The sequence below is a fragment of the Zootoca vivipara genome, chromosome 2, assembly GCF_963506605.1.
Source record: "Zootoca vivipara chromosome 2, rZooViv1.1, whole genome shotgun sequence".
Classification (NCBI taxonomy): Eukaryota; Metazoa; Chordata; class Lepidosauria; order Squamata; family Lacertidae; genus Zootoca; species Zootoca vivipara.
The window spans coordinates 32353744-33507176 of record NC_083277.1 but is presented as its reverse complement, the minus strand read 5'-3'; the positions used below and the strand labels follow the sequence as shown (position 1 = coordinate 33507176).

Sequence of the window (1153433 nt, the reverse complement as noted above, 5' to 3'; positions counted from 1 at the left end):
TTGTGGGTGGGTAAGATTGGTCAGCCACAACACCTGATTGATAGGTTCCTCGATGTTGGGTTCAATCTGGCCAAATTTGAGTCATGTGTGAATTTATTTAGGGGGGGGGTCTCTGGGTCTGAACACGCAAAGGGTAAAACATTGATCAATAGTAGTGTGTCCTCCTCTGAACCCCACTTGTTTATAGCAATGTCTAGAGCTTTCTAACTATGAAGGTGAGTGAAAAGAAAAAGGCCCAGGCAAGTCCTGATCTGTTTTTGTTGTTTTGTTGTTGTTGTTCCTTGCTGCAATTGCGCATTATCACCTCTGGACCTCCAAGTAGCAACAGGAAAAAGGAGGAAAGGTGAATCCAGGGAATTCGGGGGTGCATGGCGCCTTTGGCAGCATGTGCCCAACCTTGCCAGTCCCTGATGGCAGCCCTAATTCAGACTCAATGATTGCTTAGCATTGATAAAATTATTCATCCTTCACATCTTGTTTTACAACCGAAAGCTGTGTTAGCAACCCCCAGCTGAGTGACTTGTCTAGAATATTCTAGCATTGGGCCCATTTCCCCTAAAGGACACCAACTGCTGTTATCAGAGATGAGGTTACTGAGACTGCCTATGTGCAGGGCAGTCACAAAGTCATGTCTTCCGGAGGGGTAAGTTAAGTGCCAGGCCTACAATGGGGGCTTGCTGGTTGAGACAAGGGTTGGCCAAAGAGGCAAAACAATATATTCACAAAGGATAAAAGGAGTTTACAGAATAATTCTTCTACTCTCTAGAAAAGTCAGAGGTTTGCTGGCTGCCAATGATAAACCATCAGGCATAAAACACGACACAGCCTCTCTGTGCAGCAATATGGATTTCTGTTCTTTAGTAAATGGTAAGCTTTATGTTTGTCCATTAAATCACAGATACATCTAGAGACACCAGATCAACTGAAGGACAGGTTAAATATTACCCTTCTTGGAAAGAAAAGCATATAATTTCTGTTAATACTAATATTAAGCTTTTATAAGGTTAACTGAGCTGGGATCACTGTAATTAATTGCCTGCAAAGTTCTTTGAGGTCACTGATTTATAAGTGCTGTGTAACTTGTACAGTGGTACCTCTGATTACGTATTTAATTCGTTCCGGAGGTCTGTTCTTAACCCAAAACTGTTCTTAACCTGAGGACTTTAGCTAATGGGGCCTCCCGCTGCCACCACGCAGCCGCGGCGCAATTTCTGTTCTCATCCTGAGGTAAATTTCTGTTCTCACCCAAGGTACTGCTTCCAGGTTAGCGGAGTCTGTAACCCAAAGTGTTTGTAACCCGAGGTGTTTGTAACCCAAGAACATTGTACCACTGTATCCCAAGAACAATGTGATGATGATGGTGATTGAATTTATATACCGCCCTATACCCAGAGGACTTTACTAACCATATGCCTTTCTCAGGTTTTTGAATTCACTAAAATGTGGGATATTATCGTTTCACCACAATGACTTGCAAGTGGCACAGGTCTCCAGGAAACCCCAGGTAGACTCCCAGAAAGCAAAGTCTATAGTTGTCATTGCCATATTTTAGCTGAAAGGTATAAGAAAGAGGGACATGGGTGGTGCTGTGGTCTAAACCACAGAGCCTAGGGCTTGCCGATCAGAAGGTCGGCGGTTCGAATACCTGCAACAGGGTGAGCTCCCATTGTTCGGTCCCGGCTCCTGCCAACTGAGCAGTTCGGAAGCACGTCAAGTGCAAGTAGATAAATAGGTACCGCTCCGGCGGAAAGGTAAACGGTGTTTCTGTGCGCTGCTCTGGTTCGCCAGAAATGGCTTAGTCATGCTGGCCACATGACCTGGGAGCTGTCTGCGGACAAACGCCGGCTCCCTCGGACTATAGCGCAAGATGAGTGCTGCAACCCCAGAGTCGTCCGCAACTGGATCAAATGGTCAGGGGTACCTTTACCTTTTATCCAAGAAAGAAATAAAGAAGAACATAGGAAGCTGCCTTGTACTGAGTCAGACCATTGGGTCCAATAATGTCTACACTGACTGGTAGTGGCTCTCCACGATTTCAGACAGGAAGTTTCTCCCAGCCTTACCCAGATATATTGGGGACTGAACCTGGGACCTCTTGCATGCAAGGCTGTTTTACCACTGAGTTGTGTCCTTTCCCCTGAAAGCAAAAGGAATGGGTAATCTTGGACAGCTGCTGCTTAAGTGGACATTATATGTAACCAGACCCCCCAAGTGTCCCTATTTTCCAGGGACATCCCTGATTTAGAGAAGCCGTCCTGGTTTCTGATTTGATCCCGGAATGTCCCATTTTTCTTTAGCATGTCCTTATTTTCACCGGAGAAATGTTGGAGGGTATGTAGTTATCTGACCCCCGAGCCATCTGAAGGCAATCCTGTATAGGGAAGTTTTTTTCCTAATGTTTAATGTTGTATTATGTTTTTATATATTCTGGAAGCTGCCCAGATGAGCTGAGGCAACCCAGTAAGATGTGTGGGGTATAAATAGTAAAATTATCATTATGGAATGGGACGTCCCTATTTTCATGGGAGAAATGTTGGCAGTTATCATAGCTAGATGGATGACAAATCATCTGAACCAGTATAAACTTCCTATGAGGTTTTGTGCCATTAACAGCTGCATAAGAGGCATTCCTGTGATGAATCTACCACACCTCTTTGCATGACCTGCAGCTGTTAAATACATAGTGCCTGTGTTGTAAAAAAAAGGGAAAAGAAATCAGGTTCATATGCCCTTCCTTGACAGTAAATAATGTTATGACTTTGGCTGTCTAGTAGTTTTGCACATAGCTGCCAAGTTTTCCCTTTTCTTGCGAGGAAGCCTATTCAGCATAATGGAATTTCCCTTAAAAAAATGGTTTTGCATAATATGGAGTCTGGATAAAAGGAGGTTGGTAGACTTGAATGGCTTGACATCTTTCAACAGCCTTGCGAATGCCACAGCCTCCAATGAGTGGGAGGGACAGAGAACCCCCCCCCCAAAAAAAATTCAGTTTGGGCTAAGATTGGTGTGATTTTGTAAGCAGTTGGCCAAAGTTGAAGCACCCTTGAGATGCAGAGATGCAGATACGTGATGCATAGAACCTGCTTTATAAATCTGGTTTCATCCAATATAATTTGTTGCGAATTAAACAGATACCATGTTTCTCCAAAAATAAGACACTGTCTTATATTTATTTTTCCTCAAAAAACACACCATGGCTTATTTTCAGGGGATGTATTATTTTTTTCCTCCTCCTCCTGCCGCGGCCATTGCTGCTGCGCCTATCACTATGTCATATTTTGGGGGGTATGGCTTATATTCCTTGAATGCTTAAAAATCTTGCTATGGCTTATTTTATGGCTACGTCTTAAAATGGGGGAAACAGAGTATTTCAGAAATACTGTCACCTTCCTCCTCGCTCCTGAGCGACACCTGTGTCCCTACAGCAAGGACTAGATGTAATGTAACTCCCCCTAGCTAACAGGGGCCTGGACCGTGAACTGGACAAGCACACTGTGGCCCTACTGGGGTTCAGTGTTCACCCCAGTGCCCATGCCTAGCCCATGGGTGACCCAAATCACTTGCCCAGCATTGCATTGAAAAGTGAAGGAATGCCCAAAATGAGCCAGGAATTTAAGCCAAATGTTTCAAGTTTTACCTTCTTACTCTGACTAGAGGCCAAAAGAAATGCCACTCTAAACAAGTACTCCAAACAGTGTGATGTAGGTGAAAAAGAGGCATTCTGGACCAATTAGGGTCACCCCCCCAAAAAAAATTCCTTCCTGAACCCTTCAACAGGCATCTAGCTGTTTTAAGGGAGGGGGAGGGCTCTGCAAAGAAGAGGAAGAGTTTGGGTAGGTAGTGAGCCTCTCCTAGCTCCTTTGTTGGTCATTGGTCACAAACTGACCATCTCTAGCCTCTCTCTCTCTCCCCCCCCCCAGGACAAACCAACTTGAATCCTTCTTTAGGGGAGACTCTTTCCCCTGGGAAATAATTTGTCTGTCATTATGTTGAAACAGAGGAGTGTCACTTCCTACCACTTCCTACCACAAAATAGGATAAGCCTCCTTTTGTACTAAGACACTGGGGGCTGCCCAATAAGCTCGCTCTTGACCACGCTGATCAACCCACCAGGCTATGCTGAACCACTATATTCAGACATGTTCAAGTCCCTTAGAAATAAAGAGAAATAAAGCACCCAATTAAGCTATTAAATCCCGTTGAATTTAACGAAACAGGCACACATTTCTTTTCTGTGACATTGACAGCATTCGTGGATGTGGTAAACACACCAGTCTGGACAATCTTCCCTTCCTTTCTTCAATGCTGTCAAGTTCCCTGAGCAGAACAGGGACATGAAACCACAGTGAGCCAGTTCACATGGCTATTGGAACATGGCTGCTACTGGAAATCCACATGGAATGACTGCATCTGAAGCACAAAAGCACGCGGTCCATCAGCTGGTGTGAAGTGTGGGAAGGGAAGTGTGTATGGGTCGTATTATGATCTTGCTTTTAGCATTAGAAGAGCCTGCTGAATCAGGCCCATCTAGTCCAACATCCTGTTCTCACAGTGGCCGACCAGATGTCTGTGGGAAACCAGCAAGCAGGATTCCAGCACAGGAGTACTTTCCCCTCCCTTTGTTTCCAGCAACCAGTATTCAGAAGCACTGATGCCTCCAACTGTGAGGGCACAGTATACGTATCATGGCTAGAAGCTATTGATAGCCCTCTTCTCCATGAGGGGACAATCACTAATTCCTTCATCAACATGTTTACTTGGAAATGAATCTTGCTGTGTGGAACAGGAGTTGCTCCAAAATAAATGCACATAGGTTTGCCCGTTAAATTTGCTACTTGTGACAATAGATAAAGGACGGCGTCATTCATTTCAGAATAATTTTCAGAATACTTTCCTGGGAACTTCAGGTGTAATCCTTAATCCACAGCACCAAGTGCATTTTTCTCTGCACTTCTGGACCTTTACAATGTAGTGTAGGTTTCTCTCGGCATATGAGAGCTATACCTATTCCTAATTATCTTCGTAAAGTCTACTAAAACACTGCCTTAAGCACTTTTAAAAGCATACAGTGAAACAATATTATTTCTCCTTGAGCGGTAGTGGTTATTGATCATTTGTCTCCAAGTAAAATTTCAGCCAAGACAAAGGCCCTCTGTTAAAGTGAAAGCTCATTTTTTCTCATTTTATTTTGTTGCAATTAACACTTTGCTGTTTTTCAGATAATTAACACCTGCCCTACCTAAATACTCGTAGCGCCAGAACAGACATATTTAGGAAGGCGTGGGTGGGGAAACTGTGTCTTCTGTTGCTGGGCTACAATTCCCATAATTGGTTGCCATTGGCAATGTTGACCAAAGCTGATGGGAGTTGGAGCCTAACAACTTCTGAAGTGCCATGTTTCCTACCCCTGCTTTAGGTGTTATGACAATGCCTAATCCAAACATCCAAAGTTGCTAGCTGGGGCAAAGGTCAGCCAGGAGACAAGACCATTCCAGAGCAGATTGGTCAGTGCATGGATGCAAGAGGGGAAAGTGCCAGACACACTAAAAAACCATCGGTCAAGAAATCAAATCCCTTATGTTGAATCTCATTGAAGATACAGTACATCTCTGGTTTGGGTATTTTCTTTTCGAAGCAGAGAATACTACATCTATTCCTCTTACATTCAGATTAAATCATTCATGCCTTAAGGCTTTACTACTGTAGTTTCTTCAAAGATGGTGTAGAAGCTAGAGCTGACATTTTGTTTATTTCTAAGCTACTATTTGTATTCTGGAATCTTACTGTAATAGCATTTCAAAGCTTGATCCAAAGTAAACAGGCACAGATTTGTAGCCTTAGTTTATTATGCTGAGAGATTTGTTTTTGTCTTACAGACAATTCTATTAGAATCATCTCAAGGACCCCCCCTCCCCATATATACCAATCTGGACCCTGCAACCATCATCTGAGGCCCTTCTTTGTGTGCCTCCTACATAAAAGATTCAGAGGGTGGTTCCCTCCCCCAGGAGACTTGCCTGGCACCTTCGTTATATATCATTGGGTGCCAGGCAAAAATGTTTCTTCATAACCAGGCCTGATGAACATTCTTTTAAAAATGTGTTTGTGGAAAGGGGGGGGTTGTATTGGCTTGTTTTGTGTTTGTTCTTGTTTTCATTATATATAGTTGGGTTCTCATTTGTATTTTTATGTTTTGAACTGCCCTATATTTTTAGGATGAAAGGTAGCGCACAAATTTAATAAATAATAACAATAATAATCCCCAGTCCTTTAAGACTGGCACTGAAGTCAGCTAGAAATTTTACATGTGTCAAATTCAGGAGTCCTTCCAAAGTGCTTTTGAAAAATTCAGCGTGCTGTCATCTTTGTCCCCATGTTAAGTTGCAGTTTCTTGCTGTCTGGCATGAACATCAGAACATTTCCCTCCACTTCACAGTTCCCTGGATCTAGTTTCTGTACTACCCTTGGCTAGAAAAAGAAGTGTGATGATGCACTTGAGCTGTACTGAAAGTGTGTCTTTTGAAATCAATGTAACTGCTAGTTAAGCTCACCAAAGTCAATAGGAAGTAAAGGTTGGTTAATGGATCATGTCAGAAGACTTTGGCATCGACTCTGAAACCCAGAAATCTCTTATACCAGTGTTGTCTCTCATTAAGGGTGAAATCACCCAATCATTTTTTGACAGGGAAACGCCACCATTTCGTGCACTGGTCTTTAACTGGTGCATTGGGAGCCAGTAGAGCAGAGCTTTCCAAACCTTTCATGTTGGCAACGCACACTTCAGACATGAATCATTTAGCGACATAGCAATTCAGTTGCACTAGCAAACCGGAGGTTAAACTAGCCCCTTTCCAGCCACGGGAAGAGCACAGAGAGTGTTTGCACGACACACCTATGCACTGCAGCTGAAACACTAATGAGTTGTGACAGACAGTTTGGAAAGCTCTGCACTAGAGGGCCATGACCTGACTCAAGGTGGATTATAACAGGAGCACTACCCCCATGCAAAAATATGGTAAAAATAAATAAAGAAATGGGTCTCCATAGGTATATTTGGCTTAAAGGATGAGGCTGTGTATTCCAATCTCCGTTCTAGGACAACTCATGTACTTACATAGGAAACTGCCTTATACTGGGTGAAACCTTTTGTTCATCTGGCTGCTGACCAACACAGTTTCTTCAGGGTTTCAGGCAAGGAATCTTTCCTAGCTATATCTGGGGATGCTGGAGACTGAACTGGGACCTTCTACATGCAGAGCAGCTGATCTACCACTGAGCTCTAGCCCTTTCCCAAATAAGTGAAAGCTACGACTCTTCCACTTATTATCACCTCAGTCTTTTCCAAAAAATAAAACAATGCCCGACCTGAAGAATATGGAGCAGATGATTCAGCAGGGGAAACACAGCCCTGAACAAGTAAGGAGGTAGTACAAGAATACTTGGCTAGTTTAGATGTATTCAAGTCTCCAGGGCCAGATGAACTACATCTAATAGTATTAAAAGAACTGGCAGAGGTGATTTCCGAACCACTGGCAGTAATCTTTGATAATTCCTGGAGAACAGGCAAAGTCCCAGCAGACTGGAGGAGGGCAAATGTTGTCCCTATTTTCAAAAAGGGGGAAAGAGAGGACCCAAACAATTACTGCCCAGTCAGCCTGACATCAATACCAGGAAAGATTCTAGAGCAGATTATTAAGCAAACGGTCTGTGAGCACCTAGAAAGGAACGCTGTGATCACTAAAAGTCAGCATGGGTTTCTGAAAAATAGGTCATGTCAGACTGATCTCATTTTTTGACAGAATTACAAGCCTGGTAGATGAAGGGAATGCTGGATATAGCCTATCTTGATTTCAGCAAGGCCTTTGACAAGATGCCCCATGATATTCTTGTAAAGAAGCTGGTAAAATGCAGGCCAGTCAATGCTACCATTCAGTGGATTTGTAACTGGCTGACTGACTGAACCCAAAGGGTGCTCACCAATGGCTCCTTCTCATCCTGGAGAGTAGTGACTAGTGGGGTTCCACAGGTCTTGGGCCCAGTCTTATTCAACATCTTTATCAATGACTTGGATGATGGGCTTGAGGGCATCCTGAGCAAGTTTGCAGATGACACCAAAATGACCTTAACAGATTAGACAACTGGGCCAAAGCAAACAAGATGAATTTTAACAAGGAGAAATGTAAAGAACTACACTTGGGCAAAAAAAAATGAAAGGCACAAATACAGGATGGGTGGCACCTGGCTTGAGAGCAGTACATGTGAAAAGGATCTAGGAGTCTTGGTAGACCACAAAGTCATGAGACCACTGTAGACATGAGTCAACAGTGTGATGCAGCAGCTAAAAAAGCCAATGCAATTCTGGGCTGCATCAATAGGAGTACACAAAACAGTTCAATCTCTGGCCTCTCCAGGTAGGGCTGGGAGAGACTCCTATCTGGAACCTCAGAGAGCTGCTGCCAGTCAGTGTAGACAATATGGAGCTAGATGGACCAATGGCCTCATTCAGAATAAGGTAGCTTCTTGCATTCCTATGAGCTGGGACATCCCAAGGACAGCTTATCATTTCTCATCTGTCTCTAGACTTAAACTCACTTGGGTTCTGTGATGCAGGAGGAAGAACTGAAGGAGGAATTGTATAACACTCTTTTGCACATATACTGTACTGTAGTTCCTCATCCAGTTAGCTACATTGAATCAGGACGTGTGTTGCCACCCATTTCTCTGGGAAACAATTGTAGCATGACCTACTTCACTAATTTTGTCATGAAAATGAATGTGAGGTCTAGTAAAGGCTTTCTCTTTTTTATAAGGTGCTATAAAATTATGAACAACACACAAGTACGAAGTGCTGTTAAATTGCCACTCAACGCTACTGGTAACACAGTGTAGGTTGAATTTCATGCTACTTTGGCAAATGTGTGCTCCAAAAGCCGAGATGGCGTTCTGATGGAAGAAAACCTTCAGGGAATTTGCTGGAAGACAGGAGTGAGGTGTGTCTAACCCACCCTTTGGTTGCCAGTGATTTTTCTCTCCAGCTTAACTAACTAACTAACTAACTAACTAACTAACTAACAACAGCATCTTCCAGTTTTGCAGCCTGGCTGAGCAAAACAAAAACCCTAAGACATTTTCAGGAGAGAGCTGGTGAACATGGGACTGCTCGTGTCCTCCAGTTCTCCCCTGAACATTCCCATCCCAATCCATTTGGCTTACAGAGAGGGCTGGCTTGGCAGCAGCAGAGGAAGTGAATCAGGCCCCCTGCCCGCTTGGAGAAGCAGCTGCCTCTAAGGGAGGTTGTTCTTGGAGCTACATACCATCAGGATTAGGCTCCACTGAGGCTGAAGACCACCTACAGCGTCTTAGGACACCTCCCAAACCAGCTTACCTGTATTGGTGCTGGCAAAGGAGAATATAAGGCCAGCCTGTGGGGAACAGCAGAGGGGGCAGCAATGGGGCTTTCCTTTTTGGTGTGTGATAAGGGCCAAGATATCTTGGGCTAATCTTGGTTAGGAATTCCATGCTACCCTTGCAGAATCTACCTCCATTTGGTATTGCATCATGTTGCACTGTTTGTAACAGCAGCAAAGGAAGTCCAAGTGATGGTGATTTTGAGCCAAATGCCAGTGGTCTGCAAAGGGGACTTGCTAATTTGACTGAGCTAAAATCAAGAGCAACCCCAAGAAGTTTTAAGGTTGACATTGATTTCAAGTGGAGATTGCATTTATTTATGCTGTTATGTTTGTGTATTTTATCCTACATGCAATTGCTTATTCCTACAAGCAATAAATATTTATGCTATCATGAGCAACTACAGTGTTAAAGAAGCAAATTAGAGGAGGGAAATGGGTCATTTTTGGCCGTACTATGCTAGAGATAGTTATCCCTTAAAAATTACAACCTTTAAAATGGGCATTGGTTCATGGGTTTTTCCTCACAGCGTAAATCCCTGGCATGTTGACCTTTAAAGCCATAACATCTGAATGAATGTAAAGAAGGGAAGGGAGGGGTGCCATATTTGTAGCTCGGTCACCCAAAGGTCAGTGCATTGGAGCTAAAAATCACACTGCTTTGTATACCTTCATATGCTCCGCTTTGCAAGTGATATTTATGTAGAAATAATGGTTTGGAGCAGCTGTCATATGGAATCCTTTCCGGAAAAATAAAACTGGCAGCTAAAAAGGTATGATAGTTTTAAGACAGTGTATAAAGTCTCGAGGAAATAAGAACGTGTGACTAATATCAGTCACTTTCTAAATGCCACTTCGAATGCACTTTCCTCCTTGGATGGCTTCAAGGCATTCTGACAACCAAATCAATGAAACCAATATAGCTGTAGTAGGACAGGAAGGTGAAATATATTTCTGAAACAGAGGGTCATATCCAAGACATCAGTTCATTGTAAAGTTGTTTTTAAACAGATAAACAAACATCAGCCAAGCAAACAAACCTGGATACTATTTATTGGGATTTCTACCTTGCTTACAGTGTGACGCTGTGGTCTAAACCACAGAGCCTAGGGCTTGCCGATCAGAAGGTTGGCGGTTCGAATCCCTGCAATGCGGTGAGCTCCCGTTGCTCGGTCCCAGCTCCTGCCAACCCAGCAGTTCGAAAGCACGTCAAAGTGCAAGTAGATAAATAGGGACCGCTCTGGCGGGAAGGTAAACGTGTGCTGCTCTGATTCGCCAGAAACAGCTTAGTCATGCTGGCCACATGACCTGGAAGCTGTACGCTGGCTCCCTTGGCCAGTAAAGTGAGATGAGTGCCGCAACCCCAGAGTCGTCCGCAACTGGACCTAACGGTCAGGGGTCCCTTTACTGTTACCTTTTACCTTGCTTATACATTTTCCTTATGCAGCTGCTGAATGGAGACATGGTTGATTGGGGCTGCAATCCTCTACACACTTACTTTGGGGTAAATGTATGGAGCTTAGTGAGTCTTACTTCTGCGCAGCTACGTATCGTATTGCACCAGTGTCGTTTTCTTACATGAACACATCATGCACCTATGGACACGGACAATGAAGCTTTCAGACCCTGCATAGAAATAGGGGTGGCATCCAATGTCCCAAATGGGACTTCCCCTTCCACTGCTTCTCCCTGCAGCCCCCCTGCCCCCAAAACAGGGCAGCAGGAGGAGGAGAGGAAGGGGAAGTTGTATAAATGGAAATCATTTGCACCATTGGGTGTGCATCCTAGTTAATGACAACTAGCACAGGAAAGGGTAACAGATACTCAAAATTCTGGACTCTATCCAGTATTTTTATTGGGAAAGTTTGAAGTGAAATTTGAGGGACTGCAGTCTGCAGAACCTATTGGATATATGGCTATTCCAGGTGACCTATTTACTGAGCATTCATCCTGATTTGCTTGTGCAAAGTGTATGTGGATGTTAAACTTTATTGAACATTCATTTTGATTTGTTTGTGTGGCGTTTATATGTCTTCCAGTTAATAGCTTGTTGATCCCAACACCTTTCAATGCATTTCACTGCCACTTTCCTAACTTTCTTCATCTTCTTTTTTTTAGTGGACCTGTTGAAGAGCACTTCAATCCTCTTTAATTGCACAAAGTTAAGTTTTCTGGTGCTCGAATCCCTGCCATAAAATACTGGCAGGATCTGGAGGAAAACCTAGGCTGAAGCAAATGATTCAATATTAAGTATCAATGCTTCATTGTTGGATTGCACTAGGTTGGAGACTACAGGCCTGATATTAGTAGATAGCCACTACTGGAGACCTTGTTCAAGGACAAGACCCATCAGTGGCTGCTTGCAACTCATTTTTTGCCTCCTGCTCAGAAGCAGAAGCTTAGTAGGGTTACACTGAGGTGAATATGATGCCACAACATGGTCTAATGTGGAATGGTGTTCCTCATTTTTGGAATGTGGAATGGTTTTCCTCATTTTGGGGGATTGTAGCACAGTTCCTCTGGGTTGTTAGTAGCTCCCAGAGAGAGTTGAAAGGATTTCGGAGGAGACTGTGAAAGAAATCTGAGGAGTTCTGAGGAGAGTCGCTTGTGCATTGCCAAAACACAGGACACTCATCCACTCAGAAGAGGGCAGATATATGCATAGTATTTGCATATGCAAATGTAGAAATAAGAACTATGATAGAAATTCAGTGCATCTCACCATAGTGGAGATGACAATGACAAAGTCATCCGTGTGCTGACTCACTCTTCTGTCCAGCTGTTAACTACTGAGAGGCAACTTCAAGGCCCTGGGTGTCCTTTCTGATAGTCCTTCATAAGAATTGGGACACTGATGGCCCTCCAAATAGAGGACTCTTTCAGGCAAAGGACTTTAAAGTAGGGCATGTGACCGCCCTATTTGGCTGAGGCGATTTGGAGAGGGAGAACAGTAGATTTGAGAGTGAAGAGAGACTGGGGAGTCAGCAAAGGATGTGAATGAAAATAAACTTAACAGAGGTTAACAGAGAAAAAGCAGGTTAACAGAGAAAAAGCAACCTTCTGCCTGTGCATAGCAACCATTTCTTTGCTCATCCGCTGATTGGCCGTGCTGGTGGGTTTAGTTTTGTGCCTACTCCATACTAATGTGGTGGTGGGTGTACTTAGTGGGGGTAGTCATTAAACATGTTAAATTAGTCACATAGGCATGTAGGTGCTGGAAGTAATGAGGCAGAATGGGTTTGGTGAGCACTCTTAGGAACCTTTAAAGTTGAAGGTTGTGATTCTGAGATCAGGACGGTGGGGCCCACTTCCATGGTCAGGAAGCACCTTTGGGGTCAACTAGTAAAAGTACCCTGGACCTGTGGTGCAGCAGGAAGGTCTCCCTATTCATTTGGAGGGTGGGGCTTCTGAATTACCCTGTGTAGTTGCAATGTGTATCCAGCAGCAGGTCCAAAGCAACAGCATGAAAGAGACTGAGCCCAGGACTATGTATAGCGAGAGTCAGTTCTGAGAGACACCAATCACCCAACTATGTATAGCTAAATTATTGCGCTCCATCCATCCTTCTTTCCCTTCCTCTCTTTTCCTTTTTGTAGATTAAAGACTTACCTTATCTGGCAGATTCATCTTAGTTGCTCCTCTTACACTTCATCCTTTCTTCTCCTCTTGTCAAATAAATTGTTGTTGTAGTCCATTCAGTTCAGTTGCCGAGTGGTTTTTCTTTACAATCTGCATAGACTAGGAGCACCAAACACTATTTGGGGGCACTGGAATTCACCCTCCTACATCTCTCCGCAGCTTGAATACTGGTCCCATAGTTCCCCTACAAAGGTATCTTATTGTAGGAAGTGGGGTTACAGTTCTATTCAATTGGTCTATCTCCCTCTCTTAAAATTGTATTTTGAGAAAACTACACAGATGTCAGGCAATTCAACAGATTTCATCAGTTATAGCAGAATGCCATTTTTCTTCCTTTGAATGTCTGACAGACTTGGAAAAGGGACTTCCAAGATTTATCTTCCGAGTTAATTGTTAACGGCTTATTCAGTCTCAAACTTCTGGCAATCATTGCTTTTTCTCACAGAAGAGAAGTTATGAACAATTGGAAAGGTGGCCCAAAATATTTGAAAAAGAGAGAGAGATTATGATTAATGATTTCTTTTGATCTATTTTCTTCCCACTATGATATTAAAGGAAAAGAAAATGAGGGAAATCATTTCTTGTGAAGTGATGAGACTTAGAAATCTTGTCTTTTGCTCTTTCTTTTGCTCTTTGAAAAACTAATTCTTGCAGGGCTTTGAGACTTGAGCATATTTGCTCCTACAAAACAAAAGTAGGCAATGGTTTTAAGTGGTTCAGTTTGAGAGAAAAATCCCATCTATGCATCTCTGGGGCCATGGACAATTAAGCTCAAGGGAGAAAGAAGATATCATCAGATTTAAAATGTGATCTGGAATTTAGCAAATTCCCCAGACAGAGGGGTGTCCATAAAAAGGCCTCATCCTTAGAACAGGTATGGGGAACCTGTGGCCTTTCAGATGTTGCTGGACTACAACAACATATCTTACAACATATGGAGGCTAAGTTTCCCATGCCTGTTCTAAGGATATGGTCTGCCCATGGTAAAAAAAATCCATTTTTGGGGGGGGGGGTTGTTTTTAAAAACAAAATATCAATGCATCCACACCTGGATATTGCAGATTTCAGCCCGTTCCATCAGTTAGATCCACTCAGAGGTTAAGCTTGCAGGGTTTGTTCAGTAAATGGTTTGGGCCAATTTATCAACACATCCTGCTTCAGAAGCCGAGCCAGGCCAGGCCATTTCAGGGCAAAAGGCTACAACATATGACAAAACAGGCCCAGCAAAATGTGCTAGTTGGGACATGGATTAAAGCAATTATCGATGTAAGAATAGGGGTTTCTAAAAACACACCCAATGTTTCTATTGTTATCTGTGAAATGATGGAGGATACGGATCTGGTGCTGATAAAATTTACATTTCCTGACAGCAGGTTTAATTCTCTTTTGCTTCTACATCATGTTTCCGTTTTCCATACACATTGATCATTCTCTAGGCATATGGTACATGAACCTGTGTGGGTAATATCCTTTATCTCCATTCCGAGAATGTATAGCTGAGGGCAGTACTGACCGAAGTCTGCTTTATCTTCCCTGAGTTGTTAGCGGAAATTAAACGTTGCTTTCCAATAAAGTTATGGCTTCCCTTGAGGAGTGCCTCAAATTGCAATGGAAGCTACTGAAATTATGGCCAGTGCTGCGCTGCAGAGTAAACTGCAGCTTGGGGTGTAAAATGAAGGGCTATCGAAGTGCAGACTTTTAATGTTCTTAAGTTATAGGCTGGAGCATTACGCTATAAAGATGGGAAGGCATTTGAGCTCTTGAGAAATAGTCATTTAAATGGGGGAAGTTGGTCGGCAACCTGAACACAAGTAAAGAAGTTTTCAATTTTTTAACACTCACATTATTACCACTGGTATTGGCAATATTATTTATTGAGCAGAATTAGCATTATTCACTGTGCTCTAATTTTATTAACAGCTGCCTCGAGTGCCCTTTAGGTTCCATCTCCCGCATCTCTCAGAATCTAACACCAGCTCTTTCGGCAGCTCAATAGTGGTTAAATGATTTATTCTTTATAGGTGGATTAATCTAAGTACTGTTGTCGATATTGACTGCACGGTACACAAGAAACTTGGTAGATGGAACGGCACCATTTCAAGTTAAAATAAATAGGAAAAGCAAGAAAGAGGAAAGATTCGTCTATAAATATATGCACCCTTGGATCAGGGCCAGGTCACGTGATCAGATGTGTAGCCAGCATAGCTGCCAAGTTATCCCTTTTTAAAAGGGATTTTCCCTTATGCTGAATAGGCTTCCTCGCGAGAAAAGGGAAAACTTGACAGCTATGGTAGCCAGATGCTTCCCATTCTCTCTACTTGTCCAGATCGCACACTTATAATGCATCGTGGGAATAATTGGCAAGGAGTGCAAATCAGTTTGTCATGTCACCACTCATTTGGAATGATGGGCTGCAAAATTGAAAAATAATAATACACTCATGACAGAATAGGCAATCCACTTGCCAGAGGAACTGAGCAGCATGATGGACGGTGAAAGCACGCAATCTATGCACAAAATTAGTTACGTGAACTGTCCTGTTAGGAAAAGAAAAAGAAAGCTAGGCAGACAATAGTGTTGCAAAGCCATTGTGGAAAGGAAAAATTGGAGTAGTTAACACTGGAGGGCTGAGGAGGGACATATAGGAACATTGTGGATAATACGGGCTCTTTCTGTGACTGTTATCACCGGATAGCCACATTTATTTATTGTTTACCAAGAATCTAACTTAGTGCAGGAAGCTGCCACAAATCAACAGAAGTCTAGGACAGGACAGCTAAACTTGTACGAAACGTCAACTTCAAATGGAGTTAGATGATGGACCATGTTACACCACCACATGTAGAAGTCAGCTTTTTCTTGCTCTATGTGGAAGCTGTCATCACATGGCAAACTGTTCACACACTGTGGGTTAAAAGGCACCTAATTACATGGATGTTGCTGAACTACAACTCTCACCAACCCCAGCAAGTATGGCCAATGGTGAACTATAGTTCAGAAACATCTGGTGGGCCAAAGGTTCTGCACACCTGCCTTAGCCTGCACTCCTCAGTGGCTCTACTCCACACTGTCACCGAGTGCTTTTGCCTGGTCGGAATGCATCCTTGAACTGTGAAAATGCTTCTTGTTTGCCTGGATGGAGATCTGATGTTTGCACAGCTTGCCACTTGCCTACCCACCGGTCCTCTGCCTGAAAACATCCTCCCATCTCTGCTCTAGCACTTTCATATAGATGAAGGGCTGAATCAGGCTTGTGCCCATGTATATGTTCAGAGGAAAGTGTAGCCCACAGGGATACAAGCTCTGTTACTTTTTTCAGCACAGTGGTACCTCGACATCCGAACAACTCGACTTCCGAAGGTTACGACTTCTGAAGTCGACAAACCTGGAAGTCTTTTCGCCGCACGCGCATTCTGCGCCTGCGCAGGAGCGCAAAATCGTGCTTCGCACATGCGCAAAACGGGTGCTTCGACAACCGGAGACTTCGATTTACAAAGAGCGCCGTGGAACGGATCACCTTCGTAAGTCGAGGTACCACTGTACTGTAAAAGGCCAGACACTACTGTCACTCTATGTAGACTGAACACATGGAGGTTTACCATGTGGTCAGTAAACATAATCCTGTTCTCTCTTCACCTGATTAGCAATGAGACTAGGTAATCTGAAAATGATTTTGATTGTACATCAGGTGAGCATGAAATGCCTCGCAAACATACAATTAATGGTATTTTTGCAATGAGACTATAGCTTTGCTTACTGGGTAGTGAACGAGAAGGTGACAGAATTATTTAGGCAGTAACAGAAAGTGGTTTATTGCATTATCTCTTGTACACACACAGTTGCACACCCCTCCATATGGTGGCTGTACTATATGAAGCAGCCGCAATCTTCAAAAGTTACTTCTACAGCTGCTTTTCTGCTCAGCATTCAACCGCCAGTTTCGATAGCCGTGTGTTGAAGTTCATTACTTTTACAGATAGGAAGGAAAGCCAGGCTGTTAATTGGGCATCACAATAAATGAACAAAATTGCATTGGGCCTCATCTTATTCAGTGCGTCAAATTACATTGCACAGGAAAAACTAGAGTGGCGTTAAGGGAGATAGCTTTCATTTACTCATGGCAGAAAAAGAAGTCAGCAAGATAGATTATAGTGAAGGTTAAAATTAAAATTCCACTTGCTGAGTTGCTTGTGCTTGATTTGAATCATACTGACATAATCATCAGTGACCCTGGTCTCCAAGGGAGAGCTCTTGTAAAAAAAGGAAGGAAGTTGTTGAAGGATTAGAAGGGAAACAATCCAAAACAAAATATAAATAAGTCATTAACAAGAATATTTTTGTGCCTTGTGCTGTCCTGCTGAGCTGCCAAACTAGGAGTTTCAGAACTGTGCTTGGTTTTTTTGGTGTGTGTTTTTAATCACAGCCTTTCGAAGCAAGGCAAATGATTCTACATATGCTTAAAGCAGGGTTGACATATTTCACAAAGTAAAAACCAGGACACCCCAAAGTTGTTGAGCCAAAAAAAATGCATTTTTTTGATTTACTTGCCTAAGAGCACCGCCTTTCGGATATTCCCCCCCCCCCCCCGGACGTCAATTCCACCTTTGAAATCCTGGTAATGTCCGGAAAAATCTGGACGTATGGCAACCCTAGCTTAAGGGCACTCTCTTGCAATTATTAATCCACATGGTTTAGACATGAGAACAGGCTTCCTCAACCTCAGCCCTCCAGATATTTTTAGCCTACAACACCAATGATCCCTAGCTAGCAGGACCAGTGGTCAGGGATGGTGGGAATTGTAGTCTCAAAACATCTGGAGGGCCGAGGTTGAGTAAGCCTGCATGAGAACATAAGAGCTAACTGGCACAAACCAATGGTCCATCTAATTCAGCATGATATTCTCACACTAACCACTCAGATGCCTATGGGAAACCCCAACGCAGGACCTGACTACAACAGCACTACCCCACTCCTGCATTTTCCAGCCATTGGTATTCAGGAGCACACTGCCTCCAACAGTGAAGGTAGAACATAATCAATAGGGTTTGTAGCCACCTGAATTTATCTAATCCTCTTCTAAAGCCATCCAAGTTGATCACCACCACTACTGCATGTGGGAGTGAATTTCATAGATTAACTATGTGAAGACGTACACTTTCTTTTGTCTGCCTCAAATCTTCCAACATTCAGTTTCATTGGATGGCCACACAGTTTGGTATTGCTATGAATTTGTGGTGTTAAAACTGGGACCAGATCTGTGTGTATTAAGTTGTGTGTTAAGACACTTCTAAATCCATAGAACTAGTAAGTGTTAGAATTGAAGGCTTCCAATTCTGGGAAATGGCCAGACCACTATAATCCCTGGTTCCGGCAAAGTGTTAGAATCCAATCAAGCCTTGGGCTGTTAAATGGAGTGGCAGACTACTTTAATCCCTCAATTTAGCAAGTGTTAACAGCTAATTAAACCAAGGGACGCAGGTGGCGCTGTGGTCTAAACCACAGAGCCTAGGGCTTGCTGATCAGACGGTCGACAGTTCGAATCCTCGTGACGGGGTGAACTCCCTTTGTTCAGTCCCAGCTCCTGCCCACCTAGCAGTTCGAAAGCACGTCAAAGTGCAAGTAGATAAATAGGTACCGCTCCTGCAGGAAGGTAAATGGCGTTTCTGTGCACTGCTCTGGTTTGCCAGGAGTGGCTTAGTCATGCTGGCCACATGACCCGGAAGCTGTCTGTGGACAAACGCTGGCTCTGTTGGCCTATAGAGCAAGATGAGCGCCGCAACCCCAGAATCATCCGCGACTGGACCTAACAGTCAGGGGTACCTTTACCTTTACCTTTAAACCAAGCTAGCCTCCTGGTTGATGAGCTATTAAAAAGACAAAGCATCAAAGAGCTCATGAGAGATGGCAAATGGGTGGATAAAACCAGAGCTTAGAGTAGAGAATCGGAAGCAATCCGAGTTGGAATCTTAGGTTAGGAAGGAGTTATGTGACTGGGAAAAGCAGCAGGCACAGCACGATGTCTCATGTCTGTTTGGATCTACGCCTACACCCATGGCCGAAGCAAGACTTTATTGGAGTGTTAATGCCATGAACCCCTCCATTGTAGGCTTAGGTTGTACAGGGTGAGTCCTTTAAAAGAGGCCCCGTGGATACAGAGTACACATGTTCCACGGGGCCTCTGTATATATGGGTGAATAAATTCAGGTAGGTAGCTGTGTTGATCTGATGCAGTCGAAATATATATATATAGAAATTGTCCAGTAGCACCTTAGAGACCAACTAAGTTTGTTCTTGGTATAAGCTTTCGTTTATCTGAGGAACTGTGCATGCACATGAAAGCTTATACCAAGAACAAACTTAGTTGGTCTCTAAGGTGCTAATGGACAATTTATTATTATTTTATATATTTCATGTGTGAATAGGGGGTATGAGGGTATGGTAGTGGTGGTCTTGCACAGAAGTTTTATGCATGGTACTGACAACAGTACAAAGGGGGTAGGCAAAAATTAAGGGTTTTTTTGTGTTTATAATCACACCTACTGTTTCACTCTCAATATATGAAAGTACGCTATCTCTATCTATTGAACTAACTTCATATAGAGGAGGGAGAAAGGTTGTTTTCTGCTGCTCCAGAAAAGCGGACACGGAGCAATGGATTCAAGCTACAAGAAAGAAGATTCCACCTAAACTTTAGGAAGAACTTCCTGACAGTAAGAGCTGTTCGGCAGTGGAATTTGCTACCAAGGGGTGTGGTGGAGTCTCCTTCTTTGGAGGTCTTTAAGCAGAGGCTTGACAGGCATATGTCAAGAATGCTTTCATGGTGTTTCCTGCTTGGCAGGGGGTTGGACTGGATGGCCCTTGTGGTCTCTTCCAACTCTATGATTCTATGATTCTAACTTCCTTTTGTTGTAAAGGGAGTTGCACCTGCACACTTAATCTCTCTTTTTGACAAGCTGACTAACATGTTCAAAGCCCAAATTTCTTGGGAATTTGTGCCTTCAAATCATGTTTTCATGTAACTGGAATAGGAGAGACAGAAAAAGGGGGGAAGCTTTCAGCATCATCTGCTGAATATCCTGATATATCACATCAATGTTGCACATAACGTCTGGTTTCTTGCTCACATCAGAAATGACTTTTTATGTAAGAGCAAAATACAAGCTTCTAACTAAAGCTTCCCTTTAGTGCAGAGTTATTGGTATATAAAGTATTTTAGGAGAAGAGTAACTTGTGTCACCGCAGGGAAGCAATGGAGGAAAATTTGGATCACATCTAAATGTATACATGTTGTATTGTCCTACAGAGCAATTCTAAGCCCATTTACTCACTAGTCTGTCCCATTGAGCTTCATAGGCATCAAGAGACTTCCTTCTCTTAATGAAAGATACAATTTGTTTCAGTTGGAATGTAGTTCATACACTATAGAAAGAAAAACACTAAACATGCTTTTGATGTAACTGTAACATAACAAGACGTTGTGCATATGACAAAGTTTTTTTTCTTCAGCAAACATGCTTCCAATGAAATACCCATCCATAGATTGTTGGTTTGGTTGTTTTTTGTTTGTTTAATATATAAACCAACTGTGACTAAAACTCACATTTGATAAAATAGATTTTTTTAGGAAAAAATGAAATCTAATTTGACCCAAAGACCCACAATTTTATATAAGATTGGATATATTTTATGTCAAAACATAATCACCCATTAAAGCTGGTGATGCAACTAAAAAGATACATTATTGCAATTGTTCTAAAAAAAAATAAACAGAACAAAAACTATAATTTATTATACTTCTGTCTTCATTCTATGCCAGGTGTTGGTGGATTACACAGAAAAAAATTAAGTTTTCTTTAAAAGTTTCTACTAAATATAATAAAAGAGCAATTAACATTTAGTTTGTTACATTGAAAAAGTGTACACACTTAATTGCTTTGTTAGCTTTACCTAAGTCTCTTCAGCTATAAAAAAGAAAAAAACCTGTTGTTCATAGTCAAAAAACATTCAAATCAGTTGATACAACATTACAGTACAGCCAACTAACATTGTTCAAAATCTTGTCATTTTATCTCAAGTAAAAGAGTCCTTAGACCAGATTATGACAAAGCTGGTTTAATGTATTTTCAAGTTGGTTGAGTTAAGATTTTGCAGGACACTGTACTTTCTGTTGATGGCTTCAGAAGAAAGGGGTCATGCGACTTGTAAATCAAAGGGCAACCCCAGCCTTCCATTCCCCTCCCCACCCAAATCGTTAGAACAGCATTGTTAAATTAAGCAGAACTAAAAAAAATTCGGAAGCTAAGTGAAGCTGCCATTTGTGTGTGTCAAAACAATTGCGATACGCTATACTAAAAACATTTTGAAATATCCACCTGTCCTCACCACTCTGCCACAAAACCAGCAAAGTCAAAAAAATACAAAAGTCTTCAAACTTTGTCACTTTTGCAGAATAAAGCAAAAAAGTCTTTGTGCTCCTTACTACCAGAAGCAAAATACCATCTGAGTTACCACATATAATAGCTTCTGGACGTGTCCACTTGAGTTGGCTTGGTTTCTGCAGTGCCCTCCTTGTCTTTTTCACTGTCACCTTCCCAGAGGTTAATAAGTGGAGGATAGAGTTCATTCAGAGGGATGGAGGAGGTCTTTTGCATATACTTTTTCAGTGAATGGTGGTAGTTTTTCCTCTTAAACCTCTTAGCAACATAGACAGAAACAGAGGCAAGACTAATAAGAGCAAACATGGATCCCATGACTGCAGCCAGAGCTGTGCTTGTTTCTTGGTCAGTAATCTCAAGGGAAAATGCTGCATTTTTTGTAGTAACGTTAACACAGGACTTTTGAGTTTGCTGATGGATGTTAGATACAGTGAGGCAGACTTCGTAATCTGTGGAAGGTTGCAAGTGTGTGAGGTTGTATTCATGCACATCCACTGGGACCCTAGCGGTATAGGTAATGTGAGGATTATCAATCTTCATTGTAGCGGATGACCATTTCAAGTTGGACGTCATTACGTTAGAGTTAACCTTCCAAGACACCAAGATTGAGTGAGATTCTGCTTGTTTGACATATATTTTCAGAACTTGAGTACCGTCCAGCAGCGTTCCATTCACTCTAATTGTAGCTACTCTTGTATCTGCTCCTTCTATGTTTTGAGCCACACATGTGTACCTTCCTGAATCCTCGGTCTGAATATTTGATATTTCCAGAGTCCCTTCACTGCTAAGCTTGTATTTGTCCGAAAGGGTTTCAGCAGTTATTTTATTCCCAAGTGGAGTTACCCAATAGATTTCAGGTTCTGGCTCTGCCATAGCCCGACAATCCAAGAAGACAGTCATGCCAATGTCCAAATTCAAATGATTTGGAAATGTGTCGTGAGAAATCATGGGAAGACATTGCTCGCTGGAATCCTGTATTAACACCTCCTTGACTTGCTGCCCTCTGTATTCTGGTGGCATAGCACAGAACATTGATAAGGGCTCCATGAAACGGATATTAGTCTTGTTTGAGTTTATCCAATGGATGACACAGTCACACCTGAGGGGATTACTGTGAATGCTGATCTCACGCAAGTTTGGCAGGGAATCCACTGTTTTTTGGTAGACTGCATTCAAGGCATTATTGTTAAGCATCAGGCTTTCCAGAGCAGGAACATCCCGAAATGCTAAACGATGTATATAAGATAACTTTGGGTTGTTCGTTGCTTCAAGCTTGGTAAGTTCAGGAAGATTGTCTAGTGCATACCTGTCAACAGAGACCAGCTCTCCCATATTGTTGATTCCAAGTTCTTTCAACCGAAGCATGTTTTTGAAGTCTCCTTCTTGGATTTTGTGGATTGGGTTTTTGTTAAGATCCAAAAATTTTAAATTTGGAACTTTCTCAAGTGCAAGCTGAGGGACTTTAACTAATCTGTTGTCATAAAATGAGAGACTTTCAAGACTATCCAAGCCTATTAGAGCATTTCCAGGGATATCAGTCAGGTACATACCAGCCAGAACCAGACTTCTTAAATTTGAGAGTGGCTTGAAATTCATATCTAATATCCCAATCACAGGATTTTCCCCAATCATCAGAATTTCCAAGTTGGGTGTAGAATCAAACCAGCGACTGTCAATAACTTTTAATTTGTTGGAATTTAGATGAAGTCTTAAAAGGTTCTTCAAGCCTGAGAATGCATTTGCAGAAATGGTACTGATTTGGTTATGGTTTATATAAAGTTCCTGAAGATTGCACAGATCCTGTAAGCAGTAATCTGTCATCTCTGTGATCTGATTCTCCTCCAGATGTAAAGTAGTGAGCTGAGTAAGATTTGACAGCCCCACATCTTTTATACTAGTAAAATTATTCTGTGAAAAATCCAATTCTGTTAAATTGAAAAGCTGTTGGAGCTCATCGGTGGTCTTGGCAATGTTGTTGCTTTGCAAGAGAAGAACCTGGGTATCACTGGAAAGGTTACTGGGGATTTTTGTTAAACGAAGATCGTTGCAGTCAACTGTTGTAGCTTCTCTATAGGTCGACTGGGGTGTAAACCACGGCCTTATCTCACAGACGCACAACTGTGGACATTCATTATTCGGTATGGAAGATGCACTAAATTGATTTATGAGTAATCCCAGAACCAAATGGCAAACCCTTAATGTAAAATTAATCCCAGCCATAGCGGTTTCCTAGTAGGTTCTTCTGGTTTACTACTTGCAAGTACTAGTAGAGCAAATGCTTAGGCATTCAAAAGATGGAAGATGTTATTGTTATTTTCTTGTGAAGAGTTAGCGATGTGATGTCTCTTCACCAAGCTTAGTTCTTTCACTCTACGGAAGCTAAGTTCCTCAATATATTGGGATAATCTGAAAAGAAACAAACAGATATGAAATGCATGCCATGTATTTCCTAAATTAAAGCCTTCTGTCTTCTGGAGGCTTTATTTTCAGTACACTATTATTAGAGCTTTTCTATATGCAGCCAATATTGATTTAATGAACTTCTAAAAATGCCTGACTATTACAAATGTTCAAAATTGCCTATCAAATATTCAGTGGTTTGCTCTTAATCTTAAATAGAACAGACAACATTTGGATTGGAGTTCAATGTCGTAAAATATTTCCCCAACAATGGTACTTCACTGGTGTCTCTCCCCACACCGATTCTACTCCCTCTTGGCTTTGTTTACTCATGTGAACTGAACTGCTTCCATAGGATGACAATCTTCAGTAGTCTCCAGTGACATGATTGGGGAAAGGGGTTGTAATTCAGTAACAACAGAGCATCTGCCCTGCATGTTCCCAGGTTCAACCCCCAGCATCTTCAGGTAGGGCTGGGAGAGACCCCTGCCTGAAACCCTGAAGGGCCACTGCCAGTCAGTGTAGACAGTGCTGAACCATATGGACCAATGGCCTGACTTACTATGAGCAGCTTCCTGTGCTAATGTTGTGCTTGCTTGAGTGGCCAGATGTTAACTTATGGAGATGCATCAGATATATAACAACATGGAAGTTTCTATGGAGCTACTGGACCATGTATAAAGGAAGCTCTGGTCCTCCAGCTGTTGCAGGACTTTAACTCTTTGCCATCCCAGCCAGCAAAGCCAGTAGTCAGGGATGATGTGAGTTGCAGTCTGACAACATCTGGAAGGCCGCAGTTTGCCCATCCCTCTACTAGTCCATAGTTATATATTTCCAATCCACGGACACACACACAGTTAATAAATACTGTACAAATGAGGGATGCCCACTGACAAGATTTCCTTCCGACCCAATTCAGAGCATTAGAAAACGGTCTGTCTTGGTCCTAGTGCTTCAAAGGTTGCCCAATTCAGCTTAGGGTCCATATCTCCATTTCCCTGCCTATTCATTCCTGGGAAATCAAAAGACGGCAATAACTTCGTCAGGAGTAGAAAACATTTACAGGAGTATTATCCCTCCACAGTGGATAAAGCCAGCCCAATTACAGGCAAATAGGTCCAGGACCCTTTTTATGCCAAGGACCTTTAAATGTGAATGAAATTACCTATAACTTCTTTATTTTTAGGTAGAAACAGATAGATTTTGCAGCCACTCACATCTTCTGGGGAATGAATCCTGCAAAATTTCAGCTGGGGTGGTTTTCCGATTGCAGTTTTGTGTGGGGTAAAAAAAAAAAAAGGAATCACTTGACCTCCCCATACATTTTGTGGGCAATTGGGTCTGAAAACTTCACACATGAGAAATGTGCCCCCTGGATAAGGAACCTACCAAACTACAGGCAAATAAGTCTAGTAGGGTTTGTGCTAGGCACCTTCAAAGCTGATTTTGGGGAGAATTCATTTTCTGATCACTCACAACTGATTCTCCCTCTGCTTTCTCCCCACTTTGCTGCTTGCTGTGACTTCCCAGCATCATTTGCTGCTTGCTGTGACTTCCCAGCATCATTGGGTGTGGTTCTCTGTACAGTAAACTGCAAGAAATTACTTTTGCTTTGGGCAAACAACTGTCTGCAGCATTTTGATGTCTGGATCATCAAACTTGTGTAACTTTTTACAGATCCCTCTTCATTTCTAGCAAGACCAAAGTCCCTCCAAGGCCCTGTCTCAGGATTTAATATTTGTCCAGATGTGATGCACACTCTATGCACGTTGCATGTATTTGTGGTAGACTTAAACTGGCTATTTTGTTTCCACCCAAAAAGGAAATCAGCATCATTTTGTGAATTCAGTGCTCTCTTGCTCTCTTTCTCTCATCTAAGCCAATTCTCAAGGGTTCCATATTCAGCCACTCCCCACTGTACATGCAGAGAAATTCATCTCATAAATATGAATGGGAAGCTTCTATAGATGTTGGGCGCTAGATGACTCCTAATAACTCTGTTAATCCACAAAGTATTTTTCTCCCTTTCAAATATCATTCATTAGTTTGCAGTAATTGATTCCATGAATATAACTTCTATTCAGCAAGGAGAATGATTGTTCTCAATTATGTGCTTAAAACTGCTCTGGCTATATGTGTTTATGGAGACTTATATAATACAAAGCCTATAGTAAAACATACAAAACACAGCAAGGTTCAGGATAAGCTGCAAATTCAAATCAATTCTGGTGTTAATATTTATATCCTATTGTTATACTGTGTTTCAGGACTCCAGACATAGACCAGTTGACCACAAAAGTCCAGGCAGCAGTTTCAAAGTTCTAAGAACTATTTCATTGGTTCTGTCAGACAGGATCAATATGATGATGCAGGAGAATAATGCTTCTCTATCTGCATAAAAAACCTTGGAGTTTGACCAAACGACTGCTCAAGCCTAACACTTGGTCAGTGTGGCTCGATGCCACACTATCAACTGCATATTACATATTGTGCAACTGTACATTTCTGGTTTCAGCAAACAGAATAGCAATCATTAAGCAGTTCATTGTTTTTATGTCAATAATCTGAATACCACTTAATCACAGTCTTCTCTAAGCAGTGTACAGAAGATCCAAATTAGTTTAAACCAAGCCTGCTTGAATAATAATAATAATAATAATAAGTATTCAGTAAGTACCAGAATTTCAGCAGGGAGGGAGCCTATTTGCCCTGAACTTAAAGGGAGTTCCACAAAAATTGGCCCACTATGCTGAATGCATGGCTCCTTTTGTTTCTTAAAATAAGTGCTCTCTAATAATAATAATAATAATAATAATAATAATAATAATAATAATAATAATTATTATTTATACCCTGCCCATCTGGCTGGGTTCCCCCAGCTACTCTGGGCGGCTTCCAACAAAACATTAAAATACAGCAGAAGGGAAATATATTTTTCTTTTAACTGGGAAAATGTTCTTTATGAATAATGTACATACTAGTTTTTTTCTCTCTCAACAATGGCTAAAAGTGATTGATTGTACATATCTATTAATGAAAGTCTGTTTCAGTTTTAACACAGTAAATTGCAATTGCTTTCACATGCCGTGCTCCATTTTAATTTTTGCACTTAGGTGAACTGCAGTTCAGACTGGACTGTCTGCAAAGGCAGTTTAGAAGAAGGAGAGTAAGTCAGAAATCGTGAGAGAGAGGAAAAGAAAGAAAAAAAGAACTGAACTCTACCCTGGACTTTTGAGTACTTTTATAAGTGCACTTTGGGCCTTTTAATGTATTAAGTTTCTGAAATAAAAATCTAGATGCCAGTTTACCTAGCCAACTCTCATTTGGCAATGTGTCTACAGGAAGGAGGCCAGGTTTCACAAATACACTGCACCGTGACAGCACCAATGGAAAACTTCTGCTCAGGATGCTGATGATCTGTGAGAGACTGCATTATGTTGTTTTTGTTGCTGTTGTTGTTGCTATTTGTATACCACCCTTCATTTGAAGATCACATGGTGGTTCATAACATAAAAATACAAAACGAGAACACAAAATACATAATAAAACAGAAACAAAACATCTCCCACAAACACATTTTAAGGGACATAGAATGTTTAATCAGCTAAAGGCCTGAAATGTTCTTGCCTATCGCCTAAAGATATGTAATGAAGGCACCAGGCGAGCCTCTAGGGGGAGAGCATTCCGCAAACAGGGATCCAATGCAGAAAAGGCCTGTTATTGTGTTGCCACCCTCCAGCCCTCTTATGTTCTCAACAGTGTGCTCTTTGAATTCTTTTAAAAGTATCCCTTATTGTTTCTTGAACAGTCTTTTCCAATAAAATAAAAAAAATTCCTTCAGTAGCACCTTAAAGACCAACTAAGTTTTTATTTTGGTATGAGCTTTCGTGTGCATGCACACTTCTTCAGATACAGTGAAATGGAAGTTTCCAGGCACTTATGTAGAGAAGGGGTGGGGAGGGGTGGGGATATCACTCAGAAGGGTGGTGGAAATGGGTGATTGACTGACTGATAGCTGTTGATGACCGCAAACGAAGATCGCTTATCATGTATAATGAGATAAGAATCCGATATCTCTGTTCAAACCAGGTCCCTCCATGTATGTGGCAGCAAAGTTGGCATCTGGGTTTATTGCAGGCTCTGGTACCAGTGTCCATGTTAAGTCTGGTGGTTGTATTATTGTGGGTGAGGAGTTGTTTAAGATTGGGTGGCCAACTTTGCTGCCACATACACCCAGACAACACCATTACTGGCCCCAACAACATCCAACATACCATCTCAGGACTATTTAATTGCTCATCTTCTAACATTGTGTATGCCATCAAATGCCAACAGTGCCCTTCAGCTCTCTATATTGGACAAACAGGCCAAACCCTACGCCAAAGGATAAATGGACATAAATCTGACATCAGGAACCAGAAGACAGAAAAACCAGTAGGAGAACACTTCAATCTCCCAGGACATTCTATACAAGATCTCAAAGTAGCTGTCTTACTACAAAAGAATTTCAGAAATAGACTGGAAAGAGAAGTTGCTGAATTGCAACTTATCACCAAGCTCAAAACCATGGAGGGACCTGGTTTGAACAGATATATCGGATTCTTATCTCATTATACATGATAAGCGATCTTCAGCCATCTCAACCCTTGCTTTTTCATGCAAAACCATTTGCAGTCGTTTGCGGTCATCAACAGCTATCAGTCAGTCAATCACCCATTTCCACCACCCTTCTGAGTGATCCCCCCTCCCCCTCCCCACCCCTCCCCACCCCTTCTCTACATAAGTGCCTGGAAACTTCCATTTCACTGTATCTGAAGAAGTGTGCATGCACACGAAAGCTCATACCAAAATAAAAACTTAGTTGGTCTTTAAGGTGCTACTGAAGGAATTTTTTTTATTTTACTTCGATCCAGACCAACACGGCTACCTACCTGTAACCAGTCTTTTCCAATGTCTATGTTCTTTAATTACAGCAGGAACAGGTTTCTAACTGAACAAATGCAAAGTTGAAGACTTCTCTGCTACTAAAACTTTGTCTTACCCCCTCTCAGGATTGATTCCATCCTGGTTGCTCTCAGGATGGTAGCTTTCAGGGAGTAATTTATGTTTACATATACCATATTTTTCGCGCCATAAGGTGCATCGGACCATAAGACGCACCTAGGTTTTTATAGAGGAGGAAAACAAATATTCTTTTCTAGTGAGCCTTCAACGGCTCAGAAGGAAGGAAGGAAGGAAGGAAGGAAGGAAGGAAGGAAGGAAGGAAGGAAGGAAGGAAGGAAGGAAGGAAGGGGTGAGAGAGGGGGGGGAAGGAAGTAAGCAGGCTACCAAGCCTGTTCTTGCGAGTGGGAGGGACGAGCGGCGAGAAAGGGCTCCTTTCTTGCCGCTCGTCCCACAGCTGCCTCTCGCACAGGCAGGCAGAAGAGCCGCCGTTGGGGGCTGGGGGCTGTGCTGTGCCTCTGCCAACAGCGGCTCTTCTGCCTGCTGTTGCAAGCAGGAGGGACAAGCGGTGAGAAAGGGCTCCTTTCTTGCCGCTCGTCCCGTGGCGGCGACAGAGGGGGGAGCAGTCTGATTTCGGGCTGCTCCTCCCTCCACCGCCACCGGGAGACATGGCTCCAGCGGCAGAGGCATCCTTCTGCTCAAGGGATCCCGCTGCCTTCCAGTGCCTTCACTACATAAGACACACAGACACTTTCCCTTCCTTTGTAGGAGGGGGAAAGTGCGTCTTACAGAGCAAAAAATACGGTAAATGGCTGTGTCTTTCATTTGGTGGCACTGTTGAGTCTCCTCACCTGCTCTGCATTATTGGAAATTAATGGAGAACCCAAGGAAGGAGTGGTCACGATTAGTGAGCTGGCAAGGGATAATAATAATAATAATAATAATAATAATAATAATAATAATAATTTATACCCCGCCCATCCGGCTGGGTTTCTCCAGCCACTCTGGGCGGCTCCCAAACGAATATTAAAAACACAATACAGCATTAAACATAAAAAACTTCCCTACTTCTCTATATTTTCCCCCATATAGACACTAAATGATAATATTAATGAATACTATATGGCAAGTTTCAAACAACTGAACACTGCATACCATGTGCTAGGTCAGGCATCCCCAAACTGCGGCCCTCCAGATGTTTTGGCCTACAACTCCCATGATCCCTAGCTAACAGGACCAGTGGTCAGGGATGATGGGAATTGTAGTCCAAAACATCTGGAGGGCCGAAGTTTGGGGAAGTGTGTGGGCCTTCATACAGTTAGATTTTGGCCACAAATTTATTTCCAAAGCAATTGTTTTGCTAGTTACCCATCTTTGGGAGAAATTTTAAGAAACAAGATAATCAACTGCTACTAACCTCTCTCTCTCTTCCCCTGTACACACCACCAACCCCTAACCTGAATCAGAGCTTTGTAATTTGTTTTTACAGAACACACAGTCATAATAGTCAAAACCATCCACACAATACATTATCGGCACACAAGTCCTGAGGGTCGCTGAGATCTTCAGTACAAGTACACACACAGGACCTGCCTTAAGGGAAAACAGAAGGAACAACATAATCACAGCTCCATGCAACATTCTACACAAATGCAGTCACTGAAACCACTCTTCGGTTGCCGCTCTTTTTGCAATCAAAAAAGGGAAGTAAGGCAGCATCAAAAATTATGTCAGGATATTGAAAATCTATAACTGTCTGGTCAGAGCCCAGGCTGAGGAAGTCTATATTTTCAAATATTGTTGCATATTGTTTTATAACACATAATCTTCATTAAGGGCTAGGGAGAAAACAATTACACAAAAAAGGAACATAGTTTGCATTGGCTGCATTTGAAATCCGGTCTCGGTTTGCAAAGGCTAATGGAGTTTTCTTCAGGGGGATCATCTGTGAAATTATTAGACAATTTATTTGAATAATGGTGTATTATGCTAAAGAGCGGGAGTTCTGATGTTTGAACACTCTGGCCAACATGATTGTTAATGTAATTATTTGTACTGTTGTTGATGCTATTGAAATGGCCTCTGGCTTACACAATTAAAGAAACTGTATAATTTCACATGGCAGTTGTTTGCATCAAGTTGGTTTATGCAAGCCAATTCAGAGAAGCAATTACTCACAAAACAATGTATGGAACTGCTTTACAGGCCCGGCTCTAGGTGTACTCCCGGTGGCGCGGGGTGCCAGGGCGCCGGGCCGGCAAGGGGGGGCGCTGCGTGGCAAAGCTGCGTGGAAGCAGTGGGCGGGGGCGCCGGAGCGATCTCCGCGCCTCAGCGCCAGGGCGCCCGACCTGCTGTAGACGGCCCTGCTGCTTTAACAGATTTCAGGAAATAAATAAGAGAAAACTCTTTTGTCTAAAAGACTCCGGAAAGATGGATTTAGACCAAACACCACAAAATTGATCCCTGGGAAATGAAATAGGGAACTGCCTTTGCTTATCTATCTTTCTCTTCATCCTTGTTTTCGAGGAAAGAAAGGAACGGATCCAATAATGAACTCAAAATAAACTAGACATTAGTATTTCCCCATTTATCCAAGAGAAAATTGAAGGGTAGAATGGAAAACCGTTACAAAACTGTATTTCTGCTTCTCTGTAATATCTGAATCAGGAGCTGCTGAGCAGGCCCTGGGCTGGTGTCCAGATACAGTGATTGGTTGGATGGGAGCTAATAAACTGAGTTTGAATCCAGACATGTCAGAGGCTCTGTGGATTAGTGGTTTGGGGGTCCAGGAAACTAGTATGTTGCCTGCTCTGGATGGGGCACACTTTCACTGAAAGAACAGGTCCATAAGCTGGGGGTGCTCTTAGATCCAGCTCTGCTGCTAGAGACACAGAAGTCTCCGGTGTCTGGAAGCACCTTCTGCCAGTTTTGGCTGGTAAAACAGGCATGGTTGTTTCTGGATTGGGACGGCATGACCACTAATCATCCATGCATTGATCACCTCAAAGTTGGATTACTGCAATGTGCTCTATGTGGGGCTACCATTGAGGTTGGGCCTCGACCAGGCATCCCCAAACTGCGGCCCTCCAGATGTTTTGGCCTACAACTCCCATGATCCCTAGCTAACAGGACCAGTGGTCGGGGAAGATGGGAATTGTAGTCCAAAACATCTGGAGGGCCGAAGTTTGGGGATGCCTGGCCTAGAGGCTGCAGATAGTGCAGAACTCAGTAGCTAGAGTGCTTGTGGGGGCAAACTACCACCGACATATAACAGCTTCTTTGTGTGCGCGCAAGATTTGCATGGGCTGCTTATCTGCTACTGGACCAAGTTTAATATAAGGCTTTATAAGGCCCTATAAAGCTCAGGATCAGGTTACGTGGAATACCACCTTATCCCTTATATACCCAGTACATCATTGTATTCTGCGAGAAAGCTTTCTCCTTGGAAGTCCCAAATCAGAGGATTTTAGCGACCGCTGTGAGAGAGCAGATGCTAGACAAGATTAATCTTTGGTCTGATTGCTGGGGCTCCTCTTATGTTAAAGCCTCTTTTATTACTTTTATTGGACCCTGTAAGATTAATGTATTGTCAGCACAGCAACTTTTGTGTTTCTCTGCGGCAAGTACTTATAGCTGGAAATCTTAAAATGCAGCTCCTGCATACTGGCAGTCTGCAAAAGTCAACCCGGGAATTGCAACATTGCCCCTTTCTGTCATTCTCTAGCTATGTATATGTCATTAGCAAAGCATTACCAAATCATCTTAGGAACTTTAAAAATAATAAGTGCTTGCAAATAGTGGGCTGTCAAATTATCGACTATACCAGATTGCTTTTTGGTTTTGCTTTCAGTGGAAGTAAAATATGCCCTTCTACACATTTAAAGACCACGGGGTAAAATGGCAAGACAAATGTAATTGTGTAATTGTTGAATTTACAATGAAGAACCACCTTCAACTACAGTGGTACCTCGGGTTACGTACCTGATTCGTTCTGGGGTGCGGTACATAACCCGAGAAGTACGTAACCCAAACGAGCGCAAAAGTGTACTTCTGAGCATGCCCAAACTGTGTAGAAGGCTTCTGTGCATGCGCGCACAGCAAACCAGGAAGTAAATGCTTCCAGGTCCACCGAGTACATAACCCGAAAAGTACGTAACCCGAAGTGTACATAACCCGAGGTACAACTGTATTGTGCTCTCTTACATTACGGGCTTTCAAAGCAGCATCTAAACAGCCCAAGAATTTCATAAGATGTTCTATGCAGCAGTGAGCTGAAGCCAATTGATTAGGTGATAAATGCTGCTACAGGCTTCTTGAATTCTTCCGCACCTGCTCCCAACTCAAGATAGGATGTGGACTGTCATGCACTAAGAACCATCTTGAGAGAGGTACACAAAATGAAGCCTCAGCTACCCCTTCAGCAGGTACCCATTAAAAAGGAAACATATCCAAATTATAAAAGCTGTACCAAACCTTGAATGACCTGAAGATGGGTGATGTGCTAGCTCAGGCATCCCCAAACTTCGGCCCTCTTCCCCGACCACTGGTCCTGTTAGCTAGGGATCATGGGAGTTGTAGGCCAAAACATCTGGAGGGCTGCAGTTTGGGGATGCCTGTGCTAGCTTCATGTTTCTTATATTGCTAGGTTCCAAGGGGTAGCACAGTTCACAATTTCAGCTATCAGATGCAATCAGGAACTCATTCTTCCCAATTGCACACAACCAAGAACGTGCTCACTTTTGCGCCTCTCTCTTTCCCACTTTAACTAACCAACATGATTCACAGCGCAGCCAGTAGATGATCATACAGACCGTTTGTCCACTCACAAGCAAGGAGACTCTGAAGTATGAGTTGCATTTACATGAAATACTGTAGTTTAAGTTGTGTAATGACTGGCTTGGATCTTAAGTTGCTTCTCTGTTCACGTAACAGGATTAGCAACCTTTTCCAACTGCAACAGCTCCCCCCTCCAATATCTGAAATAATTTTTGAGTGTCCCCCAATGGCAGCAGATTTGGGGAGAGCAGAGGGGGCTGCAGAGAAAAGGGAAAGTCAGGAAAGCTTCATTTCATGGGTGTGTCCTCTGCACCATTCAGGGACGAAAGTATGAATCAAAGCCATTATGAAAAGGCAGATCCAATGTTTTCCTTCCTGTGACTCCCGTTGCAGTCACAGAAATGCCTTTTGTTCAATGTGTAAAAACTCCAGGCTGGGTTTTGTTTTCAAATTCTTAGGGTACAAGAGATTTTTTTCTAAATGGATATTTGGAACACCATAGACAATGCTGTCTCCCTGATCTCAGAATCTGTTCCAGACACAGGATACCTGATGCTTACATACTACTATTCTTCTTGTACTCTCTCTCTGGGGGCTTCCCCAGTGCCTAGGAAACCCTTTGCTAGGATGCTGGACTGTAAAATCAAATTTAACAACAGTTTCTAAGTGTGCGTTTATTAAATTAACATATTAATGACTAAGGCTATCGGAAAAAACATAAAGCTTGTGATAAATACACGTATAAACAGTTCATCCATTTTTATAGCCTTGACTCTTCAACAATACGGTAGCAAAAATGAAAGCGCACAAGGATTTATATTGGCAGGGGGCAGCTGAAAATGAGGGAGCGGGGACCTAAATGGCCCCTCCTCGTATTTACAGCTCTTCTGCAATAATTTGTTCAGTATTGCAATGAAACATAAAATAAAATGGCAAATCGCAATTGCTGGAATTCGCTATATCACTGGTGCAGTCATCAGGAGAGGAACTTCCTCTTGTGCCCCATAACACTGGGCTCTGCTCCATGATGACACAGAGCAGGGCAATAGTGTAGTGTTCTGGAAACTCCTTCTGGTGCATATCAGATAGGTGCCAACCATTTGGGCACCTGTTGAATATCTTTTTATTCCATCAGGCCTTCCTAGAAGGCTAATCCAGGCCTGGATCGGTTATTGTTTATATACTGTTAATTTTGAAACAGTATCATGCTATTTCAATAAGCTTTCATGCAATTCTTAATCTATATTGTATTGATCTGGTTCCTGTTTGGTATATTTGCCTTGAGGTTCTTTTGAATATAAATAGATTTTTTAAAAAATTTGTTAATAAATAAAGATCTCTTGATTTACTATACCTACTACATTATGGAAATTATTAATTATTATCACGCCCACAACACCACCTCCATGAGATGCGGAAGTGGCTTTATTATTATTAATTAATTATTAATTAATTCAAGGTTATTTTGCTGGTTATTAAAAATCAGGTGAGTCAAATGCCTACACATTTTCCCATTATCTGTTACTGAAAATAGTGGCAAGGTAGCCTGCACCTCATCCCATAAGTCGATGTGCAGTGTCATAAGTGCCACACTTCCAAGGCTTCCTTACATGACATTTTTATATCTTTAATTCTTTTTAAAAAAAACATGAATTCAGCTTCCCACAATCTACATGCTTTTGTCTGGAAAAGGCCTGAGCTAGCCCTCATCTATTGTATAGCTCTGTATTTTTAATTAATTCCTCATCAATTGATTGATTGATTGATTTTGGGGGGGGGATAATTTGTATATAACCACCAATTAACCCCATCTATCAACAAAGCTACACCCATTTTTTCATAGACTTCATCTGCACATTGTCCACCCACTCAACAAAGACTAATTTCTTTCTTGAGAGGAATACATGGTTGTTTCTGACTATGCACATCCTCTGCTACTTTACAAAAGCATGGAAATCTCCTTTCTCTCTCTCCCGCCCCCTTTCCTGCTCATCTCTTGGATTAAGATAAAATGTGCACAGGTGAAACTGTAAATATTTAGCATACTTTGTGAAACAGGAGACATTCATCACAGTCTTCCATGAAGGAAACAGGCACATTGTGATAAAGGTTTTACGATTTAATACCAGCCCAGATTAAGGGATAAACTGAAAAATAAATACATTACGAAGCACTGGTGGATACATATCCTCCGGCACACCTAACTCTATGAAAGTACCCCAATGAAAGTAGCACAAGCCCACTGATTTAGTTCACTATTGTCCAAAGGCACGGTAAACATCAGCCGGGCATCCTGAGTATAATTAGGAAGTGTTACCAGCTCACAACTGAAACTGCACATTTGTTTTGCAGAACACCTGCATAGGTGTAAGTAGCAGCTGTGTGCCCCTGTCTGCTTCACTCATCAACCCCACCTTGCCTAAGACACTTACCTCCTTCCTTTCACACCTCACCAAACCTCCGCAGTCCACCTGGGCCTCCCGCCTGCCCGCTCTGCCTTCTTTGTCAGAACTTTGTAACTCTGCCTCCAAATCTTGTCTGAGCAAAGCAGGCATCTTGAACAGAAATTGGTACAAATGCTACAACCGAGGGGAAATGTCGTGCCTGCTGTACGTAATCAACACAGGCCAAATAATGCTGTGGCTTAAACTGATGTCCTGGAGGAAGTTATTTGAAGACGTCTTCTACCAGTGTGAAAATATTTACTGCTGCATTTTGCCACATGCCAACATGGACGTACACATCATTTGTAGGTTTGCAACAGTGATAAAAAAGGGTATTCTGTGAAGGTAACAAACCTCTGTGCATTCCTTTGGGAACAGCACATTCTTAACTGACAGTACTCAAGTTTGGTGTATGTTTCTTGTTTGCTTGGCTTAAAATCACTGCAATCTCCATATATGCTAGAAATACCCGACACAGTGGCTTACAAACCATCTTAGCTTCATTAAGGTTTAAAGGATCCAGTCTGAACCTAGATGGGAGACCAGCTGGGAATTCCTGTATGTCACCACCTTCAGTTTCCCGATGGAAGTAAGGCAGCCAGGATATAATTGTACTACAATAAAATAAAGTAAATAGACCTACTTTTTAAAGAGGCTATTTTCTGTAGAAGAGATCTACCTTCAATCTTTTATACCAAGACAAATAGGTTTGCATTGTTGCATCAGGTGTTAAGCATCAGCAAACAACAAGTCCTATTAAAGGGCAGCCTTCCCCTTCAATATCTTTTGGACTACAACTCCAATCAGCCCCAACCAACATAGCTAATGTTTAGGGATGTTGGGAACTCTAGTCCAAAACACCTGGAGGCACTGCTGAGGAAGGCTGCCATAGAGTAAAATACTTATGCTTATGATTATTATTATTAAAGATCGCTAACTAATGGTTCCTTCCATGGTTCTAGATTCAGGTAGGTAGCTGTGTTGGTCTGACACAGTCAAAATATATAAAAGCTTTTGTGTGCATGCACTTATATCTGAAGAAGTGTGCAGTCACACAAAAGCTTATACCAAGAACAAACTTAGTTGGTCTCGAAGGTGCTACTGGACAATTTTAAGAAAATATTTTAATGGTTCATTGTCATTCTGGGGTGCCAAAGGCTTCCTTCCTGGGCCCCTTTGTTGTTCAACATCTTTATAAACAACTTGGACAAAGGAACTGAAGGGATGCTCATCAAATTTGAGGAGGACACCAAACTAGGAGATGTAGCTAATGTCACTGAAGACAGAATCAAGATTCAATATGACTTTAACAGATTGGAGACCTGGGCCAATACTAAACAAATGAATTTCAATAAGGACAAACGTCAGGTTCTGAACTTAGGCAGGAATAACCAGCTGCACAAATATAAGATGGGGGACACCTGGCTTGCCAGTAGTACATGTGAAACGGATCTAGGGGACTTAGTGGCCCACTTGCTTAACATGAGTCAATAGTGTGATGCAGCAGCCAAAAAGCAAGCAAACAAGCAAAAACTAATGCTATTCTAGGCTGCATCAACAGAAGTACAGTGGAATCTCGGTTTACAAACATGACCCGTTCCACGGAGGCGTTCATAAACGGAGGCATTTGCTCCCCGAAGGCACACTTCTTCGCGTGCGCAAAGCGCCGATAGTACCACTGTATAGTGTATAGGTCAGGGGAAGTTATAGCACCACTCTATTCTGCCTTGGTCAGACCCCACCTGGAGTACTGTGCCCAGTTCTGGGCACCACAATTTAAGGCGGATATTAATAAGCTGGAATGTGTGCAGAGGAGGGTGACAAAGATGATCAACGGTTTGGAAACCAAGCCGTATGAGGAACTGTTGAGGGGACTGGGTATATTTAGCCTGGATAAGAGGACAGTGAAAGGAGATACAATAGTCATCTTCAAATATCTAAAGGGCTGTCACATGGAAGATGGCACAAGCTGGTTTTCTCCTGCTCCGGAGGGTAGGACCTGAACCAATGACTTCAAGTTACAGGAAATAAGATTCCAACTCTGTCAATATAGGTTTTTAAACAGAGGGTGGATGGTCATCTGTCATGGCTGCTTTAGTTAAGCATCCTGCATTGCAGGGGATTGGATTAGATGGTCCTTGAGATTCCTTCTAACCCCCAGTTCTATGATTCTATGGTACTTGCATAGCCAGAGTCCTGATCTGACAATGCATGGCAGCACCTTACTCAATGCATGTCTCAAGGTCTGTCCCTGATTTTGCTGTTCTATCATTTCTCAGCAGTTGAGAAGCACTCCGGTAGATTCACAGCCTTCACTTACAAAACTGGTAGCCTTTCATTAACCTTCTATTTAAACATGACCGTTACCTGCAGCAGTCTACTTATAAAAGCATGTCATTACAGTTACCTAACTTTCGAAATTATTTTGGAAGTTATTTGGAGACCAGAAATAGTTCTATTTTCACCATGACATAGAACTGTTTAGCTGTACACCTGCAGCAAGGGGCAATGTGTTGCCATGAAGTCCTGTTAGCAGATTAGCAAAGGTGTGCAATGAAAGAATACACCAAAGTTTGCATAAAAGACTGGATCCCTGGGAGCACCTGCACCACTTCTCCTGACCTCTGAAGTACTCTAATCAAAGCACACTTCTGCAAGTGCTGTTGACAAATGTCTGGTGCACAGTGCAATGCCACTTAAGGTGAAAAATGGAGGGCATTAATGACAAAACTGCCATTGATTCCATCCCTTTCAGTATTTCATTTTTTATACCCTTTAAAGGATCTCTCTCGCGAACAATCTAAAATATGATATAGTGATATAAATCATTTTATTGCAGGACAAATTGTATGACAGAAGTCACGAAGTTATACAACAAGTACAAGAGGCTGAAACAGTGATTTACTGTGTTTAACACATTTGTATGCCACTCCTCAGTTAGCAAGAATGTCCAAGGCTGCTCACAACAAAACAGTATAAAACATGTGACAGATGACCCCTCCCTGCCTGTGCCCTCCAAATGTGATTGGACTCCAATTCCCACCATTCCCAACAAGAGGCCATACCTGACTGAGGCTGATGGGAATTGGAGGACACCGGACCGGGGAAAACACCATGTGCTAAATGATAAGTAGTGATGCATTAGAGAAACATGTAGCTAAACCTGAACTGGAAATTTGTCTTTCTAATGTGAAGGTGCTGCAAAACAAATTGTGGGCTAATCTAGTACCTCGGTTTGCGACCGCCTCAGTTTGCGACAGCTTCGGTTTCCAACCACCGTGGACCTGGAAGTGTTTTCATCCAGGTTCCGAGGTGCTTGGATGCACAGAAGCGATCTGCACAGCGCGTGCATGCACAGAAGCACTCTATCGGCGCTTCATGCACACGCAGAAGCATGCAACGGGGAGCGACCGATTCGGGGAGCGACCGACTCCATGGAACAGATTGCGGTCGCAAACCAAGGTATGACTGTATCTTTCTGAAGGACAACTTTTTTTTAAAGGCCTCGAGCTTGTTACAGAAGCTGTGTTTCTTTCTTGCCGTTGTCAGTAATTTAGTAGCTGCCAAATGAATGAATGAATAATAGACGCATGATTGGCTTGTATGAGCATAAGCTCGACATCGTCAGCATCACTACTGAATTTGCATCCTAGGCTTCCTTCTGAAGGAGCCCGTGGCAGCAAGTAATGTAAGGATGTTACATGTAACCAAGACATGAACCAATACTACAAATCTTTCCTTGCATTTTAGCTGCAGTTCTCCAAAGGCAGCTTGTTTTCTTTTGACACCACAAATAACTGTTAAAGAAGTGAACTTGGAAACTGCATGTGGACAGCAGTAAAGCAGCTGCGAAGGCATTTTTTTTCCTTAAAAAAAGTTACTGTTCTTATAAAGATAGAAGTCCATCACTGGCAAGGGAGGTGCACATTGTATGTGCCTTTTCTCTTTATTTCTGAGGCGCAGGGTTTGTAAGTAGGCCTCTTCTGCCTGCTTAAATCTGTATGAAGTGGGTGTGGGTGACCTGGAGTGGGTTGGTCCTTCATCTCTGTTGCTTGCACATTTTTCTTTTCTGGAAGCCACCTGGCAAGTCTTTACACTCCCCCCAAACAACAACAACAACAACAACAACAACAACAACACACCAGTGCGCTAGGTAACAGAATGCTGATTGGGGACCATAATTTAACATTCCTTTGCTAGAGCTTCTTTGTATGGTGCTGCTGTTGGGTAAATTACTCTCAGTATTTATATATAAAATTGTCTGGTACCCTTTCAAAGGGGTAACTATCCAACTAGTTGCCATCTACAGCAGAGTTGAAAAACAGCAAATGTCTTGTTGTAGGATTGGGTTTTTGTTTGTTTGTTTACTGGCTCTCCTCCAAGCTTGTGGATTTGTTAAGGGGGAAGCACTGCTCTTTTCGTTTTGCTAAAAATTGCATGGAGGCCAACTTTGCATGGTTGTTGTGAGGACAATATGTATATATATATATATATATATATATATATATATATATATATAAACACTTTGGCAAAATTAAAATGCTGTTAGAAAAAGCAGAAAGCTGCAGATGAGAACACTGTGTTCAGAGCCTAAACACAGTATAGGCACATAGATTACACGTGGCTTGCACAACTCGCCCAGTCAAGCCTGTCCCAGCAGACATCCATTCACACATTGGAATTGCTATGGACTTGCATGTGATATCTAACATGACTAGGTCATAATATCCTGGTTGTGCCCCACATGATTATTATTTTTGATTTTTTAGTATTTGTTTTAGTATTTTTCAAAACCTGCCCTCTCCTGTTGCCTTTTTTCATTATTATTTTTTAAAAAAGACCTCACATCAACAGAAATCACGAAGACTTGATAGAAATATTAAAAACCAGCAATAAAACTGTATATAATTATAAAATGCAGAAGGACTAGAGGCTAAAAAAGTTAAGTCAAACAAAACACAGGGCCTCCAAAGGCTCCAAAATCATGTAAGTCTTCACAAGACAGCAGGATCCCATCCAATTAATGGCCATCTGTGATACCGTGAAGTTCCAAAATTGGGCACCACCATGGAAAAGGCCCTACTTTGGGTTCCCACACAATGGGCCACACACATTAGCAACCCCCTCCCACTACTGATCTCAGGACTTGGCCTGGTTGATATGGGGAATAGCATCCCTAGTACTTAAAGAGGATGGAAGGGAAGGTGACCAATACCATTAGCATTCCTGAGCCCACTACCCTGAAATATATCTGTTGGAGGATGTTGCGGGCTTGGAAGAACATATCCAACCTGATTAGTCTCACCGCTGCCCCCCCTCAAAAGCCCTGAAACTGACATATCGATTTTCCCTTCCACTGATGTCAATGAGAGGCTTCAGAAAAACCCCTCACCACCCTTCCACCACCTGGAGCAAGCCAGCAGGCTTAGGAAGTGGCAGTTCTCCCACAGAATCCTTTCCCCCAAACCTTAAGATTGTAAACCTCTTGGCACAGAGGCCCTGATGAACTTTATTGCCAACCCCACTGTGTTCAGTACTTTTAATATTTTTACCGAACAGGGAATGGAGATGGGTTGTGGGAAGGTGACTCTGTCACTTGAGGAAGACAGGAGCCAAGGAGAGTTTTTAAACCCCAAACAAAGTTCACCATTCCTTTTGCTGGACTATACGACCTCTTGGGAGTCAAGTTGAACATTTCCTATATAAATATCCTGTAAATCTTGAATGCCAGGTAAAGCTTACTTTGTGACACAACAGTCCCAGATTCCTGAGCCCACAGGACACCTGCAAACCCACATTAGTGTGGCAGCTTGCTGGATGAAGTGCTTAATTGGCTGGAGGCCTGCAATTAGCTTTTGTTAAACTGAAAAGGAGAAGTGCAATAAATTAACATTGTAGAAAGTGAATTAAAAGGGAAGAAATTGCTATGGGGTGCTTTTAAAAAAATGTTTAAAGTCACCCTTCCCATAGGTTTGTCCCCCTTGCCTGGCAGACATTTTCTAGGCACAGAACTGAGAAACCCTTTTAGCTTGGAAGGATGAAGTATCACACGTGTATTGTTCATGTAACTATGGTAACCTACAAATGACACCAGTGTTTCTATTTCATACACAAATGAGAGGACAGCTGTGGGGACCACATGCCTGCCAAAGAGTATTATTGGTGAACTGGGATAGCTCGAGTCTGAAAATTACAGTTTGTTTTCATTAAGAAAAGCTCCAAAATTAAAGAAATAATAAAGGAGCTTAAAGTAGCACTAGAGAAGACAGATTTCGTTACTACAAGTATCTTCATTATTTGTTTTTTTTTCCTTTTCCTTTTTCTGAATGAATGTGTATATTAAACTAATATTCTAATGTCCTTTGTTAAAGGTTATTCACCTGTTCCATTTCCTGTTCCCTTTCTTTAAAGCTATTCTCATGCCCTGACCCTACCTTAATCCTTCCTGGTTTTTTTAACCTATTCAGATTGCAAATACCTAGGAAAACTAAATGATCTAAGCCAACTTCCTTAGAAGAAACACTCTCAGGCCATCATCCAAAGGCTACTTGATCTACAAAGGGTTGCAGTGACATCTGAGAATCAGGTTCCTAAGGCTAACCAAAAGAACAAAACTAAAAAATAAAGGTGCAAACCTATACATATTTATCAGTGTAAATCCCATTGACTGCAACACCTCAAGCACCACCTGTCTCCATATGAACTGACCTGGACACTGTGAACATCATCTGAGGCCCTTATTTGCATGCCTCCTCCATCATGAAGAAGAAGAAGAAGAGATTGGACTTGATATCCCACCTTTCACTCCCCTTAAGGAGTCTCAAAGCAGCCAACAATCTCCTTTCCCTTCCTCCCCCACAACAAACACTCTGTGAGGTGAGTGAGGCTGAGAGACTTCAGAGAAGTGTGACTAGCCCAAGGTCACCCAGCAGCTGCATGTGGAGGAGCAGGGAAGCAAACCCGGTTTGTGGAAGAAGGAGATTATGGATTTGTTTACTGAATGTTTTTATTATGTTTTATTATGCTTCAAAGCAGATATGCACTGTAAAACTGGAACTCCCTCTTTGTTAAAAATTTCAGGCATACTTAGAGGGTTTTGGTTTTTAAAAAGTTCTTAGTATGTGCAATAGATTTCAGTTCAGCTCTAAGATGAGTACAAAAAATTAAATCCAGATTTTCAATAGTTTGGGTGCACAGTGCTTTTAACTGCCGTATATTCCGGCATATAAGACGACTGGGCATATAAGACGACCCCCAACTTTTCTAGTTAAAATATAGAGTTTGGGATATACTCACCATATAAGAAATACCACCCGGCGTATAAGATGACCCCCGACTTTTGAGAAGATTTTCCTGGGTTAAAAAGTAGTCTTATACACAGGAATATACAGTGCATATTTAGAAAATAATGGGGCCTGAAAGAATCAGGGACCTTTTCCTCTTTTTGCTTGCTTCAGAAGTGAACGGAACAAAACTGCATCAAGGAAAATAGTTTCTCCTGACCAAATATGTATCTGATTATGTTAAAACGAATGCCTGATTTGACTTGTAAAGTTTGCTACTTGTCTTAAAAGGTTCAGAAAACTTAAATGATTTCCCACACTAAGCTGCAGTTATGCAAGTTGATTTACATTTAATCTTGAGCTTGTAATTGTTTATTTTGAATACTTCCCTTAATGTTTGAACAGCTCTACTTAAGACTTTTCTTGTATTACATTACACTTTACAACACAATGTATTAAGAGAAACAAACTGCAGAAGAGCAAGTTGTGGACTCTTAAATTGTCTCAATATATTGTACTAAATTACAATGCTATTCTAGCAGCTCTGCTCCACTCCACTCAAGCCTAGCAGGACAAGGGAAATCAGAACCCTGGGCAGCTCCCACGGACTCTGCTGGCTGGGTTTTGCAAATGTTTGGAGTCAGCTGGAGCCTTAAAAGATTGGCAGGGTTTGACATTGCAATGGCTTTGCCACACCTGTCCCCTTTTGCAATATTTAAAGGGGAAATGGCTCATCTAGGGCAGTTTATTCAGTTTCCCCATAGTTTCCCTAGCTGATCTTATCCACATTACACTTCAACTTTCTCAGGATGTAAAAGCCACTTCTGGAAATATAGTGGAAAACAGCACAGGTTTAGCACTCTTTCCATGTTATTTGGGCCCAGGAAAAAAAACTGTTTCCAAATAACATGGAAATGAGCACTAAATGTTTCAGTTAGGCATGTGAATACAGCCCAGATCAGTCAGAAAGTAAAGGAGAGGGGCTTGTGTGCCCTGTGAAGAATCCACGATCCAGAACTCAAGCATAACACTGCAAGCATAACTTTTCAGGCATATTGTCTGCAACATACTAAAAGTAGTAGAAAACATCACAAACCAGTCAGACTTCTGAACAGCTAGTCATCCATGGGGAGGGAGGCAAGGCATCTTTATACAAGTTGTCACTTTTATGCCACAAACGTTGGATGCAGCTACATAAGGAAAGGTAGGCTAGTAACCTTTCTGGATTTATTTGCAAGGCTGAAACAAGAGATATGTAGAAACCCTACATGGGATGGCTCTCTTCTGACAAGCTCGTGTACACCCTCACCTTAAAACAAAGCAAAACAGGCCAATAACTTCAAATTCACAATTCACTGGAAGTATAAAGGCAAGATCTGATTGCATGAAATAATAGCCCGCTTTAGATAGGATTCCTGCAAACAGGACAAGTGTGGCAAAAGTGCTTGCTTCAACCTACCATGGCTCTGCTTGCCATTGCTGTTTGGGACTATAACTTTGAAAACAGGGATCCTGCTTTACACATGGGGACTCCACAGTTTGGAAAACTGATCATGAAGGGTTCTAAATTGCACAAGACGTCCTCAAATGTAGAGCAGGTGTTGCTGCATTGGATTATGACTTCTGAACCATGGCAACAGGAGTTGCACAGGTTTGGGGGTGGGGTTGGCTAAAAGCAGCCACATTCACACCACTAATCATATTCTTGAAGGCAACCCCTGAAGGGCGTATTTAAAAGCACTTCCTTTCCACTTTTTAATAAGTTAATGGACGCATTGAGCAGTGAAGTAATTTCACATGGGATCTCACAAAGAAGAAAATAACATACAACCTAAGAGTTTCCCGATGTATTCCTTGGCAACTCCCAAACAGTTCAAAGAGAAGCGGGGGAGCTGATCATTCAGTGGTGATGCTTCTTTCTCCCACCTGCAAACTGTACTGCAAACTCTTCCTTTGATTCTGCCTCTTTTTCTAGCTGGTTGCTCGCTGGGAAGCACGCAATGAACCGGCACTAAATAACTTAGCGAAACATGTAAAATAGCAGGCGAACATCTGTTGTCCACCCCGAAACAATGCCAATACAACCAATACAATGCCTTCTTTCCCGCTAGCTCACTGAAACGCCTTCTTCAATGAAACCGTGGAACCCAAGGGTTAACTGCTTTCTTAGTGAATGGGGTCTTTTGCTTTTGGCTATGCAGCTAAACAAAAGAGGAGGCAACTGGTGCCTGGCACACAAGGAGGTATATTCATCCATGCTCACGTGTACTCCACACCATTAGTCTGTGATGAGGGCTCCACAAAGCCAGAAGGTGAAATGCGCCAGCTGCTGTCTACCAAACTAATGCCTGAAAGGGCAGAGGAAAGGGCATGCTTTGAAGACCTATAAATTGCCATGGTATTTTCTAGCATTTCACACTGAACCACACTGAATGCTTTGTGCATGTGTTTTTTCCCCTTAAGCACTTCAAAGTCTTTAGAGGTGCGCACAACAATTTAAAAAGATTAGGTCACCATTAAAACCCACTGACTCAGGATCTTGTCTTATCTGGCCTGAAGGCAAGGAAGCTTACTGCATCCTTTATTTGATGTCAATGTCATGAACAACACAGAGAAAGGGAGGGAACTGCAGTTTGTCTTTAAGGGCAAAGCTACATTCTGTTCAAACTTAACAGAAAACAAAGTATGGTAATACTCTGGAAAACAAAGTAATACTCTCCCCTCCGGAATGTAGTTGGAGAGAAAAAGTTCTGAACATCTGGAAAGATATGAAAGAAGCAACTCTAGCCTTTTACTTGAAGCTCTCAGATACTGATAGCACAGTTTTATATAGAAGAGTAATATAAGGAGATAGATTGAACTCCTACTCATTTGAAGGTTTCCAAAACAGGCTGCTTATTGCTGGAATGAGGCTAGGCAGAAGCTGAAAGACCTGGAAATAATGTCTAAGGGTGGTGCCCTGCCTCAGTGCATGACAAGAACATAGGAAGCTCCCTTATAACAAGTCAAATCACTGGTCCATCTAACTCAGTATTGTTCCCATTGCCTGGCAGTAGCTCTCCAGAATTTCCAGTGGGAGTATTTCCCAGTCTTACCTGGAAGGTCAGAGACTGAACCAGGGACCTTCTACAACTTTGTTAGGGCCCATCCCAAAAAGGATTACTACATTCCTCCCCTCTGGGTGTGATTCGGAGATCTCCTTTCCCTCACTGGAGAATGGCTTCCTTCAGAAACTGGATTCTCTTGAGAACAGCTCTGTACCTCTAGCCTCCTGGCTAGGTGACCTTGCCTAAAGTCCTCACTGTCTAAAACCTCAGTCTAAAACCTCAGTCTAAAACCTCCAGGACTTTGTACTTTTGGATGCTCATTCTTCTCACACGATGGCTCAGACACAGGCACACCAGTTTGTACGTGGATGTTGGTCTTCAAGTTGCCAGGCCGCCTGGCCATCAGTTTCAACAAATATGGGGGAAGAAAAGCCCCTGTTTGATCTTGTTTCCTACCTGGAATCTCAAGGTTGCAACAAACTTCTCCAGAGGGAGCATATTTTACCCTATCATGGTCAGATTACTAGAGACAGCTTGCCATATAAATGTCCAAACAGCAAGGGGAGCTGGTGCAGAAGAGTGGGGTGGGGGAGCAACCCTCACACTAAGCCTTTATACCATTTTCTTAAGGTCTATTGTTAAACTGAAGACTCCTTGTCTTTTCAAATCCCTTCATGTGAATGGATGAGGCAAGACATCTGCCAGGGTGCATTCCCATTTGCATGCAAATCAGAGATTTAGGGGGACACAGCACCAGCCTCCTCCTCTCCATGAGAAATGGGAAGCACAGAAACTTCAGCCTGGTACTTTCCCCCTTGCCTGCGCTTTAGCAGCTCAATGCAGCAAGTCCATTAAAAATCAGAAGGAAGTAAAAAAAGAAAAGAAAGAGGACAAACTTAAGTAGTGAAGTGTTTCTTAAGAGCAAGACAGAGGAAAGTAACAGAAGCCATCCAGGCATCAGAGGATATTCCAGAAAACAACTTCTTGACTTTGACTAATTTTACACACATGCTTTTTTATAAAGAAGAAGCCTCTCCTGGAGGGTACACTAACACAGTCCCAAAGTCTGACACTCATGAAATAATCACTGGTCATAACTTTCCTGGCGGCAACCAGCTCTCCAATGCAGAACATGACAATTGCAGATAAAGCACATGCACCCCACTGAAGTGCTTCAAGCCTCTGCAGAAAAAGACAAGGCAGGGAAAGAGTTTCATGATTCGGCTGAAAACACAAACTAGCAAACTGTGTGCTCAGGGAAGATTTGGGGGGGGCGCATCTTCACCATAACTGCTACCAGCCAGCATCCTCTTCACCCTCCTGCCTTGGGAGAGGACAAAGGACACTAGCTGGCAAACTTTCCATACTTGGTCTGTCTGGGCTAGATGAGAGACGGCAACAGCAGCAGCAGCAGCACACCCCCCCCATCTTCCAGCCAGCTGGATGGAGGCAGCGAGCTTTTGGAATCAGCACACCTATTGCAAAAAAAGAACAACAGCTAACACCCAACTGCTCGCCACCCCCAAACCAGGTTAGATTGACCTTTGTTTCTTCTTTCTAGGGTCTCCAACCACACGTCAGCACTTAAGAAAAAAATTTGGGGGCAAAGGAGAGGGGAGGGAAGACAATCGCCCCCTTGTTTACCTCCTTTCCCCTTCTAACCATGGCCAGAAATTCAGGGCCAGAGGGCAGGGTGCTGTTTGCTCCATCTGTTTTTCCCTTTGCTTATCAGCCTTCTGGACGCTCCCCGCTAGGCAACGCTCTCTAAGCGTCCCAATTCCCTGCGCAGCCTTTCCAAACAAAAGCAATCCCTGCTAGGTGACATCTCAGCCTCTGCTCCCTGGAGGGCTCGCTTATCGTTCTGCCGAGTGAAATGCCATCACCTCCCATTCCACACTCCCATTCCCGACACTGGTGGTTTGGTGGAATGCTAGGTATATAGCATATATACTATATAGCATTTCCCTCCCTGCTTACTACTCCATAGCAACTTGGCTTCCGCTTTAACCCCTTCCCTGCCCAGGTAAGCCATCTCCCTTCCTCCCCGCTGCCCAGACGTAGGAGGACACACTTACCCGAAGAGAGGGAACAGCGGCCGCTAGGAACGAGCCTCGCTTGCCTTCCCCCCCATGCAGGACGCAAGAGAGGCTCCTTAAACCGCGCCCGGAAAGGCACAACAATTCCCGGTGGCGAGGGGAGCCGAGGAATCTCGCTTAGCCAGGCTCCGGCAGCTCGAGTTTCAAGTCTGCGGCCAGAAGGACGGAGGGGCGCGCCCCCCTCTCCTGCCGCCGCCTCTTCTTTCTCCGAGGCGACCGCGACTGTAATTTCCACTTGGGGCCCCCGCGGGCAAGATGCGCGCTCTTCTTCTTCTTCTTCCTCCTCCTCCCGCTGGCCGGGGGTCTCTTGGTGCTCGCTAGCGCCTTCCCTCCTCCCGCCGCGCGCACTTGCTGCTGCTGCTTGCCTCTGCCTCCTCCTCCTGTCTCCTCAGCTCGGCTTTGCACAGCCCGCAGCCGGCGTGCACCTGGTGTAAGCAAAGCAGGTCAGCTGACGGGCTGCCTCGCCATTGGCCGCTCGCCGCGCGCCCTCCCCCCCCCGCGCGCCCGCTTCGCAATACACCCGAGACCCGAGCAGGGCACCATCTGTAGGGGCTGGTAACAAAGGGGGAAGGCGAGGGAGCCTGCTCGAGGGGGCCGCGAGGGGCTTCTGCCCTGCTGCCACGACTGCTGTGGGAACGGCGGCGAAGGGTGGGGTGGGCGACAGGCAGCGACAAGAGCCCCCACCCCCACCGCGTCTCGCAGACCCCTTTTCACTGGGGCCTGAGCAAGGGGACGGAGCGGGGAGGGAGGCTGCTTCTTTTGGATGTTGGAAGCAAGCAGACAATGAGCGCACAAAGGAAACCGCTTCTGCTCGGCGGATCCCCCCCCCCCCATGGAAGAATGTGCAACACGTTAGCTCGGTCTCTGTCTGTATTTGCCTTCTTCTGAGCAGGTGGAATTGTAGGGCATTTGGCACTTCCCCTTTCAGCGTTTGCACCAAAGAGATAATGTTTCCTATACATGGGTAGCAAGTCCCATTGACATAGCTGCCAAGTTTTCCCTTTTCTCACGAGGAAGCCTATTCAGCATATGGGAAAATCCCTTAAAAAGGGGGATAACTTGGCAGCTATGCCCATTGAACTCAGTGGGGCTTGTTGCCAAGTAGAATCCTCCTCTAGGGTTGCGCTGTTGCCTTTGTATGCGTTTCTGGCCCTCCTTTTAGGTCAAGGCTTAAGGGTAGGCAATATTTTAAAAATGTTGAAAGCAAAGCAATTTGACAAAACCAAATAGAAACAACATCAGAATGCGGGTGCCTGCAATAAAAAGCATGATGGAATCTACCATATCTATCTATCTATCTATCATCTATCTATATCTACTTAAAGGCTACAAGTGAAAAATGCTTAATGGCTACAAGAGAAGAGGGGTGTAACTAAAGTTCTCAGGGGAGAATCGTGGGGCCACTTCTAAAAAGACCCTGTCGTTGGTTTCTGCCAACCTTAAAAGGTTGGTAAAGGTAAAGGACCCCTGACAGTTAAGTCCAGTCGCAGATGACTCTGGGGTTGTGGTGCTCATCTCGCTTTACTGGCCGAGGGAGCTGATGTTTGTCTGCAGACAGTTTTTCTGGGTCATGTGGCCAGCATGACTAAGCCGCTTCTGGTGAAACCAGAGCAGCACACGGAAACTCCGTTTACCTTCCCGCCGGAGCGGTACCTATTTATGTACCGTACTTGCACTTTGATGTGCTTTCGAACTGCTAGGTTGGCAGGAGCTGGGACTGAGCAACCTTAGGACCATAACAGAACAGCCCTGCTGGCTCAGGCGGATGGGCCACATACGGTAGTCCAGCATCCTGTTTGCACAGTGGCCAACCAGATGCAAATGGGAAACTCATAAGCAGGACTCACCCAATTGCAAAAGCATCTGTGAGTCTCAGAAACCAATTTCTTACCTCATCCATCTTTGTGGTACTGCCTAACTCTCTTCAGCCACACTCTCCCCACTTGCGATGCCCAGAAACTTGTGTTCAAAGGAGAGGAATAGTGATATTGCTCTTACCCTCTGCTCCTACCCTGCGCTCTTCCCCTCCTTGTTTAGGGTGGGGTGTCTGCATAAATATAGGGCGTGCACTGAAGTAATGTGCAATGCAGTAATGATTGCTGTGCATTCAGCCTATTAATAAATTATTCCACAGTTGCCAGTCTATAAATGTTTTTGCTTGCTCGCTTGCTTGCTTGACTACACATATCAATATTAGTCATTTGTGAAAAGGTATGGGGGGGGGAACAACTTTTGTAAAGTTTCGCTGCCTGCATACCTGGAAGCAGTTCTTAACTTACTATACCTGGCCAGGGATGCAGCTATTCCCAAGTCTAATTTGGCACTAGCAATGTGCTTTAGGGGGAAGTGCCATAGCTCAGTGGCAGAGCATGTGCTGTGCATGCAGAAAGTCCCAGATTCAACCCCCAGCATCTCTATTTAGGACTGGGAATGTCTTGTCTGAAACCTCAGGGAGCCACTCCCAATCACTGTTAAGGTAAGGTAAAGGACCCCTGGATGGTTAAGTCCTGTCAAAGGTGACTATGGGGTTGTGGCGCTCATCTCGCTTTCAGGCTGAGGAAGCCGGCGATTGTCCGCAGACAGCTTTCCAGGTCATGTGGCCAGCATGACTTAACTGCTTCTGGTGCAACGGAACACCGTGACAGAAACAAGAGTGCACGAAAACGCTGTTTACCTTCCGACCGCAGTGGTAGCTATTTATCTACTTTCACTGGTGTGCTTTCAAACTGCTAAGTTGACAGGAGCTGGGACAGCGACGGGAGCACACCCTGTCGTGGGGATTTGAACCACCAACCTTCTGATCAGCGAGCCCAAGAGGCCCAGTGATTTAGACCACAGTGCCACCTGCGTCCCAATCACTGTAAACAGAACTGGATGGACAAAGGCAGTTTTCTATGTTCTCTCATTGATTTATTTAAAATATTACTAGTTCACCTCACCACTTGCTTGTAGTGGTTTACAACAAGAGAAGGAATCTCAACAACAAATGACTAAAACCTTATCAACTATAAAAACAAATATATAATTACAGGTTTGTGGGTGCCCTGACACCCTCTAGGTTCCTGGGTGCTGAGGTAATCAAGCACTGCTGGGAAGGAGGAGGAGGAGGAAAGGAGCAGAACTCCATGCATGGACTGAAGGGCAGAAGCCATTGCGGCCTCACTGGAACATGCTGTTACAAAGAGGCTCTGAACGATGCTGCTTGGAATCCGTGGTTCAGGACAATGCTGCCTGCCTGTTTGGATAGGTTGCTGCTGCAGAAGCTGGCTCCTTTTGGACTGTGAATGCTGTACACCCTTCCATCCTACAGGCAGCAATCATTTTGTGCACATTTGATTGCTGCACAATGGCTGATGTGTGCACTGTTTTTGGCCCCAAAAGGGGGCAGAACAGGCTTATGCGCACCCCACTGATGCACATGATGATCCAGAACGCAACCCTCACACAAACCGGGAATTGCCTGTATATGTGTGTATAAAGACACCATCGTCTCCAAGGGAAACACAAACCCTGATTAAATGCCAAGACCCCTGGAATCTCACACTGCTCAGGGATTGGGGTGGCTTCTAACAATATTGTATAGAAGCACTAAAATTAGCTAAAGAGGTTAGCTAAAGGGCCATTCTATTTGCTATGATAAACACACATCGTAAAAACCTGCTTAAAACACGTTTTCATGCCAGATCAGGGGCCCTCGCCAATTTCCTGCTGAAAATTCTTCCCCTCTGTTTTTGCCCTCTGGCTGCTGTTTGCTCCCAATGGATGAGTAAATACTACTTTGGGGGGCAAATAGCAGCCTGGGGATGATTTTTAGCAGGACCCTACAGTTTTTTTCTTCCATATAAAAGTGGCTAGTTTCACTGTGCTTTTAAAATGTGTGCTTATTATAAAGTGTAGCGTGGCTCTCAGTGTCACCAGGCCAATACTTAAAAGGCAAAATGCTCCTACTAGTCCAAAATTACCATTCATTACTTGCTTCTTTAGAGGTTCGCAAAAGTTCACAAGCACAGAAGAGTGAGGGTACAGCACAGGGCTGGAAGGTGGTTGCCCAAATGATGGGGATGGGGGAGCCGCTTCCTTATCTTTCAGTCCTGTGCTGCAAGGCTGTAGCGCAGCAAGGGAAGTGAGAGACCCATCTCAGCAATACAGAGATTCTTTCCCTGCCCCCTGTCCACTCCCTAGTATATGAGGAAAGGAGCAGGGCTACTCTGTAGCCTACAAAAGAGACTGCAAAGTTACAAGCATAGCCTTACTGAAAGTAGCAGCATCAACCAGGAAATCATAAACCAGTGTCAGCAATAATTCAGCAGTGGAAGGCTGAAAAAACTGTGTAAACCAAGTGGACCTTGTATTGTTTAAAGGCTAAAGTGAATATTAATATGTAAACCTGTAACAAGAGATTATTCAATAATTTAGGGCTGCAGCTGACAAGGCCCCACTCCTGGTTGTGTGTGTTGTGACTTTCCTAAAAGAGGAAATGTTCAATAATGCTCTATACAATTACCTTAAGTGGAGAAGGAAGGTTCATAATATTACTGGGCATATACAAAACACAGGAGTTATTTGGTCCATGCCTGGAAGATGTCCAAACCAGTGCTATTTTTCTAGAAAAAGAGGTGTGGGATTTCACCCTTGTTTTCTTTGAATGACAATCGTGCCCATCTGAGAGGTGCAGGTGATGCAAAATGGTTTTGCAGAAACCTGAGGAATTCAATGTTTTAATATTTATAAATGTCACACACTTTTATCTTGCAAAAGCATGATTATGGTCTACCAAAGGATTTGAATGGTGTATTGATTTGATCAATTCAGCACAGTTCACAGTCCCCTAATTCACTAACCCCTGAATCTACAATTTAAAAATTAATCAAACTAATTTTTTTTGAAGAGGTTATGATGTAGTTCTCAGAAATATCATGATGTTTATAGGTAGCTGTTGCTTTTGCCATTGGAAAGATAATGAAATCGCCAGCAAGGTGCTTTCTAGGAACCAATTAGAGAAGAAAATCAGTTCACCATTGATATTAAGGAAAGTTCTTCCTTTTAATCAGATGAAGATAAATTAAATCCACAGCCAATATGGTCTTGGCTTAATTATGCTTCAAGCTTTGAGGCAGTATTGCATGCAGAGCACCAAATTTATTTTTTGAGGTTTGAAAGGTTATTTGGGCTATGCTAGAATGCACTGAATTTTAACACGTGAGCATATTGAACAGAAGTCATCACTGCCTTTCAGAATGCTGCTTTCTCTTCCATCGCCACTTGAATTCTCATCAGTCAGTCTCTGTGTTACTTTGCTACTATCCATCATGTGTAATTGGTATAAACGGATATCATATTTGAAGCTTCCTTTTGCAAAACCTTCTCCGTTGTGAATAGATTTTCATCCCAGGCGCTATCTTTTTTTGGATTTATTATACCATTTTTAATGGAATAAATTTCCCATTTCTGTCACAAAGCATTAGATGCATAGCATAACAGTGCACTATTTTTTAGACCAAGAAAAAGAATTGTGTCGAATAGAAAGCAAAAGATACGCAATGCCAGCAAAAAGAAAGATGTTGCTGCTTCCTTGTAGACCTTTTACAGGCATTGCGATGAAACCTTTTTGTATTACTTTCAAATCCGCAATCTAAACATCTGGAAAAGGCAGCCCCTATTTTGTGTGTGTTTAGCAATCGGAAACAGCTGTCAAGCATATTGCTATAGGGGAAACGTTGCACACATATTTGTTTTTAATGAAGAACTAAGTACTCATCTATGAAATCATTTGGGAATATGCATCTACTGAATTATTTTTTCTTAACTTTTAAATTTGCTGTGCAGCCTGGCATAATCTGAAGCAGCTCAGATAAAGCTCATATTAAATGGTCAAAACTGTTTTGGTAGGCACAAAAGGAAGCTGCCATACACCATCTTAGTTCATTGGTCCATACCTGTATAGCTCAGTGTTGGCTACACCAGGAGAAGTCAACATGATGCCCTCTGGGGGCTTTGGACTACATTTCTGTCAGTCCCAATCAACATGGCCAATGTTCAGGGGTGGTGGGAGCTGTAGTCCACAATATCCTGAATGCACCATATTGGTCTTTGCTAACTGGCATCTGCCCTCCAGGAGTTTCCCCCCAGCCCTCCTACCTGGAGGTACAGTGGTACCTCGCAAGACGAATGCCTGCAAGACGAATTTTTCACAAGACAAATGCGTCTTGTGATCTGTTTTTGTTTGTTTTTTTAAATAATTTTTATTGATTTTTTGACATATAACAACAAAACACATATCACCCACACACCAACCCCGGCATTACCTAAAATAGAAAACAAAAAACACAAATAAAAACATTAACATATCTAAACATAACAATAAAAAAACCAAAAACATACATATATACGTTCAAAAACCATTCATCTTTTCTGACATTGTAGGTTGACATCCTCAGCCCCCCTTACTGTGGTTCATCTTATACTCCCTTTGGCAATTTCATAATCATCATCTTAACATTGTTTCTTTCTGTCTTAAACATGTTTATACCTTTTAAATTTTACACCAAAATTCTATAATTATCTTTTTCATTATGGATTACATATTTATCATCTATGACAACATTATACTCCTCTTCAATTAATTCATATTATAAAATTCTTAATGTGCTTTTACACTATACTAAACTAAAAATTCTCTTCCTTATACCCACACCTCTCTTCTAAGAACTCCCCATCTCAGTCAAAACCATATTTCTATTGTTAACCCTTCTAATCACAAGTCCTCTTTTACGGTCGGCAAGTCTATATAAACAGTCCTATTTCGATCCGGGTTACCCTATTACATAGCCAATTATAAACTATTTATCCCACCCCCTTCCTCACCTTTCTTTCTACCCTCATTCCTTTAACCTTCCCCTGCTGCCCTATGTCTTTCTTCAAGCCTGTAATTCTAAGCACCCCTTTTCTGTTTTCTGGGGTCATCTTGACTCCTTGGTCCGATGTCTTCATCTGTCGAGAGATATTTTTCAATTCATACTGGTTTTTCTCAACTAGTTTTTCGTGCACAGATGGACTCTCACTCATTCTGTACCACTCAATTTCTTCTATATGGACTGGGGTGCGTCTTGCGATCTGATGGTGACTCGCAAGACGAATTCATTTTGCGAAAAATTCGTCTTGCGAATCATGGTTTCCCATAGGAATGCATTGAAATTTAATTAATGTGTTCCTATGGGCAAATTTCCCCCCCGATGCATTCCTATGGGAAACCGCGATTCGCAAGACGAATTTTTCGCAAAACGAATTGACTCGCGGAATGAATTAAATTCGTCTTGCGAGGCATCACTGTACCAGGGATGAGAATCTGGGACCATTTGCATACAAAACATAAGCTCAAATACTGAGCTAATGAGAAGGCCAATGAGAAGGCACACTGCTGGCTACTACATTGAATTCATATTATTGCTCTCATAAATGTTTCTGCTCTTAATCCCTGGAGAGAAGCCCATTTACTACCATTCATTGGCTCCTTAGGAGCCAATAAAAGACTCTTTACAATGGGCATTAATATAGCCAGCCTAGCTAGTAGTCCTGCAAGATAGTTTGGATCTTTGCATGGGTTTGTAGTCAAAGGAATTTGCACACGAGACTTAGAAAGCGGCTCTTGCTTTTAATAGATTTCTGAGGCAAATGCAATACCTACTAGTGGCTGGAGTGCTCATTCGCGCCACAAATAAACTGTGTCTCCTCCATTTCCTCTCCTTCATTAACAGTGGTACACAAGAGATACTTAAAAGTCCCATGTGAGAGTGCTTGATGATTTCTCACCTTAAAGACTAATCTATTTCTTCTCCAACTTTCATACACACATTGAACTGGGCCAGGTCAGAAAAACTTTTGGTTGGTCTGTTAACCGCAGTTATGAAATTACAGTAAAAGTCAGCCTTTACACAGGGCCATACACAATTCTCTCTTTCAGCCTACATATGGATCTGGGCAAGAGTCTTATAACTATCTTTGTAAAATCAACTTGGTACACTAGTGGCTAGATTCAATGGTCTCATTAGACTAAGGGCCACCTGGTAGTTATCTCTGGAATAGCTCATTCCCTGGGTCCCTTCCAGCTCCATCATTTTATGACTTTTTGTGATTGGAGGTATAATAGTCGCTGTTGCATGCAGCTGTAACTGTCTGACACTTCAAAATGAAGAGGGTGTATTCGTAAGTATGTATGCTGAAGGCTCTTTCACATATTGTACACTAACAAGCCCAAGTTTGCCATTGACAGTATGTGTAGTCAGCTAGGAGCTGGATCCAGCTGTCAGATGTGTGCCTCTGCAAAATACATGGACTTCCCATATCCACACTTAATATTTTTGGATGTTTTAAAAATCCATTTGGCATATGCCTAAACAAATGTAATTTGTGAAGAGGCTCCATGTGTTTGATGAATGAGCTGGCCTTTATGACCCCCAGATGTCTAAAACAAAACATGGCTCTAGTCATATGGGTAATTTTTTTCTCTTTTGTGTGTGTGCTGGTGTTCCACAAGTATTGTTTGTGCAGAGTTCTATGCAACAAAGAAATGCTACCTCAACAAAATGCCTCAGACTCTCTAATGAAGGTGAGAGGTGGTTCTGATGTGTGTTTGGTATAGGATGGCTACTTGCTTCTTGCCAAAACAGTGGACACTAATCTGCATAAAATTTACATGTGCTAATTTATATGTATAGATTAAATACACATTTAGAATTTTTAATTTAGAGTTTGCTGATCAGAAATTCTGAAGCAGTTATATTTCCCCCTCTCCAAGGCACCCCCTTCCCTCTCTTTTTGCATTCACCTCATCTTCCCTTTCTACTGCTAGTTTGTTTGGATTATTACTCTTGCTATTATCATTGTTGTTATCACCACCATCATTTAACATTTTACCTCACTTGCTAATTTCCTTCAATGCCTCCCCCTGGCCCTTTCCGCTCAGAAGAGAGAGATCTTGCCTTCCTCCTCCCCAACTCCCCAAAACTTCCCTGTCTCCTGGCCACCTTTACCCAGAATGTAAAGTTGCTGCTCTTGGCCCCGATCCAACCGAAAGGCCTATGGCACAGATAGGCAGGGCAGGAAAGTGAGGCATTGGGTGGCTGTGGCACTGAGGCTAGCCCACAATTTGACAAACACTGGTCTAAAGATAACTACAGTGCAGCCATACTAAAAAAAACCCACTAACACAGGCTTTTCTTCTGCTTCAGTCCTTCTCGTTTCACTTTCTATACCATACCATAAGGCCTTATCTGTATTAAGGCCCTCCTGTCTATTTAGGATCACATTTCACGACACCAAGTAGGACACACAGCAATCCTGTGGAAACTCGGAAATTGGTACGGTGCATCCTAGCTCCTGGTTGTGAGTCCCTAGCCAAGGCCTAGAAGTCACTTTAAGAGGAGTTTTCAAAGCAGTTCAGACAATTCAGGAAAGCATCATTATCTCTGTTCTATCAACATGCCTGAAGCTTTTCCTTCACCTGATGTCCCTATTCCCCAAACGAATATGGCCCTAACGTTTCAGGAACAAACCCCATTCGACTTTGTTAGTAGCTCTCCAGATAGGCACTTAAGAACACCTAGCAACTTTAATTACACCCCTATCTTTTAAATCTAAGAACAAAAGCCATGATAAACAGAGCATAAATGCTGCTTCTCCCTTGTGGCCTCCCTGCATGCTTTCAGCTAGCTGAACAGCATGCATGAGATAATTTCAGCAATATATGGAAGTGGCAGTGATTCATTATATTTTGCCAAAAAAAGTCCATTTCTTAAATTTCTTCTTATCATGAGGCAGTGCTTAAAGAAAGTAAGGCAAGTGACTAGCAAGTCATAATTTAAAGTCATGTGGAAATGAGGATTTGTTGGCTGGATAAATAGAGTGATTCGCTACATTAACCAAAGGCTAGCTTTAAAACTGCACAATCGAAACAGTACGGACAGTGCAGGGATTGAGTACTTTTTTTTCAATCCAAGAACCACTCTGAAAACCAATTCCTTTCTGGGGACCACATGCCACTGGTGGGTGGGGCCAAAGCAAAGGCAGAGCAATGAATGCAAATATAACCTTTGTATAGATTCTACACTAGTCACCACACACACACACATACATCTCTTTAGTCTCCTTGCAGGCAAGCAATGGGCATTATCAGAATTCAAGGACATATTACAGCATGCAAATAGCGTCAAGGACAGTGAAGCAGGATAGTTGTGGGTAGGTGGGTGGGTGGCCTGTGGGGGGAGGAATCCTGAGGGATGGCTGGAGAGGGCCTTATTCAGTTTGCAGACCTGAGATTGGTGAAGCCATACTGGTTAAGTTTTACCTGCTACTCTTTCCTTCCTTCCTTCCTTCCTTCCTTCCTTCCTTCCTTCCTTCCTTCCTTCCTTCCTTCCTTCCTTCCTTCCTTCCTTCCTTCCTTCTATTTTGTATACTGCCCTATACTTTCAGGTCTCAGGGCAGTTCACAGGATAAAATCACAATATAAAAACACAAAATACATAATCAGAATAAAAACAAGAACAACCCAATAACACACACACACACACACACACACACACACACACACACACACAACTTACAGTGGTGTTGCTGCCAGGGAACTTTTTTGTGTAACAAACAGAAAACCTTGCCTTGTGTTGGTTAAAAATAATAATACTCAGCATTTGAATTCCAGCAACATCTGTAGGGCTGTAGGTTCCCCTGATTATTTGTATTTCAAAGGAGTGTGTTGGCTAGGTGCATCCCTGGTTCAACTTCATCCTAGCCACAAACTCATTAGCTGCTCTTGAGTAAGCCACTATTCTCCCTGCCCCTTCCTGACTCCAAAATGGATTGCAATGCTGCCCTACTTTACAGAGCTTTTGTAAAAGTTAATGGCATAATATATTTTTTGCACACTCAAAATGCCCTGCAGGAATTCTAAATATCACTTCTGCTTGGGTGCATCCATGACTGAGTGCCATCAGGTAATGTGACTTTTCAAATGGGGGTGTGGTGGGGGGGTAGGCAGAAGGAGAATGAAGGTTCAGCCAAGGTAACTGTGCCCATTCGTTGTGTGTCCATCACAGATATTGGCCTAGCCAGAGCTATCTTGGCTTATCTTGTGATGCACTTTGCTGGCTTTGTCTTAGAACCTGGACCTGCAAACACTGTCTGATTTCAAGCAGTCTAGAGCAGAATCAGAGACCTTTTGATATGACCTTTAATAACCCTGTCCATCTGTTCCCTTCCAGTTTGCCATATTTTGGGAGAGCGGATGACAAAATTATGCTACCTTATTTTATAGAAGTTTTATATGAAGTCAAGATATTACTCTAATTAGAGAAGAGGAAATGACATCTTGGTTTTTGGAGCTTTACCAAAATTGCAACACTGAACAGGCTCTGACTCCAGCGTAACTGCACTAAATACATAATATGATGCTGCGTTTTCATAAACAAACACCAAAACAAGCATATTTATAGTTTAAACACTGTTTTGCATTTAATCCATCAGTCTGTCTAGGCTGGTATTTTACTTGTAGAGATAAAGCCAGCAAGCTGAGATCATAGCAGTTGTGTCCTTTAAAGCTTTATAGAAGACTATTGCTTTTTTAAAAATCCTCCTTTCCCTGTTATTTTCCTACCAGTGGGTAAATCCGGTGGCAGAGAAAGCTGGCACTGTGTAGGACAGCTGCGTAATGCTAAGTAGTCGGCAATCCTTCTGTTTGTACAATACTCAGCACACATTTTAAATGTCAATATCAGCTGAGCGTGTGCCCTGCATCATTCAAAATAACTCATTAATACTCAACAGAGAATTACACGTGTGTGTGCTCACCTCTTCAGACCTCAATATTAAATCAGAATGTATAATCATACTTATCAAATGTAGGTTAGGTAGGATGCTAAGGCAACCCCCCAAAATGATGTTCGGAGACGCCTTGTGCTGTATCACATACAATGGTTTATTTGTGGTGGTTCTCAAACTTTGGGTCACACTTTCAGAATAAAAATTTGCTCATGCTACACCATTTTTTTTATTGATAAGAAATACAATGGAAAACAAAAAGGAGCAATGGTGCTTGAATTATAACATAGAACACAACTGCTTTATAACACGATCATGGGACACCCAGAAAGTATTAAAAAACAAGGCAGTTACATAAGAACACGAATCAATCCCAAAATATAATTAAAAATGAGCCTCTTGAACAGGCATCCCCAAACTTCGGCCCTCCAGATGTTTTGGACTACAATTCCCATCTTCCCCGACCACTGGTCCTGTTAGCTAGGGATCATGGGAGTTGTAGGCCAAAACATCTGGAGGGCTGCAGTTTGGGGATGCCTGTTCTTGAACATGTACCTTAAGTACCGGTATATATACAAACTCAATGAGAGACGTGAGCTTGGTTTTGCTGGGTAATCTTATTTACTGTATATGAGGTCTAATTTGAGACAAGCAAAAACTCTCACCTCCTCATCAATTTGTCAGAGTTGAAATCCCTGTTTACAATAATATGTTGTGGAGAACTGTGGAAGAATAGCCAATGCTCTTGAAGAGAGGTGTAGATAGTGTTCCTGGTTGTATATCCACACTACACTGTAAATGTTTATTTGTCCTTGAATCTTCCCACCTTGCTTGCTATCCTCTCCTGCTGCACCAGTGTGGCACGCCACACCCTTTGAGAACCACTGGTCTATGGACTTGTTATATGGATGATACCCTGCTTTTTCATCAAGAGCTGATTAACAGTTAGCATATGGTTTCAAGATGGTTGTTACATCCAGCTTATTGGGAATGGCCTGCTTTGCTTCAGCAGTAGTACTATGTTCAGATCCCCACAAGACCGTGAAATGCGTCGGGTAACCTTGGACCAGTTCCTCTCTCTCAGACTGTCCTGTACCTCACAAGGCTAATGACACGTAACTCTGAGCTCATTGGACGAATGCTGAGGTATTAAATATAATACATATCCACCTAATCTATCCTGATGTTTGTTACATGGTAAATTAGCTAAAGAAATACAGAAGCCGAACTTGCCACAATAGATTCAGTGCAAATATGCTATTTTTAAAAGTGGAATAGTTAAATAAGAAATGAACTTCTTCTATAAATACTTGATTTAAAGCCAGTTTTATCTTGCCCTAATTTAAATATTAGGAATTCAACATGCTAAATGAATCCTCTCTAGGCTATGTGCTTTGAAAATAGTGAGTCAGAAACTCAGAGAAACTGCTGTCAATTTTGGATTATAAGTGTGTGTTCCTATGAAATGCAAGTGATGCCTTTCCGAGTGTTACAGCTGGCATTGGAAAATACTGCAGCTGCTGGTAAGTCTCTAAAGTCATTCCTTGAAAATTCCACTATCTGAAACAACAAAATGGGTTTTGAAATGATTGGAGAAGAGTTCCCCATATTGTTAAATGCATTTCGTCCCCATGACATTTAAGCATTTTCGGTTGCTCACTGGATTCCATTCTTAGGTTCCAGTCATATCTTGAGGTCACTTGTGAAACTGCTTTAAGGTCACTAGTGACAAAAAGTGGTATATAAGCATATTAAATAATAATAATAATAATAATAATAATAGCAGTGGCGGAATTTGGGCAAGCTTTGTGACACCAAATTTTGGTGCCCTCCTGCCTTCCGTTCTAAGACATTGTTGCAGCACCCCCTGTGGCGCCCTCTTGGCTCAGCAATTAGTGTGGGCGAACTAGTTATGCTCCCTTAAATTCACCTCTGACAACAGTAATAGTAATAACAATAGGTATCAAATTCTCTTTAAGTTCAATGGACATGCATTAGGGTTGGAGATCCTTCAAGGGGATTAATGCATCATACATGATATTCTAGGTATGGGTAACAGTGTACAGCTTCCATCATCCATTGGCCATGCTAGCTGGGGTTGATGGGAACTAGGGACCAGCAGTATCTGGATTGCCATAGGTTGTCCACTCCTAAATTACCCCTTATGATCTTTGCAATGCCCCTGAGAATGAGTAGTTTGGATTCAGGCCTCTTGAGTTAGTCTATTACGCTATCAACTTTCTGTATTTAATTCCATAAGGTGCAAAGTCAGAGCAGTTTGAGATCATGCCTTTGGATTATGCTATTTTTAATAGAGGTTATCAGTAAGGAACAATAACTGTTTTGAATGGGTTAATAAAAATAAGTTTTAATAGACCCAGGTTGAGAGTGACATATTTGTTTCAAAGTATTCCCTGGAGGGACATAACTTCCTGAGTGAATAAGAACAGAGCATGGTCTTTTAACCTAGAGCTGAAGGGAGCATCAAAGCACTATCCATTTAAGAATGTGACAACAAAAATATGTATTCTTTCAGCCATAATAATTTAAAACAACATTTTGTTTTCCTGCTTTTCCTGACTATACTTTTCTTGCAGATTGCCTGAGGGTGGCAGGTCCCCAGCTTTTCTCAATCACTTATTTATTTATTTTTTATCCCCCAGGGAAATGACTTTAAGCCTGGTGTTAGAACCTTCAAAGTCAGCATTTTACTATCAATCAATCCAAAGTTTATCATATTAACCAAAGGCCATAACAATTTCAACCATTACAATTTGCCACACTGCAAATCATAACACACAATATACAGCAATTACATGAAACAAGGCACCCATAGCTTGAAGAAAGAGAGTCAGAATTCATAAGTATCATCTGCTAGCCCATACCAAACTTAACTTCCATTAGACCTCAAAATCTTCTGCGCAACTTATTGCAATGCTGTCTAGCTCTCTCTTTCTAATCTGTCTTGCAGACAGAGCTTCAAGTGCCACTATATGTGTCAAATCTGTTAGTATCACACACACAAAATGAACTGTTTCTGCCATAGTAAGCCTTCTTCTCAGAGTTAGCAATGGTTTCTCTTAGATCCTTATATAAAAGTCAGATCAACAAGTAGCGTGTGATGTCTTCCACCTGAGGTTGGCCACATAATCAGAGTCTGTCATCATATGGAGCCCTATTCCAGCATCCATCTAAAACTGCTGTGGGCAACAATTGGAATTGGAGCTCCATAAAAGCATGACTTTGGTGAAATAACATGATCTGAAATGCTCCATTTTCAGAAGTGGGAACCATGGTGAGAATCTAGAATTCCTAATTAATTGCAAATCGCTTTTGGATTCTGTCCAGAAGATCCAATCCTAATGTTTGTTATTCATGTTCACAGCAGAATTCAATTCTGAGATGAAGTAACTACAGTGGTACCTCGAGTTACAAATGCCTCAGGTTACAAACGCTTTAGCTTACAAATTCTGCTAACCTGGAAGAGTTACCTCGAGTTGAGGACTTTGCCCCAGGATGAGAAAGGAAATATTGTGCCGCCGCCGGCGCAGCAGCAAGAGCCCCATTAGCAAAAGCACGCCCCTAGTTAAGAACAGTTTCAGAGTAAGAACGGACCTCTGGAACGAATTAAGTTCGTAACTAGAGGTATCACTGTATAAGGTTTTGACATAAGGACTTCTAATGTTGATTATTACCCCATTCCATATAACACAGAGCAGGAAAATGTTCAGTTGGCAGAGTTGCATTTTGTTTGATGCAATTTAGCTTGGCACAGTCAGCTCTTGCCTTAAGTTTTGGCCACCCCAGTTCTGAACATAAGAGAAGCTCCTATCTCAGTGAGGTCTACCCTGGCTTGGTCATGTCCACAGAATGGAAGATGGCAGGATCCCAAGGACATGCTCTACGTGGAGCTGGCTTCAGGCACCAGGCCAATTGACAGACCAACTCTGCATTCCAAAGATGTCTACAAACGTGACATGAAGCTGGCAACATTAACCCTTGCAGTTGACCGCAGTGCCTGGAGACAAGCAGTCAAGTCGTGTATCCACAGCAGTGACCAGAGGAGGAATGACTGCTGGGAGGAGTGCAAAAAGAAGAAACACCACAGTTTTTCTGCAGCAGCACAACTGGATACTTTCATCTGCCCCAACTGTAATAAAACACATTTTCACCCCTGAAGGCACACTCTTCTACTGCTTCCCGAGGCAGATGGATGCCAGCCAGGAGCCAGGAGCTGACTGCCTACAACTGCGGAAGCAAAACATAGCCGCTGATAGACCTCTGTTTCCTTTCCAAAGTCTAACACCATTTAAAACTAAGGGAAGTTTAATGCTCTGTATGCTCAGCTGCCTGTGGTCTAGGGTTGCTCTAGGTTGGAACCTTGGCAAGGTCTCATCTTAAGTGGTGTCTTCAAGTCTCAACAGCAAAGTGTATATCTCCTCCCCTTTCCAAATGTTTAGATTTTAAAAATACAGTTGGGCTTTTTACAATGGCAGCCGGCTTTTTAAAACAAAGCTACTCCTTGTGCCGGCATTATTTGCTTGGAGGCTCTTTCAGCATTCCTTGGCCTGGGTTGTGAACATAGCTGCCAAGTTATCCCTTTTTTTTAAGGGAAATTCCCTTATGCTGAATAGGCTTCCTCGCGAGAAAAGGGAAAACTTGGCAGCTATGGTTGTGAAAAAGAAAGAAGCAAGCTGGCAAAGAACCTACCTATTGACGCCACCTATTGCTGGAGGTAGCACTGATTCTCAAAAGTGCTGGGTTTATGGTCAACTTTTTCCTCATATTGGCCGAGGGCCAAGTTTGGCCACGCATGGCTTATGGCAAGGGCATCATGTGATTGATGCATACCACCTCAGCCCAGGTTGCAAAGACAGAAGCTTTTGGTAAAGGTAAAGGGACCCCTGACCATTAGGTCCAGTCGCGGACAACTCTGGGGTTGTGGTGCTCAGGAAGCCAGCGTACAGCTTCCAGGTCATGTGGCCAGCATGACTAAGCTGCTTCTGCCAGAGCGGTACCTATTTATCTACTTGCACTTTGACGTGCTTTTGAACTGCTAGGTTTGCAGGAGCAGGGACCGAGCAATGGGAGCTCACTCCGTCGCGGGGATTGGAACCTCTGACCTTCTGATCTGCAAGCCCTAGGCTCTGTGGTTTAACCCACAGCACCACCCACGTCCCTTACCTATGGTAAAAGCGTCATATGACTTGTATCTGCCTGTGTTCAACTATCCCTGTTTTTTACAAAAATATTCATCTGTCATTAAGGCTGAAGTCCTATATAAATGCCTGTCGTGAAGTAACAGGGTTTGATTCTGAGTAGGTAAGCACAGGATTGTGTGATTAGGATTCTTTAATAAAATCTGCACTTCTGTCCCACTCCAACTTTTAAGACGTGAACTTTTAAAGTTTCCATTCTATAATCAAATGCCATTAGCTGTGATATTTCAAGTACAGTGTACGCTTCAGCATAGACCGAACTTCCAGCAGAGACATTCATCCATAATGGTCTCATATGACCTTTTTTATGATGAAAGAAAATGCCTAAGTATATCAAGAGGAATAGGAATTCAACACTTTGGGCAAAGCTCCATGCTCTCCTACTCACTCATACAGCCGCAGCTGCCTTTCGGCACATATCTCAACAAGTGGTATGCTTAATGGCAGTAGCCTGGTAAAAGGGCATTTGTGTTGTTTACCTGTGAGAAAATGATGGATTTTTGGCTTTGCCAAAAATATCGGCCGGTTTTACATTAGGAAATGAAATGGAAAAGGAACTCCAGGGCGACACATGAACTGAGTTCAGCGGGGTGGGGATTGTTTAAGGGTCCACTTATCTTTAGTTGTGTCTGTCAGTTCCTACCCCCCCCCCCAAGTCCCTGTGCATTGTGTTTATGCTGGTACGATTTTCAGAGCTTCTGACATGAATGCTTCCTGAAAGAAATATGTTTCCCTGGGGGCTTCAACTGCTTTCAGTCCTGCCTTTGTGAAGGTGAAGATCTCTGCTTTCATTTAGTATTTATGAGACGGGGCATTCATATTACCCAGTGACTGGGAGATTGTGTGCACTTAAGAACCTGCAAATGAGAAGCAGCTCATTATTTTTTAATGTAAAGAGGATGGTTGCATATTCTTCAGCAAAGTTTACAATCAAAGATATTGAACTTACTGCAAAATATAACCAACAACCTCCCTTGGTCCCCAATAATTCAAGTAGCCAGCATGCGAGGCACAGTCTTTAGTCTTCAGTTTGCTTGGCGTTAAAAAAAAAAAGAACTCTATTGCGATGAATGTTGAACAGTTTTGTTCTGTTCTTGTTTTATTGCCAAACATGCAAGGGCTGTCTTTCGGTGATACAGCATCTGCTTTGCATGCAGAAGGTCCTTGGTTCAATCCTCCAGTGTCTGAAATCCTGGACAGCCGCTGTTACCAGTGTAGATAATCTGAGCAAGTGGCCCAATGGTGTGGCCTATGTCCCTTTTGTCTCTAACTAGTTTAGCCAGTATGGGGCACTAGACGTATCCAGATGGCAGTTACATGAATGAGTGGAGGACTGATTTTGTAACCATTCCAGGGCTGCTCTGCAGCACAAAGCACAGCAAGGAAGCTAAATGGCTACTCTTGACTGGGGTGGGGGGGGAGGGTGGGGAGGGGGAGTTGGTTCAGTTCACATTCAAAGGCGAATCTATCAAAGCTGCACCAACACAAACGTTCTTCAAAATCCACATTTATGCACACTTTGTGATGTGGTTCTCCAAGCAACAGATGTTTACAAAAATGCAAATGTCAAGGGCAAGTGTGCATAAAAATGTGTATATAAGTGAAAACAACTTCTTAAAATGCAGTAACTTAGGGGAATTGGGTACCTTCATAAAAACTGCATTAAAAAATGTATTTATTAGGAGAAAATTACACTAAAATGCTGATGAATTTCCAATGAGGATTTTTTTTTAAAAAAAAAATTGCAAATTGCACTAAGCCAACCCCAACATCTCTCACCATCCAAGAAACACAAGCGAACAGCAGAGAACCTGCACAAGCGACGCTGACAAAATACCCCCACATATATTAAGTAAAATAGAAACATTGTCACCCCACCCCACCCCCACCCATCTCTCCCCCATCTACCTCTTTCCCCCTTTTCTTCCCAATGTCTCAACAAATGAAACTGATTTGTAAAAATGTTACGAGAGACATTGCATATATCTTTGTAAATCAAGAAAATCTTTAATTAAAAAATTGCAAATTGCTACAGATACCTATGTGGAGAACTGAATTTAAGATTTCACTATACTGAAACAAATGGGTCTCTGTTGCAGAATGGACGACATCGTACCAAAGACAACGGAAGCCTTCTCCACCACACACATTGCCACTATACAGTAGTATATTGTATATCGAAACCTACTGTGTGTGTATCTATCATCTATCCATTTGTATGTGTATATGCATGTAGAGATGGTACAACAGAAAAAGGAAAAGTCCACCAGGCTTTTATTAAGATATATATACAGGCTCTGTAGACTGCACATATCTCTATTACACAGACGTTGACATCTCATGTCTTGATAGATTAGGCAGGCACCGCCCGCTATATATCTTGCCTACTTTTCATTCTGCAGACAGTGCTAACACTGTGCCTTCTTTTCTTCTGCTGTACAGACAATCTTTTCTTTGGCAGAAGTGTCAACAGGTGTGATCATGTAAAGAGGGGGTGAAAAATGTTTCATACTGCAGAGGGAATAGTCTGACCAAACTGCGGGAGGCAGTGGAAGACAGGAGTGCCTGGCATGCTCTGGTCCATGAGGTCACGAAGAGTTGGACACGACTAAATGACTAAGCAACAACAACAAAGAAACTATCGAAACATTGCACATGATGCAACGACTAGAAAAAGTGCCCTGTTTTTTGCTGAGTGCTCTTAAAATATATCTTTATATCGTGGCTTATGCGAAGTTATTTTGTGTGCTTGATGTGACACGGACCTGTAGAAATGATCGCACAACATCCCTCACTGGAAAGGATATGCACACTTCTTCAGATACCACATGCCTGCACACAAAAATTTATACCCAAAACAAACTAAGTTGGTCTCCAGTTGGTCTCTAAAGTGCTACTGGAACAATATTTTTTTTTGACTGTATCAGACCAACACGGCTACCTACCTGAATGGAGAGGATATGGCGGGGGTGATGTGGAGGTGCCCAGCGCTTTAAAAGAAGCAGTGGTGCCATCGACTCCTAAAAAAGTCCAGCCTGGACCTAGTCTGTGATAGTTATTGACCAGTTGATGAAGTGCTGGTTATGACCTACACAGCTTCGGTCCAAGCTCTCTGAAAGACCTTCTTCCCTCATATGAACTTGCCTGGGTTTTGAGATCTCCAAGGGAGGCCCTTCTTTTTGTCCTACCAACATAGCTGCCAAGTTATCCCTTTTTTAAAGGGATTTTCCCTTATGCTGAATAGGCTTCCTCGCGAGAAAAGAGAAAACTTGGCAGCTATGCCTACCACCCTCACAATCACGTTTGGTGGGGACATGGGAAAAGGTCTTTTGGGTGGCTGCTTTCAGTCTTTGGAACTCCCTTCCTAGGGAAGCGAGAGCGGTTCTCTCCTTGTTGTCCTTCCACCAGCAGGTGAAGACTATTTTGTTCTTACAGGCTTTTGGGAACTGACTGCTTTTAATGAAAGGGCTGGTCCCATGCTGGTTTTGTTGTAATTATTTGTATGGTTTTAATAGATTTTATACACGTATATACTTTTAACTTCTAACAATGTATAATTGTTTTTTAAATTATTGTTTATTCTGTGTTTTTAGCAGTTCTCATTTTTATATGTAAGCCACCTTGCGTACTGTCAGGGAAAAAGGCAGGATGTAAATAATAAATTTGTTTGTTCGTTTAGTCGTTGTCCGACTCTTCGTGACCCCATGGACCAGAAATAATAAATAGTAATAATAATTGTGACTACACTTTTTCTCAGGGAGATGATTGAGAGGGTTGTGGCAGGGCAGCTACAGGCATTTGTATAATGATGAGGGTGTAAGTGCTCATATCCTGCTGCAAGTAAACAGGGTTTTTGCCTCACTGTGTTATTTCTACACTAGGATTTTACTTCCCAGAGGTATCTTGAGAGATGAAAAGAGCTCATGGGGGCAATGGATTTCAGAAAAGAGCAAAACAAACAATTTTTATAGCACTTTTACTGCACGGAGTGACTTATTCCCATTTTATAGATATGGAAATTTAAAAAGAGACATTAAGATTTTCTCAAGTTGTTCTGGAGAACTCATTGCCAAGAGAAAACCAAGACAGTAAGCCTATGGGGGATGCCAAGCAGCTGGCTTCTAAGGAAGATTCTAAGGCATACAGATATGTAAGAGGTTGCTCTTAGAAATGGCAGATTAATTGCACCTAAATTAATTGCACCATTAATTGCAGTCCTGAGGTTATTCAGGGAGGGTTTTTTCACCTCCTTGGTCTCTCCCCCCCCCCCGCAAGAACCAGCACTGTCACTCTCTCTAGGTTGCCTTTATAACAGCGGTGGATAACCTTTGGCAACCTTAGGTATTTTTGGATCACACCTCCCATCATCCATGACCTTTGGCCATTGTGGTAGAGCCTTGGCTAGTACTGCTGCCATTACTAAAACAATCAGATATACTCTTGTTGCTACTGCTAGTAGTGATAATCATGACACTTGAATGTTCATGAAGCAGAAGCTTCTAAGAGAAATGGTTCTTCTGACTTTGACCAATAAAGGTATTCCACTTGGCTGATAAATGCAAGGATATTATTGTTGTGGGAAATTGGGAAAGAGACATTTGTAGTCATTTAGTCATTTGGGAAGGGTGGAACTGATATCAAAGCAATCTGAACATTCCTTTGCCACTTCCAGAGTACCATAACATCATTATATTTGACCTTGTGTCACTTTCTGCATTTTTTAAGTCCCTCGGTTGACTTGGATAAAGCTTTGTCTGCAATGAGCCTTAGGAGGAAAGGCAGCAGATTGAAAATTAGAACAGGTTGTTAACTGCTCAGAGAAAACAGACTACCAAACTGTAGTCTTCAGGTCAATGCTGCACTTATTAAACTACTTGTTCTGAAGACATTTAAACTGTTAACTCACACAATGTAGTTTGAGGGCTGAGGTTTAAGTAAAGGATGATGCACTGACAACTAATGCTTTCTTCTTTTTTGATAACTAAAAATAAACACAGAATATTGCACCAGGCTGGTGCGATCCTCATTCTATGGCAAGAATTTCCAGAAGGGTAGCTGGCATAGCTGCCAAGTTATCCCTTATTTTAAGGGATTTTCCCTTATGCTGAATAGGCTTCCTCGCGAGAAAAGGGAAAACTTGGCAGCTATGGTAGCTGGGTCAGTCTGTTGCAGCAAAAACAAGAAAGACCTACCGTGACAATCAAGGAGTACCTCAAGATACATACACATCTGTTATTATGAGAACAGGGTCTCTTATTCCAACAGATTGCCCTCAGTCTGTGGGAACTAACCCTTTTAATAGGTTATCTGACCCTACAGGGGGATATTGCCATTGCCAGTCAAATCTGTGGTCTCCATGATCATGAATTCAGCCCTGCTTTGTTTTTTATACCTCGACATGTTGCATGTGGCCAAATTAACTTGCGGAAAACAAATATGCAATAAACAAAAATCTCATTCATATGCACAGGCAATTCTATTTGTGTGATTGTTGAGCTGATGTGTCCCACCATGTCCAGATATTTTAAGCAGAGGATTGATTCAAGTGATTCTCCTGTGTCAAAAAGTAGAAGAATCCTGTGAATTTGGCTTATGCACAAATAGACTGTTTATCTGAAAGCTGGCTTTGTATTTTAATCAACCAAGTCTTGTGGCATCTTAAAGATTAACAAACGTATTGTGGCAAAAGCTTTTGTGTCCATCAGATTTATTTGTTGGAAACTATTGGGCACACCCAAAAACCTTTATGTACTACAGGCCAATTCATCAGATGCCCAGAGTTTTATCTTAAATTTCAGGATCTAGATACTTGGTGTGTGTGTGTTCCTGCAACTCATTAGTCACTTGGTTGGACGTTTGCCTGTCGTGAGTTGATCTTCCGTTTTCAAAGATGTTTTATTATTTACTTATTTCAGAATTTACAAACTGCTCTGTATTCAGAGAATCCCTTCTAAATGTAGACTGGGATGGCTATTCTATCTGTCACAGAGCCTTTGTTAGAGGTGTGGCCTTTAGTCCACAATAGGTTGTGCCCTTTGTCTTTAAAGTACTACAAGCCTCTTTGTTGTTAACTGGGAAGGATGGGGAAGGAGGCGGGAAGGGCAGGCAGCCGCAAAGGAATGAGTTGAGACCAAAGATCGCAAATCAAGAAGCTTTACTTTCTTTTCATTTTTGGAAGGCACACATGGTAATCCAATTCTTCAAGAATATGTGTGTTCCCCTTTTCTCAACAGCAACAGGATGTTAAGTATTTAACTATATAGCTTTGGGCTGAGGAGAGGTCACGGGGTGAGCTGTCCCACTAAGGCCCTTAAACCTCCATGCTGAGACATAGGAAGTGTACTGATAAGTGGCAACAACTGCAGCTTTGGAGATATGACTATCCCATTATATTTTTATTTCATTTCCCACTCATAATTCCCTCTTCCACCCTGACTGATGATAGGCAACCCCTCTGAGTTTCCCAAACAAAAAAGCACAATTACAGTCTCTGATTTAAAACAAAAAAACCCTCCACAGCATGATGCTTGCAAATCAAGATTTATCTGCTGCTCTTTTGTTTGTGCCCTGGGGAGGTGGGGGGGGAGGCATAGGATCAATCTTGGTTCAGATTGTGGGAATATTTGCTTGGGTCAAGCTTTAAGGTCCAGAAGGAGAAAGGCTGAGGCTAGTCCTGGATCTGCGAGTGAAGATAAGGGCTGGATTTTCTGTGAAGGCTGAATTCAGACCTTGCCAATTACCAGCTGCAGATAATAATACATTTCTACAGTGTCTAATTTAGTAACTGGTGGAATAACCAGGATTGATTTTAGGTGTGTGGTGAGTTGTATTGTTCTAATACATGTATGTAGATTATTGGCCTTCTAGAGCTTTCTGTTGGGCCAGATATTAATTTCTAAATACACAAATTGATATATATATATATATATTAAAGATATCTGGTTCACATTTTACACAGGAGATGTATTTGTGTTCCACGTTGATGGATCCTTGTGGCACTTTCAAAAGTAGCCCATCTGTTTCATTGGTCACAATTAACAGGGGAATCTATCACTGTTTTTCTATTTGTTCGGACAAGTACAAGTTGTCTACTTCCAGTGAAACTGTTTATGCAAAAAATATTTTACAGGGGGAAACCTATTGTTGCTAGTGTGGAAGTAAGATTCAGTGCTAGTCCACTGGAATTGGGAAGGGAACATCTTCCCCAAATACCTTGTACCAGCTCTGATCCCACTAACTTCCATTTATTTTAAAATTCAATAAATGCCTGAGGAAGCAATGGGATTTTTGCTGTCAATGCAAGAACATTTCTTTCTAATCAGATGGTTTTGGGGGAATTTTTTTTGCTTGCCTAGCTTTCTAGAAACAATAGAGCAGGTGATTTTTTTAAAAAAATAGGGTAGAGTCTTTTGCATCTATATCATTTGCTGAAATGCAGACAAGGCAGAAAAAGTGAGAATCATCTTTACATTGCATTACTGTAGTTTGATTTCAAAACAAAGCAACAAGATTGTCAAATCCAATGTACGAAACACATTGCAGAAACAATTCTGCTAAGTTATTCACACTTTCTGACATCCATGGCTGCGTTTAACAATCGCTCTCTCTCAAAATGAAACTAAGGCCAACTAAAACAGACTGAGGTTAATGGAACTACTGTATGTGGGAATAACAGATTTCCAGCCTTTTGTCTACTGTATTAGTGGCTACACTTAAGGTTTGATTTTGTACCCCAAGTGGCACATGCTAATTGGTATACACCTGGGGGGACTAAGCTTTGGTTCCATACAAGTCTAAGGTTGCAATCCTATAATACTTACCTAGGAGTAAGCCTCATTGAACTCAGTACAGGATTGTGTTATAAATTAATTGATGTTGATCTCTCTGTTAATGAAACAGAGCACACTGGCGAAAATAATCCAAATGACATTTTCCTTTTTTTAAGAAAAAAGAAGGGAGGAGGAAAAGGCTGATTTTTGACATTTTCAAAATGCTATTCATCTTTACATTTTAAATCATTGGGAAAACTTTAGAAATGTCAGAACTATTTAACATTGACACTGTTAATTGGAAATTTTTCTTGCTGCCGTTTGTGGTGCCTCCAGACTATTTTGTGGGAGAGATGTACAGTTATACAGTGGTGGGTTAAAGTACTCTGTTTGCCTAGTGAATGCAGGGCTCAGTCCCAAGCCTTCGGTTTAAGATTCTTTATGCTAACACATCTTCAGGATATTTGACCCTCTTTCAGAAAGATATTTATGTTAGCTTCCAAAGCTTTCAGTAATAAAAAAGCTCATTAACCCCTTAGGGAATAGTGAGTGTTGTGGAAGGGCCCAGCAGAAAAAGCCTGTGTGTGTGTTAAAGGGTGGGTCTAAAAGTAAGGGAGATAAGGTAATTCGAGGGCTGAGTGTTGCTGGGGTAAAATGCATGTATCAGTTCTATGATTGACAGGGTGAGTGCTTAAGACTCAGAGTTTTAGCTTCCACTTTCACTCTTGCTAGCTGATTGAATCTCCCTCCCGCCCACCTCATTTCCTTGGCAGGTTTAGAGTGACCTTGCTTTGCCCTGTGGGGCCACCTGTATTCAGGGGCCAGTAGGAATTTTGCCATTTGGCTGATTGGCTGTGGCCATTTGGTTTTTGCCTACTGCTCAGCAAATAGTCACAACTTGTTAGGTTGGTGGTTAGGCTTTGGTTGATAAATTTGGGAGGGGTATCACATGGAGGTGCATGCCCCTCAGTGATGCTCTTATAGAAGTATTCCGTTAAAGGAATCCTGGGGCTCCAGGGCTCTCGTCCTTACACCCCCGCAATGGTGCGAGGCTGGGGCCAATACAGAGCACGAGCCTTGGGGAACATTTCTGGTGGAGGGGAGATCGCCTGGACTCAGCTGTCTCCTCCCCCATGGGGTGTTTACGTGACTTTCCTATCGTAGGAAAGCCAGAGCTGGTCCTGTTCCACCGTGGGCCAGAAGATTAACCAAAGCCTAAGGCCAACACTCAGTGCAAGACAGGAGTGCCTGGCGTGCTCTGGTCCATGGGGTCACGAAGAGTCGGACACGACTAAACGACTAAACAACAACAAAGGCCAACACTCAATTTAAAATTTGTAATTTAAATAAAGTTGTGGCCAAAATTATGCCAAAAACAAAACCTAAAATGATGTTTCTGTCTGAGTTATTGGGGGGAATTCTCTGGGGGGCCTCGGCACGCAAACACCTGTTAGTCCTTCCTATAAATTTTCTTCATACTCAGGGCCATTGCCAGGCAAAAGTTATTCTTAACCTTCACATTAAGTATACCAATACACAGTATTCCATGTCAGCTGCTAGTAAAATCTGCTTTCTAATTCATCTTGCTTTGTCTTTTGACTTTTCTAAGGGTCATGTCAATTATTTGGATAATCTGACTCTCCCGAATATTGGCTGGTCTTTTCTAGGGCTAAATGTAATTGTATCTCTTCCCCCGTAATGGATGGATGGTTTTAGGGTACTCCACATAATGAATGACTTTGCTCCTGTAAGGAACAGAAACGTTAATTCATATTATTTTGGTATGCAACTTTAATAGAGATGAGCAAAATAGATTTTTTATTCCGAGCTAGAGGTTGCATCAATAAAATTAGTACAGTATCTTTGCTACATAGTTATCCCAGTTCACATCACATCAGGCTTCAGAAGTTTCTCAAAGTCCAGCTTTGAGAGTTAATAGTGAAATAAAAGAATTGCCAAATATAAAGCTAAAGGAAAATATCAGGGGTGCTGTGCATAGCTATTTCTAAACTCTGTATCTTTTCGACATCCAGATCCGTAGATTTTTGTTCTTTGAAATATAATGTCATGAATATACTATTTCCAAGAATATTCATTCAATGAATGGCCTAGAATCTCTTAGTGGACTTAGGAGAAACAATCAAATCTGGGTCAAAGCTAATAATTAGGGATGAGGCAAGTAAATAAAAAGCTGTGCTGCCTAAAGAGTCAATAATACAATCAATAAGTGGTCATTTGAGAGTCCTATACAATTATTAGAAGTTCCTGTGATTGAATCCAAGAGCACTCACAGATGCAAGATATAGTAATCCATATTGATACTTACTGTATTTCAAAATCACATTTGTCTATTGGCTAATAACTATAATTGTACACTTACATTATGAAGGACTTATATACATGCCTGTCAACCTTTTGTTCACTAATTTCAATAGAAGCCAACATCTTAAGTGGAAAAAATAGATGGGCCCATTCTCTATTATGGATTGCTTCCTTTCTTGATATGGACAGCTTTAAAGGACGCCACAAAAAGCCTCTGCCTAGTGGCAGGAGTTTGCTCCTTTAAATGCCTGAGAGGTTGATATTGGATTAGATTTAAATTTATTAAATGTATGAATTGCTTTATCTGGCAAATCTCCAAGTGGTGAATCGTATTAACCTTTAATGGATACCAAAATCACATAACATACCAAATTAAAATGCAATAAAACAATCCAATCTTTTGAACACATAAGAAAAACATACCTCACTCTGCAAAGATCTTCCACAGCTATGGCAAGACAGGAAAGGAATTGAAAATAAAACTGCTGATATCATAATGCTGTTGTACAAATCTACAGTATAGCTGCATTTGGAAAACTGTGTACAGTTCTAGCTGTTGTTGTTTAGTCGTGTCCGACTCTTCGTGACCCCATGGACCAGAGCACGCCAGGCATTCCTGTCTTCCACTGCCTCCTGCAGTTTGGTCAAACTCATGTTCGTAGCTTCGAGAACACTGTCCAACCATCTCATCCTCTGTCGTCCCCTTCTCCTTGGACCCTCAATCTTTCCCAACATCAGGGTCTTTTCCAGGGATTCTCCTCTTCTCATGAGAAGGTATAGCAGTTCTAGCTGCTATACCTCAAAAAAGGATATTGTAGAACTGATCAAGCTCATGGAGTGAGTCCCCTATGATGAGAGGTTACAGCATTTGGGACTTGTTAGTTCAGAGAAAAGGCAAATAAGAAGTGGCATGCTAGAATTTTATAGAATTATGCATGGTATGGAAAAAGTGGAGAAAAGGTTTGTTTGTTTTTCCCCTCCCTCTCCTAACACTAGAACATCTGGACATTCAATGAAGCTAAATGTTGGAAGATCCAGGACTGATAGAACTTTTTCACACAGTGCATAGTTCGACTATGGAACTTGCTACCCTAAAAGGCTGTGATGGCCACCAACTTGGATAGCTTTAAAGGAAGATTAGACACCTGGCTACTAGCCATGATGGCTGTTTTCCATCCCCATGGTCAGAATCAGTAATGCTTCTGAATACCAGTTGCTGGAAATTGGAGGAGCAGACAAGTCCTGCTTGGGGGTTTCCCACAGGCATCTGGTTGGCCACTGTGAGAACGGGATGCTGGACTAGATGGGCCCTGATCCAGTAGGCTCTTTTATGTTCTTAGTATCAGGAAACATATCAGAAACAGGCTAAACAAAACTAAATCAGTTTGGGAAGGGTACAAGGAGATACTCTGACTCAAAAGTTTAGGATTTGGTGTTTATGCTTATCCACCTTCCCTCTTTTCCCACTGCTTTCGCCCAGGGGAAAGAACTCCTTTGCACTCAGTTAAAGCAAATGGCAATTTGGGTTTTCTCCAGATTTGCTCTGATTTAGAGCTAATGGATGGGTTTTCCCTGGGAAAGGAGTGGGGCAAGGAGAAAACTGCCTGGATCGATGCTTTCTAAGCATGAGACAAGTGGAAGAGTGGAAGAGCTCTTTGTCTAAATGCATCCCACTTTTTCTGGAGTATTCAAATCACCAGATGATCTCCATCATGGTTAGCTTTTATATGTCATAGACAAGCTGGCTTATCAGACAGTGAAGTGTTTAAGCGTTAGCTGTTGCAGAAATGACTGTTTTCTTTCAGAGGGCAAAATAATTGGCAACCTTTGGCTCTTCTTTGAGTATCTCAGTAGGTTCAGTAAGCATAAACAAGCTTGAGAGATGAGAGATTCCCCACTGTGGCTTCTTTCTTAAAAAAAACAACAGCAACTAATAATGCAAAGAATGAAGGGAAGCATCCAGCTGTCTGCTACTCTAATGGGGAGTGGGTGAATTATATTTAATTAAAACACACACTTATTTGTTTGTGTTCCAACAAAGAATAATTCATGAAGGGAGACCCAAGTAACTACCGACCGGTGAGCTTGACATCGATGCCAGGGAAGGTCCTAGAACAGATACGGTAAGAAGGATGTTGACAAGCTGGAATATGTGCAGAGGAGGGCGACCAAGATAATCAAGGGGCTAGAAACCAACGTTATGAGGAATGGTTGAAGGAGCTGGGTACGTTTAGCCTGGAAAAGAGGAGACTTGAGAGGAGATATGATAGCCCTCTTCAAATATCTTAAGGACTGTCTTATGGAGGAGGGAGCATGCTTGTTTTCTCCTGCTCTGGAGGGTAGGACTTGAACCAATGGCTTCAAGCTGTAATAAAGGAGATTCCGACTAAACATTCAGAAAAAAATTCTGACAGTAAGAGCTGTTCAGCAGTGGAACAGACTCCCACGAGAGGAGTCTGTTCCACTCTCCTTCCTTGGAGGTTTTTAAGCAGAGGTAAATGGCCATCTGTCATGGATGCTTTAGCTGAGATTCCTGCATTGCAGGGGGTTGGACTAGATGACCATTGGGTCCCTTCTACCTCTATGATTTTATGCTTCTATGTATTGAATCCTGCTTCAAAAGAAATTGCCATGGGAAATTATTTGCTCTCTGTTGTTTATTTAACAACCTGGGCCAGTAATTACCTGCCTTTTAAACTTTTTATCATTTGATGATTACCAGTACATGGGCAGAGTTAATAATAAATAAGACTGGTAGGCGGTATATTTGCACAATATTGGAGTCTTGCCTGGATATGAACAGAACAGTAGCTCCAAGTTGCCATTATCCCAAATGAAAAGTTGCGGCATGATCTGCTTATAAGTGGTAGTGACAGAGAACCATTTACCAAGAGAATCATAGGTTTGGAAAGGACCTTGGAGGTCATCTCATGCAACTCCCTGCCCAATGCATGATCAGTTTATTTAGGTATTTAAGCAGAGGTTGGGTCTATCAGGCATGCTGCCGTTGCATCAGAGATCTTGCTTTGGGTAGGGAATTGAACCTCCAAGCTCCCTTCCAACTCCAAAAGCCTATGATCTGCTTGGAAAATGGCTGTCTGTAGCCACATTATGTAGTCAATGCACAATTTACATCTGACTGCATGTTTACTACACACAAATAGCTGGTGTTAATATGGGCAGTGTCTGAAATGGAATATTAATGGAAAATCCCTCAGCAGAGTATTGTAAGGTCTGCTGAATCCCATGAGTACAACACAGCTTTCTAAGTGAAGGGAGAGAGTGTTGAAATCCTTATTGGCTCCTCTTGCTGATTTAATGAGAATTACCATAAATTGATTTTCAGAAGCCACCAGGTTGCTTACAGCTCTTGGCTATTTGTAAAATATGCCAAGTCCTCACAATTGTTCTTTGGTGAGCTTCTATTAGCAAGGCAGTTATTATTATTTTTTTGTAATTCTTCAAGTCTAATTTATTTAATTTGTTCATAGCCTTGGATTAAAAGAAAAAAGACAATTAAAACAACAACCTCAACCCCCCCCCCAAATCCAGGCATTCAAAATATGTAATGGTTTATCACAATCAATGATAGGATCTGTGGATTGACAGATGTTTCTCACGATGCACTTTGATGTTATGTTGATGTATGCAATGATCTGCCTGTACCAAAATAACTCCTGTTCCAACATTTACTCGTAAAATGTCACAGTGGGATCCTTTGTTTACTATTTCTCATTTGTTTGCATATAAGCTCATGCTCAGGAAATGAAATAAAATGGAAGAATGTGGGTACTTTTTAATTCGGCCTACCTCTGAAGACTCCTTTGGCTTGTTTTCATGGCTGTCTTTCATTAATTCTGATTTGATGGGGATTTAATGCACATCTTACCAGCGCCTTTTCATGCACTGAGACATGGGCAAGTGAATGTGCATAGTCAGCGACTCTTAGTGAACATGCCTCATCTTTCCTTTTGCCCTGTGATGGAGGAGTAAGTCCTTTCTGTGACAGACTGGCCCTGGGTCTGCCTCCTGGTGACCCAGCAACCAGTGAGAGCTGGTGAAACCATCAGCTAGCCAAGAGAGAGAACGTGGAGTTTGAAGTGAGATCCTGATAATTTAATGGTTAGATAGCCTGGTTGTCAGGAGTGCATGCAGGAGCCAGGCCCTGTGACTGGTAGGGCCTCACAGGGCTGGGGCCTTCCTGAGTTTGGCCTGGAAAGGGAAGGCATGGCCGCACAGGTGAGGCTTGACAGAAGACTCGTAGCACCTGGTGGCAAGGGCCGGGAGGGGTATATAAGACCAGTATTTCCCTCTGGCTCTTTGCCACAGCAACATGCTACCCACCTAGCTGTGCTTTGGCTTCCTGACTCCTGGTTTCCTGATTGGCTTCCTGACCCCTGAACGTCAAAGCCCCAGAGCTGTGCAAAGCGTTTGGCTGGCTTTCCCTCCACTCGCCCCACAGCCAGCCTGCTAGAAGGAACGTCTCCCTTCTCCCCGGCTGGCTGTGGGGTGCGTAAAAGAAAAGGAGGGGCAGCGGGGCAGGCTGGCCAGCGGCCCTGCTTCTGGGGGGGCAACTGCCCCCCCAGCCCCCCTGCCTACGCCCATGCTGGGGGGGGTTGGGTTGCTCTGATACCGGTAGTACATTACGTGTGAGGCCTTCCACTGTGCCCTAGAACGTTTGATCAAGGAACTAACCATTGAGGAATCAAAATGGTGGCAGCAGTGCTATCAAATTCCATGTCTATTCAAGGCACTACCGCACAGTAATATTTGACTTTGAAAAAAGAGAAAGTTCAAAAATAAATAAATATGGGAATTAGTCAAAAGAAAGCTGGAAGGAAAAGTCACAAGGCTGAGAAGTCTGCAGAACGCTTGGGGATTCTTCAAAACCACAATAACAGAAGTTCAACTGGAATATCAGGAAAGGCACCACTAAATACAGGAGGATGCAAAGATGATTAAAACGTAGGGAGTGATTAGAGGCAAGAAAAAAAATGAAGTCTTGCTCAAATATGGATGGGGAGGGGCACAAACCTGTACCCCTTCACACAATTAATGTATGAAGAAGCTTATATTTAATGCACTGCATTGACTGTCCTTTGCATTCATGTCAAATCCTGCTTTCCTCTGAGCATTCCTTTTATCCACGAGATGGCTACTTACAGTATGTTTGCTGTACTGGCAGATACCGGTAGTATTTATGTCTCAGTGCAACAAAGTCGTCTTTACAAAGTCTGTGAGCACCTAGAAAGAAACTCTGTGATCACTAAAAGTCAGCATGGGTTCCTGAAAAATAAGTCATGTCAGACTAATCTGATCTCATTTTTTGACAGAATTACAAGCCTGGTAGATGAAGGGAACGCTGTGGATGTAGCCTATCTTGATTTCAGCAAGGCCTTTGACAAGGTGCCCCATGATATTCTTGTAAAGAAGCTGGTAAAATGTGGGCTAGACAATGCTACCATTCAGTGGATTTGTAGCTGGCTTACTGACCGAACCCAAAGGGTGCTCATCAATGGCTCCTCCTCATCCTGGAGAGTAGTGACTAGTGGGGTGCCACAGGGTTCTGTCTTGGGCCCAGTCTTGTTCAACATCTTTATCAATGACTTGGATGATGGGCTTGAGGGAATCCTGAGCAAGTTTGCAGATGACACCAAATTGGGAGGGGTGGCTAACACCCCAGAGGACAGGATCACACTTCAGAATGACCTTAACAGATTAGACAACTGGGCCAAAGCAAACAAGATGAATTTTAACAAGGAGAAATGTAAAGTACTACACTTGGGCAAAAAAAATGAAAGGCACAAATACAGGATGGGAGACACCTGGCTTGAGAGCAGTACATGTGAAAAGGATCTAGGAGTTTTGGTTGACCACAAACTTGACATGAGTCAGCAGTGTGATGCAGCAGCTAAAAAAGCCAATGCAATTCTGGGCTGCATCAATAGGAGTATAGCATCTAGATCAAGGGAAGTAATAGTACCACTGTATTCTGCTCTGGTCAGACCTCACCTGGAGTATTGTGTCCAGTTCTGGGCACCACAGTTCAAGAAGGATACTGATAAGCTGGAACGTGTCCAGAAGAGGGCAACCAAAATGGTCAAAGGCCTGGAAACGATGCCTTATGAGGAACGGCTTAGGGAGCTGGGTATGTTTAGCCTGGAGAAGAGAAGGTTAAGGGGTGATATGATAACCATGTTCAAATATATAAAAGGATGTCATATAGAGGAGGGAGAAAGGTTGTTTTCTGCTGCTCCAGAGAAGCGGACACGGAGCAACGGATTCAAACTACAAGAAAGAAAATTCCACCTAAACATTAGGAAGAACTTCCTGACAGTAAGAGCTGTTCGGCAGTGGAATTTGCTGCCAAGGAGTGTGGTGGAGTCTCCTTCTTTGGAGGTCTTTAAGCAGAGGCTTGACAGCCATCTGTCAGGAATGCTTTGATGGTGTTTCCTGCTTGGCAGGGGGTTGGACTGGATGGCCCTTGTGGTCTCTTCCAACTCTATGATTCTATGATTCTATGATTCTTTACTTTCTTGAGCAAAAGGAGCTGTGCTTCTTTTACACAGGATCTCACACGAGTGAAAGGAACAAGTCAACCAACAATACTTTTATACAGTACTGTTCACTAGTGATGTTTTGAATGAAAACAATACTAAAACCACCGTATTATGTGTGTGGACCAACTTGCCTCTAGGAATGTACACTTCGTAGCTGCAGTTTGTTGCATTTGCAGCTTTGATATATGTAGATGTCAAAGCACACCTTGGAAAACAGACTCAGATATAACTCAGTGCACCTGTGCTTTCATGTAAGGGTCTATGTAAGGCAATAGCCTATCTGGCAATTTTAATATGGTAGTATTTGACATAGCTGCAACACTATATTATTAATAGCACCCTCAAGAGCAATCCTTTTAATTTAAGGGCTTTCTGCATTGCAAATTCATCATGCTGGCAGCAGGCACAATGTAGGGCACTATGATTCACTTTTCTTTTGGTGAACAACAGCTACCGATACTCTGCTTAGATGAAAAGATCAACCACCACTCACCACTGCTTTACATGCATGTTATATGCAGATGTGTTCTTCACAAGGTATGTTCTGCTCAGTGAGGAGGCCAGTTTAAAATCCACACCAGTGACTGCTTCTTATATACCAGTGAGAAAGAATGATGGTTTTCAATACTACCACTAATTATATTTAGAATTATCCTGTATATACTTTTTATGTAACATAGGCTGCAATTAGACACAACATGAAACGAACTCAGGAGTCAGAAATGAGTGAACCAGCTGCTTAAGGCTATTCCAGAATTCCTATATCCAGCTGTACCAAAATGTTTGTATAAGAACAGTGGCTTTCCACAGCTCTTGAACTGCTTCCTTTTGCCACCATCAAAGTATTCTGGATAAACTTAAAGTAACAATGAATAACTGTTCCTTTCTGACCTTCATTAAGAGGAGGGAGCAAAAATTTCCCATGTTAGTTTTCTATATTCTTTAGATTGGCACCCCCAAATAATCTAACACCAGTGTACAAAAGCTTTTAAGGGAGAGGAGAACTCCTGGTGGTTTGAGCAGCTCCGTACAATTTGCTGTTCAAATCCTCAACTCCTTGAGCATCCTTGTTGAGGCTGTGTCAACAGTTATTAGTTCTATAAAAGGCATCATTTCACCTATTTGTCCCTAACTTAAAGTGTGTGAAACTGTCCTTCTTTTGTCAAGACAAAGCAGCTGCTGACTTGCTGAAAGTCTCCCACTCATAACTGCCAAGTGTTTTACTAAAAATATTGTTCCCATTTTCTTTTTCACCTGATGACTCAGGCTAGCCTCTACACTTTGGCTCGCTTCCGTATGCCTTTGTCATCAATGGATGGAGGACTTTTTCCCCTTTCCCATCACTGCTGTCCTGTCAGGAGAGTTTTTCAGTCCTTTACAAGCAGGTCATTGATTTTGATGGTCTAACTTGCAGCAAGAAAAGCCCTTGCTTATCAAAGTGACCTCTTTGTTTTGTTTGGGTCAGGAGGGCAAACTTTCCCATGGGAAGCTTCCTCATTAGCTTTTTATAAAGAAGGTAACATCAGCACTAATGACAGACACAGAGGTAGCTGGCAGAATATGTTGTTTACAGAGGGTTTAAGGCTGAGTGTGCTGTCTTAGCACAGCTTCCCATTCAAGAAGATAAAGGTTAACCATGCTCTTCAGTGGAAACACTTCAGAACTTTGTCATATCATGCGGTTAGATCCTGAATTTCTGGAGAATGGGTTTTTTAAAAAATTATCTGCGACTGCACTCCTAAGAACATATACTACAGAAGCCTCAATGAGTTCACCAGCATTTAGGGGGATGTAATTAAGGGGACCCAGGTGGCGCTGTGGGTTAAACCACTGAGCCTAGGGCTTGCCGATCAGAAGGTCGGCGGTTCGAATCCCTGTGACGGGGTGAGCTCCCGTTGCTTGGTCCCAGCTCCTGCCAACCTAGCAGTTCGAAAGCACGTCAAAAATGCAAGTAGATAAATAGGAACCGCTACAGCGGGAAGGTAAACGGCGTTTCCATGTGCTGCTCTGGTTTGCCAGAAGCGGCTTGGTCATGCTGGCCACATGACCTGGAAGCTGTACGCCGGCTCCCTCGACCAATAATGCGAGATGAGCGCGCAACCCCAAAGTCGGTCACGACTGGACCTAATGGTCAGGGGTCCCTGTACCTTTACCTAATTAATGTATACAATGGCACCTAGGAGGAAGGGCACACTCTCATTAGCTGATCTTAATATCTCCAATGAATCAGAATCTGATATTACTAGCACATGTCCATATATCTGTCAGAGACCAGGCTGACGAGTACTGCTTTGATGAGCAATGGTGGGAGCCTCCCCCTCCCCCAGCTCCTGACCAGGATCCTGAAACTGTCCAGGAGCAGTGGAGTTGTATAGATTTGGAACAGTGGTTTGCAGGTGGGCATAGTTCTGAAGACAAAAGTTAGGAAGAGCTGGGGGGTGAACAGGAAGAGAGAGAGAGCTAACAAACTCTCTCTCACTAGAATATGTTCAGCATATCAGTCCAAGATCACATAGAGCAGATAAGGTGGCTGCACAAAAAGCTCGGTAGTTGTGAGATCAGGTTGCATGCAGTAGAAGTGACTCGGGGGTGGGGGTGGAAACCTTAATAGGGAGCACCTTTACTCTTTGTTCTTGAGCTGTGAACATTAAAATCTCTTTAAATGGCAAGAGACTTTGTTTTGTTTTGTCCTGCTTATCTATGGCCAAAGGGCAGGGCATAGGAAAGGGGGGTGGCGACCACGTACCATCATGTGAGACAAATCGTGTGTGACAAATTATCAAGGAACAATTACTGCCCTACTAGGGTGGTTCATAAAAAACTTTTTTTGAAAATGCCTGCTCCAAAGGTTTTATCTTACCACACTAGGGATTATATAGCTATATATGAAATTTCATGCATATGTTGATATCTTGACCCTCCTCCACGAAAATAGCTGTTTACTTGGCCGTTTTCCTATGTCGTGAAGGCTGAAATTTCAATTCAGTGGAGCAGGGTCAAGATATTAACTGATATGCATGAAATTTCAGATGTATCTATTTAATCCCTAGTTTAGTAAGGTAAGACCTGCATTTTTTAAAAAAATGTTTGTTTGTTTTTATTTTTATGAACCACCCTACTGTCCTACCCTCCACTTGAAGAAGCAAAAGCTATCTGAGCTTTGTGAAAAGTGTTGTAAGGCCAAAGTAGACAACACACTGGGATATGCACAATACTACTCCAAAACCCGAAATGCACCTATAGGGATCTGTGAATGTGCTCAGGGCACGGGATAGTTTAGTTTTGTGATGTGTGAAAATACAATAATGTCCCTAAGATCATCGTTCCTCTTTACATTAATAAATCACAAAACACTGCAGCTTGTTCTGGTATGATTACAACAAGCCTTTTCAACAAATCTCTGAATTGTCTACTTCAGAAGAAAAGTGCAACCACAGAAATTCTCAGTCGACTGCAAAATTCATATTTGGCTAAATTTCTGCTTTAGAATCAATTCGTTTCTGGAAAATAATTTCAGACAGTGTGGTAAATAAAAATTGTTTCAGATTGTAAAAAGTTTAATGGGACTTTCAGATTTAGGATGTAAATAACCTACAATATAGTTTGATTTTTCTCCTACCTTTGAAGGCAAAATTTCTATTTTCTAGATGTAATCTCCTGTAAATAACAGCCACAGTATGGAAGAGTTTGTGCATAGAGTCCAAGAGCGTGATGTGCATATTCAACCCTAATGCAAACAACTCCTGCTTGGTGCCAGTGTAAGCAGATTAGATTGAATTTGACATTAATGTTCCAAAAATCTTACTTCAAACATTAGATGCTAGGAAAAGACAAATCCAAAATATTAGCAGACCAAAAAGCCATTTTATTCTCCCACAAAATTTTGAAAAAGTAAAACAAAACAAAAAATCACATTATGGTGGAACACAGATTAGCCAAACTCCAGTCTATGAGTTTCCTCAGTGTCACCCATAATATGAGAGTGGAGCTTCGGGTGAGGTTCCCAAATTACAATGGATTGAAAATATATATAGACCTTTTTTCTTTTTGCAAAAGAAAATGTGACAAAATAATAAAATATGGTAGGATGCCTACTTTATTGGCATTCCTACTATATATACTTCCCCCCTCCTCTCCCTCTGTCTTTCCTCCGTGATAATATATCGCGTGACCTGAATAATTGCATTTCTAGAGTAAACATCTTGATAATCACGCTCCAAGAATGGCAGCAGAATGCTGTGGATAGTTCAATCCATCCTCGTTTCCCTGCAATATCTCCCTTGTGTAGCACATTCTGTCCATTCCTTAAGGAAAGTACAGATTTATACCAGCATATGGTCAGCTTGAAATCAGCTTTAGGACTGTAAGAGTCTTAAATGGGAGCCTGGTGTAAGGCTTTCTGCAGGAAACACGTACACAAGAGCGAGCCTCAAATCTCAGGACAAAAGGCTGGCAAATTGAAAATGCTGCAGAAAAGTGCCCTTGGTACTCACACAGTGCCAGTACGAGCTAATGGTTACAGTGTTGGACCAAGTTTCCAGGAGATATAGGTTCAATTCTCCCCTCAGCCCTGAAGCCCACTGTGTAATATCCAGCCAGTCATTTTCTTTTAATGTAGCCTACCCCACTGGGTTCTTGTGAGGATAAAATGGGAGGGGGGGCATCATAATATACACCACTGTGTGCACCTGCTGGAAGGCTGGAAGGGAAATTAATGAATAGTTTTGCAGAACCAGTACATTCTCTCAAACAGTATGTGTTTTCAGGCATGGTCCATCACTACTGTCAGCCGTTGACCACATGCCATTTTAAAATCCCCACAATGTCTCACAGCACCCAACACTGTGTCATTCTGGAACACACGGGGCCAACATGGAGTTCTCCAGATATGGTGGGACTAAAAACCCCATCAACCCTAGCTAGCATGGTCAATGAACAAGGGTGATGGGAGCTATAGTTTTACAATGTGGGGGAGCTCCACATTGGCTATCCCTGTTCTGGAGCACTGTGATAAATTTCAGGCAGAGAGCCTTGTTAAGTATAATTGTACTTGTTTAATTGTCATAGCTGCCAAGTTTTCCCTTTTCTCGCGAGGAAGCCTATTCAGCATAATGGAATTTCCCTTTAAAAAAGGGATAACTTGGCAGCTATGTTAATTGTACATTGATATGGAAAATAACTCTGAATGTGTATTGCTAAAAGGAACATTGGGGGGAATTCCATTGAAGCTAATAGGACCAGCAGAGTGCCTTAACAGCTGATAATCAACTAGTAATGTATCTTTGCTGGCTCCGACATGTGCCTAACTTAGATCACATGGTATTCAGTTGCAAATCTTCATTGAGGAAGGAGTTGTTTTTTTTGTTCTCAAGCCACCATAGAAGAAATGTGTCTCTCCTGGAGAAAAAAACCTCAGGCTGGAATGCGGGCTAATGGAATCCGTATGTGGAGAGAAAGACCTTTGATTTCAGGTCTGTTTGACGTAATTTCCTATTTGTAAGACACTAAACAAGCACATGATTTTATGCAACTATTTTGATGAATCATTATTTGTTTTTGTGTCTGTTTGAAGAAAGTTCTGTTAGTAAAGCTTTGAAACCATATTTCGGGTCGGGACAATTTTTATTCCAAGAAGAGTATTTTTTTTATTCCTCCTATTGCTTCAAGCTGTGCAATATTAATATCTGCAATGTCTTTCCCAACCCCACTTGAAAATGCTAGGGGTTGAACCTGGGACATTCTGAATGCAAAGCTGATGTCTTACTACTGAGTTATGACAGATCAGTGTGACTTACTGCAGGATCTGGTTCCCCTTTTTTATGATCGCTACATCATTGGCTTTCTCAGACAATATTAAAGATGAAAGTATTGGAACCATGGTCAATTGGATCCTGGCTGTGGGGGGAAAACATCCTTCTGGTCAGAGACCAGCTAATTACACAGACTAAAAGTACTGAAGTCCTTATTACCACATCTGTAATTTATCAGCAGGGAGTGGAAAGACATTTGAGGACTGCATTGTTTTCCTAAAGGGCTGCCTGTTAGCCAGTACTTTACAGTACTTAATATGTGGGAGTGAACTATTAATTTCAAGTAACCAGTTTAGCCAGCTGGCTAATAATCATGGGGAATCTGAATTTCTACAGCCCTTGCTGCACTACGTGGAGGAAAGTAGATAAAAGGAACAAGAAGAGTATTTTAAAAAAAGAAAGAAAAACACCCAGGATGGCTTTTCTGTAGCTAATAGGGTGAGGGGAAAGAGTTCATAGCGTTATGAACATCACACATATAAGGGGCACTTTTCCTGGTAAGACACCTATGTCTTAAATGACCTCTTAATGCAGAAAATTTACCAGGGAAGCAATTTACAGTACAATCCTGTGCATGTCTATCCGGAGTTCAGTGGGGCATACTTGCAGGAAAGGGTGTACAGCAAGGGTAGCCAACATGTTTCCATCCAGATGCTTTGGACTACATCTCCCATCATCCTCACCATTGGTCATCATAAAGTTGATAAAGGCACAAAACAGTTGCAGAGAATGATGTCTATGCACAGTTAGGAATAAGGATTAAGGAGAAGAGCCAAAGACAGTAGCAGATAGCTTTGAGGGCTGTACCGCTTACCTGACCTTCCTCTGGCTAAGTCGCTGTTGTATACTGGGAGTGGGAGGGACAAAGCAGCAGTGAGGTTGGTGTGGTGTAAGCACACCAGAAAGAAGCACTGGATTGGTTCTGCTGACATGTTTGCACTGCACCAACCTTACCATTGCTTTACCCTTCCTTCTCTCCTGGTATGCAGCAGTGACTCAGACAGAGGGAGGCCAGGTAAGAGGTGCAGTCCCACTGTGCTATTCAATATGGCTTTGGCTCATCTTCTTATTCACAACGTAACAAAGCTTCAAGTACATGGCCCACATTCTTCCCTCCTCTCCGCTATCTGTGGCAACCTGCCTCTGCTGTTTTCCCCACTCTTTCCAATGTGCCGTCCACTACTGGGAGAAGGTCAGATGTAAAGGGCAAGTTTTGAGGACAGACTTAAGGAGCAGAGAGAGATAAGGCAATGAACTGGCTGTGCACTTCGTAACAAACACCATAAGGGAGCGGGACTGTTCCTTTAAGAGAGACAAATGATTCTATTCAAATGCTACAATGGACTCTCTTCTGCATTACTAAGGCTGCCGTATACACTGAGCTGGGAGTAAGAACCTGTGAGTAAGTATACTCATTGAAGGAGAACATTTCAAGCTCTTTCCTTTCAGTCTGGTAAAAAGTGAATTGTTCAAAGCTTTAATAAAAACATAGCTATTTTTAAAAATGAAATATTTGTCCCAATCCTTCATTCTAGAGGGTTAACTGGGGCAATGAGCTCAGAATGTTGCTCTGTTCCTGTTTTTGCCATAATCCAAAATATATGGTGTCATTAATGAATAATTATTTTTAATCTTCATCACAGCAAGGTGGTAAAAACCTCATCACACTGCTGCTTCCATCTGCACTTAATACTCTGCAAGTTATCAAGGGGTGAACGGAAAGTATGAAAAAGCTTAGCAGCAGAGCATTTAATATGCTAAATAAGTGTTTCTTACCTTCATGACAAACCTCTGAGACAAGCTCCCATTATTCACATTTTACATTACAGTCTTAGTTCTAATATCACAGCAAAGAAATAGATTTCCCCACATCAATCCTTTGTCCACAATTCAGAATATAGTTGTGTTTGAGTCTGTTGAAATAAAGGAACTTTTGTCAACTTGGATAATGTTGCATGCTGGAATTCCATGTTCTACATAACTATCAATGGTTTACGAATTTTATCCTCCTCTGTATCTGGTTGCCCACTACAAAAGCAATTCCCCATCTGCACCATATATTTTAAAGAAATACCACTTTAGATAGTTGTGTCTTCCCCCAAAGAATCCTCAGAAGTGTAGTTTGCTAAGGGTGCTGAAAATTCTTAAGAAATCCCTATTCCCCTCACAGAGCTACAATTCTCAGAGTAGTTTGACCATCAGTTCCTCTTACCCAGGGAACTCTGACATTATAGCTCTGTATAGGGAATAGGGAGGTATCCTAACAACGCTTAGCACCCGTAACAAATGATTGTACCACAACAAAGTGGTATTATATCATACCACTTTATATTTTTAAGGAAAAAATCTCAAAGCAGTTTTTAACCTACATTTAAAACATCAGGGAAAGAAACCACTCCAGAACAAAACATTACTGAGGAAAGTCAAATATACATTCAAAGCAACATAATTAACAGAAGATTAAAATATTATCTTAAATATTTCAAAATAAAATATTACTAAAGGATGTCAAATATAAAATGCACATTTAAAACATCATAATTAGAAAGAGAATAAACTATTATCATAAACAAACTGCACTCCCTAGGATTTTTTGGAGAGGAACCGTGACTGTTTAAAGTGGTAGGATAGTGCAGATGTGGCCTATACTTTTAAAACCACGCAAAAATCACTCACATCTTTATTGAGAGAGGTTGCCATACGTTTGCTAAAACACAAACACACACATGGCAAACAACACTACACAGAATTTGGGAGAATGTAACTCTTACTTTGGCCCCAATACTTTGGCCACCACATGAGGTCAAGAGACCTCATTATGGTGGTTTCAAACTCTTACTTTGGCTCCAATACTTTGGCCACCTCATGAGAAGAGAAGACTCCCTGAAAAGACCCTGATGTTGGGAAAGATTGAGGGCACTAGGAGAAGGGGATGACAGAGGATGAGATGGTTGGACAGTGTTCTCAAAGCTACAAACATGAGTTTGACCAAACTGCAGGAGGCAGTGGAAGACAGGAGTGCCTGGTGTGCTCTGGTCCATGGGGTCACGAAGTGTCGGACACGACTAAACGACTAAACAACAACAAACTCGTACATTGTTCTGACATGCAATGAATTTGTGTTGTTAACACTGATTGAATAAACCATTGCTTGAGTTGCATTGACATTCAGAGGCATTTACTTCCAAGTCTAACATGTTTCATATCTGAGGGCAAAAGAACTTTTAAGTGCCTAAATGGGAGCTTGACTTCATAGGTTCTGGTCATGAGTTGTTAAACCCCAGTGGTTCTGCAACACGTCATTTCTGGAATGCTAGCTCCCCTAAATGTGTTGGCTCTCCATGTTTAAGCACATTTCTCATTTCCTCTTGAAATTGTCAAATGCACATAATAATCTGGATGCCACAAGAGGTCCTGATGAAACATTAAACCCCTTTCATCTCCCACCTATGCAAAGATACTGAACCCTTCAAAAGATGGACATAGGGTTAACTAGACAGATCACAAAGTCTGTGCATACATATATATCTCATAAGATGCTTTAAAAAAACACCCATCCTGCAATATGTATTAAAAATTCATCCTCCCTTGTCACATCAACAAAATAATAATACATTACAAAAGTCCTTCCTAGGAAGAATAAACCATAAACTTCTCTCTATTATTAATTAAAGTAGTTGGGAAAGATGATACAGAACATTCAAATGAACTCACCTGTTGTCCACGTCACATAATGCTGCCAATTTGTTCTTTGTTAGCTGTGTAATGAGGTATTGTTTATTTAGGTATATACACCTAGTTCTGCATAGCTAAACCACAGAAGACATAGAAGATCAGTGCAATTTAATAGCCCTCCTCCCCCAGCCGTTCTGTTACCACACTATGTGGAGCTAAACTATGGTTTGGCCTGCCATTAACCGAGCTGTAACTGAGATTTGTTCTAAGTTAACTGCTTGTGGTGGTTTGACATGGGGAAATGAACCATGAGCCCAGATTCAGACATAACACAAAGTATGGATTTATCCTAGATGGTGCAGCAACAGCTGTGGTTACAATCTTAAGTCTGAGGGAGCTGTGGAGCGAAGGAGGAGGCAGAATAGCCTGTTTCATTCGGTCAAGTCTGTCAGGATCTGAGCTATGATGTTGAAAAGTCTCATGGAACTTCCTTTCTCCTTAGGTTGAAAGATGAGGAGCTAGTGCTAAATTTCCTGTGCCACCAACGGGAGACTTCACAAAGGAGAAAACTAAATAATGTGGGGGAAAACCTTGAACACTTGGCCAACTCTTTGGATGAGCAAGAGTTTACTGGTGGTGACATTTCCCCCCCTTTAAGTAACAATGGGATGCAACCCTTTCTTGAAGGAACATTTGGAAGCTTTGGTTTATCGGGGATAAGGCAAGATGCTTCCTTGCCCTTATGATTTGAGTAATTTGTTATGGCCTGTAGAATGGTGCTGTAGGATTATAAGATGAGAATGTTCTTCCTTGAACGCTGGATAATGTGCAACTGCAGAACATATAATTTCACTTTAAAGGGAGCTGTTAAAAGATAAGGGCAATCAATTACCAAACACAGATGGTACACTTGTACTAAAAAACAAACTAGAACCAAGGAAAGAAAGACAACAAGCATGATTTACCATCATGTGAGAAAAACAGATACCTTGGACAGATATATGAACAATTAGGTGCCTTGTATGCATTCACAGATGGTTGGACCATTAAACCCAGTTTAGTCTTGTCTTTTCTTCTACCTTTAAACAGAAGGTGGCCTCTCATTTATTATTTATTATTTTATTTATTTTAATGTCAATATCTATTTCATGAATTAAAGGTGCAGCCAGACATCATCTGGAAATCCATGACTTGGTTCTCTTGTGCTTTTGCTAAAAGCTGAACCTGTAATATTCCATTGTATCTAACCCCTTATCTGTGAGAAATAGATTTTACTGATTCGTAAGGAAATCTTGATTCATAACACCCAGTCACATCCTTAGCCTGTGTTCTCTGACTATTTTGCTCTGACCATCCCATCTCCTCCCTCAGCTACTGGATCCTGCGAAGGACAAACTTCTTAAAACAAAAATTTATAGTTAATTAGCAAAATGCAATGATCCATTAAGTGTGAGGTATTGGAGCGGATTAATTGTGCCTCTTGGTTTCAATTCTGTTTTGTTAAGCTATCAGCTGATATAGTACTATCTTAATGTGTAATTCAAACTCCAAGTATGCTAGAATTCTTGTGCAATCATTTCCACGGGATGTCATGTGTAGCTATGGACAGAGTTCCAGCAATGGCCTGAACAGTGTAGGGTTTTTGCATTTATTTTATTGGAACGGTGTAAGTAGCAATGCATAATGCATGGCAGTTCATTCATCTCATGTTGAATGCTAAAGAACAAAAACCTTGTCACTTGACAAGTACATATTGACTTGCAATGAAAAGTAGTTTCAGAGTTCAGGTATTCATATTCATAAAATTCACTTTCAAAATTAAAAGTTAATTACTGTGGTTTTCTGGGCAGACTTTTAAAGTAAAACAATAAATATCAACGTTTCGGTAAATATGATGGTCAATGTTAAGAATGCTCTTAATTAGGAATAGGTGGCACATTTTTGGTCTAATTCAGAACAGCACACATTTGAGGGGTGTGCTCTGTTATTTAATTAAAAAACATCTGCCCACCCCTTAATCTGAAGATCTCAGAGCACTCTATGTGGGGCTGCCCTTGGGCCTGGTCTGGAAGCTCCATCTAGTGCAAAACGCTGCAGCTAGACTGTTTATGGAGACAGATAATCACCACCACAAAATTGCAGAGCTCAAAAGTCTGCTCTGGCTGCTCATGTGCTACCAGTCCAGGTCCTTAATTATTTGGGTCCAAGATAGCTTAAGGACCACCTAATCCCTGACATCCCTGCCTCATCACCAAGGTCTTCATGAGAGTCACAGTTTGTGGTCCCCCATGCATCCGATGTACAGGTCATATCCGCCAGAAGACATGCATTTAGCTTTGTGAGCCCAGTTTTATGGAACTCCTTTCCAGTTGAGGCCAATCAAGTCCCCACTGTCACGGTCCGGTCGGTGGGCGTCAGGACCAGAGGCAAGATGGTGGTATAGAAGCAGGAACAGATGCAGGGCTGAGGGTCAAGGAGCAGGGCTGAGGGTCAAGGAGCAAGGCAGAGGCAAAGGTCTGGGAGTCAAGGAGCAAAGCGTCGGCAAGGCAAAGGTCCAAGGGTCGAGGATCAAGGTGTCGGCAAGGCGAGGGTCCAAGGAACAAGGTGTCGGCAAGGCAAGGGTCCAAGGGTCGAGGATCAAGGCATCGGCAAGGCAAGGGTCCAAGGAACAAGGCGTCGGCAAGGCAAGGGTGCAAGGAGCAAGAGGCCAGAGGCAACCAGGCAGCGATAGCGTTGCTGTGGCAAAGAGCTGAAGGGAAATGCTGAGCTTTTATCCCTCCCAGCTCCTGCCACCAGGTGCAGTGAGGTATCAAGTGGCCTCACCTGAGTGACCACTCCTTGCCTCTCCAGCACAAGCTGAGGTCTTCACCTGTGTGGCCACTCCTTGCTTCTCCAGCACAAGCTGAGGCAGGCCCCAGTCCTGCAAAGCACTACAGGCCCCAGAGCCTGACTCCTGCCCATACTCCTGACACCCGTCCACTTGCACATTTATTCCAGCAGGCGTTTTAACTGATGTTTGATTTTCTAGTTTTAATTCATTTTTATTTTTTGTATCGTCTCTTTGGAAGCTGCTTAGAGACTACTGTATGCATTTACATTTTATGGCTGTCCGATGTGGTCTCTTGCTCTCAAAATGAAAGTTCTTCCCATTTGCTTCCTTCTTTGCTTTGACTGAGGCAGTACTCTGTGGACAGCTGGGCAGTTCTCTCCCTGGAAGCCTGGATGGATTAATTGCCCACATTAGCAAATGGAGCTCTGCAACTGTGCTAATGAAACCTAACAGCTTAGACCACAAGCTGATTGCCTAGGGAGGTCAGCAAAAAATACTCTCACCCACATATTGCTTACATGATTGCTTTACTTGTGTATTGTCAAGGAACACAGATGTATTTATATCATTAAGTGTGGAGACTGCAGCACAACAATAATGCATTAGTCTTTGCTAGCAAATTTTTATTTTTTTAAAAAAATATATTAGCCTCCTACAGCTCTTCAGCGTTGCTTGTTTTACCATTTTATTACCTTTTGTTTTCACTTTGCTTGCAAAAGAAAACTTTCATTGTTCTACTTCTTGGTTCCTCAATACACAGAGCTCCCAAAATAGCCAATGTCTGTCACCAGGAAATAGCATTGATTTACATACTGGTGTTTTATTAGCAGCATCGACTGTAATGTTCTTACTAGAGAGGGATGAGTTTGGACTGCTGGATAAATTGCATAATGATCTGCCTGCCATTTTCAGGCTCCTTCCGCCACCCCAGCTTTGAGGGATGAAGGTCCAGTGACATTGTTTCCAGTCAAAATGGGGTGACACACACAGGTGTTGGTTTGCCAGCATATGCCACTCTTGCACAATGGCTGGCATGGAAGTGGGGAAGCTGGGGCCTAGTCTCACTAGCCCAGTTTTCTGCTTGTTTTGGTCTCCACCCTCCCACCCATTCACTACAGTGGAGGATTAGCTGGCTAGGTAAAGGTGAAATATGATTTATGTACTTGTTGCCTGCCAACCAAATGGCATAGAGATATTTTGTTGTTGTTGCCTGTTCTGCATGCCTTGGGGAGATTGGCTATTAGTGCTGAGGGTCTGCTAGTAAATATGAGAAGGAATCCAATCACAACAGGCAAGTCCGTACATGGAAGTAAGTACTAAGTATTGTCATTAGTGACCACACCAAGGGATCAGGATAGTGACTGGGGATTCTCTAGCAATTTAGGACTCCACTGGGCTTTGCCTGTTTCATATACCCACAGTATTGGGGCTTTGGTGCTGAGGCAAATTTAGGACAGTGTGACCAGTTCTGCTACACTGTGCACCGCGCAGGGCATTTCAACTATTACGCAGTCATGGTGAATTGAACAAAATGGGAGGTGAGGTGGGGGCACCAAATTTTGGCCTCGCACAGGGTTCTGCTGAAATTTGAAAGACCAAAGTCCACTCTTGTTTGGAGCTGTGAACTGGGTGGGACCCTCTTCAACACAGGTGTGGTCAGAGGGTGCGGAAGCAGTCAGTACATTGCTTCAAGCTTTTGGGCTGGGTCACACTCACTCTCACCTTGGGCAGGAAGGTCCACAAGGCCATTCTCCACTACTACCACTACTAATAATAATAATATTTTTTATTTGTACCCTGCCCCTCCCGGCCGGAGCTGGGCTCAGAGGGGCTAACATCAAACAAATAATACAATATGCATAAAAACAAGCAGTCAATCGATTAAATGCATCCCAAAATTAATTAAAATAAATTAAAATTAAAATTGGACAAATGATAATCCTCAGGTTAAAATTGAAAGCGGCTAATACTCGCCAGAACCAACCGTTTCCACTGATATTATAAGGCAGGCTTCTTCAACCTCAGCCCTCCAGCTGTTTTTGGCCTACAATTCCCATGATCCCTAGCTAGCAGACAAGTGGTCAGGGATGATGGAAATTGTAGTCTCAAAACATCTGGAGGGCCGAGGTTGAGGAAGCCTGTTATAAGGACCCGTGAGTGGGCTGGGAAACCTCCTTCATGCTTGTTCTTATATGAAGAGAAAATGAGTCTGAACCCTGATCAAAGGCCTGGAAGAACAGCTCCATATTGCAGGCCCTGTGGAAGGATGTCAAAACTCGCAGGGCCCTGGTCTCTTGTGAGAGAGTGTTCCACCAGGCCGGGGCCATAGCTGAAAAGGCCCTGGCTCTGGTCGAGGCCAGTCTAATCTCCCTGGGGCCCGGAATCTTCAGGGTGTTGTTATTTCCAGACTGTAAGGTCCTTTGTGGGCCATATGAGGAGAGGTGGTCCCGTAGGTATGAGGGTCCCATAGGGCTTTGAAGGTTAAAACCAGCACTGGGTGAATGTGATCCCGTGGCAAAGATCCCGTAAGGAGTCTCACTGCGGCATTCTGTACCCACTGCAGTTTCTGGGTTAGTTTCAAGGGCAGCCCCATGTAGAGTGAGTTACAATAATGAAGTCTGGAGGTGATTGTCACATGGATCACAGTGGCGAGGTCAGGGCGAGAGAGGTAAGGGACGAACTGCTTAGCTTGTCGGAGTTGAAAAAATGCCACCTTTGTTATAGCTGTAACCTGCACCTCCATAGAAAGGGAGGCATCGAAGATTACACCCAAACACCCATACTCTAAACTATGTTCCCCTCAGTTTGCGTAATGGTTGCATATCTCCTTGCTATGTTATGCTTCAATGAAACTGTGAACTTAGTCAACCCTATAACAAGTATCTCACCTCTTTAATCCATGTTTGGGTGCAACAGAGTCCTCATTGTTCCACTGCCAGAAGTGGATGAAATTTCATGAGTGTTCTTTTTGCCATCCTGGCTATTGTAGTTTACTTGTCTCAGACTGGATGTGTTGTGTTTACCCGTGCGAAAGAGGTTCTTATAGCCCTATTTTTAGTATCTTTCAGCTTCTGAATGTGACTGCACAGGAGTAAATCACTTGGAGCAATTCAATAATATTAGATCAAAATGCAGGTTTCAATTTCAGAAACAGCCAACTACCAAGAATTACTGATTAATCAACATTTTTAAACAATGTACAGCCTAGTACTGTATAAAAATAGCCACGAAACTAAATAAGCAGGAGAATTAAAACTCAACATTCTAAAAGTTCAGCAATCCAAATAAAACCATCTTAATTAAAAGCCAGCTGAAACAGATGGCTCTTCAAGATTTTTTTTTTTTTACAGGCTCGTACTGATGAGGACAGCCACACATCCTAAATGTCCGGATAACTTCCCCCACCAGTTTAAGATGTTAAACAGTAGACGGAAGAGAGCTCTGGGACACCCCATATACCAAAGACCATAAAGCACAAATACCCCCAGAACCACCTTCTGGGGCTGTTTCTCCAGGATGAACGAAACAGCCACTACAAGACTCTGCCTTCTAAGCACAAGTCAGCCTGGTAGCCCAGAAGGAAACTATAGCTGAAATAGTATTGAGTTTCCTGGGGCTGGACTAGACAAACCTTTGGGTCCCTTCCAACTCTACAATTCTATGATTTTATTAATATTGCCAAGAAGTTCTGAAGCACCTACAGGGCCCCCATCCATTCCCCTTTATAATTCACCCAGCAGGACAAACAAAGCAACATTTTTACCACCAAGGCAGACCAGAAAGCTGAACGAAATGGATCCAAATGCTCAGTATCTTCTAGGACCATTTGGAGTAGATAGGGCAGATATTTATCCATAACTATCATTCATCAACTGGAAGGCTTGATGAAGAACCCAAAATGAGAAGAACTGCTATAAAGCTTGGTTCTTCTTTGCTTGCTCCAGCCAAAGTTTTAGTTTCCCCTAGCTAATCTAATGAAGTCCTTTTAAAGACATTAAGTAATCTAGGCATAGGTGCAATTTTTTTGTCACAGTTGGCACAACATGTTCTCCGTGCTCCAAGTGAGGCTTCCCAGCTCAACACCATCTCCAGTGAGTGTGTTTTCTTCCATTCTAAGCAATTAGCTTCATCCTTTGCGTCTGAGAAAATGCTGTCTGAAATATACACCTTGTTGTGATTCTTAGAACAACTAGACATTTGCAGCATGCAGAAAGGCATGATTGATTTTGCTATTCTTTTCCCCTCTCTCTGGTGGCAGGATGAGGTGCAAACAAAGCACTGATGGATACTGCGTTCAGCCACGAGTTAAGATGCGCTCCCACTACTGATGCTCTGCATGGCTGGAGTCATCTGCCCGTCTGCAGTTTTTGAACTGGTTCCAAAACTCTTTCCTGTGCCTGAGATTATACAGCATTCTAGGTTGCCTTCCAGCTGACGCTATCAATAAACAGAATGTAACCTGAATGCAGCCAAGACACAGGCTTGAGTTTAGGAAAAACATATGCTGAGCTATGGGAGAGGGGAGGAGGACAACTCTATTCCAGCTAACTGATGTTTTACTGCACATTTTAAGAACTATCCAACTGATTCTGGGCAGAGATATAACCACAGCTCCATGCCTATGGTAAAGAAGTACTTATAAATAAATGCAAATCGAAAATCAAAGGAAGATGCTATATCTAAGAACCAGGAATCATGTTTTTACAAGTAAAATTAAAATGTTAGTAAGATATAGCAATATCAGAATTACTACTGGGTGGAGTGTGTGTTTTGGGATGCAGCTGAGTTTTTTCTCCATTCAGCTGAGCTTCACCAATGTGTGGGAGAAGCTCCACAGCAAAAAGCAAAAAAGAAAACAACTGGCCACCACATTTGCACTGGTTGGCATGACCAGCAATGGCTCCACTAGTCATTCAGCTCTGCTACTCCCCTAGTCAGGAGTTACGTGAAACACCTTCCCTGGTTTTGTGTTCTTTTTCCTGAGGGTCAAAATGTATCTTCAGCATCATTTGTATTTAGTAATAATAATAATGATAATAATAATACCATTCACTGCCATGAGTGTGATTTTTCTTGATGATGTCATCTTCCTCTTTGCTGATGTCATGGATGCTTATAAACAAAGTCATACGGGTTGACGCAGCCAAGTGGGCTATAGAAAATCATGTGCTTCACAACACCCAATTCAGTTAAAAGGTAACCTGGGTAAATGAGATGCAAGAGCAAAGAAAGAAAAGGGGAAAGAGGACCAAATTACTCATGATGCCATTTTTAAACAAATTGTAGGTGCAGTGAACCTGAGCTGGATCAAGGCCCTGATGTGTGTGGGGGAGCAGGCAGGGGGGTAAGGGGGCTTTAACCCCCCCCTGGCTGTGGCCCAGATCCAGATTGGGTGGGTGGTGCTCACAGCTACTATTTGTATGATTCAGCCCACTGGTGAATTTCTCCTGTGGAAATATCTGGCAATGAGGAGAGGAAATGACATGCTTTTACTAATGGATTAAACTATTTAAAATCCCTGTTGGGGCAGCCCAACTTGTTTTAAATTGTCAAAGGACTGCTCACAAACTTTTACCAGAAAAAACATCTTAAAAACAACAACGGTCTGCTGGGGGATTGAATTTGTTTTATTTATGTATGTTTAGAGTGCCTACTTTACGGCAGCCCATTTGTTTGTTTACTCCCAGGCTTCCATGTGGCTGCTTTCAAAAATAAATCTTTTCCACATTTCTAATTTTGAATATTGCACATAAAGGCTGTGAACATCTATAAAAACTTCACTCGTGCATCTAAGCACTCAGAGCCCCAGCTATATTCCCATCACTATAGATAATCTCTCCCAGTTATTTTTGACTCACAAATCCCCAATTCAAAATAAATTATTCAAGTAACAATACCCAAGTAACTGATTTCCAGTTTAGATTGTGAGATTTGTTAAAATCATTACATTTCAATGGAAACAAGGCATCGTACAAGATGCCCTCTCCCCAGAACAAAAGTATAGTTAATTTTAAACAGATAACAGGGAACTATGATTAAAGCGCCCAAATCATAGCTGCCAAGTTATCCCTTTTTTACAGGGATTTTCCCTTATGCTGAATAGGCTTCCTCGCAAGAAAAGTGAAAACTTGGCAGCTATGGCCCAAATCACTGGATAAAGCAGGGGTGGAGACCTTCCAGATGTTGTTAGGCTCCAACTCCCATCAGCCCAAACCAACATGGCCTATGGACAAGGAGGATGGGAGTTGCAGTTCACCAACATCTGGGAGACCACAGGTTCCCAACCCCTGGCGTAAAGTAAGCCTTCCTGTTCATTAGGACGAATATCTCTGACTTTATTTTTTTAAAAAAATAAATAAATAAACCCAGCTGCATCCTGTCCTTTCCCCCAAGGAAGTCACAATGGTGTAGAAGGAAGTGTAGAAGGAAGTTATGCCATTTTATCCACGGAACAACTGCATCAGGAAAACTAGGCTGAGAAAGTGCAGCTGGTCCAAGGCCACTCAGTGAGTTTCAAGGCTTGGCGAGGCTCTGAATCCATGTTGTGGTTGTTGTTTTTGTTGTTATAATTTAAGAAAGTTTAAAATTAAAAAAAATCAAAGTATTTCATGCCTGAAGGAGCGTCTCCACCTCCATCGCTCTGACCGGACACTGAGGTCCAGTGCTGAGGGCCTTCTGGCAGTTCCCTCGCTGCGAGAAGCCAAGTTACAGCGAACCAGGCAGAGGGCCTTCTCGGTAGTGGCACCTCCCCTGTGGAACGCCCTCTCACCAGATGTCAAAGAGAAAAACAACTACCAGGCTTTTAGAGGACATCTGAAGGCAGGCCTGTTTAGGGAAGCTTTTAATGTTTAATAAATTATTGTATTTTAATATTTCTGTTGGAAGCCGCCCAGAGTGGCTGGGGGGGCCCGGCCAGATGGGCGGGCTATAAATAATAAAGTATTATTATTATTATTTAAAATTCAAAAATTCAAAGTATTTTTGATGAGTAACCTTAGGCCTGGGGGCCAAACCCCATCCATCTGACTGGGTTACCCCAGCCTCTCTGGATGGGGGGGATCAAACTGAGAGGAGTGTGGGGCATGCCCCCACCCATCCCCATATGATTGCTAATTGCATGAGTGTTGATGACAGAACCAGGTGGAAAACTATTCTGTCAAAAAGAAGTTCACTGCATTTCTGAGCACCATAGCTGCCAAGTTATCCCTTTTTTAAAGGGATTTCCCCTTATGCTGAATAGGCTTCCTCGCGAGAAAAGGGAAAACTTGGCAGCTATGCTGAGCACCTCTACAAAGTCAATTCCTGCATTTTTTGTCCTTTTGCTTTCCCCTTTTGTGTTCCTGATTTTTGCTTCTTATTCAGCTTGTTAGCATTCTAGTCCCACTTTTACTCTTATCTGACTTGAAACATTTTTATCCCACATTTTGGAATGTCCAGAACTAAAAGGAAGGCAATGGATCATATTTTGGTTTTTGTCCCATTCTATCCCCCCCTCCCTTGTTTCTCTCTTTTCCTTTTCACATTCTGAACATGTTATGTAAAATGAAGCTGTATTCATTTTGATAGTGATCCCATTCAAACAATCAGAGTGCACTTCAAAGAAGCCTGTGCCCCAAAATTACGACAATGTGTGCTGTCTGCCAGCTAATTAAAAGACTGAAATTTGCTGTTTACTGTTCCCTCATTTGCAGGAGCTGTAAGTCACAAAGTAATTAGAGAGCTAAAACAATATCATGAGAAATTGATGCTTTCGTTCCTGTTCTGTGAAAACCTCATGAAATGGATCAATGTGTTTAAAGCATAATAATACAGTATGAATAATACAGTATGGCCGTTGTGCTAGAGAAAGTTGTCTCTGATGGAGGAGAAAACAACTTTAAGCAGAGATAGATATTGGGTGTTCTCCCCCCACCCCCCACCTTGTAAGTAACACTATAGTTCAACAGGGACGGATCTTCTGTTTGAGGCTATTCCAGCTAGAAATGAATACAGTGCTTAGCCAAACTAGAAGGGAGTGAAAAATAGGATTGTGCTGGAAAATAGAGAGCTACTTTATCTTTGCCAGGATTTGTCTCTTCAAGTCACAGTTAGGTCACACAAGAACACAGGTGCAAGCACCAATTAAAAGTTATATGGGGAGCAAGGAATAGCTTGGCGGCTCCCAGCTTTCGGCATCAAGTTAAGGAGTCACCATAGAGGAATTTTAAAAAATGGTCTGTAGTCTGAAATCTTCCCAGAAATGCTAACGTTTTATAAAGGCCCCCATCCAAACCACAGACACCCTAAGCTCATTGATGTTTGCTACTGTTTTGCTCTTTTCCCCCTGGCAGTACAAAATTCTAGACAGCTCTTTCCTGAGTAAGTTTCCTTTGCAAGAGACTTTGGGTGCTTTGAGGGGGGGGGCTGTTCTATTCTTTTGTATAGGCCAGGCATAGGCAAACTCCAGATGTTTTGGGGCTACAACTCCCATGATCCCTAGCTAACAGGACCAGTGGTCAGAGATGATGGGAATTGTAGTCCCAAAACATCTGGAGGGCCGAGTTTGCCTATGCCTGGTATAGGCTGAGCAAGTATTTTAGGGAGGCCTGCACAAATTGTGACCTGCCAAGTTGAAAACAGCAGCCCACTGACCATGTATAAACCTCCTGATATTGCTGCCTGCTTGGAATACTCTATCTATCTATCTATCTATCTATCTATCTATCTATCTATCTATCTATCTATCTATCTATCTATCATCTAGTATCTCCCCACCTGCTCAAGCACCTCGTCCCCAAAGGGGAAATTTGCCACTGGACGATAATTATTTAGCACTTCTGTGTCCAAGGAGCTCTTCTTTTGGGGGGGGGGCATACACCACCAGCTCCTTCAAGGCAGATGGTACATTCCCCTCCTGCAGTGAAGCATTGATCACTGCCTGGACCCACCCAATCAACAACTAGTAGGTGCTCATTATAGGATTACACTGCACATGGCTGACATCTTACCTTTGTCTAATGGTGCCTCAGATTTGCTGCCTAATAGAACGCACAGCCCTGATTTTAAGAGCTTCTTGCTATACTACTGCGGTTTGTAGCTGATTAGTAGCTAATATAATCAGATTCCAGTGTGATTGATTGATTACATTCTGCATTTCTTTAACTAAAACAACCCAAAGTGGCTTACAAGCTAAATCTCATAAAACATTGTTATCAAGCTAATTTGTACACAGTACTAACAAGAATTAAAAGTACAAAACAACATATTTTCATTGAAATTAGCAATGGAAATATGTCACAGTTTCATAAAGCAGCTTTAGGCTGCCATCTCATACATATTTCCTTGGAAGCAGGCTCCCTTGAACTGATGTTGGGGTTTCCTTTTGAGTAGCTATGCAATGGATTGCAGGGTTCAGATCATTAAGAGAACCATTGGAGGTCCTGAAGAGGAAATGTTCTAACGGCACTTAGAGGTTTTGATGATTAAGCCGTATATAAATCCTGTTAAATAAAAATACATAATTTTGTGGGGGGTTTTGTTCCTGATGTCCAATAAAACCTTTTGAGAAAATAAAATAAAATAAACAATTTGCCGCTGGAAATTGCTGGAGACTGGAATTCAGAGCCAAACTTGATGTTTATTCAATGTGGGTTGGGGAATGGCTGGCCTGTAGCTCCTCCCCATTTGGCCTACAAGTTTACTTTGGCCGAGCCCCACCCACATGCTCTTCACAATACATGCCAGGAGAGGCCAGGTATAGATAAAGATGGGCCAAAAGGAAATTAGCAACCACTGCTGCCCAGCTTATTGACAGCACCCACAAAGCCCCATGCCCAGTGCTTTGCAAGCGTTGACTAGCAGATGATCATTGAGGATTGTAGGGTTGCCATACATCGGGAATTTCCTGGACCTATCTGGAATACCGCAGTCCACAGCAGTGCCCGGGTGGCAGCCCATGTCGGCAGTGTCGTTTTTGCCAATTTTCCGTAAAAATTGCTCAAAACTGGCATTTTTTGCCATTTTGCCAATAAGTTCAACAACTTTGCCAAAAATTTAAATTTTATTTTAGGGGGGAAATTAAGACAGTGCCATGCTCAAAATTACCTTCACTCTTTTATAGATCATTTTCCTTTCCTTTCTTTCTTTCTCAATTTTTTTTTTTTGGGGGGGGGGGTTATCAAAAACAATACAACATGTAACAGGCAACACAGGATCCATGACTGAAAACAAAGTGATAACTGTAAAGAAAAACAATACCAGCCAAAATACAGTAAAAATTAGACTGTTTCAAGGAAACGTGAAAAAGCTCAACAACTGTCCGGATTTTGATTGTTTGAAATATGGGAATCCTAAGGATTGCAAAGCACTGTGCCCAGATGATCAGATGATTTCTGGGGCTTGCAAAGAGCCATACCTTTGCTTGCACAGTTTGATTCATTATGGCATCCAATGATTGACAGATTGGTGGCCCCATCAACTGGTCCCATGGGAGTGAATGGGAGAGATCAGGATCCACTTACAGTCCAGTTCCACTTCCCCACTCCTGGCTTAATATGTAACATGGAGAGCTATGTATCTTATTTTTCTTTAAATTACTACAGGCACTGGATGGGGAATTCTTACTGAGAACGGAGAGGCTACTGATCTACTAGAGCTGGAAAAGAGATCACACACACACACACACACACACACCAACCTCCATGCAGCTTAGCAGGGCAGGGAATTTAAAACAGGGCATTCCACAGAATAGTGCTGCTGTGGGAAGGCCCCACTTATTTCTCAGGTAAGGTGACTTTTCATCAAAGCCTCAGTTTATGATTCTGAAAGATAGGATAGCTCAGTATGGGGAGAAGTGTTCTCATTAAACTAGTAGCTTCCACCACAGTTGATCTCATACTGTAAAGGAAAAAACCTGGCTCTGGGCTGTAGTTATGACCAGGTCGGTCAGGAAGATAATGAAGCATCACCGCTGAATGTGCAAAACAAAGACAAATTGTGTTGCTATGGGTTCCTTGGCAACACAATGCCAGCAGCCCGCAATCATGTGTAACACAGATTGCAGTGAAGCAGAGAGTATACATTTTGATTGTTGTCTGCAATGTTTTGTTGCAGTTATGCCGTGCCATTCAAAGCAAAAAAAAAAAAAACCCTCGGGGAAAGAAAACGAATTTCTCAGTTTTTTAAAAAATTAATGAATCCTGGAATGAGGAACATTTTAGCAGATTCCTGCCTGGCTGCTGGCAAAGGCAGCCCTGTCATTAGGCAGAAGAAGGCGGCTGCCTAAGGCAGTGGATGTGCTGGTGGAGCTGGGAAGTGGCAGCGAGGTGTTGGAGTGGACAGGATCATATGTGCCCCACAACTTGCTCTGCATCCCCTAAGATAATCTGCTATGCTCAGATGTGATAGAGAATTTGCCCTACCTCCAGTGCTGAAGTAAGTTTTGGTCAGCTTCTGTATGTGGATTGCCCTTTGCTTCAGGCAACAAAATCTCTTTGGCCAACCCTGATTGACCATTTATTATTATTATTCTTCATATACTTCCCTATACCAGTAGGTCTCGGGTCAATTCAAAACACAAAATTACAGTTTACAGTAACAGTATAGAGTATTCCACAGCTGTGGAATTTTATGGCTAAACCTTGCTTTAGTTGGGAGTATATAAATTGGAGTTGAAGACCAGGTGACTGAGTATGGGTAATTAAATTTTATGAAGTCATCATGTTTTTTTATTAGGGTGAACACACCTGTGCCTGTCCCCACTACATTAAAATCTTGGATTTCTCCATTCATTACAGTGGGCAGTTCTCACTTCTGTCTCTGGGGGCATTTAAAAATAGCTTCTCATCCATATATGTACCATAACTTGACTTATGAGACAAAAGGGAGCATTGTCTTTTCCCAAAATAAGGATTATGAATCAGCACTGATTTGAGCGAAATAGAATTCTCCCTGCTGTCTCAAAAGCCGGTCAGTGGTAGATATATGTTCCAACCTGATGGACAGCTCACAGCTTTGCTTCAGAGTCGGTCTTGATATATCAATACTGTATGCACTTGGGGCAACTTTGGGGCCTGGTAAGGATTATTACAATTAGCTTAATTGGTTGTTGTTACTTCTGATTTATTTTGGTGAAAATCTCTTCTTACTCACCCAGCATGGAAATGCAGCATTCTGCCAGGGGAAGGACAGATTGTTCTTTCCTTCCTTCCTTCCTTCCTTCCTTCCTTCCTTCCTTCCTTCCTTCCTTCCTTCCTTCCTTCCTTCCTTCCTTCCTTCCTTCCTTCCGTGGTTTACTTAGTATCCATGCTTAGCAGGGAGAAACATGCTTCTCGATTTCCCCATAGAAACATGGTGGGTTGCTAAAGGAGGAGCAGAATGTTCCTTTCCTCCTGGAATATGTAATGTAGAGCGTGACCTTATATCAAGTCAGACCATTGGCCCACCTGGTTCATTCCTGTTGGCAATGACTGGCTTCAGCTCTCGGGGGTTTGAACAAGGAGCCTTTTCTGACCCTCCTTGGAGATGCTGGGGGTTATACGCGATACCTTCTGCATGCAAAGCATGTGATCCACCACTGAGCCATGGCCCTTCCCCATTCCTTCTCCAGCAGCTCGCTGTGCTGTTATGCTGGGCATGGAAGAAAGCGAGTCTCTTTCTCCCTTCCTAGCATGGAAATGCATCAAGCAGGGAGGCTCTCCTGGGTGATGTGGATGAGGAAGGGGGAATGGACCCCAGAAGATGCAACAGCTCTGGCCTGAGGTACAGCGGTTCCCCACACCTGTCTGAGTTCTCCGCTCATCAAAAAAGTATATTACAGACCTGGAAAAGGAGTTTTCCAGCCCCTGATGGAAGAATACTAGGGATTTTAGTTTGGTGAAGGTGCTGAATGGTTCTGTTAGATATCCGTGTGTAGGCCACCTTCCCCAGCAGAAATCACATTTCCTTTGGTCCCCGGAATAATGGGATGGCAATTCAACTGATTTAAGCTTGTTGTAGATATATACACCCTTTGTTTAGGAGAGATGTCAGAGGCAGCTTCCGCGCTCCTTCCCTTGCCCTCAGATATAAATGTTGTAAATAAAGCAGCTCTGCACTAGCTTGGGAAACTCATCACAGTGCGCTAGGAGTGCCATAATTCTTGAATGGCTCAGCAGCTGCCAAAGGACCCCCATTGTCCACACAAAGGGACAAGCTTAAAGTTGACCTCATGAGCTGCTCCCTTAACAGGGCACCATAATGCATTGGGACACCATTTTCTAAGCTGTAAGTCAAACACACACACACACACACACACACACACACACACTTGTGCTATCTCCTTTCCCCAACATTTTTCTTTGCATTTTGGTTTCTTTTTACTGTGGATATTATTTTAGAACCTTTCTGTGCAGTAATAATAGTAACCCTGTGTCTTATTGCATACATCTCTTTTGAAGGGGGAAAATATATTTTTTCCAAGAAATAATAATAATAATAATGAAGTGTGATGATTGATTTCTTTTATGTTTATTGAGTTCAATCTTGCAGACTTGAAAAGAATAGAAATGGGATCTCATTTTTCATCAGACTTGGCCTCCTTTTTAAATAACAGCCCAATTTTAATGAGTAAGAAATGCTCATACCATAATTTATGAGAGCAGAAATCTGGCAGATTGAGCTAATTTTTCCCTGCTCTGAGCCTCCTCTATGATTTAATATATGATCGCAGGGTCATAAAATTGGAAGAGAGCAAGGGGCCAAAATCGAGCACACTACAGAATGGTGTTTGCGAAGCGATAGCTCCAGAGGGTTCGTGTAAGTAAGCCAAGCTATACACTGTAGAAAAAGGGTTTTCAAAAACAAAGCCTTGTGTCTGGTCTGCAATGGCCTAGATCAGGCATCCCCAAACTGCGGCCTTCCAGATGTTTTGGCCTACAACTCCCATGATCCCTAGCTAACAGGACCAATGGTCGGGGAAGATGGGAATTGTAGTCCAAAACATCTGGAGGGCCGAAGTTTGGGGATGCCTGGCCTAGATAATATCATTCAAACATACAGAGTACTAAGAACGTGTCTCTGTGTGCCCTCCTCTCATTCCCTTGTCTTTTTTCTCTTGCACTTTTAATTGAATATTTCTGGTGTTTGTTAACCACAGTTTCCTGTTACACCTGGATCAAGAAACTGAGGCTTAAGCTTTTGTTACATTCTTGGCTTGCAGATGGGGATTACTGATTATTGGACTGAGATAAATGTGAACCAGGCCAGTGATGCACTCCAACTGCTCAAGCCACAAGAGATGGCAGTTTTACCAGGGATCCAAACACTAAGACACTAAGGTGCCTGCTGTCATGCACCTGCCACAAAGGCTGTGACTGGGAAGAGTATTTTCTACAGCTCTTGGTCCAGAGCTGCAGGGCCTGGCCAAAATGTTTGCAAATGCCCAGAGAAGTCACAATAGTCCCCCTCACTCCACCTCAAATAACAGAGAACTACTGGCCAGGTATTATTGATATTGCCCCTCCAAGCCATGACAGCATCCTAGTATGGCTAGGGTTTGCCCATAGCTAGTAGCCAATTTGACCAGAGCTGGATCAGACCAAAAGGACTTATGTCCTTCTGAGATATTCCTCCTTCCCTCCCTTTTGAAATCTGCTTGAATTAACAAGTGTCTGCCTTTAGTGACTAGAATGGTATTTTAGCTCATTATTCATTTTGAAGAGGGCCCTAGAGATTAATGAACAACATGATTCTGGTGGTGCTGAGTGTCTAGACTTGCTCTCTGAATGTTATATGGACAAATGGAAATGAAAAATACTTTTTACATGTTTATTTTGGGACTGTTTTGTTGTTTACTGAATATACAGTGTGTGTGTGTGTGTGTGTGTGTGTGTGTGTGTGTGTGTGTGTGTGTAAGAGGCTTTTTCACATTAATCATTTTGGCTACCTGTGATTGTTTTTGGAATTTCTACCCTATCTCAGTGGCTGATGTCAGGAATGAACTGTTGAAAATTTATAACCACTGGCATTTTAAAGAAATAGATCCCATGAACCTTATCAGTCACTGTTCATACATGGACTTCCCAGTTGGAAATATCTCAATTTCTAAAGAATGCAGAATATATACCACTTGCTATATTTTGATTGGCACCGGCTTGGCATATGGAAATTACAGATCTGCTCTCAGATTTGATAACAAGAAGAAGGATGGCTTAACAATGTGTTGGGCCCAAACTGTTTTTAGAAAGTTATAGGTTTAGATTTGTTAGATTTGTATATCTCTTCCCACTAAGAAAGTCCTGGAGCCATTTACAATCAAAACCGATAGGAAACAAGTGTAGCCTAAATATGGGAATACAGTGGTACCTTGCAAGACGAATTTAATTCGTTCCACGGGTCAATTTGTTTTACGAAAAATTCGTTTTGCGAATCACGGTTTCCCATAGGAATGCATTGAAACTTAATTAATGCGTCCCTGTGGGCTTTCACCCGCTGGCCTCGGTGGTGGTGGTGGTGAGACGGCCAATCCCAGGCCGGCCCGAGGGCGAGCACAGTGCGCGGGGCGAGCAGGAGAAAGCGCGCGGCGCTCGCCCTCTGGCCGGCCCGAATCAGCCCCCTCAGTGCCGCAGCTGCCACGCGCTTTCTCCTGCTCACCCCCGCATGCTGCGCTCGCCCTTGGGTCGGCCTGGGATCGGCTGCTTTAGCACCGCCGCCGCCGAGGCGAGCAGGAGAAAGCGGGGCTGTTGCCTCCTGCCTTGCCCGAGCCAAGGGGAAGGCAGGCGGCGACAGCCCCTGCACCGCCGCGCTTCGGCTCTGTCCCCCGGTGCGAAAGCACGGCGGGCGCTGCTTGCCGGGGCTTGTCGCCACCTGCTTGGCAAGCCCCGGGGAACCAGCTATAGCGCGGGAAGAAGGCAAAGGAAGATCAGCTGTCAGCTTCCCGCACTGACAGCTGATCTTCCTTTGCCACCTTCCCGTGCTACATTCTATGGCCGTGCTTTGCAAGATGAAGCAGCGGTCATAGAAAACCTCGTTGTCTTGCGATTCCCTCACGCAACGCAAAACGCTTTCGTCTTGCGAGTTTTTCGTTGCGCGAGGCATTTGTCTTGCGAGGTACTACTGTATAATAATAATAATAATAATAATAATAATAATAATAATAATAATAATTTATTATTTATACCCCACCCATCTGTCCGGGTTCCCCCAGCCACTCTGGGCGGCTTCCAACAAAACACTAAAATACAGTCACAGAAATCCATCAAACATTAAAAGCTTCCCTAAACAGGGCTGCCTTGAGATGCCTTCTAAAGGTCTGGTAATTGTTGTTCTCTTTGACCTCTAGTGGGAGGGCATTCCACAGGGTGGGTGCCACTACTGAGAAGGCCCTCTGCCTGGTTCCCTGTAACTTGGCTTCTCGTAGCGAGGGAACCGCCAGAAGGCCCTCGGAGCTGGACCTCAGTGTCCGGGCAGAACGATGGGGGTGGAGACGCTCCTTCAGGTATACTGGACCGAGGCCATTAAGGGCTTTAAAGGTCAACACCAACACTTTGAATTGTGCTCGGAAACGTACTGGGAGCCAATGTAGGTCTTTCAGGACCGGTACAGGACTGTACTGGAAGATGGGCGCCTGACTTTCTCGTTCATACATCCCACTGACTGTCACTCTGCAACAGGATGTGGAGAAAAAGCAGAAACTCCACTCATTCCTTCATTACACACCTGAGCTGAGCTCTCTACTTGAATGGCCGATTATGCGCCTGTCTTTATGCAGAGTACAGAGTTCACATTGAAGTGTGTCTGTGTGGTAGAGACAAAGATGTTGCCATTGCTTGGAATGAAATAGTTCAGTTGAATAAAGTTTACTGAACTAGTTCAAAAATCTCTGAAGTATACCTGAAAATAGTTCCTATGTATAATTACCAAGTGAACTAAAAGTGCATTATGTTAACTTTGAGGTAGAGCTTTGAATGATTTCTAGTTCATCTTCACATTACTTCTGCCCCCACCTCTAAGCAGGAGGCCCAGACTCTTAACTTTCATTAAAAATAAATAAATCAGTCAATCCAATACATAAGAAAGTTAGAAAGCAAACTGTGGAGGCAACATTCTAAAACTTATTAGGCAGATATGGAAGTGCTCCTGTTGCTAAGGATGCTTAGTCACTGTTGCTAAGCAACCAGTAGGAAGGAATGTGAGGCATTTCCTGTATCTTTCTTGCTGAAGAAATTTGCTCTCTTCCAACAGGAAGAGGTTGCGTTGAGAAGTACAGTTACAGGAACAAAGCAAATAATGTCTTGTGTTTTTAACAGCTGTGTGGCTGGCACAAATCAAACGCAGCAAGCCTTTTCTAGTATGCAAATACAACTGTGAGGAAATCTTCATCTGTTGCAATTCTGTCTGTCAGACATCTTATTACTTGCATGTTGCCCCGATATAGATTTGGACCCTATGCTTCAGCACAGTATTCTGAATGGTGTGTGTGTGTGTGTGTGTGTGTGTGTGTAGTCAAATATGAACTTTGTGTGAATTAAAGATTTCATTTGGACAAACATGAAATAAAACTAGTTCTTTTTTGGATATGAACTTGAACTAGTTTTTTTAAATGAACTTTTCAAGCACTGGATTTTATACACTTCACCACATTATTGTAGCCTGTATACATGCCTAACTACATCTTAAGTTCTCTACATTTCCAAATCAGTTTGCAAGGTTTTTGGGTTTTGTTTTGTTTTAAATCCCATGCAAATCCATTAGCATTTTATCCTAATACACACATTTTTGTATGCAGTTTTCCTTAATGTATACTTATTTATTTACAAATAAAATTTCCCAATATTATGCTTTTTGTATATTATTTTCAACAACCTGTGCATTTTAATGTATACTTTACCATTACTGTATATGTGCATTTTTGAACACATTGCTTGGTTGGAGAACTGTACTGTAAAATTTGGAGAAGTGTGATTTTTGACGGATGGCTGTGTTTTGGTCCATGTATGGTTTCAGAAAGTGTGCATGAGATAGATCCATCTTTAAATGTGAACTGAATGAATTTCTCTTCCATCCCTGGCAGGCACACTGATCTTCTGGTAACAATATTTTTATTTAAATTATAGTAATTTTCTCTAGCAGTGTATCTCTATAAATTAGCATATGTTAATTCATGTTCTCTTTCCCCCCTGTTTTTTTGTTGTTGCATTTTCTCATTTAAGATGATGTGTAAGTAGCCACACACATCTTGAATTTCAACTCCACCAAAACACATATTGTATATATAAATTCTTTTGAGGTTTTTAGAATTCAGGATATAGATATATATATGAATGAATTATAGGGGGAAATTAAGACAGTGCCATGCTCAAAATTACCTTCACTCTTTTATAGCTCATTTTTCTTTTTCTTTTCTTTCTTTCTTTCTCAAAAAATGGTTGTTTTTTTTGTTAATCAAAAACAATACAACATGCAACAGGCAACACAGAATCCATGACTGAAAACAAAGTGATGACTGTAAAGAAAAACAATACCAGCCAAAATACAGTAAAAATTAGACTGTTTCAAGGAGACATGAAATAGCTACTCCATTGGGAGGTGTGAGTTGCCAGGAAGGCCATAGTTTGCATTCAACCTATTTATAAAGCTTAAAAAGGGAAGGCAAATTTTGCAGAATCAATTTTACAGAATCCCTCCCCCTGTAGGTTGTTTTTTGTTTTGAATGGTTAGAAAAAAAAATACCCACCCGAACTCCACATAAATGTCTTTATGACCTTATGTCCTAGTCAGAATTCATATCCACCGGCTTCTCCTTTACAGGCGTATTTCCCCTTCTTGCACTGTTCTGCGCATTTGAACAAACCTTGATAACCTTTCATTGAATTGTTTCATTTCTTTCCCTTTGTCGTTAATGTGTGTTCCTTGACAGTTTGCAGGGCTTGTATAAATACTTGGACTCACAGCTGAATAAAGGAGTGCTCTGAAATGTCATCACTAGGAAGGAAAAATCCTTCACCTAAATGAATTTTTAAAAAGCGACAGACTTCACATTCACCATTGATTACCGTCAACAAGTGAGGAGGGAATTGTTTTCTCTCTCCCCCTCCCTTCCTCTTCTTTTTATTATTTCTTTCATTCCGCTATTCACTCCACTATTCCATTGATTTCCTCTTCCCTCTGTGCCTCTAAGCAGCTTCTTCTCTCAGGCCTGAAGGGCAAGTGAATTGCTTTTCCATCCTAGTTTTTTGCTTGTCTAAGAAGCAAATACCTCTGCCTAGGGTGACAGATTCCATTATCCTCCACAGCCGCTGAGTACATCACCTCAGTGACCTGCTCAGCTTCCTCTGCTCAGTGACTAAGCAATCCACAGGCCCCCTTTTTCCACATGTGGCTTGGCTGCACAAATCTTACTATGATTCGCTTTTTATAAAACTTTCACCTGGTGATTTGAGCTTACGTGCGATATGATTCTGCGCCAATAATGTATTCCGAGGCTGTGCCAAGCAACAGCGGTGTTTGCACCTTCTGCATCAAGTACTAATAGTTCGGCACAGTTGTCTTTAAGCAGTTAGTGAAATTAGTCAGCTCTCCCTCAAAAGATCTGAAGAATAATTAACTAGCAATTCCAAGTGTGTGTTAATTGAACGGAGCTGTCATATTGTGACATGACGTTTTATGGGAACTGCATGCCTATGAAGGAGCAGGGAACCTCATGCTCACAAGAGAAAAGCCAGAAAGAGAAGATGCTGAGCAGGACCAGCCCTGCTATGCACAAAGGTGAAGCGACCTGCTTCAGGTAGCACCAGTGGAAGCTGGTCATTAGATAGGGCTGCCAGACTCAATAGAGGACAGAACCTCTGTGCCTTTAATTGCCCTGCTCTCTTTTGAGTCTGGAAACCTTAAAGAGAAACCAGCAGACCCTTTGCTTGGAAATTAAACAAAGGGTCTGCTGGTTTCTCTTTAAGGTTTCCAGACTCAAAAGAGAGCAGGGCAATTAAAGGCACAGAAGTCCTGTCCTCTATTGAGTCTGGCAACCCTACCATTAGAGGAAGTGGGGCACTGCCCCAGCAAGCTCAGCCAGCCCCCCAACTGCAACTGCCTAGCTTCTTACTTACAACCAGTCCAAGAGGTGTCACAGGCTTTCAGCCTCCTCCTTAGTCTTTATGTTTCCTTTGTAGGACTCAGCAGAAAGGAAGATCTTGCCTTCTGACTTCCCGGTTCCTTTGCAGAGCTACAATGTTAAAGCACCCTGTCATGGTCCGGTCGGCGGGCGTCAGGACCAGAGGCAAGATGGTGGTGAAGAAGCAGGGTCAAAGGCAGAGGCGAAGGTCCACGGGGCACGAAGCAAGGCGAAGGCAAAGCGAGGGTCCAGGAACAAGAAGCAAGGTGAAGGTCCACGGGCAATGGTCCAAGGAGCAAGGAGCAAGGCGAAGGATCCAGGAACAAGAAGCAAGGCAAAGGTCCACGGGGCAGGAGCAAGGCGAAGGCGAGGCAGGGGTCCAAGAAGCACGGCAGCAACAAGGCAAGGGTCCAAGGAACAGGAGGCCAGATGCAACCAGGCAGGGATAGCGTTGCTGTGGCAAAGAGCTGAAGGGAAATGCTGGGCTTTTATCCCTCCCAGCTCCTGCCACCAGGTGCAGTGAGATCTCAAGTGGCCTCACCTGGGTGATTACTCCTTGCCTCTCCAGCACAAGCTGAGGACTTCACCTGTGTGGCCACGCCTTGCTTCTCCAGCACAAGTTGAGGCATGCCCCAGTCCTGCAAAGCACTACAGGCCCCAGAGCCTGACTCCTGCCCATACTCCTGACACACCCGGAGAATTGTAGCTCTTTGCAGGGTATAGGGCAGGGGTCAGCAAACTTTTTCAGGAGGGGGCCAGTCCACTGTTCCTCAGACCTTGGGGGGGGGCAGACTATACATATTTTTGGAGGGGGGTGAATGAATTCCTATGCCCCACAAATAACCCAGAGATGCATCTATATATATAAAAATGTAAAAATCTTGAAAGTGTGTGAAGAACTTTTCTCCGTAACCGCTTGACTGATCGTCCTGAAATTTTGACACAATGATCCAGGCCACTCCCCGAGCGTTGTTGGAAAAGAAAATCCCTCAAATCTCACACCTGGGCAGATATAAACCTGGTTTTCCACCAAGTCAAACAGCGCCCTCAAGTGGCGTTATTCCCTCAGCTCCTCCTCCTAGACCCCCTCCCTCCCCATGGAGTCTACGCCACACCCACAAAATAATGATGTCATCAACCAAGCAACTGAAACCACCAAGGCGGCCATTACCAGACAACGCACAGAGTTGGGCCAGGGCCAAGGAATGGAGAGACAGGGCGGAGGCACATTTAAATACTAGCCGAAGCCAAGGCCTCACCTCTACTTTACAGCCTAAAGACTAGGCCTCGGCTCCATTTTACAGACTAGGCCTCAGCTCTACAGCCCTTTAAATACTATCCCGAATGGAGCCCTGGGTGGGAGGAGGAGCCCAAATAGGTCATGGGCTGATGTAGGGTAGGGGGAGCAACTGTCCAACAACCACCAAAACAGCCATTCCACCCCCAAAGCCCAAGCCCAAAGCCTCTCCTCGCGGCTGCATTAATAAACGCCTAGACAGCATTAGGCAGTCGTTCATCATTTCTCCTAACACACACGTGGGGGCACAGCAAAGGGTTTTCCCTTCATAATTTAGTGGGCATTGTGTCACATGCGAGGCTCCGATGGCCATTTTAAGTAAGGGCAGTCGTGCCCCTTTTAACCTAGACTTTATATACTACGACTGAATGCAAGCATCTGCGTCTTTTTTTTATTTAAAAAAAACATGCACTTTCTCTCCCCGGTTTAAGTCCTCAGATATTTGCAACCCCCTACCTTCCCCTTGCCACTTCCTGGGTTTTTTATGGAATGGAACAACTTGGGTGCTTCAGAACACGCCTTCTGTTGGCCCAGGCCCTTGCAGGGCCAGACAGAGCCCCGGCCAGGTAGATAATGTGGCCCTGTTTTTAACCCTTTTGCTACTTTTTCCATTTTACTGATTGTGAATATGCTGACCGAGGCCCCCTTTGGATTCAGAAGCCCGCACCAAGTGGCCCATATGACCACCCCTTCTTCTGTCTGGGCCTGTCTATTGCTACGGGGCTGTGGGGTTTCGCTATTTGACCCCCTCCCCGGTTGGGTCCCAGGGCACATCATCACCCCCGATCCTTAATCTAAATATATAGAAATGTTCGCGATGCGTGCACAGGGGCCAATGTATGGAGATACGGGGGGGAGGGGACAACAGAGGGCTCAGACAAAAGTAAATACTGGGAAATGCAACCCAGAAACTGACAGTTCCTTCTCCAAGGGTGGGGGCCAATGTAGGAAGATACCGGGGGTAGGGGCCAACACTCCCCAGGGACAACAGAGGGCTCAGGCAAAAGTGCATGCCGGGAAATAGAACCCAGAACCTAACAGTTCCTTCTCCAAGGGTGGGGGCCAAGGTATGGAGATACATGGGGGAGGGGGCAACACTCCCCAGGGACAACAGAAGGCTCAGACAAAAGTGCATGCTGGGAAATAGAACCTAGAAGCTGACAGTTCCTTTTCGAAGGGTGAGGGCCAAGGGGTGAGATACAGGGGGGAGGGGCCAACACTCCCCAGGGACAACAGAGGGAAGGGTATCCTACCGAAACACAGGGATGAGCCAGGGTGGAGGGAGGAGGGGCAGGATACGTCATGGATCGGGACGGGGGGGGGATCACAGGAAAGAACCACAGCAACGTGTGGCCGGGTCAGCTAGTTTTAAATAAAAGGACACATTCTACTCGTGTAAAAACACGCTGACTCCCAGACTGTCCGTGGGCCGGATTTAGAAGGCGATTGGGCCGGATCTGGCCCCCGGGCCTTAGTTTGCTTACCCATGGTATAGGGTCTCCCTATGACTCTCAGCATTCTTAACAATCTACCATTCCCAGGATTCTTTGGGAGAAGTCGTATAATTCTGATTTAAATTGTATAATGCAGGCCGGGCTGTTGTGTCCTTCGTTATGTATCTTTATGAAATTCATGAATTTATCCATTAAGGGAAACACCATCTTTTTCTGACTACTCCCTTACAGATGGTATTGTTTGTAATATCTACCTACCGTATTTGCATATAAAACCCTCACAGTAGTGGCCATATAGGACGCTGCTTCTTCATGCTCTATTTTTAATAAAGCCATTCATGTAATTTAACAAGAAGAAAACAGAAGCTTGTGCGACTGGGTATCCTAATAGTTTTTTCATTAGGTAGTTAAATTTCAGTGTTTCGCTCTTGCTGTTTTTAAGACCCCTAAGTACATAGTGACTGCTTTAAATTTTACCAGTTCCCACATTTGTAGCCAGCAGACTTCACAATGCTACGCAGCCCATTTGAGTTGGTACTGAGAAGAAGCAACGAATCGGTGATCATATACTGAGCAGGATGACATTACAAAGACTAATCCTGGAAGAGGCAAAAAAACGATGCAAGCAGAATGACGCAGAAGGAGCAATAAGACGCAATGTCGGGGAACAAGATTTCCCAGCAAACGGGATCATGCCATAAAAATATGTAGCTAATTATATTTAGTGAGGTGATTTCTGTTACAAAGGACAAATCAGTCCTATTGAGATGAACAGCATGATAACTAAAGAAGAGAAGACAGATGAGTAGGTGGTTTTTTCCATAGGCATTCCATTAAAAATTGGCAAAAGAGGCCCTTCTCAACCCTGCCAAAAATGTCCAAACGTGCTAATAATTTTGGCTCTGCCCTGAAACGACTCCTTTAGGTGGAAATCCTAAAGGTGTGGGGAGATAGAGGAGAAAATTGAAAGCAATCAAACTGCCTCATTCAGCTCACTCCAGTGGGGTGGAAATGAATGGAGTGGAAATCTTGCACTCCTTTTACTTCTGTGTTGTTGTTTTTAACCAAAGCAATATCCCTCCCATCATTCCCAATAGGATGGAAATCCATACACAAACTCCCTGGTTGTTGTGTGTGTGTGTGTGTGTCCCCATTTGTAGGGCCCAATGGGGACTTCCCCCAGCAACCCACTGATACGTTCCCTAGCATGCCTCCTTGAAGCCTTTTCCTGCTTCAGAGCTTGAACAATGGAGAGGCTAGTCCTGGGGAGGTTTCTGCAGTGGTGTGGAAGGGCCTTTCAAAGTCAGGTCTGCTTTTACAAGGGGGGACTGCTCTTTCTGCCCTTGAGAGGGAGACCCAAAAGCCCCATGGTCCCTGCTTTTTCCTCCCAGGGACTATAGGATTGCAGGGACCATGGAAAAATAGGTGCTTTTTTCTAATTATAAGCATAGTAAGTCTTCTGTGGGACACGGGTGGTCTAAACCACTGAGCCTAGGGCTTGCTGATCAGAAGGTCGGTAGTTCAAAACCCCGTGATAGGGTGAGCTCCCATTGCTCGGTCCCTGCTCCTGTCAACCTAGCAGTTCAAAAGCATGTCAAAGTGCAAGTAGATAAATAGCTACCACTCTGCGGGAAGGTAAAGGGCGTTTCCGTGCACTGCTCTGGTTTGCCAGAAGCGGCTTAGTCATGCTGGCCACATGACCCGGAAGCTGTATGCCAGCTCCCTCAGCCAATAAAGCGAGATGAGCGCCGCAACCCCAGAGTCATCCAAGACTCGACCTAGTGGTCAGGAGTCCTTTTACCTTTAAGTCTTCTGTACTGCGTGATAAAACATTAGAGACTGCATAGAAGAGATTCCAACAGTTCTGAGGTTTGTTTGGCTGGGTTTTTTTTTGTAAAAATTAGGATGTAAACAGGAATGTAATAAAGCATCTATACTCATCATACCCAGCTCGGTTTCAGTTCTACCGCGGCTCAGCTTTGGGGAGGAAATATCTCACTGTCCACTATGACAAAATTTTACATAATTAATTATGCAATTATTTATGTTAGCATGGCATTATTCCACACCATCTATTTCAATGCAAAGGGAACACAATGCAAATTAGAGAAAAAGTCACGTATCATTAAGTATCATTTCAGAACCGAAAACAGCAACAACATTGAATACTGATCTTATTCACTGGATTGATTTCCCTTCGGGACATGGGCAATTTCTGTTCCCATTTCCATGCTGTTGAAATTCTCTGAAATCCCTAGATGTGATTATAGAACAAACAATGGGATCTTTTTCTATATAGTTCTTCACCCTCCCCCATCCAAAATCTCCAGGACCTCAGGATAAAATTAATCACAAAGGTATTTGAGGCATATTGTAATGGAACTTTCTTGGGATCCCTTGATATGTAGTGCTAAAGGTCTGTACCCATTTACTTACTTTGCAATGCAATCTTATGCATGTCTACTCAGAAGTCAGCCCCATGGAGTTCAGTGAGAAATACTCACAGGTCTGTGGGTATAAGATTTGCAACCTGGCTTACAAGCTTCATAACCCACATTTCCACCACTGAAAGAAGCTTTCAGTAAACAATAAAAAACCATTATCCTTTGCAATAAAACCCACAAAACAGATACAAGACCTCTTGAAACAGTTAGTAAATGATATATCATTTGTAAGAAAAATATCAAATGCTTTAAAAAAAGGCTTGGACAAAGGAAGAACATTCTTTGAAAAACAATTAGCCTGGAGAAGATGTTCCATAATCCAAACCCAAGAACTACACTGGGATATCCAGATCAGGTGAGGCTCCAATACTTTGGCCACCTCATGAGAAGAGAAGAATCCTTGGAAAAGACCCTGATGTTGGGAAAGATTGAGGGCACTAGGAGAAGGGGACTCCGAGTACATTTCAGGACGGCAGAGGACGAGATGGTTGGACAGTGTTATCGAAGCTATGAACACGAGTTTGACCAAAATGTGGGAGGCAGTGCAAGACAGGAGTGCCTGGCGTGCTATGGTCCATGGGGTCACGAAGAGTCGGACACGACTAAACGACTAAACAACAACAACAATCCAGGCAGCTGCTTCTTGACACAGCAGAGCTATGCCACTGTCCACTCCACAGCCTGGCTCATCTGGAGATATCCCTCATTCTGACTCAGCCAGCAAGCTGAGACCAATGAAGGTTATGATGGCATTAGCCCTGAAAAAATGGGCTTTCTGGAGGATTGGCAGGGGTGTAACTGGCCTGGGGGGGGGGGCGGCTTACACCACCAAATCCTAACTCCATACAAGTCAGTAACATGACCCAGCAGAATTTACACCAGCAGAAAAGGGTGTTATAAGTCAAACTCTGTTTTAAAGGCATCATTTCCCTCTGCTAGGCTTTGACCAACTCAGATGGTGGTACCTCCAGTCCTGAACAGAGTTTGGAATAGGGGCAGTTTATGACAGCTTAATTGAAACAAGTAGAACTACCGGAGTTAGGATATAGTGAGAGGATGTCATTCTCAGATTATGTTTGTGTCAACCCTCTTGTCATGATTAAACCCTCCAGGCCTCCCCATTTGGCCCATGAGATTTTATGGAAGGAAGGCTGCGCCACTTGCACATTACCCGATGTCATATGACACCAAGGCGCTGGACTAGTGAACCTGTGGCACCAATTTCTAAAGGAAGAATCCTTCCTGTCCAGCTGCCACTTCAGTCTGAGCACTTCTTAAATTTGACATGTCTTTCTGTCACCCTGCCCAGCAAGAGAAAAATGCGATGAATTCAAGCCCGAAAGGAAGAACCGGCAGCATCCTTAGAGTGATGATCACTCAGGTGATTGATAGTTGGGAGGTCTAGCTCACCTGTCAAACTAGGTCATGGAGGATATAGGTCAATTTTGGATATGGCCCAGTGGCCGGATCCAGTTCCCTATCCCTGCTATTGGGACTCTGATGCCAATGGAAAACTTCAAAGAAGCAAAGATTTACATGGAAGATATAGTGGCATGCAAGAAAAGGAAAATCTCTTGTCAATTTTGCACAGCACCTGTTGGCCCCAGCAGCTGATGGGGCTGGCAGCCTATTTTAGTACAGTGAGGAATGTGCAGCATATTTGATGAAATGGTTATTCTAGGAAACAAGGGCCAAGCGAAAGAGGTAACTGAGAGCAAACCCCTGATGCCTATTCACTGAACACTTAAAATAAAATTGCCATTGGCAGGGGTCAGGGGAAGGGGCAGGGATGCAGGCTTAATATTGATAAAGCCTAAGAAAACCTGTAATGCAGTATGTAATTAAAACTCCATTTATCATAGCTGGCATCATTTAAATGAATTCTTTGTCCCAGAAATTATGAAGTTCTTGGCAAAGTGATCAATAATCAATTATAATGGGGGGGGAGGCACACTCTAAACCTAATTATCAACAACAAAACAGAGGAATCTGCCTAATGAGTTGTATATATTATTTCTTATGGGTGAACATAGTTGAAGTCATTTTTAATAACTATATTGCCTGAAAAGGGGGAGCTTGGAAAAATGTTAAGCCTCTTGTCTTAAAAAATAATTATTATCTGCAGGCCATCTTTTTCTCTTTATTTTTCCCCTAAGGATCTTATTTGCAGTAAGAACGTATGATTGCTTGTTGGATCAAACTAAAATCTAGCATACTGTTTCCCGTGAGGTGCCTCTAGTTGGCTCAATGCCATGACGATACCCTTAGTCTCTTGTCTTTCTCATGCTCAGAGATATACTACTTCTCAAAGCAGAAGGTCTCTTTAGCCATTATATTCTCATACGTAGGACTACTATTGCAGTTCAATACAACCTAATGCTTTTTAAAGCCTTCTAAGCTAGGGGCCACCGCCCCTCTCTCTTAGACTTCTCTCCTTCGATGGGAACACATCTCCACAGAATCTCCAGTTAGGATGGTTCTCCCTCTTGGCCTGCAGCCAAGAGAGAGACCAGATGGAGCCTTACTTTACTTAGTAGCCTCCACATGTATATATCTGTAACTTTTCCTCGTAAGCCTGCCTTTCTGAGATTATGCTGTTAACTCAGGATGAAACTGTAAGTGAACTCTATCTTATTTTATAAACACTGTGTTGTGTATTTCTTTTAAGAGGGACAAAGGGGACTTTGCCAGGAAGTATAATATTGTACAGTGAATTTTGTAAATGAATTATGTGCCATCCATATAAATCATGACTTCTTGGAAGTGGCAAGGTCCTTTCTGTTTAAATGCACAACTTTGGGCAGTTGGCATTATCTTTCCACACATTCCCTGTTCCTGTCTACACTGGGTGCCTGAATTTTTAAAACAAGAGCAATAGGTGCCTACCTACGTGGGAAACAAACAAATCTCTAAAGGACACGTTTTCTCTGTCCTCAAAAAACTCAGCAAATGTATGTCCAAGCAACTCTCACCCCACTTTAGGCTGTATGTTGATGTTCAGCCTACTTTTGTCTCACAGAGTTGGTATTTTCCAGGGATATGGAATGAACTGGTTTGATCACTTTAAAGAAATGGATGGGCTGCAGCTGTTTCCTGAGAGCTAAAAGCATTATTTTGCGAGATTAGAAGACTGCAACTTTACCCTCATGCACCAACACATGGAGTGATCTTTCTGCCTTCTGCTTCATTGAAGAAAACAACAGCTCCAAATAGAAATCCTGGAAAAGATATGGGGATGTCTCATCAAAATATGAAACTGTTACACTCCAATTTAACATACCTTTGTCACTGGTACTCTTAAACATTGCTGTGGCTTACTTGTCTATTGATCATGTTAGCAATGAATCACCACAGAACATCAAGCTTCTTACTTTTTCATTTTTATTCTTCTTTTCATGTCCCTTTCACTTTCCTTACAGTCTGCTTTTTCACTCTGCAGGAGGAAGAAGTGATCTTATAATGAGTCAAGACCACTGGCTCATCCAGCTCCATATTCTTGCACACATATGCAGACACATGCAGCACAGGCCTGGCTCTGGCTACAAAAGGCGGCATTTCAGGAGAATGCTTGCAGAGGAGATTACCTTTGAGTAATATATGGACCTACTGTAGTCAATATATTTAACATAGGAACACACTTATTTAACACTATGTAAAGGTAAAGGTCAGTCAGCCCTGAGTGCTCACTGGAAGGACAGATCCTGAAGCTGAGGCTCCAATACTTTGGCCACCTCATGAGAAGAGAAGACTCCCTGGAAAAGACCCTGGTGTTGGGAAAGATGGAGGGCACAAGGAGAAGGGGACGACAGAGGAATGGTCCATGGGGTCACGTAGGCCCGGCTCTAGGTAAGGTCCCGGTGGCATGGGGCGCCAGGGCGCCGGGCCGGCAGGGGGGGTGCTCGCGGCGAAGCCGTGCTGCGCGCGGCGGGGGCGCCGGAGCGATCTCTGTGCCTCAGCGCCAGGGCACCCGACTTGCTTGAGACAGCCCTGGGGTCACGAAGAGTCGGACATGACTAAACGACTAAACAACAACAAAAGGTAACGATAAAGGGACCCCTGACCATTAGGTCCAGTCGTGACCGAGTCTGGGGTTGCGGCACTCATCTTGCGTTATTGGCCGAGGGAGCCGGCGTACAGCTTCCAGATCATGGGGCCGGCATGACAAAGCCGCTTCTGGCGAACCAGAGCAGCGCACGGAAATGCTGTTTACCTTCCCGCTTGGAGCGGTACCTATTTATCTACTTGCACTTTGACGTGCTTTCGACCTGCTAGGTTGACAGGAGCAGGGACTGAGCAACGGGAGCTCACCCCATCACAGGGATTTGAACCATCAACCTTCTAATCAGCAAGCCCTAGGTTCTGTGGTTTAACCCACAGCGCCACCTGCATACCCAACACTATGTACATGTTTGTAAACTAAGGTCAAAAAGCCTTTCCCTCCATTCAGAACTGTAAAATCTAGAGACCAAAGGAAAGGATCTGGCACAGGGCCAGATTTGGGATTTGGCTGTTTTGAAGAACGCCAGGGGTTTGTGTGCTGATTTTATGCTGCTTTCCCCTCCAAGACGAAGTATGCATAGGTTAAAGTGGCCCTTCTGCTAGTGTAGCAGTGATGTATATCTGCCCCTAGTATAACGAGGATATAGGATTGCTCTGCCCAATAACAATTCAATTTTATGAACTAAAAAAAAAAGTTAAAAGTATTTTCTTGTCTCCTCTGCTAATAAAAAGCTAATGACCATTTAACATATCTCCTCTGACACGTATAGTGGATGCCTATTATTGTATGTTTCCTGGTGATTTATCTAATTTACTCTTTACAAGGCCATTCGTAGTCTAGTAAATTCATCCCAGAAGAAATATAGTCCTTTCTCCTAGCCTGCCTCTTCCGATGCTCAGTTTTTCATCAAGGGGCTTTTAATTATTGGGTTGTACAGACCTTTAAAGGTTGCTTCTCTCTCCCACCAAAGTAATTCTTCTCCAAGTAATTGCATAGATTTTGCCTGAGCAAAGATAACCAGCAAGAATGCACACACAGGCTTGGAAAGAAATCTTTGCTTGTGGATGTGTTAAATAGATGTAACATTTCTATGAAGGTAATGGGTGCTGCAGTAGATAAAACTTTTTAAAGACGTTAATTAGTGATCTTATTGGATTGTTGTGTGGTGTTCTTTCTTGTTGCTTGCAATTTTAACTACATTTCAAAATAAAACTCACACGGTTTTAGTTTTCCATTTCCGCAAAAATGCGCCTAGAGCACACACTATGAATTCTGCAAGCTGCATTTTTTCTTCATTTTACGACGAATGCTAAGAGAGAAACACATTTTAGAGCAATTAGAAATACATTCCAAAATAGATTTTAACAAGACTGCATGCTTTGTAGCAGTAATTTAGGGGGGGGGGAGAGAGAGAGCTCTCTGGAAAGTGTCGCTCACCAAAGCCAGGAGGAGGTGGAGCGACAGGAAAGAGGGAGAGACAGACAGAAAGAGAATGCTCCTGTCTAGCGATGGGAGCATGTACAGGCTCCGGAACCTTCCCAAGAAGAACTTGTATACGCGCGCTCACAAGGGCCCTCCCAGCTCCTCTAGAAATAAGGTTGCTCCCACAATGAAAGGCTGCCCGAGATGGCTCTCCCACACATGTGCACAGTGCCTGCCTGTCTCATCTTTCAGACAGCTCCCTACGACCGTAAGTGCACGCATGCAGTATTTACACCAACTCCCAATGTGTTCTTTGTCTTCTTTAGAAAAGCTGGTTTTAAACAAAACACACACAAAAAAACTTCCTTTTGGAGCCGCACAGGCGTGAGCACTATTTATCAAATGATATTAGTGACATAAGCATAATAAAAGTTAATTTGGGGGCTAAATTAAATTTGGGGGCGCTAGGCGGATCTTTGCACCCCGGCGGTGCATATGCTAAAGACGGCCCTGTGGAGGAGCATTGCAAGACAGACATGTGTCACAATATGAATGAGACCACATGTAGATCACATCCTCAGCAGCAGCACATCCTCAGTGCTTCCATAGATGGGTCTTCCTTGCTTACTCACATTCTTCTGCCCCCCCCCCAATTGTCATCCCTAATTACTATCACCTGTGAACCAACCTTTTGTATTTAAGTGTGCTCCAAACACAGGATTTTTGCTTAGTCAATACATGCTCAAACTAAGAAAACTCTGAATATAAGAAATGTAAGTATTTCTTTATATGTACATGTATTTTAGAAATTGTACTACTGTATTAGTCTAAATAATAATTAGAATTTGATTTGTATCACCAGTGAATATGTAAATGTATCAAGTTGTAGGCCAAAACATCTGGAGGGCCGCAGTTTGGGGATGCCTGTCTTAAGTTGATGGAATGCACTGCAGGAATCGCCCATCTTTATACTGACACCTGATTCTGATATGTGGATCTTGCCTCTCCCTGCTTGCTATCGTGCCCACTCACGGCTGCTGAGTGTTTCTCTTTCCCCAGCTGGTTAATAGATATATATATATATGAGAGTACATTTCACCACTACTGTGCCAGATACCTGGCAGTTGGTTGCTGTCTTCCAGCCAAAGGAAGAGGAGAAGGCAGAAAGCAGACGAGGAAGTTGGGAAGAGTAACAGCGACATATAGGCAGTTGATTCTCTGGTATGCTAGAGATGGATGTTAATATAAAAAGAGAGCGGGTGGCATATTCACAGCCCCATGAGCTCCTTCTACTATATTATGTCTTCCTTCAGTCTTAATTATTCAGTAGCAGATGGATTCTTCTGGGTCAGTTCCCACAGGATTAAAGAGTTTGCTGCTGACATATGGTTTTTATAAAGTAGATAACCATTGATGCTTTCCTAATTCTAAAAGTGTGTGGTGTGTGTGTGTGTGTGTGTGTGTGTGTGTGTGTGTGTGTGTGTGTGTGACTGCATACAATCCCAGCTCTTTGAAAAGGTTTGAAGAATTATTCCGTCAAAGCTGGCGTTTTATTTTCCTTTATGATATAACTACGTTCCACAATGAGATTTCCTTTGCATTAACCTCCTCCAAAGTTCTGCCATCTGAAACCTCTGGAGAAAATCTATATTGTTGGGGAGCCTGTCCTGCAGCATTGCTCCATGGCATTGCAACCTTCTCCTCCTCTGCTGAACTACCTCAGGGTTGCTGGATATGGAAGGTCGCAACCAGGCAGGCCCCGACACAATCCTGACAGGTCTACCCCAGTCGACTCTTGACTGTACGTCTGCTTTTCTTAGTCTAAATCCAAGGCACCGAGGGGAGCAACAAAAATGTAGGTGCTTGTAGGGGAATTATGTGGGCCTTCCTTGGAATTAATGGCCCCACATTTCTTTCTCCAGATGACCTTTATAGGAGGAAACATTACACAGAATATAGTCAAGAGAAATTGAAGTAGTTGGAAGAAAGCTACAGCCATGACCGAAGACTGACTGGACACATTTACCTGTGTTGATCCCAACTCTACAATACAATGTGCAGCCCAATCTCGGAGCGGTTAAAAAGAAATCCCAGGATTCTCCACACATCCCTTAGCTTTGGCTTCCTTGAAATGATGGCCACTGGAGGCTTCTGATATTTTCTGTGATTTAGGGTTTTTATTCACACACACACACACACACACACACACACACACACAGAGGCTGAGCCTAAGTGAATGTCGCCCTCTTCATGGCATCGTTGGTGACTTCTTTCGCTTGCAGGAGGAAGTTGAAACGGGCGGCGTACCCTTCCCAGTCTCCTGATGCTGGTTTGAATGGCGAGAAGCTGCTGTCGGTTGCCATTCTGGGTTCCTTGGGTCCTGGAGCTGAAGCCTGGATGCACGGTGCGATGCAGCGGTGCAGCAGGTGGCGGTGCTGCGGTGCAGTGCGTGGTGGCGGTCAGCTCAGCAGGATCCCACCTTCGTCGCCAGTGAAATATACTCAGAGTCAAGAGTGAATTTCATGCTCTTTATTCAGCTCATAGTCATCAAGGAGGAGAAGAGAAGACGAATGGCTCTTTTCCCCAAACCATCTGCTTATATACATTATTTACACAATGGGCCTTGCGTGATTGGCTACTTCAGGGCTACACCTGTGGGCCAATTATATTATGGATTGACTTCTGCCTGCAGCCTGATTGGCTGCTCCTACAGGCCAATCAGGTAGCAGATTCACTTCTGCCAGCCGCCTGATTGGCTGCTCCAGCAGGCCAATCAGGTTGCGGATTCACTTCCACCTGGAGTTGGATTGGGTAGCTCCCGCTGATTCTGAATCCTATTGTTCTAGGATTCAGCTCAGTACATAACACTAAGATAGAAGGTTTGCAGCATTAACGCTTCCACATATTCTGCTCCCCGATTTGGTTTCTAAACGGGCTTCCCAGTGTGCCAGCACTGGCTCCAGCAGAGAGAGCAAGCTAGCCTCTCCATTGCTTTTCAGCTCCAGTCCCAGTATAGACTGTCCAAAGAGCAGCCTGTGTGTTTGGGCAATGCTGCAGAGCCACCTTTCTGACACAGGATTGCTGCTGCTTATTTTGACAAGGCCACAAGGAGCGCTGGGCTGGGAAGAGGCACCTGTGGCGTCAGTGCTGCCCTTCCCACAGAGTGCTCATTCATTCACAACTCCACCACTACTCTGGGCTTAACCCTACACTGCCCAGGTATGAAGCAGTGGGCTGCTGTCAGGAGAGCAGCAGCACCCGGCCACAACAGCCATTCCTCTTTGTTCTCTGTCAGGCACATTTCGATGACACCAAAAAGCTTGCCCCCATTCTGCTCATCATAGAATCAATAGAGTTGGAAGAGACCACGAGGGCCATCCAGTCCAACCCCCTGCCAAGCAGGAAACACCATCAGAGCATTCCTGACAGATGGCTGTCAAGCCTCCGCTTAAAGACCTCCAAAGGAGGAGACTCCACCACACTCCTTGGCAGCAAATTCCACTGTTGAACAGCTCTTACTGTCAGGAAGTTCTTCCTAGTGTTTAGGTGGAATCTTCTTTCTTGTAGTTTGAATCCATTGCTCTGTGTCCGCTTCCCTGGAGCAGCAGAAAACAACCTTTTCCCTCCTCTATATGGCATTCTTTAATATATTTGAACATGGCTATCATATCACCCCTTAATCTTCTCTTCTCCAGGCTAAACATGCCCAGCTCCCTAAGCCGTTCCTCATAAGGCATCGTTTCCAGGCCTTTGAACATTTTGGTTGCCCTCTTCTGGACACGTTCCAGCTTGTCAGTATCCTTCTTGAACTGTGGTGCCTAGAACTGGACACAGTACTCCAGGTGAGGTCTGACCATTGCAGAATACAGTGGTACTATTACTTCCCTTGATCTAGATGCTATACTCCTATTGATGCAGCCCAGAATTGCATTGGCTTTTTAGCTGCTACATCACACTGTTGACTCATGTCAAGTTTGTGGTCTACAAAGACTCCTACCTCCTTCACATGTACTGCTCTCAAGCCAGGTGTCACCCAGCCTGTATTTGTGCCTTTCATTTTTTTTTTTTTTGCCCAAGTGTAGTACTTTACATTTCTCCCTATTAAAATTCATCTTGTTTAACAGATCCCTAATCTGTTAAGGTCATTTTGAAGTGTTCAAAAGGGTTCCCAGCAATTTGCTATATTGCCTTAGCTGACATTACAGAACTTATTTAACAGGCCTGACTAGGCTATTTACTTAACAAAGAAACTGGGATGACCATTTTAACGGTCTACCTCTGCACCCCCTTCCTCTCAGAACCCAATCTTTCAGCTTTAAAATCACAAGATTGGCAGGGTCCTCGAAATCCATTTAGTCTAACTAAACTAATTATACTATGCACCTGCTACTTCCTGCACGTGGGTCCTGAAAGCTTGTGCGCTTAGTATCCTATAGGTTAGAACCATTCAATAAAAGAGTTTATATACCTCATAATGAATCATCAGAATATCCCAACTAATCCCCACTTGATTTTAAAACAACAGACCAATGATCAATGATCAATGATGCTGCTTAAAATTTCAGTTTGGGGAAAAGAGTTTTATTGGAATATGCACATGTGGAATTTTAAAATTCATATCTAAGATGAATTCATCTAAGATGAATCATTTGCTATTGAATATTGAGGTTATGTGGTAGATATAGGCTTGTAATTAAATGAGTGGTGTGTCAGAGTGCATAAAGGCATGGTCAAATCAGCCTTAAACCTGTGGAATCAGTAATGACTGGATTGCCATGAATCTGAAATTTAAAGTTTAAAATATCACAAGGACGTCAAGTTTACAAAAGTCCAACTACAGGGCTAGATCATGCTACTTAAAGTTTTTGGTCTTGTTTTGTTTTGTTTTAGCCTTGAGATCTTCTTTGAAGTTGAAAACTAGAGGACAAATGGTTGATTTGTAGCATGAGCCGGACTGCAAAAAGCTTTCTATGCTCAAATAAAAATCACTGCTTCACTTCCTCCGTGACTGAAGTTGCCAGGAACACTTTGTTTTATATTCCCTCTCTCTGCACCCACCCAGATTTCCAAAACATGCCAGAAACATTTCTCCTACCTCCCCAATCCCTTTGTGCTAACAGTGTTATTCATACGTTTTTCAGCTTTCTCATTGTCTACCACTCGTATGAAGTTTCAGACCCGGTCTCTGGCAATATAATCACCATAGCTATGTTTGGTCACCTGCCGTTGCAGTATTTTCCGATATATTTGGTCTCTGCCTTGCCTGCTGATCTCTTGATTAACACTTTGCGGCCAGAAAATAATAATCAAGAACTAAGTTTTTAATATATGGAAATAAAGACACAACTTTTCTGTGCAAATATAAGTTGCTTTAAGAAAATATGTTAGTGAACAGATGGCCGCCAACTCCCATCCATATTCATGAGTGCATTTATTTCATTATGCCTTCCCCTGGGAAAATGCCATGCTTCAGCTTTTATAAGTTTGTATGGCCATCAAATTGAGCAGTCAAAAGCCCTCTGTCAAAAGCTGTGCTGCCGTAGAAACTGGAGGAAAGTATGTGAAAAGCCTTTTCCACTTTTTGTCTTGACTTTTATCGCCTCAACACCTGTTATTTTCAGATCTCAGAGATTTTTATCAGGCGTAATAAATGCTGCATTTTGATAGATAAGCAGACATTTTCATTTAAATGGTGCTGCTCTACCTCACGTTCATGTGATTTTCCTAATTGAGCGTTAACAATTTCGGGACCCACATAGTTTGTCTGCATTATATGATTCCCAAACCATCTGATGCTGCTATCCAAAACTGCCAAATACGTATTTTGCAGAGGGAGGACATTTCTGGGCACAGCTCCACAAACACAAGTATGATACTCACCATAGATTCAAAGTTATTCTTTGCTTTCTGAGAGAAAGTGAGAAAACTTTTTTTGAGGTGCAAAATGTAAACCGTAAATAAAACAGACCAAGCTAAGTATAAAGATTCAAAGCAAATAACTACAAACCAAATTGATTGCAACTTTCCTTGACAGAAAAAGAAAAGGCACACCTAGATGAGCAAAGTTAATGAAATTTTTAATATCCAGCAAATAGGTCTGTGAACATGATTTATAAAATGCAGTGGAGTGAATTACATGCTCGATCCGGACGTGACTTTGATTGACTCCTCCCGCTTATTCTTCTTTCTTGCACCCACCTAATATTCAGAATATTTGCTTTCTTCCTTATTGTGCCCCCCTGGATTATTGGGAATATTTGCTTCCTCTAGCGAACAAAAAGTGGTGTCCCATTTGTAGAAGGGACATGCTGAATCTAACCCACTATGTTTTTGGATATATGAAGATGGTCCTCAATGCAGAAGAAACACTATTTTCCTTTGATTGCTTGGGTCAGTGCTATGCAGACAAACACATACACATTCCTGCCTCGGCCATCCACGCTATCTCACTCCAGTTTACCATTTCCATAAACAGGAGGGGCTTTCAGTGAAACATATATATATATATTATGGTTTCCAGATGTCTCTTCTCTAAAAGACTGCCCTTATTCTAAAGGATGTCAGTCCCATAGGCTATAATTGAATATAATGGGTGCCCCTTATTTCAGAGCAGCCAATGCATCACAGAACAAAAGACTGCAGCTCCACGGTGCCTTTTAATTATGAACTCTCAATCTGGTAAACCTTAAATTTACACACACATCTGTGTGCTAGAATATAGCCATATCATATGCACCACCGCATCCCACTGAAACACAAAATATCTAGCAGAGGCAAGCGAGATTTATTTTTCACCTTCTTTTTCTAAAGGTTTGCAGTTTAATACTGCAAATTTGGATCCTGCAGTCATTTCTCAGTGTATCTGTGGCAGTAGTAACTGCTTCTTGCACGAGTAGCAGTGACAAAGTTGAGCTTGCTGTTGAGACTTGAGAGGTACTGGGGGGAAATTATACAGGGGCTAGAAGGATAATGGATTTCTACTGATTACAGTCACCCATCTGATTTCAATAGGATCTTTTACACATTATGGCTGTCATCCAGGAGCTCATGCATGCACTGAGGAATTTGCCATTTTCTTCTATAGGTGTGCATGTGGGTCTGCAGTCATTGTAACTACCCTGTTTAGTTTGCATCCCTGTATTAGAGCCACCAGGACAGATCGTGAAGCTGAGGCTCCAATACTTTGGCCACCTCATGAGAAGAGAAGACTCCCTGGAAAAGACCCTGAAGTTGGGAAAGATTGAGGGCACTAGGAGAAGGGGACGACAGAGGACGAGATGGTTGGAAAGTGTTCTCGAAGCTACGAACATGAGTTTGACCAAACTGCGGGAGGCACTGCAAGACAGGAGTGCCTGGCGTGCTCTGGTCCGTGGGGTCACGAAGAGTCGGACACGACTAAACGACTAAACAACAACAACATTGGAGCCACCACCAAAAAGGCTCTGTCATAGGTCAATGACACAGGTCCTCCCCTGCTGGCCAGAGGGCCAGAGATTGTTGATTTTGGGAGACCCACTCTTTAGCTACTTGGGTTCTGTTTCATTTAGGGCTTTGTATGCATCTATTGATATAATATCTTGTGATCAGCCCAGCAACACACCAGCAGACAACTCAGTGCTTTCAGTACCAGTGACACAGAATCCCTTTGGGCTGCCTCAGTTTTTACAGCACAGGGTCAGATTTCATGGTACTAAGTATTTTTCAGTCCTCACAGGCAAGCATGTATTCTGTCTTGGCCAAACTCCCCTAAAGAGGTAGGAAACCAATGAAATTAAACATCCTCTTTTAAATTAAACCAGCTTCCAAAGCTTAGAGAGATATGGGCAGGAAAGCAGGATGACATTAAGAAGTTTTCTGCTGAAAGGCTAATCTGACATGAACTGGATAAAACACTGAAATGTTCTTTTGGAGAGCTTTACTTAAACAGAATCTAATCACAGCCAACATAATGTTACAATTAAAGCTGTCAGCTGTCTGAACAGAGACTAAATTTTGCCCTTGGCAGTGAGCACTTGAGGTGAAAAGGTGTTTTATTATTCTATCCTGTTTTCTTCTTTAAATAAAATATAACAAAATACGGTTAATGTCCCACCATTTGGCTCAATTGACAAAAGAGTGTTTTTTAATTAAATAAAATGTTCACAGCTCTAGTGCTTTAAAAAAAGAACTGTTAGATGAATGAGCTATTCCCAAAGGGTGCTCAAAGGTTCATTTAATTTTAAAATGATTGTAGACTGAAATAACTTAAAAGGGAGAGTGGTACATTTAATCAAAGAAGGTAGCTGCTAATATAAAAACAAATTGTTTGACCATGGAGAATGTAAAAGTTGGAGAATCTTGCAAAACCAGCAGGGAAAATACCTTGAATATAGGTCTGCCCTCCTCACTGTGGGTTGAGTATTAATATTATTGAGGATACAGCAGAGGGAGTTGCCTACTGACACAGTGGAGTGAATTCAAAGAGCTCTGGGAACAGATAGGAAACACATCCCAATGGGCATTGAGCAGATGTTGGCTCCCCCTCTCCCCAAGCTGCATCTTCTGTAGAGATGCTAGTGATGCTTTCTGGGTTCAGCCCTTGATATACTGGGGTGTGGGCAAAAATGCTTACCTCTAAGAAGTGGCCATTGTAGGAATCCTGAATTCTTCATCAGCTCATATTAAAATCTGAGCCAAGAAAGAATTCCCCATTTACTAATCCAGGGCAGGTGTGGAGGACTCCCTGGCCCTGAATGGGGTAACTGAATAGGCTGAGACCCTACCTGCCTGCAGACTGTCTCGCTAGAGTGGTGCATGCTCTAGTTATCTCCCGCTTGGACTACTGCAATGCGCTCTACGTGGGGCTACCTTTGAAGGTGACCCAGAAACTACAACTAATCCAGAATGCAGCAGCTAGACTGGTGACTGGGAGCGGCCGCCGAGACCACATAACACCGGTCTTGAAAGATCTACATTGGCTCCCAGTACGTTTCCGAGCACAATTCAAAGTGTTGGTGCTGGCCTTTAAAGCCCTAAATGGCCTTGGTCCAGTATACCTGAAGGAGCGTCTCCACCCCCATCGTTCTGCCCGGACACTGAGGTCCAGTGCCGAGGGCCTTCCGGCGGTTCCCTCATTGCGAGAAGCCAAGTTGCAGGGAACCAGGCTGAGGGCCTTCTCAGTAGTGGCGCTTGCCCTGTGGAATGCCCTCCCATCAGATGTCAAAGAGAAAAACAGCTACCAGATTTTTAGAAGACATCTGAAGGCAGCCCTGTTTAGGGAGGCTTTTTAATGTTTAATCGATTATTTTATTATATTTTTCTGTTGGAAGCCGGCCAGAGTGGCTGGGGAAACCCAGCCAGATGGGGGGTATAAATAATAATAATAATAATAATAATAATAATAATAATAATAATAATAATAATATATTATTATTATTATTATTATTATTATTATTATTATTATTATTTCTCCCCCCCAAATAATCTTTATCTATATATATAAAAATGTAAAAATCTTGAAATTGTCGGCCGCTATCTTCTCCGTAACCGCTTGACCGATCGTCCTGAAATTTTGACACAACGATTCAGGCTACTCCCCGAGGGTTGCTGGGGACAAAAAAAACCTCAAATCACACACCTGTGCAGGTGTAGACCTGGTTTTCCACCAAGTCAAACAGTGCCCTCAAGTGGAATTCCTCCCACAGTACACCCCCTCCCTTCCTGTGAAATCTAAGCCACACCCAATCAAATGACATCAACCAAGCAACTGAAACCACCAAGTCGGCCATTATCAGACCCCTAGACCCTGCCAGGCTGCTAGGCCTCCACTAGGCCCGGGGGGGGGGGTAGATAACCCACAGCAACACACTTGGGGGCAGGGCAAGGGGTTTTTACTTTACAATTTAGCACCACTACCTCCCCCAAAGTCCCCCACCAAATAACCACAAGACAAAAATAAATACCATCCTTCAAAACGTCATGAGATATGCCAGTCATGGAGGGGGGGGGACAAACAGAATAGATCATGGATCGGGACACGGGGGGCAGTCACAGGGATTAGCCACAATGAGCCACACCCACAAACCCTGCCTCCGCCACGAGATCCTGTAAAACAGGAGGCCTTGGCTCCATTTTACAGACTAGGCCTCAGCTCTACAGCCCTTTAAATACTATCCCGAATGGAGCCCTGGGTGGGAGGTGGGGGTAGGAGAAGCCCCAATAGGTCATGGGTTGACGTAGGGTGGGGGGGGGACAACTGTCCAACAGCCACCAAAACAGCCATTCCCCCCAAACCCAAAGCCTCTCCCGGCGGCTGCATTAATAAATGCCTGGCATCATTAGGCAGTCGTTCATCATTTCTCCTAACACACACTTGGGGGCACAGCAAGGGGTTTTTGCTTTATAATTTAGTGGGCGTTGTGTCACATGCGAGGCTGCGGCGGCCATTTTAAGTAAGGGCAGTAGTGCCCCTTTTAACCTAGGCTTTACCATGTTTCTCTGAAAATAAGACACTGTCTTATATTTATTTGTCGTAAAAAAAAACCCACATTGGCTTATTTTCAGGGGATGTCTTATTTTTTATTACACGTCCAACCTTGCCTCTTCCTTGGGGCCCTCCAGAACTGCGCCTATCACTATGTCTTATTTTCGGGGTATGGCTTATATTGCGCAAATGCTTAGAAATCCTGCTATGGCTTATTTTATGGGTATGTCTTATTTTAGGAGAAACAACTGATTGTAAGCCTCTGTGTGTGTGTTTTTATATAAAAATCACAACCATGCACTTTCTCTCCCCAGTTTAAGTCCTCAGATATTTGCAGTGGCCACCCCCCACCCCATTTACTATCCCCTACCTTCCCCATGCCACTTCCTGGGTTTTTATGGAACTGAACAACTCGGGTGCTTCAGAATGCGCCTTCTGTTGCCAGGCCCTTGCAGGGCCACAAAGAGGCCCAGGCCACGTAGATAAGATAATGTAGCCCTGTTTTTAAGCCTTTTGTTACTTTTTTCATTTTACTGATTGTTAATATGCAGACCAAGGCCCCCTTTAGATTCGGAGGCCCACGCCAAGTGGCCCATATGACCCCCCTCCTTCTGTCTGGGCCTGTCTGTTGCTACGGGGCTGTGGGGCTTCGCTATTTGACTCCCCCCCTCGGGATTTTTAAGTAGTTCTCTGCGTCCCAGGGCACATCATCACCCCCCCCATCCTTAATCTAAATATATAGAAATGCTCACGATGCGTGCGCAGGGGCCAATGCATGGAGATACAGGGGGGAGGGGACAACAGAGGGCTCAGACAAAAGTAAATACTGGGAAATGGAACCCAGAAACTGACATTTCCTTCTCCAAGGTTGGGGGCCAATGTAGGAAGATACTGGGGGTAGGGGCCAACACTCCCCAGGGACAACAGAGGGCTCAGACAGAAGTGCATGCTGGGAAATAAAACCCAGAACCTAACAGTTCCTTCTCCAAGGGTGGGGGCCAAGGTATGGAGATACATGGGGGAGGGGCCAACACTCCCCAGGGACAACAGAGGAATACAGGGATGAGCCGGGGTGGAGGGAGGAGGGGCAGATTACGTCATGGATCGGGACAAGGTGGGGGGGAACACAGGAAAGAACCAAAGCAACGCGTGGCCGGGTCAGCTAGTTCAATTTATAAGGATGAAAAAATACAAAAGACAAAAAAAGCAAAAGCAAAAACAAAAAGACAAAAAACAACAACAAAACAACAACAACAATATTTCTTATTACTTAACATTGTTATATAGACTTCCTCGATTCCCCCCTCACTGGGTCCATTTTTAATACATAGCAATTTTCATATTATATCTTAAGCCATTTTCCTGCACTTATACATTTTCATCTTCCTCTATTTCCTCTTCATTATCCCTCAAATATTCCTAGCCTATAATCATCAATTATTCTTCACCTATAATCATCAAATATTCATAAACTTTAATTAATTTCTCAACATCTACCTTCTATTTCACCCCTTAGCCTAGAACTAACTCCCAAAAATATCCATAATTTTAAACATTACTTCTTCTATCCAAATAACATTTTAACACTTACATCTAATTCTGCCCCCTCTCCCCTGGACTCGGAATCTCCCAGACGGTTCAGCAAGTTCCATAAAGCAATCCACTTTCGGTCCATCTTAGCCAGTCTAAAGGTCCCTGTGAAGTTTTCGCAAGGTCAATTTCAGGAATGATGGTGAGTAACTCTCAAAGTTTGATTGGCTTCAAAATATTTCTGATTGAGAGCAGAGGAATAGCTTGGAAATGTTTTGGGAGACTATTTCTTCCTAGTCTATATAGGGTGGTTTTTTCTTGTTTGTAACGTCGATGATAGGATTTCCACATTAAATTATACAAAGGCCATGATCCAACTAAAATTAAGCCCTTTAAAGTCATTTGGGGAGTTAAATTTGGGCTGATTTTAATGGGAGGGATCTAAGTGCTTAACACTTGCAATTGGGCTGAAAAGAGCTTACTTTTTGGTAGATTTGTGTCCCCAGTGTCCAACTGTGTGCATCTTTTACTTTTCATTCACTTGCCCTTTGATCTTTGCAGAAGCGGGCTTATTTTCATGTCAGTATCAAACAGAAGCTTAACATATGAGTTTCTTCCTCATTCACCAGAGATGTACAGTAGCTTAGGACCTCATCAAACCTAAATCTGGCCGTGCCCTGACACCAATATCATTGCTCTTTCCTGGATGACGAAGAGGGACAGTGAGTGTATGACGGCACAGGCAATGTCCTGCCCCACTCCAGCTGTGTTCAGGTAAGCTGCCGTAATGCCTGGAGTCAGTGGGTGGCTCTGCCCTGCTTTTTAGCCAAAAAGGCTCCCAGAGCAGGCTTACAGATTAAACCCACACACCAATACAGTCACTGTTCTCAGGTTTACAATCTGAAAGTAAAAGAGATGGAGAGGTAGAAAAACAGAACTCACATTCGCTATAAAAATGCACCTCAACATTTTAAAGAAATATACACCATCATATACCATGAATCACAAACTATCTGGATATTATTCTAATATTATTATAATGATATCAGCCAACTCCTGCTCTTTCTGCACTCTGCATGGACCATATAAATCCACATTCAGAGTTGAAATCTACCTTAGGTTACCCCCCCCCCCCATGGCTGTCTATGTATTGTGACCTCTTTAATGAGACTTTGATTTTCCAGACATTTTGGAATGATTGATTAATACTGAATTCACAAAATATTTAATTACTAAAGCTCAAATCCACTTAAACCTTCCTGGCACACACACACCTCTTTAGAAAGATAATAAATGAGCTGGGAGTGAAGATTTTGCCCTCATAAATCAAAATATAGCAGTACAGTTGTTACTCTGCACAGATCAATAAACTGCCTTTTGGAAGCTAAAAGCACTGGAAGAGTCATAAAATGGAGCTGCCAGACCACAAAAAAACCTGATGGTATTTATGTATTTCTCACCAGGAAAACTCTTAACACAAATGAGTCGTAGTATTTATAATTGCAAATTTAAGATGCTATTTGTATGCCTTGCATCCAGAGGTTCTGTTAAATTATACTAATATCTCCAAACAACATGGTAACGGATATCTGGACAAGTGAATTTCATTCTCGATACATCACATTTTTGAAGTTTCATGAACAGCCGAAAGCTGTGTAGTATCTTAAAGACTAACAAATTTATTGTGGCATAAACTTTTGTGGGCAGGAACCAGTTTCATCAGATGTTATTGGTGCGATAAGCTTTCTTTGCCTGAAGCCTGTCTCATCATGAAATTCTTAGTCTTCGACAGGTTTCTTGTTTTTATTCACAGCGGACTGTTAGATATGTCTACTCAGAAGTAAGTCCTATGAAGCTCAACAGGACTTGCTCCCATGTAAATGTGTGTATTGGATTGCAGCCTTATACTGCAATCCTACCCCATGAAGTAAGGGTGCTGAAGTTCATTAAAAGTGAGCAAAAGGGCAACTTCTGCCAGAGCTTGCACGCTCTGCCAGAAAACCTGTCTCCTGCCTTATATGTGAGAGCTCACAATACCAATATGTTGGTAAACTTTTCACCCTGAACTTCCCATCACTGTTCATGATTTCTGAGATTAAGCTCGTAATTCTGCTGTTCAGCCTGCTTTTTATATTGTATATTTGACCTGCCTGTGCACTCTTCTTACATTTAGGTGATGATTTCTTACCCTGCATCCAGCACTACACAACAAACTTACAGAAGATAGATAGATAGATAGATAGATAGATAGATAGATAGATAGATAGATAGATATTCTATCCACTTCTGTCAGCAATCAGCAACATGCATTACCAAAAGCAGAAAATAAAGGAAGTAAACAAGCTTTGATTGCTAAAAATGTCATGATGGCATGCATCTATTTCTTTTATAACAATGCACACCATTTGCTCCTATTATCCCTCGTTAGCCTTTTGGTGATTTAATCTTATGCTGAATTAGAAAAGTTTTGTATTAGTTTGACTATCTGAAACTTTCTTCAGAAAATATACTTTGTTTTTAGGAAGTGAATGTTTTTCCAAGAAAAGTCAAGGACGGTTAAATGCTTACTTTTACCAAGAGTATATATTTTGCATATTTTGTATTTGTACGTAAAACTTTAAATTGGTCAGATGATTCTAATTGTGCCATTATTCTATTTTCCAGTGCAGCAAGATAAGCTAACAATTATGTTAGATTCACATTAAATATGATGTAAAAGTTCCATAGTGCGTCGACTGAATTCAGCTCAAGGTAGACCTATTTAAATCAGTTAGTCGTGCACATTAATTTCAAAAGTTCTGCCCCGAGTATGAAAAAAATGGATACAACCCAATGAAATTAAAAGACGCCTGCTTCTTGGGAGAAAAGCAATGACAAACCTAGACAGCATCTTAAAAAGCAGAGATATCACCTTGCCAACAAAGGGACGTATAGTTAAAGCTATGGTTTTCCCAGTAGTGATGTATGGAAGTAAGAGCTGGATCATGAAAGAATTGATGCTTTTGAATTATTATGCTGGAGGAGACTCTTGAGAGTCCCATGGACTGCAAGAAGGTCAAACCTATCCATTCTGAAGGAAATCAGCCCTGAGTGCTCACTGGAAGGACAAATCCTGAAGCTGAGGCTCCAATACTTTGGCCACCTCCAAGAGAAGACTCCTTGGGAAAGACCCTGATTTGGGGAAAGATGGAGGGCACAAGGAGAAGGGGACAACAGAGGACGAGAAGGTTGGACAGTGTCTTGAAGCTACGAACATGAGTCTGACCAAACTGCAGGAGGCAGTGGAAGACAGGAGTGCCTGGTGTGCTCTGGTCAATGGGGTCACAAAGAGTCTGACACAACTAAACGACTAAACAACAATAACAATAACAGTGGTGACTGGTGTCCCTCGGGTTTGGTGTGGTGGAAAGCAGGGAGCCCCACAGTTGATGGAGCCAGAACCCAGAACAGACAGAGCTACCTAATTCTAGTTATTGTACCAATCCTCTTCCATGCTAAGTTCTACAAGGGCAACATTGAGACTAAGGAGGTGGAATCTGATGGGCGGTGTCATCCCCTGGACAGGTTGTAAGTAAGAAGGCAGGCAGGAGGGAACTGGCGGAGGGCAGATTGAGGTTGGTGGAGCAGTGCCCCATTTGCCCTCATGCCACCACTGTACAATAATATCCCTTCATAAGGTGAGAAGTAGTTTTGGAAAGTATTAATCATATTTCTTTCTTTCTTTATGACAGAAGGATTTCATGAATTAAAAGTGTTTAGAACACTAGTCAGATACCAACAATTGGAGTGGACAAATGCAGCATATAGAATTGAGGAGACTGCTGTGATTTCCTCTCAAAGACAGATAGAGCATTCAAAAATACAGTTAAGAGAGTATACTATACACATGCAGCATAATGAGGCCATTGTAATAATCTGGCTCTGATTTTTATTTCCTTGGCTGTCATGTATTGTTTATTATTAAACGGGGTCTTGGTTTTGCTAATTGGTTTAACGCAAAGACAGGCCATCCTTGTCATCGTTTCCTTACAAACTGTCCATGTTATGACATCAAGCTTGTTTTTGAATGAAATTATTATGTCAATTCAAAAGCTCTCAGAATGATTTAATTAAAAATGATTTGTTTACTTTTTAGCAGGGAATGTATGGGTCATAAATATGAGATAACCTGCCATCTGCTCATTATACATTCTTCAGTGATAAATTTGTGTGCCAAAAAACAAGCGCTAATAGAAGCACTATGCATTCCCTAAGCATGCTTACTCAGAAGGAAGGCCCTTTACTACTCCCAGGTAAGCATCAAGAGGATTTAATTATTATTTTTTTGCTTTAGTAGGTTTTGTCACCTTTCTATATAAAACTTTTTTAAAAAAGTAATTCAAATCAGCAATAACTAAAAACAAGATTGAAACACATGTCAGCATTTACCCGTTTGAATAAGCTTGACCAAGCAAAAATGTTTTTAGCAGATGCCAAAAAGAATACAGTAAAGTTGCTTGCCTGATGTCAATAGGTAAGGAGCTCCCAAGTACTGATGCTGATTTGATTTATTAACAAATGTGGAATGAGCATTATGTGCATGTGTAACAGGGCCAATTCTACAGATCGAAGCAGTTGAGCAGGTATATATGCAGTAAGGCATTCTCACAAGTAAACTGGTCCCAAACTGTTAAGAGCTTTATGTACTAATAGTTACACCTTGAATTTGTCCCAGTAGCAAATCAATAACTGGTGCAGGTTTCCGAGCAGGTCTCACTCCTGTCAGCAATCGTACTGCAGCATTCAGCATTAACTACAGCTTCTGGTAGGTCCCGCATAGAGCACATTGCACCAATCCATTCTTGAAGTAACCAGTTGCATGGACTACTGTGACCAAGCTTTCCAAGTCCAAGAACAGTCACAGCTGTCCATGCTCTGGCATTTTCATGTTAGACTGCTGCAAAGCACTAAAAGCTGGCAAGATTCCTCCTCTGATTGGAAGGACACCACCCCCGTCATGAATATAGAGAAACAATTTCTGCCGCTTTCAGAATGGTGTGGTGATGCTTTGTAATGTCTTCTTGTTGTTGTTTAGTCGTTTAGTCGTGTCCGACTCTTCGTGACCCCATGGACCAGAGCACACCAGGCACTCCTGTCTTCTACTGCCTCTTGCAGCTTGGTCAAACTCACGTTCGTAGCTTCGAGAAAATAATATTGCATAATTTCTTGCTGTTAGTACGCCCTGTTCAGCCCACGTCTTAAGTGCGTGCATGGGCTAGGCGACTGGAGCACTTTCACCGACCTTCCGATCACAGGAACATAGACACTGCATTCCCGGAGAACAGGTCCTGGTGCAGTGGGCTCGCATCTGCTCATTGTGAGCACCAAAACTTAGCAGAGTAAAAGGGAAGCAGAGCTGCGGAGGTTTTGAAGCAGACCTAATTTATTTCTAACAGTCACTACAAATCACTACAGACATGCATGAGAGGAGCAGCTCTCATACAGCCATCTTATCTCTACACAGATAAGAACGAAAACCTTTTGTACCAGAGACGGAAGAACCAAAGAGCAGCTTCCGCCCCCTCCTTCCTCATAACATGAAAGCAAAACAAAAGATCAGGCAATTCTTGCAATGGGAGGGGTGAAAATGCCAACACTTGCCCAGTTGCTGCAAGTATCTCAGCCTCCTGCTGAGTTAGAACATAAGAAGAGGGCTGCTGGATCAGGCAAGTGGCCCATCTAGTACAGCACCATCTTCTCACAGCAACCAACCAGATGTCTATGGGAAGCCTGCAAGCAGGACATGAGCAGTCTTCCCTCCTGTGGTTTCCAGCAACTGATATTCAGAAGCATTACTGCCTCCAAGAGTGGAGTATATGAAATCAAGTTGCACCTTCCAGGTGGCTTTTCTTTCCTGGAGCCAGAAATGCAGCTTGGAGCCTGTAGAGAGGGTGGCTATGTGACATTTAAAGTGCAGAAGATTTTTATTTATTTATTTGTGGGAGGAAATCAAGGCTTTTTACATTTTGAACTTTCTCTGCAGTGCTTATCCATCCAGGGCAAGGAGGCTGACCATGTCAGGGTTTGATTTTTCCTCTTCTCCTTTTGCCCTTTAAATCTCATGCACTTCCCCCAAAGAAAGAGGCACAGCTGGAGAACTGCAGCGAGAGCTAAGGAGTGACTAGGATGAGTGTTTGTTTTCTTTTAAAAGCGAAGCTCAGCTGAGAGACTTACAGAAGCTATGTAAGGATTTTGTTTTGTTTTGTTGAACAAATTAAACCATCCTCCTTGTAAACCTTGTAAACTGCCCTAAGAATGATTGATAAGATATATAAAGTTGTTGTTGTTGTTTCGTCATTTAGTCATGTCCAACTCTTCGTGACCCCATGGACCAGAGCACGCCAGGCATTCCTGTCTTCCACTGCCTCCCACAGTTTGGTCAGACTCATGTTTGTAGCTTCAAGAACACTGTCCAGCCATCTCGTCCTCTGTCGTCCCCTTCTCCTAGTGCCCTCAATCTTTCCCAGCATCAGGGTCTTTTCCAAAGTGCAAGAAGATAAATAGGTACCGCTCCAAGCGGGAAGTTAAACGGCATTTCCGTGCGCTGCTCTGGTTCGCCAGAAGCGGCTTTGTCATGCTGGCCACATGACCTGGAAGCTGTACGCCGGCTCCCTTGGCCAATAACACGAGATGAGCGCCGCAACCCCAGAGTCAGTCACGACTGGACCTAATGGTCAGGGTTCCCTTTACCTTTACCTTTTGTTGTTGTTTAGTTGTTTAGTTGTGTCCAACTCTTCATGACCCCATGGACCAGAGCACGCCAGGCATTCCTGTCTTCCACTGCCTCCCGCAGTTTGGTCAGACTCATGTTGGTAGCTTCGAGAACACTGTCCAACCATCTCGTCCTCTGTCGTCCCCTTCTCCTAGTGTCCTCAATCTTTTCCAACATCAGGGTCTTTTCCAGGGAGTCTTCTCTTCTCATGAGGTGGCCAAAGTATTGGAGCCTCAGCTTCAGGATCTGTCCTTCCAGTGAGCACTCAGGGCTGATTTCCTTCAGAATGGATAGGTTTGATCTTCTTGCAGTCCATGGGACTCTCAAGAGTCTCCTCCAGCACCATAATTCAAAAGCTTGCGTGTGAAGAATGAGCTCTACCATCGAGCCAACACAGTTTTTCTTAAAGACTGAGTAATCCTGGGTCTGGAATTCTCATGGCTCAAGGAAGTGTGTTGAAGTGCAGATAAAAATATGACTCTAATGTTTGCTTATGAGAAGAAATGGTCAACTACATACTTATTTTGAGGTTTTTATTACCCTCTATGCTTGTTTCTACATGTGCCATATTAGCAACTAGATATGCAATCTACAATTTTGACCATGAGATAGAGAAGCTGTGTGTGTGTGTGCGCGCGCGCGTGTGCACACACACACACACACACACACACAAAAAATGGACCCATTTTATTCATCATGCCAGCTGTCATTTAGATTAATTTTTTTCAAAAAGGAAAGATTAAAAAATGTTTTAATTAAAGGATCAAAACAGAATAAAGCAAAACCCAGTCTGCCATATCTATACATTACTTACTTTGATTTTATTGTGGATAAGAGGGTTTTGCTAAGACTTTGGAAAAGCTCTTCATTTCTGAACCAACACTGACTTAATGAGAGAAAAGCCTGCTATTCAATGAGGAAAGCAACAGGGAAGTGCATAATAAAATCTGGAGTTTTTACAAGAAGCTCGGTGAAACAGCTACGTGAATGCTTACATTTCAAAATGGTCCTTTTCTCTGATACTAGAGCATTAAATTCTGAAGTTTACATTTGTGTGGGCGAGTGTTTTCCCAGCAGTGAAGAAGTATTAGAAGTAATCTCAAAAGACAGAGGGGAGGGCACTGAGGGACTGTGGTGGAGAGACCCGACATAGGATTAGAAAACATTAAGGGTGGGGAATATTTTTGGGTCTGCAGGTTAAATTTGATAGGTGGGTGGATTGCCTGTCAGGCATCTGGTTTCACAGTCAGATCAAGTGATTGGGCACTTTGAAGTCCCTCCATGGGGCTTCAAGTCACCAAGGGTGGGGTTGATCCACAGTGTTTTGGCTCAGCTGATAAACAGTAGAGCCCAAGCCCGCTTTCTGCAGGCAGCATATGCCTGAGGCAGTTCCCTATAAGCTCTCTTCGCTTCCTTTTCATGAAATCCAAAATCAGCTGCTTCAGGCAATTGCCTCACCTTGCCAAACAGTACGGTCATTTTCTGCTGCTCCAGAAGCGGACACGGAGCAATGGATTCAAACTACAAGAAAGAAGATTCCACCTAAACATTAGGAAGAACTTCCTGACAGTAAGAGCTGTTCGACAGTGGAATTTTCTGCCAAGGAGTGTGGTGGAGTCTCCTTCTTTGGAGGTCTTTAAGCAGAGGCTTGACAGCCATCTGTCAGGAATGCTTTGATGGTGTTTCCTGCTTGGCAGGGGGTTGGACTGGATGGCCCTTGTGGTCTCTTCCAACTCTATGATTCTATGCTTCGATGACACTAGCATTAACCCCTCTCACCTTCTGTCATGGCAAAATAAATCATTCCCAAGCATTTCTAAGAGTTTTGCAGATTTTCTCACACCCTCTTCTGAGTTTTGTTTTCCTCTAAGCCACCCACTTCCATATATTTGAGACTAGGAGCAGAAACGCACACCTCAGGAAGCCTGTCTTCCCAGGCTAATTGACTTTGTAAAAGGACTTCCAGAGCAATCCTTTACATCAGTGATGGCCAAGCTTGGCCCTCCAGCTGTTTTGGGACTACAACTCCCACCATCCCTAGCTAACAGGACCAGTGGTCAGGGATGATGGGAACTGTAGTCCCAAAACAGCTGGAGGGCCGTCTGGCCATCACTGCTTTACATGGTTGCTCCTAAGAGTACCATTGTGGGCATATGATTGCTGCTTCAGTCACTGAGTCCAGCACACATTGATTTCCCACCACTGATATGAATGGGAACTGCTTCAGAGTAAAGAAATGGGTTATGAGTCTTTTCCCTTCCTGTCATCTTTCAGTTTATTGTGTTTTAAGGATTTTGTGTCAGATGTGCCTTCAAAACATTTCCTAATTGGGATTTATTGTAAGCTGTTGAGTTTTGTGACTTCAGCCTTTATCTGACGATCTACACGCAATCTTTTTGTCTGTTCCTCCTTGTTTTCTTTGTTTGGAAAAAAGGGAGCACAACAGATAGATTGAAATAGCTTGATTTTGCTTGATTGTGTTTTTAGCTCAGCGCTGCGGCAGATGCCTTCATGCTGCAAGACAACTTCACTCCCTAGGGTGGCCTTTCAGTATATTTAGCAATTCCCTTTAGTTGACTCTCAAATAATGGAAGCAAGTTAGTGGAGGATGGCTGATTCCATCAATTCACAGAAGAATATCTTAAGACTGTCATTGTGAATGAGGCCTCAGGGCACCCCTCTGGGCTTCTCCAAAGTGGCACATAAGAGACTAGTTAGGAAATAGCAAGGATAAACAATGGAAAAGAAATCAAGAGATGGAACTAAAGCTCTGCTCAAGTATAGACCTCACTCCATGGCTCTGTTATGTGGCTGGTATTTGTCTATATTAGGGTGAGTTTACAGCTGAGATTTCTTCTGTATATTATGCCTCAAGCACATATAGAGCCTCATGTGAAAAGTCCTGAGACCTTTGGGTGTAGGGCGGTATATAAATTCAATAAATAATAATGATAATAAGTGGAAGCTTTTAAAAACTGGTTGAGAAACTGGTTTAGTGTTAGGCGAATTTCCCCCTGCTCAACTGAGAATGTGCGTGAGAGAATAAAAAGCTGTCGTTGTCCCCCCTTCCAAATGATCAAAACCCATAAAAATCTAGCTGCTCAGAAGGGCTCTCCCATTGTGTTCCCAATGACACCATTTGAACATAGAGCAAAGGTCCAAATGCCTTCCAGCCCTCAACCCCCTTCCATTTCCTTAAGCAACCTGGTGTTGGTTCCGGCGGCAGCAAGAAGGTCCTCTCAAAATATTACACTCTGAAATGCTGCCTAGTGAAATCCCAGGAATTGGAAAGAAACTATGGGTATTCCTGCATAGCTCCTGAAGTCCTTACTAGGTTCTAAGCTAGGGAATCCATTTCTAAAATCCATCATTCTGAATCTCGCTAAACAAATTAGTGCTAATTCTCTCTTTGTATGGGAAAAGATGTAGGCGGTTATTAGATGCAAACCACTGCTAAATTAACCTACTTATTTTGAATTCTCAGCAAGCAGTCAATGCATATTTAATGGATTTTTATTGTTCAGTACTACTTTATTTTGCCTCATGATTACCCTTTCTGAAAGTAGCATGTGTGATATAAGGTATAATTTTAGAGGAATGGAGTGTTCATTCAAGCATGCAACCGTGCGCATGATAGTCCTCCTCTATGTAACTCTGTAACCCCAGAATGCCTGTACAAAGTCACTTTAGTACCTTCTATTGGAATATAATATATATAATAAGAATAATATTGGAGAAAACTGGATATTGAAACCTGCTTAACCTAAATCATATATCCCAGTTTTACAGCGGCCCTTTAAAGTACGCTTCACACAGAGTATACGCAGTCAGAAGTTGACCTGGCTAAGAAAACACCACCAAGAGCATAGGGAATTATCTCCCTTATATGAAACCCCTTACTAGCTGCACACTTGTAAAAGTATGCAGATGAAAATACAAACAGTTGGGTTTCTTTAACTGAAAAACAAACTGACTCTAAAGAGACTTTAAACTAAAGATAAATGCTTTCTCTCTTAGCAATGTTATCTACCCACATTCAAAACCTCCCACAAACCTCCCATTAAACTACCCGAGAATTAACAGCAAACTAGCAATATAACTAAGCAATCATACTAAGATTCAACTAAGGAATCTCTTAAACTGAGAACAACTGAGAGAGTGATCTACTACAAGATGAATCAAACTGAAAGATCTAACTAAGAGATACAGAAGGCTTTCTGGCAGAGCCTTATATACAAGGAGCAGAGCCCACGCCTATGGGCAATTAACAGAAACACCGGCACCTGTTTCTCTTAAACAGACAGTATTTGCATTAGACCGGCTCTAAAGTAACTTGACTATTCAAAAAAGCCAACACCTTCATGTGAAAAAAGGGGGGGGTCTTCACAGACACATAAAGAGCACAAATCAGGAAGAAGACTGATCCATGACCAAAATGCATATATCTCGGTCTCATAGCTGCCAAGTTTTCCCTTTTCTCACGAGGAAGCCTATTCAGCATAAGGGAAAATCCCTGTAAAAAGGGATAACTTGGCAGCTATGCTCGGTCTTGTAGGAACATCTGAGACTCAGTTTAAATGTTGAGGCCAGTATGTGGTGCAGTCCTCCACACAGTTATATAAAGAGGTTAAAAACCCCTAAAAGGAACCATGTCAACTTTCAAACAAGCAATGTGTTACAGTTGCATGTTGGGTTGTTCTTGCTGAACATTTGAGGTATGAGTCACATAAACAACTTCATCATTTCTTGTCCCTTGATGACCTATTGCCCAACAATTTTCAGCTGAATGTGTCTCGACTGCCTCCACTGAAAAGCCTTTTGTTTCAGGCGATGAGACTTGATATGAAAGTTCTTGTTGTGACCTTCCAACCATGATGGCTGCTTCACTAAGTTATGAACATGTATGTGCAAAACCAGCTCTGCAGGTACACACCTGCAAGGACTAGATAACAGCAGATGGTTCCAAAATGGAGCTGCCACTTTTTAAAAGGCAAACAGTTGTCGACACCACTAAGGGCAATTTCATACAGTTTGTGTGCAGACAGATTGAAAAATGAGTGTACACAGGCAGGAATCTGTAATTTGTCCTGACTAACTGATGACTTTCCATTGTAGGATACACGGATTTGCAAACACATTATGTTTCTTTCAAGTTTTACAAGAGATTACGTAATGAAATATCTTATACGTCACTTTAAAAAAAGGCAAGAGGTCCAATTCCATCTGTCCACTACCAATAAGCCTGCTATATTTGTTTAGGTGTTGTTGTTTTATTATTAAACTTAATGGTTTTTAATAGAATATGCAAGTGCCTAAAGACATTTTGTATTCAGTGACAAATAAAACAAATAAATGAATAAGGCCTGTGTTGACTATTGGGAACAATTGAAGGCTATGGTTGTTCACTCTAACTTATCCCAGAACTTAGTCAACTCTTCAGCTCTTGGTATAAAATCCAGAAGCAACCAGAACAGCAAAGAAACCAGAGAGCTAGAGGTCTATGGAGCTTGGACAATCCCGAGAGGAGTCCACCTAACCAGTCAAACTACAGTACTTTTCTAATTCCTTTTGTCTCTCCTCAGATAAATATTTCTTTCTTTTTCATCTGAGATAGTTGATGGTTTTAGAAGTGAGAAGGAAGTGCTATCCAGGTCGATGGGAAATACATTTCATTCACTTCACACCTACCCGATCCTTCAAAATTAGCACTTCCCTGAATTTTACAGAGCAGTTCTCCAGCCAACTAATGGGTACAAAAAAAAATGTATATGCTGGGGTAAAGTGTGGATAAAAATGCATATATTAGTGAAGATGGCATACAAAATGCATTACTTTAGGGAGAAATGTGTACCTGGGCAAAATTGCATACAAGGTGTGTGCATTAAAAGAAATTCACATCAGAAAGCTGATAAATGAAAACTGATGAGGAATTGTGCAGAACTAAAGTTTGGGGGAGGTGGGGAGAGAAACAGAAAGAAATCAGAATTTACAGTTTCACCCATTTCGATATGCAGGTTGATTTGGATTCAAGAGTTTCCAGATTTGCAGCTTATTTGGGTTAGAAGGACTTGCTCAGGCTACTGCTGGGGGAAGAAGCGTTGTATACAATGTGCAGATGACTCCATATCTCTCTCTGTGTGTGTGTGTATGTGTAGCTGGAGTTGAAATTTATTTTCAGGTCCTTCCTGTCTCATTTGATGTTCCTTCAGATACAATATGGTTTCCCTGTGTCAGGCATCCTTATCATCCTCTTGAGTTGCAGGGCTGCCAGCAGAGCTATGGATGTGCCAAGCCATCATTTTTACCAAGCCAGGTGTTGACTGCTGCTCCTGCAAAAGCCAGTTCTCAGCCACTCAGCAAGAGCATCTGCTTCTGCATTTAACTCCCTGCAGCGTATGAAGTTAATGTTCTTCATAAAAGCGCAAGAATTATTTCCCCCCCTCCCCTGCCTCATCTGGGCCTTATGATATCTGACTGCATATTGTAAATTGCTGCTCATTCCCCAGAATCGTAAAACTGGATGATAATTTCCTGGCTCGAAGGATCTGTGGTTGTTATTCCCCGCCTCTTACTTCATTTAGGGAGGTGATGTCAACCGTTCACAAAAAAAAAAAACAACTCGGCAAATGGTGTGGTGAAATAAATTTACCTGGAAGGAAAAGTACAGCTTTTGGCTGAAAGCCAGGAGGGGAATGAGCAAGCTATAATGCCCTCTGACAGAACTGAATTTAAGTGTAAGCAAACCATGTCAAGGTGGTGTTTGCTTGTGAGTAGTGTAACCTATATAAAATGTACTTTAAAAGGTGAATTCCTGCTGTTCATGATATTCTCCTGTTTCTGCTATTTCTGTTCATACTGAGTATTAGGGGGCAAAGACAATTCAATGTGACCTGCAGTATATCTCTGGGAAGGAGAAAGGCCAAAGCAAGGTCCTCTTCTCTGGTCCATATTTATTGCCAGTGTGGCCCTTGTTCTTTACACTGGGAGAGGTAAAGGGGGGTGGAGACATATAAACTCGCTGCTCCCTTTTAAATGATAAAAACCAGTGTTATTTTGAGCCTCAAACCAGTTCCAAAAACTGAACTAGATAGGTGCTTCCATCCTTTGGTCATTGTCTGCCTCTGATACAAAATAGGTGCACATCAAAATATGTCCAAGAGATCAGTAAATTCTTCATTCGCTGCTACTGTGACATGTGTATTTCTTCTTTGCTCTGTGCATAGCAGTGGTAGCTTGAGATGCAGAATTATTATTATTTTTTACAAATCATGGGTGTACAAGGGGAAGGGCCACAGTTTAGTGCAGGCATCCTTCCCCAAACTTCGGCCCTCCAGATGTTTTGGACTACATTTCCCATCTTCCCCAACTACTGGTCCTGTTAGCTAGAGATCATGGGAGTTGTAGGCCAAAACATCTGGAGGGCCGCAATTTGGGGACGCCTGGGATAGAAGATCTCGGTGAGGTGTATGTTTGGTACACACCGGGGCAAAATAAAGATGGGGAATAAAAATTTTATTGAAATTGGGAAAAATTTGGGGAATATCTTAAAAAGCAGTGCCCCATGATAAAAACTTGGATTTACTTTTAATATTCCATACAGATCAAAGTTTGGAGATTAAGTGAAGCAGTGTAAAAAGGTATGAGTGTATTAGCCTGGGAGGAAGACAAGTAGAAGTCGGTTTCCAGAAGAAGGGTGTACATATTGGATTTAATCGAGTCATTTGATTTAGTTGACTTATTTGATATATTTGATGTTGAAGTTTTTGGTTATGTATAATTTGTGTTTTAGGTATGGTTTATTCGTTTATATTATTTGTATTGTTTATATTATTTGTATTGTCTATATTATTGGTATCGTTTTTATTGTTATATTTTGCCATTTTTTATTTTAATCTCAATAAAGATTTTTTTAAAAAAACACCTGGAGGGCCGCAGTTTGGGGGTGCCTGGTTTAGTGGGAGGTGACAGGCTCCGAATGCAGGGGGACCTGTCCCATCTTGTTGCCTTAGGCCGAATGGGAATTTTCACCACTGTTATGCCCTGACTCTCGCTGAACTCAGCAGGATCCAAGGCGGTCCTCAGAATGTTGCCGATATGCTTCCCTCTGCCCTGAGGGAAGCTGAACAACAATAAACATGCAGGAATACCCGGGCTCTTGCTGAACTTGGTGGGAGCCAGGGCACTCCTCAGAGTGTTGCTGCTCACTCAACTTCTCTGCCCAGGCACAGGGAAGATGAGTGACAACGCTGTGCACTGAAACACCTTCCTTTCTTTTTTTTTTTAAACATACTTTTTATTAATTTTACAAAATACAAAAAAACAAAAAAACGGTACATACTTAAACCCCTTTTCCACCTCCTTCCTACCCACCCACATGGGTCCTCCCCTGCCACAGAAGTATCCCATGTTTGTGAACAGTCAGAAATGGTCCATTTTATGCTTGGATTTCTGTCCTCCTCCCCCTCCCCTGACCCCAAAGCCCCCCCCTGCCACCAGGGAGCTCCAGCAAACCAGGGCAGTACGCAGGAGGACATCCATCCAACCATCTATTGTTATACCAAAAAAAGAGAAAAATAGAAATAGGAAAAAAAGGGGAAAAAGAAAGGGCGAAGAAAAAAAAGAAAAAGAAAAAAAACAATACAAAACAGAAAAATTTTTCTTGCATTCATAGTTGAAAAACCATATTTTATGGGCTTCCCCTCCCCCCCTTCCCCGGTTTTCATCCCTTTTTTATCATCTGCAACAGTTTCTTACTTTATAAAAATACACCTTTGTATCTTATACAACTTATAAATCAATTGTTAACATTTTCATCTAATATTCAAATCACTGAAAATTCAAACTCCCATTTTCTCTTCCCGTGCCTAATTTTTTTTTCTCCCTCTATAAGCCTCCATATTTTCACATTTTCCAAAATCCATTCACTTTTAAAACTATAACTATTCTCAATTTAACCTTACATCCCCGATTACCGGCTCCACCCCCCCCAATCCAGCAAATTCCAAAATCAGCAGACCAGTTATAAACCTGTTAATCCATCCTTATAATCACAACATCACTTTCCCTTCACCCCACCCCCTGTTTACAGTCTCTTGCCATCCAGGTCACCATACAGGACCCCTGAATTTCTTCTCTTCTCTGCATATTTTTTCCTTCTTCCCTGTGGGCGTTCTGGAGTTCCAATAATACCAATCGTGCCCCCCTCAAAGACAGGGCACTCCATCCAACTTTTTGTAGAGTAGAGTCATCATTTTTTTCATGGTGTGTTTCATTTTGTGTTGAATCATCACAGTCCTCATCTTCATCTTTTCCTTCCCCATCATTGTCATTCTCACATTGCTCTTTTTCAGTGTCAAAAGCTTCATCTCCTAGAAAATCATATTCCGCCATCACCTCCTGAAATTTCTGCTGTAACTCCTGTCGTCGTGTCTCCTCTTGACATAACTCTATTCTTGTTTCCCACATTAAGGTCAAAACAGACCGCTGGAACTCAGGGGAACACTTTTTTGTTGACATATTTCAGTCCTGCCAAGGTCAAAACTTATCACGTGGGGTGGAATATGATCACAGTTTATTTTCTCGACTCCATTTTAACAAGCTGGCTGCATTCTTCAAGTCTTGTTAACAATAAAGTTCGAACTCACATTTCACAAGCACTTAAGCCAAAAAAGAAATTCCACAAAGTCCAGAAATACAAAGTGAAGTAAAAATTGACTTATAAATCCTGATCAACTCACTGAATTGCCTAGGCTGCCGGCTCCCGAGGGAAAGAAAGGTTTTTCTTAGGCTTTACCTCATTGCTGCAGGGCAGTCATAAACCACAGTCTCTCTCCCCTTTTCACCCTGCATCAAAGGGGATATTCTCTTTGATGCCTTTGAGGGATCCTTTTGAATTACAAATCTTCTGTTTATGGCTTCGGGTTTCTATTTACTGTCTCTTTGTTGCCGTGGGGGGGGGGTGGCTTCCTCTTTTCTCCCCTCTCTCCCAGACCAAATTGTTTTATAATCCAAATCGTGAGGTTACTTACAGTCTTTTCCAATCGTTTTATTTTCGGAAGAATCCAGCGCTCTCCGCCTTCGGCTTGAAGCTTCTCCCTGCTAGAATAACGTTGCCGCTCAAAATGGCCCCCGCGACTTCTACCCTCCTCGCTCCGGAGCTCTTATTAGAGCTAACCGAAGAGTTGGGGAGTCCGGATTGGGTCTGTGCCGAGCAAATTGCCCTCGGGACGCCCTTCCCGAGGTTCTAAGGGGCGCAGCGTTGCTCTCGCTGCCCTCCCCACTCCTAGCAGAGACGGGCCGTCTCGGAGACGAGACGAAACCCCGCCGATCGACGCTGGCGCTGAATCCGGAAGCCTGAAACACCTTCCTTTCGGCAGTGGAAGGATTGGGGTGGTTGGAGGGCTGCCACTTGCACTTCCGACACCCAGTTTCAGATCCTGGTTTCTTCAGGACTCCTGGCTGAAATGCTGGAGAGCTCCTTTCAGTTGGTGTTGAATATACTGAGAAAGCAGCTTCCTATGTTCCTGTAGTTCTACAAGTGGACTTCTAAATTTCTTAATGAATTCCAAACAGAAGAACAGAACGTCTATTCTGGACCAGGTCAAAGGCCTATCCAGTCCACCATGCTGTACTTAACAATGATCAACCAGCTGCCTATGGCACTTCTGCAAATACAACCGAAGTGCAATAGCATTCTTTGGACTTGCAATTGGTATTTTAGAGGCTTACTGACTCCAATGGCAAAGGTAAAACACAGTCCTCATTATAACCATTGAAAGCCTTCCCATGAATTTGTCTCTTCTCCTCTCCCACAAATGCATTGGTGTTTTGGAAGATTCATTGCAGGGACCAACCTATGCTAATAAGTTGTAGGACTACTTGCAGCCTAGTGAACATATCTCTCCTGAACTAGGCTATTGGCAGAAATCTGTATTCAGGTGAGAAGACTACATTTGCTTGTAGGCTGCCTGCCATTGTTTTTGAATGCCTGTCTTAGAGAATTCAAATAGGTCATAGAAAGTCAAAGAATCATAGAGTTGGAAAGGACCATGAAGGTCATCTAGTCTAATCCCTCTTGCAATGCAGGAATCTTTTCCCCCCAACGTGGAGCTCAAACCCACAACTCTGGGACTCTGAGATTCAGAGTCTCATACTCTACCCACTGAGCTATCCCAGCTTCTTATGTTCTCAGCTGACTTGCATTAGACCATGAGTTCCAAAAGTCTAGAAGATCCACTGAATCACGGGTCTCACAGCAAGTAAAAATGGAGGTACTGTATGCGTCTGAATGCCAGTTTCTGGAGAAAAAACAGTGGGAGACACCTATTGACTTCCAAGAAGCAAACGGCTATACATTTTTGGAAACAGAATGCTGGAATCATTGATTCTTTGGTCTGATTTTGCAAGGTTCTTAAAAATCACAGCAGCATTGTAGATGTCTGTTTGTGTATAAAGTGGTACCTCTGGTTGCGGACTCGATCCACTCTGGGGTGCCGTTCGCACCCCAAAAAGTCCCCAACCAGAGTGACGCTTCTGCGCATATGCGAACCACGCAGAATGCTTCTGTGCATGTGCACGTGGCGAAACCCAGAAGTAAACACTTCCGGGTTTGCTGCATTCTTAACCTGAAAAGACGCAACCTGAAGCAGACGCAACATGAGGTATGACTGTATGTTCATTTGGGAAGAACTTATCAGGAGAGGCCATTGGCTCCTCTTTCTTATAACTCTGATCATTATATACGCTGCTGTTACAGTAAGCCATCCTACAAGGTACATAAGGTAACAAATGTAATCCTAAAATGGTCATCAGCTCTAGGGCTGTGTGACTTTTTTGCCTGCTGCCACCCTGCACTGACCACAGCACAAGAGAATATATTATCTTGCATATTGGTATTTAATAACTTCATAAAGCTAAAACAAGAATAACATAATGAATTAAAACGTACTTAGCTTAAATTACTAGAAGTTCCCAGTTAATTACTTAGAAAGGAAACTACAATCCAGTTTTTATAGGGACTCCAGGATGTCACACTAAAAAAAAAAGCTCTTTCAATAATATCCCCATTAAATTGGCCAAAGACCTCAAACCTAGCATTGGAAAATATGCTTTTCTTTGCCTGCTATTCCAGATGATATCGATTATATGATTTGCTACCCATGAAAAACCTGGAGACAATAATACTTGTCAAGTAAACTCCCAGTGAAATAGCAAACAAATCCCCCAAAATGTAGCTACACAAGTCATTGAAAGTACTCCAAATACAGTAGGTCTTTTTTAAAAGTATTTTTATTAAAGGCTTCTTGATTTACAAAAGTATGTGCAATGTCTCTCTCTGCCCCCGTACTTCTCTTCTCTTTCTATCCTTTAGGCATTTTGAGGTGGCTCAGTTTTTATGTAACCCCCCCCCAATAAAAACCCTATTGATTTGCCAACAGTAGGGAACACAGAGCAGTTTAAGCATGCAGGTAGGCTTAGCCCAGGTGTGGGGAACCTGTGACCCATCAGTTGTTGTTGGACTCCAATTCCCATCAGCCACAGCCAGCATGGCCAATGGTCAGCAGCAGCTGGAAGGCCAAAGATTAACTTCCTGGCTTGCAGGGTTGAGACGCATCAGCATAAGAAAGTAGACAAACTGGTTTATTGTTTGGAAATAATTATACCATGCTATTCAGTAAGACCCAGGTGGCGCTGTGGTTAAACCACTGAGCCTAGGGCTTGCTGATCAGAAGGACGGCGGTTCGAATCCCTGTGATGGGGTGAGCTCCCGTTGCTTGGTCCCAGCTCCTGCCAACCTAGCAGTTCGAAAGCATGTCAAAATGCAAGTAGATAAATAGGAACCGCTACAGCGGGAAGGTAAACGGCGTTTCCATGTGCTGCTCTGGTTTGCCAGAAGCGGCTTTGTCATGCTGGCCACATGACCTGGAAGCTGTACGCCGGCTCCCTCAGCCAATAATGCGAGATGAGCGCGCAACCCCAGAGTCGGTCACAACTGGACCTAATGGTCAGGAGTTCCTTTACCTTTTTATTCAGTAAGAAAGAAGGCATCTCAAACTCTGGTTGAAAACCTAATTTTCTTTAGCCCAGGATAATATATGAAAAAAACCTTGGCTCATTCTTGCAGGATTGCAAGAATGTAGGATTTAAAAATCCACTTCCCAATTCCATGGCAAGTACATAGAACAGCTTCCATTATACCCAAGTAAATTTATCACCAGTCAAAACTGTTTCCCAGGGTGTGGCCATTGTCACATGCTGACAACTTCAGCGAGACACAACTGAGAGTTGAGTGCAGAGTGTGGACTAAAGGTGGAAAAACTACCCCAGAAGGAGCACATTCCCCGCCAGAGATACTACCCCCTCCCCCTAACACTCCATGCACCCCAAAGTCTAGTCTTAGAAAATCCAGGTAGATATTTTTGTCCTCAATCACATTGCATTCCTATGATTCAAAGGGAAGAAACACAAGGATGGTGGTTAGTTGTCTCATTGGCTTCTAGCACCATAATAGGATGATGGGAACCTCTAGTGCCATAGAAAAGAGGATGATAGACAGCTCACCATACCTCACTGTCCTAGATCCCAAAACTCAGTTGGTGGAGAAAACAAGCACTTTCCCAACACCTGCTTGCTTTTCTGCCTTAGGAAGTCCCAACTATACTGACAACCATGAAATGAGTCTAATCAGGCTTAACAGAGCCGCATCTTCTGTAGCTAGCAAAACAGCAACAACAATACTTCTGTGCAAATAACAGGGTGCAATGTTCCATAGACAGTAGTAAGTAGCCTTAAAATAGGAAATTGCATAAAGGGGTGTGTGTGTGTGTGTTCTAAAGTTAGTTAAAATGATTGCATTTCAAATTGCAGTACAGAAAGCGAAACGAAATCATGTGGAATGTGGAGTTTTAAAAAACTTAGACTGCCATCGTCCCCCCCCCCCAAAAAAAGAACCCCAGTGTATATTAAAGGGAAGAAAAGGTCCACAGATTCCCACCTGAAGCTGAGGATAATGATAGAAGCATCAGTATAATTGTGAATTATCTGACATCCCACAGTTTGGGGAGACTGCTATGAGTTATCATTTATTCTGAAGGAAATGCTGCTTAATATTTTGGTGTTGCTAAAAAAAAGAAAAAGAAAGAAATCCATTGTTGGCTCACAAAAATAACAGAAGATCCTGGTGATACGTCTTTTGTTCAGAGCAGCCGAGGATTTTCTGAAAGGACCAAAAATCAATGAAATCCTTTTGCTTTCTTTTGTAGCTTTTGTAAAGTTGGTAGCCATGCTCTCTGACATCTGTAGCACGCTTGAAACTTACACACACACACACACACACACACAGAGAGAGAGAGTGAAGATTATGACCTGGTTCACACACACACACACACACGACAAAACCAAGTTACAATCAATTCAAAACAATCTTCACAATCTCGGTTCTTTTGCTCAGATGTCTTTAAAAAAAGCAAATAAAAATAAACTGCATATCAACATCAGGCTACTCACTATAGTAATTTCTGCAGAAGGAAATGTGGCTTAGTTTTTAAAGCGTTCACCTAATTAACTGTCACAAATTTAATCTGTCATAGATTTAAGACTGCACAGTTAGAGTTAGGGTTATGCTCAATGGGACTTGCTTTTGAGAGTATATGCTTAGAATTGTGCTGTAGGCAATATATTATCCAGTTATTATGACCAAACAAAATGATTCATTCATTCATTCAATAGTGCTACTGTTTTCTCTGTGAGTTTTTTCCTGGTGCTGTTTAAATTTGATTTTGTTACCATTTATATTTTTTATTTGGATTTTCTTTTCTTTTTTAAAAAGTCAACTGCCCAGATAACTTTTTTGTTAATGGGCAATATAAAAATGTTGCAAGAAATAAATAAATAAAGTCCGTATCTCTGAACAGCTCATTGAACATGGATGTTCTTGTTGCCTCTCTTGGGGGAGGAGTGTGCCTTTTGGGGGGGTGAAGTTAAACTGCTGGAGAGTTACAGCACCTGCTGTGGCTGTAGAGACCAATGCAACAAAGACATGTTTTGTTGCAGCTGGGGCAGATGAAGGTGTCTGGTTGTGCCGATGCAGGTATAGCATGGTGTTTCTTCTCTCTGCAGTCCTCCCAGCGGTCAGAATGGAAGAGCATCGGTGCCCAGTGTGGTAGAACTGGTTGCACTGCCCAAAATCTGCCTCTGTTAGTAGGAATCCTGGATGTTTAAGGGGAGAATTTGATAAATTGGAGCCTACACAACACAAAACACTGTTGCTGTATATAGGTTTTATTTTATTCGTTTTTTTAAACTTATATTTTGGAAATGTACATCCAGGTTATTTTTTTCTTTAATTTTTTTAGGGATCCCCAAGAGATTGGGGCCCTAAGCTATAGCTTGTTTAGCTTATAAATAAATCTGGCACTGTCTACACCATACATTTAAAGCACACCGAACAAACAGTGAATGCCATGAGCTTGAGTGAAGCAGCTGCCTCAGGCGGCAAGAGCCTGTGAAGCAGCGCCCACACCCCACTACCTCAGCATCGGTGAAGCAGCATCGCTGCCCATTTCTGGCAAGGCACCACTGGAACCTGCCACCGCGCAACCTAGGTAAGGGATGCTTTGGCAGGGGTGGCACAGCACGGCGGTGGCAGGGCAGGTTGGGAGGCACTTCCCTTGCCCTAAATGCACACGACTTCCCCCAAAGAATCCTGGGAACTGCAGTTTTCCCTCCACAAAGTGATGGTTGCATACACTCTTAACAATGCAGAGTTCCCAACGGGGCTTTTCTTGTTCCAGTATTACTTTCAGTCAGGGCCGGATTTAGGTTTGATAATGCCCTTGGAGCCCTTTATATGTCCAGCTGTCCTTTGTCAACAACAAATTGTCGCTGTTCTTTGTCTTGAATATATGCTATATGGTCATTTATGGACCTAATAGTTATCTAAAGCTGTTTGCGCATAACAAAATATGATTTTTATCAAAGTAATTGTTGAACTGAAATACAAATAAGAAGAAGCATATTAATAATGAAATAATTATTAAGTAATAATAATAATAATAATAATAATAATTTATTTATACCCCGCCCATCTGGTTGGGTTTCCCCAGCCATTCTGGGTGGCTTCCAACAAAATATTTAAATACAATAGTCCGTCAAACATGAAAAGCTTCCCTAAACAGGGCTGCCTTCAGATGTCTTCTAAAAGTCTGGTAGTTGTTTTTCTCTTTGACATCTGGTAGGGGGGCGTTCCACAGGGTGGGTGCCACTACCGAGAAGGCCCTCTGCCTGGTTCCCTGTAACTTGGCTTCTCGCAGCGAGGGAACCACCAGAAGGCCCTCGGCACTGGACCTCAGTGTCCGGGCTGAACGATGCGGGCACAGACGCTCCTTCGGGTATAATGATTTAAATGATTGGGGGCCCATTACTTACATCATAGGAGCCTACACAACACAAAACACTGTTGCTGTATGTAGGTTTTATTTTATATGTTTTTTATCTTATATTTTGGAAATGTACATCCAGTTTTTTTTCCATTTTTTGGGGGCCCCCAAGAGAGTGGGGCCCTAAGCTATAGCTTGTTTAGCTTATACGTAAATCTGGCACTGCTTTCAGTAAGATTTTTAGCCCACATTGTGCCCTGTTTGAAAGATACATAAGATATTGTTTTTAAAAAATGTTTAAAAAGTGCTAGGAATGTACAAAGCTGCCTTATAGTGTGTGAGACACTTTCCTTCAGTTAATGTGGTGGTGCCTATGATATTACTCACATGCAGACCTCTCTTGAATCCCTCACCTAACACTCAAGGCAATATTGAGTGTTCCAGCAGGCGTGCCAATCCTGCTGATTTCAGTTAAATTTACAATCCTGCCAGTGGATTAAGGATTGCAGTCATAATACATATGGTGGCTGGGTATATTTAGAAAGGTCAGGAGCTCAGCATTCACCCAGCCAGCTGCAGCTCCTTTATCACAGGATTAAGGCAGATGAGACGGGATGCATGAGGAACGTTGTATTGCCCTTCTGATTCTTTGAGCAAATGGAGAAATTTAAATTGCAGCAGCATATATCCAAGCCGTGTCTCAAACTGTTAAAATGAAGGACTAAAACAAGAACAGATGGGAAGGAGATGTTAACACTGAGAAAGAGGTTATCAACAGAACTTGCACCGGTGATCAGAGAAAACTCTTGGCTTGGCAAATGCAAGGGCGCTTGAGAGATATTTGAAAGTACATAACAGCAATAGGAACCGTATGAGGTTGCAGAACACATTTACTTTGTTTTGGGCTGTTTCCTTCTAGTTGTAGTTGATATTTCTAGCAACAGAAATGGTATTAAAATACAATACAGAAATATCAAAATACAATAGTCCGTCAAACATGAAAAGCTTCCCTAAACAGGGCTGCCTTCAGATGTCTTCTAAAAGTCTGGCAGTTGTTTTTCTCTTTGACATCTGGTGGGAGGGCGTTCCACAGGGTGACGTATGGTTCATTCGTTAGCATCCTGCTCAAGCGTGGCCCAGACTAAGTGCTCCATGACCTTCTTGGCTGTTTCTTTTCTGGCTTTTGAGGTTTTGTGAAACTAACCACACATTGTTAGTGTTGTTGCTCCTGTGGCACATTATACGCACTGCTTACCTTGAATGCTAAATAAGTTGAAGGTCACATACAGCAAGATATGATCAGAAAATGGATGCTGAAGCTATGGTTGAATATCCATTTTGTTAGCTGCCTGGCTTTTTCTGTTTAAACATAAAATAGAATAGTGTGATGCTAAAAGACATTTAAGGGACCGGAGGCTTTATCCACACCCTGCTGTGCTATAAGTCTGCTCTCTTTTTCTACTAGCCTGGTATTTCATGCAGGCAAGTGGGTGGACTTCCATGTGGTTAAGTGTGCTGGTGGCAGAGGAACAGATCACTCAATTCCTCCTCATCAAGCCTGTGTAAATTCTGTGTTAGCTGGAGTAGAAGAGAAGTTTAGCCTTTCACAACCAGCATGAAAATGGTGTGGACTGGCAGGAGATTTTATGCTTATTATTGATTGGATAATTTCAATTATTTCCCTATATTTCTTTATTTTACTCTCTAGCTGTCTTGAGTACCATTTGGTAGAAAGGATAAGAATTCAATGAGCTAACAAATAAGTAAATGCAGGCAAAGTTAAGTACTTAAAAATTTCACAGACTTCAAAGGCAGGCACCCTCCCACTGAACTCAATGAGACTTAAAAGCAGGGGCGGGGCAAGGGGGTGGGCCTCCAGGGGTTCCATCTTTTTTGGGGGGTGAAAAGATGGCATCCCGGTGTGGCAGCGCAAGCCGCCACCACCACGCCACCGCAACTGCGAAGGGAGCATCCTTCGCATGCAGCTGCACCCTCCGTGGCCGCCCGTACGGTGGCAAACTGCCTGCCGGTACATGCGTGGATGCCACTCAAGTGGCAGCCTGTATGGCCGCCATGCAAGCGGCAGCCTGTATGGTCTGTGCATGTGCAGCATTCCGTACAGAGTGCGCATGCGTGGGATGCCGCACATGTGCAGTCTGTACTGGCTGCGCTGCCCCAGGTGCCAGAGAGGGTTCCTCCGCCACTGCTTAAAAGTGTTTAACTCTGGTGGGATCCCAACCTGTCTCTCTTATTTGGGTCTGCAAAGCTGCTTATGCAGTCAATCGTGCATCTTAATGTACTCCACCTTGTTTATATATCAAAGAAGCAATAGGAGTAAATGAAAACAAGGCATTTGGTATTATAACTATATATTTAAGACAGGGACCCATCTTCAGTTCTCAGAAGTAGGCACGGAGGATGTCCCCTCTCCAGCAGTGACAAATTACTCCAGGAAACCTTCGATGAGCATGAAGGCCATAAACTCAGTAGGCACCTCTCCAGGCATGTTGTCAACATCTGCTGATGAAACCAGCTGAAACTGATTTAAGCAAGAATGACCAAATGAGACAAAGGACACCTTCAACTCTCATTGCGGCATCTAAGTTGCGCTGAATGTGTGCAATTTTATGCAAAAAGTTTCTTCTAAAAGTGCAACAGCCAGTCACTGCTAGTGAAGTGGAAGGAAGGAAGGAAGGAAGGAAGGAAGGAAGGAGAGAGAGAGAGAGAGAGAGAGAGAGAGAGAGAGAGAGAGAGAGAGAGAGAGAGAGATGGTCACTGCTGGTGAAGAGAAAGTACAGTAAGGAGAGGGAGACTCTTTACCAGCATCAAACAGGCTCTGTCATGCTCAAGGACGCTTGCTTCTGTAATCCAGCTATTTGGGACTGCAGTTCCCATCAGCCCCGCAGCAGTGTTGGCTGGGGCTAATAGGAGTCCCAGCGCAAAACATCTGGAGCTCACCAAGTTGTGTAAGAGTAGTTTAGCTCTTGTATTGAACCATGATATTTTATTCTGTGATCTAACAGTTGCACAGCATAGCCTGATAATTTTAGGTGAAGTCCGATCTGATGAATTTATAAATGCCTTTGAATATGGTGCAGCAAAATACCTGTAATGAATTATAGCTAATTAGAAAAAGGGTAGGAAAGAGAAAGAGGAAGTTGCACCTGGCAAATGACACCATGAAAACAAGCAAGCATCCAATTGGTTAAAGAACAGAAAGGAAGGGGAAGTGGGATCTTTGGAGCTTGGATGCTGAATGTGGACGGAGCAAAATTTCACATCAGAGGTAGCCTTGGATCTGAAGGGTATTTGTCAGCCTTCATTACTTTGACTGTGGGAATTCAGCTGCACTGCTTAACATGGTGCTCAGGTCTAGGTCAACCTGAGAAATATATTGACAATTATAAATCCTTTTATATTTAAATTTGCCTTCTTCAGTGAATGGAAACTACACTGTGGGAAGAACTGAGGCCCTTTCGGGTGCAAATTATTGAACCAGCTTCAGATGTGATGCAATTCAGCAATAAGTCTTTTGATTGCTCCCAGGTTCAGAGAAATGTAACTTTGAAAAACTACTGAAACAATAACTTCTCCTCTGACGAGAATCAATTCTAGGCTTTCCTCCTTCCCAGCCACAACTATTAAAATTAGGGCTACTGTTACTAAATGGAACATGGCCTGCCCTGAAAGAGTAAACAAGACTTCTTCGTTGGTATACTTGTATGCTCTTATTGAGGTCATGTTTGCAGTGCAAAATGTTAGCAAGCTGTGAAATTGGAATTTAATTGTGATAAGATTCTCTCTCTCATTTCAGTGTGAAACAGAACCTGAACATTGTTCTACTGGCAACTGGTTTTATTTTAATTAAATCCAATTACACACACAGTTGAAGTGAAGCACAGGACTTGTAACGGTGGACTTGGCCTCCATCATATGTAGGGTTGCCAGACTCAATAGAGGACAGGACTTCTGTGCCTTTAATTGCCCTGCTCTCTTTTGAGTCTGGAAACCTTAAAGAGAAACCAGCAGACCCTTTGTTTAATTTCCAAGCAAAGGGTCTGCTGGTTTCTCTTTAAGGTTTCCAGACTTAAAAGAGAGCAGGTCAATTAAAGGCACAGAAGTCCTGTCCTCTATTGAGTCTGGCAACCCTAATCATATGCAGACTTACTTCATATATTCTGTCAAAACCAATAACATTAACTTGCACATATACTTAGAAGTGAATTGTTTTCTGCTGCTCATTTGGTTTTTAAACCCCTCCCATTTTACTGTACATCACCTTGATAATAAAATGAAATTACCAGCTTTGGGACTGTTTGATGAAGCCAGCTAGGGAACCAACGGAACCAAATAATGACAGGCTTGCAAGGGTGACATGATAAATTTGATTTTCATGCTTTCTGAAATCTACTAATAACATGGATCAATTGGCTCTGAAAGTTATAATTAGCTCAGCCAAACCAATAAATATATCATGTTCATAATCTTTCTGTCTCTAAACGGGGCCAGATTTTGCTTGGTGTAAAATCCTTGTCTCTCTCCTTCACATAATTTGGCAAAACAGCTGCCTGACACCAGCTGAGAAGTTGGCTCTGTGCAATTTCTGTGCTTTAAAGCCTTTCTTTAAAATAAATAAATAAAAATAGGCTTGCACGGCATGATTATGCAAATCAAGGAATCCAAGGACATTACTAAAAACGTTTCACACTTGAAGTTCTTGGTGATTATAATCTGAATTCAGAAAACCAGCTTGAAACAAGGCCTTCTATTTCAGTAATCATTACATCACTGATCAAGTTGTGAAGGCTTATGCCACTGCTTAACAAGACTTACTTCATCAGTTATAGTGAAATCTAACCTCTGTGTGCCTTCCCTTCTTCTCATTCTTCTTGAAGATGACTTTCAAAATGTGAATTGCAGTGTCTTCTGCTGCAGATGACACTGAAAAGATTTTTGTGAAATTTGGTGTGAATTCACTGGGGCATGGTAACATAGAGTACACTATATGTTATGTGGCTAATAAGAAGTTCGACCCTAAGAGGAGAAAGTTCTTTGAATTACAGTATATGAACAAAACCAAAGGAGATACAAATAAATCAGACTAATACACTAGCATAAGCATAGCTGCCTTTTCCCTTTTCTCGCGAGGAAGCCTATTCAGCATAAGGGAATTTCCCTTAAAAAAAGGGAGAGCTTGGCAGCTATGGCATAAGGTTACCAGACGTCTGTTTCCCGGGGACAGTCCCTGGATTTACAAATAATTACCCATACAAAATCCATTGACGTTGAAAAGTGTCCCTGGATTCATTGAAAAAAATCTGGTAACCAAGCACTAGCATGTACCATGTCTTCCTCATACTGTGTAAGCCTTAGGGGGGAATTTAAAACTGAGAATGTGAAAGAAATCAGGGATACTTTTCAAAATGATTGATGGACTGGAAGATGTATAGATTTTCTGAGTCAGCAAATGCATCAGTGTCATAAGAGGTTTTTTTGGGGGGGGGGGTGAGAAGACCTCTGAGTTCTTTGGAGGAAGGATAATATAATATAAAAATCAGCCCCGAGTGCTCACTGGAGGGACAGGTCCTGAAGCTGAGGCTCCAGTACTTTGGCCACCTCATGAGAAGAGAAGACTCCCTGGAAAAGACCCTGATGTTGGGAAAGATTGAGGGCACAAGGAGAAGGGAACGACAGAGGACGAGATGGTTGGACAGTGTTCTCGAAGCTACAAACATGAGTCTGACCAAACTGCGGGAGGCAGTGGAAGACAGGAGTGCCTGGCGTGCTCTGGTCCATGGGGTCATGAAGAGTCGGACATGACTAAACGACTAAACAACAACAAATATAATGTAGAAGAGATGTGTCAGCAAAACGGCAGCTATTGTTGAAAATGGCTTCTGCATCTCTTGACCCTTCCACCATCCTTCTTTCTTCACAATATTACATGTTTTCTTGCCGCTGCCGCCTCCCAGCTGCAGACAGGCAATGACACTGAGGAGGGGTGGAAAAATGGAAAAAACATGGGAAAGACTATGCCATTTAGTACCATCACATTACAGAGAGGGCTATTGCAATTGGGAAACACTGATGGGGAGAGCAATTTTGGGTTCAGGTCCTGCTTTTGGCCTCCCAAAGGCATCCAGCTGGCCACAATGGGAACAGAATGCTGACTAGATGGGCCTTTGGTCTGATCAGCAGAGGTCTTCACACGTTCTTCTGGAAAGCCAAAGTTTCATCCTGAAATGTAGATTATCTGGTTATCAGCTGGAAGCAAAAACTCAATTTTGTTTCAAGGAAAAATCTTGAAGGTTCCCCACTCCTAGAGCCTTAGACACTCATAGCTGCCAAGTTCTCCCTTTTTTTAAGGGAAATTCCATTATGCTGAATAGGCTTCCTCGCAAGAAAAGGGAAAACTTGGCAGCTACCGGTATGTAGACACTCCCAAGTTCTAGCGTATGCAAATACACCGATTAAACTATCAGGGCGTGGATTTACTTTTAATTAAAGCATTTCTGTGTCTCACTGTTTTCTATAGAGGCTATGGACCTCTTACAGACTGATGTTACTATGTTTGCTCTGAATAATGGCACAGCTTTAATCAAAAAGTATATATTTGAAGTGACTGAGCTTCAGGAAATAATAGTTTTATTCTACACACCTGAGATCACAGGAGAAAACACTATTTAATTATGCCCAGCATTTAATGATATTTAAATGACTGAAATAGTTTCTGTAAATGAATACATTATAAGGTTCATGTTCAAATACCACAATAAACTGTAATGGGCTTCACAGCTTATTAGTTCCATAAATGTCACCTTGTTATTAACAATAAAGGTAAAGCAATTTTACATGAGGTTCCATTATCATCTGGACAATGAAATATTGTACTTGACATGTGGAATATTTAGAAATATCCATTTACTATTAATGCATTTCTAAGTACAGCGCCAATAATTGTACATCGTAACAAACAGTAAGTTACAGTTCCCAGACTGAGTCCTGTGATAAATTTGCTAGCATTGTACCTAGAGAGTCAACGGATCCTTTATTCATCCAATGGACTTGCTGTGATTTGTTAAATTACATATATAGTGGAGGTTTTTTCAAAAAAGAAATCATTGCTATAGTTAAATTTTGAGTACAGTGGTATCTCAGGTTAAGTACTTAATTGGTTCTGGAAGTCCGTACTTAACCTGAAGCGAACTTAACCTGAAGCGAACTTTCCCATTGAAAGTAATGGAAAGTGGATTAATCCGTTCCAGACAGGTCGGCGGAGTACTTAAATTGAAAGTATTCAACCTGAAGCGTACTTAACCCGTGGTATGACTTTATTCTGTCATTATACACTGGAGGGTAAGAACACACTAGAAATTCTGAGAGCCTCTTGACATGGATTCTGTGCATACACATTGGAATACTACTCCCAATTGCCTTTTTTTTAAAAAAAACACCACTGATAGGTACTGTAAAATGCTTTCTGTTAGATACTCCTGCTACAAGAATGTAAAGCCCAAGGGGCTTTGTGGAGTTCAAAATTTCATACCTCAGCCTTTTAGCTTTTTCACGCACCCCACTTGTATCTAGAAAGCTGCCTTTTCTTGCTGGCTCTTTCCTGCCTAACCTAGCATTGCTCCTTGCCAGAAAGTGACAGCATCAGCAAAATCCCAAACAGGATGTTCTGAATAAAACAACTCAAGTTATATTTTAAATCTCACCTGGTGGCCTCAGGTGACCAGGAATAGCATGCAGGCAAGTGCAGGTTGACAGAGGCAGGATGTGTTTCCTTGTCCCTACTACTCTGCCAGCCTGCGGGTTGTTGTCCTAGCTGCAGAAGAAGGAAAGCGGAGACCTGGGCTAGTGACCTATTAGCACTCTAGGGTGTTTTATTGTTTGATGATTGTGATGGTTATCAGTAGCTGTGGGTGGAGATGTGCAGCTCTTCTGTCTTCTGAATGCAGCGCATCATTGTTTCTTACCAAGAGGAAGAGGGGCAGTGGCAAGGCAGTGGCTCATTCACAGGTGAGCTGGACAACAGGTAAGAACAGTGAGCAAACCTGAAAGGTACACCATATCTGGAAGGGACAATGTCTCACTACCATACAAGAGGGAGTAAGATTCTCTTTCTTTCCTCTTGCATGCTACCATAAGGTTAAGACTTTATGAAAACACAGATAAATGTGCTCAAGTGTGTCATATCGTCAGTTAATTAATATTCTGCAAAGTGCTCTGAAGGGGGGGAGCACTAAATATCTAGTTTTATGAATATATAACCATGATCGATAAAAAAGAAATCTGACACAGTTCACTGTGTTTCCTTGGGGATTATTCCCCAAGCAAATTAAGCAATGATATCAGATTTGATTCTCAAGTTAATCTTATGGTATCATGGGTAGTTTTGGATCTACGCTTCTCAGAAATATTAAGCTTAAGAAGTCTAAATCAAACATTTAAAACCGTTTTTTCTCAGGATGACGACGAAGGTCATTGTGACAAGTATCCTATTTTTCTAAGCCTCATCTCAGATATGAATATATGTGTGTAATAGGGGTGAAAATACATTCAAGAAAAGCTATTTATTTTCTTGAAATTCTATCAGATTCCCTGTGAATAAGCTAGAAAGATTGATTTGGGGGGAGGGGGATGTGAATCGCACAGATAAGCCTTTGAAACTTAAGACTGCAAACCTAAACACAGTTACTAGGGAACCCATTGAACACACTTCTATGTGTTACTTCTATGAAAAGATGCATAGGCTTGTGGTATTAGGCTGTGAATCTAAAGAAAAATTTCTGGGCATTTACCGTATACATCAGTGTGGCTTACTTCTGAGTAATATGTTTTGGAATGGGATGTTAGGATGCTGTAAAACCATAGCAGGTTCATATATGTTAGCATTTTTAAAAGATGAAAATGCATCCAGCCATTAGAGATAATATGTGAACAGGAGTTTATACTGTATATCTTGGACAGAAACATCAGCACCAGTTTCCACGCATACCCTGCCCATTTTTTGGATGTGATCTGCGTCACAAGTGAATGCTGATGAAAATGGCAGTCTGGATACTTCACTGGGCATAGGGATCATTACGGGCTGATGTGGTGGGGAAAACCAACCTTTTAACCATTTGTTCAGCTTCCACACAAAAAACAAGCCAACTCATAGCTCAGCTTACAATGGGGGCATGAATCAGCTTGGGATGAAAAAAATAAAACTCTCCTCTGCCTTAGGTACATATTAAATATGGACAGCAGCTCTTTTGTGCATTAAAAGCATGACAGTCCTATGTGATTAAAGGGGCAGCAGTTTTGGACCACTGACACTACAACTCCCCAGCCCTCAATATCAAAGAATTGAGAATGGGAATCAGGATCATAGCTGCCTTGGAAGTTTATTCATGTAGAGGTTTCTGTTTGTAGGTTTCTGTTTTTTAAACATCAATGCACATGGATAGTGGGATGGAGAGCTATGGAATCTCAGGGGTGGTGTGTTTCCACTACCCCTTTAAACCCCATGAATGGGGCTATGAAAGGGGCTATATTTAGGCTTGCTTGTTCTTGACTCTCTTCCTAGGCATATATGGGGAATATTTCAGTGAGAGACAATTGCAGTAAGCATTCTTTTTTAAAAGCATGATTAGTACTAGTCTCTTTCTTGTTCCAGGAAAATCAGCCATTCATGGCCCCGATCTTAAGCACTCTGGATTCCATCACGGTGTTCTGTTGCGCCAGAAGCGGTTTAGTCATGCTGGCCACATGACCCGGAAAGCTGTCTGTGGACAAACGCCGGCTCCCTAGGCCTGAAAACAAGATGAGCTCCACAACCCCATAGTCGCCTTTGACTGGACTTAACCGTCCAGGGGTCCTTTACCTTTTTTTCTTTTTTCTTTACCTTAAGCAGGATTGTGGAATTTGAGAAAAGTGCCTATTCTTTCTTTGCTGTACCATTTGCCATAAAAAAAATTCCCTACCACTGCTGTTGTTTTCCCCTCAAGATTTTGTTTACTGTAGTTAGCACCTTCAGGTGCAAAGAGCAACAGTTCTCTCTCTGACAAATTGGAGGGTTGAATTTCAGTTTGCAGCATTACCATACATGTCTCAAAGTAACGACACCTTAACATTGTGCATTTCCAATCCAATTGCAAGCACCGCAAATGTGAAGAGCTAAATTTGTAATACACAGGTGCTAGTCACATAGCCACTGAAATCCAAGTTCTCTTAAAATATTTTGCATTTAAGAATTATTCTCACCAATATTTAAGTGGTATAAAAGCACTTATGCCTACAAAGGTCCCACCCCCACCCCCAATCTAAGAAACATAAATTAAATTAAGGTGTATATTCAAGGGACATGATTTTAGCATTATATATTCTGAAGTACCGGGAAAATCAGTGGATTGCAATGAAGTTCTAAGCGTGGCTTAATTGAGTTCAATGTGATTTACACATAGGGAAGGGTGTATAGGATTGCTGCCTCCTTTTTATTTTATTTTTAAATTTAAAACATTTATACCCTGTCCTTCACCCAAGGGTCCCAGGGAAGGTTACCTCAAATATTTTAAAATCTCATTAAACAATACATAAAACCAAACCAAAATAATCATAAGTCAACACCAGCAGTCACATAAAATGGCAAAAGGGACACATAAAAATACAGTTCTCGCACTCCCAAAACGTGCAATTGTTTAGGGTCAAATAGCTAATTAAATGCAAGCATTTCATTTCATCACAGAAATCATTATTCATTATTCTCTTCTAAATGAAAAAGTTTTGTAGTAGATCTAGAGGATATTTTAGGTGTGATCAATACATGTGTGATTGTGTACACGCACATGGCGTCAAACCTGGAAGTGACCCGGAAACATAATAAAATATGTCACTAAAAGGGCAGAATAGGGGCAGCGCGGGAGCGGAGTGGGCAGGGTGTTTCAATTGCATGTGATTTTGCACAAGCTTGCAGTAACCAGGAATGCAACCTCCACACTGATTGGGAGTTGCCTAGATTTTTGTTGCATGCACTACATTGCTTTCCCTTCAATTACTAGAGTTGTGAGCTCATCCACATTTACCTTTTGCCCTGCATTTCCTAGGCACAGGCCTGTGCTTTAAAGCTCTGCATGTCAGCACTATTTGTTTTTTTGCCACGCCGCTTTCGCCAGGAAAACCTGCTCTTCAAGTCTGAATTGGAACAAATGGCAATTCAGGTTTCCACAGGTGCCCTTTGCTCCAATTCATCTGTAAAGAGTGTGTAAAGAGTGGGATTTTGTGGTGGAAGTGCAGCTAGGTCATGGAGCTTTAAAGCGTGGACGTGTGCCTAGAAATGTGTTGCAAAAGTCAGCCTGGATGAGGCCTCTGTGTACATCCTCTTTGGCATGAAATAAATGATAGCTCTTCTTTAGGCATTGCCCTCACCAGTCCTGAGCACAGTTGCTTGAGGTGGCAGCAACTGATTTTAGTAACACTTACTTCTGAATAATAATGTGCTTAGGACAGCCCCATGTAAAAAACACATTTGAGGAAAGAAATCACATTTGCACAACAAGTACAGTGGATGCTCAGGTTGCGAACGTGATCTGTGTGTGAGGCACGTTCGCAACCCGCAGCATTCGCAACCTGCACCTGTGCACGCACGGGTTGCAATTCGGCACTTCTGCGCATTCGTAAAGTGTGATTTAGTGTTTCTGCGCATGCGTGTGTGCCCAAACATGGAAGTAACCCGTTCTGGGACTTCCGGGTTTGGTGCGGAGTGAACCCGAAAAGACGCAACCTGAAGTGGCTGTAACCTGAGGTACGACTGTAGCTGTGAACTACCGTATTTTTCGCTCCATAAGACACACTTTTTCCTCCTAAAAAGTAAGGGGAAGTGTCTGTGCATTTTATGGAGCGAATGTGTTGTCGATCACTGGCTCCCTTTCCGGCCCTGTCCCCTTGCCCAGGCCTCCATTGTTGAATGTTCTGCAGATGGAGGCTGTTTGTTTCACCAGCAACATGTGACTGGCTGACAAGATTATCAGTCTGGAAACTGTAGAAATATGTCCCTTTCTTTTCCTAAAGAAGCTGCAGAACTGTGAGTTGAATCCCATAAAAATAGGATTTTTCCCCTTTACAAAGTAAGGTCAACAACTTTGAGCTGATCCTCAAAAAGGGGGCTTTCCCCCTTTGCAAAAGAAGCTGCACAACTGTGAGTTGATACCCCCCAAAATGGGGTTTCCCCCCTTTCCTCCTCTAAAAACTAGGTGTGTCTTATGGTCAGGTGCGTCTTATGGAGCGAAAAATACGGTAAGCAGCCAGAAACTCATTAATAAGGGTTGTGCAATGTGCACTCCTTTCATTTTTTGTTTTCAAACTCATGGAGTCAGTGTGCCATTGGATATTTTTATCCTTGAAATGGAAATTTAAAATGACACCCTTGCTGTTGCCTGGAGCTCTCTCTTTCCCCCCTCTAATACACAGAGATGGGTATTGGATGCAAGAAATTGTGTCCACTCTGGAACCTGCACCCTGAAGCTACTGTTTCACACGTTGCTCCATGGCAACTCTGACTCACCATGGCCATTTGGACAAATGCTGACTATCAAATGCAATCCTGTTGCTAATTTTTTTAAAGGAGTTATTCAAAGTGATACACTTGAAATGGATTTTTTCCCCACTTAGCAACCTGGAACTCAACAGGAAACGACATAATTGGGTATCATCTGTCTGCTTATTAAATGAAAACCATTTATCTGTTCGGAACAAAAGCTTGCAAGCTTTTCGCTTATGTTATCTTCACCTGTCAGAACATCTGTCTAACCAATACTCTCACAAACTGTGGAAAACTATTCCCACCCATCTCCATTCATACAGAGAATTTAAGGTTTCCGTTACTGCTTTCACCTGTTAATTTGCATGGAAAATGTATTTCATATCCCTGTGTCTTGTCAATTATTCATAACCGATATTTTAAAATCAGGTTGTTTTTGAAAAAACAAAACAGTTTCTGCATCTTAATTACCTTCACTTCTGTTAAAATAGCTATTTTATATACTTAGCAACTTGATAAGAGGAGAACATGGCATTCTAATATTATATTTAACTCACAAAGGCACTTTGGTGCTGGGATTTATAATGCTAAATTAAGCACCTTTATTGTCTCTGAATTTAAATTCTTTAGATGGATTATAATTTGTTGGGTATCCATGCAATGGGACTCTCGGGGTGGGGGGAACACTTTTTATTTATTTTTATTACATTTATATACCACTCTTCCTCCAAAGGGAGCCAAGGGTGACAAGCAGCAAGTGATAAAACAATAAAAATATATTTAAAACAATTCCAATACAAGTGCAGACTGGGAAGCATCTCAGCTTAAAAGGTTTGTTGAAAGAGGAAGATGTTCAGCAGGTGATGAAAGATGACAGAGATGGTGTTTAAAGAGACCTCAAGGTTTGTGTTTTTAAATCTACAACAACCACTTAAAAAAGGTAAAGGTAAAGGACCCCTGATAGTCAAGTCCAGTCGCAGACGACTCTGGGGTTGCGGTGCTCATCTCACTTTACAGGCCAAGGGAGCCGGCATTTGTCTGCAGACAATTTTTATGGGTCATGTGGCCAGCATGACTAAGCCACTTCTGGCGCAGCGGAACACTGAAACCAGAGCAGCGCACGGAAACGCTGTTTACCTTACTGCTGGAGTGGTACCTATTTATCTACTTGCACTTTTTGGCGTGCTTTCAAACTGCTAGGTTGGCAGGAGCTGAGACCGAGCAATGGGAGCTCACCCTGTCGCGGGGATTCGAACTGCCGACCTTCAGATCAGCAAGCCCAAGTGGCTCAGTACTTTAGACCACAGCGCCACCCACGTTCCAACAACCACTAGAAAGCTTTAATTGTCTCTTTGTGTTAGGCATACAGCCAGGGCTGCCATTTGTCTCTCTTTTTTAACCTGGACAGAACAGGAATGGAAAATCCAGGTTTGGTATCCAGATCCAGCTACTCAAAATCCAGGGAAGGCTGAGAAGAAACAGTCCTGTCTACAGTCCAAAACGCGCAGACATAGGCTCTTGTAAGTAGGTCACAGATCTTTATCCAGGCAAGTAACGGACAGGCTCTGCAGCAGACACTGTGCTCAAGTGTCACATTCAGAAGTTCAGGAGCAGAGCAAGAGGTTCAGAACCAGGCAGAAGTTTCCCTGCTTGTCCTGCCAGGCTTTTAAGGACAAAGTATGGTGTGCTCACTCGCAAGACTATCTTGCCTTGCAGGTGTGGTGGACAATTAAAATGGGAACTTCGCCTTCCCCCTCCATCAGTCTACACATACAACCAAATTAGGGTGGTAAGTCAGAATCCTGGTATTAGAACAGAAAATATAATTTCAGATTGCAGATGGGAATTACATTGCCGAGTGCTCCTCTATGTAAAAACACCCTGCAATTGGGTTGTTGTTGTTTTTTAGCTTGCAATGACCTTTGTTTGAAGGAAAAAAAGTTGGACTGGCTGAAGGATTGCAAGTGGTTGTAATAAAGCGGTTTTAGAAACAATGGTGCCAGGCAAAACATTCCTTTTGAATTGCCCTGCCAGTCTTAGCAGCAGCAGCAGCAGCTCTGCACGGTACCAACCGAGCTCAAATATTGCTGAACAGTATGTCCTCCGTAAGTAAGTTACTGCTGCTTCGTGATTCATTTGGCATCCTCTGTGAACACTGTGGTAACCTTGCACACTTCACCAGAGAGCTACAGTTAAACTGGAGGTCATTATTTCTGAAAGTGGTGCCCTTTAATTACCAGCCATTATAGACAGCTAGAAAAATCAAACCAAGCAGCTTGTGCTACTTCCACGCGAGCCCTAAAATTTACCATTGTTTCGGATAATGTTGCATCATGGTACATAAACTCTGTAAGGTGACCCATGAGTGTTTGCTGGAATTTACTTTAGGTTCACTTATTGTCGCTTAGCAGACTAAACAAGAATAGATGGCTCTTCAAGCAGTTATAGTAAATTATACTTATGGCAAACCCTAATGCCTCATTAACTCGAGTCAAGGTCTATTTCCTTTTTACAGCGTTAACCATTGGAAAGCATTGTTTTAATTTATGAATAAGGGTGTAGAGGAACCTTAGCTCTCATATTTACATAAACACGATGTACAATTAATCTTCTGTAAAATAACCAGAGCACCATTTGGAGAATAATAGTCGCCTTTGGAAACCCATCTAAAAAGATGCTGGTAGGGAACTCATATTAGTGTGTGCTTACGCATCGGCAGTAATTCGTTGGATGCATTAATATAAGAAGAATGGCACTCACACTTTACATTGTGGGTGCCCTGTGCGGGATTGTGTGCAGTGCTAGAGTTCCCAGGGAACTTACTGGCAAACAGGGACTGGCCTGTCTCTCAGTGTTAATTTTTGGAGGTTCACGCCCAGCCTCAGTAGTCAAGTTTCATTGCTGGGAGGTGGGGCCAGTCCCATAAGGGGGTGAAACCGACAGTATCCAGGCAGTCGGCTTAGGAGATTCACCCTCCCAACCCTCCCTTTGTTTAATGTTTTCTTGTTTGCAGGTTAACTTTTTCTTCCTGTTTAGCGGGTGCTGCTACGGTCTTTGACTGGCTGCTGTTGAAGGACCGGGAAGAAATTTTCCTGCATTGGCAGGTTTTGTCTTCCCCATAGCAGTTCGTCACAACTTTGGCGGTTATGGCCTTGGGGTGAATCCTTTAGTCTTTTCTTCCCTATAATGGGGGGTGTCAGAGAAGCCGGGGTGGCTACTTTAGAGTAACGACTCCTCACCGCTCTGCATTTTATCCTTTTATTGGTGCAATCTATTTACAGTGCTGAAACAGTGCTATATACAGTTTGTCAGTACATGTTCTCAGTCTGGCGCAGAACCTCCGAATGGGGATTCCCGCGTTTTCCTCCAGCAAAGTAGCCTGGGAATACTGAATCTCCTCCCCCGGCGCTTCTTACGCAATTCCGGGGTCGCTGGGATCGGTCTTTTTACCACGGTCTCCCTGCTTCCCCTTTCCGTTCCCAGGCGGTGCCTGGGCTCAGCTATCCTACCTGAGCCCGGGCTTCTGCTTCCTGAATCCCCGCTCGAACTATCCCCCTCTCCGCTCCCACTTCCGCTGGGCGAGGAGCTCGTGTTCAAGATGGGAGGGGGCTGTCTGTAGCTCCTGTCCCTCACAGGGGGGGATTGGGGCGTGAAGTGATGATCTGCCCCCCTGTGGCAGCTATTCCAGGTTCCCCCTCTTAAAGGGGTTAAATATATGGGTGTCACTGGCCATACACTGAAAGGTCATCAGTGAACTACCCTGCATGCGGGGATATGGGCTTGGCTGCCTGCTACACTTACATCTCACAGAGCACCCCCATATCCCATTTACCCTGATGAGACCCAGTTCCCCCAAGGTCTTCCTACATTCGGAAGTTTAATAAAGTTGTGGCCTAATTTTAATTCCATATAACGTTGTCAGAGTCTTTATTCCTTCCTTATGATCCCTAGGGGCTGGGGCTGTTGCTGCCTGGTCACGCAATGAAAATCACCCCATATTTTCTGGTAAAAAGTGAATTGAAGAGCTGGTGGGCTTTGAATGAGTTCTCCAGTTAGGTCCAGTTTTATAACCCCAGGTAGATGTTTTTAGGTAACGAGTTGCCCTTGCCCTTAATGACTGCGTCATGCAATTTCGATTGCACAGGCCCTTAAAGACATCCTATTATTGCCATAGCGGATTGTTGTGGATCACACTCGCTTCTAGGGTGGTCACATGTCCTACTCTACAGATGTCAGCCTTCTATTTAAAGGAGCCCTCTGTTTGAAGGGCTGCCGCATCTGATTTAAATACGAAGTACCATGCCCTGAGGTTGTCACACAAACAACCGGCACCTGGACAACAGAGTGAGCAGGCACACAATCAAACTGGGTGGCTACCAGATGAAAGGGGCCTTCTGCTTTTCTCACTAATAGCCATTTTCCAGATCTGTTTTCCTACTTGGATACAGCATAGGAGGCAAAGTAAAGGGAGAAATAGCATCCACTTTTTTTGATGCATGGCTACATTTTTTTAAGCTCTCATGAGAGAGGAGGGGGAGGGAATCTACACTGGCATAACTGCTCTGTGGAGAAATCAAAGATGGTCAGTCCCAGTGCTACAGATCTAGCCATGTGCTGCTCTTTTCAGACCCTTTTGACCAAACTTTCTTGCCTTGTACAAACAACTAGCATGATTACAAGACACCACAGTATTCCAAATGAAACACAAGCCCAATGCAGAAGTGTATTGAAAACCATGTTATCTGGCCAAGCTCTACATCAGCAAATAAAACCATTGAAAAGATCAAGTCAGATCCCTTCCAAAGAAGAGCACCGATGGCATGAAATGTGGTGGGTCACAATATGTTGCTCTCAATGCTCTTTTAAGACCTTTATTTTTCACATCAAAACACATGACATGAAAATATTTTTTTGCCTGTCTTCCGCAGAAAAGCTTTCAGATAGGGCTGTGTGCTTATGTTGTGCTTTTTTGAATGCTGCTTTTAATTACCGCCACTGGTCGCGTAATCATTTTTCTTTTATAATCTGAAATAATTCCAGTTCATTCATTCTGCTTCATGCAGCCCTCATCCCCATTTTAGAGAATACATCACATGCCAGAGCTCTCAGCCTTGTATTGATTGATTCCTTGCAATGGACCTTAAAACTCCATTAAGGAAGGAGTTCGAAATGTGAATTAATTTTGCATTCTTTTATTTCCTTACTTTCTTTTCTTGTATGGCAAGGCTAAGAGAAGTTTGAAACAATTAATCTTACCTCAAAATACTTCTCTAACTTTAAAAGCAACTTGAAAGCAAAGCAGAGGGTAGAAGTGAGGCAAAATAGATCGTTTTCCCCTGCGTGCATGAAACTTTAATGCAGTGACAGAACAGGATTACCTTTTTTTCTCCCTCCCTGGTGCATTATGCTGATAGATAGCACCTTGCCACATTGCCTTCTATAGCAAAATGAAAGACTTAAGACTGTACTTTAATAGATGAAGTATGTCACCAGGTTAAAACAAAGAACAAAAAAACCCCAAAACAGTAAGGCAATAAAATTTGTGCTGTGACAGCACTGATCACATGAAACCTAATTTAGACCACCCAAAGCCTCTCCAATGTTAATTATTAACATTAATTTTTCATTAAGTGGCCTATTCACTCTCTGCTCCCCATAACCTTTCAGTCATAAAACAATGAAGTTACAGAAACTTTAAACACAATGTGAGGTGCAATAGAAATTATATATGGTAGTGCATGGCAAAAAGGGTAAAATTTCGACAGAAGGAAGTTTTGCAGATTTTAATATACCCACTTCCATTCATGCCCCAGTAAAAGATTAGAGTGTTTGGTTGCAGGTATATCTACAGTTAATGATATATTTGCACATGCGTTCCTCCACAAGATTTTTGGAAGATGATGTCCTTTAAGAGGGAAGTAAAGAAGTCACAATGAGGGTGTTTGATTGGATGCTGCAGACATTTTGAATCACTATGGGAGGGGGGCAGAATAAACAGAAAGTATATGATCATAAAAGGCCTGAGTATCTAGAGGATGGGGTTTTTGGGGTGTGTGTGGAAACATTATCATTCTAGTTCAAGGATTGCTTTTAACAGCAAATATTACATTTTCCCACCACACTTCCAAACATTGAGAACCAGTGTAGTGTAGTGGTTAGAGTGTCAGACCAAGAACTGGGCGGCCAGGTTTCAAATCCCCACTTGGTCAGGAAGTTCACAGGGTGACCTTAACCAGTCACTGCCTCTCAGCATAAACAACCTCACAGGGTTGTTGTGGGGATTAAATGAGGAGGGGGAGAACCACCTTGAGGTCCTTGGAGAAAAGGTAGAATATAAATGCTATGAATAAAAAAATAACTTCCCTACCCATTTTCTTCTCATGATGTTGTTGTTGTTGTTTAGTCGTTTAGTCGTGTCAGACTCTTTGTGACCCCATGGACCATAGCACGCCAGGCACTCCTGTCTTGCACTGCCTCCCGCAGTTTGGTCAAACTCATGTTCGTAGCTTCGAGAACACTGTCCAACCATCTTGTCCTCTGTCGTCCCCTTCTCCTAGTGCCCTCAATCTTTCCCAACATCAGGGTCTTTTCCAAGGATTCTTCTCTTCTCATGAGGTGGCCAAAGTATTGGAGCCTCAGCTTAACGATCTGTCCTTCCAGAAGACTATCATCTTCTCATGATAGTCCTGTGAAATAGCTTGCTGAGAGAGTGTGACTGGCCTAATATTGGACTTCCTGCCAGGCTGGAGATGTGAGATAGACACACACACACACACACACACACACACACACACACACACTGAACTCTTGCATCTACAACTTTTTAATTGACTGGGAGACATCTAACTTAAAATACCGGTAGTAATACATACAGTAAGAAATCCCACATCTCATTTTGCCTTGTAGGCTTCTATTACCGTTCCACAGTGGTGTGTCTGGGTTGTGCTACAATTTCTCTGAGTTTCCATCTTCACTTGTAGACATCTATCTTAATTTTCCCCCTTTGTGAAGGATGTGCATCCAGATTGGGTAGCACCCACTCTGAGTGACTCGATGAAGCTAGGAAGACTATAGATGATGGAGCTGATGGTTGGAATCGGATGAGGTTTGTGTACAAATAAAAGGGAATCTTATGTTTGCCTTCTTTCCCGTTTATGCATTTAAAGCACAAGTAAAAGGAAAGCAAGGAAGTGGATACACTGGGCTTCAATTCAAAATAAAATATCAAATTAAGCCAACAGGAATAAATCAAGTATAGATTTAACAAACTGTTCCAACGTAACAAATTTTAATTTCATGAGCTCTTTAGTATTATTACATTATCCACATTCATCAAATGATCTGAGCTGGGTGAAATGAATTAAAAGCCAATACAATTTGCTCATCAGGCAGCTGCTGATTTGGATACCATTAAAAACAAAAAAAAAAACAAAATAAATATGTGAATTGGAAATTGCAACTTTTGCCGTCTGAATCTAGGCTGTAAGGAAGCTCCAGGGACGCGTGAGATTCAGTTGCCAGGATGCATGCTTAGGATTGCAACCTTGGAAACCTGTTATGTATGGCAAGCCACACTTTATGTTTTTAATCCATTGCAGCTGAGCAAACTCCAACAGGGAAAAAACCCTTAAATCGGTCTTTATTTGCAATAACGACAAGCTTGGGGGTGACATCATCTCCTTTGAAATAATCTAAAATGCTTAGAGCTCTGTATTATGGGGTTCTGAATGGAGTACAGTTACCTTTAGGATCTGATATAAATTCCTTCAGAAATGTTTCCTTTTGTTTATTATTACTAAGCAAGGGTGGACTATTGATTATAACAATGCCTCATAGGTAGTGAAGCAAACCCTTAGCAAAAGAAGATGTAAATCAAGCTATTGATATTTCTTTGTGCCTAGCCTCTTAGCACCAGTATGCCTTAAGTATATGTGGATAGTATTTGAAATTGTGTCCCCTCCCCAATCTGCAATGAGTTTCTTGCTCTTCAAACACAGAAGTGAGGGTGGTTATACAAGAGCTGCATTGCAGCATTCTACAGCAGCAGCTGCCAGCACGACCCTTCGTTGCATCATATATCGGCATTCTAGTAATTTGACCCTGAAGCTTTTCAGTGAATCAGACTCCCATTCAGAAATTGATATAGTTCAGATTAGAAGGCATCTTCTCCCTGGCCTGAATTTTGTGTGTGTCTGTGTGTCTCTTTTAATAAGATCTGCTTTTGGATCTAAATGAATAAGCCTGACATAAAACAGTATTAAACCTGTTAGACTGCCGAAGTTTTCTTTTATGTGCCATATCATATTTGGTTCCATATTGTTAACCTTTGGCGATTTTTATGAAAGGATACTGCTTCCTTCCAGTTCTTATTTCATCAGTTACCATTTCACTGTGATTCCAGCGCAAAAGCCAGAGAGGTTTCAGGTGTTTATAATGAGGGAATAGATTAAATGGATTTGAAAGGCTTCAACCATTATCTCACTTACAAGTATGATCTAGCTCAGGCATCCCCAAACTCCGGCCCTCCAGATGTTTTGGCCTACAACTCCCATGATCCCTAGCTAACAGGACCAGTGGTCAGGGATGATGGGAATTGTAGTCCAAAACATCTGGAAGGCCAAAATTTGGGGGTGCCTGATCTAGCTGCACCCTGCAGTTGACAGCATATCTTTATTTCACATACTTGTTCTTATTTCTGTAAATCAGGTTGCTATTATTTAGAAGTTGTGGTTTGAGACTGGAAGTTCAAGGCGATAAGAGGATCAAAGTAATCTCGGTATCTCATGAACAGCATTTGAATCCAGATCTTCAACTCCAGGACACTCAGCAGGGCATCACTATGACCAAGTTGGCAGAATTTTTACTATAGAATTGTATAAAACTGACTTGTGACTAAAGTGGAATTTGGAGCAGTTCTAGAGATTATTCTCCCAAACGTGCCTTTTTGCTGGGTGCTAGTAATATTACCACCATTGGCTATGCTAGGTCTATTCCAGAGTTGCCAACAATTTGGTGACCTGTGGACACAGCTGGTATTTTGAAAGAGTGCTCAGAAACCATAGATCTACAAATCTTTCTACGAAACAGCCAAGGTGCACAGAGTGAGTTACCATGAATAATCCTGAACAAGTGGAAAAGGTTAGAAAGCTACCCAACTCTCTGTACTTTCCAGGTAGGTAACCACCTAATGCCCCTTTATAGATCACTGCCTTGTCCTGGCGAAGGGGCTTAAATAACTTAGAGAAGATATGTTTTGACCAAACATAAAAACCTCAGATATGCAGATGACACAACCTTGATGGCAGAAAGTGAGGAGGAATTAAAGAACCTTTTAATGAGGGTGAAAGAGGAGAGCACAAAATATGGTCTGATGCTCAACATCTAAAAAACCAAGATCATGGCCACTGGTCCCATCACCTCCTGGCAAATAGAAGGGGAAGAAATGGAGGCAATGAGAGATTTTACTTTCTTGGGCTCCTTGATCACTGCAGATGGTGACAGCAGTCACGAAATTAAAAGACACCTGCTTCTTGGGAGAAAAGCAATGACAAACCTAGACAGCATCTTAAAAAGCAGAGACATCACCTTGCTGACAAAGGTCCGTATAGTTAAAGCTATGGTTTTCCCAGTAGTGATGTATGGAAGTGAGAGCTGGACCATGAAGAAGGCTGATCGCCGAAGAATTGATGCTTTTGAATTCTGGTGCTGGAGGAGACTCTTGAGAGTCCCATGGACTGCAAGAAGATCAAACCTATCCATTCTGAAGGAAATCAGCCCTGAGAGGTCACTAGAAGGACTGATCCTGAAGCTGAGGCTCCAATACTTTGGCCACCTCATGAGAAGAGAAGACTCTTTGGAAAAGACCCTGATTTTGGGAAAGATGGAGGGCACAAGGAGAAGGGGACGACAGAGGACGAGATGGCTGGACAGTGTTCTCGAAGCTACCAACATGAGTTTGACGAAACTGCGGGAGGCAATGGAAGACAGGAGTGCCTGGCGTGCTATGGTCCATGGGGTCACGAAGAGTTGGACACGACTAAGTGACTAAACAGCAACAAACCACCTAATGAGAAAGATGGCAGTGAGTGGTGGGATGGTGGAGCTCAGAGTCTTCACAAATGCTGCCAGACCTATGCAGTCACTTCTAGTCTGAGCAGCCAATGTCATCCTTTTATGCCTCTTCATTGACACCACATCAAAAGGTGCAGCATGTTGACTGGATGCGGATGCAGCATTAAAAGTGGACTCTCAGCATATTCTTTGGCCATACTGTGAGACCATCTTCACAAGAGGAGTCAAAGTAAAATAAATAAATAACCCAAGCACCACCAGGCCAGCAGAAGTGTGCACCTGCCCACCAGGCCCACACAACTGTCCACCACTGCTACTAAAGGTCTTAGCCATTCACTGTTGCCTTCAGTGTTGCTTGGGAAGACTGGAGTTGGCAATTGGTATTTTCCACTACCGTCTCTCCTATTCCGAAGTTGCGATCGATTTAACAAGCCAGCTGAGTCAGAGGAGAAGTGATGGCAAGTACTAAATGGCGAGACACCAGTGGTTCCTTGATGTTGCCTCTCAGTGAAGAAAGGAGTCCACAGCTCATGAGTTCGTAATGCACTTTTTGCATTAAAGCTCTTCCTCCGCCACCTCATCTCCTTTAGGAAGGTCTGTCATTTCACACACTGTAGACTTGAAAATACATTAGTGTTTGCAATGTGTTTAGCTGGGAAATGCTCACACCTCATAAGTCTGTAATAGGTTCCTACATTACAGCACTTTGCTTCTGCAGTTCAGCTGTTTTAGCCCCAATATCATTTCACACGCTGTCATCTTGGAAAACGCAATCGCATTTCCAGCAGCTGCTGCTGTTAGGACTTGTTCGTGTATTATGCTCCATCTAGTAGGACACCAGCTGAGATTACTGTTGAGCACATGCTTCTCATTGAGCACATGACTTGTAAGGGGATTTTCAGAGATGCCTCAGAGACAAACACTCAGCAGGACTGTGTTAGGGGTGTTGTCTCTTCCATATGCTTTTTAAATTGGGTCAGGTGAATCAAATCAAACCCAAAAGGCAGCTGTTAAGATAGATGTATTGCCCTCCAGGAACTGGGGACTAAGATATGTTTAGTTGTCATGCTGGGTGTAGAATATATTGATCGGAAAGAAAGGAACCAAAAGAGCCATGCTTGGTTGGGACTGGAATGTATCTTTGCTAACTGAGGGAAACTAATTGAGCATTCAAGATCAGCAAAGCTTGCACTGTCAGATTGTCTTACCCAGAAGCCTTCATGGTGTTTGGAACATGGGAGGAAATGCTGGTGTGAACTCAGTAGTACTACATGCAGAAGCTGGCCACTTTTTCTGCTTTATTGCGGCTCTACATTCTCTTTCCACTCTCTTTTTTATGAGGGGAGGGGGTTTAGGCTGTATACCCGAATCTCTTCTAATTCCTGGATCGAGCAAAGGTTAAAATCTAATGGAGGATTCAATGGTTGGAATAGCCAGGCCAGCTTCTTGGCCCTAAGTATGTGTCATTAGTATAAGAAAGGAAGCTGCTCTGTGCCAGAGAGCAAATGTGTGGACCCCCTCCATCACCTGGCTGGTAGTGAGAAGGACAAAGGCCACAGTTGTGTGTGAGAGAGAGCTGACCTAGATGCAGGGAGAGTTGGCCTAGATCAGGGGTGTCCAAACTTTTTTCAAAGAGGGCCAGATTTGATGAAGTAAATGTGTGTGAGGGCCGGCCAAAGTTGTTGAGCCTTTTAAATGATTTTACCCCAGGAAATAAACTGCAACAGGGACCGGATTAAACCAACGGGTGGGCCAGGGTAGGCCCATAGCTGTCAACTTTCCCCCTTTTTAAAGGGAAATTCCCTTATTCCGAATAGGATTCCTTGCGAGAAAAGGGAAAAGTTGACAGCTATGGTTAGGCCCCCAAAACAGACATTGGACATGTCTGGCCTAGATGAAGGCAGAACCGTCAACTGCCAATGGCCACCTCCTTTCCCCATTCATTATTATTATTATTATACATCTCCAATGCAAATACAATACAAATACGAACACCTACCATCTTTTAAGAAACCTGACTTGGGCAGTTCCAACACTATTGCATGTGTGGATCAGCAAAGCACCGTTGACCTACCTGACATGATGACATTGTGTGGGTAGTGATATCATTGGCCAAGGTCCATAGTTCTGCATTGTTTGCTCTAGTTTCCTTAGTGCACTTACCAGTTTGTGCATGCACAGTTCACTTAAAACTTCCTTTCCTTCAGACCCTGTCTTCTTGCTGACATTTTGGGGAGACCAAGAAGTAGAGACACTTGTGCTCAAAGTTTTCCCCAGACACTTCTAAAGAAAAAAAACACATCAGATGACCATTCTGACTCTGGAGGCCAAATAAACAACTGTATCTGTTGTTGTTGTTGTTTAGTTGTTTAGTCGTGTCCGACTCTTCGTGACCCCATGGACCATAGCACGCCAGGCACTATAGAAATAGATACAACTGTATCTATTTCTGTACAAATAATCAATTAGAGATCTGAAGTCTTTATAAAATATCCAATGTCCAGTTTGGAGCAGTGCTCCTAACACATTACACCCAGTAGAGAATTGTTTCTCTCTCTCCCCCCCCCCTCTATATATTCTTTAAAAAGGAAAGCTTTGTAACACTGATGGGAAGGTCAAGCCTATATAACACTGCCAGAACCCTTGTGTTCTTGGAACAGCTAGCTATTCCAAATCTGGTGAAAAATGATTTTTGTGAACATGCATCTTCAAAACCAAACAGTCTCCTACTAACAGCAACTGAAGAATTACATTTTCTTGGAGTGGGGGTTTGGAATGAAGCCATGCAGCTCTGTCAATCCGCTGAGATGAGTTATAGTGCTTTCCTCTTTCAGCTTAACAAGAAACATGTCACATGAAGAACAAGGACATTAGGCACCTTGGATAGCCGCTAGATGAGCGAAGGAGAGGGTAGGAAATTGCTCACGATAATTGTCATAAGGAGAAACGAATTCACCCAAGGACAGCAGCCAGAATGCAATTCGCACACTGATAAACCCTGAGTGACAAAGCTCAAAATGGAAAAAAATAAACTTTTCCTAGACATTTTTGTAGCAAATACTTTATACTGTCATTGATGTCATGGAAGGCTTAGAGAAAGCTAGACATAAACTTCCTTGTGGCTCTTGAACCAGAACAGCAACAAGAAAGTCCTGCCCCCACATATTCCCAGGGTTGGGGCAAGCTGTGAGGGAATAGGTGAGAGATGGACAAGGTGTAAAGGAAGGAAGAGGGGACCAGGTGTGTGGGTGGGGGCAGAGTTAGCAGGTAAGTGGGTTTAGCAAGTGGAGCAAGCAGGATAGGCAGCCCCTGTATATACATAAATGCCTACATACATACACACACACACACACATTTTAAACCCTAAAAATATCGGCAGCAGCATGGGGGAGGAAATTGTATGGTAATCAAAGGATGGGGGCAATGATTAAAATGCAAAAAATAAAATGGTTATGAAGGTGCGGAAAGTTTCATTAAAAGTTACACTTTCTGAGTTCCATCAAAATTTAATAAGCGATAATGTCTCCAGCTTCATAGAATTTAATTTTGTAGCTTATGAAAGGAATAATTAAAACATACCAAGCTATCAGTCATTTTGTATTTTATCTGCCTTCCAAGGTATCACTCATAAAGCAGTAAGATTTTTTTTTAAGGCAGTGGAGGGGGTCCCTAAGAGTTCCTTTAGTCAGCATATCAGCATTTATTAATCTAGAATCCATGGGGATGGAGGCTGAGGAGAAAAAAAGAAAGAAAATGTGGTTGGCCTTTGGATTAACTTCATCAGATCTATCGGTCTGGAAACCATTCAAAACAGGCAAATAATCTGTAGCTGTAGCTGATCAACTGGCTCAACAGGGAAGCTACTTCTCCATTTAAAGACAGCTTGCCTGTTCAGCAAGGTGATTGCCTCCGGTTAAACATTTAAAAATATCTGGTTATCTGCACACTTCTTTCCTTCCTGCAAATATGGCTGCCCAGGGGCAGTGTGTCTTGCTTTGCAGCTTGAGCACGGCCATCTTAAGCCCAAAATTTAGAACTTGGGAGCTGCCGGGTCGGTCAGGTAAAGACGCCTCTGCTTGGGTCGCCCTCGGCTCCTCTTTCTCCTGGGAGACTTGGCGAAGGCAGGCCGGAGGAGTCCTGTAGGTAACCGAGGCGGGGAAGGGGCGCCCCTTTGTCGCCCTGCGAAAACAGGATAGGCGAGGAGGGGGTGCTCCCCTCTAGCTGAAAACAGGGTGTGTCTCTTTCTGCTTGTCTCCAGTGAGACTTCCTTGCCATGTCACCCCCAACCCCCAGCTCTCTAGCACTCCAATCCCAACCGTGTTTACACAGGAGCAAGTCCCGTTTCATTCCCAAGGAAATGCCTCCCCCAGGGAAGCTCGAGGTGACGCGCTGCCAGGGAAAACAACTTCAAGCAGAAAGACGCCGAGGAGCCCCAACACGTTTATTTGGGAGTAAATTCCAGTGGCAGGGATCAAGGGGGGAGGGGCTTCCTTCCAGGTGGGCAGAGAGAGCAGGATGTTCCTTCTCTACCCCGCCCCACCGCTTCTGATCTTCTTGACTACAGCAAAGTCACTCACTGAGCCAAGTTGGACTATTTCAGCTCGTAGTTTTACTTCCAGGTAGCGGTGGGAAAGGAGGAGGGGAGCTTGGCGAGGGAGACCCAAGGCTATTTCCCACGCACTTAGCCTGGTGTTGTTCTCTTCGGGCCCATAACTCAGGCGACAGCGGTTTGGCGGGCAGCGGCTGAAGGTATTCCTGCGGCCGAGGTGGCGACGGCGGTGGAAGAGCCAAAGGGCTTAGTGGCTCGTTGAACCCCGCCAATGCTGGGGCACCCCTGAGAGGGGCCTATGGGAAAGACGCCTCAGAGCTTGAGGCAAAACAGGACTTTCTGCCCTGCTGTTACCACCACTGCCACGACCACCACCACTGCCATGTCTGTTCCAGCCACCTGCACCACTCACCCTGCCACTGCCACCACCACTGGTGGATAAGCAGCACTGGCATGGGCACCAATTTTGGGTGAGATATTGCCAATTTTAGGTGAGATTTCAGCGATATCAGGTGAGATCTCTGCAAAATCTCACAGGATTTTAGCAAGATCTCAGCTGAAACCACCACCAAGATCTTGCTTGAAACCAGCACTGATGCCAGTGTTGCTTCTCCACCACTGGCAGAGGCAGCGGGGCAGGCAAAGTGCCTGCATGGGGGGTGTTGCTCCAGGGGCTTCCACCACCTGAGGCAGTGGTCTCACCCCGCCTAATGGTGTAGTGTGTGGTGAGCCAGTGTGGTGTAGTGGTTAGGAGCGGTAGAGTGGTGTAGTGGTTAAGAGCCGGGTTCGCGTCTCCGCTCCTTCACATGCAGCTGCTGGGTGACCTTGAGCTAGTCACACTTCTTTGAAGTCTCTTAGCCCCACTCACCTCACAGAGTGTTTGTTGTGGGGGAGGAAGGGAAAGGAGAATGTTAGCCGCTTTGAGACTCCTTCGGGTAGTGATAAAGCGGGATATCAAATCCAAACTCTTCTTCTTCTAATGGCTTCGCCGGCCCTGTGACTGTCTAAGGACCAAGCCCCATGTTATCTCTGTAGCTGTGCCTTTACATGCAGGGTGGTTACTTGTGGGTGGGAAAGGGCAAGGCTTGATCCAGATTGTAACCCAAGCATGGGGGGAGGGGGGTGTTGCCCTACACCTGCAAAGCAGTATCTAGGAACCAACCCAATGAGTTTTAAAGCAATAAATAGCTCTTTCACCTGGACAATAAGGACAATGAAAGGGGCCATCCCACAGGGAAAACAATTTAAATAACTGAATTGCTCTTACAGTATATTAAGAATCTTTGAAAAGCTTCATTGCTTCACTGTACTTACGACCATAGCTGCCAAGTCTCCCGTTTCCCCCGGGAAAACCCCTTTTTTACTTACCTTTTCCCGGTGGTCCCCCGTATCACTTCGTCTCCCGTTTTTCTCCGTTATTTTCTCCTGCCGGCGGCCATTTTTTTCTTTCCGATTTGCCCTTCTATGGGCACAAAAAATAGCCGCCGCCAGCTTCAAAAGCCGCATGTACGCATGTCCGGAAGTGCATAGACGTCACTTCCGGTGTTGGCGGCGGCCATTTTGGTGCCCATAGATGGGCGGAGCGACACCGGAAGTTGCGTCGGAGCACTTCCTGACATGCTGCGCACAAGCGATTTTCGAAGCCGCCGGCGGCCATTTTGGGTGCCCATAGAAGGGCAAATCGACACCGGAAGTTACATCGACGCAACTTCCGGTGTCAAATGGCTGCCGGTCCCGGATTCTGCAGTCCGGAACTTGGAAGGTAAGCTTACGACAACCCCATGGTAGACAGATGTAAAAACAATGCAGTTTCGAATCTCAGTGTACAGAGAATCCCTCGTTATAATCAGTGCCCCTGATGAATAGCGGTAAGTAACTCAAAGCGCATTTGATTTCCAGAAACTATTTTTTTGTAATAAGTTTACTGCACTCAGTTGTGAGTTATATCTTTTTACTATTTAGCAGTGTCTGTTTTGGTGTATCCACAGAATATATCTTTTCGCACAGGCAATACTGAGGAGGATGTAAACAGTTCAGATAAAGTTACGAATCCTTTGCTTTTCCAGTGCATTTATCTTTAGCTAATTCTCCAATAACCTGGTGAGGTGGAGGAAGCTAGTATCACAATACATTTAGCAACAGAGAACCCTGAGATCGACGTAAGTTGCTTTTTTAGCAGAAGAAAGCACTGGAATTTATCACAGAAGAAAAAAATGGTCCTGACTCTGGGTTCAATAAAGTCACCATCTCTTTAGATGGAAATTTCTCAGCACAGTCATGAATTCAATGAGCACAGTTGGGCAACCTGCTTTCTGCTTGAGCTCTACCTCTGCAGGCTGTCAGTTTCTATTTCATGCTTCCTGTGGAATATTTGTATCGCATTGGTGTAGCATGAATCCTGAAGGTTTTCTATTTCCTTCTGTAATGTTAATTGGAACACTTGCTGGAAACACCCGACTCACTTGCTGTGTGGGAATCTTTTGCATGGTGCTCTTGACGTATTTTCATACTCTGTTTATTGAGAATTGGTTTGTCCTGTGTCACAGTTTTGGGGAAACATTTTCAGCTTGAGGGACACGTTCTCTTCTGGGCAACCTTCTGGAGGCCATATGGTAAGAATGGGTAGGACCAGAGATGAAAGTTGGTGGAGCACTTAATAAGCTTCAACACTAGTTTCTACACACACACACACACACACACTTGCACTCAGGCAAGCAAGAAACATTATCAGAGTTCAAGAACACATTCAAGCCAAGCAAAAACACTCAAGGAGAGTTTGAAACAGACAGGTGAAGGATGTGACTTGGTAGGGAGTGTGGCCTGGGGAGAGTTACTCAAATCAAGGTTTAGGTAGAGAGGTCCTTGAGGTCCACATTGAACCCCTGGCCTCAATTCCCTACCCCTGTTGTATAGGATTTAAAATTTGAATGAGAGTATCGAGACCTAGGGCAGGTTATGTCTGGTTGTTTGTTTCAAATATTCCGATTCCAGGTCTCTCCACACCATACATTTAAAGCACACTCAACAGACATTTAAGGCAAATATTGGGAATTGTGGTTTTCCCCATATAGGTACAATTCACAGCACCCTTAACAAACTCTTTGGGAGACATCATGTGCTCAAAGTGTATGCTGCAGATCTGCCCTCTATGGCACATGAGATTGAGAAAGAGAGAGACAAATGGGAATCACTTCACAAAAGCCACCTCACCTCTTAAATAATGTGTGTGACAGGAAATTGTTTACAGATTCAGAAGGATTCTTTTCAGAACTGATCCCACAGCTAACACAGCGGGTTCAGCATTGAGCATCTTGCTATTCAGATGTTAACTGTCAAGAACTTCAAGCTGTCACATTACACTTGCAGCAAAGAAATTTCCTCCTACACATTATCAAAGCATTTTTTCCTTCTTATTTACCTTTCCAGTAAGTGACAGGTGAAGGGAATTTTGTTTTGGGATGGACAGAGGCTGTTCTTCACCTGATATCTTATTGAGAACATGGTTATAATAAAAGCAACACATCGGCACCAGCTTGTTTGTTTGTTTGTTTAAATCAAGGCAGCAGGAAATAAAAACACAATTTGATAGACTTTGGAGGAGCTGCTCCAGAAAGACAAAGTTGCTTTACTGAGTTCCTGAAATTACGTTATTATTTTCAGTCTACCAAGTGAGTAAGGAGTTAGCTAGGAAGTGTGGACGTTACAGCCCACCGATTCCCCAAGGTCACCCAATAATTGGCAGATGGGAGAGGTTCCATCCTGTCAACTTTCAGAATTGCACCCAGCTGCCTGCCTACTTGACAGAGCAATGCAGTAGATGAATTCAGCTCACGCTGACAATAGGCTGCATAGCAATCAGCCAAATCCATCAAATGAAGGAATTATTTTTTTATACATATATCGGAGGGAGGAAAGAAAAACCACCTATACAATGTGCTTTTTCCTTTTCCCGTGAAGGAATTAACGCCTTTGTTTTCTTGTGGAAACCAAATCACCCACCTCTCTTTGCTTTTCCAGATGACTGACCCCTTAATGAACGTGATTGCAACCTTTAGAAGTAACTTGCCTTTTCGCCACTAAAAAACTGTACAGCCCACATACAAGGATGGGGAGTCTGTTGCCAACTTCCCATTCTTTCATGGTAGGAGTAGAACTATGTGCCCCACACATTTAATTAAGTATGGGGAGTTTGGGGAGGGCTGTAGGTCAGTGTGGTAGAGAACGTGCTTTGCCAGTTTCCATCCACAGCACCTCCAAGTCTGTCTGTGAGAGTCTCACCTGGAACTGTGGAGAGCTGCTGCCACTCAGTGTAGACAATACTGAGCTAGAGGTGACCTTTCTTAGTGGCTAAGGAAGCTTTCCATGTATACTGTATACTGGATTTCTATATAGCAGAGTGTCAAAACACATGGTGCTGCAACAATATCCACAGTCTCTGTCATTATCAGGAAGCCCATTCCATTTTAAAAGCTGAGCCCTGCCCCTAACACTGCTCTCACCATCATGGCTGCCCCCCCCTGGCCTGGGCGTGCCCCACCCCAGGACATGCGCCAACCCCACCCCTGCCTGCTCTCCGCCACCGGCTCCACCACCACCAAGTCCCACATTTCGAGCCTGTGGCAGGGGGTCCTATGCAGGGAGACCAGAATTGGGCTCTGATTAGTCTCGGATTCTTCCTTACACAGAGAAGGTCTTTGAATGTACATTGGTACGTGCTGAATGTGAAGCTGGTACGGGTGAGGATAGCCCCTGCAGCCCTGCTTTTAGTGCATGAGGGGTTCATAGGGACCCTCCCTTTTGAATCGGGGTATTCGTATATCCTTATACGTGTACACCCATAATGCCTGACGTTTTTAATCTGCAGACAGATTGCTGGATAATTTTCATTGCGGTGCTAACACTAATTTACATTATAATGCAAGTTTGCAGCAGTTACAGCCGCCTCCATCTACAAAGTGACCTCCCCTGAAATATGTCATGTCCTACTTCAAAACCCCTGATCCAACTTGTATCTGACACTGCGTTTACATTAATGAAGCTCATTTGCTTACTTAACAAGAAACAAAGCCGAACCCACTGAAACTACAGCTTCTTACTAGCCTGGCAGATGGGAGTGGGGGCTGTATTACTTCACGCTGCAGTATAGAGCTCATCTGTTCTCTTCTACGCGAAATCCCCTTCCTACAGAAAACTAGACATCAGACACAGAGAGCTAGGCCCCATCTGCACATACATTTAAAGCAGTATCATACCACTTTAAACAGTTAGTACTTCTCCCCAAGAATCCTGGGAACTGTAGTTTGTTACGAGTGTTGAGAGGAGATCCCTGCTCACAGAGGTGCAGTTTCCAGAAAGGTTTAACACTCAACCGCTCTTTGCAGATAACGCTTCCAAACAGCATATGGGATTGCAAAACACTGTGCGTTTGTGCATATGAACGTCAAAATGACTGGGAAAATCTGAAATGGTTAAGACCACAATTTGCAAAATGTATGTTACTAGCCAAAATCGTTTAGGTTAATGTGAAAACTGCTTTGAGGTTTTACAAGTATGTGTAAGAAATCAATAGAAATGTCAGGACTTGATTAAAATGCTAAAAGCATTTTAATACGCTTCACAGACATTATAGTACCTCCTGCTGGATGATAGTATGAAGTCAAATGCAATTTAAACAATAAAGGGTCACACACACACCAGGTCAATGACTACGTGATGTGGTATTTTACAGCTCCAGCGTGGGGTCCATGCCATTCTCTGTGGCTGTTAATTATTATCCAACAGGCGAACTCATAAGTGCTAAGTAACGGCAGCAGGAAATCCCTGCAGAGCATCTGGCTCTATGTATTTTATTACACACACAAAAATAGCTGTTATTATAAATCAAGAAATTAATCTGAGGAAAGAAATATGAGGCCAGGTGGGAGGATGATGATTGCATAAAGCAGATTATAGTTTTATAAGTCTCGAGGTTCTTTAAAATATGCATTCATATATATATTGAGAGAGAGTTGCCATATTTGCTTGAAGTTTTTAATTGTATCAGTGAGATGATTTCTCTTCCGCAGTGAAATGCAAAACTCTCGAGAAACCTGTGGCAGTTAACCTACTCTGAAATTTAAGCCCACCAGCACTCCAATTTATGCTGTCTCGTATGCCTGCGATACTGACATAATGAACTTGAAGCGCATTTGTGTTTTCAGTTGTTGGACCACAAATTACGTATACTTCAGGATCCCTCAAAGGAGGGGTAATAGGCAAATATAAAGACGCCTGCCTCATTGACAGCCTAGGAAAATAAACGGTGTGTAACAAGACGAAAATAAACTGTGTGGAACAAGACGAAATCTGACCCCTAGTGCTATAAGCCACTGGTGGCAAGTAGCTGTAAAGGACATGGTCCAAGGTCATCCTAGTTACACTGACTGAAGAACATGCAATTTTATAATCTACAATTTTGCCTTGTAGATTTACATGATATGGGTGTTCCAAGGGTGGAGAGGTGGGGAGGCTGAGCCAGCCTGCCATCCGATAAAGCATCAGGCCTGATCCAGACTTGAGCACTGTGACAGACCCGGAGCTAGGATCATATCTGATTCTCCTCCTCCTCACCACCACCTTTTGCCACAGTAGTGTCTCCACTGTTGTGCAAAGTCCCACTGGTGAGGAGTGGGAGGTTTAGATTACAGCCTAAGTGTACAAACAGGATAGAGACTTATCCTCATCTTGACAAATTCTAATATGTATAAGACTCACAGCAAGCAATGGAAAATTGCTGGTTGGTCGATGGGTGTGCCGGGTGGGTGCTGACCCATGACAGGGCCGCCTTGGTGGTGGTTTTCTGGTGGTGGAATGCTTTCCCTGGTGAGAAGCAACTAATGCTCTTGTTTCTAAGTTTTTAAATGTTTTAAATATGCTTTCATTTTATTTGTAACTGCATTGTTTTGCTGCTTGGTTGTTTGCCACCCTGGGCTCCTTTGGGAGGCAAATGGGATAGAAAAGTATTATCATCATCATTATAGGAGGTTTTTCTCCTCCTCTAAGAAATACTGGAGCAATCTTATGCTTAAACTCGGAAGCCATAATCTGATTCCCTCTGACTGTTAAAATGTATTTTCCCCCAATAAAAACAACAACAACCCCACCTTTTTTTGTAAGCCTGCCTCTTCACCGCAGTCCAGTATTTCACACACTATTTTCCCATACAAATCAAAGTGAGAGGTAGAAAAGGGGTATAAATTACTAAATGAGTTTACTGAAGACTTCATTGTGAAGTCCTCTCAAAACATCAGATAGGATTATCCCACAGGCTTTGAAAATGACAATAACACACGCCCTGTCTTCTGCTCAGTATAACTTTAAACATTTATGAATGCACATGGATTAAGTTTGAAAGAAAGCAGTAGGACCCACATCAAATGTTTCTGCGGCGAGATAATGCTTTTTGTTACGACTGTTGTCTTCTTGGAAAAAACTTGAGGGCATTGCTTTGAGAAACCCCCAATTTCTGCGGGCATAAAGCCTTATAAATCATTTGTAATCCTCATTAAATGAAATCAAATGTGCACCTATTCTTAAGTACTAAGGCAGTCTGTGACAGAAATGTGCTCTGCAAAGACAGGAAGCAATTAATTCAGGGATATATATATATATATATATATAAAATCTCCCCACTTCATGTTTATATATATAATCACACAAAGTGGGGGTTTTCATGAACCTTATTATTTCCAGTTGTCACAATCTTCAAGGTAATTTACCAAAGATAATATCTTATAAATATACAAAGCGGTATCATTACGATAAAAAAGCAATCTAAAATTAACCATCAGAACAAAAGCTCTCACCCAGCTCAACAAAAAAGGTTTACTTTTTCTAAAGGTTGGCAGTGATGGCATTAATGAGCTCCATTGTGGAAGTAGTTCAACAGCAATGGGATTTCAATGGGGCTGGGGGAGCCCCATTCATGCGTGAGAGGGAAGTATGACTGAGAACCAGCCAGCCCCTAGACTTCCTTCTTCACATAAGAACATGCCTGTTTATCAGCTCCATCTGGTACGCAGGCTGAGTCCCTACCTGCCCGCGGACTGTCTCACCAGAGTGGTGCATGCTCTAGTTATCTCTTGCTTGGACTACTGCAATGCGCTCTACGTGGGGCTACCTTTGAAGGTGACCCAGAAGCTACAATTAATCCAAAATGCAGCAGCTAGACTGGTGACTGGGAGCAGCTGCCGAGACCACATAACACCGATCTTGAAAGACCTACATTGGCTCCCAGTACGTTTCCAAGCACAATTCAGTGTTGGTGCTGACCTTTAAACCCCTAAATGGCCTCGGTCCAGTATATCTGAAGGAGTGTCTCCACCTCCATCATTCTGCCCGGATACTGAGGTCTAGTGCCGAGGGCCTTCTGGCAGTTCCCTCGCTGCGAGAAGCCAAGTTACAGGGAACCAGGCAGAGGGCCTTCTCGGTAGTGGCACTTCCCCTGTGGAACGCCCTCTCACCAGATGTCAAAGAGAAAAACAACTACCAGACTTTTAGAGGACATCTGAAGGCAGCCCTGTTTAGGGAAGCTTTTAATGTTTAATAAATTATTGTATTTTAATACAGTATTACTGTTGGAAGCCACCCAGAGTGGCTGGGGAAACCCTGCCAGATGGGTGGGATATAAATAATAAATTATTATTATTATTATTATTATTATTATTATTATTATTATTATTATATAACATTCAGTGTTTCTGTAGCCCAGCACAGTGGTCTAGATAAGGTAACGCCATAAAGATAGCAGAACTATTTGTTTTCCTTGGAGTGGCAAGCATCATTTGTAAAAGTGCTGAAATTAATGGAGGGAAGTGTAGGAGGCCCTTTATTAAGGCCTCCAGCCCTCACTCCCTGACAATTACAGTCAAATTATATCACCAACATGGCACCAAAGGAGCCATCGTAAAAGGTAAGGAGCCCAAACATCTCTATCACATCCAACACAAACTTCTTATCCTTGCATTTGACTTTCTTTTCCCTTTCTGACCGCGACCTGTTGCTATGACATTTCTGCCCAAGAGTTTCATCTTGACTGACCCTGAAAGTCCCCCCTTCTTTTTCTAAAATGATTTTTGTACATTGTAAAACCTTGAAGTACTGCCAAGCCTATGGACAGCTCCAATGGCATGTAGAAGTTGCTGTTTGGGCTGTATGTGGACTACAACAGCACTGTAGTAACAGGGAAGTGCAAGACACACAGAAATAAATAAGAAAATTCTAATTTCCCAACAATATGCGCCTCAATATTTACTGCAAGTAGACCACTCCTTACTGTAGCCTATTATTATATAGCTGGGAAGCTTACAGATCGTGTCTCCCAGAACCTAAATGCTGAAGTAGACAGGTGAGACTACCTACTGCTGAGAACTTCCAATGATATCCATAATAACATTCTGTTCTGCTTTCTCAGCTCTGAGCTGGCTGAATGTTAATGACATCAGAAAATGTTTGACTTTCCACTGCTATATCTTCTTGTCGTCTTTGAGCTCGTAAGCGCTACCGGATATCTCCTGGATACAAAGTTTTGTGATGATTTTTTTTTATAAGTCTTTGTAAACTGGGGAGGGATTGGAGTGGGAAGCTCATCTAAAACTGCAGTGCTGTATCCTCAACTTTCAGTTTAATCTCTCTATTTTTCCTCACACACACACAAGCAATAAGAAGGAGAGATCAGTTCTTATGAGATAATCTGATCTCTCTTGGAGGATTGCTGACAGGATTTGAGTCTTGTGTTTAGCCATGTGCCCAGAAATTGGGGGGGGGGAAGCATCTGATTCCCTTGTGAAGCAGGTAATTTTTTGTGTGGTAGTGGTGGTTTTTTTAAAAAAATACATTGTTCCACCACAAATAGTTTTATTTAAAAAAGATATTTGCATGCACCGATTCATCCTTTCCCAAACAGAAAGAACCGAATACTTTTATACATTGACTTTGATGTATATTGTTGCTATGTGTCAAATTATAAACTGGTGAAAAAAGGAATGAAATGTAAAAGTTGCTTACTAATACTTAGGTGTAGATATCAAGCTACAGGGCAGATGTGCTAACACATGTATGTGTTTCTCACTGGACTCCGCTTTAACATACAGTGGTGCCTCGCTAGACGAATTTAATTCGTTCCACGGGTCAATTCGTATAATGAAAAATTCGTCTAGCGAATCCCATAGGAATGCATTGAAAAAAAATTATTTATTTTTTGCCCATAGGAACGCATTAATTGAATTTCAATGCATTCCTATGGGAAACCGCGATTCACTAGACGAATTTTTCGCAAAACGAATTCGTCTTGCGAGGCAACCTTCACTAGAAAAATCTATTCATTAAGTGAAAAATTTGTCTTACAGGGCATTCATCTAGCGAGGCACCACTGTACATAGGAATAGTAACTGGGTGTATTGGGGTAAGAAACTACAGTGGCCCTGTTCCTTGCCTCCCTTGAGTGAAAAAGCAACTTACCAGTAGTTGGCAGGTGAAACCTGATTTCTTCATTGATCAGTTCCTCCCTGTTGGTGAGGACCAGGTCCCAGAGACATGGCACCATTGTTGCTTCTTCCACCTTCTAAGAAATGAAATTGTCTTGAATTGTTGTGGCATCTTTACTATATTTCCCCCCGGGCTAATTAAATTTCTGTAGCATAAATGTCATGATTAATTCCATCAAATTTAGTGGACCAACTATTTCTTTTTCCTTTCCCCTCAACTAACAGACCATCTTGGCAGTCTCTTAGCGCAGATACAGGTCACTGAGCCTAAGCTTTTATAGCCGCCACCCACCATGAACGTCATTAGCAGGATTAGTAGCAACAGCCACAGATATGTTCTATGCTTATGATAACATTTTATCCTCATGTTAATTACGCTGTTTTAAATGTGCATTGTATATATGACTTCCTTTAGTAATGTTTTCTTTTGAAATGTTTAAGATTGTTTTTCTTTTGTTAACTTTGCTGTGTTAAATGTGCATTCTGTCGTTGACCACATTTGCCATGTTTATTTTGAAATTTTTAATATAGTATTTTAGTTTCCTGTTAATTATGTTGCTTTGAGATTTTTTTATTTAAAATATAAAGTGGTATAAAATGAAAATGATGGTGTTGGTGGTGATGATAATAATACTAACCAGCTTCTTGATAACTCGGTATATAGCCAACAAAACACCTGTTCTGCCTTTTGGTACACTTTTGGTAGGAGCAAATATAGCTCAGCAAAAAACATAATTACTCCAACCTTTCATAATTACCAACCTTTCATTTAGGCATGGACAATCCTACAGACAATCCTACAGATCAATGGATTTATTTATTTTTAAGTTGATGTTTTGTCCAAGGTAACATAATCATAACTGGGATTGTTTCAGCAAATGTGGCATTCCCGGGTGACTCCTTTACAACAAAGGATGTTGCTTCAGGAAGGACTCTTATTCCTCGAAAACTGCTATTTCCCAGCAATCAGGCTGGTAAGTTTAGATGTTGGGAAACATTACTTTTGTGAGCAATCTGGAGTGGGTGGGAAGGAAGGCGATTGCAACTTTTGACATCACTATATGAGATTAGTACCTCCTTCCCTACATTCTGAAATGTTTGCATTTAAGTCATATTTGTCTTTCCACCTTCCTTCCCCCAGAGGTATGGGGGGATAATCTTTATATTAATCTAATTCAACAACTCACCCAAGCCCCCTCCTTTTGCAGCTCACCCAAAACAACCCTCCCTATTTCTTCACAGTGCAACCCAAGCCCACTTCTTCATACCCTCACAACCCAACCCAAACTTCATGTCGGGGATCGGAAGAGGGAGACAGCCTTGATTTACAGCAGGGCTTTGAGGAGTTTGAGGAAGGACACAGCGCAGAGATACAAAGGAATTGGGATGTGTTAGAAGATGGGTGGGGATTGCAACAGGGCAGCCAGCTGACACTTTTTCATTGGAGAGTATTTCTGATCCACCTACTCCCAGAACTCAGCATTCATTAAGGGTGCAGGAATAATGGAATCAGAGACTTTTGGCTACAAGCAGCCACCGTAAAGGGAGATGCTGTTGCTAGGGAGGAGGGAGGAGGAGCCCAGTCACTCCTGTCTTCCACTGCCTCTCGCAGTTTGGTCAAACTTATGTTCGTAGCTTTGAGAACACTGTCCAACCATCTCGTCCTCTGTCGTCCCCTTCTCTTTTTGCCCTCCATCTTTCCCAACATCAGGGTCTTTTCCAGGGAGTCTTCTCTTCTCATGAGGTGGCCAAAGTATTGGAGCCTCAGCTTCAGGATCTGTCCTTCCAGTGAGCACTCGGGGCTGATTTCCTTCAGAATGGATAGGTTTGATCTTCTTACAGTCCATGGGACTCTCAAGAGTCTCCTCCAGCACCATAATTCAAAAGCATCAATTCTTCGGCAATCAGCCTTCTTTATAGTTCAGCTCTCTGCCTCCCTTTTTTTGCTGACTTGGCAGAAGGGGAGACATTCTACAGAGCTTTATTGAAAAATCAGGTGGCTTTATAATGAATGTAATTTTTACCTTTGTACAGTAGGTTAGTTTCTACAAAAATTCATACTATACTCCACCCAGAGGCATTATCAGAGCTCAAGGGCACTTTCCAGCAAGGCAAGAAGCACTCTGGGTCAATGAGGGGTGTGGCCTAGGGAGAGGGGTGGTGGCCTTATGAGAGTTCCAAGGGAAAGATAGAGATGCCTGGAGGCTGCTTTTAACCCCCAGGTTTGAGGTCCCGTCCCCCTACGGATATATAGCATACCTACTACTGCCAATTTCAACCCAATTGCTTCATACTGCTCAAAATAAAAAAACAGCTGTGCATGTTTTATCAGCAAACCATTTCTGTGAAAGGATTTTTAACTATGGCAATTCCTCTTTCTGGGAATCTGTGTATTGTATTGCATTTGTAGAATCAACCAAACAGTGCAGAGAGAAACCTGCATGCCTAACTAGCATGCCACATAGAGCTCTGCTCCTGCCCAGATGGCTGCCTTGCACCTTCTTCCAGTTTTCGTGACAATTCAAGCAATGCCGAATTAACGGGAGCTAAATCCCTTTGACAGTTTTTGCAGACATTCAGAGGACTGAGCCGTCTGAAGATTTGACCCCCAACTAAAACATTCCGAGTCTGTCAAAATCCAGAAGGGAAATGGAGTTTGAAATTGTGGCTGCAGGGTGAAGGGACTATTTTCGTGCTCACCAGGAGCTCAACAATTAACAGCTAAAGCTTCCCTACTCGTGGCTGCAGAGTTAGGTTGTTCATCCTACCTAAATGAATGCCTATTAATAAAAACAGCTTCAGAAAGTGTCTTTGTAATAATATACTTGTCTAATGGAAAGCGTCAACAGATTATTCTGTCTGTGCTGGGAAGATAAGGCACTGATGAGGAATACTGTATACCAAGGATTTTTTGCACTGGAATTCTTGCCGTATCTTTAGCAGATAAAACCATCCTGTTCCTTAATTGAGTGAAATGAAACCCACGAGTGTTAGTCCTGCCATCTGCTCTTCCAGGTGCTCTCCTGCTTTATAGGAGATGAAGAAGGGATGTGACCTCAAATCCCCATTGCTTAACTTGGCACACCCCCAGGAGCCTTGAGTTTTATTCTCTTGCACAACACAGGATAATGGCGCTAGAACATATGTTTGTTATATATGCCACTGAAAAATCCATATTTTAAAGTGTGTATTATTTACACCTACATCAGTGCACAGAAACCCCGAATAAATAGGCGGCACTGAACAAGCAACCAGCATAAACCGTTACAATGAATACCCAGTTTCCAGAAAATATAGGTAACATTCATTTTTTTTGGAACTGAAGTTCTAAATAGAGTGATCACATACATGATTTACATACACCCCCTAAATTTGTTAACTCAGAACCTAATTTGGGTTTTAGCTGCTCCTGTTTGTTAAATGGACTGGTAATAACAATGGATAGCTAAAGCCAAGATGGCATTATAAGTACCTTCCATTTGTAGCTGATACAAACTAGAAAACAGGGAATCTGTGGCTCTTCAGGTTCTGTTGGACTGCAACGCGTGCCCTCTTTAAGGGAGGACACGATTTCACACAGCAACATACAAAATGGAGAACACACACTGATCAGAACATGGAGGCCATGTGCTCCTCCATATTAGTACAACAGACCATACCCTCTTCAAGCCACATGTAGTGGAAGTCTGTCCCAGCTCAGGAGGAAACAGGAAGTCTTCTCCTGAGTGGTACAAAACATCCCCTAACATGTCCACTGTATGGATGTTGTACTTGACTGCAGTTTTACATCCTACATAGTTAATGTCCTGTTAATAGGACGAATCTGTGGACCTGAAAAAAAAGAAAAAGAAAAACAGTGTGGAGGAATAGGGCTTTCAGCCATTTTGTGTTTGGTTTTCGGTTGTAAAATGTAGGTAGAAAAAGTGGTTTCTTTAGAGGCTCTTTGGTATAAAAGGGTTAAAAGTTCAAGTGAAAGATTTGCTCAGGAAGCTCTAAGCTGGAGTGGCATACGAAAGATGAACAAACAAAGAATGTTATGATATTGTGGGCAAAGGATGTGGGACATAATATTCTGATGGAAGATTGGGAAAAATTATGGAAACAGAATTTAAAATTTACTGTGTGTAGTCTTTTAAGGGAAAATATAATGAAAATTATGTACAGATGGTACCTTACACCAGTAAAACTAGCTAAGATTTACCATAACAAGGATAACAAATGTTGGAAATGTAAGAAAGAGGAAGGTTCTTTTTATCATATGTGGTGGACTTGCCCATTAGTAAGGGATTTCTGGGAAAAGATTTATAATGAACTAAAGAGAGTGTTGAAAAACACATTCACTAAGAAACCAGAATCCTTTCTATTGGGTATAGTCGGGAAAGAGATTCCTAAGAAAAATGTTAATTTCTTTATGTATGCCACAACGGCGGCAAAAGTATTACTGGCTTAACTGACTTAACTTGGTGTCTACTCTCCTTCTGACTGAAAAGTTGAAAGAGATTAAAATATTGCATATGCCAAGCCAGATAATTGAGTAAATCAGCTGGCTAAAACAGAAGCTAAATAGGCAAATCAAGAGGGTCAATCGCTGTAGAATTCTTTGGGGTTATTTAAACCCACAAAAAACAAATTCAGCAAGAATGTATACTGCAGATCAGGAAAGGTACCACCAAGGTCAACTGGATGCCAGCATGGTTAACAAGCAGAGCCAAATAAGCTGTTTAGGGGCAAGGCGGCTTCCTTCAGCAAATGATCTATTTTAGCGGAGGCAACCAGGGGAGGAAAACGTATTTTCAAAGTGGCAGGTGAAGTAAATTAATAAGAAGGATTGGTTTGCCTGGATTACTTGCCTCTTTTCCTTCCTGTGTAGGTAGCTGTCAACCTATGTAGAAACTGATCACTGATGGAGCTTGAATTCTAAAGTTGAACAGGTGTGTCTACTCTGACTCTAGATGGTGCCCTCCTTGGTAAGGTCTAGTATCATGGAGCCAGAGCTCCAAAATCTATTTTTCTGCCCTCTGGCACAGCACTGAGCAAGGCTGGAAATGGGCCAGAAGCAGCATAGACACATTAATTTGATTTTGGTACCTTGGCTCAAAAGGTGCCACCAGCTATCAGTTTATTTTTAATCATGATACCTACAATCCAGTAGTCAGTAGGTTCCATATCCCGCTGCTCTTGCCTGCTGTGGTTTTAATTGATTTTATGCTCTTGGATCTGTTTTTGATTATTCTGTTCTACTGGTTGTATTGTTCCCTTAATTGTATCATTTTGTTTTTTTAGCTTGGGGGGTGTCTTTCAGGCAGTGGATGAGAGGCCAAAGGGAGAGTGGAAACTTATATAATAGAATATAATGTGTATTTATTTAAAGCATTTTCATACTGCTTTATATTTAAAAATGAAATAACATTTCAAAGCACTTTGCAACCTCAAATAGAACATTACAAAACGTCAAAATAAAGCAAATTGCAAATGAAGGTCGAACACATAACACACATTCAAGGGAGTGTGATGAAAAGGAAAACAAAATGTTCTCTTAAATGTTTTTTTTTTAAAAGCAGATAACAGTCAAATAGAAAAAAATATAACAGAAGTCCACAAAAACAGCATAACTGGCAACTCAACAAAACAATTCAATTGAACTGTCCCCCTCAGATACAGTGACATCTCCCAGGTACATTCTTAGCAATCTTCCACGTGTAAACCAACTGATAGCTGAGTTATAATGCAGAGCTCATGACTCTTATAGCACTTTCCCCACAAAACTAGAGAAGTATTCTAAGTTTTTATTTGAATCTGTAGTATTTTGATCAAACATAATTAAAAACTGATGGCCCCTCAATAGGTGTTTCAAATATTTTTGTGGGGGTGACTTTGGGTTACAGGCAACTAAATTCTACTCAGAGTAAACCAATTGAAATTAATGAACCTAAGCAGACCTACATTTTTGGGGCCCTGAAACTTGAATTGTTATGGGGGCCCCCTCTGTAACCAGGATTGGGGTCTGGGTAACCACTGTTGTCTTATTCAGTGGTGTTGTTCCAAGGCAGAGCACTTAAAAAATAATAATAACTACTACACCTCAGATTTTGATTAAAATTGCTGCACTGGATTATCTCACTTGCCAAAGTCACTGGTGTGAATAATAATAATAATAATAATAATAATAATAATAATAATAATAAACCTTATTCAAATCTGTGCTACTGACAAACTTTGGGATTGTTGAGCTATATACAACAAAAAGATTCATCAATTTGAGGTGTGCAGCTCAAATTGGGTCTACTATACCTAAAACTGTTAAGCCATGCTAAAATCACATTTGGGACCATTCTGGGATAAGCGGCCCTGAAGCTTAAGTTTTGTTAGTTTCATAGTAAAGCCTCCCCATAACATAAGTTAGTCATGCCCTTTAACTTCAGTGAACATTGTGCTGCTCATTGGTCCTACCGTAGATACAGTACCATGCTTTAATACCACCCTTCCTTCCAGTGCTCTCCATAAAAGACTTTCCCCAGTTGTTTCCAATTAAATTAGGATCCAGATTTCCTCCAAGGCCCCAGGTCACGGGGTTAAAATGGCACAGATAGCAACAGCAACTAGGCAGGTGCACACACAAGCAGACCTGAAAAAGGCAAATGAAATGTTTTGCATTGGACTGGCCCAGCACACAGGAGACGGAAGCACGGAGCACTTCCCACAAGGAGGATTATAATTACAATGGCTCACCAGGCAAATATAAAGCTCCATATTTGAAATTCAAGTCACACCAGGAAGGATCACAAGTGCAGAGTGCACACAAACAAGCAGGATTAGAGAGGCTGTTGGTTCTGGTGGGCGGAGGGCAGGGTTGTCTGAAAAGATGTTAAACAGAAGTTAATCTACTTTTATATAATTTGTTTTCCTATTCTTCCCGAACTGGCTCACTTTGGAGACAGCTGCTTTTGAGGCTTACAGCATGCATATGGTTAGAAGGCATATCCTTGGCAGCCAACCCAAATGACAGAATAATGATGACTAACTGGGGAAAGGGTGGGGGAGAAGAGACGAGTGTATCATTTAGAGGAGATACGGCTGTATCGAAGTCAGTGAAACAGGAACGAATAATTTCTATAGTCAGATTGCTATCTGCCATCAACCCTCCCTTTTACTACATGCTGCCTCTGATATTGCTACCAAGCAGCTGTGTGGAGCCACTGCCAAGTCAATGAACAGCAAGAGCCTGAAATGTCCTCCTGGTGAATCCAAGCAGTTTCACCCAGCCTATGTTCTAAGGAAGGAGATTCTAATAATGTTATAACACCACACAGGATGCTGGACTATGCATTGGGAACTAATAAGGTGTCAATGGGCCTTGCCAGAAAACGCCATGGGAGCCAGTGTGGTGTAGTGGTTAAGAGCGGTGAACTTGTAATCTGGTGAACGGGGTTTGCTTCCCAACTCCTCCACATGCAGCTGCTGGGTGACCTTGGGCTAGTCACACTTCTCTGAAGTCTCTCAGGCCCACTCACCTCACAGAGTGTTTGTTGTGGGGGAGGAAGGGAAAGGAGATTGTTAGCCATTTTGAGACTCCTTAAGGGGAGTGAAAGGTGGGAGATCAAGTCTAAACTCCTCCTCCTCCTCTTCTTCCTTCTAAATGGAATTGTAATTCTTCAGCGGTTATTGGTGATCTCATCATAGGGCAAGGAACTGATGGCTGAGTTTAGTCCAACATCGCATCTATTTAGACCGCAGTGTTTCCTCCTTGGTCCCACCCAGCTGCTACTCCCCTGTCCCTTCATTGGCTTGCCAGACATTGCACTAATTCGAGGCAGCAAACGCATGCACACACACCTTTGTCCTCAGTGCATGCATACACACACACACACATCATTTTATTTGTATGCCGCATGTGCAAGGTGGCTTGCAACCTGAAAAAGCTACATATTCACAAATGTAATGAAAGTAGTCATAAACAGTAAATAAAACATATTTTTATATTTTTAAAAAATCTTTATTATTAAACATATTTCACAAAATTATACAACAATATACTGTATTACAATTTATATCCCAGCCCATAAAACAAAATTTTTAAAAAAGGAATACAAGAAATTTACAAAGACCTAAAGTAGACTTCTGAATGTTCTCAAAAGAAACTGAATTACACTTGTTATTTTTTACAGTGTGATACTATTATATTATTATCATAAAGCTTTTTGATAAAGAAATAACAACAACAACAACAACAACAATTAAAGAAAAATTAAATAGAAACAATAAATTTACATATATTATCTGTACATTGGAAGACTCATTCAAGATTTGCCAGGAGGTTTTTGCTCCAGTAATTTTTCAGACATTCTTTGAATATAATTCAGGCATCCCCAAACTTAGGCCCTCCAGATGTTTTGGACTACAATTCCCATCTTCCCTGACCACTGGTCCTGTTTGCTAGGGATCATGGGAGTTGTAGGCCAAAACATCTGGAGGGCCGCAGTTTGGGATGCCTGATAGAATCCATTCTTGATTTACTTTGAATACCCTCTTACCCTTCCTGTCATTTTTGCCATTCACAGATATTCTAATAGTTTAATTTGCCATTCTGATTTTGTAGGTATAATTTCATTTTTCCAATGCGTTACAATTAAAATTCTGGCTGCGGATGTTGCATCCATAAAGAGAGGTCTTACTTCTTTTTTATTTCAGTTGACATTATCCCTAATAAGAAGGCTACTGGTCGTTTTGTGAATGGGATTTTAACATCTTTTTTAGTTCGTTATATATAACATCCCAAAACTTCCTAATTTTTCCACATTCCCACCACATATGCATAAATGACCCTCTCCCCTCTTTACATTTTTGAACAATTTTCTGATCTACTTTTATACATTTTGGCCAGAGTGAGGTGCCACCGATATACCGTTTTCATAATATTTTCTCTTAAATTATAGCACGCTGTGAACCTGATATCTTCTTTCCATAGTCTCTCCATAAATAAAACATATAAAGTACACAAGCAAATGGAACAATTTCAACATAAAGCATAAGAAGATTTAAAGTAAAGATACAAAAAATTAATAGCAATAACAGCAACCTCCCTCCCAACAACCCCCCCCCCCAGGCAATACCCCAGTTTGTTCAGCATCAGCTTTTGTAGCTAGAGTCCATCAGTGCCCACCCTCCTAGGCCAGGTGGGGAAAGGACTGCAAGGTCTTCCAGGACTCACTGTGCAAACCAACTCACTTCTATTTTTGTTATAGCTGTCTAACTTTATGCCTAAAGTTTATCTCTTTTTCCTAGCTTGCTCTGTGATTTGCAGCTGTCCTGGGGACAGAAGAATTCTACACCATGTATGTAGGCAGTGTGACTGTAGCAAATACTGCCTTCTGTTTGTTCAGACAGCTTCAGAGACTGGCCCAAGTTGGACGGGAATTATACTGGGGGTGGAATGCAGAAGGCTTATGGATATTTCCTTTTCCAAAATATCTCCCAAGGAGCTTGGACATATTTGAAATGAGATGAGTGCTACCAGCAGAGCTCCTTTTCTGCTGTTGTTTTTTCTTTTGAAAGGTGTAAGGAACCTCTTTAGAACTGAGTTTGAGAAGTCAATCTCTGTTCAGGGGGTTAGTGTATGCTACCTGCCTTCTCTGGGCTGAATTTTTCATTACTCAGAATTCTCCAGAGTTCATGTGCGGATGTTGATGCGCTTCACAGTTCATGATCCACTGGTCATCTTGGATACCTTCATGTTGCAAGTCCCAGGTGCTCTGCCAGATCCGTGTAATACATTTTGTTAGCAATGCATCTGTGCATGCTTTCAGAAATCTCAAACGAGATGGATGCTGGTGAAATGCAAGCGTCCCAGAGCACTGGGCTGAGTGCTGCTGATATTGATTACAGCCAGAACATTGTGCACAGAACAAAGTACAGCTTTCCACAGAGGGATGTGGGACTCCAGCCAAGCGTGGGAGTTGGTGAGGATGACAAACTGCAAGATAATTTAAGATGCAAAGCTAGAGTATTTTTATGTAGTTCAGCTTCTTCTAAATTCTGCCACTAAAAACCTTCACTCGCAAATGTCTGGTGTCTCCCTCTCTCCCTCACACAAACACAGACACACACAGACACACACACACTACATGTAGGGCAGATCCACACCAAACATTCAAAGTGCATCGAAAGTACATTTAAAGCACATGATTTCCCCCAAAGAATCCAAGGAATTGCACAGAGCACACTTAACAAACTACTGCCCTGGGATTCATTGGTGGAAGCCACATGTTTTAAATGTGCATTTTAAACAGTTCCTTAGTGTGCCCTGTGTCTTCTAGTAAGAAATGCCCGTGGGACAAAAGAGACCTGGGTGGAATCTGCACACATATAAAAAAACCCCTCTTAAAATCCTTTTTTAAAAAACATTTTGAAAAATATATTGAATTTGCCATAGGTCACATCTAGCATCACATATGTATATTGCACTTAAAACGTTTTATTTGCAGCTGTATAGCTGAGTCCCTGCTCTATAAAATAGTCATACAGTGTTGTTGCCTGTGAAGAGCTGAGTGAAGTCTGGAGAGAGAACTTATGAAATTCATAGTTTATTTGTATTGGTAGAAATGGATCAATTGATTTTTAAAAAAAGGTTTGGAGCAGTTTATCCTGAGTATTGTTCATTCACACTTCATTTCCCTGCCCTTCAGCATTGTCCTTACAAATCCAAACTTTCTGTACCAATAAATGGCTTTGGATAATATGAGCTTTCAATAAGCCATTCATTCCAGCCAAATGACACATCCATACATACAACAAAAGAGAAATAGAAAGGAGCAGAAAAGCAGGATGGAAGGGAAATGAAGAGTGGGGAAAGACCAGATGGTTCTCGATATTGCTTCCTTTTTATGATGTGCATTCCATCCCTTTCTAAGTTGATGAAGTTTAAAGCAGAGGTGAACAGAAGGTAGATCGGGATCTACTAGTACATCTATGGGTGGTTTTGAAGTAGATTGGCAAGGATTTCTGACTGGTGGTTTGGCAGCAGTTTATTTATTTATCAGCAGTCCTTGTTTATCAATTTGATACTTTTACATGGTTTTGTATGTTTTGTGGTATCTTATTATTCATTGCGATTTGCTGTTATTAGTATTTTAATTACAGCTTAGCAATTCTTTATTGTAACTGGTAAGTGCAAAATGTTTAATTATTATTTGCTGATATTTAATTTTATTGCTTACTTTTATATTCAAATGGCTTATTGAATATTGTTTTTGTTTATTGAATGAGTTGTTTATTTAAAAGCTATTTTGACTTTTTCATATTGGATCATGTTGTTATTGTTGTTGTTGTTTAGTCGTTTAGTCGTGTCCGACTCTTCGTGACCCCATGGACCATAGCACGCCAGGCACTCCTGTCTTCCACTGCCTCCCGCAGTTTGGTCAAACTCATGTTCGTAGCTTCGAGAACACTGTCCAACCATCTCGTCCTCTGTCGTCCCCTTCTCCTAGTGCCCTCAATCTTTCCCAACATCAGGGTCTTTTCCAAGGATTCTTCTCTTCTCATGAGGTGGCCAAAGTACTGGAGCCTCAGCTTCACGATCTGTCCTTCCAGGGAGCACTCAGGGCTGATTTCCTTAAGAATGGATAGGTTTGATCTTCTAGCAGTCCATGGGACTCTCAAGAGTCTCCTCCAGCACCATAATTCAAAAGCATCAATTCTTCGGCAATCAGCCTTCTTTATGGTCCAGCTCTCACTTCCATACATCACTACTGGGAAAACCATAGCTTTAACTATACGGACCTTTGTCGGCAAGGTGATGTCTCTGCTTTTTAAGATGCTGTCTAGGTTTGTCATTGCTTTTCTCCCAAGAAGCAGGCGTCTTTTAATTTCGGGACTGCTGTCACCATCTGCAGTGATCAAGGAGCCCAAGAAAGTAAAATCTCTCACTGCCTCCATTTCTTCCCCTTCTATTTGCCAGGAGGTGATGGGACCAGTGGCCATGATCTTGGTTTTTTTGATGTTGAGCTTCAGACCATATTTTGCGCTCTCCTCTTTCACCCTCATTAAATGTTCTTTAATTCCTCCTCGCTTTCTGCCATCAAGGTTGTGTCATCTGCATATCTGAGGTTGTTGATATTTCTTCCAGCAATCTTAATTCCGGCTTGAACAAATGGAACAAAAGTGAACAAATGGAAAAGTACAAATATTCCAACAAAAGGGGAGTGGATCGATAAATTATGTGAATATTTAAAATTAGCAAAATTGACAGATATAATTCACCATGAATCTAAAGCTAAAATAAAAAACAATGGGAGTGTCTAAATGAATATCTAGGGAAACAAGATCTGGGAGCAAAAATCTGGTTGAGTTTAGAATAACCTTTCAGGAATTGGAAAATGGGAGAATCAAAATATTTGTGATGGAAAATGAATTAAAATGAGAAAAATAACAAAAAGACAGATAACATCTATGCATGCTGAGTTAATCACTGTATGGAGAGGCGGTGGAAGTCGTAAATGTTGTACAATGCTATTTTGCAGTGTATTTCTTTCTTTTCTTTTTCTTTTCGCTTTTTGCTTCTTCTTTTCATTACTTTCTCTCAGCTTTATCTTTATATTCTTTGTGTGGAGCAATTTCTTTCTTTTCTTTCTTTTCTTTTTCCTTTCCTTTTCCTTTTTCCTTCTCTACAAAAATTGATGTGTGATTATTTCGAATAAGTGTTTAGGATATAATTTACTGGTATGTATTTTCTTTTCTTTATTTGACTATGTATGTTTCAACTGATCATATGTATATTTTTTATTTGAATTTATAAATAAAGGATTTTTAAACTTTAAAAAAAGTCTTTAAAAACAATCAAAACCTGTTATGGAAATGTGGATAACTGAAGAGTGGAGAAATAATTAGAAACTGGGAGAAACTGAAATTGATAAATTTTAAGACTGATTTTTTGCATAGAAGGACTCTGAGCTCAGCTTAGTTTTCAAATTCAATTGAAAAAACACGTAAACGTAATAGGCTGTATTATAACAATTGTAAAGTTATTGCTCTGGTTTGCCAGAAGCGGCTTTGTCATGCTGGCCACATGACCTGGAAGCTATACGCCGGCTCCCTCGGCCAATAATGCGAGATGAGTGCGCAACCCCAGAGTCGGTCACGACTGGACCTAATGGTCAGGGGTCCCTTTACCTTTACCTTACGAAGAATTTATGCTTTTGAATTGTGGTGCTGGAGGAGACTCTTGAGAGTCCCATGGACTGCAAAAAGATCAAACCTATCCATTCTGAAGGAAATCAGCCCTGAGTGCTCACTGGAAGGACAGATCCTGAAGCTGAGGCTCCAATACTTTGGCCACCTCATGAGAAGAGAAGACTCCCTGGAAAAGACCCTGATGTTGGGAAAGATGGAGGGCACAAAGAGAAGGGGACGACAGAGGATGAGATGGTTGGTCAGTGTTCTCAAAGCTACGAGCATGAGTTTGACCAAACTGCGGGAGGCAGTGGAAGACAGGAGTGCCTGGCGTGCTCTGGTCCATGGGGTCACGAAGAGTCGGACATGACTAAACGACTAAACAACAACAATAACAACAACAACTTCTCAAAATTAGATACAGCTTCTCATAATGTCAAAATCAACATAGCTTATTCAGTTTGCTGTAGATCTCTTAGGTGAGAGTCTCTGTCTGTAGAGTTGTCTATAGACTCTCACCTAAGAGATCTACAGCAAACCTTTTTAGAACTAAAATATCTGCCTGATGAAGTTAAACAACAGATCAACAGAGCCAGACTGATACCCAGAGAGAATTTGCTGCAAGACAGACCCCAAAAAAGAAAATAACAGAACACCACTAGTAATCACATACAGCTCCCAAGTTAAAACAGTTCAACGCATCATCAGAGATCTACAACCTCTCCTAACTTAGTTGGTCTCTAAGGTGCTACTGGAAGGAATTTGTTTGTTTGTTTGTTTCAACTACAGCAGACCAACACAGCTACCTACCTATAACTAGAACTATGGATAAAATTGTTCTGTTAACAGATTACCGTTTGCATCTATTTAAAAAAATGTAAATTTTACTCAGGGAGGACACTTCAGGGCAGCAGCAAATTTGTCATTAAAATTCATCTTGACACATTAATTTTTCAAGGCTGTTGCAGCCTTGCATGCACTCAGACATTCATAAATATTCCAATTTAGAATGCCTTTTTCTCTTTTATTTTAAAAAGCATTGGTAAATTAGCACAAACTAAGAGGTAGTTTGTGGTCATTTCCCCTTCACTTGGATGACCTTCCAAATCTCAGACTTTTAGATGGAGAAGCTGAAGAATGCTATAGCGAGGTTGCCGTTCAGAAACAGGTGAAAGCCAAAAGAATGAAGTACCCTGGGATTCCTTGCTGAACGTTTTTGGGTAGTGTAATGGAGGTGAAAACATTTCGTTCTTCTGTCTCTACTACTCAGGATGCAATTCTATTGTCCTTAAGAGGTTTGTAGGTGGAGAAAGGGGTCTACCCCAGCAGGGGTGGCCATTAGGCAGAATGAGGTGGCCACCAGGCAGCAGATGATGGGGAGGTGGAGAGCAACCATGAGATGTTGAAGGGAGTGCTATCATCTTTGAACCTCTGTTTTCTTTTAAAACAGGAAACCAGGGGATAAAAATTTAGGAAATGGTCAGGTCATAAGCACATCAGAAAAGAATAGCTTAGCTTGTCGTCTGAACATAAGACATGGTTTGCAACCAGATCTCCTCCATCAGGCAGTTCCATGGTTCCACATTGTCAAATAGCCTCAGGCATGGGTACCTGACCATTGAGGGCACTTGAATTTTTTTATCTTTCCTGACTATTCCAAAAATTCCTTCAGTAGCACCTTAAAGACCAACTAAGTTTTTATTTTGGTATGAGCTTTCGTGTGCATGCACACGAAAGCTCATACCAAAATAAAAACTTAGTTGGTCTTTAAGGTGCTACTGAAGGAATTTTTTTATTTTACTTCGACCCAGACCAACACGGCTACCTACCTGTAACCTGACTATTCCAGTAACAGATATTCTCATGTTAAGTCTGCATTCCCATTCCCATTTTCCCACTGTTCCGCTGGTCTACATTTCTAAGAAGTTGGGCAGTTTCTGCAATAATTACCTAAATGCTTTTCATTTTCACATGGAAAGTGCATATTTTGTCACACTCTAAGCAAGGGACGCTATTCAGAGTGGCATTGTTTTGGCCTTCACAGCATTATTTTCTGAGCCATCCTGGTGCACCCATTCAGTTCTTTTGTCTTGCTTATTTGGAAAGGCAATACACTTTTCTGCTTTGAGAACAAAAGGGGGGAGCTATTATGCATTGGTTTCTTAGCATCAGCCTTTTTCCTTTGACAGCCACCTGCCGTCTCTTTCTTTTCCAGGCCTTCAAGGGGAGGAAGAAAAAATCTCTGCCAATCACCTCACTTCGCACACAATCAGAACCAGAATTAGTAGCTTCCTTGGAAGCAAGTGTGCTTTGAGCTGCTCTGCATTACACCTTAGCATAATCACTCTCCAGATGAATGATCCACAAATATTGTGAGCGTTGTGGATTTCCAAGCTGGCTTCTAGCTCTCTTGATGAATTTAAGACCCCCGTAGGGCATGTGACTCAAGGTTCTGTGAAACTTTGGCATGTGACTCAAGGTTCTGTGAAACTTTGAAACAAAGACATCTAAAAATCTCTAAATTATACAGCAGTCGGACGTCACACAACGGCAAATTTTGGCTTAGCTCAAGATGGCAGTAAAAAGGACTGAGGAGGACCAAAGGGGCTGCAAGCTGCTCTCTGGGAGGCTGAACCTTTGCTCTGTCTCGCTAAGCCAGTGTTTCTCAACCAGTGTGCCTCCAGATGTTTTGGGACTACAACTCCCATCATTCCTGACCACTGGTCTTGCTAGCTAAGGATGATGGGAGTTGTAGTCCCAAAACATCTGGAGGCACACTGGTTGAGAAACACTGCGCTAAGCCATTGTTTGGCTCACTATGTCATGCGAATCCAAGCACTGTATTAGCAGACAGTTTGTCAGCACAAGGACATCAGGATGAAAGAACTTCCAAGGGGTGGGGGCAGGGGAGAAAGGAACAACCATTTATCTTTTCCCCTCTCCATGTGTGTGCCATGGCTGTTCCTGCATCCATTACCTGGTCAGGTAAGCTTCAAAGGGAGAGGAAAGAGGGTATTAAGGGAGAGGCAATCTATCAGGGAGAATGCTTTGAGGATCATAGGGAAAGGGATTCCAGGAATTATTCTTAGGCTTGGGTTTTAATTGCAGCCGGAGAAGAATTCTGGGTTTTTAAGGACCCATAAAGGTCATATCTGAGTCTGGTTCAAGAGAACCTCACCACCATCTTGATTTGTGGGTGTGGAAGTCATTACACAATAAAAAGTTGTTTTGAAACTGTTTTTATGCAGTGAAAAGGATAAAAAATCCAGCGTACACTATTGAATGTTTAGAATTTATGTTTATAGTTGCAGGAATGTATTTCCCATCATTAATTTTCATTACTGATTTATTTTAACAAACCTGTGTTTCTAAGTATGCTGTATTAAATAGAATTATTGTCCTTGTTTCAAAACCGGAAGGGTAAAGGATGCATATTTTAGATACCTAAAACAGCACAGGTACTTATTTGATTAACTATTATGTCAATATTAGTGCAGCCATTTGCTTTTATTTCCATTCCAGCTTGTTGGACTGAGAAAGGGAGGGGAAGCTGTGGCAGAAGACAATGACACATTGCACAGTTTGTAGGCTGCCCTCATTATCACGAGAGGACATAAAATGCTTTTGATATTAGAGTTTCTATAGCAACTCTTTGCAACAAAAAATATGTCCTAACCATAAGTAAGGAACACTGAGGGTTCAGTTTTTTTCAAGCTGAACCAAATCATCTATTTAATCTTTCATTTAGTGTCAACCTTTTCTTCCGAATTGTCATGTTTGTTGCCTGAACAACATGGGCTAAAACTGAGGATATGGGGCAGGGGTAAAAATTCATGTCCTCAATGTCTCAGAACTCAGTTCCTGACCTTCTCTGTTTTGAGCAGGGAAGGTCTACGGAGGGCTTTTACTCATGCATGCTTAAACACAAGTAAAACAGCTTGTGTAATCCAAGACCCTGCTTCATCACACAGATTATTCTACTCCTGTTCAAGCGGATATGAGTAAAAATCCTGTGCAGATAAGAGAAAGGTTGGCTACTGAAAGGGCAAGGTAATATGCACTTGGACATTGGAATTGAGGCTCACTGATGGTCACTAATTAAATCAACAAATGGATGATATTGTATGACATAGAACCAGAAGAGGAGGAAATTGAAATTGGCAGGTGGATCAGGAAATTAACTGAAAACAGATTTCTTCCAGCAGAACTCTCACACCCTCACTTAGCCAATACATGCAATGGTCCTCAGTCAGAAACAAACTATACTTTTTAAAGAGAAGTGCATTATTTTCAGTTTTGAGCCTGCTCTCCAGAGATCTTGGATTGGCAACATACAGGGCTGAGAAAAAATGGCCCTGTCAGGTTCACCACAGGTAGCAAACAGGGGTTGGGGGCATTTTTCCAAGTTTTTTTCCCCAAGAGGCACAAAAGTTCCCAAAAGTTTTCCAGTGATGATGGCAGCAGTTTAGTAGCTTTTGCTACTGCAAAGCAGTGATGAAGCTCCTTGTGATGTACCCTTATTTAAAGGGGAATTTCGGAGCACAAAGAATGGCCATTGTGATCTAGCACCATTGTGGGCAGGATGCAGGTGGTGCTGTGGGTTAAACCACAGAGCCTAGGGCTTGCTGATCAGAAGATTGGCGGTTGGAATCCCCGCAATGGGGTGAGCTCCTGTTGCTCGGTCCCTGCTCCTGTCAGCCTAGCAATTCAAAAGCACGAAGTGCTGGCAGGAAGGTAAACAGCGTTTCTGTGCACTGCTCTGGTTCGCAGAAGCGGCTTAGTCATGCTGGCAGTGGCCACATGACCCAGAAGCTGTACACTGGCTCCCTCAGCTAGTAAAGTGAGATGAGTGCCACAACCCCAGAGTCATCCGCGACTGGACCTAATGGTCAGGGGTCCCTTTACCTTTACCTTTACCACTGTGCAACATGGAGCAGAGAGGCAGGTGAATGGCAGCTTCCCAAAGACTCTAAACTGGCTCCTGGTAGAAGCACTCCTCAGGTCCCACAGAGGATTTGAGATCTAGTTCTGCCCCTCAAACCACAGTTTCAGAATATAGCACTCCACTATGGCACAAAACCTATGCCACTCATTGTCTTATAAGCTCCTAATGAAGTCACAGCGGGTCCACCTGCAAGCCCCCAGCGATACCAGAATTTGCATCCTCGTTCTGCTGCCCAATCTCTTTGTTCTTACTGACTTTGGGCTAAGGAGAGGGGCTTGGCTTTTATGCAGGTCTGCTTTGCTCAGATGATTTCTGAACTCTTTCAAAGCAACATATTTTTTTTGTCCAAAACAAGTGTTTTGGAGAACTTTCCTTCTCCTACCCATTTAGATCATGGATGAGGAACCATGGATGAGGGGCCATGTCCCCTTTCAGGAGCCACGTTCCAATGGTGGGCAGGGCTAGAAGCCAAGAATTTGACAGAGCAATAAATGCAAATTTTGTCTTTGTACAGTAGGCTTGTTTCTGCACACTCACTCATCCCTCTCCATCCAAACAAGCAAGAGTTCAAGGATATATTCCAGGGAGGAAGAAACATTCAGGGAGGCTGTAAAGCATGGGAAGTGAGAGGTGTCGCTTGGAAAGGTGTGTGGCTTCTGGAGAGCTCCAAGAGCTGGCCAGGGAGGCCTGAAGTGTTGGCCACTACTGGTTTAGATCTTGTTCCCTGGCTATAGCCTGCTACCTCTTGACTGGTGCCAGATTACCGCTGCTATTAAAGCCATGCTCAGTATCCCCCAAACTCTGGACCTGCCCAGTATAAGCCACCAATAAATCAGGCATGATAGATTCCTTTTTATTATTATTAAATTTTTATTCCCTTTCTTTTCTACCATTACATATAGCTCATTTCAGTAACCTACATATTACATCACTTTGTGCTTTCCCTCCCAGGCTTCCCTCAGCTTCCATTTCTGGTTTGTTTCCCCCTTATTACATACTGCTGTTTCTTAAAAATCCACTATATCATTTGTTCATTATTTTAAGTGTTCTTTGTTAATAAAGATGTGAGTGTTTATTTAAATCCTGCCATCAAGTCAATGTTCTTTCTTTGTTCCTGCAAATATATTATAAAAGGTTCCCACTCTTTTTCAAAGTCACTGTTGTCCTTTTCTCGAAGTCTATCCGTCAGTTTTGCCAATTCTGCATAATCCATCAATTTCTCTTGCCATTGTCCTTTAGTTGGAATTTCTCCAGTCTTCCATTTTTGTGCTATCAAAATTCTTGCCGCCGTAGTAGCATTCATAAATAATGTCCTCTTCTCTTTCGGCAGATCTTGACCTAAAATACCTAATGAAGGTTTCTGGTTGTTTAACAAATGTTATTTTCAACATTTTCTTCAATTCATTGTATATCATTTCCCAATATATTTTTACAATCCCACCACATTTGATAAAAAGTACCTTCAGCTTCACACCTCCAACACTCCTTCTTTTCATTTTTATACATTTTTGCTAATTTGATCGGTGATATATACCATCTATACATCATCTTCTTGTAGTTCTCTATCAGCAGTATACAATCCGTAAATTCGAAATTTACTTTCCACAGTTTTATCCAGTCTTCAGATTGTATATTGTGGCCTATATCCTGTGCCCATTTTATCGTTACCGACTTTACTTCTTCATCTTTAGTTTCCCATTCCAAAAGGATATCATAGGCATGATAGATTCCTAATTTGTTGTTGTTGTTTAGTCGTTTAGTCGTGTCCGACTCTTCGTGACCCCATGGACCATAGCACGCCAGGCACTCCTGTCTTGCACTGCCTCCCGCAGTTTGGTCAAACTCATGTTCGTAGCTTCGAGAACACTGTCCAACCATCTTGTCCTCTGTCGTCCCCTTCTCCTAGTGCCCTCAATCTTTCCCAACATCAGGGTCTTTTCCAAGGATTCTTCTCTTCTCATGAGGTGGCCAAAGTACTGGAGCCTCAGCTTCACGATCTGTCCTTCCAGGGAGCACTCAGGGCTGATTTCCTTAAGAATGGATAGGTTTGATCTTCTAGCAGTCCATGGGACTCTCAAGAGTCTCCTCCAGCACCATAATTCAAAAGCATCAATTCTTCGGCGATCAGCCTTCTTTATGGTCCAGCTCTCACTTCCATACATCACTACTGGGAAAACCATAGCTTTAACTATACGGACCTTTGTCGGCAAGGTGATGTCTCTGCTTTTTAAGATGCTGTCTAGGTTTGTCATTGCTTTTCTCCCAAGAAGCAGGCGTCTTTTAATTTCGTGACTGCTGTCACCATCTGCAGTGATCAAGGAGCCCAAGAAAGTAAAATCTCTCACTGCCTCCATTTCTTCCCCTTCTATTTGCCAGGAGGTGATGGGACCGGTGGCCATGATCTTGGTTTTTTTGATGTTGAGCTGCAGACCATATTTTGCGCTCTCCTCTTTCACCCTCATTAAAAGGTTCTTTAATTCCTCCTCGCTTTCTGCCATCAAGGTTGTGTCATCTGCATATCTGAGGTTGTTGATATTTCTTCCGGCAATCTTAATTCCGGCTTGGGATTCATCTAGTCCAGCCTTTCGCATGATGAATTCTGCATATAAGTTAAATAAGCAGGGAGACAATATACAACCTTGTCGTACTCCTTTCCCAATTTTGAACCAATCAGTTGTTCCATATCCAGTTCTAACTGTAGCTTCTTGTCCCACATAGAGATTTCTCAGGAGACAGATGAGGTGATCAGGCACTCCCATTTCTTTAAGAACTTGCCATAGTTTGCTGTGGTCGACACAGTCAAAGGCTTTTGCATAGTCAATGAAGCAGAAGTAGACGTTTTTCTGGAACTCTCTAGCTTTCTCCATAATCCAGCGCATGTTTGCTATTTGGTCTCTGGTTCCTCTGCCCTTTCAAAATCCAGCTTGCACTTCTGGGAGTTCTCGGTCCACATACTGCCTAAGCCTGCCTTGTAGAATTTTGAGCATAACCTTGCTAGCGTGTGAAATGAGCGCAATTGTGCGGTAGTTGGAGCATTCTTTGGCACTGCCCTTCTTTGGAATTGGGATGTAGACTGATCTTCTCCAATCCTCTGGCCATTGCTGAGTTTTCCAAACTTGCTGGCATATTGGGTGTAGCACCTTAACAGCATCATCTTTTAAAATTTTAAATAGTTCAGCTGGAATATCATCACTTCCACTGGCCTTGTTATTAGCAGTGCTTTCTAAGGCCCATTTGACTTCACTCTCCAAGATGTCTGGCTCAAGGTCAGCAACCACACTACCTGGGGTGTACGAGACCTCCATATCTTTCTGGTATAATTCCTCTGTGTATTCTTGCCACCTCTTCTTGATGTCTTCTGCTTCTGTTAGGTCCTTACCACTTTTGTCCTTGATTATGGTAATCTTTGTACGAAATGTTCCTTTCATATCTCCAATTTTCTTGAACAGATCTCTGGTTTTCCCCATTCTATTGTTTTCCTCTATTTCTTTGCATTGCTCATTTAAGAAGACCCTCTTGTCTCTCCTTGCTGCTTTTTGGAAATCTGCATTCAGTTTCCTGTATCTTTCCCTATCTCCCTTGCATTTTGCTTGCCTCCTCTCCTCCGCTATTTGTAAGGCCTCGTTGGACAGCCATTTTGCTTTCTTGCATTTCCTTTTCCTTGGGATGGTTTTCGTTGCTGCCTCCTGTATAATGTTACGAACCTCCATCCATAGTTCTTCAGGCACTCTGTCCACCAAATCTAAATCCTTAAACCTGTTCCTCACTTCCACTGTGTATTCATAAGGGATTTGATTCAGATTGTATCTTACTGGCCCAGCGGTTTTTCCTACTTTCTTCAGTTTAAGCTGGAATTTTGCTATAAGAAGCTGATGATCTGAGTTACAGTCAGCTCCAGGTCTTGTTTTTGCTGACTGTATAGAACTTCTCCATCTTTGGCTGCAGAGAATATAATCAATCTGATTTCGATGCTGCCCATTTGGTGATATCCATGTGTAGAGTCGTCTCTTGTGTTGTTGGAAGAGAGTGTTTGTGATGACCAGCTTGTTCTCTTGACAGAACTCTATTAGCCTTTGCCCTGCTTCATTTTGAACTCCAAGGCCAAACTTGCCAGTTATTCCTTTTATCTCTTGATTCCCTACTTTAGCATTCCAATCCCCTGTAATGAGAAGAACATCCTTCTTTGGTGTCATTTCTAGAAGGTGTTGTAGGTCTTCATAGAATTGGTCAATTTCACTTTCTTCAGCACCGGTAGTTGGTGCATAAACTTGGATTACTGTGATGTTAAAAGGTCTGCCTTGGATTCGTATCGAGATCATTCTGTCATTTTTGAGATTGCATCCCATTACAGCTTTTGCCACTCTTTTGTTGACTATGAGGACCACTCCATTTCTTCTACAGGATTCTTGCCCACAGTAGTAGATATGATAGTCACCCGAACTGAATTCGCCCATTCCCTTCCATTTTAGTTCACTGATGCCCAGGATGTCGATATTTATTCTTGTCATCTCATTTTTGACCACATCCAGCTTACCTCCATCCATGGTTCTTACATTCCAGGTTCCTATGCAATATTTTTCTTTACAGCATCGGACTTTCCTTTCGCTTCCAGGCATATCCGCAACTGAGCGTCCTTTCGGCTTTGGCCCAGTCGCTTCATCAGCTCTGAATCTACTTGTACTTGTCCTCCGCTCTTCCTCAGTAGCATGTTGGACGCCTTCCGACCTGAGGGGCTCATCTTCCAGCGTCATAACTTTTATATGCCTGTTGTCTTTGTCCATGGAGTTTTCTTGGCAGGGATACTGGAGTGGCTTGCCAGTTCCTTCTCCAGGTGGATCACGTTTAGTCAAAACTCTCCACTATGACCTGTCCATCTTGGGTGGCCCTGCATGGCATAGCTCATAGCTTCTCCGAGTTATTCAAGCCCCTTCGCCACGACAAGGCATTGATCCATGAAGGGGAGATTCCTAATTAAGTGTCTAGAATACCAGTGCATGGTACAATGAATTAAAATTACCCTATGCCTTTGTAACCCTTGCAATTAAAAGATACCCCAACAAAAACTTTTATACAGTTTCTAGAAACTAATCCACTGGTCATAAATCACAGAGCTCCCATCATTCGAGCAAGCAGAATATTTCATAGATCTTGAAATATCTGGAGGGCTTGTAAGTCACTGTAGGCACTTTTCTAATCTATTGGCTCTCATCTGGTTATTAGGCCAAATTTTAGTAACGGAAAAGCACATTGTGCAAATTAAGATGAAGGAAGCAACATATGTAGGTAGCTTTATTTCCTATCTGTTCCGGAACTATTTTCAAACATGTTTGGTCTCTCATCTCAGCCCCATAATGACTTTTTCAGTTTTATACAACAGTAATCACCTTCTGTTCCTTTGCCTGAAATGTTATAATGGCCGCAAACCCCTCTTTAAAACAACTGTTTGGAATTAGATTTGGTGGCGAAACGAACAAACGAAGCTTAATTGAAAAACTTGTTTCATGTAGGGTGTTAAGTAACATAATGCAACCATAGTGCCGTACTTTTTGTTCCCATATAGCTAATATGAGCAGTGAAAAATTGTTGTTTAGTCGTTTAGTCGTGTCTGACTCTTCATGACCCCATGGACCATAGCACACCAGGCACTCCTGTCTTCTACTGCCTCCCGCAGTTTGGTAAGACTCATGTTGGTGGCTTCGAGAACACTGTCCAACCATCTTGTCCTCTGTCGTCCCCTTCTCCTAGTGCCCTCAATCTTTCCCAACATCAGGGTCTTTCCCAGGGAGTCTTCTCTTCTCATGAGGTGGCCAAAGTATTGGAGCCTCAGCTTCACGATCTGTCCTTCCAGTGAGCGCTCGGGGCTGATTTCCTTCATTGAAAAATACACAACCAAATATAACAATTTCCATGTAATACTTTGAATTATTATTAAATATGTGGCAGAAGCAGTGGGCGATGAATTCCTTGGAGGCTGCCCCTGGGATGGTTGCCTGACCTCACCTCATGTACAACAGCTTTCCACTCAGTTCTGCATGAACAAGGAGACATGTGTTTGTGGGTCTTCCTTTTCCAATACTCTTGTGTATGTGTGACTTCCATATATAGCTGGGAGCTGTTGTATGAATTAGAAAACGCTGGGGGAAACGGCATCTGTATGTCACAGTCTTCTCCATGATTGTCCCAAATCTGAGTGAAAACCTCTAGTGTATATTAAAGTTAACAAGGAATACCTTTTTATGGTTCATTGTGTAGAAACAGAGCCTCTGGAGCTTATTTTGCTTGCCGTGCTTTGCACCAGAGGTCCCCTATTTCAATTAATCTTCAGATTTACAGTTTTTCATAAGAACTTAAATTGCAGCCTGAAAGATTCTCTATTGGGTATCCTACCTTAGGAGGCTTTGAGCATATTTCTACTTCATTTCTGTAGTAGCTGAGAAGCTGTGAAACTTCGCCATAATAGTGCACATCTTCTGCCTTCCAAGAGCTGAGGGAAGCAGGAGCAGGCAGCAAAGTCAGAAACACTGCAGCTAGTTATACCAGTGACTCTCTCATTCACACATTATGTTTCTTCTGATATAGTCCTAGGGAACGCCATTGCAACTCATGTGGAAGAAAAAGAATGTGTTGCATGAATAACTCCTAAAGGGTTGGTGAGGGGGAAATGTTGGCAAACAAAATCCTTTTGATCGTTGTGATTCATAATGTCATTGACCACTTCGATCCGTTTCAATTATGTAAAACTATTAACTTGGAAAACCCCGTCAAAGGCTCTCTAAGAACTCTGTATATGACTTTAGAGATATAAAAGCTCTCAGCTAAACCAGTAAATTGTTTAGGGAAATTGGGCACAGTGCCTGCTTCACTTAAAACAAAAAAACAAAACATACCCTATTTGTAGCAAAATTGCTGTTCGGTGAATATTAGAATTGAGTATCATAAGACTAGAAAATTTAGGCACAGTTCCCATTTAGAAATGTAATTTTTTGTTTTCGAAAAGAAAAAGTCTGCTGCTCAGTTAAAGAAGCCAAGCAAATAGGAGCAGGAGCTACAAGCTATAAGATATTCAGCGCTGAACTGATGGATGGGGTCGTAGCAATAAAGAAGCAGAAGAGAAAGTGGCAATTTGGGAAAGCTGCAACAATTGCAGAGAGTAAATGTGTAATTTATCTCTCTGTTAGTCAATAAAGGTGAATTAATGGGAAGATGAGAACCGAGATTGCACATGTGTGACAATAGGATCAGAATATAGTCCATGGCAATCTTGTATGGGTGCTATTGCAAAATGGCAGGCAGCAAGTAAATAATGATATATATATTGGGATCTGCTTCTCTTGCCAGTGGTAGCAAAGTTTTGAGTCTCAGAGCACTCCTGTAAAAGAAGATCCAATATATGCTGCTAATTTAGACTTCAGTGTGTGCTCTGACATGAACAGGGAGCTCCTCCCTTCCCCTTCCAGGCAGCTCAGTGAGTATGGTTCTTATATGTTTTTTATTCCTAGAGGGACTATAAGAAGTAATGTCTCTTGGACGAGGTGACTGGCTAATGATGATTTGAGCCTATTTCCCCACAGTACTAATCCAACATACCACACGCTGACTCTCATTTATTGCAATGGGAAGAGCTGGGGAACAAGGCAGGCCAGGTTCCTTTCTTGAAATGAATGGGGAAGGCCATGCAATGGCAGGATCATTCTACAGGAACTCCCAAGCATCTTAGCAAATTGCTTGATCAGAGCTGATAATGAGACGGTGTCATATCACCAGGTTTTTCTTCACTTACGAAAGGTCGGGTTAAAGCCATCTATATTTTAGAAGAATTGAAAAAAAAATGCCTAGAGTGGAATGGCAGTTAGTGGAATTTCTCCTGAGAAAACACCTGAACAGGTCGTGTCACTATCATAATCACTTCAGGAAACAGAGCAGTCAGCAGCATTTCTCTCCCTAGTGATAATTTAAAATTGAAATGCCATCTTGGTTTTATCTTCTGTGTCTTGCAGTGTAATGATGTGGGGAAAATGCCTCCCCTCCAGACGTTTTGGAAGGTAACTGAAATTCCTTTATCCTCTGTGCAACACTGAAATGCTGCTTCTCCCACTTTGGAAACTACAGGAGCATAAACGCCAGCATAAAACCTTATATGCATGGCCTCGTTTAAAAATTTCATTCATTGCCGTCAGTTATATGACTAATGTAAAAAGCACAGGAGATCAATCATTTGTGTAGCAGGTTATGAGTTTTGCAAATTTCGCTCTTGTGCCAGCGTGGAGGATGTGCTTGAGGGCAGAAGACTGTCTGCCATTTGTTAGCCATTGGCAGGAACCGATGGGTTGTATCCAATGACTTTGCACTGGTGGGAAATGCTGGTACATGATGGAGTGTCCAGTTTTCTCCAGCCCCTCCCAGACTATTGCAGCCCCCTGCCCTCAGAGGCAGCTTTTGGGGAGGCTGAAGGGACTTGCACAGCAGTGGTTCTGGCAGCTTCATTGTACAATTTTCAGCAAATGCTGAAGATGTACTTCTTTACCCTGGCCATTGACACTCAAGTTGTTTATTTTCAGGACCCACCCTATCTTTTGTGATTACACTGTATTGGCCTGAATATAAGCCTTACTTTTTTCCCCTTTCAAATTCCAACCATTAAAAGTTAAAGTGTGGCTTATATTCATGACCTTACGGTATGCAGCCAGGAGCGCAGGGCAAACAGTGCCAGGAGCATGGCAAAACAGCGCCTGCCCCAAGCGTGGTCCCCTGTCCTCCCTCCCAAGGCTGGGAAGGGAGAGAGCAAGGAAGGGGAAAGGCCGCTGGCAATGCAGCATGACCCCCCCCCCCAGTAAGCAGCCAGGAGCAGTGTGGAATGGAGTGACTTATATTAGGGTATTTTTTTCTTCTTCAAACCCTGCCCCCCACCAATTTTAAAGGTGCAGCTTGTATTCAGGTGCGGCTTATATTCAGGCCAATACGGTAATATTTTTGTGTGTGGAATAATAATAATAATAATTTTATCTTAGCTCAAAGCAACCATTGGATAGAATTCTATGAATATTTGAACTTTACACTTAGACAGTGCCTAGGCCCAACCCTAAGCACTTGGTAAATAAATATGCTGGGTCCATCCCCATTCTGACAATGCAAGCCAGTTGCAAGAATTAGAGAAGGTCCTGCTATGTCTATTCTGAAAGCCAAAATGATGCAGCAGCAGCTCTGAGATCCTGGGTGCACATCCAAGTTTATCTAACTTTGTGTGTCGGTATCTCTTAGCATTATAGCTCGTATTCAAAAGCACCACTGTTTAATCATGTCCAGGTGCATGATGGCAGAGAAGGCATGTGGAGGATTCCTTTGCCACAGACAAAGCTGGGCTTCTCTTTTCCTATGGCCATCTATTAAGCGATTGTCCTGTTGTGTAGACCATAACCCTTAAAATGTACCTAGCATTGTACTTCCTTTGTGCTGCTTTCTTCTTTGACAACTTGATTTCCCAGTGCAATACAAGATGCACTGTACAGAACCGTTTAAACCTGAACATGAAGAATCACATGCCAATGTTTTCGTCACATTAACTTCACTTTAATGTGTGTGTGCTTTCCTTTTCACACAGTGTTGTTGTTGTTGTTTAGTCGTTTAGTCGTGTCCGACTTTTCGTGACCCCATGGACCAGGGCACGCCAGGCACTCCTGTCTTCCACTGCCTCCTGCAGTTTGGTCAGACTCATGTTGGTGGCTTCGAGAACACTGTCCAACCATCTCGTCCTCTGTCGTCCCCTTCTCCTAGTGCCCTCAATCTTTCCCAACATCAGGGCCTTTTCCAGGGAGTCTTCTCTTCTCATGAAGTGGCCAAAGTATTGGAGCCTCAGCTTCACGATCTGTCCTTCCAGGGAGCACACAGGGCTGATTTCACACAGTACATCTGTAAATTCTGTGTGCCAGGGCCAGCTATAGAAAATTGGCTATCTTTCCAATGGGGTTGTGCTCTCAGTTAGTCGTTTATGATGCAGGGCATGGGACTCAGCAGTTCGGCACCAATTAACAGCCCACCTTTTAATATATCTGCATTCCATGTCCGCCAAGTTGATAATTACAGTAATTAACTCCCAGAGCTCTTCATGCAATTTTGAACAGAAATTTGGCACTTTCATCAGCGTGGCTACAAAGAAAGTTCACTAACCAGACGTGGCTCATTTGAAATATGACCATCAGTAACAACCTCAGGGTTACTAAGTCTGCACTCATTTGAGAAATATGCCATAAAAACCTGGATAGGCCTAAGAGGAATTCACCATCTACATGATACTTTTGCAGATACTAAGGGTGTGTGAGAACCGAGATTGAAAAGCGGGGAAAGGGCTACACATCTCCTTTTCAGTTCCCCGGTTCCTCCATGTTTTATGGTTTTAGCATTAGATTATGAAAGGAATGGATGTAATTTGGCAATGTAGCAAAGCAATGAAGTGATTTTAAACAAGAAGGAAAGGGAAGGGGGAGTTGAATATATATGACACATTATTAAATTCCACCATTACAGGATGTGGAGTTCCCCCCTCCCCAACTTCCATAATTTTGTAGTACTGTATGTCTTCACACAGTATGAAGAATAGTCTGATCACTCAATAATGGATGGTAAGATATCTGCAAATTGCTGTTTTACTTTTCTTCACATTCTTTTGAAAATTGGAGAAACATTCCATCCACTGGGGGTCGGGAAAAATCAGTTATTGCTGTTCAGCATAAGGTAAATACTATTATGGTTCACTTAGCTATTCATACACATTATAGCATACTCTGTGGGCTCCATCAAGCAGATGGCACACCCTCTTCTTGTTTTTAAGACACTCTCAGCTTTTTTTTACTATTCAATCTGTCTCTGACTGGGTTGAAGAATATTGTAGAAACTAGATTCTGGCCATGGGGAGGGAAACAGCTCAGTGGTAGAGAGAAAGCCTCGCATGTAGAAATCCCCAAGTTCAATCCCAGCATCTCCAGTAGGGCTGGGAGACCATGCCTAAAACCCTAGAAAGCCATTGTCAGTCAGTGTATAGACAACAATAAGCTACATGGACAAATACTCTGACTTGCTGTGTTTCCAATGCTGATTTTCTTACGCTGGGAAGTCTCAGCCTGGTTCTTGAACTGGGGGTTGCTTCTCTGCAACAAATATTTACTTGGGACCTTAAATGAAGGAAAAGCCATTGAGTGTTCAACGTTGACTTGTCAAGTTAATTAAAGACCTCGGTTGAGCGACTATTAAAAGCATTTTCAGCTATGGGGATAGCGCATGAAATTGAGGAGGACTGAAGTAGTTAAGCTGGTCAAGGAAGAATGCAGAATTTCCCCTCTCACTTTTAGACAAAGCAGCCATAGGTTATATTCTTGGGTGATAGTGAAGTCAACAGAATCGCCCCATGAAAAGGCAAGTCTATTGCACACAATACATAATAGCACTCTAGTGGGGAAACAGGCATGGGCATATCTCTCAGGAGCCTAGAAGTTTCCTAACTTAAAAACAACAGTTTGAAAAAAGCATACACATAAATTATTCTTGTACATCTAATTTGGGTCTACAGGACTTGAAGTGCACTTATCGCTTGGTCCTAAATATGCTGACTGGAAAATGAGTCCCAACAAGTTTAATGAGAGTTCCTTCTAACTAAGTGCTTCTGACATATTCACATCTGAAGTGAATATTAAAAATGAATGGAACCTTGCCCCTACTAATTTTTAATGACACACAGATAGATGTTAAAGACAGGTAGAATACAGGGCTGGAGCTGCCATTAGGCAGAGTGGGGTAGCCACCTCAGGCAGGTGATTTTGGGTGTTAAGGAAAGGCAACAAGTTGCTAATGGTTTATTATTATTGTATATTTCCTCCCAGGTAGAGGAGCTTGCCTCTTCCAGGGATGTACCCTTTCCTGTTCTGCCTCTGACAGCAAAATGTCTTTGACAGGTCCTAGCAGAATAGCAACCATTATGGAATCATAATGCCAGTGCCCCCCGCCCCATAAATCTTTCATATACTGCTTGCTTTATGTATCTGAAGAAGTGTGCATGCACACGAAAGCTCATACCAGTGACAAACTTAGCTGGTCTCTAAGGTGCTACTGGAAGGATTTTATTTTGTTTTGTTTTGACTACATCAGACCAACACAGCTAGCTAGCTAGCTAGCTACCTGCTTGCTTTATGGTAAGACTATGTTACAGATCCCAGACGGCACCTCATATTTAGCAGAGTATTTAACAGAGAATAGAATCTCCAAAGAGAGGACAACCATCTTGTAACTAGTGTTAATGGTATCCTATTCTCGGGGATAGGTTTTGGGAGACTCCCCATTTGCCATTGTTACCTTGTTGTCTGCTGTGGAAAACTACAAGCTCAGCCTGTTCTTGTTCACCTGCTTGAATGCTTGACTGAGATAGTAGCCTAAAAACCCAGAGCTCTTCATACAGGCTTGGGGAGAGCAAGAAGGTAGCTAGAGGGTGACATTACCATTTCCAGTTTGGGGAGAGACAGTGTGACTTGTAAAAGAGCCACATAAGAGATACATTTATCCCAAATGGGACAATACTCTAACAGCACAAATAGATTCCTGTGCAACTCAAGTAAAATCGGCCAGTTTCAAGATGGGTGAAATAGCTGACTCATGGCCTTTGACAATTTGTTACACCCTAGTTACAGCACAGCCTATACACAAATTATATAGTTCAACATCCAGCCAGTAGCAGTGTTAATAAAGTTAGCTGGAAAAAAAGGTTCTTAGAAGTCCAAGTTGTAAAAGGCAAATAATCACCCCAACTATCCCAAGTTAGCAATTATGTCTATTGTTATTAATTTTCAAAGAAATCAAACCAAATGATTCATTATCTCAATTCCTTAGCCAGGACTCATTGATTCTCTTTCCCTATTGTGTATAATTCTCTGTAATATCTGACTTCAGTATAAAGATGAAGATTTAGTGCATTAGTGATATAGAATCATTATAAACAACCTCATTTATTGGCTTCAGTGCTTAATGGATTGGATGCTTTATATTATTTTATTGAAACAAATTATTCATTTTGAATTAATGAAAAGATGTTACGCTATTGAAATGGCAATGGCTGGGCCAGAAACATAAATAAATACACTTTCCAAAGCAGGTTTATTTCAGCTTGGGATTTGACTTGCCTTCATTTAAGGCTTTGAAATAAATTTATCCATTTGGTGTAATGTTTGTTGAACCTAGTCTTGACAACGAGTTATTTTGACAGATGAATCCTTGGAGATTAAAATAAATGTCTGCAGTTTCATTTTAGATGTTATGGATGCTGGTATGGCTTTTTAAAAAGCAGAGTGATGGGGTTTCTTGAATTTGCATCCGTGCAACAGGGAGGACCCCATGCAATACTGTGGGAGCAATATTATGGGGTTAAGATAAACTAATCTGTAAAGTGATTGTGGAAGACATATAAACTTAAAACTTTTCAATGAGAATCAGGTGCAACGAACTTGGTCTGAAACGGACATAATTTCAATATTAAAGCCATAAATCCCTCCTTGATCAGACCAAAGGCCCATAGAATCCAACATCCTGTTCTCACAATGGTCAACCTGTGAGAAGCCCCCAAGGACATGAGGGCCACAACACCTCTCCACTCATTGATAGCCTTATCCTCCATGAATTTAGTTTTTTGAAGTCACCCAGTTGGCCACCCAGCTACATCTTATGGTATTCAGTCAGAAACTGTTGGAAAAGGGTGAGAGTGTTTCTACAGTAGAAAAGTGCATTACAGGTCCAGGCCGCACACTGCCCCACCTCCATCTCTCTGCTCAGGTGAGCTACCAATAAAGAAGACCACACAGCTGAATGGGATCAAATCTGGCCACAACTTTATAAACTACAAATGAAGTGGTTTGGCATAGGCAAAGGTAAGCATTTATTTCCAGGCTGCCTGCCAGAAATGACATCAGGGTTATAGGGGGATCGCCACAGGGATCCCCGCCTCTAGGAGCACTGAGGCCCAAGCCCCCCATCTGGGCAAATGGACAGAAGCAACTCCATCACAGATCCCTTTAAAAGATACCCTATTTCTGAAGGGGAGGGTGAGGGTACAACGCCAGCTCCAACCAAGAATAAGGTTGCGCAATGCCTAAACCGCCAAAGTTGCAACGATTGCTATAGGTTAGGCCAAACCTCCAGGTCATAGCCAATTTGCCTGGCAGGGAAATTCCTACCCGGTCCCACAAATACGGCGACCACTGCAGCCATAGCATAGGTCAATTCAATGCGTAAATGCAAAAATTGCTGGAGTGGGTGGGTGGGTTGATCTGACAAAGAAGAGCTGGGGGGGGCTGTCGTGGGCTGTTTTATATCCCCTAGGAGCTGACCTGAAAGAAGCCTGATTGTTCCCTCAAGCTGCCCCAAAGAGCCCAACCTTCCACACCAGACTGACATTGGCCAATTCAGCTGGCTGACACTGAGCAGGATTTCAACCCAGGAGTGCGAGCCAAAGATCAGACCGCAATGCCCAGCCTTGCATTGTCGGTGGGAGAGGAGGCGCTGGCCGTCCCACAAGGCCACCACACCACTAAAAGGGGGTAAGCAGACTTGGGAGCTCTAACATAAAATAGTAATGAAGTATTATAGAATAATTTTATATGAAAAAATACCTACCATGCAACAGTTGGATATCAGGTCAAGGAAGAACAATCTAACATTACAAGATGGCTGTGTACATACAATACCTTAAAACACACACTCGTTCCTGCAAAGAATTCTGTGCATTATAGTTTACTCCTCACAGTTCCCAGCAACTTTTTATCAAAACTACAGTGCCCAGAATTCTTTCAGGGCAAAGAACGTGGTATGAATGTGTTTTAAATGTGTCTTGTGTACACAGTCAAAATCACCGCAGAAACAGAAAATAGTTAGTTGCATATATTGGCATCCGAAATAAATGCCAGATCAAGGATAACACATTTGGATAGTTTATAGTGGAATTTTTACCCTTCAGTTAAAAGTAATCACTTTACAATATAATACCACGTGGCCACTCTAAAAACAGTGCACTTGTGATGATAGTTGACTTCATAAAACGACTTCAGCAGCAAATGCCAGTAGGCAGAAAATATAAGAAAAAAGATGTCTCACATGAGCCACTAAAATAACTTTCTCTCCTCCTGCTTTATATCCTCCTCCCCCGTTTTTAAGGTCAGACAACATTTATTCACACTCCTGATTACAGCCTGTTGTTTTTAGTCAAATTTAACCCACTGACGTAGAAATTTGGAATCTGCAAATTCTGGTGCATCTTAATTATATTTCCTCTTTGCTGCTGTTTTGGCTTCTGTTTTACTATGGTTTGATTTCTGTTTTAGTCTGACTACGAATAACATTAGCTTGTCTATAAAGTATAGCTATGGGCTGATAAATAACATATTGCTTATTGCATATTTAGAGTCACGTGTATAGCTACTGCTTTTTTGTCTCCTTCCTTGGCCATTTCATTCATTGTATGTGCATAGAATTGGATTTGTTCAGTTTCATTGTTATTATTATTATTATTATTATTATTATTATTATTATTATTATTATTAAAAGCTTGAGAAATGTGGTCATGGTTGTGTCACAGCATTTGGAGGCCTAATGCACAACAAACAGTGTGTCGGTGTTTGTTCCTTATGTCTGATCGTAGGATGTTGACTATCTCACATTAGGGCAAGCAGAAGCACAGCCGCAACCATCTTAGATGGATCACAGAATCATATTATTGGTCTCTAAGGTGCCATAACATTTTCTGTTACCTTACACTTTCCAAGCTAGCCTTTCCAATTGATTTTATGATATATATATATTAGAAGGCCATGGAATTGGAGCACATGGGACTGGCTGCAGTGCACTTTGCCCATCTAAAATGATGTAGCGAAACTAAAAGTATGAATAGTAATGCACAACCTTGTAATGTTTATAAAATATTTCTTTGGGGACAGTGTTACAAATCTGTAAATAGGCCTAAAAGCTATGCTTTATAAATATTCAGCTCTTGCAAATGAAGGCTTTCTCCCAAAGGCTGTTGCATGTAGTTTTAATGCCATCTTACCACTATGCACTTTCCATTTCCAGTCCCTGATGATTAGATGCTCATTTCCTTGCTGTGCTCAGGGTGACCTTTATTTCACGCACAGCTCAAAGTTGAGAGATGAGAAGCACCTATGTCGTTGTTTCTGCGCACCTCCCAGCTTTAAATTTCTGAAGTCTAGGTATTTCTGCCGTGACAAGCAAGCCTTTCAGACAGGATCATATTCTCCTTGGCAGTCCCCTCTGACATTACGGGCTATCTCTTTATGATACCCAGAGCTGGGTTTCAGAATCAGAACTATTAAATGGAGCATTTAATAAATAAGAAGACCACCAAGACAGCCCTTGGGACATTTCCTCATCTTGGCTGTTTAACCTTTCATCAACTGCTTAGAATTTTCCATCAGCCATACATCAGGAATCAAAAAGATACTCCAGCGCTTAGTAGCCCCCATAGACCCACAAGCCATTCTTAGATATTTTTAGTCCATTCATTTATTTCACTGGTCTGCTTGCATTCATGCAGCAGTCCTGAATAAGTACTGGAGTGGTATTTCTACTATGGCATAAGCTCCTCAAACTGATCATCTAACTGGGTGCTTCTGAATCTTTGCCATAGTGAGCCTCAACGGATTAAGAAAACCTTTATTCACTTCTTTCCAAAGGGAATGCAAAATGTTTGAAGGTTTCCTGCACTCTCTCAAAGCTCTCTACAGATGTGACAGAATAAAAGGAATTGCAAACACACACACACACAAAAACCAAAACCTGGCAATCCATACAAGTCTCTTGACCAACAATCCTTTCACAATGGATGCAAGCAACTCTATTTGTGCCAAGAGGCTCTCATTAGGGATAGGCAAATTCCCTGATTTTACTTTCTCATTTTTCTAGTCTTAAGCTCGATTTATCACATTTCTCTGTCGGGTTTGCAATTAAAAAAAAAACCACATTGTGAAAATCCACCCATATTTCAGTGCACATTTCCCCTCATACACATACACACACATATTTGTATGCAACTTTGCATAATATGCACACTTTTGCCAGCCATTTTCTGTCATATAATGCATGTTGTATGTTACTGTATATTGATGGGAATGTGGAGTTGGAAGTCATCTATTGGTGAAGGCATCCAGTTGTGTTGCTGCAGATGCAGCATGCCGTTTCTGAGCTCCTCCTAGCAGTCATCTATTACATTTCATTTTTAATCTGTACCGCTTTTCTATCTACTTGTGGTCAGGGTGGTTGACAACCCATAATAAATGTCGGAGTATACAAGAGCCATATTACCATCCTATGTAGAATGGCCATTCAAAATGTAACTAAAAATAATTTAACCAAAATCAAGAAACCATTTAGAATAAAGAGGCACAAGATAACACCAGCAAATGATTAAATAATGAAACAAAGCCATCCCCATCTGTTACAACAGATCCATTACAAACAACCAAGACAACAGAAGCAAAAAAAAAATGCAGTCCACAAAATGCCAGAGACCACACCAAAAGAACAAATAAGCAGCTAGATGACGTCTCTGTGTAAATAACTAGAAATGTACTGAATCCATGAAACATTTCTTGTTATCTGCATTCATCCTTTGTAGTTTCATTTCCATAACTGTGATGTTTTGTTGATATTTTATAGGAGGGTGATTAGCCCATTGTTGCACTGGGGAGAAAGGGGCATCTGAGGCACAACAACCCAAAGCCCCGAGGTCCTCAATGGAATTGTTTAATGGGATTTTAAAAGTAGTCAGTAAATAAATTTTAATGCTTAGATGTATGATATAAATCGCGGTTGATTCCAGGGTCAAATTATAATGTCTGTGAGTCAATTGTGATGGAGTTCCTTGGAAGGAGCCCAAAGTGTGGAGACTCAATCTACATCTTATTACCGCCTGTATCAACACGATCATCTTGTAGAGTCTGAAACCATTTCTAGGGTTTTTTTCCCCTTCACATATAATTGCAGTGTATATAATGTCATATTCTTCACGAGATACTGTATAAAAGCTATAAAATGGATATTAAAATTTCCAGATTTTAATAGAAATACTCCATAACAGAAGTATCTCCTTTTTTAATTTAGCTTGCGAGGCTTCAGTTCAGTAAATCTCTGCTTATTCAAGATGTCATTCTCTGTCCTATGATAGGTTTCATTGGTAAATAAAAGCGGGGGATGCTAATGTCTCAATCATCCTGTTTTTCTTAATGGCAAATAATGACTCAGTTTTGAAAGAAGCCGAGACTCAGATGCTGTCATTGTGGGGTAATCATCCGACTGATTGCTTTACTCAAATAGCCTTTACAAATGGTGAATCCTTAATTAAGACAATGGGGCAGTGGCCAGATTTTTTAAAATTGTGATGAAATACCGTATATATGGGTTAAATACAGGCGCAGTCCTTCAAGCACACCCACTGAACCCAATGGGATTTACCGTAAGTACTGACGTTAGTCATGACTTTGTCAGTGTGCCTCAACTCACAAATCAAGCAGGACTGAAACCCTCCGCATTAGCTGAATGCTAAAGTAAGTAGGACAACCCACCTGCCAAGGTTGGTCCACAGGGAGTGTTAAGTATAATTGATTTAATTCACACTGAAATGAAAATATAGATGTATTAATGAAGATTTGAAATGGGAAATGGCTAAATGCGCATTGCTAACATTCAGACTTTTCCACAGTGGACCCTGAGCTCTTGCTGAGTTGATAATTAACTAACTGATTGTTGTTCTCTGGTAGCTAACACATGGGTATTGTAACCTTAGATCATGTGATGAAGGAATTGCGTTGCAAATCTCCATTTTGAAAGGAAGCTACCTTTAGTTTCTGTCTCCCAAACTCCATGGAGTGAGGATGTAAATGAAGCTCTCCTGAATGAAGAGTAAACAGCCTAAGGCCAATGGAGGCTGGAATGCAGGCTGTGGAGAGAGAGAGAGAGACCTTTGCTTATAGGTCTGTTTGGATTGTTTCATATTTTGCAAGTTGCTGAGCCTGTGCTGGACAGCACAAGATATTGTATGGATATTTATGTTTTGTTTGGAAGAGTTATGCCAGTAAAAGTTTGAATAATATTTTCATGGGCATGGACAATGATTCTTTTTCAAAAGGAGTCAGTTATTATGCTTCCAGTCACTTCAAATTGTGCAATATTAAAATCTGCAACAGGGAGGGGCAGGGCCAACAAGGTTTCCCATTAAGCATGACAAACTCTTGGTGCACTCTGCCTCTCTTCCTGTGTCACAGGGTAATATAAATCTGTTCCCCAACAGGGGCTAGTTGGCTGCTGCTTTAAAGCACCCATTCCAGTGCCATACATGGGCTCCATCCCCCTAGTACTCCTTGTCATGTGACAAATATCTTTGAGAGCAGAAGCAGTAAAGTGTAGAAAGTGTTGGAAAAATGCTGAAAAGTGCAGACACATTCAGCTAGCTGACTTATTCTCACTCATCCTCTAGATCAGGCATGTCAAACCTGCGGCCCTCCAGATGTTTTGGCCTACAACTCCCATGATCCCTAGCTAGCAGGACCAGTGGTTGGGGAAGATGGGAATTGTAGTCCAAAACATCTGGAGGGCCGCAAGTTTGACATGCCTGCTCTAGATGACTCATTCCTTGTACAAATATTGTATCAATTACACGAAGATACACTGGAGCAAGGAAGGATAAATACAATGAGCTCAGTGTGCTTCTGTAGTCTAGTCCAGTGTTTCCCAACCAGTGTGCCTCCAGATGTTTTGGGACTACAACTCCCATCATCCCTAGCTAGCAAGACCAGTGGTCAGGAATGATGGGAGTTGTAGTCCCAAAACATCTGGAGGCACACTGGTTGGGAAACACTGGTCTAGTCTAACGATCTTCTGTTTTACCTTGCTCTCCTACATTATGTGTTTGTAAAGAAGTATGTTTGCCATCAATAAAGTTTTGTTCATTTACTGTGAAAACCCTGCGTTTTGACTTTGCTCCGCAAAACTCTTCGCTATATGAAAGTGAAGTCTGATGTCAGTAAGCCTGCAAAGGTTCCTGCCAGCAGCCGGAGTTGCAAGGGTGAGCAGCAGAATTAGGAATGAGAAGTCCCATTCCTCCAGCAGTGTGGGTGGATGCTAAGACTGAACTAAAATGCAAGGTGGGCAGCTTCTGGTTGAGACACAAAATGAGGGTTAATCAAATTCGGAGCATGTCCCAGCAGCAAGCCTGGACTGATAAATGCCTACCTCACAGGCACAAAGTAGGACACCGGCTAAAAATAAATTTTGTTATCAATTACAAATGGAGTGAGAATGTCAGGGTAGGGGCGTTTGACTCATAATAAAAGCAAGTATTATGAGTAGTGAAAATACATATTACAAGACTGTTATCTGTGAACTTCGTCAGCATCACTTGAGGAGAAGAAAAAGCATGGAAACAGCAGCTCACTGGTACAGTGAACATCAACAAGCCAACATGCAAAAGAAAGGGGGTACATTTGGGGGAACACGTCAAGCCCCTGAAATGCCCCTTTCCAATCAAAAGCTCTCTCTGAAGAACATTCAGTTCATCCGTACCAAATGCATTAGGAATATCCCACCAACAACAGGCAAAAGCAGTGGCTCAGATGCACAACTAGTAAACGCCAGTAGTTATGCATCCAGCATCATAAGGCCAATTCTGTGGAAACCGGTCGCAGATGGGATTAGACAGGTTCCCCTCCCTGCTGACCTTCAGGCATGTGACAACGGCCTTTCTATTTCAGCAGGCATTTGAATGAAGTCTTCTGTTTTAATGATTACTTTAAACTGGCCTTATCCATTCTGTACTTTTTCATTTTTATGTACACTGCTTAGAAACTTTGGTTGTTGTTGTTGTTGTTTAGTCGTTTAGTCGTGTCCGACTCTTCGTGACCCCATGGACCAGAGCACACCAGGCACTCCTGTCTTGCACTGCCTCCCGCAGTTTGGTCAAACTCATGTTTGTACCTTCAAGAACACTGTCCAGCCATCTCATCCTCTGTCGTCCCCTTCTCCTTCTGCCCTCTATCTTTCCCAACATCAGGGTCTTTTCCAGGGAGTCTTCTCTTCTCATGAGGTGGCCAAAGTATTGGAGCCTCAGCTTCACGATCTGTCCTTCCAGTGAGCACTCAGGGCTGATTTCCTTCAGAATAGATAGATTTGATCTTCTTGCAGTCCATGGGACTCTCAAGAGTCTCCTCCAGCACCATAATTCAAAAGCATCAATTCTTTGGCAATCAGCCTTTTTTATGGTCCAGCTCTCACTTCCATACATCACTACTGGGAAAACCATAGCTTTAACTATACGGACATTTGTCGGCAAGGTGATTTCTCTGCTTTTTAAGATGTTGTCTAGGTTTGTCATAGCTTTTCTCCCAAGAAGCAGGCGTCTTTTAATTTCGTGACTACTGTCACCATCTGCAGTGACAGCAGCTCTTGTTGAAATTAAGAGCTATATAAAGCATACTGTATCCCACAAGTGTCCCAGAAAAAATGGGACACCCCGTTTCCCGCGCAAGAGCCACAGTGACCATTTTGGGTGCTGTGATCTCATGATTTTGTGCCAAGAACTCGCTCTGAGGAAAGCTTGTCTTTTAGGCTCCATGATCTCGTGCATATCACGTGACTCACAAGGGAGCACACGTAGGAAGATGCACGTCCCAGTTTGGGGAGTCAATATGTTGAAGGGTATGTATGAATAGCTTAAATTAATTAAATTAATAAACAAGGCATACATCTCTAGGTATTTGCTGGATAACTTCCCTGGGGTGGTGACTGAGATATGTGCGGTATTTTTCAGCTTTAATTTTTTTAAAAATAAATAAATTAGAACTATGCAAGAAGTTCCAATCATTCTTGAGAGAACTGCATGCCTTAAAATGTTATGGATGCACAGCTCTCCATGTTTCCTGTCTGGTCATTTATTTTTAAAGAGTCCTGCTAGAATTTATAGAAACATTTGAAACTCATCAGACCGATCTCCCGTCACAGTGGAGCTATGAGCATATTGTGGCCTTTCCTTGCTCCAAGGATGATCAAAGGAATGTGTGAACTGGGAAGATGTGTTGTTGATGTTTTCGCATTCAGGCTTCAGGCCACCTGCTGAGACCAAATGATGCCTTCAAGGAAGACCCCAATTTATCCCCCCCCCCAAAGTTCTGCAGGAGCAATACAGAGATTGCAGGAGAAAAATTAGTCAATGTAGCAGGTTTTGTTTCCTGCTGAAATCTCTCTAAATATATTATTGGAGGGGGGATTAACTGTGACCACAGGAATCCGGTTTATTATTTGGCTCTTTGTCAATATTTAGCATATGGTGTTTGCTGAAGTTCTTGTACTATTCTGTTCCACTCTTTCTGTCTTTCTTTCTTTCTTTCTTTCTTTCTTTCTTTCTTTCTTTCTTTCTTTCTGATTAGCACATAATCCCGATTGCTACGAAGATTGAATTTTATCTCAACCCGCCATTCCCAGGGAAGCTTCCCATTAAATACGGCATAAAAATCTACCTCTACCACAGTAGTGTTTTATCTTCAAGTAGTGGTCATAGCTGCCAAGTTATCCCTTTTTTAAAGGGATTTTCCATTATGCTGAATAGGCTTCCTCGTGAGAAAAGGGAAAACTTGGCAGCTATGGTAGTGGTGTCTTTAATCAAGAGGTCTGTAGCATTTCATGATACAGACTATATATAACCAAACATGTGCAGGAAGGTGTATAACAGGCAGACCTATAGATAGGTTGTGACTGAAAGGGATATAAATAAGTATGTACAGCTTGATGAAATTGAGTTTCTGGGGGTTTCTTGATTAAAGGTGAAGGTATAATGTTTGTCTAGTCGTGAGACGGGATGGGGAGCACTCCCACTGCATTTAATTCGCATGTCTTGAGCACGATAGACATATGAGGCTGCCTTATAATAAGTCAATCTGCACCATTATTATTGCCTTTCTGCCCTTCCTACCAATAAGATGTTAGGAACTGACTTGAACCTCAAATCGTTGCATGCAATGCAAGTGTGCTATTATTGAGCTCTGGCCCACCACTTTATCTCATGTCAAATTCTACAGGAAATGGTGGTAGAAGCTGGCTGTAGGCAGCAATCCTTGTAATTAACCAGCATAATTCACAGCAGCGAAATATGGCAAAGCATTCTGATGCATTTTTAATTCAGAGTACACACAGGGAGCTATTCATTTTCACCAGTAAATCACACTTATTTTATTGCTAGTAAGTACCATTATAGAGGGACGTGGGTGGCGCTGCGGGTTAAACCACAGAGCCTAGGGCTTGCCGATCAGAAGGTTGGCGGTTCGCATCCCCGTGACGGGGTGAGCTCCCGTTGCTCAGTCCCAGCTCCTGCCAACCTAGCAGTTCGAAAGCACCTCAAAGTGCAAGTAGATAAAAAGGTACCACTCCGGCGGGAAGGTAAATGGCGATTCCGTGCGCTGCTCGGCCAATAACGCAAGATGAGCGTCGCAACCCCAGAGTCGGTCACAACTGGACCTAATGGTCAGGGTCCCTTTACCTTTACCATTATAGAAACGTAGATCTTAAACATGTTACAGCTGCAAAGCTCCCCAGCTCCCTTTACCAGGCATGTTACTGAGCCTGTACTGTTTGTGCCATTTCATGAGCCAAGAATATAAAGCTGATGGGAACTACAGGCCCCATCAGCCCCAGACAGCATGGCCCAATGGTTAGGGGTGATGGGAAATGTAGTCCAGCAACATCTGGAAGGCCACAGCTTCACCATCCTGAGTTTAAAGCAGGTGTGAAGAACTTTAGGGGATGAGGTTCTCCAGGATGTGTGAGTGTGTGTAGAAACCTGTGTTTGATTCTGGCCTCACCCACCACTGTCATGTGGCCCTCGGAATGTTGCCCAGAAGAGAATGTGGCCGTTGGACTAGAAAAGCTTCCCCATCCCTGCCTTATAGCAAACTACATCTAAACTGCTGTGGCATGTAAAGGAAGGTAGTGTTTTCCTCACATATATTGAAGTTTCATCTGATATCTGCAACTACACAAATCGGATAATTGGATGTCCCTGTCATCATAGTTCACTTTAAATATTCTTAATAACAGAGGAGCAGATGCAAATATTTACTCTCCCCAGGAGAAGGGCGAAATGATACTCACAGATTTTAAGTTTTCTCATTCATGACAGGCAACGAAATGAAAGGGATGCAACACATTTCCAGGTGAAGCTGGGAATTTGATGGCTTTTGCAGTCATTTCCCCCAAAAAGGACTGTTTTGTTCTTTATCATTTGCAGCCTGGCAAATAACTCTTCATTGTCATTGCTTCATCTTATGGTGGCTGAGCAGCTGATCATTAAAATAGAATGACATTATCGAGGTCTCTTTGGAAACACCAAAGATGGCTTGTTTGAAACACATGGTAGGTATAAAGGATTACAATAGTACTTTCTTGGTGGCAATGGTTTTTCTTTCTTTCTCCTGTATAATATATCCTTTCTGGCTGATTCCCAATGGTGGACCACTGAGGTTGAATTGAACAGAAATGCCTGTTGAACACACACACACTCATTTATGACCACATTGCAAAGCTTGGCACAGACCACCTCCACTTATGTGACCAGCTTTCATCTGATTCCAAGACTGGCCCTTCTATGCCAGCAGGGTCAAGTAATAGGCTTCCAATAGCACCATAAGGGCATGTTAGATGTAGTCGGGAATTGGTATCAGAATAAGAACACCAGAACATAGGAAGAGCTTGCTGGTTCAGACCACTGGCTCATCAAGTCCAGCATCCTGTTCTCATTGGAGCCAACCAGATGCATATGGGACCTTAGCACAACAACCTTGCCCCTTCCTGTAGTTCCAGCAACTGGTATTCAAAAGCCCACTGGCTCCAATAATGAAGGTAGAACATATCCATCAGCGTGAGTAGCCAGTGATAACCTATGAATTTGTCCAACCCTCTTTTAAAGCCATCCAAGTTGGTGGCCAACACTGCTTCATGTTGGATTGAATCATTGGCGGAGGAACGGGGTGTGTGGAGACAGCGGACCGCCCCCGGTACTACTACTCCGGTAGGGTGACATCGCGGTGCCCCCCGGATACACACCATGCACCCCCGCACATGCCGGGCGCCACACCCCCGCAGGGGGTGTACCATGCCCCTGCGGGCAGTGTACCACACCCTCATGGGTGGGGTACCACGCCCCCGGGGTGTGCACTACACCCCTGCCTGCTCTCCACCCCCGGTAGCAGAGCATGCAGCTTCGCAGTGAGCGAAGGAGTACTTTCTTATCTCTGTTCAGAATCTCCCAACATTCAGCTTCATTAATAGCCATGAGTTCTGGCTCTACGAGAGAGGGACAAAAAACTTTTCTCTATTCAATTTATCGTGCATAATTTAATACACTTCTATCATGTTGCCTCTTACTTGCTTTCTTCTCTAAACTAAAGAGCCTCAAATGCTGTAACCCTTCTGCATAAGAGAGTTGTTCCATCGCCTTGATAATTTGGGTTGCCCTTTTCTGAACCTTACCCAACTCTACAAGATCCTCTTTGAGATAAGGCAAACAGCACTGCGCACAGTATTCCAAGTGCAGCTGCACCATAGATTTGTATAACAGCACTGTGGTGTCACAGGTTTTATTTCCACTTGGTTTCTTAATGATCCCTAGCATGGGACACCTTTTAGAGTACTGACCCTAGCAGTGCTGGAAAGGGCAACATTTGGATTTGCTTGACCTTGTACTGCCTAGCTCCTTTTCTCCACACATTCATTGTTCTGTGACTGTTTATGAAACCCCTCTAATGCCCCATTATCCACCGATCATACACTTGCACCTGCTGGCTATTCATGAGATCAAAGGAACTTGGACTGGGGTGTGTGTGGAGGCATTAAGTTTAGCATTTTGTTTTCATGTTTATGCTTTAACAAAATTTATATTCTGCTTGATAGTAATAAAACCTCAAAGTAGTTTACAGGAAATGTTAAAATTATCAATTAAAAACAAGTAATTAAAAGCATTTAAGTCAGGCATGGAGAATAGTGAAGCACCGGCTTTTACTGTTTTTCAGTGTTTATTATGATTTTAATGATAGCTTTATTACTGATTGATACCGTTATTATTGCTATTTCTATGCAAGTCACCTTGGGCATCCCTGCAAAGATAGCATAAAATTAATGATGATGATAGCGAAAGCAACAACAACGGGTGAGAGGCGACAACTGTAGTATCAGCTAGTTGAGGATTATGAAGGGGCAGTAAAAGCACTTAATTTCCGCTGGATTGTCATTGAACCCACGGCAAAAAAAAATCTAATGCAAATACAGAACATCAGCCATCTAATTTATAGTCACAACTAACCCAGTAGGTCTGCTCACACACCTTAAGTGAGAAATATATTTGCATATCTTGCTTTACCAGAAACTCATGAAACACTTGGAGGCATTTTACAAATGCAATGCTGTAACTAAACTGTTATTGGCTGATTTTGAAAATGTGTTTCCTTCTTGGAAATGTTAACAGACCTGTCCAATAACCCATCCAATGGATCATGCATAATCCAAAAACCAGTCCACTTGATCACCTCTGTGGAGCAGTAAGCCAGGTGTGAAGACTACATAATTGAATCTTTACATCCAATAGAGCCAAAACAAGCTGACCTACCATGTGCTCTTTCCTGTGTTGAAGCTTTAGCACTGAAGTGTAAAGGATTATTAAGTCAATGACATTGGTGGTGTGTGTAAATATACTATGATAATTTATGCTCTGTAGCAAGACGTTTGGCTTTCCAAACATTGGAGGGTTTTTCTAGACATTTTCTCTAGTATTTGCCGCAAGCATGCCACTGGTTCTCTTGGCTTTGACTGCTGCCTCTGCCAAATTCCTTGAATTCCTTTCATGTTGTGGGAGGGTGTGTGTTGCAGTGTGATAGAGAAAACCCCAGCTCAGCCTGTATAGATCGGCTCCCAATGTGAGTGAGCAGCACGTAGGCTCAGCCCTTAACTGGAGGACTGTGGTTTCCATGATGCCATGGGCATAATATTGTATTTTCTGGTTGTGTGTCCCTTCCCAGATTCAGTACATGTTGTGTACAGTGGCTATAGTGGTCCAAGTGTGCATATAGGATTACACTGCTATACCGTATATGAAAGATCTTTTAATGCAATTTATTTTTGCAGAGAGTCTTTAAATTTTCTACTTAGTGTGAAGAAGAAGAAGAAGAAGAAGAAGAAGAAGAAGAAGAAGAAGAAGAAGAAGAAGAAGACATAATCAGACTTATACTATGCCCTTGCTTTCACACAGCAGTATAGTTAATGCATATTTTGTAAATTATCTGGCTCACATCTGGATACTGCCACATTGCTAGCTTTAATATTCGGAGCTCCTCTGATCTGAAATCACTGTCTGGCAGATTTCTTTTGATCCAACACACCATTGTAGGAAATTTTGCTAGAATCTTTCTGGCACTTCTCAGGGGGAAACCTGCTGTCAAACAGCAAACACATGTCACATGGAATACGTCATTTTGAAGCCTAACCCTCTCCTAGCTTTTCATCATTGCCACTTCCATATCCTTTCCACATTCCAACTGCACATATCCCGTTTCCTTTGTATATACTTTAGTTTCCTTTGTATTATTGTCATGCATTTTCTTATTTAATTAGATGCTTTCCCAAAGAAACCCCGTGAGAGGTAAACTTTCAGTAGTTTCTGGGACTGACTTTGTTCATTTGTGGGATAACATTTGCAACAACATTCCTAGATATCCTTTTAGCAGAAGAGAGTCTTCTCAAATAAACAAAGTTATTTAAAAAGTGTTCCTTATGCTTCATAATGAATGAAGTGATGATGCTGTATAGCTATACAGCCTTTCATCTACTATTGGGTCTTACTTTACTTTACTTTTCTATTTAACTATCTATTTCTCCAGGAGTTTTTTCCCCCCTTAATGAAACTTGGGACATCCAATCCTTCCTCTTATTTTTCTCATTCCTCCTTCCCATTCTTAGCATTTGGTGTCCTTTCTCAATGCCATCCCATCTGATCTTCCTTCTAATCTTTGAAATAAAATCCTATTTCACCACCATCAATCTTGGAAGGTTCCCATAAATATCTGTATACCTCATTCCCGGAATTCAGTTAAGCACTGGCTTAATCAGAATCACAGAACAAGATGCCCTTGTACGCTGGAACGAATAGAGGTTCCCACACCCTAATTTTCACAAACCTCTACTCAGTATCTTTTCGGTACATGAAATCTATCCAAACTCTTGAGGATGGTGTGCTAGAGAGAAAAAGTTAATGAACCAGCTGAGCGCCTAACTCATTCTTTTTAATTTTGAACCTGTAATGATAAAGTTGCAAGAACAGTTGAAAGAGTTTTCCTTGGCATCTTATTTGAGACTTGTCAGCTACAAAACAGCAGATATCTTCTACCTGTGGAGCACTGGGTAAGTGAAGTCTTCTTGATTCTCATAAAATCACTGCAGGGAGATTTTAATCATGTATTTTGTAAACCTAGGGAGGGAAAGCGTTCCCTTATTGCCTTTGGAATTAGTGCACTAGCTTTGAAGATAGCCTTTAGTGTAGAAATTACCTCACTTTTGCTGCAGTACAACGCGTATTTTACGTCTGGGTCAGAAAGGGAATTGATCAGACAACATCAATGCTGAAGTTCTAATGGCAGGATCATTTGTAAACTATGTTGAGGTTGCTGTTGTTTACAATCAAGCAGTGTATAAATTTTATGAAATAAAAGGAGTTGGGAATCATTGAGAACTCTTACTTTAGAACATATTAATTCAACATCACTGAATGTACAATAATGCAAAATAAAAAATCTAGTACTTCATGCTATTGCAAACTTGCACAACTTGTTTATATTCTTAAAGAAATTGAATCATTGTCTGTGGATGTGCACTATATCACAGAACTTGTCAGAATTTCCTATCTCTGTTAACCCTGTTCATTTGAGAATGCCAAGGGATACCAGTTCTAGATGAATGTATGCAAAAATAGAGTTAATTGCTAAATTTGCTTATTTCTCTCCCCTATCTCTCTCCATGGTGTCATGTGGCAGCTGTTGCTGCTATATAAATCCTCCACATTTGTGTTGGAGGGCCATCTCCCAATAACTGGATTTTCACCTTTAGACATCACAAATGTGTTTTTTAAATAGTAACAGCACATTTGGGAGAAAGGTCTGCTGAAAATAGATTGGTATCTGTGGTTTAGAACCTCATGCTGTTGACACCAGATTCTACTGCTACCAGCAATAGGGCAACAATTTAGGCCCAGTTTCCAGAGACTCATATTTTCTTAGCAGAGGAAACTCTGAATACATCTGTGAACCGAAATGGTAAATATTTAGAAAACCTATATCAGTGTATATTATCAAGTCACCTAGCACTGTGGAATTTAGACTGTTTGTGCCCTTGCCACCATAAGTTTGCAAACAAGCAGACATGAATTTAAACTAGCTTCTTGTTGTTGTTTAGTCGTTTAGTCGTGTCCGACTCTTCGTGACCCCATGGACCATAGCACGCCAGGCACTCCTGTCTTGCACTGCCTCCCACAGTTTGGTCAAACTCATGTTCGTAGCTTCGAGAACACTGTCCAACCATCTTGTCCTCTGTGCCCTCAATCTTTCCCAACATCAGGGTCTTTTCCAGGGAGTCTTCTCTTCTCTTCTCATGAGGTGGCCAAAGTATTGGAGCCTCAGCTTCACGATCTGTCCTTCCAGTGAGCACTCAGGGCTGATTTCCTTAAGAATGGATAAGTTTGATCTTCTTGCAGTCCATGGGACTCTCAAGAGTCTCCTCCAGCACCATAATTCAAAAGCATCAATTCTTCGGCAACCAGCCTTCTTTATGGTCCAGCTCTCACTTCCATACATTACTACTGGGAAAACCATAGCTTTAACTATATGGACCTTTGTTTCTAGTCCTTATTTCTGTACAAATCGACTTAAAAATATATATCTGTGCAGTTAGTAGAAAGTGTGTGGGTAAATGATCATGCCTTCTATTTGTCAGCGGATGAGGCTTATGAGCTCTGAATGGGTACTTCCCTCTGGCAAGCAGAAGAATGAGAAATCAACAAACAAATGCAAATTTGGTTTCACATGCTTTCCTAATTAATTGGGCTTACAAAATTGGATTTTCTCAAGAGAATTTGATTTTTTGTTTGGTTTTGCCTTGGTTGTTGCATGCAAATATAAAAAGCTTATTTTTAAAAAATATATATAAAAAGCATATTTTATTCCCCAAATACCTGAATTTATAATATAGATGCTGCCTTCTACTGACTCATCTAGCTTAGTATTGTCTACACTGACTGGCAGCAGCTCCCCGGGATTTCAGACAGGATTCTCTCCCAGCCCAACCTGGAAATGCCAGAGATTAACCTGGGACCTTCTAGGTGCAGAGCAGATTCTCTGGCACTGAGCTATGGCCCTTCGCCAGTGTTTCTCAACCAGTGTGCCTCCAGATGTTTTGGGACTACAACTCCCATCATCCCTAGCTAGCAAGACCAGTGGTCAGGAATGATGGGAGTTGTAGTCCCAAAACATCTGGAGGCACACTGGTTGAGAAACACTGCCCTTCACCATATTCAGTTAGCTAAAATGCAGTTCTGGTGCAACAGAGACCTATGAGCAGCTCCTCACTTATAAAGATCCTTTTGCAAGCAACATGTAGGCCTCAACGGGCAAGGCCTAGTGCAAGGATGCAATGTCAGGGGCAGAGCAAGCTTTGTGGCCCTGCTCCAGCTTCACCATTGGACTGCTCCATGTGGGTTGTGCATGAATAAGGGCTTGTGTCTTTTCCCAAAGCTACTTTGGCAGTTAAGGGCTAGGTGGGCAGTCTCCGGTTTCTAAACTCTGTGGCAGGACAAGCTTTTACAGCCTGAGGGACGTGTTCTCTTGTCAACAACTTCCCAGAGGCTGCATACTAGGGGTGGGTCTGTCCAAAAAAAATCACACACACACACCCCATCCAGGCAAGCAAGATACCTTCTCACAGTTCAAGGGCACATTACAGACAGAGGAGATCACAGGGCAGGGCTGGTGTCCTATCACTCAACCGTGCCCAAAATGGCCGTCGTGCTTTCACAGGGGGCGAAATTGGATGTCTAGGTTTTTCTGGGACAGTTGAGAGATATGCTATGGCCATTTCTGGATCGGGATAACTTGACCACAGTTGTCCATGCATTGGTAACTTCACAGTTGGACTACTCTAATGTAATATATGTGGGGTTATGCTTAGGGTTGATCCAGGGGCTGCAGAGTGCAGTGGCTAGATTGCTTGTGGGAGCAAACTACCACCGGCATATAACACCTTGCTTTCAGGATTTGCCCTGGTTGTCAGTATGCTACTGGCATGAACATATACAGCTTGGGACCAGGTTACTTGAGAGATTGCTGCCTTATCCTTTATACACCCTGTGGTCTGTGGGAGAGTCTATCATGCATGTTCCTGAGGACCTCAGAAGCCTGCTCTACAGTCACTTAGAGCAGGGCTTTTAGTGCCGCTGCCCCTGTGGGACAACATTCATCTCAAGGTACAAGCACCCACTTCCCTAGCTGTTTAAATGGGCCTTTACCACAGTTTTCAGTTTGGTTTTAAATGTAACTTTTTCTCCTCATGTTTTATGTGTGAATCACCTTGAGAAGATGATTTACACATAAAGATTTAGAAGGCAGTTAATAAATCAGTAATAATGATAATGATAACGTACTGTAGGAAGGGTAAGCATGTTGCAGTTGCATTTTATTTTATTTTTTAACTGCCTCAGCATAGAAGTGCTGAGGATGAAATTTCAGATGTGATTGGGAATTCTCACATTTCACATGATCTCATCAAGCAACGCACCAGATAGGAGGAAGCTCTGAAGAAGGGTGGTGCTGTGTGTTAAATGAGGAAAGACTTTCACAGCTGCATTCCTCATGGCCCTTGTAGAAGTATTACGAGTATTCTGGGGTTTAGACAACCAGGCTCCCTTAACAATCTTAGACTTTCTTCTGGGATTAGATATCCTAGCAAAGCCTTCTGTGCCTTCTCTTGTAGCACAAGGAATGTGTTGCCAAATACAGCAAAAATGTGCAAAGTCCTAAAGAAGAACTATAATTTTGGATTCATGCAAGTAACATAGACAGAAAAAGTGACTGACCATTCCAAGTTCCTCTACCCAAATTTCTCACTATTTAGGCATTATCTCTCTCTCTCTCTCTCTCTCTCTCTCTCTCTCTCTCTCTCTCCCTCTCTCCTAATAATAATAATAATAATAATAATAATAATAATAATGTATACCCTGCCCACATCTGGCTGGGTTTCCCCAGCCACCCTGGGCGGCTTCCAACAAAAGATTTAAAATTCCTTAAAACTTCCCTAAACAGGGCTGCCTTCTGATGTCTTCTAAATGTCAGATAGTTGTTTATTTCTTTGACATCTGATGGGAGGACGTTCCACAGGGCAGGTGCCACTACCAAGAAGGCCCTCTGCCTGGTTCTCTGTAACCTCACTTCTTGCAATGAGGAAACCGCCAGAAGGCCGTCAGCGCTGGACCTCAGTGTCCAGATTGAACAGTTGGGGTGGAGACGCTCCTTCAAGTACACACACACACACACACACACACACACACACACACCATAAAAATACAAAGAGACCATCCTCCTGGAGAATTATATGGAGAAAAAGATAGCTGCTCTCATTTACCTATGGGAGCAGACATCTTTTCCCATAAAACATCCCCAGTAGCCTTGGGAGGAGACTGTATAGAAAATTATGGCTTTACCATGTACAGCTAGGCACTTCTATTCCTTCTGTTTTGAGGTAGCACCTTAATTCAGTATCTGAATTATCAGGCTTTCAGTACACAAATGCATATCTTTAGCCATCTCATCCCTTGCTTTTTCCTGTAAGACCAATTGCCGTTTACCACACCTATCAGCCAATCACCCATTCCCACCACCCTTCTAAGTAATACCCCTCCCCACCCTCTCACTATATATAAGGGTCTGGTGACTTCCGTTTCAGTGTATCTGAAGAAGTGTGCATGCACACGAAAGCTCATACCAATGACAAACTTAGCTGGTCTCTAAGGTGCTACTGGAAGGAATTTTATTTTATTTTATTTCACATATGGAGTTGTTTGCCTTTTTTCAAATGAGTCAAGATTCAAACCCTTCCAAGGCCATGCTATACGTGGGACATAAATATGCTTAGTTTCATAAATAGCAGACCCAAGAATGCCAAACCTAAGGGGGAAAGAAAAAAGGGCTAAGCTATATGTAGCTCATCCCACTCCTGAGCTATTTAAACAACGATTCACTGCAAAGTATCAGCTAAATATGGCAGCAGCGGAATCTGCATTAACCCACACGAAGCAAAGGCATTGAGAGCAAGGAGGAAGACCTAGTCAATTGTTGGCCTTCCACCTTTGGCAAATACAGTCTAAAAACTCAATCTCTGCCATTAAACACACACACAACCAGGTTCATGCAACTCCAGAAGCAATAAATTAACACATATATTTTTTTTAAGTCCCAAATTATATTTAAATGACACAGATCCAATGGAGAAAGTTGTTTCTTTGTCCTAGCTCAAGCAGCTCTCCCACAATTGGTTCAAACTAGTTAGCAGCACCCTTGTTGGGGTGGGGTGGGGATGGAAGCAGTGAAAGGCACATGTCCAGGACCAGATGCTCTCCAGCCAACTGGAACAAGCTAAACCTTAAGTTCTTTGAGATCTATAAACAGGCAGGTTTTCTTGCACCATCACTCAAGGAATAATATGTTCAATGTTTCATACAGGATCCTTGAGATGTGCTGATGACTGGCCAATTTCTCTAGCAAACATAGATTCCAAAATCTTGACAAAGATCCAACAAATTAACTGGAAACTTATACAAGCCATCCTTCAGCCTTTTGGCCTCCCTCCCCGCTCCCATGTCTACTGCACCAATAAACACCCTTTATGCCACACCTAATTCCTGTGTCTTCTCCTCTCATGATGTGGCCAAAGTATTGGAGCCTCAGCTTCAGGATCTGTCCTTCCAGTGAGCACTCAGGGCTGACTGAAAGGACAGATCCTGAAGCTGAGGCTTGAATACTTTGGCCACATCATGAGAAGAGAAGACTCCCTGGAAAAGACCCTGATGTTGGGAAAGATGGAGGGCACAAGGAGAAGGGGACGACAGAGGATGAGATGGTTGGATAGTGTTCTCGAAGCCACCAACATGAGTCTGACCAAACTGCAGGAGGCAGTGGAAGACAGGAGTGCCTGGTGTGCTCTGGTCCATGGGGTCACGAAGAGTCGGACATGACTGAACGACTAAACAACAACAACAACAACAACAACAACAACAACAATTCCTGTGTCAGTCCAAATGGCATTTGCACACAACCCTTCTTAACAAAAGGAACACTCACTTTCTCCCCATTCGTATTGATCTCTGCAAACATTGGTGTGTGCCATTCAATATTCTAATGAGTTGAAATTTTGGCATGGGCAGCACAAACTGGCTTTATCTATACAGATGATGGACTGGACCATGAACTGCCATGTATGCATTAAACTCAGCCCAACGCGTGGTGCTTCAACGCTGTATCTTCCATACAGTAATGGAGTAACAATTCACATCCCCTGTCCTTTTTTAAAGTTGGCAATGTACCCACATGAGTGCAAAGAACAGAAATATTTGGTCAGCTTTTCTTGCGACTTAATGCATCACAGTTGACAGTCAAGTATAATCGTCAAAACACCTTAAACCATGTCCCTTTCCTGTTTTGACTTTCCCTTTGTATTTTTGCTTTGCATGTTACTGTAATTGTGTTGTTCAAAAACTGTAATAAAAATTCCCATCTAAAGAAGTGTGTGGATTATATGCTATCAGTTGGAAGGGAGTGTGTGTTTTTGTTAAAAATAGTAATAATCCCGGTCCGTTACCTACAAAAGCTAAATTTAGCAACAGACCGGATAAAACTTCTTTTGCATTTCAAATAAAAGATTGCCCTATGAGAGACTAAAGGTGATTGCATGGCACTACAAACTGAATCACGGCTAATCCTTGGCTATTCATTTTGCAAATGACAAGTCAATTAAAAAGAGAAATGTAGAAATTCTGTAGACTGGTGATTCACTTTTATTTTCATCTGCTTTTTTTTATTTGTTTCTCTGCTCACAGTGGTGGGAAGAACAAGTTGCATTGCTGGTTTGACTGCTATGAATAATAGCAAGCAGCTGTGCCCCTGTGTCTGAAGCAGATGGGGCCACACGCAGAGACATTTTGACGAGACCTTGCCATGCCTTTTAAAAGTTCTGGAAACAAGAAACCTACATAAGTAACCAGAAATTATAAGTGGCACAGAAAACAATGAAAGAACATTATAAATGTAGAGTGGTGGGTGGTTTTTTTTGGGGGGGGGGGTCACTTTATTCCTCACTGAATTCAGAGGTCAGGCAAGAAACTATGGAAGTACCAGGGAGGGAGTGAATTGCAAAATCTGCTTTAATAATTGAAGATAACCTGTGCAAAGCAATCTCACAACCTATATTTCTGTGCATATGCTCAGGAACTTGTTCTGTTAATTGGGGAAAGACAGAATCACCTGCTATACACATTTTCTATACTGGCACTGCTATCTTTCCAGTCTCCAGAATATATATCTGACCATGAGGAAACCCCTGAATAAATGTAACTCTAGACTAGTCAAATATTCAGTCAACATAAAACCCATCCTTTATGGCCCAGCTAGCCCACTTATGTCTTTGCCAGGCTTTCCCAACATGATGTCCTCCCTATGTTGTTGACTAAGCCTTAGCTAGCACAGTGGGAATTTTAGGCTGCATGCACAGAATACCTTTAAATCACATTTGAAGCATGTATTTCCCCCCTCAAAGAATTATGGGCACCGTGGTATGTCAAGCATTGTTGGGAATTGCAACTCTGTGAGGGGTAAACTACAGTACCCAGAATTCTTAGAGGGAAAGAATATGCTTCAAGTGTGCTTTAAAGGTACAATGTGTACATAGCCTTAGTCCAACAATATATGGAGAGCACTAGATTGGGAAAAGCTAGTCTTTCCTGACAGACTACAGGACTCCCATGATCCCACACAACAGTCTTTGCCAGCCCTGCTGTCTAAAGGGCTTTTCAATGCGGCTTCCAAGGATCGAACACACACAGTAAGTGGTTTTGCGACCAAGCTATAACACTTCTCCTGCTTTACGTTATGATTTGCTCTGAGTCATTCTAAGCAGTTAGAACACTTCCTGAAATCAGGAATACATTTTGGTAAGGGCTGTAAGTCAGTAGCAAAGCATACATTTTGCTTGTGAAAAATCTCAGTCTCAAGCCACGGCATCTCTTGGTAGGGCTCAGAACGACTCCTGCGGGTCATTCTGCTGCAAGTCAGGGTGGGCAACACTGAGCTGGATGACCCAATGATATGGCTAGTCATAAAGAGGGGGTAGGGAACTCATGCCCGCTATTCAATCCCCACATACATCTTCATCTGCAATGCACAGCTAGAGCAGGACGAAGGCAGACCAGTTTGCGTTACAGGTGGGAACAGGTATTTATTTACCTAGCAGTAAATTCCATTGAAGTCAGTGGGGCTTACTTCTGAGTTAGGGATCAGTGTAAATGTCTCTCTCTTAGTTTCCCATTTTTCCAGTCTTTTACGTTCTGTTCTCCACATTTCTGCATCAGTTTGCATTTAAAAAACAAAAGAAAACAAAGCCCTCAACAAAATTAATCAGTATTTCAGTATGGTTTTTTTTCCTAGCATACACACCTGTATGCAATTTTGCCTATATACACACTTTTGTCAAGCAATTTCCCCTAATATAATGCAGTTTTATATGTTATTTTCACTAATATATGCATTTTTATGAACACTTTATTACAGCATATTCCTTTTTTTGCACACATTACTTGGCTGGAGTACTGCAGTGCAAAATTCAAAGAAGTACAAATTCCAAAGGCTGGCTGTGTTTCAGTTCTCAGGTTGTTTCAGAAAGCGCAGTTCAGGTATACTTGTGTTTAAATTCAAACTGAATCTAATTTCTTCCCTCGTCCCTAGAGCAGGATATCTAATCTGTTTTAGGTCATCGAATCTGACCTCTGGAAAGTGTTGTGTCTGTAGCTGTGTCATTTTAGAACCTGGCTTCTTTTACAGTCCTGTGCAAGAACTAATATTGCTAATGCTGCTCAGTGGCTGGGTACTTGGAAATCAAAATGGAGAGGCCTTTTAATAGTCCTTACTTTATGCTGCTGCTGATCGACCATGTGATGGCTAAATCCCTTTCTTCCCAAGCTAAAGTGGCCTCGTATGAGAAAAGTGACTTAAAAGATTTGCTCTGGTGCCTTTCCTAAAACAGGAATGTTAGTTCTAGCCACAGACTCCGGTGGCCCCTTTGACAGATTTATCATTCATCTTCAAAAGCTACTCCCATGTGTGTGATCTCACCAGGCAGCGGAGAAGTGAGGGTGTTTATCATTTTAAAAGATTTAATGAGCAGGAGTGAAAAGCGTTCAGCTTTGCTAACAAATAATTTCATTTACGGGCTGCACCGGTGGTGGCAAACAATCCGGATTTTAAAACCATAATTGACTTTCTATTATAAGCTTCTTGCTAATACACACACAGAGATGTGTACCCACACTGCACTTGCACTACCTTCAACTTACATGAGAGTCGTTGCTTTTCAAAGGCTGAATTGCTGCCTCGCTCGCATTGGTTTTTAATGGCAATGAAGTTCCGTTTTTGCCTTTGGAAATTTCTCCCCGAGGAGCAGGAGGCTGGCGTTGTAATCCTCAGACCGCCTATTCCAGTGTTTCACTGATACAAACAAACTCCATTTGTTCCAGGAAGTTTGAACTCACAGAGAATGCAGACCTTCTGTGTAAACATACAATGGATCAAGCTGCATGTTAGCCAAGTGTGTAAAGGTTACAGGCAGCTTCACCCCTCAACACACACAATCCGTGTTTGCACAGAAACTCTCCAGACAAATCCTTGCACCCAAACCTAGCACAAGAGGGAAAAAATCACTGAGAGAGTATGAAGCCGAGTCAGGGGAACCTGCTGACCACCAGATGTTGATGGACCATGCTACCCACCAACCCTGACCTTTGGCCATGCTGGCTCAGGTGGTGGGAGTCAAACAACATCTGGAGGGCAACAGGTTCTCCATCTCTGGTTTAAAGTATCCCCCTCTGGTGCAGACTGAAGAATCATGCTGGCCCTGTGATAGCTCAGTCAGTAGAGCATGAGACTCTTAATCTCAGGGTCATAAATTCAAGCTCCACATTGGCCAAAATATTCCTGCATTGCAGGAGGTTGGACTAGATCATCCTCGCCTCATGGTCCTTTCCAACTCTACAATTCTATGTTTCCATGCCACCTACCACATCCCAGCATAGGCTATGCATGGATTTCAAGCAAACATTCCAGCGTACCAATGGATACTGCCTCTGTGTCTATGTGTAAATATATCCTAAGATTTCTGAGACCCTTTTATTCATTGTGTCAAGCCCACAAACTTTAATCAGTCAATTAACTTGCCATTTGATGCTATGTGAATTTACTTAAGCCAAAGTCCCCTGAGTCTGATGGTTGCTCTTAATAAGCAACCTGAATCTTTAATTACAACTTTAAATTTTAATATCTGCGACTGATAACAATAAAAGACTCTGAGATTTGGAAGTCATAAAGGGACTCTCACTGCACAGGCTGAGTAGTTATGTTGGTCCCTTCTTTCCTGCACCAAAAGTGATTAAGTTGAAGATTACTTTTTCTTCTTCTTCCACATGGTTACCTTCCAGAATAAAAGCACCAAGGCTTCCTTAGAAAAAGTCTAGATAACACTGAAGCAGATGGTGCTCAGTTGAAGCCAATGTCAGCGCATCTTTTGTATCTTCCGCTGTACTGCTGGCTGCAAAAAAATATTTTAATTCATTGTGATATGTTACTATATGATCTATACCAGGCATCCCCAAACTGCGGCTCTCCAGTGTTTTGGCCTACAACTCCCATGATCCCTAGCTAACAGGACCAGTGGTCAGGGAAGATGGGAATTGTAGTCCAAAACATCTGGAGGGCCGAAGTTTGGGGATGTCTGATCTATACTCCCAAAATTAATTAAATGTTATCATTTTAGTACCTTATTCTGTCTATTTGGTTTGTATCTTGGAGGTCCACTTTCCTTCCTTCCTTCTCTCTAGTTTGGTTTTTTACCCTCCCTTCACTACAAGATCCGAGGGCATGTTTCAGCAGTTTTAAAACAGAATATTAAAATTTGTTATAAATCAATCAATAAATCCTAAAAGTAACATATCTGAAATCTCAAAAATTCCAGGGTAAAGTGATATGTATGTAGCATGTAATGGAAGATATATCATGATGCTGCCAGGGGCACTTCTGTGACAATTATTCCTACTTTAACCTAAATTGCTGTTCCATCTCTCTCTGTTGATATATTCATAACAGATATCAAACCATCTCTCATGCTTCCTGTTTCCAAGTTTCACAGGGATATCTCTTGGTTTAATCCACACTCATATGTTCTGCATTCTTATAATAATTCTAGTTGTTTGAATCAAGGCTCTTGGGAAGCCATAGTCCTTTTTATGATCTTGTGAGACCTGATGTCTTTATTGTAGAAACCTCTTCCTGATTCAGCAAAGGATCTCTGCATGGTTAATCTGGAGATGTATAAATGCATCACAAGCAAATCAGAATGAATCCTCAGTGAAGACCAGACATGAAATGAACTTTTCCAAGCCTTCTTGGAAGCAAAGCCCTGTTCAAATCACCATGAACCAAACTTTCCCCAATTTTATGTTCAGCTGAAACCAATACCAATCCTACTAGACATTCTCGCAACATTTTGGAGGCCTGAGGGCAGTGCAAACTTAACATCTGCATAAGCTCTGTGAAAGCAAATCAGGATGAATGCGCAAGAAAAGGAAGTCTGGGGGAGCCCTTATACTTAAGTCACCTTAATGGGCTTGTAAAAGAAAGCTGTAATACTGTATATGTTAATACATGAAATGCATGATGGCTAGTAATAACTTAATTTACAGACGGCTCCCAAGGAAAATTATGGGTTCTTTGAAAGTAGTCTTTGGCAAATAGGTGTCCTCTTTCATATGGTTATGCCACTTTAAGAGACAGGGAAAGAGTATGAAAATTCTGCAAGTGTCAATAAAATCATTTAATGCTACAGTAGCTATTAGGAGTCTCATTAAAATGCAATTTGGTGACAAACCAAGATATGTAATGCTACAGTGACATCATCAAAGGAGCGCAAATCCAGATAAAGTCAGGTTTCTAAATTTGATTTCTGTGCTTTGAAATAAATCTTCAGAGCCTCAATTACTTTATCTGTTTTAAAGCAATTACAATCAGCTTCCATCATTTTCCTTTTTACACATTTAAATTGAGTTATTAATTCTTCATTTAAATGTTAGGATAAGAGGCTTTACCAACTTACTCCTCCTTCCTCTTGCTTCAGTATTATTTTTTTAAGAAAAAGAATCAAAACGATCTATAAAAGCAGTACTTGCCTTCTCTTTTAAGCAGGTTTTTTAGGTGGGTGTATAATCAAGCTCAGCAGTTGGGAGACAGATTAACAGATTCCTAGTGGTCATTACTGCAAGGAAATTTAATCTGGAGAGTTCATTTAAAATTTTGTCTACATGACATTATCCTGGGGTTTTTTGGGGTTTTTTAAAAAGAAAGTAGGAAGACAACTTGATATATCAGTTTCTAATTTCCCTTGAACCTGAGGGCAGTGCAAACATAGCCCACATCTCCTATTTAATTGAAAAATTGATTTCTATAGATCATGGACGTTTAGTCAACATGTTCAGAATTTGCTTCCATTCCCAGTAGCTTCTTCTTGGAATAATGCTGCTCATTTGAGTATCTTAAAAGGACAGGCAACTGAATAAATTTATCCCATCTCAGTACTGCAACTGTCCTGACCCTCCTCCTGGGTCAAATCAGGATTTACCCCTTACATGAAGGCACTCTACATCTATAAGCATGAGAACCCATTTACATGGCTTCCATATGTGTGGTCTGTGCACATGGGAGACAAGGGGGGTGAGGTTATGCAGGGCAACCCCCTCACACGTTCAGGTGAAAGGGCGAGGAAGATTGTGTATACATCCCTATCATGTATGAGATGAAACAGGTAAGGAAAGGCACATTTATTGCATGAAGGATCTTTTCATTACTTTTTACTATTCCCCTGGACTGGCTGAAGGTAGAGGAGTGGTGGGAGGCATCAGTTGGGGAACCTCCAAGGGAAGAAGGCTCAGAGCACGGGAATAGTGGTGGTGGGATGATGATGAGTGGTGGGAGGGAGAAGAGGGAGCAGACTGGGAGGAGGAGCTGCCGGAAGCTGAAGATGTAACAGGGTTTAGTGAGCAGGAAGACTCTGTGGAAGGGAGCAGTCCAGAATCAGAGGTAGAAGTGGAAGCTAGAGAGGAGGAGTCCAGGAGACAGAGAGGAGGCAGATTCCTGAAGAATCCATCGGGTGCATCCCAAGAGAATGAAAGCTGCCCCTGCTACAAGGCAGTGCAGTTGAAAACTGGACGTCCCACCCATGCACTCTGGTAATAATAATAATAATAGTTCACCCTGCACCCGCTGGCTCTGCCCAGAGGTAAATGAGCAATGCATGTGTATGGCCTTGCTGTGGAATTAATTGGTCGCCATATTCGGGAGGAATTTGCCTACACACAATTTGGACCAGTCTGGGAATTTTGCCTTCCTCATAGCAATGGTCACAGTTTTTGGTGGAAAAGGCATTGGGTTGGATCCTTAGTCTATGCTTGCACGGGGATGAGTCCCCCAACCTCTGATCCAGGACCAAATGCAGGCTACCCCAGTAAAGGAGTCCAGGGGTTGGGTTCTGTCTGAAAGCCCAGATGGGGGCAAGGGGCCATAGAACACCCCAGGTGGCAACCTGACAGCATCGCCCTATAAACCGGTGTCATGGGGCGGATCCTTTACCCTAGGATGAACCCTGATGGAGTATCAGCCTGCAATAAAACGGTGTCTTGTCTTTCTTTGCTGCTCCTGCTGCACCTATGCCTCCCCGCTGGCCTCTGGCCTGCTGTCCATGGGCCCACAAACAACTTTAAGTTAGGGCCAGTAATTCATGTTTCGGTGAGAACAGGAACAACCATAGGAGCATTGGTTTCTGGGCAAAGTTGGATAATTTATGAAAGATGTTACTTTACTTTTCAGCACTTTAGATGGCTATGTCTAACTAATCAGTATATTTAAGGTCAAAAGGGTCCTTCAGACAGCTTGGCTGCCCGTCTATAGCAAGAAACAAGGAAGGGGCTATATTTGCTTCCACCATTTAGACACTCTAGCACCTTTGACATTGTGCACCTGCTGTCTTGTATGCTCTTGCTCCCTGCTTGTGGCACGCTACCATTTGGATGGCATAGATTAATCTAAGGCAGGTAGTGGGAAGCGATGTGTGGCAGACAGGGCAAGGGTGTGAGGTACATAACCTTCAGTCTCCTTGCAGTTTCTTTGTTGCTTTTGCCTGTTCAATATTTAACTAAATGATATCATGAAAATGAAAGGAAAATTGCAGACAAGAGATACCGCCTTGCATATGTATGCGTGTTACTCAACAAGAGATAACAAAGGGGAGAAGAGTGGCGGGAAACCCTGACAAATTATATTCATTTTCATGGTGCTTTGTTGAGCAACAGGAAAAAAAATTACCATGAGAATAATTAGGGATTTCCAGCTGCGCGTTCTGGAATGGCACACATGATAAATGGTAAAATTTCAAACACTCTTGAGAGCCAGCAAGGCAGGAAATGGAAGGCACAAGTCCCAGAACTGGATGCTGAAAGTCAAGGCTGGCTCATAGCTTTTCAGTGGGCCCTCGGAAGACTCCCCAGCAGGGACGTTTTGCCACAGAGACTGAAAGCAATTGGAGTGGCAGAGCTCTGGGTGGCCTCTAGATAGCTTTCTTCCACATCACCCCACCCCTGAACCTTTTGCTGTTGGTACTTATGGTGCAAAGTACAGCACCGATATGAGGGCTGCACAAGAGGACAGCGCCCATAGATGACAGAGAGAAGAGATGAAAGGGAAGCACAGAACATCAGGCTCAACAAATTATACCTTGTCCCTTTATAGTTATCTTTTTGGGGAAAGACTGTAGTTCAGTGGCAGAACATCTGTTTCACATGGTCCTAGGTTCAATCCTTGGCATTCCCTGATAGGTCTAGGAATGTTCATTCCAAAATCTTGGAGAGCTTCTGTCAGTCACTGAAGGGATGACAATGAACTAGATGGACCAATGGTCTGACTCAGGGCTTATCTACACATACCCTTTGCCCCGCTCTTTTCAGACAAAGGTCTGCACTTCAATGCTCCATGTCCGAGCATTTTGGTTGTTGTTTTTTCTGCCCTGAGCTTTCCCTGCAAAAACCCACTCTTTAAAACTGAATCAAAGCAAACGTCAATTTGGGTTTTCCATGGATTGGTGTTTGCTCCAATTGAGCTTTAAAGAATGGGTTTTCACAGGGGAAATTCCAGAGCAAGAAAAGGGGGACACTCAGATACAGAGCTTTTAAAATCATAGAGCATGCCTGGAAAGAGCAGAGGAAAGATAAGTGTGGATAAGCCCTCAGTATAAGGGCTTATCCTAAGTTTCTATACAAATATATATATAACCTCTTGCAGGATTTATTTCTTGGAAAGGAGCTGTGTGAAACCTCACAGGAAACAGGCTTTGGTGCCAGAAGAGATAAAAATAATAATAATCATACACTAAAACTGAAAGACTTATCAAGGAATAGATACAAATAGATGAAGATCTAAGTCTCTGTCATTGCTTTTGAAGGAAAAATACCCCTGAGGTATCTCAGGCACTGCATTCTGTGTGACATTTAATCTGCTTCTTTAAAAAGAAAGAAAGAAAGAAAACAAAACCCACAAACAAATAGAATTTGTAGCATGCAAACTAAATGAAACACTCTTTCAGTTGGGGAGGGGGAAGAGTTTGCAGGTGCGAGCAAGCATGAAATGAAATTCTACTAATGAGTTTCCATTTAGGAGCTAAATACATAATCAAATCATTTTTTTACCTGATGCACAGAAGCGAGAAAATCAATTTATTCATCATAAGTGTTACTTTGTGTATTGATGTTCTCTGTGTGTCTAAAACCGGCTACACTGAGTGAACACTTCGGGTTTCAGTTATGCTTATACGCTGTGATTATTCCTGGAGATATATATATATATATCAGCATATATCTATATGCTGATATATGTTGCTTTCTAAATAAATACACTAAATTCCCAAAGCTTAGTTGTTGGAGGTATCGATGATGTCCTACTTCCAATGCTCCTGGGTCTTTTCTGTAAATACAACAATAATGTAGCTTGCCCTATTAGAGATCATTTCTGCCCCGCATTGAACATATCAATAACTGGGTGCTGGCATCATACCTCTGTTACATGTCCCCAAGCACAGCATTTTTGGCAAGCAATATGTGACAATAAAAGATATAACTGTGTGTGACATCCCCATGACACCAAAAAGAATTCTCTTATGCGATTTAAAATGGTATGTGAAGAAGTGTGCATGCACACGAAAGCTCATACCAAAATAAAAACTTAGTTGGTCTTTAAGGTGCTACTGAAGGAATTTTTTTTTATTTTGCTTCGACTCAGACCAACACGGCTACCTAAAATGATTTTATTTTTTTAGTGGAAAGGATTTGGAATTTCTCAATCTTTTTGTAAGCTACTGGCAGATTGATATGTTGGACGCTCTCACATGCGTGCTGATCATAGAATCATAGAATTTTATAGTTGGAAGGTAACATGAGTGTCATCTAGTCCAACCCCCTGCATTACAGGAATCTCAACTAAAGCATCCATGACAGATGGCCATCTAACCTCTGCTTAAAAACCTCCAAGGAAGGAGAATCCACAATCTCCCAGGGGAGTCTGTTCCACTGCTGAACAGCTGTTACTGTCAGAAAGCTCTTTCAGATGTTTAGTTGGAATCTCCTTTCTTTTAACTTGAATCCATTGGTTCGAATCCTACCTACCACAGTCATATATTCCTGTTTTGCACAGCATCCGCATGATGTCATCCTCATCAAAACACTCTTCAGTATCGTATGCCCCGTTCATCTGATTTACTATTGCCATGGAAAATCCAGTGTTAAAAAACAACTTTTTAAAAACTCTAACAAACAAGTCAACAAACAAGTCAAAACGGTAATGTCTTGGGTCTCACTGGACTAAGGACTCGCACTCAGAGAGTACGGTTTCTGCCAGAATCTTTAATGCTCAGATCGGCATGATACATAGACAAAGGAAGGATCAAAGGTGGAACAGGAACTACTCATGTTGACCTAACTTTGTTGACCTAACAAGCAACACGCTTGCTTGCGTCCTTTTATTTAGGAGTGAGGCGGGCACAACTTCAGTGTGGCGGACAGGCAAGTTAACAGGAACTCCTTCTGGAGGGTTTGACCTTAGCCATCTGTTCATATGCTGGTGTCTCCATGACCTAGGCATGGAGGAGGCAAGAGTGGCTGCTTTGAACCAGACTGAGTACCCAACTACTCTTGGGAGAATGGACTGGGTGGGCTCAGCTGGAGGGATGGAAGGGTTGCTGAGATCAGAGATGGAGCTGGCACAGACGTTTGGGTGCAACAGGTGCAGCAAAGTCTATGCTTTGGATGTAGAAGTTTGCAGGTTCAGTGTCTGGTTTCTCTACTAAAATGTTCTCTGGTAGTGGAAATTGGAAATACGTCTGCCTGAAACTATGGTGCTCCAGTGATAGCTGGAGCAGAAAGCTGGAGTTGGCCACCTTCTGGGTAAGGTGGGTAGTAGTCATCCTAGCCATGCCTATTCAATCCTATATGTGTCTACCTAGAAGTAAATTCTATTGAGGCCAGTGGAACCAGGTAATCCTAGGATCACAAGCAGGTAAGTGGAAGTTTTCTTGTTGGTATTTCTTTTATGTACTCTTGCTGGAATATTGCTTTAAGTGTCAAAAATTTGACAGAGAATTTATTTTTGAAGGGTTGCACAAGGGGTTTTACACTGCTGCCAGAAAAGGGAGAAAACATTAAAATTGATTTATTGATTTATTGATTTGTTTTGCAGAAATATTCATATGTGAATTGATGCAGATTTAATAGCTTAATGAACTGATAAATCAATTCATTAATTTATGGATATAGTGCTAAAACCCATACTACAGACTGATTTAGGGATTTCTTTGACTGGGTGACGTCCTCCCAAAGGTTAAAATTGTCTAGCACTGGCTTCTACTGATAGGTTTTCCATAGGACTATGATAAGCCTCTGCCCCCCGCCCCAAAATCCTGTACTGTGATCTGATGGGGTAGGAACCTAAACCCCTTTTACGCCCTCTTCAAACATATTCTTACGATACTCTCTCTGGCTAGAACGTGCAGGTATTTTAGGCTAGGATACAAGAAAGTATCTTGAAACTGATAGTGGGTATGACAACTATTATGTAGCTCATTGAGATGGGAAGAAGTGATTTAGTGCTGCGTAGGTCTTTGTCATAGGTGATGAATGCATCTAGTCATGAAGGGCAAAGAAAATGAGAGAAATTCAGAGGCTACAAGAAGAAAGGCACTTCTTGGGAAAGATGACACAGACGGCAAGCAGGTTGCAGAAAGCTTTTCATTCACCAAAAAATGAAGGGAACTTAGGGTCCATTTTTACCAATGTGGAGAGTGTTGCTTTTTTATTAATAGACCTATGGGGAGGCAGACACGGGTGGCACTGTGGGTTAAACCACAGAGCCTAGGGTTTGCCGATCAGAAGGTTGGCAGTTCAAATCCCCACAGCAGGGTGAGCTCCCGTTGCTCGGTCCCAGCTCCTGCCAACCTAGCAGTTCGAAAGCACCTCAAAGTGCAAGTAGATAAATAGGTACCGCTACAGTGGGAAGGTAAACGGAATTTCTGTGTGTTGCTCTGGTTCGCCAGAAGCGGTTTAGTCATGCTGGCCACATGACCTGGAAGCTGTACGCCGGCTCCCTCAGCCAACAACGCAAGATGAGCGCCGCAACCCCAGAGTCGTTGGCGACTGGACCTGTGATGAATGTCCCCCTCTCTATTACTAAAATGCGACACAGGAATCCAGAGGTGAAGCCACCCACCCTCTTCTCCCGCCTCCTCCCTTTATTCTTGTGGGTTTATAAGTAAAGAGACTCTCCTTCCAGCTCGCATGGCCTGGTATAAAATAAAATAAAAACTCTAGGCTGTTTGATAGAATAACCTCCTGCCACTGTAAAGGGTCTCACTCGGCTTGATTCCCCCTACTGCAAAAGTTTGCCCTTTCCAAGCTGGCAACTTGTTGACACCCCAGGTTATCTTTCTATTTTTTAAAAAAGCATTTTATTAGATTTTCCAATTAAAGCACATATAAAACATTAAACAAAACAAACAAACATTAAAAAAACAATACAACACATACATCAATCTTTTTAACAATTCTCTCCAAATCTCTCATTCTCAATGCTCTGCCGAGCTTGACTTCCCTCCCTCCCCTCATTTGGTTTTCTATTCAGATCTTATCTCGCAGTTCCTTTATACCTCTCGTTTAAGATCAATTCGTAGGATTTATTTCAGTCCTGCAAGTGTCTTTAGACTTCTACAGTTCTTTTCCATATAGTCCACAAATTTACTCCAGTCTCTTTGGAACCTTGCTTCCCCCTGGTTCCGGATCCTTCTAGTTAGTCTTGCTAGTTCCGCATAGTCTATCATTTTTGTCTGCCACACTTCAATCGTCGGTAAATCCCGAGTTTTCAATTTTTGGGCTAACAATGTCCTAGCCGCAGTTGTCGCATACAAAAATAGTTTATTGTCCTCCTTTGTGATTTCTTGTCCTATAATTCCTAACAAAAATGCTTCTGGTTTTTTGGGGAAAGTGTACTTAAAAACCTTTTTCAGTTCATTATATATCATTTCCCAAAATTCTTTAACTTTTTCGCATTTCCACCACATATGATAAAAATTCCCTTCCTTCTCATTACATTTCCAGCACATTCTATTGCTCATTCTATACATTTTAGCTAATTTCACTGGGGTTAAATACCATCTATACATCATCTTCCAGACATTCTCTTTCAGGGCGGTACATGCAGTAAATTTCAATGTTTGATTCCATAATTTCAACCACGCATCATATTCAATATTATGCCCCAAATCTTTTGCCCATTTTATCATCACCTCCTTTGTCAATTCATCTTTAGTATACCATTCTAACAACAAATTATACATTTTAGACAACAATTTTGTTCTGCCTTCCAGCAATTCTATTTGAAATTTAGACCTTTTTTCCTCAAAGCCTATTTTTTTGTCCTTTGAAAATATGTCATTTACCTGGTGGTATTGCAACCAACTAGTCAAAGAATCTTTGATTTCCTCATAAGATTTCAATTTCCAGCCATGTTCAGATTTTCTTAATATTTCCTCATAAGTTGGCCTTCTCCCTTCCATATTAATCTTTTTCACTGTCAGTACCTCCACTGGTGAAATCCACCACGGGGTCTTAGTCTCTAACAGCAATTTATTTATTTCCCATACCTCAAACAAAGACCTTCTTATCACCTGATTTGTAAAACCTTTATGAACTTTTTTCTTATCATACCAAAGATATGAGTGCCAACCAAATCTGTTGTCGTAGCCTTCCAAATCTAATAAGTCTGTATTTCCCAGTGTTATCCAATCTTTTAGCCAGCAGAGACAGGACGCCTCATAATATAATCTCAAGTCCGGCATGGAGAGTCCACCTCTCTCTTTTCTGTCCACCAAAATTTTATATTTTATTCTTGGTTTCTTCCCCTGCCAGACGAATCTCTGCAAAACTTTTTGCCATTCTTTGAATTGTCCTGTCCCCTTTATTATAGGAATCATTCCAGGTTATCTTTCTAAGCCTCCTCAGTGTTACTCTAAGACACAAACTTTCACCTCTTTTCCTGAGGTACGTTTTGTCCTTTTATGTGTTACCACTTCTGTGAGTCCTGATACCTTGCTGGAAAAATAATGACAATACTTCTTGGCGCAAAAGAGAAGAATTTTATTAACCTTAGAACATAGTTGTTTATTTAACGTTTCATGTATTTATAAGCTACGTTTTGGTTGTAGATAATCTCTGTCAAACATTTAACATCGAGCCTTCCTAAACTTCATCTAGATCACCACTATCCTGGCCTCTCAACTTTCTTCTTCACACCTACCCACTCCCACTCCCTCTCCTCAACTGACAAAACCGCTGCTCCCTCCTTTTAAACTGGGAACAGTCCCGCCCCCACCAGAATGTTATGTCAGTCAGGCTGGAGGTGGATTAACTCTTTCCCAGCCAGGTAGGAATAAATATTTCAAAACTGTGTCAATCCGTTACAGGTTGGGGGTCCCTCGGGTTACAGGCACTTCAGGTTACTCCACTAACAAGGAAGTGGTTGCTCCAGGTTAAGAACTTTGTCCTGGGATAAGAACAGAAATCGCGCGCCAGCAGCCATTAGCGAAAGCACACCTCTGGTTAAGAACCGTTTCAGGTTAAGAACGGACCTCTGGAACGAATTAAGTTCTTAACCCGAGGTACCACTGTATATGTGTGTGTGTGTGTGTGTAAAATACATTAACTGATCTTCAGGAAAAAAAACCTTTCATTACGGGCAGCGTGCCTGCCATCCTCTGGAAAATTGCAAGTGAAATGGCCATGAATATGATCATACTGATGAAATATAGCTTCATAGAAAAATGTTTCAGCAATATTATCTTTGTCAAGGGAGGTCACACAGAATATGCATTCTGGATGTGTTCTCAGCATGATTTACTTTGATATTGGCATCATAAGACAATATAAATGTGGGAAAATTCAATGCACTTTATTTCATCATAAAAATGTCAAGCGTGCAGCTCTATAAATCACAGTTTTATATTAGCTGCTGCCTAGTTTGGCCCTAATTCTATTTTAATAATGATTTTTTTTGTCTATGAAAGTCTAATTTTTCAGATTTTGTTTTGTCCATTGGAATATGTCTTTGGAGGAAAAATATTCTGTGTCAGCATTCGATGAATATACTTGAGTCCACTTATTTTGCAAGGCCTGCCTTTGATAAACTGTTGGTGCAATTTGCTTTTTCACCGAATCCTCCTTGCGATTATAGCCAGATCAGATTTCATTCCCTTCCATAAAATGGTTGGATGAATCAAAAGCATGAATCAATCCCAGCAGCAGTTAAGATTTTCAGTGTTCCTTCTGTTGCCATTTAAACTTTCGCTGCCTTTTTAATCCACAGCATTCACTTGAAGCATTTTAAATGACAGTTCCAAACTTCTGAGTTACATGCTTTCTGGCCCAGGAGCACTATGGTACTTTTGCCTTCCCTCAGAGAGTAATATGGCAAACGGGAGTATTTACTATCAATCCTGCACCTACTTAGGCGGCTTACCTCCTATGGGCTTCAGCTGTGTACAGAAAAGGGACTGTAGCTCAGTGGCAGAGGAGATGCCTTGCATGCAGAAGGTCAAAGGTTCAATTCAGATCAACAAGATCAGGTAGCAAGTGTTGTGAAAGACTTCTGCTTGGCACCTGGAAGGGTTAAGCTTTAGCCTATTGCCGGCCAGAACAGACAATTCTGGGCTAGATGGACACATGGTCTTACACTGGCAGCTTCTGATGTTTAAGAGGGCTACCTTAGAAAACATCCAACTTTCCAAAGCGCTTGGTAATATACCACGCTGTGGAACGTGCACTCGGTCCATTCACCAATTAACTATCTACCTTGCCCCAGTCAATCCTTTATAAATACGCCATGTGCACTTACTGGATTATAGACCTGCTCCATTTGCACAGCAGATGTGACTCCAAATTTACCTCAAACTTAAACTTGCTGAATAAAGAGCTTAACCTGCCAATAAAGGAGCAGGAGTCTCTCATTAGTATTTTATCGTACTCCCTGTTTTTCTTTGCCTGAAGAGGGAGATAAACTGCAATTCTCAGCAAAGGGAGAGTAATTGGGTGAAGCTTTAATAGATGGACCATGTTTTTCCTTGGGGATTTCATTGATCAATTTAGCAGGGACGGTTTTTCCTTGTCATCCCAAATGGGCTGAAATTAATTAAAACAGACTACTTGGATTGAAGCCTATTTCTAGCTACTGAAGCCCCATTGGGGTTAATGGAATGAAGTTGACTTAATAATACACACATAAAGAACTTCAAAGCTGAAAAAAAATTTGCGTACCTTTTTTAGCTGTCGTCTTCACAACAAGCCTATAGAGTAGGTTAGTACTATCACCCCCATATTGCAGATAGGAATCTGAAAGAACAGTGACCACCTAGTGGGTCCATGGAAGATTCAGCCAAAGATTATATAAATTAGAGTTCAGGATTACAGTTGTTAGGTTACTAGCACTAATACACTGCTGGTGAAACAACAGCAGCAGCAGCAGCAGCAGCAGCAACAACAACAACAACAACAACAACAACAATTTATTATTTATACAACAACAACAACAACAATTTATTATTTATACAACAACAACAACAACAACAACAACAACAATTTATTATTTATACCCCGCCCATCTGGTTGGGTTTCCCCAGCCACTCTGGGCGGCTTCCAACAGAAAAATGAAATAAAACAATCTATTAAACATTAAAAGCCTCCCTAAACAGGGCTGCCTTCAGTTGTCTTCTAAAAATCTGGTAGCTGTTTTTCTCTTTGACATCTGATGGGAGGGCGTTCCACAGGGCGGGCGCCACCACCGAGAAGCCCCTAGACTTCATTCCATTAACCCCAATGGGGCTTCAGTTGTCTCGATCTGTGTCCAAAAGGTAGCTTCAAACGCAGACTGACTTTAAACTCTCTCTCTAACACACACACATTTGCCACCCAATTGTCTGTATTTTAAAAATTGCTTTTCATGTAAATTTATTGAAGGGGTGAAGAAAGAAAAAATGATCCATGTTGGCAAATTGGGGAGGGGCATTTTTTTGTTGCCTGCTGTTTGACCCCCAAATCATTCTCTGACAGCTCTGGGGACGTCATCACTTTTCATGGATCAGTGATATTTTCGGGGGGTGGCAGCAATGAGTTGCATTTCCAGCAAACCTTATTTTGTGAAGTTCTGCCATATTCCTATTACAATATCTACAGCCATTTATAGGCTGATGGGAGGGAGATTGGTTACGTTCTGCATTATAGTTTTGTTTTTAAAATGAAAATGCTAGAATCACATCTCTCCATCTCCCATGGGCTGAAATAGTACTTCTCAAGTTTGGGCAAAGCAATAGTTTCAGCCAAGTTCAATAATGCCCCACGTCATGCACTGCTAGTTCAATTTTAACTATAAACCGGAAAAGCACTAACTGGTACTAAGGGAAGGAGACAGAGACCATATTTTGTATGGATTGTGATTACTGAATTGTTTCCCATAAAAGTGCAATCGTATACTGAACATCTGTTGGTTAAGGGGACAGAGAAATTGGTGGAAGCCCCACCCACTCCTAATCTATTGAAACGTTGGCCTCGATTGACATGATTACTAGAAGTAGCAATGGGATCTAAATGAAAGTAGCATTTGCTCACTTTAATAAAGGCCACCACAAAATTAATACTCGCCAGGAAAGGGGAGTGAACGGTATATGGTAGGGCTGCCATACGTCTGGTATTTCCCAGGCACAGCTGGGATTCACCCATCCAAAATGATGTCAGGGCAGAATTTTCAGAAATCAGTTAAAATGTCTGGGAAAACCGGAGCACATGGCAGCCCGTACCAAATTTGCTTTTTTGGGCAAATTTCCTTTAAAAATAGCTGGAAAACTTTCACAATCCTCCCCCCCAAAAAGTCAATGTTTGTGTCTGCATTTTCATTTTTTGAAATATGGCAACCCTAGTATATGGTCTTCAAACCTGACACTTGCTCGATAGTAAACTACTGATCTTAGGCTTGGCTTGATATGGATAGATACTGACATGCAAAGCCCTAACAACGTGGGTCCCAAAAATCTGAAATATAGCCTCCTTCCATATGAAATGTTCAGTTTTGTTCCTGTTAGGAGTACCACCACCCTGTGTGGATCAAGGGTGTGTGGGGTGTGTGGGGCCTTCTCAGTAATGGCCCCCAGGTTGTGGAATGCACTCTCCTCCAAGGCATATCTTGTGCCGCCATTGTATACTGTTGATATTGACAAGTTAAGATTCACCTCTTAACCCACACCTTTGGGTAAGGTGAGTGGAAGTTTCTCCTCTTGCTAGATTGCTGTTTTGTTGCTCTGACGGTTTTGTCAGTTCCAAAATCTTTTAATGGTTTTAATGGAAGCTGAATTTTGTTTTAAGCTATGATATTTAATGTAACCCACCCCGGTACCATCCCATGAAGAGTGGGTGTCACAGTGGCGCTGGTGGCTACTCTAGAGTAACGACTCCTCACAGCTCTGCATTTTTATCCTTTTATTTAGTGCAGTCTATTTACAGTGCTGAAACAGTGCTATGTACATGTTGTCAGTCGGGTGCAGAACCTCCGAATGGAGATTCCCGCGTTTTCCTCCAGCAAAGTAGCCTGGGGATACTAAATCTCCGCCCACGTCGCTTCCTGCGCAATTCCGGGGTCGCTGGGATCGGTCTCCTTCCCGCGGTTTCCCTGCTTCCCCCTTCCTTTCCCAAGCGTCGCCTTGGCTCGGCTACCTTGCCCGAGCCCTGGCTCCTACTTCCTGATTCCCCACTAGAAACATCCCCCTCCCCGCTCCCACTTGCACTGGGCAAAGAGCTCGTGTTTAAGATGGGAGGGGGCTGTCTATAGCTTCTGTCCCTCACAGTGGGCTATAAGTAAAACAAACAAATATTGTTAAGCGAAACCATCTTTAAAACTTACCTCCATTATTGCAACATCTCCATCTGCTTGTGAGCCATAGGAATTGTACACAGTCATTGTCTACTGAGATGGAAAACAGGGGGAAATGTCTCACAATTTAATTCTGAAGACATATACGTGCAATTCAAGGCCGTTCTGTCATTAGGTTTTTATGTTGAACTTAGACATGTTATTTCTGCCAAGATGAATGACTTACCTCAGCAAATTGTAAGGTATAAAAAGTATAGAAAAAGCTGCAAATTGAAAAGAGAATTGACTGGGAAAATAACATCATTTGCACTTTGGGGTGCCATGAGAAATGGGGTAATAAGCACACGTCTGTCAGACAGAGCGAAATTCCACTTAACCTATTCATTCACCTTTTTAAAAAAGAGATATTACCTTTCAATGAGGAAAGAGACTCAATATGAACCTGTGATAAATAACCAATATGGTACTTTCATTTGATTTACAGATGTGAGAAATTCATATAAAATTTTTAGTGCCCCTTGTGGGAGGAAACCCTACATATTTTGATTAGAACACAGACACATAGGAAGGGGAAAATAAAACTGATGATTATTCTTACATCTTTCTAGCTGCTTTCCGGGAACTACATCTTTTGTACTATCAAATGCTGCCTTGGTTGAAATTTATGGCAGATTACATTTCAAAATAGGGTATTATCCAGGCAAAATAAAGCACCTACATCAAATTAACGTTAACTATACCTGTTCTCTTTCTCATCTTCCTCTTTTTAATCAAAATTTTATGAATACTATTAATAGGGTGTGTTGGATATTAGAGAAGGGGTAGTACCTATCATGGAGGACATGTCACGCTCCTTCTAGGGTATTCTGTCTACCTTTGAGTCTCCACTCTGCACTCAGCTCTCACCTGTGGCTCCTATAAGCTGTCAGCATGTAACAGCAGCCACACCCTGGCTGGACAAACAGGTGAGGGTAGCCATTGGGTCTCAAACCCAACAGTGTGGGTTTCAGTGTGCTCAAGCCAATGTGGCTCTTGCTATATTCACCTTGGATGGAGAGACAATGTGTTTGTGTGTTGTGGATGTTTTTTCAACTATTGCACTCTAGGTTATCATTAGGGGAAAAAACTGAAGCTATGAAATAGATTGCAACTGCAGAGTCGTCCGCGACTGGACCTAACGGTCAGGGGTCCCTTGACCTTTTTACCTTATTGTATATTTTCCAGACTAGATTTCTTGTGTTCCTTTGGCTTAGCTTTAAACCTAGGCAATAGCAAGGGTTTATAAGAAAGTCCCATTTTGCGCACATTCAAATAACGTGCAAATGTACATGCCTTTTTTCGGAACTGGAAGAGGTGTGATGGGGGTGGAATGGGGCGGATTTATAACACTCTGCCAACATGTGTGATGGCCCGGAACATAACTCCCGGGCCAAACAGGGTTGCCTGTATTTGAATGCATTTAAAAGAATTAAAAGTACCGTAGGTGTTTGGGAAAGGCATTCAAGAGCTGCAGTCTCTGCTTGTCTCTTGAATAAAGTTGAAAACCACAGCAGAAACTTTTAAAAAAATCAGGATGGCTGATGTAGGAAAAAGCGGATTGAGAGCAATTTGGAAGTGGGGTATATTAAATTAGGGACCTTTATATGTCCTAACCCTGCTTTAAGCATTTTGAAACCTTGTTTTACTATATGCAAGACTTTGTCTTGCTTCTTAATTGTTCCCTAAAATGTCATTAAAAAGCTAAAAAATGTGTCTGTGACAGGGTTCATTCTGCTGAAAATGCAGACATCCGACACAGCAGAGGTTTACCCCTGATCGCCTCAGAGCTACAGGGACAGTGCAACTATTTGTCAGGGGTGTGCGCGCGCACACACATAAACACAAACTCTTAACACATCCTTTTCCAAATGCTTCTGTTTGAAATGCTTATGGCACAACCCTCCTCTGAATAAAGATGGCAGTGATTCAACGTCTCCGCAAATGAAATGAAGAAGCATGGGCACCACCTGGTGGCTAAATGTTTGGGTGCAATCCCTTTATAGTTTTAAATTTCGCAAAGATATAGGGAGCAATTCCGTGCACTTTAAAGCTAGGGTAAAGCACCAGATCCACACCCCAGATCCAAGCTCCGTTCAGCCGCAGGACTACTGCTGGCTGGCCAGCCTATGCCTAACAGAGGGAGAACAAGTCTTTTAAAGTGTTTTGAGTTACACCACCCTCTTGCTGACTTAACTTTCAGTGAGTTGCCAGGTCACATGACCAAGCTGATCCAGCCTAAATCGCATCCCTGGCACGTCCCTTGAACACCACTTTTTCAGTGCTTACACTGGTTCATGATCCGCTGGGTTCAGTTTAGCTGGCTGGGTTCTGGATCAGCTGGGATTTGGGAGATATTCTGCTTTACCTCCAACCACCGCATTGTATCCATATTCCATTTCCATATTCTCAAATTCTGAAGCCAGCTTCTACTATAAATGTGTATCGTTCCATTAAAATAAATTTCAGATTATTTCTTTAAAATTCACCACCAGTCTCTTTTGTGAGTTGTTCTCATGTGGGGATACAAAATACAACTAGGTGATTTATTTTCTGCATTGATCATACCGCACCTTTCAATCCAGTAAAATAAATGAATCCCAAGGTGGCTTACATTAAAACACATTCATAAAAACAGTAAAACGTGATAAAAAATATAAACATCAATAAAACAGGAAAATTTGTTGTGGTTTAAAAAACCTACGCCTGCAATTGTATGCATACTTTGGAGTAAGATCCATTGAATACACTGGGACTTTCTTTCGGGTAAACATAGGATTGCTCCACATATTTCCATTGTCGTTTTTTTCTGCAAACTTATCCCACTATTTTGCCACTAACAGCAATTCCCTCGGTGACCTCAGTGATTGGGCAGGGATATAAGGCATCAAGCGGTCTCTTTTCCAGGAAATAAAATATTATTGGAAGACCAGACAATGCAAAATAGGCAGCTAAGAGCAGAGTGCGAAGGGCATAAAGTTGTAACTATCAGCTTTAACAGCGTTTTAGTTCCCTGTGCAATAAAAAAAAAATCTGCATTATGACCTGATCACGTTTTATGATACATCCATCTCATTTATGCAGAACAGCTGCCTCTGCTAGGTGAGTAGCTGACAGACTTCTGATGGACCCTGCCACCTAGTGTTTAGCAATAGGAACAGTAGACTTGTTGAATTTGCCAAGAACTGAAATCTGAAATCTTCCCACCTTGTCACCAAACACTTGTTCAGTAAGAAGGTGGGAATATGCAAAAGAGGCTCTGCCTGTCCTCTATCAGGTGGCGAAGTTCATCCAAGAGAGCTACAATCTGAAGTATTACTGATTTGTTCCCCAGGCACCTGTCTTTTGAAAACAGGAGGTTCACTGGTCATTCTTGCAACCTCTACTGGCACCAGAGTTTCCCTTGAAACCTGCTAAACAAATAAGGGATCAGAGAGACAGAAACAAGGGATTAGATGCATTACAAAAGCACATCTGAACCACATCTGTGGCATATCCCAAGCAGCAAAGGACAGTAACTCCTAGGCCTGCTACTCTGTTGGTTTTTTTCTTCATAGTTTTGCATATGCTTTGTATGAAGCTTAATAGAAATGCATAATATGTGAAGGCCAGGTTCTCATGATAACATAGTGGGCATCATTTCAAGATGAAGCACTCCTAGTTCCTGTAGTTCACATTTTCCACATGGCTTCTTTGATTACTTTTTATTTTTATTTTCTTATATTACAATACAACAAGAAACAGTATTAAAACAAAGCCCACCCTCCCACCCTTTCTGAAAATGTAATATCAGATTACAGTCATACCTCGGGTTACAGACGCTTCAGGTCGTGTGTTTTCGGGTTGCGCACCGTGCCGAACCCGGAAGTATCGGAATGGGTTACTTCCAGGTTTTGGCACTTGTGCATGCGCAGAAGCACTAAATCACACTTTGCGCATGTACAGAAGAGCTGAAACGCAACCCGCGTGTGCGCAGACATGGCGCTGCGGGTTGCGAGCGTGCCTCCCGCATGGATCACGTTTGCAACCCGAGTGTCCACTGTACTTAAGAGCTTACATCCCTTGTCATATTCCAATTGTGCGGCAGATACAGCTACCAAAGGTAATCATAACAGGCAAAAACTTTAATAATGTGGAGGAGATCCCACATTCTCTTCTTCTGCACAGTACATTATAAATACAGTCACCATCACTGTATCTTGTTGTAGCAAATTGTTGAGTTACGTGTTGCATAAATAAGTATTTGTTTTCTGAAGCTGTAAGTCATTTATGGTATAGCATCAGCAGCATCAGCATCAAATCTTTATTATGGTCATAGACCAGCATAAGTAGGGTGGGGGGACAATCATTTACAATCTGTAAAACGTTTTGGAAAGCTAAAAAGTATTAAAACTGGAGGTATATCTAAAGGAGTATAATAAGCTAAAATAAGGGTTAGGGGCATTAAACGTATGTGGAAGAGCATAAAAGGTTAGTATATAAAAGACTACAACTATCAATTCAGAGAGCATGCTGATGTGGGTGTTCATTAAATCTAGTTTGTGGCACAGGTCATCATCCGACGAATTTTGAAAGCTGCTGTGCAGAATCTGGCAACATTGTATGTTGCAGCAGGGTTGGTATCTGAAAGCAGCAGGGAGGTATAGAATTGTCCTGTGTTGCCCTGGGTACTTATGCAGTGATGGTAAGATGAGGCTAGTACAAATGTCTCTATAGTATAGCCCCTGGAGAACCACATGCTCTATTGTTTCTATTTGTCTAGAGCAGGCATCCCCAAACTGCGGCCCTCCAGATGTTTTGGCCTACAACTCCCATGATCCCTAGCTAACAGGACCAGAGGTCAGGGGTGATGGGAACTGTAGTCTCAAAACACCTGGAGGGCCAAGTTTGCCTATGCCTGGTCCAGAGTCATAGGGGCATTGTCTCTCTGAGTAAGCAATCTTCCTCGTCATTTATACGTCCCATGGCCAAAATAAAATATTGAAAGCTGCTTTAGAAGACAGTTTCATTTCTAAAAGAAAGGGAACAAATCCTTTTGGTAACTTGCTTTTTATCTCCAACAGGAAGAAAGGTAACCTATTTTGTTAAACCTAGAAAGTTTAACAAAAGGAAAGTACTCTGAAGGAAAAGAAAAGCATGGAAAGGCAATTTTCCGAAAATAATTGTAGTCTTCTATATCACCTTTGGTTATTTTCCTGTTGTTTTTAATGGAGAAAGACAGAAGCGCGACAGATAAAAAAACCTTCTAATGGTTCATTAACACCACTGGCCTTCCTGTCTTCAAAGCTACAAGTCATACATAATTTCAAAAATTCTAGCATCCAGTGTGCTAATATAAGAAGCTATTTAAGCTGTATTATTTCAGCTATCTTCAGCTGGTATTTAAACATAGATCATTCAGTAACTCAAGCTGTGATAAAAGTCTCTTGGTGATTAAAGAGGAAAATCATTTGCAGAAGTATTTGGGTTAGAATTAAAAACTGTAAATGTAAGAAGCTTTCATTTTCTAAAGTTTGATTGTATTGAATTCTGCTCGAGCCATCTACTCACTCAAACAGAATATTTGATATTGCAGACTTTACTGGATCACCATGTCTTCCAACTAAGCTTCCTGCCCACAAAGACAAAAGTTGACTTACTTGATTCAATGTCATTGTTTTCACAAATATCAGAAGCTGTGGTCATTTTGCTCCTTCTCAGTCATTCTGCTGCAGCACTGGGCCGTGGTTTGGCTTAGTGTGTCATACAAACACAGGCTCCTGGTTTAATTATGTCCAGATTAACCACAACGTTTGTATTTCTGTTTACAGCTCCTGGTTTATTCAGGAGAGTTAAACTACAAGCCAGGTTTGGTCAGCATGCTACACCAAACCATGGCATAGCTCAGCAGACCAGCAGAATGGCCAATGAGGACAAAGTAGCTTTGATCTCCTCTTTAGCAGCCCGCACACTCATGCATTTGCACTAAGTCATGATTTGGCTTAGCATGACATGCAAACCAGGTCAATGTCTTACATAGCAATGTTATTTTGCCTTTCCTCACTGCTCATTTTATACGTCTATTGAAGAAGGTCCTTAACTACTGTACTGGTATGTAGCTGATACCGAAGACTAATGCCACATAATTCTGTTATTCCACATCTGAAGTGCACAGTTAGCAGTACAAGTATGTGAAGGACAGAATATACGTAAAAAGCATCCATCCAACCCCTCCCTTCTTATTGTAACTTCTTCCACCTTTGTTTGTCAAAGTAGTGACAGCTGAGATTGCCAAGTGCCAATGAGCACTGTAAAGAAATATATGAAATGATTCAACCCTAAGACCTTTAAGATATAACATACCAGATTTCCTGGAAAATTCTGTGGAGGATTACAGCAAATTCTAGGTAAGTAAAAACTCAATAGGTCTTGGGATAATAGAATCTTTGGAACTAATCAATACCTTTCAGTCACGTTGGCTCACAATCTGACAGAAGAAGACATCTAATATCTTCTTTTCTTTATGATCCTATCTATATAATCAGTCCACGTTGAATCAATAATGATACAGAAAACAATGCAAGCTTTTAAAATGCAGAAAGCTTTGAATGAAACCTGCTTCTTACAGCTAGTACCACACTACACTATTCAAATCTGTTAGTAATATTTATAATAACCCTGCAAGGTAAGTGAGTATTATCCATATATGGCAAAAAGTGGGCTGAATTGATGCTCACAGCAGTGACGTGGTGAATTCATGGTTTCATGCAGAATTTAAGTTAGGGGCTTCCTGGCTCAAAGCTCAAACATTTGGGTCTTTTGCAAATCACTCGTAGAGATGAAATATTCCTTCCTGGTGCCTTTTGAAAATGATGTTTTCAGATATTAATAAATAAATAAATCTACAGGCAGTCTTTGGTGGTGGTTTGATATCTCCATTTGACCCTTACCCGTTCCATCCACTTAGAACAAGCATTTCTCAGGTGAGGGATTAGCAATTTTGTTTTATATCATTTTGTTGTTGTATATATACAATGTCTGTCAGACAACTCACTGATCTGTCAGTCTGGAGAACAGTAGATTCTGTACAGATTTAAAAGCTTTTGATAAAAAGAAATTACTAACTTGAAGCAATAGTTACAACCAGATTGCAGCTGTGACATATGAGTATTTCAACAGTACTTGTTCAAAATTCATAAAAATTATAAGAACCCCATTCCCTATGTGCTGCCTTCTTCCTTGTGATATACGGTATGAAAAGCATCAGGGAGTTTAGCCATTTAATAAATTCTATGCTGGGATTCCAGCAGATCTTACGTGCTAAGCTTCACCAGTCAGAGTTGAGAATGAGAATCAATGTCCACCTATGGAAGGGACTATAGCTCAATGGTAGACTCCAGTGCTTGGCATGCAGAAAGTCCTGGATTCAAGTGTCAAGTAGCGGGTGATGGGGAAAGCCTGAGAGGTGGAGAGCCATGGCTACTCAAGCATAGGCAATACTGGGATAGAAAGGCAATTTCCCATCAAAGTCTCCTTCTGTTGGAAGTCTGTTGGAAGAAGACTTGTAGTCCTGTTCCCTCCCATCTCCTATCTTTATACCCCATCAGAACTATTTAACTCAATCTTACGCTCATTGTGAGTCCAGGTTCAGATTTCTGGTTTTTCATTCAGAGTTCCTAAATGTGCATATGGGGAACCAGTCATATGAGACAAGCTGGCATATCTACATATCACCATGCTGCACATCCCACTCATAAGAAAACCCCTGTTTGGTTAGGACCAAAGACCTATATAGTCCAGAAACTATTTCACACAGTGGCCAACTAGATGCCTATTGGAGATTCATGAGGCAGAAATGAGGACAATAGCTCTTTCCCACTGCCATTTCACAAAAACTGTTATTCAGAGGCTTGTTTCCTCTGATCCCAGAAATTGCATAGCCATTGATCGCCAAAGAATTGATGCTTTTGAATTATGGTGCTGGAGGAGACTCTTGAGAGTCCCATGGACTGCTAGAAGATCAAACCTATCCATTCTGAAGGAAATCAGCCCTGAGTGCTCACTGGAAGGACAGATCCTGAAGCTGAGGCTCCAATACTTTGGCCACCTCATGAGAAGACTCCCTGGAAAAGACCCTGATGTTGGGAAAGATTGAGGGCACAACGAGAAGGGGACGACAGAGGATGAGATGGTTGGACAGTGTTCTCGAAGCTACGAACATGAGTCTGACCAAACTACGGGAGGCAGTGGGAGACAGGAGTGCCTGGCGTGCTCTGGTCTATGGGGTTATGAAGAGTCGGACATGACTAAACGACTAAACAACAACAACAACAGCCATTGATAGCCTGATTCTGCATGGATTTGTCTAATGAAACCCATGAAAACCAAATTGGTTGCTGGCCATCATTATTCAAAGCACCTTGTATTCTCAATAATATTATGTATTATTTCACAATAATATTTTCGGTGACATGTAAAATTGCAGACAAATTCATGGAGGAGAGGGCTATTGAAGGCTACTAGCTATGATGCCTATGCTCAGCCTCCACAGCTGAAGGCAGCAATGCTTCTGAATGCCAGTTGTTGGAAACCACAGGAGGGGAGACGGCTCCTGTGCTCGAATCCTGCTTGCTGGTTTCCCCACAAGCATCTGGTCAGCCATTTTGAGAACAGTAAGCTGGACTAGATGGGCCAGTGGCCTGATTCAGCAGGCTCTTGTGTTCTTAGAGGCTATACCTGTGACAGACTGCTTGCACATGCTTACTACCTCAAGAGCACATCAGGAGCCTGAAATGAAAGCTGACTCCCTTCCAAGCACAAGAGGCGTTCAAACTAGCTGTCCTCTGAAGCTTTGTTTTGCCTCTTTGAAAAAGAAAATGTAGCCAACAGTTTGGAATGCTGTGACTTGTGGGAATGCATAGCAATAATTTAAATTAGTGTCTCTCTAGAATTCCATTGTTCATCACTTTTGTAATTAGTCAGATTATAAACATGACCATCATCTAATATAGTCAAGAGGAGAAGCGCTGACAAACCTAGCAGCTTTGTTGCACGGTTCTCAGTCAGGCAGTAAAGCATCAGGGATTACCTTATGTCTGATATTGCAATCTGTTATCATTAGGTCTGTTTACTGTTGCAATTTGTTTCATGTTTGAACACACGCACATGTTCAAACTATTGATGCTAATTAGCCATAGAGCATATTTTCTATGCGATGATTGCTGGATTTCCACTAAATGAAAATGAGTGTTGAAAGAGTGTCTCAGTTTCATCTACTAAATGTCACTGTCCTCTTACTGAGATCCAAAAGTCAGAAGCTGACGGATACTATTCCCTGGTTGTAGTTGTAATAGAAAATACATTTTAAAAAGCTATTAATTAACATATGTTACTAAATTGATTGCTATAATTATGGGTGACTATATTGAAGTTTTGTGGGTGCACAGGGATAATCTGAATTCTGCCCCACTGTGGGATCACCCTCACAACAGGTGAGACCACCTAATATTAGGGACAGCAGCAATCATGTTCCCAAGTGAACTGCTATTACTAGAGAATATTCTCTTTTAGATGCCTCCTTTATTTCCTTCGGCCTCCAAGGTCACCCTGAACATTTGGCTCAGGGGAATTATAGAATTGCAGAGTGGAAGAGACTATGAGAATCATTAGTCTACCCCTCCGCTATGCAGCAATCTTTCACCCAACGTGGAGCTCGAACCCACAACCCTGAAATTAAGCGTCTCGTGCTCTACCAGCTGAGTCAGATCAGTGTCACAACAGAATGTCCCTAGTACTCATGAGGGATGGTATCATCACCCACAAAGATTCTGTGGAGCAGTCTGTCCTTCTTGGGATTTCTAGCTTGTTGGGCTCTATCAGGTAGGGTTGCCAGACTCAGTAGAGGACAGGACTTCTGTGCCTTTAATTGCCCTGCTTTCTTTTGAGTCTGGAAACCTTAAAGAGAAACCAGCAGGCCCTTTGTTTAATTTCCAAGCAAAGGGTCTGCTGGTTTCTCTTTAAGGTTTCCAGACTCAAAAGAGAGCAGGGCAATTAAAGGTACAGAAGTCCTGTCCTCTATTGAGTCTGGCAAGCCTACTATCAGAGCCGGATTTAGCTTTGATGAGGCCCTAAGCTACTGAAGGTAATGGGGCCCTTTATATGTCCAGCTGTCCTTTGTCAACAACAATTGTCAACAATATATGCTATATGGTAATTTATGTACCTAATAGGTATCTAAAAGGTAAAGGTAAAGGGACCCCTGACCATTAGGTCCAGTTGTGACCGACTCTGGGGTTGCGCGCTCATCTCGCATTATTGGCCGAGGGAGCCGGCGTATAGCTTCCAGGTCATGTGGCCAGCATGACAAAGCCGCATCTGGGAAACCAGAGCAGCACATGGAAACGTCGTTTACCTTCCCGCTGTAGCGGTTCCTATTTATCTACTTGCATTTTGACTTGCTTTCAAACTGCTAGGTTGGCAGGAGCTGGGACCAAGCAACGGGAGCTCACCCCGTCACAGGGATTCGAACCGCTGACCTTCTGATCAGCAAGCCCTAGGCTCAGTGGTTTAACCACAGCGCCACCTGGGTATCTAACCAGTGATATTTTAGGGAGTAGGCTAGCAGGCGGGGCCCATTACTTACATCATAGGAGCCTACGAAAACAAAACACTTGCTGTATGTATTTGTTTTTTATCTTATACTGTATTTTGGAAATGTACATCCAGTTTTTTTCCCTTTAAATTTTTTGGGGCCCCCAAAAGAGTGGGGCCCTAAGCTATAGCTTGTTTAGCTTATACGTAAATCCGGCACTGGGCTCTATGCCCTCTTTGGCAAACAGAGAGACACCACCTCCATCTCCACTGATCTTTCTACAGAGTTTGTATCCGGAAATGTAACTGTATCTGACTGGTTCTTTCCATTCCACCAGGTTTCAATTGTGCCCATTATATTTTTGCTCTTTCACGTCTACTGCAACATTTACTGTATAAAAGTATTTATATGCTGCCAGTTATAACAATATAGCATGATAGTGTGCAGCAATATATAGAGTCAGGGCCGTCTTAAGCATATCTGGCGCAAAGAAACCTCCGGTGCCCCCCGCCTCGTTTCGCAGCACCTGCCGCGCCCCCTGCCGGCCCTGCGCCACCCAGCCTTACCGTAGGGCCGGCCCTGTATAGAGTGAACTATAATAGCAGTAAGAAATAGACTCTTAAATGACTGAATAATTTAAAAAACACACACATTTGAACAGCTACATAAGTCTGTCTACATGAGGTCTTCAAGAGACTCCTGAGGTCAAAAGTGAGGGTACCTGTCAAATCTTTGCTGGAAGAATGTTTCACAGCATGTGATCAACGACACTAAATGTCCAACTTCCAGTGGAGGCTAGCTGGGCCTTTATAACATAGGGGTCAACCGGCAGTGGTCCTCTGGATAATCACAGTGAATGAGTTGATATAACATCCAAGTGCATCTCTGGAAATCAAATGGCTTTGCCCACCTCTGTCATCGCTTAGCACCAGGAACCCAGCAGTGTACTCTATTCCCTTGCATGTATACACATGAATGCATTCATAAATTGGAGTGATCTGCAAATACCAATGCTCAGACGTCAAATCCAGGCTTACATCCACAGGGCAGTTAGCTAATATTTGACTGGGCAGTTATGTGTGTAAAATGCTGATATATTTATTTGTGAGCCAACTCCCCCCACCCCCTACCCCCACCTAGTGATCTCTCTAGTGCACAGAAAATGATGACAATTTTTTTTCTTGATGAGTTATTCTGGTCTATGTTATGTTAGAAAAGGAATGCAAAGCTAGCTTTCAAGTGACAAATGACACAGCAGGAAGGAAGGAAAACCCATGTTTAGAAAACCAATGTGACAAGGCAGATGATATGCCTTTACTAATCTTCAACCTTTTTGGACCCAAGACCCACTTTTAACCCAAACATGCATTTGGGGACCCATTTCTTAATCTTGTACCACATATTTGCATGGTTGTAGTGCTCCTGCAATATCTCATAGTGGGCAAATATGTTCTGAACTATTTTGAGTATATGTAGCTAAAACATTAGTGGGAGGGGGACATCTATGCCATGTACAGATTTCACTTTCGCTACCTGTAGTCCTTTAGTCCTCAGCTTAGGTAAAGGTAAAGGGACCCCTGACCATTAGGTCCAGTCGCGGATGACTCTGGGGTTGCGGCGCTCATCTCTCTTTATTGGCCGAGGGAGTCGGCTTACAGCTTCCGGGTCATGTGGCCAGCATGACTAAGCCGCTTCTGGCAAACCAGAGCAGCGCACGGAAACGCTGTTTGCCTTCCGCCGGAGCGGTACCTATTTATCTTCTTGCACTTTGACGTGCTTTCGAACTGCTAGGTTGGCAAGAGCAGCAGGGACCAGGCAACGGGAGCTCACCCCATCGTGGGGATTTGAACTGCCAACATTCTGATCAGCAAGCCCTAGGCTCAGTGGTTCAACCCACAGCGCCACACTTCAGTCCTCAGCTTACTATGCATGGAAATATAGAAGGCTGGTGTGCTGGAAATGCCTGTTCAGCAATCAACTTCCTAAATAGCCACAGGCAAATCACATGCCTTTCATTCAGCCTCAGTTCTGCATCTTTAAAATGGGAGTCTTAACCTCACTGCAGCCACATTCCCTTCTGGGGCGCATATCAATCATGGGTGGGTGGAACTTGTAGATATGATCAGAACAATAAATGTGTCTTCTACACGCACTTGCATGTGTACCTTTCTCTATCCTCCATCCAGGCAGCCAGAAAGCATTTATGTTCAAGGAAACATTTGCTAGCCAGGCAAAAGCACCCAGGGAGGACAGAAGTGGGTGTGCGTGAGAGTGCTGAGGTCAGAGTCGAGAGAACTGGAGGGCCACATTTGGCATCCCAACCCCGGCCGTACAGAGTGTTGGTGAGGATAATGAAGTAGCTATTGAAGAGTAGCTATGTCTCAGAAGAGACATATATTTGAACAATTTCACATTTAGGGTTTCTTCACTGTCCAACACCACCCTCCTCAACACACACACACACATTGCCTTTTGTGAGTTCCAGGAATTTAGTGGGCAAACTAGGGGAAGTGCCTCTAACGCGAAAAGCGTCACCGGTTGGGTTTCTGTCTGTAATGCAATCTGTAATGGCACAGAATAGTGTGTGTGTGTGTGTGTGTGTGTGTGTGTGTGTGTGTGTGTGTGTGTGTAGCGAATTCCATTCCACAGACAGAAAAGAGTTATGGGATTCCCTATGGGTTTGGTGGCTCAAAAGCACCACTTCTTTAGATGTCTTTAGAAAGGAAAACGCCGCGCAGTACAAAAAGCCGAAACGTCCTCAAGCGCCCTTTATCTTTTGTATTTTGCACCCACCCGGTTCCTATCCGAAGAGGGGAAGCGGCGATTGCTGTTGGGGAGCAATTTCTGCAAATGCATAAATTGGGGGGCATTTCTGAGGAAGCAGAAGCAGCAGTAAGGAAGGTGCAGCGCTCCCTCAGGTCGCTAGAAGCAGCTGCCACCCCCGCCGGATTCGCAGCTCCCCTTGCAAGGGCCGCCTCCTTCCCTCCCCTCCCTCCTCGCGGCGCCTTCCCAGGCTCCTCTCCGGGTAAACAGCGATGGCCGCAGACGAAGGAGGCGGAGATCAGGATAACAACATGGGGAACCACTTGCAGCTCATTCCTGGTAATGGTCGCTCCCGGCGGGCGGAGGGGGCGGGCCTCTTAAGGGTAGGGGGAGGCGGGGGGGCATGCGAAGTCTCCCGAGATTTTTTTTGGGGGGGAGCCTAGTTTGTGACAAAAAGAGAAATGGGGCGCTGCTGGGGTTGGGGGGGGGGGAATAAGGCTCGGGCAAGGTAAAGGCCACTGGTCCCGAAGCGCTTCCTGGAGGGAGGGTGGGGTGGGGTGGGGTGAGGGGGCCGGGGGTTTGTGACAGTTGGGGTGGGGTGGGGGAAAGGGGTTTGTGGGGACGAGAGGAAGGAAATAGGGGGTGGGGTATCGGAAGCAGAGGAACTGGGAAGCGGGGAGACTCTTAAGGAAACCGCAGCGCTTGGGCTTTTAGGAACTGGAGTTGATTTGGGAGAGGGCAAGGCATGAGTGAGAGCTGGCAGTTTCAGGAATTGGGGAAGGAAAAACCCAATGTACTGGGGGTGGGGTGGGGGGAAGAGGTGGTGGCGAGACCCAGATAATATGGGGTACTGGAGCCCTTCCGGTAGGTGGTGGGTGCGGGGACAGGGCCTGGGATGGGTGGCCTTAGGTTGGAAAAGTGGGGTGTGTCTTGAGTACGGCGAGAGAGGAGCTGACACAATCCAAAGGCAGTGAGACTGGGTTGGGAGGAATTAGCATCCCGTTGTTGCCGTCTGCTTGCATAAAGCTGGAGGAACATCTGGAACCGCTCCTCTCTACTCCTTAAGCAACTTAGCAAACAGGTGGACAGATTGCAGGAGGATGCAGTGGAGTTTTCCAGTTAGGTTTCTGCTTCTCTCCGGTGCCGCTAAAGGCATAGGAGTCTTGCCAGGGAACCGAGGCTGCAATCCTTGGTTCCAAATGTGAGGGCGAAGATGGAGATGGTGACCTGAAGGAACCGAAAGGGGAAAGCGCAAGTGTGGGCGCTGAGGCAAGGGCCTGGGATGTTGTTGTGGCCTTGTGAGTGTATTGGAGCCTGGAACTTGAGGTAGGACAGAGAGCAGAAGTGTTGAGAGGGTAGGGGAAATCTTCAGGGGTCACAGATTAAGAAGAGTCTGGAGTAATAGTGAGGTATCATATTTTGGCGAGGAAACAGTAAAGGCAGGAAGATGGATGAGTGTTTGTGACATTGGGTGGTGAGGGATCTGGCTTTTGGAATGGAGTCAGGCGGGAAATATTGTATCACTGGGGCAGAAAGAGAATAAGCAACATGGTACTGGAAAGCTGGTAGAGATGAGAACCAAGAACAAGAATAAGAACCAAAAGCAGCAGTGTGAGACATAGGCTAGGCCATTACAATTTAAGGAACTGGAACAAGGGGGGAAATGTGTAAGGGCTTGTGGCAAGTATTCACAAATATGCTACTACGGTACTATATAAACATTGTGCTGTATAGTAGCAACAGTGCAGACTTGTAAAGTAGTATTAAAATTTGCTTTTCTTTGTCAAACAATAGTCAGCCAAATGTCCCCAAGTGATTGTGATATCTGTCCCATGTGTGTCACCCAGGGGTATATGGGGTGTAAAGCTAAGAAGTAAACCTTACACAGAATCCAGAGTGGAGTCCCTAAGGTGGTTGGATGGCACCTTGTATGCCTACTTTTGGCAACTCATGCAGTCAAGCTGGTGCCAGATATACTGTTCTGTTTCCCCCCATCAGTGAGACTGAGTAGGGGGTCTTGTCATTTGGGTAGCCCAGGACCTCCACACACACTTCCCAGGCTTGCGCTCCAGGGAGGTCACTTTTGTGCTGCTAACACAACAATTTGACTTCACACTTGGAGGCGCATTCAATTTTCTCCCAAAACAGATGGATGCCATTGATGTGTCTCCAACAGGTCGATCACTCTGAATTGTGAGGTTTTGTTTTAAGCTGCCATAACTAATCTCTGTGATGTTGTCTGTCAATGACCGAGAAATTCTAAATAGTCACAATATCCTGTGGCCAACTAGGACAGGATGCTGAAGTAAATGGACCTTTGTTCCAGCAGGGTGGTGGTTATATTCTTATGGGGGACCTAGATAAGCTCACAAAAGTTATCAGCCTGCTAAGAGGCTAGTGATCTGTATTTTGACACATACCATGGAGGAGAAGTATTGCCCTATTGGTTAGGATTCAACAGCCCCACCTCCCCAGCCCCATTGCATTGAAATCTATTTGCTCTTTTGTTCTTGCTTCCAGTTTTGGGATAACCTCTTGGAACACTTTACATTTCCTCTTGAGTTTTCACCATCCTAACAAATCTTGGCTACCTCACTGCTCCCCACTGAATTCAGATATTTTTGGAAAAGTTAAATAGCACTGATTCTAGTACAGAGCCTGATGGTTTGGGGGGTGGGGGTGGTAGCCGCGAAGGAGTATTTCTTTTAATAAATGCAAGTACACATGGTACAGTCTTCATGTGATCATATTTTTAAATGTTTTAATATTTCAAAACGGCAGGATCTCTCTCCAGTTGCCAAATGCTATCAAAAGGAAGGCTTTTGGTGTAGGAAGAGAAACTGGATTTACTATGTGACATGGGGGCTTTTGACATTGGAACAAAAAACAATATAGGCTTGTGTCTGAGGCAGCAAGACTGTGTACTAACATTTCGGAGTGAGGGAGATCTATAACAGTAAGGAGTATGGTTACTCTCCTATTGTTTCTGTAATAACTAGCATGCAATTTTATGTGAAGTTGGGGGAAAGGCCGCTGACAATGCTAGGCCCTTTTTATGAGGTTAATATTGTTTTCTCTTCATAGTTCAGTAGCACTAACCATACCTGTTAACTATTCCCATGTAATGGAAGCAGCAGCAATGAGAGTTTGCTTCAATGGACATGTAGGAGATGGTGCGGGTATGCAGCCTCCAAAGAAAAAGAGGAGAAAATATGTGTAGATTCAAAATGGCTCAGATGGGCCTGGAAATCATTGCAATTTGCCTTGGTAAAGTGTCTCAGGCAGTAATGAATAAGTATTTGTGACACTGATTTAAGGGCCAATACCAGAGCAACCACCATTTTTAGTTGGGCTTATCAGGAATTTGCATTGCTAAGCGAGCAATTCTAAGGGGGGGGGGAGGAGCCAACATAATTTATGCCAGTTTAAATTAAGCCAGTGGAAAGTACACCAGAGCCAAACTCCATCCAGGAGTGAGGCCACTGCTAGCTGAGCCAGTCCAAGCCTGGCAGAAAGGAAACAAACTTTTAAAGGAGAGTTTGTCACACAGCACCTTTTTCTGGTGTGAGTACTGCTGATTTGCTAGGTCACGTAACTGAGCGGAACAGAGATAGGCTCCAGCATCAGTCTCCATATTGCCAAGTCCTGCTGTATGCTCCTAGATTGCTCCTTTTGAAGGACTTGCTCTAGTCTTGCCTGAGCTGGGATGAGGGATTTAGACTAGCACATCTCTGGCTGTGTTGGAGATCCGCCAGATCCTAACTTGCTCATCCCAGCAGATTTTGGGTTTGGATTGGCTTCTTGCATATTACAGCTACATCCTACTTTTCAATATGGATACATAGGTTCCTACTATCCAAACTCAGAGCAGACCCAGGGCTGCTTAGCTTTAGTATAATGGCAGACTGATGTGCTTGCCCTGGTTCTTCAGTTTGAGCAGCACTGATAAAGGGGGAATTCTTTCTCCCAGATGTGCTTGAAAGGTCGTTTGGTAATTAATTAATTGATGAATGTTTTGCTGTTGTGGCTGTAGCTTCTTGAACAAGATGCTTAAGGGAGCAGAATAGTCAAATATGGTTGTGACAGTGGCACAGGTGGTAGAGTCAATAAGGAGATATTAGAAGGGCACCAGGAAAAGGGGGGGGGAGATTGATGATATAAGGAATGGTTCACAATAGTTTCTAAAATTACTATTCATCATTTACAAAGCACCCAAAATGTTCTAGGTACTATACAGAGATTTAAGAACAAGAGTCCTGGCCTGCGGACTTTCACTTTAATAGATTCAGTAAAAAAGGAATAGGGAGGGAAAGAGAAACAAGAAAATGAACATGCTGTTTCTTGAAGTTAAGTTACATAATTGTTCTTTTAGTGACCAGTTGAAATGGCTGCTGAGGAGACTGTTCTGTGAGGAAAGAGAAAGTGCCATATGAGCAAATGAGGCTGTGATGAATATAGGGTTTTATGTAGTCAATATAAATTTTGATTCTGTTAAAAAAACAAAACCACAAAGAACTAAAAGCCCAAATTGTTTAAAATATGTCTGTACCAGACCATATGTATTTTATTTGAATAGCTTTCAGTTGGATGTGCTGTAGTGGTAAGAGAAGGTAGCGTAGGGTAACAATTACTGATTTACTTTGATAAGAGAAGAGACAAAGGGCTATCTACATTAGCTTCTGTGTTCCATTGACTAATCCTTTAATATTACATGTGCATGATTTTGTGGTCATAAGACTGGTGGTTCTGTCACCCGGAGCAATTCAAAGATGGTGCTTATTTGTATGAATGTATGCACAAATAACAATATTCAGGCAGCCTCTGTTAGGAGGGCGGAGCTGAATTTTCTGCCTGTTTCAAACTGAGAAATAAGGAAAGGGGGAAAATTCTGACCACTTCTAATTGGAAAAAGTAGAGCATTATCTTTTTTATTTTTGTGGAGATTAGTAGAAAACTACTCTTTGACACTCACACTCTGTCATCTGCAACAGGAATGGGGCTAGCTACTGACCATAGGCTGTTTGCTGTTTTGCAGGGCCTACCAGCTTTCAGCTGAACACTGTACCCCATTTACCCCATTTGTACAATGTCATACCATGTAGAGGGGTGACAGCTGGGTCTTTTTGATGATGCCTCGATTATAAGCATCTGCTCACCTCCTCAGACTTTATATTTTTCATTTTTATTTAAGGGGTTTTTACTTCACACATTATTGATCGTTAGCAGTAAAGTAAGCATTTTTTAAATAAAAAATCATGCATTAGTTATGAGGTGTCAAGCACAGTCAGATTTAATACATAGTTCACAATAAAATTATTTTCTTCCTTGGGTTTAGGTTAGAAACCAAAACAATTCCTTGCTTATTAAGAACAGAATGATTCCTTACTATGTGTTAAAAACAAGTTAACAATAGTAGTATATCATTTTGTTGAATGAGTCGCATTTCCTGAAAAGCTTTCACTTGGAATATACTTCAGAGAGGAAATGAACAAGGTGAGCTGCTGGGCATTTTGGGATGGTTGCAAGAAAGTAAAGGTGGAAAGGAAATGAGGAAGGATGAAGTGAGATAACAGCATGCTTTGCTTAGTCGTATGTAATAGGCTGGTTCCATGGATACTGTAGTAGGTGTTATCCTTAAAGAATGAAACTGAAAGAGGAAAGATTGTGACTAAACTTGTTTTTCCAGCTGTTTTCTTGAACTACGTTGGCTGCAAGTTAATATGTAGAATTTATGTTAAATCAAAATAAAAAATAAAAATAAAATTCCTTCCAGTAGCACCTTAGAGACCAACTAAGTTTGTCATAGGTATGAGCTTTCATGCGCATGCACACTTCTTCAGATACACTGAAACAGAAGTCACCAGACCCTTATGAATAGTCAGAGGGTGGGGGTATTACTCAGAAGGGTGGTGGGAATGGGCGACCAGGTGACAGGAGTGGTAAACCTACTGATGACTGCTAACGACTGTTAACACTGCAATCAGTCTTGCAGGAAGACTTCTTAGTATTAGTCTAGTGTTCAGGGAGGAATGCTCAGTTCACATACTGTTTGCATATGGAAGAATGGATTGCTTTTACATAAAACCGTGGCTAGGAGTAAAGACAACTTGGCTTTCTGTTCAGTATGTAGTTTGGCTTTATTCCTTGAACCATTTGTATTGAGCAATTAGACTATTTTTGGCTACTGGCACCCTTGGCATGGTGAACTTTGCTTTCCTCCTGCTCTCTGCTTATAGTGCAACTTAATTTGGAAGTTGGGTAACCATCTCTATAGATTTTGTTGCACTATCATCAGAGAGCAGGAAGAAAGCAAACTTCACCATGCCATGGATACTAGTAGCCAAAGAAAGTTTGATAGATAACATGGGAGATTCATTCTTAGAGCAGATGATTTAATTAGAGCAGTAGTGCCAGTGTTTTGGGATCTACTGTCTGTGATCTTGGATCCACTTTTAAGCCCAACCTGATGCAAGAGGTTGTTTAGCTGTTTTTCAATACAGTGGAACCTCGGTTTATGAACACCTCGGTTTATGAATTTTCGGTTTATGAACGCCGCGGACCCATCTGGAACGGATTAATTCACTTTCCATTACTTTTAATGGGAAAGTTCGCTTCAGTTTATGAACGCTTCAGTTTATGAACAGACTTCCGGAACCAATTACACCCATGTTTCAGTTTATGAACGCTTCAGTTTAAGTACTTCGCGGACCCATCTGGAACGGATTAATCCACTTTCCATTACTTTCAATGGAAAAGTTCGCTTCAGTTTATGAACGGTTACTCCGCGGACCGTCTGGAACGGATTAATCCACTTTCCATTACTTTCAATGGGAAAGTTCGCTTCAGTTTATGAACGCTTCAGTTTATGAACAGACTTCCGGAACCAATTGTGTTCATAAACCGAGGTACCACTGTACAGTACAGTACATTTCTGCTCTTGTCTAAAGCACACACAAGCGTTTTATTAGTTTTGCTGGTTTTACCTGAGGTTGGTACATAACCCACTGCTATGAACCTTCAGGACTTTTCTCCAATCATTGAATATGCTGTCCTGTGTTGTAGAAATGTATAATCAAAGACTGTGACTCTGCCCTTTCTGTAAAACTCTGACACGCAAAAGTGTCAGGCTCATAATTACTATTCCCCAGTTATCAAAAGGAGAACTTCAGTATCACAAGACTAATGACAAATGAACTTCTTAATCCATATCCTGCAAAATATAAATCTTTCAAATATAAATAAAGTATGTTGTTCTCCACAACAGCAAACCATACTGTGTTACCTGAAACACTAACAGCAAATACATGGCACAAGCTTCTGTGGTGAACTCTTATTTTTTGCTGCAACATTTAACACAGCTACCCTCCTGGAAATTATTTTGGATGTTTGCCTTAATTTAAAATATCTTAAAATATGTGTGTAATTTCACTTCCATCTTAAGATGATAGAAGGCAAGATGTGTGGTGCCTTCATCCACCTGTATTTTGTCTTGCATCTGAGAAGGATAGGCTGAAGTGATGGGTTTTTTCCATTGTGCCACTGCAGTAAGATGAGTCATCGCTCTTCACAGGCTTTAGGCTCCCTCAGCCAAAATGCAGCACAGTTAGGCTGCCACTTCTTTTTGTGTTAAAATAAGTGAAAATGAGAAACAGAACAGAGTTTAACATGAAGTGGTCTTGAGAATGAAACATGCTAAAAGTAAATGGCAGCACCTTTTAAAGGTTGTATCCACCATTTGATCAAGCTTCAAAGGAAAGCTTTACAATGGAATGTAGATAAAATTGCCTTCTGCAAATGGGCCTATAAAAAATTATTGAAAGGTGACATAACCTGATGAACTCTTTATGAAATGTGAAAGTTGGTGATGAGCTCTTCTGTGTTCAAACAGCATAGAAAATATGAGACCAGCATTTTAAGATTTCAGAAGCAATCTTAAGTATTTGGTTATAGCTGCTTCTGCAACAGTAGTGCAGGGAAAGAAGTGTCATTTTGACGGTCTTAAAATATCAACACAGTAAATTTCAATTTACCTTGTGTGTTGAATGTGTCATGGTAAGCTAATACTGTTCATATTGCTAAAACGATGTAGGAATGTCATGGCAAGGTAGAATCATTCATCATCCTCATGGACTCTAGATCAAGGTTAGCTAATGTAGTATCCATACATTTTTGGACTTCCTGCATCACCTATAGTCAAGGATGATAGAGTTGCAATCCAGCATTATCCGGACATTACCATATTGACTATCCTTGATCCTAGGCATCTCTTTGAGTTTGGGGGCTGAGCTGTGCTAATCATGGTGACTTGTAGCTTGACCTACATTCTGGAGAGTAATGATTGCTGTTTAGGTGGGGTGAACAGACCTACACTTTATGACGTAGCTTTCTACAGCTTAGTCAAGAAATGCCGCCCATGTTTTATGATGCACTCGTACTGCTCCACACTGTGTTTCACTCTCCATCTGGCCTTGTACTATTATGGACTGTAGTTTTTGTGAAATAATTTGCCTGTTCACCTAACAGCTGAGCAGCTGTGTATTTTTAAATGTAATTGTGCGGGTTGTTTCCTTCAGGTTAATTTGCCATAACCCATGGGATTAGAATGGAGGTAGCAACATGAATCACAACTAAACAAGCTCTTCAAATTAAATTCTGGCCAAAGAAGAAAGATTTTTTTTCCAGTTTGTCTTCCCATCATCTGATGTATGGTTGGTGGGCACAAGGGATGTTGGAATGCCCTGCCTATGAAAGTGTGCTTGGCCCCATAGTTTAGTTTTTGTCTGAGGTTTTCTAAACTGTGCATGGAATCTCCATGAGTAGAGGAGGCTCCCTGCTCCAGATCTTTGCCATCAGATTAATTGAAGGTGGTAATGATGACACAGTGGAGAGGTTTGGCAGCACACCTGTGTCTCCATGTTTACCCGTGAGTAGAATTAACACCAGAATTGGGTTAGAAAGCTACCGTAGTATGGAGAGGAAAAAATGTTAATGCACCCTACTGATAAAGTGCGGCTACAAATCAGATGCAAAGATTATGGTTTACATTATCTATGGTATTGAGGGTATTCTGTTTGCTGTTTGCTTGTTTTTTTATAAAAAAAGGGACGTACAATTTCAGGAAACACTGGGAATGTTTGCTAAAGTGGCATTAGAATATTAAAGAAGCATGAAAAGATGCAAATCATCATAGATTTCTGCTCTACAGTGATTCATGAATGGGTGTAAGTGCCTTGACTACTCGCTAGAGCTAGCCCAAGACTGCGGACCAAACTAGATGTGCTTGTTATAATGCAGTTTGGCATTTCAAAGCTACGTTTTGTTTAACAAATAGGTCAACTGGATATTCTGGTTGGACCATGATGGAAGCAAATGATTAAATCCTCTCCAAACCACCACCCACAGGCAACATTCCAAATCCTGTATGCCCCTTGTGCCAGCAACATGTTAAACAAAGAACAGCCATACAAAACTAAACTGCTCAATAAAAGTCATGTCTAGTTTGGCCCAGAACATCTTTCCATATCCATCTTATTCACCTGAATTGGCACTCTGATTTTTTTTATCAGAATCTAAAAATATTAACCTGCCATGGTTAGCATTTTTCTAATGGAGGTACCGTAAAAACTAAAGTGGTGTGGTTAATAAAGTACCATTGCATTATTATATGAGATATTGCTGTGAGAAATGTCTATAATTTGTTTTAGGAGTTCAGTTGCTACCCCTCCCAGTTTGGTGTCACCTGCAAATTGGATGAGCATCCCCTCAATTCCTTCATCCAAATCGTTTATAAAGACTTTGAACAACAGGCTTAGGAAGGAACCCTGGGGCATTCCACTTGTCCGTTTTCTCCAGGATGATGAGAAACCATTAGTGATCACTCTTTGGGTTTGGTTAGTCAACCAGCTGCAACTCTACCTAACAGTAACCTCATCTAGCCCACATTTTACCAACTTCTCTGCAAGAATATCACTAGTGACTTTGTCAAAAGCCTTTTGCATATTAGCCTTTTGAGTCTGCCATGCAGAGCTACATATTGTTTTTGTAGAGCTCAGTACATAGAGCTTCTGTTCTGTTTCGTGGGTTGGATGCAGACTCTCACTGTTCGCTGAGGAAACCAGGATCCTATGGGCTTCCTGTGGATGGAGGAAGCTCAGTGATTTTCTTTAATCTTTTCTTCCCCCCACTACCACTTGCCTCACTTCTGCAAAGGGTTGCCCAACCCTCTAGAACAGTTTTTGTGGGCACGGAGGGAAGAGGAACTTAAGGGACCATATATCCTGATGGCAAAGCATATATTTTATGTGCACCAGTTCAAAGTATTGTAGGTTAATTCCTGGGCATTTTATTTAACAGAACTTGAAAAGACAATTATTTAAATTGGACACTTGTTTCTAGGTAGTGTGAATTATATTTTGCTAGTCCATATAAGGCAACTGCTTATATTCTCCTAAAATAAATATTTGTCACAGTACATTGCAAGTGATAGACTTTCACCATTATTTTTTCAGAAATATTTTCCTGATAACTATTTTAGGCAATTTAATACTTGTGGTACTTTATTTTTTGTCAACTTATTTTTTTTCTTTTTTTAAAAAAAACTTTATTGGACTTCTTAGCAGAGAGTGAGGAAGAAGATGATGTTGACATGGAAGTTGAAGATCAAGACAGCAAGGAGACTGAAAAGCCAAACATCATTAATTTTGATACTAGCCTGCCAACTTCACATGTGGTATGTGTGTCATAGTGAAATTTAGAGCCCCAGGGACAATGTATATGGAACTAATGCACATAGGTTTTCAGTACTCTATTTTAATAAGGTAAAGGTAAAGGGACCCCTGACCATTAGGTCCAGTCATGACCGACTCTGGCGTTGCGGCGCTCATCTCGCGTTATTGGCTGAGGGAACCGGCGTACAGCTTCCAGGTCATGTGGCCAGCATGACAAAGCTGCTTCTGGCGAATCAGAGCAGACCACGGAAACGCCGTTTACCTTCCCGCTGTCGCGGTACCTATTTATCTACTTGCACTTTGATGTGCTTTCAAACTGCTAGGTTGGCAGGAGCTGGGACCGAGCAACGGGAGCTCACCCTGTCGCAGGGATTTGAACCGCCGACCTTCTGATTGGCAAGCCCTAGGCTCTGCGGTTTAACCCACAGCGCCACCCGCGTCCCTTTTAATAAAGTAATGTAATGTAATGTAATGATTATTTTAATAATGTAGGCATCATATATTTAGAGTTTGATTTAACATCCTGTTCATAATTGATCTTACTTCCAGTAGTACACTTATATAATTTTATTGGATTTGAATATACTAGTAGGTGGGGAGCGTAAACTCGATATCTGGGATAGCTCTTTACTACTGGACCCTACCCTGATACCATTTCAATTATTTAAGCCCAAGTGAGGTCTTCGTTTGCCTTCTCATGCATGCAAAGTGAGTGCAGTACCACCTTCCCATCTGCCAACCCACAACTCTCTTGGAAATCTAATAGAAAAAAATCAGTAAACACATTGAAATATTTTAACATATGGCTCTTTCTTTTCAGAGAGAGGTTGGAAAGATCGGAGGACTGGAATCTAAAAACTTAAAACAAGCCCCCCCCCCCGAAAAAACTTTTTAAGGACCCAAAGCCTTCATTATATTGGCATAATCACAAATTGTGATAATTCTAACCATTGCATCAAATCAAAAACATCTTCCACTCCCAAAGAGGCTGTGGCTTTTACCTGTGATTTTACTTTTTCCTGTGACTTGCAATTTTATCTCATGGTTGTAGCAAGAAAGTTCTCCTACTAGAGCAACCTTTTGCCCAATCCTGTGGACTGTTACGGAAAAATATCTTCTTATAGGGCTGTGCACTCTCTTCCAGTTAGCACTACAGTCACATTGCCTAGTATGCAGGGGTTGAGTTCCAATGGTTGCACGTAGCCAAAATTACCTTTTCCTTAGCCGGCAAGGGGGAAGGAGACTTCCCTGTGTGTCCACTGCCTCTTCTTACTTCATATGCCAGCGACTACCAGGCAGAAGGGAGGAGGAGGGAGGGAGGCAGAGAGACACAAAGGCAGAATGGATCTGGAACAGAGGTTAAGCCAAGCACGTACGATTGAAATTGCATATGTTAAATGTGTAGAAGAAAAGGCTCAATTGTATTCCAAGCATGGGAAACACTAGTGGCTATTTTTGTTGTTCTTAGGGTTCCGTAGATCTAGTCCATTCATCCCAAAGCTCTGTTGTCTTTAATTTTTGCGTTTATAAACTGTGAAAGATTCCAAGAACCCTCCCATTGAATTGTGACTTTTAACTGCCACTTATTTCTTATTTTGGAAAGTATTTAGGATCTGATATGGAAGAGTTTCATGGAAGGACTGTCCATGATGACGACAGTTGTCAGACTATTCCAGTCTTACCCCATCTGATGGTAATGTTGATTCCTGGACAAACACTGCCTCTTCAGCTCTTTAGCCCCCAAGAGGTTAGCATGGTGCGGAATTTAATACAGAAAGACAGAACCTTTGCTGTTCTTGCATACAGGTAAATTAGTAAATTGATTTGCAGTTATGTGAAATTTATGCCATATCTGTAGTGTAGAACGTTATGGACTATTGCTTTGTTGTTTCGTGTTTTTACACTCATTGCCTGCAAATCCAGAGCAGCTTGGGGGCTGAGGGGGAAACTGAAGATTCTTGATGAAGAGGTAGTTCTGAAACAAGTTTACAGTAGCTTTTCCTAATATGTTGGTTTTTCTTCTTCTTAGCAATGCACTTGAAAGAGAAGCACATTTTGGAACGACAGCAGAAATTTATGCTTATCGAGAAGCGCAAGAGTATGGAATTGAAACAGTCAAAGTAAAAGCAGTGGGAAGGCAAAGGTTTAAGGTTCTTGAAATAAGGACTCAATCAGATGGGTAAGGAAATAAGGAATATGTGGCAATGTTGAACAGGGGAGCCTGTTTATATCCAGCATTTTTTTACAATCTTGCCAGTCTTAAATTTTCTCTTCACAGTTTGGTGTTGCTTGGAGAAATAGGTGGGATATCTAAGTAATGAGTAATAATACCTTTTGTGTGTACAGGTGTATGGTATGCAGCCACTTCTCTGCCATGTAAAGATGATTTTGGCGGTGTCATCCTGTGAACTAATCCAGGGTGTTTGATGGTGTGCTACATAAATGCACACCTTTAAAATTATGGATTACGTATGTCTTTATGAAGCAGTGCATTGTCTTCAGCAATTCTGAAAACTATCGCTACTTTTGTGGCAAAACTGATATTTATTACTCCCTTTGTCCCTCAACATCACAGACCTAGCAGAGGATGAACAATAATAAAATATTCATGTTGAATAGATAATGACTCCTTTACAGCAAACAGCACCATAAATAGCAATAGGCTACTTAGATAATGCAGAAGTTACCTTTGAAACTCTCTTTAATTTAAATACAAACTCCCAAATAAAGTTCTTTTTAAAGACTTGTTTTCCTGCCAGGGGGCAGTCGTGTTGTCCTTCCATAACTTGCCACCCTAAGAACCCTCAGCAACTTTAAAATTTGGAGGATTTCATCTAAAAAAACCCAGGAGCCTGGGTTCTCCCCCCCTCCCCAAAATAATCCCTTTTTTAAAAAACCTGGAAAAGTTTTGAGCCATAGCTGGCCACTGTTGGACTACCTTCTGAAAAGGAAGCACTAGGGAAAATTATGATTAAGGCTTCTGTCTGTTTTGCAGAAATCTGTGTGTATAGAACAAAAATGAATTAAATATGTGTTTCCTTCATAATACATTCATAACCCTTAATTGGAATGTAACAATTTGAACACAAGATGGCGGCACACATTAATGTCAGAAACTACATGTGTTACGGGAATATTTTTGAAACGGTGGTATTCAAACAGTAGGCCCATTGAAGTTAATGAACATGACTAACTTTGGTTCATTAATTGCAGTGGGTCTACTCTGAGTTGGACTTGGTTGACTACATCTCTAGAAGATTGTTCTCTTCTGTAGTGGTGGCATGATTTTTGCAACCATTCCACACTGGGAGAGAACAAAGGCATCTGGGAAAAAAGAGGAATATTGAGGAATAAAGTTCTCCGTCTAGACCTGTCTGATGTTTTACATGCTTTTCAACTAAAATGTCCATTATGATTGGATATTATCTGTGGAATGTCAGCTGAATAACACATATCAGGAGGAGACAAGTTTCACGATGGCAGCAAGCTTTGCTTAAGACTTGGGACCTGTTTGGTTTTAATATCCTTTCCCATTTTAAAAGAACACGCTTATATTCAGAATCTCATCCATTGACTCTTGGGGTTTAACTAGCATTGGGGAAAATTCAACCAAATAAGTATCAATTATAGGCTGCAAAAGTAAAATGTAGAACTGAGATTTTTAAAATCCATTAAAAGTTATGGGAGTGCTTTCCCCCCCAGATGTCTTATTGATGTAGCTAAAGGGGCTGAGTAAATAGCCAAACAGATGCAGTTTTCACACCTATATGAAATCTCTTTATCAGAATACAGCAGGCAAAGGTGCAAATCCTCCCTGAGCGAGTTCTGCCTTCAACTATGTCAGCAGTGCAGCTGGAGTCCTGCAGCAGATGCCACTTATTTCCTTCTTCCAAGCCTGCAGCATGGCAGGATCAACATATACATCAATGGCGGCAGAAATATCAAAAGGTCAGAAGCTAATGGTATTTTATTTTTTACGTTTTGGGTATGACATTTCAAAAATCAATATAAATTCCATCTGTGTGTCTCTCCTTTTAAAGAAAGGAGAAATGGGATGGTGCCTGTCAACCCCCTACTGCCGCAGATTATTTGTGTGACTTATCAGTTCACCACAATGGGCAGCTGCATATTTTATATGAGACAAGTTATAGTTGGTTCCAATTATCTTTTGGCTACTCATTTGAAGGAAAGTGTCTTTTTTTGTGTAAGGGAAGGAAAGTGTGTGTATGGGGGGGGGGAGACTACGGTAATTTGAGAGGCCTGAGTCAAAATGTGTGTTAAGCTATACGCTGAAGGTTTCATGCCTTATGGAAACGGAACAGAACTGTGACACATTCCATGTGTCTTCAGAGGACTAATGCAAGATTAGTTCCGGCTTTCTTTCCTATCTTACATTCTAATAGCAAACATATTCTCGAGGTGTGGGTGCTTATGTTGCCAAAATAGCACTAACTGCGCACAAGGAGGAAGTGTTTGCAGGCTTGAGGAAGCCCCAAGGTTTGCTGAAGTACAAGAAATATTGTGGGACTTGTTACAAGAACATCCTAGGAGGACTGTGCATGCTCATTTGGGCAGAAAATGAAAACAGAGGGTGGGTAAATGAAAAAGGGGTGGAACCACGAGCAGGAACAAACCGCACTGCAAAACTTGTTTGTAGGTTCCCCTTTTCTAATTGGACTGGGGATGGACCTAGACACATCAAAGAAGCACTTCAGTTTAAAGCAGGCACCCCCAACCTGCGGCCCTCCAGATGTTTTGGCCTACGACTCTCATGATCCCTAGCTAACAGGACCAGTGGTTGGGGATGATGGGAATTGTAGTCCAAAACATCTGGAGGGCTGAAGGTTGAGGGTGCCTGGTTTGTTGTTTAGTCGTGTCCAACTCTTCGTGACCCCATGGACCAGAGCACACCAGGCACTGCCTCCCACAGTTTGGTCAAACTAATGTTGGTAGCTTTGAGAACACTGTCCAACCATCTCGTCCTCTGTCGTCCCCTTCTCCTAGTGCCCTCAATCTTTCCCAGCATCAGGGTCTTTTCCAGGGAGTCTTCTCTTCTCATGAGGTGGCCAAAGTATTGGAGCCTCAGCTTCAGGATTTGTCCTTCCAGTGAGAACTCAGGGCTGATTTCCTTCAGAATGGATAGGTTTGATCTTCTTGCAGTCCATGGGACTCTCAAGAGTCTCCTCCAGCATCAGAATTTTAAAGCATCAGTTCTTTGGCGATCAGCCTTCTTTATGGTCCAGCTCTCACTTCCATACATCACTACTGGGAAAACCATAGCTTTAACTATACGGACCTTTGTCGGCCAGGTGATGCCTGGTTTAAAGCATTGTAAATCTAAACAGGGAAAGCAGGTAGAGAAAAATGGGGCTCCACGTTGCCATCTGGTGGCACAATGTTGTATCACACACACAACACATATAAATCTCTTTTTCTTTACCAGTCTGAGTCTTAAGTCAAATTGGTTGATGACTGCAAACTTTTTACTTTTAATGCGTAAGAGCATAAGAAACGCACTGATAGTTTAGGCTAAAGATGCATATAGGGCAGCACTCTGTTCTCACAGTAGCCAACCGGATGCCCAAATGTAGCCAGAGGTGTAGGTGCGGGAGCTTGGTGCAGAAGTCTGGGACCCTGTTCATCAGAGTAGCCCCAAAACATATCTTCTTCCCTTTCCTAGTGACTTGCTTGGCAATAATAATACCGTACCTTTATTGTCAATGTACAACCTGTGTACAATGAAATTAACCAAGCCTTCCTCCCCGCCCCAAACACTCAATCTCATTGCACTCTGTGTGCTTGTTGCACAACACACCAACTCCAAAAGTCAGTTGCATTATATTATTTTCCGTTCAGCAGCCTAATAGCCCACGGATAGAAACTGTTTTATAGCCTGTTGGTATGACTGATTATACTTCTATATCTCCTGCCCAAGGGTAGAAGATTAAAGAGGTGCTGGCTGGGGTGTGAAACGTCCCTGAGAATTTTTCTTGCTTTCCTAAGGCAACGATCCCTTGCGGTGTCATCTAGCGGGCTCAGGGGACAGCCCATGATATCATGTGCTCTGTTCACCACCCTCTGTAAAGACTTTCTGTCTGTGGCTGTCAAGCCAATGTACCACACTGTGATACAATATGCGAGGACACTTTCTATTGTGGAAAGAGTGCTTTAAATCTCTCGGAAGAAACCTGCAGGCACCTGAAGGGTACTAGATGAAGAAGAGCACAAAGTAATGACCCAGTCCTGTTCAGATAGTGATTTGGGTCAAATCTTCCAGTTGCTCAACATTATCCAAGTAAACAGGATTCACTGAGATGCTCTTGCCGTGGGGGCTGTGTGCTGTGCAATCCTTTTTCATTTGAAGATGAGCACTATCCTGTTATACCTGAATAGTTTTCCTCAGATTGAACACCATAACTTTTCCTGAACTTAATGCTAATGCATGTTCAAGCCTTAGCAAGTTCCTGGCGGTTTTGTTGTTACTCTCCATAGCAAAGTACTCAATGAAAAGTTTTGAAATAACTATTAAATTGGGTGCAATTCAGACTAGTGAACTGAAGGGGAAATTGGTTTCAAGACTTCTGATTCTCCATCAGAGGAAGGTGGATTCCCACACTTCTAGGTCTAGTTACAGTTCTACGGTAGGTTTGAATTCACTGCAACAGGTGTGTGCCATTTTATTTATTTTTGGCATTTTGTGACCATGTGGTTCTTCCATTTATCAGTCATACATCTGTTTAAACTCTCTCAAGTTCCAATTGATCTCTTTACACCTCTTATGGACACATAGTTGTTCCTGCTGCCTAGTTATTTGCCTGGCTAAGCTGCTTTCTGGAGTTCTCTATTCTGCCCTTATCTATTGCTAGCCAGGCCATTCCCAAATTTGCTTCACTCTCGGTCTCAAGCAATCACATCCTTCTCATTAAAGGAATATTTTTTATATTAATCTTCACTTCTTTGGATACCTGCTGTGATAGCCTCTTTCAATGCAGAGCACAGGTCTGTTTATCATAAATTCAATTATTCCAACAAGCACTAGTTTAACAAAACTTTTTTTTAAGTCTCGGAATAATCTCCCAACACCAGACTTCTTCAGTGCTTGTGTAAAGTCACTCTCATTTCCTCTCTTGGTATTAATTTGCTAGCTTTGGGAAAAGGTAGAATGTGTGGTTCATCCATGTAGCACTATTAACAAAGACTCCACATCTTGCCCTCAAAATAAAACTTGCAGAAAATAGCGTTAGCTTCAGCCTTTGAACCATTGCTCAGAGTAAATGTGATGTCTTTAAAAAGTCCTTAAGTGGGCATTTATAACTATGGTCCCTAATTTTGGAGGTAACTTAAAATGATCTCTTTTGTGATCTCTTGGATCCCTTTTACCTTTTTTTGAAGCTTAGCTGCCCCCCCCCCCCAAAATTGCTGTGTTTCAGTTAATAACTGGAATGTATACATGAGTTTTGCAGCTTCCTGATATATGCAGCAGCGTAGACACAGCTTCACTTAACCAAGCTGTTTGTTTGAAGAGGTTTTCTGTGCGATTGCAGCAGCTTGGACCTCATAAATGCAAACGGACCAAGGTTGCTTTCACACGGATGGGAATGCGTTGCATTCCAAACTCATTTTGACCTGCATCATTCTCACAGTGGTGTGCTGCGAAAAACAAGAAGGAAATAGATGTTTGTTTATATCAGTTTGTATTCTGTTGTGGCTTTGTACAAAGCAACTCATGCAAAAGAGGCATTCCATTGTTTGCTTAGTTTCCCCTACCTACTACCCACTTACAGTCCCTGAAAAGTTACTCCTGAAGTGGGCATAGTATGAATAATGGCCCAGAGGTTTGTAGAAGGTAGGACTGGGAAATATATCAGTATATCGTCCAATACCAGTTTGAAGTCCTGGCGATATATTGCGAATCATGATTCATGTGTGTGCGCTCTGCAAAAAATGACAATGTGGGAACAACTGTGAAGCCAGCCTATGCCTCTACATAGCTCCATCCTTATTTCAGCCATTGTATATTGTGAAGTTTAGCTGGTGGTATACCATGATGTTGAAAACCAGGTATCACCCAGCCCTGGTAGGAGGATTGGCCAAAATTGCATGTCCCACCTTGCCTCACTTTTTATTTTAAAAAATCACATACCCATATATTTTACTCTATTAGTTTAATCTGTAATTGATGATGATGCCTTTAAAGAGTGAGAGTTGTGCAGGAACTTTCAGGGCTAAAAAAACCTTCAGAGGTAAGAGTAGTAGAGGTTAACTTCAGGAACATTTTAACCCTATTTTTCCTTATGTGAGGGTACACTTTGGAACCATTGAATTGATAGGCAGCACGATCCAAAAAGCAGTTTCAGTAGGCTATTTGGATTTTAAGTAAAGTTTGCACTATTGGGGTTGGTGTGAATAAAATCAACTTAAACTGCAATATTTGGAATTATCACAGTAGAAATATCAACCTGATGTCTCCGAATAAAAAAAGTAGCGGATACTATGATTAAAAATATAAATAATGGGGATCAAGAACATTTCTATCTACTCACCTTACCAGGTTTTTCTGAGGTTCAGAAGGTGTGTTTTGTACCTTGATTGTAACGTAGTGAAACATAATTCTGCTAATAGAGCATGCATTGGGGAGGGGAGATTTGCTTGATGAAATATTAAGAGAAGTGTTCTCTTTCCTCTAGTAACTGAAGAATATACCATATATTACTTAGTAGTAAGTAAATATATCTGTTTTGTCTTGCAGCGCAAATTTCACTGTGCTAGTCTGACTTCCTGGCCGTCTTGGTTGTATTCATTATATGATGCTGTAAGTATTAATAAGGTCTTGATCTTGGGTTTTATCTTTCAATCTAGCATGCTCTTTTTGCCTCCGAGAGAACAAACTATGTTTTAAAATGGCGGCTAATCAGTGAAATGCTAGAGAAGCCCTTCTGTCAGATATTGCCAAGGAAATCAAGTTGCTGTCTCAGCAGTATCGCTGCCCCCACAGCCTATACCTAAACAGCATTGACAGGTTCAACCACCTCTTGACCAGCATGCAGTCGTCTTGGTCGAGGCTAACAGGAGTAGGAACTTTCGAACTGTACAAGTTCTGCAAGGGATAGACAACAGTCTGCCATACCCACTGGAATCCGTCCTGCAATCAGGGATGACAAAGTGGCAGGAGCCAGGAGTTTGATGATGAAGAAACTGTGTCATAGGCTATTTCAGCAGCAGGATTACATGGTTTTATTATGCAGGGCGATGCCCTACATCTGTCATCCAACATGCCTTCACCAAGCGGCGCCCGAGACTATCAACTGATAAGATTGATTATTGCTAAATGGATTGTATCCAAGGATGACTCCTTTCCATGAGTGGAAGCCCCATAGTGAAATCACTGGATACCACTCGTAACGTTTTAATATGTCACAGTTCCCTCAACCCTTACAGAGAGCTAATTGGTTGGCATACATATGTTTAGAACAAGAAAGGTGTACTTTGTGCCCATCTTGCCCATGGATAAGACAGTATGATTCAGGGGGTCACCAAGCTTTTTGAAGTAGTGGGGACATTTTGAATTTTGAAAGAGCCAAGCGCAAAATGGCTGCCACAGAGGGGCATGGCAATAATGCAGAATTAATGAGACAACCATGCCTGAAAACCTTATTGTTACCATGGGAATTCAGCTATGCCCTACTTGTCCTGATTGTGGAGAAAACACACACACACACACACACACACACACACACACACACACACAGAGAGAGAGAGAGAGAGAGAGAGAGAGAGAGAGAGAGAGAGAGAGAGAGAGAGATGCTGTTGTTATCTAACAACAGGAAGCATTCCTTGGTACTATGAAAAATTCACAAGGTAGCCCATACAACTCTTATTCCACAGAAGCAGGTAGCTGCACATTTTGCCCCATAACTTTATTTCTAGGAGGCCTAAAGACTTTTTGAAAATGAAAGCTCGGAGATTTGGGCACCACTGTAAGACCTCAGCTGTGCCATGGCTTAACACCAAGCTGAAATTCATACAAGTATGAATTAGACATTGATACCTGTATGAATTTCAGCTTGGTGTTAAGAAGCTGCACCTTTTTAAATGAAACTTTACTGCAAAAGATATAGCCAGATACACTTTCTCTAATTTATTCTTCATTATTTTTAAAGAAAAAGGAGTTTGTATGCTTAAATTGGGTTTTTGTTTCAACACAAGGAAACCTTGATGGAAAGGGTCAAGCAGCAGCTGCACGAGTGGGATGAAAATCTTAAAGATGAATCGCTTCCATCAAATCCAATAGGTACTCTTAATAAATGACTTTTCCATGAAAGTTGTGCTTGTTTGCTTCTCTGTGCATTTTATCTGATATATTGCATGTTAGAAGAAAAGGTTGCATTTGCCTAGCAAAGTAGGCTCTGATCAATGAAAGCTCATGGCCGCATTAAGACACAACACATTTTCCAGTTCTCCATGGTATAGGCGATTGGCCATCAATAGTGTGTGTACAAGACCATAAGATTCAGTTCACATCCCAGTTTGGCATTTAAAAACAACAACCTGATTTCAGTTCACAGTGATTCAGACATTGCCTGATTTGGAAAATGTAAAGCTTTATGTTTTCATATGCAGGATTTTTTAGAATCTAACTTTTCTCTTTCTGACAGACTTGGATATAGATTGTGGGTATAATGGCCCTTCCTGGATGGATAAGCCGGTCCAAACCTAGGGTTTTAGTTTGTGCTGGGCACCTTTTTTTTTACACGCGCGCACACACACACACACAAACAAACACACACAGCAGTTCAGAAAGCATTTACTTATCCTAGCCTATTGTTTTGTGGGAAATTTGCTTAAAGGGAATACAACAGAGAGGTATCCCTAGCTAAGAACCCTGCCAAATTTTGGAAAGATGTATAGTGGGTTCTTGGAAGTAGACACCATTTTAAAGTTGATTTTGTGGGGAGAACTTCCCTTCATGTGGTTTGGTGGGCAGCAATTTTATTTTGAAAATGGCATGCATAACAGAGGTGCTCCTAGAAAAGTCACCTGCTAATTTTCAAATGGAGAGACCAGGAAGTTATTATGAATAGTGAGGGGAACAGCTTCAAACCCATTTTCTATTCAGTTGACACCAACATAGCAGAAAACCATAGAAAGTAAGTGCAAAGCTAGTTTGAGATGTGAATGTGTGGGCATGTGGCCTAGCAGCAGCAGGACTTGAATGTGCAGCATTGTCCAAGCAAGCACTGCTAGAAGGGCTACTAAAGGAGAAGGGAATAGGCACTAACTAGGTGGTATATTCCCTCAAGATCCTTTTGCCAGGAGCTCTGGTTGAAGAGCCCTGAAAATACAATTTCTTCCTGATTAATGGCTAGACCATCGGTAGGCAAACTAAGGCCCGGGGGCTGGATCTGGCCCAATTGCCTTCTAAATCCGGCCCACGGACGGTCCGGGAATCAGTGTGTGTTTACATGATTAGAACGTGTCCTTTATTTAAAATGCATCTCTGGGTTATTTGTGGGGCCTGCCTGGTGTTTTTACATGAGTAGAATGTGTGCTTTTATTTAAAAGGCATCTCTGGGTTATTTGTGGGGCATAGGAATTCATTCATTATTTTTTTTCAAAATATAGTTTGCCCCACCCCCCAAGGTCTGAGGGACGGTGGACCGGCCCCCTCTGAAAAAGTTTGCTGACTCCTGGGCTAGACAGTTAAAAAAAAGAAAAGAAAAACAAGATACCCCTCCCGTCTCTCTCTCCACCCTGATATTTTCTTTATCTGGCTAGCTTTGGGAGACAGATTTCACTTTTGACAGGCTCACTGTTTCCAGCATTTATTTTACAAATCTCAATGCATAAAAGGCTTTGGAGATCCCTACTTTATTTCAGAGTGCTTTGGCGAGATCCTATTTTGGTTCAAACAAATCCCAAATCTTTGGCTCAGGGTTCAGGAGTTGTCTGGATCTAATGCACACCCATGTTCCCTCTGCACCTTTTAGAGTTGTCTGCTTTAAGTAGCTCATAAGTGTGCTTTCTTCCCACACTGCATATTTTTGGTGTGAAAGCCACAAAAAATGGCTCATATTTGCTGTCATTGTTGAGCTGATGCCAAAAAAGATTGCTGGTAGATTGTGATTGATTCCTTGTAATAGTTATGCACTGATTAACTGGAAATTATAAGGTGCTGTGCATCTGATTGACCCTCTTTTAAATATATGAAATTGAATTTCTTCAGATTTTTCATACAGAGTTGCCGCTTGTCTGCCCATTGATGATGCGCTGCGAATTCAGCTGCTTAAAATTGGTAGTGCTGTTCAGCGACTGCGATGTGAACTAGATATAATGAACAAAGTAAGTGTGATGAACTCTTTACAAGGTCTTGAAATTGTTCTCTTGTTTACCTGGGAGTAAGTCCCCAGTTAAGACCTTTGAGTAGACACAAGGCTGTGAATAGCTACTAGTTACAATGGCTATAGGCTACCTGCAGGATGGGATACAGCATGCTCCTAACTATAGATCACTTGGACACAACAGTGGTTGAGTGCTCTTGCACTCATGCCCTACTTTTGAACTTCTCATATCTGGTTGGCTAGTGGGAAATAGGATGTTGAATGATGATGGCCAGAGGGAGAATCATGGATAGAGACATTGGTGGCTCTGCTTCATCACTGGGTCTAGAGTGTTTCCAATTTTAAGTTTTAGGTCTTTACAACGTTCAGTAAGGTTGTTGTCAAGTTTATTACATTTAATGTGTCCGTCTCTTCATTGCCGCCACAGAAAAAAGAGTTTCAGCAGTTATGAAAACTTCTTAAAGGGAAAATAAGGTTCCAAGTTAAGTCTACTCTTTAAGAAAAGTTACTGGATTAAATCTGCATTGCTTGCAATTTAAAGTATTTAAACAAAATGTTTTGCGTAACTTTCGTTCTGTTAGTTTAAAATTGTTAGTTTCCCCGTTTATGTTTGCTTTATTACTTTTGTAGTGTACGTCTCTCTGCTGTAAGCATTGTCAAGACACAGAAATAACTACTAAAAATGAAATATTCAGGTGAGTTTGCAAAAGGCTTACACTGTAGAAATTGCCTTGAAATAAGCTATGTATATCCTCTTAGCTTCTAAACTGCATTTTAACAATTGTACATTTTATTATTTTAGCAAGCAATTTGTAAAGATTGCATTTTAGGTGGAGAATAATCCCAAAACAAATATAATCATTTATATAGATATATTGGACTACAAATGTTTGGCTCTAAGTGGATCTCACTGATACATGTGAAAATCACTTAAAGTGCTCATGTTCTCTTATAGAAATTTTTTATTCTGCTTCTGAGAAATTTTCACAGAAGCATATTAAGGCAGTGAACCAATTATGTGGTTGTTGGCCAGGTTGTTGAAGCAGGTAACAAAATGTTTTGGGGCAGAGTGTTTCTTGAAATGCCACCCTCTGACCTCAAATGGTCTTGACTGGTTTCCCCCTTACTACCTATCTATCTTTCTAAGTATTTTTATATTATTATTATTATTATTATTATTATTATTATTATTATTATTATTATTATATAAATATATATACTATATATTTAACACACACCCACACACACCTGTATCATAAGAATATATTACAGCTGTTTGCAATATAAACAAATTAAAACAATTTAAAAAAATATTGATAGACCTATTTCTTTATAAAAATATTGATAGCATGCACCTACAATTCCATGTTTCTATGATCTCCCCCTCCCCCATGATGAATATTAATGTTATTTCAAAACAGTAATATTCCCCATATCTATTTTTTCACCAGCCACCAGTATCTTTAGTTTCTGAAGTTGACTTTAAAAAATCTGTTTCTTGCAGTTTATCTCTTGGTGGGCCTATGGCTGCATATGTGAATCCTCATGGATTTGTGCACGAGACGCTTACTGTGTACAAAGCTTGCAACTTGAATCTGACTGGCAGATCTTCCACAGAGCATAGCTGGTTTCCTGGGTAATAAAATGCCTCTCATTAATGCTTGTAGTATTAATATTAATATGCTGTTTGAATGCTTTTGCTTTTTACTGTATTGGTGTCTACCTCATACATAGTGTATACCCCAAGAACTAGTAAAATAAGAGTACCTGGGAGGTGCCAAAAAAACAAGCCCCCAGAATATTGAGCATCTAGGGGAGATGGTAGGGACAAGATTTATCTTGCTGAACTACTACGGTATATAGTCATACCTTGGCTTACGAACAGCTTACTTCTTGAATATTTTGGCTTCCGGAAGTGACTGTACCGGTTTGCGAACTTATTTTTGGAAGCCAAATGTCTGACGGGGCTTCCGATTGGCTGCAGGCTGCGTTCAGAAGCCGCGCTTTGGTTTTTGAATGTTTTGAAAGTTGGATGGACTTCCAGAATGGATTCCGTTCGACTTCCAAGGTACAACACTGGTGGCTTTGCTACTCTTGAGTTCCAAGTGATGGTAAGGGCTATTGCAAGTAGTGATTTATGAGATATATCCTGCTCATAAAGGCTAATACGATGCTGTCCACTCCTAGGTATGCATGGACTATAGCCGAGTGCAGAATCTGTGGAAGCCACATAGGCTGGAAGTTTACTTCAACAAAGAAGGATATGTCACCTCAAAAGTTCTGGGGATTGACCCGTTCTGCACTGCTGCCAAGGATTCCAGAAACAGAGGATGAATCCGGTAAAAGATCACTATTGCTTTGCCAGTGATCAAATAACCTTACCTTGGATACGTCAGTGTCTTCTTAAAAAAAAAAAGAAAATCTGCAAAGTGCTGCATCTTATGTCTGATTATCTAAAAGGATCTTTTCACCTGAGCTTTGTGCAGATAAAAGTACTGTTGCTTCCAAAGGCCCTGAAAAAAATGACATTTTAAGATTTAGACTTCTGGAGGAAGAAGTACCAAATGTGTGACGGAGATGAGAAAAAAAAAACAGTCCCCCCTCCCCAGATTGTTTCATAAACACTGAAACAGACAGCCCAGACTTAGATTTGCCCTGTAATAATGCAAGAAGACCCTTACTATCGGTGGGAAGATAAAACTGTTGAGGAGGAATGAAGACTGAGTGTAACTCAACTTGTGGATAATGAACAGGTATAAGGTATTGCCCACTGTTATATTTGCCTGTAGAATGTTGTGAATTTATAAGAAGCCCTGTGTTTTTTTTAACTGTGTGAAATAAGCTTACAGGTATTGGTGTTTGCTTGAAAAAGCCTTAAAAGAGGAGAAGGCCTAAACCTCCTATAGGGGTTCATGTGATGACAGGTCCCTCGTCACAAAGTGGTTGCTGGCAGAAGCCTGCTGCTAAAAGGACTGTTATATGCAATTCCTTTGTAAAAACAAAAACCCTATAGAATTGTTTTGTTGTATCACCTTTAGCTGATTTTGCTCCATTTGGCATGTTCTGACTGATAATTTTTTTTAAATCAAAACATAAGTTATTCATGAAAATGTTTAGGATTGCGATAAAGTGTAATTTTCTTCGTTAATATCTTCAGTACTTTTCCGTCTACCATATTGCGATTGTGTACTTTTTTTACATGTCTAAGATTCTGTGGGGTCATTGGCAGTGCGGTTGCTCATAAGCCGTTTCTTTTGGCATTGGTAAGTTGCAGCCGTCTGTCAAAAGTTTGAAAGGGTGTAATTGAATTATAACTTGCTCTTTAGAACAGGAAGTAATGCTTCCCATTTGAGCAAGTTGGCTTTTAGGAGACATGTATAGGTTATCGAAATGGGAGCTAAAAACAGCAAAAAGGTGTGTGGAGTTTTTTTTTTTGCCTTGTTTTCTTAGAATGCACTTTGGCAAGCAAAGTCTGCAGATGGCAGACGTATTTTACATATATTGGTATTCCCCACCCCTGCCCCGAGACAATTTTTGTCACTGCACTTCTTCGGAATATATTGTTAGAGGTCTTGTTAAGTGTGGCTAGGTATCTTGTTGAAGTAACAGCATTGCTGATTTCATAAGAACCAATGTATTTATCAGTGGAGGGAGATAACAGCCTTAAAAAAAGCAAGCCCCCAAGTTTAGTGATCCTGCCATGGCTTCCGTCACTCCGCAGCTGAAAGCTTTTTTTGCTGGCAATAAATGGCATTAGACACAGAAAGGGTGTTAGGAACTCAGTGTGCTAGTTAGATAGGAACAAGCAACTCTGTAATTCAGGGTTACTTCCTTGAAGTATTCTACCTCTGTAGTACTATGTTGTTGTTTTTATATTTCTCATTCCGGTCACAACTGAATGATCACCTTTATTTTGTGCTGCAGCACTGTCTCTCCGCTGAGCTGTGAAAAGCAATAGTAGCTAAAACCTCATTTTGGACAGTGTTAAGAGAGAGCATTTTAGCTTTTTATTTTCTCCAAAAGGAGCTTGTACAGGATTGCAATATTAAAACATTAATGTGAAAGCACAGGATTGTGATGACTGGCCTGTACTAAAACGAGTCAGGATACTAGAGAGCTTTCTCCTAAGTGGGAAAAATGTTGGAGCCTCCGTTGTTGTTTTTTTAAAGGGGGTTGGAGTTTTCACTGCCATCAGTGGGATTTGCGGGTGGCAAGAATTTTAAAGGGAGGGGGGGAGCCTCTGTTTTGAATGGTGGTGGGACATGACCATTTGCGAAGCTAGCATGTGGGTAAGGGTGGGGGATGGATTTTGAACCTTTGCTAACAATAGTGTAATGCTAATATGACTTCTACATGTTAAAATCTCATCCTTCCATCTCTTATATGATGAATACTCACTGTAGCTGGTGCCCCATTGCAAGACCTCTCTCTACATGCTCCTACCATCTCTTCATCCCCCTAAGCATGATGAGATCAAGAGCAGGTCTGAGGTTCCAACACTTTTCTTTTACAACCTCTTCCCCTCCACTACCCCCACCATATTATAGAACAAACTTTCCTATCTCGCACAGGGTCACAGGATCAGGGAGGTCCCACATTTTCAATGAACCAATACTTTTGTTAAATTGGACAGATCTGGTACATGCAGATGATACATGCCAGGACCTGTTCCTGATCTTGCTGTGCATAGAGGTGAGACAGCAGAAGCACTGCCCACATCTTTTATTAATATCAACTATGCTTGTGTGCAAGCCACCTTCCAATAAACAGAGGTTGTGTAACAGCAGTGTTTGATGAATTGATGTCAATATATTTTACTAGCTTTTGTTATGCAGTTGCCGCAGAAGAAGACTGAGTAGTTAGACAAGACGTCAGCAAGCTTAAAATTTGCCTATTTGGTGGAAATGTGTGTAAACAGGGGGGGAAAGTTGTTGTTTTTAAAAAAGGGGGAAAGTATTATAGTGAGATCAACGAGAAATAAATACTCCACTAATTCCATTTAATGTTGACTTGTTTCTGCCTTCTGCCCCAGTCTGTGTAATGGGTTTGATATTATCAAGCTCATAGCATTTTCTAGCTTATAAACTAGTGTGATTTGAAGTAACTGCTAAAACCATATATTCTGGTGTTGTGCAACTGGATGTTGTACCCTCAATGAAGAATTCTTTATGTAGATTATATGCTTTCTGGTTCCAGTATAAAACCAATAATGCTTCTGTGTGTTGGCTTGGTTTTTCCTGTGCTCGTATATTGTGGGTTTTACATCAAACAACTGGAGAAAATGAAAACTCTCGGGGAGATGAAGTCTATTATATCTTAATGTTCAAACAGGTTATAAAATGTCAGAATCAGTGTTTCCATCTGAGCACTAAATATTAGATACCGTAATTGCATTTATCAAAAACATCCCTGCTGTGCAAACCTATACATGTCTACTCAGAAATAAGCCCCGCTGAATTCAGTGGGACTTTATTCCCAGATACATGTGTGTTAGATTGTATCCTTAAGCTTTACTGAGAGCAGACCCATTGAAATTAGCATGTCTTAAGTTAGATCCATTAATTTCAATGCATCTACTCTGACCTAAATTTAGTTGACTTAACACCCTTACTGTTTAAAAGTTTTTTTCTAAAATCAACATAGATCACATTACAGATCTCGCATCTTTATTTTCACACACAAATAGCTATACAAAACATTTTTTCCTTGTTACCGTTTATGTGGAAGTGCATTTCAATTTTCATGCGAAGCCTTTTTAGTAGTGCTGTTTTCTGTTCAGAAAACAATTACTCGTTCACACGGTGGTGTTTTTTGCCTGACTGTTGTTAAAACTGCTTTATGAAAGCTGCAGTAAGGAAGGCACACTGTGCTTGTAACTGTTCCTTTGCTTGCCTTTGTGAAGAATAAACTAGCAGCTATCCATGAGAGGTAGAAAAGGAGAATCCCCAGTACAGTCAATGACCCATTTGCACAGGGGTTTGGTTCCTGACGCATGTGTTGCCGGAGTACACATAAGCCCTCTCCCCCTCCCTGTTACGCCCCCTCCCCTGTTCTGTGCATGCGTACACAGTCACATGTCAGTTGGATGTGCAAAAATGGGTCATTGTCTGTACTCCCAGAACCTGTGCTGAGCAGGTCTTGCCCCCCACCCCCCTAGGATTGCGGAGAGCTTAAAAGCTTGTCTTGTGCCAGGTCTGTTGGGTTACCAGCATGAAAAGAGCTTTTAAGCTCTCTGCCTTGCTTGGGTTTATCTAATTTCTGCTGGCCTGCCTTCAACCACATATGGTTGAAATCGCGCAGGCTTAAATGTGTGTTAGATGTGATCATATTGCAGTTAAGCAGAGAAGACACACGAGTATTTCCTTAAAATAAGTAAATCAGAAATTAAGCAAATTTCTGCAACTTCTTCGATTGGGCTTGCTTGACAGCTGTTTCTTGGACATCCAAATTTGACCAGTTCTCCTACTGTCTGAGCATTTTATAGCCTTCATTCCTATTAAACCTATTCACCCACTATTACTAGGGAATGCTAGTTTTCTGCATTTCAAATTCCCACCACTCCATGTGAAAATCAGCTGGTTTGTCTTTCCTTTTTCACTCGTGTAAATCTATATATTCTACGTGAAGTATAGTGGTTAAGCCCGTACCAAGTTAAAACCCACCAAGGTAAGACATTGGGCTGCTATGAACGCCATATGTCTTGTATGCATTGCAGTACTGATGCTTGTCTACAGGTAGCATTTTTCATGAGCACCACATTGCTGACATTCTTGGACTGTAAAGCATTTAAATCTAAAGTTTTCCTCCCACTTTGTGTTTCTACTGTAATTTTTTTAATTTTATTTCTAATACTTTATAATTTGCTTTTTGAATTTCATTTTTTGTTTTGAAAACACTCACTATTTCTTATTTTTCAAGGTCCTTCATAGATTTCAGCTTCTTAAAAAGGAATGTATTTCTTATTTTAAATTCTGTGTCTGAGTTTGAAATAAGGACTTCAGAAAAAGGAGAAATCACAAGTGAATTAACAACATAATAATCCTTAGGTTTTCTTTTTTTAAATGTTTGGAATGTCTGGGTTTTTTATGCATGTTGCAAAACGTTTTTTAAATAGCTCCTTGGAAGTTACAAATTAAATTGATTCAAAACATTTTCTCAATCGAGAAGATTTTGTTTTGATCAGTAGTTACATTTGTTAAATTAAAAATTTCACATTAAAGACAAACTGCTTTGAAGACCAGTGAACATGGTTTCTTTATTCCAAGAAAATTTTATTGTGCTGTGCTAAAGATTTTTCATAAGATCTTGAGCTTTTAAGACTTTAAAATTGTATGTTAAAATAATGCTTCATGGCCTATTGTATACTCCTAATCCACAACTATTTATTTTGTGCTTGATGAATAGCAGTCTTTATTTCACTGGGATCTTTGCAAGGCTGCTACTTGAGACTCACTAAAAAGGAATGAAAATGACACTATAAAGTTGCAGTAACAGAACTGTTGTCTAAAGTCTCTCTCAAAGAACATTGTTCTGGCTGGTCAACAGGCGACTTGAAAATGAGCCAGTATTATGTGTATACGTGACTGGGGTGTTAATGTTGCCAGTAACTGAAGATGATGAATTTAAGATTCAGTTTATAGGATCCAGAATTAGCCAAATGGAAAGTTAGTTCAGGTAAAATTAGAGGGTTTTTTTAAAAAAAAAATGCAGCAGAGCAAAATTGTTAGAGCAGTGAAGCTTTTAGCACTTAGGTACTACTTTTTTCCCCAATTTTTTTTTATTCATTTTATAATGACATACAAGAAAAACAAAAACAATACAGAACAAGTACATAAAAAAATTTAAACAAAATACAAACAAACATATCGATACTTCTTAACTTTTATTTTACTTAACATTGTCTTGAGGACTTCCTCAAATCCAGGGCTGTCTTAGGCACCTTTGGTGCCGTGGTGCGACAGATCCCGCCGCCACCCCGCCGCCGCCCCATTTTCCAGCGCGATGGGCGGCCGGGCTCCGCGCACAGCGCGGCCACCGAGGGCGCTGCTCCACGGCGGGCGGGCTTAGCGCGCAGCGCTTAGTGCTGCGCGACAGAGCGGGCGGCGGGCGGGAGCAGCTGCGTGGCGCCCCCCCTGGCCACCCAGCCTGGCCGTAGAGCTGGCACTGCTCAAATCCCACCCTTCTGATTTTCATTTAAAATTGTTCTTATCCTTAGTAGTTTCGTATTTCCAAATTTCATCCATTATCATCTACATCAATTCTTATTTTAAGCTCATATTCATATTTCTAAAACATTTTTTGTCTTTTTACCTTATTGTCCACCTTCTCCTATCGTTCCATCCCTAGGCCTCCTCCTGCCACGAAAAGGTCCCAGAGTGAACGGACAGTCGAAGGTGGTCCATTTTATAATTAGACTTCTCCCCTCCAGAGCCCCCCCTGCCACAAGAGGCTCTAAAATTGAGAGGAGGAACAGAGGTAGTGAGCCACCCAACCATCTAATTAAACATACAATTTCTATTTAACTATCCTAAACATATTTCTCAATTTCTCATATTTCTAAACATACATATCACATACATATACTTTTCCTACCCTAGCCTAATATTTCCGCCAGTTACTCATACCTTTAATTTCACATAGACATCTCTTTTCTGCCACTTCCTCCCCCCCAGTCTCTTTCCCCCAATTGAAACAGCAAGTTCCATAATATAGCCCCAGTTCAAATCCCATTTTTATCCAATCCTATAAAAAGCAATTTCCTTTTTCACCCCACTTCCAATCTCACATGTTTTAAAACCCAACTTTTTGTCCTCCCCTCCCTCTGCCCCCAATTCCATAAAATTTCTCCCTTGCCAAACCCAAGTCTTCGCATTTCCCCTAATTTCCCATAAAATCAATCCCCAAAATAGTTCTTGTTCTTCCGTCCCTGAGATAGCATAGATCCATGAAACATCTTGATGGGTTTTCTCTCCTTGTCTAACTTTTTCTTCTTCCTCTTCTTTGGATTCTATCCCTTTGTCCTCAGGAACTGGTTCTTCATTTTTTCTCTCCTCCACTATACTTTCCTTAATTTCCAGTCCTTCTTCCTCTTCCACCAATGATTTATTATTCCTTTCTAAATCCAAACTGAACTGGTGCTGCCTAATTATAAGTTCCCACAACAATTTTAATACTGACTGTTGAAAACCAGGTGCAGCTCCGGATGTTGACATTCTTTCCAGCTTCAAGATCAGAGTCGAGATTAGAGAACAAGGAATAATGGGGTTTCAGTATCATAGGAAAAGTTATATCAAAGTTGGCTAAAAAAAGATTCCATAGACATTGTATTCCAAAACTTAAGTTCTTTTTAACCATTCAAAGAACAGTTGCAGTTTTTAATGACAACTGTCAAACATATCCATTCTCTTCATTGCAACAGTTCACCTCCTCTTAGCAGTAAACACATTCCATTCCTTTATGACATCTCCATAAAGTCTCGCTGATTCTCCTGGGGTGCCGATTCCAGGGTTAAGAAAGGCTTTCCCCCTTCCCAATTGCTGACTTTTGCAGGGATTTTTGTTAAAAACAAGACTCTTCCCCCCTTCACCCTGCCTTCAGAGGGGAATATAGGTTCATTCCTTGGAGGTTTAAACCACTCCAAAGTTTCTTTCCGGCTTCGGGCCACCTTGCTGCTTCCCAGTTCCTCAGTGGGTAGAGATCGACTCCCGTTTTTTGGATCTCTCTCCCATGACCAAATTTTCCAAATTTAAATCCAAGAGATCAGATTACTCACGGTCTCTTCTTTTTGTAGAAATTTTTCCTTTGGAAGAATTGACTGCTGCTGTCTCCCAGTCACACAACTTCACACTGTCAGAGTTAGTGATCTTTGTCTGTTTGCCGCGGCTCTACCTCCTCGCTCTCAGGGGCTCAAAACAGAGCCTAACCGGGGAGGAGGGAATCCGCAAATGGCGCCTGCCAGACGTTCAGTCCCTCAAACGCTCAATTTGGGGCTGGGGGGGTGTCTGCTGTGCTGGAGCGGTTCCCCCCGCCTCTGAAGCGCTGAGGTCCGCTCCGCAGAACGGACCTCCGACTGGGGAAGATGGCGTGGCCAACCGGAAGTAGGTGCTAACTTTTTTTTGCTCCTTGACAACTTTTTTCTTCTGCTTTCTGGTTCATCCTTTTCTCTTGCCTTACTGGTCTCACTAAAAGTTCTGTATTGAACAGCAGGTCAGGGAGCAGACACCTGCAGAGAGTTTTTGATTTTTTAAAGTGATTGGTATATTATTAGGTAATAGGGAAATACTCATGCAGGTTTCTCATAAATGCTAGCTGAATGGAATAACAAATTGTGCATCATCTTCACACGGGTGCATTATCTTTTGGCCTTCCTTGACCTGCCATCATCTTGGAAAATGCAGCCTGCAAAATCATCAATGGACTGGGCTTGTGTATTTTCATCAGCAAGAATGTGTGTAGAAATTAAGACAGTGGCTGATTGAAATTAACCTCTTGCGCAGATTCTTCGCTGTATAAGTGGTAAAGAATGAAAAGTATAAATGCAGAGCCATGTTCATTGGGGAAATCTAAAAACTCCGAGAAAGGTCTATAAACCTCATTAATGCAGCCTTAGAGCAGGAATAATGTCACACTAGATTTATTTTCTATGCAACACAGAGCCAACACTTGTTTTCCTCCTTGCTAGCAACACCAGCATATTTGCTGTCAGAAGTTCAGGTTTGGAGTTAATCTGTAAGGAAAATTGCTCCCTTGCAGTTTCCTATGCAGATTTAATCTGCTGCTTGAATTACTTTGTAATGAAATTCATGTATACCCCTTCCCTTGCCCCTCTGATAATTACATTTATAAACCATTGTAAGATAGTAGAAACCAGTCTATTCCATTGACTTTCATAGTTCAATGTTTTGCTGAACCTCTCAAGCAGACAAATTGCAGCTTGGCCCTTAATATGCACATACCATAATTAATATTGTATTAATATTGTAACAGTGTTTCCCTCACAAACATGTAGTGGCAAGTTTTCACGGAATAGAATCTTTCTGGGGATAACCACCACAGCTTCAACCAAAAACCAAGTAAGTGGGTCATTTATTTAGTCCCGGAAGAAGGCATTCTTCTACTCCCAACATACTTCTTTGCATTTTACTTATTCTGGTCATTTAAAGATGCTTTGAATGAATGACCAAAATACAGGAAAAAAATCTTGATTTTATTCTAGAAGGGCCGTATGCTGACTCCACAGTGGACAATTGTATTTTCAAATAACCAGTTTCTACCATCGAGGCATCTCTCAAGCTTCACCTTCCTTTTTGGTTACACATTTCCTTAGCACTACCTTTTTTCTTTCTTTTTTACTCCTGTCTTTCAAAAGCAAACATTGCCTTTAAAACACGAGGTAAAGATAAAGCTACCCCTGACTGCTGGGTCCAGTCAGAGACGACTCTGGGGTTGCGGCGCTTCTCACTCTGTAGGCTGAGGCAGCAGGCGTTTGTCCGCAGACAGCTTCCGGGTCATGTGGCCAGCATGGCTAAGCCGCTTCTGGAGAAACCAGAGCAGCGCATGGAAACGCCATTTACTTTCCCGCCAGAGCGGTACCTATTTATCTACTTGCACTTGATGTGCTTTTGAACTGCTAGGCGAGCAGGAGCTCACCCCCGTCGCGGGGATTCAAACTGTCGACTTTCCGATCGGCAAGCCCTAGGCTCTATGGTTTAGACCACAGTGCCACACAGTAGGAAACATTAAAGTCTACAGACACAGAAGCCACAGAGTGAAATCACTTCTATCATATAAGGGAAGCACTGAGCCAGAAATGATGTACATAGGAAAAGAAAGGAACTGCTTTGAACAACCTTAGTTCCCTTAAACCGGGGAGTCTTTAACACTCTGCATGTCAGTAGATTGAAAAACAGCCCAGAAGAATTAACAAGGCTTTCTATAATACAGCAGGCTATGAAAAATACAAGACGACAATGTCAGACCTCCCTTCAATTTTGAAGCTTGTTAAAAAGTCCAAGAATCATTTTAACGGTTGACTGGATTGGTGGCCAGGATTAAGCTTATACACTTTTAGCATTATTACCATCAAAAAAATATAATTGACACTACCAAATCTTGGGACTCTTGTAGTAAGAGCAGCAATGAATATTTTCCTCCACAAAAGTCATTTAATGTGCAAGTTAAAATATATCCTAGAGTCTTCTTTGGCGATCACCATAGCAGAGTAAGATTGTCTTCCATGAATATGGTCTTAACGGTGTGTCCGTAATTAACTGGAGGCCAATTCTGGATCCAGTGTATTTTGTTCGCGCTATAAAGGCTCATATGTACTGCCACCCAGTGGACAAATACTGCTGTCTTACCATTATCCAAACTTGAACTGAACTTAAGTGAAGGCATTTAGATGCACTAAGCAGAAAATTTGCAAACTGTTTCAGACTTTTGTAGCATATGATGCACATAGGAGAACAAAGCACAACTTAACACCACAAGGGCATTCTTTAATAGTTCGGTAAAAATACAAAATACATTTCTTACTCGGAAAATATAACCACACATTAGTACAAGAACACAGAGTTGCTTGTGAAATGTTTTGCACTTTAATTGTAAAAAAAAAATCCATCAAAAATAATAATCCTGATGATTCCAACAGTGCTTGAAACCCAAGTGTCGTCCTGAGTAAGAACAATGGAATATTTACATGCAGAATTTGACACAATTTTATGTACTCAATTTACAATCATTATTTTTACACCTTTTTTACATCGCTTAAGAGTTCTTCTTTTCCCATCTGGTATCCACTCTTTTTCCACGTGTCCCGCAACTGCTGCAAGAGTATCCCGATTTCTTTCCCGGATGAAATCCCCATTTTTCTTATGTCGTGGCCACTTACAGGAAAAGTAGGGACAGACCACTGTTGCATTTCCTTCAGAAGAGGTCCTTCTCCTTGGTACTTCAGAAGCTCACAGATTCTGGATGCCGAGTCAACCTCCCTTGACTGCACAAAACACACACACACACACAATAACATTGTGAGAGACCTGAACACAAGACATCTGCAGCAGCAGTGGGTGGCGTAGCGGGACTGTGTTGCACACCTGACCGTGCCCTTCAATTGCTGCAGCATACCAGGACAGAGGCCAGGGCACAGATATGGTGGCATGGTGCAAATAAACCAGGAGGAGTGCTAGCTTGGCTTTGCTGCCACATTTGCACCATGTTGATCTCACTCCTCTCAGTTCTGGTATGCTGCAGTGTCTTGGCTGAATGGTCAAGTAAGCATTGCAGCCAGTCACACCACGCCGTATACACAGCAATTTTTACTGAACAGCTATACATTTCCAGCACACCAACAACAACAACAACTTAAAAAGCCTTTATTTCTTGGCTTAGATTCTAAGCAAAGTTAATTACGGAAGTTTGTGTAAGGCCAGACCTGGGGAACTCTCCTGAATAATGTGTCAGAACCTTTTGAACTGCACCCGTGATTCTCTCCTGCTCTAGCTTAGCCAGTGATGTTTCAACATCGTCAGAGCCTTCACAGCTAAAATTCAGGTAATGTTTATGTCTAAATGGGTACAAAAAGTGTGCATGCACACGAAAGCTCATACCAATAAAGACTTAGTTGGTCTTTAAGGTGCTACTGGAAGGAATTTTTTTATTTTGTTTCGACTATGGCAGACCAACATGGCTACCTACCTGTAACTGGATACACAAAGGTAGACAAGCTAAAGTACACACTCTGTATTTTTAAGAAGCCAATTCCCATTTCCTTATTTCCTTCATCCCAACCATAGGCTTTATCTGCTTTGGGGAGGCAGTGCGGCACCAGTAGCTAAGAGCAGATGTAATAGTAATAAAAAAACTGAAGACTTGAGCACCATCCAAGAAAAGCCTCTGGTGCAATATTTCTTTTAAAAATGTGTGATTTTTTTACTGTTTTTTTATAATTTGTTGGAGGCCACCCAGAGTGGCTGGGGCAACACAGAGGGGTGGCATAATGATGATGATAATACTTACATCTATAATGAACTCTTGAAATGGTTTGAGTGGCTCTGTAGTATCAGCAGCTTTGACCAAGTCTCTCCTGTGCTTCAGCAGAAAAAGCGCAAGGTTTTTTTCATCTTTTGAAATTTTCAGCCTCATGTCCAGTTTTGAGACGTCGTCTGGCACCTTTAACAGTGATGTTAGAACGGTCATTGGTTTTGGAAAGAGATTCTGAACATTTTTACAGACTGTGTCAAATTCCTGCAAGCTCCCATTAACAGGTAAACCTGAGGGACACACACAAAGAAGGAACGTGAGAATAATGAAACCAAGAAATCAGAAAAGCTGTTTAGAAAATGGCAAACAAGAATGCAGTAGTCCTAAACCACAACTGGTCTCCTTGTACCAGCACTGGGACAGGGCAAACTGTTGGAACTACTGATGAATGATGTTCTACAAGCAGGGCTATTAATGTGAGGAGTTTGGCTTAAGTCTAGCAGGCAAGGCTAGGCTCTTCTGCATTACCTTAAAAGCTATTACAGTCGTACCTTGGAAGTTGAACAGAATCCGTTCCGAAAGTCCATTCGACTTCCGAAATGTTCAAAAACCAAAGCACAGCTTCTGATTGGAAGCCGCAGAAGCCCCACCAGACGTTTGGCTTCCAAGAACTGTTCGCAAACCGGAACAGTCACTTCCGGGTTTGCAACATTCGGGAGCCAAGGCATTCGGGAACTAAGCTGTTCGACTTCCAAGGTACGACTGTATTATTATTTATTGAATTTGTTAGTCACTTTATCTTATCCAGGGCAACCCAAGCAACTCACAAGTAGACATACAAAAAACCCCACATTAAAACTAAGAGGAAAAAGAAGTACAGTGGTACCTCTACTTACAAATTTAATGCGTTCCCGAACGCACATTCGTAAGTCGAAAAAAATTGTTAAGTCGAAGCAACCCTATCTAAAAATTCGTAAGTAGAAAAAATCCTATCTAAACCGCATCCAAGATGGCGGACGGCGCTCCATTCGTAAGTAGGGTTATTCGTAAGTAGAGGTACCACTGTACAGTAAAAACATCTCACCCACTTCTGAAAGGCCACAGATAGTTAAAGGCCAAAGGCCTGGTTATAAACGTTAGTTTTTGCCTGGCGCCCATCAGAGCAGCTTTAAGATACACTGCATGGGTATAATAGTGAATGCAACACACCCACAGGAGTGCTAGTGTGCCTTTGTGCATCTGTGAGAACAGAATGCTGGACTAGATAGATCTCTGGTCTGATCAGACAGGCTCTTCTTGTGTTCAAACAAAGGACAGAGATATTCACTGCAGGTTATGTCACTTTTCCCCACTGCTACCTCTGGCTGAGATAAGCATTACTGCTATGTAAAACATAGCACTTTACCTATATAGCCAGCCACCTCCAGTTCGTACATTAGGCGGATGAGATGATTGACATGGTTTCCAACAAGAATTTTTTTCAACTCTACCCAAATCCTCTCGCCTGATATTCCAGCCAAACCTTTGGCATTTTCTTTGATTGCTTCCAGAGTTTCAGGTTCGTGGTGACCAGCTTTTTCTGAAATCCGTCCATAAAATCTGGCGTGGGTGGGAGGGGAAAGAGAGAGAGAGGTCAGTTTTAGTACCTGGAGCAAATCTGTCAAGTTGAAATGCTGATGGCCACCATTCCTCTTCAACCAGGCCTTTGGCTGATTATCAGTCTCTGTCCTTTTAAATGTGTTTGTGGGAGGGGCGTTATTGTTTTTATTGTGTGCTTTATTGTTCTATTTTGTATTTTATGCTATGAACCACCCGGAGATCTTCAGAGGTATACAAATTTCATAAATAATACAGGTGGCGACCATTTCATGCAACATTTCCATTCCCGGCCCCCATTCCACACTCTTCCAGGTCCAAAACAGCCCACGTGTCAGGGCCATGCTGTAACCAACTGAGCTATCCAGTTGGCCAATTGGACGCGCCTAAAATGGTCACTCACTGCCTGTACTAAAGATAATCATTTTTGAAAGTGCAGACATTTGAGGTGCAAGTACCACATATGGATACTAAGTAACCTTAAAGAGAAAAAGGAAGATCTGGATGAATAATGCCTTGGTGCACTGCCTCAGTGTGGGTCCACACCACCACTGGGTGAGCGAAGAAGTGACGCTGTTCAAAAATATTTGTATACTGCAGTTTCATTTAAAAAAAATTACCAAACTAGCTTAAAACAATTTCATATGCACAATTACAAACACATAAAAACTAAAAGCATGAGCCACCAGCTAACTTTTACAGAAAGTTAGGCATGGGTTATATGTGCTCTAAATCAAACCCCAGTCAGCAATCTGCCTGCTGCATTTTGGACCAGTTGTAGTTACTGAGTTGTCTTCAAGGGCAGCCCCTGATAAGAGTGCACTGCAATAATCTAGTCCGAAAGCTACCTGAAGTATCGCAAAATCCTTAGGTAATCCTCTTGTATTCTCTGATTTGCATGTCCGACAAATCTGACTTTGTTGTTTTTTAAATCATCATAGCCGTTGAAATAATCATAAAGTGTTCCATCCAAACCTACAAAGCAAATAAAGGCATGAGTTTACTTGAGTTCATAAGTTGACTTCAGTGAAGTATTTTTGATAGAGGTAGGCTGCCAAAAAGTTCAACCATGGTTGCCTACATGCCAAAATAACCTTCTCAACATGCAGGCCTAATGATGCCAAAATGGCACCATGCGACAAGAGAAGAATATCAGCAGACTTGAGGAATCCCAAAATATGCAGAAGTACAAAAAGACTTTAGGGGGAAGCAGGCAGGGAATCAAAAACAGCTCAGTGAGAACTGAGCTTGCTCAGTGGCCACAGAACCCCCAAGAGTTTGTTGTGGGGAAGGGGGAATGGAGAAACAGATGGGAAAAGAAATGAGGTCTCCTGGAAATGGGCAGGGCTGCTGTCTGAAACTCTCAATACGAGCACTCCACACTGAAACTTTTGTGCTGGGTTCCAATTGTCCATGCCACATAAACTAGTCAAAGAAATAATAAATACTGTTTTGTTGTTACATTTCTACCCCTCTCCCCTGCCAGGCAACTCAAGCTTGCTGCATGTATGTGGGTCCCAGGAATTTTTCAATCTGGTCACTAAGCAGACCCCCAATTACTTTTGACAAGCAATTGTAATAATTGACTTCGGACCAAAGATTTGTCCAGGTAAAAAGCTGTGTGGATGGCCTGGCTTTAAACTAGAATGACACATCAGAGGGTTGGGAAGGGGAGTTACCTAAGAACATAGAATTGATTGTGAGATCTCTCCTCTCAGCATCTTTTTCCCAGTCAGTTGTAAATTCCACTTCCGCATGTCTCCCATCAGTAACCAGATCAAGTCTAAGCGTGGTAATTTCAAAGTTCTCCTCATGGAGCTATAACAGAATTTTGTAAAAGCATTTGTTCACCTTTTTGATAATAGCACCCCTTTCCGTATGTGAAGAAACGAAATTATTTGCATGTCCCATTAGACTGTATGCAACCTAACTGTTAACAGCACATGTTCTGTATACATTCTGAATACTGAATATCTGTCCTTTTAGCTCAGGCTTCCTCAACCTCAGCCCTCCAGATGTTTTGAGACTACACTTCCCACCATCCCTAACCACTGGTCCTGCTAGCTAGGAATCATGGGAGTTGTAGGCCAAAAACATCTGCAGGGCAGAGGCTGAGGAAGCCTGTTTTAGCTATTAGGATTGTCACATTCTCCAACATTACGGTAGGCCATCTAATGGAAGGGTGGTGGAGGCTCACAGACAACCACATTTATTGCCTTACATTTCTAGAAACAAATTTGAAGTAAATAAATACATATTTATCTAGGAAAGCACGTTAAAGGGCAGACTTTCCCAGTCTGGGACTTGCAAAATCTTCTTACCCTGGCAGTGATAGTTCCATGTTTTTCTCCTCTGTTGTTGATCATTCGGACACCTGCAGCTTGGAACATTTCCTTCATCTCAGTAGGAGTAGCAGTGGTGGCAAAGTCAACATCTTGTGGTTTCATTCCATTGAGTAAGTCCCTTACTGCACCTCCTGCTATCCTCAATTCGTACTTTGCTTTGTCAAATAATTCTGGGCAGTGGAGGGGAAAAAACAATCATTAGCAAAACTTAAAAATAAAATATTGAGGGTAGTAACTGCCACTTGTACTAATTCAAGCCCCCTAAGGTTGATGTGATTTCACTAGCAGAAATAATAATAATAATAATAATTATTATTATTATTTATACCCCACCCATCTGGCTGGGTTTCCCCAGCCACTCTGGGCGGCTTCCAACAAGACATTAAAATACAATGATGATTCCATCTATCAGTTAATAAAACCAAGATATCTTGGGTCCATTTGTGCCCTCTCAGAACAGGAAGAGTTTACTTTGGCTCTAAATAACTTTTCTTGTACTAAAATGAACCAACGTTGCTAAAAGGATTGGTGCAAACCCCTTCCCCCAGCAGCAAAATTCCCATTGGTGCAGGAATATGCCACATTTCATATCTAATGTCTGTTATCACTCTTGCTGGGGATTGTTCTACACTCTGCTGCCAGCTGGGTCCTGAACAACCATAGAAGTAATAATAAAGAAATGTTAGTACTGTACCTGCAACGCTCTTCAGTCCTGGTGTGAAGAGGGACTGGAATTCCGAGGACTCTAGTTTCATGGTGCCTAAACACCGCCACAGGATTTTAACCCCTGTACTGCTGCGTGGGGAGAAGGGAACACCTGCTTTACAGCCAAGAAAGAGCAGGTGATGCCACATCTAAAGAAAAGGGCACAGGTGAGTATTTCAAATATTTCATTCATTTAATAATACTACCATACCATTTTCATAAGAGGCTCAAAATTCCCAACAGGCGACACTTGCTAGGCAGCTCAGATAGTTTGCTTCTGTATGCATAATTTCTCTCTTATGCTTTCCAGCATAAGAACACCATGGCATGCCTCAAATGCAAAGGAATTTGGCAAATGGTTGAGTTAACCCAACCCATGGGGGTATGCTTGCGATTGCTGGAAGCACGATTATTAATCAAGTGTGCACAGTGCGTAGATGCTATCATGTACAGTGGGGGAGATGGGGAAACTACTGCCCTTCAGAGGCCTCTGTGGGATCACATATCACCTACTCATGATGTCTGGTGGGGGGTGGCCCAGAGTATGAACGCAAAAGGCAAGTTCTGGAAGCTACTGCTTTGCCGGCTTAGACCAGACAGCGAGGAAGGCATGTGGGGGGCAGGTGCCTCTCTCTGACGTCAGCCCTCCCCACGCCCGCTCCCCTTCCCTAAATGAACTATATAGGGGGAGAGCTTCGGCGGAGGCCTGGACGGGCGACTATGGATAAGGCGGAAAGCTCCCTGCGCGCAAAAAAAAGAAGCTGGTTGGGATACAAGCAGGGGCGAGGAGGACCCGCGTTCTGCGCAGCCTGCAGAATCTCAGGCTCGTGCATTTTGGGACGGGGCACCTCCAGAAAAGCTCAGCAAGAGGAGGAGGAGGAGGAGGAGGAGGAAGGGGCAGCCACACTCACCCAGGCGCTGGCTCGCTTGCTTGCTTGCTTTGCTCGCCCGCTCGCTCGTTTCCACCCGGCTAGCGCCTTCCGTCGCCGCAGCTCCTAGCAGGAAACGCGTCGTGGGCTTCAAAACGAAGCGACGGAAGAGGAGGAGGAGTAGGAGGAGTAAAAGGGTCCAGGCCGCGCTCCTCCTCCTCCTCCCCGGAGGCGGGTTGGCGGAGCCGCTCCTCCTTCAGCCCCGGCGCTCCGGGTTGGGTCGAGCTTCGAGGCGAGGTCTATCCGATAGGCGCGCGGGTTTTGGGGCTGCCTCAGTCCTCCTGCGAGGCTCTTCTGCGTTTTAACTCCCCACCCCGCTGGCGACGGCGTGGCTTTCTTGAAGGGCTTGTTTATAGTTATTTATCACTTCGCGCAAAAGGTTTGCGCCAGAAATTTGCTTGTTTATAGTTATTTATCACTTCGCGCAAAAGGTTTGCGCCAGAAATTTGCTTAGAAGGGTGTTGCTGCTGCTGCTGTTGTCGTCATTATTGTTTTGCATTTATTTATAACCCCACTTTTTCCTCCGACAGGGACGCAAGGCGGCTCTTGTGGATAGAATTAGGGTTGGGATATTTCAAAAAGTAAAGGACACCCGCCTTTTTTTTTAAGGAAACCACCAAAATTGTTGAGCATTTTTTGGCAACAAACCCAAAATTTTGGAGCTGCGTTTCTATCGCCGCTTCGTCAAACTTTCCCCCGGCACCATTTTTACACCCGAAAACAAGGGCGTGTCAGGAATTTTCCTGGCGTATGGCAAGCCTAATAAAACAAGAACAGGTCTAAACATGTAGGGCAATCATTAGAAAACAATTTAATCTGTATATATATCGGAGATTTACCAGAGCAAAAGCAGCATGGCACCAACTCCCTCAAAAAAGTCGGTTTCCAGAACTGCACTTTGCTTCATAATTTTCTAGAACGGCTGGAGTTGCTTTTTTCTTGTTTTAACGAAAGCTCAAAGAGTTTGGCATCCCCAAACGGGAGGCAATGAAGGCCTTCAAGGGCACCAAGTTGGCAACCTACATCCTAAACTACCATCCATTTGCTTTAATCCGGGAATAACAGAAATGGAAGATTGGTGGGAACTAAGGAACAAACCAAAAAGCTAGAATTCAACCATGGCAATGCATTATTTGCATGTAAAAAATAAATGCAGCCTTGTTTCAACTAAATTTTACTTGAATAGACCTATTGAAATGAATGAGCATGTTAGATATGCCTATGCTGAATAACAGTTGAATACCACCCACAGTATAAAAACACAATGCACTTGAGAGGAAACCACTATAAAGTTAGAAAGGTGGAAGGTTTCCCCCATTAAAGGAAATCTTATGTAAAATGTACAGATCTTTACATTAACAAAGAAAAAACCCATCAAAAGTAATTATCAATACTCTCATTGTACATAGAAACGTAAAACAGTACTGTAAATGTAAGGGGGGGGTATTTATTTAAATTTATAAAAGTTTCTATAGTGCCATGCCGTAAAATATCCATGTTAAAACACAATAGACCATTTAAAAAAAATAAAAACAGATGATCATTATGGTGACTGACTTAATCAATATAAGAATTAAACAGCTGCAGAGGTCTGTTGCACTTGCAAAACGTGTTTCCAAATTCTGTTTCCAGGTTTTTGCATGTTTTGCTATAACTATGCAGGACATAATTCTGGTATTTGTACAACCATTCCTTTAAAAAAACAACCGCCAAATCTCAGACAAGTGCAATCATACAAAATCTATAGCATTATGTAAAAAAAATTTTTTACATTTTCCAAATGTTCTGTAAGTTGTCTTAGACTTCATACTTCACACAATGCAAATCTTCAGAGAAGAACATCTAAATACCAAACCTTGCTGTGTACAGTTATTGGCAAGGAACATTACATAATGCTTTCTGAAATGCCTTGTAGAATGCTGTGGTGAAGCATGTCTGGTATGAAAACCTCACATACTAGTTGTACGTTGCTGGCATGACTAACCATTTTTTTCTGGCTCATAATATTCTATGTAGCAGGATGATGAGCCATTTTTACAATTGGAAGAAAGTCGAGGGTAATCTGTGATGCAGCATGAAGAGCTCTTGTGTACAGTACAGAGAAAAACCAAAGGTCTTGACAGGGTAATGTCAACCCCCTTAGAGCTGCCTGCAGGACCATTCTAGACTGTAGCCTGTATTTTGTCATGTAAAGCTTGAAAGCTGAAGATAAAATTATTCCTAAAAATTAGGCCCTCAAGTCAAATTCCAACTTTTAACAGCTTCACTAGACAAGAGAAAAAAAGTAGACTGAAATGGAAGTGAAATGAAATTACATTTTCTACTTCAGGACCTAAATATAGCCATCCACTTCTGTGAATCTTTTCAGGTGCTGCTCATTTCTCCAGCCTCATAAATTCACACACACAGCAGTCTTCTACATGCCTCAGTCAGTATTTCTCATGAAAAATAAGATACCATCAATTAAAACTTAAATAGATTATACAGTACAGTATACTTGTTTACATACTAGGTTACAGAAATTAATGGATAACTTATCTAGCACAACTACTTTCATGTACACATTTGCCCCTCTTTTTTGAGGTGTGTTCCTTAGTTTTCTATTAACAACAAACCTTCCTGCTTGTTGCTACCATTCATGTGGTTGTGGCTGCCTTCTCTTTGTTTGCTCAGTGCCTTGTGTGTTTTCATCTGTGCTGCTCGATCTGAGTAACAATGATCTCTTTGCTGATACATTCTTTGATGCGCCATGCTGATCATGGCGATTATGGTCTAGTTTTCTCCTGGTTTACCTTGCTCCTGACATAAATACAGAACTAACTTTTAAAAATAGGCTAGCACAGAATTTTCAGTTTTTGTTTTTTTAAAAAACTAAGCTTTTAGTCTCAGAAAGTTTCAAGTTGCTGTATAAAATGTATTTTTATGATGAGCATTCTCTTTTCTTTCTTTCACCTCATTATTGTATGTCCGCTTTTTGTCATAGGGTAATACTATCGCTGGCTGAAAAAAATCCTTCAGAAATCCACTGTTACAGCTGATTTTTTTTGGATGACTAGTCTGAGTTGCCATTAAATACAGCTCTCTAGCTCATCTCCTTCCTCGTTAATTCTTCATGTTGCTTACCAACTGTTCAAGTTGGCTTCCCCTCCCAGCAACTGTTGTTTATAATTCAGTTTTCCTATAGTTTCAGTTATCAGCTAGCCCAGTGATGCTATTCTCCTTGATTGATTTAGAGCATTTGCAAAGATCAAAATTTCATATCTATCACCAAAAACGTGTAGTTTTGTGCACACAGGCTTGATGGAGCTCTGAATGGAACAGAAAACTTGGCTCTCCAAAATGTGGACAGGTGTACACAATTTTCCTCTTTTCCAGGTTGGCTGCTGTCTTTGGGCTTGGGAATGTGGAGTATGACAGACCAAAGGTTAAAAAATGATGGTGCTAGCAATGAGGGACGGCTGATAACAAACCACACAATCAACCATATTGAATATTTGTTCCAAGAGGGCAACTTTTGCACTGTGTTTTCATGCAAAAAATAGTGACTGGCAATATTATGCTAGATGGCCTTATGGTTTGAGTCAGGATAAAGCAGCTTCCTATGTTCCATGGATTTTCTTTGGAAAGCCAGGGTGGTCCAGAGGATTGTGTTACAAATTGGAATTCGAAACATGAAAGCTGAATTAGAATTTACTAACTGTTGTCACTTCTCTGGTCTGCACAGCAAGACCAGGCCCTTCACAGTGTGTTTGCATTGTTACCCATGAAGTTATTGTCTCTCAGTCTTGGTTGCATATCTAGGAAATGAAAGTGAATGATTTATGTAATGTGTCTGATGTGGTTATGAATGGTAATTTGAATATGCTTTGTCTGTGAAAGAACTATGAAAGATAAGCAATATATTGAGTCAGTGTACAGTACAAAAATACCAGTTCCCCAAATATACACAATAAGATTATTATTATAAAAATATTTTTGAAATCTTGTATGCCTCATGGTCTTTTGGGTCTGGTGTCATGCACACGCCTGTCCTTTTTAGCTTTGGTGGTGTTTACTTCGCAAGATTCTCCCATTGAGGTGACTCTTACTGTAAAGGACACATGAATGACTTTTTAGGGGGATGGGTAAAGAGCAATGTAAAGAGTCATTTTTCCTTTCCAAAGAATCTTTGTCATGCTGAGTCTGTTTTCCCAACTATACAGGGTAAATTGTTTTGACCATGACCATTTGTCACATTTGGATGATCGTATCTTGGTTTACTAAACCAAAATATGAACACGCTTTGCTTCTTTCTTTCGATGAGTGAGTTAACAAACTAGGAAACCTTCCATTAGCCATAGTTTCCAGTTCCATCTGGACTAGGTTTCTGAAACCATTCTTTGTAGTTGTATTAATATCCTAACTTGTTCCAAAGCCATTCACTATAATGTCTTGGCTCAGATGAACCATTAAACTTTAATTACAGAACAATTGTAAGTCTGCCCTGTGACTTGGAGTGGCAGATGCCCTGCCACATGTAAAGCCCTTCTGGCGAGGATCTTGAACCACCTACCGGTATCACCATTGATAGCTCCACAATAGTCTGCACCTTTAGCAGGTGAAGCAGGAGCTTGTTTTGTGGTAGAATCACCAGTGGAGTCTGGTGGAATGAGACCTCTGTTGAATCAAAACCCCTATCAGCAGCTTAAAGCAAAATAAAAAAATTAAAAAGAGGCAGGCAGGGGAACGAAACTCCAGATGCTTATTATAAGCCCTATACATTTCCGGAATTTTATTTTTTTTAGCAAAGGCATGCTGATAAAAGCAACAAGAGAAACTGTAGTATCAGAATTACTGCTTTAAAAAGTGTCTTTGATAAAGGAATTGTTCTGAAATGGATCGGACTCATATTAAGCAATATTTTGTGTGTGTCCCCCCCAATTCCCCCTCTCTTGGTCTGATAGTAATAGAACCCCTGAAGGTTCATTCATATCTCAGGTTATTAAGCCAGCTTATAATTGTCTGAACAAGCTCATTACATCACATGGCCTTACCATTAAACTAACTAAACCTTTGTTTAGTTGGTGTCATAATCATCATTATTGGGTTACAGTCTGCCAATTAGTAGCCCTGAGTAATTTCCCCTTCATTTCAATAATGCAAATAATGCACATGGTTTATATTGTACATAGAACAAGTCTTCTGCTCCCAGAAGTGTTTTGCCAACAAAGTAAAAACAGTACATCCAAATATTACATTTTCCATAAAAGTCAATTATCTGAGCCTTTCTCCCTTCCTTTTGTTATCCTTTAGGATAGGCAAGAAAACAGGCCTTAGAGATTAGTGCTTAAATCTTTTTGGATTGTTTTTAATTAAAGTGAAAATCAGCTGTGGAAAATTAAACACAGCTGAGTCTTGACTAAAGGGAACAAGTGTTAGCAATGTAGCTACTAGAAGCAAAATAACCAAACCCAGATCCCTGAACTCTGAGGCTGTATTATAGTATTCTATGGAAGAACACTGGATTTGACTTTGCAGTCTTTCTGTTCTGAATTCAGGAGAAAAATGGCCTGGATACAAGTAAGTGGTTATAAATAAAAGTATTACATCTGAAAGGAAGGAGTGTGGTGCACACTTTCCTACAGTATGCCACCAATATCTTTGCTATTTGGATAGAACCACCGAGCTTATTTTGGTGTGCCTTGATGATATTGTTAAGGTTTAGTCAACCAAGCACTGCACTTGATTAATTTCTGTCAATACAGATGGTAATTACATATCGGTAGGAGAGTGTATGGTGAATTACATCTCAAATGATGTGGTGCAGCTTTAATATGTTTACCAGATTGCAACCCAAAATTTTGCATTATGATTCAACAGAGTGCAAGCGCACCTCATGCAACATTGCTTTTCCTTTCTCTCGTCCCCACTGCACACCCCAATAATGTGTTCCAGAGGGTTGAGTCACCCTCTGGAGACTGGAGCAGATGTTTAGGGCATGTGGGGGGTCTGGAGAGGGGAGAAACTGGAAGTCCCATTGCATAAGCAAAACTCCATTGCACACCATATCACCCATTTAAAAAAAAACAATTGTTGAAATAAATTAGTTAGCTACTATTTCTAACTCAGTTTTTGTTCTTTATGATTTGACAACCTTACTTTTTATGATTTCTCATGTGGTGGTCTTGGATTCTTGCATCTCAAGAATTTAGTCACTCCACCCTCTTCTTTCCCAGTGACTAAGGGATCATTCCTTTTACAACCATGAGTCACTTCTATGTAATATTTGTGTGTCTCTTTTTGTCATTTTGCCCTGAAGTTCAGGTAGTGAAACATAGTTGTGATTTTGACTGTCTGATTGACTTCACCTCCTTTATTTCATGAGCATTATTTGTCAGAGGATAATCTTAGATTTTATTATACAGATGGAAACATTAGGCAGAGCAACCCCAATGTGCTTATGTTATGCAGTATTCAGTACAAACAAATTGTTTCCTGCCCTTAACCCAGGTTGCTCAGGGCTCTGTGCATGAGATCCTTTTCTCATTCCTGCTTTTAATGTCATTCTTAATGAACCCCACTACTTAGAACCATTTTGATAATTGTGAAATGCACATTATATTTTTGTGACATTGAATCAAGGAGTGGGGACACCATTTGTTCCCAATTTATACTGTAAACTGTTGACTTTCAGTTACGGTACCTATAGTAGTTTAGGACTGACTCCAACTAAGTCCTTGGGCATTGCTCCCACCCCCACTTTCCTCACTCCCCTTGTACTATCCCCAAATCTGCCCTGGAGAGTTGGGGGAACACCCAGAACAGATTTTTGGGGGGAGGGGGAGAAGAGGGAGGGGGAGCTCCAGCTTTTGTATGAGTGGAGTGCAATGTCTTAGTTGGCTACAACCCTCATCTAGGATAGAATAGGTTTTGTAAAAAGATCTGAGGAATAAGATGTTGCTGTTGCTATTTTACTGTTGTGTAGTGACATTTTGTATTCCGACACTGCTATGATCATTAGCATATGACTTGGCTGGCCAAAACCCTTATTTCTTGCGAACTTCAGTGATGTATGAATCTAGCCCTTGATAGATGCATGGGCCAACATGGTTTCCCTTATGTCTCCCTATGAAATATCCCATCCCCTTTGTAGCTATGATTATGAAAACCAAGTTTGTAGCAAAGCAGCAGCTTCTTAAGAGTACAATTTGGGTACAACCGAAGGATAGTTCTACTTTGAGCTGCCTTTTTATCTGAAGAATAAAACAAATATCTTTTGGTTTGTTCTCTAGAACCACATGAGTTTCAGAGGGCCCTGCATCAGTGAATAAAGTAAAGAAATCAAAAGCAATGCTAAGACCCTGGGAGTTAGTTTGAGGAGCTCTGCTTTACTGCCTTGGAACATTCTTCAGTCTGTTATTAAATATGGATGCAGTGCAACGTTGAAACTGATCTCAAAATGACAAAGGAATCCAACATTGCTTAAAATATTGCAATGGTTTCGTAACAAACCTAGCTAAGTTCTATCAAGGAAGTTTTAGAGGTTGTGAATGTTAAAAGACATATTACTGTCATATACTGCAGCAGTATCCTTTGACCTAAAGATAAGCAAAATGTCACAAAGCTTTTTTCTTCATAATAATGCATTCCTACAAGCAAATCACTGAGGCTGTTCCAATGAAACTGGGAGGAGATGACGAACCAAGAAAATTAAGTACTCCCCCCCCCCCACAAAAAAATGTGTAAATTACTTATGAAATGTACTGCCAGAAGACTGTGGTGATGCTCACAATTTGTATAGTTGTGTTTTGTTTTGGTTTTTTAAAAATGATTATGGTTCCATGATATAAGATTCTAAAGACCACAATTTAGCACAAAAATTGGCATGCTGAAGCCCATTGAGTTTGATCCTAGCCTTAAGCCTCCAGTTTCCATTAGAAACAAAGAATTGCCAAAAAGTCCAAAAGAATAAAGCCTTGGTCAATCAGACCAAACATCCTCCTATTTTAGCATTCTGCTTTACATGGTGGTTAATCTGATACCACCAGGAAATCCACAAATGACGCTTGATGGCATTCTCTGCCCTCTGCATGTTTGCTTCTGAGCACCATACTGCTTCAGAAATCTGGATGTCCCATAAAGCTGTCTTGACTAAAATGTAAAATTTCGTCCCTTAATTTGCCATTAAAGCCACTGTGACCTTTCAAATCATTTGTCATGTCAAATATTCCATAAGAAGTAATATCAGTGAAGGTTCCCCTTGTTACAGCAGAGATGGCAAATCACAGAATGAAGAAGAGCCATAGCCCTGTTTCTGGTTATCAGGAAACTTTTTTTCTTTTAATGAACTATATCCTTTCGTTATTTAGTTGTTATTTATGAATGAAAATGTTTTTATATCACCCTTCATCCGCCTTGGATTCAAGGTCGCTTATTAATATATAAAATTTACTATTAGCAGATTAAAATGCCTGGATAAGCAAGGGACTTTTTGCCTGCTGCCAAGAAGATTACATTATGGCACGGATGTTTCACAAGAAAAGGAACTTCCACAAATGACCACAGTAAGTATAAAAAACCCAACACATGTATCACAAGGTACTGAAATTATTCCTTGCCAAGGGCTTTGAGTCTCTGCTACTGCAGCAAAACCCAAGTAATTGATGGCCAGTTTTGCTGGTTTTTGAGAAAACTCATGGATACTGCTTTTACGCCCTTGACCTGTATAATTTAAGTTTTGTTTTCTTGTTTGAGACATGAGCTATTGCTTGGATTCCACTTCCTATAATCCATAGCTTCCACTGTGATGCGAATGACCTTAACCTCTTCATTTTAGGATTTGTGCTGCTACTTTTAACATCTGGCAGCAATAAAATTCTTTCCTACGCCGTTCTTTTAGTGATGATGATGTTGATGATGATAGTAATAATAATTTATTATTTGTACCCTGCTTATCTGGCTGGGTTGTCCCAGCCACTCTGAGCGGCTTCCAGCATAATGATAGTGCAGGCACCCCCCCAAACTTCGGCCCTCCAGATGTTTGGACTACAATTCTCATCTTCCCCGACCACTGGTCCAGTTAGCTAGGGATCATGGGAGTTGTAGGCCAAAACATCTGGAGGGCCGCAATTTGGGGATGCCTGTGATAGTGTTTCTGTAGTAACTGCAGGTGGTGTGCAGATCTACTATTCCAGAGCCACAATTAGATGCATTCAAGGTGGCACTAAAATAGAAGATAGGAGGGGATACATTATAATCCTTTCCTTCCTTCCTTCCTTCCTTCCTTCCTTCCTTCCTTCCTTCCTTCCTTCCTTCCTTCCTACCTACCTACCTACCTACCTACCTACCTACCATGAAGAGAGCCTTTATATAAAACAGACTGTTTTTTTTAGAATCCATGTTGCAGCTGCATACCTATAATAGTGTGTGAGTTTGTATTAGTCTCCTGCTAGCCACGTCCCAGACCCAAAGCCCTATTTTTGATGAAATGTACACACACAGAACTTATCACATAGAAGGGCCACCTGTATCCCTTTGTTGTCACAGTTCACTGCTTCATTGAAATGAATGGGAAACAGAACAGAGAAATGGTTTAGGGCTTACGCTTCTGGTCTTGAGTCTCTACAACTTGTTTTCAGATATCTGTTACTGGACAGTGGCTAGGCTTTATACCCTTTAATGCCCTTCTAGAGCAAATTCAAAAGGCTAGCTTCATTTTTGCACCTTAAATATAGTTGCAAGGGAGGGAAAATGAAGTAATAAATATGCAGTTGATCCACTTGCAGCGTAAGCCTCTGCTTGTCTACTCAAGAGTCAGTCTGACTTCAATGGGTCTTGCTCCCAGATAAGTATAGAATCGCAGCCTTGATGTGTCACCAGATAAATTGATGAGCCAACCCAATAAATGGTGCATCTTGGCTAGTGAGGTGCTGAAGTTTGAAACAGGCAGTATTCGAAGTCCAGCTGTCCGCGGTTTCAGCCTTTGCTTCTTGGCACCTTGCTGTGAACTTCTGTAGCTCTGTCTTATCATTCCCAAACTTACTGATGAGGAAAGCTAGTAGTGAGTCTCTGTTAGGCTCCTGGATATTGCTACAAGCACACATACAGTTTCGAAGGATATCAGGACTACTTGGAAATATGGTTCCTGTGGTTTCCAACATCTCCAGAAAGGGCACAGTGAGGGGTCACTGGTATCCTTAAAGACACCAGGAACCATGGAAGTACATTTCCAAAGGTTCTTATGGTCTTGAGTGCCATCCATCGTCAAGTTTGGAAATGAGGAAAGCATGTGTGTCTTTTGGGGCTTTCTGTGAGGATCTCATTGCAGGGTTTGAAGGCAGCAAGCAATCCCAATTACAACATCGGCATGGGCTCTTAATTAGAAATAAACATTTGTTTTAAAATTATTTTTAAACAATTTTTAATGGTGCCCATTCCATGTTGAGTTTTTGGAAATCTGCCCACCACTGATCCTGTGTGTTTCCACAAAACAAACATTTGAGATTAAGAGTGTCATGGAGCATTTTTTTTTAACAAAGAACCACCACAAATGCAGGAAAAATGCCTATAAACACAGAAATATTTACAAATAACAGAATATTTATTACCAATAACTATAAAAAAGATTACATCTGCTAGATCACTGATAAATATCATTTACACTGGGGAGAAAAACTACAAGGCTTTTTTTCTTTCATTTTCTTTCTTTTGTGGGTTTTTTTGTTTTGTTTTTGTTTTTACATAGAAGTAACCATATCAAACTAAGAAAGGAACACAGCTTGAAATACTGACAATATTTCTCTGGTTAACACCCCTGACTTACACAAGTGGAATCCTGATTATGAGTTACTTAATAAATATATTTTGAAAGTAGTTTAAAAGTTAGCTTGTATTGTTCTGGAAGCAAAACAGAGAAGTTACAGGCAAATTTAAATTATCAGGAACAACAAATTATAAACCTCTGCAGTGCATTTTTTTTAAAAAAAATTGGGGAAAGAATGAACAGAATATTATTATTGTTCCATCTGAGCATATGTACAAAATTTTACCCCAGTAATAAATAAATCTTTCGTATTAATATATTTTTTCTTTTAAAATTCTGGGCATGGGCCATATACCTTCCCAGACAATGGTGAACACATAGAGTGGAGCGTGGATGGAGCTCTGCATGTGCAAGCTTGTGCAGAAGTTCAAATGTTCATTGAGAACCGGTATGCACACCCAAGTCAGTGGAGATAGTGCTCAACCCAAGCTTTAATGAAAATGAATGACAGCTTCATGAGAAAATGTCATGATGGACTGCAGTCACTGTCACATTTGAACAGGATTTTATCAACATGCTAGGTATGTATAAAGAGCTTGTCAAGAAAATTAAAGCTAGGTCTTCAGAACACTCTTCAGGTGTTGGGTTCTGTTCACTTGTGCTAGCAAAAAGGCAAGAGGGTATGATATCTTAAAATAAAGGAGCTATTTGGAAGTGCATAGAGACAGCCAGACATACATATATATATATATATTTTAATGGAAAAAAAGCCTTTTTAGGGAAGTATTCACTAGAACGGTATTTATTAGATTTAGCTTATGACCTATACTCAAACAAAAATCGTATAAACAGAGATAATTTTGTAATTCAGTTTATGAAACCAAACTATAGAGAATTACAGTTAAACATGTACCTGTCAAAAGAAATATATGTTCCAACACAAAAACCAGCATAATTATGTTTCATTTAAAGTATCACAGACGCACAGACTTCCTTATTAAAATGGTGCAAATCCAGAATTACATAAATTGCTCAAAGGGTGGAATTTCAAGATTTTCACCGCATTCAGCATCTTGTCCTTTGCTATAGCAACGTCTGGTCTACATTACTATAGGAGTGCTCACGACTAAATGGAACGAATGTCAATTTAATATTTATTAAATTTCTAGAGAAAACTTAAGTACATTCAAATGAAAATCTTTGCTATGCATCATTAAAATATTAGCTAGCTGATACTATGCAGTTGACTTACACAAACCTGAAAGCAAATGCATTGAAAGTTATTTTAGATTTGTCTTTTTTGTAATTTGATCCAAGAATGAACACCTTACATGTCATTTAAACAAAAAAAGAAAAACACTCTAGCTGCTTTAAATAGCAGCGTGATCCATCCTCCTCCTCTGCACATATTGGGGGAAAGGATCTTGAAAAAGTATTCCAGTGAACCTTCCTCTTGCATCTCCCAATCCTCCAGCTGGCTGTACTGCTGGCACCAGACATGTATATCCTGTCCTTCTTGTATAGTTATCTAGCAGCCCACTCCATCCCTTCCTTGTGGAAGTCGTCTGGGCATCAGGGGCTAGCAATGGCCAATAGATAAGGCCCAGTGCCCACAAGCGCTGCAGTAGCAGCAGCAAACCTGACTTGAGGCCATCAGGGAGAGGGGAGGGAAGACTTCATATAACGCCGTTGGGGTCCTACCTGTGTACAGATAAGCCCAGGTACCTTGAAGAATGGATTGAGGTCAAAAGAGCTTTGCCAGTGCACTCTTGTAAAACTATACAATCAATTTGAAACCAGTATACTGAGAACTTTCGACCTGGCTATAAAACATTCCAAAACAATGTATTTTTGCAACAGTAAATGCCATCAATAGCATTTCATAGCAGAGGGGGAAAGAAATTAATATCTACATCATATGTTAACTTTAAAAAAGTCTATAAAACACTAAATATATAATAAAAAATATGCATATAAGGACATATGTAAACTGCTTTGGTAACATCGTATTACAGATGTTTTCAGTGCATTGCAGAGTTTCCAAAGAAACTTCAGACAAAGCTATATTTGCTTTGAGGAAGTACTGTATAATGCCATTCCTAGAGAAGCATAAAACATTTTTTTTTCCAGTAGTAAGATGTACTCGAACAACAATATTACTTAGTACTGGGTGTCTTCAAAACAACTAGCTAAATGTTGCTTAGTTATATTATAAACAGGAAGTCCTTTAGATATTTTTTGTCATAAACTTGATCTAGCTGTGAGGGAAATCATTATTGTGCTGATGGCTGACAACGTACAAGCATTTGAAGTAGAGGCGCCCGACCCTCTCGCATAGGCATCTAGGAGAAGAAGAAAAAAGAAATCACGAGGTTTGATATCTTGCAGCTTCACATACCTGAACAAGTGACGTAACTCGCCTCACTTTTATGGTGCTCCTGCATTCAGTAACATGAAAGAATTACTTTGGCACTGATTCATATGGAAAGCTTTTATATTGACAGAAATGCTAAGTAGCAGGAAGGAAAAACAGGGTTTGGGGCTGTGGTGCAGAGTTTCAATGTGCATGCAAAAGTTCTGCATAAAAGTATTCCCAGTTCCACTGTAATGCGGTGGCAGCTCCACATGCACAGAAGTGTTTTGACAGGCGTTTCTTGCATTTATATCCTACTTTCCCTCCAAAGAGCTCAAGGTGGTTTACGTGTTTTCCCCCTATCTCACAGCCACCTTACGTGGTGCATATGCTGAGAGACTATAACTAGTCCAAGGTAGAGATGGGAAGGTCTGGGAAAAAACTGGAAAACGGTGGGAGCTGTTGTTTTTTCTGCTCCCCCAGGCCTTCCCATGTCTGTCCCCCCCCCCAAAAAAAATTCACCCCCCCAGGCCTTCCCATCTCTAGTCCAAGGTCACACTCAGTGAGGTTCATGGCCATGTAAGAATTTGTACCCAGGTCTTCATAATACATTTGCTGGCATTTTAAGGTGTCACAAGTATTTCTGGTAACAATGAAAATACAGTGGTACCTCATGTTGTGTACGGGATCCATTCCGGAGCCCCGTACGCAATGTGAGGAGTACGCAACATGAAGTGCCGCATGTGCGCGGTGTGATTCGGTGCTTCTGCGCATGACGTCATTCGTCGTGTCTGTGCATGCACGAACCACTGAACCCGGAAGTCACCCGTTCCGCTACTTCCGGTTTCGGCGCGTACATATCCTGTGCCGTACGCAACCCGCAGCATTCATAACAAGAGGTATGACTGTAAAATATTGTTCTGTGAATGGGGAAATGCTAGTGTACAAGGGAGCCCCATATAAACCTGTTGTGCTCTGTGTTGTGGGTAGTAGAGCTAATGACTAAAGCAAGCCTATTCTTTTGCTCCTGACTTAGTACTTGTTATGTGCCTGCAGGAAAACTACTGCAATGCCATAATTAACCTTTACTCCACTTTTGCAGGGACAATTTACTGTCATTTTAGGTGCACAGAGGGATAAATTCTAGTGCTTTGTTTGGTCACACAACTGAAAATGCCTATATGAAAAGAATCTCCCATTATGATTGAAAACCATTAAGCAGAAAAGGAGGGCTTTTTATTTTCTTTTGCAAGACTTTATTCAAAGTAAACAGTTACAAAACTGAGAAAGGCACCTTCTGTTCTAACCACAGAAAATTTCATTCATTGCCAGGGCCAGCCCGAGACATTTTGGCACCTGAGGTGAACCACAAAATGTCATCCTCCCTACTGAGTAAGTAAAGATCTACATCAGGAACAAGCGGGGCTGGGGAGCATCAGTTAGAAGATCCAGCCTCGCAAGTAATGTGTGTCAGTAGGCAATGCATTCCTTGGGGGCTGGATCTGCTGCCTGAGGCGGTTCCTCCAGGAAGCCACGCTTTCTCTTGCTCGCCCCACGCGCTGCGCTCGCCCTCGGGCCGGGCCGGGATTGTCTGCCTGAGCGCCACCGCGGCGAGCGGGAGAAAGCACGCGGTGCTCACCCTTGGGCCGGCCCGGATCGGCCCCCTCAGCGCCGCCGCTGTGCGCTTCTTGCCGCTGCTCCGCGTGCTGTTGTATCGTGGGGGGGTGTGCTGCTTGCTTCTCAGCTGAGAAGTGGGAAGCACCCCGCCCCACAATACAGCAGCGCCGGAGCAGCGGGAAGTCCCCGAGCCAGCCGGCAGTCCCCCAGAGCCCATAGGAACGCATTGATTAAGTTTCAATGCATTCCTATGGGAAACCGCGACTCGCTAGACAAATTTTTCGTAGGGCGAATTGAGTCCTGGAACGAATTAAATTCGTCTAGCGAGGCACCACTGTACTTTCTTGGTACTATTTATTACATTTTAAAAGCACTCTGTAATAAAGTTATATGCACAGAGAAACAGATTCAGCCCTGGATCATTCATGGGAGACTCAAGTACCCTCACATGGCGAAGAACAAAAAGGGCTCTTACTTGATATCTTTGGAATTCGGATCTGCTCGCTGCTACTGCCATCTCCTCCATCACTGAATGGCTTTATTTCTATGATGTAATCTTCATCAAAAGGCAGCGAAAGCTCCACAGATGTTTTGTTAGTTTCTATAACAGATGTGCTGCTTTGTCTGTTCCATCTGTATAAAACCTAGACCGTATTTTTAGCCAAGGGGGAGAAAGAGAAAGAAAGAAAGAAGCAAGAGCCTTAGATTTTCTATAGAAGTTGCTTCTATTTCTAGGACTTATATTAATAACTAATCAAGTCTTATATTCCCTAGAGAAAATATATGCCTTGGCTTTTGGAAAGTCGTGTTGCTTCTTGTCATACACTTGAGCATTAGGATGCATTACTTTCATTCTCTCATTGGCTTTGTGAACTCAGAGCTGTTCATGTAGCTCTGCTTTCCTTGAGATCAAAGTACTCGGTAGAATTTCACCAGAATTTCATACTGGAGAGGCCTGATTCTCAGCTTTTCATTTCTGAACTGAATTTTTAAGCTGATCTGATAGCTCAGTCTTAGAGCAGCCACGAAAATAAGGATCTCGCTGTATAGAAACATACAGAAATAGAAAAAAATAGCCTTGGAGCAAGGCAAAATGTCTTATGATGTGCAAATGCTAATGCATCCCCGCCATGCTGAGAAGCTGCTGTTACACCAGTGACACAATGGCTTCAACAACTCAAGCTCCCCATGCAAGACCTTGCCTGTATCAGATGAGGGTGGAAAGGCAGCCAGGTAAGGAAACAGACTGAAATATTAAGCAGAATTCCATCCAAGTCAACAGGATGAACAACTCCCTTGCTACTGCAGCACGTAGTAATATCTCATGAGCCTAGGCAACAAAGCATTAAGCTCATGCTTTGTGGTTCTTTCTACAATCGAACGGTATATAAATTGTATGAAATGAAATGGGGGGGGGGATGCTCCAAACAGGCATAAGGTATTGAGTAGGAGGAGGAAGCTAGGTAGTTTACATTGGTACAAGTGCTAGTGGTGTATTTTGTCCTGGAATTGGGCCACTGCATTTTGAATCATTTAAAACCTGTGCCTCTCAGAGACACTTGTCACTTCTTCATCAGTTTGGGAATGCTTTAATGCCATTGGAGTTGCAGGTGAAAAATAGTCTCAGTTTATTAGATTATCATCCTCATAGTATACACTGCATAGTATGCATATTTACTGCTATCACTGAAGTCTACAGAACATTATTAAAGTTGTTTAGATCACAGCCCATGTGAAGTTTATGTCAATTTCAGATCCTACTGAAAAAATTAAATTTTCACAGTTCATTCAGAAGTTAGTTAGTTCAATACTGTAGAGCGGTACTACTTAATGTCTTATAAAAATGGAAAATAAGTTTTGCTGCCTGTTACGTACTTTATATCCTTTCACCTCAGATTCATTATTCTGTGCTTTTACTTGATCCCAGTTCAGTATAATCTTAGAGTCCGATGAATTCCAAATGATGTTTCCAGGCGGTTGACTTGGTGCTAAATTCAAAGTGAAGGAGAGTGAATGTTATTAAGCAGCAAAGTTTTCCTTCCTCTTTCAGTATAGTTTATGAGATGCTCTTAGTGAACTCTTACATTTGCTTAGTTAAAGAGCTCCTGGAAAACGTGTATTCCAAGTCAGCAGCAGAGCTGACATAACAAAGTATTATGGATGAAAAAGAGAATCAGATGGGAATTCAGTGCACTGGTGACAAGTAGAGGAAGTCCTTACACTGAGCAGAAAAATATTTTTCTTTCTTGCCCAGCAAATAATGCAGTTTTCTGTGTCCCAGTTAATAAAATTAGGGATGCTGGAATATTACGGGCACTCAAAAATGTAGCACCATGTAGCAAAAGAAAGTGCCCCACCCCACACTCACGTGGCTTTTTAGTTGTCACGTTGACTACTGGACTGGAAGGTCCCATCCCTGCTGTGTTGTAAGCTTTGACAGCCAAGTGGTACAAAACATTGCCTTTCAAGCTGGTGACTTTTGCAAAGGTCTGATTGGTAGCTGTTCTGATTCTTCCAGCCTGCTCTTCCTTATCCCCATGCCTCCAGTATCTAACCTGCACAAATGAAACACATGCTTTCATATTTAAACTCCACACCTGAATAGCCACTTTACAATCTGAAGTAGTTTAGAACAACCCGGCAAACCCTCATACATTCCCGCCACAGAGTTTCTATCATGCAGTTTTCTATTCTATTCCATTCCATTCAATTCCGTGTTACGTTTCTTGGTTTCCCATTTAAATAGTAGACAAATCTCTCATTGAGCCAATCCTGCTTTGGGCCAATCAGATGCCATAGCTCAATTATTTAAGGTTCTGCCCAGATGGAGGGTTCTAATCTGCCACAATCACTTGGCATCTTGTGGCTGACATTGGTCCAAAGCTGCGTTGATCGAAGCTAGTGGTAAACTGAGGGCCTAGGATTTTTCCCCCTCTGGAACAGGATGCCACATTCCTGTTTTTTGAGAAATGACGTAAAGGCCTCGATCTCAATATGACCTTTAATATAGAAAAAAGAATTGACACGACTTCATTCTTGGAAGCGTTTATAGTATCTTTGTCTGGATTTTTGCTTTAGCAGCTCTCCACAAATCCTGCCATTGCCTCTGTCTCAATGAGGCTGCTCTGTTTCAAAATAACCCTTTCATGCATGAAACCAGCAGTCAGCATATCTGACCACTGCAGCAGTCTCTTTGATGGGCATGTTTATAGCCAATAATAATAATAATAATAATAATAATAATAATAATAATAATATTTGTATACTGCATTATACCCACAGGTCTTAACATTCCACTTAACTGCACTGATCGTAGGATGTTGTGTTCTTCACACGTCTGAAGGAGGGGTTCCCTAATAGGAGCCTTTCCCTATTTTTATTTCTAGTCCCATGATTTTAAATATTGTATTAAGGAAGAAAGACATCTAAAATATAATATGCACAATAAACTGGCATTTAGGCTTGCACTGTGGCTGCATGTTGTGTATTTCTTACTATATGGTGGAGCAAATAGCTGATAATTCAAGGAAAGTTGCAGAAACTAAGGCCTCCGCAAGGGCTCCCACCTTGCATTGCAATGCACTAAGACTTACAATCACATGTTATTACTGCTCATTGATACCAAGTGGATTAGCATATGGTTAAGTGCATTGTTATGGGGGGGGGGAAAGAGATTTTCAGTTTAAACCAAATTCTTGGTGCACATAAGACCATTTCAGACAAAACAAGGATTGTTTCAGGCTAGTGATGTCCCTTACGTTCTTACCTCGTAGCCCTGTATCCTTCCTTTGCTCTGGGTTTCTGGGAGCAAGGTCCAAAATACTTGTACTTCTGAAGCAGAAAGGCTTTTGGCAAAGACATGGGTTGGAGCTCTGGTGGGTTCTAAAAAAAGAAACAGTTGTTAGATGTAGATTCACCTTTGTGGTCATAGCTATTCTTCATCCTACCTAACCAATGGATAAAGTCAGCTTTGACTCTCTGTGGATGCCTTAAGTCATGTCACTATATCTCACCCTCAGATATAAATTAGACATTACTACAGATGTTGGTCTGCCAACAAAACAACAGGTCCATGACTAGCACCAGAATTTCACTATTTTGCAGGAATGTATGTTTTTGATAGGTTGTAGAAATAATGTGGATTTGATAAAATAAATAAATAAGATAAAATAAAAAATAATGCAATGTAAAGTATGGAATAATTGTGTCACATAGCCTTCCCATAAACAAAGCAGAATGAATGGTCAACTAACAATGACGTTGTAATAACTGTGCAAATTCTTTGCCAGCAAGTTGGGGTTAATGCTCAAAAAACAGGACGTTGGAAGAATCCTCCATCTCTCTCTCCACCCTGCCCCCAGCAATACAAAGGGATACTCAGCATATGACATAATAATATCACCATGAAGAGATATTTCCTGTTCTCCAGAAGCAACAGCCAGTGAACCAGAATGTGATGACTATGTCTCGAGCACCTCTAGATTTGGGAAAGCATGCCTCGGTTTAAGAACGGTTTCGGTTTAAGAACGGCCTTCCGGAATGGATTAAGTTCATAAACTGAGGTACCACTGTATCCTCCAATTGGAAACTGCTCTGATTTATCTTAAGTGTTATCAATACATGGCACACTGAATAAGTTTAGGAAATAAATCATTTTATGAATTATTTGTTGCAGAATTGATATTCCACACAAAAGAAAGGGCCAAAGCTCAGTTGTAGAGCATGGCATTTACAGGTTTCATATATGCAAAGACCCAAATCCAATCACTGCTATCTCAAATTAAATGGCCTTGGGTTATAATGCTTAGTAAAGGCCTTTGCTTAAGATGCCGGAGAGCTGCTGCCAGACAGGTTTGAAAATGTGGAGCTTAACAGGCTTATGGTTGGATACTGTCATCAGTCGCTGGCACTCATAACTTCCACATTTGCTTGTGACAAAAGGCAGCAGAAGGACCATTGCTCTGAGGCTGAGAGCATCAACTTGTGAGCCTACCTGCTGCCACGCGAACGGCAAGCTGGAAGATCCAAGCTAGGCTCCAGAAGGCAAAGTCTCCCTATAAGGTCAACAATTTCTGCCTGCATTAGGGACCTTTCTAGGAAGGCTGGGTCGATTCTGAGCAGCTTGTTGCTATGCAAGCTGGTCATTATAAAAACTTTATACAGTAGCATCAAGAATTAAGCCCGAGTTTGCTCATTTCCCTCTTCTCTTTAATGTCATGCATTTCCCCTCTCCTTTTATGTCATGTATTTTTAGACTGTAAACCTCGTGGCAGGGTATGTTGTGTTTATATATCCCTAAACCATTTTGTAATCCTTTCCAGCTGAAGAGCTGGGTATAAATTCTTGAACGGACGAATGAATAAATAAAATTGCACAGTGCCATTAAACATCAAAATTAGAAATTAAGTTTGCAAAACGTTTAGACATAAATGGCAACTTAAATGAATGACCTAATTCTTCTTTATACACAATATTACTGTTCATATGATTATTACTAATTTAGAGGAGAATATATTCTAAAGCTGGGTACATGCTTATTTATTATAAGCAGACCTGGACATCAGTAGAATGTGCCAATAATATAGAGATGCCTTCTGTAAATGGCCAGCTTGTCACATGCAATAGATTACTAGGCTGGTCTTTACCTTCATCAGCTGAATAAACAATTGTGACGGGGCTGAAAGAACCTTCTCCTTTGTTGTTGTACACCCCCACTTTGACTTCATATGGAGAAAACGGCGGTAAACTCTCATTCCGGAACACGTATTTGGAGGCGTCGGGAGAAACCACTACCGTCTGCATCCAACTTATTGTACCAACTGGACGGAAGGCAACCACGTAGCCAAACCCACCTCCGTTTTGTAACTCTTCAGGCACTGTCTACAATAAGAAAAGAAATAATGGGAACAGCCCGATGTGTAGGATGAATTTACAAAGAGGCACAATAAAAATGGTCTCCAAGAAATTTAACGGATCCATATAGTGCAGTTTGGAAAGACACTCTCTGGCAGAGGAAATTAAACACTCAACTTGAAAAGCATTTTATGTTTCCGTGCTAATTTGTTCCAGCTATCTGATGTGGTTTTTATGGTCTATTTGTGCCTATGAAAACATAACATATTAAAAATAGCATAAGAAGAAGAACCAACTGCAGCCTACATATTATGGACAGCTGATAATCAAAGCTGAAGCATGTAAATGCCATCTGCAAGGCAGCTCTTAGAATCTGAATTTATCTAAATGGACTTAAATCCAAATAAGAACAGAATTACACATCCATCTGGATATTTACTTTCTGTTTTTGCTACCACAGTCTTCACTAATAAACAAGAAGCCACTTTATAAGCTGTGTTTGCCACTTCCTTTAGATCTGAGTCATAAACATGTTATGAGTGAGATGCTCTAATATTTGTGTAGTGGGAAAGGAAATGGGTTTTAACAACTCTGGGGAAATCAGTGTAGGAATGTGGTGTACAAGCATAAAATAAAAGCTTCTTTGCAGAGGTTACAGAGAGTTACTGACTTCTTAAAACTCTGGTGTCACAGTTAAGAAAAGTGTCTGAAATTTTCCAAAACAAAATAAAAAAATTCCTTCCAGCAGCACCTTAAAGACCAACTAAGTTCTTTATTTTGGTATGAGCTTTTGTGTGCATGCACGCTTCTTCTAATGGAAGGAATTTTTTTATTTTGTTTCAACTACGTCAGACCAACATGGCTACCTACCTGTAACTGAAATTTTCCAGTCTTTCCCTTTGTATTCTATAGGAACCACAGTTTTAAATCTACACTGGCACTTTCAGTTGCATGGGATATTGCCAAAACTGGGTGTTCAATTGAATGTTCACAACTTAACAAGCAAAGACTCATAAAAACTACCTCACTTGGCTGTCTGCTATTAACTAATCATGTAAATAGTTAATTAAATCTATAGTATTGTATATACCCAAAGGCCTTCACAATGAACAACAGAGGGCAGAAGCAAGGCATTCCTCTAAAATCACACAACGTGTCTACTTTACAACATAAAATTATAAAATCACAGTGCATTAATATAACTGGAGTGAAGCTTCTTAGCTGGCAGAACCCATTTGAGTTTGAAAACAAACAATTGAAGCATTTATGTATTTCATATCAACCCCCAGTTCCTCTTTTTTAGAGGCAGTAAATGCAATGATTTTAAAGTGGCTCAGATTACTACGTACACCAGAAAGACTCTCCATGACTTTTACCAATGTCCCTCTCTGTTCCCTTGTGTGCTGTTCCTACCTTACCAGATGCAACAAGTTGCTAGTTTTGAAGCAAAAGTGCACGGCCTACTTTAAGTATGCTGTAAACTTCTATGTGGCAGGGAGTGCATGTTGAAGTGTGATGCAGACTAGCAGGCAAATGCTGTCTGATGTCAGAACCAGTCACATCACCACCAGGTCACTGGTGCACATACTGCAATTATCTAGTCTTGCATATTTTGAGCTTTAGCAAGGAAGCCAAAGAAATGAAAAACCGCATTCCAGGGAATATCTGTATTCAGAATGCCACTTAAGCACGTTCTCAAGTTCAGCTGAAACCAAGTTGATTAGCATGTGCTCAAGTGTTATATTTGAATTGGAAGAGCAACATGGCTTTAAAGCTTCATTCTTATGGGTTCTCGCAGAGGGGGAGATTTTTGTGCACCTACAGTCAGATCTTAAAGATCTCTGATTTATACTTCTTGAAAATTATGGGTTATAGTTTAGACACTACATTTTAAAACATTGTTTTTGTAGAAGGCATGGAACAAAACTAATTAATTCCAGGAAGGGTGAACTTCAGCATATTAAGGAACGACACAAGTATTGGAAAACGAATATATTCCCTTCTAGTACATCTCGGAAGCAACGACGTGCTTGTAAAGCAATCCATGCATTTTCCCTTCTGTAAGGATGTGGAAAAGGCAAGTCAGAAATTAGAGTACTTTTCCTGACTGTAACCCACAGGGTCTGTTTGAAATTACTCGGCAGGTAGGGCAAACATGTATATTATGCATGCTTTCTCTTCCAAAAAAAATTATAATTTGGTGAGAATTCACTGTTGGAGAACCCTAACCCATTCCATTCTTCTAAAAGGTTGTCTTATGTTTTACACTGGGAAGAGAGAACAATTCCGAAACCAGTTTGTGTACGTAACAACCGTATGCTGTCTCTTCCCTGCACTTCTCCTTACTTGCCATGTTTCAGCCCTGCATCCCATTCAGAGATCTTCTTTCCCTCTTCAAATTTGGAAGGCGGCAGACAGGAGTGACATATTATTTATAAAAAATAATATGTCCCTTTGCAAAATGCTGCCTGATTCAACACCCTCAAGTCAGTTTCTGGTAGGTTTGGCACAAAAGGGAAACGGTTCATTTCCCTCCCCTTTCTTGCCCCATAAATCCACAGCTCACTTACCTCCCAGGTTATGACCAACTCAGACTTAGTACCACCACCTCCACTGACATTAGCTGGAGTGACTTCAGGAACTGTAGAAAAGGGGAGAAAAGTGACTATTACAAGGTAAGGATAGCTTGTTTGATGTTTATACAGGGAAGATATATCGGTGTCTAACCTTTTAGCAAAGATTTAAAGGAAAAACAATTTCTGAGTTTTCAGGAGAAATTGAAAATACAGTGCTGTACCTTGCTTCTCAAACGTCTTGGGTACTCAAACAACTTGGAACCCAAACACTACAAACCCAGAAGTAAGTGTTCCGGTTTGCAAACTTTTTTTGGAAGCCGAACATGCTCCGGTTTGAGTGTTACACTTCTGTTCTGAGTGTTCCATTCTGAGGTCTGTCTGTTTCTGCTATTTGTTTTGTGTTTTTGTGGCTCTTTTTTTGTTCGTTTTTGTGACTGCGTGGAACCCAGTTCAGCTATTGATTGATTGTGCAACTGCAGTACATTGTTTATTGCTTTCATTTTATGGATCAATGGTCTCATTAGATAGTAAAATTCATGTTGAATTGCTGTTTTAGGGGTTGTTTTTAAAAGTCTGGAATGGATTAATCCGTTCTGCATTACTTTCTATGGAAAAGTGTGCCTTGGTTTTGGAACACTTTGGTTTTGGAACGGATTTCCGGAACGGATTAAGTTTGAGAACCAAGGTTCCACTGTATTTTTTTAGATAACCTCCCCCCCCCCCATTTTTTCCATTTTTAAAAATAATTTTGCACCTTTAATAAGATGAGTTTGCCATCTTTATGTAACATTTCATTTATGTGTTGTGTCACTCGTAACTATTCTGTCACTGAGATTTCAAAGCAAATTTCTTTTGGAAGTACCATTTTATAAAATGGTGAGGGGAGGGAATTCTAAATATCTCAATGTCTATGTCGCAATGTAAAAGAGAAGCATTAATCAGAATATTGATTAAAATGCTTTGCAGCAGGTTTTTTATGATGCACGTAATACATAATTTTGAAAATGAGATGGCCAAACAGCATATTTATGAGCCAATTACCTGATGCAAATAGTTTTTAAAATTATTTCCCCTATAACACATTTCATTTATTTATAATCATGAAACTGATTGCTGCTAACTTAGGCCTACAGCTTTTGGTAAATATGCAAGCAGACAATAAGGCTGAGTCAACAGTAGCTAATTTAATGAACTGGATACTTTATATGTCTTTGGCTTCCCTTACAGATATTAGAGAATTTAAGGTCGTACAGGCAACAACTAGTATCTATTTCTTCACATTCAATTCTAAAACAACATTGCAGACATTATTATCCTTTTTTCATGTCAACATTTGTGTGTTTTTTCTACAATCAAGTGGTACCATATATAGCTATTTTCAACCCAAAGTAATACAACAAGTGTAGCATGGGGCATTCCACAGGGACTCTGTTTTGCATTATATTCCATTTGTTACTAGAGTCACCCCAGATTGCTGCACCACATAATAAGGAATATACAATGTTAGCAATAAAACCTTTTATCATTGATTCTAACAAATGATGGCTTTTAATATAACTTAAGAGTCTTTACAGCTCCCAATGAATGGGCAGATTAAATTTTAATTCCATCCAAATGGGTGTATGAAAGGTGTTTTCACAAAAATGAAGCCCTAGCACTTACGTGAGCAACACTCTTTTATTATATGACCACACAGGATCTCATTTATGTCACTGGTGCCTTTTGGCAAACACAACCTTTTTTTAGTCTCACAATAATTGATGCTGATAATAAGTTTAGAGATTTATCTTATACCAACTTAGAGTAATGAATGGTATCTTATTAAGGATGCTGGAAAGTATATCTGTGAGGGGAAAACTATGGTTCCTATGAGTCGTCCCCCCCAAGGGTGCTTTAAAGCTATGGTGCAGATATAAAGCCTCAGTCAGCAAGGCAGTAATGGGGGGGTGATGGAAGTTCTAGTCCAAAACCTCAGGAGGGCCTTCAGTTTGGGAAGGCTGGGATATATGGGCTATGGCACTCCATAAGGTGTCAAAAAGGAAACACTGTCCATACCTCCATGCTTCCTGTTATGAGCATGAGGAGGTGTGGACACAGCCTTAGTAAACTCCTAAAAATAAAGTTTGCTCAATTAAATGCATTGTTCTCTTATGCAGACTATTTTGACCAAGTAAAAGTAGTTATAAAATGGAAGTGTCAAAGACTGGTTGAAATGCCAAATGCAGCATTTCAGCTTCTACTACTTACGAGCCTCTTCTGTTCTTCGTTTCTCCGATGGTTTGCTTGGCTCTCCAATTCCAATAAGGCTGGCGGCAACTACCCGGAATTCATACTCAACCCACGGGTTTAAGCTCACTACTGTTGCCGTAAATGTGTTTCCATCTATGGCGTCAGGCACTAGAGGAGAAAAGCGTAGGTCAAGAATGTAAGAATGCCCAATGGTTACCGAATAATGAAATATTTGGGTTAAAAACAAAATAAAGGGGGGAAAGGACAGAATGTAGACTCTAGAGATAAGCCATTAGTTGGCTGCTCTTTTTTTTCTGTTGGCTAAATTTTGTAATCTCTGCTAATTTTGCTAAATTTGGGGTGAAAAATATTGAGAAAGACATATAGATGTAAATTAGTTAGTGATATGTTCCATTCAGTCACAAGAAAAGAACTGGATCAGACCATTGCTGCTGCTTCCCCATAACCAGAAATCCCATGGGCTCATGGAAAACGGTTAAAGCAAGCTTCAGTGGTCATGTTCTGCATGTTCTAAGATGTCTAGTTACCTGTGTTGACTGCTTGCCATCCCACAGAAAATGGGGTCCTTGCTTGAATAACATACGTTGTAATGGGACTGCGATTATCTGCTCCTGGCCTCCAGGATACCTGAGCTGTAGTGTCTGTGATTTCATCAATTGTCACAGCTTCGGGCGGACCTGGTGGACCTGTTATGAAATACACATAACACAAGTTTCAAATATCCTCAATGAGACACACCCTGCATGTAAAATATCTCACATCAAGTATTAAGAAGTAACAACACTACCTTTCAGCTCAAGCTTTAATAGTTTTCAGTATGCAGAGAAGTCTTTTAAAACAGATTAAACAATGACAACCCTGGGATTCTTTGGACAATATATTTTTAATTTGGACCACTTATAGTTCCCTCCAGCAAGAACGAATTTCCATGATGTGCACTCTTTTTTTCTGAGTTTATTATCACACAGATAATCAAATATTAACCACAGTGGCTAAAGCTACCTATTTTATAGTAGATTAAATACATGCATAGTTGCTTTTGCACATGGAGTCTGCTCTTGGACACTCACTTTTATCTCCTATAGACAGTGAGATGCTGAGTACTTACACATTTTTTTTATAAAAAGCCTTTAGGAAAAATAGCAGATAGGGACCCCAAAATTGCATTTTGCCATAGTTAAAAATATGAGGCTTGTGAGGCAAGGCCTAGAAACTTTACGAGATATCAGCTTCAGGATTATGTTAAATGAATGAATGTAAGTGGAATCCTATGCACATCCACTCTGAAATAATCCTCATTATGTTCAGCACTTGTAATTAAACATTTCAAAAATTGAAATATCATGATTTAGTCACCTATTTTTAATGCCTAACCTTCTAGCACTTGAATTTCCATTCAAACAGTTCAATTAAAAAAAAGTCACAGCCTGCTTTTCAACCCTAGAGTAAATTAAGTCATTTTAAAACCATAATTTGAAATGTATCCATTCCAGTATAACTTTACCCCTCAGCACTCTATGAAATCAGTTCTGAATAAGGTTGTACTGTGTGCCTCCAGCAAGAATACTTAGTAGTCCTTGCTTTCACAGCTGGTCAGTCTTCCTAGATCTGTCAGTTCAAAGTCAGGATGGTGGGTTATTATAGCGTTACCTACCATGATGTACTTTACAAATTACATCTCCCTAATGGTCAGTAGATGGAACAATTGATTAAAAGGAAATATGAGGCACCTCAAACAAACTATACTTTCATTTCAGAGCTTTCTCAATTGAATTCTTACTGAAATCAATTTTGATAAGTTTATCTTGTTCTGCAATGGATTGTCCAACTTATTTACTTACTTACTTACCTACTTACTTGCTTGCTTGCTTGCTTGCTTGCTTGCTTACTTACTTAACTGACAGCTAGAACAATATTTCTGAATGATATTGCCAAAATATGATTTTTATCGAACAATCAAGACAACTGTATAACATCTAAAATGGCTGTTTGTGCAGAAACAGCCAGAAACAATCATGAAGTGTTTGTTTGTTTTTTGATCTAAAGCTCTACATTCTGTGATATTCTGTCTGTAATGTCTACATTCTGGCCATAATGGAATTTTCTGTTTTGTATTTTAAGCTCTGCTGCCAGCCTACGTTTAACAGTAGATGTAAAACCTATGGCAGGGGTTCCCAAACTACGGCCCGGGGGCCGGATGCGGCCCAATTGGCCTCCCAATCCGGCCCGTGACGACCCCCGCCGCTCGCCGCTGCCCGCTCTTACGGCGCGCAGCGCGGCGGCGCTCTTCCAGGTCAGAAAAAAGCGCCGAAAATCCTTTGTGCGCATGCGTATGGGCCTCTCCCGACCCAGAAGAGGTCATTTCTGGTGCACTTCCGGGCCGGGGGAGGCCCATACGCATGCACACAAACGATTTCCGGCACTTTTTCCGACCTGGAAGTGCGCCGCCGTGCCCGCAAGCGCCTGTGCGCATGCGCACGGGTGCGCACTCCCCCGCCCTCCAGCCCGCCGCGCGATCGGCACGGTGGGAACCGGCCCAAAGCCTGGTAAGTCTGGGGACCCCTGACCTATGGTTTAAAATAAAAAATGGACTGAGACCGAAGTCCTAAACACACTTACACAGCCACACTTATTTATGAGCACACATGTGGAAGATTGTGCTGTGAGGATGCAGTCTTCACACACCTAGGAGCAAGCCCAAATAAACACGTATAGGATTGCACTGTTTTGACTTTGCTATTTTTAAACCCTACTATTATTAAAGGTTAGAAATGGGGTGTAAAACACCCACCTGAAGACAGAACCAAGAACCTTGGAGGCCACATTAAAATCCTGTCTTTTGTGGCTTTCTAACTGATCCTGCTTTAAAATTTTCTAAGCTAGACAGTGGCTCATCTTTAGTGTATATGGCAGTGAAGATTTTCGAATTGTTAAAATGGAACATCTGCAGTAGAGTTCACCAGCCAAGTGCCCATGTAGGCTTACATTGGTGTCCCTGGACATGCCCCGCCCCAAACTCTGAGCTTTCATTTCTTTCTATTCCTCATAGAAAAGAAAGGAAGCAAAATGTACATGCACCATTGCAAATAATTTCTGTGAAATGAGCCACCTTGGCTGCTTCCACCTGTCATTGTTTCTGGACAGAGCTGTGATTGGTAAGTGAGTTGTTTACACACCAGACACACTCTGGGGTCCTAAAGAGGTGCAATTTTCATCTCCCCTTTAGTGCACTTTTCCTGCTCTTGTCTTATTTTCTAGTCTTTAGAGTCTCTGCAGCTTGTCCTTCATTTTCCCCTAGTAATCAGGATACATCTATCCTGTGCTTGGGTACTATACAATATATGTGGGAGATGTTAAATAACAGCAACTCCCTCTAAAAAGAAATGCAAAAACCTTGCAAGGAGGCTTAGTCCAATATGACATATCATGGATGCATTAGTTGAGATTCCAGAGGAGGAGGAGGAGTTTGGACTTGCTATCCTGCCTTTCACTCCCCTTAAGACAGGCATCCCCAAACTGCGGCCCTCCAGATGTTTTGGCCTACAACTCCCATGATCCCTAGCTAAGAGGACCAGTGGTCAGGGATGATGGGAATTGTAGTCCAAAACATCTGGAGGGCCAAAGTTTGGGGGTGCCTGCCTTAAGGAGTCTCAAAGCGGCTAACAATCTCCTTTCCTTTCCTCCCCCACAACAAACACTCTGTGAGGTGAGTGAGGCCAAGAGACTTCAGAGAAGTGTGACTAGCCCAAGGTCACCCAGCAGCTGCATGTGGAGGAGCAAGGACATGAACCTGGTTCCCCAGATTACAAGTCCACTGCTCTTAACCACTACACCATGCTGGCATTGCAGGGTGTTGGATGAGAAGACCTTCGGGATCCCTTCTGACTCTACAGTTCTATGATTCTTATGTCCTTCCTTTCAAAGAGTTTTGCACTCTGCTACAAAGGGCTCTGTAAAGTTCCTCTGGTGGTTGCATTTCATAGGTGGTAAACATGTACATCTCACCTTTTGGGTTCAGTACAGTTGTACCTTGGTTTTCGAACGCCTTGTGACATTTTGGCTCCCATACGCTGCAAACCCAAAAATGAGTGTTCCCGATTTGCAAACTTTTTGGAAGCCGAACGCCTGACGCGGCTTCCGATTGAGTGTAGGAAGCTCCTGCAGCCAATCAGAAGCCGCACCTTGGTTTCTGAACGTTTTCGGAAGTTGAACGGACTTCCGGAACGGATTCCATTCGAGAACCAAGACACGACTGTACTAGTTTTAAGGGATAAAAGTTGTAACTCTCCTTCTCAAGGAGCCATACAGATAGAGTCTGATACTTCCAAGTTCTCCTATATTTGGGAATGCAACGTTGATCATAACAGTTTTGCCAAGTTCTGTCCTGAAAGTGGTTTCTGGCATCCCAAGAGGAGTGTCCACAGATGTGCTCTCCCACACGGCTTCATGGTGAGAGAAGCCCCACCTGCTTGACCAAGCAAAAGCTCTTCCCCCAGGTTTGGAGATACCTGCTAAAATATTCTGCTTTGACATACATAAAATGTTTTACTAGTTATTTTTTTTAAAAAAAATGGGGTACAATCCTATCACCAGAATCCAAAAGACAGGTTGTTAGAGAGATGAAGCCGAAGGTCATATACGCTTGTGCTACCTTAAAACCTAGCTGATTTATTTGGAGGTGAGTTTCTATTGGCAACAACCCAAGAAATTCAGAAAACATGCTAAGCCAAAGTGGAGAGTGATTAAAAGTATCACAGATCTCTTAGTTTTTGTCAACTGTCATGTCTTTCAGTCAAATTCAACGATGTAGTGACAGTAATAATTTTAAGTGTAGCAGAAACAGAATCATAGCTATAACTAGTCCCCCCCCCCCTGTTCAAGTCAAGTTCTAAGAGTATTTGACTAGACAGGCCATGTGCCTTTCCATAACTAGCTGTTATCAGAAGGTGATGTAAAAGCTTGAGTTACTGCTCTTTTCTCCTCTCCAGCAGATGGTGCAATGTGCAAAGAAAATTCCTTTTGGAAGAAGGAGGGGTGTGGGGGGGAAGGAAATTCAAAATGCAGGAATAAAGTCATTAGCTGAATTTGCAGGCTCCTTGCAATATATTCTCCTCTAACAGACTCCTAGCAAAATTTAAGATTATTCCCTACAAAATGATGCATATACTTTCGGTTAAGAACCTCAAGTATTACGGATTTTAAATATTTAGCAGCCTAATGTATTGGTATTTAAACTGCTCATTGGGCCTCGTCCTCATTAAATGGAGTGTGCATTTAGTGCAGCAACAATATATCTTGCTCCCATGAGGGAACAGCTGATAAACCACTGCTGTCTTCTTAAATGGACAATGATCACGTTTCCTATTCTCTCTCCTGGCAAGAGGAAGATGGCTTCTTCTCTGAATTTCAAGAGGTTTATGTACGGACCACAGCGTTCATATTCAGAAGCACAACACACTTGATCAAAAGCATCAGATAATTAAGGATGACATAGGCAACTTGAATCTATATAAGGTAGTGAGCTGAGAATAAACTGAGCGAACTTTCCTTGCTTAAATGGCTCAATAGGGCCATCATAATGTATTGTAAAACTAGTCCTTTCTTCGATATAGGTGGGATCCTCAGGCAACCTGCTATTCCAACGACACCTAAAGTGAATGTGCTTCAGTCAGGGGTATCCCAAATCACTCCCTGGTCCCAAACTGTTTTCAGGACTCTCTCATGCCATGTGAGCTTGCCTGTGCAGAGGCTCCTTTATCTGATTCCTTGCGATCTAAAGTATGCTGTATTTGGTGGTGGTGGTGGTGGGGAGAGAGACACACTGCTTTCTTGGTTGTGATGCCTGAGCTGTGGAACACCAAACAATCCTGCTTAACTATTTCACTCTGTTTGCCCTGCAGCAGGGAGTGTGTGACTTTTTTTATAGTAACTTGGTCTGTGCTGAATTAAATCCCCTCTGAATTTTGCCTTGCTCTTCTGTTAGCATTCTGTCTCTTGCTTTATACAGTAGGTGGGGCGGGGGGGGGAGCTCTTGCTTGTAAGCCTAAGTCATGGGTAGGCAAACTAAGGCCCGTGGGCTGGATCAGGCCCAACTGCCTTCTGGATCTGGCCCGCGGACAGTCCGGGAATCGCCGTGTGGATCGCCAGCACACAATTCTTTCCTTCTCCCTCACACGGTGGTGGCAGCTCCCCCTCCCCCCTCCCGGCTTCTCCCTGCCCTGCCTACAGGAGGAAGGGGACTGGGCTTTGTTTGTGCCAGCATCAGCAGCACTCAAGAGGCCACCATTTTAAACAGCCCCTCTCTGGAGCCCTTTCGTGCGCCACTCATCATCCCACCGCTGCCAGCCCCTGCCACTCGCAAGACACAGGTAAGCAGCCACCGGGGCTCGTGGTACTCTTGCATCATCCCCCCCCCCCCAAATATAGTCCAGTGGACTGGCCTCCTGCTGAAAAAGTCTGCTGACCCCTGGCCTAAGTGGGCCTGTGAGCTTATCAGCCAAGGTGCAACTGCCCGCCCTACACCTGACATCTGACGTGGAGTAGGAAAAGACATGGCTCTACCAAAATGTGGGTTCATTGAGCCTTTGAAAGAGGTACCATGGCTATCAGTGTTGCAAAGGCAGAGGGCTTTGTTAGCCCTTCCAGTTGGCTGATTGAAAGCACTATGCTGTTGTCCTCATTGTTTGATTTAAATCTGTATGGGCAAAGGAAAATGGCTTACACTGAGCATTACTGTGACATAAAGCAGCAGACAGGTGCGTGGCTCAGCCCAGCTATCAAAGCTGGCCTCGTGGGATGAGGTGGGTGAGGATCTGGGCCACCAACAAGATCCAGCTGTAGCTGCTGCACTTATGCTCCTGTTTGATTGTTTTTATCATGACATCCTTATCTGCCTTGAAGGTTTCCACTATAAAAGGCTGCGGAAAAATGCCTGAATAAATACTGTCACAGTGCAGGCTGTCTGGGGAAGGGGAGGAAATCCATTTCCAATAGATGGATGTCATGAAATGTTGGTCCTAACTATGGAACAAATATATTATACCACTACAGTTGCCATAGCTCCCTCAAAAGAATCCTGGGATTTTTAATTTAACGAGTAAAAAGGATTCAGTATTAAGTACGGTATATTTAATCTTTTCCACAGCACTACATTTCCCAGGGTTTGGCGAGAAGACATAATTATCATTAAACTATCTTAAGTCTCTCCTGTGCATAACTGCCAAGTCTCCCGTTTTTCGTGGGAAACCCCCGGATTTTAATCCGTTTCCCGCTGTTATCCCGAATAGAAAAAAATCCCGAAAATCCCCCAGATTTCCTACCTACCAGGGAGGCTCCATTTCGGGTGCCGCTCAGGGGTGGCGGCTGCAGTGAGAGATTCTTCTGGTCTCCCCCTTTCTAACAGGGCAGTTTTGTGGCCCTGGGGGTGTGTGGCGCAAGAGGCCCTGTGGCTGCTGCCTGTTCCCCTTGAGATATGGCGGGCTAAGAGGCCATTCCCACTTTCACTGGCGCTCCACCGTGGGGGGCAGCGATGGCAGGAGGCTCATCTCTAGAGGTTTCCCACTAACCGTGGGGGTTGGCTTGGCAGCGACGCCTCACACGGCCATTTCTCCTCTCCCCCGCCCACCTTTGAGGCGCTGCTTCCTGCGGCCTTCCCCTTCCCATGCCGGCTCCACGGCCACTGGGGGGCTGGCGATGGGGGCAGAGAGGCACCGGAAGTTGCTTCTACGCATGTCCAGACATGCTGTAGAAGCGGCTTCCAGTGCCGCGCCGCTGCTGATCCCGCATTTTTCAGTGGGAGACTTGGCAGCTATGCTCCTGTGTGTTATGCCCGAAGTCACAATTCTGTAAGCCTTTCTTGTTTTCTGAAAGGCTGCATAGGAATAAATTCTAACTAAAATTAGTTAAATCTCATATCAAATGTTCACCCCGTAACAACAGCCAACGTGAAAACCCGCAATAGCCTGAAATGTATTGGGGCACTCTATATCTTGAAATCTGATATTCATTTTAGGGAGCAGCTTTCTCACTGTCCCAAGTCAAAATTGCTGTAACATTTCCAAAAATTTTGAGAACGGAATTTATTTTCTGACCCTATACCAACACAGGACTACAATAAAATTGCTGCCAGTTTAGCTTTCAACTTTCAGACTCCAAATCTATCTCTGTACTAATCACCTGTAACTGGATCAGTAACCAGTTATGATTTGACTGAGCTTGACTACTTGAATGATCCAGGTGCAACACTCCTTTGACAGCTGCTGAGTTGAAGTGACCAATGCATGGCATGAAGGGGTCTGGTTTTCCGTTTTCTTTGTAAGCCACCACCATTTGCAATGTACAGCAGCTGTATACTTGCCAAGTATATTTAGCTGAAGTGGCCATTACACGGCACAAAAACCCCATTGGTTCATGTTTCATTTCTGCAAGCCATTATTGCACATGTGCATTGCTGAGCAATGGTTTAAACTAGGGGGAAGTGAAAGAACATATGTAATTTTCAACCCCATCTTGCCCAACTGAGTGACCCACTGAAGTGCCACAGGAAGGCAGTATGTGCCTATGCAACTTTGTAAAAGGGCAAAACTTGCAAGCAAATTGTCACTGCCTGACTAGCTGAAATGCCATGAGGTGAAACTGTGTTCACACCAAGGGTTATAGGGAATCGGGACATGCACAAGCCCTCAGGGTTTTCAGCGAAGTACGTTCTCACATAAAAAGCTGCCTCCGCGCACATCCAAATTCAGCAAATTAACATCGCCATCAACATTTCAAACAACAAAATAAATAATTGGTGCACGTTGTTACCATTTAAGGTTCGATAGAAGATAACTCTCCCCCCCCCCATATTTTGTACCAAATAATCAGTGGTACTTCATAGGCTGCTAGTTATCGAGCGTAGTAAACTCTCTCAAGCTGTGCTTTATGTTATTATCCATAGCAGCGGTTGCTGGGAACAGTCGTTTTACTACAACAACGGCAACAAAATTCAAATACCTCTTACAATCAGGTCTGCAGCAGCTGATAGCTTGTCCACACTTGTTTGCACCATGCAGACGTACTTTCCAGCGTGATTCAGCTGGATGCTTCTGATCATCAAATCACCAGCTGAATCCTGCTGATAAAGTAAGGGAAAGTGGTTACAATTACTTTTTAATGAGCTCTAAACATCATTATCACATGAAGGACAACTGTGGCTAATGGATTTATTCTACATCAGCTGATGAAAATGCTCATAATGCAACCCATAGCCTATTTAATATATGTGAGCTTTCCTTGAAGATAAGAGCTGAAAGTATGGTTGCCTATAAGGGACACAGGAGCTTCGGGTCAGTCAAATTGTTACCGCAAATGTGATTTGATGGGGGGGGGGGATGGATGGTGGGCTGTGCTCTGCCACACTCCAGACATCCAGTTTATAGCCTTCATTGCTATTCAGATGTCTGTATTCCTCCTATATCCATTTAACAAGTGAGCACCAGCCCAAATTGGAACGCATTTGTTAACAGCTTCCAGAGTCTTTGTGCCGCAGCCAGCATTTCGATTGCCTGGCTTTTGTATTAAAAGGTCATGAGGACAGTGCTCTCCGAGGACATTTGCATCACCTAGCATGAAAGGATAATTTGTTTTTCAAAATGCCAAATGCTCATGTATGATTAGCAGTTGCAGGTAACTAATTATGGTTCTGCATGATTGCGTGACTCCAAAAACACACACACCCAAACACATTTTCTCTGTCCAGCAGGCACAGTGCTTAACAAGTTAGAAACCTAAGCATAAGATTGCAGTTGCAGCCTTTTAATTGAGAGATATTAATATAGTACATATTTTGGGGTTTGGGGATACAATTACGTGTAATTGCAAGCCACAGCTGTTGTCGCCGCTGCTATGCCCCCTGCAGGGCAGAAGTTTAAAATGATTTATTTTATCTTCCACAGCGTTTCGCATTTCAGCACCTGTCTTCAAGGGACTGCAGCTAATGTTTGCAACTGCAATTTCATCTTCTGTTTGTAGAATGAAAACCAGTATGGTTCAGAGTTTACCTTGGATCTGGGACGGCTGGGTCCAGGTAGCACCTGCTTAACAGGGCAGCCTTGGGCAGATTACTAGCGCTTGGTCTCAGCTCATCTTAAAATAGCTGATGACCATTTTACATGAGGTTAAAAAGAATAAAGGCAGAGGATAAAGCATTTTGAAAACAAAAATGCTTTATAAGTACCAGCAACAGTGACTACTGTTCAAATGGCTTTAAAATGAAATACCATACTTTTCCATGTATAAGACTAGGATTTTTTTTTACTAAAAATAATGTTAAAAAGAGGCATAGCTGTCAACTTTCAGATTTGAAAATAAGGGATCAGCAGTTTCACCCATCCCAGAGACAGTCTACGGTATATCTAACAATCTAGGATAGCAGTGGGAAACAGCGCTGGAATAAGGGAATTTCCAGCAAAAAAAGGGAAGGCTGACAGCTGTGGCTTGGAATAAGGGAGTTTCCCGCAAAAAAAGGGAGGGTTGACAGCTATGAAAAGAGGGGGGCATAGTCTTATACACGGGCAATCTCCCCCCATTTTCTTAATTTTGAGTCCCCCAAAATAGGGGGGGTCTTATACATGGGGGCGTATACACAGAAAAATAATGTATATGTTTAAAAAGCCTTGACTACAAGTGAGAGCAGGCAGATCTGTCAATATCAATTTCTTTCAGTTTTCTCATTCTCAAATTCAGGATTTTTAAATCCTCATGAAAGTTCGTCTTCAATTTTTCATTCTATACCTATTTCCCCCCCAAAGCATTTCCCCCTAATATAATACATCTTCTCATGTTATTTTGCAATTCACTAATATGTGCATTTTAATGTGTTCTCTATCCTGGTATATGCATTTTTTTTGTTTTTGCATTACTTGCCAGGAAAATGAACTGCAAAATTTAAAGAAGTGCAGATTTCAAAGGAATGCTCTGTTTTGGTCCATGTACTTTTTCAGAAAGTATGAATTGGGTAGATTTGCCCTTAATTGAGAACTGAACCAAATTTCTCCCCATACCTAAATACAAGCTACTGAAGCCAAGCAAAAAAAGCCTGCTGTACTCCAGCTGTGTCACACTAATTTTCCATCTATATGTGTATGCATCTTAGCATGTAGACAGAATAGAAATTCGTTTGGATATAATGCTAAACCATAGTTTACTGCCACATGCCTGTGTCTTAACAAGCCTCAGGCTCATGTTTCCTCACCTCTTCTCTTCTGATGGAGTTGTAAGGAGATCAAAAGCTTTCACTTACCTTTTTAAACAAACCAGTTTCTTATTATGTTTCAAATTCAAGGAACTCTGGTTAGTTTAAACTTGTTTGAGAACAAACAGCGGTCACAAACCAAGGTTTGATCACAGCTTTCCCCCCCTCAGGAACCATAGTTCCCCTAAATCCAGACGTAATGAAGAATTCTGATTAGTTTTAAACAGGAAGTGGGGGCTTCTCATCTCATGCTTATGCCAGAGAAGAGGCATGGGAGGAAGCATACAAGCCAGAGGCTTGGTGTCACTCTTGCATGTAGTGCTAAAACTAGGAGAAACTCAAAACAGCATTGCATAAATGCAGGATGGATTAGACAGTGGCTAGTATCCAAAGAGCTGCTCATGAAAGGGGCTTGCACCAGCCAAGTGGAAATAGTTTTCTCCCATTTCACCAGCTGTCTCCTACGTCGTATCATAAGCTGTGTTTGAAGTTCCCTTTGATTATAAAGCAGTTTGCCATACATAGGGAGAACAGGGAGGGTGCTGCTGTTTGGTAAGTCTAAGGGCTCCTTGTGATCATGAACAGTACTAGTTCTACAGCTCTTTGGATTCTGGTCCAAGTTTCCAAAATGTTTCTGAAGCTTGATTCCCTTAACAACCAGGGATAAGGGGTGATTATGAGGATGGTTTAGATTAGAAGATGCTGTAGTAGCTGCTTGGATCATCTCTGGAACCCAAAGCATGGCTGAAAGTATGCATACGCTAGACAATTGCAGCAGAAGAAGGGATAAAATAGAGCCTGATTATGTGGGCAGGATTTATTGCAAGGCTGTAGGTAAGTTTCTGGGCTCTGGTGAGAAGGGTAGAGACAAAGTCATGTGCAGCCTCATAGCTCCTTACGATGCCATCAGAGCTGTACATTCCCATACAGGAGCCACTTGCATTATATGTAGTATAGAACCCACCCATTCTTATTTCAGCTTCAAAGAGCAGCTTGCTGTCTCTGCCATTTTGGATTTTGGTAACACATATCCTAAATATAAGCTGATCTCCATTATATAGAAAAGGTGGCAATCTGCATCTCAGGCACCATCTGTGGCTTCCTGCTTAGCAGTAATGGGTGGTATGCAAATAAGTATTACTCAGAGTAGATCTGCCGAAATTAACTTAACCTAACATATTTGTGTTCATTAATTTCAGTGGGTCCACTTCCGTGTAGAGCTTAGTTGAATGTCATCCAATATCTTTTTTTTTTTAAGCTGTGAAGGGTGGTGACAAATAATGCAAATAAGGATGGTGACAAATAATGCAAACTACTGGCAAATGCTTAAGACCTAACTTCACATTTGTTTCTATGTCAGTGCAAAGTTGAACATTTGTCATGATTTGCTAATGATCTGTAGCTTCTGAAAAGCAGAGAATTCTGAGAAATTACTCTTTGGACAATGCAATTGAGGAGATACAAAGATTACCACACTAGCAAGACAATAGAAAACAATTAGGCTGCAATCCTATCCCCAATTGCCTTGATGTCATTGTCATTCAAAGAACATTTCCCACAGTCAAGGAATTCTGGGGAATGTAGTTTGTTATGGAGTTGCTCGGAACTGTAAATCTGTGAGGGATAAAATGCAGTGCCCAGAATCCTTTGAGGGGACGAAATGTGCTCTGAAGATATAAACACAGCTAGAGTTGTAGGTCTGTCCATAAACATATCTTGCTCATTGCTGAAATTCTCAGCACTCATAAAGAATTGCCTTGGTGGATTACTAATAGTGATACTTACCCCTCCAACTCTTTCAAAGTGATCCCCATCTTTTTCAAAGTCTATCAGGTGTCCATTAAATGACCAAGTAAATAGAATATCTAGCGGGTGATCATGAGATACCTGGCAAGGCAGAAGAATACTTTCGCCAGCGGTGACATCCATGCTGTTAGGTGCCACCATAAATCGTGTTGGATCTGCAGGTAATAAAGGGCACCAAAGAAAGTAACTCGCCTGATTTAAAAACAACAGTAACAACAACACACACAGAGAGATTGCAGCTCTTAAGTGGTCCTTAACTAGAACAGGTTCTATGAGGTTTATATACCTACAGTATGACCAGTAGTAAAAGGTAAAAGACCCCTGGACAGTTGAGTCCACTCAAAGGCAACTATGGGATGCAGGGCTCATCTCACTTCAGGCCGAGGGAGCCGGTGTTTGTCTGCAGACAGCTTTCTGGGTCATGTGGCCAGCAGGACTAAACCACTTCTGGCGCAACGGGACACCGTGATGAGTGCCAGAGTGCACGGAAATGCAGTTTACCTTCCCGCCACAGCGGTACCTATTTTTCTACTCACGCTGTTATAGTAATATCAGGTCACTGTACTGTTCTACACTGACAAGTGGAGAATAAACTGAGCTAGTAGTTTGGTTAGTGCAGAGACAAGTTGTCATTACTATTGAAAGTTGCAGCTTGAGTGCATTTATTGCTGTATGGGTTTAAGTGTACCCCAAATTAAAATAATATGGATTGAGTTGTATGCAACATTAGTCTTTACTGAAGTTCATGAATATGGCTAACTTAGGTCCATTAGTTTCAATGTGTCTGTTCTGACTATAGCTTAGTTGGATTCAACTTACTGTGTTCTTTCTTAAAATCTCCAGTTTAAATACAGGTGGTTATTTTGATTTTAGTGTATTTCTCTTGCTTTTTTTCTTTTCTTTTTTTTTGAAACAATACCAAACGTGTCAACTTATAAAATCAGCAAACAGGATAATCCAGAAAGGCAATTATGCTCATACAAATAAAAAAACATGCTACAGAACCATACAGAGTAAAGGTATATCTATCCAGATTAAGCACTTTTGTATCCCATTGTTTTCAGTGGAAAGCTAAGCATGGACCAACGGTCATGTAGTCCAACCCTTGCAATGAAGGAATCTCAACTAAAACGTCCATGACAGATGGCCATCCAAGCAACCTCCAATGAAAGAGAGTCCATTCCACAATCAAACAGCTCTTACTGTCAGAAAGTTCTTCCTGATATTGAGTCAGAATCTCCTTTTTTGTAACAGGAATCCATTGGTTCGGGTCCTATCCTCTGGAGCAGGGGAAAACAAGCTTGCTCCATCTTCCATGTTACAGCTGTTTAGATATTTGAAGATGGCTATCATATCTCCTCTCAGTCTTCTCTTATCCAGGCCAAACATACTCAACTCTCTCAACCGTTCCTCCTAAGGCTTGGTTTCCAGACCCTTGATCATCTTGGTCACCCTCCCCTGAAGCTAAGTAGGTGTTGAGCAATTCTGCCTTTTCCCTGTCGCCCAATAGCACCTCTCCATTTTCACTTGCCCAACAAATTATTTCCTGAGAATGTATTGTGTTTCGGTAGCAAGACTTCTGTGTTGTGTGGTATGTGAAGTTGGCATGTGGTTAAACTAAATTAAACAAGGTAAGAATAAAATATAATCAATAAACATGTATTTTCAGTGTTTATAGAATTTACAGCGTGTTGCTGGAGACAAAGCAGTAAAAGTTTTTTAAATGGCAGGTTTGTGCAACCTTAATCTGCATGATGATAAAGTATGGGCCCTATCTTTTTGAAACTGCTCTCACACACTTTTTGTTACATGTTTAAATATTATATTAAACCTTTACATATGGTACCCATGCAGCAAAAACTGAATATTCTGTTCATATAAATAGTGAATTATTGTAAGGAATGGCTAGTCTTAAACAGAATACACTGTCATGGTTTCTCCAAGTCCAATAAGAACCCCAGGAAATGATTTTATTAATAGATACTATTTACATCTAGCCAATAGACACACAACCCAGGCAGCCAATGATATGTTATAAACATGAATAATGCAAGTATAAGGGTGGAACTATATGGTCTAAAAAACTTATATCATGTTTCCAAAGTGGAAAAATGAAACCTATTTCTCCAAATGGAAGCTTCATGCCAAAATCTCCTTGCACGGTGTACAGTGGAATGAACGACATGGCCTGGTCATGTCATTAGGTGGAGCATCTCTCCATCTGCCCATCAGCAGGCAGTGATGCAGAATGGGAAGAAATACACTATATAATGACAGAAGGGCTCAAAGTGACTTGTACCACACCTTTCCAAAGTGGGTACATGACACAGAGCTGCTACTTCACCAGTACACCCAAGTTTCTTCTAACATATTGTTCTCACCTATGGAAAGAAAGGAAGTATTTGATGCAATGTATCAAGAGTCCTTGGGCCACCCTACTGCATATTTACTTGATCTCTTAGTTCTGTTGTGCTCAGCAACCCCTTCTAAGTTTGATGGACGTCTGCAATAGAGATGGCTACATATTACCTCCAGTATCAGAAGCAATATGCTACTGAATATGAGCTAGCAATATAGCATGCTACCTTATACCAAGGCAGAACTATGGTTTGTCAGTAGTGTCTACACTGATTGACAGTGGCCCTCCAGCATTTCAGAGAGAGGTCTCTCCCAGCCAAACCAGGAGATGCTGGGGATTGACGTTGGAACCTTCTGCATGCTCTCCCACAGAACCACTGTGAGAACAGAATGCTAAGCCAGATTGGCCTCTGGTGTATATAAGAAGTTATCCGTAGGGCTCTCCTTAGGTTGTTAGAATCATGCCATTTCTGAACATTCGTTTCCCTGACATCCCTTTGTAACGAATTACCATGCAGTGTTTCAGATAAAATTCAGACTTTTAAAACCTTGGATGAGGCAATTGTAAGTTCTACTGAGGACTTAAAAACCGATTGCAGACAATTGGATGAGTTTCACTGTATTTACAAAGGAAAAGTACACCAAGGAAAGATGAGATTCAGGAGGCAACTGGCTCTTTCTTATCAGGGCCTCTCTCGTCTATATGGGTCTCATTCAAGCCGAGGGAAGTTTAAGGGCAGGTTTTCTGATAAATTCCAGGCGACTCACAGCAACCTCTCAATGATTTGCTGTATTGCTTTAGGCAAGTAAGTTAATTGCAATGCTCCTCAGTTTCTTTTTCAGCACAAGGAAGCAGCATTTATCCACTTGATGTGATTTAATGAGACCCGGTTAACAAATATGAACAGAGGAATAAGTTTCTCTAATGATTTTAGGAAACAGAAACAGCTTAGGTTAGACATCTAGTAGAGAAGAGAAGAGGTCCAGAATTCACCACCACTCAGTACATGGATTCCAGGTGTAATTCCTTTGTCATTACAGAAATCCACTCCTTTCCCTACCCCTTTCAACTCTTTTCTTAATACAGTACCAACAAAACTGCAACATCGACATGCTACAAATACTCAACAATGGGGAAACTGTGCTATGTACATTACATTACAGACCGAGTCCATCCACATTATCATTATCCTTTAATCACAGTAATTTTGAGAGCCAAATTGGCTACCTTAACATGTGATCTCAACATATGTTGTGTCTCTAAATGACCAATCCACTTGGTGCTCTCCAAAATGTCATACTATAAATGAGATAGATGACAATGAAAACACTATGACTGTACATGTACTGCCATACAAATGGAAGGGTTTCTGATCCAGTGGGCGTGTCCATAATTGAAGTAAGGGGGAGGAGATTTTTACAATTCCCCTTCTCCTGTAGCCCTCTTCACAGCTCCATCCAGAAAATCTGTGTGAGCTGCAGGGGGAAGCCGAGGTGAGGAAAACTCACCTCCGCTCAACATCCATTAGAGAGAGTCTCCACTAGATTAATGACTATTATATGAACAGAAAAAAACATTTGGCTGCAACCCTTCATCTTTACAAGGGCTACTTAAATAGTGCAAAAAATTACTCATACATATGGTACTCATTAAATGCAACCATCCATTCCTTGGTTTGTTCTCGAGTGTTGATTTCCTGAATTTTGGTAATATGTAGCCACATAAATTTTATGTTATAAGAAACTTCATTTTAACTACCTATCAGCCTCTAACTTGTAATATACATAGCAACTGCATCCTCAGGGTCCCTTCCAATTCCACGATTCTATGATTCTATGAATGAAGTATTCCAACTTCACTGGAAGCAACCTCTTTATTTTGCAACTGCAAGGGTTTTTTTTGTTTTTACCTCTTTCAGATGAGTTTTGAACACCTCACCCAGCTGAACTCAACAAATGCACGATGTCTACAAAAGCATCAATTTTTTTTAAAATTCATTAATGTTTTGTAAAAGCCAGGCAGAGATAAAGTTTGACATATTGCATTTCTGTGAGTGGCTGAAACAACCTGATGAAAAATGACACCAGAGTGCAACTCTGATGAAACTTTTTCTAGTCGTATTCATCATGAGCTTAAGCGTTCTGCAAAGCAATTTACAAATCACCCCCAAGGAGAAAGCTTACCAATCTGTTTTCAAGGACTTGAAAAAGTGAAAGATATATTTAACGACCTTACTGTAGTAGCAGATGAAAAGTGCAATAGAGAAGTCAAATAAGGGTAGCCAAGTGTGCCTGGGTGTTATGAAGCCAAATGCCAATCACACAGAATACATCTGCATTTGTCAAAAGTATTAGTAAGAATGAGCTATTTAATTATGGCATCTCCTTTTATGGAATCCAGCATCATTCTGGCTATCTTCCATTTTTGAAAATCGCCTACTAATATCAAATATTATTTTTTGCCTTGAGCTTTTCCGGCAAAAAGTCACCCTTTAGTGCGCACACTAAGCAAACATCAGTTAGGGATTTCTGAGGATTGCCACTTGCTCTGATTGAGCTTTGAGAGTGGAAAGCTCTGGAGCAAAAAGAGCTCACGGACATGAGCTTTAAAGTATAGTCCATGCCTGGAAAGAGCAGAGGAAAGGTGAGTGTGGATAACCCCTTAGACATTCTCTGTTGCTTCAGAAGATCTGTGAAATAATCCTCAGAGATAAACTTGCGGTGTAAATATCTCCTCAAAAATGAAAGGTGGCATATAAATTCATTTACAAATAAATAAATGCTGAGTACACCAGAAAACACTTCTGACTGCACTGTTCTGTTTTAATATCTTTATGTGGACTAGTATGTGGCAAACTCCCCATTCAAATGTATCTGAATGCGCAAATTAAAATAACTAATCTTAATCCCCTCTTTTACAAAGGCCTTTTAGGAAACCCCTCTTCTTATCTCCCAGCTGCCTTAAACTGCTTTAAACCAAGGATATAACCAAAGAAGGAATGGTTCCTCTATTCCTCTTCCTTCTAAAGCAATCCTGGCAAGAGGGGTCACACAGCCAGCTGTAGCTATAATCTATCAAATTGTAAACTAAACAGGCTTTGCAGCTGGCAAAATTGGATCCCACCTGCTCATGGTGATGATTAGATATTGTGCCTGTTTACACAATTGCTTACCTTGGGAAAACAACTGTTTAGCTCATCTCCATCCCTGATTTATTTAGAAGCAAGGTTTCAAGAGGTAAACTGAACGAGAGTTAACTCCTGGCAAAATAAAGGACTCTTGATTTACTTATCTTTCATCCCAAATAAATTATGATGTAAACAATGATAGGCTTGGGTAGACAAGCTGTTGCATTCCATAAAAGCGCAAAATAACCTAAATGATCCGTAAGTCAACAATTTTCGTGTGTGGGTAAAATACCATGGAATTCCTTGCATTTATGGTATATAATTAAGTGGGAGGAGGGGAACTGGTAATTATTGAATTGAATATTTTTTTCTGTATTTATGTCTTCCAGGAAATTTTATTTTATTATTTATAAAAAGTGTTTATATGCTGCCTTTAGGGGCATAGCCCACCCAAGGTGGCTGACAAAATTAAATATGTTAACATCCATAAAACTAAGCACACCAATAGCAGCCACATAACAGTCCATTTAAAAGATTTTAAAGCTATATATGACAGTTAAAACAAATATAAACAATACATGTGACAGCAGTATCAAGACTCAGGACATCAGGAGCGGTCCCTAGACAGGACATACGGTAATTATTAAAAGCAATCCAAGAGAGGGGAGTTTTTAACACTCAAAACTTTGCCGCATTGGAGCCATGTGCAGCTTTATAGGAACATTTAAAAGCTTATAAAAATACTTCTAAGTATTGCATTGCATATTGTTGTACTCAGTAGTCCTACCAGGATGCAATTTTACCCATGTCTACTCAGAAGTAAGTACAGTACCATTGGATTCAATGGGGCTTACTGCGAAGTAAGCAGAGTCAACACTCCAAGCTTAAACTATAAGATTTCTAAAAAGCTTCCTTCATTATGTGTCCCAGAACCAAACTGATCTGTAAGGTTCCAGCTCTTCAAAAGAGACTATAGCTCTCTTAACTGTAGATGTCACTGGAAGATCAGAAGAGTTTTGCGTCTGTCTCTGTCAGCAATTTCCTGTATTGCAGCTCTATTTCTTATCCAAAGAAGGAAACATCAGTGCTGCTTACGGAGCAGAGGATTTTTGTACTGCGTGACAACAAAAGCAGCAACAAGGCATCTTGGCTACATTTTAACTCTCTCTTGGAATCTCAAATCTTCCAAGGAGACAATAGACATACATTTCACTTACTAAGCAAGAGTGCAATTTCTCTGCTGCAATAAATAAGCACACATGCAAGCCAGAGTTGATAATTAACACTGGTAAAATGCTGGCTCTTATAATTGGCTTTAGCAGCTCCTGAATAATCAGACTCGGTTTCTGGTGCCTTCGTCTTCCTGCCTCACCCACCCACCCAGGCAAACCTCAAAGCCATTTCCTTCTCTTACCAATGCGTCACTCATTTTCACCTTTGGACAAAGCCTCAAGAAGAGATGTAAAGTACGGTACCTAATTTGTGCCATTTTATCCTCTTGTACCTGTGTTCTGACAGGGCTGGTGTCAGGATTAAGCCCTGTGGGGAACCTGCTGACGCACCCACTCCAGGGATGATTGGGCATCCCTGTAGCCACCTGGCTACCTTCCTGCCCCTTGCTGTCACTACTTGGTCATCTGCGGTCGCCTGACATACAAGCCATGACCAGAATTTGCCTTGCACTTCCCCTCTGGATGGCTGGGTGGACAGAGGGCAAGGAAAGCTAATGTGCATGGGTGAAGAGAAGAAAAAACCCACTCTGCTTGCCTAAATGTCCCATCCTCCAAAATCTTCATCCAGCACTTTGTTCTACTTTGCAGTTCTCCATTCTGGCTGATTTACAGGTGTATTCAAACTTCAGTTATACAGCAGGACACATGACTCTTGTTCATAAGAGAAGCACATTCCACAGGGCCTATTCCTCCCTTGAAAAAGAACTCAGCAGCAGGTAGGATAGAATGAGTTAGGTGCAGATTACTTGGATATGCTTGTTATGTTTGCTTTACTCGAGCTCTTCCTTTCCAAAGCGAAAAGAGTTGGAATGGGTGACATTTGCTAGCAGCACGAACATTGCAGTTGTCACAAAGCTGCAATGATTTTCTTTTTTAGAATTACAAGCCACCCAGCTGCATAAGTCTGTGAGTAACAAATCATCCAATTTGAAAACAAAAAACCACCCTGGTTTTATATTGATTGTGTGTCCATTAGGAGGCATTGTTTAGAATAAGCAGCTCTGCATTGTCTTATTTGCTTGTTGTAGATCATGCAGAGCTGTGTTGTGTCATGTTAATCTGGAGTACATGACACAGTGGGACACTTATCTGCTGGGGCCTGAAACCAAGCAACAGAAAATAAATCACAGCCTGACACTAAAAAGGCAGATGCCTTTTTCAACTCCGACTTCAAATGTAGTAATAAAAACAGCTACAGAGTGAAACAGGCAAAAATAACAGAGAGAGTGCAAGAAGCAATTGGGCAATTTCAGAAAGTCCAAAATATCCACCATGATGTTATTGTAGATAGTTTTAAGGCAAGTAGTGAATGAGAGTTCCAGGTTGCTTTTCTGGTTTGTTTCCAACTATGCAGAATCCACGGGGGTGGGGTGGGTGGGTATGCCTGTCAATTTAAATATCCAAGGATGACGTGTGAAAAGAACATCAACACAAAAGGAATGTGTTGAAACTCTACTGTAGTCAGAAATATTTGGGGCATAAGCACATTGGGGGTAAGCACTTTTTAATTCTACTGATTTTAGGGAGAGAGATCAGAGCATCATAGCTTCCCATTTCAGCTGGTCCCATTTCAGCTGGTCTCCTGTCCTAGGGAAAACCTCATCCTAACTCTCACAGTCTTCTAGAGGTAGTGATGTTTGTCCTTTTTTGCAGCATGCATATTATTGCTGCTAAACATTTTAACTTTAGTTCTGTGAACCCAGACAAGTGAATAAGCCAACATAACATATAATCCTTCCATTGTGTCTGTTAATTCCCCCTCTCGGTATACTTTGACTATCAGCTGACACTGCTTCTCTCAGCCCCTGGATGTCAGGAGTGAGGCAGCAATAAATCACACAGAGTAAGTGAAGTTAACTCTTTATTAGAAGAAGCAAGGTCTGCTCAGGAGTGACAGGCCTAATGAGCACAGCAACTCTTCTCGGTAGGTCTTATACCTGTGAGGCAGGTGTGAAGAGTGAAGGCCCCTGGGTCTTCCCAAACAATCTGAGACTCGGACAGCATGCCTGCCTTTGCTCCTACCACTTCATACCTCTCCTGATCCTGGGGGACCAGGGGGGAGAGGAGCTTGTCAGAGTGGGAAAGGCTTCTTCACCAGCCTGACTCATCTCTGCCTCTTGGCCTCCCTCTTGGCCTGCTTCCACTTCTGCTTCTCAACTTCTCTGTGCCACATACTCTCCCTGCTCACTAAACCCTGTTACCTCTTCAGCTTCCGACATCTCCTCCTCCCAGTCTGCTCCTGCTCCTCCCTCTGACCACTCATCATCATTCCACTGTCAATCCCTGGGCTCTGAGCCTTCTTCCCTTGGGAGTTTCCCACTGGTTTCTCCCACCCCTCCTTTGTGTCCAGCTAGTCCATGACACTCAAAATAGCAGGAGCTGCAACAGCAGAAGTTTGTAAGGCTGGTGGATTAAAGAAGGAAATGCTTACTGGCTCCCATTGGATCATACAAAGAACCCTCTGGATCAGACCACAAAGGCTTTTCTAGTTCAGCATCCTATTCCCACAGTTGCCAGCCAAATGACAAGGGAAGTCTGCAAGCAACTGCTGAAGGCAGTATGTTGAAATTCACTGGGAAATACATTGTAAGTCACTTGTGTAACAATGAGATTAATAATAATTGCCCTCTCTTTCTGCTGTTCCCCAGGAATGCCTCGCTCTAGTCCACTGTACGGTGAACTGCTTGAAAAATTGACTGCTGAGGGAGTAAGGTGAAAGGGTGCAGCCAAGGAAACAAAGAGCAGCAGTTTTCATTTTCTACTTGTGGCACATTTGAGTGTGGAGCCTCACTACTGTCCATGAGGCCAATAGGGAGGTGCCAGTCTCTGCCACAAGCCCCAACCACATATGTGGAAGAGTGACCACGTTTTCAGCTATTTGGCAGTTGTGGAGGACACGCTTAAGTCTCTGGCTGAAGTCAATGGGACATAAAAGCACTACATTTGGAGGCCTGTTCACACGACCATCAATGTCAGGATGGGCATGTGGAAAGTATTTTACGCCTGCGCATGCTTTCCAAAATGGTCCCCATTGTGAAATGGCAGTGTTTACTCTTCCCAGGAATAAAGCTTTTTCTATATAAAGCAGGCTTCACTGACCTGATGTCATTTGTATGTTTTTGACTACCCACTCCCATCAGTCACATGCAGAACTACACACAAAGTATTCTGGAACATTTCTTTGGAGGAATCTTTAGGCTGAAACTCAAATGCTTCAGGTTTCTAAAGACAGTTTGTTAGCCAGCTTGCTTTCGGAAAATAACTCATTTTCTCATTTTATCTGAAAGGACTATTTCTCCCTGCCCTCAACACTTAACAGCAGAATTAGTATTTGAGGTGTACTGAAAGGATGTTGCATAGGCATTAAAGAAATTCAAGGAAAAATGCAATATGGCCAGACATGAGGAAGTGATGGTAAATGGAGTAGTAAGGGTGAGAAGGAAGAAATGAAATTTGAGCACAATGTATTCATTTAACCAGTGCTTAATGCTATTCTCTTATCACTTGACAGTTTTGTTCGTGTGTGTCTGAGTGTGTGCGTTTTAATGGTCAGGGGCTTTACACTTGCTTCTTTTTGCTATCTTCTTGTAGTTCAATTACTTTTTCCTTCAAACATTTTGATAATGGAAGCTACGGGTAGCAGAATTGCTAAAAAGGGTTCTAAAGCATTGTAGGCATCCAGGTGGTTTGAGGGGAAAACAGCAAACACAGGTTAATTGCCAGGCAGGTGATGGTGGTGGATAGGTGGCTTGCCTACGGAACTGAAAGAAGTAGTCACTAATAAAAATGAAAATTGCACAGAAGCAGTAGCTGACAGGAGAAGCAATGACAACAAACTGGGTTGGGGTGGGGGAAGCTAAATTCTCTTCCAATGGAAGAGATTTTCAGGAAATGTTTCTAACCTCCCAGTTCCAAAAATCACTATTTTTTAAATCCAGAAAATGAAATGGAAAAACTATTCATGGAGGATATTTTCCCCAGTAGTCTTATGGAAATTTAAAGGAGCACAGCATTCTACTTCTCTTCTCGCACTACAGCCATTATATTGATATATCCCAGAGAAACTAGTTTTCCTGTCCATCTACACTATTTTGGTATAATAATTAATCCAACTTTGACTTTTCGCAATTGCTGGGTTGAGCAACATCCAGGCAGAGAATGGGCAGACATTCTGGTGGCAAATACAGCACTTAAGCCATTTGCTGTGAGCTGGAAAGGAATGATACCTTGTAGGCCAAAGCCATTTCAGCACATGAGGGGAAAACGGGTTTCTACACCATGTGGTGCAACCGGGACCAATTCAATAAATAAGAAGGGTAATTTCAGATTTAAGCATGAATGGTTGGGTGGAGAGGTTTATGTTTACCAGATGCTTCAAACAAGCAGACCAGACAAAAGGACACAGAAGGCTGAATATGGTGCCAGTGAAAATGGACAGGACACTCATTTACTCGTGGGCAAAGGAAACTTACTAGGGTAATATATATGGCTGACCACGAGATTTGGCAGCTTTTATTTGGATTGGTGGCTTTAAAATGAGTATGGTGGGGTGGTGAGTAGGAGGTGGAGATAATGATGTCATAAATGTTGGTTCTGTTTGCTAAGATTTTCATCCTCTTTTTTTCTTTACAGAAAATGGCCCTTCCTTCTTATACTGCAATAGGAAGTAAGTGCTCTTAGAATGGTTAGGTTTCGTACTTCGGTGATTAGGAGAGAGTGGGTAGCTTCAATTAAAAATAGTTTTTATGCTGATGACATACAGCTCTTCTTCTCCATAACATCTAAGCTAGAAGAGGCTCAGTATGATCGGGAACATTGTCTGGGTGTAGTGGAGGACGGCCAATAAACACATCTTGAAGCCTGGAAAGCCAGAGGCCTGGTAGGTCCCAATTCTGATCCCTCAGAGGACTCCACTTTCTACCTGTCTCCCCTGGGAGAACTGTCCATTTACTCCTACCCTCTATCTGAAGAAGTGTGCATGCACACGAAAAGCTCATACCAAAATATAAACTTAGTTGGTCTTTAAGGTGCTACTGAAGGAATTTTTTTAATTTTGCTTCAACTCAGACCAACACGGCTACCTACCTGTCTCTAATTCCTGTTACAGCTTCTGATCCACAAGAAGACCTCGACTCTTATTCCATGAATGCTCAGGTTAATCAGGAGTCTTTGGTGATGTATTCCAACAGTCTGTGTTGTTAGGGGTCAATGACTGATCTCAAAGTGGCTTGCAATTTATCAGAGACCACATATGATTTCTTTGGAATCTGATTAACCTTCTCTGCAAGATCCCCATCATTTCAGCAATGACAGCAGATTATTCCATTCTTGAAGAGATGGATATAGGCTAGCTTTAATCAATAGCCTGTAAAGGATGACACCTTGAATTCGCTGGGTTATCCATAATGCCTGCCAACAGACACTCTTTGGGCTTGTCATCATGCCAATTTAATTTAAGGCACTCCTGAAATGATGTGTGTTCTGTTTTGCTGCTAAAGACATAGTGACACAGAACAGTAAAACTGTATGCTTTGTTTTTATAGGATAATCAGGCAGCAGTGTGGTTGCTATAAAAGAGCAAATAAAAGTTTTGTCGAGTGACAAATTTTATTGTCATTTCCAGACCCCATTCCATATTATTCTTTCTGTGACATCGGAATGTGGGAAAACCTGACTCAATAAGATGGCAAGCTGTTTTATAAAGCGGCAATTAAAACAAACAGCCATTGTTGCTGTTTTTTGGAAGGGGACCCTAACACCCCCTTGTTTTCTTTTTCTTTTGCATTCATAGGCTTCCATGTGTTTAGTCTTCACTACCATCACTGTGAGCATCCTTCTCTGGCACCGCCTGATGCTGTTCCATTTTCTAATGTGCTTTCAGATTTAAATTAACCTTCATTTATTATTCAGCCATACAAAGAACACATATTTCAGTGTGCAGATTTGCTGTCTAGTGATTGAATGCCTTGTCCCTTTGCTAGGAGACAGGTGGTGTTGATTTCTGGGAGGGAGGCTCTTATATCAGGGGCTGACAGTTTTGAAAATCTGCACTACAACTTCTATATTTAATGCAGGACAGTGTGGTAATAGTATGCACCAACCTGGCATTCAAGAGAAGCACCACTAGCCTGGAGGGCTGATTGGCAAGGTAGCCCAAGTCTTACCCAGTGGAAAAGGAACCAGGAGGAACAGATTCCAACCATCGGAACTCCCTTTGCCCATCAGGCACATAACGACAATGACATGAACAAAGCGCACACACATTGCTGCTCTGTCATACAAACACAGACTCCTTGGACCAATAAAAAGCAACTCGTGCACAAAATAGAAAGTTCATGCGGTGTGTATGTGTAGTGCTCAGCAAACATAACCACAAGCAAAGGTAATAGCACAGAGGTATATCATATGCTTTGTATTTCGAAAGTCCTGGGTTCATTCTGGGTCCTGGGTTCATCTCCAGGTAGGACAGGGAATGTCTCTCACCTGAAATCACAGAGAACCACTGCCCTGTTATTTCTGAACTCAATGGGCCAATTGTCTGATTCAGTGTAAGGCCGTTTCCTATGTTTCCAACTAACCAAACAACATAGTTATTGCTTTCACAGTAGATTTTATACAGACCCTGTCTTTCACCCGGGCAACAATGTTTGGTCCTTCACCCTCTCACCTCTCACTCAAGGGGTCTTTTACCTTGTAGAATTGAACTAACCCTATCCCCAGACTCTCACTCCAGAGAAATGCTTAACCTAAACATGTGAAGAAGAGAGAGGGAGAAAAGGAGAGGGAGGGGCAACAGCCTTGCTCTTGTGGTGTCCCAGAGAGTTGATGAGGATTCTGAGAAAAGGGCAGCAGAAGGAATACTGAAAACTAGGTGAATAGGTGGAACAAGGTATTGGTAGGGGGAAGCTGTAATAGTCAAGCCAGTTGAATAGTCTGGGATAAATGGAGGTAATTTAACAAGCTACTTTTATCCCGAAGACTCATGCTGGTGCAACAGATCTATATCCAAAGAGGTGGCAGTGAACAAGGTGTTCTTTAAGACACTGCTTTGTAGAAGTGGTGAATTAGAGACTGTGAGATAAAAAAATGCAGGTAAAAGAAGACTCGGAGTAAATTAGAAAGACCTGTGCAGAAATGGTTGCCAGGGTAGAGGGCAGCGAAGTATGGGACCCTACTTGGCACTGCTACTTGGCACTGCTACTGGGGTGTACGTATGTAAAGCAAGCAGCAACTGAGTGAAACGTGTGCCTCTAGATTTCTTTTAAATTTAAGTTTCTCATCAGGGTGGCTGAATTTGGAACCTGAACATTGGATCTTTGTTCATGCTATGAGTGCCTAGTCCACTAAATCAAAGCAGATCTTAAGGTGTCTAAATATAGCAGGATTTGTGTTTAAAACTTCCACAATAATCTCCAGAAAAATAAGAGAGTCTTGAAATAATATTTACAAAATAAAGATGAAAGAGCCTATCGGCACTACCCTTTGGCAGGATAGTCAGGGGATATAATAGTTGGGCGGTATGCAACTAAATAAATGTGGAAGCAGAATGACTTCCGCTGCAACAACATGGCCTTCCTCACCTTTCCTCTCCCAGTGCTGCCCCTAGATCTGCTCCGGAGTGTTAGGGGATTCCCTAGAAAAATTTAGGAGTGCACAGGGGGAGGAGAGAAGTTGTTGCACTCAAGCAAACACTACTTGGCACTACTTTGAATACAGCACAGTTAGCTCACCACACTGCCTTAGCCTGTTTCTACAAAACTTTCCTAGGTAGTTGAATAGTTGCATAGCGTATTCATATAAATCAATAAATGTAGATATTACCTCTCTTTTGGGTGAAAGATATAAAAAATACCAATATTCAGAATATATAATAAAATGGATTTTTTAAATTAAAAAAATCACATATTCAGTACACCAATAAGCACCAATATTTTTATTCCTTTAAAACAGGACTTTCACATTGATTTCAAATAACTGCAGTTTGGACACAGAGATTCTGTTGTGTCTGTGATATTCAAAAGCATCTCTCCCTTTGAAAAAGACTGACTACACTTTGTTCTGCCTTCCTCCTCGCCCTATACTAAAATGAGTTTTGGTTATGCTCCATAAACTACTCAAACAATCCATTAAAAGAGCTCCAGAAATTAGAACAGTGAAACACCGTAAGTGACTTTAGTTATCCATCAGATATTAATCTTCTCAGCTCAGGGTCATGTTTTCCCATCTTCAGCATTTTTCACAGTATCTCCTGTTGTCCAAAATAACAGAGGCCCCAGAAACTATGACAGGGATCAAACCAAACATTTTTTAAAAAATAACTTTATACATCACTCATTATGTACAAATGTTTGGTTTGGAATTCTTCTATAATTGTCACACTAAGTAGAAAAGAGATTGGATATCTGTGTGCCTCTCAGGAGGGTTAGAATGGATCATAACCAATGAACAGTGCACTTAAGTATCTTAAGTATTATTGATATAATAATAATAATAATAATAATAATAATAATAATAATAATTTATTATTTATACCCCGCCCATCTGGCTGGGTTTCCCCAGCCACTCTGGGCGGCTTCCAACAGAAATATTAGAATACACTAATTTCTTAAAGATTAAAAGCTTCCCTAAACAGGGCTGCCTTCAGATGTCCTCTAAAAGTCTGGTGGTAGTTTTTCTCTTTGACACCTGGTGGGAGGGCGTTCCACAGGGCGGGTGTCAATACCAAGAAGGCCCTCTGCCTGGTTCCCTGTAACTTGGCTTCTTGCAGCGAGGGAACCGCCAGAAGGCCCTCGGCACTGGACCTCAGTGTTCGGGCAGAGCGATGGAGTTGGAGGCGCTCCTTCAGGTATACTGGACCGAGGCCATTTAGGGCTTTAAAAGGTCAGCACCAACACTTTGAATTGTGCTCGGAAACGTACTCAGAAATGATAAGTACCATTAACTTAAGTGCATGTAACTTCCTCAGCCATGGACAACCGAGTCCTTTTTATATGTTAGTTTGCACAAAGTAACCTACACATGTTAAAACTAAGAAACTGCTTCACAAGTGATCTAATTTGATTTTATTCAAATGTCACCAAAATAATTTTTAAGATTTTTGTATAACAAAAATACTTAACACTTTGTATGCATACATGATGAATGTAATTATCTCATTGGCTGGAAACTACAATTCCAGCCTCTTACTCAGACTTTCCTACTCTCCAATCCTATTCATATACACTATATGCAGAAATGTCAACAGAGTTCAATGGGACTTACTTCCAGGTAAGTGTGTTTAGAATGGCAACCTGCAAATTAAATCCCACTGAATGCAACAGGACATGGTTTCTGAGCAGACAAGCACAACATTGTGCTACACATCTCTTTTTGAGCAAGTACGGCTGGTTCTAGAATATCATTATCCAAAAGATAAGGAAATATTTTTTAAGTTTCATTTAAGCTAATCTTGTTGTTGTTGTTGTCGTTTAGTCGTTTAGTCGTGTCCGACTCTTCGTGACCCCATGGACCATAGCACACCAGGCACTCCTGTCTTGCACTGCCTCCCACAGTTTGGTCAAACTCATGTTCGTAGCTTCGAGAACACTGTCCAACCATCTCGTCCTCTGTCGTCCCCTTCTCCTAGTGCCCCCAATCTTTCCCAACATCAGGGTCTTTTCCAAGGATTCTTCTCTTCTCATGAGGTGGCCAAAGTATTGGAGCCTCAGCTTCATGATCTGTCCTTCTAGTAAGCACTCAGGGCTGATTTCCTTCAGAATGGATAGGTTTGATCTTCTCTCAAGAGTCTCCTCCAGCACCATAATTCAAAAGCATCAATTCTTCGCCTTGTCGTGGCGAAGGGGCTTGAATAACTCAGAGAAGCTATGAGCTATGCCATGCAGGGCCACCCAAGACGGACAGGTCATAGTGGAGAGTTTTGACTAAACGTGAGCCATCTGGAGAAGGAACTGGCAAGCCACTCCAGTATCCCTGCCAAGAACCTCCATGGACAAAGACAACAGACATATAAAAGCTAATCTACTCTTGAATTTTGGAAGACAATCTCGCCACGGTGAATTAAATGCTACCACAGTTTTCCTGCCAGCCATTACAAAAAATTAAGTATTAAGCACCACTGTTAAAGCCAATGATCATTGCACACTTTAAAATAAAAGTTATCTGTAGGGATGTCTGAAACTTGCAGGGAAAAAAAAAACCCTTTCAGTTCAGGTCTCTCATCACAAAGCAACAGATCCACATAGTAGAAAATCTGCCCTTCTCCAAAGGAAGTTAAGTAGCAGATGCTAAATTTAAATTATCAATATTTAATGCATTTCAAGCTAAAATATGCTCTTTATGAGGGCTTATTTAGTTTAGTCAAAATGTCCCAATCCAACCATAACTGCGTAGCTCATACATAAAGATAATTTGTGCTTTTTCTTGCTCTCTGCTGGCTATGCAAGATGACTCTGGAGAAATCTGTCTGTTCAAATGTTGTCCTCAAGTCTACACTCTCCTCAAGTTTTAAAAACATGTTTAATGGTGATGACTGGAAAGTGGGTTTTTTTTTTAAGTTTACCATCAGCATTATGCTATTACAGTGCTATAACACTGTTTAATTTAAGTCATATTTCATTAATATTTTAATACTTAAAAATATATATCCAGAAAAGTGTTTTGACACTATTTTAAATATTGATTTTAAAAGTAAACAGTGTAGTGAAACGGTACCCACTGTAGAAGGTATAATGCATAGGTAGGCAAACTAAGGCCCGGGGACTGGATCTGGCCCAATCACCTTCTAAATCTGGCCTGCAGATGGTCCGGGAATCAGCATGTTTTTACATGAGTAGAATGTGTCCTTTTATTTAAAATGCATCTCTGGGTTATTTGTGGGGCATTGGAATTCGTTCACTCCCCCCCCCAAAAAATATAGTCTGACCCCCAACAAGGTCTGAGGGACAGTGGACTGGCTCCCTGCTGGAAAAGTCTGCTGACCCCCTGATATAATGTGTGTGTGTGCAGAACTTCAAATGGCCTCTCAGTGAGTGGCAACTAGAATCACTGGAGTATTATGTAATAGGTTTAGTAGTCGCACCCAAGTGATGTTCACAATTACACTCCTCTATCTTCTGCTATATAACAGAATGGTTGCTACTCACTTCTATGAAAGGAAAAGTGCTGCAGTTAAGAATAATACTGTGGTTTAGGTCCAGGGGTAAGCAACCTTTTTCAGCAGGGGGCCGGTCCACTGTTCCTCAGACCTTGTGGGAGGCCAGACTATATTTGGGGGGGAGGGTAATGAACAAATTCCTATGCCCCACAAATAACCCAGAAATGTATTTTAAATAAAAGGACACATTCTACTCATGTAAAAACACGCTGACTCCCAGAGCGTTTGCGGGCCGGATTTACAAGGCGATTGGGCAGGATCTGGCCCCCGGGCCTTAGTTTGCCTACTTTGATTTAGGGTCTCCTCTATCCTTGACATTTTATTGGCTTACACACTAAAGGTCATAAAAGGCACACATTTTGTTAGCATTCAAGGATGATTAAAGATGTATAAGAAATGTATAGAACCTCTTCCTCCTCAAGGCTCAATGTAATTTAATAAAGAATAATAAGAATACACATTTGGTTGCTCCAAATGGACTTCCTGTGTCCTGCTCTGCCCTTGCTATCCATAGCATAGTCTTATATACAGTGGTACCTCAGTTTACGGACGGAATTTGTTCTGGGGAGCCGGTCTCTCCCTGAGCAGTCCGTAAATGGAGTGCTGCTTCTGCGCATGCGTGCGCCGCACAAATCGCTTCTGTGCATGCACGCACCGCGCAGATCGCTTCTGTGCATCCGCATGCCGCGGAACCCAGATGTAAGCACTTCCGGGTCCATGGCATTCGCAAACCGATTGCAAACCGCAGCAATCGTAAACCAAGATACCACTGTATCATGCATTTATTCACTCTCCTCTCCTAACGTGAAAAGAGACTGGGAAATACGCTACACACTGTAGGGAGAAGGTAATGGGAATATTGTTCCGGGAACCTCCCCAGGTTTGCCATAAAGTATAACTTGGCGCTAGCAATAGCTTAAATGCATAGGCAAGGACTACCGTTCACCACAATTTTTATTCCGTTATTTCAGATCCTGGCATATGGTGACAAAAGAAACAAAGCAACTAAAAGTATACTGGAAACCTCATTATGAAAACCTGCAAATGAGGATGCAGGTTTACTGATTTGATTTACCATCTTTTCAGTCAGCCTGCATTGGTACCAGCAGGTAAATCTTTTTGCTTGTATCTAGACTTCTGTCCACAAAAAGCTTTTGAAGGGGGAGTGACTTTTGCCTCTTTCGCTTCCATGTGAAGCTTCCAGTGCCACTTATACACTGTTCAAGACGGCTTTCCAACCCTCCAGATAAGCTTTTGGGAGAGGGATGTAGGAAGAATTGGCAAATGTTGCCTCTACTCTTCTCCTGGCAGGAATGAATCCAGATGCAAGCTGCTGCATATCTACATGATTAAATAATTTGTGATAAAGAGGCTTGGCAGAAAACATTAGCTGTCCTCTGAGAAGGTTGTTCCATTGCCTCAGTACACCCTGGTGTTGTCTCCCCAGGTGCAAGGACAAATTAATTTTAATTCTAATCTTAATTCAGAGAATAGTTTGTCAGCAGCCTGAACAACACTATCCTTTGCTTATATAATTTTCATGCATCTGCCATATTAACAAGTTTAGGCATCTTGGAAGCCAGAATGTACAACATCTTACGAGATGACCATAATGGGGGATGAGGAATGTTCCGTTATGATTCACGGCTTTAAAATGAGTTGTATGAAAATTTGAACATTCCACTTTTCTTGGAAGCGTTTCTAAAACACTTTTCAAATGGTAAGTGGACAATTAGGCTTCATTGATTTTTACTGCAAACCAAATTATCCATGTTGTTAAACAGCTTGAAGCTACAAAGAAATACACCAGATGGAGTGGAAAAGAAGGAGAAATCAAACCATTTAACATAGAGAGGTCCGCAGAGTTATTTCTTGTCGGGAGAGAAAATTACTATCGTCATTTTCAGCACAGACTGCTGTTCACAGGGAGATTTTGCCTTCTGGCTGGCTAGCAGTAGCGTTTCCACTGGTGCCCTGCAACCAAAGTGTTCCTCTAAAAGCAACAGCTGCCCCTGTGTTTTATAATTAGGATGCAACTATTAGAAGTGCTAGTTAAAAGTTCCCTTAGAGAGATGACTTTATAACAGTGATAGAATAAGGCCATGGTCCTCAAGCTTCTTTGATGCTGCCTGGAAAGATGCTGGCTCACTGTGCTTGGCTACAGGGTGAGATAAGATCTTTGGAACAACAGCATGAGGTCAGACTGAGCATCCCCTCTCATATGGAACATATCACATTTGGCAAATCTTATTTAAATCTAGGTTCAAATCCAAGTACTGGGAGCTTGGGCTGTATAAAAACAAAAAAAGCATGCAACTTCCAAGTAGTATTAGTGCTCTGCCTTCTAACTCTTTCAAACCACCTAGAGCCCAATATTCATGCACTTGTTAAAGCCATCAGGGCCATTCATTTCATTATACAATATAAAAAGTATGGTGAATTTTTCACTTGTTTTACTTCCTTTTTTACATTCTATGATTCCTAGTGGTGATTAATATAGACTCATTATGTATTTATATTTCTTGACTTTGTTTCATTTACATTTCTAAGAGCTTGAGTTTTGGTCAACGACATCCTCCTCCTTTAAATTTATATCCCACCTTTCCTCTCAAAGGAGTCCATGGTGGCAAACAACAAGTAACAGAATAATAAAAACATATTGACAGCAAATTCAGCAGAGAAATGGGAAATATCTCAACTTAAAAGGCTTGTGGAAGGTCTTCAACAGGTGACAAAAATATATGAAATCTGTTTAATATTCAAGGGGAGGGAATTCCAAAGGGTGGGTGCCACAACTCTAGAAACTTGGTTCCCAAATGGATAGTATCTGCAAAAGGCCCTCTCCTGCACAGCACAGTGATAAAAGGGGTGAGAAAAATCTTTCAAATATCCTGCTCCCAAGCTCCAGATATTGTTAGGCTCCAACTTCCATCATTCTCAGCCAGAATGGCTAATGGTCAGGGATAATATCCATCAATATCTGGAGGGTACCACTTACATCAGAAACAGAGCTTCTTTCACTATTGGACTTAAGAACATACTGTCTTTTATAGCTCTCAGGTACCCAATCAGTATGTGAGGCTTCATTCTCAATCTTGTTTTCCGGGAAACATATTATCAGGAGTCCAAAGATGCTCTGAGCTGCTATCATGCAGCTAGTTAAATTAAATTGGGATCCAACTAACAAGCCCAGCTAGCAGAAGGCTGCACAAAGATGTCTGCTGCTGAAACAGCACTTTCCACCCCCCACCCCCACTTTCCCCGGCCTGTCCTCTGAAATTGGCTTTGGGGTGGGGTTTAAGAGATTCCCTCCTCCAAAACAGCATGCACTGAGGTGAGGGCGGATTGTTCCCTCTGGAAAGCTGAAAGGCTTGTGCTGATGATTGCCACAGTGCTATGTTGAATTCCTTGCAGTGAGAGCCAGCATGATGTAGTGGTTAAGAGCGATAGAATCGTAATCTGGTGAACCGGGTTCATGTCTCCGCTCCTCTACATGCAGCTGCTGGGTGACCTTGGGCTAGTCTCACTTCTCTGAAGTCTCTCAGTCTCACTCACCTCGCAGAGTGTTTCTTGTGGGGGAGGAAGGGAAAGGAGATTGTTAGCCGCTTTGAGACTCCTCAGGGTAGTGATAAAGCGGGATATCAAATCCAAACTCTTCTTCTTTGCTGATTTTATACCATTATATCACCTCTGTGTGCAATTGTTGCCTTCCCATTTTCCTCCGTTCATTCTTTCTCCGAGTAATATTCTTTATATTTTGACATTTGGTTTCATTAAAAAAGTGAATTCTATCTAATTTCTCTCTAGGATCTTCCTGTGTGCACAATTAAACTACACCCGTAGGATTGTAAGCGTACTTCACAAAGCTGTGAACAATGCAGTGTGTATTCCTGAGAAGAATAAAAAGAGTAACCTTTCAAAGGTTTAATTCCTAAAGTTCATGCAATTTCCCCTTACTGCTAAACAAACATGTTAAAAATAGTGGAAACAACACCTCAAAATCATTTAAAAGCTGAAGTGATTCAGCAAACGCACTGGCGTGCTGAAAAACCTTCGCTCTTTCAACCAAATAATTTAGTTGCAGCTGTTTTGTGGAACTTTCCTGTAATAGGGAAATACCAGACAAATGATAAGTAAAAGGTAAAGGTAAAGGGACCCCTGACCATTAGGTCCAGTCGTGACCGACTCTGGGGTTGCACGCTCATCTCGCATTATTGGCCGAGGGAGCCGACGTATAGCTTCCAGGTCATGTGGCCAGCATGACAAAGCCGCTTCTGGCAAACCAGAGCAGCACACGGAAATGCCGTTTACCTTCCCGCTGTAGCAGTTCCTATTTATCTACTTGCATTTTGACGTGCTTTCGAACTGCTAGGTTGGCAGGAGCTGGGACCAAGCAACGGGAGCTCACCCCCTCACAGGGATTCGAACCGCCGACCTTCTGATCAGCAAGCCCTAGGCTCAGTGGTTTAACCCACAGCGCTACTTGGGTCCCTACGTAAGTACCTGTATGGAAATACAGCTATAAATATGGATTATGTAGCATGATGGGTGGATACCAGAACCTACTTTCCCATCCTGATCCCCCCTGGGTTTGCCTCATCTCTTTCCCACTGTTTCCAGGAAATCTTGTCTGAATCTGCTGCCTCATCTGCCATAGCTCAGTGGTAGAGAATCTGCTGTTGATGTAAAACATCCCAGGTTCAATTCCCAAGAGCTCAGAGTAAATCTGGGAATGCCACTCTGTCTGAAATTCTAGAGAGCCTCTGCCAGTCAGTGTAGACAATGCCATGTTGATGGAGGAATAATGCTCAATATAAGGTAGCTTTCTACATCAGGCTTAACACTTTCTGGGCTCACTAGAGTCACCTGAAGGGATGCTGTTGGAAAGAGGATGCTGACCTAGAGGGAACTTTGGCTATCCCAGCGGAACAGTTATGTTCTAACCCTTGTTTCCTTATTTTCTTTGCAACTTGAATGACTGCCTAAATGGAGGGAAAGAATAAGCTGCAAATCGTTTTAAACTTCTGAGCCTTTATATATAAACATACATTATATATATGGGAGGTCATAAGAGAAGAGCCTTCAGATGCTACAAAAACCATTAGCTCTGGTCCCTGCAAGAAAAATACTAATAAATAAAAACATGAAATGCACACAATAAAACACTTGTCTCTTCCTGTGCTTTGTGAGATCTGACCTAGTGAAACAAATATTTAGGAACATCACATGGTCCTGTCTTTCTTTACTTATTTACGTGAACAATAACATCATTTAAAGCCACTTAACTGACAAGAATGGTAAACAGCAAGGGAAATAAAATGTCTTGAAAGTAAAAATTTTATAGAGTATTTCAGTTTCTCATTTAGTCAGTTTTCTAAAGGTAAGATAACTGAAGATGTTCAGAGCCAGTAGATCCATTTTAATTTCAAAGTGTGTGTATATATACACACACTTTAATAAAGCTAGAGATAAGCTGTGGAATGTCCAAGAATTGTAGGTCAGAGATCTATGCTTTTTAATATCTAGCTGCTCTTCAGTAAGCCTTTCATCACGTTAATGACTAAGTCATACTGATTGTAAAGCAGTTGTAATGAGGCAATTAGTAAGGCAAATGACAACCATGGAGAATGAAATGAACAAGGCTCTCAACACAAACCAGATGGATATCTTCAATATATTTCTTGTTATCAGCTTGTGGTTTTATGCTAAATTGCATTGAATCAGTACTCAAGAAAACCATTTGAATTGGTTAATAAAGAACAACAACAGGAAACAAAATGATGTCTGTTCCAAACTTAAAATTGTGGGGAAAGCACTACCAAAATAGACCTGGAGGTGGGACCATGCCCCCGAGTAGCCATCTAATTGGCTAAAGAGGTTGTCAAGAAAGGTCCTCCTGGAGCAGGACCTATTGGAAAGTGGGTTACCATGTCCAGGAATCTTAGAAAATAAGACCAGGTAGTGAAAGGACATAAATGCTGTAATGATAATTGATATTGCTTTGAAGTTGGAAGCTTTGCTGTGTAGATGGAAATAAGTTGCTACTACTTTTTTTTTAAATAAGGTCTGTCTCATATAATATATTCAGGTCTATATAAATTAGTCTTCTTGTTCCTATCTGCCACTGTATTTATGGCTTTCTAAAGGACAACTTAGCATGCATTTGACAGCATACAGCCAATAATTCTTACATTATTTTTCATGTAACCATGCAATACTAAGGGATTTTTATTTTTGGTAGTGGAAGAAACTGAACGCTATGCCTGAGGTAATGTAAAAAAAATGGGAAATGACGGACAAATTAATTTTTAAATGCTGCAGGTAAACACAGTTTCTGTTCTACACACCACTTCACAATGTTTGCTTGTTTGCCCCTTCTCCTGTCTACTTTTATAGATAGGGAGATACATTCATGGTTATCATCAGAATCTTATTCAAAACATTATCATTCAGATTAAGCAGCAATTCCAAAATGTGATCAGATTTATCTGGAACAGTAGTGAATGTCACAGTTTCTGATGGGATCCTATTTAAAGCAACCGAAAGGTACCTTTAATTTTTGCTTGTTGCTTGGTCGTGACTTGTTATAAACTTCATTGTATGTAGAGTAAGATATGATATACCCATAACGTCTGTGGACATCTTGCAACAAAAGTTAAAATAAACCACTGGACTTGAAAAGCTCACATTCTTAAAGGAAGAACATTTAAAGTTGGAAGAAAAAAGTCTTCTGATGCATGACCTTACACTGTATTTTAATTAATGAGGTATGAGGAGATTCAAAAGAAATATATTTTTATGGTCATAGAAACCTTCATATGATAAATTAGTCTTTGTGTAGGCCACAGACCTGAATTATTAATTAATTAATTAATTAATACAAATTAAATTTGTATACCGCCCTATACATGTAGACCTCAGGGCGACCCACAACATGAAAATTACAATATAAAACACACAAAATACATAATAAAAAACCCACCCAATAACCCACAGCACATTTAAAAAAGTGGAACCCAGTTATCATTCTATGGTTCCAGCCAAGCTAATATACATCTCACTCAACATGCAGACCTATCCATGTAAAATAGGGTACTTTCACAGTTCATTTAGAGTTCACAACAGTTTTCTGCATTTTATATCTTTCATTAGGGAACAGATATTAGCACTGTGATTCTCAAGTTGCAGTTAATATCCATGCCTCAGCCCTACGGGTATCTTCATGCACACATGTAGCTCCCATTAATACTAATGGGATTGACTCATAACGGAGCACTAGGGAAAATAAAAGTACTTTTTAATGTCCCCTGACCTTATCACGAAGTGAAGGAATTCTTAAGCCACGTGAACTAACCATGAAGCGAAGTTGATATCAACTAAGGCAATTGGCACGCTCCTACAGAAGCGGAGACGAAGTCTGGGGTTGTGTACGTACTACCAGCTTAAAATGCTGTGTTTCCATTTGCACATCGATGTACACACCAGTATGGTTTAATGTGTTTCCAAGTCGCTGCTGTCCATCCACACTAGTGGGCAGAGAGGGGGCGTGGATATCTTCATATGGTTTACATGTTCAGATCCGATCAACGCTGGTTTTGAAGGAAACCCGTCCAAATGCAGTGTTTCTCATAACGCTCTAGGATAGGCGTGGTTGTTGCTAATGTTGTGTGTACATGGCTCCACAAACAAAATGGTGAGAGAGCACTGGTTGCACAGAAAATGGGACACAGCCTGAGATCAGCCAGACACTGAAATGTCAGTTTAGGAGGCCCTAATATGGCAAAACGTGCAAAACTTGTGAACGACAGGCTAATGTGCATAGTCTATGATGCTTATACGAAGACCAAAGAAGAGGTCCCACCACCAGCAGTAATGGATTTGCTGTTGTGAATTTTATAGGATACATCAGAAGGTCCTAGGTAATAAAGAAGGCTACAAAACAGCTAATACATTACAATGAAGGCCTGTTTGCTACAGTTTTGACTTGGTGTGTGCCCTGGAAAATGCTATAAATATAAATAAACTTTACAGTACTAGAAGTGAAATAAATCCTTTCTAATCAATCTTCAAAAGGGAACACATATGGGCAATATATGCTTTCTTTTATCAGATTTCCTAACTCCAACCTTGCTTCCTTCACTCTCACAGTTGATAAAAACTGTCATTTAAATACATGCCACTCAAGAAGACTTTGAACAAATATTGGCTAGGAAAGGCTGAAAACTGGCCATCTATCTCTGCTGGTGTTTGGCAGAATTAAATTGACAGGGTTAGAATGCTGTGATTGATTACAAAGCAATAAATCTATCTCTTTTGATCTATTTTCCAATAGAGGATTTTCCCGCTACAAATGAGAGAGAGATGAAAAGTGTTTATCAATGTTATAATCTATGTGTCTGTTGTGTAAAGTAATTCATCAGACACAAGACTACTCATAAAAAGTGCATAATTTAATTTAAAACATTTGTCATTGTCAGCACATCTAACAAATTACAACACCAAATGTTATTGCTGTCATTTTATTATTATGTTTAATTTGGTGATAGAGAATTTCTGGGCATACATTTCAGAGCCTTGAGATACATTTTTAAAAATGATCAGTGGCTAACTGTATTCAATCATGCGCTGATTATATCTTGGGGAAAATATGACTGGTGTTGCAAGGGCAACAAGAATAAGCTACTACAGTGGAACCTCGGTTTATGAACACCTCGGTTTATGAATTTTCGGTTTATGAACGCCGCGGACCCATCTGGAACGGATTAATTCATTTTCCATTACTTTCAATGGGAAAGTTTGCTTCAGTTTATGAACGCTTCAGTTTATGAACAGACTTCCGGAACCAATTACACCCATGCTTCAGTTTATGAACGCTTCAGTTTAAGTACTCCGCGGACCCGTCTGGAACGGATTAATTCACTTTCCATTACTTTCAATGGGAAAGTTTGCTTCAGTTTATGAACGCTTCAGTTTATGAACAGACTTCCGGAACCAATTGTGTTCATAAACCGAGGTACCACTGTAATTTTCTCTGAACATGACAAATCTTACTGATGCACTTAAAAATGATTTTAATACCATTTCATTCACTGAGACGACAAGGAAATATATCTACCGCTGGGATAGGAAAGTCAGAGAGCCAATATTGTTCTTCAGGCTCAAACCACACCAACTATTAATTGTATGGCTAGCAATTATTGTGCTGCATTTGTATTTGCATTTTTTTATTTCTGTGAGCCATACAGAAAACATAGGTTATCAATTGTCTGTCCTATAATAAACAATGATGATTTAAAACAGGCATAGGCAAACTCACCCCTTCAGATGCTTTTGGCCTACAACTCCCATCATCCCTAGCTAGCAGGACCAGTGGTCAGGGATGATGGGAATTGTAGTCACAAAACATCTGGATGGCCGAGTTTGCCTATGCCTGAAAATAGCCATGTCAGGTTTCAAAAAATCAATTCTCGGCAACGTGTGTGGTTTTTCATTGGGCTTCACATTGCTGACCACGCAATTAATGTAATGTGTAGTCCCAAATCCTAACTTGTGCTCAAAGTTTTGCTCACAGGTTCGCGACTTGTATTTCACTAATGTTTTTAGTCCATTTTTTTTTTAAAAAAAATAATTTTTATTAAGGGTTTTCTTGGTTTACAAGGATATGTGCAATGTCTCTCTTAGCATTTTTACATACCAGTTTCATTTGTTGAGACATTGGAGAGGAGGGGGGAAGGAAAGTAGATGGGGGAGGGTGGGGTGGGGTGACAATGTTTCTATTTTGCTTAATAGGTGTGTGAGGGGGGTTCTGTCAGCGTCGCTCGTGTAGGTTCTCTACTGTTCACTTGTTTTCTTTTGATGGTGACTAGTCCATTTTTCAAGGTTGATCTAATGATCAGTGGAGGTGGGGGGAAATATTATGCAGCACTTTTGCCTACCAAGGTCACCACCCTAAACCAGTTCAGCTGTGCATAGGATTGTGGCATGGAGCTTGCTACAAACAATTATTTCTTATCCAGAAGTGATCTGTCTCTTAATACTGTAACGGCATGATCTGCAGCTTGATAAATGATAAAGGAATCAGTGTAATGATAGAGGGGGAACTGGGGGGAGAAGCTAGTAGTTCTATTAAACAATGACAACAAATGAATTTGTAAAATGGATAGAACTGCATGCAGCTCTTTGTTAGCCACTCTCATAAAGCAAACTTTACACTTTTGTCTACAGATGAAACTTGGAAAATTAGAATATCGTTGAAAAGTGCATTTATTTCAGAAATGCAACTTAAAAGGTGAAACCAATATATGAGATAGATGCATGACATGCAAAGCAAGATACGTCAAGCCTTTATTTGTTGTAATTGTCATTATTTGTCGTTAGGCCGGTCAATCATAAATGGAATGTAATTAATGAAATGTAATAACGATGTTTATTTTTGTATTATTGTAACTATTTGTTTTATTACTGTGGAATTTCCAAAAGCAAGCATTTGTAAAAATAAAAATAAAAATAAAAAATTACTGAAATAAATGCACTTTTCAACAATATTCTAATTTTCCGAGTTTCACCTGCATAAAATGCTAAATAAGCACATATGTGGCTAGATGTGCCCAGAAGCTGAAGGCACAAGATGGAGTATGTTTGCTGAATCTAAGCCAGACTGAGGCTGAGCACCAACACTTAGTCCTCTTTCGCTGTTTCTTAACACATCAAAGCAACAGTCTATACTTCCAGATGACTTCTTTATTGAACATTCAGTAACGTATACCCACCCCTCTCTAAAATCAAACCGATCCATATTCAACCAACATATGAATGAAAACAGGAAAAGACCTATCAAGCTTAAACCTCGCTATCCAACCAAGAGAATGGACACGGTTATTCAGTAATATACCAAAAATATTAATGAGCACCAGCCTTAAAGAAAACATTTTCATGTTTATCAATGGTATATCACTGCCCAGACTGTGCTGAATATACAAGAATGATATGGTTTGCTGGAGATGCATTAAAATTAAAGCCTGATTTTCTTCACATTTTGGGGGGAAGTGTGTCAAAATAAACTATTTAGGAAACACTACGCTCAACATAATCTAAGAAAATACCAGGTATTTTATCCAAGGCTCTACCCTGTATCTTAAAGCCAGAAGGAAGGAACACAGACCTACACTTGGTCACAACTTTCTTGACCAGTGCAATAATCCATATAGCTTGGATTCATGCTAAAATTGGTTGTTCTCTAAGACTTATCTGCCAATGAAGAACTGTTAGTCAAAATACATCTGGCTGCAGATATTGGCTTTGGACAATGTTTGTTTCATGCAGTGCCATGTCACTTCATTTAACTGATTTGTATATCATCATCATCATCATTAATTTTATTTCTATACTGCCCTATCACCAAAGGTCATATGGAATCAGTTTGTTGATGAATATTTTGGCTATTGGGCTATGTTATTGTTTTTGTTGTTTTAAAGCTGGTTTATATATGCAAAAGATGCATATTTATTTCAGAGGTTACCTTGACTTTTTATTTTATCTGTGTAGTGTTGGTCAATGAACATATTCTCCTATTTGTTCTTGATTACTCAGTAGCAAGTTCCAATGAGTTCAATGAGGTTTTCTCCCAGAGAAGTAGCCTTAGATTCCGGCCTAAATTGCCCTTTTTTCAGCAACAGATGCTTCATTTTAAAAAATTCATAAGATCTAAAATAGAAGAGATCTGCCCCATTAGAACTGAGGAATCAGAAATGTGTGGGGAGTAAAGTGTTACCTTTTACCACCAGGTTTCCAGTGCTGCTGGCTTCCCCAAAATGATTTGTTGCTATACACGTGTAGCTTCCTGCATCAGCTTTAGTAACATTGGTAATCTTCAGAGTTCCATCTTCCAAAATAGTGTGTCTGAAAAACAACGGAGAGATGCAGGTTAGAAGAGGAAGAGGAAGAGGAAGAGGAGGAGGAGGAAGAAGAAGAAGAAGAAGAAGAAGAAGAAGAAGAAGAAGAGAGGTATTGCAACACTCAACGTTTATTATTTACATTTCAGGGAGTTGGACTGGATAACTGTTGGGTTCCTTCCAACTCTATGATTCTATGAATACAAACACCTGAGAAACCACTTCAAATTACAGTAGAAGTTGACTTGAGAGACTATTAAGGAGGCAAAAACACATCAATCCAACAGAGACAAATTCCATGAGTTCTCAGTGTCCCTGGGCTTAATACTGAGTGGTGCCCAGGGCCTGGTGGAAGAAGTGTTGCCAAGACAATTGGGAGCAGTGACCATATCACTATTAAACAGAGATTTACATGTAAATGGCCAACGGCCAAGAAAACTCCAACATAGTCACATTTCACTTCAAAAGACCCCAAATGAGGGGATTGGTAAAAAGGAAGCTGAATGGCAAAGCCAAGAACGCCAGAACGCTCTGAAATGCTTGGGATTTGTTTGAAAACACCATTATTATAAGTTCATCTGGAGTGTATAGCGCATATCAGGAAGGCCAGGAACATGGGCAACCAGCAGAGTCAAGGAAGCTTTGGAAAGAGATAGTGGTGGTGGGGAAAATGAAGGAGAGAGAACGCCCCTCACCTCCTTCAAACCTCCAACTTCTAGAGGGAAATTGAGGGCATGCTTCTGCCCTACCAGCAGAGATGTAAGGGGGATGGGGGGCTGAGCAATACAAGCAGGGGCAAAAGCCCCTAGTTCATACACACACAGAGAGAGACTGCTTAAATTAGAATAAGTTTCTTTTGTTTTATAGAGTTCACTTGCCTGAAGAGAACAATGACCAAGGACTGTTGCTGCACAATCTCAATTATTCTCAACCACAGAGTTCTACAAGCTCCACTGACATGCACAATCACAGCTACGAGTGCTTTGTACATAACACATCAGTATAGTAATTGAAGAATGAACTTCATGAACATAAATGGCACTCTCTTACATGTAGTGAGATGAATCAATATGTAAATGATTTGTTGATAAAAAGTGGCATACAAATACTTGAAATAAATAAGGAACTAAACACTATCCATACTTCAGCATTTTGATGACATCTGTCAAAAACTAATAATCTTGTTTTACCAAGCTTTTTATTTTAAATACTTCCTGGCTTGTCTTTTTCTCCAGCACCCAAACGTCCTTGCATTTTCTGCAATTTTCACTTTATAGTGTAATGTTAGGCTGCTGATCACTTGAAAGGATTTGAGGATTTCCAATTCCAAGGAAGTGATGCTGGTAATTCTGGTATCAGCTCTCTGAGCCTCAAGGGGTTAGCATTACTTTACAGAATACAAATCTGTGCTGCTTGCATCTGTGAACTTGAGGTGTGAAGCTAGCTCTCTATAGCGAGTGGATGTCAGGAGGTATCTTGTGGCAGATATTAAAACTGTGAACAGGCAACCAAATCGTTTCATGAATCTGTGCAACCAAATTCTAGAACCACCATTCCTTTCAGTAATCTTCTTCATTTCATCCAAAAGATTTGCAATAAAACTGACAAATACCTGCTTAAGACAGCTGCAAGAGTTTTTGTTAAAATAAATACACCAGAGCCTTAATTTTCCTCTTTGAACTGTGACTCACTGATGAAAGGGATTCAGGGCGACTAATCTAACCATTCGTTTCTGCTGAAGATGCCTTTTCTCTTTTTCTTTTTTAAGCCTTACTTATATTTTGAAGCTGTTGGGGCAGATGTTAACATAAGTAATTATTCTAGCACTTTGAAATTTGTTTAAAGGGTGCTCAGGAAATAGGAATGACTTGCACTGGTTTGTGTTGCCTCAAAAATTTCCTTTGTAAATATTAAAACAGGGGGAAAGGCCCTTTGAGGCTACTGAATTGCTAATTGGGTTGAAAGACAATGTCCCTTGATCAGCCATGCCAAGTGGCTTTATGGGAAACAATTTGTTTGAAGGTGAGAAGTTCAAACAAATTAAGCATTTTTCCATCTTACAGAGAATTGAATATCTTTCAGATGACAGATTACATAAGCAATTTCAGTGGGTCAGAGTTTGCTCGATAATCCCAAACTGGTCCTACTGGATGAACGGGGGTCGCTGAGCAAAAGTATGCTACAAGATTTATCCAAAGATGGTACAATACTATGCTGGTTTAAATAAAAATAAAAATAGGGCTGTCACCAGATGAAGGAAGTGTTCAACTATAACCCTATGCACATTTACCTCTGAGCAGATGTGCACAGAATACATTGTTAGTCAACTGGTAATATGAACCAGCTAATTGAGCAGTTCAATAAAATAACAGTGTAGATGAAAATCACATACTTTGCTTTTAGACTATATAAGTCTATGTTACAGCTTAGCTTGCATGTACGGTACCAACTTGGAAAATCAATTGCTTCTTAAAAGAGATGATCGTTCTAAAACTGCATTTAACACCTATGTTTTTGTAAATACCCGATTAATGTGTGGAACCCTTCCAGTCATCAGAAAGTGTTTATTAATTTAAATACTTAACAAATTATATATATATATATATATATATATATATATATATATATATATATATATATGCTTCCTTTACTGGGGTTCCAATGTCAGCTGTGCATGGATGAATGTTAACAGGATTCCATTTCCACCCTTGGGTTTTGGCATGTAAACAGTATATCAATTAATAAAGAGTACCCAGGTGGCGCTGTGGTTAAACCACTGAGCCTAGGGCTTGCTGATCAGAAGGTCGGCGGTTCGAATCCCTGTGACGGGGTGAGCTCCCGTTGCTTGGTCCCAGCTCCTGCCAACCTAGCAGTTCGAAAGCACGTCAAAATGCAAGTAGATAAATAGGAACCGCTACAGCGGGAAGGCAAACGGCGTTTCCATGTGCTGCTCTGGTTTGCCAGAAGCGTCTTTGTCATGCTGGCCACATGACCTGGAAGCTATACGCCGGCTCCCTCGGCCAATAATGCGAGATGAGCGCGCAACCCCAGAGTCGGTCATGACTGGACCTAATGGTCAGGGGTCCCTTTACCTTTACCTTTTACCCACTGGACGCAGGTGGTGCTGTGGTCTAAACCACTGAGCCTCTTGGGCTTGCCGATTGGAAGGTTGGTGGTTTGAATCCCCGCAACGGAGTGAGCTCCCGTTGCTCTGTCCCAGTTCCTGCCAGCCTAGCAGTTCGAAAGCACGCCTGTGCAAGTAGATAAATAGGTACCACTGTGACAGGAAGGTAAACAGTGTTTCAGTGCACTCTTTATTTCATTCACGGTGTTCTGTTGTGCTAGAAGCGGTTTAATCATGCTGGCCACATGTCTGTGGACAAACACCAGCTCCCCTTGGCCTGAAAGCGAGATGAGCGCCGCAACCCTATAATCGCCTTTGACTTAACTGTCAAAGGGTCCAAGGGTCCTTTACCTTTTAACTTACCCACTGGTACAGGGTGCAGTGTGCCTGGGCTTACTCAGGACCCTCAATTCACACACACACACCCCATGGCAACTTCTTCCGCACTAACGATGCATGTGTAATAATGTGGATTGACATTAGACTTCGTGCTCATGTGTTTCTAAAGCTCTGGAGAAAATTATCAGTTACAATGTGAAGTCATTAGCAGTACTATCAGAAAATGTAAAGATTTCACTGAAATGTCTTCTTGGTTATCACAAATCAGTGTCATTAGCTTTTCAGTTGCCATCAGTCATCATTTCCAAAATTGCCACAATAATCAGTGTTATATAAACATTAGTCTTTGAAAAATACCGTCCATCAAACTGCTGCATTTTTGCACAGCTAAATAACCTAATCTTCACTAAAAGACATTTAAGTCTGTCATCCTTCTGTCTTCTCTCCTCTTTTTCTTTAAGCATAAACTGATGCTTTCAACATATAGTTTCAGTTTATGAACTGGTTTCCCAGCTGTAAAGCTATTTCATTGGAACTAATGGTGGGTACATATACAGTGTCCAATCCCACCATTTTACCCATTACAAACTACTTTTTTTATTTCTATCACCTCGTGCCTATGTGTCTACCATTCTTCTAAATGTTTTTAATATGTGCATTGTTCGTCCAAGACTCTAACCTAGGTTTAAAATGTTTGATACAAAAGTGGGACATCTATAGATGTACATCATAGGATTAAGTACAAACCAGGTTGTAAAAGAAAAGTGGCATATTTGTCTATGACAGGTACATGTGCTGAGGACGGCAGCTTTTAGCTGTATTTTCTAAAGTTGGATTAATAGTAGTGCTTTATATGGGGAAAAGTTTGCAGTTTTGCAGTGCAATCCTATACTGAGTTCAGTGGGGCTTACTTCCAGATACTGAGTTCAGTGGGGCTTACTTCCAGATAAATGTACAGTGGAACTTACGGGTTACGTCCTCCTTACGAACGCTTCGGGTAACGAGCTCTGCTAACCCAGAAGTAGGTGCTCCTGGTTGTGAACTTTGCCCCAGGATGCGAGTGGAAGTCACGTGCCGGCGGCACAGCGGCAGGCTCCATTAGCGAAAGTGCGCATCAAGTTAAGAATGGTTTTGGGTTCAGAACGGACCTCCGGAATAAATTAAGTTTGTAACCGGAGGTACCATTGTATAGGATGGCAGCCTAAATCAGCAGCCTGGCTTTTTAGTTAAGTAACTTGTTGGTAGAATGATTTCCAACCTTAGATGATATGGAAGAAATTGATTGGGCATTTGGTTGTCATTGTATTATTGTAATATGCAAAGAAGCCATCAGAAACCCTTTTTCTTTTGAATTAAATATAATAAAGCTTATCCAGGCTCCATAGTCAAAATGTGTTAATGTTCACTTATATTAGTCATTAATCTACTATTGAATATTGTCTGCTAATATCTGTGTATTTTGACAATACTCGATATAATCTAATGATGTAAATCCGCTAATACTACTTGGGCTATCACAAATGAGCTACAACTGGGATGATTTTTAGTCATACTGTAAGTTTTTATCAGCAATAAAGGAGAGCAGGAGGTAATTTTACACTGGGAAAAAATAAAGGTGATAAAAGGCATTGCTACGTCCCTATAGAGATAGGTCATCTTATCTTCCATGTATTACATTATCTGCAACATACAGCAGCTGTTGATCTTTGCTGTGAACAGACCCACAGAGATGAAGAACGCATCTGAGTTTAGAGATAAATGGAAACTCTCCTTTATTAAAAGTAAAGCTTTTTATGTCTAGGCCTTCAAAAACTGCCAGGCACCTCAGTTCTAGAGATCTGTGTTGCTGAATCTGACTTCGTATAATTATGATTGGTTTCAATTTTAAAAACATAAACACTTCAAAAACACTTCCTTTAGACTGCTGAGCAAAGGAGCTGTTTTTGTCTTTGAAAAATGTAATGCATGAAAGCATTTGTTGATGGTTCATCACTTTCTGTTTTGCCATTTGCAAAATGGAATACACAAAGCATCTGTAGAGATTGGTCAGTCGGTAACGTAAATGGTAAGGTGACTTGGCGTTAGGATTTATCACCCATAAGCATCTACACAAATGATTTCATGAAGCAATCTTAAAGTTGGGTCAGTAATTCACTTCACCCATAAACTTCCATAGATCTATAAAGACTACTTTCACGCCATGCTTTTAAACTTAAATTGACTTTGATCTATTCTTTATTGTCTTTGACCTATAGTTCACTTTCAAAAATTTTACTTTGACCTGTTTACTGCGAGTGTGCAGTTAAAAAGAAAAAACCTTAAGTATATAATAAGGTTTTTTTTGAAGAACACAAACCCACCTAAGGGACAGCTAGTCTTTTCCTGTAGACAAGGAAGGGTCTAGCCACAGTTATGCATTCTTTGATGACATTCAGACTAGATTACTTTAACATATGGTTATGGGCTTGGGTGGTGGTCAGTTTGAATGATACCTGTCATTCCCTGCCAAACTTGTGTATGGGGGGCTAGAATCTATAGGAGGAAGTTTGCTGAACCAGTCAAACCTGTTAATGGCCCTTAGCAACTCAGTTAAATACCTGTCATACACATCTTAAAAGAGGGAGCTCCCATTGCCATAGAGACAAATGGGTTCAGGGGCGTAGCCAGGATCAAAACTAGGGGGGGGGGCAAGCCATGGTCGTTCAGGGGCGGGGCCCCGAAGTGGGAACGTGGGCGGGGCTACAGGGCCAGCTGGCCTGATGATATCGTGGCGGCGGCAGCGGCCACCTTGTGCTTCTGGGGCTGGCAGCATCGGCGGCTTCCCTGCTTGGCTGGAGAGGACGGGAGGGTCGGGCAGGCGAGAGGGGGTGACAGGGCGGGCGAGGGCGAGGCAAGGCACGGCCGCAGACACGACGGCTCCAAGGCGTTGCTGCATATCAACATAATATTTCAACCATGTTGTGGGTTCAAGCCCCACCTTAGGAAAAAATTCCTGCATTGCAGGGGGTTGGACTAGATGACCGTTGTGGTCCCTTCCGACTACAATTCCATGATTCTATTGATATATAGCCATAGCATATGAACTCCGGGTCGCAGTTCGTAACCCGAAAAGTTCGTAACCCGAAAAGGGCCCGAACCGCTGCTTTGCGCATGCGCAAAGCGCTATTTCCGCTATTTTTGCGCTTTGCGCATGCGCAAAAGCATGCGCCGCTTCTGCGCACGCGCGCACGGCGAAAATACTTCCGGGTTTGCGAAGTTCGTAACCCGGGTTGTTCGTAACCCGAGGTGTTCGCAACCCGAGGTACGACTGTACTGTATTTTAAAGAGTCACACCCCCCCCCCATGTTGATGGGCTTTCTATGTGGGGCTTTTCTGCCCCCCCCGTATTTCATTAAGGATGGAAGAGGGAAGGAAGGAAGAAATAGAGAGAGGGATAACTCATATTTGTGGGTGCCTCTGGGTGATGCTGTGATGCTGGAACTCTGCAGTAAGAGGACGGGAGGGTCGGGCAGGCGAGAGGGGGTGGCAGGGCGGACGAGGGCGAAGGAAGGCATGGCCGCAGTCACAACAGCTCCGAGGTGTTGCTGCATATCAGCATAATATTTCAACCATGTCGTGGGTTCAAGCCCCACCTTGGGAAAAAGATCCTGCATTGCAGGGGGTTGGACTAGATGACCCTTGTGGTCCCTTCCGACTACAATTCCATGATTCTATTAATATATTACCATAGCATATGCATCAATCTGCTTTCTTGAATTGTCCTAGGCATAGCAGCCAACTCCTAGAGGCCTAGGTGCCGCCCCCCCCAATTACTGGTAAATACTGTATTTCAAAGAGTCACCCCCCCATGTTGATGGGCTTTCTATGTGGGGCTTATCTGCCCCCCCCCGTATTTTATTAAGGACGGAAGAGGGAGGGAAGGAAGGAAGGAAGAAATAGAGAGAGGGATAACTCACATTTGTGGGTGCCTCTGGGTGACGCTGTGATGCTGGAATTCTGCAGCAAGAGGAAGATACTGGTACGCCTGTACAGGAGCCTTGCAAGCAGCTTTCTCTCTGCTTGATTTACAGCAGGCACGTCCAACAGGTAGACTGTGATCTACCAGTAGATCACTGGATGTCTGTGGTAGATCACTGCTAGATCACTGGCACCCCTAAAAAAAGCTCACCCAAAATTTTCCTCCTCCCTAAAAAAAAAGCTGAACTATGACCTGAAGCCCTAAACAAAAATGGGCCTCCCTTCCTCCTAAAAGAAGCTCAACAAGTTTGACCTAAACTCAAAAAAACAGGGCTTCCCTTCCTTAAAAAAACTCAACAGCTTTGACCTGAACCCCCCCAAAAGGGGGTAGATCACTCCCAGTTTTTAACTCTGTGAGTAGATCAGAGTCTCTTGGGAGGTGGCCACCCCTGATTTACAGTATACAGATGCAGGAGGAGGGGCAGACTGGAACACCTCTGCTTTTTATAAACATCACTGTGTCTATCAAAAGCGACAGCCCCCCCTTTTCTTATTCATTTCCTTTTAGCCTTGCAGAGCCACCTTAGTCAATGCACCCTCATTAAATCGCCAATAGAACTCTTAATGCGATCCCTGAATGCTCATTAACAACTACCACTGAAGAACAATAGGGTGAATTGGTCAGCTATCAAACCTTGCCTGAAGGGATTTTCTGCTCCATTGTCTTAACTGCTTAAGTACTGGTAGCCACTTTGCTTTATTTATTTGATGTGTTTTTGTTACAGCTGTGTTCCCGCCCCCCCCCCAGCAAGTGGAGAGCTGCTCTCCCTAAAGCAAAGCCCTTTCCACTTCAGTTTTTGGAGGGGAAAAGTGCTGGTTATGGTCTGTAAAATACAATAATTTTTTGCTTCTAGGGGGGGCAGCTGCCCCCTCCTGCCCCCCTGCCTACGCCCATGAATGGGTTGGCCATTTCTCATCTCACCTGGCTGGATGCCGCACCATCCTAGAATGGAACAGCCAAGGTGTAGGGCGAGGTATAGCAGAGTTGTGTGTATGAGCTAACTGATGCTAGAAGTTGGATACACAGAGACATGTCTGCTCTCTGCTAGACCCAAGGCTGTGAGGTTGGGGCTTCCCTGGAAACTCAATGGGAAAGCAAGATCTGTTGAGACGTTAATACTGTGAGCTGAAGTTGTATGTATATGTATAAATACATACACAGCAGTCTCCATCAGAGGCATAGCATGGAGGGGGTCCATGGGGACTGTGGCCTCAGAGGCGATTTTGTGAGGGGGTACAAACAGGCTCCTTCATCGGAGCTTGGTCCCAAGCGAGAAGAAGCTGAGCCTTAGCTGGGCGCTCGTGCCTGGTCGCAGCTCCACCCCTGGGTCAGTCCTGAGAAAAGCAGGAGAATGGGCAGCGGCACCGCCGCCCAACCTTCTTGGCCGCAGTGCACCTCAAGCCCGGCCACAGCAGCTCCACCACTGGATCATATCTGACCTGGTGGTAGAGAGCAGCTCTCTTTGGCTGCGGCAAGGCACGCCTGGCTGCAGCGGATCTGGCACCAGATCAGGTTTCACCCAGTCAAGGAGAGTGGGGAGCAGCTTCCCCACCCCTCTCCTACTCTGGACTGTGGTAGACCAGCAGGGCACCCCCCCCGACCCCTTGGGTGTGCACTCCGTGCATCTGCCCCGGGCAGTGCGGGCATATGCTTTGCTGCTGGTCTACTTTGATCTTTGTTCCAAGGAAATTGAACCCTCAGTAAGTACAGGCATAATTGGAATCTCCTGTTGCTCAAATACTGTGGTTGCACAAGACACAACTCTATGTGGCACTCCTTTAGAAAGTTATCAGAAGCTACAACTGGTTCATAATGTGTCCACAGGGAACATACCGTATGTCAGTTTTGAAAAAAACTTCATTGGCTTCAAGTTGGTTTCTGGGCCTGAATCTGGTTTGTTCTTTAAAGTCCTAATCCTGTTGGGAATTCCATTCCTCACGCGCTGCAGATGTGTGGGATTGTTACATGTCACATGTCTGTTTACATTCCAGCACATATTGTTGGAGATTCGTGAGTGGTACATCCACTCTGTATTGCTTTAGTGTTCTCTCTCTCCGAGAAGAACGACAAGGAGAGAAGCCATGTTTTCTTTGTCCTGATTTATGTACAATAAACGTAGCCTACTATCCACGCCTCGAGCCAGATCTGTTGTGTGTTCACTCTGCTGAGTAACGTCTGCTCATGTACAGCAGAATGAGTTGCAGATGCATGTCCGAGGAGGATGACTGATGGAACTCCGCAGCGGCAAGGCTGGAAGGGAGACGCTCCAGCTGGGGCCTCTCCAGCTGACTTTCCATCCCATGGTTCCGACAAAACCATCTGGGCCTAGGGTATCTTAAGAATTGCCTTTATAATTTAAGACAGGAGTGGGCTATCTGTGGCCCTCCAGATGATCAAAGGTCAGAAATGATGGGAGGTATAGGGTAGAATTTGATGTAGCGATAAGTGGGGTATGCTTGCATGGAATGAGGTCTGCTCACACAATGAGAATTCCCCCCCTCTCCTTCCCACTTGTGTGCTCCCTGTGCACCCCTAAACCTGATATGGAGGTTCTCCCAACACTTTGGAGCAGGTTTAGGGGGTGCAGTAGCATGCAGGTGGAACAGAGATCTGTGCGATCAGATCTCATTTTGTGCATGCAACAATGTACAGTGGAACCTCGGTTTATGAACACCTCGGTTTATGAATTTTCGGTGTATGAACGCCGCTGACCCATCTGGAACGGATTAATTCATTTTCCATTACTTTCAATGGGAAAGTTCGCTTCAGTTTATGAACGCTTCAGTTTATGAACAGACTTCCGGAACCAATTACACCCATGCTTCAGTTTATGAACGCTTCAGTTTAAGTTCTCCGTGGACCCATCTGGAACGGATTAATCCACTTTCCATTACTTTCAATGGGAAAGTTCGCTTCAGTTTATGAACAGACTTCCGGAACCAATTGTGTTCATAAACCGAAGTACCACTGTACTTACTTGTACTCCAACAACATATCCCTAGCATTGATTTAAAGATCTTAGAGCTTCTACTATGGGTTCCACAGCCATCAGATAACCTAGAACAGAACCATTTTGAAAGCAGCCAAAACTGTGCAGCTCTCTCCTATCAGAAGCTTGCTCCACTTTCACTTCTAGTTTTCAAATAGTTGATTAAGGCAACCCTTAATTTATTATTGTTTTTGGATACAAGGTTTGCAATCCACCTTGAAGACCTATTATATCAAAAAGCAAGCAGCACCCGTTCCACAGTCTAGCATCTTCATCCTATAGCTTTCTCCATAAGCTGAAGACTCACCTCTTTACTCTTTGAGAATTTTGCGGGTGTTTTTCTGGGTTTGAATTGTTCTGTTCTGTCTGCAACAGTTTTACCCTATTTTATAACTGACAGTTTCATCCGTTTTTTATAACTGTACAGTATATTATGTCGTTGCAACCCACCTTGGTTTTGTACGGTGAAGGGGAGGTTAAGAATTTGTCTAAATAAATAAATTAGGTAAATTTATTTTAACAAATAAATTGAAGCACCATTCAAACACCATATTTATAATAGTGCAAAAAAATTAGTTTTGCTATAAATGTGCAAATTAGTGCTGAAATAATTTGTAAATCCTACTTCCTTTGTAAGTTATAAAAGTAAGCATCCCTTATAAAAATTAGCTCTGCGTGATAGCACTGCATATGTTAGTAAGCGCAACATCTGTTGTCACCTGGACTGATAAAAGCTAATGGGTATTCTTCTGCCAACATCAGAGCTATATCGTGTAAGCCTGCAATCTTGTAAATTAGCCTTCAACCAGATTAGAAATAGTCTTATTTCTGTCACCTGAATTCGGAACACATGTACTTGGATAGATGTTCCTAACATCTAATGACAGCATCCTGGTGACTCAGACCCAAGGGTGATGGAGAGAGATATAGAATTTATAGAACTTTGGGGTGGCTTAGAAGCAGATACATCACATTTAACTCACACAAACGGTTTTCTTCAGTGAAATTGCCCATTCTACTTTGCAGAGGGAAAGTGGGGAGGGAGAGCTCATCCAATTCATTCTCCTCCCTCCCCTGAGAATGGTACTTTCTCATAGGTAATGGTGGAGGAAATTCAATGCAACTAGCAAACTCCAGACAAGAGTGAGAGGCTAGAAGAAAGCTGGATCTGAACAGGGCATTCTCATTTTTATTCCCTCTACTGGTATCTCTCCCTTATGAACAGGGAAACAATTCAGGTTCCTGCTGGAAGGAGAATCAGATGCCTCTTTTTTTTTTGCAGGGAGAGAAACCTAGAAATTGGTATATAGCTTAAAGTATAAGTCCCTTATAAATACACACCGTCTATTATACAATGTTCTGGGGACCGTAGCTACATTCAAACATGTTCCATACAGGCATCAATTGTGTGTGGATACCCATTTGGACGTCTGGAGGACTTATATTAACTTATATGTTTAATTTAAGATTTGTGTACTGATGGTCCCTATATCTGCAATGTGAACTGATGGTGGCCTATTTTTATTGGTATTATTTGTATATCCAACAACATCTGGAAGGACACCTGCGGCCTACATCTCCAGATGGAAACATTATTGTGCTGAAGCTAAATATCAGCAACATAATAAATTATGCTGCTACCTACTTGATATTATGAATACATCAATTTGCTAGCTGCAAGCAGATCTTACAGATTCTGATTGTTGATTAAGCGTACAAGTCAGAAATATTTCATGCTTAGCTAAGCATTAAAAAAAAAAATCCCAGGAAAGCTTCTTAATGTTTTCTTTCATGGGTAGCAAGATATCTTAAAGCAAAAAGTTAAAGAAATGCAATCTATAAGCTTTTCGGCAATGGCTTATATAACAAGATGTTGAAAAGGGGGTGCACTGAGTATCTACCAATAAACAATCTGTATTCTGCAAGAAAACACAGGTTAGCTGTACTTGCCGATATAATGGTCCTTACAGCTGTTTACCATTGATACCATTTGCTGTTTCTTTAAAAAAACACATAAGCATAATATGGGGAAATGCCAATGTTTAACAGATCATTTTGTGTAATCTCAACAGATAATGGACAGTTATTTTTTTCCTACTACAGAAGCTGATTCAGTGACTGGCAAACAATCTGGAGACAGCTGTGAAATCAACCAGGTAATATGCTCTAATGACTAATATGTCTGCAGGAGCTGATGAAACTTTTTTGCTCAAGAGATTAATCTTGAATGAACGTAAATGCTTTATAATGACAAATATTTAAGGGAAGTGGAGAATGAAAGATGCAATTCTAATTATTATAAATAAATTACCAGTGATTTAGGGAGTAATAAATCTAAGCCTTTTGTTCACTTTAAATATTACCTGTGCGCAAGAATTTTACTCGTGCTTTCAAAACTGGAATGAGATTAGGTACATAGTGCCCAGCACATGAAATCAATATAGGCTGAATCCAAATGTGGTATCTAACAGTATTACATAATGATGATGATACTACACAATGTCATCAATTATCAGGGGAAATAGTGGATGGTATTCACCTTAGTTTTAATCAGAGTATACCCATTGAAATTAATGCATCTGAGTAATGTTAAATACTTTGGCCACCTCATGAGAAGAGAAGACTCCCTGGAAAAGACCCTGATGTTGGGAAAGATGGAGGGCACAAGGAGAAGGGGACAACAGGGGACAAGATGGCTGGACAGTGTTCCCGAAGCCACCAACATGAGTCTGACCAAACTGCAGGAAGCAGTGGAAGACAGGAGTGAGTGCCTGGCGTGCTCTGGTGCATGGGGTCACGAAGAGTCGGATACAACAAAACAACTAAACAACAACAATATTAAATTGAATACTACCCCACATGCAACATCTTGGCATCTGAAAGTATTTCAGGGCATGCGTGTCCTAAGTCAGGCATAGGCAAACTCGGCTTTCCAGATGTTTTGGGACTACAACTCCCATCATTCCTGACCACTGGTCCTGTTAGCTAGGGATGGTGGGAGTTGTAGTCCCAAAACATCTGGAGAGCCGAGTTGGCCGATGCCTGTCCTAAGTTTATCCCATCTAACTGTTTCCCCCCTTTAAAGTAATTGGGTCTCTGAGGAAGTATATAGGTCTGTCATGGAACCAGCTGCACTATACTGATTTACACACAACTGATTCTAAAATCCATAGAAATGACAGATAATTAAAAAAACACAGCAGAAATATTTTCAGAACATGCAGAACTTAAACTGGACTCTTGTCTGCATTCTGCTCCAGCTGCTCCTTAAGCATAGCTCCCCCTTTACTTCACTCTATGAATGCACCAGGTGGCGCTGTGGTTAAACCACTGAGCCTAGGGCTTGCTGATCAAAAGGTCGGCGGTTTCGAATCCCTGTGACGGGGTGAGCTCCCGTTGCTTGGTCCCAGCTTGTTATGTACTGAGCTGAATCCTAGAACAATAGGATTCAGAATCAGCGGGAGCTACCCAATCCAACTCCAGGTGGAAGTGAATCCGCAACCTGATTGGCCTGCTGGAGCAGCCAATCAGGCGGCTGGCAGAAGTGAATCTGCTACCTGATTGGCCTGTAGGAGCAGCCAATCAGGCTGCAGGCAGAAGTCAATCCACAATATAATTGGCCCACAGGTGTAGCCCTGAAGTAGCCAATCACGCAAGGCCCATTGTGTAAATAATGTATATAAGCAGATGGTTTTGGGAAAAGAGCCATTCGTCTTCTCTTCTTCTCCTTGATGAATATGAGCTGAATAAAGAGCATGAAATTCACTCTCGACTCCGAGTATATTTCACAGCTCCTGCCAACCTAGCAGTTCGAAAGCACGTCAAAATGCAAGTAGATAAATAGGAACCGCTACAGCGGGAAGGTAAACGGTGTTTCTATGTGCTGCTCTGGTTTGCCAGAAGCGGCTTTGTCATGCTGGCCACATGACCTGGAAGCTATACGCTGGCTCCCTCGGCCAATAATGCGAGATGAGCGCGCAACCCCAGAGTCGGTCACGACTGGACCTAATGGTCAGGGGTCCCTTTACCTTTACCTTTATGAATGCACCTTAGTGCAGAAAGATCTGGATTTTAAACTTCAAGCAGAATCTCATGTGGTAACTGCAATGCAAGAAAATGTACTAGCCAACCACTCACCCACCCCTCAGAAAGCAACACTATACAATGATACACAATACAAAGTTTAAGAACTGATTATGTAGATTATTCATATCGACTCCAAGAGAGGCAGCCATGGCTTTCCAGTCAGGAATCTTCCTTCTTATGGAAATCCCCTGCATCAAGGGTCCATATAGGAAAGACCATATTCCCTCCTACAAATCTGCCTGTGTTTTGGGATCTTGGAGGGGAGGCCCTTCTCTGAGTCCCACCGCACTCACAGACAGAGGTGCAGTCTCCTCAAGAAGCTTGAGGGGGCCTGATGTGACGGCCTGACGTCACATGCACAACATTAGCCATTCTCATATTAATCTCCACTCTGCCGTGAGTCCCATCAGGGCAAATGGTGATGTGTCTGGGTCAGGCATCCCCAAACTGCGGCCCTCCAGATGTTTTGGCCTACAACTCCCATGATCCCTAGCTAATAGGACCAGTGGTCAGGGATGATGGGGATTGTAGCCCAAAACATCTGAAGGGCCGAAGTTTGGGGATGCCTGGTCTGGGCTATCAACTGCAACAGGTGTGCTTGCCTGTTAGATAAAGCAGTTCCAGACTAGCAACACATTTATGTAGGAGTTCTATTGAGATAATGGGCTTATTCCTTGGTATGTGGGTACAGATGGGACTGCAGCCCAAATTCTAGCCACAGTTCTACCTTACCCACTTAGGAAGTGATCCTCACTTTGGAACTGACATCATATTACCAGTTATGTCAGAAGAGCACTGTAGATCACAAATGTATGTGCAGCTTCTACTTCATTTTCAAGTGTCCTGGATTGAAATGAATAGGTTTATTATGTGCAAAACTGAAACATGGCTCCCATGTCTGCAAGCAAACAAAGAACACCTTCCATGGTGATATCTAGCGATCAGGAAGCACATACATTTTGCTATGCCTTCACTTTGGAACTAAGTCCTTCCTCTGCTGAACACCCCCTCCCTCCAAACACACACACAAACTTTTCATCCATTTCAGAAAGGGATGGGATTAATTTTGATATAGGATACAAAAATATAATTATTACAGGGGGATCCACTTTCACAAGGAATGATCATAAATGACAATCTAAAGGGAAGAAGTGACCTTGTATAATTAGGAACTGTGAGTCACAATCGCTCGGAAGAGCGATTCAATTTTGTAAGATGTAAATTGCTTAGAAAACTCAGAGGTGGATGGAATCCTGTGTGGTTGGAAGGAAGCTGGCTCTGGGAATGCACCACATCCACAGGAGAAGAACAAAGTTAAAATCAAATGAAACTTCAGGAGGTCTTTATAATTGGCAATCACACTGAGCTGCATTTAGCCTATTGCATTTGAAAAATGGGCAATTAGATTTTTTCGTCTCACTAGTTCATAGCTAATTCTTAATATTAATCTCATACAGAATGTTAAATGTACTTCATTCGAAGAAGCAAATTGCTGCCTTCAACCTATTTCCAATATTCTCACCAGGGACCTTATAACCAAGTCTGAGATAGGCACACACTAGGTTTGGGGCAGGTTACAAATGCTACGAAGTACCAGAAAAGAAAACACACCATTTGTTCTACTGAAAGTGTACTTCTTTCAGCTACTTCTTTTGCATTAAGAGTTGTCCAAGTGAATATGCTCCATAATAGTGTTTATTAACATTTGTGTACACAGGAATGCTATGCTTGATCTTCATTTGAACTTTCCCTCTAAAGTACAATTTCACATCTTCAAGGCAAGCGTGAAACTGGTGGAACATCATCTTGAAAGGGCTAAGGGGAAGTATTTATAGTTATTAATGATCTCCCTGTAGTTACAAGATTATTGAGGTCAAACCTGTATAAAAATATCTCTAGGTTACGTAGGAGGAACAACTAACTGCAGATATATTGTTTTCACAGGCTACTGATAACAAAGGTATAAAAAAAACAGGTCAAATGACACTGGGAACCCCAAAGGAAAATAAGTGGATACTGTTAAGGGGTGGGGAAACATATAGCAGCCCTGTTGTCTTTGTTCAGGCAATTTAAAAAACAAATGAAAACAAACTCATTTTGCGGAAACCAACTCTTTAAGTGCCCTTTCACTGACCACTGTTGTCATGTCCAAACTTTGTCCAACAAGTCCATAAGGCCAAGGCCTTACAAAGTAGATATTGTTGCCATTATCCCTACAGGATTTATCTATGCTGTTCTTCCTTCACTTTTCTCCAGAAACTGAGACAGAAAAACAGTAATTTTGAGACATAGTGCTACTAATGGCCTGAAACAGAGAGCAGAGCTTTGCAAACAAGACCCCTGGAAACACCTAGCATGACACCTCCACCTATCAGTGTCATAAACCTCAGCAGTGTTTCTGGCTATAAACTTCAACACTGCAGAGATTAGAAGTCTCTGTGTACACAGGGGGCTTAAAGGTATTGTTTTACTCTTTGCCAGCCAGAATTGGCATGAACTCTGGAGACTAAACCAATATCTATAGAGCTACAACTTGGACAAAGTCCTGTGCGAGACACACTTATTTGGCAACAGGAGGATTAACTTTTTGTTGTTGTTGTTAATCTTAATGACTGCGAAGGGAGAGAGTCCTTAAGCAAAGCCATTTAGGACTTTAAAGGTCATGGCTGACACTTTGAATTGTGTCTGGAAGATCAAATAGGGGGAAATGGAGCAAAGCTGTAAAATATCCTGGCATGATCATGCATAGGAACACAAGAAAATAAGAAGCTGACGTACAGTGAGTCAGAACATTGGCCCATCCAACTCTCTCCATCACTTCAGAGAGAGAGAGTTCTCTTCCCTGAGAATCGAGAACCTGGGACCTTCTGCATAGAAAGCAGATTGCTCTACCATGGAGCTATGGCTCTGCCTCAAGTTGCACTGCACTTCTGCATAGATTTTAGTTGTCACCCTTCTCAAACCACTTCCACTTCAAAAATGTGCAGAGAAGCACATCTGTCATAAAGTGGGGCACATAAAAATAACATTTTAGTAGCCTACTTTTGAGTTAAGCACTATTTCTTTATTTCCTGGTTGTCCCTTGACACTCCTCTTCGCTTGAGCTTCTGGAAAATTTGCATCTGCTTTGTTCTTTGGCCGACTGTGATTCCAAACTCAGGCGCAGAAGGCCTATATAGCCGGATCATCTGGCCGATGCAAAACTAGGGGACGGTGGAGTATCCCACCCTCCTTTGTGGCCAGCCAGGGGAAATCCCCAACAGCCGCCTGAAGGATGGAGAGACATTTTGATCTCTGGAGCCAAGGCTCTGCCATGACAAGCCACAACTGCCTCTCACCCAGTAACTGGGTAAGTGGCCATTATTTATTTTTCTCCCAGTATCCAATATCTATTTCTTTTCACCCAAAAGCTCATTCCTGCAGCCAGCCACACGCAAAGGGAAAGTGTATTTCATATGATCATCTCAGAATTATCTCTGTTTGGAGTTTATTGAGATTATTTATTTGATAAAACCAAATCACTGCCTGAAAATGTCAAAGTGGCGTACAACAAGATAAAAACAAACTACAAAAAGTACGAGTTATTTTTTAAAAAAGAAATAGAAGCACTCTAGAAATGTAAAATAATAAAACAATTTCTACAGATGTGCAATTAATATTCCATAAATGACTGAGTCACACCTTAGGGAATTTAGATATTATTATGCCTGTTTCTATGCAGGGATAATTGTAACTGGAGGCACAAAAAAGCCAACTGCATTATTTGGAGTTATAAAGAAAGGCTACAAACACACAATGCCACATAAGCAACAACATTCTAGTTTTGTACGGGTGTTAACAACTTTGCCATTGGAAAGCAAGTACTTTCAGCAGGTAATCAGAAGAACATACACTCATCACAACTAAAACCTCTGAGAAACTCAACTAAAAGATTATTATTTTTTAGAATGAGAAAAATATAATACAGATTTTTCTGCGTGAATAAAGTGCTTACAGAAACCCATTTAGGCCCATTTTGTGAGATTAGAATACAAGCAGTAAATGCACTCTCAGCTTATTTGTTCTAGCTGATGCTATTTGAATAGAAGCCCAAAGGCACAATCTTTTGAGAAAATAAGATTTCCCCCCTCCTTAGTTTCAACTAAATCTGCTCATTGTAAAACAACAAATTACCCACTTCACTAGTAATTGATATTTACACAGATCTTAAATATCTAGAGAGACATTTTAAATCTCTGCAAAACATATACATATGAAAAGTTCATCCAAAACATAAGAGCAGAATTAGAAAAGGTCTTTAGAAATGTCTCTTCCACCATTCCACCTCCCTAACATACTTTTCTTAAGGCATATAATTATTGCCTAGCATTTAAAACTCATTACGTGAACTTCTCAGAGCTAAGCCTTGAATGTAAATTGATTGTCTTCTTGTTCTAATGAAGAAGAGAGCTCAGAAAAAAATAATTCACAACTACATCTCCACAAAATACCTATGATTTACATCCTCTCTTCCTTTATATTTGTAAGACTTGTTCACGTGAACTTTTGTGTTATTCACATCCTGTTATACATGTGCATGTGAACCACAGATATTCTACTGCCTGGCAAATATTAATACAGTACAGTAATATTCATACGGAACATAGCTAAGAAAATACAGTGACTATGCAATACAGTGGTACCTCAGGTTATGAACTTAATTTGTTCTGGAGGTCCGTTCTTAACCCGAAACGGTTCTTAACCTGAGGTACCACTTTAGCTAGCTTTCAGTAATGGGGCCTTCTGCTGCCGCCACGCCGCTGGCGCGCGATTTCCATTCTCATCCTGGGGCAAAGTTTGCAACCCGGAGCAACTACTTCCAGGTTAGCGGAGTTTGTAACCCGAGGTACCGCTGTATCAGAATTTGCTTCCTGGCAACATCCATATTGTTTATCTAGCACTGTGGCAACAACTATATTTACCTGACTGTCACTGCTCCTCAGTCTTCAAATCTATGCTAGTGCTGAATGAAGCACCAGAGTAGCCATATAGCTGTGAAAGATTCCTCCTGGATCATCTCAGGTCATCATTTTATTTTCATATTTCCAGTTCCTGAGTGGACTTTTTCCTCAGAAATAAATCAAAGTCTATTCAGTGGGCGTTAAAAAAAGATAAAGGACCCTTGACAGTTAAGTCCACTTGCGAACGATTCTGGGGTTGCGGTGCTCATCTCGCTTTACTGGCCGAAGGAGCTGACGTTTGTCCACAGACACCTTTTCCAGGTCATGTGGCCAGCATGACTAAGCCACTTCTGGCGAACCAGAACAGTAATTATGAACATTTTAAGTAGTTCCTGGTCTAAAATAGTCGAAATAGGTGGCACTCAAGTTATTTCACATTTAAATACAAAGTAAAGTGCACCATTTCATAAATTTTTCACCCAAGAACAATTTCAAATGGTGCAAGTCGACTTCAAACTTCAGACAGCTATTTACATGGTGCCGTTAGTCACTTTATCAAGGCAGGATGTAATGATGAAAATCATGTTATTCATTATTTGACCGTTTCTTTGCCTGAAAGAAATAGCACTATCAAATAAATGCCAGTTAGTTCTGTTATTTAGAGCATAGTGCTGATAACGCCAATGTGGTGGCTCATCATATAGGCTATGTGCATATTCCTGCATTGCAGGGGATTATACTACAGTAGATGAACCTCAGGTCCATTCCAACTCTACAATACTATGATTCTAAGTCAGGGGTCCCCAAACTTACCCGGCTTTGGGCCGGATGCCCACTGCGCCGAATGCGTGGTGGGCCGGAGGGTGGGGGAGCGCACGCGGGGGCATGGGAGCATGCGGCTGTGCGCGCCCATGCGCATGCACAAACACTATTTCTGGCACACTCCCGACCTGGAAAGCACTGGAAATAGCTTGTGCACATGTGCAGAAGCCTCCTCTGACCCGGAAGTACACCGGAAATGACGCTTGCGCGTGCGCACAAGCTATTTCTGTTGCTTTTCCGGGATGGAAGTCAGCAGCCGCACCGGTAAGAGCGGGTGGTGGCAGCGGGCGGCGGGGTCCCCGGGGGGCGCATAAAAGAGCCTCGGGAGCCATATGTGGCCCCCGGGCCATAGTCTGGGGACCCCTGTTCTAAGGCTTACATTTTTTAAAAAAGAGAATTCATATAGGACAACGATCCTTTTAGGGAACTTTTCTCTCTTCCAAAACTTTACATTTGAAACATCTGCCAGTATAATTCCATTAGCATAGATTAAACTGAAGAAATAATGTATTTTTTCCTGATCAATGTCCTCTTTTACAAAACAATTAATCTGAAACATCTGGAGGGCTGCAGGTTGGGGGACGTTGCATTAGGTAGCCTAATGGATTAGCCCTTTCAGGGAGCTTCAAATGGTCATGTTTACAAATAATGTGCATAGTTATCATGATAGTCCTGGTTACCCCAAACTCCCATTATTTGTTGGGGAGGAGAAAGTGTACTACATGATAAACTGATTTTGATATTGTTGCCATGTGAACTTAGATCTGTAAGCCACACATTCAGACCAAGGGAGCTATTCTACGGTGCAGATGATTTGGCACTGGAAGTTCAAATAGCAGGTGTTCATAGCAGGTCCTTCTTTCAATCCTCTCTGTCTCTAAAGAGGCAAAATCAGCAACTTGCACTATTGCCTTGTAATAACTAAACAGATGGAAGGAGAATAAAAGGAGGCATCAGCCCTGAATGGTTGCCTTCAGGGTGGTTTTCATTTGTAACTTGTCTCGTTTCAAAACAGTCCAGGTCTATGCAAGAAAACAGCACTTACAGACCATGAAGCATGTCAGCACTATGGTATAATGGGAGCGGCGAGTGAATTCTCATGAAGCTACTGAGAGCATCTAGCATATCTAGGTCAAATCATACCGCAAAGGTACGACATAGGCCTTCTTATATAGAGTCTTTGTATTGTTGCAGGTGTTGCTATTATACGAGTTCAGCTGAGTAATAGTATACCTTTATAATCTTTGCTGCAAATATAGGGGGTCATTTAGGGCCTTAACAAACTCAGACAATATGCACACTGAGCAGGGATACAAAAGAGAGCAAGTGCTAGTAGGGTAAGAACTGAATATGAACAATAACAATGGGAAAGACATTTTTCAGACCTTTTTTTTTACCCCCATTAATACATCTGGCAGGAGACACTGGGAACACTAGGAAAAAAGATTCTTTTGAGTGGGTATTATGAACAGTTGTCGTTTCAAGAAAACAAATTGGCCTACAGAAGAGGAAGCAAATGTTTCTGATGGCAAATGAGATACCTGACAGGACACTGTAGGTCTGAACAGAAACTATTATGAGGTAACAAGACTAATGTTGAGGCAAGACTTAGCATGGGCTTTCTGTAAATGAAGACAATCTTTTCACTTGTCTGCATTTATCCAAAGACAATTTATCTGAAACTAAGCCCGCTTTAGCAACGGTTTTTGCAGTGCCTTGTATGCGCCAAATATTCACTAAACCAGATTGATATGAAAATAAGACTACATCTGGCATGATAATTGATTTACTGGTTTATATTTGCCACACGGAAGTCATATTGATTGAACACAAGGGTGGGCAATTTGGTGTCTTTGCAATCTGTGTCCTGTTCACATATGTTTATCCATAAGCCTGTTCTGTCACATGTGTACATTAATATTTGTTGTTTTTTGTTGTTCATCTGCATGAATATCTGCATTTAAATTCATATTTTCTAATGTAATTTCTCTCAAAAATTTGAATTTTGCATTTTGAAATGCATTTTGCGCCACCAGCTGCATTGGGACATTTGGGAAGTGCATAAGGCAGTGCAATTTGCACATTAGTCTGGAAGGTGTGCATCAAAATTCACAAAGATCAAATTCCTCAGGCACCCCATTAGAAGATAAGCCCTTTACAAAGGCAGTCAGTGTATAAATCAAAGTGCAGACTACTTGTCCTAAAGAGATAGCTTTAAATCTCTTTATCTTCTGAGAAATCTTCTGAAAGTTAAAAGGGCAATTGCTACCTGTCATCCAGCTTCCTTTCCTGGCGGTTATATAGATGGATCCTCTAAGAGGGCAGGCTTAGCAACAATTTCCATATTTTTTTTTAAAGATATTAAAAAGAAGAGGAAGAATTCCTCATAAGAGCCACTGAAAATAGGATGAACAGAAGTGGGTTTAATTTGCAGAAAAGCAAAATATAAAGGAAAGTCAACAATGGAAGTATATTTAGAGCAGGCACCCCCAAACTTTGGCCCTCCAGATGTTTTGGACTACAATTCCCATCTTCCCCGACCATTGGTCCTGTTAGCTAGGAATCATGGGAGTTGCAGGCCAAAACATCTGGAGGGCCACAGTTTGGGGGTGCCTGGTTTAGAGGAAGATGAGGAGTGGCCACCAACACAGGTTTTCTGAGTGTTCTTGGCATCATCTTATGGAGAGCACCACCATGAAGATTTCCAAAAGTGAGAGAGTGTGTGTTTTAAGCACAATTATATATTTTGGGTGTATGCATATAATTTATAAAAACATACGAGACAGGTGAAATATGTAAGCCATGTTGCTGACAACACTGATCACATACTTGTTGAATGATTGTGTAAAAGTGTCATTATTGTTTCACTGTACCTTTAAGAGTCAGGAAAGATTTAATGACTGGGGCTCTGCAGCTGTGGAGCAGCTTGACAGGTGTTGCTGTGAAGCTGATGATGCAGGGTATATCAGGGGTGTTGTGTGTTGCCTCTGTGCTGGGCGATTTCCCAGTGTGCTCTTGGTGGGTGGTTTGGTTGTGTGGGTGTTTTGTGTAAGCCTAATTTAATTTTGTTATTTTTACTTTCTCCATTAAACCAAGCATTTGTTTAAGTCTTGGTATGACTCTATGTGTAAGTCCCTCAGCCAGCTTCTGCTGATGCAACTCAATTGCTTCTAACCCTAACAATACTGACAAGACTGAATTTGAACCAAATTTTAAAAGGTCATGTGAAGTTGACAGAATTTGGAAGAGACTAAAGAATTAAGGGGTGTGTGTGTGTGTGTGTGTGTAGAACGTTGGGAGATATCGTGTGAATAGAACAATGGGAGATATGCAAACTGGGTGTTCAGGGCTAGAAGGAAAGTATGTAGGTTATGGATCATGGATTGTTCCAAATTCCTTAAATCATTGCTGGGAAAGGGGTTTGCATAAGTTTGAGAAATGTTATCATATGGGAGGATATGCTCTTGAAAGTAAATACTAGGCACCGGGTATTCCTGAAACCCCAGAACTCCTGAATCAGTGACTGCCGGGGAGCTTTATTTATGAGGTTGAATTTCTAACATATATATCTGAATCTTATTCCACGGCAATACATAATTTACCTTCTGGAGTGAGGTTTCTAAGCTTTACTTTGATGCAGTTATGCCTCCAAGAGAGGATTTCCATTATTATGGAGATGAAGTATCTTTAATGACTGCAATAATGTAATTGTACCCCAGGGCAAAATTCCTAATAATGCAATTGTATAGCTTTCAAGCACCAGTAAGAGACGTCTTCAGGGCAGGTTATTCATTAAGGGTATAGTGTACAGTAGCTCTGCTTCACTGGAAGAGTAAGAAAGCTAAAGCAATAAAGCTCCCTTTTCAAGATAGGCTTTGCCTCCTGGGCAAGCATCTAACATCACACTTGGTTCTGCTTCGTAGTCAGTGGCAGCCTCCAGAGGAAGATTCCCAGCAGCCTAATAAGATCCACCCTATTACTTCTCCAGACACTCAGTCCAGATATCACCCATTACGGCATATATCTCAAAAAAGATACTGACAAATCTTCCACAAAATAGCCACCTCTCTAAGACTTTTGCCTACCGTAAGACTCTCCAAAAACTGCATGTGTGTTGTTTTATTTTTGGGGGGTTGTTTTTTAAAAGAAGAATTACTTTTTTAAAAGAGTGCTGCTGGATCAGACCAAAGACCCATCTGGTACAGTATCCTTTGTAAAGCACTTTGAGGTTAGCAATCAAGCGCTGTATAAATTTAATGAAATAAACAAATCCTATTCTCATGGAGGAGACTCTTGAGAGTCCCATGGACTGCAAGAAGATCAAACCTATCCATTCTTAAGGAAATCAGCCCTGAGTGCTCACTGGAAGGACAGATCATGAAGCTGAGGCTCCAATACTTTGGCCACCTCATGAGAAGAGAAGAATCCTTGGGAAAAGACCCTGATGTTGGGAAAGATTGAGGGCACTAGGAGAAGGGGACGACAGAGGACGAGATGGTTGGACAGTGTTCTCAAAGCTATAAACATGAATTTGACCAAACTGCGGGAGGCAGTGGAAGACAGGAGTGCCTGGCCTGCTATGGTCCATGGGGTCACGAAGAGTCGGACACTGCAATCAGAAGGATTGCTGCCTACAACACTCCAATTCAATTTTCAGTGACCAAGCAGTGCCAGGCCCTGGGTTGACCTGGACTCTGAAAAACTTGTTTCCCAGGACTGTCCTTGCATTGTTTCAAAATTGGCAGGACAGCTTTCTATCTCCTGATGGACCTGGAATCAAGTTTTCTTTTCATCCAGAGCTGAAAGCCTGAATTATTTCCCTAGCTCCCTCCCCCTGCTTTTAGCCCTTAATTGCACTATTGGTACCATCTACACATTCGTCTGTATCACCTCAATCCCCCGCCCCCAAACATAGCAGGCTGCAAATATTAGACAATGCTGCAGGGCTGTCACTACTCTAACTCAGACCTCCTCCCTCTTCCCCTGCCACTGCAAATGACAGACTAAACACTGCAATTGCCTAGTTGATCCTCAAATAATTTCTGTTTGCCAGGACTCTCACAGATTACAATGATCTGAAGGATTCTCTAAAATGGTATTTTGATAGCTATTCTCTTGAAGCTAGACAGAACAAAAATACTGTTCTTTAAACTATATGAAGAGGCAGGTGATGCACAGTGAATTTGGGAATCAATAGGGTTTCCTTCTCCCTTAAGAGCAAATACCTGAGCTTTTCACAACTATCATTGTCAAACCAATATTCATGGGAGAGGTATAAAAGCATTAGCAAGTCACAAAACACAAGCAGTAGAATTTGTTTCAAAAAAAAGATTACCTCTCATTCTCTTTTAGGATCTCTTTTCCTTTCTTCCAAGTAAAGGAAGGCCTCGGAGAAGCTTTGGGTTTACACTCGATTGAAGCGTCACCACCAACTTTGACAAAAGTTAATCTTTTCAAGAAGTTTTTTGAAAAATCTGGACCTACAGCTGAAAGACAATAGGTAAAAGGGCTTAGAATACAGAAGTATTATCCAACTCTTTTTAAATTTTTAATAAGCTGAATTTCTTCACTACTGATCATGTACAGCACACACAAGTACATTTCATATTGGTGCCTTTACAGCAGCGATAACCACTTTGATGGGCACCACATCGGAGAGCACCATGTTGGCTGCGAGAGCAGATGTCTTAAGCAAACACATAAACAAAACAATGGTTTGCACCCCAATATGCACTTCTGTGCAGGGAGGGAACCTTGCTTTTTTGCCAATTCCCCTACATGTTGCACCCCTTGTAAAGCTGTTCCTGAAGGAGGTCTCTGGAACAACCTGAAAATTTGGTGGGAGGCAGCCTGAAGCAAGAAGTGAGAATCAGTGGAAATTGGATTCCTTATCTTGCACAAGCAGCAACATTTTCCACTCACACAACTACACCTCTAGATCCAAGTCAAATCTGCAGTATGACTTCATTGACGTTACAAATACAGGACGCTAGGTAAGATCCTCTTCTCACAAAACCTTTACTGTCTGTATGGCATCTTGAACAACTAGGGTACATTTATACTAGAGGTCCTGATTTGCAAGATCATGACAAAGGAACTGTAAGTCTCAAGTCCCCTGTCAACCAAATTATCCTGTTATCCTGTGAAGACTAACCTGAACTCCACATCACCACTTAGGAAAGGTAGAGCATGAGACATGCACATACATCTCCCTAGAGGCTTCATGACCGCCATGCATGTTCGTCATACCGTGATTGCAACATTAAGTGATAATCAGTACAAATGTAAAGAAACCTCTCAAGTCAGATCATGTCCCCTACGAAATGTGTCCCCCCCCCCGGTAAGTCTGTGCACCTTATGGTTCTATGTCTTCCTCTATCTCTGTGTTTCACTAGGTCCATGGGCTTTGCAAGAAGTATGACTATTCAAAATGTTGAATAAAGCGCTCTGGATTTGTTTATTTATTTTGTTAAAGGATAGCAGCAGGTTTTTGGTGTTGTTGATTTTTTGGGGAAAAGCTGAAAGCTTAATTTAAGCTTTTTAATCTTAAAAACAAAAACCTGGAACTCTGCAGGCCCATCAAACAAGCTCAGGAAGGGGGGAAATACACACCTCAGCCATCTCTTAATTATTTTAAGATATGAAAGAGCAAGAGACAACCCCCCACTCTCCCCATGGGTTATGGAAGAAAGTGAATTCCTTTTATTTCATCTACAAAGGCTCATAGATTTATTTATCTGTGATTTGGCAGCCTTGATCCATTGAAGAGGGGCTCCTGTGACTGTAAATTTCATCCACTTTGGCCCAAAGGGGAGAAGTTAAAGCCATTGTCAGAGTCTCTGTTAAATTGTTTTATACAGAGCAGCTCAGAACCTGAAACAAAGATCAAACCAGACAGAGCACAGTGTTTCATAAACATAACTGATTTTTTTTTAATCCAGAGATACAAGACAAATTTTGGGGCCTGTGCACACCCCTAATACCGTGTTTCTCATATTATAAGACACGTCTTATATTTATTTTTTCCTCAAAAAAACACACTATGGCTTATTTTCAAGGGATGTCTTATTTTTTTCCTCCTCCTCCTGCCGCGGCCGGCATTGCTGCTGCACCTATCACTATGTCTTATTTTCAGGGTATGGCTTATATTCCTTGAATGCTTAAAAATCCTGCTATGGCTTATTTAATGGGTATGTCTTAAAATATGAGAAACAGGGTAGCTAATACCATATAACACCATAAAGGACAGAGTCAAGGAACATTCAAAGTAATCTTGATAAACTGGAACTCTGGCCTGCAACCAAAAGATGTTCAACATACAAAAAAAAAATCCATACATACAAAAAAGTAAAATCATAGGCATAATATCAGGCTGGGGGAGACTTGGCTTGACAGCTGTACATATACAAAGGGTCTATGTGTCTTATTTTGTTACAGGCTGAACATGAGGCAGCAGTGTGGTGCAGCTACTAAAAAAGAGCATAGAAAGCAATAGTTCTACTCTATTCTGCTCCAGTTGAGTCACATCTGAAGTACTGTCTTCTGTTCTGGGTGCCACATAATAAAAAAAGCACATCATCAAAGAAGAGTGTGTCCAGAGGAGGATGGTCCTAATGGTTTGGATACCAAGTCCTATGGGTAATGGTTGAAAGAGCTGTGTATGTTTAGCCTACATAAGAGAAGATTAAGCTCTTCAAATATCTGAAGGGCTTCATGCAAGGTGGAGGAGACTTGTTTTCTTGTAGCTCCAGAAGGCAGGACTAAAACAAATGGAAAGCAATTCTAGGGAAGCAGATTTCCTAGTGGTGAGAATTGCTCAATAGTGGAACATATCAGTGAGCTCTCCTGTTTAAGGAGGGGTTGGACAGGCACGTGTCACGGAAGCTATAACTGCATCCAGCAAGGATTTGATGATTGCTGTTGCAGCAGACAGGAAGGATCTTTTATTTGTAGTAACATTTTGGGCTAGTATCACCTGATACTCTGGCGGGGGTAGGGAGGAATCTAATGTTAAAGGACAGAAAGGAAAGAACAGGCCACAAATAAAACAATTACGTCAGCGGCAGAAGTGGTGGGAAAGGAGGCATAGTATTGAGAAGGAGATCTGGCATTGGCATTTGTCAAGATGTTAGATGCGTGAAGGGGCAAGTGTTCCCCAAAAGGAGTAGCAAGCTGGTCTGACTATAGGAATGGAACAGGAAGAATGAAGGAAGTTCCCTAAGTGCTCAAAAAATGCAGGACCAATAATGATGAGTGAAGCGATGCCAGGCATTTCAGGGAAAGGGTAGAGTCATATAGCAATGAAATCTAAAAATTAATAATCATAATAAAATCCAATAAAAATCCACTGAAAAACTTGAGATAAACCCTTGTTTTCAATCTGGTTCCCTTCCCTGCAAGACAAGTAATCTGTCTGACCGTAATAGCATTTGCCTGCTACAATGGAAAACATATAACTACTGAACACCAAGTGGCAAACATGAGGTTTGTGAATGATACGACAGAAGAACATATTATCCAAGAATTATGATTAAGCCTTTATTTCCTGCCTGCATTAAAAATTATCAGTAAAAGGCAGGTTCCCTTATTCCTAGTAGAGAATATAGCTGCTTAATTCAAAATGAAGAAGAGCATATTATTGTGTGAGCGCTCTAATTAAGGAACATTCTAATTATAGCAGACTTAGCAATGCATTTGTTGGACAGCAACACTTCAGCTTCATGTTTCACTTTTAATATATTTAGGACATCTATTCATTCCACATCCAGTTTTAAGTCTCTTGGCACTGCAGTAACTTTTTGCAGAAACAAAAGCATACTTGGGTTCTTTGTTTGTTATCAGCACACAAAATACAGCTTTCTGAAGTATTCCTCAGATTAGAAAGGCATCACCCTCCGGGCCTAGGGAACTAGGTCCTTCATCTGGATCAGCACTCCTGTTGCAGGACACCTTAAGGCCAATTGATTCAGTGGAGGCTCACATGGACAGAAAGGGGTGGTGGTGGACATTTTAATCAATCCTTCTTTCCCCCTACAACTGAACACTCCACTCCCCATGCTGTTTCAGTGTGTGGCCAATGCACCACCAGTATACTTTCAGGATGGACAAGCTGCTGCAGAGGAATCCCATCACCATTCTGTCATCAGGACTGTCCTATGAAACTCCTGGGATCTCTATATCTAAGTCAGAGTTTCCTTTTAATTAGCACAAAAATTATACGACCGTATTACATGAGAAGAGCCCTGCCAGATTAGGCCAGTGGCTCATCTAATCCAGCACTGTCTTTTCACATGGCCAACCAGATGCCTAAGGGAAGCCCGCAAGGGAGACCCATGCTCACCAGAACTTTCCCCTCCTGCAGTTTCCAGAAACTGGTATTCAGACATGTTCTGACTGTGGAGGCAAAGATTAGCTATCATGGCTAGAAGATACTGACAGCCTTATCCTCCATGAATTTTCTTGATGTATCCCAGAACAATGGACAAACATATTCTTTGCAGATAGACAAGTATCCTGTTCCTCCCTTTTGGCCAACCAATTGGGATGGACTGTTCTTGACAATGGTTATTCTTCTGAGATTGTCCAATGTCTGTTAGCACTTATGGTTGACTGTGCTAAGAAATCCTGGTGCATCTGTATTCCTTCTTTAGAGAAAATCCTTTCAACAAGCCTTTTAAGCAGGGATATTTCTCCCAGTCTGCACCTATATTGGAACTATTTGAAAATGTTTGCATTGTTTTTATATATGCTTTTTTTTAAAAAAAAAGAATTGTTTTATATATGGAACTGTTTTAATTGCTTTTGCATTTACTTGATTTATGGTTGTTTTTATGATGGTATGTTTTATTGCTGAACCCTGCTCTGGGACCTGGTAAAGGGCGGGTAAGAAATCCAATGAATAAACGATATATGATGTCCTGGTTACATTGGCAGCAAAAGGGGATAGAATTGGTGCAGAACAGAGACTGTCCACTCCAATGGGCACGCAGGAGTGGTGCTAGCTCAGTCCGTAGAGTATGAAATTCTTAACCTCAGGCCCTTGGGTTCAAGCTCCACAATGGGCAAAATACTCCAGGATTTCAGGAGGTTGGACTAGACAACCCTTGGGGTCCCTTCAAACAATTCTATGATTCTATGAATCTAACATGTGTCCATGGGCGTACCCAGGATCAAAACTAGGGGGGGCAAGGGGAGGGGCCAAGGCACGGAAGGGGAGGGGCCACAAAGTGGGCGGGAACGGCAAACTCGCGCTCCGCCGGGCTGTGCCCCTCCCTAGAAGCAGGGCTGGTGGGCGGAGGCGGAGCCCAGCCCAGCGGAGCGTGAGTTCGGCGTTCCCGCCCACCGCACCGCGCTCCCTGGTTCCCCGCCGTGCTTGGCCTTGCCTGAGGGCGCGCCGGGGAGCTGGAGGGAGGGTGCGGCACGGCGCGGCGGGAATGGCGAACTCGCGCTCCGCCGGGCTGTGCTCCGCCTCTGCCCACCAGCCCTGCTTCTAGAGTAGGGCAGCTGCCCTAACTTGCCCCGTGGTGGGTACGCCCTTGCATGTGTCCTCAATTTTTCAAATTCCAGTTCAAATACAGCCCTGCCACAAAATGTCTGAAACAGACCATCATCTACTGCCTTGAGAATAATTTTCCTTAGCACAGCGGCTAGAGAGAAAAGGCCTGAATTTTAGTGACAGGTCACTGTCCCGGACATATGCCTGTGCAAAATACCTCCAGTGCCCCGTGACTATTATAGAAGTTGGGCAGCCTGACAAAGGGACAAAGCAAGATCTCACTGAGACTCTGGAAAAAATTAGGGTCGCAGGGCATGGGCAGAGAAGGCAAGCTGCTCAGCATTCTGTGTGGTCCCTACCCTTTAAAAGAAATTTCAACAATAAGATTTGCTAAATTTTAGCCTGTGGTTTCTTAAGGTCTTAAGATACAGCAAACACATCCACTTTTATGGAATGTAGATCTATATTGTATGGAAAATGCCATGTACCTCTGTTACTGTTCAGTGGATGCCTCTTGTTTAGTTTTAAGTTTGTTTGTTTGTTATGAGGAGTTTCAGTCTGTTTTTTAAAAATTGTTATTAGAAATGAGCAATATGACTTTCAGTATTATGTTTGTTCTGCTGTGTATAATCTATGTAAGTTTAAGATATATTTTGTATGGTACAGTATGGGATGTTTTATATGATACTGTATATATGTATTATATTCATGAAGAATAAGCAATAAAGAATCAAACTAAAAAAAAGAGTTTTTCTTTTTAAAAACAGAATAATCAATCTCATGTACAGGCAAAATAATACATTCTAAGGTATGATTACCTGTTGTTGTTACCTCTCCCCTCGTGCACAAATACTTGTTTAAAATATGTAACAACGGACTCCCTATATAACGGTATTCCCGTTTGAATTTATTTTTATACGTCCAGGAAAACTTTCAATATAGAAATGGTCGCAGGGAATGTAATAGCTGCTGTACAACGAAGAATAAAAAGGCAGCTGCACAGATTGGGAATGTTCCAAATGTGGTTTGAAAAACATGCTTTAGGGTTTTTCTATGTGTATATATGCTAGCATCTGAATGAGAGTCATTCAGTAGATACACTTGTGCTAGTTTTAACCTTTGAACCCCTATACGGCCTAGGACCCTCGTACCTACGGGACCACCTCTCCTGGTATGCCCCAGAGGACCTTACGGTCTGCAAATAGTAACATCTTGGAGATCCTGGGCTTCAGGGAGATTAGACTTGCGTGGCCTGGTAGAACACTCTGCCACAAGAGATAAGGGCCCTGTGGGATCTGACATCTTTCCGCAGGGCCTGCAAGACGGAGTTGTCCCACCAGGCCTTTGGTCGGGGCTCAGCCTGACTCCCCTTCTATTTTTGTATAAGAAATTGGGTCCTCTTGCAGTGAGACCTGGCAACCAAACCAGTGTGGTGTAGTGGTTAAGAGTGGTAGACTCGTAATCTGGGGAACCGGGTTCGATTCCCTGCTCCTCCACATGCATCTGCTGGGTGACCTTGGGCTAGTCACACTTTTCTGAAGACTCTCAGCCTCACCCACCTCACAGGGTGTCTGTTGTGGGGGAGGAAGGGAAAGGAGATTGTTAGCCGCTTTGAGACTCCTTCGGGTAGTGATAAAGCGGGATATCAAATCCAAACTACTACTATTCCTCCTCCTCCTCCTCCTCCTCCTCCTCCTCCTCCTCCTCCTCCTCCTCCTCCTCCTCCTCCTCCTCTTCTTCTTCTTCTTCTTCTTCTTCTTCTTCTTCTTCTTCTTTCTTCTTCTTCTTCTTCTTCTGTGTTGTGGGTGGGTATGATTGACAGCCACAATACCCAATTGGTAGGTCCCTTGATGCAGGGTGTAATCAGGCCAATGGGTCGCAGCCTACATGGTTCATGTGACCCAGAGCTTCCTCTTTTGGCAAGTGCATCGGAACACCCGCCCACCTCTCCCTACTTTTAGGGCTTTTTTGTGCTTGACCTTGCTATGCCGTCATGTGTTGCCTGCCGTTGGATCAGGTGCACGGCAGGAATTCCCCCCACTTGGCCGGTTGGCTGGTGCCTTTGGGTTTCGCCTGCTGCGTAGCTAATTGTCACAACTTGTAAGGTTGCGGATAGGCTCTGGTTCAGGTGATAGGGATGGGGAACGTTCTCGCCATCCCTATAGAAGGGTATTCCGTTAAAGGAATCCAGGGACTCAATGGTTTGGTCAACCCTGCAAGGGGTTGTGCCCTTGCCTGAGTCCAAGGGGACATCTGGGTGGTGAACATAGTCTGTTCCCAGCTTTCCACCTATCCAGGTGTTCACCCTTGGCTCACCTATGGTGGTGCCCTGGGTCAGCGCTACCTGCAAGGGTGCAGGGAGCTAGTCGAACCAGAGCCTATGCAACCACTCACTTGCTGTAATCAATAAAGTTGTGGCCTAAATTCTGCCAAAACCAAAACTAAAATTTGAGTCGTGTCTGAATTTATTTAAGGGGGAGGTTAAAAGGTCTGAACACGCAACTAGTATGAAAGAGGCCTCCCAGGCCCATATAAGAACAGCGTAAACAGTTGGGCCTGGTGAGCATTTACTGTTCCCAACCCTAATCCTGCGGAAAGCCATCTAATTAGATTTTAATTTGATCCTGACTTGTTTTCAGGAGGTAATTTAATTATTGCTAGATTTTATACCAATGTTATATATTTGATGTTAGCTGCCCTGAGCCCACTTTCAGCTGGGGAGGGAGGGATACAAATAAAAGTTGTTATTATTATTATGATGATGATGGAACTGGGAAGCAGCCAGAAGGTCACATTTCCTCTGACAGCATAAAAACATGAAAGCATTTCCTCCACTCTTACACTCATTTATTCAGAAACCTTCAAGTACTCTGGTTATAGGTAATATACTTTACATCAGGCATCCCCAAACTTCGGCCCTCCAGATGTTTTGGACTACAATTCCCATCTTCCCCAACCACTGGTCCTGTTAGCTAGGGATCATGGGAGTTGTAGGCCAAAACATCTGGAGGGCCGCAGTTTGGGGATGCCTGCTTTACATGTTCTCTGGTTAATCTAGTACAAGACAAACTGGAAGTCCTTGATTTTATACTATAAATCATTGTGTAAGGCAGACTGCTGCAACTGCTGAATAGCCTGAAGAAGCATCTATGGCTTTATTTGGATTTCTTTTATACGAAAGGTAACATTCCTAATAGATTTTGCCACTATGGATTCTAATTTGTTGAATGTTACTTGTTCTTTCCTCCAGCAGCAATAATTTCGGGATGTTACCCCACCACGTTGTAGGCATCTATCCTTTTTAATAAAAAAAATCCAGTAAAAAACAAACACTGGCAGCTCAAGGAACACCTTAAACCTTCCTCTTCAGAAGAGATTAAAATTACAATATTGAACATTCTCTTTGAAATATATCAGAGAAAATGCTATCTACTCACAAATTGTATTAACTGTTTTTTAAAATGAAATATCTATATTGATTCTCAAAAGGTTTCTTGGAGCAGTACAAGGGAGCAAAACACCTGGTGATAGCAGAAAGAAAGATGGTTTTGGTGAGGAAGGCAAGAGGGACGGGCAATTTGACATACTCATTTTTGGAAGTTTTTTATCTTGATCCAAAGATGTTATATTGGCATCATTTTTATGGAGAATTACATAGGACTAGCTTGCAATCAAACAATTCCAGTGTGTAAATTTGACACATCAGAAAGTGTAAAATCAAGATTTGTACTCACAAGTTATGTTTAGTGTGAACTAAAGCCTGGACATATCATAATGTTTTATGTGAACAGCAGACATGTGGCTAAAAATTATGCACATTATCAAATAAACACCCAATTCAAGGTCAGTTTCTTGGTCATTGTTTCTTCTGTTTGTATGGCTTAGCCTTAGCCTATACAGTCTCATAGATAAGAGCTCCTGATTACAGAGCAAGGTTATAATGCTGGCTGCATTAAAAGATCCTGTTTCTGGTTCACTGCAAGTTCATACTATGGCACCAAACCATAGAAAGGGCAGTGGAGTCATGCTACTGGTGTCGCCCCTGATGTTGCATGTTTCTCTAGCCCTGCCATCAACCTGCAAACATCAAGGGTGGACTTCTGCAGCCTTTGTGCATAGATTTCAAGGAAGGTAGTCTTCTATGCAAGAAGAGAAGAAGAGTTTGGACTTGATATCCCGCCTTTCACTCCCCTTAAGGAGTCTCAAAGCGGCTCACAATCTCCCTTCCTCCCCATAACAAACACCCTGTGAGTGTGAGGTGAGTGAGGCTGAGAGACTTCAGAGAAGTGTGACTAGTCCAAGATCATCCAGCAGCTGCATGTGGCGGAGAGGGGAAGTGAACCCGGTTCACCAGATTACGAGTCTACCGCTCTTAACCACTACACCATGCTGGCTATGGATCACACGGATCAAAGCCATGTTGCGCTCTGTGTTTTTCCAGGATTTACAGGGTTAGATTCCATGTGTGGAGAGACTACTGAAGACTTTGAATGTTTTTAAATACCTGTTTATTTTTTCCAATATACAGACTGGCCAGGAGGGAAGCAAGAAATTGTAAAGGCAGTTACCAGATCCGAAAGCAGCATCAGTCCCCAGCAGATATAACAGCAGTCTAGCCATCTGCCATGGTTACTTCTTGCTAGCTGGTTTGGGGGGGATGACTATAAAATTCATTTTCACTCTCTGTCCAAATCCAAACTGCATGGACTGCTTCTTTCAGCCTCCACCACACATGCACATGTGATTTAAACACCTTCTACAGAACATTATTACATAAAGAGAAATGAGCAGCCACTAGTGGCCATTAAGGAAATCCCTACTGCTCATTATCTAGAAGGAGAGGGTCACCTCTTCTCTTTGGCCCAGCAGAACAGCATGATCCATAACAGGGGGAGAGCTTGTGTTGTGAGGCATTCACTTTCCCTCCCTTTTTTATTTTAAAAAGCAAGGTGATTAGACTTGCAATCTTCCATGTTTCTTCAATAAAGATTCGATCAGTGCTACCACACCGTACTGCACAGCTGAGAGGAACTCAGACACCAAAGGCTGTATTCTTTCATCTCACAAAAAGTCACAAAATGGCCTAAGGAGGCTGGGATGGGGATAGAGTGCCAAAAAAGGACCTGTAGAAGTCAAGTCCTGACTGTGCTATTAAAGCAAGACACTGTGGCACAATTCAAGTTCTTTAAAATATGAAATGCCCACATCAGAAGCACTAAAACTGAGGATCCCCTCAGTGTGTAAAGAGTGGAGTAATTACAGATTTACTGCACAGGAAAAAAAACCGTACAGAAGGTACTAGGAGGTCTAGGAACACAGGAAGCTGACATATACTGAGTATAAGAAGGGTATTGACAAGCTGGAATGTGTGCAGAGGTGGGTGACCAAGATAATGAAGGGTCTGGAAACCAAGCCTTGTGAGGAATGGCTAAAGGAGCTGGGTATGTTTAGCCTGAGAGGAGATACGATAGCCATCTTCAAATATCTAAAGGGCTTGCTTGTTTTCTCCTGCTCCAGAGGGTAGGACTCGAACCAATGCCTTCATGTTACAAGAAAGGAGATTCTGACTAAACACCAGGAAGAACTTTCTGGTGGTAAGTGCTGTTTGACAGTGGAACAGACGCCTTCAGAATGTGGTGGACTCTCCTTCTTTGCAGATATTAAGGAAGAGGTTGGATGGTCATCTGTCAAATATGATCGTTGTGATTTCTGCATTGAAGTGGGTTGGAGTAGATGACCCACAGGATGCCTTCCAACTCTACAATTCTATGATTACATGAGCCCATCTAGCTCAGTATTGCCTGCACTTCAGATAGGAGACTTTCCCAGTCCTGCCTGAAGATGCCAGGGACTGAAGCAAGCTATAGCCCAGGGGTCCCCAAACTTACCTGGCTTCGGGCCGGTGCCCACCGTGCCGATCGCGCGGCGGGCCGGAGGGTGGGGGAGTGCACGGCTGTGCGCATGCGCACACACTCTTACAGGCGCGACAGCGCGCTTCCGGGTCGAAAAAAGCGCCAAAAATTGTTTGTGTGCATGCGCATGGGCCTCCCCCGACCCAGAAGTGCACCGGAAAGGATGTTTGTGCAAGCACACAAACGTTATTTCCAGTGCACTTCCGGGTCGACCCAGAAGCGCGCCACCATGCCGCTAAGAACAGGTGGTGGCAGCAGGCGGCGGGGGTCGTCGTGGGCCGGATAAAAGAGGCCTTTGGGTCATATGCGGCCCGCGGTTAGTCTGGGGACCCCTGCTATAGCCCTTCCTCATGTCTAAAGTTCCAGTTGGACCTAACAGCTTGGATATGGATGCACAGGAGAAAATAAGAACCAGCTCTACCAAGCCAAGAAATCCTAGCCTATTGGACACTACTTTTCTTGATTAATCTGTTTATAAATTTTTCACACAAAAATGCAGAATGTTCTTTTTATAACACATACAGTTAATACTTAGTGATGTTTATACTGGACAAAACTAGCAATACTAGCAATGGCTAGTATTACAGATATGTAAGAGTTTCTGGCCGATAATAAGATCCTTTCTTAAGTTAGGCTGCTGAAATTAAGAAAGCGTGGTTGTGGGGTGGGGGGAACGAGGAGCAGTAAGTTCAGTATTGATACTGAAAATGATTTCCAGGGCAAAAAAGTGCCTGTTCTCTGCCCCCCCTCCCCGGGTTTCTGTTGCACTTGAATCTGGCTAATGTGCCTCAACGTTGTATTAAGATCTTGCAAAAATGAAATCTGTCAAGCCCTGTCCTAGAACATTTCCCCATAATCCTCTGTAATATGCCTGTGTGCCCTGAAGTTCATAGAATCATTCATAGAATCATAGAGTTGGAAGGGACCCTGAGGATCACCTAGTCCAGGGGTAGTCAACCTTGTTATACCTACCGCCCACTAATGCATCTTTCTTGCTGGTAAAACTTATTTACCGCCCATCAGTGCTTGATGGAAATTCTGAAACACCCACTAGTGGGCGGTAGGGACCAGGTTGACAACCCCTGATCTAGTCCAATGCAGGAACATGCAGTTATCCCATATGGGGATTGAACCTGAAACCTTGTTGTTATCAGCACCATGCTCTAAGCAACTGAACAATTTGACCACCAAATTCTTGTACTAGACCAGGCATCCCCAAACTGCGGCCCTCCAGATCTTTTGGCCTACAATTCCCATGATCCCTAGCTAATAGGACCAGTGGTCGGGGAAGATGAGAACTGTGGTCCAAAACATCTGGAGGGCCGAAGTTTGGGGGTGCCTGTACTAGACTATGCATAAAATCATCTATCCTCTCCCCTCAAAAGTATGTATTTGTAACAGCTAAAGCAAAATGATGATGATTGATGATGACCGCAAATATGAAGTGTTTATGACTTGTTCATGTATGCAGACAGTCATTGTGACAAGGGCTCAAGCTGCTCTGAGTGGGCTTTTTGCCTAGACTGATATGAATTCTGATAAAAAAATAAATATTAGTTATTTGTGGACTTCATTAGAGGCAGCAAAACAGGCTAACACATATTTTTCAGTATTTGTTAAGTAAAAGGAGCCCACCAATTACGCTCAGTTCTGCGCTGATATAGATGGTCCCATGTCTATTTTCTGCCACACACTGATACATGCCGGTGTCTGATAGGTTCACACTGGTGATGGTGAGCGTCCCATGTTCTATCAAGATTCTTTCCTGCAAAATAGCAAAAGGCACAACACAATTTTGAAAAGCTAATATTTAGAATTTATACATTGCTGCAATCATATCATTTATTTTAACCTGTCGGGGGGGGGGGGAATAAACTTTGGTGCTAAAAATGCAAGTTTATGAACAAATTACATGATGTCATCTATTGATAAACCATTTACAGTGGTGCCTCGCTTAACGAATGCCCTGCTTAACGAAATTTCCACTTAACGAAAGGTTTTTTTCTAGCGGAGGTTGCCTCGCTAGACGAATTCGTTTTATGAAAAATTCGTCTAGCGAATCGCGGTTTCCCATAGGAATGAATTGAAATTCAATTAATGCATTCCTATGGGCAAAAAATATTTCAAAAATATTTCAATGCATTCCTATGGGATTCGCTAGACGAATTTTTCGTTATAAGAAAAGACCCATGGAATGAATTAAATTCGTCTAGCGAGGCACCACTGTATATTGTATTAATTGCTGAATGGAGGAAACCAATATCATAGTTGATAAATGCCATTTAAACAGTATATCAGCCTCTCCCCAATTTAGATTAATAGTATCTTCATAAACTTGCATCCAATACTGCTTCTGTCCTGTAGTGTGTTATGGTTTAATCATGCCAGGCAAGTTCTTCAGAAGATTTGGAACAGCAGAACTATTAGCTTTCAGCTCCCTTGAAGGTTAATGGGAATAGTAATCACATTCAGTCTTGCAAAGCTATTGTATGCAGTTCACCCCACCAGAATTAAAACAAAAATCAAAAACCCCTAAGCCCTAAAGATGTAAATGTTAATCATTTAACGATCCTTACTTTAGTCTAATGTGATTTAAGTTCAAGACCATTTGCTACTGGTAGTGACCAGCATGAAGCAAGTGAAATTAGCATGTGGAACAAAAGACCCTGCAATCATTTGTCAGCCTACGGATATGGAACTCATGTTATCAGTTTTAATCAGTACAGCATTGTGTACATTATGCATTTGGGTGTACTTTTAACAACGAAACATATAACTAATATAATTTTTTTAAAAAACTGACTGACTTTCTACTTGGCTGTGGGGTTGCAATTTATGTTTGCATAATCTTTACTAGAGCTTGATTGAATCTAGGCAACTCATCAAAGGGCAGGTTAAAAAAAATAAAAAGCTGGTCACTCTGATAACGGAGAGTGAATAATTTGCCTAGTTTGCCTATATAATTGAGACATTCAAGGCCTGAAAGGATCTCCTCTGGTGAGACATGGAATGGAAAGGGTGCTAATGAGATTTCCTCCTTTTCCATAGATCATTAATCTTTAGGCAGTTCATTCTGCCACTGCTAATGGTAGGTCAACTCCCTTGTTGTCAGCTCTAGCAGAGATCTGAAGAAGTTGAATGGGGTTACTATTACAGACCAGAGGGCTTGTTTACCTCCCATAAAGTTCAATTAAAAATTAGAAGCTCAAAAATGGAAATGGAGGGAAGGTGTTCTATACAGCCTGAGTAAGTATATTCCCATTCACTCTTTTCACAGTTCACACTTACACCTTAACTAGCGTTTCTATTATTACTTTTCCTTCCCCTACAGAGTTGTACAGAGTATAAAAATATACAACCATTTTATGTACCCTTCTTCTCATAGCAAATGTCCTCTGGAAATGAGTCCCACAGCTTCTAAGTTCCAGTTGATTCAGAGAAACGCTTGTCAAAGGCAGAAAGTGGGACTTAAATGCCTAACTTCCATTGAACATTTGGCTGGGAATTAGGTGCCTGAGGGTAATTTCTGCCTTTGAAAAGTATGGCTTGAAGTGTCATTGTTTTAACTACAAGGAAAGCTCAAGGTGATTCTGTGACATTCACTCAGCAGGGAAGGAAGTCTGCAATGGGACAGATGGAATTTTAAGGCCACTCGGTTCCATTAATTTCTTTTTCCTCAACAGCAACAAACTATACAGAGATGAAAAAGGTCACCACTTCACAACAAATCCTTTCAAGTTTTGTCACCCAACTCAAAAGCACCAAGGACACCAAGCCTGAATATTACTCATACCTGAGGGAGAAGCAGTTCGCCATCCTTTAGCCAGCTGTAAGAAGGCTTCGGTCTCCCATTTGCCTTACATTCCCAGTATATGCTTTCTTCCATGGCCACATGAGCATCGCTTATTTTCTGAATCCAGTTTGGAGGAGCTGCAAGGAAGACAGCAACACTCTTCTTAAGCAAGTGTTTCTTTTCTGTGTGCCATTAACCTTCAAATGCCTTTCTTCCTAACATACACATTTATATAATACCGCATTCAAATATCATGTCATTGTCTGTTCTTGAAAGTGAATTGGATCTATAAGGAAAGATTTTTTTCCTTTTTGCAGATATTAGTAGCAATAATGCTTTAGCTTCATGGCTTCCCCCATTGCATTAATTCAGTGTACTCATTGGTTTAAATGTGCTCAACTGGGCATATATAGACTGCCAACTAATAGATATCCCCTTCTCCCAGGAAACCCTGAAACTGAGGGCTCAAAGGGTTTGTGAAAACCACAATTCTCAGAACTGGCACTAAGCTACAATTCCCAATATCCTTTGGAGAATCTATATCAGCTAACCTTGTAAACCATTATTAGTGTATATGTGCTCCCTATTAGCAGTATAAGGAAAGCTGTATGTTTCTTTAGCATAATGACCTGCCAGATAGGAGAATAAATATGCAGCCCAGTCCGGATATCAAATATGTTTGTACCTAAGAAAACAAATATACCCTATATGTGTGGCAAACTACATGCATCAAATTCCAACCTGCAGAAACCATAAGCACTTAGGTCTACTCTCAAATCTAAAGTGCTTCAATGTGCAAACTATGAGAAATCAGAATTAATTTTCCATCTTGTTCCACGCTCTGTAGACAGTGGGTGGTATTCAACCAATTTTTACTCAGAGAAGTCACCTTAACTAAGTTAGGCCTATTAATTTCAATGGGTCTACCCTGAGTAAACCATGAATACCATTCATTCAAACTAGGGGATAGATAGAAACACCCTAATATCCCCATGCAACATATTTGAGAGGAAAATATATGAGCGTAATCCAGCCAAAGCTAAGGATATTATGTGTCCCATTAATTGCAATGAAATAGATTTAACCACTTATTTAACTTAGGGAAATAAGTGGAACTTAAAACAGTCTCCCAGGGGATGTTTCCCCCCTGTAGCCTCCAAAGAGATATATTTCAAGTTTATAAGACTGCTATTACTTTGTGTTCAGATAACAAACACAAGTGACAGTGAATGTTCTGGGGACATCTCAGCCTGCCACATCAGAGAAACTAGACAGCTAAACTGTCCCTGGAATGGCAAACTACTGTGAGCCCCGTATAGAAGCTTCTGAGTCCAATAGATAATTGAGCATAATGAATAGTGACTGAAATCTGCACACACAATTGTCCAAAGCTTAAAGAAATATGTATGTTCTATGCCAGCAGAGGTCTCTATGAACCTGGGTATTTTACAATGCTGTGTCTCCCTATAATCAGATAAAACAATTTCAGATTTCTTCAACAAAGGACAACCACTTTTAAAATCCCCCAGGGGTTTAGATGAGATCAGAGGAAGGTTTGCAAGGGTAGAATTAAGCAGCAAAAGCTTGATAAACAAGAAGTGTCAGGTTGAATACCAACATGCTGCTGCTACTTTTAAATCCATCTCTGCTATCAGCATTAAAAAGGTAAAGGTAAAGGTACCCCTGAGAATTAGGTCCAGTTGCTGATGACTCTGGGATTGCGGCGCTCATCTCGCTCTATAGGCCGAGGGAGCTGGCATTTGTCCACATACAGCTTCTGGGTCATGTGGCCAGCATGACTAAGCCGCTTCTGGTGAACCAGAGCAGTGCACAGAAACGCCATTTACCTTCCCGCCCGAGCAGTACCTACGGTATTTATCTATTTGCACTTTGACATGCTTTCGAACTGCTAGATGGGCAGGAACTGGGACCAAACAACGGGAGCTCACCCCGTCGTGGGGATTTGAACCACCGACCTTCTGATCGGCAAGCCCTAGGCTCTAGCGCCACCCGCGTCCTGATAAATCCAACAAGGAACAAGCAGCAAGGATCTATTTGAATAGTTCAGGCTCCTTTGGGTGAATTAATTGTAATAAGAACTAAAGTTAATGGCAGCTGAATTCCAAATGTACAGTACAGATTATCCCAGATTTAGAAAAAAGAAAGCTGAGGAACCTTAGCTCAGAAACTTAAATATGCCAAGAAAATAAGACTTAAAGAGATTCAGAAGTGGGGTGGGATAGGGTGGGGTGAGAGAGAAACAGATTGACAAACGTAATAAATAGGATACGCCCCAGGTTTTCTTTAATAAGAAAGCAACACACTACAACTGACAGATTTAGCATCACACAAAGCTTATATCGCCGTACTTCTTCAGTATTATAAAGGACAATTCTAGAGACAACAAAAAGATCTGCACAGAGCAAGATAATCTATGGATTCAAAGAGCTACCTGAAGTTGCTTGTCAAAACATGCATTCTTCAGTCCAAGGCTATTTTCCAGCAAGTGTGAAGTGTACAATAATAGGCATCCTTGTCTATAAAAGCACTATTACAACTCATGTCCTTGGGTCCAAAAATTAAATTTTATAAAATAAAAAAGTACGTATTATCAGCTTCAGTGATTTTGTTTTTCCCCACAAATCACGACGACATATATGCCTTTGAGTCATATACCCAGAAGTTGTAAACATTTATTTTTATCATTATATATTTCACTTATTGCTGAATAAGTGAAATATATAATTTCACTTCACTACTGAGAAGTCATAAGAAGAGGTTGCTGGATCAGGCCAGTGGCTCATCTAGTTCAGCATCCTGTTCTCAGTGGCCAGTTGGATGCCTGTGGGAAACAAGGGAGCAGAACACTCTCCCTTTCCCATTGTTTCCAGCAACTGGTACTTAAAGGCATTGCTGTCTCCAGCAGTGGAGGGAGAGCATAGCCATCATAGCTAATAACCACTGGTAGTCTTCACCTCCATGAATTCAGAGTTGCCATATTTTGAAGAGCGAAAACAGAGGATGCTTTGACGACTCTCATTTTAAATACCCCTACTATTTGTAGGCTATAGAAGCTGTGATGTATTGCTGAGTGGGGCAGGAGAAGAGAAGAGGAAAGCAAGTCTTCAGCCACCAGTTACCGTAGGTCTATGTCTCATCCAGAAAATATGGCCAGAGGCATTTTGGCAAATTGAAAAAAATCCACCTGGACAGAAATTTTACCCCTGGAAAAGAGGATGTGTTCTGGAAAAAGAGGACACATGGAAACTCTTCTAAAGACTATTATTGTATATACTCTTGTATATTACTCTTCAAGACTATTATTGTATATTATTGTATACTAGTGTATTTCAGCCCGTTCAATAACGGGCGCTAGAATCCTGGGGTTCGGAGAAGCGCTTGCGCAGCGCTTCTCCGAACCCTGGGACCTGTCCTTGTTGTCGGCGGCAGGGGGGCAGGAACGGAGGAGAAAGCGCTGCTTTCTCCTCCTCCGTTCCTGCCCCCCAGCCGCCGAGAGGAAGGAGACATCCCGGGGTTTGGAGAAGCGTTTGCGCAGCGCTTCTCCGGACCCTGGGACCTGTCCTTGTTGTCGGCGGCAGGGGGGCAGGAACGGAGGAGGAGAAAGCAGTGCTTTCCGTTCCTGCCCCCCAGCCGCCGACAGGAAGGACGCGGGACACAAATGCCTACCTCGCTGCCGCTGCTTCGCGGCCTCCCGCCGCTCCTCTTACGGGCCAGGGAGGGTTGTGAGGAGGAGGTCTCCGCCGGCCTCCACCCTTGCTTCCCTGACGTGCCCTGCAGTGAGGCGGTGTCCGGCCGGGAGCGGCGGTTGGAGGAGGCGGGGGGGAGAGTGCGCACGTGCTGTCTCTGCTGTCCAATCCCTGTGTCCCTGGGGCACATGCGCAGTAACCCAGGGACACACGGAAGAGACACTTGCATATTATTATATAGGATACAAGTGGGTGGCTTATGCATCTATCTGGCTATAGCTGGGAACAGGATGCTATACTGTGCTGTGTATGTCTGTGTGTGCAGTCATTCAACATGAGGGGTCTTGTGTGTGACTGTGTGTGTGTGTGAGATATGTGTGTATTGCTCCATCTCTTTCTTTAGCTCTGATAAGCTCCCTTGTTTCCTAATGTTAGCAGGGGGAGAATGGATGCATCAACATGCATGTCTCCTGCTTTTGTGTGTCTATGTGTCCTGCTGGTCATGTGCCTTGCTGTCAATCTTTTCTTGTAAGGGGAAAGGTGTGTGTGTGTGTGTGTGTGTGTGAGAGAGAGAGAGAGAGAGAGAGAGAGAGAGAGAGAGAGAGAGAGAAAGGCACTGAAATAAGATGTCTTATGTCATGTCTTAACAACCCAGCGGCATCTTGTGTAGAGGGCCGATCATTGGAAGTTCCTGATTTGCCATTGTTGGGATACCAGATGCATCTTTGCTGTCATATATAGCAAGTGAATTTGTATGCTGTTGCCTAATCATGACAGTAAACAATAAGACATATATCTATGAATACCAGATGCTAAAGTATTCAGATGCTAAAGATAGTTAAAGTATTAACCACTCAATCTTAACCTGATAAGTGACGTTTGTCCAGATTTTGATTTGTCTGAATTAATTATGTATACTGTTTTTATGTATACTGTGTTATTTATGTGATGTTAGCTGCTCTGAGCCCGGCTCTGGCTGGGGAGGGTGGGGTACAAATAAAATTTATTATTATTATTATTATTATTATTGATAAAAATTAGGAATCATGCACATGACACCTTGATCCTTCCTGGAGAAATAGTATCAGAGTGTGGGGACAAAGGTAATCCAATGAATGCTGAGTTAATATTGTATTTGCATTTTAATCGAATCCCTGTGACGGGGTGAGCTCCCGTTGCTTGGTCCCAGCTCCTGCCAACCTAGCAGTTCGAAAGCACGTCAAAATGCAAGTAGATAAATAGGAACCGCTACAGCGGGAAGGTAAACGGTGTTTCCATGTGCTGCTCTGGTTTGCCAGAAGTGGCTTTGTCATGCTGGCCACATGACCTGGAAGTTGTACGCCGGCTCCCTCAGCCAATAATGCGAGATGAGCGCGCAACCCCAGAGTCGGTCACGACTGGACCTAATGGTCAGGGGTCCCTTTACCTTTTACCTAGCTTTATGTAAATGCAATCTTATGCAAAACTGAATTGACAGATTTGTTTGGTTAACTGAATAAAAATCTATTGATTCAATAATTAAAATTCCTTTAACTGCATTGCAGACCCAGTAATAACTGAAATGGAAACTTTCACTAGATCCATGGATATCATCAGGAAAGCTTTTGGCTACTTCGGTAAAACTAGGCCTGCCAACAATGTAAACCTACTAAAAAAACCCAACATTTTCCAAGTTTTTGATTGCTTCACAATGTCTCAGTCTATATGCATCTTTGTAAGCAGGGCAGGAAATTTCATTATACCAGTCACACCTCATAATGTTGCATATTCTTATCACACACATGTTCACACCAAAGGAGTGAGGAATGAACCACACTGACTTTTGTGAAACTATAGCCAGAGATATAATTGTTTCCTTTCCCCCTTTGGAATATATATTTTAAACCACAGCAATTCAAACAACTTCATTACTCTGATGCTGTTTTGCAAGATCAGGATCAGCTCTTTTAGAATTAGCTCAGATAGTTCCCATAAGCCTCATAAGAGGCTCTATTGTACTTCTAAATGAGATAGAATGAAACCTTTACTTTATTGCAAGGGATCACCAAGGTTAAATTCTGTGTTCAGGCAGACTAAAAATAGAGTTGAGGTTAGTGTACGTTTTTTTCAGATGCACAGTATAGATGAGGATACAAAGCTTTGCCTGCTTGGAGGAACCTTCCCTTTTCAGTTCTGACAGTTCAACAAAAACATATAAAAGGAAGGACAATATAAAACCATATACAGTAACCAATTTGACAGTAATGGATCCTTACTATTACAGAACATTAGGTTTGGTAACTGGCTGAGAGCTAGAATACTTAAAAGGAAAATACTTTTTCACAGAATCTCTGTGAGTGGGAACACCAGTCACAAAAATAATTGTGTACTAAGGACATAGTTGACCAAAAAACTGAAGGAATCTTGAGATGGAGAAGAAAATGTTGTAATGATGGCTGACTTCAATTAGCCTCATACAGAGTCACAAGAAAGAGGTAGAATTCCTAGAACACCCTAAAATATGGTGTCCCGGAACAGTTGATTATGGAACTAACCATAGGGGAAGTGTCCCCGGACTTAAGCCTAAGTGGCTTTTAGTTTGGAAAAAGGCAACTGGTGCATGGTGTTGAGAAATACATTTCTCTCTCATAATAATAGAACTTGGGTCATCCAATGAAACTGGCAGGAGATTTAGGACATATAAATTAAGCATTTTTTCATGCAACCTATAATTCATTTATGAAATTTGCTGCCACAAAGGTTGGTGAGGGCTACTAGATCAAGTAGATTTAAAAGGGTATTAATGGCTTTCAGCCAAGATGGTTATATGCAATATCTACACCCAATATGCCAGCAAGTTTGGAAAACTCAGCAATGGCCAGAGGATTGGAGAAGATCAGTCTACATCCCAATTCCAAAGAAGGGCAGTGCCAAAGAATGCTCCAACTACCGCACAATTGCGCTCATTTCACACGCTAGCAAGGTTATGCTTAAAATTCTACAAGGCAGGCTTAGGCAGTATGTGGACCGAGAACTTCCAGAAGTGCAAGCTGGATTTCGAAAGGGCAGAGGAACCAGAGACCAAATAGCAAACATGCGCTGGATTATGGAGAAAGCAAGAGAGTTCCAGAAAAACGTCTACTTCTGCTTCATTGACTATGCAAAAGCCTTTGACTGTGTCGACCACAGCAAACTATGGCAAGTTCTTAAAGAAATGGGAGTGCCTGATCACCTCATCTGTCTCCTGAGAAATCTCTATGTGGGACAAGAAGCTACAGTTAGAACTGGATATGGAACAACTGAGTGGTTCAAAATTGGGAAAGGAGTACGACAAGGTTGTATATTGTCTCCCTGCTTATTTAACTTATATGCAGAATTCATCATGCGAAAGGCTGGACTAGATGAATCCCAAGCCGGAATTAAGATTGCCGGAAGAAATATCAACAACCTCAGATATGCAGATGACATAACCTTGATGGCAGAAAGCGAGGAGGAATTAAAGAACCTTTTAATGAGGGTGAAAGAGGAGAGCGCAAAATATGGTCTGAAGCTCAACATCAAAAAAACCAAGATCATGGCCACTGGTCCCATCACCTCCTGGCAAATAGAAGGGGAAGAAATGGAGGCAGTGAGAGATTTTACCTTCTTGGGCTCCTTGATCACTGCAGATGGTGACAGCAGTCACGAAATTAAAAGACGCCTGCTTCTTGGGAGAAAAGCAATGACAAACCTAGACAGCATCTTAAAAAGCAGAGACATCACCTTGCCGACAAAGGTCCGTATAGTTAAAGCTATGGTTTTCCCAGTAGTGATGTATGGAAGTGAGAGCTGGACCATAAAGAAGGCTGATCGCCGAAGAATTGATGCTTTTGAATTATGGTGCTGGAGGAGACTCTTGAGAGTCCCATGGACTGCAAGAAGATCAAACCTATCCATTCTTAAGGAAATCAGCCCTGAGTGCTCCCTGGAAGGACAGATCGTGAAGCTGAGGCTCCAATACTTTGGCCACCTCATGAGAAGAGAAGAATCCTTGGAAAAGACCCTGATGTTGGGAAAGATTGAGGGCACTAGGAGAAGGGGACGTCAGAGGACAAGGTGGTTGGACAGTGTTCTCGAAGCTACGAACATGAGTTTGACAAAACTGCGGGAGGCAGTGCAAGACAGGAGTGCCTGGCGTGCTATGGTCCATGGGGTCACGAAGAGTCGGACACGACTAAACGACTAAACAACAACATGTTCAGAAGTAGGGACCCAGCTGGCGCTGTGGGCTAAACCACTGAGCCTAGGGCTTGCTGATCAGAAGGTTGACGGTTCGAATCCCTGTGACGGGGTGAGCTCCCGTTGCTTGGTCCCAGCTCCCGCCAACCTAGCAGTTCGAAAGCACATCAAAATGCAAGTAGATAAATACCGTGTTTCCCACATTTTAAGACACCGTCTTATTGCTTTTTTCCCTCAAAAAACCACAGGGTGGCTTATTTTTGGTGGCATGTCTTATTTTTTTTACGTTATTACAGTTTTTACAGCACCTTAAGGTCTTCTTGGCCGGGCCAGGCTGCTGGCTCGGGGCACTGCTGGGCACTGCGCGCCATGCTGCTGGGCTGTCTGAGCGCTGCTGGGCGCTTTGAGCAGCTGGGCGCTCCGCGCGCTCCAGCAGCCGTTTCCAGGCGGCGGGACGGCGACGGCGAGGCCGCTGGCTCTGGCGCTGAGCTCCGGGGCTGCTCGGCGCTCCGCGCGCTCCAGCAGCCGTTTCCGGGCGGCGGGGCGGCGGAGCGGCGGCGGCCGGGTGGAGGCGAGGCCGCTGGCTCTGGCCCTCAGCTCCGGGGCTGCTGGGCGCTCCGCGCGCTCCAGCAGCCATTTCCGGGTGGCGGGGCGGCGGCGGCTGGATGGAGCTGAGGCCGCTTGCTCTGGCGCTCGGCTCCGGGGCTGCTGGGCGCTCCGTGCGCTCCAGCAGCCGTTTCCGCGCGGCGGGACGGCGGCGGCTGGATGGAGCTGAGGCCGCTTGCTCTGGCGCTCGGCTCCGGGGCTGCTGGGCGCTCCGCGCGCTCCAGCAGCCGGTTCCGGGCGGCGGAACAGCAGGCCTCCTCGGCCAGGCAGAGGCAGGGCCGCTGGCTCCGGTGCTCCTGGGTGCTCCAAGCTGCTGGGCTAGAAACTAGAAACTGGGCTAGAAGCAACAGAGGCCCGGCCGCTGGCTCAGCTCTCCGCCCGCGCTGCTGCAGGCATGGAGATACACTATGTCTTATTTTCGGGGTATGGCTTATCTTTCGCAAATGCTTAAAATTGCTGCCCTGGCTTACTTTATGACTACGTATTAAAAAGGGGGAAACACGGTAGGAACCGCTATAGCGGGAAGGTAAACGGCGTTTCCATGTGCTGCTCTGGTTTGCCAGAAGTGGCTTTGTCATGCTGGCCACATGACCTGGAAGCTATACGCCGGCTCCCTTGGCCAATAATGCGAGATGAGCGCGCAACCCCAGAGTCAGTCACGACTGGACCTAATGGTCAGGGGTCCCTTTACCTTATGTTCAGAAGCAGTACCTTCTGAGTACTATTTATTGGAGGGCATGAAAGGGGTAGGGCTTTTGCCTTCATGTCCTGCTTATGGGACATTATGGGTTTCCTGTAGGTGTCTGGTTGCCCACTATTGGCAACAGGATACTGAACTTAAGAAGAGTGCTACTGGACCAGATTTACATTCTTAATACTTTGAACCATGTTTATAACATTACTAGTTATTGTGAGGTGCTAAAAGAAGTATGAGGGATACACATTCACAATTTAATTTCAAATATAGCTAGGAGTGGGTCTTTGAACTTTGCTGAAAATCTCACCTCCCCAAGTGAAACCTCTTTACCACCTGCAGAAACTTGTAATAGCAACTATGATTTTAACCAGAAGCAACCAGGGACACAAAACAGCTCTAAAGTTTGTCATAGATACCAGAGGCCTCTCTGTCTTTTAAGTGCTCTCTTCCAGGTGGCATTACGGTATATATTTGCAAGACAATCAGGGGATAAACAAAGCAGGTTTCTACATTTCAATCAGGTCTGGGCCCTCTTGTGGCTTCTGAAGCAGCAGAAGCAAACAGGAATTTTCTTCCATCTTCCAAGCAGAGAGACAATAACAAAAGCTCCTGGCCAGTTTTAAAAGAGTCCGTGCCCTCCTTCCTCACACTATCCCAAGATGATTAAAGTGTACCAATGTTATTAACTTGCTTCCCCTGCACACATGCTACTAGGCTAAACTATGAAACTGTACAACTGAGGTGGAGGAAAAGAGGCTGAACATAAAGCATGTTGATGCCACTGATTATATATATATATATATATATATATATATATATATATATATATATACACGCAAAAGAAAACTAGAGTCAGCATTACAGCGACAAACAAGCAAACCTCTTTCAACAACTTTACCGAGTGCTGAATAATATGGTTGGTGACAAAAAAAAGATAGTCTGGTTTATCTGCAGCAAGCAGGCAAATTTGAATTTCATCTTCCTTTGCTTTCTTTGCTATTCACAGAGGCAGGTAACTCAGTTTAAAAGAGTAACACTGTTAGAGCCAGATTTTAATCTCCAGGGATGCATTATGATAGAACATTTCACAGAGAAAGGCTGTTAGTGACAAGTTTGATTTTCCATATCAAATATGTTCGAGTGTTCCTTTCTTTGAATGTGAACTTTTGACCCAGTAGAAACAACTTGGAAAAACAATGCCAGCATTGCAGTTTTCCCCTCCCTATTGTATATATTTCTTTCATTAAAAAAAGAAAGATTAAAGATGTTACCATTCAGCTTTTGTCACTAATGCAGGATATTATATGAGATCTTATGACAAGCTGCTTTCACAATGACATGTCTGGAATGGCTATTTTGATGAAACCTGGGGGACATTTTTGTGGTTTGCATTTTCAGAGTTAAAAGGCAGCTGAAGTCAAGTTATTCCTATAACAGAACACTCCCAAGTTATACACTGATTGCCTTTTACAGCAGGCTAGTGGGGCATCACCTCTAGACAAGGTTAACTTTTAAAAGTAAAATACAGGAATATAAAGCTGATACTGCAAGGGAAACATATTTACCCGCTTGTAACCCACTTTGAGGATTTTAAAGAAATATATACAATTAAATTGTATATAAATTTTATGAAATAAAAAAAAAATGTAGCCAGTGCTACTGTGCACTGTCAACATGATTCTGTTCTGGCCTGCATTATTTAATTTTATTACCTTTATAGAATTAATCAGTTGCCTTTTCATTTAAGTACAAGCGTGAACCAACTTATAAGTGTAAAAAGAAATCAAAGTTGATTAAGAGACAGATCCAAACCTTAGTGTATTCTGATGCTGATGAACTATAACCCCCATCACCCCTAGTCAGAATGGTCAATGGCAAAGGATGGTGGGAACTGTAGTTTAACAACACCTAAAAATGAAAGGTTGGGAAAGGCTGATCTGATGAATGCTCAGTAATTAGGTTGTCTGGAGGGATCCTTAGATCAAAAGAGAATACATTGTTGATGAATCCAAAAGTGGCATCCATACATGCACACTTATATGGGTGGAGGGAGGTTAACCCTCATTGAACATGGTATTCTCAGTAAACAATGTTTACTCAATGGAACAGAGGAGGAAAGGGGTGGGGTGGGGTGGGGAAGTAAGCCATGATTCAGAAAGTGAGAGAAAGGGTAACAGGAACAAGGAAGGTGATAAATAACAGTACTATGGGTGGCGCTGTGGGTTAAACCACAAAGCCTAGGGCTTGGCAATGCGGGTTCTCCTTCATGGAGAGCACGTGTTGCGGTGGGGGCCTAACAAACTACCCCTGAGTTGCTGGGGTGGGGGCTATGAGTTGGCCACCGTTCTGATTGGACCCGGGCTGTTGTTGGGGAGAAAAGCATGTTTCAATTTCTGAGGGACAGCGAGGGGTATAAAAGGCAAGCACGTGATTTGTTCCTCCTCTTGGCTCTTGGCCGCGTTCTTCGGATCACCCTCCCTCCCTCCCTATGTTTAGGCCTCTGTGTTGACCTTCTGTGCCTATCATGGGGTTGTCTGCTTGGCAGGGGCCCGGTAGGAATTTTTCCATTTGGCTGATTGGCTGGTGCCATCTGTTTTTTGCCTACTGCATAGCAGATAGTCACAACTTGTAAGGTTGGCCGTTAGGCATTGGTTATTTTGGTTGTATGAGGGGTCTTGTTGACTGTGTTGGCACCTCAAATTAATGCCTGAGTGTTGGGGAAATTCCGGTCAGGAATACAGGGGCTCGATATGCAGTGTCCGTAACCTCCGGTTGGGGGCCAGGGCCATGCCAGAGCCCCTAGGAGACTGAGGGGAGGGCCAAGCACCCGGCTCGCTGTCTCTCCCTGTAGGGTTTCCCCTTGTTGACAAGGCTAGTTTAGTTCTGTCCTTAGGGGGCAGTTGGAGAACCAATGCCTACACAACCACTCACATATTTTGTATTTTAATAAAGTTGTGGCCAAATTCATGCCAAAACCCAAAACAAAAATTCTGTCTGTGGTGTGAATTATTTTGAGGGGTGGTTTTAGGGACCTCAACATGCAATCAGAAGGTCAGCGGCTCCAATCCCCGCGACGGGGTGAGCTCCTGTTGCTCGGTCCCTGCTCTTGCCAACCTAGGAGTTCAAAAGCATGGAGCGCAAGTAGATAAATAGGTATTGCTCTGGCAGGAAGGTAAACGGCATTTCCGTGTGCTGCTCTGGTTTGCCAGAAGCGGCTTAGTCATGCTGGCCACATGACCCAGAAGCTGTACGCTGGCTCCCTCAGTCACTGGACCTAACAGTCAGGGGTCCCTTTACCTTTTACCTTATGCAAGTTAAACGGAGAGCAAAGATGGTTTGTGGGACTGTCAAAAGTGGAAAACACACAAGATGGAGGAAAACACAGCTTAATACGCCACGCCCCCCGAATAGATTTGCCACAAGGTGTGGGAAAAGTTAAGAAATCCATTTGAGAAAGAAACAGGATTAGTGGTATCAAGGGAAAGATAGCGAAGTTTCTGTTAATGTGAATAAAGAAAAAGTATTAAAAAGGAAAAGGTCACAAATCACAGCAGGTTTAGTAATTGATACTAATAAACACACCAAACACTGCCAAAACAACAAGGGAGACAGCGCAAAGGAGCAGTACGAAGCTAGGATTTGCAGAAATGATTAAAAGTAGAAAGATGAAAATAGCAAGCAGCATGGCTGATAGCAATCAAGAGAAGCCCAGCAAGGACAAACCGATTTTACGGCACCTCAGAAGAGATGGGGCTCTGGATAGAGTTAGTTCCAGACAGCTACGGTAGGTCTCTGTAGTGTTGCTGAGGAAGGGGTAGACCTGGAGCAGTTGTGGCCTTTGAACTCTGATGGTATACCACTTAGCTGTGTTTCTGCTTTGTTCACTGTATGCACCTGAAAAAGTTGCTTCACCATGCTGTATGGTTAGGAATGGCGCTGAAAGCCTCTCACATATAAGTCCAAGACAGAGAGCTCATGGAATTGAAGAACTGCAGAGTTGGAAGGGACCCCAAGGGTCATCTAGTCCAACCCCCTGCAATACAGGAATTACAGCTAAATCACAGTTCTTTTATAGCGCATTGGGCACTTTTATTAGCAAGGACATGGAGACATCCAGAGAGGAGTCTGACGTGAGAAGATCTAAGATGCTTAAGGAACCTGCTCTGTCTACCTTTTGTTGCTACTGTGAGCTAAAGATATGCCAAGAAAAGTGCTCCAAACAACAGGAGAATACATTCCGGTTGCATAATGGGGGGGGGGGGAATGGAAAACATTATCACTTAGTGCTACAGTCTAATAAGGTCAGCATCACAGTATGTAGGTATAAAGGTTGGTACCCATCTTGGACCACTATTTGGCGGGCCAAGAGGCACATAAGGGGATCAAGCAGGTCATATAGATATAATAAATGTGGAACAACTGAACTTCTTTAACCAAGCACAGTAAATTTTACTTTCTTTTAAGTGCTCCAAAGTTCTTTCACTGCTAATTCATGCAAAGCCCACGCCAATTGCTTGTGGAATTTTTCCACCACAAGTCTTTAATAGTGCATTGATGCACCCACTCCTATGGGCCTAGATGGAACTACAGCTGGGCCAATGTGATTCTTTCCAGATATTGTTGAACTCAGTGGTCAGGGATGATGGTAGTTGTAGTCCATAAACAAATGAAGGGTGCCACATTGGCTAGCCTAGAACAAACCTAATTATACTATTTGCATAATGAAACACATGCATACGTGCTTATACAGTATTTTCTGGGCTGATTTCCGAAGATGGCATTAGCATGAGAACAGTGTGGCAACTACTCCTTCGGTGTTATCAAACCCAAAGTACTCTTTCCACCTATCCTCTTCACAGAACCTGGTGTAACCTGGAATTGAACAGTTTTCTCAAGGCCAATACTGGGCAAAGGTGTTCACAAATCCCAGGCAACCTCTTTCCATCCAAGTGACTTGATCCAAGTAAAGCCTGGCCCTAGCCTCTTTCATATGCCTACCTGATGTTCAAGAAACCCCTAGAGGCCCAGATTTGTCCTGGCCACAGACATTCCTGCCTACTATCCCAACAACTTTAAGGAGTCTTGGAACTGGCTAGGTCCAAAAAACTCTAGAATATAGTTGGGACCTCTCATGCTAATTGGGCCCTCTCATGCTAATTGGCATTTTATGGTGGGGTGGCAGGACCTGGGGAGAAAGAGGTCTAGAGTGAAGATTTGCAGCAGGGTTTCAGTGATTTTTGGTGGGAAGGGGGCTGGGTTGCAGCAAAATATGACGTTTTGTGGGGGGATGTGTAGAGGAACAGTTTTCAAAGGGGAAAAAAAGAGTGAATCCATTGAAAAAATTATCTTTGTTGAGAAATCATGATCTCTCTCCTTGTTCTCTTGTCAGGAGAGGTGAAGGGGATTGTGCTGTGAATTGCAACCTTTAAAGTAGTTGCAACAGCCACTTTAGAGGAGGCAAACCATTCTGCAATTGGGAGAGCATGACCCTACTTCTCTTTTGGCAAGAGGAGGGGGGCCAAGCTGCACATACTCAGTCTCGACTGCCTTCTCTAAAGCGTCTGGTGCACTGCTATGCACAACATTACCCTCAGTCTCTTTTCAAGAGAGGAAGAAGAGAACAAATCCTTACAGGATCTGTAGTAATGCAAACTTTTTCAGTCCTTGTTACAGGTAGGTAGCCATGTTGGTCTGACGTAGTCGAAACAAAAAAAAAACCTTCCAGATACCAGATACCAATCTGAAGAAGTGTGCATGCACACGAAAGCTCATACCTATGACAAACTTATTTGGTCTCTAAGGTGCTACTGGAAGGAATTTTATTAAAAAAATCAGTCTTGTTCATATAATCTGCAGGGACATATACAGAAAAAATCCCATAATTACTTTTACACAAGAATGAGTCCCAAATTCAGTGTGATACAGAGGAAAAAAAGGGCAATTGAGATTAAAGACTAGCCAGAAATGAAAACTCTAAATCTGAGGCCAAAACAGCCATCGTTTTTCAGAAGAGCATGCGGTTTTTCTTCTAGATGCAGCAGAAGAAAGACAGATAAATTGCTTTACAACTGCGTTTTACATCTTCCAGACCAATCTCCTTCTTACAACGTACATTTTCATTTCTCCCTCACTTCCCAGCCTCAATCAATATGCCTGTCTCAGAGGTTTTTATTTTATATAAAATTACACTTGCTGAGCAGTCCTATTTGCAAGACAAATATGAAGAGAAAAATCAACATTGACAGTGCAACAAAGCATTTACCACATTTTGGCCTCAGCTATAATGAAAAACAGGTGAGTAAATAATCAGGGTACCATAAAACGTCAGCTGGCCTCTGGCCACGTTCTTCCCTCTCACATTTTCAGCCACGCATTCATACAGGCCAGCATCTTCCTGCTGAAAGTTTGGGATTTCCAGGATGCTGCTTGATTTGTGCCTCCGAGCTTTTTTGGGGATCTGTTTTCCATCGGCTCTTCTCCAGGTGATCGTAGGAACTGGGCTGTTTATCAACAACAGAAGGGAGAAAATCCTGATGGTAAAGGCTGCACTCTTTTAATTGCTGCTATGGACAGACAAGTTCATTTATATATATATAAAACACATCATTGCAAATACAGCCACAAAACGACTAGCCCCACCCCCCCAAAAAAAACCATTTCTAGCAATAACTAGTTATAATATCTGTGATGTAAGAGGGGCCCAGAGTTTTCAAAGCTGCCCAAGCTAATTATGGGAGCCTCAGAAAAGGCTCACTTGGCACAGAAGCTCTTGAAGGCTAAGGCTAAGGAATGCCCTCGCGAGATCCCGTGGGACAATTCAAGTCTCTGCAAGATCTCACAGGAGCATCCGAGCAAGCAGGCCTCTGCCCCCTCTTGTCCCAAGTCAGGTGGTGAGTTTAAAAGCCCTTTCCCCACTGGATAACCCAAGTGGACCAAGCATGCAAAAAAGCTTTTAACTTTCTACCTTACTTACAGGACAAGGCCCACTCAGCATACTCCCCACAACCTGCTGGCCACAGGGCAGCTCCAAGGGTTTGACCATACACAATTTTTGGGTATACATGTTACCATTGGAACACCGCCCCGCCCCTGCCCCCACCCCAATAAGATGAGTGATTGCTGTGTGCATTTATATGAAGAGCCTTGCTGGATCAACACAAAAAATCTGTCCACTGCGTTTCGTTCAGCAGCCAGTTTGATGTATCTAGATTTTCACAAGCAAGGTAAAGGTAATGGCCTACACAGTTTACTCACACCAGTGGATACTTGGAAGTCACTTTTTTCAGATCAATTTACCAGAATTGTCCCCTGTGGTCCAAAGCTATACTACAGGTTGGTATAATGGCATTATGATACTTCCTTTATATTAAATACCTTCCACATTATTTCCAACATTGAATTTTCCTTTTTCACTGCTATAACATGTTGACTTTCCACTGAATAACTCACTATTGACATCAGCTTTTGTTTTCTAAGCAGCTGCAGCCAAAGTAGGTATTATCAACTGATACATTAAGGTCCCTAGGGACGCAGGTGGCGCTGTGGGTTAAACCACAGAGCCTAGGGCTTGCTGATCAGAAGGTCGGCGGTTCAAATCCCTGTGATGGGGCGAGCTCCCGTCGCTCGGTCCCAGCTCCTGCCAACCTAGCAGTTCGAAAGCACGTGAAAGTACAAGTAGATAAACAGGTACTGCTCCAAGCGGAAAGGTAAATGGCGTTTCCATGCGCTGCTCTGGTTCGCCAAGTGGAAGGCAGGAGGCGGCAGCCCCGCTTTCTCCCCTCACCTTGGCTGTGGCGGCGCTGAGGCGGCTGATCCCGGGCCAGCCTGAGGGCGAGTGCAGCACATGGGGGCAAGCAGGAGAAAGCGCATGGCGGTTGCGGCGCTGAGGGGGTCGATCTGGGCCGGCCGGAGGGCGTTCACCCTCAGGTCGACACGGGATTGGGCGCTTCAGCGCCGTCGCCACCTAGGCAAGTGGGAGAAAGTGTGCGACGCTCGCCCTTGGACCGGGCCGGCCCTCTCAAGCGCCGCAGCCGCCGCACACTTTCTCCTGCTCGCCCCGCGCGCTGCGCTTGCCCTTGGTTCAGCCGCCCGGGATTGGTCTTCTCAGCGCTGCCGCCGCCTGGCTTCCCCGAGCCAATCAAGCAAGCGCCGCCGCCAGTCAGTCCCCCGGAGCCCATAGGAACACATTAATTAAATTTCACTGTGTTCCTATGGGAAACGGTGCTTCGCAAGACAATTTTTTTGTAAAATGAATTGACCGGTGGAACGAATTAAATTTGTCTTGCGAGGCACCACTCTATAGACCAAGTGATAGTAATTCGAAGTAACAATGTGAATGTGAATGTGCATTTGCATTATTTCATAGTAAAACAAAATGAAAAGTCCACAGAGTGGTCAATCTGAGAGGGGCTTGAATGAGCGCTGTAAGCCAAGAGAGACAACATTAGAGTTAATGGAGGTGGTGTGAAGCAGAATACCCACAATTTACTTGATTTTGCCCTAACAACCTGCAAACTGTTTTAGTACATCGGAATGAGTGAAAGGCGAAAACTTACTTTCCCAACGCAAAGCATTCCAGTCTCACATTTGTTCCTTTTGCAGATGGAACCATTTCTGGGAACTGCACTTCTATTTTCGGCTCATATTCACCCATCACTCCTGTGAACATATAATGGATGCTAAATTGGCTTGAATTCTGCATTACATATCCCCAGGTATGCCTGAGTTAACCCAGGGCAGTTTTATACATCATTACGTGCCCAATTAATCTGTTCATTTCAAACAGGACCCTCGTCTCCAACAGCCACACACTGTGAGGCTCCCTTTCCCTATTTACTTCCAGAGGAAAATTTGTTTTGCAGCTCTCCACCATCTGCCTAAGATTACATCTCATCACGGCTCTTTGCTTTTTCATTTTTCTACATTCTTCTTGTGAAAGGAAAGTGCTAATAAAGTACAATCAATGCCTTTTGGAGAAAGTAATGCAGAGCAAACAACTGTTGATAAAGCACTGCCAGCTAATCAAAGCTCCTATTAACTTTTAGGGTGCAATATCCTCTAAGGTGCTACAGCGGTTGTGCAGTTTGCTTAAATTTTACTATGCTAGTAATTTGACCATTACATCATAGCAGTTGTTTTATTTTTTAGAAAAAATCATATTAAATAATGCACATAAAAAGTAATTCTTTTTATACTAAATCAACACTTATCTTACAAACCGAGTAGCTTCCATAACCCTTTAAATACAGCCAGAAACATTTATACATTTTCCTTCTTTCTGAGCATTCATTCTTGCCCAGTTTCAATAAGACTAAATATTTATGCACAGTAAACGTTAGGGAAGCCTGTGGCTATAAGAAAGTAATAGCTGCATGTGAATTAGATTCAGAATGACCACCTTTGGGAATGTAGTTCAGTGGTCAGCTGGATAGCCTCTGGCTACCCTGTGCTTTGGGATATGGTCCGCTATTTAGACAATGTGCTGCTATGGGTTTTGCCTAATTGCCCTCTCTTTGCTGGATGACTGGCTCATAGTCCAGGTGGCAAGTTGATGTTTCATCAATGGAAGCTAATGACAGGAGTAAAGATAATATCTGCAGATTGCTCTCCTGCTGTTGAAATGAAATTCCAAGTCAAGTTTGCAGGAGGCAATAGTCCTGCAGCTGAAGAACGGGGAGAACTAAAAGAGGCAGAAATACACAGAGAGGGCTGACAGTTTCACAGATGGGACTTAGTAAGAAACTGGGCTACAGAAGTCGCAACTCTGATGCACTGTGCTTATTTGGGTATATCTGATTTCACAATGCTTTGCTTTGCTTTTATATGTGAAATCATGGTCCCACACTCAGGTACTTATAGCTGTTCTTACTGTCCCTTCCTTGTTGTGTGCATAGAAAAGAGAGCACTCCACATCAAATCCCAAAGGCGCTATTACGTGGCTTGTAGTTTTCTTCTTCTACTACTGCCAGTACTGCTCCAACAATGATGATGGTGATGGCGCCAACAAATTCCTACGGCTGCTACCACCACAATTGACTATTGATAACAATAGCAAGCTAGATGCTCAGCTGAACAGAGAATGGCATGATTCCCCAGGCAAGGAGGGGGACGGAAAAGAGAACAGAAGCATCCAGCTAGTAACAGATGAGAGTGCGACATGAAACCAGCAGGTTTAAGGATTTGAAGGTGAAAAGGCATGGGGCATAATGAATGGGGAAGAGAAGAATTTGCTGTACCTCGTAGCCTCCTCTCATAACCTCAAATGATACATTTTCCAAGTAAGCATTCAGAGATTCTCATTAACTCTTGTGCGTAGACTCCTGATCCGTAGGCTATATCTGTATCTATAGACTATATCTTCAGGCAATCTTTAGTTGGGTATGGAAAGGAAATAGGGCATCCCTGACCCCCTCCTAAAATAATACACAGAACATGAAGGGGGGGGGAGCACCAGCTTCTCCTGAGCTTCCTTCTTCCCAAACATGGTTGGGATTGTTTATGTATGCGATTTGCATGTGCATAACTACGAATGATTGCACAAAATCTGTGCAGCCATAGATTTCATACCACGGGGCAGCCAATGTATCTAGGCCTTCACTGGTTGAGGAAGGAAGATTTCACCTGCCTCAGGATCCCTTCTTTTCCTGGAACCTTGAGTAATTCGTATCACGTATCCTGTCCTTAGTGATGGACCTTGGGGTCTTAAATTTCAGTGGTGCCCTATGTGATGCCAAAATTCAGTGGCCCCCCCGCCTCTCGCCTTCCATTATGCATCATAGTTGTGATGCTCCTGAGGCTCTGTGCCCAGTGCAACCAAACCAGTTGTGCTCCTCTAAATTCGCCTCTGCTGTGTTGGCCTGGGGGAGACCACCCCAATAATAATAATAATAATAATAATAATAATAATAATAATAATAATTTATTATTTATACCCCGCCCATCTGGCCGGGTTCCCCCAGCCACTCTGGGCGGCTTCCAACAAAATATTAAAATACAGAAATCCATCAAACATTAAGTTTTAGTTTTAGAACCCTAAGTTTTAGAACTGTCATAATTGCCATAATTGTCATAATTAAGTTTTAGAACCCTAAGTTTTAGAACTGTCATAATTGCTAAATAGATTTCCTACAACTCTGATATATAAAGTGTAATATGGTGCAGGCTTAGAAATAAATATATAGAGAGACCCCTTTCCCCTCACACATCCAGATAAGGAAATGCTCTTATTATAACCACAGCTTTCTCAGAAGGAATGTGGGTTGATGTTGATATGCATGCTACTTTTACTGTCTATACTGCTTCAACACAATAACAGGTTGCCTTTCCCCCCATTCACTTTGCTTCAAAGACACTCCTTCTATACAATATAAAGTGCAGCTGCCACATAAAATCAGTCATCTAAACAAACTATGCTAAGGATACTTGTATGGATTGCATTCTAAACAGCCAGGGAACACCAGTCACTGTCAGTATCCTGTTTCTTTCAACATGCTTTCCAAAGGCAGCATATGTTTCTCCAAGCTTTTCAACAGTACCCCAAAAAAAGAAAAAGAAAAAAGCACCAAACCAATGCTGCAAGCAAAAACATGTGATAGCCCAACACAGACTCTAGGAGCCTGCAGAGAGTGTGCTAACAAACAGGCCACATGGTTGTGGAAATCTACAAAAATAAAAGAGAGATTGGATTGTACACTGCAGCCTGCCTACTTGCCTATTCTCTCCTCCTATCCACGCGGCAGAATTTATCATGTTATGAGAGTGCTGTAGGAATGTGAATGGTGAGACCTCAATTATCTCTACAAACTGGGCAAATGGACAGTAAATAGTGAAATGCAAATTCAGTGCAAGCAAGCCTGAAGTCATGCACACTGGGGCAAAATAATAATTGAAGAAGAGAAGAGTTTGGATTTGATATCCCGCTTTATCACTACCCGAAGGAGTCTCAAAGCGGCTAACATACTCCTTTCCCTTCCTCCCCCACAACAGACACCCTGTGAGGTGGGTGGGGCTGAGAGACTTCAGAGAAGTGTGACTAGCCCAAGGTCTCCCAGCAGCCGCATGTGGAGGAGCGGAGACGCAAACCCGGTTCCCCAGATTATGAGTCTACCGCTCTTAACCACTACACCACACTGGCTCTCGACATGACATCTACAAACAGTTGTGCACTCTAACTCTATATGTTCAGGGGTATGAAGAGTGTGACCAGGAATGAGACCTTGGAGTTGTGGTGAGTATCTCAATGAAGATGTTGACCTAGTAATCCTTGAAAAAGTTAAATTCCATGTTGGGATATCATTAGGAAAGAGGCTGAAAAGAAAACTGCCAATCTCCCTCAATTTTAGTGTAACAGAAAATCTCCTAATGGCCACCCCCAGCAGCTTCATCTAGATATGTATTGGCCTGTTTGCAAATCATTTTGTGGATAAAATTGCTTATAACCACTGTTACTGCAAATGACTTTCCAGAGGTCTCCAGAACACCATCTAGACCTGTTGTGTTGGATGAATTTGAATGAGTAAGGCTCTCAACTCTCATGGCTGATAAAAACAAGCAGGGAGGGGATGTGCCAGTGAGGTGTTTAATAATAATAATAATAATAATAATAATAATAATAATAATAATAATAATATGCCACCTGTTGTGTATTGAGTCAAAGGATTTTATATCTGTATTATTATTGTCTGTATTTGCATTAGGATAAAGTAACTGCCTTTTGGTTCCAGAGGGTACAGCTACTATTGGTTCATTTAAGCTGCTGTATTTGGATCCTATGTCTTATTGGTTTCCTCCAAAAGGCAGCACTGGGATTGCCTGATATTGTTCCCTCCAAAATGTATCCCTTTCTAGCTAGTCCCCTGTCCCTATAAATCAGGGGTCAGCAAACCTTTTCAGCAGGGGGCCGGTACACTGTCCCTCAGACCTTGTGGGGGGCCGGACTATATTTCGAAAAAAATATATGAACAAATTCCTATGCCCCACAAATAACCCAGAGATACATTTTAAATAAAAGGACACCTTCTACTCATGTAAAACATGTTGATTCCCGGACCGTCCGTGGGCCGGATTTAGAGGACGTTTGGGAACCCCTGCTATAAATGTAGCTTTGCTCTCCTCAGACCTCAGTCTTGTTTACTTTAATAAAGAAGTGTTACTAGAGAACTGTCTCCAGCATATTATGTCAAGAGAGCTGAAATCACAAACCCCACGTCACAACACTACCCATCTGATTGGGTTGCTGCAGCCACTCTGGGAGGCTTCCAACAAATTATAAAACCACAGCAAAGCATCAAACATTAAAACCTCCCTAAACAGGGCTGCCTTCAGATGTCTTTTGAAAGTCAGATAGTTGTTTATTTCCTTGACATCTGATGGGAGAGCGTTCCACAGGGTGGGAGTGACTACTGAAAAGGCCCTCTGCCTGGTTCCCTGTAACCTCACTTTTCATAATGAGAACTTTACCCACAACCTAACAAGAACCACAGAAGGCCCTCAGAACTGGATCTCATACGATGGGTATGGAGTCGCTCCTTCAGGTATACAGGGCCAAAGCCATTTAGGGCTTTAAAGGTCAGCAATAACACAGGTGCAGCAGTGGATGTGCTAGGCTGGTGTATGGCCTTCGTAATGAACAGGATGCAAGCCAGTAAACTGAAGTTTAAACCAGGTAAGAGTGAGGCACTATTTGCACAATCAGAAAGTGCTCCTTAACATCTATGCCCCCTGCTTTAAAAACAAACAAAAACCCACCTCTTTATTTGCACAATGTCTCTGTTGATTACTATAGGGAGGTGTTTATGGACTAATTGAGGAGTGTCTGAATGTATAAGGGGCAGATTGTAAAAATGAAGTCCAAACAAAGACAATTCTTGCTAGGAAAGACAAGTGCATAGAGTATTATTATTATTTTTAAAAAAGGTTTATACCGCACAGATTGCCTTTTTTATACTTCTCGTCACAATGAAATAAATACCATCTCTATAGAGGAGTCACAAACTGGCTTTATATTGATCCAGGGGACAAAGTCTACTTTTACCATTGCTTGGCTGCCCCCATTTATATTCCCTGCAGAGAAAATGCTACCTGACATTGGAAATGCTTGACCAATGGGTTAAGGGACATTTTCTGATTGTGTCATACAATAGAAAGAAACAGCCCAATTTAAGGAAACAAGAGAATGAACTATTGCTTTCAGGAAGCACTAAAGTAACATCTGAAGATTTATATTTTAGGAGCCTTGAGAGGCAACTTAGAGTGCACAACTGTTTGTAGATGTCATGTCTTGCACAAAGGCTCAGGTGGGAAGAGGGGGCACACATTTAACAGAGCTATTGGCATTTTACAAAGCTTTCCACTGCTGCTTCTAGATGCCAAGTACTGTAGCTACTTTTCCAATATCCTTGAGGAAAATAACTAGGGGTGGTATTCGACTAAGTTTTGTTCAGAGAACAGCTACTGAAATTAACATCGTAAGTTTTTTTTAAAAAAATATTATTATATAATAATCTTTAATGAAATATATCTCAAAACATACAAATAAAAACATACATAAACCAACCTACCAGTAACACAATACAGATTCAATCAATCAATACCTCAAACCTCTCATACATAATTCAAATAAATCAACAAATAAATCAAAACAAAACAAACAATTCAACATTCAACCAACATTCCATCCTCTCCAATTTTCGACTTCCACTTGCCGTCCTCTCAGGTTACTTAATTACTTTCTTTCATTACTACTTTCCTTACCACTTAACTTATATTTTACACATTTCATCAATATATTCCTACACTATGTACTTCAATACGGGGTATTAGAAATAGATCCAAGACTATAATGTGGGGCATTGCTTTTTCATATACTCGCCAAATTTTTCCCAACTTTTATAAAAATTCTGCTTGCTGTGCCCTTTAGTTAATTCAGTTAATTTACCTAGATCTAAATAACTAAATAACTTCTCCTGTTCCTTCCATAATTTTTCCCATTGTTTTAATTGTATGGTTATCCCTAGACCGATTGCCCATTTAATCATTGTCTCCTTCAGCATTTCGTCCTTGACTTCCCATACCGCAAGTTTGACTAGTCAGGGTTATTAATTTTAATAGGTGTAATCCAAGTAAAACTTAATTGACTACCAAAATACCACCCTATCTATCCCAAATCTCTACAAACTCTTATGCCAACATAGTATGGCTAAATTATAAGTACCAAGCTGTTATCTGACATGGGACAAAAGCTGTCATTGCCACCAATGGCAGCTTCCCTGCATTGCCACATCACAACTTTGTAGTGCAATTTTTTCATTAGGACCACGGTGTGGGAGAAAAAGGCTTAAAGAACCTACCATTGCACCATGCCTCTAATCATGATCACACACACATATAACGGCTATTTTTAAGTGGGGGGGGAAACAAACAGAAGGACAGATGGGCATTTAATGTAATATGCAGTCTAGTCCTTATTCTCTGGGTAATAAAGTGACACCTACCTACTTATGGACCAAAGCAAAAATAACTACATCTTTTGATACTTTAAAAGTTTACAAATACTTGTGTTGTCTGTGGATGACAGGGATGGGGAAAAATTTCTTCTGCCATAGAATGGTGTCTTTTCATCAATAAATACCTTATGTGCCTTTGTTCCTAGACCTATTATAACGGAAATAGTTCTAAACTGCCTGACTAGCACCAAAGTGATGAATTACACAGTTCAGTATATTTTACATTAAATGAGAGAGGAACATTATGAAATTTCTCTTTGTAACACTTATTCATGTAATTGGGACATTAAACGTTGATGAATTTGCCTCTTAGTGTGCTAATTTAATGATGAAATGCTCTAATGAAAATAATCCGTCATATATATTGAGATGTACTGGACATGTCAAACTCAATTTTTTTAAAAAGAGGATCCAGATGTTCCTGTCAGCCTGTTAGAACATGCATGCCTTGCAGTTTCATTGCAACAAATGCAAACTGCAATTCGCTACTGAAAGACCGGGGCCTTGTCAGTTGGCCTCTCAATACACTGGAGTGTATGAATAGTCAAGTGCAAATTGCATTTAAACATGTGATCTACCAGAAATGGCAGAGCTGGAATATGAAAATTATAAATTGAGGTCTCAGGCTGTTCTGTGACAAGCCTAATGCAAATTTAACCTGTCTTCAACGATACTAACACTTCAGCCTCAGGGAAACCTGATCATCTTGTGGTTAAATGAATGTTGCTGATCTTCCCTGTTGAACTCAACAGTGTTTCCTAGCACATCTATAATAAACACTAGAATGCACTTCAAGTACATTTCAAGTACATTTTACGTGAATGAATTCAGTAAGGTAATTGTAAACATGCCAGAGTAGGTGCAAAGCATGAATTCCTAAGAGAAGCGCTCAAGGGTAACTGACTTCAAAGTCACCACCGTAAGCAATCATTATATTAAAGCGTTATTTCCAGGGTTTAATCAGGTATGAGTCCGAGACTTGCTTCCTTTGAAATAAATGCTTTGCTTTACAGAAATGCAAGGGAAGGCCGTGATTCTCTGCCACTTCCTAGCGATGTCTTATCACGGCCGGAGGCCCTTATTTAATTAACAATAATGTATATATTATACTGTTATTCTAGTAAATTTTCCTTTGTCAATGCCAGAGGCAGTGCTAGAGCTGCTGCCGACACCCATTGTCCAAGGACACCACATGTGAGGTCATTTCCCTCCTCTCCCATTAGCTGGAGTGACTGATGGATTCGCCTTAAGTGATTATCCCTTTGCTTTTGAATATTACAAGTGGATTCCAATTCTTGGGTGTGATATAGAATAGCAAGTCGCTTTGGGTTGCGTTCGGCAAGATAGAACGACTAACAAATTTAATAATGAACAACAATAAGAATAACCCTTAGGTCAAAATTATCCCATTCTCCTTTCTTTCTAAGACTCCTTGGTACCTGTTCTTTGGTAGAAACGCACCCATTACATCTTTTCCCTACAAGGAAGCCAAACCTACTCAGCACTTAACAGGAAATCTTACCATCATTTCTCAAGATTAAAGGTGTAGGAGGTCCCAGCACTCTGTTGTTAGTTACAGTGTTTGTCACTACACAAGTGTAATTCCCCACATCAGATTTCTCCACTTTAGCTATGTACAAATTTCCAGTCTCCTGAGAAACAAAACGACGATTATCCTGATGCACAAAAGAAGGGTATTCATTGAAGATCCAGGCATAGATCAGTTCTGAAAGGGAAAGGGGGGAAAGACTATTAATATTTTTTTATGCAAATACTGCAAAACTATAATCTTGATGATACAATGGAATCATAGAAAAGCACAGCCATTTGAAGCAGTTACCATGAGGCCTATGGCCATGTGAATCAACTCTGAGCTTGTCAAAAAATGATCAAAACTTAGCTTAGGTGCTTGAAAAAAATTAAAGGTTTAAGACATTTAAGAACACAGGAGCCATAGATCAGACAAAGCCCAACATAGCCCAGAATCTCACAATGACCAACCAGAAGCCTGCCTATAGGAAGCCCACATGCAGGGCCCAAATCCAAGAGCTCTATCTGCATGCACTTCTCTCTTTTTTTTAATAATAATTTTTATTCAATTTTTCCAAATTAACAAATAAAACAAACAAAACAACATTTTTAACACAATTCATCTTAAATTCACCCATCTCAATTTGCTCTGCCGAGCTTTGACTTCCCTCCCTCCCTTCTCGCGGTTTTCTTATTTACTCCTGTCTCGCAGTTTACCATTGTCCTTACTTCAGTCAATTCGTAGGATTTATTTCAGTCCTGCGAGTGTTTTTAAACTTCTACAGTTTTTCTCCATATAGTCCACAAATTTACTCCAGTCTTTTCGGAACTTTGTCTCTCCCTGGTTTCGGATCCTGCATGTCAGTTTTGCTGATTCAGCATAGTCTATCAGTTTCATCTGCCACTCATCAATTGTTGGTATTTCCTGGTTTTTCCATTTTTGGGCCAACAAAGTCCTGGCCGCGGTTGTCGCATACATAAACAGTATTTGATCTTCTTTCGCAATCTCTCCTCCCATAATTCCTAACAAGAATGCCTCTGTTTTTTTGGGAAAGGTATATTTAAAAATCTTTTTCAGTTCATTATATATCATTTCCCAAAATCTTTTAACTCTATCGCATGTCCACCACATATGATAAAATTCACCATCTTTTTCTTTACATTTCCAGCAAATTTTACTACTCATTCTACTATCTGCATGCACTTCTCAGAGGTGTTGGCTGGGCAAGAAAATGTATCATATATAAAATAAGAATTTCCTGGATCCCAAGATCAAGGTTTGGTTCAAGTACTCTTTTGTGAAATCACAAAACATGCAGCAAAGTAAATCGTGGGAATACAGGCTGTTAGACCTTTAAAATATGCCCTTTTAAGTTCCCTCCAAAGTTTCCTACTTCCCCTAGTGTAGAAAAAAAAATTAAACATTTGGGAAGCTAAAAATGGATTACTCACAAACTCTTCAAAGGTCAGATTCATGTACTTTTCCATACAGCATTCAGAAAATACGGGCATCAAACATAGGTGAAAGTTCTTAAATCATTTGTATAGCGACAAAAGGAATGGCATGCTAGAGACTGTGATGATGCCTCTTATTGAATTAAAAGCTTGCAGCTCTTTGCTCCTCCCACCCCAACAGTCAGCCAGACCCACTATTTGTGATATAGCTAAGCTCCTGCCACACCTGCACCTTCTCCTGAAATGGATGGGGCACAGCTGCCCCTTTTCTCTCCCCACTCACAATGAGCATGGGAAATGGCTGCAGTTTGTTCAGGACTGGTTGAGTCTCTTTCTCCAGTTTGATCATCAGTCCTTTCAAGGCCGTCTTAAGCATATCTGGCGCCCTGGCGGCCCGGCACCCTGGCGCATTGTGACACCCAGCCTTGCTTTAGGGCCGGCCCTGAGTCCTTTGTCCACCTTCCTTGTTCCCTTGTGCTCCAGAGTCTTGCTACAAGAATTCTCAGAGAAATGTGAGCCTAACAGGCAGTGAAGGGATGTTCTAATGTATCTTTCCCCCTATTTAAGCACTGTTAATGGAGCAAGCAGGATCTCTGCATTGCAACCTGCAAAGTGTGCTGTTCCAGAATACAGAACAGGTGCAGGATTAATTACAGAGACCAACCCAACAGACCACACCCACTTTTGAAAGCCAACATCTAAAACAGGCACCCCCAAACTTCAGCCCTCCAGATGTTTTGGACTACAATTCCCATCTTCCCCGACCACTGGTCCTGTTAGCTAGGGATCATGGGAGTTGTAGGCTAAAACATCTGGAGGGCCACAGTTTGGGGGTGCCTGATCTAAAACATCCACCATTTCCCTAAATACACAATTGGAAACTGTTTGCATATATACAGACATCTGTTTAGACAGCATCTATTGACTACTTGAAAATTTGCATGATTTGGAGATAATGTGCCTGGTTCCCTGTGGTTAAAAATCTCCATCTGATTCTTCCAGCGAGCTCATCTTCTTGGATTAACAAAATAAACATTATTCAAGGCCTCTCTCTCTCTCTCTCTCTCTCTCTCTTTCCCCCAAATAGGCTTCATATACAGATTTGGTTTAATATACCCTTGAGGGCAAGAGAAAAACAAGCCTGTATAGTAAATGAAGTTGTAATCAACTGCATTATGACTAATTATACAATACTCCCAAATTTATAGAATATATTTGGAAAATATCCAAGAAGGAACACAAGAATAGTGTTCAGGTTAATTTGCTACAATCTCATGAATATAAAGCGAATACCCCGAACACCCTGGATAGACTCAGGAAATTAGAGAACAAGAAGATGTTGCCTCTTTAAGGGAGGAACACAAATTATAGTGAAAAAGTGTGCTCTTATTTTAATACTCTCTAATGAGTCATCATTGTAATTGACCTCAACTGTTGTGATGCAATTTGTGACTATACTGGGCTCAATCCAACACAATAATTTCCTGCAGGATTGACCACCATCCATCTCTCTGTGACTTGTGTGAGCCTATTATGTCCTAATGTTCCATTGTTTGCCGACATAAGATAAAGGCATGTAGATTGTTGGGCTTTTATAGTAACAAAAACCCCACAGGGCTAGAGACCCTCTTCATAGACTTGAGAAAAAAAAGATATGATAATTATGTTTATGTGGGCCTATCTAATCATTGTATTTACACATGTGCATCTAATTATGAGTAACCCCACACTGATGTCAAGAGGATACTCAGAGTAAACAAGGTAACACTTCTCAGCAGGCTCAATTTTTCCAGAAAGTAATTAGCATTTATTTTTTGTTTTAATTTACACTTGCCAAACAATTAACTAGTTTCTCTGTAATGCAGGCAGCAGTATGCAGCCATTCCTACTTTACTATGCACAGGGAGGTTTTGGGGTTGTTTATTTTAAGCCTTCATTTATTCTCCACAGACCCTACGCTTCTCATCAGAAAACAAGGGAGCACAAACAATCTGGGAGCACAAACCTTTTCAGCAGTGCTAAAACAAGATAATTCACAAGCACCCTTCGCATGCTTCCCCTGCCATAAAGGGGAGCTATTCCACGATGGCACAATGCCATGCGGCAGAGGAGCTCCTTAATCTATGACCACATCAGTTGGGTCAAACACATGCCTCTCACCAATTAAACTGACCTGCTACTGGGATGGAGAGTGATTGCTATGTAGGGCCCATGCACCTGGTTCTACATAGGCATTTTTTATTCTTCACACATGTACTCCTTAAGTGTTGGGACACACTGCACTGAAATACAACCGATACGAGGCAGGGCATTTGGAGGTCGTCACATCCTGCTTCTGAAATGCAAAGCTGAGGTATGGCGTTGGCACCACAGTAAATAGAGTGCAAGATACTTGAGGGAGTGGGTTTACATGTTCACATTGAGAGCATCTCCCATGTGCAGCATAGTGAGTCACTGCCGATCACTGTGCTTTATCACCTCTCATCTACATTTCCATTTTAGAGTTTTTATCAAGATGATAAAACAAGATCTGCTGTAATGGTGACTCAGCACACGGTGACAGATGCAGGAGGTGATAAGTGCACACACCATGTGGATTAACTTTGCAAGAACTTCCTCATGGAAACGCTTAGTTTAAGGGTGTTATTCTAAAAAGAACTGGGGTGGCCATCAATGCTGTCAATTAGAGCAAATCATTCTAAATCTGATGTGACAATCTGGAATTATTAAAAGAATGTGACTCAAAGTTAACATGCTCACTTTGTGAATAGTGTTGGCCTAACTGAAATTTTATAAATGGTTTTCTTTTGCCTCTGCTACCACAACGCTGCACTATTTTTTAAAAAAAAACAATAAACCGAACCAACCAAGTACCCCGTCCTATTCATTTCTAAATCATTATTTTTTAAAAAATCTAGTATTAAAAAAAACATTAGCCCATAATATTTTCCTCAGTGCTGTATAATCTGTATGGAACAAGGGTACCAAAATGATGGCTATTTATATTATTCTATCCATCTACAGGAATACAGAAGCATATAAGTTATGACTGAATGCTGTAAGAGCCGCATGCAAATATATGCTGCAAAATACTCATTTTGATTTCCTTAGAGATTCCCATGTGCTATTTGTGTCTGTTCAAACTTGACGGATTTCTTCTGATAAGGCTTCACATGCTAATTGCTCTGGAAGTGACAGGCAGTTCCTGTCCCATAGGCAATTTGTAACAACTGAGTAAACAGACACTTAAAATACAGCATGAAATGGCTTTTGGCTAGTCTGGCCAGCAACTGAAATACTATTAGAACTTATAACAACAAGGTGTCTGCCAGCGCTGAGGATGCAAGCACAGCAGCAAAGCCATTTATGGCTTTTCAGATAGACAGTGCCAGATGTGCAGTAAAATTTCATGGAACAATCTGGGAATTTTAACCTAATCGTGTGTGTGTGTGTGTGTGTGTGTGTAGCAGAAAGGATGATTGTTGGAAGTAGGTGTCTCATTCCTGAAAGAGCATTTGTGTATCTTCACAAGTGTGCCACTTGATTAGCTATTCACCCACACAATGTAGCATTCTTGTCATCTATCTGTGAATTTCCTCCACTCACTGCCAGTGTACCCTTCCATTTACAATGTCCCTGGTTCAATCCCTGTAGCCTATAGTTCAATCCCTAACAGGGAAACATCTGGTCTATGGGTCTAATTAGGGCTCCCCGTTTTTTCTGTGATATGCTTTGACCCAAACCACACCTATCTGCCAATTAACTAACCATAAATGATATCGTGATCGTGAAGCTGAGGCTCCAATACTTTGGCCACCTCATGAGAAGAGAAGAATCCTTGGAAAAGACCTTGATGTTGGGAAACTTGGAGGGCACTAGGAGAAGGGGATGACAGAGGACGAGATGGTTGGAAAGTGTTCTCGAAGCTACGAACATGAGTTTGACCAAACTGCGGGAGGCAGTGGAAGACAGGAGTGCCTGGCGTGCTATGGTCCATGGGGTCACGAAGAGTCGGACACGACTAAATGACTAAACAACAACAACAACAACAACAACAACAAATGATATCAGTCACAGGGCAGGTAAACTTATGGGGACAAACAGAAAAGGAAGAATCAGGAGCACACTTTGCATTCACTCCATATTCTTTCTTTCAAACTGCTGGTACAAAACCAGCATTTTTTTTTAAAAAAAATGGTGCAATATTCAAAATGTATCAAATTACAGCTTGGTTCAAGAAATGTGTGCAAAAGAAGAAGGGAAGAATCAGAAGCATACTTAGAGTGAGCTCATGAGTCTTCCTTTGAAGTTGAATGGCCTGATGTCATGTGATTAACAGGTGGGCAGCATTGTTTGGATTTGCCCACCAACTCCTGAGCTTAAGGAATGCAACAAGGTGTGGTATTCAACAAGGATAATGAAACCTGCTTAGCCACAAGATCACTAGGTGACCTTGGACTGATCATCATTTGCCAAACTGGTTTGATATTATAGGGCATTTGTCTGTTCTTGGCAGGGTTGCACTCTCTCTGAAAGAACAGGCTCATAGATTGGAGGTGCTCCTGGATCCATCTCTTGTCACTTCAGGCTCAGGTAGCCTCTGTGACTAGGAATGACTGTGGTAGCCCCACCACTATGGCTATTCTTGAATGGGGATAGCCTGGTCACAGTGTTTCAAGGACTGGTAACCTCAAGACCTGATTACTGTAATGTGCTTTATGTGGAGTTATTCTGGGTCCAGATGGTGCAAAAGGCTGCAGTTAGGCTGGCGGTGGGGTCAGATTACTGTCAGCACATAACACCAGAGGTTAAAAGCTTGCACAGGTTGTCCATACATTACTGGGCCAAGTTGAAGGTTCTTGTATTAACTGAAGTCTTGGACCCAGGATACATTAAAAACAGCCTGATCACTTATATCTCTGCTCAATCAATCATTATTCAAGGGAGTCATCGTTGGTGGCACTTCCTTGGCTTGCATCCTCCCCAAATCTGCTCTGGAGGTTGTGGTGAACTCCGAGAACAGAATTAAGGGGGAATGGGAGGAAGGAAAGGGGGCAAAAGTCCCATTGTGCTAGTGGTAATCCTTGCACAGGCAAGAACCTGACATAAAAACCCAAATAACTTCCTTTTTCAGCTGTTCACTATCATAGACTTTGTCTAGTGGCGCTGTGGGTTAAACCACAGAGCCTAAGGTTTGCTGATCAGAAGGTCGGCGGTTCGAATCTCTGCGACGGGGTGAGCTCCCGTTGCTCAGTCCCAGCTCCTGCTAACCTAGCAGTTCGAAAGCATCTCAAAGTGCAAGTAGATAAATAGGTACCGCTACAGCGGGAAGGTAAACAGCATTTCCGTGCGCTGCTCTGGTTCACCAGAAGCGGCTTTGTCATGTTGTCCACATGACCTGGAAGCTGTATGCCGTCTCCCTCGGCCAATAACACGAGATGAGCGCTACAACCCCAGAGTCGGTCACGACTGGACCTAATGGTCAGGGGTCCCTTTACCTTTACCTGCTTAACACCTGAATTTTAATCTGATTACTATTCTAGTTAGTTCTCTACTATCCCATTAATATTTAAACTATCACTTCAACAGTTAAGGGGCTGTTTCACCCTGAATATTGTTGCTGCATGAGCACAACTTCTTCTGTTCACAAGATCTCCTTCCATTCACAGAACAATGTTGGATCCCACCTGATAAAATCATATGGGCAGACTAGAATTTTTCACACATGTGCTGAATGCAGCATGTATTCTTGTGTATGGACATTTCACTGACCAAAGGGAATCTGTTTGCCCTAGATACCTCATTGTGAGTCTTTCTTTACATGCCCTGGGTACTCCTCTAAGCTTCCTGTAACATGAAAAAAGGAAAGCAGATTTTGTCAAAGAGTTAAACTCTTTCACAAGGTCACAAGTTATTAAAACCTGCTCTAAAGCTCTGGGGCAACAAAGCAGAGATGACACGGATATGAAACATGTTAAATTCCCTAATGACCCTCGGGCTCTCTGAGGGAAACCTGAACTATCCAAGCATTTGAAATCTGGTGACAATGCTATGGATGAAAGGAAATACAACTCTACAGATTCCTTTGGTGAAGGGCTGTAGCTCAATAACAGAGCATCTACTTTGCAAGGAGAGTTCTCCAGGTTCAAAAGCTGCCATCTCCAGGTAGGGCTGGTAAATTCTTCCAGTCTGAAACCCTGGAGAGCCAGTGCAGACAATACTGAATTAGACAGACCATTGATCTGACTCAGGCATCATGCAATAGCACAGTGGCAGTCAGACCAGCTTGGGATCCAGCAGATCCTGAGCTGGTTCAGTCCCACCCCTCCTTGCCCTTGGAATACCTCCTTTTGGATCTTTTCTACTTGCTCCTACTGGTAAAGATCCCAACAGCAGGGCTCCTACCACCCCACTCATTCAGCCACTGGTGGTAGGCTGGCTGAGCTGGGAGAGCTGGACAGAGGGACACCTCAACCTAATATCACCGGCCCCACCCCACAACCTGGAATAAGAGGCGCTTGGATTGCTCTGTAAAACAGGCCACTAAGTAAAATCACATTCTCAGTTAAAAACAAAATGAAAGAAATATGTTTACAATGACTGCCTAAACCACAACAAGGAGGGGCGCAGTTGTATTTGCCAACGGAGGAAGTTTCACAATTGCGGGGTCATCACTGAAAAGGCCTCACTTGTCTATTGCATCTCCCAAACTAAATTCCCTTCCAGGCAAGTCCATGAGAAGCCCCTCTGCAGCTAATTATACTTATCTGGCAAGTTCATAGGCACAGGCTATAAGTAATTTGGTCCCACACCATTTAGGACACAGCTCGGGAAACTTTTTCAGTCTAAGAATCAGATTACATCTGAGCTTCTTTGCAATCAGGAGGCATGATGCTCAAGGGAGATGAGAATCATATAGATTTAATATACACATGTGTGTGTGCGTGTGTGTGTGCGCGCACACACAATGATATTCTGATATCTATTAAATAAATTAAAGATTTCTCTCTTATCTTTGCTTCTTCCCTTTGAGTCTATAGCCTTATAACTTTCACACCGGGCATCCGCTCCTTTTAATCTTATACCCAAGCATGGTACAAAGAAAGGTATAGATTTGGTTGGCTGTAGCAACTTAGATTTCATCATTTTTAAAATTAAAAGATGAAAATCTGCATTCAGTTTAATGTAGGGCCTCTGAATAGTACTGCAGCATATTTCTGCATAAATTGAAGTTTCTATTTTAAAGAACGTAAATCTGAATTCTGAAACAATAGGTTTCACTTGTGACGTGCAATGAATGGAGAAGGGAATATCTAACCTAAGGTACAATTTTAAATAGATGGCTTGTCAAAGTAATGTTCTTGGATACTAGTGAGTCTCTTATATTCATTTACTATTCTTTCTTAACAAAACTAGTTCACACATGGGATGGTACAACTATATTTTCCTCAGAATAGATCGGCTGAAATTAATGAACATTACTAAGCTACATTTACTCTGAGTAAAACTTAGTTGAATACCACCTGTGTACTCTTTCCCCACCATTTTATAACATGTAGTAAAATAACACATTTTCCATAAAACTAAGCAAATTTAAAAGGACTGTGATGATATGAAAAGCTATTAAAACACCATGATTAAATTCACTATAAAGCTAAATGGAAGACTCAAAATGTAAAAATTAATACCACCAACAAAAATGGGACATTCATAACTTTTATTAAAAATGGAATATTGCAATATGCAATTTTGGGTTTTACAAGGTCTCTTGAAGCAAAAAAGATAAATCAGCTCATTAATAACACCTTCAATCTGTAGTTTATCATCCCGCAATATTTTACCCCCAGTGAGTGCAGGGAAAATGATACCCTATTAAACTGAGAAAGTTTTATAAAATATGAAATGTTATGATGAAGCATAGAAAAACCATAGATGTAAATCAGTCAACCCTATTCTGTACCTGACAATCATAGGTCTTGAATAATGCCTGATTGCCTTAAGTGTGCAGAGGCTACTTTTTCTCCCTTCTCCCTTTGTCTATAATACAAAAGGAATTTGTTCTGCAACGCCAGGTCCTAGAGGGCCCAGTACTGTTGAAATATTTTATTAATTTATGATATGAATAACCATGTACTGAAAAAAGATAAATACCCTCTCACAGATTTGTTCTAAGAACCAGGTTGGGAGGTTTGTTCCATATCACCCAAGCATATATGGGCTTCCCCAAGGAGTACAGATGGTTGCAGCTTCAAAACTGTACTGACAACACAGCAACTTTTGTTTATGTAATACATAAAAAGCCAGCCTGCTTCTTATACACACACCTATTGTAGCACTGCTGCAGAAAAAATAGTTTCAAGGCTTGCCACGTCAAAATCTCTGAAGATTCTAAATAGGCATACAGTCAAACCTCGGTTTACACCTACCTCTGTTTGCAACCACTTCGGCGAGCAACCGCCACGGACCCGGAAGTGTTTACATCCGGGTTCTGCGGCGTCGGATGCGCAGACACAATCTGCACAACTTGTGCATGCGCAGAAGCGATTGCAGTGCGTGCGTGCGCAGAAGCACTCTATTGGTGCTTCGTGCACGCGCAGAAGCGTGCCTTCGGGGAGCGACCGCTTCCGCGGAACGGATTGCAGTTGCAAACCGAGGCACCACTGTACAATACTTTGAGTATACGGCTTCAGCATTCAGGGACTTTACTTTAGGATTTCTTCCTCCAGGACTGTCAGTATTTCATTCTCTCATTGATGGATCATGTGATTCTTATTTACATTCTATACTGCTATAAGTGTGGGAACGGAAACTCAGACAAGAGAACTTCCATTCTGTGTGCTTTTGTTTTCCTGCTCTTTGTTCTCTGCTTTCGGACAGAGAAGACGTGTGTGAGAGACACTGCTCACACCAGCCATGTTTTGTTGTTTTGATTTGCTGTAAATTAATAAATTTCATGATGCCACATGCCTACACACCCTCGCTTCTTGCGTAACTCTGCTCAGCGTGCATACAGCTCCAGTGGATGTATGTCATAGTTCTCCTGCGTACAGGGAATTGTACGCACAAGGACTAGATATCAACTTGCATTGAGGGTTTGAGGCCCAACAGCTACCCTCACCTAGTTTAGCTGGCAAGTCGAAACCATTCCCAGTGTGTGGCTTCTGTCACATGCTGACATCTTCTAGGAGCCACAGGTGAGGGCAAGGTGACAAACTATCCCAGAAGGAGCAGAACGTGTCCCCCACCAGTAGTACTACCCCTCCTCTTAACTCCCACAATAGGAGAGAAAATATTTAAGCTCCAGCGATGGTGCAGATAATGAATGGTGGGAGGATCCTACCCAATCCACCACAACTTGCCTCTTTTCACACCCTGCCACTGCCAGAGCTTTCAGCCACTGTAACAAGGATGCCATTCGTATCACAACTGATAGGAGACCCCACTAAAGTAGACAAGTCAATTATTTGGGCGTCTGGCAACAGAGGGACTCCATGTCACTAAGCTGCCACTCATGGAGTCCTCTCTTATACTTCATAGCCATTGTGATAGCAAAACTGAGTCTCAGCACACATCTTTCTTTTGGAGATCAACTGAAATGTTTGATTTAAAGGATCAACTTCCCCTTCACTAGCTCTGTTAAATTCTGCTTCTTCGGACCTCTAAACCTCCCCAGCTTCACAGTACTTGGAGAGCAGATGGAATTTTGACAGGTATATAAAGCTATACACTCTAACAGTTTCTTGGGAGGTGTGCTTCACTTAAATCAGCGTAGACGGGAAAACAAGGTTTATATAAAGGATTCATTGTAGACACTCCAGATGGAAGCATGGGAAAGGAGACTGAAGTTATAAGGTATTCATTTTCTTCTCTCATATTATCTATTATTAATGGAATGGAAGCAGATTTTGCAAGTTTCCTTTGATCACTATGGATGATGGAGCAAGTAAATTTATGGAGTTGCTGGTTATCTTTACCTTCCAACGATTTTCCTGAAATGGAAGGGGAAGAATTCACAGCTAAAACGTCAGTGTTTTGTTACAACATTTCCTTGCAGTGTTTAGTGTCCTAGATTAATAGTCCTTGGGGTGGGGGTGGGGCGGCCTGTCCCACCTCCCCAGGTTAACACTGTTGTCGCTCTTATTTGCTTTAAGCAACATACTGTATTTGTTTTGATTACAGTTGATAAGAGTGTAACTCTATTTGTGTAGACAGATATGCGCAGCACCTCTCTTGCCTTGCACCATAGGCAGTGGACATATAACAGCGTTTGCCCTGATTAAGTGATGATTTCTACACTGTAGGAACCACATAAAAATGCATTACTGCTATCCACAATAAAAAAACAACACATGGCAGGTTGTGATAGAGCACCATGCACTATCACAAGCTGTCAGGACAATGCCTCAAGGAGGCCAAATCAAACAGACCAGTGCTAGATTTATATTAAAATCTCACAGCCACGGAGAATGGAAGACAGTCTCTTAGCACTGTACTTAACGCATCTACTTGTAAATTTCCATAGTAATTTCCATGGAGACTTGCCTAACAAACTAAAAGGAGCTGGTATTTTGCCTGCATTCCCTAGCAGCAACGGGACATATTGTATACATTTTATACACCTTTCATAGCCTTCTCTCTCTCTCCCCCCCCCCCCCGTCAAGTGCTGCTATTCTTCACTTTTATATCCTTACACCACAATCCATTTTGTTAGAGTATTAAAAAAGAAAAGAAAAAGGAGTGACAAGGGGCCCAAAGCACAATGAAATAACTATCTGTCAACATTCAGGCATTTGCTAAAAGAAAAAAGAAAAAGAAAAGTCTAAGAAACTAAATCCTCCCAAATAGTCCCACTAAAGTCCTAGATTGCATCAAGTTACAACATCAAAATCATCACAACAGCATATAAAACAAGGGTAGGCATAGATCTCTGGGTGATTTGCAGTAGAATAGCAATGGCTTCTGACTATCAGGTTTTTATAGCGACCACAACAACAAAATGACTCACCACACAAATTATACTTGGGGAATAACTGAGCTGGGATATAAGGGTTCAGGAAAACCCCAAGGTAGCTTGGATCTAAGTCGGGCCTTTGTATATGAATACAAGGATCCTGAACCTGGCTAAAACCTAGGTTCTTGGGAGATATTTATGGGAGAAGACGATCCTCCAGGTAACCTGGCCCCAAGCTGTTTCAGAAGTGGCCATGTATCTGTTCAGAATTTCAAGCAGCATGATCATGTCTAAAGATGCAATTCTGAAAATAATTACTTGGGAGTAAGTCACATTGGGCACTTCTGAGCAATACTGTGTGCATAAGTCCAACTGAACACAATACGATGTATTTCCAAGTAAGCATGTAAAGGGTTGGACTGCGATTCATGAGCAGACACAAACAAAATAATTATGTTGTTGTTGTTTGGAAACAAAGTGACTTACAGGTGATCTGTGTCTGCATGTATCCTGACAAATGTAAGTCCAGGCCAATGGAAAGAAACAAGGGAGGACTGGCCTTCCAACATCTCAAGCTCTGAATGTGAAAGGGCAGACCACAAATTAAATTGAATATTGGCAGTCTTGTCCGCATATTGCACTGCAAACCCATCAAATAGGGCATTAGATGTCTCCGGGTGAAGACATTCTAAAGTGTGGTGGAAGTGGTTTGAAGAAGACAAGGTGGCAGCATTCCAAAGCTCATGTGTGTTCAAATCACTTCCACAGAACTTTAGAATGCCTGTCTGCCTTCATCTCTAGGTAGAGACTGGCAGGATCCACTAGGATATTCATCAGCCAGAAGAAGCTTCACTAGATGACAGATGAGGCGGCAGCAAAAATTGAGGATTTCATTAGCACAACTGTTGCCAGGGCAAAATATTTTAGGAACGCTTTATGCGGTGATTGGTCAGCTTTGATGGAAATGCCTTGGTTAGTGTTTCTGCCCTGTAAACTGAAGCATTTTAGCTGTGATCAATGTGGTTCAGAAAGCATCTTTTCTGTTTATCTGCAGTCTGGATAGCTACTTTTCAGCTGAGGAATGCATTTCTCTAGACTCCTGAGAGCCCCACACTTTCCTCATCATCTCTCTTGTGAATATTATGGTGGGAGTGCATAATAACTTAAATTATTCATTATGTATAATATTTGCTGTGATCTTGCTTAGCTCATTTCTTTCTTCACAAATCACACAAGAGCTGTTCCCGGCGTCTAAAAACTTTTCTTTTAAAGAATTTTTTTAAATGCTCTTAAATATACAATAAATAATTTAGCAGAAGAAACTGAATTCACCAAACTACTCGCATTGCCTTTCTCCTTCATGGAATATGACATGGGACACGAGAAGCCCATGGAAGTTGCTTCTCATTTTTTTTCTTTCTTAGGGAGGATATTGAAAGTGAAGTGCAAATCATCATCATCAAAATCACATTCACAGAAGAATAGCTTCATGTGCTAAAAATAATTGTTGTTGTTACTGCTGTTTAGTCGTTTAGTCGTGTCCGACTCTTCGTGACCCCATGGACCATAGCACGCCAGGCACTCCTGTCTTGCACTGCCTCCCTACAATATTCCACTGCCTCACTACAATATTTGTAGAAATACTTTTCTCCCTGTTTCTAAATATCTGGAAACAATGCTCAATTAGATAGACCTTAAGATATTCAGCTATGCGGGGACTTCCTATGCATGAGCCTGTGTGGTTGGGATAAACCAGCTACATGGGTGGGTTCTGATAGCATGCCACTTCCCATCATCCCCAACTGTAGAATGGGAAGGGATCCTGAGGGTCATCTAATCCAACCCCTTGCAATGCAGGAATCTAATCCTACCCCTTGCAATGCAGGAATCTCAACTAAAGCATCTATGACAGGTGGTCATCCCACTTCTGCTTAAAAACCACCAATGAGGGAGAGTCGACCACTCCACAGCATAATGATCGGAACTGCAGTACAATAATTTCCGAAGCGCCACAGTCTCCCCATCCCTGCTAGCAGGAATTTGGCTTGCATTAAAAACAAGCCCCAAACCTGACTACTCACATGTTTTTAAGGTCCTTCAAGCTCCCATCCACCCCATTTGTCCATTTATTTTTTTAAAAAATAAACTTCTACTAGTATACTTCGTCCACACTTACTCTGAGATGCTTACCCCAGAGCACTGGCCATAGGACAATCAGGCCCATAGCCTCGCCCATAAAAGGTCAGCTGACTTTGGCCTCCCCAAAGCTGATGCCGTCTATCCCATGAATTGCAACCTGCAACAGCTTATGACACAACAGTGCTTAACCTATAAATTAAACCTAACAAATGTTGCTAAAGATTATGATGACCTATAATATTAATCACATTACCCAGTCCTCATGCCAGACATTTATAGGCTTGCATCAATGAATGCGAGAGAAGTGCACTCTCTACTAATTAATTCTTTTTTAAAATAAAGGCACCGCCATTGTATTTTGGACCATTGTAGGGTAGGCACATTGAAATCAGCTGTCTCTCCACTCTCTCCAAGCCTCCTCTATCTTTAAAACTGTTAAAGATTTGACAGCTGTTCAATAATTGCCCCGGCTTATCTCCTACAAACAGGTTCCCTTCCCAGTCAATTGCTAGCTATCATAGTTGCTATAGCAACTGTAAACATTAATGATTACCCCAACATGCTATTGGGAATTTCAGAACATTTTTAACTTAAATTGCCTTAGGGGAGAAAAATCAGCCTCAGCTCCTATCTATGACAGGAGGAGATACTGCAAGACTGAAACCCCACTGTTTCTATATTTATGGCAGCTAAACCCAAACCTGTCTCAGCAGTGTCAGAAGGAAGCAGCCAGATGAGTTTGGTTTGAATCAAGTACATATGAATTCTAGTTTACAGGTAGGTAGCCGTGTTGGTCTGCCATAGTCCAAACAAAATAAAAATAAATAAATTCCTTCCAGTATCTCCTTAAAGACCAACTAAGTTTGTTATGCATGCACACGAAGGCTCATACCAATAACAAACTTAGTTGGTCTCTAAGGCAGGGGTTCTCAACAAAATTTTCTCGAGGACCCCTCATCGAGCCGCTATTGTGACAAGGACCCCCATTAATTCCTAATCCTAAAATTAAAAAGTGAGAGCCAAATTAAGAGTCTTTTATTATTAAAGTATTATTGCTGATGGCAGTATAAGTTCCTCAGCAATTGTGTGGTTTTCCCCACATTTAGCAACAAGCTGAGCCACCTCGGAAGACACAAGGGTTGCATTTTCATTTACATTTGCACCACAGTGTTTGGCAATTGTTTTACGAGATGTTTTCAACTCTCCTAATTTATTTTTGAAAAAATCTAATGACTTACTTTTGTACTCTGGGTGCTTTGTTTCAAGATGGCGCCGGAGTTTTGCTGGTTTCATACATTCATTCGAAAGGCTTTCATAGCAAATTACACATTGAGGTTTAGGCTGTTCCTCAGGTCCAGTGACCGTAAAACCGATTTCCAAGTAATCAGAGTTATATTTTCTAATTTTTCCAGTAAGCTTAACACTGATCTTGGAAGGGTTAGGTTCAAGGGACGCCGATGATTTAGGTTCAATGGACACTGACAAGATCAGTTCGAGAGTCACTGACTTACTTGCTTGAACATCAAATGCATTATCTTCCTCTTCATCTGTAGGCCTTTGTCGTTTTAACGAACCACTTTTTAACCAACGGTCCATTTTTAACTACGCGAACTGTAGCTTCCACGAAAAACAACGCTTTGTTTACAAACACTACTGTTTTGCAAAGAGGCAGTGCGCGCCAGGGAGGAGGGAGGGGAATGGAGAAGACAGGGTACCTGCGCAGTAGCGCACAAATGAAGCCGATGCGCGCAAAGCATCTTGGGGAGGTGAGCGTTAGTAGAATGTGCGCGCTGCCTCTTTGCAAAACAGTAGTGTTTGTAAAGCGCCACCTAACGGCATACAGCAGAACTACTGCCTCTAATTCTAGTTTTGCGCTAGACTCTGCTCATGCAGGAAGCGGCCAAAACAAAAAATCTGTTATCATACGAAATATATTTAATATTTTTTTTATTCTAATAGCATCTTGCGGACCCCTCTGGCATCGCTCGCGGACCCCTGGGGGTCCCCGGACCACCTGTTGGGAACCACTGCTCTAAGGGGCTACTTAGAGAATCGTAGGAGAATCGTAGGACAGATTATGTGAAGAAGAAAAGAGAGGAAGGGAGTGGTGTTTCTGAGCTGCCATTAAAAGGAAAAGACTGCTGTCATGCTTAAGGACTTTATTTCCAACTATATCCCCTCCACCTCTGTGCATGCACATGAAAGCTTATACCCAGAACAAACTTAGTTGGTCTCCAAGGTGCTACTGGACAATTTTTTAATTTATTTTTATTTATTTCGACTGCATCAGACCAACACAGCTACCTACCTGAACCCTCCACCTCTGTTGGGGTTGCGGCATTAATTCCTTCCCAATTCCCATGAGCACCCATACGTATCACACTTAGTATACACAAATCAGGTGAGGCTGCAAGCCTAAACACACTGACGTGGAAATAAATGCCATTGAACCCAGTGGGGCTTGCTTCCAATGCCTATGGATTGTAATGTCAGCCACTGGCTTCCTATGAATGAGTCATATTCTATTCTCACATTTGATAGTAATAATGCTCAAACCATGCAAACTGGTTGGAACAAAAAATAATAATCTCAGGAGCTGCAAAGGACATTTGAAACTGATTGGCCATTCTTGGACCACACTTGCTAATAGCATGCTATCAGATCTGGGCAAGTGGGCAGAGGAAGAATCAGCCAATGGCCAAGACTAAAACAGGCCACATCTTTACTGGAGCAATGCTGCATCAACTAAGAACAGTGTGGAGGAAATGGTTTTAATCCAGGGGTTCCCAAATTGTGGCCCATGAACCACCAGTGATCCGGGGGATTCATTCAGTTGGTCTGCTGCCAGGCTGTGGATTTGTGGTTGAAGACGGGAGATGGCACATCCATCCCATTAAATATTCATATTAATTTTTAATTGTATTTTTATTGCTTCTGTTACTTCTTACATTGCATTTTATTGTGTTACTATCTGGATTTTATAGAGTTACAATTGCTTACAACAGGCAGAAAAAAAAACCCAATAAGTGGACTGCTAAGACCCTCAGCAATTTTCAAGTGGGCAGCCCTTGGGGAACAAAGTTCTAATCCTTTCCAAAGAGCTGCTCAGGGAAACGAGCATGGCGAGCCAGCCACAAGGTCTGTGCGGGGTTCCTAAAGTTTGATCCTGAGCTATAGTTCAATTGGTAGCAAGCCGTCCATTTTGTGAGACAAGGTTTGCCCAGAAGCTGCCTAAAACATTGCTTCTTGGACCCTAGTTTCACAGAACCACTTTTGAGACAGGCGCTGACTTTGGTATTTCAAATTTCAGAGACACTCTGTGTGAGGTCAAAATTTGGTGCCCTCTTGCCTTTTGCTTTCAATTTTGCTCAATTCAGTACATCGTAGGTGTGGTGTGACACCCCGAGGTGCCCCCTAGGCTTGGTGTCCAGTGTGGTGGAACAAGTCGTGCTGCCCTAAATCGACCTCTATTTGAGCCCCTTCAGCCTCATGAGCACCTTGCTTTTTCGTATCTGGCTCCTACTCTCAATATGTTGGTGGCATCCTCTGCTTTCTCAATGGTCCTTCAGACAAATGGTGAACAATTGCACAATGCCAAATTGAACCAAATTGAACCAAGACTTGTAAGCCACATCCACAAGAAGGAATAACTGAGGAAAGGTAAAAAGAACATATCAGTCTGAAATCCAGATTTCAGGGTAATTTGTGGGTTGTTGTTTTTTAAAGGAAATGTTAGCTATAAAATCAACTTCAAATGTTAGTTTTGTTCTCTTTGTCATTAAAAATATGAATTTTTAAATAACATGAATCATAAATATTGCACTCTGGCCTGATACTGACTATCTTCTTTTCTTTATGTTGATATGACAGCATTGCCTAATCATTCCAAATTTATACTGTACAGAACTTTCACTACATGCTCAAAGTATATTATGCCATCAATTTTCAGGTCATTCGTCACTTCTGATTTCATTGGGAAGTTCTCCTCTAAACAAAAATACCCCAGGCTGACACCATCCAAGGAGCAGCATTGACAGGTTTCGAAAAACTACTCAACTCAACTGCAAAGCTGAGATAAGGTACCTCAGTGGCAGATCTTGTCAGCAGAAAAGAAAAAAGGAGAGGTGACAGCAAAAAGACAGCAAAGAACAAAATGTTGCTGTTAATTACTTGATGGTTACACATATGACAGCGGAACTGGTTCCACCCTTTAAAATGCCCATATTCTATGATATAATTTAAGAATTAGTTACAATAGCAGCATTTTATTTTAATTTTAATATGCATATCATACTGAGATTGGGACATCCACCTGCTTGCTTTTTTGTTTAATAGTCCAAGCCGTTAGCCTAAAAGCTTTCTTTTATGTTTGCTTCAACAAAGCTAAGAGACCTCGTGTTTGTTTGGAAACATATTTCAATGTGACCCAGCTAATCCTTTAATACCATGCTCTTACTACACTTTGATCAGCCTTTCGCTACACCTAAAAGAGATTAGATCAAACTGGTGTGTGTTTTTTAAAGTAATGTTTGTGAACATCCCTTCTGAAGTGCATTAAGATTATGCAGTTAGCTCTTAAGGACAGAATGTCATCGAAGCTTGGGTGTCCCTTTGAGGTATAACAGAGTATGAATAAACATTTAGTGTTCCTGTCTGTAACCATGTCATTACTATTACATAATATAGTGTTCACTGGAACTGAACACTGTACGCAACAGATTTTTTTAAAGCAGCGAGATATAATATCTTCCACAAATCAACAAGGTTCAGTATCAATTGATAATGTGCATTCAAGTCTCAAAATGAAACATTAGCTGAAAAGGAAGAACAGAAATCTAATTAGACAGTAAAGGGAATTAAGAAAAAAGGTGTTGTAACTTGTGAATGTGAATGGGGCATATACAGGTTTGAACCAAATTCAAATTATGTAATAATCAGAGTTTTACAGTCTATACTCAGACATTACCACTGATTTCAGTGGGTTTTACTTTGTGGTATGTGTGTATAGAGGAATTGCCTTTTGGATGAAGGGGGCTGAAAAGCTGTAACACTAAACACCATCCTTAAAGGTAAAGGGACCCCTGACCATAGGTCCAGTCGTGACCGACTCTGGGGTTGCGCGCTCATCTCGCATTATTGGCCGAGGGAGCCGGCGTATAGCTTCCAGGTCATGTGGCCAGCATGACAAAGCCGCTTCTGGCAAACCAGAGCAGCACATGGAAACGCCGTTTACCTTCCCGCTGTAGCGGTTCCTATTTATCTACTTGCATTTTGACGTGCTTTCGAACTGCTAGGTTGGCAGGAGCTGGGACCAAGTAACGGGAGCTCACCCCGTCACAGGGATTCAAACCTTCTGATCAGCAAGCCCTAGGCTCAGTGGTTTAACCACAGCGCCACCTGGGTCCCCCAAAAAACACCATCCTTACCTGAGAGTAAATCTCACTGAACACAGTGAAGCTTGCCTCTCTCTGTGTGTATTATTTATCCACATATGGAAGGGGAGAAACATTTTTTGTTGTATCTGCCTCCCCTATGCAGTCCTCTGTGCCTGCGAAAACCTGCTCCAGAGAACTGGGGAACCCTATGGAATGGCATGAGGCAATGTGAAGGGGAAAAGGCAGAATTCATGAAATTTGCATCCTTCCCCCTTCCATTCATGGAAGCTGCCACTGAATCAAAGAGACACCCGTGAATAAATATTTCCAAAAAATAAACTTCTCATTAAGAAAATGCCTACGGGGCTCTTCAACTCCAAGATTATGGTTATTAAAAATGCAACTACAAATTAAATGAGAATTTGGCATTACAAACTTGGAATTATATCACCAAGCTTACTTATTGTCAACTGCTAGATATTGGAAACCCAAAACTAGTGATAATTTTTCAACATAGGCAATCTTAGAATATACATATATATCAACTTTATTTGAATGGATGGCATTGGGATCAAAATACACTAAAACTTGGGATTTGTCGAACAATTTTGTCAGTTAGAAAGATATGGAACATTCTGCCTAGTAAAAACACATTTGACCAATTTCCCCATGCTGAACTCACTTTGTGGGGAAATACTACAAGCCGGAATTAAGATTGCCGGAAGAAATATCAACAACCTCAGATATGCAGATGACACAACCTTGATGGCAGAAAGTGAGGAGGAATTAAAGAACCTTTTAATGAGGGTGAAAGAGGAGAGCGCAAAATATGGTCTGAAGCTCAACATCAAAAAAACCAAGATCATGGCCACTGGTCCCATTACCTCCTGGCAAACAGAAGGGAAAGAAATGGAGGCAGTGAGAGATTTTACTTTCTTGGGCTCCTTGATCACTGCAGATAGTGACAGCAGTCACGAAATTAAAAGACGTCTGCTTCTTGGGAGAAAACCAATGACAAACCTAGACAGCATCTTAAAAAACAGAGACATCACCTTGCCAACAAAGGTCCGTATAGTTAAAGCTATGGTTTTCCCAGTATTGATGTATGGAAGTGAGAGCTGGACCATAAAGAAGGCTGATCGCCAAATAATTGATGCTTTTGAATTACGGTGCTGGAGGAGACTCTTGAGAGTCCCATGGACTGCAAGAAGATCAAACCTATCCATTCTGAAGGAAATCAGCCCTGAGTGCTCACTGGAAGGACAGATCCTGAAGCTGAGGCTCCAATACTTTGGCCACCTCATGAGAAGAGAAGACTCCCTGGAAAAGACCCTGATGTTGGGAAAGATTGAGGGCACTAGGAGAAGGGGACGACAGAGGACAAGATGGTTGGACAGTGTTCTCGAAGCTACGAACATGAGTTTGACCAAACTGCGGGAGGCAGTGCAAGACAGGAGTGCCTGGCGTGCTATGGTCCATGGGGTCACGAAGAGTCGGACACGACTAAACGACTAAACAAGAACAACAACTACTTTAAATATCAGGGCGCTGGATGGGTGGGTGGAAATAGTAGCGTGGAAGAACTGGATGGGGGTATATAAAATCTAGACCAATTAATATATAAGAATGATTAATTCTTTACTTAAAAGCAAAATACCATTTATTGGATTTGACCCAATGGTAATACTTGCAGTTACAACATATGTTAACATCTTTCAATTAAGCCATGTGATGTACAAAATCTGAGAAATGAATGCTATAAAGAACTGGCAGTTCCAATTCTACCTATGTAGTGCAGCAATGTTTTAACTTTGGTAGCTAATGTGCCGTTAAATTATAAACTATATTTTATACAACAAAAATATTTAGAATTTATTAGACTCTGCTATATCTACAACTACACACTGCTGGAGATGGAACAAGGAAAAAGTTTCTTGAAAGATGTTTTTGCAGCATCTGACGCATATAAGTTTTTGGAGGGAGAAAGGAGGGACACGAAGTGTTACCGGTAGTTATAAAGCTTCCACTTCAGTTTAATTTTCCTGAAATACCGTCTTTGCAGGTAACTAAGCAGTTGTAAATTTCCAAGAAGAAAAATTTAAACCAGAAATATAGGTTCTGCATGATGCGTGAGCTCATGCCTTACTTAAATTTTTCTTTGCATGCCACAAACTGTCAATCAGGAAAGCAACATAATTAACGGCATATTCCACATACTTTAAATATTCCCAGGGTCTCTGCAGAGTGAGGATAATATTAAAATTCCGTTTCCATGAATGCAGCATGAGTTATGGATGCCAGATGTCTTTCCCCTGACTGTCTGTCATGTGGCAGTCCAACTGGCATCTAAAGGTAAAATAGTAGGCGTTTGCTGGGAAGCTTGCAGTTTTCAAAGATTTAGTCAGTTATTAATGGGGAAAGTCTCTGGGTACTTAATGCACACGTGTCAGTTTCAAACTTTAGTGCAAATCCCTAGGGAAAGCCACAGTGACAGATGTGTTCCAAGACAGAATTGCAAGTGGGCTAAGCAGTCAGATGGAGATCATTAGTCAGTGTGACAAGTTACACCTCTTGGGTGATTAAATGGTAACAACCACCAGTAAAAATATGTAAGTTATATACGTTTTGGTTAGCACTGCATGCATTCATATATATAGATATGTATGTATGTTGTATGCAACTTGTAATTGTAAGAAAGAAAATTAGGTAAAATTGCTTAACCATCTCTGCTGCATAAATATGTATAAATAAGGTAGGCAGCTTATTTATACCTATTTATACCAAAGGGGTTGGTGGCTTGAGGAAGCCAAGGCGGCCAAATTATAGTCTCATTGGAGACAATCAAAGCATGCAGCAGTTCTAGAATTAAGACTTCCAGAAGCCCCCAATCACTGCCATGTGGAGAGAATACAGAATTCAGCTGTTACAAAAAAATCAAACTAAAAAACAACAACATCAATCAATTAAAATTAATACAAAACCAGGTTATTCTATAAACACTATGTGTTGACTGATAACCTCTATGAGACCATATTTGTGGTCTCATGTAGATTATTTTATTTATACTCCAAGTATATCTGGTCCAAACTTGTTTATAAGACACGGACATTATTATTGCTGAAAACTCTGCATTATGGCACAGATATTTGGTAGTGATTTTCAGAGATGGGGACGGCGGGCGAGAAGGCTTGTTTTATAAGCATCAGGTGAGAACGATCATGTTTTCCTGGACTTTCACCTGGCCGGGTTTTCACTGCAGCTGCTGCTGTGTGTGCATAGTTTTGATAGTGGTTTCTTTTTATTTGTTTTATAACTGTTCTCAAGGTCACTGGTGGCAAAGGTGGTGAAGATGGGGCAATTGTCAATGACCCCATCGGCTCAGGAGGAGCACCACTACTGCTGACTGTCAAGGCTGGATGCCTCTCCGGAACTGTTCTGAGCTTCTCCTTTACATCCAATGAGTTACTGAAGGGAGTGCTGCTATTGCAGCTTCTGTGCTAAGGCTTGCTCTCTGCTTCTGGGACTGGGTGCATAGGCACACTCAGGCTGCAAAGGCAATCCTGCATGTGCCTCATGAGGAAGCGAGGAGAAAGCAGTGGTATTACAGGAACATCACCATGGGCTTGAATCGATCACACAAAACAGAAGCATGCTCACTGAAGCTAAGGGGTGAAGCTGGAGGTGGAGAAGGAAGCTTGAGTGCAGCTGGGCACACACAAGGTGGCATCTTGTTCTCACGGTGGCCAACCAGATAACTACTGAACACCCGCCAAGCAGGATTTGAGCACAACAGCACTCTCCCCAGTTACGTTTCCCAGCAACAGAAATTCAAAGGGATACCACTAATACTGGAGGTAGTGCAGAGTTACCATGGTAAGAAGCCATGGATACCTCATCCTCCAAGAATCTAACTAAAGCCCTTTTAAAGCCACCCAATATGGCGGCCATCACTCGCAGGAGCAAGTCCCGTAGTTTAACTATGTTGCGTGAATAAGTACTTTCTTTCATCTCTCCTGAATCCCCCAACATGATAAACTTCTTTGAATGTTCATGAGTTCTAGATGGGAAAGCCATTGTCAAATATTTGTGGGGCTGCCACATGGAAGATGGAGCAAGTTTGTTTCCTGCTGCTCCAGTGAGTCCAAACCAATGGGGACTCATATTACAAGAAAGGAGATTCTGACCAAACATTAGGAAGAACTTAAAGGCTGTTTGACAGTGGAATGAACTACCGTACTTCAGAAGGTGGTGGATTTAAAACAGATGATGTATGCCCACCTGTTGGGGATTCTTTAGCTTTGATTTCTGAATTGCAGAGAATTAGATACTAAATCAAGAGGCACAAGTCACAATACTGCTGTACAATCAAAGCAAAGTGAAACAAACTACTGATTGGTCACTAAAAGAAGGCCAATAGGTAAGGATCCTGAATGGGTAATAAAGAAAATAAAGCATCCATCTCTTCAAATTGTCATCTTAAACTAATATGCTAAACAAAAAACAAAAACAGAAATATGTTAAACCACTAAAATATATATGTTTAAATGTGATGGAGACACCCTGCAGGCATTCTGATGGCTTCCTTGGGAGAATATCTAGTTAGAAATAAATACAGATTCTTTTCTATCTTATTAGCAGCTGCAAAATTGCTTATGGCACAATTCTGAAGAGGAAAAAAAGACAACGGACCATCAGTTGATATAAAAATATATCAAGGCTCTGGAATAATGTAGTACCGTCAAAACTGACATATCTTATTAAATTTAGAGAAAGTAGAATAAATTAATAAATTAATAAATTGAAAAAACTGAGTCTGGATAAGGTTATTACTTTTTGGGTGGGAAATATCAAAATATCATGTATTTGGTTACATACTGCATAAAAATAGGGAGAAAACATAATGAGACCACCCTGACTAAATCTTTTATGTTTGCAGCTTCAGACTATCAACCTTTTCAAACTTTACGTAATAGAGAAATCTCAGCCTTTTGTCACCCACATTAGTATAAGGACTATCACTTACTCCAGAATAGACTATGTTTATTTGAACATGGCACTTTCCACCCTGACCATCTCCATGTTTCTGTCTAGTTGGTTGTTTTGTAATGCTTATATATAGAAAGGAACCTCGGATTATATAGACCCACTGAGTCATCACTAATAAAGGCTATTGATAAACAGTCTTCTTAACAAATTAATGACTGGTCAGGTATAATAACAATACTGAACCTTCTATTAGAAAATTCATGGAGCATTGGGGGAGGGGGGAGTCTAAACCATAAAGCAAGCAAGCAAAAGCAATAGCAACATTTCTCCCTTTACCTTTAATTGCATTGCTATACCTGGTAAGAACAATTTTCGGGGGGGGGGGGTTATGGAAGATAAATGGTTATCTTGCTCATTTTATCCTTATGAGTAGTGTTCAACATTGCATTCTCAATAATTTAATTTTGGCTGTGGCATCTCATAAAATATGAGTGAACAGGCCACAAACTTTATAAAAAACATCATAGCCCTAACCCTTCTGAATTTAAACATACGGTTTTAAATTCATAACTGTAGATTCCCCTACCTGCTCTGTAGACAACAGATGTCTTAAAAATTGTGATGGCAACATTAATAAACAGGTCCTTACTCTGACATTTCTGACTGGATGTCATAATTAATTCTTTAATAGTAATGTTGTTTCCTTCCAGAACAACGGCTTCGACCCTGAAAACCATGAACAAAAGGAAATTCACAGAAAGGAATTTTCCATACTCCTCTTCATCCCTACAGATACCTGTGCTCCCCAGAAAGCTCATCCAGAGGGCCAGGGCACTCCTGGGGGACACACTAGGATAGGGCTAGTGAGGGAAAGAAAAACGTGCAAAATCAGGGTGGGCCACCTTCTTTGAAGGGAGTACACAGTTCTTAGGATCCAAGCCACGAGAAGCTAGCGGTATCTAATTTTGCAAGTCACATTGATAATGCTAAGCTTTATTGTCTTGAACAGGCACCCCCAAACTGCGGCCCTCCATATGTTTTGGCCTACAACTCCCATGATCCCTAGCTAACAGGACCAGTGGTTGGGGAAGATGGGAATTGTAGTCCAAAACATCTGGAGGGCCGAAGTTTGGGGATGCCTGGTCTTGATAAAGTTAAGACAGGCATAGGCAAACTCCGGCCCTCCAGATGTTTTGAGACTACAATTCCCATCATCCCTTACCACTGGTCCTGTTAGATAGGGGTGATGGGAATTGAAGTCCCAAACATCTGGAGGGCCGGAGTTTGCCTATCGCTGGATTAAGAGATGCATTATTACAAAATGCTTCTGAATGTCAAAGGAATTTAAACTCCTCCTCCTTACATCACTGCCTTATTCACAATATGACCCTCAAATATTGACAATCTAGCAACTTCTGCACAATGGAAAGAAAGCAATTCCAAGAATATTACTGAGAATGAACAGAAAAACTGCAATCACATTCTGATAAGTTCCACGTAGGATGCATTCACAAATGGGGTTTACTGTGTAACAAACTACTTTGTTAGTTTAATTGATTATAAAGCTTCCCTTTTCATTTTTTTAAACATTACTTTACTGTAAACCGCGCACTCCTGTTTCGTCACATCTTGACGATTATACCGTCAAGTTGCAGTAAATGTCATTCTTCCATGTCATTGCTATCCCTCTACATTCCAGCACTCTTCTAGACTCCTAAACGTTCTGTATCAGATATGAATATATTCCTATTGCCAAAAGTAGAAAATCAGATAGTTACTTCATATTTAGCTTTCTTGAAGCTAGACTTCAACGCTAGCTGTACATTTCCCCATGATGTCCTTTGGAATGGGCCACCAGGTACCATTTAGGTTTGTGCTGTTTACCTATTTTATCTCTTACTCAATAAAGCAGAGAGCTGGAACACTTCCACTGTTACACATTTCACACATCTCGGTGAGTAATTGCCCCAGTGTCATGGCTGAAAGAACGCCCTTTCAAAGCACTGCTTAAAACTCAAAACTTTGAACAGTGCTAACTGAAGCTGTTTCAGTGATTTCTCCCAGTTTATCCATGCACAGAGGAAATATGTTGTTCATACTTTCAACCCTCGTGAAGTAACATTGACATTCACTTGACAATACATTTTCTTGAAAGTAAAGAAAAACAACAGGTTTACCACACATATCAGCAGGGCCGGCTCTAGGGGTAGGCTGGGTGGTGTGGGGCGCCGGGTCGGCAGGGGGGCGCTGCATGATGAAACCGCGCTGCACCCGCCCACCAGTCGCGGGAAGAAACGGGGCGGGGGCGCCGGAGCGATCTGCGCACCACAGCGCCAGGGCGCCCGACCCGCTTAAGATGGCCCTGCCTATCAGCCAATCACCCATTCCCACCACCCTTCTGAGTAATACCCCTCCCCACCCTCTCACTATATATAAGGGTCTGGTGACTTCTTTTTCAGTGTATCTGAAGAAGTGTGCATGCACACGAAAGCTCATACCTATGACAAACTTAGTTGGTCTCTAAGGTGCTACTGGAAGGAATTTTTGATTTTGTTTTGACTATGAATATCTGTCAATTAAATTGGAACTAGGATTAACTGAGTAGCATTTGTTTTTTTTTAAAAAAAGGTGGGATTCAAACTTAGCACCACTGCTCACACTGCTAACCGAATCTGCCTACAACCTCAGCTGCCATACACCCCACCCCTAAACACCAAGACCTTGCCAGCTTCTCCATTAGACCGGGGTGGGGAATCTTTTTGACTTGCACCCAGAAGGCCAACTAAAATAGGCAGGTGGGGCAATGTCCTCCGCTGTCAAGAGTTGCAAAGGAGTGTCAACTCCACCTACCCCCAATGCCCTTGGCCAACCCCTCCACTGCCTCCCAGCCTTGCCAATCCTCCCCTCCCCTTAGACCTCACCAAACTTCCTCTCCATTCAATGGCCCCTGGTCACTGGACCTTCTCTCTCAAGGAGAAGAGAAGCAAAGGCGGGATGGTGGCATAGGTGAGTTGCAGAGAAACACTGATGACAGGCCAGAGCAGCTCCTCAGCAACTGTCCTGATGAAATGGCTTTCCTGCTGAGGTAGGGGAGAGTTCCTGAGGAGCTGCCCTGCCCTGTTGCAACTGTTCTTCCTTTTTTCTGTCTGCTTCACCTGCTGCTACAGTGGCCTGGCAGCTGTCAGAAGGCTAAGGTTATGCTGCAGTTTCACAGCACCATCTGTCAGCAGTGAAGCGAACTGCTGCATGACAACAGCCTGAGGTAAATATAGAATAGGACAGGCACGTCCAACAGGTAGATCGTGATCTACCGGTAAATCACTGGATGTCTGTGGTAGATCACTGGTAGGTCACTGGCTCCCCTCAAAGAAGCTCAACAACTTTGACTTTGACTCCCCTAAAAAAGCTCAACAACTTTGACCTGAACCCCTAAAAAATGGGCTTTCCTCCCTAAAAAAAAGCTCAACAACCTGAACCCCCCAAAATGGGGTAGATCACTGCCTCTTTTTAACTCTGTGAGTAGATTGCAGTCTCTTGGGAGTTGGCCACCCCTGGAATAGGAGAAAAGAGCTTCTGTTCACAGAAGGACGTCTAATCCATTACAGTCATACCTCGGTTTAAGTACGCTTCGGTTTGCGTACTTTCAGTTTAAGTACTCCGTAGACCTGTCTGGAACGGATTAATCCACTTTCCATTACTTTCAATGGGAAAGTTCGCTTCAGGTTAAGTACGCTTCAGGTTAAGTACAGACGTCCGGAACCAATTACACTCATACTTCGGATTAAGTACGCTTCAGGTTGAGTACTCCGCAGACCCGTCTGGAACAGATAAATCCACTTTCCATTACTTTCAATGGGAAAGTTCGCTTCAGGTTTAGTACGCTTCAGTTTAAGTACTCCATGGACCGCCTGGAATGGATTAATCCACTTTCCATTACTTTCAATGGGAAAGTTCACTTCAGGTTAAGTACGCTTCAGGTTAAGTACAAACTTCCGGAACCAATTGTGTACTTAAACCGAGGTACCACTGTATTTTTAATAGTGCCAAAAAAAAATTATGTCAGCTGAGATCTTAGCAGAGGCATTCCCCCTGTGTCTTTGAAGATATGCCTGTTGCAACACATGCCTGATTATCTTCTAGAAAAAAACCATCCTTTTAAAGGCCTATTGTTTTATGTGCAAATTTACCCTGAGCTAATCTATTAATTAATTGACTAAAACTCATATACCGTATTGCCCTGAATATAAGCCTCACTTCCCCCCCCAACTTCTGACTATGAAAAGCTAAAGTTAAATTCACGACCTTACAAAAATTGGCTTTTACGATATCGCTGCTGAAACAGACATATGGTAAAACAGAACGGGTGTGAGTGCCTGCGGAATTTGAAGGGATCAGCTTATATTCAAATATTGTCTTTTTTTTACTCCCCCCCCCTTGAATTTTAAAGGTGTGTCTTATACGGGGCCAATGCGATAATTATTTGACTAAGGTTTATTTAACTAGGTGACAATGTTAGCAATGAGAGAAGAGAAATTTGAGCTATTGATAACTAAACGTATAAGCAATTTAAGTGCAAGGCATAAATCTACAATCTAATACTGAATTGCATACACCTAAATTCCATTTGTTGCAATATGTGTACACAAACCTGTATTCAGGCACCATAAATATTGCAGCATGGAGTCAAAACTCATTATTTTGGGGGGTGGGAGTGAGGAGGAAGAAAAACATATTTAATTTGGTTTCATGTTTTCTTATATTTCAACAGCTTGCATGGTTAATGTTAAGTCCGTTTCAACATTTCCTAAGCTCACACAACATTTCATAATTTCAATATGTTGCATCATCATGCTGCTCAGCACTATGTAACACCCATGATGAATTCACTGACCTGACAAAACATTTATTCCCTAATGAAAATGCAGCACAATATATGGATGGGACTTTCCTATTACCTTAAAGGAGAAAAGCAGAATAATAATTTTGAAGTGCTTTGGAACTAAACAACAACAAAGCAACCTCACTGTGCATTAAAATCCCACCTGTATTAACTGCATCGATTGTATTTCTTAAAAGTGTGCATGCACACGAAAGCTCAAACCAATGACAAACTTAGTTGGTCTCTAATGTGCTACTGGAAGGAATTTTTTTATTTTGTTTCGACTACGGCAGACCAACATGGCTACCTACCTGTAATTAAAGGGGTATGATACTGCTTTGAATTTATAGTTTATTGAAGCACTGCTCTCCAGCCATGTCACCCAAAAACGTACCCTCTGAACACATTCAGTACTGGATAGAACAAAATATCAAGGCTAGAGCGACCCATCCCCATTCACTTTCTTTCCCCCCTATCCCGTTACCCTGGTCACTCTGCTGTTATTGGAACCACTGTTATTTGTAACGCATTCTTTCAAAAGAAGAGGATTGTAAAGCTCATTTATAAAAAAAATCTGGGGTTGCAAAGTGTTGCCACCAAAGATCTTTTAGTAAAAGTGATCATCAGCTGGTATAAACTGGCATTGACCCATCTGTTAACTTGCAGAGCTTGTCAAGTAGCAGATCAGTCCTAATACAATTAATAATATTCTAATTGCATTTGTACTGTTGAGAGAGTGGAATGTGTTGTGACGTGGGGTTTGTGATTTCAGCTCTCTTGACATAATATGCTGGAGGCAGTTCTCTAGTAACAGCTCTTTATTAAAGTGAACAAGACTGACTGTGAAGGCAGGAAGGCTACATTTATAGGGACAGGGGACTAGCTAGGAAGGGATACATTTTGGAGGGAACAATATCAAGCAATCACAGTGCTGCCTTTTGGAGGGAACCAATAAGACAGAGGATCCAAATACAGCAGCTTAAATGAACCAATAGTAGCTGTACCCTCTGGAACCAAAAGGCAGTTACTTTATCCTAATGCAAATACAGACAATAATAATACAGATATAAAATCCTTTGACTCAATACACAACACCCCTCCCCCCCTAGTGAGCACAGCAGACGTAATCCCTCAGGTACTGTGGGGTCCTACAACTTCTACTTGATCTCCTGACAACAGGTGTTGCAGGTTCTGGATTGGGTGTTACCTGTGGTGGAGGGGCTGCTATAGGGGTTTCGTCAGGAACAGATGGAGTCCCAGACATCTCAGGGTCCCCTACCTGTACCTCGTCATCCTGAGGACTAGCAGACCCTGGTTCATTTGCTGAAGCCCCTGGTGACTGCACCTCTGGGCCATCTTCACTCTGGTCTCGCAGCTGTGCGTCATTAGCCAGGGATGAATTATCTGACTCCTCCCTGCTGAGTGCCCGGCGCCTCAGCTGATCTATATGTCTCTTCCAAACTTGCCCATTTTCCAAGGTCACATAATAGGACACAGGTCCACTAGCCCGGGTGATCACACCGGCCACCCACCGCGGACCTCGTGAATAGTTCCTCACCCAGACCAGATCTTCAGGGGCGAGATACCTTGTTGTGTCAGTCTCAGCCTGGGGGGTTGCTCTTGAATTACGGTTTGGCATTTTATCTGGGTGGACATAATCCAGCACCGTTACCAGTCTTCTACCTAAGAGCAGCTCGGCTGGCGACTTGCCCGTCGCAGTACACGGCGTTGCATGCTGCAAAAATAACATTCGTGCAATGCGAGCCGACCAGTTACCCTCCATTAAGCGCGTAATAGATTCTTTGGCTGTTCTTACCATGCGCTCAGCCTGCCCATTGGAGGATGGGTGAAAGGGCGCGGATGTGACCCCTCTTATGAAGTTATCAGCCAAGAATGCCCTGAATTCTTGGGATACAAAAGCTGCCCCATTATCTGATACAATGGTCTCAGGTAACCCGTGGGTTGCAAACAGCTGCCTCAACACCTTGATTACAGCAGCTGATGCCATGCTAGGGACCATCGCAACTTCTAACCATTTGGAATATGCATCAACGATAACCAAAAAGACCTTCCCTTGGAATGGCCCAGCAAAATCTATGTGCAGCCGGCTCCAGGGAGTCCTGGACTGCTCCCACCAGTGGACTGGTGCTCTGGCCACTTCTGGCCGCACCTCTTGGCATGCCTTGCATGTTCGTACCCATTGTTCTATGTTCTGGTCCATTCCAGGCCACCACACATAACATCGGGCTAGCGACTTCATCCTGACCATTCCCGGGTGTCCCATGTGAAGCGTCTCAAGAACCCTGTTTCTCAGTGGTGCTGGGATGATCACTCTATCTCCCCATAGGAGACAACCCTTATGCATGGACAATTCGTGCTGCCTTGTCGCATAAGGCCTGAATTTTTCTTCATGCGGACCACCTGGCCACCCCCTCCCCACCCAAGTGAGCACACGGGAGAGAACAGCATCTTTCCTCGTTTTCTCAGCTATATCAGTAGCTGTTACAGGAGCCCCCGGAAGTGTTTCTAGCATCATAATGTGCTCCGCTGGAGCAGGATCCTCATTGCTCCCGCCAGGAAGGGGCAATCGACTCAGCGCATCAGCGTGGCACAACTGTTTCCCCGGCACATGGGTCAAGGTGTACTGGAACCCATTCAGGAATATTGACCAACGCAACATTCTGGGGGAGAGAATTTGTGGCGTTTGTTTGTTTGGGTTGAACAACCCTAACAGTGGTTTGTGGTCCGTTTCAATGGAGAAATGGCGACCGTACAAATAATCATAGAACCTTTTGATTCCTGACACAATTGCTAGTGCCTCTTTATCAATTTGAGCATAGTTGCGCTCCGTGGGTGACAACGTACGGGAATAGAAAGAGATGGGCTTTTCCGACCCATCCGGTTCCCTATGACTCAGCACAGCCCCCAGGCCGTATTGAGAGGCATCACATGCCAGGACCAGCGGTTTCGACTCATCATAATGAGCAAGGACGCTCCTGCTACTCAGCATTTCTCGCAAGGAGTCAAAAGCCTTCTGCTGCCCCCGCCCCCATCGCCACACATTTTTTTTCTGCAAAAGTCTATGTAATGGTTCAGCTACCGAAGCTTTCTGGGGTAAGAACGAATGATAAAAGTTAATAAGTCCCAGGAATGACTGCAACTCCGTCTTGTTCTGTGGTTGTGGTGCCTCGATGATGGCCTTAATCTTAGCATCTGTGGGGTGGATGCCTGATGCATCAATTTTAAACCCCAAGAAATCCACAGTTGGCACCCCAAAACTGCATTTTTCTTTTTTCAGTTGCAACCCCACCTCCTTGAACTTGAGCAACACTGCACGGACACGCGCAACCAGTTCCTGTGGGTCTTTTCCAGCAATCAAAACGTCATCAAAAAATGGCAAGACCCCCGGCAGACCTCTTAACAGGCGTTCCATGAGCCCTTGAAAAATCCCTGGGGCCACACAAACTCCGAACTGTAATCTGTTAACTCTGAACGCCCCTTTATGTGTGACAATAGTCTGTGCTTCCGCTGATTGTGGGGTTACTGGCAGCTGTTGGTAAGCTTGTGCCAGGTCAATTTTGGCGAACACCTTGCCCCCAGCCAGTTTAGCCAACAGATGTGATATGACTGGAATGGGGTATGAGTTTCCCCTGAGTGCCTTATTGATAGTACATTTGTAATCTGCACATATCCTGACTTCCCCATTTGCTTTAAGGGGCGTGACGATTGGAGTCTCCCACTTAGCAGAGTCCACGGGTGAGAGAACTCCCTGCTTGACCAATTTATCCAGCTCTGCCTCGATCTTGGGTTGCAGTGCAAATGGCACTCGCCTTGGTTTGAGTCGGATTGGGGCCACCCCGGGATCCAACTCGAAGTCAACTGGGGGCCCTTTATAACAACCCAGTTTTCCATTAAAGAGACCAGCAAATTCCTTGCATAATGCCTCGCTCATCTCAGGGCAGGTTTGGATTGAATTTAGCCCTGAGATACTCAGTCCCAGGGCGGGGAACCAGTCAGTGCCCAGGAGACTGGGGCGACTGCCCTTCGCAATCACCAGTTTGAGTACAGCCTGTTTGTCCCGGAACTGTACTCTCACGGCACACATTCCCATAACATGGATGCGGCCTGCTGAGTACGACTGCAAGGTTGCCGGGAAGGGCTCCAGAGGGGGCAACTTACCCCTGGGGAAGAATGTCTTCGCGGTCTGGTCCGACACGATGGTGAATGCAGATCCGGAGTCCACCTCCATGTCGCACTGCTGACCCTCAATCTTCACCTTGACGTGTGCCTTGCCTTGCGCTGGAAACTGCACGGCCCTCCCGTTGATCTCTGTTACGTAGTAGCAGTCCTTTAGAAAACGAGGTGCTGTGGGCGGTCTGCGATGCTCCAGTCTAGGTGCTCCTGTCGCTCCCGACACCGCCGATCTACAGACCCTGGCGATGTGACCCGTCTTTCCGCACGTCCGGCACATAGCATCCCTGAAACGACAACTCTTCCGCTCATGGTTTCCGCCACAACCTGGGCAACTGCCTCGGCGATCTTTGTGCGCTGTGCAGGCCTGACGCACCAACTCGACCCCACGGACTGGGCTCTGGCTCGGAGTAGCCTCTAGCTCGTCCATGGCATGCGCAACTTCTATCTGTGGCTTAGTGGCCTTGCGACTGGCATCAAGCTCCTCTCTTTCATAATTCTCCGTGGCGGTGGCCTCCTTCAAGGCTGAAGCAAGGGTAACCTCTTCTTTAGCCACGATGCATCTTCTGGCTTTCTTGCTGCTCAGACCACCAATAAACCGATCCAGGAGAGTCTCTTCCAGATTTTGGAAGCCGCAGTGCTGAGCGAGCTTCCGGAGTTCAGCCAGAAATGTGGATACAGACTCCCCAGCACGCTGCTGCCTCTTATGGAACTCCATCCGCCGGGCCATCTTTGTCTCAGTAGGCGCCAAGTGGCTTGTTAGGCAGGCAAGAATATCTGTGAGAGATGTCTCACTCAGCTTCGCTGGAGCAAGTAATGCCTTGGCCAGCTTGAAGGTCTCGGGCCCACAGTAGCTCAGGAATGTGGCCCTTCTTTTGCTGGCATCGGTGATCCCTTGAGCCACTGCAAAGAACTCGAAGCGTTCGACGTAGTCTTCCCACGTGTGGGGCTCTGATGGCTGGAAGGGCTCCAATACCCTTGGACTCTCCATTGTCCTAGCGGGCAGGGTCGTCTTCTCAGCTGGCCAGTGAGTCTTGTTCTACGCTGCAATCCGGACTCTGAGGCAGGGCTGTGTTTAACCGCTCCTCAGCATTCCGGATCCCACCTTCGTCGCCAGTTGTTGTGACGTGGGGTTTGTGATTTCAGCTCTCTTGACATAATATGCTGGAGGCAGTTCTCTAGTAACAGCTCTTTATTAAAGTGAACAAGACTGACTGTGAAGGCAGGAAGGCTACATTTATAGGGACAGGGGACTAGCTAGGAAGGGATACATTTTGGAGGGAACAATATCAAGCAATCACAGTGCTGCCTTTTGGAGGGAACCAATAAGACAGAGGATCCAAATACAGCAGCTTAAATGAACCAATAGTAGCTGTACCCTCTGGAACCAAAAGGCAGTTACTTTATCCTAATGCAAATACAGACAATAATAATACAGATATAAAATCCTTTGACTCAATACACAACAGAATGATTACCAGCTAATTACCCTTACAATAAGATGGGTAGCAAAAGGATCTCCTTCAGGAAAGATGGGTACTTATCTCACAGTCCTCATGTCATGCCGGCCTGGAGTGGGAGCAGAGGCACTGTTCTGGTGTTACTAAGCCATCACTTGGAATACATTTACACTTAATATTTCCTCCTGCAACACTTAAACAAGAGCAACAACAAGAGTTCAGCCACCAAGCTCAATTTACACTGTGCAGCTTTTAGCTTCAAAAATAGAAAGACATTTTCCTACCGCAAGAAAACCACAAGAACTAGAAATTGCTGGCTTCCTTTCTCTCATGCTGGATTTATCCTACCACTTTCTTCCTAATGTGAATAACATTTCAATTACACACAATGACACCCCTATGAATATAGAGGGGTGTACCAGGTTGGGCTTAGAAGATTTCTGAACTTGTTCTCTTCATTTTGTCAGATCAACTCCCTGAGAATTAATTACCAAAAATCTAAAAATATGAATTTTTTCTAAAAGGTGTCAAATTGAGACTAGACAATCATCCCATTGACCTGATAAAATCTTTCAAATACCTAGGGATACTTTACCAGCCAAATTTAAACTGGACAACACAGAGACATCAAATGATTATTCAAGCAAAATGCACTACATCAGCAATTCTCCATTTTTTCTTCCTCAAAGGCAACCAGATGGTCCTTGCTGCAATAAATATATTTAATGCCAAGGTCCTTCCTCAGCTATTGTACAGTATTTCAATTTGGATGCAAGCATTCAGTAGAAAAGCTGAACAAATCCAAGTGACCTTTCTTCATAAGTTCCTTGGTGCGCCTAAATGCATAAGTTATTTAACCTTATGTGCTGGAACTAGTCAACATCTGATGGAAATCAAAGCATGGCTCTCTAAAATCAAGGCCTGGCTGAAAGTCCACTTTAGAACAACATCTTATTAATCTCTATGCTTGAAGACCGCATCTCATCCAGATGGTATAGAGCAATACAAGACAAAATCCGTAGTTTGGGCATTGCTCTCGAGAGCCTTGAAGCATGTGATAAAAATCACATATTCCAATTAATCAAGCAGCGGCTCTACGACCACGAAAGACAGTGCTTGTTACCTCACACTCCGAGACCTTGTTCTCCAGAGGCCTTAGGTATTACAACACCTATGGAACCTGTGGCAAATACCTAAAGGATTTACTACTCCCTTCCCATCGAAGAGCCTTTATGCTCGTGAGATTAAATGCTTTCCCTTCTGCAGTGACTAAAGGCAGATTCGCACACACTCCATATCAAGCCCATTTATGTGCCTACAACCAAGAAGTACCAGATTCAATTGACCACATTCTCTTAGATTGCCCTTTACATAGCAGACCTCGCCAACTGATGCTGAGTAAACTGTTGGCTCTCCGGCCCACAACTCCGAGAAGAAATCAAATGAGGTTTCTCCTGGCAGATCGGGACAAAGATGCCACTGCTCTAGTAGCTTCCTTTTTAGCCACAATTTTACATGAAAGGATTTCCAATGAACCATCCCTTCGGGAAATAGACTGGGAGTAGCAGAATATCTAACACATGACCACAGTGTGATCCTATAACCCTTGGCAGCTTCACCCTTGTCCTTTTAATTATCCCAGTGATTTGAAACATTTTATATTGTGATGCCTATAAAGATATGATTTGATTTGATATAGACGGGTGTAAGTCTGCTACAAAATAAAAACAAACATATAGGAGAATCTTGGGGCACCTTAAAGAATAAAATACATTGCAGAATAACCTTTGGTGCACACTTATCCCACAATTAATCTGACTTTTTGACAATAATTTCTGCTGCTTTTCTTATGAACCAAGGTTATCTGGGGGATCAAGGAGGCTGAATCTGATACTGCAGCTTTTGCTTTTCTTTAAAATAAAATAAGTGGGAGTACTGTCAATGATATTAACAGCAGTATATCATTTACGCAACACTTTTCCTGACTATTTGCTATGTTTTAAGTGCAGCCTCTCAGTAACCCTAACCCTAACCCTGTAGGGGGTGCTAATATTATTATTATCACCACCACATTGCAAATACCATGAGTGGCTCAAGGACCATGGCTTGTCGAGGGCTATTTGCTTAACCACAAAGCTACACTAGATACAAAACCTGTGATCCTGTGCAAGGCTATGTGGTGGAGAGAAATATTGTCTACCCCATGACTTGCCAAATGTTCAACTTGTTGAGAGGGTTGCCTTTTTTTTTTAGGGGAGTGGGATCAGTTTATATTGTAATAATTTAGCTGCTGATTTTGATCTTGTGCTCATGAGAGCCTTGAACTGAAATATTTCAATGCGTACTTTTTGTCATTTACACACACAAATCCACCTCCCCAAATAATGCATAAGCTTACCCTGTGTTTCAGGGACAGGGTATGGTGGAATAGGATTTAGTATCCATCTGCTGTGGTCTGCAGCAGGGACTTCCGCAGAAGGAGCAGCCTCTTTTGGAGCTACTGACAGTGGCGTTTTGTAAGCAAGGTGCATGGCAGGGCAGAGCCCCCAAGGATTCCTGGCATCTTCACCTACCCTATTTGCTAGAAAGGGCCCTTCTACTGTGCCAGGCTAGCATTGGTGCCCCCTTCCTTCCACTCTAACAGGAAGCAGACTACATACTGTCAGATGTAGCAGTGGCTCACCACTCTGACTGATCCCAAGACACAGTTAGGGACAGAGTCTGCCCATGATGAAATAGTAAAGAATGACAAAAGTAAAAGTATTATTGTGCAAATGCACTACAAATGCACAATGTGTTATTGGTTGAAACCTGACAGTTGAATTCAGACTCCACATAGGCATTAGCAAGTTAAATACTGTAGTTTATCTACAAAGTTAAAGATAGCTGCCCACTGCTGGTCTTAGCATAAGCAAGGTTTTTCCTAGGCCAAGTGTACTGGGGATGCAGTATGCTTTAGGGAACAGTGTACAGATAATTCACAGCAGAATAGGCCACACACACTACTACAACAAAAAACTTATCTGCTCTTCATCTGGATTCCCTAGAAATTTCCTGGAACTCATGAAAGAGGCTCATATAAAAATATATAAACGCTTGCTCAGTTGTTCTAGAAATGCTTACTTGCTGATAGCTTAATAACAGGAGTCTATCTCTTATGAATCTCTGAGGACATTTATTTTAGAAACCACATTTCCCTATTCAGATGTGTTTATGTGAACAGAAAGCAAACTATCGGCGAATCTTTAACATCAACAGCGTAATTACACTGGAATAATCCAGCAGGGGAAGTAAAATACAAAACCAAGCAATTTTCGCCTAAAACTGAAAACCTGAAATGTTAGATGTGTGACTATTCTGATCACTTGGCAAATATTAGTGAATAAATATATTCAAAGGTGTGAGTTAGAAGTAAATGCCGGGAAATAGTAGAATAATTTGAAAAGCGAAAGATTAGTGTACAAAGAGAGTCATGAGATAGGGAGAAATATGTTTTAGGAGGAGGAAATTTTGATATATGTTGTTTCCTATGTTGTAGCTTAGGTACCTCAGAACAGGAACAATCATATTTCCCCTATATTCTCTAATCACTATTACAGATGGGGGCAGGATTCACTTAATGAGCTTCATCATGCCTCACTAAATGAGCGGAAGCCCTTTGCAAGAGGGCTTCCCCTCTATTCCCCTCCTGTACCCCCTGAAAGTTGTTTTGGCCGGGGGGGGGTCAGGAGAACCCCCAGAACAGCATGTCAGGGGGAGAAGACTGGCAAGCTGAAATGCTTGTACAGATGGTTCATTCATCACAGCATGACATTGAATTCCACTGGAAGCTTTTCATTTAACATCATCCTAAGGATTTCTTTCCCGGTGAAATTTGAAAATAATGTAGTCTCTGCTGCAATATTAAACTTAAAGTTGAACATTTATCTTCTAGGGGGTCAGGTCGTTTGTCCACACAATCCAGTATTTTCAATTCTGACCTTGAGTGGTTCCCAAGGAGAGTGCTGCTGCACTCATATTTCACTTACAGACTTCTGTAGGTAACTTGTTGACCATTGTGGGAACATAATGCTGTACAGTGGTACCTCGGTTTAAGAACAGCCCTGTTTACGAACTATTTGGTATACGAACTCTGCAAAACCGGAAGTAGTGTTCTGGTTAGTGAACTTTACCTCGGTCTACAAATGGAAGCCGAATGGTGGAAGGGCAAATTCCTATTTGAATTCATCTTATCATTACATAAATAAAACCTTTTGAAGACTTACTTGAAATTCATCTTCCTCCTGATTCCAAAGTTTACTGCAAAACTTTCGGCAAGATTTCACAGCCATTTTGAGTTTTCCAAATCACTGTGGTTTAAGAAGCTTCTGTTATACCTGGGAAGGTATGCAAAGCAGGGGCCTGACTGCACAGGCATGCCAGAGTTCCCCATAGTCCTTGGCTTTGCTTCTCCCCTAAATCTCTTCTTCCCTTCTGGAGTTACAAATCTTTTTCCTATTCCAGAGTTCACAAACTCCCAATTGGTTTGTGATTTTGCACCACTCCTTCTCCAAATCTGAAACATAACAATGGCTCTACTCTCCTAAACCTCTTCTTGCTTCCTCAACAAGAACTTCCACCCTGCATCTCACCTGAAGCCTGAAACTGCACCAGTTGGCCGTTTCATTTTACCCGACAACTCCTTCATTCTCTCTTTCTTGGAAACTCTTATTATTTATTTTTAAATTTGAATAACAAATATAATTTCTAGAAAGGTCTCCCATGAATATGTTATGTGGGTGTGCCTCTCTTTATGGCTCATAGCTACCGGTACCTGTCATGTTCCACATTGCAAAAGCCTCCACACGGAGCAACTTCAAGGAGCCCCTGTGTGCTTGCTGATGATGTTTCATCAAGTTAGTTTAGCAGTATTTTCCATTAGACATTTTTGTAATGTTGATATAGATCTTTTGAACCCTGCTTTAACATAATGACACAATTTCACATCATCTTTTAGGCAACAATGGAAACCAATGTTTCGTTATGCTCTTAACTATAATTGTTTTTGTAGAAAATCCTCTTTGAAACATGATCATTTTGTTTGTCTATTCATATTGCCATCTGCCACTCAGCAAACATTGACTTTTTTGACTGTTGCTAATGCAACTTCCTTGTTAACTTCATTTTCTCAGCAGCGGCATCAATGAAATTGGCTCCAATTACGGAACAGATTTTGATAAACATCCCACATCCCCAGAAGACAATGAACCATTTTACACTGTGTGAAGTGATTGGTTCATTTGAGTGAGAGACCTGGATATTGTTTTATTTAAGTAGTTCTATTTAGGATGTCAAAGGCATTAATGTTAGGCATGTGAATTAGTCTAATTCTTTTGTCCCATCAATCATAAAATACCCTTTTATGAACTAAAGAAAAAGCCAATCTTTAACAAAACAATACCACTTCCTCTTAAAGAAAAAAAATCACATAAAAAGGAACCTTCATACATAAGTAGAGTCATGGAGACACAGTACATAAAATACAATGTATTATGAAAGAGCTAAAAACAGCTATGGGGGCAGGAAAGTTAAGTTTTTTTTTTATTTTATTCTACAAAAGCTGAGGCTGCTCAAAAGACTCTTGGACTGGGATGTTATTGGGTTGTTGTTGTTGTTGTTGTTGGTTTTGCGGACCTTTATTTTAAATCTATGTGGAATTTATGTGGAAATTGTTCCATTTGGTTGGGTATTTTTAAATGCTTTATTTATTGTTTCTGGCTGCTTTTGTTATGTTATAGTTATGTATTTTTTCCATTGTTTGAACTGTGGAAAGATGTCATACAGATAAAATTATGTATGTATGTATGTATGTATGTATGTATGTATGTATGTATGTATGTATGTTTATGCTAGCTGGGGCTGATGAAAGTTGCAGTTCAACAACACCTGGAGGACCACAGGTCTTAAAGACTCTGTTTGGAAAAGAGAGAAAAGGTGCAGTCATCTGCTCCTTTCCACGGAGGACTGACTCTATTGTGTGATTAGCTGGTTCAGAACAACTATTCTCACACTTAGATGTAGGCATTGAAAGATATTTGCTTCTGGTTTTCATTTTCATAAAGAAGCGATTGTTGTAACTATTATTAAACAAAACAGATATGAGAAATCTTTCGTTACCACCCAATAAAGCCAAAAAATGCATCAATGCTAATTATTATTATTTTATTATTTATACCCCACCCATCTGTCTGGGTTTCCCCAGCCACTCTGGGCAGCTTACGGCATATCTAAAAACAAAATAAAAACATCAAGCGTTAAAAACCTGCCGATACAGGGCTGCCTTCAGATGTATTCTAAAAGTTGTGTAATTCTTTATCTCCTTGACATCTGAAGTGTCCAGTGTCCAGGCTGAACGATGGGGATGGAGATGCTCCTTCAGGTATAATGGGCTGAGGCCGTTTAGGGGTTTGAAGGTCAGCACCAACACTTTGAATTGTGCTCAGAAATGTCCTGGCAGCCACTCCCAGTCACCAGTCAAGTAAGAGGTGATATGATAAAGATTTATAAAAATTTGCAAGGCATGGAGAGTGTGGATAGCGAGAATATTATCTCCCTCACTCATAACACTAGAAATCATGGACATCCAGTGAAGCTGATTATTTGAAGGTTCAGGACAGCTAAAAGAAAGTACTTCATGCAGTGCATAGCTAAACTATGGAACACACTGCTGCAGGAGACAATCATGGCCACCAAGTTGTATGGCTTTAAAAGAAGATAAGAAAAAGTTCATGGGAAACAGGGCTATCAATGGCTACTATCCATTACGGCTATTCTCTGCATCTATGGTTGAAGGCAGTATGCTTCTGAATACCAGTTTCTTCAAACTGCAGGAGTCGTCCTCTTCCGCTCAGGTCCTACTTGCACATTTCCCATATGCATCTGGTTGGCCAGTGTAGGAACAGGATGCTGGACTAGAAAAGCCAATCGTTTGATCCTGCAGGCTCTTATTATAAAGGTGGCAGATTTGCCATGATTCATTGTTAGCATGTGGATCTAGTTAAGAGATCACTGACAGTGCATATTTATTCCTTTTTAAATCCCATTCATCACAGTGGGGCTTACATGCAGTTTGCTGGCATGCAGAACCGCTGCACTCATTTGCAAGACAAGGGCGTTTATACTGATGACATTTATACTACTCACCGCCAGAATGTGGAGGTGGTCCACACAGCAGAACCATCCCTTGTCCTTGTCGTACTGACACTGTACTTCTTGTCCTGGTTTTGAAATTTTCAAGATCTATTGGGAATAGGTAAATAAACACATAATGTTATGGCACACATGTTATGGCACTCACTACCCAAATGAGAAGGGATAGGATATTGAACCTTTAGATTCACTAGAAGAATTTAAAGCGGTGGAATGCAGGAGAACAGCTGATGGTCAATAAGGCCTACCCCCCCCCCCGAATTTTATTGCCTCAAGGGAGTGAGTAGTGTTCAGGGTGCAACTGGTTACCTCCATATTTTGCACACTCAGGATACATCTGTGTGAAGCATTTTTCTTGGGGGCAGGGCCTTTTCTTGCAGGGGCCTTATAAGCTATCTAATCCACCTGCCTTTCTGCTCAGTGCAGGAAATCCAGAGCTAGAGCATCTCCAAGAGATGTCTTGAAGACTTTCAGAAGGAGACTACCAACCATCTACATAACTGGTTTCATTGTTGAACCATCTAACCGCTAGGAAGTTTCTCCTAATGCTTAACTGAAATCTATTCTCCTGCAGCTTGGTTCCATTTTCTCCTGTCCTGTCTTCAGAAGGTAACAAAACACCATGTGTTAGCCCTTCAGGTACAGTATTTGAAAAATGCTCTCTAGTTCCCCTCTCATTTTTCTCTTCTCATGATGATGATGATTAACATGTATTAAAAAGTTACAATACAGCTTTGTCCACTGCCATATTATAGAATTAACACTCCAATCCTCAATTCCACATCACTGTCATGTTGGCTCATTGAATACCCTCTATAGAAGCTCAACTACTGATCCGGTTTTCTCTTCTCTAAACCTAATCCAGTTTATCTACTTTGTTCTTAAAAGTGTGTTACCCAACACAGTAGGCAGTGCTTCAGATGAATTCTGACTAATATTAAATAAAGTGGGGTTTTTAATTGTCAAGTGGTGTGTGCACATGACAGATTTAGTAGTAAGTAGTACATTTCTGAGTCAATTCAATGTGAGTCACGGGCAGGCCTTATAGTGGGGATTTGCCCCTTCTTTCCCAAGTGTCCTTCTTCATCCCACCTGAATTTAAAAAGCATATTGAATGGAGCACAATGAGCTCTTAGAGAATGCACGAAAAGAACAAAGGATGAAAATATTCACTGCACACATATGCTTGTGTAAACACACATAAGATGTTCACTTAACCATAGGTAGCAACTTTAGCATACTTCAGTTACACTGAGATTCTTGAACTCGAAAGTCTGTGCTCCATTTCTCAGAAACCCAGTTCACGCGCAGTTTCACGAATCAGTTCACTCTGAGTTTAACTGCTTTCATGAATTGCCTATCCTACGACGGGTGATGGGTAGCTGATGGGTGGTTTTGTGTGTACTGCAAAAATGGAAGAGTCCGCTCATGGACACTAAATACAACATTACAGTAATCATGTGATCAAATGCACAGAAGAGGTGGCCAAGATTAACTTTCTCATCACAATAGTGTCTCAAGTCACTGGAATGACAAGAATTGAAAGATGGGGAGGACTCATGTTGGTGCCTCATTGTAAGTTAGACATGGGTATATTGAGGTTCATGAGCTATGGCAACTAAAATCCCCTTTTGTTTTGCATTTATCATCCCAACATTAAGTTGTGATAACAACCATATGAAGGAAAACTGCAAAATGGCAAATTCCGTCCCAACACTAAGCACTCTGAAACCTTCTTCTTCTCTGCCTTGTGTATTACACTTAAGCTTATTAATTGCCAAGGTTACTATTGGTGACCCAGCCAATGGCACCAGTTATTGATCAGCAACTTCAGCTGCCAAGGGAATTCAAGGCAAATGCTCCAGCAGCACTGAATCAACTCAGGGGCTTTTTTTATCTTACATAGTTGTTTGTTTTTATATTCCCAGATTTTTATTTTTATTTATTTTGGGGGAGGGGGCTTTTATAGCACCTGAGTCTTCATTTGCTGATCTCAAAATTGTTGTTCAGCACAGCATAAAACTAAGAAAATACACAGGAGATAAATGTATTGAACAGCTGGAAAGTAATTATATTGCTATAAAGGTGATAAATTAAACTTTGATTTTTATCCCACTTTGATTTCCCCCCCATTCCTGTTAGAGCACAGTTGCACCGGCAGTACTGCTTAGGTGTGCTTCCCACAACCCTGAATGTATTTCCCCCCTCCAATTAGGACAAGCTTTTCTTTAGAAATCTGGGTGAAATTATACTGGCAGTAGAATTCTTAACATAAGTTATGGCTACAACCCTATACCCTTTTCTTTGGAGTAAGAGCCATACAACTCCATTGCAGTTACTTCTGAGTAGACATGTATACAGTTCTGCCCTTAAAGTTTGAAGCTGAAACAAGGAATTGGGGAAGGGAGAGAGCTTTTTTGGGGGGGGGAGGCAAAATCTAAAAAAAGGAAGAAGTTTTAAAATTAATTTTAAGGAAAATAGCCAAATAATCAACTCTTCCGATTTGGGCTGTCATTCTCCCAGGTTTTTCCAGACATTTTAGCCGCTTTTCGAAAATTCCACCTGGATGCCATTTTCAACAGATGAATCTTGGCTATGTCTGGGAAATTCCGGACACATGGCAGCCCTAGTATCTTTGAATAAAGAAATTTTACAAAGTTGTCAGAGCAGGACGAACACAGGATGAGACAGAGAGAGACTAACTATATGGAGAAATGATCTACTATATCAGAAAAGCTCTAAGAACTTGGGACACAAACACCTGAAATAAAATAACTGTAATTAATGGGGGGAAACAACATGAAATATTTCATGAAATTCCAGAATTAGCTAAAGGGACCTGTCTTATTAAAGGTGAGTGCTAGCAGTCTGGATATTTTCAAAAAAGTTGACAGATCAATGGGGACTAGTTCTATAACTGACTATTAGCCATGGCTGCTTTACTGGGGGGGAAAAAATCCATATTTATAGTACACCTGTGATTATAAAATACTTTTGAAAATTTGAGCTTCCCAGATGAAAGTGCTAGGACTTGGCGGATCTTCATTTTGATCCAGGATGTGGGCCACTCTTTACTTCCACCCCACCCTCCAGTCATTTAAAAAATGACAATAAAATGGCCCTATTCCTGTAACTGGAATATGGAACAACTGATTGGTTCAAAATTGGGAAAGGAGTATGACAAGGTTGTATATTGTCTCCCTGCTTATTTAACTTATATGCAGAATTCATCATGCGAAAGGCTGGACTAGATGAATCCCAAGCCGGAATTAAGATTGCCGGAAGAAATATCAACAACCTCAGATATGCAGATGACACAACCTTGATGGCAGAAAGTGAGGAGGAATTAAAGAAGCTTTTAATGAGGGTGAAAGAGGAGAGCGCTAAATATGGTCTGAAGCTCAACATCAAAAAAACCAAGATCATGGCCACTGGTCCCATCACCTCCTGGCAAATAGAAGGGGAAGAAATGGAGGCAGTGAGAGATTTTACTTTCTTGGGCTCCTTGATCACTGCAGATGGTGACAGCAGTCACGAAATTAAAAGACGCCTGCTTCTTGGGAGAAAAGCAATGACAAACCTAGACAGCATCTTAAAAAGCAGAGACATCACCTTGCTGACAAAGGTCCGTATAGTTAAAGCTATGGTTTTCCCAGTAGTGATGTGTGGAAGTGAGAGCTGGACCATAAAGAAGGCTGATCGCCGAAGAATTGATGCTTTTGAATTATGGTGCTGGAGGAGACTCTTGAGAGTCCCATGGACTGCAAGAAGATCAAACCTATCCATTCTGAAGGAAATCAGCCCTGAGTGCTCACTGAAAGGACAGATCGTGAAGCTGAGGCTCCAATACTTTGGCCACCTCATGAGAAGAGAAGACTCCCTGGAAAAGACCCTGATGTTGGGAAAGATTGAGGGCACTAGGAGAAGGGGACGGCAGAGGACGAGATGGTTGGACAGTGTTCTCGAAGCTACGAACATGAGTTTGACCAAACTGCAGGAGGTAGTGCAAGACAGGAGTGCCTGGCGTGCTATGGTCCATGGGGTCACGAAGAGTCGGACACGACTAAACAACTAAACAACAACAACATTCCTGTAACAGGTGATTTTTTAAGAAACCGAGGGTTAAAAATATCCAGATCTTATCTTGGGCACAAGAGCTCAAAAGACTACATCAAGAGGCCATCAGCACATCTTAATAAATGTATGTGTCTGATGCTATTTCTGTAGTCATCCCTCATAACACGCACTTGGTAAAATTAGGAAACTAAACTCCACATCATTAAATCAGCATTTATTATTATTAATTATTAGTATTATTACTACTACTATTACATTTTTGCAAGAAAGGTCTCTACCCCAGTCTCTGCTAGTAAAACACTGTATGCTTGTTCCACCAAAGTATCATGCTACCATTAATAATCCATTCATAGAATTGTAGAGTTGGAAGGGATCCCAAGGGTCATCTTGTCTAACCGCCTGCAATGCAGGAATCTCAGATGGCAAATGGCCATCCAACTTCTGCTGAAAAACCTCCAAGAAAGGAGAGTCCCCAACCTCCCAAGGGAGACCGTTCCACTGCTGAACAGCTTTTACTGTCAGAAAGTTTTTTCTGATGTTGACAGCCCCTGAGATATTTGAAGATGGCTATCATATTTCCTCTCAGTCTCCTCTTTTCCATGCTAAACATACTGAGCTCTTTCAACCATTCCTCATAAGGTTGGTTTCCAGACCCTTGATCATATTGGTTGCCCTCCTCTGCACACATTCCAGCTTGGCAACATCCTTCTTAAATTGTGGTGCCCAGAACTGGATACAGTATTCCAAGTGTGGTCTGATCAAGGTAAAATAGGGTGGTATTATTACTTCCCTTGATCTGGACACTAGATTTCTGTTGATGCAGCCTAGAATAGTGTTAGCTTTTTTTTTTTTTTTGCTGCTGCTGCTGCTGCATCACACTGTTGACTCATGTTAAGCCCCCTAGTCCACCAAGACCCCTAGATCTCACATGTTCTGCTAGTAAGCCAGGTGTCCCCCACCCTACGTATATTTGTGCATCTGGTTCTTCCTGTCTAAGTGCAGAACCTTACATTTGTCCCTATTGAAATTCGTTTTGTTAGCTTGGGCCCAATTCTCCAATCTGTTAGGGTCATTTTGAATTCTGATTCTGTCTTCTGCGGCATGGAGATTATCAGCATTTGAAGACGTGCAGAAGGTTATATCGTTACCCTTTCCCTCCTCTCTTGTTCTCATATATAACTTTGATTAATGGTGGGAAAAGGAGGTGAAAGATCATCTGCCCTTGTTCCTCAAAGTGCAAGGAGCTACACTTGAGATTTACCTGAGAACTAAATTGTACTGCAAGAAGCAGCTCTCAGACTGATGATTTAAATCTAGTCACTCAAAGGTAGATTACAGGACATAAATAAAAATATTGTCAATTAATGCTTCATGTTTCTATTAATAAAAGCTACTGGTCTCAAATTAAGATCAACACCTATTCAAAAAGCTGCTTCATGACTGTTCACAACCACCTTTAATATTACACTTGATTGTTGCCAATGACTATGATATACTTGCATTAAAAAAAAAGTATTGATTCCTTCAACTGACTTGTTATGTGACCTCGGCTAAGTCATTTAGCTTCATTGTGTCAAAGTTTGCTCATTTGAAATGATAAGTGCAATGATGCTTGAACTATCTGTGCTTCTGAAGAGGCCTAGTTAATTAATTTATGCTAAGAGTTTTGATGCTCTAAAACGAAAGGTACCAGATAAGTGCAAAGTATCACATGCACGTGAGCCAAAATCCTCTTTTCAGCATAAACTTTGTTTTTCTCTCTAGTTCTGTGCTAACTTTTTAAAGTCACCTTCATTACGAAGTCAACACGAAATTCTCAGCAACATCTGAGAAAGATGCCAGCTGGAAATAGATTGGCCCCGATTAAAATCTTCGTATATCGTCTAAGGGAAGAGGAATTGCCAGCTCTATCTGGTACAATACATCTCCCATTTTCTCTAACTACTAACCTTTTGTGTAGGATGTTCTATGACTCACTTCTGGAATATCAGATATGTCACAACAGAAGCAGAAAAATCAAAGAAAGCGAAAAACTGACAACCCACAAGTCACGCCAGCATGTTAAATATGAACATTCTAACCTGCACCATATGGCTCTTGATGGTAGCACTGATCCATGTTTAGCTTGAATAAGCAATGTTTCTTCGCACATTTTAAAATTAACAAGAAGTGCAAACATCAATATTTACAGTCTATGAGCATGGAGTTGTATGGCAAATTAGGGCTGCATTATTCCCCCCCCCCCTCATTTATAGCCTACACAGTCAGGGATGCAAGTTCAATTCAGAAATTGGGACAGGGTTAAAGTGCATCTAAATGTTACAAGAAGCCTCAGAATAACTGAACTTTCCACTCACATCCCAGGGCAAAGTTCGCAACCAGGAGCAGCTACTTCCGGGATAGCAGAGTTTGTAACCAGAAGCGTTCGTAACCACTGTATAGCACAAATAATGATCAACAGCTATAGGTGACAGGAATAACAAGGCGAATATTTTTAAGCTGGACCACAGAAGCTAAGCGATCCAAGTAGAAAGATTAAGGACATGGGGGGGGGGAGATTACCATATTTGTTGTGTATAACATGCCCCCATGTATAAGATGCCCCCTATTTGGGGGGGACTCCAAATTAAGAAAATGGAGGGAGATTGCCCAGAGTTCTTGAGCTTTTTTTGGGGGGGGGGGAATTGCCCAGAGTTGAGGTTTTGTTGCTGAAAATCGCTCACCCGCCGGAACTACAATGCCACTCACACGCGTTGGCAAAGTCACCAATTATGTGCCCCCTCGCTGCTGGCAGCCACCAATCACCTGCTGAATTGCAGAGACAGCCAATAGCCACCAGCCCTTGCTGTAGCCACCAATCAACCACCCTATTGCAGGTGAAAACCTCCTGCTCAAGGCAGCAACCAATCTCCAGTCCCCCCAGTGCACTATAAGACATTTTTACAGATTACAGTCATACCTCGGTTTAAGTACGCCTCAGTTTGAGTACTTTCAGGTTAAGTACTCCGCGGACCGTCTGGAACGGATTAATCCACTTTCCATTACTTTCAATGGGAAAGTGCGCTTCAGGTTAAGTACATTTCAGGTTACGTACAGACTTCCGGAACCAATTGTGTACTTAAACCGAGGTACCACTGTATTTTATAATTAAAAAAACCTCGTCTTATACACAGAAAAGTATGGTAACTATCTTACAATGACCTGAAGCGCATTCATTGATCAACTCATATTCCCCGCTCGCTCCATCCCAATTTCAAGTCAGGCACAATGCTTGTAAATTTCATGCAGTTCTTTCTCTCCTCCCCCCTTGTTCTTAGCTACAATGTGGAAATAATTCAACTAGTGAACTCAATGCACCCTCAAAACAATAATGAATACACTAAAGAATCCCTAGGGAGGTTGCATGTCTCAGGTCATTGACAATTTGACAAAGAGGCCCTTATCTCTCATGAAAGCTAAGCTCTGTTTTACACTTCTTGTTTACCAAATGAATATTCTCATAGCTGTTTTTCGTTAGGCTTCTTTTTTTACCCCCAAAATAAATAAAATAAAATAAAAATTAGTTAAGCATATTTTAAAATCAGAATTACTGGAATTAACCCTGCTATAGATTTTAATAAAGGAGAGTTATTGAACATAAAAAAATAAAAAACATAACATTGAACATAAAAAAAATAAAACAGCACTTTCCTTCGCTGGTCTTGTCAGGTCTGGCTATAGCTTTCAACTGCCGCTTACGTTCCAGAATCTCCTTTCAACTTGTAGGTATAGATGATTTAGCAGCACATAATCATATATGTATGTTGATTCAGTTATGTTAACCTTTATCTCGAATGATAATTAACTTGGTGGGAGCTCATAATTTCCTGGTTATGGCTTGGATTCAGGCTTTGCCTGCAGTGGTTGGGAAGCCTGCAGCCATCCCCTTACAGCCTCCAGCAATACTTTCTATCCTAGGGGCCTCCAATGAGATGCCTGCAGGTTCAAGTGTGCCTGCCAATACCTCCTATGATGTCTACAAAAGGTATCAGTAAATACTCCTTCAAAACTGAACAATGCACACGAGGCTTATGGCTCTTTCTGCTCATTTCATGAGACCACAAACAGAGCCTACTGGATTGGGCTAATGGCCCATCTAGCCCAGCTCATCCTCTTGGTGCACACGGCTCTAATTTGTGGTGTGTACTTTTACCCTGGGCTCAGACTCTCCTACGTTAAACATGCACCTTCGAACGTGCCCGCAATTCGCTGGATGCCAGGACTAGATCCAACCCTCCTTTCTGTTCTGAGCACAGGACAGCTGCAAGGAGCTTCTCTCTGTGAGCAACTGCTTGTTGTTGTTTAGTCGTTTAGTCGTGTCCGACTCTTCGTGACCCCATGGACCATAGCACGCCAGGCACTCCTGTCTTGCACTGCCTCCCGCAGTTTGGTCAAACTCATGTTCGTAGCTTCGAGAACACTGTCCAACCATCTCATCCTCTGACGTCCCCTTCTCCTAGTGCCCTCAATCTTTCCCAACATCAGGGTCTTTTCCAAGGATTCTTCTCTTCTCATGAGGTGGCCAAAGTATTGGAGCCTCAGCTTCACGATCTGTCCTTCCAGGGAGCACTCAGGGCTGATTTCCTTAAGAATGGATTTCCTTTTCCTTAAAAGGAACAACTGCAGTGGTGGTTTATATGGGTGCCTTTCCCTTCATTGATGGGGGCAGTGGCAACAATGCAGGGGCATGCCTCTACCTTTTTGTGTAGTGCTGACCTTTGTTCTGCCCTTTAAGTTCTGGGAGCCATTTTTTTATGTTACATCCCCACAGCACTTTCTCAAAATTCCAGGTGTACCCATTGGCTCAAGAAGGTTGATGACTCCTCTCCTGCATTAGACGACCCTCTGGGACTGTGTGGAGGTCACACTGGAGGCAATGTAGGAGGTGGCAGGCACTAGAGGGCGCTTTCCCCTCATTCAAACCTTGTCCCACCTATGCAAATGAAGTCTGCATCCAACCCTAGATCTTGCATATGTTTATTATTCCATTTTCTATATCCCAACACTCACCGTTTCATGGTTCCAAGGTGGGATAAAATATATAACATAGCAAATAGACATCACCCACCCACCCACTACAGAATAAAAGTTTAAATATATAAAAAAGTTAATGTCCTTTAAAGAAGAAGAAGAAGAAAAAGAAGAAGAAGAAGAAGAAGAAGAGGGTGGGGAGGGGGAGGGATATTACTCAGAAGGGTGGTGGGAATGGGTGATTGTCTGATAGGTGTGGTAAACCTGTTGACGACTGTTGAATCTTACTTATGTGTGTTTAAATTTAGTATTTATATTCTTTGTATGCTTAAAAATGAGATAATTATACATTGTGCTATAACCTAAGAGAATGCTGAGATCAATCAATTCTTCATACATTGTTAAATCCAGATTTATGAAAGCAAACATGATTAATTTTCTGGCTTAGAGCAGAAATATTAGATGCTATTACACTGCTACTTCTGACTGAAAAGCTGTCTCTTGAGGCACAAGTGGTTTATAATTGGTATGATGTGCAAAGAAACTGCAAGATAAAAATAGCTATGGTTTTGCTTTCTCAGGATATTCTTTGTTACCAGAGGTCTTTGACTCTTGATATTTGAAAAGCTGTCTTGAAAGATTAGCGGCTCCAAAACAAGGCTACACACTTTCATTCTGATGCTGAGAAGTGGTAGTGGCATACCAGTGCTGTGGGAATTGTACAAATGCACCACCTAGACATGGAGTGGTAGTGGTAGGATTTTAAACTGCTGAATAGGAATTTTTCATATTCAATAAGAAAACCTTTTTGTCAAACAGCAAAGCAAGTAGCACAGAAATCAAGTATTTCACTACTTGATTCTACACGCTAATCACTGCTCAGGCAGAGCTGTGCAAATGTGTCTAAAGGATGACTTACAATGCTCTTGGGAACTGTGCACAGCTCTGGGAAGCTCCAGAGTCTTGGAAGCAGTAATCTCTAGCTTTGACCAAGCTCAGGGAAGCTCCTTAATCTGAGAGAGCAAAAGCTTGTGAATTTTATATACACTCTGTAAACCTTCTCCCAGCCTAAGGACCATATGTCCTCATGCCAGTGGTGGGAGATGATAGAGGTAAGCAGTTGGTGGGGCGGGAGATGTGAGTCTGAGCTTTGTACAGTTGACTTATGCTCCAGTCATGCAAAAGCCAGGAGTTTTCTACATACCACACCTCTCTGCACAGGCATGCATCACAGCAAGAGGCATGCATCCAAGACCACAATCCAGCCAGGCAAAAGCACTTGAAGCACAGTCATGGATGGGTGTGGCCTAGGGTAGGATTAACAAAGGTTTACCCCGTCTACTATTCATGGCAGCTAGGCATTTCTGTTTTATTTTGGACATACGATTAATTGTAGTATTGTTAAACAAACAAAACTATTTATTATTTACCCGAGCAGCATGATGATCTGAGAGTGGTGTCAGGAAAACTTAAGCAACTGCAAATTGTATTTGGCTGGGCCTGAAGTGATTCCATGATGCTGCAAGCCAATCTTTATATAGTTCTTTTTTTGTACCACTTCTTGCATCTCCATATTTACAGCAAAATCATGTTTTTTTGTATCTCGGACACAAAAGAGACCTGGCTGCATGTGAGAAAATGAGATGTCCTCCATTGGCGAACAGCTCATCCCACAACCATCGGCATCAGCAGTTTTTATATTTGCTCCTTTGTCCCATGAGGAATAGATTTTAAAAATGCTTAGGAAGATCTTTAGTCATAACAGTCACATTCTCGGCATACTTTTCTCTCGGCATATTTCCTCTCCCTCCTTCCACCTCCTCTTCAAATACTGGGTCTTGCTCAGGACAAACTTATTAAACACAATATCCTAGCTAATATAACACAACAGCAGTCATACAGCACACCTGGCTGCAAACGAAGAGGTGAGGCTTTACCCACTGTATCAGCCTCGCTTGGATTAGCTCCATCTCACAGAGCTGATTCCATCAGCATCTATTCTAGATGGCTATAACAGAGAGACAGGAGAGTGGAACAGCAGTGCCCTCTTTGTTAATTAAGGTAGGATCAAATGTGATTTGGCTCTTCCCTGTCCATAATTGTTTCCTGCACTGGTAAATATTTAAGTTAGTTATTTAACAGCATAAAAGCAGTAAAGCCTGTGGGTTGCTCATTTTTTCCTTCCCTCCCCATTCCTTCTTCCTTTTGTACCATGTACCACTGCTTGGACATTTTCTTTATATACTAAGCAGTATATAAATGATTTTTATAGACCAAGTGGCATATAAATACTTCTAGATAAATAACGAAAGTCTATTAGATCATAAGCCATTATTTTAAACTGTAAACTACCTTGAGAACCTGAGGAAAGATAGAATGTTAAAAGCAAATAAATAAAACTCATTTGCGTTCTACATTATTTATGTGAAGATAACAAACACTACCATGGACCACAATATAAATTAAATTTTAGCACACGTCAACTGTTTTCATTCTCCTTCCTTGGAGCTTTTTAGACACAGGTTGCATAGCCATCTGTCATGGATGCTTCAGTTGAGATCCCTGCATTGCAGGGGGTTGGACTAGATGACACTTGGGTCCCCTTTCAACTATGGTTCTATGATTTACTGTTTTGCTATTTAAACATTTGTTTCACTGATGCTGCAATATTGCTACATTATTGCTTTTATTATACTTTTCACGCACAGTATGTTTTTTGACAGAAAGAAGCATTCAATCTCAAAAATAGTCATCTTTGTTTCTGGTGTAAATCTGGGCTGGTGAAACAAGAGGATGACATGGAAAAGGACTATGTAGTAAAAGGAGTAATTAAGAGCCTGCGGCCACAAAGCAGTGTAATTATGGGTGTAGACAGCTGTACAACTTCAGCATCAGTTGTGAACCTTAAATCTGCCAGGGGCGGATTTTTTTGCATCCACACTTGTTTGGGACATATTGGTATTTCTTTACACATTTCTGAACATATTCTCCATGTTCAGGGAGTAAGTGGATAATTATTGGGGGGGAGGGGTGTTGGTGTTGGTGATGCTGCCAATCTGATGCTCTTCCCTCCAGCCCCCGACACTATTCTTCATCTCAAAAACTGCACAAGACAAGACTGACAAGCATATCTGGACTCTCGAATAATGGTCTATAAAATCTAATGGCTGCAATGCCTATAAATATATTAACAAAATTTATTACATGAAAAAGAGCTGAATCGTTTTATTTGAAGACTCAAAAAGGCAAGGGTACAAAAACCCTGAATAGCATATACACAAAACCTATAATACAATTACTAGGGTGGTTTTAGATTCAGACACTCTTAGCTTATCATGGATATATATTTGATAAATGTATACACTGACTTTCAGCACATGAGTGTTGCAGGATAGTCCACATTTAAAACATGATTAAAAAACCCCAGTAATATCAATGGAGGTCAGAGGACTCACACACACAACAGAACATAACTGGAGTCAGCAAAAATCAAGCTGAATTATCACATCATTTAGCAAATAATATATATGTTGCCATACAAATCACAGATCATGTCGCTCATAGCACCCCCAATCACACTATCTAAGCTGGACAATGCAGCTTTCACATCAGATTCCAGGGATGACTGCCTTGTAGCTCCTCCTACTCCTTAGCCACGCAGGAAAAAAATCATCTACAGTATAAGCTTTAAAAACTTAGATAGCTTTCTGGGATAGAAGGGCACTGGAAGGTCAGGCCCTTACAGACTTATTAAAGCTTCAGATGACTCCTTTGCTGAGACAACATCTTTCTACAGCTCAGCTAGCAGAGTACACTTCAAGCAATCCACTGGAAGGAGGAGGAGTTTGGATTTGATATCCTGCTTTATCACTACCTGAAGGAGTCTCAAAGCGGCTAACATTCTCCTTTCCCTTCCTCCCCCACAACAAACACTCTGTGAGGTGAGTGGGGCTGAGAGACTTCAAAGAAGTGTGACTAGCCCAAGGTCACCCAGCAGCTGCATGTGGAGGAGCTGCACTGGAAGTTTCCTTGACTAAGAGAACAAGCCTATACACAAGAAGTTGGCATAAAGCAAGCTGCTGTAAATTAAGCTAAGCTGGTGTAAAGTTGCACCAGATTCAAACTCTGTTCAGCAGTGATGTTACTGCTGATTAAGCCAGCCTAAGCCTGGGAGAAGAAAAAACAAGCCTTGAGGTAGAGCAACCTTTTCGCTGGCTTGCCAGGTCACATGACTAAGCTGAGAGGGCTAAGTCTAAGTCCCTCCCCTCTACACATCCTATCTTCTACTTGGAAAAGTTCAAGACATCAAACACAAAAAACACATTCTTCCCCTGTCTATCTCCCTAAGAAGGCATAGTTTTATGCCAACAAGTGGACGATTATGCCTGTGAACATAATTCCGCTCCTTCTTTCCATCTCAACAGCCAAACATAAAAACAAATATATAAGCATACCATTCTCCCTTGATGTTGAACCAAGGTTCACTATGTTGGACCAGGGCTCTATTGAGATAAGATTCAACAAACCCCTCAGCAAATTTAATACAAGCATATAGCTGGCATGCCATTTTAAAAAACCTATTACTAACAGTCATTAGGTAAAAACAATCATCAAGAGACTGATGATCTACAGGGGTACCTCTTTTGGAGTCACCCCTTCAAGCTTGTTATACAGCTAAATATTCCTTATGCAACCTTCAGGCATAATAAAAACCACATGGAAGTAACTCTCTCACCTTTTATGGCAACCTCAGGGGGTATCCCAATGGGGAACTGCAAAGGCAAGATCCCCTTTGGTGTTGCCTCTACTGAGGCAGTTCACCACACCTATCAATCTGATAAAGGCCAGCTGCTTCCAATCTTTTCTATCTCCTCTTCCTTGGATCTTTTGTAGCAGGTGATACCAACAAGCTGAGGCGAGTGGAATACTGAGCAACAAGGAATACCTGCCATCTGAAACACTGGAGAGCTACTGCCAGTCATCAGGGATGATAATGAGCTGGAGGGAGCCATAGTCTGCTTTGACATAAGGCCTATCTTCTTAGGGTTACCTCTAATATCCCTGACTTTTCCAATGTCTAAATGTTCTCTGGGTGATACTGAATACAAACATTTTAGATTCTCAGGTTATTTATATTTGCTGTGCCCTCATTAAACATAAGAGTGACTTACAATATCCCATATGCCTAAGACACTTCAAAAATAAAAGTATTCAGTCAAATTAAATACAAAACGAGAGGTTACACTAAAATGATGTACTCAGTAGCAGCTTGAAACACAGTGAGGTTGCTTTCCCTCACCACTGTGCTTCAAGTCACATTCTTAACCTGCTGTACAGATCAGAGAGAGGGTTGGGATATCTTCACCCAATACCCATTACCTGACAAGTTTCCCCATCCCAAACCCCAATTCACAGACTCAGTAAATTGCCCATGCACTGTTATTGGCATGTGTGCAACAGCTGCCTGAAATGTGCAATCTTCAACTTAACTGAAGCATCCATAACAGGAAAAGCACACCACACAGAAGCATTTCTCAAGAAGCTACAAAATGCCTGTGGATTGTGGATAACCTCATGTGCATTTGACTTCAAACACCACATGGAGCTGGAATAAGAGGTAATGTTTGCACAGCCTAATTTTCAATTGTCAACAACATTAATTATTCTAAAACTACAGCATCCCTCTGATTATCCTGCGACAATTTCACTTTTATCTCTGCATGATAAAGAAGTTGATGGCAGTGCTCCAACACTGGTAGAGTACCTTTTTCCCCAATATTTACCGGTACTTGAAACTATCATCATTTTAAGAACACAACACTCCCTTGTGCATTCTCTTGCTGATTTGAAAGTATCTTCTTCGGGTGAGATAAACTGAAACACATTTCCTGAGTATCAATGGGACTTTACATCACAAGACAATTATTTACAAACTCCATCAAGTCTTTAAGTAATAATGGTGTTCTTCTTATTTATAACCCTCGGGAGAAAACAGATGGATATAGATCCCCATCCCCTCTGCTTCTTTTAAAGTCTTGAGTCCTTCCATCGCGCTTGCAAGTACAAGATGCTAAACCTTTCATATACTACCTACAATGTATTCTACTGTTTCATCTCAAATACCACATTTGCAGTAGAGTGCAGAGACTGTGTGCTGATGTCAAACATATCCGTATCCCAGAAACAAAGATTAGAAGGTGTGAGTGCATGTTTAAATGACTTCAGTTCTAGCTTCTTTATGGGAATGGTTTTGTAATTCTTTTGTTGCTGTGGTGTAAAACTGTATTTTAGGATTTGTACTTACATTGTTTTTAGTGCTTTATGAAGATTGCTGTGAGGGCACCTTGTGACAGTGTCCAATACAAATAAATATTTCTTTTATATAAATTTAAATAAATAACATCAAGAAGTCCAGTTTACAGCCTAGGGTTAGTTTAACTCTCGTTCCTGACTGTTGACCATGCTGGTTCAGGATGATTGGGATTTTAATCCAACAGCATCTAGAGGCCAAAGACTGCAAAAGGCTAATCTAAAGCATAACTAGTAAATTTATCACTGAATGGGGAAAACATCTGCATAGGACAATGAAGAGCAGCTACACTTCCAAGATTTTCACCTGTGCACTATATGGGCTGTGGGGGTCTGAAAACAAAAACAGAGCAGTCCTTTACTTTATAGCAGGCACCCCCAAACTGCGGCCCACCAGATGTTTTGGACTACAATTCCCATCTTCCCTGACCACTGGTCTTGTTAGCTATGGATCATGGGAGTTGTAGGCCAAAACATGTGGAGGGCCGCAGTTTGGGGATGCCTGCTTTATAGCATCCTCTGAATGCTACAGAACACACAATCCATCAAATTCACCAGCGGAAACATCTAAATTAGCAAAACCACACACAAAACAAAAACTAAAAGGAAGATAAATATAACAATAAAAACACAATTATTCTGAACACATCTTAAAAGCTGCAACAACTAACTGTTTGAGTGGGAAAATGTGTGAAGTATATATGCGTGTGTTTTTAAAAAATAAAATAAAACCCGCTCTCACAAGCCAATTTAGTACATTCAGTTTAGCACAAAATATTTGTTATTGGAAAAGATATATAAGAGCTCCAGGGAATAGAAGTAAATAGTCTTGACACAGGAAGAAGAGCTCTTACTGTGTCACTTAAGTGGCACACAATTCTTAATTCTGCACACAAGGGTTGCAAAGAGGGAAGGCAAGGAGTTCCTGGGCTGGTTTTATCAGGTCCAATTAGACATGTTGATTTTCAGCAAAACATTAAGCAAAGTGCAACTAGACAGCGTTAGTATGTTAGTATTATTTTAAACCTATCTATCCACCTGTCTCTCTAATTCATATTTAGTGACTTCATGCTGTATTATAATCACATAAAATATAATTAAAAAATGAGAAACATCCACCAAAGGTACATTAAAACAGCGGAAAAAATATGCAATTCAATTTAAAAAAATATCGAAGAGGTCACACATGAAGGTTGTGAAAGTAGGAGTGCCTTTCTTCCCATACTTACCTATGTTGTAAACTTCTTGTGGCTTATCACATAAGGCAGGGATGTCAAACAGGTCGATCAAGATCGACTGGTCGATCCCCGGGAGGTTCTAGTCGATCACTGTTGATCACAGGCTCCTTTTCCTTTGCTATTGCCTAAGAGCACCTGGCCCCGCCCCCTCTCCCCTCGCTGCATTTTCTCATTTTCTCTTGAACAGAAGACAGTTTTAGCTGTGAGGCAGATTGCTCAACAACTTTGACCTGAGCCCCAATAAAATGGGGTTCGATCACTTCCAGTTTTTAACTCTGTGAGTAGATCACAGTCTCCTGGAAGTTGGCCACCCCTGGCATACGGCATCTTCCTATCTCTCCTAATGCCTTACCACTGACTGGCACTAGTGGAAAAATGCAGTGTTTTTTTTCATCCTTAACATAATCTGTTATTACAGCCTTCTGCAGCCTGACATCCTTCAGCTGTTGGGCTACAACTCCCATCTGCCTGAGGCTGATGAGAGCTGTTGTCCAAAAGAGTCAGAAAGCACCAGGTTGAGGAAGGCTGTTTCACTAGACTACATTTGGCACTAATTCAAAACAGAAATCTCCTGGTGATTTAATGCCTGTGATTTAGCCTTCTACACCCCAAACTCACAGTCTAACTCAGGCATCCCCAAACTTCGGCCCTCCAGATGTTTTGGACTCCAATTCCCATCTTCCCCGACCACTGGTCCTGTTAGCTAGGGATCATGGGAGTTGTATGCCAAAACATCTGGAGGGCCGCAATTTGGGGATGCCTGGTCTAACTCCACATGGTAATAGGGAGGTCATGTATTCAAAGTAGGCTGCTGTTTGGGGACGCAGGTGGCACTGTGGTCTAAACCACAGAGCCTAGGGCTTGCCGATCAGAAGGTCGTCGGTACAAATCCCCGCGACAGGGAGAGCTCCCATTGCTTGGTCCCAGCTCCTGCCAACCTAGCAGTTTGAAAGCATACTAGTGCAAGTAAATAAATAGGTTAGGTGTTTCCATGCGCTGCTCTGGTTTCAGTGTGCCAGAAATGGCTTAGTCATGCTGGCCACTTGACCCGGAAAAACTGTATGCAGACAAACACTGGCTCCCTTGGCTTGTAAAGCGAGATGAGCGCCGCAACCCCAGAGTCTTATGCAGCTGGACTTAACTGTCAGGGGTCCCTTTACCTTTTTTAGGCTGATGTTTAGAAGCTAGGATGAAGGTGGCAGAAAGAAAGACCTGATAATGACCTAAATCCTTGTTGTTTGGACTTCCATTCTAGTAAACATACAAGAAAGCAAAGAAGTGGACAAAATGGGTCAGCCCCCTGGTTGATAAGAGACACTCTCCTGACTTTGCGATTAGAAACAGTGACACATGATAACTGTTTCTTCTCTGAAGGAACCTGCTGGTTCCTAACATCCCATCTTAGCATAGCTTTTACTTAGCTCACTGAATTAAAAATGATTGTGGAGAAAGTGCTTTCAAGCAGAGTTGCTGTATAATATTTACCAAAAGCATTTTTAAAAAAAACCCAGAGCAAAATATGATGCTCACCTCCCCAGGTAAAAACAAAACAAAACACTTCACAATGAACTAGTGAGGGCAAGACAATAACGTTTCCAGCAATACTGAAGTGGGTGATAGTTCACTGTTAGTTACATATTAAAATTATGAGTACATAAAACAGCAGATTCAGAGGTTAAATGTTTTACGGTTGAGCAAATAAAGCAAAGCTCTCTATACTTTCTGCTAATGTGCATAGTTTAATTCTAAGTGCTCAGCATCTGCCTCTGTATATAAATTTGGGGCTGATTGTTTTTAAGAAGTTATAAAATATTTAAGACTGAAATCTCTTACATAACTTCTATAAAGAAAATTAAAATTACTACTTGGCAATATGGTTCAGAAGACTAGAGAGATGGTAATCTGTCCCCTTTGCATGATAACAGTATGTCCCAAAATACTACCATGATTATACTGAAATGGTCCTAAAAGGCAATATGAACAAAAATTCCCTACTGCAATTGCTCAGCCTCAAGAGCAGCTTCCCAAAACGGCAACATTATAATCCCGATCTGCACTCAACCATAAAAACCTGTTGGGGGAAGTGACAAAAAGTCTGGGAAATGGAAGTCTGATGCAGCCGAACGTGCCACCACTCTCACAGGGATGATAAAGCAGCACAGTACTTGATGTTTTCAAACACTGACACAAACCAACGTGATTTGCACCTGGCAGACTAATGGCCAGTTTTGAACTTAATTGCTGGATTGGAACTTCCTAACATAGTTCTCAGCAAAAAAGGGGGGAGGGGGAAGGGAAAGGGAAAGGGGGGGGGAGATAGAAAAAGTTGAGAAATGCATTTATTTATTTTTTGAAATAAAATACAGTTTAGAATATTTAAATACACATTTCTATGCAGATTCCTAAAACACCACCACCACAAGAGAGGTTTTTGATTCCTGCATTGCAGGGGATTGGGAACACATGACCCTTGGGGGGTTCCTTCCAACTCAGCAATGCTATGAAACCTCAGATTATGGCAGAAATGAAGAAGAAGAAGAAGAAGAAGAAGAAGAAGAAGAAGAAGAAGAAGAAGAAGAAGAAGGAGGAGGAGGAGGAGGAGGAGGAGGAGGAGGAGGAGGAGGAGGAGGAGGAGGAATTTGATATCCCGCTTTATTACTACCCGAAGGAGTCTCAAAGCGGCTAACAATCTCCTTTCCCCTCCTCCTCCACAACAAACACTCTGTGAGGTGAGTGAGGCTGAGAGATTTCAGAGAAGTGTGACTAGCCCAAGGTCACCCAGCAGCTGCATGTGGAGGAGCAGGGAATCAAACCCGGTTCAGCAGATTACGAGTCTCCCGCTCGTAACCACTACACCACACTGGCTCCACACTGAGATGGAATTGATTTATGCATGAAAGCATGTGAAAGGCATATGAACCAGGAATAGACTGTATGGGCCACCACGTTACTATTTGAAATGCTTTATATAAATGCACCCTAAAAGCAGTCTTATAATACCGGTACTTTCTCAGCGTTTCATACAAGCAGGCCTATAATGTAGACCAGTGTTTCTCAACCTTTTTTGGGCCACGGCACACTTGTTCCGTGAAAAAAATCACGAGGCACACCACCATTAAAAAAGTTAAAAAAATTAACTCTGTGCTGCCCTATATTATAATTATGACTGTAAAAAACACTTGCCAAATATTGCTTTCCGGCGGGTCAGCGCTGCCGAGTTCTTAAAAGATCCGGGTTTCTGATCCCCCCCCCCCCCGACCACGCCGTCCCGTATCTTACCCTGTGCGTGTTCTCGGACTTGTGAGAGGACGATTTGGTCTTCATGCCTCCGTGAATTAGCAACAAACTACCTTTTGAATGATGGAGATTGAATATTTTAAAAGTAGCTACTTGAAGTCCGCTCGATTTTCCAAAAAAGAGACACACGTGCGGCACTATTAGCTGCTGGGGGCTTCCATCTTGGCTAAAGGATTCTGGGATGATCCTGTCACGTGAGGCATGGGGAAAATGGAAATAATGAAAGCTGATTGGTCTGTGGAAACTAGAAGGGGCGAAGAAATAGGACGCCCAGGGAGGTGGAGTTTGCAGCTGCAAAATCGCCCTTCTCGTCGCCGCACGTCGCCGCACACCAGCCAGCGTCTCGCGGCACACTAGTGTGCGCGGAATAGTGGCTGAGAAACGCTGATGTAGACCACTGTTATAATCTCCATACAGTAGGGTAGGTGGAGTGATGCTGTGGCTCAAGCAATAATAGTAAGATTGTGGGTGAGGAGAGAATTACTGGCGTGGTTTATAGGACTGTAAGAATTACAGCATGTGAACCACATTTTTTCAGAACCATGTGGGGATATTTGCACATCGGGTTAGCTACAGTTGAGTTTGTGGGGATGATTAGGGAGGCAGGAGAGGATATATTATTTAATGATATTCTTCGTAACTTGTGCTAGCAAGTTCCATATTCTAGTAGAGTTCCAAACATCCCCCTTTTAAATTACGCAGCAATCAGCTTGTTGCTGACTCATCTGAGTCTTACTATTAAAGATTCCTTCCTGGTAAAATCCCTTCTAATCCCTCTTAAAAAGAATAAACACAAGAGTCTGATTAACATTAATATAAAAGTAGTTTACTCAGATATTCATTCAGGTTCATAGACATATCCCTGAAGGCAGGCTTAGGTTACATAACAACTAGAACTATTTCAAAGAATCATAGACTCATAGAGTTGGAAGAGACTACAAGGGCCATCCAGTCCAACCCCCTGCCAAGCAAGAAACACAATCAAAGCATTCCTGACATATGGCTGTCAAGCCTCCGCTTAAAGACCTCCAAAGAAGGAGACTCCAGCACACTCCTTGGCAGCAAATTCCACTGCCGAACAGTTCTTACTGGCAGGAAGTTCTTCCTAATGTTTAGGTGGAATCTTCTTTCTTGTGGTTTGAATCCATTGCTCTGTGTCCGCTTCTCTGGAAGTTAGACCCAAGTGACTGCGACGAAGTCACTTCTCCAAACACACAGCACTTCTCCAAACACACAGTCACTTCTCCAAACACACAGCAACATACAAAATGGAGAACACACACTGATCAGAACATGGAGGCCATGTGCTCCTCCATGCTAGTACAACAGACCATACCCTCTTCAAGTCATGTGTAGTGGAAGTCTGTCCCAGCTCAGCAGGAAACAGGAAGTCTTCTCCTGAGTGGTACAAAACATACACTAACAAGTCTACTGTAGGAATGTTGTACTTGACTGCTATAAGTTTTACATCCCCCAGAGTTGAGATCCATATCCTCTTTCCTGCCCTTCCCGGAACAGACCAAAAGGTCTCAAATAGTAATTTTGGTTTGAGTTTCCCCGCCCCCCCCAGCTTGCCTTCTCCCCCAATCTCCTCACCAGATTATTATTTTTCACAGTCTTCAACAGCAGAATAAAACTTCGCTTTGCCTGCCTGTGTTAGAGCCAGCATGTTTGTGATTGCTCATAGTCCCTGGTGCCACATACTGCTAGCTATGCAGGTCTCTCCTGGCATTATGCTATTAACTAAGTGTTAGATTTGGACTCCTGGTATTCCCAACGCAGCAGATTTTTCCAAACACAATTCATTCTCACATGCTCTTTACAGCTCCTTTGCTGTGCACATTTCACCTGCACCATCTGTGCTATCATGAGCTTTGCCTTTCCCCACACTTAATCTTCAAGATGCTTGTGTGATGATACATGAATAATGAATAAATGCTAAATGAATGCCCCCTGGACAACTTTCTTGGGGAAAATCTTACTGTAAAAAAATACATTCCCGAAAACTTGTTTTCTCACTGCAATTTGCAGCGAGCAATATTTTAAGAGCAACTATTCAGCAGGGACTTGATCTTACAACAGTACCATGGTATCACAAGACACAAACCTGTAGTTTTAGGGGTGCTGTCATATTTTACATTTTAATGCAGGTTAAAGGACCTAATTAAATGACAAGATAATTCACAAGCATCTGGGAGGCTCTATATAAAAGCTTGCATAAGCATGCAATGCAATCACCTGTATTTCACTTGAGTCTGCTTATCTCAACTCTCCTGTTATCAACGTGAGATGGGTAAAGTGAAACAGGTGACCAAACTCTTCTCTACTATAGTGACTTAAACAATGTGCCCATGGGAGTCCCAACCTGAATTTCAGTAGGTTACCAAAATACTGGCTGATATTGCTAGAATGGAAGCTCACTTACAGGAGTTGATTGATAACAGCAGGATGCCCCAACACATAAAAGACAAAATACAGCTATTGCACTTTTAAAATTTATTTTCAAAATGCCTCTGACCAAAACCATCATTCAGGAGTGTATATTCAGCAACCAGAACACTGGGAACAGATCACCTTTGCTGCTTCATTATTATTATTTTTTAACATATAAAACACATACATTTACATTTACACAAAACACATACACAGCACACTACCTTATATTCATAGCATAAAACATACCTACATTACTCTATATAATACCTACCTATACAGTCATACCTCTTGTTACGAATGCTGTGGGTTGTGTACAACATGGGATGCATACGCGCCAAACCCGGAAGTACCGGAATGGGTTACTTCCGGGTTCAGCAGTTCGCACATGCACAGACATGATGATTGACATCATGCACAGAAGTGCCAAATCGCGCCATGCGGATGCGCAGACGCGGCGCTTCATGTTGAGTACTGCTCATGTTGCGTATGGGGCTCCGGAATGGATCCTGTATGCAACATGAGGTACCACTGTACTATACATATCAACATACCTACAAACCTACCCTACACGGACACGCACCAAGTGACTTGACTTCTAGCTGTTCTTGTTACGCTACTTTATTTTTCCAACTAGCTTAAACACATTTCATTATTTCTTTAATCTCTTCTTCTATCTTGACTTTACTCTCACTCTAATCATTTTCTGGATTCACTCAATATCTGTCAGAAATTCTACTTTTTCCACATAAATTTTGATGTATTCCTTAAAGATAGCCCACTCCTTATTCACTTTTTGTACCATATCTCCTCTTATTCTCCCTGTTAGTTTGGCAATATGGAAGTATTTCATCATTTTAGATAGCCAATCTGTTTTAGTTGTGATGCTGCTGCTTTTCCATTTTTTTTTTTTTGCAATCAATAACCTTGACGTTGTAGTCACATACATAACTATTGGTCTGACCGTTCTTTTTATTTCCTCTGACATGATACCTAGGAGAAAGGATTCTGTTTTTCCCCCAAATGTAAATCTAAATATCTTTTTCAATTTGTTATAGATATTTTCCCAAAATCCCACTATCTCTTTGCACTCCCACCACATGTGTAGAAAGGTTCCTGCCCCATTGTTGCATCTTGAACAGACATCACTACAGTTTTTTATACATTTTTGCCAGTCTTTTGCTTCAAAATATTTAGGGATAATGGTGCTACATATTCATTCATTTACTTACTTACTTACTTACTTACTTACTTACTTACTTAACTACCTCCCAACCTCGGTTCTCAAATGCCTTGGTACTCAAAAACTTGGAACCCAAACACTGGAAGTGTTTAAATTTATGCTCCGTTTTGAGTGCCACACTTCCGTTTTGAACGTTACGCTGAGGTCAGTCTGTTTTTGCTATTTATTTTGCATTTTTGTTTTTGTGGCTCTTCTTGTTTTGTTTCTGTGACTGTGTGGAACCAAGTTCAGCTACTGATTGATTGATTGATTGTGTGACTGCAGTACATTGTTTATTGCTTTCATTTTATGGATCAATGGTCTCATTGGACTGTAAAATTCATGTTTTAGGGGTTATTTTTTAAAGTCTTGAATGGATTAATCTATTTTGCATTACTTTCTGTTGGACAGCGTGCCTTGGTTTCGGAACGCTTTGGCTTTGGAATGGACTTCCAGAACAGATTAAGTTTGAGAACCAAGGTACCACTGTATTTCATTTCATTGAACTCAGTAAAGTGATCTCCAAACCAAGAATTGCCCAGACCAAAGATCTGCATTGCTTTAGAAAGGTTGCTGGATTACGTAATGGCTTCAGACCATACCCTGGGATCTAGGCACCATACTAGGATCTGCCTCAACTTTTGTTTTCTGGTTGATTTGTTACCAAGCAGCCAGACAGGTGGATGCTAATTGTTTGTAGAATAGGTGATTGAACAAAGGCTCTAATTCTTTTCATTAGAGATATGCAGGTTTTTCCCATTGGAGGTAATTTTGGGTATACTTTTGTCCCCCGGCCCCCATCCCCCCCAGCCTTAAGCACATTCCCTTCAGGATTGGTACTGTATTTACCGCAGTGTTGGTGCTGACCTTTAAAGCCCTAAACGGCCTCGGTCCAGTATACCTGAAGGAGCGTCTCCACCTCCATCATTCTGCCTGGACACTGAGGTCCAGTGCCAAAGGCCTTCTGGCAGTTCCCTCGCTGTGAGAAACCAAGTTGCAGGGAACCAGGCAGAGGGCCTTCTCGGTAGTGGCACCCGCCCTGTGGAATGCCCTCCCATCAGATGTCAAAGAGAAAAACAGTTACCAGATTTTTTAGAAGACATCTGAAGGCAGCCCTGTTTAGGGATGCTTTTAATGTTTAATAGATTATTTTATTTCATTTTTCTGTTTAATAGATTATTTCATTTCATTTTTCTGTTTAATAGATTATTTCATTTCATTTTTCTGTTTAATAGATTATTTTATTTCATTTTTCTGTTTAATAGATTATTTTATTTCATTTTTCTGTTGGAAGCCGCCCAGAGTGGCTGGGGAAACCCAGCCAGATGAGCGGGGTATAAATATTATTATTATTATTATTATTATTATTATTATTATTATTATTATTATTATTTACTGGTCTTTTGAAAACTATTGGGTCCTCATTGAAGTATTAATTATTCTCTTTATATCATAATATTACCATTACCCAGCAGACTGAAATAGGTTACAAATAGTTTAAGGTCTTACATTATGTTTCTTGAAAACTCAAGTGATTTCTCTGGGCAATACGAATGCATTATTGTTGTTGTTGTTGTTGTTGTTGTTGTTGTTGTTGTTGTTGTTGTTGTTATTCAGAATGTTCCAGTTCCATATTCTAGCTGGCATTTGATTGGTCAAATAAAATTTCTCCAATTGACTGATAAAATATTATGAAATAATGGTTAGGTATGCAAAACATGCATTTATTGGAACAACTTAAAAAATAATACTTGTACTAATTACAGAAAACGACAGTCACCAGAGTTCAGTCCTGCCCAGTCACCATAGCTGCCAAGTTTTCCCTTTTCTCGCGAGGAAGCCTATTCAGCATAAGGGAAAATCCCTTTAAAAAAGGGATAACTTGGCAGCTATGCCAGTCACTCCTATAGATTTTACTGCTGTGTTTTCTGTGAACCAATGCATGATTATAAATTAAGTAAATCTTATTTTAAAACTTACTTTACAAGTGGCCGCCTGATTCTTTGTTAAGTGGAGTAAGACAGGGAAAGCCAGCTTACTTCATAGCTGGACTTGCTCAAAACAAGGCTTTGCAGCCTAATTCCAATTCTTTTTATTTTGCTGCCAAGGGTGGGATTTTAAAACACGGTTCAAGCCACACATGTGTGCACCTGGAAGGATAAATTTGAATTAATATATCCTCCGCTGCCTATTAAAACCCATCCCACATTTGGAAATACCCTTCATTCCATGGCTGAAACTTCCATAGTTCCTGACTCACAGCTCAGCTCAGACAGCTTCCCACTTCTATTGCTAGAGCAGTTGAGGGCACAGCGAGTGCAGAGTTAAAAGGATGTGGACCACACTTATCTTACATATAAGTACTCAGAGCATAAGGTGATTCTTTCAGATGGGTTTTTGAAGAAGCAGAACAGGAAGGGAAATGTGTTTTGCAGAGCTGCTCTATCGCACTTGTATAATGAAAATAGGTAAGGTAGAGAGACTGAAAAAATGCAATAAATGCTGCATTAGAAAGAGGATGACAAGTTTTACACCCCTCCGTAGAGGAGGAAGGGGCAGGAACTAGTTTGTATGTTCAATAGTTTAGGATTGAATGGAATTCATAATGAAACTATAGCTCAGGGCTTGTTGTTGTTTAGTCGTTTAGTCGTGTAAAAAATAAATAAAATAAAATAAAACGTATTTGCCAAGGATATTCTATGGATAAATTTGATAAACAGAATATGTGCAAGAGAAGATGCTGACTTGGCTAGCATGTTGCAAAGAGTCACATATCCCTATTATCTGGTCACCGTTATGCATGCCATATCAGCTCACATGAATGGTCTCCTTCCACAAGCAGCGTAACATATGCAGTGAACTCACACAATGCACAAATCAACTTCAGTGAACAAGACTGTCAAATTTATGAGCTCTCCCAGTTCACGAAAATCGATCTTGGTAACGCGTGACTTATCTCCTTGTACGCTGCACTACACTGAATGAAATTACTCCTTTCAGCTACTCAGTGAATCAACCACTGAAAATGCATGAAACTACCCTAAGGCTAATCACATTTGGGAAGTAAATTATCAAGCACCTATCTATATCTATCATCTATCTATCTATCTATCTATCAATCTATCATATTTTTTAAAAATTACTTTGTTCTTAAATGTAAAAGCTTCTTTAGGATGGCTTGTGATTTTAAAGGAATTGAATTGTGGTGGTGATGGTTAGCAGTAGCTGGTCTACAAGTGTTTCCGTCCTCTGCAGACTCCATAAAGCCCAAAGCCACACAAGAAGGACATGAGTGCAATCACATCAACTTGTGTTCCTTAGCCACTGGTATTCAGGGGCATATTGCCTTTGCTAATGGAGATTATATATAGTTATTACATGACCCATAGCTAATGAGTAGGGCCGGAGTATTGCTCAGGGATTTTTGTTGGGTGGGGGTTGTTGCTCTTATTGAGATAAATTTTTGTATCTTTATTTTATATCTCTTTGTGATTTATGTGGGGTTTTTCCAATTTGGCTGTTTTTTTATGTTCTGTGTATTGTTTGTGACTACTTTTGTTATTTTGTAATTGTGTGTTCTTTTTCATATTGTAAGCCACATTGAGCACAGTCTGACCTATGGAAAGGCAGCATACAAATAAAATTATTAATGTAAGTACATTTGTAATGATAGCCATATCCTTTATATTCTCCATGAGATGTTTTGCAGCACACTATATTGTTTCACGTGGGACGCAGGTAGCGCTGTGGGTTAGACCACTGAGCCTAAGGTTTGCTGATCAGAAGGTCGGCGGTTCAAATCCCTGCGATGGGGTGAGCTCCTGTTGCTCGGTCCCAGCTCCTGCCAACCTAGCAGTTCGAAAGCACATCAAAGTGCAAATAGATATAGGTACCGCTACAGCGGGAAGGTAAACGGTGTTTCCGTGCGCTGCTCTGGTTTGCCAGAAGTGGCTTTGTCATGCTGGCCACATGACCTGGAAGCTGTACGCCGGACAATAATGCGAGATGAGCACCACAACCCCAGAGTTGGTCACAACTGGACCTAATGGTCAGGGGTCCCTTTAGCTTTTTATATTGTTTCACACACCATCTCTTAAGCAGAGTAGCTTTTACAGGGTCACTAGACTTTGCAGGTAAAAACAATAGAAATAGATCTCTAAAAAAGGGTTTCAATACAAATGTACAGGATGAATATGTATGCAGTGAGAATACATGTCGTGCTAGTCCCATGGCAGTCTTACTGCAAGAAAACTGTTCCAGCTCTACCTCAGCCAGTCTCTTCCCCAACAAAACCCATCAACTCCTGATTTAGACCAGTTGGTGGGATACACTCCAGTTGACGTGGGATGCAGACACCAAGATCATGTATGTGGGATGCAACAATCAAGGTCATCCAATAGCCAGAACAACCAAAAATGCAAACAGAACAAGAAATTAATTCGGCAAGCTAATGGTTAGCTCAATGTTTGTTGAATCTATTGGCAGGGTTCACTGCATGTGGGCTGGAGGCTGGCTCGCATGACTCTCCCTCCGCTGTTTGAACGCCCAGCGGCAGCTGGGTAGAGTGGGGGATCTCCTAGACAACTTATCAGACCCTCTTGCCAACAGTCTCAGCATCTCTTCCCATTCCTCCTCTCCCTTTGACAGATACTGCCAGGACCGCCCATTTCTGCTTATCAGACATTTGTGTGCTTCTTCTAATCCACTACGGCTCAGGGGTGTAATCGAAAATACCTAAATTAGGATTAGAACATGATCCTAAAATGCAATTCATTATTAAGGGTCATTCCTGAGGATCACCTCATACATCTCCACAAAGGAAACCAACAGTAGCAATAAGTGAATACTCTGAAATATAAGGTATGACATAACTCTTTTTATGCCAACACAAATATATTGACTGCCAAGCCAGTAAGTGAAGTCACTATGCTTATCTACTCTCCTGATCCATGTGGTCTGAGATTAATCTTTGTGCAGGGAAATGTAATTTTTCAGAGTGTCCCCAAGTCAGTTACCTAGCTTCTGAATCACACTAGTTTTAAAACAGTAAAAAGTCCAGTGGCTTTTTCAATCAATCAGTCCATCAAATTCTGGCAGCTCAATAATATTGGTATGAACAACTGTCGTTTTACAGCAGCAACATCATAACATCCATCAAATAAAATGAAGGAACCAATGTCAATCATTCAGGATAATAAAGTTGTTTCAAAGGTATCATTACATGGGATCAATATTTGCTGCATATCAAATACATTTCACTTATTTTCTCTGAGATTGTATACTTTGGCTGCTTGTGCGCCAGGATTCCTCTTTGTCAGTACTTATGTATGAGACATACGAATTTTATCATTCAGAACAAAATGCATAGTTGGCCCTTATTCGTTTTTCTGTGTGAATTGGCATCTCTTAACAATAATGCCATTTGCTGATCCAGTAAATAAATAAACAAATGTTATGACTAACTAATTAACCATTTTTATTATTTAGTTTTTTCTATAGGGGAATCCAAGTGGAGTTCACTTAGAAGGAATCACACAGCATGATCACTAGGTGTAGGGATGCGGGTGGCGCTATGGTCTAAACCACTGAGCCTCTTGGGCTTGCCGATCAGTATGCCAGTGCAAGTAGATAAATAGGTACTGCTGCGGCGGGAAGGTAAACAGCGTTTTCATGCTCTCTGGTTTCCGTCATGGTGTTATGTTGTGCCAGAAGCAGTTTAGTTATGCTGGCCACATGACACGGAAATGCTAGCTCCATCAGCCTGAAAGTGAGATGAGCGCCGCAACCCCATAGTCACCTTTGACTGGACTTAACCGTCCAGGGGTCTTTTACCTCTCACCTTTACATAGTATAACCATTTCTTTAAAATAATGATGACACAAGTAACATTTGCAGTCCAAAAAAATCAATCAAACTTCGGGTTATAACACTAATTCTGACTATTTGAATCTAAAGGAACGCCCCTCTCCACTACAAACATGGAGTTCCCAACTGATAGGTTTGTTTGGATGGTTTGAGTAGCAGGATGCTATTCAAATGACAAATGTAACCAATGGGGTTAGTGCTACAACTCTCCTCAGGGAGAAAAGAAAATATTGTTGTAGAGTTAAGATAAACATACAGTAGAAACTAATAAATTCTAGGATTGCAATTATTTGGGGAGGGAAGCAAGAAATATAAGATGCAAAGGACAGCCAAACTAGGGCCATTAAGGGAACAATAGAGAGCCACTGAGGGCCCATAGAAGCATAGCTGCCAAGTACCCCGTTTTCCCCGGGAAACCCCCGTATTTTCTTACCATTTCCCGCAGGTGTCCCGAATGGCAGAATACCCTGTATTCCCCCGGACTATGGAGCTCCTGCCGGCGGCCATGTTCTTTTGGTGCCGCGCCCAGCGACTTCTGGCGCTGCGGACATTTTGGAAATGGGCAGAGAGGCGGCAGAAGTCACTTCTATGCACTTCCGGACATGCGTAGAAGCGACTTCCGATGCCACTGTGCCCATTTCCAAAATGTCCGCAGCGCCAGAAGTCGCTTCTACTCATGTCCGGAAGTGCATAGAAGCGACTTCCGGTGCCACAGCGCTGCTGATCCCGGATTTTTCAATCTGAAACATGGCACCAATGCATAGAAGGGCCCTGGGGATTTGGACAGTTGCCAGGGTAACTGCTCTGGAGGAGGGCAAGGGGTTTCTGGGAAGAAGAAAAGGGGGGAAAGCCTGGGATCCATCTTTGAGGAAAGCAGCCTGAAGGTTACTTGTGCTGCAGAAATGTGCATGATGAAAGATCTGGACTTCCTGAAGGTGTAAACATAAACCCTATTTCTTAAAGCATGCCAGTCTCCGCTGTGCCTTCTATTCTCCAAAGGGACACAGACCCTGTGTGTGTGCCTTGACACTGCTTGGCAGAGAAAGGGGCACACACCAGACTTTGGAACAATACAAACCCCTCTTCAAGCTTAACTCTTGGAAAGATTAGACCAAATTCTCTTCATGTCTACTAGCTGCAAATCACACAGAAAGAAAAAATACATTTCACATGAACATAAATTCCAAAACAAAAGAAGTTAGAACTAATCCTAGATGTCTGAGGACTTATAGGTTTATTGTATGTTTATTTATTGATCATTTAATTTCTATACCACTTAATATATTTTAAGTACCTCTAAGCGGTGTAAAAAACTGAATCAACAACAGTCAAGTTACAAAAATACAGTTAAATATGAAAATGATACAAAGTTACTAATATATAAATATATATTAATTCATTTTCCATCTAGCATACACTCCCTCACCCAGGTTTCAAACAAACTCTCAGCTCACCCACAAATGTCTCACAATGAGACGGGTTCCTGGAAACAGTGGATATCACCCTAGTTTTTCACTCTAGACTTGCTTTTTATGGCCAGGCCCAAGGTGAATGGTACTTCTTCAGGCAGTCCCTCTTCACTCGCCACACCCAGTTCAAGATGTGGTAGGTTTGTTGAGTTTTCCAGAGGGTGCAGAGGATGGCGAAATGACTCCCCTCCACTCACAGTTATTTCTTTACCTCCTCCTCCAGCTGTTGAGGAAAAGGCCACTTCCCATTTATTATGATTGAGCTCTTGCAACTCACAGAAGCATTGCATGTGCAGATGTTATCTGAACCCCCCACGTAAGCTTTCCTTCTTTTCTTAAAACTATTCCTAAATCTGATTTAGTTTTGTACTGACACGAAACAAATTTCCACTGAAACATTCATGAACTATATGTGATCTCATATGGCTTAAAAAAATGTAGAGCGCCATTGCCTGATGAATAATCACCATGAGTGATAAGGCACACAACTACTGTATCGGACCCCTGAAAGGCTTTGCTGCAATACTGCCACAATATACTATGATATTATGGAGCAACTTCCTCTAGGGGCCAAGAGGTCAGGCCAGAGCAAACCAAAATGGTGCTTCACCTGAAAACCACTGGACAGCATGGAATGATCAAAGTGGGCTCAGAGCTCTCCCTTAACTCAAAACCAATCTACCGACAGAGCTTCACGATGAACTGCTACAAGCCCTTGTGCACAGCCAGGGAGGATCTTCCACCCCCCTCCCCTCCAAAAAAAAATGTTGAAAGGTCAACCCATGCACTAGGAACTAAAATTTATGAGCAACCAGATTTTTTTCATGGCCACAAGCACGAAGCAAGCGGATCAAAGTGTACCAACCAACACCATAGGTGCCTGTAAGACAAGAAATAAATGTAATAAACCAGAAGGAGAGGAGGCTGCACAGCACTTTAGGAGATCAATTATTTATTTTGCCACTCGGTTATGTGTTAATAATTCATAGCTCCGAAGATCATCTTTCTGAATAGGATGAACAGCATATTGTCCACTTACAGATATAGGCTTAGTTCCTTGTTGATTTAGGCTGCAGTTCTGTAAACAGCTAGGCTGCTTAACTCCCACCGACTTCGAAATGCTTTAAGTAGCCTAACAGACTGCAGAATTTTGTTTCTGAAAAAAATAAATGCTTGCATGCAGTTGTGTTCTTCCGCTGATGGATAAATGTCAAAGGCTTCCATGAAAGGGGGAGGGAGATTATTTTTTTGCCAATTCTCTTCTCTTCCCTGCAGTTTCCCTGCACCCCTATCATGCTGTTTGCTGTTCCGAAGTGTCCTCAACCACCAGGGACAGATGGCTAGAAAGAATAGGGGAAATCAGCAAAAAATGCCTCTGCCCTTTCCACTAATGGAAGCCTCCACCTGATCAAACAGCCTTCCATCAGTGGAGGAAGACAATTGGATACCAGCCAATGTCTTTATGTCCTTTATTTGAGCTATCAAGCTAATATCCAGCAGAAAACAACAGTGCCATGCTAAGCTTCCCCATCCAGTAAAACCATCATAGCATAATCTGAATTACTTCATTCACGTATTAATATTAGGGGCTATGCCCCCTTCTCACTCAACTTGCCAAATCCCTGCCACTCCCCCACATCAAGTCCCTTGAGGTTCTCCTCCTCACCTTGTACAACTATTAAGCTCATTTTTTCTTGGCCTCTTGGATTTTACTGCATGCAAATCCAGGATTGTGATGAAACACTACAAATCCTCCAACAGGGGCTGAGTGATGTCAACCGTACAATTTTATGGATATAGGAAGATTTAGTCAATGAGTATTTGACCATGTTATGAATAATTAAATTCTTACAACTGCAAGCAAAGGTGCTTTTTTAAAAAAGTACCATCAATCCACATCTCATTAGTTATTCCTTACTTTTGTAATTTTTTTTTTATTTTTTTTAAAGCATTTCAAGAAACAATGAGGAAAATTTTAAATGTTAATTATGTATAACATGTCAAGTATTTGAGGGCACATATATAGCACTTTTATCAAAATCAGTTTGTAACCTAAATACATATTTCAGGAATAATTGCTGATCCACTCTGACCTCTTCAAGAGCTTAAATAGCTACTTCAGAGTTTAATCTGCAGGGAATAAGCTACATGAAAAAAATAATTTAGCCCTTAACCAGGAGACAGAGGGAGAGAGAACACCAACATCTTTTAATGATGCCCTTGTATTAAAATTTAACCCTTGAGTATAATGACAGCCTTTTATCTCCAAACTAGATGGGTATAATTTGCCACAGAAGTTAAAATGCGGTATCAGAGGGAAGAAATCAGAGGTCATCAACAACATAATGGGTGGTAGAGATTAAAGAAGGAACTGTGAAAGGTGCTGACTGATAGACTAACTGAAGCTATAACAGTCAAGCTATAAATATCTTATAAATATAAATATATTTTCCCATGCTATAAATATCTTATAGTATGATGGAAACAAAGCATGGAACAGCCGCTGAATCTACAAGTACAGTAGGTCAAGGGCTGCAAGTACGAGAACAGTCAATACAGAGGTCCCTGAGTAGCAAAGTAAGATTTGGGATAAATAGTACTGTACTGGTAAAAATAGAAACCCATGGAGCTATTGAAGTCAAAGGAACTTTTTTTAGTGGTGCATCAAATTACTAGATAGGGGGGAATATTTTGAGATTTCTTCTCCGAAACCAAAAAGAAAGCCTCAGTGAAGGAGGCTTTGTGCTCTGAAGTCAGCTTGGACTTTCAGGAAGTGTCCATTACAGTTCATTTTATTCTATTAGAATTACATACATTTTGGAATTGAAAAGAATACATTATTAAAATTGATGCACATCTTTATTGCTTTTTAGAAGCAAATGATGTGTAATAAACTTAATCCAACAAGAATATTTCAAAATCTAGACAGTTCTGTTTGCCATCTCAGACAAAATAAGTTGACATATATTTTTAGGGGGAAAAAACAAAACAAATTTTAAAAGCCCCCAAACACAACATGCGCTCCCACTCCTTTCATCCTATTTCAAATCAAAATGTGAGTGATGTGTCTGACATTTACTTGATATAAATGTTAAGAATGTGCTGGTTATGAAAGTCACCATTTGCCACTTCACTGCTAAAGAACAAACTTTGCTTATTAAGGCAACCTCCTTAATTAAAAATCAGTCAAGCCAAGCTTATGCTTGCTCATCTATCAAAGCTTCTATTATAGTCCAGATGTTTTCTTGGGTCTACAATGACATACCAATTAAACAAAACACATATTTTAATGTAGCGTGCTCACAATCTTCAAAGTTCTTTCTTTCTATTACAAAACAAATCAACACACACAAAAAGCAAAATTTCCAAACCTGCCAAGTTCAGTAGTTAAAAGGGCACCTCCTATTGATGTCAATTCAATATCCCCCACATTTATTCTGACACCGGATGATTTAGCTATTTATTATTGCTCCTTAAACTCACTGAACCATTTAAGTGGCCAAGTACTGGCTGAATTAATGGTTTTTGCCATTTTATCATCCTCTGTGTGGCCTGAATATATGGTCAGACTGTTGTGGAACTTTCTCACATGGTATGATGACAACAAAAATCTTTTCAAAGCAGTTGGCTTTGAATAATAATGTACCACTGTATAGAAACGTTGTTTGATGAATAGCGAACTTATTTGATTTGTGATGTCTGAGGTACTGGAGAACACCAGGATTCAAGAGGAAGAAGGAGTATTTATGAAGCAATCTCCCTGACAAACCAGCATCTAAAGTTATTAGTCTCCAAGAAACTGTTCATTACCTATGTTTCACAAGAAGAGCACATTTTCAGTCGTTGAACAAACACTATCAGTATATGAGGAGCTGATACTATATTGTAAATTATTTTGAAAAATATAATACTTTGCCTTCCCAATAGCTATTACTTTTCACCAATCATTTTTCAATAAAGCTTGACATAAAAATTGGCTTTTGTTATGGTATATGTTTTAATTTTCAGGTTTAATTTTCAGCATCAATATAATCAGCCTAATTCATCTGCATAAATAAAATGCTGGCCAAGGAAGAGAAATGGTGACAGGGCACAAACAGGAAGCTCACTGAAAAAGTATGTTCTGTGAAACTTAGTAATGTTTCACTTAAGAGGCAAATATATGCATCAATTCCAGTGAATATGCAAACACACACAGGGACATAGGACAACAACCAGCCCTTTGTGTGTTTGCAAGCGGTGAAGCAGATATCTATAATTTATTCATATCTATCTATCTATCTATCATCTATCTATCTATCTATAAAATGGTGGTCACACTTAACAGTGAATACCGTAATGCTAGCCTTTTATTGTGATTCCAGCCTAAATGTATTTGGGGCAGGAGTAAAAAAAAATGATGTAAAACTTTTGACTAATTAATTAACTTTGATAGAGTTATATGACAGCTGAAAACATGGGTGGGACAGAATCAGCCAGCAGTTCAGAATAGAACGGATAACAAACATTTGCAGACAAATAATCTGGTTTTCTGTAACTGACGCATAAAGTCAAAGGACAAATGCCATTTTCAAAGTCAGCAGTGCTGAGTAATCAACAGCTTTTCGTAGATCTCACACTACATTATAAAAAGTCATTGTAAGTTTTGCCTTTTTTGAAGTTCTGAAATGTTAAAAATGTTTTGAAAACTGATGCACCTAGGCTTACAAAACTCCAGTGTCAGGAGAGAAAGATGATCTGATGTTAGATTCGCCCCTCCTTGCTGCTGTGGACACCTCCAATACTCTGGCCCAACACCAACAAAAGAAGGCTGAGGTTCGAAAAACCAAAAGGGAGGCATGCCAATGGCAGCTCTGAAGATCCAAATCCATCATATGGGAGAGATCCAGGCTAGCTCCAGGTAGATTTAGACCCCTCTTATTTCCCCCACACTGCTTACAATGGGAGGAAAACTATTCACTAGGCAAAACAGTGGAGTGAACAAATGCTTTTCTGCCCTCATTTCTGCCCTGCTGATGGTCAACCTGCCTTTGGTTCCCTCTCACAGCCTTAAGATTGCACAGGTATTCTATTAATAATTTCTCATTATATACACTTTTTTCCTTTTAAATTTTCTCTGTAAAAACAGACTAGTCAAAAACGTTTATTTATTTACAGATTGAATAACACATCCTATGAATGAAGATACATTCCAAAAGGAGCTATGTATATATGAGCCTTTAAAGAGCCATCAATTTAATAGTCTCTCTTCCCCCCGCCAACATAATGTTGTAACAAAGTAATATCTACCATATGATATTGTTGCTACTTACACGCAAATTGTAGTTTAGCTTCTCGGCTAACAATTGTTCCAAATGAGTTCGTTGCTACGCACTGGTATGTTCCAGCATCTTGAGTTTTATTGGGATTATTGATCAACAAGCTGCCTTCAACCACACTGTAGCGGTAATCCATACCGATGTCAACAATGGTTCCATTTAACTTCCACCTATGGTACAAAAACGGAAGTGGTTGAATTTTGCTTGGGGGTTGGAGGGGGGAGAGAGAGAGAAAAAGAAATACAACAAATGACCTTCTCTTTATTTCCTAAGAACCATAAAAACACATTTTCCTGTATAAATCTGAAATGTTATGTAACATTTAACCTGATAAGTAATCTTACCAGTCAGTCACAAACCAGATTAATGTTTACATCACTGTTGTGGTACTGCTTTTACTGAAGCTGATGCTCTGGGTGATTACTTATTTTTACGGAATCTTTCAGCTCAAGGGCTAAATCATCCAGTCCAACACCCCACACTAAGGGAAGGTCTATTGTATCCAACACCTTCATTGATTACCTCTTCTTATTTAGATTATAATGTATAAACGGCAGAGGTATGGAAACATAATGCAATAGGGACACAGACATTCCTAGAGGATAAAAAAAATACCCCAAACTGATTTTCCCAGGGCAAATTCCATACATTTTTAAAATGTCCAGAGTAGGTTTATTTCAATTTATGCCATATATATATATATATATATATATATATATATATATATGTTTTTGTTTTGAGAACATTCATGTAACAAACATTTTACTTAAAATTTGTCTGGAGTCTCAAAGTGGCAAACATTATCCTTTCCCTTCCTGCCCCACAACAAACACTCTGTGAGGTGAGGCTGAGAGACTTCAAAGAAGTGTGAGTAGCCCAAGGTCACCCAGCAGCTGCATGTGGAGGAGCGGAGATGCGAACCCAGTTCACCAGATTACGACTCTCCTGCTCTTAACCACTACACCACACTGACTCCCAAACAAACAAACGAACAAACAAACAGTATTTTGGCACTTTAAAGGCTATCATTTATTGTGTGGCATAAGCTTCTGAGTGCCACAGCCTTCCTCAAACATGTGAAATCACAACCCACTTTTACCTCCTTACGCAGTTATTTTGTGCATCAGCCAAATTACACCCTAGTTTATGAAATCATTTGACATAATAAAAATGAGTCTCTTTACAGTCCCACAAGTCTTGGCTTTTTCAATGCTGCTATTGGGTGAATATGGCTGGTCCTTGGAAAGCAAAAACATTAATGTAGACCTGATGGTTTCTTTTCAGTTTACTGGGTTTTTTTTTTGCTCTGACCAGGAGTTTTTTCTCTTTCTTCATAGCAACAGAACATTGCGCCCCCCTCCAAAAAGTTGATCGATATGCAACAAACCTTATAGTTGGTTTAGGATTTCCCTTCACTTCACAGTTGAGTTTGACTTTCTTTTCCTCAGAATCCAGTGCAAAAACAACACTGCTTGGTTCCTGGATGAAAACTGGTCCGTGCAGCGTGTTATCATCTGTGGTATACATAATAATAAAATTAACATATATTTCATGTAACTAAAACCAACCCACTATTTCTTATAAGGAAGACAATCTGGCAGTTTGAAGTGTAACATCCAACTTACATTCAGTTAAGAGAGCTCCTTGGAGGAAAAGAAGAATGGATATACAGTAAATTTATAAATAAGGAGTAATCAAAATAAAAAGTATCACTCCACCTTGCCTCAGTTTGAGGTTTGGAATCAAGGGGGAAGGGTACCCCTAAAAACTAAAGAAAACTGAACAGCCTGAGATTCAAGTATGTGAGAAAATGCCTTCTCCCAAACATTCTCTCCATTTTTTAAGATCAGTTAAGGAGGCCTTTCTGGTAGTCCTGAAAATGGATGAGATAAGTAGTGCTGGGGCCCATAGTTGGGCTTCTTCAGTGGCAGCTCTAAAACTTCTTACTGAAGTACACCTTGCCTCAAAGTTAAATCTTTTTAGAAGCAAGGTGAGGATGTACCTATTTCACCAGGCAGATGGCAATGTGTAACCTGTCTGTGGTTAGTTTTGGATTGTGTCACTCACTATTTTAAGCTTTCTTTCTTAGTTTATGCTATGCTTGTCTTGTATTTCTGCTTTAATACCTTTTAGAATATCTATGAATGTGTTTTAATGTCCTGTACATTGCCCTGTGACCTAATGGTGAAAGGAAGCATGTAAATTCCTAAATAAAGAAATGGACAGATAAACCAAGAGAAATTTTGTTGTTGTTGTTGTTTTTAAAAAAACCCTAAAGAAAACAGAATCTGGGTCACAATCAGGATATTCAGGGTAAACACTGGATTTTAGATGTGGGTCCTAAGCAACCCCGGCGTGCAGGGACAGATTTGCCTTAGTAGGTGTGCAAGGCAGAGCAATCCATGTTTCCAGGCTACATATAGTCTTAGAACACTTGAGTTCTCAACTGAACAATCCTCCGTACCATCCTACTATTTGTAATGGTTGCCCTCATAACAACAGGAGGGAGGGGGATTTCCTAATACTGAAATGTCAGTCACATTATTTTTCTACCCTGGCACACATGGAAATAGCTTTACTTCTGGATTAAGAGTGACTGAGCAGTGCACAGACCTGATTGGCCACAGAAACAGAGATTGACCGAAATGCCTACATAAGCATCTGTAAAATCGTAGAAGTATAAAATGTGGGACAGAGAAGAGTAGTGTTAGTTCACAGAAAAGGACTAGATGCTATAAAATCAACTAACTAACTAACTAACTAACTAACTAATTAACTAAAGCTGGTAAACATTTGCCATGGACGGTAATAATGTTAAGGGTCTTGCACAGTTCACTTCTTTGATTGAAGTGAGTTTGAGACAAAACTTTTGGAGTTAAATGGAGTTCATTAATGGAAAAGGAGGAAGGCAGATCATTGCTTCGATATGAAAACACAGTTGGGAATAAATGGTTTTAAAATGCAAAAGTGATCTGTACTGTATGCCTTATTATTTTAGTGGGAAAACGTGAGTGATTACTAGGCAACAAGAAAAGACAAAAGGCAGAAGGTGGAAGGCACTGCATATCGAAGAACAACAAACCCCTCACATAGCAGAAGTTTCAACAAACCCCTCACACAGCATTCATGTTCCATAGTTCATCACTGTGAAAAGTATAGTATTCCTGAAGCTTCCAAGAGCAACGGTTTTAACAAATAACAATGAGATTTGTTGCTGAAATATGAAAGTAGATATTTCTTTCTTTTAGTCAATGGGTCACAGAAATGACCACTAAGCTGCTTTTGTATGAATATAATAGTCCTGAAAGTGGATAGAAAGAGATGTTCTTTGGACTCAAATAGGAAATAAAACAAAAACGTCTGTTGGAAAAAGGCTCAAGGTGATTTTGAGAAAAGTGAATGAAAATAACTATTATCAAAACTGATCTGGATGTACTTAACTTCCACTCTTGCTATGACCTTTGGAAGGATATTTCAGCAAAGTATGAATATATGGCTAGAAAAGGTCTCAACAACACACCACTAACATACTCTCTAATGCATACCTGGGAATGTACTTGGCACCATGGATGTTGCAAGAGGAGATGTATCTTCCAGCAATATCCTATGCATGGTTGCTCAGAATTAAATCCCACCATGTTCAATGGAGCTTTCTCTCAAATAAGCGTACACAGGATATAACCTTAATCTTTAAGTTTCCAAAAGCAGGGCAAAGGGATGTGTCTGTCAGGTGTTGAGGCAACATCCTAGCTTGTGTCTACCCCATTTACCTTCGAGCTTTGCTTTGAACCACTGAACCATGTAACCTGAAATCTATGTTTAGACTGCATGGTGATTTTTGGAATAAAACCTTCATTAGTAACAGAACTGCAATTTCAAGTACTGTGACTATGAGTGGGTTAAGCAGAACTAAGCTGCAAACAGAGGTGGCATAATGAAGTCATGATAACCGACAAATTACACTTAGCAAGTCCTAGAGTCCATGAAGCTCACACCTGAGGGTTCTAAAACAGCTTAAATCTGAAATTGTTGCAATTTTTAAATATGCAATTTATCTCTAAAATTGGTCTGCTTACTAGAGAGTTGGAAATCAGCCAACACCACACTTATCAGAGAAGCCAGGAAACTACACATCATTACATAAAGCTCAGGTACAATTGCCAGTTGCTTTGTGGCTGCAGAGGTAGGGAGAGACAAACAACATTTGGGGCTTTTAAGCTACGATAAAAGGTAGAATAAGATGCAGAAATCTATCCCTGGTATGGGACAAAGTGGAGAGGGAGAAACCCTCTCTCATAATACAGTCATACAGTGGATCCCGAACACCTTGGTACTCGGATGTTTTGGCTCCCAAACGCTGCAAACCTGGAAGTGATTTTTCCGGTGTGCGAATGTTCTTTGGAACCCGAACGTCCGACGGGGCTTCCGCAGCTTCCGATTGGCTGTAGGAGCTTCCTGAAGCCAACTGGAAGCCATGCTTTGGTTTCTGTTCGACTTCCGAGGTATGACTGTACCGGAACTCAGGTCCATCCAAAGAAGTTGAATGTTGGAAGATTCAAAGAAAGCACTTCTCACAGCACAGTTACACTATGAAATTTGCTCCTCCGAGATGTAGTGATGGCCACCAATCTGGATGGCTCTGAAAGGGGATTAGACAAATTCATGGAGGATAAGGCTACTAGCAATGGCTACTGGGCCATGATGACTATGTTCTCCCTCCACAGGGGGGGGGGAGTGGTGTTGAACACAGGTCCTGCTTGTGGGCTTGCCTTAGGCATCTTTTTGGCCACAGTTGCAACAGGATGCTGGACTAGATGACCTGACCCTTTGACCTGACCCAGCAGCATTCTTCTTATATTCTTGTGAATATAAGTCCTTTAGTTGTGTCCAGTAGTGCTGGGATTTGTCACTGTTACATTCAACAAGTTAGCTTGGGAAAGATGGAAAAAGTAAAAAGTTGCATAATGCAGTGCAAAACTGCAGGGATATGTCCCTTTGTTTCTGACATGTCCATTTGTGTTTTCAACCGCCTCAAGAAATAGCAATCACTCACAAAGAACTTGGGGTACAAAAAAGTATTAGTTATGGAAAGTTAATAAACCTGTGCCGAATATGTAGATGGGGTTTGGTTTTTTTGGTGAGGGCAAGAGAAATTACATCAAAACGATGACAGTTCAGCAGTTCAGGTCACTATCTGCATTTGAAAATGCCAGCAATGGGCACCTTTTAATATTTGTCTTTTAAACAACGAAGTTCTTTCTCTTATCCAGACAAAAAGAGCCCATTTACTAGGTTTGAAGAAAATAAATTACATGGGCTAAAGAAAATGAGAAATTCTGAGAGCAGCTGTCAGCATAAAAGCAGAACAAAGGGGGAAATGGGGAAATGACAACAATGCACAATTATCATTATTTAACTGGTTATTCTTCTCCCCTCCCCCCCCCAGCCCTTTTAATTACTACCACTGTATAGCGGAGATAACCAAGTTCATAATCTGTTTAGTCGGCAGCCGATACAGTCCTTTAGAAAGAAAAGAGTTTGTGCATTATTCTACCCATTTGGGGGTTAAATTCTCAGATGGTGTGAATCAACACTAAATACAATAGTCTTACACAGTATGCACCTGTTGGCCATCTGGAGCAAATAATTCAGACACTCAGCTATGAATGAATGATACAAAATTGTTCTCTGGATTTCACACAGAGACAGAGAATGCATAGAAGCTGAAATCCTGTGACCACATATGTGTTTTATTTCCTTAAAAATTAAAATTGACAACTATGTGATGAATACAGACAGCTTCAGCGAAATAATGAACATGATGGAAAAGCAGCAGGACACAGCCTAGAGGAAAGAATAGCCTGATATTCAACAACACGACTAGTAGAAACATACCCATGTATCACAATATTTAAATCAGCCAAACCACCCAAAATCTCCCCATATTTTCTTCTAGTTATTTTTTTTTGGGGGGGGGACCTACAATATGTCAGTCTGTACTCTGAATGTATGGGATGCTTAGAGCACACTTCCTTTTTGGCCTGTCACAGGACTGACAAGAATTGGTGGTCTCAGGAGTTTCTGAGGAGACTGCAGTGGTAGTTCTGCACTCACCCTCCTGCATTCTACAAATATGAGTGGGTCAACAGCAAGAGCAAGGAGGCGGAACTACCTCTCATATGCAATGTATTTTCCACCCACACTCAGAAAAGCAGCTGGGTCAACCTTTGGAGTCCCTTCCAATTCTACAATTCTATTATTCTCGGGGAAATCAGCCCCGAGTGCTCACTGGAAGGACAGATCCTGAAGCTGAGGCTACAATACTTTGGCCACCTCATGAGAAGAGAAGACTCCCTGGAAAAGACCTTGATGTTGGGAAAGATGGAGGGCACAAGGAGAAGGGGACGACAGAGGACGAGATGGCTAGACAGTGTTCTTGAAGCTACAAACATGAGTTTGACCAAACTGCGGGAGGCAGTGGAAGATAGGAGTGCCTGGCATGCTACGGTCCATGGGGTCACGAAGAGTAGGACACGACTAAATGACTAAACAACAACAACACTATTCTATGGGTGCTTGTCATTGAAAAGAAAATTAGACTATGGCACATGTTTATCCTGTGAGGTCCACTTTAGTCATGAGTAAGGATTTCAGAGAACTCTGATGGAAATGGGAATGGCAATTGCTAGGGCTCGTTTATTTGTTCCATATCCAGAACGGATATCAATCAAGTAAATACAACCAGTATTTGCAGCTGTTGCTGTTTTTGTGTTCATTTCACAAGCAGTACGTACCGGTAATTGGTTATCTCCCCCCCCCTTTCCATTTGAATTGAAATGAATAGGATGGAATAATGTAACAACAATGTCATTTTGCCACAGTGAACAGCGAGATGAATAAAATAACTTTTGGTGGAATATGAACTGCAGTGGAATGGAAACAATGCTGCACACTCTGAATACAGGGATAATGGGATCAGGTGCCTTCTTACAGCCCTAGTCATAAGGGTTGATTTTATCTGGGACAGAGCTCTCTAAATTGGAGCTGTTTATGAATAAGAAATTATTGCACACACATTTAAGACAGAGCAAATAGTCTCATATATTTAATTCAGTCGAAACCTGCTCTGTGCGTGTGTGTGTGCGCACACACGCACGCACGCACGCACGCACACATAAAGCCCAGTCTTTAAATGTAAGTAAGAAGGTGAAGCATTTCAGCTGTAACTCTTCGTTAGATGCACTGATTGATATTGTTAGCAAAATGAAATTTGGTTTATGTTAATTGAAAGTTATGGCCAATTTGAGAGAAGGCTTAATTGAATATTTTGCACTTTGGGGGAAAGCTAATAACTAAACTGAAGAATATTTTTGGATTATATCCAGTGTAAATAATTTTTGAAAGATGTCCTTGTTTTCTGCTCAGGGAATTTATTTTAGATACCTTTTTATAATATAAATGGAAAGAAAGGCATACTGAATTGAGACTCTGGATTTCTGTAAGATAAAAATGAACCTTGGGAAGAGTAACTGTTCTAGAAAACTAAGAAGTAAAATGGTTAAGACAGCTGAAGGGCATCACTCATTAAAATTAGTGACTGTTTTTTAAAAACTAGTCTGCTACATCAAGTGTTATGTATTAGTGTATATTGTTTTCCCTCAGGACCTTGACAGTTGTTTTAGGAGGGAACTTTAGGAGGGAACTTTGAATTATGTTTGATACATTGTTTGAGCCAGCCTCTATAAAAGCAGGCCAGCTCAGCGATGCAGTTCAGTTCTGTTCTGGCTTCCGAATAAAGAGCTTCTTGAAGAATCAGTGTCGTCTACCCACTATTTAATATCAAGTCTTCCAAAAATGGAGGGTGGGGGGAAGAGAACTAAGGCTGCAATATCCTATCAATACTTACATGGGAGTACCATCTATGGCAATCTCTGTAGTGGCACCTAAGCTATGAACTCCATACAGAGGTGTGTCCAGACCCTTCACTACACAGTAAGATCACAGCTTAAGTGGATTTTACTTCTGCAATTGCAGAATTTTTTAAAACAGGAGAGCACAGGACACATCAAAAGGGGCAGTCCATGATCTCTGCAGAGCTTTCAGAACCTGCACAAATGCTTCCCATAGCCCAGAAAGAAAGACAGAGAGCTTAAAAAGCTCTTTCTGCACTGTGTTTTCACACCACAGAAAGAGCTGTAAAGACATCCACCTTGTTCAATGGGCTATGGGAAGGTCTTGCACGAGCTCAAAAGGCCTGCAGAAGATCTTGGACAACCCCATGAGATCTTGCACTAGCTTCATCAGGTAAGACTGAACGTGTGGAGTCATTCCGACTTTACATGGTTTTGCCTTTACACACTATCCCACCAGAACATAACCCCATGCAAGAAGTGATCCTAGTATATAGCTTTTGAAATGTGCTGAAGCCACACCTCTACCCCCTTATTTTTTGACATGTATATATGTGAACCCATCCTATTCGTCTAACTGTAAATTATGTTAATATTGTACTTCTGCATTGTTGTTACCCACCCTTAACTCTTTGTCAGCATATTAACTTCCTAATTGAACCCTTCTGTTTCACTTCCAACAACCTTATGGTTAAAGCCAGGTAATAAATCTAATAAATAATCAGAACAGCAGCAGCAGTGTCACGGACCATGCTGAGGAGGGCTGCACTGAGGAGGAATGGTGGGAGCCACCTGCTCTCCCTGCTCCTCCTGCATCTTCTCAGAAGCAGAAAGACAGTATAGAGTTGGAACAGTGGTTTGCAGAGGGGCATAGTTCAGAAGGCAGAAGCTGGGAAATACTGGATGGGAAACAACTAGGAGAAGAAACACTGGGGGAGAGAGGGATAACAGATTCACAGTCTCTGGACAGCATTCCTCCACTCAACCCAAGGTCGAGAAGAGCTCAGAAAGTCTCAGAACAGAAAGCACAGAGGGTACGAACTCAGATTACAAGAGGTAGGAGTGACACAGATTAATAGGGATGGAAGGGGTGTAAGCCTAATTGGGAGCACTGCCATTCTGGGTAGACACTTTATTTTGTCCTTTGCTGTGTTTATTAAAGAAACTAACTGGACGAGATGGTTGGACAGTGTTCTCGAAGCTACAAACATGAGTCTGACCAAACTGCGGGAGGCAGTGGAAGACAGTGAGTACCTGGCATGCGCTGGTCCATGGGGTCACGAAGAGTCGGACACGACTAAACGACTAAACAACAACAACAAATGGCAAGAATTTCTTTAGTTTGATCTGCGCATTTTTGGCCATGGGGGAGAAAGATGATTTCCCAAAGCCTGACAAGCAGCAACAGTGCTCACAGTGGAAGTGAGATCAGGTGCTATCACTCTTGCTTGGGACACATGCATCTGTAGACTACTTTTCTGTGTTGAGGGAATAATCCCTTCCAGAACACGTATAACCCCAGACACAGGGTATGTGGGTTTATCTCTAATGTTCGAATCTGGTGTGTGGAATTAATAAGACAAATGGGGTTTGCATTATCAAAGAGAAAACATATGCATGCGCAGATGACAATTTCAGTGTGGGAAAACCAATCCGGTAATGTGCATCTCTGGTGTGTGCAGCATAAAAACAACAACTTGAAATGTAATGGGGAGGGAGGGGGAAATGACCTTGCTGTGTTTAAGCCGCTGATGTGTACATAGCCCTTAGACTCCATCAGAAGTAATCACAAACTTCCTACCCTGCTATTTAAAGAAGGGTTTAGGCAGAATCAATGTACAAATATTTGCGGATAAGAAAATAGTTGCTGCTAATTCTGTAGATAAATTGATGTTCCTGCTAGATAGAAGACGGTTGCAAATAATCAGTCTGATGAATTTCTCTTAAAAGAATGGCCTGGAAACTAATTTAAGTGACAGCAGAGAATGAGAGAAAACTGCATTTCATAATGTATGGTGTTCTTAAAATGTGCACTTTTTGCCGTATCTGCATGATGGTGTTACGTGGCGCCAAACATGGCGTTCTGGCAGAGGTTGGATGGATGCTTAAGTTGACATTCCTGCATTGCAGGGGGTTGGACTCCAACTCTACAATTCTATCATTATCTATCTCTCCCTCCCTCTTTTTGCAACCACCCCACTCTCTGCAGCCCCTTCTCACTCTCTTTCCTTCTTCCTATCAGCCCATTAGGTTGTTTCAGGAGACAAAAATTCCTCTGTAAGAGGTATGAAATGAAAGCTTGCACCTTGCGTTTCTTGCTTCATTTGTTACCTTTGGCTTTCCACTTCCCATCCCTGCTCTCCCTCCATGCTCCCCACCACCGCTATCCTTGGGCAAGGACCATAGTTCAGTAGGGCCCAGATTAAATCCTTGGCATCACCAGTTACAGCATGAAAAGAGCTGAACGAAACCCTTGGAGAGTCAGTGTCAACAATGCTGATGGTCTGACTCAGTCTAAGGCAGCTTTCACTGTTCTTATTAAATTAGTCAAAGGGCCCCATGTAGCCCTTGGCCCACAGGTTCCCCTACCCCTGCTATAAACTTTAAAGGGTAAATGACCTGGCATATTTTATTAGGCATTTCAGCTTCCATGCATTTCTGCCTCCGTGTTTTCCTTAAGTATCATAATAGGATAACTGCTAAGCAACTGTGCTGACATTTCATACGATCTACTTGTCAAAACAGAAGAGTCCTCCTGTGCTTCACTTCACAATTAAAGAAGCAGGCTGCATTGATTTATTGATTTAGTCCCTTTATTTATACGCTTGCTATTTAGTTCCCAAATTTGTCTGCAGCTACAGGAGGCCCGGCTTTATAAAGTGATTTTTGCAGATGCGGCAATTTAAAACCAGATGACAATCTTATAACAGTGCCGGTGCACATGAGCAGTCATTTCACTCTGCTGCCAAATTAATAAAACCACCACAATCACAAACGCTTTTGTGTTGCCTTGATGTGGCAATGTTTCTAAATATATGCAGCTTACCATATTAATCCTCAGTGCTCTGCTGCAGTTATGAGCTGCTTTTATTCTTGAATTATAAAATAAACAACAGCCTTGTTCACACTTGTACCTTAACCTCAGAAGAAGTGTGGACAAAGAAGTAACCGATGCTTTTAATCAGTGATGTGTGAATTAATTTTCAGGAGGAATGAAAAGTAGGCATTAAGGGGAAGAGTTCTCAATCCTTACTCAGTTTTAATGAAGTTATGCTTGTATCTTAGGTCAACTCACTGATTTTATGCAGTTAAAAGATGTTGAGCAGTAAGAGAATGGGACATGTTGCCTTTTAACTTATTTCTGGGCATGAGTAGCGACACCTCCTTCCTTGGGACCAGGAGGTAGCAAACCGAAACTGATTTATATCTGAAGTAAGGGGCTCCTTGTGCTCAGTCTGAAACCTGAATGGTATTGAGCACTGAACTCCCAAAATACAAATGGCACAAAACACAAGGCAGGTGAAATCAGAAAGCATAGGAGGAGAATGTCCTTTTGGCCATGACAAGAGATGGGATACACCAAGAAAGAAATTCATCTGGCTGCTCTGTCCCTAGGCATCAATCTGCCACCAAGTGATGCCATGTCACAGCTTTGTTCTGGGGCAGAATCCAATAAGGTTGATCAGGCAACCGCCCATCTCTGATACAATTCTAGAGTACATAAAAAGGGACAACCTGGCAATATACATACAAGAGGTAACAGTGAACTCTGTGAAAGCGGCTCCTTAAAAGTGGCTCAAGAGCATTGTAAGTGTGACCCTAATCCAGGCAAAAGCAAAGCGTAGCCATCCTCAGTCTGTGCCAGCTTCTGCTTTGCACCTTCTCCTCCCTTTAACTGTTAGATACAATCTCTGTTGTGACCCCTCAACCAGCCCCTCACACTTCCAAGATGAGGATACAGATGAAGAGTAAATAACAGGCTGCAGTTGAGCCCTCCTGGCCTCTCCTACCTTTCTCAAGCTTGGAGGGCAAGCTCCCAATAGCACCCCCATTTCAGCCACAGAACAGACACCCTTTTCCCATTTCTTGATTCCACATCCCATGTGAGACACAATAATGGTAGGTGGAAGAACTAGTCTCCTTACCAAAAGTGTGAGGACAGAGCAGCACAGTGGTGAGGTCGAGGTGGCACAGGACTACTGGTGGAAGCACTGACTGGCTCCATTATGTTGTCCTGACCATGTTGCCACCACCTAGTCCCAGTATATGGCAGAGGTGATGCTGTGGGGGTGCCAGCTTTGCAACCTTATTGCTCCAGCCACTCCAGCCCAGGCAAACAGGATGTCCACCCCACCTGTTTTCAAAATGTTTGGGCAGCAAGCTGTTTCCTCTTTTCCATTCCATCACTTTGTGTTGGCTCTCCTTCCTCCTCCATTCCTGTTTCAGGCACAATATTACTAGCAGATTAGCACACACACTGGTCTCTACTGAATGACTAAAGTTACTATTCCACAACACACATCCCCACAATTATTTGGGGGAAGCAATGTGCTTTAAATTTAAGGTGTGGATGTGACCATAGTGGAGACTACATTCTGGATCCAATTTACAGTGTGTCAGCTGAGAATAAGGCCTGTGCCAGAATTAGAGTTAATGGGCCTACAACAATTATTTCAATGTGCACAGGCTGATATTTGACTTTATCCCCTCATCTCACCCTAGTTCAGGGGACTAACAACATGGATTCTAATAATTACCTAAGTTTATAATTGCATTTTTAAAAAAGATCCCCATTGAACAAAAATAGGTATAACTTTAAACTTCTAAATCATGCACCATAAACCGAGATAATTGGAAGAAACTGACTTATTTTCACATCTTTCTTCCTGTTCCAGATCATATGAGTAGACTTTTTAAAAAATGTACTTTAAGAGCTACTCTCTGATCTTACAGGATATAGAGAAAAGAAATAGGCCAGAGAAAAAGCAATAAAGCTTTCTGTATATAAATCAATGACAATGACCTATTTCCACCAGAACGTATATCTGGATTATTATAAAATGACATACTGAAGGTAGCCTTTCTGCATTTAAACCAAGGGTAGCCAATGCAGTGCCTTCCAGATGCTGTGGAATACAATCTCCATCAGCCCCAGCCAGCATGTTCATTGGTCTGGCATAATGGGGAGTATAAGCGAAGGAACACCCCCCAAAATGTGAAGGCTGCTCTATACACACAGCAATCTGTATATGTGAAGTATATGCAATCTCAAGAATTTTTACCACATCACTGTAATTCCCCCCTTTTAAAAAAGAATACAACCACACATAAAAATTGAGAGAGCCAATGGGGAACATTAATATTAATTGCTTACCATATCATATCTGCCAAGTGCCCGGGGGGGGGGCACCCCGTTTTTTCATGCAAGATTTTTATTTCATACGGCCATTTTTAGTGCTGCAATCTCACGTGCTCTTGTGCTGTGCTCTTGGCCCCTAAAAACCATGTCCCAGAAGACGCATATCGCAGTTTTGGGTCTCCCAAAGTATGCCATATCCAGATGTAAATGTAGTTGTGTTTTCAATACGTGACCATACTACTTACCTGCATTTGTGAATTGGATATGAGGAGCTACGCAAACTGTATCTAAAAACAATAATCTGTGTAACTGAATAATGAAGTATAAGAGCAAACGGTATAGGAGCGCAATTGGGAAATTGATAAATCAAGGCATTTGCTGGGCAAGGAAAAATGCCCCACCTGTAACACACAGTTAAAGCGGTATCACACCACTTTAAACAGTCATGGCTTCCCCCAAGATTCCAGGGAACTGTGAGTTTTAAGCCTGTCCCTTCCTCAGTTTCCAGAATAGTTTAAGAGCCAATCCCTCTTAGCAGGGAACTATAGCAGTTGTAGCTCTGTGAGGAGAATTGGGGTCTCCTAAGAACTCTTAGCGCTCCTAACAAGGGTTCTTTGGGGGGAGACATGGCAATTTCAAGTGATATGATATTACTTTAAATTTATAGAGCAGGTGAGGCTTAAGTTTTTAAAAATACATCCAGTGACTCAAGCAGTGAGAGAGGCCTCTTATTCCAGGAAGAGGCAAAAGAATAATTGACCATCCAACCAATCTGATTTTTTTTAAAAAAAGTTTCTTTATGTCTACCACTTGGGCTCTAAAGAGCAAATTAGACACAGTAATCATATTCCCCAAGGTTAATTTTATATAGCCCCCAATCCCTGACTGCAAAGGAATAAAGATATTCAAGTTCCAATATTTCAGAAGAAAATGCAAGTATTTGTTTGCTTTCTAATATTCATAAAATTGACTAAAGTATCTTGAGGAAATATACATTAAGATAATTAAAAAGTCATCCTGTTAAGTTCACAATCTGCACTTGTCATAATTTATGACTGGGAAGGAGAGATGGGAAATATTTATATAAGAAATGAATAATGGACATGTACTACATGAGTAAACAGTGTAATCTTAAGCATGTTTACTTAAAAATAAGTCCTACTAAATTCAATGGCAATTACAGGTGAAACTCGGAATATTAGAATATCGTCAAAAAGTGCATTTATTTCAGTAATGCAACTTAAAAGGTGAAACCAATATATGAGATAGATGCATGACATGCAAAGCAAGATATGTCAAGCCTTTATTTGTTGTAATTGTAATTATTTGTCGTTAGGCGGGTCAATTATAAATGGAATGTAATTAATGAAATGTAATAGCAATGTTCATTTTTGTATTATTGTATCTATTTGTTTTATTACTGTGGAATTTCGAAAAGAAAGCATTTGTAAAAATTAAAAGAAAAATAAAAAATAACAAGTTGCATTACTGAAATAAATGCACTTTTCAACGATATTCTAATTTTCCAAGTTTCACCTGTACTTCCTAGTGAGTGTGCTTAAGATTGCACCTTAATACATTTCAACATAGGCAAATTAGCAAGCCTATGGATTTTGCTAGTGGATTCCAATAACTACTTTTCATAAGGTTCCCTGCCCAAGAGTTGAAAAAGGTTAGCATTGTTCATGCATAGCATATAAGTAGCTCCCTATTCATCTCTAAATCCAGTTCAAAATTATTGCCTTGACTTACAAAACCCTCCATAGACTCTCTGTATAGCCAAACTCTCTTCTCAAAACCACCCATCTTCCCATTATCCATTCTGTATTATTTTAGTTTACGAATACTTCACATCAACAGCTCCATCTATCTAAAGCTTTTTTCTTTCTTTTTGGAGCCACCAGATCGTTCCTCTTCCCTTTAGCTTATGACTGACTATAGCATTAATCTTTCATTTGGCACTGTTCAACGTTTCATTTGCATGCTATTGCAACAAGCAGAAGAGAGTATATTCAAATGTAATGCTTCTGTGACATATGTTTTATGAATTCATCAGCAGAATAGGGAGCTTCAATCCAAACCCACTGTAAGGGTAATCCTTTGTCTACCAGCCTGGCTCTTTTGTACTAAAGGTGCTCTTCAGAACTACTGAAACATGTGCTGATTTTTTTTAAAATAAATTAGATCATAAAGAATATAAGTTTTGTATATTTATCACATACATATTGACATTACAGAACAGCCTGTAAAGGAGCTATGTTTGTATACATTAATTGTACACAGCCTGAATATACACAGTTTCACAAATAATGCTAGCAACCTGGTCAAATTCTCAAGGTAGCCAGTTAGACTTACAGCAAAGTCAAGAAAATGTTCTACCTACCAGAGATGAGCTGTCTCTAGACCAGGCATGGTCAAACATGGCCCCCCCAGCTGTTTTGGGACTACAATTCCCATCATCCCTGACTACTGATCCTGTTAGCTAGGGATGATGGGTGTTGTAGACCCAAAACAGCTGGAGGGCCAAGTTTGCCCATGCCTGCTCTAGACTTATCTATTCACATCTGTGGGCTGGTTGACATCTAGTGATTCACTGAGTAGAAATAAGGTTCACTAAATTCACTGGAACTTATTCGCAGTATGAAAAGGACTACAGCCTGAATATTTATTAACTTAAATAGATGAAAACACACATGGTATATCTGTGTTCAGTATGCATATATAATCAGACGTAGGGCAGTTTTCCACCACTATGTGTGTGTATAACTGTCACTACCCACTTGGAAATGTTGATAATCTGCAGTTCACGAAAGCTTATGAATGATGCAATACATGTGTGGCACAGCAATGTCATGAATGCTTGATGGGGGGTGGGTGGGGGTGGACTGAGTGGGCGGAGGTTTCCCCTTCATCCAGCTCTCCCAGATAAGCAATCTGACTGTTGCCCACCACCATATATATGCCCACTGCCCCATATATGCTAACTTCACCACTTCAATCTGTGGAAATGGCACTATAGGTTCCACATATTTGTTCCACACCTGTCATAGTTTTAGGCAACAGTGTGATCTTGCTGCCTACCCCTTGCCTTGGTTGTCAGTGAAGGAGAGGGGAGCTTTGGATTGCAGCCTGAGTCTTTAAACCAGGTGAGGAGCAACAATGTGAGGTATGCACACAGGGCCCGTGGTATGCACACAACAGCTTTCACCATCAGGTAGGGTGGGACTTCTGCCAATCAAAGCATGTGACTTTATTCTATGCACCTAGAACTGGACACGGCATTATTTATGTGTGACATTCTTGTGCAATATCTAGTGACCAACTACCGCAAGTGAAGAAAGTGGAAGGAAGGAAGCACAAGGCAGTGCCTTGCATCACCCTTCTATACAGACATTTCCAACTCAGAAGAATGTGCCATGCAGACATCACATGTACTTTGGGCACAACTAATGGATATACCGTGTTTCTCCTAAAATAAGACACGTCTTATATTAATTTTTCCTCCAAAAAAACACACCACGGCTTATTTTCAGGGGATGTCTTATTTTTTTATTACGGTACCTAAGTAGGGTACAGCATTATTAATAAGCCATTACATGTGCTTATTCCTTTTTATTTAAGATCTTCTTTAATTAAAAAGTCTGTTTTATTTGGGTTCTTTTTGTTTTTTCTTCCTCCTTTCCCCAGCGCTGTCCTTCCCCGATATTCCTTTCTCTCCTGTTTGGATCTTTATTCCTTCTTTCCTTCTGTTCCTTTGCGTATCGTCAGTCTTTTATTTATTAGTTAAAAGCTCCTAATTCCTTCTTAAACTCTATTCAGTAGGGCTTTCTTTGTCTTCTTGTAGCCCTTTCCTGACTGAATGTCACAAAAACAGATACTTTATAGCCCTTTCTAGCCGAGCGTAGCAGAAGCGGATAGTTTGTATCCAGAAAATGTCCGCTCTCCACACCCCTCCTCCTCCTTCGTTGTCTCAACTGCGCTTTACAGCCTGATCCTTTCCCCTTCCAAAGGATGTGGGTACCTCCAGATCAGGCTTAGGGTGCAGGGGGGGGGGTTCTTCACTTTCTTTACTGTAGCTTGGATTTCTGGGTTCTTACCATGTTTCCTGCAGCTCCCCACGGCTTCTTTTTCGCAGCTCTAGCGATTGCTGGTGCAGGAGTAAGCTCCTTTTTTTATTTTCCCCTCCAGACTCTTCTTTGTTATAGCAAGGTTTTAAAAGTTTTCCTTTAAAAAGTTCTTAGTTTTGCCTTACTCCAAGTTTATTTTCTTGTCTTTGTAGTAGCTGCCGACATACAGAGTTCCGTCTTGAGGCAAAACGCAGGGGGAGGGTATCTCAAAAGCGCGTGGGCTCCGTCTCTTCACTGCTGTATTCAACACAATTTATAGCCCTTTTCTGCGCCGCTTTGCCCCTCAAACCTCGAAATTTTCCTTCGTAGGTCTCTCGGGAACCCTTTGCCTTAGGAATTCCCTTTCCCCCTCTGCGTTTGAATCAAATTTGGGGTTTTTTTTCACCCTCCTATTCGATCCCAGACTCAGTTCCGTCGCGGCCAAACGGCTTCACATGGCGTGGCTGAGGCTGCTGCTGGCTGCTGCCGGGTCCTGCGGCTTCACACGCCGCCCGCTGCCGGGTCCCGGGCTTCACGCAGCTGGCTGAGGCTGCTGCCAGCTGCTGCGGCTTCGCGCGCCGCCCGCCGCCGGGTGTCGGCTTCACGTAGCCGGCTCCGGCTCCTGCCAGGTCCTGCGGCTTCGCGCGCCGCCCGCTGAGCCTGCTGCCAGGTCCTCCCAGGTCCTGAGGCTTTGCACAGCGCGCGCCAAAGCTGGGGCTTCGCGTGGCGCGCGTTGAGGCTCTTGTTGGGTCCCAGGGCTTCAACTCTCTCTGGGTCCTGCTGGGTCGGGGCTTCGCGCTGCACCGGCAGGCATCGTCCTTTTTCTACCGTAACGGAAGCGCCATCCAGACCTGCTCCCAACACTACCTGGTATGGTTTATTTTCGGGGTATGTCTTATATTTATTCTACTCATGAAAAGCCTGCCATGGCTTATTTTTAAGGCCCGTCTTATTTTAGGAGAAACACGGTATAAATGGGCTGTTAACTCAGCGGTACAGGATTCTGCATGCAGAAGGTTGCAGGTTCAATGCCTGGAGATCTCCAGGTAGATCTAGGAATGTGCCCTGTCTGAAATCCTAGAGGGCTGCTGTCAGTCACTGTGGACAATACTAACATAGGTAGACCAATAGTCTGACTTGGTATAAGGCAGCTTCCTATGATGACGGTTCCCTGCTTGCAACTGAAAGAGTATTACTTTAGCAGGACTGGGAACAAGACTTGCAAAGCAGCCAGGGACAGTGGGTTCCCCTCCAACCCAAATCTAAACAATGGTTTCACACAGCAGATTCAATCTACCAGTCCCTGAAGATTTGTACCCATTTGTTGTTGTTTAGTCGTTTAGTCGTGTCCGACTCTTCGTGACCCCATGGACCATAGCACGCCAGGCACTCCTGTCTTGCACTGCCTCCCGCAGTTTGGTCAAACTCATGTTCGTAGCTTCGAGAACACTGTCCAACCATCTTGTCCTCTGTCGTCCCCTTCTCCTAGTGCCCTCAATCTTTCCCAACATCAGGGTCTTTTCCAAGGATTCTTCTCTTCTCATGAGGTGGCCAAAGTATTGGAGCCTCAGCTTCACGATCTGTCCTTCCAGGGAGCACTCAGGGCTGATTTCCTTAAGAATGGATAGGTTTGATCTTCTAGCAGTCCATGGGACTCTCAAGAGTCTCCTCCAGCACCATAATTCAAAAGCATCAATTCTTCGACGATCAGCCTTCTTTATGGTCCAGCTCTCACTTCCATACATCACTACTGGGAAAACCATAGCTTTAACTATACGGACCTTTGTCGGCAAAGTGATGTCTCTGCTTTTTAAGATGCTGTCTAGGTTTGTCATTGCTTTTCTCCCAAGAAGCAGGCGTCTTTTAATTTCGTGACTGCTGTCACCATCTGCAGTGATCAAGGAGCCCAAGAAAGTAAAATCTCTCACTGCCTCCATTTCTTCCCCTTCTATTTGCCAGGAGGTGATGGGACCAGTGGCCATGATCTTGGTTTTTTTGATGTTGAGCTTCAGACCATATTTTACGCTCTCCTCTTTCACCCTCATTAAAAGGTTCTTTAATTCCTCCTCGCTTTCTGCCATCAAGGTTGTGTCATCTGCATATCTGAGGTTGTTGATATTTCTTCCGGCAATCTTAATTCCGGCTTGGGATTCATCTAGTCCAGCCTTTCGCATGATGAATTCTGCATATAAGTTAAATAAGCAGGGAGACAATATACAACCTTGTCGTACTCCTTTCCCAATTTTGAACCAATCAGTTGTTCCATATCCAGTTCTAACTGTAGCTTCTTGTCCCACATAGAGATTTCTCAGGAGACAGATGAGGTGATCAGGCACTCCCATTTCTTTAAGAACTTGCCATAGTTTGCTGTGGTTGACACAGTCAAAGGCTTTTGCATAGTCAATGAAGCAGAAGTAGACGTTTTTCTGGAACTCTCTAGCTTTCTCCATAATCCAGCGCATGTTTGCTATTTGGTCTCTGGTTCCTCTGCCCTTTCGAAATCCAGCTTGCACTTCTGGGAGTTCTCGGTCCACATACTGCCTAAGCCTGCCTTGTAGAATTTTAAGCATAACCTTGCTAGCGTGTGAAATGAGCGCAATTGTGCGGTAGTTGGAGCATTCTTTGGCACTGCCCTTCTTTGGAATTGGGATGTAGACTGATCTTCTCCAATCCTCTGGCCATTGCTGAGTTTTCCAAACTTGCTGGCATATTGGGTGTAGCACCTTAACAGCATCATCTTTTAAAATTTTAAATAGTTCAGCTGGAATATCATCACTTCCACTGGCCTTGTTATTAGCAATGCTTTCTAAGGCCCATTTGACTTCACTCTCCAAGATGTCTGGCTCAAGGTCAGCAACCACACTACCTGGGGTGTATGAGACCTCCATATCTTTCTGGTATAATTCCTCTGTGTATTCTTGCCACCTCTTCTTGATGTCTTCTGCTTCTGTTAGGTCCTTACCACTTTTGTCCTTGATTATGGTAATCTTTGTACGAAATGTTCCTTTCATATCTCCAATTTTCTTGAACAGATCTCTGGTTTTCCCCATTCTATTGTTTTCCTCTATTTCTTTGCATTGCTCATTTAAGAAGACCCTCTTGTCTCTCCTTGCTGTTTTTTGGAAATCTGCATTCAGTTTCCTGTATCTTTCCCTATCTCCCTTGCATTTTGCTTGCCTCCTCTCCTCCGCTATTTGTAAGGCCTCGTTGGATAGCCATTTTGCTTTCTTGCATTTCCTTTTCCTTGGGATGGTTTTTGTTGCTGCCTCCTGTATAATGTTACGAGCCTCCATCCATAGTTCTTCAGGCACTCTGTCCACCAAATCTAAATCCTTAAACCTGTTCCTCACTTCCACTGTGTATTCATAAGGGATTTGATTCAGATTGTATCTTACTAGCCCAGTGGTTTTTCCTACTTTCTTCAGTTTAAGCTGGAATTTTGCTATAAGAAGCTGATGATCTGAGTTACAGTCAGCTCCAGGTCTTGTTTTTGCTGACTGTATAGAGCTTCTCCATCTTTGGCTGCAGAGAATATAATCAATCTGATTTCGATGCTGCCCATTTGGTGATATCCATGTGTAGAGTCGTCTCTTGTGTTGTTGGAAGAGAGTGTTTGTGATGACCAGCTTGTTCTCTTGACAGAACTCTATTAGCCTTTGCCCTGCTTCATTTTGAACTCCAAGGCCAAACTTGCCAGTTGTTCCTTTTATCTCTTGATTCCCTACTTTAGCATTCCAATCCCCTGTAATGAGAAGAACATCCTTCTTTGGTGTCATTTCTAGAAGTTGTTGTAGGTCTTCATAGAATTGGTCAATTGCACTTTCTTCAGCACCGGTAGTTGGTGCATAAACTTGGATTACTGTGATGTTAAAAGGTCTGCCTTGGATTCGTATCGAGATCATTCTGTCATTTTTGAGATTGCGTCCCATTACAGCTTTTGCCACTCTTTTGTTGACTATGAGGGCCACTCCATTTCTGCTACAGGATTCTTGCCCACAGTAGTAGATATGATAGTCACCCGAACTGAATTCGCCCATTCCCTTCCATTTTAGTTCACTGATGCCCAGGATGTCGATATTTATTCTTGTCATCTCATTTTTGACCACATCCAGCTTACCTCCACTCATGGTTCTTACATTCCAGGTTCCTATGCAATATTTTTCTTTACAGCATCGGACTTTCCTTTCGCTTCCAGGCATATCCGCAACTGAGTGTCCTTTCGGCTTTGGCCCAGCCGCTTCATCAGCTCTGAATCTACTTGTACTTGTCCTCCGCTCTTCCTCAGTAGCATGTTGGACGCCTTCTGACCTGAGGGGCTCATCTTCCAGCGTCATAACTTTTATATGCCTGTTGTCTTTGTCCATGGAGTTTTCTTGGCAGGGATACTGGAGTGGCTTGCCAGTTCCTTCTCCAGGTGGATCACGTTTAGTCAAAACTCTCCACTATGACCTGTCCATCTTGGGTGGCCCTGCATGGCATAGCTCATAGCTTCTCTGAGTTATTCAAGCCCCTTCGCCACGACAAGGCATTGATCCATGAAGGGATCATGAAGGGATCATGAAGGGATCATGAAGGGATCATGTACCCATTTGAGATCACACAATTACATACCCTCCATACCCTCCAACATTTATCCAATGAAAATAGGGATGTCCCATTCCATAATGATAATTTTACTATTTATACCCCACACATATATAAAAACATACTAAAGCATTAAACATTAAAAAACCCTTCCCTATGCAGGACTGCCTTCAGATCACTCATGGGTCGGATAACTCCATACCCGCCAACATTCCTCCAATGAAAATAGGGACATCCGAAAAGTGGGACATTCCAGGATCAATTCAGAAACCAGGACGGCTTCTCTAAAGCAGGGGCATCCCTGGAAAATAGGGACACTTGGAGGGTCCGCGATTACATCTCTCTTTCCTAGCATTTACAACCACAGCTGCATATAAATTTTTGAAGGGCTTTATTCTCAAGTTAAGTTCAAAGTAATTTTTTTTTTGTTCACCACAGCTAGCTAACTAGCAAGGTTATTAAGGTGTGATGCAAACCTGCATGAATTAGTATTTACAGCAGTAACAAGCAAAGAGGTGATTGTGTTTGGCTGAGTGGAGAGAGCCTCCTGCATCATCGCACCCCTGGGGCATTAAGGATAAACACAAAATAATTGTATCTCAGGAGATGAAGTGTAGCTAGTTGTTCCCTTGAGGAGACGCTTGTTTTGATGTTATGATGAAGGATGCTAAGTTGGGAAAAGCTCAGAAGATATTCATGCTGGTAAATAAAACCAGCTCACAGATAGGGACCAGATCATACATTAATGAGGGATGTATGTGAGCAGACCCTGTGTGCAGGAGTTGGCATATTTCTTTGGAAAATAGATTCCAATCAGAGCAGCTTATTGTTTCAAAATAACAATGCCTTTTCATTGCCCTTGTAAGAAGTGTGTGTGTTTTATTTCTGCAAACAGTGAATGTGGCCCTTGTGAACTAACCTAGCAGCTAAAGAATGTATACACTTGGAGGTAAATCAGCAGGTCTCTGGTTTCTTACCAGAAGTCACAGACTTGAATTTCAATAGGCAGTAATAAATGTTATCCTTTGATGTATTTGAGTAGGATTAGCACAGGGGGAAAGAAACATTAACATGGAAATACAGCAAGGGAATCTTAATACAACAATGTTTCTGAATGTTTATGCCTCTGTGCAGTGCTTACCAGGTGAGAACAAGGCAATTCAACAACAACACAGTCTGGAAAAGAAAAGAAAATAGTGCTCTGCTTCCTGTTCCCACCCCCACCCCCCTAATCTTTTAAATTAGAAACCATGGAAGCTAAGAAAATGACTAAGAAGGGGGGGAAGGAAATATATAATCCCCCCTCTATTCTGTAAGGGGAGAGAAATCACAGTGGGCAATCAAACTATGTGTCCTGCTTTAGCAATTTTATTACAATTAAAATAATGGGTTTCACATATTCAAATTTAACGATTATGCTCAATTTGATGACACGCTACACACAGTTTACAGACTAATTTCTTAAAACACCTCAAATACATACTGTGGCTTTTGCCCGTTCTTTTGGAAATGTCTGTACAGGGGGAGAGAGGGTTAATAGGTAGACCAATAGAAAAGCCTAGAGGTGAAGCCTACCTGCTTTTTAAAGGCTTAGCCAGATGTTTAGACAGTGGGGAAGACAGTTGGAAATAGACAGTTTGGTTGGTTTCTTGTGGGTGGGAGGCATAGCAGTCAGAGGGAGTTAGAGACAGGGAAGACAGAGAGAGTGAATCGGATTACAGTGTTTCAAAGTATTTAAAACTTGTTTGCATTCACAATAATCTGGAATCTTTGTTAATACGTTACAGCCTGACTGAGTCTGAATATATTACCGGGAAAACCTGGTTGGTGGCAGTGGAAGAGAATAGACATGGTGGCAAAGGGTCAATAGTCCGTGGAATGACCGGGGGGCTCTGTGTGAATGCCACACATACATACTTTTTAAAAAAAGATGGGATATGCATAGCAGCAATGTGTGGTGTGCACCCTTACAGGGTGACTTACTGTGCAAATAAACTAACACATTATGTCCTCTCTAGGAAGCACGCTACTTAAAAAATACTTTTAGGGTGGCAAATTGGAGTGCTTTTATTCCTGTATTTAATTCGTGAAATTCAAGAAGCAGCAATGTTTTATAGGAGACAGATTGGAGGGAGCAGGAGGGGGAAAAAACTAAGTACAGTGGTTCCGGAAGTCTGTTAATAAACTGAAGCGTTCATAAACTGAAGCGAACTTTCCCATTGAAAGTAATGGAAAGTGGATTAATCCGTTCCAGACGGGTCCGTGGAGTACTCAACCTGAAGCGTACTTAACCCGAAGCATGGGTGTAATTGGTTCCGGAAGTCTGTTCATGAATTGAAGCATTCATAAACTGAAGCGAACTTTCCCACTGAAAGTAATGGAAAGTGAATTAATCCGTTCCAGATGGGTCCGCGGCATTCGTAAACCGAAAATTCGTAAACCGAGGTGTTCATAAACCGAAGTTCCACTGTAAACCTGGAGAGCTACAGGTTCCCATCAAAGCAGTTTAAGGACATGGCTGTTACCCTGGACCCAGATTTTATTTATTTCTTACTAATCTTATGATCTTAAAATAAGTTAAAACCCATTTATAATCGGGGGGGGGGGAATAAGGTGGGATCTAAAATCTATACATTTCCAGTATCAATGTCCAGAATAGCAGCATTTTCAGCATATGACAAAAGTTATACAACGAAGATGTCAGAGCACCTTTGTGGGGAGCTTAGAGAGAGAAAGCCCTTTCCTTATCTACCACCAATGGCAGCGGGGCCCCTCTGCTGACCTTAGCACTTGAGAGTGTCTGTAGGAAAGGGCACAGCCTCTCAAATATTTCGGACCAACTCTGCCACCCTGGTACCCTCCGTCAGCCCAGTCTGCACTGGCCATGTTCATCAGTGTACTTATTTCCACCATGGAAATAAAAAAGACAGGACATAAATTAATAGCACCCTCCTCCTCCTGTTCAGTTGTAAAGAGATTCACAAACATGCTACAGGACCAGAATCAGGGAAAGCGTTCATCTGTTGATTGCTGGGTCTTTATAGATCTGTACTTTTATGAAACATGACACTGAGGGACCATTAAGGGCCTGCCCTGCCAGCTGGTGTTTGCTCATATTTTAGGCTTTGCCTTGAGAGGACAGTATGTTTGATCTCTTTTAATTAAGTATGTCTTCATTGAATATTTTCATACAGAAGAAACAAGGTGTAAAAGGATCTTGAAAACTAATAAAGGTATTTGATTAGGTAGGAAAAATGCATCAACACTTCAACAAACTGCGCTTCACGTCGCCATCTACATCAGCATCAAAGGGAATTCAGAAGAAGGTGTAATATAATGAAATATAACATGTGCAGATGACAAAGTATACCCAATTGGACCATAGTCAATCTAATTTACTAAGGGCCTGCACCCCAGCTCCTGCCAACCTAGCAGTTCAAAAGCACGTCAAAGTGCAAGTAGATAAATAGGTACCGCTCCAAGCGGGAAGGTAAACAGTGTTTCCGTGTGCTGCTCTGGTTCGCCAGACATGGCTTAGTCATGCTGGCCACATGACCAAGAAGCTGTATGCCGGCTCCCTTGGCCAATAATGCGAGATGAGCGCCGCAACCCCAGAGTCGGTCACAACTGGACCTAATGGTCAGGGGTCCCTTTACCTTTTACATATGAAATGAAAACATATTGAAATCTCTGACAATGAAGAAAAAGGCCATATCCCTTTTCTTGTTGGCAGAAATGTTCACCCCTCAATTACTTTTCAAGGCAGGAACAAGTAATTTGTGCCCCTGAAACAGCAGCTTGTTTGCTCTTCTTTTCTTGAAATGCAGAGAATTTCTAAAATGTGATGTGGCTCATTGCCCTTACCAAGCATAGAAAGTAAATGGGTGAAACAAAACTGTGGCAACGTGGAAGGCAAATTGTTCTGTTTCCTCTTGGAAAACATGATTAGGTTGGAGGTACCCTGCCAGACTGGTGCCGTGAGTGATCACAATTTATTACGTTAAATTTATTAGTATATTCTTGCTGGGTAGTGGCATGGACTGGCAGTTTGAGCAGTACAAGGAGGGATAACAGGAGGGTAGCATGGGGAGCCTGAAACCAGGGTGCAGGGCTACAGGAGGCAAGTCCTTCCTTATCCCAGGAAATGGAGTCAGAATGGGAGGGCACAACCAGGTAACCCAGGACATGGTGGTGCTCCCAATTCTGGAAACAGACACAGCCTGCTCTTCCCTGTAAGAAACAGTGATGCAACTAATCAGAGTTCAGGTGAGCAGCACTGCCTCCCCACTACTGTTTAAAATTAGTTTGTTTCCTCATCAACCAAAAAGGATTCTTTATACATCGTTCAACAATATTAGATGCCCAGCTAAGCTTCACTAAGTGGCCTTCCAAACAAAGATGCACTCCTCCAAAGCTCACACTCCTGTCTCAGTGATATCTATGCTGGCGTGATCATGCCCACAGAATGGAAGATGTCAGGATCCCCAATGATGCGCGAATGCTGGCAACACCCCATGTAGGAATCCCTTGAAGACAACCACAGTGCCTGGAGACAGGCAGTCAAGTTGTGTATCCATAGAAGTGACCAGAGGGGAGAAATGACCACTGGGAGGAGTGCAGAAAGAAGAATCACCATGGCGCAACTGCAGCAGCACAACCGGATACCTTCATCTTCCCCAGCTGAAACAAAACCTGGTTCTATCTTATCAACCTCTACAGCCACAGCAGGCAGGGCCGTCTCTAGGCCTGGGCTGGGTGGCGCAATGCGCCAGGGCGTCTGGCCACCAGGGGCGCTGCCACGCCGCCAGACAGCTGATGTTTGCGCTGCTGCGCCAGACAGCTGATGAGAAGGACTTTCCTCCCTGATGAGAAGGACTTTCCTCCCTTCCGGAGGGAAGTGATTGCGTGTGGGGCCCGCCTCCTGCCAGGGCGCCTGGCCACCAGGGGTGCTGCTGCACCACCAGACAGCTCCTCATGCGACGCTATTAAATTTGTTGGCGCCCAGCAGCTACCGCCGCCGCCACTGCGCGGGTGCCGGGGGAACCCAGTGGACCGTCTGGGGAGCCGCTGCCCCCCCCCAGCAATCATGCCAGCAATCACCCCTCTGAGGCGAGGAGCCTCAGTCTTGCCGCCCCTGCCGCTGCCACCGCTATCACCACCTTTTTAATCATCATCATCATTATTATTACTATTTTTTTTTACTTTCATTTATTTATAAATAAATAAATGTTTATTTTTATTTTTTTAAAAAAGCCTGCCACCCGCCCTTCCTCATTGCGGCCAGGGTACAGCAGGTGATCCTTCCCAGAGGTGAGTTCAGGCCGGAGGGAAAGGGGGGGGGCACCGGAGGGATTTTTGCACCACGGCGCTGGATACCCTTAAGCTGCAACCCTCCAACAGCTTGACGTCATCCCTAAAGGTGTACGCCTCCATTGTCTCCTGAGACAATGCATGCCCACACTTTCAGTGGAACTTTTGTCGCAACTACCGTAATTTTAGCGGGATCAGGGCAAGAACAGGTAAAAGATACCATTTCAGCAGCTAGTCTGCTGAAAATAAATCTGTTGCGACCCATCAAGAGATAAAAAAGTTAATCTGCATGATTAGGAGTGGGGAAATGGGCTTGATATTTATGCAGCAGCTCTATATATGCGACCCTACCCAACCCTGGCTGGCATCTTTCAAGGGATAGCTACTTCTACAGTTTACAACACTGGTCCCATGTTGGGTTGATTTAATGGCGTATGAAAGTACAGTTAGAAAACTAATTTACTTTCTGTATTCCCCATAGCTGCTTCTCCCCCTTTCTATGCAGCTGATCCAAGTTCCCAGTTACAAAAGCAAAACCTCTTTAGAACCAAAATAAATACTAATCTTAAATTCAATGTACCCTGACAGCAAATAAGTTTGCTGTGCTTACTTCAGCATGAATAAAAAGCCTGCAAGGAGACTCCTACATAAGAGTATATTTACAAGATCCATTACCCACTGGAGAGATTGATGTTATAAACCTATAATAAAAAGCCTTATGTATGGATTTCTCTAATGTTTCTTATCAAACAACTTGTATTATCTTGGCTTGTGTATTCAATTTAAAACAAGTTTTCAATAAACGCTTGGGAGCGAGAGGTCATTTTTGCTTACCTTTTTTTTATTATTAAAAAATACATAAGACTCTTCCCTAACGTTAGAATGTAAAGCCATGTTTATAGTTTAGGCATGTGCTTTAAAGTATTGCCCTGTATTAATCTGCACACAAAAAACCCTGTTTGTTGGATCCATTATGCGATTAATTCCTTACTACTAAGCATAGTAGCAATATTCCTACTAATCTTTGTAAACATAACCCTCTCCACCACTGAGAGGTCCCTGAAATTATATTTACTATTTATGGCTTTTATTAACTTGCTACTTGTTTGTACTTCATGTTGTTTGGCTAAAGCACAATAAAAACATTTCTTACTACAGCTTAGAAAGAGCACTTTTTAGGACACATACATTTTATTGCAAAATACAAGACAACATACTTGTAGAAGATGCAATAACAGGGAAAAAGTAATGCAGTTTAGTGGATATATTGCTAAAGGGTGGGAACACCATTTAAAATATTATTTCTGTGCTGCTAATGGCAATAACTGATTTTTGTGTTTGGGCCGAACTGCTAATTAGTAGGCTGCAGTTTATCTCAGAAAAATATTTGGAATGAATTCAACATCACTGAAGTCATTATTCACCTACTCAATAGCTGAATAATATTATAAATTTTACCAGCAGTAATCATTGTAAATTAGTCCTGTGATCTGGAATTGCTTTTCACAAGCTGAAACTTGTGAACACAGGCAAAGAAGGCACTGAGGGGAGGGAATATACCTAAGCAGCAGGCAGCTGTGACTCTATTGTAGTTGTCAAATGTTCCCAACTCCTTCTTGTACCCTTGAAGGCATTTCACAGTAGCTACAATTTTATTATTTGACAGTCTCCAACTAATGGTGCATTTTACATTGTACAGTATGATTGCATCTTACATGAGGGTTTGGTTCCAAGGATTCCACATACATATATGCAAAAACACGTGCACTCAAACCCTTGGAACTGAAGCCCTGCATGAGTATCCCAGGGCCACCTGAATTCCCGAAAGATCTTGCAGGAGCACCCCGGACCCAGCAAGAGGACAGGAGCTTTGCTTGGAAAGCAAGATAGAAAACTTAAAAGCTCTTTTTGCATCGGGAAGATCAGGCACAAAAAGAACTTATAATCTTTGTCTTGCTTCTCGAGAAAGACGCTCTAATGTCAGCTCCGCATCGAACTTGTGAGATTTGAACCAGACAGCCTTCAACTGCACACAGTTGAAATCACACAAGTTAAATGTGCTTAAGACGCAAATCATACTGTAGATATAATTCTATGCTGGGGTCAGGAGGACAAAAACACCACCTTTTACTTTGCACAGGATGTTCAGAAAAAGCAAAGCACTGTGTGAATGGCTAATCAGATAGTCATATCTCTCTTATCTCAAACATTCCCCAAATGTTTTTTTTTAAAAAAACCCTATTAAAAAACCACCCTCTTTAAGACAGAAGAAATTGATAAACTCCCAAAGAAGGAATGGGCTATTGTTAGCAGTTTAGTGGGTTTTTTTAAAAAAGTGAGAACAGGATGATGCTATTCACCATTTGCAGGATTTTGCATTGCAATTTTGTCTCTATACGTACAAGAAACCCCCCCCCTCCAAAAAACAACAACCAACCACTCCCTGTTCTTGGAAGAAGAATACAAATGTAGATTTTCAAAGAGAGAAAATATCCCTAAGTTAACCTCCCCTGTCATCCTTTTAATAGGTCATGGAAGCATTGAAACATGATTCTCATCTCTTTGTTGTTGTTATTTAGTCATTTAGTCATGTCCAACTGTTCATGACCCCATGGACCAGAGCATGCAAGGCACTCCTGTCTTCCACTGCCCCCCACAGTTTGGTCAAACTCATGTTCGTAGCTTCAAGAACACTGTCCAACCATCTCGTCCTCTGTCGTCCCCTTCTCCTTGAGCCCTCAATCTTTCCCAACACCAGGGTCTTTTCTTCTCTTCTCATGAATTGGCCAAAGTATTGGAGCCTAAGTTCCAATTTGCTTTGGCCCTAACCCCTTTTCTGAATATGTGACTTAGTTCTATGTATTAGAGCAGGAGATAAAAGTTTCGTATAAGCTGCACAGAGGAAGCAAAGCTTGGAGAGCAACCCTGCACTCCTAAAATAATAGGACTGCCACTGGAAGGAGAAAACTAGTTTTGTTTATGAAAGCATATGCTGTTCAGCAAAGGCATCTGAGAGTCCCCACAGTAAGGGCCTGCTTGTACTATCAGCACAAAAAATGACAAGCTGAATGTAATATTGGTTAAATGAAATGAGCCACTGCATTCACCTATGCTACAATTACACAGAGCAGCATGGCTTAAATAACATAACGCATGATGCATTAGTTTGGGTCAGATTAAATGAGACCTTTCATGTTTTTATAATAGAGGACCTTGTTTGGTGTGTAATAGCTTTCAAGATTGAAAAAGAAAGGGAAAAAGGATACTCAGGAGCAACTTTTAATGAAACATCTTGAATGAATTACAGCAAAAGATAAGTTGAGTCCTTGATAATTTAAATGTTATTTTTACCACTATTGTGAATTCAACCTTAGCAAATTAAAACAGGAAGAATTAATTGGATATGCAAATGAGATTATTCAGTATATAAATCTAATTACATCCCAATTTGCTTTAACAGCATGAAAAAAGAATAAATTGTTCTTTGTAAATTGACTGTCTTAACCACCTGTAGCACAAGGAAATGGTGTTGTAAAGCTATATTTTAAAGGCAGTCATTTTGTTGACATTAATAATACAATGCTCTTCAAATATGTGTCAGAAGAGGCAGCCTCCTTACAATACTGATTTACAATATTACATTAGGCTTTAAGTATGTACTAAAACACAGTCAAACGGGCTTCACTTTTCTTTGAACATCAACTCAACTGAAGACAATCTTTTAACAGAATACACTGATCTTTAAATCACTGAGTGCTCTAGTAGATAAAGCTTGGTTATCAGCTCAAAGATTTTTAAAAAGACATGAACTTTACATTTTTAAAAAATCAGTAAGAGATATACTACTGCTGTGGTTAGTAGTCTGAAACAGCATACAAAGTCATTGGCAAGGATTACAAAAATAACATGTTACAGGTACCGGTAGGTAGCCGTGTTGGTCTGCCATAGTTGAAACAAAATAAAAAATTTCATTCCAGTAGCACCTTAGAGACCAACTAAGTTTGTCATTGGTATGAGCTTCTTCATATCTGAAGAAGTGTACATGTACACGAAAGCTCATACCAATGACAAACTTAGTTGGTCTCTAAGGTGCTACTGTAAAATATAACATGAAGATACCTGGGATAGCTCAATTCGTAGAGCAGGGGTCAGCAACCTTTTTCAGCCATGGGCCAGTCCACTGTCCCTCAGACCATGTGGTGGGCTGGATTATATATATATATATATATATATATATATATATATATATATATATATATATATTTGGGGGAATGAACAAATTCCTATGCCCCACAAATAACCCAGAGATGCATTTTAAATAAAAGCACACATTCTACTTATGTAAAAAGACCAGGCAGGCCCCACAAATAACCCAGAGATGCATTTTAAATAAAAGGACACATTGTGCTCATGTAAAAACACGCTGATTCCTGGACCATCCGTGGGCCGGATTGAGAAGGTGATTGGGCCGCATCCGGCCCACGGGCCTTAGGTTGCCTACCCGTCGTAGAGCATGAGACTCTTAATCTCAGGGCCAAACTGAGAGCCAGTGTGGTGTAGTGGTTAAGAGTGGTAGACTTGTAATCTGGAGAACAGGGTTCGCGTCTCTGCTCCTCCACATCCAGCTGCTGGGTGACTTTGGGCTAGTCACACTTCTCTGAAGTCTCTCAGCCCCACTCACCTCATGGAGTGTTTGTTGTGGGGGAGGAAGGGAAAGGAGAATGTTAGCCGTTTTGAGACTCCTTTGGGTAGTGATAAAGGGGGATACCAAATCCAAACTCTTCATAGGTCTGAGCCCCACATTGGGCAAAAGATTCCTGCACTGCTGGGGGTTGGATGAGACAGTGCTGGTGGTTCCTTCCAACTCTACAATTGTATGATTGTAACTCAGAAAACTTAGGAGAAAGAGAAATACGGACTAGATTATAATAACTGAAAATGAAAGGAAGGTGGCCATAGAAAGGGACTTTCTCTCTTTTCTTCCCTTTTTTTCTTCCCTCTTTTCTTTCTTCTTCTAACGTATACAGTTACATTCGATAGGAGACATTAGCGTTGTATACAGTATAAGGTCGGGTAAGAGGAGGGGGAAGGAGGGGTGGTGGTGAAACTTATATCCTTTTATATAGTGTGGGGTTTTATGTCAGTGTCAGCCGGATAGGTTCTCTTTCTATTCACATGTTACATTTCCTTGGTAGTGAGAGGGATTGGGGGAGCCCAGGGTGTGGTTGGTTGTCTGTAGTTGTCTGCATCATTTATGGGGTGGGGTGGGAATGTTGGGTAAAGTAAGCCATATTGATTTGTATGTTGTCAGTGGGTTCTTGTTGTTGTCTTGTTGAGCTGTGTGTGATAAAGGGGAGCCAAACCGAGGTGAAGACATCCTCTTCTGTTTGTCCCTGTCTCACTTTCAGTCTGTTGGTTAGCTTTTCTAGTAAGGCTGTTTCCCATGTGATTTGGTACCAGTGGTCCACGTTCATTCCTGACAGGTCTTTCCAGTGGCTATGATGTTTCTAGCTGCTGAGAGTAGGTGAGTTATAAGCACTTTATAATGTGAGTGGGCATTATTATCTTGGAAAATGTTCAGTAGGGCTGACTTCTGCTCCAAAACACTGTTCCAGATGCTCCCCCTTGAGCAAGGTACCTCTGCTCAATTCTGCACAACTCCCCTCTCCCCTAATCATCCCAATGCCCATATCATACTTTCCAGAGGAACCCCCCCAATTTTTAGGAGAGTGCTTTAAAGAGGCACAGAGCCTGCAATGTGAAGTGGGTGGCAGGAAGTTCCTTTCACTCCTGCCTCTCAGGATCCAGCCCTACCTAAACTGTAATGGTGGTGTGAGCCAAAAATGACTTATCTTCTGAGTTTACTCCCATAAAACTCAGAGACAAGAGGAGTTAGGAGTCCACTGTTGTTTATTGCTAAGCAATGGGTTACAGTTGAATTGTTTCGCAAAACCGCAACATGCATCAACCCCGCTCAATGGTCAGGGTGGTGGTATTTATAACATTTCAAACAAAGGATTTCAATTTTCACCAATCATGTACATCATTACCTCATTTCATGTTTAATACACATGCGCAATAAGCATTGCTAACTTAAAGTTACCAGACGTCCCCGTTTCCCGGGGACAGTCCCTGGATTTACAAATCAGTCCCATACGAAATCCATTGAGGTTGAAAAGTGTCCCCAGATTTATTGGGGGGGGGGAATCTGGTAACCTTATGCTAACTAAGCTTTGATTCTTACCGTGATCTGTTACATTGTGATGCATGTTGGGAACCTGTGTTACGTGTAGCCAGTTGCACCATGTATCAACTTATGTTCTAGTTTATGAGCTGTATCTTTGTGGTTCACATATTAGTTGTACTTTTGCCCCAATGGAGGCAGCAACTTGCAAAACCATCAGTTTCATAACGCAACAGGCTACCATAACTTCTCTATTAGAAGCACATCCAAGGATTTAAAGGGGTTCACAATGGGACAAATAAATCCCCATTGTATCAAACACTACCCCCACAATTAAAAGAACTAGAAGTAAAGGCACTATAAAGACTTACTTAAAGAAAAAGAAAATGAAAGGATAAAGCTGGAAATTAAGGGAAAGGGTCTTGAATGTCCTTTGCATGAAATAAAAGACCTGTATAGGATCTCTTTAAGCTGTAGTCCTTGGTGGCGATGTACCATCATTTACTCTGACTTTCTACAGAATATCAAGGGCAATCATACACCCAGCCATGAGATAAAGCATAACTTTTATTACTGCAGACTACAAGGAGTAGATCAAAGCACCGTAGGCAAGGAACTTCAAAGACTGAACCCAAACAACAAACACTTCAAATAATATGCAGGCCAGCAAAAATCCAGCACTGTTTGCAGAACAATTAGATGTCAGATTTACTGAATCTACAGTTACTGATGTAGTGCTTTGACCCTAAAAAAAGAGCATGTCAAGGAGGCAACAACCATCTCACTTCTTAGAAAGTTAAAAGGAATAGTTCCCTTTTTATTTGTTTTTACTAAGGAAAGGGACGAGTCTCAGTCTGCATAGCACGGCTAATAGAATGCTGAATTATGTCAACATTTTGTATATATATTTTACATACTGGTAGATATTATACATCTCAAATACTGTATATCTTAAATCATATACAAAAAATGTTAAAATTCAAAATTAAAATAATTTTTGGAATCTTGGTATATTTAAATTGTAAATAAAATAATGATTCTAAACGTGTAATAAAAGGTAAAACCTGTCTAAATAGATTTAGAGTCAATAGTAAGATAATGGCTTTCACTTTCAGAAATTTGTAAAGGTCTCATTTAGGGAGAGAAACTCTGTTTATTGCACACTAATTATATACTTGTTAAACTTGATGGATGAGAGCACTAAATGGCCATCAAGCATCCCATGGATATTGTTGTAATACTGAGGGGGTGGCATTGGACAGAAGAAGGTTAATGGAACTGGTCTTAGTAAATTGCCAAAGTTAATAGTCCTAGCAAAGTTGCTAAGTGCTTTACTTTTGTTAGTGAGATAAGGTTACCACTCTCAGCAGCTGGCCTTCTGAATGGCTAGAATAGATAATACCTGTAAGGGGGATTACTCTCCCTCTACCCTAACTGAGCATGGTATGCTCCAGGCATTTGCACACAAACAGCAGCTGGACTTGAAAGACAGGGAAACAGATCTGACTTTGGGCTCTGTAAGCTAGCAATATTTTGGGGCATAGCTGCCAAGTTTTCCCTTTTCTCGCGAGGAAGCCTATTCAGCATAAGGGAATTTCCCTTTTAAAAAGGGAGAACTTGGCAGCTATGTTTTGGGGGGTGGGGGTGATTTCTCCCTGGAGATCTGATGTGGGAACCTTGGAATTTGGGGAGTAAGTATGAGTGTTCCAGGTGAACCTCCACCTATCTTCAACATGCGTGTTTGTAAATAAATACTCACCAATGTTACAAAATGCCAGTGATCTCCTTCCAAAGCTGGGTAAGACCTACAACCCTTCTTGCTGCTCAGAGAGGTGGGTGATTTGGCTGATAGGCATGATGGCTAAATCCACACTGAATGCCTCTGAATGCCATCTGGTGGGAATAACAAAGGAGGAGGGTACTTTTGCACTGATGTCCCACTTCCTGGCTGCCCATAGGGATCTGGCTGGTCATCAAGAACAGAGTGATGGGAATTGGCATAACCCAGCAGAGCCCTTCTTATATTCCCTGTACTACTGCCAAGGCAACAAAGGCAGCAGCTTAACTGAAAGGGTAAGTGTGTGTGTGTGTGTGTGTGTGTGTGTGTGTGTGTGTGGCTTTAACCCTTTGCCCCCTGCCTCCAAGCCAAAAGTTCTCCTCATATGCGAGCAATTTCCATAGGGAAAAAAGCTCTCACTAAAGCAAATAAGACTTTCCCCTTGCAAAAAATGGAAGGGTAGGGTCCAGAATGGAAAAGCAATTACAGTAAAGCTCCCTAGCTTCCACACTAGATTCCCAATATAGATCAGGGACCCTACGCTGGGAATTTTTGTGGGGGTGTTTTAAGCAGCTTGCATTTTAAAAGCACTAACATCCTAGCTACTTTGGGCCTAAGCTTCTACTAGCAACTAGTAACCTGAACAACTCCTGAATAACAAAAGAAAGAAAAAGAACGCCCTCCCTCACCCTCTCCTTCCTAAAACAGAATATGTTTTACATGTTCACATAAGCCGTCAGACCCACTAGAGACATGACCTTCATCTCAGAATGACGGCACAGCAGACTGCCAAAAGATCTACAAAGTGCCTTGCAAAGCAACAACTTTCAACTTTCATCCTGTTTCCCTAAGGAGAATTTTATTTTATCCAAGTTAACGAAAATGAAGTTTCACCATAAATGGTGTTTATTATCAATGAGGAAGAGAGCTTAGTGTCACCTGTACATGGGGATTTTGAAGTCAGCAGCTGTGCCTGATGTCACATTTTACTTCTTTCGTCTCAGTGGGCAAGATGTCAGCACACACTGCTGAAAAATTAATCACTGCTGCATTATTTGAGAAATCTAACATAATCTTAAATATTGCTGATGCTTGGGGGGGGAAAGTGCTGCAGTGACTTAAGCAGAATGATTAAAGCACAGCTAGTAAAATATTATGACAACCCATTCACTTACCTACCTACCTACCTACCCATGCTTTTGAGCCTAGCATATGCACTGAATGTAAACACTTAACCCTGAGTCACATTAGCTGTCAGGTAGATCACGGATTTAAGCTTATCTTTCTTCTGCTATTCCTTACTATTTTCATTAGCTTTCCAACATTACAGAATGTGGGGTATTAACACACAGTCCTTCTACTTCATCCTTTCTCCTGCTTGACTTAGTTCAAAAGGAAAGAACCATTCTTAATGTTCAGAGGGGTAGCCATGTTATGACACAACAAAGGCAGCAAACACAACAAAGAGTCTTGTGGCACCTTAAAGATGGACATATTTATTCTAGCATGAGTTTTCGTTTGGTACAGTCCACTGCATCAAGTGCACAAAGTGTTATCCCAAGCTGCAGGTGCTTATATATGTGTGTGTGTGTGTAAGGTCAAAAGGAAATGAAAACCAGAAAGGCACAGTTGGTGAAATTACCTAATGAACACACATTCCCACACAAAAACTGTGTGCTTAATTGACAAGTAGTAGCATGGAGCCTCTTGATATATTGTAATTCCACTATTTCTCGTTGCACTTTGAAATTCTTTTGTTCAATGGCCACCTTAAAGGTCCATTATAGAGTGTCACAGAAGGTCTTAAATGTTTACCCACTGGCTTTTCTATATTGCCATTTCTCGTGACACATTAGTGTCCATTTTTTTCTTTCCATAGGGACAGGGACTTCAGTACATAGCTGCCAAGTTATCCCTTTTTTAAAGGGAAATTCCCTTATGCTGAATAGGCTTCCTCGTAAGAAAAGGGAAAACTTGGCAGCTATGCTTCAGTAATGCAATTCTCAGCTGCTTAAATGTCTACAAATATGTGGCTTTGCCCATACAAATGCAAAATTAATAAATATACGTAAATCTTCCAAGTGAAAAAAAACACCCAATAACCTGAAGGTATTTGTTGTTTTTTTACATGAAAAATTATACATTTTGGAGAAAAATTAACGATTAGCAATGGAAGATATGGGATGGAATAATGGTTCAATAATGTTAAAATAAAGCCAATTTTATCCATCCCTAGGTTTGGAGACTGAACCAAATCTATTCCAGCAGGAAACCTTGAAGGAACACCATGAAAACCTGCAGATATTTCCACCAGACACTGTAGATCATGGGCGGGTAGACTTCATGTTTCTGGCATTGGCCACAAGTTCTTGTAGCTCCTTAACTACTACTAACAGATTTAATATTGTATTGGGTTTTGCAGACATATCAGTTTATACTATTTTAAAACTGTTAGGTGATACAAAAACCTTTGTATTAATTGTACATATATACAGGTGAAACTCGGAAAATTAGAATATCGTCGAAAAGTGCGTTTATTTCAGTAATGCAACTTATTATTTTTTAATTTTTCTTTTAATTTTTACAAATGCTTTCTTTTGGAAATTCCACAGCAATAAAACAAATAGTTACAATACTACAAAAATGAACATTGCTATTACATTTCATTAATTACATTCCATTTATAATTGACCCGCCTAACGACAAATAATTACAATTACAACAAATAAAGGCTTGACATATCTTGCTTTGCATGTCATGCATCTATCTCATGTATTGGTTTCACCTTTTAAGTTGCATTACTGAAATAAATGCACTTTTTAACGATATTCTAATTTTCCGAGTTTCACCTGTATATATATATGTGTGTGTGTGTGTGTGTGTGTATTGTCTTGGTCATTAAAAAAAGAAAAAGAAATCCAAAAGTATTTGTTTAAGCTTACTTTACTCACAAATTGGATTTATCGTTCCCACTCCTCACCCCACGCCCTGAAAGTGGTGTGTGTTGGCAGCGAGCAATTTACCTGCAGCTGGCAATCTGGGATGTTTGTTTCAGGCCTCCTTCTGGTGACTTTAAAATCTTTGTTCAAATAAAGTGAAGGCAGGATGAGAAACAAGCAGCAAGAATACTTTTTTGTGTAAGAAACTTGTATTCATGGGCATGAACTTGCACTTATCCTGAATGTATATCTTGTACAACCTATTTTTATATATCGCAAAGCTGAAGGTGACTAAACTACCAAGGTCACTATGAAAAGCTACTCAGCACAGAGGCTCTATTACTATGACAACCAGGGGACACAGAAGCAATATTCCGCCTGAGCTTTATTTCTCCTGTCACTTTCATGAACATGACCTCTTTGTGCCATTGCATCATTTTTAGCTATTAAAAGTTAAAACATGAATGGTTGCCCAGTCTCAAGCTGGTTAACCAATATAAGCCTTCCCTTTGGCACAGAGACCAGAATGTTAAAACACTCAAACACCAATATAGCTTTATAATAGAAACTGTAAAAAATGGATTTAGGAATTTTAAGCAAGCCCAATCTATCAGTAAAAAAATTGCCCCAACCTTCCAGGATATCTTCTTTAAAAAGGAGGGGGGACTTTAAAGCTTATTAAAATAAATATACACTTATTATTTTTAAAATATTAAATATGATGTGGTAATTCTGAAAATAACTTTATACGGTTAGCTTGAATAAGGAACCCAGTAAACATTTGTTGAATGCAACTGTCCCTTTATGAAAGCTGTTTATGTATACTACTGGGTGTACCACTAAGGTCTGGGTATGGCATGAGGGAAAACACTTTGTTTTCCCGAGTGCTTATTTTCTTTAAAAAAAATGTCTAGGGGTACAGTCATTTTGACTCAAGAAAATCACCATTTTATAGTTCAAATCGGGGAAAATGAATACAGTAAATGGACAAAAGTACAAAGACTCACAAAATGTTTAGGGGTATGCGTACCCCTGCATCCCCCCCCCGAAAAAAGCAGTGGTTCCCCCCCTCACCCTTTCTGTCTCCTTTGGCCTGCTCTGGTGCTTCCCCCCTCCCCTATTCCCTTTTTTGGGGGAGGGGGCATTTTCTTTTATAAACACAACTCAAACACATGCATAACTGTGTACCATTTTGGATGTTCTAAAGTAGCAGCAACAACTGAAGGAGGAATGATTCATGCACCCTTCTCTTGGTTCCAGGTCTTTTGCACAAAGGGTAAAGGGGATACACGTGCCATATTTATTTACTTAATACTGTATATTTACAGGTGGCAAACATTTCATGTGGGGAAAAACAAAATAAAAAAATCCTTCCAGTAGCACCTTAGAGACCAACTAAGTTTGTCATAGGTATGAGCTTTCGTGTGCATGCACACTTCTTCAGATACACTGTAACAGAAGTCACCAGACCCTTATGTATAGTCAGAGGGTGGGGAGGGGTATTACTCAGAAAGGTGGTGGGAATGGGTGATTGGCTGATAGGAGTGGTAAACCTGTTGATGACTGTTAACGACTGCAATTGGTCTTGCAGGGAACAGCAAGGGCTGAGGCGCTAAAGAAAGCTTTATCATGGATAATGAGATAAGAATCCAGTGTCCTTATTCAGACCAGGTCTCTCCATGGTTTTAAGCTTGGTAATGAGTTGCAATTCAGCAACTTCTCTTTCCAGTCTGTTTCTGAAAATTTTCTGTAATAAAACAGCTACTTTGAGAATGTCCTGGGAGATTGAAGTGTTCTCCTACTGGTTTTTCTGTCCTGCGATTCCTGATGTCAGATTTATGTCCATTTATCCTTTGGCATATTGTTTGTCCAATATAGAGAGCTGAAGGGCACCGTTGGCATTTGATGGCATACACAATGTTAGAAGATGAGCAATTAAATCTTCTTCTTCTTCTTCTTCTTCTTCTTCTTCTTCTTCTTCTTCTTCTTCTTCTTCTTCTTCTTCTTCTTCTTCTTCTTCTTCTTCTTCTTCTTTTTCCTGGAATAGCCAGGCTAGCAGTATCTGTGGCGGATGTCAAACAGGTGCCCCCCCGTCAATTTGCTAGTAGTTAGAAAGGCAAAGGCCAGAGTTGAAAGTGGTGCTATGTGAACTAGAAGCTAGAAAGTGGCAGGCTGAGCAGCTGGGAGACAGTAATGCCCGATTTCTACTAGAATCCAAGGTTGTGGCTATGGGAGAACCAAGACCCTCTTGGGGTGTTAATGCTGTGAACCCATCCATCATAGGCTCATCCATCATAGGGTAAATAAGCCATATATATATATATATATATATATATATATATATATATATATATATCCTAAAGACACCATATCTCCGCTGTCCCTCATTTCAAGGAAATCAAACCCTGGGTAAGAGCCTAGAACCCCTTGAATGTGGCAGCGCTCGGAGATTGAGGTGCATGCAACAATACACAAGATATAGAAACAAAGTTTTAAAAAAACCAATTCAATTATCCATATGATGTATAAACAAAGCAAAACAGCCAATGTATCTATAACACAGTGCCATGGGCCTGTAAAAATATTAGGGTCAACATCAACAAAAGTTTATTTCCCAGACATCAATCAGAACAAAAATAAATAAATTACTGCAGCAGCCCATGCCTGCCACCCAGAACTATCAAAAACCTGGAAGCAGAGGGAAGTTTTTTAATATTCAATTCATTAAAAATGGGAGTGTTGGAGTTTTGTTCTGAATCTTATCATTCTTCTGCTACTCAGTTTCGGTGGATGAGGAATAAATTTGCACTCATGAATAACCTGTGAACCAGTACTTTCTGTCACTTAAAACCAAAATCAAAGTGAACGCAGCATTTACTTTAAACAGCATTCATACTTCACAGACTAGTTAAAGTTAAGCATCACATAAGTACCTTTGGCTACACAGAAGAATGAAATATATCCGAATGCAGTTGTGAATACATTTCCCTCCCTTTAACTCTGCTCTGACTATACAGTCAGTGCATATCTTGGCAGCACACACAACATACACTTGAAGCACACTTTGTTTCTCCCAGTGAATACCGAGAGCTAGCTGTAGCTCTGTGAGGGGCAAACTACACTACAGGATTCTTGGGGGGGGGGGGAATAATGTGCTCTAAATGTATGCTGTAGACACAAAATGGTTGCATTATTTGAATGACTGCCCAGTTACTAATAAGCTTACATGAAATAGTGAGAAGTCGAAATAAATCATTTAAATCATTTAAAACTACTGTGTTATTATGCTTAGATAATGCAGTAACCATAAGGCATAGGATATCAGTAGTATAGTGCTACAACTTTATCTTTATCTTTACCTTTACTATCAAGCAGCTATTTTTGCACCATAACCCTGAATTGCTGAAAATGCACATTTCCCTTTATATTTCATCACTGTCTCCTTCTTTCTATGCTTTTTGACAGCTGATATTATAGGGTCTATTTTTGCCAAAGGAAGAGAGAGAGGTCAACAGACAATGCCACGACTCCTCCGAGTATCAACTATTACAGCTTTACACTGAAACACTTGCCTACACCCTGCCAAGCTGGAAATGTAATCAACCCACTGCTTCAATGAGTGGGAGGGGCTTTTATTTGAGGGTGGAGAGTTAGGGTAGGTAGATATATTTCTTATACCTATGTGCAAGGCTGAATTAGTAAGTTGTTCAAGGTGGTTGATACATAAAAAAGAGTCAACAGGATGTACAGAACTTGTTTATAATATTTTTGCATTGTTCACTACATCCGTTAAGACTTTAGTTTGACTTATTTTCTCTTAAACATCAGCTATGTCTTTAATTAGAGAATAGAATTTAGACTGATTGGTGGTTACAAAAATGCTTCAAATATCTGGAGTGGAATTTGGATCCCTGCACAGCCTAAGATATTGACCAAAGCACTAAGTCAACATGTTGATGATTAAAGGTCAGGGGCGCTTCCAGACTGTCACTACATTCAGAAAGGAATCAATCACATATTGGCAAATTCAGGTTGCACAATGAAACTTGATTTGGTGTTCTTCCACAACAAATCCATATCACCCCATAAGGAAGGCGACAGGACAAACGCACTAGAAAGGGTGGGATAACATTTGCTTGACATAATGTTATGTAACCCCACCCCAAACCCGCAAACAAATCAGAATGAAGATTTAATAAATAGTGAACGTTGTCCAACATCCTCACAGATGTTGTGCAAACAAAATCAGAACATATTTCAAACAGAGTATTTGCCAAAACTAGTTCTAAGCAACACTCCTGGTTTCCACTTCAAAGCTAAATGACGCACAACAATGTTATCAAGAGCCATCGTGGAGTTTCTGTGCTGGTGAGGGTGGTGCTAGCAAGCAACCCTTAACTGGTAGCATTTGGAGAGAGCATCACACTATTACAGCTTTACACTTCTTGGGAGAAAAGGAATGACAAACCTAGACAGCATCTTAAAAAGCAGAGACATCACCTTGCCAACAAAGGTCCGTATAGTTAAAGCTATGGTTTTCCCAGTAGTGATGTATGGAAGTGAGAGCTGGACCATAAAGAAGGCTGATTGCCAAAGAATTGATGCTTTTGAATTATGGTGCTGGAGGAGACTCTTGAGAGTCCCATGGACTGCAAGAAGATCAAACCTATCCATTCTTAAGGACATCAGCCCTGAGTGCTCACTGGAAGGACAGATCGTGAAGCTGAGGCTCCAATACTTTGGCCACCTCATGAGAAGAGAAGACTTCCTGGAAAAGACCCTGATGTTGGGAAAGACTGAGGGCACAAGGAGAAGGGGACGACAGAGGATGAGATGGTTGGACAGTGTTCTCGAAGCTACCAATATGAGTCTGACCAAACTGCGGGAGGCAGTGCAAGACAGGAATGCCTGGTATGCTCTGGTCCACGGGGTCACGAAGAGTTGGACACGACTAAACAGCAACAACAAACACATGCAGCTTCCTAGAGACATTTCACAGAACTATTTTTTGTTCAGTAATGACAAGAATAAGACTGTGCTGAAAGTTCAAACTGAGGATGTGTTTAGGGTAAAAGGTGTGATTCTACAAAGAAGATGAAATCACCAGCCCACACCATACCATTTGGGGGGCAGCTATTCCCTCCAACACATTACTTCAGCAGCATTTATAAGGGTCCTTTCTTCCCGGCAGAACCAATCTCAGTCAACTAGAAAGCACAAGAGTTACTGTGACTTCACAACATCACAAAGCCAATCAGAATTTGGTTATAGGATTACATCACTGAAGACAATTGTCCTCAACTTAAAAAGCAGTGCCCTTTCTCTTTCAAAGTCCTCACCCTCCACTGCCTAAAGTAGAAGGGTTGCCTCTGTTTAAAGTGTTTGTGCAAAGTATCCCCCACCTCTGGTTTAACCATAGATAAGAGGGCAAGTATCCAAGCAGTCTACTTTCATCCACAAAACCAGTTGCTTCTGTAGTGTTCATAAGCAGCATGTGACATTAACAAGCAGAAAAATAATCATGATTGTCCAGTCACACATTGCCGTTCATGACGTAAGCAGTCTTGGAGGATATGTTGCAAAGCTCATTACAACAGTCCTTTCTCAAATAACCTCACACATAATTCAACTGGCTGTAGGTCTCCTAAAGAAGAATTGCAATGGGAAAAGGTAGGAGCTTTTGTGTGCATGCACACTTCTTCAGATACACTGAAACAGAAGTCTTCAGTGTATCTGAAGAAGTGTGCATGCACACGAAAGCTCAAACCTATGACAAACTTAGTTGGTCTCTAAGGTGCTACTGGAAGGATTTTTTTATTTTGTTTTGACTGTGTCAAACCAACACGGCTACCTACCTGTAATGGGAAAAGGGTCTCTATAGGTTGCACTCAACTAAATTCTAGTCAGAATAGAAACAATTAACCTAAGTCAGCCATATTCACTAACTGCAATGTGTTTGCGTAGGACTAGCATTGACTACAACCCTTATTCTCTAACTCAGGGGTCCCCAAACTAAGGCCCAGGGGCCGGATGCAGCCCAATCACCTTCTAAATCCGGCCCGCAGACAGTCCAGGAATCAGCATGTTTTTACATGAGTAGAATGTGTCCTTTTATTTAAAATGCATCTCTGGATTATTTGTGGGGCATATGAATTCGTTCATATATTTTTTTCAAAATATAGTCCGGCCCCCCACAAGGTCTGAGGGACAGTAGACTGGTCTCCTGCTGAAAAAGTTTGCTGACCCCTGCTCTAACTCAAGAAACTGCTCTTTCTTAGTTAAAATACAAATTGTCACAACCATTAAAAGTTCAAGAGTCACATCTAAAGTGCATTCTGGTAATTCCATACTTGTATTAAATTTTAAATCTAAAAATATCGTTTTAGGAGGAAGATAGCCAAAGCTAGAGGTTAATTTTACCAGTAACTGGGTGCTGCTTCAGAACTATATATATGTATATATATACAGGCATTGTGCTTGTGTTGCTCTTTACTCAACATATGAGCTGTTAATTCAGCTGCTGACTCAAAAGTGTAAGACCTAACAGAAGGCTAACAACCTTTCCCACATCAATTCTGAAATCTCCCTTGGCAGACATTTAACTTTGTGTGTCACAGAGGGAGGAAAAGTGAAGCTTTCAGAATGTTTTATGCATAGTGAAGTTATTTTAGAAGCAGCTTAGGAAGGCAAAACACCACTTCCTTCTGAAGACCATTAGAAAAACAACAACAGAAGTAAACAAAAAAAAAATTGACAGAGTTTCTTAATTCCAATTCAACAGGACTCAAAACAAGCTGTTAAGGAGATAAAGCAGTAAAATGTTTATGGAAATTGACTGAAATTTATTACTGACTTGATAAACCTTTGCTTTGCCCACTCCTGCTGCAACCCATGCTGATATCTGTGAACTCACCATGAGATTTGTGAGTCCCACTTTGTCTATTAAAACAGATTGTTGGGAAGTGGGAAGAACATGGTTGGAGAGTTGGGCTGGAACTGTTACTTATATCATCCCCCCCCCCCCCGTGGAGCACTATATATCTCCTTAGTCCAAGAAACTTTTCCATTTCCATTCTTCCCCCTTTCCCACCCAAAAGCAGTTGGTCTCACCTCTCAACTCACTGTTCTCTTTTAGTTTCCTTGCACCTCATGCCCCACACCTAAAATAGTTTTGTTTTCAGTATGCTGGATGTTCAAACTCCCTTCTTTCAAGATTATCTTCAACTCTACTCACAAATCAAACCTGGGAAGAGAGTGAGAATATTTTTACCTACACCCTCTCTCTTCTTCTCTTCCACAAATTTGTTCAGGAAGAAAAGGCACAGTACTACCGTACTACTGCAATAATCTTGTTAACTCCAAAAGAGGTTAGAGTTTAACAGGCTTACAGGGAAAGTATGCTAGAGTTTAGAGGGTTGTCAGGGACCCAGAATCATACCACTGCTTTTTACCGAAATGTTTCATGGATCCCGGTTACTTCATCTAAATGTGCAAGTGTGCACTAAGCATTCATCTGGTAGAATCATAGAATCTTAGAGTTGGAAGGGATCCCAAAAGCCATCTAGTCCAACCCCCTCCAATGCAGGAATCTCATCTAAAGCATCCATGACAGATGGCCATCCAGTCTCTGCTTAAAAACGACCAAGGGAAGAGAATCAACCACAGCTAAACAGCTTCTCCTGTCAGAAAGTTTTTTAAAATGTTTAGTCAGAATCTTCTTTCTTGAAGCCATTGGTTTGAGTCCTACCCTAACTAATACATAATACATATAATCAGTCAGCCCCAACTTCATTCTATATACAGTGGTACCTCGGGTTACAGACACTTCAGGTTACAGACGCTTCAGGTTACAGACTCCGCTAACCCAGAAATAGTACCTCGGGTTAAGAACTTTGCTTCAGGATGAGAATAGAAATCATGTGGTGGTGGCGCGGCGGCAGCGGGAGGCCCCATTAGCTAAAGTGGTACCTCAGGTTAAGAACAGTTTCAGGTTAAGAACGGACCTCCAGAATGAATTAAGTTCTTAACCCAAGGTACCACTGTAAATAAGTAGTGTTTATCATCCAGTAGTTCCAGCACCACAGCCTGGGGGGCATTTGGTCTACAAGTATACCCCCAACCCCAGCTACATATAAAAGGGACAGAATAGCAAATAGCATACCAGATCTTTGATCTGTTTGCAATTGTTTGTTTTGCTGGTGAAATTTCTACATAACGTCTCCCCAATGTAGGCGGAGGGCATCACTTGAAACCTGAGTTCTGCAGATTTATTTGATAATCACAGCCTGAAGGTAAAATGCCGTAGAATGGTTCGCATGCCAGGTGGAGAAACACATCAAAAATCACGGTGACCCACAGACCAATATTTCTCCATAGATTAATTATAAACTGAGGACACTATGTACTTTCTATGGAGGCAAAAACCTCAACGCTACATAGAATTCCAAGTGCAAAATTTATGTGAGGCATCAATTCTATTTGCGTATTTTGGAAGCTTCAGTAGACAACAGCTTTCAAACACATAGCACAATTTTGTGCATGTCTACTCAGAGGTAAGATCCATTAAACTCATTGGGAGTTACCTCTGAGTGGTCAGAGCTGCACTGTGGATTCACGAAAAGTAAACTACTGCAGAATCTTCAACAATGACGTATATATGCATGTCCTATTTTTATTCACATTCAAATTTCTTTATTGAGGAAAAATGTGAAGTGAGATGCAGTCCGCAAGAACACTAGTTAAAATCAATACACATAATTTCCGAGACACTGCAATGAGAACGTTTTAATGTAGCAGTCCTTATGCACAATTCAAATATGATTTAGTGGTTGTTATTTTCAAAACAACATGAAACAGGAATGGAAAGCACCTAATGTTTCTTTTAAGAAACAAAGCCTTCCATAATTTTAAAACATAAAAGAAAAATGATGGTACTTCGCCACAGAAGATTTCTGAGCTTAGACACCTTAGATGTTTAATTAAGTTGGAAATCACCAACTTCTTCTCAAGATGCTGACTGCTGGCTTGTTAATTAGTTCCCTCTTTTATTGATTAGCAACTTAAGCAGTACTCAGTTATAAATGGCTGTAACGCCTGCCTTGTTTCAGAGTCTAATTAATATGATATAGACTGTTTAACAATTGGTGTCTCCAAGTAATTTATTGTTCTAAATCTGTATATTTTATTGCTAATCAGCAAGAATAGTGCACAATAAAAATAAAAAAAATCTAACTGAAGCACCATAGTCAAGATTTGTGTGTTTTGTTTTTCTTATAATTTGTGTGTGTGTGTGTGTGTGTGTGTGTGTGTGTGTGTGTGTAAAAACTTTCCAAAAGTTGGTATAACTGTGAGCTAGTAGAAAAGCTATTGCTTCATTTCAGAATTGAGGTGTCACAATATTTGATGAACAGATTGATAAAGTAGGGTTAGATTATGTGAACTTCTTCCCCGTTAACCATACTGAAAGAAGTGGCAGCTAGATAAGGGCATGTAGCTCAGTCACTGTGTATTGAACTAAAACTGAGCTGAGCTCTAAAAGAAGAGATTATTTATCATAGCCAAGTTCTTACTTGCTATCTATAAAGCCTTGCAAATTAAAAAGACTGCTCACAGGACAGGCCTGGGGCAGGGGAGACACCAATTCCTCCATCCCCTGCCTTCAGCTTCCAACCGTCAAGTAATTTGTTGCAAAGAGCTGGGGGACCCTTCAGAACAGCATGGAAGGTGTCACAGGGAGCTGCAGGTGTTAAGGGTGAATCAGCAAACAGTGCCCCTCTCACCTTCCACCAGCGGGATCCTCTGCTGGACTGAAGGGCATTGTGTGAATGGAATGGGTTGCTTACATTTGCTGAAGAGCAAGTCACAGTGCAAGCCATATTGTTTGAACTGGAATGGATTCTCTTAGCTTGGCTACAATTATAAACTGAGCACACCTAGGCCTTACAGAGTAATCCTATATATGTCTACTTAAAAAAAATAAGTCACACTGAGTTTTCTCTGTTAATAAATTAATTAAATTACTGAGGGAAGATCAGTTTAAACCCCTTTTTTAAAAATCAATTGTATGAGAAGCCTGCAAATAAGTGCTCAAGACTCCAACCCCTGCCAGACGTGTCTTGTAAAGTAGGAACAAATTCCAAAACATAGCTGTTTTATTCTGTAACAGTAAAGAACAACAAGGAGTCCTGTGGCACTTGAAAAATAACAAATTTGGTGTGCAATGGACTTTTGTAGCCAGAGTCCATGATTAATTTCTCACCTATTAAATGTTAGAACCACCATAAATTTGTTGTTTCCTTAGTGTTGACTGAATACGCATGTTGAGAGCTATACACATCCCTCGGTTTTGCATGAAACCTAGAAGCAATGAATGTCTATCATTCACACTCCCTCTGCTGAAGCTTCACTAATAAAATGAAGGACCTAGAACATACTACGTATTATTTTTATCCAAGCAAATTGATCCTGGGTTGTGGTGGTGGACTGTTCCTCTGTTCCTCTCCCCACTGTCTCTAAATGGAAGAGTCAATAAGATCTGGGGTGGATTGTCTGGGAAGCAGCAGCAGCAGCAGATGCTGTGTGTTATGACTCCCTAGTTTCTATAGTTACTTATTCTCTCCCCTCCCACCAAAGACATTATCTTGACTGATCCATAATAAATTATAAAGCTGTAAAGTCCTTGCTGGGGGGCAGGGGCACTGAATCAGCTTCAAATGAGAACACACTACTGGCAGTCTCTTATTACAGGAGTACACCTCCCTTCGCTGGTTTCCATGATAAATCTCCTCTGGCATTTGCTGGTTTTGGAAAGAAGTTGAAGCCAGTAGCTTCACCTCATCTTCAACCTACCTGCCAGAGTTCTCCACCATAACTCTTCTTCCTTCAGTGTCTGAGCTTAAATCTATCCATTTAGCAACTCACCCTGAGCAATATCCCATCTCACCTCCCTGAACTGAAACCAATCATGGACTATACATTACGCTTGCAGCTGTCACATCTCTCACTGCTTGCATGACGACTTCCCTTCCTCTGCTGTGTGTCTGTCCTGTCCTGTAACCTCTTCGTGACAGGGCTTTGTTACAGGATTTGTATAGTTCTCGGGAGAGTGGAACACCGGTTATTATACCTGGTAATATAGGGCAATGAAATAGTGGAGTGCTAGCCAGATAAAAGAATAAGAATGACTTAGATCCGGTATGGGTTTTTTTTGGCCTGAGGAACACATTCCTTTCTAAGCAACCTTATAGGCACCTGCACACTTCTGAGTTCCTTTATGGAACTATAATTATGTGTTTGGGTGATGAAGTTTATCTAGGATGGTTTGGCCTTTAACTGCAGGCAGGCAGATTTCCTAACTTCCAATCTAGGTTTTACCTAAGATAGGCACAAGTTTTCCACACTGTATTTAATAACTATAACCTTTTCTACCAATACCTGTTGTTGAATCTTCTGAGTGTGGGGCAAATGTCCCTTACTATCATTAGGGTTGCCAAGTCTGCTTCCAAAAAATAGCGGACAAGTGGGGGGGGGTTAAAATTAAATTAAATTATATATTTTCTTATTTGCTGCTGCTCCTGCGCGTCAGGGACAGGAAGAGGCGTCTTTTTTCCCGTGCCTCTCCCTTTTGTTCTCCCCGCGAGTCAGGAACATGTGGTGCAGAACTTCGGCAACAGGTGCCTCCCCCCTCCCAATTTTTAAATGTATTGTGAAACAATTGAATATGATTAATAATTTTTCCGGAAAATCGAGTTCAATTGATATTCGATCTTTGTCTCATTCTTACTTATGGAAAAAAAGACAAAACGTGATTCTCCTATCCTTATTCTCTTAGACTTTACAGCTTTAGATTACGTAAAAAGTCCACTATTTTGTGGGGGGAAATAGTGAACATAATGTGAAAAAAGTGGACTGTCCGTTCAAATAGTGGACACCTGGCAACCATAACTATCATTCTGTCACATACTACAGCAGTCCAAAATAAGGGGCTTCCACCAAAATAAGGAGCTTCCGCCAATCCTTGTTTCAAGAAATTTGATTCTTGATGAACCCCTGGTGAACAAATCAGTTCTCAAAAGTGACTTTATGGGTAAGGAAAACTCACTTTGAATTCACAAGATGACAAGTAAGAATAAATGAACAATACAAAGACAGTTTTCGGCTATAGAGGTTCATGTGAAGTAAAAGAAAAGATTCTGTAATGTGCCTTAAAGGAAGCAGCAAAACAAACATAATGTATTGCTTTCTTTATGCTCTGTGCTTCAAAGTAGTGCGACAACAACACTTTATCCCTGCTGCAAACTGCAGAAAAGGAAGCAAGGTGTAACATAGTCAAATTCTCACTCCCACATTACTACATTACCACATTACTACTATTACTTCCTGCTCATCTTTATTCATTGCGGTGTAGCATGAACTTTCCACTCAGTCTGTTTTTCACTCATTGTGACTAGAACAAAACATTATGCTAGATTTAATTGAAATCTGTCCACATTTCTCTCTCTCTCTCTCTCTCTCTCTCTCTCTCTCTCTCTCTCACACACACACACACACACACACACACACACACACACGGGGGGGGGGGGATTGCTTCCTTGAATGCATAATGAGATACCCCAAGATTGTTTCAGGCACTGATATATTCCAAATCTGGCTCTGATACATTTACAAGGGCAGGGACTATCAGAGCCATTTCAGCATATTCGTTCCATTTATCTGGACTCCATTTGGAAACACCAGACAAAAATATATGCATGCTTACCCAGAAGTAACTCCCATTATGTTCAACATGATTAATTCCAGGCAAATGTACATAAGATCACAGCAACAAGGTATCAGAACCCCCTTCTGGTTCTGAAAAATTGAACTAACCAAAACAGAGGAGAAAATGGTTATCGAAGGCAATCACTTCCTCTCTTGAAACTTGCTTCAACCTGAAGTTACCAGCTTGAACCATAAAAAACTTCCAACTGAAGAGGTAAACTGTGATCTCTTTGTGGATCCTTTGCTTGGGAAAAAACGCTGCTGAGCTGTTGCCTCACTACCTGACCATCCACATGTGGCACCTGCCACTTAGGTCCAGGCCGCTAGCCCTGGCATGAGGAGAAAGAAACTCTGGATAACCAGTAGTGTGTTGGCAGCTGTGAAAACAACAGCATGACAACAAAAATAGTTCTTATTCAGAGCGGGGTGTGTCTGTGTGTCTCTGTGTGTGTGTCAGAATTTATATAAAATCAGTATCACCTGAAACAGTAATAAGACCGTGAAAAGGTGTAAGTATGTGCAAACCTGAACGGCAGGAAATTTCAAACATAATAAGTTATATTTCATGTGGAACTAGCCCAAATAGGGACAAGTGCTTGTTGCCTTTTCAGCACCCACTGAAGACCAAGACACTGAGGTCCACCTCTGAGGGTTTTCTGGCAGTTCTCCCACTGCAAGAAGTTAAGTTACAAAGAACCAGGCAGAGGGCCTCCTCGGCAGCGGCACCCTCCCTGTGGAACACCCTCCCATCAGATGTCAAGGAGATAAAGAACTACACAACTTTTAGAAGACATCTGAAGGCAGCCCTGTATGGGGAAGTTTTTAATGTTTGACGTTTTATTATGTTTTTATATTTTGCTGGAAGACGCCCAGAGTGGCTGGGGAAACCCAGCTAGATGAGAGAGGTATTAACAATACATTTATTATTATTATTATTATTATTATTATTATTATTATTATTATTATTATTATTATCCCTTTTAAAATGATATTTTTACCTCAGTCTTTATCAGTACTGGATTTGAAATTCTTTTTTTATGTATGTTTTCGTGATGTATTCATTGTCGATTGCTTTGGGCTGCTTTATGGGAAGTTATTGCTAAATGAAGTAAATGACGTTGTGATTAGACTTCAGTTTGGTAGCCCCCCCCCCCCAATCCAGCTTATTATTTCCTCTAGGCCAGTGTTTCTCAACCAGTGTGCCTCCAGATGTTTTGGGACTACAACGCCCATCATCCCTAGCTAGCAAGACCAGTGGTCAGGAATGATGGGAGTTGTAGTCCCAAAACATCTGGAGGCACACTGGTTGAGAAACACTGCTCTAGGCAATGATCCAGCACCTGCATGGCCTCACCTGATTGAAATGACTAGGAAAAGCAGAGCGGCATGTTGTCCACAAGCTGGTGACACTATATTCTACACAGTGCCCTATAACCACTCCCCCAACAGCTCCAAATAAAGGTTTAAAAGCTTGGGGGACAAGATGGAACCCCCAAAGACCTCACAACATTATTGCCATGGGACCATACAGCCGTCCCCTCTTTCACTCTCTGAAAACAGCCGTGCAGGTAGGAGTGGATCCACCATATCACCATGCCTTCAATTCACATAGGCCATTCGAAGAGTACATCATGGCTGTTAGTATCAAAAATTGTCCAGATATCCAGGAAAATTGACACAGTCACATTCTCCTCTCCTTCTCCTGACGAAGGTCACCAATCAGGGCAACCAAGACTGTTCCAGTGCCAAAACCAGGATGAAGCCAGACTGAAATGGGTCTAGATTAGTGTTTCCTAAACTTGGGTCTCCAGCTGTTTTGGATTACAAAACTCAAACATCACTGAGCTTCCCCCCCTTTTTTCTAAATGATGCCTAAAAATAGAGTAGGGAACGCACCCCCCCCCCATATTATTTATGGTGCATGGGTTTCAGAATCAGAACTTATGGCAGAGGGGGAAACAAACAAAGCAATGAAAACCACTCAGCACTAATGTTGTAGCTCATCATTGCCAAGGTCCCTGTGTTTCATATGCATGCTATGCCATTAGATAATTATATATATTTTAAATCAGCTCCACATTATACAGCTCAATGAAAAGATGTACTGCGTCTACCCTGTACGCTTTTCACTGTATGGCCTCTATAATTTCATAAGAAATCACTTAGACTATGCAGATAAGTCCTTAACAGCCTTTTCATTTTCAAGAAAATGAACTTATTAAAAACAAAAGCATTATCATAAAATTATATGACAAGCTATAGCTCAGGGATCCATTTCCTCGGAAATGTCACGTGTGTATATTCGCTTTCATTATGAAAGAAAAGCAGATATTCAATTTTGCTTGACAGGTTTAGCAAATAGCTCTTTCTGAATAAAACCTGGTGAACTAACAATATTGAAAGTCTGCAAACGTGAGATCCTAGAAGACTTAGGAAAAAATAAATAAATACCCTAGATTCTAGTAGACTAAATGACAGTACAGACATGTTTTTAAGTAATTGGTTTTCTCCTCCTCCTTTCTCCCTAACAATCGTACAGACTACATTTGCATGCCACACTAAACCATGTTTTTAGTGCAGCATGCACAAGCTTGTGTACCTTACACATATAAGCCAGATGGAGTACTTGGGATGCTTTAACTTTCCACTTCCTTTAAATGTAGCCTGTTGATTCCGTCAGCTGGGGATAGTGGTTTAGTCTAACTATGTTTAAACCTGTTTTGAAGTTCCCTTGTTTTCAAACTGTCCACATTCAGTGATAAACTACCTAGAAACTGATAAAAAAATATTTCCCCAGAGCATTAGCCGTTTTGGTCTGTTACAGCAAAAGCTACGAAGTGCCTTGTGGCACTTTAAAGACTAACAAATTTATTATATCCTAAGCCTACAAGGACTACAGTCCACTTTATCAGCTGCATGGGATGTTACCCTGAGTATATGTGCAGCTGCTACTCAGGATAACACTTCAAGCATCTGATGAAATATTCTGTGGTCCACAAGGGCTTATACAATAATAAATGTGTTAGTCTTTCAGATGCCACAAGACCCACTGTTGCTTTGACAGAAACCTTCTAAAGTCTTCCTCCTGGCTACACAGAAGGGATGAGGTAAGCAAGTGAACTTGAGGCTTGCTTCACCTTGTTCCTACTTGTGCACATCATGATGCTAACACAGCCACTGTCGTTATCTTAAACATCTTGTCAGCATATTTAGAGCAGATAGGTCTCATAGCTTGGACTAATTTTCCCTTTAGAAAATACAGTACATGCTTGCACGATATCACTTCCAATTCCTGGTGGGCAGGGCTGGTCAAGGCCATTTTGCTGCCATGGCATTAACTAAAAATGCCACCATCTGCACGCCCAACACCCGAGGAGGCCCAGGGAACAAAAGGAGGAGGGTGGCAGTGTGCAGATTTGCTAGGTAAATGGGTCTGGAACCTCTTGAATCTCACACTGGGCAAGAATACTTGAATGAACTTTAAGGGATCTGCAACAGGTTGCATCCCAACTACCTGCCTTCAATGTGCTCTCCTATCAGACCAAGGTAGAGGAGCCTCCTCCCATACCTCACATTAACATGCCAATGAAGGCCTGCAAAATCACAACCACTTGGGCCTCACAGTTTTGTATGAATGAGTCGGGCAAGCAGCAAGTGGCGGTCCTGTCCTTTCTAGCCTAGCAGCTTTTTAAGGAACTTCAAGGAAGCCTACGTAACAGATGGCTCAGGATGTCTGTCAACATGTGTTTTTCATTTTTTCTTCTCTTAAATATACATTGCACCTGCTATTCTATCCTACGCTGGCAATCACTCTGTAGCCAACTTCACATTCATGTTAAAAACAACAACAACAACAACAACAACAACAACAACAACAACATATATAAGCTTTTATTCTGAAGTGCCTTGGGGCAGGCCTTCTAAACTGGCATGTTGAGTTGAGTGAGCTCTGTCCTATTGCAATAGCTATAATAAATGCTGGGTCCCTAAATCTGGATGCTGGACTTGAAGATAGTTTCCTTGGTTCTGTGGTGGTAGCTCCTCACCTGGGTAACAAATAAGGTGGTGTAGAGGTGAATTCTTACCTGCATCACATTTCAAAGGAGCAATATTTGAGGTTTTGTCCTGAAATCCCAGATGAAACACCCAGGACTATAGCTTTTTTTGCTATTTTGGACCCTACAGAATTTTTTTTTAAAGCTCCTGATCACCCACTCAATTGATGCAGAATCATAATAATCAAGAGACCCAAATCCATCACTTTCACAACTGACAGTCACATGTATAAAAAATAAAATGTGATTTTTAAAAAATAAAACAGTAGTTTTCAGAAAAAAACATCAACACTTCTATTATGTTAAAGCAGAATTTAAAAATGAGAGACGTTATCACGGTGATTGCAAATATGCTACCTTCTTTTTAAAAGAAGTCAGGTCAGGATTTGCTATGCAAAACCAACTGATCATGTAGAAAGTAGATTGCACATAGACCTTTGTTCATAGTGAAATGAAGTGATTCTGAATGGTCACCACATGCCAAAGCTGTGCCCAAAGTGCTAACTGATGAACTTGGACAGACTTTACACTGGAAAGGACCCATGCTGTTGCAATTTTACTACTTTTAGAACAAAACAGTTTGCAATGTAATTGCTCAGGTTGTTGGCAAAGAAACTGAACTATGATGCACAGAGCACTGGTTTGATTTAGCAGATTTTTAAATCTTGATAGGTCTTGCAGAATCTAAATGACTAGATCACAAGGTGCCCCTCACACATTTTAAAAATCATACAGCATCCACAATGCATCCTTCTTAGCAAAACGTTTATCTGTTGCAGAAAGCAGATAGAAAGCGGAAGGAGAGAAATGAAGGCCTAGGGCAGGCATGGCCTAACTTGGCCCTCCAGCTGTTTTGGGACTACAATTCCCATCATCCCTGACCACTGGTCCTATTAGCTAGGGATGATGGGAGTTGTAGTCCCAAAACAGCTGGAGGGCCAAGTTTGGCCATACCTAGCCTAGGGCAACAATATAGCCATAGTTAGCAAAATGTAGTGATACAAGTACCAGAGTTCTACATTTACACACATTTGAGTCATTTCTTAAGTGCATTCAGTTTGTAACTGTGCCACTTCTTATGAGTGGGGGACCTGCCACCTCAATAGTGGGCTCAATTGAATTTCAAATGCTTTATATGAAAGAGGAGGAAAGTAATGCTTCTTGTCAACTAACCACTCTGAATGAAAAATATTGCAAAATGGAACAGGTTGAAGTAGCTTGAACCTAGGTATGGAAGTTACTACCAATATTAAAAGAGGAGGTTAAGAACATCAGCATAGTCTAGTTAAATACAAGCCAAGAAGGGCAGCTTTATTCGCTGCTTTATCATGGGCGTATGAAATTCAATGCCCTTTTGAATTAATGTATAATATTACAGTGGCATTTTAAAATAAGAAATAAAGGAGAGGAAAAAAGTTTTTAAAAATGACACTTTACCTGCAAGGCACAACATGAATGATTGCAGTACGAGCAGTTCCCATAGCAACCTCATTTTCAGTTTCTGAGGTCAAAGGAGGCCCAACTCCAATATGTAATGATTAGAATGCTGCTTCGTTTAAGTTTTATACAATCTTTAATCTGTAGGGATACAAAGAGAAATATCATTACATTGAGATTCAGGATTACAGTTCCGTATGTTCTTTGAGATTCTCTGCCTTTCCATATGATCTAAAATAAATTTGCACCTGAAGGAAAGCAGCGAAGCTGTTATTTTTAAGTCAGTGAGGCAGGTAAAAATAAATAAATCATAGCCTTTAGATATAATACTAAATTTTAGTGTGTGTGTGAGAGAGAGAGAGAGAGGGGGGGGGGGAGGCTGTGACAGAAAGACTTTAAGTTAAAAGAAAGCCTACAAGTGATGAGGAAAAAGCTCTTCCGAGTTAGATATTAGATCTAACTTGTCATCTTCTTTCCGCAGCCTTACACAAGCCATATTAACCTCACTGCCAGCTCACTAATCTAGTAATTATTATTTAGTTAATTGTACAAAACACCTTGAAGATGGCAGTCCACTGAGTGTTTGTCATCCTCTGCTTTATCCCTTGACAACTTTGAACTTGCTCACATCGCAGCAAGTGAAATGGTAATAAGGGCAACCTACGGGTCCCTGTGGAGATGATAAATGCCCTTCTGTATACAAAGTCAGGGTGAGCCATTAGAGGAGAGCAAGACATCCCTTTTTGCCCAGGGAGCTAGGGCACAGTCTCCCCATTGCTCACGGCCATCCAGCAGCACAGATAGCCTGAGATTAATTGCTGCACTGTAACTCAAATCTCCCGCATGACAGTGTGTTGTCTTCCTTGCAGACCTCTGGAGCAGCTGGGGGAGGGGGAGGGTCAGCAAGTTGGCAAACCACTTAAACTCTTTTAGCCATTTGACTGGAGGTAATTTATTTTCAGCAAAGCACGACTCCATTCTGCACCCCTCCCCTTTTTAAAGCAACTGCCCTGCTATTTGGTTTTCAACAAAAAGCTTCTATCGTACTTGCTTCAGTATTCTTAATCTAAGCTCCGCTCAATCTAATATAAATTCAAACAGCCTCCCTTCAGCTTTGTACTTTAAGTAGTTTTAGAGAACTAGTTCCACAATATTTTGCCTGTGTGTTTGGGTCGCTGTGTGTGTGTGTGTGTGTGTGTGCGCGCGCGTGCACACACACACACACACAACACACACACCTCTTCAAGTATCTATGCTAGGCATTTTTAGATTAAAAATAAATAAAGCCATCTAATCATATGTTCTAATCATTTATTCATCTTTCTGATGTCTGGAAGTTAAGGAGCCTTCAAGTTTACAAGACAAACGGCATGCCTAATAGAAAGTGAAGTGGTATCATTAGAGGTCCCTGCCTGCTTTTGTAAGTTAAAATTGTTCAGTTTCTAATAAAGTCAGTTCCAATGTGGTGAGAAGACTAAGAATCCCTATCATCTGATCTGCTGATGTTACTTGAAGGGAGTAATTGGAATATATTCCACAACTTTGACACGTTTGGTGATTAAGCTGAGTGCAGATAAGCAGAAAAGTGTTGATCAATGGAACTGAATAGCATTTTAATGCGAATGATTACAGCAAACATTATTAACTGGACAAGGAGCATGTCACAGATGCAATGTTCAGCAGCTCCTGCCTCGTAACTTTAAAGGACAGCCCAGGGATGCACCAGGTTTTAGGGCCATATACATTAATTGTGTAGATGAAATTAATGCTCCCCTTTTAAGCAAATGTAAATAACAACGGTATGGGGCATGGGGCAGCATAGGAACCATGTGGGTGGCATGGGAGAGTTTTAACTCTTTCCATCTATGATGGTCCCAATTAACTACCCCTACCCTAAATCTATGTTTATCAGAAAGAAAGCTAATCTTAGCCCAACCTTGGGGAATAATTTCATCAGGACTAGGGTGGTGGTGGGGAAATGGCTAAACTGTCTCTCCCAGTCCCCTGTGGTTCCTATGCTGTTCAAGGCTCTGCCAATAAGCAACCATGACAACTTTGGCATCAGAACAGAACAGATGGCTGGCAGGCAAGCCAGTGGCACAGGTGGAAGGTAGCCCAGGTGAGCTGTTTTAAGGGTAATGGGAGCATCTCCCGCCTGCTTTAGAAAGGGATTGGGGTGAGCTGTAAGGGAAGGGGGCGGTTTGAGGTAAGAAGAAGGGGTTTGGGGAAAGCTGTGAGTGGATAGGCAAAGAGGTTGGTGAGCTGTAAATGAAGAGCTGTTTAGTCAGGTGTAAAGGGAGGAGGAGCTAGGAGTGGGGGGAAAGGACGCCCATCTTCCAGGTCCACACTGCCATGTGAGATCACTCTTTTTTTGAGCTGTGCTTTTTCAGGCACCACACCCAAAAACACACATTTGGGGTACCCTGCCTGAAAAAAAGTGCAGCCCGAAATCACCTGTTTTTACCAGGGCAGTTGATGGGTATGAATATCATCTGAACAATATGACAATATTTGAGTCCCAAAATACTGAACTCAAACAGCCTCAAACTCGCAGTAAAGCCCAGAGTGGACAAGCTCACACTGGTCACCACAAGATTATTATCTTGAGAAGTGACATTCCCAAGGTGTTATCACAGTTTCATAGAGTTAAAACGACATCATCCTGGGGTAGCTCAGTTGGTAGAGCATTAGACTCTTAATCTCAGGGTCATGGGCTTGAACCCCATGTGGGGGGGAAAGGTTCCTCCATTGCAATGGGCTGCACTAGATTATGTTTGTGGCCTCGTGGACTCTGTGAGCCTATGATCAATTTTAACATGCTTATGGCTGTTGCTGTTTTTCTTGTGAGAAATAAACTGCATTTACTGATTTTGAATTCACCTTCAGAGCTGTATTGTATGTTTATTTTAAACAGTCTTGTTCCTGTGGCAAACAGCATTTTGTGGGGGATTGTGGTGCAGAAAAACAGGTTGTGTACCATGTGTGCAGCCCTGATTCTGATCCACCCTGCCCTCGGTTAAAAGCCAAAACAGACATTAAAAATGCAATTATGCATTTCATGTAACTTGTAATTGGTGCATGTAATTTATTTTTTGTATTTAAAGTACTGCTTCTCCTAAAACATACTGACTCTCCTTAAAACTGCTACACATGCCAGGAAGGAAAATCTTTACTATAGGGTTATCCAAAAGTTGTCCCCTTAACACTTCTGTTTCAGCTATGGGACTTCATTTTCTACTCCAGTCCAGAACCCCCAGAACAGTTGGGGGAAGTGGGGATAGAGAAGATGGAAAGGAAATACCATTGGGCAGGTGAACAGGGACAGTTTTGTTGTATACGACCCATAGCTACATTTTTTGTATGTTCAATAATTTCCAAAAAGCCCCAATTTAATACATGCATCCTGTCCTTCTAATTTCTGTAATGTATAAGGACAAAAAACTTGCAGACTCTAAATGGCACCAAAGATATAAAGTAAATGTTTTCCTTATTAAAAAGGAAAAAAGAAAGAAAGAAAACCTGCGTAGTTACAAGTGACTTGAAGAGATGGGGGGAAAATGATATATAAATACAATCTGAATCTAATGCTGTTCTCACATTTGTGCTGATGCTTTTCTAACTTTACTTTTTGGCTATTCCATCCAGCTGTGGCAAATTGTTTTGAAAGGCACCTTTGTTCGTAATTGGATTTTGATAGAAAAAGTTGACTGTAAGAACTCTGAGCATGATAAGGCAAGGAAGAAGCAGCATGGGCATTGTTGGGAAAAGTGTTTAGGGGCTCTTTTTCAGAGGCTCTCAGCAAATGAAATACACTGTTATGGGTACTCAGAACCTTTGGAAAACAAATTGTTGAACCTATGTGTTGCTTTGATGACTAAAAAGCAATTCCATTTTTCCCATTCAGAAGGAAAACAAATCAGTCTGCCATGAAGATGTTTGCATATAAAGTCCTATTGCTTGTACTGTCAATTTCTCCTGGCATCCCATAAAAAGTATGTTTTATAAAGTAACTCAGAACCGTATCAAAGAATAGGCTTCTTCGGGAATTGCCTCATGTTTGTTTTTCTTCTGCCCACTGGTGTGCTACTGTGTGCCAATTCTGTTAAATGCCAAAATAAATCACCATTAATGATGTATGTTGTGCATGCCAGGCAACGACTGGCATTTTAATCATCTAAATAAAAGTCAAGCTAAAGATAAGCATAAAAAGAACTCTAAAACTGAGTGTAATGACTGTTTGTCAGAGTAATGTTGCAATGTTTTGCACTCTTCCGTCAGAGTAACACAGTGGAAATTATGTGCAGGATTAGGCAGCATGCAATCATTAACATGCCAACACAGAACCAAATCCCAACAATATAACTTGCTTCCAAGTAAACCTAGGGTGATTAAAGGCTGTTGCAGCACAATGAATTCAGTTTCAACTTTAAAATGATTGATTCTGTTTAATCCTATAAAAGTATTAACAAGAGTGCATACAGGCCACAAACATAAAATTAGTTGTGCTTGTCCTTAACAACTTTGTTGTTGTGGTTATAATACGGAAGCCTCTTGTACCGACGTGCTTAATTCAGCTACACTCTCTACATGCCCCTGAAGCTTCACTCTAGATTGCACAACGGAAGAAGTAAACTGTAGTGTACTTGACCCCATTGAAAGGTGGCTACTAATGCTCATGGATTACTAGTGCAATTGTTTTAAGTCTAGTAGCATTATTTTGTAATAACTGAGGCCTCTGAACCCTCAAGGATGTTCCATGTACAATGCATTGCAGAAATTCAGACATGAAAGCCAGACCATCACTGCCTAGGAAAGTCTGTAGCTGGTGCACCAGCATCACCCACTGAAAGTGTTGCATGTCACCATGGCCAATTCAGTTTCCAGAGTTACCTGTACTACCATAAATGCTAATGTACCGTTTTCCACTGTACTGAAAGTTGAGCTCCAGTAGACTCCTCCCTCTTACTGTCATTGTAGCTCTGTAAGGGATAAACTACAACCCCACAAATACTTTAGGAGGTGGGGATGTACTTTAAAAGTATACTGTGTATGCAGCCTCCACCAGCTCTTCAGAGAGACCAACAACTTTTGGACCCTCCTCTCATTGGATTTTATCTATTTGGGGTGGTCATTACAAGAACTTTGTAACTAAGAATTAGTGTCCAGGTTTGCCTTCCCACCCTACCAAGCCCTTTTCATATGCCACCCACTACTGGGCCAATAACGATACGTCCAAATAATGAAAATAATAATTCACCAATAGCTACTTAACACAGACCACTTAATTTTATCCTAGAAGAAAGAACTCCAACCTAAATCGTCTTACCAAAGAAGGAACTATTGCCTTTGTTCCACACTACTGCTTCCCAAAGTTCTGCTACTTGAATCATTGGGGAACTGGTTGACCCACTTTGCACTGAATTCCTTGGAAAATGAACTGTATGTCATGCATTTAAATAATTAATTAAACAGGTGTTCTTAGTAAGGAAGTGTACTATTAAAAGTACTAATATCTTTCTTGCAGAACATGGATCTCCAATTTGAGCTTCTTTTTTTTGAGCTACACAGTTTGAAAGCTTGATACTTGCATAGTTTTCATGAAATAAGTACCTGTAACTTCCCTGCAAAGCATGATGAACTATATATAGCACCCAGTCCTTCTAAAAGGAATTACTTGACATTAATTTAGTCTTCAAGGAGGCATTTGGTGATATATTCCCAATGAAACTTATGCAAACGTAGTATTTCAGAAATCACCTTATTTATATTACAAGTGGAAGCAGAGGAAATAAGAAGAGGGAAAGCAGTACAAGAGGAATAGTTATGGAAGCAAGATAGTGGGATCAATAAATGAACTCAACTCACCACTCATTCTTCCAGAAAACATGCAAGATCATGAAATGTCTCACATCTTCTTTATATGTCATGAGAATGACATATACGTCAAAGCCTTTGATATGATAAGCACCATGCAGAATACTTATATGCAAGCAGCCTACTGTATGAAGTTACTTTGTCAAATGAGGCTATTATGCATAATGTTCACAGTGTGGGATAAATGGAATTTAAATAGCTGAACCACATATTGAATTATTGGGTATCTCCTTGTCAGACTAGGACGTGATTTCATTTTGCTGCTACACTGAAGTCACACACAATAACAAAGCAAGCGCCCATCTCAGCCTAGCGATTCATACTTGTCAGGCCTCTTCTCTCTCTGGTGTACAGAAAGTTCCATTTTGCTGCAGCACATCCAACCATCAGTTGTCATGAAACTCAATCACAATCTAAACAATATGAAAGACTTATCACAGAAGAGACAGTGGGCTCTGTACATATATTTGTTATTTTGTCTCTTCCAATTTCCTCAAAGACAATTCTAAAAATCTGTCAGATTCCTCTCCTCCCCAATAAGCCCACCCCCAAAGAATGTAAAAGCTGCTTCAGACCCTCCAGAGCAGATTTTGAGGGGGTTGCAGGGATGAACAGATGAGGGTTCAGTCCTAGCGCATGAGTGGAAGTCTGTTCTGCTCATTCCTGGATAGCATTCGATAAACTATACTAGTTCATATGAGAATGCTATTTTGTTAAGTAATTCCTGGTCTGCTTAGACATTAATTCATTGATTAAAAGCCCTTGTCACAGTGTAATGCAAATTACATGATGGCAACTTAGGTAGCCGATACTGCAGCTGCAGCAGTGTTGTTTTTGGGTGAAGACAAAGGCAAATCAGGTCTTGAGCAGTTCCACCTTCTCTCCTTCTTTCCCAGTAGGTGGAAGTGCCTTTGACTGTGTCGACCACAGCAAACTATGGCAAGTTCTTAAAGAAATGGGAGTGCCTGATCACCTCATCTGTCTCCTGAGAAATCTCTATGTGGGACAAGAAGCTACAGTTAGAACTGGATATGGAACAACTGATTGGTTCAAAATTGGGAAAGGAGTACGACAAGGTTGTATATTGTCTCCCTGCTTATTTAACTTATATGCAGAATTCATCATGCGAAAGGCTGGACTAGATGAATCCCAAACAGGAATTAAGATTGCCGGAAGAAATATCAACAACCTCAGATATGCAGATGACACAACCTTGATGGCAGAAAGCGAGGAGGAATTAAAGAACCTTTTAATGAGGGTGAAAGAGGAGAGCGCAAAATATGGTCTGAAGCTCAACATCAAAAAAACCAAGATCATGGCCACTGGTCCCATCACCTCCTGGCAAATAGAAGGGGAAGAAATGGAGGCAGTGAGAGATTTTACTTTCTTAGGCTCCTTGATCACTGCAGATGGTGACAGCAGTCACGAAATTAAAAGACGCCTGCTTCTTGGGAGAAAAGCAATGACAAACCTAGACAGCATCTTAAAAAGCAGAGACATCACCTTGCCGACAAAGGTCCGTATAGTTAAAGCTATGGTTTTCCCAGTAGTGATGTATGGAAGTGAGAGCTGGACCATAAAGAAGGCTGATCGCCGAATAATTGATGCTTTTGAATTATGGTGCTGGAGGAGACTCTTGAGAGTCCCATGGACTGCAAGAAGATCAAACCTATCCATTTTTAAGGAAATCAGCCCTGAGTGCTCCCTGGAAGGACAGATCGTGAAGCTGAGGCTCCAATACTTTGGCCACCTCATGAGAAGAGAAGAATCCTTGGAAAAGACCCTGATGTTGGGAAAGATTGAGGGCACTAGGAGAAGGGGACGACAGAGGACAAGATGGTTGGACAGTGTTCTCGAAGCTACGAACATGAGTTTGACCAAACTGCGGGAGGCAGTGCGAGACAGGAGTGCCTGGCGTGCTATGGTCCATGGGGTCACGAAGAGTCGGACACGACTAAACGACTAAACAACAAGGTGGAAGTGTATCTGTGTATGTTCTTTCAACCTAAATGCAGGTTATAAATTAATTAACAATGCTAATAAGCAAGTAAATACATTTCCGACCAGCTACTAATCTCATCTCATTCTTTGCCTGTAGTGGATTTCTAACCTAGAAATACTGAGCTCATAGTTCAAATCTTTTTCATTGTTTGGTTAAGAGTTCACATTTCTACAAAGACTGAAAGGCCCATTTCTCCGTAGCTTATATTATCTGATTATTTAACTGCCTTTCTCCTAGCCTACAGATACTATCTTTCAAGGCTGCTTCACACTGTCCGTTCTTTAAGTGAACAGCTTTTGCCTTCAACCCCAGACTTTTCAAACATAAGGTTAGGAGCTTAGTTCTTTATTACTCCTGTGATGCCATTAACGTTCCACTTGCCTCACACAAAAAGACATCCACCCTTAATTTTTCAAACTAATAGCATCTAGAAAGCTGTGTATTTTCTCTTACTGAGAAAATAGCCTTCCCAGAGCAATTGGGACTAGAAGTAAATTGTTGGAATTTATCTCCCAGCACCCTTTGGCATATCCATTGTGTACTATTCAGCTGTGGAAGAATTTCTGCAGTATCAGCTTTAATTCATTTTTGGCTGGACTAAACACTGTCTGCTAATTTATGTCATCAAACAAATCTACATCGAAAACATACTATTACTATGACTACAAAATGGTTCAGTGTTGGGAGTGTTAATCTGACTCAGTAGTTTGTAATTTAAGCAAATGTCAATGAAGTCCGTACAAATATATATAGTTTAATGAAAAGTCCTGATGTGTGTTGTGGTCACTGAAAATATGTAACAGTAGATTTGAAGAATTTTGCTTTCTTTGATCAGAAAATAAAAATGATTTAGTGAATGAAAGAAAATCACGGGAGGAAACAACATACACACATTTATCCAATTTCAAATTACATAAATTATTTTTCTTTAAAAGCTGTCACTGTTGAAAGCAATATATTAACTTTGTTACTTTTTATTTCTATGGTGAAACTTTAGCATCAAGACCTCTGTGTGTTTGGAATGTTCAATATGCCAGACTAAAAAGAATTTTAAAATTTGCATAGCTACTCATCAATACAATTCTCTAGACATCTTACAAATGGTGTCTGTGTGTCCGTCAATAGACAGCATTTAATCAGTGGCTTAACTTTAATGTGACTATATGCAGTTCACCAGGTTTATCGAAGGTGTTCTAGAGACACTTCAGATTAAGACTGCAGTTATATACACACTCAAAAGCAAGTAAGTGTGATCAAGCTCAAACTTATTTTAGAGTAGATATGTAGAGGATTATGCCAATTCACACATGACCTAGTGGCTTATTTTCTCCACACATACTTTTTCCCATTTATGTCCCACATATGAAACTGAATGGGAGGGGGGGCATCAAGAGTGGAAAGATACTGCTAGTATACAGATTAATGATATATCCATTTACTGCCCAGATTTCACAGACATGTTCTTTATGTGATTCCACACATGAGGCAGGATTGGGAAGAGAAAGTAAGTAACCAGCTTGAGTACATTAATCAGATTATATAATCTTAAAAAGAAAGAAAGCTGGCAAGCTATGATCCCCACTACCTAAATGTCATATAGACTCATTAAACCCTATTCACGTATAGTCAAATCACATACAGTAGCGTTTCTCACTCAGTTACGTCCTAGCATTGACCCATGTGAGCACCAGTCCTCACAATGGCCTTTTTTCAGCTGCAACACTAAACTATAGTTAGCATTAAGGGATGAAGTCTCGGGCTATAAAGATCCTCCTTCCATTCTGATAAACTTCCTCAGCTTATCGTACTTAAATATTATGTTCAAAACAGATCAACGACTAAACTTGTTAGCATCCAAGCTCATTTCCTTTGGGGATTTTATTATTTCTTTCAAGCAGCATCTGGTTGGAAATCAAAGTTTTTATTAACAACAAATGCCATACCGTGAATATTCAGTTTATCCTGTATTTATTTTTTTATCTTTGGCAGATGGTTGTAAAACTATTAGCATTTGTTCTTTTACAAACATTCTGGAGGGATCAAATAATACAGACAAGTAAATACAGGGAGCAGTCAAGCAATTGTAAGTGGTTGATGATGATTCAAATAATCAGCTTAATTTAAAATTGGGCTTTACTTCAGCCCTGTAAGTGGGTAATGCTCATTTGGTGTATACCAAACCACAAAGCTACTAATCTCTCTACTTTGAAAATGCAAAACAAATGATCTACAGGTGCTGAGCAACAAGTTTTGAAAAAGCAGCAGCTCACCTGATGTCAGTGGGAAGCTCCAAAAAATTATCAGAAGTTAATACAGAGTAGCTTGCCAACTGTTACTCTTATTTCAGTAGCTTCTGGGAATGCTGAGCCCTCATTGAGACAACTTCTTTTTTTAGAGGGGATTCTGCCCTATAGCTCCTCCTCCTTCTTCAAATGGTACTTCTTCAAACTTACCATTTTATATTTCGGTAAAGCAAAAGGGACCCCTGACAATTAAGTCCTGTTGCGGCCGACTCTGGGATTGCGGCACTCATCTCACTTTACTGGCTGAGGGAGCCGGCGTACAGGTTCCAGGTCATGTGGCCAGCATGACTAAACTGCTTCTGGTGAACCAGAGCAGTGCACAGAAATGCCGTTTACCTTCCCGCCGGAGCGGTACCTATTGATCTACTTGCACTTAACGTGCTTGCGAACTGCTGGGTTGGCAGGAGCAGGACCGAACAACAGGAGCTCACCCTGTCGCAGGGATTCAAACCGCTGACCTCCTGATCGGCAAGCCCTAGGCCCTGTGGTTTAGACCACTGCGCCACCCACATTGCCACATAAGAATTTCAGTTGATTCATAATGCAGACCATTATCAGGGAACCACTGTTCTTTTATTATCCCAACTGTATGACTATCCTAACAGAGGATGAAAACCAAGGATAAAGCAGTTTTGGAAAAGTACAGATGGCCATAACCTAGTTTTTAATAGTGAAAAACCGATATAATGGGATACAGATATGGAAACAGACCCAACAATGCAAGTATGTTGTAAACATTTTTTTAAAAGGCAAAGTACTTATATATCTTCTCTATGTGTGTGTATACACACTTATTTGGCTCGGTGATCTTATTTGCAACCCATTATTAATATTTAAAGCCCCTTTATTGTTGCTCATTTCTTTTATCATGGTCATCTCAGGAACCTGCAAGGTAATTGATAATTCATTTCATGTTGAGAGAACTATAAGCCTCATTTATATCTGCCAAGCAAAACCAGCTCTTCTTTCACTTTCCTTCACAATGGTGACTACTCTTCTTACCAATGTCCTTGTTACCAATGTTTTCTTCCTTGTGACAAACTTTAAAGCACTGAAGAGGTTTCCCTGCTATTAAATAAGAACCCCCTTGGAGAGTGTAAGCATAAATTTGTAAAACCTAAATGGGCAGACACAGTGAAAATGCTTATTGTACACTGCCTGGATTGCTCATATGAAAATCACTGCAGCAGTAGTGCTCACTTGCCTACAGAGAAAACTGTACAAGTTGACATTTAAATTGTAAGACCTGAAATGCTGAATCCACTGTTTATTGTAGTGTGCCCTGGTAAGCCTTCTCCAACAAGTTTTGCACTCATCCCAGAAGACGGTTATTTGTTTTATTTCCTTATGGAATGTATTATTCACTTTATATTCCAGAAAATTCAAATTGATGTACAGAAAGTCTTTATATATAATTTAATGCTTGAAAATAGATAAGAAGCATGGCTGAGACCATATATGTAATTGGCACAAGGAAACCAATATGATTGGTGCCTGTCTAATTTGTATACAATTTGTATACAGGGTGGAAATTTCTATACAACTGGTTTTGCAATGCTAAAGGTTCGGGTTTTGACTTGTCATGGAGCAGATGTCCTAGGCACCATTGGAAGAGCTTCCTCTGATAAGCACAGCTGTCAAACATGTATATAGGGGATACGATTATCTTTCAAACGACCTGGTGTTGAATTGTTTCAGGCCTCATACATTGCTAAAACTTTATATTTGGTCCAGAGTAATATTTGAAGCTAGTGTAGGTTGTTCAGCCATAGTTTTATACACTAGTGGTAGTCTATTCCACTCCCACCTGCCCCCTTTTGCACAAACTGAAGCTTTCAGGCTAACCTTAAGGGCAGCCCCACATCAAGAGTATTGAACTAATTGAGTATTGAGGTTAACCTCTGTGAAATTTGATAGGTGTCCATCACCGGCATCCTGATGAGAGGTGGTGGACAGATCGGTGGTCCTGCCCACCTGTCAAAGCTAGCCCACCAGAAGGAGGCAAATTAGGGATCTGATTTGATCTAGTCCTCTATCCGCTGTGCACTTTTTAAAGATAACATTTTATTTTTGCTTCTTTTAGAAGAAATACATTGTGTGGAAAAATCCAATCATATTTTCCCATGCAACGTCCAGTTTAGTTCTCAGTTTGACAAATGTAATTTGGTTGCTGTGAACATTCAGCAAAAACCAAAAAAAAAAAACAAAATCCACCAGCTATACAATTATATGATACCTACATGTCCATGAACTGATTAATTCTATAGAGCAAATGTTTTCATCCTTTCGCTGTCCCCTTTCTCAGTAGCTTCCCTGAATTGCTGAATATGACTGAAAGTAAACTCTGAAATAAAAGCAATTTATGTAAGGCATTATTTAGCTTAAAACTGATATAAAAACCCTGCATGTTTACAATATCCTATCAGAAGGCTTGGAAGCATGAATGAAATAGCACATCTTAAGTATGTGGATTTTGTGGCATTATTGATACCAGCCCTCCCACCCTTTTTCATTTCTCAAGGAGTGAAATATAGTTGTATAAACTCAGCCTCACACTAAATGCTGGCTCCTGCTGGAAAGAAAGCAATAAGACTGCAGAAAGCTCTTTCTCCTAGCCAGAGGCTATCAAGCTGCTAAAGTATTCAGCAGTCAGCTGTGGCATGCAAACGAGAGGGAACACCTGGAAAAGCAACATCAAGCCCAGGTAATACCAGAAAGATTCCTACAGGGGTTATATGTGGGATGATCTGAAGTGCACAAAATAATCTCTCCAACAACCTGCACAGAGACCATGGCAACTGCCTAAGATTTCCCAGTCAGCCCTGTTCTTCCTTGTAAACCCACACAAAGAAAATGTTTGAAAACCTGAACTCAACCACTGTTTGAAAGAGAATGAGACACAAAGGATACATTTTTGTAGGCTTTCAATTAAGACTCAGACGCATAGTCACTAACCTGTTTGCAACCCCAAAAATGTAATTTTCTCAATCTGAAAGTGTTCATACTTGTCCTCAACACACTACTTTCAACCTACATTATTCTGGACCCTGTCATCCACAAGAGTGTGGTTGGTGTGGTTACTTGACATGTGTCTGAAAATTATCCCCTTAATAAGGTTACCCATGCCTTTTCCTCCCTGCACATGCCCCATGTGAATGAAGAAAGAAGCATGCCCACCCACAGCGCCATTGGACAGGTGTGGAGTGGGTACACATCCCCCACTGCCAGGACCACCTGTGTTTTCAAATAGACACACTGCTGGGTAATGAAGAATCAATCTGCAATTAGCTTTTAATTTGAAATCAAACCAGTTTCTCAAGAAGCACAAACATATGCAATGAATCTCGATTTTGTGTGCAGACTATGGAGAAAAAACAAGCACTCAATTGAGTCTAGAATAAAGTGTTGTGTGTACATAGCCCTTATGTGTTCTCTCTCTTTTTTAAATAGATAAGAGATATACATCCAACAGCAAAGGACCAATTTTGTATGCAGAAGGCCAGAGGTTCAATCAAAAGCATCACCAGGTAAGGGATTTCAGATAGTGTGGAAGGGAAATATCTCACTCTGCCCAAGACGATGGGGACCTGCTGACATTGAGATTAGACAGTGCTGGGTTAGATGAACATACGATGTGACTTGCTATAAGGCATTCATTTATGTTCCTTTATTCAAATGGACAGAGCCACCACCACCAACAACAAAAAACAACAACAGGAAATTAATCTTCCATTGCTTTTTCTTCCATGGCACGACTTTCAGAGATACAAGAGTAAAGGACTAGTCAGCTAGAGTCAAAGAGCAGCAGGACACTTCAAACTAATTCTCATAAAATCAAGAGAATGCTCTCAAAATCAAAATTCATCTACAACTCCTAAATACAGAAAAAGGGGCCACATAAAAAGACAGAGGCATGATTAGAATAAGGAATAACATTATGAGTATTGTTAAGCACCCAAATATCTCTTAGCTAGATGAACAAGCAATATTTTTAAGAAATATTAAGCAAACAAGTTGAGGCACCCAACAGCAAATGACCAAGAAACATGATCTATCTCAGGGATGGGTTTGGGGTTTGGGGAGTGGAGAGTGGAGAGCTAATCTCATTTGGGGAAAATTTCCTCCCATCCCCAAACAAGTGGATTAGACAAACCTTGGGTATGCAGAAAGCTTCATTCACCATTTTACTCCACTCATTGATGGGAGACAGCTTTCTTAGTCCTTTAAGCACCAGTCCAATGTGACCAATACCCCTGGAGCCATCTTTGAGGGTTAGTGTTTCTCTGCCCTTCCAGGATTACAAATAACTCTCACTGACTTCAGTGGGAGTTACTTGTATCTGCCAGGGGAGAATCATGATGGAGTGTGCAAGGAAGCATTCTGCCCTTAAAAATGTCAAAAATCATTAGGAGTGACTGCGCAGCATGAGCAGGAATCAATATTAGAGAAGACAGGAGTAAGCAAATGAGACAGGAAGTGGAGACTGTTAAAGGGAAACCTAGAAGCAAAATAGAAACCTGTGGGGGAGAGAAAGATATTGGCCCAGGGATAAAAATATACGCAGGGGAAGGAGGAGGAAAATGAAAATAAAGAAAGAGAAATGAGACACTAACAAGCCTCAGCAGCAAAAGAGGGGGAAGAAAATGGCCTTTGCAAGGGATTAAACAGAAGGAAAACAGATTGGATTATAATTCTGAAGCTACATTGTAGCAATGTGATTAGGATTTTAATTTATTTTTGTATGGTAATATACAAGCACTGTAATATAAATGTATACCATGTATCATATTTACATGTGAAAATTGGAAGTTACATTAACTATACATTTCATAGGTAATGTACTATACAGTTCCAAATTCTGTCAGTTTAAAGCATTTGCATGTTGGGTTTTTGCCTAAGAGAAATTATTCCAGTTCAAGCAGCATTTCACCAACTAAAAATGAATTTTTTTTAATATGTACATTTCCACTTCATACCTCAGCATTTAAGACCTACCACTTGAATGGGTTTGTCTTGTTTCTACTAAAAAGCACAGAACTACAAGGTGGTATGGAAACTCTCTGTTGTTGGTTCCATGTGACCAAATACGGTAGCTCTATTTAGCAAAGGCAAGTCATTGATAGATGTTCCTGCTCTATGAGATATTATATAAAAGTAAACTATTAACTAATGGGGTGTTAGGAGAGGGGTAATAGATCTGGTGGTGGACACACTGTGCTCCTTCTGGAGTAGTTTGTCCACCTTTGGTCACCATCCTGCACTCAGCGTGGCTCCTAAAAGCTGTCAGTGTGAGGCTGCAGCCACACCCTGGGAATGGCTTCAACTGGCTGGTTAATCTTCCCCAGCATGTGGAAAAAAGGCACCAGCAGATTGAGCAGACAAGATCAATAGTGGGGTCCAATGGTCAAGAAGGAGGTTTCTGCACATGCTGTAGAAGAAAGTGAGGAGCAGATGGGGCTTGTCAACCTGGGAAGGTAGTCCATCTAGAAGAAGGAAAACTATGCTCCTAATCCTCTGCTGCCTTGTGGGATATTTTTGGGAGAAGAAACGGCTAAGGAGTAAACCCTACACAAATCCGGAGTGCAGTCCCTAAGACAGCTGGATGGCACCTTTTGCACCTTCTTCCGGAAACCAAGTTAGTGCCAAATATATTTTTCTGCTTTCCTTTGGACCACATTAGAGAGGCTGGAGGGCGGTCTTGTTGTCTGGGCAGCCCAGGACCTCCATACACACTGCCCAGGCTTGTGCCCCAGGGATTTCACTTTGGTGCTGCTAACACAGTGATTTGACTCCACCCCTTGAGGCACACTCCATTAGTTTTCAAGGCAGACGGATGCCAACAATAATGACTTTGGCTTTCCCACCATTGAACCTGATGTGTTTTGACTATATGTGGTTTTGGCTTTAAGTGCAATCCCTGGAACGTAACCCCCGTTTAACTTGCAGGCTTACGGTATCTGGGAAGAAACTACAGGTTTCTAGAGGGCTAAACCAGAATGAACAGATTACTTGCTGCAAAGCAGTTGTAATACTGCTGGATCACTTCTCTTTATTCTAAAGAAGAAAGACATTAAATAAAGGATATTTATGAGCTACTGAATGGTAAGTATCTTTCCTGCATGAAGACTATATTAATGAAGCAGCCAAAATTTAAAATTTGTTTCTCAGGACTAGGAATTAGTTCACAGAGCAGAAGTAGATAGGAATAACAGGAAGTCTTATCTCCTCTCCCTCCCCACCCCACGTGCCCACATCGTCTAGACCAGGCATCCCCAAACTTTGGCCCTCCAGATGTCTTGGACTACAATGCCCATTTTCCCCGACCACTGGTCCTGTTAGTTAGGGATCATGGGAGTTGTAGGCCACAACATCTGGAGGGCCACAGTTTGGGGATGCCTGGTCTAGACATAATGGCCCACATTATTTTACTTAGGTATATTGAGTAGTGGATTATTTAATTTGCAGCAACTGACTTTTAAAGTGTACAGCCCAAGCCTCACGCCAATTCAGTCAAAATCATTTTGCAAGTGAATGATCCAAATCTTCTTCTGAAAAGAAAACCCCAAACTACCCTCTGGTAACACAAGATGCTCCATTTTCTTAAATTGCTATATAATGTGTTACAAGGCTGAGGGCTACAGGCTTGAAAAATTATGGAGAACATATATATGTGACTTGAATCATGTATGTTTCCCCCTTTTCTATTCTCTGCTTTAGGTATATTTATTATCACTTTAAAAAGGACCAGCTACATGTAGGTAGCCGTGTTGGTCTGCCATAGTCAAAACAAAATAAAACAATTCCTTCCAGTAGCACCTTAGAGACCAACTAAGTTTGTCATCAGTATGAGCTTTCGTGTGCATGCATACTTCTTCAGATACCAAAAGGACCAACCAACTTAGCATCCCCTAACATCGATTCCAGCTAAATATGCCTCTGAGAAGCCAACTGTCAAATCATCTCTCACAACTCAAGAGGGAACAATTTTCTTCTTTTGTTCCCCCCCCCCACATTTCTTTTCCACTGGCTAACTTTCAGCCTTTGGTTAGTAGAGTCATATCCAGCTCCTTTAGCCTCAAACTATAGTTCCAAAAAGGCAGTGAGAAATCAAGATCAGCTTCAGCAGGACCAATGGAAATTGCATGAAACATTATGCTGTCACACAATATACTCCAAATATATTCAAGTAGTAGTACCATTATGGTGTTCACCTTATAGTACCCAATCTTTCAATTTATGCTATGAACTGTAATTAAATGGCTGAATACACATTTCTTCTATGATGGAAGAAATATGTGATATAAACATAAAGGGTAAAAAGAAACAATTGACACACCTCAGGGCTCACAGGCATAGTATTAGTTGTAGCCTTCAACATACCAAACTTTTTTCTACTGCTAATGGATGAGGACTTGTTTGCTGTAACTGCTGGAAACTGAGTAAAATATTCACTTATTTATGAAGCTAAGTGTCTGTGATTTATTCTTGCCTAAGCATTTTCATGGAGAATGTTTATTTAAAGGTGGATGAGGACAGATGTAACCCTAACCAAGTTTTAATATGCTTGGTAGCAATCACCATTGCACTTAACTCTGCTACTGGAGAGTAGGAATCTCTCTTCCAAACCTCTCTCCAACAATAACCTACACTCAAAAGGGTCAAGCTGCTAGACACCCAAGTTGAAAATAAGGATGGTTTTCATCTGGCTTTGTTAGTCTGGCAACACTAGGCTTAGGGCAGGTTAATGAGCAAACCATATCTGATTGGGGCAGCAGCACACACAGAAGTTCTGCTAATGCCTGTTGCATGAACCTTGTGAGTGTGTTGATGTGAAAGAGTACGTGTGAGAGAGAGACGCGCAGAGATAACGACTATTGTATCAGAATAGAATTATTTTATATCACACCTGAATCTTGACAACCGAAATTTAAATAAATAACTTGTAAAATACCAGGACTAAAAACTTCACCAGGTGATAAATTAGTTATTGCTTGGAGCGATTTTGCTTTGTATAATAATATGTTTACTATTCATGTTTCATACACCATAACCACAAAAATCTCACCCAAATCTAAGCACTTCATGGTAGTAATTCTTCATAGGCAGGATCAAAGAATAACTAATATTTCCCTTGCTATAATGCTAGGTTTATTGAGAGTTTAAAGGAATATTAATTCCTTCAAACATAGACAGCACACAATTTGTTGACTCAAAATACTTAGTGGTCCAGACTTTTTCACTAGGAAGTGATTTCCATTAAGCTGTAAAAGTGAGCATACTTTTATCAAAAGAATTTTAATCATTGTATCTTTCTCCTTCCTACGACAGCTGTCATTGTGTCACCGTAGCAGAAAGAAGTTAAATGTCACTACCCAGCTACCAAGTTGTCACTTAACAGCAATGAAATATGCATTGTTCCAGAGAGGAGAAATAAACATATTTACTGAGAGCTTTAGGATGCACTGAAAACTTTCTAGCAAGCTCATGCATTTTGTACATGATGCAGAGCAGAAACAATTACCCCCCCCTCAATAAACACATTGCACAATTGAAGCATGCACAAAATACAACATATCATATGGGCCGGGTCTTGGAAGTCATAGAATTATAGAGTTGGAAGAAACACAAGTGTCATCTAGTCCAACTGCTTGCAATCCAGGAATCTTTTGCTCAATGGTGGGGCTCAAACCCACGACCCCGAGATTAAGAGTTTCATGTTCTGCCAACTCAGAACAACAATGCAACTACAGCATGCAACAGATTCTTCTCCACCCACTGGTTAAATGCTCCCAGGAAAGGAGAGTCCACCAGTTCCTGAGGCAGTTTATTCCAATACTGAACAGCTCTTAATGTTAACCGTGAAATCCAAATTGTCATTAAATATGTAACAAATTCATCATAAAGTCCCTAGTCAGGCATACAAAGAACATTGTCCTTGGAACATGACAGTAACCTGGATTAGAATTTACATTGGAATACGTATTCCATCTTATTGTTTCAAATAGTGAGCTGGAATTTCTCCCCCACCCCCAGTGTTATTATTTGCCAGTGTCCCTTTCCCCCCTTTCTTTGTTATTGTGTGGCTCTTTGTGTGTACATAAAGTACTGCACGGGCACACAAAAGAATGACAAGAACACAAAGGACAAAAGAGGCAATGAAACAAAGAATTCACGTAGAAATCATTAATTGCAACAAACTTTGAGTCACAGTTTTCCAGTTCTGAGACACCTGAAGTGTATAGTGAAGGCGCACCTAAGATGACATTTGGATAGAACTGTTAATCAACTGTGGTTCTTAAATGCTGAAAATTAAGATTGTATTGAAAGAGTACTTCATCCTCATGGATGAATGACAATTGCCTTTTTGTGTTAGTGCTCCATAACACAGAAACTTGGGCATTTCACTTTACTGTATGATCTAAATGTCTATGCCAGCGCTACCCATTGCCAAAAAAATGCATTGTTGGTGTACATATTCTCCATGCAAAACAAATAGTAAGCAACCTCCAAACTTCACAGTTGCCCAACATGCAGTGCAGAAACTTTAATGACACCCTCTGAATGAATGGCACACTATTTGAACTGGACCTGAGAAGTTATCAGTCCACTTCACTATCTCAAAACATAACACTGAATGACTGAAGAGATGTGACAACACGAAATAACACGATTTCATGAATTCACAGGTTGCCCCATGTGCAATAAAATAAATTGTTTTCTTTCTATAATTTGCAACATTAAGATATATTGATTACTCAGAAGTGGTAGAGCACAGGTTATGGAGGTAATCACAGCCTACAAACAATTCATGCTGCAGTATATAATTCTGTTTGTGCCACATGCTTCATAGACTTATTTCAGAGATTGTGAAAAAAGTACATTGTACAGCTTAGAAAAATTTATTACTACCGTCAATCATATTTCTGAAATTTGTTATGGAGTATGAAAGACCCAGGTGGCACTGTGGGTTAAACCACTGAGCTTAGGGCTTGCTGATCAGAAGGTCGGCGGTTCGAATCCCTGTGGCGGGGTGAGCTCCCGTTGCTCGGTCCCAGCTCCTGCCAACCTAGCAGTTCGAAAGCACGTCAAAATGCAAGTAGATAAATAGGAACCGCTATAGCGGGAAGGTAAACGGCATTTCCATGTGCTGCTCTGGTTTGCCAGAAGCGGCTTTGTCATGCTGGCCACATGACCTGGAAGCTATACGCCGGCTCCCTCGGCCAATAATCCAAGATGAGCGTGCAACCCCAGAGTCGGTCACGACTGGACCTAATGGTCAGGGGTCCCTTTACCGTATGAAAGACAGGCATGGCCAAACTTGGCCCTTCAGATGTTTTGGGACCACAATTCCCACCATCCCTGACCACTGGTCCTGTTAGCTAGGGATGATGGGAGTTGTAGTCCCCAAACATCTGGAGGGCCACGTTTGGCCATGCCTGGTGTAAGACCATTATGATGTGAGTCTAAGCCCCAGTTGAATTTTGCCTCATCATGTAATGGTTTGGCTTTAGCCCTCTGATCTGCCAGTTTCTATCCTTCTTCCCTCTTTCTCTTAACCTATTGAATTGGAGAAGAGGATGGAAAACAGTGAATAATGGTGAAGCCCAAAGCACTTCTATACTATTACATTGAAGATGGGAACTCTGGGAAGTGTCATTAAAAATATATTCTTCCTGTTTAAACAGACACATTTAAAAAAAATCCCAGAGTTCAAGTCTGCAGTGGAGGGTATAAAATGTTCTGGCACAATCCCTACAGAATGTTATCTCTTAGGAAGAGCTATGGGCAGATGTCTTGGCTGGTGTTTATTCTTCTCCCTCCGCTGCCCCCCAGCAGCTGAGTAAGTTTAGGAAAGGCAGAAGAAGACGGAACTGGCAAGAGCTCTTTCTGAACTGCAGAGAAAGTTGAAAGAATTCTACATAAATAATTCCAAGAATTCTTCAAACAAACAAAAAACAAAAAACAAAAAAAGGTTTGGAAAGACCCAGATCAATCCAAACTGAGACAGGAAGTTTGACCCGGCTCTAACTAGGCCACAGTCTTGCTTCTGTTCCTAGCTACACATGCTCCAGAGTGGAGGAAAGCCGACAGTGACATCAAACAAACAATGGGACAGGAGGAATGAGCTTTTGAACCACAGATCTTATTCCCCCCCCCCCAACATACAAAAAGGCCTTACAGCATTTGTGAAAAAAAATGTCTCCCAATAACAACAGGGAAAGTGGATATTTAGATCTTTAGTAAAAAAAAATTTTTAAATCAACTGAGATTGTCATAATATCACAAATAAACAATGACGTGAATTACTAAATGTAGAAACTATCAGGGGAAGATGTAAGTAAAGTGGTACATGGTAAGTGGTATAAGACTTGCATGGTGTGAAGAAAGCGGGAAATATTTTTTCTACTTTTCCTAACTTAAGACCATACAGTAAAGCTGGATGTCAGAAGATTCAGGATAGAAAGAGGAAAGCACTTCTTTCCCCATGAGGTAGTGGTGGCCACCAACTTTCAGTACAGCACAGCTATGTTCCCCCCCCCCACTGTTGGAGGCAGTATGCCTCTGAATACCAGTGGCTGGGAATCATAACTGGGGAGAGTGCTATTGCACTCAAGTCCTGCTTTCAAGTTTCACAAAAAGCTGGACTAGAATAGCCTTTGGCCTGATCCAGTAGCACGTTCCTATGAGCTAGATATACCAATAGTCTGAAAGGCAGCTTCCTATGCTCCGATCGGCAATGGAATGCCAAGGAATCTCTTCTGAACCTCTTCTGAACCTTTCTCATATATTCAGAGGCACAACATGAGCCTACAATATATTCTCAGCTCAACGACTATTTGTGGCCAAAGTACCACTGTCCATATAAAGTGTTGTAAAAACGTGCAATAATTAACATACATGCTGCCCTGAATAATGGCTGTGTCTGCATGTGACGCTAAACCATAGTTGAGAGTTACAAGGACAAGCCACAGCAAGCTCTGAACTCATGCACTTCCTCCTCCACTTCCAGCATAGTTATGAGGAGAAGTTTTGAAGCCTTTGATTCTGTTTTAGGATGCAGCTTGTTGTGGCATCCAAACAAGGAAAAAATGTGGTTAATCTTAACTATGGTTCGTTAAACAAGTCTGCTTCAAACCACACTTTAATAAGCTGTTTTGTTTTTTCATTAACCATGATTATGTTTAGTGATTTAATGTAGCTTTAAGTTGTGCTTAATCTAAAATGGAAAGTTATGATCTCTTGCTTCACAGCCACATTGGAAGTTGAAGAGGAAGATTTTTGTCTGGTGCCTAAAGGTGTATAATAAAGGCACCAGCCAAACCTCCCTGAGGAGAACATTCCACAAATTGGAAATTTGACCAATGTAAATTTTGTGTGTGTGTGTGTGTGTGTGTGTGTGTGTGTGTGTGTGTGTGTGTTTATGAAATACCCAACACATGTTCAAATCATGGCTTAACCTTTTTCTGTACTCTACCCACTTTTTGAGAATTTCCAAGGAGGTGGGAGGTTGCAAGTTGTTTTACAACTTTGACAAGACCAGTTTGGTTCACTTTTACCACTAAAAAAGTTAGTTCATCTACCGATTACTATCTGAATAAGTAACCTGGCATGCTCGGATCCATGGGGTCACGAAGAGTCGGACACGACTAAACGACTAAACAACAACAACCATGCAGGCTGAACTACTGCTTCAGGTAAATATGAATCAGCTCATATGTTTGCTATTTAACAAGGTAGCACAATAATAAGGACTTCTAGATGCACTGGCTCAGACAGTCTCTACAGGCACATCCTGCAGAACTGTTTTCGTCTAGCCTTCCATTCCTCCATGCTACCTACAGGGAGAGGGTCACTGTCATTGATTGCTATTACACCAGCATCACTTTATCTTGCTAGATTCAGAAAGTCCCAGTCAAGCCTCTTGCCTTTCTTGTTCTCTCAGATCTGCCTTTGTTGGGAGAGCGTGAAAATCAAACAGCAAAAAAAGAACAAAAGGCAAGCAGAAAAGTTTGGCAGAAATTAAATCAGAGTTATTCTATTTTTATAAATGGGGGAAAGTAAGGTATTGTGACTTGCTCAAAGCTACCAAGCATGTTTGTAGCTTAAGCAGGACATAAGCACAGGACCAAAGAATGTGACACCATTGGTTTCAAATGTGCACTTCCATTGAAATGAAACCCAAGCTACTTTGGGGGAATGTGGCCAAACAACAGGTATCTATCTCGCTTGAGGCAAACAAAGAGTGGCTAGAAGCAGTTACCATCCTATCTTCTAACCAAGGTTCCAGTGACCCACATTACTCTAACCCTTTCCCTCTGTGTATTCAAGAGCCACATGCTGAAGTTTCAAATCTAAATTCCTATCATTATCTAAAATTCAAGAGGTTGACTTTCCATTAAGGGCTGTCAGAGTTCATCTTTAAGATTCTCAGTCAGGGCTCTCAAAAATATGACCAAAAAAGTATGATTTCAACTATTGTCTTTCTATGAAAGTTCTAACAGAAATGAACAGATAACCCACAAGATGCAATGACAGCCACCAACTTAAAAGAGGATTAGACAAATTCATGAAGAAGCCTATCAATATCTATTACAATCACGATGGCTATATATTACCTCCAGCATCAGAGGCACTAGGCAGCATGTGTCTGAATCCTAGTTGCTAAGGAACATGAGCAGGAGAGAGCTATTGCACTCAGCCCATCCTTATGGGCTTCCCATAGGCATATGGTAGCCACTGTGGGGAGCATGATGCTGGACTTGCTAATCCATTGGTCTGATCCACTAAGGCTGTCTTTATGTTCTTAAATCAGAAATATGATGAACTACAAAGCCAGGCCAGGCCGAGACTCAAGGCTGTATTCAAAATTCAGTCACAACAGAGGATAGCTTCTGTACTTTTATAAGCAGGTACTTTGTTTTGCAGCTGAACAGGGCATACTCCACTGAGCAGGACCCTGTGGGGGCCTTATATACTGCAGAAACTGTGGAACCCAGTACAAATGAATGTTGATGTTTTCATTTTGTTCTTGTAGTAAGTGAAGGGAGACTAGCTAGATCCAGCTTCACTTTGTGTTTGATGTGCTGTACCTCAAACCAAGTTTAAGGAACAACCTGCATGGTAAAGAGCCCTGGAATCTCTTCAATCAAGTGATAAATATATCTGACCAAATTCTAACAGCATTTGTACAGTATTTAAACTGGCTTTTCTGATTGCGAACCAGATAAATGATCTGAAGTTATATAATGATGTCAGAAAATAAGTTTTAGAAAATTCTTGGATTAAGAAGACACAATGATAAAAGGCTTCATGACTCCTTAAGGTTTATACAATTGTCTACAACTGTAAATAGACAATTATTGCAATGATAGCCTGAGCTATACAATACTTGGCTGAAAACATGAAGAAAAGGTGAATGACATGTATGGCTATGCCAGAGTTTTAGTTACATTTTTGCCTGTTTGTTTCCTTCCTTCCATAACGTATACAACTTGTACAGACAAGCAATAATTACACTACGTATTTCTATTTTTAGTGCAGAACACTATTCTGACCTACTCAGCAATCCCCCCCCCCGCGGGCACTAACCTTTAATGTCATTCTAACATTGTGCTGTTGGCTGAACACTCCCTGCAAGATGTGGGGTGGCCCACTAGCTCTTCATTAACTGCAACTTCAGCTTCTTTCTTTTTGCTTGAACAAAGTATCCAGAGCAGTTCATAGTCTTTAACCAATCCTTCAAGTTAGATATCAATGCCATGTTGTGAAACATTCACCGGGATGTTGCCAGATTCGGTGGGGCCAGCATTCTACACACACACACACACACACACACACACACACAACATGTTTTTAGGAGTCACTGGTTCTTTGGCACACATGTAAAACACTTCTGATTTGCAGGAAACTGATATACAAAATTGTGAAGTTCTAGAGCTATCACTATTTTATGCAATCCTTGGGTTGCATTTTGTGCTAAACAGTTTCAGCGGCGGCACCAGCGGGGGAGCGGGGGGAACAGTATTATACCTTGACTGATTTTAATTCTTATATACTGTTCTCTGGTTGGTTTCAAGAGCTAACAAGAGGTTAAGGACTATAATAAAGTGGGTTTGCCTCAGGCGGTTCTGACTTGTGCTATGGCAGGGAAAGTGACTACCAAGTAGAACAGAACTCACTTTTGGACTTTGAAACATACAAATGCAGCTGAACAATACAAACCAATGATTATCTTTTTAACAATATATTCTATAGCATAGATGATAGATAGATAGATAGATAGATAGATAGATAGATAGATAGATAGATAGATGATAGACAGACAGAGATGATAGACAAACAGATGATAGATAGATAAATTATAGGCGCCAGCCTCAATGCACTGGGAAGTTCTCCTTTGAACCAAATTGAAATGAATGGGAAAACTTCTTAGAATGGTCCTTTCACACAAAAAATATTGTTATCTGTGTGGATTCTACAAGGATCATTAATGACAGTAATTAAAGAAGAAGAATTAAACAGAAATAAAATTATTTGAGTCTGAAAAGTACACAAACATACTGTACCTTGAAACACCACAAATGATGAAATTGCTTTTTGCTTACTGAACCTAATCCGTTACCTTGCTCATAAATAATCACACGCCTAATGACAAAAGGCATTCCAGTAAACCTCTGTGGTGCACAGATGTTTTAGTTTCGTTTGAACTCTCAGAACTCATAAAAGTTAATATATACGACATAAAATAGTTTTAACAGAACATCTAATCTCTCATAGATCCTCCAAGCAGATTATTTCCCTTTATAAGCATTGTAAATTTTAGTTATTGTAGTATCTCTACACATATATGCAGCTAGCTACCTTTGTAACCACCCCTCACTAATTTCTGCTTGTTAAATAAAAGCTATTAAGCAAGGATTGCCTCACACAGTACCAGGAAGAGTGGATGCATCTAGTACTATTCTAAATACTTTCTGCAGAATAGAGTTTGCTTCAAAGCTTGGGCAGTGATGCTATTAATGTGCTCTGTCATAATAAAAAAAGTTGCTAGAGGCAACAACATCTCTAAACATCCTTTTCACACTACAAGCTATTCAAGATTCATAGTAATTTATTCGGCCACTTACCAGCAAACATGACAGCTGCTCCTGAATCTATCCCAATGTTGTTGATATTTTCCCCACTCATACGCATCCTCTCCCCTCCTCTTCTGGAAACTGTTTCCCTGCATTTCATCTGGCCATAATAAGCTCAGGCTTCTTTTGCCTTATTTACATTTTCTTTGCAGTGTCAATACACTTTACTGGACAGCAGCAAGCATTCTGCCAGGCATTTGAATTTCTTCCCACTGATATAAAGTCTTCTGCCTGGTGAACCTTAAATCTCTCTTCCTGACTCTCCTTTGCCAGCAGCCTGAGATATCTTGCTTCCGTAAATTTTGCCATCTCCTCTAAAATCCACACCACTGCATTTTATATCTCACCGTTAGAGATACTTTATTCCTTTGCAGCCCTTCTTATGCTTTCCTCTCAACATTAAATCACAAGATTCTCTTTCCTGACAAACCAACTGATGCAAGTACAGCCCCTTTTCTGGGAGAAACATCACCTTCAGTCCTTCCCAAGCATGTGAATTGCAAGGCAGAGGGGTTTAGCGTCCTTCTCAAATCCTCACATGTATGTCTTATTTGAGATGCCTACCATTGGCTTAGACCATACAATACAGCCATTTGGGCTTAAGCAGAACTATTTGCTCAGCAACACCGAATACCACAAATGGCCAGAGCTATTAACTTAAAATCATACATTTGAGGCTGATGTGCAAGGCACAATAATTAACAACTTGAAATACATCAAAGAGGCAAGTGATATAATATCAACACCCACAAGACTGCCTGTGTAAAGGTATACTTTTCTTCAATTTAGAAATAAAATTCCAAGGCGGAGAGAGAGAAAACAATGACGGGGAAAGGGGACTAACTAGGTTAACCTGCATCGGTGCTTCCAATTAATGGGTTTGCTACTGTCTAGCAAATATATATTGATACAAAGGAAACAAAAGCAAATGATTTTCATATACTGCATTGATTCGCATAAAATATTTAACTGTCTCCTGGCTCAATAGGCTGTGGTGTGGATACTTAATCAGGGGCAACATTAGCCTCAGATTCTCATCAAACAGTAAGGAGAAGGGGGGGAGACAAGTTCTAATAATTTTAGTAGTTTGTGTCTGGGGATAATCACATGACATAGCATAATTATAGAAATGTAAACTATAAAGAAAATTAACGTTCTATTATTTTATAGTACTGTTGCATCAACACTAATTGCAAGCATGCACACACATAGAGTAAGACGCAGCACAAATCCATTGTCTGCCAGCTATTTGAAGAACAATCTTAAGCACATATACTTGGAAAGTATGTCCCATTAATTTCTGGAGATTTAATTCCAAGTAAGTGTGCTTCGGAGCACAGCCTAAGGAGATATATCATCATTTCCACATGTAATGCATCAAGAAATAGGTCAGATATAAATATGCTTAAAATAAGATCTTATAAGAACCACAGGCTTCAAAGGATGCACTAGAAGTTGCAAAATCAATGTTACATGCAAAGCACTTCCTTAAAATTTTGATTGAGTGCAAAAATAGTGTGCCAAATTTGTTTCTTCAGTGCTAGAGATACGGATTTGTATTCAATGTTAGTTCTACTTAGAGTTGACCCATTGAAATAATTGGCATGGCTTAGATTCAAGTAACTACTCAGGGTATGATTTAGTTGGCTATAATACGAGATGCAAATGTATTCCCTCATTCACCCCAACGAGGTTTGATTCCAACCGATTGTGAGCAAAACCAGGAGTGACTCACTTGAGTTGGAGCCACAGCAATAGCTTATTGGCAGAAGTGCCACTGCTGCTTAGTTTGTGGCAGCAAGGTGGGAGTTGTCTGGGAGCACTGGTAGGAGCACCAGATTGAGCCCAACAGTGCACCCATGCAGCCCTGACCTTGCTGCAACCTTGCCCAGCAAGCAGTAGTGATGCTTCTGTTGAGAGGCTACTGCTGTCGCTCCACCCCACCTGGCTAGCCACTGTGGGAAACATTTGTGGTTGCCTCCCTCTGAAGACATCTCTTTCACCTTCTCAGCCTCCCAAGGACCTACCGCACTTAATTAAAAGAGGGCTGGTTCAAGTTCCTTGCTGTTGAGTCCAAGTGCTTTCACTGGAGGGAAAAGGTATGTTGAGGAGCAGGGCCGTCTTACCCATTAGGGTTACTGGCGCCCTGCACCACGGCACCCGCCCACCAGGGGCGCCCATCAGCGGGAGTCTGGGACTGACCGGGAACAGCTACGAGCGGGCATGCTGGGCGGCAGCGGCTCTTCCTATGGCCAGCTGCACTCTCTCGCTTCCTGCCTGGGAGAGGAGGCAGCAGCGGTGCACAAAGCTACGTGGCACCCTTCTCCCTCCTGCCTGTCCTGCTGCAGTAGTGGGACTGCTGAGGAAGCCTGCGCAGCAAGCGAGCCTCCAGCTGCCAAGCGCAGGGGGCGGGGAGGGGGAGGGGCGCCGAGAACGTCACCCCCACCTCTTCCGTCGAGGAAAAAGGTGGAGGAGGGATTCATTCAGGTTTGGGGCAGTGGGAGGGGAAAGCTGAGGGGGTACTCAGTTTGGAGGCAAGGATGGACTCAAGAGTGTGCCCTTCATGCATTTAGTGGTTAAAAACAAACACCAAGAAAAAGTCCTTTAAAGACAGAGCGGGTTTTAAGGTCCTATTAGATTCAGCAGGGCTTACTCTCAGGTTAAGTGCAATTAGGGCTGCAGCCTTTGTGACCCAAGTTTTGGGTCCTTTTTATGTTCAGGATGTCACTGCTTTACACCCACCCCACCACCCCCACAATATTTTAAAACGTCAGCTTTGTACTTAAACACAAATTGGCCGGGAACTTCGTTCTCTATGTCTTTATCAATTTATTTAAAGAACAACAAACTGGTGATTGCTTTAACTTTTTGATATGTGGTGATTTGAATCATGAGGATGAATTAGAAGAACTGCTGAGTCTTGAATGAGTCTTGCTTTGGAACTGAGGACTTCATTAGATTTTCTTCTGCCTTTTCATTTCATTTTGTTCTAGGGGCTTGTTAGAAATAATGTGTAAGTGTGGTGTCAGCTCCCTAAAAAAAAGGGTCAACAACTTGGGGGGGGGGGGGAGAGGCCGCCAGAGGGATCTTTGCACCACGGCGCCGGATATGCTTAAGACGGCCCTGTTGAGTTGCAGCTCTGCTAACAATAGGATTGGAGCCAAAATGGGGACAACGAGAAATAAATGGGAAGCATCAACATCCTTCGGTAAAGTCAGAGGCATGCAGAAATCCATTAAAAAAAAAAAAACAACCCACAAGAGGATCCTCATCCGGTGGGAAAACACAACCACTCAATGAGAAATGAACATCCAGGAGCCACAGAATGTTGGGTGCCAGCTGGAAAAGAAAGCCAGAAATCTATCCTAGTGGTGGAGGAGAAAAAGCAAGTGAATTGGTTTGCTTGATCCCCATGAAGCTTATATTGACCTGGAGGGAGGCATGGCTGACTGGAATCCTTAATTAGTCACAGGCCCCACTTTTTACGAGTAATAGCTATTGTTAGACTACGTCAGGCATCCCCAAACTTCGGCCCTCCAGATGTTTTGGACTACAATTCCTATCTTCCCCGGCCACTGGTCCTGTTAGCTAGGGATCATGGGAGTTGTAGGCCAAAACATCTGGAGGGCTGCAGTTTGGGTATGCCTGGTCTAATGCATCTTAGCAGCCACAGCCACCATGACATAATGGAGTATTCAATTTCATCTGATCGTTGTGTGTATGAAGGAGCAAGGCGGATGACCTACATTTTTACCCTATTGTCTTTGTTAAGGATCTATATTCTGACAAACTCATTTATCTTCCCCCCCTGTGAGACACATTCTGTTTAGGCTCATAGCCTTTGTGAGCCAGTCACAACTCTTTTGCAATTCATTGGTGAATTATTACCAGTTTGAGATTGTATTTCCAGAATGTAAGGATATTACCTATGTAGAAGGCTAGGAATATTTCTGAGGGGTGTGTGTGTGATTTTTATTATATTTTCTGTTTTACAATTTAGAATACTCATTTAAACAACCTTAAAATATCAATGTCTTGCCTTATTCTCTTCCCACTGTTCTTTTGCATATTATGGAATATTTCTGAGGGTTGGAAGAGAGAGTGGCAAATCCAACCACTCAGTTCTTGTGTTCTGCTTCTCATGTAGATGGAGTCTGGTCATCCTAGTCTGAGTGCCAGTCATGTACCTTTGCTATGGTGCAGGGGTGTGTGTGAAAGGAATGAAGGACTGGATAGCCCACCAGCCAATCTGCACTTCTCCCACAGGAGCAGAATTCAAGTCTGGTTTGGAAAATGGCAGGTACATTTCAGGTGGGATTTCCTTTGGGTGGTGTGTCACACCTTCCTTCTATAGCACATGCCTGACTCCAAACGTGTGTAATGCTTAATTATTTACTCACACTGTTTGCAAACTGTCAGCACAAACTTCTGCTTGGTCCTTATTGGCCCTGATGAGAACAGAAACTTCCTCCTGAAGGACACTGGTAACTGAATAGCCGTTTGCATCTTCTAAGAATAAGCCCAGTTCCCACATGGGACACTTCTACCAATCGAGCACAAATATGATATAGAGAATTTAAACAACTTTGTTCCAATTAGGACTGCCCAACCAGTTTGCAGCAGGGAACTGTGCTTCACTTGCAGTGGCACAACAAATTCACATATTGTTCTGCTGTGTCCCTTCTGTCCACCCAAATCTTCTGTCCACCCAAATCAAAATTTGTCTCTGGTGCCCTCTCCCCTCAAGAAGCCAGCCAGGTCTTTAGTCCAGCCTGTAAATTCTTCTCTACCCAGTTTAGTCCTCCTTGGATCATGCCTCAATGAGACTGCTCCAAACTGATTCCGTCCACCCAAATCAAAATTTGTATGTTTCAAACTGATTCCCAATAAGCAGAAGGGCTTCAGCTCCCCTCCTTACATCTTCTACTCCATTCCTATACCTCTTTTCCATGTTTGTTATTTTCCTTGGGTTATTCAGGAAACTTAATGGGTACACAAGTCTAATGTTTCTATTTAAATACCGGTAATACTTCTCTGGGGTTGTTTGGGGTTTTTTTGAACTGCATTGGGAGGATCTAAAGAAACCCTAGCTGCTTGCTTGTACATCACATGGCATGGGGCTAAAGGGTGACTTACAAAGTATGGCGCTCCTTCAATCTCCGCATGACTGACATTGTCCTGAATGATTCAAAGTCTGCTTTTCAATATCAGACTGCAACAAAAATCCACAAGACTTAGCTGATTATGGAACACTGCTATAAAGCCATGACCCTAAACACTTTGGTCACATTTTCCATTTTATTTGAATCCAGATTTTTAAGTATTCATGGTATAGTGCAATACAGGCAACCCCTGATTTGCGCAGGGGTTGCGTTCCAGGTCATCACATGCAATGGCAGTGTGCGCATAAGCCCTCTCTGCCCTGTTGCACCCCGCCCCCTTTTCCAGCCACTCCTGGGTTGCCACGATGTGTGCATGCACGGTTGTGCATCAATTGGATGTAAATCGGTCATTGCCTGTATCCCTGATGGCATACAACAATTTCCTGATTAAGGACCCCAAATACCACACCTGTAATTTACCTTGCCATGTTGTAACAATAGGCTTGGTATTTGGGGGTGTGAAGAGACTGTAATTTAACAAAGATTTCCTTTATTTTTATAACTTAATACTGATAGATATCAATGTGATCAAAACAGAGAAAATTATATAAATGACGAGTAGATTAAACACATGATTGAGAATCAGAAGGCATGGCTTCAGTTTTCATTGTTATTATACTGAAGAATTGCCTGGAGTTTATGCAACTAATGATGATGATGAAATCATGAGAAACAAAACTGATACCTTGAAAAACAAGCAAGGGAGGAAAATGGGAGAAACAGAACATAAAGTCAAAACACAAGCTAAAATGCATATGATGAAAGTGCAATAAATATCTGCATTCCAAATCTACTACTTAAACCCACCCCCACCCCCCACAAGGAACTGCTTGTGTCAATATTGTTCTTCACCAAATATTGTTCTTTGGTATTCCCAAGGCTATCTGCAATTGAAGTTACAACCTGAAACAAAAATAAGAAGGTGCTGTGCAACCTTTAAAGACTAGCACATTTAGCACACTCTTTGATGAGCTAGATTCCACTTCATTAGATGCATCAAGTGGACTCTAATCTACAAAATCTTATGCTCCAATAAATCTGTTAAGTCTTTAAAGTGCCACAAGATTCTTTGTTGGCTTTTTACTGCAGCAGACTAACACAACTACCTTATTGTAAGTTGTCACCTGAATCAAATTCCTACTGCTGTTCTGACAGGGGTACAATTTGGTAATATGACTGTGCTATTGCTGTAGGCATGTTCAGAAGCACTAGCTCAACAGTTTTCTTGTTAATTCCTTCTTCTATACATTTCTGAGTCTGTGGATCCAATTCCGAACATTTTTTTGTGTTTTGTTTTATCTAACAATAAGGCTTTGCTGGCGCTCTCCAACGCCAGCTACTTTATACACAACGTCAGCACAGCATTTAATCCCATCAGGGCCATTCAATGCTTTCCTAGGCTGTTCTTTACAGCTGTCGCCTATATCAGATTTTCATTCACGTAAGAAAAGAGGCAGTCAGAAGCTCAGATCTTCAAACTGTTTCAAACAACTGGAAACCCATGTAAACTTATTAAAGTCACAGAACTACAAATACTCAAAGTCTTAGTAATGACTGTGGATGTTGTAGTGCAACTCAGCAATACCACCAGCTCAAGCCTTTTCTCCTCCTCCGCTCATTGAAAAGAGAATTAAAGCACTTGCTTTGACGAAATCATGCTTCCTGCTGGGACTTTAGATAAGTGATTGTTTGGTTTCTACTGAAAAAAACATAGGTTCTTAGGAGATCAGCTCTGTTCACTACCAGCACCAGATTCATCGACCCACCCATTGCAAAGGAATACAAATGGAATTGTACTCTCACTGGGTTTTTTTTAGCCTTTATGTGTGCGTGTATATATTTGCAAATGGTTTGACAACATAACTAAGGACATTAGTTTCACTAATATGATGCTTAACAGAGCAATATCATATTCCACACCATACTTGCTTATGACCATTATACAAATGCTGAAATTACAAATTTGCTGGGAGAATAAATTACTGTAATATCTCTATAAGCCTTCTGTAAAACAAGTGCTCACTGAAATAGCTTTTTTGTTTTGAAACAAAGGCTGACCCTTCTTTCAATTAAAAGAAAGTGCTTGTGGAAGCAGTTGCTGAAAACAATAAGCTTTTTTAAAATAAATAAATAAATAAATGTTTATTTAGGCATATTCACTTCAGACAAGCCCTTTCCATTGATCCAGCCAGTACCAAGTTGAAATATCAGCGTACGTCTGTAAGGTGGAATAATTCAGGTAACTTTGGAGTGTGGGGAGAGACTGAGAAAGAAAAGAGGCTACATTGATTTCTTACCATTTTTACCCAGTTACAGTTTCTTTATTTTGCTCCCAAGACGCCTAGGCTCTGTGGATGTTTTCTGTGCTACTGTAGGTAACCATCTATTGTGACATTCTCTTTTTTCTTTAGCCATTCACATCAACCATAGCTAATGAGAAGATACTCTGTCCTCAGCAGCGAGCCACTTTCATACCTAACAGCCTGTGGTTCTGCTTTGCTTTGAGACTTATTGCCTATTCAGGAATATATATATATTTGCATTCCAGTAGGTGCTTTCCACACCACATGGTTCCATTCAACTTGTGCAGCATGCCAACTTTCAAGCAGTGGTGCCTTAAAATTGCTTTGTCCTGAAATAGGCATGAACACTAGAACAACAGGCCCAAGGCCACCGTAATTCATATCTTTTTAAAGGTAAACTGTCATTGGGAAACAAATGAGGGAACCCCAAAACTTATGTTATGAGAAACACACACACCCTCTCAGCTATCAATATGCAATGCCACAACTTGCTGCTACCTGCCATTTTCAAAAATCATACAGTGCTACTATTATAACTCAGTAGTATTTTTATGTCTATAACAAAGAACGCAGAGGTGTTAAATATTAGGGATTAACATACTGTGTTTTGCAAGAAAAATAATTCTATGGGGGGCGGGAGTGTTTTAAAAAATAAAGCCACATCAAATACATCAGTTGCATAATAGTTCCCAGTTTTAAACTCAACACACAAATCATAAATAAAACATTTCAACAATTTTTAAATAAAACACCTGAACATTATATGTAATATTATTATGCCTATTCTGCACACTAAGTTATGGACTACATTTGTCAGAACAAGTCTGCCACTACACTATTCCTTCCTCCAACATGACTTTTATTGAAATTTAAAAAGGTATACTGAGAAACTGTAAGACTACATCAAATTTAAAAAGATGCTTTCTGAAGACACTTAGTAAATGCTGCTCTGAAGAAATAGTACCCCCTTTATTAACCAACACAAAAAGGATAGTTTATAGAACATATCCAAGCCACACTTCAAAGCAAAACATCAAACTATGCAGCTACATTTTGTTAAACTCTCAAAGAAGAAAACCCAGTTTAGAAAGTCAAGCTATTTGTTTCCTTGAAACAATCATCACATGCCTGCATTTTAGATAGCCAAAGCAAGCTGCAATCTGTAAACAGATTACCCTCATTCCTCCCTGTTAAATTCAGCAAAGAGCAGTGGAACAGAAAATTATATGTAGCTGGCAAAGTCACAACTCACTCACATGCAGCTATGGAGAAAAAAACTGGTACTTACAGAACTGTAAAATAAAACATCCCAGTTCCTCTTTTACATTTTACAGCAAATCAGACAAAGATCTCAGCTCTCATCAAGTCACTGCTTCCAGTGCACTGATCAGCCAGGCAGAAAAGGCCCTTATGGATTCCCTATGCAGCTGGGAGATAATGGAACCATATTCTCAGCTGGGACTAGAGAAGCCTAACTGCTATGCACTGAGCACTGTATGGCTGCTCACTAGCATTAATCAGCAAGTACAGTGCTTCACTGCTTTATGCCTCCCCTTCCCCCAAGGACCTGCACAATTAACACATGAATCAAAGATGCACACATTGGGAGACCTTGTACACAGAAGGACATATAATCCCAGTTCAGGGATATCTGAACACTGGTTAATTTTGTTCACTGATCAAGGATACGAGACTTCTTTTTAATTAAAGGCAAACACACACATTTATGTATAATATGGTTCCTGGATTTAAGTAACACTGTAATCCTGCTATGACCACATAATAGATGATTACATAAATCTCTGTAATTAAACTGAATGCTTTGCATATACAGCATTGTACACTGCTATGAACCCAGATTTCTGTGCCAGGTATTTTCTGCAGCAGTTCAATTTCTAACACACTGGGTTGTTTGTTTGTTTTTGTTTTGTTTCTTTTAAAGGAGTCTCCCACCTTTCCTAATGCTTAGGGTAAGGGCAGGTAACGATTTTTTAAAATATGAATCACAGCACAATGTTTAAATATAAAGCACAAAAATGAGTAACATATAAAACACAAAGGCCACAGCTGAGCATCATGTTAGTAGATAGAGATTGGGGTCTGGGATACCTTCGTTTAAATCAGGGTCCCCAAACTAAGGCCCGGGGGCCGGATGCGGCCCAATCGCCTTCTAAATCTGGCCCGCGGACGGTCCGGGAATCAGCATGTTTTTACATGACTAGAATGTGTCATTTTATTTAAAATGCATCTCTGGGTTATTTGTGGGGCATAGGAATGTGTTCATATCCCCCCCCCCCAAAAAATATATAGTCCGGCCCCCACAAGGTCTGAGGGACAGTGGACAGGCCCCCTGCTGAAAAAGTTTGCTGACCCCTGGTTTAAATTCAGGAATGGATAACTCGGTGGTCCTAAGCCTTAGGTATTTATTCCTCAGACTTCAGTTGAATTAAAATTTGACCCATTACATAGGGTTATCAGGGACAAACAATGACAGTTAAATACTAATCATAGTATAAATGCTTGAGAAATTATCAGCGGGAATTATCCAACAAAAGATTTGCCTGAGTAGAATGACTTCTGCTTGTGCAATAGGACTTTCCCCCTCCCCCCCATATGACATACTATCCCCAAATCTGCTGGGGGGGGGATGTTTGCCTTACTGCTGTGTTGGAATCCCACCCATTAAAAGCAAGTAAAATAATTATAAAATAATAGTATTGTTATTTATTATTATTGTTGTTATTTATTTCTCTCAAACAAGCAGTGTTTTAAATATTCTACTGTGTAAACATGAGATTAAATTAAGCTGCCATTGAGCACTTTCTCATTGCAGAAGATGTGTGAATGGGAAATGGGAGAAGTAATCATCACTAGCAAGTCAACTTCCATAGATGCAGGGTGGGAGGTCTTGCTGTGCCTTGACAACTAACACATTAATTATGGTTAAGCTTTCATAGACAAGAGTCGAATTCACCTGATAGAAGAATGGAGTGCCATCTTCAGTTGGCAGATGCACAGGTACACACAGAGAGATTCAGAGAAAAAGATAACTGGAAGTAATGCAGTTAAATTGCAAAATATGCATGGAGTACAAGCTGTGACAATTTTACAGGAAGCTAAAGAGAAGCAAAGTTATCATTCGCAAACCAATAAAAGTTGGTGATAACTTCCAAGCATTCTTGAATCAACTAAGACTTGCAGTGGGAAAGGAAGCTCAAGAACCTGGGGTGCACCATCAAGCAATTCATACTTCAGGTTCTTTGGGATTACTTGGCTGACAAGGTAGTGGCCTGTATGTTACCAGATACAGGTTTTTAGCATTGCTATGTTTGCCCAACTGGATTTGTTCCCAATGGTTTTGGTGAGCCAGTAATGATTTGTGTCACAATCACAGCTGCCTATCTGGGATGCCCTCAGACAAAAGAAAATCGTGATCACCAATCTACCAGTGTCATATTTCCCCTGGATCTTTGTTATGTTATGGTTTGTTTGTTTGTTTAACGCAGGCATGTCCAACCGGTCGATCGCGATCTACGGGTCAATCGTGGAGTGTTCCTGGTCGATCCTGGGCCAAAAAAAGAGAGCGTTCAACAACTCTGATGAAGCCTCCCCAAAATAAGCTCAACAACTCTGTGCAATCCTGGGTAGATCACTGCCAGTTTTTTATACTGGGAGTAGATCACAGTCTCTTGGGAGTTGGACGTGCCTGGTATAACATTTGCGGGACTAAAGAGCAGAGAATAATATGTTTATACAATCAATCAATTTGTAATGCTTTACTCATTGTTCTGAAAGTAGGTTGTTGGTTTTTCAATGTTGCCATACACTTTATAATCTACATATTGCCATACCATTATAATCTACATAGTGCTCTGATACCTGGACCTGAATTAGTGAACACAAAAAGGTTGAGTAGGGCATCCATAATCATTTATTTTTGAATGCTGATTTCTGGTATTCTGATTTCTGGTTGAAAATGAAGCACTGGGCACTTTCTGATTCACACATGCATATAAATAACTTGATTTCTTTATATGATACTACTGACTGCTAAATGTGTGCAATAACACCACTGAAAAGCATTAAAGCAACAATGTGCTATTAAACTTCTGTCTGTTGTTTTTGAACTGAAGTGGTTCATTAATGCCTGCAAGTTACAACTTAGAATCACAGAATCACAGAATCATAGAGTTGGAAGAGATCACAAGGGCCATCCAGTCCAACCCCCTGCCAAGCAGGAAACACCATCAAAGCATTCTTGACATATGGCTGTCAAGCCTCTGCTTAAAGACCTCCAAAGAAGGAGACTCCACCACACTCCTTGGCAGCAAATTCCACCGTCGAACAGCTCTTACTGTCAGGAAGTTCTTCCTAATGTTTAGGTGGAATCTTCTTTCTTGTAGTGTGAATCCATTGCTCCGTGTCTGCTTCTCTGGAGCAACACAAAACAACCTTTCTCCCTCCTCTATATGACATCCTTTTATATATTTGAACATGGCTATCATATCATCCCTTGACCTTCTCTTATCCAGGCTAAACATACCCAGCTCCCTAAGCCGTTCCTCATAAGGCATTGTTTCCAGGCCTTTGACCATTTTGGTTGCCCTCTCTGGACACGTTCCAGCTTGTCAGTATCCTTCTTGAACTGTGGTGCCCAGAACTTGACACAATACTCCAGGTGAGGTCTGACCAGAGCAGAATACAGTGGTACTATTACTTCCCTTGATCTAGATCAGGGGTGGCCAACTCCCAAGAGACTGTGATCTACTTCCAGAATTAAAATCTGGCGGTGATCTACCCCCATTTTTTGGGGTTTAGCTCAAAGTTGTTGAGCTTTTTTAGGGAGAAGGAAAGGGGGGGTGACCAGATTTGGTAACCTTTTGAGGGGGAGCACTGCCCAAATACTTTTCTTACAGGGGACAACATAAACTTTTAGAGATTTCTTGGGAGAGAGTTGCATAAAAGCACTCACAAAACTGTACGCCGCACAAACTCCTTTACCCACTCCATTAACCCACCTATCAAGATTTCTTAAAAAATACATGACTTCATCCACTGTTAGTGTGACACCTGCATCACCATTTTGGTAACCAACTGTTCGATATCAGGCGAGTACTGTGTCAGGGCCAGCTTCAGGGAATCCTTAGGTGCTCATCTGTCATGTTTGAACGTTGCATACTCTTTGTCATTTTTAAATATGAAAATGCAGATTCACACAAATAAGTAGAACCAAAACATGAGTGCAAAATTTCACTGCATCTTCTCAAATTTGAAAATTTCTGTCTGGGCACAAACTTCCAAAATGATTCTTCTTCTGCACGGGCCCTCAGAAAAATGTCATTTTTCAGAGTTAATATCTCATTTTCAAAGATATTTTCCACAATGAGTAATTTGTACTGATAGTGACAGCAATTTTTTTAATGTCCAAATCAGATTTGAATGGAAATGACATGTACTCTACAATTAATTAAAAAAAAATTGGAAGTCGCCAAATCTTTTTTCTAACTCCAGAATAACAGAACCAATTTCAGCTACATACTTCTCTGTTTGAAAAACAAAGTCAGGATTTTTTCCCAGATGGTCCTGCATATTAGGAAAGTGATCAAAAATTTTGATTGTAAGGTCAGCCATCATTAGCTTAAATTTTGTTTTGTAGGATGAAACTATTTTAATCATGTCGCCAATGCATTTACCTTTACCTTGTAGCTCAAGGTTCATATCACTAAGTTTACCTGTGAAACCAGGAAAGAAAGCCAGATCAAACAACCACTCGCCAACTTTTTTAAGGGGGGGGAACCCCAAAGTTGTTTATTTTTAAAGGAAAGGTTCCCCAGAGTTGTTGACCTTTTTTTGGGAGCTGACACCACGCTTACACATTATCTCTGCTTGGGAAAAGAAACACAGTCACACACATACTGGTAAGCTCTGTATCGGAAAGAGGGAAGGAGCTCTCCCTGCAATTGCCCATGGTTATTGAGATTTTTTTGTGGGGGAGAGACAAGAGTTATTGAGGGGTTTTTTTAGGGGGAGAGCTCTTTCTTTTCTTTTAGGCTGGCAATCACTAAGGAACTCACAATCTACCCGGGATCTACCAGAAATGTCCTGGGGATCTACCGGTAGATCCCGATCTACCTGTTGGCCATGCCTGATCTAGATGCTATACTACTATTGATGCAGCCCAGAATTGCATTGGCTTTTTTAGCTGCTGCATCACACTGTTGACTCATGTCAAGTTTTTGGTCTACCAAGACTCCTAGATCCTTTTCACATGTACTGCTCTCAAGCCAGGTGTCACCCATCCTGCATTTGTGCCTTTCATATTTTTTTTTTTTGCCCAAGTGTAGTACTTTACATTTCTCCCTATTAAAATTCATCTTGTTTGCTTTGGCCCAGTTGTCTAATCTGCTAAGGTCATTTTGAAGTGTGATCCTGTCCTCTGGGGTATTAGCCACCCCTCCCAATTTGGTGTCATCTGCAAACTTGATCAGGATGCCCTCAAGCTTGATATTGCAGTCATCAAGTGAACAATATATACTGTAGGGCAGCAAATTACAAACATTGTTTATAAACAAAATGGAACTGCTCTAAACATGAAAGGCACACTTTGGAAAAAAAATCCAAACATTTACAGAAGAGCAATGTGGCGGCGGGGGAGGGGGGAAATTAAAAAACAACTTATTCCAATAAAGTATAAGCATGTTCAGTGGCACAAAAGGACATAGCTGGTTAGAAGCATTAAAAGGAATACCCCACTGTGCAACGTTTAGCAACTAATCCTCCATAGCAAATTCATAGAGATCTGAGATACTATACATTATAAAGCCACCTGCAGCATTCCAGCCTAAAGACCACTTCCATTGATAAATTATATCACACCTTAACCAACATATCAATCAAAATATTACCCTGTTCTAGAGGGCATGAAGGGGATATGAAAGCCCTTTCCACAATTATCATTCATCAGTTGTCAGTGCTTTACACTTTTTGTTGTTGTTGTTTCTCTGGCTATCCACACATATATTGGAAGGGCCATAGCACTGTGGCAAATATTCGTGTTTTCTATGAAGAAGTTTGGAGATTCAGTCCCTGGTTGCTCCAGGTAAGGTTGGGAAAGACCCGTTTGAAACCCATGGAAGCTGCTGGCAGTAAGTGCAGAATAGCTAAAGGGACAAATGGTCTGTCTTGCTCATGGGTAGGCAAACTAAGGCCTGGGGGCTGGATCCGGCCCAATCGCCTTCTCAATCCGGCCCACGGACAGTCCGGGAATCAGCATGTTTTTACATGAGTAGAATGTGTCCTTTTATTTAAAATGCATCTCTGGGTTATTTGTGGGGCACAGGAATTCGTTCTTTTTTTTTAAAAAAAATGTTTAATAGATTACTGTGTTTTATTTTTCTGTTGGAAGCTGCCCAGAGTGGCTGGGGAAACCCAGCCAGATGGGTGGGGTATAAATAAATTATTATTATTATTATTATTATTATTATTATTATTATTATATCCCCCCTTCAAAATATAGTCCACACCCCCCCCCAAGGTCTGAGGGCCAGTGGACTGGCCCGTTGCTGAAAAAGTTTGCTGACCCCTGGTCTTGCTATAAGGCAGCTTAAGCAGTGCAACCCTATAAATGTTTACTCAACTTTAAGCCCCACTGAGTTCAAAGGAGCTTGCTCTCATGTAAGTGGGTACAGGGTTACAGTCTAGGTATAGTTTTATCAAAATATGTGTGGATTATAGAGAAAGCAATATTGGAGTAATAATTTTTTAGACTTTCAGGTGTACCTTTGACTGGTCCAGGAAGCTAGGATAACGAATTATTCAACTCAGTAACAGGCAGTATTTTGGGGGCAGCATCGCACAGCTGACCTCCACTCTTTTGCATCCTGCTGCTAACCAGGAGGTAGTGCGGGAGAGATAAGGTTGATGAGATGTGATTGCACCCATCGGAGCACTGAATTGGCTACACAAGTGTGTGTGCACCGTGCCAGCTCTCTTCCTCCTCTTCGCCTCTCTGCCTCCTGATAATTAGCAGTGATGCAACTGACCAGAGGGCACATGAGCTAGTGATACAAATGTCCCCTTACTCTAGCTATGACCAACTACAGTTGGAATCCTGTTCTGTAATTGAATAAGGAGTACAAGACATCGGAGGAAGCTGCAGATAATTAAGAACAATAGCATAATCCTATGCATGTCTACCCTTAAGTAAATACCATATATTTCAACTGGATTCAGTCCCGGGTAAGTGTGAACAGGTAAGATTGGAGCCTGAAAAGTATTTCACAGTGTGGGTTTTGTTGGGTAAGGCCGCTGTGAGAAGAACAAACCACACACCCCAAATCCAAGTATTTGGATTTGTGTGAATCACACGGCCTGCATCTCTTAATCATCTAATACAAAAAAAGAAGAGCAGGGAAGGGAAGTTAGAAGCACAACTTGCCTATTACCTTGTAAATATGCCATCTTCGGAGGCCTTCCCAACAACCGCATTAAAAAGAAACCCAAGCATACTTACATAAACAGTGTGCCTCATTTCCTGTTTGTAAAATGCAAGGCCATTAATCTCTTTCTGTCTCACATACAAAATAGTTATAGCAATGATAATTACCTACTCCACAGGGGTGTATTGAGGCTTAGTTAATATTTAAAAAGCAATTTGGTATTTATGGACAAATGGTACTAAATATAGGTGTAGTTTATTATTGCAATTATTATTACTGTCACTTCCAGATATAGTTCATTCTGTGCACAAAACATCCTGTGTCTGATTTTGCAAAGTGCATTCGAGACATATGCAACATATTATATCTAATAGCTATGGAGATAATGCAGTTCTCATATCACTTCACAGCTACAACAATGACTCTAACTGGTAAGCCAATGAGAGGCACAATGTGACTGACTTCCAGAATTCTACCATCAACTTTAGTCCTCTTTGGATAAGGCCCCAAGTTAACCAAAACCCTAAGGTCCAGAAAAAATAATAACAGCATGTACCAAGTACAGAATACTTTTCTCTGGCATTCCTAGTAGGGTACATAATGAGGACTGGACCTAGGTAAATAAAACAATTTCCTTCCTGGAAGACAGAAGGAGGAAAGGGAGGCTGGACTGCATACAAAAAAAGAACAGAATAAAATAAAATATTGTAGAGAGTGCTGATGAAGTGTATATTTAGGCCTGCCCAATATATAAATCACCAAAATGAAATTAGTCCACCACACATGCCTAGTGCTCAGTAAACATTATATTTTGCCTCCTGCCTAATGCCCAAAAGGTAGGTTGCTTGTTAATCTCCTGCACCACAGTAATTTGCTGTGATGCAGCGTCAAGTTCTGATTTTCTATGCAAAAAGCAGGAGAAGACTTACCTGAAAATGTTAAAATAATCAATAAAAAAGAGAGTAACCCAACAACAACAGACTCTTCAAAAGTATGAGAAAATCACGTGTGCCTGGATAGCTTTTTTAGCTAGTGTGTGATGGGTGTGGATTACAAGTGGGCACCAGGCTAATGAAGGCTGCATACAATACTGCAAACTAGTGAGCTCCAGAAGTTCTACTAAATAGTTTTGCAGTTTAAAAAAACAACAACACCAAAAGTCCAACTATAATCAAGAAGTTCCTGTATACAAGAAGGGCAACATAACTCTCTTCAGATATGATTCTTCTAATGTGATCCCATACAGCAAAATAAGAATGCTTCTGAGATGAGAGATTCCACAGTATATTGTTAGCTGAACACTGCCCTATACAGAGACAAATTGGCTTGAAGGATGCTCTTGTGAGCCAAGTGCTGGAGGCTATGTCTTGAACATTCTGCATCCCCATCACCCTAGATCTTACATGCCAGGTACATCTCACATCACCCATCATTTTCTTGGAAGAGCACAAAGATGAAAAGCAACTGAAGAAACAGCAGGAACCAAATTCATGCTGCAAGCACCTGAAGCAATAGTAGCAGGGAATAAAGGCTCTAAAATGTTCCCGCCTGGAAGAGAATACTATGCTCTACAGTATTAATATTCCTTGAAAGAACTCTCCAAGGAGGAATTGGGCAAAGAAAGTCTTCTGTTCCCCAGGCCAGCTTAGATTCTGGGAGTTCATTTCAAAAGCAGAATGCCAGAGTGTATTTCCCCACCTCCTCAATCTCCTAGAATCCCAGATGACTTGATATATCATATGAAGCAGAAGCAGTATATACTGGGAGATATGTGGAAAATAATAAAAAGCTTGGTTCAGGTTAAGACGATATAACATCTTTTTAAATTGGAAATCCTGGGGGGAAATCACCACCACCACAATTTTTGGCAGCATTGGGAGCTTTCTTCTAATTTTAATTGTGGTATGTGAAGATTTTTTTCTCTTTTTTTAGGACTGTGCTGAGGTGGTAAGAATTATAACTCTTCTGCCTCTACGTCATGTTAATGAAGATTACCTGATACTGAAGCCAGGGAAGGGGGCTCAGTTGCTCATAATGAAAGTAATGCTGTATTTACTCAAATCTAATGATCACCTTTTGGGGGCAAATTACATTGCAAAAATTAAGGTGTGCATAAGATTTGATGGCACATTTACATTTGCCAGCAAATACTTTTGGTTTCAATGTTCTGAAAATTGGGGTGCGCATTAGATTCAATGGTGCATTAGACTCAAGTAAATGCGGTGTCTAGAGAAGGTCTACAACGTTTGTGCAAATCCCTGAGAGCCTACTGTGTGTGAATCTCCCACAAACTACTAACACGGCAAGCTTTCCAAATGTTTTGCAAAGGTAAGAACATAAGAAGAGCCTGGTGGATCAGGCCAGTGGCTATTTAGACCAGTATTCTGTTTTAACAGTGGCCAACCAGAGGCCTGTGGGAACGCTGCAAGAAGCAATCTCTAGATGGGTCTGGACAATATGAATGCTGGGCAGAGCACTGAGAGGGATTTGTGCCCACTTGTCCCTTGATGCTCTCTATGCCAGCTGAGGAAAACTTGCATTTCATTCCTTGCTACTGAAGTGGAATCGGAAAGGTGTTGCAGCGAAAGGACCAGCTTAGCATGGCGAGTCTTCTACACCCTGTCATTGAGACTGAGGAGAAATTAACCTGGAATGTCCACCCAAATGCACACCCAAATGTTGCCTGTTCTCTCTGAGGAGAGGGTGGAAGGTGGAAGATTCTTTTAACCTTTCCAATTACCATGGTAAAATAAATGACAAGGTCTCAGCATTAAAATGTATGGATCTTCCCTAGCCTTCCAACAAAGGTCATTGGGAAGGAGAAAGTAATTATCTTGATTACTAATTGTTTATTGGGAGCTCCCATGAACCTTCAGTCTCTGTGATCAAGCCAATATTGGCAACTAGCGGCCCCTCATCTTGGATAGCATAATTGTTTTTAAGAACCCTGCCTGGCACCAGGAATTGGTTCAATCTCAGTTTATAGACTCTGCTAGTGATACGAAGATGCGAATTCTTGGATGATACATGAGCTGCTTGAAACAGCAAACTATTCACTCTTCATGGTGTGAATCCACTTATCAGTAGCCAAGGAGGGGGAAGGGAAAGAATTCTCAAGGATCTGAATTACAGTAACAATTTGCACTTCATCAAATTTGATAGTGTCCCATACATAATGAAGGAGACTTCTTTGTAGGCCTTCATAATGGATGTCCAAGTATCTTGTGCCTCGGAATGCAGCACTGTCAGGATAGTCAATTAGCCATTTAAATAGCTGCTCCTCTGCATCTCCATCACAACTCAACCATTCCACATGTCATGTCAGAGGAAGAAAATAAGCTCAAGAAAGAAGTTTTTTAATCTGTTTCTAGGTGGTTGATACCTTTGGCACTCTGTGGTCCTTTATAGCTTTTCAGATGAGCTTTTCAGAGGGTTCCCTCAGGAGATCAATAGCTCATCATGTCTTCAATATGGCTTGTACTCCCTTGTGTCTCATGCCCACTCTGCATTAGTCCCCCCCCCTCTTCTTCAAAATTTTGTCACAAAGAAAAAAGATTCCTCTGTAGACAGGTATTTTCCTTTTCTCTTCAGGAAGTCAGCATTCTAGCAATATTGACAAGAAGCGCCTCACCATTCTACTTCATTACTTCATATGATGCCTTTGGGGAAATCCCTAATTCTAGTTTAGTATAATGGTTATGCCTACAAATTAAAATACCCACAGAATATTGAAAGCAAAAGATGTTCTTGTTTATGACAATTAGCATTTATACACAGGGAAAAAATAGTTTCATTCCATACAAACAAAGCTTTTGATACCCAAAGGCAATTTAATTTTATGTTAATTCAATTAAAGATCTACAACTCAGCATGTACATTTGTTGTACTTTTCAGGGGGTTTTCCCTCCTTGTAAAATCATTTTTTATTAGGAAGAGCAGAAGATTATACACATAATTATTATCATCGCCCTGAGAATCCTACTACCTTTGTGCATGCTGAAATCAAACAGATAGTGGCAGCAGACCTTGCAAGCACACAAAAACAGCATTATTTATTTACTCATTTAAACAGATTTATATCCCACTCTTCTTTCTCAGCCACATGACTGAAGGGCATGAATATATATGGGATGGTAGTAATATGCTGAAGTTACCATGCAAATGTCCACGGAACATATTAGATGATTCTTTAGGTGTCCCAGACTGCGTTGCATGTGCTTGTACAATAAAGGTCTGGTTCAGAAAAAGTCCTGACCCATGACATAGTAATAAAGTTAAAACTAATAAAGTCCAGCCCTGGAAATCGTATGTAAGATGCTCTGTACTGCCCTTCAGCAGCCCCAGTCAGCATGGTGAATGGTCAGGAAAGATGCAGTTCAAGAACATCTGGAGGCCACAGGTTAACTTCTCCTGCTTTAGAGGATGGTATATTATACAAATAAAACAAAATTCTGTTGCCCATTGAGTTGGATTTATTTCTTCATTCAAATCAATTTCCCAGATTTGTTTTAGGAATTCCAAGAATCCCTTTGTGATCTTAAGAATACATATTCTCAGAACTGAAAAGTCATCTGGTCCCAACCCCCTGCAATGCAGGAATCACAAATAAAGGACCAGTGCTTAAAAAAATATGTTTAAGGGTACTCTCATTTTGACTCAAGAAAATCACCATTTTATAGTTCAGACCGGGGAAAATAAATACAGTAAATGGACAAAAGTATAGAGTCACAAAATGTTTAGGTATATGTGTACCCCTGCGTAGCCCCCCCCCCCAAAAAAGCCCAATTAACCCCCAATTAAGGATAGCTCACAACCTTTTGAGGGTGTCCGTTCATTCCACTGTCAAAAATTATAAATGAGGGGGTGTAAATAGTATATTTAAGAGTAAAATTTTCAAAGCAATTATTGGTCTAGTGCAGACACCCCCAAACTTCAGTCCTCCAGATGTTTTGGACTACAATTCCCATCATCCCTGACCACTGGTCCTGTTAGCTAGGGATCATGGGAGTTGTAGGCCAAAACATCTGGAGGGCCGCAGTTTGGGGGTGCCTGGCCTAGTGGTCTGCCGAGTCTCATTGCTAGTTTCAGCAGATCTTCAACAGTATAATTCAGCTGATTCCTCTTTTCTAATTAACACCATATACTGATTGAATACAATCAGTGGCTAATATCCAAAGTTGCCTTGGTTTAGACAGCTATAACATTTCAAGTTATCTTCAAAGATTACCCTTTTTTATGCTATGTTCAGGGTTGCAGTCACAATGTTAACATAAGATACCACTAGTCTAACTAAGTTTCCATGTTTATGCTTCTGTGGTCCATATCACATCATATTGGTCTCATACAAAGAACATATCTGGAATTATCACAGTGCTAGGCTTTTTCATCCTTCCTAGAAGCATGGGTCACATTAACTGGTGTGTTTAAAACTGAGTACTGGAGGCAATCTGATATAGACCTGTGATGTGGCTAGGTTGTCCTGTAGTCCCTCTGGAGTAGAATTTAGAAAATGACCGTATGTAAGGCATGATATACAATGGGATGAGAGGAAGGTTAACTTGCAACCCTTCAGATGTTGCTCAACTTCCACTCCCAGCATACTGACCATTGGGCATACTTGCTGGGGCTAAAGGAAGTTGGAAACGAACACCATCTGTAGGGCTGCAGGTTAGCCATCCTTGCAATAGAATGAAGAATTGTACAAAATTGCAGCTCTAATGTTTTACAGAATATAATCAGCTGAGAGCAGCAGATGAAAGAAACAAGGCCATTGTCAAAATCTACTTATATTTACGTTCCTGTTGTTCATAATTAGCAGAATTATCTTCTTCATAAAAGCGTGTTTGTGTGGAGCTGTGAGTCTGAAAAAGTATCCTTCAAAATATGTTTTATATTACTTTCATGGTTCATCTCTTGTTGTGGAAATCATTATTGCGTTACTTGCTTAGAACAATAGGCTGTGAAAGCCATTCAAACAAAGCCCTATGATTATTTATTGCCTCGTAGGAATCTGCTGAAACATCAATAGTAAATATGAAAGGTCAGGAACAACATTAACTACTAACCTTCCGAAAGCAAACCTTTCGGTGATAGATGATGACAATGACTAACTTGCATGACTATTCGGCACTTTTCCAAGAGAACTTGCAAAAATATGTTCATTCTCATGCTATTATTATCAATATTATTCACTTTTCACACAGAGAAGAGAATCCCAAGCAACTTAGAGAATAAATGACATTAAATATAATCATAAAACAATCATAAAGCATAATAACCACGCAGAGTACAGTCATACCTCGGGTTACAGATGCTTCAGGTTGTGTGTTTCGGGTTGCGCACTGCGCCAAACCCGGAAGTACCAGAACGAGTTACTTCCATGCTTCAGCACTGGCACATGCGCAGAAGCGCTAAATCGCGACCCATGCGTGTGCAGACGCGGCGCTGCAGGTTGCGAATGCTGCAGGTTGCGAACGTGCCTCCCGCACAGATCACGTTTGCAACCCGAGCATCCACCGTACATATATAACAATTATTCCAACTGATGTGTGCACCGATAGTTTTCTAGGGGTGCATCCATTTGCAGGTGGAGCTAAACAAAGTTATTATGTGCAGTTATTCATCATCATCATCATCATCATCATTTATTATTTCTACCCCGCCCATCCGGCTGGGTCTCCCCAGGCTTCCAAAGAAGGTTAAAAATACATTAAAAAATCAGTTATTAAAAACTTCCCTAAACAGGGCTGCCTTGAGATGTCTTCTAAATGTCAGATAGTTGTTTATTTCCTTGACATCTGATGGGAGGGTGTTCCACAGGGCAGGAGCCACTACCGAGAAGGCCCTCTGCCTGGTTTCACAACTATATATTCCCTTGATGTTATTGTTCTCTGTTGCTACAGAGGGCAGGCTAGAAATTGCGAGGAAGCAGATTTTGGCGAAATGTTCAGGGACACTTTCATGTGGCATGAGCTGTTCAACTGTGGAACAGACTGCCTTGGGAGGTAGTGGACTTTCCATGTAGATGCTTCAGCTTCATACATAGCACATCCTGCAATTAGTACTGTGGGATATGAGATGGTCTAGATAACACACAAAAGTTCCTTTGAAACCTTAGGATGTGGTTTCAAGTCTGTCACACACACACCCCTCGTATTTATACAGAGCATCAGTATGCATACTGACATTCATAAATAATAATAATAGTGAATAATTCACATGTCCATCAAACTGCCCAGTTTCAAAGAAATGCAAGAAGAATTAAGAATAAAGTAAATTTGCAGCAGTATTATTCTGCCATTGATAAGCATTCCAAACCACACACATAGAACTCAGTTGCATGAAATACTTTTCACGTTTAGTATAATGAAAGGAAAAAATCTGCATTAACAAAGAGATACACTGATGCACTGGATTATATAGAATATTGCTGCTAAACCCAGTGATGTCCTTACTGAGATAACTGAGTAACTGCCCACTCCAGTGCAAACAAAATTCTGAAATAGCACAAACCTGTGCTTTGCATGCAGCATAGACCTAATGTTTCTGCCAAATCATATGGTTACTCAAATCTACCAACTTTGATGAAGTTTATTTTATAAATCTTCATTTCACATTCTTTCTTGCAAGATTTCTTTTTCTAGGAAGGACAATTCTCACTGTTTTACATGCCTATGATTGCACCAGATCAGCAAATAACACAAAAATATTTCAATTTCATAACTAACAGGAATATAATTTGGAAAAACAAAAACAAAAACTGGTTGTGTGCCAAATGAAAACTAATGCAAGTGAGCAACTCTCCATGGAGCTATGGTAAGATGAATGATTTGATCCTTTCTGTATTATTTATTATGCCTTTTTATCTATGAATTTTAAACTATCCATTACCAGAAATGATGCCTATTTAAATAATATTATGACAGGGAGTTTTTTCTTTTTCCTAAAAGCTCTCTCTTTCCATCAAATCTGCAGTTAATACCATAGAAGTTAAGCCTCCATACTTCTTCCAATTGTTGTCAGGCTGTATAATACACTCAGTATTATATGAGATTATTTGCTTACTTGCCGCAGCATGCAAGAATGTGAATTGCTAATTGGTATCCAATACATTTTAAATAATTAGTGATGATTGCTGTATTTGAAGTGTAAGCAATTGTAAAATCTGCTGCTTGGCAAAAGTCCAGAAAACTAACACAGTATTTGGGATAATTATAGACAGTTAAATTGCTTTGGGTGTATTAATTGATAAGGTACATATAAAGTGAAGAAGAGAAAAGTAAAAGTGTCTAAAATTCTGTGTGGGTCCACAGATTTGCTTCTTAGGTTCTGGCCTTATATTATTTGGAAATGTGAATAATTTGGGGCGTATAATTATTATTTAAGTTATTTGGCCTTTACACTTTATTTGCAAAATAATTTCTATACTGACACCATTAATAAAAATACACACATTTGAATAACCTGTAATAACATCACTCAACAAACTCACTTATGAGATGTTTTCTTTTGCAGAATGTTAAATATTATTATATTTCTAAGGAGGTTGTTCCCAGAATAGCATTGCAATGGTAGCAGCCCAACGATATCACTGTACTCCATTATAGCCTGAACACAGCACTGAGGAAGTGCAAAATAGGGATGGAGGAAAACCACAATTTCCCCTCTCAGTATTCCTCCATTCCTGCCTTATTCAAAACTCTGCCCATGTTTTTAAAAAACCACTTTTCCCTATCCCTTCTCACTCTCCCATTCCTCAGCTGCCTCACATGAGAAAGGTAAAGGATGTGGAGCTTTCAAATATTCCCATGATACTTTATTCAATCCTGTGTTGTAATATAATAATAATAATAATAATAATAATAATAATAATAATAATAATACTGAAATCAATTCCCCACCAATGCTCTGCTACTTCCTTTGGAGCAGGATAGACCAACAGTTACAAAATGTTTGGTATTAGTATAAGACAGCTCTCTGGAGACAGATAAATCAAATGATAACAAATTTAAAGTGCTTAAGAAGAACCTGTATCCGAACATCCTCTTGACTGGGCTTAGTTTCAGCGATTACACTTAAGGGATTTTTTTTGCTGGTTTTCATTTGTCATATTTCTATTTTGGTAGCATTTTATTGCATTTATTATTGCATTTATATATTGCCTTCCTGCCATGAAACACAGTACAGTTATTCAATATATATATATATATATATATATATATATATATATATATATATAATCTTATATTTCCCCAAAGTATTGTTACTTTCTCTGAATCCTTGGCATGGAAAGAACTAACATAAAATGAATGAATAAATGCTTGCAACATACAGTATTTGAAATGGTGATTTTACTTTTTCTTTAGGAATTTGTCTATCAATGTTATTAGTCATGCTAGCTTAACTCCAGATCCAGATACAATAAACCCTAAATAACAGATGTGGAGAAACTGTGGTTGAGGGCTGTTGCCTTTGAACCCTATCTGCGGGCTCCATGGAGGCATCTGGCTCCTACATTATTATGCTTGATTCAGAAATAAAAATTCAAGAACCAATATATCCAATATATCCTTGGAAGTTATATAGCTGAACTAGTGTGAAGCAGTCATACCATTAAAACCTTTTGATGTTGTAGGGTGTTTGTTTGTTTGGGGGTAAGGAATTCAGTTTGATTAATTATATAACTGTTCTAAATCCTGATCTAAAAATGCTAGCAGCCACTCAGGAGGGTGTCATGGTTTTGTTTTGTTTTGTTTTTTTGTGGGGCAGGGGGGGGAATACAGTTACAAGTAACACATTAACAAAAACTATTCATTCTGAATTCTTTTTAGTATTTTGACATTTGTGTGCTAAAGCAAACGCACATGCATTAAAACAACAACTATTTTAAACATCACATTTTCAAGACATTTATGCCATCTGCGTCCTCCCCTTCTCTCAGTGGACTCTGAGAGTGAGGATAATGAACTGGAAAAGCAGATTTCATGACTCATGGGTGTGCATTACACATGTGTTTAGGCCAATGTGCCATGCCGGAGGACAGATAATCCTCTCAGGAATTGCTTGGTGGCTCTTTCCCTGCCCCCAGTCAATCCTTTTAGAAATTATTTAAATGTCTGTTACAAGGAAGATGGAGCAAGCTTGTTTCCTCCCGCTTCGAAGGCTAAGACCCGAACCAATGCTTCAAGTTAGAAGAACGGACATTCCAGTTCAACATCAGGAAGAACTTTCTGACTGCAAGAGAACGGACTCCCTCAGAAGGTGGTGGTCTCTCCTTCTTTGAAGACATTGAAGCAGAGGTTCAATGGCCATCCATCATGCATGATCAAGTTGAGATTCGTGCATTCCAGGGGTGGACTAGATGATCCTTAGGGGTTCTGCCCAACTCTACAATTTTATGATTCCAGCCCACACAGCCCAAAGGTGTTTGGTTTAGTTTGGATGGCATGTTTAGAGTCAGCTTTAAGATAGGCTTAGTACTGTGGTATCAGAGCTCTATAGAAAGTGAAGACTTTCAGCCGATGCCTTCTTTTGAAATTAATTGTGTGCCGCTTGTATGTATTTTAAAAAATGTGATTATCCTGAATGTTTACAGTGTCATGAAACATGATCTTACTTTCTAACCTTTTCATTAACATAATAGGTTTTAATAAATGATTGCAGCAATAAGAATTTCCATATTGATACAGTAAACTCAATTTATTAAGATATCTGAGCAATCAAAGTTTAAGGTTAACATTAAGGCTTCATTGATGTACTCTAGTAAAACTATTCTGGTAAAAAAAAGTGAGTTATGTATGCATTAATAAATGACAGCATTTGTTCAAATTAATATACTACAGTCTTTCTTCCATCTTTTGACCTGCAGTATCAAAGGCACAGGAAACGAGATTTAATTTATGAAAATCAAGCTTAGCCTACAGCTGAATAAGGTTGCAATAATTTATTGTACATTCATAAAGTAATTGTTATGAAGCTCAAAACTGGCATTCAGGTGGGGTAGAATGAAGTACCAATGACATAGGATCTATCCCTCATATTATTAGTGGAGCTGCATATACAAAAGCATTACCTAACCATTCATTCACGTAGTTGATGAGCCAACATATTTAAAAGCATTCCAATTGTTGATGCCATAGAATAGCCTTAAACAGCTGTGCAGTGATATAAACAGCAGTAATTCACTGAGGGATCTGTGGCAACAAATACACTGATTAATCAACATGATATCACAATAGAAGCCTGCAATATTGTGCTGAGGGCATTTTTGTGCAATAGTACAATAGAGGAGGGTGAGAAATAGAATAGAGACCAAGGTGAAATGTATTTCTGCACCTAAACGACATTCTTGTCTTTATAAGAGCAGCATACAGGGTTTCATTGCTAGTGAATTCCTTCAAGCATTTAAATAAAAAGTGTGTGTGTGTGTGTGTGTGTGTGTGTGTGTGTGTACTCTCTCTCTCTCTCTCTCTCTCTCTCTCTCTCACACACACACACACACACACATAAATATAGTAGGTTGGTTGGTTGGTTAGTTAGTTAGTTAGTTAGTTAACAGAAGACGCCATAATCAAACCATGGTTTGGGATGCTGGTGTGAACATGGAAGCTATGGGGAACTGCAGTTGGTTTAAAAATAGAAGTGGATTCTTCTGTTGCAATGGCTGGATCCATACTAGTGAAGTACGGTTTTCTACAGAGTCTGAAGTGGACCACAATATTCAATTGTTATTAGGCAAGCTGAGTGTAGTTTGGCATCAATGACCAATGTGGCAGCCATCTTCCCTCTGGGAAGGATACTGCATTATGACATAGCATTGATTTCCTGGAATCAATGTTCCCAGGAACATGGCCAGAGCAGCCATGCCATTGCTTGAAGTGGTGGCAAGCCTTTTATTGTTGTTAAAGAAGAAAAGAAAGGGAAAGTTGGCCACCATTTATTTAGTGTAATATGAATTTTCTTCTACCAAATCATCCTACTTCTAAAAAGGAGGGAGATTTGGTTTAATACCTACCACTTTATATATATAAAAGCTGTTTTTTTCCCCAAATTATTTGTTCTTTCTCCGAAATGTTTTTATTTTATTTCTGTAATACCATAATGTGTGTGTATATATATATCTATTTTTACAGTGCAATACTTGTGTATTTGTGTGTGTGTTCAAGCAGCAACCATACTAGATGAATCTCTGTTAAGATCTGAGGGATTTTTTTAGTTTGATATTTACGGTATTATATGTAAATCATCTTATTTATAACCTTTATTTTATACACAGTGATGTAGGGAAGAATTCTTCTCGGTGCTTCATTTTTTGGTGAAAAAAATTCTTTTCATAAGTTCATTAATAACAATGAATGAATGCCAGTTCCAAATTCAATATTAGGCAAGCTTGGCAGTTTCAAAGTATTTATCTTTCTTTACTAAATGTATGTAAAATAAGAATGCTAAATTAGAACACTTTATAATGCTAAGTGAACATTTTCTAATGCAAATTATCCAATGCAATAATTTGCAAGAATTTTTTTTTCTATTCAAAACTTTCCAGAAACCCAGTATAACTGTTTCTACTTTTAGCTGAACAAAAGATATTATTTCCATTACACAATGGGAAAATGTGGTATTACTACAGTAGTGATTACCAATGACAGCTAAAAAAATGACACAAGAGTGTATCTGCTTTGGAAGTACTTGATATTATATTAAAAGGTTTGTTATTTCAGAAACAAATTGCACCACAATATGAAAGGGAGATAACTAAAAAGCTCATGACTTTTCAGGGAAAATACAAGGTTTCCTGCCAGCCTACTTCAGGCTAAAATATTATTTTTTACGTAAGACCTCTGATTCTGTAAAAGATCCCACAGATGCCAACCCACCTTTACTCCTGCATACTGCTTACTTTCCAATGATTTATCTTATGCTTCTACTTTGGTGGAAGGAACAGACGCTGCCCTCATCTTGTCACTTTCCTAAGCATTAATTCAAATGAGATTCTTACTTTGGGGTAGAAATTGTTCATAGGAATCTGTGGTTGTCCAACAAAACTTGGTATGAAACCCAGAGGTTGAGAATTCATAAGAAAGGTTTGCCACTAAGGCACATATAGATTTTACAATTAACTTTTAGCCTAAATAGCTCATTTGTTTATTGTGTATCAGTATTCTGAGTTTCGGGCGTAACTTTCATAATTCACCCTAGCTTTGGCTTTTTAAATAGATAAATAACTTTAAAATTGCTTGGCCTACCCTACAGTTGCTGTGTGAATTGAATATTAGCGTATTACAGTCATACCTCGGTTTAAGTACACCTCGGTTTGAGTATTTTCAGTTTAAGTACTCCGCGGTCCCATCTGGAATGGATTAATCCACTTTCCATTAAATTCAATGGGAAAGTTCGCTTCAGGTTAAGTACGCTTCAGGTTAAGTACAGACTTCCGGAACCAACTGTGTTTGTAAACCGAGGTACCACTGTAACTTCATATGTTGATTAGTTTCACTTAATTTTTAGAAGATGTAGTGCTGCAAATATCAACAACCTCAAATATGGAGATGATACAACCTTGATGGCAGAAAGTGAGGAGGAATTAAAGAACCTTTTAATGAAGGTGAAAGAGGAGAGCGCAAAATATGGTCTGAAGCTCAACATCAAAAAAACTAAGATCATGGCCACTGGTCCCATCACCTCCTGGCAAATAGAAGGGGAAGAAATGGAGGCAGTGAGAAATTTTTTCTTTCTTGGGTTCCATGATCACTGCAGATGGTGACAGCAGTCACAAAATTAAAAGACTCCTGCTTCTTGGGAGAAAAGCAATGACAAACCTAGACAGCATCTTAAAAAGCAGAGACATCACCTTGCCGACAAAAGTCTGTATAGTTAAAGCTATGGTTTTCCCAGTAGTGATGTATGGAAGTGAGAGCTGGACCATAAAGAAGGCTGATCGCTGAAGAATTGATGCTTTTGAATTATGGTGCTGGAGGAGACTCTTGAGAGTCCCATGGACTGCCAGATCAAACCTATCAATTCTGAAAGAAATCAGCCCTGAGTGCTCACTGGAAGGACAGATCCTAAAGCTGAGGCTCCAATACTTTGGCCACCTTATGAGAAGAGAAGACTCCCTGGAAAATACCCTGGTGCTGGGAAAGATTGAGGGCACAAGGAGAAGGAGACGACAGAGGACGAGATGGTTGGACAGTGCTCGAAGCTACTAACATGAGTTTGACCAAACTGTGGAAGGCAGTGGAAAACACGAGTGCCTGGCGTGCTCTGGTCCATGGGGTCATGAAGAGTCTGACACGACTAAACGAATAAACAACAGCAGCAAAAGTGCTGCACCTGTTGAATATGTCATTTAAAAACACAGGCGGTTTACACTGGAACAACAACAACAAATGAAAAAGAAGGTTAATTTTTGACTAAGCACTGTTAATTTTTGAATACATTAAGTCCTGATATTTAGATGAGAAGGACACTCATGGGAGATGTCTAGGGATAAATCTTGTAGGGATGAGAAATTAGATGTGTTAAGAAGAAAGATGAGCAGTGAAATCTAGACATGTAAAGAATGCAGAAAATGGAGTGCAAAGCCCTTTGGTAAAAGTTGACAGGCTATGATGAGACGGAACAAGGAGAAACGCATCAGTAGGAAACACAAAAGCATCACAGCAGGAGAAAGAACTGCATAGGTTCTGCATTATCAGACTGTGAAGAGACTCACCCAAACAATCATTCTCAGCTGCTGCTTAAGTCAGGCAGGCACATTACTTAATTAGCATGGCAGGTAGCAAAAGTGCTCCCCCCTAAAGATGGTATGGCACCATCATTAAAAATCATAGCCTAAATATTTAAAATGTTATCAAAATATTGCCATGATGCCATGAATGCTATTTAATCAGATTTCTGAAAGCGACTAGAAACTGTGTTCTGGTAGCCTTTCAGAGTAACATTTGAGAAAACTCAGAGCTGACAATGAGAAGAATAAAACACACACTAGAAGAACTCTGCCGTTTTAAGCTGAGCATGTGTTCTTGCTCTTTCTGCAACAGATTCTTTCTAATAAATATTGGTGTACCACTCAGAAAAATCAATAAATCTGGAGCCGTTCAATTATTTACTTTCCACATTTTTGTGTCCCTCCACTGTGGAACGTAGCAAGGTCCCCAGTTTACTTTGGAGAGTAAGTCTGCTATGACTGTTCCTCAACAGGATCAGCCTTGTCATCAGCCTTGTCATCATTGTCTGTGCACTGCTAACAAGTCTGGATTGCTACAATAAGCTGTAGGTGGAGCTTATGCCTGATTTGATAGCTTCAACCAGTGCAAAATCCGACTGCTAGGATATCTAGTTTTGCATATTACACTTGTAATGAAAAACCAGGTTCAAGGTTTTGTTGTTGACATTTAATACCATGAAAAGGCCTGGCACCGGTTGCTGGAAACTTTGGTGGGTGGGGAAAGTGTTCTTGTGCTCGGGGTCCTGCTTATGAGTTGAGTTTCCCACAGGTTGACCACTCTGAGAACAGGCTGCTGGACTAGATGGTCTATTGGCCTGATTGCCACCTGGTCACAACACAGAAGCAGGATTTCTCAGTGCTGGTGCCCATCCTTTGGAATGCCCTTCCAGAGGTTGATTTAGATGCATATACAGTAGACTGCATGAAATGCCCCTTTAAAATATACATGTTTACTTAAGCTTTCCTGGATTCTGATTCCTAACACTTAAACTTTATTTACAGCAGAGCTTTCCAAACTGTGTGTTGTGACACATTAGCCGTGTGTCAACTGTAGTGCGTAGGTGTGTCACTGAATACTCCCCACGCTCCTGCCGTGGCTGGAAAGGGGTTAGTTTAACCTTCGGTTTGCTAGTAAAACCAAATCACTGTGTCGCAAAATGATGCATGTCTAAAAAGTGTGTCACCAACATGAAAAGTTCGGAAAACTCTGATCTACAGCATATACTTTTATATACAGCATGTCAGTTTTGAATGCTGTGTAAAAAGTTGTTACTTGATTTCCATGTGAACACGCACACATGAGATTTCTATTTTTAGGTACTACATAAATGTTATAAATAATAGTGTACAGAATGCAGATCAGAGAGTCTAAAATAGATAATGTTCCACCCTTCAGTCATCTGAAATAGCTTTCTAATAGCAAAATCTAGCTCAAAAGGATCATTATTCTCTCCCCCCATATATATTCAGAGAGACCTATTATTTCTTCAGAACACAAAATGAGAGCCTTGATTTAACTCAATAGCACAAAAACTAGACAAAGAGAATTTAGAAAGCCACTGATAAATTAAGGGCAGAAGGAAAAAGTTATCAGAAATGAGGAGAAACTATAAATAGAAAGGAAAAAAGTCAAGTAATGATAATAATAAAAAGTTTTTTGTATCTTAAAAAAAGAAAAGACTAATGAAGGCAAGGAAAATTTCCCAAAAACAAAGGGAAGAAAAAAGAACAGGGAATAAAGGAAATGGAATTTTAAAAAGGCAAGTGAACACAGATTTTTTAAAATCCAGAAGACCCTGGGGACAATGTATGCATATGAATGAAGGGAAATATTAAGACAAGTTCTTGTACGAACAGATGTTTCTGGTGTAACTCTCTGCAAGCGGCATAATTATTTTAATCAATGCTGCACACTGTATCTTCCTATGAAGTTATCAGGCGTGGCCATCAGTATCAATGTAAAAAGGTTAATAGAAGAGGAACTCCTACATGGAGGACATCTTACAGAGATTAACTAATTCAATCTTTATACCAATCTCTACAAAGGGATACATTTAGCTTTGTTCTGTATTTAAAATTGTTACAGATATGTCCAGCTTCACTAAAGTTGGGTTAGCATTTTAAGGGAGCAAACAGCAGGGATGGATCCACACATGACTAAAGTTAACTCTTTGTGAGGCTGCCCTTGAAGTCGACCTGGAAGCTGCAGCTAGGGCAAAATACTTCTGTCTTGTCAGGCTTCAACTCATGACTTCAGTGACGCAGGGGCCCCGGCCACGCCCCCCCGCGAACGTGGGAAGCGTTTCCTGCTCACAACCCCTCCCCCCCTGGGAAGAGGAGAGGCTTTCCGTCAACACGTCATTCAGACTGAAGTGGCTGTTCCTAGCCTGTAGGAATGTCTCTGTCCACAGGCCCACAACTATAAATGTTCCTATAGTACCGGTATATTCCCTGATAAGGCCCCTTCTCTTGGTCTAATCAGCTACGTGGCATATGTATGAGCTTTTCCATGTAAAACTAAGCAGCTAATTGTACTGCATTAATCGGACTGTATTTTATAGAGCAAAATAGAGCAGAAATTTTTGTTGCTGTTAAATTAAAAAGCAATTAACTAACAGTATAATCCTGTGCTTTAAATTCAAGATAAAGACACCACAACATTTATTATTGCTCAAGCACATTTATTTGCACTACCATCCTAGGCATGCGTATTCTGAAGAAAGCCCCCTAGTAAATGTATGTAGGATTGCAATTTAATAACATATTGCATATCAGTAATGCTGTAAAGATGGTAATGTCAGCGTATTGCCATCATGCATTCGAATAAAAATTAGACAGGGGAGTGCGATGGTTTAGCAGCTCCATCCCAAAGTTAATGTAAAGCTGCATTAAACCTTTCAGTGTGCTGAGGAATTAGGACCCCATAAACTATGGAATGTGTATCATTCACAGTGCATATTTTTTATGGTTCTGTTAATAACAATCACATATATACTGCAAATGCACAACAAGCAAAGTGGAAAAACTAAAAGAACAGTTTGACATAATGTGAATTTAAAATAAGCTTGTGGATAAAACTGATTAATGGAATGCTTACAGGTTGCTACGTGGCGATTTCAGATCAATCTATTTTTTTTCTTATGCTTGTTTATGTGAAGGAATTATATGTGAAGGAAAAGTTTGGGACATGCTAGCTCTCTCTGCCTCCCTCCATCATGTACTTGCCACCAGTCCCCCTGCCCTCCACACGCTGAAGGGTGGAAGTCAGCTGCAGGGGGCCAGTTGCACTTGTGGAAGATCTGTTGTTGTTGTTGTTGTTTAGTCATTTAGTCGTGTCAGACTCTTCGTCACCCCATGGACCATAGCACGCCAGGCACTCCTGTCTTGCACTGCCTCCCGCAGTTTGGTCAAACTCATGTTCGTAGCTTCGAGAACACTGTCCAACCATCTTGTCCTCTATCGTCCCCTTCTCCTAGTGCCCTCAATCTTTCCCAACATCAGGGTCTTTCCCAAGGATTCTTCTCTTCTCATGAGGTGGCCAAAGTATTGGAGCCTCAGCTTCACGATCTGTCCTTCCAGGGAGCACTCAGGGCTGATTTCCTTAAGAATGGATAGGTTTGATCTTCTAGCAGTCCATGGGACTCTCAAGAGTCTCCTCCAGCACCACAATTCAAAAGCATCAATTCTTCGGCGATCAGCCTTCTTTATGGTCCAGCTCTCACTTCCATACATCACTACTGGGAAAACCATAGCTTTAACTATACGGACCTTTGTCGGCAAGGTGATGTCTCTGCTTTTTAAGATGCTGTCTATTTTTGTCATTGCTTTTCTCCCAAGAAGCAGGCGTCTTTTAATTTTGTGACTGCTGTCACCATCTGCAGTGATCAAGGAGCCCAAGAAGGTGAAATCTCTCACTGCCTCCATTTCTTCCCCTTCTATTTGCCAGGAGGTGATGGGACCAGTGGCCATGATCTTGGTTTTTTTGATGTTGAGCTTCAGACCATATTTTGCGCTCTCCTCTTTCACCCTCATTAAAAGGTTCTTTATTTCCTCCTCGCTTTCTGCCATCAAGGTTGTGTCATCTGCATATCTGAGGTTGTTGATATTTCTTCCGGCAATCTTAATTCCGCCTTGGGATTCATCTAGTCCAGCCTTTCGCATGATGAATTCTGCATATAAGTTAAATAAGCAGGGAGACAATATACAACCTTGCCATACTCCTTTCCCAATTTTGAACCACTCAGTTGTTCCATATCCAGTTCTAACTGTAGCTTCTTGTCCCACAAAGAGATTTCTCAGGAGACAGATGAGGTGATCAGGCACTCCCATTTCTTTAAGAACTTGCCATAGTTTGCTGTGATCGACACAGTCAAAGGCTTTTGCATAGTCAATGAAGCAGAAGTAGACGTTTTTCTGGAACTCTCTAGCTTTCTCCATAATCCAGCGCATGTTTGCTATTTGGTCTCTGGTTCCTCTGCCCTTTCGAAATCCAGCTTGCACTTCTGGGAGTTCTCGGTCCACATACTGCTTAAGCCTGCCTTGTAGAATTTTAAGCATAACCTTGCTAGCGTGTGAAATGAGCGCAATTGTGCGGTAGTTGGAGCATTCTTTGGCACTGCCCTTCTTTGGAATTGGGATGTAGACTGATCTTCTCCAATCCTCTGGCCATTGCTGAGTTTTCCAAACTTGCTGGCATATTGGGTGTAGCACCTTAACAGCATCATCTTTTAAAATTTTAAATAGTTCAGCTGGAATATCATCACTTCCACTGGCCTTGTTATTAGCAGTGCTTTCTAAGGCCCATTTGACTTCACTCTCCAAGATGTCTGGCTCAAGGTCAGCAACCACACTACCTGGGGTGTACGAGACCTCCATATCTTTCTGGTATAATTCCTCTGTGTATTCTTGCCACCTCTTCTTGATGTCTTCTGCTTCTGTTAGGTCCTTACCACTTTTGTCCTTGATTATGGTAATCTTTGTACGAAATGTTCCTTTCATGTCTCCAATTTTCTTGAAACAGATCTCTGGTTTTCCCCATTCTATTGTTTTCCTCTATTTCTTTGCATTGCTCATTTAAGAAGACCCTCTTGTCTCTCCTTGCTGTTTTTTGGAAATCTGCATTCAGTTTCCTGTATCTTTCCCTTTCTCCCTTGCATTTTGCTTGCCTCCTCTCTTCCGCTATTTGTAAGGCCTCGTTGGACAGCCATTTTGTTTTCTTGCATTTCCTTTTCCTTGGGATGGTTTTCGTTGCTGCCTCCTGTATAATGTTACTAGCCTCCATCCATAGTTCTTCAGGCACTCTGTCCACCAAATCTAAATCCTTAAACCTGTTCCTCACTTCCACTGTGTATTCATAAGGGATTTGATTCAGATTGTATCTTACTGGCCCAGTGGTTTTTCCTACTTTCTTCAGTTTAAGCTGGAAGATCTGACCGTGTGCAAACCTCTCTGAATGACGCAGCAGCCCTGCTGCAGACATTTGCCTCCCCCACCCAATGTGTGAGGAGAAGAATGCCTGAACAGAGCTATAGTTTCATCTGAACAATAAGGAATAGCTACTGAAAACAAACAGAACAAATTTCATTTGCTTATTGTGGTAATACACAATTAGCTGTGAACTGGCCAACCTAAGGTGGTTGTGGCATGCATTTATATTAGAAACTACAAGCCAAGGAGTTAGGGTTTTTTGTGATATGTGTGGCCTTAAAAAAAGAAAACCCACGAAACATACACAGACCAGAAAAACAAACAAACAAACAAACAAACAAACAAACAAACAATATTATGATTTCCATAAATGCTGGTGAAAGCTAGAGATGCCTTTATGAAATGTACTAAACAAAAGAACTAAATTTTAAAGCACATCAGACAATGAATGCATGCCTTATGCTACTGGCACACCTGCAATAATTATTACAGAGAGATTAGTGAGTCTATTCTATGCTCTGATAGCTCCATGTAGTGTTAGTTTATTGCACTGAAGTGCATGTAATAGACTGAATTCCCTGGTGCTCCGAACAGACATCCAATTACAAAGTACTTGCAAACTTTGTGTTTTTGACCTTGCCCATAACAAAATCTGAGAATGATGTACCAAGTCACTTTAAAATTGTGGAAAGCTAATAACAAACAAAATGCAATAGCCTCCCTGAAAACGTTTTATATTTAAGAGTAATTACTAAGCAGTAAATAGGGCCAAAAGAATGTGTAATGACCCCCTGTATTCAATTGAATGTTTGTGGCAGAATGTAAAAAGGCATAAGGTAAAAGGTAAAGGTAAAGGGCCCCTGGACAGTTAAGTCCAGTCAAAGGTGACTATGGGGTTGGGGCACTCGTCTCGCTTTCAGGCTGAGAGAGCTGGTGTTTGTTCAAAGTCAGATTTCTGGGTCATGTGGCCAGCAAGACTAAACCACATCTGGCTCAACGGGACACTGACGGAAGCTAGAGCGGTACCTATTTATCTACTTGCACTGGCCAGCGTACACAGGAAAATTGTGGGTAGTTTTCACTGGAAACATTAGTGCTTGGCACCTGATCATGTGCTTCCTTTGCTGCTGTAAAGAAGCCTATATAAGACTTAAGTTAATAATAATAATAATAATAATAATAATAATAATAATAATAATAATATATTTATACCCCACCCATCTGGCTGGGTTTCCCCAGCCACTCTGGGTGGCTTCCAACAAAATATTAAAATACAATAGTCTGTTAAACATTAAAAGCTTCCCTAAACAGGGCTGCCTTCAGATGTCTTTTAAAAGTCTGGTAATTGTTTTTATCTTTGACATCTGGGGGGAGGGCGTTCCACAGGATGGGTGCCACTACCGAGAAGGCCCTCTGCCTGGTTCCCAGTAACTTGGCTTCTCGCAGCGAGGGAACCACCAGAAGGCCCTCTGCACTGGACCTCAGTGTCCTGACAGAACGATGCGGGTAGAGACGCTCCTTCAGGTATACTGGGCCGAGGTTGTTTAGGGCTTTAAAGGTCAGCACCAACACTTTGAACTGTGCTCGGAAATGTACTGGGAGCCAATGTAAGTCTTTCAAGATTGGTGTTATGTGGTCTCGGCGGCTGCTCCCAGTCACCAGTCTAGCTGTCACATTCTGGATTAGTTGTAGTTTCCGGGTCACCTCCACGTAGAGTGCATTGCAGTAATCCAAGCAGGAGATAACTAGAGCATGCACCACTCTGACGAGACAGCCCGCGGGCAGGTAGGGGCTCAGGCTGTGTACCAGATGGAGCTGGTAGACAGCCGCCCAGGACACAGAATTAACCTGCGCCTCCATGGACAGCTGTGAGTCCAAAATGACTCCAAGGCTGCACACCTGGTCCTTCAGGGGCACAGTTACCCCATTCAGGACCAGGGAGTCCTGAATGGGGTAACACATTTTGAGCAAGGCCTAAGGCTCCAGTCTTGATTTTAAAGCAAATGCATTCCATTAAAGTCTGTATGAATTTTGTGCACAACGTGGATCTGCACCAATGCCTTCTCAAATGAACATACGTTGTTGTTCATTATAATTTCAGCAACAAGTGGAAAACAAATGTTAGGAATACTGGAAACTTCCTTATATCAAGTTAGATCACTGGTTCATCTAGTTCAATAATATTTAAATTGACTGGCAATCACTGTCCAGGGCTTCAGGAAGGTTTCTCTCCCTGCCCTAACTGGAAATGCCAGGGACTGAAACTGGGACCTGCTTGCATGGCTAGTCTCCATCCATAGCAACAAACTATTTTCCCTATTGAGGGAAATAGTAGAAGTCAGTGATAGCATAGCTGAAGCAATGATTGGTGGCCATTTATGGCCCAGGAGTGAATCCTAGTCCCACCCTTGAAATCCCACTGGTCCCTCTTCCAGGTAGATTGGCTTCCAGGTGGATGTGCACCTGAATTAAGTAAGGTACCTCCCGCTGCCACAACCCCATGAGACAGCTCAAATCAGGGGCCCTGGCAAGCTGGGGCCCCATTCTAACAGGATATTTCTTAAGGTACAAAAGTTTTTTTCGCTTAGAAATATATTCCGCTTAAACCAAATGAATAAAACATGTGTTTCTCATAACTGGTTGAGGAAAACATAGTCTCTGATTAACATGAGGCTGTGTCCCATTGGAATTGGAGTCCAGCAACATCTTGAGTTGTTCACTAGCCCCACATCTACCTTAATCCATTCCATTGCATTCCAATTTCTAAAGGTGTTCTAAATAAAACAAAAAGAAACATTTATATCAAAGTCACTGTGATAGAACATTAAAATTACTGGTGTTTATAGTTTGCATAGATCTCATTAAAAGGTTAGTTTGTTTCTTGATTCCTGTGACATTCCATAGCGAATGACTGCCATTGAATTTCCTTCTTGAAATTGCCCTTGAATACATGCATGGAGGAAGTAATATCTCAGTCTGGATGGGAACAGGAAAGCGTTAACACTCCCCTTGGCAGCTACAAGAAACAATGCAATCATTTAAGCTTATGCTGAGATTGCAATTCGCTTGCCTCAGGTATTAAGTGTGTGTAATTTTCTTAACCACGGGATATCCATATATCAGAGGTGATACTCAGAAGGGGGGGAAATGGCGCTGACACCCTGTAGCTGATTCACTGTTCCAGAATGGCATTACCCTAATAAAGGGATTTTGAAAACAAATATCTAAAAATCATAAGAAATATCCAATTTATATTAAATAACCTTACATCCTATGGAAATGTTAATGGCCAACAATAATGCAACACGACCTTTGTAAACATTTTAGAAAAAAATGAGTTTATGGTGGTACCTTGGTTTTAGAACAGCTTAGTTTATGAACAACTTGGAAATCTTTTGCTGCAAAGTAGGTGTTTCGGTTTGTGAAGCTGAACATGTTCTGCTTCCTGTTGAGTGTGTTCCGTTTGTAAATTGAGTCCCCCACTGCTAATCAGAGGCTTCCTGCTGAGTCTGTTGGCTATTGAGTCCCGAGCACCCATGCAACACAAACAAAACTTGGAGCTTTTGTTTGTTTTTTGTTTTTTGCGTTCTTGTTTTGAGGCTTTTTCGGTTTTTTTTACTGTGACTTGTTCTTCGTTTTATGGGACTGGCTTGTGACTGTGGATTGTGATTTTGTTTTTTTGACTGTGGCTTGTGACTTTGTTTTGTGACTGTGTGGAACCCAGTTCAGCTATTGATTGATTGGGTGACTGCAGAAATGGATAAAAGCCCTCCATCCAAACACTGATTATCATCAGTGCACATAAGGAAAAAAAATATTTTTTCATCTACAATACTGTCTTATTTGTTTTATAGTACAGTACATTGATTATTGCTTTCATTTTATGGAACAATGGTCTCATTAGATATTAAAAGTCGTGTTAAATTGCTGTTTTAGGGGTTGTCTTTAAAAGTCTGGAACGGATTAATCCATTTTGCATTACTTTCTATGGGGAAGCACACCTTGGTTTTAGAAGGCTTTGGTTTTGGAACAGACTTCTGGAACAGATTAAGACACAGTTAGGTAGCCATGTTGGTCTGCCGTAGTTCAAACAAAATATATAACAAAACAACAACAACAACAACAACAACATAATAATAATAATAATTTCTTCCAGTAGCACCTTAGAGACCAACTAACTTTGTTACTGCTATGAACTTTCATGTGCATGCACACTTCTTTGGATACACTGAAAACAGAAGTCGCCAGACCCTTATATAAAGTGAGAGGGTGGGGAGAGGTATTACTCAGAAGGGTGGTGGGAATGGGTGATTGGCTGACAGGTGTAGTAAACCAGTTGACGCCTGTTAACAACTGCAATTAGTCTTACAGGAAAAAGCAAGGGATGAGATGGCCAAAAATAGCTTTATCATGTATAATGAGATAAGAATCCAATGTCTCTATTCAGACCAGGTCTCTCCATGGTTTTAAGTTTGGTAATGAGTTGCAATTCAACAACTAGGTACCACTGTATTCTATTTTTAAGATATTAAAGTACATTCTTGCGAGGGTTTTTTGTTTACTCTAATGCACATATGGCCAACTCCTGACACCACATGCAGCTCTTGGGGAAGCCTTCAGTGCAGCCTCCATGGATGGGGGACAACAACCCCAAATTTCCCTTTGCCAGCTGCGTCCCTGAAAAGGTGAGAGTAGTGTGCAGGGATTATCCTCCACATATGCTTTCCTCCCCAGCCTGTCAAACAGGTGTTGAGGGAGCAGGATTGTCATGGGGGAGAGACGGCATGTGAGGAGGGATCATTCTGCATGCTACCTGTTTGATGGTTGGGAGGTAGTTTGCAAGGAAGGGAAGGTTTAACCTCTTCTCCCCAAACACATCCTTCAATTGAGTGTGGTATGAAGAGATGGGGGAGAAATTCAGTTCAGTCCACATTTAAAGGGGAGCTTTCTTAAGTCACACTTCCTGAAGGATTATTCAAACCAAAATGCAGCTGTCCCTTGAAATTCACACTTCTCCAAATATTGCAGTGCAATTCTCCAGCCAAGTATCATGTACAAAAATGCAACAACTAAGGTAAAATGTGTATCACATGCATATATTGGTGAAAATAACATAAAGATGCCTTATAGGAGGGGAAACTGTTTGCAGAAGTTTATATATTAAAATGTGTACTCTAGGAGAAAGTCACATTAAAAGTACTGGTGAATTTTCATGAGGGCTTTAAAAAAGGATCTCAAGAACTGGATTCTTCAGAGCTTTTGCTAGTGACGTCTAATAGGGGGCCACTTTTTATGTGTTTAATCATGGAACGTTGTATCCTAATTTGATGAAATTCGGTTCAGCGGTTACCAAGCAAGGGTGTTACCTCCACGCACACAGTGTGAATACACACACACACACACACACACACACACACACACACACATATGGGCATTGATTTCAATATTTCAATTTCTAGGAGACTTAAGAGTCTAGGAGTCAACTTTGTCAGAAACATTGATCCATAACCAAAATTGGAAAGCTATATATCACATTTGTGGGCACTGCTACATAGTAAATATTTTGTTTCTAGAGCAGAAGTGTGGAATCTGAAGGCTTCCAGGTGTTACTGGACTCCATCAGCTTCAACCAGCACAGTCAACATTCAGAGATAAGTTGCATATAAATGTTGTAAAACTAAAAGTAAATAAAAAAATCAAAAGAATACATTAGAGAAACCTTTCTTTGAAATTAATAAATTTCACCCTGCAGCATTATATAGGTTTTAAATAAGGGTTCCCCATTCACATACCAGTACCGGTAAGCAAAACCAATCCCCAGGTTTTAGTTTCCATCTCTTCCACAGCACTCTAGTCATTCTCAGCCAGTTAATACAGTTATTTCTGGTTAATGGCCCTCTCAGCAGAGTCAGCCTTCAGGCAGAATTATACAATAACCTCTCATTAGACAAGTTATTATTGCTCTGTGTAAAAATCAATAATGCTGAATGATGAATAATGGTTATCAGCAGCTGATGACTTTTCCTTACAGATAACTGTTGTTTCCTGACCTATTTGTCGAGTGCTGCCCATTCTTCATAGTATTCAGCTAAATGAAAACGGAATACTTTTCTTCAAACAGAAAGAATACAAGGCCAGCAGCTTTACAGATTGCTAGATATCCTTTCCTGAGTAATTGCACCATGATTTGTTTTTTCCTATATGGTAAATTACAGGCTTTGTTTTTGTCCCTGTTGTGGTGACAGATATAACACATCCAATGTGTTTTAGCTGCTGCACTTAGACATCCCTTGCTAAGAAACACAGCAAACTGCCAGTATCCCATCTGATGACATATTTAATTACAGGATTAAAGTAATATATTTGGGATATTTCTTTAGGGTCCTTGATCCTGTTTCTAGAGTGGTGACTTGAAAGGGAAAGTCATTTCTGATTGTTGTTGTTGTTGTTTACATTTCTATGCTATCCTTCATCCAAAGATCACAGGGCAGTTTACAATATAATAAGGAAGTAATTAGAGATAAAGCTTTTTTGTTGACATGTACAAATAAAAATAACACAAAGGAACCAGGGGAGGGAGTGGAGGGAAGTCAGGGGATTAATGGATTAATACTAAGAGTGAATATAGATGTTTTAATTGTTACACACACACACATCATAATAAAAAAACAAAATAATAAACCCACCCCACCCCACACACTCATCAACACAGTTTAAAGGCCATAGATGGTTTTATTAGCCAAAGGCCTGGGAGAAAATGAATGTTACTGCCTGGTGCCTAAAGATATATAACAAAGTCTCTCTGGGGAGAGCATTCCACAAGTGGGCAACCACTGCAGAAAAGGTCCATTCTCGTGCTGCCACCCTCCAGATCTCTTGTGGGGGAGTCACATGAAGAAGGACCTCAGATGATGATTGCAGGGTCCAGGTTGGTTCATATGGGGAGAGGTGATCATTGAGGTACTGCATTACAATCCTGAATCGTTTAATAGATCAAAACACGCATTTTGAATTGGGCCCAGAAACTAATTAGCAACCAGTGTTGTTGGGCTAGGATTGGCATTATATGCTCAAACCATCTTGCCCCTGTAAGAAACCTGGCTGCTGAATTCTGCATCAGCAGAAATTTCCAAACCGTCTTCAGATATACCCCTACGTATAATGCATTGCAGTAATCTAACCTAGAAGTTACCAGAGCATAGACAAGAGAAGTTAAGCTATCCCTGTCTAGATAGGGGTGGAGCTGGGCCACTAGCTGAAGCTGATAGAAGGCAGCTTCTCTCTACACCACCCAGGTCACCTGGATCCTCAAGTGACAGCCTCCATCAAGAGCAGCAACCTCCCATCCATCTGGTGTAGGGAACTATCCACTAACAGTGCCTCAATTTTATATGGATTCAGCTTCTCATCTAGTCCACTGCTGACAACGGTCCAGCACATCCACTACAAAACCTGCAGATGTAAAGAAGTAGAGCTGTGTGTCATCGGCATATTGCTGGCAATGTACTCCAAAATTCCGGATAACCCCATTCAGCGGTATCAGAAGTTTACCTTCCACCTCAACCACATTTCCAAATTCTAGTCCCCACTGCTCACAGTGAACATGGCTTGGACCAAGGACCAATGAAATACAACTGAATTACTAAAACAACTTACATTGGTTTTATCTAACTCCCTTTTCCCTGATTTTGGGCAGCCAGTTCATAAAGGGCCATTTGCTGTGTTATGATGCTGTTAGTGTCTCTCAAATGAAACCAAACCATTTCTGCCAGGATGTTAGTTGCAATGTACAAAGGAAAGATTTCATAGTTTACATTTTCTACTCCAATTTATCTTCTTTATACAATGATAGATATAGTAACATATACAACCACATTTATCTCTTGGGTGACAAACTCTTTTCTCTCTCTTCTATATATATCCTCCATCAGAATACACACAATATAACAATATCCTGAAGGAACCACAGTTTATAGTCCAGTTCCCTAAAAGCGTGGAAATTATTCTTCCACATAATCTATGATTTTCCTTCTTCTCCCCATCCTGGTTAGTTCAAATGTAAAATAATGGAGATGTTGATCTCTAACTCTGTATATTAATTTGCTTTACTGAATTCATAGAGAGTTCAGTGAAGATAACAGAGTGGTACAAGACAGTTTTTCAGAAAGTTATAGTGATTTGTTACACAGTTTGATGATTTTGACATGATTGATTTTGTTCTTGGTCAGTTAATTATATAGCTATAAATTAGTGGATTATTTTATCCTGGGAGATGCTTGCAGAAATTAGGTCACTGTCATATATCATTATAATATCTTTTCCTAACACATCTGATCTCTGCATCCATTTTTACTTTACAGCATTTCCCCCCCAGTTAACATATATTCTCAATAATTATCATGATACAGTGAATACAAGTTAAGCTGACAAGGTCTTATAAAGCATGAGAAATTTATCCCCTTTTCCTCATCCTAATTATCTTCATTTAAAAAGTGCATAATAGGATTGTGCTTTGTTTTGTTTTTACACATACCAATATAGTATTTAAGAAAAGTACGAAGTGACCATTGCAAGTTCAAGTGTACAGTACATTAATATAAGGAGACTTTCTCTATGGCCAGCAGATAAAGTCATAAAGCATTGCTGTGCTCTGAGGTACTGTGGGATACTATATAGAAAGTTATCAGTAGTTCCTAAATCCTAACTAAGGACAGATATTACTCAATCACTATAATCAATGTCTGCAATATGCAGAAACAGGGAACTTCTGAGTGTGTTCTACCTCAGTTCTATCCAGATGGTGATGAAAGCCAACAGGCCTGACTTGTGCCTTGAGTAAAATCAGCATGGGCCATAAAATCTTCAGATTCCTTTAAAACCTACAAGGACATCCATATCAGAAAATTAGGGGATCCATGGCGGACAAGTTGGAGTTACAGAGGTCAATAAATTACCTTCCCATAATTATTATGTCTAGAAGTCCCAGTCTTCCTCCAAAGCTAGTAGCAGAGAGATAATTCTAGCGGTTGATCTGTTCTTTGAACATATGTTTTTTGAGTACAGTGGTACCTCGGTTTAAGTACACAATTGGTTCTGGAAGTCTGTACTTAACCTGAAGCGTACTTAACCTGAAGCGAACTTTCCCATTGAAAGTAATGGAAAGTGGATTAATCCATTCCAGACGGGTCTGCGGAGTACTTAAACTGAAAGTACTCAAACCGAGGCGTACTTAAACCAAGGTATGACTGTACAGGGAAGTATGATAAAGCTGTAGAAACAATCCCACCCCCACCCCTCATCTGAAAGCTCAGAAAAGGTCCTGTGTCTCATCATGCAAGAAAATAGAGCAAAGTTCTATATACCTGCCTGGTGTGACGCCTGAGCACTTGCCAGAATGGGAAGGTGGGAACAGGGCTTGCTATGCTCTACAACAGAGAAAGGAAACAGGCGACATAATATATTTTGCTAGACTACAGCTCTGATCACAGACTATGCTGACTTGGGTGAAGTCAAAAACATGTGGAGAGCCACATATTCACCATCTCTGCCCCATGACCATGCCTGACATACAAATTGCTGGATGAAATTGCAGTTGTGCTGTTGTGCAAAGAATTAATCACATATACTGTTACTCTGGAATTAACACTTGGGCAGGGGGTAAAGTATAGGAACTGTCAATAAACATTGCCCTGAATTCTACAGCTCAGTATCCATGTCCTGGAGTTGTTGTTTTTTTTTAAAAAAAATGAAGCTATAGTTCCAAACATAGCCAATAAAGTTTCTTGGTTCATGAGACAATCAAGTGGAAAACTGGCCTTTGTGCAAGTTTTCCAAGTTGCAAACTGCAAAGAAGAGGTTCTGTGATTGCCAACTACAAGATAAAGCGTCATCTTTGATTAAACACCACATCTAGGGCATCAGGGAAAAACACTCCCCACTTTGCTAACTGCCACACGGGCAAGGGTTTTTTTTAACCATGATTTCAACTGGGGAAGGAAAATTGAAGCCTCCAGTTCACACACTACAATGCCAATGGCCAAACATTTCACTTTATTTTCAAAACTTAATGGACCAGATTCAGCATTCTCTGGCCGTCAGTGCAAGTGCTGTTGCACTAGCAGGAATAATGGTTGCACAATACTAAATCCAGTGCAACAGTTGTGCTAAGGGAAGCTTGTGTGTAACCGGCTGTAAAACTGCTTGTGCAATAGGAAGTAAGGGTGCTACAGCACTCTGTTGTGCAACCAGCCAAGAGATCCATGCTGGCTTTCTGCACCTTCTTTTGTGCAATCCACTTCGCTAGCATAAGTAGTACAGCACTAAGAGCAGGCATCCCCGAACTTCGGCCCTCCAGATGTTTTGGACTACAATTCCCATCATCCCTGACCACTGGTCCTGTTAGCTAGGGATCATGGGAGTTGTAGGCCAAAACATCTGGAGGGCCGCAGTTTGGGGATGCCTGACTAAGAGACTTTAACTTAGCAAGATACTGAATTCCTCCCAATGAAATGAAATGGATGCCATTTACTAAGTACCATTGCCTTCAAATGGCAGAATCTTAGAAAAGACATTAACGGCTGCTCTAATTAAATTTTAGAGTGCTAGTAATACAGCCATAAGGCTTGCATAAGCCATTATCTACATTAATAAAAATTAAAGTCAAAAATTAAAGTCAAACAATATCTGCACAATAGTAATGTACCTGGATTCAAGGTCACTTTAATTCCCTGATTATGTTATTCTTGTTTATAGTTACCATAAAAATTATTGATTATTTAATTAAGTTTTCAGATGCATGTTCATTTGTTTTAACTTTGTTCTCCAAATGCACATTATTGAGACAGAAATTATGAAGATAATTATTTCTTTGCTTTATTTATTTGCCATTACAAACAGAGTATGAATTTTATGAAAATCTGCAGAGATGCTTGGGAAAGAAAAGCGTAGGGGGGGGGGAGAAAAGAAGAGATTTAAGATGCATTTATAAACATAGGGGATGAAGCAGTCAGTATCCCTGCATAGCTCTGTAGAATATATACTACACCGTATGAAAGATGTTGTCTCTCTCTGTGTACCTTGGAAGCCCACTGCCACTTACAGTAGGTAATAATGGCCTAGATGAACTATAATGATTGCTGTTCCAATAATTTAAAAGGGTTGGATTATGTGAGTCTGAAAAAAGAAAAGAAAAGGAAGAAACATAGACAAAGTGCAGGAGAATAACTTTATTGTGGCACCCCAATAACAGATACCCCATAAAAAAACAAGTGACCTAAGAGTGGCATGTAGTTTGAAAATACCTGGGGGTGGGGGGACTGGCTTTTGGAAAATAAAAGTCTCAACTTTTACTGAGTAGTTTCATTTTAGATTTTTTTTATATCCCATTTTCCTACTAAAGTAATACCAAAAGCGGTTGTAGTAGATAAATACTAGCCCAAGATCCCAGATGGGAAGAGCTATGCTTGCTTTATTAACACACATTTGCAGGAGCTTCCATTATCCCAAAAGCTACTAGCTAAGAGTTGCTGTTTTAATTCTGCCCTGTGATCCTGAAACAATGTGAATGGGCACTTTTTAAAGCTTTATTATATTGTGGAGTGTAGCCAAAAATATTACAGTGGTGGTGCGAAGTTCAGGTGTCAATCAGCTGACAGAGAAGATTTTGAGGTATCGGGCATGGTGATTTAGTATGCCTACACTGACACAGTAAGTCATGCACAGGATTCTTTTTGGGGGGTGGGATGTGCTTTTAATGTAGGGTGTGTATGCAGCTACAGTAAAAGCATAAAATGACTTGAAGGATGGCATAGGCTGCCTTGCTTCCTTGTTTAAGCCCTATAATGTCACTCTTAGTATTCCACTTTTAAGCTACTATCATAGCTGCCAAGTTATCCCTTTTTTACAGGGATTTTCCCTTATGCTGAATAGGCTTCCTCGCGAGAAAAGCGAAAACTTGGCAGCTATGGCTACTATGTGTTGGATCCTGAGTGTTCCTTTTGTGTGTAGAAGTGCTCATTTTGCCTTTGTGGAAAGGACTGTGATCCAGTGGGTGCTTCAACTGGAGGAAGGCAGGGAAGCAACTTTCACTAATCTCTCCCTTCATCCCGTAGACCCCACTGTCAGCCCTCCTAAGCAATGCTGCAAGTGAACTATGATATCATCAAACACCATCTTTCTCCTTCCACCAGCAGGAACATCCTGTGAGTAGAGTTCTTACAGGAACTTCGGTCTTTAGCCGCATGCTCCTTTTCATTCAAAGCAAATAGTGGGTGATATCCAGTTGTGTTCCCTCTGCTTTTTGAAGGCATCTATCAGCACAATAAGGACAGAGACAATTTTCAGTGATGCTTCTTCCACCCTGCAGCTCTGTGTGCCCCCCCACCCCATGTGCTTTATAGAGTCTCTCAACCCTTCAGAGCAGATTTATTCCACAGATGCCTTCAAATCAGTGGAGGTAACACTATGAACACCACCCTATACTTTAGTAATGTGCTACAAGAAGATCCTTACAACATGACTCACTTGTTTTTGATGGTCCCAAATTGAGTCTATATGCTGTAAATCTGGTTCTTGCTATTTGAAAATAATCTTCCAGAGTCTTCCCAAAGTGCAGTGCAGTAAAATATTCCAACGCTCACTTTACAGTGCAGGGATGAAGAACCTGAGGCCCTCCAGATGAAACCCAATTCCAATTCCCACCATCCCCAGCCACCATGAACAATGGTCAGAAATGACAGGACTTAGTCCAACAAAATCTGGAAGGTCAGAGTTTGCATACCCTTGCTGCGGTGGTTCTTCCACGTGAAGTACATATCTTAACTCACCACATCCAAATTGCTTATCCTGTAAAACTCCAACTTTAAGAGAGGTACCGTATGTACATAAGCAATTGTAGAGATAGCTGGGAATACTTGGTTTAATCAATGTATGCAAAAGAAACCACTATCTATAAACTACTGTCTAGTAGTCACTCAATTCCAGTTAATTTCTTCTAGCTTTTTCTAACTCTTTACCACTCCTTAGCTCATTTTTTGAAAGAAGTGCCAATTGGCTGCTGGCTTGAAGAGAAAACAGATCCCACATACAGGAGGACCGTGCATATGGTGTTAAATGTAGAATTATGTCTTTCTAGGATACACACTTGTTTCTCATCGAATTAACTTATAAAAATATGGACAAGAAAATGCATACTTCAGGTGGCATAAGGATCATATTCTATTTGAAAATGCATGTACTAATAGGAGCTAACAAAGGTTTAGAGGAAAAAGTGGAACGAGAGAAATAAAAATTTAACCACTGCAAAATCCAACTAATAGCAAAACACACTATTCAAAAATATGTGCAAAACCTACAATTTGGAAAATATTTTGACAGATTCCCTTACTCTGCCAGGGAAATATGGTATTATCAAAAACCATCTTTCTCCTTCCACCAGCAGGAACATCTGTGAGTAGAGTCAATTTTCAGTATTGTGTACTGTATCTAGAACTTTCAAAATGGGTTCCACTAGTAGATTTATCTAATTTCTTTTTCTCTTTCTTATTTAAAACGACTGCTTCAAGAGCTTCACCCAAGACTTAAATGAATGGATGAATCACTATGAAAGAAGACAGTCTTAAGGCACTATTAAGAGGGCAGCCACACTGCTGCAGTTAATGAAGGGAAGACAACCAAAGAGAAGAGGACGGATGACCATGGATGTGTAAAATGGGATGGGGTGGGGGTAGGGAGAGTCCATGAAGCATGAATAGATCACAAGAAGCATTTGGTTTTGGATGACAAATTGTACTGCAATACCCTTTTTCTGTGCCTTCAGGATGGATAGCTGGTAATGGAGCAAAGTGTATCAATTACTCTGGGAAAATAGGTAGCACAAAATGCCTTTTGCTTCTCTTGCTGGTGCACAGAATAGTATTTTCAGTTCTATATTGTGTCAATTAGCCAAACAGGGTGTGTTTGTTAAAAGAAAATATTTGTCTCATACAGTGACCATTTTAGGATTTCTTGCCTCTCTCATGATTTCTCACAAGCAACACACCCCAACAAGAAAACTTTACCACAGGAACTGAAAAAAATTTCATCTCAAGAAGAATTTTATGTGATTACAGTTCTTTCTCCTTTTTAAAAACCTGTCCACAAGAATCCTTTGAAAACGATTCTATACCATATAATTATTATTATTTTATTAGTTATTGAATTATTCTCCTTTCCTCCCCCCGAGAAGCCTAGGGCAGCAAAATATCTACAAGCAGTTACAGCTAAAAACATTATTCCATCCAATTATTTCTGGGTTGCCAGGAACCATATTCTTCAGACATCAAACGGCTGGGTAAATAGGAATGCTTTCAATTTCCTCCTGAAAATTAATAATAATAGAGCCAAGTGCACCTCACTAGGGAGGGCATTCCATAACCAAGGAACCAGCAGTGAATGGACCATCTCAATAGTCAATAGCCAACAGCCAACAGTCAATAGTCAATAGTTGGGTCAGAGGTGGTTGGTATTGGGGAAGGCACTCTTTAGCATGGAGAAGATGATTATGAAGGCATCTTAGCACTGAGACAGATAATGTTTACCCCATCAGGGGAAAGACTCGTGAGCTTCCTAATATGGTACATCTTCAAATGTACACCAATGATTTTTATAATGTTCATTAATCTTGCTGTATAGTTGAAATTTCATACGTTGCTAAAAGGAAGTTCTATTGTTGTATTAAGGCAATTCACTTTTGCTTCTCCACTGAGCAAACATCTTGAAAGCACCAGCTCATAACATGATGGAACATAAAGGTAAAGGACCCCTGACAGTTAAGTCCAGCCGCGAATGATTCTGGAGTTGCAGCACTCATCTCGCTTTACTGTCTGAGGGAGCTGATGTTTGTCCGCAGACAGTTTTTTCCGGCTCATGTGGCCAGCATGACTAAGCCGCTTCTGGCGAAACCAGAGCAGCACATGGAAATGCCATTTACCTCCCCGCCAGAGCGGTACCTATTTATCTACTTGCACTTTGACGTGCTTTCGAATGGCAGGAGCTAGGACCGAACAACGGGAGTTCACCCCATCACGGGGATTCAAACTGCTGACCTTCCGATCGGCAAGCCCAAGGCTCAGTGATTTACACCACAGTGCCACCCGCATCCCTTAACATCTCGAAAGCATCAGCTCATAACATGATGGAACATAGAGAGGAGCAAATGAGCACATTCCACAATATTCTGGATGGCCAGAGACCTATATACTAAATGTGCACCCATGAAACAAGCATGTTTAATGTTTGGTATTTAAGATCTTTTGGTGTAGCTTTCATCTGATCATTTTAGTTTCTGCCAGAGGCTCTTCCCATTGGTGTCCTTTTTTGTAATTTCTTCTGACAGTTACACATTTAAACAAAAGGTTCTCTGTATGTGTGTGTATATACTTTAACAAACCTTTTCTTTTCATAGGAAAGGTTATGTTGTGTTAGGATGAGTGCATAAAAGGTCTCAGAGCATCTTCTGTTTAGCCCGCAGAGGAGCTGTGAGCCTCGGGCAGAAGGAATTGCAGATTGCTAGCCGATTAGAATAAAAAATATTCTTTTTAATATTTTTGTATGCTTTATTGCTTTTTCACTTGCTTGACAGTTCCATCTACCCACTGCCATCGGCTATCTTCACCAGTGACTGATCTCTTTTCCCTCTCCTGTCCAACAATGCAGGAACATTTGAATTGCAGGACAGGCTAGAAACCTTTATTTCATATAATTATAATTGTTACAATAGAAAGTGACTGCTGTGCACTGAACATTCTTGAATGTCACTTGACTCACATTTAAATATTCTCCTCTCTGTCTCACTGTAACAAAGAAACTGAATACTAAACAATGGAGCCATTACCAATCCAAAATATATGTCCTTCTACTACTTGACAGTCATTGGTCAATAGGACTAATTTACCTACTGTCCAGGTGATTATGAGTGTAATGAATGAATAATGGTTATGCATGTAACACACAACTATACATAAACATCCATGGAGTAATTTTTTTAAGGACTGAAGTAATATGTGGCATATCCTTCTCTCTCTCTCTCTCTCTCTCTCTCTCTCTCTCTCTCTCTGGAAAATGTAGCAGATCAAAGAAACTGGACTGTCACATTTAGGGGTCACCCTTCTGGATAAAGTAAGGGTGGGGGGGGACGATAAATTATATTTGAACAGCATTCATGTTGCTTGCCTTTTGTCCACAGATTCCACTGAGATGGAAAGCTGTCTCAAGTAGGTTGTGCAACATTTGAGAAACCACCTTGGTATCACAAATTCCAAATACAGGTATATTGATTTGGTACACGTGTTTGGGTGTCTTCTTGGTTAACTAAAGAAAGAATTAATGCCAAACTGTATAAAGAGTGTACGTCCACTGTTCAACTTAGCGTGTCAGTTTTTTCATAAGCATCAACAACCACTGACGGTTAATATACTGACATTTACTGGTGACTTCCTAGTGCTGGGCTATTGTTAATCTTGTTGCCACTAGACTAGCCATATGTGAGAGAGGAGGTTCATATCACCAGGGTGGGTGAGGGATGAAATAGGCAAGCTTCTCACCCTGAAGCATTTCATTGTGAAACTTTTTATAAGCCAATGCTCAACATTGTGAAGAACACTCACTGTTCTATAATATATCAAGAACTTTTCTGGGTGGTGGTTTGTATAAATTATTTTCTCATCAACCCTTTTACAAGGCAAGTTCAATGATGGGAATGAGGAAAAATCAGCCTTGAATGATTTTGGCATGTTTCTTTTTAGAAATTAATCAGATAAATTATTAGCAATGAATAATTTGACCAGCTCAATTAGGCTAAAATGTCAGCATTAGCCACTGTCAGAAAGAGGTTAGCTAATCAGGTAAAATCATCTGACTGTTCTGTGGGACAAATTTTAATGATAACAACAACCTTTAATGAAACTCTGTACAATTCCCACTTCAACAGTTCACAATAATCTCTCTGATATAGTTTTATAGTTTCAAAATGAAAATCCCAAACAAATCATTCTTTAAATTCCCTGTCTCTAGCCTACTTGTCCACCTACAATCATTACAGAAGAAACATTTGCTTCCGATCAAACGTTTGACATCAACATAGACCCAAACCAGTATTTAATCATGCTGGCAAAGAGGTCAGACGTCCCCTAAAGGTTATCACATCCAACTCCCTATAATGCAGGAATTTCAACTAAATCATCCACAATAGATGGCCATCCAACCTCTGCTGAAAATCCTCCAACGAAGGAGAGTCTACTATCTTCCAAATGGGTCTGTTCCAATGCTACTTACTCTGTCTAGCCGTCAGATTTTAGGCACAGGAATTTCTTGGCCTTGCTGCCTTACATTTTTAAAGTAAATTATATGGTAGATTGGCCCTGACAACTATCACTGAACTATGACACTTCCAAGAGTGTTCCATTACAACTATATTGCAGGCAGAGAAGTTGGCATGAATGTTGAGGAACACAGTGATGGCAAAATTATAAAACACTATTGAGAAATACTCATGGATGGATGGATGGAGACTCTTTTGCTGTTTTCAAAATTGGAATACAATCCATGGGAAGAGGGTGAGGATTAACTATGCCACAAATTACTAACAACTTGATATTAGAGGCCCAGTGACTAGAGTATATTTGGGATTCTAATCTTGGCCCAGCCTGGCCCAGCTAGCTGCTAAACCTAGCTAGAAACTACTTGCAAACGTTGATCACCAGGATTATGGCACAGGTACTGCAGAGTTGAAGAAAACATAGCCTGAACATAGAAAAGTATTTTTCTCTTCAGAGTATCTGAAAACTGACAAACAAGGAATGTATTATATCATTCAGATATTTCTCTCACCTTTTTTGGAACCGCTTCTTAAACTGCCCATGGGATAGCTCTTTCTCTGGTATCTATGATGAAGGGTCCCAAACATGTGACACGCACCTGCATTAAAAAAAACAAAAAACAAACCAGAGCTCATATTTAGATCAGTGAAGCAGATAATGTAGGGAAGATGGTGCTGAGCCCATAGACATAAAGAAAAACAGAGATGTAGGACATCATAGAATTATAGCACAGAGAAAAGATAAGAAAGAACCGAGTCACATGATCCTTTGTGGGGATGCTGATCCACCTTGTCATCTCCACCCATAAAAGCAAGCTCTGCCAGGGGACAGCAAAGCAGCTGCATGAGAAGCCTGCAGAGGCTACAGAAAGAACTGTGAGTGGAGGGATGTCCTATTTGCCATCCTTGGGCCCACCTGGGAATATCACCAAACCTGCTACAGCCTGGAACTGAATGTGGAGAGTGCAGCCAGGAATGGCCCAAGACATTTTTGGCACCTGAAGCCAACCACAAAATTGTGCTTCCCAAGCAAGGGAAAAAGGCGTGGAATAAAGATCTACACTGGCATCTGTTGCCCCTGTGGATTCTGCTGCCTGAGGTGGTTGCCTCAACTTACATCATGGGTGGGCCGGTCCTGAGTGCAGCTGATTGCTGAATAGGGCATAATGTGGGAAGCCCGAGCAAATGCCATCTACCCTGGTGGCAGTCGATAAAAACTGCCTAGAGAGAGTGATTAGGATGACGACAGCAGGTTCTTGGAGCTCTCTTCTTTGTGAGATTTTGCAGGTAAGCTATGAGCTTGTTTGGTCCCTGGGAGGGTGGGTGAGTGGAGTCCTGCATAAAAGCCAGGAGGTTGAGAGAAGAAGTGTGTCATTAAGAAGGAACTGGTAACGGGTCTATATTTGTATCAACATAGCATTTGCACATGCAAATACCATGTGTCTTTTTTGTAACATTAGTTGTTTTAAGTTGTCTGTGTTGGTATAGTTCTCTGTACAACTCTTAGACACACAACAACAACAACAACAACAACAACAACAACAACAACAACACACTATCCAGCAAAGGAATTCTTGTTAAAATGGGTGTGTGTATAGAGAGAGTTAGTACACCAAACAAAGAAAGGAAATGAAGCCTGCAAGTGAATTGAAGTGAGCAAGTTCTCTGCAGAAAACAAGCTCCGCCTTTTTGGGGGGATAGGGGTGCTCAAGAATAACTCTTACACAGTTGTTAGTGCGTGTGTGAAATGTAGGAGCACAGGGATTGGGTGAGAAGGAGCAAAGCCACCTGAACACTTTCGGAGCTGGGGGAAAAGAGTAATGGTGCTGTGTAAGACATCTGCCTCTCTTATTTTTCCTGGAGGACAGAAAATCTTTTGTTATCAACTTGTTAAGTTAAATTACGAGCAAAGCCATATTATGTACTATCCAGTGCCTCTTGCTATTCTTAGTCAATTGACTACAACTTCAGCCCAAAGGAGGTGCTTTCTCTAGACCAGGCATCCCCAAACTGCGGCCCTCCAGATGTTTTGGCCTACAACTCCCATGATCCCTAGCTAACAGGACCAGTGGTCAGGGATGTGGGAATTGTAGTCCAAAACATCTGGAGGGCCGAAGCTTGGGGATGCCTGCTCTAGACGTTGCAGAGTTTTCAGCTGAAATAATCTAATTTCACTTTCACTTAAGTAAATCTCTAGTTCAATAGACACTGTTCCAATTGTTCTTGATCAAAGTTCTGATGCCCTGCTCTGGGGAGCAATGAAACCATTCCCCCCCCCTTTACAAACAATATCACGCCATAGCCTCATGACAGCAGTATCTCCACATATGCAGTTGAGTAAGATAGAGAAGTCAAGAAGAGTGTCTTTTCACTCTCAATAAAAGGTTTCCTCCTGTCTGTCATTCCCCCCCATAAGAAAGCATCAAAATAACAACTTCGACTCTAAGTGGCTCGTATTAAAGTTGTGCTCTTTATAAGCCCATCTAAAAGACATTTGTTGCTATTAAGGGCTTCAGTTTTTGAAAGCCAAGCTACATAGTATCTATCAAAATATTTGTACTTGTCTGTAAACTGCTGGCTCAACATTTAAGCTATCATTTCTTGGGTAACTAATCTCTACTATGAAGGAACACCCTAGGATTATAACCATATTTATACACTACTAGATAAATCGCAGGATAAAAACATTTGAGGGTTATTTCAGGAGGAACTGGAATGTTCTTTGCTGACCTATTTCTCAAACTGTAATAGCTTTCTTAAGAGTGGATCATGTTTTATTGGGATTAATATTGACTGAAGGTGCCTGAAATGGATAAGTATCTTCCCTAGCTCATCCTGGGGCTCTTTCAAATATTAGTCAGAGAAATAAGTTCTGCCAGTGTTTTGAGAAAGCTGCATTCTATTTGCTTAATTCAAATATATGTCTGGATGAGCATGTTCAATGTTCATTAAAAAAAAACCAACTACCAAAGTGACAGGTACACAAAACAGCTCTGGGTGTTTGTACATTCAAGCTTTCAGAGTGTTAATGAATAAATGGACTGTGTGCTTCCAAACGCAGAAAGGCACCATCTATAACTTTATATATTTGACACTTACTCTTAGAAAGAATCTGGCTTGTGTGTTTGTTTCAAAACTTGCAAGATTGGCAAGCATAATCTTTTAAAAGTCAAAGAAAAGGGAAGTGGTGATATTTTGGTGAAATAAAAGATTTATTATCTTCAATATTTCCACTATCTAATTTAATACAAAGTTTAGTTTAAAATAAAAATTGTCTCCACATGCTCCATAAGCTACCATTCCCTCTACCCTCTTGAAATGCATGCAATATTTCTAAGTGATCTCTGCTATAGGGAAACTGATTCCAAGTGACAAAAAATGGACTCTTCTTAAAACTTAAATAGAAAAGAGCCCAGGTCATGGAAACTTGCTTGATTTACAATTTAGCAGGATTAATAAAGGATGTAAAAATTTACTCCTGATTTCTCAAAGTTTGACCTGGGACTTGCATCTGCCAGCCACAACCTAAACTGAAAAAAAGAAAAGAAACATGACGGATGGACAGAGGGAAGATTCTCACTCCCCAAAAGCTAGTACAGCAAGCACAAAGGCTTGTAATATTGCAGTCAAGCAGAAATTTACAGACCAAGTTTGCAAAGCAACAGAACAAAAAGAACACTTTTTTTTGTGATGAATGGCTTCCATCTGTGGAGTTCACAGGCAAAAAGAAACTAGATTAATCTAAAGCCTAACAAGATGAATACAGAGTCATCTATATGCTCTAAAAACCGTGACTAAAGAATGTGTAAAGGGAAGCCTTAGACAAACAACACACTTTGGTAACCACTTGTGGGGGGGTGGGGGGTGGGAACTGTAATTCAATTATGTAAGGTGCACAAGGTTTTTTTATTTAATTTTCCTGAGAAGTGATCCCTTGTATAGCAAATCTTAACCAAGGGACTGATTCAGTTTCCATCTGCATCCCCTATGTTTACTGGTCAACACATGAAAGTTTTCACCTGTCAACCTACCAGCAGCTCTCCCACCAGCACAGTAATGCTCTTGTGGAATTGCTATGGGTGCCTTGTGGCATGAATAAGGATTAGGCTTAAAATGTTCACTTAAAAATAAACAAATCCTGGCACATTAGTCACTCTTGTGCACATGTAAAAAAGCCCAAACCTTCTAAAATATTACCTATCCACTAAAGCCCTAGAGCTAAACTTGCAATTGTGGTCATTATACTGTTGGTGCTCCCGACTAGAAGAGCAGCTTCACACCAGTCAGATACTTACAGCTGTATGCAATGTTAAGAAAGGGGCTATAAATAAAAGCACTTTCTACCTTCGAGAGCATTCACTTTTGGCATGCTAATTGCATATGTGCAATCACCCAGAAGGCTGTAGCTCTGCCCCTGACTTTAGTTGTTTCCCAGTAAGGCAGTAACCACCCAGAGAAAGTTAATACTCAAGCTGGTGATTGCAAGGTGTGCTTACTGGCAGAACTTCTAGCTGCAGGGAAGGTCTGAGGATTTTAATATGACATCACAAGAAGCAGCTACCATTTTTTCCATGTTACTTTTGCAGCTACAACAAGACATAGGCACAAACATCTCCTAGCTTGCATATGTCTCATCTTGCTGCTCTGGATAGCGCTACCACTGCTGCAAGAAAAATGATGGAAACCTATAAAGAATTATAGCCTGAGGTGGGTGCTACATCTGCACAGCTCCTCTGGTTTTTTTGTTTGTTTGTTTTTTCCTGTGCGACATTATCCTTGCCAGACTTGATGCCTTTAGGCAAACAGCTCGCTGCTTTACTACCCCTTTGATGAAACAAAACTGATGAATGGGGTTGGGTGTTTTAGCTCATTTGCTTTTTTTTGTCCTTATACTCACGTTTGTTCTGGTTTTTAAAACTGCAACATGTTCCTCTTATCTGTAATTAAATAATGCCCTAATTTTTTATAAAGTGTGTGTGTGGGGAAAGGGCGCTATTCATTTTCTCTCACAAAAATGACTTGGCAAGTCTTCCTTGAGCTCAGAGTTGGCAGAGGATTTGCCGACTGAGACTAAGGCTATCATACCACCAGCTGGGTAATTGGACCAGGCTCCCATGGCTGGTGGATCAGAATCCATGGAGCCCAAGGCTGGTTGTCCAAAGCCTGCAGCAGAATCGCAAATGTGTACATCAAGCCTCACTTGCTGTTGGAATTGAGTGCCTGCATTTACCATTCCTCCTACTACCATGCACAGAGATGCAGAAAAGCAAACAAGTGCAATATAATTTCCCAAACACCACAAGAAAAGTGACATGCTTTCCTTTAACCTACATGTTGACATCAGACAGACCCCAGCCCCAAGTGAGTGGTTTGCTGTCCGAACCACTCACATGGCCCCCAATGCAAAGTTCCTCTTTGCCTTCCATCTAGACTGAAGCCTAGGTGAATATCTGAAAGAAGAAGACCTCTTATTTCTGACACACACTAGCTTCCCCCTTCCCGCTTTGCATCCCTGGAAGTAATATCAATGTGAAATGATAGCCTGATCAAGCTGCACCAAAATAAGAAGGGTATCTGATGCCGAGGCCACAGAGATCTGGCCTGACAGTGAGAGGATTAATCCTTCTTTTGCTCTTCAACTCTGATCTCACCTGAACCCAAGAATTTGCTGATCACACAAGCTAGAATGTACAAGATATACCAGTAGTTACGTAGACCTTTTGGTACAAGTGTAAACAGGCAAACTCTGCTGTAATATTCACTATTTTTCCTGGGTGGAAAGGGTAGCATTATACAACATGATTAAGACTGCATTTTTACTTTCAAAACCAGACTCCACTAAAAGGCCAAGTCTCAAGTACTTAGAAGCCATTCTCTAGAAGTCTTCAATGGGTGAAGACAGAGCCATGAATGTAGGAGGCTGGTGCCATGGCTAGAATTGTGTAAGGCAGAGTAGCTGACACAAGCCTGAAAAAAGGACCATTAGCAGGCCTCCAGAGATGTAGTGTAGAGACTAAGAAATGATGCGAAAAGGGGAAAAAGAGGGGGGATAGGTACTAAATGAGCTATCCAAAAGTTAGAAATGAATGAATTTTACAGGAACCTGGATTTTGCTTTCCCCAGGTGTTCCATGAATAAAATGAATTGGTAGCATCATAACACACATGACTTGGAGACACTGATAGATCGATTCACTATTGCTCTCCTTTCGCCATGAAGCTGAAAGCAAATGCCTATAACAGAGTATTGTGTAGTGGAAAGTAAGTCAACAATATTAGATATAGAGAGAGGAAAAATGCATTCTTTGTTTTGTTCTTTCTTTTCGTCAGTCACACCCACCCCCCACAAATCCCTATTACAGTGGTACCTCTGGTTAAGAACTTAATTCGTTCCAGAGGTCCATTCTTAACCTGAAACTGTTCTTAACCTGAAGCACCACTTTAGCTAATGGGGCCTCCTGCTGCCGCCGTGCTGCCAGAGCACGATTTCTGTTCTCATCCTGAAGCAAAGTTCTTAACCTGAGGTACTGTTTCTGGGTTAGCGGAGTTTGTAACCTGAAGCGTTTGTAACCTGAAGCATTTGTAACCCGAGGTACCACTGTATAGAATTAATATGTCCCAGTCCACATATAATTCTAATCACGATTCTGCATGAATAAATAAATATGAGCATGTTCAGAGTAAAATTGTGGCCACTTTGCTTCTCCCCCATCCTGTTGTTGTCATGCTACCTGCCACTAAGACATGGTTTGGCTTAGTATTGCATCTGAACCAGTGCTACAGCTCATAGTTTTGTTTGGAGCAAGGCAAGTAATAAACTTGGGTTCACACGAACACTAAGTCAAATCATGCTTTAACTCTGGGTTGTATGGCAGCAGCAGGACCGAGGGAAAAACAATGCAGCTGTGGTTTTTCACAAAATCCACTCATATTTACCATATTTGCTCTTAGTAACATCCAAAGTTGCATTCTTTTTTCTTGCATATGCTGTGTTTGTGCTTGTTCCTTCAGACAAGAAAGCTAACACTGAACACTATTGTCCCAAATAGAATACAATGACTTCCATATTTTTAATGTTATTCTGATACTAAAACATTTCCAAAACTCCACTCAAACATTACGTTGATCATAAAGAAAATATAAACCTTTTCATTGTCCCTTCCAGAAATGAAAAAGTAAATATTGAGGTGTCTTGTAGTAACATGTAACAACTAAAAGCCCACATTGTGAAAATTCTGTTTTTCTTTGGGTAGAATAATACAGAGTCTTGAGGAACAAAGACAATCAATAGCAGTACAAATATGTTTGCTCCCTGGCATGGTCATTCACACTAGGAAAGGTTAGGGATACAAGGCCAGATAAAAGGCTCAACACTCCTGGCATAACATGTTATAAGGTAAAGAACCTTTGACAACATGATGTAAGATTAAATAATAGCTGTGCTATGTCTGGTGAAAAGCCATAGTGCTGCTACTGAAAGGTGAAAAAGGAAACATTCACAGCTGTGTGGTCAAGGAACTGCCCTGCTCTTCTCTCCCAGCCAAGGTATTTGATTATTGCTTTATGCATGCTCCCAGAGAGATTTCCTGTGTTGGGTAGTGCATTCTCTTAGCATCTGATAAAATCAACAATGAACAGAGCTGAAGGTCATCAAAACAGGTCATTTGAATAGGTTACATTTACCTTGAAAAGAGGCACACACTGCTCCAGTTATTGGCAGACTTGTAGGAGCTAGCACACTATACTTTGCAGAAAGAAACCCAGTCCACAGTTTGTATTGGGTTGTGTCTGAATTGGTTAGGGAGTGGCTTTCAGTCTGAGCCCGGGCCAGAGCAATAAACTACAGCAAGATCCACTCCAGGCCATACAGCATGCACTAAAGAGTCAACAGTAGGAATAAGGCTGCTTCGTATTACTGGATTAATCAACAAGCTCAAGTGGCTCTAGGCTAGGGAGTCAATGCCCATTTGCCAGTTGGCAAGGTCCCACAGCATTTATGGCCAGTCTTGAAAACGGGGGAAGAGGACATTCACTAGGGGGAGAGCTTGTACTGAAGTGAGTAGAGGAAATGGATTGGGGTGAATTGAATTACACAATTAATTTTTAAGTAAATCTCTGAGAAGCTATCACTGTATAAATCCATACAAGATACTGCATCATGTACATATTTCTTATTCTCTTTTTGAGTCCAATGAAAGAACAGCTGAGGCAACTGACAACTAAATGGAAAAGCTATAGAGGTATAAATGATTATGAGGCCTCTGTATAAACTAAGCATGGGAATCTGCGGTTTCATCTGAAGAAGATGGTTAAAGGCAGCTAATGAGAAAAACCAAAGACAAGATATACATCCATCTACTTCCCAATTAATCAAAATCTAGTGGACTGTTAATAAAGTAGACTTTTCATAATTTCCTGACCCTTTCATATTTTCCCTCGTTCATAGCAGATTGTAACAGAGAACATAAACATTTATTCTCATTTGACAAAAACATACAGAAGAGAAATCTTTTCCAAAGGTCAATGTTACAAATATCACACCTTCATTTTAAGACACTAGGCTACCTCAAACATTTAATTGTAAGTAGACTGTTACATTCCGTAATAAAACTTAGAACTGATTCCAGCTTGTGGTGAAGCATTTACTAATACCATCAATAAAATTCAGGATGAACAGCATCCTGCTATGATCAACAGTGGATCATAGTAAATACTGGAAAACAGCCTCTTCGTTGTAAACCATAAACAGCAGAAAGCACATGAAAGTGTTTTGAACGAGAAATGGATTGAAGATTGCCAACAAAGTAGTTAGAATCTGAATAACCTGACAAATGAGTCTCCAGATAAACCTACAATATTAATCAGGCCATTCAGGAAATAAAGGGAAACTATTCTGGTGCTAACACAGGAGCCAGTAATAAATGCGGATCAGATAGCATTTGGACTGCTTATTGTGAAATTAAAATCAATGTTTTTGCAGCAATAAATATAAAACAAAGCAGGTAAGAAAACTTTGAGAATATTACATCCAATACAAATTAGTGTGTAAGCCACGTAAACACACTAAGAGAGAAAAGCGTAAACTGGCATAAAACAAGAAGCTGGCATAAAGCAAGCAGATGTAAATTAAGCTGACATAAAGTTACATCAGCTATAAACCCCGTTTAACAGCAAGGCTACTGCTGCAGCTCTTCCTAAACCTGGCAGAGGGCGGGGGGAGGCTTTGAAAAGGTGTTCTATGTCAAGCTGCCAAGTCAAAAGATCAAGCTGAATTGCCTAAATCCTCCCCTCTCTAGGTCCACCCTACCACACCCCCCCTTAGGGATCTACATGATCCGCTTTGGCTTGGTCAGATGAGACACAGCTAATCTAGAATGAGCATGTTATGCCTGCATATTTTGGGTTGTGCTAGGGCTGGAGACTTAATGTCAGCTGAGCCCAGCTGAGCTGGATATCCTTTGCATCTTAAACTGCACATCCTGGTGAATTTTGCCATAGGTAAAGGTAAAGGGACCCCTGACCATTAGGTCCAGTCGTGACAGACTCTGGAGTTGCAGCGCTCATCTCGCATTATTAGCTGAGGGAGCCGGCGTACAGCTTCCGGGGCATGTGGCCAGCATGACAAAGCCGCTTCTGGTGAACCAGAGCAGCACATGGAAATGCTGTTTACCTTCCTGCTGTAGCGGTACCTATTTATCTACTTGCACTTTGACGTGCTTTCGAACTGCTAGGTTGGCAGGAGCTGGGACCGAGCAACGGGAGCTCACCCCGTCGCAGGGATTCGAACTGCCGACCTTCTGATTGGCAAGCCTTAGGCTCAGTGGTTTAACCCACAGCGCCACCTGCGTCCCATGTTTTCCTCCCATGTTTTCACCATACGACAGTCCCCTAAATGGGGTTTTTCTTCAATTACTGTAAATCAGTCCCCCCCTGTAACCCCCCAAAAAGTAAATGGTTTCCCCAAGTCTCACAAAAAAGGAGAAAAGTTTAAAAATATGTGGTTTTTTAAATAGGGCAAAAATGAAAGGCTCATGGCCAAGACCCTGGCTGTCATGGTCAGCATTTTTTCCTTTTGTTTTTATAAAATAGAAAATATATCAGGTTGCAGAAGATGCACTGAAATCAATACCCTTGACTAACTTACATTCACTGATACTACAATGGATCCATGCTTAATATGACTTGACATGCTTAATATGACCTGAATACAACCCATTCTATTTATCTTTCTGTTATACCATTCTGAAACTGCGGGAGTGATAGGTATCCCAGCAAGAATTATTATTATTACTACTACTACTACTACTCAGGCTTTTTTGCCACAATGGCACTGTTTTATTTGTTTATTTTCAATATATATATATACCACTGGATTCTTAAAAAAAACACCAAAGCATTCTACAATAAATACTAAAATATTCAATAAAAACAATGAAAAACAAATAATTAAAAACATTTAAAAGACAATTTAAATAACAGTAGGCTAAAAAGAAATTTAAACACGTCCATGTCTATGTCCCTTGACAGGCTTACCCAATCCAAAATGTTTTAATCAAGCACTGATATACTGACAAAATAGGAAACACATACACGTGTAGTGGGGAAACACATGCATTGTTTATTTTGGTTGAATACCTACTGACTATCAGAAGGATCCCTGGGTGTCAAGGATGCATAATAGCCCAATCATACACCCACTCTGAATATGATAATGCAATCAAACATACTCCAACACAGCCCAGCAAAAGGACAAATATTTACCAAAATCAAAAATATACCACATCACAGAATACTACACATTTCAAGAAATGGCTATCCGGCTTCATGACAGAATAAATCAGCCTGCAGTTTATAAAGGAAAATTCACTTTTCTATCACTTACAACACAGACAAAGGAATAAAAAAAGTTGAAGCAAGAGGATTATAGTTAAAAACTGTCATGAATAATAAAACAAATTGTGTCTAATTTTCTATTTTCAGTGCCTGATAAGGAGAGGCTGGATAAGTTTCAAATCATGTAGGACAACTGAACACTATTAAAAGGGGGCAGGTGGGTTTTTTGCATTATGTTACAAATTTTACAAATCTTTGACGGGTAATTATGATTTTGTGTTGCATTCTTCTCACAATGTGAAGTATTTTATTAGTCTGGATTAATTAGGAACCTCTTATGCTCTCTTTATACATTTATTTCCTCACAACAGCAGAGATTTATCACAGCTGTTCGAATTTTATTTGTCTTAGGGCAACATCTGTGTGAGCAACTCTATTCCAAATAATAAAGTAGCAAGAGTTAAGTGGCTAAATATATGCAATGTAGTGCCTCCTTCCAGCTATTATTTAATAAGAATGGGTTGATGTTATCGTAATCTCTCAGTTATTCATAAGCATGGCTCAGTATAGTAGATGCTTTATGGTGACCTTTAGAGTTCTGCTTCACAATTAAGAGACCGGCCAGTCATTTTTCATTGCAGAGCAGGGCAGCTGTGGAAGCCAGCAGTGAATGGAACGATACAGCACTACTCCTCATTGTCAGCAGGGCCACGTACTACCACAAGCCAGGAGTAGTTGCCATTGGACTGAGAGGGTCTAACTGCAGACCATTTGCCCACAAGCATGTATTTCTGCATGCCACATCTGCACACACAAACGGTGAGGAGCTGAAATACTCGTAAACTGATAAATCATGGAGCTTACAGAAGCAGGAAACAACTTAAATTTAAACAGCTCCTATGGGCACACAATGGATTCAAGTGCATTTCTTCGTTAGTGGAAAGGAGGGAAATCAGAGAGATAGGTGGGATTCATCAGCCATGATGAAAATATTTTTGTGTGACTGAGCCCAAGGAGGACTCTTTTGCAGCAGTATTACCGTATGTCCACTAGCTTAGGAAGCAGCACATACGTACAAGGTGAGCAGTAACCTGAAATTTGGTAGATCACTGTGGTTAGCTCTAGACCCAACCCTGTGAGGTTGAAAAGGGGCAAAGTATGATGACATGAATAAAGGGATATGCAAAGTTCAGGCTTCCTCTTTTTTTAAAATAAGAACCCCAAGATGTACCAGCCAATGTCAGATGCAAGAGACATACAGCTAGAATTAAACAGCAGGGTACCTCTAACACATTCTGAGCCTAGGAATTTGTTTTTAGTGCAAAAACTGAACCAAAGTAAACAGTCCTTTCACGTAAAATTTAGGTGGGAAAAGAAGTTCTGGTAATATTGAATTTTAGGGCAGTTATTGTATGACTGAAAAACATTGGACTTGATGGCAGCCCAACATGCTATACATGATTAATTTGCAGCAGTTGTTCAATTTTTGGAGCTAAAGTGCCATAGAATGTTGCACAGATCTTCTTTTCCATATTCAGAGGTCCACAATCAGAGGATTTTCTAGTATGTCCATGAAAACTTCACTATCATTGCTGGCCCGCCTTGTGTACTGAACGAAGTGGGGACTGAAACAAAGGCATTTCGGAGTTGTATCAGGGACACATTGGGGGGATATTTTGTATCCACCATATCTAAACTGCTCTCATTCCTCAGACATGCCCACAGAATTGGGAGAGGGGATATGCTAGCCCTAGACAACCCCACTTCTCCCCTGGAGTCAACGGAAGAGAAAATCCTAAAAGAGACAAGGAAAAGTGTTACCTTCTAAACAGGGTCGGCTACTGCAGGGCTAACAGGACTTAAGATGTAGTTGCTATTCCATCTCTGTAATTGATATAATAATAGGTACCACATGGAGTCAATGAAACCCATCGTCTACCTGGACAATAATATTTTGTCAATGGTGTGGCAAATAATGACAGTTGGGAAAGAAGCAGAATCTCGGTCAGCAGTCCCTGAACAAGAGATGTTTTAGTCAAATAATAAGGACGTTACTTTAGGGCAGCACACCGAGTGATTGACAGATGACTTTGTTAAAGGAAGGAATGGATTGGTTATTACAGGGCAGGTTGTAGAAACAGGTCTTATGCAAGTGTGTACTTGAGACGCAAGGTGAAGTCCTTGGTGATTATTGGCTTGCTGGCAGAAAAGCTGAAAAAGCAGGTTCAGGAGTTTAAGATTTCCATCTCTTGCCCCCTCTAGAGTCCTGCAAGTCCCTCTGCGCTCAAAAGATCAGAAACTTAAATCCTAGATCTCATAAAAATTGTTCTAACAAAAGAAAGGGAGAATCGAGTATATTTCTTACATTTCCAGTCCAGTGGCTTTGATTCTCAAAGTTCATATGGATATTAGCATTCCTAGGCTGATTAAAACATTTTAGGTTTAAACAACAAGATATTAGTGTTGAGTGAACTCTCCTCTGCTTACCTTAGATTCTGACCTCTAAGTAATTATTCAACCTAAGTGAATAATCAGGCAGTGATCACATTTTTCCACATAAAGGAATGCAAATCTACCCTTATATAACCTAATGTAGGCAAGGAAATACTTGATCACCCATCTGTTAAAAATCAGCTACCAAAGGATTTTATTTTATTTTAAAATCACGTTAAACCTCTTGTATCCTATTTAACTTTTCCCAGTAAGCCACTTTCTGAGACATTGTGCCTTAGCACCATGTTGTACGTATACTGTAATTTTACTTGCTGCAAGTAAATACCGTTGGGAGAACTTTGATTTTATTCTGATCTGTAATCTTGTTGCTTTCAAACATTTCCAAGCATTGTTTGTTAAGGTGAGCAAACAATGTAATGTTCCCTGCTGTATACACAGGTGGCATTATGTTCCAAACATAACCAATGAGGGCGAGCGACTGGATTTTTAGTTCTTTATTGGCAAAGCACTGCTAACATGCAAGTGAGATACAACGACACATCCTGCTAACTAGCTGTCTTGGAAACCTCTGGTTGCAGACCTGTGCACTGACCCAGAAAGTTACAGCAACAGCATGACGTCCCTTTCTTAACCCCCCTTGTCTGATGCTCAATGGCAGCTCTAACTGTTCCTGTAGCTTCAAGCCCCTCTTTGAGCATGGAGACAATAGAGGAGGGGACCTGGGAATTCCAAAGACACTACTCTCTCTGGAAGCACCACAGGCCCTCCAGACTCCTTCTCCTTTGGCTCTGGCTGCCCGGTCTCCTCCTCCCAATTCCCTTCTTCGCCCACCACTGGCAGCTGCCTCAAGGGGAGCATGGAACTCCACAAATCACTGGCCCCTTCACCCTGGATCATCCTCCTTCCCACCTGCCTCCTCTGTCCATACATCCCCCCACTCCTCGGGCTCCTGTCCATCTCTGGCATATGATCACTTCTTACAGAGGCAAAAAGTGTCAACTGTCTGCAACTGACTCTTTTTATTATTGTTATAAGGATTTTAAGGTGTGTGTGTGTGTGTGTGTGTGTGTGTGTGTGTGTGTGTGTGTGTAAAGGGACCCCTGACCATTAGGTCCAGTCGCGGACAACTCTGGGGTTGCGGCGCTAATCTCTCTTTATTGGCCAAGGGAGCTTCCGGATCATGTGGCCAGCATGACTAAGCCGCTTCTGGCGAAATCAGAGCAGGGCACGGAAAGGCCATTTACCTTCCCGCTGTAGTGGTACCTATTTATCTACTTGCACTTTGATGTGCTTTCGAACTGCTAGGTTGGCAGGAGCTGGGACTGAGCAACGGGAGCTCACCCCGTCGCAGGGATTTGAACCGACCTTCTGATCGGCAAGCCCTAGGCTCTGTGGTTTAACCAACAGCGCCACCCGTGTCCCTGTGTGTGTGTGTGTGTGTGTGATGTTCACAAATGTACCAACAAACACATACAAATATGCAAACCACATGTCTGAAACACACAGAAAAGTCCTGAAACCATTTTCTCTCTACCAAAATGACCTCAAATATTTCTCTGCAAGGTCAAAGGAAATGGGAAATCTCCCCATTGTCTCTTTCACAAATCCTGTCTTAAGGGCACATTTAAGATATGAGCAGGGCAAGCCTGTGACCTGGACTCAGGAACTGAGTATTTACCATTACAAAGGAATCGCCAGACTGCACAAATAATGTAATCAGTTATCAATCTCAGGTAACCTGGCAGACAGGTTTTCTGCTGTAGACTGCCTCTTCTGTGATGTAGGTATGATGTATCTGGGGGGTTGTCTTGAGCTACAGGATGGGCAATTTCAAAGTCTATATAAGGGCTTGCACACCTTTGTCCTGGGTCCTCCTCCTCTCTCTTGCGTGTGGGGGGAGCACCCTGTTGCAACAGCTTTAATAAAGATCAGGCTTATATCCGGTTTGCTTTTGTATATCCTGCAGGTTTGAGCCTTAAAATATACACTCTCTCTGAAGGACCAGTCTTCCTTAAGAAACTGAACCCCTTAAAGGTACCCCATTTTTATTCTTATTTCATTATTATTATTATTAAAAATCTTACTCAACTGCCCACTCAGTTTGCACCACCTAATTGTACATTCTTCTAAACTGTGCAGAGAGCTTGCATGAGCAGGGAAGTCTCCCAGGTTTTCAGACCTCCATACTCAATAAATCCAATAAAGGTGAGACACTTTGGGGCAAGGCTAACTTGGCCACTTGCCCCTCACATTTGTTTACATGCGATTACAGCAAATGTCCAAACACGATCTATGCATCCTTTGAAAGCCCATGAGCCATAATGAAATATTTCTATAGTTAACTAATTTAGCAAAAAGTGTAAAGTGCTGTTATTAGAATTCCACCTTCAGACACTCTCCAGCACGCTTGCACCCATCTGCCTCCCCTAGGTTGCCCAACCCATCTGTAATGTCATGTGAATTAAGGCAATGGCAGCCAGTGGTTCTGACCCCTTGCCTAACACAGCTTCACGGTGACATGTGAATATATTGTTGCCAAGAAGCAAATGGCTAATCTCAGCCGGAATACTCTGAACATACTGCCTCCTACATTATCTACAGAGAATTCCCAACACAGATTTGCACTTTTCTAAGCATATGCTAAAATGGACCAGAAGGCCAGATATATATGCGCTGAAATACCACTTTTGCAATCTTTATTATATAAAGCCATGAAGCAATTTTAAACAGCAATTTTTTTCAAAGCATTTCCATTAGCAAGGAACATGGTTTTTATCCCCCCAAATGAGAATTAGAAATGATAACCCCCAACAACTACTTCTATTTTGTAAAGCTAAATTTTCCTAATATTTAATTTATAAATAAATTCCCAGATGGATTAGTAATAAATGTTTGAAGGCGGCAGACAGGAATACAAGGAAGTATAATGTTTGCTGGTTACTAGGAGGCCTCATTAAAAAGGCATCAAGTGAAAGAAAAATAAAAACAACCCTGTGAACTTTTGTAATTAGTCCCAAGGGAAATGTAACTTTAAGGACATCAATGTACTCTCACCTTGATCAAACATCCAAAAACTGAAAAGCAACATTCTATAGCATTTCAGTGTCACTTCTTGCTATGTCAGTTATTTTTAGGTTATTTTATTTCCCAATGTGTGCCCCTGCACAGCTATAAACCAGTTTCTAAACAAGAAGCATACAATTAGGATTTTGCTTTGAAATAAAGCAGAGGTAGGCTAACTTCAGACTTGCAGAATCTGTTTTGCTTGTTACTAGTACCCTGAGATGTGCCTACTAGAACCAATGCTAATTATTAAAGAATTTTGAGCACAGAAACTTATTTTGAGTTCCAGAACTCAATTCACATTTCACACAAAAAACCTACTCCAGTTTTCTTTCTTCTAGTAGGGAAAGTTGTTTTGTTACTGCCACAGTTTATCAACTGGGAAACAGAAATTATTGCTGATCAGTTTCCAAATCCCCCTGAAACCTACCAGTAAATCCCAATTTACCTTCTCCCCATCCCTAAAGCAAAGAACAGTAGGTTCCTTTTCTTTTAATTACTTAGTTACCTAACAGTGTTATCAGAGGCCATATTTGAATTCAACAAGCTTTTGACAAAGACAAATGATTAATTAGGGTAAGTGTAAATTAAAACAAATGTTTTATCAAAACTTCCTCCGCAATCCCTTGTTTCAGCACTTATGTAGAGCTATGGCAAGTATGCATCTTAGGAGTTTTTGATTGTTAAAACAGAACTACATATACCACTCTGGCAAAATATGGGTTACAGCGAACAAAGCAATCACGTTCATGCAAGGAATTCCACTTCTGCAACATCACTTCCTCTCCCCCCCCCCCCCCGCAGCACTCAGAGCATAACTGAGATGCACATTGGGTACATGGAGAAAGTAAGGGGAGAAGTTCCCACAGCACTAGTGGAAGTGAATGAAACAACTCTGTTGGATATAACCCTATATCCAAGCTACAATGCCCAATGTTTCGACATCAAGTAGAAGGGAGAAGGTATGGTACTTTACTTCACTCCAAGAAGTGCCATCAATTATTTCAGAAGTGGTTTCCAAGAGTGAATCTATTAAACATCATCTTTTGCTTCTTTTATATGAAGCTGCTGACAGACTGAATGGAATGATTATTCCCCACCCACCCTGCAATACACTAATTGTACTATGGTTATCAACAAGTAAAGTGCTTTCAGGAAAATGCGTAGTCATTTGTGAGATTGTGCAGCTACTATGAGTGCTAGATCCTTCTTCACAGGGAGCTTTTCAAAGCTGCTATAGCCAGTTACAATACTCCTTGGCCAGGAATAGTGTAGCACTGGCGGCATCTGTAGGGGCTATAGGGAAGGCACCTCCCAGGGACTGGCTACAACTCAGCTGCCAGTACTGGGCATGACCATGCAGAACAGAACACTTAAGTGGCTTAAGCAACTTTTTAACAATTAAGGCTGCAATTCTTTACTCACAGAGCTAGAAGTAAGACCCATTGAACTAACTAAGTGATGCTTACTTCTCAAAAGACATGTATAGGATCATACTATAATTTATATAGCAGTTGGGAATAACTGGACATGGAACAACTTTTTAATACTCTGTCCAATGACGGTTAACCAGTCAGAAAAATTGACAGCTGCCCAAATGTCTTTTGCTTCCTTCGGTTGTTCCCTGCTTGCCTGTTATTAAAAGTAAACACAGATGCCACTTGCTAGCCCCCCCCCCACCAAGTATAGCCTTTCACTTCATACTGAACAGACTGCAAAATTCGTACTTAAACCCAGCAATTCCCAAGGGCTCTTTTCAGATACTTCCGGTCTTCCCAGAAGACTCGTGAAACTTGATTAAGCTAAAAACTGCATTTCATTTTCCGGTTTTATTTTGCATTTAAATGTAGAAAGTTACAGCTGGATAATAACCATTCATTTTCCTATGCACTTCTACTCTAGCAGTGAACATTTACATAACATTCTCAGATGCTTTTTAAGTCTATATTTCTCCCATGTTTTGGGGAAGAAAGGCCGTTATACTTACCGTGAAAAGTATTTCTGGATTCCGTGAAAGCTGCCAGCCAGATTGGGTTTAGGTTCAGCACCACCTGACAGTCAATAGGCAACATTTCAAGCTTGCAAAAATAAATAAATAATTCCAACAGGAAGCTGCCGTCTTGACTCCTTCCCGCTTCTTCCTCTCTCAGTTTTTAGATAACAAGCCAGAAAGCGAGGAAACTTGGTATTAGTATAGCATGGGAGGTGCCTTTCAACCGAAAAATGTTGCCTAAAAGATTCACAGACTCCCTGGTAAGGAAGATAGAAAAGTATGATTGAGGAAAAGGCATACAAGAGTAGAGGTACCACAGAATAAACATAGAATAAAGAGTTGCTGATGGCACGGGTAGGCTCTGGCTGTAGCTTTTACGGGATATAGAAACACCTTTCATGGAAACCATAATGGCCTTTTCTGGAGACTCCGTAAAAGCTGCAGCCAGATAAGGATGTGCAAAAACCTACTGACCCATGAAGGGTGGGACAAATTGGAAGTTGCTGCTTAGGGGTTGGAAAGACATACTGTAAGCCTCCAGGGAGGTGAAAGTGTGTGGCAAGCATATGGGTGCTCTGCCAATCTCTTCTGGAGGGGCATTAAGGGAGAAGGCCGCAGGGGTTGCCATGGGCCTGATTAAAAGAGCCTTGATTCCAGTAGATAGAGGGAAACATAAGCCAACGAGGTGGATCCTTTTAGCCATCTAGCATGGGTAGATGATGAGACTCTTTTCCCCATCAAGGGAGGAAGAAAGGAGGTAGAGGCTGGTCCGACATATGGATGGTGTACAATGGATGTAGACCTCCCATGTTCACTAAGCATCAAGGGATTGCTATGTGTACTGATGGATGCACCCTTAGCCTTTTTTTCTGCTGAAGACAGTCAGCTGAAGATATTTTGATAGCAGCTTGAAGGATAGGGCTGATTTCATTCAGGGATGCTGCAAGTGTAAAGAGCTGTCTCCCTTTCTTCCACCTTAATACCAGTTGGCCACCCACATGGCTGCTCTCTCTTTTTGGGAACTGTAAGAGTGACTCCCTACAGGGAGCCAGTCCCCATCATCCTGACGTCCACCTCGTCAAGTACAGAGAGCACCAGTGGTTCTGAAGCAGCCAGAGGGGGAGGAAGAGACTCGGAGGGGGAGAGAAATCAGAGTGAGGAACAATGGGAAAGCTCACGGGCGGAGAGGTGCAGACAGGGGCTCAGGGATGTTGGAGAGCCAGGGCACCGACCGCTCAGGGAGGAAACTGAAAGGGCACCGCTCCTTCCGGCGCAAGAAGTAAGGAGGGCGCCGCGACGCAGGTCAAGGGGGAGGCGTTTTGGGGTGCCCCGACTACTTTGCTGGCGTAGGAACAGACGTACGCCATTGCCGGATTCTGATTCAGGATGAGAGGTCATGTTTTAAGCTGTCTCTACACTGTAAATAATTAGCACAATAAACATATTTGAAGACAAACTGGACTCAAGCGGAGTTACTCTAGAGTAGCCACGACGACCCTCTGACACTAACATTATGGAAAACTTGTTAGGAAAAATTCTGTATTTTGCCATACCCACTTTTCCTAGGAACTGCCACCTCTCATTTTAAGAGATAGATCTTGTGTGACCTTTGAATTAATACTGACAGAATATCCATCTAGAAAGAAGCATCTCCTATTTTGTTCAGCTGGATATATAAATTTAGTTGCCATCCAAGCTTCTGTTATTGTTTTTTTTTGTCTTTCTAAGACTGCAACTGTTTTAGAAAGCCACATATACTCAGCCTGACTGACTCTTGGATCTCAAGACTTGGGTGCCTGTTTTTATACCCGGGATCCTTGCTCAGTCAAATCTTGCCATAGCTGTGGAACAACTACGGTATTCATCCAGCCTTCTTTTGGATTCCCTTTGACTTAAGAGCCACAGTTTACCTACCTCCTTGACATGCTTTTGGGCTGATTTCTTCTCTCTCCTTCCCTTTCCAGCTTCCACCACCCCATTCCCTTCTTTCCTCCCAAATGCTAAAAGTACCACCACACAGCTGTTCTTGCAGTGATTGCAAGGTTTGCTTCTCTTCGCTCTCCCTCATCTGTTTCAAACACCCCTTCTTTCTGAGACAAGCCTTCAGTAATTTGCATGCATTTTTATTCCTCAATAAAGCCGTAAAAAAAGAGGCTCTCATTTCTGACTGTATCCCAGACACAATGACACTCATGGAGGTAGCTCTGCTCATAGACGGTACACCTCTCAGTAGCTACTACTTGAGATGCTTGTGTACTGTTTCAGAATCAGAGGCTGTATGACTGTGAACACCGAGGAAAGCGCTACTGCACTCATGTCCTGCTTGTGAGCTTTCTATAGACATCTGGTTGGTCACTGTGAAGAATAATGCTGGACTGATCCAGAAGGGTTCTTCTTAGGCTCTTCGCTAGTTTTCATTGCAAGCGCTGATCTAAGATAAACGCAAGCAAGATTTTTCCAGCTTCTCAGCCTTTCAGACTGAGAAGAATTGCTTGCTATTTCATAAGGTCAAATAAATCACTTCTTACAAAAATTACTGCAAGTGCTCACTAAATTGGATTCAGATCAGCCTTATTTAGGCAGAAACATAGGAATAAATTAGTTTCCCCCCTCTGAAGTTAACGTTATTGAACCATTGTTACCAGCAACCTCCTCACCTATCTCTATTTCCATTCCCAGGAAAATTGCATACAGTGGGAAAACACTTTCTCATAAAGGCCAAACTAGATACGAAAATAAGACACCGTCTTATATTTATTTTTCCTCGAAAAAACACACACACTATGGCTTATTTTCAGGGGATGTCTTATTTTTTTTATTAAGCATGCTACAGTTTAACCTACAAGGTTAAACTGCCTATCACCATGGCTTATTTTCGGGGTATGGCTTATATTCCTTGAATGCTTAAAAATCCTGCTATCGCTTATTTTATGGCTACGTCTTATTTTCGGAGAAACAGGGTAGGGAGGGAGGGAGGGAGGCGAAAGAGAGAGGGAGAAAGAGAAAATGTCTAAATATTTATTTAATAAAAGTGTTTGGAGTATTCTATCTTGAAAACACAATGCCCTCAAAATCACAGAGCAAATTAAAGAGGAACATGTGGCTCTTTGCATACTGTGGGGGGGGGGCAGTGCAAGTGCCATTAGCTTTTCAAAACCCTGCAACTAAACGGGTGATAGGAGTTCAGATGGAGAAAACACTGCAGAAAGTTGACAAGTTGCTCTTCTTCCACTTTACTGTGGTTGCCACATGTGTCAGACTCTTTTAGCAACATGTCTTGAAATAAAATGCTGTCAAGGTGCAGGTGTGGTTACAACCAGCTGACATGTCAAAGACATCATTTCCAGCTGCTTCACTCTTATTAGATTACAGTCAAGCAGATGTTCATTACTCCAACAGAAGCTCTAACACTTTATAGAGTCATAGCTTCATTTCTCTCCAAAGGGATGGTAGGAAAGAGGTGAAAAGCCCACCACCATTTTATACCCTTTAAAAAGAAGCTTTCTTAGGATTTAAATTTTCTGAGGCACTGCTCATGGCCGGTTTTCTGTTAAGCTAAACAAAACTGTCAAGCATTGTGCACTATATCCGCTTAGGCATGATGAAGGAACAATATAAGAAATCTCTATTGTGCCAAAATCTTTTAAAATATTTTATCGAAAGTAATGCTAATCAATAATTGAAATACAAACCCTGTAGTTGTCAAAATACCACTCAGTGTTATTACGCACCTAAAACATACACCTCCTACACCTTAGGCGCTATGCAGATCTGCACATATTGTTTGCTGACAATTTTAGCAAATGTAGGTCTACGTTTTCCTTGTGAATGTCATCACTATACAATTTATTACAATTTGCAGTTTTATAATACAAATTTGAGATATTTCTGTCTGTGGTTAGAAAAGGCAATAAAAAGGGATTTTAGCTAATTATCCCCATTGTAACCTTGTTAATTTTGGTTTGCATGTGTCGAGTATATTGGAGGCCTCATAACAGTTCTTAATTGCAAACCTTACCTTACGCACCACGTTTCTGAGAACAACTATGATATGCTTTTATCAGCAGGTATGCAATCCTAGATTACAGGTATCCACTCTGCATAACCACATAAATTGTCTCTCTGCTTCCTTGTCTTGAAATAGCTTGAGACAGTGCTGGCTTATGTTGGTAATGACATGCAAATTACATTACTCGTTAAGTGCCTGGAGGCCCAAAGCTGTAAATTTGAAAGCCACCAAGTGAGCAGCCCAACATAATGAAAGACATTGAGCAACTCCATGACCCCAATGCTGAGATCCTCCTGCATATGCATGAGGGGCTCATGTACATATTGTTTTACCAAAGGATCACCTCTGCTGAAAACATGGTCAGCACTGCTCACCTGTTGAAACAGAAGGAGAAAGTGGTAACCCATCCATCTCCCGGGGGAAGTTGCACTTGCTATCCATTTTGTGAAGCACACACACCAAGAATACTGTACAAAGAGTTTCCCCACCTCTTTCCTTATAGCATCATGTATCATACACAGCCTCTGCACCTGGGAAGTCAAGAGCCATGTTCAAGCTCCACATTTAGTTCTCCCATGCTGGGTGGGCAATGTGCCTACTTCTTAGGTTTGTGAAAGGATGTTGGAGGTAAGATTAATCAGTAAGTTGAATGGTGCTTACTCCAAGGGAAATGGACACTGGAATACAATCTTCAAGTTTCATCACTTTGGTGGCTAGAACCCATGGGTAGGCAAACGAAGGCTCGGGGGCTGGATCTGGCCCAATTGCCTTCTCAATCTGGCCCGTGGACGGTCCAGGAATCAGCGTGCTTTTACATGAGTAGAATGTGTCATTTTATTTAAAATGCATCTCTGGGTTATTTGTGGGGCCTGTCTGGTGTTTTTACATGCGTAGAACGTGTGCTTTTATTTAAAATGCATCTCTGGGTTATTTGTGGGGCATAGGAATTCATTCATTCCCCCCCCCCAAAAAAAATATAGCCCAGCCCCCCCACAGGGTCTGAGGGACAGTGGACCAGCCCCCTGAAAAAGTTTGCTGACCCCTGTTAACCTGTAGCTTTCCAGATCATCTTCCCTGATCACTAGCCAAGCTGGCTGGGGCTGATGGGTTGTAGTTTAGCAACTTCAAAAAGGTCTAGCTTCAAGATGGTTGGAGGTGCTAGGAAGTCTATCTTTAAAGACGGATAGCAGCAGGTTGCTACCTATAACATTCTGACACTGTGCTATAATGTTGTTGCTTTTATTTATTGCACTTATTGTTGTTGTTTTACAAAAAAAAACCTGAAAGCGACTTACAAAATATTTTAACGTGCAAAACTGAAATTAAAGAAACTTTAAAACATGTCTGTAATGTGACCCAAAGTGAGTGGTATGTCATCAATATGCTACAAACTGCTTGTTGACAATCCACCAAGACAATATGCAAAACTGTTTTTCTTTTGTGTCTTCTCCATGACTGTCTCAAGCACGAAAAACATTTTGAAACGAGCAACCCAGTAACCACAGAAACGTTTATTTCAGCACAGAACATGATGCATTATAATATTTATATTCTGTCAAAAGTGACAGAAACTAATAAGAACAAATGTTCTTGGCTTGCTCAGTTTTAAATGCATTTTGTAAAACATTTCAAGGACTTTCATTCTGACTTTTTGAAGAATTTGACAGCATTTGTGACTAGCTATCTAAGGGCCAAAGAAAAAGTAGTAACCCCCTCCCCCCCCCGGTTTTTCCACCCCACTTCACTGAAAAGCTGAAGAGGAAATTGGATACTTTAAGTGAAGTATTTTATACTTAAGACTAATCATAGAATCTTAGAATTCTAGAGTTGGAAGAGACCCCAAGGGTAATTTAATCCAACCTCCTGCAATGCAAGAATCACAGATAAACAATCCCTGACAGATTTCCATCCAACTTCTGCTTAAATACCTCCAATGAAGGGGAGTCCACTGGCTTCTGAGATAGTCTGTAATTCTGTCAAACAACTCTTATCATCAGAACATTTCTTGTCATTTGAATTGGGTCCTACCCTCTAGAGCAACAAAGAACAATATTGCTCCATCTTCCATGTGACAGTCCTTCAGAAATGTTGAATTCCCCCCAAAGTTTTTAAGTCTAACTAAATCAAACTTTATTAAATTTACTATGATATCCCCTTAGTTTCTATTTTCCAAACTGAAAAAGAAATAAAATCTGCTAAAGGGTATAATTATATTTGCCAAGTTATACCTAATGTCTGAGATCTCCTGCTCTGTTCTTCTTGCACATTTGGCCTTACTATCACCCTCCCTTTCAGAAGCTTTCTGCCCTAAGCATCAGGGTTGCTACAGAGTTACAGACACATACCATAAGTGAAAGGGGCTGCCATAAGGAAATATTGCATCCCATGTATGAATTGATGTTGTTGCTTTTTTGCATGCACACAGTCAATGCATTTTATGCTCTTAATGTAGTAAAATTACTTTAGGTTGCTAAGGAAATAAGTTCATTCTCATACATTTTCATTTGATCAAAATGTTTATTTTTCAAATATATATCTGTAAAAGTATCATCCTAAAAGTTTCAATGTTTTCTAGAAATGCTACATCTTTTACTTGTTAATCAAGGCGAAGGAAAATATTGTTTATGCATTTTTGCAACACATTATGGTGCAGAAGAGTCTCCTGAGGGTTAAACAAAAAATGCCTGCATGCATCACCCAGTCCTGTGTAGATGCAGGGATCCTTCCTAAACTGCATTTCTGTGTTCATGGCATTCCTACAAATTTTGAGCAATGTAAGATGACCCAAAAGCTTAGGGATTTAGACTAATTTCAAACTGCTATCAAGTGATATAGGAGGAGGAAAACCAATTTGTGTCTGTGCATATCTAGATCTTTTAACCACAATATTTAGAGATAAGCTGTGTTGGGTTGTGGTTCATTTTATTTTTCCCTTGTTGCAGTGGTTGAGGAGGAGGAATTCCTAACTAAAGCATTTTCTAATTCGTTCTGTCAAATTAAATTATGAAACACACCCACCCTAGAAATGACTCAGCTTGAAATATTTCATTATTAGCAAAAAACACCCACATCTAATGATTATCTTCAGAAGAAATACCACAGAAGTACCAGTATCATGTTGGTCCTTTCTGTACCATAAACATATGGTAATTTCACAATGACAGCCTTGTTTCTTATCCTGATTGAAAGGCACTTCTGGTTTGGTTTGGTTTTTATTCGGCATGCCAGGATTGCCAATTACTTTATCAAAATGCTAAAAATGATTCTAAGAACTTCACATTTTCTTTAAGCATAAAAGGACATTTATGCTTGCATACATATAAAGATTGACAATGAACTGCAGTGTGCTCAAAGGCTCAAGAAACAGAAAGAAAAATGAAAACAGTAATTCTTTTCAGAATAAGCTCATGGCGTAATAGGGGGCAAATTCAATGTTTGCTTTAATATTTTAGACTGACAATCCCGTGCAATTATTTCCGTATTATAGATGAGCAATGTATTAAAGAGAACAGAATTAGTTTCTTTTCAAAACAGTGCTGTGGTTAGAACACATAGACACATAGGTTAGAAAAGAGAACATGGAAGCAGTCTTGCACACACTTACTTGGAAAGATGACCCACTGAATGCAATGGGGGTTCTGAATAGACATCCATTAGACTGTACTTTCAATTGCACTAACACCAAGAATAACTTGAGATGCAGACCAAATGAAAGCAAGCAGAGACTAAAAGATGGAGAACAGACTGATTAGTCAGCTCCACAGGTTGTTTCCCAAATTAAAGAAATTGATACAAAACATAAGCATGAACTAATATCCCTCAATCTTTAAAATTCATGGAAACTGCAACTTTCAAGCAATGGTTTGTTTTTGCCTTTTGTTGTTTATTGGAGGTGTTTATGTGTACATTTTTTGAACAAATGTGAGTTTCCACTATGGAAACTCAAGGAGCAAGGTGAAAAACGGGATTATCCTATGTACATTTCTGGCCAAAGACATCCATGAACTGAAAAAATGATGCTCCTTGATGTTTGTGTACAACAAGATATGCTTATGAAGAGATGTTTTGATTCATGTTGCTAATTAAATGAAGAAATAATATGCTAGTGTCCATATCAGAACACAAATGTGATTTTGGAACAGGGAACTTCTTGGGTTGAAGAGCGTTTAAGGCAAATCTCAAGATCAATATTTGATTCTCTTCTTAGAATTCCATTTAGAATATCACATCAGTGGAATGCTTCTTACAGGCGCAAACTAGTTAAAATCAGCATTATGAAGGCTATTTATTGAAATAGGACAGTTTATGATGTACTTAAATATCTCCCATTCAAATCAGTGGGACTTATGAACACTTAATATTGGATGTTCTACTTCCTAAGTGTTTCACATACTTCTGAAAATATTTGTTTTATCAAATAGGAAACAAGTTTGTAAGATTTGTTCTTCCACAAAAGTAGACTCCATTGATTAAACTGAAAGTTGTGTTATTAATATAAACCTATCAAATTCAAAACACAGTGCCATATAGCCATACCATACTGGATAACTGGTGCACAATATCAGATATTTGCTTTCCATGAAATGGTAGTTGTAATTCTGTCATTCTGTGTATGATAATATAGATTTGATAATAATGTAAATTGCTCCAAGTTGCCTTGCAAGCTTATTTCCTTTTATGTATAATTTATGGAATAGTCAAGTATGTTTTTGGATTTTATTTTGCAGTGATGTTTTTAAAATATTGTTGTAATGTCTTACTGATAAACAAATAGGCTTGTTTACTTTCAATATGATCCTATAAATGTGTAAGTCCCACTGTAAACAAGGAGGTTACTTCTAGGAAAGTGGGTACAGTATAGGATTTCAGCCATTCTTGTTTGCCTATTCATCTGAGAAAGGGATAGACCATGCAAAAAAGGATGCCAGAAAACAGTACAATACAATACTTCTTTCTTTTACACTACACAAGAAAACATAACAAGATCACACAACACAATCCTATACATGCCTCCTCGGAAGCAAGTCCCACTAAGTTCAATGATACTTCATTTGAGTTGAATGGATATAGGATTGCAGCCTCAGACACCTATAACCCAGGCTATTTATACAAAACCATTTGAAAAATTAAGCTGGCTTGTGAGCAAACCCAAGTTAAATTCCAACAAAAAGCATCCCATGACAAAATGGATTGATAGATTGGTGACATATCTGGGCAATTTCTTTGGGCATTACCTACATAAATGCTCTGGAATTTACACCTGAAAAGTTAAATAAATTTTCCCACATTTGATATTTAGGACAAAAACCCAAGCACATTTTTCAGTGATAAAAAATCTTTACTTACATTTCTGTTTCGTTGAAATATTTTTGCACTTCAGCGTAACTGGCCTTCATATTGACTATTTTCTTTTCCTCAAAAGTGGGGCAAAGCATTTTCAGCTCTTTGCTTTTGAACCCATTCCTCATGCAAGCTCACTCATTTCTTGATGCTAACCTTCTCCCCAAATTGACAAACTTTCTCCTTTTAAATCCCTGATGAAATCCATGCAAATTTGTCCTTTTTTTTTTTTTTACAGAATTTTGCAGATGGTGGGGGGATTACTTCCTTACTTTGTGTTACATTTCGGAAAGTTTAGCAGACGAATATCCTGTTCCTTTTCAGCAGGCCACAAAGTGCTAAATGGTAAGAATTGCATTACTGCTGCTTCTTAGATTATGACTGATAAGGTAAACCTTTTACATTTATATTGAGTTCCGAAGAGCTGATGCTATACTGGTCAAATAGTTAATAATTCATGGCACCAAATTGCAACCCAGAAGGATGTAGCCTCTTTTACTAGTTCTTTCATATTCCACTGATTTATATGTGACGATGTGGAAGAACTGTAACAAAGTGGGAGACCGGGGGGGGGGGGAGGTTAGCTTTGAGATTTAGATTTTTGAGTTTAAGCAACTTTTTTAGCAAAGTAATGTTAATATGAATTCAAATGCTGCCTCTCTGCTGGTGAAAGACTTCGATCAGCAATACAGAGATCAAAGCAATCTCCAACAATTCAACCCACCCCACCCACTAGTTTGCAGCTCCATTCCCCGCCCTCCCCCCAAAAAAAAATCTGCTCCGCAGATTTCACGTACCATTCAGAATAAGTGTGAAAGGTGTCTGCAGGGAGGGGAGGCGGGAGTGCTGAAGATCACCTCAAATCTCTTGTTCCACTGATGGAAAGCTCTGCTGGGTCAAAGAGCTTCTAATCAACAGAGGGGCACCAACTGGATACAACTCCATGACTGTTATTTATAAAATGACACTTTGTGGCAATCAACATTTTAAACATTAAAGGGTAAAGGGACCCCTGACAGTTAAGTCCAGTCGTGAACGACTCTCGGGTTGCGGCGCTCATGAGAGCCAGTGTGGTGTAGTGGTTAAGAGCGGTAGACTCCTAATCTGGGGAACCGGGTTCGCGTCTCCGCTCCTCCACATGCAGCTGCTGGGTGACCTTGGGCTAGTCACACTTCTCTGAAGTCTCTCAGCCCCACCTACCTCACAGGGTGTCTGTTGTGGGGGAGGAAGGGAAAGGAGAATGTTAGCCGCTTTGAGACTCCATCGGGTAGTGATAAAGCGGGATATCAAATCCAAACTCTTCTTCTTCTCTTCTTCTCGCTTTACAGGTCAAGGGAGCCGGCGTTTGTCCACTCTGCAGTTATTCCGGGTCATGTGGCCAGCATGACTAAGCCGCTACTGGTGAAGCCAGAGCAGCGCACGGAAACACCGTTTACCTTCCCGCCAGAGCGGTACCTATTTATCTACTTGCACTTTGATGTGCTTTTGAACTGCTAGGTTGGCAGGAGCTGGGACCGAGCAACGGGAGCTCACCACTGACCTTCTGATGGGCAAGCCCTAGGCTCTGTGGTTTAACCCACAGTGCCACCCACGTCCCTTCTGTTTGAAACATTACTGTAGGTTATATAATACAAAATGTAGGCTTGTATCCATGGACATGCGTGTGAAAGGGATGGGTGGAACATCAGGATGGATGTCATCTGTCATGGATGCTTTAGTTGTGATTCCTGCATTGCAGGGGGGGGGGCATGTCCCTTACAATTCAACAATTCTATGGTTCTATGATCCTCTCCTGAGAGTTAGGAAATGTTCCTGACTAAGAAAGTGCAGGGGAAGGAGAAACTGGGAAGAGGCACCTTTCATGAGCAGAGCTTCCATTCGCAGAAAGCCCAATACCCAATTTTCAGCTACTTCTCCACTTCCCTCTCAGTTATGTACGTACCCCACAGCTCACTGCATTCAGGAGGCTCCCCCAACACTTTGGAGAGGTAGGGAAGGAAAGTCTCCTTCTCCCCACTGCAACAAGACATAGAATAAAATAATGAACTATTGTCATTTACTCTAAACTGTGATTTTTTGTTACAGTTGCATGACTATACTTATTTCGAGTGAGCAATTTCTTGTCTTATGTTAACAACTGCACAGTGAAGTAGATATGTTGTGACAGCAGCGAGCTTTCATATGCACAACATGGAAAAATCCATTTTAGCACAAATTCAGCATCTTTAAGTCATAATAGTTATTAATTATCATTAAACTAAGCAGGAAAAAATAAGCAAGAAAGATGAGTAAAAAAAATATTGTTCATGAAATAAAAGGCCTGACTTCCACTGGGCGCTGTGCATGTAAGCACACATGTGCCCTACGCTGTTACATGCGCTGGAATGCCTTCTTGATAATTGGCTCTTAGCAGGCATCCATCTGGGCAGGGTGTATGGCAGGGAGCAGCACTTGTCCACTTGGATAAATGAAGGGAAATATCCAGATTTCCAGGTTCAGTTTGGTTTTGTTTTTGTTTTTAAAAAAATATAATTTTAGCATTTGTAGGTTAAGATATAAGACAAAATGTACAGACAATATTCTTCTACTACTTTAAATGAAAAAAAAAATAGTCTGCTCCCCATTCTAAGTGTTTTGCTTTGCCCTCCTTGCCCCTGCACCCACGCTTGGAAAAAATGCCTGTGGATGCCTAGGGCCCCACTATAATTTATTTGTTTATTTCATAAAACTTCCATACCACTTGTTTTTTTATTTAAAAAAACCCCTCAAAGCAGCTTTAAAAAAGATAAAACAACACAAGCAAGAAAAATTCACAACCATACATTAAGGGTAAAATACTACAAAAGATTAAAATTACCTAAACTTTCTAAGCATCTTGGTTGATTTTGTCTACATGAGAATGTTTTTAGCAAGCACCAAAAATAGTACACTGAAGGCACCAGCTTGATCTCAACCGGCACACTAAATCATTTGAGTTCTTACAAATGTGGAATTAGTATTATGTGGCACCTGCAGTGACAATTCTGCCAATCAAAGTGGTTGAGTTGGCACATGTGGAGTAAAGCGATCTCTTAGTCTTTAAGGGCCTTACATGCTAAGAATAACACCTTGAACTTGGCCTAGTAGCAACTCGGCAACCGAGCACAGGTTTTATATGCCGACAGGGCCTCACTCCTGTCAGCAATCACGCTGCAGTATTCTGCACTCTGCAGCTTCCGGATCAAATGCAAGGTCATTGCAGTAATCCATTCTTGAAGTAACCGATGCATGAATTACTGTGGCAAGGCTTTCCTGGTCCAGGAATGGCCGTAGTTGCTGAACCAGCTGCAGATGGTAATAGATGGAAACTTTACCTTAGCAGCCTGTCTCAAGCACCTACACATACACAGAGTCAATTGAAATCAAATAGAGATTTTCATATTCACATCACATGCATATTGAATAAAGTTGCTAGAAAAGAGTAACTAATTACAATAGTTTATCTGCCAGAGTGACTATGAAGTTGCAGTTTTGCTCCTTCTCTTGACATCTCGGAAGTTTCAATGAAATAAAATAATAGGTCAGCTTTGCTTTGTATTGCTACTTAAGTAACTATGTTTCAAAACCAAGCATCTAATGAACAAGATAGCAACTTAAAAATGAAACAAAACCTTTTTCAAAATAGTCCTGTAAATGACTAGCATTTGGTTCTGTAGTATTAATATCTAAAGCAAAGCTGACCTGGGTAAAGTGCAGTGACGAAGAAGAAGAAGAAAGAAATCGTACTTCACAGACATTTATATTATGTTAACTTAAAGTCGAAAATATTTTCCACTTGGATCATTGAAGCACTAGGAATGTAGAATACCATGCTAATTAATGTGGGCCCTGGGTATCTCATTTATCTGTTTGTAATATGCAATAGTCTGCTCCTCTAAACAGCATAAAATTTTGTAACTCGATAATGTTTATTATTTCCATGCCATAATGATATTCAAGCAGAAATAATTAATGATGAGATTTAATCAAAATAAAAAAATTCCTTCAGTAGCACCTTAAAGACCAACTAAGTTTATATTTTGGTATGAGCTTTCAGTGTGCATGCACACGAAAGCTCATACCAAAATATAAACTTAGTTGGTCTTTAAGGTGCTACTGAAGGAATTTTTTTATTTTGCTTCGACTCAGACCAACACGGCTACCTACCTGTGATGAGATTTAATGTTCAAGTTCTTTGCTTTGTATCTGAATGGATTTAAGTTAAAGGCTCCTCCAAATGTCCAATGATGATTTATGCTCATGATGATCTCGGGGCTGTCATACACGATCCCATTTTAAATATTCTAGGCTGCATCAACAGAAGTCTAGTCTCTAGATCAAGTACCACTCTATTCTGCCTTGGTCAGACCGCACCTGGAGTGCTGTGTCCAGTTCTGGGAAGCACAATTTAAGAAGGATGTTGTCAAGCTGGAATGTGTGCAGGGGAGGTTCACCAAGATGATCAAGGGTCTGTAAACCAAAGCTTAAGAGAAAGGGTTGAAGGAGCTGGGTATCTTAAGGCTACATAAAAGCAGACTGAGAGGAGATACGATAGTCATCTTCAAATATCTAAAGGGCTGTCACATGATATATGGAGCACACTTCTTTTCTCCCGCTCTGGATGGTAGTGACAGGGCTGGTAGCCAAATCCAGAAATCCAAGTCTGGGCAACTACAGGACATGGGTAAAAAACCAGCAGAGTCCACTTTCTGCAGAAAATAAGAAAGAAACACACACACACACACACACACACACACACACGGGCAGCACAGTTCTTCAGTAAAATTTTACTGAGATTTAAAAGCATACAGGAACTTATTGGATCCCCAGTAAGGCAAAATCTTTGCTCAAAAGCACATCTAGCTACAGAAGCAAAAAATACACAATATATACAGAAATGAAAATAAAGAAGGAAGGATAAACAATGCGCTCAGTAGCAGGTTTATATCTTCCCGTCTCTAAGCACCGACCTTGTGTTTTCACATGACTCACAGCAAGAGCACCAGCTATGGGCATGTTTGACTAGAAAGCACCAGAATATTCTCGAAAGTTCTTGTGGATCTTGAAATATTCTGCATCCATAAAACTCCATCCCTGACAAGTAGAAACCGAACCAATGGTTTAAAGTTCCAAGAAAGGAGATTCCAACTAAACATCAGGAAAAACCTTCTGATGGTAAGAGCTGTTTGACAGTGGAACGGACTTCCTCGAGAGGTTGTGGACTTTTCTTCCTTGGAAGTTTTGAAGCAGAACTTGTGTGGCCACCTGTCATGGATGCTTCAGTTTAGATTCCTGCATTGCAGGGGGTTGGACTGGATGACCCTCACTGTCCCTTCCAACTCTGCAGTTCTATGACTCTATAACAATGTTTGCCCTGTGAAGTTTCGGGGACAGACATATTGCTTAATTTCCAATAACTGTAACTTCCTGCTGAAATCCCATAACTTTTCATAACACACACATTCTGGGGTTGATGATTTTTTTTGGTGCAGCTTTGGTAGCACTATAGCCTCTCCAGACAGCAATAATGTGATAGTATTGGTAGAACAACTAATAAAGCAGAATAAATTTACCACTAATTGTGTCATTATTGTTATTGTGTCAAGAACACATTGTAGAATAAGCCTCAATGTGTTGGGGAGGGGGTGCAAAACTTTAATCCACTGACTTTATTGTGTCTACTCATGTGGGTTTTAATGTTGCAGTAAAAATGCGGCAAACACCATGCTGACAAGCTGGAAAAAAAGACATACAAACAATTTTTCCCCCTACTACGGCATTCATCATGTCTGTCTAGAGAATAAAAATAATATAGCAACACAGCAGTTACAAAGATGGTTTACCTTGGGAATGAGTTTGTTTTTCTACCTACACTCTGCTGTCTAAACGTAAGGTGGGATGGAGGGCAAGAAAGAATCTTGTTTTTCTTTGCAGTCAGTTTAACTTTGTTTTCAGTATCTCCTATGTCATTTTCAGTTGACATAACTGGATAATTCAAAATGGGTATGCAAGGGCAGGACTGCTGCTATGGGTCTTGCTCCACAGAGCTTGTGCACATGTAAGTTGTATCTGTGAACTGCAACCCTAAATTCACAAAGTTCCAAAGTGCGAAGAGAACCTATGTGTCTCTCTTACACACCAACAGAGGAAAGCTCTCTGAATTAAGTGAGATTGCAATTTTATTTTTATTTTTATTGCAGAGGCATGGGTTTTTTGGAGGGGGCAAAGAGCAGTTCATTTACGTTAATTAAAACAACTCAGATTTCTATGTAATCTTGCTCCTCTTTAGGAAAATCAAATAGAAAAGTCGATGTGAAGAAAACAAGGGCACTGGGCATGACCTTTCTTATCCAGGCATCATTTCACAGAGGAGAAAGGCTGAACCACTAGAAATTTGTAATGCCGTCACACACACACACACACAGAGAGAGAGAGAGAGAGAGAGAGAGAGAGAGAGAGAGAAACTGAGAAAAAGACAGAGAAAAAGAAGAGACACATACAGTCAGGAAGGCACTGTGGAGCAGCCTATTAATGAGCTCTCTACATTAAGGCACAACTAGGTATTTATATTACAGATGCTCAGATAGTGAACTATCCACTCCATTTGGAACCTATCAGATAGCAGGGCTATCAGGATAAAAAATCTTTATCTGCTGCATGTAAAAACCACTGGATAGAGTATCTGGAACTCAAGCACTACAGCAGTACATTTTTCCATTTTAGTAACAGCAGTAATGTGACACCCTATCTGCATCTTTCTCAATAAAGGATGGACAGCCAAAAGGATAACAGCAATAAACTATATCAGTTCAACAAGCAGGAACCGAGGAAGCAATATGGCTGGTTCTGAGCAAGCTGTCAGGACACCAACATTGACTAAACAGCAAGTGTTGCAGAGTGTAAGAAAGTTTCAAGAAGTAAGGTTCAACTATTAGGACTGACTTAAATTATAAACTCAGTATCTTGTTTTTAAAAGAGGAGTGTTTCCCTATTTCCCTTTTCTTCCATTGGGTGACCATTTTGTTCTCCAATAATGCCCAAGAAATGGTGCTACATCATTATGTGACAGGCAACTTGTCAAAGCCCTCACCACAATAGCAAAACTACTGGGAAAATTTGGGGGGGGGGTTAAAGAGAAGGCATGGTCCCACGGCAATTTTTAACATAAAACAGACCCTAGAAAATAATTTGAATTTCATGCCCCATGAAAAAAAGTGCCTTTTTACCTTCACAACCTGAGAATGGGGCCATGAAAGCTAGGAGGAAAGCTACTGCTATACATATAGAAGTTAATAGAGAACAATTAAAATGCAAAACAAATCCCTGCAACATTTAAAAAGCACACCAAAAGTAAACTGTAAAAGCAGCTGCTAAAACTACTTACATCAACACATCATCAAATAAATTCTAAGGATTCATTGGCAGAACTTAAAAATACTTATAGCACCAAAGAGCCTTCCTATAAAAGAAACTAGTAACTCATTGAGAAGAGCAAGACAAACCTCTCCTGGAAGAAAGTTTCAGAGCCTGGCTGTGACTACTCTCTCTTGGTCCCAGTAATATAGTACTGTACATATTTCTGGAATATAGGGACTCTATTGATTATATAGTGGGGAAGTTCATATGAGAATATGTGGTCCTTCAGAAATCCTGGTCCCAAACCATAATAGACTTTAGAGGTCACCAGCTACATTTCAAATTGGGTCCATAAATAAATTTGAAACAAGTGCAGCTGTCTTAGTAAAGAACTCACATGATCCCAATATACAGCCCTCATTAATCTTCTGGCCATCCCATTCTGGACCACTTGCAGTTTCAGGACATTTGAAAGACCAGCCCATGCAAAGCAGCTTGCAGTAATTCAGATGTGATTAACTAAGGCACATGACACCACTGCACAGATCTACCATCCATAGCAGGAATGTCCAACTCCCAAGAGACTGTGATCTACTCACAGTATAAAAAGACTGGCTGTGATCTACCCATTGTCATTCCCTGGAGTTGAGCTTCTGGGGTGGGGGTTTGACCAAAGTTGTTGAGCTGTTTGGGGGGGGGAGCTATAAGGAATACTATACTTGATCACTTGATCACTATACTTGATACTGTGAGCAACCTGCGACACCCACACGATCGACCGGTAGATCGTGATCGACCTGTTGTACATGCCTGATCTATAGGAATGGGTGCTGTTTGCACGCCAGCCTAAACTGGGCAAAGGTGTTTGGCCACAGCTTGACACCACACTATCAAGGGCTGATTCAGGAACACTGTTTTCAAGATGAGGGCTACCTCATACAGCACAGGATGAATCCTTATCTCTGTGTCAGCTCTAAGCAATTGAGAAGACATATGCCTTGACTGGATTAAGCTTCAGTTCATTTGCTCACATCCAGTCCATTACTCCCTCCATAAGACGCCTTTTCTCGCAGCAAAAGAATAATACTGGAATTTATGAGGTATTAAAATGACATGGTTAAAAACATGTTATACATGTATGTGTACTCTTCTTGTGCTCTACGGAGAGAGGGAATTGGCCATACAGCACATATTGTGCAAAATACAATCTAGTACAAGCATGTCAAATTCACAGCTCATTTGCTATGCTTAGCATAGCAGCCATATATCGCAGCCTGCCAGGTGTGTGCAGCAAGCTCCTTGTTTTAGTGATCTGCCTTGCATTGTAAAAACAGGGATTCATCAAGCCTGCTTTATGGACTGATCTACTTGGCTGTGTGCTGTGTACACACGTAGTCACAATTTTCAGAGATGTTATCTAGTGTAGGTTTTCCAGGCTGTTGCTCTTCCAGAAAACACAATGCCTGGTGGTCTAAAATCTGTGCATTTTTTGAGACAGGGGACAAGTAAACAAAATTAAAATATGAAATGGTTTTCACACTTCACAAGAAACAAATAATGCTTTTTTAAAATAAACAATAAACCAGTTTAATATGGTGCATCATTTGTTTGTTTTTAAAAGGCAGCACAAAATAAAACTAGCTTTTTAAAAAACAAAATAAAAAATTCATTCCAGCAGCACCTTAGAGATCAACTAGGTTTGTCATTGGTATGAGCTTTCGTATGCATGCACACTTCTTCAGATACATGTTCAGATACCTGATTCTTCAGGTTTTTTTAAAATCTCGGGAAACAATAACAAGTTTGAAAAACAATGAAATAATGTATTAATATCCTTTCTGAAAATCCCAACAGACTGAATCCAGTTAATCTTCCACTTAAACAGCCAATTCAACACCAATTCCCTTACTACCTATCATTCCATTAGCATTCTGTTCCCTTTCCTAAAAATTGTGCAACAGCTTTCTGTCTCATATTGTCAGGTGTGTCTAGATTATTTCATTTTCCCAGACTCTTGCCAATTCAATTTCTGATCGGGGTATGTTACTGAGCTTTAGTCTTTTATGTTCACACAGGCCTTGCATTGAAACAGCATGATGAACAAGTGAATTAGCAGTTTTACTGTGTGCCATGTGAAGGTGTGCTTTCATTTGGCTATCCTGAATATTTCACAATTTGGCTTTATTGGATGTCCACAAGCTCAAGTGTTTATGGGAGAGAGAGAAAAATATTCCCTATCTACTTTCTCCAAACCCTACATAATATTATACACTGATCACGTTGCCTCTTACTCGCCTTTTGTATGAGGAACAATTCAGAGAAATTACTCCATCCCCTTGATCATTTGGGTTATCCCCAAACTGTGGCCCTCCAGATGTTTTGGCCTACAAGTCCCATGATCCCTAGTTAAGAGGACCAGTGGTCAGGGATAATGGGAATTGTAGTCCAAAACAACTGGAGGGCCGAAGTTTGGGGATGCCTTTTCTGAACATTTTTCAACTCCACAATGGTGTAATGTAGTTACACCATTCATTTGCTTAGCAGCATTATGACGGCCGATTCGTTTTCAGCTTGGTGCATGAGATTCAAACAAAATCACAATAGCTCTTCTTGTACAGTATTGCCACAATATGCAAAAGCACCCTAGGAAGGGCAATCCAGAATTGGACAACAAGCCAGTGGGATAGAAGTGTCCTTGATGGGAGAAACTCATTGAAAGATTTAACAGCTATTCACAGCAGACCCCATTTCATGGATTGTTAAGCTTTTCAAATCCAGAAATATAAGAGCATGTGAAGCTCTTTCCCTTACCACAGCCAGCAATGCAAACTGTGTTATGAGCTTCAGGCTACTCTAATAAACTGTGGTCATGTACTTTAATAACAGTATTTATAAACTGGGTTGTATAAACATGAGTTGTGTTTTACAGTATATATATTGATGTGTACGAAGACTCATTTGCATAAAGACTGACTTGTAGGTGTTGCTAAAGGTTTTTTTGTGTGAAAGAGGATGTATGCAAATATTTTTAGCTTCTGTGTGCTGCAGAAATAGGTTAATGGTGGGGGGGGGATACTGAGCAATAGGCTGAGAGGCTAGATGTGTGGGGACCAGCTGTTCTTTTTCAATTGATGAATCTAGGTCAGACATAATTAGGACTAGGTGAACATGTGGACCAAACAAAATGTATGTAATATTTCCAGGAAACACAGTAGCTCAGATTATTTATTATTTGCATATTTACAGTGTCTTTTTAAATAAAAAATACAGAACAAAATCCACAGCCTTTTGTTTTTCCAGCTTAAAACAATAAACTGAGGATGTGTTATTAAATACATGCCTGCTCAAAAATAAATCATACTGTGTTGAATGGGTCCTACACAGAGGTAAGTGGCTATAGGATTGCAGCCTTAGGCTGGATTCCTAGCTTTTTACCTAGTACGTCCCAAGAAATAAATGGAGTTAGTTTACAGCAGACATGCAGAGGATTGTAGTGTATATCTTTTTATGAGCTATCTGAATCTTGTACAGAAATAATGAAAATATGGGATGAGAAAGATCTAAAAGTCTGACTGGGAATACTTGTAAAGAACTGCTACTTTCTCTCAATTTCTGATAGGAACAACAGCAGCAGCAATATTCAAATATTTGTACTGGTTGACTAGCACAGTAAATAAATAAAATTAATGAATAGCTTGAGAGTCTTTAAATGGAATTGTTTCTGAAACAGTGTTTCATATTCCTAGAAACAAGTGCAGTTCTGAAGAATGTAAGCAGCTTCACTGTCCTAATACGCTTCTGTGTGACCTATGGATTCCTGCTATTTTCAGATTAAAATACCACAGGTGCAAAGGTTCAGGCGTGCCTAAACTCATATGTTTTGCTCTGGAAATCTTTATTACTAAGCCACAGACAAACAGGAACCAAATGTACTGAGAATGTGATAAAGAAACTCTATACAAAGGAACTGATATGTCTATTTCTTCATTGGTTCCAGAAATTGAGATGAGGCCTTGTTAGCCATGACTAAAATTCTCCACACTGCTCTGCTGTAACAATAATATGAATTTGCAGGCAGAGGGTCAAGTTCCTAGATGTCAGCGTTGCACTGATCATTCAGAGGGTGATAGGCAGCTTGGGAAAAGAGAGAGAAAAGAGTCTGAAAGCAAAGGATGAAGAAGTAATTTGGGCATATGAGTCGGGAAGTATTAGGAAAGGAGTTGAAAATAAAACGGCTGCATTTGGAATACAATTCTGGTCACAATGGGCTTGGTAGCACACAGGCAACCAAGTTATAGTAAGTCATGACACTTAGCACTTTGATGGCCGCTTTCTGAAGTACTGCAGCTTCTAAACAATCTTCAATGGTACCTCCACATAGAGTGGATCTAAATAAAAAAGGACCAAAGCATGTGTTGCTGTGTCCAGGCTATTTTTGTCCAGTAACAGCTATAGCTAGTGAACCATCTGGAGCTGGGAAAATGCACTCCATGGCGCCACCTGATCATAAAGTGAAAATGCTGAATCTAGGAGTCCTCTCAGGCTATGAGCCTAGAGCTTCAAGGGGAGAACAACCTCATCTAGTACAGATTGTCTATCTACTTTCTGGGGATGTGAACTACTTATCCACAGTGTGTTCATCCTATCAAGATTCATCAGCAAAAAATTCCTTCAGTAGCACCTTAAAGACCAACTAAGTTTATATTTTGGTATGAGCTTTCGTGTGCATGCACACTTCTTCAGATACACGTATCTGGTGTATCTGAAGAAGTGTGCATGCACACGAAAGCTCATACCAAAATATAAACTTAGTTGGTCTTTAAGGTGCTACTGAAGGAATTTTTTTTTTTATTAAGATATGTAACAGAAAATAGCAAAGGATAGTCGAAAAGTAATAGTACATTTACATTCTTGCATGTCCATCATTTACATCGTACAAACAAATCTACATCGTTATTGATCCTAATAGCAATTTCCCAAAAAAGCTAATACTTGGCAGTTGTATCGAGAAGTAAAAGAGCGATTAAGAGAGAGGAGAAAGAAAGGGGGAGAAAAAGGAAGAGAAGAAAAAAGAAAAAAGAAAAAAAGAAGAATGGTAATAATAATAGTAATAATAATACTATTATTAGTAATGATGTTAATAATTATCATAAACAAAAAAAATCAGCAAGAGAAAAAAAAAACGGATAAAAGAAAAGGAAAGGACAGACAAAGGGAAGAGGAAGGTATAGCCTAATTGACTGATTCAACAGTCATACCTTACTTAATTACATTTTCATCTTCTGTTGCTTCCACCGCACTTAGCACAGAATTTCACTCTTCTATATTTCTATATCTTGTCCTCTTAGTATTTATTGCACTGACTTCTGTTAACAAGACAGAAGTCTTCCCAATCCTACTGAAGGAATTTTTTGCTTCGACTCAGACCAACACGGCTACCTACCTGTAACTAAGATTCATCAGTTTATTGGTCTGATAGACCAGGACTTTTATGTTCTTAATACATCCTGTCTCCCATCCACCCCCCATTTTGAACTCTACTCACACAAAAAGATTCCTCATTTCTTTTTTCTAAAGGCTGTAGATCATCACTTAATTACTGTTGCCTGATTTCTCTCTGGAAGACCAATATTTTTCTAAATCATACCCAAAATCATTACTATTGATTTAAAATATTGTTGAAGGAAAGATGACTAGGAAACGTTTCTCTTTCCATATTACACTTTCAAACTTTAAACTGTAAGCACAATGCCATATATTGAATTGCAACGAATCTCCAATAATAGCATCTATTTTCTCTCGGTACAAAGTTTGTCTTAATTAGGTTGACCTTTAAAGAGCCTTTCAAGCATTAGAGAACTTTAAATGCTTTCAGATACAATTCACTCAATGCTTTCTGCCCCAATAGAAGGATAAAAGCTTTAATACACATTCAAACCTGGAGGCAATGAAGAATACATGAAGGCACAAGAAATTTTTACTATTCTGTGGATTAATTTCAGTGTATACAGTCAAGGATCAAATTCCATGTGTATACATACATGAACTTTAAAATGTACATTGCAGGATTCCACACACTTCTAGTGTTTAAGTGGTGGGAAAATGCAAACAAATGTAGAAAAAGCTGCAACCTTTTTTCATTGTTTGTCCATATGATTGCTGCAAGTACAAATTCAAAGCAGCTAACTGTCCACTGCTGTTCCCAACCAAGTGGGAAAGTTATAAGCTTGTGATCTGTGCACATGGCAGGGGTCAGCAAACTTTTTCAGCAGGGGGGCGGTGCACTGTCCCTCAGACCTTGTGGGGGGCCGGACTATATTTTGAAAAAAAAAATATGAAGGTATTCCTGTGTCCCACAAATAACCCAAAGATGCATTTTAAATAAAAGGACACATTCTACTCATGTAAAAACACCAGGCAGGCCCCACAAATAACCCAGAGATGCATTTTAAATAAAAGGACACATTCAACCCTTGTAAAAACATGCTGATTCCTGGACCATCCGCAGGCCGGATTTAGATGACGATTGCGCCACATCCGGCCCCCGGGCCTCAGTTTGGGGACCCTGTGTTAAGGTAAGAACACAGAGACTGGGAGTGAAGATGATGATTCTGCTCCTTCTTTGTGTGTTCAGTCTACTGAAGGGGAAGTGCTTAGGTAATAACTGGTAACAGGTCTTGACACAGATTAATGAAAAGCAGTAGCTGCAGATACACAACGTACCCCCAACAGCTGACCACTAGGCATTTTTTATTCTAATTAATCACCAACATTCTAAGCAGAGCAGTTCTATAAGGCATTTAAGACATGAATGCAGACTATGGAAGTACAAGATTGTGGCTGCGTTCCTGCATAGCACTAAACAATAGTTTCTATGCTATGTGGTAAAGTCTCCACAAAGGCTAAACAAAGCAGAAGGCTTGTACATTCACTCATTCCTTCTCAGCAGCAGTACATCTAAGTTTATTTTCACTTATTTTCCACTTATTTGTAGGCCTCTATCAGAAGCTTTGTTTGTGTATCTCATGTACTGCCCTCCATTCTTGGGGTTGCATCCAACTAAGTTGCACCCATTGAAATAAGTGAGCTCAAGTTAGCCAGGTTCATTAACTTTAACAGGTCTCTTCTAAGCAAGACTGTAGCATCGGAAGCAATTCTTGGTAACAGCTTTTGTATACTCCCTAAATGCTTAATACTGAATATTACTGAAATCATTAATGAAATGCAGGAGATTGTTAGCCGCTTTGAGACTCCTTTGGGTAGTGATAAAGCGGGATATCAAACCCAAACTCTTCTTTTTGAAATTTGTTTTTTAAATGTTTTATTTTCCCTGCATATCAGTTACTGGGTGTCTCTTTTGTATGCTCAGAACAAAGAACTCTGAATATATTAGTAGCGCTGGTTATACTAGACTGCTTGTGTTGATGGAAATGAAAAAAGGGAGAATAAGCCTACAATGACAAGACACAGCAACATATAACTGGGCAACTGACACAGTTGGTACAAGTAAATAAACAGGCCATACTTTCAGAATGTGGAAGGAATGACCTTAACATTTTCTGTCTGAGGAATAGGTTATCATCTAATCAGCATTCAATACCGTTGTCTGGAGTAGGAAACCTGAGCTGAAAGAGCTGGGGGGGGGGGAAGCGGAATTAAGGAGGGGGAAGAAAACAGTGATGAGTGGGGATGTGGAAATCGGGCTTGAGAGTATTTATTTTCCTTATGTTAAGTATTATTTCCTCAAATCAGCATTCCCAACTAATAAATTTACAGCATTACATACCAAACTCTTAACAGAAAAGGTTATCATCTGGCAAAGAATATTCATGAAAATAGGGCTTTATCACTTCTAGGAATGCCACAGAGAGTCATGAGCCTCATTCACACTGAAGTACTTGCCCACCCAGGATCCTAACTCCATGGAGAGAATGTATTACTGATGAGCCCACTGCTGATATGGGCAAGCTGTTTTCAGTTTGCTGAAAAGTATTCACATACATAATGCAAAATTCATCAACTGCCTCTCAAAACGCATTGTTCTTCTTGGTTCTCGTTTTCAGGGACAATACTCAGCCCTTAGTCTTGATGGGGTTGTCTCCCCACACTGAGAAAATAATAATAATTATATGTTCACTGATAGATACTTTTTTTAAGTTGATGTACTGTCAAAATAGCTATTTCCTTTTGAAATCACACTTGTAAAGATGCTAATTTTGCAAATGAAAAAGGTGGGTTCTTGTCTACTTTCAAGAAATAGAGATACACAACCCAAACATTTCCATCAGGAAGGATTTCCTTTTGCTTTGCCAAGATTAAACACAAATGAAAGCAATAGGGAGCAAACCCCATACCTTCACAGCCATATGCCTACTCTTACCCACTCACAGACCAGTTAGCTTTTTCAAATGTCATCAAACCTGACTACCTGGGAAAATATCATAAGATCACTGCAGCTGAGCTGCTCCTGACCCCATGATATTTATGTTTCTAAAAGGATCCTTCAAAGAAGATATAAAAGGGGATTTCTTCAGCTTGCGTAAGCTTACAGAGCTCAGTTCTGTTATTTGAAGAGTGACTGCAACTCTCATTGACTGCAGACAACTGATACTACCAAGCTATTCAGAGTATCATGAACATGAGAGATGGGTTTATATTTGAGGATAATTTTCTTGCAGAAACACATAAATGGACTCTTTCCAAAGCCTCATGTAAGAGAGTCCAGAAACAGACATGTATTTTGCATACTATACACCACAAATTAATTCATCTTCTTTTTTCTCAAGGCCGAATAATAATAGCATTAAAATATAGCCAACAGCAAATACAATGTTCACTTATTAGTGCTGGATAAGGGAAAGGCAAGCCAGATATGTTGTTTTCAAAAATATAATTGGAGAAACACCCATAACCTCTAAAAGCAAGTAGTACTATTTTACAAAACTCACATTCACCTATTAACATATTATTCAACATTAAGCAGGTACATGTTACCTAGAGCTGTTTATTAATTTGTGGGAAGAGGCCAGAAAGGAATTGTTCATCGTGTGTTATCTTCAGTGACACTTTTATCAATCATGTTTCCCTCAGCTGCACTTGTTGGTATTTCGACATGGTATGCAACAACACAATGCTCAATTAATAGTGTGTTTAAAAAATAATAATTGTCCGTTTCCTTGCACATAAGAGAGAGACAGGTAAGTGGGAACAAAAAATATTGGTTTTAAAAGAGAAACTGTGAAGAGTCACAGACTGATAAAATTAGGAAGTTGAAGACAAAGGAAAGCAGTTATACCCAATGTACTTCCATGAGGTCTTTGTATTTCCTCTCCCATTCTTCTGAGCAGTGTATTAGGACAAATTGTTTTTATTTCAAAACCAAAGTGAATTTAAAAAAATAATGAATGGCAAAATAAATTTGTCTAAGGATACAGATGCAGTTCATTCTGCACAAATATTTATTTGCTATCCTGGCATGGAACAGTGAAATGAGGGGTAGCTTTTTTGTCTACATCTTGTTGTCAGATTGGACTATCACAACACAGAGAACCAACATAATATAACCAGATATCACAAAACAGACATTGCACATAATTTGACAGGAAAAAAATATCTATTTATCAGCTACCCAATTTAAAAATTATTCCCCCTTCCAGTGGAGCTCAAGGATTTATGTTAGAACTATTATTTCTTAACTTGCTTACTTAGAGTGTGATCCTACAAAAGCCTTCTCAGAAGTAAGCCACATTGGTGATATCCAACATTAGTCATACTCACAGTAGTCTCATTGAAATCAATGGAACGAAGTAACAAATCTATTGATTTCAATGGGCCTACTGAGTGTATAGATATTATCCATAGAACTGGGTATCACACATATAACTGAATGGGACTTATTCCCAGACTAGGATTGCAGGCTTATGCTGCATTCAGATGAGGGGTTTATTGCATTAGTTTTACTGGTAATAATGCAAGCGTGGGTGGTGCTGTGGTCTAAACCATTGAGCTTCTTGGACCTGCCAATCAGAAGGTTGATGGTTTGAATCCCCACAATGGGGTCAGCTCCCGTTGCTCGGTCCCAGCTCCTGCCAACCTAGCAGTTCAAAAGCACGTCAAAGTCCAAGTAGATAAATAGGTACAGCTCTGACAGGAAGGTAAATAGCATTTCTGTGCAGAAGCGGCTTAATCATGCTGGCCACATGACCCAGAAAAACTGTCTGCAGACAAACGCCGGCTCCCTCGGCCAGTAAACCGAGATAAGCGCTGCAACCCTAGAGTCGTTTGCGACTGGACTTAACTGTCAGGGGTACTTTACCTTTACCTTTTTTTCTGTTTTGATTTCTAACATTAATGTCACACTGTACTTATGGAACCGTGCCACCACACCACAGAAAATTCCAAAGGAAAGAATTGTATGCCCCAATTTTTGTCATATGAGCAGTGGTGGCATGATCATGAAAACTATGGGGAAATTGCAGTGCAAAACTCCTGTGACTTCCTGAGTTAGTGGGAATGCAAATTGATTCCCCCCTGAAAACAATTAACATATAAATGAGTGCTGAATTTCTGCTAGATTCTACTAGATTTCCAGAAGTGGCTTTTCCATTGTGTGAAAGATCACATAAAATACAAAAATTAACGGGTAAGAAAACACCATGAAGACTTAATAGAGTGGTGCCTGAATATGGTCTTACTCCTGTATTTAAAGAATTTGCACCTTCTCTGTTAAAAACAAACAGACAAACAGACAAACAAACACAACCAGCTTCTTAAGTTTCCCACTTAAAGGTTTAGGAAAATAAACAGCTTCTTTCCCAAAATTATGTCAGAGTGGCATGGGCATAGCCAGGATTTTTTTTAGGGGGGCAGGCTTTTTTAGAGGGAGGCAGAACCTCAGATTTTTATTGATTTGGGGAGAACTGATCATATCCAGATTCCCTAGGTCATGCAAAAGCACCATATAAACACATTAACTTCAGAGAGAGAAAAATCAGACTTAATGTACTGTAGATTTTGCCTCTTCAACCCAAAGGAATCACTTATGTGTTTGAAGGAATTGCAGAATATTTGAAGATGCTCAAGGCAATTATGTGGTGATGAACCAATGAAATCCGCACATGTTTTTAACAAAAAAAATAACCTCAAAAGGATGTGTATTCTCATCTGTAACATAGAAAAAGCTATTCCATTATCATGCTGTATTGATTCAACTTCTGCTGGAACACACACATGCAGTGGTCTGGATCCCAAGATTGCATTGCAGTGAGAAGAAAGCTCAGCTGCTTGAGTGTGGTATAGGATATGGGAATTCCCTATTTTCAGCAAATCCCCTTTCATCACCCACCCCTACTATATCACCAGTCATTCTGGAAGGTTTCCCCAATCTTCAAGAACAGCTTGCAGGGAGATGCAGAAGGAAAGGAGGAGTGTGGAAGTTGTATGATAACCAGCCTCATATAAACAAAATGCTTAAGTCTAATTAATGTATTAAGGGGTTAATGCCATAGAGTAAGCTGTCTGCCAGTCTTAGCTAGGCCACCCACTCTCACCTTGGAAGGAAGGAAGTCAAGTCTATTGTTTATTCCACCTACCATGTGAACTCCTGCATGTAAAGAGCTCAGACTGCATTGCTTTCTTTCTACAAGCCATCCTTGTGTTCCTATACAAATATAATTTAGGAACTTTCAATGCTTTGGAGCTAACCTAAGTTTTGCTGCCTGGGTTGGATGTCAGAGGTTGGATAACCATTTGTCATGTATGATCTAGTGGAGATTCCTGCACTGCAGGGGGTTGGACTAGATCAGGCACCCCCAAACTGCGGCCCTCCAGATGTTTTGGCCTACAACTCCCATGATCCCTAGCTAACAGGACCAGTGGTCGGGGAAGATGGGAACTGTAGTCCAAAACATCTGGAGGGCTGAAGTTTGGGGGTGCCTGGACTAGATGACCATCTGGGTCCCTTTCAGCTCTATAATTATATGATTCTATCAAGGTCCAACTGCTACAGAGGTACATAAAAGTTTGGCACAGGCACAAACAAGTACATGTTGCTTTGCTAATGCCCCTGGCATGGGCCTGTGGCAAGGAAGATTCCCATCAGCACTTTTTGGGATTTTGCTGGAATTTGAAGAAACAAAGAAATGACAGGAGTATTTCATGCTGTCTTTAACCTTCTCTAGACCACAGCATAAATCAGATAATATCTTGTCCTCATGCCTCTAACAAAGATTGAGTAAGAAGTGTTCCTACCATTTTCACTGTATTCTGGACAACATTAGAAACAGCAGTAGGAACTCAATATTGCATCACAAATGAGATAAAACCTCTCCCAAGCACTCTAGGAAGAGGTGGAATCTTCATTTGCTTATGTATCATTTTGAAGAAGGGGAGAAACCACACGAATTTCTCAATCTATTTCTGCACAAAAGAGAGAGGGTATTAAGCCAAGCCACTGTTTGTAGCTCCGTTGACATGCATGTTGCAAAATAATTGATTTATTTATTTTTAAGTAGCTGAGACAGTTGGGAAGCATTTTACAAACTTCATGAGATATGCAGTGTTCAAGGGGCATCTTTGACAAATGAATTAGTTTATAAACAACATTAAACAATATATCATAATTAAATGTAGTACCTAATGGCATCCTCCTCCCTTCTATTAAGCAACATAAAAATAATTAAAATAAAGTTTTTTTAAAAAAACCTATTAAAAACTCTTTCCTAAATGAAATTGAATAGGAACAACTTGATGAGGTGTACACTGCTATTTACTGCTATTTGTCAAAACAACAGAGCCTGTCTTTAAATTACCACTATTACTGAATCAAATGGTACAGAACTGATTGCTTCTGTATGTGTGGCATCAAACTCTACAAGTCAACTATCAAGTCATTGTCACTCTTTGGGTTGTTACTGTACGTGTTGCCCACGAAATAGGAAAATTCTGACCCTTAACAAAATGAATTATTAGGATTTGTTAAAATGCGAGTGTTTCTTATAATAGGTCACGATTAGGAAAGTGATCCAGAAGTGCAGTTCAGAAGTGCTAGGCATCCACATAAACTAACTTTTTGGTCCCAGATTTCTCCAAGAGGCAGAATCTATGCAGAAGTACGGCAAGTCCTACTGAATTCAAGGGTGCTTTGCCTCAGGTAAGTGGTGTGAGGATTGCACCTATGACACAACTAGTTCTTCCCCCCCAGTTCCTATGTGCTTAGCAGGGCCGGCTCTACATAGACCCCCGGTGGCGCAGTGCACCATGGCGGGGGGCTGGTAAGCTGGGCGCCCTGCGAGGGCGGGGCGGGTGCAGGAGCGATCTCCGCCCCTCAGCACCAGGGCGCGCGATCTGGTCAAGACGGCCCTGGTGCTTAGGCTTTATCTTGGCTTGGGAATAACCAATTTGGGCTTGATACAATGAAACGTATCTCCAACTTTTAAACATATTCTTTTACGTTGTACTATGCATTTTGCATAGTTTCTCAGTAGTGGGTCAAGATCAGGCATCCCCAAACTGCGGCCCTCCAGATGTTTTGGCCTACAACTCCCATGATTCCTAGCTAACAGGACCAGTGGTCAGGGATAATGGGAATTGTAGTCCAAAACATCTGGAGGGCTGAAGTTTGGGGATGCCTGGTCAAGATGCTCTCTCATTAAGAACTTTTGCAGGTAAATTACTAGGTTGAATCCCCGTGATGGGGTGAGCTCCCGTTGCTCTGTCCCAGCTCCTACCAACCTAGCAGTTCGGAAGCACGCCGTGCAAGTAGATAAATAGGTACCACTGCAGCAGGAAGGTAAACAGCATTTCCATGCGCACTGGTTTCTGTCCCAGTGTTCCGTTGCTCCAGAAACAGTTTAGTTATGCTGGCCACATGACCCAGAAAGCTGTCTGTGGACAAACGCCGGCTCCCTCAGCCTGAAGCGATATGAGCGCCGCAACCCCATAGCCACCTTTGACTGGACTTAACTGTCCAGGGGTCCTTTACTCTCTTTTTTTACCTGTTAGGTTGATGACATCCATGTGGCAAAAGGATGTAAATTCAGAGTGAATAAAGGAGTTTCGAATTCAAATTTTAAAAATAAAATAAAAGGCCGGATCTGCCACTCTTTCACAGGATCAAGTAATTTGCTTTAGGTGTTCAGCTTATCTTTATCCATAGTTGAACTCTGGCTGCTTTGCAGAGGAGACACAAAGACAGAGATTGAACTCATTGTCTGAAGCAAAGAAAATTTTCAGTACAGAAATACGTGGAGCTGTTCAAAGCTAATCACTGTTAGAATAATAGGAAATAATGAGCAGAATGTTAGGAATTCTCTATGATTTTCTTGTGAGCCATGCATGCCCTATTGGGTCATGGGCTGTGCCCTGCTGTGCCAAATCTGCTTCAAATCGCACCACGAAGAGCTGCAAAGTTATTCAGGGCCAAATAAAAGGTTTACAGACGACAAATCTGTAATCTTGCTTTATTATTTTTAAATGTGGTCTTTTCCCTAAAACAAGCACAATCAAATCAGTGTCCATATAATGATTTCACATTATTTGTACACCCAGTCAGGTAGCCTCATGGAAGATAAGTCTATCAATGGGTACTAGTTATGATGGGCTATGTTCTATCTCCACTGTTGGCGGCAGAGTGCTTCTGTATTCCAGTGGGGAGAGTATTCTTGCACTCAAGTTTTGCTTGCAGGTCTTTCATAGACATCTTGTTAGCCATTGCGAGAACAGAATGCTAAACTAGATGGGTCTTTGGTATGATCCAGAAAGGCTCTTATGTTCTTAAATTTGTTTATGTGTAACTATCACTAAATTTAATCAGAGGGCAGAAAGCATTGGCTACACTCGGAACAGGCTTTCTGATAACAACACACAGCAACTGAATCTGGCTAGGATCAGAAATTGGAATGACATCCCTTTCTCAAATCACTGGGCTAGGTTCTTGTGGGATTAAGGTTTGGAATAGTTACGTTGTTTGAGAAATTTAACCCAGTAGTATCAGTTCTGCCAGCAGGATTCCCCCCCCCCCAAAAAAATTACATCTCGGTTCTGTTGAATATGGCAACTCGTGAAAAGCGGATAAAAACAAATAAAGGCCACTCCCACTGATTTTAATGAAGCTTATTATCAGGCCTTAATGTTAAGCAGACTGATAAATCTTGCTTTAGAAGAATTCTTGCTATTCTCCTTTTTTGCTGCAAATCTGAACACTAGGTTAAAGAAAAAAAGAGGCAGCTCATCTCAAGAAGGATTATGAAAGTATTTGGGGGATTATGATATTATTACTTGCATGCCTGACTCCCTAACCCCCCTTTCAGTTCATTTTTTAAAATGGTATCTCAGCTCTTTATCACAGACCAAAGATTAATTTTGAATTTCTGCTGATTTTATTAACTTGAGACAATATGTTTTAATATTCCCCGTGACATTCCTTAGCGTCCACTTCCCAAAAGATTGAATAATTTTCTACTTGCTTTTGTTGCAATGAACTGTATTTAAAGGAACAGCTTGTAGTTTGGTTTGGAAATATGTAATTTATCACTATTTTTTTTCCTGCAAAATGCCTTTTAAGTCGAGGACTCTTATTCATAAATCGAATATACAAGTAAAACATAGACCTGTATTAAATTTTTTCCCTCATACAACTGAAAAGGCAGCATATTTTAAATAGCATGTTTTTGATTATCAAAATGGCAATCATATTATGCTGTAGTGTATTAGCTTATGTTTGCATTGGAAATATTTTCCTCTTGGTAACAATGATGTTCCATTCCATTTCACTGCTACATTCATTCCTTATAGTAATGTTTTTGTCCATTGTTCTCCTTCTGTATTGATAAGCCTGAAAGGATAATTCATCAGATGAATCCTACCAGCCATTTGACTGATCCTCGGCTTCTCTTGGCTTTTAACATGGTGTATACATACAAAGGGATCATTTATTTGCATTGCTATTAATCCTCACTACCTTGAGGGTAGTTTCTGCCTTGTTTGAAGATTATTGTAATTAACAATCTTCCCCAAAGGCCTCACTCTTTTAACAAGAAAGCAGCAAACTTTCATCTTCTCATTTCAAAGACAAAGGTAAAGGTTCAAAAGTGGTGATTATATTTATTGCATGCAGCCAAGCCCTTGTCCATTCCTCTATGCTTGTTTTGGCCTTCCCTGCAGATCAAATAGCTTAATCACAAGCTTGGTAACATAAAGATAAGGTAAAGGTAAGATAAAGGAAAAGGTAAAGGACCCCTGGACAATTAAGTCCAGTCAAATTTGACTTTGGGGTGCAGCACACATCTCCGCTTTCAGGCCTAGGGAACTGGCATTTGTCCACAGAGAGCTTTCCGGGTCATGTGGCCAGCATGACTAAACTGCTTCTGGAGCAATGCAACATCATGACAGAAGCCAGAGCGAACAGAAACACTGTTTACCTTCCCATCACAGTGGTACCTATTTATCTACTCACAATGCTATGGTTTCGAACTGCTGGGTTGGCAGGAGCTGGGCCGTTGTGCAGATTCGAACTGCCGACCTTGCAATCGGCAAGTCTAAGAGCCTCATAGTTTGGATCACTGCGTCCCCTTGTGTCCCAAATCATTGTTTAAGCATTGTTTAAAAGTTATGATGGGGTAACAGTTTTAATCAGGGTTTTTCTTTACCCAGAACGCACTGGAACTCAGTCCCAGCACCTCTCAAGTATGTGCCATTGCCATTCCAAGAGAACGAGGGAGGTGAGTTCCAACACCTCTTTTTCTAGAAAAATAGCACTGGTTTTTAATTATTTGCCCATGAAAACACTATATTCACTGTACATGAAGACCTAATCTTAAATTGCTTCTGATCTTGACACACTTGGATCCTCGTTTAGCCTACAAACTGTACAATGTTACAGTGGACACAGATTATTTGACTTCTTCAGAAGAAACATTGTATTAAAGAGAGCCAATAACCCAGTTGCATTCCACATCATAACACTATCCAATCTGCTTGTTTTGTACTAAAACAAAAGCTATCCACTCAAAACTCTTGCTCAGAGGCAGCGACTGAGTCTCATGTAAGTATATTTAGGACTGCAGCAAGTGTAACACATTGCACAATCTTGAGAAAGCAAAATGAAAGTGAGAGAAAGGGGGAGAGAGATTAACTTTGCATGTAACATTTGAACACACACACACACACACAGAGAGAGGGGGGAATGAAAAAGAGAAGTAGTAAGCAAGGTTTAAAAGGAGAAAATATTTTAACTCAATAAGTTTAAAAGGTGGAAATACTTTAAACTCAGAAACGTCTGTTCATAAGCCTAGAAATCTCCAATTTTGTGTCGGTAAAACAATTGCAGTTACAAATTGAGTCATAAAAGTATTGAATTATTCAGATATCAACTAGAGAATGGTAATCAAATTACACATTTTTAAAAGTTCCAGTGTTTTCAAAAAGTCTTTTTTCTTCTGTGAAATGAATGTGCCAAAATGAGAGGGAGCATATGCTCTGACAATTCCAACATTGCCCTTATGGTGTGCTAATGATATTCTTGAAATGCAGTTAATATAGCCTGAAGTTCTAAAATCACTAGCTTCTGCAAGGCTTCAACAATGTTGATGAAACTACTCTGAAGGATTCATCTCACTACATTTCAATAAGCAATGCATCTCATATAATGTGTGTGTGTGCATATGCATGTGTGCATATATATTTTTTTTTACAAAATCTTAAAAGTTTCTCTGCTCAGTAAAAAGCATTTGTGTATTTGATAAGCCAATCAAGAAGAAGTAGAAAGCCCAACAGCACTTTCCATTTTAAAATGTCCAACAGAGTAAAATATAAGTCAGCCTGTAAAACTCAGGCTGCAAAATGTCCGAAGCTAGGATACAGGGTAATCTCAAGGTCTCTTTTATCATTCACCCTTTGGTTTGGTCCTAGGGATCTTATTACCCTCCAAATGTACATTATCTTGGTGACTATGGTTTAAAGGTGGTATATGAAAAGAAACAAATTGGCTTTGCAATTATATCATACAGACAAATCTGATTGATCATGTTATGAAGCCAAATCAGAGCAAGGTGTCATGAAGCCCAATCTTGCCTTCATCATGACAAAATGCAAGAAAAAGTATGGTGTGCAGAATGGAGCAGGATTAATTACCATAGCCTCCACCCCCAGCAAAATTGCCCCAGGTACGGTGGCTGAGGGCCCTATCCTACCTATCATTATTCCAAACTGAAATCAAGCATAAAAGAATAGACATTAACACTCATTTGCTACCTCCTCCTGCCCTGTGGTTTCACATGACGAGTGATATTGAAGGGGTATGTATGGAATATATTATAATCAACGATATCTGATAAATATTACTATGGTAATTTAACTTAATTAATACAGATCAATTATGTAACAATGTGATATATTTTTTAATCCTGCAACTTGTGTACTTTGCTCTGACATAAAGTCACACATGAATAAACAAACATACTTAAAACAGCATCCACTGAAAGCTTTTATAGATGTGGACAGGGAATGGATTAGGGGAGAGCAGACTATATGGCATTAACTTATCAGGAGTGGGTTTTCTCTAAGGCAACATGCGAAACCCAATATAGCTCACTTGCTTGTACCCGTGTGTCACTGGCAATGCCAAATCAAAGCAAAAAAGAGCCCTCTGAAACCTTGTCTTCTAATATTTATTCTAACAATAATAAACCTGAGTCTGCAGATCTGAACACCTTCCTCTTGGGATTTCAGGTCCCGCATGATAAATAACCAGTCAGAAAGATGGATTACACAGGAAGCTGTATCAGCAAGGAAGATAAAGGAGGTCATAAAATCTTCTAAGAATTTGTAGCTAGATGGCTTTCTTGAGGAATTTTATAAGGAAAGTGTGAATCAGATAATGCCATTTCATCACTGAAATGCTTTCAGCTCACTACAATTATAAAGGAATGGAGGTACTACTGTCAACACTTTAATTTTCAGTACCAGATAAAGATGAAGGGAAGCCACTTACAGGCCACACCTTGCTAGACTATAGTTTAATTCAAAATGAACATACCACTGGGGGGGATCAGCAAACCTCTGCACAGCAGAGAGGAGTTTTGAACCTTAAACTCCCACTTTTACTTAACTGCAGTTGATTAATATTAACTATAGTTTCTTTAAAAGAAGTCAGCTTGAAACCATGGTTCTGAACTCGGTCCAGTGGTGCTGGAGGCAAAGCTCACTGCAGCTTGCTGTGCTAATGCAGGTTGCGTCAAACTACATGGAGGTGATTGAGCTCTACATTGGGCAAAAAGTTCCTGCACTGCAGTGGGTTGGACTAGATGACCCTTGTGGTCACCTCCATCTCTACACTTCTATGATTCTAACCTTTTGTTCCTTCTACAAACAGCCACTGACCAACCGGGGGGCGGGGGATCATTGGAAAAGCATAGTATTTTGCAAGCTGCTGCTGAAAATACTCCCCATGTATGTTTTTAGAAAGAAATGATGTTGTAAACATTCCTGTTTAGGAATAAAGCAAACTTCATCTGAACAACTACTTTAGAACCAATAAAGACAAGTAATCAAGAACACTCAAAATTTCCATATGTTTTTTCTGCCATCAATCAGTGCTAAAGTTCGTGACCAATTCAACATTATATTGTCTCTTGATTTCTTATTCTATGATCTGTGTTGGAAAATGTGTTGTTTTCTATTGAAAAAGTTTACTCAGGTAAAGCACCACACATAGGCCTTCTCTCTTCTGATGTTCATGCTTAGTGCACAGACATCAGGGGGATAGGCCAAAGAAGCAAGCAATGTCTAGGACAGCATTGCCCACTTTATATTAAAAGCCTGAGGGGGTGGTGATTATCAAGTCCATTTATACATAAAATAACATATTTAATACTACAATTCTGCTTACTTTCTAGATTAGGCACTTTTGCAGGATGGCGCCAACATCCATCCCATCATCCAGCAAGGGACATGGACGCAGAAGGTTTTCTTGCAAGCCCTAAATCGGCATCGTGCCAGGCCAGGAAGTAGATTACAGTATGCCTGTCAATTGGCCAATCACAGGGAGGCTATTGGATTAGCCCCACCCCTGGGGTGGATCAGACTGAGCTGGCAGGCTTCTCTTTGGTCTGCCCTTCGGATATTTAAACCCAGTCTGTGTCACCATTTTCATTCTCTCCCATTGCTGGATGTGTGATTGTTTCATCACATGTCAGTGTTTACATTCCATGCCTGGAAAGTGTGAGAATGGAAGTCAGTTCTATCTCTTCTGCTGTATTGTACTTTTGCATTCTCTCTCTCTCTCTCTCTCTCTCTCTCTCTCTCTCTCTCTCTCTCTCTCGGAGAGAGATGTGAGAGAACGTCATGATTGCTTTGTCCTGTGCTTTCCATGACCTTGCTATTGACTACAGTTGGTCATCATATTTGGTGCCAGATATGAATTTATCCACCAGACTAACTGGCTCTGTTCTTTGGTTTTGCCTGCCTCACAGCAATTGTCACAACTTTGGTGATTAAGGTATTGGGTAAACCTTAGTCTTTGGTGGAGTGGAAGTTGTAGTCTATGCCTACCCCTCAAATCCTCAGGGGTATCTTGTTAAAGGGATCTGAAACTGGTTGTTTCCATCCAGAAACCCAGGTGGTAGATAGGGTGATAGCACTACTCAAGGTGGCAACCTCACAAGGTTGTGTTTCATAGGACCTTTTTGCCTCAGGTTGACCCCTACAGGTGTACTCCTGTAGTCGGGCTGGTGGTGCAAATGGTTTTCTCAATGCCTTGCCAAACCCTTCACCTGCCATCGCTTTTTTGATCCAAGCGATGTGTCCTGTGGGCTTTATTGGGAGATGGTCCTGGGTAGATGGGGTGCCTGGATCACATAATAAATATATTTCATACTACTATAAACAGAGAGCTGGAAAAATCACATGTTTACTTCTCTTTAGCCTGAATGCTTTTACTACCCCAAGGGAAATCCACTCATCTAAATTTTCTCTCCATTTTTCATCCAGATTTTCAGATCTGTTTCGGATTACATGGAACTACCTTATCACGTGGAAACATTGTACCACTGTGATATATTCTGATATTGCAATCATTCCTGGAAATGAAAGACCTGGCCACAATTATATGCCCTTTTGTGTAATGAGTACTATAGTACTTTATTGCAAGGGGCTGCCTTTCAAATTTCTTCAGAACATAGGAAGCTGCCATATACCAAGTCAGACCATTGGTTCATCTAGCTCAGCTTATTCCTGCACTGACTAAAAAGAGCTCTTGGTTTCAGACCAGAGCCTTTTCCAGTCATATTTGGAGAAGCTGGGGATCGAAGCAGAGACCTTCCTTCTTATATGATTTGTAATAGCCTTTACCAAGCTTTAGTCAGTCACAGTAATCAGGTTGTAGTCAGGAACCAGCCAATTTAATCATGTGTGCTAGTTTCACTATGTGTATTTTAATACACATTTTATATGCATTTTCCTGGTACACATTACTTGACGGGAGAAAGCTGCATTGCAAAATTAAGAGAAGTGACCATTTTGAAGGACAGCTGTACTTCCATTTGTGTGCTGTTTGTGAAAGTGTGATTTAGACAGGCTCACCTTTGCATATGAACTGAATCAAATCCCCCCCTCCCAATCCTCTACTTGGGACATTTAATCATAAGTATTCATTTGTTCGTTACATAAACCCTACCTGTAAGTGTACATTATTTTATCAGCTCTAATGGCTACTGCAAGTTTCTTATCTATGCTATCCTAAGGAACAATACTTGTTTTATATACATGAAATGACATTTCATGTCATTGTGATTTTAAAAAGACACACAGAGAAAGTCTATACAGATTGAATACCATTCTTTCACCCCATCTGTTTCTTTCATATGTCTGCAGAATCTAATCTCACTTTCTAAGCTGTCTGTATATTTTATCAAAAGGAAAATGATTTTCAGCTGACACAGAGAAGACAGGAGTAAAAACATTATCTTCATGAGTTACTTTGCTAAATTACATAACAAGGGCATATTATTTCTTTATTCCTGACAAATCCACAGAACTTTCATCTTTAAACAAATTAAATTTAAACCAATTAAACAAATGTTCACTTTGCTTTGATTTTTAGCACTGCCTTTGTTGCACTATGAATGTCACCCCCTCCCACCTTGAAACTATTTCCAATTGATCTCAGATAACCATGTTTTCCCCCCAACAGTGTCTCAAATACCAGGAATGTAGAGGATGCATTTTAAGGTGACAGTTCTTTCTTGCAACTAAGGCTCAATAAACTCTAGAGAATGAGCTCTGGTGAATTAGACGAAAGGCCAGTCAAATCCAGCATCCTATTTCTCAGAATGGGCAACAAGATGTCTTTGCAAAACTTACAAGCAAATATAGTTTCCAAGGCACAATTTATAATAGTGTAAATGAGGCAACTGCACCAAGGCCCATGCCTGCAAGTAAGTCTCTAGCCCTACTGGCAGGAAAGTTATAAAGCCAAATGCACCTTTCCAAAGTAATTTATGTGAGATACGCCAGCCTGGCTACTCCCACCTTTCAGTGCTTTTAGGGAAATGTGGACCTTTAGTTAAAGGAACCAAAATCTTATGCTTATGGTACAAGCACTTAAGCCCCATTTGCAACCAGTTTTTGCCTCCTTCTATATTCTCACAGTAGCCATGTGAAGTAGGTCAGGTTGAGAGTTGGTGACACACCTTAGTTAGTAAGTGAGCTTGGATTATTTCCATTTTTCTTTATTATTCTTTATTAAGGTTGCCATAATATTTTTCTTTATGTGTTATGTATTTCTTTTGTATTTTGCTGACAGTTGTGAAATGCTCAGAGGGTAGACATCTAAGGGAGGATTGCATGCACAAAATGAGGTCTACTTGAGCAATGGCACTTCCCACCTTCTCCTCTCCTAAACATGTTCTGTGGGTTCCCCAAACCTCCACAGTAGATTTAGGAGGCCCAGGGACATACAGGGCGAGGAGATTTTTAAAACCCACTGAAAATTTTCTGACTGTAGTCATCTTGTTTAACTGTTAAAAGGATGCAGACAGCAAAGCTTTAAAAGGCTCTGGAGAGAGCTTCTGGTGCCAAAATTGTTGGTTGGCTCTTCAGCATGAAGAGAGTTCAATCAGTGCAGAACTTTCCGTTATAGTTTGTGCTGTATGTATTTAGTTTGTTTACCTTTTCTTTGCTATGAGATTAAGTCATAGAGAGAGGTATGAAATAAGAATGGAGGTTCTAGCAGGGGAGTGCAGCTATCGTATACCCTTGACTGAAGAATGATACACCCCTTCTATCTGGGATGGTTGTCCTCTTCCACTGAGCACACAGCTTAGGAGGGACACACATGGAGCGATGAGGGAGGGAGGGGACACCCGCCTAGCCAGCCAGATCAACCCTGGTGATCAATGGGGTGACAGATGTCACAGCCAGATCGCCTTAGATGTTTGTAATTGCAGAAGTAGTGACATAAGCTCGCACCTGCCTCATGAGGCAATGGCTCTGCCAATGGTGGACTTGGGGCTCTCAAATTTCAGCAGTTCCCTGTGCAGGATTGAAATTTGGTGCCCCCACCTCTTCCACTCCCTTTTACAGCACTGTTGTGGCACCTCCTGCAGCACAACACCCAGTGTGGCCACACCAGTTGCGCTACCCTAAAACCTCCTCTGGATCTGCAAGGTGAGAAACAGGCACTTTCTTCATGTTCAGAAACCATCATACTAACTATTTCAAATGTTATTGGGATGAGCTATGGTAGTAAAAGTAAGATCCAGCTTGAGTTGTAGCATATGCTGTCCAAAATTAAGGTGTGGGAATGACAGGAGATAAATTCATCTAAAAAGCACTGCAAAAAAATTGTTGTCAGTGTTTGTACCCCTACTTCCGAATCTTTGCTCAGTTAGAATGTGCGAAGAGTAAGCAGCAAAAGTGGCCATGAGTTTACAATATATTCTTTTTGCAGTTACATCAGGCACAGAAACACATTCCTCCTAACTTACTGCTTGTATTATTTTATTTCTTAATTCCATAATACCTGGGTTTTAAAATGTTAATACCTAAAAGAGGAGATTAGGGAGCTGTTTTCACACAAACCCCACTCCCTCTCAAGTTTCCACCTCAGACTGCGTATTTCAGACTAGTGAAAAAAAATTCTATGCTACTTTTCATAAGCTAACCTTGCTTCTTTTCTAGGCTTTTCTAGGCTAACCTTGCTTCTGTGGGTGATCAATACACCACAAATGTCTAAGCTCAGGTATGTAGGGCCAAGTGGGTATGCAACAATTTGAGTGAGGCCATAGCTTTCATTGACTTATATGTATGAGTGAACCTGTTAGTTACAACTTCTGTACTTGTGCAGAGTGTAAGCACAAGTACTTAGACAATCTGACTTCTAAGGAAGAGGGTGGACGTGCTTCTGGATTACCATACTTTTCTGTATATAACACTAGGTTTTGTTTTGTTTTTTTACTAAAAAATAATGTTAAAAGGGGGGGTAGTCTTATACACAGGGGCAATCTTCCCCCATTTTCTTAATTTTAAGTCCCCAAAAATAGGGGCCATCTTATACAAGGGGGCGTGTTATACACAGAAAAATATGGTAAATGCAAAGAGGGTGTGGTCTTTTAATAAACAGCTATAGAGGTTAAGTCATAGTAATAGCAAATTATGAAAACTTTCTTTTAAAAAAGAGGGGGCTTGTCACACACAAAGCTCTATTGAGTTTTGTAAAGCAGTGGTAAGGAACGCTTTTGAAGCCAAGGGCTACATTTCCTCATGGGAAACTTTCTGGGGCACACATGCCAAAAGTGGGTGATGGAAGACCCGGGGGGGGGGGGAACGTGGCTAGGGCAAGAGGCAAAAAACAGGTGGAGGAAGAGACATGACATTTCAGTGGGCAACATTCCAGCTGCACTAAAGTCATAGATTCACACACACACACACACACACACACATACTTCTCTCTATCCTGGCAAGCAAGAGGCCATTATCACAGTTTAAGGATACACCCCAGTCATGCAAAAGTACTCAGAGTAGGGTACGGAGCAGAACTAGTGAAGGAAATGGCTTAGGGAGAGTCTGGAAGGCCAGGCAGATGTTCAGACAGCCATATTTATTCTCAAAAGTTAAAGTTTCCCATCCTACTGTAAAAGAATAAATTTGTTGCATGTTCAGTCCCAGAGACCTCCCCCCTAAATAAATTCACACTTGACTCAAATTTTAGTTTGGTTTTTGGCAGAATTTAGGCCACACCTTTATTGATTACAGAAAGTGAGTGGTTGCATAGGCTCTGGTTTGACTAGCTCCATGCACCCTTGCAGGTAGTGCTGACCCAGGGCACCAGCATAGGTCAGCCAAGGGTGAACACCTGGATAGGCAGAAAGCTGGGAACAGGCTATGTCTGCCACCCAGATGTCCCCCTGGACTCAGACACGGGCACAACCCCTCTCAGGGGTTGACCAAACCATTTGAGTCCCTGGATTCCTTTAATGGAATACCCTTCACATAGGGATGGCGAGAGAGTTCTCCCATCCCTATCACCTGAACCAGTGCCTATCCGCAACCTTACAAGTTGTGACGATTTGCTACGCAGCAGGCGAAACCCAAGTGGCACCAGCCAATCAGCCAAGTGGGGGAAATTCCTGCCGTGCCCCTGTCCCAACGACAGACGACACATGACGGCATAGCAAGGTCAAGCGCAAAAAAGCCCTAAAAGTAGGGAGAGGTGGGCGGGTGTTCTGAATGCACCCACCAAAAGAGGAAGCTCTGGGTCATGTGCATGGGTATATATAGGTCATTCGATCCGTTTGGACTGTGCCCCATTGCCCAGATTGAACCCAACATCAAGGGACCTACCAATCAGGTGTTGTGGCTGACCAATCTTACCCACCTACAACACAGGAGGTCGGTCTCCAGGTCTCACAGCAACATGTGCCCTCTTTGAGGGAGGACACAATCTCCAGCTATATGCATTTCATCCTATATATTATTATTAACATAGCTTTTAAATATATTAACCTAGCTTTTAACAAAACCATGTAGTATGTACACAGTATATATCAAACACTCTGTCTTTCTTCACATTTCCTGATTGGGTCTAGGTCAGTGTTTCTCAACCAGTGTGCCTCCAGATGTTTTGGGACTACAACTCCCATCATCCCTAGCTAGCAAGACCAGTGGTCAGGAATGATGGGAGTTGTAGTCCCAAAACATCTGGAGGCACACTGGTTGAGAAACACTGGTCTAGGTAACTACCGGTATCTTCTGCAAAAATGGAATCACTGGGCAGCCATCCCTTCCACCTCATTTTATAATAAAACGGTGTCTGCCAAAGGACTGCACTTGAATATCTATAAACTGAGAGTTGTTGACCTTAAAAGTAGGAAAGTCAAATGTCAATGTAAGTCAAAGCTCTGTGCATGTTGTCGGTAAATTGAGACTGTAGTCGTGGCTTAATGAGGAACAGTTACTGCCAGCTAAAGTGATGTTATCCAATGCATATAAATAAGCACTTGCTGGAATATTTCTAGGAATATGTTTTACTCAGACAATATTCCACAAAGAAGGGAAGAAGGATAGAAATTGCAACAAGAAAGCACCAGCATTTTATACCTCCAGTTTTGTAATTTGATTAAAATTCATGAAACAACACTATCCACCGTACATTACTTTAAGGATTGGCATTAATCGCTGTCTTTCTAGTGACATCTAATCTCCAAGCAATATTTGCAAATGCTATTTGTTAGGTACTCAACAGCTTAGTTTTACATCATAATGACAGAATATAACAACACATAAAATTTATCATATAAAAATCTAATTCAATTGATAATTAAGGTACAATTCAAACTGCTGTTGAGTTGTTGTAAGTTGTGTTAAGCAAGTTATAATTCAAAGTCAGTTGGCTTACGCCATGGATAATAAAATGGATTGTGGAAGTTATAACTGTTGTACAGATCAGAAACTTATAGCTAGCTAAGTGAAGCATAGCATCGTCTCTGTTAAGAACCATGGCAAACCACTCAAAGATTGCTATTTGCAGATCTGACTTCTGGCACAGACAACTGAAGCCAAAGACCTATTTATTCAGAATCTTCCTACCCCAACACACTGAAGACAGTTAAATGTGGGAGCACTTTCTTGGCTAGCAATAAATGTAAACAATAAATACTGCAGTTTAAAAACTAAATATGTCATTAACTGATTCCTTGTAAGCAGCTCAGTCAAATGGTGGCAGTATGGTTCCTGCCAAAAAAATATTTCCTCATGGTAAGGAATTGAGAGAAAAGCAATGACAAACCTAGACAGCATCTTAAAAAGCAGAGACATCACCTTGCCGACAAAGGTCCATATAGTTAAAGCTATGGTTTTCCCAGTAGTGATGTATGGAAGTGAGAGCTGGACCATAAAGAAGGCTGATCGCCAAAGAATTGATGCTTTTGAATTATGGTGCTGGAGGAGACTCTTGAGAGTCCCATGGACTGCTAGAAGATCAAACCTATCCATTCTTAAGGAAATCAGCCCTGAGTGCTCCCTGGAAGGACAGATCGTGAAGCTGAGGCTCCAATACTTTGGCCACCTCATGAGAAGAGAAGAATCCTTGGAAAAGACCCTGATGTTGGGAAAGATTGAGGGCACTAGGAGAAGGGGACAACAGAGGACGAGATGGTTGGACAGTGTTCTCGAAGCTACGAACATGAGTTTGACCAAACTGCGGGAGGCAGTGCAAGACAGGAGTGCCTGGCGTGCTATGGTCCGTGGGGTCACGAAGAGTCGGACACGACTAAACGACTAAACAACAACAACAAGGAATTGAGCATAAACTCAACTATGTACTAGAATTGCACTAGCTTTCTAGGTAAGGTCACCATTCTCCCTTGAATGCCTCCGTACTGACTCCACTTCTTCTGTGCTGCTGATGTTCTATTTGGGATAGCACTGATCCAGTGAGCAAGTTTGTAACATTAGTAAAGACTGTTACCACACACACACACACACACACACACACACCAATACAAAAACATTATACGGTGCCAGCCACACCATCACCTCAACATATAAATTTTAAATCACATGCTGAAAAAGACACTTTAAAAATATAGCAAATTAATTGAACAAGATTACCATAATATATCTGCAAATGTGGTTTGAGCCAAAAGTGATAGCCCATGTGATGAATAAAACATAAAATAATAGTCTGGTAAGCAAAATGATGGTGATGGTGATGATGATGATGAATAGGAACTCCTGAAAGTAAATGTAGAAACTAGCTTCTAAGAGTTTTCTTTCTGCTTATCCTTATACATTTTTTTGCTGTGTTTCTTCTCAGTTGCCCTCTACTCTTTTTACTCTTAAAAGCTGCATTCATTACTGCCATTTCTGTTAAGATGATTAGTGATTTCGGCATTTTATCCTACTGTTTTATTGACTGGTTGGTGTGTACCATTTCAACTTGATTCATGATATACAGTTGTATCAACCTATAGCACACATACCTTGGGGAACTGACTCAAAAAACGAAAATACAGTGGTAGTTACTAAGACTTTTGGAGAAGTGCTTGTAAACAATGAATGGGCAACACTTGATTTCCATTCCAGAAATAATCTTTAACCTTTACCATCCCAGTCTATTTGGGCTATAGATTTTGTAGAAGAGATTCTGCCTGAAAATTCTGCCTCCCACCTTTACAATCCGAAAAGATCCTTCCACCTAACACAGGTATGTACATTTCTGGCTATAAAAGTCAAAGGTATAAATCAGACCAGCCAAATCTCCTCCCCAAACTAAAGTACTGTACAGTAAAAAGGTGAGATTAAAGAGGATAGTAAGCAAGAGGATCAGATGAAATCTGCCAGGAGTTTTCAGGCAATGCTTATTGTCCTGTAAAAAGCAAAACATTTTCCAACTTCTTATGCTCCCGTGAAGAGCAAACATTTTCCAACTGATATAACCTGTTCACACAAGCATAAAGGTATGCCCAATTCTACATCCCTTAAACCTCAATGATGGCATTCACTCTAAGCTGGCAGGGTATGCACAACGGAGCAATTCCCACTCAAGAAATTACCCCTAGGTGCACCCATTAAGAATTCCCTAGGGGCAATGGATTTTCTGCTTCAAGAAGCAATTGTTTGTTTATTTAAAAGGAAGATGTCCTGTAAAACCTATAAAGAATATCAGGGCCAAAAAAATTTGTGTGTGTGTGAGTGAGTGAGAGACAGAGACAGAGACAGACAGACACAGACAGAGAGTTAGGCCTTTTGGTTAGAACTTGATTGCATCATCTATCTGCCATTAATATTCCACAGAATATCCTAATCTAGAAAGACATGGTAAAAATAAATCAAGATTGCAAGTGTATGCAGCCTGCCATGGCAGGAAAGTCCTACACCTAAAGAAAAGTAATCAAGTAAATGCCCATACTTTGATGCAGATAACAGATGTTCCCCTTTCACCTCTAGTTCTAGGATGCTTTTCTCAAGCTTAAATGAACTAACCCTGTTTATCTCTTTTTATTTATAAAGTTTAAAGACGACCACTCATTAAAAAATAAGTTTGCAACAATCATATAACCATATAATAAAAACCATGTGACAATTTTAAAATCAGAGCTCAATTAACTATTATAGGATATTTTCTTGCCAGCATAAGCCTGGCGGCATAGAAAAGCTTTCAACCGACGCTTGAAGGTTAGAAGAGAAGGTGCTTCATGGATCTCTATTGGCAGAGCGTTCCACAGGATTGGCCCAATGACACTAGGCTTCCTGTTGCTGTCAAGTGAGCCTTTCCAACTCAAGGAATGATCCACAATGCTCCTCTCTACCCACCTACCATACAGGATTTCAGGGTGAAGGATGCAGGGTTATAAAACTAACATTGTGTCAGGCTACTGGCCTAGCCCAGAATTGTCTACACTGACTTGCTATGTCCCCTCTATGAACTATATAGCGCTGTGACTTAAGGGAGTTTTCCCACTTCAGAGACAAAAACAAAATGTAAAGTCATATAACTCAGCGTTTCTCAACCGCTGTTCCGCGGCACACTAGCTCTCAACAGCCACCACCACGGGAGGGTGGTTTTAGACAAACTTAAAGAAGCTGGCTGGATGAGCTCAACCTGAAACTTGCTGAGCAAAGGATTGTGCTGGCAGAGAAATCAGCGGCTTGTGAAGCCTTATTACAGGAGATTGCAACCAACATAGCAATTGGCAAGTGTTTCTTACAGTCATAATTATATAGTCAATATAGGGCGGCACAGAGTTAAATTTTTTAACTTTTTTAATGGTGGTGTGCCTCGTGATTTTTTTCATGGAACAAGTGTGCCTTGGCCCAAAAAAGGTTGAGAAACACTGATATAACTACACAAAGAGAAAGAAAATGATACATATTTTCAAAAGTAAAATTTGAGGCTGTAAAATTTCAAGTGATTGCTTCATTAACTGGAAACAGATTTTATATTCCAACAATATAGTATATTCCCACAAAAAGAAAATAGGGAAAGATCCTATCCTGTGAGATTTTTTATAATATGAGTGAAGAAAATGCACTCAACGGGAGCAGTACTGCTCAAGGCTTAATTTCCCTTTTCTGTGAGCTGTAGCTTTCCTAGAGGATTGAATGCTCACTTGCAGGAATATGTGGTATGTCCTTTGGGAGTTTCAATGAGACCAAGACACATGAAGAAATCTTTGGGGAGACATTTGAAGGAGCTGCTCTAAAAAAGCAGGCACAACTCCATTATATGGGCAATCTGATATATTCATCTATATGCTTATATTAACTTTAGGTCACTGGATGACTAGAAAACGAGTAAAACAGAGGAGTTAAAAGAAAACAACTTGAAGTGCCATTATTGTAAGGACATGAAGTTGGGAGCTGGAAAGTCACAACACTGTTGTGTAAGAGTGCTCCAGTTCCCAGAAGGATAACTGCTCCTTCTGTAAAACATTAATTTCAGCTCAATTAATGCAAATATATTAATCTCTAACCATACTACTTTTTCCCCTTCAGGGTACCATGGGACATGTGGCATTTAACCAGGTCTATCACTGAGCAAATGAACAATTTTGTAACCAAACTAGATGGAATGAGAAGAAAATTAATTGCAAATAGCTCTCATTATATTTTCTGAAGCTATGAACTTTTAAAATTATTATTTCTTACATCAAAATTTCTATTGTTTCTGCTTTAAACAGGAACAAGAATGCATGGTATGCAGAAATCCAATTCTGTTTAAGGATTTCATGATCCAAATGCTCAGAAAACAACATTATGGTGGTGTATTACAGATAATTTCCATTGAACCTGTACATTTATGGACAGGTTGTCAAAATCTTTCCCATTACAAATCCTATAACAACTGATGGAAGGCTTGCCTGATCCCAATCATCATGCTCTTCCCCGATAAGCCTATTGAAGAAATCCAAAGCAATACTTCAAAGTTGGTTCCTTGCATCTGAGCACGGAAACTAGAGAGTCACTGAATTCGATCTAACCACAGTCATCCATACATTCATAACATCCAGGCTAGACTCCTGTGATAGCTGAACTTGGGTCTGCTAATGCCAGCCCTTTGGAAACTTCAACTCATTCAGAGTACAGTCACTAAACTGTTAGCTGGTTGACATGATCAAATATCTATGACACTTAAACAATTCAATGGTTGCTAACTTGCTTCTGGGTACAATTGGCAGGGGGTTGGACTGGATGGCCCTTGTGGTCTCTTCCAACTCTGATTCTATGATTCTAGAAGTGCTGGGTATGACTTATAAACCACTCACTGAACATTCTGGGACTATTGTATCTGAGGGAGCGCCAGCTCCCAAATGTAGTTGCCTACCTATTAAGGTCTTCACTGGATCCCCATATCTGGACACCCCTACTTTCTGAAGTGAATGTCTATCAGGTGTAGAACATTATTGGTGGTTCTGTGTCATCTATGAAATGCCCCAGCACATCTACTTGACTAGAACCCAGGGCAGGCCCACCCATGAGGCAAGGTGAAGCACCCACCTCAGGTGGCAGGATCTACAGAGGCAGCAGATGTGGCCTTCAAGGAATGCATTTACCACTGCTGCTGTCACTACCACAGTGTCAGTAATAGCTGTGGTGTGCTCCTTGGAGGCCACATCTGTCACCTTCTCAGCAGCCCCCCCAATGGCACCTCTATGGTGGCCTCTCAGGAAATGGGAGGCACTGCTGGCTAGGGAGAATATAGTGGTCTCCTGGGCTCTGAACCCACCCAACGTGATTCATAGGCCCCCATCACCACCGAATGGTTTTTGACCATTGGTAAGGTTCAACAATCAGGTAACTTGATTTGATTTCCCGCCTTGTTCCCGATGTAGATCTTCACACACCCCTCCTTTCATGCCCCAGGGTGGGGGGGGGCATTCTGTGGTTCACCTCACCTGTCAAACATATGTCATTGGACACCGGCTAAAAGTATTCACGTGTGCCCAGGCCATAGCTGCCAAGTCTCCCGTTGAAAAATGTGGGATCAGCAGTGGCGCGGCACCGGAAGTTGCTTCTACGCATGTCTGGACATGCGTAGAAGCAACTTTCGGTGCCGGCGCTGCCCGATTTCAGTACCCAGACATGGGCAGAGCGGCACCTGAAATGAAGCCTCCCTGGCAGGTAGGAAATTCGGGGGATTTCTGGGATTTTTTTTCTATTAGGGATAACAGCGGGAAACAGATTAAAATCTGGGGGTTTCCCCGCGAAAAACAGGAGACTTGGCAGCTATGGCCCAGACATTAAATGGTTCTTAAGTTTATTGACTACTCATTTATTGATATTTTTTAGCAAATAAGCCAACGAGGGGACCCAAAACAGATTCTGTGGAGAAGGTGCAAAGATCACTTCCTCTACCTGTGACTGAGGAAGATATTGCTCTCTTGTTATTGGATCTAGAACCAGGTCAGAGCCAGCAGCTGGGATTTTGGATGCTGGCCTAGGTAAGAATGGAAAGGGACAGAAATGGGCTATACCTTCTAAGGAAGGGCTGTTTTCACAGAATTGGCTAGGGTTCCTGCTTTGGTGAATGCATCTAGCTTGTGCTTCTTATTACGGTACGTTTGAAATGCTTGAACAAGTTTGGGCTACATGAATCTCCCTTGCAGTAACCTTTCTCACCAACTCAAGGAAGACTGGATCAAGTGGAGATCAGAATGGACCCTCACAGGCTTTGTGAAGATACTTGAAAAAGTGAACTGGGGGGGAGGGAGATAGACTAGTACTCCCATTGTACTCCCAGAACGACTTCCACTGGCACGACGAAACTTCCCCTCTCCTCTCCTGCACCCCCAAATATGCACCAGAAGAATAGGGGAACCCTTGGTACATATTTGTTTGAAGGGGGGGCATTGTGCAGAAAGGCTCCACCAACTACTATTCCAGGGGTCCCCAGACTTACCGGGCTTTGGGCCGGTTCCCACCGCGCCGATCGCGCAGCGGGCCGGAGGGCGGGTGAGTGTGCGTCCGTGCGGGCCGGCGGGCAGCAGAGTGCGCGCCCGTGCGCATGCACACGGGCGCTTACTGGCACGGCGGCGCGCTTCCAGGTCGGGAAAAGCACCGGAAATCGTTTGTGCGCATGCGTATGGGCCTCCCCCGACCCGAAATGACCTCTTCTGGGTCGGGAGAGGCCCATACGCATGCACACAAAGAAATGACCTCTTCTGGGTCGGGAGAGGCCCATACGCATGCGCACAAAGGATTTTCAGCGCTTTTTCCCGACCTGGAAGAGCGCCGCCGCGCTGCGCGCCGTAAGAGCGGGCGGCGGCGGCGAGCGGCGGGGGTCGTCGCGGGCCGGATTGGGAGGCCGTACTATTCCATCCATTTATTTTCCTAGTTTCTACTCCATGTTGTCTCATTAGAAGTGAATGACCTGTCCATTCTAAGCCAAGAGAAGGAAAAGGCCTGAGCATGGCAAATTCTGTGTGAGCCTCAGCCACTCTGAAGTAGGGGTTTTAAGATCCCTTAATATTTTGGCATGAAAATACCACGGGGTGACTGGTCAGGTCTGTCTTGTGCTGCTGTGGGAAAAGAAGTTATTATGAAAGGCAAAACATTCTAATCCCTTGTATAATTGATCCTAGCTACAAAAATAAAAAATAAAACTCCCCCCCCCTCTCTCATTGTCTCTTTACTGGAAACAGCACAATAAGCTTTCTACTGGTTGCTAAGACAGGGCAAGTCTGAATATATGTGGAGCCTCTCATCCAAGAGGAAGAATTAACTGGAAGAGGACCTTGTCTTTGATCCCCAGAGACAATCCTAATGAGCAGGCTTCCCTATAACCACCAGGGGAAGACTTTTTCCTTTGCTAGCTGGCTTTCACTGAGCTTGGCATCAAAGTTTACACACTTACCAAATAATTGGCAGATTTTTTTTCTGTCAAGCTAATACATCCTAGCTGACACTTGCATTGTGGAAAAGTCATTGGATTTGACACAGTTAGAGGCAATTATTGCTGTAGGATGGAACCGTCTACTGCAATCACCATTGCATAAAGAAACTGGATTATTTTACGTTGTCTGATATATCTCAGTTTTTCATTCCTCTGTATATATTTTAAGGTAACTGGGTCTTAGCTGAAGCAATCTCTCTTAGATCAAAAAATACTGACTTTTTTGATGTTTTCCTGCTAAAGCTACTTAAATATGATATTTAAGGATCTTATTTAGATCTGTCACGTAACATCAAGACTCTCAAAGAAATCATTACTAGACAGGAAGTGCCAATTACATTTCTCTTGAGACGCCTCTCATGGAGTCATAAAAAAACCTGAAGACTGATAAAATTAACCCCCCCCCCGGGTCATAAAATAAAAATAAGTTTTTGGGGAGCAGACAAATGCCATTCTGGATAACGATAGAAAACATACTCTTTCTCCCTGATGACACACCAAGCCGCCTAGCTGCTCTTTGTTTCCACAGACAATCGCTTAAACTGAAATTATTGCTGCTTTGCAATAAGGTCTGTTATAGACTGAAATATCATGTAGGAATAATCAAGAAGTCCCCCATCCACAAACAACACATTTGCTCCCCACCAAAAAAATATATTCAAAATTATTTTTCAGACTTACAGCAAAAAAGAATTTGAATTCTTAATTCGAAATAAATATTTCATGCCAGATATGCACCAGTGTAAACCACAGACAAAGTATTGTAACATGTTCAAGGTGATTCTCAGTTTAGTCCGGCAACCTTTTGATAGCAAAATTTAAACAGAAACTGACAGATTTTTGATGAATATGTAACTCTTCATCACTCTCTTGTGAAACTGGTTGTTGTGATTATACATATTTAAGGTCTCACATTTAAGCGCCCCCTGCGAAACAGGCTCCACTGACCACTAAACTTTTATGGCTAAGAGTTAAGCTGAAACCAGGGTTCATACAAATATACTGTATTTTTCTGTGTATAAGACAGTTTTTTTTATTATAAATGTTAAAAATTGATGGTCGTCTTATACACAGACAGTGCAGAGGGGGGATGGGCGATCAGTGGAAGCTGCAAGGGAGGAGATTGTGAGTGGCGTTTGGTCAGGTGATTGTGTTAGGATTTCACCCACCCACCCACCCTGCAGATATAGGTTTGTTGGATCACGTGTCTGTATGTAATGCATTTCAGCTGCTGATTGTTAAAGCTATATAAGCGGAAAGGGAGATACACTGTTTGCTCCCTTCCTCCCACTGTTCTCTCACAGTGATGTTTTGTTTCAGTGTTCTCTCCGAGGAAGAAAAAGAAAGAGGAGCCATGTTTACTTTGTACTGTTATGTTTGATTTTGTTGCAATAAATAAGAATTAGACGTTACACCTCAAGGCTAACACTTCTATTTTGGACTCTGCTAGTCATGTGCTCATGTCCCAGGAGGATATCAGCGTGATGGGAGACCAGAGTGATGAATCCCAGGCAACGCCGCATTGGGGCAAGGCACAAGGCCTCGGCATTATCTCCCAACAGATTGGTGGCTGCAGCGATTGGCAATCCTGAGCCATTTAAAGCTTTGTCGGTCAAAACCAGCACTTTGTAATGGGCCTGGAAACGAATTGGCAGCCAGTGCAGTCAGACCAGGATTGGCAGTATATGCTCAAACTGTCTTGCCCCAGTGAACAACCTGGCCACTAAATTCTGCACCAGTTGAAGTTCTGAACTATATTCACAGGTAGCCCCATGTATAATGCATTTCAGCATAGATTACAGGCATTAGGCTATTCCTGTCCAGATAGGGGTGCAGCTGGGCCACTAGCCAAAGCTGATGTAAGACATTCCGTACTACCAAAGCCACCTGAGCCTCAACTGACAGCAATAGACCCAGAAGTACTCCCCAGCTGCACACCAACTCCTTCGGAGGGAGTGTAACTCCATAAAGACCAGGCAACTTGCCATCCATCCAGTCTAGAGAACCAGCCACTAACAGTGGCTGAGTCTTATCTGGATGGAACTTCAGCTGATTTGCTTTCATCCAGTCCATTAACAAGGCAAGACAAAGTACAAGCACATTCACTGCCACACTTGCAGATGTAAAGGAGAATTAAAGTTGTGTGTCATCAGCATATTGCTGTGACTTATTCCATAACTTCAAATAAACCCACTCAGCCATTTCATGTAGATGTTAAACATAGGGGACAAAATCAAACTGTTTGGAACCCCGTATTGAAGGCTCCACGGGACTGAAGAACACTCCCCAAGCATCATCCTCTGGAAACACCAAGCTAGGTAGGACCAGAGCCACTGCAAAGTGGTGCCACCCACCCCTAACTCAGACATCATTCCAAAAGGATACCATGGCTGATGGTATCAAAAACACGAGAACAGCTCGTAATTGAAAGGTGTGCTATCCTATCACTGCAAGCAGCAAGATGGACAGCTTACCCTAGATTTACTTCTGAGAAAGCATAAGTAGTTTGCCAGTTTACTCAATAGACTGGAATGCTTACTCACAAGTAACAAACTAAATTCCACATGAAAGAAGAGGAGGAGTTTGGATTTGATATCCCACTTTATCACTACCCTAAGGAGTCTCAAAGCGGCTAACAATCTCCTTTCCCTTCCTCCCCCACAACAAACATTCTGTGAGGTGAGTGAGGCTGAGAGACTTCAGAGAAGTGTAACTAGCCCAAGGTCACCCAGCAGCTGCATGTGGAGGAGCGGGGATGCAAACCTGGTTCACCAGATTATGAGTCTACCGCTCTTAACCACTACACCACACTGGCTTTTCCCACTAATTCAACTACAGTATAGCTTGGATCAAGCCAGAGTTAGGCATGAAGGATAGGGGGAAACAATGAAGCCTCTAAACTTCTGGCATAAATATATAAATGTTTCAGCAGATGCGTATACGAAAGCTGAAACATTTTAGCGCTACTATTTCCTTTGTAGTGAAAAGCATTGACATCTCACTAGGATATAGGCTCACAGCACTGGAACATCAACAGTTTTAGAGAAATTACTGGCATGCTGTGTTTGGTTTACTGTCTACCACCTTTCATTTTTCAAACTGTATCAAAACACAGAGGGTAACCACTCCAATTTCTTTCACAGCAGCTATGCTGGGTGAGAAAATTTGTTAGGGATTAAATAGAATGAAGTATCCAGAGCAAATGTAAAGTGTGGCCACCTACTAGTACCGAATGACATTGCTGAGGGTAGTATGATAAGGATTTTTCTGGCAATCACAAGGAATGTGAGTTTATGGCAATGCAATTCAGGGCAAAATTACATACACCCAGCAACAAATATAAAGTCTTGCATCTGATATGCCAGTATTTGCAGATAAAAGCCACTATTATAGAGTCACACTAAATGCACTGTTTATTTTCTGCTAGGCATGCAGTTTTATTCTGATGAGCTAACACTCTTCCCCATTTCAAGATAAAAACAAAAACTAAATTTCTGTCATTTCATTTACAGAAATGAATGGCACTAAGCCAACTGAATATCTGAGTGCTTCACTGAAAGTATTAATTTTGATTAAGTACTTTAGAAAAAATGGGATGAAGTTAACTCTTTCAATTACAATAATCAACATTTAATAACATTCATTAATAGCATTCATCATTTAACATTCAATCTTAAAAACATCATTTTAGCCCTTTAATTATCTAATTACAATTTTAAAAATTTACATATAAAAAAAATCTGCAGAATGGATAACAAAAATGTTTTGAAGAAATGTTGAAGGGAGAATAATGTAACTTATTATTCCTCATTTAATTTTTTTTCATTGCAGTAGTATTAAATAAATAAAACAAAACCCAGAAAACAAATCTACCCATAATTCACATATTTAATTAAGTTTTGCCCTTCCCAATAAAAACTGGCTTCTACCCATTAATAAACTAAAATAATTTAAGTTTACTGATCTATCAATTTAACCAATTTAAGGTTGAAGCCCTAATCTACACATATGCAATTTGTCTCAGTATATGTGGCTAAAATTTTATCATTTTAACTTCATGCTGTCTTTCAAAAGCCATACTGGTGGAGCTAAACACAAGGCTTTTCAACTTTAACGGCCAGTTATGAGGTTAGCCTTATTGGACAGACAAGACCTGAAAAGGGCTTTATTCAAGTGTTTGTTGCATGAACTGCTGTCACATTATACAGTGTATTACCGTCCTGCTAGGCACTGATGCTTTAGTCAGGAATCTGTCAGAGATTCCATTTTAAAAAAATCATTTTTGAACTCTTGATAATCCATGCATTCAAAGCAGCATTGAACTGAAGCTTGACACAGCTTGTTCCTGGCTTATATAATGTATATATATGCACACTTTAAAGGGAAAATTCTTTAATGGGCTCAATCACCATCATTTAGATGATTTCACTTTATTATTATTTTTCTTTTCTGAGCGCTTTTAGCAAGCAAGGGAGAAAAACGCTACAGGGCTATTTAGGGCACTTGCAGAGAGTTATAATAGATACCTGCCATGAAACAGTATTTTTTTATATTCAGCTGACCCATTTGATATGCTTAGATGAACAACCAATCTGTAGCTCCAAAGGTTGAGGGTCATTCTAATAAGCCATTGCACAAACTCTAAAGCTCCAATATAGCCATCAGTCATCTGCAAGCAGTACACTTTGAAGGGTAAGCTACTGCTGCTAAATTATCCTGTGGGGGATCCAACATTAACAACTGAAGAAAGCTTAAGCTCCCTGTACTACTGATAGGAGCAATAGAAGCATATTTCCCTGGCAGCTCTTCCTCCATGATATGACAGAAACTGCCAAATATTATGCTGTCTAGCTGCTTAGTAAAGAGTTGTACAAGTACAGAAAAGGATGGAGCCATGGTTTTCAATAAACCTGGATCTACATTGGAGGCAAATATGGGTGCAGCCTAGATACAGATGCTAAAGTATCATGGAAGTGGGTTGACCACATATTCACTAAATTCTGAGGCAGAGACATTATATAAATATTCCTTTAACTGATTTAAGTTTATTTTTTATAAGTCATATTTTTACTGACTTATTTGCATTGGATCAGATGGTTATAGAATTATGTTCTTTGTTCTATTTTGTCATTTCTATAGCTTGCAACTCACATACACAACTGAACCAGTATACCATTGCTTATCGTGCTATAGGTTACTTGTTAATAATCCTTTGTTACAATCCTTACAATGTAGCTTCTTTTTAAAGGGAAAAAACCCTGACAAATATATCCTGAGTAGAGCTCAGATATTTTGCACCACTGCAGTATTTCTTAAGACTTTCAGGATGATCAGGAAAACAAAACATATCGCCTAACAGTTCTGCTATTGTATACAGTATTCTGCTAATGTATACAGTTCTGCTAATATATGCAATGGAAGCCTAGACCCTTGGTTTGTCTGTAAGAGTGCACAATATAAAAGAACTATGTGTAACATTTTTATCGGAAGCACCTACTTTTTTCTTTAGCTTTGATTCATTTCATTCTGCACAACATTGTTGTTGCTAGTGGTAGTAATGTATGAATGAATGAATAAAATAATACAGTTGTCAAATGCATTTACAGTTGTATGAAGGTGTTGAATTGTCCAGTGTTCAGAATAAGAATGTTTTCATCTTATCAAATTTTAAGACATGTTAATCGTACATCTAGGTAATGCACTGTCCCCTGGTGCATTTTGTGGGTCATATCACACAATGTCAGAAAGAGGCTGCCTTTTACACTTCATTATTTTTCTAATTACCAAAGCCAGTCACATGAGATCTAAATTATGCTTGCAACTAAAGGGAGATGATTAGTGTGTTTGCTTGTCAATAAAGACAATGCCCCTCTCCTGTACACCTTCTTCAGCAGAGAATGGTTATCTAGAGATAGATAGATAGATAGATGATAGATAGATAGATAGATAGATAGATGATAGATAGATAGATAGATAGATAGATAGATAGATAGATAGAGATGGATAGAGATACAGATCCACTGAAAGGAGATAGGAGATAGATAGATAGATAGATGATAGATGATAGATGATAGATAGATAGATAGATAGATAGATAGATAGATAGATGATAGATAGATAGATAGATAGATAGATAGATAGATAGATAGATAGATAGATAGATAGAGATGGATAGAGATACAGATCCACTGAAAGGAGATAGGAGATAGATAGATGATAGATAGATAGATAGATAGATAGATAGATAGATAGATAGATAGATAGATGATAGATAGATAGATAGAGATGGATAGAGATACAGATCCACTGAAAGGAAGTCAGGGAGAAAGTAGAGGTGTTAAAAAATTGTCAATAGAGGAATGTAGTCCAAAGATCCAATTTCTGTAGGTGGTGAATACAATTCCTCCTGAAAATCTTGCCAGAGTTCAGCAAGTCCGGCATTTACCTAGCAAATGCAGCTGTCAAAAACATACCATAGTAAAAACAAAAAATAAATAAAAATTTCTTCCACTAGCACCTTAGAGACCAACTAAGTTTGTCATAGGTATGAGCTTTCGTGTGCATGCACACTTCTTCAGATACAGAAGAAGTGTGCATGCACACGAAAGCTCATACCTATAACAAACTTAGTTGGTCTCTAAGGTGCTAGTGGAAGGAATTTTTTAATTTATTTTTTGTTTTGACTACATCAGACCAACACGGCTACCTACCTGTAACTAATACCGTAGTAAGTTACATCATATGGAAAATACAACTCAGTCAGAAAAAAACAAACAAACTGTAGAACTGCTTGAAGGATCTTCTCACAGCAAGAACAACTGAAGCTCATTCATTCTTTTTTAATGGGCCATATACAGTGCCCTTGGTCAATAGCCTAAGGGTAGCAGGGTCTGGGTGGGAGGAATCAACTTGTGGGGGAAAGTGCAAGAAATACAATAGCACATTGGTGCTTTATATAAACACATATATCAGACTTGGTTTGCTTTTGTCTTGGTCCTCCATCAATGTGAGCTGCATTTTATACTGAATTGGCTTTCAAACCTTATTCTTGCTGTGACTAGTGCTCAGGGCATATAATCAAATTTAACACAAATCCAAAAGAATAAAACATAAGGTGATGCTGTTAAAACCAGCCATCAACAAAAGGTCAGGGCCTATGGCAATGAAAGTGGGGGTGGAATTACTCCCAAGTTTTCAAACAGATTTATTCCTCAGGTAAAGAAGCACCATTTATTGCAAGGCAAAATTTTAAAACTGGTACTAAAGCATGTTACAAGCTTTCTTAATTCAATTTTCCCTGGCATTTATCGTTTTTAATAAAATATCCAAATGTCAACTGGATTTCTAAAAATGTATTTATAGCTTAATAAAAAGTGTAAACTGGATTATTCAGGAACAGTTTATATGGAGTCCAAGGGCCTAAAATTGATATGGATTTTTTTTGTTTTCTTCTCCCATCCTAAAAGTAATTTTCCTTTACTTGCAATGGTTTTTACGGTAACTGGTACTTAAAGAGGAAAACAGCATTTTGTTCGCATTGCCATTCCTTCCCATGTATTCATTGTTCAGCTTCCATCTGTCTTCTTTTCATCACACTCAACCTTTATTGGGAGAAGACAGGCTGACAAGGACATCTTTGTACCTTTTCATTGCCTCAGAAATATAACTGAGAATTCTACTATTGACATAACCTCCTAAACAATTACCCTGTAAGTCAGAGCTCAAGTTGAGTGGCCTAATGTGCGTACCTGGGAGGGTGAATACCACAGTCTAAGATATAGATTTTCATTTGTGCACTAAGCTTCAGTGATTAAGGAGGGGTTTTTTTGTTTTGTTTTTGGCAATAAAAAGAAGAATCTAAAGTAAACAACACAACTTTACTCATGGAAGCATGCCAGAATCCAAGCCATATCTGGACTTAATGAAAAAGAAAATTCTGTTGCCGCTTGCTGAAAGGAAGCTTTGGAACTATGACATGGACTTCAACAAAACTATGGCTGGATTCAAGCCACACAGCCAGTGGGAAAGGAGACAGACAATAGTTGAGCTTGTATGCTAGTCAACCATGGTTTAAGTGCAGGGGTGGCCAGGCCTATGCAGAGCTTGTCTGAGGCGTGGGATGGGAGTCTTGTTATAAAGTTAAAAACAAAAACAAAAAACAGCCAATCCCTGACGGGCTCCTCCAACCAGCTTAGCTCTCCGAGCCCAAGGGCAAGTGTACCCAGCTATCCACTGCTCTGAATGCGCCGGCTCTAGGGGTAGTCTCGGTGGCGCAGGGCGCCAGGGCACGGGGCCGGCAGGAGGGCGCTGCACAGCAAAGCTGCGCGGAAGCTGTGCTACGCGCTGCACCCACCCACCAGGGCGGGGGCGCCGGAGCGATCTCCGCGCCAGGGCACCCGACCAGCTTGAGACGGCCCTGGCCTGCAGGTAGCTCAACTGTGGCTGTGCTAATATTGGTGGATATAATTTTCATAATCCCTGACTGAATGAAGCTGCTGTGAGACAGTCCAACAGTATTTGGAGAGCTGCAGCTTAGCCACCTCTGGTTTTGTAAGACATTAGTAAGCCTGGCCACACAACGCCCCTCTCTTCTTCTCTACCCACTCAGCCAGGAGAAGACATTCAGAAGCATCCACTTCAGCAGTTGGGTTGCTTAAAACTAAGCATAGTTATTGTTAACCACAGTTTGTCATGTACGGACAATGTTTTGAAGCACAAATAACCAAGGATGGAAATGAAATAATCTGAGTGATGGGAAGGAGAGTGAGAGAGCCTAGGAAGAGGCTAGGATTGTTTACATCTTGCCAAACTAAACCTTAGTTTAGCACAGCATCCAAACATGGCCATTAAGATTTCTCCCTCCAAAATGTTCAAGGTCAAAAGTCACATCAACTGTATCATTCATCACTCGTGATTTCATTCTATTTTGCTGCCCTGGGAGATCTGGTAATCATATTACCTCCTCTCTTCTCCCCTGCCCCTACCCTGCACTATCTGGAATCAGGTGAATGGTGACTGGGAACAGGTTGTGGCATTCTGTCAGCAGGATGCGCTCCTCAGAGAGGCTCACCTGGCACCAATCTTGACAACATCTTACCATTTAATTGGTAACATTGTATTTGCCTTGGGAGTTCAGCACCTAGCTCAGCCATTCTGCTGAATTTTCATGCCTTAGTCACAGGATTCAGCTATACAGCTGCAAATACAATATTTTAAGTGTTTAAATGCATTATACAAATATGACACTAGAGGGCGAATGGTGAGCTTATGGCAAATTCAATATATTTTTCAAAACTATTTTTAAAAAGCGCTTTCACAACATTTTTAATATGTGTCTAGATTCTACCACATTTTAAGTTTCGTTTTATTTTTGTAGTTTTTATGTGTTATTTTAGCATCTCTCCACACACTGTGCTGGAAGTTGTTGGGTTTTTTTGTTTTTTGTTTGCACCTATGGAAAGCACATAAATATCATAAATTAAACTAAGAATAGCCAAGCTGTTTTTGGACAAATATGTATGTTCAAGTGCAGCCTTCTAAAATAAGAGCAGTTCAACATATAGATAGGCGGCAATAGATTAAAGATGAAGAGTTAAAAATAGGGAAAGAGGAATTCTGTTAGTTATAAACCAGGACCAGATAAATCTAAAGAGCTTAAAAAAGTCAAATCAACTAACAGTTTCTCCCCAAAATTGCTGCATACTTGTTTCTACTGCAATGGAGAATGTTCTGCAGTAGAGAGTGTTATTTCACACATTAAGAAACAGGCACTACTTAGGACAAGGATAGTAGGCAGGGCTGGATGAAGACAAAGTTCCAAGGAAAGACATTTAGTCTCAGATTCATTTTGCTCGGTAAGTGTGGTGCTTTAAGGCACACTCCCCTTTGCTGTGCCATCTATAAATCTATTACCTGACATTGGAGGATATTGAGAGTGGTCTCTGACACAATGCAAGGGATTGTGTGCAGGAAAACAAAGTATGAAAACCCTAATGCAGCTAACGTTCTCCCAGCCAACGAGGAAGACCATTTTTCTCCTTCATGATTTAGAGTTTGAGATGAATTAAAGTTATATTTAATTCAGGTGTATTGTGTGCTAATTAGAAACTGATTGTATGTGGTTACAGTATCCAATCTATTGTCTAATTGTACACAGGTTTCTGTGATTACACACCCTTGCTAAGTATCACATTACTTTCCATTTATGAAAAAGAACAACTTCTCTTACACTTAATATTTTTCAATTTTCTTCACTTCAGCGTTTAGACTTCTGTCTTCAGAGAACTATAATATCTGTATCACTGCATCTTATGTCAGCACTTCTAATAAATTTTAATGTTCTAAAGTGAGCTCCATAGTAAGGACAATGATGGGGAATAATCTATTCTTAACAAGCGTAACCAAAGCTTTTAAAAGTAATTAGCTCTACAAACTGAATTTGGGTACAATACCATTTCTATATGAAATGCATTTAGTGAACATTAAGATATCCTAGACTGCAGGACTACATGTTTCAAAACTATTAATGAATATTTCATTTTAAAACTGTCTAAACTGCATCACTGAAAGCAGTATCAACAAAAGTTAAAGCAGCTGATTGTCCCCACTGGCTTTTAATAGAGAATGGTTTTTCCTCCCCCCTCCTGAAGAACTGCGAAGTATTTCTTTTAGTTTAGAACAATATAACTTGCAATACAGTGGGCTTCTTCAATACATGAAAGAGCACAATCATCTCTCCCAATATTACTCTTTGGACATGACCCTGCAGATACGACTGGAGACACCACAACACAGTGCAACAGACTCCCACAGAGTCCAGAAAGATACTATGGTCAATAGTGTGAAGAAAAGTGGATTAATCCCCCACCCTTTCAGAGGAGGACAGCTACCCTAAATCCAAACTTCAGCAGGAAGTGATGTCTTCCCAAATGCATCAAAATTTAATTGAGGAAGGGAGAGGGGTGGAGGAGGTAGCAGCAGGCACTCTGACAGATGTATGGAGTGCTACTTTCTCCCTTCTGGTCTTGGCTACAAGTCCCAGGGGTCCTGGTGGGTGAGGGGAAATAGGCTTTAACTCATTGACAAGGTTTAGGTTTGAGCATTTAAAATGCATGAATCGTGAGCAAGCTTTACTATTTAATATCCTGGGCAATCACCAGGAACGGCACATGAACTCCTTTTGGAAGCCTGAACATTCCATGCTTGAAGTGTTGTGTCAAAAATTGTGATGTTTGTTGAATACAGTCGGTCCAAATCAAAATGCTAATTTTCAATCCTTTGCATAAAACTTATTAACACATGATTATTAGTGCATCCATTGCTGTTCAACCTCAATATTTATAGGGCCCTTTCATTAACATTTTATGAATTAGCACATTTAGCTTTTTAATGGATTTGTGTCAAACCAATTAGGGTCTGTCACTGCTCAAAAAAACTTTATTATTTGTTTATTTTTTTAAAAAAATCTATGGCCTTGCTCTAACTTATAGGTTAGTAGACCATTAACTGCACTGTGAGAAGTGAGTCACTGTGAGAATATTGAACTGATTGTTTGCAAATGAGTCTTACTAACATGACTGAAACTATATCACTTAAAAAACAAAAACAAAATCTAAATGAAAATGAAAATATCAAGAGTCATCCCAGTGGCTATTTTCTGGTAGCTACTGACACAAATGGTTGTTTTGTTCTTTTATACTAACATGGGGAAATATTAATTTACTCATGTGGCTATAGCAAGTTTGTGATAAAGGGTTGGTCATCCTATATGGCTCAACCTGTCCTCTAGGTAAGAGACAAACTGAGTCACAGAAATCCAATTTAACAAAAAGAAATGATGTAATCTTATACAGAAGAGCAGATGAATAGAATAAACTACAAATGATACAATGAATTACAAATAACACAAACCAAGGCCAATGAATAAATCAGGCATCCCCAAACTTTGGCCCTCCAGATGTTTTGGACTACAATTCCCATCTTCCCCAACCACTGGTCTTGTTAGCTAGGGATCATGGGAGTTGTAGGCCAAAACATCTGGAGGGCCAAAGTTTGGGGATGCCTGGAATAAATGCAGGCTGGGGTGAGAACTCCAAGACTGTACCTTGTTTCATACATCTTCAAACACCAATTGAACAAATATGCATGGACTGCAGTCATTAACACCTTATTGCCTCAATTATTCTGGCTAGATTTTTCTTCCTTTCAGGAAAATATTGTCCCTGTAAATCCTGCTAAGAGTCAGTTACATGCTCATGTGCATATGAGTACAGCCAAAGGGGTTGTAACTCCAAACAACTGTGGCCCCAAAGTGAGGAATTTTCCTTCACAGAAGTAGAGTGAGAATATAAAAAGCTGGTACCCTCTAGTCTAGGGATTAATGTGCATTACCCCTTTATTTGCTCAGTTTTATAAGTATCACTTCTGCTGGACCCAAAAGAGTTTGTAGGACATTTATGATTATGTAATCAAAGATGCCAGCAGGACTGTACTCTGGAGTAACTGCCCCCTCCCCTCCCCTTCAGCAATTGAAATCCAACATGGCCACGCTGCAATCTTTGGAAGTGGCGTCAGTCCACTGCCCTTCCTGACCATCCCCTTGCCACAGGTGTGGGCATTTCTTTGGAAAGAATATCCACACCCACAGGCTGTGTTACAGACCATGAATTTAAAGCACATGCTCCCCCTCCAAAAGTCTTGTGTCAGGGACTGGCTGGATGAAGAGAAGTGGTGAGAGGCATGAGCCGCGGAACCCCCCCCTAAAGGTAAAGGTACCCCTGACCATTAGGTCCAGTCACGGATGACTCTGGGGTTGCGCACTCATCTCGCATTATTGGCCGAGGGAACCGGCGTATAGCTTCCAGGTCATGTGGCCAACATGACTAAGCCGCTTCTGGCGAACCAGAGAAGCACATGGAAACACCGTTTACCTTCCTGCCAGAGCAGTACCTATTTATCCACTTGCACTTTGACGTGCTTTCAAACTGCTAGGTGGGCAGGAGCTGGAACCGAACAACGGGAGCTCACCCGTCGCGGGGATTCGAACTGCCGACCTTCCGATTGGCAAGCCCTAGGCTCTGTGGTTTAGACCACAGCACCACCTGGGTTCCCAGGGGAACTCCTAGGAAAGCCTTAAAGGAGGAACGCTCAGAGTTCAGGCCAGTATTAGTTGGATGCTGAAGAGGCAACAGGCTTTAGTGAGAAAGAGGAGTCAGGTGCAGAAAGCAGTTCAGACTCAGCTGATGAAGCAGAGACAGGGGAGGGGACAGATGCTGCAGAAGCATCCTATGAGCTTGCTGTTCCTACTGTACAAACCTCCTCCACCACCCCCGAGTCTCCAAGGACACGGAGGGCTATGCATGCAGAAGAACAACAACTAGCACATCTGGCATAGTTTGAGGCTGCTTGGAAATCATCTGGCAGGGGAGGAGACTTAGAGGGAAGTAGAAGGGTGAAGACCTTCAGTCTTGGCAACTGTTTCATAGGGGCCAGTCCTGCTTGTAGGCGTTGCTGCCTTGTATGCTGTTTTCTTGGAGAGAACCAACTTTTTTGCTTGTCTCTGTGTCTTGAGTGCTGACCTGCATCTTAACTAGCTCTGAAATATGTATTGGGAACTGTAGCTCCCCCCCCCTCCCACAGAGATACAGTCCCCAGCACCCTTTGCAAAATATGGTTCCCAGGGCTCTTTGGGGTAAGCCTTCTGCTTTCACTGCCTTGTGCCAATCTTTTTATCATGTCTACAAGCAGAGAATATCATATAACTTAGCAACCACTACATTGAAATTCTCTGATAGCCCTATTACCTACTAGCAGAGCATTTGATACTAGCTATTTGTGAGCCAGCACTGTAGCCAAACCAAGGGTACTGCCAAACTCAGAAAAATGAAGGGAAGTTCCTAGCCATCAAGATGAATTAATCATTAATATGAAGATAAGTGGTAGGAGGGCAATGGGCTCCTGGAAAATGCTGAACTGTTTGATAGAGCAGCCACAGTAATATTAATGCTCATAGCATTTTTAAAATGTAAGCCATTGTCTTGCATAATAATTAATCAAAACAGATCCATGGAGCAACTACACTATGGAAAGAAAGAAACAGCACAGCATTTTTAAGCCTTCAGACAGTAAGAAACATTTGCCTTTAATTTCTGAATATGTTCATTATGGTGATTCTGTCTTCTTTAACCTAGCTGTAATATATGTGGTAGTGGAAAATGCTAGCAATAAACAGGCTTTAAGGTTATCAATCACACATGAGAGCCATTCATTTTCTCATGAAAATTACCTTGCCAGCATGAAAATGATTATCCCTTAAATACCAAGCGTCCATGGCTTCACTGCTGGATTATTCCCATAAGTGCATTCTCTCTAAATTGGTTCTCCTTGGTATGACATCAGAGCCTCGGCAAATCAAGATGAGCAGGTTTCTAATTATGCAGAAACCTGAGTCTACCACTGTTCAACTGTGATTTACTCTAAAAGTATTCCTATTAATTTCAGCAGGAACTGCTGAGGTGAAAAATACTAAACTTGAAACTGTGGGGACTAAATGTTATATAAACGCTCTACTTAAATTAGCAATTACGGTATGTGACATTAAAGTGTAGTTGGAATGGGAGAGCACTTTTCGTAAATATTGCCTCCTTTCACCAAAAGCGTAACTTGCATGGAATTCCTCATGAAGGCACCAACAAATCTGGCATTCCAGAGTGAGCATCATTTGCAGTCGCAGTGGGCTGCTACTTCGTGGCCAGTTTCCCCTTTAGTTCAATTAGGTTTCCTTCTTCCTCAGAACAGCACAGTAGTCAGCTGACTGTGTGACAACACTACCAAAGGAAAAAACAGTTAATTCAAATTGAAGGCAATATGATACAGGAACTGTAAGTTCTCTGTGAATTAACTATGTTTATCCTAACTAAAGTGCTCACATAATAAGTGAAATAATGGCAGAGAAAGTTTAATAAATACGTGACCCAGGTGGTGCTGTGGGCTAAACCACTGAGCCTAGGGCTTGCTGATCAGAAGGTCGGCGGATCGAATCCCTGTGACGGGGTGAGCTCCCGTTGCTTGGTCCCAGCTCCTGCCAACCTAGCAGTTTGAAAGCACATCAAAATGCAAGTAGATAAATAGGAACCGCTATAGCGGGAAGGTAAACGGCGTTTCCATGTGCTGCTCTGGTTTGCCAGAAGCGGCTTTGTCATGTTGGCCACATGACCTGGAAGCTATACGCCGGCTCCCTCGGCCAATAATGCGAGATGAGTGCGCAACCCCAGAGTCGGTCACGACTGGACCTAATGGTCAGGGGTCCATTTACCTTTACAATTATAAGTTGCATGTAAATTATAAATTTATTATTTCAAATAGTATTTGTTGCTATTTATATTTCATAATTCCTCCATTAGGAGAGGAAGTCGAGTTGAACCTCACTTACCTCTTATATTCAGCTATAATTTTGGTGAATTTTAATTTGCTGTAAGTCTAAACAGCAAATTAAAATTCAATTGTATGTAAGTCTAAACACCCCTTCATGGATCAATGCCTTGTCGTGGCGAAGGGGCTTGAATAACTCAGAGAAGCTATGAGCTATGCCATGCAGGGCCACCCAAGATGGACAGGTCATAGTGGAGAGTTTTGACTAAACGTGATCCACCTGGAGAAGGAACTGGCAAGCCACACCAGTATCCCTGCCAAGAAAACTCCATGGACAAAGACAACAGGCATATAAAAGTTATAACGCTGGAAGATGAGCCCCTCAGGTCGGAAGGCGTCCAACATGCTACTGAGGAAGAGCGGAGGACAAGTACAAGTAGATTCAGAGCTGATGAAGCGGCTGGGCCAAAGCCGAAAGGACGCTCAGTTGCGGATATGCCTGGAAGCGAAAGGAAAGTCCGATGCTGTAAAGAAAAATATTGCATAGGAACCTGGAATGTAAGAACCATGAATGGAGGTAAGCTGGATGTGGTCAAAAATGAGATGACAAGAATAAATATCGACATCCTGGGCATCAGTGAACTAAAATGGAAGGGAATGGGCGAATTCAGTTCGGGTGACTATCATATCTACTACTGTGGGCAAGAATCCTGTAGTAGAAATGGAGTGGCCCTCATAGTCAACAAAAGAGTGGCAAAAGCTGTAATGGGATGCAATCTCAAAAATGACAGAATGATCTCAATACGAATCCAAGGCAGACCTTTTAACATCACGGTAATCCAAGTTTATACACCAACTACCGGTGCTGAAGAAAGTGAAATTGACCAATTCTATGAAGACCTACAACACCTTCTAGAAATGACACCAAAGAAGGATGTTCTTCTCATTACAGGGGATTGGAATGCTAAAGTAGGGAATCAAGAGATAAAAGGAACAACTGGCAAGTTTGGCCTTGGAGTTCAAAATGAAGCAGGGCAAAGGCTAATAGAGTTCTGTCAAGAGAACAAGCTGGTCATCACAAACACTCTCTTCCAACAACACAAGAGACGACTCTACACATGGATATCCCCAAATGGGCAGCATCGAAATCAGATTGATTATATTCTCTGCAGCCAAAGATGGAGAAGCTCTATACAGTCAGCAAAAACAAGACCTGGAGCTGACTGTAACTCAGATCATCAGCTTCTTATAGCAAAATTCCAGCTTAAACTGAAGAAAGTAGGAAAAACCACTGGGCCAGTAAGATACAATCTGAATCAAATCCCTTATGAATACACAGTGGAAGTGAGGAACAGGTTTAAGGATTTAGATTTGGTGGACAGAGTGCCTGAAGAACTATGGATGGAGGCTCGTAACATTATACAGGAGGCAGCAACGAAAACCATCCCAAGGAAAAGGAAATGCAAGAAAGCAAAATGGCTGTCCAACGAGGCCTTACAAATAGCGGAGGAGAGGAGGCAAGCAAAATGCAAGGGAGATAGGGAAAGATACAGGAAACTGAATGCAGATTTCCAAAAAACAGCAAGGAGAGACAAGAGGGTCTTCTTAAATGAGCAATGCAAAGAAATAGAGGAAAACAATAGAATGGGGAAAACCAGAGATCTGTTCAAGAAAATTGGAGATATGAAAGGAACATTTCGTACAAAGATTACCATAATCAAGGACAAAAGTGGTAAGGACCTAACAGAAGCAGAAGACATCAAGAAGAGGTGGCAAGAATACACAGAGGAATTATACCAGAAAGATATGGAGGTCTCGTACACCCCAGGTAGTGTGGTTGCTGACCTTGAGCCAGACATCTTGGAGAGTGAAGTCAAATGGGCCTTAGAAAGCACTGCTAATAACAAGGCCAGTGGAAGTGATGATATTCCAGCTGAACTATTTAAAATTTTAAAAGATGATGCTGTTAAGGTGCTACACCCAATATGCCAGCAAGTTTGGAAAACTCAGCAATGGCCAGAGGATTGGAGAAGATCAGTCTACATCCCAATTCCAAAGAAGGGCAGTGCCAAAGAATGCTCCAACTACCGCACAATTGCGCTCATTTCACACGCTAGCAAGGTTATGCTTAAAATTCTACAAGGCAGGCTTAGGCAGTATGTGGACGGAGAACTCCCAGAAGTGCAAGCTGGATTTCGAAAGGGCAGAGGAACCAGAGACCAAATAGCAAACATGCGCTGGATTATGGAGAAAGCTAGAGAGTTCCAGAAAAACGTCTACTTCTGCTTCATTGACTATGCAAAAGCCTTTGACTGTGTCGACCACAGCAAACTTTGGCAAGTTCTTAAAGAAATGGGAGTGCCTGATCACCTCATCTGTCTCCTGAGAAATCTCTATGTGGGACAAGAAGCTACAGTTAGAACTGGATATGGAACAACTGATTGGTTCAAAATTGGGAAAGGAGTACGACAAGGTTGTATATTGTCTCCCTGCTTATTTAACTTATATGCAGAATTCATCATGCGAAAGGCTGGACTAGATGAATCCCAAACCGGAATTAAGATTGCCGGAAGAAATATCAACAACCTCAGATATGCAGATGACACAACCTTGATGGCAGAAAGCGAGGAGGAATTAAAGAACCTTTTAATGAGGGTGAAAGAGGAGAGCGCAAAATATGGTCTGAAGCTCAACATCAAAAAAACCAAGATCATGGCCACTGGTCCCATCACCTCCTGGAAAATAGAAGGGGAAGAAATGGAGGCAGTGAGAGATTTTACTTTCTTGGGCTCCTTGATCACTGCAGATGGTGACAGCAGTCACAAATTTAAAAGACGCCTGCTTCTTGGGAGAAAAGCAATGACAAACCTAGACAGCATCTTAAAAAGCAGAGACATCACCTTGCCGACAAAGGTCTGTATAGTTAAAGCTATGGTTTTCCCAGTAGTAATGTATGGAAGTGAGAGCTGGACCATAAAGAAGGCTGATCGCCGAAGAATTGATGCTTTTGAATTATGGTGCTGGAGGAGACTCTTGAGAGTCCCATGGACTGCTAGAAGATCAAACCTATCCATTCTTAAGGAAATCAGCCCTGAGTGCTCCCTGGAAGGACAGGTCGTGAAGCTGAGGCTCCAATACTTTGGCCACCTCATGAGAAGAGAAGAATCCTTGGAAAAGACCCTGATGTTGGGAAAGATTGAGGGCACTAGGAGAAGGGGACGACAGAGGACAAGATGGTTGGACAGTGTTCTCGAAGCTACGAACATGAGTTTGACCAAACTGCGGGAGGCAGTGCAAGACAGGAGTGCCTGGCGTGCTATGGTCCATGGGGTCACGAAGAGTCGGACACGACTAAACGACTAAACAACAACAAAGTCTAAACAAAATAAATGAATCCCATACCTTCTATAATTCTTTTTTTTACTGCAAATATTGTTTGTGTAAGACATTAGTAAACATTATTGCTACAACCAGCGCTAGATCATATAGACATATCAAGGATTCATTTTACATTGTTGAACAACGGACTTTTAAGGTAAACGAACTTTCATCATTTCAGTGATTACTGTTTCTCTTCCCACTTTCTGAAAAAGATTTATCACATAACCACAGCATATGAGTGAAAACACCCTTAAAGTTTGTGCAGAATCAAAGCCTCCCATTACAAAGTTTACGTGGCACAGCCATTTTCCAACATGTAAAATTTCTCTAATACCTAAATCAAGGAACCTTTGAAGCATAAAAAATGACAAAAGTAATTAAAGCTCTCTCAGTGTGTATAGATTCCCACCCCCGTTCTTTCACACATACGGATACACAAACATGCATGCCCAGAGATCAGTCTTTATATAAAATTTATTTAAAATTACATTTTTGACTGAGCAGAAACTGATTTTAAGGTGTTGGAATCCCTTGAATTCAGCAGACATAGGGTATAGTTTGTATGCTTTCCATATTACAAAAGTTGTTATTCTGAAAGGCCAAATACAATAATTAATTAATAAACCTTAATTAACATCTGGTTAGTTCTAGGGTTGGGCGATATCAGCTTTTTCAACATCGCGGTATATCGGCAGCCAAACACTGAGGTTTGGCGATATACTGCAACGTTGAAAAAAACAAGCTACATTGTGCCTCTGCCCACGAGGCACCTGGTGAAATTGCCCCAGTTCTCACCTCGGGAAAGTGAGGCAGTTTCACCCAGTCACTCACAGACTGGAACAATGCAGCTTGTGGGTTCAGTTCAGCTTGAGATCAGGAAGCTTCCTGTTCCCTAGCTGAGTCAGCCCCGGCGCTCCTGCCGCTCACGCACAAGGGGCAAGATTGCCAGAGCTGCTTTGCGCAGAAGGGGGAAGATTCAGCCCAGGGGTGAGTGGACAGAACAGTGGGGCTCATTTAACTGCTCAATGCGGGGAATGTCAACCGGGCTCCTCTCAGCTGAATTCCTCTATTGTTGGTATGCACATCTTTTGTATGTTTATACCATGACCCAGGTGGCGCTGTGGTTAAACCACTGAGCCTAGGGCTTGCTGATCAGAAGGTTGGCGGTTCAAATCCCTGTGACAGGGTGAGCTCCCGTTGCTTGGTCCCAGCTCCTGCCAACCTAGCAGTTCGAAAGCACGTCAAAATGCAAGTAGATAAACAGGAACCGCTACAGCGGGAACGTAAACGGCGTTTCCATGTGCTGCTCTAGTTTGCCAGAAGCAGCTTTGTCATGCTGGCCACATGACCTGGAAGCTATACACCGGCTCCCTCGGCCAATAATGTGAGATGAGCGCGCAACCCCAGAGTCGGTCATGACTGGACCTAATGGTCAGGGGTCCCTTTACCTTTACCTTACCATGACTCTTATTCCATTCCCTCATTCATCTATGAACTTCTAAGGAATTCAGTTCAAAATATACATTAAAATACATATTTTGATGCGTTAAAACCACCAAGAACTGTGCTTAGACAGCTAAGTTCTGAACTGTACCTTAGTCCAAGATACACGAGTCAGGTCATTCTGTAATGGAATTCACAAAGATCAGATTCCTCAAGCATCCTTCAGTTAGGCTAAGCCAAAATTTATCTTTTCATGTGTGACTGAGGTCACTAATAATAGATGAAGTTATAGCATTTAATCAAGAAAAAGGCAACAAGGGAGATCATTTTTCTTTTCAGAAATTTACTCCCAAGTACTTTACCACAAAATGTTCACTATAATTGAAATCATATCTGTTTTCCCCAAGAGAACGACTTACTGCATTAAATAGGATAGAGCAGATATCATGGAAAGGTACATTTTCACAAACACACACACAATATTTGAGATTGCTTGAGTTTTACTCATCTTTAATAATTAGTGAATCAGAAAGCTATACATTCTTTAATCTGCAATTAATGTGGGAAGATCTGAAAGATCTATTAGCTGTATTTGTTTAGGGAAAGGTAACTTTACAGTGACCTCTTCTAACCCTCAGACTCATTCCTGTATTAATTCCCATGCTAGATCCTCAGCTGCCATATTACTAACATTACTAACATTACTATATTCTTATTAACTCATTGTTTGTTTTGTATTGTTGCTTTGCATATTTTCCTTGACAAAATCAGAGGTAGGATTTGAAAAGGATTGTGTTTCTTATTGTTAGGGAATTTTATAGGGGGGGGGCACCCAAACGAGGCTTCATTTGGGAATCAAGATTGGCACTAATGCCCTCAAGGGGACCCCATTTGATCCTACAACACCACTCTAGTATCGCACCAACACGAACCCCTCAAGATCAAGCCCTGAGTAATAAAGGCTCCCTTTCCTACCCTTTCTCTGTTGCCTGAGACTCTATGTAACCATATTTCTTTATGAATGAATACAGTGTATCTTTATTTCTAAATGAAACCTCCTTTTTGCGACTCTGGCCAAGGGCTCTCAGGGATGCAGGGAACAGCCATAATCCCTTAAGCAAGAGGTCAGGTAGCCAGGGTGGTGCTCCTCTGCATATCCATAATCCATTCAGGTACCATCTCCTGCCATTCCCAACCCTCCGAAGCCAGAGGCAATACACACAACTGGACCCATTGTTTCCCCCCACCAGGTACTCAAGGATCCCTTCCCAGATACTTACTGGTACTTGCTTAACAATGTCCTGGGACATCCTTATGCTAATCCTGCTTACCTCCTGTTTACCTGTATGCTAATGCCCCTTGCACCTTCCCCTTTTCTGACGTTTTACCCTGTCACAAGTGATGTATGTATGATGCTTTCGATGTGCATTATGGGATGGTGGTGGGAAGTTTTAAAAGTTCTTGCAGCCCTGTTCACAGTGTTCAGTCTGGCATTGAACCTGCTGCGCAGTAATAAACCTTGCTGTTTGCTCCGGATCATGGCTGGACTCCTTCCTTTTATACTCCGCAACGACCACAGGCCCTTGCCTGATGAGCTGGGTGGCTGAGCATTCTCGCACCCAGAATTTTGCCCTAACATTTGGCGCCCGAACAGGGACTTGCGGTTCTCCTGTGTGGCTGACTGAGGGCCCCAAGATCTTCAGCCGGCACCAGGCCCTTTTGCCTGGGAAGACCCCTTTGGACCCTCGGCCATCCTCCAGGCGGTAATCTGCAAGTCTCGAAGGACCCAGCCAGGGAGCAAAGGCAAGAACCGGCCGGCCAGCTTCTTCATCCCCAGGATCAACACGGAGGAGTGTGTGAGTATAAGGTTAAAACCCAGTGCACTGGTGGTAGCGGGGTGGTATCTCCTGGCAACTGAATTCTCTGCCCTCTTATCTATCGTGCTTTCTGTCCTGTCTCTCCGGACCGTGTGCCGTGCTCAACTCGAAAGGGGAGTTCTGAGCTCTATCTCTGTTGCTTCTCCACCCCCCCTTTTCCAGAAAAGAGTGGGGGTCCTTTGGTCAGCCGCCCTGGCAGGAAGGCCCTGTCCAAAAGCAAGGGACCAAAGGCTCTTTTTCAACCACTTCAGCCAGCAGGCTGAAGCCTTTTCTGTCCTGTCTTTACCCCAGCCGCACTGGTTGAGCCACGTAACACGTGTATCGTGCGTGAGCCCGCTTCCAAAAGCAAGGGGGGTATTCCGGAGCGAAAATTCTATCCAAGGGGGTACCTGATCTGGCACCGCAAAGCGTGGGCGTCCAGTAGGGTCCCCTATTTCTCAAGATTGTGACGATAGGTAGGAGGTTGCCAGGAGGGGTAGCCTAACAGGGATTAGGCAGGACATGGCAGAGTGGTTGGAAGCACCCCAAAGAGAAACGGGAAAAGTGAGCACCAAAGGTCTGGGGAGGAAACCAGATAGCTAGGGCTCAGGAGAAACTCTGTGAAATAGCTAGGTAACTTTATTTAGGACTGAGAAACAATAGGAATGGTATATATATGTTTTCACGTTACATGTTGTCTGTTATTTGTTTTGTCTGTTAAGTGTGTGTGCATCTGTTCCTTGTGTCTGCTAGAGATCGTTGTTTCCCTTGAAATAAATAAGAAATGTAATCAAGGTTTGGGAATGTAAGGAGTTTGTGTTTAAAAATTGGCCATGACCTCTACAGACTGCCTTCCTTAAGTTAAAAAAAAAAAAAAAAGTTTAAAAATAATAATAATGCAAGCTTGCTTAAATAATTTTATGTTAAGGGATTGATCAACCCAAAAACATGGCAAATATTGAAAAAGGGTGGAAGTGGTGTGTGAATGTTTGTTGGTTGTAAGAGGCTGTAGAAGGCCAATCTTTCTCCAGAGAGTAAAAGAGGGTGTGTGTGTATACCTACCCCTTTCTGTACAGAAAGGGGGAGCAGGAAGGGAAAAGGGAGATTGTAACTTTGAAAATGTTTGTTTGTGAACTCACAATGTTTAAGGTCTGTGTAACAAGGGAGCCATGTGCTCTGTATGTAATGTTTCTGCTGCAACCAGCTTCATTGAGCACAACAGCTCTTTGCAAGCTAAAATGCAGTGTCTATATTTCATAAAGCCTTAGGTAGGTCTCCTTCTGAGAGAAGAGTGTTGTTGTTATGAGGAATCCTTGGAAGTATTAGGACCATGTGACTATGAAATATGGTGTTCCTTCTAGGGAAATGTTATTAAAAGTAGAGGCTCCATAGCCAGCAAATGTCTATCTGAGTCAGTTTAACCTTGGTCCAGTTGGACAGAATGGTGGTAGTGAGAAAGTAAATTCCCTCTTAAAACTGTTTATCCAACCCTCAGGTTTGCTAAAGGCCTCCATGTAAAGTTGGTACTTTTAATCTTCCCCTTCCTTCCTTTTCCCTTAGTACACATGTGTGCTTCCGTGATAGGGCATAGCCCGTGTTTCCTTCCCAGTTAGCCATCTGTACTCAAATGTATGTGTATCCTGCTTTGAAAGGGCGATGATAGTGTTGAGATCCCCATATTTCAGAAGGGATGGACTAGATTACTCAAGATCCCTTCCAACCCTACCAGACTCTTGCAAATGGGGGGGGGAGTTAAATGAGGAAATTGTATGTTGTATGTGATATGAAAGTGCTAGGTAGGTGGAAGGAGAGAGAGAGAGAATGTGTTTGAAATTGCATTTTGTATGTGATGTGAAGGTGCTAGGTAGGTAGAAGGAGAGAGAGAGAGAATGTGTTTGAAATTACATTTTGTATGTGATGTGAAGGTGCTAGGTAGGTAGAAGGAGAGAGAGAGAGAATGTGTCTGAAATTGTATGTTGTATGTGATGCGAAGGTGCTAGGTAGGTAGGAGAGAAAGAGAATGTGTTTGTAAGTAACCTTGAAAATGCTTGCTCAATACTTTGAAAATATTTTGAAACTTGAAAATGTTCACTTCATGAGGTGTGCAAATGTTTGTTATTGAGAGAGGCTCAAAAGGGGAGTCTTTCTTCAAGTGACTAGAGGAATATTGACTAAAGGAAAATTGAACAGCTATTCCTATAAAGGTGATTTGTTTGTCAAAAGTAGAGCTTCCTTAGCCAGGAATTGTCTATCTGAGTCTAGTTTTAACTTCAATTGTGTTGGGCTCCTGATATAACCTCTTAAGGAAAAACTCATCTGCTAAAGGGTTCTGTATAAAGTTGGTATTTTAATTCAAATCTTGTGGATCCTGTATCTTAGAGGGTTAGACTAAATGACCACAGGGTCCCTTCTAACTCCCATTTTAGAGCTATGTGAAAGGCAATGTGTCTGATGTGGTGATGGGTTGAAATTCAGCCCAGCTCTGCTTTCTGGCAAGGAAAGATTATTGGTTTTCAGAGTTAGAACAAGAGTGTCTTTTTTAAGGAGTGATTATATGAGTTTTACCATTTTGTCTATTAAGGTTTAAAGTTTAAGCACATATAAAAGTCTTGACCATTTCCCCTTGTAAATAAATGGCAGAATATATCTTATGAATTGTGACCCTGTAGCCATTTTCCCATATATGAGGGGGCAGGGAATTTTAGTCTGCCCATGGCTGAAGTTATTTAAAACAAACAAACATTTGCAATTTATGAATTCTGACTGGTCATTTACCCGTACATAAGGGGGCGGGTCATTGTTCCGCTAATGACTAGAGGGAAAGCACACTAATAATAATAATCCACATTTGTGAAATATTTTGAATAAAAGTCTGCACCCCAAAAACCCTGTAGATAAAGGGGGCAAATCTAGATTTCTTTTGCCTGGGGTATGAGATGTTTATATAGTACAGTAAACATGGCTAATTAGTGCCATGACTTCATTAAGGAGTTTAATTTGACCAAACTTTTCTTGCAGCTTTCTGGTGAAAATATTGCGTTGTCTGGATATTGAAGTTTTATATATTTAAAGTTTAAGATTTATAAGCCTGCTTCCTAAGCAGCAAGGAACAGGAAATAAGAGGTCAGAAATATCTCAGGACACAAAGGCTAAAGAAATGGATTTAAACTTACCGAAGAATTTAATTTGACCACTTTTGTTGCTGGTTTGGTGGAAGTGTAAATTGCTGGGTTTCTGGGTAAAATCTAACCTATTCACCCTTCCCTTCCTCTATTCAAATGGTGACTTAGCCAACAGCTGCAACACTTTCAATTGGTACAATGGATTTCTAAATCATGAACTCTGTACATGCACAGAGACTATGTCAGCTTGAAGAGAAAGAGAGGAGAAAAAGAAGGTTGTAACTTAAGAGGTGTCAAGGTTATACTCTGCACATGAAATATTATTCAAATTTCTTAATGTAAAGCGCCCTTCACACTTGGAAATTCATAGAAAATAGCTGTCTTCTCTTCATACTACCCTGATGGTCAGATCCACCCAGTTGACAGACAGACTATGCAAACTAAGGCTCTGTTATAAGAATTTTAAGGTCACATATATAATAATTGTTCATAAAACATGTACATGAATGTACAGGCACATGTCTGAAGCAGCACAGGAAGACAGGCCTGACTGACACCATTTTGACTCTCTGAGCAGGTGTTCCTCTGCAAGGAAGAAGGGGGTGGGGGGAACCTTCTCATTGTCTCAGGTAATCCCTGGCATCCTGATACCCGAGTGCCAGACAAAAGGGTGTGATTAACTTGGCTGGGAAACAGGGAAATGTAAATATCTCTTGTTGATTGGGTTTTGGGGGCAGGGGGCAGGGTCCAGACTGCTCAGATTACTGCTACCAGACCTCCCCTTTCATGATGTACCTATGATGAATCTAGGGAGGGCGGTCTTGGGCTACACCCCTTCTGTGACGTATGGGTCCTTTTCCTAGCTTCCATTTATTAAATCAGTTTTCCATTATTTTCCCATTCACCTTCAAATCTTTAAGGTTACAGTCCAATATTAACATGTGTGGTCTTTATAATGTCTTCGTATTAATTGATAGTAACTTTTTCCTTTTAATCTGATATCTTTGTGTCCAGTCCATCTGAAAAAAATGTTGTTTGAGTGGTAATCTAAATATCATTTTGTTTTATTTATGCAATTTTTTTGCATTTCTACCTTTTCTTCCTGTACATACGAATGTAGCATCTAAGTCATTCTTTCCTGTAAATAATAATAGTAATAATAGTCCCTTTCAAACAGGATACGCGAACCTCAAAGAGAATTCAGAACCACATAAGGAAAATGTTAATAACTTATCAATTGTGTCCTAATTAACAACATTTTTGTCCTTTGTTTCCTCCACAGCCAAACTAGGTGAAGTAAACTAAACAGACTGAGTAGACAATAACAGCAGTAATTAAATATAAATGATAATAATAATATTTAAATGAATAAAATGCTTAACTATGATGAATTACAAGGATATTTTCTCTCTTCGACCTCAAGACTCTGTGCCCTAGGATTTAAAAGCAGCCAGAATTGTCTCAAGCTCACTTGATGACCTCAAGACATACAACTGATATATAATTTACGTTGTGTGATATTCAACAAAAACATTGAACTACTGTACGTCTGACAGTATGTTATTTACACAAAAGGGGGGACGCCCCCTCCACACTTGTAAATTAATAGAAAATTGCTATCTTCTGGTCACTGGGCAAATGCTTCGTCAGTAAATGCTTCCTTGAGATGTACTAATCTCACATTTACCTCTACCATATACTGGTATTAATCCTGGTGTATTTTGCCTCTTGTTTTCTTCCACAGCAAAAAAAAAAAAAAAGAGAGGAGATACAAACAGTAATCCCTTTTATTCTTTTAGTCTTTCTTCCCTTACAGGCATTCTTCCCCCCTGCTATATAAAGTTGACTTCCCTCTGTTTTGGGCTTTGATGCTTCTTTTTAGGTTGCAAATAATCTGCTTTCATTTATTTATTTATTTTTCCATTATGTCTATGAAATTAACCTAAGTACTTCCAAATACAGTATTGTTTTGTAACTGCATTCTGTCAGGTAGCACCTTTAAGTTATCTTCATAAAGTTCTCTTTTAGCAAAAGAACCAAACAAACTTAGCAGGTAATAACAGTAGTAACTATATAGAAAGGCGATGAATAAAATACTTAAATGCATTAAGATTTTATTGTTTACAGCTTCCCAAGAAGACTCTGGCCACAACAATCACATTCCAAAAGGATATGGACTGACAAAAAGGGGGGGGGGAGATGAATTGTAAGGACATTTTCTGTCCCTTTCTAACCTCAAGCAAATGTGCCAAATGGCTAAAGATGTGTGAAAAAGGCAAGAACTGCCTCAAAACCACAGATTTCCTCAAATACATCCAACTGGGGTGGAATTAATAATTGTATGTTGTGTATATTATGTGTTATTATGTAGAATTGCTGAACTATGTCTGATAGTGTGTTATTTCCATGGGGGGAGGGGGGACCACAGTTTTTGTGTAATTGTTTTTATGTTTACCATACTTTTGCTTTTACCCCATTGGAGGGTTCTCATGCATTTTTATACTTTCCAGTAGATCAGGCTATTGTTAAGACCAATTTATTAAGTTAGACCAACTTATCACCACATATTCTTGTCCCACCTGGCACTCTGCAGTGTGCCAACCTTCTCTACACATCTTTTTTAATTGTTTTAACTCATTTGACCAAAAAAAGAGGCTTCAGAATCCATGAAGTCTGGAGACTGGATTTCAGTTAAAGTGTACCAGAAGCAGCCACTTTGACCACCTTGGGAGGGACCATCTCAAGTTCTCCTCACCTCACCCACTGCTCTAAAATAGGGGAGAAGAACTCTTGGCTGCATCACACTAGGTGTAAGAAAACAGTACCGGACCTGAATCGGGACCAAGATCGGGCCCAACAGACCGGACCAGACCAGGATCTCCTCTAAACCGCTTTGGACATCTGGACCTCGGAGATAGTTCCAGACCCCAACACCATCAAATTGCGCCTAAGACGTGAATAGTTCCTGCCGTCTATCTTCAGCCTTCATGCCGTCGCTTCAGCCTTCCTGCAGTCGCTTCAGCCTTCGCTTCGCTCCTGCTTCCTACCGTCGCTTCAGCCGCTCACTCGTCGCTTTGTTTTGACAGTTCCTGCTTTGACAGCTGTCAGCCGCTCACTCATCGCTTCGTTTGACAACTCATGCTTTGACAGCTGTCAGTTGTTTGTCGCTCCACGTTGAACTGAACATGGGTCCCATCCTTTACCTCCTTACCCTGTTCTTCTGCTCTCAACCTGCCTTGGTCCTGTCGGACCAATGCTCCAGACTGCAAGCTGACTGCCACTTCCTCGACTACCACACTGTAGACCTAGGGGGCGACCACAACCCTGACCGAATGGGGGATTTCAACTTCTGTCACCCGGGTTCCCAAACCTTACTACGTCACTCGCTGGTGCCTAAAATCACTGGGACTCAGTACTGGGAACTCTCTATATGCCAACCTTTCCATGGAACAACAATACTACCATATGGACTGTGCTAATGGATCGTACCTCCTCTATGGACAAGGTGAGGCCCTTCGCCACCCAAATTGGACAGAAATAGAGCAGGGAGGGGCTGTGCATGTTTATACTGACAAGCAACACCAAACGGAAAACCTAATGTTTGGGTTCCAGTGCCTCCTCTTGACCCCAAAACTTTCAAAGCCCCAACTACAAGGGATTTGTTTGAGGCGATTTTGCTGCCTGTGGAATCCTGGACACACAGAGGGCTGGAAAGGGGGAAGAGTACCTTGAGGGTTGGTACCACCCCATAGGCCCTTCACCCACCTCTCCAGTATGGGACCACACCGGACCACAGCGCTGCGGGGAGATTGCAAAGGACATAACCCTCTTAAACTCCTAACCCCCACACCCTACCAGTACAGCCCCATGCCAGCTCGGAGCAGATCCAACTTTTCTTGAACCTGATTTGCTTTATCACTCGCGACTTACCGGCGGGAAGGCAAAGGAATAAGGGAAAATCAAAATCCCTCCCCAAACTCTCTGACGTGGCTGCCAATAGGGAAACATGGGGCAGGGCACTATTCCCTGTGTATGGAGCTAGCTCCAACCATGTAGACATCTTAAACTTACAGGCGTACTTTTAAAATTCATGCAGAAGGCAGAACAGAACAGAACCGAATTGCTACGGACTCTTTATTGTCCAGTGAGGGCGGGACTTGTGCCCTGATCAACTCTGAGTGCTGCACGTATGTCACAGACCAGACTCTACATATTCCGGGATACTTGAACAATATCCATAAGTTGGCTGGACAACTGGAAGCTATTCAACATGAAGGACTTTCGGACTTTGACATATGGGGCTGCCCCCCCCCAACCTAGGATGGTTATTTAAAGGAATTGTTTTAGTTTATGTGTACCTGTGTTTTGTTGTGCCATGCATTGTATTAACCCTTGTTGTTCCCTGTTCCGCTTCTTCCCTGACACAAACCCCTCAAATCTCTTTCCCTAAAGAACTTATTCTCAGCACCGTACCCTCTTCCCAGAATATGTTCAGATGCGACACTTGAGGAAGGAGAATACCAGATCACAGAGCTTTGGCACCCAGGACCCCAGGGAAGGGCAGGAAGGAGCGGAGAAAAGATTCGTTGTTCTTTCAGAACTGGGTCACGAATCTATCTCCGAATGGGGGACTGTTAGGGAATTTTATAGGGGGGGGGCACCCAAACGAGGCTTCATTTGGGAATCAAGATTGGCACTAATGCCCTCAAGGGGACCCCATTTGATCCTACAACACCACTCTAGTATCGCACCAACACGAACCCCTCAAGATCAAGCCCTGAGTAATAAAGGCTCCCTTTCCTACCCTTTCTCTGTTGCCTGAGACTCTATGTAACCATATTTCTTTATGAATGAATACAGTGTATCTTTATTTCTAAATGAAACCTCCTTTTTGCGACTCTGGCCAAGGGCTCTCAGGGATGCAGGGAACAGCCATAATCCCTTAAGCAAGAGGTCAGGTAGCCAGGGTGGTGCTCCTCTGCATATCCATAATCCATTCAGGTACCATCTCCTGCCATTCCCAACCCTCCGAAGCCAGAGGCAATACACACAACTGGACCCATTGTTTCCCCCCACCAGGTACTCAAGGATCCCTTCCCAGATACTTACTGGTACTTGCTTAACAATGTCCTGGGACATCCTTATGCTAATCCTGCTTACCTCCTGTTTACCTGTATGCTAATGCCCCTTGCACCTTCCCCTTTTCTGACGTTTTACCCTGTCACAAGTGATGTATGTATGATGCTTTCGATGTGCATTATGGGATGGTGGTGGGAAGTTTTAAAAGTTCTTGCAGCCCTGTTCACAGTGTTCAGTCTGGCATTGAACCTGCTGCGCAGTAATAAACCTTGCTGTTTGCTCCGGATCATGGCTGGACTCCTTCCTTTTATACTCCGCAACGACCACAGGCCCTTGCCTGATGAGCTGGGTGGCTGAGCATTCTCGCACCCAGAATTTTGCCCTAACACTTATTATGAGGACAAATAGTATTACAGTACTGAAGTCCAGATCCATCTTCTTGGATCTTTTGCCTGGAAAAAAACAAAATTTCCATTAACTGAAGGATTTAGAGAATCAGGAGCCTTGAGCCTTGAGCTGATTCATTCTACCCATTTTTGAAAGACAGGATTCTGAAAGGCTTCCCTTCCCTCTGTGTGTTGTCTATTTGCTCTTCCCCTTTCAAGATAAGATGTCTATTAAAGCATTTAACACCACCTGAGCAATCCCTCCCATTAACTGAGCTTGGTTTGTGAGACTCCAAGCTTCTGTGTTATTTTCCAACACCATACCCTTTCTGCTTTATTTTTTCCCCTGAGAAACCTATCATGAGATTTATGACAACTTAAATTCTTCCTAGAAGGGCAATCAGGTATATCCTCCTAAGAGATGCCACGGCCATTCTAAGAACAAGGCAGTAGTTGATGTGACTGCAGTGTTCCTTCCCTGGACAGCTGATAAACAGGAACTTAAATACATCACTGAAGTTCTTATTTTGTAAAGGAATTTATAGTAGCCAACAATATTTGGGTGAATCTGTGTGCATGCTGAAGGTGATCACCCTAGAACAGGCACCCCCAAACTCAGCCCTCCAGCTGTTTTGGGACTACAATTCCCACCATCCCTGACCACTGGTCCTGTTAGCTAGGGATCAGGGCCGTCTTAAGCGCCCCTGGCGCCGTGGAGCAACGGATCCCTCTGGCGCCCCCCCGCCCCGTTTCCCAGCGCGGTGGGTGGGCGGGCGGGCGCAGCTGCGCGTCGAACTGGCGGACCGGCCGGCCAGCGGGCGGGCGCAGCTCGCGGCGCCCTCCTGGTGGGCCGGCGCCGTGGTGCCCTGCGCCACCGGGGATCTACCTAGAGCCGGGCCTGCTAGGGATGATGGGAACTGTAGTCCCAAAACAGCTGGAGGGCTGAGTTTGGGGATGCCTGCCCTATAATCTGTGCAATGGGATGGTCTGGATGCAACTGTTGCTCATCATTTAAGCAGGCCTGAATATCTGCTTTAAGGGCAGAAATATCTCTGTTTGGCAGGAACATAAGAAGCAGAAAGGTTGGCAATTCTTTAGTCAAACTGAGATAATGCACCTCTGCAAAGAACCACTGGTCTTTTGGCACTGAAATTTTGGCTCATGAACAATCCTGAGTGGATTGTTTTGCTTCCCTTATTTTGAGATACAGTTATTTCACATATGCTTCTTTATCTTTGGGGTCCCCAAAACTTCACACAAAACTTCACCTATAGAGACATACCCTAAGGAACCTTCCAACTCCTTTGCTTCTTCAATTTCTTGATTTTTAAAATTGAGTTTGGGGCCTTTCAGGGGAATGTTTGGTTGTGGGGGGGGGCTGCCTCTTTTCTGCAGGGTGGGCTGCTTTGTCTGTATTTTAGTTTTCTTCTGATTCATCAGAGCTATTTTATTACTTGGTAGTCTTTGAGAATCACGAATTTTTCTTTTGTGAAATGGATATTTCATGGTGTCCATTGAAGTTGCTTAGATTTCCAAATATACCCCCAGGCCCAACAAGGTTGGGTGCTTTTGCTTTGTTCTAATATGCTAGAAATAGCAGTAGTTGGTTAGATGGGGTGGGGTGGGGTGGGGGTGGGGGGTTAACCCAAAAAATCTAAGCCATCAAAAAGTTGTAAGACCTATATTTATTATTTATTTATTTATTTAATCAATCAATTAAATTTCTATAATGCCCTTCATCCAAAGATCACAGGGCAGTTTACAATATAAAAACAAAAAATACATAACAAAATACAAACAAAAACAATAACCACACACACATAGTTTAAAGGGCCAAATATGGTTAATCAGCCAAAGGCCTGGGAAAGGGGAAATGCTTTTGTCTGGTGCCTAAATATATGTAACAAAGATATATTGGTTCTCAGAGAAGAATCCAGTTCAATAAATGTATCTAATATTGCTTGATTTAGGACACAGCTTTATAAGATCACAGTGTTCAATTTCTTTTGTAAGAAGTCAGTATTCGTAGAAAATAAAATACAAAAAACCACTTCTGTTATCAATAACCATGAGAAATAATATAGCATGTATAAATTTTTGAATCTTTTTAAAAAACATTTTTATTACTTATTATAGGTTGAATAAGGCAAACTCAATTTCCTTCACCTATTCCTTAAACCATAGTTCTGTTTTATCTTGGCTATTTTAAGAAACCTTGATGTTTCTTCTCTCCCCCCACCACTTCCCAATATGTATCTTTCTACAAAGAGGATACAGTGGGTCTCTGATCACTTTTCTTGGGCTTCTGTAAAATCTTGTACACTGAAAAGTTAAAATAGGAATTCATGGGAAAGTAGGACGAGACAGCAGATGAAGAAAGCATCATGAAAGAAACACAGAAGGCTTGACACTTCTTTTCTTTGTGTCACAATGAAGCAATAACTCTGATGGATACCATATCATTGGCAGCTCACTTCAGGAAGCTTAAACCAATTTATAATAACATATTAGATGTCTGCTTGACAGAATGCAGGGAATAGGCAAGATCACTGAGGTCCTAGAAATAGCACATAATCTGGAAGTAGCTAGCCACTACCTAAACTATCAAAAGGACAAAGTTCTCTCAGGGCATGTCCATTCAACCACCTTTCTGTACTCCTGGATTGGTGCTGTTAAAGTCTATAGGGTAGAATAAATGCCTATCAACAGCCAGGAAACTTCACCTATTAGAAACAGGAAGAAAACTGTGTGGAATCACACACATCAGAAGTGTTTAAGCTGAATGGTACCACCAGCGATTGAAGCATTGTAAGTTCTGCAGGAATTGAATTTGCTGAAACAACCCTACAGTAAAGCTATGCTGATATGCAGGATACAGTACAACCTTGAAATAGCTGGGTGTGCTTCATTCCATGACAACGAAAAGTAAACTGGACACCTCCTCTTGGCGCAGAATGACAGAATGGTCAAAGCTTTTTGCAGGCCCTTTAAAAACTCTTAGTTTGTACATCTTGTGTACAATATGTGTACACACGCATGTGTTCAGAGGCCATAAAGCAGACCCCAGGGTTCAGAGTTTGGGAACTCTGTGAATTAAGCACATCTTTTAAATTCCAGAAAGTCCCTTTAAATGACACTGATGGGACAAGAATCTCAATATATATCAAAAGGGGAAATATTTAACCCGTTTTCTTAGGAATAACATTGAAAATGAAAATGAAGCTTAGACAAGCCACTTAACTAGTGTGGATAGGGTTGATGGGCCAAAGTTCAATCCTCTTCTCAGCCACAAAAATTCAGTAGTTAGCATTTCCTAGATCATTATCCATCAACCTGACTTAGTTATAAAGATGTTATGAAGAACTGCTGAAGATAAGTATCAAAAGTTATCAAATTAGTAGTCCCTCAAAATTCCTAAAACGCTTTGGAAAATTATCTCTTTATCAGTATCTTGTTTATCATTATATTTAGCCAATGTACTCTCACCTTTGTTTTGGCATTAGCCCTTTTCATCAATCTGTTCTAGCACTGATCATGGTTGCTGTATTAGAGTCTTAAGCAAGAGACCACTTACATTTTTTTATGGCAGAGTTTTATGGCTCACAGTGACACTGAACTGTTCAAATTTCCTCTGCTGGGAGCTTCCCTCACTCCAGGAGAAGAAATTAATTAATCAGTGTATTATCCGCCAACGTGCCAAGAAAACATATCTGATTAAATTCATGTAGTAAAGTTTTGCAATCACTGCCTACATTAACTATTGATTAAATGAAAGCTTGGTAAGCACTCACTTGTATTACAGGTTTATTATTTATTTCTCTACTTGCCAGTTTTGATGCTTTTGCTGGCGCTTTAATTAACAAACACACACGTCTGAAAGTGTTCCTATATATGATATGGAAGATGAACATTCTTCCTCAGACTCTATTCAAAGCTGCCCTTCCAGTGTTTCCTAGTTACAGAAAGGCAGCTTTGCACTTCATACTAGAATGTTGCATAAATAAAGGAGGTGCAAAAAGTCCCATCACTTGCAGAAGCCTGAAAACGACTACAGAACCACAGCGCTTCAGAAACTATTGTGTGGATGTATATAGAAAAGCACATTCTTTTTTCTCCTTTTGCTCAAACCCAATGTATAAAACTAGATTTTAGTACTATGGACTTTTAGTTGACGGATTAATCAACTCATTGGTTCTAGCTTTTATTGGTAAGAGCACATTTTAATCAGTGCTTGAGATGTACTTTTTTAAAAAAAAATCAAGGAAACAAAAACGTTAACAGTAATATTCTGTATTCTACCAATGGCCTTGGGAAACAAGGAAACACAATCAATTATAACAGAATCTTCACTTCCTAGGAAAAACACTCTTCATTTTCAAACTTCTCCCCCCTAGAATATACATCCAACAAGGTTTTTACCCAGGCAGTTTCCAATGGATTTAGACACCCAGAAACAGGTTTTAACCTCACCTCCCGCAGTTCGATGTGTGTCCAGGACCAGAACTGTTTTGCATGCAAGGTGCACACCCTCTCTTTGACAATCCCAATGTTAAATCTCTGAAACTGAAAAGCCAATGCTTTAGAGAAGCTGGTGGTATCAGAGAGGAAGTTCTAACATCAGATCTCAGTTACCAGTGTCAGGGATAGAGCAGATCTCTTACATCCTCTGAAAAACTATCCTGGAGACTATAGTATTTCACCCTAAAGGTGGAATTTTCATTCTATGTTTCGGGAAGTTAAACTGTTTTAAGATCCACTACTTAACCACCAGGAAAGTTCATGTGACAAATTATTACTGGCCTTGGTATTTGCAACTTTCTAAGACAAATACAGTATCAGATACAAGCAGAAAATCGTAATGATGCTAAATTAATCTTGATGTATTGCAAGTTGAGATTTATTGTGCTCAGGTTTGATAATTGGCAAGAAGAAATGAGAGTCTAGTTTCCTATTAATTACCTGCTACATATTTCAAACACTTAATAAATGCAAGAACTAGTCATATTCATGCATCTGTTGGCAGGGCGGGTAGCCATGCAGCCATCAAGAAAGAGTAGCAAATGAGTAAGACAAAGTATTAACTTGCCAAAATTGCACATCTTTCCATCTACGGAAGCCTGGAATATTTCAGAAAGCTGATATGCATAAATTAGCAGCACCACATAAGGAAGCTCTAATTTACAAAGTCACTACGGACCCAATTATTTTTTTATAGTGAAAAAAGAAAGAAAGAAAAGTGTTTTACCCCCACAAAGCAATAATGCATATTAGTGCATCCCAGATTTAACTCTTCATTCGAACAGGCTCAATAAAAAAAAGCTTGTGAAGGCTTACTAAAAGCTGGCTTTAAATAGGAAAGCTATTTGCCAATTGTTGCAGGTGGCAAATTGAAATAAAAACATTCAAACAACCTCTGGCTATATGTGCACTTGTGTAAATTCTTCATTCATAAGAATAAACAAGAATCTGATGGATTTTAAGTTGAACTATCTCAGATAAATTTGGGAAGAAATTTTCCATGATCAGAGTGAAATCAAACAAAGAAATTATTTTTATCCAAGTGCTACATTGAGCCGCATGGAATGGGATGACAATTCAGTAAACAGTGCAGTATTTCTGAGTAAGCATGCACAGGATTGCCTTACCCATAGCAATAGACACAATTGTGGCTGATAAGGTAGAATCCTTTTAGGGTAACACCAGGCGTGTGGATAAAGTGGTGCACCACCCCCAGCACAGAATTGTGCAATAACAGGGTACCCCATTGAGAGGGCTAGTAAGAAGGCTCTGTCCTAAAAACCAAGACATGCAGCAGATGGGCCACAGAGTTTCCTGTGTCTTGCATTGGGCCCTTAATCCTAGGCTTGACCCTGTAATGCAGGCATCCCCAAACTTGGCCCTCCAGCTGTTTTGGGACTACAATTCCCATCAACCCTGACCACTGGTCCTGTTAGCTAGGGATGATGGGAGTTGTAGTCCCAAAACAGCTGGAGGGCTGAGTTTGGGGATGCCTGCTGTAATGCGTCAGCCATCCATCAGGGGGAGAAGATGTACCCAGTGCATAAGTCAAGTCCAACCTACATCTGAAATCAATAAAGTTGTGGCCTAATTTTAAATCCCAGAACATTGTCTTATCCAGTTGTGTTTTTGTTTGTTTTTGTTTTGCCTTTACAGGTTAGGCCTTGTTCCCTGGGACAGGGTCACTGTGAGTGGGTCCACAACACCTGTTTTTTTTTTTAAAGGTTTAATTTGCGGGGCGGCGGGGCGGAGATACCACCAGGAAATTCCATACTGATATTTACATGCTGTAGTAGTTTTTAATGCCATTAATACCTGGATATCTTAAAATTGCATTTACACAAACACAAAATTTTCTTACTGTCAAGCAGTATATAATTTTTGCTAAATGAAATAAATAAAAACCCCGTAACCAAAGTAAAACTCTTAACTTTCTCTTTCATGAAGGATCTTGCCAAAATGAAAGTCTACAGCAGTGTTTCCCAACCTTGTGCCTCTCCAGATGTTTTGGGACTACAACTCCCATCATCCCTAGCTAGCAAGACCAGTGGTCAGGAATGATGGGGATTATAGTCCGAAAACAGCTGGAGGCACAAGGTTGGGAAACACTGGTCTACAAGCAGGCATCCCCAAACTTCGGCCCTCCAGATGTTTTGGAGTACAATTCCCATCATCCCGGACCACTTTTCCTCTTAGCTAGGGATCATGGGAGTTGTAGGCCAAAAACATCTGGAGGACCACAGTTTGGGGATGCCTGGTCTACAGCAAGGGTGAAAAACCTGTGAGACTCCCAATGCTACTGTACTACAACTCCCATTATCCCTGACTGCTGCCATGCTGGGTGGTGATGATGGCGGCAGCTGTAATCCAAAAACATCTGGAGAGACAATGTTTTCCCATGAGTGGTATATAATAATAATAATAATAATAATAATAATAATAATAATAATAATATATTATTTATACCCTGCCCATCTGGCTGGGTTTCCCCAGCCATTCTGGGCGGCTTCCACCAGACATTAAAATACAATAATCTATTAAACATTAAAAGCTTCCCTAAACAGGGCTGCCTTCAGTAACCCTCAGTAAAGATATCAGTAACATAATATTAATAAAAAGGTTTACAGCATGGGGATATTGTGGTAACTGTCTTGCACAGCCTCCCACATACCTTTTGGAATATACAGGTGCAATCAGTGTTGTTTTTTGTAGAAAAAGAGGTGCCAGAACTCACCATGACACCTCCCCTGTTCTCTTATAATAACAATGGCACCCACCTAAGAGATGCCGGAACTGAGTTCCAGTGAGTTCCAGCTGACAAAAGGCTCTGCCTGTAATGATTTAGGGCCATCCCGCTAGACACAGCAAACAAGACATGCCTAGAAAAGCTCAGAGACGGAAATGAAAATATTTATATACAAGAATTGACTTGACCATCTTGCTCTTCAAATTGTCCCAGATGAACAGCAAATAATAATTTCACCCTTTGGCATTCATTTCAATAGCATTAATGATGATGAACCCATTTTGCTATTCATACAGATGTAAATTAGCTGATTTCTTATGCATGGTGACCTTTTGCAATCAAGATGTCCCTAATGGAATAATGATTATTTTATTTATCCTGGCACAAAGCCTGTGTATAACACAATTATTTCCTACTTCTGTACATCTCTGTCAAAAACAATGCTCATGTTAGCAATAGAAACGAGCTCAGGTCAATTTCATTAAGAATCCTTCCTTCTGGTCTTTTCACTGAGTCACAAATTTATGATGCCTGAGTCCAGCATAAACATTTCAGAAGTTGTCATATGTATAACCGTCTCCTTTCCCTCTGATACATAAAAATGCCCTTCCTTTGAATACATACACTTACAGCTATTCAATAAAGTTTAAACAAAATAAAAAATCCTTCCAGTAGCACCTTAGAGACCAACTAAGTTTGCCATTGGTATGAGCTTTCGTGTGCATGTACACTTCTTCAGATTCAATAAAGTTTGGCATTTCTTAAGCAGAGGGCAGTATTACTACAGAAAACAAGTTAAGCCATCTATAGCACTGTGAAATTTCACCTTTGCAGCATACAAAGCTTGAATAGTGACTTAAAACATATATTAAACTTTGCATGAACTTGGATATTCTCCAGACACACATAACAATTTTTCATGGCTACTACTGAAGATAACAATAGCGCCCTGAGACTGAAATTCTTTATCATTAAAAACTATGAGGAAAAATACCACTTAATGGCCAGAAAACAGGGATGAGGGCATCTTTTACATGTATTCACATACAATTTTTATCACCTTCATTCTGGTTTTCTTATGTTGCTTCAGCTTCCTGGGGGAAAACAGAATCACAATTGCTTCTCACAGTGTTTGCCCAGGGTCAAGTGGAAACAGCTTATAAGCCAGCTACTTTTTGTACCGGAATTTCCATGCTGAAGCTGTTAGTCAGCAGGGTGATGCCATGAATCAGCAACTGTACTCTACCACTTTACATTTCAGAAAAAGGAATGTCATCCCACTCCCCACCCAAAACCAAAAACAAAACCACAGCTGTCCTAGTCTTCTACATGACTGGAATATTATGTATAGGAAACCATCCGCTGCTTTCTGCTTGAAGGTGTGCAGCCCAGCAGCAGATTCATCACACATGCATGCTGATCGTTTGGTTGTTTGAGTGTTCAAGAGTTTCATAGAAAACTGCTATATTGACAAGCTGGAACATGTGCAGGGGAGGGCAAACAAGATAACCAAGGGACTAGAAACCAAGCCTTGTAAGGAATGGTTGAGGGAATTGGGTTTGTTTAGCCTGGGAAAGAAGACAGGAATGCCTGGCGTACTATGGTCCATGGGGTCACGAAGAGTCGGACATGACTAAACGACAAAACAACAACAAGCCTGGGAAAGGAGGGACTGAGAGGAGATATGACAGCCATCTTGCTATTGAAAGCGCTGTCACATGGAAGATAGAGCAAGCTTGCTTTCTCCTGCTCTGGAGGGTAGGATCCATACCAATGGATTCAAAATACCAGAAAGGAGATTCTGACTAAACACCGGGGGGGGGGATTCTGACAGAGCTGTTCAGCAGTGAGACTTCCTCGGGAGGTAGAGAACTCTCCTTCACTGGAGTTTTTAAAGTAGAGGTTGGATGGCCATCTGTCACAGATGCATTAGCTAAGATTCCTGCATTGCAGGGGGTTGGGCTAGATGACCCTTCGGATCCATTCCAACTCTATGATTATATAGCCTTCTTGAGTGCCTTCGCAACTATGTGTTACACACAATCAGGGCTTTTTTTCTAAAAAAAATATTTAGGGGTACTCTCATTTTGACTCAAGAAAACCACCATTTTATAGTTCAAATCAGGGAAAATAAATACAGTAAATGGACAAAAGTATGAAGATTCACAAAATGTTTAGGGGTATGTGTACCCCTGCACCACCACCCCGAAAAAAGCACTGCACAAAATTACCCAGATTTTGTAGAAGCCAGATGGCTAAAGGAGGAGAATTTGGAGTAGAGGGGACAAAGTGCTCCAAACTGCCTCCAAGCTCCTCCACCCCCAACTGTTTTCCAAACTTGTGATTGCTAATGAAAATATGAAGCATTTGGAACCCCAAGGGAGGAGGTAAGCTTGAAGGGTGTTGCCAAATGAGCTCCCTTTTGTCCTCACTCTTCTATTTTGTTTATAACTTCCTAGCTGGCAAGTTCTAAGCCTGATGCAGGACCAGTTGTCATTTTTTATTATCAGAGGGGAAAAAACCAGTATCTTTACTCTAAGTGTTCTGGGCTGTTAAATTCTTGGATATGCAAATACCAAAAATCCCCTATATTCTAATGCAATAAAGACAAGACTGGAAACAGACTAGGCAAACTGGTTGCCTTGGTCAGGTGTGGCTACAGATTGCAGAGATCTGTCCCTAGCCTCTTTGCTGCAGGTGTCCTTCAGGGTGTTCTCTGAGGCTCCATTAGGTATGGCTAGAGAGGGAATACCAACAGTCTACGCTTATTTAGCTGCCACACACACACTGCTTGGGGAGGTATAGAAGTCCTGGATTTAAGTCTGTCCAAGGCATTGATGCAGAATATCCCTCTCCTTATTGAGAGAGTGCTTCCCCAGGAACTCTGAGACAGCTCTGGGACAAACTGACTGTCCCTGGGGTTTGGGACTCTTGAGGATACTGGACTGTAAAAGGGAGATTGTAAAGAATCTGGCCCAGGGGTGAAAGCAGATAACGTGAAGCAACATTTCTTGAATATACCTGATGATAGAGAGCTGAACAGATGTGAGTCAGAGTCTCCCCCCCACTTTGCCAGTTGTGCCATATGGAAGGCATGTAACATGCCTCCTTAAATGTGCCCCATACCCAGAGGTACAGCACACAGATACCCTGGTTTTTATTCTTCTAAGAAGATAAGAGCCTTCTAGATGAGGCCAATGGTTCTATATATCTATCTATTGCATTTGTACTTCAGCCAAAAGAGGCTCCTAGATCTGTTACATGCATATTTGCCTGAAACATGTAATTAGTCCCTTGCTGTGATATGTACCGTGTTTCTCCAAAAATAAGACACCTTCTTATATTTATTTTTCCTCAGAAAACAACAACACGGTGGCTTATTTTCAGGGGATGTCTTATTTTTTTTATTAAGTATGGTACAGTTTAACCTACAAGGTTAAACTGCCTATCACTATGGCTTATTTTTGGGGTATAGCTTATTTTCGGGGTATGGCTTATTTTCGGAGAAACATGGTATGTATGTCTCTTCATTCAAAGTCAGCAGCACGAATAGATCACAAGCTTCCATTCAGCATAATAACTCTTGAGTGTTTGTCTTTCCAGCTTCTATATTTAAAAGTAGGAAGGCTGACACTTTACTGATACTCTCTGTTTCTTAACCAGAAAGCTGGAATTGAAAAGCCTGCTGGGAAATAATATTCAAAACCCACACCTAAACCTAAACCTTTCCCCAATACCTTGACATTTCTGCAACATTCAGAGCCCATTTGCACAACGCAGGAAGGATGATAATGCTGAAGCCATTCAGTTGGAATGCATTATCAATTCCTAGCTGACATCTTTCACTAAATGGAACATTTAATTTGATCCTAGGCCAGTTCCGATTCTTTCTTCAGAAGAATGCATGAAAATAAATGTGCCTCTTACTGGTTTGGCACTCTTTGCAGGCTGCATTCTCTCTTTAAAATGAACTTTAGCTGTTTTGCAGTGCAGCTACAAGAAATGTCGAACTGCTGGTAGCAACACCTCATTAGTCAAAATACTCCACAGACTAGGCTGGTTGAATGCACAAATGGATTTAGAATTCACAACCGCACAGTGAAGGTGGAACAGAAATGAAAGTGAAAGTCATCTAAAAATTGGTTCCCAGCATAGGAGAAAATCAAAGGGAAAATGCAGCCCTTTAGCACCATCTCTGTATTTATCTTTTGCAAGTGATATTTTCTTCAAAACTGGTCTGTGTGTGCTATATACGTGAGTTACAGCAATGCCTGAAATACCCATATATGTAAGTGGGGATACAGTAAACAAAAGTCACTGTGTTTTTAAAAAAACACACACATGCAAACACTGTTTTTGAAAGCTAGGTGTGTCTGGCATAAGACAGAGATAATGGCAACATTCAGATAAAACACAAAGCCATTAACCATAGTTAAGCAGGTTAGCCTGCAGGCATGTTGTCTAAGCACCCAGAATATTCTCACTTCACTTCATGCTTCACTTCTACCTGGGGAAAGCAAACCACAGAGTAGCTGGATCAGCACTCATTGTTTGTTTCTTCCAAACAAGCTACTATCAGAAGGCAAGAACGAACATTGATTTCAGGTTGAATATCACGCTAACCTAGCCACCTCACCTAAGAGGGGATTGAACCAAGGAAACTTAGACCAGGGGTAGGCAACCTAAGGCCCGTGGGTCAGATACGGCCCAATTGCCTTCTCAATCCGGCCCACGGACGGTCTGGGAATCAGCGTGATTTTACACAAGTAGAATGTGCCCTTTTATTTAAAATGTATCTCTGGGTTATTTGTGGGGCCTGCCTGGTGTTTTTACATGAGTAGAATGTGTGCTTTTATTTAAAATGCATCTCTGGGTTATTTGTGGGGCATAGGAATTCATTCATTATTATTTTCAAAATATAGTCCGGCCCACCACATGGTCTGAGGGACGGTGGACCATCCCACGGCTGAAAAAAGTTGCTGACCCCTGGCTTAGACTGTGCTCACTAGCATGCAGCTACATCCAAAGTGTACAAAGAAATTCTCTAAACAAAATGCCATTATCCATCACATAGACATGGCATGTTTGAATTAGATTATTCCATTGTATCACTAACTCTGTGCTAGCGTGTATATTCATAAGAATGTATAAAACTCCAAGCATACAGAAACAAATTTGAATGGTGTCTATCCCGTGTCCATGTCCACCAAACAATGTCTACCAAACAAGCAAGCTTCACTGTGGAAAGAACAAAACAAATACTGAGAAACAAACTTAAAGTAAAACCAAAGTTTAGCATTGTAAGGATGAGTTGTAGCAATATTTGAGGTCATACACTCCCCCCTCCCTTCTCCTCTTTTGGCCTGGTTGTACAGAGATCGAAAATTTCTATGTCAGTTTTAGATTAATCATCGTTGAACTATAGGTCAGGCAAAGGCAAACTCGACCCTCCAGATGTTTTGGGACTACAACTCTCTTCATCCCTAGCTAACAGGACCAGTGGTCAGAGATGATGGTAATTGTAGTCTCAAAACATCTGGAGGGCCGAGTTTGCCCATGCCTGGTTTAGGGTTTGGGTATAAGGTTTGCTGAAACAAACTAGATCCTTAAAGTATACAAGCTGCTATTAATAAACCCTGCCTTATACTGTGCTGGTGGCGGTAGAGAAATTTAATAAATAATACATGATTTTGTAGACATATTTTCACAAGCAAGGAAGCAAAAAAAAAAGGCTTCCACTGAACTGAGTATACAGATTAGTAATAAGCTGTACATATCCGGCAAAAAAAGTTTAAGAAAATAATATTAATCGTATTCAAAAGCTAGCAGCAATCAGTATGCATCTGGCACAAAAGGTTTAGGAAAATATTATGCTTTTTCAAAAGCTAGAAGTCTAGCAATAAAGCAGAACCTTTGGGGAGCAGAAAAGTACATTTATAAGCACTACATATTGTGTTCAGGATCATAAGGTCAAAAAAATAAGACAGTCTTGTTGACCAATTTATCTCAGACAACAATTCATGTCAAAGACCCTGAAGGAACTAAACCTATCTGGCACAGAAAAATATAACCATTTCAAGGGATAAGGTGGGGAGTGGGCAAAGAGAATTATCTGCAGATAACAGTTACCAATAACAAAGCCAAAAGGAAGGAGATGTAACTCTGAACAAAAAATTATACACATACTCGCACACTTCCCAACTGGTAGGTAATTTTAACTTGCAGCTTTTGTTTGACAAAAAAAGTCATCACAGAAACCATTGAACTGTGCTTGAAGATAACCTTGTGTATCAAAGAGGAAGGAGATAGAGTTCAGGCAATTTTTGGACTATGTATTAACAAACAAAAATGAGATAATTGTGATTTCAGAAGTGTTGCAAGATAGGATAGTGTTTGAATGGGCCAAGGAGTTTGATCCCTCATTATGCAAATTTCAGAGAGGTAGATGTGCTATTATTTGAAAAAAATTAAATTAACTAAGAGAATCTTGTGGCACCTTGAATGCTAACAAAATTATTGTGGCATTAGCTTTTGTAGTCTTTTGCTGACAAGACATCACTGGGAGTCATACTTCTCTCACGGGAATTTCACTGCATCCACTCAAAGAAAAAGAAATTGACCTCGTTAGGATGCAATGCTAAACTATGTAATGCTAAATAATGCAAAGAAACCCATGGGCTCTTGATTTCCTCCCCTTTCATCCTCCTGCATGGTTCAAAGGAGAAGACTGGAAGGCCCAATGAGCTCATTGGGACTTACCCCAGGTAACTGTGCATCAAATAGAAAATGAAGTTACCTCTAAATTATATTGTTAACTAAAAATAAAAAGGCAAGTAACGAAATGCAATGGGCAGAATTAAATGTAGAACTAAGGAGATAATTCCAACAGTGCAAGCATTTTTGCTTGCCAGGTGGAACAATCTCCCCTCTCTTCTCCCATGTACTGTTTCGGTGGTTCTTCTGACTTTCCTGAGTAGAGTTGTGGAGGGTGTGGACATGCACAGAGGAAGAGGTGGAGAGAAATCCCATTATGCTAGCCCTAAAATTTGTATTTTTCTTTGACAACAGGGGCTTGCCCTATTGGTCAAACTTTGTTTTCATTTGAAGGGATGGGACTAAGAGGGACGGTGTGGTTTGAGGAGGAAAGTGAGGGGCCCAGAGGCCCACTGATAGATTAGCTGTGCACAAGGGCGCCCAAGAAACCTGGAGCTGGCTCTGGCTGCTATTGTGTATCAACAAATAACAATCAAGTTATTTGATTCCAAGCATTCATTGGAAATGCAACAAAACAGAGATTTGTTTTTTGTACTGAAAGTGAAGATTATTTATTCCATTTATAAACCATTGCACCCTTATTTTATTGCTATGGCTAATGGCTGATGCAAATAAAGATTCTTCTGATCTGAACACTGCACCCTGTATTCCTATCTAAATGTTGTGTAAATATAAAAAGTGTATACCATATTCAATATGCAAAAACAGTTTCTTTGAGCCTTTTATCCTAGGGCCCCGAGAATAGCCTGATCATGAATTTTACAAAAAATTATCCAAATTACACTCTGAAAAGTCCAAATTCCAAATACGAAACTGAGATCTTCTCCTAAAGTGGGGTGGGAAACTCCACCACCACAAGTGCTATATTGTGACTGAAATGAGTCTTTGAAGTGTAATAATGCTTCTTGCTTACCTGGATGACAGATAGAAAAAAGGGCATGTGCATATAAACCATATAAACTTCTGCCTTTTATGTGGTTGAAATGTAGGCTTCTATAAAAACCTAAGAGTCAGATTCACAACTCTACCCATTTTCCCTCTAGCCCTGCCCACCACTGGAATGTCAGACCCTACAAGGGTCCTTATTTTCCAGGGACAGTTCCGTATTTACAGAAGGCGCCCCAGTTTCTGATTTGATCCTGAAATGTCCCGCTTTTCCTTAGGATGTCCCCATTTTAATCAGAGAAATGTTGGAAGGTATGGAGTTATTATGTGACACCCCCACCCCCGAGCCAAGGAGACAAGTAACTATACAACCTTTAGAAGTTATATGAAGGCAGCCCTCTATAAGGAAGTTTTTAAATGTTTAATGTTTTATATATGTTGGAAGCTGCCCTGAGAGCCTGGAGCAACCCAATCAAAATGGCCAGGGTGTTGTTGTTGGTGGTGGTGGTGCTGCTGCTGAATAATAATAACATCCCTATTTTCAGTGGAGAAATGTTGGAGTGTATGGAATGTGGCTGTTCACAAGGTTGTCCACAACATTGCCCTCGGATTGAAAGAAAGGTACCACTACCCAGTTCTAAAGTGTAGGTGGATATGTCCAGAGGTGATATTCTTACACTTATAAAAATTTATAGCATGGAAGAAGGGAGCATTGTGCAGAGTATAGTATTCAACACAACAGAAGCAAGCCAATAAATATTTTACTGCAGACACTGCAGCAAGCAATAGAAAGGAAACTTCAGCTGAACACGAGGCATGCGATAAAGCACTTTCATTCATTACCAGCCACTACATATCCCTTGGGAAGCAAAGGAAAATGTTTAGCGAAAATGTAAACAAACATTTCAAAGAGAGACAGATGGGGTGAGTGGATTACTTTTGTTTCATTTATAGTGAGTTTCATTCCAAAAGTATTGTTAGGTTTTTCATGCAGCACAGCTCAGTTTTCCAAGGGTTTAAGTTCCATGAAGATAATTCTTAGGTGTTTCTGCTTTGAATCAGAATCGAGACTATTCTACTTAATCCAACGCAAAATCATTTTATTAAGTATCCTTTAGCTAGATAATAGTAATGATAAATTATGAAGTACAAAAAACAATTAGGAGGAAAGTGGACTGGACAATAATGCTCTTGTAAGAAACTGGGCTGAAAGGCCACATACAGAGGCATGTTGTTACATGCTATAATTGTTTGGTGGCTGATAGAAGGATTTCAGTTTTCTGAGGTTGTTTAGAAACCAGCTAAAGGGTGCTGCAAATATAATTTCTGTAAGTTGGTTTTTGCAAATATCTGTTAGGTCAGTTCAGATTTATGATACAGCAGCAACTAGGCCATGTTACACACAGCACTGGAACATGTTTTGTGAAGTTATCACTTATTCCATACTCTGTTGTGTGCAGTAGTTAGAACATTTCTGAATGGTTTTACAAAAGCTCACTATTACCAGTGATCTAGTTTGAGCCAATGTTTACTCAGAGTAGACCCACTGAAATGAACTAACTTGGGTTCATTAATTCTAATGGGTCTTCTCTGAATAGAAATCAGTCGGATACAACCCAGTACTGGAGAGAAACCACATTCATCATGATAAACCCAACTTGCTGTTAGTCTACTCTAAGGAGTGATCCGGTTTTTGCATGCTGCACAACTGAACTGAGCTTTGCCTAGATATGGATTACTTGAGCACTGTTGAGATCATTCAAAGTGATCTGAAATTTCAGCTTATCTGAAATTTACACAGCATTCTACCCCATAAAACCTGTATGGCTTAATATTTATTGTCCCCTTACTTTGCCAAAGACGACTAACAAAAAGGCACCAGCAACCATATCCTGCTACTTTCTACAGAAGCACCTTCTATAATTCAAAAGTACCACAACAATTTCCAAGCCATGTAGCATGAATGAGAAAGTGTAAGTAATATTTTTATGATATTCCTGATGTTGCCTTTCACATTTTAAGCATGAACAGCAAGATCTCTTGCCCTCCATACTTTATGATGACACATATATGGTGACAGTTGTCTACCTTCTGAGGCATTTGTTTTTAATGCAGCAAATATGGGTTGAAATTGTCAATGTCTTTGACATCTATAAATCCACCTTGGACATTTTAATCAATACAAATCTTCTTTGTGGATACTGTCTTTTTTCACTGCAAGGCTGATGGAATGATGCTATTAATTTTTATTTTTATTTTACTCAGACATGCATTATTTTGCGGTGATATTTTTAGCACTATGTTTTGCTTTATTGCATAGTATCTCTATTGTTTCACTTTGTTCTTTTATTAATATATAAGTCATTCTGAGAGTCCTTTGGACCAAAAATGGAGACTACTAAATAGATTAATGAAATACAGCTATAGATGTTCCAATGTTCCTGCCCATACTAATACAGTGGTACCTCGGTTTACAACCACAATTGGTTCCGGAAGTCTGTACTTAACCTGAAGCAAACATTCCCATTGAAAGTAATGGAAAGTGGATTAATCCATTCGAGACGGTCTGTGGAGTATTTAAACTGAAGCGTGCTTAACCGGAAGCGAACTTTCCCATTGAAAGTAATGGAAAGTGAATTAATCCATTCCAGATGGGTCTGCAGTGTTTGTAAACCGAGCGGTTGTAAACCGAGGTATGACTGTATGCTAAAGGAGGTCTAACATAGAGTTTTCATCCCAAAATGTCAGTTTTTCATGAGTAGATTTATTTTATGTGAATGTGCCTGGCCTTGGAGTGTCAAACAGTGCAGTGCAGCAACATATCCATCTCACTGGGTTTCTGCTTGTCTGTTTCACTAATGTAAGAGGAAAAGCAGATCTCCCCTCAGTCCTTGAACAAGTCTATGACAGAAGTCTCCCAGCTTGAATCCAGTCAAAAAGTGGGCTATGCATGCTCAATCAAGTGATTCTGCAGTTGAAAATTTCACATCTTAGAATCCACATCTAAAATTTTGCTTTTGCAAAATACTCCAACTCAGGGGTTTCCAAACTATAGTTCCCAGAACACCAGTGGCCCACAAGCTTCATTCAGGTAGTCCGTGGCAAGTCTGCATAAAAATATTTGCATGTGTTCTTAATTGTACTATTTTTATTGCTTGTTTTATTTCTCATTTTGTATTCTATAGTACAGTCATACCTCGGTTTAAGTATGCCTTGGTTTGAGTATTTTCAGTTTAAGTACTCCGCAGACCTGTCTGGAACGGATTAATCCACTTTCCATTAATTTCAATGGGAAAGTTCGCTTCATATTAAGTACGGACTTCCGGAACAAATTACACTCATACCTCGGGTTAAGTACACTTCAAGTTGAGGACTCTGCAGACCCGTCTGGAACGGATTAATCCACTTTCTATTACTTTCAATGGGAATGTTTGCTTCAGGTTAAGTACAGACTTCCGGAACCAATTGTGTTTGTAAACCGAGGTACCACTGTATTAGAATTTATAAAAAATAAGACATGAGAAATAGAAGAAGCAATAAAAATATAATTAGAAACCACAGAACATCTAGCACAGTGCATTACCATTGTTTCAACAGGCAAAAAACCAATTCAATGGTCCACCAGAATCAACAAGTGGTCGGTGGGTGGAGGTTGGGAATTATTGCTCTACCCTCAGGAAAGACAAATTCTCCACTATTTACATCACATGGGGAAACAGAACAAACCAGAAGTCTGCCAGGACTGGAAATATCTGAGGTTCTGTAACTACTTAGCCAAGCGCCAAACATGCACCAATTTCTGTCATGAAAAATAATGTAATAGGTACACTAGTATTATTGAGGGAAGAAATCCATCTTAGTAAAATACCTCTTTTCCTGAAATGTTTTTCAGACCCAGTATCTTTCCCCCCCTTTCCTTCTAGCACCCCACCATTTCATTTTTCACAATAGTGAACTTCTTTACAAACCAGTTCATCAAAAGCACTTTTCATGACAGCAGCAGCAGCTCTTAACTAAAAACTCCTTACCTTCTTTTATTTAATAAAAATCAGTTTAGCCCAGAGCTCTTTATGTTTAAACTCTAGCCACTTTTGAACACATTAGAACTCTAGCTCCTTACTTTTGAGCAGTTTAAAAAGGCTACTTCTGTTTGACTTGCTTTACATTTGATTGTAATAATAACAACAAGGAACAGCCTTAAAAACATCACTCAGGAGTGCAATGGAAGTGCTTGGCTGCCCTTACATGTAAGCAATTTGTGACTGAATCTCTTTGGTGTCAGGACAATGCATACTTGTTTTTCCACTTAGCAGATTTTCTCCACAACTGAAAATGTGGACTAGTTCACAATTCTCAACAATGTTCACCTTCTCAACAATGCAATTCTGACTAATAGTTACAACATGAACCTATTTGTTAAAGAAACTTCACTCATTTTCCCCTCCTTGCAGTGTTGGAATACTTAGATCAAACATTTCCCTTTGCCTGCAAGTACACAACATTCTAGAATAAAAAAGTATGAAGAACATAAACAAAAACCATAAAAAGGACCTGCAGAATCAGGTGATTGATCTAGTCCAGCATCCTGTCCTTACAGTGGCCAGCCAGATGCCTTTGTCAAGCAGGTTTTGAGCACAAGAGCACAGTCTTCTCCTATTGTTTCCAGCAACTGGTAATCAGAAGCACTGCTGCCTTCAGCTGTGTCTAATGCTCTTTTAAAGCCATCTAGGTAGGTGGCCATCATGCCTCCTGTGGGAGTCAGTTCCATAGTTTAACTATGTGCTGCATAAAGAAGCACTTTCTTTTATCTGTCCTGAATCGTCCAATATTCATCATCTTCTTCATCATCACCACCCTTTCATTGTGAACTTTACTTAATATACATTTTTTGTCTGATATATGCAAAGCAATTTCCTCTTATATAATGTATTTTCATATTTTATTTCTATTTGTACACATATTTTTAATGTACATTTTAGCATATGCATTTTTGTGCACACTCCTTGGCTGGAGAACTACAATGCAAAATTCAGAGAAGTGTGACTCTCACATGATGGCTGTGTTTCAATTCATGAATTGTTTCAGAAAGTATGAATCTAGGATGCAAAATGAATGGAATTTCCCCCTCATCCCTACTTTTTTATTATTTTTATTTTTATGAAGTTATTTCTCCATTAGATATCCAAGAATGCTGTCCTTCAATCGCTACAATATATTTACTTGTAGCTACAGCAGCTACAAGACTTCTCAATCTGGAAGGAGCCATCTTCATTGTAGGAAAATGGTTCACCAGGAAGAGAAAATCAGGTACTGAGATTGGGTAGAATAATAACCTTCCCAATTTAAACGCTGAAAAGACTGTGAATACTCATTGGGTTTTCAGAAAAACAATCCCCTGCAATTTCCCCCAATTTTTTGATGCACTGAAATGGGAAAGACAACATATGGAACACAAACAGTAGGTGAAAGGGAAGCAATTGGCAGAACACCACAAACTGTTCCAAGAAGAAACATTATTAAACTGGTGTATTTTGGCCACTTCTCAATGGGTGTGCCAGAAAACTGGCCAACTCAGTCCTCTACATGGATATTGGAGGGGGGGCTGTGTATATCGGGGGGGCTGTGTGGAGAGAGTCTCTTCCTTTAAATACCTGGGTGTCCATCTTAGTGAAGACCTAACTTGGAATGTCAATACAGCCCAGGTGGTTAGGAAGGCCCAACCTTCATTTCCTTAGGGTCTTGCGAAAGAACAAGGTTGGACAGCAACTGATGATTTCCTTCTATCGGTCCACGATAGAAAGTGTTCTCTCATACTGCATTACGGTGTGGTACGCTGGTTTGACAGCCATGGACAGAAAGTCCCTACGGAGGGTGGTGAAGACAGCACACGATATTGTGGGCTTTCCCCTGAGTCCGCGAGATGTCATCGCGAGAGACTGTTGCCTCAGAAGAGTGAGGAACATTCTTAGGGATGACTCACACCCTGGCCAGCACCTTTTTAAACTCCTGCCCTCGAGCTGGAGATATAGAAGCATGATAAGCCGCACCAACAGGTTAAAGAACAGTTTCTACCTGTGGGCCGTGAGGCTGCTGAATGGAAGACAGCAACACTGCAGCTGACTTTGGGGTTGGTGGTTGTACAACAGCACAGAGAGTATAACAAGGACTGAGAGATTGGGGGGGGGCTCATTTAATCTCACTGTAAACAAGTGGTACAGTGACATTAAGTATTTCTATTTTCTATTTCTATGGAGATAATTTTATACCACCACCATCACACTTAGTAAATGTTTCAGTAAAGACATATTTAACATGTGTCCCATTGAAATATGCTATATACAAAGCACACAATACTATAGCTGGATATTTCATGCTATGTCTATCATCATGTGTTATTTTCATTTCAGCAGAAATTACACTGATAATGCAAAATCCCTAAACCCAAAATTGAAGTGGACAGATTGGAAGCCTTTAAAATAATAATAATAATAGCCATTTGTGCAATCCAGATTATAAACTCATCACCATTATCAATTGCTGGTGACAGCAGTTTGTGGCAATGTTTATTTGCAGTCCATATTTAACTGAATTAATTCTTAGCTTTCCTAGAAAGCCATAATGATCTCTATTCAGCATCCTGAGCTAAGTGCAGAAAAGTGGATTTGCTTAATACAGATTTATTTTTCTCCTTTCTAAACATGCAATGACACTTGCTGACTTAATAGGCACTTGGTTTGGTTTTTGGAGCATTATGTACTTGAGCAACAAGAATCAATAAATAGAATTCAAGAGCAAGTCATAGATAGAAGTCTGGACATCCTTCTCCAGTTACCTCATCTCTAGATGTAGCATACAAGCTTAAATCCTGAAGGTTCCAGGATGCAGCATACGACAAAATATAAAGAAGCAGTTCACTATTTGCTGAAAATATAATAATGCTGGTTAGCTCGCTGAGATCAGATGGTGACTTCAGTATTGCTGCCCTGATGAGAACTCACACATACAAAAACTTGAATTTTGTGACAGAAGTCCCACCTTGCATTATATGTCTAGCAACAAAGCACAGCAACATCCAGCTTAAAAAGGTAAAGGGAACCCTGACCATTAGGTCCAGCCGTGACCAACTCTGGGGTTATGGCGCTCATCTCGCATTATTGGCTGAGGGAGCCAGCGTACAGCTTCTGGGTCATGTGGCCAGCATGACAAAGCCGCTTCTGGCAAACCAGAGCAGCACACGGAAACGCCGTTTACCTTCCCGCCGGAGCGGTACTTATTTATCTACTTGCACTTTTTGGCATGCTTTCAAACTGCTAGGTTGGCAGGAGCTGGGACTGAGCAACGGGAGCTCACCCCGTCGCAGGGATTCGAACCTTCTGATCTTCAAGCCCTAGGCTCTGTGGTTTAACCCACAGCGCCACCCACATCCCAACATCCAGCTTAGCCAAGCCTAATAAGTGACTACTTATCAATCATTTCAACACCATAGTTCAGCGTACAATGTACTTTACATCTGTATTATTCTCTCATCCCCAAATTGCAGCCCTATGAAACAGATTAGGGCATCTAATGTGATGCCTGGATAAGCAGAGATTTTATCATGGCCAAACATCACACTGTATCCATGGCAAACACAATACTTGGTTGTGTGATTCATTGAGACGTACATGTGACAAAGCAGTCTATAGCAGAAACATTAAGATGACTTCTGTTGGGTGCTTGTGCTCTCTGTTTAACCTGAGGGTATGTCTACACAATTTCTAAAAACTCAAGCATTTTCTCTTTCTCCTAGAGAGCTTACATTTTTTTTAATACAGGAATCCAGTTATATGGGAGAAAATTAGCTGTATTTGATGTTTGACACTACATCAGAATACTAATCCAAATAAGTATTGCATTAAAATAGAGAGTGCTTGAGTAGAATTTAAATTGTTAAGACATAGGGAATAACATAGTTATGTTATTTCATTAAACCAAATGTTATTTCATTAAACCAAATCACTGCAATGATACCTCAGAAAATGAAGCAAAAGACAAGTCTATCACTGGAAGTAGTAACTTCTATAGTATTAATGAAAGCCATTATTTGATGGTGAAGAGGCAGGGTATCAGGAACCACGGGTAACTTCTGTTCTGTGTTATCCATATTTCTTTGTAATACCCTGCGTACAAACATCCTCAAACATAAAAAAAATCTGCAAATGAGGCCTTATATGGGGAAACCTTTGTGGGACATCCATTGCATGGAGCAAAACTTTGTCAGTTGTGGTTCCAATCTAGCCACAGGTCCTCCTTGGATCACCACATAATGTAAATAAATAATGGATAAGAACATTTAAATTTAGGTTGGAAGGTTACCTCTAGCTCTCTCTCTCAGTAGTCCATTTGCTCTTGTTCTTTTAAAAAACCTACATGATTTTATTCTCTCATTTTTTGTGATTTAATTTATGATGATTACCGTGCAGTTTTAACCTGAAGCCTGGCATAAACAACACCTGAAGCTTAACTTCCACATGTCTTCCTAGTGTGAATTGCCAGATGTCCTAATGTGGTTGCAGCTTGCACATTGGTCTGCAGGGGAAAATACAAATTTTCTACTTTAGATATTGGCTTGGCTCACACATCACATTAAACCATTGTTTCTTCACTTACTCCTGTTGCTGCCATGCCTCAGATCAAGAAGCATAGCCTGAATTGTTGTCTCACCTAACCTAGGCTCATGGCTTGTTTTCTTACAAATGAGCTACGAGCATTAACTAAAGGGGGGGTAAAACCTTGGTTATCTATCACCCACGATTTGTTTGGAGGAAATAAATCAAGAATCTTGGATCAGACAATACAGTGAACCAAACTGGCTTGTTTTGTCTGCAGTACGGCAGCGTACATAGGGGAGCAGCTCTGTGTGAAATTTTGTCTCAAACTATGGTTTAATGTAGCATCTGAATAAGGCCATTATAGGAAATGCAGTGTCACCGGTTTGCATATTACCTGTATCATCTCCCCAAACAACACCAAAACACTCATAAAGACAGCATATATAGTAGGCTGGCTTTGTGAACAGGAGCCCTTCACACTGCCACATTTTCTGCAAGCCAAATTTTGCAATTAGCCAAATTCTGAGTTTATATTAATCAGTTGCTGGGAAGAAAACAGCAGGAAAGTGCTGTCACCTTCATGCCCTGCTTGCAGCCATACTGTGGGAAGTTGTATGCTAAACCAGGTATTGTGGTCTAATCCAACGGGTCTCTTAAGTTCTTAAGGCTAGTGCTATACAGAATGCAGAATACATAGTGCCAAGCTCACCACAATTACAAGCTCAACTAATGACCCATCCATAAGAAGGGCATGTAAAGAAGCACTGGAGAAGTTTTATTCTGGTGAATTTTGAATGTGGAAATGTCCTTACAAATCAAGTAAAGCTGACCATAGAAAGGTCAAGGTGGTTTAAAAGGAATTATGTGGCAAAGAAACTGGAAGGTAAAGAAGGAGAACTGAGCAACAAAAATGGAGATATTGTTAATACAAGGGATTAAAAAGTCCAACAGACACCATGTACACCATGGACCAAAGAATGGAAGCAAATAAAGTTATGCTGAAGAAGAAACTCCTAAGTTCTCCAGGAGAACCAATAACACTAATCATTCATTAGGGATCAGCTCAGAGTGGTTAGTGGATCAAATTTTATTTTAAGAAAGCAACCAGCTGACCCACCAAACATAAAGGAAATTACTTGCACAAGGACGCCAATTACACTTTTACTTACCAAGGGTCATACACAATATAAAGTGAAACAGGGAAAGCCAATGGTAGTAAAGACTTGTACTAGGTAAGGGGGTCAGGAATGGGGTTTGGGTTTTTTTTAAGGATTTATCCTACTTCAGCAGAATGTTCTTTGCATATTACAAAGTCAGCATAAAATGTCACATTTACATTAAGGAATTATAGCAGGATTCATGTATGCTTGATGTAAGAATATAAATATTCAGCAGCTGCAAAATGATTGCAGAGAAGACTAAATGCTCACTTGTAAACCACAGTGCTACTTGTATATCATGAAATATGGAAAAATACTGTAGGCAAAAAAATGCCATGTAAAACAAATTGGGTTTGGACCATATTTGATTTGCAAATGAAAATGAAGACGACGACACTAAGCTGTCTAAGAGAATCAGTAAACAGCAGGTTCACATACAGGGCACTTGTTCAGATATCTGTGGGTATAAGACCTTGGCCTCTTACCTTTTACCTTACCTTTTCACTTGGAAGTAGAAAAGATTTACATGGAGAAATACAGATATTACTGAAACAGGTAATCATTTCAGGAAGTAACTTCCTGTTTTTAAAAAGGCGAAGCTCACAGTTTTGACTGGATCACCTTTATCTATATGCTGATTGATATTCAAAGAACCCTATTGTGCTTATCCTTGCAGACACCATGCTGTTTTCTTCTTCAGCAAGACTTGGTATTCTATACGCTTGGTGATTCTATATTTAATGATGATTTGTACAAACTCTTCTGGAACAACAAACCTGGATCCCCTTTAAAACATTATCTAATAACTAGTTGTGAAATCTGCTTCCCCCCCTCCAAATTGCTTTTCCTTTTGTGTCATGTAGATTGTAAGCCTATGAGCAGGGACTGTCTTATTACTGGTTACAGGTAGGTAGCCGTGTTGGTCTGGATCGAAGTAAAATAAAAAAATTCCTTCAGTAGCACCTTAAAGACCAACTAAGTTTTTATTTTGGTATGAGCTTTCGTGTGCATGCACGAAAGAAGAAGAAGTGCATGCACACGAAAGCTCATACCAAAATAAAAACTTAGTTGGTCTTTAAGGTGCTACTGAAGGAATTTTTTTATTTTACTGTCTTATTACTGATATTTATAAGCCAATATGAGGGCCTTTTTCATTTGAAAAGCAGGGTGAACATTAGATAGATAGACAGACAGACAGACAGACAGACAGACAGACAGACAGACAGACAGACAGACAGACAGACACATAGGGTTACAATATGAGCTGTGAAAATTCCCCAGTTCAAATCTTACATCTATGCTATGAACGTGCTAGATGACATTCAGCCACCCACAGCAATATAGGGATAATAATACTGGTCTAACTTGTAGGTCAATTGGAAGGATTACTGATATAATGCATACGAAGAGTTCTGAGTGTGCCAAAACACTGCATCCAACATTAACTGTAGAATTCCCAGCACTGCACTTCTTAAGAAACGAATCTAAAAATCCTGCATAATTTTAAAGTATAAAAATCCTTTCTGCATATTTGGAAATTGAAAACTGTCTAAACAATGCAAAACAGAAGAGGGAAATAGAAAGAAGTGGGGAAATGTTTTGGAAAAGACATGTTGAATTGAATCTGAATCATCCAGTTCAGAAAAAAATGTCTTCAATTCTCTTATTATTTCAAACAATAAAATAAGGTCAATTAGCATTCTCAACAACATGCTAGCAACCCAAGAGAAACATATGAATAATTCAAATCTAGAAAAAGGAGAACAATTGACAAAATAAATATTTTAATGATCTGCTCGTCTGCAACCACTCAGTAGTGGCAGAGTAATAAAATCTGAGAGTAAAAGAATAGCACTGGGGAAATGATTCAGTAGATTATTAATTGATTTCAAAATTTCAAAATCCCCTACATATTAGCTTTCAAAAGATGATTGTGAATACTTTGTAGACTGCGCAGAATACAGAAGTAGCCTGGCACGTAGATGCAGACAAGAACTCCTTCAAAATGAGTTGGTGCAATAAAAACTACTTTCAAGGATGAAGATTCAGTATAGGATACAACAGGAGTATTATCATACTTATTCTTAAAATGTTTTTTTACTAACAACAATAAAGCTGTACAGCTGTGGTTTCAACACTTTAGTTCATACCATATAGAACTTCAAGCTCAGCAATTCTGTATGTCTTTATAAACTTCTGTAGCACATAAACTGCTCATTACAAGAATTCCAAAGGAGAGAAAAAAATAAATTACAAGTCTCCATAATGGCAGTGTAAGATTTTTATGCAGAGTCCATAACTTCCCTTATTCAATATCCTTTGTGAACATCACATCAGCTGCACAACAACAGGAAATACAAGTCACTCATGCAACTCTCCCTCACATCTAAATAATCCACAAATCCACCAGGGACTGAACTTTGGACATTCTGCATGTAAAGCAGGTGCTTAATCACTTAGTAGAGAGGACCCACATTTATACCAATTAGGACCAAGAATGTAATGCGAGCTGTACCAATACTGCAATGGCATAACCTCCTACAATAGACTATGATTGATATAAGGAAACTCATCTCTTAGCAATGAATTAGCCTTCACACAATAGGCCCATTATATTTCCTCTTATTTTTAGGCATTTTACTGTTTGTAAATGTATTGGGGGAAAAGACTTCAGTCCTGTGCTCTACATACTGAACTATTTCAAAACAACTTCTTGATTAGATCATGCCTATTCTGAAGTCACAGTATTTCAAAACTGTGCTTTTCCCCAAAACGTACAGATTTCATAAACTTTAACAAAAAAAAGTTAAAATAAAATGAATTTAGCTTGATAGTATATCTATGGAATTCTTCTCTCAGATTGCTCCACACTCTCAGTTCTATCAACCTAAGGTACCAAGCAGGGTCTATGTGCATCTGTCCAGAACCTCTGATTCTCAGTGACTGCCAACGTCTAATTCAACTCTGTTCAAATTCTGAATCTCACATTGTAGGTCTGAACAAATGATAGTTAAAGTGTTGTTGTTTTTTCAGAACTTATCGTGTAAACAGCCCTCCTCCCCTGATCTTGCCTCAGATGAAAATAAACAAGCATTTGTTTGCCATCACAAGTTTCCATTTTCTAGCAGAAGCTTGGGACAAAATACAGTGGTACCTCAGGTTACAAACGCTTCAGGTTACAGACTCCGCTAACCCATAAATAGTAGCCTGGGTTAAGAACTTTGCTTCAGGATGAGAACAGAAATTGTGCTCCGGCGGCGTGGTGGCAGTAGGAGGCCTCATTAGCTAAAGTGGTGCTTCAGGTTAAGAACAGTTTCAGGTTAAGAACGGACCTCCGGAATAAATTAAGTTCTTAACCACAGGTACCACTGTATTAAGAGATAAATCATGATGATGTGATAGAATAAGCAACAACACTAATATACAAACTCTACTTACTTCAAGGCATGATACAGAGTCCTGTTTCAGTTCACCATCACCTGTAAGAACACATATATAATGTTACCATGTGTATTGATTAAAAAAAAGTTATCTTACTAATCAGGTTCAGCCTTCAATTTTAGAAACAGTGAATATAAGCAGACTGGTCCATTTCTCTGAAAATTGTTTGGAGATGCTATTGTGAATCAATACAAATTATAAAATTGAGCAAGAATAATGTTTCTGTTGCTTAGAAACATTACGCTATTCTTATAAGACTTAACTTTCCTCCAAATATCCCTCCTGTACACAAAAGAGATCTGAATATGTATCTATGTGTACAAGGCTAATTTAGCATAGCAAAATCATGAATTAAAAACAAAAAATGCCAAACCAAGCAGTCCCCTGGATTATTCCACCCTATGAATCACTGCTTCCTTCCTTCTACTTGAGTTACCTCTTTATTCTCTCTTGAGCAGCTCTTGACAGCTATGTGCTACTCTCAGGCCTCCTGTGTGCACAGCTCTCAATGCTCTGAGTTCAGCTATTCCACCTGTAGCTATTTGAACCTCATCATTCGGCAGCCTTGACTCAACACCCAGCTGTCCAAAACTGACTTCGGGCAGAACAAGCTCTTTTCAGCCTGCCAAGCCCCTCTGGAACCTTCCACTTCTCTTGTTTGCCCAGATGCTCTCAGCGTGCCAAAGTCAGCGGTCTCAAAGCTGGAACTAACAGTTTCCAGCTGCACAAAGAATCTCAGCATGTGTTTCCCTTAAAATGGCTGAGGTCAAAACGACCGGGTCCAAATTCTGGATTTAAAAGCCAAAGTGATTGTCAGGAGAGCCTTTATGCTGGATTTTGGTGCCTTTCATGGAAACTGGGGTGGAATTACTACCAAAAAAAGAAATTGCTGCTTAGGATGTAGTGAATATGAAAATTGGGTGGTCATGAAGTTGGTACCACAGGAATGTGTGATTTTAATCAAAACTGGAGAACTATGTAAGTCGAAATAAATAAAAACATTTAAAAAATTGTCCAGTAGCACCTTAGAGACCAACTAAGTTTGTTCTCTCCTGCCAACCTAGCAGTTTGAAAGCGTGTCAAAGTGCAAGTAGATAAATAAGTACCGCTCCCACAGGAAGGCGAATGGCATTTCAGTGTGCTGCTCTAGTTCACCAGAAGTGGCTTAGTCATGCTGGCCACATGACCTGGAAAAACTGTCTGTGGACAAACGTCGGCTCCCTGGGCCAGTAAAGAGATATGAGAGAAGAAGACGAAGAAGAAGACGAAGAAGGGAAGAAGAGTTTGGATTAGATATCCTGCTTTATCACTACCCTAAGGAGTCTCAAAGAAGCTAACATTCTCCTTTCCCTTCCTCCCCCACAACAAACCATAGCTGCCAAGTTTTCCCTTTTCTCGCGAGGAAGCCTATTCAGCATAAGGGAAAATCCCTTAAAAAAGGGATACTTGGCAGCTATGCAACAAACACTCTGTGAGGTGAGTGAGGCAGAGAGATTTCAAAGAAGTGTGAGTAGCCCAAGGTAACGCAGCAGCTGCATGTGGAGGAGCAGAGACACAAACCTGGTTCACCAGATTATGAGACTACCCCCCTTAACCACTACACCACACTGCCGCAACCCCTGAGTCGTTCGCGACTGGACTTAGCAGTCAGGGGTCCTTTACCTTTTTAAAAGTTTGTTCTAAATGAACACTTCTTCAGATACACACGAAAGCTTATACCCAGAACAAACTTAGTTGGTCTCTAAGGTGCTACTGGACAGTTTTTAAATTTATTTATTTATTTATTTCGACTGCATCAGACCAACACGGCTACCTACCTGAACGAAGAACTAAGATTTTATTTTACTTTTTAAAGAAGATATACACTGCTTTTACCCATGTCCATTTTTATTTTTTTTACTTTAAAATCATGCTGCTACCTCGGGTAAATGTTAAAATATGAAGCACTGAAAAATATTTGCATTCTACTAAACTTCTCATTCAGCCCTGAGTGCTCACTGGAAGGACAGATCGTGAAGCTGAGGCTCCAATACTTTGGCCACCTCATGAGAAGAGAAGAATCCTTGGAAAAGACCTTGATGTTGGGAAAGATGGAGGGCACTAGGAGAAGGGGACGACAGAGGACGAGATGGTTGGACAGTGTTCTCGAAGCTACGAACATGAGTTTGACCAAACTGCGGGAGGCAGTGGAAGACAGGAGTGCCTGGCGTGCTATGATCCATGGGGTCACAAAGAGTCGGACACGACTAAACGACTAAACAACAACAAACTTCTCATTCTAGGATATAGCCAAGTAGATCCTAGTTAAGTGTTTAGCAGCAATGATGGGTTGTAATTGTTATTCCAGCAAATGGTTTTGGCTGTATGTTCATAATACATAAAGTTTATCAGACACACAACATGGACACTACAAACACAACCCACAAAACTACAGTACAAATCAGCATCTAATCAACTACTTGGAGCATCAACTTAAAAAGATCAAAGTATTTAAGCTGTTGCCTCCATCAAGTGGCCAGAAAGAAGATTTAGAATGACTCCCTTGACAGATTATGTAGCTGCATGAAACAGAAAGACTGTTCCATGAATAGAATAGAATAGAATAGAATAGAATAGAATAGAATAGAATAGAATAGAATAGAATAGATCTTTATTGTCATTGTCCCCTTGCGGGAACTACAAAATTTCTAAGTTGCTGTATCCACTCAGATAAGACACTCCACATGAATTAAAATACTAATAAGCACAATACAATACAGAACAATAACCAAATAAAATAAAATGACTTCAATGTGTTCCTACATTGTATTATTCCATTTCAATAAATGTATTGTGATCCTTTTTGTCCATTTCCTAATATTATGAAGTTACAGTAGTGGATCCATGAGTAGAACAAACAGCTTGAGGGAACTATAGGGGAGGGCATGGATATCATCACCCAAGGTCATAAACCTGGAGACAAAATCTAAAATTCCAAAAAGGAGACTTTTTAATATATTCACAAACACTTCTAGTTAACCACGTCTGTGCAACTAAATCACTGGAACAATATAGCGTAGTGGTTAGTGAAACTAGGACTGACGACACCAAGTTTCGCATCTCATGTCAGCCATGTCAGCTAGCCACTATTTCTCAAGCTAACCTACTTCTTAGTGTTTTTATATAATTAATTATGTTATTCCACACCATTTATTTTAATGCAAGGGAAACATAATGACAAGGGGGGGCGGGCAGTAATCAATAAGGTACCATTTGTGGAACGAAAACAACAATCACATTCACTGGATTGATTACTTCTCTGGACTTAAGCAAATATTAGCAATTTCCATTCCTGTTGCTGGTGGAATTCTCTGAAATCCCAAGACAAAGCCACAGAGAACAGCAATCTGCCTCTCTCCATATGCGAAGAGAAGAACACCTAAACAATACAGAGCAGGAAACTGCAACGCCATTTTCAATCTCCTTTACTTCCCACTTGCATACTGCGACGAAAGACCCTTGCTTCCGTCTTATTTATTCTGCCTCTCCTGTTATTAACAGAACTAACAGGGATGGTCTGGGGTAAGCCAAGCCTCCCCCCTATTGCTCCCCTTAGCCTTTCTGTATTCGAGGGTTTTATTCTATTTCCTCTTCTTTTATACAAAAAAGAGTCCTCTTCCAGCACAACCGTGGCCAGGTACCTATTAAAGTTCAGGGCTGTATCTGAGACTATCCCTAGTGTCCACAGTATAGGGAGTTCTGCCTCTAAGAACCCCTTTCTGTAAAAGTTTGCCCCTTCCCTGAGGTAACTTTATGACACCCTGGGTCTGTCTGCCTGGCTCGCCCTCTTGGTGCACCCCAAAGATACAAACTAACAGTTCCACTCTTGAAGGAAATGTTGTCCTTTTAATGGGTGTCCTCATGAATGAGTTTCATGTACCTTGGCTGGAAAATGACACAGATGATTTTCTGATTGGCACTTTAACACTGGAAATTTTTTCTCAAGAACGTAATGGTTGCTTTAAGGTATTCCTGTTGTACAAGCTTAGTTTCAATGGTAATGACCTTGTTACTCATGTACCAGATAGCCTAACGACTACCTAACCTAAACCTACTCTCCTAGATCTTCTTTACAACCACCCTCACACTCCCGCTCCCCCAGCACCCTCTCAACTGACCAAATGGCTCTCCCTTCTCTTTAAACATTCAACCATTCCCCTCCCCTCATGGAATGTCCAGTCAGTCGACACGGCGTCTGAGTTAACCCTTGATGGGTCGGGTTGATAAAGCTATAACAAACAGCGTAAAAATGTCACACATGCATATCCTTTTCTGCTCCTTCACACCTGTCTCTCATTTTGTAGAGTCCTTTTTCATCCCTTGCCCCACATTTCCATGGACTTGCAACAGCACCTGCAGGTGAACAATTAGCTTGATCCAGTGCTTTTTTGGTCAGAAACGAGGTGTCAGTACTTATATCTAGATAAAAGTGTCACGGCACACAATGGCTGCCAATGGTGGACGGGGGGGTGGGAGTGATGGTATTCTGTCAGAAATAAAGCACTGTCTAGATCACTGGCCTCTTTCCCCCAATCCCCTGCTTAAGATAAAAGATTTAAATGTAGGTTTTATACCAACTGCTCCTAAGCTTCCCATTCAGTCACTGGGCTGTTATTTTGTGAAGAATGCAGATGTTGCCAAGAAGCAGGTATGACAGAACCTGGATTGTACTCTGGCAGAGGAAATAATTGTGTTCACTGTCTTTTCTTCCTCGCTACTGAGAATGGATTCTACCTGTTGGGTGTACCAGAATGAACACATAAGGAGCACAGAATGCTAGCTTATACCAAGTCAGAGCATTGAACCATCTGACTTGGTACTGTCTACAATGACTGGCAGTGGCTTTTCCATGATTTCCATTATTTCAGGAAGGGGCCAATCTCAGCCCCATTTGGAGATGCCAGGGTTTGAATACAGCTCTTCACACTCTAGGTATGAGTGGATACAGAGGAGAGCTTGCCTAAAAACAAAGGGTAATGCACAGCAATTAAGGAAAATATTATGAAAATGGCCTATAGATGGCATTTAACTCCCGAAAAATTAAAGAAAATTTATAAAACAGGAACCAACAAGTGCTGGAAATGTAATGATAAAACAGACATATATGCACTGTTGGTGGCATTGCAAAAAAGTGCAAGATTTTGGAATAGAATTTATGAAAAATTAAAAAGTATATTAAAAATGACATTTGATAAAACACCTGAATTGTTTCTATTAAGTATGGTTCCTGAAGAGATACCAAAGGATAGGAGGAATTTATTATTGTATGGTGGAGCCGCAGCTACGCTGCTGGGTGAAGAGGAGAGACTTGCAGTAGCCACAGACGCTGATTGAGAAGGAGCAAGGGCTGTGCCTCCTGCTCTGCAATACAGTCCTGATTTGGTTCCTTCCCCTCCCTTGCTCTCAGTGCAGGAACGAAGGGTCGAGAAAAGGCTAGAACAATTAATAAAAGCTGAGTCACAGCAAAATGAAAATAAAAATGCAAGGAGGTATAAATAAGGGATGAAGAGGGACTTTAGCTTCTGCAACTGACTTGCTTATCTGATGGATGTGTCATGTGCTGACTCCTTGGCTACTGAGCAATAAAGTTAATTACTGAGAAGCAGTGTGTCTGTTTCTGCTTACAGCATGGGACAACAGACAGAAGGGCTTTTCTAGCAGCCTGACAGCACATCACCTGTGCACGACATTTGACCCAGCTGACGAACCTGCCCCATACCTAATGCAATATGTTTTGTGGAGCAGGTAAAGATGTAGTAGCAAAGGAACATGTTATTTACAAGCATCTCTCTTTTATTCTGGGAACAAATGGCATGAGCACTAAATGAGCTATATTTTGTTATATCTCTGGAAGTGCATTTAGGTCATGTGAAAGCTCAAATATAAGGAGGAAATTAACAGAGAAACATTGAGGAAAGGAATAAACTGCCATGAGAATGCAACCCAACATGCATAGCAAAAAATAAGTAGCTATATAGAACTACCAACGTATGTTTAGAAGCTATTCTCTTCCCCTGCAAAAAATAGAAAAGAATATCCTATTCCTTGCCTTTAATTGAACCTTGAAGTAAAGCTTCATTAGTCTACTCACTTCCAGACTTATTTAACAATTTTGTTAGCTATAATTTTGGAGGTAGAATTATGTGTTACTGTTTCAGAATGGAAGGGTTACAGCTCCATCATAACAAGTATGTACTACGCACATATAATTAGACTAACCTGGAGACCAATTTTGACATATCTTAGCCAGCACTTGTGAGTCATGTTCATAAACTCCAAGAGAGAACCGTTTCTGCAGTATTAGTGCCACATCTTTTATTCTCTGCACTGTGGTAGCTTTCATTCAGATTAGCTGGAGGGAAGAGTTTTCTTCCAGCTCAAGCATTATGGCTTGATCTGAAGTGTGTGGAATTGAGCAATACAATCCTTCTGAGGCCTCTCAAAATGGGAATAACACTGAGGCTTTGAGAGACAGAGACTGAGCTCTACCCAAATCTGTACATAACGAGGGCTCAAGAAGGCAAATGTGTGAGATTTTGTGTAATAGCTATGTAGACTTTGATATAAACTCTAAAGGTTTCATACTACTGGAGGCAATTCATTTGAACACATATGCTCATATGAACCAATGGGATGAGGACTGATTGTTGTCAAGCAGTTTATAAAGCAAGCTAAAGGCAAAGCTAGGGTTGCCATATTTCAAAAAGTAAAAGCCAGGACACCACCAAAATTGTTGAGGATATTTAAGGAAAACCTGAAAGTTGGTGAGCTTTGAGCTTTCAAAGTTGTCAATTTTTCTATTGACTTACCTAAGATCCAGGACAAAGCGATGCATTTTAGAAATCCCCCTGGACCTCAATTCCACCTTTGAAATCTGGACGCATGGCACCCCAAGACAATGCTGTCTTGATGATCAACAAAAGGATCTACCCAAAGTATCACATGCAGGCTGCAATCTGGAACTGGGGTCCAGGGCTTTGGGAATGCCCAGTGGGATTTCCCCCTTTGCACAGACAACCACAGAGAAATCTTAGCAGTGGAAGGTAATCTGCAGAACAGCAGCCTTCGTTTCCTAAGCCCTCCCAGCACTCGCTAAGGCAGAAGGTGGGGGAGACAACCATTTTTTCCCCTTCCCCCTTCCCATTACTTCCAATGGGAGGGAATTAATTGTGCCAGCTATCAAGCTGCAGTAGTTTCCCACAGGAAGCTGAGAATTCCATGGGTCCCTGGCCACCCAGACATCTCCCCAGAGTGCTCCAGTTTTGGGCCCATTACTGGTGGAGCACTACTTGAAGGCACCGTGTCAAATTCAGGGAGGACCTTTAACAACAGACCTTCTGCTCAAGAACCCAAATATTGGAACCTCCAGCCATGCTACAAACTATTTTTGAACAAGCCTGCAGGTTCAAAAGTATTTTGCAAAGCAGGCATCCAGGAAGAAGAGTCCCTGCTATTCTAACACCAAAACCTGAAAACATTATTGGGCACATAATATAGTTGTGCAGTTCACTGAATATCCATAGTTTCTATGCCTTTCCATCATCCCAGATCTGTGTGGGAATCACTAAAAGATGCTATGTGTACAAAATAAAGCTAAAATCACAAAAGTTAGGCTTTCGAGTATTTATAGCTTTGAAAACTCTATTCCCATTGCTCACTTACTCACTATTTCTAGTTTTTTTTACCCTTTCATCACATTAATTTGAGAAGTTCCATGACATATGGTGTTCATTGCTAATAGCACTAATAAAAATGTAAGTTTGTTGTGATTTTATTAGTGCATTTTGTCCGCTTTGATTTTGTTGCTTTAGTAATATTTGTCTGTGCCTGCAGATGTGTGTTTGAACAAGAATAAATATACAAACCATGAGACTTTTCAAAACCGAAAAAAGCCTGAATTGAAGCTTATAGGCTTTTTTCTCCCTCTAGAAGGATCAGCTATGAGGAAAGATGAGGGTTTTTTTTTAATTCCACTGCACTGAAAAATTAATTCACCCATCTTTCTTTGAAGTACAGTGTGTGCCACTGTTGTAGATACACATTTGAGATGTTTATTGTTCTTATATCCTTACAGGCCACACAGAACCCATATTTCTACACTTAAAATCTAATGCATTTAAACTATGTTAACACCCAGTACTCAGCAAGTCCAAAGCAATTTCACTTTAAAACAAGTGTATGTCAGCTTCCGTCAACTCAAGTGCTTGCATCTTTCACAAGCAGAGATCATGCTGGGAGTCATAACTATGAAATTACCGTGAAACAAACATAATGCTCTCCTATACGGCAGTATATAATGCATTACAGTAAGACTGTGTGAAGCTATAAGCTTCTCAGAAATTTCCGTAGCCATCTTTCTGTAAATGTCAAGAACAGTGGTATGACATTAGATTCAAAGATACAACAAGTGACATTCTTTTAATATGACTTTGCCCATCAGAACTGAATTTTTTTTTCTCAGCTGTGCCCAAAGAAAGATCCCCATTTCATATGAAATAGCGTGAACATCAATTAGGAAACACTTCATGGAGGGAGGGGGGGAAATGTGGACTCTACTCCATAAATGTATCTTCCAATTGTTCTGTGTATATGTTAGCAATCTCAAAAGCCATGGGGGATTCCATCGCTATCCATTTTGACTTGGTACTAGAATTGTCTATCAAACAGAAAATGTTTTTGCATAAAGCAATTTTCACTAAAGGCATAATAAAACGTGTAGGAGGTTTTCAAGAATCCTGTCTACAAAGAAAAACCTGTTCTATAACAGTAAGTGCACTCAGATCCTGCTTGTGGGCTTCCGACGGGCATCTAGTTGGACAGGATGAGAATTCTAGCACCATAAAGGGGTCAAACATGAAGAGTCACCAGTTTATCCTTAATTATTATTTTTATCATTAATATTTATTAAATTTGTATACTACACTATAACCGTAGATCTCAGGGCAGTTCACAACAAAAAGTAACAGGTATAAAAAACATAATATACATTATAAAAACAAAAACAACCCAATAATCCCCTCTTCTACAACACATTTCGAAAGGGCATTGGATGTCAATCAGCCAAAGCCATAGTTAAAAAGGAACATTTTCTCCTGGCACCTAAAGGTGCATAATGAAGGCGCCAGCAGAACCTCTCTGGGGAGAGCATTCCACAAATAGAGAGCCAGTACAGAGAAGGCCCATTCTCATGTTGCCACTCTCCAGACCTGTAATGTAGGAGAAACATAAAGAAGGACCTCAGAAGATGTTCTCAAGGTCCAGGTAGGTTCATGTGGAGAGAGGCGGTCCTGAGCAATACTTCAAGGTAATTGTATGTATTGGCAATCCATTCAAAATCAGAGTTCCTGATATGAGATTATATGAAGGGAACAAATGGATGATGATGGAGAAAACCCACATTAAGATAGCGAGCCTGGGCTGGAGTCTCTATCAGAAACCATGGTTTGCTTGGAAGTGGGAGATGGAGATTCGTTTATACAAAAACTAGAATGTGAAGATTACCAATGTAAAGACCACAGTTTGGGAACCCCTGATATAGAAACCTTAGGATGTATTTGAATCCAGTAAACTAACTGGGAATACTGGAAAATAAGCATCAAGTGGTAATATTTAATATAAAGTATTACATTAGGCTTGTCGATCAGAAAGTCGGCAGTTTGAATCCCTGTGACGGGGTGAGCTCCTGTTGCTCGGTCCCAGCTCCTGCCAACCTAGCAGTTCGAAAGTGCAAGTAGATAAATAGGTACCGCTACAGCGGGAAGATAAACGGCATTTCCGTGTGCTGCTCTGGTTCGCCAGAAGCGGCTTTGTCATGCTGGCCATATGACCTGGAAGCTGTACGCTGGCTCCCTCGGCCAATAATGCGAGATGAGCACCGCAACCCCAGAGTCGGTCATGACTGGACCTAATGGTCAGCGGTCCCTTTACCTTTATGTTTAACAATATGATTATGTTAGTGATGTTACAATTTCAGGACTACTAATGGTGAATCTTACTAAAGTGAACTATACATAAAGTGTGTGGTACTATAGGTTCAGTTCATTCCATCCCTTTCCACTACCAGAAGATGAAACTGCGATCTTGACAGGCCCGTCGCCTCGCATCCTAAGTCCACATGGGCCAATAAGAGGAAAGCTGACTCTCTTGTGCAGGGAAACAATTTTGCCCAAAAGGAATGCCATGTTTAACTCATCTTCCAGCTGTACTTGATAAATTATAAAGTACATCACAGCTTTTTGTCATACAATATTTGGATCACAGGCTCCACTCCTATTCATGAATTCATTCATTGTCATTAACACAATAGATTGGTGATGACAGCTAAACTTGAGAGTGAGACACTTTTGAAAACCTGAAACTTAGAATCTATTCTATACACATTTTAGGCATATTCACTTCCTTTCCATACAAACAATGTCTGACATCAGTCGAAACATGTCTGGTAAGTGTAATCTCTCTGATGAAGGAAGGTGTTCCACAAGCCAACATTCAATGCTTAAAGGGGAATAGTTTGGGGTGATTTGTTCTGTAATACAAATCAGTATGAACTTGCTGTGTCCAGATGCTTTTCTTAAATAAATTTATTGGAAGCAAGACTGGTTGATTTTAGTACCTTAGCTAAGAACATGAACAGCCGCTATCGTGCACTCATACAACAAAGTGGGTTGTATCCAACTAAGTCCTACTCAAGAGTACACCCATTGAAACTAGTGGATTTAAGTTAGTCATCTCCATTAACTTAAATGGTTCTGCCCTAAGTAGGACTAGTATTGGATGAAATCCAGGGCATACAAGGCAGGGCCTCTTCCAATACTTTGGTGCAGAATATGTAATATGGTGCTGTAATCAAAGCTACAGAGTGACACATGTGTACAAATTAGCAAGGTCTGAGGATGGGGAAATTGAAAGCACTAGGTATCACCTGTGGTGCTGTAAGTTACTTTTTGTGCTAGTAAAATGAAGTCAATTCATAGAGTTCACTACCCACCAAGAAAAAAAAGTAAGATATCTGATCAGTCAACTCGCAACTTGTGCATTCAGTGTTCGCTATTGCAGCTCTAAGTGCTTGGTGGCCATCCAGGTGCAATCGCACAAGTTAAACACACATGCTTACCAGGCTGTGGGAAGGTATCACATAGGCTCTGAGAGGCTTTCACAAGGTTTTGGGCAGCCCAGATTCTTGAGAGCCTCCTAGAGCCTAGTATGCAAGGTGCAAAGCTTAAAAGCTCTCCATCTTGCAGGAGTGGGAGGGAGACCTGCTCAACACACCAGCTTCAGAAAGGTCAGGATGGTTGCATGGGTGGGGTGGAGTGGGGTGGGGGAGTTCCAGGCTGGTTCTGACTATAGACAATTTCACCTTTACCCACACACACCCTCCCGGAAGGTAGCCCCCCCCACAAGTCACGAGCCTATTGTACCTTAAAGCCGATACTCTGTTGTAGTTAGTACACAATTCTATGTAACTGAATGAGAGTTTACATTAATACTTCTAATTCTGGAATAAACAATTTGAAAGTATCATTTTTTTCTGTTGGGGAAATACCTAGTGTTGGGATTAGTTAAATACTGTATAGTAAAAACAAGCAAAAGCAATTTGCTCAGCATTTCCATAAAAGTGAAAATTGAATCTCAAAACGTTACAAGATGATAACAAACTGAATGTATCCATCATTAGTGAACAGATTTATACACATCAATTGATTTTGGGGTTTGAAAATGAAATTTGTTTGATGTAATTAGTTTTACAAATGAAATGAACACTGACCTTCCTGGCTTTGTATTGACAATATCATCCTTAGATATCCGACCTATTTGCAACAATTGTCAGAAGTAAAGAAAAAAAGCATGATTTACAGGCTTATTTAAAAGCCAAGGATATTAGTTGTTCAGCCTTATTTTTTCCTTCCTATTTAATGTATGTTTTTCATATGCTCTAGAGAGAATCATCTGTGCACTCCAATGTATTAAAAATAAAGATACAGGATATATATGAAAAAATATGCTGGGAAGCAGCTTTCTTGGGTAAATGCAAGAGGAGTGCACCTGTCAGTGAAAATAAATGATTTCTTAAAAATATAATTCATACTATGACACACCGGCATATTCATTACCTTTCAGCTTGAAATAAAACACATTGCAATTTGCTTTGCTTTCAGTTGATACACATACTGTGTTTGAACTGCTGATTAAGTGATTCTTTCCTTATTTGCATAGAATAAATCAACTACACCACTTATAACAATGTATAATTAACATGGTATGCCAATCTTAGGTAGTTTTTGTTTTGCTTTTTTAAGTGAGGAGGCAATGCAAGTTTGCTTTCTGGGTGTCAAATACATTTATGTTACACCTCTCAATCTTTTCCAGCAGGGGGGAGAGTGCTGTTGCACTCATGTCCTGCTTGTTTTGCGTGTCGAGGTCACCAGACATCCCCCCATAATAACTCACACCACACACAGAATTTTGGTTTGGGTTTTTGGCATTATTTTGGCCACAACTTTATTTAAATAGAATTTAAATGTGAGCGTTGGCTTAGGCATTGATTAATCCATCTGTCCCCCACCTGGGACAGATCAGCTGCGACTTCCCTATCCGTATAGGGAAGTCAAGTAAACACCTCGTGGGAGAGGAGGTAGCTGTGTGCAGGCACTCTCCCCTCGACCAGAAATGTTCCACAAGGCTTGTGCTCTGTAATGGCCCCAGCCCCGCCCTTTGCAGGGTTGTATGGACTAGAGCCCCGGAGCCCCAGGATTCCTTTAACGGAATACTTCTATGAGCAGCAACATTTTATTGAGGGGTAGGCATCTCCATACCATACCCCTCCACCAACCAAGAATTATTAACCAATGCCTAACCGCCAACCTAACAAGTTGTGACAATTTGCTAAGCAGGTAGGCAAAAACCAAATAGCAACAGCCAATCAGCCAAATGGCAAAATTCCTACTGGGCCCATGCAAAGCATGCGACCCCATGAGAGACAAAGCAATGTCAGGCTAAAGCCTTAAGAAAAAGCGGTGGGCGGGAGGGAGATCCGAAGCACTTTGCAAAAGTGAAACTGAATTGCTGGATGCTGAGGCTTTAAGGGACCCTGTCTGTCAATCAAAGTTGATACATGCTCTCCCCGCCCCCAGCAACCCAGAGGGGCCCAATCACACACACTCTCTCATCCTACACCACCCCCAACCTGGGAGATGTCTTTTAACCCTTCCGCAACCCACACTCTCTTCTATAAGAGAACGTGCTTTACTTATTTATGTGTCTGCTTTGTTTGACTTTTACTGGCCCTTTACCATATTGGTTCTAGAACAGGCTACAACCTAGGGCTTCTGGGCTTTGGACCCCAATCTTCCCGGCCACCATCATCCAGTTAGCAGCCAGTAGCAGTTCTGTTTAGCTGTTTGCAGGCTCTGGAAGCTTGTGACTAGGACATGTAAACAGGGCTTTACTGAGGCTGTTTGAGAGGGAAGTCAGGAGTGCTGTCTTACAGTGGACATAGGACCAAGAGACATGGACTGTGAAGGAGCTGCTGTGCCATGTTTGCCTTCCTGTCTCAGAATGCACAAAACTACAGCTGTAGCAAGTGCAAGCTGTTTGCCTTGCTGGAATAATAATAATAATAATAATAATAATAATAATAATAATAATAATAATAATTTATTTGCTGGAATAATAATAATAATTTATTTATGGTGCTGGAGGAGACTCTTGAGAGTCCCATGGACTGCAAGAAGATCAAACCTATCCATTCTGAAGGAAATCAGCCCTGAGTGCTCACTGGAAGGACAGATCCTGAAGCTGAGGTTCCAATACTTTGGCCGCCACATGAGAAGAGAAGACCCCCTGGAAAAGACCCTGACGTTGGCACTAGGAGAAGGGGACGACAGAGGACGAGATGGTTGGACAGTGTTCTCGAAGCTACGAACATGAGTTTGACCAAACTGCGGGAGGCAGTGGAAGACAGGAGTGCCTAGTGTGCTATGGTCCATGGGGTCACAAAGAGTTGGACACGACTAAATGACTAAACAACAACAACCAATTTATTTGTACCCCGCCCATCCAGCTGGGTTTCCCCAGCCACTCTGGGCGGCTTCCAACAAAGATTAAAATACATTAAAATGTCACACTTTAAAAACTTCCCTAAACAGGGCTGCCTTGAGATGTTTTCTAAATGTCAGGTAGTTGTTTATCTCTTTGACATCTGATGGAAGAGAAGATATAGCAACCTGAGGCCCACCTATTCCCTCTTTGAGCTATTGGGCAAGATGAAGAATTTATTGACAGAACAGAGTGGACTGTCCTGAAACAGCAGTGCAGGTCGGGTGCCCCTAGGGAGAGGAGGAAAATCTTCCATTGCAGAAGTCAAACCTCTGGAGTAACGCAACACACAGAAACATGTCCATGCGGACTGGTGGTGGGCAAATGTTGTCCTCAAGAAAACAAAATCTTTGGAGAAACAAAGAGTGCTCATAAATAGTTTCTCATCATGCTGGGGGAAAGTGACAAGTGGGGTACCGCAGGGTTCTTTTCTGGGCCCGTTGTTGGTCGAATCAAACCTGTTGTTGGAAACCAAGCCTTATGAGGAACGGTTGATGGAGTTGGGTATGTTTAGCCTAGAAAATGGGAGGCTGAGAGGAAATATGAGAGTCATCTTCAGATATATAAAGGGTTGTCATACAGGGAAGGTGGAGCAAACTTGTTTTCTTCTGCTTCAGAGGGTAGGACCCGAACCAATAGATTCAAGTGTTTCATTTTTGCTCAAATGTAGGAGAATTAGAGTTTTGTTCTTAAGTCAAAACCTTTCTACAGAGCAATTCACACTGTTGGAAAGGTAAGCAGAAACATAAAAATAAAACTTTAGTTATAAATGACTGGACAAATCACGGAACTGCCGTTGCCCTTGATGACATTCATACAGCATATCCTGAGAAAGCATCTTAATAGGGTAGTATTTTGGTTATGGTTACTTTGCAGTGTGCATCTGTCCATGCCAGGTGTTAAGATTATCATCTTACTGCTTCAGATGGCTATATTGAGAGTTCTCCAATAGGACTCTCATCTGTAAGTTCGAATTCTGAGTAAAATTTGGAGGAACGTTTTTAAATGGCTTGAAGGTATAACTTGGAAATAAGCATTTCTTGATTACTTACTGGTACTCCCAACACTGGTTAGTTTAAAAAGTAATAAGCTGGAGGTCTGGAGGTCTGGAGGTCTCGTACACCTCAGGTAGTGTGGTTGCTGACCTTGAGCCAGACATCTTGGAGAGTGAAGTCAAATGGGCCTTAGAAAGCATTGCTAATAACAAGGCCAGTGGAAATGATGATATTCCAGCTGAACTGTTTAAAATTTTAAAAGATGATGCTGTTAAGGTGCTACACCCAATATGCCAGCAAGTTTGGAAAACTCAGCAATGGCCAGAGGATTGGAGAAGATCAGTCTACATCCCAATTCCAAAGAAGGGCAGTGCCAAAGAATGCTGCAACTACCGCACAATTGCGCTCATTTCACACGCTAGCAAGGTTATGCTTAAAATTCTACAAGGCAGGCTTAGGCAGTATGTGGACCGAGAACTCCCAGAAGTGCAAGCTGGATTTCGAAAGGGCAGAGGAACCAGAGACCAAATAGCAAACATGCGCTGGATTATGGAGAAAGCTAGAGAGTTCCAGAAAAACGTCTACTTCTGCTTCATTGACTATGCAAAAGCCTTTGACTGTGTCGACCACAGCAAACTATGGCAAGTTCTTAAAGAAATGGGAGTGCCTGATCACCTCATCTGTCTCCTGAGAAATCTCTATGTGGGACAAGAAGCTACAGTTAGAACTGGATATGGAACAACTGAGTGGTTCAAAATTGGGAAAGGAGTACGACAAGGTTGTATATTGTCTCCCTGCTTATTTAACTTATATGCAGAATTCATCATGCGAAAGGCTGGACTAGATGAATCCCAAGCCGGAATTAAGATTGCTGGAAGAAATATCAACAACCTCAGATATGCAGATGACACAACCTTGATGGCAGAAAGCGAGGAGGAATTAAAGAACCTTTTAATGAGGGTGAAAGAGGAGAGCGCAAAATATGGTCTGAAGCTCAACATCAAAAAAACCAAGATCATGGCCACTGGTCCCATCACCTCCTGGCAAATAGAAGGGGAAGAAATGGAGGCAGTGAGAGATTTTACTTTCTTGGGCTCCTTGATCACTGCAGATGGTGACAGCAGTCACGAAATTAAAAGACGCCTGCTTCTTGGGAGAAAAGCAATGACAAACCTAGACAGCATCTTAAAAAGCAGAGACATCACCTTGCCGACAAAGGTCCGTATAGTTAAAGCTATGGTTTTCCCAGTAGTGATGTATGGAAGTGAGAGTTGGACCATAAAGAAGGCTGATCGCCGAAGAATTGATGCTTTTGAATTATGGTGCTAGAGGAGACTCTTGAGAGTCCCATGGACTGCAAGAAGATCAAACCTATCCATTCTTAAGGAAATCAGCCCTGAGTGCTCCCTGGAAGGACAGATCGTGAAGCTGAGGCTCCAATACTTTGGCCACCTCATGAGAAGAGAAGAATCCTTGGAAAAGACCCTGATGTTGGGAAAGATTGAGGGCACTAGGAGAAGGGGACGACAGAGGACAAGATGGTTGGACAGTGTTCTCGAAGCTACGAACATGAGTTTGACCAAACTGCGGGAGGCAGTGCAAGACAGGAGTGCCTGGCGTGCTCTGGTCCATGGGGTCACGAAGAGTCGGACACGACTAAACGACTAAACAACAACAACAATAAGCTACAAAAGTAAAGGAAGGGCACACTCCTTCAAAATTATATTCATAAGGCCAACTGAGACAATCAGTGCACCCCACTCCCAGACAAATCACTTGGGAGACTGTTCAGTCACATGCATAATTATGTGACATGAAAAGTATTCATGTTTTCTTAATTGCAAGTATTTCAACTATGTTTAAATACATCATTCACTTTACAAGGTACAAATAAGTATGTGCAATTACATGCTAATTAGTTACAATTTAATTACTGTGTAAATACTGGTATGTAAGAAGATAATCAGATGGTTACTTGTGCAGTGTAAATTAATTGATAACAAGAGATTTACAATTGCAAATTAGGGCGATTACACTCTGAGTGCTATGTTAGATGTTAAGTGCAATGCATAGTTAATCACTTATCTATTATTTCACTATATTGTTGTATGATGTGTTGAAATAGCAGTTAGGTCTTATATCAGTCTGGAACTCACCTTTCTGAAGTAGGTTGATCACACGTTTGGATCTTCATTTCTAAAACAATTATCTCTAGCATAATTTCAATCATTATCCGTTATCTCAAAATGTTCCTAATGCTGTTGATAATAGGGTGCTTTGCTGTGATTACGTCTAGGGAGAGAAATGTCTGCCACCTTATCTTTAACTTGCATTTCAGATTCCCTGTTCTCTTCCCTGCCTCACGCAGCACTCAATTTAGCTTCACTTCTGTGGCCATCTGGTGCTATAAACCTAAATTGTGTGCAATTTTATGCCTGAAAAAATGCTGGTTTGACCTGTATTTCTTTCATTATTTCACCAACATGCTGCAGAGAGATAAAATAATGGGGATGGCTGCTTCTGCTGTTTGCTGGAAGTTGTTTGTCCTCTTTTAAAAGACTTTTTGTGTGCTATTCCAGAATGCTAGCATGTTGACTCTGATTCTTGCTAGATAAAGGATGTCTGCAGTAGCTGTTTGTTGATTTTCTATTGACTTCTGTTTGAGACTGAAGGTGTTTCTCATTACTTTCTTATAATACAGTGAAGATACCAATTTAGTTACATTGACCTTGTAATGATGCTTCGTTCTTCTTTTATTAGTGCCCATGTTGAGCATACCTTTTTATTACTCTATCCATGTCTTTTTCCCTCACAGCCTTTTAGATTACATGAAACAGCTTCTGTGCATAGCCCACCTCATTCCCCCCATTTTTATTTATTTATTTTTAACATATTTTTATTAAAGATTTCTTGGTTTACAAAAGTATGTGCAATGTCCCCCCCCCCCAAGTTACATTTTCTACAGATCAGTTTCATTTGTCCCTCCCAAACAAACTAAGGAAAATTCCCACAACACTAAACAGGCACACACAGACTGTGCTTAAAGCAGTGTTTCTCAACCTTTTTTGGGCCACAGCACACTTGTTCCGTGAAAAAAATCACGAGGCACACCTATATTGACTATAATTATGACTGTAAGAAACACTTGCCAATTGCTGTGTTGGTTGCAATCTCCTGTGTTGGTTGCAATCTCCTTCACAAGCCGTCCGGCGGGTTAGTGTTGAATATTGGCGGCCGCCAGGCTCGTTTGCACTGAGCTTTGGGAAAGAGGAGGAGAAATATTGCTTTCCGGCGGGTCAGTGTTGCTTATTGGCAGCCGCCAGGCACGTGACAATGCAAATCGCCCTTCTCGTCGCCGCACGTCGCGGCACACCAGCCAGCGTCTCGCGGCACACTAGTGTGCCACGGAACAGCGGTTGAGAAACGCTGGCTTAAAGCATGGAAAGCAGAAATAAGTAAACTGACCCCAACCCCATCCCCACTAATTCCCCTGGCACATCACCCACATCATGCAGCACAAAACCTCCAGATAAAAACCTGGCAAACCAAAGGCTTATATTGCCTAACAGACATCTACACTTCCTCATTTTTTAATCCTGCAGGGGTCCCCCCCCCCTGATAATAAGGAGGAACCAGTACTGTATAGGCTTTACATTAGACTAGAGACAGAATTTGGGGATCAAGGCTACCTCGTTAAAAGCATGCAAAATTAAAACAAATTCCAAACCATATGCAAAATATTTAGGCAATCTCTGCAAAAGTCAAGTTTTGATGCCTCATATATTGCACAAAATATCAATAGAATTGAATCCTATCGTTGTCATCAACCATTTCAAGAGAGGAAAGGAAGGTTCAAACCATGCCACAATAGCTAATCTCACTCAATGTATATTTGGCTCAGTTCCCATCTGTGACATGAGTGGAAGGAGTACCCTCTAAGACAAAAAAAATGGGAACTTGTCCCATTCAGACATTGTTGGAAATCCAAATCCTAACAGCCCCAGCTGGCATGGTCTACAGCATGCCCCCAAACCCCAGACACAGGTTTTTCAAAATCTCTCATATGCTCTCACAAGCCACGTTGGGTTGTGTCCAACAATACTTTTACTCAGTGTACACCCACTGAAATTAATGGATGTGACTAATTTAGGGCTATTAATTTCAATACATCTGGTCTGAGTATAGTTTAAGTTGGATATGATCCATTTAGTTTGTAGGAACTACGTCCAAAGCTTTTATTTTATCCTCAAACAGGCATCCTGACAGATTTAATTATAAAAGAGGACAACATTTCATTTATTGAAAAGCCAATATTCTAATGTTTAATAAACAATAGGCATCTTGCTAGCAGGAAAAAAACCTTGAAACTGCATGTAATAAAACTCTAGATACTTCTCCTTAACTAAACTCTCTGCTCTTTAAATGTCAGGTGCTACAATGTAAATCAACACAACCCATGAATAGGGACACCACCCTAGGAAATGTTCCAGTCTTAGCAAAACTTTATTATGGTTTATTATTATTATTATTATTATTATTATTATTATTATTATTATTATTATTTTACACTTCATCCACAATTCCATGCAGGGACGTAGCCAGGATCAAAATTAGGGGGGCAAGGGGCGGGGGCACGGCACGGGGGGAGGGGCCACAGTGGGTCAAGGAAAGCCATGGTTGTTCAGGGGGTCGGAGGGGGTCGGAGCAGCCTGTTCAGGGGGGAGGAGGGGGTCGGAGCACCCCTGCGATCAGCAGGGGCGAGGGGGCGCCAGGATCAGCCCGAAATCGGGCTGCTCCGACCCCCTCCTCCCCCTCTGCAATCGGCAGGGGCGAGGGGGCGCCAGGATCAGCCCGAAAGCGCTTTGCGTGGCTCTGGGGCTTTCCCTCCACCCGCCCCACAGCCAGCCAGGAAGAGGGGGGACGGCACCGGGCGGCACTGGGCAGCGGGGCAGGTTGGCCACCAGCAGCCCTGCTTCTAGGGGGGCAACTGCCCCCCTGCCTATGCCCATGATTCCATGGATACTTTGCCCAAAGTGGAACCTCTAATCCTTTTTGCTTTGAAATTTTTATCTTAAGCAAAACTCAAGTCCAATTTATTATCAACCTGGCCCACTGCGTGTTTCAGTCAAACTCTTAACAGGCCATCCAAATGCTAATAGAAGCAGATAGCAACAAGGTACATCAACTAAAAGTTTTCTATGGGGCTCTGAACTTGAACCTCAATAAGAAATATGATATGATATATATGTGATAAAAGTTTTGTTTCCCACAAAAATGCCAGTTTCACCCAAGCAGGAATCTCCAAATTACCCTTGATTCATCAATGGCTGCTCTACTCAGGGGAGCGCTAAACATGAAATACAATTTAGAAATAATGTCTACAAAGAACTTAATAGGTGAGACACCAAAGGACAAAGACTGAAGACATATTTGTGCCTCCGTTTTCCTCAATGCCTAGCTGATTTTTGCAACTACAGTACACTCACAAACATTTAACTTCTATGCATTCAGCTTTACGTGCTTGGCAATTTAAAAATAAATAAAAGGGTGGAGGTAAGGAAACGGGCATCTGGGGGGGAAAGACTTTGGTAATCCCACCCATCAATGCACCCAACGTGTTTTGTCTATACATGATTTTGGTTCTATGCAATAGCGTCAGAATGTAACCTCCACGTAAGATGTGCTTGCTGTATACTACATTGCTTGGAAATCCTGATTCAAGCCATAAAAATGTTTGGAGACATACAAGGAGAACTTACCCAACAAGTGGGTCTACATAGATCTGTTCTAGGAGGAGGGTACAAAGTCAGCAAATGTAGGAAAATGCTAATCAATCAATCCTGTACTATCAGGAAGTGAAGTAAAGTTGAAGGGAAAACGGCTAAAAATTGTACTGCTTGACACTGGCATATTTTTGTAACATAGTTTTTTTTTCTGACTAGTGAATGTTTGGTTTAAATGATGCGTAAAAGTATATGCTTCAGGCAGAATATATAAGATTTAGACAAGATATTTACGTAACGTATCATACCTGTGCCTCCAGAAAAAAACAAAATGTGGATGCAGAGAAAGGAAATGTGAAATAATGATGACTGCCCCTGACTCCATGTGCTGGCCCTACACGTGTACAACTGTATGTGTCATCCTAGACTTTTGCAAGTGTGCAGGACCTACATATACAGCTGTGGATGTGTAAAGCTTGTTGTTCCACCTAAAGTGTGGAAGAGAGGGCAGAACCAGCTGGTGTTTTTCTGCTCCGCTCTGTGCATTGAATAAATATGTGCAACGAAGCGTGAAAATAGCTATATTTAACTATAGTCTTTCCCCCAAATCCTTTTGTAAGAACAGCTTTGATTATAGTTAACATTAATCACCAGCCTCTAGCAGGAGGAAAGGGTGGGAAATAATAAAATAAAATAAAAATTCAAGGGAATGAATTATGTCCCTCTTCTGGACTTTCAGCCTCAGCAGGACAAAAATCCAGACTCTTATATGACCTACATAAAATTCAAACATAACGCTGAACTCTTCTAGGACGGGTGATATATATATGACAACGCAATCTATTTCATTTTTTTATTATTATCCTTGTTTATCAATACTAAACAAATGATATAATTTTATCCAGTGATGTGAACATATATACACAAATGGCACCAAATCAAAAAGAGACAACAGAGACATGGCAGACTTCAGAGGGGAAAACATTTTCATTTTTCAGAAAGGCCTGAAAACTGAAGCAAACTAACAATTAAAAGTTTAGCACCTTGAAGTTAACACTTTTGTGTTATCACAGCAGTTCTACAATATAGCAATCATTTTCCAAACATAATGTTTCCATATCATAAAAAATATTTGTTTTGGACAGGTTATAAGCTGAATCAAACTAAAGTCCACAAACACAAAGTTATGTTAACAGCCACAGCATTCAACATTTGTTTTTAAATTCTAATGTGCTTTTAACAGATAAAAGGGATATTTAACACCAGTGTCACTCAAAAGCAGCTCACAGAAAATGACAAAAGGCTACTTGCTATGCATGATGGGAAAGCTATTCAGTAATTTGATGAAACACGCAGTAGAAACAAATTTATTAAGATACACGACATGTTCTCCACCTGCTAACAGATCAACTATGCAAGGGAATAGGATGTTTTTTCTGTACTGCAGTATTCTTTGTCATGTGGGAATACATTTACTACAATGAAACTGAACATACAATTTTTAAAAGGGAAAGGTCCTTAGCTGTAACTCTACCATTGGCAGGCTAGAATATAAATGCAGCAGAATATACATTAGTCAAGTAGAATTTTGCCATTATGCTTGGCTGAAAACAGATATGGAAGAAGGGAATCAACCATCACCATTACAAACCTAAACAAAACAGAACGAGAGTCAGAGTAGAGTTGCCACTGAAAGTTCACTACAGAGAAATTTCTTTGAATCAGATCTGAGGGTTTCTTCTAAGATAAAAAAAAATCTGAGAAAGTCTAAGGTGCTTTCCTGTGGCAGAAGTGGATAAACCAGAGTCATGGACAACAATGTACAGTATCACCTATCAACTGGCTATCTGAAAGACCATATTCCCTCAAACGAGCCTGCCCAGGTTTTGAGATCTTCAAGGGAGGCCATTCTCTAGGTCAGGGCAGTCTCAAGCAGGCCGGCCGCCCTGACGCTGAGGGGCGGAGATCGCTCCAGCGCCCCCGCCGTTGCAGGGCGCAGCATGGTTTCCGCACGGCTTTGCCGCGCAGCGCCCTGTCTACCAGCCCAGCACCCTGGCGCACCGCCCCACCAGGGGGCTTTCTAGAGCCGGCCCTGCTCTAGGTCCTGCCACCCTCACAAGCATGCTTAATGGGCCTTCTTGGTGGCTGCTCTAAACTCTCTCCCTAGAGAAGCTACACTGGCTCCCTCCTTGCTGTCCTTCCGCCGGCAGGTGAGGACTTTCTTGTTCCAACAGGCTTTTCAGAATTGACTGCTGGTGCTGTGATGTTTTTACTGCAATTGTGGGTATATTTTAGACATACTTTATATATATGCATATGTATATAGTTTCAATTCCATCAATGTTTAATTATATTTTTATGATTTATTTTTCTGTGTTTTTAGTGGTTCTTGTTTGTAAGTTGCCTTGACTCCTGTCAGGGGAAAAAGTGGGATATAAACAAACAAACAAACACTCTCAAGTAGCAGTGTACCACACCTGCTTAGAGTAAAAAAAGATAAGAGGAAAAGACAACTGTATTTTGTTCACCTGGAAATAATGAAATACTTCCTGTTTGCAGACACTGAAGTACCAGCCCTTAAAACTCCAAACTCCCGGCTGCCCATTTCTGTGTCCCCTTTCTCAAGCAATCGTCGTCTGGTCAAGCATAGCTGCATTCTTCCCTTCCTACCTCTTCCTAATGATTTACCCTGATGGTAAGGATCTTCAGTTCACCATGTGTTTGAAGACAGTAGAAGAAAGACAAGGTTTAATTTGCCCTGTTTCTCTACCCCTGCCAGCTTTCTGGATTCCACCACTGCAGCCCCTTCTCCATATGCATCACTAAGCAACCTCCTTTGACTCATTGCTATCTCATTCCCCTTTACATCTTCTATTTCTGGAATATTCTTCAATGGTTAACCCATACATTTTGTTCTCTCAATAAAAGCTCCTTTCTGGAAAGGTTCTGTTCTTATTGTTGCACCACACAGGCACTCTGATACCACAGAAGGTGTTGTTCCTAAGTTATACATGCTGTATTTCAGCCTGACAGTAGCCTGTCCTCTCGCAGAATAGTGCCAGGACCATAGGAATTTATTCTGTTTTCCCGCTATAATAATATCAAACAGGAAAAGTGGAAACCAGGAACCAACAACGGGGGGGGGGGGACAGATAGTCAAGGTATCTTAATGCCTCTAATATTTTTATAGATACCTCAGGCAACAATTGTTGGCAATAGCTATTGATGCCCAACAAATCTTCTGTAGTGCTTCTGTTACAGAGTCTATTGTTGATTTCTCCAATCAGTGGTTAAATCGTTGTTTAAAATCTTTGAAAATGCCATAGTAATACCCTGTTTCTCATATTTTAAGACATACCCATAAAATAAGCCATAGCAGGATTTTTAAGCATTCAAGGAATATAAGCCATACCCCGAAAATAAGACATAGTGATAGGCGCAGCAGCAATGCCGGCCGCGGGAGGAGGAGGAGGAAAAAAATAAGACATCCCTTGAAAATAAGCCATAGTGTGTGTTTTTTAGGAAAAAATAAATATAAGACGTGTCTTATAATATGAGAAACACGGTAACAGAGAGAAAGACGCTCACTTTCCTTTTAAGAGAATTTGTTCCTTCACTGAAAGGTTACAGCCTTACAAACCAGATCTTTATCTTAAAAGCAGATGCTTCAAAAGAAACTGAGTACATGTCAGAAAGGTCCCCTTCAACTCTCTGTGTCATGAAAGGAGGAAAAAGGCAGAAACATAAGACAAGAGTCATTGATAGTACTTTAGCAGCCACTGCAGCTCATGCTTATCTCTGGCATGGAAAGGAACTAATACGGACTTCTGAGTTGTCACCTGAACAGATAAATGATTGCGTTCTTTCTCTGCAACCAATGTGCTGCCCTCCAGGTGCTATTTGACTTCAACTCCCATCAGCTCCAGCCAGCATGGTCAATGGTAAGGGATGCTGGACTTCCATCTGGAAGGCACCACTTTGGCTACCTCTGCTCTAAACTACATATTATCCAAAAAACCATGTGTGAAAAAGCATAAACCAATATTCTAGTCCATTTAGTTTTGTGAAAGTTTGTGAAAGCTGATCAGCATCTTCATCAGATCAGGAGAACATGTAGGGAGTTCCTTCAGGCCACGAGACTGAGGAATAGTGGAGACTGCTCCATTAGGATGAGTAGCTGTCAGGGACGTGGCTGAATCGAATGCTTGGAAGGAGATGCCTGGAAGGAGACTCTGGAGATGAAGAGGGAGGCAGTCTGACTCTGGAGACGAGGAACTGCAGCCACAGCAGGAGTGGGCTAGTTCAGCCCTCCTTCGCCAAGACTCCCCAGACTCGGAAAGCTCAAAGGCAGAGGGAGGGGAGGAGATAGATGACATTGAGGGGGTTGCTGTGCAACTGGGAGGCAGGCAGCCTTTAGAGGGATCTTTGTTCAATAGTGGGGGGGGGGGGAGTTCACCCACCTCCCCGAACCAGAAGAGCTGAAAGGATTAAAATGCAACAGAAGTATAAGAAATGAAGGACTGGACTTTGGTGCTCTTCGTGCTGTGATGGTGCGGTGTCTCAGAGTGACCAACTCGTAGCTAAGGGCAACAGGTCTGGAGCCGCTCTCTGGATGTAAATTGTAAATAAAAGTACATAAAACTGCCAGAAACTTATGAATTCTTATCAGTGCTTGCTTGCCTGCCTGAGCTCCACTAAGCTCAGTCTGCCCTCAGCTAGTCTCCATTTGCCTACCGGTACCTCCTAACTTAAAACTAATATAGGGGATGTTACTGGCTGTCAGCCTCTTCCTCCTTAGTCTCAGCGTTGCCTTTGTTGAAGTCAGCAGGAAGAATGGGGTCACAACCAGAATTAGTTGGTTCCATTGCCTTTAGCTCTGCCAGCCATTTCCTCTGGCTCCCACCACTGCTGGCATCCCTGCCTTCTGTCTGACCAATCACCAAAGGCACCAGCCTCCCGTCCCCTGCTGATGACCTGTATGTCAAGATCAGGCATTCCCAAACTGCGGCCCTCCAGTTGTTTTGGCCTACAACTCCCATGATCCCTAGCTAACAGGACCAGTGGTCGGAGAAGATGGGAATTGTAGTCCAAAACAACTGGAGGGCCAAAGTTTGGGGGTGCCTGGTCAAGATAGAACAGCTTTTTTTAAATGAATGCAACTGTTACCATTCAAACAAACTTGTACCTATGAACTTCTACTGTATATTAGAAATTATTCAAATTATTAGAAATTTGAATCTACATAAAGATTTAGATTTCTTTTTAGGTTAAATATTGCCACTTTTAGGAGATAAGGTTGTTGTAGAAGACTCTGTGTGTACCATACCACAAGGTCCCTCCTCAGTTTTCTTGGCCTAGCTCTTTGCAGGAAGCAAATCAAAACTAAATATGCATTGTTTTCAAATCCCTGGGCTATTTTATTAAGCCATGGCCCTAAGGCAAGCCTCAGAGTTCAGAAAAGGCCAAACAGGAGCATTTCATTTATGTGTAGCATTACTACACATTGTCAAACAAAGGATGAGTTTTTAAACAATGAATTAATATTAATGGAAAGTTCAAACCTTGCCTATTTCTTTAAATGAAAGGGTCACAGCCTTATCAGATCCTTATCCACATGACACAGCTGTATGTAAGAAAATTATCTTATTCTACGCTATTTGTTTTCCCTATTATGCTAATAATCAGGAGAATGGAGCAGGACTTTAAGGCTTCACCCCATGCCCATTAAAACAGATAAAATCTTGATTTCAGCAAAGGCCTTTGACAAGGTTCCCCATGATATTCTTGTAAAGAAGCTGGTAAAATGAGGGCTAGACCAGTCATCCCCAAACTTGGGCCCTCCAGATGTTTTGGACTACAATTCCCATCATCCCTGACCACTGGTCCTGTTAGCTAGGGATCATGGGAGTTGTAGGCCAAAACATCTGGAGGGCCGCAGTTTGGGGATGCCTGGGCTTGACAATGCTACCATTCAGTGAATTTGTAACTGGCTGACTGACCAAACCCAAAGGGTGCTCATCAATGGCTCCTCTTCATCCTGGAGAGTAGTGACTAGTGGGGTGCCACAGGGTTCTGTCTTGGGCCCAGTCTTATTCAACATCTTTATCAATGACTTGGATGATGGGCTTGAGGGCATCCTGATCAAGTTTGCAGATGACACCAAATTGGGATGGGTGGCTAATACCCCAGAGGACAGGATCACACTTCAAAATGACCTTAACAGATTAGACAACTGGGCCAAAGCAAACAAGATGAATTTTAACAGGGAGAAATGTAAAGTGCTACACTTGGGCAAAAAAAAATGAAAGGCACAAATACAGGATGGGTGACACCTGGCTTGAGAGCAGTACATGTGAAAAGGATCTAGGAGTCCTGGTAGACCACAAACTTGACATGAGTCAACAGTGTGATGCAGCAGCTAAAAAAGCCAATGCAAATCTGGGCTGCATCAATAGGAGTATAGCATCTAGATCTAGGGAAGTAATAGTACCACTGTATTCTGCTCTGGTCAGACCTCACCTGGAGTACTGTGTCCAGTTCTGGGCACCCAGTTCAAGAAAGATACTGACAAGCTGGAACGTGTCCAGAGGAGGGCAACCAAAATGGTCAAAGGCCTGGAAACGATGCCTTATGAGGAACGGCTTAGGAAGCTGGGTATGTTTAGCCTAGAGAAGAGAAGGTTAAGGGGTGATATGATAGCCATGTTCAAATATATGAAAGGATGTCATATCATAGCTGCCAAGTTATCCCTTTTTTACAGGGATTTTCCCTTATGCTGAATAGGCTTCCTCGCGAGAAAAGTGAAAACTTGGCAGCTATGTGTCATATAGAGGAGGGAGGAGGGAGAAAGGTTGTTTTCTGCTGCTCCAGAGAAGCGGGCACGGAGCAATGGATTCAAACTACAAGAAAGAAGATTCCACCTAAACATTAGGAAGAACTTCCTGACAATAAGAGCTGTTCGGCAGTGGAATTTGCTGCCAAGGAGTGTGGTGGAGTCTCCTTCTTTGGAGGTCTTTAAGCAGAGGCTTGACAGCCATATGTCAAGAATGCTTTGATGGTGTTTCCTGCTTGGCAGGGGGTTGGACTGGATGGCCCTCATGGTCTCTTCCAACTCTATGATTCTATGAATCTTTACAGAGGATATTGGCACAGACATACTCTTTAAATAATCCTTGAGTATTATTTAACGACATGAGTATTACTGAAAAGCTGGAACTCCTTTAGGATTTTGAATGTCTACCTCTGCTATCACGTTGCCCTTACGATAAAATTACTATGTAGAAGAAATGGATGTAGAATAATAATTGCATAGTTGCAAATGCACCACGAAGTTATGTAACAGAAACCCATACTGAGATTTCTTGAGAGAGTATAGAATACAAAGGGAAAACAGCAACCCAACATTTTGCCCACTAAATTTCAATGGGGCTTACTCTAAAGCAAGCAAGGCAGGGAATCTAGACTGAATCAGAAAAGAAAAAAGGTATGCTGGAACAAAAGACACAGTTGTAAAAGAGCTTTGAAAAATAAGATACGTCATATGCCGGTCTGCCCAAGCCTGTGAGGGAGGTCCTTTGTATTGTATTGTATTGTATTGTAATGTATTGTAATTTATTAGATTTATATACGCCCTCCATCATAAGATCTCAGGGTGGTTCTGTGGTTCACAGAATAAAATACAGGATAAAAACAGTCAAAACAGCAAAAAATAACCCCCTTCCCACAGACACATTTAAAAGGCTGTAGAATATTAATCAGCCAAAGGCCTAGTTGAAGAGGAATGTTTTCACCTAGCAGCTAAAAATAATGAAGGCACCAGCCAAGGCTCAGGGAGAGCATTCCACAAACAGGAATCTACTGCAGAGGAGGCCTGTTCTTGTGCTGCGACCCTCCAGACCGCACGTGGAGGAGGCACACAAAGAAGGATCTCAGATGATGAGCACAGAGTCTGGGATAGTTTACATGGGGAGAGTCTTATCTATGGCTGAGGCACACAACTGAGAGAAAAGTGAGACGAGGTCCCCTCATGGCTGCACCTGAGTGGAATACCTTAATCCAGTGAGATCCATTTGTTCTCGTCTCTTACAATTTTTATTTCTTATTTATTTATAGCATCTGTTCTCTGCTCTTCAGCCAAAAAGGTTCCTGGAGCAGCTTACATAAAATCAAAACAAGAAACCCCCTACCTACAGGCTTACAATATAAAGAAGAAAAACCACAACAAACAAGGGAAAGGTAAGGAGAGAAGATGAACATCAAAATCAAAACTCAGGCACCAATTTCTAGACAGTTGCTTCTAAATTGACCAGCTTGCACAGTTGGAGGCAAGAGGGGGCTGATGGAGCTGGGCCTCCAGCAAAGCCAGTGGGGTGAGCTTTCCTTCCTCTCTGTCCCATTGAGACAGTCTGATGGAATGGTTGTCCCTAGATGACAGCTGAGAAAGAGAAGGCAAGGTTCTGGCAAGGATTTCCAGGTTGATGAAGATAACGAGGATGAATGATATGGCAGACCTTTATTTTAGATACATACATATATACAGTATATATATTTAACGTGCTGAGCTTGTGTCTATTTTATGCTATTTTAGCTTCTTATGGGACAGTTTTATTGTTAATTGGTGTTAAGGCACCAAGAGCAATGCAAAAGCCAGGTACAATTCTTCTAAAGAAAATAAATATATTCCATACAAGCGCAACCACAGGATGTCTACAGACGGTTGTGACAAAAACAGCAGCTTATTTCTTACATGTTCATAAGGGCAGCACAGTTGATCAACTCAAAAGGTCCACTTAGTTCAGTATCATTGCCAGGTGGTCAGCCTGATATCTCTAGAAAGTCCATAAGCAGAGCATGAAGGCACTAGCCCTCTCACAGGGCCGTCTCAAGCAGGTCGGGTGCCCGGGCGCCGTGGTGCAGAGATCTGGTGGCCCCGCGCCACCAAGACTACCCCTAGAGCCGGGCCTGCCCTCTCACACTGTTCTTCTGAACAGCAGATAGTCAGAGGATATTAGTTCTGGTTAGAGATTACGTATTGTGACTTAACAACCGTTAACAGACTTACCTTCCATGAATTGTCCAATCTTAAACAATGGCTATTTCCACAATTTTGCTCTTTCAAATTTCAGCGGCACAATGTATGAGGCCAAAATTTGATGCCTCTCACTCTCCATTCTGCTCAATTCACTACGTCATATAGTTGTGATGTGCTGCGGCACCCTCTAGGCTCAGCATCCAGTTAGGGTTTCCAGACTCAATAGTGGACAGGACTTCTGTGCCTTTAATTGCCCTGCTCTCTTTTGAGTCTGGAAACCTTAAAGAGAAACCAGCAGACCCTTTGCTTGGAAATCAAACAAAGGGTCTGCTGGTTTCTCTTGAAGGTTTCCAGACTCACAAGAGAGCAGGGCAATTAACGGCACAGAAGTCCTGTCCTCTATTGAGTCTGGCAACCCTACATCCAGTGCAGCAGAACCAGTTGTGCTGCCCCAAGTCCACCTCTGACAACTTGTCACAGTGAATTCTATAAATTGCAAGTTATCCTATATAATAATGTCCATGTTGTCCCTGCGTCCAGATGTCCCGTGTGTCCCTGGGGTACTGCGCATGTCCCCCAGAGACACAGGGATTGGACGGAGGGACAACCAGGGACACAGGGATTGGACCCGTGCTCTCGGGACACAGGGAACAGCCAACTGCCGCTCCGCCAACCGCCGCTCCGAAGCCCAGTCTCATGCTGGAGGTGCGCGGTGAGGCGGCGGGGGAGAGAAGCGCTCCCCCCCCCGGCAGCCTTGCCGCACACCTCCGGCATGGGACGGCGCTTCCTCGGGGAACCCGAGGAAGCCGAAGCGGCAGCGGGCGCGGAGGGAGGCCCGCTTTGGCTTGGCAGCGGCGGGAAGAAGGGGAGGAATTCCTCCCCTTTTTCCCGCCACCGCCAAGCCAGTCCCGGAGCCGAATTGCGGCGCGGCGGGGTTTTTCGCTGTTTGCCTCCCCCAGGGGAAGGCAAACGGCGAAAACCCCCCGCTGCGGACTGGCTTGGCGGTGGCGGGAACATCCCGCCACCGCCAAGCCAGTCCCGGAGCCGAATTGCGGCGCGGCGGGGTTTTTCGCTGTTTGCCTCCCCCAGGGGAAGGCAAACGGCGAAAAGCCCCCGCTGCGGACTGGCTTGGCGGTGGCGGGAACATCCCGCCACCGCCAAGCCAGTCCCGGAGCCGAATTGCGGCGCGGCGGGGTTTTTCGCCGTTTGCCTCCCCCAGGGGAAGGCAAACGGCGAAAACCCCCCGCTGCGGACTGGCTTGGCGGTGGCGGGAAGACCCGCCACCGCCAAGCCAGTCCCGGAGCCGATTTGCGGCGCGGCGGGGTTTTTCGCCGTTTGCCTCCCCCAGGGGAAGGCAAACGGCGAAAAAACCCCCGCTGCGGACTGGCTTGGCGGTGGCGGGAAGACCCGCCACCGCCAAGCCAGTCCCGGAGCCGAATTGCGGCGCGGCGGGGTTTTTCGCCGTTTGCCTCCCCCAGGGGAAGGCAAACGGCGAAAAACCCCCGCTGCGGACTGGCTTGGCGGTGGCGGGAAGACCCGCCACCGCCAAGCCAGTCCCGGAGCCGATTTGCGGCGCGGCGGGGTTTTTCGCCGTTTGCCTCCCCCAGGGGAAGGCAAACGGCGAAAAACCCCCGCTGCGGACTGGCTTGGCGGTGGCGGGAAGACCCGCCACCGCCAAGCCAGTCCCGGAGCCGATTTGCGGCGCGGCGGGGTTTTTCGCCGTTTGCCTCCCCCAGGGGAAGGCAAACGGCGAAAAACCCCCACTGCGGACTGGCTTGGTGGTGGCGGGAAGACCCGCCACCGCCAAGCCAGTCCCGGAGCCGAATTGCGGCGCGGCGGGGTTTTTCGCCGTTTGCCTCCCCCTCAGGGGAAGGCAAACGGCGAAAAGCCCCCGCTGCGAACTGGCTTGGTGGTGGCGGGAAGACCCGCCACCGCCAAGCCAGTCCCGGCAGGCCGCTTCCTCTAGCGCCCGTTTTTAAACGGGCTAAAATCCACTAGTCCTATATAATAATGTCCAAGATGTCCCTGCGTCCAAGCTGTCCCGTGTGTCCCTGGGTCACTGCGCATGTGCCCCAGGGATACAGGGATTGGACAGCAGAGACTGCGCGCGCGCGCGCACTCTCCCCCCACTCTGCCTCCTCCAACCGCCGCTCCCGCCGGACACCGCCTCACTGCAGGGCACGTCAGGAAAGCGAGGGTGGAGGCCGGCGAAGGCCTCCTCACAACCCTCCCTGGCCGTGAGGAGCGGCGGTTGGAGGAGGCGGGGGGGGAGAGTGCGCGCGTCCTTCCTGTCGGCGGCTGCGGGAGAGAAACGGAGGAGGAGAAAGCAGCGCTTTCTCCTCCTCCGTTCCTGTCCCCCTGCCGCCGACAGCAAGGACAGGTCCCAGGGTTCGGAGAAGCGCTGCGCAAGCGCTTCTCCGAACCCTGGGATGTCTGCTTCCTGTCGGCGGCTGCGGGAGAGGAACGGAGGAGGAGAAAGCAGCGCTTTCTCCTCCTCCGTTCCTGTCCCCCTGCCGCCGACAGCAAGGACAGGTCCCAGGGTTCGGAGAAGCGCTGCGCAAGCGCTTCTCCGAACCCTGGGATGTCTGCTTCCTGTCGGCGGCTGCGGGAGAGAAACGGAGGAGGAGAAAGCAGCGCTTTCTCCTCCTCCGTTCCTGTCCCCCTGCCGCCGACAGCAAGGACAGGTCCCAGGGTTCGGAGAAGCGCTGCGCAAGCGCTTCTCCGAACCCTGGGATGTCTGCTTCCTGTCGGCGGCTGCGGGAGAGAAACGGAGGAGGAGAAAGCAGCGCTTTCTCCTCCTCCGTTCCTGTCCCCCTGCCGCCGACAGCAAGGACAGGTCCCAGGGTTCGGAGAAGCGCTGCGCAAGCGCTTCTCCGAACCCTGGGATGTCTGCTTCCTGTCGGCGGCTGCGGGAGAGAAACGGAGGAGGAGAAAGCAGCGCTTTCTCCTCCTCCGTTCCTGTCCCCTGCCGCCGACAGCAAGGACAGGTCCCAGGGTTCGGAGAAGCGCTGCGCAAGCGCTTCTCCGAACCCTGGGATGTCTGCTTCCTGTCGGCGGCTGCGGGAGAGAAACGGAGGAGGAGAAAGCAGCGCTTTCTCCTCCTCCGTTCCTGTCCCCCTGCCGCCGACAGCAAGGACAGGTCCCAGGGTTCGGAGAAGCGCTGCGCAAGCGCTTCTCCGAACCCTGGGATGTCTGCTTCCTGTCGGCGGCTGCGGGAGAGAAACGGAGGAGGAGAAAGCAGCGCTTTCTCCTCCTCCGTTCCTGTCCCCCTGCCACCGACAGCAAGGACAGGTCCCAGGGTTCGGAGACGCGCTGCGCAAGCGCTTCTCCGAACCCCAGGATTCTAGCGCCCGTTAATGAACGGGCTGAAAACCACTAGTGTGAGTAATAATTCCTAAGCAAGGTTCTAGAGCAGGCGTCCCCAACCTGCGGCCCTCCAGATGTTTTGGCCTACAACTCCCATGATCCCTAGCTAACAGGACCAATGGTCAGGGACGATGGGAATTATAGTCCAAAACATCTGGAGGGCCGAAGGTTGGGGGTGCCTGTTCTATAGTGTCACGTTGCAGAAGACAATTGTTTTCTTGAAGAGAATAAGTAGTGCCTGTCAATTGCCTATTGTCCTATACAGTAATACCTATAAATCATGTTTGCCTAGAGCTTTAGGTGGTTAATTCTGGTCACTTCTCTCCAAAGGCAGCAATTGCTTCAGTTCACATGTCTGTCTATGGTCAGGAATGGAACTCAATCAAGTGAATATGGATTGGCATTTGCTCACAATGTTGTTGGTTGTTTTTTTAAAAAAACAACAACAGCAGCAGCAGCAAAAACACAAATTATGTGTAATTAATGACACTGGTAAATTGTTTTGTCATTTCATTACATTGCAATTAATGAAGCCAACCAAACAGGTTTTAACCTTCCGCTCATCAAGTGATCGACAGGGAGTTCAATCCTGTTTTCTGCAGGGCTGTGAGCTGCAACAGCAACAATAATTATGACAGTACAACAGAAATAAGATAGAAATTATGATGAATGCTACTATAAAACTCAGTCAGATGAATAAGGTAGTATTTGGTAGAAATCAAACTGCAAGAGAACAGAAAGAGTGCTGATTATGATGAATACAGGTCTGAATAGAAATTGCTGATTTCTTACATACCTAATCTGGTAGCAACCATGTTTGCTGCTGTAGAGTCTACATTTACAGCCTCTAGGCCCATGTGTTCACCACAATATGTAAAGAGCTCAATCTGCAAACTCTGCAACCCTCAATTGTTACAGAGTTTTCATTTAATTACAGTTAACAACATGAACTTCTATTGCTATGTTCAACATGTGGCCATGAGGCAGGCCCAAAGTACAGTACTTGGGAAGAGGAGAGAGAAACCTGGAGGAGGGTGCGTAGTATCCACTTTTCCATCACAAAATGGCTATAAACCAGTCTTCTCCAACCTGGTGCTCTCCAGATGCTCCAGCACTACAACTTCCAAAATCTCTTACCCATTGGCCATGTTGGCGAGGGTTTACTGGAGAAGTCCAAAACCCCTGGAAAGCACCAGATTAGGGAAAGCTGCTCCACACTGTGGATTAGTGTGTCTGTCTGTACGTTAACCAGAAAGTTGTTGGTTTAAGCCCAACCTGGGACGGCTGTGGGCAGATGCCTGCATTGCAGGGGGTTGGACTTGATAAACATTGATACTCCTTCCAACTTTACAGTTCTATGATTCTAATGCAAGTAGCAGAGAGCGAAAGGAAGGCAAGGCAAGTGTAACTGGGTGGTTTTTTTTGTTCATAAGGCTGCATTTGTTTACCTTGAGGTTTTACATTCTGGTTTGCAACCATGCAAAATAGTAAGCCTCAATTTACATCTGCAGAAATAGAAATACTTTATTGTCACTGTACCACTTGTTTACAGTGAGATTAAATGAGCCCCCCCTCCCCTCCACAATCTCTCAGTCCTTGTTATACTCTGTGTGCTGTCATACAACCACCAACCCCGAACGTCAGCTGCAGAAGCTCCAAAGAAAGCGTATAACCCAAACACTATAGTATCACACTGCAAACCCCTTTCCAATCAAGTTGCTGTTAGGTTTCTCAGAACTTTTCACATATAAAAGTTTAAGCTATAATAAAATAATTCAAACAGAAATAAATGTTTTCTAGGCTCTAAACCCATTAGTGCAAACTTGTTTATATGGTACTTTTTAATAACAGAAGCCCAGAAAACGCTATTGAAATTTCAAGCCAATGTGTTTAGCAGGCTTCTACCATTGACAAAGGGTAGTCAGTAGGAAAATATAATGCTAATAAAATTTCACCCTTGCCAATTCAGATATTTAGAGCTGCACAAGTTATGACAGAATATGAATATTTCATATATGAACATCATCTTGTTAGGAAGCAAGATGCTTCTAGACAATGGATAAAAAGAAGCCCCAAGAGACACAAAAAGTCTTAATTTCAATCTTTCCTTGAGCAACCTAATAGCAGAGTAACTTTTGGAGGCTTACTGAGTTGCCCTGCTATTTTAGAAAGGCCAGAAACAAATAGGTGAAGCACCAAAATCTCACCTTTCAATTCATAATAGAAAATGCCCATATATTTTTGTTTCTTATATCTGCACGTGGTCCAGACAATACGCTTTCCTCAAGCAAAATAAACTATATGCTAGAAATACAATATGAACACTAACATGGCATGCTTATGCTTTCTTTCTTTCTATTTATAAAAAATCTAATATGCTTTGTATATATGCAGTCTTAAGCAAAGCTATCTAATTAGATTCACAAAGCTTGCATTACGGACAGAAATTCTCCAGTCTCTTGGGGCAATCAAAATATCCATGAGATGTTAGCAGCAATTTCAGTATGCTTCTAAGTACTAGATCTCCTCATAGGATTGTGACTTAGAATCCTATCAAGAACTTTTAAGCGTTTAGATTGGGTAGTGTGTTTTTTAACATATTCATTGTATTGTAGTTTTAAATTGTTGCAAGCTGTCCAGAAGCAGGATATAATTCTTTATATAATAAATATTGTTTTACGTTTGGCATAGCTGGTTTTATCTGTGCATATGTTATAAGCCACCCTGGTATTGGCAAGGATGAAGGGTTGCATGTAGTATTTATCTACTTATCTACAGTGTCTCAATCTGTGTTTACAAGCAAGTTCCAGTCAGAGTCAGTCCTGGGTGTAGCAATGTGAAAAGTTGAAATGGAGACAGAGCTATAGCAATCCCTTGTGATGGGAAGACAAACAAGACAAGGGAAGCAGACTTTCTTAGGCATAAAAACACAGCTTTTGGCCTTAGCAACTAGGAATCTTTGGAGCTGTTAAAGAAACTTTCCGCACAGGCAGGGCCGTCTTAAGTATATCTGGCGCCACGGTGCAAAGATCCCTCTGGCGCGCACACACACACCGTTTCCCAGAGTTGCCGACCTTTTTATGGCGCTGCTGGCAGCTTTGTGGGGCTGGAGGAGGTGGGCGGCTGCTGGAGGGCAGCTCCTCCAGTGAGGAAGAGGCGGAGGCTCCAGGCGAGGGCGGCGAGCTGATGCCAGGAGGCGCCGCGTCCAGCCTCCGCCTCTTCCCTGGCGCCCTCCAGAACTTCGCGCCCTGGCACCCCTGCCACTTGCCTCAATGGGCACGATGCCCCTGCGCACAGGAACCCCTTCTTATGTGCCCCTTTCCCCTTCTCCTGCATTCTCAATCCCTTTCTGTTGCTGGAGAGATGCCCTCAAAGCAAAGCTGCTTCCTTTCAAAATTAAAGACAGGTACTAGACCTCTTCTCTCTCTTCAGTCAAATCTGCCCCCCCTGCTAGCTTCAGTCAGCATACACACTTTCCCTGACCAATTTACTGCATCCTAAAGTTTCTATGTGCATGCTTTTTGGAACTGGCATCTGGAATGGTGAGGCTAGTTTCAAAGAGTTAAGTCTAACGTTAGTGCATCACTTATAAAAGTCAGTGTCAATTGATTCTGTTTAACATCTTTTTAATGGATATGCTAATTCCCTTTTATTATACTAAATTGCTTGAATGATACTCTGTGGTATTCTTTGACTCCATGAAGTGCTACTTTAGAGACATGCTCAGGTCTCAGTGTCAAAGGTTCCTGAAAGGAGTTTGGGTTGTTTGTGTGAACTGCACATTTCATTACACTTCAAACACCCCAGTTCCAAACCACATCAGGGGTTTAAAGGTCATAACCCAGAACTTTAAATTGGGCCCTAAATGAATGGAAAACTAAATTGTGTGAGCAGATAAACCTTTATAAGTTTTTTAAAATAGACTTTGCATCTCATTTAACTTAGTTTTAATCCTCTTATTAAACACTAACCTTCAGAAAATGTTTTTATATTCAGTGCCCATATCCAGCATGTTATGTTGTGAACTGCCCTGTGATCTTCGGATGAAGGGTGGTATACAAATTTAATAAATGATATAGAATAATCCATCTTGCAGAGGAACTTGCTAGTAAGGCAAAGCCCTGCCCATGTGGTTCTGCACTGCGGAATATGACTATGGTTAAGTATATGCTGCCATGCTGAGAAATGTATTTCCTCCTTGCTTAGTGTTTATATTACCTCTGACCTCTTACTTTACCTCTTACCTTAAAAAATATTGGGGTTTAAAGACTACATTTTAAAAATTACATTGGGAAAACATGTTATGAAACACTTTTCCAGGTCATTTGTTCAACAGAGGTCTCTTATACAGGGAGCAAACATCAACCCAGTGGCTGAAAGTTTGAAATATTGTTAATAGCCTAGTTATGTTTTGAAGGAAAATTGTTAATTTTCTTGATTTTGGTGATCTCATAATTTTGCTTACGTATAAATAAATATCCACAGTACTATGGAAATTCCATGCAATGGACACTGTATCAAGGGTACCTGGTTACTGACTCATTTAGCATCTTTTGTTTATAAGATAGAAAAAGGCACTATCAAAACTTTGGGAATTAAAGCTGATGCACAATTTGGCATGCCACTTCTTAACAAGAATGGGCTACAAAGGTCATGTTCCACAAATATCCAAGAACAGACTTTGGCTACAGCTTGCATGGAAATAACTGAATCACAAACCCAGGTTCAGACAAGCTAAGCCAAACTTTGGTTTGTGGTATAGGTGTAAAAAAGAACAAGGAAGATTAAAGCAGCTGTAAGCTCCTCTCTGAGGCCAGCAGCATCAGCTTGCCCCCACAACCATGGGTACCCAGGGCCTCGCACCATCACGCACATGCACGCACACCACGGGGTGCACACACTACATCATCACACCTCATAGCATGCTGATGTCACTTGCACACATAATGGGGCATGGCGACGTAGCGAGCACACACCGGGGGCATGATGATGTAGTGTGAACGTGCCCTGCGGCCTGCATGTGTGGCCACAACACACTTTGCCCAGCCCCCTCCTTTAAAGTGTTGTGGGAGCCATGGCACTCCAAGCCTTGGGGACTTGGCGCTATATGCTGAATCTTGTATGTTTCCATGCTCCTGGCAAGCTAAAGTTCAGCTTTCCATGATGTGCAAACCAGGACAAAGCTGCTTTTAATTAGTATTTGAACAGGAATGTTCTGAACTGTGCACAGATTTCAATTCATGGTTTAGAAGAAATTCCTGGTTTAAAGCAAACAATAGTTTGTTTGATTCAGGTGTCATAGAAACCTATAGTAATCAGATCCTATTTAAGGCAAGAGAAAATTTGCTTATAACAGAGGGATGAGAAGAGAATGCAGCATGTCCCTAATTATGAAACCATAAAGGATTAGGATTGTGGCATCTAGATTATCTGCCAGAAAACCCAGAATTTAATTTCCAAATGTGAAATGGCTGCAGTCAGTCTTGACTTTTTGATAAAAAAAAGTGAAGCAACAGTAAAATCATGGTGAAGGAATCTGATGCCTAGCTGAATAAATAAATATTTTAAAGACTGCATCCTCAAAAAGTCTAATGAACTTCCTATAACAGTTTATTTACAAGAACAGATTATACAGTATACGGAATTTTTTAAATTCAATTAGAAAATTCATTGTGCAACCAATTCTGAAGAAATTTCTTTTGTACAAGGGGGGAGGCCCTCTTTTGCACACTTTGGTCAACACTTCTCTTTTTCTTAAAAGGCATGCGCAGAAAATACATTTGGAATCTCTGTCAAGGTAGTGACAGCTGAAGGATGGATCAAATCTGATACCTGGAATACACAAGGATATTGTCTGAGAAGGGGGGGGGATGAATGAATGACAACAGCCATGGGTGACACAACACAAAGGAAAATTAATCAAAACCAGGACATGTAGTCGATATTGTCTTTGCGTTCATTAGCCAGTACCAAAATGAATAATGGGGTTGCACCACTGTGAATCCATGGCTCGATATTAGTTGACGTTCTTTCTATGCATGTCAATCCCTCTGGTTTCTCCAGAGTAAGAAGATGATTTTGTAATAAAATACAGAGTAAGGTATTTATCACTATGAAAGTAGAGAGAAGGAAAATACCTTTTACTGTAATGCAAAATTGGCACCATCCAGATGTTGTTAGACTACGGTTCCCATCATCCTCACCACTGGCATAGCTGGCTGGGGCTGACAAGAGTCCAACAACTTCTGGAGGAATACAGGTTTTCCATACCTGTTTTTAAGCATATCCTACCGTAAGAGGAGCTGAGAAATTCCAGTAAGGGGCAAACAATTAGTGTGCAACCTCTATGTAAGTGTTAGACTTCTAAACAAAATTAGTAAGTATGTGTACTATGGGAAAAAGTATGTTTGCCTCAGTGGAATCTACACAGAAGATTACTGGGCCAGGCTACCCAATTAGGGTGTGTGGGTTTCTTTTAATTAAAGTATAAGCAAAACAATGATTTCCAGCTGGTTATAAGAGCCAGTTTAGCACTTTATATGCCTTGATTTTTAGTCACTTTTAGAACAACAAAGATTGGGAAAGATGGAGGGCACTAGGAGAAGGGGACGACAGAGGACGAGATGGTTGGACAGTGTTCTTGAAGATACCAACATGAGTTTGACCAAGCTGCGGGAGGCAGTGGAAGACAGGAGTGCCTGGCGTGCTCTGGTTCATGGGATCATGAGGAGTCAGACACGACTAAATGACTAAACAACAACAAAGAACAACAACAAAATAAAGAACTTTTGCTTTGAGTTACGAAATGCTGCATCACATTGCTGTGACTTCACAGACTAAAAATGAATAAATCATGCTATCCTTGAGATATTTCCTTTCCCAGTAAAATATAGTCAAGTCTGATCTGCCAGGATGCCCCCAACTCAAAAGAGGTGATGGCCGTAGTTTCAGGTTCATCAAGGAAGCAGATGGTGAGGCAGGGTAGGATTAAGGTGTGAATTCAGGACCATGTATATGAGGACCTGCATATGAGGCTGAAAACTTGAGATTGTCTTAACATGATTGTGGAGCAACTGGCTGAGTTTTATAGGAGAGCTAGATAATCATTGACTAGAAGTCCCACCTCACTTGGAATGCTGCCTCCTGGCCTGGTACCTTCTTCTGCAAATGTACTGACTCCCACAACAGAACGGTGGACCAGCCATTAGAGCCACATTACTTGAGCAACCTATGCACACATTTCATAACTGCACAAGTGGGGCAGACAAAATGGTTACATGGAGCAGTTCACTGCTCCAATTGTCTATTATTACATTGGCCACAAAGATGACACCTCCCCCTGTCAGCTGTAGCAAGTCCAGTCAGTTCTGTGGCTGCTTCTCTTGATATGCTAAACAGAGTAGCTGTGTCTAGACTCAACCTGAGGTTTAACAAACTCTACCAAGGTCAAGTAGGAAGATCCTTCCCTTTCTTTTAAACACAACTTACAAACTAATTTTTGAAACTAAAAATGCCATTCTTGACATTTCTAGATTTGCAGGCAAAGAATTTCAGGGAAATTTCAAATGTTTTTCAGTATCCCAGCCAGAAGTCCCCTGCCCAGAGGCACATTGATGGTGAAGTTGTTAGTTCTTATATGCCACCAAGAACCCTGTAAATGTGTTGTTAGTTTTTCAACCACTGTCTAGCCTATGCTCCAAGCTGCAGGGACACACTCTACCTTCTCCTCACATACATCTTCACCATAAACATAATATGCTTGTAATTACCATACATTTAGAATTGCATGCCATGTCTTGCAGATTTGGGTGGCATATACTGCTGTTTAATCTTCCTCTGTATCGTATATATATATATAGGGCATGAAACATTGTGGGGAAGCCTTGCTAAACATACCCCACAATTTGCACACAGGGACAAACTTGTCTCTCCAGTCCGAGATCTTTATTAATTCTTTTGAAAGAGGTCAGTGACACTGCACACCAACAAGGACATGTATTGCAGAAGTCTTTCTCTGAAACAAGAAAAATTGTCACCCGGAGACCTTGATTTTTACCAACAGAATCAATGCATTGAGGGGGGCAGAGTGGCTTTGATGCTCTTCTGGCAGCATTGCTGCTCCCCAGGATGGGGTGACATGATAGTGAGGTTAGGGAGGGTCAGGTTGGCAGCAGTATTATTCTGCAAGTTGTTAGGGAAAATTCTGGGTGCGAAACTGCACACACACCTGAGAGTTGTTAATGGGCAAATTTAAATAGGCAAACAATATTGGAAAGGAAGAAAACACCAAGCTTTTTCACCAGGTTTATTATACAGTACAATATTCAGGATTACCATTGTAGCAGGCTGCAATCCTATCCTTGTTTAGCAGAGAGCCAATAGAACATATTCATCACTAGACATGTCCTTAGATGTTCTTTGCATCAATTTGGGACTGCTGCCAAATCTAAATAATCATGTATCTCATGCTGTAATCTTCCATTCATATTGTTAGAACAACCTCCTTTTCCCCCTCACCTTAGCCGTTTCACCTTCCTCTGAAGAGCTATCTGCAATTTCTCCATATGTATCTTTCACTTTTGCATAGCCTCAAGGCTCCTTATTCTGTTTACAGACAATTTAACATAAAATAGAGCCAGACAGATGTGGCTTTGTATCAGTATATAAAAAAGTGATTGTGAGGGACAGGGGATATCGCGAAGTCCCTCCCCTCCTGAGTTCAAGCCCATCACCGACCACAGGGGGAAGCAGAGGGAGCTCCGATTCCAGTGGGGAAGCAGGAAGTCGGGTCCGAGGCTCAGGCAAGGTAGCGGAGCCAGGGTCCCAGGTGGGACAGGAAGGGGGAAGTAAGGGGGGGAGACCCATCCCCCCAACTCCAGAATTACGCCGGAAGAGGAGGGGAAAGAGGATGGGGCTTCCAAGACTTTTGTGCTGGGGAAAGACGCGCCAAAAGTCACTTGGAGGTTCTGAAACCGACTGACCACATCACTCCGTGTAAATAGCATGACTTCAGCACTGTAAATACGCAGCACCAATAAAAGAATAAAAATGCAGAGCTGCGTAGCGTCGTTACTCTGAAGTAGTCCACTCCGGCCACTGTGACAGCAACCTCCAAGTCTTTTTTGGGCTACTTTGGAGTTGCCGGGATGAGCGTGTCAGAGGCGGAGAGATGGCGGCAGATCGCGGAGCAAGCCCAGCAAGAACTGCAGCAGCTGTCGCTGCAGGCGCAGGGGGAATTGAAGGCAGCTAAAGAAGAGACTAAGAAGGTCCAGGACGACCGGCTACAACTGGCGGAACAGGTGAGAGCACTACAGGAAAGAGAGCAGGAATTAAGGGCGGTGGCGGTAGACCTCCAAAACAAGCTGGATGCAGAGAAAAACAAGGCGGGAGGGGCACCCCAAGTCCAAGTGCTGCCAGGAAGGAGAGCCGGGACCCTAGTGAGCAAGTTCAATGGAGACCCGAAGGAATATCAGGGCTTTGAGACTGAGATGGTGTATGCTCTTGAGCTACACCACGCTGAGTTCCCTGATGATGAGCACAGAGTAGCGTTTATTGTGGAGCACCTTACCGGGGCAGCCAGGGAATGGCTAAGACCGTTGATCGCAACAAAGAATCCTTGCATGAAGGATGTCAAACTATTTCTAGAAGGTTTGAGAACGATGTATTCGTCCGATAGTCATATGGACCAGACTAAGGAGGAACTTCATAATTTACGCCAAGGAAATATGACAGTTCGCGCGTACTGGGCGAAATTCACCATGCTGGTGCACAGATTGGGGTGGGAATTAGGGTCACCCCCAATGCAAGCGGCGTTCTACTTGGGGTTGCATGAGGACGTGAAGGATGAGCTCTCGAGAGGTCCAAAGCCCAGTGATATGGATCAGCTGAGCAAAGCGGCTCTGGCGGTGGGGGTGAGACAGGAATCCCGGTGGAGCGACAAACAAGCAACGCGCGCAAAGCGGGCTTGGTTCCCACGGTCGCAGGAGAAACCACTCCCCCAACAACCCTTTCAAGCCACGCCTGGGGCCAGCCAGGACCAGGAACCCATGCAGATTGATAGCGCGCGCGGGCTTTTCAAACCCCAGCGGCGCCAAGACGCAAGGAGGGAAAGGGCGGGAATTGCTTTCTCTGCAACTCCCCCCAGCATCTCGTCAGAGACTGCCCACATCGCAGGGAGTGGCAAGGAAGGGCGGGAACGGTGGTGCCCTCCCCCACTGACGCAGCACCACAGCAGGGAAACGGGAAAGCCTGGCTGCAGGAGACAAGGGGCAGCAGCCAGGCACAGTCAGCAGAGAACCGCCCCAGCCCGCCCACCCGCACAGAGAGGAGCAGAGCCAGCCCACCCCTCCCAGAGCAGGAGTGGTTCTAGAAGTCACGCTAACGCTCCCAAATGGCTATCCCCTGACAGTCCTTGCCTTAATTGACAGTGGTGCCTCAGCGAACTTCTTCTCGAGAAACTTTGCAGAAGAGCACCAGATCCAGCTTCTGCAGCTGGATTTTCCCCTTCACGTGGCAACCATTGACGGCAGAGAGCTGCTGGGGGGGGCCATCACTCATCAAACCCCCCCCCATGAGAATGACGGTGGGAAGGCACTCAGAGACACTGGCATTCAACGTCACCACCATCTCAGACCCCCCCATCGTCTTGGGCATGAGCTGGCTGGCGCGCCACGACCCCTCCATCAGTTGGCACCAGAGATGCATCACTTTTGGATCGGACTTTTGCCTGGAACATTGCATGCAGCACCAACCAGGGGAGGGGCCTCCGATAGCCACGGTGGCCACCATGCACGCCAAAGGGGGTGAGGCGATACCCAAGCCGTACTGGGACCTGCAGGAGGTCTTCAGCGAAGCGGAGTCCGACCACCTACCCCCACACAGGCCTTTTGACTGCCAGATCAACCTGGTGCCCGGGGCAACTATACCCCCAGCCAAGCTGTACGCCATGTCAGACCAGGAACTGGAGGATCTGCGCGCTTTCATCGACAAGAACCTCAAGCGGGGGTTCATCAGAGAAAGCAAGGCAGCAGGGGGCAGCCCGGTCTTCTGGGTGGACAAGAAAGACACGCAACAGCGCCGTCTGGTGGTGGATTTTAGACGGCTGAATTCGGTGACAGAGCCAGTGGCTTTCCCCATGCCCAGAGTGGATGATCTTCTGACAGCGGCACGCAGGGGCAAGATTTTCACCAAGCTAGACCTAAGAGGGGCGTACAACTTGATCAGGATCCGGGAAGGCGATGAGTGGAAGACCACGATGTTCACGCCTCTGGGCTCTTTTGAATATCTGGTGATGCCCTTCGGGTTGCAAGGGGGCTCAGCATGCTTCCAGGCCTTCATGCACCACGTCCTGGGGTCCCTCCTCTTCAAGAACTGCTTGGTCTTTCTGGATGACATCCTTATCTATTCCAATGACCCAGTGCAGCATGTGAAAGATGTCAGGGAAGTGTTGCAGCGCCTGAAGGAGAACCACCTGTATGTGAAGCTGGAGAAGTGCAAGTTTCACACCAAGGAGGTGGACTTCCTGGGCTACAAGCTGTCAGACAAGGGGCTGGCGATGGACAAGGACAAGGTGCAGGCCATCCTGGACTGGCACAGCCCCAGGACGCGCAAAGATGCCCAACGCCTACTAGGCTTCGCCAACTTCTACAGGAAGTTCATCAAGAACTTCTCTCGCGTTACGGCTCCCATCACTGACTGCCTGAGAGGCAAGCAGAAGTTCAGGTGGACACCAGAGGCGCAAGCAGCGTTCGAAAGCCTCAAGAGGGTGTTCGCCTCGGACCAGAACCTGTTCCACGTGGTCCAGGACGCGCCCCTACGCATTGAGACAGATGCTTCTGAGAAAGCTGTGGGCGCCATTTTGTTGCAACTGGACGCCAACAGGGAGTGGAGACCCTGTGCCTTCTTCTCCAGGAAGTTGACACAGCCCGAGCGCAACTACACGGTGTTTGACAAAGAACTTCTTGCGATCCACGCTGCGTTCAAACATTGGAGACACTTCCTGGTGGGCGCCAAGCACCCCATCCAGGTGTGCACAGACCACAAGAACCTGGAGTTCTGGAGAACGGCCAGGGTGCTCAACCAGCGGCAGATACGGTGGGCAGAGTTCTTCTCGAACTTCAACTTCTCCATACACTACATCCCGGGGGAGCAGAATGTCAGGGCGGATGCCCTCTCCCGCAAGCCAGAGTACATGGAGGAGGAGGCGCCACCAGCACCAAGGCACATTTCCCCCCCGTCAGCATGGTCCTGCGGAGCAGCAGTGGTGAGCGAGGCAGAACTCACAGCACTGACGGCAGCGGATGAATTTGCCAACCGCATCTTCAGAGAACTGAGAGGGGGGAGGGAGCAGGCAAAGGACTTTGCAGAACGCAGGGGGCTGCTTTTCTACAAGGGTGCACTGTACCTGCCCACCACCCAGCTTCGACGTACGGTCCTCAAGCAGATGCACGACAACCCAACGGCGGGTCATTTTGGAAGGGACAAAACCGCTCACCTAGTCATGAGACACTTCTGGTGGCCAGGGGTGAGGGAAGATGTTCGAGACTATGTACGGGGCTGTGACACCTGCCAGCGGGCAAAGGTGGTCAGAGCAGCGCCAGCAGGATTGCTGGAGCCCTTAGCCACACCACACAGGCCGTGGGAAGTGGTGTCCATGGACTTCATCACAGATCTGCCTTCTTCCAGGGGCAAGACCGCAGTGTTGGTGGTGGTGGACCTCATGTCCAAAATGTGCCACTTTATACCGTGTGCCAGGGCGGTCTCTGCAGAAGAGACAGCCAAACTGTTTGTTGATCACGTATTCAGACTGCATGGATTACCTTTAAGGGTTATTTCGGATCGTGGCCGCCAATTTGTTTCCAGGTTCTGGCGGCGGCTCATGAACCTCCTGCAGGTGGAGGTCAGCTTGTCGACGGCTAGACACCCGCAGACCAATGGACAGGCGGAGCGGGTCAACGCCATTCTGCAGCAGTACCTGAGATGCTACGTCAGCCAGCGGCAAACGGACTGGGTGGATCGCCTGCCACTGGCAGAATTTGCCTACAACAATGCAGTGCACGTCTCCACAGGGGTGTCGCCCTTTAAGGCCAATTACGGGCGCGACCTCAGATCTTTCCCAGAGAGGGAGGGGGAGGAGGAGGAGGAGGGCCCACAGGCTGAGGATTGGGCAGAGGAACTGGAGACGGTGCACCAGCAGCTCAGAGAACACTTGGAGAGGGCCAAGGAAGCGTACAAAAAGGGGGCGGATCGCCACAGGCGACTAGGGGAGGTCATCAGGGTGGGGGACAAGGTTTGGTTGTCCTCGGAGGGCCTTCCCACCAGAGGGAGGTGCAAAAAGCTGGCACCCAGACGGCTGGGCCCCTTCACGGTCACGCAACAGGTCAACCCGGTGGCATACAGGCTGGCACTGCCAGAGGATATGAGGGTGCATCCAGTGTTTCATAGATCGCTGCTGTCGCCGTACAGGGAAAGCAGCAGGCTCCGGGACAGCGAACAAACCCCCGAGGGAGGGGGGGAGAGGGGAGGCAGGGAGCAACTCAATGAGGCCACGGCCATCCTTGATTCACGGAGAGGGGTGGGGGGCCTGGAGTACCTCATGGCATGGGAGGATGCTCCACCGTCCCAGAATGAATGGGTCCCAGCCACTCAGATACAGGAGGAATTCTTGGTGGAAGAATTTCACGCCCTCTATCCCCACAGACCCAAGCCCTGGCACATGGAAAGGGAGGGGGAGGAGGAGGAGGCACGGGAGAGCAGCTCACCATGGCGCTGGGAAGCAGAGTTTGAGGACTCGGGAGACGAGATATGGGTGTCACCGAGATCCACACAGTCAGAGGCAGAAGCAGATTGGCAGCACATTTTTACCCCCACCAGCTCGGACGCCACGGAATTTTTGGGATTCCAGTCCTCCCAGGCGGAAGGGGGAGCCTCGCAGGACTGGGGGGAGGTGTTCACACCAACGGGCTCGGAAAGCACTGAGTTCTTAGGCTTCCAGTCGTCACCGACACCTGGGGGGGACCTGGGGAGGGGAGAAGGGGAGCTTGAAAGGGGGGTGGATGTGAGGGACAGGGGATATCGCGAAGTCCCTCCCCTCCTGAGTTCAAGCCCATCACCGACCACAGGGGGAAGCAGAGGGAGCTCCGATTCCAGTGGGGAAGCAGGAAGTCGGGTCCGAGGCTCAGGCAAGGTAGCGGAGCCAGGGTCCCAGGTGGGACAGGAAGGGGGAAGTAAGGGGGGGAGACCCATCCCCCCAACTCCAGAATTACGCCGGAAGAGGAGGGGAAAGAGGATGGGGCTTCCAAGACTTTTGTGCTGGGGAAAGACGCGCCAAAAGTCACTTGGAGGTTCTGAAACCGACTGACCACATCACTCCGTGTAAATAGCATGACTTCAGCACTGTAAATACGCAGCACCAATAAAAGAATAAAAATGCAGAGCTGCGTAGCGTCGTTACTCTGAAGTAGTCCACTCCGGCCACTGTGACAGTGATTAAACAAAGCAAAAAAAAAAAAACCTCACACGCCCCAAAACCAAATATTGTCCTTTTGCCCATTTAGGGCCAACAACCACATGGTGTGTCTTCATATAATCCTAATCTATTAAAACAATTCCAATGCTCATTCCTCCAAGGCATGTTCCTTGTTAATACTGCACAACTCTCTCTTATATAGAACTGGATGCATTAGGCTCACAGATACGCGCTTATTGTATCAAGGCACCTCTGAACAAAAAGCAATACTTGTTTTCTTTTACTAGAATGAACCTGTAGGGCGTGTGGTATCCCCTTGTTGCAATGCAAGAACTGCAGTAGCAAACCACAGGAAGCAGGAGACTCAGCAAGAGACAAGAGCTGTTTGTGCAGTCCAGGGGGGTATTCCACATTGTGTTTGAGAACCAAGGCAGACCTTTTAAGCTAAGCACAAGAAAACCTAGAAGCTTGCCTTGGGGGGGGGGGATAAAAATAGTGGGCAACACCTACTCTTCTGAAGTGTAGGACTGTTTTTTACATCACACTAATTACAAATCAACAAAATGTCACAGAAGGGAGAAGTCTTCAAGAGAGAAGAGCAGTGTCCCTTACTTCTCAATCCAAATGGATTAAACAAGCTCCATATCTGTAACTAACTTAACTAAGAGCTGGTTCTTAACAGTCAGGCATCTCTTCTTGGACCTGGAGGTCTTTACATGGGCACACATTTTAAACATGAATCACTTGAAGCTGATTTCTGAGGATCATAAACTTGGATGGGAGACTTCTAACCCCTTCCTGATGCAGGACACCCAGAGGTACAGCATCTCAAACACATGATTGTCCAGCCTCTGCTTGCAAACCTGCAGTGAGGGAGAGCCCGCCCACCCACTCCCTTAGGCAATTGGTTCCATTGGCCAAACACCATTAACTTCACCCACTTATTTCAACCACATCAAGTGACATCTCACCATTGCCCTCATCTGTACCTGCTGCAATTTGTCTAGATTCTCTTGAAGTGTGATGCCAAGAACTTGATAAAGCACTCCAGATAAGATCTGACTAGCATATTACATCCTATGACTTGGAAACTGCAGTTCTATTAAAATCATGCTACCATTTCTCTCTTCATCTTTTTTGGCAGAAACACCACTGTCAAAACATGTTCAGCTTATGATCAGCTTAAATTCCAAGATCATTTTTACATGTATGACTGCCAAGCCTCATGCTATACGTTTGCTTCTGAAATTCTCCTCTACACCAGGGGTTGTCAATCTGGTCCCTACTGCCCACTAGTGGGCATTTCAGGATTCTAGGTGGGCGGGAGGGGGTTCTACGGCACAAGCTGAATCCTCCTTCCATCGAGCACTGGTGGGCAGTAAGGAAATTTTACCATCAAGAAAGATGCATTAGTGGGCAGTAGCTATAAAAAGGTTGGCTACCCCTGGTCTAAATGAAGGCATGGGGACTAGGCACTCTCATGAATGGGGTTTGCACATGCAACACTAAAGCATTTTCAAGTACGTACGTACAGCATTTTAGTATTGCAAGCTATGTGAGATACATCCTGCTAAACTAAATTACATGGCAAAATGTTGTCTGAAAGCATCTAAATTACCAGAAAAATAAATCATGGCAGTAAAGGAAGGAAACCAGGGAGACTTTGCAATCATCTTTCCATTGCTAGCAAGATTACCCATTGTCATACAACTGAAAATTAGTTTGACCTTTGCAGGATTCCAGGTCTGCATTTTGTTTTTCCACTTGACTTGAGAATACAATAAAGTCAGTTTAAGCACATTGCTCCTCATTCTCAGATGTATCCAACTACTGGTTTTTCACCTTACATCTGCAATTACTAGTGACATATCAAATATTAAGCTCACCTCACCAATTCTTTTATCAAAAGTAGTATGTTTCCGGAATTTTATATGAAATATGCTTGGCTGTATTTCCCCCTCCTGATACCTGTGTGTTCAAACTGCAAGATGCTATATTCTTCTATAAATAAATCTTTAGCACTCTGTGTTAACCATGACACCAACTTTGTTATTCCTCTGAGTTTAAAAATGAAGAGGGTGCATTAATTTTCAGATACATGTGAATAAAATATGAACAGGGGACATTCACTTATTAGAATGCTGCACAATGGAAGCTGAGGGTCTCAGCAGTCAAACTGTTCTCAGAAGAATGAGCTCTGGGTAGTGACACACCTTTTAGCTGTTATTAGTGCAGCTTTTTGAAGTACAGGAAAACCAAATCTATGGTTAGCTGAGAAAGCAGAGTTAGAGGTTATCCGATCCACTTAAAGGTGGGGAAGATATTTAAGAGAGGAGAGGAGGAACAAAGAATTATCAGTCAATCAGAAGGGTGGGGAAACTAAGGTATGGAGGAAACAAACAGGTAATGTAAACTGTCCTAGGCACAGGCAATAGAATGGGCATCTGTTTGCAATTCAGGAGTTTAGTGGATTGCTGGACAGAGCTTGTATCAGGTGACCCTGCAGCTGGTGTTGAGGAACGTCAAAAGCAGCAGCAGCAACAAAAGTTCCCAGTCATCTCTGGAAGATCTCTTTTTCTCATACTTATCTTATTGATTTGAGTATTATCTCATAAGCTTTAAAACATCAGTCTTTATCAAGCTGAGCAGACACTTTAAGAAAAGACATCTGGCTGAGATTATATTTTAGGAAACACCCAAGTTTCCGATAAATGCTTACAGTTGCCTTTCCTTACTCCATAACCAAAATGTACTCTGACTTAATGTTCTAGCCACAAGATTGGATTGAAAAATTAGCAGCATCTGACAACACCCAACATGCGAATACGGAGCAAAGCCCAAAACTGAAATGCTGGCAATTATGTGAGTAAACAAGGACTTGCTTTTTAAAAAACCTTTCTGTAAGCAATGTCTTCATCATGGCCACATTTTGAAAACACCAGAGCAATAGGTATCATGGGGCCCTTGGCTTCATCAAGAACTGGCATGATTTGGCTGTTCCAAACACAAGAAGAGAAAGCAGAAGAGTAGTAGAAGATGGGAGAGCAGAAAGCGGACACCTAGGGAACTCTAGATGACAGAGGAAGGAAGCAGCACTGCCAGCTCTCCCACCCCCCTGCCTTTCCTGCAGAGTGAACAGTCTTAGGGGTGAGGGAGAGAGACCTTGACCAGCTGAGAGGGGCTGGACAGGAAGTGATGGTGCCAGAGCTGGAGGCAAAGGGGCAGAAGACAACCTTGTCACCAAGATCCCATTGCCACCTTCATAGGTGGGATCAGAGGCATCCACCCCAACAGAGCATATGCGTGCAGCAGGCTCATAGAGCAAGAGAGTCCTATAACTGAACCTACCAGTTGTCATCTTTAAAAGCTTGGCAAAAGGGACACTTTCATCACTTCTGTTTTTATGAACGTCTTGCCTTGCTCATGTACCTTGAAATCTTGCATTCTGGACCTTGTGTTTGCTGCTCAGCCTGCACAGCTATTTGCCTGAAGAAAGACCTCTTCCTTATTTGCAAGAGTCATTGTGTTTTGAGATGGAAGCCTGACATAAACCCTATTGACAGTGAAATCCTTTATCCTTCCTCAGAAACGCCATGGTGCATCTGTAGCAGCACAACACACCATCATCTGGCCCAGCTGCAACAAAACATGTCTGTCCCATACCTTTACATAACATTTTAAAGGTTACCAAATTTAAGGAGAGAAAAGGAAAATCATAACACCTACTCATTTGGCTTACTCATTCATTGCCAAGTTTGGTCAAGTGTCCCTATTCCCAAGAGTCACATAAAGAACAACATACATTGCTAATACTTCACTGTTGGATACTCCTGTATCTCAATTCACACGGGACTGTGCAAGCTTTAGTTTACACAGCCACAGCAACAAATTAAAACATCAAAATCATATCAGATCTAGGAAATCATGCCTCTACTCCACTCTATACAACATCTGAAATCATCTTCATCTCTGGAGGTCACAGCTCAAGAGCATGTTGGCTGTTAAGGTTGGTGGTTTGAGCCTCAGGTGGTGCAATGGGTCAGTGCACCTGGCTGTTAACCAGAAGGTTGGTGGTTTGAGCCCACCCAGGGATGACTATGGGCAGGATTCCTGAATTGCAGGGGGTTGGACTAGATGACCCTCAGGGTTCCTTCCAACTCTACAATTCTATGAAGACAGGGAGAGCTGAGGAGAACAGTAAGGGATGTGGTAAGATTTACAGTATGTCTGTTAATATTTTAACAAGTGACATGCGTGCGACACATGCGTGCAAAAACCTGCATTATATATGTAATCAAAAATACTGGCTGCATGAATTTCAAATGAAAACCAAAGCTGAAACATTGTTTTTAGACAGAACTTGAATAACTACATCTAACTGAATATAAAACAGAATAAAGTTCCCTCGGATGGTAAAGGATAGCTATATAATGAAAATAACCATTCAAATATGCTAAAAATAATGGGAAATGTTGCGATTCAAAGTGACCTGCATTTTCAAATTAACAATCTGCTGCATCTATTTAAAAAACTAATTTGTATGCATACCTCAAGGCCTGGTTCGAAATCCTACTTAAAATGCCTTCCTACAATCTGCGAACAGTGATTCTTACTCCTTTACTTGCACGTATGTTCAGCAGAGGGCTGTAGCTGTACAGTTAAATGATACCCACACAAGAGATCACTCCTATTAAAATCTGATGCATTTAACCCTTCATTTTTTAAAAAAAGTGTGTTCTTCTGTTAACTACTAAACAAGTACTTTTTCCCCATGAGCTAGCAGCTGACTCATGTTCAAAAATGTACTTGAGAAGCTGAAAGAGTAAAACAGCAACTGAACTCTGCCATTATTATTTTTTAAAAGCCAAGCTTTTACCAATAAAGTATCAGTCAGCAACAGAAGTTGGTGGCACTATCTGCTGAAATCTGCTTAGCAGTCACCAAAAATTGAAAGCAGAGTCCTGGAGAAATAAAGACGTAACAACTTAGAGCTTCTCAACTCTGTTGGAGCAATTAAGCATCAACTGCAGTTAAACCTAGACTGTAGCTAAACGTAAAGGAAAAAAGCTAGCATACCATTTTAAAGTATGAAAGCTTAAGTGCACATTTAGCTAAGTAGTATAGAATAAACTGAAGGTGTAGGTCCAAGGAGAAAAGCCTTAAAATGCAGATTTAGTCAAGCTTGAGATGGGTCAGGTTCTGTTTCCACAAAGAAGCTCATGTGGCTGTTAAGTATTTCTACTTGGGATCCTGCTCACACCTGCTAAGTTGTTCATTCAATAACATCTGCCTGATTTGTGTTTGCAAACTATCCACATCCAAGCACTTTGAACACAGCTGCCTTGTACTTTTTCAGCCTTGTAAATAAACTCATAGCAGTTATTAGCCTGCTCTGCCAGAAGTAAAGACCTTGGTCAGGATGGCTACAAAGAAGAGCAAGGTGGTCTAAGGCAATGGAACTAGAGAGTTAAGGGAAGGGGGGGCATTTTAATCCTGCAGAGCTATGGGTTTATGAGTTTGGAAATTTTCAGGGAGTGGGTGGGTGTTCTCTAGTTGTACCAAACTTGCAGAGATGATGTGCACTGCTTAATTTTCAGAATGGACTGAGGGCATAGCTGCCAAGTCTCCCACTGAAAAATGCGGGATCAGCAGCGGCGCGGCACCGGAAGTCGCTTCTATGCATGTCTGGACATGCGTAGAAGCAACTTCCGGTGCCGGCGCTGTGGGATTTCCGGTGCCCAGACATGGGCAGAACGGAACCGGAAGTCGCTTCTACGCATGTCAAGACATACGTAGAAGTAACTTCCAGTGCCGGTCTGCCCGATTTCCGGTCAGCACCTGAAATGGAGCCTCCCTGGCAGGTAGGAAATCCAGGGGATTTCCGGGATTTTTTTCTATTCGGGATAACAGCGGGAAACGCATTAAAATCCGGGGGTTTCCCATGAAAAACAGGAGACTTGGCAGCTATGACTGAGGGCTTTGCCCTCTGTGTTGTCAGCCTTTCTCCTTAATTCTGTGATAGTGGCAGGCAGCACTTGCTTGGAAGAAAAGAGGGCAGCACTCTGCATGGTCAGATGCTCCTTTACTATGTCCTTGCAGGCTAGTAGAATTTTTATTATTACTTTCCTATCAAGCCTGGACATAACTTGTGGACCCCCAGGATAAGAGATTATGAAACAGCGGCATCCATGCCATATCATTATGATACAATATTTTAAGCAGCTGACTCAATATTCTAATTATGACTGGGGTAGTAAAGCTACATCTAGGCTGTATAATTTTCAGACTGAACCAGGGGGCTCTCAAAGGATAAGAACAAGTGCCAGTGGAAGCAGCAGAGGAAGAGAAGGCCTAGATCTAATTTTAGAAACTACCATCAATCCTGTTATGTTTATTCATTTTGGAATCCCTCAAGGATGATTTAGTAAACCTTGAGAGATGGTTGTTGTGGCTTTACCATACCATCAATTCTGAAACGACACACTTTTCAGGTTGTGTACAAATGCATGGTGTCAAAATCTGATAGACTGGATATTAAGAATAAACCACAAAGACTTTAAAGGGTTTTTATAAATGGCAGCAGAGTTTTAGGAGTACAGGTATTAGATTATTACAGTTTCTGATGTCAACAGAACAATGCAGATGACAGTATACAATTTTGTTTTGCTGTTTTTAAAAATGGTTTGTGCTTATCTACAAACTTAATGAGTTTTCTATAACACTGGCTGAAAAATAAGTACACATGCCTAGCTTTGACCAACTGCAATCTACCTGATCAACCTTACACACGGCCATGTGAAAATGAATTGTCATTCTAGGCAATTCTAGGCAATTGTCATTCTCACAGTCCATATGCAGCACTGCATATTGTGGGACCTTTTGGCAATTAGCATGGGTTGAAAAGCAAATAGTATTATTGAAGTATAAATGCCTCCAAATTCAAAATTTGGCATGAGTCAGACTCATATGAATGTTGTCTTCCATTTTTTCCTATCTTGGCATTCAAATATTACTTTGATTTAAATAAGTTTTATTCAGAGTATTGTAACCCTAATTTGTTCATTAACTTTAACAAGTAGAACTCTCTTTTCTTTAATGCCTTAGAGGAAGCAGCAAGTATAATCAAACCTGCTAATGATACAAAAAACTGAAATTACAAACACTATAGTGGGGAGGACTGGTTACAGTGGTACCTCTGGTTAAGAACTTAATTCGTTCCGGAAGTCCGTTCTTAACCAGAAACTGTTCTTAATCTGAGGCACCACTTTAGCTCATAGGGCCTCCCACTGCCGCCCCGTCGCCAGAGCACAATTTCTGTTCTCATCCTGAAGCAAAGTTCTTAACCTGAGGTACTATTTCTAGGTCAGTGGAGTCTGTAAGCGTTTGTATCCTGAAGCGTTTGTAACCCGAGGTACCACTGTACTTAGATTGGAACACCAGTTGCAAAACTAGTTTTAAAACCATAGAACATAAAAGCAAAGAAAAACAAGTGACTCGGGAGAAGATAATAATCACTCAATTTTGTACAGGTGAAATACTGTACCCTGAAATAATGCATTTAGTTCTTACCATTTCAGAAAAAGTAGAGCAGAACTATAGAAGAGTCAAAGAGAAGAACAATGCAAATTGGCTGCGCTTGTTTCATTTACAGCAAAAGTATACAGGCAACAAGTAATTAATATACGGGAAATTAGACTTAATTGTTAAGAATAACAGAGTTGATAATCAAATCAATGAATCACCAGTGATAAAGCATTTATGTCCATATTTGTATATATCACTACAAATAACATCAAGAATACCCAAAGTAAAACTCCTGGCAATTAGCTTAAATTTGTATAGTCAAAATTTGACACTGGTGTATTTCATCTACTTCCTGTTGCTTGCTGATGTTTATGATTACCGAGATGTCCCTTACATGATGTCTGAAGAAAGCATATAATACCAACATTTGCAGGGAAGTGTTTCAAATACCTCTAGGATTATTGTTGGTCTTATAACAAAACACACTTAAGCATACAGAGATATGCCTATCCATCCATACGCCAGTGAGACTAGGGCTGCAAACCTTACACACTTAACAAAGACTAAGCCCCACTGAATAAAGCAGGGCAAATTTCCAAGTAAGCATGCATAGATTGTGCCATATGGCTGTTCTGCATATTCTGCTTACTCTACTACAACTGTATAATTTTTCATAAGACTACTCTAGAGTAAATATGATGTTTATCATGTTTTATATTTACCAGTGGTACTTAAGAAAGATACTGCCAAGGCAATTTATTGCATAAAAATAGCTTGCAAGATACCACAAACAACAAGGATTCCTATAAATAAAACTAAACAGACTTTTAATGTGCAAATTACAGATACTCACAGTGTTGAAGAAAAAAAAAGTACCTTCTGAAAAATAGCGCAGATTATTTATTCACTAAAACGTAGCACGGGATGCTATGACATTTTCTCAGCAAAAATGTAATCTCAAGTATGATTGCCAGATTAACCCCTGAGATAGCTCCGAATGTGACTTTTTTATGTAGTGCAATACTAATGGAGAAGGAGATTATATATATATATATATATATATATATATATATATATATATATATATATATAGTATCAAATATGAATGGAACTGCAAGTATCTGGGCTGTAGAAGCAACATTGTAAACAGCAGACCAATAAAATCTCCCTCACAGAAATGCACACAAACAAACTGTAAAGGGCTACTTTTTGTAAACACACACACACAGAGAGAGAGAGAGAGAGAGAGAGGAGGGGGCAAACCCACATGCAACCCCCGTAAGCTAACATTAAGGCCATTAAGCATGCGTGAGATACCAGGTATCTCTGAAGCAGATATTGTGATTGGTTTTGCTGAAACAAACTATGGTTAATAAGCCAAAAACAAAACCACACTTTCTTCGGGAGCTTTTCTGATAAAGGAATTCCTGGTTTCTCCTCTAACTTCATGAGGCCATCACAAAATATAAAAGTACTGTAAACAAAAGGCTTGTCTTCATATCTTATAAATCTGTGTAGTTTAATCCTTTATTTCCTAGATAGGGCCTAGGTGAGGCATTACTGGAAGTCAGGACTGAGAACTGACAACAGTCTGAAGGCTTTGCTACACAGTAAAAAGGCATGTGGGAAGCTATAAAACAGAATTACATGTTTGGGGGAAAGAATATATGGGTAGTGTCTGTCCTGGACTTACAATTTTAGAGCTAAAAATAAAATGTACACTACTCTCAGGAATTTGAAGAAACTGGATGGTCAGTTTCACACCTTTCTTTAGTTGATTATCCCTGAAGTTTTGTCTGCCAGCGTGGTGTCCTTTTAAGGATATTGTTTATACTGTCTTATATCACTGCATTTTTGTTTTTGTATATATATTTGTATATTTTTATGTGCTGTAATACTTCAAAGAGTAGTTCTAAGATAGTCAAAGAGAGACTTCTTCAACCTAATAAATCTGGAAGTTTACTAGTCCTAATCAAAGCAGTTCTACCGAAGTTAATAGACTATCAGACTAACTTAGGACCATTAATTTCAGTGAGTCTACTCTGAGTGGAACAGTTACAACTCAAAGTATTAATGATTCATATGCATCTTCATGTTCAGCAGACTAAAACAGGGGTCAGCAAGGTTTACCTCACCTGGGCCGGTTCGCTCCATGGGCCGGATCGCGTCTGTGCAGACGTGATTTCTGGTGTCGGCTCAAACGTGATTTCCAGCGCCATGGAAGCGAGTCCCCACTCCGTGTTGTGCTGTTTAGCACAAGGATTTGCCAAGTGGGCGGCTCAGTTCGGGGGCAGCTTGTGAGCCATTTAAACGACCCCTGTGGGCCACTTGTGGCCCATGGGCCACAGGTTGCCGACCCTTAGACTAGAGCAATGGTTTACAATCATTTGGGGGCTATGGGCACATTTGTAAAAAGAAAAAGGTGTTGTGGGCATACACACACTCACATGCTGTAAACTACTCTACTGGGTGCAATAGAATACAGTGGTACCTCTACTTACGAATAACTCTACTTAAGAATATTTCTACTTACGAATGGAGCTCCGTCCGCCATCTTGGATGCCTAGATAGGAATTTTTCTACTTACGAATTTTTAGATAGGGTTTCGACTTATGATTTTTTTCTCCCAATGCATTCCTATGGGATTCGACTTAGAATTTTTTTCTACTTACGAATGTTAGTTCGGAACGCATTAAATTTGTAAGTAGAGGTACCACTGTACTTTATTTCAAGGCTAATTTTGGCAGGAGGAAGAGTGCCATAGAAGGCACACTGCAGTTGCCAGAGAAAGCCTCTGTGAGAGGGTGTGCACCTGCCACATTGGTGACCCATGACCTAGAGTAGATCAGCTTAACTTCAGTATGACCAACACCCCCATCCCAGTTAAGTGGTGTCAAAAACAAAAACTTAACGTGAGTGTTGTGGAGACAGTCTTGCTAGAGAAGTTGCCTATACCCAATTTACTCCCACTTTCTCCTTCCAAGCACCAGGCCCCTGACTCTAAAAAGAGGCCTTTGGAGGAACACAGAGAGATGCAATGGGGAGAAGGTAGGTAAGCACAATTTTAGAAATGCAAAAATTCTGGATCCCAATCTATATCTTAATTGTAAATGTGGCATTATTTACTAAGAGAGCTAATGAGACTTGGGCTGAAAAATATAAATGAATAAAAGCAAAAGCCTTGTATTTTAGGCATGTGATCTTACATATATTTATTAGTTTCAACAGAGAGCCTCCAAAGCAGAGCACACAATGCACAAAATCTACACTCTTCTCTATTCAGCTATGAGTGTAGGTGGACAGAGATACACCTGGACTGACATCACCCAATGGACATTGGTTGGAAGCAGGCTCCAAATGTAGAACAGGAAAGAGGCATGTGGCCAAGCTGTTTGTGAACTGGCGAGTTACCAATTGCAGTTATTTTCTCCAACAAGGACAAGGCATGGACTTCAGCCATGCTCTCCTCTTCCGCTTCATAGGTACAAAAGATATGCATTACAATTCCTGCTTTCAGCCAGAAGGCTAGACTCAACCAGAACAGTTATGACAAAAGGAGTGATTACATAAGCATACCCCAAGGGGATGTAGCAAGGGATATTCTTAACACTTTTGGAAACTGTTCTTAGCAAGAAGTGGGAAGAGGCAAACACAAGGGGTGGTTGGATGGCAAGACTTCTTGCTACAAAACACTAGTTAATTCACCTGAGCAACTCAAGCAACAGTTTTGGGAATGCATGCAATTTTAACTCTGGTTTATGGGATTAATGGAGAATGAATGAAACCCCGCATAAAAATGCACTCAGGATAGCCACCCCTCATCTGATTAATATGCTATCTTTTACTGCCTTGTGGCAATTATTGGCTACAGAAATGTCATGTGTAGCAACACTCTCGTCCCATGAAACATATCTCAATAGACCCACATACACACACAAGTAACTAAGGAGGGTGATACATGTAAATAAAGTTAAGTAAGTTGTAATGGTGCTGTTGCGGCTACTCTTGAGTAAAGACGCCCAAGTCCGCTCTGTCTTTAAGAGTTTTATTTTGCATAGTATTTACAGTGCAGAGAGAGCAGAAAACATGACCTCTCAGTCACTCGCAGAATTTGGGAGTGGACATTTCCTGTTGGTGCCCAGCATAAGAGTTTGGGCACCCCTAAACGCCTCCTCCCGATCTTACGTTTGGTGGTGTGTCTTAATTCGGGCGCTGGAAGGGGCTGCCTCTTCTCCTCCACCTGTTGGTCCGGGCGTTGCAATGGCTCTCAGTATAGCCGAGCCCTGACTCCTCCATCCCACTAACTTCCTCATTCCCCCCACCTGACCCGCTGCTGCTACTCTCACTGGGTGAAGTGCTGGTCAACAGGAGAGGCGGAGGCTCCCTGTACGGAGGTCCCCTGACATAAGTGCATAAACAAAATGTGTACACCAGCATAAATGAGAGCCAGTGCAGTATGTATTTGGTTCTGTGAAATGTGGGTCCGAATCATTACCCTGCCATGGCCTTGAGCTAGTTATTTTCTCTGTCACAGTTCCACAGTCATAAAATGGGAATATTGTGCATACTTCCAAGGATTATGTTAGGGCAAAGAGAATGAAAAACTGTAAAGCGTGTTGCATATTAGAAGTGTGATATGACTACTAAACAGTAGAGGCAATTATTGTATTATGCAGAAGGGTGTGCACCTCTAGCACTAATGTACCTTTATCCTTCCATTTATCCAATTCTGTACAATATAATTTGTTTATACTCACTGGAAACAGATATAAATTACAGGGCCCATATAAGAATCAAGCTCTAGCTGCGTTTAGTAGTGGCATCATCCTTAACCATCATAGAACAGTTTAAGCCCACAGGATAATGAACACGGTGAAATTGAGGCTAATGCAGCACATGAGAAGTGAGGAAATTAGAGTGGCTATTGTAAAGTCCTCAAATTCATTTATATCCGATTGATATTAAGGATTCTGGCTAACAATTTCCTGCAGAAAAAGCTTGTGTACTGCAGTCATATTATTTTGGGATGAAACCCGGGGATAGCACTAAAATGCCGATAAGCTCACAATACTTAAAAGTAATAATTCTAAATTTAAATCTGAAATTTAAAAATTGAACTTGAAATCATAGATTAATCCATCCTTTAGAATGAACTGATTTTGCTACAATTCTGTGCTTATCTTTAATTTAACTTAGACAACCTCATTCTTTCTGTCTTCCAGAAAAAAAATTTAAAAGACTGATATCTTATCAACAAGCAGACATAGTGCTTCTACCAGCTGGGAGAGGGGAACACTGCTCAGTATTCCTGCCCAAGGCCCAAAGAGCCTTGCTCAGTAAAGTTTGTCCACAGGCCTGAAAAGGTTAAAGAGCACTAGCAAGCACTTCTTCTGACTATTTTAAGCTACCAGCAATGCATTATTTCCCAACATCAGTCAAGCTAGAAAGTCATTTTGTCCACATTGCAAATGTTATACTGGATACCTTCCTATGAATTCAGTGCTTAGGCCATGGCAAAGTCAATGAGAGCCTTTTAATTGGCTAAGCATCAGGTCTTCCATTATCCTATAAAATGCTTAGAGTATGGGTAGAATATTAGCATACACTCAGACAGACGCCACATGCTGAAAGAGAACAAAGTCATTGTCTATTAAAGAGAAAGGGATTCCCGGAGGCTTCTAGTAGGGCTCTATGGAAGCAGGATGTTGAACTAGATGGATCTTTGGTCTGATGTACTAGAGCTCTTTATATGTTGCCAAGTAGTTCTGTAGAAGATATAAGAGGTTACATTTAGGAATATTGTGACAAACTGTATGGGCCAAGCTTGAAAGCTTACAATAAGAAGGCAAAGGGTTATACATAAAGAGACATGCATTTCCTTCAGTGCAATATATATGAGATTATGGGAAAACATGATGGCGGTGGAGAATGAACAGCTATTAGGATATTAAGGGTATCTATGCCAATGAATGAAGGGACCCAGGTGGCGCTGTGGGTTAAACCACAGAGTCTAGGGCTTGCTGATCAGAAGGTCAGCGGTTCAAATCCCTGCAACGGGGTGAGCTCCCGTTGCTCGGTCCCAGCTCCTGCCCACCTAGCAGTTCAAAAGCACATCAAAGTGCAAGTAGATAAATAGGGACCACTCCGGCGAGAAGGTAAACGGCATTTCTGTGCGCTGCTCTGGTTCACCAGAAGCAGCTTTGTCATGCTGGCCACATGACCCGGAAGCTGTCTGCGGACAAACGCCGGCTCCCTCGGCCTATAGAGCGAGATGAGCGCTGCAACCCCAGAGTCGGACACGACTGGACCTGATGGTCAGGGGCCCCTTTACCTTTGCCAATGAATAGCAGGTTTAGATATTCCTGACAACTTTAACTGGAAAATGGAACCAAGACTTCTAATCTATGTTAACACCTACAGAACAGCATCTGAATATGGTTATAGTCAGAAACCAGATCAATGACCCAGTACAGCTATTCATACCAGAATTGAATAATGCATCATGCAGAAATCTGACAGCACACAATTGACAGCACACTGTATTTGGCCTGTGTGTACCATGCAACTGACAACTATTTTATCATCTAAAGTGTTTTAACAGCTTATAAATATGACTCAATTCCAACCACTGGCAAGGGAAACAGCACTTGTGGTTTGAGGAGGCACGGAAACAGCCTTGCTTATTTCCACAAGTGGCAGTAACTACCAATGCATTCCAATTTAAGACACTGCATGTGTGGCAAAGTACCACTGATTTCAATGGAACTTGCTTACAATGAACTGTTTGTCTACAGCAGTCATAATTATCACTTCGGCGTTATAACACTCATGTCAAACCTTGTTGACTGGGTGTGTGTCAACTTATTCTTTCCTTACCAGTTGTGGCTTACAGCCTATTTCAGTTATAGAAGTACCCTCAGATAAACCATAGCAGCTGCTCGATTGTTGTTGTTTTTTTAAAGAAAAACATGCAGTAGTGTTGATCATGTGGTCCCCTAATATTAGGAATGAATCCAGATGGTGGCATTCAACTACTGTCAAACAGAAATGGTTTTGTAACTTGTATCCACAAGGCAACAGAGATACTATGGAAATACACAACTTCAAGCAATGATTGCCCATAAATTAACACAAGCACAGGCAGATATTCTAAACTGTGCAGTTCAGTCTGTAAGGAGTGTGATGGAAACAAATGCCTCAAAATGCAGCAGAGCTGTTTCGAAACTACTTCTATTCCAACCCACTTAAAAATGTATGTCCACCTTCACCCCTGCTCAAAAGTTGGTCCCTCGGAAAGAAGCTGTAATTATTTCTAATTTAGTGTGTTTGGGGTCCCAAGCAATGAGATGTTTGTAGTTTTTTGTTTACACTCACACTTACAACAGCATTATTTATTATTCTAAAAGTAATAATTTCATTAACGTAATGCAGAAGTTTTAACACATAACCTATAACATTCAAACCACAAAAACAAAAAATGATGTCTGGATTTATACAGATCCTTTTAAACACATTTCAAAAGGTAGCTTATTCTGGTGGGTGGGGAAGGGGAGATTAAACATAAATAAAATATATTTTCATGATTTTTGAATGATACATCTCTAGGATGTTAGTATATCCTTCCCTACAGAGCACAAATAACTATAAACACAGTGACAGCTATCCAGCTTTCATCTACCTCAAATGAAAATCAGTATGTAAAATGCTAACTAGCCTCACTTGTTATGCAAGCAGCATCATTTCATTTGTAGTTTAGTGAGCAAGTCATTTCTGTCTGGGTAAGTGACACAACATGCTGCATTATGTTGCTCGCAACACAGAAAGCTAACAACCACCCTTGGGAAGACAGAATTTGAAAACTGGAAAAAGGAACACTTGTTTGCATCCAGTAAAAGTTGTCCCAAAAATTTACACAAGATTAACCCAATAGTTGTACTCTACATGTGTATACATGCACAAACACACATACACCCCTGTATCCTTTACCTAGGCATGTTTCAACCTTCATACAGTAAGACCTACTCTTTTAATTTGCATAGTTCATGAAAGGAAGCCAACTCCTTGTATTCAACACTGGGGCAGGATGTGCAGTGGAAGAGCTGTTAACTTGCTGCTTGTACACCCACCTTCCCATTCCTGCAAGACATCAGTTGCTTTTGTGTTTGCTTGTTTCTGCTTCGAGAAACATAATTGAACATCTCTGGACCAACCCTGGAGTACTAATAGGAGCTCAGGGTTTTATCATCCAAATGTCTGTTTATCCCAGGATCCACCACACCACTGCCCAGACTCTCTCCTTTTTGCCCATTCCATTTGTTAAAAGACAAGAACGAGGGGCTGATACATATCGCCTTTCTGTTTGCCGTCTCTCTGCAAAGGTGACTGGAAAAGATAACTGCTATCTAGCAAAGTTAATCTCCGTATCTGTACTCCTCTGGGTAAACCCTGAGTGGGAATTGTGCAGAAGATAGACTCATATAGGAAGAAGGATCGAGTCTGATGCCCATCGGTTTGTTGTACCCTGTCTGACCGTCACTACTTCTTTTCATGGGAGGAGGGGGGAGTCGCAGTTTTGCATACCATAGTTCTCCCCTCCCCACTCCATTTCAGTAGGAAAATCTATTTGGCAGCAGCCCTTCCCTATCAGAGCACTCTCGCTCCTTATGCAAACTCTGTTTGGGTGGCAATCTCAACGAACCCACCTTCTTCCACAGTCCAGTCCTGCATAATTGCTCAGAATCAGAGCATAGAGAGCTGCCTTACCACTGGTCCATCTACCTCAGTAGTGAAAACACGGGCTGGCAGCTGCTCTCCCAAGGTTTCAGGCAGAGGTCTCTTTCTCTCCCTCCCTGCCCTACCTGGAGATGTCAGGGATTGCACCTGGGACCTTCTGCATGCAAAGCTCTACCACTCTGAGCAAGTCCCACCGAGTTCAGCGGAGCTAATTTTACAGCCAGGTTCACAGAGCCCAGGTCTTGCAGCATCCGCTGCTGTCTTACCCCTGAGCAGCGCGCGGACAAACGTGCAAGGCAATTACTCTGAAGTAAGCGCGCGGGAAGTTTTTTTTTTTTGTTTTTAAGCGGAGCCAAATCACGGGCCGCTACGCTTTGCACGACGGTGCTACAAAAGCAAACCGACCACGCAGCCAAAGTGCTGCAGGCGAAACTGCAAAACCCAGCGGACAGTTTGGCAAAACACCAGCCTCCACAGCTCGAAGGAGAACTAGAAGCGCCCGGGTCCTCGCGCCACCAATAAAACTTATTGACTCTAGGGGAGGGGGGGAGGGTCGCCCCAATCCGAGGGCCAAAATTGTGCATGCCAAGAGAAGCCCGGAGCCCACCCACTCACCCACCTCCCGGGAGAATAAGATTGAATTCATGCCCGAGCTGAGAGGGAAAGAGCTGGAGGCAGAGGCTGTGCACAAGAGGGGAAAGGACAGCCTGGGTGGGATTGATGGTGGTGCAGACGCTGCCTTGAATTGCTTCTTTCTCCACACACCCAAATGAACCCCCCCCCCTTTTGGTGGAAGCACCTGCTCTTTCCCTTCAAAGGCAGCAGCGACCCACCACTGTGAAGCGAGCGAGCGAGAAAGGCGCCTTTTCCCGCTCCCCACCCCACCCGCCCGCGCGCCCCCTCCTCCTTCTCCTCACAACAAACACAGCGCTGCACTCCGGGACGCGCAACCCAACCCGAGCCTTACCTTGACGCGGGAAGCTGCCAAGAGGCTCCTCCGAGCGGCTGTGGGCAGAGCTCCCAGGCTGGCGAAGGAAGCAAGGCAAACCGCTGCCGCCGCCGGTGCTGCTGCTGCTGGTAGCAGCGCGCTGAGGCGGTTCTTCTCTCTCTATCCCTTCAGCGCTTTATTATTTTATTTTTATGCTCTCGCCCGGAGAGTCCTGCTTTCCCGCTGTGGGGCGCGAAGCCTCGAGGGCTGCTGAGGAGCCGGAATGCCGGACGGAGGCGAATTTGGGAGCGCTGTGGCGGCGGCGGTGCTGCTGGGGTTGGCGGTCGCCAAGAGCCAACCCCACCCCTTCCCCTCCTCCTCCTCTTCCCCAAATCTACGCCTCGGTTGCCGGTGGGGCGGCGAGGGTGAGGGAGAGGCAGATTAAAAGAACGGCGAGGAAGAACACGGTGTCTGCCAACTATCCGAGCCGCTTCAGTGTCAGCTCCGCCTCCCCCACCTTCTTCCTCTTCTTCTCCTCTCCTTTCCTTCACCCGGGTCCTTTCTTCTTTCCCTCCTTCTCTTGCCCTGCAGTAGAGATTGGGCGAAGGGAGAAAGAGCCGCACAGGTTCTTTTTAGCTAGGAGGGATTCTGAGGGGCGTGGCTAAAGGAGGGAAAAAAATGTGTGCGGGCACGTGCGCATCCCGGCTGCAAAAGCAACCCATAGATATCACTAGACCTTTGGAGGGGAAGAGAAGCCGCCGCCGCCGCCAACGCCGCGCAGCAAAAGTATCATTGATTTTCATTGAGCGGGAATGGATTGCATACATATGCACGCGGGCGAGCTGGCGAGCTTGGATGCATCAACCCGCAAGCGCCATCTCCGGATGGGCTCCTGCTGAGGAGCACCAGCAGTCAACACCACCGCTGCTGCTGACTTGGGAGGTTTGGGACGTACTTTATCTAGGCCATGTTCAGAGTTCTTGTTGCAAACGGAATCCCTGATCCGGACCTTGTGCAGAGCGGAAATGAATTAGCGCTCCACCTCGAGAATGGGTTTCGAAGCTTAAGACTGCAGAACAGCCTTAAACTAGTTGCAAATAAAAGTTGCAAAATACAAAATAGCACATTGCTCTTTAACAATGCCTTCTTTTAAGTCCTTAATAAATGTCAATATATTGTTTTACTCTCTCTGATCCCATAGAGATCCTGTGCAAGCACCTTGCATATTCAGGGTACCCCAGCTGCGTGTCTACTGCTGCTGCCTCCAAGGACTGAGGAAGATGCTGAGTTCTCAGGTTTTATGTCCTGTTGAGAGAGCTCTCAGCTTGTGTTTCCAGGATAAGTCATCAATCAGCCTTAAACACCCTCCTTGTAGCATAAACCTAGAGTTTAACCTCCTAATTCAAACTTCTCTTTGCAAATGCATACCCGTTCATAAGTCTTTTTTTACACCAATGCATCCAGACACATAGCTGCCAAGTTTTCCCTTTTCTCGCGAGGAAGCCTATTCAGCATAAGGGAAAATCCCTGTAAAAAAGGGATAACTTGGCAGCTATGTCCAGACACTACATGTTATGCATATTAAACATATATCTTTAATAGGCCAGGGTCAGGGAACCTATGGTCCTCTGTATATGTTGCTGGACACCCAACATAAGCCCCCGTATGTGACCCTAGGGTCAGGAAATACAGGCTATAGTCCAACAACTTGTCAACGTTTTCCCATCCCAGCAAAATGATGTTGGATCCTGAGGATAGCTCAGTTGGCTAGAGCGTGGTGCTGATAACACCAAGGTTGCAGGTTCAGTCCCCATAAGGAACAGCTGCATATTACTGCATTGCAGGGAGTTGGACTTGATGATCCCCAGGGTCCCTTCCAACTCTGTGATTCCTATCAGCCTCAGAAGACATTGCCAGTGGTGAGGGACAATGGCAATTGCAACCCAGTGACATCTGGAGAAAAACGGGGCTGCAGTTGGTGTGAAGCTGGTTTGGGAAACTACTTCAAACAGTAGTATTTCACAATAAAGTGCAACATACATTTGCAGTTTGGGTAATGTAAATAATAATAATAATAATGACACAATATAAGAAATAAATTATAATAAACAATATGACTAATACACTGCGCCTGCCTTTCTTCACAGACACACTATGTACTGCCAGATTGAAGGTTGGAGATCACAGTTTGGACCTTGGACCACTGTTGGAGAACCCCTATTCTAGTAGCTCTAACAATCCCTGCTCTACCAAGAGAGAGAGAAATAATTGTGAATAGATGGCAACTGCTCCTGCCTTTGCACCCTTGATGGGGAGGAATGCATCCTGCCCCAAAACATCCTTGCTTCTGAATGTGGGAAGGTGATCTGTTGTTATTCAGTGGTGAGGGAAAGGCATCCTGCACAACCTTAGATGTTCCAGGACTCTGAGACATGGCCCTTGTGTTCAAAACAGAACCTAGCGAAGCCTGGGAAGACTGTTTCAATAAGAAAATTCAAGGTTGCCAGTGGCAAATGTTTAAATCTAGATAGATAGAAAATGGCAGGCTCCTACTTGCCTGAAAATCACACCTGGTAATATTGGCCGCCAGAAATGCTATAAATGATGTGACAGGACACTGGAGTGTGCAACAGAAGAAGCATTTTTCTTTATTTTATTTAGCCCCAATCTGAGGGGTTATTTAGAAGAGATGCAAAGGCACACCATTTTACTCAGGCTTTTGGGAACATTTGATTACTGCTCATCACCTGTTAATGATTTTATTGGTTGTACTGTTGCTTTAGTGATTCATTATGTAATATACAGTATGTTACTGTTTTATTGTTATATAACCCACCCTTGGACCTTTGGCAGGTAATAAATGCATATAATAAATGAATAAATTTAATACATTTTTATCCCATCTTTTATCCAAGGTGGAGCAAATTGTGTTGTTCCCCACCCATATTCTCCCCACAACAAATCTGTGAGGTAAGTGAGGCTGAGAGAGTGAGTGACTAGCCCAAGATAATCCATTGAATTTCATTGTTGGGGGGGGGTTGATCCTGGGTCCAAGTCTATAAGTACTACATCATGCTTTTAGTTGAGCTATGCCCCTTTCCCCCTGGTAATATAAACTTACCTTCCAAGTTCCGGACTGCAGAATCCGGGACCGGCAGCCATTTGACACCGGAAGTTGCGTCGATGTAACTTCCGGTGTCGCTTTGCCCTTCTATGGGCACCCAAAATGGCCATCGCCGGCTTCGAAAATCGCTTGTGCGCATGTCAGGAAGTGCTCCGACACAACTTCCGGTGTCGCTCCGCCCATCTATGGGCACCAAAATGGCCGCCGCCAACACCGGAAGTGACGTCTATGCACTTCCGGACATGCGTACATGCGGCTTTTGAAGCTGGCGGTGGCCATTTTTGGTGCCCATAGAAGGGCAAATCGGAAAGAAAAAAATGGCCGCCGGCAGGAGAAAATAACGGAGAAAAACGGGAGACGAAGTGATACGGGGGACCACCGGGGAAAGGTAAGTAAAAAAGGGGTTTTCCCGGGGAGAACGGGAGACTTGGCAGCTATGAATATAAAATGGTGACCATTCTGAGTTTGCAGTCCTATGATAATCCGTCATCAAAGAGAATTGAGACTCATTTCCAAGTAAACAACACATAGTATTGATATGTGTTCCTGATCCTCATTGTTACCAGAAGTGCTTTTTATATAGCTAATTGTTTACTTAGTCCTGTCCTCCCAATTCCATGCTGCTTTTGATAAATAAGTGGGAGGGGACCCATAACAAAAGTTAACAATCCAATACAAGTATAGTATTGGAAGAAGCAAAGATCACCAGTGTCAAAGCAATGATTCTTCAACATCAACTTCGTTGGACTGGTCATGTGCGAATGCCTGATTATCGTCTTCCAAAGCAACTACTCTATTCTGAACTTAAAAATGGAAAGCGTAATGCTGGTGGTCAACAAAAGAGGTTTAAAGACTCTTTCAAGACAAATCTTTTTAAAAATGTAGTATAAACATGGACAACTGGGAAACACTGGCCTGCGAGCGCTCCAGTTGGAGAACAGCCTTTACCAAAGGTGTCATGGGCTTTGAAGAAGCTCAATCTTAGGACGCAAGGGAGAAACGTGCTAAGAGGAAGGCACACTTGGCAAATCCACACCATGATCAACTCCCGCCTGGGAACCAATGTGAGGCTCGAAACCATACTCTTTTGCCCAACGTGAGGCTCGAAACCATACCTTCCAACATTTCTCCAATGAAAATAGGGACGTCCCATTCCAGGCATAGGCAAACTCGTCCCTCCAGACATTTTGGGACTACAACTCCCACCATCCCTAACTAACAGGACCAGTGGTCAGGGGTGATGGGAGTTGTAGTCCCAAAACATCTGGAGGGATGTGTTTGCCTATGCCTGTCCCATTCCATATTGATAATTTTACTGTTTATACCCCACACATCTTTACTGGGTTGCCCCAGCCACTCCGGGCAGCTTCCAACATATAAAGAAATATAATGAAACATTAAATGTTTTTTTTAAAAAAACCTTCCCTATAAAGGGTTGCCTTCAGACAGCTCAGGGGTCAGATAATTCCATGCACTCCAAAATAGGAACATCCTAAGGGAAAGTGGGACATTCCAGGATCAAATCAGAAACTGGAACAGCTTCTCTAAATCAGGGACATCCCTGGAAAATAGGGACACTTGGAGGTTCTGCAAATCCACAGCCCTGGAATTAAGAGAATCATGCTCTAACAACTGAATACCACTTATTGGGAATCATAGGAGAGGAGAGTGCTGTTGTGCTCAGGCCCTTGAATGCTTCCCACAGGCATCAGGTTGGCCACAGTGAAAACAAGGTGCAGGCCTAGATAGGCCACTGGCCTGAACTAGCAGGGCTCCTCTTGTTAACTTCTTATCAGTTTCACACAACTGTTGTTTCCTGTCAAGTAGCCTAGCAGCACTCCCCATGGTTTACTAACTATAGTGCAAGAGAGTTGCCTGCTGCTAAGGTCTACCCCATGGGCCTGGCGTGCTCTGGTCCATGGGGTCACGAAGAGTCGGACACGACTAAATGACTAAACAACAACAACAAGGTCTACAAGTCCTAACCTGAGAGAAGCTTTTCAGAGGCAGAAGTATTTCACAGGCCTCTTCTACCAGAAAGTCCTTTAACAGAAGTAAGCTACTAATTATTAAACATGCAAAGGGTGTGCTGTACCACAGGGATGTAGCTCTCCCTCCCCTAATTTGTTCATTTAGAAATATTCCATAAACTATTTGTTTATATTGCTTTATACTCTACAATTATTTAATAGGCATGGTACTTTTAATTTTTTTTAAAAAAAACATCCTTTTGTGAACGTGCAATGCTTTTGTACCTACTTGGTAAATAAGCTGCCAAATGCATTTATTTTGATTGGCACAATACTGTCTAACTTCCTTAGTAACCCGATCTCACAGCTTTGCTAATCTATAGTGAATGTTGACACACAGTACATTTTAGTGTTTGGAGAACGGGGTATATTGTGGTTGGGGCTGCCAGGAGAACCCACCAGTCCCTGTGGACACTCTGAAGCACCAAGAGAATATGCAGGTGTTGTGCATCCTTCCCTATTCCACTATATATACTCTATCACCCATCTTACTCTTCTTCCTGTTGTAGAACAAAATTAACTCCCTGTTTGCTATAGGCAAGTGGTGGTGGTGGGGCAAAGATGGTGGGTGCAGGGCCAGCACGTCCATTTAGGTGAACTAGGCAGCTGCCTAGGGTGCCAGAATTGAGGGGGCGCTGGCCGGCCAGCCTGCCCGCCGCCCGCCGCCGCCCACCTGGGGCCGCCTCCCGCATTTGTAGGGGGGTGTAGTCGCCCCTTCCAGTATGGCTTCTTCCGTCGGAGGCAGGGCAAGTCTTCCTGGGCGCCGGAGAAGCCCGCCGCTGCCCCTTCTTCTGCTGGCGTTGCCCAGAGCCTCGGAGCGCCCTTGGCCGCCTTTTGGGCCCGACAACCTGACTCGTCTTCTTGGCGCCCTTCCTGTGCCCCGGCGGGCAGGCGGGCGGGCGAGGGGCAGCCGGCAAGGTTCGCCAGGCGCACACAAAGGGAGCAGCCGCCCGACGGTGTCCCCTGCTGCTGCCGCCGCCACTGCTCATCCTCACTTGCTCACCTTCCATGTCGCCTTGACTCGGCAGTCCGTGGCCCCAATGGGAGAGGAGTGCGGTGAGCTGCTGGCTCCCTGGCCTGCCGTGCCGCGGCCTGGCCCTCGCTGCCCATGAAGCGGCCCATGCCTGGCCCGCGGCAAATGCTTCACGCCACGGATCCATGGCTCCAAGGATGCGCCGGCTGTTCCCGCCAGGGGCGGCCTGAAGAGGAGCACGTGAGGAGCGACAGCGCTTGCTGGGTAAGGGCAGCAGGGTGACGCGGGGTCTCCGGCCTCGGTCCGGGAGAGATTCGGGCGCCTGCCTGCCTCCGGAGGCTGCTGCTTGTCATGGTCCGGTCGGCAGGCGTCAGGACCAGAGGCAAGATGGTGGTGAAGAAGCAGGGTCGAGGAGCAAGGCGAAGGCGAAGGTCCACGGGGCACGAAGCAAGGCGAAGGTAAAGCAAGGGTCCAGGAACAAGAAGCAAGGTGAAGGTCTACGGGGCAAGAGCAAGGCGAAGCAAGGGTCCACGGAGCAAGGAGCAAGGCGAAGGATCCAGGAACAAGAAGCAAGGCGAAGGCGAAGCAAGGGTCCATGGAGCAAGGGGCAAGGCGAAGGATCCAGGAACAAGAAGCAAGGTGAAGGCGAGGCAGGGGTCCAAGAACAAGAAGCACGGCGGCAGCAAGGCAAGGGTCCAAGGAGCAGGAGGCCAGATGCAACCAAGCAGGGATAGCGTTGCTGTGGCAAAGAGCTGAAGGGAAATGCTGGGCTTTTATCCCTCCCAGCTCCTGCCACCAGGTGCAGTGAGATCTCAAGTGGCCTCACCTGGGTGACTACTCCTTGCCTCTCCAGCACAAGCTGAGGACTTCACCTGTGTGGCCACGCCTTGCTTCTCCAGCACAAGCTCTTGCTCCTCCCACCCTCCCACCTATGGAGGGGACGCAGGGGCGTCAGCGGCATTGTGCGTGGGGCATGATGCATGCATCATGACGCGCCGGGGGGGGGGGGCGCCAGAAGGTGACCTCGCCTAGAGCGCAAAAAACCCTAGCACCGGCCCTGGGTGGGTGAAGTGATTTCGGGGGGGGGGAGCTGCATCAGCAGTGTCTCTTCTCTTACTCTCTTGGGGTTTTGAAAATGGCATGCATGATCTTTGGGCTGGCAGCTGTTGAAACAAAATTTGGGCCTGAAAGCAGGGCCAGCCATACCATTATGCACAGTGAAGAGAATGATGCTGGGAGTGGAGCACACAGTGTCAGCCAGGTTCTGGAGGACACACTTGTGTGTGTTGTGGCCTGCCCTGCACCATTTAAGCTAGTGTGGTAGAGAATGCCGCTTCATCAGCAGCATCAACATAAAATTCAACTGTCAATTCAGTCAGCTTCTGTATAGGGGGTGTAGGTAGGGTTGCCAGACTCAATAGAGGACAGGGCTTCTGTGCCTTTAATTGCCCTGCTCTCTTTTGAATCTGGAAACCTTAAAGAGAAACCAGCAGACCCTTTGTTTAATTTCCAAGCAAAGGGTCTGCTGGTTTCTCTTTAAGGTTTCCAGACTCAAAAGAGAGCAGGGCAATTAAAGGCACAGAAGTCCTGTCCTCTATTGAGTCTGGCAAAACTAGCTGCAGGAGGAGTACAATTTTGTTGTCATGTCGGGCAACAAAATGTCTCAGGATGCCCCTGAATGTAAAGCACGGACTTCTAACTCATGATGGAATATACAGTTTGAAGTTGACATTTCAAAAATGCTCCTGCGGTTTCTGTAACTAATTCCCTGTGGGAGTGGCTCGCTCACACATGAACCACAAAGAAGTACCGCTAATCTGGAAAGAGACACTGGCCATTGCTCTTTGCTGTTTATATTGACCCGGTCGGATCTTAGTCTTCTGTTGTGCTTTTATTTACAATGCCTGTTCATAGTGCTATGGAAAGGCTAGGTAAGCTTCAACATTCCACAAGCTATCAGTTATTTATGCTTTATTCTCCCACAGGTCCTACTTTTTACATACCCAGGGAGTCAGGCATCGCAATCTGATAAATTCAGCACTAATCCAGATAATTAATAGTAGTAGCAGTAGAAGAACAGCTGCCTCGGAAATTAAACTTGTGAGTAAGGGGGGGGGGTGACTATGAAGTAAGCCACCAACACACACACACAAAAGGAAGGGAATTTGGATTTCAGGCTTTAGGGAAGAATTGGCTTTATATCTGAGTTGGGATCTCTCGACACAGTGTGTGTGCTCAGCTGCCATGCAAGCAGTGCCTTTAATGCAAACAGGATGTTCATCTGTAACTTGTGCCTCTCCAGGGTTTGGAGGGATTAAGAGAAACACTTATTACACTTAATTGTCTCCAGTGCCACACTTGGTGCTAGATGCCTCACTTTATGGTTTAATAAGCTTCACATTGATATAAACTGAATGACAATTAACATTAGTGCAGGTTGAGTTTGTATTTAATGCGGCTCACAGGTTTGCACTCCACGTGCCTGCACTCTGTGGTTTCATTTCACATATCAGCACCTCCTTATTAGAACAGCTCCTGGCGTTAGGAACAAATCAATGCTCCCTCCACAATAGCGAAGATCTCCCGCATCCTGACAACAGCACCCTCCCTTCAGATGGAAACCTCTCTTCCCCCACCCACCTCCACTGTGTAGCTTTCCAAGGAGAACTGGAAAGGTGAAGTTTAATTCCCTGTTAGTGGCAGAATGGACTCATGCTGAACTCGTAACAGGCACTTCTGAAGGAGAGTCACTTGAGGATGCAGTTTTTCTATGGTCTAAGGCAAGAATCATGTAATAAGCAGCATCTTACAACACAGAAACACACATCAGAATATCCCTGGAGGATATTTCTAGAGTAATTAAGAAACTTAAACCACATAAAGGCATGGATGGACTACCAAAATATTTTTATTAAAAAATAATAATCTGAGGCACTATTGCCCCACATGCAATGACACAAACCTGTTGAGGACAGCAAAGGGCAATGCCCCTGTTTGGCACACGGTGATATTCAATCACAAGGACAGAGAAATGAACAGATAGAGATAGTGCCTAAGCCATGGAAAGATTATAGAATTGTTGTGATATTAAAACCAGATAAAGACCCAGAAAATCCAGGCTCATATTGGCCTATCTCATTAATTGGGCAAGATGCAAAAATCTTCACGGGCATATTGGTGGAAAGAATGACAAATATACAGTGGTACCTCGGGTTACAAACACTTCAGGTTACAAACTCCGCTAACCCAGAAATAGTTCCTCAGGTTAAGAACTTTGCTTCAGGATGAGAACAGAAATCATGCTATGGCAGCGCGGCGGCAGCAGGAGGCCCCATTAGCTAAAGTGGTGCTTCAGGTTAAGAGCAGTTTCAGGTTAAGAACGGACCTCTGGAACGAATTAAGTTCTTAACCAGAGGTACCACTGTATTACCAAACATAATCCAGAATGAACAAACAGGATTTGTTACAGATAGATATACTGCAGATCCTATATGCAAAATGCTGAATGCTGGGTAATATGGAAAAGCCTCAGAAGTATCTTGTAGATGCTTGCAAGGCTTTTGACAAAATTAATTGGAAATATTTGTTCCAATTATTATCAAAAAAGAACTTTGGAAATGTCCTGGTATATAATTTTTTTAAAATATAGCAATTGCACAGCACTAGTTTGGGTGAATGGGCAAGACTCAGAATACCTAAACCTACAAAGAAGCTTAGTTTTAATTTAAGAGTCTAAAAAAGAAGGAATTAAAAAGCAGCTACAGCAGTGGTTTGAATATCAATGGGTACCTCAGACCTGGGGGCCATTTTAGCTCTCCAGGACTATCTCCCCAACCCTCAGAAGCCTCTTCAGGCCATACCACCTTCCAAGCAAGATCCCTCACCTTTGCTTCATCCTTTGGATACTGACTCTGCCTCCAAGCCAGTACACTTCAGAGACTCTGCTGTTTTTTTGGCCTCCCACTCCACTGAGCTCTGGTCGTTGTTGCTCAGCATGTGACTATGACACTGCCAATTTCTGCCCCTTGTCCTACTCACTGCTGGCATGTAACCTACTGGAAGATTGCCCCAAAGGGAATGTGGTCCATGGTCTGAAAAAAAAATGTTCCCCACCCAAAGACAAACCAACTCCTTAACCCAATCCCGTCTCAACTCAGCATAGATTTATTCGATATATCTAGCCAATGAACTTAAGCTACTGTATTTTAACTATCATTCCATTTTCCCAGGAAACTCTGGGAAAAAGCCATTGAATGACGAGACCTGACAACATTCTAAGAATCCTCACCATATGGGAGTTATGCCTGAATTAAATGTAGTGTGGACAGGACTCTGCTCTGGTTCTTCTTGAAGTGACATTATGAGACTAATTGGACATTTTAACTCAAGCTGGAAATTGCCCCAGCCTTTGTTTGTAACCAATTGCATTGGAAGGCAGGGCTTGGAGGATAACCCAGGGGAAATGAATCTAAGGAAGGCATCCTCCACAATAATGTTTTCAGGAATTTTGCAAAGTGCTGGCTTAGCTATCTTACTTGAGGCAAGCTCTATTCCAGCTGGTGGCAATTAAGCAAAGAATGCCAGCTAAGATTGGAGGGAACTCAGTAGAGAAGAGATGGTTAAAGGCAGCAGAGGTAGGTCTTACAGAACAGAAACAGCAAAGAAGGCTGTCCACTTGATTAAGTCTGGTCAGACAGGAGTCTGGAGTGGAGGGGGGGGCAGGCAGAGGACTAGCCTAAGGTTTCTGTTCTGATCCAGATAAAACAGAAGTGGAAAAAGGCTTGTATCCAAGGGCGTACCCACCACGGGGCAAGTTAGGGCAGCTGCCCTACTCTAGAAGCCAGCTGCCCCCCCTCAGGCAAGGCCAAGCACGGCGGGGAACCAGAGAGCACGGCGCGGTGGGCGGGAACGCCGAACTCGCGCTCCGCTGGGCTGGGCTGGGCTCTGTCTCCACCCACCAGCCCTGCTTCTAGGGAGGGGCACAGCCCAGCGGAGCGTGAGTTTGCCGTTCCCGCCCGTCGCGCCGCGCTCTCCCTCCAGCTCCCTGTCACCCTCTCAGGCAAAGCCATGCACGGCGGGGAACCAGGGAGCGCAGCAGGGGGGCCTTCCTGCCCTGGCGAACTCCTGCCTTGCTGCCCCCTTTCCTGGCGCAGCGGCGGCTGCACTATTGCCGGCGCCTCCCCAGCTTTCCTCTCTGTGACAAAGGCGCCCGCCTTTGGCCAGGGTCTTTTCGATTGGGCCATCGCGAGGCAGCGGGAGGAGCTTGGCTCCGTCATCTGCCTGCATGCAAAACCGTGCAAGGGTCGGCAGTTGCTGAGAACAGGGTCGCAAGGAGAGAGGGGCGTCTGCGCGGTTCCAGATCTCTCTTTCTCTCAATCTCTGGAGGGAGGTCGCGCCACGGTGCGCTCTGTCGGGCTGTGCTCCGCCTCTGCCCATCAGCCCGGCGCCTCTGACTGCACTTTCCCCGCCCACTTTGTGGCCCCTCCCCTTCCGTGCCTTGGCCCCTCCCCTTGCCCCCCCCTAGTTTTGATCCTGGGTACGCCCATGCTTGTATCAAATATAATCAGATTTTGGACATATGAAAAAAGCAGAGCTGAATCAACTGGAAGGTTTTTGGAAAGCTATCCCTGTGATGTTGGCTAATGCGTGGTTGCAGCAAGTCTCAATTCTAGTGGGGGAATGCTGCAGAAGTCTATGGGCCGGCACTCCAAAACCAACCAAGAGCATCTCTGAATAGATTGCCCAGGCAAAAAGTCAGGGGTGCCTTTCCATGCGAGATAAATAAATAAATAATTCTGCAGGCTGCGGCACAAGCTGCATTGCTTTTGACAGTGTATCTCATTTCATAGTCCATCACTGAATGAACAAACAAATAAGATAACATGTAGCATATGCTGCGCCAGGCTGTGTTTGTTTCTTGTTCTTTAAACTCCGCAAGCCCGCCCTTTTAGTTCTAAATGAACTCATCAGTAACATCAAAAGGGGAAGCAAGGAGGGGGGGAAATCACAAATCAAGGTCTCCAGATACATTTTTTGGATCTGGCCCATTTTGGGAGGAAAGTCTCAAATAATTCCCAGTCAGAGTGATAAATCCAGCTGTAAAACTGAATTGCAGACTGTTTTAAAGATCAGTTGTAATAATAAAGCTGACACTTTGGACAAGGTTTTCCTCCGTATTGACCTTCAAAAGCATGTTTTCTGTGTAATCATACTACATAGCCGACAACCGAGAGATCTGCTTTAAGAAAATATAGGCTTTACCTTGAGTGAGAACATTAATTAAATGCACCTGAATTGATAAAATTGCCCTATAGATTGTAACATCTGCACAGGCAAATCGCTCAGCTATACAGAATATGATGAGAGTGCCACAAAGTACTTGCAACAGACCCTAGTTCTTCTGGGGACCCGAGTTCTTCAGGGGAGTATGGACGGGACTGTCCACACATCCATTATCTCATTTTGCAGAGATTCTCAGTCCTCAGATCTAGTGTGTGAATGCACTATCTATCATTTCGAAAGTGCTTTTAGAGCCCAGCCCTACAAGCCACAAATAACAGTGGTAGTGCATACAGCAGCTTGCTTGCCATGACTTAAGTTGGCTTTTTCCAGCCTGAAAAATGAAGTCCAGCAAATATCCTATCCACCCCATAATAACAGGTAAAGCTGTGTGTGCAAGGTTGCATTGGCCTTTTTTATAGCTAGAAATTTTTTTGTAGCTAATTTAGTGCTGCATAGCAGGAACCTCCAGGGCTCTGTCTGTTTCCTGTCCCCCATGCAATAATCCTTGAATGGCACTATGCATCAAAACTGGCACTGTTACTCCATTCTAGCGTAACAAGTTTCTCCTGCACTAGTTCTGTTTGCAGACTGAGTCCAGCCATCCACCAAATGCCATCAACTTTCTTTCTTTCTTTCTTTCTTTCTTTCTTTCTTTCTTTCTTTCTTTCTTTCTTTCTTTCTTTCTTTCCCCTGTGTCCCTTGTATCTTGAAAATGAACTTCCCTACTTCCCCCCTACACGGAAATCTTCATTAGACAACCCTGTCTTAAGTTACTACACTAAAGTATCCCCAGGGTTTGCAGCACAATTTTGTTTGACCTTTAATTAAATACCAAGACCGTCTTTACTAGGAGAAGGGCATTTGCTGGTCCCTTGGGGGATTGTTTAAAACCAGAAGGTTTTGGGTGCATTTCCTCCCCCCCGCCGTTCTGTTCCGTATTGGTTAATAACACTGCATGAGTTTCATTTTAAGTTCCACATGGAAATAATCCCCAAAGGCAAAAATCAGAAGCCCAGTGAAATTGTGATTTCAGAGCATTTCACATAAACATGGGGTATTTACCTCATTTTTCTTTTCGTGGGAGGCCCAAGTCACCTCACTTTTAGAAGACATCTGAAGGCAGCCCTCTTTAGGGAAGCTTTTAATATTTGATGAATTTTAATATTTTGCTGGAAGCTGCCCAGAGTGGCTAGGGAAACCCAGCCATATGGGCGGGGTATAAATAATAAATTGTTGTTGTTGTTGTTGTTGTTGTTGTTGTTATGAAATGGAGATGCACAAAAATAATTTCTAGACTTGAAGTAAACCTGACATAAGACAAAAAAAACCCTACACTTTGCATGTTATTAGAAACACAGAGCTGCTTCCAAAAGTGGCAATCAAGTGTCAGGTTTCTTCATAACAGCAGTATAACTTATCTGACATATTGACATTCATTACACTTTGCATTTTCCTGTCTCTATTCTACTTTTTTTAAAAAAAGTCAGCTACCAATGGAAGGGGAGAGCAAGATTCTTCACACGAAGATATTTGGAATTGAGACAAATTGCAGAAGAACTGGACATGGGGGTGCAGTTTGAGAGTTCTACATTTAAAATAATGTGTAAATCTTCCATCAATATATTATGCCAAAATATCTACAGAAGATCGTTGAATAATTTCTGCATCCTCTATTATTCTTGGCCAATGTTCAAGGGAACAGTTGTTATTTCACCTGCTGGAAGATATGTGAATTCTAGCTGTGGAGCTTATGTCTCTCATTCCATGGGGGACGTAAGTGAATTGCACCCTGGGATGCGAACTACACAGGAAGTATGAAAAGGGAATGTGCTCTACACATAGTATGCTTGCACTCACATGGTTTAATTTCAAACCATGCAGGCAAAAACCATGATGCCAGGTGACTGGCAGGTGGGCAAGTTTGCCCATTTGTCACACTTAACTTGCAGGTGGAGATAAGGATATGACCTGCCAGCCAGATTCAGCTAGGGTTGCCATATTTCAAAAAGTAAAAACCAGGAAACCCCCAAAATCGTGATTTTTCAATTGACTTGCCTAAGATCTAGGCAGCATAGATAAATAAACCCATTAAGTCTGTCTACACAGCATTTTCCTTACCGCTGCTTAAAGAAACAAAATAAACCCATTAAGTCTGTCTACACAGCATTTTCCTTACCGCTGCTTAAAGAAACAAAATGTGCACATTAATAGGACACCATTAGCCTTGAGATCATTCAGTGTTTGCAAATGTTTAAATAAAGAGAGATCATTGTCACATTATGAAATACTGTAAGTGCCTTCAGATAGGTAATATTTACAATGCGTAAATAAGCCACAACAGCTGTTTCTGTGTGCCTGGCGTGCTCTGGTCCATGGGGTCACAAAGAGTCGGACACGACTAAGTGACTAAACAACAGCTGTTTCTAAGTTGTTTTTTAAGCTCCCTTTTCAACAGTGGATCCTATCTAACAAGATTGCTTTATGATTGTGTTGTTTAGGTACATCTGTCATGGTCGATTTTCCTTGCTTCTGTTTTCTGTCTTTGGCATCCCAGGATAAAGATTAATTTAGACAGCCTGTAGAGGGGTTTATATATGGGGTGAAATCTTGCCTTAGGACAGTGGGGTAGTCTAGATGATATTCAGCATTCTTATACCTGAAAAGACTGGAAACCTAAATCTAACATGCTAAGATGTCACTGCACTGATGGGTATTTTGCAGTGGTGTTTCAAACTTTGTTCCAGTTATGCACTGTTTTTTTTTTTTTTGGCAACAAAAAACCAGACTCTAACCATCCAATGCCATTTTAAAATTTGTTGGGGGATGGTTGGGGTTAATTTGTTTTTATTTTGATTGTGTATTTCATGTTTTTATGTTGTTATTTTATCCTGTGAACCACCCTGAGACCTGTGGGTATATGGCGGTATACAAACCACCACCACCACCACCACCACCACCATATTCAAATCAACTTTTGTGTACATTTATGTCTATGGGTTGTATAGGACCCAACTCTCGTTTTTCCTTCTCCTTATTTTCAAACAGGATTTTATTCTACGATTAACATACATCTTTGTATTAGTTCAGATATATGCTTCCATGCCATAAATCATCTCCAAAATTCAATCCAGATTTCTCTAATCTATTACAGTCGTACCTTGGTTCTTGAATGCCTTGCGACTCGAACGTTTTGCCGCAAACCTGAAAGTGAGTGTTCCGGTTTGTGAATGTTTTTGGAAGCCAAACGTCTGATGGGGCTTCTGTGGCTTCCGATTAGCTGCAGGAGCTTCCTGCAGCCAATCAGAAGCTGCGCTTTGGTTTTTAAACGTTTTGGAAGCTGAACATCTGATGCAGCTTTTGCGGCTTCCAACTGAGTGCAGGCAGTAGCGTCGCAACAGGGGAAAGGGGTGGGGGTGGTACACCCTGGGTTCCATGTCTGCGGGGATGACAAGAAGTCACCCTGCGGGAGCTCACGACAGCACAAGCAGCCATCGCGCCACTGCAGCCGCATGTGGAGGACCCTCCGTTCGCAGCTGCAGCCATGAGCAGAGGATCCTGGTGCCAGCAGCAAACCACTAAGTACAGTGCATATGCGGATCCTCTGCTTGCGGCTGCAGCCACGAACGAAGGATTCTCCTTTCGTGGCTGTAGCGGCGGCAGAGGGATCCGGTGGCAAACTGCTACACAGTGCATGTGCGCCGTTGCTACATACGGCGCATGCGTCATACGTAGTACTGCCGTGCATATGCCCTACGTAGCGACACCTGCCCCGGGTGTCAAGATGGCTTCCTTTGCCCCTGAGTGCAGGAAGCTCCTGCAGCAAATTGGAAGCCGTGTCTTGGTTTTCGAACGTTTTCAGAAGTTGAACAGACTTCCAGAATGGATTTCGTTCGAGAACCAAGGTACGACTTTATTTAAATTAACAATCTACATTTTTACTCCATCATTTCCATTCTACCATTGTCAGTTAGATTTGCAGGAGTGCAGCAAACTTCTCACCAAGTAGGGTGAACAGACAACAGAATGGCAAATGTGGTTCAGTGGGAATAAATGTAAATGGGTGTTCATTGGAACATGAAAATCAGACTTTATGTATACACTGATGCTATCTCAGCTGGCAGTGACTGACCAGGGAAAAGGTATGGGGACTGTGGTGCAGAAAAATATAGTGTGTTACAGGAGTGGAAAATACAGGAAAAGGGACTGAAAGAGAAACTGCCAGTGTCATAATACCTTTATACCAATCAATGGTGCAGTCACACTTAGTATAGTGTGTGGTTCTGGTAACCCCATCTTAAAAATAAAAATAAAAATAGAGAGCTGGAAACGGTTGAGAAAATAGACAGCTAAGGGGGAAGCATAACAGAGGTTTATGAAATCATGCATGTTGTAGATCTTAAAGCCGGAACTCAGGGACATCCAATGAATGTGATTGGTAATGGATTCTGAACACAGAAAAGGGAGCATTTCTTGATGCAACGCATGATTAATTTATGGAATTAATAGCTGCAAGATGTGGTGTGGGCTGGTAAAGGGGATTTAAAGGGGATTAGGCAAAGACATGGAGGCTTGGTCTCTCAGATGCTCTTAGTCTTAATGGCTAAATGGAACTTGGATGCCATGAACTCTCAGAATATCATGTTGATGGGAACCTGCTGCCATCATGTCTCTCTGGTGAGCTTTCCAGAAATGCTTAATTGGCTACAGTGGGTAACAGAATGCTAGAATAGATAGAACTTCAGGACTCTTGCCCATTTACCTTTATCTATCTATCTACCATCTAACTAAATCTTCTTTGGGCTGGATGGGGCTCAGTAATTATGGTTTATCTGGAGTTCTGAAATGATTTTAAGTTTGTATGTCAGTGTGGGCAGTAGGAGCATAGGAAGCTGCCTTTTTGTTAGTCAAACCTCCAGGGCTTCAGTCCTACCTGAAGATGCTGCCCAAGGGTGGAACTTGGGACCTTCTGCCTGCAAAGCAGACTGAGCCCTTAAAGCAGCTCTTCCTAAATCACAGCAAGTTATTCATTAGCAGTTGGACTATGTTATTTCTATGTGAGAAAGTAAGCTCCTTTTTCTAATGAACTCTTTGGTAAAGCATTGGGCTTCCTTGACCTTTGGGGTTTCAGCTTTCCCTGGTGGATTTGTGCATCCCATTGTGCCTTTTCTCTTTTGCCTTGGGAAACTTTGTTCCAGAGTTGAGAAGTTGGTGTCACCGTAGATAAAATGTCTTTACCAGAAAGACAGCCAAGCTGATGCATTAAGTCCTGAGACAATAAATCATCCAGACATATTTTTAAAGTGAATTTAGTGCTGGTGAAGGATGTTGGATTGACAGCCTGGAGAGTGAAGCCTTGCAAGAAAACAATGGAATCGTTGCGTCTCTTGTACAATGGAATCTGCACATCTCTCATTTTCTGACGTCTTAAAACGTCCACCTTCGGAAATTAAAGATAGAAGTTAGAACCATGTTAATTGAATGAGCAATCCTGGACACACCTTTATGCTTGTGCAAGTGGAACCTGCAATAAAAAAATCAAAGTGTGGAGTGTTCCCTATTCAGACTGCAGCCACTTCATTCAATTCCCTCTCCTCACCTCTCAGTTCAACATTGCTGCTCTACCTACACTAGCAGAGATAAACGAAGTCTTCAAAATAGACTCATCCCCAGAACACTACCTTTTGGGGACTTATACTGGCCTCGGTTTTGGGGGGACATACACCAGGCTGTGGTTGAGCCAGGATAAGTCATTGTGCCAGCATATCTTCAGCCGAACCAGGATTGGGGACTTAGCACTGGATGAGTTACCCCAATTTATGGTAGGATTCTAATGCTTTTTATTATTATTTACTATGGCAAACCTTGGGGTTCTACAGGCTATCCAATATATCCCATTTATTTATTTATTTTGCTTCTTGTTCTGAGGACTCTCTCCTGAGGATGCTGTGGATCCAATTGAGGTAGGCCTGCATTTTGGTGTAGACACTGGGGGTGCTGGGGCTTCCAAAGCCATGGCCCCAGCTGACAATACCCACAATGTTCCATTGGCCCTGTTTGTACATCAGTAACCCTCTGCTGCCTTCCTGGCAGGTGTCAGTTCTCCCCCGATCACTTCCTGCATATAGCATCTTTTCTAGTAAGCCACTCAATTCTGCCTTGGTCACTCCCCACCTGGAATACTGTGTCCAGTGCTGGGCACCACAATTTAAGAAGGATGTTGACAAGCTGGAACATGTGCAGAGAAGGGTGACCAAGGGTCTGGAAACCAAGCCTTATGAGGAACGGTTGAGGGAGTTGGGTATGTTTAGCCTGGTAAAGAGGAGATTGAGAGGAGATGTGATAGCCATCTTCCAATATCCAAAGGGCTGCCACATGAAAGATCCTTTTTACATGTACTGCTAGTAAGCCAGGTGTCACCCATCCTATATTTTTGGATCTGGTTCTTCCTGTCTAAGTGCAGAACTTTACATTTGTCCGTCTTGAAATTCATTTTGTTAGCTTGCACCTAGAGTCTTATGCTCTATCGACTGAGCTATCTCAGCTTCAATATCCAAATGTTTGATAAGTCAGGTGTGGGTAGCTATTCTTGATTGTACTTGGCAAATTGTTATCACACATATTTCTAATATATTGGAAATGGAGGAACTGCATTCATTTACTCTGGCTAGGAATGTGGCCAAATGATACTTCTTTTTCCTGTGAACATTCTCCCCGATCCTGCATTCATTATCTTGGCAAAACCTCTGTTGAAACCAGCAGGAGTTTTGTCTGAATTAAAGACTGTGAGATTTGACCATGAACTAAAGGTTAAGAACTAAATTTCCTTTTGCACATTCTGAAAAGTGTGAAATAGCTAGTAATTTGTTTTTTGCTCTTTTGCTAAAGGCAACTGAACTTTCCCCTCCTCAGAGGAAAAATGCTTCAGGGTTAAGCCCTCTATGCAGCTTTTGAGCCTACAGCAAAAGAAAAAAAAATATGACTGAGTTACCAAACTCTGAAATTAGGAGTTTTTGAATAGAAATGATGAGGTAATTCACAAATGGTGCTCTTATAATTATAATTGTAAATTAACACCTTGGGTTAGAAAGCTAAGGACAAAAAATTAATGTTAAAAACAGCCCAGGAAAGGCCTGAAGTTCTGTAGTTCAAGGGATGTGAATTATTTTTTAAGACAACTAAGATTCCAGAGAGACAGATACCCCAATGTTCTAGTCTTTAAAGTACCATGTTTAAACATAACTTTTTATTATCTACTGTGGATGTTAGAGATTATTATTTTTACATTGTGTTCATGATTTAGTTTATTAACAAGAAGTTCAATGACATTTAGAGTTCAACACAAAAAGGCTTTTCTTTAAAAACAACAATAAAGAATTCTTTCCCCTCTAGACACATACAGGGAAAATTATAAACAAATATAGTTCATACAGAAGACACCAAACCCAGGCTGTATGGGCCTGATAAGGTGTTGACATTTATAAATGTCATGTGATTAGCATGAGAAAAAGACAGTCATTTTATAATAAAGGCTATTAAGTATTAACTAATAAATGTACAGCATAATAGCAATGAAGACCTTTTTTCAAAAAAAAAAGGCAAACAAAAGAATGGCTGTTACATTTTAAGATGTTTTTGCTTTCCAAATGCACATTGTGAACACTGTGATTGGTTGCTTTGACTAAATTAATCAGTACACCTCAAGACAGCAACGGCCAATTCAACAATATATCAGTATTTATTTATTTATTTGTTATAGCACGGTGAGATGGCACTTGACTTATTTTATTTATCACACATCATAGAGTACACTACAGAAACTCCAAAGGGCAAATTGCTCAAAATTAGCTAAAACCAAACAAAAACTATAAATAGAATACCAAAAAACCTACTGTAAAGGTTTATTGTAAAGGGACCCCTGACTGTTAGGTCCCGTCGCGGACGACTCTGGGGTTGTGATGCTCATCTCGCTTTACTGGCCAAGGGAGCTGGCGTACAGCTTCCGGGTCATGTGGCCAGCATGACTAAGCCGCTTCTGGCGTACCAGAGCAGCGCATGGAAATGCCCTTTACCTTCCCACCAGAGCGGACACACACACAAAAGAAAAACTACAACAAACTTGGAAAGTATCTCAGCCTATTTCTGAGCCAACTCAGATTCATCCCTTTGACCTCTCTCAAATATCACTATTCTTGGGGGGGGGGGATTCCCCATACAGTGGTACCTCGGGTTACCAACGCTTCAGGTTACAAACTCCACTAACCCAGGAATAGTACCTCGGGTTAAGAACTTTGCTTCAGAATGAGAATGAAATCATGCTCTGGCGGCACAGCGGCAGCAGGAGGCCGCATTAGCCAAAATGGTGCTTCAGGTTAAGAACAGTTTCAGGTTAAGAACGGATCTCCAGAATTAATTAAGTTCTTAACCAGAGGCACCACTGTAATATATTTTGCCCTGGTCTGACATGTTGCTATTCAGTTCTAGAGACAGGATGAAGAAGAGACACTCCTTCCTCTTTGCACTTCTGACCATCACCAGAATATTACCATCATTCCGACCTCATAAGTGGGGGAAGGAGGATTGGAGAATCAAGCGATGTATTTCTTATTTCCTTATTATTATTATTATTATTATTATTATTATTATTATTATTATGTATTTCTTATTTCTTTATTTCCTTGGAAATAAGCAAATATACTGCATGATTTTGGGGGTGGGTTGATGGGATTTGGCTCTGTTTCTTTCCAAGTCACCCCAACATGAGCCAGAAGGGACTCGTTCATCATGGAAGCTGACACATACCTGGTCATGTGACAAATGTAGCTGGCTTATCATTGTCTACTCCATCCTTTCTCGAACAGAAGTGACTTTACATACATTTTATTTAAGCAAGAAAGGGATTCTTTAGCGGAGAGATTTTCACTAACAAAGTAAAAGCTTTAAAGGTTCTTTTTTATTCAAAAGCAAGCAAGCAACAAAAGAGCAGTCTCCTTGCAGCATTCATAGGAAGCAATGCTATTAATGCCACTGATGTATGTGCAAGGAAGGTGAGAGGCCCTGAACTTTAGCCCTGTATAATCCACAAACCCTCTGGTGCTCATTGAATCAGTGTGTGAGCCAGCTGATATTCATTATTATAAAAGGCAGCAGAAGAAAATGCAGTCAGGTTGTGTGTGTATGTTCCCCGCCCCTCAAAAGAAGCACTTGTATGGATGGAAGAAAGAGAGGACAGATTTAACTCAAGAGAGGACAGATTTAGCTCAAGCAAATGAAAGCTGAGTTAACACAGGAAGCTGTAAGGAACTTTTCCCTCTTCCCTCTTTTAATGTCCCTAAGCTTTTCCATGTGAAGACAACTTCCACATAAGCAGCAGATTGCATCCAAAATGATGGATAAAATACCCAAATAGAGAAGGAATGACACAAGAGAGACCTCAAATATGTTAGCAAATACCAAAGAGACATGAATATTCTACAGATGAATTCCAGTTGTACTCAAAGCTTGCTCTTGTATGGACATTTCATTAGCCGCCATTATTATTATTATTATTATTATTATTATTATTATTATTATTATTATGTAACATGCCATTATTATTACGTTATGCAAGAGTTCATCTAAGAGATGCCATTTGGTCAACTCCTTCCCCTCATTTTATATTTTCACCTTTAGGCTCAGACATGGCTCAATTTGCATGTAGTGTTAACCCAAACTTTGAGTTAGTGAGAATGAGCAAATGTGCAAGCTCTTCAACGGAGCCCCAATCATTCTGCTTCCTTCCATGAAAACCCAGACTCATGGTTGAATATGTGTGTGTATATTTATATATGCTTTTCTGACCTTTTTCTGTGCAAATGCACTAATCATTATTATTTTATATTTTATGACATTAAAAAAGTTGATTCAATTAAGCTTAAATCCAAAAATCACCACGACCATCAATTAGAAAAGTGGGCCTTTTCTGCGGTTGTGGGCTTATTTTTTTGCAGTGACTTGTGGAATGCTCTTCCAGGGATGCTTGCCTAGCACCTTCTTTACATATCTTTAGGCACCAGGCAAAAGGATTCCTCTTCTCCCAGGTGTTTGGCTAATTAAAGAATCTATGACCTTTAACACTGAGAGGGGAGAAGGGGTTTCTGTTTTTGTTAGTTATTGTGGTATGTGTTTTTGTGTTTTTATATTGTATACCACCCTGTGATCCTTAGTTGAAGGTGGTATAGAAATTTAATAACAACTTCTCCTCCTTCTCCTTCTCAAGGTACAAGTCTTGGTTGGTAAATCTCTGCAAATCTTAGTGATGTATCACATTGTAATGGTGCACCTTCCTTGCACCAAAAAGCTGCTGGGCTGCATCAGAGAAGCACAATTGAAGATTAGGGCCTGGGATAAGACCAGTGTGTAAGGAAGACTTTCAGCCAGAGACCTGATAAGAATAGCCACAAACTGCATTGGCAAGATTCAACAGGCATTGCTCTAGCACTAATCTTAATATTTCAACCCATGTAGTATCACTAAAGCAATGGAGTACATGCCAGAATTAGGTTAATGTGCCTTGCCATTCTTTGGGATTGGAAGGCAGAGATTGTAGAAATGGGCGTTCATCAGGTTTTGGTTAAAGTTGTCCCCTGTTCTGAATGAGGTTAAACATTATCTGAATACTTAGCCAGAATCACTGTGGTATAGTTCTGTTAAAGGGCAGCTCCTTCCTCTTTGTTCAAATCTGGTAATTATGAGATCAGGGTCATCTCTATGACACCTCCTGTGATCTTTATTTGCCTAAGGTAAAGGTAAAGGGACCCCTGACCATTAGGTCCAGTCGTGATCGACTCTGGGGTTGCGGCACTCATCTCGCGTTATTGGCCGAGGGAGCCGGCGTACAGCTTCCAGGTCATGTGGCCAGCATGACAAAGACACTTTTGGCGAACCAGAGCAGTGCACGGAAACACTGTTTACCTTCCCACTTGGAGTGGTACCTATTTATCTACTTGCACTTTGAGGTGCTTTCAAACTGCTAGGTTGGCAGGAGCTGGGACCGAGCAACAGGAGCTCACCCCATCACAGGGATTTGAACCGTCGACCTTCTGATCAGCAAGCCCTAGGCTCTGTGGTTTAATCCACAGCGCCACCTGCATCCCCCTTATTTGCCTAAGGACAAGCTTAAATGCTACACTTGACAGAGGCACCTTAGCATGTGGATTACTGACATCACATTTCACCTGACCAGCAGGCGCCAGGAACACCTACTTGGTAGGGGTGTAGGGAATTGTAATGTGATAATCAGAACCTGCAATTCTAAGAATTATGGCTTTGTATGGCAACATCCCTGGAGTGAATGTAATTGTAGAGCAACTGTAGTATAATACGGTAATATGCAACAACAACAATGTATTAGTTATGAAAAATGTTATGAAAGACATTGCACATATCTTTGTAAGCCAATAAAACCTTTAATAATAAACAACAACAACAATGTATTAGTTGAACTGGTAAAAATTTTTGTAGGAGATATACCTGAAACTCAGAAATAGACCTTTCTATCTTGGGGAAATTTCCTGTTGCCAAGACATTTACGGATTGGGGATTGTCAGCCTGAATCTTATCTGTCTTAGAGAGAGTGCTAGTCTTATAATAATAATAATAATAATAATAATAATAATAATAATAATAATAAATTTTTATTTATACCCCCCCCCCTCCCCAGTCAAAAACCGGGCTCAGGGCGGCTAACACCAACAGAATTACAATAAAACATAAAAACAATTAATTAAAATACAGATTAAAATACAGTATTAAAATTTAAAGTGCAGCCTCATTTCAAGTAGGCCATAAATCCAAATAGCCATGAGGGAGGAAAACACAGGGGTCAGGCTGAGTCTAACCCAAAGGCCAGGCGGAACAGCTCTGTCTTGCAGGCCCTGCGGAAAGATGACAAATCCTGCAGGGCCCTGGTCTCCTGGGAAAGAGCGTTCCACCAGGTTGGGGCCAGTACTGAAAAGGCCCTGGCTCTAGTAGAGGCCAATCTAGCCATCTTATGACTTGGGATCTCCAGAATATTATTATTTGTGGACCTTAAGGTCCTCCGCTGGGCATACCAGGAGAGGCGGTCCCGTAGGTACAAGGGTCCCAAGTCGCATAGGGCTTTAAAGGTCAAAACCAGCACCTTAAACCTGATCCTGTACTCCACCGGGAGCCAGTGCAGCTGGTAAAGCACTGGATGAATGTGATCCCGCGGCCAGGACCCTGTAAGGAGCCTCGCCGCGGCATTCTGCAACCACTGGAGTTTCTGGGTCAGCTTTAAGGGCAACCCTGCGTAGAGCGAGTGAAAATTCAGGAGCATAGAGATCACCTCTAAACTCCTCAATTGCCATGATGAACTGAGCCTGGTGAGTTTTGTGCTTCCCATTTCAAGAGATATTTTCAGGTCTCCCAAATTCCAATAGGCATTTATATGTGCGTGTTTCTAAAATCCAGCTGTTTCTGAGGCTCAGCTCACAGCTGGAAAAAAAGTGTTGGCAACTTCCTTTGTAGTAGGGAAATGGCACTGTGTAAGCAGTAGATCAGGACAACAATGACTTCTTAAGAGATGAGAGATTTGTGAACTAGTAGGAAGTAAGCAGGTTTGCGGATATTTCTTTGCACTTCAAAACAGCAGCATTCTCATGTAAAAGTGAACCTAAGTTGGTGCAGCACTACTCTCGGATACACCGAGTATGTCTGTTGCAGCATCGTAAACCTGAAAGACACATTGCTCCAGGCAGTGGTGCATGCAGTGCCCGACAAGTTGAGTACATGGAATGAAGATTGTTTCCTTTACCTGCAATTGGTGTTTTATGATATCTGATCTCCACCCAAGTCCCTATCACTGCTTGAGGTCCTGTCTCATCTTGTCTGCTCCAATGGTCCTTTGCCAATCCTTTCTTCCATCTCACCCTGCTGTAGGATAGAATTAGAGCCCTGGGAGTCTTCAGGATGTACCTTCCAAGCCAACCTCAGATTTCAAGGTTTTGCTACTAGTTTCATAGCAAATTTACATATGACTAATGCAATTTTGCATATCGTATCAAAACTGCATCTAGTGAACATATTCCACATATTCTGTTTCCAGGGGCTGAGGCCCCTGCTCACATTGCTTGCCAGCTCCCCCACCCAATCATCTCCCCTTCCTAACACCCTGCTAAGTACTCCTTCTCAAAAACCCCTTTCCTTTATTCCTTGCCCAAGCACCTCCCCCCGAAGCACCTCCCCTTATTCCTCCCCATGCCTCTGCAGCTCACCCATGCCAGCTCACTGCTCCTCTTGCTTGAACCTGCCTCACTACTGCAAGTCCACGTCACCCACCTCACTTGACCTGCCTTACCACCACAAGCTCAAGGTGCTTGCCTGCTCTGCCCATTGCTTGCTTGCCCATGCCACTGCACCACCCCTCTCACTCAACCCACCCCAAGGCTGGAAGCCCAACTCACTCTCCTACTTCAGTCCCCTGGCCAAAGTTCAGCTTACTTGCTCACTGCCCCACTTGCTCACCCACTCTGCTCTTGCCACCCCTCTTGCTTATCCTGCCACCACAAGCCCACCTTACTTGCCTGCTGGCATACTCACTTGCCCAGCATGCCTTTGATGCCTCTGTGCCGTCCATTGCTGGTGTGATGATGGACTAATACTAATTGAGTATAGAGAAACACATTCTTGTTCTCAAATTGCTAGCTTGAACTGTGAGTCAGTTCTTGGAGGGAAAGGATGTATTGATCTAGAATTTGCGAGGCATAACTAATTATTTATTCTGATTGGTTGTCCTATTCCTGTTCTTTTGCCTATCACTTGTGCATAGCTTTTAGAAGCTCTTTAGAAAAGATTTCTAGCACTCTATGTTTTGTGGACTGCAGGTGATTTGAGAACTATACATTACAGTACACATATTCTGGAAAAGTTCTTATTTGTTTTTTTTAATGATTTAGCCTTCTTTGTGTGCGAAGCCTGTGAAGGTCATTCATGCATTACTAGAGGATGGCTTCATCTGTGCAGATGTCCACATTCAATAATTATGTGATGCCATGTCCATGTGATTCACGTATGAAGGGTGCTATTTTTGCAGTAAAAACAAGTCTAGATTCTGCATTTGAGCTATTGTGCATGCACACACAAAGTCAAAAGGAGAAGAAAGAACTGAAGAACAGTTTATGAGCATGATAGTGCGCTTTGGGCTCTACAGTTATTTACCTGTATCAGGACTGCTTGTTTGAGCGTTCAGCAGCTGCTGTAAGTGGCAACATGGTGTGCTATGCATAGCCATGCAGAATGTTTTTGTCACTGTCTCGCCTCCTGTGTGGTATTTTTAGTCCTGCAGAATGTAGAGCAATTAACTCGCTTACTGTAGTTGTTTCCTTGCACACATGTGGAGGTGGTTCTTTTCCCTGTATAAGCCATTTCATGTCTCATTAAAAAAAAACCTTTGAAGTTGCCTTGTAATTTTACAGAAGAGTTAAGCAATACAAGGCCCATGGGCTATGTGGAGCACCCAGGGCAATTTCATGCAGCCTGCAAGAGCTTCTTACAATCCTGAAAAATCTGGCTTTTTATTTTTGTCTGCTCAAATTCTCATATACCCTGTGCCTTGATTTCCTGAATAGCATTACCAGTAATAGTAGCAGTGCTGCTGATGGCAATGGTCATTAGTTGGATTCAGTTGGACATCTTCATGAATGTTAGACTGGTCCAGCTGGTCTTATTTGCATGAGTTTCAGCGTGTGCAGTTCTCATGTTTGTGCAATTCTTTGTGCATAGTAGAACTACTGAGGGGCAGCTGGCAATGAGATATAGGAAGAGGCTCAGTTAACGGCTCATGTATCCTGAAAAGTCTTTCTGAGCTCAAGATAACCTCGGGCATATAACCCTATGAGCCATATGGAACAATGATCTCCTAACTGGTTTGTGTGTTGCACCATATTGCACACATATGTAGGTCTCTATGGATGCAAAGCAGGGAACTTTATAGCTAATTCTCTGCATCTACTTTACATGTAGAAAGTCCCAGGATTGATCCCCAGCACCAGGTAGAGCAGGAGAAGGCTCCTGAGTAAAACCCTGGGGAGCCCCTGCCAGTCATTTTAGGCAAGACTGAGCCAGAAGATCAAATGCTCTAACTTGGTGGAAAGCAGTTTCCTACATTCCACATCTAATTCCCTTGTTCAGAAAACTACTCAACAGAACTCTGCATATGGACATTTGCTTTGGAAGAAGAGGGAGCCGGTTACAGCCTTTCAGTATGAAATACTTCTTACTAAATCTTCCAATGCGCTATACACAATTCCTCAGAGATTCATTCACACACTAATCTTTGTCTTTTTAAGGTGAACGGATGATAGCAGTCACAAATAATGTTTGTTGGTACAGCCCTAGACAGCTACGAAGCTCACAGCATTTGAATTGCTTATTTATACATTTGAGTCACACTTCGTATTTCTATAGTTACACATTCAAGAAATCCTTTCTGAAAAGAAGTAAAGTTGATTTAAAATGTTCACTAAAATGTGTGTTGACTACTCAGGTAGTCTTTAGGAAACACCTTGCTGGGGGGGGGGGAATACGGTGTTGCTTGGGGGTAGCTATGGTTAACAAATATTCTAGCTGTAACATATCTCTTAGGTATAGTGCAAATGTAACATATAGTCCATACATGCACAATGTATGCTTATGCATCCTTTGATCGAGAGAGGTCAGAATGATATGAAATGCACAGTAAACATGTCCGGATTAGGGTGGGGGGCAGCTAGGCCACCAGCCAAAGCTGATGGAAGGTTCTCCGTGCTACCGAGTCCACCTGAGCCTCAAGTGACAACAATGTACCCCCAAGCTCCTTCAGGGGGACTGTAACCACAACAAGAGCAGATAGCCTGCCAGCCTAGGGAACCACCCACTAATAGTGCCTCAGTCTTATCTGGACTGAGTTCAAGTTTACTGGATCTCAGCCAGTCCAAGATCACTGATGAGATGGTTCCAAGGACAGATTGCGGTGATTGGGGCTCTAGTGCAATTTCCCAAATAGTATCTCCCTTCCCCCCAAAAGGAATGCATGAAACACGATACAAGAAAATACCTTTTCAAGTATCTTAAAGACTCACAAATTAATTATTACTTAAGCTTCTGTGAAAAATTCTCTATGCATCACAACTCACAGAAAAACTTTAATAAACAAAAATAAAATACTCTGAGCATGTGCAGTTTCATATTTTAAACTCACTTCTCATAGTTTCCCCCCTCACCAACTTGGGTCAGTTGCTAACTCTTGGCCTGGTCTCATAGCTGTCCACTTTCGGATTTGAAAATAAGGGATCAGCAGCAGCCTCACCTGTCCCGGGGACAGACTACGGTATATCTAACAATCCAGAATAGCAGTGGGAAACGGCGCTGGAATAAGGGAATTTCCAGCCAAAAATGGAAGGTTGACAGCTGTGGCTTGGAATAAGGGAGTTTCCTGCAAAAAAACGGGAGGGTTAACAGCTGTGCCTGGTCTATATACTCACATATGCCATGTAAGGTTTGGTCAGAGCAGGGTTGAAGAAGAGTGACATAGAGCAGTCCAATGACCTCAGGACCCTCAGAACTGAAGAAAGTAGGGAATCCCCAACAGTTGAAAAAATTGAGAATCGAAGAGGTATCCTGTTGTTATAGGACAGGAGCATCCCTATGGGGTTAGCTCACAGCACAAAGGAATGCAGTGGATAGACAGGACATTGAAATCAATTAACTCAAGGTCTTAGTTATTACAAGACCTATCAACACACATTTCACACTGCATAGTGGTTGGGGTCACAAGGTGTCTACCAACTAGAACTCAGCCAACGGTTGACTGAAGTGTCCCTTGTGGGGAAAAGTGGAAACCTTTCCCAAGAAATGTAAGTGTTGACTTAATCCAATTACCAGTGGAAGATGCTTGCTGGAGGAAGCCTCTTTGTTTCTTTCCCAGAGTTAATTAAAAGCTGAGTATGTTTGCATTAGACAGAAGAAAGGTTCTGGTGGCTAATTAGGCTTGCACTTCTGTTGAGGATAACAAAGTCTGGAGCAATGGAAGGAAATTTGGCAGGAAGGGCATTTAGTTCAAGGCACTGTTGCTTTCACTGACTCCTTTACAATAGCATCACACTCACTGCTCTGAGCAAAGGCTCGTAAGCAAAGGCATGTGCAGAGTTCCAGCTAAACCAAGCTTTTTAGTAAAACCTTGCTCTAGTGCTAGGTGAATGTGTGAACATTGTGGGTTTTTTTTTAAAGGGGCAGGTGTGCCTTGCAAATAAATACAGTGTAGATGCCATATTGATCCATTACTGTAAATGTTAAGCGGTAATCCTATGTTAGATCAGTGGCAGATTTATGGTTTGTAGGGCTCTGTGCACAGTCTTTTTGGAAGCACCTATACAAGCATGGCTATGGGATGCAGGTGGTGCTGTGATCTAAACAGGGCTTGCCGATCAGAAGGTCGGTGGTTCGAATCCCCACGACGGGTGAGCTCCCATTGTTCAGTCTTGCTCCTGCCCACCTAGCAGTTCGAAAGCACGCCAAAGTGCAAGTAGATAAATAGGTACTGCTCCAGCAGGAAGGTAAATGGCGTTTCCGTGCACTGCTCTGGTTCACCAGAAGTATCTTAGTCATGCTGGCCACATGACCCAGAAGCTGTCTGCAGACAAATGCTGGCTCCCTTGGCCTATAGAGCGAGATGAGCTCCGCAACCCCAGAGTCATCCGTGACTGGACCTAATGGTCAGGGGTACCTTTACCTTTACCTATGTCCACAATATGATGACACTAAATGCATTAGAAAGAGTCAGAAAAAAAGGTAATCCATGTTACTATCTATTATATTATTAAACATAACTTTTTGGTTCTAATTAATGGTATATGTATATAGGGAGTTAAAAAGAAAACACATTTCTTCATCCAAAAATTAACTTTAAATGAAAATTCAAAGATTTTCATAAAATATTCATAGATGTTTAATGCTCCTGAAATATTGTAGAATCTAAGTAATTATTTTACTCTTTTAAAGGTGCAGGTAGTATTCTATCCAGTCAAAACATGACACTGAACATGGGGAGCATGGGGAGACATGATTCAGACTTACGACTCTCAGAAATAAATGGCATCTCTGTATTTATTAACAGTAACTTCAGGGATCTCTGTATTTATTAACAGTAACTTCAGTCTGAACTATAAACTCATTGGGTTTATACTCATTGGGTCTACTCAGAGTAGAACCATTGCAATTAATGAACAAGGCTAACTTAGGCCCATCAACTCCAATAGGCCTATTCTGAGTAGGGCTAGTATCGGATACAACCAGTCATTGTCAGTCAGCCACATGATACGTGGAGTAAAATTCCAGACAGCAGCAACAATCCAGAAGCAAGTGGTTCTAGCACTAATAGGCAGGACACACTGTAACCTTAAGAGAATCCATTTACTGTTTTATGTTTTCGACTTCATCAAAGCCCAGAGCAGTAAGTGCCCACTTTTTACAAAAGAAGTTGCTAGGCACATAGCACCCATTGCTAACCAAAAAGTAATACATGTTCCAGCTTGTATTGGAAGAAGGGAAGACATCCTGCCTCTCTCCTCTCCTCTCTATTAGAAATGTGGTGGTTGGTCGGTTCAGCATCTCCCATAGCTGCCAAGTTTTCCCTTTTCTCGCGAGGAAGCCTATTCAGCATAATGGAATTTCCCTTTAAAAAAGGGAGAACTTGGCAGCTATGCCATCTCCTTCCCCGCCTCCGCCCCAAACTGCATGTTTTCTTAGGGCTGAAACCCTAATTTAATGTTAGGGGTGGCCTCTGAATCAATTTAGGGCTGTATCCACGTTCGGTTGTGTCCGGATCAAATTACCAGGGGAGGCAAACATGCACAGTCCTGGGAAAGGCACAAATTAGTTCTTAAATAAATAAATAAGTCCATTTCTATATCTCAGTGTTGTTTGGTTTTTAAGAATTCATGGGCAACACAAGGTACTGTCTCCTGGTCTACTACATAGTCTGAAAAGAGGTTTGTCTGCTTGCTATGCATTTGGCACATACTGTAACCAATTTTTGTGCTCTGGTTCCTGACGTCAAGAAGTGGATTTTCATCAATATTTGGACACAGTTGGGTGCCATTTGGAATCAAGATGGTGAACTGAATCTTTCAGAACATCATCGTTGTTTTTTTAAAAAAAACAAAATATTTCTTAGAATTCTTAAGCAACGCCAGGTGCAAGATTGCTAATTATAGATATTCTGCATACACTAGCTGAATCTAAAAGACAGGTGGTTTATCATTAAGTAGGGATCTGCCAATAGTTAAGTATATTCTTGGAATAACAGGGTAGGAAACTATAGGTAGGAAATAGCAGGGCAGGAAACATCCTTTGTTGGAAATACCATTGTAAATATATATTCAACTTCCATTGCTCACATAAAGCCTTGACCAATATAAGAACTACATAGAGATTGAACCACAAACTAAGCAGGATCTATGCCAGTCAGCTTCATTCACTCACAACCCCAAATGATGTAATTTCCAATTTTATAGTTATTTATAAAATTCTTTCAGAATGGATTACAGATGTAGACTGCCTCAATTTCTTCTCTGGAAATAAATATTTTTCTTATGTTAAGCATGTTTCTTTCTAAGGCTTGTGCAACAGAACAGATGGGTGACTGGTGTAAGTTTTCACTCTGCAGGGAACATAATATGCAAGGAAAGGATGCACAAACCCTATATTTATGCATCACATCCATCACAGGCCAAAAAAAAAAATCATTGCCAGGCTCTTTAAAGCTCCAGATCCAGATTCCCCCAGCAGGAATTCATGGTGATAAATTATCACAGAGATACATTATACAGGGAGGCATAGCAGTAATGCCTATATTTATACTGTCTATCGCTTGCCATGATAAAATAATATTCTTCCACCTTTTCAAAAGAAGCTCAAATGTTCCCATTGCTTACAGCAAGCTTTTGAAAGCACTCTCTTCAGCACAGAGTCAAAAGACCAGAGAAAAATACCTTGCCCCATGCAGTTCAATTCAACATCATCAGCAGTGGGACTGTGGGAGAAATTCAATGTAGTGCTAAGCAGTTTGCTCCATCAGTGCACAGTTCTCTACTTGCCTTATGGAACTATCTGCCCTCTACTTCTTCTGTGTGCTGTTTTGGGGATTCTCCTGACCCCCACAGAGCCAATTTGGGATGGGGCACATGGGGGGGGGGAGGAGATGGGGGAAAGCCGAGTTGTGCCAGCATAAGTCCTTGCTCAGGCTTCTGTTGTTAGTTAGTTAGGCTTGTTAGTTGACTCCCACCCATTATCTTTAGACATTAACCTGCGTCTTCAACTAGATGAAAAGTGTGAAATCAGTCACGTATTCATTTCTTTTAGGTCTATGTGAGACCTAAAAAGCAACTACTCTATTCCCAACTTAAGAATGGAAAGCGAAATACCGGTGGACAACAAAAGAGGTTTAAAGACACTCTCAAGGCAAACCTTAAAAAATCCAGTATAAGCACTGGTAATTGGGAAACACTGGCCTGCAAGTGTTCCAGTTGGAGAACAGCCGCTACTAAAGGTGTCATGGACTTTGAAGAAGCACAAACTCAGGAAGAAAGGGAGAAATGAGCTAAGAGGAAGGCATGCTTGGCATACCCTCACCGTGATCAACTCCCACCCGGAAACCTATGTCCTCACTGTGGGAGGACGTGTGGATCCAGAATTGGTCTCCACAGTCACTTATGAACACACCGTTAAGACTGTGTTCATGGAAGACAACCTTACTCGGCTATGAGTGATTGCCAAAGAAGAAGAAGAAGACAACTTTTAGGTCTATGTGTGGGGCCAGTAATTTTCTTCTCACACAGTAAGACTTCTGCTATATTGAAGTTGCTGCAAATTTGCAGTACTTGTCTAGAACAGACTTTTTTGGGGGGTCTGCATGTTAAACTAACAACAGAAGCTTCCAACATTTCCTACTGTATTCCTAGAGAGTATTGGTACAAACATCTCCCCTCCAACCCATTGTGTCCATGCTCCATCCCACCTGGCACCGTTTTGAAAGAAGTGCCTATGGCTACCTTGTGCTGCTTGTAGGTTTGGAAAATGTTAGCAAATATTTATTGCTTTTACTGTCTTTTATGCGGGACCCAGGTGGCGCTGTGGGATAAACCACAGAGTCTAGGGCTTGCTGATAAGAAGGTCGGCGGTTCGAATCCCTGCAACGGGGTGAGCTCCTGTTGCTCGGTCCCAGCTCCTGCCAACCTAGCAGTTCAAAAGCACATCAAAGTGCAAGTAGATAAATAGGTACCGCTCCAAGTGAGAAGGTAAACAGTGTTTCCGTGCACGGCTCTGGTTCACCCAAAGCATCTTTGTCATGCTGGCCACATGACCTAGAAGCTGTACGCCGGCTCCCTCGGCCAATAACGCAAGATGAGTGCCGCAACCCCAGAGTCGATCACGACTGGACCTAATGGTCAGGGGTCCCTTTACCTTTACCTTAGGCAAATAAAGATCACAGGAGGTGTCATAGAGATGACCCTGATCTCATAATTACCAGATTTGAACAAAGAGGAAGGAGCTGCCCTTTAACAGAACTATACCACAGTGATTCTGGCTAAGTATTCAGATAATGTTTAACCTCATTCAGAACAGGGGACAACTTTAACCAAAACCTGATGAACGCCCATTTCTACAATCTCTGCCTTCCAATCCCAAAGAATGGCAAGGCACATTAACCTAATTCTGGCATGTACTCCATTGCTCTAGTGATACCACAGGGGTAGAAATATTAAGATTAGTGCTGGAGCAATGCCTGTTGAATCTTGCCAATGCAGTTTGTGGCTATTCTTATCAGGTCTCTGGCTGAAAGTCTTCCTTACACACTGGTCTTATCCCAGGCCCTAATCTTCAATTGTGCTTCTCTGATGCAGCCCAGCAGCTTTTTGGTGCAAGGAAGATGCTCCATTACAATGTGATACATCACTAAGATTTGCAGAGATTTACCAACCAAGGCTTGTACCTTGAGAAGGAGAAGGAGGAGAAGTTGTTATTAAATTTCTATACCACCTTCAACTAAGGATCACAGGGTGGTATACAATATAAAAACACAAAAACACATACCACAATAACAAACAAAAACAGAACCCCCTTCTCCCCTCTCAGTGTTAAAGGTCATAGATTGTTTAATTAGTCAAACACCTGGGAGAAGAGGAATCCTTTTGCCTGGTGCCTAAAGATATGTAAAGAAGCTGTCTGCAGACAAACGCTGACTTCCTTGGCCTATAGAGTGAGATGAGCACCGCAACCCCAGTCGGACACGACTGGACCTGATGGTCAGGGGCCCCTTTACCTTTACAGTCTTTTATAAATACGTACAACACTGTGTCTCACCCATACTAACCCATACAACTTGCCCCAAAGACAGGCAATTGTAAATTCTGAGAAGTCTACTTGGAGTATTCTACCCCAGTCCCCGGCTACTCTGTGGAATTAAATTTGTTCTGGAGGTACAAGCTCTCTTTACCCATATACAAATGCTTATATGGAAGTGTCTACACTTGTTGCGAAAGGCTGGACTGGATGAATCCCAAACCGGAATTAAGATTGCCAGAAGAAATATCAACAACCTCAGATATGCAGATGACACAACCTTGATGGCAGAAAGTGAGGAGGAATTAAAGAACCTTTTAATGAGGGTGAAAGAGGAGAACACAAAATATGGTCTGAAGCTCAACATCAAAAAAACCAAAATCCTGACCACTGGTCCCATCACCTCCTGGCAAATAGAAGGGGAAGAAATGGAGGCAGTGAGAGATTTTACTTTCTTGGGTTCCTTGATCACTGCAGATGGTGACAGCAGTCACGAAATTAAAAGACGCCTGCTTCTTGGGAGAAAAGCAATGACAAACCTAGACAGCATCTTAAAAAACAGAGACATCACCTTGCCGACAAAGGTCTGTATAGTTAAAGCTATGGTTTTTGGACAGTGTTCTCGAAGCTACGAACATGAGTTTGACCAAACTGCGGGAGGCAGTGCAAGACAGGAGTGCCTGGCGTGCTATGGTCCATGGGGTCACGAAGAGTCGGACACGACTAAACGACTAAACAACAACAACAACAACAACACGTGTTGATTTAGATTGCTCAACTATTGTGTACACAGAGTGTACACTTGTTCACTGTTCCATGCAAAGAAGTATGACTGTCCCGCTCAGCTATTTGTGTACAGAGATTGCATGTTCACTGAATGCAACACGTGAACATGTTACAGAAGGTAAGGGGAACTTTCAAAATAATGCTGTCAATTTTGACAGCAGGTTGACACTTCTTACAATATGTCCAAAGTACAGCATTTCAACAGAAATTTAAGCGAAAACAAGAACTTGAGGATATTACAGTGTTTTGATCTTTTCATGTCTGTTCTGGAGCTAGGCTGTATTCAACACTTGTAGCCAGAGATCTGTTTATTTATAAGGTGCCAAGTCACACATTTGGTGTTGTCAAAGCTGTAAATATTAGAGAGAATATTTTAAACCTGAAGCCAGGGAGTAGGGTCACAGAGTTTTCCTAATAGTGTTCTATTTTGAAGTTGTTTTTGTACAGCTTGCATCAATATTCTACATCAGCCATTACTGACTTTCTAATTAAGGAGACACATCTCCTTCCACAAGCACTTCTACTGGTACTTGGGTTTCAAATCAGTTCAAGTAAAAATAAGTTTGGGCCGAGTGGAGGCTGATAAATGACACAGCTTGCTAGCAAAATGTTGTACATTTTCACTTCCACCCACAGGTTCTGAGCCTGTGGAGATTCTCTGATCATGGTAATATTTATGCTTTTATGATCACACTGTTAGAAACATTCCTGAAGACACACCAGAAATGTACTACAACATATTGCAAGCCCTTCTGGGAACGATCTACTTGTACCTTGCCATGCTTACAGTGTTAAGGAGTTAAAGGAACAAGAGGAGTTGCTTCTCTGACTCATAATTACATTACCCCCTTTATTTATTTAAGTATTGATAATCTGCAGTTCTGTGAAGTATATCAAGGCAGCAAACAACATGCAAAATAGAACAAAATATCCACAAAACACAATAATAAAAACACCAATAAAATAACAGTAGATACTGGTTGGTTAAAAAGAGTTCGTATTGTGAAGGTCTGTACAGTTTTCAAGAGACATTGGAAGAAGGCAGTGATTGTTCCTGCTGAATGTCTACCAGTAGGGAGTTGCACAGAGCAGGACTACCACATTAAAGTCACAGTCCCCCACTGAAGGCCAATCAAATCTCAAGGGTGTGAGAAGCCACCAGAAGTGCCCTGCCAGAGGATTTAGAAAGATGAATGTGGGATGAGACATTTCAAGACTGGATCTGAACTTAGAAGGTGCCATAGAAATAATATTTTTGTGTGGTTCCATCTATTAAAACAAGAGTGGTGAACCAGCAGCCTACAGGACTGATCTGGTGGGTCCACAGACCACGTAGCTGGACTCAGCTTCCATGCCAGCTTCTTATCCTCCGTCTTCCAAGGCAATATGCCTTGAAGCATGCCTCTTCCCCACATCCTCTCCCAGTGCTGTCCAGGTCCTTCTTCCCCTGGACTGTTGCTGTCTTGGTTTAAATATCCCCTGGGATGGTGTTAGGCTTCCTGCATTTCACAGCCAACCGACCCACATTGTTTCCAGCCTCGCTTTGTTTGCATGACTTCAGCCAAACAATCTAGCCCTCAGAGGCCTCTCAACAGCTTTGGACCTGAACAAATATATGACAACTGGATGGGATAGTGTCAAAGAAAGTAGCTCTTAAGCAGCTCAGTGTGTGTGTGTGTGTGTGTGTGTGTGTGTGTGTGTGTGTGTGTGTGGCTAATCTGATAAAACATGCTAAAATATGTTTGCTTGGATATATTCTTGGCATGTGGAACTTTTTCTTGATGTATCATTTAATAAACTGGGCATGTCAAAACTACAATAGGTTGGGGGGCGGGAAATGATTATTGCCCAGGAGCTGAAAGTAATTAATAAGAAGATTAAACTTTAGCTTCACCTTGGTTCAGCCTTGGACCTTTCTTATGAACCAGAAAATGTTTGCACAGATTTGTTCGTGTCGGCAAAGTTCTCATCAAAAATGTATATGAACATTTCTTGTCTCTCCAGGCAGCCGGGTGTTTTACGGTTGCTCTGTGATAGTGTGCAAAGAGTACAAACTGTGTTTTCTGGAAAACACCACATCAAAGAAGCTACATGATACATTGCACCATATAGGAATCTCTTGTTTCGTTGTTGTTGTTTTTTACAATCAATCCAAGGTTTCAAGGAATTGTTTTCATTTTATGAACAGCCAAGATTACTCAGAATCTTAAATCATCTTTGGATGAAGTCATGTATGCATATGGATTGTAATCCCAGTTGAATGAATGTTGATATAACTCTCCAGCAAGAAATTAGCATGTCAATGTTGGGAACCTGGACTGATAAACCGGTGGTGGTGGGAAAAGTAGAGGTAAACATTTGACAGATCTAACTATCACCACATCAGGGAGAAAGGCAACAGAAGGTCATGTGCAATATCAAAATGGGGTGAAGTGTGGTTATTTCTCATGACAACCTAGATCAGGCATCCCCAAACTGCAGCCCTCCAGATGTTTTGGCTTACAACTCCCATGATCCCTAGCTAAGAGGACCAGTGGTCAGGGGTGATGGGAATTGTAGTCCAAAACATCTGGAGAGCCGAAGTTTGGGGATGCCTGACCTAGATTTTTAAATTGTGTAGCACATGCATACATGGTGCATGACATCAAAATTAAAACATGAAAATGAAGACAGGGCTTGATCCAGCAGGCTCTTCTTATGAACAGCAGCAATTGTCTTAGATAACAATGATTTTATTATTTATACCCCAGCCATCTTGCTGGGTTGCTGATCTGAACTATCACATTGTTATTCATATATCTGTTTGTGTAACATCTCATGCAATAACAACAAACCCTTTCCTTTATCCTACTGGCCATTTCAGAAAGGTCTATGAACACAGATCAATACTCAGGACAAGACCACTGAGAGAGGAGAGGAGATAGCCAAGAATTTGTATCAAGAGAAACAGTGAGTGAAGTTCAAGTGATCTTGCTGAAGTGGATCACATACATACAGATCTGAAAGGCTACTCTGGATTTAAAATAACTGCAGAAGCAGAGAAGGAAACAACAGGATATGAATGCCCCCTCTCCCCTTTCCTTATTTCTTTGCAAAAATTGTGCTGGCTATCACTCCAGATGAAAATTGGTATACAGTCAGTGATACCATGAATTCAACTTGTGAACAGACCCATCTATATCCCAAAGTTCACCCAAAATTAATTCCATTTGAAATGATGCAGGAAGCAGTGCTGCTGCATTTGATGCACATTATAAATTGTTAATAAATGAAGGGTAGAATTAATTTTCCATTGAGTGTATGACTTGGCAAGAGCAATGGGAAACAGCTGGCATTGTTCCAAGCCAGGTAGGAATTTCTCAGCCTTGATTTAAATATTATAGATCATTACCCTCTTTCTGATCTGGTCTGTTGTAAAATCAAAACCTCTCAATCCCAGCTAATTCCAAAAACATAGTCAATCATTGCTACGCCAATTTCTAGAGGGCAAATGTATAGGGTTAAGATTAGCCACAAACTTTGTTTCAAGAAGTCTTTGAAGGGAGGGACGGACAGACATGTGACATCAAATAATATACCTAATCAATCAAGTTTCATAAGTTATCTGGTAAAACATTTTGTCTTGAAATTTGGCTTACCATGAAAGAAAGTGAAGAAATCAATTCATGTGGTGGAAAGCAGAAGGCAACATCACTTACGAGTTTCCAACTGTGTTTTCTGTATCATTAAAACATTGATTCTTAGTCTCTGTAATTCTTCAGGTGCAAAACTGTCTGCAGCCAGCATTAGCAGCCTGTTTCTGTTCTTATTCATTATGTCGTTGTTGATAATTAAGAACAGAAGGAAAGGCTGGCTGGATAAGGCTAAAGGCCCATCTAGTCCAGCCTTTTCTTTCCATAGAGGCCAACCAGATGCCTGTGGGAAGCCCACAAGTAGGAAAGGAGTGCAATAGCACTTTCTCACTTGTGCAGCTGGTATTCAGAGGCCCACCTGATACAATCATCATGGTATAAATAGTCCACAATAGCCTTATCATCCATGAATTTGGAAGCCGCCCAGAGTGGCTGGGGAGACCCGGCCAGATGGGTGGGGTATAAATAATAAATTATAATTATAATTCATTTTAAAGAACACATTTTGTGGGAGTGAATTCCGTACTTTACCTCTGCATTTTGTGAAGAACTATATTCATTCCTTTGTCCCTAATCTCCCAACTTTCAGTTTCATTAGATGACTGCAGGTTCTAGTATTGCAATTACAGTAAACAAGTTTTTTTTCTCCCTGTCCATTTTCTCTCCACCAGGCATAATGTTATACACATCTGTCACTTACTTTAGTTTTCCTAAGCTAAAAAGCATATTGAATCATGGCAAATGAAGATGATGGACTTTATGGAACTTGCCAAACTGACTGGAAGACCAGAAAGAAGAGATGGTGGAAGAAGATTGGAAGAAATTCAAATTATATTTGAAAAAATATTGTAATATTTGATATTTTGGAATTCTTTTGGAAGTTGATATAGGCTATTGGTGCAGAAGTAGGAATTTTGTTTAGTGTATTAAGATATCAGGAAGCTTAAAATGAGAGAAATCTCGGATAAGGATATAATGTTTAATATACAGGGGTAGTTTAATTTTTAATTATGGTAACTGCTAAAGATGATTAAAATTGAAATTCAGATAGGGGGGACTCGAGGAAGTCACCCAAAGAGGTGAAGGAAAATGATGAAATGACAAGAATTTATATGTATTGTTTGTTTTGTTGTTGTTTTGTGGTGTAATTGTAATAAATGTTTTTATATAATTGTTTGTATTATTATAAAAGGAATTTTTTAAAAAAAATAATAAAAAGCATATTGAATCAAACATTGTAACTGGGTATAGTAACCATCACAATATTTATACTTTGATGTGAAGAGAAAATAGTTCACATCCCACACTTCCTTTTTAAAGAACACATTTTGTGGGAGTGAATTCCGTACTTTACCTCTGCATTTTGTGAAGAACTATATTCATTTAACTCTCTGCATTTAGCTCACAAGAATCTTATGATAGGGATATGCCGGAATGCATTTTGGATTCTTCTTTATTCTTTATTCATTCTTACTGTCTCTCCAAATCACTACAGTTTGATTTGCTTCTGCCTGCTAGAATTCAAGGAATCCAAGGAAGTGTAGTCACCTTCAAGGTACCTCTTGCTCTGGCCATAATTCATTGCTTTTTAGAGTTGATAGTTTGCCTGCAGTCTGGATCCTGGGACTCATTGGGTGGAACTTAGTGATGTCACAGGTAGGGTACAGTGATGAAATCTCACACTATAGTCGGCTAAACTTTAATCACAAAAGCTGGTTGTTCATCTTGACAGGGGTTGCTGCCAGCCTTATTCGGCCCATTTGCAAATCAGAGAAAATAGCATGTTGGCCACAATATGATGCTTCTTTCAGGTCTAATTTCAGTGGGGTAGAGAGGGAACCCTGTGGGTACCAGGTACGGCCTTTGCATACCCATGGGCATCATGGTTATTTTATGTTTTCAAAAGTCCACTGCCAGTCAAGCCACTGCCCTTGTAGACAGTAATGAGCTTGAACAATCTGACCCCTGTATAAGGCAGTTTGATGTGTTCATATGCTCTGTTCTCAGTGTCTGGACTGGGTTATTAGTGCACCTTAAGATATCCTGGAGTCATGTTGTTAAAATCCTTGTAATGTACAGTAATACAAGAACACTGAACCTGGCCCAGCAACAGCAGCCAGTGCAAGCTTTTTAAGGACTGGAGTCATGTGCTGGTGGAAGTCTGTTCCCGTCAACAGTCTAGTTGCAACATTTTGCACTAGCTGGAGATTCAGGACTAGATGCAAGGATAGCCCAAATAAAGCAAACTGCAAAAATCAAGTCTTGAGGCTACCAATGCATGAATCACCTGGTCCTGAACTGCAATGTGCTTTTTAAGCTACCCAATTTTGAAAAGAGTTGAGGCAGACAAAGTGTGTGCTTGGCCAATGCTATGTCAGAAATTCCTAGCATTTAAAGCAGAATATATGTTGGGAGGCATTGTTTCCCAGGCCTCAGTGATTTTATCAGGAGGACAAAAATTCTCTGAAAGTGTTCGTGGAACCCCTACAGCCTCCAGCATTCTCAGCTCCTAAGTACAATTCCTTATAGGTAAAGGTAGTGACTTCACCGTCCAGGGGTCATTTACCGTTACCTTATTTATTTATTTTATAATTATTTATTCTGAAATATGCAGTGTAAGAAGCCATTGCAAAACTGTTATCTTAAAAGAGCAGGATATGACGATGGAAATACTGTGTGCATTGCTGGGGTGGGAGGAATGTCTGGATGCAAAAGAGCAAGAAGATTGCAAGCGGTAGCTATGCAAAGAGAAAACACAGAAGAATAATAAGACAAATTGGGTCCATATGGTAAAGCTGAACTAGGCACCTTTGTATTGCTTGCCTAGCACTTACTCAGCAAATCTCTGATGCTCTTAGTGACCTTGGCAGCTTGCAACTTCACATGGATAAATTATCCAAAGCATTTTCTCCTATGCATGAGGGACAAAGAGGCTCCCTCCTTGTCAGGCTTGCGCTTGGACTGAAAGATTGCAACTAGCAAAGAGAACCGCCACTCTCAGGCAGTGATTGCATTCTTTCAGGAAGAGCTGAGCTGAAACAACTCTCCTTATTTGAAAGTGTGCTTTCATTTTTTTAAAAAAATCACTTTTCAACCTTTACAAAGTCAGAGAAGCAGGGATTTTACTGTAATTACTGGTGTCTAGTCACATTATGTCAGATATAGCATTGTTCTATCACCCTATTTACTATGTAATCCCTGATAGGGAAGGGGGGTTACCCATGTGACTAATTCAGGAAGGAAGAGAGAAGGAATCAAATGAGGGGTAAACATGCCACCAGAGAAGCCCTGGAGTAGAGGACAATTACAGTTGTGCTGAAGGGAAAAAGTTGTATAATAAAATACCAATTAAAATGTGACATTTACCTAATTGAAGCCTTTGGGGGGTGGGGAAGTAGTGAATATTCTGAGCAGCCCTAGTTTTAAGGCACTTTTGTAAGAGACACAAATACCTAATACCCAAGTATACTTCTTATAAGTGGAAAGTTGCATTGAGATTTTGGCTTTTTTCCTGGAACAAAATCTCTGTGGAACTTATTTCCAAGTATAATAAGTGTACTTTTTCCTTGTGTGGTGGTGCATCTACATATATGCCAGTGCCACACCAGCTCTCAATATCCACATCAAGATACTCATTCTCTACTATAAAAGAGGCTATGCTGCCTGGGAGAGAGGGAGAGAGAGAGGGAGAGGGAGAGAGAGAGAGAGAGAGAATGAGAATGAGCACTGTTGGATGTGTTGGTGATGAAATATTATTGATAGTGCACATCTTTTAAATTTATCTCATCAGAATTACAAACTTCCACTTCCATGTCATTTTTTACCTCTTCCTTATTCATTCAAATATGTTCTTTTTTTTTGAGGGGGGCAAGAATTAAGAGGCCAGTGGGTGCTCATGAAGTCACATGTGAATTGGCCTGTAATGGGTGGATGTTTCTGCCAGAGCATATACATTGGCTTTTCTGTTAATTGACATTGCTAACAAAGGTAGCATATGTTTGAATGTAATCACTGAAAACGTGTTTGAATGTCATTGCAGAAAAGTCCTCTAGACCCAGCAGCTCCTGACAAAGCTTTCATTAGCTCAAAACTAGTGCTGGAGGACACCCCAAGCTTTCTGTTTGATCATGAGTCTGGTATCCAGCCTGGTTTCATTGAGCTGTCCATGGTCCTGATCATTTGCAAACTGACCTATCCTGTTTGCCTGGCCAGAATGCTATGAGCCCTAGCACAGCATGGGTAGGAAATGCATGAGCAGACATATTTGGCAATTTTCACATTTGGTGAGTGGGAATATGACTCTTTTGCCTTAAAAAAGTGCATTGCCCTGTGGTCTGGTGGAGGAACAGTGATTATATATACTACTACTACTAGTAGTAGTAGCTGATCTCTTTATTGCTGGTGTTAGGTGACAACTTATCTTTATTTAGTGTGAACTGTGATCTTTGAAAGACTGGATCTGAAAAGCATCCCAGCTATAAATACGAGCAGACATCCTAATGGCCCATTTATAATATGGCCACCTTGCTGAAATTCTCACAAACTCCCACTCTAGATTTTATGCACATTTTCAAGTATTAAGACATTTGCCATACAGCACTGGTTCTTTTTATATGTGCTATAAATGCAAAATGGCTACTGATAAACAGATGAATGTTAATGCTACACAGAGCAGTAGTATGAGAATAATTGGGAATCTAGTGCGGAAAAGGCTATCTCACCCAGCTCCAGCTAAGCCATTGGAACACGTTTTCCTGAAAATTAAATGCCATGGACATCTGCAAGCCCAGAGTGACATTTTCAACTCCAGAAAGTGTGTATGCTGGGATTCAGTGATGAAATTCCTGGATATAGACATGGAGTCCAGATTGCTACCACTTCTGGGCTCACTATGTGGCTTTGGGCACAGCATGATTCGGCTTCAGTTCCGCACCTATAAAGTAGAACTACTAGCTGTCACAACAATGCAGGCAACAGCACCATAAGTACTACACAGCCATAAGTACTACACAGCTGTCACTGCCACTAAGCAAGAAAAATGCATCTCTTTAGGAGGGGGACTCTACATTTTACATAAATGAAGCAGTATAGCCAGCAAAGACAAAGCCTTGCAGAATGTGTGATTATAGTAATCTAGCGTCAAACATGTGTCCTACATGGATTTATTCTTGACAACCATGGTCCTGGAATCCAACTGTTGCATCATATGTATTACCTTAGACTATTTGATTTGAAGTCAACATGGCAGATTGCTGCTGCCATGAGTGCAGGAAGGAAGACCACTCCCTGCTGCAAGGCCCATTTCCACCTGGCCTAGGGGGCAGGGCCCAGACTTACCCTGAACAGCTAAAAGGGGCTCCTGGAAGGCTGGAGGGACATTGCTGGAACAACTCTTGGGTTGGGGCAACTGGTTAAAATGTTTTAAAATGTTTTAAATGGTTCTAATTTTGGTTCCTCTGTTTTGTTTTTGTTGTGTTGGTTAAATGTTCAGTTGGGGTTGGTGGTTATTTTAATTTGGGTATAACTGTAAAGTGTTTGTTGTTGTTGTTGTTTGTTACTTGTTTTTTAATGTTTGATGTTTTGTTGTGTTTTTATATATGCTGTAAGCTGCCCAGAGTGGCTGGGAAAACCCAGTCAGATGGACGGGATATAAATTTAAAGAAATATTATTATTATATTATCATTATCTTGCTGAAGCCAAGCAGGTCTGGATCTGGTCTGTGCCCAAATGGGAGACCACCTGAGAACCACCTGTATGCTACCTTAAGTTTAATGGTGAAAGGCAAGAGGGATATAAATGTAATAAAAAATTAAAAATGAACTATGTGGATACTTCTGTAGGCTGCTTGAAAAGAGTTCCTATGAGCAATGTAGAGTACTGCTTGTATTATTATTTTTTAAAGCTATTTGGGGCTCAGTAATTGATTTGGGAGACTGGTAAGGGACTTACTATGCACAGACTAATTTCAGCCATGCTCACTAAAGTCAATTTCTGGACTCCCAACAGCAGCAGAAATTCCTGGGGCAGTTCTACACCAATTTGGCTTGCTTTAGAAGAGAGCACTGGTGGCTTCCTGGCATTTTCGTAATATTTGCTTTATTTACAGTAATATACATAGAACAAAAGGGAAGGCAAATAGCATGGTATTCTAACAAGCAGCAAATTTGCTAGCCCACATCAGCTCCCCAGAGAGCAATGCCTGCAGCTAGAAGGTGCTTTTCATTATCAACTATTTCTGTTGTTGTCTCTGTTCCAAAACCGATTCATTGTTGCTCTTCACCACATATACACATGTTTGGGGTGGGTGGGTGCAGTGGGTGTTATCTTCCAAGCTCTTATACCCTTCCCATTCAAAACACTCAAACAGTTTGCTAGCTATTGCCTAAAAAATCAGCAGTCCTCAAGATTGCCTATCAACTGAACCATCAACGAAGATCAACTAAGATCAACTAATGTCTAATCCCAGCCTCTCAGCAGCCATCACATTTAAGGGGCAGAGCTTCCAAGTTATAGGATACAACTTCCACAGGCTTCAGTACTTAGCACTAGTGCTGAACCAATAATTTCTCCCACTTTTTTTCAACCATTCTCTGTCAGCTCTCCATCAAAGCCGTTCAAATATGTCCTTTCAGCAAGTCTTCTGAAATGCTTAACCTGGTTAGTATCTATCTTGAATTGTATTGATTTTACATATGTGCTGTTGTTGTTTTAAGTTTTTTTTAGTTTTATTTTAACTGTTTAATCATTTTTTATCTATACAAGTGTTTTTATATATGTAACTGTTGTATATATGGTATTATATTGTAAATAGCTTCAGGATGCCTCGTGAGATGTGATTCATAAGCTAATGATTGATTGATTGGGAAAGGGCCAAAGGTCAATGGCAGAAAATCTACTTTGATGCAGCTTCCATCCCTAGCATCCCAAGTTATGGCTGGGAGAGTCCCCTGCCTAAAACTCCCAGAGAGCTGTTCCCAATCAGTGTAGACAATCCTGAGTTAGTTGGACTAGTGGTTCAACCTGGTATAAGGAAGCTCTTTATGTTCTCATGTAAGTTCCATTTGAAAATTATCAGGTAATATTTTGGTTAAATCCTCATGCGGGGGATGCAGGATACTTACCATACTTTTATGGTGGGTGACAGAGCCAGTGTGGTTTAGTGGTTAAGAGCGGTAGACTCGTAATCTGGGGAACCGGGTTTGCGTCCCCACTCCTTCATATGCAGCTGCTGGGTGACCTTGGGCTAGTCACACTTCTCTGAAGTCTCTCAGCCTCACTCACCTCACAGAGTGTTTTTTGTGGGAGAGGAAGGGAAAGGAGATTGTTAGCCACTTTGAGACTCCTTTGGGCAGTGATAAAGTGGGATATCAAATCCAAACTCCTCCTCCTCCTCCTCCTCCTCCTCTCCTTCTCCTTCTCCTTCCCCTTCCTTTCATTCTACAAATGACCTTACCAGTCTGCATTCCGAAGCCTTCCTGGGTGCCTGTGCTTCAATGAAAACCCAGGTGAAGGCATCATGAGGGAACACTCCTCCCATGAAGCTTTTTTCAGATCAGGAAGTGTGGGCAGCCGGGGGGGGGGGTACTGAGTGCTGAAGATATATTTTCCAGACAGGAAAAAAAACCAGACACACCTCCTGTGGACATCTTGCAGTGATAAGAAATGATCAAAGCACTGCAACTGCAGAAATTCTAAAGTGCCCTCAAAATGAGGTGGGGAAATGGATGCCCCTTTTGCAAGGGAAGAAACACCTTGAGCTTTTGAAAGACAGATTCTGGCACAGCGTTAGCTAGCACTTGTTGGCGGTGACTGTTTGGCACAAGCTAAAGAAATGCCCTTTATAGGTCAAATGTCAAATGAACCTGCAGGATCTTAATAATAAAATACAATTGCTGAGTGTTCTTTGACAAAAAGCACGTGAACAAGTGCTTTTGCCAAAAGAACACTTTTTTCCTTTAAAAAAAAGGGGGGGGAGAAAACCTGGTGCCTTTGTTACTTTATTCTTCCATAAGCATTTTGTAGTTTCCTTCCTCTGGGCTGTCATTTCTGAGTGAGTCATGATGGCACAGCATCACACAGGTGCAGTAATATGTAAATATTATTTATCACTATTGCAGCTTTTCACAGAGGAGATGTGTGACAGTAGCGCAGATACCGTATCTGCTTGATTTACTCCTTGGGCATATGCTGTGTTTAGGAGACAAGACTTCATGCTTCTCGGTGTGATTTATATTTAACTATATTAAACAGTAACCCATGGGAGACCTATCAAACAGAAGAGAAAGTATGCAACATTTCTGATTAGTGCCAGTGAATGGGCTTGCAGAACTGGAGCTTGGGGTGCAAGTGTTAATCAGCAGAAGGAAACGCAAATACCCTGATTTGAGAAACAATAAATATTCCTTTTGAATCAGGCACAGGCAACTTCAGTGTTTCATGCTATAGACTGGAAGCCCCAGAAGCCTGGCAAGCTGCAATTAATCACGATACTTTATGCTAGTAGTAGTGCCTTTAGTACAGTGTATGTGTGTGTGTGCTTTGCATGCAGATCTCCTACATTCAACCCCAACATCATCAATAAGGCTGTTAAAGACCCCTGCCTGAAACATTGGAGAGCTGCTGTTCATCAAGGTAGCCCAGGAGTGGGGAACGTTTGGCCCTCCAGATGTTGCTGAACTACAGCGACTACCAGCCCTAGCAAGAATGGTCATTGACCAGAGATGGTGGAAGCATCTTTTGCTCTTCCAGCAACTGCTGGAGGGCCGTAGATTCTACACACCTGATGTAGATAATGCTGACCTAGATGGACAAATGCTTTGACTCAGTGTAAGGCAGTTTCTCAAATAAGCATTGGGGGATGTTCCCTACAAGGCATAGTCCATGTATTGCTAGGAGTTCTTGCACACTTCACTATCATACTGCTGGCCTGATTTTGTCTCCTAGCGGATCTCTTAGGGAAACTCTAGTCAATAAATCAACTGCCCTTTTATTCTGCTTCCCATTTCTTAACAAGCTACTGGTCCGTAGGATGACCTCTTTTCTTATTCCACAATTGGGAAGCTTAATCAGAATGTACAACCCTTTATGACACCTTTATACTGCTCAGAAATGGAGGGATCCCACCCAATCTGTTGTATTTTGAGTTGTGGCCACAGCACCATGCTACCTCAATATGCACAGAACATAACTACAGCACAGCATGCCAAGCCCATGAGGCACCATAACACAGGATGAAAGCACACAGCTCTCAAGAGACCCCAGGAAGGAATCCAATACCACAAATTGGACACAATGCACACACAATGCACACAATGACTGCAGCTCCTGGGCTCAGTAATCTTCCCTCTGACAACTCACAGGACCAATGCTCTCATTTCTTGCTAGGGGGACAAGTGGGCAATAGGATGCTGGACTAGATGGGCAACCAGTCTCACACACAAGGCTCCTCTTGTCTTCTAACACATCTGTGGGACAAAGAAACCCAAATGTTCACATTATTATGATCAGGCTGCTAACCAGTTGCTTGAGTTTACTACAGCAGTGGTCACTTAACCATGACAGGTTCTTCACTCAATAGGCTACACCAGAACTCTCTCTCTCTCTCTCTCTCTCTCTCTCTCTCTCTGGGGCACCCACCCATCATAGCTGCCAAGTTCTCCTTTTTTTAAGGGAAATTCCCTTATGCTGAATAGGCTTCCTCGCGAGAAAAGGGAAAACTTGGCAGCTATGCCACCCATGAAGCAGATAACCAAGTTCAAATGGAGCTACCAACAAAGCAATATTTTCCAGCATCCAATGAATAAATCAAACAAATAAACTATCCATAGTTCAAACAGAGCTACAAATAGTTTGGATTAGGAATTTTTTTAATGGCATTGTCATAAATTTACAGATTTACTCCTATTTGATTAAAAAATCCCCAAAATAAAACTCCATCCCTATTTCAAGCAGTCCCTTTAAGAAGAAGAAGAAAACGAGTTTAAGACATATGGAGTGTTAACAGAGCAAAATCATGGCAAATTGCTCAGTGTGTCTGAAAAGCAGGTTCAGCTGCAATCAATAGTTTATTGAGCACATTGTCTGATCACCGTGGCCAATGCAGATCTATTCAGCTTCTTGCCCCACTCCTTCCAGAGTGACCAAAACATAAGAGGCTGCATGGATGGACTTTGGACATGACATATATACTCAGCTTCTGGGAAGTTGATTCTCACTGGTTGATCTTAAATAGCAACATGTTTAAATAACAGTACCCATGGATAATCTCATGGTTGGGGGTGGGGGGATGACAAAGAAACAAAGAAACACAAAACCCCTCTTTCCCACCAAGTAACATAGAAACATCAGTAGGAATGTAGCTTTACATATTTAACAAACTTTTTTTTAGCATAGCTAACACTTGCATCTCAACAATATGTTGAACAAATGTTTCCTAATAAAATTCAACCATCGAGACAGGATGGAGCCGCATTCAGCCAGCCCAGATGAAACACTGTTACCATTTTACTCATAATCGTGACATACCATACTTTATGTAACTATTCTTGCCAAAAAACAGAAAAGAAACCTCAGAAAACATCCAAAATTTAGCAACCAGCCAAATTCTTCCTGCCATGATCAGATTTATCACCAGTCCCTCATTACTTTTGTTAAATGCATTTCTTTGATCATTCACAAATACCTTTTTTTAAAGCTTCCATTTCAAATTTCCTTAGAATGTCTGTCTCTCTTTATGCTGCAGGCAGCTTCCTACTTTTTTTTGTTTTTGTTTCTAAAAACCAATCTTTAGTATGCGATGTTGAGGCAACTGGGAAAAAAAAGATTCCAACTAGAGGCATGCATGCTTCCTGCACTGCCTGTTTTTCACATAAGCAGGATAGAAAAGAAAGAGGTTTTGCAGGAATAGTTCCTGGGAAATGCAATGAAAGTGCTATGGGGGCTTTCGCACATCAGCAGCATGTCACTGCCTAAATGACCCAGTACAGCCATGGTTCAGCCTGCAGTTTCCTATTTATAATGTGGGCAGGGAAGCCCTCCCACTCCCCGCTCCCCAATGTGAAACCTGTCAGGGTCAAATAAACTGAATAAGCACATCCATGATCTGTAACCCACCCTCCCTGTAAAGACATGCCCCGGGTCCCCAAGCATCAGTGAACCATAACACGCTAAAAAACCAACAACCTGTGGCTAGGATTCCTTTGATCTGCACTGAGAATCAAACTGCTCTTGATGCTTAGTGCACACACTTACTTGCCAGAGTTCTTCAATACGTGTTTCCTATTGATTTCTTTTAGCTAATTGGGTAGTTCTACTGGAATCCTGTACACTGCTTCAGTGGCAGCAAAGAACTTTAAGCGGGATTGCCACCATAATTAATGGGGAAGGGTAAATATTAGAGTTAATACGGACAGGGGAGATGTTTTGAAGAACCTTAATGGAGATAGCTGGGAGGCAAGAGGCAGCTTCATTTAAAAATTGAGATGCAGGTATTAATCATCTAGCCAAGTTACTGGACCAATACTTTCAGACCTACTTTTAATATATACCTGTCATAGATTAATGTTGTGATATTTTTTTTAAAACAAATTGTAAAAGACCCATATTCCTGATAATCAGCTATGTTTGCAGCAACGGTTGAAGAGTTTTTGAGGACTATCTTGCAGGGGACTGAAAAAGTTTCTAACATATATTAAGAAAACAAGAAGGACTCTTATTGCTACAAGAATAATTTGTCTGATCTTATGCGTGTTTATTCAGAAATATTTTTCACTGAATCCAGTGGGACTGACTTCCAAATAAGTATGTATAGGATTGTTGTGATAGTAAAATCTCTTCCTTGGCTGTGACCCATTAGAATATATTGTCAAATGATACCTATTCTGATCTTGTCTGCATATGCAGACCATGAAGGGGTTATAAAGGCGAAAGTCTTGAGGCTATAGAATGCACTAACCATGTATCATAGGAGAATAGGAAAACATGGCAAACTGACATACTGAGTCAGTTTATCAGCCCATCTAAATTGGTATTGTCTTACTGGGGAGCTGGTGGGGTCAGTGGGTCAGATCCTTATCTCCTTCTCCACAGGCCAAATTAAGCAGGGGGCAGTGCCAGCCTGTCAGGGGATCACCAGGAGCCAGCAGAGAGCCTGGTGAGGCGGTGCCAAGGGTCAGAGAGGCAGGGAGCTCTGTGGAGGGAGAGGTCTCAGATGCTAGGGACACTGATCAGCACTTGAGTGGCTCAGGAGGGGAGTTACAGGTAGGTAGCCGTGTTGGTCTGAGTCGAAGCAAAATAAGAAAATTCCTTCAGTAGCACCTTAAAGACCAACTAAGTTTATATTTTGGTATGAGCTTTCGTGTGCATGCACACTTCTTCAGATATCTTCTTCAGATCTTCTTCAGATCTTCTTCAGGTATCTGAAGAAGTGTGCATGCACACGAAAGCTCATACCAAAATATAAACTCAGGAGGGGAGGTAAATCTTCGTCATCACCCCGTCTCCTCAACAACGCAGGGATCTAAAGCGCAGAGAGGAGAGGAGGAGACTAAGGGCACCCAAGATACTTTCCTGGAGGAGGTCCCGACAATCGCCACTTCTGGAATCTGACTCAGAGTAAACGGACATGAGAACTTTAGCTCTGTGTTGTATATAGTTGTATAATGAAACGCTGTACATTTGTACCCGTGGAGTCAGTAGTTGTCACTTGTGGAAAGTACAACCAGCGTCCTCACCCACCCACCTGCCAATTACATCACAACCATCACCGACTTTGCAGATGATCAGCAGATAATTGTTGGGCCTCTAAATTCTGTAGGGTACATTGAATGAGCTATCAAAGCCCCAACAATCAGCTTCACAGGCAAAACAGGTTGTCTGACATTATTGTGATTTAAGGTAACTGAAAGGTAGGCCTAACCTGCGTTGAGGTTGTTGAAGTGGTTTTTATATAGGTCAATGGCCCACATAACTGGAGATGTCTCTAAAATGTGAGAACCATTTGACCTTTTTTCTTTCCTTTCTATCAGGGTGGGTTCTCTCTTTTTTTGGCATGGTCTCTTTGTGTCTTCCCCTCCCTCTCCAGAAATTTAGACGGACCTACAGTATGAAGTACGGCTTGTACCTATTATGATAGCAAAAACCTCCTGGCAGACCTTAAATGATTGTTGTAATGGATAGACAATAAACTAAAGAATATTTCTCTGAAGGAAATTAAGGAAACGAAGTATAATAATATGATACTGTGTAAAAATTGACAAATGAGACTTAGTTTTTTTAGAACAATCAGAAGTTTATTTTATCCTTCTTACTTTCATTCTTTATTTTCTTTTCCTTTCTCTTTTTATTTATTTATTGTTGTATTTTTTCATGTGTAGTGTTTGTGCATAAACTGTAATACAGCATATTGTTGTGTAAATATGTGTTGAATGTTTAATAAAGATTTTTTTTTTAAAAAAGTATGGCATGTAAGGAGGGCAGAAAAGAGAAATGTTAATTAAGTGCTTCACAACTAGAATAAAACACATGAGCATCAAAGCCCCACCCCCAAGGAGCAGACAGTCAGTCACCTTTCTGCTGCTTACCAGGAGGTAGAGAGGGGGGGTAGTGAGGCAGTGGGGAGGTTGTTGTTCAGTTGTTTAGTCGTGTCCGACTCTTCATGACCCTATGGACCAGAGCACACAAGGCACTCCTGTCTTCCACTGCCTCCCACAGTTTGGTCAAACTGAGGTTAGTAGCTTCGTGAACACTGTCCAACCATCTCGTCCTCAGTCGTCCCCTTCTCCTTCTGCCTTCAATCTTTCCCAACAGCAGCATCTTTTCCAGGGAGTCTTCTCTTCTCATGAGGTTGCCAAAGTATTGGAGCCTCAGCTTCAGGATCTGTCCTTCCAGTGAGCACCCAGGGCTGATTTCCTTCAGAATGGATAGGTTTGATCTTCTGGCAGTCCAAGAGTCTCCTCCAGCACCAAAATTCAAAAGCATCAATTCTTCTTCGGCGATCAGCCTTCTCTATGGTCCAGCTCTCACTTCCATACATCACTACTGGGAAAACCATAGCTTTAACTAAACGGGCCTTTCGTCGGTGATGTCTCTGCTTTTTAAGATGCTGTCTAGGTTTGTCATTGCTTTTCTCCCAAGAAGCAGGCGTCTTTTAATTTTGTGACTGCTGTCACCATCTGCAGTGATCATGGAACCCAAGAAAGTAAAAGCGGGGGAGGTTGGTATGGTGCAAATACACAAGCAGGAGCACTAGATTCAATCTTCCAGTGTATGTAGCATGCTGACCTTGCCTGTCTCAGTAAGCAGAAGCAATGTGACCAACCGGAGGTCAGGTGAGCAGCACTGCCCAATCACATCATCATCTATTGCCCCACCCCAGATTCAGTTTAGGTTGTGGAGCTTCTCATCTTTCAGAGAAATGATGAGGTGAGCATAGCAATGCATAATAATAATAATAATAATAATAATAATAATAATAATAATATATTTATACCCCACTCTTCCCAGTCCAGGAACCTGGGCTCAGGGCAGCCAACAACAAATTTAAAACACTTAAATGTAATACAACATAAAAGCAGCATAAAATACAGTATAAAAGCATGGATAACAATAAAATTCAAAGTTCAAAAATCAATTTGGGGGAAATCCATCCAATAAACATTAGATAGTCACCAGGGCTAGTTGGCTAAATTAGTCCTACTTGGGCCAGTGAGGAGGCCAGGGGAGAATTAGCTGTGGGGTCCCAGAGCGGGTAATCTTCATAAAAAGGAGGGGAGGGGAAGAGAAGGGAAATAAAAGATCAGGTTGAGTTCAAATTAAAGGCCAGACAGAATATCTTTGCCTTACAGGCCTGGCAGAAGGAGGTTAAATCCTGTAGGGCCCTAGTCTCATGGGACAGAGCATTCCACCAGGTCAGAGCCATCAATGAAAAGGCCCTGGCCCTGGTGGAGAATAGTCTGATTTCCTTGGGGCCCGGGACCTCTAAACTATGGTTATTCATGGACCTTAAGGTCCTCTGCGGGGCATACCAGGAGAAGCGGTCCTGTAAATCAGCGTTTCTCAACCACTGTTCCGCGGCACACTAGTGTGCCGCGACGTGCAGCAACGAGAAGGGCGATTTGCATTGTCACGTGCCTGGCGGCCGCCAATAATCATCACTGACCCACCGGAAAGGAAGCCGGCCGGGTCATGATGCGGGGCGAGCGCAGCTCTCAACAGCCACCACCACGGGAGAGTAGTTTTAGACAAACTTAAAGAAGCTGGCTGGATGAGCTCAACCTGAAACTTGCTGAGCAAAGGATTGTGCTGGCAGAGAAATCAGCGGCTTGTGAAGCCTTATTACAGGAGATTGCAACCAACACAGCAATTGGCAAGTGTTTCTTACAGTCATAATTATATAGTCAATATAGGGCGGCACAGAGTTAAATTTTTTAACTTTTTTAATGGTGGTGTGCCTCGTGATTTTTTTCATGGAACAAGTGTGCCTTGGCCCAAAAAAGGTTGAGAAACACTGCTGTAAATAAGAGGCTCAAAGACATATAAAGGAAATCAGGCAAGTGCTCAGATCTCATCTTGCATTCTGAAAATAGTGGTTCTAGATTTTCAGTGAGTTGTTTTTGCTCCCTTTTTCGATCTTCATTTATAGATGGGGAAGACAGACAACACAATCAACACCTTTAGAGGGCATATGAAAGGTCGTGTTGCTGCAGCTCAGTCTGTAAACAATGACAAAAATAGGTGAGAAGCTTTCTTCCTTCAGATAATAAGCAAGTGTCTTGGTGGGGTCTAGAGGAGGAGGAGGAGCCTACATGTTTAGCTAGGCTTGCTTTGAGTGGTAGTCAACACATAAAGGCCAAGCACATACAGCAAAGCATAAGCCTATTGGAGGCATAGTTTATCTTTGTCATGTATCAATGGAGCTGGCCTTTATTTGAAAAGCAATCCCATTAATGATATTACTGATGCTGAAGTTCTTCAGTATAGTCAAAAGGAATCTATAGAGTCCCCTGCATTGAAGGGCGCTTTTTTGCACATTTAATATAGGTTCAAAAATACCAATATTGATCCTTCATTTATCAGATTACTAAAACGAACAAGATAAACAACCAAAGAACACAGACCCTAGAGCTTTTAACAGAAATCTAAGACTTAAAAACAACAACCCAAAGCTATGGTGAAATGTTAACCAAAATATATTGTTTTCGTCAGGCAGGTGTTTTCTCTTTGAACAAACTGGGGATGGAGAATACCTTTTTTTTTTAAAAAAAGCAATCAGATACTGCTCAAAAGCCCCAAAGCAGATTTTGTTCCTTGCTCTCCCCCTTCCCCCCTTTTTGGAATTTTTTCAGCCCCATCTGTTTATTTTCTATTTAGCAATCATAGTAAAGCAGATAGCCAGGCTATAAAGATCCGAGAACAGGTGGAACAGGGAGATAATCTGCAAGGCACAATGTTATTATGTTCTGAAAATATAGCATCTCTGATTTGATAGCTTGATGGAAACCTAATTTGCCTGGCTTTATTTATGTATGTGTGCATTTGTTTTAATAGATATACTTTCCATGTCAGGGAAAATGCACATTAGTGGTCAAATACATCTGAAGGGAGCCTAGGCAGACCAAATGTCAGAGAAAATTATTATCAGCAGTTAACCATTTCCCGCCCCCACCCCATACCCTCAGTTTGTTGAAATGTTATAGTCTGTGAGTTTAATATATAGTGTCCAAAATGAAGTAGTATTTCTTCTTGTAGATTTGGCATACAACAGTTACTGTTGGGGTGGTGGTGGTGGTTTTCTGCCAAAAGCTGTAGTTTTTAATTCTATTATTTATAGTCTGTAAACATGGTGGGCTTGTGTTTAAGTGCATATTATCCTTAAAACAGGGTTATATCCATTGTTGGTCTTACTCAGAGTCTTCCCTTTGAAATTAATGTCCATGTATTAACTAAGGTTCTTTCATTTCAGTGGGTCTACTCTGAGTAGCTTCCCCTCACTTGAAAGCAAGAGTGGCTATTGTCAGTGGACTAAAGCTTGGAGAAAATGATATCCAGTATGCAATTGCTGTCATTTCTGGAAGGTCCTGTTCCCAATGGAATAGGAATGGAGAAGGGTTTGAGATCCCTTGGTATGTTGATGGTGCTATATGAATAAAACAGTAGGAATGCTAGTCAACATTGCTCCGACCACAATTACTCTGGCTAAAATTACCATATGGAGCACTGTACCATAAAACCATCCTAGAATCATAGAATCATAGAGTTGGAAGAGACCACAAGGGCCATCCAACCCCCTGCCAAGCAGGAAACACCATCAAAGCATTCCTGACAGATGGCTGTCAAGCCTCTGCTTAAAGACCTCCAAAGAAGGAGACTCCACCACACTCCTTGGCAGCAAATTCCACTGCCGAACAGCTCTTACTGTCAGGAAGTTCTTCCTAATGTTTAGGTGGAATTTTCTTTCTTGTAGTTTGAATCTGTTGCTCCGTGTCTGCTTCTCTGGAGCAGCAGAAAACAACCTTTCTCCCTCCTCTATATGACATCCTTTTATATATTTGAACATGGTTTTGAATAAAACAGTAGGAATGCTAGTCAACATTGCTCCGACCACAATTACTCTGGCTAAAATTACCATATGGAGCACTGTACCATAAAACCATCCTGTTAGCACAGGGATTCTATGCTGAAACAGGACTTCCTGTCCAGGGCCAGCTCTAGGTATAGTGCCAGTGGTGTGGGGTGCCAGGCCGGCAGGCGGGGCGCAGCACGACGAAGCCGTGTGGAAGCCATGCTGCGCGCTGCGAGGGCAAGGGCGCCGGAGCGATCTCCGCACCTCAGCGCCAGGGCGCCTGACCTACTTGAGACTGCCCTGTTCCTGTCCCTCTCCTCTCCCCATGTGCCTCCATTCCCAATATCTTCTGGAGGATTGAGGAAAACCCCAAAACAGATTGGGGAAGAGAGGAGAGGAGAGGAGAGAGGAAATCTCATTGTTGAGGCAGAATCAGTCACACTACTTTATTCTTAAACTGAATACAATGCTATCTGGTTTTGTTCTTGTTTATTAAGATGCTTTGATTTAAATCTTTTAAGAAAAGTGGGATTTTAAAATAAAACCAAATAATAAATAGAACAACAGCCCCTCATCCTTTGTTCTGAAAATGTCTATTGTTAATGGATATTGTTAAGGTAGCCCAATAGTTAATATAATTGTGCTCATGTACGTTATTCAAAATGTAAACAACAAATGCTTATTGAAAATAATCATGTCACTGCCATCAACTAAACCCGGGCCAATTTTTGAAAATCAAAACAGCTAACCTGTTTTTGTTTTTTTACAACACATTGTACGTGCTCACTCCTGAAAACATTCCATTTTATTAGAAGCAATGTCTACCACCCACACATCCTGAAGAAAAGCCAATAAACCACTCAACTTCCAATGTGCCTGGTGTGCCCCTTCCAAGTTCATGGATTTATTAGAAAGGCTTTGATTATCAAAAGTAGCAAACTAATTTGTTCTGTTGAGAAATGAGTGTTCGTCTGGTTTTGAGAACCTGCAAAGGATTCTCACAATTGGGCCTGTAAGTCAAATGAAAATCTGAGTTGCTTCAACAGATTTTTTTTAAAATAGCATTTAATGTTATACTGTGAAGAAACTGTTGATGGCTAGATCAGTATGACACAATGAGCTGTGCGGCAGAATCTTCATGTGCAATTTGCATGACATTCCTATAATCTGTGATATCCTATTCCACTACCCCTCTCTCATTCTTCCGTACTGTTATTTCCTTTGAGCTGGGCTAACCTTGAGCTGTTTCAGTATGACTTTTGAAGTTGAGTACAGTCATACCTCATGTTATGTCTGCTTCAGGATGCATCTTTTCGGGATACAGATGTGCCGAACCCGGAAGTGCTGAATTATATCACGTGCCTGTGCAGACGCGGTGCGTCAGGATGCGACCTTTTCATGTTGCGAACGGGCCTCTGGAACGGACCCCATTCACAACCAGAGGTACCACTGTATTGTTGTATACAATTCTAATCTCTGAGGGATGAAAGATTCCAAGAGCTTACCCCAGGATTCATGTTTCCTTTGGAATGAGGCACAGAGAGACTGTGGCGTCTTTATGATATATGGTTTATTCACACATATATACAACCTGAATCTATGATGGTGGGGTTCGAAGCATTCACAGCCTTAGATCAAAAAAGAAATCAAACACCTCCCTCTCTCTCTGGCTTCCCAGCCTGCTGTTCTTCCAGCTTTCAGCTTCTAGCTCACATCACTCAACTCTTAACTCTGACCCTTGCTTTTCTACCAGCCACCTGGGGAGAGAGGACGATCTTTTTGTAGCCTGGCACAGATCCACTTACTTTGTTCCCTTAATGGCCCATTGCCTAGGCCAAGCATCCCCAAACTTTGGCCCTCCAGTGTTTTGGACTACAATTCCCATCTTCCCTGACCACTGGTCCTGTTACCTAGGGATCATGGGAGTTGTAGCTAAAACATCTGGAGGGCCGCAGTTTGGGGATGCCTGGCCTAGGCTCTCACCTCAGCAGGAATTTGAATTCTTGCTTTTAACACTTGTTGGATCCAGGAGTTAGAAGGGTCTCGGCATACAGCCTACTCTCTCTCCCCCTCCGCACCCCAGTATGTATTACGTATCATTTTCTGGCTGCTTCCAATTCTATTATGGGGAACAGAAAAGCAAAAGCACTGCTCTGTCATTAGAGAAAGGGGAGAGGACTCACACATTTTCTCTCCCCGCTGACACCTTTTCCCTCTTTCTCCCCCCCCCCGGGAAGCTTCCTCGATCCGATGCTGAGTGCCGACCCGGCAGGCTGCTTCCTTGATCTGGCGGCCTGCCGGGTCGGCGCTGATCAGCGCTGCTCGGAGCACTGGATCAAGGAGCCGGTCTGCAGAGTCAGCACCCAGCAGCGCCGCACGGAACCTCGCCTCCTCAATCCAACGTAGCTCTGACTCTGCAGACCGGCTCAGCAGACTGAGGCAGCGGCAGCGGAGGCGAGAGCGGGACAAGGCAGCGGAGGAGGAGGAGGAGAATGTGACGCGCGTCCAGCCAAGCGGCCGCCCAGCCAAGTGGCACAGAAAACTTTCCGCGTGCTGCTCACGCTGCTGGGACAACCCTCGGAGGAGCCGGGCAAAAGTGGGCAGGAGCCGCTGCCACCGCCGCCTGTTCCCGCGGATCCCACTCGAGGCGTCGCAGAGCCTCCTGTGCGTGGTGGGATCTTCTGGAGCCGGGCGCTGGAAGCCGGCCAAGGAGGCGTCGTCGTGGCTGCGGGCGGCCTGCGATGCACGCGTCTTGTCCCTGGAGCAAGGTGGCTGCGAGCGCAGCTCCAACCGGCTGGTGTGCTTTGCGGAGGGTAGTGGGCTCCGCCACGCCATGAGTGGAGGAGGAGGCAGCCGCGGGCGGCGGAGGGTGGAGCGGCAGGAAAGAAGTTTCTCGGGCTGGCTCTGGCAAGAAGTGGCTGCTGAAAATGGTGATCAGCCAGCTTAGCACAGCCCCCTTCCTCCTGTGGTCATGCATGCATGTGCAGCTGCTGCCCGCCCATTGGCTGGGGCCTGAAACACTTTGTGATTGGCTGCTATTGGCCTTTGCTAGTACAAGGAGGAGGGAGGGAGGAGGCGCCGCCATGGTGAGGGAGAGGGAGGAAATGGAGATGCGGGGGGGTGGCTCTCGCTGGAAAAAAAAAATAAGTGCAGAATGGCCATGCCGATTCCCAGACCTTTTGCGGGCCGAACTGGGAGGCCAATTGGGCCGCATCCGGCCTGCGGACCGTAGTCTGGGGACCCCTGCTCTATCCCCTCCATATGCACCACATTATTCTTCAAGGCACATGTTGGATGCTGTGTAAAAGTGGTTATTTGAATCTTCTCTAAGTGGAAACTGAACCTTTAAGGCTACTGTTCTATATTCACAATTACTTGGGAAGACAAACTCCAATTAAAGTAAATAGGGATTGTTTCTGCATGTGTGCGCACACACAAACACAGGATTTCACGATAAACTAATGAATTGCACATATTTATGGATCCCCCCCTTCTAAACAACCAACTCAAGGTAATGTATGCAAAATAAAATGAAAAACAGTTAAAAACATGGAAAGAGAAAATATATTTAAAACAAAGCTAAAACCATACATAAAACCACATACTTGTGGTAAAGACCCATTTATCCAGCAGGGAAAACTTGTCACAACAAAAATGTCTTCAGTTGTTTCCAGATTGATAGTGGTGTCCTTGACTTACTCCTTCATGAACAGGTGTACCAGTGCTTTAAAAAAAAACACCCAGGTGGCTTACTAGGATTTCTACTAGCCTGCAAGCTAAAATATATGCTGCAAATAATCTATAACTGTGCCAGTGGGATGTGGTTGTTGTTGTTATGGTTTTTGCTTATACCTTTTGTATAGCTCCACAAGAGAAACTAATTTTGGCCTGTTACCTTCAAGTGTCCTTGGCTAATCAGAGCAATTACCATATGTCTTCTGCACCATTGCCTTTCTTCTGATTGTTTTTCAGCAGGTCTGGTTCTCCGCTGACAACTCTCTGAACCTTGCATGGGAGAGAAGCATATGCATTTATTTAATTTATTCAGATGCAGAAACTTTGTTATATTAGAGGAATTCTACTGCCTAGCGATTGCGGAAGTGTCTGTTTATTTGGTAGATGGTTCCTGTGGGAGTTTATTTGGGTCCTGCATATTTGCTGCAAAACTCTGCAGACTGAATGAAAACTTCATAATGCAGCAATAGAGAAAAGGAAAGTAAATTTATTGTTTGCTGACAGCAAGCAGTGGCTCAGAGGATACTTCGAAAAGCTGAGCTCCTCGCCATGGTTGCCCAGAGGCTTATATACTTTATTTCAGGCTGACATACATGAATCATTACATATTCATTAGCTAATTGTTAAACCACACCCTTCCTCACTCCTTTTAATGTTAACTTCCCCCTTTCTCACATAAGCTCAATCATTCTTCACTATTCACTTATGAGGAACGGCTTAGGGAGCTGGGTATGTTTAGCCTGGAGAAGAGAAGGTTAAGGGGTGATATGATAGCCATGTTCAAATATATAAAAGGATGTCATATGGAGGAGGGAGAAAGGTTGTTTTCTGCTGCTCCAGAGAAGCGGACACGGAGCAATGGATTCAAACTTCAAGAAAGAAGATTCCATCTAAACATTAGGAAGAACTTCCTGACAGTAAGAGCTGTTCGGCAGTGGAATTTGCTACCAAGGAGTGTGGTGGAGTCTCCTTCTTTGGAGGTCTTTAAGCAGAGGCTTGACAGCCATATGTCAAGAATGCTTTGATGGTGTTTCCTGCTTGGCAGGGGGTTGGACTGGATGGCCCTCATGGTCTCTTCCAACTCTATGATTCTATGATTCTATTGTTCTGAACAGACTTTCTTGGTTCTTCTAAGCAACATTCCACAGATAAGATGAAGGGAGATTTGCAGTCACTGGTTAGTACAAAGAGAATAGTCTTCTAGCAAATGTCCATGGCCATGTGGAGGGGGAAAACATCCTGTTGTATGCAACAAACTGTTTCTCACAATATGGGGTTTCTCAGAATTATGGGGGCCACTGCTACATATTCATTCGGTCATCTGGTTTGCATGAATTGCCGAGATAAACCTCGGCTCAGTGAGACTACGAGGGCTTGGTGCTTGCAGGCACTTTGCTCTTCCCTGGGCTATTTCACTGTTGCACCACATTAAGCTAAACCATGGTTGGGTTAGCGCAGGGGTAGGCAACCTAAGGCCTGGGGGCCGGATGCGGCCCAATCACCTTCTCAATCCAACCTGTGGACGGTCCAGGAATCAGTGTGTTTTTACATGAGTAGACTGTATCCTTTTATTTAAAATGCATCTCTGGGGTATTTGTGGGGCATAGGAACTCGTTCATTCCCCCTCCCCTAAAATATAGTCTGGCCCACCACATGGTCTGAGGGACAGTGGACCGGCCCATGGCAGAAAAAGGTTGCTGACCCCTGGGTTAGCATGTTGTCTGATACAGAGTCATGGTTAAGCTCACTCCTCACTAGCTGCAAGCTGTACCCAAGGACAAGCAGACTGGGGAGTAGCAAAGTGGCTGTGAGCTCCTCTCTTGGGGCTGGCACACTCATGCAGTCTCACTAAGCCAAGGCGTTGCTTAGGGTGTCATGCAAAACAAGCCAGTGTGTCCAGTCCAACCATTGGGCACATTTTTCTTGAAAGTAAATTCCATTAAGCCCAATGCTTATCTCGCTTTACCTGCCGAGGGAGCCGACATTTGTCCGCAGACAGTGTTTCCGGGTCATGTGGCCAGCATGACTAAGCCACTTCTGGCGAAACCAGAGCAGTTCACGGAAACGCTGTTTACCTTCCTGCTGGTGCGGTACCTATTTATCTACCTGCACTTTGACGTGCTTTCGAACTGCTAGGTTGGCAGGAGCAGGGACCGAGCAACGGGAGCTCACCCCGTCGTAGGGATTCAAACCGCCGACCTTCCGATTGGCAAGCTCAGTGGTTTAGACCACAGTGCCACCCGCATCCTACAATAACAATAACCTGCCTTAAATTTCTGCTACTTCTCTACATGTGTACCAAACTGAAAATGGAAATAATACCATGGTTCTTCAAAACAAACAAAAAACAACAACCAACTAAAAAAGATTTTAAGGCATTTTATAATATAGAAGACTTGGATCAGGGTACCTGTAGCCCTCCAGATGATCCAATCACCCCAGACCATTGGACATAGTGGCTGGGGGTGACAGGAGTTAACAGGGCCAGCCCAAGACATTTTACCACCTAAAGTGAACCACAAAATGGCATCCCTTTCCCTCCCAGGGAAGAAGTGGTGAGTGAAGAGCAGTATCAGGAACAAGGGGGGGGGAGATAAAGATCTCCATTGGGATCTGTTTCCTCTGTGGATCCTGCCGTCTGAGGCAGTTGCCTTACCTTGCCTCATCATGTGTGGGCCAGCCTTGGGAGTTCATATCTACTCAAATGCCTTTCATTCCTCTCAACAAAGGGGGTTCACATTCCACATCATACCAAGGAGCCCGAGAGATTTATTATTTACTGTAGGGGTGGGGAAGCTACTTCCCTTCTGATCTAGAAACATCAAGGCCTGGCATATAAATGTATTGGCACACCTTTATTCTTATCTCCCAATGAAGCTTAAGGACTCAAAGGAAGCAAAACATTCCCCAACAGGAGTCACTGTTTCATCTCCCACTTTCTAGTAATTAGAGCATCAAGTGATCATGCCGGGCAACTTGTTTATAAGTAGTCACTGTTGTACATTTCTGAAATTTTGGGATAGGTCTGAAAGGGTGCACATCTCCTAAGTTTACTGAACACCATGCAGCTCAGACAATACATATTGACTTTGAAATTATTTCCACAGACCTCTATGGGACTTACTCTCATGTTAGTACCTGTAGTGTTATTTATTAAATCATCAAAAGTCCTATGATAGCATCCACCCCAACTCATATTTTAGATGCAAACAATTTATTTCTTCTGTGTTTTCATTGGTGATAGTACTTTCTAGGAGCAGGTAGGAAAAGATGTTGATAAAAAAAGTGAGATGCACAGTGAGTTTAGCTAAGAAATTGGTTCTGACAAGGACACACATCCTTTTATAAACATCTTTGAGCCCCCCCCCCAATAATAACCTTTATGAAATAAATAAAATTCATGTCTACCATTATTACCCCCAATGAAATTACATCCATCAATAGACCAATTTGTAGTATTATAACATTATTAAAGCGACAGTTTATCTGGATAAATTTGCTTGATATGTTCCCGGATAACTTTCTTTTTTCACTGCATCTTCATTAGCATTTTAGTAAATGTTTCTAGAAATACACACACAAACAATGGTTTGCACTAAGGTCCTCATAAAAATAAAAACCTTAATTATGTTATACGCCAGCAGATCAATGCACTAATTGAGTGGCAGTGCTCTCCTTTTTTTGCCTTGTGGTAAGAGCTTGCTAGTTGACTGTGTGCTATGAAAATTTAATACCCAGCTTCTTCTATCTTAATTATGCCTAATGAGCTTCTGGTTTTAAGAAACCAACAAATTCCAATATCCTGCCTATATCTCACCTCACAATACACTATCATGTTCACAGAAATTTGTTTCTCAGTAATTGGATGAGTTTAAGAGAGGCATGATCTATAAAGGTGCCCACTTTCTCTTTGAGGCTCTCATGGCTGGTGGTGACTTTTAATTTATTCACTTATTTATTAAACATGTGTCTCCCCAAGGAATAGCTGATCCCAATTAGCAGCTGTATTTCTAAATGATAAAACTAAGGATTTCAGTAAAAGCACTAATTGGCAAGTATGTTCTTTAAAGACAGCCATGAATTTGAATATTCTGTAACACCACTTGTATTAATAGCTACATAACACAGGACACGTAATTTCCCATTAGCTAGGTTTGCATTTCTTCTCTTCTGAATGTCCAATGCAAATTTTCTCCCAAGTGCCTTGGCTAATGTAGGCTCATCATGAGCAGAATGGTGTTGCGAGAGGTTAACTCCAGAATGGGAAAGCAAAGGCAGTAATTAGATACAAACACCAAATGACAAATAAACAGCTGGTAGAACAACTAAGGAAAAGTGACACCAAAAAATTAGAAAAAAATTGCTAGGGAATGAACAAAGAACAAAAGTGCTGGGAACAGACTGGCTGACAGGCTATTATGAATTTAAAGAGCAAACAAAATCGAAGCATCTGCAAAGGTGATAGGGCTGGAAGAAAGTTTTAGAGAAGTTGCAAAAGCAGGAGTTCACATTCATCTAGATCCCTTTAATAATACAAAGGGCACTTCTTCACTAATGACAATAGTTGTTATAATAATACAGTAGAATTGCAGTACTTTTGAAGAATTCAAATCAAGTCATCTACATCAGGGATGGGGAACCACTAGCCCTCCAGATGTTGCTGACTACAGCTCTCACCATCTTTGGCTAACTAAGGCTGATGGGAATTGGTGTCCAACAACATCTGGGGGGCTACTCGTTTCACACCTCTCATTAATCCTTAGAACAACTCTACAATGTCGAATTGTATCCAACTGGTGTATCTTCGATTCAGCAGAGACTTCTGCCAACGGAACAGGAATCTAAGAGACCTTTGGCAATTTGCCTTCCGTCTTGCAGCCCCTCCACCAAGCTGTTCCAAAAGGCCTCCCCTGTCATGGCTTAAAAATTATCCGCTGTTTCTTTAATACAAAAGGAACTGAGTTGGCATCAGTCAGCGGCTTACAATGAATCGGCGAAGCCTGCATGACTCATGCAACCTTTCACCTGCATATGCCTGTATATATAGAGTGGTCATTGATTTTGTGGTGGTTGGTTGGTCGGATGGTTGAAGCTGAGTTTGATATGTGTAAAATCTGTTGGTCATGGTTGGAGAAGACTTTTTAGAATAAAAGCAGCATTCTGCAAAGTACACTTTCTCAAGGACTTTTTGTGCCGACTAGGGTCTGAGGACCAGTCAAAGGAGGTCAGAACCTTTTTCCTTTTCAAACACTGACATCCGCAGCCATCTGTGGGGAAGAGGAGAAATTGCAAAATATCTCCCAGGGAACTCTGTTCTGCTGGCTAAAGTCTCTGTTGCATTTTTTAAAAAATGCCATCAGTGGAAGGACACCTATTGGATATAACCAATAATCTATGGTCCCCCATATTCCCCACTATGATCCCCACATTCCAGATATGAAGGGTTGCCTATGACTATTGAGTTTGTTTAGGGGCAATTCTCCCCTCAGCTATAACACTGCACCAGCACACTAGACACAGTATAGGCAATCACCACTCAGTGCTTGCAAGTCAATTCTGTGCCAGAGAATACTTGAGGGATGTAATCCTACTGGGGATATGAAACATTCACAATGAGGGCTAGTTTAGTCAGATTCTCCTGACATCAGCCATGGGTTGCCATCCAGTGTGGGAAACATTAGTATGAACTGGGCTGTATACCAACCCAGCCAGGAGCAACTTCAGCATTGGTGCAATTCTTTAGGGTCAAAGGAAGATGCTCTCTTTATGGTTTCAGAAAGGAGACTTTCTTAGCTGTGCCTGGAAATTCTGGAGACTGAACTCAGAATTTTCTGCATGCAAAGCACATGCTCGGTTGCTGAACTATGACACTCCCCCCACCCCCGGGAATGGGATTATTTGTAGCTGTATCCATGCTAATATCCTATGGTAATCTTTCTTCATATAATAAATGACACAAACATAGTTAAGAAGTGGCCCCGTGTGTCTAGGAGAAAGTTCCCTGTCAACTGGTTCTAACATATGCAGAAGAGAGACTGTTAGCAAGTGGGCAAGAACACAGGCAGTCCAGTCCTGGGTTGGAGCAAATACTGGTAGCAAACAAGGGACATAATTTATTTTTGCTGAAACCCCAGGGAAATGAATAGGGTTATGCTAGAGGACAATGTCCTTGCTTCCCATTCTAAAACCCAGAAAGCTTGCTAATGATCTGGACTTACGCAGCATTGCTTAGGTGACAGGTTGGCTATATATCAATGCAATCCTTTTCTATCAACCATTTTGAAAAACAAGCCCCCCAAAGGGTCATTTGAATCTCTTTATTCCACCCATTACCTTTTGAAATAAATGTGAACTGCCTTTCCATTCATCAGAATGTCACATTATTTGAATGTTTTCAGTATCTCCAAGGCCAAGTGGATAAAAGAGGTTATAATAAACACCCCATTTGTCATTATTCTGAAGGCCTTGGTCCAGGCTTGTCTTAGTTTAGCGTAAAGCATTTCTGTGATTTTCTTACTATATATTCCCCATCTCTCCTGGGGCTGTAATATTGAACAGGAGGTCTTAAGGGAATGTGCTGGTGTGTGATTGTTTTAGAACTAAAACATTTCTTATGATACTCCAGTTGTTCTGTTTGTAAAATCTTCTGTCTCCTCATCCCCAGCCTATTCAGAATTGCCAGCACTAATAATACATTACACATAAACAGAAAGCAAGATATAAGAGAAATGTAGAACAGAGGAGACTCAGATATGCATCATAGCATACTCTAATTCCCCTCTCCCAAAGTTACAAATAAGAAGGTATTGTAAGTTCAAACTATATAGTAATTTCAGGGTAAAGTGTATGACCAAGAACAATCTGGTGGCATGACATAACCCTAATTTGAAGCAAACAGGACAGACAAAGTGGTAAAATCCACCACAATGTCTGTGGTCAATTTTCATGTTGGTCTTATAATAATTAGATCAGAAGTTGGCATACCAGCAGGACATACAGCATAATCACCCTCTCTACCAATTTATTTTCTGACCCTCTCCTCTCCTGCTTACCAGTTGACCAACATATTGGCAATCTTATGGGATGAGGAAACAAAAAGGTAAACCATTCGCAACACAAAAGATAACTAAAAGTTCTATCTGGTTCTGAAAGGAGAATCTCTTCAGTCAAATACAGATACCACTTTTGTGCTAATTTCCGCCCTCACCCTTCCCCTCAGGCGGCGGGGTTTGTGACATCACACGAGGCTTACCTGGAATGGGTGCCACCCACTTGCTCAGGTTGGCCTATGACCCGCCACCTGGCCAGGTAGAACAACAAAGGACGCCTGGCCGGGGTGTGGGGGGTGGAGTTAAGGCCAAAGAAAGCAAGCTGAGCCTTGTGGTCAAGCCTCTTTGTTCTTTATTCCTGCTAATTTAACTAATTAAAATAGTTAGCAGAACAATAGTGTTTGCTCCAAGTTCCTGACAAACAGTATCTACATAATTGTAAACAGGTTGGCATCACAGGTACCCACATCACCGAGGAATTTGTAACCTTGTGTTAACTTTAATCTTTTTTAGAAGATAGAAAATACCTTCCCATTGTACCTCTCACCAGCATACTTACACAGTTATGAGAATAAAAAGTATACTTAAAGAGTAGTTTATAGCCTTTGCTCTTCGGCTTCTAGCTCCATATTTTCTTCACACCTAGACCATGCAACATCTGGTGGGGAACATCTAGTGCAATGTGTGACAACAAGAGTTTTAGAGGCAAACAGTTCTTTCACATAGTTTCTATCTCCTTGGCTGCAGTCCTAAATTCAAAGCAACAGCACTAGCATAACATGATCGGTGAGGAAAAATAGAAGAGGGGAAATAGGCTTTTGTCTCAGATATCTCTAAATGAACAAATCCCCTTGGCTATTTGTAAACTAACCATTGTAAAACAGAACATTATCTGACTAAATCATACGCAGAATAGACTCATGACGAATTTGTTCACTGATTTCAACTCTGAGTATGAATTAGAGTAGCACACGGGGCTGCCATACATCCGGGAATTGGACTGTCAAAATTGCGTCTGGGTAGATTTTTGTCAAATCGACAAAATGTCCTGGAAAACCCTTTAAAAATAAAAAAGCCCAAAGACGTCTTTTTAACCCCCCCCCCCAATTTTCACTTTTGGGAATATGGCAACCCTAGTAGCACAACCATTACTTTTATTACAGAACACTCTTTCAATGTGCAAAATGCTTTAAAATCAGTATCTTCTTCATGCTCATTCTAGGTGGAGATACAGAAGCTTAGATACAGCAGTGCACTTCATGGATGTGTGCTTTTATTTAATATCCATCTCTGAGTTATTTGTGGGGCACAGGAATTCGTTCATTTTCTCTCTCAAAATATACAGTGGTGCCTCGCTAGACGAATTTAATTCGTTCCACGGGGCTTTTCTTATAATGAAAAATTAGTCTAGCGAATCCCATAGGAATGCATTGAAATTTTTTTACAAAATTTTTTTGCCCATAGGAACGCATTAATTGAATTTCAATGCATTCCTATGGGAAACCGCGATTCGCTAGACAAATTTTTCACAAAATGAATTCGTCTAGCGAGGCAACCTCCGCTCGAAAAACCTTTCGTTAAGCGGAAATTTCGTTAAGCAGGGCATTCGTTAAGCGAGGCACCACTGTAGTCTGGCCCCCCACAAGGTCTGAGGGACATTGGACCAGCCCCCTTCTGGAAAAGTATGCTGACCCCTGAATTTCATCCCAAGATGAAGGAAGTGACATAGCTAAGCCTAGCAATGCAGCTTACTCTATGGTATTAACCTCTTCATGCATTCTGTTGGTTATATGAGGCTGGCTATTCCACACTGCCTCCCTTCCTCAGGTGGCCATATAGAACTTCCAACCATTCCAGCTGCTATGGGCAGGGCAGCAGCAGAATTGTGTAGAAATGCTACTATGCTTTCCATTTGCCATTTAAGATGCAGTTCACATACAGCAGTGCAACTGCTTAGTGAATAACTAAAACTGATATCTTCCAGGCTATGTAACTGACATAGTAACACTTTTTATCAAGTGTGTGTGCACACACATTAACAGGATTCAAAAAATCCCAGATGTCTGCTTGCTCAGGTGCTTAAAATCGTAACCGTAGATCCTTAAAGGTAAATAGTGATGCCATGTAACTTAAAAATAAATGTGGAGCCCTATAGAGAGAGAGAGAGGTATAATAAATTGCTATGGTTACCTGTCCTTCACCAATGAGGGGAAGTAACCGTATGTTAGATAAATATCTTTTAAATGCAAACACCAGTTGTTTCCTATGCATTGCCTCTTAAATAATACTAATAATAAACAGGATTTTGCAGTATTTTCAAGTTTCAGCAACAAAAGAAAACCTTTCTGCTTTATTCCCTCTCATTTTGTTTATGTGTCAGTATGAGAAACTGTTAGGAGATTGAAATCCAGAGAATAGTAGACGAGAACATCCATAAAATATGGGGCTGGTAGAGAAAAAGCAAACTTGTGTTGAATAAAGGATGGTGTATTATTTAAAATAAGGCAAAGTGTAATAGGGGAGTTTAGAAGGCTTTTTACAAATATGACATATTACGGATAGCACTGTTTACCTTCTCACCTTTTTTTTATGAAGTAACAGCAGGTAATGAGGAGTTACCTGTCAAAGGAGAAGACTGGGACAGAAAGGGAAAGGCAGCTTCAGTCAATTCAACAGTCAATTCAAAAAGCAACTTTGGATTCAAGGCACTGTATACATGGCCACATGGCCCATGCCTATGACATGAACTCTCCTCTGGGATCATCATCATCATTTTGTTTGTATGCTGCCTTTCCACAGTTAAAACAATGCTCCAGACAGCTTACCATAATGAAATACTTACAGTGGAACCTCGACTTACGTACGGCTCTACTTAACGTACAATTCCAGTTACGACCTTCAGTAGGTGCTTTGATTTACGAACTTTCCTCTAGATACGAACAGAGGCCTTGCTACCAGCCCGGAGCTTGCCTGGCCAGCTGCAGGGCAGCGTTGGGGCCTCCGCCGCCAGGGAGAGGCCTCCGGTTTGCCGGAGCTCACCCCGCCGGCTACAGAGCACTTGTTTTTGTGACTGTGTGGCAGCCAGTTCAGCTACTGGTTGATTGTGTGACTGCATAAATGCATAAAAGCCCCCCCCCATCCAAACAATGACTACTGTATCATCAGTGCACGTAATAATAAAAAAATGTTAATTTTTTCATCTACAATACTGTCTTATTTATTTTATAGTAAGGTACATTGATTATTGCCTTCATTTTATGGATCTATGGTCTCATTAGACAGTAAAATCTGTGTTAAATTGCTGTTTTAGGGGTTGTTTTTCATCGTCTAGAACAGATCAATTCACTTTTCCAAGTTTGGAATGGATTAATCCATTTTGCATTATTTTCTATGGGAAAGCACGTCTTGGTTTTGGAACGCTTTGGTTTTGGAACGGAATTCCGGAATGGATTAAGTTTGAGAACCAAGGTACCACTGTAGTCATATGCTGTTAGGCAAGAAACTGACTTGCAAAGGTCAGTACACTGCTGTAATGTGTGTGATGGCAAGAACAACAAGGACTTGACTGGGCACCTTGTATAATAAAAGATGGTAAATGCAGGTCACCCCCTGCCTCAGAAATAGGACCACATTTCTCTGAACTGTGCTCCCACCCTACCCTTTTGGAAGAAATCTTTGCTTTACACACATACACACCCTTGGAAAAAATGGCAAATGACGGTTCAGTCCAACACTAGTTTATTCCCAGTGTGTCCACTTTAACCCTTGTTATTTAATATGTTGATATGGTAACTATCAAATCACATATGCTGCTGAACTTGTTCATTGCCTTGTGAATTATCACTTACTCACACCAATTATGTTAGTGTGAACAATGTGGCAAAATCTCTTTGACCTAACTTCTTCAAGCTCTATTGTCAGAATATCTTAAGAACTTGTTAAATTGAAGGCCAGTGAATAGAATTCATAAGGCATTTCAATCTAGGAGTGCATTTTTAGACAATGAACAAGTTGAATTGTGGTTTTGTTTCCTATTACGTTCAGCAGAACACCAGGCGGTTCATAGGAAAATAATGGGAAATTATGTCTTAAATACAATAAAGACAGCACTGCAAAACAACAACTATAATTATATTATGGAGTAAAAGAGAAGCAATCAATCAATCAATCAATCAATCAATAAGCAAGCTTAGATGGCCAATAAAATCTTAAATATAATCAAAAGCAACATTTGCAACTTTTCCACAAGCCTGGAAACTCAGACTCCTTCATGAAGCAGAGTCAGGGGTACCATTATGAAGGCCTTACTATGCAATTTTAAGTATAATATGTGTCTCAAAACTCCCTTCAGAGGTAGTCCCATGAACACCACATTATAGTAGTCAAAATGTAAAAGTAAAGGTGGTTCCTTTGTTCAGAAGAGAAGGCAGTTGCTGGTTCTAGATGGGATTGCACATCCTGTAAAGGGAGCAAGTATGTAGCTTGGGGTACTCCTGGATCCACCTCTGTCACTGGAGGACCAAGTAGCCTCCATTGCAATAATAATAATAATAATAATAATAATAATAATAATAATATAATATATTTATTTATACCCCGCCCTCCCCAGCCAAAGCCGGGCTCAGAGCGGCTAACACCAAATATAAAACAACTGATTAAAATACAATTCAACAACAAGACTACATCAAAATTAAATTAAAAATTAAAAAAATTAAAAAATTAAATAATAATAATAATGTGCAGCTTGAAGTGATTGGATGCATAAAAACTGTCTCTTTTTGGAAATAAAATATTGTCAAGGCCCATAAGTTTAATTAAAGCTTGACTTGCAGAACTTTCTTCAAAACAAAACAATAACATCAGAGATACATCCAAATAATTCCATACAGTATTCTGTGCAATCCCAGCACAATCTCTGCTTCTTATAATATATGAAATACTCCAACTGATCTAACATCAAAGGTCTGTTTCTCCACACAGCCTCCATTTTGCCTGAGGCTGTATTCACTTATTGCAGAGGGTCATTTATATGCCCTTACTTCCACAGAGCATGAGAACAAAGACTAATGGCAACTCCATTTCAATATGGAGATTTCCATCTGATCATCTGATCTAAGGATAAACACTCGTGTGTTAGCTAGCAGAAAACAACAATAGTTAATTATCAAGGAGTTCAGAGACCACTTAGTATATTTCAGTAGAATTTCTCATGTTAAACCTTTTCAGCAATACACACAGGTATTCAACATTTCAGTGTCAATTAAGCAATTACACCTACCAGCCTCATGTCTAGGAATGCCTTTAATCAGCTTCATCTGCGGTTCTGGTTTCCGCCGGCAGGAATGGCGGACCTGTTTTCCATCCCTCTGACCTTCGTAAGGAATTTGGCGGTTGCTAGGGGAGTAAATGGCAACCCCCTACCCTCTCCGGGGGTTACGGAGAGGGGCCGCTGGCCCGCGATGCCCCCAGACCCACTCCGACTGTTTATGGAGTGGGGGGAGCTTGGGCTGAAAAGCACTTACGAGGGCCAGGACTCCCGGACGCTAATCTGCATGGCGGGGATTTCCATGGTTAAAGAAGATAATTAGGCTTAAATCTATGGACATACTTCAGAAGGAGGGGAAGAAGCGCTGTTTACTGCTGAGAAATTTATGCTGCTGAGGGAGAGGAGTCAAAGGCTGTATTTCATCTGGAAGAAGGATTGATGGGGACGGAGCGATAAGGGAAGTGAGTTTTTTTTCTTCTTCTTCATATGAGTTACTTCGTACCTTCCCAGACGCGATGTCCTGGCTTGTTTGGAGTGAAAGAGAAGCAAAAGACTGTGTGAGTTGAACTTTATAAACTGTTGTTACTGAGCATATTTTTTAAAGATGTGGAGTTGCCGATGAGAAAAGCCCCCCCCCCTAGTCGGACGGAAGGAGTGCCTAGACGCGTTCGGAGGATTTATGAGCTGTGACGCACTTTGAATTGGAGCAGCGACCTGAAGCTAAGTTCAGCTATAGGGCAAGGAGATCCATTAATTTACCAAGAGTTTATGGTTTGATGTTTGGGTCTTCTGCCTGGAAAAGCTGTAAATTTTATAAAGATCGTTAATCTACATGGCTATGAGAGAAAACGAAAGTGATTTGAGCTTTATAAGATGGCGCTGCTTCGACGCAACAGGGAGCTCCAGACTAAGAAGATTTATGGGGAGGCTGGATTGATTAACCCACACAGGAGAAAGAACATCTGTGAAACCTTGTTTGATATTTATCTCAGCAGCTGGGAAACAATCGGTTGAAAGTGGAAAACATCTATGTGACTGTAAGGGGAAGATCTGGATTATTATGAACTTGGAGAGACGATTTGAACTTTAGAAAAAAGACGGCAGTGGACGGTTGCGAGGAATCCCCAATTTCTTGAAGCATGGGAACCCAAAAAAAAATTCTCTAGATGATTTGGCATAACATTCGGTTTGATTGATATATATATGTGTATAATTTGAAATAATGAATGTGATATAATTGGTTTTAATTGGAAAATTAATAAAAATATATTTAAAAATAATCAGCTTCATCTGCTATGCCTAATTCAGCCTTATCTGCATGAGGATAGTTTGCAAAGTGTTGTACATGGGTGGCCCTTGGGCCTAGTCTGGAAGCTTCAGTTAGGCTGCTGATGGGGGCATATACTTGATAGCAGGTAACACCTTTGCTAAAACATCTACACTGGCACCCCATATGCTACTGGGCCAGGTTCAAGGTTTCTGCAGGTTTCCAAATCTCAGGACAACGGGTCCAAGAAGCCTTAAGAACCGCTTGATCACTAAGATCATACAGAGGAGTGCTGCTATTCCCCCCCCCCCCAATATTCCAGAGGTCTGACTTTCCTCCACTAGAAGTTGGGTACTTAGGGTCACTGGTCCCATGCTGTGGACTCTCTTCCAGCAGAGATTCAGCAGGCACCCTTGTATTCGATTTTCAGGTGTCGAAGCCCTTTTTATGTATGCAGGCCAATGTTTCTGTTTATATTAGTCAGTGATTTTAATGAGTTTTTCTTGCTGTTTTTATGCTATGTTTTATTTTATTGTATACATTCTAATAATACACTGTCGTGTTGTGTTGTATGAGTTAGTAGTAAGTAAATGTGTTTTATAAATAAAAACAAAAGAACAGATATGTAACCAATTTTTCTGATTCCAGTTTCCACAAGTAATTGATAAGCTGGTTAAACAAAAAGAGTGCCGAGCAACTGAATTAATTGAGTTCAACCATCACATCTGCTGATACTTAAGGCCTATATGCATAGAAAGCAACAATTCATAAGTCAGTTGGCCTAAAAAGGAGAAAAATATGGTAGAAGCAGACCTAAATAACAGAGAAGCTCTCAGGACCATAGTGAGATCACTTGAGAAAAAGAGGGACAACATGATAGAAGGGGGAAGCTGTGGCAGAAGAGAGGGCCAAGGCCCTTAAGTGAGAAGAGATGAAATATGCAGAGAGACAGGAGAGAGGAAGACTGGATGTAGTAGGAGACCAAGAGAGGTGGGGGCAACGCTAGCAAGGATCAGGGAAGAGAAATTAGGGTTTATTCTTACCTATCCACTCAGTGACAGCTCATACTGGGGTTTCATATATATTCCTGCTATTGGCTGGTTACCTTTCTAGTTCATTATAAAGTAGGGACTCATTTGTAACCTCTCATTTAGTGTTTTGTAATAGTGTGTCTCCATTGATTTGCTTATTGTTTGTACCAGTGGGGAAACCTAACTGGGCACTCAGTATACAAAAGTGCGTCTGTGCTTTCAGAAGTTGCTTAAATAGCTTAATGGTTGCATAAGAAGCTGATTTCTTCCCTCCTGCTCAGCTTTGCTCGCACAGCTCCAGAAATCAACTGGAAGCCAAATTTAGATAATTTGAACATATAGAAAACAAAAGTAGGCAATTCAAATACAGGTTGCTTTCTGCCAGACAGTGATGTTTATATAGCCAGCAAGACAGGAGAGATGGCCCCACAAATATAACCAGGGTTTTTTGGAAAGCACTTAGAAAAGGATGCTGTTTATTACTCAGACCCAGCTTGGGTTTCTCAAAAAGAAGTCATGCCAGAGGAATCTCATCTCTCTCTGTCTCTGTCTCTTTGTTAGAGTGGATCAGAGGGATGTTGTGGACATAGTGTATCTTGATTTCATTAAGGCTTTTGACAAAATCCCCCATGATATTTTTGCAGAGAAGCTGGTAAAATGTGGACTTGATGAGGTAACTGTTAGGTGGATTTGTAGCTAGTTGACTAACTGAACTCAAAGAATGTTCACTAATGATTCCTCACCATCCTGGAAAAAAAGACAAGTGGGGTGCCACAGCATTCTGTCCTGGACCCATTGTTGTTCAATGTCTTTATAAACAACTGGAATGAATGAATTGAAGGGATGCTCATCCAATTTGCAGATGACACCAAACCAGGAGGGGTAGTTAATGCCACAGAAGACAGAATCAGAATTCAAAATGACCTTAACAGATTGGAAAACTGGGCGCAAGCTAACAAAATGAATTTCAATAGGGACAAATGCAAGGTTCTGCATTTAAGGTGCACAAATATAAGGTGGGGGGCATTGGCATTCCAGGAATACATGTGAAAAGGATCTAGGGGTCTTGGTGGATCACAAGCTTAATATGAGTCAACAGTGTGATGCAGCAGCAAAAGAAGCCAATGCTACTTTAGGTTGCATAAATAGATGTCTAGTGCCCAGATCAAGGGAAGTAATAGTACCACTCTACTCTGCCTTGGAGTACTGTATACAGTTATGGGCACCACAGTTTAAGGACATTGACAAGCTGGAACATGTGCAGAGGAGGGTAACCAAGATGATCACAGGTCTGGAATCCAAGCCTTATGAGGAACGGTTGAGGGAATTAGGTATGTTTAGCCTGGTAAAGAGGAGACTGAGGGGAGATATGATAGCCATCTTTGAATATCTAAAGCGCTGTCATATGAAGGGTAGAGCAAGCAGGGTCCTACCCTGCTCTTGAGAATAACACCCAGACCAATGGATTCAAGTTACAAGAAAGAAGATTCTTACTAAACTTCTGGAAGAACTTACTGTCAGTAAGAACTGTTTGACCAGAGGTGGTAGACTCTCCTTCCTTGGAGGTTCATAAGCAGAGGTTGGATGGCCCATCTGTCATGGATGCTTTACCGGTAGTTGAGATTCTTGAATTGCAGGAGATTGAACTAGATGACCCCCAGATTTTTTGCTTTTAGGTGAGGAATGTGATTGTGCAAGTTATGGATTCCTCCTAGGCTTATAAAACAAGTCATGTTGAACCAATTCATTAATGTAATATAAATGTAAGTAAACAAGTTCTATTTCACTCCCACCACAAATGAGCTTCTACCCACACTCTTTCTGGAGCTGACCAGTGAAGTGATACTTTGCCAATTCATTCCCCCTGTAGCCCCCATATATTTCAAAGCATCTCCCCCCCACCTGGGAATTTGGGGAGGGTGATGGAGGCTGTAGGAGGGAAGGAGAATACTCAGAAATTGCATACCTTCCTCATTTCACTGGTATGTGAACCTTCTATCATAGGAAGGACACTATTGGATAAAACCCAAAAACTTTAATCAGAAATGGAAATCCATTAAAACAACAGCAGTGATTGGAATAACTATGGTGGATATGCTATTATCAGTATTGTTATTCTCATAGTCCAGAACTAGAAATTCAACTTCTGGGGAAACCTAGCCAGATGGGCGGGGTATAAATAATATTTTTTAAAACCCGTTGTTGTTGTTCCACCCTATACCCGCAGGTCTCTGGGCAGAGTAGTTTTGAGCTTTGGCACTGGGCAGTGTGCATTCAAACTTTTCTGAAAATTTATCAGTGTAACAAAGATCCAGTTTTTTATGTTCTGGTTTAATGAGGTCTTCCCTCCCTCCCTCCCTCCCTTCTTCATTTCTTCCTTCCTTCCCTTCTTTCTTTCAACCCCCCTCCCCACATTCCTGTTAAATTGCACTTCATCATGACTTCCTATAGATAAGTCACCCCACCGTCCTTCCCCAACCCCTGCAAACATAAAGAGAGTCTAGCACAAAAACAGGCTGGAACAATGCCACGATTAATATCAGATTTTATGACCACTGAGTAAGAATAGAAAAGGCTAGTCTCAAGTAATATCAGGGGGAAAGCTATAAAAAGGCAACAGTGGTTCCACATATCTGACCATAGCACAGATACAGAACATTAACTGAGACACAAAGAAGTACATATATGACCCCTGGCCATACACCTATGATTTTGCAAAATGAGTCTCTGGGGATTTTCTGAATATATCCATGCATTCATGTATCTTGGGGAAGCACTATTCCTACTTTAATGCAATCAATTATGAACTGAATAATACAGAAGGGCGGCTGGCTATTTGGAATGGATGTGAGTTCTTTCACAAAGACTACCAAAGAGGAGTAGTTACTGATAGCTATCATAAAACACACACACCAGGATTTAGGATATCAGAGTGTGAAATGGCAAAATAACAATCCATTGAAGAAATGTCACATTTCAGGGCAGTTGTGCCTGTTTGCTGACTTGTACACCTAATTATAGATGGATTAATGGAGAAGCAAGACTGCTCAAATAAACAGTTCTCAGAAGAGATCCAAGAATGGGAAGGGTTCTAAATGTTAGGAGTTCCCCAGGTATTTTCTGAAGGCAAGAGAACCCCTAGAGTTCTGAAGACCCTAGTGGGAGAGAGTGGAAGCTCTCACAGTGGGTCTCCCTCCTCCCATTTAATCCTCCCAATCACTATGAATTAGATTAGGCTGTGAGGTATGGTGGTTGTTCACAGTTGAGGGGGGGGGGAAATCTGAACCTTGGTTGGTTTAGTCTGACATTTTAACCATTGCCCCATCAGTGATGCCATCAGCACAGAAGAGATCATATCATCACCCCTTTGCTTAAGCAAATGGTATGCATACAATATTTTGGCAGCCCTTGGGCAAGATGCCATTGCCCTTTCAATTGCCCTCTCCCTCTGGGTCCAATGCATATGGCTGCCATGAGGGAGAAAGTAAGATAAGCTTAAGCTCCTCCTCCTTCTTGTTCCAGCTGCTGCTAATATATTATCAGAGAGGTCAGGTGACAAGGCAAGAATTGCAAGCTATAGCTGCAATTGAGTTAGAAGGCTCCTCAGCAAGTGTCCCCACCCCATCAGTGGTACCAATGTTGATGGTCAGTTTTTTATGCATATCCATCACCACATTTACATACCTGCCAAGTTGCTGTCAGAGAAATAAGGGACCGGGCAGGAAATAGCAGACCGGAAGTAGCGCTGCCGCCATTTTGGAACTGGGTGGAGCATGCTCAGAAGTGACTTCTGATGCTGCTTTGCCCAGTTCCAAAACGGCTGCTGTGCTAGAAGTTGCACTGCAGCCATTTTGGAACTGGGCAGAGCAGTATCAAAAGTCGCTTCTGAGCATGCTTCGCCCAGTTCCAAAATGGCCACCGCGCCAGAATAAACCGGGGGGGGGTCTGTTTTTTCAGCTAGGAACAGCTGAAAAAACGGGGATTTCCCGGGGAAAACAGGAGACTTGGCAGCTATGCATTTATGGGATGTAACAATAGTTGTAGAAGTAGTGAGCTGGCCACAAACAATCATAATAATCACACTAGCTCTAAAACGGGAGCAGAGCTCTGAGTACAGCTTGCCCTCTCTAAATGACATGTCCCCTAGATCTCATCCTTTATGTTGCCAATAATCACTGTTTTTCTGCTTGTTACTATTAAACACAGTACAAAAATATCACAAACCACAGAAGTTACAGCTTTAATTAACCTTTTGTGGTGAATTACCAAGCAACCAAGATTTTGTTTCCTTTAAGAAAGAGTCCCATATATAAAATGCATGTTGCATAGGGCTATTTTTTTTAAAGTCATTAAAGGCACATTAATAACCTTTAGAATATGTAATTTTGTGGGTGACACAGACACTATTTTTACAGCTGTTCTTCAGTGAAAGAATAAGTTTCTCTTCATTAAAGACTAATGAGTGACATTACATTTAAGTGCTCGCATTAGATATGCTTCTTTGAATTTAATGATGAAGCAATGAGGCCTTTAATTAAATAGTCAAAAGTCTCCACTGGGAGAAACAAAACAAATTTATCTGCAGCTTTCCCCTTATTTTCTAATAACAATAATAATAATGAATCAATTTGCTAGATAATCAATGCTGTCAACTTTCCGAAATCCATTGGTGCTGCCAATCTGCCTTCTCAAAGTTTGTCTCCAGTTTTTGAATTGTGCCAGCATCATGGGATTAAACAAATTCTAGAGTATTATTGCATCCTTTTAATATATTTCTATGAAAGCCAAATGGAAAGGTAAAAGGCAAGCATCTCTCTGGAGCTCAAGATAATCAATAAATGACAATCCTTCAAGCTTGATCCTAGTCCAGTGTTTTGCTGTTGTCAGGGAACACTGATATGTAGAACCAGCTCAACAGCTCTACAAAGCCTTTCCGTTTTCAATGCGGACAGTACTGCACATGCATCTCAGCTGCTGCTACTATTGCTCATATAGCGTTGACACCTGACCTCTCTGAGTTCATACAGAACTTTGGGTGATTATTCTGTTCTGAAAAAAACACCTTATTTTTAAGCAGTGTCTTGCTAAACAAGACAGGGCCAACTCAATACATTTTGCTGCCTGAGGCAAAGGACAAGACAGAGGCACTGACTTGAGCCCCAGATTGTGGGTGCCCAGTAGGGCACGCACGTCGTGGCACCATGACGTTAATCATGCTATCATGTCGCATGAGCGCTGCTTGGCCTCTGCCCACCGACCGCTGCCTTACCTCTGCTGGTTCTCCCTGAACCTCCTGTAATTCGTGTCTGAAGGGTTGGATAACATTTATGAACAGTGAAGGGTGGAAGAGAGGAAGAGGAAAAGGAAGAGGGAATTGATTGGAGGCATTTTGGACCAGGTCCCAGAGCTGTAAAAGGCCAGTGAGAGGGTATGTTAGTGGTTTAAAAAATGTGCACCCAAAAATGGAAAAAGAGTCAGAACCCCAATTTGGCAAAAAACAAACAAACAAACAAACAAAATTATGATTTTTTTCAGATAGGGCACGTTGTTTCAGATTCTAGAGTCTTCCCTGACATGACCAAGCTACAGTTTATTGAGATATACAAAGACCCCAATTTTGTCTTAAGCTTGACTATTGTTTAATGTGATAATTAAAAAAACAAAGCTATACCGTCAGCCAGAACCAAAATATATTAGTAGGGAGACAGAGAACTAACAGCTCTGCACCTCCATCTGTTCTGTCATTGAGAGCTAATTATTTTTTTAAAATATCTGAGCAATTAAAAAAATCATTAAGTCGGAGTCTGGCTAAAACACGATTTCATAATAAATAATGCAAATCAGTTACTATTAGCATATCACGGAGAAAATGATAAATAGCACATGTTCACTGAGCAAGGCCTGATTCAGCATGCGCCTGTCTACACTCATATAAATAGAAGCATTCGTGAATGTAATATAATATTGAGTACTCATTTGCATACCAGTTTTCTTACTCATAGCAAACCAACTGCACACATTACACACAGACAAGTTTTGTTCACCTCAGTATGAAAGTTTCAACAAAGTATCTCAGTTCCACATAGGAAAAAGCATCATGGAGGATTCTTATCTCTTCACTCTCAATCAAACCAACATATATCATCTTAAGATCCCATTACTACTTGGGAAAGCAATCGGAAACAGCCTTTTCATCACAGATCTGATCTCTGTTCAAAGTGACAAAGCCACCCTGAGCACTCAACTACAGTTAGACGGGTAGGAAAGAAAATGTTCTGAAACAAGATTAATTAACAAAAGCAAAGCTTGTAACTCTGGAGTCATTCATAGGACCTTCTGTCTCTGCTTTCGTAGCCACAGTCATGCTGCTTTCAAGGGATCTCGTTGAGCTAGGCCCTTCTCATCCACTTTGTAACATTACTTTTCCTCAACAAGGTCCAGAAAGACAAGGTTACAGTAAAACTAGGGCTTCATGTTAGAAATGTAAGGAAGTTACAAGATTCACTAGGGAATAAATGTTAGCTTTTAACTTTGAGATCCCATCAATATCTAACATCACATCCCACATCAGCGAGTCCTTTAGAGGCTTAAAGCCATCACCATTGCTCCTAACCTGTAAACGTAATTTAATAAGGCTTCTCCCAGTACAGTTGTGGAAATCAATGCCACCAACTCCATACTCCACTGCATACTCCACAAGTGGACGTTGCCCCATGGTTTCAAAGGACTGTCAATAAAGCTGTTAGGGTGGCCAATATTAGGTTCACCATCTGGTTGGGCACTCTGAGAACAGGATGCTGGACAAGATGAGCTCTTGGCCTGAACCAGCAGGGTCTGAGGGTGGGGTGGAAAAGAGGGTACATTGATGCCACAGCCACCAAGGTTTGGGGATTGGAAGAGAAAGGTTCTTTTGTTATTTTACAGAACCATAAAAGAACTTAGGGCCATGTTATCACAGAGACCACCTTACCATGCATGATACCAGTCACTGTGGTCATCAGGAGAAGCACATCTAGGTACAAACATCCTTCATGGACCACAAGTCTAGCACCAAAATACTTGACAGAGCAGTTTTTCCAATATGTCTCACATGGTTGAAAGTTTAGTATATTTAGTATATTTTTGTATTGTGGGATCCCTGAAGAAATAATATAACATGTATAATCTGCTTGGATCTAGTCAGTTGCCTCCATGCCAATCTGGCATAAAGACTAATGACACTATCATGCAGTTTTGTACAAGAAGGAAATAAAAATGATACAGGCCACATGGAAGCATTTTGGACAGTCATTACTATAATGCAGATGAATCTGCAGTAGCTTTCTTTAACTGTGTCTTCCTTGTTTATTGCCCATGCCAAGGTATCTTTTAAAAAATAGGTATACAGAAAAGTCCTACATTAAAATAAATGCTTCATGGAGTGCACAGTGACTTTAGACAGGGTTTGGGGCCAATATTTCTATTCAAACCTATTTCTCCTTTTCATTATATTAATTTCACTTTCTCAATGTTCTTTAAACATTTGCATTGGTTGTATAATCTGTGTGTAATAAATTAGGATCTGCTAATAGAACCTTTACAAAGACCAGGAATCCATTAGCACAACTCTAAATATGTATTTACACTTCGATAACCTCAATATTTGCAATTCCTAATATCATTTTATAGCACAAAGGTTTACAAGAGAATTCCACAGATAATCCAGTAATTTTATCAAATGATTATACTTTCTTTGAACCATCGCTTAATTTCTTAGAGATTTTGTTCTCTTTGTTACAATTTCTTGTTATTCTTAAAGAATAAATAATGCAGATGATATACACAAGAAAACCACGTTTTGTTCAAGGCTTCCTTGTCTTAATTGTTACCCAATCACTGTTGCTTTACAACTCAAATGTCAAGTAATTGTTTCTACATGCATGATAGAAAAAAGATTTTCATAAAATATCCAAAGACACAGAACATCAGAGCTTTATGATCTGAACAAGACTACAGCTTTGTTTTAAAGGTGCTTCGAGATTCTTCTAATTTTGATAAAGGATGATATTTTATTCATAATTTCACATTTTTGTAGCGAAGATAAAATAAACTAGATATTGGCTCTGATACACTGATATATTCAAAGAGTGACCATTGTAAGCCTTTTTGGCCTAATTTGTTTAAAATGTAAAATCAATGTCTAACGTTTATAAAACCTATGCAGTGGTTGGGCTAATTGGACAAGAGAAAGCATATAAAAGTATATTGTCCATAGATCAGGCATCCCCAAACTTCAGCCCTCCAGATGTTTTGGACTACAATTCCCATCATCCCTGACCACTGGTCCTGTTAGCTAGGGATCATGGGAGTTGTAGGCAAAAACATCTGGAGGACCGCAGTTTGGGGATGCCTGCCATAGATCCTAGAAGAAACTACATAAGGATATTTCAAATCCTAAGGACTCATAAAGCAGGCTGTGATTCAGAGAATACATTTAATATTTCAATAAAATGTACTTCAAATTCTGTAGACTGAAGATACCCTTCCCTAGCTGACAGAGTTTTGGGATCATAGTTTAGCTTTCCAGGTACTCCTGAGCACTCTTCCGGAATTATTTTGGGATGACTATATATGAATGCCCCTTCATGGATCAATGCCTTGTCGTGGCGAAGGGGCTTGAATAACTCAGAGAAGCTATGAGCTATGCCATGCAGGGCCACCCAAGATGGACAGGTCATAGTGGAGAGTTTTGACTAAACGTGATCCACCTGGAGAAGGAACTGGCAAGCCACTCCAGTATCCCTGCCAAGAAAACTCCATGGACAAAGACAACAGGCATATAAAAGTTATGACGCTGGAAGATGAGCCCCTCAGGTCGGAAGGCGTCCAACATGCTACTGAGGAAGAGCGGAGGACAAGTACAAGTAGATTCAGAGCTGATGAAGCGGCTGGGCCAAAGCCGAAAGGACGCTCAGTTGTGGATATGCCTGGAAGCGAAAGGAAAGTCCGATGCTGTAAAGAAAAATATTGCATAGGAACCTGGAATGTAAGAACCATGAATAGAGGTAAGCTGGATGTGGTCAAAAATGAGATGACAAGAATAAATATCGACATCCTGGGCATCAGTGAACTAAAATGGAAGGGAATGGGTGAATTCAGTTCGGGTGACTATCATATCTACTACTGTGGGCAAGAATCCTGTAGAAGAAATGGAGTGGCCCTCATAGTCAACAAAAGAGTGGCAAAAGCTGTAATGGGATGCAATCTCAAAAATGACAGAATGATCTCGATACGAATCCAAGGCAGACCTTTTAACATCACAGTAATCCAAGTTTATGCACCAACTACCGGTGCTGAAGAAAGTGAAATTGACCAATTCTATGAAGACCTACAACACCTTCTAGAAATGACACCAAAGAAGGATGTTCTTCTCATTACAGGGGATTGGAATGCTAAAGTAGGGAATCAAGAGATAAAAGGAACAACTGGCAAGTTTGGCCTTGGAGTTCAAAATGAAGCAGGGCAAAGGCTAATAGAGTTCTGTCAAGAGAACAAGCTGGTCATCACAAACACTCTCTTCCAACAACACAAGAGACGACTCTACACATGGATATCACCAAATGGGCAGCATCGAAATCAGATTGATTATATTCTCTGCAGCCAAAGATGGAGAAGCTCTATACAATCAGCAAAAACAAGACCTGGAGCTGACTGTAACTCAGATCATCAGCTTCTTATAGCAAAATTCCAGCTTAAACTGAAGAAAGTAGGAAAAACCACTGGGCCAGTAAGATACAATCTGAATCAAATCCCTTATGAATACACAGTGGAAGTGAGGAACAGGTTTAAGGATTTAGATTTGGTGGACAGAGTGCCTGAAGAACTATGGATGGAGGCTCGTAACATTATACAGGAGGCAGCAACGAAAACCATCCCAAGGAAAAGGAAATGCAAGAAGGCAAAATGGCTGTCCAACGAGGCCTTACGAATAGCGGAGGAGAGGAGGCAAGCAAAATGCAAGGGAGATCGGGAAAGATACAGGAAACTGAATGCAGATTTCCAAAAAACAGCAAGGAGAGATAAGAGGGTCTTCTTAAATGAGCAATGCAAAGAAATAGAGGAAAACAATAGAATGGGGAAAACCAGAGATCTGTTCAAGAAAATTGGAGATATGAAAGGAACATTTCGTACAAAGATTACCATAATCAAGGACAAAAGTGGTAAGGACCTAACAGAAGCAGAAGACATCAAGAAGAGGTGGCAAGAATACACAGAGGAATTATACCAGAAAGATATGGAGGTCTCGTACACCCCAGGTAGTGTGTTTGCTGACCTTGAGCCAGACATCTTGGAGAGTGAAGTCAAATGGGCCTTAGAAAGCACTGCTAATAACAAAGCCAGTGGAAGTGATGATATTCCAGCTGAACTATTTAAAATTTTAAAAGATGATGCTGTTAAGGTGCTACACCCAATATGCCAGCAAGTTTGGAAAACTCAGCAATGGCCAGAGGATTGGAGAAGATCAGTCTACGTCCCAATTCCAAAGAAGGGCAGTGCCAAAGAATGCTCCAACTACCGCACAATTGCGCTCATTTCACACGCTAGCAAGGTCATGCTTAAAATTCTACAAGGCAGGCTTAGGCAGTATGTGGACCGAGAACTCCCAGAAGTGCAAGCTGGATTTCGAAAGGGCAGAGGAACCAGAGACCAAATAGCAAACATGCGCTGGATTATGGAGAAAGCTAGAGAGTTCCAGAAAAACGTCTACTTCTGCTTCATTGACTATGCAAAAGCCTTTGACTGTGTCGACCACAGCAAACTATGGCAAGTTCTTAAAGAAATGGGAGTGCCTGATCACCTCATCTGTCTCCTGAGAAATCTCTATGTGGGACAAGAAGCTACAGTTAGAACTGGATATGGAACAACTGATTGGTTCAAAATTGGGAAAGGAGTACGACAAGGTTGTATATTGTCTCCCTGCTTATTTAACTTATATGCAGAATTCATCATGCGAAAGGCTGGACTAGATGAATCCCAAGCAGGAATTAAGATTGCCGGAAGAAATATCAACAACCTCAGATATGCAGATGACACAACCTTGATGGCAGAAAGCGAGGAGGAATTAAAGAACCTTTTAATGAGGGTGAAAGAGGAGAGCGCAAAATATGGTCTGAAGCTCAACATCAAAAAAACCAAGATCATGGCCACTGGTCCCATCACCTCCTGGCAAATAGAAGGGGAAGAAATGGAGGCAGTGAGAGATTTTACTTTCTTGGGCTCCTTGATCACTGCAGATGGTGACAGCAGTCACGAAATTAAAAGACGCCTGCTTCTTGGGAGAAAAGCAATGACAAACCTAGACAGCATCTTAAAAAGCAGAGACATCACCTTGCCGACGAAGGTCCGTATAGTTAAAGCTATGGTTTTCCCAGTAGTGATGTATGGAAGTGAGAGCTGGACCATAAAGAAGGCTGATCGCCGAAGAATTGATGCTTTTGAATTATGGTGCTGGAGGAGACTCTTGAGAGTCCCATGGACTGCTAGAAGATCAAACCTATCAATTCTTAAGGAAATCAGCCCTGAGTGCTCCCTGGAAGGACAGATCGTGAAGCTGAGGCTCCAATACTTTGGCCACCTCATGAGAAGAGAAGAATCCTTGGAAAAGACCCTGATGTTGGGAAAGATTGAGGGCACTAGGAGAAGGGGACGACAGAGGACAAGATGGTTGGACAGTGTTCTCGAAGCTACGAACATGAGTTTGACCAAACTACGGGAGGCAGTGCAAGACAGGAGTGCCTGGCGTGCTATGGTCCATGGGGTCACGAAGAGTCGGACACGACTAAACGACTAAACAACAACATATATGAATGAAAGGATAGGCCATGGCGAGTTTGTAATCTAATGCCCTGATTGCCTCACATGTTGTGGAGGAAAACGCTCTGGGATGCGAAGCAAAGGAGATGGGAACAGAGGAGCAGGAGAAGGCTCTGTAAGTGAATTGAAGGTCCCTTTACTTGCTCATAGGAATGGGGTGGACCTTTGATTCAGTTCACATGTAAAGGTGAACCTACCTAATTCTTGCTTTCCAACACAACAGGAGAACCAAAACACTGCCATTGTTCTAATTTTCAGAAGGAATTTAAAAACATATCACAAACTGATGCGGAAATGTGGAGAACTGAATTTAATACTGTATTGGGAAAAAATGGAGCGAAACCTTAACTGTCCACAGTTGCCTATCAATACTGACTCAACCCTCATGAGCAGAAGGTAGAGAGAGAGAACATTATTCCTTAAGGCATTTTAGCTGGGCCCCCGAAGATGTAGAAAACAGGCTTGGACTTAGATACTGATTAGCTACCCAGCCAGCAAAAGAAGATGACACTTGCTTTGGAATCCATGCTCCTTAACCCCCAAAACAATTGAGACCTTAGACTTATCTATAAAAAGAATTTCAAAACACCCTATCAGAGCAAATAAAGTTAAAAATTAGAAGTACAACCGAGGCGTCGTATAGGAGAATGTTGGGGTCTGACCAGAAAGAAACCCTGTTTTAAATCAGCATGACTGTGAGTCATGGTATATGTTCTGTTAGCACACCATCAATAGATGTCATGACTGTAAAGGCAACATTTTTGTTGTCAGAAATCAAGAGCCTAGCATAAAAGATTGAACCAAATGTCTTCAATTTCATGAAAATGCACTAAGAGGTTTCACTGATGGTTTGGTTTTAGATGGAAAGTTTGGCCATGTGAAAACACTGTGGTTTTTGTGCTTCCAGGAATACATCTGAATGCTGCCCAGGGGGAAATAGCAAATGTTCACCAGATTTCTAAATGATACCAGGCTGGGTCTTTTTAACCATTAAAAATAGTGCTGCATTTAGAGACCAGCTGGTTTATTGTGTCCATTGCATATCAGAAACCTGCTTCATCATAGAAGGTTGTTGTCTGTGAAAACATGGTGCAACAAATTGCCAGGCATTCATTCTACAAATGTATCACCTGCAGAAATGCACCCTGCAGAAATGAAAACAATAATTAAACTTCAACTAAATGAATGCATTTGGTTTATTTTTTGGGGGTGGGGGTTCTCTTTAAAACCTTCATGCTGCTAGCTAAAGCACAAGTAGCAATATCTGGGATAAACCAGACTAGAATGAAATATAGGCAAATAACGTATGAGAGGAAAAAGCAGTGAAGACAATGTAATTAGACTAAAAAACAGTAGGAGCAGAAGTGTGTGAAAATATGAACATCAGTTAACACTGAATATATCAGCACTATAACTTTTTCTTTTGTATTAATTTAAAGGTGATAGCTTTAAAGTATAAAAGTTTAAGACTTTATTGGAACCAAAGGGTGTAAACATATACATAATTGGACACCTATTTTAGGCAACAAAAGACTTTCAGCACCATCTACCTGGAATTGCTGCTGTGCAGTTTCCATTCATTTAAATGGGTCATGTACAGGGTCTCTCTCTCTCTCTCTCTCTCTCTCTCTCTCTCTCTCTCTCTCTCTCTCTCTCTCTCTCTTCAGATGAAGAAAGTCAGTAAACAAAGTGCATAAGGGAGGGATCTGTCCACACAAATGGTTCTTAAAAAGGTATTGCACAGCTATGAGTGGTCAAAGCATTCTAGATGAAACATATTGATCTCGCCAGTATTGGTTATTGGACTTAATCTGTGATTATTTACACAGTTACTTGGGCACAAGTCCCATTACATTCAGTGAGACTTTAGTTTTCTTAGGCATGTATAGAAATATGCTAATAGATGAGAAAGATTTGGATTCATTCCAACAGCCATAAAGTGGATTAACTTACCTTGTGTACAGGTAGGTAGCCGTGTTGGTCTGAGTCGAAGCAAAATAAAAAATAATAATTCTTCAGTAGCACCTTTAAGACCAACTAATTTTTTATTTTGGTATGAGCTTCCGTGTGCATGCACACTTAAGAAGTGTGCATGCACACGGAAGCTCATACCAAAATAAAAACTCAGTTGGTCTTTAAGGTGCTACTGAAGAATATATATATATTTTTACCTTGTGTAGTCACTATCCAAGAACTCAACCCAACTCAGAGTTCTCAAGAGGATAAAAGGACGTGGTTTGAGCTCTCTGGATGAAGGCCAGATTAAAATATATGAAGAACCTTCACTACTGTAGAACAATCCCTCTCCATATGATCCCACCCAGACTCTGTGATCCTCATCTGAGTCCCTTCTTCGTGTGTCTCCTGCATGAGACGTCCAGAGGGTGGCAACACAAGAATGGGGCTTTTCTGCAGTGGCTCCCCATTTGTGGAATGCTCTCCCGGGGTTGGTGCCTTCATTATACCCCTTTAGACATTAGGCAAGAACATTCCTCTTTAACCAGGCCTTTGGCTTATTAACATCCTACATACCCATCTCAATGTATTTGTGGGAGGGAGTGGGGGGGCTTATTGGTTTTGTGGTTTGTGTTTGTTTTTATTATGTATTTTGTGTTTTATCTTGGGGTTTTTTGTGAACCTCCCTGAGATCTAGACATAAAAGGTAGCATTCACATTATATATATGTATATATACTGTATATATATATATATAGAGAGAGAGCATTCATCCTGATAATTGTGGCAAATAGTACAGCAGCTAGGAAGTTTCTTTCAAAGCCATGTCTCCAGCAACACAGCATAAGTTATAATTGTAGCTGAACATGCAAACTTCCATTGAGGGAAATATACAGTTACCACCCAATAAATAAATAAATAAAAAATGCAAGTGGCCAAATCAGTTATATGTCAAACCACTGTAGACTTATTTACAAGGAATGCCAAATCCATAAAAACAATCTGTGTCCATTTCAGTTTTGCATTATTTAAGTGTCTCCATTTCTTTGACCAAAGCGACCTCATCGTTACCATCCTTATCCCAATCTGTCCAAATAGGTCTGTGCCCATTTCTCTTTGAGATCACAGAAACCTGACCAAGTTTAACGTACGTTTAATATAAGAATTTGTCCTTAGAACGAACTTTTGATGTTAAATGTCTTATGTACAAGATTTTAGCATGTCCACTGCCTTTCAAGATTAATCTTTGATTCATAATCCCTATTGCCTTGATAGGGCTGTCTGTGACAGATGCAAGTTTCCTAAATGTTGCTTAATTAGTTAGAAAGAAAATGAAAACCTTTTTAATAATAACAAAAGTAAGAAAAACAAGGTACTGTAACTGAAGCAGAAATCATTCCCTGAAGTTGGTGTTTTGTTATGGTATATTTTTTTGTAAACCACCCAGGGAACTCTGCTGAAGGATGGTATCTAACTCTTTTAAATGAATAAACAAACAATAAAACTTTCTAACTGGAAGAAATCTATCTTATGAATGCCAGACTTGGTAATGAAGAAGCGTCCTTTAAGGAGTACAGTGGAACCTCAGTTTATGAACACCTCGGTTTATGAATTTTCGGTTTACGAATGCTGCGGACCCATCTGGAACGGATTAATTCACTTTCCATTACTTTCATTGGGAAAGTTCACTTCAGTTTATGAATGCTTCAGTTTATGAACAGACTTCCGGAACCAATTGTGTTCATAAACCGAGGTACCACTGTACCTGATACTATTAAAACCAAGAGGAATATTTACACCAAAAGAAATGGGAATTTATCTTTGCTAATGAATTAGAGCTTCTTGGCAACTGAAGTCTGATGCTGAGGCAACTGACAAAGCCATTTAGCACCTTTTTCAACAAGCTATATTAATCAAACCTCGTTTCTTTTATACAATACAGTGATACCTTGGTTCTTCAATGCCTTGGTTCTCAAACACCTTGGTTCTCAAACGCCGAAAACCTGGAAGTAACTGTTCCAGTTTTTGAATGTTTTTAGGTAGCTGAACGTACAATGCAGCTGTCGGCTATTGTTTCCAGCACGCCTGCACCAATCAGGAGCTGCACCTTGGTTTTCAAACATTTCGGAAGTCAAACAGACTTCCAGAATGGATTAAGTTAGGCGCTTTTGTTTTTGCTATTTAATTTGCATGTTTGTTTTTGAGGCTTTTTTGGTTCATTTGTTTTTGTGACTGTGTGGAACCCAGTTCAGCTACTGATAAAAGCCCCCCCATCCAAATAATGACTATCATCAGTGCAGGTAAGAAAAAATAACTTTATCATCTACAATGCTGTCTTATTTATTTTATAGTACAGTACATTGATTATTGCTTTCATTTTTCCTTTTATGGATCAATGGTCTCGTTTTGTTGTTGTTTAGTCGTGTAGTCGTGTCTGACTCTTCGTGACCCCATGGTCTCGTTAGATAGTTAAATTCATGTTAAATTGCTGTTTTAGGGGTTGTCTGGAATGGATTAATCCATTTTGCATTACCTTCTATGGGAAAACATACTTTGGTTTTGGAATGCTTTGGTTTTGGAACAGACTTCTGGAATGGATTAAGTTTGAACCAAGGTACCACTGTACTTAACCAAAGCCAAGGGCCTGAAACCCACTCAATAATAAAATTGCAATTGTTAGATTCAGGCTGCAATCCTATACACATTTGCCAAAGTGGAAAGACAGACGTCATTATCAGAAAGTTTTCAGTTTGATTCTACTGAGCTTACCTTTCAATGGATCTAAAAGATTCAAACAGAAACAAGGTAGTGGAGAAGTGAGTTTTCTGTAGGGAATGAGAACCAGTTAGGGATGGAAGAGAAATTTGATTCAGTTTGCATTTAAAGCCAAATCTATGAAATCCACACTTTCAAAAACAATATGCAAACCTAAACACAACCATCCTTGAAAATGTGCACTTATCCACATTTTGTGATGCAGTTCTGCAACCAATGTTTACAAAAATGCATATATTACAGGGATATGTGCAAAAAAAGAATCTATTAGTGAAAATTTCCAAAATGCATTGTATTAGCAAAAATAGTTTGCAAAAATATGCACACTAGTAAAAATTGCCCGTTAAATTTTTTTATTGAGAGCAATTCGCACTAAAATCTTATGAATTTTCTTGATTATTTTTTCTAAAGAAATAGCAAATTACTGCAAAATGTGGGTAGGTAACTGAATGAGAAAAATGAGAAACTAAGACAACCAAAATTCACAGATCTTTCTATCCCCAGGAGCAATAAACGTCAGCCCAGACAGACTAAAGGACAAGGGAGGTAAAATGGGAAAGAAGACAGTGGTTGAGGTGAAGCAGTAGAAGCAAACTCGGAAGGGAGTGAATAGATTACCCCAGTGAAATTTTGCAACAGCCCTATGCTTATATGACCATGGCTAAAGTTCCTCCTCCTTTCTACTTTTAAAGCTCTGAGGAGGATACCTGGGAGTACAGCACAGTTTTATTATCTGCAGTCATACACTTGCACTTTCACGAGGCCCAGACATCTTCCCCAGCTGTCCTCTAGTGCTGGCTCCAGCTCCACAAGGCCCAGTCCCTCACCCAACCAGGTGACTGTTCCAGATTCTACCAAGTCTCATTTACACCATCCTAGTAGCGCTTAGAGAAGGGCTTTAGCAGATGGATGAGATATGAAATACCAGTGGAGGTGATCCATCTCTTATCACTACTTCTACCTGATCTGTTGGTGGCCGCTCTATTGCTGCCCTTCCCACATCTTTTCTGTCTTCCTTCTCCTCTCTTACTCTTCTTTGATGCATTCTTCTTCAATCTTGCCACTTCACTTCTTGAAATATACTCGGAGTTGAGTGTTGATTTCATGCTCGTTATTTCAGCTCATGGTAAACAGTGAGTGAGTGTGTTTCCCTCAAAAACCTCTGGTTATATATACATCATTTACACAATGGGTCCCGCGTGATTGGCTGATTCAACTCCCCTCCTGGGGCCTGATTGGGCTGCTCCTGCAGGCCAATCAAGTTGCTGATTCACTTCCTCCTGGAGCTAGATTGGGCGGCTCCTGCAGACCAATCAGGTTGTTTCTTCTAGGATCCTACCTGCCTATTGTTCTAGGATCCAGGCTCAGCACATAACACCTATTCTCTTTGAGTCTTCCTTTTCCCATTCCCTGACGACTAGCCTTCCTTCCAAAGTTTCTCTACAGTTCCTCAGTATCAAGGGTGGCATTTCAGCTTTTTGAGGCACCATGCTGTTTTATTAAATAAGACTATGTATGGCTTTCAGACAATATTGTGCTTGAAGTGATTGATCTCATGAAGAATTCTGTGTTGTTTGATTGTTGATGCTTCTTCACTTATGCAAGAATAAATCATCTGATGTTGCCCCCATATAGCAATGAACACACCTGTATTACTTCATCCTCATTAATATTCTCTGCTGATGAAACAGTTTACAGGAGGTGAAAACACTGTTAACAGGCTGCTTTGAGACTTCTGTTTCATTTGATGTTTGTATTCTGTTAATGGACAAGTGTCTACTTCTAATTTGTTGGTTAAGTAGTGTGTTAGGATATTTATTTCCTTATTCCTCACAACAACCCTGCCAAGGTTGTCCTTATTATTTCCCTTTTAATGACCACAAACTCAGAATGAGGGGGAATGAACTTACTCATGCTGATCTGTGATCTGGATTCTGGACCCAGCCTGTGATCAAAGTCCCACACTATGTTCACCAGGACTGATGTTCACATTGTGCGCCTCATCAATTCCTATTGTTTTAAATGCAAGCGGTCCTTAGAAAGGCATCTTTCTCTCCCCCCACCTTGTGGAAAAGTGGAAAGCTGGCAGGAGAAAATCACTTTTGCTTGCTGAGCCAGTGACAGAAACAGATGCAGAGTACACATTGTTCATGGATAGTGAAGCAGAAGTAATAGGATGGGAAACTAATATAGAGATCACACACAATCTGGAGATTTTAAGAAACAGGAAACACACACTGCACAACTCCTGCTCAGAGACCAAACCAAAACAGACAAGCTGAAGGAGGCAAGCAAGCAAGCAGGCGACTTTAATCACTCCCTGTGAAGAAAGCTTACTGTAGACTTGCAACAGCTGTGGATATTTAGACAGGAGAAGTTTGGCTGCAAAGAGGAAAAGCTACTAAGTGCATAAGAACAGAAGACACTGGGAGATAAATACACAAAGTCATGAATGATGAAGAACAGAAAATGAACTGGAAAAGGGAGAAAGAAAGCAGGATGTTCCCATCAAGAAGCACAAATACTTTAAAAAAAACAGAACTCAAACACCAGATCTATCAAGTCAAGAGGAACTAGATCATGTCACAGTTGAGGTTATAGATTTGTAGCTTTGGAACTGTATTCAGGCTGATAGCACAAATTATGTAAGGGTCTGCAATGTCATCCTGCAAGCTCTTAATACAATATTGCACTTCCAGTCAGATAATGTATTTATTGGGCTCTTGACTGGCGCTCTGAAGATTCATAGCAGACGCTATGTTGTTTAATGTACCGGTAACTTGCTGAAATATTAAAGAACTGTGCTTCAAACTGTAATTATAGAAAAGATGGATAGTGCACGTGGGCAGGATATTACTAGTTATGCCCATCCAGGTTCTGGAAGCTGAAAAATCATGGGTAAAATGGATGGTTGATTAATGTAGATGGTCACCCTTATGTGGAGTAAGTTGGGCTGATACCTTCATTTGTGGCACATTGTGACTGACACACACAACAAATTGCAATACCATGTGGTGTATTTGTTGTTTCAGGCAGGAGGATACCATGGTAGAGCTGAAATTTTACACAAAGGCTAAGAATCCTACCTAATATTTTGTTACTAATTGGAGTCCAAACAGGTACTGTATTATTGTTTCTTCAGACTTTTATAAAAGCTGTAAAGGTTATAACAACTCCTGATTAAAACATGGCAACCTAAAGCAAAATGTTACTAAATAAAAATAAAAGTTAAAAAATGATGCTTACTTGATATGTGGGTAAAGGCCATTACAGCTTGTGCCTTCATATAGACATTTTGGGATGCTGTTCTTTTTTTCCTTTTTTTTTAAAAATGAAAATGTTGGATTCAGACTTCCGTAAACACTATCAGATCTGGATACTCCTTCTCCCCGGTGTCCCTGCCCAAATCTGCTCCAAAAGGTCTCTGAAAAGAACATTGGAGGTGGAGCAAGAGGATGGAAGAATTAGTAAAAATTGTATCCCTCCTTATTGCAGAAGCGGAGGCAGTTTTAGGGCAGCATGACCAGTTTGGCTGCACTGGGCGCTGTGTTGTAGAGGGTGCCACAGCAATGCTGTAGAATGGAGTGCGAGAAGTTGAGGGGTGCCAAAATTTAGTATTGCACAACTCAAAGTCTGCCACTGGCAGAAGCCTTCTCTGGATCAGAGTTCCTTCAATTCACAGACAAGGCCCTTTGGCTCAAACTCATAAGCTGGAATTTGTTGGTGGCCCATATAAGTATAAAAGCAAAGCAGGCTATTGGAGGGAATTTGCTTTTCTATAACAAGATATGAAGCAAGCAAGAAAACAAAACCAAAGTATTTTAGGAGTATGTGGCTGTCCCTTTGTCAGCCCCATCTGTAACCGGGATATTGTTACAACCCAGTAAGTGGCTAAACCAAAAGTTCTTCCATCATCCTGCCAGGCATTTCCTTGTAAGTTATTCAGCTTTGAGGTTCCAGCGAGGTATAAGACCAAGCAACTGAAACCACTGGCAAAATGAGTTGGCTACTTGAGTTGGCCACTGGTTCAGATTATTTGTTCCAAGCATAGGTGCTTTACTTCCAAGAAGGAGCACAGCACTGTTTGTAAGACAACTAGCAGCTACTGTATGCAAAATAGTAGACATTACAACAGGGGTGGGGGGATGTTTTTCACGCAAAAGTTAGCAGAACAATAAATGTGATATTTTCCTTTGTACGGTAGGCCAGTTTCTTCACAGTCACAAATCCTTTTTCATCCTCCATCCAAGCAAGGAAGAAGCATTGTGCTTCGAGCCCCGAAACACCCTCCCCAATATAAATAAAACAAAGTGACAAAGAATTAAATTTAATGTTTTTAGGCATAATTTTGGCCAAAACTTTATTAAAATACACCAAGTGTGACTGGTATTGGCTTAGGCATTGGTATTAAGCTATATCTGGCCCCTGACCCAAAGCAGAGGGAGCTCCATCAATGTGTATTGACTGGGCATCACCCCTGGGTTTCCCAGGTTCTGATATGACCTCACCCCTCTGTCAGGTTTCGGACAACCCAGAACCCGGATTCCTTTAACGGAATACCTTCTAAAATTGGAGGGGTAGGCGTTGGCCGAACCTCCTCTCCCCCCAGATTCTTTTTGACCAATGCCTAACCGCCAAACCTTACAAAGTTGTGATGATTGCTAAGGAGTAGGCAAAAACCAAGTGGCTACAGCCAATCTGCCACAATGGACAAAATTCCTACCTGGCCCCTGTTCCAAAACAGACGACCAACCGAAGTCCAAAGCAAGGCCAAATAATTCCTAAATAATGGGTGGACGGGTGGGTGTTCGGCAGTTCAAAGCAAGATAAGATCCCCATGTTGTGCTGCCGTGTATTTTAACCCCCAACCCCCAGACCTTGCCACACTGCCTATTGGCTAAAGCCATTGGCAAATATGACTCCACCGGCCGAGGGTGGGGCCAGCCCCGCCTCCAGGCCAGTTGGGGATTGACGTTCCGGGGCCGAGCACACCATGGCCCCTCTGTTAAGAGGATCCACCTTATCAAGAGCACATTCTAGCCAGTCAAAAACAATAAAAGAGGATCCAAAGAAGGGTTGGGAAGAAGCGTGGCTTAGGGGTGTGTGTGGCCTGGAGTGAAGGATGCATCTGATATCCCCTGACCAGGTTTCCCATCCCTGCTGTCTACTAATTGCAGAAGTTGGGTATTTTTTGTCAGCTCCTACCAGGATAATTATTGTTATTATTCATTTCATTTCTACACCTCTTTATATTTTAAAGAAAAATATCAGTGCGGTTTGCAGCACATTAAAACATCAATAAAACAATCCAGAATAAAACATTACTGAAGGAAATCAAATATAAAGTAAACAGTCAAAGCAACATAATTAACAGGAAACAAATATTATCTTAAAGATTTCAAAATAAAACATTACAAAGGAGGTCAACTATGGAATACCGTACATATCTAACACCAACAAAGTTAACAAAATAAATCATAAACACTTCAAAAGAAAACATTGCTAAATGAAGTCAAATATAAAATGCACATTTAAAACAGCATAATTAACAGGAGAAAAAATATATTATCATAAGCATAGAACATATGACAGACGGCGGGTTCTCCTTCCTTTAAGGTTTCTAAGCAGAGGGTGGATGGCCATCTATCATGGATGCTTTAGCTGAGATTCCTGCATTTCAGGGGGTTGGACTAGATGACCCCTGGGACCCTTCAACCTCTAAGATTCTCTGATTCTATATCTACTGCTGCTGCTGCCAGTCCTGCCAATGGTGGTTTGCGATGGACCTCCCCTCTAACTCTCAGATTCCCCCTGTTGTCTTTTATTTCTCTGTGGTGAAGATCGGGACTCTCTTAAACTTCCTTCTACACTAGACTCTGGAGGTCCGCCTAAAATAGGAATCTCCCCTTTCTCAAAAGGAAGCAAAACTTTAAGTAAAGGCATACATAGAAGATTATTGATCTTAGACTGAATTTCCTTCATTTATTTATGTTTGGCATTTACTTGGTGCCAGTGTGGTGTAGTGGTTAAGAGCGGTAGACTCGTAATCTGGGAAACTGGGTTCGCGTCTCCACTCCTCCACATGCAGCTGCTGGGTGACCTTGGGCTAGTCACACTTCTCTGAAGGCTCTCAGCCCCACCCACCTCACAGGGTGTCTGTTGTGGGGGAGGAGGGGAAAGGAGATTGTTAGCCGCTTTGAGACTCCTTCAGGTAGTGATAAAGCGGGATATCAAATCCACACTCTTCTTCTTCTTGATGCCCATTCAACCAAGATCTCTGGTAGTTTATGATGAATATCTTAGATCTTGGCTTTGGCAAACTTTCCTAAGTAAATCTATCTAGCTATCAACATACCTAAAAAGATACCGTAGATTCAGAAAGACCTTGACCACATCTCTCGGAATTATATTTCCCTTGCCTTAGTTTGTACCACAGTTTCAACAGAAACTCTTTATAAAAAATCACTGCAATGTGATGTCAACATTACTGTATTTGTGGTTCTTACTGTATTTATTCTTCATAGTCAGAAGTAGGAAATACACTGTGGTTAGCCAAGTGCCAGCTTGTTCTGGGCAGTAAATTTCCATTTGTAATAGAGGTTAATCGCTTTTCACTTTCTGCATTCAATAACAGTACAGCAAATACCAGATACACAGCAAGATTGTGATTGAATGAGTGCTGGGTGAAGTAAAATGGGTCAGAATGTGGGGAAACCTTGATAGTTCTTTGATTTTCTTTCTCTTTTTTTACAGCAGCGGTTAGTAACTGAATATACCTGACATAAATTTGGTGCATGGGTACAGCTTTTAAGCTGCACCGACTTAGAACAGCCAATCCCTGATCTCTCTTGATGGAGTCCAGGAATCAAATACAGAAATGCACTGCACAGTGCTATGTCAAAATCTGTGCTTTAATTTCTTGAAAAACTTCATTTCCTGTGAAACAGGCTTCCGTTTTTCTGCCTCATTGCACACAGGCACTTTAGCATTTAATTAGAATCTCAGTGGTTGTGGGTTTTACTTTCCCCCTTATTTATCAGACTTTCATCCCAAAGGATCCAAAATCAGCAAAACAATTAAAAAAACATTTTTAAAATAATAAAAAAGCAAATAGCATCACAGCTAATATAAATATTTCAAGTTTCCACTTTTCAACCCCAAAATGCCTGGGTTAACAAGAATGTTTTAAAATTACGCTTAAACATTAATAAGGACAGATGCAACTCACATTAGAGGGTGTTCTATAAGGGAGGGGCCACTAATGAAAAGGCCCTGTCATGGGCCAGTGCCACCTGGGCAGCTCCCAGCTGTGGCAGCAGCAGAATCAAGGCCTCCCTTGATATCTGATATGGTTGGTGTTTGGGGATGTGATCTTTTTGGTACTTGAATTTAGGGCTTAAATTGGGCCTCAGTGCTCACTGACAGCCAACACAGTGCTTTCAAGCCAATGGCACTTGCTACCAGCAGGCTGCCTCACCCACCAACCTGGCAGCCCATTCTGCACTAGCAGCAACTTCCAGACTGTCTTAAAGGGAAGTCCCATGTAGGGTACATTATTGGAGTCAAGACAGGAAGTCACTAACGCATGGAGTACTGAGGCCAGGAAAGGTTCAGGCCAGAAAAGGCAATTGATGTGCAATTAGCCTAAACTGGGCTTAAGCACTCCTAGCCACAGGGGCCGCTTGGAATCAATGAGTATTCTCAGACTATGGACCAGTTCTGTCAGGGGGAATGAAACTCCCCCCCCAGAGCTTGTTATTCAGCTTATTCCCAGTATCAAGAACCACTCACCAACAGAAGCTCCATTCTACCAATTACCGGGTTCAGTTTATTCCTTCCTCCTCCCCATGCAGCCCATCACTTCTTCCAGGCGCTGGCCAACACATTTGCAGCCTCTCTGAATCAGATGGAGAGCATACTGATGACAAATTGTTCTAGCTCCACATGCTCCCAATGGGTTCATCATATAGGTGCTGAATAGTACGGGAGACAGAATGTGTTATGTATTCAGTACAGTGGTACCTCGGTTTATGAACACAATTGGTTCCGGAAGTCTGTTCATAAACTGAAGCGTTCATAAACTGAAGTGAACTTTCCCATTGAAAATAATGGAAAGTGAATTAATCCGTTCCAGACGGTCCGCGGAGTAAGCGTTCATAAACTGAAGCAAACTTTCCCATTGAAAGTAATGGAAAGTGGATTAATCCGTTCCAGACGGGTCCACGGAGTACTTAAACTGAAGCGTTCATAAACTGAAGCATGGGTGTAATTGGTTCCGGAAGTCTGTTCATAAACTGAAGCGTTCATAAACTGAAGCAAACTTTCCCATTGAAAGTAATGGAAAATGAATTAATCCGTTCCAGATGGGTCCGCGGCGTTCATAAACCGAAAATTCATAAACCGAGGTGTTCATAAACCGAGGTTCCACTGTAGTCTGTGTTTGCCTGAGCTTGAGTCTGGACTAAGGATTTTGAGACCCTGTGTTCTGATTCGATACATGATATCCAATCACAGAACATTTCAGGATTTGGGCCTCTGTCATTGGCCCTTAAACTCTGGGTCATGATTCGCACCTTGGAAGTTTAGGCAGCCAATCATGTTGGGAGTGGGATTGGCTCAGGCCTTCAGAAATGTATATAAGCAGTTGCTTCGCCCTTGTTGTCCTGTTCTGTTAGTTCAATAAAGGTTCTTGCTGTTATCACTCTGTCTTGCCTCGTGGAACCCACCTACACTTCACAATGGATCCCTGCAGACTGAATAAACTTCTGATTACTATATCACTGTGGGGTGGCCAGCGCTCTGCAGCCCCCTCTGTTTCCTGCATTTCCTGATCTGAAAACATTACACAGCCTCCCTGTGATCGCTAACTGAAGCCCAGAAAGCTAGGGAGCATGGATATAGCCAGAGGAGTGCAGGGGGGCACAGCACCTCCCCCTAAATCAAGTAAATAAATAGAAATAATTAATTAACTGACCAATTGCATCACATATATCTTGGTTATGCCCCCCCATAAAGCCTGCCCCCCCCCAGTAAATCCTGACTATGCCCATGCTAGGGAGGCTGACTATAAGCACTTCCTGATTTTGTTTTTCAGGAAAATGCTTCCTTTAAGCCTTTTAAAAAACAGCATCCCACATCGATTTTTTTAAACGTAAAGAGACAAAAATGTTTTTTTCATGCACACAGTAGGCAGGCTCCCCACCTTTCTGTTCCTACAGGAAAACCCAGCTAAGGAAATAATAGGGTTGTGTTTTTTTGGGGGGGGGGATTACGGGCATCTGGGAAGCCCGAGGAGTGCAGATCATTTGTAGATGCGTGACTTCTCTCAAAAGCACTACTACCGGTATCATCGTGGAAATTGCTGCAGGAATGTGCATGGGAAATGTCAGTTCACACTATGTCTCGTTACTTCATCCTTATATATGTAGACCTAGATGACTGGCTCACATTGTGTGGAGGCTGTGCTGATCTTCTGCTCCCCTTTTGTAGTGAGCAAATCTAGAGTTAACCAAAGTCTGTTGAAATTCAGTCAACAGAGAATATACAAATGACATCAGGAGAAATCTGAACAGGGTTAAGAGTGCATATATTCTTAGTTCTGTTAAATGCAAAGTGGAATTAGAGAAATCTGAAGTAGCACATATGAAAGTGTAAGATCTGTGTGGGAGACACAGAATTAGATAAACAGGATGTACTGATCCCTGTAGACTAATCTGAGTATTTCTCTATGAACTGCACCACTGGAGGCCCTGGAATGGAATGGAATTCTACTTCCCAAATACTTATGCCTCCACTTTGTATACATACCACATTTCCCCCCATTTAAGCAAAGTGATCATTTGGGAATAGACGGGAAAGACAAGACAACAACAGAATCAGTTCCCTGTTCTTAAAGGGGTAACCTAAAAACCTAATTACTCTGTCCTGCCTCTTGTCTATATACAGCCTAATGGATTTGTGTGCTGGGCAACACATGAAAGGCATGTCTGCTAGTCTGAATTAGATACGGGCAAATGGCCACTCATGTAGCTAAAGTGATGAAATTGGACAGTGAATGTGCAACCCAATTAAGCCAAAGTACTTGCATTTCAATTGAATTAATCTCATTTGATTCTGTAGGATTAAATCTGCTTGTCCTGGGATGAAGCTTTATACACTTCCAAGCTCGTGTGCTCTTAAGCTGTACTTCCTATCATCGCCTCTGAGATTCAGAGATCTTAAAATATTAAGGGTGTTGTTTGCTGAGCGTTATTGGGTGACCCTTAGTCCCCTCACAGAAGTACCATTTCCAAAGTGGTTTAACAGCCAATCCTTCTGCCCTGAGAACTGTTTGAAGTAATATGGTGCTGCTTTTATATAGACAGCGTCTGACTGTTGTGTCTTTTGAGCCCAGGCTTGCTGGTGCAGGTGCATAAGTCTTCTTTAGATGAGTAGTCATGGTTTAATCTTCAGTCATGTCCATATTTCTGTGAGACAAGGGGCACTTGCACATGTTTTGCACAGTCGTTGTCGTCTCCAGTAAGAGATTTCTGCTTGAAACTCAGGAAAGCCACTTCCAGTTGGAGCAGATGCTACGAGTAAGGTGGGTCAATGGTCTCTTGCACAACAAGGAAGCTTTGTATGTTGTTCATGATGCCATCACATGAACAATATTATTTTGGCGTATTCTTAGAGCTGATATTCCTGAGGGGACACTGTCCTTCTCCCTACTAGCTCTACTCTACACAAACAGCAGATTATACTGCAGCTGTCTCTTTGGTTCAAAGACAAAAAAAGTATTCATTCCGATTATGATGTTGTTATTATTTTTCCTCTCCACATTATTTGGCACTGCTTAATTGCGCATTTGTCTCTCCTTCTGGCTTGTGCTTCTCATCGCTAGCATAGCTTGCAGCTGTTTTCTTTGAGTCATGTGGTTTCTCCCCCACTCCAAATGACCCAGCCACTTGCTCCCATTAAAATTAAACTTTAAAATCAAACCTTGCTGTCCTCATCTCATAGCTGCCAACTTTTCCCTTTTCTCACGAGAAAGCCTATTCAGCATAAGGGAAAATCCCTTAAAAAAGGGGATAACTTGGCAGCTATGCCTCATCTCCTGGCATCTCAATTACCAGCAGTTGTGAAACTGTGGTATCTTCATACTTGCCTTTTCCTTCACACCCCAGATTTTTGCTTTAAATCAGCTTTGCTTTAAATCAACCTATATTCCTAACACTATACTGCTGCTTGAGTTTTGTGTGTTTAAACTCTTCTCTTGGCTCTCTTCTGCTGGAGAATGTGCAAAGCCTTGCATTTTGAATTCAGGCACCCGCCCAATTCTTTTGTTGTCCACCCCACACATGTGGGTCACAGGGATTCTATTTTCTCTTTGCCTGCTGAATTTCTGGTGGTCTTTAGCTGCTGATAGCACAGGAACTCTTCCAGTAAAAGGGGTCACGAAGAGTCGGACACGACTAAACGACTAAACAACAACAACAACAAGGACACTGTAGCAAAGGTTTTTGATTATGGAATAAAACCTGAACATAGTTAGGACTTTCCAAGGTGCTAAATAAGTTATTATAAAGTTGGAAATAGATATAGATAAAAAAAGAGAGAAATGCAGTCTTCGTTAAATACAATTCTTTTAAAAAAACCATTTTGCTAGTTGCTCTAGGGCAGGCATCCCAAAACTGCAGCCCTCCAGATGTTTTGGCCTACAACTCCCATCATCCCTAGCTAACAGGACCAGTGATCAGGGATGATGAGAATTGTAGTCCAAAACATCTGGAGGGCTGAAGTTTGGGGATGCCTGCTCTAGGGGGTGTACCCTATCAGTGCCATTTACAACATGATCAATATAATAGCAGGTTGTACAGAGTAAATAACAGAGTAGACTCATTTACATTAATGAACATGACTTAGCTTAATTAATTTTAGTGGATCTACTCTGAGTAGAACATAATTGAAAAACAAACAAACAGTATGCTAAAAACCAAGGGTGGGGTGCAGTTAAGTTTTATGCAGAGTAGACACATTTAAGTTAATGAAGCTAAGTCTGTTTATTTCAGTGGGTTTGTGCTTGTTAAAGCTTAGCTGAATGCCACCCCATGTTATGAAAATCATATCAAAGTACATTAAGATAGCAGGACTAGATAAAGCAATTGTTAAAACACAGCACCATAAGAGCACTGCTGTAGTTGGCTGTGTGCAATTCTATACAAGTGCTGAAACAGAAGAGACTGTTTTCATTTATGACCTAATCAGATGTATCTGGAGTGGACATCATTTATATCCAAGAGGGAGTTTGATGGTTAAACGTAAAACATAAATCTAGCAGTCTGCTACTGTGTTAATAGGAAAGCAATTATTCAAATTATATAATTTCTGCTGCTTTCTTCCTCTTTCTGTCCTACTCAAGTTATATGACTAACTAAACCACAGAGTAAAAACATCTCTGCTTCAGGTTAAGCAAATGAAATATTGCACATCTAGTAATTCTTATCTGTCTGCAGGGGGAGTCTGAAAAAAGAACATCACATTCTAATCTATTGCTCTCTGGCAACCACCAAAACTCTATTAATTGGTAAAATTTCATCTAACATTCATTGCGGGGGCGGGAGGACTTTATAGCTCACTAGAGAAGATCATTTTACAGAAGTCCATAAGCTCCTCAGCTCATCTTTATTTCATTTAGCTGGCTCATTTTTACTGCATCGCTCCAAGTTGCATATGTCTAGTCCTTGCCATTATGTATTAGTTCTTGAGTAATTTTCTTCTTGCTAAGTAAACTTAGTTTTTCATAGCTGTAAATGATTTCAGATGCTGCCTTTGCATTGCATTATCCAATCAAAGGGATGCCATTTTGTTAACTATGGCATGTCACTGCTGCTTCCCCAGCTGTTGCGGTAACACAGTAGAACAATATGATAAGCTTCTCACCCCACCATGCACTGGTTCATACCACCCGCCTTGCCAGAAATAAATCAAGATATATTATGAGGTGTATGTCTGAACCCACATGCATGTCCATCACACACTACAACATATGGCTGGGAACATTTACATAGAGGCAATTAGTGTGTCTGTTAAAAACACATGTATTCCTATAATACCTATAATACTTCCCACACCAGGAAACAGAGAAACATTGGTTTATTACACGGAAATGAAAAGAGACAGAGTACACTGATGCTGCTTTAGGGAGCGCAGTTAAACATACATGGGCAGCAAATAATCAAGTACATGGCCACGTTAATCCCAGTTGTATACATGTGTAAAATTAGCAATTATAATTGTGACAGCTCTCAGCAGAGGTGGAGTTACCTGCTCTGGCACCTGGAGCGGCGCACATGCTGTGCACCCGGGGGCGGGGCGAGTGTCCCACAGGGTGGGGTGCATAGCTGCCAAGTTATCCCTTTTTTCCAGGGATTTTCCATTATGCTGAATAGGTTTCCTCGCGAGAAAAGGGAAAACTTGGCAGCTATGGTGGGGCGGCGCTGTCACCCCCCCCCAGGGATGACACCCAGGGTAGGCTGCACCCCCCCTTCCTCCACCAGTGGCTCTCAGAACAAAATGTGGAGATACTAAGCCTACCCAGAAAACTAGAATGCTGTTTTGGATGCATTACAGTGGGCTCGCCACTTATGTGAGGATTCAGTTATGAGGGTCTGCATGGAAAGTCAGGAACCCCCCAGCATTGTCCTCTTGTGAGGTGGAGAGTGGCCTTTTGGCCTCTGGGGAAGGATAAGTGAGCTCCCAAATCTGGGTAAGTGAGGAAATCCACCGGACCCATTCTTTGTTAAGTCACACCCACACAGCAGCCATTTTGTGACTGGTGCCCATGGCACTCCCTCAAAACTCCAAATGTGCCCCTGGGCCCCAAAAGGCAACCATGGTTTTAGAGGGCTATACATTTGTAAGATTAGCCAGTTTGACCCATGGGTTGAGAAAGGTTAGCCTCACTTCTTATTCAGGAAAATTGAAGTATTTCTTTTTCAGTCTTCAATCTATCACTGGTTACCTATTTGGAATGGAGATAGTTCACTTCTTTGCCTACATCAACTTCAAATTAACAGTGTTTCTGGAGGTGTACACACTGTAAGGCCTAGTTTTCACAGTGGTGGCAAATGAACCTGGTCTGTGGCACTCTAGACTGCAAGCAAAGGCTCACTGAGCTGAACACTTCTTTATAGAAAAATAGTCTCTGTACACTGAGATATAGGAAAATCTCTGGATTAGAAAGCTTTAGGATGCAGTGTATTGGGGAGATTGTGCCAAATGCCCCTCTCATCGTAAGGTGTTATGCCTCTCATCCAACAAATTGGAAGCCAGTGGCGTAGGAAGGGGGGTGAAGTGGGTGTGGTCCGCTCCGGGTGTCATCACTGAGGGAGGTGACAAAATGGCAAAAAATGTGTGTTTTTAAAATAAATTTTAAAAATTTGGGCTCATGACATTATATATATATATATTTTTAAAAATTACTCCCGCACCCCCCTTCCTACGCCACTGGTAGCTAGGTGAGGCGGGGGGCACTGGGCACCACACAGTGGGGCCTGCAGCGTGCCTGAGCCACGCATCTCTCCTGAGGGAGAGGCGGCGGGCAGACTGCCTGCAAGCTCTGCACTGCTTTCTCGAGCAGCTCGGGGCTTGCGCCTGCCCACCGCCTCAGCCGCCCTACAGCTGAGGGGGAGGTTGCGGAGAGGCTCCACACAGCGTGCCCCGCCTTGGCTCACCCCATCCCCATGGGCAGCTTGCCCTGCCCCGGCTGCAGGACCCACACACTCTACCGGGCACCTGAGCGGCTAGCTACGCTGCTGTTGGAAGCCTTCTACTTTCCATCCCGGAATGCAATGTCTCTACACAGTCTCTACGCAGTCTGTGATGCAGCGATAGGTCAGGAGAATGTGGTCTTCACTATAAAGTGAACTGTTAAAGCCATTCTGCTTCTGTAATGCACTGTGTTGTTGTTGTTGTTGTTGTTCATTCTGGTGTTCATTCTGCTCTCCATCAAGACTCTATGGAGCAGAACCAAGTGGTTCTGCCTGTCTCTAGTTCTGTTTCTTCTTAACAACTTGTTATTTTACACAGATTTCCCCTGGGGGGATACCAAATAGAAAACACTTCATGCTGTTTGAGCTGTCACTTTAAGGAGAATAATAAGCAACTAATATGTTAAGATGTTACAAGCCAAGTTGTTAGAAAGGGAACTGTTAGGCTAGATGCTTTTTACAGGAAATGGACGAAGAACCTTACACATTTTTAGATGTGCAAAGAAAAGATAAACGTGGCAGGACCAATAGGAAACAATGAAGAAGTTTAACAATGGGAAAATGTATTTAGATAATGATTTAGTTTGGATATGTATAATTTATTTGCATGTATGTATACCACTTTATCTACATTTCATACTTCTCAAAGCTTATGGTAATTTCCTGATTTCCTGGTTCATCTGTGAAATGCAGCTGACACTCCGACAAGAGATCAATCCAGCATGAAGTTCTCCTGCCAAGGAAAATTTCCAGGGGTTTGTGCCCTAAATTTGTAAATGTCATCATACACAATTTTATAAATGCTACTAACAAAGATGATGGCAGCATCACAAATCATATTTAAGCATACAGATGGGCTGCTTCTCCATTCCTCCCCACCCCACCCCCTTCCCCAAACACTGGCCAGAATTATGCATCACTACAAAATTTGCTGCAAAACAATCTTGATGCTTTGCCCAGTTTTCTTGATATATCATATTGTTATGGTAATTGTTCAAGGAAAATAATGAAAGTAATTATGTGGGAACAAAGGAGTCATAGAAAAGGGAAGAAACTTGCAGGCATATCTGCAGAATTTTGTCATTGCAAAATCTCTTTGCTGCTGTCGATCTGGCCTTGCGGTTGCATAAGGGAATTGTCCCTGCACTCTGGACACTAATGGCAGGTGTGTGGCGAACACAGGTACAGCTCTCCCATTGCACGGCAGCTTCCCTCTTTTCCTGGAACCCCTAATGCGCCTAAGTCTGTCATTGATGGAACAAAGGCCACTGGCAACAGGGTAAAAAGGTCAGAATTTAACTATAGGTTTCACACCATACCAGCGGTGATGCTTGATGTAATACAGGCATAGGCAAACTCCGGCCCTCCAGATGTTTGGGACTACAATTCCCATCATCCCTAGCTAACAGAACCAGTGGTCAGGGATGATGGGAATTGTAGTTCCAAATATCTGGAGGGCTGGAGTTTGCCTATGCCTGATGTAATCCTCATTATCTGTATCAGTTTCATTGTATCAGTATCTTGTAAGTTTTAAACAGAACATTAGAAGCAAAAAACCAAACAAACCTGGTTATCAAGGTGGTTGGACCATTGGACATCAAAGGAGCTTAGAAATGAAGATCAGCAGAGACTGTGATGTCCACAACAGGGCCAGTTCTACTATGAGGCTGAATGAGGCAAATGTGTCAAGTAGCATCTGCTGGGAGGTGAGAGTGGCTCCCCCCTCCCTTTCCCCTCCTTCAGTTACTAGGACTCCTCTTCATGCAAGAGGCACTGAGGAAAGACCCTGAGTGGGAACAGAAAGAGAGAGACCTTGAGGAAGCTGGCCGAGGAGGTTGGCGAGCCAGGTCATGAGTGGGAGCAGACAGGTGAATGCAGGCAGAGGAGGAGAGAAACTTCATTCCTTCATTATCTCCATTTCTAGCTACAGAGGAGTCATGAAGTCACATACACCTTCTGTACAGCTCATGGTAATACTGACAAGAGCCTTCCTTTCTTTTTTGTGGGGAGGGAGGGAACTGGCACTAGGGACAAGTAACTCAAAATCTGCCCCCCACCCCTGCACGAACACCCCGTTTCCCAAAACTGAAAATGCAAGTCTCTATTTGGTGAATAAATGTGTCAGAATCATTTTGCGTCTACATATTTCCAAGGGAATAGATATAGGTGTCTGCCCCAGAACACAGTACTGGAATCGTGAAACTCTATGTTACTTTCAGTTTCTCTTTGCTCTCTCTCACGCCCGCCCCCCCGCCCCCCAACCTGCTGCCCACTTACAGACATTGTGAGCTGCGGGTGCAATAGGTTTTTCCAGACAATACTATGAATACTTGATTTTAGAATGCATCTGCTTCTCCTCAGGAGTTTTCAAAGTTGTCTTTCAGGAGATGAAAGTAAGACATGAAACATTTTCCAATTTCTAAAGACTCGCAATTCTTGTTTCTCAAGAGATTATTCCACTCAGGAGATAGGTGGTTTACACTAGGCGACAGCCACTTGTTTAAAAAGGAAAGCAAAGGAAGAAAGGAGACTGATTGAGGTAAGGGAGGGAAAAGAACCCAGAGGGAGGGAGAAAAGGAACGACATGAAGCTAGATTCTGTATTTTAGTTAATCTGCATAAAATTAACATCAAGTTTAAAGAATCTAATGTTCCCAGGGTGGTCTGATAACAATCAATTACTGCTTTTTAATTAACATTAAAACATCAAGCGCTCAACCCCGCTTCCTCCTTCGTGTTGTTTTTTTGCTGTGATTTTAATTTGCAAAACTTAGTGAAATTCCTGCTGAACAAAATTCAGCCCTACCCCCTTTATTTTGGAAGGCCAGGGCAAGATGTAGAAAGTATTTGACACTCCACTGAGACCTAAATAAGGAATGTAAATAGCAAATACATTTTGAGTGGTCTTTCATATGATGATAAATTTGGCTCCTTGTAGAGAACAACTGTATTATTCCTCATTCACACAAGTTCAAGTTTGTTTGAAGAGGTCTGTAGTGAAGGACCTACGTAAAACAATAAAGGACATAAATAGCAAGGAGAATATAACAATAGAAATAGGGGGTTTCCTTTAAATGCAAAATTCAGCAAACAGTATTACATGATAAAGGCTTTTAGTATTGCTACCTATGAATACTCAGAATTATAGCCAAATCCTTAAAATTATGGTATGTGTTTAGAAATAATGAGAGAAAATCTTAATATGATTCTGATAGTTTGCCATCTGTTTTTGCATTGACCCTTGTTTTTAAGGAAATACATAATTGACTGAGCATTTGCTTTCAGGGCAATCAGCCTTTCAAATAACATGGATTTATTATTATTATTATTACTTGAAAGCACAAATACTGGGCATTCTATTTGGATGGTATATATCCCATGTCCTGAAATAGCCTTAGTAAAAAGAGAAGTGGGATCCGCAACAAAATGTTGCAGCTTAGACTGTTCCTGTTCAGTGCTTCAGCCAGCCAGCCATTACTTCATTCATGAATACCCCATTCTTGTTCCCATTCAGTATTCCCAGTCAGCCCCCAAAGCAGTTACCACTCAACATTTGTGACCATGGAGCATGTTCAGTCCTAATTGGGCTGTTTAGTCAGGGATCAGGGCCGGTGCTGGGGTTTTTTGTGCCCTAGGCGAGATCACCTTCTGCCCCCCCCCCCCGGCATCTGCCTCCTCCCTGCGGGCCTGGCCCAGCCTTCACCCCCTTCCCTTCCCAGCGCCCCTCCCGCTTACCTGCGACGTTGACGGCTGGGTTGCTCTGGCCGCCCTCGGGCTTCAGCCACGGACCCCCAGGCGCAACAACAGCTGCTCCCGCCTGCCCAAGAAGTAGAGCACGTCAACGGCGCCTGGAGCTGAAGGCCCGGCTCTGGCGCGCATGCCGCGGGAAGGGACTGCTCTCGCCCCACATGTCCTCCACATGCTGCTGCCCTCGGCACTGTGGGCACACCTGGGCTGCACCGGTGCTGCTGCTGCCACCCGCCCTGGATGTGGGTAGGTGGCGTCGGGGCACAGCGGCCGCGTGGCAGAGCGAGTCCTGCGAAGCCAGCAGCGCTCCCTGTCGTGCCAGCGCCCCCTCCATTTTGGCGCCCTAGGCAACTGCCTAGTTTGCCTTAATGGACGCGCCGGCCCTGTCAGGGATCACCAAGACTGATGCCTCTGGGTGCCAATGTGTTCACCAGTAACTCCTATTGTACTAATGTATTCTGTACACGAGAAACTGCTTTAATCATACACGCATTATATCAGGTGCCAGAACTGCAAGCTCATCCTCCCATCAGTTTTGAACAGAGGAGAGGTGTGAAGAGCTTCTCTGTGTGAATGTATATGGCAGTGGCTGATGTAGGTGCCTTTCCTCTCATTGATGAGGCAGCTGATGGTGCTCTCAACAATGTTGTGCTCTTGTCTCTTTTCCTGCTTTTAAAGATGTGGCAAACATTTTGCCATGCCCCCACCACAGCCATTTTGTGATATGCCACATACCCCCATGGCAGACATTTTGTGACTGGCATCCATGAGACTTTCTCAAAATTCCAAATGTGCCCACTGATTTCAAAAGCTTGGCAGCCCCTCCAATAGATTTACATCAAGACAGGCTGCTCTAGTTTTCCAGGTTCTATGTAAAATACAAATGAATCTGTATGCAAAATAAAATTAAGCCAAGCTAAGGATGAGTGCAGGACTAGACACGGTCAGCTCAGGGAGAAGTCAACTGGAGTACATTTGAAAGAGGAGGCTGTTGTTTTGGTAAACATAAATCCTATACCTTCCACATATAGTTTCCATTCTAAAGTTTCAGCAGTCAGAAAAAAGGACATGGGTCTGCTAAGGTACCGAGGGAATAACATTCAGCATTTTTTTGTGATTTTTGAGGCCTGTCATTTTGTGCTGCTATTTTATCAATCACTCATCAGTTCTGAAATCTGTCATTGTGGCGGCAGCAACATATATCTCATCTTCTGGGTGTTTTCTTTTTTCAAATGTCACTATGTGTCCCGTTTTCAACAAATAAATTCCAAGCGAGGCTGACAGTAAGATTAAAAAAAAAACAATTAAGAAAAGCATTTATATAGACAATGTGAACAGTGTGCTTTTAAGAATTGTATGGTAAAATTGTAGATCTTCCCAAGTTTGAACCCAGTAAAAAGACTTCCCTGTATTTTCCTCTGTTCATAGAATCATAGAATCATAGAGTTGGAAGAGACCACGAGGGCCATCCAGTCCACCCCCTGCCAAGCAGGAAACACCATCAAAGCATTCTTGACATATGGCTGTCAAGCCTCTGCTTAAAGACCTCCAAAGAAGGAGACTCCACCACACTCCTTGGTAGCAAATTCCACTGCCGAACAGCTCTTACTGTCAGGAAGTTCTTCCTAATGTTTAGGTGGAATCTTCTTTCTTGAAGTTTTAATCCATTGCTCCGTGTCCGCTTCTCTGGAGCAACAGAAAACAATCCTTCTCCTTCCTCCATATGACATCCTTTCATATATTTGAACATGGCTATCATATCACCCCTTAACCTTCTCTTCTCCAGGCTAAAGGGTAAACAAGTGCTACTAACACTGAGCAAAATACAATTGTGCCCATCTGCCAGTGGGGAAAAAACGCCACTGGAGCAATGTATTTTCCCCTGCAGTCTTCCATGTGAAAACCTGCCCTGGAGCATTGGGGTACCCTCTGAAGCAGATTGGGAAGATACAGGGTGTTGTGGGATTGGAGAGAAAATGGAAGTGAACTTTATGGCTAAGTGAGTATTTGAACTCTGGTCTCCCTGGTCTTAGTCAACACTCTACAGGAATCCATTATCAATGGGAATATGAGAAAGTCAACTAGTGTGTTAATTTAGGGTGTGGTTGCCGTGGAGAGCCAACATCATGTAGTTGTTAGAAAGTTGGACAACTACTGGGTATACTCAGGTTCAATTCTCTAGTTGGGCAAGATGATACTCAGTCCATAGATCTCAGTCCAGTTTACTCCAAAGAGTGGTTGTGATGATAAAATGGGGGAAGGAAGAACAGTGTATACCACCTAGAGGTCCTTGGAAGAATGGAGGGTTGAATTTAAGAAATGAATAAAATAAATCAGTGTTCTGCTTTCCTTTGGACCATATCAGTGAGGCCGAGAGAGGGGTATTGCTGTTTGGGCCGCCCAGGACATCCACACACACTTGCCCAGGCTTGCACCCTGGAGAGGTCACTTCAGTGCTACTAATTCACAGCAAAAACAACATAGATGCTGGGAACACTTCATAGAGGAGGAATTTAGCTTTCATGTTTTTGAACTTAACCTCATGGACTTGCAATAAGACTAGGAGTGAGGAAATCCAGGTTCAAATCTCCACTCAGCCATGAAGCACACACACTGACCTTGGTCAATCACTGTATCACAGCCTGACCTATTTCATAGTTTGGATGATAAAAATGGGGGAAAGAGAGTTTCATGTACACTGGCCTGAAGTCCTTGGAGGAAAAAGCAGGAAATAAATAAAAATTATGAAGCCAGGGCTAAAGAGCATCTTAAAATGGTAAATTGTTTCTTTGTGTCCCCGTGACACTGGTAATTTATTTGCTGCCATTATAGCATCTTTGTGTTTTGGCACTGAGGGCACTACAAGCTACATGTCAATACTTTAGAGAAATCCTATAATGGTGTTTGTGTCTCTCTCTGGGTTTGTATACAAGTGACAGAAATTTACACTTCCGTCATCATTTGCAGAACTAGAAGAAGACGTGTTGCTAATGTGAGTCCTTCGGGGTATAAAGAAAAATATGGCAAGTTGTTCTGGGACTCATAGAATGAGATAAACTAGGGAGGGAACTGCAGCAATGATACAAACAAACCATGAGATTTACTTCTTGACTGTGGGTATGTCACTATCTAAAGGATTCTCATGTTTCCTCCCCACACATTTGGAAGAAATATTGTATTTTGGAAAATCTACAGGTGACATAATAAATGAAACATTGTCTAATATTTATGTACTTGTTCTGTTTTGTTATACCAACCCCCAAATCTGTAAGAAACTTATTGTTATTTATTCATATCCCTTCTGTTCCTCTTATATAGAGTCAATTGGAGAAAGTTTTATAGCATAAGGAACTCTTATTTTCAAGAAAATGGAACAATTTTCAAGTATCTATGCTTGGAGAGTGAAGCAAAGACACTTCTAATACAGCAGAAGTGAGAAAATAAATGGGAATTATTTGGAAAAACCAATTTCATCCTCATGATGGTGAATTCAGGTGAGTAGCACATTCTTCCATCAACAGTAAAAATATTTCCTTTCCTTTCAAAATGCACAGGCTTGTGCTTTTAACATTTCCATGCACATGTTTGAATCTTTCAATGGCTTTCTTATTTCTTTCTGTCTGGTATCAGATTATAACAAAATGAATGTGTGTGAGAGAAAAAACTATTGTGTCTCAAAGATGCAATTTAAAAATAAAATAAAGGCTGACCTGTTTCAACTCCCTTTTTAAAGTCAAGTCAGAAGGAATCATCTATAATACCTTTTCCAGGGCTAAGTCAAACCTCTCCATGACTTAGCTGTACAGTGGTACCTCGGGTTAATAACCTAATTCGTTCCGGAGGTCTGTTCTTAACATGAAACTGTTCTTAACCTGAGACACCACTTTAGCTAATGGGGCCTCCTGCTGCCGCCGAGCCGCAATTTCTGTTCTCATCCTGAGGTAAAGTTCTTAACCCGAGGTACTATTTCTGGGTTAGCAGAGTCTGTAACCTGAAGTGTCTGTAACTCAAGGTACCACTGTATACATGAGAGAAGGAATATATATATATATTCAGGTTAAACTTCTTTCTAGGTAACTTACGTGCTGTCAGAAAGTGAACATCATCTTCAGCATGTGCAGCATTGGTTTCAGTGGGTCTACTCTGATTAAGACTTGGCTGGATATAAGTTATAATTTATTCCTTTTCACTTTTCTTAAAAATAATAATCACATACAGCAAAAATCTATTCAGTAACTGAAATAACACCTCTTCTGTGCTTGATATCCTGCTAGTTCAAGACAATAGCTATCTGCAGTTATCGCTATCGTTATCGTCTTTGATACCCAAGGGTTTGATTTGTGAGTGGAAGACTTCTACCTCAGTGAGAATGTCTTTTTTGCTGACAGCATAAGATCTTTGCGTGACAGAAGAGAACGGAAATCCTGAGGTGTGCCCGAGGTGTAGAGCAATCTCTTGCCCATGGATTCAGATGTGTGTTAGCTGGCACAAGGAGCTGCACACTCTTTTTCACAAGGTCTTAGCAACGTTAGCCTGAGGACATTCACTTGATCTGGCACAAATGTTCACAGAACAGGACCCCTGCCGCCCAGAATTCCATCCACTTGCTCACCTCTGGGTCCAAGTTCAGGTATATTTTAGCACCCACAAAACACTCTGAGACGCACAGCAATTTTAAAAATTCACAGTATGGAGTATTTTAAGCATGTGAACTGTTAACCTCTGCAAACAAAAGAAATCAGAGATGGGAAATGAGACAATGGATGTGTAAGGGTATCTTTGAAACCTCTGTAATTATTGAGACAACTTATTTAAGGGTGTGCTACATTTTACGCTACTTGGAGATTTTTTCTCCCCCTTTATCTGTTTTGTAAATATGGAGCAAAAGCTCTTCTTAGTTAGCAGCTAATGATTCTGTATGATTTGTGTTCATCTGGAATTATCCAGAAATGTTCATTTTTGCCTCTGATAAATAGTTTTGAATACATTATTGTTCTTTTCTTCAAACATGTCTGTATAATACCAGATACCCATTTTATTTTCTGACTCATTAAAGTGGATGGAAAGGCCGTGTGACAGTTTATTTTATACTAGTTTCATGCTAGAACTACTATGCATTGCAATGTATATTAGTAAGCTATCTCAAGCATTTGTAATTTAATACACACTGTTTTCCCCTCATACAGTCTTTGGCAAAATGTCCTTATAGTTTCACGATAACAGGGTCACTTAATAAAAAGAAAATCAATGTTAGCTCTGATGAATGGTTAATTAGGTTGGCTAGCATTCAGTAATGTTAAGATCTAAATTTAGAAATAAGATACTAAGGCAGGAGATTCTTTTTAAGTCTCGAGTGTTAATCATTTCAAACTATACTGATCCTTACAGAATTATGGGTTGTCCAGTTAATATAATAAAATGTGTATAGGAATCCTCACTCCCTTCAGCTAGGCAGAAAATGATGGGTGTAAAGGTAAAATGCCCTTTTGGTGCCAGCTAAAAACATTCCTGTTTAGACAAGCCTACCAACCAATATGCTTAGAAAGTTGAGGTAATTTTAAACTGTTTTAGTATTTTAAATATTGTATGTTAACTAAAGTATGGTTGTGAATTTGTCTCGATTTTATGATTTTATCTTTTTCTAAACTGCTTTGTGGTGTGTGGTTTTTTATGCGGTGTATAAATTTTATGAAATAAAAAAGAAAAACTCTGCAGTCACAGGTTCAGATAAACAGATGCACACAATTTACATAAAACATATTTACTCAGTCTTCGTTTTACTTATGTATTACTTTATTTACATCATTATTAACACTCATGTCAGAAAAGTGTGTGCGTAGCTGATTTGCCGCTCTCTGGACCTCTTGGGGAGGAAAAACATGAAGAAGGGCTTCAGATGATGGTTCCAGGATCTGGGGTGGTTCATATGGGGAGAGGCAATCATTGAAGTCCTGAGCCTTTTAAAGAATTACAGGTCAGAAACAGTACTTAGAATTGGGCTTGGAAACTAATTGATAGCCAGTGGTCAGACCAGGATCAGTGTAGTATGCTAAAACTGCCTTGTCCCAGTGAGCAACCTAGCTGCTGAATTCTGCACCAGCTGAAGTTTCTGAACTGTCTTCAGAGGCAGCCCTGGCTATAACATGTAGCAGTAATCTAATCTAGCGGTTATATAATAAAGATACCACAGGCTACAGTGCCTCATTCCAGAAGGAAACACGAGTCCTGCGTAAATGCTTGAAGCCCTTGGAATCTTGCATTAATGTCATTTTGAAGCCAAAATGGAAAACTGAATTTCTGTTGCCAGTTGAGCCACCCACTGTAGCAAAGAGCATATATCACCTTCTCTAACTCATCATACAGACAGACGTAATTTTATTTGCATGCCACTTTTACACATTTCAACTATGTCTTACAACATGAAAAAATAACAAAAGCAGTCATAAACAATAAATAAAACATAAAAAATACACAACTAAACTGAACAATCCCCACATAAATCACAAGATCTAAAAGAAAGAGAAAAAACCCCAACAACCCCAACACCTCACCCCCAACTGAATATAAGAATGTATAAATGAGAAATTACCTGAAGGAGCGTCTCCACCCCCATCGTTCTGCCTGGATACTGAGGTCCAGTACTGAGAGCTTTCTGGCGGTTCCCTCATTGTGAGAAGCCAAGTTGCAGGGAACCAGGCAGAGGGCCTTCTCGGTGGTGGCACCCGCCCTGTGGAACGTCCTCCCATCAGATGTCAAAGAGAAAAACAGCTACCGCGCTTCTCCGAAAATAAGACACCGTCTTATATTTATTTTTACTCAAAAAAACCCACTATGGCTTATTTTCAGGGGATGTCCTCCCCCCCCCCTTCCTGCTGCGGCCGGCATTGCTGCTGCGCCTATCACTATGTCTTATTTTCGGGGTAGGGCTTATATTCCTTGAATGCTTAAAAATCCTGCTATGGCTTATTTTATGGCTACATCTTATTTTCGGAGAAACGGGGTACCAGATTTTTAGAAGACATCGGAAGGCAGCCCTGTTTAGGGAGAGAGGCTTTTAATGTTTAATAGATTATTTTATTTCATTTTTCTGTTGGGGGTGGGGTATAATTAATTTATTATTATTATTATTATTATTATTATTATTATTATTATTATTATTATTTAAACTGTAAAAATGGGAAACTGAGAGAGTCATCTCTGCCTACTTACAGTCACACTCCATCTCATGGAGTTCCAGAACAATGGTGATTTCCGGCAGGTGGGATGAGGGAGCTATTGCTCTTTCTGCAGAAGATGGATTGGACCAGGTTGGCTATCTCCCCCATGTGAGGTTCTCTTTTGGAAGCAGGGAATGCAGCTGCCCAAAGACCCTTGGTCCTATGACTGAACTGACTGGGCCAGAAGCTGCTTCCCTTCTGCACTGTAGTCTCAGGAAAACACAAAGTATGCACCATTTGTTTCTGTGGAATTTTCCTACTCAGGTGTGCTCAGGAGCATTGCCTAAAGAAGTATCACCTTCTGCATGGTGTGCTATTGCTCCTGGCTCTTTATAATAGTCACCAATAGTGCTGCCCGTTATCTCAACCAGTCTTATCTGAACTTTGGAACCTTCAAAGCCTAGATAAGCATGATTTGACAATTTTTGTTCTGACCTTGCGTAATGATGCAATGGTTTATAATGATTGAAAATGGGGGCAAAATATAGAATTTGGAATGCAGCCAATTTGCAGATTCTTCCTCAAGCTTATCTGTAGCAAACACATCACTGTAATAAAAATGAACAGGAGGAAAATGCATGAGTAAGCTCTACAGCTGTTGGCTGGAAAGAGGAGAATTCTACCAAACTTACAAAATATTTTTTTTTTCTTTTGCCCTTGGCTCTAATTGAGGAGACAGAATATAACACATGTGTGTCCCAGGGTACTATAAACTAAATTGCAACGGAAATAGCAACCAGCACTACTAGTTTTGTGAACAATAGAAGGGGGATAAAAACTTCTATCCCTTTGATTTACTTCTTCATAACAGAAGAATAAAAAGCTTTCTATAGCATAACAACTGCCTGTTTAAAAAATGCAAAAGGAACAAAATATCTACAAGCAGAATGCCGATCTATGTTAACAGTGTACTGTTTCATTGGAGGGGGGCATTAGCAATTCTGGATTAGAAGGTAATCAATCAGCACATTCTGTTTGTAAGTTTATTAATAGTGCAATCCTATACAAGTCTACTCAAGGTGAATCTCACTGAATTCAGTGGAATGTATTCCCAGGTGTTTGTGTAGAATGGCAGCATGGAACTCTAAAACAAGTGGGGGACCAATAGTACTTCAAATATTGTTGGAGTGCATTTCCTGTTATCCCTAAACCATTGGTCATTCTGGCCAGAGATGATGTGATTTGGAGTCTGACAATATCTGGATGACAGCAAAGTTCCCCACCCCCATTCTGAAAGACCAATGTTCCTGCAATAGATTTCCTGAATACAGTGGTACCTCAGGTTAATAACTTAATTTGTTCTGGAGGTCCGTTCTTAACCTGAATCTGCTCTTAACCTGAGGTATCACTTTAGCTAATGGGGCCTCCCGCTGCTTCTGCACCGCCGCCACACAATTTCTGTTCTCATCCTGAAGCAAAGTTCTTAATCCGAGGTACTATTTCTGGGTTAGCGGAGTCTGTAACCTGAAGCGTCTGTAACCTGAAGTGCCTGTAACCCGAGGTACCACTACTGTTAAGATTTTGTAGGCATTCCAGTAAACACCTCTTCCTCCAAGACAGTTTCCTCCTTAGTTTCCCCCCTCCCTGTATAGTTTCAAAACAATTGCAAGATGTAGTATTTTATTTGACAAAGATAAAATGATTTTTAAAATCCATGGCTTCGGGAAAGGAAGGGCCCTTTAAAGAAGGAATTGGTAGGCTTCTACCGGGTCTCTCTCTCTCTCTCTGTGGCACACTAAAATAGAAAGGAATTACTTTTACTTGCTGCATTGGTCAGTTTCCCTAACACACACACACACACACACACACACACACACACACACACACACACCCCTCTATACTTATTTGAGAGTAACTTCATGAAACAAATGGGGCTTACCTCTGAGCAGACCTAATCTGAACAGAGCTGGGAATTCTAAACTGAAGTTGCTATGGTGAAAATTGAAGCAAGTCAGTCTTTGTTCCAGAGCAGTTAGTCCATGATGTATCCAGCTCTGCCTCTCTTTGGTTTTGACTCCACCCAGTGCTGGCATTCTACCCTTGCTTCAGGGAACTCAGGTTCCTCACTGGTCACTCCTGACTAGATTATTTATGAATAGGTTAAAATGGACAAGTTCCAATATAGATCCTTTGAGACTCCAGTTTTACATCACACATTGAGAAAACTATTTATTCCTGGTCTCTGCTTGCTGTTACGTAACCCATTCCTGATCCACAGAAAGACCTCTCCTCTTATTCCAGGACTGCTAAGCTTGCTCAAGAGTCTTTGGTGAGGTATTTTGTCAAAAGCTTATTGAAAGTCCAAGTACACTATGTCAGCTTAATCATCTATATCTATATGCTTGTTGACATATGCAAATGTCCAATTCCTCAAGCATCTCTACTTTTCTCATAGCTGGATAGGTTTAAGAGATATGTCCCTCATGATCTTGCCATGATGACTCTGCAGCTTATAGAATATTCATATGCTATCAGGAAGCACACATTCAATATACAGAATGGATGCTGTGAAAAGACATATGGTGCTATTGGAGGCAGATGCTAAGACAGCCAACCCACAGAACAACATGATTAATCCTTATGATGAGAGTGACATCTAAACCTTTGGTTAGTCACCCATTTGGGTGATCGAGTGCAGTTTGTGTAGGGGAGGCCTACACAACCTTCACAACCTATCGACCTGAATGAAGCTACCTAGCTATCCTTGGCTGATTATAATACATGGCTGCTGGGGTATTTTTAGCTTGATGAGTCAGAAAATGTGTAGCCCTGACCTACCATTGCAGTGACTTGTGACTATGATGACTAACATAAGGAAGTTAGGATAATAATAATAATAATAATAATAATAATAATAATAATAATTTATACCCCACCTCCCTGGCCAAGACCGGCCTCAGGGCGGCTAACACTGACTGCAGGCCTGTGGAAAGTCTCACTAAGCGTGCATAAAAGGGGCAACCAAGGGCTACCACCCTGCACGTGAAATTCAAATGGCCCAATAGAGACTGAATCTGCCTCAAGGTAACTTTTTCTGGTGGCAAAAATTCCATAATGGTGTCAAGCAAAGCCACCAATTTTACTACAGGCAAAGCAGAAGTTAATGCCACAATTACCAACTGAATTCCAAGGTAAGACAACCTTGTGACTAGGCCTTCAGTTTTATCAGCCGCCAAGGGAACACCTAATAAAAAGTCATCGGGGTAATGGGTCACGCCCCTGAAACCTGTCTTGGTATGCAAGGCCCAGTCCAAAAATGTACTGAAGGCTTCAAAGGCTGCACAGGATATAGAGCAGCCCATTGGCATAGCCTTATCCACATAATAAGCTCCTTTCAACTGGAACCCAACTTAAAGTCATGTAGATGAACAGGAAGTAAGCGGAAGGCAGTTTCCACATCACACTTTGCCAAAAGTGCACCTTTCCCAAAACTCCTGATCAACTTAACCGCTTGGTCAAAGGTGGCATACTTGACAGAACACAACTCAGGAGGGATAGCATCATTTACTGATGAACCCTGTGGGTAATATAAATTATGAATCAAGTGAAATTCCCCGGGGGCCTTTTTAGGCACCACGCCCAAAGGGGAAAGGTGCAAATCCGGGTAAGGAAGGCACTCAAGTGGGCCAGCTATCCTGCCCAAAGCCAATTCCTTCCTGATCTTTTGCCTTGCATCATCAGGCATTTCTCTACCTGATTTCTGATTTTCAACTTTCGAAGCCCTGGGCGGGAATGCCACTGGGATACAAAAGCCTTCAGAAAATCCAAGCCACAAATATGAACCAGCAGCTGTGTCAGGGTACCTGTGCAGCCATGCCCTCAAGGCAGGCAACTTAATGGGAGTGTGAGCTAGGGTCAATAAGACCTCACTTAACATCACGGGCTTCCTGCTGGGAGCCTCTCCTCGCCCCTTGAAAGGGGTGCTTAGCCCCACAGGATGTGGCAGGGTAACTCCTGAAACACTTATCACAAACATGGGAATACAACCCTGATGCTGACAGGACCCCTTATTGTATTCCCAACAAATAAGGTGCCTCCCTGGCTTCTGAACATCTTGCTTGGAATTTTGGCTGCTCAGTGGACTTACTCTTAAAATTTGGAGAGACATAAGTAGTCCACACATCAAGATCTTTATGATCCCATAGAGCAGAGGGGATTCTGGCGGCCTGATGTCAAAAACTCTCATCGTAGCTTCTAGCTGCCGCCTCACCGGCCAATGCAAAGGCCTTATGCACCAAAGATTTATAAATCCACAGGTGCAAACTTCTCTTAGGGTAAGCTGCAGAAATAACCCCAGCAAATACTTGAAATGCATCAAGCAACTTCTCAAAGGTTCTCTCCACTTTAAGGGAGCTGGCCTTGCCCTTGCCTGATGCAACCTGCTTATCCTTGTCTGGGCATTCATTGGGGGGAAGGAATTTGAAAATATCCACATAGCGACCATTGAGTATCCTATTTCGCATCCTGGATGGCAAATGCGCACCTGGAATAATATCCCTGACAGCATTGGACGAAAGTTTAACGTCTTTGACAGGTTCGCCATCAATGCATTCCAGAGGAAGGCCATACCTGGCCCTGTGTGTGTTGTCTCTACGCTGCCACACCAACCTGGGAAGCCCCTTCACTGTGACCCCAATACAGACCAAGAACCACGTCTGAATCGTCATCAGAGGTCTGAGAAGACGTACCAGTAGAAGAGGAGGTATCGCCATTTCTGCGCCTCTTGACCCAGCGTTTGGAGCGACAACTCGTCTGCCGCTTGCTGCCAGAAGAAGGGACTCTAGGCACCGGGAGATCCTCCTCCGAAGACTGGATGCTGAGCGCCTCCCTTGAAGGAGCTTACCGAACCTGCACAGAACTAAAAACGTGGGGAGCTTGGCTGGGGAAAAGACCCCCCCCACATGCTGTGCAAACTGAGGCCCCGAACTCCCAGGCCCTGGGGGTGCTGACTGCGAATGAGGCAGTCCAGACTGGAAGGCCCGCTGCATCATGGCACCCATACTCCTAGGATGACCCCTAGGGCTAGCTGGGACTGGGATCCTGAAAGGCTGAAATTGGGAGAGCAAGGCACCAGAAGGGTTATAAGCCTCGCTCCCTTCGCTCACATCTGAAGACCATGAGCCTCAAAAGCAGTGGAAGATGTGGAGGGGCCAAATTGCTGAGCCAAAGACTCAAGCTCTGTATTAAACCTTGACATGGCTGCAGGGTCTGAGCCATGATTGCACCCAAGCGATTAAGTGTAAGCTGAGGAACCGCTGGAGCTGGCGCTGAATGCAATGACCGAGACAGGCCTCTAATCACCCTTTTAGAAGGGAGAGCAGGACTGGGATTCCCCATAATAGGCATCTTGATCCCTTCTTTACCAAACCAGGGGGGGGGTACTGAAACGTACACACAGTAATAAAAGCACCCTGGGATCAAGATGGCACTCCCGCCAAAACAAGATGGCGCTCCCACCAAATTTGCTGCGGCAACAACCTCCCCCAAATCGGAAAAGAGAACTAAATGGCGATCAGGCTAACAAGGGGGGGGGTTTCCCGGCCCTAGGAAATCCCCCACCAGCCCCTAAAACAGAATGGTAATGGAAAACTAGCTAATCTCTCAGATGCCCAACCCGATTGGCTGGATAGAATAGCCCAGATAACAAAATGCACAAATCACCTGATAAATTCAAAGTTCCAAAGCTGCAGCCGCAGCTGGAACCAAGAACAAAAAAGGCGCTGCTCAAAGGGAAAATTAAGCAGGCGGCGGCAAGCTCCGCAGACTGGGAGCGCTCAGGGGGGAAGGGAAGGGAAAGGAAAGGAAAGGAAGGGAAATGAGTAATTAACCAAGGAGGGGAAGAAAACAATTGGAAGGAATTAAAGGGAAAGAAGGGATAACGAAAATAAATCACCAGGATGATCCATCGAAGGTAAATCTTGGCTGCACAGAGGACACGCTGTTAGCTTGTTCTGATTGCACGCACTGAAAGAGGAAGCTCTGGGTCACATGCATGGGTCACATGCATGCATAGGTCCCTTGATCCGTTTGGATTGCGCCCCATTGGCCAGATTGAACCCAGCATCAAGGGACCTACTAATTGGGTGTTGTGGCTGACCAATTTTATCCACCCACAACACAGGAGGCATAGCTGCCAAGTTATCCCCCTTTTTAAGGGAAATTCCCTTATGCGGAATAGGCTTCCTTGCGAGAAAAGGGAAAACTTGGCAGCTATGACAGGAGGTCGGTCTCCAGGTCTCACCGCAACACATGCCCTCTTTTAGGGAGGACACGATTTACTAGCAGCTTCTGTTAGAGCAATCCATGAGAAAAGTGGCTGGTAGGGACCTGTTTACGATCAGGATGTAAGTAATAAGTCTGCAAAGCAGAACACCCAGCACTAATTAATAAACTGACACTCATCATGGGATGATGCTGTAGGGACTTAATTTCTGATAATCTCTTGAAGCCAATTATGATGTTCTCTCATTAAAGCTAGTAGCATTCCTCACATCTCTTGTTTTGCAGATTCAAGAATGTTTGCTTTCTGCTCTGAGTATGCCACAGGAGCATGATTTATTTATATTATAGATCCAGTGAGAACCTGGTAGCAGGCTTTATTTGGGGGGCTCTCGCATACTCGTTATAAATCTGGGTCATGAAAGATATGGTCTTCCTGACAGGGACAATACACAGCCATCATTCTGTAGTGCGCAGTATGCTTTCCCCATCCAGCTATCAATGGCTGTGAAAAAAGTATGGGGATTTTCAATGGGAATTCAGATTAGGAGTGTCTTGTTATGAGCCAGCCTTAAACCTTGCTTTTCTGTTCTCTGCTCCTAAGAGCTGTAGCATGAGTGAGTGCATGTCAGAAATACAGGTGGGAGAATATTTCAAAGCAGAGGTTTTGAAAATGTGAGCCCCTCTGCTTTAATTCAAGCAACCCCAGAGAGCAGAATGAAAACAAATGGATTTGAGTGTTATTCATATTCATATTCTTCTTCTTCTTCTTCTTCTTATTATTATTATTATTATTATTATTAGATTTGTAATTGTTGGCATCCACCTGTCTTAGGAAGAGTACACCTTCAGGAATAGACAAAACCATCTACCACCTCAAGCGGTTAGTCACCAATGCTGATGTGTGGAGTGCTGACGATGTCCTGACCCAAGATATTGGTCTTCATCAGGTTGATGGTGAGGCTGAACTCCATGCAGGTTTGGGCAGAACGGTCAATGAGTCTCTGTAGAGCTTCTTTGGAGTGGCGTGTCAAGGCTGCATCATCTGCAAACAGCATCTCTTTGAGAAGGATCTGCCACACTTTTGTGTTGCCTTGGAGACATGCCAGGCTGAACAGACCCCCATCGCTCCTTGTACACACCATCTTCAGTCGAGCTGAAGGCATAGCAGAGACATAGGAGAGCAGCAGGGGAAAGCTAACACCAATAATACTAATAATACTAATACCAACACCAGTGTTTTTTTCTGGGGGGGATGCAAAATTTATAAAAAGCAATGTAATTTATGCTGGAGATGCAAAAAGGAGCTGGGAACGTTTTATCACACTTGGTGGGGATGTAAAATCATAAAAAAGATTCTGGAATGAGATAGATGAAGAATTAAAGAAAATATTTAAGATTTCGTTTATTAAAAAAACGGAATCATTTTTATTAGGATTAATGTCTGATGACATCCATAAAGATAAGAAAAACATATTCCTATATGCAACAGAAGCGGCCAGACTGTTAACTTCTAAAAATTGGAAGGGGGAGAAAATACCATCATTATCAGAATGGAGAAATCAACTGTGTGAGTTTGTGGAAATAAATAAAGAAAAATAATTTGGCAGAATATTTGGATATGTATGTATAATTTGGATTATTTAATGTGATTTGATTGAATTGTTAATTTGGAAAATTTAATAAAAATGATTTTTAAAAAGATTTTGTGGTATTGGCGAAAATAACAGCAAATATTAGAGGCCGCTCAAATCAGGAAATAATTAAAGATTGGGAAGGAATCAAGGAGTACATGAAGATACAATGCTCTGGAATTGATATATTAATAGAGGAGTTATAAATCGTACAGAGGAAAATTAGAAAGAATAATACAATGAATTGGATGATAAGTTAACAAAAATTAACACAACTAAAGGGGAGAAATCAAAATATTGAGATCACACATGGGTGAGGGGGAATTGTGGGGAGGGAAAGGGAGAGTGTATAAAATGGGAATGTATTGATTTTCTGATACTGTATAATTTTTTTAAAAAAATGTGTTGATATTAGAATAAAGAGAGAATCAAGGATGGAAAATGTATTAGAAATTTTGATTTAGATTTGATAGAGGGACTTTGTTTTTCTCTTTTTTTGAAATGTGATGGTTGTATGAAGAAAGGTTATAAATAAATAAATAAATAAATAAATAAAGAAGTAAAAGAAAAGAAAACAATTCACCAAAATAAAAAGCTAGACTTATCTGTCAAAAGGAAAGATCCTCTCATTTCTTCCCTCTCATCTCTGTTTAGGGAGGCTTTTAATGTTTAGTTGATTATTTTATTTTATTTTTCTGTTGGAAACTGCCCAGAGTGGCCGGGGAAACCCAGCCAGATGGGTGGGGTATAAATAATAATAATAATAATAATATATTATTATTATTATTATTATTATTATTATTATTATCTCCCCTCTCTCTCAAGCTCTGGACATTTCTCAAATTAATTTGGTTTTGCTAGTCAGAAAGCAACAAAATGGGGGAGAAGGTGATCTGTACATTTGTCTTTTTGGCACAGCTGATGCCTCAAAGTGACTCACTAGTTTAGCACATCCCTGATTCCTGTTCACAAGCTTCAGCATTCGCAAAGCCCAGCGCACAACACTTTCCAAGCCCAAATGGTCAGGTGATTGTTTCAAGCCCAGATGGTCTGCAAACCCAGATGATCAGGTGATTGCCTACAAATTCTGTTGTGGCCCAGCCATGACTTTATCTGCCCCACACCCAACATAATTAACTGAATGCAATCAAATGAGATTCAGGGTTATATCCAATGCTCGTCCTAATCAGAGTGGATCCATTGAAGTTAATAGACATTGCTAACGTAGGTCCATTCATCTCAGTAGGTCTACACTGAGTAGAATTTAGTCAGATACTGTACAGTCTATAATCTCAGTAGACATGCATCATATTTCACTCTTAAACTGTTCTAGTTAAGCAGCATTAAAAGACTGGGAACTAGAGGTGTTGTCTCTGTATAATTTTGTGCCTATCTCTCCTTCAAGCTAACTGCTACCTGTTTCAAATCTAAGCAATGCTCAACAATGGCCTTGGAGAACGATGATAAGTCAAGTAAATCACAGCCTATTCCAGGAGTATATAATAGCTGTCAGCAAGCTGACTGACAACCTGGTACAACGGAGAAGCCAAATATAACTGTGAATCAATAAGGAAAGTGAGGAAACAAACTGAATTTATAAGCCCCCGAGGCAATAAGGAAATAAAGTGTTATTTGGTACTGATAGAAGAGTAGGTTTGATGCTGAAATGAATGACATGCTGGGCCATGCTCAAAAGGGTGCTATTAGTACCTGAAATGCAGCCACCACACCCTAAAGTGAAACCATATTGTTCTGGAGGCAGATTAACCAATCCACAGCAAAGAGCTTGCTCATGTGTCTTTATTATCTACAAGTGTCACCCCTCCTTTTTATGGAAATGTTTTTGAAATGTGAATTATTGCTATTCATATGTCACAACTTTCTACTTGTTTGGTATTTTCTTCTTTTATACAGTTAGACCTAGGCAAACTTCCTTCCCAAATCTCATAAATCATGATCAGTTCTTGAGGAGCAAAACCAGAACAGAAATGATTCTGCTTCCATTTTTTTCCCTTTGCTGATTCAGTGTTTAATATTCTTTGTGGTGAACTCTGCCTTGTTGTTGTTTAGTCGTTTAGTCGTGTCCAACTCTTCGTGACCCCATGGACCAGAGCACGCCAGGCACTCCTGTCTTCCACTGCCTCCCACAGTTTGGTCAGACTCATGTTGGTAGCTTTGAGAACACTGTCCAACCATCTCATCCTCTGTTGTCCCCTTCTCCTAGTGCCCTCAATCTTTCCCAGCATTAGGATCTTTTCCAGGGAGTCTTCTCTTCTCATGAGGTGGCCAACGTATTGGAGCCTCAGCTTCAGGATCTGTCCTTCCAGTGAGCACTCAGGGCTGATTTCCTTGAAAATGGATAGGTTTGATCTTCTTGGAGTCCATGGGACTCTCAAGGGTCTCCTCCAGCACCATAATTCAAAAGCATCAATTCTTCGGCGATCAGCCTTCTTTATGGTCCAGCTCTCACTTCCATACATCACTACTGGGAAAACCATAGCTTTAACTATACGGACCTTTGTCGGCAAGGTGATGTCTCTGCTTTTTAAGATGCTGTCTAGGTTTGTCATTGCTTTTCTCCCAAGAAGCAGGCGTCTTTTAATTTTGTGACTGCTGTCACCATCTGCAGTGATCATGGAACCCAAGAAAGTAAAATCTCTCACTGCCTCATTTTCTTCCCCTTCTATTTGCCAGGAGGTGATGGGACCAGGAGCCATGATCTTAGTTTCTTTGATGTTGAGCTTCAGACCATATTTTGCTCTCTCCTCTTTCACCTTCATTAAAAGGTTCTTTAATTCCTCCTCACTTTCTGCCATCAAGGTTGTGTCATCAGCATATCTGAGGTTGTTGATATTTCTTCCAGCAATCTTAATTCCAGTTTGGGATTCATCCAGTCCAGCCTTTTGCATGATGAATTCTGCATATAAGTTAAATAAGCAGGGAGACAATATACAGCCTTGTCATACTCCTTTCCCAATTTTGAACCAATCCGTTATTCCATATCCAGCTCTAACTGTAGCTTCTTGTCCCACATAGAGATTTCTCAGGAGACAGATGAGATGATCAGGCACTCCCATTTCTTTAAGAACTTGCCATAGTTTCCTGTGGTCAACACAGTCAAATGCTTTTGCATAGTCAATGAAGCAGAAGTAGACGTTTTTCTGGAACTCTCTAGCTTTCTCCATAATCCAGCGCATGTTTGCTATTTGGTCTCTGGTTCCTCTGCCCCTTCGAAATCCAGCTTGCACTTCAGGGAGTTCTCGGTCCACATACTGCTGAAGCCTGCCTTGTAGAATTTTACGCATAACCTTGCTAGCATGTCAAATGAGTGCAATTGTGTGGTAGTTGGAGCATTCTTTGGTACTGCCCTTCTTTGAGATTGGGATGTAGACTGATCTCCAATCCTCTGGCCACTGCTGAGTTTTCCAGACTTGCTGGCATATTGAGTGTAGCACCTTAACAGCATCATCTTTCAAACTTTTAAATATTTCAGCTGGAATATCATCACTTCTACTGGCATTGTTATTAGCAGTGCTTTCTAAGGCCCATTTGAACTCACTCTCCAGGATGTCTGGCTCAAGGTCAGCAACCACACTACCCAGGGTGTACGAGACCTCCATCTCTTTCTGGTATAATTCCTCTGTGTATTCTTGCCACTTCTTGGTGTCTTCTGCTTTTGTTGGTAAGTTTCAACTTTTGTCCATTATTATGGTAATCTTTGTATGAAATGTTCCTTTCATATCTCCAATTTTATTGAACAGATCTCTGGTTTTTCCCATTCTGTTGTTTTGCTCTATTTCTTTGCATTGCTCGTTTAAGAAGGCCATCTTGTATCTCCTTGCTATTTTTTGGAAATCTGCATTCAATTTCCTGTATCTTTCACTATCTCCCTCGCATTTTGCTTGCCTTCTCTCCCCCACTATTTGTAAGGCCTCATTGGACAGCCAATTTGCTTTCTTGCATTTCCTTTTCATTGGGATGATTTCCGTTACTGCCTCCTATATAATGTTATGAGCCTCCATCCATAGTTCTTCAGGCACTCTGTCCACCAAATCTAAATCCTCAAACCTGTTCCTCACTTCCACTGTGTATTCATAAGGGATTTGATTTAGATTGTGTCTTACTGGCCTACTGGTTTTTCCTACTTTCTTCTGTTTAAGCTGGAATTTTGCTATAAGAAGCTGATGATCTGAGCCACAGTCCGCTCCAGGTCTTGTTTTTGCTGACTGTATAGAGCTTCTCCATCTTTGGCTGCAGAGAATATAATCAATCTGATTTTGATGCTGCCCATCTGGTGATGTCCATGTGTAGAAATGACACCAAATAAGGGTGTTCTTCTCATTATATTGGATTGGAATGCTAAAGTAGGGAGTCAATAGATAAAAGGAACAACTGGCAAGTTTGGCCTTGGAGTTCAAAATGAAGCAGGGCAAAGGCTAATAGAGTTCTGCCAAGAGAACTCTGCCTACTTCCTACCAATTTCCCTTGATATATGGGGCAAATGGGGTGTTAGGGGAGGGGTACTACCTCTGATTGGGGACACAAATTGCTCCTTTAGGGGTCGTTTGTCCATCTTCAGTCCCCAACCTGCACTCAGATCTCATCTGTGGTTCCCAGGAGGATTCAGCATGCGACGGGGGCCACACCTTGAGAAACAGCTTCAACTAAAACAGATGGCTAAACCAGGCATGGGTAGCCAATGGGTCCCAAACTCAGTTAAGGACTTCCCCTGCATGTGATGACAGGTGCCAGCAGATTGAGGGAACAAGATCAATAGTGGGTCCAATGGTCAAGAAGGCAGTTGCTACAGGTGCTGTAGAGGGAAATGAAGGGCAGATGGGGCTCATCAACCTGGGAAGGTTGCCCATCTAGAAGAAGGAAAACTCTGATCCCAAACCTCTGCTGCCTTGCAGCTACACTCATTCACGAGAAAGACTTCAGGGGTAAACCCTTCTGCCTTGTGGGATATCTTCAGTATAAGGAAAGGCTCAGGAGTAAACCCTACACAAATCTGGAGTGGAGTCCCCAAGACAGTTGGATGGTGTTGTGTACACTTCTTTCTGGCAACTTCTGCAGCCAAGCTGGTGCCAAATGCATTGCTTTGCCTTCCTTTCGTCCACATCAGTGAGGCTAAAACATGGATCTTGTTGTCTGGGCAGCCCAGGACCTCCATACACACTGCTCAGACTTGTACCCTGGAGAGTTCACTTAGGTGCTGCTAACACAGAAAAATACAATACGGGAGACAGCAGTGTTGAGTTACCAGTCTCTGCATCCACAGCAGGCGCTATGATTCTCCAGCAGTTCTCACCCCCAGAGGCGCACTCCATTGTCTCTCGAGACAGACAGATGCCAACAATAGCTGTGTCTTTCAGATTTTGTCATTGCAACCATCATTTAGACCAGTGTTTCTCAACCAGTGTGCCTCCAGATGTTTTGGGACTACAACTCCCACCATTCCTGACCACTGGTCTTGCTAGCTAGGGATGATGGGAGTTGTAGTCACAAAACATCTGGAGGCACACTGGTTGAGAAACACTGATTTAGACCTTTGTAGCCTCCCTGCTAGACTCCTGAAATGTGCTGTGTAACAAGCTCCCCTTGAAGGCTATTCATAAGCTTCAGCTGCTAGATAATACTGTGGACCTCCTCCTATGTAATCACTGAGTGCACTCTTTAGTAGTCTATCTAGCATATCTGCAGAATGTTTACATCTCAGGGTGCATTTCTCCCTATCTAAATAAGGCAACCTCTTTGTAAAAGCAGCAGGAGAAAGTAGTCAGGCAGCACATACTTGGAGAAATGTGGCTCCAACCGATCTTCCATTTTGTAATAATATAACATCAGCGTTCACTAGCTTGCTATTACAAAACTGTCATTCAGATACAATTTTTCCAGGAACAGTATTCTAACTTCAAGACAATATGAGCTGTAAGGCCAGGCCTAGTTTTCCATCTGTTTATGCCAGTCTTGGCTCAAGCTCTGGGTTAGTTTGGCAACAAGCTTGTAAGCAGAGACCTTTTTTTATTGCTAGGTAATCTTGCTTGATGTACTGCAGAAATGATAAAGCTGTAAAGGGACTTGTCAGAGATTCATGAGTTAGTTTTGGTCCCTCAGATGGAATTTGTGCCACATACTTTCAGCTGTCTTGATTGTAATAGACAAACACATTTTAGTTTATTTGTTCATTATCAATATCAGTAGCTCAATGGGCTGGCTTCTACACATTTCCTCAAATGATATACTTACCACATCAGTTACGTGCTTTCCTCCCATCCATAATTCAAGAAGTGATGAAGTTGTTTAAAGGTGTCTTTAATTAGTATGTGTTCTCTTGTAATCAGTATAGTACTACATCACCCTTAACTGTATCGCTGTGTTGCTATGGAATTTCTACCCATCCAGGGTAATGAATAACATAAGTGTGGATCACCCATTACAAAACATAAAACAGAATGTATTTCTGCAGTGTTGACTTAGCATAAGTTGTATTTTATTGATTTGTGATACAATTATTAAATGGGCAGCCATATCCTGGGGGAAGGCGAGGAGTAAGTGGATTGGAAAGTAAGAGCCTTGGTACGTGCTCAGAACTCCTGAAGGAGATGCAAGATAATTACCAGTGCCCCCCCCCATATTAATCAGGAGGATTGTTAAATAAAAGCCTCACTAATATAGCAAAAGAAGAGCAAAGTACCGCAAAGAATGAGAAAATACTTTTTTTAAAAAAATAGTATTTTTACAATAGAAATTGCAATGGTCTGAATTTTTTGCTTTCCAGTTGTAGTCATAAAATACAGCTATAAAACACATTGCTGATGCAATGAGCACAAAATTATAATGACTTACAAAAAATTCTGTTTGTAATATGAGCTGGGGCTTGCATCCTAACTCGTACCATCATTCATATAAGGGAGAGGACAATGTACCATGTCATCAAAGGGTTGCCCAACTGCCAGGATTGAGCAGATTTTGAGAGGCTGCTGAGGAAAGCCTGGTTTTGTGAACATGAACTCAGTTCCATTCAAAGGTAGCACCCTAGGTGTGGCAAAGTAGTTGATTCCAAAGGCTGAGAAATTGAAGTACTGTATATGCATGTGACAGAGACATTTTCTTTACAACATGCCAGGAAAAATTCATTCATTTTTCAGCATGTCTAGGTGACTGTCATTCACTGCTCAGATTATGGGGGTAGGCTTGTTTCAGCATATAGTATCTCGAGGCAGCTGTTAGGGCCTCGGTGCACCAGGAGGGCCCACCAGCATCCTCCACACTGGACCTTTGTGAGCCTCTGTTTTAATTTCCTACAATACTTCAGGATGAGACTCCATCAGGTGTATTGTGGGAAATTAAAATGGCAGATCCATGGAGTGCTGCTGCTACTGTCACGATCAAGTAAGCTTGAGGGGATCATCAACATGAGGGGCTCATCAGAGAGCATTTTTGCCTTGTGGGAATGTGGGAAATGATAGGCCCTTAATGAAAATCACAAGTTCCATACTCATCTTCTTCCAGGTTTTTTATTTAAAAAAATCATATTGTTTTCTAGTGGGCAGCTAGACTGGTGAAAAACAGCCTGAAGGTTGTGCCAGGTAGTGATGAATATTACTGATGCATCCCTGGTGGTGGTGGTGTGTCTCTGTCTGTCTGTCTGTCTGTCTGTCTGTCTGTCTCAAACACACAGGGAGAGGAGAGAGAGAGAGAGAGAGAGAGAGAGAGAGAGAGAGAGAGAGAGAGAGACCCACAGACCCACAAATTTATCATATCTGAAACTATGGTAGTTCCAGCAGATCTCATTGCCTAAACAGACTATTTTGTAGAAGTCTTGTATCTGATCTGGCTTTGTGATTCATCAGGTTCCAACTGGGCTTTTAAAGCTGCCTCCCTTTGCCAGATTCCGGCTCCTGAGCCACTTGGTTTCTGTATCACATCCTCTTAAGAACTTTGAGTGTGTGATAGAAAATGATGGTGGGTCTCCCATATTCTAGTTCATTATTGTTCAACTGAATAAGTTTAAGGTTGTCTAGATGTCCAAAATAGCAGGGCTAAATTGAGATGGAGAGAAATTTTGCATGCATCTCTGATTTTGATGGACCTCTGCCACTTGGCCAAGGAGGCTTGATCAGCATTGCTGAGCCCGTTAAATTCCTTGCTCCTCTCATTGCCTCTTCATTGGCCTCTGGTGTTTCTTCATCATTACAAAATGCTCACAAATGTTTTGGCTCAAAGGTAGTAAAGGGAAGTGAACTCCCTTTGCTTTGGTTCTGTACTGCACTCCAATGATCAGCTAAGGGTCACTTGGTGATAAAGCTGGCTGAGGCCCCTGGCATTCCTAATAACAACCACTTTGGATATATACAGGATGTTTATTTAATTTAATAAACTGTTTAACCGGCCTTTTGCTTCTCTCCCACCATCACTCCTGGATCACAGGGATCACTCTTCCAGTTGTAGTTTAACTAAATCGATGGTGTTAATTACAATTCAGATGGGAGCTTGCATTTGGCAGGCTAGAGAGCAAAGCGAGATCATTATTTTTAATTTAAAATGGATGCTTTTCATATGTGTGGCAAGAGATGGAATAAAGGGCGGGGGGAAGGCTAACCTGGAGAATACTGCTCTTTAGATTTGTCATATTTAAATATGGCCTTCTCATGTCAGTGTCCAAAGGTTTGTGCACCAAAGTGAGGGGCTGAATATTTGAAAAGATGCAGTAATTTTCATGCTCTTGAACTGTTTAGCATCACGTTTTATATATATATATATATATATATATATATATATATATATATATATATATAAATTCTTGCAGGTTTGTTTCTTCTTGTATGTAAGGATTTCATAGGAAATAACCTTAGTCCCATTAAATATAGCTATACTTACATCCCATTGAAATCTAAATAGGTGGTATTGCCAGTGGACTGGAATGAGTGTCACAGACGCGGTAGCGGCTACTCTAGAGTAACGACTCCTCAAAGCGTTGTCTTTTCATGCTTTTATTTAGTGCTGATTATTTACACTGCAGAACAGTGCTATGTACATGTTGTCAGTTAGGGGTCAGAACCTCCGAATGGAGGTTCGTGCATTTTCTTCCAGCAAAGTAGTCTAGGAATACTGAATCTCCGCCCCCGTCGTTTCCTGCGCAATTCCGGGGTCGGCGGGATCGGCCTTCTTCCCTTGCCTCCCACTTCCCTTCCCACACTAGGCATGGGCTCCGCTACCTTGCCTAAACCTCAGTCACCACTTCCTGAGTCTCCGCTGGAGATATCTCCCTCCCCACTAGCACTAGCGCTGGGAGACGAGCTGGTACTTAAGATGGGAGGGACCTGCCTGTAGCTTCTGTCCCTCACAGAGTGTAAAGAAATTTTGTTATTCCAAGCCTTAGCTAAAGTAGGAAAATAGTCTAGACGAGGTTTAGACTGGTGTTGCTCCTTTGGTTAACTGCTAAAATGGTCTTGACATCTGTCCTCTCCTTGCGCTATCATCACAAGAACTGTTTGCTTAAAAAAAAAAAAAACCTTTACTAGGAACTAAATTTGTTCTGGGTCTGGTGCCTTGTTTTGCACTCCACTCCACCCAGTGTGGTGAGTTGGCTGGGACAGTAGCAATATTGTGGGAATGGTTGTGACTTCAAGTTTATGTGTTGTTGAGCCTGTCCTGGTCATTTCAGCCCAAAAGAGGAATGGTTGTGGAATAACCACCGGTATTCCTGGATGAGGCTGATGGTTTACAATCTCAGTTCAGACCCGGCTTCGGAACGGAATCAGCTTTGAGTGCCCTGATGGATGACCTTTACCATGAGAGGGAGTGTGACTCTGCTACTCAATCTCTCAGCCTCTTTTGATATTGGTCATGGTATCCTCCTGAGTTGGCTCCGTGGATAGGTATGAAAGGCATTGTACTATGGCAGGCATCCCCAAACTTTGGCCCTCCAGATGTTTTGGACTACAATTCCCATCATCCCTGACCACTGGTCCTGTTAGCTAGGGATCATGGGAGTTGTAGGCCAAAACATCTGGAGGGCTGCAGTTTGGGGATGCCTGTACTATGGCGATTCTGTTTGTATCTTCTGTTCGTGTTAAAAAAGCTGGCTGGTGTGTTAGTGCACTCCGAGTTCTGATTCCTCTGTTTTGCTTGCAAGGACCCATGCTCTTTGCACAGCTGTCTGCAGAATAAAGTTAAAGACATGATGGAATAAAGTTAAAGACATGCTCAGGGTGTTTGGCCAGACTGGGCTGCTATCCATCTAGCCCACTATGGCACAGCTTTCCAGGGTCTCTGACCAAGGTCTTTCATATCACCTGATCAGTTTTCAGTAGAGATGCTGGGGATTGAATCTGTGATGTTCTGCCTGCAAAGCCTGTTCTCGATCACTGAGCCCTCCATGGTTTGTTCTTCAGCCTGAGATTGCCCAATACACAACTTAAGCTGTATTCCACTTTCTATAAAAGCCCTAAAAGTAGCTGCCTACAATTAACAGAAAGTGCCGGTAGCAAGCTGCAATGCTATTACATGTCACAAAACCCTTCTCAATAAGGGATGTGGGAGAAGTGTTATTTAAAATATTTATTTAAAATATTTAAGGGTAAATTCAGTAGAGAAATTTACTCAAAATGACACCTTAAAAAAATATTCCAGGAATCCTCTTTGGTAAGTGACTATGTATTTTATTTATGCTTTGATCCAGCATCCCACCCACCTTTGTGTGTAGCAGCCCATAAAAGATTTTTACAAGCATTGTACTCAAGTGCCTTTTAAGATGATCATTTGGGTTAAATGCCCGATTTCATATGCATGGAAACTGGCAGGGGAGCTACCTAGGGTGCACATAAGCTTGCGGTGGAAAAAGAAATGCCTGTACGAGAGCTCTTTGCACTGAATTCAATCCATGCAAGAGCTCTGATTTCCCCCCTCTCCCTGTGGTATTTGTGCAAAGGCACAATTCATGTGGATTCCATATACAAATTATAATCTGTAAGTGGCACCTGCAACAAAATGTTGTGGTGCATTCTCATCCCTACCAGGATTCAACCACCCAGCAGGCATTTCTCACTCAGGGCAATATAAGCTGCAGAGAGCTCACTCTTCCTTTCTCCCTGGTTCTCCCCTTTTTCTTTTCCAATTGACATTCGGTGTTCTATGAAGGCCACTAAGAATGTCCAGTCAGCATTGGGAGAGGGGAGCGATCTTCTTTTTGGTTTATCTCACTATTCACTTAAGCCTGCTCCCTGTTCTCTCTTGTTTCTTGGTAGCCCCATTTGGCTCCATCCCTGTTTACACTGAGTCATCTGAATTCACTATGACATGGAACAAGTGGAAACCCACAACACAATATCACAGAGTGTTTTTGATCATGTTTGTAAGTGGCATTGGAGTGATAAAGATCAGGCTGAGATACTGTGTTTCTATCTCACTTTTTCATGACGGCGATTGTCCTTTTTATAAAAATGCTTTGAAAAAATGTTTTAATTGTAATGTTTGTATTCTGTATCTGTCTGTGTATGGTCTTGAATTGGATTTGGGTTGTGGCCAGCTATTAAAAGCAACAGTGGAAATGTCTTAGGAAAACAGTCTACCACTCTGAGAGTTCTGTGATGTTTCTCATAACTGCCAGTCTCTCCAGCTCTCAAACGTTCTTACCTTCCTCTTGGTCTGCTGGTTATTCTAAGGTTGGCAATTGTTGTAGACAGAATCTCTTCTCTGTCCCTTGCTATCTCTCTAGAGCTAGAATATGGCCATGGTAACATTTCCAAATGTCAGAGACAGTAGAAACATGCTTCCTTACACCCTTAGAACAGATATTATACTGAGGAAGGAATTCCCTGTTCCATGGTATCTGGTACCTTGGATAATCATGTCCATATTATTTATCCATATTATTTTTAAAAGCTCCTACTCACTCTGCTGAGGCTCACAGGAGACTTGCTTCAGGCGCCATCTTGCTCCCAGTCACCACAGTAATAAACGGCCTCTGGAAAATCATGTCACAGATTTCCAGTGGATGGCTGAGAGAGAGAAATACCATGAACTGGGGTGGGGAGAGAAAAGGAAACAGAGAAAGAAAGAGAAATACTTATTGGGATAGGAAGGAAGAAGAAGTCAAGGGGAAAGTGATCTCCTTCCACACCTTTGTTCCCATCACTACAACCATATCACAAGCAGCTGAATGAATGAGTGGGATGGAGTTCTCTGGCTTGGATTAAAATCTGAGTCAAAGAAGAACTGGGAGCTATGATGCTCACCTTGCAGTGAAGGCGAGCATTATGTGACTTGCTGGTGCTTGTATTCTGAGCCAAAGAATTAGTGGAAACAGTTTGGGAGTGGTTGGCATCTCACTATCTCTGGAGACAATGGAGCGATGCCCCTTTTGGGGGTGAATTCAAACTGTTGGAAGGTTACAATGCCTGATGTGGCTGTAGAGACTGATACAGGAGAGACATATTTAATTGCAGGTGAGACAGATGAAGGTGTCTGCTTTTGCTGCTACAGGTGCATTACTTCTCTCTGTGTTCCTTCCAGTGCCTCTGCTTTCCCAGTGCATTTCTCCTATGGTTACTGCTATGGATGCAAAATCTGACTGTTTCCAGGCACTGCAGTTGTCTACAAGGGATTCCTGCATGGTAGGGTTGATGTTGCCAGCCAGACATCTTTGTAGTACAGAGTTGATCTGCCAATTGGCCTGGTGTTGGAAGCCAGCTCCCCATAGAGCACGTCCTTGGGGATTCTGCCACCTTCCATTCTGTGGACATTACCAAGCTAGTGTAGATGTCACTGAGACAGAAGGGCAAACACACTGGGAATGTGGGTTTGGAAGGGCATATCTCTGCTTGAGATGCTGTCCTGCAATGTGATGCCCAAAGTCTCTCTGAGGCAGCACATGTGAAAGGTGTTGAGGCATTGCTCCTGGCAGTTGTAAGTTGCCCATGACTCACTTCTGTAAAGGAGCAGGAACAACATGTAAGCCTGGTAGACCTTCATCTTGGTATTGGATATTAGCATCACATCTTAGATGTTGTTGTTGTTTCATCGTTTAGTCGTGTTTGACTCTTCGTGACCCCATGGACCAGAGCACGCCAGGCACTCCTGTCTTCCACTGCCTCCTGCAGTTTGGTCAAACTCATGTTGGTAGCTTTGAGAACACTGTCCAACCATCTCATCCTCTGTCATCTCCTTCTCCTTGTGCCCTCAATCTTTCCCACATCTTAGATATTAACATCCAAATGCAAGGGTTATTTTGCCCGTGAAGTATTGATTTTGGCCTAGACTTTTTGGGCTAATTTTGGCCTAATACTATTACTTTAGTATTACTATATGAATTTCTTGAATCATTTTACTGCTACAGTTGTTTCTGTAAAACTCCCCCCCCCTCAAGCTACCTTTGAAACTACTTTTAAATCTTCCCACATTAAAAGTACCGGTATTGCATGGACCATTCTTCCCTCAATCTGACTATGTGTGAAGGATATACCTTGAGGCAAGTATATGACCACATAATTGGAACAGTAAATTGATGACAATTAGCACATTTGTCATTGAATAGCAGCAAGCAATAGCTTAATTGACAACCCAGTGGTTAGTAATTGATGTTAATGACGCATAAGGAGAAGAGAATAGCAACTAAAAACTGCAGTTTTTTACTGCTTTCCCTGAACATAAGTGTGAGGGACAGGGGATATCGCGAAGTCCCTCCCCTCCTGAGTTCAAGCCAATCCCCGAGCACAGGGGGAAGCAGAGAGAGTTCCGATTCCAGTGGGGAAGCAGGAAGTCGTGTCCGAGGCTCAGGCAAGGTAGAGGAGCCAGGGTCCCAGGTGGGACAGGAAGGGGCGAATAAGGGCGGGAGACCCATCCCCCCAACTCCGGAATTACGCAGAAAGAGGAGGGGAAAGAGGATGGGTCTGCCAAAGCTTTTGTGTTGGAGAAAGACGCGCCAAAAGCCATTAGGAGGTTCTGAAACCGACTGACCACATCACTCCGTGTAAATAGCAATGACTTAAGCACTGTAAATACGCAGCACCAATAAAAGAATAAAATGCAGAGCTGCGTAGCGTCGTTACTCTGAAGTAGTCCACTCCGGCCACTGTGACAGCAACCTCCTAATCCTTTTTGGGCTACTTTGGAGTTGCCGGGATGAGCGTGTCAGAGGCGGAGAGATGGCGGCAGATCGCGGAGCAAGCCCAGCAAGAACTGCAGCAGCTGTCGCTGCAGGCGCAGGGGGAATTGAAGGCAGCTAAAGAAGAGACTAAGAAGGTCCAGGACGACCGGCTACAACTTGCGGAACAGGTGAGAGCGCTACAGGAAAGAGAGCAGGAATTAAGGGCGGTGGCGGTAGACCTCCAAAACAAGCTGGATGCAGAGAAAAACAAGGCGGGAGGGGCACCCCAAGTCCAAGTGCTGCCAGGAAGGAGAGCCGGGACGCTAGTAAGCAAGTTTAATGGAGACCCGAAGGAATATCAGGGCTTTGAGACTGAGATTGTGTATGCTCTTGAGCTGCACCACGATGAGTTCCCTGATGATGAGCACAGGGTAGCGTTTATTGTGGAGCACCTTACCGGGGCAGCCAGGGAGTGGCTAAGACCGTTAATTGCAACAAAGAATCCTTGCATGAAGAATGTCAAACTATTTCTAGAAGGTTTGAAAACGATGTATTCGTCCGATAGTCATATGGACCAGACTAAGGAGGAACTTCACAATTTACGCCAAGGAAATATGACAGTTCGCGCGTATTGGGCGAAATTCACCATGCTGGTGCACAGATTGGGGTGGGAACTAGAGTCACCCCCAATGCAAGCGGCGTTCTACTTGGGGTTGCATGAGGAGGTGAAGGATGAGCTCTCGAGAGGTCCAAAGCCCAGTAATATGGATCAGCTGAGCAAAGCGGCTCTGGCGGTGGGGGTGAGACAGGAATCCCGGTGGAGCGACAAGCAAGCAACGCGCGCAAAGCGGGCTTGGTTCCCACGGTCGCAGGAGAAGCCACTCCCCCAACAACCCTTTCAAGCCACGCCTGGGGCCAGTCAGGACCAGGAACCCATGCAGATTGATAGCGCGCGCGCGCGGGCTTTTCAAACCCCAGCGGCGCCAAGACGCAAGGAGGGAAGGGGTGGGAATTGCTTTCTCTGCAACTCCCCCCAGCATCTCGTCAGAGACTGCCCACATCGCAGGGAGTGGCAAGGAAAGGCGGGAACGGTTGTGCCCTCCCCCACTGACGCAGCACCACAGCAGGGAAACGGGAAAGCCTGGCTGCAGGAGACAAGGGGCAGCAGCCAGGCACAGTCAGCAGACAACAGCCCCAGCCCACCCACCCGCACAGAGAGGAGCAGAGCCAGCCCACCCCTCCCAGAGCAGGAGTGGTTCTAGAAGTGACGCTCACGCTCCCAAATGGCTATCCCCTGACAGTCCTCGCCTTAATTGACAGTGGGGCGTCAGCGAACTTCTTCTCGAGGAACTTTGCAGAAGAGCACCAGATCCAGCTTCTGCAGCTGGATTTTCCTCTGCACGTGGCGACCGGAAGGCACTCAGAGACACTGGCATTCAACGTCACCACCATCTCAGACCCCCCCCATCGTCTTGGGCATGAGCTGGCTGGCGCGCCACGACCCCTCCATCAGTTGGCACCAGAGATGCATCACTTTTGGATCGGACTTTTGCCTGGAACATTGCATGCAGCACCAACCAGGGGAGGGGCCTCCGATAGCCACGGTGGCCACCATGCACGTCAAAGGGGGTGAGGCGATACCCAAGCCGTACTGGGACCTGCAGGAGGTCTTCAGCGAAGCGGAGTCCGACCACCTACCCCCACACAGGCCTTTTGACTGCCAGATCAACCTGGTGCCAGGGGCAACTATACCCCCAGCCAAGCTGTACGCCATGTCAGACCAGGAACTGGAGGATCTGCGCGCTTTCATCGACAAGAACCTCAAGCGGGGGTTCATCAGAGAAAGCAAGGCAGCAGGGGGCAGCCCGGTCTTCTGGGTGGACAAGAAAGACACGCAACAGCGCCGTCTGGTGGTGGATTTTAGACGACTGAATTCAGTGACAGAGCCAGTGGCTTTCCCCATGCCCAGAGTGGATGATCTCCTGACAGCGGCACGCAGGGGCAAGATTTTCACCAAGCTAGACCTGAGGGGGGCGTACAACTTGATCAGGATCCGGGAAGGCGATGAATGGAAAACCACGATGTTCACGCCTCTGGGCTCTTTTGAATATCTGGTGATGCCCTTCGGGTTGCAAGGGGGCTCAGCATGCTTCCAGGCCTTCATGCACCACGTCCTGGGGTCCCTCCTCTTCAGGAAATGCTTGGTCTTCCTGGATGACATCCTTATTTACTCCAATGACCCAGTGCAGCATGTGAAAGATGTCAGGGAGGTGTTGCAGCGCCTGAAGGAGAACCACCTGTATGTGAAGCTGGAGAAGTGCAAGTTTCACACCAAGGAGGTGGACTTCCTGGGCTACAAGCTGTCAGACAAGGGGCTGGCGATGGACAAGGACAAGGTGCAGGCCATCCTGGACTGGCACAGCCCCAGGACGCGCAAAGATGCCCAACGCCTACTAGGCTTCGCCAACTTCTACAGGAAGTTCATCAAGAACTTCTCTCGCGTTACGGCTCCCATCACTGACTGCCTGAGAGGCAAGCAGAAGTTCAGGTGGACACCAGAGGCGCAAGCAGCGTTCGAAAGCCTCAAGAGGGTGTTCGCCTCAGACCAGAACCTGTTCCACATGGTTCAGGACGCGCCCCTACGCGTGGAGACAGATGCTTCTGATAAAGCTGTGGGTGCCATTTTGTTGCAACTGGACGCCAACAGAGAGTGGAGACCCTGTGCCTTCTTCTCCAGGAAGTTGACCCAGCCAGAGCGAAACTACACGGTGTTTGATCGAGAACTTCTTGCGATCCACGCTGCGTTCCAGCACTGGAGACACTTCCTGGTGGGCGCCAAGCACCCCATCCAGGTGTGCACAGACCACAAGAACCTGGAGTTCTGGAGAACTGCCAGGGTGCTCAACCAGCGGCAGATACGGTGGGCAGAGTTCTTCTCGAACTTCAACTTCTCCATACACTACATCCCGGGAGAGCAGAATGTCAGGGCGGATGCCCTATCCCGCAAGCCAGAGTACATGGAGGAGGAGGCGCCACCGGCACCCAGGCACATTTCCCCCCCGTCAGCATGGTCCTGCGGAGCAGCAGTGGTGAGCGAGGCAGAACTCACAGCACTGACGGCAGCGGATGAATTTTCCAACCGCATCTTCAGAGAACTGAGAGGGGGGGGAGCAGGCAAAAGACTTTGCAGAACGCAGGGGGCTGCTTTTCTACAAGGGTGCACTGTACCTGCCCACCACCCAGCTTAGACGTACGGTCCTCAAGCAGATGCACGACAACCCAACGGCGGGTCATTTTGGGAGGGACAAAACCACTCACCTAGTCATGAGACACTTCTGGTGGCCAGGGGTGAGGGAAGATGTTCGAGACTATGTAAGGGGCTGTGACACCTGCCAGCGGGCAAAGGTGGTCAGAGCAGCGCCACCGGGATTGCTGGAGCCCTTAGCCACGCCACACAGGCCGTGGGAAGTGGTGTCCATGGACTTCATCACAGATCTGCCTTCTTCCAGGGGCAAGACCGCAGTGTTGGTGGTGGTGGACCTCATGTCCAAAATGTGCCATTTTATACCGTGTGCCAGGGTGGTCTCTGCAGAAGAGACAGCCAAACTGTTTGTGGATCACGTATTCTGACTGCATGGATTACCATTAAGGGTTATTTCGGATCGTGGCCGCCAATTTGTTTCCAGGTTCTGGCGGCGGCTCATGAACCTCCTGCAGGTGGAGGTCAGCTTGTCGACGGCTAGACACCCGCAGACCAATGGACAGGCGGAGAGGGTCAACGCCATTCTGCAGCAGTACCTGAGATGTTACGTCAGCCAGAGGCAAACGGACTGGGTGGATCGCCTGCCACTGGCAGAATTTGCCTACAACAATGCGGTGCACGTCTCCACAGGGGTGTCGCCCTTTAAGGCCAATTACGGGCGTGACCTCAGATCTTTCCCAGAGAGGGAGGGGGAGGAGGAGGAGGAGGGCCCACAGGCTGAGGATTGGGCAGAGGAACTGGAGACGGTGCACCAGCAGCTCAGAGAACACTTGGAGAGAGCCAAGGAAGCGTACAAGAGGGGGGCAGATCGCCACAGGCGACCGGGGGAGGTCATTAGGGTGGGGGACAAAGTTTGGTTGTCCTCGGAGGGCCTTCCCATCAGAGGGCGATGCAAAAAGCTGGCGCCCAGAAGGTTGGGCCCCTTCACGGTCACGCAACAGGTCAACCCGGTGGCATACAGGCTGGCACTGCCAGAGGACATGAGGGTGCACCCAGTGTTTCATAGATCGCTGCTGTCGCCGTACAGGGAAAGCAGCAGGCTCCGAGACAGCGAACAAACCCCTGAGGGAGGGGGGGAGAGGGAAGGCAGGGAGCAACTCAATGAGGCCACAGCCATCCTGGATTCAAGGTGGGGGGTGGGGGACTGGAGTACCTCATGGCATGGGAGGATGCTCCACCGTCCCAGAATGAATGGGTCCCAGCCACTCAGATACAGGAGGAATTCCTGGTAGAAGAATTTCACGCCCTCTTTCCCCATAGACCCAAGCCCTGGCACATGGAAAGGGAGGGGGAGGGGGAGGAAGCACGGGAGAGCAGTTCACCATGGCGCTGGGAAGCGGAGTTTGAGGAACCAGAGGATGAGGTATGGGTGTCACCGAGATCCACCCAGTCAGAGGAAGGAGCAGATTGGCAGAACATTTTTACCCCCACCAGCTCTGACGCCACAGACTTTTTGGGATTCCCGTCCTCCCAGGCGGAAGGGGGGGGGCTTGCAGGACTGGGGGGAGGTGTTCACACCAACGGGCTCGGAAAGCACTGAGTTCTTAGGCTTCCAGTCGTCACCGACACGTGGGGGGGACCTGGGGAGGGGTGAAGGAGAGCTTGGGAGGGGGGTGGATGTGAGGGACAGGGGATATCGCGAAGTCCCTCCCCTCCTGAGTTCAAGCCAATCCCCGAGCACAGGGGGAAGCAGAGAGAGTTCCGATTCCAGTGGGGAAGCAGGAAGTCGTGTCCGAGGCTCAGGCAAGGTAGAGGAGCCAGGGTCCCAGGTGGGACAGGAAGGGGCGAATAAGGGCGGGAGACCCATCCCCCCAACTCCGGAATTACGCAGAAAGAGGAGGGGAAAGAGGATGGGTCTGCCAAAGCTTTTGTGTTGGAGAAAGACGCGCCAAAAGCCATTAGGAGGTTCTGAAACCGACTGACCACATCACTCCGTGTAAATAGCAATGACTTAAGCACTGTAAATACGCAGCACCAATAAAAGAATAAAATGCAGAGCTGCGTAGCGTCGTTACTCTGAAGTAGTCCACTCCGGCCACTGTGACAATAAGGAATGCACAACAAGCAGGAATCAAAATTGTCCTGAGGAGAAAGAGAGGACATAAATGATTGCACTCAGCCAGGACACATGTAACGATAATTCACCGAGTGAAGGAATTCAGGACATTATAATGGATTTTTGCACAGCTAGGGCTCCAAGTGCAGCTTTGCACAGGTTAATAAAACAAGTTTTAAATGGTATTATGCTCCACTACAAGAAACACTACAAGGTGGTGCTGTGGTCTAAACCACAGAGTTTAGGGCTTGCCGATCAGAAGGTTGGCGGTTTGAATCCCCGTGACGGAGTGAGCTCCTGTTGCTCGGTCCCTGCTCCTGCCAACCTAGCAGTTTGAAAGCACGTCAAAGTGCAAGGAGATAAATAGGTACTGCTCTGGCGGGAAAGTAAACGGTCAGGGGTCCCTTTACTTTTACCTTTACAAGAAACTACTGACAGTGTGCTCTCCACCTGAGTGATTTATAATTCTCAGAGAGATACTGAGAGAATTGTTTTGTTACAAGGTTCATAGTACAGTAACTGAAATGAGTGCATGTTCCATCATGAGGGAAGAGGGTGGGGGAAAACCCTCTCCTATTAAAATGTGAAAATGCACAGGAAACAAAGAATCACTTTTGAAATGTGATGCTCATGAGAGAGAGAGAGAGAGAGAGAGAGAGAGAGAGAGAGAGAGAGAGAGAGAATCAAGATAGCAATCCTGCACAGATGGTAAGCTTATGAAGTCAACATTCATTTCCCAGAAGTGGGAAAAAAAATACCAACTCAATTCAGGCTTCCTAACCTAGATGCATTGGTTAACAAAATCTTCTATAATTAGTCTGTCCCTATGTGTATGGATCTTCATGATCTTATGTGATGGATACTATTAACATGATGAACATATCAGATTGTTATTCCTTCCTGTCCCAAAGTGCTAGAATGGGTTCCAAAGAACATAGGGTCCCAAAGAACATCCTTTATACTGAGTCAGACCATTGGTCCATCTAGCTGAGTATTGTGCACACTGTTTGGCAGCAGCTCTTCAGGCTTCTAGACTTGGAGGTGCTAGGGATTGAACTCAGGGGCTTGTAGATGCAAAGCAGATGTTCTACCAATGAGCTGTGGCCCTATGGTTTTGATACTGACCTATTCAGAATCTCCAATATGGCAATATGAGCAGGAATCCCCCCCTATTTTCAGCAGTAGCACAACTTTTTTACACACACACACACACACACACACACACACACACACACACACACCTCCCAATCCACATTCACAGTGTTGTTCTGCCTTTTGCCAGAGAATGGGAACTCTAAGCCCTTACATCTCTCATTCCCAGGGAGTTTACAGATAGCTCCAATGAGTCAGTCTCTCCCATCCATAATACTGTAATATTATAGTTTCTTGCCTTGTGGTATTGTTGCCATATCCAGTATTCAGCTATCTCTCATATCCACTTTCCAGAACGTACCATGATACAAGTAGCAAGAAGAGTATCTGTCCTTTGTCATCAAACACCCTATGATGTATATACCATCGACTTGGGCTTAAGCTATGATATAAGCCAGTGGTGGCCAAACTTGGCCCTCCAGCTGTTCTGGGACTACAATTCCCACCATCCCTGGCCACTGGTCCTGTTAGCTAGGGATCATGGGTGTTTTAGTTGAAAAACAGCTGGAGGGCCAAATTTGGACACCAGTGATATAAGCTTTATCATAACTGTGATGGATGACAAAGTTCAGATCCGGGTTATAATGGGGTAAAAATGGTTGACCTGATCTCATCCTATGGCCCAAAATATAACTTTTTCTACCATGGCTCCTACAGTCTTCTGAATTCAAGTTGATTACTGCTTGACATATGACCTGTGTTGAACAGTTACAAGAGCAGTGTCCTAAACCCCAAAGAGTTCACTTGCAAAAGCCATAGTTGCTGGGCTCATGCTTTCATGAAAGCCTCAGACATTTACCTAATCCCAGATCTCTAGGGGCCACTCCATTTTTTCTTAGTGGAAAAGCAAATGCACTCTGTGCTTAGACTCTTCATCACCATTTTTTTTATAATAAGTTTTTATTATTTTTTCATTAAACTTTTTACAACAACTTGATAGCTCCAACATTGTACATTTATCAGTTTCTTTCAGATTCGAACTTCCCTCCCCCCTTTGGTAGAAGGTATAATTCCTTTTAATTCGCGCATTTTAAAAAGGCACATCACAACCTAGACACCTTAAGATTTTAGCCGAAAACATAACTTAGAAACGTCAACTTTGTAGGTTCTAACTTATGCCCGCCAGAGTCTTTAAACTTTTGTAGTTCTCTTTAGCATATTCCCGAAATTTACTCCATTCTTCGCTGAATTTCGTATCCTCCTGGTCCCGGATTCTGCAGGTCAGGTTCGCCAATTCCAAATATTGCAGCATTTTCACTCGCCAATCCGCAATTGTAGGTATTCATCACCAAATCTTGATTAAACACGCTTTGGTCTTTGACTTGGGAAGGATTTGCTCAGATTGATCCCTGAGATTTTAGGTTTGAATCCATTTTAATAGACTGAAATGTTAAGGTTCTAGTGTGAATCCAACCCAAATATATCCCCAAATAGCCCTACCATTAGGCAGAGTGAAGTGGCCACTTCAGGAAGCTGATTTGGGATGCCTTGTTGATGTTGTAATTAATTGTATTTTTATTTCCAGGTAGATGGAGAAGTGCTTGTCAAGTTTTCTATCTCAGGTGGCAAAAAGGCATGGGTTGGCCCTGCAAACAAGCTAGGAATATTCTCCCTTCTTTGTCCTTCTTGGAAGCACCCAAATGTATCTAGGTGGCTTAGATGAGAAAGACCTTACTTTTATCCAGCTGGGTAGTCTTACTGTCCTAGGTTGTGTCCAATATATTTAAAATACATCTTTGGAGAGAATATGTGTCGTGACATGGCTCTATAATGCATGTGGCTGTAGTGTAAGTATTATAACCTTCAAGGAGTTCATTTCTGCAAGAGTTTGAATGGAAAAGATCTCTCATAAATTTTAAAAGAAACTCAATTCTCTTTATATTCCTCCTAGAATGCTCATTACTTTGACACAAATCATGGCAAGTGTCTCTCTGCAGCCTTGATCTGTCTTTCCATGCCTGGCTTTTAATCTCCGCACTTCCATTCTCAACATGGGCAAATAATCATCACTCTCCACCGAAATAAATGGAACTGTGGTCAGCTTAGATGATGACATTGTGGCATGTAGTCTGTAAACTATGAATGATTTCTCCCACCTCAAGCAACAGACAGTTATTTGTTTTCACAACCCCTCCCTGAAAAAACTTTCAGGAAAATGTGTGTGTGTGTGTGTGTGTGTGTGCTGTCCTGCTCTTATGCCCCCCATGTCCATACCCCATGTCCATATTATATTGACATCCAGTCTTGTATGGCATCTTCCACTGAAGGCACTGATTATATATATATATATATGAGACACCATCTGCCAAGCTATTTACAAGTCCACTGGTGATTGTGTCCACCATAGTTCATTTTCCTTAGGATATACCATGAGCTCTGCAGAAATTTCAAACACCGACTGACAATGGCATCAGAATTGTAGATGCCTATATCAGGAGTAGTGAACATGATGCCCACCAGATGTTGTTTGACCAGAACTCTAATCATCCCTTACTATTGACCATGCTGGATGGTCTGATGGGAACTGAAGTCTAAAAACATCTACTGGGTACCACATTGGCTATCTCTGGTGTTTATGTTTCTGATATTGTAGAGTAGCAGGAAACAGTGGGCATGTGTTTTTAGGACTGTGGGCTACGAAAGGGTAGAGCATTCGAATCTGAGATGAACCCTAATGCCTACTGAAGTTGAGGATTGATTCATATATTTTTTGAAATGCTAGTACCAAAATTACACAAGCCAATTCCGGGGGCTGGGGGACACATGCTTACATCCCATTGACCCTCCGAGAAGAATGTAACAAATTAGTCACAACCAGCTCAAATCCTATGGATTTCAGTAGACATCAATGTGAATAACATCATCTAGAATATATGCCTAGGACCATCAGAAGCGAATGACTTGCATCTGTTCAAAGGTCATGCTTCTTTGTAATAACAGATGTGACTAGGAAGGATTGGGCACTTGGGACCATGTTCAATGGGGAAGTTTGGCTTGCCCAGGCAGATGCAGTTTGTGGCTTATTGGTGCAGTAGAAATAACACATAGGATACTAGTGCTGGGTGAAAGGAGGCCACAGCTTAATTGTGGAACATCAGGCAAGTGTGCTTGGCATGGCAGTGGGACAAGGATCAATTTCTATTGTGGAAGCCTGTACTGATAAAATGGCATTTGGGATTGGGAAGCACCCAACCCCCACCATGGGAGTCAGCCAGTGTATAGACCCTAGTGTGTTGCAGGCCAAGCATCCATGATCCTACTGGGCAACCACAGGGAGAGTTTCCGCCCTTCCTGAGCTAAGGGTGTGCCTTTGGGTCAATCCTTCAACTGGCCCCCTGTTAATACCCTGATGCTGCCCAACACCATTCCCACATAAAAGTGTGGCATAAGAATTGCTAATGCCTAACATGAAGAGGAAAGCAAACTCCACCCTCAAACCTGGAGCCAATTAAGTTTGGGAAGGGGAAAATCCTTTCTTGCTTTGTTAACCAGTGACCTAGGGAGCCCAATAAGGCTCTAGCAAGGAGGGAGGGTGGGTGGGAAAGTTTTGACAGGCAAAATGCCATCAATTCTGGTGAGGCGGAGGCTTTTATAGCCTCATCTTCTTACAATCCTTACAAAATCCTATGGGGAAGATCTGACTTCCTGCAAATTCCTGTGAGAGCGTCAAGGGGGCAGAAATCCAGCTCCCCCTGGTTCCCAGGCTACTGCACCAATGGGCAAAGGTGCTCCACTCACAGGGCAATTGAGCAGGACTATTAAGGCATGAGCCATTCACAACTGACAGCACCACACATAGGTTTTACTATTTAATTTAACTCTGGTATCTTTTGTACCAGTTTTTTTTAAAAGAAAAGTATACATCAGCTCTGATTGCTCCTATTTAAAAATACTGATTTAAGACATAAGTACTTAAAAAAGAATAATGGTAAGTTGTGCTATTAATAGGGTAATGCTAAGTATAAGAAATATTTTCATTCTAACACTGGCTTGCTCTGCTTCTCAATAGGAAAGAAATATGCATAATTTGGTTTTACCTTTAGAAATTGAACTCAGATATTGCAAAACTTTCCCAGGGCCATTGGGAATGGACAATAAGCTCCGGATTTCAGAAAATGCTTCCGAACTCTAAGAATCCTTCAACAGTGGAACCAATTGCCCATGTAAGCTCTGAAATCACATTCGGTAGATGGTTTTAACTAGGCAGCAGCATTAGCATTATTGGATAGCACAAGTCTAGGGAATCCTTCTGTTACTGGATGTTGCACTAGATGACTTATGAAGCCTACTTTTTGATTTGGAGGCAAAAAAATCCCAGACCCCTATAGTTCCCCCATAAAGAAAATAAAATGCATTCTACTAAAAGAAGAAAGGAATTCACAAGGTAACGGCTCGTCTTTTTCTTGTTCCATTTTTAGTTTGTACTTTTGCCCATGGCATAGAGACCAACAATGAAAAGAAAGAAGAAGAAATGGATGACAATGTCCTAGCTCAAATGACACAGAAACTATAGTTTCATAAGCCAAACACACTTTGCTGAAATGGAGCATTCCAAGGAACAAAGGAAGGGGAGACATGAAAAGAGAGCACAGGCTGCTGTCCTGACCTCTGAACCGGGCCTATCATTACCAGATATGATGCATACCAAGTGAATAAAATCTTTATCCATAATGGTATATTGTAATTTATATTCTAAGTGATCGCATTGAGTTACGCTACAAGCTTCAAGAGTCTCAAGGAAGCCAATTCACACTTCCCTTTGCCTGGAGCATGGGGCACAAATATTGAAACATATCATCCTTTTCTGACTCTTTTGTACATATATCAGTTTTGCTCATCAGAGCAATGCAATCACATAGTTTGTTTGGTGCATTAGTTTGGGCTTTAAATTATTCATTGGCTTTGATCTTTATACCATTGATAGTCCTTAAAAAAAAAGAAGCAGCACAGTTTGCTTACAAGTAGAGTTTTGCAAACCTCATACAATTCTATTATGAGCCCAGCTAATTACTGCATTGATTGTTGAGTGAGAAGAAGAGACATTGTTCGTTTCTTAATTCAAATTACATCTTTGTTACATGGGCTCTCTTCCTTATTCACTAACTGCCCGGTAGTGCTAGGATTCTTTGCAGACAGGGGAAAAACAGCCTCATGTACAAACGATAGATACGTCCATTCTTCTGCCATTTCCCACAGGTGCTTGGCTATTATACATTTTAGCATTCATTCATAGTGCCTATTAGAGATCTTTATATGCTAACTGGTTTCCTCTGTTGAATATTTATAGCTTTTATGAGACATTTATGAGGAGACCCAACAAGAATTTCAGAGGAAATACTAGGGAGGGTACTTTATAACATCATTAATATACTGCCCTTTGATGATAACAGCCATAAAATGTCGTCAAATTGCTACACTCATTGTTTCACTTCCTCAGCTCATATTGATAGGGAAATTTGCAGATCAATCCTCTGGTCCCACTGCCCCACTGGTATCAGTGCAAAGTTTGCATAACATAGTCGGGATTTTATATACTCCCAGTAGAGAAGTCGACATCAAGGTGATACCGCTGTAACCTACCCAGAACACTGTGACAGATACATCCTCAGCATCTATGTTATGCCACTAGTATGCCTGAATCTTGATGCAGTGTGCTGACAAGAGTGTGCTGGTATCCTCATATCAGCTATGCATGGAAAAAGCCAATTCATGCAATGTGATGGACAGAGCACACTCATGTTGTCACCACATGCTATCGCAATAAGAATACCACAACACCCTTCACAGTGTGAACCACAATGTCTTGCAGCACATGTCTTGCAGGTGCAAAGCACTATAGTTTGCAACACACTGGACCTCTAGTTAGATGCTCAGCAGAGGCCATGAGCAAGTGACTGAGATATGGAAGTACCACCTAGGTGGCCTTACAAGTCCTTTGCCTCAAATTCCCTCCACCATTGCTGGCATCTCAACGGTCTACATTTGTATATTCACTTGTTGCAGAAGACACTGTAGCCATTGGAACACATGTAGCAGTGATGGTCAAACTTGGCCCTCCAGCTGTTTTGGGACTACAACTCCCATCATTCCTAGCTAACAGGACCAGCAGTCAGGTATGATGGGAATTGTAGTCCCAAAACAGCTGGAGGGCCAGGTTTGGCCATCACTGCCCTGTAGGAACTTGAATAACTTTGTAGTGATTACAGACAAACTTTGTAGTGATTGTTTGTCTTGCTCCACATAGCTTTGAGTCTTTGAGCAGCAGTAGTAATGGATGGTGTGGACTTCTGAGTGCTTACCAAGACTCATAGCTGCCATTACTAACAACAGTGGGAACTTGTCAGCCTATGGGGTGTCCTGGCTAAGAGGGCATACTTCCACTGCACACTTCCTCTGTTTCCCCAGTGTGGGAAAGACTACTACAGAGGTACCCCAGGTTATGAACTTAATTCGTTCTAGAGGTCCATTCTTAACCCAAAACCGTTCTTAACATGAGGCACGTTTTTGCTAATGGGGCCTCCTGCTGCTGCCGTGCCGCCGCACAATTTCCATTCTCATCCTGGGACAAAGTTTTCAACCCGAGGTACTACTTCCGGTTTAGCAGAGTTTGTAACCCGAAGTGTTTGTAACCCGAAGTGTTTATAACCCGAGGTACCACTGTAATACCATTAGGGAGACGGAGGATAGTTAAGCCAATATAATAACTCCCCCATATTGCAATGACAGGGGCAGGAGGAGCCTTATTTTGAGGAATGGAATCATTTTACTCACTTGTGTAAGAGCCCTTTTTTGTATCCCTAGTTGGAGGTGTGGCAATGCAGTTCCTATTCAGTGTTTCTGTCAAGGATTTCAATTAGACAAGTTTTGAGAATACAAATGTTAGCAAATTGCTCTTCCAGGTTGTTTATGAAAGGGTGCCACATTCCCATATACCATAGTTCATATCACTAAAGTTCCTCTTGTCAGCTCTAAGTTTGCTTAATATGAAGCCGGAATGATATCGCCTCAAGCCGTACTGCCTATCATGAAGTAATTGTGCTGTGATTGCAGAGTTAGTTAGAATCCTATGCCCATTTTGACTGTGTTTTAACTTATGCCATGTCTTCGTAAGTATACTATTACTCCATCATTGGGGACAAATTTAGGTTCTGTAGGAGCTTAGAATCCCAATTAAATCGTCCTCCTTCCCTAGCACCCCCCCCCCCCCCCGCTGCTTACTTCGGCCCCTGCATTGCAATGGGGTTACAATGATATAATGTAACACCAAGCTTAATATTTTCTGTGTATTGTTAAACTATGGAACTCACTCCCACAGGAGGCAGTGGTGGCCACCAACTTGAACAAGGCTATGAATGGCTACCAGCCATGATGGCTATATTCTACCTCCACTGTCAGGGACAATATATCTATTAATACCAGCTTCTGAGAATAAGAGGTGGACAGAGTGCTGTCACATTTATGTCCTGCTTGTGGGCTTCCCACAAGCATCTGGTTGGCCACTGACCTGATCCAGAAGGCTCTACTTGAGTCAAGATTTGCTGGCACAAGTTGGTATTCTATGACCTTTCGGGATATGTACGGTCCTTCAGCTACCATTCACAATAACCACATTGAGTCTAAATATTGTTATGTTGGCATCTAAGATTCGAAAGCACGTCAAAGTGCAAGTAGATAAATAGGTACCACTACAGTGGGAAGGTAAATGACATTTCTGTGTGCTGCTCTGGTTTGCCAGAGGCGGCTTTGTCATGCTGGCCACATGACCTGGAAGCTGTATGCCAGCTCCCTCAGTCAATAACACAAGATGAACGCTGCAACCCCAGAGTCGGTAACGACTGGACCTAATGGTCAGGGGTCCCTTTACCTTTAAGATTGCTTCCTAGACGTAGTTTCAAAGAGGCAAGTTCCACTAAATTTGATAGGATTTGCTACATGCTTAGAATTAAGAGTAGCTGGAAGTTATATACAAAGATGCAAATTCTAGGTGTGGGGATACCCTTATAAGATATATAAGGATTTCTTTGTGCAAAGTTAAACAAGTAATCAGAATTAGACACACACATGTCTACCTCATATTGTGTGCCAATACATTTTTCAGACAGGACAAAAGAAATATGGATACGTTGCAATTCTTTGAAACAACTTCATTCAAAATCTACAGGTAGTTTCTCATGTCTCTTAAAAGAATAGTGACTCCCTGTTTCAAGTTGATCAGGGCTGCTATAAATGTGAGGGGTTCATGGTTTCTACAGTTGTGCTTCGAGGGTTCTTTTCTGCTATCTGCTATATCTGCTGCTCTCTCAGTTGTTTCAAGTTCAGCCAGATGTAAATAGAATTTTATTGACTTTGAATAATGAAGTAGACTAACTGTGGCTTTGGGATAGGATGAAAGCATACCCTTGGTGAGCACCATAGCTACCCTCCCTAAGGTAGTATTCAATTAGCCTGCTCTCTCAGCACCAGGATTTCCACTTGCACAAGGAATTTTTTTCTCATCTCTTCTCCCCCTACACCCTGTGAAAAGATTTTGGGGGTGTGCAGCAGGGGAAAGAGAGGTGGAGAACATTCTGTTGTGTAAGCAAAAATCCTTGCACATTGGATTCCACTTCATTGGATTCCACTCTTCATATTCCCAATATTTGGATGCTTGTGGATGTTCATATCATACAAGCACAAATCTCCTTCCCGAAAATGAAGCACATGACCTTCCATTTACTTTGCAAACGTATGGAGCAATGGTTCCCAAAGCTTCCATAGAGGAGTTTGTTGTTGTTGTTTTTGGGGGGCGGGTTATGAGCATGTTTCAGGATTTATAATGGTGAGTTCAGTAAAGAATTATTAGGAATCCAGTTGACTCTCAATGCCTTTCAGTGGCTGAGATAAAGACAATGAATGAAACATCCAAACAAATGCATCTCCATTATTTCTCCTTGTAGGTCCTGGTCTCACATACTATGTGGTAGCCGATGCCTGTAATTGAAAAACTTCCATAGAAAGTCTACAAAGTAATATGCTTTGATTTATTGCATGAAAAGTGAGATCTGCCATGCTTATAAGCTAAGGACAACTGAATTCAAAGGGCACTTGTGCTTCATTATTACGGCTGGGACTTGGGCTCTGCAAAAGCGTATGTGTGCTTTATAACTGTGCTTTGTAATTGTGAGAATTGTGCTTTGTCTCTGATAGCTGTGTGTGAGGTTTAATAGCACAGGCTGAAGATAAGACAAACAGAGATAAATATCTGTAATGACACTCTGAAGTACAATGAAAAGCAGTGCTTGCTTAGTATTCCCTAGAAATTCTTCCTGCAATAAAGCTGATGTTTAGTTTTATGTGAATATGCCACAGTCTTTCAATTAAGAGGAACATTTTTCACTAGCCCCACATTATAGAGTGTAGCTGTTACCTCTTGGACATGATTCCACAGGAGAAATCTCATGTCTTCTCCTCCCTGCTTCTGATTCTTGAGTAGTCAGAGCATAACCCAGATGGAGACATGTGCCACATTCACTATGCATTTAAAGCACTTTGATGCAACTTTAAACAGCCAGGGCTTCCCCCAAAGAATTCTGGGAACTTGAGTTCTATAAGGGTGCTGAGAGTGGTTAGGAGATCCCTATTCCCCTGTTTGAAATGGGCATATAATTTACAAAACAATGCTCTAATGTGCCAATAGAGTAGTCACATTTGTTCACAAAACCAATACCATGTCATGTGAATAAAATGATCATATTAATGCACCAATTCCATTTTGAAAACGACATGCGGAACTGTAGATATTATATATATATATATGTCTTATCTAATATGATTGCAGTACATTACTAAATTTCCCTACAAAGGGTAAGAAAAACATGTTTAATTGAAATCAAATTGTGTGTACATACGTAACATCCATATAGACATATATGTTTGAATTCCTCTCTGGAGATTTCCCCCCTTTTCCATTTTTTGTACATATCCCTTTTAAATCTTAACTCAGTCAAAAGTTCTTTAGATAGCCAGCCTGGCTTCTTTAGGCACCTTCCATGTTTCCGTCTCATTGGTATTGCCTGAAGTTGTGCTTTTAATATCTCCCTTTTAACAAACTCCCAACCATCATGAACTCCCTTCCATTTTAGTATTACTGTCCATGGGATTTCACCCAGCGTTTCCCTAAGTTTTCTGAAGTCGGCTTTCTTAAAGTCTAGAATTTGGACCTTAGTATGCTTGGTTGCTCCTTTCCGCTGAAACTCCAGAAGAGCATGGTCACTCCCACCTAATGATCCTGCCACTTCTACCCCACTAACCAAGTCATCACTATTGGTTAGGACCAGATCTAAAATGGCTGATCCTCTTGTTGCTTCTCCCACTTTCTGGACAATGAAGTTGTCTGCAAGGCCAGTGAGGAATCTGTTCGACCTTATGCTCTTGGCTGAGTTTGACATCCAACAAATATCAGGATAGTTGAAATCCCCCATTACTACTATCTCACTTCCTTTGGAATGCTTGGCCATCTGTTCCAGGAAGGCATCATCTGTGTCCTCAGTTTGGCTTGGGAATCTATAGTAAACTCCCACAATGAGATCACTGTTGTTTTTCTCTCCCTTAATTTTGACCCAGATACTCTCAATTTGGCTTTGAAGTTTTAAATCCTGGATCTCTTCACAGGTATACATATCCCTAACATATAAAGCTACTCCTCCTCCTTTCCTGTTTGGTCTATTTCTCTTAAATAGATTGTATCCCTCTATTACTACATTCCAGGCATGAGACTCATCCCACCAGGTTTCAGTGATGCCTATTATGTCATATTTAGTTTGCTGTACCAAGAGCTCAAGTTCATCTTGTTTATTTCCCATGCTCTGTGCATTAGTATACAGACATTGAAGACCGTTGATCATTCCCCCATGTCTCTTATTTAAGGATATTTTCGTCCCACCACTAGGTCTGCATGCTGCTTGCTCCATTTGGTCCTTGACATTTGGATGATCATCTTCAGCATTTGATAGACTCCTACCTTCAGGACCACTGTCTCCCTCCCCCACATAAGTCAGTTTAAAGCCCTCCTGATGAGGTTTTTGAGTTTTGTGGCAAAAACATTCATCCCAACTTTTGTGAGGTGCAGTCCATCACTTGCCAGAAGTCCATCTTCAAGAAACTGCAGACCGTGATCTAGGAATCCAAACCGTTCCTGTTTGCACCATTTGCGAAGCCAGTTGTTCACTTCCCCTATTTTTCCCTCTCTCCCTGGGCCATGTCGTTCAACTGGAAGGACAGAAGAGATGACAATTTGTGCATCTAATTGCTTCAACTTCCTGCCCAGAGCCTCATAATCATTTTTGATCTTCTGTAAGCTATGGCTTGCAGTGTCATTGGTTCCCACATGCACCAAAAGGAAGGGGTATTTGTCGGTGGGTTTTATGATTCCTTGCAGCCGTTCTGTTACATCTTTGATCTTGGCCCCAGGTAGACAGCACACCTCTCGAGACATCTTGTCAGGCCCACAGATCACTGCTTCTGTACCCCTCAGTAGGGAATCCCCTATCACCACTACACGCCTCTTCATAGGCTTGGTTGGGATTCTTCCATGTGCTGTCCCTTCCAAGGTTACCTGCATATTCCTGGAGGACTGACTTTGCTGCTCGTCTTCATATTCCTCATCAACTGTGATGAGGGAGAGATCCTCAGGTGGAGTCTGTTCCTCGTCTTCCATGAGCACTTCAAAACGGTTGTGTAATTCTAAGCACTCAGAGCGATCCCTGGGCCTTCTACTTCTATGAGTCACGTTCCTCCATACATCTGGCTGCTGTGTTGGGGAACTGACCTCCTCCTCAGGGAGATCCCCTGTCTCCTCCTTGGTGCAGACAGTGTGCTCTGCTGCATCCAAGAAAAGCTCCAGCTCTTTAATTCTCTGGAGCGTAGATACACGCCCCTGAAGCTGCTGCACCTTCTCTTCCAGAAGGGCAACCTTGTTTTCTAGTAGGGCAACCAACTTGCAATTGTTGCACGTGTAGCTACCCACATCCTTTGGCAAGAAAACAAACATTGCACAGGAATTGCAGGTGACAATGGTTGTTCCCTCCACCTCCATCTTGAAAACCTTGAAGTCAAGGGGGAAAGAGGAAGAGGCCTAGGTCCCCCCTAACAAACGTGTGAGACTTGCTGCCCTAGATCAAAGAGATGGGTCAAACTGCGCCCGCCGCTAGGCGCGCGCCGCTGCACTCCAAGCTCTGACTAGCTCCGCCCACAGCTAATCACCTGTCCCTCCTGACTCTCACTTCTAGGTGAAAGGTCACAGCCAGAAACAAACAAGGTCACAGCCAGAAACAAACACCCACACAAGCCTGGACAGTCACCCAAATCCAAGAGGCAGCAGCCCTAGAAAACCAGCACAAGCACACAAACAAGTAAGAAAACAAATAAGCACACAAACTTACTAACACACAGCCCCAAAAGACAAAGCCACAAAACCTACAGAGTGTCTCCCAAGCTCAGCTCACCTCTGGGAAACTCTGAGCTTTCACCAAGTACACACTAAATAAATTTACAATGAATGATCAAGTAGAAAAGTCAGAAGAAACCCACTCATTGCCGCTTAAGACATCACTATTCATGATATATAAGTATACTGTCTCCAGAATCTGAGGCACCATGCCTGTGAATGCCACTTACTGAAGAACAGCAAAAGAAGAGGATTGGACTAGATAGGACTAGCAGAGATCTTCTTGTTTTCTTATGGGGAAAAAGGTGTTCCCTCAAGTGTCAAGCAGTTTTTAACCTTGTTCATGTACAGTGGTACCTCTACTTACGAATTTAATGAGTTCCGAACGCACATTTGTAAGTGGAATCCCATAGGAATGCATTGGGAGAAAAAATTTGTAAGTCAAAGCAATCCTTTCTAAAAATTCGTAAGTAGAATAAATCCTATCTAAACCGCATCCAAGATGGCGGACGGAGCTCCATTTGTAAGTAGAAACATTCATAAGTAGAGTTATTTGTAAGTAGAGGTACCACTGTATTCTCTTACTGTAGATTATCTACAGCTTTTAGAGTCTCCCTGCACTCTGAGTCAAGAACATCATCTGGAACTATCTGCAGATTCAGTGGTCACCTTTATGGCATGGAAGTGTGGGACACAGAATGCATTTTTGAAATCCATTTTTCTTTTAACCATTTGCTTTGCCACATTGGTGATCAGAAGCATGCTTGTTGAAACGAACCCATATCATTCTCTACATTCTCTACAGCCACAGCAGGCGCTGTAACTCTCAGATGGTTTGACTTCATCTACAGTTGGTAGTTTCAGTCATCTGGGATAATAAGTCAACCATCTATTTAAAAATATGATAGGGTGTAGCTTTAATTTAATCTTTATAACTGAGAGCTGGCTGTATTATTTGAATGCTCATATTCCTCTTATTTACAAGGGAAGCCACAAGTTTCAATAAGGTAAGCAGCATATCTTGCCGAGCCTTAGGTTAGGCACATGCCCTACTTTACAGAGGACTGTCTATATGTTGCTGTTTGGTCCAAGTCCATAGCTGCCAAGTTATCCCTTTTTTTAAAGGGATTTTCCCTTATGCTGAATAGGCTTCCTTGTGAGAAAAGGGAAAACTTGGCAGCTATGTCCAAGTCCAATTTAAAGAACTAAAGAACCACAAGGAGGGAAAAAGGGCCTGTCAGCTTGGTACCTGGACAGCAGGCAAAACAGGTACATCAACTACCTATGGTTCCCCCCTATTTATATTATAGTAAAGGTAAAGGTAAAGGGACCCCTGACTATTAGGTCCAGTCGTGACCGACTCTGGGGTTGCGCGCTCATCTCGCATTATTGGCCGAGGGAGCCGGCGTATAGCTTCCAGGTCATGTGGCCAGCATGACAAAGCCGCTTCTGGCAAACCAGAGCAGCACATGGAAACACCGTTTACCTTCCCGCTTTAGCGGTTCCTATTTATCTACTTGCATTTTGACGTGCTTTCGAACTGCTAGGTTGGCAGGAGCTGGGACCAAGCAACGGGAGCTCACCCCGTCACAGGGATTCGAACCGCCGACCTTCTGATCAGCAAGCCCTAGGCTCAGTGGTTTAACCACGGCGCCACCTGGGTCTTTTATATTATAGTAATTAGTATTAAATTATATATCCATATGCAAAGATTAAAATTAGCACATGCACCTTTTATGCACACTTGGGCCCTCTTTTGCCATATTTTAAAGTGGTGCATTTCTTTTCCCTTTTTATTTTGGTGATTGCAAGTGGCCACCCTAGAGAGGTTTCATGTATCCTTATTGGGTATAATAAAAAACTGTCTTCAGAGGTAGTCATTCATTCATTCATTCACTTTATATTCTGCCTTTCTCCCAAAGGACCCTAGAGTGGCAAACACATCAATAATAAACACATTTAAATCAATAATGAGGGAGACAGATGCCCCTCACCAAGGAGGGCATCCCACAAATGAGGAAGTACCCCTGAAATGGCTCTGTCATGGATCAATGTCAACCAGGCAGCCACTGTGACAGTATCATTGTGAAAATAAGCTAAAATAAGAGTAGTGAAAATACATAGTAGCTTTAAATGTGCTATATGAATGAGCATTAGTAATGCTGCACAATTGAGCTTTTTTTACATAAAGCACATCCCCTTTTTCCTTTTAAGACACTGTATGAGAATCTGTCACACATTGATGAAACCAAAACACAAGTCTGTCATATCTGTTTTGCCATATAATTTTCCATTTTCCCCTACACGGACTCCCTCCTCTTGCTCATATGTATAGTTTTTGCAAAACCCCTCTCATTATAGTTATTGGTTTTCATTACATCTGTTGTCATGGAAATCTGAGAAATTTTTTTTAAGGGGTGTGTGGGAATTTTATGATCACAGCGGAGCAAAACAAGGAGCGTTCAGAGACAAAGCTGGAAGTTTGCTTCGGTTGGAGCAAAGGCTGCAAATAATGACTTTGCAGTGGAATAACAGAAGTCACCATACTTGTATGAGGTTGACTCCATTGTTGTTAGGAGAGAAAAACAATGGGAGGGGTATTGATTGCTTTCACACTCATCTGCTTTATATTTTGATTACTGTTTCATGCTTCTGAGATTTGACCTATATCTCACTAAGTGGGGAGTTCCATTTAAAATTCAAACACTGCAGCACATACCACATGGCTGTGTTTTGGAATGATAAGCATATTAAAAAATGTTTTCGTCCACTGCAGAAAAATCGCAAACTACTTAACTTCCCTTAAATATTATTTTATAGTAATTTACTGATTCAGTCATAGAACAATTATTAAACATCATTAAATAACAAGATAGATAGATAGATGATTTAGATATCACAAACACACACACACACACACACACACACACACACACACACACACAGCCTTCTAGATTCAGGTAGGTAGCCGTATTGGTCTGACACGGTCAAAATAAATTAGAACATTAAAAAATTATCCAGTAGCAACTTAGAGACCAACTAAGTTTGTTCTGGGTATAAGCTATCTTGTGCATGCACACTTCTTCAGATACACTGAAACAGTTGCTGAATTACAACTTCTTACTAAACTGAAAACTATGGAGAGACCTGGTCTGAATAGAGATACTGGATACTTGTCTCATTACACATGCTGAAGCTATTTTTGTTCATCTGCATACTATCCCTTGCTTTTTCCTGTAGGACTAACTGCAGTTGTTAACAGTCGTCAAAGGTTTACCATACCCATTGAGTCAATCACCCATCGCCCACTACCCTTCTGTGAAAAACTCCACCCCACCCTCCCACTGTTTCAGTGTATCTGAAGAATTCATATGAAAGCTTATACCCAGAACAAACTTAGTTGGTCTTTAAGATGCTACTGGACAATTTTTTTATTTTACTTTTTTATTCACACACAACCTTGACATTTCAATTAGTAAAACAAAACACTTTGAATTCTGTACCACGGTCAAGCTGGGTGCTAATATGGAATCCTACACTGACCTCTATGTATTAGGATTGCAGCCTGAGAATGGTTTAATTTTTGCTCTGGTCAGCAAATGATGAACCCTTTATTCCTTAAGATATATTGCTGCTGCTGGTTCAGTCTGTATTATCTTCAGTTGGAGTCTCATTCAAAATGATACAAGGACCTTTCAGAAATTTCAGTGGTGAAGGAATAGAATCATATTATCCACATTTTTAAAGCTTTTGAAACAAATTGGGGCACAATTTGTTTGTGGATTAAAGTGTGAGGCAAACTTCACAGTGGGCAGGCATCCTCATCACAACTGTAAGATACCCGAGTGAATATTGCCTCCCAATCAGAACTCAGGGATAGACCATGATGTTAATATTTTCTTCTGCCAATAGCTGTGGTCTGGGCCCTGTCAGTGAATCCTGGCATCCTTGCCCCTTTCCTAGATATGATACATCACCATATAGCTGTGGCATGCTGCATGAGCAACACTGGTGCTCCTGTGGCCACAGATTAGCAAATGCATTCAAGATGGCGGCTTATTTTCCCCCCAAAGGCATATGTTAGCACCTCTCAGAGCACTTAGTTTAGGAATCACTGCAACACAGTGTGGAATAGGCTTCTGATAACTCTTCTAGGCTTCTGTGAACTTTATCTAGATGAGCTATTTAATTTCCTTTAATTAGTACAGGTAACTACACTTTTCAATAAGTTTGTTTATGTAGTAAATAGGACCTGAAAGATCCACAATGAATGGGGAAAGTCTGTTTTTAGTAACCATGTCCGGACCTTCAAAGAAAGTGATTTCTTATTTGGGCTTTGAATTCTTTATATCTGAGAGATTTAGCTTCTAGGGAAAGGCACTGGTTTGAGAATTGGACATTGAATTAGCTCCATATTCCATTGTGTTTTGGAGGCTGCTATTTTGTCCTTTACAGAAAAGTCAGAGACCATGAATGTAAATAATAAGCAAACTCTTTTCTGATAGTGTGGGCTTGTGCTGTCTGTAACTAGCTAGGTACAGCTCAGGAATTGCTTTGGGGGTTATTTTGGAAACTATTCTTTCCTTAATAAGTATTTGATTTTTTTTTAAAAAAAATGATTGTAAGGTTATCTTGCATATTTATAGAGACCTCTTTGATCTCTTGGCACTTGTAGCATTGAACTTCATATGCCTCTTCATTCCTGACACCAATGGCAGTGGCCCATGAAAAGGCGGGGTGGCAACTGGCATGATAGCTAAGCAAAAAGAGATACTTAACAGATCATGCAAGGGAAATTTACTTCATAAAGGTAACCGAATAGACCAACACAGACCCAACTAGACCCCTGTGTTTTCTGTGTTCATTGCACTACACATATATTGTATGCACATGTTATGCATCGTCTGTATGCTTACATGTGTATATGTGAGCACACAGTTGTAATTGTTCATATTTTAACAAAATCGGGGGTGGGAAGAAACTGTTAGCATACACACACAGAAGACCTGGGCCACCAAGCCCCCCCCCCGTAAGCATCTGCCGGGTGTCTTCTCCCTCCGGCAGCCAACTGTAACACTATCCAGGCTCTCGGAGCCAGAACACGTTATCTGCAGAGTTTATCCAGCTTTAGCGTGGTTTGGCAGCAGCATCAACAAGAAGAAACTCAGAGAGAAGTTATTGCATATTTACAAGCGTTTATTCTAAAGCATCTCGGAAAATAGACCAAACGTGTCTTTCTTCATCAGCAAAGCAAAAGCAAGTAAGATTGCAATACAATAGCACAACAAACGGAAGTATACATCATGTGACACATTCAACATCCTCTTCCAAGCCTGTTCCTGTTTAAGGTGGAACAGAATCTACTATGAAATCCTAACAGAAACTTGCTTCTAATAAAGACCAAGGCATGAGGTGGAAATTTGGGGGGGGGGGGACTGTGTGGATTAGCTTGACGTAGTGGTTTTCAGAAAGTTACAGCCCTACTTTCTCCACTTTCCACAGAGGACCAGCTGGGTAAATGGTGTAAGGGAGAAGTGAGTTTGGTGGTCTGGCAGCAGCTCACTCAAGATTGGAATGGGAGGCTCTATGCAGTGGCGGAGCTCCATGCTCCGTCACCGGGGCGGAGATTAGATGGGGGCATGGCTAGCGCACATCCCAGGAGCGTGGCATGCCACCTGCAGGGGCGTGATGAGCGTCCTGGGGGTGTGACACACCACCTGCGGGGGCATGGCGCCACATGCGGGCAAGGGGGCAGCCGCAATGGCACCCCACCGGGATCGTGCTGCTGGGAGCGGGGCGTCCCCCCCCCGCACCTCTTCCTCCGCCAGTGGCTCTATGCAAGGGCTGTTGAGGAGGGATTAAAATCTCAATTGAGGGATTAAAATCTCAACTGAAGAAGCAATATCCTCTTTTTCCAGGATACGTCCCCTTTTTCATGGGTATGTAAAATGAGAGTCGTCATAGTGATCCATAAAAGCAGAAGTTGGCAAAGGTGTCCTCTTTTTTGCTCTTCAAAATATGGCTACCCTATCAATTTATTAATGCTTACCTCATGTGGCTATCCATAGCTCTGCAGAGGGGTGAAATGGGAATGGATGAAGGCGTAGGAAAAGGGAGGAAACTTTGAAACTCTTCTTTGTCATCTTTTCTGCCACTTTTTCTGCCGCGCGTTGATCAAGGTGCACATTATGCTTCATTCCACCCAAAAATAGATGGATTGCTGCTAGGAGGAATCATATATTTATGATTGTGTTATTGATGATTAGGACTAATCATGCGATACTAATTTTGAATATAATAAAAAAATTCCTTCAGTAGCACCTTAAAGACCAACTAAGTTTTTATTTTGGTATGAGCTTTCGTGTGCATGCACACTTCTTCAGACCATGACCAACACGGCTACCTACCTGTAATTTGAATATAATAGTATACCTATGGCATGTTTTCCATTTCTCTGCTCTGTGCTCTCGACTCCTGTATAATTGAAAAGATGCATTTGCATCTGTAGTGACCTGTTCATATTTTTACCTTCCTTTTTTCATAGACGGAACTTGAATTTAATGCAAATATAGGTGTACAAATATCAAACATCATGTGAAATGTATTCCCCTTCTTTTGTATCTTCACACCTCTTCAGTCCTGAGAATAGCTCGGCCATATGCCGTATGCCAGGTCCCTAACATTTCCTGGGCCGCTTATTTTCATGTCACATATATGCCAGTTAAAATCACTCATGAACAAATATATGGGTATGGTGACAGGCTGCAGTACATTTCCTATTTTAAGAGGTACAATGGAGAACCTTTTCTGACTTGTCAAAGCTGTTGCTGTGGAGCTTAGGGGCAAAGCTTCCTCCCTCCAAATATATTTGGCCAAATAATAGTGCTTTTCCAAGTGATCATACCCTAATCTTTTGGCGGGGGTGGGGAGCAGCAGTAGTTTTGTACTAAATATATGCATGTCAAAGTGAATGCCCCCCTCTTCTATTATAATCAATTATTAAATGTGCTTCTATGAATTACCAATTCTCCTACCACTAAAGTAATGGCAATCAGCTCAGAAAGTGAGCAGCCCAGCTCAGCTGATACCATCAATCAAATTGCCACTTAACTTTTCAAGTCAGATTTATAATGTTACGTTTCCCAGTACCAGACCCGACTCCCTAGGTCGCTGATTCTTATATACATACCGCTTATACATCCCACAATACCCCCCACATTTATAGTCCTGTGAAGATTCAGATGCTGAATAATTCGGAAAACATCTGGGAGCTTTCACAATACATGAAGAGCCTGTTATTTGTGGAACCATGGGAAAGATTATCTTGAGCTATCCATGTAAAAACTGTGCAATTATAAAATTTGATCAACTTCAAAATATATATTGTCTTGTCTATAATAGCACTGTAGGTAGCCTGTAATTACAGAGCTCTTTTTAAAACTGTAATTACTTTTTTCAAACACATCAATAGGACGCATAATTCTAGACCGCACATTTCACTTATAGTTGCTGTTGCCAACTATAGAACTTGAATGTAAGTTTGTTGTGAAGATAGAGCTGCAGTTTTTAAAGAAAGATTTATAAGGAGGAAGTAATTCAAACGGATAATTTAATAACTTTAAAGATGACCTTGTGCTTGTTAATACTCACAAATGAATCATCCTACACCTCATTCTCACTACTTATTATGAATGTTGAAGAGTGGATCTGAAACATACTGCATAAGAAGAAAGACTATATGTGGGCATATGGAAAAGGTCCTATGGCTATTGACTAGTCACTCCCTTTTCAAGCAGTTGGCTGGCTAAATAGCCCAGAATGGACCATAACTTGCTCTTAAAGGTAAAGGTAAAGGGACCCCTGACCATTCGGTCCAGTTGCGGAAGACTCTGGGGTTGCAGCGCTCATCTTGCTTTACTGGTTGAGGGAGCTGGCGTACAGCTTCTGGGTCATGTGGCCAGCATGACTAAGCCGCTTCTGGTGAACCAGAGCAGCACACGGAAATACTGTTTACCTTCCTGCCGGAGTGGTACCTATTTATCTACTTGCACTTTGAGGTGCTTTCGAACTGCTAGATTGGCAGGAGCGGGGACCGAGCAACGGGAGCTCACCCCATTGTGGGGCTTTGAATGGCCGACCTTCTGATTGGCAAGCCTAGGCTCTGTGGTTTATCTCTTTCTCTTTGGCTGGATCTAGACATGTCAAAGAAGTGATTCACTTAAATGCATTGCAAACTCATACAGGGAAATCTGGTAGGGAAAGACGTGACTCCACAGCGCCATCTGGTGTCACAGTGTAATATTGCATATCTTCTTCTTATTTGGCGATCCACACCGTGATCAACTCCCACCTGGGAACCAATGTCTCCACTGTGAAAGGACAAGTGGATCCAGAATTGGCCTCCACAGTCACTTACAGACCCATTGTTAAAACTGTGTTTATGGAAGACAATCTTACTCGGCTATGAGTGATCGCCGAGTGGGCCCGTAATTGATCCATGTTTCACAAGCATATAGTAAGGTTGGCAGTACAATAGCTTTGTAAACAAGCATTTTGATTTCCCTGTGAATGTCCCGGTCCTCAAACACTCTGCACTTCAATTGGGAGAAAGCCGCACTCGCAGAGCTCAGGCGATGCTGGATTTTGGCATCAATGTTGGCCCTTGTGGAAAGGTAACTGCCTATGTAGGAGAAGTGATCAACATTTTCCAATGTTACGCCACTGAGTTGGATTTGTGGCGCTGCAGAGGGGTTATTTTGTACTTGTTGGTGCAGCACTTTGGTTTTTTTTTGATGTTGAGTGATAGGCCAAGCTTTTTGTAAGCTTCTGCAAATATATTTAGGATGATTTGGAGGTCATCCTCTGAGCGTGTGCACACTACGTTGTCATCAGCATACTGAAGCTCTATGGCGGACGTTACGGTAACCTTAATTTTTGCTTTCAGGCTGCTCAGATTGAAGAGCTTTCCATCTGTTTGATATATGATTTCTACTCCGGTGGGGAGTTTCCCTTTGACAAAGTGTAGGATCATGGCAATGAAAATAATGAATAGAGTTGGGGCAATACTACAACCCTGTTTAACACCTGGTCCCACTGTGAATGGTTCACTTTGAGAGCCATTTTTATCTGCGATTGTTGCTGTCATATTATCATGGAGGAGCCGAATGATGTTTACAAATTTATCTGGGCAGCCAATTTTCAGAATGACATTCCACAGGGCATTACTATTTTCAGTGTCAAAAGCCTTAGTCAGGTCAATAAACACCATATACAAAAGACTTTTTCTTTACCAATCTAGCCAAGTCCTTACTCTTCCCCCCCCCCCACCCCTGTCTGTCCACCAGCAGAAGAGAAGGCTGCCTGCCAAGAGATAGAGTTATTTTAGCTGGTAATTCATGAAGTGAAAGCCGTATCATGACTGGACTTTCATATCATTATCCTGTGTGCTTTCAGGACTGTCCTTTCTGTGGTAATATTACACTTCCTGACAGAGTATCTCTGCGCCATATCTATGTGTGACTGAAAGCAACTTCAGTCTTGGAGAATGAATCTATGTGTGACTGAAAGCAACTTCAGTCTTGGAGAATGAACTCACTAGTCAGGAAATCTGAGGTCAGTTGATGCAATGAAGAGATTAAATACAGTATGCAGAATTAATTGTTCTGTTGGCCAGGTGAAATCAGAATATCACCTAATGTTTATTGCAGCACTGGCCTACCCAGAAGCTTTACACTGTCTGCCAATAAGAAGAGCTGATACTGCACTCTTCTAGACCTATTTATGAATCAATGCTACTCTGATTGTGCATGTTTAGCCCACTAGGTTGAGCCTTAGAGCCTAATATTCCAGGTTACAAGTCTTGAAATGTTTCACACTTTGTTTAGCTTATTAAAATAGATTTTATATATAAAAAAAGCCTCAAAGGAATTTCCAAATGTATAAAATTTTGAATAAGAATGCCAGAACAGAATCAATTCATAAAATACAGCAGTATCTGAGAAAAAAATGCATCTATTTTGTCAGTTCTACTTTTCAGTTTCGCTAAATGTAAGGACATTTTATTGGAAGTATTTTGCAACAATCTCAGGAAATGATCTTTTAAGTCACTGGCAGACTTCTTTTATAGACTTTAAAGTGTAATCAATTGAACCTTCAAACAGATCTTTCAAAACGTGCATGTTTCTTTTGCCTTTGCAACCTGACTTACAGATAACCTACAGTGTTTAAGTAATAGTCCTTCCTTCAGTGTTGATTTATTTTCCATTCATGTCCTATTCAATTCTCTCAAAGGAAAAGTTACCTTCTAAATTAGTTTCACAAAGATCATATCTATAACCCATTAAAAAAAATTCAAACTATTGTCTTGACTTGGACAAACAGACTTAGGTCACCAAATCAACACCTTCTGAATGATTTTTCCCTTACATGAATGCACACAGAGAAGAATCTCAGGGAAATGTGAAACCCCATTCAGACCCTTTGATGCTCAGGGTAAATGCATGGATGCAGATGGATGTGAGGATAGTGCATGTGCTGAGTTAGTTTTGATTTTTTTTTATTTTTTATTTAGTAAAATGCAATTGCGAAAAAGGCACAGAAAATGATCTCTTCACACTTAAAGGCAGGTTTAAGATAGTGCTCTGGAAGTAATGCAACCTCTTCTCAGAGGGTAAGTTCAAATGTTCAAGAAAAAAGCATGCAATACAGTCCTGGACTATGTCGCTTTAGGATGAATGTGAAAGATGGCATGCTGGCTCTCCCAATAATTGTGAATTGTTAAACATACCAAGGACAAGAAACAGAGAATGCCACAAGTACATTGGTGGTCCAGAACATTAGACAAACATTTTAAAGTTCTAAAAGCCAGAGGTATTAGTAATAATTATTTTTCCAGTTCGTTCAGTTTTCGAGTCCAAATTGATGTTGAGACTCACATCACTTGTGGAAATTTGAATTTTGAATTACAGACATATTCGGCATGCTTGAGGATTTGTTATTCTGCACACATTTTGTTTCCCCTTCCTTTTAAAACTACCGAACATCCCTTCGCTGATACCTCTCCGCAACACTACCACCCTAAACTTCATTACTCTAATACAGATGAATCCAGCAATAAGGAGAAAAAATCACACCCTCAATGATCTACCCCACTAGCATTCTGCATCCCCCCAAAATAAGGTAAAACACACACCAAGGGTGGGGATGTGCAATGACATTTTGTTGTAGACTCCACTTATTTTCTTTTAATTTGTGAATGAGTTCTGGATTCTCTTCACGTGATCCATGTGAAGTCTCCAGTACAGTAACTGCTGTTGCAGCCACCAAATTACAATCTGATAAGAGTAAAATTAATCTGTATCACTGTTTTAAGTGGGGTGCTTACCCTTGGGAAGATGGGTAGGGCAGGTATGGAAACCCTAGACCACCTTTCATTCCAGCAATCTATATTAGTTTGATTAAAGTTAATAAAGCAAGGAAGATTTTGCAAATGGAAATAATGTTCAGAGATAATTTTCGACTGCAATGAATGACTAAGAGATGCAGAGAAGTAATTATAGGAATCTGCTAAGGACCTTTAGGGTGAAATGAACATGACCAAAGAACACTATATGAGGAAACAGAACAAGCAACAAGACACTGATCATAATAGGATATTTTAATTACAGAGAAGGAAATTGGGAGCGGCCTGTGATATTACTGCCAATACGCTTATAACAACAAAGAGCTAACAGGATTTTCTCAAGACAATTGCTAAGCTATGGCCTACTGGGATATGGGAGATGAGCTAAATGCTTCTCTAAAAAGGGGTTTTTGAACAGGGCATTGTTAATCCAGCCTTCTCCTGCTATTCAGTAGGAAAAGAGAAAAAGAAAAAAGAGGCACAATCCAGCTATGGGACTCCTCTCCTGAGCAGGAGAACCCTCCATAGGTGGGCCTTGGCTAAGGGTAGGCTGGTTGACTCTCCATAAGACAACTGAACTCTAGTTTTCTATAGCAAGTCTTGCCTGCCTAAAAGGGAGAGAAAAAGAAAGGCACACCGTACCATGTCAAAGAATGGATTGTGCCTTAAGTCAGGAATATGCTCATCACACTTACCAAAACTAGAGTTGCCATATTTCTAAAAGTAAAAACCAGGACACCCTGAAATTGTTGAGCTCTCTTTAGGCAAACCCCAAAGTTGTTGAGCTTCCCCCACCAAAAAAATGCCAAAACAACACGATGCCTAAGATCCAGGACAAAGTGCCGCCTTTTGGAAATCCGCCCCCCCCCCCGGGATGTCAGTTCCAACTTTGATGTCCCGGTAATGTCCGAGAAAAGCCAGACATATGGAAGTCCTAACCAAAACACATTGGGCTGTTGGGTAAACATTGAATAAATATTAAATGTATTTAATAAATATTAAATGTATATATATATATTTGTGTGTGTGTGTGTATAATTTAAAAATGATGTTAGGGTGGGATTCAAGCTTGTTTTCTGCTGCTCCAGGGGGTAGGACCCAAACCAATGGATCCACATTACAAGAAAAAAGATTCCAACTGAACATTAGGAAGATCCTCCAGAGCGTAAGAGCTGTTTGACGGCTTAATGGACTCCCTCGGAAGGTGATAGACTCTTTCCCTGGAGGTTTTTAAACAGAGATTGGATGGTCATCTGTCATGCAGGCTTTAGCTGTGATTCCTGAATCATTGGGGGTTGGATTATATTATATTTATTTTTACAATTGTATCCTACCTTTCCTCTAATAAACTCAAGGTGGCATACATGGTTCTACCTCTTTCCTTTTTCCTTTTTATCATTCCAGCAACCATGTGAGGAAGGCCAGCTGAGAGACTGACTAGCCCAAAGTCACTCAGTGAGCTTCATGGTCTATTGGGATTTGAAGTCTGGTCTCCCATATTTGACTCTAGTCCTCTAACTACTGTACCATAACTGGTTTCTTTCTCTTGGACATAATATTACGGGATTTCTAAAGGTCCTATTCTGTCATTAATACTATTTAATAACCATAGCAGGGCTTTTTCAGTGGTGGTACCATAGTTTCGGAAAGGCTTTCCTAGGGAAATGTTCTAGACAACAACATACTTAAGTTTCAAGCACAGTTCAGATGCAGGGATAGTTCATATGCCCTACATTAGGGATAGCCAACATGACCGTCTCCTGATGCTGCTTGGCCAGTAGTCAAGGATGATGAGAACTACAGTCCAATAATTTTTGGAGAGCACTGTGTTGCCCCTACATGATCATCCTCAGAAGTGTATGGAGCTGCCCAGAGTCTCATCACTCTGTAGTGGTGGGATCATGTGACAGTATTCCACATGTATGCACTACGAGATTGTGACAGTGCAGAAAATAACTGCTTCCATGTAATCCTGACCAAACAATAAGAGAGTGGACCAACAAATTCCAGCAAACCACTGCACTGGGACTTCCTAACATCTGAAAAAGGCCTTGGAAGATTGATTTTAAAAATATCTGTTCAACCAAGGTTTTTGGGGTGATTTTTTTTTTTAAAGAAATGGCCCTCTTGATGCTTTTAATGGTTTACTGATTTTATTGATTGCTTTTTTAGCTGTAGTTTTCTGGGTGCCTTTTATTTATTGTAGTGTTACTTTTAACGAAGTGAAGAGATGTTTGAACACTGTCTTAGTCACTTATGTGGGGAAAAGGCAATTTAGAAAAAAATTGTAAATAAATAAAACTTGCAATAAATAATGAATAGTATGCCCTTACATCTTATTTTCTATCTCCCAACAGCTTTGTGGCATTTGGGAAGCTGGCACAGACCTTTATAAGACAAGTTCCTGGAACTATTTTTAGCCAGGAACTGATGACACTAGGCTATTTCTTCCCATTAATATAGTGTGAGATGCTGTTAAAAGTTCATATTTCCAGGGTCTTTGCTGAAAGCAAATAACACAGCTGGAGGAAAAAGTTTAGCTCCCTGGTGGTTTATCTGGGTGATCTTCTCGTCATCTTTTAGCCATAAGCCAAGAGGATATTGGCACACACTGTTCAGTGCAAAATAAGGTAATAATCTTTATAAGAATGTCTATACACCAATATAAACCCAAAGGGCCTTAAGAACTGCAAAGTGAATGTGAACACAGGTCTCCTGGGTTAATAGCTGGAAATCAAATGCATTTGGAAGTCCAGCCGGAAGGTGCTGATAAGAGACTGGCTTTGTTCGTTTGGATACAGCAATACTTAAGGTAGAAGTCAAGTATGTTTTTAAAAGTGTGCCCACACATCCAACACCACAATAATGATATATGAAGAATGTTTAACTAACTGGGAAAGCATTTATTTTTCACAGGCATTCACTAGGGGAAAGTATTTTGTCGCCGTCACCACTGCTATGGGTAATGGCTCTATTAAATAATGAAATTGCCATCTGCACTGATAAAGCAATACTTCTGAATTCTTACCTGAAGTGGTCCAGTGTGTTTAACAAACAAACCAGCCCACACGGCTTGCTTTTGTTGTTGTTTTGTGAGAGTTCTTTCAGACCAAAGAAATAGTATGACCCAGGCTATGGTTGGCAAAAATTCTCCCTCGACTACTATGACTGATTTAGCAAGGTTTTACACCACAGTGAGTGAAGAATGTTAAATGTTGGGAACAAGTGAGCACTGTCAAGGATGCAACTTATAATGTTTTGTGAATAATATGTCACCGTAGGCCCTTACCAATAGCTCAAAATGCAATCTGATAAGCAGTGTGTAGTGATCAGAAGTGGCTTACATGGGGCAGTGTGTGTGTGTGTGTGTGTGTGTGTGTGTGTGTGTGTTGTTGCAGGTCTGTCTGTCTGTCTGTCTGCCTGCCTGTCTCTTTCTCTCTGGAAGAGTTTTATACATGGTAATAAGGCAGAATTTTCTGTTCATTGAATATGCAGTCACTCAGAACTCTTTACAGTTTCCCCAGTGCCTTTCTATACTATTGTTTTTATAAGTATTATTGCTCATTCCCTCAAAACAGTGTTCAGCTATTATGAAAGTATGCATTTATTCTTAGCCTTTTAGTTGTTCATGCACTTGGATTGATTTTTTAATTTGGTTCATGAAAGTTGAGAATGCCAGAGGTTGGAGAGGCAATGCAATCACCTTCCACTGCTGCAAGCTATGGAAAAACAATTTGATTGAAGGCAAAACAGTTGGTTTGATTTTTCTGTTGGTGGGCATGTATGTGAGTCCCTTTCATTTCTGTGCTCTGGAAGTGTGGTGTGCTTTGTTTTGTAGTAAAGCATGAGGCATAGTTTAAATTTTCATATGAGAAGGCTGTGGGAAAATTTCTGGGGTGTGTGTGTTAGGGTAATTGAGGTAAAGTAATTTTAGTAATACTTGAAGGTGGTGGGTGAAATAATAGAATTTTAGAGTTGGAAGGGACCCCTGAGGATAATCTAGTCCAACCCCAATTTCAAAGGATATTTGCTGCTGGCTAACAAGACAATCTGGTTTTTCTCTAAATATCACCAAATGGTTTGCTCTGTTGCTGCTGCAGAGCTACTACTACTGGAATTGACCTCTTCATCACAAGCATATGTTTATTTTACAGCTGGCATCAGACAGGATTCTTAGTCATGAGGATGTAGGACTGGCCTCCTTGCTTAAAGAGACTTGGGTATTTGGCCTTATGGAGGCTTCAATATGGGGTTCCTCTGGGTTCAGTTTTATTCCCTATGTTGTTTAACATCTATTTGAAACTGCTAAGTGGGGTTATCCAGGGTTTCGGAGTACATTGTCAGCAATGCTAACAGGCTGTAGCACCATCTTTTGTATGGTGCTACAGCCTGTGCTATCACAAAAGGAATTCAAGCATATCCTGGGATTAGAGATGGGAGAAAAATTCAATTCAGTTCACATAGAAACCCTAATTTGCATTTTACAAAACAATATGAAAAACAATGCAAGGTCATCTTCTGAAATCTTCACTTCTTTTATTTTTGCAAGGTATTTCTCCAAAAATGCATAGAAATTGGAAATATATATATATATATATATATATATATATATATATATATATATATATAAATGAGCATGTTAGGATGAATTTGCACTATAATGCTGATAAATTTTCAGGAGCATTTTTTAAATAAATCACGAACTGATGTGTAGAGGTGAGCATAAGGTTCGAAAACTGAGTAAGTGAGAGAAATAAAAAATGATAAATTTGCCCATCCCCACATCGGATGTGGGTGTTCCTTCAAAGCTTAGATAAACAGCGCCTTATATTGCCACAAGCAACTTGTACGTAGTATTGGAGCTATATAGATCTTGTGGAACCATTCTTGTAAAAGGATCCAACATACTTTAATTGCTCTGCCTGCTACTCAAATAGCCAGATTGTTGAAGTCAGCTTTTGCTGTGGCAATTGATGTGTCCTACGATGCCGTATCATAAGACCATGTTTATCAGAGGAGAGCAGAATGATATCAGAAACTATATTACCATATTTGTGAATTGGCCCTAGATTATTAAATTGTGGACTTCTTGATTTGGGTCCCAAAAATCATGTGGCTCTCATATTTGTGTTACTTCCCAAGATCAGTAGTTGAGTATTCATTAGCTATATTTTCTTATACTGCACCTTCTAATATTCCATTTTTGCTATCCTTTATTAAAAAAAGTAATTTATAATTTATGTGCTTGTGTTCAGTGCAGGAAAATGTGTTTTGCCTCATGCCTTTGTATTTTCTTCAATATGGAAAGTTGCCACCTTGGAAACCAAACTAAGGGAAATCATAATTTACATGAGGCGAAAACCCCGAATTAGAGAGATATGATTTGGGCAAATAAATCCTTCTCGCTCCAAGGTAGCCAAGTGCCCTACTAGGAGATGGTAGCTCTGTTTGGAGACATCTTTTACTTGAAGGATGTCCAGTTTAAATGCAAAGAATACTAAGAAGGGAGAAGTTCCTAGCACCTAGAAAGCAGGCAGAGCAAGCACACAGGTCACCTGGCCATATACTTACCTGCTGTGGTGAGATACATTATATAGTAATTAGTCCCTTAATTTGCACCTGTACATATACATTAGCATATACACATTTCATACAGATCTGTGCCATTTTTTGGTCCTCTCCTTTCTGATGCCTAAGTGGTCACTTCCCCCTGCCCAAATAACCTGCTCTTATCACTTTATTATTTGCTTATTTAATGCTATGCATATGTATGGCACTTTACAGTGTACAAGAAGACAGGTCTCTGTCTACAGGAGCACAAGGAGACAATAGAGGAAGGGAAGTGGAGGCAGAGCATATATATGGACATGAGATATATGTCGGTTGAGTTTCAGGTTCAATTCAAGTAGGGCTGGGAGTCTCCCTGGCCTGAAACCCTGATGAAGCACTGCCAGTCAGGATAGATAATTCTGAGCTAGATGGAGCAATGGTCTCACTTGGTACATAAGGCAGCTTCCTATGTTTGTGGGGCCACCTCTATTATCTGTTGTACATTCTTTGGGGGATTTTTTGGGGGGTGGATTTTAGTATTATATGATTATATGGTTGTCAACTGCCCCTGGACCTTATGATGAAGGGTAGATGAGAAATCTCTTAGATAGATAGATAGATAGATAGATAGATAGATAGATAGAGTGTAGAAGTGATCTAGCAATGAATACTGTATTTCTGGGCACCAGCGTTGGGTGAAACAGATGAAAGGTTTGGGGTCATGAGAAACTTCCATTCTCAGACGAGCCACAATTCTGATTTTTGACAGTATGACAATTCAAGAGCTATATAGCAGAGTGATTTGTTGAGAGGTAATTGTATGAGTATAGCAGTCAAACTCATCTATTTTGATTCATAGACAAAGACACTTTGCAATCTATCGAAGCGCCCCAGTTCTTAGGTCACAAATGCTTAGGTGCATGGTGGGATGTAAGAATACCTAGTGATCCCCTGTGTTCCTCCTAGAGTAAGACTAATATCAACCATATACTTCAAGTGGTGGAAGGTCACATCCCTAAAGCTGAGCAACCATTTCTCAATGCCAGGATGAAATGTGTCTCTGCTGTTGCTGTTCCCACCCCAGAGGTTCTGTGCCTACCTTTTGCCAAACCACATAAATCAACAATTACCACATTAGTCCATCAGCACTTTTCAGCCTTCCCTGCAGCAGAAAAAGGAATCCACAGCCTTCTGCATTCCCTTGTCTTCCAATACTGCAGAAAAGATAACCCTGAACCAAGAACCTTCAAATCTGCAATGCAAAGACTTTCCTCCCCTGCCTTGTAGCCTATTCATAAATAAAATCCTGACTTTTGTTAATGGTTGCAATAATTTTTCTACGGAAAAGATTTATGCACCCAGCAATATGTGTGTGTGTGTGTGTGTGTGTGTGTGTGTGTGTGTGTGTGTGTGTGTAGATAAACACACACATTCCACACATATCTCTTATGTGTTCTCAACACATGGCCCATAGTTATGAAATATACACAATGTGACGCATGTCATCAAAAATTATGCATGTCACCCCAGAAATAGAGGGAATGTGACAAGCACCATTAGCACGCGTCAAAAATCATCAGTCTCTGATTCCATTAGGACTCTGAAGAACCTGTGTGGGGAGAAAATACGCTAATCTTTTTTATCAGCACAATTCACAGTTGGTATATTTTTACATGGTTTTATATGGCCTACTCTATGAGTGTAACATTGGCATGCATTTCTAACTCGGCTTTGAATAGTGATCAGTGATATATGCTGGTGGTCCCTCTCCCATGCACACACCCAAAATACTGCAGCTCTTTTCTCCCCAGTGTCATTTCAGAAATAATGGCATTGAAGAAACAAGTTTCCAATAGCACTTGGGATGATTTACTGATGGGATTTATGGAAATTAAAATGCAAAGCAGGTTGATCTTCTAAGTGCTATTCTTTTACCAGAATGAAACCAGTAGTAGAAAACCTTGCTGTTCAAGTTTCAATTTAAAATATTAATCGCTTACACCCTGACAGTATTATGACCTGCTCCAGTGTGTACATGTAGCTAGGGATGCAAAATGGACCTTACCCTCAACTCAGTGGTGGCTGATGCCCATTGAGGCTGGCACAGAGGAAAGCATGGAGACCAACATGAAGTGGAGCCAGAGCTACCGACTGGCAAAGCCAATTAATTCTACCCATCCACCAGCAGGCATCCTTCCCCCTGCTGAGGTCTACAAAGGCTACACAGAGACTAGGAAGGAGGAGGAGGAAGCCAAAAAGCAGAGCCACCTCCTGGAGCAGTTGCAAGTAAGATGGCAACAGGTAGCAGCTGATTGGGGGCAGACTGAGATTGGTGGGACACTGGGACAGTGTCCTGTTTCCCCTAATGGACCAGCCTCCACTGCCTCCTCTTCCCTATAGGGTTGGATAAAAAAGGGGGGTTTAAGTTCAAACTTTATTCTCTTCCCCATGCCCATGTGTTAGGTTGGCAGGAGCTGGGACAGAGCAACGGGAGCTCACCTCATCGCGAGGATTCGAACCGCCGACCTTCTGATTGGCAAGTCCAAGAGGCTCATTGGTTTAGACCACAACGCCACCCACGTCCTTTACAATTTACCTTTACCTCTAAGGATACCATTGGTATGGTCTATTAAAGGTGTTGAAGCCACTTTGTATGGAGGTGCTTGCTAAAGCAAGTGCATGGTACAACTGTTAATGGAAGCTTTTGTATTTGTAAGAACTCTATTTTATATTTATAAAGCTTGTTGCTGCAGACTTTATGAAGTTTTCTTTTAAATGATCTATTCCATTTGTAGACTGACCTCAGAAACTGAAACCCTGAGTGTTCAGTTACCAACCAATGTGGGCATGAATTCTGAATATTGCTCCATTGCAGATGTACACACAAAAAAAACATAGGAAGCTATAGGGAGCAGGCAGCACAAGGTATAATGGAAGGAGCAAGGCTAGAATGTGCTACCCTGCTTTCCTCCTTCACATATTTCAGAATGCTTGCAATTGGCTGCAGTGACATTTTATATCATACTAGCTGAGCATAGTCTCTCTCCAGTGCTCAAAATTTGTACATGTTTTGGTATTCATGCATATGTGTAAACACACACACACACCTTCACAGATGGAACCTAGAAATGGAGGGGAAACTGACATATTGCTGAAAATATAGGACAAAAATATGCATAATGTTCTGAGCCATATGCAGGACTTTTCTGAGGTTTTCAAAAACAATGCCTGACGATTATGGATATGCCTGACGATTTTGTCTCCTGCCAACCTAGCAGTTCGAAAGCACGTCAAAGTGCAAGTAGATAAATAGGTACTGCTCTGATGGGAAGGTAAACGGCGTTTCCGTGTGCTGCTCTGGTTCATCATGACCTGGAAGCTGTCTGCAGACAAACGCTGGCTCCCTCGGCCAATAAAGCGAGATGAGCGCCGCAACCCCAGAGTCGTCCGTGACTGGACCTAATGGTCAGGGGTCCCATTACCTCTACCTTTACCAATTCTATAGAAGTGTGTCATTTACCCAGAGGACTCCCACAAATCATTGCCATCTGTTATGGTTTACCAGGTTATCTCCATGTAGCTTCTAGAGCATTGTTCCAGAAGAAACAAAAAAATTCTTTGGAGACACGATAGTCTGACACATTGCTGTCGCAACTACCAGCACTCAAGGGGCTTAATCCTGCTCTACACAGCTCAAGCTCTATTGATTCACCATGTGAAAAAAATGACTTTCTTCTACATGTTTATGCTTAAAATATTTGATTTTTCTAAAGTTATATGCTATTGAGCAAACCCTAGCGCTTAACACGAATAGGTGGATTCTATTATCTGGCTGCCATAAATCTTGATTAAGATTTACTGGAAAGGCCAGCCATCCTTTGAACACTCACTTATATACTATTCTGTCTTTTGTAACATTGTCAAATGGGGCTTAGCCTGGTTATGGACAAGCTCATTTCCTTTTCCAGTTCAGCGCCATTTTGTATTTCAAGATGTGTGCAGTAGTACCGTAGTAGACATATTAGACCTTTCTTAATCTGACTCCTCTGTGTTTTGATGATAGATTGTCTGGAATCCGAGAGTCCTGGTCTCACATCTCAGCTGAGTTGCAGATTTACAGAGGCCACAGCCTTCAGTGCTGCCACCTATTTTTCTGGCAGGAACTCTGTGCCTGTAAAAAGATGCATGTCAGAAGAAGTTAAATAGGGTATATGTTCTCATCACTGCATCTCCACAGTGGAACTAGCCGCATCTGAAGCTGTCATACAGCTGCCATTCAAAGCTCTGTGGTTCCATCTATGCACTCTGCCACAGTCAAATGAGGTTATATGTGTATTTCTTAAGGAGAAAGTTTGCCCATGTGGCGATAATGTGCCCAAAGATTTACCCCACTACTTACTGATTTGCCCAAAAATGAGGACTGAAGAGCAACCTTGTTCAAAGATTTAAATCCCTCAATCAAGTGGGCATTTAATTAACTGTTTCAGAAGTGTGGGGAGACCTGTCCCCTAATAAAAAGTGACCAGCTTTGCCTTTAGAGTGGCAATTTTAAGGAGAAGGGTCTGTGGGGATGATAAATTTAATTCTTCAGGGGAACAAGCTCTTTTCTGACACAATTTATGGTTTTAACCATTATTTTAACTGTATAATATATTTTATTCTTTTTTATTTATGTTTTTGTATTTTATCTTTTATAATGGCTTCAGCTATACAAATAAATAATATTTGTATTTGTACAGCTGTTACAAATACGAGAACTTTTCCAGACAAAACTTAAGCAACTTTCCATCGGCAAAATGATGCTATGAGAATGCTCACCACAAGGCTGTCACGACAAGAATGACTCTGATAAAGATTGTAAAACACTGGCAGGTTGTCCCATTGCTTTTCCTGATGTAGAATGAAGTTAGACCAGCAGTACACATGGGAGAACCAGTTAAAGCTACCTCAATGACTTTCCAATGGAAAAGTCAACAGCTCACACTAGAAGTGAAAAAAAATTCAGGGATAAAAAGTGCCATGACAGCAGAGGTGATGGAGCCTGAAATTGGTTGCCTTTCTTTTGTATTTGAGGTTTTTCTTTGCATTGAGTCTGAGTTGGCACACATCCTTCAGTAAAGAGTAGGGACAAGGAAGTTACTACAGTGGTACCTCGGTTTACAAACACAATCGGTTCCGGAAGTCTGTACTTAACCTGAAGCGTACTTAACCTGAAGCGAACTTTCCCATTGAAAGTAATGGAAAGTGGATTAATCCATTCCAGATGGTCCGTGGAGTACTTAAACTGAAGCGTAATTAACCTGAAGCGAAGTTTCCCATTGAAAGTAATGGAAAGTGGATTAATCCGTTCCAGACAGGTCCGCAGAGTCCTTAAACTGAAAATACTCAAACCGAGGCGTACTTAAACCGAGGTATGACTGTACAGCATAAAGTAGTAACTAAGTAGTAACTTAGTAGCAACCACCTAGCATCAAACTCTTAAACCAGGTTAGGACTTTCTTGAAGAGACTTGAATCCAGCATATTGCAGTCCTTCTCCAGGCCTTTGTCACCCATGAACCTTTATCCCATTTCACAAAGCCTCTGCACGCAAATCCTATAAAAGTGTTCTTACAAAGTCACATGTCTGTTCAAACAAATTATACTTCAGTGATGATAAAATCATAGCGATAATTCTAGCAGTGCTAGAATGTGGACTTAAGCAAAAGACTTTTATCTGACCTAGATAACATACAAGGAAGAAAATCTGTGCCCTGTAGAGATAAAAGTAACAATGTTGCTAAGTCTTGTGGGACTTCTGACTGCATAGAACTTTCCTACTGGCCAGTTAATGAAAAATAGATTTAATGGTGATCTTTTGTTACTTTCTGAGCACATCCATATTTTTGTATGTGGCAAGAATATGTTATGAAAGTCTGTGGTTTTTTTAAAAAAAACATTGTAACCCTAAACATTTAACAGCCACTTAACTAACTAACTAACTAACTAACTAACTAACTAACTAACTAACTTTTTGGATTTCACCCCATGCTATGCAGGCATCTATATATTCATCAGTGATAGTCCCCCTGATAATGCCACAGGCCAATCAAGGAGCCCTTAAAGAAGGCTGGGGGAACCTTTGTAGTCTGAGAGCAGTGTACTCTCATGACCGACCTTCCAAGGGCCACATGAAGTAGGTTTGGCCAAAGTGGGCAGGGCAAGAGCTTGCAAACAAATCAGATTGAATGCTCAATAAGCAGGTCATCTGAAGGGGAATTAGCTAGGAACAAGAAGCTTATATGAGTTTAAGTAATTAGTTGAATGTTGATCAAATGACAGAAGTGAATCAGATTCAACTACAGTGGAACCTCAGGTTGCGGACGTAATCCGTGACGGAGGCACTTCCGCAACCCACAGCATTCGTAACCTACAGCATTGCATCTGCGCACGTGCGTGACACAATTTAGTGCTTCTGCGCATGCACGAGTGGTGAAACCTGGAAGTAACCCTTTCCGATACTTCCAGGTTTCCCGCGGTCCACAACCTGAAAACACGTAACCCGAAGCGTTTGTAATCTGAGGACTATTTGGATAGTCCAAAGTCCAGAAACTTTTATTCTCACTTGGACTACTAGCTTGCTCTTGAAGGCAAGGTATGTTTTAACTCATATACGTTCACCTTTGCCATATGTTTCTTCACCAAACCTATTTTTCTAGGCACTTGGGACCAACATCTTTTGCTTCTGTAAATAATGTGATGCTGCAAATCAGACAAAAATGTAGATTCACTTGTAAAAATATCCTCACTAACAAACAAATTGATGGTAATGCTAGTGGGGGTGCCACTATAAATATACAAAGGGAATGCAGCTAGTTTAAGCTCCTTTTACTTTACAAAGTAGACCAACGAATGAATATAATTGATTTCTGTGTGTTGCAATTTTCCATGCATTAGTTAGAATATATAGTCAAAATTGAAGCTGTCCATCAAATAAAATGAAAGCATGTTTTCTCATAATGTTTTGTGATTTCTATTATTAAACTAAGAAAGAGAAAAACCGTTTTGTTTGTTTTTTTGCATCAGATGCAACGGCAATATAAATATTTCAAGTTCTGAAGCAATAAATAATAAACTCCAAGCAGCCTGATACTTTATGTCGAGCTGGCTAAAATTCTGAAGTTTAAGAGCAAATAGCAACATTTGAATATGAATGAAACCCATTATGAAGCTTTCATACACACCGTGCTTCTTCTCTCCCTAATAACCCACAATTTCTGCTGCTTTTACTTTTTCTCTATGCACAACATCCCAAGGGGTACCCTTACCCTATCACATTATGGCTCTTCCTTCATATATTTCTGAGAATCTCCCAGGGTGTCCTCAATTTTTTCCCCTTTGCAACTAAACCACGGCTACTTCCCACTTCAGGGCAATTTGCATGAATTTTGTGGCCTTATTTTTTTCTTTAAAGCCAGAGGCAGCCACTCTAATGGTATGCTTAGATTACTGGCTTGAAATGCAGTGAGGTCACACCCACCCTGCCCCACTGCATGTCCAGTCAGATTTTCAATGAGTTGCTTGCATCAGAGAAGAGGTGGGGATGTCTTCATCCAACAAGCACAAACCTTTTGGTTTTCCTGGAACTCCCCTGGAACTCCTGTTCATTAAACTGTCTTCTGAGCTTGTATGTGCTCATCTGCGCATGCATGAAGGCTGTTAGGGTATGTGCACACTACTGCTTACTCTGTCTCCAGTTTTCTAAGTGGATTGAAGCTAGTTTGAGAAAAAGAAAGCATCAAAAAGCAGTAATTGTTAAGAAGCTACTAGAGCAATGTGGCTAACGTGCTGTGAATGAAGATTCAAAAAGTAGTACAAGATATCCCGCTTTATCACTACCCGAAGGAGTCTCAAAGCAGCTAACATTCTCCTTTCCCTTCCTCTCCTACAACAAACACTCTGTGAGGTGAGTGGGGCTGAGAGACTTCAGAGAAGTGTGACTAGCCCAAGGTCACCCACCAGCTGCATGTAGAGGAGCGGAGACGCGAACCCGGTTCAGCAGATTACGAGTCTACCACTCTTAACCACTACACCACACTGGTTCTCGTAGTAGTGGGAGCACATGGGATGTGGAGCAGTAATGTGGACATAGCCCTAATTGGGGATATTGGGAGTCCACTTTGATGACTGCTACCGCTTTCTGCTGTTGCAATGTAGAGCATGAAAGGGTATGTTTCTTTAACAGCAAAATTCCTAGAATGCATCCTTGCATGTGTTTACAGGTTAGTGAGCTGGAGAACGGTCCTCAAGACCTACTCTTTATACACAGTCACAGACTTGTTATGTACACAATGACAATAAGTGTTTCACCCACTCCAGTATTGCCTAGTATTTGCACATTAAAAGCCTGATTCCCTTCCTCTCCTCTCTCCACCACCCCATGCCCCCCCTCCAAAAAAAGAAATCTTGTTCCGGAAAAAGAACATTATAAACCCTGTAATATCAATAGCCGTGAAGTATATAAAAGGCCTGGAAATAACTTGAATTCTCATTAGTGTCAATTAAAAAGGATCCATTTAAAACAATCTAATGGGGTCTTACTGTGAAACTGACAAGGTACTTGACAGGAATGATTTTAATGGACAATATTTCTGCCATGGTCCAAAATTGTCTATTAATAGCAGCTGGCAAATTAATACCTGCGGTTTTCCATCTTAAGTGCTTGTTGGGATAGCTAGAGATTCCAGAGGTTTGCATACCCAGTTACAGCCTCATGCACTACATGCACACTACCTTTGGTTCCATGGCAGAAGAAAAGTGGGATAGAAATGCAATAAAGGAAAAGAAATTTTTAAAGTATCATCAATTGGGGAATCTGTTTCAGAAGCTGCTTGCTTAAAACCACCAGGAATGATGCCTCAGCACCTTCACTTGCACTGCATCAGGAGGATTTCACATGGCATGACAGTATTCCAAACAATGATGTGCTCTTCCAAACCCACATTCCCATGTTCGCACTACTATCTCAGCGACGTCTATGCTGGCTTGGTCATGTCCACAGAATGGAAGATGGCAGGTTGCCCAAGGACATGTTCTACAGGGAGCTGGCTTCAGGCACCAGGCCCATTGGCAGACCAATATGTGTGCAAATGTAACATGAAGCATGGCAACGCTGCCATGTGGGAGTCCCTTGCTGACGACCGCAGTGCCTGGAGGCAGGCAGTCAAGTTGTGTATCCATAGCAGTGACCAGAGGAGAAATGACCGCTGGGAGGAATGCAGACAGAAGAAACGCTATGGTGCATCTACAGGTGAAACTCGGAAAATTAGAATATTGTCGAAAAGTGCATTTATTTCAGTAATGCAACTTATTATTTTTGTTTTCACAAATGCTTTCTTTTGGAAATTCCACAGTAATAAAACAAAGAGTTACAATAATACAAAATAAACAAAAATAAACATCGCTATTACATTTCATTAATTACATTCCATTTATAATTGACCCGCCTAACGACAAATAATTACAATTACAACAAATAAAGGCTTGACATATCTTGCTTTGCGTGTCATGCATCTATCTCATATATTGGTTTCACCTTTTAATTGCATTACTGAAATAAATGCACTTTTCGATGATATTTTAATTTTCCGAGTTTCACCTGTACAGCAGCACAACTGAATGCCTTCATCTGCTCCAGCTGCAACAAAACATCTCTCTTCTACATCGTTCTCTAAAGCCACAGCAGGCTCTGCAACTGTCCAACCTCACCCCCAAAGGCTCACTCCTCCACTGTGTCCTGAGGCAGAAGGATGCCAACACTTAGTTAAACTATGGAACTCATCTCCCAGGAGGCAGTGATGGCCACCAATATGGATGGCTTTAAAAGAGGATCAGGCAAATTCAATAAGGCAGCTATCAGTGGTTACTAGCCATGAAGCAGCAATGCTTCCAGGTACCAGTTTCTGGAAACCACAGGAGGGGAGAGGGCTCTTGTGCTCATGTTCTGCTCCATAGTTTCCCACAGGCATCTGGTTGGCCACTGTGAAAACAGGATGGTGGACTAGATGGGCCATTGAGCTGATCCAACAAGTTTTTCTTATGTTCCCAATAAAAACACAGGATTCTGTGGGAGCAGGTTTTTAATTGTAGTGCTTTGTTCCTTTGTTTTTTTTTTACCACCTTGAACTCTTTTGGAAGGGTGGGGTAGAAATTTAATAAATATGTTGTCACCATGGTGCAGAAACCTAAAAGAATTAAGGTACTACTGATAGCAGTTGGTGAACTTTCTGTTCCTGGTTTAAGTTCAGATTTTAAGTTCAATTTTCCTGGTTTTTAGTAGAAGCTATATTCACACAGCACTGGTTGGCCAACTCTCATGTCAGTCAAGAAACCATATTGTTACAAATATGTTACAAAACCTCCAATTGGTTTACAAAAAAGAATAAAGCATTATCATTATCAATAAAAGACAGTTACAAACAGGCAGTGCATTTTTTCCTTAAAAAAATGTTTAAGGGTACTCTCATTTCCCTACTCATATTGAAATACTGCCCCTCAATGAGGCCAAACTTGGATTCACAAAATGTTTAGGGGTATGCTTGGCAAGGGGTTGGACTGGATGGCCCTTGTGGTCTCTTCCAACTCTATGATTCTATGTGTACAGAATGAATTGCAGCAGAACTATCCATGGTGCTGACTGGTTGGTATTTTCTCAGTCATGAAGCCAACTCCTTCCTTTCTCAGACCAGTTTTATTTTAAATTATAAATTATAAAACACAGAAACAGATGTTTGAAGCATTAAAGCTGCTTGGGGTAAAAGCAAAGAAAAACCACACACAATTCGATTCATCTATAGCATAGAGTGCTGTACAAACATCCTGAAAAGAGAAAAAGGCAAGGAAATTCACTTTGCACCAGAAAATCCACAACTCCTCTAGCCAGAAGTTACTATAGAGTCATTTTTATTGGGCTTTACTGAGTAGAAGGAGAACAGGGAAAGGGAGGGACTGGTGCTTTGTGTGGAACATCGATTTCCAAAGGCAACTTGCTGGCAATTGCTTGAAACAGGCTCCTAACACTAGTGGGTCTTAGGGCAAACAACACTTGCAGCAAATGCATAATGTGAAGTTCTCTCTCAAACCGATTGCAGATGCAGGAGGGGGGAATCTAATTGCTATCAAGAGCACCATGCAGAGCTCTCCCCTCTCCAGATATGACTACCTCCCCCCAAGTCAATCACCCCTCCCATATTGTTATGGGATTTAGTAAAAAATAAATCTGATCAGTCCCACTGAAAACTGGTTTTTAAAATAAGCCTCATGGACTTCCGCTTTTGCTGCCATTACCGAAAGGCGAGGATCACCTCGGCTCCGAGGTTCCTAGCGCTACGGAGAAGGGGTAATGCCACAAGGGTGATGTGGCTACCCGGAAAAATCTCAGAATGGGCTTTCTGAGAGCATGGTCATCCAGCAGTGCCCCTTAAAGTCCCCTTTACTGCCCGGTTGGCCAGTTAGAGCCACTGAGAGCAGGTCGAGGGGACGGAGCCTTGGATTGATTCGCTTCCTCCGCAGTCGCAAAGCTCCGTGCCGACGGTAAATGAGCAGCAGATGCCTCCAAAACATTGATTTGCCTGTAAGTAATTTCAAGAATCGTTTTATTTGGAATAAATTTGGCGAAAGGAAGTGGATTTTAAAACGGAGGTCGGTCCCTTCCTCACCGAGTGGTTTATGACGCAGCTATCTTGCCAGCAGCCATTACCACGGACTGAACTTTATAACTTTCAAAAAGAAGAACATTTGACCTCCCTTAGTGGCAGGACTAAGGGAAGAAAGCGTATATAATTGGAACCTGCAAGAAACTGTGTTAAATTTGTAAAAGGACAAACTCCCTGTAGCCTGGGGACGGGAACCGGGAGCGGAGACTAGCCACATTGTTACATCGTTTACATTTCAAAGGGAAAGAATGTCTCCAGTGTTGTAGATCTCTGAGCTGGATGGTGGAGGTGTTAAACGGAAAAGACTGACTTTTGAATTGAAATAATGGTGAGGAAGTAACAAAAGCAAGAGAAAAGAATTTGATAAGAGGAAATTTATTTATTAATCCAGTCAGGATATTGAATCAAGGGACTGCGCCATCTTGAACAAAGCAGCGTAGCTACCCGAGGTAATTTGAGACAACAAAGAACGGAAATGGAGAAGACACAACTTACGCAGATGGATGAAACCTGTTGGGGGATATTGTTGGAAAAAGCGTTAGAAATTCTTGCCGCTTGCAAATCAAATGGAGGAGACATCGTTGACGAAAACCAGACTGGCCAGGGACAACAATACACAACCCCAATGGAAACTGATTTACATAAGAACTCTGACTGTAACGAAGAGGAGCAAACGAAAGGAAATCCGACGCTGCCCGTGAGAGGGGTAGCTCAGATTACAACTGCTATCCAAGAGGCTCCAATGGGTAAAGACAAGAAGGCGGGGAGTCGCTCTCCTCCTGTGAGAGAAGAGGAGCGCGGCCCCAGCAGCGGCAATGGATTTTATATCAGAGAGAGAAACTTTCTGGAAAGCGATGGAATGTATAATAAAAAGAAACAGGACGAAGGAAAGGGGGTTGTGGGGAAAAGGACTGGGCAGGAGTGGGTCAGAGTTGGGATTGGATGAAAAATTGATGTTTGTTTAATTTTTGGATGGATTAAATTGGTTGGAAATGGATAATTTTAAGGAGCTAGTTGAAGCATCCGGGAAAACCGGAACTGGGGGGGGGGTTGAACTTAGAAGTAAAAGAGGAAAATATAAGGAGATTTGATAATTTTGTGAATCATTTTTGAGGGAAAATTAGAGGCCAATGGGGAATTATAATAGATAAATAAGATTATAATGTTTGGATTAGGGGAAAAAATTGGAATTGTTTTAGATTGGAAAATGAATGTAAAAAGTTGTATTTTTAAAATGAATTGGAAGTTGCATATTTTGGGGATAAAAAAGGGCTCGGAAAAGAGGGGTCGGGGAAGTCGGAATTGATTATAATCATGGATTATAAATTAGAATGTTTATTCTTTTTTTCTTTTTTGAAGTGTTTTTTTTTCCTCTGTGGTTTTTTCCCTTTTTTTCTTGTTGTTGTTTTTATTTGTATTGGCTATGTAAAATTGTTTTTCTTCTATTTTGTATCAAAAAACCTTTCAATAAATATAAATTTAAAAAAAATTAAAATAAGCCTCATTACTGTGCGGGGGGGGGGGCAAATTTTTGGAGAGTAGGGAAATAATGGAAAAAGTCCCTTCCCAGTGCACTGTGGTGCCCAATAATAATCCACCACCCTTGTGGCTGTAATTAATTTAGAAATATAAGAGACATAATGGAAGGCCACATTCAAGCCTAACAAGTGGTTTGATACCTAGATTTCAGAACAGCCATGCTGGATCACAACAGCCTGCTTCTAATTAAAAATGACTTCGGTCTATGTCCAAACATAACACCAACTAGACTATAGTTTAGCGCTATGTGAATGAACCCTCCCTCTCCTTCTCAAGCAGTAACCAGAGCAAGGAGACCAGATGTATCTCCTAGTGTTTTAAACTTGCCACTGTACTTTTTTGTCCAAACTGTGGCTAGTTAAACTCTAAAATAGGATTTGTCTGAACAAGCCTAGATCAATCTATGGTTTCTGATCCTGGTCTGTTTAGATAAACTGTAATTTAAAGTAACTCCTGGTTTAGATTAAATGACAAATAGTGGTTAGTTGAAAATAGAAGCGGATGTTTCTGTTGTGTATCAGAGGAGGAGAGAGAAGGGGAAGCATGCTCTGTATGTAACACTAACCTATGGTTTAGCAGAGAAATAGCAGATTTCCAGATGTTGTTGGATTCCAACTCCAATTAGCTTCAGCAACCATGGGCAATGGGAATCATAGTCGGCCAAAATCTGGACAGCACTAAGTTGGCTACCTCTGGCTTAACATTATGTCCAAAGCAGGTCTATGTTAAAGTGCTGGGCGAGTGCATGATGAAGTTCATGGCTTTGTTCTGCACAAACTTGAGCATCCACATGGTGCCTCCTGTCCCATTCTGGAAGTCAGTATTGTTCCTGTCTTGGAAACCTGCCTATGAAGATGCAAACACTGAATACTGGTTCTTTCAAAACCTCAAAGGGAACATATTTGTTTCAAGCAAACTAAACAGATATTATTATTTATGTGCTTTCGCAAGTGCATGAAATAATACTTAGATTTTGTTTAAAAATGGGAAAATCTATTGTTATAGGAGCACAGGGTTCAAGGGTTTCAATAGATGCTAATTTTAATCAATCAAATGACAACTTTTAATATATAAAATGATTCACGCTGGTTGAGAAGATTCTCCTCTCCTCCTCAATGCAATCAGCTGAACCACCAGAAAAGACAGGGAACCTTTTCTTAAAGTGGTTCCTCTGAGTAGTTCAATTCAGCTTCTCTTCAGTATCTGACACACAGTAGCTGCCACCCCAAGGAACCAATTTCTATATATATGAAATGCCTGCAGGATGATAAAATCCCCACTCAGCTGCCAGTGATGGACTGCAGAGTCATATTATTGTATTCTCCTGGTAGCCCATCGGGACACCTGGTTATTTTGGTGTACACATTAGGAAATGACAACACACTGCAGAAATTACTAGATGTATTGTATAGTAAATTGTGAAATTCTTATGCTCCAGAACACCTAACACAATGAAATCATCTCCTCTCAGCTTCAGCTGTTGAGGTAACAAATTGTGCACTGTCGATAGGTTACAAGCTACTGATGCAGTGGGACAATTATATACAGCATATATTTGTTTCAAGCCTTTGTTGCACATAAATCTATAAATGCAGGCATAAAATGCATAAATACAGAAGTATAGAGATTCTTGAATTGTTAGCAATCCAAAGCCAACTTAGATCAGTGAGGGTAAAATCATTGTGTCAATAATGGTTATGAAGCATAACACAGTTTCTGTACTAATCCAAAGTCTTTGCATTTGTTAGCCACACGAATACAATGTAAGATGAAGCATGGGGTAAGCATGGGTTAAATAAATCAATCTCCAGGACTTTCCAGTTTTGACCTCTTTCCACAGTGATGAATGACAATTCACTCTCTGGAATTGGTCTTCTCAATTGGATCAAATAAATAGATTGACACATAAGTTACTGATATTATCCTGCTCAATCTGTTCTGTTCTGTTATTTTGGTTCTTCCTCTGAGTGAAGTAGGGATGGGCAAATCTATCAATTCTGATGTCTCCTGGTTTTGCTATCTTTCTAATCTGAAATGCAGTTCCACACATTTCCAAATCAGCTTGCAATAAAAAAAAAGTCTCCATGAAACTTCATCAGAATCTCAGTGCGTATTTATCCCAATACACACATTGTTGTATGCAATTTTGCATAATATACACATTTTTGCAAAACACATTTCCCCTGATTTAATGCATTCCATATGTTATTTCTGCTACTATCTGGATTTTTATTCACATTTTGCCTTAATTTGTCATTTTTTTTGTACATCTTACTTGGCTGGGGAACTGCACTGCAAAATTTGGAAAAAGGTTTTTGCAGAGTTGCTGCTTTACAGTCTGCATATTGTTTCAGAAATTGCAAATTAGTTAAATATGTTTTTAAATGTGAACTGGCTGTATTTTCCCCTCTAACCCTTGTGTGAATAAATGAAACTGTCATATCATTTTATGTTCTGTTCTTTGCTATAAAATTGTAGTTTTCTGGGTTTGTTTGTTTTTAATACGCTGCACTGACCAGAAATGTTAAATGTTCACAGGAGAATCTAAAGTTCAATTTGGTACTTGAAAATTAGAGGCAAAGACAAAATAGGGGAAGGAATAAACCTAACAAAATCAGGGGAAATGGAAACTTATCCAGGACACTGCTCCCCTTATCACTGGCCATGTGGCTGGGAGGGGCAGTTGAAATAATGTATATTGAGGATAGTTAAAGAAAGTTAAGCTGTGATCCAAACCAACTTTTGTTAGCAAGGTCACTTAAATAACGCAGGCAGAGACCAGAGAGACAACACATTCTGATAACAGTTTACTGAAGAAAACCTAACAAAAACAGTGTGTAATCTGAGGAGAAAGGAACAGGAAAATCTCATCATTCTTACTTCAGGCCTTGTACATAGCTAGGAGACAGTCGACCAAACACACAGAGGAAAAGCTCCCTCGGAAAAGTACAACCAATTAGGGCACCTGCTACTTCAGAAAACATCATGTTACTCTCCCTGGCTGCTTGAGCAACAGCTCCTCCCATCCACCCTACCTGCCTAGTTGACTTTAGCACCAATACTTTGCAAACTGAATGATGCCTCTCCTTCCAGTTCTACCATCCACCAGTCTCTGCCTCCAGAATGGTGCCTGCATCACCTGGCTGGTGTCAAGCTCTGAGCAGTGTGATCTGGAACAGGGAGGGGCTCAATCTGGCTGGGTCAGGTTCCTGTTAAGTGTTAGGGAGCTGGCATATGATGGTCTCAGGATCCCTGCCCACTTCAGACCAAAAATAATGTAGTAGCTGGTAAGTGTAGCTGGAAGTATTGTGGCCTGTTGGTCCCCGGATCACCTTGTGTCTCCCATCTCTCATTCACCCACGGTCCCCTTCAGGGCTCCACTGCAAGCCTAAAGCAGACAGCACAAATAGGGGAGCACATGGACTGCAACCCTTCCCCTTCATTCAGAAAACAGCCTAGCAGAACTGCTTGTGAAGAGTTAATTTTCACTTGCCATAATTGCAATGTTTCACGCACAAATCACAACACCAAGACAGATAAGAGATTTAAATAATTACTAACTTTACGTATCAAACTTCTCATTCCTTCTGAAAAGTGCTGCACTTAATTATTACAGTGGAGGAAAAAACCATATGCAATAATATGATTGTAGTAATCTGCACCTTATTTGTGCAAAGATCAAGAGAGGCATTAAGCAGAAATGGACTAAAAAGTCTTCATTACATCAAATAAACACGGAAATCAATATCTGTCTTGATATGTAGAGCCAGACATGTATATTGTGTTTGAATTTCGGATCTTTACAAATCTGTTTATCCGCCTGTCTGTCTAGCTGTGGGGCAGATTATGCCTGACCACTGAACGGATGAAGGATGAGTCTGAGGAAGAATACTAAAGAAGCAACTCACCTGCGATTTGCATGGGCACTTCAGCATGAATCCATCAACCTAACCGTCTCCTTAGTATTTGCAATCAGTCATGTCCTTCATTGTGGAGAGTGCTGGAAACTCTGAAGACTATCACATTCTCACCTTGGGTGGTCAAGGCCAACTGGAGGAGAACATCCATATTTCTATCTCACCTTTCCTCTAAAGATCTCGAAGTGGTGTAGCTTCCACCACACGCGTTAATAAGCAGGATTCACCTCACAAACCCAGTCAAGTGGAAGCCCTAGGCAAGGGTTTCTGTTTGTGCAATCGGGCTTTCTACCCTCTCCTTCCCCTGCGTGCTCCTCAGAATTGGCTTTGAGGGGCTCGTTGGGAGAACTGGCAGAACAACATGCAGGGGGGGGGAGGAATAGTTTCTTCTGGGAAGCACATATGCTTGTGCAGGGGAAATGTTCAACATAACATGATGCTGAATTTCACCCTTCATCCTCACAAGAAGACAGTGAGGTAGGATAGGCTGAAAAGTTCTCCTTGCACCTGGAACCTGCGGGGCACTGTTTGGGTCCCATGCTATCTTCAGGTTTTGGAGACAGTACAAATAAATTTCTGCACCCTCTTTTAGATGTCCTGCCATTAAGATGTCCTGGGACAGTGGTTAGGCTGGAGGCTAATATATGACAATGATATCCAGTGAGATAGCTCAGTTGGTAATACATAAAACTCTTAATCTCAGGGCCTTGGGTTTGAACCCCAACTTGGGCAAAAGATTCTTGCATTGCAGGGGGTTGGACTAGATGATCCTTGTGGGACCTTCCAACACTACAATTTTACGATGCTTTATTTTATTATTTAAATTTATTGGCCACTTGTCACTCAGAGAGTCTACAACTGACTTGCATGGGGGCGGGGGCGGGGAATACATAAATGCGTTATACTGTAGAAGACGGCAGAAATCATATGATACACATAGCTGCCAAGTTTTCCCTTTTCTCGCGAGGAAGCCTATTCAGCATAATGGAATATCCCTTAAAAAAAGGGATAACTTGGCAGCTATGATGATACATTAATATTCCATACAAAATGTTGACTCCCCCCATCCATAACAGTTAGGGTTGCCAGACTTAATAGAGGACAGGACTTCTGTGCCTTTAATTGCCCTGCTCTCTTTTGAGTCTGGAAACCTTAAAGAGAAACCAGCAGACCCTTTGTTTAATTTCCAAGCAAAGGGTCTGCTGGTTTCTCTTTAAGGTTTCCAGACTCAAAAGAGAGCAGGGCAATTAAAGGCACAGAAGTCATGTCCTCTATTGAGTCTGGCAACCCTAATAACAGTGATAGAATCATAGAATCATAGAATCATAGAGTTGGAAGAGACCACAAGGGCCATCCAGTCCAACCCCCTGCCAAGCAGGAAACACCATCAAAGCATTCCTGACAGATGGCTGTCAAGCCTCTGCTTAAAGACCTCCAAAGAAGGAGACTCCACCACACTCCTTGGCAGCAAATTCCACTGCCGAACAGCTCTTACTGTCAGGAAGTTCTTCCTAATGTTTAGGTGGAATTTTCTTTCTTGTAGTTTGAATCCGTTGCTCCGTGTCCGCTTCTCTGGAGCAGCAGAAAACAACCTTTCTCCCTCCTCTATATGACATCCTTTTATATATTTGAACATGGTTATCATATCACCCCTTAACCTTCTCTTCTCCAGGCTAAACATACCCAGCTCCCTAAGCCGTTCCTCATAAGGCATCGTTTCCAGGCCTTTGACCATTTTGGTTGCCCTCTTCTGGACACGTTCCAGCTTATCAGTATCCTTCTTGAACTGTGGTGCCCAGAACTGGACACAGTACTCCAGGTGAGGTCTGACCAGAGCAGAATACAGTGGTACTATTACTTCCCTTGATCTAGATGCTATACACCTATTGATGCAGCCCAGAATTGCATTGGCTTTTTTAGCTGCTGCATCACACTGCTGACTCATGTCAAGTTTGTGGTCTACCAAGACTCCTAGATCCTTTTCACATGTACTGCTCTCAAGCCAGGTGTCTCCCATCCTGTATTTGTGCCTTTCATTTTTTTTGCCCAAGTGTAGTACTTTACATTTCTCCTTGTTAAAATTCATCTTGTTTGCTTTGGCCCAGTTGTCTAATCTGTTAAGGTCATTCTGAAGTGTGATCCTGTCCTCTGGGGTGTTAGCCACCCCTCCCAATTTGGTGTCATCTGCAAACTTGCTCAGGATGCCCTCAAGCCCATCATCCAAGTCATTGATAAAGATGTTGAACAAGACTGGGCCCAAGACAGAACCCTGTGGCACCCCACTAGTCACTACTCTCCAGGATGAGGAGGAGCCATTGATGAGCACCCTTTGGGTTCGGTCAGTAAGCCAGTTACAAATCCACTGAATGGTAGCATTGTCTAGCCCACATTTTACCAGCTTCTTTACAAGAATATCATGGGGCACCTTGTCAAAGGCCTTGCTGAAATCAAGATAGGCTACATCCACAGCATTCCCTTCATCTACCAGGCTTGTAATTCTGTCAAAAAATGAGATCAGATTAGTCTGACATGACTTATTTTTCAGGAACCCATGCTGACTTTTAGTGATCACAGAGTTTCTTTCTAGGTGCTCACAGACTGTTTGCTTAATGATCTGCTCTAGAATCTTTCCTGGTATTGATGTCAGGCTGACTGGGCGGTAATTGTTTGGGTCCTCTCTTTTCCCCTTTTTGAAAATAGGGACAACATTTGCCCTCCTCCAGTTTGCTGGAACTTCGCCTGTTCTCCAGGAATTTTCAAAGATTATTGCCAGTGGTTCTGAAATCACCTCTGCCAGTTCTTTTAATACTCTTGGATGTAGTTCATCTGGCCCTGGAGACTTGAATACATCTAAACTAGCCAAGTATTCTTGTACTACCTCCTTACTTATTCTGGGCTGTGTTTCCCCTGCTGAATCATCTGCTCCATATTCTTCAGGTCGGGCGTTGTTTTCTTTCTTGGAGAAGACTGAGGCAAAGAAGGCATTGAGGAGTTCTGCCCTTTCTCTGTCCCCTGTTTGCATTTCACCATCTTCTCCTCTGAGTGACCCCACTGTTTCCTTGTTTTTCCTTTTGCTACGGACATACCCATAAAAGCCCTTTTTGTTGCTTTTAACCTCTCTAGCGAGCCTGAGTTCATTCTGTGCTTTAGCTTTTCTGACTTTGTCTCTACACGTGCTGGCTATATGTTTGAATTCCTCTCTGGAGATTTCCCCCCTTTTCCATTTTTTGTACATATCCCTTTTAAATCTTAACTCAGTCAAAAGTTCTTTAGATAGCCAGCCTGGCTTCTTTAGGCACCTTCCATGTTTCCGTCTCATTGGTATTGCCTGAAGTTGTGCTTTTAATATCTCCCTTTTAACAAACTCCCAACCATCATGAACTCCCTTCCCTTTTAGTATTACTGTCCATGGGATTTCACCCAGCGTTTCCCTAAGTTTTCTGAAGTTGGCTTTCTTAAAGTCTAGAATTTGGACCTTAGTATGCTTGGTTGCTCCTTTCCGCTGGATAATAAACTCCAGAAGAGCATGGTCACTCCCACCTAATGATCCTGCCACTTCTACCCCACTAACCAAGTCATCACTATTGGTTAGGACCAGATCTAAAATGGCTGATCCTCTTGTTGCTTCTCCCACTTTCTGGACAATGAAGTTGTCTGCAAGGCCAGTGAGGAATCTGTTCGACCTTATGCTCTTGGCTGAGTTTGACATCCAACAAATATCAGGATAGTTGAAATCCCCCATTACTACTATCTCACTTCCTTTGGAATGCTTGGCCATCTGTTCCAGGAAGGCATCATCTGTGTCCTCAGTTTGGCTTGGGGATCTATAGTAAACTCCCACAATGAGATCACTGTTGTTTTTCTCTCCCTTAATTTTGACCCAGATACTCTCAATTTGGCTTTGAAGTTTTAAATCCTGGATCTCTTCACAGGTATACATATCCCTAACATATAAAGCTACTCCTCCTCCTTTCCTGTTTGGTCTATTTCTCTTAAATAGATTGTATCCCTCTATTACTACATTCCAGTCATGAGACTCATCCCACCAGGTTTCAGTGATGCCTATTATGTCATATTTAGTTTGCTGTACCAAGCGCTCAAGTTCATCTTGTTTATTTCCCATGCTCTGTGCATTAGTATACAGACATTGAAGACCGTTGATCATTCCCCCATGTCTCTTATTTAAGGATATTTTCGTCCCACCACTAGGTCTGCATGCTGCTTGCTCCATTTGGTCCTTGACATTTGGATGATCATCTTCAGCATTTGATAGACTCCTACCTTCAGGACCACTGTCTCCCTCCCCCACATAAGTCAGTTTAAAGCCCTCCTGATGAGGTTTTTGAGTTTTGTGGCAAAAACATTCCTCCCAACTTTTGTGAGGTGCAGTCCATCACTTGCCAGAAGTCCATCTTCAAGAAACTGCAGACCGTGATCTAGGAATCCAAACCGTTCCTGTTTGCACCATTTGCGAAGCCAGTTGTTCACTTCCCCTATTTTCCCCTCTCTCCCTGGGCCATGTCGTTCAACTGGAAGGACAGAAGAGATGACAATTTGTGCATCTAATTGCTTCAACTTCCTGCCCAGAGCCTCATAATCATTTTTGATCTTCTGTAAGCTATGGCTTGCAGTGTCATTGGTTCCCACATGCACCAAAAGGAAGGGGTATTTGTCGGTGGGTTTTATGATTCCTTGCAGCCGTTCTGTTACATCTTTGATCTTGGCCCCAGGTAGACAGCACACCTCTCGAGACATCTTGTCAGGCCCACAGATCACTGCTTCTGTACCCCTCAGTAGGGAATCCCCTATCACCACTACACGCCTCTTCATAGGCTTGGTTGGGATTCTTCCATGTGCTGTCCCTTCCAAGGTTACCTGCATATTCCCGGAGGACTGACTTTGCTGCTCGTCTTCATATTCCTCATCAACTGTGATGAGGGAGAGATCCTCAGGTGGAGTCTGTTCCTCGTCTTCCATGAGCACTTCAAAACGGTTGTGTAATTCTAAGCACTCAGAGCGATCCCTGGGCCTTCTACTTCTATGAGTCACGTTCCTCCATACATCTGGCTGCTGTGTTGGGGAACTGACCTCCTCCTCAGGGAGATCCCCTGTCTCCTCCTTGGTGCAGACAGTGTGCTCTGCTGCATCCAAGAAAAGCTCCAGCTCTTTAATTCTCTGGAGCGTAGATACATGCCCCTGAAGCTGCTGCACCTTCTCTTCCAGAAGGGCAACCTTGTTTTCTAGTAGGGATAGAAAACCTTGGCAGCCTGCTAGCAACAAAGAAAGTCATGCTCTCACCCACTAACTAGCAGATAGAAAGCAACACTCAACACTGACACCCCCTCCCTAGCCCAAATAATAATAATAATAATAATTTATTATTTATACCCCGCCCATCTGGCCGGGTTCCCCCAGCCACTCTGGGCGGCTTCCAAAAAAACAGAAATTCTAAAATACAGAAATCCATCAAACATTAAAAGCTTCCCTAAACAGGGCTGCCTTGAGATGCCTTCTAAAGGTGTGGTAATTGTTCTCTTTGACCTCTAGTGGGAGGGCATTCCACAGGGTGGGTGCCACTACCGAGAAGGCCCTCTGCCTGGTTCCCTGTAACTTGGCTTCTCGTAATGAGGGAACCGCCAGAAGGCCCTCGGAGCTGGACCTCAGTGTCCGGGCAGAACAATGGGGGTGGAGACGCTCCTTCAGGTATACCGGACCGAGGCCGTTTAGGGCTTTAAAGGTCAACACCAACACTTTGAATTGTGCTCGGAAACGTACTGGGAGCCAATGTAGGTCTTTTAGGACCGGTGTTATGTGATCTCGGCGGCCGCTCCCAGTCACCAGTCTAGCTGCCGCATTCTGGATTAGTTGTAGTTTCCGGGTCACCTTCAAAGGTAGCCCCACGTAGAGCGCATTGCAGTAGTCCAAGCGAGAGATAACTAGAGCATGCAGCACTCTGGAGAGACAGTCACTGGGCAGGTAGGGACTCAGCCTGCGTACCAGATGGAGCTGATAAACAGCTGCCCTGGACACGGAGTTGACCTGTGCCTCCATGGACAGCTGTGAGTCTAAAATGACTCCCAGGCTGCGCACCTGGTCTTTCATGGGCACAGTTACCCCATTCAGGACCAGGGAGTCCTCCACACCCGCCCGCCTCCTGTCCCCCACAAACAGTACTTCTGTCTTGTCAGGATTCAATCTCAATCTGTTAGCCGCCATCCATCCTCCAACCGCCTCCAAGCACTCACACAGGACCTTCACCGCCTTCACTGGTTCTGATTTAAAAGAGAGGTAGAGCTGGGTATCATCAGCATACTGATGGACACCCAGCCCAAACCCCCTGATGATCTCTCCCAGCGGCTGCATATAGATGTTAAAAAGCATGGGGGAGAGGACAGAACCCTGAGGCACCCCACAAGTGAGCGCCCAGGGGTCTGAACACTCATTCCCCCCCCCACTTTCTGAACACGGCCCAGGAGGAAGGAGCGGAACCACTGCATGACAGTGCCCCCAGCTCCCAAGCCCTCTAGACGGTCCAGAAGGATGTTATGGTCGATGGTGTCAAAAGCCGCTGAGAGATCCAGCAGAACAAGGAAACAGCTCTTACCTTTGTCCCTAGCCCGCCGGAGATCATCGACCAGTGCGACCAAGGCAGTTTCAGTCCCATGATGAGGCCTGAATCCTGACTGGAAGGGATCCAAATGGTCCGCTTCTTCCAGGCGTGCCTGGAGTTGTTCCGCAACCACTCGCTCAATCACCTTGCCCAAGAATGGAAGATTTGAGACTGGGCGATAGTTGGCCATATTGGCCGGATCTAAAGATGGTTTTTTAAGAAGCGGTTTAATAACCGCCTCTTTCAGCGGGTCTGGGAAGGCTCCCTCATGGAGAGAAGCATTTACCAACCCACGAAGCCCATCGCCCAGCCCTTCCTGGCTAGCTTTTATAAGCCAGGATGGGCAAGGATCAAGGAGACAGGTGGTTGGTTTCATTCGTCTAAGCAGCCTGTCCACATCCTCGGAGGTGACAGATTGAAATTGATCCCACAAAACTTGACTAGACAGGACTCTAGCACTCCCCCGCCCCGGCCCTGCTCCCACGGTGGAGTCTACCTCTTCCCGAATCTGAGCGACTTTATCTGCAAAAAACTTTGCAAAATCATTGCAGGAGATCATGTGGCCCGTACTGGGCCCGGATGGAGCAGGTGGTTCCGCTAAATTGCGAACCACCTGGAAGAGTCTCCTGCTGCTGTTTTCTGCAGATGCGATGGAGACGGTGAAGAAGGTCCTCTTCGCCGTCGCCATTGCCACTTGGTAGGCTCGAAGTTGAGCTCTAGCCCGTGTCCGGTCTGATTCAAAATGAGTTTTCCGCCACCGGCGCTCTAGCCGTCTCAACGACTGTTTCATTGCCCTCAGCGCCGGGGAAAACCACGGGGCTGTCCGGGCTCCATGCAATCTGAGAGGGCGCTTCGGAGCCAGACAGTCAATAGCGCTGGTTAACTCCGCATTCCAGCGGGCCACCAGGGAATCAGCTGAAAGGCCATCGACATGGGATAAAACATCCCCTACCACTCTTTGGAAGCCAATTGGATCCATTAAGTAGCGGGGGTGGACCATCCGAATCGGTCCCACCTCCCTGCAGAGGGGAAGGGTTGCGGAGAAGTCCAGTTGCACCAGAAAGTGATCTGACCATGGCACTTCTTTTGTTTCGCTTTTACTTAATGTCAGATCACCAACATCCATAGAGGTAAACACCAAGTCCAAGGCATGTCCGCGGCTATGAGTTGGGCCAGACTTATTCAGGGACAGCCCCATGGTGGCCATGCTTTCCACGAAGTCCCGAGCGGCTCCTTGTAAGGTCGTGTCGGCATGGATGTTATAATCCCCTAAGACAACCAAGCTAGGTGTCTCCAGGAGCACATCCGACACGACCTGAAGCAGCTCGGGCAGGGAATCCTTGGTGCAGCGGGGAGGTCGGTACACCAAAAGGAATCCTGTACTGCCTCTATTGCCCAACTTCCAGAACATGCACTCAGAGAACTGGGTCTTCCCAATAGGACGCCTGGTGCAAACTAATGACTTCCTAAAAATCACTGCAACCCCCCCTCCCTGCCCAGATGGCCTGGGTTGCTGTGCATAAGAGAAACCTGGTGGGCAAGCAGCGCCAAGAACGGGCCCATCGGCTTCCTCCAACCAGGTCTCTGTCACACATGCCAGGTCAAATCCTCCATCCACAATCAGGTCGTGAATGGCGGTGGTCTTATTCATCATCGACCTGGCATTGCACAGCAGCACCTTCAGGTCATGTGGGTATCCCTTGCCTATTCCAATATCCGTCCGGTCAGGACCAGACCTGGAGGCAGGGATAGTCCTCAGACAACGACTAAGTCTGCCTCCTCGGTATTGAATATAATTTATGTCAACCCAGCAATTTTTAAAAAAATAAAAAAGTTTCCTAATGATTCAATTGCAGTTAATGAAACCTCATAGGCTTCTGAAGCTGCTTGAGATGCTTAACAACAACTTTCTGCACCTGAATTGTTGATGATATAAGGGTTGGGAAAGGAAAAAAAGAGGGCAGCTTCACAAAGAAAGAAGTGCTTCCCTATTGGTGCCTGAATGGAGCACCAATCAATGCTTAGGAAGAAAGGGCAGATCTCCCCACAACTGATTATTCCATAACTCCTGTTAATATAAGGTATAGAAGTATATGTATATCAAATATTCGTTTAAAAATACTTCTCTGTCTCTTGCAATTCAATATACCTGCCTTGGACTTTTATTGAATGCCCCCCCCCCCCAATTTCCTTTTCACCCGTCCTGAAATCTTTGATGCCTTCATGAAGCTATGCCCATGGCAGCCTCAACCTGGAGCACTTTTACTTGTGAGTAAGTCCCAGTGAATGCAGTGAGACTTCCTTCTCGAGTAAGGAAAGAAAGGCTTGGGCTTCACATCCCACTGTGTTCATTAAATCTCCCCACTGCAGCACCTGCTCACACATGATTTCCTGTGACAGCCGCACGGTTGAGAAAGCGATTTCTAAATAAAAATAAAACCAATTTGCTCCTTTCCCCACTTACTTTAGCAGTTCGCATAGCAGCCAGATTCCTCAAAGCTTTCCACTGCAGTTAGTTAAACTGCTAAAAAAGCAACACACCATCAAAAATGTATATTAATGCAATGCTGAGTGTTAATACTCCCTAAGCAAGCTCTTCATAGCAATTTCACTAGCACTGTTTTTTTTTTACTATAACCTTTTTTTACTCACTTTTTTTTAAGGTCCCAAGGCCTTTAGTGGTCTATAATGCTGTCAGTGCTGAATGCTGCTTTTTTCTCTGCTCCTAACCAAACCTTTGTTTTGCTCCCAAAGGTTTCCCCACCTGCTGCACTTTGTTGTTGAAATAGCATTAGAACTTTCTCAAATTTTGAATGAATACTAAGTAGATAACGGAGAGGAATGAAAAAGAAGCTTAACCCCAAAGCAGGGACTTCGACAGCGTAGCAGCCTTAAAATCCATTTCAAAGGCCACAGCTGAGAATCTTAGTGATGTTAAATATGTCCCCGCTCGAATCAGTCATGTGGGATGCTTGTGGTGCTAGTGGTTAGACTGGGTTTTGACACAGAATTGGGTCTGCCATTGTGGGCTAAATGCTGCCATCTCCATTCTATGGATCAGCATAGGGTAGACAGACCTAGCGCAATTGCACACTATTCTGAGAGCGATAGCAATGCGGATTTGGGCAGAAGTTATGACAAATGTGGTGGATGGAAGAAGTTGCTCAGATTGAGGTGGAGAGAAATGCAAGGCTCGTGTGACTGTGTTTAGCCTCTTCGTGCAATCAGTGGACTTGGAGGGATAGAGCCCTGCACCTTTATGAGTTGAACCACAGGGAGAATTATAGCAGGCTCAACTTCCCATCTGCCACTGACTACGCTATGGTGGTTGTAAAAGCTGAAGCCAGCATGCCCCTTCCACACAAGTCTTTATTAAGTGTACAATTCTTGTCAACATGGTGAGGTATTTGGAAAATTCCACCAGGTTCAGACCAGTCAGGGGTGAGTTCCTCCAGTCTCAATTCAAACGCACTATGTGGGCTCCTCCGCAGGTTTGCTGGACTACAACTCCCATCGTCCCCGACTATAGGCTGTGCTCTCTGGGACTGATGGGAGTTGGAGTCTAAGAACATCTGGAGAGTCGCAGGTTCGCCATCCCTGTGTGAGATGTTTCAGGCATAGGTTCACAAGGGAAAGTCAACATGCACATTCATAGCTCAGCTGTCTGCATGAAAACAGGAATGAGCCCCAGTTACTCCCTCCACCCAAATGCATCAGGTTATTTAAATGTATACAAAAAAAAATCTGTGGGTTGAAACCTGACCACTCTAGCTGTGGGTGGTAGAATTAAATAATAGAATTTAAATAAATTAAAGTCAAATATTTATTTATTTATTTGAAGAATTGGCTACTTATATTTGTCAAGAATGTAATACATTTGAGAATGGGTTTGCCTTCAGGCTATTATTATATGTTATTATTGTATTTTAATTTCAAAAAGGGGGAAGGGAATAGGAGTGTAATTTGAATATACACCATGTATATCTTTAGATTTTGCATACAGTATGTCCATATTTTTAAATGCCTCTCTCTCTCTCTCTCTCTCTCTCTCTCTCTCTCTCTCTCTCTCTCTCTCTCTCAAAGCAGCCTTATAAGGCTCGATTTTGTCCAGTGCTCATATAGATGACTCTTGCAAAAAATATTCCTGAGCATAATATTACCATTAGGAAGGATTAAGTGTGCTTCTTTGATATAAGAGTGAAGATAATTATTTTTATTTCCTTCCACATCTCAATGCTAGCAGATGAGGACAAGATGCTTAGATAATTCACCTTTTAAAATGTAGGAACCAGCACTTTGTGTTTAATCTTTATAATTTAGTGGTAGTTGCTTTTATTTAGTATACTGTGTGGTGTATTTTGTCAAATTCTTCACTGTGCTTGTGCTCTTCTTTTTATATAACGTGGTTTTCTTTGGTGGGAGAACTCAAAATAAATGAAGGAAAACAAAACTACTTTTTGTTTTCAAATTTTGCAACAAGTTGTTCAAAAAGTACAGATAACAAAGCAAAATGTTGCCTTGAGGTATAGATGTTGAATACCCAAACTTTTAGCAATATGCCCCTCATAAATGTGAGATTTAGTTAAAACTGAAGAATCGGGTCACCTCACATTTTTCCCTTTCAGCTACCAATTCGGATTTGAGATTGAGAAGCTTGAAAATCCAGGAGCTCATACCGTATAGGAGTGGTTCAATTTCGGAGCTTTGTAACTTTCACAAAGATGCTGCAATTGTCCTTTTCTCTCTCATGATACTCAGGCTATTCTACTTAAAAGGGTTTTGTAAATGGAAATTTGGGGCCTTTGTCACATCAAACTACAAGGCTTCAATGGGAAGTAGATGGAAAACTTAAGCTGTTCAAACTTGCGGTTCCCTATATACCTGGATGAAGAAAATGCATTTAATCAGAAGGATTTACCTTCCAGAACCTAGCAGCTGCTAAATTTGCCTGCAGGAGACGCATTAAAAACAAAAGATAGTAAAGTCCATGATTCTATTTTATAAATTAAAAAGTAGGAAATAATCCGTTATGAAAGGTTAGTTTTCAGCAAATAAAAAGGAATAATCAATAAGCATGTAGGGGCACTAGGAGCGGGAATCTATGTTTGCTTTCCCACTGCAGTCCAGTATCATCTGTCTGTTCCTGAAATCTGGGACTAGCACACTCATGTAGTAGAAATGAGGTGGTAAACTAAGTAGTAGTAGATTAGACTACACCACTAAAGAGTGCTGGTAGGGGATTTGGGGTGGGGAAAGTTTGTCCGGTTTGCCTGCTCCCTCTCCCACCCCACCCCAATAGTGGGAATTATTTTGGAGGAAACTGGAAAGTTGAACCAGTTTGCCTAGTTCAGGGGATCTTGTCAGAGCAGAGGTAGCAATGGCTTCATTTCCTCTTTTAAACCCACTGGGATCTGCCATCTCAGGTGGCATCCATTTTTGGACCCTCCAAGTTTCCCTATTTTCCAGGGACAGTCCCGGATTTACAGAAGCTGTTCTGGTTTCTGAATTGGAATGTCCTGCTTTTCCTTAGGATGTTGGAGGGTATGGTAGGACACCTCTATTTACACTGGAGAAATGTTGGAGGGTATGGAATTATGCGACCCCCCAAGCTGTCTGAAGGCAGCCCTGTATAGGGAAGTTTTTACATGATTAATGCTTTATTATGCTTATATATACGTTGGAAGCCACTCAGAGTGGCATGAGCAACCCAGTCAGATGAGCAGGGTATAAATAGTAAAATTATTATTAATATTATTATTATGGAATAGGACTTCCCTATTTTCATTGGAGAAATGTTGGCGGGTATGCATTTTACAACTCCACTGCCTTCTATTTTGTTTCTGGGTACAATTCAAAGTGTTGGTTATGACCTTTAAATGCTTAAGTGCTTGGGGTACATATTTGGAAGCAACCCACGGATATTGTCCATTCTGACCTGCCTCCCCCAAACCCCTATAACAGTAGGGTCATCTGGTCCTCTCCCTATTTTAGTTTCCCACCACTTACTGAAGAAAAAAATGGTTTGACAGGATCATGGCCTACAGGGCTGCTATATTAATGTAACCGAAATCTGTTAGAGATTTATCTCTGCTGTATGTATCTCCATTATGATGTATTGTTTTGTTGATACTATTAAATTAAGTTGTAGTGTTCATGTTGTAAGCCATCCTCTATATTGTAACAGAAGGGTGTAGTATATGTTCCTTTGTCTTCCACCCATTTACCATCTCATTCTGCTTTGTGTGTAGAACAAGTCCTAGTTTTGCAGAAGCCCTAAACCTAGTTCCGATCCAGGTGTTTTTTTTTTTTTTTAAAAAAATATGGCCCAGTCCTGTAAGCAGACATGATGATAATGATTTCAGAAATTATCATGGCTTTAGCAACTTGTCTAGAAGTTTTGCATTATTGTAGTTAATTTCTGAACCACACTTTTAATCCAGTACCCTTAAAAAACAACAACTCTGCATCCCATGGTCCAGATAGAATCTCGGCAGCCACTACTCAAGGACAGACCACTATAAAAGAAACATATTCAATTAAAACAAATGTTCAATGCAATAGTTGATAAGATTTTAATTACTTTTTAATTACTCATTTACATAAAAGAACCTTTTAAAAAAAATAGTGAAGACTTGTCAAAGGAAATAAAAAAGTGGAACGTCCCTTTTTTCTTTTAATTAAAAAAATTATGTGGTCCCACGCAGATCATTCATTGTCATCCTCCACTACAAATTAAAAACAAGCAGAAGGCCAGCAGGGTTAACTTTCAGCTTGACAAGCAGAATGTTAAGGAAGCAGCAGTAATAAATCCACTTTTCCTCCTTGTCGGACTGCAGCCACTGACTGCTTAACCTGCGATGCAGCAATCTCTTGTTTTTCAAGAGGTACAGGCTGCTCCTTTGAAGGAAAAAATGCAACAGCTTAGGTGTGCCTGACACTGCATAGGAACAGGCACACCCAAGCCTTGTTCAATCTCCACAGGCCACACCTCTCACCAGCTCTGCTCTGTGTCCCCATCAACTGCATTTGCTTCATTGGAATGAGTTATTGAACTGTGTTAATGTCTCTTGGACTCCTCAATGATGGATTGAGAGAAGTGTGTGTGTGTGTATGTATGTATGTATGTATGTATGTATGTATGTATGTATGTATGTAGCATTGCACCCACATTCGCAGCCCCTGGTTTGGAGAAGTATGAAGGGAGAGGCAAAATCAGATTACGTATCATTTGGCAACTGATGTTGGCTTCCATGCATTGGTTGCAAAGTCTGCTCATGGCCTATGCACATATCACCCAAAGGTGCCCAGATTTTGGTACCACAAGCTTTCAAGGCACGTTCAAGCATTTGCTGTAGCACACAAATGATCAAACTGTATATGCTCTCTGCTCTGTCCTCACCACTGGTGGTAGTTCCAAAACGGGTTGCATCTTTGCCAACTGTAGCTGGGGCTTTCGTGTCAAAAGAGCCTCCACACCCCCAGCCACCAGCAGTGGAAGGACACCTTTGCCAAATCCCACCTCAGCAGTGTAAATCGAGGGTTGGGATTGCTGCTTTGCTTCTCAAGAAACATTAGAACATAGCTGCCAAGTACCCCGTTTTCCCCAGGAAACACCCGTATTTTCTTACCGTTTCCCACAGGTGTCCCGAATGGCAAAATACTCTGTATTCCCCATGGATTACGGAGCTCCTACCGGCGGCCATGTTTTTCTGGTGCTGCGCAGGCACTGGAAGTCACTTCTATGCACTTCCGGACATGCGTAGAAGTGACTTCTGGCGCCGCTCTGCCCATTTCCAAAATGTCTGCAGCGCCAGATGTCGCTTCTACGCACTTCCGGACATGCGTAGAAGCGACTTCTGGTGCTGCGAACATTTTGGAAATGGGCAGAGCGGCGCCAGAAGTTGCTTCTACGCACTTCCGGACATGCATAGAAGCGACTTCCGATGCCGCTCTGCCCATTTCCAAAATGTCCGCAGTGCCATAAGTCGCTTCTACGATGTCTGGAAGTGCTTAGAAGCGACTTCTGGCGCTGCGGACATTTTGGAAATGGGTACAGCGGCATCGGAAGTCGCTTCTACACATGTCCGGAAGTGCGTAGAAGCGACTTCCTGTGCCGCGGCGCTTCTGTTCCCAGATTTTTCAATCCGGAACTTGGCACCTATGCATAAGAATCACACTAAATTGCTACAAACCTGCACATGGCCGGCGGCATGAATTCCACTGAATTTTGTAGAAAAAAATGAAAGCAAATTTACTACTTTTATGATTAAAGCATGTGTGCATCTTGAAACTGCTTGCATTGTCCAAAATTCACACTGTTATTATAACTAATTTACATAGCAAATTGAATAGATTAGACTAATCATTGAACAATGCCATTTCTAGTTATCCAGTGCTTTCAAAATGAAATTACATTTTATCTTCAGTAAGAATACACACATTTATGTCATTTAATGACTAGATCAAGTTGAAAAAGACCTGACTGCATATCCATCAGGGATCATATGCATAGTTAATTAAGCTTGAAATAATAAATTCCCAATTTCCACAGGATAAGGTAAACAGCCAATTAAAGCCGGATGTAGTCATTACCTTCCCTGCTCATTATTCAAAAGCATAAAGTATCTGCACATTTCTTAAATGATTTACTTGTATTAAAATAAAGTAAAATGCTTAAAACATTAATAGGGTGCTTTACAACACAGTAGTCAATAAGCCACTATATCAGGTCCATGTAAATATTTTATGGTTTTATTAAGCAGATAGGTATGCAGCTTTATGCATTCCAGAAAACCCACCACTGAAGTCTGCTGGGCAGCTGGCCAAGTTTTCCCACATAAGGGCACAAATTCCATGAATTTATTTCCTTATTTTCTCCTAAACAGGAGCCAGATCCTGTGCAGTGCTTGGTGTCTAATGCTAATTGCTCAACACGTTGTCTAACGTGTGACTTGTTTTTTTCCTCCAGTTTTACTTATTGGCATTTAGACTATAGTAAGGCATAAATATATATCAGATTTGAAGGAAATTAACATCCTTGTCGCAAAAGGAATGGATCAAGGAGTAACTTTGTTCATAACAAAGGTTCTGTGCGCTTAGCAACAAAAATTCTGTGGTTGTAGCATTTCCTGGTAGCTGTGGGAAAGATAGATAGCTTATTAACAGCTGTTAAAAGAATAGAACCTGTTGTCAGGAATCAAAGCAACTCTGTTCTCCAATAGTATGTAACATATAAGAAGACCACATGCTAATCTGGTATAACTTTGTGTATCAATGCAATCTTACCATTCACCAGAACACTTGGAATTGGAACCACCAGGGTTTTTTTTAGTTGCTGGAGAGATAGCTTAGAGTTTAGTAGTAATAAATCATCATTGCTCAAATTAAGATTAAAAAGAAATAAAAGTACACAAAGAAAAAGAGAAAAGAAAAAGTAAGAAATAAAGAAAAGATAAAAAGAGAAAGTTCAATGCAAGAGAAATCACACCATAGTGAAACACTTCCACCGCTTTCCACACAGTATTTCACATTTTGTTTTTATCTCTCTGTCTTTTAGTTGTATAATATATTTCATATATAAAAAACAATCTATATACATAGTCTTCTTTACTTTCCATCTCCTTCAAGGTCAGTCTAAACATAGCCATATTCTATTCTCCATATCTGTCTTTTTTAAATAATCATTTAGGCATTCCCATTGTTTTTTAATCCTGTCTTTCAGTTTTTGTCGTATTATATCTGTAAGTTTCGCCAGCTCCAGGTATTCACATACTTTATTTATCCATTCCCCTTTTGTTGGTGTAGAGGTTCCTTTCCAGATTTTGGCAATTATCACTCTAGCAGCCGTTGAAGCATATAAAAAGATATTAACTCTATCATGTGGAATATCTCTGCCTAAGATAGCTAGGAGGTAGGACTCTGCTTTTTTGGTGAAGGATATTTTTATTAGTTTTTGGGTTTCTGTGTGTACCATTTCCCACAACTTTTGAATTTATGGGCAGGTCCACCACATATGAAACATTGTGCCGATCGTATTCTGGCACCTCCAGCATTTATTACTCAAATTTTTGTTCATTTTCGCTAATCTGTCTGGGGCCAAATACCAACGGTAGTGGAGCTTCATAAAAATCTCCCTTAAACTGTAACAAGCTGTAAAATTTATATTCTTCTCCCATAATTTCATCCAGTCACCTAAATCTATTTCATATCCCAGATCTTGTTCCCATTTGCACATAAATTTATTTTTACTCTCTTGTTCTGTTTCTGATTCACCTAAAAGCCTATACATTTTTGAAAGCATCTTTTCATCACTGTTAAGAATTTCCTTTTCAAATCTTGTTTCCCTCTTGCCAAACCCCCTTATTTTTTTATCTTTCTCAAAGTTTGCCTTTATTTGAAAGTATTCCAGCCATGATATCCCCCTTTTTCTTAATACTTCCTATTTCTTCACGTAATATTTCCATTTCCATTTACCGTTATCTATAGGTTAGCCAGGTCTCTTTCTTATAACAATATAGGGTCGCATTAGCATCCAGCGGCGACAGCCACCAAGGTGTTTCGTCTATTATCTTTCCTCTTGTTCTTTCCCAGACCTCTATTAAGGCCCTCCTAACCATATGATTTTTAAAATCTTTATGTATCTTACTTTTCTCATACATCAAATATCCATGCCATCCATAAATTTTATTACATCCTTCTAATTCCAAAATCTCAGGTGTTTTTAGGATTAGCCACTCTTTCAACCAAGAAACTTTATAAAGGGTGGGGGGAGGAAAAAGAAATACAGAAATATCTAGAAAGAAAGAAATTGCCTGAAATTAATGAAACAGAATACCAGTATCTTAATGAGGAAATTCAAGAAGAAGAGATAAGGAACGTGATGAAGAACATGAAAGAGGGAAAATCACCTGGGCCTGACGGGATTTCAGTTAGGTATTATAAAAAACTAGAGGAAATCCTAGTACCAAAATTAAAAGTAATAATGAATGAGGTTTTAGAAAAAGGGGAAATACCTGAGTCCTGGCAAGAGGCATTAATAACCTTAATACCGAAAAAAGGATCAGACTTAAATTTGGTGAAAAATTACAGGCCAATATTAAACATAGATTATAAGATTTTTACAGGAATTCTGGCTAATAGATTGAAAAAAGTGTTAAACAGAGTGATAGGGAAAGATCAGGCGGGCTTCCTTCTGGGAAGACAAATAAAAGATAACATCAGAATAATTGCCAATTTAATGGAATATCTGGAACTAAACCCTAGTATGAAAACAGCAATGTTGATGGTCGATGCAGAAAAGGCGATTGACAGTGTATCATGGAGTTTTTTTTACAGGGAACGTGTGAAAGTTTGAAACTAGGATTATTTTTTTTGAATGGGATTAAGGCTATATATAGAAAACAGAAAGCAAAACTAACAATAAATAATGAAGTCACTGAAGAATTTAATATAGAAAGGAGGACCAGACAGGGGTGCCCTCTTTCGCCCCTTCTGTTTATTATGACACTAGAAACCCTATTAACATCGTTGAAGGAGGATTAAAAAATAAGAGGGATAAATATGGGGAAATATTGCTATAAAGTCAGGGTGTTTGCCGATGATTTGATCATAATGACAGAAACACCGGAAGAAGGTATATTAAAGGCTCTGGAGGATATGAGGAAATTTGGGGAGGTATCTGGATTTAAATTAAATAAGGATAAATCTAAAATGTTAACAAAAAATATGAGAGAAAAAGAAAAGGATGAATTGGCAAAAATCACAGAAATTAAAATAGAGGGTGAAGTGAACTATTTAGGGATATGGATTACAAATAAAAATACAAATCTCTTTAAAGACAATTATGTAAAGAAATGGAGAGAAATTAAAAACAGCTTTGAGAAATGGAAACATCTGAATCTCTCAATATGGGGGAAAGTATCCATGATAAAAATGATAGCTTTACCAAAAAAATTATTTTTATTCCAAAACATTCCTATAATAATTGGAGTCAAATATCTTAAAGAATGGCAGAAGGATTTGGCGGACTTTATTTGACAGGGCAAAAAAGCAAGAATTTTATAATTTTACCCTTTGAATCTGTTGATTTGGGTCCCGCTGGAACTGCAGAAAACAAGCTTGCTCCAACTTCAATGTGACATCTCTTCAGATATTTGAAGATGGCTATCATATACCCTCTCAGTCTTTTCTTCTCCAGGCTAAACCAGAGACCCAGAGTATTAACCCAAAGAAAGCTGTGCACAAAAGAGGATAGACATGTCAAACCTTTAGGAAACACTGTTCTTATCTTAGCTGGAATGAAGGAAGTCTGGGCTTTAAAGACTTTGTTAGCCCAAGACCAGAAAAATAGTAAACCTAATAGCATGTTAGAAAATAAAAAAGCAATGATTAACACCAGAGAACAGTCTTTATAAGGAATAACCCAAAGAAATTGGTTTGATATTGAAGGGGACAAAACTTGATGTATTGTTATTCTTTTTATTTTTAAAAAGAGATCCTCTTTATGTAGACCTCCTTGAGATTCTCCTAGGAAAGTATTAGAAAATAAAAACAAAATGCATATGATGGAGGTACAATTGACTGCAAAAGCATACTTATATAATATGCATTTCATCAGTATAAATACTAAGGTGGAGTAGGAGTACATAATATAAAATAAATAATGGTAAAATCTAACAACAGCATTCTTGAACAAATAATAGGAGCAGATTAAAAGCTGAACTATATATGTATATTTAAATTCTGCCTCCAGGTCAAGAGGTAATATGAATTGCTTGGGAACAAAAGTGGAAAAGGATTATTGCTTGTGGGCTTCCCAGAAGCTGCTGGCCCTTTGTTGGATCCACCAGGGCTCTCCTACTCAGTTTGCCCACTCAGCGGCGTAGCGAGCCACCGCAACACCCGGGGCGACAAATTGCCATGCACCCGTGTGTGTGTGTGCGGCGTCGCTACATAACGATGCATGCGTCGTTACGTGGCGGGGTATCACCACTCCCCCGCGCCTCCAAAGTCGCACGCCTCCAGTGCCAAGCTCCAGGTAGAAAGCCCACTCGGTGCAGTGGGGGGGGGTGTGCCACTTGGTAAAAAGTCTGGGAGGTAAAAAGTCCGGGAGGCTGGAGGCTCGGGTTGGGGGTCATGGGGAGTCATGGGGGTGGGGTGCCAAGTGGCACCCCCCCCCCAAGTGGAACCTGGGGCAGACCACCCCCATTGCCCCCCCATTGTGATGCCCCTGTGCCCGCTGACTAAATGTCAGGGCCAGGTATCAGGAATAAGTTACACAGAGTAAGTTAACTCTTTATTAGAAGAAACTAGGTTGGCTCAGGAGCGCTGGGCTTCATGAGCACAGCAACTCTTCTCTGTAGGTCTTTATTAGGCAGATGTGGAGTCTGAAGGTCCCTGCCATCCCACAGCTACCTAAATCTTCTCCTTGCCCGGGTCCTTCCCAAGCAATCTGAGACTATGTCGGGGGGGGGGCTGGCTCTGCTCCTCCCTCTTCATGCCTCTTCTGGTCCTGGGAGACTGGGTTGGGGGAATTTGTCACAGCAGGAGGGGAAGTCACCCATGACTCTTCACTAGCCTGACCCATCTTTGTCTTTTGGCCTCCCTCCTCCCCTGCTTCAACATCTTCCTCTGATTCTGCACCTCTCTCTGCCACAGACTCTCCCTGCTCAGTAAACCCTGTTACTTCTTCAACTTCCTACACCTCCTTCTCCCAGTCCTCTCTCTCTTCTCCCTCTGACCACTCATGGTCATCCCACTACCAATCCCTGGTATCTGAGCCATTGTCCCTTGGGGGTTCCCCAGCTGGTGCCTCCCACCCTTCCTCTGTGTGCAGCTAGTCCATGATTCTGAATATCTGTGAGTAGCAGGGAGGGACTCTCCCGCTCTGTGCTGTAGAAAGACCTGCAGCTGTGGCTCTTTGCCTTCCATTGAAGGCATTGGGCCATGATACACTACAAACACAGGGGTTCTTGCTACTTTGAGCTTTGATTGATGGCTCTTATGAACCCCAATAATTAAGATGCCCTAGATATTCATTCCAAAGTTGCTTTGAATACCTAGGTCACAGGCATTCTGTAGACTAAAACTAAAGAACATTTTCACTGTGTTCTTTGTTCATTTATTAACTGCTGCTGAGGGTTGTATCCAGCTAAGTTGCACTCAAAGCAAACCTATTGAAATCAATGCCCTTCAGTTAGTCAGATTCATTAATTTCAATTGGTCTACTCTGAGTATGATTACCATTAGATCCAACCCTGTATTTTTGTTGTTTTCTCCTTGACATAACTAGAAAAAAGAAATGCTATCTGGGGCACAGCCATCTTGTTGGATGAAGTCAATTTTAATTCTCCTATTGAGCACACCAAATCCCTGATAAATGTCAACCCAAATGGGAGATCTGGATATTCAGAAACAACAGGGTTGCATTTAATTTCTGGATCTAGCTGAGCTAAATAAAAAATGGGGGAATGGTCCCTCCCCCACCAAAGAAACCCTGCTCTCCAGAAAGTTGTTTTTCAAACAGAATAACAGTTGGCAGGTGGGAAGTGGTGATTAGAGAGGCTGCAAAATAAACGAGTGCTCCCCCCACCCCTCTTTATTATAGGAAGGTAGCGAATGATGCAACTTGGCAAGATTCTATTTGGGTCATCAACCTTTAGAGCCAAATTCATTCCTGAAATCAACACAGCAAGATGGGTGAAATTAGACAAGTAATGCTGGTTTGCACTGTTTTCAAGTTAACTGCTCTGCTTTCAAGGGGGAAATCTATTACTTAGACATTTATTTAGGCCTTAGGTCTTACATATCTTAGGGAAAGCTATTTTGTGATTTTCTTTTCTGGATGAGCTTTAGATTTTTGATGGGCCCTAATAAGAATAATAAAATTAATAATAGTAAAGTTGGCTAGAGACTTACACTTTCAAAGTGGATAAGGAAACGGGCTGTGCTTATATTTAGATCAAAGGGCAGCCGATTGTGTGTGTGTGTGTGTGTGTGTGTGTGTGTGTGTGTGTGTTTAAGTACAGGTATTCTTAAATTAGCACAACCAAGTTTTTAATAACAAAAAGGAAGACACCTTATTTAATAGAATAAATCTGTGGAATATATTTGCTGGTAATTCAAACTCCCCCCCCCTTCTTTTGGTAGCATGGATCCAGTGAGTACATGTAGGATAAGCCATTCAGGATTGTTCACAAGCAAAACAACAAGTGCTCTTTTTAGAAGTAGTCTCTTTCTCTTCTCTTTGGTGATCACTCATAGCCCAGTAAGATTGTCTTCCATAAACATGGTTTTAACAATGACGTATGTGGCTGTGGGAGTCAATTCTGGACCCACACGTCCTTCCACAGTGGAGACATTGGTTTCTGGGTGGGAGTTGATCACGGCGTGGATTTGCCAAGCATGCCTTCCTCTTAGCACCTTTCTCCCTTGCGTCCTGAGTTTGAGCATCTTCAAAGCCCATGACATCTTTCGTAAAGGCTGTTCTCCAGTTGGAGTGCTCACAGTATACTATAGTGGTCAAAAAAACAGACAGATAGAAGATGGATAGAAGAGGGAAACGGAGTGCTTATCCACATTTACCTTTCCGCTGCTCTTTCCAGGCAAGTCTGTGTTTTAAATCTCTGTGTCTAAATGCCCCCTTTTTTTGTCCCGGAGCTTTCCCCTTGAAAACCTGTTCTTTAAAGCTCAATTGGAGCAAATGTCAATTTGCAGAAAAACTGAATTGATGTTTGCTCTGATTCAGCTTTGAAGAGTGGGTTTTCACAGGGAAAGTTCGGGGCAACCCCCCCAACCCCCCCCCCAAACTATGCTCAGACATGAATTGTCAAAGCATGGGCATTTGCCTGGAAAGAGTGGGGCAGAATGTAAGTGTGGATAAGCCCAGGGTTGAACAACATGGATCATATCAGATAAAATCAGAATCTGTGGTCAGATCCCACATGACCATGCGTATTTATTAATTAACATAGTGTAAGGGTGACTCCCTACAGGGAGCCAGCCCCCATCATCCTGACGTCCACCTCGCCAAGCACCGGGAGCAGCAGTGGGTCTGAAGCAGCCAGAGGGGAGGGGAAAGACTCGGAGGGAGAGAGGAGGCAGCATGAGGAACAATGGGAAAGTTCGGGGGCGGAGAGATGCAGGCAAGAGCTCAGGGATGCTGGAGAGCCTTGCCACTGCCAGCTCAGGGAGGAGACTGAGAGGGCATCCCTCCTTCTGGCGCAAGAGTTAAGGAGAGCACCGCGACACAGGTCAAGGGGGAGGCGTTTTGGGGTGCCCCGACTACTTTGCTGGCGTAAGAGCAGACGTACGCCATTGCCGGATTCTGATTCGGAATGAGAGGTCATGTTTTAAGCTGTCTCTGCACTGTAAATATCTTGCTCAATAAAAGTATTTAAAGACAAATTGGACTGAAGCGGAGTTACTCTATAGTAGCCACGACGACCCTCTGACACATAGTTATACTCCATATTTTTTCCGACTCCTCCCCCAAAGTACCCCTAATAAATTAAAAGAAAAAAAGCCAAAAGAAAATCAAAGCAACAAAGCCCCGGCAACATTACAAAGTGGCAGACATGATCTATAACCACAACTCCCAAAACTCTTTGGGAAACGTCATGCTTTAAACAGGCAAGGAAATGAAAGCAACGATGGAGACAGCAGACTTCCCTTGTGAGGGCATTGCACAAATAAGGAAAGAAGGGCCATGGCTCAGTGGTCCATAGCTCTGCCTTCCATGCAGAAGGTCCAATCCTAGAGATCTCCAGGTGAGGCTGGAAGACACCTCAACTTGCAGTCCTAGAGAGCCTCTATCAGTTCCTAAAGGCAATGCTGAGCTAGATGGATAAGTGGCCTGTCTCAGTACAAGGCAGCTTCTCATTTTTCTAGAGGCCCTCTGACTGAAAATTTGCAGTCTTCTATTCCCACTTCCCAAACTTCAGACAGCAAGGAGGCATGAAACAGGACCTCAGATGTTGACTTGAATATATGGGAGGTTACCTGCACAAGGAGACAATACTTAAGATAATTTGTTCTAGGATGTTTAGAATTTTTAAGCCAAGAACTGGAATTGTTTTATAAACCTAGGGATGCACTGAATAAAGATTTTTTTTGATTTACTGCCAAGCAAAATGTGGTGGCAAGTTCTGGCAACTGGCTGCCTAACAGCTCCAAACTCCCTACAACTGGGAATCTAATATTAAGTTTAAATGATGGATCTAGTCCATTATCCTAGTCATCGTGGCAGAATGCCCTAAGTTAATGGCAAGCTAGTCCATCACAGCTTTGTAGCAGATCAACAGAACACACAGCACAGTATTCTGCAGAGGAAAAACTGGGGATTGTTTTTGTTGTGTTAATATACAGAACCTGAGTTGTGATATTCCACAGTTTGTTTGGTCTCATAAAAGTCAAGCATCTTATTTCCAAGCATTCTAGTAAACGGAGAGATAGCACTGGTGACAAGCAGCATAAAGGACTTCCAACACAGAGAAAGAAAACAAAACAGATGAGAAGGAAAAGCAGAAACTCAGAGACAATGATTCACAAAGCCCAGTACTTTTTCACATTACTGAATTCAGCAGCTTTCGCAAAGAGGTCACACTTCTGAGAAAATAACAACAAAAGCACACTTTCCTATCTCTCCCACCCCTACTGGAAACCAAGCTTACACCACAAACTGATTACAAAAGGGAATGTGGTCTCAGTCTGCTAGCCCGCAACAAATAACTGCTCTCTTCTGCTGAAATCTTTCCATTGCTGCTCACAAAGCTTGGCCATTTGTCTCTTTAGTCTGTCCACGTACAGCCACCATTTTACATACTGAACCATAACACCATTAAAAGTCTGGCTAGAATCATTTTGAGCCTAGAAACCTAGGACATTTAGCCAGAAATTTGGTATATCCTTACAACACCCCCTGAAAACTTTACAAAGACGGTTTTTAAAAACCAAATATGAAATATTTTTACTCATGTTTTCCAGTTATCCATTTCTCATCTTTAACACATTCCTGAATTTTTTGTGCATTAATCCCATTGTATCATAGGACCTAGATATGAATACAGAACTGGCTTCAAAGGTTTGAAACTTGGTTTGTTGTGTTGAAAGAAGATGATTTCCCACACCACCACAAAATGTGCAACGCTGCTGTATTTTACAGATACTGAAGTACACCACATTTTCAAACAAACTTTGTCTAACAAAGAATAATTGCTTATGAAAAGTTACAGGTTATGTAGCTGTGTTGGTCTGCCGTGGTCTCTAAGGTGCTACTGGAAGGAATTTTTTTTATTTTGCTTATGAAAAAGCAAATATAGCCTCACCCAGTATTTTAAGGCTACAATCCTATAGACATTTACCTGGGAGAAAGTTCCCACTGAACTCAATCAGTATTACTTCTGAGTAAGCACGCACAACATTGTTCTGCAAACCACAAAAAAACCCTGACTTTGAATAGCACACACATGTACACACACACACACACACACACACACACACACACACACGGCAAGCACATGAGCAGGAAAGAGAAGGTACTGATGATTACTGGAGTACCTCATTATGCTGCCTTACACAATTGTGGATTTATGGGCTTAGATGAGAGCAGAGATTTTATCAGCCAAATATAGGAGGTGAATTCTTGGATGATTCTCATACCAGATACCACCATTCAAGTCAAGGAAATATGAGAAAGGCAGTACTTTGGGAGACATAATCTGAGAATCATCTGCACTAGCCAAATCTGCTTTGCCATCCCCAGGGAACAAGGATTGTAGCCCCTGAACCTTCTCCAACTGTCTGAGCTCAGCAGTGTGTTGATAGCTATCCTGCTACTGATAGATATCATTTCTTAAAGAAAAACAGTTTCCCAGCTGCATCCACTGGCAAGCCTAAGGCTCATCATTCTATAACTCATATTTATAGCTTGGAAAATATATAGAAACATGGCATTTGGATAGAACGGCTTTTTACATTTCTCAGATGTTGAAAACAAATTTTCATCAAAGTTGTAATAGAAACTGAGGAACTGGCATTTTGCCTCTCCTTATCTATATATTAACACATGCACTCAACAGCAGGTTTTAAATATTTTCTGTTTATAGAGAGAGTTCCTAAGATTTTTTTTTTACTTTAAAAGAAGTAAATATTCACCCATACATCCAAGGCTTTGTGCAGTTTCAAACCGAGAAAAAGTAAGTTTTAAAATGGGTAATTCAGGCTAATAATGAATTTCAACTCCTTTGCTTGCAACCTTTTACTTACACTGAGTAATTACCCTGTGTTTCATTTGCAGGGAATTTAGTTTGCTTGAACAACTGTATGTAATCATGAACGCAAAAAACAAAAAAACAAAACCACTCTTCCACAAAATAGAATACTGTAGAAATCCAGAATACTTTGAAAGTGCACCAAAGCAAAACTTGCGGTTCTGCCATATGGAAGAGAAATATATTAATGCTAGATATTAGTGTGGGGGATTTGATGCTGCTGCATGGATGGAGAATGGGAAGGACCACTCTTCAGTGACAGAGTATCTGCTTTGCATGCAGATTGTGCAAGGTTTAATGCTCAGCATCTCTAGGCAGAGCTAGGAATGTCCCCATCTGAAAACCAAGAGAGCCGCTGCTGGTCATTGTAGACAATGCTGAGCTAAATAGAGCAATGCTGTGAATCAGTATAGGGCAGCCTGCTGTGTTAGTTCTATACCAGGGGTTGGGGAACGTCTGGTACTCCAGATGGTGCTGGAGTTCAGAACCCTTCAGCCCAGCCAGCACGACCAGTGGCAAAGGATATAGATGGGAGCTGTAGACCAACAACATCTGGAGGGCCACAGCTTACCTATCCCTGGTATAGAATGTGGCGATATAATTGGTTCCAGTCAATGCACAATACTACACCATCTCCACAAAATTTATTAGGTTCAGGAAACCTCAGAGCTGTTTAAATGCCTTAATGGATCTAAGCAACCATTCACTGATTCACAAGTGGCATAAACAAGAGAACCCCTGTCAACATTGTCTCACTGCATGGTTTAGGTGTGATTCTGTACACACATACCTGGGAGTAGGTTCAATTGAAACCAGTGGGCCTTAATTCTGAGTAGTCATGTACGGGGTTGTGTCATCAGAACAGTGGTCTTCAAGGCAAGCAAGTTTAGAAATTGCTGTATTTAACTTTCTAAACTATTTCTGAAGGAATATATATATATGTACCAGGCACCCAGGAAGCTTTAGCCATGCAGCTCCATCCTAAAGCAGCCTTAGAGGTATGATAAGGTTGGCAGAAACCTAAATTAAATTTGGGATCCAATTTCAAACAGAATCTCAACCTCCAGAGTAAACAATAGATGGAGCTTGCCCATTAAATCATCATATTTTAATTAAATTCTTTGCAGCTTGTGAGTTCTTAAACAGAGCTGGATGATAAATGCATTGTAATTTTAATAGGGTTATATTTTGTGCAAAATGCACACAGAGCAGTGACAAAAGATATATACTGCACCTCCACAAAATACAGCATGGTATTGTGCTGATAACTACGCAGTTGGTTATATGACATGGCAGCTTCTTGGAGGATATAAAGGCTCGAGTAAAAAGAGTATTCTGAGTCCCAGTTCCTTAGGTTTATTCTTCAAGCAGCTCAGCTGAATTTTGCTGAGGCTAGAGAATGTCGCTGGGCTTAATGTCTGACATGCACTGCTTTGTATGCACTGGGTTGGTGTTCAGAGAGGAGCATGGTTCATTTCTCTCATGGAACTGTGCCTCCCCATTCACTGCCCCTAAACTAAAATCTCTCTCTGCATGGGCAATGTATCCATGGCCCACATCTATCCTGAGATGTATGTTGTTGTTGTTTAGTCATAAGTCTCATCAACATACCTTTCCTCAGAATCGACTGCATTGTTTACTCTTTATTTATTTAAAATATTTCTATATCACCCTTCATGAGACTCTTAAATCTCTTAATATCAGGGTTGTGGGTTCAAGCCCCATGCTGGGTAAAAGATTCCTGCATCTCGTGGTCCCTTCCAACTCTACAGTTGTATCTTCTTCTTCTTCTTCTTCTTCTTCTTCTTCTTCTTCTTCTTCTTCTTCTTCTTCTTCTTCTTCTTCTTCTTCTTCTTCTCATAGCCGAGTAAGATTGTCTTCCATAAACACGGTTTTAACAATGGGTCTGTAAGTGACCAATTTTGGATCCACACATCCTTCCGCAGTGGGGACATTGGTTTCCAGGCGGGAGTTGATCACAGTGTGGATTTGCCAAGTGTGCCTTCCTCTTAGCACGTTTCTCCCTTGTGTCTTGAGATTGAGTTTCTTCAAAGCCCATGACACCTTTGGTAAAGGCTGTTCTCCAACTGGAGCGCTCGCAGGCCAGTGTTTCCCAGTTGTCAGTGTTTATACTACATTTTTAAAGATTTGCCTTGAGACTGTCTTTAAACTTCTTTTGTTGACCACCAGCATTACACTTTCCATTTTTAAGTTTGGAATACAGTAGTTGCTTTGGAAGACGATCATCAGGCATCCACGCAACATGACCAGTCCAACGAAGTTGATGTTGAAGAATCATTGCTTCAACACTGGTGATCTTTGCTTCTTCCAGTACACTGATATTAGTTCGCCTGTCTTCCCAAGTGATGTGTAAAATTTTTCGGAGACACCGTTGATGGAATCTTTCGAGGAGTTGGAGATGGCGTTGATAAGTGGTCCATGTTTCACAAGCATATAGTAAGGTTGGTAGTACAATAGCTTTGTAAACAAGCATTTTGATTTCCCTGCAAATGTCCCGGTCCTCAAACACTCTGCACTTCAATTGGGAGAAAGCCACACTCGCAGAGCTCAGGCGATGCTGGATTTCGGCATCAATGTTGGCCCTTGTGGAAAGGTAACTGCCTAGGTAGGAGAAGTGATCAACATTTTCCAACGTTACACCACTGAGCTGTTGGTGCAGCACTTTGGTTTTTTGGATGTTGAGTGATAGGCCAAGCTTTTCGTAAGCTTCTGCAAAGATATTTAGGATGGTTTGGAGTCTTAGAATTTTGAAGTGTCAGGCATAGCTCTAGTGGCTTTAGCCCAAACGTAGCAGAGTTTTCCTGCACAGCACAGAAGCTAGTTGAGGTGGAAATGACTAGTCGGCTAGACGCAGAATAACTATTTACAGGGTTTATTAAAAGAAAATAAAAGCAGCAGAGTTTCTGCATACAAAGCAAAGCAAAATAAATCCTTACTCTTTCTCTCTCCAACCATATACACAGCACTTCTACTCCTAACACCTAACAAGAAACAACTGTGCTAGCATTCCTAGATAACAGAGTTCAGTGCTGGTCGTTAACCAATCAGAGAGAGTAGTTTCCAGGTCAGGCAGACCTTGGCTTTCTGCCAAGAGTAAATTGACACTGCCTTGAGTTAATTGTGTGAAGCCAGAATCTGTAAGTTTCCCATGAGAACCAATTAACCAATTAACAGAAACTGAACATGGAGGTCATCCTCTGAGTGTGCGCACACTATGTTGTCATCAGCATACTGAAACTCTATGGCGGAAGTTAAAGTAACCTTACTTTTTGCTTTCAGGCTGCATAGATTGAAGAGGTTTCCATCTGTTCGATATATGATTTCTACTCTGGTGGGGAGTTTCCCTTTGACAAAGTGTAGGATCATGGCAATGAAAATAATTACTAGAGTTGGGGCAATACTACAACCCTGTTTAACACCTTGTCCCACTGTGAATGGTTCACTTTGAGAGCCATTGTTATCCGTGATTGTTGCTGTCATATTATCACAGAGGAGCCAAATTATGTTTACAAATTTATCTGGGCAGCCAATTTTCAGAAGGACAGTCCACACGGCATTACGATTTACAGTGTTGAAAGCCTTAGTCAGGTCAATAAAGGCCATATAACAGGGTTGGTTTTGCTCTCTGCATTTTTCTTGAAGTTTTCAAGCTGGGAAAATCATGTCCACTGTCCCCCTAGAAGGCCGAAAACCATTTTGGGATTCAGCGAGGGTCACCTAGGATACTGTTACCAGAAGGTTTGCTAAGATCCTTACAAGAATTTTGCCAGCCACAGCTAATAGATAAATGCCCCGATAGTTTCTACAATCAGTTCTGTCACCTTTTTTAAAGAGATTGATAATTTTGGCGTCTCTAAAGTCTGCTAGGATTTCTTCTCTTTCCCAGATTTTTTCGATGAGCTTGTGAAGTTGTTGTGTAAGTTCAATTCCGCCCACTTTGAAGATTTCAGCAGGTATCCCATCAGGTCCACTGGCTTTGTTGTTTTTCTTTTGGTTAATAGCTGTATACAACTCTCCCGGATTTGAAGATACTGCAAGATCATCTCTAACTTGGTTTTGCGGAATTTGTGAGAGGACCTCAGCAGCTACGGGGGAGTTGCGGTTAAGGAGATGTTGGTAATGTTCTTTCCAATGCAGTGCAATAGCTTCTTTATCTTTTAGAAGTGTGTTACCGTCTGCTGAGCGTAGTGGGCATATGCCATGATTTATTGGCCCATAGATTGTCTTTGTGGCTTTAAAGAAACTCTGTATGATTCTATGATCACACTGAAATTCTATGATCAATCTCAAATTGATCCCATAACAAGGCTATAGCACAACAGTTATACAGGAAAAGTGCACTAAATTATTGCTATGAATTGCACACACTGATTAGTTTATGAAATCACTTCATTGTACCATAATCACAGCAGAGAGGAACAGTCATTTTCCGTTTTTCAGGCTTGTTCACAGCAGCCTGGTTATAGAAGATGCACAGTGCTGGCCCTTGAGCCAAAACAAATCCCACAGGGTGTCATGGTAGCTCAGTAGCCAATGTGATTCAAAGGATAATCCATTTCAGTGATGGAATTTACAATGCGGTTTGAAGAAGATGTTATTGGTCAGCATGAGTTTCTCAACAGGAAATAATATGATCTCTGTCTCTTATGACTGCTGTAGTTGTGAATTGTATTCCAATTAGCAAACTGAGACCACCTCCAGGGAGCAGCTTCTTCCTCTGTTCTTGGTATCTATGTGCTAAATTCCAGATGGATAGACATAATACATTGCAATTCTATACGCACTTACCTGGAAGTAAGTCCCATTTTACTGACTGGCATTTACCTCTGAGTAAATACATGAGAAGAGAAGTAAATAAACTAAATACATGAGAAGAGAAGACTCCCTGAAAAAGACCCTGATGCTGGGAAAGATTGAGGGCAGAAGGAGAAGGGGATGACAGAGGATGAGATGGTTGGACAGTGTTCTCAAAGCTACCAACATGAGTTTGACCAAACTGCAGGAGGCAGTGGAAGACAGGAGTGCCTGGCGTGCTCTGGTCCACGGGGTCATGAAGAGTCGGCCATGACTAAACGACTAATCAAAAACAGACATACATGGGACTGCTTTGATAGGCAGCTACAAGAAAAACTAGACTCATTTCACCTTTAAAACTTATTTTATTGTTTGATTTATTATGGCATACTTTATTTATTATGTGGAAATTCTTCAGAAGTGGGTGGGTTCGAGTGAGGGCTGTAGCAGAATATGTGGAAATCACACCCCCTCTTCAGGAAGTTGGAGTAAATAACCTTCAATGAGAGGAGAACAATTGCATTAGTTATATGTACAGTGGTACCTCGGGTTAAGAACTTAATTTGTTCTGGAGGTCTGTTCTTAACCTGAAACTGTTCTTAACCTGAGGTACCACTTTAGCTAATGTGACCTCCCACTGCTGCTATGCTGCCGCTGCGCAATTTCTGTTCTTATCTTGAAGCAAAGTTCTTAACCCGAGGTACTATTTCTGGGTTAGCGGAGTCTGTAACCTGAAGCGTCTGTAACCCGAGGTATCACTGTATATACTGCTACGGAGGGGGGAAATGTAAACAGCTGGGGCGGGGGGCAAAGATCATAAAATGTCTATGACAATGGGTCAAATTTAGGTAAAGGTAAAGGGACCCCTGACCATTAGGTCCAGTTGTGACCGACTCTGGGGTTGCGGTGCTCATCTTGTGTTATTGGCCAAGGGAGCCGGCGTACAACTTCCAGGTCATGTGGCCAGCATGACAAAGCCACTTCTGGCGAACCAGAGCAGCACACGGAAACACTGTTTACCTTCCCGTTGTAGTGGTACCTATTTATCTACTTGCACTTTGACATGCTTTCGAGCTGCTAGGTTGGCAGGAGCTGGGACCAAGCAACGGGAACTCTCCCCGTTACAGGGATTCAAACCCCCGACCTTCTGATCAGCAAGCCCTAGGCCAGGCATCCCCAAACTGCAGCCCTCCAGATGTTTTGGCCTACAACTCCCATGATCCCTAGCTAACAGGACCAGTGGTCGGGGAGGATGGGAATTGTAGACCAAAACATCTGGAGGGCCAAAGTTTGGAGTTGCCTGCTCTAGGCTCTGTGGTTTAACCCACAGCGCCACCCGCGTCTCCCTAAAATAGTAGGACTTGCACAAACCTAGCATATAGGATGCTTTGCTCACTCTGGAGATGAAATTGCTGCTGTCCAAGTACTGAACTACCACAAGGTGGGATATCAGGACAGAATGAAGGCACATCATAACTCCAGGGACTGGATGTACAGCTTTTTTCACAAGCACTATGGCAGACTTCACAAATCTTATACTGGTGAGGGCTGTTGGGAGTTGTAGTCCAAAACATCTGGTGGCCACCAGGCTTCTGAGGGATGTATTGTCAGCACGTCTATACCAATCTATTTAAAACTTCCCTATATAAAAGTAAAATCAGGCATCAAAGTTTGAAGTCACAGCTGGATTTCCAAATGACTGTCAGAAGGGTTCCAAGGCAAACTAGCTGGCCCATGACCAACAACCATTCTGTACTGTAATGCAGTTGACTGAGACCTTTGAAACAGAAAGGAAATATAACAATGAACACATGATCAGCAATGTTAAGCAGGCATTTTACAGATTGACATGGTAAGATGAAATAGTGGACTTAGCCCTATGGATTGCTTTGAGGTCAGTTCTGAGGTTTCAAGCTGCCATTGTTTCCAGTGATATACAGTCAAGTTTCTTAAACATAAGTATAATGAATTTCTTATGGAGGAAAGGGGTTTTTCCTATTAAAAAAAGAGGTTATTGATCATTCAAAAAGTTAAATGCAAGTTGCTGTGATGATTTTGCAGCAGCTGCGACAGGATGAATATAGAAATTTCTACCTCTTTTCTGACTAACAACCATAGCTTGTGAAACACGACCTTCAGGTGAAACAAAAACTAAAATAATGTAAAGCAGTGATTTGAAATTTCTGTGACAACTCTTTTAGCATATCCTTTGTTCTTCTACATTGTGTGTTTTCTTACTGTGTTGAGATGAGTGACTTTCTGCTGAAATCAAATGAGCTGATCCCCTCTATCAGGGCTCTGTTGGGGCCAATAGCTTTGTGAGTGAGACCATTCCTATATGGGCCAGAGCAAATCAACAAAAGGACAAAGCCCAAATGACAGATTGTTGGTCTTTCCTTTCAGTGGTTTGTCTGCAATATAGCATGCCCCTGTTGACAGGTTTCTCCTGGTAGAGGCCTGATAATTCCATTTGGCTAGTGGTTTAAACAAAGGAAATGCCAGATGAAAGAAATGTATATGCAAGCCCAAGAATGGCACTATTATTTTCAATAGAGTTTTCTTGGCATTAGCTGCAGTAAAATGAATCAAATGGAGCAACATTTTTCATAAACCCCAATCATTTTACACTCACGTAAAAACTGATGTATATAAAAAAATGTTCACTGGGGTGTAGAATGGGAACAATGAGGGTTTCAGACATTCAATTTGTCCTGGTTTTATATAACAGCAGGATATAAGAATATAAATGGATGGTTTGGCAGGTGAAAAGTAAAATTGCCTAGAGAGAGAGAGAGAGAGAAGGATATTGTTGCTAACTCAACAGTTGCTATATTGCCAAAGGATTCCTATGCCACATGAAACTTGAATTATGCATGTATTTGGGGGGGGGGGGGGGAGAACGACAAACTTTGCCAGGCACCCATCAGTTTGCTCTCCATTATAATAAAGGCAGAAAAATGGCATAGGCTGATTTTCTTCTGATTGTAACAGGATTATCATGATGCTAATAGTTGTGATCCTCCTTTTGAAAACTACATGAACATTTCTTTACTATTGGAGTCCATATGGATCTCCTCCTACAGAAATGCATGATTCACTCTATGGGGTGATAGCAACTAGCAGGATATTTCTGGAGACATGAATGAGATATGGGATTTTCTCCTTTGTTTTCCAAATGGCATATGATTATATGTTCTTAGTATGCAAGGAACTGTTCTTGTGAGCAATTGAAAAGTGGGTAAGTTCTTTTGCTGCTGCATATAGAGGAAAAGAAAACTCCAAGAGGAGACATAGTGCTCCATTATACCTCACTCCAGAGTACAGTCTATCATTTTGTTTGTGCAGCTATTTTTGCGTGACTCCTAGTCCATTTATTTGCTCTTTGGGACAACTTACACCAGTGTGGAATTTGTGAATTAAAGAAAGAGTAGGTGGTTGTATAGTCAGACAGTGGAAGACTAGCTTTTTAAAAAGAACAGAACAATCTGTTTTAAAGTAGTTCATGTGGTTCAAAGATTCTTGTTGACATATAACAAATTAGTAAAATTATTGTGTGTGTGTGGGGGGGGGGAGGGAATTAAGCAATTTGGTAATTACTCTTTGTGACGAACAACAAAATCCAGAAAACACACAAACAAACCCAACAACCAGTGTGAACATTAGACCTAGAAGAAATCCCCTAAAAGCAGCAACTCTGAAACCAAACATTCTTCAGAGCTTTGTGGAATCTTCTGAAGGCAGACACAAGGTAAATAGCACTGTGTCTCTGCATTCATAAACTCTTATGCCATTGCTGTGAAAGCATTGTCCCATTGATTTTACTTCTTTCTCTGACAGAAAGAATATTGAGAGACATTCCCCCTCCCCAAGTATTATGTCTTGAGACATCCTAAATTGCAGAACTATGGCTTGCATCCAATAAAATTCTGCTCATAGCAGACCTATTGAAATCAATGAGCCTAAATTAGTCGTTGTATGTTTGTGAATAGAACTTAGTTGGATACAACCTCCAAACAAGAACTGAGTGGGTACCCAACACAAATACTGTAGAATATGGTCCCATTTCCCTCAATCAGTCAAGCTGTAATCAGTGGCCATGCCTCCACCAGCTGAAGCTTCCATACAATTTCCAAAGGCAGCCTAATGTGGAATCTGCTACAGTAACAGAGTAAAATAATAAGAATAATAGGAATAAGAATAATGATGATGATCTTGGAATCATGGTGTGAGGGAGAGCAGCTACAGACAGCCTCCTCCCATCCTAAGCACAAGCTCTTCTCCCAGCGCCAGTGGGAGCGGGGAGGGGGATGTCTCAAGCGAGGAATCAGGAAGTAGAGGGCACAGCTCGGGTAGGGTAGCAGAGCCACTGCTCTGCTCAGGAGAGGAAGTGGGAAGCAGGGAAGGCGCGGCCAGAAGACCGCTCCCGCCGACCCCAGAATTGCGCAAAAAGCGACGGGGGCGGAGATTCAATGTTCCCAGGCTACTTTGTTGGAGGAAAACGCGGGAATCTCCATTCGGAGGTTCTGACCCAGACTGACAACATGTACATAGTACTGACTCTGCACTGTAAATAGTTTGCACTTAATAAAGGCATGAAAAGGCAACGTCGTGAGGAGTCTTTACTCTAGAGTAGCCGCTACCGCGCCTGTGACACATGGAAACCAGATTCTTTCTTTAAAGAAAAGGATGGATCAGCAGATAATATATTTATCTAGTCACTAAGACTGAAAGATGTGTCTCTGAGGATCCCAAAGCTGAGTACCTGATCTGAATTCTCAACCAACGTAAGTTCAGATTGTCCATGTTCAGCTAAAGTTGACCATTGCCTCCAGATGCAGATTCAAAACCATGGCTGCTCTTGCTAGGTAAATGGAAAACAAAGCTATGGCAAAGACAATTTCAACTAGAAATTTCATGGAAACATAGTAAAAGTGTGTGCGGGGGAGAAGACAACACTGATCCAGGCAGGACATCAAATGGCCAATGCCAACTCCCAAGATAAACTCGGATTCCAATCCCAGCTCACTCCAATCCCAGAGAGCCAGTGTGGTGTAGTGGTTAAGAGCGGTAGACTTGTAATCTGGGGAACCGGGTTCGTGTCTCCGCTCCTCCACATGCAGCTGCTGGGTGACCTTGGGCTAGTCACACTTCTCTGAAGTCTCTCAGCCCCACCCACCTCACAGGGTGTCTGTTGTGGGGAAGCAAGGGAAAGGAGATTGTTAGCCGCTTTGAGACTCCTTCGGGTAGTGATAAAGCGGGATATGAAATCCAAACTCCTCCTCCTCCTCCTCCTCTTCTTCTTCTTCTTCTTCTTCTTCTTCTTCTTCTTCTTCTTCTTCTTCTTCTTCTTCTTCTTCTTCTTCCCAATATACTTGTGCAGATAGAACATTTGTAATAGTTGTCCTGAATGCACTGTTTAGGGCATTTAGCCCTGTTTAGGGAAGCTTTTAATGTTTGATTTCTGTATTTTAATGTTTTGTTGGAAGCCGCCCAGGGTGGCTGGGGGAACCTGGCCAGATGGGCGGGGTATAAAGATGTGGTGGCGCCTACCCTGTGGAACGCCCTCCCAACAGATGTCAAAAAGGAAAACAACTACCAGACTTTTAGAAGACATCTGAAGGCAGCCCTGTTCAGGGAGGCTTTTAATATTTAATAGATTATTGTGTTTTATTCTTCTGTTGGAAGCTGCCCAGAGTGGCTGGGGAGACCCGGCCAGATGGGCGGGGTATAAATAATAAATTATTATTATTATTATTATTATAATAATAATATTACTGTCCTGAATTTTCCAATTTAGTAGAAAGCTATAAGCCCCATTGAAATCAGTGGGATCTACCACAAAGTAAACATACTTAGGGTTGCTCTGTAGAGGTCCTACTATGAGCCAATGCATATAATGCCACATAATAGCATGTTCTCCCATTTCCACACACATATTTGTACATGAAATGCGTACACATGGGCAAATTATTGGATTCAGTTTGTTAGGTGGATATGGGAAATGAGAGTTGCTTTGAAATAATTGTCATCCAAGGCTCTGATTTATTCCTCAGATGGGAAAGATGAAAGCATGAAGTATGTGCATGTGTGCAAGAGAGATTTAGTATAGGCAGAGATTACTGGAAGAGACATTAAGCATAATATTTTTACAAGGGCTGATAATGAGAATAATAACAGAAGAAGAACGTGTAAAATCAACAAAAACCATTAAAGCAGCATCACCATATCCAATGACAGTTAAGCAGGTTTACACTAATGAACTTAGAGTGCTTCACATGGTAATAAGAAGATAATGAGTATATCAAAAAGAGCATACATTAGCATCTGAAGTTTATAAAAAATCAATGTATTAAATGGTTCCCAGATGGCTCTGTGTATAGGAAATGGAATGATTGGGAAATGGCTCAATCTATTGTGGACAGAGAGTGCAAATAACCTTTACCAGGATGCATAGAGGATGACAAGTTTGCATTATTAAAAGAAGTAATAAATGTTCCAATTGAAAATTTGGAGAGAAAAATGAGCTTGTTTTGAATAAGCTTCTTGCAGCTGAGTTGCTAGGATACATCACACACAATCCCCCCCCCCCCGGCTTCTATATTTACTAGCATCCAAAACACGTTAGCCTTAAGGAGTATAGGGACAATAAACCCCAAACCAAACCACCTTCCATTTTAGAGTGGATCACACCCTGTGACACACCCTGGCTTCTATCCACTCTTTTCAGTACAAAACTAAGCACTGTGAGTTTCCTCATTTTTCATGGATTACCAAAGTCTGGTTATCAGTGGGGTGACCTTTGCTTTATCTAACCTTCTGGCACCTTAAAGATCCTCTTGAAACCACTTCAGAAGTACATCCACTTCTTATTGCAGCAAAAATGACATTTAAACCCCAGAAATGAACTTTTAGAGAGTTCAGTTTCTGTTACTGGGAAAAGAGCAAAACACCCACTGCAGGCTAGCAAGTTTATTGTGGCTGGAGCCAATTTTGTCACAGGCAGATATGAAATTAATAGTCACCATCACACAAGCTATGTTAGCCTTAAGGTGTGCAAAACACTGTAGCTTTAACACTACCCCATCTTGCTACTCCTAAATTTGCTATCTAATTCTGAGGAGCAAAAGGCGAGGTGGAACTTCAAAATCATTTTGAGTTACGTACATGAATAGTTTTGATTCAGAAATTTTAAAAAAGCTCAGTGTGTTTTAGATTTTGCCTTCAATATGGGTGCTAGAATTCAGATTACAAATACAAAATTATTCATAGATTCAAATTATACACAACAGTTTCAATATCTATCTCTATATCTCTATATCTCTATATCTCTATATCTCTATATCTCTATATCTCTATATCTATCTATCTATCTATCTATCTATCTATCTATCTATCTATCATCTATCTATCATCTATCTATCTATCTATCATCTATCTCTCTATCATCTGTAAGGCTGATTTTTACCAAATTCTGGTATATGAAGGGGGCAAAGCAAGGCTTCAGAACCCTCTCTAGATAATTCACTGTGCCCAGTATTAAAGACTGTGTTGGAAAACAAGTGCAATGATGTATAATTGCCAACAATAATGCCTAATTGGGCATTTTCCCATTGATGAATTTATTACTGTGATGAGCCTTTCTCTCTGTTCCTTTGCCCAAAAATTTCACTACTGTTTCCCACTACGGCCATGGACTAGTCACTATATTTTAGCTAACCTACAGAAAAATCCTTTGGCAGTCATTTTAAGGTGCTGCAGTGAAAAGTCTTTGACTGAATGGATGTTCATAAAATATAAATATTATGACCCAGATCAATAGGAAGCTGTTATTGCTTAATGACCATGAGATGATCTGTATCTTATAGTTTCAGGAATTGGACGCTGAAAGAAATTGGCTTTCCTCTCTCTCTCTCTCTCTTCTCTGTCTCTTTGGAATTTCTGAAAATTCTGCTTAAAGCCAATGGTCACAATGTTTTGAAAAGGAACAATTCTATCCCTTGAGCAATGCAAAATAAAAGACACTATATTTTTAAATATCGGAAAGACTCATAATACAAACAGGGGAGGAAAAAGGGGTAAGGTCATACTAGTGAAAACTTTTGTCATCTCCCTGCTTTGCTTTTCCTGCTGCTCTCCCTTTGAGGAGAGAGGCACCTGGTCATCCTTGCAGGAGCCACCCCATAATGATATGCAGTAGCTGACTTTGATGTGGGACTTCTGTATGGGTTGGAGAGATGAGGAAAAAAATGCAAGTTGATGTGAATTATTTCTGGGCTATGAAAGGTATATGTATATGTTGAGTTTCATTTTTATCTGCTGGCTAATAGGTGAGAATATTGTTTTGCTTAATATCAACAACCTCAGATATGCAGATGACACAACCTTGATGGCAGAAAGCGAGGAGGAATTAAAGAACCTTTTAATGAGGGTGAAAGAGGAGAGCGCAAAATATGGTCTGAAGCTCAACATCAAAAAAACCAAGATCATGGCCACTGGTCCCATCACCTCCTGGCAAATAGAAGGGGAAGAAATGGAGGCAGTGAGAGATTTCACCTTCTTGGGCTCCTTGATCACTGCAGATGGTGACAGCAGTCACGAAATTAAAAGACGCCTGCTTCTTGGGAGAAAAGCAATGACAAACCTAGACAGCATCTTAAAAAGCAGAGACACCACCTTGCCGACAAAGGTCCGTATAGTTAAAGCTATGGTTTTCCCAGTAGTGATGTATGGAAGTGAGAGCTGGACCATAAAGAAGGCTGATCGCCAAAGAATTGATGCTTTTGAATTATGGTGCTGGAGGAGACTCTTGAGAGTCCCATGGACTGCAAGAAGATCAAACCTATCCATTCTTAAGGAAATCAGCCCTGAGTGCTCCCTGGAAGGACAGATCGTGAAGCTGAGGCTCCAATACTTTGGCCACCTCATGAGAAGAGAAGAATCCTTGGAAAAGACCCTGATGTTGGGAAAGATTGAGGGCACTAGGAGAAGGGGACGTCAGAGGACAAGATGGTTGGACAGTGTTCTCAAAGCTACGAACATGAGTTTGACCAAACTGCGGGAGGCAGTGCAAGACAGGAGTGCCTGGTGTGCTATGGTCCATGGGGTCACGAAGAGTCGGACACGACTAAACGACTAAACAACAACAATGCAAGCATGCAGCCAGCATTTTCTATCACTGTGGATAATAACAACAGTACTTTGAACTGGGCTTGGAAAGAATAACCAGTGCAGCTGATATGAGAAAGGTGTGACAGATGCTGACCACCTTGCCCCCAATAGGATTCTAGCAGCTACGTTCTGAACTAGCTGAATTTTCTGATCCTCAATGACAGGCCCATGTAGAGCATGTTACAGTAGTCTCGCCTGGATGTGGCAAGAGCACAGATCACTTTAGTTGGAGGCATTGGCCATGGAATCTCTGTAAGCAAGGTTTATTTCTCCAAAGCTCTAGGCCCTTCTCCTTTGGAGGGCTTAACTCCTACAGACCACCTAGTGGATGAGAAGCTACCTGTTGGCAACAGTCTAATATAATGCTTAAGAATGTGGGAGGGCTGTTTTTCTAAAATATATACAGTGGTACTTCTGTTAAGAACTTAATTCGTTCCGGAGGTCCGTTCTTAACCTGAAATTGTTCTTAACCTGAGACACCACTTTAGCTAATGGGGGCTCCTGCTGCTGCCGCGCCGCCAGATCACGATTTCTGTTCTCATCCTGAAGCAAAGTTCTTAACCCGAGATACTATTTCTGGGTTAGCGGAGTCTGTAACCTGAAACGTTTGTAACCTGAAGCGTTTGTAACCCAAGGTACCACTGTACATATATATCTGTGTGAATCTATGTAAGAGATCTATACTTCTGACTGCTTGGGTAGAATGACAAACCACTTCATAAGGGATTTGTTAGGAGGGGTGAGGAAGTCATACATGAAGCTCTTGTTGAAGGAATCTTTTCAAAGATCTCCATTCCTTCCTTAGGAGACTATGAGAACAATAATAATAGCTGTAGGGTTTTTTGTTTGTTTTTATTTTGGTATCTGTATACAGTGGATCATCTCTGGAGAAAACTCATCTTGTTTCTATTTTGATTACCAGCTGGTTGTATAAACACTATAGAAATGAGTAACAAATTGGCATTAAATCACCGCTTGCAATAACAAGTCAGTTTAAGATATCCACGAGATTGCTTCGCAGCATGTTAATCCTTAATCATGTTAAAGTTGGGATTACAGATATACATGTTTAGTGGAATTAGTAAATGGCGACCTAGCCACTTTGTGGCCAACAGAATATTTATATTTTTTATTTTATGTATCCGTTTTGCCCATGCATTTTCTCTCTCAAATAATTGGATGAAATATTAATTAACACATTGCCCAAAAAATATTCTAGAGAGTTATTGGGAATAAACACTGGAGAAAAGAAAACTAATTTTGATGGAATTAATCCTGCTAGAAATAAGGAGTAGCAAAATATTTAATCATGGCATATGCAACGTAATGACATTTAGAGTCTTCCGGAAATTGAGCTTATACAACTTCCTTAATTTAAAGGACAGTATTATGCTTAAGCGTTTAATCTCCTTAGGAAAGATTCAAGCTCCTGAAAAGTTTCATGGCGACTTTGCTAATGTTAAGAAATTCCAAGGATGATTCACAATTTGCTTTATCTCATACACCTAACTCCAAACAGAAACTAAATCAATCTAAATTTTGTTTATCTCTAAGATTTGGTGCTCTGATAGTTTTGAATACTGTGAAAGATGCAAGAATTTATAATTATACAGTAAGTACTTTAAACAGTGCTTCAGTTTATAATTATACAGTAAGTACTTTAAACAGTGCTTAAATTTAAATTCTCAGTCATAGTCACAATTACTATAATACTGGAAAAGTTTGACTTTGAGAACTGAGGAACTTCCTAATCGATTATGTTGCCAGATGAAAATACCTCAGTTGGGGCAATGTTATGTTTTCAGGAAAAAAACGGTATTTGGGATTTTCTTTATTCATTTAAAATATAAAAATAGGTTTGTTGGATCAGACCAAAGGCTCATTTAGTTCAGCATCCTATTCCCTCAGTGGCCAACCAGATACCTATGAGAAACCACTCTGTGCAGCTTCCAGCAGAATAGGAAAACCCAACAAAACACCGGACATTGAAAGCTTCCCAATACAGAGTTACCTTCAGATGTCTATGGAAGCTTGTACAATAGTTTAGCCCTTTGACATCTGATGGGAGAGCGAGCAAAACCTCAAGAAGGTTGTAACCTCCTTTCTCACAACAAGGGAACTGCCAAAAGGCCCTTGAAGCTGGACCTCCATGTCCAGGCTGAATGACGGGGGTGCAGATGTTTTTTCAGGTATACAAGGATGAAGCTGAATTGTGTTCGGACACTGGGAAGCACATCTTCACTAAGCTATCCACCACAACTACAAGAACTTATTCCTGGTCAGTCACTGCCAGTTCAGATCCCATATACATATGTGAAGCTAGGAATTTTTTTTGCCTCGACATGCATGACTCTGCCCATTCCTTACATGGGATTAAAAATAATAATAATCATGTCCATTCACCCTGTTTGAAGAAACATTTTTAGAACTCCATTTTTGTTCTTACTACCCTGAAAAAAATAGGTGTTCTCCCAAACCCATGGAAATATAGTCATGATAACTGTTAAAATTGCTTTAAACCATAAGTGAAAATACATTGTTTAAATTTGTCTGCGGCCTTGGTATTCACAGAATCATCGAGTTGGAAGGGACCCCAAGGGTCATCTAGTCTAAATCTCTGCAATCCAGTAATTTCAACATCTCCTCCATCCAATTTCAAACCACACCAGACCCTGCTTAGCTTTTGCAAATGTTTTAGCAGTTTTATTGCTGCTCTACTCACCTTACCACACTACTCAAGACTATGATTCAGCTAGGTCAGGCATAGGCAACCTTTGGCTCCCAGATGTTTTGGAACTCCCATGATCCCTAGCTAACAGGGCCAGTGGTCAGGGATCATGGGAGTTGTAGTTCCAAAACATCTGGGAGCCAAAGGTTGCCTATGCCTGAGCTAGGTCAACAAGTAAGTTCCAGAAGTGAACCAGCTGTTTGGTGGAAGTATGTGGGAAACGAAGATATCCACTGATGGCAGTGGTAAGGATCAAAGTAGTGGTTGGGTTAGTTGGGTTGTTCATCTTCCCTTCTGTTCCAGGCACAGGCGTCCTATTAGGTATCTGTAAATCTGAATAGCCAAAATGATGCACATATGAAATTTGAGGCAGATATTTAGTTCAGCTTCTACTACCACAGGATGATATCTCATTCATCAAAAGAAATGTTTGACCGAATAGCATTTTGCAAAAATCTTTTCCTGCAATATTTCCATAATATGCACTTCATGGAACCCATAAGTATTTATCAAAACACCTTCGGCAGGCATGAATCAAGCAGAAGAAATACAAGTGAAAGACCACAACATCACCATGAAGTCAATTCCTTACCACAAGGACTAATACCTACCACTGTCTCAAAGAACCAACTGCCTCTGCTCTGTCTTTCAGGCAAGACACATTTCTGCTGTGGTGGATGTAGTTACGACAAAAATTAAGCTGGTCTACAATTTCACGGTATAAGATGTCCTTTTTTGTAGGTTGGGTAAAATCACATAAAGACCCACTGACATGGACAACAGGCTTCATTGCATCAAAGTCTCCTTTGCCAGTGAAGCTTTGCCAGCATTACAGCATGCCTAATAACGCTTTGATCTTGCTAGATTCATTGGAAAGGAGTGGGTTATAAATTTTTCTCTTCCCCTTGCAATACTTCCTCACAAAAAGTATAAAAAAAATAAATTGAAAGAATAAATTTCAAGCTCATCTAGGCGGATAGCTTCCGTCCTAAAGCAAATCTAGGGACAGGTTTAAAATTAAATTCTTTGTGGAATGCAAGTCAATATAATAGCAGTCTGTAACGTGGTTTCTATTAGAAAATATAAATCATACTCAGTTTCAATAAAATCACAATGCAAGATATCTGATCATAAAGTATTGTTTTGGAACATTGTTTGAGAATGTGAAGCATTCACATCAATGACACCAAACCTACTCTGACTTCTCCAGTCCAACCGTAATATACCTTCTGTTCACCAATATATTACATTCATAGGCTATATAGTTTTTACTTCTTTGTGAGAAGTCTGGCCATAAGGTGAGAATATATCTAGGCACAGACCTAATGACATTGCTTGGGATTAGTTGCTCTGTTTTGATAAGAGTTGCTAGGATTACCTTGATGAGGTAGGCTGAGGAGAGCTCATGTATCTTATGTATTATCCACATACTGAGACAGACCACAGTTCAATATCATCTTTTTTGACTGGTGGCAACTCTCGGGGGTCTTAAAAGGGAGTGTTTCTCAGCCCTGCTATCTGAGATCCTTTTAAATGGAGCGGATATGTCAAGGATGTGTTCTGCCAATGAACTATGACTTATCTCTTATTTAGGCAAGAAATCCATACCATTGGTTCAGTAGGACTTTAGGCAGGAGACTGGAGACAGCTTAAGCAGAACATGGCAGACTTTGGAAGTTAAGAAACAATATCTTGTAATAAACAAATGAGATCCCGTGACAACGGTGGTCAGTTTATGTCTAGGATGCTGGGACTCGCATTCAGGACTCAGTTCTAGCAAGTAAAATTAGTCGGTGAAAGGAATATATTGAAATAAATTAGAAAATGCATTTGTTTTAACTTATTTTATCTTTGTGACTTGAAGAATAACAATATAACCCACTCTGGGAACTCATGGAGGTTCAGGCTATCAGATCGGGCTACCCATGATGACTATGTGCTATTTCCAGTTTGAGGGGCTGTATAGCCCTGAATACCAGCTAGTGGGATTCACAAGTAGTGGGAGTGCAGTTGCAATCAGACCTTGCTTCATCAGCATCATCCTGCATGATTTTTTTAAAATAAATAAATAAAGAAACTAAGGCACAGCTTCCAAATGTGTGTGTGTGTTTCTTTTTAAACAAGAAATGGTTGAAGTCATCCAGCTAATCTTGGATTTTAAACAAGAAATGGTTGCAGTCATCCAGCTAATCTTGGATTAACTTGGAAATGATTCATGTTAAGTCCCCAAAACCAAAATCATTTTCTGAGCCATTCTGATGTTTGTAAATTGCTTCCCATTGAACGGCCAAGCTCTCTCCTTCCCACCCATCCAGCCCCCAATTCCCTAACCCCACTCCCCTTTCAATACAGCTTAGCTAGCCATATGGGACATTAGGAATGGTCCTCCAAAGTCAATAGAAAGGAACATAGGAGGAATGGTATTTTTCTACTCCTTCCCTCCAATCTGTAGCATATTCACTGAAAGAAAGAAAAGCCCCACTATCTATTGTGAAATGTATCCCCCCCAACAACAAATGCTATAGTAATGTGAGGGGTATGCCAGTAATGTGAATCACCCCAAACATGTTTTAGAACTTGAGTTAAGAAAACGTGATCAGTATCCCTATTTTAAACAAATGTGTACCCAACATTTGTGCCTCCTGTTTTTAAGTTACTTAAATGGAAATCTGCAGGGAAATTTTCAACTTTCAGAAAATAGACAGTGACTTTGACCTCAAACATTCCAGATACTCTTCCTAAAGAGTGACAGATGGGTTTAGGGAAAAAAATATGTATCTCAAAATCAATGTTTTATGAATGTTTTAAATGCCACACACAGATAGTTAAAAAGAGCTTTGGTGAAGAAAGATCAAATAGAGAGTCCTGAAGGAATCATGTTCCATATGTTATCTTTCCTAAGAAGAGGGGAGACTTCATATGTCATGTGTCTGGCTTCCCCATCACTGTGATTGGCTTTCATGTTGCTGTGTTGAATCTCATCTGTGCATGCAAAGGCCATTCTTTCAAAAGTTGCAGAAATAAATTGGCTTTCTGTATCTTTGTTTTTCTATGGGTCCTGGAGCCAGCTTGTCTTTTTCTTCTTTTTCATGGATGCTTATTCATTTTTATACCCCAAAATATTACCATAGGAGGAGGAAGTCATATCGCTTTTGGTTTTCTCAGTAGATATATTTTAAACTTCGCTTTCACAGCAGATTCTCCGCTGTTTCTAAAAAAAGTGTTTATGAGAACACAATGAGAAGAAACTACGTGTCATGACACATATTTAACTTCTTTCGAACAGAGAAGGTTGCTGAAAATTACAGACAATACACGATGTGGTAATGTTGACGGCAATGATTAATTAAACCTTCGTGTCTTGTTTTATAAGTATCTTAAATGTCATATAGTGATTAATTTAATGCATGTAGGACACAATTCTCTCTTGCAGTACAAAGATACCAGATATAGCACAATTACTCACCTGCTTTTAGAAGTAATAACCAAGAAGCTAATAAAAGTGGCTTTGTGGTAAAGGTAATTCACAGTTGCTGGATTTCTAACTCACATGTTATTTAGGCAACCAAAGGTCTAAGGCTTTCTGCTCAAGCACAGTGGTTTTCAAACATGGTATGGAGAAAGTGGACAGAGGAAAGGTTTTCTCCCTCTCCCATAACTCTAGAACTTGTGGACATCCAAAGAAGGTGAAAGTTGGAAGGTTCGAGACAGACAAGAGAAAGAACTTCACACAACACACAGTTGAGCTATGGAATCAACTCCCATGACATGCAGTGTGTGGCCACAAACTTGGATGGCTTTAATAGCGGTTTAGATTAATAATAATAATAATAATAATAATAATAATAATAATAATAATAATAATTTATTATTTATACCCCGCCCATCTGGCCGGGTTCCCCCAGCCACTCTGGGTGGCTTCCAACAAAACAGAAATTCTAAAATACAGAAATCCATCAAACATTAAAATACAGAAATCCATCACACATTAAAAGCTTCCCTAAACAGGGCTGCCTTGAGATGCCTTCTAAAGGTCTGGTAATTGTTGTTCTCTTTGACCTCTAGTGGGAGGGCATTCCACAGGGTGGGTGCCACTACCGAGAAGGCCCTCTGCCTGGTTCCCTGTAACTTGGCTTCTCGTAGTGAGGGAACCGCCAGAAGGCCCTCGGAGCTGGACCTCAGTGTCCAGGCAGAACGATGGGGGTGGAGACGCTCCTTCAGGATGAGGGATGAGGTTATCAAGGTCTACTTACCCTGAAGGCTATGTTCTACCTCCATGGTTAGGGGTATTATGTTTCTGAATGCCAAATGCTGATAAAAGCAGAGCACTCAGGTCCTGTTTTTTTCGGCTTCCCATAGGTATCGGTTTGGCCACTGTGAAAACAGGATGCTGGACTAAATGGGCCAGCGGCCTGATCCAGCATCTTCTTATGTTCTTAAGCACATCCCATCTCAACTTTTCTACCAAGGAAACCATTAATGTCTGTCATGAAATCACTGTTTATTGGAGAGGATTCTTGGATATGTTGTAGGGCACAGAGCTTGTACTGTTGTGCCTGCTTGCCCCATAGGAACTGAAAGTATGTCCTTAATGACAGCCCAATGTTCATCTGCAGCTGCAGATTGAGGAAGGAGTGGTACTGGTTGGCAATGTCCCTCATAAAAGGTTGACTGGCATTATCCATGTTTTAAAAAAGAAACTTGAGACTTGAGTTCCTTAATAAAGAGTAAATATAGAATAAAAAACAATTAGTGCATTGCAGGGATGGGGAATCTCTGGCCTTCCAGATATTGCTGGACTACCAACATCGCTGACCATCGGCCATGTTGGCCAAGGATGATAGGAATTGGAGTCCAGCAATATATGGAGGATCACATGTTCCCCATCTCTAGTGCGTAAATGCTTAAGTTGGCATATACCAACAGCTACGGTTATGCAACATCTTAAAACATTACATCACAGTAAAATTATATTGCTGTCACAGTCTTTGGGTGTTCTCACATCTATACCTTACTGCATATGCCTGAGGAGAATTTCAAAATCCAGTCAGTTCTGGATTATTCTATCTACTCCATTGCTGGCCTCTCCACAACATTTCAAGAATTTTCCTTCTTGGACGTAAGAAACTATACACAGACTTTGGCTTCTGTCTTATTACTGTAGGAACAATGACTTTCCCGCCATTGCTTCTCAAACAGTGAAACGTTTCCTCAAACATAGAGATATACTGAATTATGTATAACCCACAGGGGCTCTCCAGTTGTTCGAGGAAACAGGACACCGATCCAATGTCTTCAATTTCTAAGAAAGCAATAAAATGTTTATTGCTTGTAGCCATAAGCCATTGCATAAAAAAAAATGTCTGAAACACGGCCATCCAATACGTGCAGTCAAATTACTAATTCACATCTAGCAGACAAAGCATGACCCCCCACCCATTTAATTACAAATGCTCTACTTAGTTGGGGGTGGAGGTTTTTTGTTACTATGTTATGCATTTTTTTTGTTTTTATATTGCAAATTGCCATGTGATCCTCAGATGAAGGGCAGTATAGAAATTTAATAAATAATAACAGCAATTCAAATTAAGGCAGAATTTCCTGAATACTGATGGAGTGGGGGCGGGATCATGCCCACCAGTCCTGCTCTCCATGTCCTGCTTTCTGCAGCAGTTGGGCTCATCTTCAGACTGAAGGGGATTTGTAAGCATGTTCAGTTGAAACAACAACAACAACAACAACAACAACAACAACAACAACAACAACAACAACAACAACTTATCAATTATACCTCACCCATCTGGCTGGGTATCCCCAGCCACTCTGGGTGGCTCCCAACAGAATTAAACACAATAAAACAAGACATTAAAAACTTCCCTAAACAAAGCTGCCTTCAGATGTCTTCTAAAAGTCAGACAGTTGTTTATTTCCTTGACATCTGATGGGAGAGCGTTCCCCAGGACGGGCGCCACTATCAAGAAGGCCCTCTGTCTGTTTCCCTGCAACCTTACTTCTCACAGGGAGGGAACTGCCAGAAGGCCCTTGGAGCTGAACCTCAGTGTCCAGGCTGACTGATAAAGTGCTTATAAATCTCTCCAGAAATGTATGATGAAGTGAATGGCCTCACATACCGGTAGTTTTAGCAAATCACCTTGACACTTGATTAAAAACAAAACAACAAACAACAACAACAACAACAACAACATTTTCTTTGATTTGTCCATCCAAGGACCACTTGTGGAAAAGAGGACCCCCCCCCCAACTAAACATTATAGCTTTAACATTTGATAGTTAAAGACTGTTTAAACATATAGTGATAATTGTTAATAGGAAACAAGACAATATAAGGGTAACATGCTTACTGCTGTGAGTTCTTTCAAGAATGAGCAGGATATAAATGTAAAGAATAAACAAATTAGTAAAATTAGATTTATCTAGCCCTTAGAAAGGAAGAAAATAATAAAGAAACTGTTTGGCTAAAACTGTTCATTGCTTGCTTGCTTTATTGGTATTTTGATTTCATGGGTAGATAGAGGGTGCTCTTTTCTGTTCTAATTATTTAGGGAGAAAATAAGAGCAAAGCTAAGGAGTTTCAGAGACATTATATGAAGAATAAGAAAGTTGCAAGTGTCTAGGATTATGAACAGGTCTCTTTCCCAATCTTCTCTATGCCAGCTAATTGCCAGAAGTCAACAGAAGGTTCTTCTGGAGCTTCTTTTGAAACTCCAGTCTTGTCTTCATTTGTAGTCTGTTATCCACATTCTTCTGAAGTGATTGCATGCTGCATAAATACAACTGACCCCCCCCCCCGGCCAAACCATCCCACGATCATGCTGATTCAACTAACACCTTTGTGGTTTACATGTGGTTTCTGGGTTACAGCAAAGTAACAGAGCAGAACAGTGTAGAAAAATAAAATTCTAGATTTTTTTATGACAGGTGGCACACAGGGGGGGGGGGAACGGTTTTCATTTAATATCACAAGACTGTAGGTACGAAAGCTACAGCAAATGTTATTTCCCTGAAGGTTAGTCTTTTAGGAGCACTGTGTTTTGTCTGCCAGGCCAGTTTCTGCCTTCATCAGTGTTACCTTTCTTTCTTCTGATTTTATTTTGTCTAATCCTCCATCAACCTCCTCACTCAAGTATTTTAAATCCCTACTTCAATATGATGGGGCGATTGCATACCTATGATTTAGGAGAATGTTGTTTTGACCTTGAAAACATATGCATTTTCAATTTAGTCCTCTTGTCACTGCGCAAGCTTTGCCTGGTTTCCTTCACAGTTAATTAGTAGAGGCATTCCTTGTTGACCCATGGGTGCTGCCATCACTTTCAATGCTCATATTTCAGTCTTCATAAATGATCACACACACACACACACACACACACACACACACACACACACTGGTGCCTCTCATGCAGATTAGATTTGATAAGAACTTAACATGCAGTTATTTGGTTCCTATCCCTGCAGTTCATTGGGAGCGGGTTGCAAATTAAAAGTGCAAAACATCGGCATAAAAACAATAGCTTAAAAAGAGAAGCAGGTACAAGATAACCAAAAAAGGTCATGACCAGAAAGTCTGACGTTAAACACCAACAAAGGCCTGAGCAAAAAGCCAAGTCATTAATGGTGCCAGGGACTTAACAGCTTCAGTGCTGGTGGCAACTCAAAGGGGAGGGTGCTCCTAAGCTATTGTACCACCATCAAGATCAGCAAATCCTCTTCTCCTAGAACTGTTTCCATTCCTGCTGCTGCTATACAAACTTTGGATCTAAGAACTGGTGCTTTAGTTTGTTTTCTTCCTCCCAATCACTTTTCCTTCTGTGTTGTGTCATTTAAATTGCAAGCTTAAGGGTAGGGGCTGTTTCTTTATTGAACTTTCTATCTCATTCTTGGAGCCTTTTTCAGTTGAAGTGTGGGTAAAAATGATTCAAGCAAATAAACTTGCTTTAACAGATATTTCTGTGCTGCTTTGAGAGCCCAAGGAAGGTCCGAAGGGGAGGATAAAATATTTTAATAAATAACTATCAAAACAACTATTTCTATGAAAACTCCTGCCCATGAGCCAGAACAGGTGGATGGACAAAGTGGGCCTTTCAAAGACTTCCACAAAACAATGTGGCAGCAGTTCATAGCTACCTGTAACTATTCCACTCTTCAAGCTTCAAGAATATAAACAATTATCTTAGTGATGCAAAAGTGAAGCCACAACCTAACTCTATTTCTTACAAAACTATTTCAGTTCTCATTTTCAGTGTTTTTTAAAATACACATTTTATCATGAAGATGAACGTTGCTACCTCTGAAAACCCAGAAGAGATAACACTGAGATTTTTATATGCCATCTTTTTAAAAACACACATACACACACACCAGAATGACATTTACATACCCTTCAAAACCCACATTAGTTTGTACCATTTATTGAGAAGAGTCATTATTTATTTTGGATTGAAGGCTACCGTTGAAGGTCTGATATATCCCTAGACAAAAACAAGACTATTCTTCAAGATTTTTTTATTCCTCTGTGGTGTCATTTTGAAGCAGTACTTACATATGTATATCAATCACACCAGTGTTTATGACTCAACGCTGGAATTATACAAAGAGTGCAAAGCAGGACTGTATATTCATCCAAGTCTTCACAGTCATGAATTAAAACACTCTTAACAGTTCAGTATACAAGCTCCAAGTTAGCAAATTTTATTTTAGAAACTTTTTTGCAGAAGTTTTTGAATGAAAAGCAAGTTAGTTATTCTGAGGATATGCAGCTTTCTTTTCCTGGAGTGATTTCTATGTTGGCAAATGACCTTTATTACGGTGTATGCATGCACATGCCCTTGCTAGAGTTTTCCGGATGATAACTGGTGGCACTGTGCTTCAGTGGTTCTATTCCTGCTTTCAGAGGGTGGCTCTAAGTAATGGTCTGTTGGCCTCTGGCAGTTGTGTTGAAAGGCTCACAGGCTATCATCTTGCCTTTTCAACACTTGAGGCTGTGGCTATTAGGAGATTTGGAGCAAGGTGTCCACCGTATGCTGGTGACATGCACCTCTGTTTCTCTGTCGTATCTGAATCAGGTGAGGATGTCTTGGATCAGCATTTTATGTTGATCTGGATGAATGAACTGGATCCTGGCAAGACAAAAGCCCTGTGGTTGAGCAGTTCTCAAGTTCAGGAAAATGGCCACTAGCCAAGTTTCACTCTCCCTGAAGAAGCAGGCATGTAGCTTGAGAGTGCTAGAACCCTCAACGTCACAAAGAGGTGCAGGTATCCTCATTGACCAGCAGCACTTGCTTCCAGCCTTTGCTAGTATGCCAACTCCTAGTGCTTCTGGACTGCTGCAATATTTTATTATATGCTGTTGATTTATAAATCAATGATATAACTAATAGTGGCACAACAAGCTGGACTATTTTGTAGGGCTCGTGTAAGCTGCAATCTCTCAGCACCCAAACCCCTACAAATTAGCAATAATAACAATGGACTTTATTGATATTTGCATTGGCAGGGACAATGTGTTAACTTATTTAAAGCAAACAGCATTTTTCACATGAAAGAAGAGCAGTGTATTAAAGAGTATGAGCTTCCCTGCTCCCTTTAGTTTACAGGTGGGTGGGCTACCATCTCATCACAGCTATACAAAAATGCAATTTGTGTACACATTACTTGAGTGGGGGAGTGCGCTATAACATTTGGAGAAATGTAGATTTAGCCCGACGGCTGTGCCCAGTTTCCTGTATTGTTTCAGGAAGTATGAGTAAGGTAGGATTGCCTTGAAATGGGAACTGTACTGAACTCCCCACTCCCATCCCTAGCCTCAGCTTCACTTCGGGGCAGCAGCAATGAGTGTATACAGGATGGGGTATGTGAACCCTATTGCTCCCATGTCCCTTTCCTGATGTGCCAACAAAAGTTCATTTTGAGGACAAGGCTGTTTGCAGACAGTAGCAGGATATGAAAAATTGGTACGAAACAATGTTGTAAAAATGTAAAACAAGGCTTTTGATGATGGCTTCTTCTTGGAAAGCAGCACCTTAGAGGGCTGGTGCAGGCAAAGTCTGGAGACCTTGGGAAATCACTGGGGGTGTTAATTTGCCAGCTCAGGCCCAGCTGCTGAAAGTTTGCCTTACACAAAACAAGAAAGACATTTGTTTTGCTGACAGCTGCTTCCCACACAGCTGTCCCTAGAAAACTTTTTCGTTTTGTTTTGTTTTCCCACCCAGAGCCAATGAAAGCCAAGAGAACTGCTTCTTCCATTCACTGTCGTGGGCCCTGAATGTGGCAATAGCTGCTCATCCAGAGAGAGAGAGAGAGAGAGAGAGAGAGAGAGAGAGAGAGAGAGAGAGAACGAGCAAGATCTTGCATGTGTGTGAGAGAGCTAACAAACAAGAATTTGTCCTACTCAGACTGTATTTAAATTTGTACCACTCATGAATTACACATATATTGTTACAATCCCCCCCCCCACTTCTGCAAGCAGGTCCAAGGATGCAGCACTTACCCAATCCTTGTTTCCTTTAGAAATATGTTTGGGTGCATTGAGTGTAGTGGCATGTAAGCACCTAACCCTTTCTATATAGGGGACCAGGCTCCCAGGACAGTACAAATGCCTCTTTATGAGCCTGTTCCTGTGGCTATGATCTTGCTCTCTGGAGATGGATGCATTGATTCCATCGCTACTGCCTGCCTTTCTCTTTCCATCTAAATCACAGCCCAGACATTCAGCAGGCAGGCTTTTCCTTGTGAAAGGCACATTTGCATTTCTGAGGAAGTACACTAAAATCCCCATAGCCTGTATGTCGCTACCTTGCTTTTTCCTCACCTAAGTTATAGATTGCTGATGTCTCCATGACTATGTGTTCCCCATTCTTCTTCCTTTCAAATGGGGTTACTCCATCCACACAGAAACCAATCCAAATGTGTATCATTTCCCCTGCGAACCTTGGTACCTCAGTGGGACTTAAGTCCTTGGTTTTGGATTTGTCTCTTATGCTTGTGTTATATATAAATGTGCAGCTCAAGATAACAGGCTTTTCAGGCTTCCTAGTGTAGCCACAGCACTCATACAATACTCCATACAAATTATGGTACCATCTTTAGGGCTGATGTCTATCTGCTTTTTAATGCTAGGGGTTTGGAGCCAGAATGCTTTCTCAGAATACCTTTGAGCCGTCATTTTAATGTTGTGCCTTGTTTAAAAGTGGAAGAACTGCAAGCTTTGGAGAAAGCAGTCCCCTACCTGATTCAAGTATCTAATTGAAAATTAATTTACAGCCACTATTTTCTCCCAGACTTTTAGAAGACATCTGAAGGCAGCTTTTAATATTTAATAGATTGTTTTAATATTCTGTTGGAAGCCGCCCAGAGTGGCTGGGGAAACCCAGCCAGATGGGCGGGGTACAAATAATAAATTATTGTTGTTGTTGTTGTTGTTGTTGTTGTTGTTGTTGTTGTTGTTATTGGTAATGGAATTTGTCAGAGTTTGCTACCCCTATAAACCAATAAGTAAGTTTGTCCTGTCTATTTCAGGTAAGAGACATTTATTTATTCAGAGCATTCGTACCCACACCACTCTTCAGCCACAAAAACTGCCAGAGCAGTGTACATACATCGACATAGTCCTCTCCCACAGGTTTACAATCTAAAATGAATGACACAAGAGGAAAACGGGATGAGGAGGGAAGAGGAAAAACTGACAAACTCAGGCACCAATTCTTAAAGCTAAATAGCAGCTCTTATAAAGCCTCGCTCCATGCCCAACAAGTGCAGGATGTCTTTGCCCAGCGGTGCTGTGGCCCATAGACTGCAGCAAAATAGTGCGCAAGGTTTTGCCCCATGTTGATGGAGGGGGCATAAAGGATTGATTGTATATAGGCTCAATTTCATGCAGGCCATCATAATGAATTGTTTGTATATTGTGCACTAATAGATAGAGAACACTGGATACAGCCCAATAATTCTAAAAGATTCATATGAACACTTTGATGTTTGTGTTTCAGATAGTTTATTGCGATCTGTTTCCTCTCCCCAGTGTCTCCAAATCAAGCGCTAAGCAGGCATCAGCAATTGAACTCTCTATGCCACCATTTTATTTTTGGTGGGCCGAAACACTTGTTTTAATGGAGAATATTCATAACAGCCCCCCTTTTGACTTCTGGTTTTCCTCTAGCTAAAGCTACTCATGTGAACTTAATGTCTTCTTTTATCCAGCGTACACTGAGGTCACCGCTGTGAGATTTATTTGATTTCACAGTTTGGCTAATTAATTTGCTCATTCTGAGTATTTGCCATCAGTGTTGCTTTTGGAGAAGTACTACGAATTTGCACGGTACAGTGCATCTGGAATAATTATTACCCTACTGAATTGTTATTATTCAAAATCTGAAGTGAGAGGCGAATTCCCAACTGTGATAAAAGCGTTCTGTTGTGGTTTTATCAGTCGAAAACAACCACATGGAGTAAATTGGGAGGAAACACCCTTAAAATGTTAAACAGCACATATCCCCTATGCCTGCTTTCTTCCTCTCACCTATAGTAGATTGATTCTTAATTTTATTGTCAAAATAAGGCAGAACTCAGAATTGAGCCATCTCTCTAATGGGAGCTGGCTAGCAACGAGAGATGGGGCGGGAAATGGGTCACTATTAAAATATATCGGTGAATTCCTGGTACTTTTAAACACCAATATGTGAACTTCATCTCTTAAAAATTAGACTTCAGGGGGAAAATAATAATGTTGAGTCAGAAGCTGGAGATCTAGTATCTCAGAGGATCAAAAGAGCTAAATAGATATAATTTGGGCCAATAATTTATGTGGAGAGATATTAAACCATCTAGAGGGCATGAAAAATGTTAACAGGGTAAGGGGAAAAAAGGATAGGGAAGCTTATCAAGAGTTACCCAGCAGTGTATAACTAGGATTAATGAGGTGAAAATGAATAAAGACAATTTCCCAGTGAGCATCAGGAATAACAGCTTCATGGTGAGCTCTTAACTTTGGACTCCAGCTGTTTTCCAATGAAAGATTTGGAAGCTTGACATGTTTTGCTCTTTATTGGACCAAAGAGTAGGTGGTAGGCAACTAGAAAAAAGTCTTAATTGGTAGGGTGGGGAAAACTTGGGATCTTTATAGTTTGCGCCTCTGTCCCACGTTTCATTCAAGCCGTTCATGTTTTGGATTCAGTCCTATGTCACACTCATCCAAAGCTTCATTTCTTGGCTTCCTCTTTTTTTATCCAGATTCCAGAATCACTTACTTGTCCCTGGGAAGCAAATGATAATCTTACTAGAAAGTGATGGGAGAAATTTATAGGCCATGAGGGCCACCTGGCTTCAAAAGGCTTGTGATAATTAACATCCCATGTTGGCATTGCTTTCCTGTAACTAATTACTCATTACTCTTTTCCCTGTTGAATTATAATTCCTAGTGAATTCAAGTAAAGACTCAGTAATTTAGGGGGGGGGCACGCTACCATTATTGCCATTAACCAGTTAAGCTGAATTTAGAAGTAATTTCTCATCAAGCCTTGGAATCCAACAAGAATAATGTTGCTTGAATTTTGTATTTCAACTTAACTGAGTTGTGGTTCAACCTTACATTGACAGCTTAAAAAAAACCATTACAGTACAGCACTACCTTATCTGTGGTCCACCTATGTTAAGGAAGGCAATTAGACCAGTGGAGCAAAGAAATCCTTTCCAAGATCAATTCTGAGGGTTCACATGTTTTGTTCGTAAACTGTATTGTGTGCTATGTATGGAAGTTAAACCTTATGTCAAGAGTTGCAACCGCAGAGTTCAGACTGTTGGTAATGGCAACACCCTAGACCGCAGCATATGAAAACAAGTTATTATATTTCCTTATGTGTAACGAAGACTGTTAACCAGAAAACCCAGGAAAAAAATGGCTTTTCTCATTAGGACTGATAGATGAAAGGAAATGGAAAGTATCAGTTACCGAAACGTGCAGCATGCTTTAAAGTGAAGGGAGAAGTATTGCAGGTAAAACTGAAAACAAAGGGTTAGTCTGTTGTGGACTAATGGTGCTATATACACATGCATATCAACAACTTAATCATATAGACAAAAGCACAATATCCACATTAGATCATCACACATGACATGTAGGGAGTACAGGCATTTATAAGTCAAATGTGAGTTTCCATACCATTTCAAAAGTTGAAGTGCTTATGTGCATAGGGAAATTTTTTGCATGACATCAGAAGTGGACCACACAGCTTTCAAAGGGCAAAAGAGAAGGTCCTGCTATGGGCCTCTGCAAAGACAGAACTATTAGCACAGTGTTTCTCAACCAGTGTGCCTCCAGATGTTTTGGGACTACAACTCCCATCATTCCTGACCACTGGTCTTGCTAGCTAGGGATGATGGGAGTTGTAGTCCCAAAACATCTGGAGGCACACTGGTTGAGAAACACTGTATTAGCAGAGCCTAGCAATGGGAGTGGCACTCTTTCAAATACCATTTTATGCATCAAAATGAGAATCTTAAATTGGGCTGTCTCAAACTGGCAGCCAGGAATGGTGTGACATGGCCACACTGAGCTCTGCTGTCCAGTAACTGCAGACTGGATTATGCACTAACTGCAACTTCTAGATCATCATCAATAATAATAATAATAATAATAATAATAATAATAATTTATACCCCGTATTATTTATACCCTGCCCATCTGGCTGGGTTTCCCCAGCCACTTTGGGTGGCTTCCAACAAAATATTAAAATACAATAGTCCATCAAACATTAAAAGCTTCCCTAAAGCAGCGTTTCTCAACCGCTGTTCCGCGGCACACTAGTGTGCCGCGAGACGCTGGCTGGTGTGCCACGACGTGCCGCGGCGAGAAGGGCGATTTGCTGCCTTGTCACGTGCCTAGTCACGTGCCGCGACGAGAAGGCGGCCGCCATTAGGGGGCGCTGGGCGCTGACCCGCCGTAAAGGAAGCTGGCCGGGGGACTTCCGGGTTGCCGCGGACAGCTCCAGACGCTCCCTGACGAAGCTCCGGGGAGTGCTACTCTTTGCGGGGTGAAAACGGGCAGTTTTGAGGCTTCAAACCCCCGTGTGAGGAACAGGGGGGACTCCCTGCCTAAAGAGGGGTTGCAGGGCGTTGGAGGGGTTCCCGCAATGGACTGCGAGGTCCAGAAGGGGATCACAGACGCCGGCTGCAGCTCTCTCCCTCCCGCACTGAGAAAGCCTGGCTGCTGAAGCACACAAGCGGCAAAACCTCCGAAATAAGAAAGAACTGCGACCTGCATAAAAGGTTGGTGCAACTCTACCCTACTGCAACTCTTCAGAATTAAAGAGGCTATGTATCTGTAGAAGTGCAAAGAGATAAAAAAAGAGAGAGATACTTGAAAGGCATTCAGAAAGATACTTTTAAGAGGCGCTTAAAAGAAACATTCCAAACAGACTGAGAGAGGGCAGAAGGGAGCCTTGCTTGCCTTGGAAAGAGATTGCAAACAGCGGAGGAGTTTTAAGAAATAAAAATAAAGAGGGGGTCAACTCTGGGGTATTTAGATAACTGTAATATAGGCACAGAGTTAAATTTTTTAACTTTTTTAATGGTGGTGTGCCTCGTGATTTTTTTCATGGAACAAGTGTGCCTTTGCCCAAAAAAGGTTGAAAAACACTGCCCTAAAGAGGGCTGCCTTCAGATGTCTTCAAAAAAAATCCGGTTGTTGTTTTTCTCTTTAACATTTGGTGGGAGGGCATTCCGCAGGGCATTCCACAGGGCGGGTACCACTACCGAGAAGGCCCTCTACCTGTAACTTGGCTTCTCGCAGCGAGGGAACCACCAGAAGGCTCTCGGCACTGGACCTCAGTGTCCAGGCAGAATGATGGGGTGGAGACACTCCTTCAGGTATACTGGGCCGAGGCCATTTAGGGTTTTAAAGGTCAGCACCAACACTTTGAATTGTGCTCCGAAACGTACTGGGAGCCAATGTAGGTCTTTCAAAACCAGTGTTATGTGGTCTCAGCGTTGACAGTATGAACAGGAAAAGTTTAGTTATTTTTTGACTACAGTGGGCCACTGATCACTGGCTGCATCCATTGGAAGTTGGGAGTCAAACAACCAATGAAAAGACCCCACCCCTGCTTTAAATTTCTAACAAGCACTGGGCAGGTTTGTTCTGTGTGGTTTATACATACAAAAAACTAATACATTTTCTTAGAAGGGGCAGTCTGATTGGCTAGAAAAATGCCCTCCCCTCCTTTTACATTAGAAAATCACGCTGAGATGTGTTGAGCCTGAAATAGATCATTCGTCAAGCATATTAAGTTCCTTCCACTCTTTTCCTGTGCCTATCTTTCCTCAGTAAAGCTGAGGTATTTTTGCACAATATCTCTGGATACAAACAAGTAGCATTATTTTGAGTTACATCTCTAACAAGTAATAGAGGATAGGCTTTACTGAACATATTGCGGCAGGAATCATAAACATACAGGAGAATAAAATTCTATTTCGCAAAAATAAGTACATCTTTCATAGAGACAGTTTTAATTAAATTTCTTTTTCATCTGATCTTAGCGTTATCGTCCACTGAATCCAATTTCATAAAGATCTGATGTATTTTTGATAATAATCTTTTGGCCTTTATTGGCCTTTAACTGATCTGTTCAGAAGCTTCTAATTCCTAAATATCCCTTGAGTCATGTAGAATATAGGCCTGTAGTGGTAAGTACTGCAAAATAGGAGGTTTATCATTTGCCCTTATTGCAATTCAAATATCTAACTGAATTGTTCGATATTATGCCAAACAAGAGTTCTGTCAGAAATAAACCAATAGGCTAAAGCTAATAATGCACTCATGATGGTATTGAATGATAGTTGAAGATGCAAATATTATTAAATGTTCTAATTTAGAGCATCATTCTGCATCATGCAGGCTCCCCCCCCCCTTCTAAATGATAAATTTATCACATTTAGTTTGTACATTGTTTGGCTTGGGACAGCAATAAGAAGAGACAAAGGGTAAAGCAAAACCTTTTAATGCAGTTATATATTTTTTCTGAGCTACAAAACTTGAAATAAGATTTTCCTTGGTAAACAAGATGACTTGGTGCGGGGAGTGTATTGTGTTACCACAGAAGTCATGGAAAGAGAACGGAATCCACATGCTGTGTGTGGGGGGGTCACATGTGCGCGCACACAAGCGGGACATGGGGTTCTTCTCCCCTGCCACCATCAAATCACAGAGCTCATGTGTCTCACTGACTGAACCATGGATCCAGTGCTTTCTAGCTACGGTATGTCCCTGTATAACAACATGGAGCTAAGGTCCAGGTCCTTATGTATCCTCATCATTTTTGTATGGGATTCCATCAAAATGACCATGAAGTTATAGGTCACTCTGAGTACTGAGATGTATTCAGTGATATGTTTGTGGCTTTGTTGTCATCTTACTGAAATATCCATGAGCATCCAGGCCTCGCCCTGGATTGTCATTTTTGTGGTGTTGACAATCTCCAAATCTGTGTCTCCGATCACTTGAAAAAGCAAAGAGTGTGTGTACTCTTTCTGCCATTGGTAATGGTTGTTTTTTTTTTAAAAAAAATGTTTGCAAATAATATAGATATAAGTGAACTTGTACTATGCATATTCCATGGCATTTCTCCAGAGTTCCAGAAGTGGATTTTATACAGTGTGTGGAAATTAACAGATACAGAAATGTCGTGAAAACAGAATCATCTGTCGTGTTAACGCACCCTGTGAAAAGCAGATATTTATCTTGCTTGATTAGAATATTTTGAGGGAAGCCAGAATTGGTTGCATTAAAGCCATGATTATCATTCTGATGTGCATGTATCAGTCATGTGCATGCTTGAACTATACAGCCAGCACATGTCCTCATGGACCCTTCCAACTCTAGAGTTCTGTGATTCTGGATTGCCGAACTCTGTTTAATGCACCATTTGTATGCTGCTGCTCGTGAACCTATGGTGTGTGTGCCACAGCTCTGCTGAGCTGAGGGTGGCAGGGTGAGAGATAACAAAGTCATGTTTGCAGACTGGAGTGGCTGTGGGAATTGCTGGTAAAACTTGTGACTGGCCCCGTAATGTGGCTGAGATCCTACATCCAGCCACATCGCAGAAATATCAAATTATGCTTATAAAACAAAGAAATTGCTCTAATTTCTGATCCATATTCTTATTTCTTGCACAACCAATAGCAAGCCACAGTTGCATGCTTTAACAGTTATATAATCTGAATGCGATGTCTTGCTCTTTTTGTAGCAGAAGGTTTTTTGAAAGCTTAGGTATCTGGAAAGGGCATGTTATTTGCCATATTAACTCACACTTTTCCCTAGTTCCATCTCAGGCATTTGGTAAAGAAACATCCATTAAAGTTAATGCAGATGTTGAAAGCTTGTCATTTTTTTATGGGTCTTTGACTCAACATAGTGTATTAAACATATGCTTTTAAAGCCCAGCTCTGAATATTGGGTAAAAATACAACATTCCAGTTATATGGATTTCAAATGGAAATGCATTACCTAATAATGAGATATACAATTATTATCTCTCTCCTGTCATTCTATTTCCAAAAATCCTCAGGACAGAATGCCCCCAACTTATTACCACATAATATGACAAATGAACAGTGTAAAATGGGTTAGGATAGATGTGTACAGTCATACCTCGGTTTACAACCGCCTCGGTTTACAACCGCCTCGGTTTACAAACACCGCGGACCCATCTGGAACAGATTAATCCACTTTCCATTACTTTCAATGGGAAAGTTCGCTTCAGGTTAAGTACACTTCAGTTTAAGTACAGACTTCCAGAACCAATTACACTCATACTTCGGGTTAAGTACGCTTCAGGTTGAGTACTCCACAGACCCGTCTGGAACAGATTAATCCACTTTCCATTACTTTCAATGGGAAAGTTCGCTTCAGGTTAAGTACACTTCAGGTTAAGTACAGACTTCCGGAACCAATTGTGGTTGTAAACCGAGGTACCACTGTAGTTTTTAACAGTTGTCAGCAACTGAAACAGCATTCTTGTTTTACCAAACAAATGAAGCTTAGGCAAAGTAGACTAGAAATCATAGGTATATCACATGGAGGAGGAGCATGACGGGGGGGGGGGAGGAAGCGTAGGTCTATCCAGAACCTTGAAATCAGTAGCTTTGATTTCATATATGTTTTGTTATGTATTTATTGTTTTTATACCCTGCCTTTTCTTCAGTCTGGAGCACAGGATTGCTTCACATAAGGAATTATTGTTAAGAAGGATATTGACAAGCTGGAACGTGTGCAGAGGAGGGAAACCAAGATGATAAAGGGTCTGGAAACCAAGATTTATGATGGACAGTTGAGGGAATTGGGTAAGTTTAGCATGGAAAAGAGGAGACTGAGAGCAGATATGATAGACATCTCCTAATATATGAAGGGCTGTCACTTCAGAAATGGAGCAAGCTTGTGTTCTGCTGCTCCATAGGGTGGGACCTGCACCAATGGATTCAAATTACAAGAAATGAGATTCCAACTAAACATTTAGAAGAACAGCTATGTTTGACACACCTTGCTCTCCTGACTTCTGACAGCTGCTTCTCTCAGTCATGTTTAGCCCCTCATAGGGCTCAGCATAACTTGTCCAAACTGCTCTTTAATCTGATTGGGTGGGGACATTGTAAATGACGTGCTCACCAGCTGACACATCCAGGCCAATCATGATGAGATGCATATTCAGTAGAGATGTATACACAGAGATGCATTCACATCTACATTTACAAGAGGATAGGAATATCCTGTGGTTTCATTGGACAGATTACAGACGTTTGTTGATTTGTGTTTGTTGATCTGACTCCCCCCCATTGCTATTTTTTTCTATATGGAGTGGTATTGTTAGTCCAGTGGGGCATCGTGAAATGTGCCTCTCGCAGTGTAGATTAGAAGAATTGTTCATTTGAAATAAACTTGAAGGCTCAATACAGCTCAAACAGAATCCATATAAAACCATTTAAAAGCAACAAACTCAATTAAAATAACATTGTTGACACAATGGTATGCTATACATGCAATATTCCTACTGTATGTGTGAAGCTAGAATTGGATCAGGGTACCAGTAATGAAGACATGACCCCATGTTCTGGTCCATGGGGTCATGAAGAATCGGACACGACAAAACGACTAAACAGCAACAACAACCAGTAATGTATCCGTAACAACAAATATTATTTCACACTGTACACTTGTCATCTCCAAATTCAGTTCAGGTCATGAGTATTTTAACTTATACACCCATGAAATCTTTGATCTGGAATTGCAAGGTTCCCCAGGAATCAGTGTGACATTGCTGATAACACATATGAAATATGACATTCAGTCACATTTCTTAAAGAATGACACAGCCCATCATGTCCCCTTTAATGGGTTTTCTAGTGTAACATATATTTAGGAACTAAATACATGATCTGGGACCAGATATTATTGCTACATTGGAAGACGGTCTGGGTATCCTAGATAAGATGCTATTACTTAGGGTACAAAGAAGAGCAGTGTATGGGTGAAATTTTTGGTTGGCAAATGCAAGAATTCCTGGTTACAGGTAGGTAGCCGTGTTGGTCTGGGTCGAAGTAAAATAAAGGTTCTGAAGAAGTGTGCATGCACACGAAAGCTCATACCAAAATAAAAACTTAGTTGGTCTTTAAGGTGCTACTGAAGGATTTTTTTTTATTTTGCAAGAATTCCTGTTGCTATAAAAAATAAAGCTGCTAACCTTTTGCAGGGGTAGACAGACCCATGTTTGTCCCAGTTCCCCATTCCAGACTAAATCACATTTCCTGGTGGATTTTTAATAGGAAGTTATTTGAGAACTGCACAGATACATTTATTTAAAACAAAAACAAAACACTGCCACCACACCACTGGAAGCAGTCATATTTTTTTTCCTGCAAAATTACCCCTGAGAGTGATAGAAATCACCTAGCTTTGGTGCTTTCCTGGAGACTTGTCGTGTGTGTATTTAAAGTCCATGGAGGCACCGAGCCCCACATGCTAGCCACTCTAGGCTGTGGGTAGCTAGATGCTAGATGTGTGTAAAGCTTAAAAGGATATCTATCATCTATCTATCATCTATCTATCTATCTATCTATCATCTATTATTATTGTAAGGGGGAGGGCTTATAGAGAACCCCCCCCCCAATCCGAAGCAGCCCATCTCCCAGCAATCATGAGAGCGAAGGTTCTGATGGAGGGAGTCAGGAAACGGAAAGGGAGTGCCAGGGCTCTGGCAACACGCCAGAGCCCCTGCTCCATAGGCAGGGAGAGAGGGAGGCGGAAAGAGAGGACAGGAATCGGTCAGACCGGATTGAGGAAGAGGAGGAAAGGGAGGCGCTTCTCAGTTCCGAGGCTTTTATGTTGGTCAAGAACGCGGAGGGGGGCAGTGCAGGAATCTGACTGGAGCGAGTAGACATGAAACCAGCAGGTCGTTACACTGTAAATAATGTGCACTAATAAAAACTTCTGAAAGACAAGCATGTGGAAGGTCGTTACTCAAGAGTAGTCACAACAACCCTGACAATTATTATTATTATTATTATTATTATTATTGTAGTAGTAGTAGTAGCGGGACAGGGTGGCACTTCCTGTTTTGCCTCAAGTGGTGAAATGGGATGTGTCGCCGCTGCTACATCCCATCTTTGGGATAGGATGTTTTGACACTTGTATCAGATAAAATTATTGCTTGATATCCAACTACAGTGATGCCTCGCAAGACGAATTTAATTCGTTCTGTGAGTCAATTCGTTCTGCGAAAAATTCGTCTAGCGCAGGCATCCCCAAACTGCGGCTCTCCAGATGTTTTGGCCTACAACTCCCATGATCCCTAGCTAACAGGACCAGTGGTTGGGGAAGATGGGAATTGTAGTCCAAAACATCTGGAGGGCTGAAGTTTGGGGATGCCTGGTCTAGCGAATCCCATAGGAATGCATTGAATTTTTATTTTTTGCCCATAAGAACGCATTAATTGAATTTCAATGCATTCCTATGGGAAACCGCAATTCGCTAGATGAATTTTTCACAAAACCAATTCATCTAGCGAGGCAACCTCTGCTCGAAAAATCTCTTCGTTAACCGAAAAATTCATCTTACAGGGCATTCGTCTAACGAGGCACCACTGTATGTCCAATTCAGAACAGACCCACATAACACTCATAACACAAACTTTTACTGCAGGGGCAGAGGGTTTAACCTGGGACTTTCTGCATGCAAAGTGTGAGATTATCAGTGAGCAATAGCCCCTTCCCCTTTTAAAGGTGCATCCTCCCTCTCACACAAAGATACTTGACCCTCTTATACATGCATAGCAGTTGCATCAGGATTGCAGAGAAAGGACCAGAGCATTGGAGAATAGAAAAGAATTTCCCAGGCACCACTAAGGCTGTTGCTAAAGTAACTGAAATGATAAAAAACTTTGCTTGTTTCAGAGTTTGAGTGGTGAGTAGATGTTCTTACACGTTGAAATGCCATTTTTCCAACACACATACACACACAATAGTGGGAAGGTAAAATAAAGTCTGGTCTTGATCGGTTACAGATTTTTCCAGATGTGTATTGAAGTGCTAGAACCTGTAGCCTGAGATTAATTTTTTTTAAAAAAGAAATATTGATTACTTACGTTGATGCATAGCAGGATTAAGAATGCCTTAGGCAAGCAATTATCCATTACATTTCTACACTGACACAGAAAATAGCACATTTTCCCTCAAGTAACATAATTCCTACAGAGAAAATTAGGTGTTCCTCATTCACTAAACTTCAAAGAGAAATATCAGAATTCAAAAATCATAAGGTGCACAAGCAGTATTCAGAACTAGGCAAAAATATTGCATTTCTAAACACGGAACAATTGAATATATCTGGACAAGAAAGGTTTGTGCACTGAAGACTTGTGTTTTCCAATGAAACATCCCAAGACAAGAACTTGTGAACAGGGAGAACAGGGCTGAACACCTAAAACATAAATTATGAAACTAAGTTGAATGGCAAAGCACATTATTTATTCGCAGAAGGTCCCAGCTTCAACTTCTGGCACCTCCAGTTAAAAGGATCAGGTAGCAGGTGAAGTCAAAGACCTCTGTCTGAGGACTCGGGAGAACAACTGCCAGGCAGAGTAGATTTGCTACATAAACAAAAAATGGAGAAACTGAGTTAGACGATGCATTATAAAGCATCTTCCAATCTACAGTACCACTGAGGAAAACATTTATCTGTAAAGCTCAGCCAAATTCTGTCCAGGTGGGGATCTAGGGACAAGGAAGAAGGCAGGCATTCCAGTAGGGGAGCCATAGTTTGGAGAAAATGATTAGGTAGCTTGAATACAAAGATGGTTCTTCTTCTTTTAAGAAGAGATTGCAAAGATTTCCAAGCAGCTAGGAAGTGTGACGCCTGTCACATGCTTTCAAAATGGAGCTACAGGTGGTTCTGGGAATGATACCATGTGACATGATGGCATATAGGGAATAATGGCACTGTATGAAAAAAAAGAGAGAGCTTCCCAATGTTCCCAGCCCAATTAAGGAGTTTGTACAGCACTGGATGGGGTTGTGCTGCTTCTGAAAAATTAGGTCTCCATTTTGGGATCTAGTTTTGTCAATTAAGGTGTAGTTATCCTCAGTGGCTCCATTTTTATTTAACATCTATGTTAATTCCTTAATCACATGTTTGCATGTAATTGATACTCACCTACTCCAATTTTAATGTGCGCGGATGACGTTGTACTTCTTTCTCGAACCAAAGTTGGCTTGAAACGAGTGTTAGAGAAATCCAGTGATCAATGTAGCACCAAACTGCTAACAATTAACTTTGCTAAAACTAAAATTGACCGCTTTGGCCGCTCCTTTAGGAAACATAATTGGAATATGAAGGGAAATGCCATAGATCAAACTAAGAACTTCCAATACTTAGGCATCACCTTCTCTTACAATGCCAAATTATCAACACATTTGACCGCATCAGCCACCTTAGCAGAAAGAAGTGCTAACGCCATTCTTAGACTATTTAGAAGGAAAGGTGCTCCTATGGCCCTAAAAGTCTTTCAGGCAAAATCTCTGGTCCAACTTCTATACGGTTCACAAATTGGACTCTCTGCCAATCTTAAGATTCTCGAAACAGTCCAATCAAAATTTCTTAGATCCCTATTCGGCACCCCTAAGAGCACATCTAATGTAATATTAAGGCAAGAGGCAGGACTGCCCAGAGTTGAATTAAACGTCTGGGAACAAGCAATATCCCTCTGGTTCAAAATTCATTATAACCCAAAAGGAAAGTTATCTCATTTTCTGGCCACAGCCCTTTATCCACCTTGGCTTACGCAAATTACTAACAAGATCAAACAATTTGGCCTAAACCCAGAAGACCTCTTTAATGGAACTTTGAATAAGGCAAAAACAATTATTACTCAGAGGCTTTTCGATATTGAACTGCAAAAAGAAGATGCCTTACTCCCTGGGAACTACAGGTGTCTAAAATCTTGGCCTAATTTGGCAGCTGCCCTATATCTATCCAATATTACTTATGAATCTTATAGATGGGCCTTCTCCAGAGCTCGATTTGATGCGATGCCTTCAGCTGTGTTACACGGCAAATTCTTGTGTGTACCAATCGATGAGCGCTTTTACCCATGCTTGTCCAATAAGGTGGAATCTGCTATTCACATTCTTTTATTTTGTGAACTCTATAGTGAAGAACAATCGCGACTCATTTTACCCCTATTATCAAAATTCACACCCTTGCAATATTATCTGGAATTCCGCCCCCCAAAAAAACATTATGTAAATTCATTTTGAACGATTTTGTGAGCTCAGTATCCTATGCTGTGGCCAAATTTTGCACTTTAGCTATTAAAAAACGTAAATCTCTTTTATTGAATAACATATTATCACAATTTGTCCTGCCCTCCAATGATGATATTGCTTATCTTTGGTTTGGAGTTTTGTTGTTTTGTATTGCTGGCTCTTGCTGTAATAAAATTGACTGACTGACTGATTGTATTTGGGGCTGCCCTTGAAGTCAGTTTGGAGTTAGTTCTGAATACAACAACCAGAACTTTAATTGGGACGTCTCATGGGGAACATGTCTCACAAGTTTTGAGGGATCTATGTATACTCTGCTGTTGCACTTCCAACAGGAAGAATGTCCCTGCTGGGAAAAATGAAGCAGTTAACAAGTAGTTGATTTTCCCATGAAGGTTTGTTTGTTGGCTTGCTTGCTTTTGTCTATTAGGAAAGCCAATAGAATAAAAGTTTATCAACTCCAGATGGGGAATGTGCACATCACAGAGAATTTGAAGAAAAAGACCTTGTAGGTAACATTTTCTTAGACAAATTTTATCTATGGAAGCTTTATACCTCCATATTGATTCTTTAGTGTACTGATAGCTGATTGTGTGTTTGGCCCTGTGACCCATAGTACAAGAAATATCTGTTCTTCTTGTTTATTTTTTTGGATGCTGAAAACCTCGAAAGCCTGGAAGAGAAATTATTGTTTTTTTTCACTGCCCAGAGTGACTAGTATTTGGTTTCAAACACACCAATTTTTATAGGTACTATTTTCCAAGAGGTTTGATGGAGCTCACACAATTAAGGCTGGGGTTGGTTATTTACCGGTATTGTATTATAGTTTGCCATTCTTTCATATTAATTCAGTTACTAAATTAGTATGAAAGAATAGTATTTCTGTCTCTTGTGTCTGTTACCTCTGGAGACACACACACAAGAAACCTGGGGGGGGGATTCACCCAGTTTTCATGTTAATCCAGATTTTAAAAAGAGTTCAAACCATAGGCAACAACAGTTTTATTTTTCTCAGGAGGTTCAGCGGAAAAGAATGTTGCTATTGTGCCTCTTAACATAAAGCATCAAAATGGATGCCGCTGTTATATTATTCATTGCAACCTTTACAGGAAATGAATGGACATTCCCAATAGCTAATAGACAAAATGACAGATTTGTAGACCTCAATGTAATTGTTGCAAATAAGGATTGCAAGTATCATTTCCTGATACCATTCACACAATCAGATCCAGTCAGTCAGCCAAAGCTTCAGGCAGAGAACATTAGATCTAACTCTACCTGAATTCAGAGCAGCTTAGCAAGTCTACAACACAGTGGTCTAAAGCACTAAGATATTAACTCCTGAATCATCAGATACAGCACAGTTTGGTCCATTTCTCAGGGAATTGCTAAACCCCTGTCTGGTCAATACTACTTCAGACTGCTGGTGGAGATCCATATGACTGAAGCAGCCATAGGGAAAAAAAGATGGTTTGATAGAGAAACGTATCCAGGAGGTTAGGCTATGCTTCTTGCAGTTGTACTCGTCTTCCATGTGCACTAATCTCATGCATCAGTCAAGCGTGCTCCTGCTTTCAGTATGAAGCACATGCTTACTTGGGTGATAGATCTCTATACACATCAGAAACCTACTGCTCTGTGTTCAGGTAATAAGCACTTCAGGAACATGAATGATCCAGTTTGTAGAGGGGGGTGATTGCTTGAGTGTTTGCATATCCTGCAAGTGTCCCAGAAAACCTGGGACATCCTATTTTTTTTATCATGAGAGAACGGCTGCTGTGATCTCACATGATTTCGTGGCATGTAACAGTTGAAAATTCCATTGAAGCTAAGCAAGAGCAGCAGAGTGCCTAAAAGCTATAATTAACTGTATCTCTGCTACGTCTCATGTAGTGTTTAACTTGGATCACATGAGAAAGGTGTTCAGTTGTACACCTCCATTTTGTGAGAATTGGTCTTTGTTCTCTCTCTAAAGCAACCAAATAGAAAGGTTTGCAAATAATTCTCTCCAGCAACACAGCCTCAGGCTGTAATGGAGGCTGTGGGAGCTTTGTTTTCAGCTCATATTTCTAAAATGTTTGACCCATGCTTGGGCAAGCATATTTGGATGAAACATTATTGTTTTGAGTGTCTGTTTTGGGGCAAGTTCTGTTAGTAAAGCTTTTGAACCATATTTTTGGACTGGACAATTTTTATTTCAAGAAGAGTCAGTTTTTATTCATCCTATTATTTCCAAATGGTGCAATATTAATAACCACAATGGTGGGATTAATGGAATTTCTCCCCAAAAATCTCTTAATTGTTTTAAGACATTTGTATTGAAATGCATTATTGAGTTGTATTGTACTAATTAATTAAATGCATATATTGTGCTGGTCAAGAGGTCTTCATAGGCAGATTATATCTGCACACTGCTGTTCCATGAGCAGCTATGTTTGGGGATCATGTTTTGCAATCGATCCATCAATGAATGACCAGTATTCAGAAAGGAACTTCATCCAAATAGATATAAAACAATATGAAACAAAATAAAACAGGGAACCATACCAGTACAAATAACTAATAACTGTATCATACCATAGAATGCCAGGCTTAGAGAACAAAAATGTATGCTTGATTGATTCATTGCTTTTCACAGGCATGATTTGCAAACTGGAAAAAGTAACAAGTGGCTTGGCCTTCAGTTGATAAAGAAATGGGGAAAACAGAATTCTGCCCAACTCTTTGTTAGTTGCTTGGCTACCAGTCAGCAGACAATAGAGGTTTGTACAAAGTGAGTCAGTTTCATGGCTAAACAGGAACTCAAAGAATGATGTCTCTGGTTCAAGTGCATCCACCTATATTCACAACACTACATTGGCTCAGAGTCTTCATCTAGTACAAAGGAAGACAATAATAATAAAAAGAACTATTGCCCACTGAAAGTACCCAACTATCCCATATATAAGTAGCTTTATGCTATGTGATTTGGGTGTTTTTGAGGTTATTCCATCCCCTGCCATCATGGAGAATTGAACTATGCCCTCAATCACTTCTGCAATATGATTCTGCCTTCCTCTATGTCATTACTCTACACCCCAGATTGGAATTAGATCTCCCCATTTACACAAGTCCCTATGCATACATCTCATTATTTTTCTTCCTGGAAGAAGGCAAACCTTTTGATTGGTATCTAGGCAACCAATAACATAGGACATAATTATATTTTCTCCATTCCTTTACCAATTGAGGGCCAATTTACTTGTTACACCCCCCCCCCCCGAAAACGAGCCAGAAAAAGAATTTTCATCTTGCATTGTATCAGTTTCGTTCCACCCCAAACACCATACTTTTCAGTGAATCCATCCCCACATTCAGCCAAAAGGCATCATGTGTCAGATAAGGAAGGGCTAAGCTAGAACAATATAGGGAAGAGGACCACAGCACTGCAAATGCACTTTGTCTTCCAGTTTGTGCGAATTGGTGGGCAGAATACTGTTGTGCTCATGTCCAGCTTGCAGGCTTCCTACAGGGATGTGGTTGACTACCGTGAGAACAGGATGCTGTACTAAATGGGCCATTGGCCTGATCCAGCAGGCTCGTCTTACGTTCTTACCTTTGCACTCCCTATTAATGTACACGTCTCTGTAATTTAGCAGCAATATCCCTGGGGATATACTACAGCCATTGGAAGACTGTTCCATCATGCCCTATCGTGCTGCTGTTTTGGAGCAGCATTCCCAGCAACTCAAAGTGCCACAAGATCTTTCTTTCTTTCTTTCTTTTCTTGTCTGGCAAATAAACCCTGTTAAAATGAAAATTAGTGTTTCCTTCATTGCCTAATTGAATAAAAAAAATAACCCCTTGACCATTGCCAAGAACCTTGTGTCAGCTGTGTGATACTGGATTTGTATGACTGAGTTAATTCAGTAATACAAGCTGCTGCTGAACAAGGCATGTGTCACTTCCAGATTCTCAGCCCAAAACCCCAGTGCCCAGGCTCCCTGGACTTACCTTCCACCATGGCAAACTTTGATATGAGTCAAATTTTAATGCCAGAACTAGAGGCTGAATCACTCAATATATCTCTAAAATTAACTCATTATCGTAACACTGGAAAATAGAACATTGATCCCCCACATATGGTTCGCTTTTATGGTATTATTGGATAATTTACTGTAAGTTCTTTTCCTTTTAATCTACAAAATAAAGAGTTGCATACTGCTTACGCAGTTATAATAAGGACTTTTTTTAAAAAAAGAATAGAATGCAAATTGAGACCAGTAAAAAATATTCAGTAAAAGTAACACTTGCTCAAATTATTTACTCATCAACATAATATACTTTCATATCTGGATTTTAAACCTGGTCACTGATAAAAATCTAAACAAATACAATCGTACCTTGGCTCCCGAAGACACAGTAAGTGTTCGGGTTTGCGAATGTTCTTTGGAACCTGAATGTCCAATGAGGCTTCCACAGCTTCCGATTGGCTGCAGGAGCTTCCAAAAACTTCCAAAACTCCTAAGCTGATAGTGGAAGCCAGAATTGCTCCTGCAGTTCACTCTGGTACAGAAACGGAGAGAAGTGTAAATAGGAAGAGGTTGCACAACTTTCTACCATGGCTTCAATAAGAATCAGTAGTGAGACAGACAGGCTATCCATGGTTTTGTGTGATTTGGGGTGCTGACTTCAACTGTGCCCTTAATATAAGGTAAAGGTAAAGGGACCCCTGACCATTAGGTCCAGTCGTGACCGACTCTGGGGTTGCGCGCTCATCTCGCATTATTGGCCGAGGGAGCCGGCGTATAGCTTCCAGGTCATGTGGCCAGCATGACAAAGCCGCTTCTGGCAAACCAGAGCAGCACATGGAAACGCTGTTTACCTTCCCGCTGTAGCGGTTCCTATTTATCTACTTGCATTTTGACGTGCTTTCGAACTGCTAGGTTGGCAGGAGCTGGGACCAAGCAACGGGAGCTCACCCCGTCACAGGGATTCGAACCGCTGACCTTCTGATCAGCAAGCCCTAGGCTCAGTGGTTTAACCACAGCGCCACCTGGGTCCCACTGCCACCTGGGTCCCACTTAATATACTGTACCTTCAAAATCATTTTGATTGGTTGTTGGTCTATTTAGTTTCAGTGTTGATTCCCCCCCCCATGAAACTAGGTTTGATCCAGATTTGCATTTCTGCAAACATAAGGGCTCTTTCCATCCCAACTGCCACCTTCCATGCTGCTCTAGGGGGATCCCAGCCCTCTAGGGGGATCATCTTATTGGCGTGGGAGTCACATTCTGGGGATTGCAGAGGAAAGGGAGAATTAGCAAAATCACCTGACTGGTTCCACCAATGCATGGGTAGGCAAACAAAGGCCAGTGGGCCAGATCAGGGCCAATTGCCTTCTGGATCCGGCCCGCAGGCGGTCTGGGAATCAAGGTGTGGATTGCTAGCATGCACATTCTTTCGCTCTTCCTCACACGGCGGCGCCACCTCCTCCTCCTACCTCCCTCCTCCTGGCTTCTCCCCACCCTGCCTAGAGGAGGAAGGGGGGCTGGGCTTTGTTCTTGGCAGCAGCAGTAATGCTCGAGCGGCTGCCATTTTAAGCAGCCCCTCTTCGGAGCCCTTTCGCTCACCACTCATCGCCCCTCATTGAATATATATATATTCAATATATAGTCCGGCCCTCCACAAGGTCTGAGGGACAGTGGACTGGCTCCCTGCTGAAAAAGTTTGCTGACCCCTGCACCAATGGAAGAGTCCTGTAAACAGAGTCCTGTAAATAATTCATTGGCCAGAGAATGATATTCAATGGAGCTAGTGATAACTGCACTATGACAAAATATTCAATTTTGGATAAAACTCAGCAGATTAAAGGCCCTGCTTCCAGATACATGTAAATGAATGTGACTGGGTTGTTCTTTGGAATGTTGGTATGGATCCCACCCCCCAAAAAAAATTCCGAAAAGGCTGTGCGATCTTCAAGGTCACAACATCCAGGCTGAAACTGTCAAAACCCAGATTCTTACTGGTATGCTTCTATCATTTTACAGTTTATGACTTTTACCGCTAGGAGTATATAATGCATAGAGGAAGACTTTTAAAAGTTTCAGAATATCATGTCACATAAATACAACCATAAATCAAAGCTCTCTGATCTGGAAAAGGCCCCTATCTCCACCCACTGTTACCAATGATGATAGGGAGCTAAAAACCTTCAAAAACAAGAACAACCTTGCAGCAGACTTTCAGCTTGTCAGGTAGCAGGTTTTATTTTATGTTGCTCCATCTGCTTGAGCTTTTATCTGCATCTCATGCTCGTGTGTGTATGTGTGTGTGTGCTATTGTTGTATTTCACAGTACGTCAGAGGACAAGATGGTTGGACAGTGTTCTCGAAGCTACGAACATGAGTTTGACCAAACTGCGGGAGGCAGTGCAAGACAGGAGTGCCTGGCGTGCTATGGTCCATGGGGTCACGAAGAGTCGGACACGACTAAACGACTAAACAACAACAATATATGTGTGTGTACACACATATAGATTTGCACACAGAAAGATAGCAATCATTACACTGGGTAATTTTTAAATTTAGTATAAATTATTATTAGCTTTAAAAATAATAAATACCAGCTTTTTTTAAAAAAAAAATAATGCCTCCAATTTTTTTTTAAAAAAAACTAAACAAAAGAAATCACTACAAATTTCTACTACTTGAAATTAATCTCTGTTTATCTGTGCCTGCTCTAGGAAATCATGGCTGTTATTTGGAATGTTGAGTGGTGTTGTCAAATCAGATGTCTGTGATGAATATCTGGCAATAGGTTACATTCATTAAAGTCATCCTAGTTTCCTTCATTGCTTTCAGCAGCCCATCATATGGGCTTTGGGTTTGGAGTTATTCTCAGTTTACCATCCCTCATTTTTGGACTATTGTTTTTCACTTTAGAGTCCAGTTGGAGGTGATATCTATCTGCTGGGAGTTATATGTGCATTTAATTCAAGCGTAATGACAGTTTTCTTTCACAGTGCATTTATCGGAGCTCAGCCCACTTTTAACTCGTACACTACAATGGCACGTAGGCAATGTGGCAGCAATACATATGTAGTAACTCTGTTTCCACTAGCACAGTAGGAGCATCTGTGAATGCAGTTTCGATGTTCTGGCCAAGCATAAAATGTGAATCTGTGAAACATTTAAAAGGGAAGACCTAGAGAGTTTCATTAAGAATCCATTGCAAACTCCAAGTGACACCTCATGTATTTGAACGTGATTTGTGAGCTGGGTGTTAGAGAAGTGTAAAATTATTCCATAAATTATCTATGAAAGTGGTAAAATGTATGACTCCTCTGCTCTCACTTATTTTTAGATCCTCAAATGCACAACAGAGAAACGGTTCTTGAGCATCAGAATGCTGGCAATAATGCAAAATAAAACAACAGATTAAAGCTAGCTTAAATCTTGCTGGAAACTGGCATCCCCAGGGGTGGGGAAAGAAGATATAAGCAGGGCTAGATTAATGATTATGCTAAGCATGCTACAATATAGGACCCGAGTTTAACTGGGATTGTAGCTATGGTCTTATTAGATGGGAGGTCTCAAAAGAGGAATATAACTACCTTAGCTTGGCAGTGCTTGGATTTCTCTGCATGTCATAATGTGGTGGCATCCTCCCAAGGAAGATGAAAACAGAATTATACCACTGCTTAGGGTTGCTATATTTCAAAAAGCAAAAACCAGGACACCCCGAAAATTGTTGAGTTTTTCTTAGACAAACCCCAAAGTTGTTGAGCTTTCTTTTTTGACTTGCCTAAGATCCAAGACAAAGATCCACCTTTCAAAAAAATTTCCCAGATGCAGCAATTGAAGGCAGAACACGGCTTTCCTTTCCATATCACTGTGTTATAAGTAGCAGAGTAGAATGGTCCTTATAGGGTCCATGGGAGATCTGTGCTTGGATAGCCAATGGGCTGCCCTCCTGGTTTTATGGACTACAACCTCTACCAGCTGCATGACCAATGAAAAGGAATGATGGAGGCCAAAACATATTAGCTACCCCTGTTCCATGCATTCAGATGGGGTGTGTGTGTGTATTTCCACCACCTTGCCCAGCATGTTGGGGTGATAGAGGGGAAATTTCTTCGCTTTTCTACTGCTGCATCTGTCATCACTTCTGTACCTTCAACTAAATCGTGTCCTCCCTCAAAGAGGGCATGTGTTGCGGTGAGACCTGGCAACCAAACCCTTGTGTTGTGGGTGGGTACGATTGGATAGCCACAACACCTGATTGGTAGGTCCCTTGATGCTGGGTTTAACCTGACCAATGAGACACTAGCCAAATGGATCAAGGGACCTATATATGCCAATGCACGTGACCCTGAGCTTTCTCTCTTGGTCAGCGCATCGGAACACCCACCCACCTCTCCCTATATTTAGGGCTTGCGCGCTTGGCCTTGCTATGCCGTCGTGTGTTGTCTGTCGTTGGGACAGGGGCACGACAAGAATTTTCCCCACTTGGTTGATTGGCTGGTGCTGCTTGGGTTTTGCCTGCCACATAGCAAATCGTCACAACTTGTAAGGTTGCGGATAGGCTCTTTTTCAGGTGATAGGGATGGGAGAACGCTCTTCGCATCCCTATGTGAAGGGTATTCTGTTAAAGGAATCCAGGGACTCAATGGTTTGGTCAACCCTGCGAGGGGTTCTGCCCGTGCCTGAGTCCAGGGGGGGGACATCTGAGTGGTGTACATAGCATGTCCCCGGCTTTATGCCATTCCGGGTGTTCACCCTAGGCCAGGCATAGGCAACCTTGGCTCTCCAGATGTTTTGGAACTACAACTCCCATGATCCCTAGCTAACAGGACCAGTGGTCAGGGATCATGGGAGTTGTAGTTCCAAAACATCTGGAGAGCCAAGGTTGCCTATGCCTGCCCTAGGCTGACCTATGGTAGAGCCCTGCGTCAGTGCTACCTGCAACGGTGCAGGGAGCTGGTCGAACCAGAGCCTATGCAACCACTCACTTTCTGTAATCAATAAAGTTGTGGCCTAAATTCTGCCAAAAACCAAACAAAAAAATTGAGTCTTGTGTGAATTTATTTAAGAGGGAGGTTTAAAGGTCTAAACACGAAATGCCCGGGAAGAGGAAAGTGAATTTTAAGAGACTGGGAGCTGGTATGGATAGCTTTGGAGGGAAGAGGAAGGGTGGCATTGATTATAATAATAATATAATAATAATTTATTATTTATACCCCGCCCATCTGGCTGGGTTTCCCCAGCCACTCTGGGCGGCTTACAACAGAAAAATGAAATAAAACAATTAAAAGCCTCCCTAAACAAGGCTGCCTTCAGATGTCTTCTAAAAATCTGGTAGCTGTTTTTCTCTTTGACATCCGATAGGAGGGCGTTCCACAGGACAGGCGCCACCACCGAGAAGGCCCTCTGCCTGGTTCCCTGCAACTTGGCTTCTCGCAACGAGGGAACCGTCAGAAGGCCCTCGGTACTGGACCTCAGTGTCTGGGCAGAACGATGGGGGTGGAGACGCTCCTTCAGGTATACTGGACCGAGGCCATTTAGGGAGGAGTAAGGCTGAGGATGGTTCTGCTGCTCAGATTTTAATCCATACTAGAAGAGAAATCGAGTTTTTAAAATGATTGCCTCTTCATCTGAAGTGGACTTTTACAAGCCTCTACTTTTCCAAGCTCATGCTTGCAGATTTGGCTTGAATACCTAGCTTTGAGACCATTCTTCCATATTCAAGCCCAATACTCTTTACAATATATTATGGCTGGAACCATAGAGCAAAGCATGTGTGTGTGTGTGCATGTGTTGTATATGGGAGCACAAGTCCCACAAAGCGACACACAATATAGAAATAAGATGTGGTTTGTATTTCTTCTTCCAATTTATAGTCTATTTTTGCATTCATTGAAAGGGCAACTTTTTAAAATCTTTACCTTTGAAAACAACAACAACAACAACAATTGAATTAAACAATTAACCAAATAACTTTTTGTTGTTTAAAAGATTCAGTTGCCACTTATTGACATTTTTTATCTAGAGTTGCATTTTAATAAAGCATATAATTGTCTGGAAGCGAATAGATTTGGGCTGATCTTGTCCCATAGATTACACCTGCTGCCTCCTAGTGCCAATGTCCTCCAATGCAATACAATTATACTGGCCAGATTGCTATAAAAGCAAAACCACACACACACACACAACCAGACAGCATCTTCTCAGACTGCTTGACTTCATTGCCTGTTGAAAGGGACACAACTTGAATAGCCAGGTTACCACCTGTGGAACTATTATTAATTATTAGCACAACAATACAAAAATCATCATATGTGAGTCCATTATTATTTTGGCTTCCTTCACTCTTCAACCTTGAATTTCAGACTGAGTCAAAGTCCAAAGCCTCATCCTTCTGTAAAACAGAAACATGTGCAGGGCCAGATTTAGGTTTGATGAGGCTCTAAGCTATTGAAGGTAATGGGGCCCTTTATATCTCCAGCTGTCCTTTTTCAACAATAAACTGTTGCTGTTTTTTGTGTGTTGAATATATGCTATATGGCAATTTATGGACCTAATAGGTATCTTAAAGCCATTTGCACATAACAAAATATGTATTTTATCAAAGTAATTGATATAGAAATGAGAAAACTAGTGATATTTTAGGGAGCAGGCTAGAAGGCTTACATCATAGGAGCCTACACAACACAAAATACTGTTGCTGTATGTAGGTTTTATTTTATTTGTTAACAACAACAACAACAATTTATTTATACTCTGCCGATCTGGCTGGGTTTCCCCAGCCATTCTGGGCGGCTTCCAACCGAATATTAATATCTTATATTTTGGAAATGTACATCCAGGTTTTTTTCCTTTAAATTTTTGGGGGCCCTCAAGAGAGAGGGGCCCTAAGTTATAGCTTGTTTAGCTTATACGTAAATCCGGCACTGAACATGTGGATTGCTGTACACATTGCCTGGCTAGATAACTGCAATGCTAAATTCGGAGCAGTGGACATTCTGAAGGATGGCTATTTTTCGGTTCTCATATTGTTTTGGAAAAGGCGAATTAGGTAGGCTCACCTTAAAATGTAAATTGAATCACGTGTATGCCCCGACTCTTTATGTAACCTTACTAATTTTTCTGCAACATCTATCAATGGAATTCTATTTGTCTCTTACTAAGAACTCAAAAAATCTAATTTGCCTCAGTTATGATCAAAGCCGATTCATATGGCCGTCCTTGGCAGAATGATAATGGATTTTTGAAAAATAGCTATCATAGCTCAGTTGTCTTGGATAAAGCGTTCTTTAAAAAAAAAGCAAACAATAACCATCAACTAAGCCAAGTTAGTGGAAGGTGATAATTACGTATTAATTATTTATTTCAGGCGCTTGGAAGCAGCCTTATCTCTCAAATGGCACTTGGAATTGAGTACAATCGAAACAACAAATAACACCATAATCCAAACATTCATAAAACATTAACACCTAAAGGGATTCCAGGAACCATAAAAACCAGCCAGATTAAAACAGCATCAGGTTATAAATATTTCACAGCACAACCATCAGTTAGTTCCTCAACCCATTCCACTTGATCACTGCCTACTCAAGTGATTTTGTGAGCTATCTGCATTTGCGTGTTCAAACCCAGAGACCACCCCCCCTAAATATATTCACACGTGACTCAAATTTTAGTTTGGTTTTTGGCGGAATTTAGGCCACAACTTTATTGATTACAGAAACAGGTAGGTAGCCGTGTTGGTTTGGCATAGTCAAAACAAAATAAAAAAAATTCCTTCCAGTAGCACCTTAGAGACCAACTAAGTTCGTCATTGGTATGAGCTTTCGTGTGCATGTGCATCCAGTAGTCTCTAAGTAGTTTATTTTGTTTTGATTACAGAAGGTGAGTGGTTGCATAGGCTCTGGTTCGACTAGCTCCCTGCACCCTTGCAGGTAGCGCTGACCCAGGGCACCAGCATAGGTCAGCCAAAGGTGAACACCTGGATAGGCAGAAAGTCAAGAACAGGCTATGTCCACCACCCAGATGTCCCCCTGGACTCAGGCATGGGCACAACCCCTCTCAGGGGTTGACCAAACCATTTGAGTCCATGGATTCCTTGAATGGAATACCCTTTACATAGGGATGGCAAGAGCGTTCTCCCATCCCTATCACCTGAACCAGAGCCTATCCGCAACCTTACAAGTTGTGACAATTTGCTATGTGGCAGGCGAAACCCAAATGGCACCAGCCAATCAGTCAAATGGGGAAAATTCCTGCTGTGTCCCTGTCCCAACAACAGACAACACAAGACGGCATAGCAAGGTCAAGCGCAAAAAAGCCCTAAAAGTAGGGAGAGGTGGGCGGGTGTTCCAGTGCACGCACCAAAAGAGGAATCTCTGGGTCACATGCATGGGTATATATAGGTCCCTCAGTCCGTTTGGACTGTGCCCCATTGGCCAGATTGAACCCAACATCGAGGGACCTACCAATCGGGTGTTGTGGCTGACCAATCTTACCCACCCACAACACAGGAGGTCAGTCTCCAGGTCTCATCGCAACACGTGCCCTCTTTGAGGGAGGACGCAATATCACATTTTAAAAAACCTGATACAGTTTAATGGAAGACAGTATCATCATTGTCCACAAGGACAGAGCTTTCAGGTGGCTCAGAACAGTTGCCAAGGCAGTTCCAACGGCTCACCCAACCAGGGTGGGTCCCAACTACAACAGGAATTACTGTGGTAGAGCTGACTGAAGGGCTCTCTAGCCCACTTCTGCTTCAGCAGAAGCAAAGGCATCCATTTCATAATGCCTGGTGAAAGCACTTGAGGACACCTGGCATCCCACCCTGCATATTTCTAGCAAAGAGGCATTTGTAGAAAAGGCAGTGGAAGTTGCCACTGATCTTGTAGAGTGAGCAGTCAAGCGTCTGGAAACAGGTAGCTTCTGTGCCTCGTAGGCCAGAGAAATACACAGCCATACCCATCTCGAAAGTGTATTGCCCCAGGGAGGTAGGATGAAAAGAGACCAAAAAAAGGTGTAACAAAATAATAATAATTTTTTTTGTTTTTTTTATTTTGTTTTGACTACATCAGACCAACACGGCTACCTACCTGTAACTAAAAAAAAAGGTGTAGTTTGTTGTATGCCCTTTGTATGGACCAGATACATTTTCAGGCCCCTATGAACACTTGGATTTTTAGCTATAGATGACAGATACTAGTTTGTACAGGAGAGGAAGAAGTACAGCCTTATCTAAGTATGGAATTCTTTTTAAAAGTATACCGACCATCACCACAGCCTGGTATTTTCCCTCACAAGTAGGCATTTCCACGCCAGAAGCCAAGTGCAACACATTATGGCATCCATATGGAACGACTCCCAGACATTGCAAATATTTTATCAACTTGTTGTAATACCATATAACAAGGGTAGCCAATATGGTACTCCCCCAGATGTTGCTACAACTCCCATCATGCCTGACCATTGGCCATGCCAGCTGGGGCTGATGGGAGTTGTAGTCCAACAACAACTAGAGAGCCAGCCTTTAGTTTGATTGTTGTTTTGCTTGTCTAAGCACTTGGCCAGAAGCCAAAATCAAACAAGATAATTTTGACTAGCCTTCTGAATCAAACTATGGATCACTGGCAGACTCCTCAATCAATCTCTTTATTACTACAGATGAAAAACAATGTCCAGAAGCATTTGTGAGAATTTACCCTAAACTACTAAAAAAAATAAGAACAAATCTCTATCCTCAAACAACAGCAACAAAACACGTTATCGTTTTGAGAGACCTGAGTGACCCTCCATTTTTTAATTCCCTCTCCTCACCATCACTTCATATATAATGTTAAGGCTAGTTAAAAGTCTGTGTTTAGAGTTATTCATCTACAATCTGTTTTGAACACAGAAAATGAATGGATGGCATTTCTTTCCCATTAAGATAAACAGTGCATTTTCCCTATCACTTCAGGGAATATATTAGTCAAGTGTTACTCCCCCCCCCAACTCACTCACTGTTTATAACATTAATAGCTGAGCTATAGGAATCTTAGTATTGAACTGTCAGGAATGATTTGTTACCAGATGTTAGCATAATTTGCCAGCTGTCATCTTTTAATCTTTTTTATTTGCTTAAAATATGACACTTAACTTTTGTGGTAAATCAAGACATATAGCAGAATTTATTCGATGATACAGCACCTAAGAAGGGAATATGAAACAAGTGAATCTTCCTGATAATCGAAACATTTTGGATAGTCAGGGTTGAGAAGAGCTGATGGAAAAATTGCAGTCAAGAATATTTCTCAGTTAAGAGGGCTATTTGATTTAAAACCATAAGCTTGCGTGCCCAATGACTACATTTGGATTCTGGCTTTGATTTCAGCCATAATTTGAATTTATGTCCATACAAAGGCTTTTGTCTTGATAAATGCAACGTAGAATTATACTCAGAGGTCATAGACTACAAATAATAAAAGCTGCACAACAACCTAATGGAAGGCCAAATACCCCATCTCATTATCCTTAGTGTGGATGCCAATAAATGGGATTAAGTGTTCCATAATTTAATTGAAGAGAAATGGTATGCAGCTAAGCAAACTTTGGAGTAGTGGTTGTTCTAACCCACTACTTTTTGGGATAAAAAGCTATATATATTGAGGTGCTGGTACACATATCTTAATAAAAGTGCCATGGTTACCAGTGCAAAATGGCTGCCCTGAGCAGCAAAAAAGAGGTCATGGTACTCCATACCACTTGGTATCATCACAAAAAAAGCACCATTCTAACCCATTTTAAAGATATACGGTATCTTTAATATACAGAGGTATACAGATACAGATATACAGAGGTAAGTCCAATTGAATAGAATGGGGTTTATTCTGAGGAAAGTGGATTTAGGATTGTATCTCAGTCCTGAACTATTTGATTATGTACAACCTATTGCGCTTGCAAGGAGAGGTGGGTATGATATGATTAGTCTAGCTTAGAAGAGAGCCCTTTACATTGCAAACTTACATAATTAGTTGGAGAACCAGCTAATCAATAGTACTATAAGCAGTGAGAAAATCACCATCTCTCAGGTTAACATATCATTGGTTCTAGGATAAAATGGAGCGATGTCTGCTGTCCTGTGTTCCTTGAAGGAAATGTAGGATACAAATGTGGACACAAAAATAGGGCTTCACTGGAGTTATCTGAGCTGAACTTTTAAACAATGAGAACATCATAACTCTGAACACTTCATTTCTTTCCCCATTTGTTGATCTATATAAGAGATTGGGAACCTTTGCCCTTTCAAATGAACATTGACCATGCTGGCTGGGGTTGATGGGAGACGGAATACAACATCTCAAGGGGCACAGATCCCAGATCTATATCATAAACGATTTTGCTTACGCTGCTCAACTCATATTGAGGGGATTGCAACATTCATGGCTGACTTAAGGTCACAGTTACTCGCAAAGCAATGTAAAAGGTATAAAAGCCATTTATGAATGTACAAAGCAAAACAACATGTAAAATGGATATGATATATCTATGTCTTCCTAAGCACATAAAAATGTAAGGCTGTTATTGCACAGCCCTAATCAGGGAATTTATAGGGCCATATCATAATATTGAATTTGAGTAAATATTATTATTTATTATTATTATTTATACCCCGTCCATCTGGCTGGGTTTCCCCCGCCACTCTGGGCGGCTTCCAACAAATACCAAAATACATTAAAATATCACAGATTAAAAACTGTGTTTTCTAAATGTCAGGTAGTTGTTTATCTCCTTGACCTCCGATGGAATGGCGTTCCACAGGGCAGGCGCCACTACCGAGAAGGCCCTCTGTCTGGATCCCTGTAGCTTTGCTTCTCGCAGTGAGGGAACCACCAGAAGGCCCTCGGCACTGGATCTTAGTGTCCGGGCTGAACAATGGGGGTGGAGACACTCCTTCAGGTATATAGGACCGAGGCCATTTAGGACTTTAAAGGTCAGCACCAACACTTTGAATTGTGCTCGAAAACGTACTGGGAGCCAATGTAGGTCTTTCAGGACCGGTGTTATGTGGTCTTGGCGGCCACTCCCAGTCACCAGTCTAGCTGCTGCATTCTGGATTAATTGCAGTTTCTGGGTCACCTTCAAAGGTAGCCCCACGTAGAGCGCATTGCAGTAGTCCAAGTGGGAGATAACTAAAGCATGCACCACTCTGGTGAGACAGTCTGCAGGCAGGTAGGGTCTCAGCCTGCGTACCAGATGGAGCTGGTAGACAGCCGCCCTGGACACAGAATTAACCTGTGGCTCCATGGACAGCTGTGAGTCCAAAATGACTCCCAGGCTGCGCACCTGGTCCTTCAAGGGCACAGTTATCCCATTCAGGACCAGGGAGTCCCCCACACCCGCCTGCCCCCTGTCCCCCCAAAACAGTACTTTTGTCTTGTCAGGATTTAACCTCAATCTGTTAGCTGCCATCCATCCTCCAACCGCCTCCAGACACTCACACAGGACATTCACGGCCTTCACTGGTTCTGATTTAAAAGAGAGATAGAGTTTGGTGTCATCCGCATACTGATGAACACCCAGCCCAAAGCCCCTGATGATCTCTCCCAGCGGCTTCATATAGATGTTAAAAAGCATGGGGGAGAGGACGGAACCCTGAGGCACCCCACAAGTGAGAGCCCACTTGTGAGTAAGAAGGGGGTAACACTGAGAGGAAAGAGTGGTAGTTTAAAACAGCAGCAAAAGTTTGAGTAAAGCAGGGACGGAGAGAAAAGTATACGGGGAAAGGATAGAGGTTTCAGTAGAGTGAGCAGGGGTGACACGGAGGGGGAGTGGTAATTTAAAACAAGATTGAATATAGTGAAAAGGAAGTTGGGAAAGGCTATATTAGCTTTCTGGTGTTAGCTTCTGTATTGTACCCATCTCTGTTTTGGGGAGTGCTCTTCAGCCACATAGAGACTTCACTGTGGGGTTTCTCAGGATTTATCCCCCATGCTGCTTAACATATACATGAAAATGCTGAGTGGCATAATCTGGAGTTTTGGAGTACATTGTCAGCAACTTGCACTGCCCTACTTTACATATGCAGGTATGGCAGTGAATATGCTAGACTGTTGTCTAGTACATCAGTAATAGACTGGATGGATAACAGCAAGCAAACTGAAGCTCAATCTGGATAAGATGGAGGCATTGTTAGTCCCCTAGATGAGATGGATGGGAGGTTCCTTGCTCTTGATGGGGTTACACCACTTCTGAAGGAGTGGGTACGCCATTTCGGGGTACTTCTGGATCCATTGCTATGTCTCAAGGCTCAAGCGGCCTCAGTGGCATGAAGTGCCTTCCGTCAGCTTTGGCTGGTGACTCAGCTGCACCCCTACAAACCCACACCCACACCGACACACCTTTTGATAGCCACTTTTGTGTGACAACTGCAAGAATTTCTTCAAACAAGTTGGATGAGAACAAATTTTTCATCAGAACAGAAACTGAGGATTTCCCACAGATGGCAGCTGTGAATCGCTTTCCAGCCTCCTGTTAGATTTTTCAGAGCTGTGTGAATGGCTGCTTACCACTCTCCCGCAGTGAGTGGCGGTTGCGGCATGCTGTGGTACCTCCTTAGCCCACGGAGCCTCGCCATCTTGTCCCGACCGTTAGTGTCCCTCCCAGGCCACCGCGGAGCATCGTGCTTCCCCCAGCATTTGGGTTGGCCTATCTGCATAAACATGCATTTTGAATTTCCTCTCAACCAGACCCTGTCATGCCTCAGTCCCCCAGCAGGGGGCTTAGAGGGATACACGCCCAATGCCTGTGCCAAGGTTTACCTACATCTGAAAAATCAATAAAGTTGCAGCCTTTTTAATCCCATTACTGTTGTTGCTTCCATTCATTATGCCCCGTGGTCAGCTAGGCTCCTGGATGTGGGGACTCTGCGACTGGGCATGCAATCTTGTTTGTCTTTAAAATTTAAGATAATAGATAATGTGGTGTGTGTGTGTGTGTGTGTGTGTGTGTGTGTGTGTAGATAGATATATCTATCCTTTTTTGGTAGGAAAATGTATGCTTTCTTCTGGTTTCCTAGCTCTGTTCCCCTCCTTTTCAAGCTATTACCCCTTACTTCTCCCTCTAAGCACTTGCTTTCTTCTTGGTCCACTCTAGTCTACGGCTTACGATTTCAGACCTTTCTTCAGCAGTCAAGGTTGGTCTGTGGACTGCGGTTTGGGAGCCTCAGTTGTTTACAGCTATTATCAAGAGCTTCCCCACACACTCACCCTTTGTTCCACACATCCCACTCCAGGAAGTATTAATCTAAGAAACTCAAAGCTGACCCAGAGCAACCCAGTGACAGTATTTGCATTTCTGATGCAGCCTAGTCACTGCCTAAAGGAGTCACTTTCATGCTACAAGATTCCTATTAATGCTACACAGTGATTGAATATTTAGCCCAGAAGGTCTCAGCAGCTCATCTTAGTTTGGAACCTAAAATTCTATTAAATGTTAATTCTAAATTCATTTTTTTTCCTCTGAGAAAGAGAGAGGGAAAGAAAGAAGAGAGCGAGAGAGAGAGAGAGATTAATAGGCTGTGATCCCCAAAGTACACCCAATATTCAAATCCCTGGTATTAGTGTTTCCATCAGTGGAAAGAGTCCTTTGAGGATGGCAGCCCAAACTGGGAGTCAGACTTCACAGAAAGAGGTTAAGTTTAGTAAGAGGCATTTTGGCTGTACTGCTGATCAGGTTAGTGAAGCATTTTCTTTTATCCACAGTGTGTTGCTCTTGTTCGTGTATTAACCCCATGGTGATAGCAGTCAGCAAATTATTTGAAAACTTCATGCTGGAAGATTTGAACCAGCAGTGACAAGCAGTTTAGAAATCTGTAGAACAAGTTAGAATGCCACAATGGGGGTGATTTTCCAGTCAAGGCTACACTGAGTTTATTACCTTCTGCGATTCTCAGATAGTCAGCAGCAGAGGATGAACCACTGTGCTTGTAAAAGAAGAAGAAGAAGAAATTGTTAGGTATGAGAAAAATCCTGATGTGCCTGTATTCAGCACACGTTCTATCTTTGCATCTCTGCAGTGTTGGGAGGAATTTTTGTTTATGTGCATGAACTGCAAACTTCTACAACTCCCTTTTTTTTAAGTTTCAAAGTGCTTTCCCCAAGCGCAGTACGTCAATATTACCAGCCACTGACTTTTAAACAGGCAACAAAAGGGATTGTGAAGCTTTGTTTTACAGCTTCCAGTTCTTGTATAATATAGGGACCAAACTAGATGTGGCATTAGATGCACGTTTGCATTGAACATACCCTAATAGCAGCTGCTTGAAAATTATCTGGATTGTAGCAGATGGGAAGGAGAAATTTAAACACCCCAATATGCTTGGGTTGCTTATTGCAGATTTTAATATTGTGCAATTTGAAGCAAATGAATGCATAAAACATTCCAAACTCCTTTTGGAAGAAAAACATTGTCAAGGCCCATAAGTTTGATTCACAATTTTACTTGCAGAACTTTCTTCAAAACAGAATAGAAACATCAAATGATACATCCAAGCAGTTCCATAAGACATATGCCTGCCAACGCATAGGCTCAGCATCTTAGAAAATATGAAATAATTCCAAAAGACCGGTCCTAGAAGCAGAGGTCTGTCTCTCCCCACAGCCTGCATTCCAGCCTCCATTAACATGGAGCTGTTATCAGGAGAACTTCATTTACATCCTCATTCTCACAGAGTCTGAAAACAAAGACTAGAGTCACCACCCTTTGAAGATGGCGAATTTGCAATTCAATACTTGTCAAGTGATCTAAAGTTAAACACTCATGCGTTAGCAAGCAGAAAACAACAATAGTTAAATAGCAACTCAGTTAAAGCTCAGAGTCCTTTAGAATACTGCAGTGGAATATCCCATGTTAAATCCTTTCACCAATACACACAGGCATTCCCATTTCAGTGTGAATTAAACCAATTGTACTGAACATTCCTCACAACACTTGCCCTGCCCTGGGGGCTAGCAGTCCATGCTACGTCACTGCTCTGGGAGGGGAATAGGGGTTCCTTAGGTGCATCACAGTGCTTGAAAAGTATGGTGTGAATGGAATGTGGAATCCAGCAATGATTTTCTTAAGCCTATTCAGGCATTTTTCTCCATGTGGCCTCAGTTAAATGCAAAGAGACAGGGCTCTGTATGCACAAACTGCAGATGTCACTGTGCCCTGTGCCCTAGGGGTAGGCTGGGTGGTGCGGGGCACTAGGGCGCCGGCCCGGCAGGGGGCACCGCGCGAAAGCTGTGCAGCGCCCTGTGCCCGCCCACCAGCCGCGACAAGAAACGGGGCAGAGCGTGGGTGCTGGAGCGATCTCTGCACCATGGCGCCCGACATGCTTGAGACGGCCCTGGATGCCCCCATCCCCACATAGGCAGTTTCCATGAGTCAGGACTCCATATGTTCATGCTAGGCAGGCCTCCCCACTGAAGCTTCAGAACTTCTCTCAACCTGTCAACAGTGCTGGTGAGGGGACAGCGTGGAGTGCGATGGCATGTGAGGGGTGACTGTGCACTCGCCCTCCAAGCCATTGAGATCCCATGGAGAGAAATGCTGGGAAATGACTCAATGTTTTGTTCAGTCCCACACAATCCTATTCATCCTCCCTGTTTCCAAAATTTAAAGTTGTTAATATAGTGGGGAATGGTGATACGAACAAAGGCAAAAACTACTGGGAGCTTTAGGGGCGTTTATTGCTAGCTATAAAGAGAGACATATTAAAAAGTGAGTGGATATATTAAAGAAGCTGGTATATTTATTATAACAATTAGAACAGCAGCAGGCCAGTAACAAATGAACTTTGTTTTCCAATAAATTTAGAGATAAAAAAATTATACCTGATGGCAGTGTTTATCATTAGCTACCTAGCAGCATTGTATCTATTTGTTGTACTTAATAAAACTATGATGAATACATCTTCTGGCAGGATGTTAGTTTCAATGTGTGCTGTGCAATCGTCTCAAGAAACAGTAGCCAAGTCTAATTAAGTGCTTCCAATTAGAATTGTGTAGATAGGGAGGGAATTAATGGCTTCATTTGTACTATTTGTTTATTTCATTGTCAAGTGTACTGGATATAATTGTAGTGCCATGGAGAAATCATCAAAATTATTTTTTTACCCTGTTAAGGCTCTGCTACATCAATTCACAGCAGAGGCTTCCCTCCCCCTTCCTTTCTTCCATCCCCCCCCCGCCTTTGAAGGCAAACAAGACCAGCTAAATAAAAGACCTTGACCAAGTGATTTTCCTTTTCAGAACTATTAAATTGAGAATGAATTTATTGAACAAAATAAAGGTTAACCTTCAATTAAGCATCACAAATATATTTAGTGAGATATTGAAAAGCTATAATGCCTCAGCAGCCCACACAGATCAGAGAAAGCTGGGAACAAAATATAGAGAAACAGAAGGAATGTTCAGATGGTTAAGTTACACCATGTGACTTCAACTTGGCTGACATATGTAATACACCTGTGCATTATATTATCATGTTAATTCAAAGGAGTGGGGGTTAGAAATTTCAATTCGTGTTCACTCACAACACAGCATTATTATCCTTTAATTAGCTTTGGTCCTTAATGAGCAGGTGAGCATCATCATAGAATTATATCATGGGAGGGGTGTTTCCAGGTACCACACCCTTTGCCCTTGGAAACTTTATGGGATGTTGCTCCAGAAGAGGGACATCACAAGAGTGGTGTATCTAGGACTAAGGTGAAACTCTGAACCTCCCTTGTTATTTTTGCTTTGGGATGCTGCATGTTGCTTAAGTAATCTTATTATATGCATAGCCTAGAAATGTTCTTTGTATGTTATTGCATTTCCTATTGTTTTGCTATAGTATTATGAAATTGTTTTGTGGTATTGGTTTGAAATGTATTCTTTGTTGTAAGCTGGTTTGAGCACGATTTTTGTGTGTGGAAAAGCAGCATGCAAATAAATGAATGAGTAGTAAATAACACATCTGCTCCATGGGTCCGGTGTGAATTTTGAGAGCCAGCATAATAGAAGGTAAAAAGGTAAAGGTAAAGGACCGCTGAACGGTTAAGTCCAATCAAATCTGACTGTGGGATGTGGCACTCAACTCTGCTTTCAGGCTGAGGGAGCCAGCATATGTCTGCAGACAGCTTTCCTGGTTATGTGGCAAGCATGACTAAACCACTTCTGGCACAATGGAACACTGTTATGGAAGCCAGAGCACATGGAAACACCATTTTCCGTCCCGCCACAGCGGTACCTATTTATCTACTTGTGCTGGTGTGCTTTCAAACTGCTATGCAATGGCAGCTCACCCCACTGTGCAGATTTGAAGTGCCGACCTTACGATCGGCAAGCCCAAGAGGCTCAGTGGTTTGGACCACAGCACCACAGAAGACTCTACAGAGGAACATGAGGATGAATCCGTGATGCCTTTCTTACAGGCCTGGAGCTTATGGCCTTGCCAAATATCTCTGGCCTGACGGGTATTGGCACCTTCCAAAGCACTGTGATGAACCATACTTCATGAACCATAGATTTGGTTTTATGTAATGTTTCTAGAGCTCACTGTTTCTGAAACAAGCTTGAAAATCGATATCAATGTATTAAAAGCATGAAAAGCACCTCAGTATAAATGCAGAACTGGGAAGAGGGAACCTCGGGCCCTAGAAAGTAGGAACCTTCTAAGCAACTGTAGATAGAGCAGGTACTAGGAAGGACAAGAAGAAAATAATTCTTTTTTTAAAAAAAAAAAATGCCCTGACACCATGGGGTATGTATCTCCTAAAAAGCTCTTAATTCTTCTGGTTCCCATTCCAGTCAAAGATTTATAGGTGTGTGTGTTGGGTGCACTGATGGGCATCTGAGTGATTTGTCTGCATAAGTTGCACATTTAAGCTATCTTGATAGTGAGCTTCTCCTTGGTTTCATTTTGCCTCTTAGGGATCTTGATATATGGTTTTCTTCCTTGGTTACATGGTTTATTTCAACATAAAATTTCATCTTCGAAAAGAAAGAAGAAAAGCCATGTAGCATCCGATTGTTGTGCACTGACCAGCTCACCTGTGATAGTGTCCTTCCGCCTTTTTTTTTTTGCCCTGCTCAGAAATACAACACTGCATCAATTGTCTGGGGCAGTTGTGCATTAGGGGGAAATTGGTGCCTACTCTGGAAACAGTACTGTAGCTTTAAAACTCACTGTGTTCATCAGCTTTCAATTTTCACTTATGCTCTCTTATTGATAGGCACTTTAATTAATGCATAGATCCACCTGGTAAGGCAGAGTGGAAAGCAATATTTGGTCTCTGCTGCTGAGCAGGAATTGAGAGCAGGGCAACCATGCCATGCATCAGGGTGAAGCTTTTGGAAGCACAACAGCACAGATCCTCATTAGGGGTTAATTCTGTTATTGGTCTGGATGGCAGCAGACTTTGGCTGGAAAGTCTAGTTTGTTGTAGGGTTAGCTGTCAGTGAGGAAGGTGATTAAGAATCAACTATTTGTGGAGTTGAATGGAAAAGTTATTCTAAATTATTTTCTTCCCACCTATGTAGGCCTGTAAATAATACAAACCTCTCTGTTTTATTTCTCCTCGTATTATGTCATTCTTTTTGTTCTCTTTACACACAGTAAAGTATTTACCAACATTTTCTTCTCCGCCTGGACTCCATCTGCTTTATGCCACTCACTCTGCTAACAGAAGTGACCTTCTTCAGGTGGAGGGCATGGATAGATGAAGGCAGGAACTGATAAGCTAAATAGTACAGCAATGTTCCTTAATGTGTTGACCCTAGGGGTGAGCAGGACCAGGGCCATCTCAGGCAGGTTGGGCGCCCTGGCGCTGAGGTCACTCTGGCACCCCCGCCCTCACAGTGCGCAGCATGGCTTCTGCGCGGCTTTGCCGCACAGCGCCCCCCCCAGCACCCTGCGCCACCGGGACTGCACCTAGAGCCGGGCCTGAGCAGGGCACCATTTGGGCTGAGGGGACTTGGGGGAATCTATGCCAATAGACATGAATTTGATCCCTAACATTTTTTTGGCCAATAGGAACATTTGGAATCTTGAGAAAGTGCCTCAGGCACCAGTCACAAAATGGCTGCCACATCTAAAAAAGCAGAAAGAGACAAAACAGAGAGAGAACCCCATCAGTTACTCAGTCAACAGGAGAAAAAGCACCTACAAAAGTCACTGTCTTCACCACATTGAAGCTCTTTGTCCCTCTCCTCAGTTCAAAATCCTGGTATCCAATGAAATGTCTTAAAGGGTGTTTTTAGTGTAGGAGAGGCAAACAGGAAGGGCAGTCAGTCTTGTGTGCTGAGGACTTTTGTGGGAATATTTGCTGAGACCTTTTGCGGGCACCACAGGAAGTACTGGAAAGCACACTAGTGCCCATTACCACCACACTCATCATTGAAGTCCCCTCATACACCACTGTGCAGACATATCTCTCACAGTGCTCCACTGTGTTGGCCATGTCCTGCTTCCCCAGCCCAGCTTCCTAGCTTCTGGCATAGAGAGCTGTCCTTTTATCTGGTTAATTGTGGGACGTAAGGGGACGGAGATAAGACTTTTGTATACCGTACTTCATGTTCTGAACCGTTCTTAATGCTGCTCTGTTTAGAGAGAGAGAAAAAACCCTAAATATGCCTGGAAAAAGAAACAGTAAGAAAATTAGAGCATG

General features: G+C 41.8%; 5 protein-coding genes and 1 long non-coding RNA gene across 8 annotated transcripts; 1 reads left to right on the top strand and 5 right to left on the bottom strand.

Annotated features, from left to right (window-relative positions):
* Positions 1-20709: 20709 nt before the first annotated feature.
* Positions 20710-48834, bottom strand: LRRN1 (leucine rich repeat neuronal 1). Its single transcript, XM_035108101.2, has 2 exons — positions 48448-48834; positions 20710-23887 (listed from the first exon to the last, which is right to left on the bottom strand). Exon 2 carries the CDS (start codon positions 23699-23701, stop codon positions 21551-21553), a length of 2151 nt encoding a protein of 716 aa, XP_034963992.1. The 5' UTR covers positions 23702-23887; positions 48448-48834; the 3' UTR covers positions 20710-21550.
* A 155512-nt stretch (positions 48835-204346) lies between these two features.
* Positions 204347-253929, bottom strand: LOC132591621 (uncharacterized). The gene is made up of 3 exons (XR_009557059.1): positions 253749-253929; positions 204658-204782; positions 204347-204553 (listed from the first exon to the last, which is right to left on the bottom strand). It is a non-coding gene; the product is annotated as an uncharacterized LOC132591621 (long non-coding RNA).
* A 7636-nt stretch (positions 253930-261565) lies between these two features.
* On the top strand, positions 261566-309011 carry CRBN (cereblon). 3 transcript variants are annotated; one of them, XM_035106602.2, is made up of 11 exons: positions 261566-262053; positions 293941-294053; positions 295655-295857; positions 296081-296230; positions 297837-297999; positions 302801-302863; positions 304258-304342; positions 306275-306390; positions 307020-307084; positions 307894-308025; positions 308577-309011. In XM_035106602.2, the coding sequence occupies exons 2-11, from the start codon at positions 293970-293972 to the stop codon at positions 308755-308757; spliced, it is 1242 nt and encodes a 413-aa protein (XP_034962493.1). In that variant the 5' UTR covers positions 261566-262053; positions 293941-293969; the 3' UTR covers positions 308758-309011. The 3 variants fall into 3 exon arrangements, with proteins under 3 accessions (XP_034962493.1, XP_034962491.1, XP_034962492.1); XM_035106600.2 differs by lacking the exon at positions 261566-262053 and adding an exon at positions 283526-283663; XM_035106601.2 differs by lacking the exon at positions 261566-262053 and adding an exon at positions 283566-283663 and having other exon boundaries at positions 293944-294053.
* A 9854-nt stretch (positions 309012-318865) lies between these two features.
* On the bottom strand, positions 318866-326073 carry TRNT1 (tRNA nucleotidyl transferase 1). The gene is made up of 8 exons (XM_035106604.2): positions 325927-326073; positions 325005-325164; positions 324287-324480; positions 323645-323783; positions 322814-322940; positions 321775-321968; positions 320406-320659; positions 318866-319383 (listed from the first exon to the last, which is right to left on the bottom strand). Exons 2-8 carry the CDS (start codon positions 325162-325164, stop codon positions 319135-319137), a joined length of 1317 nt encoding a protein of 438 aa, XP_034962495.1. The 5' UTR covers positions 325927-326073; the 3' UTR covers positions 318866-319134.
* Positions 326074-337260: 11187 nt separating this feature from the next.
* Positions 337261-869552, bottom strand: LOC118080810 (contactin-4). The gene is made up of 25 exons (XM_035106605.2): positions 869043-869552; positions 804101-804141; positions 676413-676499; positions 596175-596315; positions 541142-541268; positions 539749-539924; positions 503511-503606; positions 460885-461088; positions 452415-452517; positions 450175-450359; positions 434653-434789; positions 432495-432624; positions 419788-419938; positions 394014-394141; positions 364353-364528; positions 360329-360449; positions 351862-352020; positions 351332-351481; positions 349079-349149; positions 346301-346535; positions 344422-344537; positions 343024-343210; positions 342531-342643; positions 341131-341299; positions 337261-339027 (listed from the first exon to the last, which is right to left on the bottom strand). The coding sequence occupies exons 4-25, from the start codon at positions 596227-596229 to the stop codon at positions 338927-338929; spliced, it is 3090 nt and encodes a 1029-aa protein (XP_034962496.2). The 5' UTR covers positions 596230-596315; positions 676413-676499; positions 804101-804141; positions 869043-869552; the 3' UTR covers positions 337261-338926.
* Positions 491426-496334, bottom strand: LOC132591699 (uncharacterized protein K02A2.6-like). The gene has a single exon (XM_060271354.1). It carries the CDS (start codon positions 495857-495859, stop codon positions 491783-491785), a length of 4077 nt encoding a protein of 1358 aa, XP_060127337.1. The 5' UTR covers positions 495860-496334; the 3' UTR covers positions 491426-491782.
* Positions 869553-1153433: the final 283881 nt, after the last annotated feature.

Bases quoted from the DNA above. Each gene is read 5' to 3' on its own strand.
- TRNT1 (XM_035106604.2), bottom strand. From the start codon at position 325,164: ATGTGGCATCACCTGCTCTTTCTTGGCTGTAAAGCAGGTGTTCCCTTC. The intron at 322,941-323,644 runs GTAACTCCCCTT...TTTGCTTTGTAG, and splicing joins AATCAATTCTATGTTCTTAG to GTTTGGATGGAACACTTTAT. The intron at 320,660-321,774 runs GTAAAGTGCTAT...TGTGTCCCTCAG, and splicing joins GGAGGTGGCTGGCTATATAG to GTTTACCTGTTAATGGGAGC.
- LOC132591699 (XM_060271354.1), bottom strand. From the start codon at position 495,859: ATGGAGAGTCCAAGGGTATTGGAGCCCTTCCAGCCATCAGAGCCCCAC.
- LOC118080810 (XM_035106605.2), bottom strand. From the start codon at position 596,229: ATGAGGTTGCTATGGGAACTGCTCGTACTGCAATCATTCATGTTGTGC. The intron at 360,450-364,352 runs GTAAGTATCACT...TTACTTTATCAG, and splicing joins ACTTTGAAAGAGTTGGAGGG to CAGGATTCAGCTGGTGATTT. The intron at 346,536-349,078 runs GTAAGTGAGCTG...TTCTTATTGTAG, and splicing joins AGTTGGTCATAACCTGGGAG to ACAGTGCCTGAAGAGTTACA.
- LRRN1 (XM_035108101.2), bottom strand. From the start codon at position 23,701: ATGGCTGGGATTAATTTTACATTAAGGGTTTGCCATTTGGTTCTGGGA.
- CRBN (XM_035106600.2), top strand. From the start codon at position 283,597: ATGGCCGCAGACGAAGGAGGCGGAGATCAGGATAACAACATGGGGAAC. The intron at 294,054-295,654 runs GTATGTGTGTCA...TATTTTGGAAAG, and splicing joins GCCTGCCAACTTCACATGTG to TATTTAGGATCTGATATGGA. The intron at 307,085-307,893 runs GTGAGTTTGCAA...TGTTTCTTGCAG, and splicing joins ACTAAAAATGAAATATTCAG to TTTATCTCTTGGTGGGCCTA.